Here is a 1,153,433-nt window from a genome sequence, read left to right on the forward strand (position 1 = left end):
TCAGTAACTCGGCGATGGGGCAGAGTTGACCGCTGAACCCTACTGCTGATAGTGATTTCTGTCACCTGCTACTTTGTGGGTGTCTATTTCTTTGACGGTTATGGCTACTGCTGTGACTATTGTCTCAGCTTAACTTTGAACAGTTGTTACTGCAACTGTTTGCTAATGCTGGTTTGAGAAGAAGAACCTCAGACGAGTTTCTGAAACTACTCTTCATGAGAAGTTTAGCTTGAATCCTATTCTTTTTCAATGCTCCTTTAAATCTGGCTCTTTTCCAAAAGGACTCTTTTTGGGTTCTGGTAGGTTAGAATAGCTTAGAATAGAATAGGGATTAATTCCCTTTGTGGAACACACTGTAATTTACTTGGTTGATTCTAACTATGACTTTTCTTGACATTTCGGTAAACAGATTTAACTGATTTACTAATTTGAATAAAAAACAAAATAAATACTAAACTCTTATCTATCAATAAAGGTTTTTGAACTGAGCCAAAACTCTCATAATTGACTGAGCTAAATGGCTAAATTGATGATGTCCATTGAGATGCTTTTAATTGATGTTCCATTCTAAAACAGTGGCAAAGATCCATTGCAGACAAGAAGATGTCAGTGTGGAGTTGGAGACCCCTATTGTAAGTCACGAATTGAACTGAAATTATTAAAGAAAACATTTCTGTGCCAGCAGTTCCTGGTAACAGAGATATGGTTCAGAACCTGAATGGAGCTATAAAATAATTCACAAGTCAAAATGACATTCCCAATTCCTGAATCCTATGCCCAGAATTTGAAGATCTAGCGAGGCGGTTCTAGAAGTCGAATGCGGTTTGAAGTTATGAGTATTAATAGGACGATGTGTTGCTTATTGTAGTTCTGTTTTGGTTTAGACAGTGGTGTTGAGAGAAAGAATCAGTGAGTGAAAAGAAGTATTTAGATGCTGTTGAAGAAAAGAGATTGCAGAATTCAGACTTGTTGTAGTCAAAAGATCCGGGATATACATAGATACATACATAAAATTAAATAGAAGACTTGTTTGCAGGATAAGATGTAGTGTGAGGTACCATCACCTATAGAATTTTCATAGAGACTATAAGCAATGTTGTGATTGATTAACATTGATCAGTGTTAGTGGAACCTAATTGCGCAAACAGGTGAAGTTGCATTGATTTGGCTGATTTCACGCTGGTCTAAATGTTACTTGCAGTTGTGGACAATACTCTTACATGATTTTAATTTGGATATTTTTTAGTAGAAACAAACAAGGAGTTTAAAGTTTATTGTAAAGTTATGCGAATGCAAGAGAGATTGTAGAGGAGGGTGAACTGCTGCAGGGAGTGAGATCATATGTCATATTGTTTTGCACTGAGATTGGTCGGTTGGTGTGTTTTCGTGTTTTCATGCTGGGATTAGTTGGTGAGGTCAGGGTGTCAAGCTGGGATTGGATTACAAGAAACTGAATAAGATATTTGAAATTTGACAACAGAAACTGGAAAACTAGTAGTCTTAATTGGATTGGTTTATTGAAACTAGATGCATACAGAACAAAACAATAACATTTGATTGAAATTCGCCTTGTCTTTTGTTGCATTGCAAAAATGAATTTAAGAGTTTAATAAGAGGGGATATTACTATTCTGGTAGGGAAAGGTAAAGAGGTACATCCCAAAGGTATTCCTGCATATTTTTTGACAAATGAGCATGGGTTGCATACTTGTTCTTGGCTTCACCAACTGAGTAGAATCACTGAGAAAGAAGGTGCACTGAGCATTCCTAGATACAGGCCATTTAATACCAGAATTATTAATAATTTGAAAGGAAAGTTGTACGACATTAAGCCACCACCTAGACCCACTCAATATGAAGCTATGGGTGTATGGGAAAAGGTTGCAAGGAAGAAGGAAGGGGAAAGCAGAAGCAAATTAAGGAGAAGGTTATATTGGCACGAACAAGATTGGCTCAGAAAGGTTTTCAGAATCCTTCTTTTGCAGGACATCAGAGAAATATGTAAGAAGTTACAGTTCCACAAGTTCGTTGTCAGAGAAATCAAGGAGGATTTAAAGTCTCTCAAGTAGAGGTAGAGATGTTCCTGTGGATACAGGTTGTGGAGCAGATGTTGCTGCTATGAAAAACATTACTCCCTGTCACATCTGCCATAAAATTGGCCACTGGAAAAGAGAAAGTAGATACAATCCTAATAATATTGGTGGAAATGTACAGACGCCGAAAGGAATTCAAATGCAAAATCTGTCTACACAGCAGATGCATAATGCCAGTACAAGCTCAAGTCCCAATGATGCCTGCCCCACCTGTCCAAATGAACTCCCAAATTATGGGAAACACTCAGTTAGATTTAAATCAAATGCCAAAAATTAATACACCTCTTTTCAAAATTCCAAGCCACAATTTCAAAATCCAAACCCCATTGTTTTAGGGGAGCAAGATTGTGTACTTAGCGCAGTTGTTAAAATTGTTACCCCCTGTTGTCCCATGGAACCGAATTCAGCCACAATATTGTTTCAGATCCCATGTACTGCAGAGTGTTTACAGCCATTGATTTATGTCAGGCTTTCTTCTCAGTGTCATTGCACAAAGAAAGTCAATATCTTTTTTCCTTCATGTTCCAACAGTAAGTATTAGCATGGTGTCATGTCTCAAAAGGGTATACAAAGAGTCCATCCATTTTCAACCAGATTCTGAAAAGAAATCTGGAAACCTTACAAATGCCAAGCAAACCAACCCTTGTGCAATATATTGCTGACTTGCTTGTGGCACCAGAAATGAATATGCGACGTTGCATTGCATGCGCAACAACGCATGCCATTACAACCATTACCATTACCATGCCAGCAGTTCCAAAACCCAGTTACAGCCTTGAATGCCCTTCATACCCACGCACACAGTTGTAACTTTCAATGTCAAGTCACTAACCAAAGTGGCTGCTGCACACACACCCATGCCTAGGCTGTCAAGAATATAGCTATTTTTCAGATTACACAAATAATACAGGTTCAGCTGTAGACAGAAGAGCGATTCCTCAGCTTACAGAGGCTCTTAGGCTTAGGCCTTGAACAGCAGAGATAGCCACCTCTCACAAGCTTAGGCTCTGGACAGCAGGCCAAGCCCTAATGTTAATGCATTCTTAGACTCATGCCTCACACAATAGAGCTATCCACTAGGTTAACCCTGTTACCACGTGAGCTTTGGGCAGCCTACTTAATTCTTGGATCACAGAAACCTTATAGTTTAAGGCAATAGGCTACATACATATCCCTAACGATAAACAAAAGCAGAGAGCTATCCCTCGGGTTACATTGAACCCAAAGGTTGAAGCTTCAAATATAAAAGCACTCCACTGGCCATTGATTTCACAGACATTACAGGTTTAAACTGTGCATCGCAGAGCTCTATGAAAGATTACTAGATCTGACAGGTTCAGGCTTCGGACAGCAGAGCTAACCACTAGTTAACAGAGATCTTGCAAGTTCAGGCTTTAGATATTTTAAAGTCTGCAGTCTCTTAACAGATTTGATATATACAAATATTAAAGGAATCACCCCATAACATTTGGAGATAAATGTAGATCGTAAATTCAAATATACACTGCATACAAAGTCACTAAATGGCTTGTGTCATTTATCCAATAAATTGTGCACGACTGGGCTTTCAGGATTTCAACTATAGTAGATAAAAAATGAACTACATACCCCAGAATGTAAAGTGCATTGGACTAAAATCATGCAAGTGCCTTAATGTGTAACACATGATGTGATATTCCTACTTCGATGTATAATAGGATATCATCCGTAAGCAAATGCTTCTGTGCAAAGAACAACTGTCCTTATTTCTCAGGTTCTAGCTTCCTGATAAATACTTTGTTGATAACTACCTACCCTAAATATATGCTGCATTCATGTCTTTCTGCTGGCTAATCTTAGGTTGATGACCAGATCGAGGATGATACATCTTTTCATTGTAAGACAACCTATTAAAATTGGTTATTATGAATGTGTTTAATGCTTAAATTTGATACTTTAGCATGAATTTCTTACCTTAAAATACACTATGATATAAGTTAGCTGCACTCATTTTGCATTAATTCTAAAACAAAGGATTGTGCATGTTCTAATTACGTAAGAAGTAGAGAAATTATGTTGGTCTTTTTCCTTAAATTGTGGCTGTTAAGATTTTTAATAGATTGTTGAGCTCATGTTCGGTAAACATATAGTGGCAATTAGAAAAATCAAATGCGATTTACTATCTGTTTCTAAATTGTACCATATTTACTGTGTGGATGTCTTTTCTGAAATAGGAACCAGTGCACATTTCGATCTTATGTAAATAGATTAAAACACATTCAATTAATAAACTTTAAGGAATGACAAACAGGGCTCTGAAGCTCCTGTGCACATTTCTGAGCCTGGCACTTCACCTTTCACTATTGAGACTAGGCAGTGCTTAATTTAAGCCAGTGTTTGTCAGAACCCCATATCGGCATTCATTTTAGAGGGCTGTTTTAAAGCTTGAAACAGAGAATTAGGTTACATTTACCTAGGAATTGTTCACAGAGGTAATAGGTTGAGCCAGGCCAGCACGTGACACACATCAGATTTTTTATAGACACATAGATATGGGATGAAAAAATGCCCATCCATTCAAATTTCTCCACTCCTCTCTCAAAAAACCTTGCCAGCTCACGACCACAACTATACACAAAATCTCAGATTGGACAGCCCAGGGTAGTAACCAGCTAAGCAGACTATACCATATGAAGCACCATAAAGGGACCTGCAGAACTCTTCAAAGCTAACAGCACACTGAAAACCATAAAACTTGCCGTCTGTCTCTTATACTTCATCATTCAACACACTGCTATGTGATAATTGCACCTCTGTGGTTCTCATGCATCACATGGAATCGCTTGATTGAACACCCCAAAACTTTCCCTGCACAACTAGACAGACTAGGGCACTTTTGGGAACATTTCAAGAAGAATCGTCAAACAGAGCCAAAGTTATAAGCATGTCAAAAAACACTTTAACTATGGAAACTAGGTCCTAATTATTATAAACTACTGGTGACCGCCCTGGCGGTCAGCCCTGGGTAGTTATATCGCTAGGTTGGCTATTTCATAGGAAAATTGTTTTTTGTCTTGCTAATAACTTTGGCCCCATTTGGCACATCTCCATGAAAGTTTCAAAAAGGTGTTACATTTTGACTAATTTGTACATGGAAAGTTTTGGGGTGATCTATCAAGGGAGGGCTGAGAAGAAAAAGGGGCCCCAAATGCAAAATTCCCTTGCATTTTTCATGGACTTCTTTAGGAAGGACTACAGCAAAACCTGCTCAACAGAATGACATCAAGTTTGGCAGGAAGCTAGATTTTGGTCCACAGATCGTGATTTTTTAGGAATTGGTGTAATCTGTTCAGTAATGTTTTAGAAATTAAGGTTAAAATATAGTTGTATTTCTGGATTGTTGGGTCGGTGAGTGGCTCAAGAGACTCTTGCGGGATTGTCAATTTAAAAATGGAGCATCTTTATTGGCCAAGCAAGTTTTTTTTTCCCTTGAGCCAATTCTGTCCTGAGGGAGTCAGGCTCCCACTGGAGTGAGCGCTCTGATTGGCTGCCAGCAACATCAGAAAAATGTTGATGGTAGCCATTACAGGACTCAGGGACTTAGTATCCTGTCCGGAACCTTAAAAGAAAAGTAATATAAGGGGTCAGGGTAGGGATACCCTGTCGCTCTAGGCCCCATGGTGTGCCTAAGGGGACCACCTGGGGCCAATATACAAAAAAATCAGCAATTTTTGCTGTGTTCCCATGGGATCATAAAAATAGAAGAGGATCCCCCCTCCCATAGACATTATAGGCCCCTGGGAGCCCAGCCCCGGGTCACATTATATAAAGGGAGGAGGCACATGCCCCTCCTCTCCAGGCCACTTTCGGTCCTGAGGACCCCATCCCCTTAGGCCTGAATTATTTTTTGTGGGAGTGGTCACATAGTCCCCCTCCCAAGGCCTCTTTTGGCCCCTTAGATCCCTTACCCCGGGCCAATCTCATTAATTAGGAAAGGGAGGCAGAGGGGCCCCCTCCCTGAGCCAATATAGGCCCCGGGGAGCCCACCACTGGGGCTCAAATATGCCAAAAGGTGAAAGGGGGCATGTGGCCCTCTTTCCCGAGCCTTGAAAAGGTCAGTTGGACCCCATTCCCCCAGGGCCACTAACTGTACAAAAAGGGAGGGGGCTGATGGTCCCTCTCTCTGAGCTATTAAAGGCACAGAGGCTCCCATTCCTTTGGACCGACTCACTTGCTGTTTTCTGGGTAGACCACCCCTGAGACACAGTGGTATACCTGCGGACACCGAAGTGGACAGGTAAACCTGTGTTTACTCCCGCCTGGTGGGAGCATTTTCAAAACTCCCACCAACCTGGAGCAAACATAACATCTGCTCTGGGTAGGAGCTTTGAAAATCCTCCTGCCAGCCAGGAGCAGACTTTTGATCTGTTTCCCTACCTGCGCCAATGCAAGCAGGAAAACAGATCAAGCGTTTGCTACTGCCCAGAGGGAGCAGCATAAATAGCTGCTCCCTGTGGGCGGGAGCAATGCTGGCTCCCACAGAATGCACTAAGCCAGCTGGGGCCACAGGGCCCCTAGGGCTCAACACATGGCCCCCAACATTGTGCATTTTGGGTACCCAGGGCTGCAATCAGGGCACCCACCTTTATTAAACCTATGCCCCTAGGGTTGGAGCATCATGGCCAGAATAGTCTTGAGTAGGTGGGCCACACAGCTCCCTCCTCTTTATTAAAAAAAGGCACTTGAGGATTGGGTCCCAAAGGTCTAGTGGGGCTTGGGAAGGGTGTCAGATAGCCGTCTTCCCCTTTAAATATTAAAGGTCCTGTGGTATGGGGTCCCCAGAGACTAGGTTAACAAAGGTTAAAGTAATGTTACAGTTAGGTTCCATAAATAGATCTGTTTTTGTTTAAAAAAAGACTTAGAAATTCCCTGAAAAAACTGAAGGTTACAGTAACGTTATAGTTAGTTGATTTTTTTTTAAACAAATTTTATTGGGTGTTCTGAGAAGTAAGGCACGTGTACATTAGAGCATTCCAATACATTTTAAACAACGATACAATATTGCAACAACCATTATTGCCAAGTATACAGGTATATAAGTCCACTTCTTTATAAACGGAGGTATCATGCAAGACAGAGGTTTGAGACCTAGTTAGGTGCCGCCAAATGATAAATCAATAGTAGAGGAACAGTGTCACCTGCTTAGGCATTGCGTCAAATCCCCCCCACCCCCCAAAACAACGGGTGCACCTTTCATAGCAAACAATAAATTGAGAGAGTAAAGGGGTTGTTCTATCCAGTCTGTGGTGAGTTTCAGAATCGAGCTTCACAGCATGAATGTACCTTTATGTAGAGTCTGGGGGTGGGCAGGAGAGTGCAATTATTCCTATCTCCGTTCAAACTCCAGTGTGTGAAGTCACCTGTTCTGTGGCTCTGTGTGTAGCTGGTATCTACACTAGTGCCAATTACATCTCTGTGTGGGTCACATGCCTGATTAGGGTACATCTGTAGCTAATGCCTTGAAGGACCCCAATAGGAAGTCTCAGAACATGGCGATGGGCTTTTTCCTCAGTCCGTGGTGTACCTCCCTGTGCAGAACCCTGCTTTCTGCAAGACCCCACCGTTCCATCTCCTTTCTCCAGGCAAGCAAAGTGGACGGGAGCGCTCACTAACAGCTCCTAGTTTTAAGGTAAGTATTAGCGATAAGTCGACAAATTTCACTTTCACCTTGTCTTCTTTTATGTTTGGGTACAAGCCCAGAAGTCAGTTCTCTGCGGTGTCCCATGTGTGCCTCAAACCACTTCCCGCAATGTGGCCGCTTTCTGTGTCCAGTATGTGGAAAGGGTGGGGAAGGACCATAACATGTGTAGTAGGCTGGCGTCCTGTTAAGGACATCTCGGACAACTGGAATGCAGCTTGTGTGGTGTAAGATGTGCTCTTTGAATTATCATGTATTGTACAAATTTGAGTCAAGAGTTGTGGGAGACTCCTGTGGCGTAGGCAAGCAGAGAGGTCCTTTCTTTGTCTGTCATAACCCTCCCCAGGGCAGTGTTCAATCTAACCTACAACGACACAAGAGATGATATGTGCACCCGTATGCCTCAGTACAACCATTGTGTTAGGTGTCTACCAGTGCCCATCAGGTACATCTAATGCACCAGTTCATGGGTTTGCGGTTCGGTCCCGGTGGGAGGCCAGCCCCAATTGACATATCACATCAGGCTAGCGTGTAGGAGAAATAACGTGTCCGAGAGCCCCTGTTTGCGAACAAAGTCAGCATGGGTAAGTAGGGAACCTTCTCCCAATAGCGCACATATAGTGGTCACACTAGCCTGTTCCCAACTGGAGAGTCTGCGATACGTCAGTATTCCGGTAGGGGCAGGAATTCCAAGAAGTGGAATATTTGGGGCATATGGTGTAGTTTGTGTCATGCATTTCAGGGCCAGTCTCCAATACACAAGTGCTACTTTCAGTAGTAGTGGGGTCGCGGCCGTGGCACACACCCCGGGGCACAGCAGTGTGTGGAGCATTCCCTGTGCAATCATACTAGGAGTATATGATATCTCTTGCAGCTTGCATCCCACTAGCCAGTAAGAGAGCCAACGCAGTTGGCTTGCCATACAGTAAGCCCTGAAATCAGGAGTCCCCATGCCCCTAGCTACTGACGGTAGTTGTAGGTTTGTCAGACTGGTTCGGCGTCTGCCCATGCCCCATATTAGGTCGGTCAGCAACATGTTCAATGTTTTGCAAGTATCAGCAGGTATTACCCCCGGTAGATTAGTGAAGAAGTATAGAATATGCTGGAGCATAACCATTTTAACTATAGCTAGACACCCCGCCACTGATAGTGGGAGCATTGTCCAGAAAGCAATTTAAGACCGCAAAGAGGTAATTGCCCTTTGTAAGTTCCCATCTAATAGGTCCCATTGAGATCTAAACTCACGGATTCCCAGGTATTTGAATGTGTCTGGGGCAATGGCTAGCTCTGGCTCTCCGAAGGGGATCACAAGCTGCTGGACTCCTTCCTTAAATGAGTATGCGTGTGATTTATCAAAGTTGATGGTGAGTCCTGAGAATGACTGAAATTGCGAAAAGATCAGGGCCACAGTTTGCAAACCTCTCTGGTGGTCCCTAGTGTATAGTTTAATATTATCAGCGTATAGGGACAGTGCGTGTGTTGTGGGGGAATCCCCCAGTTCTCTGTGTCTCAATGCAGCACATGGACGATGGGCTCCAGGGCCAGCATAAAGAGGATAGGGGACAGTGGGCATCCCTGCCGTGTCCCACACTGTATCTTGTAGGGACCTGAGATGTGTGCTCCTGTGCTAGCCCTTGCCAGTGGGGAGGTGTATAATAGTTTTACCCAGTGGATAAACCCCTGGGGCTCCCGTATCATTTGAGGGCAGCCAGCAGATACTCCCAGCTTAGAGTATCAAAAGCCTGGTGTACAGATAATGAGAGGCACCTTGCATTTAGGAAGTGATCAGGAGTTGCCCACATTCTTTGGTAGAGTCTGAGTATGTTTAGTGATGGAATTCGGCTGGGAACAAAGCTGCGTTGAAAAAGGGGAGAAGACAGCCTGCCAGAACTTTTCTTAATATTTTGTACTCTGTATTTAGGAGTGACAGGGGTCTACATGCTGTAATGTTTGCACAATCCCTACCTGGGTTCGGCAGTGATGTCCCTAGGGCTTGTGCTGTGGTTTGGGGTAGCGCGCCCCTATCCAGTGAGGCACGTTACAGGCGCTCCAGCCGGGGCACCAACTGCGTGGCAAAGGCAGCCTAAAACTCCATGGGTAGGCCAACCAATCCTGGGGTTTATTGCGGGAAGGTCCCTGATAGCCACATGGATCTCTGTCGCAGTAAGCGGCACCCTAAATGATCTCCCATCTGCCACTGTTACCTAAGGCAACTGGACAGCGTTTAAGAAATTTTTGATCACTGCAGGTTCTGCAGTCTGGGGAGCCATGTATAAGTGTTCATAATATTCACAGAAGGCTTTGTTCACTCCGGTCTGAGTGTCTGCATGTGCACGCAACGGGGTATTAATTTCGAGTATGGGCATTCAGGGGGTTAGGTCCATCCTTGTTCAAATGAGCCAGTAGAGAGAACATTATAGTTAGTTGAATATGTCAGTGATAATGTTAACAATTTAAATTAAAAAAGTAACACAAATTCACCAGTTGTAGTTAACTTGTGCCCCCGCCATACACTGCTTATGACCTTACATATTACATCAATCATGACATGTTCTATGACATCATTGATTACATCTCAAATGACATAGTTGATGACCTCACTGATGGCATTGCTCAAACGTCTTTTGCACACATTACTGTATAAATAGGTATGGCATTAAAGCCATTAAAGTAACTACAAAATAGCTCAGCATCTTTAATGCCATCACAGATACAACTCCCGTAAGTGTGTCAAGCATGTGTTATGTGCAACATTGACACTATACCATACACTTCACAGGTAGCATAGTTCATAATAATATTCAATAACAGATATATGGGAATCTCTCATTACACACGGTGTTCAATATGTATACAACTGTTCAGAGAAAGCCAAGTTCCTGAATACACTCAATTTCTGTCCCAGAATTGATGCCCTACTATGACACCCTTTACCTGTATCAAACCCCTCACAGTCATCAAACCTACATTGACAAATGAAGTTGATATGGGTAAATAAGTGGGTACTGTAAACAGTGTTCACTTTATGGAGAGAGTCTACTCTGTAGCACACTGTTTGCAGGCAGAGAATTACGCCATAGAGTATTCAAAATGATCTACTAAGAAAAGTGTACTGTCGATGCAACACTTGCCAAAAAAAATAAAGATCTGAAGGTAGTAAAGATCATACTATCTTTACAGGTAACCCACCTTCTAAAGCAAATGAAGCACATGTGCATATTTTAGTACCTGCTGCACACAGTATTCTGTTATGCAGAAATTGCCATGGTGAGACCATTTTGTTTAACAACTCTTAGTACAAACTATGTAGAATCTTTCCCCTTTTAGAAACTTTTTCTTCAGAAGTAAAAAAATTGTGTGGAACATTCTGGACATAAGTCAACTGTCATATGCACACAGAGTTACCTGGGTGGCCTTACGGTGTAATATTATCCCAATACTTCAAAGATGGTCCTTAGACTCACACTAATAAATCCTTAGCTTAGTCCTGGGAAAGTGGCAAAGAGAAGTTAGACTTTACTAGAGGAACATGTGTTAAGCATTTCAGGTACCAACATGGATGATAAGTAAGTGACATGACTCAGGAGAAATACGACACCAATTTATAAAAATAGAGTGTATTTTATCTTATTCTAGGCACCAAAATGTGCCGGATATCATACATACACCCAGATTTATAGATTTTTGAAGCAATATTAAATCAGTAACAGTAAAATACCTAGACAAAAGAAGATTGTGGTCAATGGCAAAATCCACTAGTGACAATCGGTCTCTTCCAGGTCAAGTTACTTGAACCCTAATACAGGTAAGTTCATACGGGCTCCAGGACCAGGCCACAACAGTCAGATCAATTTTACCTAGACTATGGAGTCCAGGTGCAGAGTTGTTCTGGCTGTCCTTGGTGCTGAACAGGAATTACGGGTGATGCTGTTTTTAGTGCTCACACAGTGCTGCAAGAAACAAAATGCAAAAACACAAAGGGTACCCAGTTGCTGATGTCGGATGATGGTTGCGCAATGTTCTCTGTAGCTCCAACTTAGAGTGGGGGGATTGGTCACTGGACTGGTGACCAACAAGCCTTTGCAGCAGTAAGCACAGCGAAAAGCTGTGGGAACCTCATTGGATCCGGAGGAGTAATGTAACGGCCTGAGAACTCAGTCCATGCAAGATTACGACTCCCACAATGCACTGGACAACCTGGATTTGGGTGACCCCTAGGAGGGACCGATGGTTTGCAGGGGACTAGTGCCACTAGCCCTGTGGAGACTGAGGGTGCTTCTGGGGTTCACAAGGGTCTGTCTCTTCTGGGGTGTTGAGTTTTAGCCAAGGACAAGGGGCGTTCATTCAAGTTCAGGTCTTTTGCCTCAGGGACAAAGGATCTCTCTTTTGCTTTGTGTTGGTGCTCAAAGCCCTATTGTTGGACATACAGGTCTCCTCTTGATCCATCCTTGAAGTACGTTTTTCCCATCTGATTTTCTTGTGTTAGGGGATCCCTTAGATCCTAGAATTAGGGGACTTAGGGGTGTGGGAGCTGTTAGGCAATGGACAGCTAGTCCTTACATCTCGTCCGCCCCTTAGGTGACCACGTCCATTGGTATAGGTCACCTTTTTGAACCAGAACCCACTATAAAAGCGCTCCTAAAAATGACAGATTTCAATTTTAGCTGTACAGACCAGTCAGCCAACCCTAGAGGTGTGGCCAGTGTACCTGAGGGTGTATAACTCCTGCATAGCTAATTTCTCACCTTGCCCTGGTAAAAGTGTGCGTGGGGCAAGGGGAGGTCTGTTTCCTCCTCAGGGAGACAGCCCTGATACATCTCAGAAGAGTGTAGCCTTTGAAGCTCACAATTCTGATGTGCAAATTAACTAGCCATCAGGGGAGGAGGGAGGTGTGACCGCTTTCCTGCCCATCCTTTGTCTTTGACTCCCGGGATTGAGCCCACTGCCTGGCAGGAGGTCAGAATCTGGTCTCAGTGGCATGCCACATCACCCTTGGCATGAGAATCATGTCAGGGGTGAGAAGGCATGTTGTATGATACAAAATGTGACTTATCTTAGTGGCACTGTCACTGAGCTGCCAATCTTGTTGGCAAACCCATGTCATACTATGGACCGCTAAACACATATAGTGGTTTCCAAAGGAGAACGTCACTATAAGCTTGCATTTACATGTCCACACCTTAAAGATAATTCAACCTGCCTCCTGTGCTGAGGAAGCCTACCTTTGGTACCTTACATACATTAAAGGTGGTGTATATGACTGTGCTACACATGGTGAGGGTACATTTGTGTTCGTTCAGTTAGCACTGTTCCTGCAGTCTGCAATGGCAGGCCTACTGTCAGTAGGTAACATGGGTCATCCCTATTGCCACAAACTTGTGCTTCAGCCCTGGCCTTCCATTTACCATCAATGTCTTGGGTACCCCTGGTACCATATAGTAGGGACTTATAAGGGGGTAAAGCTTTTGCCAATTTGGAAATTACCAAGTTGAATATAAACGTTTTAGGAGAGAGCACAGGATCTGGGCAGCAGTCTTCAATGAACTATCACCATTTAGAGTTGTTCAGAAGCGTCTGTTTGGACACTGAACTCCTCTCCGTTGCCGGGTGCTTTCAGTACTGGTGCAGAGCTAATAGCCTCCCCTGGTACCATATAGTAGGGACTTATAAGGGGGTAAAGCTTTTGCCAATTTGAAAATTACCAAGTTGAATATAAACGTTTTAGGAGAGAGCACAGGCTTTGGGCAGCAGACTTCAATGAACTATCTCCATTGAGAGTTGTTCAGAAGCGTCTGTTTTGACACTGAACTCCTCTCCATTGCCGGGTGCTTTCAGTACTGGTGCAGAGCAAATAGCCTCTTTCCGGGTGTCAAAGGCCTTTTGCCATCCTGTGGTCCATATGACCTTTTTAGGCAGTTCTTTGGAGGTAAGTTCAGTGAGGGGGACCACAATGGTCCCTACCCTTTCACAAACCTCTTATAGTACCCAGTCAAGCCAAGGAATGCCCTGACTTGAATCTGAGCTTTGAGAGCTTCACAGTCCAGAATAGTCTGAATCTTGGGCCATAGAGGTTGTATTTGGCCTCCACCTACAAGGTGGTCCAAATACACTACAGAACTCGATAGTTAGCCCTGCCTGATGCACGGCCTGCATCACTTTGTTAAGGTGGACCGTGCGATCCTCAAAGGGGGTGCTATAGACAGCTGTATCATCTAGATATGCTGCACTGTAATCGTCCAATCCTGAGAGAACTCTAGTCACCAACCTCTGGAAGGTGGCAGGTGCTTTTTTTGTAATCCAAAAGGCCTCACTTTGTACTGGTAGTGGCCTTCTGGGCATCAAAATGCTGACCTCTCTTTTGCTCCCTGGGTAAATCCAATCTGCCAGTACCCTGATTTTATATCAAAGGTACTGGGGAATTTGGCTGCACCCAAGTTGTCAATCGATTCATCTACTCTTGGTATGGGGTGAGCATCATTTTTGGTAAATGCATTGAGACCCCTGTAATCCACACAGAACCTCATCTCAGGTTTCCCACCTTTGAAATAAGGTTTGGGGACCAGTACCACTCGGCTAACCCAGAGACTATCAGAAGATTCAGTAACCCTAAGCCCTGACATCTTGCTGACCTCAGTCTTAATGCAAGCCTCAAGTTGGTCTGACAACCTGTAAATCTTATTTTTGACAGGAAGGCTGTCACCCGTGTCCACATCATGGTTATACCATGTTGTCTGATTAGGAGTTAAAGAGTCGAGCTCCACAAGTCCTAGGAATTGCTTGCAGCCAGATTGCTGTTTTGCAGTGATGGTGTCAGACAAGACAACACCTTCAAATGACCGATCCTGGAGGTTGCTTGACAGCAGGTTAGGGAGGGGTTCACTTTCTTCCTCCTGGCCTCCCTCAGAGACCAAGGGCATTGTCATGTCAGCTCTGTCCTGGTGGGGTTTTAGGCAATATTCATGGAGAATTGTGTGAGGACTTTTTGGAGTAACTAGGTCAACAAAGTAGATGACATCCCCCTTCTTCTACAAGATTGGATTGGGCACAGTCCATTTGTCCTGGAGGGCCATGGGAGCCACAGGCTCCAACACCCGCACCAGCTGATCTGCTTAGTACTCCACCAATGTTGACTTCTGGTCATACCAGTGCTTGATAAGTTTCTAGCTGGCATCTAGGTTCCTGTTTGCCCTCTTCATGTACCCTGCTATATGTAAACATAGGCCTAGCACATAGTTCACTATGTCCTGTTGGGCTCTTTGAGAGGTCTCTCCTATTCTTCCATTACCAGACTCAATTGGCCCCTTACAGTATGGAAAAACGAAAGTTCAAATGGGCTGAATCCAAACCCCGTTTGCAATCCTCACCGGCTGCAGACATGTCTCCGAAACTGCAGCTTACACTAACAAGTGCTGCTGAAATATTTGAATACATTTTAATTTTGAATTTGAAATTTTTTGTGTCTGGGTATTTTCTTTCTTGTGGTTACGGTGTTTTGGTTGAGCGTTCTTAGGGGCGGAGAGCAGGGGCCGTTTTTACCTTTTAACTGGCCATGTTCAGTGCCACCTACACCCTCTTCCTGGTTGCCATTATCTAGAACTAGAGCCACCATTTTAAAGTGCGGTCTAGTCATTCAAGCTTTGTCCAGTCCGGTACATAAAGCATAGGCCAAGGTGCGACTGTGCCAGCGGTGTGCCATGTGTGCGTCAAAGGCAAGCCCGTCTTAACCTGTCTGTGTTTGGCTGGAGTCCAGAGACCCTGTTCATTTATTTTTTAAGATGTGTGTCACCTATCTGCCTGAAGCACCGAATCAATTTAACAGGCTAAAGGTGAACAAATGTAGGCAGGTAATGCCAGTGCTGGGTATCCCTTCAACTTGCAGGAGTTGTAACTGAAAGGAAGGAAATTACGTTACACCAACTGTTAGGTGAAATTTGTGTAAAATATCATGTTACTCCCAGAAGAAGAATACGTATCTGTTAAACTACAGGTCCCTCTCTAAACACAGCACTGAGCTATTTTTCTTTTTAGCAGAGAAAAGACACATAACCATGTTTCCAACCGAAACATGGATAAAGAATTAGTCAACACCAGACATAGTCATGGCTCTCTCACTGGGTTACTCAATAGCGAATAGGAATAGGGAGAACAGAAGAAGAGGAGGGGTAGCTTTAATTTTCAAGAAGGAATACGCTGCCAATTTTTGGCCCATTGACATGTATAGCTGTGAGTGTCTTCAGTTCTCTCTGGTGTTTGCTACGACCTTCACGTTCTGAGGTATTTTAATGAATCACCCCTCCCCCCGGATCTGCCTCCTAATTTGTTGCAGTCCTACGGGATCTGGTGGGTAAATGGAGCCTCCAAAAAGGGAATTTTACCCTTTTAGGGGATCTTAACATGCATTTTGAGCAGAATGGGTGTAATACTGTGAAGCGGCTTACCCAAGATCTAAAAGCATCACAATGACGTCAAATTGTAAAAGCATCTGTACACAATTGAGGGCATCTACCAGACCCTGTATTTACGAACATCATTGAACTAGCGTTTGATAACACAACCTCTGTTTTTATAGTCTGACCATCATTTAGTTTCCTTATGGCTTGAAGTTCCCAAAACATCAGCCAAACAGTACCCCTCCCAAAAAACCTAGGGGCATATAATCAAGGACGGTGTTAAAATTATCGCCCGTTTAGTGGCAGAAAACTGCCAATAACGCGGCGATAATCGGCTTGATAATATGCCCTGGAGAATTCACATAGAAGCCCATGTTCACCCCGGAACCTGGGTTTCTATATGAATTCACAAGGGCATAGTATCAAGGCCATTATCACCGCTTTAGCAGCAGTTTTCTGCCGCTAAAGCAGCGATAAATTTTAACGCCGTCCTTGATAATATGCCCCCTAGGTGCTTATGGTCAAGTTCAGTGTAAGGAAATGGATGGATGCTCTCACTGAATCGGTTCCTTCTCTAATGGGTGACAGAGCCGAAAGATACAACACCTTAGACCCCTGAATCTCCTGTAAACCTGCTAAACCTACTTAGACAAAAGACAAGGCCCCTTGGTACACTCCAGAGCTGACTTTGTTAAAAAGAGAAGCAAAGAAGAGGGAGAGGTAATGGAGCAATAAGTATGATAACAACAGTAAACATTGCTACAGATCAGCTATAAGGAACTACAAACATGCCATAAAACAGGCCAAAATTGCCCACTTTGTGGGAGAAATAGTGACCAACTCAAATTCCTCCAAAGAATTATTTAAGGTTAGTCACCGACCTCATAAATCCTGACTCAGGCTCCATAGGTGCCCCATCTTCGAGGGACCACTGTAAAATACTTGCTAATTTCCTTCTCAGCAAAGTTAATTCAATTTTGAGCATGCTTTTGCTGCCCACTTTGCCTAATGTTACTGCGCCAGCTAGGCTGGAGTCTGGTCCCACCCTGTCTGTTTTTTCTGCACTGGACCAAAAACCTTCAGATCTACTTTAAAATCATTCAAATCAGGATCACCCCATGATTCAGCCCCTTCTAATATTTTAGGTCTATGTGGTATTGTCCTCCTGTCCATCCTTATGGACATTCTAAACCACTCCCTGTAAAGTTGCCACATTACCCAGGCATGGAAACATGCAATAGTAAAGCCACTCTTAAAAAATTGACAGCAAATGTTATTTTGGCTGATAGTTACAGACCCATTTCTTTGCTTCCGCTAGCAAGCAAGCTAATTGAGAAGCATGTCAATAAACACCTGCTCAATTTTATGTTAACTCACAGCATTCTCCACCCCACCCAGACAGGCTTCAGATTTGACTGTACCAAAGAGACTGCGCTACTGGTAGTGACCAAGGAACTCCGTTCAATTTTAGATCAAGGTGGACTAACGGCAATGATAATTTGGACCTCAGCGCAGCCTTCGACACTGTGTCACACATTACCCTCATCCAGAGGATGATAGAAGCTGGAATCTCAGTGGACGCCATAAAGTGACTGGAATCCTTCCTGGGAAACAAGAATTTCCACTTGTGAAAAGGCCCATTCTTTTCAACCGCCCATCCTTTACAATGCGGACTGCACAGGGCTCATCTCTAAGCCCTGCATTCATGAATATGTACGTAAAACCCCTAGATGAAATTTTACGGTCACATGGACTGGCCTTAGTGTCATACACCGATGACACTCAGATTATCATGGACCTCATGGATGTCAACAGAACCTCCAACCAACTCAATTTATATCTCAAGGAGGTTACAGACTATATGTCTGAAAGCAGTCTGAACCTCAATGGAGATAACAACAGAGGTTCTCATGATAGGAAACAATATAGCATGATGGAGGGAACTGGATGGCCAGAACAACTTGGAGGATTACCTAAACCTGCACAAGCGGTAAAAAGTCCAGGATTCTGGATAGACGAAAAGATCACTATGGAAATGCGGGCCAGAAAACTGACCCACACAAAGTTCTTACACATGCTATCACAATCCACAAGGAGGATAGTGGTGCAGAGTCTCATAAACTCATAACTAGATTACGGGAACTCCCTTTATTTAGTGAGTTCAAAATATGTGATACAAAGACTACAAGTGGGCCAGAACGCAGCAGCCAGAGTCCTTCACATAAAACCTAAGCATCAATCAGTCAGACCAGCATTAGCAGCCCTTGATTGGCTTTGAGTTCAAAAGAGAATTCTTTTTAAGGCTCTCTGCATCGCACATTGGGGCTTTCGGGGAAAAGGCCCAATTATCATCCGGAACTTACGTTTCAGGGAGATCTTTTGGTCAAGCAGTTAAGGGCCCATGTCGGTGACCAAGGTCAATAGAGCGAGAAGTGGGGGCTGCTATTTTGCTCATCTTGTTCCCAAGCTCTGTAACTCCCTCCCCGCTTCCCTCAGAAGTCAGCAGTCAGAATTCTGTTTCAGAAAACTGCTTAAAACGCACCTTTTCCGAAGCAGGTGCTCTCAGTATAAGAGTCAAGTAGGTTTCCCAGAGAAGTTGTTGCATAAGTGCTGGGAGGTAGCTATGCACTATATAAAAACAACTTGAATTGAACTGAATTTTGTGGCACGTCTTTGTATGCTAACAGCAGGCAAGGAAACAGGATATCCCATCTTCTTATGAGTTTGCCAGGGAGGCCCATTATCATGCCTCGCATGGTTTTGTTGAACCTTTCAACTAAAATATTTGTCTATGGGTGATGGGGGTAGTGAACTTATAGCTCACATCACATTCATGCCACATAGGTTTTAGGTATGCAGATTTGAAGTTTGTCCCTCTATCACAGATCACCTCTTTAGGAAGCCCAACCCTCGTGAACATTCCAAGTAGGGCCTTTGCTACTGCAGGAGTAATTGCAATCTTGAGAGGAATTGCCTCTGGGTTTCTAGTGGAATGGTTCACGACCATTAGGATAAGTATATTCCCAGTTGCAGATTTAGGGTCAAGGGGACCAACAATGTCAATCCTTACCCTCTCAAGGGAGTCTCAACCTCTGGTAGTGGAATTAAGGGAGGCTTTGGTTGTGAGCGTGTCTTGCCAATGGCTTGACAGGTCACATAGGAGCGGCAAAACTCCTTTACTTTTTCAAACATCTGGGGCCAATACCAATGGTCTACCAACCTGTTTCAGGAGTTGCTCTGCCCCAGATGACAAGCTAGGGTGAATCATGGGCCAAAGTAAGAATGAACTCTCTGTACATTCGTGAGACCACCACTCTCCTGGCTGACCCTGACTAGGGGTCCCTGGCCTCAGTGGACACAAGCCCATCCTCCCAGTAGACCTAGTGGGTACCACTAACAGGACCCTCTTCTTGCTTTGCAGCTTGCTGCCTAAGGTCTTCAAGAGTAGGCCACTGTGTTTGCTGTTAGCATAGACCCTCACAGGAGGGTCCCCCTGCACTTAGGAAACCAGCCAGGTGAGGTCACACTCCATCAGCTGCAGTTCCCTCCTCAGGAACCAGGGCTTCTCCCTCAGGGACACTCACTCCCTGATCCTGTGACCTCTTAGAAGCAGTCTTAGCAGACTTCTTGCCTTTTTTCCTCTTGTGGATCACTTGGTACACTGTTTCAGGATCCAAGGCCCTTTGATTTACCTGATATTCTGCTTGTGCTCTGGTAGTAATACACACCCACTCAGGGAGACACAGCATTTCTGCATGAGGCTTCCTCTCCCCTTCTGCCTATGCTGAAGTCTCAAGATAACTTCCCAACAGACACTTTTGTGGGATGGCAGGGAACACAATCACCTTGTTAGGCCAGTAACCCCTCCCTGTTCTAAGCTTACCAAGGCCATTGGAAGGAACTTAATCTCACTGTCATCATTGGTAACCTGGTGACTGACACTGGGCAACATTTGGTCTGGGGAAACTAGTCTAGCTGCCACCATAGTGACACTGGCACCTGTATCTCTCAGATACTCTACCTCAGTCCCATTGAACTGTGGCCTTTGTCTATACTTCTCTAAGCTTGGAGACAAGGCAGCCAGGGCTTCAATATCCATCCCACCTAGGGAAAATAAAGTAGCCTCTGTCTAAACTCTGGCATCCCCAGAGTACACCTCCACCCCCACTCCTATGTTAGCCAAACCACTGGACTGTCCATCATGGGGGGATTTTTGAAGCATACTGCATCTCCTTTCTTATGATCTACCGTATGACAGCCATGATATAAGCCAGAAGCCTTTGATGGATCCCAGTTTTTACCCTGGTACCCCTTGCCTTTGGACTGGGTGAAGTCTAGGCCCCAACCTCCTGAGAAGTATTTGGGGGCCTGTAAAGAACTCATTATTTTTATCTTGGTTATTTTGCACATCCTTTCCCTGCTGGGAGGTCTGTGAACCTTTTTGCTGGTCATTCCCACCGTGCATCTTTCTAGAAACCCTGATTCTGGCACATTTGTCAGCTATCTTACTTGGCTCTCTGGGAGAAGACAACTTAGAGTCCACCAAATGCTGATGCAATTTCTCTGTGGCACAATTAGTCAAAATGTGTTCCTTCATTATTAAATTATACAGCTTATTCTTAGACTCATTGTTTCCCCTGACTTTTTGCCTCTACCTTCTATATTTTTGATGCTGTGCTGGATTTCGTTTTTGCTGGCTTAGATGCTTTGGGCACGTTGCCACTGCTGATCAGTTTCAAAGTGCAAGTACTCCCTGTGTAAATTGTTACTACAATTGGTTATCCCTGATTGTCATATTTGATATACTGGTAAGTCCCTAGTAAAGTGCACTGAGGGTGCCAGGGCCTGTAAATCAAATGCTATTTATGAGCCAGCAGCACTGATTGTACCACCCACAGGAGAAATCCTGCAAAGGTATCTCAGACCTGCCACTGCAGTGTTTGTGTGCAGTTTTAAACTGTCAGGTCGACCTGCCAAGTGCTCCCACTTGACCTGCCCTAATGTTCCCTTTTGTTACAAGGAAGACACCCCTCAGGGAAGCCCAAGGTGTACTTATGGGCAGGGTGCAGTGTGTGTGAAATGCAGGACATGTGCTGGTGTGTGTGACATGTCCTGATAGTGAAATACTGCCAATTTGATTGTTCACTATTGAAAGGCTATTTATTCCATAGTATAACATGGGAGATACTTTGTAACATCTTACAAGTATTACTTCCCATTGAGACAAGATAGAGGAATAAAGTTTAGGCTCTCTGAATTCAGAATTTAACGGCACATCTTTTAATACAGATGGTTTTTAAATTATGTGTTTGAAAATGCCACTTTTAGAAAGTAGGTATTTTCTTGTTTAACCACTCTGTATGCCTCTGCCTGTGTGTGTATTGACTGTCTGGTTTTAGAGTGACAACGTGCATTCACTGTATACAGCCACTGGGGGGTTGAGGTGTGCCTGGCCCTTCCTGGATGGCTCAGAGCTGAGCTGAATAGACCTTGGCTGCATTTAGAGTAGTGGGAGGAGTTTTCCTTGCACCTGAATACGGCCTGTTTCTCTTGCACAATGCTGTCTCCACCCCCTGTGGTCATACAGCACCAGTGAGGACAGAACTGGTTTGAACTTGGCTCAAGGGACCCTTGCACAAAGAAGAACAAAGACAAAAAGGGTAAAAGTAGTAGACCTTAAAGCCCCAAACTTTAGACCACTTCTGGACTCAGGAGGAACCTTTGCCAAGGAGAAGAGCTGGAGAGCTGTGAGAAGGAGTACTGCCCCTTAGCTGTCTGCTGTGTGGGTATGGCCTGCAGCTGCTGCTTCTGCCAAGGAAAGGACAAAGACTGGATCTTTACTGAGAAAGTTTCTTGAAGAAGAATCTCCAAGGGCTTGTGTGTGCTGGCCTCCTATTCTGAAGTCTCAGGTACACAAATACATCACCCTCAGCTCCCCTGAACTCTATTGCTGAGAGTTCTGACCAGCCAGGAGATGCCTGTTCCTGTTTTGGGTCTCTGGAGGTTGTTCCTGCTGTTGGGAGCTGGAAGCAACTTGAATTAAGTAAGAAAACCTGTCTCCAACGCTGTCATTGATGCAGCTGTGATGCCACGACTATCACCGAGGCCAGGGGCACTGCTCGAGAAGTGCACGACGCACCACCCGGCCTGCATCGCAGCTCTGATGCCCTTTGACGCCTGCAGTTATTAACATTTCCCAATGCTAGTGCCAACACCGACTCCGTCATTGCCAGCACCTGCATCCTGTTATCGCCAATAACTGCCATGGGTGACTCCATGAACTCGCCGACTTCGCATCGCCTCACCGGAACTGACGCCTTACCGCTGATGCAACTGACTTCCCCTGTCCTGGATTCCACATGTCGTCTCCCCACGGACATGATGCCTCGCCTCCCCCGTGGCAGCCAGGGAGCCGGCCTTGACTTCGGCACTGACTCCTAACCTCCACAACTCCATGCATCGTCATAGACTTAATTTCAAGGTACTGTTTGTTTGGAGGTCCGTGTGACTCCTTGTGTGACGCTGTGCACCCCACAGTGGGCGCCGTAATTTGGATTTAGTGTTGTCACAACATTGTAATAATACCAGGTGAAGCTATTTGTTTTCTACAAGCTTTATTTGGAGAATAACTGGTTTGAAGTGCTATTTTACTACATGTATGTTGGATTTTTGTTGTTTTGGTTTTGTTGAGTTTAGCCTGTTCTGTGCTCGCGTCAGCCAACGGCCATCGCGAGCACTACCTCACTAGTTCTGTGCACGTCCGTTGGCCGACACTCATTAGAACTCCCGCACCACTGCGGAATTTGCGCCACGGTTAAGGAGTTAGATGAAGATAATTTATTTTTATAAACTGATTTGGTGTCCATTTATGGTGTTATCAATGTATTACTGTGTGTTTTGAGTACAAATACTTTACACATTTCCTTTGGGATAAGCCTGTCTGCTCGTGCCAAGCTACCAATGGGGTGAGCATGGTCTATCTAAAGTGTGCATCCCCCTTACCGTGATTAGAAGCAAGGATATCTATTTGCACAAAAGTACCTACCTCTGCCAACTAGAGACCTCCATTCCTAACAAAATGTATTTCTCATAACTAGCAATTATGTAGTCCTATTTCTATGGCTATGTTGTCGTAAGAAAACACTACAATGCCTTCAGGTTACATGTGTTTGGGAGACAGACCTAGTGGTGCTGTTATCAACAGTAGTCTTTTATTCATGTTCTGATATGAGTCCATTATTTATGTTGGTTATTCACTTGTTTTAGTAGGCTTTGAGAAAGGTGGATTTGCGCCGAAATGCATCAAGAATAAACTTCACTTGCATTATCCACTCAGAGAGTGCGAATCTTTCCTTTTGACTAGAAGGCTTCTTTTGTGTGTGTGTGTCTGTCTGTCTGGCTCTGTGTGCCTGTCTGTGTGTGTGTGTGCATGTGTGTGTGCGTGCGTGCGTGTGTGCATGTGTGTGTGCGTGTGTGTGTGTGTGTTTGTGCGTGTGTAATCAAATAATTAATCAAATCTATGTAGTTTACCTTATATTCTTTACATTATATTATATTTAACTATTGTCATATTTTAAAAATATTACTTAGTCTATAAATATTTAAAAAACAATATTCTTCCCATGTTTTGGAGGATACTTCTTTCCACAATATTTTTGAGATTATATTTTTGCCATTCCTATTATATGAATTTAGAAAGACCATATTAAGGTAAATGATACCTCATTACTTTTGTGCACAATATTTTATCATATAACCATGGAATGCAGTAAAACACATTTAGCATGATGTTATATTTAGATGTGAGCAATACTCATGTGGCTTCTGACAAAGATAAAACCACCCTCAAAGTGACCTTTCAGGCATTCAGACATCATTAAGTCCTCATGGCCTATAATCACTCCCCGGATTTCTCTGACCCGAAGAATTTATATTTCAGGGTACTAGTGTTAGACCAATACAGCTGATGACTCCAGCCATTGATCTAGAACAAAAAGCCTTCTGCTTGAATTAAAGCTGTTAATCCTACAAAATAAAGTGACACGTGTTCCTGCCCTTAAAATCTGTTGTGAACCTTCTAATCTAACCATAGCCAAGCCATCAACTGTAATAATTAAAGACATAGGACCGACCATAGGGTGGCCAATCTGAAGAGGAGGTGGGTAGTTGAGGATGAGTGAGGGCATGTAAGGAGGCAGTAAGGGCCATGCACGGTCCTAGCATGCTTCACGATTGTAACCCTTTGCCAATCAGTCCATGTTCCAGACCCTTTTTCCATGTCACAAACCCCCCAGTGCCTCAAAGTGTGACTACTACATTGTGCCTCACTAGCCTTCTGCTGAGAAAGGAGAAAAGGTCAGAGGCATCTCCAGATACTCTGTTTGGCCTGCCCATTTGGGTGTGGTGGGAACTGATAAAGAGTATTTTGTCTTTTCTGGATTAAGGAAAAATCTAACTTTGACCAGATTAGACCAGGAAAAGCAAACTTCTGCAATGCCTGTGAGGCAGCAGAATGGCAGGCCTGATTATGATTGCAGGCCAGGTAAGGCCGGTGGTCATGGGGATTCTCTTAACTAATTATGCTAGTGCAATATCACATTACGTTATATTATTTATTTATGTGTTTAGCAGCTCTCTATAGCTTTCCTGCACCAATGTGACGCTATCTTCTCCAGTATTCATCTCTAATGGAAGCGTTAGGGCCGTCACTGCTTTCTCCAGCATCCCTCTTTACAATAGGTGACATCACTCGTTCCCACAAAAATCATCTTTAAAATGACGACTCCAGGCAAGTGGGCCTCATTTCCCATCCTCCCTCTCTGCAAGAACTGACAACACTGTATGTCATCACAGAACAAAGGACCCCCTTATGACATATATCAAGGCTATCCATTAGGAGTGGATTATTTGGAGACACAGATTAGTGCTTGTCCCAGCTTTTAACCAGGGTCACTATCTTTTTATGTTTTCTCTTCAAAAGTTTCTTCATTCTGTAAAGATTCTTTAATTTACCTTAATACTGTTCTGAGTTTTAGCTAGAGATTTCCCTTACTTGTTGAGTACACTGCATTGCCTAGCATTCATTCCAATAGGAGATTGCATTACTGCATTTCCCAACATCCATCTCTACACGCAGTGACATAATTTATTACCACTTAAGACTTCTTGCCTATCACTTACTTGAGACAGCTCCCCATACCAGGGCAGAAACATTGACAAGAGTGTCACCCGTTCTAGCCTGGTTCAGCCAGGAGGAGTCTTCAGTCAGAATGTGTGGTCCAATGCATCCACAGCTGGCACCTACATAGTAAGATCTCATCGCTTGTCTCACTCAGCCCACACACTACACAACCCTACAATCATACTCAGCCCTAGACCACTATACAAACACTCACATTGAATCCTCATAACACACAGACACAACTTCACACAGATCCCATTAACCATTACTGTTGGACCTGGCCCTTTTTGCAGGGTTATCCCCAAACGTTTTGCTTTCTTTCTCCTATTTTTTCTGACATGTTTGTGTTGGCTCTAGACCTCTGGGCACTTAACCACTACTGATCAGTGTTAAAATGCATATGCTCTCTTTCTAAATTGTATTGATAATTGGTTATCCATGATTGGCATATTTGATTTACTGGTAAGACCCTAGTAAAGTGCACTGTGTGTGCCCTAGACAGTAGATCAAGTGCTACTAGTGGGCCTGCATCACTGATGGTGCCACCCACGAGTAGCCCTGCACACATATGTCAGGCCTACCACTTCAGTGTCCTGCAAGTGCAGTTTTAAACTGCCATGTTGACCTGGCAAGTGCACCCACTTGCCAGGCCCAAACCTTCCCGTTTATTACATGTAAGGCATCCCTAAGGTTGGCCCAAGGTAGCCCATGGGCAGAATGCAATATATGTGAAAGGTAGGACATGTACTGATGTGCTTTACATAGATTCAAACAATATCAAAGCTGCACCACATATCCAATTGTAATCAAACAAGTCAAAATGATCAGTCCGTATTGAAAAAATATAATGTTGCTTCTTTATTGATTCCTTTTAGAGACCACAGCCAACGCGTTTCGTTCTGTAAACAGAACTGCTTCAGGGCTGCAAATAAAAACACATATAAAAAACACACATATATCATGAAGTGGCATATACAGATAATAATACAGACAATATATACAACATATAACATGACATATATATACAACAATATGAATTGCATACACGCATATCACAAAGATGTTTCTAGTTATTTCTCTTATTTGGGGGAATTTCACCACCCCAATGTGTCATACAAGGAGAATCACATAATTTCCATGAGTCTGACCATATACTAAACATATCACAAACAATAAACAAAGTTCTATAAAATTATCTAAAACCAAAGAAATGTACAAATACAATTGATTTGGACAGTCATACAAATTGTGTATAACCAATTAATGAATACCTATATCAATTTGAGGACTCAAAGGAATACAATTTCAAGTGTCCAAGATCACTACATACTAAAATATGTATGCATCTAAGTCCCAGGACACCTACTCAATAATAATCCAAACAAAAATTAGAAATACTTTTTTTAACACAATCCTCGGAAGACAAAGACACTCATTACCATAAGTAATAATGTACTAGCTCCCATGAATATATCGACATATGCTTAAACCAGAGGACTGGAAAAGCCATAAGAAAGCCGAATGATGTCACAAGAGAAAAGAAAACATTCTCATACACCCTACAGAAGAGACAAAAGTGAAGGGAAAGAAAAAACAAAAAACAAAAAATATATAAAGAAAACATACAATAGAGGTAGGCTCTTTTACACCATTGGTGGCCAGATGCTATATACTTTTGATTACTCCTAAATCCTTTATGATTTAAAGTTGGGTTCTATGTATCTTTTTTATTTTCCAAATGCAGACATTTGAGTACCATCTCTAAGGAACACTTCGAATTGCGATTATACTTCTACACAACTGTCAATGCAATTGCTGACATTATAATTGGTATGTTTTCTTTATATATTTTTGTTTTCTCTTTCCCTTCACTTTTGTCTCTTCTGTAGGGTGTATGAGATTGTTTTCTTTTCTCTTGTACAACTTCAGAAGTTGGTGCCCTTGCAGGTGAATCGGTCCACTGTCCAGGTTTTCGTGTTTACAATGATGTGCTTTAAATGTCCTGATAGTGAAATACTGCTAAATTTATTTTTCACTACAGCAAGGACTATCTCTACCTTAGATTATAATTGGGGCTGCCTTGTAACATCTTGTAAGTGTAGCTTTCAATTGGGAAGAGATGGAGATTTGGAGTTTGGGCTCCCTGAACTCAGGATTTAAAAAAAACATCTTTCTATGAAGATGTTTTTTAAATTGCGTGTTTGAAAATGCCAGTTTTAGAAAGTAGGCATTTTCTTGCTTTACCATCATATGCCTCTGCCTGCTTGTGGAATCCACATCTGGTTTAGACTGACAGTTGGGCTGTTTGTGCATTCACTCTAGACAATAACACAAATGGATCTAAGGTGTGCCCTGCATATCTTGATTGCCCATCACCAGGCTGATGGCTCTTCCTGGGCTAGAGTGGTGGGAGGTGTTGTCACTGACATCTGAATAGGGCTATCCTTGTCCTTTCACAATGCTGTCTTCACACCCCTGTAATGTGTCTGGAGCCAGGACAGGGCAAGACAGGACCCGTGCACTAAAAAAACTATCCTTTGAAGTAAGCCTACTTCAAAGGCCAAAAGGGGTATAAGTATTGGATTTGTAACCCCACATTTTAGAACACTTCTGGACTGAGGACTATGCCAAGAAGAAGAGCTGCAGAGTTGCCAGGTGTTGCTTTGCTGGGTTGGCCTGCAGTTGCTGCTTCTGTCTGTGGGCAGTGAAAGAAATGGACTTTGCTTTCTTGTATTCTACTGTTCAATGTTCTCCAAGGGCTTGTGTGTGCTTGCCTCCTGTTGGAAGTCTCAGGACCATCAAAGACTTCATCTGCAGCCCTCCCTGAACTCTACTGATGGGTGTTTTGACCTGCCAAGTGGGGTCAATGCCAGTTCTGGGCCATTGGAAGTGGGTCTGGTGCTTCAAGACTTGAAAATCCATGCATCGTCTTTCGAGCGCTGCTTTTCCCACCACAAGCTTACAGTGTGGTTGTAAAGCCAATGCATTGCTGCAGTGCAGCTGAAAAATCGAAGCATCGCCTATTCGTGGCCTGAAGAACCACCGCAGCCCGAGTCCAGAGCACCATGTGGACTTGACAGACCTCCTGAGGCGGAAGACGGGAGTGTGAACTGCCGCTCATTTTTTAAAATTGTGAATTTCTGTATGTTTTAAAACCCACTTTTCCTCTCCCCCCTCCTTCACGACTTCAGGGCATTTACCTGCCTCTGGAGACGCCGCGCAGCCGATATTAACGCTGCCGCGGTCTAAACACCTAAGGTAATCTTGCCGCCATTGCCATCTCGATCGCGGAGGCCACGCCCCCCTTGAGGCCACGCCCACCCCCTTGATGCTAGTCACAGCCTTATAAAAATGTGCTTTCCTAGGAAGCGCAGCGGACGAGCGCAGCGGGCGCGAAGTTTGCGGGCCGAAGGCGCGCCTAAGGCAAGCCCGTCTGCGCCCGTCCGCGCCAAGGTAGGGCCATGGGCCCCTTATGCTGCCGGTTTCGACCCTTTATATCAGGATCAGCTTCCGTCTGGGCCTCCCTACTCCAGAGAGGAGCTCATCCAAATAGGTAAGCAATTTGCCGACAAAGGAATACTGTCTCTATCACCCTCCTCTCTCCCCCGGGCTGATGTACTTTGTGATGATGTTCTGTATTGTGGGCTATTAAACGTCAGGTCTCTGCCCAAATACTGCACAGAGATCCAACTTCTGATTGACTCTCATGAACTTGACATCCTTTTCATGACAGAAACTTGGACGCGTCCAGACTGTTTGGTCGATCCGGGATTTACCTGCCCCTCCGGGTTTAAATTTCTCCAATTCCCTAGGCCTACTGGTAGAGGCGGAGGTGTGGGAGTCATTTTCAGAGCCTCTTGCAGCATTAAAATCCTTACTCTTGACCCTATTCTGGGCACCGAGTTACTAGGACTCTCAATTCAGACCCACGCCGGAAATATAGTCACAGGGATTTTGTGCTATCGCCCACCAGGGGCATTCAGCCTTCAGCAGCAACAAGCACTAATCACTACCCTAACCAATATCGCCTTATCTCACCAGAAGCTGTTTATACTCGGTGATTTTAATCTATGGCAAAATGGTATCCTTGACTCAGCTCTCAAGAACCTACTCTCTACCTGTGACAGCTTTGGCCTCTCCCAGCTGACCTCCAAGGCCACCCACAAAGCGGGTCATCTGCTTGACCTGATCTTTGCGGCACCTGACTTGGTGGTAATGGGAGAAATTCTTCCAATGGATTGGACTGATCACTCATTGGTTAAATTCTTTCTTCACAAGACGACTGGCCCTTACAAGGCCCCGGCACCGACCAAGGAAATTAAATGCAGAGACTGGAGGGCTCTCTCACGCGCACATCCTTCGGGCGAAATGTTTCATTTGCAACAACTTTTTGATGTGAACAAAAGCACAGTCGACAATTACAATTCCCTTGTCTCCAGTATCTCTAGGGTGGTCGACACCCACGCCCCCCTCAAAAATCGGACCTGCAGGGGTAAAGACTCTGCCCCTTGGTTCAACATCGACCTAAAACTGCTAAAACTTGAATGTAAACAAGCAGAGAGAAGGTGGAGACGTGATTATAATAAAACTTGCAAAGACACGTGGAAAACCAAGGTCCACGCGTACAAAACTCTCATCAAAAAATCTAAAGCTGATCACTACTCCTCCTTGATCTGTAACACTACCAACAATTCCAGGAGCATTTTTAGCATCCTAAACAGCGTCACTAACCCGGAGTCTTGTAAAAATGCGATCGTCCCGTCCCAAGACCTCTGTGACAATCTGGCCATATTCTTCAAGGAGAAAATTGAACTTATCCTTAAAGATCTGGAGACTCCTCTTACTGCTGGAAATCCCCTTTCCTTGAACACTGTTACTCTGGAGAATCAAGCACCTAACTTAGCTGTGTCTCCAGAAGAATTCCTTTGCAGGTTTCCAACGCTAACACTCGAACTCTTCACTAAGATAGCTAGAGGGATCGTGTCTGGGTCTCCACTGGACCCAGTACCCCCTAAAATCTGGAAAGAATTCGAAGCAGAACTTTTCCCCCCGCTCCATCTAATCTGTCAGCAATCCTTGCTGACCGGCACTGTCCCTGCCCACTGGAAACGAGCACTAGTCTCCCCTTTGCTGAAGAAACCTTCCCTGGACCCTGACTGCTCAAAAAGTTACAGGCCCATCTCACTGCTGCCGTTCCCTGCCAAGATAGTGGAATGGGTGGTCAGTAACACCCTTTCCAACCACCTGGAACATCATCTACTACTGGATGGGGACCAATTCGGATTCCGTCCTGCTCATGGAACCGAAACTGCCCTTATTATCGCCATGAACGAACTTCAAAGGCGAGCAGACAGAAGTCAGGCATCATTTTTGATACTGCTCGATATGTCTGCCGCCTTTGACACGGTGAATCACAAGATCTTACTGAGACGCCTATGGGAGGCAGGAGTGAGGGATACGGCACTGCATTGGTTCCACTCTTTTTTGCAGGACAGGCAACAAGCAGTATCTCTACCTCCTTTCCAATCTGCTTTCTCCCCGGTAACGCACGGAGTCCCACAGGGCTCTGCCATTAGCCCAATACTTTTTAATATTTACCTTAGGCTACTTATTCTTCTGATCAAAAGCTTCGGCATCAAAACCATTAATTACGCTGATGACACGCAGATGATCCTCTCCTTGGAAGGAGAGGACTCTATCTCCATAGAGATCCTACACAATTGCCTGCGGGAGACATCAAGGTGGCTGAAGAATAATTCACTTCAGTTCAATGCAGGGAAAACCGAGGTGCTTTTTAACAGTGGCTCGAGGATCCCCCGTCCGTTCCCTAGCAACTTCTGGCCCCCAGAAACAGCTTCTAATGTACAGCCTGCAGCCTCTGTCCGCAACTTAGGGGTCATGCTTGACCACAAGCTCAGCATGGAGACCCATGTTCAGAAAACCTCTGCCTGCTGCTATGCCATTCTGCGCTCTTTAAGGAAAGTTCTGCCCCTCCTACCCACCCAGGCTCGCGCCCAAGTAGTTAGATGCACTATCCTGAGCAGGCTGGACTACTGCAATGCCCTCCTGCTCGGGGCCCCGGAGTATCTATTAGACAGGCTCCAAAGAGTCCAATCTGCGGCTGCAAAACTAGCCTTGGGGCTCCCGAGGAGATCCCATGGACCATCCGCCTTGGCACAATTGCATTGGCTCCCTCTTAGACAGAGAGTGCAATTTAAGGCCCTCTGTATTGTTTTTAGGGCCCTCCACGGTTCCGGCCCAGCCCCTTTACAATCCAAGTTTGTGTGGTACGCCCCTACCAGACAACTCCGCTCCTCGGATGCCAAACTGGTGGTCACCCCCAGATTCAAGAAGGTCAGATCCGGAGGTAGATCTTTTGAGGTTACCGCCGCTAGACTCTGGAACACCCTCCCCACCGAGATCAGACATACCGATGAACTCCTACCTTTGAGAAAAAAGGTTAAAACTTGGCTCTTCCCGGGCTAGCCCAAGTCCCCTCTGTTCCACCCCCCTATCCTCCTCAGACTCTGTCAGCGCCAGGATGCCTGCAATGGCGACAGTTTGCGCTTTACAAATTCTTAAAATAAAATAAAATGTCTATGACGTCAAAGACCCCCGCTCCGACTCTAATGCAGGCCCTGCTGTGCGGCTGAAAAAATCTGCGCATTATCGGTCCATGGCTGAAAGAATTGATGCAGTGCCTGTTTCACCGCTGCCGCATCAAACCAATGTGTCCGGATTTCCACACATTGCACCTGTGCGCCAAGTTTCCAATGCATCGCACTGCTGAAATGAGTCACCTCTGGAAATCGACGCATCGCTTCTCCTCGCAGTAAGGAATTGACGCAACACTTCTCCTGCATGCAGCAGAACTGACGTATCCATTCCCTTGGGACTCAAGAACAGACTCATCACTGTGTTTTCTGACTCTTTCCTCCGTTGCGAATGTTTTTCATCTTGGATTTTGATGCATACAAGGTACTTTGTGCTAAAATCAACGCATCCATATAGTTTCATTACAGAATTGCTTAAAAAAGAGATATTTTGAGTTATGTATGTTGGATTTTTGTCGTTTTGGTCTTGTTTGGTTTAGATAAACATTGTTTATTTTTCTAAACTGGTGTCCTTTTGTAGTGTTTTCACTATGTTACTGTGTGTGTTATGTAGAAATACTTTACACATTGCCTCTGAGATAAGCCTGACTGCTTGTGTCAAGCTACCAAAGGGGTATGCAGTGGTTATCTTGAGTGTATAACTCCCTTAACCTGACTAGAAGGAAGAGTCCCTACTTGGACAGGGTGCATGCCACTGCCAACTAGAGATCCCCATTTCTATCAATCAAGCTCCCTCAAACTACCAAACACACACTGTAAATCATGCTCATTAACACATACTCTGATATACACTATATTTCAGGCATCTCTGACATTATCACCTATCATAACCTTGATAAACGTTTCACCACAGAAACATGGCTCACCCATATATCAATGCATAACTTAGACATGTCTGTTACTAGAAGGTCCTTCATCCACAGAATAGAGGATGACTCACGTTCATTATTAAGTCCTCTTGGGCCTGTGCCATAGGCAAGCAAGAAACACTCAGCTCACTGGAGCTCCTCTCATTCAACTACCCACTCTTCGCAACACAGTTAATCACATTCCATAACATCACGATGCCTCCCAAAGAAAGCAAGCACTTTATGGACAAATTCTCAGACCTTTTCATGACCTCAATCATCCAACACTCCACAGCACTGTCCACAGCAATTTAAGCTTCCAGAAAAGTCAAGCACAAAAAGAACAAGGTATACCATTCTCAACCTCATTGTATCACTGACCCTGATACAACATGGCACCTAACCAACACACACCAGGCACCAAATCCTGGACCTCATCACCACAAAATCATCAACTGACTAAAGTAAACTTCCTAAACCACCTTACTTGATCAATTACATTGACATTCCCTTCACCCTGCTTAGTGTCCAACCAGTACACTGATATCTACCTACAAGAGAACAACGCACTTTTACATCCTCTCAAGTCTTCTCCCTCAGACAATTAAAGCTCAGAGTCATCTCCTGCCTTATTACCTCCATATCTGACATCAACTCCATTCTAAATGACTTCAGAGCATGCCTGAGAAAGCAAGTGACCACTCATGCTCCAATTAAATCATGCATGTGCAATCCAAACCCTTCAGCACTCTGTTCTTTCCAAAGACTCGTCAATAACTATAGTTGCATCTGCGAGCAGAACATGGGAGTTAGAATCCAGCACAAGGGTCAGCTGTCAGATGAAAGACTGCACTAGGTGAACATGCGCAGTGTGGCTTCCCCATCCTAGAGATGAGTCAGGTACCACAATGTATGGATCAGGTTTACAAAAGTTTAGAAAAATAACTTGCTACACAAGTGTATTTTTTAAAAATACATCTCATGCTCCATTTCAGATGAATATCAGAGATAAAACGGAGTCTTAAAGTGAGATCTCCACAACGTCACTGGGGATTCTTCTCTATAATGATAACTGTGTTCATGGGTATTCACACAATGATGTCCTTACCCCTTTTTGTAGGTCATGCACTAGACACTATGGAACTTTAGAAATCCACAAGGTCATTGTAGCGTCTGTTAACTCCCTACACTCACAAATTCTTTGCCTCTTTTTCAGAATTCACTATAAGGATTAGAATTAAACCAGTGTGCTACCTTATAAAATAACACATAAGTGTAAACAGAAAATACCCATGATGCATTCACTCACAATAATGATTGCTTTAAATAATCCAAGGTCCAAGTTCAATTAGATTGTCGTCCAAAGGAAGATTTTCAATGAAGTATTATCCCAACCAGGGGATCGAAATGCATCAGACTATTACCAAAGAAGCAAGTTATAATTCAAAAGTGAGCTTGTGTCATAAACACAAGACTATACATATACATAGAAAGGAGCATTATTTGGTGTGATCTTGTGACCTTGGGGAAGTATATTGAATATATTCCATATATATATGTGATTAATCACTGTTTTTGAAGGAATTGGGTGAACTCTTTTTCCTTTTTAAGTACGTTCTATCTGAATAATGGAGTTCACAAAGGTGGTGGTAATCATTAAGCATAGCTCATGGATACAATTTGGATATGGATCTGTGGCAATGACAGCCCATTTAAAGAATATGGCAGAGAAGTTTTGTGAAATTAGACAATTTATCAGAAAATACAATTTAAAATACAGAAACAAAACTAATTAAGATTCTGTGTTGCAAACTTAAAAGCATATTTGATTGATGACTAACTGTAGAGTCTTTGTAGTTGTTGATGTTTGTGAGTTGACTTTCAGCATGCCTTACTTGACCACTCCCGTACATATGTATTGTGCAATTACCATATGTATACATATATAGATATATAATCCATATTGAACTTTATGAAATGGCTCAAGGAGATTGTTGAAGAACACTTTTTTCCTGAATAATGCCAACACCTGTTTCTTGCCGTAAAAAGACTCACAATATGGTCCTTGGCAAAAGCTACAAAAATGCTTTATTTCCTTTAGAAAAAAAAGTGTTAAGTGTACATAGAGCGCAAAATCAACCTCTTCGTGATGGAGACTTTCATTTCACTGATATTATATAGCTACATAGCAACACAGAATCAGTTGTGTGTAATTTGTCTCAAAAATAACCAATTAAAATAAACAAGAACTATTCTTTTACAATTCAAAGTAACTCACTAACATTTTTACTGGATTTCACAATGAACACATGATCAAATTAAATCATTCGTTCTATGATTAATAAAGTTTAAATATTATAGCACATATATTTAATTTGCAATACAATCAGCTGATAAACTCAATCACTATTCAAATAAAGCCACCAACAGCTAAATAAGTAGTTGGTTTCAAATATTATCAGAACATATTTAATCAAATCATGTTTAAATAATACCTTGTACAATTCTAACTACAGTGTCATAATTTCTAGGATAGATGTGTTAATCCATGATGGTAATCCATTCAGTGTGCAGGGCCAATACTAGTATTTAGTCATATGTAAACTATTACAACACTTTATCATAATTCAATCTTAACTTTCTGTTGTTGGTAGGGTCATGATAATGTGGACTCAAGTTGGTGTTCCTAAAATTCTTCTTTTCTACGTATACGATAACTCTACAAATTCCTACAAACTTGCTAACTGTAGGATTATTGCAAACGCAAGTTTTTGTTTGCTTATGTTTGCTTTGTTCGCCCTAAATTGGCAGGGTATGCCCAGATGTGGGCCCCTTGCTCACTTTGTTCACTTTGCTACTAGATTCAAACTAGCCTGACTGATGAAGGGTGTTACCCAGAAACCGATCCCAGGATGCTTGTTTCCGGTTCAGGGAAGACCTGGCTTGGCAGTTCAGGCTGGACGGTTCCCATGAGGCACATGGTCAAGACTGATTTGCATATAGCTGGGTCTGAACTGAGGTGGCAAAGGGAGCTAAAGAATGATGATGGATTCAACTCAGATCTGTGACTGCGGGTGAGTGTCTGAAACGTTTCAGCGCTCTGTTCATCATATCCTTGTGTTTGAACTGTAGGATTATTGCCATGGAATTCTTTATAATGTAATGCATCAGCTCTTCTAATCTTTCCAATAGAATCCACTTTTCATAAGGCATAATTTTCTAATATAGCTATCAATGTAATATAGCCAATAAGGGAATGAAAGAACATATAAAAAGTAGGTTGATTTACTTTTTGTGAAATTCTTGACCGGAAAAGTTGTACAATTATTGTGACTCACAATTGATATTACCACTACTCATAGCCAAATTAAATACTGTATTGTCACTGTCCATTATTTTTTTTAAAAAACATTTTGATTTAGCCATGCCTTCTTTTTTACAATTCTTGGAATACGACTTTTTGTGAGTTTGTCCTTAAATTGTCAGCTCTCTTGAAAGACACATTCATTTTTGGGCAAGCAGTTTTTCAAAACCTATCTGCACCTACTATGCCAAAATGTATTCATTGTGTTTCTTAGTTTTTGGCATGATTTGAAACTTTGGCCTAAAAACTAAGAGCTGATTTATGCCTTCTGTTATTCTTATTATAATCTTATTTTTGATCACTTTGTTTTAATAGACCTTATATTTATCTTTGATCAGCTTTATGTCTAGCTTTCCAAAGAAAACTTTCAAAGTAACCTATTTGCTTAAATCTTGACATCACATCAACGTCAACTCTCATATATTCATTAGCAGAAGAGCAATCTCACTTCGATTGTACGAATTCCCCACATGGGATTGCACTGATTGTAATAAGAGGGTGACAGCTTAGACTCCACAGAATATAATTAAACGTGTTTTCTGTGATAAAAAAAAGTGTTATTGTCAACCATAGGTATGTGTAAAAAAGGAAATCATTTCTTTTTAGACATGTGTATGACAAAGATAAAGCCTCAATGGTTTCATTTAAGGATACCTATATACATATCACGTTTTTCTTTAGATGTGCAGATGAGTCATTTATAAATATAGCAGATTCCAGTCGATATCACATTACAAAAATTATCAAATACAGAAACCAAAGCCTATCGTTAAAAAATACAATTTCAGAAGAAGGTGCAAATGCTGTACCCATGGCTTTATGTGCAAAAAAAATGTAAAACTGAGACTAGAGGAAAATGGATATACAACTGAAATAGAATAAGAAGAGGAACCTCATTATGAAGGATTACTCAAAAGAGAATTAAGAAAGACACAAAGAATCAATCAGGTGGTAATATATTAAATCCATGTTTTGTATCATACATTATTCATAGACTGTGAAACAGAAATACTGTGGATGACTCATGGATCACTACAAATGAAACACCAAACAAAACCCCATGTGAAGCAATTTTAAAGAATATATTTTGGCCAAAATAAAGAATGTATACAATTACCAGAAGAAATTAGTGGGCACAAGATCAAGTACCTCATTACAAATAAGTCCAGAATATGATATTATTAAGGCAATTGTATCATGTCAACCTCTTCACTTGATTGAGAACAATCAGGGAGTCATTATCAGAATAACACAATTTCTTGCATCTTAGAGAATAAGATCACAAAGAAATATAGGTTAACAATTGCGATGACAAAAGCATCTGCAAGGCAGAGTAATTTGGAGAAAAGTGATGAGAGCTGATCATATGTTGTGCCAAGTGGAGAACTTAAAATAGTTGCTCCGTAAGGCTTGCAAAAGTAAACCCAAATGGGTGACAGCAACTGTCACTGGCCAGTTAGGAATTTGTAATGAGGATTAAACCATTTCAAAGAAGAAATATTTATTTTCTAGAATGAAGGCTGTCATCTTGATGAAATTATCAGTATGTGCTAATTATGGGTCTGAACATTCAAAATACATAAGAGATTATAAAACTTTTCTAGGTTCTATTCATAGGTAAAGAGCAAAATCACAATAAATCAATTATTTTCTATAGGTAAATTTTCCTGTTGTTTAAATACATTTTTTAAATCTTTTACAAATGAGGGAAATGCAGTTAAGTGCATACAAACTTAAAAATGTATACAAATATTAGGATACCTTTTCAGTTTGACTGAAAATACTACTGGTTATTGGTCTTACTGGGGACATTGTAAGGGACGGATGAGTTTTAGCGAAGAAAGATTGCTGAAATTATTTTAAAATTATGACATACAAAGCTCACTTCTTCCTTATTTATTTATTTATTGAGTTTTGTGTAACGCAAACTTGACCAGAAGGTATCAGAGTTTGCATAGAAGCAGTTACATGAGGTACATTTGGAGTAAATGTAAAAAACATAGAGAAGGTATGTAAACGAACTATATAGAGGCAGCGATATATGTTGACGACAAAGTGTTGAGGTAGATACAGTATAAAAGTAAATAGTGATTTGCAGAGTTAGCAAGGCAGCAAGTGCACAAATTGCATGTGGAGTAAATAAAATACATAAAAACAATGTATAAAGGAAATTTACAACAGACAGTAGTATAGATGGATGATATTTGAGGTAGATACAGTACATAAATATAGATTGGCATTTGAGGTAGATACAGTATATATATAAAAAGCGCTTTGGAGAGTTAGCACAGCGGTAGTTGCGCGATTTACATGTGGAGTTAATCAAATACACAATAACTATATATAAAGGAAATTTAAGCCAGATAGTAGCATGGATGGACGATATGCATTCTGAGATAGCAAAGATAGGTTGTTGTGAGGGCAGTGAGAGTGGTGGCACAGTTTATATCAATGATCAATATTGTCATTGTTAATCTCAATATAGATTTTATTCCTTATTTTTCCTGAAAGATTGTAGGATTTTGTGATGTTTCATATAATATTATTAGTCAGTAAGTTGCCTAATGCACTTCTAAAACATAATTGTCTTTATATAGTATCGTAATGTTGCCCCCTTGTAGGAGGGCTTAATTGTAATACGTTCGTCCTCACTAAGTGATTATATACAGGAAAAATCAATAGCTGCATACTAGTTTTATACTTGAGTTTGTCAAGAACTTTACTAAGCACCTATAGTAGGAAATATGCAAGGTTATCTCTTAATCGCATTAGCTTTGCCTATCCAAGCTAGGTAATGATGACTTTAAAAACTGTTGTGTCGAACTCTTTATGTATACTCTGCTTTTTCCTACCTTCCTCTCAAGTACCCTTTAAAAACGTGCTTAGTAATTAATTTAAATATACTGAAACCTTTGCCAGTTTTTAAGATGCATTTTTCATTTTACCCCAATACGAATCACATATGTCATAATCAGCACACCATGAAGAGTCCATACAATGCGCATATTTATTTATTTATTTTATTTTGACAGTGTGGGTATCAGAGCGCTTTACAATGCAGATATATCAACATAAAAACGTAAAAATACCATATGTAGACAACATTTGTCTAGTAGGCCTTAATCGGTGATTAATTGGATTCCAACAGCATGCATGATGTAAGAATATCAGCAGGTGCCATCGTTTCCAAAAACCCTTAAAACGTCATGCACAAAGCGCAACATTATAGCCTTATAGTCAAAAAGATGCAGCCAACCCAATAGCACTGAAAGACACCACAGTGATATACCTCTTATAACCACTACAATACCTCTAGCATGAGTACATCCTCCACTTGTTAGCACAACATCATATTTACCTAATTGGATTTTGATGCATTGAGAGAGAACACTTTATTCGGACAGGCAGTAGACACCCGACCAATGTAGAGAAACATGAGTACCAATCAGCAGAGCCATCACACAAAGCACACACAAATCAACAGCGTCTGCCAAAATCGAAAACACTTTACTTACTTACACATTAAACTGCACAAATTGCTTATCATAAGCATACTCTCGTCTAATCTCTCCCAATCCAGCGCCACCAATCATGAGATATGATTGATGGCCAACCCATTTCTGTATGAAAAGAGCGCCCAGTGAGAAAGCACAACAAGGCCATCGCAACGTCTATGACCACTACACCAAAATGTGCATTGTATATCATAAGTCATTGAAACATCCTTAATATTATCAGAAACACACAAAGACATATGGGCAATCATATGCAATCAAACATGAGTACCTATATTGGGCCCTTGAATCTATTTTGACTTAAAATATGCACAGAATGACACACTTGTATGCTATATTTAACCCAGCAGATGCAGGAAGATGAAAGGCTTGAAACCCCTACAGTCACCAGCACTGACACAAATGGCACATATAGATGGAAACAACAACGCAGACAGATTCGTTTAAATGTGTTAAAAAAAACAAATTAACATAGGGTAACGCCAGTCACATAGAGTCCCCAAGACAGAATTACAGCTGTACTGTCACCATGCTCACCCTAACTTTGGAAACATCATGCATCATACTTACACACGCACACATAATTACACAAATCGTGCAGGCTATCACTAAAACACACATGCATGCACAAACACAGAAATATTCATGCTTAATAAAGAACGCAAGACAAAAATCGCACACATCTAATGCATGAATCACACCGATCTAAGCAGCTACGCAGTGTCACTCTGTGCAAAAAGTAGTAATAAAAACAAAAGAGAAAAAAAATATGAAATGCAACAAAATATTCTAAAACCAAAAATCATAGAAAGCTGCTTTGATGCATCTAGGAACACTGGTCTCTCTTTTTAGACACATGTACACACATGTCTCCAAATTGATTTGTTTCATTTTGAGTCAAGTGCCTTCCCCAACTCCACCCATCTTTTGATCCAGGGCAGCTCCCTTTTACTCCATAGACCCCTGTAACCTTTATCACCTAAAGTAAGACCATTAGAAATGACTAACTACCATGCTAGACACTGTGAGACCTGGTCCTTTTTGCAGGTTTATCCCCAAACGTTTTGCCTCCTATTTTTCTGACCTTGCTTTTGGTGGCTATAGGATGATTCTGGGCACTTTACCACGACTCATCAGTGCTAAAGTGCATATGCTCTATGTGTAAATTGTGATAAGGATTGGTTATCCATGATTGCCATTTTGATTTCCTGGTAAGTGGCTACTAAAGTAAACTGATTGTGCCAGGGCCTGTAAATCAAATGCTACTAGTGGGATTGCAGCGCTGGTTGTGCTAACCACATGAGTAGCCCTGTAAATGTGTCTCAGACCTACCACTGTAGTGTCTGCATGTGCAGTTTTGAAGTGTCATGTTGACCTGGCAAGCCCACTTGCCAGGCCCAAAACTTCCCTTTCCTTACATGTGAGGTACCCCTAAGGTAGGCCCAAGGTACCCCCATGGGCAGGGTGCAGTGTCTGTGAAAGATAGGACATGAACTAGTGGTGTATGTGGCATGTCCTATTAGTGAAATACTGTGTATTTCGTTTTTTCACTATTGACAGGCAGCCTGTCCCATAAGCTATCATTGGGGCTGCACTGTAATATTTTACAAGTGTAACTTTCAATACGGACAAGTTAGAAAGCTTGCGTTTAGGATCTCTGAACTCAGAATTTATTAACGCACCTTTTGATAGAGGTGGTTTTAAAATTATGTGTTTGGAAAGGCCACTTTTAGAAAGTAAAAGCAAGTAGTGTCCTAGCCGACACCTTTCAAATGCTGCTACATTAATTCAACAGACTATGAAATAACAATTCAATTGATATTGGCTTGAGGCAATTATTTGCTACACATTTCTATGTACTTTACTCCACATTTGAATCATGGGTCAGAGAAGTTAGATACATTTCAGTCTAGAACAAATTACACTTATTTATGCCACAGATCAAACAAAAACATACGAACTTTGTTGTGAAGTAGTGTGATGTAAAAAACAATACATGAACAAGTGATACAAAACAACAAATTATACCAACATTATGTCACCAGTCTTAATTCACAAACAAAGCAGCTACTTGGATATTCTTTAACATCCACATTGTATAACTGGGTTAAGTAGCTGCTATCACGGGGAACAAAACAATCAAATCCAGTAGTGAGACAGTTCAAAAAACATTTCCACTGTATGGAAAAATTTAATCCAATACAACAGTCCCCGTGTTTTGTAATGCCGACGCGTTTCGATTCCCAGGGTGGCTTATGGGATTCTCTTCAGTGTGTGGACTGGTTTATCTAAAAAAAGCAAAGTGGGCATAAGTTGAACCTGTTAAGGGGCTCTACACTTTCAATTTGCTCAAACTACAAAATAATGTTTTAAATAAGTACCTGATGGATGTAAGGATCCGTGGGTTGATCCGCAGGAGCGTCAGGTCCGTGAAGATAATTCCCAGTCTTCCCCTGCGGTTCCCCGTCTCTATCGAACACTAGAGAACCGGGGGACGCGCCAGGGGAAAACAGGGGAACAAAACAAGGGAAGGAGGGTATGACGTCAAGAATAGAGGCAGAGGCGGAACCAAGGGTGAGACTCTTCTGTGCTGTAATGAAAGTTAAATTATAAACCATTCACATAAGAACACCTGCGAATATCATTTTGCTGCTAGTATAGTCCTACCTCTCAGTACGCTCTTTCCTATGGAGGATCTTGATCCCAGTCAGGAGGTAGGAACTGTGGAAAGTACAGTCTAGTATCCTATGTAACATAAAGCACTAAATGAGAGCCTGTCCCACACCCAATAACATTAACCCTGCCTTAAGGTAACTTACCCTTTGCTAACACCCAACAACCCCGATTCTTCTATGTGAATCCCGGTAACAGGTTAACCAAGTAGGTGTCGATAAAGGGCTGAAGACTAAGGTGAAACAGAACAACAATAGTTATCTCCCGCCCGCTCAAGGGTATGCCGTGAATATAAAGAAAGGTAGCGCACAGCGCTATTACCGTGTTTCTGACGCACACCGATCAAACAATACCGTGGTCCACGCAAGTGCTCCCCCTCTGTCTTTATGACGTCCTTTGGCCTCGGACGGTCCTCGCTGAATAAGACAGAAGAGGGGTTCTGGAAGGGGTGAGGCCCAACTGGTGAGCAAAACGCTGGGGAACACAAGTGTCCACTAATAACTAGAATGCAGGGAGGTATAAGGGGGTGGGACTCCGTGACATACCAGAACCGGTATATTACCGCTGTAATGAGGTAGCGGTTGTGGGGGTAGAACGACGGAGGTTTTTTGGGAATGAGACGAAAGCACAAAGCCAAAGCACACACACCACACACCACTACCAGGGAGTGACTGCAACACTGAGAACGGTTGCAGAAAGAAAAGGGGAACGGTACACTCACACTTCTCGCCAAGTTCTGAAGACTGCAGAGCTGCAAGAATGGAGCGTTAACCACCACTCGATGCACCAAACATAAACAGAAGTAAGAGGTGCTTCCTCGATCGCCAAGGACGCGGAACGAGCCGCGAAAACCAACAAACAACAAGAAAGGACTCCCGGAACAGGAAACCAACAACCGGAAGACAGGCTACACTAACTAGGACGGAACAAGATTCCAGGCTAGAAGGCTAAGCGCGTTCGTGCGATCTTAGAGTCCTTATATACTGGACCGTCTGCCGGTCCTAACCGCGGGGCATGACAGCACACTCCCCCCACAACGGTCCCCCACCCCTTTGGGCTTATCTGGATATCTGAGGTGAAACAGACGAATGAGACGTGGAGCATGCACATTATCAGCAGGCTCCCAAGTGCGATCCTCCACTCCATACCCCTTCCAGTGTAACAGGTACTGGAGAGCGTTACGCACTATGCGGGAGTCCACAATCGATTCTACTTCATATTCTTCGGCCTCCCGAAGAGGGATTGGAGCTGGTCTTCTAGGGATGTGGGTACCAGGTACGACAGGCTTTACCAAAGAGGTGTGGAATACCGGGTGTATTTTGAAAGAGGCAGGTAACTCCAATTTCAAGGCTACTGGGTTTATCACCCTCAGTACCTTATAGGGGCCAATGTACGTAGGGTTGAACTTGCGTGGACCACGAAGAGCCAGATGTTTGGTGGAAAGCCACACCCTGTCCCCCGGTTCATAGATGGGTTCCAATCTACGGTGCAGATCTGCTCCCTCCTTGTATCTGGTTTTAGCAGCCTCCAAGTGTACTAGGGTGGCCCTATGGATTTCTTGCAATAACCGTATGAAGTCATTGGCTGCTGGTGTGGGACCTCCCGGGGAAACCCCTGTAGGCAACAACTTGGGATGAAACCCACTAGAACAATAGAAAGGCGAGTGGTTGGTGGAGGAATGAGGGCTGTTGTTATAAGCAATCTCTGCTACCCACACCCACTCATCCCACTCTGTGGGTTTCTGCAAGACCTGAGTTGTAATGTATTGCTCGAAACATTGATTGACCCTCTCTGTCTGTCCGTCCGTCTGTGGATGATGACTCGAGGATAACCTGACGTCTATCCCCAGCAAGGAACATACCCCTCTCCAAAACCGGGAGACAAATTGGGCCCCCTATCTGATACCAAAACAGATGGAAAGCCATGCAGACGGACTATCTCCCGCACAAACACTGACGCCAGCTCAACTGCAGTAGGTAAGCCGCCTAAGGGGACAAAGTGGGCGACTTTAGTAAACAGATCCACCACCACTAGCAAGGTGTTGTGCTTGTGGGAGGTCACAGGTAAATCAACAATAAAATCAAGGGACACCGTATGCCATGGACCAGGTGGAGCAGGGAGAGGTAAGAGCAACCCTACTGGATTTTGACGGGAAACCTTTGTCTGTGCACAGACGTGACAGGTTTTGACATAATCTTCAATATCCTTAGTCATGCCTGGCCACCAGAACCGTTCTCTTATTACTCTAGTTGTCTTTTTTATCCCGGGATGTCCCGCCAGGGCATGGGAATGGTACCACTTCAATACCTGAGTCTGCAGTTCTTTGGTGGGCAATACCACTCCCCCCGATACACACACATACCCATCCTGGATGGTAGTTGAACAGGAACCCACTACTTCCCCCATTATGGATGACTCCTGGCTCTGTCTGACTTGGGTGAGAAACCGTTCCTCCGTGACCACCCCACCTATGAAGGCTTCCCTGGGGACAATAGTCGGGGATTCCACAGACCTCTCGGGAAGAGCAAAACCAAAACGGGACAAGGTATCGGCCTTTCCATTCCTTCTACCCGGCCTGTATTGGATATTGAAGTCGTACTCACAAAAAAATTGTGACCAGCGGATTTGGCGCATGGACAATGCCTTGGCTGACTTTAGATACTGGAGGTTACGGTGATCAGTAATGACTGTGGTCTGATGTCGGGCGCCTAATAGGTACTGCCGCCACTCCTCGAATGCCTTTTTAATAGCAAGGAGTTCCTTTTCCCCAACTGCGTAATTGTATTCCGCCGGGGAGAACCTGTGGGAATAATAGGCCACAGGATGATTTAGGCCACTGACAGGATCTATTTGACTGAGAACCCCCCCCCCCCACAGCCACTTGAGATGCATCTACCTCCACAACATAATGCAAGGAGGGATCTGGGTGGTGTAAAACAGGGGCACGAGTGAAAGCGAGACGCAACTGTTGAAACGCGTTTTCAGCTTCTCTGGACCATGAATACAGGACACCTTTCTTTAAGAGGGTCGTAAGGGGTGTTGCCAAGTGGGAAAAGTCTTTTATGAACCGCCGGTAAAAGTTGGCAAAGCCCAGGAAACTTTGCAATTCTTTGACGGTGGTGGGCGCCGGCCAAGACAGAACAGCCTTTACTTTACCGGGGTCCATTGCCAAACCCCACGGCGACACCACAAAGCCCAAAAAGGGCACCTCTTGGGTGTGAAAGGTACACTTCTCCAATTTACAGTACAATTTGTTCTCCTGGAGGCGTTCTAATACCCTCCGTACATGAAGCACGTGATCAGACAGGGAACCAGAATAAATCAGCAGGTCATCGATATAGGCTATCACATACTCTTCAAGCATGTCTCTCAGCACCTCATTAATAAAAAACTGAAATGCCGCAGGAGCATTGCAAAGCCCAAAGGGCATTACGAGATACTCGTATAATCCATATTTGGTACAGAAGGCTGTTTTCCATTCATCTCCCTCCTTGACTCGCACCAGGTGGTAGGCTCCACGTAGATCTAATTTCGTGAAGTATTGTGCGCCCCGAACCTTGTCAAGGAGGGAGGAGATGAGGGGTAATGGATACCGGTTTTTAATGGTCACTAGATTCAGCCTTCTGTAGTCTATGCAGCATCTTAATCCCCCTTCCCGCTTGGGTATAAAAAACAGGGAAGAGGAGGCAGGAGAGCGAGAGGGTCGGATAAACCCTTTTTCCAACATATCATCCAGATATTCCCTTAGGTACGTATTTTCTTTCTCTGTGAGGGAGTAAACCCGACTACAAGGTATTCTGGCTCCCGCCTCCAGATCGATACGACAGTCATAGACTCTATGTGGTGGTAAGGTATCAGTTTCTTGGGGATCGAATACTGCCTTCAAATCGTTATAGCAGGTGGGCAAATCAGGTATCTTTCCTCCGGTTTCCGAAACACTGGTCCCCTGAGAACTAGCTATCACGATCTCTTGCCTCTTAGTAGCTCGAAACTCCAGTGTGGACTTTTCCCAATCAATTATGGGGTTGTGGAGCTTTAGCCACGGAATACCTCACAACACCGGAATATGTGGTGACCTAATCAAATCGAAAGACAGGTCTTCTTGGTGCTGGGGCTCAATACTCAAGTGAAGCATTACTGTTTGATGGGTTACGGGCCCAGAGACAAGAGGACTGCCATCAATAGTAGTAACCTTATTGGAGTACGACTTCTCTTGACAGGGAATTAGATTAGCTTTAGCCCACTCCACATCCATGAAATTTCCCGATGCCCCAGAGTCTATCATAATCTGTACATGAAGACCGTAGCGTGCCAATGAGAGATAAGCAGTGACATACAAATGAGAAGCAGGCGATGATTTGTGCTCTACAGAGGAGACCGTATATTCTGTACTGCCCGGGAGCCTGGTCTCGGAAGACCCCGGACACTCTAGTTTCCCTGTTTATTCCCTGGTTTTGGCTTTACTGGGCATGCTCTCAAGTAATGGCCGATTTTACCGCAATACATGCAGAGATTCTCGGTTCGTCTCCGTTGTCGTTCTTCAGGCGTCAAAGGGCCCCGGACCACCCCTATCTGCATGGGTTCCTGTTCATCCATCGACTTAGGTGAGTCACCTTTTCTTTCTTTGGAAAACACATACCGGGGTTCTCCTTTCCCCTTTTCGTGTTTCCGCTCACGTAACCTATGGTCGATTTGTACCACCAAGTCGATGAGATCTGAACAGCTACTAGGTAAGTCTACAATTTGTGACAATGCGTCTTTCAACTCGTCCCTTAACCCCCTGTAAAAGAGGGTGCCCCGTTTTTCCTCTGGCCAGTTTGCTTCCACCACTAATCGCCGAAAGGAGGTTATATACTGGACTAACTCATGACTGCCTTGCTTCAGAGCCAATAATTCAGTGTCCGCTGCATGAGTATATGTATGTCTGTCAAAGAGTTTGCGGAATTCCCTGTTAAAGGCTGCATAATTGTATAATAAAGGGTCGTCCCTATCTACCAAGGGAATGGCCCAGTCGGCTGCGGTCCCGCTGAGATAGGATATAGTAAACGCCACCCGTGATTGGTCAGAAGGGAAACAGTGCGCTTTACATAAAAAGTGCAACTGGCATTGACTGAGAAATGCAGCACATCTAGCCGCGTCTCCCGAAAAACGCTCCGGAGGAGCCAAGGGAATAGACTGGGGTATAGTAACCTGTATAACGGTTTGTTGAACTACACTTCTCTCTCCCGAGGACGCTACACTATGTTGGCCTTGCAGGGCGTCCACTCGGGCTGCCAAGGCCTGAGTCTCAGCCTGTAAATTTCCAATCATGTTGGCTACATCCGCCAACGTGACCGGTACTACGTCCATGACGCTCGGGCAGAACACACTCTATAGGCTTAGCGTTCTGTAAGGATCCGTGGGTTGATCCGCAGGAGCGTCAGGTCCGTGAAGATAATTCCTAATCTTCCCCTGCGGTTCCCCGTCTCTATCGAACACTAGAGAACCGGGGTACGAGCCAGGGGAAAACAGGGGAACAAAACAAGGGAAGGAGGGTATGACGTCAAGATAGAGGCAGAGGCGGAACCAAGGGTGAGACTCTTCTGTGCTGTAATGAAAGTTAAATTATAAACCATTCACATAAGAACACCTGCGAATATCATTTTGCTGCTAGTATAGTCCTACCTCTCAGTACGCTCTTTCCTATGGAGGATCTTGATCCCAGTCAGGAGGTAGGAACTGTGGAAAGTACAGTCTAGTATCCTATGTAACATAAAGCACTAAATGAGAGCCTGTCCCACACCCAATAACATTAACCCTGCCTTAAGGTAACTTACCCTTTGCTAACACCCAACAACCCCGATTCTTCTATGTGAATCCCGGTAACAGGTTAACCAAGTAGGTGTCGATAAAGGGCTGAAGACTAAGGTGGAACAGAACAACAATAGTTATCTCCCGCCCGCTCAAGGGTATGCCGTGAATATAAAGAAAGGTAGCGCACAGCGCTATTACCGTGTTTCTGACGCACACCGATCAAACAATACCGTGGTCCACGCAAGTGCTCCCCCTCTGTCTTTATGACGTCCTTTGGCCTCGGACGGTCCTCGCTGAATAAGACAGAAGAGGGGTTCTGGAAGGGGTGAGGCCCAACTGGTGAGAAAAACGCTGGGGAACACAAGTGTCCACTAATAACTAGAATGCAGGGAGGTATAAGGGGATGGGACTCCGTGACATACCAGAACCGGTATATTACCGCTGTAATGAGGTAGCGGTTGTGGGGGTAGAACGACGGAGGTTTTTTGGGAATGAGACGAAAGCACAAAGCCAAAGCACACACACCACACACCACTACCAGGGAGTGACTGCAACACTGAGAACGGTTGCAGAAAGAAAAGGGGAACGGTACACTCACACTTCTCGCCAAGTTCTGAAGACTGCAGAGCTGCAAGAATGGAGCGTTAACCACCACTCGATGCACCAAACATAAACAGAAGTAAGAGGCGCTTCCTCGATCGCCAAGGACGCGGAACGAGCCGCGAAAACCAACAAACAACAAGAAAGGACTCCCGGAACAGGAAACCAACAACCGGAAGACAGGCTACACTAACTAGGACGGAACAAGATTCCAGGCTAGAACGCTAAGCGCGTTCGTGCGATCTTAGAGTCCTTATATACTGGACCGTCTGCCGGTCCTAACCGCGGGGCATGACAATGGAGTTGAGTAAGCAATTTGCGTGTTGCAGGCAAAAAGATGCAAGTTAAAATGTAAGTATCACGACCTAAAATAAGAAGGGAACTACCATCAGTCTCATGTTGGATTTTAGTGGTTTTCATTATTTTACGGCTGGAAGGAAAAAAGAAGGGGCACTTACTTGCGCCAATCGGGCGATACTTCTACCAATGCAGTAGTTATGCTTGGTTGAGCTTTCATGCGGCAATCTATGAATGGAAAGAGGCTTGCACCTTGTCCAAGTGGAGACCGCAGTCCTCATCAGGGTAAGCTAGGAACGCACTTTAAACTAACCTATGTTCACCCTCTGGTAGCTTGGCACAGAGCAGGCAGGCTTAACTTAAGAGGCAACGTGTAAATTATTTGTACAACACACATACAGTAACACAATGTAAACACCACAGAAAGACCCCACGTAGGTTTAGAACAATAAATGATATGTATCTGAATAAGACAAGACCAAAATGACAAAAGTCCAATAGGTAGAAGTCGAGATATGACTTTTTAAACAATTAACCAAAAATAGTGCTTAGAGGTTACTAGCGGTCGAAAGGTTACTTGAGGTCGCGAGGCACTGGTACAAAGCCAAAGTTTAGGCTGACCACAATGGTAGGCAGGTCGACTGCAGGACCTGGACAGGTCCAGCTGAAGAAATACTTTGGCTGGAGCAAGTGTCGACGTCAAGAGGCTCCTGCATCAGCCTCATGCCACACAAACGGGATCCTGCATCGTCATCGCGCTACATTGAAGTGAATGCAATGTGTCGTTGTTGAGCCGCGCAGAGCATCATTGTCGAGCCTCACAGGCTGTGGATTCCACTATCATTAAGCAGCCTCAGCATCGGTGCCGAAGGGCGATGAGGTAGAATTTCTCATGCAGTTGAGGTGATGCATCCTTTTTTGCAGAAATCAGCTACAGAAGCCACTTCTGAGGCCCAGTACTGATGGGGGCACATCGTGCAAGGGTCGGACACACAGATGACAAAGTCTAGCAGCACCAGTAGCTACCAGAGACTTCAGAAAACAAGATGCAAGCCCTTAGTGTCACTCTGGGTTCAAGTGAGATGAGTCCAGTCCTTGTCCTGGGCAGGGCAGAGATCAGAGAGCAGCAGGGCAGCTCAGCAAAACAGAGAAGCAGTTCCTCAGAATAGTCAGTCTAGGCAAAGTGGCAATCCTTCCAGCACACCAGTCTTTATCTCCAGTAGAGTTTTTTCCAGTTCCAGAAGTGTACTGATTTGGTAGAGTCAGAGTCCCTTTCCTCCCTGCCCAGGAAGACCCATCAGAATACAGATGAATGTAGAGGAGTGCTCAGAATGCAGATGAGCCTCACCTTCCTGTGTTTGTGGCTGTGTTAGTGGCTGTTAAGAGGGAATGCGGAAAGTGTAGCTATCACCCATCCCAGTCGTATATTGTAGACAGGTTGCAGGCACACACAGCAAAGTTTAGAGTAGAGAAATGTCCACTTTTAAAAGTTTCATTTAAAAAAGTTTCATTTAAAAAATAGTAATTTCAAATCCAACATTACCAGTAAAGAGGATGTATCATTACCATTACAGCATTATTACAAAGTAATAAAAAAAAAATTAGCTACTTATTCTAATCAGGAATAACAGTTTAAAAATGTGTTAAGGAATTCCCAATGCTAGCCTATGAGATGAGTAGGCCTCACGGTAGTGAATAATTAATATAGCTGTTTGTCACTATCAGGACATGTAAAAATTAAAATTACATGCCCTCTCTTTTAGTTACACGGCACCCTGCCCATAGGACTATCTGGGGCCGACCTTAGGGGCTACCTATGTGTAACAAAAAGGAGAGTTTAAGGCTTGGCAAGTGGTTTTAGATGCCAAGTCGCAGTGGCAGTAAACTGCACTTACAGGCCTTGCAACGTCAGGCCTCAGACCAGTTTGAAAGGCTTCTTGTGTTGGTGGCACAATCAGTGCTGCAGGCCCACTAGTAGCATTTAGATTACAGGCCCTGGATATATGAAATACCACTTTTACAAGGGACTTACAGGTAAAGTAAATATGTCAATCAGGTATACACCAATGTTACCATGGTTAGGGGAGAAGCACATGCACTTTAGAACTGGTCGGCAGTGGTAAAGTGCTCAGAGTCCTAAGGCCAACAAAAAGAAATAGCAAAAAGTGGCAGTAAGAAGGCAAAAAGTTGGGGGAAGACCACTCTATGAGTGACAGTTCTAACAGTTGGGTTGACCTTCGGGAATGTACTGGGCATCCAGTGCGAATAATGTGCAAGCAGTGTTTGGGGCATTGGATGTCTAAAGCAGGGGATATTTTCAAGTTGAGGTGGGTATCATTGGCATATATGTGAATCTTGATGCTGTTATATGTGAGTAGAGAACCAGGTGGCTCCAGGTAAAGGTTAAAGATGGCAGCAGACAGCAGGGAAACCTGAAGGACTCCATAAGTGATCCAGATCTTTTGAGACTTGGAAATGCACATCTGAACAAATTAGTGTTGGTTAGAAAAACATTTATCCAAAAAATTGTCTGACGGAAATAATATGTTCTAAGTATTATTTACAAAAATATTGTCCCAAGGGATGTACATTGTAAATTGCTTACTCCAATGGGGCTATATTTTTGTAAACAATAATTATTACACATTTCTGCCAGACATTATGTTTAGGGTATTCTGGTACCATATGGTATGAAGTAGACTCACTGAGGTGTGTATATTCTCTGCATTGGGAAAATTGGATGTGTTTCAACTCATGACTGGGGTTCATTGGCAGAGCTGTTTTTTAGGCTAATATAATAGATTTTTGCTGGGTCAATATTCAATTGTAGTGGCACTGTGCAGTGGTATTGCTCTGAATAGGGCACCATCAAACTATCATGGGCCCTGGCATTTATTTATTTTTAAGTATGAACTGAGGATAGAGGGCTTAAGTACTGTACCTGGGTCTCCAAGAGGAAAGTCAGGGGCAGAAATTGGTATTCTTGGTGACCGCTAATTGAAATCCATGGCTAGTAGGGAGAAATGTGAACACAAGCTTTGAAGAAGTAGTTGATCGCCACTTCTTCAATACCTAGATTGAGAAAATGACATGTCCACCTTCTGGAAGCAACAGCACAGAAGACCCTCAAGGCAGAAGGACATGTGCATGTTATATGCATGCACCAAGCTAGGAGTCAAAAGGAGCGCTGCGCATTGCAGGCAGTTGGGAGGCGATTTTATTTACATGAAGTGGGAAGATTACACAAATACATGTCACATTTTTAGGCGAAGGGAGATTTATTGATTTGTCCTGTGGCATAAGGCATAATGATGGGGCCCTCTGCCAAATGTGTGACAAATATTCACTTGCCTTGTGTTGAATGATGCCCCTCCCCCCCCCCCCCCCCCCACCACCAAACCCAGATTTTTATTTAGTGGTAATCAAACGCAGAATCATAGCTTGCCGAAATCCCTGCGACCGGGTCATTGATTTGCCACCTTTTACTGTATGTCTCAGAACGTTCTAGAATGGATGCATTCACTCAACCAACGTCCTCGATTGCTGCAGTGGTTAGGAGAGTGGCGTGCCCCTGTTCCGCACTGCTATTTGAGCGCACACATGGAAATGCACCTATTTCACTTAATAGATGGGACGTGCTGCGGTCGGCGGACTTCTGATCATGCAATTTACTCAGATTCTCCTCACAGAAACAGCTCTGCTTGCTGCCGGTCAAGCGTGGCAGCTCTCGCTGCAGTGCTAAGTTTCTGTTTAACTACATTTTAAGAATGCACGTTTTACTGATGGGGGCATGGTTCTGGCATTATGTCCGCCCCCTCACATCCCCCTCCCCCGCATTTTCATGCAGCATTTGCCTCTATACCAAAATATTTTAGAAGTTGATTTCGCCCCGTTTTCACCTGACTTCGTAAATCGCTCCATCCGTTTGAAGTAAGCTCGCTTCACCTGCCAGGAGAGAGTACAGTGGGGCAGATTTACAAGCGCCGTGCACCACTTTGGCGCCCCTGTTGCGACCCTTCTGTCACGCAGCGGCGGTGTAAAGCTAGCGCAACGCTGCGGGGGATTTACAACCTGACGCATCTAGGGAGATACGTCACGTTGTAAAGCCCTGCGCCACATGAAACCTGCGTCAGGTTTCATGTGGGCGTTCCGGCGCAGGGTGGGCGTTCCGGCGCAGGAACGCCTCGGAAAAGTGCCTGAGTGAAATCTACAAGATTTCACTCAGTCACTTTTCCAACCCTGCTGAGTCACAAACTTGCGCTGCGTAAGGTGTTACTCAGCATGTGGAAGATAGGCCGGGTTGGCACAGTGAGACGTTGCGTCGCGCCCGCGACACAATTCCAGCACTGCGTCAACCTTACGCCGGCAGATGCGACACGCATCTGTTTTTCCTTGCGTCATGATGCGCCGCATTGTAAATGCGGCGCATCTGTGGTGGCGCAAGGGTAAACTTGCGTCACGCATCTTTCCTGGCGCATCCCTGCTGATTTGCAGAGATGCGCCAGGAAACTACTGGGGCAGATTTACGTTTCCTGGCGCATCCCTGCAAATCAGCAAGGATGCGCCAGGAATGATGCGTCACGCAAGTTTACCCTTGCGCCACACATGATGCGCCGCATTTACAATGCGGCGCATCATGGCGCAGGAATAAACAGATGCGTGACGCATCCGATGGCGTAAGGTTGGCGCAGTGCTTCAGTTGAGTCGCAAGCGCGACGCAACTCCAGCACTGTTCCAACCTACCCTATCCCTAACATGGTGCGTCAAGCCTTACGCCTGCTTCAAGCAGGCGCAGGGTTTTGGCGCATCAGCGTTGGGAAAGTGACTCAGTCAAATCTTATAGATTTGACTGAGTCACTTTTCAGGGGCGTTCCTGCGAGGAAACGCCCCCCCCTCTGTCGACACGCCCACGTGAAACCTGACGCAGGTTTTACGTGGCGCAGGGCTTTACATCGTGACGCATCTCCATAGATGCGTCACGATGTAAATATGGCGCAACGTGGCGCAGGGTTTACACCGCCGCTGCGTCACAAAAGTGACGCAACGGCGGCGTAAAAGTGGCGCATCTCCAATATAGATCTGCCCCCTTGAGTTTAATACAAACGCGTTTTTCAGCATGTTCCTGCACTAAAGAAATCTCTTGTTGATGCGCATATCTCTTTCAATCGAAATAGCCAGTTTAGCCAGTTTGCATGATTGCCACCCGGTGCCAACATTTAATTTTTCTAGGCATACATTGTTATAAATTACCGCCGAGTAGGCGATTGTGGAGGCTTCCCGTCTGTGTCACCATTGCCCACTAGAGGGCGCGTGAGGCAGCGCGAAGCGCTCTGCACGGCCTTTCTCCTTTGTATGCAAGATGCAGCGCTCGGCTCTCCACAAACAGAAAGTGGCTGCCGCGCGCAGCTTTAGAGCCCTTTACCCTCAAAAGTTACCAGTCGGGGCTACCGAAACACCGACGGCCACTAGCCACCGCGTGCGGTCGTGTTTCTCACAATCAGGGAATGTACGATTGCTCCACTACCGGTGGCGTTAATTGACAGGATTTTTTTTTTTAAGAATGGTCCTATTTTATTTGAATGCGATTGAATTCCTATATGTAAGAATTGGAAATGAGCGCCCATGGCATTCAACGAGCTAGCGCTCAATCAAGCTTTGTTGTTGCCATGTTAACTCCCCGAACGCAATTTAAAAATTCACTTACAAGGGCATACACGTTTTTTTCTCCCTTAGTAAAAATCTAATATGCAATACTTCTGCTGCATACTTCAGATTAAATGTAATGAACGTTGCTTCTTTCAAACTGACACAAGGTCGTTTAAACGAGTGCCATTTCTTTCTATTGCCCTCACCTTTCAAGACTACCTTTGACCTCACAATGCAGAGATACCGCTTCTTCTATCATCAATTTGGAGCGCATAACGCGAAGCGCGTGTCTTTCTATTCATGGTCACAGAGATGCTTATCGCCAGCTAGTAATTGCCCTCTCAGTGTTCTCGGTAATGAATAAAACTGGCCCCTCTGCCCTACAGGAAGAAGTGTTAACACGCTTCGGTATTCGGCTTTTTAACTCAGATGTTTTTAATTCTGATAAGTAGCAATGAGTTTTTTTAGATGGTCTCCAATGTGTGAAATTTTCTGGCATCCAATAATGAGCTTATTTAGAGATGCAACTGATGAAGGGGCTAAGGACTCGAAGCAGTGTCTTGTGGGGACAAGGCAGTGGCATAGCAAGGTCGCCATGGGCTCTAATGCAAATAAGGAAATTGCACCCCCCAACATAACCACTGGTGTGGTAGTAAAAAACAGCCGCTAGTTGGGACCCTCAGACACACATTTCCCGGTGCCACTGCACCTGTTACACCTTTGATAGATAAGCCCATCTTAGACGCCTCCTCAGGGGTAGCAAGCGCTATGCAAATGCAAATGTGGCAAGGTCGTCCAAGTTCATTTACAGTTGCCCCATCGCATATTCTGATCAGACCCTAATGATTAATCTAATTTTGAAGGGTATAGATGTGGTATATGAGCTTCATTCAGAGGTGTAACACAGGTACCTGCAGTACAGGGGCAGAGGCAACAATTCAGGGGATTCCAACCATTTAAGGGGTCCGAATCAGTTGAAGGCCAATGAATGTCTGTGAAGTATGTAAGACTTGGGGCAGCCATCATCACATTCTGCTGGGGGGTGGAATCATTTTGAATTACACCACTGACTTCATTGCTGGGCATGAAATGTCACCTAGATTTCAACCTCCTCCCCACCTTGACTTTTGATAAATCAGTGTGGCATTCTATGCAAAACGTTATCCTTCTGTGTTGAACATGGCCCTTCCTAGGGGGATTTCCCTAAAACCTTTTGCTTTAATTCCTCCTGGTTTTTGCCAGCTCACTTTCATGACCTTGGGTCTCTAGCCACTTTCCCTCTGTACTGCAGCAGGAAAGTGCTCATGCCCTTCCTACACATGCCAGGAAGGGGTGCCTACTTGATTAGTTTAGGCGTCGTACCTGTGGCTGCCATGTAAAAATGTATACCACATATCCAGGGCAGGTACTGTACTGGCTAGCAGTGGGATGCAACACTGACTGTGCCACCTACTCGAATAGCCTGTCAAACATGCATCATGATCAGGTTGGCCTTTCTCACTCAGTAGCCAACCCTGAGGGGGCCTTTCACTACCACTAAAGCGTTCCTAGGGGTGAAGCTCAGGGTAAGGGGAGTGGCATGGTAGGTACATCTGCGTGTTCGCTACCCCAGGAGAGAACACCCATGTTGGTTTTCCCTACCTAGGGGGTCAGCACTCCCCATGGGACACCTCTTGGGTTTTGCTGATTCTCTTGTTGTAGCCTTAGGGCCTGGGTCACTTTCCCACAGTAGATGCAGAGTGAAGGTGTGCGCACCCTTCCTTCCCACGTTTGGAAGTGGTGCTTACCTAATGTTTGTGAAACAGGTCGCCAGCCTGCCATTGCAGGCGGTGTGCCCGCTGGCACCAATGATGTGCTTAAAATTTGTCCAGCCTGCCGTTGCAGGTTGGTCTGCGCACTTGCCCCAATGATGTGCTTGAACATGTCTCCAGCCTGCCATTGCAGGCCGGTGTGTGCACTTGCACCTATGGTGTTTTAAAACATGTCTCCATCCTTCCATTGCAGGCGAGTGAGCGCACTTTCACCTATGGTGTTTCTAGACATGAGTCCAGCCTTCCATTGCAGGTCTGTGTGTGTGTGCAATTATGCTTTTGCTCAGGCTGGCCATTTTAAATACTAGTCATCTGAGAGGACCTTTCACTACCACTAGAGCACCCAGAGGGTACATCTTAAGGGGTGAAGTCAGTGGTAGGTGAAAGGTCGGGCAGGTACTACTGTGTGTTCCCTGCCCAAAAACTGAGGAATACCCATTTGTGTGTTTCGCTACCTGTTGAGGTTTGCTCTTCCCAGAGACTGACATGGAAAAATGGCTAAAATGACTTCATGCTACAATAGTGGACTGCAGTGGAGAAGCCTCATCGTGTTTCCTATCATAGGATTCACAATGACAAACCCTTTCCTGTGGTAAAGGATGTTTTGTCATTACTAGTTAAGAAATGCCACTCCTAGAAAGTGAGCATTTTTCCATTCTAAAACTCTTTGTGTGCCTTTTAGCCTGATTCCAGTCAATATTGGAGGCTGGGGAGCACATTTGGGCATTTCCCAGTGACAGCTATGAAACGTTGTGCATGCAACTGGAACAATGGACCTCTGCCATTTGAGGGCCTTATGGGAGAGATTGGAGGAAGAGATCTTGACACTTGACCTCGGGAGCCAGATCATGGCCCCTCTAAAGATAAAGATCTGCATTCTGTGGCCTCATGGCAGACAGGACTGAAGGGAGACATCTGTGGTATAAAGGTAAACCCTCTGAACCACCCCCTACTTCAAAGGCACACTACAGTAAAACTACTGGTGCTATACTTCAGCAGGGCAGAGATTCACTTGTGCGGTCGTGGAACCAGAAAACCTAGAACTGCATGGTGCACACTGCCAGAGGAATCTGTTGTGCACAAGGAAGATTACTGCCATTGTAAGGGACCGTGCATCCTTTCTGAATAGTGACTGGCCTGGACTAACTAACTGCTGCTGTGTGGCACACTAAAGTGTGCTTTTCAAGGGCTTGCTGGAAATCCTTGTGTTCATTCTGAGGTCACAGGGACATCAAAAATCTCCTAGTATGGACACACACTGTCTACTTGTGACACTTGGAGAGCGATGGCCTCTGAATTGCCCACATTGTCTGCTGGATCCCAACTGGTAGCACGGAGTGAGCGTGGAACTAGCAACTGTGCCTGAAGACTGAATTGCCCTGTGCGGAGCCCCAGAAATCTTGCCCGCATCCAAGGGATGTGGCCCCTGCATCGTGGGGTCCTTGGCACGCATAAGTGTCTTGTTGGTGGTGAGCAGATTCATCGGTTGCGGGAATCAGCATGGCCAGCTTCATCGATCGTGATGCATCTCTCTCATGCGACACACCAACTGCATGTTCATTACGTGCGGTGTCTTCTTCACAGGTTGCGACCCTCGGAGGTGGGGGTCTTATCATAGTAGTGCCTTATTCTAGCTTGTGAGGCACTGCTGAACTTGCACCTGTGTGTGTGACCGGAATTGTCTGGTGCGACCCATGTCAACATTTACCGGACATTGTGCCTCCTTTCCATAGAGGTACGGAATTTTCAACTCTTCATTGTGTGTGACTGGAATTGTCTGGTGCAACCAATATCAATGCGCACCGGACATTGTGCCTCATTTCAAGGGGTGTATGGAATTTGTAACTCTTTGTTGTATATGACTGGAACGGTCTGGTGCAACCCTTATCAACGCGCTCAAGTCGTGCCCAGATGGACTGGGTGCAACTCTGATTGATGTGTACCTGAAGGGGTGCCTCCTTCTTTGAAGAAGCTCCCCTACTTAGCTCCCCATTCATTGATTGTTCCATTTTTAAGCCCTGAGAGCGATGGACCAACTGCCCTCTCCTCACCTGGCCCCCGATAACATCGTGTTGCCAAGTAGTATTGCCGGGTTCAGTTATGGAGAGTGACTGGCTGGGATGAAGAAACTCTTCTGAGAGTGATTGAAAACATGTCAAGAGACTGTGTGACCTCCGTGTCCTTCACAGAACTGGGTTGGTGCAGGTAGGCCCTTGTGAACCTTTTTGAATGCCCATCTTTTGCCCTCAGCCAGCTTCTGCTCCACATCCTGAGGGTGAACTTCTCGAGTGACTGCCAAGCCCCCATTTGATGACTGCCCCCTAACTAGCAAAAACCAAAGGAAATGATGGACGGAGTGTTGAACATTGCAAGCACTCACCCCCAGTCAACTGATCTGGGTTTAATCCATCACCGTTCTTTAGCCCACTCTGCCACCCCAGTTCAGACATGGCCATATGCAAATCAGTCTGACCCTGTGCCTCATGGGAACAGTCCAGCCCGAACTGCCAAGCCATGTCTTCCCTGGACCGGAAACAAGCTTCCTAGGACTGGTTTCTGGCATTTCAGCCGTCTTCAGCCAGGCTTGTTTGAATCCAGTGGCAAAGTGAGCAAGGGACTCACGTCTGAGCATACCCTGCCAACTTATGGCGAACAAAGCAAATACCAAAGGAAATGATGGATGGCTTGGCAGTTCGGGTTGGAGTGAGTGTCTGTGTGTGTGTGGGACTGACAGTCTGCGGACCACCTGTGATTCATGACACTGGCTGGTCGTGTTGCATTACACGTTCATTTCTTGCCAGAAGAACACTATGATTGACATTGGTTTTACCCATGCGGCCTCAGCCCGCAGTGCCGCTAAAGATTTTTAGAGTTCCTTGTATACACCTATTGCTGATATTGTTGTGACTCGGTGCACCCTATTACTGTGTGGGTTTGAATAATAAGAATTGCTGGGGTGGGCCTGGGGTGGGCCTGGGGTTAACAACGGGTTGCACCGCATAAGGATGCTGGGGGAAGGGGTTGGATAGGATCTGTCCCAAGTGTGTATATGATTGATGTCATTTCAACACGATTGGGCTTAATACTGCTAGCTATTTTTCCAAGTGTGATTTATGCCCCAAATTAGATGATGATGTTCATCTTGTGTTGATTATTGTGTGTGTTGAGTACAAACATTATTTATATACATCACGTGTAAAGTCTTGTTTGTGACTCTCAGTGTATTTATCGTGAGTGAGTGCTGTGCCAATGCTTTACACATTGCCTCTGTGATAAGCCTGACTGCTCAGTGCCAAGCTACCCAAGGGTGAGAGCAGATTATACAGTGTGTGCAGACACCCGCCCATGATGGGAGTGGTAGGTTCAGCCTGGCTGGGGCATCGCCTCAGCCAACCAGAAAGTGGCAGTTCTAACATTCTGTGACTCAATTCATACATATGTGGAGTGCAATGTAACACTGCATCCTAGTTTGTATAATAATGAGTAGTACCCAATGGGTATTGGAAGACACTTTAAATACACATATTTATGAACCTTTATATGGATAATCAAATGCCTTGGTAAAGGCATACTTACATGCCCTCCCGGAATATTTCGAAATAATAATTCTTTATGAATTTCTATATGACTACATCTTTCCCCTTTACTGTTTGTATTTTCTAGCAGTTATGAGATGCACCTTGCACAACAATGTATCAGGCCATCTATGGAGATTCTGGTAATTCAGTTTTCTTCACATCATTCCAAGTCACCAATCAAATAGCCACACTTATTTACTAAGTCTTCCTCAAAATGAGTTAAAGCTTTTTTCTAAAGTATGTCATTTTAGTAATAGTATTGAATCAGAATGGTCGCACCATTAGTGCAATTTAGTTAGTTTGAGGAAATCAATATACTAAAGCAAACCTTTTTCTCCCCTGTTCCTAGTATATTCCACTAGTCAAGAAAAAGTGAGACTAGGTTGGACGATCCTTGCACTAATACATTACTACTATTGCCAGTGCTTACGCTTCTATAAGGCTAGATAAAATTCATAAGATACCATTATTAGGAACGCAAAATAACAAGTTTTGGGGGCGGCGGCCTCCCCCCGCTCTTATCTTTGGCCGCGCAGGGCGGCAAACGCAGGATTTGATCGTGCCCCCGCTCTTATGGCATCCTCGGGCGTCATAGGCTGGGACCGCTACAGGCAGCAAAAGGCCTAGCTATGCCACTGGAAACACAAATGAAGATGTGACTTGAATGAGATATGGCTTGAAGTTCAGCAGAATAAGAAAAAAAAAAGTATTGCAATCTACACACGTTTCTTTCAAAAAGTAAGCAGATTTAGGAAGAAGAACTTTATTTGAGAAATATGAAAAACAGGCCCAGTTAGAAAGAAATCTTTAGTTGAACTAAGAAAGTGCCAACATTGTGAGTGGACAATTAATTGTTGGTGATTTGGCGCGCTGCATGGTGTAGAAATCACGTCGGGCGGGATCTTCTTTCTACATTGTGGAGAAGTGTGGCTCAATGTTTAGAGCAGCAGACCCTGATGCAGAGGTCTAGCCTGGGACCAGGGTTCAATTCCCTGCCTCGGCGGGTCTTGGGCTCAAAAATTCCACGGACCTGATAATTCTCGCCTTGGTGCCATTCCAATCATGGAGTCCCACTCTGCAACTCTGGGCAATAGCTTGCTTAATCTTCACAATGGCCCCCACAACGCTAAGGATGCCTGGCCTCCACCTTGGGGGTGCCCAGGAGTGGATGCCTCACAGGGAAAGCCAGGATGGGTTCCACAGTGGTATTCATACAAGCGCCTTGAGACCCTTGCGGGTGAGTAGTGCGCTATACAAGTATCAATTTACATTACATTTGACTCCTTATCCATGAGTCTTGACCTAAGCAGTTCTTGTTGCTCCTCACCACCTTTCATGGAGGCCTCGAGTCCCTAAATAAGGCCCTTGCTGCCTGCAGTGAGAACCCAGGTCACATTAGTTTTGTTAATAGATAGTTTGAACTTAGATTTGCAAAAACCAGGATGAAAACAGCTCTCCTGGAATACATATCAATATCCGAGTTCGTTCATAGGTAAAAATTGACTCACTGCTGTACAAAAGACAGTCAATCTAGGCTGATATTTCTGTAGGAGTAAATGAAGGTGAGGGGGTCGAAAAGAGGTGAATAGGGATGTGTTGGAACACTAATGGAACACGTCTCCATCATATACAAAGTCAGAAATCTGTGGACAGTCACAAAGTTTTTTAATGTGTTTTTCACAGCCTGAAATCACATGTAAGTAAGCTAAAAAAATAATAATAATAAAGAAAACAGGAATAAATGGAGATTGAGGGTTGAATTAATTAAGGAGCATGCCTGTATTTACTAGAATTGTAAGGAAAATAATTTCTCCATAGTGAGAAATATATTCTCAGATTCTCGGTAGATAAAGAGGTGTTTTAATAAAATGTGGAAAACAAAATGCAACCCCAAAACTAAGCGGGCTGATTTCTCCCCGTAGGCCTAGCATGCTGTCCACTTCTGATTGTACTCATGGGAAGCTACAGAAGTCACTCAGGCTTACAGAACACATTTCTGGGCCCACCTCCATAGGCGTAGCTCTGCCAGTTATTTTAGGGACGTGCTATAATAAAGACATTCTTCAACGACCAATGGGAATCACCGTTACATCAGGCCGAGTCTCGCACAGAGCCTCTTGCTCACTGGCCTCCCGGACATTACCTCTCCCTAGTGTAGCGCGCACAGTCCGAGCGCAATCCATCGAAGCATTCGTCTCTGTTGGTTTACAATTCTACTATGACTAATATGCCCGCGCACCTGTTGTAAAACGCCTCGCCTCTCATCTTTTATTCATGCAGGTTAGGAATGCATTATTTAAGGCGGGATAAAGGTGGCTGCTCTCTGTTGGGTTTGCACCGCTGTTCCTCATTTTTGCTCCGTGCAATGCCAGGAGCGAGCGCCGAATGGGACTCGCTTCTGATTCTAAAACAGTTTTTCTTCTAATTCAGTCTCGGTCACGACTGCACTTAAATATGCGCTATTAAAGTGCTCGAGATTTCCGCAGACCCTTTTGCGACTTTCCACAATTCTTTTTCTCGGCTCGTTCAGTTTCTGCCACTTGATTTTACCGAGCCGTTGTGATGCTGGCTTCTTGTAGGCAAGCTATAATAGTTCTGTGCCAGAGATCTGCTTTTTACTGACAATAGGGCATCATTTTGCAGCAGGCATAAAGCTTTTTATTGACAAAAGGGCACCGTTCTGATGCAGGGCACACAGGCCTGCTGCCAGGGGTCGTGACCTCGGTGCACCTGGCTGTTTTTATAGAGACATGTTATTACAAATCTCCACTACAGCGATCGATGCAAGATGGACGCTGTTTGAACTGGAATCACCTCCTTCAGGAGCAGCGTTGACTTATCTGGGCCTGATTGACATTTTAAATATAGTGAAATCCCTGCAACACCCCACGGTTCGCTTTACGCGAAATTTACATTTGCGCACTTTTGCGTAACTTTTTTAACATGGGCGTGCACCCTGCGTAAAGAGGTCACGCGGAAATGTCCCATAACGTTTTCTGCTCAAACCCGTATAATACAACACTTGTGGTTATTAGACGCGGGTTCACTTAAAAACATAATAAAAAGCAGTCAAGCGAGATAACAGCAAATCACATTTTCCTTTGAAAACACAGTTTCATGAAATGTTCACACCCTTGTGTTTGATTAAAGTAGCCAGACCATTGTCAAGACTGTTCTATAGCCAAAGGAGACGAGGTATCCGCTAACTAGAGGCACATTTCTAATATTAACTAAATTAAACTAGGTCCTGGTTACTCATTAGAAGAGATGTGGCGCCACGGCCAGGGCGACTGACTCCGGAAGCTGGGCATCACGGTTCGATCCCTGGCGCTGGCAGCAGATTAGCCCAGCACCATGTGACTCTGGGCAATAGCTTGCTTAATCTTCCCGACGGCACCTAGAGACCTTTACGGGGGATTGTTTGTGCTTTACAAATGTGGATTATTATTAGCGTGCTTTGAATCGCGCCAAAGGCCAGTGCCTACTTTCAATGGCGCTTCAATCTTCTTACACCGCTAAACATTTGCACATTTCTCATGGGCCATGTGAAATCACATGGACACTTCTGAAAAGGTATTTCACCAGTCTCCTTGTTATTTTGTGTCAAAGTGGCACAAGGGACACCTTTCGGGCAAAGGAAGGCAGAGAAAAGGCAGAGCTCTCCTGTTGGGAGCTGGGTTGCAGTTTTAATCGACTAACACAAAAAATAGCTGCCCGTGGTCAGGGCAACAGGGTCAGCACTTTTCTAGTGTCAATAGCTTTCTATAGCTATTTTACTGTCCGGTACTGAGTACCGGCACTATTCCTTTTGTGAGGGAGCGTACCGGCACTTCTCAGGCAGGGTCGGATTGGGATCATAATTCGACTCAGGCACTCACTAAAAAAGGAGAAACAGCATTTACAACGCTGTCATTACATTGCTGTACCATTCCCGAGCCGGTCGTTACAACGACTGCGTTGTTAGTGCGCGATGCATTTACATCGCAAGTCATTTCAACGACTTGCACTAGGGGGCGCTGAGGTATTGGAAATGAACTCCAACACCTTCCCTACTGCTGGGCAAACTGGAGTAGGAATAGTAATTAATACTATTCCTAAATCCAGCGTGCCCCCTAGGGCAAGTCGCTGTAATGACTGGTGATGGGAATGCACCGCGTACTAACAACGCGGTCCTTGTAATGACCGCATTGTAAAAGCACGCAATGTAATACATCATGTTGCAATGTATCATATTCCTAAAAAAGTGGCCCACATTCCTGGATTGTCCCTTTCATCGATCACCATCTAGTTAGTCTTATTATACTACTTATTTTGAGAAATGTTTGCTAAATTAAATATCTGAAAGCTTTTAAAGGCACACTGGTTCAGGAACGCCTTTCTATGGCTGCATAACATCTTTCCTGTCTGTGTCTGACAGCATAGGAGACTCTGATCATTACATCTACGAAGCTAGTCTTTTTCTTGACGGTTTTCAGGTGACGTTCAGTTCATGATATAATACTCTACTTAATTCAGCTTTACTCAGTTACCTCCAATCAGGGGCCCATCTGGTTTTGCCACATGAGTGAACTTACTTTAGGCTTCTCTAACATCTTCATGTATGGTACTGTTCATTTATTTTAAGTCTTGTTGTAAATGCTCGCTTACAGCACTGACATTGGTCCACTCAGTGCTTTCTGTACTTTTGTAGGCACACGTTTTGTGCAGCGTTTCAGGACTGACCTTAATGCCATATCCAATTATTTAAGCCGAGCACTCCCAACATGGTCTAAAAGACACTGGGGCTGTGGTGACAACACCTGGCTGCTTCTCCTGCCCCCTCCCAGCCAACCATGGACTGAGTTGAGAATGGCACTACGGCCACAAATTCACCTCCCCCCCCCCCATGGAGGCCCCCTGCATATTCAGACCATGGCCCAGCAGGGGATGACACTGCTTCTGGTTAGGCAGGCCCCACAAGGCAAGGGGCCCGAGGCGAGAATGCCCTAAAGGCCAGAGCAACACCAGGCCCCCAGTCTCATATTACAGCAGGTCAGGAGAGGGCCTGTGATGCTGACGGCGCATTACAGAGGCCTGGCGGGGACTGGGGACGAGAATAAGTCTCTCGGTCTGGATTACAGAGGTCCAAAGAAAGTCTCACAGGTGCCCCTGAAGAACCGTCCCACTGGCCAATGCCCGACTGCCCCCTTCCCAATCCAACCCTGTTCTAAAGATAAATTCAATACTTTTAATTGGAGAGTACCGGCACTTCTCAGAAACAAGCAGGTACTCTGGGTACTTGCGCCTCTATTTTTCCATTTCAAGCACTGACTGTACATAGATATATTTGCAAACACTCTCTAACCTTCCTTGGACCCACGCACGTCATTCCACAGTGCTATGCACGTTCTCCAGCTATTGGTCAGCTTGCATGGGCACGCCCACGGGTCTTCTGGCTCAGTTGCATGGACGCAGGCACAAAACATTCCATTGCTATTCGGTCTGAACTTTCCCTTCCTCTGTTTCTGGTGTGTGTTGCGTTTTTGCCTTCCCACTGCTGTTTCAGACCAGAGGGGCATCTGCACTAGAATCAATGGTAGTCAACATCAGTAGCTGCTGGCAGTGGATAATGATAGCCCAAACCAAGCAGACCGTTGACATTTCAGAAGTGAGGATTGGAGGCCTTGCTGCACTTAGGTGTAATGTCCTTAACTGTAGCCTCATCCAGGCCAGAGAACACAGGGGTCACATATTTCATGGCAATATAGAGATGCACACGCCACTGCCCACCCCAGCCGGGGTGCTCCACTGACCACAGGCTCGAAGGCATTGATTCTCCAAGGTTCTAGACTCTCATGGTACTTTGTTCTTGCTGATCTGCTCAATGCCTACAGATGTTTTGCCCAGTGCTTGAAGTGGAGAAACAGAAGTGAAGGCACTCTGTACCAGAGTACCTGCTTGTTTCTTAGAAGTGCTGGTACTCTCCAATGAAAAGTATGAAGTTTTTCTTGAGGAGAGCAGGTACTCCCACTCTCAAAATAAAAAAGTGCCGGTACTCAATACCGGACATTTCCCGCCCATTTAAAGCACTGGTTTTGCCACAAATGCTTCTATGATCTGCTATGAATTTATCTCTAGCCTATACCATACATCACCCTACACTTCATTTCCCACTTCATATTTTAAAAATGGAAAATGTGAAGGTGATGTTGTTTTTTACATACCCTACTCTTTAAAATACCGCGAATCAGCTTTGTTTCAAGAGACAGGCCTCATTTAGCCCATACAAATTTGCAAGCAGGAGATGATTGTGCACTAGCCCTAGCAGGAAAAGGGTGGCAACTCGCTCTAATGTGCTCGAGTTTTTATCAGCAACAATGGAGAAGTGAAAAAGGTTATGTGGACATGGAAAAAAAGAAAATTAGGAGCTCAGGTAAAGGAAGCGAGACAATTTAAAGGATATGAATACTGAAAAGAGAATTCTAGTGACTATTGGATTCCTCTCGGTATGCCCTTAGAATAAATGTCGTTACTACGCATTCCGTTGCAATGCATGCCTTTACCACGCATGCGTTACAACAGAATGTTTTTTCTTCGCATTGCCCTTACCTCGATCTTGCCTTTACCCCGCTTTTTCGTTTTTGGGGGGGAGACCCCCCCAAGCCCCTTTTCTTCTTTTTTTTCCTTTTTCTTAGGTCTGCGCCAACACTAACGAAGGACTGACGCATTTTTTTCGACCAGGAAAACGTTTTTCCGTGATGACGTTGCTTGCGTGCTAAAGACGTCGTTGAAGCAATACGCGTTGTGAAGACGTTTACGAGGTAAGTGTACCGTTGTAAACGTAACGCGTAGAAAATGCTTCATGGTAAAGGCTGTTTCCCATGCCCTTAGTTATTTACACGCAAGTAGAATCGTGTTCAGCCTATAATACACAACTAGCCACTTGTTTCCAAGTACTTATTATTAGTGTGTTTTTTCCAAGGCACTGTTCACGTTTAAGTAGTGTTGATAAATGTGTGAATTACAAGCAGATGTTTTTTGTGACCCAGTTCATGGGGTATCAATCTGAGAGAACATACAAGAAAATATTGTAAATAGACAAAGAGTTTTTGACACTGCACACTGAAAAGCTAGCAATAGGCAGAAGTAATAACAAATACAGTTTTTTATGTAGCGCTTAACTTCACAGTTATAGAAATTTCTAGGCACTAGAAATGACAGATGTTAGCTAATCTTCCCCTGTTAAATGGTACATATTGTCAGTCAGTTGTGGATTTATAGGGAAACGTAATATAATTAGCTAAAATATGTAGTCACAAGCTTAAGAATAAGTTCGCTCAGTGTGCAATAAAAGCTAAATATTGAGTAGACAGGTGAAACTTTTTTGACACAAAAAAGAAAATGTTCACATGTTGATTAGCTTAGATGAAGGCTTAATTTGAGTGTCAGAGTTTGACAGGTGTGGAGTAGATTAAGGGTCTTAAAGAATATTTTGGGCATGACGAATGGCACCCCTACGTCAATGTTGGAGTTTTGATAAACTCAGCTCCTTCCCTCAGCTAATGTCATATGGCAATTGACTTTTCATAGATAAAATACGTCTATCTGTTTTTCATCCTTTGAGGCACTTTTCCAAACTATTCAAAATATAAGTTTATAAGTTTATACCAGATTGAAGTGCTACACATTTCGCCTCCAACAATGGAGATCTTACATTGTAAGTCAAAAGATAATGTAAAGTGTACAGTATTAAGGTGCAGCAGGAAATATTTTTGGATCACCAATTACACCCCCACAATAGAGTCACAGTGTATATAAAATGTATAGAATATCATGCAAATACTTTTTACAGATAACCTAAATATATGTCTTTAATTCTTTGAGGAATTTATAAAACTACATTGAGATTCGATAGATTAGTAGTTTCGGAATAAAGTGTTGCACATTTTACCTTCAAAAATGGACATCATACAGGGAAATACAAATAAACTGGTTCATAGTAAATCTGTCCTACGAAGTGCTGATTCTCTGTGTTACTACTCAAGTTGTTAATCTAATTCTAAATACACACATGAGGATAACTAAACAGACTATGGACACCGACAAGGACTGCAATGGTTTCTAACTTGGACATTCCACTCACTAGCACTGCAACACTACAGATGATTTCCAGATAGCTTGTATTCACCTCGCTTATCATATGTGAGGCATTTTTAATGAGGCACACATTCACAATTTACTTTGCATTTTAACACTATCTCCTTCCTGTATGAAATGTACACATGATTTTCCTTCCACAGTTCCTGTGGAAGGAAAATTACAAGCATGAGATGTGTTAGACCTGGCACCATTGGCGTGAGTCTCCCTTCCATTTTTCGCTGTGTCTCCTCTGTTTTTGCTGGTTATGGATGCTCTGGGTGCTGTGCCGCTGCCATTCAGTGCCACAGCGCGAATGCTCCCTTTGTAAAGATGACATGTGAATTGGTACATCCATGATTGGCTTATTTGGTTTATGTTAGTCCCTAGTAGCAAGGCCCGTGTGTGCCCAGGGCTGGTAAACCGAATGCTGCTGGTGGGCCTGCAGCACTGGTTTGTGCCACCCACAGAAGCAGCTTGTAAAGTGTGTCTCAGACCTGCCACTGCAGTGTCTGCGTGCAGTCCAGAACTGCCATCTTGGCTGTGAAGTGCACCCACTTCCCAGCCCCTAAACCTTCCCTTGGCATCCTGTAAGCCCCCCTTATGATAGGGTGCATTGTATGTGTAAGGTAGGACATGCCCTGATGTGTGTAGCATGTCCTAGTAGTGAATTACACCCAATTTCGTTTTTCACTACTGTAAGGCTACCTGTTCTCCATAGGCCAGAATGGGAGGTCTGGGCTATTACATTCTATAGTCCTAACTGACCCACAGAACATGGTAGAAAAACGAATTTAGTATGCCTGAGCTCAGAATATTAAAATACATCTTTTAGTGAAGGTTATTTTTATATTCTGTGTTTGAAACTACCACTTTTAGAGTATAGGTACTTTCTTGCCTAAGCCTTCCAGTTTGTTCTGCTATTATGTGTATTGGCTGTCTGGTTTTGGAGGGACAGGGCAGGCTGAGTCAGACCTGGGTTGAATAGAGAGGTATAAATATTTGTGCCCAAACCCCTACAATTTGTATTGCTTCTGGACAACAAGAAGAACCTCTGTCCGTGTGACTACAGGAATCTTCAGGAGAAGGACTGTCCTTGTGCTTGTGTGCTGTTTCTGGGACTGGCCTGCAGTGGTTACTACTGGACTTGGAAGAAGAGGAAAAGGACTTTTAAGGAACTTTTATTTTGTGGCTACAGCAATCACCCAAGGGCTAGAAGAGAGCTAGCCTCCTGCAGGAGTCTCAGGCACATCAGACTCCATCACCAGCCTCCTGTGTCCTCCCAGCGAGGATTCCTATCTGCAGGTGAGGCTCCTGTGAGTTCCAGGGCCTCTAGTTCTACTAGAAAAGAGTGCTGAAAATCGTCGCTAACCCCCGTTAGCGGGCCGCTGCAGCTGGTGAGCGTGAGAAAAATCGTGGCTCTGCTATCGCCGAGCGCTCGCTAACCCTGAAGATTATCGCATCACCCGTCAGTGGGCCTGAAAACGCCCGCTATCCCGAAGTTCGTCGCAGCACCTGTCTGCGGGCCTGAAAACGCCCGCTATCCCGAAGATTGTCGCATTGCTAGTTAGCGGGCCCCAAAGCGCTCGCTAACCCCAAATCATCGCATCAAGCTCATCGCAGCGCGGACGCCGAGCGTTCGCCATTTTCCCCGCATGGCATCAGGATTGTCGCTCCCTCGCGGAGTGCCATTTTCTTTCATCGCAGCAAGATCGCACACGCAACAGGCTCGGTGCATCATCCTCCCTTAGCGGCAAGGATTTTATCGCATCACCTGCTTAGCGTGAAGAAGTTTGTCGCTTTGTCCTGCCCGCAACCCAGCGCATCATCCTCCCTTGCGGTAAGGATTCAACGCATCGCTGGTTAGCGTGAGGAAATTTACTGCTACAACTCCTTAGCGACATTTTTGTTGCTTTGCTACAGAATCCAGATACTTTGTGAGTAAAAGGGTCGCAGAGACCACTGCATTGAACTGAACATCATTCTGTGCATCTTGAACTATTTTTGCAGCATTTCTAAAGTAACTATATTTTTCTAGTATTGTGGATTTTTACTGTTATTGGTCTTGTGATTAAGTCTATATAAATATACTTATTTTTTATAACTACTTGAGTGGTGTCCATTTGTAGTGTTCCTCATTGTATTACTGTGTATGGTCATAAATGCTTCACACACTGCCTCTGAGATAAGCCTAGCTGCTCGTGCTACGTTACCACAGGGTTGAGCAGGGGTTATCAAAGGGTGTAGGCTGCTTACTCTGACTTAGGAAGAAGGGTCCCTACTTGGACAGTGGCCAGCCATTGCCAACTAGAGACCCCCATTTCTAACAAGATGTATATTTGAGTAGCTCCTATTTTTACTCTTCTATGTCATGCTAAGCTATGTTATGCTGCGCTATGTTAGTGGCATTCATTGTTTAGCACTTCTTGTGTCATCAGTGTTTGGCGCAAAGCATAGGCCCAACAAGGGCCAGTTGATAGAATGCACTTGCATAAATCAAATCCAAATGAAAGGTCTGTAGAACAATTTGTTTTCAGAATATTCTGAAAAATAGTCTGGCTTTCCTCTGAAGGTGAATAATTTCACAAGTGGTCACCTAGGGCTGCAATCAGCTGCGTTCCCACAGTCCCTCCAGATTTCACTTTTTGGAATTTACAGATCAGAAGAGTTTGTCTTGTATGTGATGCTTACTGCACTGAGAATAGTGAATTTACATGCATGTCTTCTTCTCTATCAATCCCTTACACGGATTGATTTGCACGGCTGCATCTTCTGTAATAGAATATTTAATCAAAAGAAGTCTTCAAAATATTTTTTAGGAAGGTCACACCAGAGTAAGCTCATCATTTGGGGGTGTTCAAGTGATTTATAAAAGTCAAAACGGGTAAAAGAAAATTACTCACAAACATTAAAAATCCAATGCCAAATATTTTATAGTGAGGGAAGCAAGATCATTTCCCATGGAAAAGTCAGACACTCAACTATTAACGTTGCTGGATAAGAAGATATGTATAGAAAAAATGAGACTCAATATTTAAAGGGGCAGTGCATTGCTGGAGAGCCCTGCACAGTTATACAAATACAGTCCATCTGTGCCATGGCAAGGAATACACGTATTGTACATCTAATGTTGACAAGGGTTTTAGATATAGTTCCTCTGAGAAAGGGAATCGTAAGAGCAACCGAGAAATTGATGGGTCGAATAACAACAAAGATAGTTGCTATTGGGAACCAAATAAAGCAGGCACAGTACAGTTAGTGGGGTAATGAATGCTAACCCAGCGGACATAGAAGATTTTGTTTTTAAGATTTACACTTTTGAAAAGAAATATCAAAGTACTAGAGTAATCTGAGATGAATTGCTAATACAATAACACACATTTTAACCTTGTAATGAACTAAATTTATATAAATACTATTGGAAACCTTTGCAAGGCAGTCATTATTACACAGCCTACGTTTGAACACTGCACCATATTGTTATCAATTAATTGTGCCTGTGTGTCTTCTAAATATTTGACCGTGGAGATATTTCAGAACAGGACACATTTCAAAAGATCACATGCACTGTGAACGTTGGATCAACAACTTATGATTTTCTCATTAAGTGCCTTCTGTAAAAACTACAGCCAATCTCTCACCCTCCAAACATGTTTTCATTTTATTTGGGCAACTCGAGGTCTATATCCTAAAACTTAAATTTATTACAAAAGTCTATTTTAATGTTATTGTTAGTTTACACTTGTATAGAGCATAACATTCCATTAGTATGGTATACATAGAAATAGTACAAAAAATCTGTAGCTTTTCAAATGTAGCTGATTATCAAAATGAATGAAGATTTGTTTAGGCACTTAATTAAAGCTGGATTCAGTGTAATGCAAATCATTTTATTCGATTTTACCAATATTGTACAGAACATTCCACTGTAAAAAAAATTACATTGCAAATGATAAATTCATTTGCAAGAACTAAAGACAACTGAAATTATATTCAACTACGTTTTCTGATTCATCCTTATCCAATTTTGTGTTCCTAAAGGGCCCTTCCTTTTTACACATTTCTTCTCACTTCAACATCAATAAATTGTGAAATGTGATCCCCGAACATGCACGTATAAGCCACTAGTTTGCTGAAGATATTGAAATCTACATATCCATTTCCATAAACCTTCTGCATGTTGTGTGGTAATAGATCAATTGCATGTGAGAATGAGGCTGAAAATCGCAGTAGGGATAATTGGCTGATCGTAAATTTTAAAATGAGCCTTTATGGTTGATGTATCAGCAGTAAACATCTGGCACGCGTGGATGAATGTCCCATAAGTATAAAGTCTACTATTAATGTGGGCTGGAATTATACGTAATGTTGGATCTGAGTTCAATTAGATAAATTATGAACAGTAATGATACAAGTTAGTGCAGCTGTCTAGAAAATAATTTTGCATCTTTCTAATAGCCTAGCTTAAAAACTATGTTTTTTTCCAGTTATGGGCGGAAACATGGTGGCATGCATGGATTTGGGTACAGTAATGCGCAAACTCTCTTTGTTTCAAGGACAGCGTGGAATATTTAAATATTTATAAGTGACATTTTAAAGATAATCCAATCTACATGAGCAAATGTGTCTCTAATTATGGGACAACACTGCACTTTGTACATAACATGTTATTTAAGAACAATTCTCTTAGGTACACCACCATCATCAAGCCTCTTGGCCAGCCTGGCTTAGTGTGAGTACCAGAGACAGGGTGGAAAATAATGACAGGAACAATGAGGAATGAACTCAGTATAGTGGAATTACCTGCAAGTACTTCAAATATTCCACCCAACTGCTTACTAGGTAAGACACTTGAAATATAATAAACCATATAATACTTTTAACGAGTACTATCATATATTACTAGACATTGACCACAGATGCCGGTGAGAAGAGACGCTCTTCTGGTTTTATTGGACACCAGTTTACAAAACATCTACTTTCATTGATCTTGACACTTGCTACTTCCTTTCACTGCAAGAAATGGATTCCTCAACATCTGCCAGTTGGTGAGGCTTTTGTATGATTCCTTAAAATGATACAGTCTGGCATTTCTAGAAAAGGACTTTTTAAATTCAATTCATGTTATTTATGTAGATAAAAACATGTTTAAAAAATGTAATAGATGAAAACAAAAAACGAATCAGGTGGTAATCTGGTGCTTGCCACAGAAATCAGAAATGTTATACCAAAAAGTGCCCAAAAATATATTTCTTGATAGATGTTTTGATCAATGGATACAATTATGGAGCCATATAAAAAGCCCTTTCAGTGTACTCTAGAACAATGTGCTTATGCTTGTTTTGATGAAAGGATTGAGCAAATGACTCTGGCCCTAGTGATAGCCCTAAATATTGTTGAGCACAGTGAAGCATCTAACTGTTGCTTACCAGATGACATTTCACTTTTTCTATAGCCTGACAGAAGCAAGTTGGCCAAAAAATTACTGATAAGTTGAGGTTTCAGAGCTCATTTCAGGAAAAGAAAGAAGTTTAACATGGGCTTTGATATATTTTTGTTTGAAGATAGCAAAAGGGATGGTCATACACTTAGTTTTTATTCTTAGGCAATCTCAAACATGATAAAAATGTGTCTGTCTATGATGAGAAAAGCACATTGTATGTATCTGTGTTAAAAACAACCAGACACCGGACCCTGGGCATAATTAATATAAATGTCACACGTTCAATGAAGACTACATTAAATGTACCTCTCAGCCATTTCTCACTGCATATGTGGTGTTATTCACTAAGGCATTTTAGACGTGCTCATGTGGTGCAAATTCATGGAAAGCATTACTCTGATTTAATGTCTAATATAAAATACCACAGGTGTACTGCACAAATATGTAGTACCAGGCAAGTGCCTGTGCAACCCATGGTATATCAAGGCCTATGAGTTTTATTTTTATCTGGTAGGTACCATCTGGGCATTGTTATTACATGTGCTGTGTATTAATGCAAAACAGTGATTGTAAAATGACTAATTTAAAAAACTGAAAGATTTTTTCATGCTGTTAATTTCAGATCTAGACATCCCTCTGAAATATTCATACCTTGCACATTCCCCTGAAATTAAGGCTGCACCCAAACTTTCCTATGACATATTGTCAATACATCATTCATCTCCTGTTTCATGCTATTCGAAATTGGTGACAGGAACACACATTTCCCTGCCTTACATTAATGCTAAGGAGAGACCTAATGAATGGAGAAGACCAAAATCATAATCCCAAAAATATGCTGTATACAGTTATTTGCATTAATGCTAATCTATATTAGAATATTGGAATTTCGACAGGTCCTTTGAAGACAGTGGAGTAGCATAGGCCCACTTTTCAATCGATCAATCAAACAGGATTTATAATGTGAAGCTAATCACCCAGCGAGGGAATACAGGTTCTTTAAATATTACAATGCCCTAATTGTACCAGCTCTGCTTCTCCCTGTCTACTGTTTTCAGGTTAAATAGAAAGTCAAAGGCTGCTGGCAAAGGCTCACAGCAGCCCTGCCCTCTCCCTCCTCCTATGCTGCACAGTGACATAGACAGCAGGAGCTGTGAAAGGCTCATAAACTTCTAGTTGTGGGGGATTTTAGACCCCTTTCCTCCTCAGGAAGCTTTTTTTTCAATTAGGACTTCCACTCTCATGCGGCAGAATGTTCTAATAATTTAATAGTCCACTACAACAGGCTAAACTGGCCATTAGTGGTTCGTATATCCTGCTATGGTGGGCTATAAGGCTATAGTAGAAAACTGGAATGTTGAGAGAACCTTTGAATACAATGACTGAGGGCCAACATGGGCCTTCTTCTCCAACATCCCAATGTTTATCTTTCTGTTTCTCATTTTTGAATTTAGAATACGCTACCCTCAGTGGGTGGAATGTTTAAATAGCATTATAGTCCATCGACCTTGGGCTACAATGGTGGCTAACTACCGCTCCCTCATTATTGGCCCTTATCTGTGACTTGGGCCTGTAACTTGGGCTCAGGACTTTTAGCAACTGGTAAAGCCCTCCAGGGCAGGCTATAGGGCTACATTAGAACAATAGAATGTTCAGAGCTGTGTTGAAGACAATGGAGTGTCTTTGAGCCAACAATGGCTGGTAGAGACCTTCTGCTCTAACATTCCAAAGTTTGCTTTGTGTCACGCTTTTGATTTCGAACACCCTCCCTCCAATTGCTGGAAGTTTCTACTAGCATGATAGTCCTTATGCATTGAGCTTTACTGCTTGATCAGGGACCTGAACTCAAGTAAAATGGGAGAGGTGCCTTCTGCCCATGCTTCTGGGCTCAATTAATATTCTTATGCTCATTTTTGTGTACAGAGCAAACAAAATCAGCTTTGCTTGCTTGGTTACAGAAAGAAAGGTTCTCCTGTATTATTTAATTTGAAAATGAATTTCAAATATCTAATTTTTTCACAAGAGATATCATCTTAATATTCACATAATAATGTAATATTTAAAGATTGAAACTGTTTTGCACACACAAATACACAGCTAGTTAAATCAAGATCTGACTTAGAGCAGGTAAAATATGGAATTTTGAAAACAACCTCTCATGCAATGCAAAATAAAAGATAATTCACTTTCATACTTTTCAAGTAAAACCACAACCCTGTTTTGAAAGCAGAGTACAATAACTTCCACGTAAGGGGTTGTGTTTGACTTGAGTGAGTGAGATGTACTAGCACCTGGTATGGCACCATCAAGCATTTGCAATTGTTGCAAAGAAGCGTTTGAATGTATTTTTCACCTTACAGCTCTACATCTTGTATGTTTAACAGAGAACTCTCTACTTGGATTGCTCCCTAAAAGGTATGGATGGGGTGAGATGAGGAGTTTTATGAAGCTGCTGGTGGTATACATAAGGGAAGAAAGTTTCTTAACTTGAAGCACAAAGAAACCCCATAGGCATTGAATTGGAGAAGGCACCAGATTGAATGTGCATGTATTGCAAATAGTAAAATCTGCGTAGGTAGGATGCAACAAAATGATTATAATAGATATCCAACAAAGGTACATTCATACCACTGAGCCAAGGATAGAATACCCAACCTGAGTGAGGAAATCGTTTTATGGCAACTTGCATAACTGAAAACTGGGATATTGCACCAGTCTGTGATATGGTGCAGCGTGGTGTAACTTGTGACAAATCTAATGGAAATTGGAACATATTGGAGCAGTACCTTGACTTGTACATTGACGTGTTCATTATTCCAGAAGCTTGCGTAGATTGACCTTGTTAGATGAATAACACATGAGTAATAAAAGAATAGCATTGAATTGTCTCTGATCCATCATCGCCGACATTCAAGTCTGTTATCCATTATTGGGTGGAATCATTTGGTACATCTGTTTTTAGTCATATTTGCACCTTTGTTCTTCAAAAATTAAAGGTCTTCTAAAGCCACAGGAAACGAAATAGACAGTGCTTAATTTGTAAAATATTAAGTGCAGGTGCTGACGTTTTTCATCGGAGGCCACACCCACTCCCCAGCTCCGCCCACTTCATCCACTGGCCCCACCCACTTCCTGTATTGGCTCCACCCACATCCACAAGCCCCAACACATCACGGTTAGTTCTTCACTTCTTGAGTTCCGCAAGAAGCTGAAGACCTGGGTTTTCATGTAAGCACCTTCCTGTCATTCCCTGCTCTGGTACTACACTTCAGAGAAACTTTGCTGCCAGTCATGGGGGCACCACACTTGCAGACTAGGCTGATTTGTGTTACTATGCCCATCGATATTGTGTGTTTGAATGCATTTGTGCTTCCACTATTCAAAAGTCCAACCTATTGGTTTTGTTAGTGCATATTCTGTTTTGCTTGATACTAACAGAAGTCTAATTTCAAAGAGCAGTGAAATGCTGTACAGAGAATACCTATTGTAGTTTTAGCTTCTCAAACACAAGGAATGAAACAAATGTATGTGGGGCGTAGAATCTGAAGGAAAGGAATCAGGCTGTAATTGGAGTAGTATTGCAATCATGGAAAATAAAGTGATTTGCTTATAATTGCAGAATGTGTTGTGAATGAGACCGGATTAGAACCAGATCGGTGGTGGTGCGCAGCAGCAGAGAGTAAATGGGAGATGGGAGTGGGTTTAATGGGGTAAGTAAAGAAACTGATTTAAATCAGCGTAATCTGAATCATTGGAATCAAGAGGGACGTTGTTGTTTGCAGGACTCTAACTGAGACAGCTACGTGCGCTCGTCTTAAGATTGGCGGCTTAGACCTAGCTTACCATGCCAAAAGCCGGCCCAGATCAGAACCCAGATCTCCATTCCAACTGTTGCTCAGGCGAGATGGGGTAAGACCAGTTAAGGTAACATGTCCCAGTGTTATCTCATTACCGTGAAAGTGCCTATGATGGAAACTACACAATACAAAATGAAAGAACGTATTCATCGCTTTGCAGCTGCACCTTCTACTTTAACACTTACTCAGTGTCTTTCCGCTGAAAGTAACCAGGGCACACCGAATAAGATCCACACACGGAGGCTGGGGCCAGAAAACCTCCATAAAACAAATGAACACGCTCAAAGGAAGCCTCCAGCGAGAAAAGTGTTAAAACTGAAATGAAAAACACATTTTCAATTCATTGGCCACCTCGAGCATGCAGGCCTCTCATAATTAGTTTGTTTGTGCTGTACACCCACACCTGCAGTACAGGTCCAAGAGGTACCCTCAATTTCCATACAGCCTTGCAGCAAGATTTACGAGCAGTGCAAAACTGCACGTTTAACTTTATTGCTTTTCAAATGCCCCTGAATTTTTATACACGTTTACCATTATTCAAACTGCAGCCCAACTCTTTTCCTTACTTTGTTACCTTGCTTGGAACTGTGTGGTGTCGGGCGGTCTCCGTCCGACAGGCTCTCGTGCATATGATTACCGGGGGCGATGAACCGGGACTGGGCCTAATGCCGGAATAAGGTGATGGACACAAGGTGGGTGTTATACTGGCTCCGCCGCCGTAGCCTCATTGCATACGTGCATGCGTGGCCTTCTTTTATTATCTGCAAAACCCCACGTGACTAGACGCGTACGCATTGAGCGTATTACGTTGGTGTCACAACATTACATTCCTCCCCAACAAACAGGAAACATAAACCAAAAGGGACCCATAACCTTTCTGACAAAAATGGCTCCCCGCCCTGTGCTCACATTTATCGCACACCTTATGACATTCAAGATAAACATATGGAACAGTCTTACGTGAGGTAGTCCTTAAGACGACAGGACGTCTCCGGATTGTTCCTCAGATGGTATTGGGATGCCCCCCGGCCCAGTGAATCTCCTGAGCATCCACCTTGCCCCTCGACAGGGGTCGCCGCCTCTTGAGACAGCTGCTCTGGACACACGACTGTGTCAGGTGGCCTCCTTGGCGGAGACGATCGGGAAGCAGCAGGTTCTCCAAAATTCTCCGTGGCCACTTCCACTCCTCCATCGCCAGTGTCGACATCTTCCGCCTTTTCTTCCACATGCCTGGTGTTACTAGTGTCGCCCCTCTGGTCAGAGCCTGCTTCTCCTCGCTGCAAGTAATATCTTTTGAAGTAGGATACATTTCGGGTTATTCTCTCCCTTCTGCGAGTGGCCGTAACACAAGTCCCCTTGACGGACTCTACAGTCCACGGTTCTTTCTCAAAGCTCAAACGAAACTTGTTTCCTTGAGTTCGGTTCTTGAGTAGTACGGTGTCCCCTCGATGAATGCTGGGCACAGCGGCTCTTCGCCGGGCACTGACACGAGCATGTGCTTTTTGCCTTCGGGTGTCGATGGTGCTGTCCTCGGGAGTGTCTGGCCGCCATTCCGGATGATGGGGAATTGTGTCGGCGACTATTCTTCCCATCAACAAATGTGCAGGGGCCACCCCAGTAGTCGAGTGAGGTGTCTGGCGATAACTCCGGAGAAACGTGAAAATAGCTAGTTCTACTGATTGCGCCTTGTCGTGTGCAATGCGTATCACTTTGTTGAGTGTCCGCATAAATCTTTCAGCCTCCCCATTCGCTTGCGGCCAGCGGGGGGTGATTTGGCGATGATGTATGCCCAATGCTTGTAGGTACGCAGCGAACTCTTGGCTCTGAAACGGAGATCCATTGTCAGTCCGTATCTCTTTTGTGAGCCCGTGAGCTGCCATGACTTTTTCGAGTTTTGGTATGACTTCGGTTGCACTGAGTGCAGACAGTATTTCCACTTCCGGATACTTCGAGTGATCATCAATGACAACTAAAGAATGGCGCCCGTCTGGGAGGCTGCCGAAATCGACACTCACTCGGGACCATGGGGCCCTCGGCCGAGGTCCCATGATGACGGGGGCTGGTCGGGGTGCCTCTCCAGTGACCTGGCACGATGGACAGATCCGAACAGTGGCCTCTACCAAATCGTCAATTAGTGGAAACCAGACCTTTGTGCGAAGCCTCAATTTAGTTTTTACCATGCCTTGGTGTCCTACATGGGCCAGGTCCACCACCCTCTGGGTTAAGGATGTTGGTATCACCAGCCGGTGTCCTCGCAGCAGGCACCCGGTGTCATCTTCGGTGAGCTCGTCCCGGATGTGGTATAGACTTTTCATTATTCGTTGTGCTATGGTCGTCAAGCTCTTCCACTCCTCCTTTGCTTTGTGCCAGCTGTTGTCCCGGATGGCCCTTTTAGCCCGCTGTAGACATTCATCCTCGCTGGTTGCTTCTTGCAACTGGCCATGGAGATGGGTATGGGACAGGACCGGGCAGTGACACACCTGACATACTCTTCAGTGTCAGCAGCCTCCTCAATTTCTTGGGTTGTGGCTTTCCGAGGGTGGCGGGACAAGTAGTCGGCCGGATTCTTGGATCCCGGTTGATATTCTATTTTACAATTGTAATTTTGGAGCTGCAGCATCCACTTTTCAATTCATGGTGGCAGCTTAGTTGAGGTCCCTGCGAACAATGCCACCAGCGGCTTGTGGTCTGTCGCCACTGTAAACGGTTTCCCGTATACGTACAAATGAAAATGGTGGCACCCCCAGTGAATTGCGATGGCCTCTTTTTATATCTGCGAATATCTTTGCTCTGTCGCGGTGAGGGATCTGCTGGCGAATGCCACGGGAGCCCACTCCTCTTGAGGGTTCCTTCTTTGTAGGAGGACGGCCCCTAGTCCGACGGGACCAGCGTCGACGACGACCAGTGTCAACTTGGTTGGGTCAAAGAACGCCAGGGTTGTAGCTTCGGAAAGCGACTCTTTGATTTTCTCAAAAGCCTGGGATTGTTCACTGCCCCACTTCCAGGTGGTGGACTCCTTGGTCAGTTCCCTCAATGGTGCCGTCAGGTTAGCCAAGTCTTGTATGAATCTTCCGCAATAATTGACCATCCCTAAGAAGCTACGGACTTCCGTGACATTGGCGGGGGCTACCGCTTCTTTAATGTCTTTTACTTTCTCGGGGTCTGGGTTTACCCCTTCTGCGGAGAAGATGTAGCCAAAAAATTGGAGCTTGGTGCACAGGAATTCGCATTTCTCTCGGTGGAGAGTAAGGCCAGCTTCTTGTATGTGGCGGAGTACCTGGAGCAGTCGTTCATGGTGTTCCTGAATGGTTTTAGCGTGAACCATGATGTCATCGCTGACATTGATTACCCCCGGGATGCCCGCGATCAACTCTTGTATCACGTTTTGGAAGACTTCTGCGGCACTGGACACTCCGAAGCTTAGCCTGGTGTACCGCCTGAGTCCCACGTGTGTGGAAAAAGTCGTAATGTTTCGGGACGCTTCGTCCAATACTAGTTGATGGTATCCCGACCTGAGGTCCAACTTTAAAAACCAACAGGCTCCCGCCATCTCTCCGATGAGATCATCTATCGTGGGAGTGATGTGGCGTTCCCGCTTTATCGCAACGTTGGGAAGTCGCATGTCAACACAAATTCTCACCGCGCCGGGCTGTTTGGGCTTCCGGGCGACCACGATGGAGGACACCCACGGAGTGGGGCCGGATACCTTTTCTATTATCCCGGCGGCTTCCAGTTTCTTGAGTTCTTCTTCCACCAATGGCCTCAGATGAAATGCTATTCGGCGGTGTCGTAGGGCAACTGGCTGGACCGTTGGGTCGATGTGGAGGTGGACCTCTTTTCCTCAGAATCTCCCAATCCCCTTAAAAACCTCATCAAATTCGTCTAGGATGTGTTGCAGGGATTCCTGGTGTACTCCGAAAGCGAATGTGACGACGCCCAGGTCTTCAGCCGCTCTACATCCCAGTAGCATCCCCTGGCCGTCTTCGGTGACGTAAATGTTGGTGGTAACCGACTGTTGGCCGTGAGATATGACTATCCTGAATCGTCCACGTATTTTCAGTGGTGCTTTCTGGCCATACGCAAACACCGTTATTGCTGAGGGATGCAGCGCCGGCTTTGGGTGCATCGTACCGTGAAGTGTAGCGGCCATGATGTTGATGGTGGCCCCAGTGTCCACAACTGCTGTGACCTCCTGTGACCCTACTCGGATGCTGCACTGTGGTAGGCGCCTTGATCTGCGGGTGGCAGTGCCAATCATGTGGATTTTGTGTACCACTCTCTCTTCCTCCTCATCCTCATCCATGTCGCTAGGTGCGGGATCCTCCTCTTTGATGGCATTCACCGCTTGTCGGGGCCTGCGGTACTTCTTTGACCGGCACACTTTTTCGAAGTGGTTGTATCGTTCGCATCCCGAGCACCTTTTGCCTTTCGCAGGACATTCTGCCGCTGGGTGCGGCGATCCCCCACAGTACCCGCACGACTTTGACTGTCCTGGGGGTGAAGTTCCCGCTCCTTTCTTGTTCCCCCATCGTGTGGGTTTGGCTGACACCGCGTTTACGGGCTCCGTTTTCACCGGCACCTGAAGAACTGCCTCCATGTGCGCCGCCCGCGCTTTCGACAGCTCCTTGGTCCGCCCCATTGTCCGGATTTCTGCCAACGGCTTCCCAGACTCCTCAAGTATGCGCTCTCGCAGTTTGGCAGATGCATATCCTTGAATGATCTGCCCTCTGATTTCTTCCGTCTCGGAATCCACACTTAGCTGCCAAATTTTTTAGGCGGGCATGATACGTGTCTAGCGATTCGTCTGGAAGTTGGTGTGCTTGCCGGAAGATGAATCTCTCATAATCGCGATTAGCCATCGGTTCAAAGTGTTCGTTTAGGGCAGCTATTAGTGTGAGGTGCGTCTTGGGAGTGGCTTCTGGTAGCGTCTTGACAATGTTGTGAATGTCTTTTCCCCCAAGGTGTATGATCATGGCTCGTTTCTGGTCCCTGTGGACCTTGGTGGCCTCAAAAAATATGCGCAGCCTATCCTCCCAGTCCTTCCACTTGGCCGCTATCGAAGACGGCGATCCTTCCACTACGAATGGCTCTATGGCCGGGATTGTAGCCATGGTTGCTATTCAGCTCGGGGCGCAGACCTCCCTGGCCTTTGCGTATGTGTGCGCGTGTGGCTTGTTCACCGCTCCCCCTCGGCCTAGTGGGCAGTGTTCTTGCCGTGTGAGAGCGTTCAGGCTGTGGGCTGCCCGCCACCAGTTAGTGAGACGCGGGACTACTGTGCACCCCTGTGGGCTTATTCCCTCGTTTTTGTCATGTGGGGCCCCCAGCACTCAGCCATGGGTACTCACCAGGCACTTCAAAGCTGTCTCTCTCTCAGCGGCACTGCCAGGGCTCACTTGCGGTGGGGCAAAGGAAAGAGCCTTCTCCCAGGCCTGGGAGCACGTGGTGTCAGAGCAGGAAGGACACAGGGCCTACTCGTTAGGCATGCCGCACCACCGCGGGGTGACGCGACCTTGGTGCGAGCCAGGCGCGCACCCAGCGCACAAGGAGCTGACGAGTGCGAGGATCGTTGCACTGCGCAGCGCCAGGGCACGAGCGTCGCGAGCCGGGAACAGCGCTCGCGGCCGCCACACCAGCTTGCTGCGCGGCGGCGAGGGCACGCCCACCTTCGTCGCCAGTTTATGTGGTGTCGGGCGGTCTCCGTCCGACAGGCTCTCGTGCATATGATTACCGAGGGCAATGAACCGGGACTGGGCCTAATGCCGGAATAAGGTGACGGACACAAGGTGGGTGTTAAACTGGCTCCGCCGCCGTAGCCTCAGTGCGTACGTGCGTGCGTGGCCTTCTTTTATTATCTGCAAAACCCCACGTGACTAGACGCGTACGCATTGAGCGTATTACGTTAGTGTCACGACATTACAGAGCTGTGAGGACGACAGCACAATGACCGGCATTAATGAATCCTATTTATTGTCCAAATCTCACACACCTGTACAAAACTTGGTATATTTGCTATCAAACTATCACTAAACAGCAAAGAAATATCATTCTTACTCCTCATTACTGTGCAGCTCAACTCACTGGCGACTGATTCATAATTTTGTCTGCACAGCACACATACAAAGCAGGTGTAAACAATTAACTTCAAGGAATACTGGTCTGAAACTGTGATGTGGCCGAGAGACACCACAGTGGACACCTACACATAGATGGAAAACAATGCAGGGGCTTTAATGCTTACCAAATGATATATGTATTAACAATGGTAAGTGGAAGACATTAATCTCCAAGATATTCTCTGTAGCCATATGACGCCTGTTAATCAGAAAATGACACCTTTTTGCTCGGTAATTTCCTACATTCACTAATGATGCAGTACATTTAGGCGCCACCTTTAAAACAAATCTCGCTGTTTGCCGAGACTCACAGTGAAAGGAGGCGACAAAAATCACACCTGCCTCAATCACACTGCTCAATCACTTGGTGCCTCGCTCTTCCCCCACTCCCACCATTCAAAACTTCCCAATGAAATGGAGCAATGGTTTCTTCTTACAGTCTCTAGTAAGCTCGTCCCGAATAAGCAGTGTCCAAGCAGTAACACTTCTCCTCTCCCCTCGGGTCAACTCCAAGCATTTACACTTCTCCTCTCCCCTCGGGTCAACTCCAAGCAGTAACACTTCTCTTCTCCCCTCGGGTCAACTGCAAGCTAACTTCCGCTTCCGAGGCAGAGTCAATATTGTGCAATGTAAGAAATAGAAAACGGACCATAAAACAATGTAATGCAGCAGCCAACAAGCATTGGCAGTCACAACTAGTGTCCCGTAGACATAGACCCGGCCCTGAGAAATAAGTGCCGGTGCTAAGCACCGGAAAGCACCGGCACAAATTAAGCACTGGAAATAGAAGACTTGGGGGCATATTATCAAGTCCACTTTATCGGCAGAAAACTGCAGCTAAAGCGGCGGTAATGGGCTTGATAATATGCCCTTGAGAATTCCAATACAAGCCCATGTTCTGGTGTCAACATGGGTTTCTATTGGAATTCTCTGCGGCATATTATCAAGCCCATTATCGCCGCTTTAGCTGCAGTTTTCTGCCGATAAAGCGGCGATAATTTTAACGCCGGACCTTGATAATATGCCCCATAGTTCTTAGTCAGAATTGTACCTTTGTTCTTCAAAAATAAAAGGTCTTTTAAAGCTCAAGGAAACCAGCTAGAACACATAGTTCTGCTAATCACGGGAACTGATACCTTTGTGTGTCAAAGAAAACTCTGCTTAACGATGACCAACCAAAACCATTGCAATTGGCTTCAAAGTACCCTTCCATTGAATCAATGGCTCATTGCTAGGGTTATTTGGGAAGACCTTGTCTAAATAATAATTTAAGAGTCTTTGTTGAAACCAGAATAAAGTTTCAAACACATTGTCGTTACAGGGGACAAATATGAAGTCTTTGCGGATGTAGTGATACCTTTAATTGGACCAAAACAAATAATAGATTGATTTTAAAGCTGGGGTCTTCAAACTGGGGGGCAGGCCCCGTTAGGGGAGTTCAAGTGACCACAGGGGGGGCACCAGCCTCTGGCCAAAAAAGCATTATACTGATAGCACTGCTTTGTTTTAAGAGGAAACAAATGAACAGCAGTAAGCTGCTCTGTAACAGGCCATCACTAACATCTTTTGTAATTTATATCCTGGCTGGGAGAAGGTATCGAAAGGGAAGGGACTCCAAATATTCTTCAGAACCCCCTGAACCCATTTCTAATAATCACACAGTGGATACCTTTACAAGTTAGTTAGACCTGCTTGACCACAATAGAATGTTTGGCACTCATGTATTTGATTGCCTTTTTAAAAGGATGAGAGAACTTAACTGCAATTTTTTAATAAGTCTAGACATAGATAAACAATGGCAATTTAATAGAATAGTGTGAAAAATTCTGAGGCTGGTCCAATGATTATTTTTTCCCACTGGGGGGGTGCAGCATTAAAATGTTTGAAGACCACTGTAATAATGCAATATGTACATGCCTTTTCAACCTCTTTGGAGGCTTCATCAAATGCTCATCATTCCACAAAGTCTCCGTTTAGGCAAGACAGTAATTCCAAATGATTTCAATGCATACACGGCCAATAGTGGAATCATATTGGAATTATAATACTCTCAAATGAAATTAATGTATATATTGAAAGAGCATCCCAAGATAACTAAAATATGAGTTGCATGCATAAATGCACTATATTTGCACTTGAAATAGGTGCTGTATATTTAAAGCTGTCTTTTCAAGTACTTAAGAAATGAAATTTAGTGATTTATAAAAAGTAAAATTCCTCATATTGTGTCATTGCTTTTTAATATCTCCAGTCCTCACTGCAGGTTTCTGCACTGGAACAGCTGCTTGATACAACATGGAGAGGCATACTGAGTATACAACTTATTGCAAAAAGAAAGGACAAGGTTTGCTGAGTGCTGTGTTGTTAGTGATCCAGTCCTGGTGGTTCCATGTAGAAGTTATGCCCTATTCATGACCAATCTGACTCATATTATTCGCAAAATGGCCTGCCATTATCCATTGTGCTGTGAATACCACAGGGTCTGGTAGATGCCAACCGAGCCATGTTTTCAGACCAGGGTATCAGTTGCAACAGATTATTACTTATTAGAACATTGGAATGTTGGGAGCTCCATTGAAAACAATGGAGTGCTCCAGGCTTATAATGGCTGGTATAAGCCCGGAGCACCAACATTCCAATGCTTCTTTGTTCACAGCTCTGGCTGTGAACAAAGACTTCAGGGAGCCTGAGTGGATTTGAATCCCCTCGCGCTCCCTGAAGGCTTTGTTTTGTTAGAACATTCTGCCCTCTAGTGGCAGAATGTTCTAATAGCCTTATAGCCCTTCGTAGCAGGGCTATACCGGCTTTTAAAGTCCCTCTGCTTAGTTAAAGTCCCTCGCCTTCGGCTCTGGCCTTTAACGATGCAGCAGGCCTTTAACAGCCGGCATAGCCCGCTAAGGCGGGCTATAAGGCTATATTATTGTGCCTCCACCTGTAAGAGCCCTTCGCATACTACATCTTGTAATTTTGTAAGAAGTCCTAGCATGGACATTGTGTAGTATCATGGCACTTGACTGTGGGCTTGCAAGTTATGCATTGCTAGATTTGAAAATGCACAGCAATTTGGTATACAGTGTTGCAAATGCGCACAGCAGCTAGTTATTTCAGAGATTTTAAATTTATTTTGCAATTGCAGAAAAGCTTTTGCATTTCCTAGTCTAAGATATTTGAGAGAGCTTAGGAAAGAATCGATTTTACAAACTAGTCTCCTAATTCTTGAACAGGAAGGAGAAACTACCTACTGTGTTCTTGCTGGCATTTCTGAGCCATGAGTAACAAAACATTGTGAACCCGTTTACAATATTTCAACGCATGGCAGAACAGCAAGCCTTCCTGCGCGCTGCCATGCGTCAAAAGAAAAGGGCAGGAAGGTGGCGTGTCTTTTAGATATGGCGCATTCCTGTCCTTTTCCCCGACACTGGAGCACAATGGGTTGCCATGCGCCAATGCTGGTGCAAAGGTGTCTTCGTTGTAGGTGTGATTGCTTCTGTGCAGGAAGGGACACCTTCCGACACAAAAACAATCACAAGAGGTATCTTCCTCTTTGTATGTGTGCTGCAGAATCCATATAAAAAGGGAAAATAGAGGAGAACTAAAGGTATTTCTCCTTGTTGCACCTCCCTTGCGCCTCTCCTGGGGAGAAGTAGGAATCTGACGCATTCCCAGGTTCTCCAAACCTTGTAAATCTGGGAATGCTTCAGGTCCTATGGATCTGGCGTGGGAACATCAACAGCAACACCCATGGAACGCCCCTTTCATACAGAGTAATGCGTGTAAGGGGGCCATGTTTAAAAGCCCATGACAAGTCACGCAGGATGGCTTTACTTGGCTTTGTAAATATGGGCTGACACACTGCGACGCCAGTGCGTCAATATAAGTGATGCACCGGCTGCGCACGGGGCTTGCAAATAATCCCCTGGGTGTAGAAATGGGCGTCCAAAACAAGTATTTTCCTCATTTAGCACTATATATGTACACACCCATTTTCTTCCTAGCACATGCTTTTTCTATATGAAATGCACTTTCAGACTACACATGCCACACAATGGTGCAAGCCTCAAGAAACACTACTTTCACACACAGTAATGTGTGTAATGGGGCCATATTTACAAGGCCATGAAAAGTCACTCAGGATTGCTTTACGTGGCCTTGTAAATATGGGCTGACACACTGCGACGCCAGTGCGTCAATATAAGTGATGCACCGGCTGCGCACGGGGCTTGCAAATAATCCCCTGGGTGTAGAAATGGGCGTCCAAAACAAGTATTTTCCTCATTTAGCACTATATATGTACACACCCATTTTCTTCCTAGCACATGCTTTTTCTATATGAAATGCACTTTCAGACTACACATGCCACACAATGGTGCAAGCCTCAAGAAACACTACTTTCACACACAGTAATGTGTTTAATGGGGCCATATTTACAAGGCCATGAAAAGTCACTCAGGATTGCTTTACGTGGCCTTGTAAATATGGGCTGGCATACTGCGACGCCAGTGCGTCAATATAAGTGATGCACCGGCTGCGCACGGGGCTTGCAAATAATCCCCTGGGTGTAGAAATGGGCGTCCAAAACAAGTATTTTCCTCATTTAGCACTATATATGTACACACCCATTTTCTTCCTAGCACATGCTTTTTCTATATGAAATGCACTTTCAGACTACACATGCCACACAATGGTGCAAGCCTCAAGAAACACTACTTTCACACACAGTAATGTGTGTAATGGGGCCATATTTACAAGGCCATGAAAAGTCACGCAGGGTGGCTTTACATGGCCTTGTAAATATGGGCTGGGATACTGCGCTGCTGGTGCGTCAATAAAAGTGATGCACTGGCTGCGCACGGGGCTTGCAAACAATCCCCTGGGTGTAGAAATGAGCGTCCAAAACAAGTATTTTCCTCATTTAGCACTATATATGTACACACCCATTTTCTTCCTAGCACATGCTTTTTCTATATGAAATGCACTTTCAGACTACACATGCCACACAATGGTGCAAGCCTGAAGAAACACTACTTTCACACACAGTAATGTGTGTAATGGGGCCATATTTACAAGGCCATGAAAAGTCACTCAGGATTGCTTTACGTGGCCTTGTAAATATGGGCTGGCATACTGCGCCGCTGGTGCGTCAATAAAAGTGATGCACCGGCTGCGCACGGGGCTTGCAAATAATCCCCTGGGTGTAGAAATGGGCGTCCAAAACAAGCATTTTCCTCATTTAGCACTATATATGTACACACCCATTTTCATCCTAGCACATGCTTTTTCTATATGAAATGCACTTCCAGACTACACATGCCACACAATGATGCAAGCCTGAAGAAACACTACTTTCACACACAGTAATGTGGCCATATTTACAAGGCTATGAAAAGTCACGCAGGGTGGCTTTACGTGGCCTTGTAAATATGGGCTGGCATACTGCGCCGCTGGTGCGTCAATAAATGTGATGCACTGGTGGCGCAATGGGCTTGCAAATAATCCCCTGGGTGTAGAAATGGGCGTCCAAAACAAGCATATTACCTCATTTAGCACTATATATGTACAGACCCATTTTCTTCCTAGCACATGCTTTTTCTATATGAAATGCACTTCCAGACTACACATGCCACACAATGATGCCAGCCTCAAGAAACAGCAATGTAAGAGTGCCTCCATAAATCTCAGTATTAGCTTATCCAGTACTTTGCAGCTCGTGACTGCGAACTGAACAACCTTGTATAATGTCCCACTTGAATTATAAGAGCCCTTGATTTAAGTCATAGACATTCGCTCAGCAATCCTGCAGGAATGACTTGACCAAGGTCAGTAATATCCAGCATATGTGAAAGGAATATGGCGGCGCCTTTCTTGGGCTCTAATAATAGCCTCTGCCACACCAAGGTGACATAATAGAATTAGGCAATGCCAATAGTGTCGTTGTCTGTTGACCTCAGATCACTTTGTGAAGAGCAGAAGTAAATATTGAATCAATTCAAAAATATATTCATCCAATCACGAAAAATGTAACTGGGAAACTATTTGTTTGATCTTAATAGCAAAGCCCAGTGTGCCAGAATGGCAAATGTATTTATTATGAGTTAAATATTAGATTAGGGTGAATATTTAATATGACAATTAAAGCACCGACATAAAACTGTTGCAATAAAGCTTTAAACTGTGGAATATATATTGCCTTGATAGAACTCTTGAGGCTGTCAGTCAAGTTCCATTTTTTCAACATGTTTGTAAATCATCGTTGCATGTGAGATGGCCCTCTCTGTCAAGTTGGAGCTCAAAGGATAAAAGAGGCATGACGGTTGGAAAACACTATTTCTCATTGAATATTTACTCATATTAACAGCAGAGAGTTCAGCTTGCAGTTTTTCATTATTTTTCCACAGCCAGACATTCTCGGTTATTTGTGTACATAAAAAGGTTTGTGTGTACCATGTGTAATATAGATATGACAATCTGAAAACGTCACACAGGGAAAATTAAAAAGCTCCATAAACTTGATAAACCAAGATGTCTATTTTGCCATAGTCACTCTAATGCTCAAATATATAGTTATAGAGTCAACATTAACCATGATCCGCTGTGTAAGAATAAAAAAAAATTTATGAGTGGGCCACAACTCCTAGTGTAATCTTGCTAATTTTGCCAAATGTACCTTTTTTTCCTACATTTATACTGCTTATGTAATGTTTACGTGAGGGAGACTTGGTTTGATCAAAACAATTCTCACAGGAACTCGTGAGTTGCGATAGCAGCACTCACTATGGGGCATATCATCAAGGGCTGAAGATATAATTATCGCCGCTTTAGTGTCCATTTTCGGGTGAAAAGCGGCGATAATTATATTGCATTATTTGCAAGGACACGCTAGCGTGTGTTTCCTTGATTCAGCTCCCGTTTTGTGCACGCCTCGCTTGAGATGCAAAAGAGGCGTGCCTGACAAAACACCATGGGAAAATATCGCTACCCCAGCTTCGTGATATCATTAACGAGGGGTAGCGATATTTTAAATCACGTTAACTATGCCTTAACGCAGGAATTTAACGTCTGTTAAATTTCTGACTAAATGCATAGCTAACATGGGACGTGGATTATGGTGATACGACCACAGGGTCGTATCACCAAGTTTATCTCCGTTTTGTGTGCAACATCGCTGATTTTCCAGCGATGTTGGCCCATTTTCCTGGAATATTATCGCCCGGGAGTAACGCGTTGTGAATAACGCGTTACCAGTGTGATAAATTCCTGCGATAGATGGCGATAAATAAACAAGCGCTAAGCGCGCTTTGCGTTTATTTATCGCCATCCTAGTAAATATGCCCCTATGTGACTTTAGAAACTGCAGATATAAAAAGTTGTTGTCTTGCACTCTTTTTGTGTGCATACTTAGGTTGTACTTTTCTTGTATTTGATCGCAACAGCAAAAGTTTGCAATACATGAAATTCTTCTATGAATTATGCATACTGTGTGAAAAAAATTGAAATTTCAGCAAATCCCAAATTATGTTTCATAAATGATTTAACCTCTCGAATTGCTTGATCTTTTCAACACCAGGATGGAGGGAGTATACTTTTTCAAATCCCCACTTCAATTACTTATTTTACAAATGGTACCCAGTCAAACGTGGTGAAGTTAGCATGAATTATGTGGTGACCAAAGGGATACACAGAAACAGGAGCTCTAATTGAACTTTTCCAAATTAATTAAAAATATGGAAAACATTTAGTTTTTTTAATATAGTTGGCAAAAGGCTAGGTATATCAATAAGATCCACAGAGCAATCAGGAGCAGACTTTTTTGTGAACAGATATTTTCTCATAGTCACATCATTATTTTTTTGGATTGGAGATTAATTTTCCTTCTTTCTGCTGAGGAAAATCGTGATAGCAAAGGTGAACCAATAAAGAGAAACTTTCACAGGAAACTTTATGAATTCAGAAAAAAATACATTGGATATGTCTAACAAAATCTCCTTAAACAAATTTCACGTGCCAATAAAATGTGTTGAAAATATAACTTACCTATACATAGCATAAATGTTTGCACACAAGTGTTGGCTCGTGAATGTATAAACGCAATATGAGAGTTGGGTCGTCTGTTTACTCCAGTTTGAACGACTTCCCCTTTAAAGATTTGCTCTGTGATATGTGGCTTAATTAGATCTTACACTAAGGTGGGGTTCACGGCGTTTTCCGTTGTATGACACATCCCTGGCAACAAAAATTATCTCGACGGAAGCTTTTATTTGGGGACTGGTCTATTAAATACCATCTCAAACTCAGAGGGGCACATTTACAAGCCCCTTGTGCCACTTTTGCGTCACTTTTCCCATGTTAAAAGTGACGCAAAAGTGGCGCAATGGGCTTGTAAATCTGCCCCAGAATATCTATTATGTCAGCAAATGTAGGGCAAATTATGGAAAACAGAAGTATATTTTTTAAAATCTGCATGGTCTAATGGATATACTATTGTGGTAAGCAAATGCCTACAAGGGATGGCCAAACACTCTTTGTTTATTCTTTAAGAGTTTCATACAGCGCAAACTAGGCACAAGGTAGCTTTACATAGCACCTGTTCCGCTACAGACGAACACATTCATTTTTGTTAAGCAAAGGGAGAACTGCCCAGAATGACAGGATGTTATTGTGCATCATTACCGAGACTCTAACCCGCATCCCCAACTGCAAGGTCGACCGCTCTAGCCGTAAGGCTACATCCTCGTCTGCATAGCTGTTATACTTCAGTACAGAGAGTGGAAGGGATAAGACCCCACTGGAATTATTGACGTGACTACTGTGTGCTAAGGCATGTCAAAGTGAACACTGAACATGTCTGTAATTCTGATGTTCTCTGTGAAGTTACTTTTAGGACTCCATGCGGCTGTCCATTCAGTTTTCATCTGGAACAATCCGGGACTATCGAATGGTATGATATCCATAGCAGTAAAATACATTGGAGGCATTCAGTATGGTTTCTGGGCTAATGGTGTTGAAAATAAGAAATCAGCAAGGAATCTACATGTTGGTGAGAGTCTCCCCCTCAGCTTGGCCACGTGACTTACTCTAACCATGCCTTCCTAACCTTTCAATCAAATTACTCCATCGTAGTCACATTGATTTTTCATGTGACTAGCTGTTCCCCACCCCAACTGAACTAGCATGCAGTTATTGGGGTCTATTCTGTCACTTGTTCAGCCTGATTCCTACTGGCCCATCATCTAACTGGCCCAGTATAGGCCATATTGACCTAGGATGCAACTGGCGTCTCCCAAGCCCTACCGTAGTATTTATTGAGTGCCTGGCTCTACTCTTTTCCAGCGACCTGTTGTGAAATCAGCTTTGGTGAGCCTAACTTGCCTTTCATACAATTTTCATTGACTACAGTATGTCTAGTATGTCTAACTGGATAATTTACAGTCCCTTAAATGGCATATGACTTGCTCTACACTACCCTTGTGGGCTACCACACGTATTGCTTAAACAAGAACAACTCTTGTGGAGCTGTCTCTCTCTTTGAGCTCAACTTGACTATGTGGAACTGGCTCCGTCCTAGTCACTGTAATGTGATTAACTTCACCCAACCTAAAATTCTGCTGTGAATAGTTAGGCCCCAATTTCAGCAGGACTGGTTATGTCACCATTCCACTGACGTCATATTCAAAATGCTCTAACCAAACCCACTGCCCTACATTGTAAATGGCCCTGCCTCAGTGACACTCTTCTGATGCAACAACAAGGTGATGGATGGAATGCTTGAATGAATCTTAGCCACTGGCAATCGCGAGGGCCTCAACCCAAACCATAATTTTTCACCCACCATGCCACCCCAGTTTGGATCCCGCCTGGCAGTTCAGGCTGGACTGGTCCGATTGGAGCAGGAACAAATCTGATTTACATATGGTTGGGTCCAAAGTGAGGTGGCATGGTGAACAAAATAATGATAGAATGGGATGCTGCCCGAGTATTTACCAGTGGTTAAGAATAATTCAAGCAATCCATCCATCACTTTTTTGTATACTTTAAGAAACTATCTCTGTCCCAGTTCTGTTGACAATTTGCCCAACTGGCGCATGCCCAGCCATATTGAACAAGCCCACAACTGGCTCTATACCAGCCCAATACTCATACGGTTTGACTGTCTTTCCCTAGCTCTACTGGCCCATAATGTTACTGCTTCAACCATAGATCCAGTGAGCAGTAATTTGACTTGCTCTTCTTCAGCACTAATGACCTGCCTTGCATGTGGCTGTATGTAACCTTCCACAACTCCCTTCTCACTCTGTCTCCGGCCTACCGAGCAATTATGCTAATGGTGTCTAGCTTGCCAGGTGACTGAGTCTCTCCAAACCTTGAATACCTCACCCCATTTCAATGGAACAAACTTCTCCTGTATATTCACACCTGACCTGACCACCCAAGTTAAAAAAAACTCCTAAAAACTTGGTTGTTTCAATTCCACTGTGCCACTGTTGAGTAGCAAGTACTGGGAGACTCCTTCTAGAGTGTCACAGTGCTATATAACATAACACCTGGCATGTGACAATCTGATACCGCTCCAGTGGCCTAACATTAAAATGACCCCAACCCAGTACACCTGCCTGATCTATGGTTTGACTTGAAAGGGCCTAGCTGCTTTGACATATGACTGTTTCTTTCCCAGCCCCAATCATCTACCATTCATCTGCCACAGCCTAACTTGACTGACATGCAGCTTGATATGAGCAATTCAATCAAAATGACAACCCAATATTCCCTTGTGAGTTTGGGTGTCTGTTAGACCTGGCACCATTGGCGTGGGTTTTCCTTCCATGTTTTGCCTCTACCTCCTGTGTCTTTCTGAGTGTTGGACTCCATTTTTGCTGGTCTAGATACGTTTGGCACTTTTGCCACTGCTGTTCAGTGCCAAGGTGCATGTGCTCCCTTTGTAAGTTATTATTATGGATTAGTGATTCCATGTTTGGCTTATTTGATTTACTTGTCAGACCCTAGTACAGTGCACTATGCTACTGGTGGGCTTGCAGCACTGATTGTGCCACCCACAGAAGCAGCTTGTAAAATGTGACTCAGGCCTGCCATTAAAGAGCCTGTGTGCAGTCTGGGACTGCCATGTCTACTTGGCAAATGCACACACTTGCCAGTCCCTAATCCTTCCCTTTTCTACGTTAGTCACCCCTAAGGAAGGCCCAAGCTACCCCTGTGGGCAGGGTACATTGTATGTGAAAGGTAGGACACGTCCTGATGTGTGTGGCATGTCCTGATAGTGAAATACTGCAAATTTAGTTTTTCATTATTGCAAGGCTGTCTGTTCCCATAGGCCAGAATGGGGAGTTTGTTAATAACATCTACCAAAACCAATAGGTTACACACAGTTTTAACTAGGACCAAAGGTTTGTCCTTAGGAGTAAGTTTGAACTCCAAAGGCAGATGCCAAGACATTTTAGCAGTAGAGCAATATAGAACCTCTGTTTTCCCCCCTTTAATTGTAGGGAGTTTCTCCTAAGCCAATTGGAGGTCTGTTGCATACATTCCTGGAATGTGTCCATAGTTACTGCTTGATTCCCTTCTAGTGAGAACACCAGTTGGGTGTCATCTGCATAGTTAACCAGATCAATTCCAAAAGCCTTGATAATAGGGATCAAAGGGCGCAAGTAGATGTTGAAAAGAATGGGGCTTATTGCAGAGCCCTGTGGCACCCCATGGCACACCGGGATCTTAGTGGATGTGAACGGTGTCATGGTCACAGCCTGTTGTCTACCTGTAAAGTATGATTACAGCCACTTCAGTGCCCATCCTTTCACACCTATATTCTCCAGTCTTTCCACCAGTAGTGTATGACTCACCGTATCGAATGCGGCTGACATGTCTGGTAACACTAGTACAGATGGATTACCATTGTCGGCTCGCATTCATAGATTCATAGATTGTCCAATACGGTCACTAGGGCTGTTTCAGTTCTGTGGCCTGGTCGGAACCCAAACTGGTCCTTGTCTAGCAGGTGATTTTCCTCTAGATATAGTGACAGAGATTTGCTAACTACCTTCTCCAGGATTTTTACTGGGTATGGCAAGAGAGATATTGGACTAAACTTCATTGGATTTGTTGGGTCCTGGGACGATATCTTAAGCAACGGGGTCACCAATGCCTGCTTTCAAACCTCTGAAACCATTCATTCTTCCAATGACTGGCAGCAGATCTGCCGCAGCCAGGGGAATAATTCTTACCTAAACTCCTTCCAAATCCCAGGTGGAAGAGGGTCCAGAGGAGAGCCCGAGGATCCACTTTGAGCAAGGCTAATAAAGGTGTCCTCAGTAAGAGGTTGGAAACACTCTAGGGATGTTTCTACCTGTGGTTCTTCGACTGGTGTCTGAGGTAGTTCATCCTGACAGCTAATGTTACTTGGGTTAAGGCCTCCAACAATTTTGGTGATCTTTTCATTAAAGTGGGCAGCAATCTCATCACAAAGTCTTTGCATTGCAGCCACCTTATTGCCCATACAGACTGGATTAGAGAGGTCCTTTATAATATTAAAAAGTGCTTTAGTGCTGTTGGGCGCTTGCAGAATGGATTTAGCATAGAAATCTGCTTTGGACCTAGAAATAGTCTCCTTATACAGAGCCTGCAGTAGTTTCAGCTCTTTCCTGTCTGACTCCATGTATGTCGGCATTTTTCTACATCAATTTCAACTCCTCACTATACCAAGGGGCTGAGGGTTTCTTCCTGTTCTTCAGTCTTTTTACGGGAACAAGCAGGTCCAGGGTACCATTTATATAATTACAGTACGTTTGATAGTTTTTTCCTACTAAATCATTAGGGGCAAAGAGATTCTGATCTGGAAATGTCGGGTGTAATCTGTTTTTTACTAACTTGGCCCATTCACTTCCCTTAAGATAGGTCTCCGACCAATTCATATTATTCACTAGTCTAGGCAGTGTTATCCTGAAATGGATTAGGAAATGGTCGGTCCAGCTTTGGGGCAGGACATCAATCACCTCTGTCTCATTCTGATTGGCAAACAGGAGGTCTAGGACATGCCCTCCTTGGTGGGTTGGCTGATGTACCAGTTGGTTTAGGCTAAGGCTTTCGCAAGTTTGCCTCAGATCTCTCAGATGGGTTCCTAGATTCCCGTTATCCCAGAGATTAAAGTCCCCTAGTATAACCATTCTTGAGTGTGTTAGGGTCAGTGCAGCGATGGTGTCGAACAATACTTGATATTGGGTATCTAGACCTGAGGGTCTATAACAGACTACTCCTGTTAGTAGCCTTCCTCTTGCCTCTTGCAATGAAAAGCCCAATAATTCAATACCTTTGACGTCGTCAACATGTAGTGAAGTAAAATCCTATTTTTCTTTGAAGATCACCCCGACCCCCCTCCTCTCCCGGAAGACCTTGGCTTTTGGAAAATGTTATACCCTCCTGGACAAGCAAAGCCCAACTCTACAGAGGAGTCGGTGCTAGTCCAGGTCTCTGTTAGGAATAGTGCATCTAGGTCCATACACTCTAACAAATTGGACACCTCCTGGTGGTGCTTCATCAAAGACCTGCTGTTACTCAGGCCACACTTTAACATATTACTGTTATTGGTCAAGGGACTTGTTTCCCCCTAACAACCCTCTCACCGATGTAGAGAAGTTGTTCCCTAGAGTAGCATATTCTGCCATGTCCTTGACTGGAACAAACAGCATGGCTGGCACTGGGCGCGACCAGAGCGCGGACGGGCGCAGACGGGCTTGCCTCTGGTGCACCTTCGGCGTGCCCGCTGCGCAAGCGCGCTGCACGCTTGCATCGCCCTTCCAAATAGGGAGGCGTATGCTAAGCGACCAACCACTAGAGCGCTGACCAAAATGGCGCTGATTGGGGATGCGAGTGTCACTAATTCCCGCTAAACAGCGAGATGCAGGGTAGTTTTTAAAGTGCGGGTAAGTGGTCTAATTGGTGTTTATTTTAAAAGGATTAAAATCTACTATCAGCAGTAAAAAAAATGTATCACCCCCACTATTCCCAAACTCACGTATCAGCAGCAAACAAAATACTAACAGTTTTTAAAAATGCTTTCCAGCAGAATCGAGCGAGCAGCAAGTAGCGTATTGTGCTAAAGTCTATGGTGTTCTAGGTTTGTGCGGGCTTGCATCGCCCTTCCTAAATAGGGAGGCGTATGCTAAGCGGCCAACCACTAGAGCGCTGACCAAAATGGCGCTGATTGGGGATGCGTGTGCCACTAATTCCCACTAAACAGCAAGATGCAGGGTAGTTTTTAAAGTGCAGGTAAGTGGTCTAATTGGTGTTTATTTTAAAAGGATTAAAAGCTACTATCAGCAGTAAAAAACAATGTTATCGTCCCCACTATTCCCAACCTCTCGTATCAGCAGCAAACAAAATACTAACAGTTCTGGGTGCCTTCCTGCCAGGGCACACCTTCTTACTTTGATAGTGGGAGTCTGGGGCCCAGACGGTCAGGAGGAGGTGGAGCCATCCTTTTGTGGCAGCAACACAGCCCTCTTCACATCCAGGGGGCTAGTCCTCACCACCTACATCAAACACAGGCCCAGCCCGTTGCTGTCTCACCTTCTCCTCCATGTGGTCAGGACACCTCCCAGATCCTGTCACATCTAAACCCAGGCAGAGAATTTACAACCAGGCAGAGGCACACAAGATGGTTTATAAGACAAGAAACCAGCCACTTTTAAAAACGTTGATTCTAAGCAAACAATTTAAAAACCATCTTCACAAAAAGATATGTTATTAAATTCTGAGTTCAGGCACACTAAACTTCATCCCTCCATCTTTTGCCTATGGGAAGATATGCCGAAAACATGGAACACATCGTTCCCCATTCTGTCCTAGGGGCAAGATGGCCTTACAATAGTGAAAAACGAATTTGGCAGCCTTTCACTGTCAGGACATGGTACACACCTCAGTACATGTCCTTCCTTTCATATACACTGCACCCTGCACGGGGGGGTATCTTGGGCCTACTATAGGAGTGTCTGATGTGCATAAAAAGGGAAGGTAAGGCCTGGCAATTGGGTGCACTTGTCAGGACAACAAGGCAGTTAACAAACTGCGCGCAGGCACTGCAGTGGCAGGCCAGAGATCTCTCTTTTGGGTTACTTGTGTGGGTGGCACAATTAGTGCTGCAGGCCCAATAGTAGCATTTGCATTAACAGCCTGGGCACACATAGTGCACTTTACTAGGGACTTTACTAGTAAGGCAAACATACCAATTATGGACAACCAATTACCATAACACTTTATACAGGGAGCACTTGCACTTTGACACTGATCAGCAGTGGCAAAGTGCCCAAAGCATCTAAGTCTGCAACATTATGTCAGAAAAAGGTCTAGGAGGAAGGCAAAAAGTTTAAGGAATTTTAGCCAAAAAGGGCCAAGTCCAACAGTGATGTTTACATTCTGTGTTTGAATATACCACTTTTAGAAAGCAGGTATTTTTTTGCCTAACTATCCAGTGTGCTTCTGCTACATTTGTGCATTGCATGTCTGGCTTTTGGATGACAAGGGCTGGAGAAGGGCAGTGGCTCCTGGGGTCTGATGAGTCAGGACTGGGCTGAATAGGCCTGGTCTGCATTTGGAGTGGTGGAAGGAGTAGCACCTGCACCTAAATAGGGCTGTGCCTGCCTTCCACAGTGACGGCTCTGCCCCCCTGTGGTGTGTCTGGAGCCAGTGCTCACACTGACCATGGAGGTTGTTGTACACTCGCAAAGTACCCCACAGAACTGTTTTTGGCTGGGTACAAGCAGTCTCTGCCTTCAGAGAACAATGGATTTAGGGTTATAAAAAGAGGGGCCCAGACCCCAGACTTTTAGATCACTTCTGGGAAATCAAGAGAAACCTTTGCCAAGGAGAAGAGCCATATAAGCTGAGGAGGAATACTGCCCCTCTGCTGGTTGCTCTCTGGGGTTGGCCTGCAGTGGCTGCTTGCTGCCAAGCAAAGGAGAAAAAGGACTTTGCTGTTTGCTTTGTCACCTGCTTGAAGAAAAGATCTCCTAGGGCTTGAAACTGAGCTTGCCTCCTGTTCTGAAGTCTCAGGGACGCAAAGACTTCACCACCAGCTCCCCTGAATTTCCTTGCTGTGAATTTCAACCTGCATAGAGGTGACTGCTGCTGTTTAGGACCTCTAGAGACTGTTTGACCCTGGGAGCTGTAAAATCGACGCTACATTGAAGAAGCATGGAGCTTCCGCACCTGTTTCCGATGCATCACCGATGAAATCATCGTAGCGCCTGCCGGGACTCGAGAAATTGCGCACGACACATCGGGTGCAACGATCCCTGAAGTTCAAGATCATTGCACTGATCCCGACGCAAGCCTGCTGTGCGGCTGCACAAAGCCACCCATCGTCCTGGATCGGTGCATCGCATCGAGGTGCTAAGACTGTCGCATCATTGGGGGACTCAGTAAGAAACAGACGCATCAACTCCCCATGCCGTAAGAAAACGATGCATCACCTCCGCTCCGGTAAGGAACCAATGCATCACCTCCCCTGTGCTGCAGTAAGGAACCGACACATCACCTCCCCCGAAGCAAGGAACCAGCACATCACCTTACCTGCATGTAAGGAACCAACGCATCACCTTCCCTGCGGCCATTTTGTTTGTTTTGCGTGAAGCATCCCAGGTACTTTTTAAGAAAAGTGTTGCATTTACAACTTGCATTGAACTGAATTATTTTTACCATTTGAAAGCCTTCTTTTTAATATTGTATTGTGGATTTGTGTCGTTTGGTCTTGTTTTGGATAAGATAAAGATTACTTATTTTTCTAAACTGGTGTGGTGTCCATTTGTAGTGTTTTCACTGTGTTACTGTATGTGTTATGTGTTCACAAATTCTTTACACACTGCCTCTGAGATAAGCCTGTCCGCTAATACCAAGCTACCAAGGGGGTGAGCAGGGGTTTATTTTAGGAGTGTATCACCCTTACCCTGACTAGAAGCAAGGGTCCCTATTTGGACAAAGGTACCTATCACTGCCAACTACAGACCCCATTTCTAACAGTATCTAACTGTAGTAATGTAAACTGCTGACAAGGGAGTCATTCAAAAGAACAGAAATTTGAAAAATGTGACATGGTTAGAATGCCCAAGCAGTGTCATCAAACCAATTTGTATCACTCAGATAGCTCTATTTAGCACAAATTCCATGAATCCTCAGTAAAAAAACACAGACACGCGTGTAAGATCACTAAATCAGAAAAAGCGTCTATTCACTAATTGAAAACAATTGGGTTCAATACAAATGTTATCCACATATACATTGACAATGCATTATCCTAATATAAATACATTGTTTAATGATTCCATCTGTCAATGTATAAGTAACCCACTCACAAGCAAAGCAATGTAAATGGCCATTTTTTTTCAAGACATAATCCCACATTTATCAAGAGAATTGCACCAGAGTGATGGGCTTGTCGTCGACGTTTCGGTCTCAATTGGTATCAATCCATTTGTCCATCCTCAGGACCAGTAAGATTTTATGTGGCAATATATGGATGACCCCATCAGAACGTATTAAAAACTTTAAAAAACAGTAATATTAAATATTACAAAGAGATATATGCCTGCCTGAGATATAAATCAAATGCTGTGGTAATAGAGGATACAAATTAGTTTTTGAGGCCACTGATTGGGCATTTTAATCATGTCATGTGTTTCAAATTTCTGCTCCTTTGAATGACTCCCTTGTTCAGTAGATTTTGGTACTATATGCATCTTATGCCACAACTTTACTGACCTGACACATGACTGGTATTTAGGGGTGGGCGGAATTTGCGAAATCCACTTTCGCAAATTATCCCGAAAATGTTTAAAATTATCGCAAACAAGCGGAAGTATCGCGAAGATGCGGAATTTTTTTTCCCGCATGTTCGCGATATTTTCTGCATGGTTGCAGGTCGCCAACTTACCCATGTGGTTGCTCGCGGGCGCTGCCATCTTGTTTTGAGTTGTCTTGCAGTGCATGATCGCGAGAAGAAAGACGTGATCGCGCGACGCATGACGTCACTGCGGGCGCGAACTGTCGCGAGACAGTGCAAATGGCTAAAAACAATCCAACATCTCATGGAGAACGCGATCGGATCAAGAGAACTTGTCAGCGAATGCAGGGATTCAGGTAAGGCGATCGCGGGTGCGCGAGAATGTATTATTTTACAGCGCGAGCAAGAAACAAATTATCGCCAAGCTGCGGAAAGCGGTGTCAAATTATCGCAATTTCCGCGAACTGAATGAAATTTTTGCCCAGGCCTACTGGTATTGTGGTGCTCTCCTGGTCTTCTGTTGGCCCTGGTGTAGACCCAATGAAATGGCATCTTACTTGGCATTTGATTTGCACTGCTCTAGCTTTAAAGGCTTATGAAGAGAACTCTGTCTTCCCCTAGGTGATTTAGCTGCCATGCAACTGATTCTTTTTTTATCACACCAACCAATCTTGCAGTTGGCTTAACCCAAGCTCCACTAACATAGCATGTGATTGACTCTGCCACAGCCCAATTAGCTAATCATGGAATTTGCTCTGCTCACGCCAACTGAACCTCTCTGATATTGGCATTGCACCAGACCAACTAGTCTGTCATGTGAGTTCCTCTGCATTCGCCTTGCTAATCTGCCACGTGAGAAGATCTGCTTATTTAATTGACTCGAAGTATCCCAACCACCTGATATGACATGTAACATGCTTTAGATCAGACCCACTGCCCTACCAGCACCTGGCCAGGATCCAGATGCACTAATCTGACGTAAGACTGACTCTTTCCCAACCTTGCTGGTGATTGCCCACAATGACATGCCATGCGGCTGGTCCCACCAGCCAACAGGCTCTGTCTCTGCACCTCTGACCTGACATTTGACTAACTCTATCCTAGCCCTATTGCCCTTTATGAGAATGACTCTGCCAAAATCCCAATGCCAGTACATGAAACTGTCTCTGACCCAGCCCAACATACTAGACATCTGAATGGCCTTTTCAGTCCTAGTGATGGGGCATTTGACTGTCTCCAACATAGACCTGGAAGTCTTGCATATGACAGATTCTGCTGCAGCCATCCTGTTATGGCACATGACAGGCTAAGCCCCAGCTCCACTGACCATCATGCAACTGACTTACCAGGTGGGAGGCTCTGCTCAGCTGCACTGACTTGGCATAGAACTGGCTTTCTGCAGCCCACTGGCATGCTCTGTGATTGGGTCTTGGCCAGCTTTTCCGGCTTACCATGGTACTAACTCTGCCTTGGCGCCACTGACGTGGCCTAGCACATGTCCTTCTCCAGTAGTATTGCCATCCTGGAGGAAACTCACCTCTCCTCTGCTGGTGTCAAATGTCAGTGATGCTACCTAAGCCTTGATGGCAGTACATGAGACTTTCTCCCACTCAGGCAAACTGGCCTGGAATGTTTCTTGCTCCTCTCGTGCTCTACCGACTTGGCATGAGATTTGCACTACCCAAATCATACCAGTCTTCCATGCATTTTACTCACAGCGCCAGCCCTATTGATCTGCCTTGCAATAAGTATCTAATGGCTTCCCATATGATTACCTCTGAGCCTGCCTCTGGTCTGCTGATCTGCGATGATTGATGGCTACCCGTCACTGGCATGCTGCTCTGTGCCTATCCCAACCCTAGTAATATAGTGATGTATCATGTGACAAGTTCTGCTCTATTTGCATGGATCTGCTTGGTGACTGTCCCTACTCCATACCCCATTACCTGGCATTTTATTGTTTATACCTGCGCCAGTGACGTGGCACGTGCTATTCTGAGGCAAGAACCAATTACCTTTTCCGTGAATGGTTCTTCCCCAGACTCCCAGGCCTGTCATGCAATACCCTCTACCCCAGGCCCACTGACCTGGTATGGGACTCGCCACAGAGAGTGAGGTGGTTGTGACAGCAGAAACATTGTGATTAGTGAGTAATAATATAGGTTGAATACATACAAAAATTGCAGTTGTTACATTTAATGAAGGAAAAATAAGCTTTGACTCTTGTTGCACTTGCACAGGACTCAAGCCAAGTGGGTAAGTCCTTAACCCCTTCGCCGCGGCACGAATTCCGCTGCGGCGCTGGGGGGGTTCGGGGTCAGCGCGGCGCCGCCATGCTCGTGACGGAACCACTCCGTCATGAGCCACGGGCGCGCTGTGCTCATGACGGAGTGGTTCCGTCACGACTCCGCCCATTTGCATTGTTCGCCCGCACAGGCGGGGAATCAGTGCCGCGTGGGCGGAGCGGCCGCCAACGGCCGCAGTATGACGGAACCACTCAGTCATGAGCACACGGCGCCCTTGGCTCATGACGGAGTGGTTCCGTCATGAGCAGGCAAGGGGTTAAAGTCGGGGTTTTATTTATGTCCATCTTCAACCACGCCTTACTGTCTGTCAACTAGTGTACCTCAGCCAGGCATGTAGTGACTGTCTCAAGACCAAGTCTGCCCAGTCTTACTGCCTTGCTGCCTGCCTAGTGACTAACTCGTCCCCGCCTGGTGGTCTGTGATATCATTAACTCGGCCCCAGTCCCACTGGCTTTAGATATTTTCTTTCCTGCCCAGCACAATGGACCTGGCTTGCAGCTTCCTCTGCTCCTGCTCCCCTGACTTGATTTGTGACTGGTACTGCCCCGTCCATGTTGTTCTAACACGCATGAGACTCACTGCAGCAACCCTATTAATCGGTGACGTAACTGTTTCTACTCCCGTTGAATTGGAATGATATCGGCTCTGCCCCGGCACCCCAGATCTGAGCTGTGAATGCATTTTCCCTGTTCCCATTAGCTTGACATACAAGTGGGTGTCGCTAGTGACCTGGTGGGACATGCTCTGACTCTGCCCTACCTGCATATCAAAGGACAAACTCCACCTCAATTCCAATCGCCTAGCATATAAACGGATTTTCCTAAATCCACCTTATATACACAGAGCACACAGCTTCCTTGGGGTCTAGTAGTACTGACCTTTTATGTTACTGAAATTATCTCAGTAGATGGCTGCAATGTGATTGGCTCTGATCCAGCTACACTAACAAGACATGTGACTAGCTCTACCCAGCCATAATGAAATGCCATGCATGTGCCTCTGTCCCAACTCTACTGCCCTACTATAAGACAGGCTCTGCCACAGACCTATTGAGCAGCCGCGGTATTGCTCTGTCCCACCCCCAGCAACTGCGCAGGTGACTGCCCTGATCGTCAGTCCGATTTGCTGACCTGTCATGTGATTAATTGTTGCCCAGCACGACCTGCTTGCCATAAGACTGACTCTAAACCAGGCTTAGTGACACACAATGGGGCTTAGTGACAAGCCCCTTGTGTCACATTCCCCCATATTAAACGTTACGCACCAGTGATGCAAGGGGTTTGTAAATAAGCCCCCATATGTGTAATCTCCAGGCCCGTCGACCGTCTAGGAGACTGGCTCTGCTGCAGCCCCACTGACCTGTCATGCATGGTCCAATTGGTAAGGTGAGCACTCGGGAAAATGGCCAAGGGGCCGGTATCGAAGTTTCAGCTGTGGGCTGCTTTTTTGGGAGCCTGGTGGGTCTATTTGGGCTGTGTCTGGTGTGTACAGATGTCGCCAGCAGCATAGTGGGGCCTTGAGTGGCCTTTCTGGAGGCAGATGGGCGTCCATTACCTCCCTTTTCTCAACGGCAGAGGTGTCACTCCCTTTTTTTTTCTGGGCCGGACAATTAATGTGTGCATACTGAGCGGGGGCAGGGGCCCTAAGCAGAAGTGGCCTCACTTGTTTTCAGGTGTTTATAAAACTTCGCCAAAGCAGTGTTTTGAGGAATAGAAATATGCAATGTGGGCCACTTTTTTTAGCGTGCCCGGGCCGATTTCTTATCCTAATCCAACCCTGCTGCCATGTGATTGATTCCATCCCAGTCTTAATGTCAGTCCAGGAGACTGGCTCCGCACCAGCCCCACTGACATATCATGAGACTGGCTATTGTCCTGCCCCACTGATTTGACATATAGGGCTCTATGCTATGGCCAAGCCCGGCTCACCAGTCCTGTGACTAACCGTACCAACCCCTCTGGCCTGCCAGGTTATGCGCTCTGACCCAATGCCACGTACCTGGTATGTGACGAGCCAAAGAGAGCTAGGACGTTGCAAAAGAGAAACACGTTTGGTTAGAAGTTATTAAGACGAAACAATTATGTTTAAAGACATATGCAATAAAATAAAAAAAGACATGGCGGACTATTGTGTTTTTTTGGGGGGAGGGGGGTAATTCAGTGGTGGAACTGCATCTAAAATGTGTGGTCACCCACTGCTTAATCCCTAGCATTATGTTGGATTTTTTTGGAACGAGAGGAATGAGCTCTCCCCGCCATGGAGATAAAACCATAATTAAGGGTTTTCATCGAGGCCATTATGACATCTCAATATCAGCTAAAGCCTTTGAAACCGTTAGGTATATTTTTATTATTTCCATGCAAGAAACATTAAATCAATTGCAATTCCCCAAAATATTAATCATTGCCATTTCCATCAAGCTCCCCTGGTTCTGTTCCAGGTTTCACCTACACCCCTGTGTGCTTACTTGATGAAAAAAAAACTGCTTATGAATTTCAAAGCTACAGACCTGCCTCTGCGATCAGCCCAATAAGAGCTGTCAGGGGAGGCTCCGAGCTCACTTTTACACATCACTTCACAGTTACAGTTAGCAGGCAGGCACGCCGGAGTCGCTCGCGCACTGAATGAGTGGATTTCTGTGGAATATCGCCCTGTGCCGGAGAGGCGCGCTTGATTCCTCGCGCGCAGGAAGGGGAGATGTTTTCCTAGCAGCACTTTGGTCTCGCGGCGGACGGAGCTGCGGCGCGCGCGGGCTCGTGGCACCTGCTCCGTCCGAGTGGGAAGGCATGCACTCAGCGCAACCTCAAGGGCTTGGCAATGTGCGCATCTGCGTGAAGTGCGCCTTTTGAAACCGTTTGGTACCCGCTGCTTCCAGAGGCGCTGCCGACCTTGCAGGGGCGATCACTGGCGGAGTAAGTACCCTTTGCAAAGGATTTGCTCTGCATATTGTCTGCGCCGATGTGGTTGATCCCTGGATTTCTTTGGACGGGGACCGGGAGGGGTGGGTGATTGATGGCTATATTGACAATTGATTATTTCAAGGAACTGCTGGCTTTGGTGCGTCGCTGGTGCAGCTGTTATGGTGGGGGAATGTGAGTTGTGCGCCTAGGTGTGGGTGCGCTGCACCGGGTAACGCATGCCCCCCGAGTTATTGTATTTAGAACAATAAGTCTGCCGGCGACATCATTGTGGTGAAGAGATGCACAGAGGCGCTCATGCACCGAAACACATTGCAGTTCTCATGCTGAGAACACAAATCCCCCACAAGCCGGCTATGTAAATGACTGGAGGGAGTAAGAGGTCCGCTGGAAGGAAGGCAGCGGTCTCCCGGCGAAAACAAAAAACCTGTATGATTTATTCCTGCTGCCTGACAGGGTACTCGGGGAAGAAAGTAAAGTGCGCGGGGGGCTCGGGCTGCGGAGGAGCCCAGAGCTGTGATTGCAGTAAAGCAGCGGATAAAAGCCCCTAAGTCCCCGGCTTGGCGCAGAGCGAGCTTTTTCCACAGAAGTTGCTTCTCTAATTGACTGAATAGGAAACGCGCCCATGTGCAACTTGCAGCGGGAGAGATGCCGTTATCTCACGGCTGTTAGCCGCCTGATTTCCACGCCGAGCCCGGGCGGCGTTGCACCCACGGAGCCGTCGTTCATGAGCATCCCGGGGGGAAGCGGAGAGGATGGCCACCTGCCGGGCTCTTGTGCTCAGACCACGGGTCTGGGGGTGAGGGGGGGGGGGGGGGGCGACTGCACATATGGGCGAGCAGGGCTGTCAGCCGGGATCCCCGCCGGACGGTGCCACGTCCACAGCCCCACAGTGTGCGCTGTATGATCGAACACGGGGGTCAGCCTGATCTCACAGGCGCGAGCGTCAGTGTGCTATGTCATTTAGGAGAGATGCTGATGCGAAACGAGAGCTCGCTCCATGGCAAATACCAGGAGAAACACGTCTCCGCCGATGAACAATCTCTCTCTGTTGTGTGACAATTGCGTGATGCTGTGTGTGTGTGTAGACTCAAACGTCCCATTTTGTGAACGGTCCATGGGGCTGAAACAGTGCCCTGTGGGCTGCGTTTTGTGATGGCATTTACATTTACAGCCTGTGGAATGTTGGCATGGCAGGAAGACGTGTTACTCGGTGGCAGGTACACAGCACACACGAACTGCTAAGACACTTTGTCATGGTGTGACATTCACCCAAGCTGCCTCTGATGCACATCTGACCCTGCACGTCCATCAAACCTCCTCTTAGCACCAGGGGCAGATGGTTTCGGTGCAATGAAAGGCACAACTTACAAGCAATGAAATGCACAGCGTACAACCGCATGCTTTCGAATGACGTCTCAAACACACAGGGAGAACAGCTGCACAATGCTATTCAAATTACCTATACCCTAATTCTAAGTCATTAAGACATATTTAAATCTCAGGACATCTTCTCGTGTGATGACTGTCGTGAACCTGTGTGGAAGGTTTACTTTGGCACAAATTGATATGTATATGTGACATTCCTCATCTTATCATAAAATAATATTTAAAAAACATCAGAAGACTCAACTTGCTGCGTTGAATAGCTACACCATCTCCGTTCTATCTACAATTTAGGTCAAATATGCATTGGGATTCTTAACTTGCAGGTCCAACTAGATTAGTGCCTATTCTTCAGGCACGTCCTACCTTGCTGGAATCCCGAGTGACAGCGACAAGGTATGTCAGGGCATCGTCATGATAAAAGAGGCAGACAAAGTCACCTTATTTGCGGCAGTGTAGCCGGATGAACTGTAAAGGCGTTGAGATGCCTGCACGCTGAGCAATTTTCCTATTGAAAAATTCACAGCAACACTTCTTTCCCACAAAGGGCAATTTCTGTTAAAAATGCAACATTTTATCAAACTATGGAGAGGGGTTTCAGACTCTGGAGCAATTGCTAATAATTGAGGCTGGCTAAATTGGTCATTATTAGGGAGTCTAAACACAAATCATGCTAGGAAAATTGAATAGTATGTTCAACGTTGTGTTCTGGTCCCGGTGAGAATTTCTGCTGACATTTGGAATCTGACAGGTTTCTTTCGAAGGAACAGGATTCAGTCTAGAATGGATTAAAATACATGTTCAAGCTGAGGACTTAAAGGGCAGTACATTTGTGCAAACAGTTCAGGGGTCAAAGTGTTTTGTTAATAGAAAGGTGGTGTCTTATTATTGTGTGAGTGTCCCATAATAGAGCCACCAGGTACATAAGGGTAAATTATGTATCACCTCAATGACAGTAGCACAAGGGGACAGGGCGGTGTTTGTGCCGTGGAAGATGAATTGACAAAAGGTTTTTTTTTTTTAGTTGGCATCACACAGCTCCATCAATCACCCACCCACCTCACTCTAAAAGTGTAATGATATTCACAAGACATGTTCTGGACCAAGCAGAAAATGCACTGCTATTTCAATATTCAATTAATCAGCTTGCATTGTAAATATAATGACCAAAAAGATCAGCAGATTAATTTAAATTTGGAAAAAATCTCTTATATCTGTAGATTGTCTTTGCAAGCAGCCTGCGGTGGCCAAATCCAGGACCTTAACGGTAGCAAATGAAGCACAACCAGAGCTATTTTACTACGAAAGGCGAATTTGCCTGTCCCAATGTTGAGTTTAAAATCTGCTGGGACACGTCATACAGTAACCACATTTAAGAGATTCTGAAACAAAAAAATTACTTTCAAAGACAGAGCATGTGGCCACAGAGCCTATTCTATTACAATGTAATTTTGTGTTATTACAATGTAATATCTTGTCACCTCTAAAATCTTTGCTAAAGTAAAACATTTTTCTAGCTAGGAAACAATTCTTATCTATTTTGCAAGCAAAGAACCTACACCTTTATAAAGCATTACTTAAATTTGGTGCTGTGTACTTTGTGCGATCGCCGTGATCTCTCTGTTGCCATCTGAGAAATATTCAGCAGGTATTGTTTAGACTCGGGAGTATATTTTAGAAATGTATGACAGGTTAGAAGGATCCGGAGAGGAGAGAGTTTGAGTTGATAGATGGTAACATGTGATTCACATACACATCATGTATCAATCAAACTTGATGAATAGCAAAATAACATTGAAGGTGCCCGCATTATGCACCTTAAGCAACAGAGAGATGTTAATTAAGCCTCTTGGTGGCCTGAAAAGTGAATCGGCAAGAAATCTATTTAGTTCGAAATACTGTCGTTTTGGTTGAGGGTAATTTCTTGTGATTGAATTGTAGGTCCTTGGTGTATTATGCAGAGTGCACTGAAAGATGTGTGTTGAATAGACGCTTCTGTGTCGGCATTTCCACCTCGCCTGATGCAGCGGTTGGCTGGTGATTAAAGAGTTAATGTGGAGATTTTCCAATCCAGATGAGCATGTGTCTTAGCACCAAGTGCACAACGTTTGCTTTGTCATGTATTGAACCCATAAGTAAAACAATTGAAATGCTGCCCCCGCCTCCCCTCTAAACATTCCTAGACACTGTATGTATTAAAGTAACTTTTATCTGATAGATCTGTTGAATGCATTCAAGCAAAAGGCAAGAACATAAGAACCTGCTGTCATATAGTGCTATGCAGGGCTCGAGTCGGGGTACCACGCGGGTGGACGGCGTCCCCCCACTTATTTTACCATTTTTTAACGGGTGGATGCCGTCCCCCCTGCCCAAAAGCTGGACTTCACTCTTTGGCCTCTCTGGAGCGAGATCAGAGCTTATTCAGAACGTCTGTCTACCTGCATTCACTGCGGGGGGATTAAACGCAGCCTCCGCGAGGTAGGGTGCAGACCACCTTTCATCTAAAGGCATATAAATACCCATGAGATTCCTGTTGTGACGTCACTTCCGGTGACAGCGTCCCCCCCACTTCTCGTCACTTCCGGTGACAGCGTCCCCCCACTTCTTTTTTTAGGACTTGTGCCCTGGTGCTATGGTCTTCAGTTTCTAAGTGCTGTAAATAGCAGCTGTCATTGGTATCCAATTTACTGGTGCTCTGTTTACTCGCTTGAAAGGACAGAATCCTGAGTTGACCGTGCCATGGGTTGAACTCGTTTCATGCAGTTCAGACAAGCGTCAGCAGTGGGTGCTCAAGTCGCTGAGCCACCTTGATGGCTGATACTGGAGAGACCGTAGCTGCCCCGTCAAAAGTCTAATGAGTAGTCATATGGGCATCACCAAGGCTGGACAGGCCTGCTCTTCCTCTGGACAATTCCCCTGTTGGGCTGGAGCCCTTTGTAGGCTGGTTTTAAAACTCCATGTCCTGGTGCCTCTGTTACTTTCCCTACCTCGCTGAGGTTAAATGCAGCAGGCGCAGTGAGGCTTCAAGAGAGAGAGAGAGACAGAGAAGGAGGGAAGCTGAAGTTAGAGAGACAGAGAGGGCAGGAAAAGAGAGGGAGATGAGAGAGAATAAAGGGAAAGAAAGAGATTGAGTGAGTAGACGAAGAGTCCGGACTGGTTTGATCATTTTTGCCCGGGTTACTTGCGGTTTCCCAGTCCAACCCTGGGCTTTATGTATTTCTAAAAGACTTGACTAGTACAGCCAACACAAACCTGCAACTTCCAGAAGCCTCCTTTCAAGATAATGACACAATCGGTGCTAGTTTTAGCTATCCCAAAGGAGAAGATACATTTCAAGGAATTGCTATTTCAAAGAGATTGAAAATCTGCCCAAAGTTCTAGGTTTCAATCCTTTCCAGTCATGTAGGGGCTGGAATCCAACTTTCAATTCGACTTTGTTCATAGTAGTCAAATTTGGAACAGGAAAGAGGGCCAGGTGATGCACCTTTAATTAATTTTTCACATACCAAAATTTTTCAATACCTACCTTCTTATCTTCAGAGTAGATTTGACTTTAGTAACCACCATTTTCTTTTTACCTCCTGCTTATAAATTCTCCTCCCTCCTTGCTCACTGGCAGGTTTTGCATATTGCGTGTAAAAGGAGTTCCCTGTGTATTAGGTACTCTGTATGCATTGGTGAAAAGCAATGAAGGAGTATATATGTTTCTTACAACCGCTCATTAGGCAGAATTTAAAGCACAGAGTTTGCTTTTTACACATAATAGGTAAATGTTCTTGAAAATTTGAGTTAGCATCAATGTCATACTTACTTCCTCGTGCTTTGAGCGTGTAAATTGGGATAGGAAGCCCTATTTAAATACATTTTTTTTAAAGTACTATTATTATTACTATTTCTAATACTGTTGCTATTAACATGTGCATGTCAGTTGAGGGGATCGTGTTTTCCAAGATCATACATCTTTTATTGAACAATTTTTGTAGAAGCACACATAAGCAGCTCTCCAATTTGTTACGCTGCTTCGCTGGCACGTAAAGTTTTTTAGTGACACGCTACCATTCTTCGACATGTTATGAAGTATGATGTGAGCAGTAAGAGAGGCTGTAGTGTGTCTACTGGTAGCAGTAAGTAATTGATAGATCACGCCCATTCTAATAATATATCCCTGCCCATCACCCACAAAGACATGCACAACACAGAGGCACAATACAGCCAAGGCAGGCTATCTCTCCCCTGTTCTTATTAACTGGATATGAATGCGGAAGCACAAGTGGAAGCCCCTAAGAGCATTTTCTTGCTCTACAAATACCCACAGCATCACACTTATCTGTTACCATTGGCGGTCATGCTTCATTACGAAGATTCCCATTGTATGTATTAGCGGAGTTTTCGATAAAGCACAATTTCTATCGAATTTGGTGAACCAGCCACGCATTTGAAGATTATCGTGAAACTTCTGACTACACCATGTTCTGTGTGCTTATTGTCTTACTTCCAAGTGATTCGTATCTCCGGCTCAAGCGTTTCCTCCAATGAGCGCTCTATAACCAGCTGCGAATAAGACCTTGAGGGTATGGCTCCCACAGAGCGCAGCATTCTGTGCAATGTTCGGAAATGTATGATTCGCAGCAAAATCTCAGTAATGAAAATTGATACATTTGGATCAGTAGAAAGTCCACGCTTGGAGTCGTGGGAACTCTGGGGTGTCAAACAGGCTCCCGGATTTTTGTAGCCGCAAACTGCTTTGCGTCTTTATGTGCCGTTGAGTTGGTCACTTGTTTCTTATTTGTGAATCGTTAGGGAACTAACCTCTTCAAAGAACTCTAACCCTCTTAGAACTATCTCTTGGTTAGTCCAACACCACAGCTAATTCATGTTTTTTCGTTGTTAAATGGAAATGAATGTGAGATCCACAGTAGAATTCAATGCTTGTATTTCATGAAAAAAAAGCTTCCATTCTGGGACTGCATCTATAGCCTATTCCTGACACAACTTCAAATATTCACGTGGACTGTTTTTAAAGCTACTTTCTACTAGAGCAAAGTATATCATATTTTCTACGTGTTTGCCCAGTTTCTGGTTGTATCTCAATGCTGCCCGTGGTTGAAATGTGAGTTAGTAACACGCGGGGCGCCCTGTTTTGAGAGCAGGCGCCTGCGAGAGTCTGTTTCATGTACCGCGTCGCCAAGATGAGAAAATGAGTTCGGCCCGAAAACTACCAAAAGGTCAAAACAGAAATGAGTTCAGAAGATGGCATTTAGTTTCCAGCGTCACACGCTGCATTTTGCTCATGAGAGCCACATCTTAAAAGAAGTCACCTCTCAAATGACTGCTGTTCTGTATGGCTAGCAGTGAAGCTCCAGGGCGAGAGCACAGCCATGTGTCATCTGAGACCCCTTATCATGTCTTGAAGTGTGAATCGCAGCCAATCCACTCTCGCACCGTGACCTTGGGCAAATCGCTTGTCCTCCACCAGGGAATATCCCTCCTTTACTGTTTTTTTTCTCCCTACTCTTCGACTGCAGCATGCCTAATGCAAAAGTAATTGCTGCTCTGTTGTAAACCAGATGTGGCTGTACATTTGCATATTCATTAGCTGGACGTACAGCAAATTCGGTGCAATGCAAATTAAAAATAAAAATTGCATCTACATGACAATGCGTTGTATTGGTTTGCGTTTGGCAGGGAACGGAAAGATCGACTTACGTGGGCCACTTCTACCCAGTGAATACAAGGTTTAAAAACGTGGGCAAGTTTCAGAGTTTATTTACTACAAATGTTATATTATTGGACGTTTTCACAAGAGATACTCGGAAAAGGAACTTTTATTGAAAGGGTGCGAATGTGAGGAGCAAATTGCAGTGACAGATCATTTCTACAATTGTTAGAATTGGTCCTGTGAATCTAATCCTACAATGAAATGCCGTTTGCAGGGCTAGGAAAACACAAATGACTCAACTGATCAGGTTTACAAAGCTTTTTTTTTTACGAGAACAGACGTATGCCATACAAAAAAGTACGTGCTGACTGATGTGCATGATCCAGAAAACAAAAACCGCAGGCTTATGCCATAAAAAAAAGTACATGAGCTGATTTATGTGCATGATCCAGAAAAAAGCACAGGCTTATGCCATAATAAAGTGCATGCGCAAACGTGTATGCACGATCCAGAAAAGAAAACACAGGGTTATGCCATAAAAAGTGTGTGTGTGCTAAATTATGTGCATGATCTAGAAAAGAAAACACAGGCGTATGCTATTAAAAAAACGGTGTGTGCTAAATTATATGTGCATGATCCAGATAATAAAACACAGGCTTATGCTATAAAAAAAGTGTGTGTGCTAAATTATGTGCATGATCCAGAAAAGAAAACAGAGACTTATGCCATAAAAAGTGCATGTGATAACTTATGTGCATGATCCAGGAAACAAACCACAGGCTTATGTCATAAAATTGCGTATGTGCTAACTTATATGCAGGATCCAGAAAAGAAAATACAGAAAATGCAAGCTCATGCCCATTAACAAGTGTGTGTGCTGACTTGTGTGCATGATTCAGTAAAAAATACAGATTTATGTAATAAAAAAGTGTGTGTGCTGACTAATGTGCATGATCCAGAAAAGAAAATACAGACTTAAGTCATAAAGAGTGCATGTGCAGACTTACGTGCATGACTCTGAAAAGAAAATATGGGCTTATGCCATTAAAAAGAGTGTGCTCTGAGTTAAGTGCTCTATACAGAAAAGAAAATAGACTTATGCCATAAAAATGTGCATGTGCTGACTATGTGCATGATCCAGAAAAGAAAATACAGGCTTATGCCATAAAAAAAAGTGCATGTGCTCGCTTATGTGCATGATCCTTAAATGAAAGTGCAGGCTTATACCATATAAAGTGCATGTGCTGACTATGTGCATGATCCAGAAAAGAAAATACAGGTGTATGCCATAAAAAGCGTATGTGCAGTCTTATGTACATGATCCACAACAGAAAATGTAGACTTATGCCGTAAAAAACGTCCATGTCTGACGTGAGTTCTTGATCTAGAAAAGAGAACACAAGTGAAATATTTGCATGCCAATGATCCTGATTACAAGTATTGTAGAGCATAAACGCATGCGTTAATCTGGTTATGCATTATTAGGGCACGCGTGCTTTTTCCTCACCCTTTTTAACCGGGTATGGGGGATCCATAAACAATTGTTCTAGTCGCTAATTCTAACCAGAAAAATTGCATGAGGCTTTGGCTGCAGCAGTAGGCAAGCCTCATTCTGTGCTTTTATATTAGCATGCAATGGTAACACCTTCTTGAAAAACTATTCCCTTCTCTGCCCAACTCCGGCCCACACCCTCCCTCATGCCCACCCAACCACAAGCGCACGCGTACGTTTACCATCTGCAAAGAGCAGATGGTGAATGCATGTGGTAAGACTGCATGACTAGGGGATTCCATGTGCTTTCATGACAAGAAATATCAGTCCTGAATGGCAATTTCCTAATCCATGGGTTCTTTCTCCTTAAGTGGATGATTTGCCTTGACAGAACCTGCAAAATCAGTGCGGTTTTACCAAGGACCCACTAAAGTGCAACTCAGGTTCAGGGCTAAGTGTTCATCTTGTACACATTACATGCATATAGTTTGCACCTGTACATTTCAAGAGGTCATGAATAAGAGGGGAAATTCAAGGACGCGTCAACAGTGTGGACATAGAAATACTTTGGGGGATATTCGCAAAGAAGTGGCGGAGAGAGGCGTTAGCCTCCTTGGCTTAACGTCTCTCACCGTCACAGAAACGCCAGTCTGCACCCTATTCACAAGAATGTGGTGCAGGCTGGCGTTACCCAATCTCACGATTTATCACCAAAAGATCCACCCTTGCACCAGAGCGCAAACGTGTCTGTGAGCAGGGAGGTTTGTTAATGAACAGGAAGGTGTCCCTTCCTGTGCATTAACAAACCGAAAATGCCAGTTTGCTTTTTAAATGCGTGCTGCTACATGCAGCACACGTGGGAAAAGCAAAAACGAGGAAAATAAAGGTTTTCTCCTCGTTTAGCCACCTTAAAACCTGATTTTTCTAGGTCTTAAGTTTGACGCTACCTCGTATTATCGCTCTTGATACTAGGCGGAAGCGTCAAACTCAATGGGTGTTTCGGTGGTACGCCCACCGCAACACCCACTGCACGCCCCCTTTCACGCTAAACTAAACCTAAACTCAAGGCAGCGTTAAGCCACTTAACGTGGCTTTAAGCCACGTTAAGTAGGTTAACGCTGCCTTGAGAATAGGGCGCCAGCCCTATCGCCACGGGAACGTCAAAAAAAGTGACTTTCCTGTGGCGATAGGGGCTTGTGAATATGCCCCATAGTGCATTTCCCATACAACAGAGTGTGACGCAGTTCCACTGATGACGTTTTGCCAAGGTAGCAATCCTCCAATCTAAAAATCTATTTTTGTCCCCCCTCCCCCCAAAAAGTGCATCTATGTAAAATGTGTGCTAATTAAAAAGCGTTGCTGGAGGTTTCTGTGTGAGAGTGTGCTCATGACAAATAGTTGTAGCTGCTTCTCATGCTGGTTTTGTTAAATCATTGAGAATTTCATGGGATTGGTGGGAATTTCACTAAGTTAGAAATGACCATTTAAATTAATTTCGTACATACCTAGATTACAACCCCGATGTAATGAATTTCGAGGCATTCACAAATGTGTAGCATTTTATTCCCTATACTCACCGACCTTACATCCCAATGTTCTTGCATAGGTTGTTCAGGAACAGGTTGTAGTGCATCAATCAACCCAATATTATCAATATGTGTGGGGGAAGAAATGAAACGCTGGAGGAAAATGCTTACTTTGACAGAACTCGAGTAAGGTTTCGAAATGTCTTTGCCTTGCATTTACATAATATAGCATCAAGTAGGTTACAAGAATAAACAGATAAGAACATTGGTACAAATCACAATTCTGCCTTTGTACCGTGCATCTACGGTTTGCATATTTTGCAAGTCAAATATTATACTACAGGAAAGAAGAAAGGTTCATCAAGTAACAAAAAAGTATTATGGGGCAGATTTGCGAGCCCCTTGCGCCTCTTTTACGCCGCTGTTGCGTCACTTTTGTGATGCAGCGGCGGCGCAAAACCAGCACCATGCTGCGGTGTATTTACAACATGATGCGTCACGTTGTTAAGCCCTGCGCCAGAAGTAGGCGTTCCTGTGTGGGGGGGGGGGCGTTCCGTCGCAGGAACGCCTCCTATAAGTGGCTGAGTGAAATCTACAAGATTTCACTCAGTCAATTTTGAGCCCATGCTGCGTCAAAACCCTGTGCCTGCTTGAAGCAGGTGTAAGGATTGACGCAGCATTGTAACAATAGGGCACCCCAGAGCCTTGCTGGAGCTGCGTCGCACTTGCGACTCAACTCCAGCAATACGCCGCCTTTACGGCACAGATGCGTCACGCAACTGTCGGTTTTTGCCCCATGGTGCACCTCATTGTAAATACGGTGCATCCATAGTGGCGGAGCCGTGACGCACAATAACTGGCGCATCCCTGCTGATATGCAGGGATGCGCCAGTTATTGTAAATCTGCCCCTATATATGCACAGTTAAAAAAAATCCTTTGCGAAAAATTAATAGTCTCATCGGTGAGAAGTGTGGGTGATCGCCAGTAAAAGCCACGTTGCCCACCCCGGGGCAATCTTAGCCCAGGTGCATACCACTGCTTTTGTGATGAGTTTACAGGAGAGGTGGTGCATTTTCTTTTTCCTTCATCTGGGATAAGCCCCATGAAGAATGACATGCCTGACACCTTTCATGTTTGAAAATAAATTTAGAAGCAGGAAAAATGCCTTTTCCTTGTGTAAGTTTTGTGATAAAGAAAAAATTCAATTCCCCACTGCTACGTTAATTTGGCGAGCTTGGGAGGTGAGGAGCCACTGCCTTAGTGGGGTGGATTCCGTGCTGTTTTATTTGCACTAGTTATTAAGATTTCAGCAAGGTTACATTTCATAATGAGCCATGCCCGCTTATGCTAATCATTCGCATCTGAAGAGCCAGAGCCGGCGGCCGCGTCTTTTCGTACCTGGCACCGACAGCCTGGCATGATCTCCCCTCGTGTGAGAGCTGCCAGAGGAGTCCTAGAATTCCGAACTAAGCTGAAATGTTGGCTCATCCCATTGGCCCCGGATATGGCAGTTTTCCCTTCTCTAAGCACCAGAATACCCCCGGGTGAGTTGCGTGCTCTACAAGTAAACATAACATAAAATATGTCAGACTTGCACTGTGGTGGTGTTGTAGGGACGGACGCGTTGTAATTGACTATTGCATTGCAGGTGATAATGCATATTTGCGAAATTTTAGGTGCAGTTTGCAAAGAAACTGTGCGTACAACAATTTCCAATTTTTTATTGTCATTTAATGCTTTATGGCTGTATGATGTTTTATGGATACATCACTTTATAGAAAATAAACATGAACCTGACATGGGATACTGTTCAGGTTGTAAGTCACTAGCGACAAGTTTGTCTAAGGCATAGATACAAACATTTTCCGAGGGGCCGTAAAGTATAGTCTGTGGCAGAGGCACAACTAGAGCCAAATTTTGGGGGAGAGGCGCTACTAAAAATCTCATGGGGGGGGGGGTGCTGATTCTACCAGCAATATGCAGAGTGAAGATGCAGGGAGTCTAAGAAGTGGTGAAAACACAGCAAAGCCTCGTGAGCAAGTAAATGGTCTTTGTGAAGTACTCGGGTGCGGCTGTGTGTGTGTGTGCCCGGGAAGCTGTCTCAGTCGGGCTGACACACAGGGGGGGAGAGGGACTGAAGCCCTTTGAGCCCAATGGGCGTTGCGCCTGGTGTGTGGTGATCCCGAGGGCCACATTGATGCTAGCAGGATGGGAGTGGAACTCTGTGTGTAGTTAAATGTTGGAGGATACTTTATTACATTCTTTTCCTTTACTTCAGTAAGCTTGTAAATAAAAGCTTATTCGTTTATTTAATATCGTTCTGAATGTTTGTGCTTTCTGAAGTAAACAGCGGCCCAGTGCTGCTGTTAACCTGGGGCCTGCATGTGAAGGTCAGGGCAGGGCTGCACTTTGAGTATCACTGGTCTAAGGTGTGCATTTTACAAGGCTACTTACTCACTCTGTGCCTTCATTCTGAACTGTTTATGGGTAAAAGATATGGAGACAATCATTTGCACATCTCAGTCCTGCATCTGCCTTGCATGTAGGGTGGTCAAGTGCATCCTAACGTTTTTAGCCACTATGCGGCCTGGTTCTCATTAGGATGCTCAGATAGTTGGTGTTCTCCGCCTGAGATATATTTCCTATTTCGAACACTGGGAGACTTTTAGACACTGGGCCTTATTCACAAAGGTAAACTTACACCTTTGTGTAAATATACAATTTTTTGGGTATTCACAAACTGTGAGTTTAATTTTATGAATAGTAATTGTACGACTGCTGAGACTCTGCACTTGTGGCGGAGATGCCACACATGAAAAGATCGACCTGCCCTATATTTTTATGTGTGGATTTCTCCGTCCCAACTACAATTACTATTAGTAAAATTAAACACACAGTTTGTGAATATCAAAAAAAGAGTAAACTTACACAACATTGGGGCATTGGGGAATTCCAATTGAAGCCCATGTTAGATGTGAAGAACATCTAACATGGGCTTCAATTGGAATTCCATAGAGCATATTTTCAAGCCCATTATCGCTGTTTTAGCGGCAGTTTTCTGCCGCTAAAACAGCGATAATTTTATCGCCTGGCTTGATAATATGCCCCATTGTAAGTTTACCTCAGTGAATCAGACCCACTGTATGGGACTTTTGTACAATATATTGAGATTAAATTTACATTATAGCTGATTAACTGGGATATTTATTTGCAAAATTGCACTCTGAGATGTAATTCAGGTCCCTTTGTGGAGTGGGAAAATATGTACAATTCAACAAACACACAAAACATATGTTTATTCATGTATGCTTCCTACCTCATAGTCAGTGTATCCCTACAACAAAGGCATTGTATTCGTTGCTGTTGTGGGTATGTTATATGAATCATGGCCTTCTAAAACACTGATAGTGTCTCTGTTCAAGGGGCACAGAATGAGAAATATCTTTTCAGCAGCAATTTCTTAAGGCTAATCGACACTAAAAGGGAAGACATTACTGATTACTGTAATGATTAATTAAAATATTTCTTGATTTTCATGAATTAAATTATGTTTTTTAAACAGGGGCGTAGCTTGGTCTGTAAGATCACTGGGACGTAAGCATCAGATTTCCCAGCAATCACCTCGGCATATCTTGGTAAAATATATTATGAGAAGCAGCATACGAGGGGGGGGGGTTTAAGAGGCAGTGGAAAGAGAGAGGGGTGCGGATTGTTAGCGGTACTTAAAACACAATCGTTTTCAAACTAACCAAGTTTTAAGGCAGAGACCAGAGAGAGTGTGTGTGTGTATGTGTGTGTTTTTGTTGTGTGTGCATCTAAAAATCCAGTGTGAAATCCGACAGACAACCCACCATACCCGACTGAAAGTACCCGAATCAAACTATTCACTATAGAATAATTTTTTAGGGGGGTAATACCCCAAACGCCGCCCTGAAGCTAGCTTCCTCTTGTAAAAACGGAGTAAATGCTTGGTACGTTAACAGAGCCAATCTAAATAGATTAGGACAAACCCAAATATGAAATCCGTTAATGAATTTAAAAAATAGACTTTTTAGGAAGGCTTGAAAGAGGCTTCCAGGCAGCGTCACTAAAAATGTCAACCATACCACGTTCCTTAGGAACATCCATATGTTGTTCCCGAGAGTGTGACAAGGCTTCAGAACAAGTTTCACATATTTAAATGTATGCAGAAAAAGTAGCTCAGAGCTGATTTCCTTCAGTACTGGTAAGATCTCAAAGAAAATCAAGCATTTGCAATGCAATAAGTCTCGCATTTGCGAGAATTTAAGCTATTGGCACTGTAAATGACAATGCTATTAATTTATCTGTTTTTCTAACTAACACATAAATAACAGACATTGTCATTTACAATGCCAATAGCTCAAACTTGTAAATGAGAGACCTTTTTAAAGAAGCGGTCGCCATTGTATCAGGCTACTCGTAAAGTAAAAGCACGCATGACGCGATGAATGTTGCAGGAGAGCATGTTGTGCCTGCAGTAGGAGAAACTCAATAATGAAAATGGTGCTTACAGTCTAAAAAAGACGTACCGTGTAACAACTGAAGTAAATGGGCCAGTCCTCATGGGAGGTTACAAATGAAGGCAAGGCGGTACTAAGGAGGGACAAACAAGCCTATTTACGAATCAGAAGCCAGCATTTATGAAGGGCTTCAGAACAAGTTTCACGAATTTAAATGTATGCAGAAAAAGTAGCTCAGAGCTGATTTCCTTCAGGTCTGGTAGGATCTCAAAGAAAATCAAGCATTTGCAATGCAATAGGTCTTGCATTTTTGAGAGTTTAAGCTAATGCCATTGTAAATGACAATGCTATTTATTTGTCTGTTTTGCTAACTAACACATAAATAAAAGGCATTGCCATTTACAATGCCAATAACTCAAACTTGTAAATGAGAGACCTTTTCAAAGAAGAAGTCACCATTGTATCAGGCTACTCGGAAAGTAAAAGCATGCATGACACTGAATGTTGCAGGAAAGCATGTTGTGCCTGCAGAAGGAGAAACTCATTAAAGACTAAAAAAGACATGCAGTGTAACAAACGAAGTAAAAGGGCCAGTCCTCATGGGAGGTTACAAATGAAGACAAGGCGGAACTAAGGAGAGACAAACAAGCCCATTTACGAATCAGAAGCTAGCTTTTATGAAGGGCAATGACACAAGCCAATAACAAATATAGGCGGAGAGTGGGACAGGCTTCTATTTCATACTGCAATACAGCATGCCGCAGAGCAGTGCATGAGCTGCCCAGGCTCGACCTAAAAAATGGCCAAATAGTACCAGGATTCTTTCATTCGAAGCACAGGCATACACAGGTTTGGTGTAAAGGGTGGAAGGAAATTACTTCCCATGTATATTATTTAAGGCCCTCATTACAGGTATGTCGATAAATTCTGATATGCTGTAATGCATGATCACATTCGTGCTGATACTAATGACTAAGTCATAATGTTCGATAGACGTGGGCAAGTCAGCAGATTAACAGGGAGAGCCAAGCTAGAGCCAAGCCAGGGACCAGACTGAGCTCTAATAGCCAAAGCATGAGCCGAGCCAGCACCAAATTTGGCAAGTAAGTTGGACAACAAGTATCATGTAAACACGGAACAAAGAAATTTCACATTTCCCAAATATTTTCATTGTGACATGGGAGGAACATTTCAGTTTAGTACATTATAGTTTATGTGCTGAACCAAGAGTCTTTTGCAAGAAGTGATAATTTCTTAAGATGAATTTAGAAACATTCATGCTACCTACTGTCCCGGCCTGTCGACGATGCCAGTAGTGAACCAAGTGGCAAGTCAGGTGCCACCTGCCACCTATATGATGCTCAGGCACAAGAGAGGATTTTGTGAAGAGCATATCCTGAACTGATGAAATTCAAGGTGCTGTCCATTGCAACGCATGCCTTTACCACGCATGCGTTACAACGCGAATGCCATTACCACGAATAACATTTACCACGAAAATGACTTTACCACGCATATCGGTAAAGGCATTTTCGTGGTAAATGTTCTTTTTTTTTTTAATACCCCTTCCCTGTACCCCTGTGCGACCCCCACCCCCATTCCTTCTAATAAATTCCCCTGCCATTAACATTAAAAATGTTTCCCTGTGTGATTCCCCCACCCACAAACCCTTAAATTTACCCCTTCGCTACACATCCCCCTCATTATTTTCTTAAACTAAATTCCCCCTTACCGCTCTACGTCCTCTCTTCTCTGTAAGATCTTCCGATCTGCTTCGCACATCGTAAAGAGGAAGCGGAAGTGTCTTTCCGTTTCCTCTAATGACGCCGATTGCCTCCACATCACAACGGAATCAGGTGTGGTTTTTTTGGGGGGGAGACACCCCCAACCCCCCTTTTTGTTTTGCATGCTTTTTTGGGGGGGAAGACCCCCTTTTTTAATATTACCTTTAGCACACATGCCTTTACTCTGTATCTCGTAGTAAGGGTATGCGTGGTAAAGGCTTTTCGTGGTAACCACGCATGTGCTGTAATGCATGCGTGGTTATAGTTATTCGTGGAAACGGCCGCGTTGTAGTGGCAATTTCCTGGTGCTGTCAAATGCGCTGATAATGCAAAAGGAGGCACAATAAAAATGAATTAATTGTCCAAGAACACACAATTTCTTCAACCGAGGAAAGGACCCCAGGATTGATCACAGGTTTCCTAGATGCACATTGCGCAGTTCCACTATTGTGCCGTGCCGTGGAAGCTTACTGCATTGACAATCACCCCGCCCCCCAGGTTTGTGCAAAAGCTGACCCTCTGCAGCAAGACAGCAGAGAAAGATGGTTGGGAAGGCAGATTTGTACAATGCAGTAAGAGAACTGGCCACAGGGCAAGCAGAAGCCATTTGAAGGTTAGGCTTGTTTTGGGCTCGAGGTTCCAAGATGAGCCGAGCCAAGCTTTTGATTTAAGCCTAGCTCGAGCCTTCCGTCACTCGCCCACCACTAATGATCACCAAAGTATTAAAGCAATTTTTTGAATCAGCCAATATATGACAGGAAAAGTGCTGGCATGGCTTGTTCAGAATTCATTTAAGTGTAGTTTTGACTTTAATGAAAAGTTGTATTTTTATAAATGTAAAGAGACCAAAACCTGTAGTCTCAAAATTCCCATCCTTGGGTCTGTGCCACAGGCTACCCACAGGGGCTGCCATTGCTTCAATGCAGAGTCCATGGCATCGACATTATCCTTTTCAGTGTGAAACGCTCAGTAAGGGAAATGGTGAAACTTCATTTGTAAGTGATTTTGATATAGATGCCTTTCTCACAAGTCCATCAAAAATTAGATAACAGAACAAAATAAAAAGCAAATATAAAATGAAAAGCTAACAGCAGTTTCCTAATGATTCAAGTTGGAGTCTTTTCATACCATTCACAGCTACAGCTGGGGCCTCTGTTCCTAGTCCTTTCTCTTATAATAGTTCAGTACCCATAAGAGTGTGTTGTTCCACTTGGCTTTCAAAGACTACCTTTACTCAAATGATTACATTAAGTGAGTCCTTGTTGCAGTTATCAGGGATGCCCTATTACTTGGACTTGTAAGAGGATATGTGGGTACAACTGTGGGAAAATGTGGAATGTATTCTAGGGGTGGGCGGAATTTGCGAAATTAACTTTCGCAAATTATCACGAAAATGTTTAAAATTATCGCAAACAAGCGGAAATATCGCGAAGATGCGGAAGTTTCTTTCCGGCATGTTCGCGAGATTTTTTGCATGGTTGCGGGTCGCCAACTTACCCATGTGGTTGCTTGCGGGCGCGGCCATCTTGTTTTGAGTTGTCTCGCAGTGCATGATCGCGAGAAGAAAGACGTGATCGCGCGACGCATGACGTCACTGCGGGCGCGAACTGTCGCGAGACAGCGCAAATGGCTAAAAACAATACAACATCTCATGGAGAACGCGACCGGATCAAGAAAACGTGTCGGCGAACGCAGGGATTCAGGTAAGGCGATCGCGCGCGCGCGAGAATGTATTATTTTACAGCGCGAGCAAGAAACAAATTATCCCCAAGCTGCAGAAACCGGAATTTTTGACATTTTCGCGCTCTCCGCGGAACGCGAAAATGTCAAATTATCGCAATTTCCGCGAACGGAACGAAATTTTCGCCCAGGCCTAATGTATTCTCATATTTTGAGCCCGTAAAAGGGGTTAACTGTTGTACAGTGTATAGCAGGTTCCCACCGTCTGCCAACATTTTGTCATTCCACACTAATTCCAATCACGCTTTTAGATTCAATGCTTTGTTATCAGTGAAGGACAGCGTTTGCTCCTCAAAGTTCTTGGACCTAATCTGTTTGATTATTCTAGCTTGTATTTGATATTTTATCATTAATTTCTTTAATGTCATAAATGTCTTTTTCTCATTCATTGATGTACACTTTGAATCAGGAGCATTATAAGAGCAGCTCTCCGTGGGAAATTAACTCAAGGGCTTTTTCTCCATAGAATGTTAGTAAGTGGCAGAAAGGTTCACCTATTCTTTTCCCTAAGTGCTCTGAAGTTGCTGTAAAGTGGCACTCAGGGGCTAGAAGCAAACATATGGTTATTAAAATGATAGTGCAACCATAATCATTCATTTATATTTAAAATGACAAGTCTGAATTAAATTTGACTTCCCTACAAGTGTCTTAAGATTAGGCATTGTAGGTATATTTATAAAAATGCGACCATATCTTAAATACAGTAGATACTGTTAGCCAAGGATCACAGTGCTTGCCCAAAATAACTAATCAGATAAGTTGACGCATTAATTAGGTCAATGAAATATTTCATTTACATGCCTTGGCGACTTTAGGCAAACTAAATTATGCAAAAGAAAGATATTACACATAAAATAACATATCTTGGTGTCCACTGGTTAATGATGTGTAGTGGTATTTTTTGAGATGTTAGTTGTGATGTTTCACATTACTCATATTGCCATAAATCACTCAGTGTAGATTTTGACTGATTTTCTTCACTTTGCTAGACATACATTAGTGTATATACACTGCAAATATAAGGTATCAATCACTTATATTAATATAACGATAAATATCTGCAATAAAAGTCTCATGAAACATATGGGCTAAGTTGGAGTCCGGTGGTAACTGTAAAATACATTCACAAGTCCAGCACAAAGCAGTGGCGGCTGGTGACATTTCAAAGTGGTAGGGCGTAAAAGTCGTGGATGAGTGCTACGTCGCAATACGTTTTTGAAAAAAAGAAGGGCAAATAGAGCATTTAAGGCAAAATTAAGAGAGCAAGAAGGTTTATAAAGCAATTGTAAATCTTTAGACTTGAAATAGTTAAACACATAACAAAATACCCCATATCCTTCTGCATTAAATATGTTCAACAGTTGGGTTACTGTGGTGTGCAAATCCGCTTTATTAGCTGTAATGAGTCCTGTGAAGTGAGGCTCAGGCAGGGCGGGTAACAGAATGAACATGCACGCCCATGCCAAGTCTGCACTAAGCTGGTTTTACATCTGTCCTTGCACTGAGTCTGTGACTTTTAAGCGCTACAGTAATGCTCCAGTCCAGTGGAAAGGTTCTGATACATTGCTCTAGACTAGAATTTAGTATCATCTAAATAGGTGAATGTGTCCATGTGTAATGTAACTTGCTCATGTAAAGTGCTCCAATACTTTCGAGTTAAATATACGCTATATAAAACTGCAAAAATAATGATATATATCTTTTCAATAGTTCGACTTCCTGTGTTTACCCCATGCATTCCTGGTTGACACGTGGTGCGTAATTGCATTGGCATCTGTAGCAGAGCGACTGCAATGGAAAGAGGAGTCCAACAGCTACTACAATCGGATCTATTCTATAAAAGCGCCAATTTCGAAATGCATTGTGAGGTAAACAGATGCACAGCCTCGGACAACTATAACATCTTTTAGACTTTCGAAATCTCACTAAATCAGCTTTTTAAACAGTAACTGAGCATTAGGGCGCTGCCAAAGGCTTTCGCATCACATCATATAAGCGCCACAGCCCACAGTACTGACTACTTTTGAATGTACCAAGTTCAAATTGTGGCCTTGGCTCATAAGTCATAATCATGTAATTTCGGGCAAATTGCTTTCCCTCTATGCTTAAAAAGGAAAAAAATGTACTGTAGCCTTCTTTGCGCCGTGACTATGCCGTGGAGGGTTTCAAAAGCCAAATTTTGATTTGATACACGCGCTGACAACCGCTATCGTAGTTTACAATGCAGGCCATTCATCCAGAGTGTTACATAACATCTAGGGGCTCACAAGCAGGGCTCTCCTGATTTCTAGGTTCATTGTACTTGCCGGTTCTCACACCACACAGACAAATTAAGCACAATGGGACTGGTGGCAACATTAGCGAAGGTGGAACAATGAGCCTGTAGTTTTAATCAAGGTTTCCCACTCAACCAATTGAGTGATCCTGTGCACTCCACTTCTCACGAAGCTGACAAAATTGGCGACGCGTTTAAACTTATTTAACAAACTTCAATGTATTAAAGTCTAAAAAGACGTAATCGCCTCACCACCGTTCATGAATCATGACATCTGTGAAATGGAACACATTCTGGCCAGATTATTCATGTCACACATAAATCAACATAGGTCAAGGCACGCCATTTCTTTGACGAAGATAGCACAGGTGCACGTAGTTGTATAATATAAAACAAAAGTGCTCTCACCCCAGCCGGGCAAAAATCCGCTGTGATTGCAGTATATACTTTGGGCCAGTGCTGGTTTCCCTCCTGAACTGCCAACGTGAACACCTGCTGCGCACTGATTATCCCGGAAATTAAATCGGAGCTGCGTAGACAAACTCTTCCACAGCCCACTCCCCGAGCTTTCAACATCCAATCAGCATGAAGGAGTGCTTCTGTTGTTGCCAACCACTTCACTTTGTCCATCTAAGCCAGCCCTGCCCCTTATCATTTAGTTCAATGGCGCTCTGCTGAAACCGCCTGGGCTTCAGCATAAGCGCCCCATTGAAAAGTAAACAATTGCCGCTTCCTCCGGCCACTCCCATCATGCTGACATCACTCTCCTCGTGTGTATCTCGAGGGCGAGCAATAGCCCTCGCCCCGACCAGCACATGCGCAATAGCCCTCGCCCCGACCAGCACATGCGCCGGAGGACTCCTCTCTGACCTCACCCCTTGCTTAAAAAAAAAATAATCGAATTTTTATTGGAATTAGCAGGAAGCAGTGAGCACTTAATTTAAAGCTGCTCAATGGTGTTCATCATTCTCTCTCTCCTCCCAGATGGTAGTAGGGCAACGCCCCTTTCGCCCATTAAAACCAGCCGCCACTGGCACAAAGGGCATCTGCACCCGAGAATTTTCACTACGTAAACACATCCAGGTGAAGAAAATAATGTGTTTGGGTAACCGAGTTAAGCAGCCCAACGCTAAGACCTCCCAGCACCATGAATGGCCACCTATGTGATTTTTTTCAAAGAATTATTAATTTAAATATTTTGAGGCACATCATAGTAATAACTTACAATTCTAGATTCACCTTTCCTTCAAATGTTTTCTTGATCTTCAAATAATAATCAAATTTATATGCCAAATGTTATCAACATTTCTGATCCATAGCACAGGCAGTCTAGGTTTTATCAAGATTGAAATGAAACGCGGATATTCTTAGTACTATGATTTCACCATAAAGAAGCCTCTTTATCTGACTTTCTCGTCCATCACTAGTTGCTATGAGTTTCTAAAATCAATATCCCATGACAAGGGATTGATATTTGTGGATGGTATCACACACACACATTACTTCATCCTTGCAGCAAATATTTATAAATACTTAGAGGTATTTGTGCATCGAAAATAGAGTAGAACGTTGAACACTATAAGGTTTTACTGGCCAATAAAGCTTGAGTCACATGTTATTCCCCATTCTTAATTGGACAACATAGAATAGTACACAAAAACACCCACGGGCATTGTTGTATCTGCATGGAGATGTTATTTTCCATTATCCTTTTTTTTCGCACTTTAGAATTAGGGGCAGAGTAAAAAAAAAATTGAATCCTCTGTAAAACGTATACTTTGTTTGCCTTTGACAGTGTTTGGGGATGAACAAGCAGCCGCTAATATCTCTAGCCCACATTTTGTATCACACTCTCTGTACAAGCTGAGTCAGTTCAAGCTATTAAGGATAGAATATTCAGGGTTGCTGTAGCTCCTCCCAAATGCTTCCTAAATATGGACCATTAAGAAGGAGATGATTTCCAACACATTATGAAGATTTCTGCAAGTTCAGATCATGAAGGCTTTGGTCATGTCTGTCTATTTTTCCACACTGCATTGAGCAGTACGTAACGTGTGTTCCTAAAATAATTACATTTGTTGGATTCCTACAAATACAGAAATCTACAGTGATACATTGGTATGCCCACTTTTTAGAAGAACAAGTAACTAGATATATTTTAGGTAGGGTTCTGTTCAGAAATGACCACTGGAAGACATGCTGTAAGGTTATGTTGCTTTTTATATAGTGCTGGCATATCTCCACGGGTTTCATGGCACTTGTAAACTACTGTATCAGGAAACACCAGAAACAATTGTCTGCAGATGTTGGAAAAGATCAATATCTGGAGTTTTTTCTTTCAAATTTGGGGGCATATTATCAAGAGAATTATCGTCACTTTAGCGGGCGTTTTCGGCCGAAAAGCGGCGATAATTCGATCGCAGTATCAACAAGGGCACGCTAACGCGTGTTTCCTTGAGTTAGCAGCCCTTTAAACTCCACTTTGCATTTCAGCTATGAATATTGCTAATGACATGCAAAGTAGGCGTTCCCTTAAATTTCCCCCTTGAAATCCGCACTGACACGGCAGCGCAATATTATCAAGCCTCAAGCAAACCCGCGATGCGATAAAATAAACCGTGCTAACCGTGGTTATTGCGGGTTTGTAACACCTGATCAGAAACGGACTTAGCCATACTTTTAATGGGAGGTGGATTGTACGGCTGAGGCAACGGGGCATATCATCAAGGAAACGTGTTAAATATCGCATTTCCCACTTAGCGCGATTCTGTTTCAAGCCGCTATCGCAGGATTTATTCACTGTGGAGATATGCCTTGATAATAAGGCGATATCTTGGCGATTAAATCCGGCAATACGCTGCGTTAAACAGAATCTCGCTAAGCAGGAAATGCGATATTTAGCGCATTTCCTTGATAATATGCCCCTTGGTCTTATCGATTACCATGTAATACTGAATCCGAATGATGTTGCAGAAAGTGAAAGTTAGAACTAAACAGGTTATTCCACTGATTTAGATCTCAGCAGACAAGATACTCAGTCACGACGCTGATGGATATCCTGTTTCCGAAATATAAATACCATAGAATATATTGGGATTTATATTTTGGCTGATGGGGTATCCATCATCATTATGCCAGAATAACCTGCCCACCGAGATATAAGTAAGGCCCTTTGTTGTGATATCGAAGGGGCAAGGAAAAGTGTTAACCAAGCAGAGGCTGGCTCAGAATAAGGAAGCTGCACTGCAAGATGTTTGGGAACTAGACCCAAATGAAACAATCTACTTTATACGTTGCATTAACCAGTCAACAGTTTGAAACTGTGTGGTGGCACAGGTAAATATATGGGCTGTATAATCAAAAAGGCAACCAGATTTTGCCAGGCCTGCAGCATTCCAAAGGACCCATTAGAATTTCCATAGTCTGATCACAATCTGACCCATGTGGCAATTGCAGATATTCCAGGACAATGTATTTTATTTAATGTATTTTTATTGGTTTTACATTTTCACTTTTACCTGAACGTTTTCACACCATCTGTATCTTTGCAATATACACCCGGCATGGAAATAGCTGTTGCATCTGTTCGAGGACAAAGTACGGCAGGGTAGGCTCTTAAAGAGCTCATACAGCCGGAAAACTAGGACATTCACACATTCAGACAACTGGAGGGTTAATGTGCAAAGAAAGGTCAGCATCAACATTGCAATGTAGCCTATGTCCAGACTGCTTTGCTAACCTTTCCAGAAAAGAATGCCACCAGACTTTTGCTCCCATGCTTTTCAGGTTCTTCCAAAGATTGGTATTTATTGCTTCCGGCTTCTCCGAATTGAACTGTAGTCAGTGGCTTTGTATCTAGTCCTGATCACTCAGCAGGAGTTGCTAAAGGAATAGAGATTGCCACCAGAAGCAAATAGTAACTGATGGTGGCATTGTCAGCGTCAGTTTCCTGATTCTTTTCTGTCTATTTCCCCAATATGGCAGTGTCTCCCATCAGGAAGACCAGGCTTTGCAGATGGAGATAGCATTTGGAGGAGCAATGATCACAAGTGAATAATATCTGTCCATTTAATCAACTAGACTATTTATATATATATATTTCTTCAATCTCTTCTCAGTCTGTTTCCTTCCCGTTGGAATCCTACATCACCCATAGTTATCATATTTACGTTCCCACCTTTCATTTGGGCTCTTAGTATCTAACCTCTACTTCTCGGATCTCATTAGGATTGCCAAACGTAAGAATGCACCAGATATCTTGGTCATACCACCGTTGTAATATATTTGCCTTTGTATACAATTTATGTACACAAAAGAGTCTATAAATTGAAGAGCTCCTTTTATCAATTTTTGCTAGTCTTCTTTGGTGACCTCTTACTTCTTACAGTGGATGAAGCCCAGCTTCACTCTCTTTGGTGGAATCTTTAGCCTTCATGATGGGCTCAGACCTCTACTTAGTCCTCAGAGTGACACACTGACATCATTTTTCTACTACTTAATCAACCCAGAAATTATTTTACCTTGCATGGCTTTCATGCGCCATGGCAAAGTTACTGCCTGGCTTCTTGTCTGCACTGACAGCCGTACCATCCACAGACGTCTTTCCCAGATACAACAATAATCTGTTCAATGTGCACTTATAAAATTGTTCTTCAAAAAATGAAAAAAAAAAAACTTTTTTATTCGGCTGCTACCTTTTTGTACTTGCTAAATTTGAACATTGTGCACAGAATGACTCCATTATTATCCCCTTCTCAAGTAAAAATTCTATAATTACTATTTATTATAAGACATTTTGTTCAATTACAGGAAAGTTAATAGTTGTCCTGCACTATGATAAGGAAGAAACAAACCTTGGTTAAATGTTTCTCAGTTCTTGCAGCAAAGCTCTGTAAGTCTTTCCAATGTTCAACGCAGTTGATCAAAGATTTCTAGGACAGAGTGAGTCATTTTCCATCTCAGAAGAGAATGGCTGCTGAGGCTAAAATGGGTTCCATCCCTTGCCCTGCTCTCTTCTGTGAAGGTGATAGTGATGTGGTGGGGAAGTTCACATGTCAGCATTGATCATGAACATCCAGTAAAACTGATTACATTTTGATGCAGAGAGAAACCAATGTCTGCAACATATGACAGGAACTCAACGAGGGAACAATCCAGTTTAATAATCTGCATATTTCAAAAGATCTTCTATAGATTTTAGAACAAGGAAATAACGAGGATAAATTATTAATGTATGCAAATGTGCATATGCCAAGATATAAGGTCTAGGTTGCTTGAAGCTTTGAAGTAAAACAACTATCATGAATTGAGTGTGACTAATTTCAGTGGGAAAGTACTAGTGTCCAAGGCCTGACCAGTGACTCAGATAACATTGCCATTTTATCTTAATGTTTAATACAATCAAGATATCCCTGAGGCAGCTGAATATGATCATGTGAATAAGAAATAACACTGGTAGGACACATGATGCCAAGTGTAAGTGGTAATCGCGGTGTTATAATGTTAATAACACAATCTGCTATGATAAAACGAGTTGCAATGGAAAATGCTTGAAGACTCCAGTTGTTTACTAAGCATAGCATTAAAAGTGAAGGCAGAACACAAGACTGAGATACTAAACCAAGGCTTTGCTTTATGTTTGATGTATGCTTTTATTAGAACATTGGAATGTTGAGTGCTCCATTGAAAACAATGGAGTGCTCCGGACTTCTAACGACCAGAAAAAGCACGGAGCATCAACAATCCAATGTTTAACGAAGGCCTGACTGAGCCCAAGGGGATATCAACCCCCTCAGAATCAAGAGGACTTTTCTTTACATATTAGAACATTTTGCCCTCTAGGGGTGGAATGTTCTAATAGCCTTATAGCCCTCCATAGTGGGCCCAACCAGCCATTAAAGGCCCTTTTGCTTTTTAAAGGCCCTCACCTTCAGGGCAGGCCTTTAACACTGGAGCTGGCCTTTACTGGCCAGTAGAGCCCACCACAGCGGGTTCTAAGGCTATATTATTTGTTCCAGGTTAGGATTTCTCCAGCCCCAGTGTATATGAAACGTAACTAGAGTCTGGCATCTATATATATATATATTAATGCATTATTAGGTGTAACATGTAAGGCTTATGTTAGTAATGGCTGAAAATGTCGACTGGGAGGACAGCTGTAGTCTAGTTAATTCCAAAGGCACGTTTCCATAAAAACAGTCGAATCTTGAAAAAGGTATGTCTGTGCACAAACCAAAGGAGAAATATTCTTTGTCAAATATAAGCCATTGTACACCCCATTAATTTACTTCTCTGCAGTACTTGATTTTATAGGCTGAAACAACCTTGGGCCGAAATGAGTTTGCAGGAGATTCAAGAAAGTTGATTCAAGAAAGTTTATAAAAAGAAACACAATACTTACATTGATGAGAGTATAGTCAGGACACAGAAACAGTATTTTACACAGTATATTCCATGATACAAAAGGCTAAAGAAACGAAGTGGCCTTGACAAGTTACATTTTAAATAGCTAATCTTCCAGGAGTAATTGTTTCCTTATTATTTTTATTTGATGGAGTTTTATATAGCGCAAACTTGACCTGAATCAGGTATCAGAGCGCTTTACATAGCACCAGTTGCGTTACATGAGGACACGTTCATTTTTTTTTTTGTCGTTAGGCACGGGGAGATTAAGTGATTTGCCCAGAATAACAGGATGTTCAGCGTCGTGGCCGCGACTCGAACCCAGTTCCCCATCTTCGAGGACGATCGCCCTAGCCGTTAGGCCAAATCCTCTCCCCATATAACTATGGAAGTCAAGCTGATGCAAATGCCTTTGGGTTTATCATGCTACACTAGTGGCACATTATTTCTAGATCAGTTGCCTGTTGGACTGTAGACAGTGGCATAGCTAGACATTTGACCGCCCGGGGCAGTCCCTGTATTTGCCGCCCCGCGGCAGCCGCATTGAAGGGAGGGAGGGGTGGTGCAGGCAATTCCTAGGATTGCTGTTCCGCAATGGCCACACTTAAGAGCGGGGAGGGGGATTCGTTGTTGATTGCCGCCCCAGACAGCATTAAAGAGCTGGGGGAAGTTCCCGCCCCCAAAACACATGCTGCCCTGGCCAAACCACCCCCGCCACCCACCCACCTTTGCTACACCACTGACTGTAGAGATCAATAACAACATGGCAAGTGAACTGTGATTTCAGCATCTTAAAATGAATATTCTAAAGAACAAAACTTGTAGTCCTCTCAAAAACTGGAAAAGAGCATCAGGTTACAGGGAACGGAGGACATGAAAACTAGATTCTGTATCACAGTGATACAAAGGCATAAATGGCTGAAGCAGGAAATCATATTATACATCAAATGAATCAAAAACGGTGGTAGCTTGAATAAATTTCATCATGCTGTTGGTGGGCACTAAGCCAATGGGGCGTTATATTCAACTCCCTTAATCACACTGACTGTTTTTGTATGGTGTTGTGTGCATGCTCTCATCTTCACAGAAATGCGCTCAATTAAATGCAAACATTTGGAAATCTCCTCTTAATATACAATAATCACGCCTCGCTTCAACGTCTGGGCTTTAAAATGAGATCCATATGGGTCACTTCTACGCAGTAATATTGATAAAGAGTGTTTGCAGCTTAGAAGCACTACATATGATGCAGATTTCTCTATTAAGTGATAGTACAAGTAACACATGAAAGAATTTGTAAATACAACTGGAATCCCAAGCTATGGAAATACTACTTTCACCGCCCATGTTGGATAAGATATGGAGTGTGAGAACTGTACACAGTTTTAAAGTCGGTGAAAGGAAAGCATATTGGGGTCTTGTAGTACTACACACTAGGGCCATATTAAACATATCTCACAGTGGTTTATTCAAGGACTGACTGCAGTCAATGGTGAAAGTTAGGCTGGAAAAGATAGCTATTGAGGCTGTAACTAGGGTATATTGGTCAACAGTGTGAGGAAAGAAAGTGCAGTGTTCTGTTTGTTTGTTGAATCCAGCACACAGACTAGTAATACATACTTGAAGTCTTTGTTTAACTATCAACATATAAGAATGAAAAAAATATGCATTAATGCTGCTGTACTCACAAAAAGGCCTTAAAACGTACATTAAACTTATTAAAAATGACTTAATTGGATCAGGTAAAGTTTATATTTGATTAAACTGCCTGTATTTATTGATTGTAATTAGCTAATGTTTGAGGGTCTGTTTATATTTTGCTATGACTGCATGCTGAAAGTCGAACATCATAGAAAGCAATTCATTTATTAGACCAGAAAGTTGCATCTTCTGCATTGCTGGCCCGGAGACGGTATTTGAACAGTAGTGCCACATTGAACTGAACCTTATTCATGAGTTGAACAGTATATTTTTTAACTCAAAACAGAGCCTGTAATTTCCGGAGTCTCGTGTGAAGAACGTTTTGAGAAAATCTGCATTCATTTCTTCAATATGCCTTCAAGTGCTTTGAGCAAATGCTGCAGATTCAATCTACAATTTTGAATTGAAGAAGCTGAATATATATTGCAAAAATAATATACTTTTGCTTTCGACATACCTATAGAAGCAAACCTCAAGCTAACGTAAAACATTGAAGTCCCTATGCGATCATATTTTAAGTATCTCAATTGATATTACTTGTTTATATGTTTCTTTAGTTGCATAAGCTTACCAAAGGGGCGGCTCCTCCATGTGGGTGGAGGAGCGTCGCCCCACTGCTTTCTCGCAGCACGAGAAGCAGAAATATAAAATGGTATTATAAATACCATTTTATGTTTCTGCTTCTCGCACTGATAGAAAGCAGAAGTGTTTAGTTGGGGGCGGGCGGTGGGGGTTACTGCTCTAGTGCAGGGGAGGAGTGGCTTGGCCACTGATGAGGACACAGACTGTTTGGTCGGCCCTCTGGGGCCGACCAAGCCAGTCATGCGCACTCTGGCTTTTCTCCATGTAGGCTGCATGCAGCCTACATGGAGAAAACGGCCTCCCCATTGACGCCAGATGGGTCAGCGTCCTGACCAATTGGCTCAGGGGAGGGGAGGGAGGCTTCCTGCTTCCAGGAGAGGAGCAGACACGACGTGGAACCGGGCCAGCAAAGGTAAGTTAAGGTTTTATTTTTTTTATTTTAATTTGAAATTAAACCTCCACCCCTCCCCGTGCGGCCCACCCCCCACCCGTGAGTCATGCCGGCCGCGACTGCCTGGAACAAATTCCCTGAATGCCGGTTTTGATTATTCTAAATCCACTGAGATAATGACACCAGGGGCCCAGTTAACTTGGATGGTCGTGGTATTAACAGGAATTATGATTTTAAATCTTAAAATCACATTGGAAAGGGGTATACTGGACAAATAGGTGATTTGGGCCAGTTTGCCTTCGTATTTTAGCACTATGCCCTGATATTTAATCTAGAGACTTTTCAGCTGTTTTTAGCAGCTAAAATTGCCGGGTGACTTACCACAGATCTGTGGTGGTCCCCTGAATCTCATAATGCCAATGAGGCTGGCTAAATCACAGGAGCCTACACAATTCAAAAGGACCTTGTATTTAGGTCACTGGCGGATGGGATATGCCGTTAAAAGTGAGCAATACTCTCCAAGGAAGAAATCTCTGTGGATTTTTAGTGACAGAATAAAATATTTACAGAAAAACATTGAAGCGTTCTTCAGCAATTCAATGCAAACAGAATTATTCCTGCTGAAATATTCCCTCGGAGAGTGAGAAAGAGGTTTGGGTGTGCGAAGAAAAACAAGGAAAGCAATGAAAATGAAGCGGGAAAAGAAAAATTAGAAAAGAGAGTCAAAACAGGGGTGGATGATTCAACCCCTGTCCACCATAAAAAAAAGAATTTATGACTTGGGAAACGACATAAAAACATAGGCGTGAAGCAGTAATCATGTTTTCATGTCAATATTTCAACCTAGCTCTGGATTTTCAGCCTCCAATTAACTCTTGCTGGTGCACCTTAGAAATGGGGTATAAAAACTAACCCATCAACCATTTCACATAAATCCCCAAATAAAGGTTTGTGGCAGTGGCGGTCCTTCATACCCCACATTGCCTTGTTTGCTCCTGAAATAGCTGTAAGCTAAGCTAGTCGCAAGGTTATTCAGTCTTTATTCCATCCCTTGATTTCCCTAATCAATAAATTACCTGCCAGATAAAAATAAGAAACACAACTATGCAGCTTCAAATAGGCGAGCATTGCATGATTCTCTTTTTAATGGTGGCTAGCAGCAGCAGCCCCTGTCAATCTTACTCGCCCTGCTGTGCAGTCATTTTGTCTTCAGGAGCCCTGTCCTAAAATGCTGGCATGTTTTAGCTCTCTAAATGGCACTGATATTTGAAATGATGTAATACAAACTCATAAAAGATGATTGCTCTGGCAGACCAGATTGGCATCACCCAAAGCTATTAAATCTGTCAGTGAGAAAGAGATCTGTTTCTGTACAAGGAAAATCACTTTAATCAGTGGACTGTAGAAAGTGGAAAATGACTCCAACCTGCATTATTCCTCTCACTGTACAAACACATAGATTATATGTGCAGCAGATTTCACCCGACAAGTGTAAATAATTTGCAATTCCTTTGTGATTATTTGTATAAAAACAGCTAGTTCATGTTCATGTAGGTTTGAATGTGCCACAACGTGCAGCGGGCCCTTTAACGGCAGATATGATTTTTTTTTATTTGGTTCATGAGATAAACTTAAATTAATGTATACACACAGGGGCATATTTATGAGAGTCTTGCATCAAGTTTGTACCACGCAAAGTGGTGCATGCGTGATGCAAGCCTCTAAGTCAGATTTATGGAGCCACGTAAAGCCACGGCTTCATATATCTGGAATAAGGCAACACAGTGCAAATCGCTGTGTTGTCTTACACCGGCAAAGGAGGTGTTCCATGGGCTTTGCAGTGGGTGTTCCCATGCAAATCCCATTGTTTTTTATGCATTCCTAGATTTACCAAACCTGGGAATGTGTCAAAAAGATAGGCCTCCCCAGGTGGTGGTGTAAAGACGAGAAATATCTTTACTTCTCCCAGTTCTTTCCTCTTTCTATGTGTGCTGCATTCTGGATTGTTTTTGTGCAGGAAGGTGTTCCTTCCTGCAAAAAAAAAAATCCTGCCTACAACACAAGCAACCTTGCAAAATTGGTGCAGGGGTGCCTGCTTTGGAGCTAGACTTCCGAAACGGCACCAGAGCAGGGGGAAAGGACAGGAATGCACCAAATTGCTTAATACAGCACATTCCTGCCCTTTCCCAGTGATGCAGGGCAACACAGTAAGGTGACTTGACTTGCTGCACTGCCCTGTGCCATTATTTTCATAAATATGCCCCGTAGTTTGCTGTTTTCCCAAACGGTATTCCATATTTCCCAAAACATATTTCATTCTCTGTCAAATTGGTAGACTCATGTGTAAAAAATATCTGGATGTCTCAGGTTCATGAACTTGGTCGGTTTTATATTTGCATGTTGTTTTGTTGGTAATAATCAAATCAACTCATGATTGTTAGTCGGACATAATACAACGGAAATAAACAGGAAATAATATGGCCCAGATTTACTAATGCTTTGCACCGAGTTTGCGATACATCTGTAGACAAACCTAAAGCAAATTGTTATGCAGGAATGTACTAACCAACTCAGATCAAGATTTCTGTTGGATATTGTCCCCAAGTAATGCTAAGTTGCACTATTAACTGCTTTGTCTTACTTTGCCTCAAGGGGGCACTCTATGGTTAGTACACAGGTGTCCCTAATCTACCACCCAGGGGTTTTGATGCAAATCCCTGTCCACCAACATTCGGAGACAGGAATTTGTGCCAAAATCTTACCCCTCCCCAAGGCAGGCATAAGGAGAAGAAATGTTTTAATTTCTCTTGGTTGTTTCTACTTTGCATGTGTGCTGTATTGTACAGCACACCTACAAAGCAGGGAAAATAAATATAAAGGACAGTTTTTGCATTGGAAGTGTCCCCTTCCAGTACGAAATGTATTCCTTACAGAAGCCACAAAACCTTACACTCTGGTGCAAGGGTGTGAGCGTTGGTCCATGGCAGCCTAAAGTGCTCCAGCGCAGGGAGAGATGAAAACTGTGCCATATCTTAGTAGGTACGCTTAGCCACGGCCCGTATAGGGCGTGCTACCGGGGCGGTGACGTGGGGCAGGGGAGGGGCAGGGTGGGGGGTTGTAAAATGCGGCATACGGCCGATTTCAGGTAAGTAACAGGAAAAAAAACCTAATTTTGTTGCGTGCGCAGCATCGCCAAATGCGATGCAGCGCGCGCTACAAAATTCGGGTTTTTTCCCCCGTTACTTACCTGAAAACGGCCCTTTGCCGCATTTTACAACCCCCCACCCTGCCCCTCCCCCGCCCCACGTCACAGCCCCGGTAGTATGCCCTATACGGGCCCTGGCTGGGTATGCTGCTTCTCTGCTCTCTCCCTTGCATGCAAAACAGCTCAGCAACTTTAGCTGTTGTGCTGCATTGCATCAAATTCCATATATCTGGGCTTCTATGACTACTTTTGTGACAGATGTTAAATCATTTTCAAAACAGACTGTGACTCTGTTTGAATCCATTTTGAAGTAGACAGGTCTCCGTGGTCCCTCATCGGGAGTTAGATGAGTTCTAGTCATTCATATTACTGATTTCCTGGTATGTCCAAAATTTTGAGTATCAGAAGATGGAAATGTGTTGGGATTGAGGGCCTATTTATTAATTAAAGGGGCCGTCTAGTGTAAAGAAAAGAATAACCGAGTTTTTTTGCCGAGCCCTGCATCTTTAGGTTATTCTAAGGTCTTTTAATGATGATGTCAGCAGAGGACTTAAAATCGGTCATGACATCATTTAGCAGGCAGCATTTTTAACTGGTGGGGGCAGCGTGGCCCTGCATAGAATCCCCAACTATCCCTGAAAGGCCAGTGGTAACAAAACCAATTCTAACCTGCATGTTTTTGTGTTCATCAAAGCACTTAGGGGCAGATTTATGTTGCACTTGCGCCACTTTTGCGCTGCCGTTGCGTCACTTTTGTGACGCAGCAGCGGCGCAAATCCTGCGCCATGGTGCGGGGTATTTACAACGTGACGCATCTGGGAGATGCGTCACGTTGTAAAGCCCTGCGCCACATGTAGGCGTTCCAGGGCAGGTGGGGGCGTTCCGGCGCAGGAACGCCTCCTAAAAGTGGCTGAGTGAAATCTACAAGATTTCACTCAGTCACTTTTAGGCCCATGCTGCGTCAAAACCCTGCGCCTGCTTGAAGCAGGCGTAAGGATTGACGCAGCATTGTAAAGATAGAGCCCCCCAGAGCATTGCTGGAGCTGCGTCGCGCTTGCAACGCAACTCCAGCAATGCGCCACTTTTACGGCACAGATGCGTCACGCATCTGTGCCGTTTTTGCCCCATGGTGCGCCGCATTATAAATGCGGCGCATCCACGGTGGCGTAGCTGTGGCGCATAATAACTGGTGCATACCTGCTGATATGCAGGGATGCGCCAGTTATTATAAATCTGCCCCTAAATCTATTTCATTGCTGTTCAAGTAGATGCAGCTACTCAAAAAAGCATCTGCTGACAATCTGGTGGGTTATTTTTTCTAGGTGAGGACAGGTCAATGAGAGTTATCATAATGTATTTTTATTATTATTTTGGGATAGTGCTAACAAACACCCATTGGGTCCCTTGGCGCTATTGCAAACTATAACATCAAAATCACAAGCTCAAAAGTTTAGCCAGAAACCACTAACTAATATGAACTACCAGGATATAAGCCCTTTTACAAATGTTAGATGATTCAATTCACATAAAAGACCAAAAGGAAAGTTGTTCCAGTTAGATGTACCTTTGTACTTCAACTCATCTGAAGTGAAACTTAAGAGAGAAACATTACCCTCATCCACGACTTTTAGGGGGCCCTCTCTGATGCCCACCTGTATCTACTCTGACCATCTTGAATGCCTGAAACTTGAATAACTGTGATGGAGGAGCCTGTAGTTCGCAGCATTACCTTAGAGATGTTTTGTTGACTCACTAGGATCTTACTAAAAAACTGCAAGGTTAATGTGAAGCGGTAGATGAAGCTGAGACTCTTGGACCATCACAAGTTTGTATTCATTCTTGGGATGGTAATAGCATGTTTTAGAACTTCCAGAACATTTGCCTGCAAGCGGTGAGCAATAAAAACTAAGGGTCCCATTTATGAAAAGTGACGCATCGCTGCGTGAAAACAGGGATGCGTCCCTTTTCATTTGCCCTCCTTGTGACATGCTGGATGCATCATATTCACAGAATGACGCATCATGTTGCAAGGAGTTACAGATACATCAGAATTTCTGACGTATCTATAGGCGCAAAAATGACGCATTGCTGGAGTGCGTCACAAAAGTGACGCAACTTCAGCAATGGGTCAATTCACATGGGCAAGTACCATTTCAAATGGGCATGCGTCAGTCTTACGCCTGCTGTGAGGCAGGCGTAAGATATTGACGCATTTGCATCCTAGAAGTGGCACAGTGAAATCTCATAGATTTCACTACGTCACTTCTACGAGGCTTACTTGCGTCGGAACGCACACCCTGCATATATTATACCTGGCGCAGGAATAATGTGGCGCAGGGGTTTACAAAGTGACACATCTACCTAGATGCGTCACTTTGTAAATATGACGCAACATGGTGCATTTTTTACAACGCTGGTCCTTCACAAAAAGTGACGCACCGGCGGCGCAAAAGTGACACAAGGGCTCTTAAATAAGCCCCTAAGTTGACATCTGGCAGCAAATGTATGTTTAGAGTTACTGCTCTCTCAATTAGTACATAGTACAGTCAGCTGAGTGTATGATTTAATATCCATGACTGTTTCCTTGGTATGGGCTTTTCTGACTTGTTTGAAGGCAGCAATGTAGGCTTGTAGACATGGAGAAGTGCCTCTTCCAGTAGGTCATTAATTGGATTTTAATTGCCTCTGTTTTAATTTCTTTGACATATCCAATCTAATGATCGTCACTATCCTTTGGCTGCTATTTGACCCTTTTATGTCCTAATACTGTTTGGATTCAATGACATATATCATGAAGGACATAGTTTTGTACATGTGGGAAAGGACATTTTTTGACCTAATATTTTCCTCCACCCTTGAAAGTGAGGTCAACATATGATTGTAAACCTTTTCAAATTCCTTGCCTTGCCAATGTTTTTGACATTTGATAGGGTGCTTATTGTACATGTGACCTGGGTCTAGATTAGCCAATAGACTGGAATAGCTTCTGGGTCAACAATGTAAATATTTACTAGAGAATTTCGAAAGCAATGTGTAGATTTGATGACATCCATGTTCACCGGAACGTTGTTGTATGCTTCCTCCCTTTGTCTTGAATCAACTGGTTATGAATGCTCTGGTCCTGCATTTGGTTATTGGATTGATAAAATGATGGATAAAGGAACTGTCATTGCCTGATTTCTCTTAAATGATGTTGAGTGGTATTGATAGACTTATTTGAGTTAAAGGTTAGATGTTCAAAGGAGGTGGCGGGTGAGCCATTGAATTTTGTTCTTAAAAGACCAAACACAGAAGATTAGCTGTTTGAAAACAGATTCATTGTGTTCTGCTTGTAAGAGATACTTGCTTTTCTATTTTATACGCTATTGTCATGCCATGCATTTTCGTAAAGAACGCACTGCCATTCTGGGGCCATATTACATAAAGTGCGCTGGGGTGCAATTGGCGTTTGTGCTCACTTTGCACACCCCCGGGGCACTTTGGTAGAACAGAAGAGGCTGCAGATGCTTGTGAAGCCCCTTTTGTAATAACCATGGCAATGGTGCACATAAAGCGCCAGCACTATCTGGAGGGGGGGCGTTTCCTCATTGGCATGGGGGCGTGCCCCATGCAAATGAGAGAATCCCTTTGCCTCTGCGCCTGCGCCGTATTACAGGCGTGGGTGCAGAGGCAAAGAAGTCCTCGGGAGGCGCACTGAGAGTTGGCCATCTAAAATGTGCTGCACTGTCAGTGCGCCACCTGATGGCAGCCCTCTGGAGGAGAGAAAGGGGGTCCCATGCACCCCCAAGACATCCCCTTGCAGGCAGGCCTACAAGGAGATATCTAATCCCCTTCAAAAGAGCAGGCGGTTTGCCTCCTGCGCTGTGAAAACACAGAGCGGCTGTAAAGCAGCCGCTCCATTTTTCAGCGGACTGCCCTGCCCCCAGGGCAGCACGAGTTTGCAGCTGCCCTGGAGGCAGCGCATTCATGGTAATAGGGTGCATTTTCACTGTTTGCACCGACGCACCTTTTTAAAGGTGCGCCCGGCGCAAACGATGAAAATGTGCATTTACCATAATACGGCCCCTGGCCTTTAAGTATTCAGGAACATAGTTCTGCTTCTGCAGTACTGCACCTTTTTATGTGGGAGGCGACTTTGCAGTCCTTCTGACTGTGCCCGACCTGTTTTTTTATGTAACAGAGAAGACAATGTTGTTCTTGCCTCTCGGCAGATATTGTGTTAGTGGGGGAAGATTGCATTGCTACTGCCCAAGTGAATGGGGTTGTTGATTGTGAGAACCTTACACTGAGGCTGTACATACTACATGGATGTTGCACGTGTTAGAGTAGCATGAGGTGGGGAGCTATGTCTTCTTCTGCCTGTCTGAGTTAATGTTGCATGACTGCTGCTCATGTTGTGCCTCATTTTGTAGGTGGAAAAAATCATGCACAGTTGCTGATTGCACACTTCCACACTATGTTTTGTGCGTATTTGTCGAGTTTGTCTTCATACTGTAATTAATTTCCTTTATCTCAGTCGGGATACTTCCCTTGAGGTATCATTAAATCCCGCAAGGAATTTTATAGATTGATACTGACAAGTTATTGTGTACTTGTGCTGATAGTGACATGTGAATGCCTGTTGATGGTTAGTTTAAAATGCTCTCTGATAGCGTAAAGTGGCATTGCTTGCTACATGGCGAATTCTTCTGTTTTTCATAACAAATTTGTTGGAGAGCCATCTGTTATCTGTCTTATCAAAAGTTGTTTTGCATTTATACCAGCTATATTTCAAAATATGATTCTGGCCGCGTGCCATTTACTGAAATGATTTGACCTCTGTCCCACTATTAACTTCCCACGAAGCAGAGTCTGTGGCTCTTTAAAGACATACACATTTATAAACAGAGGAGAAACTTGATTTTTTTTAAAAGAAAATGCAAGATGACACAATACTCTTTCTTACAAGAGTCGAAATAAATCACTAGTCTCCTGTGTGTTTGGAGCTCTTCGCTACAGAAATGAATACGATCGAAGCAGACATAACTGTATGAGACCTGGTATCTAGATAGAGATAATGGCACAAAGTTACAATTGTATATGCTCCTTGTAAAACACCACTAAAAACATTTGAAATTGGATTATCTCCCACCAGGATCTTTCACCATAGACCTAGAGGTTAAACCCTTTATTCTAACATTTACGAAGGACAAACCTTCCTACATTTTTTGATCATCCTCTCTTGGTTAGCCATCATGAGTTCCACCCAGAGAGAAAGTCTTGAAATTTCATGGGAATGAGAACGTGCATTGCATAATTAGCGACTAAAAACTCACATTCTCACAATTTGATTTGGGAATTTTGTGTCATGATAACAAGCTAAGAACAACTTTGTCAAGTAGACGTTCGAATGTACTGTCCCTTTTGCTATTTCGCAAGCTGAAAAAAAGGCAGGTAGCGGATTCCCAATGCGCCTCCCACTCCGTAAGGTATCCTCAGTACAAGCGGTATCCATCTGCTCATCGTTGTAATCACTTGGATGTCTCTCTGTATCTCTTTGCTAACATCACACCAATTTCCTTCTAGGTTCCAATTAGATTCTTTAGTAGCACTTGTGCAGCACCAGTGGTCCTCATGGGAATGTAGAAGTCATCACCTCAGCCTTCCAATGTGACCTGAGCTGCATGGAACGGCAGACTGAGGGTCGCCACAATGACATGGTGGGACTAAAGCCTCCAGCACTGTAAGATCAATGCAAAGAGTCTATGAGAAATTGCCAGTATCTCGAAGAAAACAATGATCGTACTACACAGTTGGGTCAGGTGATGTGTTGTAGGGCACCATGCTCAGCACCTGGATCTGGATCCGCACAGCCTGAACTGCGATGGCATTTATGCGGTTCCAGTCATACAAAGGGTTGTTCCATGATCATTGGGGAGCATTGAATGGGGGAGTGGGGCAATAAAGGGGCTATGCAGTTACTGGAAAGGGGCAAAGACATGATTTGTTAACTGCTGTTTCCAAGATGGCGGTGGGTTCAGTGAACACTGCCTGAGGTTATCAAATCTAAGATGAGGTTAAGTTTTTTCATGTGATTTCAGTTCGTGTTTAAATTGTGTATAAAGGAGACATCAAAGATTGTTAGATACATTAAATGCAATTGCTCCCTTAATTTGCGTCACATCCGTTGCCGCATTGGTTCTATTTTGTTCCTGGTTTTGCTTCTTAAATTTGGAGGTTCCTTTTGACTCCCTGCTAAATGTCTTCTCCTAGTTCTTTTCTCTTACCCGATTTCAGGCAGAGATTTGTGCCTTGATATTTATTTCTGCATTATTCATTATCTTAAATGAAGAATAACAAGATTGTGTAGGAGAGTTTTTAGCCGATTGTTGCTTTTCCCCTAGTAACGTGCATCCTTTTAAGGAGACACTTGACACTTTTCACATGAATTATTCTCTGCAGGGCGGAAGGAGGAGCTTCTCTTTCCTTGGACAATCAAGAAGGAGACTTAAAAGAAGTTCTCGTAGTGCAGGCCTTGACAACCACCTGGACGCATGATGTTTCTTTGAGAAATAATAAGCAGGTGTCTAGCGACACTTCAGATCATAAGCATGTACTCACTTAACAGCATATTGTATTTCATCTTGAATTTGCCCCCTTTCATGGCGTTGGTGCTCCCTCTGTGCTCAAATATTATAAGTGCTTTCAAATAGTCTTTGTGGAATACTTTGTGAACAATTCACTTATAACATAACAACAAATAATACATCAGTTGCATAGCATTTCATAACAGGATTTTCCGTGCAGGTTTGGATCCTACACTGATATATAATTACTTCCCAACCCCTGTACCAGCAAGTCCAAATTTAAGTTTGCTATTCACAAAAAAATAATTTTCACACATAAATGCACATAAAATACGATCAACGTGATGTCATTTTATATGGGTGTGCCTTGAGCATGCACGCCTAAGTGCACCATTGCGTACGCTATTTGGAGAGAACTATTCTCCACCTGCAACTTACAGGGCATCAATACTGTTCCTGTTCAGAGTGGTGCCTACTTTCTTCTCTAGCACAAGCTCTCCAAGAGCACTGTGCATTTCTTTGAGAGCTGTGTCCTTCTTCCAGGCAGCATGTGTGCATTTCATGTTCTTTATGAACAGCGTGGAATGTCTTTGATATCTTTGTACTTCAAGACACGACTTGCTCATTGTCAGCTCTTTATGAACAGTGTGGTATTTGACATCTGTGTGCTCTTTTCAAACAGTGCACTCAGTGTGTAGTGCACATTATGTGTCCTTGTCAGGAAAGATGCAGTGAGGTCCATTTCCCCTGAGTGTCTTGTGCTCCCTGCAAGTATTGTGTGGCCTGAGGAGCTTATCCCATTTTGATGAGTGGTGCATTCCATTATCTTGCAGTACACTGCACACAATTTGGGAAGATCAAGATCTCTTTGAAGAGTGTGCACCAGGGTGCTCTCCTTTCATTTGCTTTGTTTGCTGAAGGCACATGTGCAGGCTTATGCACTGACACGAGCCTTCACTGGTGTTCTCCCTTTCCAAGGTATGTGCTCTCATCAGGCAGTAGCATAAGATTTCTCAATGAACATTCTACTTGACGAGTGAAGGCTGTCTTTGAGCAGACACACTTGACTCCAAAAAGATGTTGCCCTCTCTTAAGATGTACTCTCTTTTTCATAACAGCTTACACTTCTTGAGACAAGGCCCTTTGATCAGATTATATTGCATTTGAGAAGTGTGCTGTCTTTGAATAGTGATTCCTCTTTCGGCTACTGTGGGGAACTATTGACTAAGTGAGAAAATATGAACTGATTCACTCATCCAAGCAACACATCTCAATGAAATATTGCACCTGATTCAGATTTTGTTGGAGTTTGTCTGTGCAGAGGTCAATATTCTGAGTTTGCTGGTATTTATCAGTTCAATACTCTTTATTTTGGCATTTTGTCATAAAAGAGACAATAATACAGACAAAAAATATATAATACAGATCATTACAATCAAGTTAAAATTCCTTACGGAAGCAAAAGATTAAAACCGCCAAATGAAAAACTTATGCGAGGAGAAAACGTTAAAACATTATTCTTACCCTTATATGTACATATATAAATTGACTCAGTAAGAATATTTTGCAATAGATACAATGCTTGTTAAAATATTGAACTGAGTCCAAACATACAGGGGCTGGTTAATATATAAAATGCTCAGCACCATTTCCCCCCGGAACCGAAAGAAATTTCCTCCTAGTAAACCACTCTGCTAGTAAATACCTTGAAACTGCAAAAGCAATGGGTTGACTAATATCTGACTGTCATACTGTACAAGCGGAGGTATGCTGAGTAAAACCTAGGTTCTTGCAGATGGGTATCAGCCATTTGGCCCTAAACCTACCATAAAATGGGCAGACAAAAAGCATACGAGCCACAGTTTCCTCGGTATAACCACAAGAGGGAGAGGACAACTCTTCTGGGCCAGCGGAATCTACCCATGTTGATGTAAAAGTATGAAGTAGAAGTGTTCCATGCCTGAATTGAGCTTGCAGTTTCCTTGGCAGACTTGGTACTATCTCATCTAGAAATGGCTATGCCAAATAGGAATCCTTCTCCAACATAAATGAGCTGGTTAGAGTACCTAAAGCCTGTGATGATAATAACAGATCTAACCTAAGACTCTTGAACCGACTTTTGAGCTCTATTTTGCTAGTCCGCAGACCTAACCCCCCCGGGTCACCCCAAATTTCACAAGGCCCATGTTCAAAAGGGTCTCTCTAAAATATTTAATCGAGGGGTTACCGCATGAACGGATGTATGTATGTATGAAAGAGTGAAAGGATGGATTATGGATGGGTGGGTAACAAAGAGAAGGGATGGACAAATGCATGGATGACTAGGTGGAAGGGAAACATGGATTGACGGAGGATGCAGAGTTGAAAGCAACAGTTTTACTTGCTCTAATGCTTCATTTGATTAGTGGTATTGTTGAAGAGTGGGGCATCTTTTTCATTTTCTGCCTACTCTCTTGCAATTAGGTGTAGTGCAATCTCACCATGTGTGAAGGAGAGAGCACAAGCGCTATCGCACTGGTTAGCAGTGGTAAGGTGCACAGAGTCCTAAAGCCAAAAAAATACTAATTCAGCGAACAGGAAGGGGGAATACCATGTCAAGGATGTCAGGTCTAACAGTGAAATATGCTGAAGGATGATAACATATTTTTTGGTAGGGTGCAATGTCAGGGTCATGGGCTTTTAAACCATAAAGGTGTAGAAAGAAGTAAATTATTATTTGAGAAAGCATTGTCGCCCTAGGACAGATTTAATGTGAAGTTCCCCCTTTCATTCTTTGAATAATGATTGAAGGTTGCAGGCATGTTCCCTATATCTAAATCTTACTGACTGACTTCAATATACGCCCAATACTTGTCACTGGTGTGCTTTGGATCTGCCAAAGTGGAGTGAATCGCCTTGTGTTTTTGTCAGTAGATTTGTGCGCCAGCTGACCAGCAGGGACAACATTTGGGTTTCAGGAGGGAAGATGAAATCGTGTATGTTGTAAAGTGCACTTCATCCATTAGATAACCACAAAACCATTCCACGAGAAAAATATACAGAGAAAATTAATAAACCATTAGTCCAATTTTATTTAAATTCACTAGCACCATTATTTAAATAGAGTTCTGAAAATAAATAACATTTACCAATGTATTTTATGAAATCTTTGATTGACTACAATTCTGCCATCCCTTTGAATACTGGGTGTTATTCTGGAAAAAGTGGCACCCTTCAAGCAAATACCATGTTGTATAAAAATATATATAAACTATATAAAATAGACAGTCTTTTAATATGCTGCTTTAATGCAGTCTCGATGCCCTGGTGACATTTACAGTGTATGCCTCTTAGTGTTCAGTCTTGGAGCTTATTGTGTTCTTTCACTGGCAGAAATATACCCACACATGGTTACCTCTCATGCACTTTGTATGAATGCTTGGTATGTGAAATGCTTCCAGTTTTGTAATTAGAGGAGTCTGAGGACTACGATGTTCCTTCCTGAAGCAAAAAGCAAACATAGTGGAATTTGGTCCCTCATGGGCCTGTTCGAAGCCTAAAGAAAATAATTGGTTTGTTTGTGGAAGTTGGTGATTTGTAATTGTTGTATGCTTATGTTAGTGTTTCTGCGTGCTGCTGCTGTTAATAAAACACTGCAAGATTTGCCTGTAGTTGTAATGGATGAAGGCAGTAATTCCCTGATGTGTTTAATGACCTAAGAATAGTACACAGCTTTTTTCCTTGTGATGTTTTGTAGCTCTTGCCTTGTACAGATATTAAATGAGCCTTAAATACACTGCAATAAATGAAGGTGAGCAAAGACAAACTGGAAGGTAATATCAGGCTTATTGTACTATCCAAGTTCTCAAACTAAGGGCCTTGTCTATGAAAACTGTCGCATCACTGGGATAAAACAGTGATGCAACAGGTTTCACTGTGCCCTCCTTGCGACACGATGGATGCGGCGTATTTAATGTACGGCACTCCATGTCGCAAAGAATGACAGATATGTCAGGAATCCTGATGTATCTGTCGGCGCAAAAGTCACGCATTGCTGGAAGTGTGTGGCAAGAATGACTCAACTCCAGCAATGCATGGGGGAAGCCTGTGCCTATGGCACTGCATCACCGTTACTCCTGCCATGAGGCAGATGTAAGGTTTTGACGTATTGGCATCCTAGAAGTGTCGCAGTGAAATCTCATAGATTTTTCTGCAACACTTCTACGACCCTTTTTTATGTGGGAATGCCCACCCTGCATACATTATACCTGACGCAGGTATAATCTGGCGCAGGGCTTTACAACGTGACGCATCTACCTAGATGCGTCACCTTGTAACTATGTCGCAACGTGGCGCATGTTTTACGCCGCCGCAGGATCATGAAAAGTGACGCAACGCCGGCGCAAAAGTGTTGCAGGGCCTACATAAATAAGGCCCTAAGGATGTGAAAACTTCACCGCAACTGATTTGTGAAAGTGGAAGTTATTTGTGATGCAACCTATGCACTACTCGGTCGCAACTCAAATTGCCCAATTGCAGATCATCGTAAAATGCATAAATAATATTTGACAAGCCACATTTTGTGACCACCAAGGAAATAGCTGTAAAGGACAGCAGTCCAGCATTCCAGCATTTGCTTTCCCAAATGGAAAGTAGTCTTTTTTTTAAAAGCAGGCTGTGTCTGTTAAAGAAATGCAAACTGCTTTTAAACAAGCATTTGCAATGCAATAGGTCTCGCATTTGCGACAGTTTAAGCTATTTGCATTGTAAATGACAATGCCTTTTATTTATCTGTTTTGATAATTAACACATAAATAAAAGGCCTTGTCATTTACAATGCCAATACCTCAAACTCTTTTAAATGCAGGACCTATTTCGTTTCGTCATTGTCCCGGGCTGCTTGGAAAGTGAAAGCGAGCATGGCGCTCTGAATGTTGCAGGAAAGCATATCTGCCTGCAGTAGGAGAAACTCATTAAAGAAAATAGTGCTTACAGACTAAATGATACATACCGTGTAACAACAGAATTAAAAGGGCCAGTCCTCATGGGAGGTTACAAATGAAGACAAGGCGGTTCTAAGGAGTTACAAGCCTGTTAACGAATCAGAAGCCAGCATTTACAAGGACAATGACACAAGCCAATGACAAATATGGGCGGAGAGTGTGCAGGACTTCAAGTCCATACTCAAATACAGCAGGCTTCACAGAGCAGCGCATGCGCGGCCCAGGCTAGACCTAAAAGGCCTCTCAGATGTGAACACATCGGGTGGGATGCAGTAGTCTCATGGACAACTGTCTGCCCCCTCTACGGCCATCTGACACGATGTCCAAAGGCAAAGATGTCACCTGGGACTGCTTCCCCTTTGCGAATCACTTTATTCCCCAACTTGGGAGGTTTGAACTTTTTAATGCTTTGCAACCACAATTGAGGCCACAACCCTTTGATATGCTCCTGTGTGACACACAAAGCGGAGACAAACTCTCTTTCACAACTCTTCTTAATTTTGATCAAAAAATGTAGTAAAAGCCATTCCATGGTCCATAAAGGATTTTCTAGTTTTTAAGGGGGTTTTGAAATTGTAAAAATTTATTTTGCGGTCACAAACCATGAATTTTGAGGGGCGCGGCATTGCAACTGCAAAATAACTGTGCAGATCAGGACCATTATGGATAGTTAAGGGAATGTACATTACACATATGTTTTAAGCTTGCCATTATCAATTCTGTCCGCGTTAGTGTGCAAATCCTGTATAGAGTCATTTAGTCCTTTGTGCTGAAAGTGGGTGCAAAACACCCTGGTGTAGTTATCATGTGTGATGGGTGTTATAGTGCCTAATTGAATCCTATGTGTTAAAAAAAACAAGACTGGTGAGTGAAAAAGTATTTTGTGAGAGAGTCAATTTGCTTGTTTGGCTTGAGGCATTGTCACAAGTATTTAGGAGAATTGATGGCCATTGGTGCCCATCTCCTCGTGGCCGCTGGTGGCAAAGGAGATGCAAATGACGATCAGGTCAGTTCAAAGCTGGTACTTCCATGAACCGCCCTAAGGCAGCCTTGCAGCAGAGGCACCAATGACCAACAGGGAGCACTAGTTTGTGTCCAGGGGCTGCGAACAATTGTAATTGTAATTGCATTTATATAGCGCTTACTACCCCTGACGAGGCATCAAAGCGCTTTTCGGCGAGTGGTTTAAGGGAAAGGGCAAAACAACAGCAAAATCACCTTGGACCTGACCAGTCAAAAAGCCCTGCCCATTTTATCACAAACTCAGGGGGCCAAATGACCACATTTATATCACAAGGGCCTTCACAATTTTTTTGTCTTCAATAATTTGTCAATGAAATTCTGTCCACCTGATATTTTACTCTCGATATTTTGTCCAAACACCGCTTACCTTATTTCATAGAAAAATGTAATCACTAAATATTGTCACTGAAATATTTTATTGAAACTAGCATGACCGGCATTCCTCTTGCATTTGAGACTGTTAGGCAGTCAATGCTAATTGCAATTGTCTTTGTTTTATAGGGACGTCCAATGACTGAAACCCCCAATGGGTCCTGCATTTATCATCTGAACGATACTCGGTTCCCTCATGTTCGTGGCGCTGTAAACACACGGAGGAGCTGTAAAGTGTCTTCTGCCTCATGATGAATTGGATGGCGGCAATCTGGAGGCAAGCAGAGTAATAATTCCACGTCGCCAGCGATTTGTTTAACTTGTGTAACGATGGCAGAGCGACTCGGAGAAATGTTTATGGATATGTGGACCCCATTAATAATTCTGTGGATTACCGCGCTTCCCCATGTTTACACGGCTCCCAGGAACCAGCCCCAGGTCCTGTCAACCGGCTCCAGCTTGGAACTGAGCGGCCTCGGCACAGATCAGCACGTCCTGAACCGCTCAAAACGAGGCTGGGTGTGGAATCAAATGTTTGTACTGGAAGAGTTTTATGGGCCAGAACCAATATTAGTTGGCAGGGTAAGTACGAAATCCTTTTGTTTGTGGTATGGATTAAAACCCACATTCTAGCATAAAAATGTGTTTTAACTACAAAGTTATTGAGGGCAAAACTCTAGAGAGCGGTGTTTGATGTTTATCCCTATAATGTTTTATGAATATCACGGTTTGCCGTGTGAGTGAAAACAATCGCAGTGTGTGTGTTGTGATCCCTTGGTAGACCAAAATCAGAAATATTTTCCATGCTCTCTAGACGCTGGGCTGCAGACAATCTGTTCAAACTGGTGTTCTGCTCTGCAAATGTTATGATATCCATTTTTTTGAAAACTGTTACAGGAACAGATGTATTTTTTTTTTCTAATGTCAGAGCCAGGCTTGCCATGTCTTTCTCGTCTCTAGGGAAGCGTTTCCATTTGCAAAGCTCTCCACTCCCCCCAGCTATGTGGTTATTCTTGTATTCATCATCTCGTTCTACGTGTTCTCTACCTGCTCAGAGCGAGGGCTTCCACTTATGTCTTGGTGCCTGCAAAGAAATCTAGTATTGGTGCAAATCACTCGATGCACAACCATGTCACAAAACCCACTTATTGTATCAAGGATGAGACCGAGAAAAATGGACCTTTCAAACCTGAAACTATAAAACATTTCAGCATTTGCTCCCCATCCATTATTTAATAGATGGCCACAGTGTGTGGAAAAGAGTTTTTCAGCATCATTGTTTCATACTTTTGGATGCTTGTGTACCCAGGGTGACCACAAGTGCAGCAACGCCCCCTTATGATGTTTATCAGAATTGCAGTAAATAAATAACACAATCTGGACAAAAATGGGCAATTGAAATGTAAATTTTGATTATTGCGGAAAATGGAGATCCTTCCCAAACCAGGATGGAGGGGTGTGCAGGAATATCACACTTCTCAGTTTCTTTCCCCATGCCTGACACAATTTGCATTGGCAAATGTGCCTGGAATCAGTGTGCAGCCACAGATTTCTGTGGGTATTCACGATCCCATTGGTAAAAATGTACAATAGTAAAAGTAATTTGAGATCTGTAATTAATAAAGTCGTTTTTGCAGTATACGTGTAATGAGGGTATTAGGGCATGACTAATAGTGGCCCCTGCACGATGGGATGATTTTTGCATCCAATAACATCTGACAACGAGGTGATTGGGGTTAATTGATGGAATCATTATTGCTCATTGAAACTTTTGGGGGAATAACATGCATATTTTGGTGCTTTTCACACAAAACTCTTCATGTCCCCGGATATATCGGACTCATCCCACTGTTGAATTAGGGCAGATTCGACCTGATCAAATTTAACAAAGGTGCAAGCTTTATCACATCTTGTAATGACCGGGAGCAATAAACATTGCACACATTATAACTGTGATGCCCTACAAACAGGTATTTGGTCGGGGATCACAATTTACCTGTAATCCGGCCCACAATAGTAAAACACAAGATTGACATTTGGGGGCTGGTGACTTTTGAGCTCAGGAAGAGGAGTAAAGGGTTAAATCTCTGTTTAAATAGCATCCAGTCGAGCATGAAGATTGCCAGATTTGAGAATGTGAGGTATAATAGTAACAGATGATATGGATAACTTCCAAGATTATCATGCCTCTGCAGTGATCTATACTGGTTTTTAGGTATTGTCGGCAATAAGACAATCAACAACACCTTACAGTAAACTCCACTCATTTTAACAAATTATATTGGTAGGCAGACCATGCCAGAGCAAAACTGTATGTACCTGGTGGCACCGTCCTCCTACATTTTAAAGAACTACCTCATCAGTTTCTACAGTGCTGTCTTTATGCACTTGTTTTAGCCCCTGCACGGCTTGTGACAGTATGAGTCCATCCCTGCATGTGACTCCAGCCATTTAAGAGGGTGCAAAAATAAAATGTACATTGAGGGGTTGTGTACTACATTATGGTAATGATGAAGGCTGTGGCAATGTAACTGTCAATTATTTTGCAATATAAATATGCACTATGGATTGAGTCTGTTTCGGGTTTAAATTCAATGAAAAGGACAAATCCAAAGTAAGAGAAGTGCTATATTTTTCGTGCATGCTTATTTGTGAATATATAACTCCACATAATTGTTTGTTAGCTGTGGAGCCACCACCAAACGCAATAGCAAAGCCGCAGGGCTTTAGTTAATATGATGATGACAGGTATTACCAGCTGTGGCGTAGCTAGGCCTTTTGCTGTCCGTGGTGGCCCCGGCATTTGCCGCCCGCAGAGGCTGAATGTAAGAGCAGGGGGGGCTGGCGATTCCCCCGCGATGGTCGCAGGTAAGAGCGGGGACAGTAGGCCGCCGCCCCCCCTTGCTACGCCACTGCGATGAGGTGTATTTTGATTTTTGAAAATATCTTACTACACAGGAAGATATCAAGTGTATTTTATAGTATGTCTGGTATGATGTGAGCTGAACAGAAATACGTGGTTTCACGTGATCACTTTGTTGTACCTTCTTGGGTATGATTCAGCAAATATTTTTGTGAACCAATTTATAATGAAGGTGTGGCAAAATGGCGTTTGCAATTTTATCCATCATTTATTCCGATTCACAAAACATAAGTGCTCTAAAGGGTAGCTTTGGTGTACAGACGCTAGCATTTGCAGTTCTAAATTTCATTAGAATTTTAGAAGCATAAAGTAAACTTAAAATAGTAGAAAATAGGTTAATATGGCAGATTTGTCACTGCGTAATTTGCGGATTAGACAAGGGAAAAGTGGAGCACTGGGGGTATATTTATTGGAAATGCATCAAACCCCCACAAACTTGCAAGGTTATGAACATTCACAGTCATTTTGCCTGGCCATTCGCAGCCTGAAAAATATAAAATAGGTTATGGTTGGTGGAAAGTTAAGTCAGTGCTTACTACAAACAACTTTTACCACCGTATTATGAAAATAGGACTGTGGAGGTGGCAATGTGTAACAAGAATGTTTGTGCATATTTGTTGGGTGCCATTTTTTTATAGTGGTCTTTTCTGCTGTTTTTGTGATGCTCTGCATTTATGCTGCATTATTGAACGTGATTTTGTAGTGTTTTGCTACGCTTGTGTTCTTAAGCTTCGTTCTGACTGTTCTGTAATGAAGTGCCCTATTATGTTTTATTTGTGTTGTTATATGGCTTTGTGTGTGTTATGTTTTTACTTTAGCTATGTCACCAAATACTGTTACATTTCCAATCAAAAACAGCAAATGTCTTGAAACTTCCTGTGTCAAGCAACCATTTACCACAGTCTAAGCTGGCAATCTAGCTCTATTCCAGCACCTCAACTACGCAAGACACCAATCAGCCCAAAACTGTGGCAGAGACTGGCTTAACACTTAACACAGCGCTCCCACTCCCAGTGCTCACCTTATGTGATACAACCCTTCATATTCGACCAAAACATGTGGCGCTGTATTTGATATCACTGCCTTTCATATCAGTGGCATAGCAAGGTGGTACGGTCCACCCTAGGCACATGAATTTTGGAGGCGGCGACCACCCCCCCGCTCTTACCTGCGGCCATCGCCGGGACGGCGGCCGCAGGAATCGCCAGTACCCCCCTGCTTATAGATTCAGCCGCCACAGGTGGCAAATGCGGGGGGTGTCTCTGGCTGCCTAAGTCCTAGCTACGCCACTGTTTCATATGTCCCCCCACACAACATGTGAAAGTTTGTACGTTTAGGGAGTACACTCTAGTATGTATTTCTGAATGGCAAGGCTTGTTGCCACCTTTGCTCTGCACACTTTGCAAGCATCACACACGATATATACTATTCAGAAGAGAGTATTTGTAATCCATTATTGACTAAAATGCATTGTGATTTTCACTATGTTATCTTGTTGATAGACCAAACTGACTTCTGAAACTGGCCATACTTTCTGCAAAAAAAGATGTTTCCGTAGAATGGTGTACGCTGTAGACTACAGCCGGTATACCAGCATTTGCCAATTAGTCCCCTTATTGTTGGGTTCGAGATGTGGTTTGTGTGAATATATTTAAATCAGTTGTTCACACTTCAGGTACAATAGTCGCAACTGCATGCTATCAACATTTCTTTACCAAACTGAAAAAGTTGGTCAATATTCAATATATAGATGGTAAAAGGATTTAGTTTAAATTAATTGCCGATAGTTACCCCATTTTTTCATATTGTAAAAAAACTGCCACAAGTGTATTTATGTATGTATATATCAGAGGTGCAACTAGAGCCAAATTTCGGGGGGGGCTAAGAAAACATTTCGGGGGGGGGGGCTGAATCTTTAAGCAATTGGCAGAGTGGAGCTGCAGGGGCTCTGAGAAGGGGTGAAACAACAGGAGGCCTCATTAACATGCAAATGGTCTTTTAAAGACCTGTGAAGTGCTCGGGTGCGTCCAGGAAGCTGTCTCATCCCGGGCTGCCACACACGAGGGGGGGGGGGGGGCTGAGCCCTTTGAGTCCAATGGGTGTTGCGCGCCTGGTATATATGAATGAGTTTACATGTGTTTATAAGTTTGTAAAGTTTCCAATTGGCAGTAGGGCGCTTAGTGCAATTTGATGGAGTCACGAGTTACAGTAACATTTCGGATTCTGTAAAATCTGCTTTGTCCTTAATGGGATGCAGTGCTCCGGTTAATGTGGGCTGCGAGATAATAAGAACAGACTGCAAATGTATTCAGAGCAGGAAATACAAAAGAGATTACATATTCAATGTCAAAGTCGCAGCAGGCTCAAACTGCATCGCCCGCTTGCGACCGAGAGATAATCACACAAACCATTACAATAAATGTGGCGGCGCCTATACATGTGTATGAATCATCAAAAGAAACAGAACGAGATAACACACCCCAGTATCCTTTGACAACACCATAACATAGGATGCGCCGCCAAAAATAATGTATGACCTAGGGATTCATTTGTATACACGGAAGTCGTTTTTTAAGGGTTTTAATGCAGGAAGTACCATGCTATTGCTTGGAAGACTGCTTTCACCTGCCTGTGCTATCTGGGATCTCTTTCTTCATCATCACAAATTGATATGTGAAAAGGTGAGCCTAGATTTCCGGTGTTAATGTGCCCCTTTCAGTTTCCGAGAGCGCCGTGCGGCTGAGCGGCGGTGACAACGGAGGCCCGGCCGGTGACTGACAGTCTCATTGGACTGTGCCGCCGCACGTCACGTGACGCCGACAGCCTCTCCCCACGGACTTGATTAGTTGCATGAAACTTTTCCCTGATATATGCCGCTGTACGCTCCCAGCCTCTTCTGCATGCATTTGCAACTGCCTGGCAGATGTGCGACGGAATCTGTGGCGAATCAAATGTCACAGCTCCCTCCGCGGAGACAACAGCGGAATTCGCAATGTGGCAGGCGATGAATCTCGGAGATGGCGGCCCATCGGACGCTGTGGTGAAGTGCACGAATCACTTATCATAGTTCTGCTTCTGAGCATGTTCGAGATCCCAAGGTTGACATGTAATACATATTGCCGAAAGTGTGCAAATGGAAAACAGCAGAGCTGAGAAAACAATCCTGTTCTGCTATAACCTGAAATTGTGTTTTGGCGGTTTATTGCTTCATATTGAAAATGTACATGGGCTACATGCTTGCGCTTTCCCCGCAGAGGGGAATCAGCGCCCAATGTCTTCTGCGGTTTCCTAAAAGTAGAATTTTACACAACAGTAGAGGACATATTTGATGAGCTACTGGCAGCTTTTTCTCTGAGAGTCTCAGCAGAGCAGATTTTAAAATAAACACTCTGACTGCTTGGCTAAGATTGAAGCTGAGTGGCATCCAGATCCCCAAAGGTCAGTGCCACTAAAAAAGAGCATCTGCTCGTAGCCTCTAGCCACAATTTGCGGAAACAATGCTTTGGCTGAAAAATTGGAAGCCTTGTACAGTCGTCATCTTAGTGCCTTGACCAATTTAAGAGTCTGTCAGTGTTACTTAGCTAAGACATTCTGTGGGGAAAATGGATGTGTCATTACTTATGTGGTCTGCACAAGTAATGGGCACACGTTTGTCCTTCACTGGGAACTAAACACTCCATTGAAGCGTTTGACCTTCTCAGGGCAGTGCTTGATTTGAGCCGGTGCTGAGCACTGGCACTTAATTTGTTTCCGGTGCTCAGCACCGGCACCTGATTGTCAACACCACACTTAGGGCAGTCTGCCACAAGGTGGCGCTGCTCATGTGATTTCGAGATGAGCAGTATAACAGTTGTTTAGGTAAACAATTTACATTTAAAATGTACTAATACCTGCCTCCCCAGCCATTCCTTTGGCTTTGGGGACCTGGAATAATCTGAACTGTTGCATTGACATGCGAGAGAGATGATTAGCAGTCGTTTTGGCAGCAATGACAAGAGCGATGGGTGGTGCAAGCTGCAGTGGCCTCCTGATCAGAGCCCTGGCACTTAATATTTTACAAATTAAGCACAGTCTCAGGGTAGCAAAGTCCAAGGCCTACTCAAGGGAGGTGGTGTGGGCTTGTAATCTCCATCCCCAGATGCACAATATTAACACTCAATAAATGATCCTTGAGTCTGTGTTTTTACCTTTAGAAAAATTAAAAAGTACATTTATTACACACACGCTACTCAATACTATGCAGCAATTTACAAATATATGTATGCTGATGGAAATACTTGTTGTTGACATTGCGTAATCACTCTTACCCCATTCCAAAAGGAGGGGCTAGTTCAACGAGCCACATATCAAAACACTAACATGTAGTAAAATGCAGCTTAATGTTGTCAATAAAGCATCTATACTTTGAATATGACTGGTTGTCACCATCATTACTTCATTAAAGCATTCACAAGAGAAAATGCCCACACATGTCTTGGTGATTTGTGTCCTCAAAATAACTTTTAGCATGAAAATACACAATTAAAACATTACCCCTAAAAAGCATTACATTTATAATCACAGCATGTGCAACTATAGCCTTTCGGCTCTAGTTGGTGTCGGCGTAGCATGAAAACTGATGTTGAACACTTTCAAGCCAAAGAGACTGCAGCCATAGACCTTGTCGCTAGAGAACGCAGGACTCACAGCTGAAGAGCACATGCTCCAGCCTGGGGAGTGCTTGAAATTACCAAGATAATCTTGGAAAGTTATCCATTTACAATCCCACCCAACCTTGGGTGGTGACTCTGGAAATACATTTGGGGGGGGGGGAGTCTGCACCACTCCTGCAGCTCCCCCTGCACTCGTGATGCCTTTTAATGGTAACCCCGTCCTCCTGTGGCCACCACAAGCTAAAACAAGTGATTTTTGTGTTGTAACTTGGGCAGCCCCCACTGGGTCGCTCCTCCGCAAGCGTGTACATGATTTATTAGCAACTCTCCTGCTGAGCTGGGGAGAGCCTCTTCTTTCATTTTCTTTGTCCCTTTGTTGTTTTTTCTTGTGGCCTTGCGCTGTGCTTTTCTTTTATTTCGGGGTGCCCGAGTGCAGGTTCTCTTGTTGGGGACAGATCGGAGATCCCACCCCCGCTGTCCTTGCCGGCTCCCCGTGCCAGCAGCCGCACTCCAGCATGCGGCAGCGGGAGCTGGCAGCACTCTTCTGGTCTGCCCACTCTTGCGGGCAGCCCCGTAGGCTGTGGCTGGCTTCCTGTTTCCCCCAGTCACAGGCATGGGGAGTGGGACTGGCCGGCTGCGCAGGGCAGTGCTGCAGCACTCCCCCTATATCCTTTTATCCCGGGTCCCAGGGATGGGGTCCTGGGCTACTTCTTTCTCAAAGGGGGGAGCGTGATAGTGTTCCTTCACAATGGGCACCTTCTCGGGGCCCAGGATGGGGCCTGGTCCCTTTTCCTCCTTGAACGGGGAGCGCGTTGGCGCTTCTCTGCCATTCTTTGTCTCAGGTGGCGACCCCCGGGCCCTGGCCTACCCCAAGGCATGACAATCCTCCGGCAACAGAGTTCCACGAGCTCCAGGATCTCACTGGGGGTCAAAAGTTGCTGCAAACTTGTAAAGGCCATATCTTGGGCCCCACTGTTCCTATTTTGACGCCCTTCATCTCTTTCTGCTCCAGGTGGTGATCCCTAGCCACCTGGAACACCTTCTTCAGGCCTCCTGGCCTCAAAGATGATGAACTTAGCAGAGATTTGATTTAACTGGCTCCCTGCACCAGCCTTTCTCCTTGTTTTCCCTCTGTGCCTTTCTCCTCCTTGGGCAGAAGCCCAGTCTTTCCTCCAACTAGTCCTCTAATGCTGTAAGTGGACCAGCTTTCCTGGTCCTGCAGAGAGCCCCCAGTGGTCCTGGGGTCAATTGAAGTAAGTGTCCTTAGTCCTGATGGCAGTCAGGGGGTTCTTCCTTCCAATTGTCTATGGCATCGGCGTCTAGTCCCAGCGTCCAGTAGAAAAGCACAACCATGAGAGCTCTGTCACCTGTGCAGGACCTTTAAATGGAGGGGTGGTAGGTTCCAGCAGGGATGTTCCTCTGACCTATCCTGATATATCGCATCACCTCTCTGCCCTAGTCCCAACCTTCCTGCACAGCCTGCTGGTATATTTAAAAATGGGATCACCCAGGAGTCACTTGCCACATCTGCTCTGGGGTACTCATTATCGTCCCTCGCTGACATCACTGCTAGGGCCTTCCCCAGGAAAACTTCAGAGGAGGCCCCAAACGTCTGGGCTCCTCCTTTGTTCCGTGGGCTTGGGAAGGCCCCCTTACTGGCACAGGGTGACAGCTGGCTGATTGATGCAGAGCAGTCGGCCCCACACCTTTTCTTATCAGCAGCTGACTTAGCACTGTTAATTGTACCCTTTGTGAGAGGGAGGCCTTTGTTCCTGCTGCTGTAGAGAAATGTAATCACCCCAGCCCACCAGGGTGACAAAAGGCCTAGGCTCTGATCTTGAGCTGAGCCAGAGAAATATGACACTCCTGGATTGACAATAAGCTGTACAGATAGGTCTATGGACTTCATAGAATGTATTTTTTCATACAGGTTACACTGTAAATCGGTACAACTCTGGAAACTGTAGACAAACGAAAGTGGCGGTGCACTCTAAGGCATCCTTCCCCATAAGTGTATAATGGAGTGCCACTGCAGACAAGACTGTAAACCTTACTGACTTTTCCTATCTGTGTACACTATCATTATAAGGCCTACCCCAGGTCAATACCCAATCCTGCAGAGTCCCCTCTTACCCAGGCTACCTGTGCGCAGTTAAGGGCTGCGCATGACAGGTATCTCCCACGTGCAGCCCTCCCACATGTGGTCATGTGTAATCAGCCAAGTACCCTTAACCCTTGCTGCATCACAGCAGCCTTATCTTAAAAGTCAGTCACTGGCAGAAAACGGTGCACTGTCCATTTACCATTTACAGTGGGTGAGTCACAGGTTATAAGGATCCCCCACAGTAAAAGGTAAAAAACCAGGTGTTCAAAAAGCAAAAAATCTTGGCAGATTAGATGGGCAGAACCACCTTCTCACACATTCCGCGAAGGTTTGGATAATATCTAGCAAAACGCGCAGTAAGTGCATAAAAAAAATATGAAGTGTCTTAAATCTAGGGCTTTGGATCTTCTGAGCAAAAATCATTAATTCAACTTAAAAGTAACAGAAAGGAGGCTGGTGGCAAGGCGTTTATGAGCGTTGCTTGTTAGCTGTGAAACTCTGTACTGAACTCTCTCAGGCACATCAGCCTACTTCAGCTTTTCAAGAAGATGTGAAAAGAATCCACTTGTTCTGAGCAGGCATTTTTTTGCAGCTGTGATAGCTCTTTGTCAACATCACATGTTTTTGGAACTATAAAGAATCTATTCTATTGTAACAAAGAATCTATTCTAACAAAGCTGATATCGTTTTAGAGTAGTGGTCGCCACTGCAAACCATTCTTAAATCGGAGCAAGTCACTCTAACTAGCATTGAGTAGATTTGGAAGAAGATTCCACTTCAGTCTTGAAAAAAATGGGTTGCCAACAGCTGGTTCAAATTGATTCAAACCAAGAAAAGTAATAGAAATAGATATGATTGCACTTTGATTTACATAACTACTGTAAGTAGGGTTATTTAGTGAGTGCTCACTGAAGTTCATTGCCATCCATGACAGGATAAAGGATGAAATACAATGATATTATTTTACCTATATTAGGAACTCTCAACTTTTGTACAAGTTTGCATTAATTTTTGAAAGGCTAACTTTAGTTAATATCTGCACCACAGCTAGCCAGCAATAGCTCTTTGGTATGATTACCCACTTTAGAGATATGCGTGCAACAGGTCATGATTAATACCTGTTATTGGTCCAGCAACAGACAATAAAACTCATTCACTTCATTTGGGATTGTATAAATGATCAGTACTAGTAATATTATCAGAGCGATTGTAAATCGCCAGCACTCCAGGCACTTGAAATAATCTTAACCTCAAGTCCTTTTGTAAAAACAACATTTTGAAGTTGAAAGTGCAAACACAAAATTGCATGTATACTAACTACAATGGATTGGAGTGGAAAATGAATTACAAAACCCTCAATAAATAGGGAACTTAATAAATCAACAAGTAAAACAAGACATAAAACTATAAATAAATAAAACAATGAATTAATAAATAAATAAATTGCAATGGGTGACCTTGGCTGTGATCAATGCTCACATAGCAGGCTTCTTCTTCAATGCTAAGCAAGAAAAATGAAAATAAGTGATCTTCAAAAGTGAAATGAGTGTTTCTAACTATGAGTATGGAATGGTGATATTGTGTTAGTGTTGCCATTTCAAAATCACTCTAGGCCTACAGAAAAAGTCACTGAATGACACACATCACCCCACCATTTAATTTCATTAAGCATCCCACTAATTCTCAAAGATTTCTGCTTCTGTAGAATTTTGTACATCTAAATGTGCCAACAAATATAACCAGAGTATGGATCATTAAAGTTTTCCTATTTCAGTTGTATCACAAACTTTTAGTTCATTCAAACCCTAATGTTTGTGCAGGTGTCAATTAGATTACAACCCTAATGATAACACATAAATGTTTGTAAATGTATTTGTATAAACTCATTCTTACCTCTTATGTGTAAGGCCAAGTATATATCCCGTCTTGGTTTTCAGTTCTGTCCCTCCTCACAAAGCTTTGCCATCAATTTGGAAACATATTTGAGGGTGGGAATAAACAGACACCCTGTTTAATGATTATATGAACTGTTGTATATTAAACCCACCACTCCTACAAGTGCCTGTAACAGAAAGCACACTAAGGTTATTGCATGGTGATTAGTGGCACTTTACTAAGACCCCATATAAAATTAAATACAATTAAACATCTAGGTTCTTTCAGATGAAAGGTGCTACAAAAAGGCACTCAAGTCAAGTCAAAGAAACTTTATTCGGCCATCATGGGCCATAAGAGCTAGCCAAACACACAGTTAAAAGAAGAAGAAATACAAAAACTAAACAATACAATATATTAAAGGGACACAGAGTAGTAATTCATACGGCTGCATCAGACAATAGAATGGTGTGTATCTCGGAGAACACCTAGGCTAAAAATTTAAACCAGCCTGTAAAGTGCAGAATAGTGCAGTACATATGTTTAAAACGATTAATACAAAACAAATAAAACTGCTAAAACAACTCAATGCTAAAATCCAATAACGCACTTAAGCTACAGGCAGTTTTTTCCTTTGTCTTAAAGCACTTGATAGAAAACGGACAACTCCAAAACATCAGTGGGGAGGGCAGCATTTACAAATATTTCAGGGCTGGGTTCACTTGTGTAAATTTACAATGCCTTAGCAATGGGAGAATATATTTTTTCGCAGATTGCAATACAAATCACAGAACAAAGTAAAATGTAAGAGGTCTTATTCTGAGAAATGATCACAAGAGCAAGGCATTAAAGCACCTGTCTTTGAAACGCCCCTACGAGAAAGATACATTCCAATGGATAAACCTAAACCTGGTTAAAACAGAACAATGATGTTGGCTTTTGATATACGTCCAATAAGGTTGTCCTAGGGTCCCTGGGCTCACTATTGCATATTGCCTCACTGAAGATTTAGTGAGTTCCCTATTTTCCCTTTCTACCATCCTTCTTGGTAAGAATAATGATTTTATATCTCTCAGCTCATTAGGGCGCATCCGCCTATGATTCGCGAACAGCTCGGGACACCCTAACAGCTTCAACTGCTCTGAGACGTAACCAAGCCACGGGATGTCAAGGGCCCTATCAAGCTTCATGCGGTCCTCTAGGATAAGGTAGATCAGCGTAAGAATAGAGTTTGACCACATTTTCAACCAGTGCATCACAGGGGCTATAGAAATAGTACCAGAAAAATAACCCTGCCCAAGTTCCTCATGTACCATAAAAGATAGGGTGCAAGGAGGTACTGCCAGGATTCTGCAGAGTTGTTTGTTCTCAATAACTTACAGATCACTATCTTCATAAACCCATACATCACTGCCATAAGTGGTCATGGGTATACACTTCTCATTGTATACCTTCAGTAGGGCGGTTAAAGGTTTCGCCCACAATCGCTTAGCAAAATCCCTGGTGCCTCCAGCTGCTCTTGCCAAGATATTTTTTAAGTGCCCTCTGTGCCACCCAAGAACCCCATTCATCAAACAGGACTCCTAAGTAAGGAAATGTAGAAACTTTAGTCAGATCACCTGCCTTACACAAAAGCCTGCATTTAGAGAGCTTTGTTCTTCCTGCCATCATGTGTGACTTAGAAAAATGATTAGAAAGGTCAAGTGAGACCATAAAATCTATAAAAGTATTTACAAAACTTTTCAGCCCCACAGATATTATGGCATGTCACACTGCATCGTCTGAAACAAAAAAGCTGGGACCAGTTTAGAGCTTGCTCTGGGGATGTCTTTACAGGCAACTGACAGCACCGCTCCAGGTTGATTGATGTAGAGGGTAAACAAAAATGGGGCTATGATGCATCCCTGTCTTACCCACCACTTGACCTCCCAGGATGCTGAGAGTGAGCCATTTTCATTGTATGTAACAGAGGCACTCAGATTTGAGTGTGACCCATACAAAAAAGCCACCAAATCACTATCCATATCCATCTCTGATAACGGAGGCCATAGTTCAGTCCTATTGAAGCGGTCAGATGAAGAGGTGAGGTACATAAACGCCATGTGCAGATTTCCCCTTTTGGCAGATGTATATTGGCCGATCACCAGAAGCAAGTTTTTGCATTGGTCCAGGGTTCCTCTCCCTTTTCTAAATCCATATTGCCATTCTGAGATAATAGAGGAATCTTCTAACCATAATGTTAGGCGGTCCAATATCACCCTACCCATTATTTTAGCAGCCGAGTCTAGTACGGAGAACAGCGATAACAGGCTGGATCGTCCCTCATTCCCTTCTTGAAGATTGGGACAATAACCGCAGTAGACCATGAGGGGGGCAAGCCACTCATGGCTGCTGCATTAAAAACCAGAGTCTGGATCTTGGCCCAACTCACAGAATCAGCATTATAAAGATCCAATGCGTCAGGATCCAGGGCTTTCCGCCCAGCTGTATCTATAATGGTTTTTTGAACCACTCATGAGTATATAAACAGTTTCAACTTGAGACAGGCCTCAACGGCTTTTCTAAAACAAGCGGTGAAAGGCAGAATTTTTTGTAATCTGCCTCTCACTTACTTTCCTGAATAGAGGTACATAGGACGTTGATGTAACCTATTGCAGTTTACTATTAAACAACTATTTGACTAAAAATGAGTACTACAGTTCACAAATGCTATTTGGGTTTTGCAGATTTAATGCAGTCATTTTTATTGAGCAGGAAGGATTCCTGATAAATGTTGGATGAGGTGGGGCATTACAACACGTGATTGATTCACAAAGGCTTGTATCAAGTCAAGGCAAAGTTTAACAAGAACAGCCAAACTTAAATGCCACTAAATAACTTTAACATATAAAACATGCAAAGAAAAGAGAATAAAAGAAAATGTTGCAGTGGTTTCAAAAACACAATGGGTGTATGCAAATAAGTACAATAGGGTCATGAAGTAATCCACTGCCATACTTAATAGATAGTTAGGAAATACATCAGACACATCATGCCTTGCTTAAAGTGCTTAAATCTAAAATCTTAAATATTCAAATCACGCTGAATCTCTTTAGAGTGAACAAGATAAACATTTCCTTATTGGTATTGACTGTGTGTTTGAACTGAAAAGTTTCGCCCTCCAAACAATGGTTATATTTTAAAATATTAACCGATAAAATTGCATGCAATATCTTCTAGTAGTCACAACTGACTAGAAACAGTTTCTATTTCACAATCATTAAAAAACCATCCACACACCCTCACTAATATAAACAATTCAAGGGGCAATTTATCTGTCCTGAATGCTCCATGCTGAGATCAGACAACTAGAAGTGGCAAAGGTCATCAAATATCTAATATCCAATTTACATACTCCAAAGAGCAATTAATGATGAAAAATGCCCACATTTTCTAAATTTTCCAAATACAAATTGCCTGAAACTCACACAGGAACGTAAAGTATAAAATGTGTCTCAGTCTTCTCAGAATACAACAATGATAATAATATTTAGATTGGACTAGACAATCATAAAGGCTGGGTGACTGAGGCTAAATTTAAAATGACAAGACAAAATCTATTAGAGTCTGAACCAACTGAGGTTCTGCACAATCAGCATATTGCTCTGGTAGAAATTGGCTCTCGAATTGGAAGAGGTTGGCAAACTGTCCAAGAAGGGACCACACTCCTAGTCAGGGTAAGCTAGATACACACTTTAAATTAACCTGTGCTCATCCTCTGGTAGCTTGGTACTGAGAGGGCAGGATTAACTTAAGAGGCAATCTTTAAAGTATTTGTGCAACACACACACAGTAACTTCACGAAAGCACCATAAAAAGACTCCACACAGGTTTAGAAAAATAGGAAATATGAATTTTCATCTGAGTAAAACAAGAACAAAATGACAAAATTCCAATAAGTAGAACCAGAATTATGAATTTTTAAGGAATAAACCAAATAGAGTGCTTAGAAGTCAATAGCACTAAAGGGTTACTTGAGGTCACGCTCGACCAGAGTAAATCCAAAGTTCTGGAGAACCACGATTGAGGACCGGCTGCCTACAGGACTCAGACAGGTCCCGCTGACAAAGTACCTTGGATGGAGCAAAGCATTGATGTCAAAGACTCGTGGCAAGGAGTCAAGGAGGCGCCACGTCATCATCGATCGGTGCATGGCGATGAGCATCAGCACCGATCTGTGGCGTCGATGGAAGTTACAGTGTTGACCCCCTTTGCGATGCAGGTGCTGCATCAATGTCGAACCACACCAGTTGAATGCCTGCTGCTCGGTGTTGAAAGCAATGTTTCGGTTCCGATCTGTGCAAAGTCGCCACTGTGTTGTAGAAAAAGCTACAAGAACCCACTTCTAAGGGCCAGGACAGGAGGCAACCTCAGGCAAGGGTAGGACTCACAGATGGTAGATTCCAGCAGCACCAGAAGGATTATAGGAAGTGTTTGTTGTCCCTGAGATTCGGAAAACAGGAGACAAGCCACCAAGTGACTGGAGTCACTCTGGGTTCAAGTGAGATGGGTCTAGTCCTTGCCCTCTGCAGGGCAGAGATCAGCAGCAGGCAGCAGGACAGTTCAGCAAAGCAGATAAGCAGTTCTTTAGAACAGTCAGTCAAGGCAAAGTGGCAATCCTTACATCACAGCAGTAATTACTCCGGCAGAGTTCTTGTCAGATCCAGTAGTGTAGTGATTTGGTAGGGTCAGCACCCCAGTAATTATGCCCAAAGTGCCTTTGAAGTGGGGGTGACTTCAAAACAGCTCTTTGAAGTGGGCAGGTTCCCTTTCATCCCAGCCTTGTCTGCCAGTCCCTTGTGTGGGGATAGGACACAGCCTATTTCGATGTATGAGCTCCCTTTCCCCCTTCCTGCCCAGGAAGACTATCAGAATGAAAAAAAATTCAGATGATTCCTTTTTCACGCCCTCCCTGTGTTTGTGGCTATCTAGAAGGAATGCACAATTACCAAGTCCAGACACATATTGGAGACAGGCTACAGGCACACAGTGTGAAGATAAGAGTAGAGGAATGTCCCCTTTCTAAAAGTGGCATTTCTACAATAGTAATGTCAAATCCAACTTTATCGCTAAAAAGGATTTAATATTACCATGTCAAAAATATAAAACATAATTTGACTACTCCTTTCTAATCAGGAATTATAGCCTAAAAGTGTCTTAAGGAATTCCCGATGCTAGCCTATGAGAGGATTAGGCCCCACTGTAGTGAAAAATTAATTTAGCTGTTTTTCACTACCAGGACATGTAAAACTTAAAAGTGCATGTCCAGCATTTTACTTACAGAGCTCCCTGCCCATATGGCTACCTAGGACTTACCTTAGGGGTGACCTATGTGTAATTAATGGGGATTTTAAGGCTTGGCAAGTGGTTTTGAATGCCAAGTCAAAGTGGTAGAAAACTGCACACATGGGCCCTGCAATGGCAGGCCTAAGACAGGTTTGAAAGGCTACTTGTGTGGGTGACACAACCAGTGTTGCAGGCCCACTAGAAGCATTTAGTTTACAGTCCCTAAGTATTTGGGGTACCAGTTCATAAGGGACTTACAGACAAACTAAATATGCCAATCAGGTATGGGAGAAGCACATGCACTTTAGCAATGGTTAGCAGTGATAAAGTGCTTGGAGTTCTAAGGCCAACAAAAAGATGCAGCAAAAAGTGGAGGTAAGCAAACAAAAAGTTGGGGTAAGCCCACCCTAAGGATGACAGGTCTAATGTGTCCTGAGCTGAAATTGGGGAGATCTAGGGAACCTCTAGGGAGTTCTCATCACTAAGGCAGAAAAACCTGGACAGACTGCCAACATTGGTGTGGTCTACTCCTGGTCTGTGTTCCACCCTGAAGTCCATACCCTGTGGGGAAATGGACCCCCTAAACAATTCTGGATTCTCACTCCTCATTTGCATGAGCCACATGAGGGACCAGTGGTCAGTCTGAATCAGGACATGAGTGCCAAACAGGTATGACCCTAACTTATTCAGTGCACAGACCACAGCAAAAGCTTATATAACATGCACCTCTGTTCCCTGGGAAGTCACCTCCTGGAGATGAAGGCTGCAGGTTGGTCCATTCCCTTCTTATTTAGCTGTGATAACATTGCCCCTATCCTATGATCTGGGGCATCTGTTTGAACGATTAACTCATTGGAGATGTCAGGGGCCTTGAGCACAGGGGCTGTGCACATGGCATGCTTCAGGGTGTCAAATGCAGTTGGGCATGCCTATGTCCAAATCACATTTCTGATCTGCTTCTAAGAAGTCAGCCTTGTCAAGGGGGCAACAATGGTGCTGTACCCCTTGACAAACCTCCTGTAGTATCCAGGGAGGCCCAAGAATGCTGTGACCTCTGTCTGGGATTTGGGGGGTTCCCAGGCCATGATAGCCCCTATCTTGGCCTGGAGAGGCTGCCCATTGCATAGCCTGAAGAACTTCCTGAAGGTGAAAATTCCAATTGCTACTGAAGACAGCTATGTCATCCATATAAGCAGCTAGGAAAACGTCCATACCACAAGTACCTGGTTCATCAATCTCTGGAAGGTGGCAGGGGCATTTGTTAGTCCAAAGAAAATCATCCTAAACTAGTAGGGGCCCTCTGGAGTGAAGAAGGCTGATTTTTTGGCAACCTCTGTAAGGGTGATCTGCCAGTACCCTGATGTTAGATTAAAGATACTTAAATGCTGGGCATCCCTTAACCTGTAAATGAGCTTCTCTGCCCAGGGATGGGATGAGCATCAGTTTTTGTCAAAGAATTTTGCCCTCTATAATCCACACAGAAACTCAGCTCAAGTGTGTTGCCCGCTGGGTTAGCTTTTGGTACCAGAATCACAGGACTAGACCATGGGCTACTGGATGGTTCTATCACCTCCTATTCTAACATCTTAGATTCACTCTTGATGCTAGCCCTCACCTTAACCCACAACCTGTAAGTTTTTTTTACTGGGTGGGGGTGCGGGGTCAATGATAATTATTAAGTGTGGCAGAAATGGGCACTTGCACTTTATCCTTTTTTTTAATCATTTTTGTCTCTTTTGCACAAATAGTTATCCCTGTGAATAACATGCATTCCCTTCTGTAAGAATAGTGTCTTTCTCTTATTTTCCCACCCCATTTAGCTTCCTTTTTTACAGTAGTTTTACTAGCCATTTGTAATGTAGAATCCATTAAGAACCTTTAGGAATACCCATATAGATATGACTGTGATTGGTGTTTGCAGCATTTTTAGTGGCCACCACTTCCGCTCCACTACTTTCCAAAATCCCAAACTTGCAAACGTGAAAAATTACCCAAAGATTGCAAATGTATGGCTGTTGTGGTATTTCAGCTCATAGTTGCTTATTTCCACATGCAATTTCCACTATTGTGTACAATTATCTTTGCGAATTTAGCACTGAACTGTTAGTTCAGCATTTTGATCATGTGCATGTAATATGTAATTTATATAAACTGTCAGCACAAGTATCTGTGGTGTCTCTTATTGACTTGGGCAGTGGCCACCACAGAAGCTAGGTCAGATCAACCACCCACTAGCATGAATAGTGGTTTTGGGAAGTTCACCAGTGTTGTGACAGTGCACAAGTCTCTTAGATCTGGGTCTAAATCTTTACTTCTCATCCTGCGTTACAAAATATCTCGCTTGGGTGGTAAAGCTTTCTTCTATCCAGCCCCTTACTATTTAAACCAACTACCCATCCATTTGCGCCATTGCCCAGACTATCTGAAGCTTAGAAGGCTGCTCAAAAACTCACTGTTCTGATTTGTGTGATCTCTTGGTTGGCTGTAGCAATCCATAGCGCGTAGATACCTCTTTGGGTTGATTCGGGCGCTTTATAAATTAAATTCAAATTCAAGTCTTTCCTTTAAAATAGCTGGAGGTCAATTAACTTAAAACACCCCAAAAAAACAAAAAATAACACAACTATTGAGAAATCAACTTGGAATAAAACACCTCAAAGATATTACCTGAAGTACTGAAACATCAATATATGTCCAGTTGAGCACAAATTGAAGGATTACAAATATGATAAATGATGCTTAATTAGTTTGACGATCAAAAGGAAAGATATGTGGTTAAGTACCACTGTTATAACAATGCACAATAATGGCCAGGACAGACTATTCAGTATGGGTATGCAACTATGCTTTTCTTTTGTGAACAATCATCGCAAATACTAAGGGCCATATTTATGGCAAAGTGGCACAGTGCAGTGCAACAAGTCACCTTGCTGCGCTACATCACTGGGAAAAGCTAGGAATGTGCTGTAATTAAGGCATACAGAGCATTTTTGTCTTTCCCCCTGTACAATGAGATGCCTAGCACCAACGCAGGCACCCTTGCACCATGGTACAAGACTGCCTTGAATTGCATGCAGGATTGTTTTTTTGTGCCTGAAGGGGCACCTTCCGGCACAAAAATAATCCTTAGAGGCATATGCCTGTATCTATGTGTGCTGCAGAAGGCAGTAGACATAGAACACGGAAGTAACGAGTAGAAATAAAGATATTTCTTCTTGTTACGCCTCTCCTGAGGAGACGTATCTTTTTGTTGAATTCCTATATTTACCAAGATTTACCAGGTTTGGTAAATCTCAAAACGCGTCAAAAACCATGGGAGGTGCATGGGAACACCCACACAACGCACACTGAATGCCTCTCCTGCACATAGTAATGCAACACAGCGATTTGCATAGCGTTGCATTACTCCAGATTTTTAAAACTATTCAAAGCCACGTAAAGTAGCTTTGCATAGCTTCAGAAATATGACTTAAGGTGTGTGTCGATCTTCCACTATGTTGTGTGGTGAAAGAGTGACACAAACCTAGTCATAAATATGGCCCTAAGTTTACTACTTGTTTGTCAAAGTTTTCTGCACATGGGTTTCCACCCTACAATAGACATATTTACACCCATTTTAGGTTTTTGTTTAGAAAGATTGCCAACACCCATCAGGTTTCAGAGTTGTTATCAAAATTGTGTTTTGGTTACATCACGAGAAAATGGCACATCCTTTTTCGGCACTAAATGAACTCATGAGACAATATTGCCAGCTTGATAGAAAAAACGACACACATGAATAGACGTATGTAAAGTGGGAAACTCCGCGAAATGGGGGTAGCCAATGTTCATAAATTATATGTGTCTATGCTCAGCCCAGCTCTTAGGGTCATTTTCGTCAAGTGATTATATTAATTTCTTTGCAAATGTATCTTTTACTCAAAACTGAGCTGTACTAGGATGTTATCTTTTACTCAAAATTGAGCTGTGCTAGAAGTGTATCTTTCACTCTAAACTGAGCTGTACTAGGATGTTATCCTTTACTCAAAATTGAGCTGTGCTAGAAGTGTATCTTTCACTCTAAACTGAGCTGTACTAGGATGTTATCTTTTACTCAAAACTGAGCTCTGCTAGAAGTGTATCTTTTACTCTAAACTGAGCTGTACTAGGAAGTTATCTCAAAACCGAGCGGTGATGTATCTTTTACTCTAAACTGAGCTGTACTAGAAAGTTATCTTTTACTCAAAACTGAGCGGTGCTAAATGAGATAATAATCTCCTCATTCGTGATTCAGGAAACTTGGACAAAAAAGAGACATACGAATTTTTCTCCTAAGGTGCCAAATGGTTTCTCCCATCTCAAGAAACTACCACTCTGCCCTTGCAACAAAAAGGTGAGTTATGGGAAAGGGAGGGGTTACCAATGCTAATGTGGCATAGACATATTGGAAGCATGCACAGTTGTGTTCTCGCCAACCCTTAGGTCAGGAAGAAAGGAAAATGACAAAATACAGAGTTGAGGACGATTTCGATACAAAGACCGCTGAATCAAATAGGCGTACCTTATTTAACTTACCATGCGAAGAATGTAGAGGCCTGTGGTGAGCAGAGTCCTAGCAAGTGTGTCATGGGTCCCATTGGGAGGATTAAAAATGGCTCCTATGACCCTCCGTTGGGTAGTAAAATACAGTTATAATTGGGGTTCAATAGGCACCCAATACCTACAGGTACTGGTGCCACGTCACCTGCTGCACCACTGGTAGCTACACCACTAGCCCCAAGAAGAGGCCCTACTGTACCTAGAGACCCACTTATGAAATGTATGATTTCACAACATTCAATCAGGAGATGGCTAGACACCTCTCATTTAGCCATCTCAAATCCTTTCACAAAGAGCGACATTGCGGTTCCCTCAATAGGATTAAAAAAAATGAAAAAACAATAGCATTTGAAAAGGCTGATGGGCATATGAAGCAATGCTATTGAAACTGCTGGCTACTAAAATGTTTATTGGCTGCCTAACAGATCATTATCTGCAAATGGAAATCCAAAATGAAATTAAACATTGAGCACTGGATTAAAATGTTGGCACACACGACATCTGCGAAACCCATTTACAATACGCTGAGAACAAAGGGATTTGTTTGAAATCTGGAAGACATTCACAGCCGTAAAGGACACACATATAATTATATATGTTGATATTCAGGGACTATAAAGGAATAACATTTCTCTGATATAAAGGATGCTGTCTATTTATGACTTTCATTTCTGACCCCTCTTAACGTTCAACATTACCATCGCCATGCACAATAGCGGTTGGTATTAAAAGCGCATATCAAATAGTTGTGTTTTTTAAATTGTTCGATCTATTACTTGAATACCACATTCTGATTTTAGATATAAGAAAACTTGCTCATTAATTTTCGTGTGTTGTGACACTCTTTCACTTTTGATCTATCTATCTATCTATCTATCTATCTATCTATCTATCTATCTATCTATCTATCTATCTATCTATCTATCTATCTATCTATCTATCTATCTATCTATCTATCTATCTATCTATCTATCTATCTATCTATCTATCTATCTATCTATCTATCTATCTATCTATCTATCTATCTATCTATCTATCTATCTAGCCGTCTGTCTGTCTGTCTATCTATATTTATATATACATATCGATGCTTAAATACAAAAAAAATGTAGACATTGAGTGAAATATGAAAGTATATGTGCGTGGCTGTGCGTGTATGTGCCTGTGTGTGTTTGTGAGTGGACATGTTTAACACACAATGTGGGGATAAAACCAGTGTACACATTGTTGCTCAACCCTGACAGAGTCAAACACCATTTCTTTCATGTCCATCACGTTTCAGTGACCGGACAGCAGTAGTGTTTTTAGGTACTTTCAAGCGAGAGTGTCAAAAATCTTGGAGCACAGTTATACATGTTTTGATTCTCTGTGTTACTTACCCCAGTATCAATGCTCACATGGAGTTAGACATGTAAATTTTATATACAGGACTCAATTAGGTTCAATAGCTGAGCCTAGTAGATGTAGGTATGTCAATGTGAGTGTGTGTTTGTCTGTGTGTTTTTTAAGCCTGGGCAAAGCACTACGCTACGCTCGCATAGTTTGTGAAGTTTGCGCTACTTCGCACTACGCGAATTGCACGTAGCACAGTAGCACAGTGCAAACATGCGTAGCATAGCGTTGCGTAGTGCAGCTGTCTTTTTTTGCTTGCTCGCGGTCCTCAACATCAAGTTGGCGACCGCGAGCAAGCAAAATGTCATCCCAGCGAGACTTTTTCCTTGTTCGCGATCAGCAACATCAAGTTGCCGATCGCGAGCATGGAAAATAAACATTCCGGTGAGATTCTCAACGCGGGCAGGTCAGGTTTCTCATTGCAAGTGGTCGCGTATGCTCGCGACCACTCGTGTTGAGAAACTACCAGTCCGCATTGAGAAAGCTGCCGCTCGAGTAAAAATCTATTTGAGCGGCAGAAAACTACAGCTCACACTGTGCAAGATCGCGTAGTGCGAAGTGCACTTTGCGTAGCTTCGCGTAGTGCTACTTCGCGAACTACGCCCAGGGTTAGTCGTTTTATGCATTTGCATTCATTAAAAATTACTGCGTGCAGGAGAAAATGAAACGGTAAATGTTTACATCAATTTCAGCCTGCAGACATCAGGGATGGCCAACGCAGAACCAGGAGGGCTGCATCCGTGCCAGGCTTTTAGTATAATCAATTGCTATATTAGTGAGTTGAATTTAGGTACAGTGGGCCTGATTCACAAACCATTGTTCGGAAGTAAACATACATTTATTGCCAAAAATGCCTTCATTTTTGCTTGTCTGAGATAAATATGCACCTTATGAAATGGGAATGCCCTCTCTGCATTTTCTCCATGCTTTTCTTATAAACGCCCCTGGATCTGAAATGAATAATAAGGGTGCCTGCTCTTACTAGTCTCAGTGTCAGAGCTGCATGAAGGCCTAACCTTGTCATGCAATAAAATAATTTCCTTGAAATTAAACAAAAATATGATAATTGACTGGTCATTCCTGCTGGCACTTCTCTTTGGTATCGGAAGGTGAAGTTCTTTTTTTTTTCTTTAACTCACAGACACATGTGATATGCCTGCATGGGAAAGGATGACTGTCAGCATGACATTTTTACTTTTTCTAGTGATTTTCACCATCAAATCCTCATTTTTACTACCAGATCATTAATCAAAGGATCTCACTTGAGCTTCCCTTTGTGACTGTCCACTGTCAAGTTTCTGTAAGTCAGTGCAGCACCTACCGGGAAACATCATTTACATCGCATGCGATACATCGCATACCATTACAACGCAAATCGTTACAACAACTTGCTGTAGGGGGCAGAAGGTGTTGGATTCAAAATCCAACACCTTCCCTACTGTTGCACAGACTGGAGTTAGAATAGTAAATTATACTATTCCTACATCCAGCGCCCCCTACAGCAAGTCGTTGTAACAAATTGCTTTTTAATGGTATGCAATGTAACAGTGCAGTCGTTGTAACAACCGCGTTGTGATGGCATGCAAAGTATCCTATGCGTTGTAACGTGGCCTATTCCAACTATCAGACACATCCGGTGTCAAAATCCCCAGAAGGCATTTCTGAGAGAAAGGTACATGGTCAGAGTAGACCAAGAAAAATTGACAGATCACGCAAGTTACACGGAGCCCAGTCACCAGGATTTACACAAGATTACACATGCGTGATATAAAATTATGCACAGCTTAACTTTAGCCAACATAATAGTACATCACAGTCTGACCATGATTCATTACATAGAAGTGATTTGTGTATTTCATTGTTTATTTGTGGTAAAGGAATGTGTCGAACCTATTGGCTATTCCAAAAGACATATGGCCCTCTTTCTGCGTTCCCGTTCATACTTTCCCTTCTGTTTCTATCCTGCCAATCTCGGATGATGCTTTTGTTTTTGTTCCACGGTTCACACACGTTATTAACAGCCCATATTTCGATTTACTGAAGTTATCATTCTGTCGTGGCCTGAACAGCAGTTTTCCAAATCAGCTATGGGTGTTTTCACACCTACAATCCTACTTGTCAAACCTGCCATCTGCTCCAGAGCATCCAACAGATTCCACTGCAAGCAATTTAGCAATTTCTGAACCCAGACATACTCTCAAACATATGTGAAGCTCTGGGCAGATTCCAGAAACAAGCATTGGAAAGCGATCCAAATTTATTGACTACACATGTGGGCTAGAGGTATTTCAATGCGTTTTCTGAATACCTTTAGTTTGTGCTAGCGGCAACGAGAAAAAACAGGAAGAAGACGTAGTGACCAGCTTTTAATATCAAATACCATTTAGATGATATAAGCGTCAGTGACTTGTAATCATACCATATTATTCAACAGTATTAGCCGGGTCTGGTGTCTCAGTGCACTAATGCATTCACTGCAGGGGCTTGTGTTCAACCGCATGATCACAGGTTCAAATCCTGGTGGGTCCTCTCAGCCTTTCATCCATCTGAGGTCAATAAAATGAGTACCATTTAGTTGGGTAACAATAAACATCTGTTATTCAGCGTCAAGATGCCTCCAGGTGAATGTGTGCCTTACAAATACTTACGTTATTATTGCACCGATTTAGATTTTTAGTGCCAAATGGCCGAATTTTCCAATGTGATGCCAGACTGTTGTGTTAGATTTAGATGTATTTGTAAATATTTTGTCAATCACTGATCAATACTGGGCCATGCACATTCCTACAATAATTTGCGTATCCAGATGATGACTTTGTTTATAGCAAACAATGCCGACATATTTACCATAGGTGCTTGACTAATATTTGTTTTTTAATAAACAACGTAATTCCTCACTCAGGGAAAGACGGAAAACTGATTTTGTCCCATTTGTTAATTTTTTACCCATATGGAGATAGTCTTATATCGACGGTACTCTTAAAAGATGTCTGTCGATAATTGTCTCCAGTTGCCTCCATTTCTTTCTTTTCAATTCCTACACCTCATTTCCTACCAATGCCTACTGCGTTGGAAATTGCTGTTGACCAAGTTTTCATATAGGTTTGTGCTTAGTTGACAAAGGTTAAAGAAAGAAAATCCATTTGACTGCGGTTTCCAAATTTGTTTGTCAATTTCAATTCATCTTTTTTTTACATGTAGAATCAGCTTGTTTACCTCTGCGAGAGTTATGAAGTGCAAATGTAAAATATCATATGCGGCAACTGCATGGCAAACCTTTAACGGTCAATTTCCCAGGGTCGGGTCAAAGGTTGGGGGAAGTGATCATTCTAGCTGCCGACCAGAAACGCTCAAATGCAGCTCGATTACTAAAAGTAATCCCACTTCATATAAATGGGTAGGAAAATGGCTGACATATTTTAAGTGGGATGCCGAACAACAATGCCAGCGCCTCTTTAGCCCACTCCCAACAGGCTGCATGGTCCAACTCACAGACTGGTGGGCCTCAAAGACATTGGCCTTTGTTCCTTGCCCAGACAACTGAAAAGAAAATCAAAAACAAGCTGGATTTTACATTGAAAAATATCCATTATGCGATGGATAAGGCCAATTCTGCATTCAGTGAAAAAGTGAATTGGACCGCACTTGAATGGAAACACTCCCCCACTTTGAGGATCTCCCCACCAATTAACCTGTTAGTAATCATGGTGTTGGCTCTGACCTGTAGAAAATTGCTGCCTGCAGGCTTAACATTGATTGACCACTGGTCATCCTGTAATGGTGGCACCTTCTGCCCACTTAGTCCTCTAATAAGGCTCTACATCTGTGCATTTCACTCATGCCGGTGAACTCTTATCCTGCCAATCAATATATAACAACATTTTAGGCCTGGGTACAAAGCCCAAGGATTGGTAGCAAAATCAATTTTCATGCATTCTAATATATAATATGCTCACCCAACTTCACTCCCAAAAAAGTATAATATCTTTTATCTTCTCTACTGCTTATTGTAGAACGTCGACTAACCATCCCATGTAACTAATTTGAGAATGTAGGTTGGTCATTTTAATACACCAGGGCTGATGTCTCCATACACTTCCAATGATATATCTAGTGAGTGAAGGTAAATCAGCTTTCAGTGTGTATTGCATCAGATTTTGAATAGCAATAAGGGAAAAGCAAAGCCTATTTTAATGTGATTTTAAATAGCCATGTTGTGGAATTAACCAACCCTTGTAGCCAAGCCTTAAACACATACCTTAATGTATGTAATGTTATCTGGGTATGTAATGCAATTGTTCTCCTTCACCTCTCTTTCTGTTGAATGCCTTGACTGATCCACATAAGGGTAAAGTCTCTGATATTGTTTATTATTAGGAAAGATATAGTAGATCAACATACGTTTATCTTTCCCTTGAAAATATTCTGGATATCTTACACTTCACTGTGAGCCAAAGGTATACTTTCTCATCATTGTGTTCAGAGAAAATAGGATTCTATTTAGAATGTTCATCTCTATATTTAGTACCCATACAGATCATTAAGTTAGGCAGATGTTTCCCTCTTTATGAATTAAAAGCATCAAACTATGTCTGTGGATAGTGGCTATACTCTCATACAACTAGAAATGTGCTAAATTATGTTGCAGAAATTTGGCATATTCGACAAGCTGAACTTTGATCTTTTCTGAAACTTCCTAAGGAAAAAAAAGATTGATTCTCAGAGATATATTATATATGAAAGACTGAATACAATATCAGTACAGAGTAAAAGAACACATTCTCCAGGATTTGATACACTTCGTTGGACTAACTGATAATAAAACTCAGTGATGGTACACACATTCAAGGTACTAGAGATCTCTTTGTCAGACTCTTTCATTACATCTACAAGACCACATAAGCATTCATTATTTTCAGTGCAGTGGCACTGGCTGCCCTGTTTTGAATTCCAACTATGCGCCATCTTAAAAGCTTTCAAAATTTTACAATAGTCCCTAAATATCATTTGAATAAGTAAAACATTAATAGTGAAGTGTTTTTGAAAGGACACAGGTTAAAAGTTGTTTCCTTACCACCATTAGGAGAGAAGGAAGAGCAACTGTGGTGGAAATATAAGTCAAATGTCAAGTATTAATGACAGCAGAATTCCCCTGGACAATTTCCATAAAGGATATGAGAAATTCAGAGGGGATGCTACATCCTTATTTGTATGCACAAAGCGGGTTGCTAGATGTGAGAACACAAAATGAAAACACTCTATAGTCTGGTGTCTGCTTTTAAATAAAAAATTAAGACAAGAGAGAGCTAAGCATAGGTTCAGTTCAGAAACCCCCCTCCCCCCAAGAGTAATTGAAAGTTCTAGGCTTAAATAAGTATATAGTGGGAATGAGACCTTTTTATTTCGTTTGTATTTTAATTGCATTTGGAAAGTAGGTGAAGGGGGCTTGGGGGTAGAAGTAAACATCTATAGAGAGGTGCTAGAGGTAGGAAGCGTTAGTGAGATGGTGAGCATACATGTAGGGACCTTAAAAGTATAATAGGTCGAGTAGAGGTCATTCTCAATATGACACTATTTTTTAAAGGTATGAAAGATAAGATGACATTTTGTAGAAAGATATGGGACAAGGAATGATGCAGCTGTCAGCTGCTCTCATTCAAGCCATGGTGGTGACAAATTCTATATTTTTAGTTAATAATATTTTCTTCTGGTGTGTAATGAGACACTATATAAATACATATATTGAAGTGAAAAGCAAAAGTTGAAGGCTGTACAATTTGTGACTTGCAATAAGGCACTTCTGTCTCGTAAATCTGGACCAAGCTCTCACTTATGAGGATGAAAATGCAATGGGAATTTCAATAAGCATAACCTATCTAACCCACCTTTCAAGGAACATCATCCAAGCTATATCAATCTGATTGCAATACAAGTCTTCTAAGTATGATTTAGAATTGAAAAAACAATGCAGTTTACTATTGAAATTCCTATTCATGATTTTGAGAACTTTGCTAAAATAGAGAGTGTTGGAAGATGGTTTAAAAGTAGATGTAGGTAGGTACCTACCACTAGTAATAAGTCCACAACCACAATATAAGGCCTAGCCAAGATCTCAATAAATTATTCCCTTACTCAATCCTTGGTAGGTGGCTGGGAGCAGGCAGTTTTAACTTAGGAGACAGTTGTGAAGCATTTGAAAAAAATAATACATTAAATAAGTAAGATACAATACACAATAAAAATCCAACACCAATTTATAAATATAGAAAATATTTGTATGATTAAACTGACAACAAAATGACAAAAATCCAGTGTAGGGAACCAGAGATATGAATTTTAAATGAATAACACTTTCTAGCGCCTAAGCGTCAAAAGTGTCATTTTGGGACATCTGGTCACGCTTGACCAGGACAAAATCAAAGTTGGAGCGCGGGTCGGATACAGGGAGCAGTAGGGCCCAGTCAAGTTTATACCTTCTGACTTAGTCACTTTTGTAGAGCTTTTACTCTTGACATCGAGCGAGGTTCCTTGTCAGGCCGGCTGTGGGTTCAACTATGGCGGCTTGGTCGAGCAGGAGGCCTTGGTGAACTCCTGGAAGTCTCATCAACAAGAAAAAGCTCCATAGCTTCAGCGGGATAAACCTGGATTTCAGGCCGGCTCGCTGTTCGACATCGGTCAGCTTGACTCTCAACGACGGGTCGGTCAACTTATGGAGCTTTTTGGTCAAAATGCTCCAAATGAACTCCAACTTCTGAAGATGCCTCCAGAAGGTCCTTTTGGATTCCAAAGAGTCCACAGCATGAATTAAAGGCTCCAGAACCTCTGAGTTGCTCCTTGGTACATTGGGACTAAAGTTCGCACAATTCACGTGGCCAAAGCCAGCTGGAAGTGGTCAGCTGTTCTTTCTTGCTGGAGATGATGCAGGTGGAGCTCTTTTAATCTGTTGCTTTCAGGGAGTCCACTCCTTAAGCTTTCAGAGCAAGGCAAAAACGTATTTTGCTATAGTTCCAAAGTGTACAGCAGGTGCAGTCATTCAGAGTGCAGTCCTCTTGCTGCAAGCCAGGGTTACAGCAGTGAAGTCCTGTTCCTTCTTGTTTCTTCAGACAGGGTTCTGAGTTGCGGGGCAGCTCTCCCATAAAAATCCAGGCTTCCGAGGTGACAAGCAGGAGAGCAGTCCTGACCAGTGGGGTGCAGGGTACCACCCTCAGGTATGACAACTTCCTCCAAAAAGAGGCATATTTTTGTCCCAGAAAGAACTATTCTTTAAAATCCAAAATGGAGAAAATCTCTCCTGGAGATTAAGGTCTGGCTAACCCAACTTACTGATGTGGCTAACTGTACCTAACACTCTAGCTGGGCATGCAGGAAGTGTGGGTGGGTCTGTGACCTGTCCTAAGTGTGTCTCCCTCTTTAAAGATCAGTTTGGCTACCTAGCCCCCTTCCTACCTTTTGCTCTGCAACTGCAGATCTCCTCCCACAAAAATGCTCTTTGTTTCCTTTCAGGCCACTTCACAGAGAAGCTTGACTCAGCATGTCAAAGCCTGGTTAATCAGGAGAGGCAACACTAGAGCTAGATTTAGGCATGTCAGAAAAGCAAGTTCTATAGCTTCTTTTCTGTCATAGTTATAACAAATATATCATTGGCAAGTTGTTTGATTTATTCTAACTATTATTTAGACACTTAGGAGTAACTTTTAGCCCACTTCTGTCAATAGGTAGACTTTATTAAAGTTTAATAAAGGCGTCTCGTGTCAGCCTATGGAGCTGATGTAGTACAATGGGAAAAACAAAATTGGCAATTTTTCCCTCACAAGGGCATATAAAACATATTTTATTATGTCCCTGCTTATAGTTCCACGGCACCCTACCCCTGGGGCACCTACAGGACACTTAAGGGGTGACATATGTAAAAATAAGGTAGTTCACGGCTCTGAATTTACCTTTCGTTTCAAAGTTGAATTTGCATATAGTTTTATTGTAAAAGCAGCCTGCAAATCAGGACTGCTTTAAATGACAGCAGGCAACACAGCAGTGCACACATGAGTGTATTAAATCTACTAGGCCTCTAAATCTACATGCCCTACCATATACTAGAGGCATAGTTTGTCATACCAATTGTAACTACACCGAATTATCATATACCTTTAAAACAAAACACTGGCACTGGGTCTGGTTACAGAGCACAGGGTACAAACAGTGTCAGTAGCCACCAGTATCAGTCAAAACTGGGGGAGATCAGGGCAAAAAGGACAACTTTCTCACATAGAGTACAGTCTATTAGGCAAACGTTTCATGCGATGCATAGCAACAAAAAGGCAAGTGATTGTTATTTGCAATACTCACAGATGAAGAAAACTACAAGTTAGGAGATGCTAAAGAGGTGGAATAATAACAAATAAAAAACAATCACCACCTCATCTCAGTCCTCATGGTAAAACCATTACATTCTCCAAAGAAGCTACCGAACATATGAAGTATTTATTTGGGAAAAAAACAGCTTTTCCTTACTTGGACCATTTCCTAAAGTTTGAACGCCAATCACAAACCATGAACCTTGAGGCTGGGTGATCTGATGCTTGACTGAAACAGATGAATTTAGGGTATTGGATAGGTAATGAGGATAATTTCTGAAAAAAGCATCAGTTGCCCAGGTAGAATAATTTATTGTTTCTACAGTAAGGGCAGACTAATGACTAGAATGTTGGTGTGACCAACACAGACATCAAGTAGTAAAGGCAGTCAGGAAAACAAAGAAGTATTCATCAGTCAATTAGAAAGTTAATATTCCTTCTAAGACATTATGTCTGTAGGACACTTTTTAAAATCTAATTCAGAGGTGGTCTTTCTTATTATCAGTGGGAAGTATGTCCATCAGATTAACATGGATCTTCACATAGTGGACTAGGAACCCCCAAACTGGAAACCCAGTGAACTGGTGGAGGCCCACTGGAAAGTTAGTTCTAAATGTTCATACATATTTCCATTAAAAGTTTGTTTTCTGCTGGCAGTTTTTGAAACTCTGAGTAGGAGTATGGCTGAAGAATGGAGTAATCTAAGTTACCTATATGCCTTTTGACAAGGCTAACTTGCTTACTATGGCCATCAAGCTAAGTAGCGTTGTGTGAAGTTCTGATATTGAGATATGTCTCACCAGAAATTGCAAATCATTTGTGGGACTCACAATGGTTTCTGTATCCTCCTCGGAAAACACCATATTGCCTAACAGTCGCCATCTGCAGTTTGCTCATCACATCGAGTTGCTACTCTCAATTTCTGTCTACCAGTTATGTGTCAAAAGACACTTTGGGACACTCACAACAGTGCAGTGGCAACACACTCTATGTTCAACTTCTAAATAAAGCAGCATCCTCCAACCACTTTGACAGACGATACAGAACCTTTGAGTGACTGGGCTTTTCTGCATAAAAATGAATGTATTTAATGCAGAAGCATATTCTGACACTGATGAGTATACGTGCAAGTGAACGTACTAAGGACTGGCCAGTTGTACAGTTCTTACTGTCTGCATTTAGTCATATACTTCCAAGCAAACTCCCCAGATTGTGATTTGATTTTTTTACTTTTGTGAGTGGATCACAAAAACCTTTTTCTCTTTTACCCGTGTTATTGATAACTAAAATGCAACATTCCTGAATGTCTCTGATGACTTTCTGAAGCATCTTGTGTGAGATGTATCCTTCTCTAATATCATTTAGCGAGCAGTGAAAGTGAATGCTGAGGTGCAATGCCTCGTTATTTTCAGCAGCTGGTGTGAATGAGTATGCGGGAACCCGGACTATGTGATGAACTAATAAATATACCTCAGTCTGTTTGTTGAAGGTATTCTTTATTTCACGCAGCCTAGTTCATAATAAAATATACTATGTACATTCTAATCATAGTACTTCATACAGTGTGTTATGTAACAAAGCAATGCATTATTGCCTTCCCTCTCTAATCAGAAAGAAATGTGTACATGGCTCCACTACTTTATGTCACATTTAATGAGAATGCAAGAAGCAATGCACTTTAATTTAGCATGATTGTGCAAGAGCCAGTCACTCTCCTCCACTGCCAAGAACTATGGAAAGTGATGAAGTCATATTGACGATTTATCATCTCTTGCATGTGACCCTCTTAAGAAGTCCACCTCCATCTGAAATGTGACGGAGCATTGTCATCTGGATAACAGTTTGCTCCTGTAATGGCTTCAGTATTAATATTCTCACAGAAGATCTGAGGGTTAGGAGGGTAAGATGCCTTCAGAGCGTAAGGGTAGCGATGCAGACTGTGGATATTTCCAAGTTATACGCAGAATGTCATGAGAATTGCTCAGGCCCAAATGCACAAAATATGGTAAGATACACATATACTGGTTGCAATTATCTTACTCCAGTGGAAGTGAACAAAAATGTATAAATGAGAAAAATTTGAGTGAGTTAATCCTACTTTTACGTTGTATAGGTGACAGCAATTTAATGTAAGAATTAATCAGATCAGGGAGGGTGCTAAAGGAGTATCAGTTCTTCAGCCTGTTTCTAGAGAAGAAGGTCAATCAAGATGTCCTCTTGGAAGTAAAATCAGGTACAGTCAGGGCCTGTACATGTGCACTGGTTTTTCACAATAATAAGTATGGGGGATATATTTTATGCTCCATTTTTAAAACATACACGGGAAAGATAACATCTCCGACCCTTTTGGTGCACACGTATAGCAACAAGTGGAATTGAGATACCTGGATTGAGGCCATGATTATGCATAGAATGCTTGCCATAAGGTACTCAAATATAGGGGATTTCATCTGCTCACAGATGAGCAGGTGCACACTTTGGCGACTCCCAGTTGCAAAATTTCTTCGCTGGTTGGTTTTTATGGCAAGAGCTGCGCCTGATATTTGTGAGCTGTCATAACTAATAAAATGGTGTCTCAGCATTTTGAGAACCTATACTGCATGTAGCTTTCTGAATGCAGTGGATCAACCTCACGGAGGAAAGTCAGTTAACCTTATTTGAATGACAAAATGTTGAATTGTAGTATGTTAGCTAGAGATTCACATCATCAGTTCTCATTAGAAGCCATGAATGAGCAGTTCGCAAAGATTGTGCAATACAATGTGCAGCAGAGCTATCGGCACCAATCCATGTTATATCCACTGGTAATATTCTTCTAGGTTATTGGTCAATGGACTAGTATTCCTCATGAAGAACATTGTTGTAAGTTTTGCCGTTGAGAGACTATTGAAAACATTATTCATATTTTACTGCATTGTCTCCTGTTTAGTAGGTAAGTTCATTGTTAGATCGCCATTTAACTAAAAGCAAGATGGATCATTATTAGGCCATTATTTGGCCATTATTTTTATGAATATAACTAATGCTAATAAACTTAGTTCTAATTTTTTCCAGACAATTGTAAAGCTATTTTAATGATATCACATTTTGCAAATTGATTCTATAATATAAATACCAAATTATTTAATCAATTCTAAATATTGAATGTGCACAGAATCGGTTTGGTCTCATGCACCTTGCGTTATTGTGAACTTTATGAAAAGTTCTTAGGCAAACAACAATGTGCTTGACATGGGTGAGGCCTAATGCTTGATACCAGACTGATTGTCTATAGGCCTATTCCACATTGTTCACACAGTGTTCAAACATTATTTATTATTGGTCATTCTCAGAGACTCGGCACAAATAATCAAACACTCAGCTACAATTAGAAAACAACTCAAGATGTTTGAGCCAGCTACAAAGGTCTCAGAACTCAGTGAAGTACAAACAACAGATTGTGTTGAAAGTAAAACAGTTAATGATTCACAAAATGTCTGATGGAATCTTTGCATCTCTTGATAAAATACCATTTAATATGAGAGAACTATATGAGCACTTAAATATATAGAAGCAGGTCACAGAGCACGTAGAACCTCTGGAAGAACCTTCCAATGACTTCAAGTGATGCACACCACGGCTCCCTATAGATTGCTAAGGATCGGGCTCAGAACTGTTTATAACCTGTCTGTGTGGAATGACAATGGTCTTCTGACAGCAGCAAGCCCTTGTTGTTAATCAACACCACAATGTGAGGACATTGGGAAAGGCTTGAAAGGGCCAAACCATGAAATGCATTTTTCTCAATTACTGGGTATGAAAGGAATATGCATGTCTGTAGTGATGTCCCCAAAAGGCTCAGCAATTCACATAGGATTATATTAAGACTCTTCTATAAGTTTTGCATTCTCCTAACTTAGTCCTCATTCTTGTCTCAGTGGTTGCAACTGAAGCATTAAGCTGAGCATGCCTGTGTACAAGTTGATTTTTGAAGTAGGGTGATGTATAACTACTCGCCAACCAAGTTAGTGATCCAATGCACAACCCCTTTGTGTGTGCTCAAAGCCATCAGCACACACAAAAAAAGTGCCCTGAATGTATTCCTCAAGCAGGTTTAAGGACATGTGCAAATCAAAATAAACTTTCATTAATGAGCACATGTTCTTCGCCCCACATGCACATTCCTAATGCCTTCTTATATCACTCACATTCATTCATCTGTTAGAAAATATGTACTGAAAAATAACACTTGGATGAGTGTATTACTCAGCAAATCCAGTTAAGGACAGTCAGAGTGAGCAATTTTTCTTCTTTCAACTTTGTGGAGTCTAACAACAATGGTAGGTTTTTAAAGGTGTGTGTAAACCCGCAAGATATAGCTTTTGCAGACCAATCCCAGAAAACCTGTTTTAGCATGATAATTTTCATTCTGTGGTATATATTTTGGTAAATTCACCAACTTCAAAACTTCACAAAGGAAGTACAATTTTAAGTGGGTCATTACGATGACGAACGGACTTCAGTCCATCTGCCATCGTATCGGATTTGGGACTGGCAGCCTTCGAGGCGGCCTACCCACCATCTGAATTATGTTGCGACTGCCACAGTGGCGGTCGCATTGCCTATATTTTGTACTGTGGCAGGGCTGCGGTCAGCATTGTAATGAGGCCCTAAATTTGGATAACTCAGAAGATACAAAAATAATACAGAGGACTTCTGGATTGAACATTATTCTAAATACATCTAATGATAAATACACAGATTATCTGAGACAAATCAGGCAATAATATTTCACGATATGTTGTGGTTCATTCACTTAAATAATGCAGCATTTGGACCTTTCACAGAGGCAAACCAGACAACACGGTTCGTTTGCGCAATTGTTTTCGAAACCATTGCTTGACAAATATATCTGGATACCGGAAAGCATAACAAAGTACACAAAATAGATTAATAAAAAGTTTTTTTATAAAACTAAGGAGTCGAGACCAAATATGAGCTCGATCACGCTTAAAACATTGACTTTTCAGCAATGTTAACATGCTTCTTGCAGGGGTTCCAGAAAATGTAATGTGACACAAAACAAGTCACAGCTCTACAGGGCACATTTTGTGGCAGTGTTGATTTAATTGAACTGCGAAAAAGAAAAATTATGTTGCAAGTTACATCCCACAGATTAAATTATATATTATATAACTCCTTCTATGGCATTTATATCAAGAATGACAATTCAACAAAAAAAGATGCTAAGAAAATATTAATTCGCATGTTTAAAAATAGTACAAAACACAACAAAAGAAAAATGTGTACATTTAACAGATGCTGTTTAATTATTAATCAATGTTATCTTGCAGAAAAGAGAAAAACAACTTAATTGATACAATACTTTCAGCCTCCCAGGATTCCATCATTTGAATCAAAAGTGTCATAAATGTTGACCCCCTTTTATTCTGTACATTCATCTTTCTGTGTTTTTCCTGGTTCTTAGCATGTGGTCTATACCATGTTCACATAATGGTGATTTTGCAAACACTGCTTTGTAGCAAGAAACAGTCCTGGAGAAAAACATTTATATCACATGGTTTTAAGAATCTATTCCCGAAGCTCTTTACGTTTCAAAACATTGTACTATGATAGAGATGCCAACTTTTGACACCCCTCACCATCATGACTCCTAAGTTGAAGTGACTGCTGTTTTAATAGAAAAAATTTGTAAACATGAATTAACTGCAGCTGTGAAATAAAACATGAAAAATAATATTTCATTCTTTACACTCAGTATGGGAATACGTGTATATAGTTATTCCTGGTTTCTTACCTAATGAGAAAAAAACAGAAGAGCACTTTTCCCTAAATATCAGACACATCATTAGAAGCATTAAAGGCATTTGGGATATTCTCACCTTTTTAATGTCAGGATAAATCGATCAGCCGGTGAAAGTTAATCAATTAAGGTCTGCAGAATGTGAGGAGCAAAAGTGCACACCACATTCAACATCCATCATAACTTTTTCTGGGTCGGAACTATTGTTGAAATGCATAGTATAAATCAAATTATGGGTTGTGTGGTTAACAGAGCAAATTTATTCTTGTGTGGAGGTGCAAGATTTCATTGATTCTACCAATTTTGCCTATTTGAACATTGTCTCTGAGTTTTAAGGCAGTTCCAAGATTTTTTAACTTTTCGCATTATAGGATACAATAAAAAATTTCAGTTTACACTCACACCAGAAGCAACCTCTCTTGATTGAATGTAAATCCCATTTTAGCTTCTTGAATCCTAGTCGAAACGCTGTCCTGCCACTGCTGTTCATACAAGAACACAATGTTATCTCATTTTATCCTAGTATGATGTTGTTTCATGGTTTTTATAGGGGCCTGATTATTTTCTTTTAAATAGATATGGAAGGTCTTTGCTTTGCAATATATAGAGCCCATCTAATGGAGCACAAAGGGGTTTGAAGAGCCTACATTTGATCATGTATTTACTTGTTTATTTCCCAAGAAGTTTTGTTTTGTTAAAAAGCCAACTGAATGATATCAAGCATACTTCACAGTGCTGATTCTGAAAGGCGCAATATACATGGGCAGATCTGATAGCACAGCCGCGGCCCGAGCAGGCAAGAGCGGTGGCGCCGTGTTAGGAGGGGGTTTTCGACGGACGATGCTGAGGGAAAATTAATTATTTATTTATTTTTCCCTCGTCATCGTCCGTCGAAATCCCTCCCTACCCGGCCCCACCGCCCCACCACTCTTACCTGCACGGGCCGCGGCTGCGATAGCAGGAGAGTTATCGTACAGTCAGATGGAGAGATCTGACATTCAACAATGTTCAGTGCTGCAGAGATCTGACATTTCGGCATTCTTCCATCTCTCCCCCGGATATTAGAGTATTTCCTAATACATTTGTTTCAGTATCCCTTCAGAATTTCCAAAATTATATGTAGTTTCTCCTCGGAGTCACACACAATGACTTATTTCAAGGATCTCTTCATATGAAATAAAACAAAAATAAATAATTTGCTTAATTCATTAAAATCGTTGCATTTCTAGAGCTTTATGTCAGGCTGTCTGTTAGATTTGGCATCCTTGGCATGGTTTCCCCTAACTTTTTGCCTCTACCTGCTGCATTTTTGTTGATGGTATACCGGATTTCATTTTGTTGGCTTAGATGCTTTGGGCCCTTTGCCACTGCTGACCAGTGTCTGTTGGAACTGACCCTTTTTGCAAAGTTATTCTCAAACATTTCGCCTTGCTCCTATATTTGTTCTGACCTGTTTTTGTTGGTTTTATGACTCTGGGCACTTTACCACTGCTAATCACTGCTAAAGTGCATGTGCTCTCTCTTGTAAACTTGGTAAGATTGGTCTACACATGTTAGGCATATTTAATTTACCTGTAAGTACCTTGTACAGAGGGATCTCAAATAGCCAGGGCCTGTAAATTAAAAAGTACTCAGGGGCTTGCAGCACTGCTTGCGCCACCAATCGAGGTAGCCATTCAAATCTGTCTCAGGCCTCTGCAGGGCCTGCATGCACAGTTTACTGCCTCAGTGACATGGCACTTAGGGCCAGATGTACGACCCACCAATTTGCGAATCGCAAACTGCGTCGCATTTGCGACTCAGAATTTGCGACTCAGAAATTGGGATGTGCAACAGTGTCTCAGACACTGTTTGCGATTCCTAATGGGGTCGCAAATTGCATGCCTGATTAATATTAATGAGGCAGGCGCAATTTAGACCCCATTAGGAATGGCTAGCACTCACAGGGATGGTGACCTGTTGGGTTCAGCAGACCACCATGTCTGTGACTGCTTTTAAATATAGCAGTTCATTTTTTTTAAATGCAGCCCGTTTTTCTTAAAGGAAAATGGGATGCAGTTAAAAAAAAGAAAAATTTAACTTTTCAGTTTCATTTTTTAAGGGCAGGCAGTGGTCCCTGGGACGAATGACTGCCCTTAAAAATTTTTTTGGACCCATTCACAAAGGATCCCCTGTGGACCCCTTCCCGTTTGCGAATGGTTTACCTACCACCTACATGAAGAAGGTGTTAAATTGCGAGTGTTTTGTAACCACAATTGTGGTAGCAAAACATTCATACATAAAATGCAAGTCGCTATTAGAAAGGGGCACCCTTGGCACGGCCCTTTGTCATAGCGAGTTGCAAACCTCATTTTGCGAATCGGTAAAATTGATGAATTCGCAAAACGAGGTTTGTACATGGCCATGCCCTAAATTACAGTCGCAAACGGGCCGAATGCCTGTTTGCGACTGCAATTTAGGGTTGTACATCTGGCCCCAAGTGTTTGCCCCACCTAAAACCACCCTTTTACTACATATAGGTCACCCCTAAGGAAGGCCCTAGGTAGCCCTATGGGCAGGGGTGCTGTGTAGATAAAAGGTAGGACATGTACCATAGCTGTGTGGCATGTCATGGTAGTGACAAACAGCTTATTTGTTTTCTCACTGCTGTGAGGTTGCCCTCTCATAGCTTTGCATTGGGAATTCCCTGAAGAATGTTTCAGTGGTAATTTCTGATATGAAAGGGATAGTGTGGCCATGTTTGGTATGTTTGGAATAGTGGTAATAAATTCTGCTTAATGGTGAAATCGGTTTGTTATTACTTTTTTAGAAAGGCCACTTTTAGAAACAGCCATTTCTGTGTGCTCATGACTCTTTGTGATGTGCCTGGTTGTGTTTTCACCATCTGGTTTAGACTGACAGGAGAAGGGATGTGCATTTTCTTTAGACAGACACAAGTGGGGTTGAGGGGTGTCCTGCCTCTCCTAGATGACTCAGCGCTGGGCTGAACAGACCTTGGCTGCATTTAGACTGGTGGGAGAAGTCTCCCTTGCACCTGACTACGCCTGGTCTGCAATTAGAGTGGTGAAAGGAGTTGCACCTGCACCTGAATAAGGCTGTGCCTGACTTTCACAATTCTGTCTCTGCCCTCCTGGAGTGTGTCTAGAGCCAGGGCTTGGGACGTAATGGGGGTGTTATGCACTTCTGCATGTTGTTTGAAGTGCCCACAGTAAAAAGACTTTTGAACTCTAAGTACAGGGGCTGTGACCCCATGATTTTAGACACTGCGTGGGACTTGTAACCAGACACTGCTGGCTCTACATGCTGCACCAGAAGATTGCTGTGCTGCCAGGGAACCAACAATTTGACTTTGCCTTGTTGTGCTGACCTATTGGAAGGACTGTGTGTTTGCACCAAGGACCCTGTGTGCTGGGCTGCTGCCTGCTTTCATGAAACCTATGTGCCGCCCAGTGCTCTCACAGGAGCTCAGCGTGAGGTGACCACTGTGGACTGCTCCTGACTGTGTTTTCCTATAGCTGGTGCTTCATTTCATTGCCTTTAAAAAGAAGCCTGCAAGAGCACGTTATGGATTTCTTCCTCACAAAGTGTGTATGATGCGCTTTAGTGTTCACTCCAAGCTGAGGAAGGGCTAAAACAAAAGCAAACACAGTAAGCGCGTTGTGAGCGCTTTATTGCCTGTGAGTTCTTTGTGCTTTACTAAGGAATTGCTGGGGGCTTTATTCCCTGAAATCCCAGTGTATTTGTTGTTAAATTGCTAAGACCAGTACACTGCCGTGGGCCCGAGTTCTGGGCTGAGCCCCTCCTGCTTTGTGGGAGCCCAAGAGCTCACTATATTTGAGAGCAGTTGCTCATCAGCAGAGCTAGTGCCGTAGGCGTGTCAGGCATTGCCTAGAACCCAGCCCAAGCAGCCAACCTGGGCGAAGCAGCCGAAAGAAACACCTTAGCCCACCGCAGTCCTGCCCCCAAGCAAGACACTGCACTGAGTGTCCCAGTGGCCCTTCAGCGAGAGCTGATGGCTGAAGAGGATGAGGAAGCTCTCAAGGGTGACGAGAGCTGCCACCTCACACCTGCTCTGGGTCAGTGTGCAGCCAGCGAACGGAGGAGGAAACCCTTGCTGCCCTCGCTCCGTGTAGCCTGAGAGGCCTCACCCCACAGGTCCCGACCAGGGTGCAAGTGAGTGTCCTTCCCTTATCTGGGATTAAGAAACCACTCATCACTGTACTGCCTGAGTGCTGGCAGTGGAGCGTCCACTCACTGAGGGAAAGTGTGGCAATCAGCACTCCCCCGCAATGTTCATTTTCACCTGTGCACCGGGACAGTGTGTGCGTTTCTGAATATCACTGCTGTGCTGGTCCAAAGAGGAAAGAACCTTCCTTTTGCTGTTTCACCTTCCAGCATTTCTTACCTATGTAATCTGGCGCCCTTGTCTGCTCTGCGGTAATGGGGGAACATTTCCTTGTGGCAGGAGAGGTCTGGGAAGGCTGTACAGGGGAGGTTTCCTGATGGAAACTGAGCTTTCCAGCAAGCTTGTTCTGTAAATGTTTTTACTGCAATACTTCTGACACTGGCCTAGGTGGCCAGCTAATGCGATCTACCCATAAAAAACCAAGTGATTCATGTGCTTTATATGTGATATACAGTGATAGTGGTCTAATGGGCTTTGCCTATCCTACCAAGTGATTTATGATCTGTAGATCCTTATGACAATTGCCTAGTTGGCAGAATGATTGATTAACTATGTGTCATATATGCATTTTTAGGATAAGTGCCTAGTGGCACAGTGATGCATATAACTGTGGTTCATGTGTTTTTATAATACAAAGGATATGTTTATATACCCCTGTGTGGAGTCTCTTTTTGTTGTGTGCCTAGTGTGTCACTGGTGTATGTGTTGGGCATGCAAATGCTTTACTCATTGCCTCTGGGATACGCTTGATTGCTCTGCCGAGCTACCAAGGGGGTGAGCAGGGGTCATCTTGTGTGTGTAACTCCTTTACCCTGACTATGGTGGTGGGTTCTGCCTGGCTTAGGTGCATACCCTAGTCAACCAGAAAACCCATTTATAACACTGTGTAGACAACAAAGTGAGTATTATGCCTATTGCTATTCAATCTGTCGCACATCAACACAAGAATGCATAAGCAGCTCTTCTCTCTTTTTTTCATATCAAAGAGATAGTGAATATTTTTGCACTCAAGCACCTTTTAGGTAAAAAATCTTGGTAGTACTGTATGTTTTATTTTTTCCTTAAACTCAGCACCTCTGTTGTTTCATAATTTGATGATAGATTTTGTCTGTGAAGCTAGAGATTAGAACATACATACAATTCACAGGATTCTTGTACATACTACCTGACTCATAGGTGGCTTTGAACCGGGACAATTATACAAATCAAAATTCCAGCTCACATATCGAATAAAGCACTGTGTTTTTGAGTTCTTTCGGTTTGCTAGCGACAGCTTTTGAGAAGTAACATTGCTATTTCCTAATATAGTATGATGCTATTTTTAAAAACGATGTCTTTTTGAGAAAAGATTTATAATGACACAAATTTTGAATGTTGTTTATTTTAAAACTGATTAAGTTCATAGTTTCTAGGTGTATGATATATGATTTACAAGTTGACATATAGTGCCATGGTTTTTTTAAAATGAACTACAATCGGGGCTAAATGTACAACAGGTTTTAGCAGAGAATCGGGCTGTTTGCGACCACTAAGACCCTATTGCAAAGTACTAACCCCATTTTGTGAGTTAGTAACATAAGAGGCATGTCAAAGGTGTCCCTTCCTAATATTGAGTTCCAGGGGGATGCACAAATGTTTTGTGATCGGAATATGGTCGCAAAACATTCGTAGTTTACTGCCTACTTCAGGTAGATGGTAACCTAATAGCAAATGGGAAGGGTTCCCCAGCGGACCCTGTCCCCATTGTAAATGCATGCAAAAACGTTTATAAAGAGCAAGCAGTGGTACCACGGACCACTGCTTACTCTTAAAAAATGAAACTAAGGCGTTTAATTTTTCTTTTTGAAACGCATTCTATTTTCCATTAAGGAAAACTGGCTGCATTTAAAACAAAAAAGTTTTTTTTTTTTAGAAGTATGCACAGACATGGCGGTTGCTGTCCCCAGCAGGCCACCATCCCTCTTTTTTTAGCGGCTCCCAATGGGTCGCAATCTGCGTCCTACCTCATGAATATTGATGAGGTAGGTCCATTGTGACCCCCATTAGGAACAACTAAATGTGCCTCAGACACATTAGTACCTTACATTTTGCGACTTCCTAATTGTGAGACACCAAAAATCGCAATTAGGGACTCACCAAAATGAATCGGTCTTACATCTGGCCCAATGACTCTTAAGAATTTTTTAACAATATTCGATAAATATTCTGTCCAACCTCTTTTGCAATCACATATGTCAGAAAAAATTTAGAATGTCTAAATCTAGAACCTTTTTATATCCCTCCAGCAAGGCATTTCTATATAGTGCAGTGTGCCCAGATTCTGATGCTTTAAGTGCAATTAAGAATTATTTTCACTAATTATGACTACTCACTTTGACTCTATAGTTATTATTCTAATGAATTAAACTATGAAAAAACACCAGGTATTATGATTTACTGGCTTCTACCAGATGTTTCTTCCAGTTCAATGAATGGGCGAGCAACTGACTGTTGCCTCTTCTCCATCCTCTCTATTTTCCTTTGCAGTACACTGTCTATTTTCCTTATGATTTATTGAACATGTGGTTGTTTGTTAGAGTAGACAAGTGTTTTATTTATGTTGTCTTGTTCTCTGTGATCTTTGTTAGAATACAGCAAGTGTGCTAAAATCAGAAAAGTGGAAAGATGTTATTTTTTTGTGAATGTACTTCTGATTCATATTGAGTATGCTTGTACGAGAAGTCATATTGCACTAAATAAAAACAATCTGTCAGATGCTGATGTGCATCATCAATCAGTGTTTAAACTTTGTGCAAATGTGGCTGATAAAACCTTTTGCACCTCAATGTAGTTCTAAACTCTAATCCTTTTTTCGTTGACATGTTTTGCATAAAAGAAGTTTTTTGGGGGGAATGGCTTACTAGGCCTAAAGTACACACATTTGCATAATGCAGGACAGTATTGCATTGGCCAGTGCAAAAGTACTTGCACTGAAAAATGAATGAGAAATATTTGAACAAACCAATGAACGAGTTCAAAAACTTAAATTATGAATAAATGCAAATGAGAGTTTAACACTGGTTATCACTAGAAATGGCAGTGCAGGTTTTCTAGCAATGGCACAAATGCATGGAACCAGGGCCCACATTAGAAGTAGGGCACACTTTCACGGTTTGCAACACTTTAAACTGTGAAAGCGCACCCTATTATGGTGAATGCACTGCCCCCAAGGCAACCACAAGATCACACTGCCCTGGGGGAAGCCATTCAAGTGAAATATGGAGAGGTTGCTTAAAAGATGCCCCATGCGTCTCTGTGCAGGCAGAGACTTGCCTGCACTTGGATGAGGGATTAGAGATTCTCTTTTAAGCAGACGCAGTGAATGACAGCACCCACCCACAGAGGAATGTCTGGTGGGTTCTTGGGAGTCCTTATTAACCCCCGAAGAGGGCTACCTTCCGGAGGTACACTGACATTGCACGACCTTTTTGGAGTGCACTGTGAGTGTGCCTCCTAATGACCTGTTTGCACCTGCATTTATAATTCAAAGCAAGCGCAGAGGCAACGAGATTCTCTGCAATGAGGGAATGCCCTCTCATTATAGTGCTGGTGCTACACGTGCACCAGGGCTATCACTATTATAGAAGGAGCAGCACAAGCATTTGCGGTCGCTTCTGTAATACTATTGTGCCCTGAGGCACACAAAGCAGGCAGACAGACATGCCTGTTGCGCCCCCTGGACACAATGAAAAATATGATCCCTTGAGCGCAACTAAACTAAACTGAAAGCACCCAATTTGCTCTGCTTTGACATAAAATTGTAAAGGTCCTGCCAGTCTAAAACATAAAAAGACTCAATCCTAAAATCCTTCAACTCTGATGCAGTTTCTCTTCCCTTGTATGCAACATGACTAAACTGAAACAATTGCACATTTTAAATTTCACAAAGCAAACACATTTTTGGAAGTGACTTTTGTGTCCCTAAAAAAATATACATTCAAATAGGAAATCTGTTGACGTATGCTCCTCCACACATCTCTCACCCCTTTTCGTTAAAAAAAGAAAAACAATAATATTTATTAGTACAGACGTGCTTCCCTAGAAATCTCTTGCTTAGATATAAATTTGTGCATCCCTACCTTTTGATTTGCCAGTCTGCCACCCAAATTTGTGAAAAGTACAAGTATGTTGTTAGTAAATGACCTGAGTTACCTTTCCCATCAGCGTTGACAGTTTTCATGTTTCTCACGGGGACTCCACCCGCATAAAGCAGCCAAACTCCAGATGAAACTCCATGGAAGAATGAGAAATTCCAGGTTGAATTCTCACAGTAAGCCCTCATTCCTCAGGGGAACCTTAGGGTATTACTACAGTCTCTAGTAATTCAACATCCCCATAGTTACCTGATGTTGATAACTCTAGGGAATATGAGATACTTTGGATAATTCTGGAGAACTCAGAATGAGGCTCGGACTGGAAATCACATTAGTCTAAAGTTTTGATGCCTGAGTGTGACAGAAGACCTCTTTTGACAGATTTTGCACTGGAAAAATCAAAACTTTGGTAACCTGTTTGTTAAAAGGACAAATATTGCAAAATGCTTGGTAATGTGCTATTAGTGTGCTACTAACAGGGAATCTTGTGATGCTCAGAAAATCTTGCATTGTCTGTAAACAATCTTTCCACATAGGCTTCTGCTCTACAGAACAGAATCTCCACACACGCGCACAACAGCAAAGAACTCTTCAGCTTCATCAAGGAGTTCACCCAACCCACCTGTGAGTCTACTTACATGCCTCCCTCACAAGATCTCTGCGACAAACTCAGCACCTTCTTCCACCACAAAATCAAGAACATTTATGACAACTTCGACGAAGACAACCTACACACTGAACCCTCACCAGCCACCCGACACCCTGAGGCCAAAGATTGACAACTGGACAGCCCTCACCACCGTAGACACACTGAAGACAATGAAGTCAATCCCCTCTGTGGCCCCAATGGACCCCTGCCCCCACCACATCTTCAACAGAGCCACCCCCACCATCACACCCATGTTCTGCCACACCATCAACCGCTCACTGATGAACGCCTTGTTCCCAGACGACTGGAAATACACCGAGATCAACCCCCTCCTGAAGAAGCCCTTGGCGGACCCCACCAACCTCAAGAACTACAGACCCATCTCCCTGCTCCCGTTCCCAGCAAAAGTCATTGAGAAAGCCAGCAACAGCCAACCTGCCACCTTCATCGAAGAGCACAACATCCTCGACTCCTCCCAATCCGGCTTCAGAAAAAACCACAGCACAGAAACCACCCTCCTCGCCGCAACGACGACATCCGTTCCCTACTGGACAGAGGAGAAACAGTAGCCCTCATCCTCCTCGACCTCTCAGCAGCATTCAACACAGTCTCTCAACGCACCCTAATATTCAGATTTCACGTTGCAGGGATCCGGGACAAGGCCCTCGACTGGATCCACTCCTTCCTCTCTGGCAGAACGCAGCGGGTCAGACTCCCTACTTTCCTCTCGTACCCTACACCAACCACCTGTGGAGTCCCCCAGGGGTTCTCCCTCAGCCCCACGCTCTTCAACATCTACATGGCTCCACTCGCCCCCATCGTCAGAACCTATGGACTCAACATTGTGTCATACGCAGACCACACCCAACTCATCCTCTCCCTATCTAATGCATTCAACTCCGCCAGACACAACTTTCAAGAAGGCATGGAAGCCATCGCCAAATGGATGAAAAGCAGCTGCCTACAACTCAACACCGACAAAACAGAAGTACTCATCATGGGCACTAACCCCGACACTTGGAACGACACCTGGTGGCCCCCCGCCCTCGGAAGCCCACCCACCCCCACGGACCACGCACGCAACCATGGAATCATACTGGACGCCGAGCTCAATATAAACCGCCAGATCAACTTCATTGCATCCTCCTGCTTCCACACCCTCCGCCTCCAACATAAGACCTTCAAATGGATCCCCCTCGAGCACAGAAAGACTGTCAATCACGCCCTCGTCACCAGCAGGCTCGACTACGGAAACGCACTCTACGCTGGAATAAACAAAAACCTCACCGCAAGCTAGAAAACATCCAGAACGCCGCCGCAAAACTGATCCTCAACCTGCCAAGACACTGCCACATCTCCCAGCACCTGCGCACACTCCACTGGCTCCCCATTGAGGCTAGAATCACCTAAAAGATCCTCACTCATACACACAAGGCCCTCCACGACACATGACCAGCATACCTGAACAGCTGATTCAAATTCCACGCACCCCAGAAGACCCTACGTTCATCCCAGCTCTCCTATGCTGTGGTCCCCTGGACCAGAAAGACCAGATTGGGAGGCCGCTCCTTCTCCCTCATCGCGGCCAGAGGCTGGAACGCCCTTCCGCTCCACTTCATACAGACAACATCGCTCTCCATCTTCGCGAGAAACCTCAAAACCCGGCTCTTCGACAGACCCCCCCTCCTTGATGGACTGGAACCTGCACCCCTATCACCTTGAGACCCTTACGGGTAAGTAGTCGCTCTCATCAAACACCTGATTGATTGATTGATTGATTGAATGAAGAGCAAATGATTTTGTGCTGCAAGTGCAAACATTAGCCATTGACAAACACAAAGAAATAGGGAGCAATATAGCGGACAGAAATTACATTTTAATAATCCCGAGCTAATACATTTCACACAGTTTGTGTCTGTGAATTTTCAGTTATCAAATCACAAACCATTCACACATCACAAAAAATTTGAATGAGGTATTGATGACATACAACCATCAGAAATGCTTATACCAATGCAGGGAGAGAAAATTAAAATGTGGACAGAGGAAACTCGTCATGGAAAACATAAGAAAGGGGGTCTCACATGCTATTGCCGATGATCTATAAAGACCATGGCAAGCATTTAAGAAAATCTGCTTTGTGGTTTTCATTGAGAGCACTATGAATACAATACGTTTGAAGATTCATAGGAGAGAAAATTATTTTGGTTTCACCTGCCACAACATAGATTGGAACATAAGGTGCTAGCACAATATACAACCTTCTAGATCTCCAGTACTACATTAAAGACTTGATGGCATTCCGTTAAAATAATGCATACAAATATCTTGAGACGCAAATATTGTGCCAAAATATTGTTATGTCAAGGATATTTTGCGACAGGATATAGAAGGTATGAATATCTTTTATTAATATCATTTTTACAAATAGTTGTATATAATATTTGATACCTTTTAATATTTTAGTATTATACGTTTTTAGTATTGTAATAATATGTAATGATATTTTTTTATATTTTTGTTTATTTGTTTTACTACATTTTACATTAAATGCATTTTTATATGTAGTTAAAAATTGTAAACAATAGCTAGGAAAGGGCACTTTTGACAGCATTCCACTTGGGAAACATAGATGCTGTTTATGCTACCCTACTTCAATTTGAGACCAAGTGTATTTTATTGTGTCGTTACAATGAATCTTCACCTCAAACTTTGGAGCATTTTTTATTTTTCTGCAAGTTTTATACAACCCCCAGGCGTAACTTTCAAGTCCCAATTCTTAAAAACCAGAGCTTCCCCCAGTACAAGCCAGCCTTCTATTTTCTCCACATGTTACCAGCATATGATGTATGTCATTCAGTTGGTGTTTTCTTATAAGGTGCCTTATACTGACGAAAGTAGATCAACATCTAGCCCTTTGCTCAGGCTGATCGTGCACTTTTCCACTGGGCAAATTTACTGTCTTAAAGTTTTTTTCTTTATTGCTGCCCTTTCAACAGTGTGGCTACTGCATGGCAGCGTGTTAGATATTTATAGGGGAAACAACATTGAGGGGCTATGTTTTTAATTTATATATCATTTTAACCTTTTATCTTTAAATGTTTTAATGAATTATTGCAAATCTGTATTACGATTTAATGTATCATTATGTTTGTTCTTTTATGATTATATTTTATAATCAAATAAACAAATCAAGCAATCAATTAATTGTTAATTTAGTGGGGATCAGGGAGGCAACATTTTAATGTGTAAATACTATTTTCCATCGTAAAATTATTTTCTTTTTAATTTTTTTATTTACTTGATAATTAATTATGCAAGAAAAATTGTTCGTTTGTTTATTTTTAATTGATTGTTAATTGATATATTATTACATCTATTGTTTTGACTTGTACTGATTAATTGTAATATTTTTATTATGATGTTTAATCTTTAATGTAATATTAACACTTTATAGTTTTTACATTACTTAATTTCTTATTAATTTTAATTTTTTTTGTTCAGTTTATAAATTAGTATAGCAGGGAGTGTTTTAACTGAACATATTTTTACTTTCTGTAAAAATAATTTGTATTTTATTTTGAAAATGTAATTTGTCGTTATAAAAATGTAGTTTATTTGTCGTATATTTAATGTGATTATTATTTTAAGGATATTTTATATTTTTAATGTGATTATTATTTTAAGGATATTTTATATTTTTATCTTTTTGCCTATATTTAAATATTTTGGGAAGAGTAAATCTGACCCCACCAAAGTCCAGCACTTTGCCTACTGTTACTCAGAATGGAGTTTGAATAGTAAATATGACTCCTCCAAAGTTCAACACTTTCCCTACTTTTGCCTATGTTGGAGTGGAAATCCTAAATTTGGCCCCTTTGAAGTCCAACACGTACTCTACGGTTGTTCCAATTTGAGTGGGAATAGTACATTTAACCCCTCTAAAGCTCAGCACGTTTCCTGGCTTTGCTTACTTTGGAATGGAAATAGTACATTTTATCGCTCTGAAATACATCATTTTCTCTACTACTGCTGAGATTGGAAAGGGAATAATACATTTGTCACCTCCAAAGTCCAGCAATCTCCTTACTGTTGCTATGACTGGAGTGGTAATAGAACATTTTACATCGCCAAAGACGAACATTTACCCTCTAATGCTAAGATTGGAGTGGTAATAATAAATATGACTTCTCCAAAGGCCAGCAGTTTCCCCACCTGTAAAGATTGGAGTGGAAATACTAAATCAGACCCCTCCTAAATCCAACACTAAGGTTTGAGTGGGAATAATGTACACACCACCTCTGTATTTTAAGGACCATCACAGATACAGATGCTGCGTGCAAGCCAGTCTACAAACCTTTCAGTGAAATCATATAATGTGCTCATATTACCTTATCATGAGCCACCATGACAAACATCAAAATTGTCTGTAGTCATCTTTACATACCACATCAAAAATGTACGCTATCATTACACACATATTAATATATACAGGTGGTGTCTATGCACAGAAGTACCACCCCTTGAAAATGAAGAGGCACCACCATCAAACCTGGAGTATGCAGAAAGAGATGTCTGTTTCAATGTGAAAGGTGAGGTCACAACCTTTACTCCAGCTCTAACAAAACAAAAACCTAATCATGGATATATCCTACAGGCCTTCAAAGCAAAGTTCAACTATTTGATAGTTGGTGTTCTTCAAATTTTCTTCACCAATTGCTGTTCCTTTTTGTGTATTACTTAAGTTACTGATGAGAGCAGAGCAGATAGTGTGCCCCACCAAAATCCTCCTAAATTTTGTGAGAATTGGCAATTGCAAAGAAACCTCCTTGACCTTTGCTAACTTTGCAGGTATGCCAGGTAAAAGTAGTCAGTAATGCAGCATTTGGTGATAGGGGTGAGACTCAACAATATGTTACATGTCACTTTCTATCTTCACTGTGGAGCAGAAGTACACTGAGGCTCTGCGTTGTAATGAGCACAATACTTTATATTTGCTGGTAGTCTCTAGCTGTGCACTGAATCATGTTCCATGACGATCAGGGATATAAGATGTCCCTCGTGAGTCTTTAGCTTGGAACCTCTACTCATGACTCTGCTTCAATAGCTATTACTCTTCTAAGTATTTTCTAGCTCCCCCTACTTCTGATTAGTCTGTTTGCAGTCAATATGCCAATGTATATCACATCTGCATATTTTATTGACATTTAAGTGAGTGGTGTGCATTTGTAGACTCCTTATTTAACTATGTTGCACATTGCTTGCATCTGTTGCACCTTAGTACAAAGTTTAGGGCTTTTTGCAAATAATGTGATTTTTTGGTGCAGGTCATGCACCATTTGCTAACTTAGGGGCGTATTTATGAGAGCCCTGCATCACTTGTGCACCAGGTAAAGTGGCTCATGCGTGACACAGCGCTCTCATAAACATTTATGAAGCCACGAAAAGCCACCCTGCGTGGCTTTGAGTGGTCTCGTAAATCATGAGTAGGGCGAAGCAGCGCAAATAGCTGCATCGTTTTACTGCATGGAATTTGAGGCTGCTCCAGATTTACAAAGTGATGTAAACCTGGGGAAGCAACAAATCCACATGCCTTCTGAGGTGAGGCATAACAAGGAGAAATAACTTTATTTCTCCCCAATTCTTTCCTCTTTCCATGTTTGCTGTATTCTGCAGCAAACATAGGAAGAGGAAAACACCTCTTTGGATTGTTTTGGTGCACGAATGTGCCCATTCATGCACAAGAACAATCATGCTTCAAAGGAGGCACCCTTGCACCATGGTGCAAGGGTGCTAATGTTGGCACTCGGCTGCCAAAACGGCGCTAGGTTCAGGCAGAAAGGATTGTAATGCACTCTATTCCTTAAATTCGGTGCAGTCCTACCCTGTCACTTTGGCATAGGACAGTACAGAAAGGTGTCTTGCTGCACTGCCCTACGCCAATATGCAATAAACGAGGCCCTCAGTTTGCTAAGTTTACATTTTCATTGCACATTCACTATTGTGATACTGTCGAAATATCAGTTAATGCCCTGAACAGACATTTACAAATCAAATATTTCATAGCAATGGAAATCCAGTGTTTTGCTACTGTGGCACAATGTTAGCAGTTTTTCTATGTGTGCTATTTTTAACTATTGTTTGCAGCTACATCTCTCTATGGCCTCTGCTTGCAATTTGAAAGCAGGTGAGACCATGAGCTTTAGTGCTTTTAATGTTGGATACAAAAAGAACTGTGCTAGTGAATTTGCACTTTAAACAAATGTCATCTTATCATGCGTCATATTATTCTTCAGAAAAGCAACACTTTAGTCACACAAAAGTATGGAATGCTGTAAATGTGCCCATCATACACAGTAAGTACATAATTTATGTGTGGTTCTGGGCATTCATTTGCACTTATTTTTTTATGAGAGACCTTAGGCTGTTTTGATCTATCTGTGGATAGGTTGTCATCAAAAATCTCATTAGCTAAAGAGGAAAACTTCTTGGCTGTTCAACTTTATTGGTGTTGTCTTAAACCACTATCAGTATTTTTCATCCCTTACTTGTAGTCACAGGTACAACTAAGGTGAGAGTGCTGATGTTTCTCGTTGACCAGGGCAGTGGATGGTCATTATGCGGCAGAAGGTCGGCCCCCGAGGGCGGTGTAGAGTTGACTCTATGTACATTACAACGTAGGCATTCCAGTTGCAAAAATTATGTCATTGTTCAGCCAGAGATGTGAGTTTTTGTCCATATGAAACTATTTATAAATATTTTGCATATCAACTGTGAATATTACCAGTCTAACAAAAATAGATGCAAAAGGCCATACATCTGACTCAGTGTTATGTCAGAGTGTTGAGTGACAATATATGTGCCCGCCACAATACAGATTCTTGAATACTTACTGCCTCTATATTGTCAATGTGAGTATATTTAAAAGAGACAATATTTTCTATTTTAACTCCTCATCTGTGTAGCTTTAAGATATCTATATCATCGACACATATTGAGGATGAGTGAAAGATAGTACATATATATTAATCAATACATGCTTAACTGACAATCTAGTGGTAGTCAATATTGTACGCTCAACATTGGTGCAGGTCGATATTCAAAACGTGATAGCATGGTAAAATACTCATATGCTTCAGGCCAATGAATTAATTTGTATGGAGATGACAGTAGGCGTAATCCTCATGTTAAGCTACTGCACCCCAAAACTCAGGGACTATGGAGATGGACTCCAGCGGGCTACTCATTCAAAACTACTGTGAGGGGAGCCAAATTTAGCACCTCCCACTTCTCAGTGAGTTTCAAGAGTATCCTTAATGGTCACCAGAGATGCAGTTTGAGGGGCTTTCAGAATCTGCATCTTTCAAACTGTTGTCAAAAATAAAAAAAATGCAGGGGGACTTGCAGGGACAAACAAAAAGTAGTGGGTATGTTGAAGCAGTATTTAGTGCTTTTATAATGTATGTATTTTGTGCCCACTATTTTTGGTTTCTAGCTAAGCACTCAATAGAGAACTTGCAAAGGCACAGTTTCTACATACAGGGATAGGTAGTAGACTGTTTGCAGAGAAAAGGCCTAAAATATTAATTTATATTGATTTAAAGTAGAAGGGTATTTTTCACATGGAAAATATTTTCCATATTACTAAAATGAAAACGTTATGTTTAATTGCACATTTACACTAACCCTTCTGAATATATTCTGCTCCATTAACAATCTGCCAGTTTTGTGATTTCCTAGAAAGATCATCTATGCAAATCATAGATGCATGTTTCTATGCATGTATGTGGCATTTGTATAGCGCTAACCTAGCCAAAAGTAACAAAGCACTGCACAGGATCAAAGATTTCCAAGATTTCATTCCGGCTGCGGCGCGCCTACAAAAAGCACCGCACCGATCTGTGTGGCAATGGATATATGTTAGTAACAATTGCTTCGCCATTCATTTCTCGAGTGCTTTCAGGACTGATAACATGTAAGAAGTTGGTGCTGCATTGTTTAAATTGGATGCATGATTTCCCGAGCTGCATGAATGCTGCATTTTTGTTCATGATAATCCTCTACTGATTTAGTTCATTTGGAACTCAACTACCTCCTATACCTTGACTTTTATAGCCAAGTCTTATACCTCCATGCTTGCCATCTTCAGGAGCAAGTCAGATGAAAACCCCCCAAGTTCGACACTCCCTAGGATTGTAGGACTGCTGCCACAATTCTTCAGCTGTCTCCTTCAACCCTCTTCCTGATGATGACTCTTTTCTTACTAATTTTGCTTTGTGGGCCGAAACGTCATACAATTTTCAATGTGAACTGTTTTTCAAAATGTGATTATGGATTTCGACACTCATAATACGAGTGCCGTACATAACGTCACATTATCTCTATAAGTCACATGTGCATATTATTTTTCTGTATAGCATCAGCGAAATATTTATTCACAGTATCACTTTTCACTGCAGCATCACTGATTGGTGTTGCTGAATTCTTGTCTTTATTAATTCTTGAAACAGTATTCCTGTAAAATGGACTAAACGCATAAGCAAACCTTACTGGTAAGGAAGGTTCTTCAAAACTATTGCGGTGGAAGTTGAGCGCCACAGTTCCCCATAGGGACCATTGTGTTTTTAATCAGGATCAAACACAAGCATGAGGTCAATGAGTGATAGGAATGGTAGCTGGCTTGTGGACTGATAATGCATTGCAATGTGTGTTCTTTAAATAGGTTTGACTTCATATCTTTCTGAAATTGGAGCAGCGCTGAGATGGTCCTACTGGATGAAGGGATGTAGTTCCAGATCCTGGGTGCATAGAATGAATAGGCCTATACCTACATAACATAGGTTTGCTCAGTGTTTGTTAATCAGACTCAGCACAGTAAACTAACTGCATCTTTTTTAGCCTGTAATTTAAAAATGAGTTCTTTATGTTCTCGAAATATATTTTTATTTATCAGTTGCTGTGGAAAATGTTCTCGAAGAATGAATCTGGTATATAATCATGCGCATGTGTATGTCTGCGTGTGTGTATGTGTTTGTGTGTGCACGCACGCTTTTGTCTGTCTGTGATTTGGATGGGTATTTTGGAAAAACAGCGGGTGTTTATGAAGCTTGGGAAGGTGTTTGATTTATCTGCTAGGTGTCACAATATGCCATGCCTGGAGCTCCAATTTCACAGCGAGAATTGGACTAAACACTGACCTGAATGGATCATGACTTCATGTCCCGGCAAATTAAGTGAAGATTAAAACCCACCATGTACGTGATGTGAAGATCTGAGTGAATTCGTGTCTTTGTTCTGCTTTCCATTCACACTTGACCTTGACATTTTCATTACTAGTCAAGGCCACCGCTATATACCATTCAGTCTACTCCTCCTTTTCAGGCACACAGCCATTTAACTGCTAGGTGATTACCGTATGGAAATGTTATAAAATGCATTTGGAATAGAATGTGGCCGTCATGTACATTCCTGGTTGTATTGCTGTGGGTGATGCTTTATGCAGTTTGGTTTGTGTCCAGAATTTCCTGCATTTGTTTGCTGAATCCATTGTCATGCAGTGCATGTACTTTTTGAAAAGAGCATCCCTCGTGATTCTATGAAACACATCAATGAGAGTGATAACTCAGCAAAGGGATCCATGCATCCTTTTAACAATCAGGTTCATTTTTGACAGGGAACAAGAGGAATGCTTAATGACACAGGCACATATGTATTATTTATTCAGGCATGAAAGCAATGATAATAACCACATCAGCTCTAGATTCTGTCTACATCACACTCAGAGATTCAAAGAGTAACCTGTAAACACAAAGGCTGATGTAGAGTTTAGTGGATGGGTTACTCCATCAAAAACATGACAGATATCCTGTCCGCCTCATTACAAGTGTGTTATAAACAGGCGCGGTCGGTAAAGGTAAGAGCGGGGGGAAGTTGATAGACGATGGAAAGGAAAAATAAAATAAATAAAACCACTTACCTTGCGCTCGCCGCATCGCTGACTCGGCATGCGCAAGGTAAGTGTTTTTTAAATTTTTTTATTTTATTTTCCCAATTCTGTCATTTGTCGACCAACCCCTGCCTGCCCCCCTAACTCACCTCTCTTACCTGTACCGGCCCTGGCAAAATTAGGACCAGAGTCTTCTATGCTCTAAAAGTTGGCAGAATGATAGTAGTTGTCATTAATTGACTATTTGTTCAAAGTAAAAAAAAAATCGAATGCAACGCCCACCTAATTGCTGTTTTCCAGAAACGTAAGGAAAAATGATGGGGTCCTCTGCAGAATGTGAAGAGGGTCCCTCGAGTCTCCCATATCACCCATATATTCATTGGTCTTGGGCTGAATGAGGTCCCCCCTGAAGAGTTGGGAGGGTTTGAAGGGTCGGGCCCCCCTATGCTGCAGCGACTGCGGGGGATTTTATTACTCCCTTGCTCTTTCCCACAACCATGGAATATAGTGATAATAATGAGCGATGATTAGATTATGTATTTCCATAAGCGATGCTTTTATGAACACATGTGCACTTATGGTTGCATTTTGCACATTCCCTCATTATTGGGTGTGCAATTTGCACCCGATTCTGAGTTGCATCCTCCGGAATGGCGGAATCTGTGCAAAATGAGCATAGTTTCAGCCAGTCTGCAAGTGTGAGAAATCTGCATCCACAATGGTAGCAAGTTTTTTTATTTAGGGCAGTTTTATAGAGCGCAAACATGGCACCAGGCTATTATAGCACATTACATGAGAACACAACGTCACATATTTTTTTGGGCTCTGAGAGGTGAAATTGTTTACCGAGAATGATAGGATGTTGAATTCTTCTTGGTTTGAACCCAGATGCCCAGGTCTAGCCACTAGGCTCATCTCTTTCACCCCCCTATCTCCCCCCCCCACCCCCCCCCCCCCCCACAGCTGCATGCCAACTGCAGGGTCAAACTCCAATGGTGTCAGCAGTTTGCAACTGATTTGTAATCCCGTTACGTAAAAAAAACAAAAATATTGTGCACCCGAAATTGACTTAATGATCTGGTTATAAACATAGCCTTGGTCTCTCAGTATTGTCACTCCAATGTTGTGGCAGTAGTCTTTAATTGGTAGCTATCATGTTTACCGGGGAATATTTTTTATTATTTATTTATTTAAGAATCTGACCTTGGAAACGAATGCATTGGCGCGGCGATAAGGAAGGCCCTCAATTCCATATAACATACTACTACTGCTCTTGTTTATTTTTGTTCTCTCATTGAACGATCAAGTCCCTTTGCGAGCATAAGCAATTTTCCATGTTCAAAATGATCAGAAGCCATTTAAAAGATAAGATATTCAAACTTTATGGATTCATGTTATCTAGAATAATCTGCAACATCCATCAAAGTTTGTCAGGTTGCTTCACTATTTCACATTTCTGTCAAGAAAATATGCATTCTATTTTTGAGATAGTGGTTTTCAATTGACATGAACCGAAATAAACACGTTTTCACGTTTTGAAGGAACTGTGTTGTTGATTCCATACAACCCCCTGTCCCCCTCTCCCCTCCTAAAGAACACAGCGTTTTCATCAGCATTTCCTCGTCGTTTTGGAATATACAGCGCATGACATTCAGTACATACCATACTTTCCATATGGACCTTAGACCAATCTGTTAGATATAAGAACATCCGTAGATCAAATTACTTAGCAACAGGATACATCATATACTTTGACCATATATATTTTGGAATCATGACCTTAATTTTTGCTTTTAAATATACAGACTACAATTTTGTGATGCATTATGCATTAAGGATATTGAGTTTAAATGTACATACAGAACAAAGTACTTGCTTGATTGTAAAGTCCTCTGGTGGTATGGAGCGAACTGAAGAACAGATTTCAGAAATTATGGCCAGTTTTCATAAACACACTTTGCAATTATTGGGACATATCAGCAACAACCGGCGATAATTATCGCTAAGCGCACTTAGCGCTAGGATAATTACCGCCGGCTAGCGTGGATTTTTATCGCTGAGATAGCGTGCTATTAGCAACGCTTATCTCAAAAGCGATAAAAATCCTAGTGCTAATTGCCAGACGTGAAATTATCGCTGGAAACCCAGCGAGAATCCCATGAAGTTTGGCGATAGCTTGCTGATAGGGCCTCACATACTTAGCCATGATATCCACCTTCCATAGGATATCATGGCTAAGTCAGTTTCAAAGCAGGCGTATGGAAAGTAGTGATAACAGAGGTTATCGCTACTTTTCTTGTCGCTATGCTGCTGTGCGTGAGGCTTGATAATAGGAGAAATGTCGCTTAGCGACATGTCTCCCGTTATCCTAGGGAGGAACGCCCACTTTGCATCTCATTACAGATGCAAAGATGGGCTTTTGGAATTCAGACGCTAAGGCAAGGTTTCACGCGATAGCGTGACCTTGCTGATATAGCGATAAAATTATCGCCACTTTTCGCCCGAAAACAGTCGCAAAAGCGGCGATAATTTTATATCGCCACCTTGTAGATATGCCCCATTATTTTTGTCTCTGCTTTTGACAAACATTTCTTGGAGAAGGACCAAATCAAAAAAATGAATGGGAAGTACTGGCCATAAGGTGTAATTTACATAGACCAGCGGAAGTGTTCGCACAGATTTATTTCCCAAATAACACTCAGTGTCTTTTGCCTATGACATAGTATTCCCTGTGCACCAGGATTGTCTTCAAATAATGCCCAATTGCAACTTAACACATTGGGCCTAATCCACAAAGATAAACATACAGATTTGTATAAGTTATTGCTTTTTCATTATTCACAAAACTGCATTGTAATAGTAAGTTTACAAGGGCAGTAGAGGTGGAGGACTCTGCACATAAAAAGATATGCCTGTCCTGTCTTTTGATATATATAGAGTTCTCCGCCCCGAGGGAGGAGTGTCTGCACTCGTAAACTTAATATTGAAATGCAGCTTTGTGAATACTAAAAAAGTGTAAACATACACAAATGTATATGCTTACCTTTGTGAATCAGGCTCACTCTTTCCTTGACCTATTCTGCCCCATATCTAAAGGATTCAAATACTGGCTAAAATGCCTTCTCCGTGTATCACAGTCACATTCAACATAATGAAACTTTTTAGTGGCACCGTCACTGCGCTACCAGGTGGAATGCAATATTTCATGCACTATGGTAACCCGTTTCTATTTACCCATTCTAATCATTCATACTCTAGCCTATAATTATGATGCCTAAGCACTGCAGCACTGTTGTTAACTCTTCTTGCTAGTCACACTATGTTCACAGAGATTAAAAAAGAAAAGAGGAAACCATGTCACACTCCAGAAATTACTAAAACACTGCTCAGTGTTTCAAACTTTACCCATCCCTTGCTGAGATTTCTGCCATCTAAAGCTCCTAACAGGTTACAGTAAGCCAGGCATTCCCCATTCCTTTCCTCTACATAATCTTGGGTTGGTGGCAGGTTTTGTGGCAGTTTACATTCCCCCTACGGAGTTTTAAGCCCAACTTGCTCACTGTGGCCGAGAACCTCAAAGGGCTTAGCCTTGTGCTCTACATAATGAACTTTAGTGACACTCAGATCCTGCAACTCTATGATCTATCCATTATTTATAAGTGTCATGATGTCCCTACTTAAGGCATCATGTCACGAGCCAACGAGCACAGTGTCGGGCTGATTGTTGAGCCTGTTACACTGTTTTGTTCTTTTCTTTTGTCTCCTATGCGTTCAACTCAGAGCGCCCTCTACTCTATGAGGGACAAAATGGCTAATGCCCCGAGGCGCTCCTGGCAGGACACGGTTTGTGATGAAGCGGGGACCCACAAGTAAGTTAATCTGCTTGCCTCCTCGAAATCACGCACGCTGGGCTGCTCCCAAAAATTCAATCTGGACATATGTTCAATTTAAAATAGTGTCTCATGTAAATCCTCCCTATGCTTGGCCTGACTTTAAAATGGCGGCCACGCTTGAGAATGTTGCCTTAGCCTGAACATGGACTCGGTTCATAAAACCACTTTTTCCCATCATTATTTCTGATTTATACCGATCCCCAATTAACACCATCAATATTCAGGATACGTGTCGACACTTAGTGAAAACATGAAGCTTTTCCACTAGGTGCCAGCACAAATGCCCAAACACTCACTATTGTTTACACATTTACTGAGGGCAAGCTGGAGGACGAGGTGACCAACGCTGCTTCGATAGAATTATGACGTTTCCCTCTGGGCCGACGCCAGAATTGTTCAGACTTTTTGCGGAGCTAGAGTAATGTTTGGTTGATTCCCGGTGGAGCTATCACATGTAGCTATAGAGGAGCTTGACTCTTGGTCACCCCCCCTTGGTTGGTACCTACCCTGCTGGATATCAGACATTGTTTTCTTCCTCATCTACCCGCTATGTTCCTTTTCCTCCCTCCATCGATCTTGTTTTTCTATGTTTATTGAATGCTCTAGCAACAAATTTAACTGTAATATAATTGTAACTGATGTAATGCTGAAACTCGTCTTAATCCTCATGTAAAGCGCTCTGATACCTCTGGGCCCAGTCTGGACTTCCTCGTCTCCTCGCCATGTCTCCTACCCCATCCCCCACCTATTCCCTCCATCATTATTTGCTTTTATCCCGTATTTCTTTCCTCTCTTCCCTGAATCTCTTTCCCCCACATGCTTTGTTTATCCTTGTGCCTATGCTCCACTCAATCTCCCTCCCTGTCGCCCTTTTTACATTATCCCCTTAACCACTACTCGCCATGAACCAATGGATGCAACTCGTAATTGACGTACCTTCTGTAACAATGGGTATCTTGTAACCTATGTAACCCTAACAGCCTGACTCCCTAAAACCCTCCCCTTAAGTATGCCCTTGTCCAATGCACTCCTTCTCCCCTTGTTGGGGATGGATCCAGCATTTTTGCCCTGGAGTCTCAGAGACCCTTCTGAGAGAGTCCACAGTGACAAGGGAGTCTCACATAGTAGAGGACTGTGATTGATCCCCTTACCTCTGGGAACAGTCTCCTACCAGTCGGAAGTCGGACACTGTGTTCACACTGGGTTTTCTACCCCTCCTCTTTCCTCCTTCATTCTTCTAAGTGTGCCCATGACCAAAGCACCCCTCTCCCCTTTTTGGGGAGGGATCCATCATTTATGCCCTGGAGTCTCAGCAACCCCGCTGAGAGAGTCTACCGCGACAAGGGAATCACACAAAATGGAAGTCTGGGAATTACCCCTTTACCGCAGGGAGCTGTCTCCCACCCAGCTGGACATCAGACACAGTTACCTCCTCGTCTCCTCGCCCTGTCTCCTTCCCCCCTCCCCCACCTCTTCCCTCCTCTCATTCTTGGCTTGCCTCCCCTTTTCCTTTCCTCTCTCCCCTGAATCTCTCTCCCTCTGACTGCCTTGTGTTTCCTTGTGCCTATTCTCTGCTTAATCTCCCTCCCTGTCGCTCTTTGACATTACCCTCCTACCCTTCTACACGCCATGAACCAATGGATGTAACTTGTAATTGATGTACCTTTCGGATGTAACTTGTAATTGATGTACCTTCTGTAACAATGTGTAACGTGGCACCTATATAACTCTCCTCATATAAAGCGCTCTGATACCTCCGGGTCTAGCCAGGGCTATAAAAAACTCGAGTAATAACAATAATAATAATGTCACAGTCTCAAAGATGTTCTCAGCTTGATGAATAAGAAGAAACTGGACCTCAATAGTGATTGAAAATCCTTCTCTGTGTCTCCCTTCGTCTGACACTTATAACATTGTAAGTGCATAATAATAAGTGTGAAGAAGATACCAACACACAACTGGATTGCATGTCTGAATCCACTAGGGATCTTCCTTAAAATAGTAGATGAACACAGATCATTTATCTTCATCTTAGAGATCAATATCAACCACCAAAACCATATTATCAGCTCTTCAATGAGGATTTGCAGAATAAGGCTACATCACTTCCTATGCTGTGCTTTCTGTCATGTTGGATAATTGAGAAGTCATTGGAAAACATGAGACTGATGATAGGTTGGGAGCATTTGTTGACCCAGGCTTCTGCCAAAACAAATAGGTTCAGGTCATGTAAAATCGGTATGCCTTATTTCTATCCAATGAGCTGCTTCTAATTTCCATGTATCAAATATACATTTCAGGGTGGTAGTGGTTGCAGTTGTAGTCAGTACAGTGTTAACATTCATAATGTTAACAAGGTTGCTAAATTTCAGGGAGATAAGAATTAAATGAGGGTTCAAATGTTATTATTCGTGAGATTTTCTGAGCTATCACTTTGACCACTCATGGTTGTGGCCATCTGAATCAGCAATGTTTTTAATTCATTGCAGAAATCCTTTGGGCCGGAGAGTGAGTGGTTTCCTCTTTTTTCTTACAGCTTAAAAGTGTTCTATGCTGAAGGAGGGTAATTATTTCTTGTGGCAAGGAATGGCAAAATCTTTGATTGATGTGGCTTTCTTTCTGTTTTTATGGATTAACATGCCCTTGAATTGGACTGGTTTGGTATTTTGGATGTTCTTTAACTTATAAGTGCACAATATTTTTGGGGGAATATTTATGTTTTCCTAGAAGGTTGTGGTAATTCCACTTGTACATATGTCCTAGTGTCATGATAGATGTGGTTGTTGTTTGCTTTTCTAAGGGTTCAGGTGGTGCAAGTTTATCAGATCTATGCGTTGTTTGGACAGAATACCTTCAAATGGGATTGAATAGCTTCAGTCTGCATTAGGCAGAAAAGTGGGAGATCATCTCAATCATATTTTATGGGCAGAATGAAAGGGTAGTAATGTAAATCTTCTTAAAAAAGAGAGGGACCCTTTGGAACCCAAAGGACTAGGATTCAAGCAGAAACTAAAAAAGGAACGTCCTCTAGGAGTAATTTAAACCATGGACTATTGGTTTGAACAGTGTTCCTTCTGGTTGAATGATTAATGCTTGTTGGTTAAAAGAGGACTTGTGTTTGTGGTGGAATACTGTGAAGTGAGGTTTAAATTATTCCCAGAGGACGTTCCTTTTAGAGTTAGTAATGTAAATCTACATTGTTTGGTGCAACTTTGTGCAATCTGATTTTCTGAGTGTACCATAAGGAATGGTGAGGGATTTATGTGCTCTTGCTGTTGAGAAATGTCAAAGCAGTACGGCATGAGCATACCTTCTGCACTTCATATTAAACTTGTTTAAAGAAACCTATGATGAGCCAACAATTATTACTCATCACAATTGACTGCATATGGAAGGTGTAAGGAACCTACATATTTCTGTGGTTCATACCAGATTCCTGTCTATAGATGAACATGTGTTTGCTGATATTATAATTATGTGTACTATGGCACTGCCAATCAGTGCCAAAGTGTATGGGCTCGGTCTCTAAATGCTAATGTTAAATGGGTTTCAAACAATTTGTTCATTTATTGTTTCAGTAAGGTTGTGGTAGAGGGCTCTAGAAATAGACCAGTGGCCTAAGGAAGTAAAATGCCATATATGTGCTGCAGTGTGTATTACATCACTCAAAATCAGGGTGCAAATGGAAGGCTCCAGAGAGCAATACTTTGCTCTGGCTGGGCTGCACTGTAACCGTCTTGTTCTAATACATGACGAGGCAAAGTTATTTTGCTATGTACAAAAATGTATTTTAATGGATGAGTTACCTCGCCACTTGAGTGTGCCATGTAAATGAACAGGGCTGGCTCCTTAATATAAAAATATGGCATACTAGACACTGGAAAAAGTCTGACCTCACTGTGAAGAACTACAAAAATATGTTTTCACCTTTTAGATAAAGAAGCCTATCTCAGGAATATAGACAGTTGAGGATAACATCACTTTTTCATAGCTAGATATAGGAGAATCCTAGACAGTTATTACATTGTATTTAGCACTTTTTTGAATAAATTATTTAATTCATTGATAGAAGTAGATTTTTGATAACTTTAGTGGAAAAATGCATTTCGAACAGTGCACTGTGTGCTGCGTAAGAGGAAACTGGTTTAGAACTGGTTTGCCTCATAGCCCTGCTTTAAAGACTGAATATGCACCCTTGGCTGAATTGTTGATGAACCTCCTTTTGGAATACAATGCCATGAAAATTAGGATTAGCCATGTAGGAGGGTGACTTCATCAGTTAGCAATAAAAAGGCTACTATTGCATCTCTTGATGTGGAGTGGTGATGACACATAGACTGTCAGTAACAGCAACCATTGATTCACTGAGCCACACAGATTTCCTATCTGCATCCCTACCAAGAAGGAAAAACTGTTTTAGAACTGACAACAGAAGGAAACCTCATCTCTACAGGGGAGAGACCAGATGGAGAGAGAAAGCCTCCGCAGGTGGATGAATGAGACGGCCATATTAAACAGCTTTCTATCCACAATTGTATAACAATATTATGGCTGAAGGGTTAGAAATGCAAAGAGTATAAATCATAAATAGACTTGTATTCTTCTTTGGATTAAAACATGAAATGTGCTTAGGAATTATTTTTCATGTGTGTTAATGTGTTTAATGTTTTAGATTATTATAATATTTGGAGTAAGTTATATAATTTTCATATAAAAGGAGGTTGCTGTTTTACACTCTATGCAAAGTATTTAGAAATTATGTTTAATAGATGCTTCTACATATTCTGTGTCCAATTTTACCTTGGGGAGTCTTTCTTTGTTCCCTAAATCTGTGTTCTGCCCATATCAAGACATTGAAGTCCTTCACTGTCTTACAAAGAGCCATCCTCCTCTTTCATTCATTCTATTGCTTGACTTGTTTCACTTAGAGATTTATTCTCAGCGGTGGCTCCTCTGTTATGCTGGAAGAGAGTCACCCCCCACCAGCAGATGCAAAACGTGAAAAATAAAATAATAGTGAACCAGGTTTATTATCATTTTATTTTTCTTCACAGTGCTGAGTCTTGGGAGCGGGGCCATGTGATGACAGCCAGGGAGGAGCCGTGGGCTTCACATGCTACAAGTGTGCATCTGGGTTTGACAGGATGATGTAAGATGTCCAAACCAACATGCGCACTGAGATGTCCCCTACCCAAGCGGCGTTGCTGGGTTGTAGACAGCAAGCTCCCAGTCTCTCTCAGAGCACAAATCCAAGCCAATCAGGCCAAACCCGGTGCTTCTCTCATGCTGGTTATTCTATCATCTTCCTTCTTGTATCCCCTCTTTCAGCACACTAAAACTACTTTAGATGCTTTACTTCATAAAATTTATAATAGAAATAAATATAATAACTCCCCTGTAAAAATGCCTTATTTATAAAATGTCATGCACTAGAGTACATGCATATGCTGATTCATAATACGCAAGTTTGTGATGCTTTTTTAAACTCATTAACTTTCTCAAAGCAGTTTTTTTTAGTGATGTTGATGTGCACAGCTTGGCCTTTCTTTTTGTTGCATTTTTGGAAAAAGGTCCTAAAACATTAATCCAGAATGCATAGCTTAAATGAAAAAGATATATTCAATTCACTGTAGGTGCCTAGTGGCCAAGGTTTAGATGTGAAATTTTGATCCACTTGTGAATTTGTATACAAAAGTGCTTTACATGAGTGTACTTTGAAAGTGAAACATTAGACTAGAAATACCACAATGCAGCGTCTTGATAGTTGAAATGCAAGGTCCATGTGAAGTGATGCAGATGGCAGTGGTAATCTTGGCAGCTAAATTTCAATAAAAGATGACTCTTTGGTATTTTGAAAAGTGGTGAGCTGCATCAAATGCATTTCACAAAATTGTGTAGTTTTCTGCATCTTTGCTCCTCCCATCCTCACCGATACCTTGCTTTGGTTGTGAACGGTGGACCCAGTAAAAACCAGTAAACATTTCAACCTACACATAGTATGCACTGATTAACAAATCCTTTGTAGTATTGGATATGAGGTTAGTCATTACCTGCATATGTAATTTTTCTATGGTGCTACAGCACACCTGAGTAGAGATTCACTTAAAAAGTCTGGAATTTGACAAAAAGCAGTACATTCTGCGTATTTTTCAATACTTTCTTGTTTTTTGACCCTAGCCAGACCACCTTTGCAGAACTGTGATTGCTGTCTGTTTTCGCTCACTTTAGACTAAGAATTTTTGCCAGTGGTGCTCTTGGTCCTGGTAAGCAAATAGTGTACACATTCCTAGACTTTTTAATCATTACTGTCTAAGATCTTGTAAGCCTTGGTGCCATCAAAAGCCACTTTATCCTATTTGTTTCTTACCTTTTGTTGTGGCAGTAGGTACAGCATGCTTCTTTGACTACCTCAGTCAGGATCCTTTGTCTAAAGTAAAATTTTGATAAATCTGTGCAATTAAGTTGGAACCCAGTTCCCTTTGTGCTCAAGTGCCTACTCCCTCTTTAATTTAACTCCACCCTAGGGCGCCCTGTCTCAGAACTGCAGTAAGCATGATTTCATACAAGTAATCAAATCTTTCAAGCGGTGGTTCATTGTTCTTAACCTTAGTGGGATCCAAATCTTCTAACATAGCTAAGAACACAAACGCATTTCAGAACACAACTTGAACTGCAAAAAGCCTTTAGACGAGTATAAACAGCAGTCCTTGCAACAATGTTTGTCTATGATTCCGATCACGGTCGGAGCGGCCTGATGGGCATTCAGACAGTCCCCGATGGGCTGAGCAGACAGGTCATTGGCTTGACGCAGGTCCTTGCAGCCCCTAGGACGAGGACCCCCAAACCTTCAGAGAACCCCAAACCTTCAGAGGTGCCCCACTCAGCCCAAGGTTGATGAATATCTATGAGATATGGGAGACTCGTGTACCCCTCATCACATTTTGCAGAGGTGGCCCCAACGTTTTCCGTTACACCACTGAGACAAATGAGTGAGTGGGCCATTTTGTAGTCTGTTTGTGGGCCTGTTTTATGGTGTGCAAGGCAGGCTTTTACTGTTGATTTCCCTGATATTAAAATGAACATAACCTGCAGCCAGCTCAAATCCGTACAGTCTTTCATATGCTGTAAATCACATATACACCTTGTCTTTGCAAGCTCAAAACTACCCCAAATTGCCAACATGGGCACTCTTTTAGTTATCTAATTCAAAAATTGCCACTTTTATTTTGGTGCCCAGGCCTATTTTCTTACCCAGTCTGACCCTGACTCTGACTCGTCAGTAAGTCATAAGTAATACAGTTTCAAAGCAGGGCTTTAAGTGGATAATATTACTCAGAGACTGGGGTTCATGAATAAAACAAGCATTTGCAATGCAATAGGACTCGCATTTACGCGAGGCCTATTGCATTGCAAACGGGAGTGCGGGCGGGGGCATGGGGGCGAGAAGGCACGAACAATGGGAGTGCGTGCGGGGTGGCGTGAGAAGGCATGGAGTGCAAGAGGGGGGAGAAGGCACGGGAAGAAATTAGTGCTCACAATCTAAATAACACATACCGTGCAACACTCAAAGTAAAGGGACCAGTAGACTTGGAAGGACGACATGGCCGTCATAAGGAGGGACTAACAAGCCTATAAACCAATCAGAAGGCAGTATTTAGGAACAACAAAGACACAAGCCAATGAAAGAGATGGGCAGGGGAGTGGGCATGGCTTCTCTCCCGTACTCTACTACCTCAGATCAACCCCAGAGCAGTGCTTGCGCGCTGGCTCAGGGTGCGACCTAAAAAAGGGCATTGAGAATCATGTGGTTTTTGTACTGAACAAAAATAAATATTGCAGGCTATGCAAGGGACCTTCTTGGTTTCAATTAAATGTTTAAGAAGAGAAGACCTTTTTTAAGGTATAAATGATGGGCAAATTCATGCACACCATTTATGCAACTTTTGTAATACATAATGGAGAGTAGAGATTTTTCTCAGTGCACATCAGAAATATATTTATGTATCAGGAGAAGAGTTGAGCGAACAGACTATGAAACCATATTCAAAACATGTAACTTTATGCAAAAATAAAGCAACCGTGTGTTGTTTTATGTATCAAAGCACAGCAAGGGTATTTTGTCTTATTTTGCATTTGAAAAATAGTGCAAAGGCACTTTTTCCAGTCGTTGTTTTGGTAACATTACAACTTGGGATATCAGTTTTCTTCATGTTTTGCTCTTCAGCGAATATTATTTGATCCATTCCACACGCAGTAAAAATAAATTGATTTGCACCTTTTAGCATTCTAAGATATGACTGCTAGTGTTACAGAAATGTAGTGTATTTACAGTCACAACTAGGCTCTGATTTTACATACATCTTGAAAAGGTGTCCTCTTATTCCTACTGCAAATCACTTCATGTTTAAATTACATACTTTTCTACACTACTCATGCAATGTCTGATATCGTCATGATGAAGTATCACTCTGATCTTGAAAAGAGGAGAACAGTCCACTTGAAGAATAAGGAAAATGTCCAAGATCTCTGAAGCAGGCATCTCCTAAGGATAGCTATTGATCAAGAAGTTGCTGACTGCCACCAATTGCCACCATAGAGAAATGCCGGATGGAAGTGAAACCGTACCCACCACAATCTTTCACAGAGACACGTGCATGCAAGCACACTCCACTTCAAAGCTGGTCACAAAAATGTGCTCACATAGACAGAAAAATGCATAGATTTACAAAAACGCACACACAAAAAACACACATACCCGAACCTCCCACACAACCATTTGGTAGGCAGTGATGCAGGTCTTAAGAATTCAGTTACAGTGTGTGTTCTTCTATATCGATATATGTTTCTGTCTGTGTGAGCCCATTTTTGTGTCCGGCTTTGAGGCGGTTTGTGCTGTTGAGTAAGGAGGGTTAGAAAGGTATAATGTTTTTCATAAAGTAAGGATAAAAAGATTCAGAACATGACCATCACATGTATTAATTTGATTGAGGAGAGTTTTGAATGTACCCTATTTTCTATGTAGGAATATGGAGAGCTTTACCTTTGTGGAGGACATCATGAAAGTATTTCTTCAAAACAGTATAAGAAGCACAGTGAAAGAGCAGGCTTTGGTCAGCCCAATTTGTCAGTTGGCTTTCATGTATTTGTCATGGCGTGGCATTGCTTGGATTGGCTGTCTATCAAGGCCATGGCATCTTGTGGCTGGTTACATTTAATTATTATTCCCATTCAGTTTTGGTGGTGAGTCATCGGGTTGTCAGCGCCAGACAAATTTAAGAGTGATGGTGCTCTTTACAAATGCACATAACATAACATAGCATAACATAACATTACATAACATAATATAACATGTAGTGAATTATTTGGACTAGAACCTTTTCATGTTCGTTACTGAATTTACTTTTTTGAAAAAATAACTTTTTAATTGTTGGTTTATATCTTTTGTTTTGTGTGTCTTAGAATATTAAAAAGGTACATTGCTACTTATTAATCATCTTTGTTTATTGATTTGTTTTATGCGTCGCCATGATTATGGTTCTGGCTTCAAAGTTTTAAAGCTTTCTTTGTTTATAATGCAAAGATGTGAGTGCACATATGTTTTCTTAAATATGCACTAAAAATACTTTTGTTAGAGGCATCTACTATGCAATATTGTGTATGCTTTTAAATTTCACCACTGATATTACAAACTTCAGTGTGTGACTCCTTTTTATAAAACTCTTCTTTGAAGGTACAGCTTAACTCTGCTGTTGCAATCTGTTCAGCCAAGAATCCCTGCTCTCAGTGTCCATATTGTTGTAGTCCAATGTGTCACTGTTATGAACCCCAATTCACCCCAATATAGGCCTTGGTAGCTGCACAACCATTTACCTACATTTGTCCTACCTTACTCTACATAACGGTTCTGGCACTGACCTTTTACCTAGTTAGGTGCCAAATAAATGTTGTGTGGTTTTCTCCAAAAACTATCCTCATTTATTATGCAAGATAATTCTTAGTATTGCAGCAGGATTACCATCTTCTGCATAATAACTCTGTATAAGGGTCACCGCTATCGTAGAACCCTGAGGGTACATTTTGGGTATATAAGTACCACATCTTCACAGGGCAAACCAGAGGAGAAACTTCCATGCTGACACGAGTCGGTGAAGTCCCTGCAACCAGACACTCCAGCACGTAGTGGTATGACATCCCTTGCGGGGTGTCCAACTCAAGACCAAGATGGGGTCCTTCTTTCTCTCCCATCAGGTAATGGGGTTGGCTCTTTCCCAGGTGGATTCTTGGCTATACACTTACATACATGCCAGGTACACTTAGGTGCATCTTGTTAGGGTTCGCATCATAGAGGTACTAATGATTTCTGCAATGTACCTATATGCCTACATATATTCTCTGTTTTAGCACCATGTAGAATTCTATCTTTTATTTACTCTGTTGGTGCTGGCAATTGTATATATCTGTTTCTGTCTAATGGTTGTTGCAGTACACGTCTTTTACACTAGGATGACGCTGGTTCAATAAATGCTTATTGAAAACCTCCCCACCGTTTATTCTGTGTATCTCTCTGAGACAAAGTGAGCATGAGTGACTGAGCGAAAATAACTGTACTTTTTCCACGATCCCTGAGGGGTAGGGTTGTTATGTTTGATAGTTGTCAGAAACTATTCGCTCGTTGGTAAGGTTGTGGGGCGTATAGTGGCACTGTGAGCTAGCTGGTCTACAGACTAACATATCCTTCGTGGTTGTCTGTAATCAGTCTGGACACCAATCCCCTAGTTTATGTTGTCTAAACGTGCAGATCCTATATAGATTTAGAAGAACTACACAACATTACCTCTTTATGGGATTTTCTTTCTCAGACAACATATAGTCGCCCAACTATTATTGAACACTTCTCCTAACTAAAGACTAGGTCCTTTGGCAATGCTTAGTAGAATGGGATTCACTGATCAACTTAGCTTTTTTCAGTGCGATTGCTGCCAGACACGTCTACAAAGTCAGGACATGATTTTGTGTTTTTGTTTAGGTCTTTTATTTGTTATGCGAAGTACAATGTTTACCACAATCCAGAGTCATAAATTACAATGGAAAGTAAATGCTAACACAAGTATGGGGGATGTGACTGGATGAGAAAGCCAAAAAGAAACATAGACAGAAAGGAGAAATAAAGAAGTCAACTATGGTGATAGGTAGATATGACCTGACTGAAGGCTCGACAAGAGTCCCCTCAATGCATCTTATATCTTCCTGAGCCTAGATCATCACTTGTTATTGTCGATAATCAAACTATTGAGATGGCCAGTACTGATAAATTCATGCCACTAGAGCATATGTTTGGGAGCCTGAGCCAATAACCAATGCAGGCCAAGATCAATTGAGCCAATACAATAGCGAAAAAATAAATTACTTCCAAATGACATGGAATATGAGGTGAGTGACCTAAAATAATTAGTTTAGGGTCCCACCTCAAAGTAGTCGAGCAAAATATTTAAGCTTCCCGAAAATTGTCCGCCAATAGTAAATGATAACAGGGCAACTGGCAAAAATATGAACATAATCTGCCCGATCTCCTGCACATCAAAAACACTTCTAATCCTGCCTGAAAATCATAATAAATAAATGGTTGGGGGTGTAATAAAAATCATTAATAAATTTAAACTGGTGAGTTTTAACTAGGGATACATTCAGTACTGTATGTGAAAAAACATTTGTGTGCCTTATGTCGTCAGAGGTAACTTTGACCCCAGTATTTCGGCTCCACTTGTCGGCCATGTTTTGAAGTGTATCAAGCCACTGTTGAACTTCGGCCAACAAAATCATGTTATAGGCCAGGCTGATGCCCTTCTTTTGTGGACCAGGCTGCAGGTATTTCAGAAAGGCATTAGTAGAACAATCAAGATCGTTCATTTTCAGACCCCTGACAAAAAGGCAGACGCTGAAGAAAGTGAAAAACACAAGAATGGGGAAGAGATACTCTCTAAGGTAGTATCTCAAATGATAGAAGGCTGTCTCCCTCATAGAAATAACCCAACATAAAAAGGCAGGATGCCTGCCAACAATCAATAAAATTATTGTGTACGTGCTGCGGAAAGTTAGGGCTGTACCCTAAATAAGTGTATGTATTGTGAATGATGATACTCAGAGATTGCATTTTCAGGCAGGCTCATATGGAATTGAAGGCCCACAGAGTTTGAAACCGAGTCTTAAAGTATACTGTGTCAATAATTCCACTCAGTGCATGTTCCACTTTTAAATACTAGGCATCCTAACTTTTTAACTAGTAGGCTACTTCGAGGACACTTATTTAGACATTTCTCATCAAACGTTACAGATTTAAGTTTGAAATCTAGACAATAACATTTCCTAGGAGCCCACTTCAGCCCTGCCAGTGAAAATAGCTTTTTGGGTCTACTTAGAGGGAGGGTCATGCCAACATTAATTTTGCACATATTCTACTTTTGAATGTTAGGTACCCTGCCTCGAGGGGGACAAGGTGCACTTATGAGTGGTTTATTAATATTTAAAAACATGATTTTTGCGTTTGAAAAAGGGTTATTTTGACTGGTTTGACAGCAGGTTTTCAGGCTGCTGTAGTCAGGCTAGACATGGTAGACACAATAATGCATAGGCCACAGGTGGCATTTAACTTCATGCCCTAGGTGCATTTTCTATACATTATACTAGGAACTTATAGGCAAGCTAATCAGTGTTAAGCCAATTTGAATACAGGCACCTAATGCATGTTTATCAGGGGTCAAGTGCACAGATTTCTAATCCCAGCAAAAGTAGATTCTAGAAACATGCATAAATCTGGGGTGACCATGCTGAAATTATGGATTTGCTACAACATAGTTAATTTTTCTTAACAAAAATGTTACAACAATAGTCACAAAATGCTTAAGCAAATTATACAACACAATGCTTCTGCTTATGCACTCGTGCTCGTGCTCATTTTCCCAGCAATAATGCCCTTCTAGCAGCGCAAGTCATTGTTGCAGTAGCATACCAAAATGAAAATCCTCAACATTTAAAGTAATACTGGCCTAGTCACAAGGACTTTTAGGAGTATGTAGAGTTGTACTACTGCAGTACTATTTTATGTACTCTAACACACCATTGCAAATTGTCCCCAAATTTTCTAACATTGGAATAAAATTGGAATATTCATGTACAATTAGTTAAAAATAGGAAGTACTGTGAACTGTTTGCACTTTTACTAATAGGGACTAGGATGCTGGCCCTAAAGATGTATTTTTCCTAAACCTTTAATATGATATGCAGCACTTGCACAATGTAGCTAAATGATGACTGTGGCATTTTCTAAATGAGCAAAGGAATTAGAATGAAACCGATGCTTCCTATGGGTATCCATCTTAGAATGACACCCCTGATATTCCTACCTTCACACATAGACCTATTTTACTTAGATCCAGAGCTTAAGAAAATCAGAACATTTTTTCAAGCTCATATTATCTCCTGGCAACATGAGAAGTGACACTTTGATTATATTTTGATTCCAAGTGTGCTGCAGAATCAAGCAGCAGAGTTTGGTTTTCTCTATGCTCAGTACACCAGGTGACCTCGCCCAGCTGTTCCTATCCAATACACAGCTCAAACAAAAAGGCTTGCAGGTAGCCCTGAGTAGAGGAAAGCATTGATCTGTGCTGGAAAGGAAACCAAAGCCCTCTATTCACCTGAACGCTGCTGTCAGCACGGCACAATCCACAGAGTGTCTGCATTGTCACCTCTGCCTGTGTACAGGTGTGGGCACACTGCACTAAGGCACTGTTGGGACCAATGCTGATCTGGTCAAGAATGGCTGCTGGAACCAGTATTCATCTGTTCCTACTCAATATGAGAACTGATCAGGACTGGATAACATTTTAGAAGAAATTCACAGAAGTCTCTTAGGAGGGATTCACGGACTGTATGATACAGGTCTAGCCAATACATACAGAGCTATTTGAGAAATGTAAAAGTATTACAGAGTCTTGAATAAATGTGTTCCTGTGAGGTGTGATTAATTTTAAAAACAACTCTCATTTAGGTTGTTTACATTTTGACATGTCATGTTATGCAAATTTGTAGAGCCCACATTATCATCCAAGAGGGTATCCTAGTGCTGAGTGTGAGTATCTAGGTCCTAGAGGGACTACTCAAAAAAGCCAGGCCTTCGACTTGTTGCGGAATTTACGAAGTGAGAAGGAGCCTTTTATGTGCAGTGGCATATCATTCCACACTTTAGGAGCGATGCATGAGAAGGTTCGACCACCGTATCTGGTTTTCTGTATGTGTGGGACGTGTGCAAGTAGGAGTACGGAGAAGAGGTTATGTCTGGAGGGCTTGTGAAAGCAGATGTGAGTGTTGAAGTATGCTGGAACAGTGTTATGTAGAGTCTTCAAAGTGTGGGTGAGGACTTTGAATTATGGTTGTTTGTGTCTGGGGAGCAATTGTAGCTCCATCAGGTGTGGTGTGAGGTGAGTGTGGCATGGGAGGTTAAGAGTAATTTTGGCCAATGGGTTCTGAAGGGTCTGCAGACTTGGGGTGAGTTTTTTTTTACTGAGCTTGGCATGGAGGGTGTTCCCCTAGTCCAGCTTGCTCGTGACAAGGGCATGTTTGATGATATTCCAGTTGCAGATTGGGAGCCATTTGAAAATCTTTCTAAACATCTTCAGAGTATGGAAGCATGAGGCAGTGACAGAGTTCACTTGGGTGGTCATGTTGTGTTTGCTGTTGATGATGACCCAGAGGGTCTAGTTAGAGCTGGGTGTAGATCCAAGCCCTGTTGGCCACATGTGGAGTCCCACATTGAATTGCTCTTCCTGAAGATCATGATTTTGGTCTTGTCAGTGTTCAGCTTCAGTTAGTCTTCATCCAGTGGGAGATTTCAGTCATTCAGTCATTGAACTTGATCCAGATACTGGCCATCTTATCTGTGAGAGATAGAATGACTTGTGTTTCATTGATGTAAGAGAGGACATTGATAGCAATTGATGCTGGCTATTAGGATCATGTATGCGTTAAAAAAGGGTTAGTCTTCCAATAATAAACTTTTAATGCAAAGTAAAATGTTGGTATTCTCAAAAAATATTTTAATCAAGAGTACACAGAAATGCAAACATAATGTTACCATGATTATGTATATAATTTTCCATTACAAAAAAACATGGTACCTCTGTGTCAAAGCCACAATATTCTGTGTTTAGAACCTATTAACCAAATCAAGCATAGCCAGTCATTTTGTGATTGTAAGTATGGAGTTATAGTAATCATTTAAAATGAGCTACACTCATGTGTAAATATGGACGTGAATACACTGAGCACTCATCGGCCATGATTTCCCCTATTTCAAATGCCACCTCCACTGCTAGTCCAACAAAGTGTGGTGTGCCAGTGACAAACAACTACACCCTGAGCCATATTGTTCAGCCGTTACAATTTCCAGTCAAGATTATATGAAAGGGCACTGAAAATACAACAAACACTGCAATTATGTTAATTGTTTCTAGCTCATGAACATGAAATGACCCAAACTCAGCTCTTCACCACAGCTCAATGAGTGATGGAAGGGTCCTAGGTTTTCAATCTGACTTTGGATTCCAGTAATGAGTACAGCAAGAGAATGTTGACAGCATGAACATGGCAATATGACCCCGCAACAACGCACCTGAAGCTGGAGGCAGACTAGAAAGCTAGGTGATGAATGTCTAATCCAAGCATCTCCTCTAAATGTCTGTACTGGGGGATTGTAGCAAGGGTACACAGGTATGCCCAAATTGAGTACATTATTCAGCTGTATCGCAACACTTTAACCCCTGCCTAAGCACACACTGACCACAATTTGTGCAAAACTATTGTGGTGGGCTGTGTATTGTTTGCCAAAGAAGATGTGCATGGCCGCAGAGGAGTGTAATTATAAAACTGTTGTCAAAGTTGGTCTTTACATTGTTCAGAGCCTATAGCATGAACATTTATCAAAGTCAACTGAACTACTATATTGAGGAACAAAGTAAAAAAAATAATCTTCACTTAGTCCCCTATTATGAGTTACACAGTATTGGAGAGTTTAAAACTCAAAGCAAGTATCTTCTATGTCTTTGCAGTAACACTCCACCAGTTCTGTGCAATTACAAACCAAACCCCTTGGAATGAGCAATACTGTGCATATACAGACACATTGTGAGGTATTCTACACGAAAAAAGGGGGAGAATGACAAAACTTTAACTCTTCCTCCTCCAAGACGATTTATAGATACAAAAGGAAGGAAGGTGAGTACAAATTGCAAATTTTAAGTATGTATGAAGTTATGTCTTGAGCACATTCAGTTTGTAAAAACTGTCCTCACCCACAACAAGTTGTGGCATGCTTCATCATAGGGCTGCTAATAAACAACTCAGCGCAGACCTATGCTAGAGGCAGAGAAATAGGGAGGGGTAGACAATACAAACAATTAGAAACAGGAAAAGAATCCTAAACAGGTGCAAACGATTAGTGTTAAAACTGACTAAGAGATATCCTCATACATTTTTATTTCCTTGATTCCCTAGTCAGGAGTAAAAAAGGGTGAAGAGATACCCTCGGATGGTGGTGGAGTTATGCACTCTCCACCCATATTTTGTTTATTCCTGCCATGCTAAGTGCATTGAAAGGGGACACACTAGTGGGGGAGGGTCTCCATACTGCTGAAAAACTTCATTAATTGGAACCAGAATGTTTTCTGTCACCCCTCAAACCTTTGCAGATGTGTGAAGCTGGCTTGTTTGGGAGATTCTGGTAGGTCTACCTCCTTCCTCATGGCAAACTTGTACATCCCTCCTGGGTGAAATATTGATCATTTCTTGAGTGTATTTTTTTCTTTTATTAAGGATATGGCATTTAGGGAAGAATGCCCCCTAGTGACAATAGTGGGGGACCTAAATGCCAACATTTCAAATTCTACTTCTGGGATTTATGCCAATTCTGACAAAGAGGAAATATGGCACATTCCTGAGATTCTACCACCAAATAAAATAAAAACAAACAAACGGGGGATCCTACTGCTTGATAGCATTAGAAGTTTAGATTTGGTTATTCTAAATGGGAGAGTGCCTGCTTACAAAATAGCATCTTTTACTTTTCACTCTCAACACACCCAGAGCCTTTTAGACTACGTGATTGTCTCCTATGAAATGTTTGGGGCTTGTGATAATTTTTTGGACGCAAAAAAACACCCTTAAAGTAGGTTTGATTGTGAAGAAGGCTTATGTAGAAAAACAGTGTCTTGCTCATGCCAATATTATTCACTTTTTTGAGGCCGAAATGGAGAATATATGTAATCTAAGCTCTATATCTTCCGGACCTCGTTTGCCCAAACAGGGTATGTTCCTTTTAATGCCTCTAAACCAAGCCATTACCCGTCTTGTCCTGAAACAGTATAACATTTCCTTCTAGATCGGCAGCAGGAAATCAATCCCCTTAAGCGAGTAAGAAGACGCCGTATGCTTAGTGGAAAAAGGAGGGAGTTTGACATTAAGTGGATTGGGCTGAGGGAAGCTGCAAGGGCAAAAATCTCAAGAAAGTACTGGCATCTGATCGCGGAATATTGTGATTCTAGGCAAATGGCTCCACCCATACCAATCCCAGAGAGGGACTGGGTGGACTATATTTCCCTATTTTATGAAAATAACAGCCCAGTTCCTCCCGTGATGATCGACAGGGTCAAACCAACTTTTATTGAATTTGCTGAATTTGGCCCCCCCATCAGGAGAGGAAGTGGTATGATACCCAAAGTATGCTAGAACCTCCGGCGCCCAAGGGCCGGATGGAATTCCGATTGTATTGATCAAAAAGGAGCCAGACGCATGGGGTGATTTTTTAGAGCCACTGTTTATTGTGTTTTTACTAATAAAATCCCCCTTTCTTGGAAGGAGAGCATTATAGTCCCTTTGTATAAAAAGGGACCGAAAACCCTGCCGGCCAGTTTTAGAGAGATTGCCCTGTTGGACGCCTCAGGCAAATTATTCGCAAAAAGGATATTATGTCATCTTCAACAATGGGCGTATGATCAGAATATTCTACCACCAGAACAAGCTGGTTTTAGAAAGAATTATGGCACCCTGGATAATATAGCGGTCATTCAGACTATTGTGGAGAAATATTTTTTCTCACAAGGTATGTCAGTGTATACAGCCTTTATTGATTTCTCCACAGCGTTTGACAAAGTGGACTGCCAAACGCTGTGGAGAAAGCTTCTTTTTCTTGGCATACCATATCATCTTCTGGGCCTTATGATGGAACTACACACAGATACCTGGTGCCATTTTCTGATGGTAGGTTCACAGGGGTTATCATGCAAAATTGAAACACACAATGGGCTTAAGCAGGGTTTCTTATTAGCACCTCTCTTGTTCTCCCTGTATATTGCTGACCTACCCAATGCACTGATCTCGGTGAGGGGAGATGCCCCTAGAATCGGCACAGTGTCCATTGGCTCTCTATTATATGCAGATGATGTTGCAATATTTGTTTTAATGCATATTGGCTTGCAACGTCGTCTGGATGCCCTAAGTAAATATACAGAGGCCCATTTCCTGAAAATTATTATTGCAAAGAGCAAGATTATGGTCTTTTGTAAGAAGGAGCTTAGAATAAAGAGATGTATAAAATGGATGCTTGGCCTCGAAACATTGGAATTAGTGGATTCGTACTTATATTTGGGGAAAGTTTTTTTCAAAAACAGGCCGAGACTTGGAGCACATTAAACACTGTGTTAGTAAGGCTGTCTCTCAGGCGAGTGCATTAAATAGATTTTATAAAACTTGCGGGAGACGCCATTTCGGCCATGTATTATCAGATTACAGGGTAAAAATCCCTCCCTCACTAATATATGCTTCTGAGGTATTAGATATGAATTATTGGCTCTCCTTTGATAAGGCAGAAGGACGAATCCTGCGTCAAATTGCAATTTAAATTCTTTGGCCGCTTCACATGTACTATGTCTTGAATTTGGTTTAGTTTCGTCTTTTACTTTATCCTTGGCAGGGGCTTTGTGGTGTGGAAATTCCCTCTCCTGGGTGGAGGAGGGTACACTTAGGGCTTCCCTGAGAATAGAGATTTCTGACATATTAAAAGATAAATCAACGTTTTTAGATGTTTTGTAGTTGCAAATTAAATATTTGGTTTTGGTTTGAACCCCGCTTCTCCTATGCCCAAGTCTGTTTTGAAACAGCTTTTAAAGAAGTCCATTCCCTCTATCAGTTTGGCTAGAGATGTCGCTTTAACCTCATCGCTGCTTATGACGGAGTGGTTCCATCATGCGCGTCGGTCGCGCTGTGCGCATGTCGGAACCGCTCTGTCACGGCCCCGCCCGCGCAACGAACCTTCAGCTCGGCACGGTAATCCGCGCCGCGCTGAAGGGGTTAAGTCAATCCAGGGCCAGAAAGGAGGTGGTCAGTGGGAGTGCCTTGGGGAATAAACCACAGCCTTATCTATCTTGGAATATGCCTCAGGGGATTAGAAGGCTGATACTCCTACTGAGACTTAACTTGCTGCCTCTAAGAGAAGTAACTGGTATCTGGGAAAAAATACCAGGAGAGAAAAGAATCTGCGAAATGTGCCAATTACAAGTTCAAGATCTAAATCATGTTTTATTTGTATGTACAAAATCGCAAAGTGCTAGGTGTGTGTTCTTAAAGCCATTTTTTATCAAATTTAATATCCACTCTGCCCAGGAAGCACGATCTCTGGTTCTGTCTCCCCCGAATGAAATGGTTTGTCATAAGATATATCAATTTTTTTTTTAAATTGTCTATTTATTAGGCAATGTTTTATTGTAGTTTTATTCCAATATTATAATATGTGAGTTGGTTGGATATTTGATTGTTTTATGTATTTATGGTACTATTTGCACATTATACAGTACGCTCGATATAAGAATTACCCTTGGGAGGTAGCGACGTATAAGAAAGAATTTTGTACAATATGTAAGGTTTGTCTCTTTTTTAAATTAATTGACGCGTTTTTGTGGACCTCCGTTGGAGTTCCAAACCAAAATAAACAAATTGAATTGAATTGCACTCTCCACCCCTCCGTTCTGCATAGAGGTCAGCGTGTTTCTGCAGGATTCCGTCTCTCTACCGACATTCATCAGGACAAACGGGATCCCTATGTTACTTTCCTTGTTGTCATAAATCCCCATGGTATTTCCACTATACTAAGTGTTACTCCACCTGTAAGTCTGGTGCAGTCCAGTACGCTTACTCATCAAATGACATCGAGTTTATTGAGATGAGCGCTAGAATGGACACAGGAGTAGAGGCCGACCCCCTGTAGTCACACTTTCGTCAAGGGTGGTCAGCCGCCACCTTAATCGTATACGCAGCACACAGAGAGACTGATTAAGGTGGCGGCTGACCACCCTTGACAAAAGTGTGCCCATTCTAGCGCTCATCTCAATAAACTCGATGTCATTTGATGAGTAAGTGTACAGGACTGCACCAGACTTACAGGTGTAGTAACCCTTAGTATAGTGGAAATACCATGGTGATTAAGGAAAGTAGCATAGGGATTCCGTTTGTCCTGATGAATGCCAGTAGAGAGACAGAATCCGGCAGAAACATGTTGACCTCTATGCAGAACGGAGGTTGGAGAGTGCATAACTCACTCATGCCACCACCATCCGAGAGTATCTCTTCACCCTTTTTTACTCCTGACGAGGGAATCAAGGAATACAATTGTTATGATGATATCTCTTAGTCAGTTTTAACACTAATCGTCTGCACCTGTTTTGGATCCTTTTCTTTTCTTGTTTCTAATTGTCTGTAATGTCTACCTCTCCCTATTGCTCCGCCTCTAGCGATGGTCTGCGCTGAGGCGTTTATTAGCAGCCCTATGATGAAGCATGCCACAACTTGTTGTGTGTAAGGGCAGCTTTAACAAAGTGAATTTTCTCCAAACATAACTTCATACATACTTAAATTTTGCGATTTGTACTCACCTTACTTCCTTTTGTGTGTATACATTGTGAGGTATTCCAGTTGGTAATCCCTATCTAGAGGGGTTTAACACACACATTTACCACCTGTTGTGAGCAATTGGTAAATGTGTACTGGAGCTTTTGTCTGGGGCGGTGATGCCTATTTCTAGTGGGGGGAATTGCATGCTGCCCGCTTGCCATAGAAAAAGGTCTGGCAGAGCTGGGTTACGAGGTTTGGCTGCTGTTGCATCCAAACACTCAAACAACTTTACCAGCCAGAATTTTCAGCTAATAAAATCAGGACTGGTATTCCCACACCTGGAAAACTGGGGCAGTTGTGAATGGTCAGAGTGGAACTGTACATGGGAATTCCTCTCTGCCTGATTCATAATCAATACCTTAATGGGCACAACTCTAGAAAAATAGGAATAATTATAAATACTAACTCGTTTTGAATCCAACCTTTTGGTTTGGAAACCAAAAGGTAACTAAGCATGAATTGTACTCATAGGGCAATTCATGTGTTTACTGGTTATGATCTTTAAGACCACTGTACACCAGTTCATAAAAGAACTTCAAAACTGCAAAAAGTCTTCTTCACAACACATTTCAGCATCACATTTAGAAGTTTGTATGCTCCCTCTCTCAGCAGTTTTCACCCTAGCTTACCCCTTGTCTGCTACACAAACTCCCTCACATTGAGATCCTCGCCATGTGGAATTAAATTGCTCTGCTGTCAAGCACTTTAAAGTGTCAACCTGTTAGAATGTGAGCTATGGACACATAAAATAAGTTCCAGTTAGCACCTCTGGAAAATAACTGCTTACTTTGAGAACAGTTTGAAGGACATGACGGCTAATGAATTAAAGCTTTGCACCTGTTTAATCATTATTCACATTAACATCAGCAAGTCTGGAGCTGAAGTTTATTTTAAGCATCTATAGTAGATACAATTATAAATATGTTATGTTAAAGTAATTTGTAAAGTGCACGAGTACCCATGGATGTCCTGGCGCTGAATACACAAATAAAAATAAAATTCTGAATCACTAAGAAAGCAATCTTTAATACAGTAGCAAAAGAGCATATTTCCAATAATATATCACATAGCCATGGACAGTATAAAGAAAATATTGGCTCCTGGTGTTGAGCAATTTGCATACATGCTATGATAATAATTATAACAATTGCAATAAAAACTCTACATAAGTTGCCAGAACTAAATTGTAGCCTTTAAAGTGTTGTTCGGCCCCTTTGGTTCTCTGAGATGCTGGTTCCATGAAAAATATATACATAAACGCGAGAGGTCCAACTGAGGAATGAAAAACATTTGTGATTGGCAAAATATATATTGTATCTATGATTTCCACATGTGGTCCAATTGAATTTTTTTTTCTGACAAATGATTTAAAATGCCTTTTTAAACTGTTTGCTTCTTATACCTTGCAAAACAATGTGGTGATCTGGCAAATGGACGTATGTTACATTAGTTTCAATAATTGAGTCCTAATTACTGAAAAGGTGTGTAAAGGAATAGATATATAATTTGTCTGCAGAGGAAATAGTTGGCACCATATGAACATGGTTAGTGACAAATCACAAATAAAAAATATATATATATATTTTCTTTTAGAAAAAGCTGTTACACTCTCACTAGGGGACTCTCACTCTGATGAAGGGCTACCTGTAAATATAATAATATGTCCTTTCCCTCAAAGATTGCAGTGGAGACTTGCAGAAAGAACATAACAATACTATACTGATTGTAAAAAAAAATTGTACACCATTCCCCAGTTGATAGTTTGTTTTAATAAAGTGTGTACCTTAGATGCTGAAAGTAACAGCAGGTAATGGCACAGAATCACTTGTGTACTTTAAAAGGTCTAGTTACGGAATTATGTGGTTTGTGCCTTTTAACCACAGGAGTTTAGGAGGAGAAAACTGGAATAAGAAAATGTAGAGGTAAATCTATGCCTGAAGTCTCCAATGGCTATCATCTTTCTTCTACCATTTTATGCAATTTCAGGGCATCATGTAGTTTCTACACAACTAATAAAATGTGCCCATCTCTACAATTCATTCCATTTATTCATAAACGGGTCCACACAAAGGGCCAGCTTTTGGCACAGACCCAGGGAATCAATCTTTAGAAGGGCACACAGAGCGAGTGCATTAAGGTCATGCTTACAGGACCGACCCTCTCATCTGGCTCCACTGTGTGGGCAATTCATGAAAACTGGGGAAAGTGTGGATATGTTTGCCAACAGATGGACCATTGCCAAATCCTTAAGAAAGGTTTTTGTTAACATTTACAAAGAGAAAAAGACACTTGAGGATGTACTGTCATTTGCTAATGCATTACCACCTTGTTTGAGATGGTGGTAATGTTTTACTGTTTAGCAACAAGATTTCGGTTACAAAACATTAATACCTACCATAAAGAATCAGTATTTGGAAAGGAGGCCCTAAAATCTCGCCTTCCAAATACAGATCCTTAATTGTGTTTAGTGCATTTCAAAAAGTGTTTTAGCGGCCACAAACCAAGAGGTTTACCAAACTGAGGGTTTGGCACCATCAAAACACTTAGAGGCATATTCTCAAACCCCCATCGCCACCACAACGTCACTTTCAGTGACATTGTTGTGGCGATAGGGTCTTAGCCATATTCACAAAGCAGCCTTAAGCCACATTAAGTGGCTTAACGCTGCCTTGTGAATAGGGCCCCCTTCACGCTGTTTTTAGCTTGAAAGGGCCGTGCAGTAGTTGTTGCAGGTGGGCGTTCCACTGCAACACCCATTGAGTTTGATGGTACCTCCTGTTCACAACGGCAGCGTAAATAGGAGGTAGCGCCAAACTTAAGACCAGGAAAAATCTGGTTTTAAGGTGGCAAAACGAGGAGAAATGCTTTATTTCTCTTCGCTTTTGCTTTTTACATGTGTGCTGCCTTGTGCAGCGCACATGGAAAAAGCAAATCATGGTTTGTTTATGTACAGGAAGGTGTCCCTTCCTGTACTTAAACAAACCATTTTTTAAAATGTTGTTTTGTAACTTACATGTGTGCTGCATGAAGCTGCACACATGCAAGTTACAAACTGGCATTTAAGGTTTGTTTATGTGCAGGAAGGGACACCTTCCTGTACATAAACAAACCTCCCTGCTTGCAGACACCCTTGCACTCTTGTGCCATGGTGCCTGCGTTGGCGCTAAGTTGTGAAACAGCGCCATCGCAGGTTGAAGCGCGAAGCTGCACCATATCCTTGAGAATAGGGTGAAGCCTCGTGTTTCCAAAGTGGCGGAGAGAGGCGTTAAGCCAAAAAGTCTAACGCCTAACTGCCACTTCCTTGAGAATATGGCCCTTCGTACTTGAGGCCCTAATTCTATTGCAAATGAACCATATTATACATTTACTGTCTATGAGTCCAAGAGAGGTTAGATAAATTATATTATAATAATCAAACTGGAGGGATAAGGAAGAGCTTCTGATCCACTCAGCTTCCTTGTCTCAAGTATCCAAAATTCAATAGGGGAGTGGATCACTAGTTCCAAATGAACCAGGGCGTGCAAAGGCAGTATAAGGTGCTGTTAAAAAACCCTTAATCACGTTATACAGAGATCGATGTTAGCGGTATATTTTCATTCTCCGCTTCGTTATTTGTAACGTGACAGCACCATCATCGGGTTTACTGTAATGCTTCCTCCACCTGGAGAACGTGCCACTGGTTATATTGGTAGTGATCGTAGATAAAAAAGGGAGTGAATTCTAGTGAAGTGACAAGTGGTGAAAAAGATATATTTAAAAATCCCGCAGAGCCAGTAAAAAATCTTTAATTGCACTGGATGTAGGAAGATTTTATAGGTCTACAATGTGCACTCAAAGGGTGAATTAGGACCCTGTGCATTCTAAAAAAGTGTCCATAAAAAAGGTCGACATGTTTCAGCCCTTCTTATGCCCCGGAGGTGCAAACGGGCTTTCTTCAGGACCCAAGTAGTGAAAAACACCCTAGTATTCACAGGGTCTTACGGTGAGGAGAGAAGGGTTAATTGATCGCAAGAGTAACTGTTCAATTGAACCTGTATCCCGTTATTGTAGGCTACAGCGGGTGTTGTTAGGGCGGTCGCTCACGCTCTCTTCGGCATCGAACGGTCGTTCTGTGCTGACTCTGCCCTCGATGACCCGGTACATTTACGAGTAGAATGTTTACGTCCACACTCGGAAAGGAATCTCTGTCCCGAGTGAGGTGATTCCACTCCGGGTTAGGAGCGTGCTCTCCGCACCCGTAGTGGAATCTCCAAGTGCTGACATAAAGATTCTACTCATAAATGCCTTTTATTAATACTGAAAGTCATAGTCGTAGACATTTGGGCTAAGTTTAATTTTGTGAATACCTAAAAGTTGTAAACTTATACAAAAGTGTAAGTTTACCTTTGTGAATCGGGCCAAAGGAGTTTAAGATACTGGCTATGGCTAATATGGAGTCTAAAGAACTATGGAAACTATTTGTGTGTGACTTTGTTATTGTTCAGACATGTCAGGGATGGGGCCCTACCTCGCCGCATATTACCAATGTATGGGAGAGGTCGCTCATAACCAGATTTCGGTTGGGCACCATTATGTGTAATCTCTGTTTCCTGCTTGGGCCAGTATTATCCAAACAGCAATTTGGTTTGCCCCTGTGATGATATTTCTCCCAGACTTTGATGCACTTTTCCTTGTTTTGCTAATTTTTGGAACCTTTTAAGCAAAGATTTTTATTAACTTTTTTAATTCAGCAGCTTTTTATTTTCTGCTTATGGTAGCAGATGCCACAGTGTGTGTTGCAGTGGGGGGCTTTTCTTAAATATTCAATATGTTGGCGCAGTTCTGTGATTTTTTAATGTTTATGTATTTTTGAGTGTGTTTTTATTTCTCTATTGCAATTTGATTGTATATTTTATGTAATTTTTTGTATCTGCTCTTTTATGGTTTTTCTCAAATACCCAAATAAATCTAAAGATCTCAGAAGATAATCAGTGCCTCCATGGCAAAACTGCACATTTCCTGCAAACCACACATTTTCACTGGTGTCCTGTGTTCATTGTATGGATGTCTTTGCAGTATGGGCCCTATTTCAAAACAATTCTTCCCTTGTCCTAGTTTTACCCTATCCTATCTCCATCTATTGCCAATACAGCCCAAGCCCAGATGCCAATACAGCTAATGCCCATACCAAATTGCTAATACAACCCAGAGGGCAACTCTCAGAATCAATTGCTGAACACCTTCTTGAATAGAAAGTGAAAGATCATGGCAGTTTCGTAGCATTATTTCTGAATTATCGGCTTTATCACATTCATTTTTTACTACAATCTGAGCTATCCTACAACTTTAGAGAAGTAAACCTTAGGTCCCTCATCTTGGAATGAGATAATGGACAAGTGCAATTAGGATTTGCCTTGTCCTTATGGTTGGTCTGGCAAGGACAGCATACCAGCAGAAAGCAGTTGAATAAACGGTAGAAGAAAATAACATAATTCTGGGAAGAAATGTGAGGCATTTGAATCTTTTTTACTTCCTTCTGCCATATCCCAAGTGAAGTCCTGTCCACATTTTAACTTCCAACATTTCTCCACTCCTAATTTTAATCTCTTCATTGACTTGGAAGTGTTGCCATATTGTTCTTCACCAACTTAGATACACTGTTTTGCTGTCACCTCCTGGCCATCTGCAACATGACACAAGGGTGCCTGTGTTGGCGCTAGGCAGCTACAAGTGCACCAGCACTGCGAGAGAGCAAACCTGCGCCATATCCTTGTAAATATGGCACAGCCCTGATCTCTTCCTATCTCACCACACCGCTCAGAAACTTCCCTTGGTGCTCCTAGTTAAGTCAGATGTTAGTAAATATGCCTCAAGGTTTTGCTCTCATCTTTGTTGCAGTCAACGTATAAATGAGTGAATTCTCTCCTCCATGACAAACTACAGGGTGGTATTTTCACTAAATGTTATCTTGCCCTGAGGTCCTGGCAAGTCTCTAACTTAATCTCCAGATGTTGACATCTTTTGAGCCAGCATGTTTAGAAATGGGGTGATGATTTTTTTTTATGTCTAAAACCTGAAGAAAGATTATATTACTCTGCATTTACAGTACTTGTAATCCCCTTTCAAAATGGAGGCAAAACCTTATATAACGAATTAAGCAATGAAAAGGAAAATCACGGTCATGATTTATATTGCATGCTATACCACTCATGCACCTCATTTTAACAATTGCATATGTCTAGAAAGAACTTCACCCCGCATTTGAGTAATTTAGTCTCGCTGAAGTAAAACGTCTTCATATTCTCTGAACAAGTTACTCTAAATGGTACATTCTATAAGCTGAGAATAAATATAACCAGTAATAGCACTGCACTCCAGCAGTTCTAGAACACCTGTCAAAATGTTGCTGTCAAAGAAACAATCAATTTCACATCCCGGTAAAAAAGAACAATGCGTGCAAACACGAAAACAGAGCATGGCCACCAGACTGAAAATGAATCCAGTTATGATGTTCTTTTTTATTAGTATTGAATAATTTGTATTTTGAATTTTAAAAAAATAGATCACTAGTTTGTGGTCAGTTACGTGTGGAATTAGATATGCACAGTAAATTAGTATATAAAATAAAAAATAAGGGGTATTGGTTTCATACATCATAATATCTATTTTGGTTGCCTGCAGTTGCATTCGCATCATATTGCAATCTTGATTTAACCCAGTGGCAGCTTCATGTGGTCCCAAAAAAGACACCATTGCCATCATCATCATCTTTATTCGGTTTTTTAAAGAAAACTATAAAAGTACAAATAAAATGTTTCCAATAAAATATATTCATATCAACACTGTTACCAGACATAATAAAATCTTAGGAGTAAAATAGAAAAACTTAGCAAACTTCATGTGATACAATTGTGAGCTCCTCATTAATATTACACCAAGCAGTACCCATTCACAACAATACATAGTTGTAAAATCAGTACTTGTTGTAAATCTTTAAAGTGCTTAAAATATAGTTCAGAATGGCATATATAACTTCTGGGGATCACAAATCATAAAGGTAGGCCAGAGCCTGTTCATGAGAACTTGTGCCTAATGTTAAAAGCAAAGAGTTAAGAAACTACCTTCTCTGTGTGATATAAAAAGGGCCCAAGCAAATAAAGTGCTTAGTGCATTGCTGGACAAAAATCATCACAGGGACAGGGAGAATGAGACAGAAACCAAGTACCCGGTTCTGGGAAAGCTACCAGGAAATGTAAAGTTTGAAGGCAAAGCCTTGGCAATAAAAAGCCATGCCTTTTGTTAAGGATTATGGAAAAGCTAGGAGCCGGCCGAAGAGAGAAAGGTCAGGGGAGTTCTCTAGCTCTAATACTACTATTCACCTACGCGGGCAAGAGTTGCATGGTTATAAAATATTATTTTAATTTGGCTAGATGAGACACCTTCAGGACATTCTGGGTTGGAGAAATATTCTGGAATGCCCTTCTTCGGGAAGCTTAATTTAATAAATTTCAGCCAATTAATTTTTAGACAATTTTGCAGGGTCAAACAATCCCTCAAACATTTGCCTACAGAAGTGGGCTTTGGTATTTTTTTTTAAATTTTGAGCCAAAGTAGCAGTCGCTGCGGTTTTAAATGGTCTTCTAGTTTAGTAAAGCCCAATTCTTCAGGTCAAAATGAGACAGAGGTAAATTGTGGGACAACCAAAAGCCTTCCTAAAAATGTAGTCTCAATTATTTGAAGGAATTTACAATTGGAATAGCCCCAGACACCAGCATCAAACTAAACAAAGAAAGACCTTTGCTTTTAAACACACACTGCAATTATTCTATTGGCTTGCGCCCTAATCATTTAGAAAATCTAAAAAGAGCGTCAATTGACCTTTGATGTTGCAAGGGAACAACATTGGGAGATTGTCGAACAATGACTTTCCATCTGGGCCATTCTAGCAAGGCAATATTGAACAGTTACATTAGTCTTGATTATGATAGGCGGGGCCTTTTTTGCTGAAGTTTTCCCTCGTCTGTTCTTGCCACTTGAAGTTTGTTTTCCCTGGGGCACAAGGCAGGCTGTGTAGTTTTACCAGGTACTATTTGACTGCCTCTCGTCTGCTTCTCTTAGAGGGAGGACTGTCAGGGTCGGATACTATTTCCAGTCTATCCAGACCCAGGGGCTCTCAGACGATACATGAATTTGAAGTACTCAATGCAGCATTAACATTGTTACTAGTAGTGGGTGGGTCTGGGTTTAAAACAGCTAGGGATCAGCTTGAGGGACACAATCACATTAGATTCAATTAGATCAACAGTGCTGGGATTTGCCTCTGATTGACTGTTATCTGAGGCACCAGGTCTTTTTAAAGTGGAATCCAGACTAGCTTCCACACGAACAATTTCAGTTTCTATGGCCCCCATAACTGGTGTCAGATAATTTGTAATGGTGTTTGTGCTCGTGGCCCACTGCTATCATTCAGTTACGGCAACCCTTCCATTTTCCCAAGTTTCACCAAATACCTGTTTTGCTCCGCTGCTCAACTTGGAAAATCTTCTTCTGGGTCCCACAATATCCGAAGGAGGGTTTGTTTGAAATAGCAAGGCCAATAGACAGGGCCCAGCCCAGCCTCATCTGCCCACAGACCCGGACACCCATCTGGGTGCATCCCTTGAGCTTCTCATGCTATAGGAAGTCTCTGGTGTTTTTATGGTGCTCCTGCACCTGGTGATGGCCTGGACAACTTGGAAAGCTGGCGGTCTTAGACCCACTCCAGCGAGGACAGCCAATCTCAGCAGACAAAACAAAGTTATTGACAGGTATGTGAGGCACCCACACTGCGGGACACCTCTGGTGTTTTTATGGCACTCCTGTGCCTGGGGATGACCTGGACAGCTTGTAAAGCTGGGGGACGTAGTCCCGCCCCAACGAGTACAGCTGCACTCAACGGAAAAGTTGACAGCCAGTACGCGAGGCCCATAAAAGGATACACTTTTTGCCATAACCTACAAATGAAATGAATGTAGTCCTTGATGAGGCTGTCACAGCCTAGAGAGTTATAATATGCTATCACAATGGAATATCTAAACACCTTTCGCTAATACCTGTAAAAATCGTATTCCTGTATGGAACATGTTTCCAAAGAATGTCAAATTGTATTTGGATTTCTGTCTTGGGTTAAAACCCACAAAAACACTGATATCACTCCTACCAATAACTGCACCATCTTTAAAAAAAAGAGCATGAAATAAAATTCGTAAAATCTTTCCCAGGTCTTATCAATAATCAATGTATCATGTACTATATACCGTATAAACAAATCAGCACATAACACTAAGGCATTAATTTATGGTTTGATGGGGAAAAGTGAGCAGTGTTTTCACAAAGTAAATACATTTTCCCCAGAAGTGGCTCTGACCTCCCTGTTAGGAGCTATTTATAAGGGAAAAACTACTGCCTCCTTCCACTGGGAGTTCTTTTCTGGAGCATGGGGGAGAGTTGTGGACATTTTCTGCATTGAACCATGGCTTTTATGGCAGACATGAAGGTTGTAAATTTCAGTCAATATGGTGTTGGAGGGGGTACCCTATGTAGGGTTGTCCCGCTAACAGTATCCCCACCATTGTGTAGTCCATTGGGTAAGCCTTCTGTTGCTTCACTATCAGGAAATCCAATAATTCCATTTCTCACATTCTAAATGGGGAGTGATACAAGGTTCTGCTGGATGTTAAAGCCACTTATGCTGACATCTATTACACTATCCCCCAATCTATAGTTCAGTCCAAACATTCCTTGAATTAGTGTTACTTATTTTACTTCTTTATGCATCTATTCGAATTTTGGACTTACTGAAAGCATTTTAAGAATAATTTAGTACCCGCCAACAAGAACAGCCCCCCATCCCAAACTTTGGTGTATATTCATAACAACATGTGATAACTACCGCAAGAGTAGCTTAACGCAACACTTAACATCGCAGCCTATCGCAGGAAATTTACGCCGTGCCAACCAAGTATTCACAACGCGGCAGTAGCATGCGATAGTCACCAGATAATGCGTCAAATGTCAGCGTTAAAATAAACGCCACGCCGCAAAAATGCGAAACGCAAATGCAAATAAACATGTGATGAGGCCAATCGCGGTACAAAAATTAGCGAAAAACAGCCACAGGCCGGCAAATCCCACGCGTCTGACGGAAAATGCACTATAAAAGAAAGAAAAAAAACCACCAAAACCAATTCAAACTGCTTAGCACCATGGATGCACCCGGATCGAGAGCAGAGGAAAATCCGAACTCCACAAGCCCCACGGAGGACCAGCATGGAACCCCGTGTTTGGGGAAGGGCAAGGAGAAGAGGAAGAGGAAGACAAAGACGGGGTTCAGTCCGCAGGAATACCGGATCATCGTCACGGAGGTGATAGAACACCATCAACAACTGTTCAGCACCTCCAAGGAAATATGGCAGGCCATCGTCACCAATGTCAATGCAGTCAGAGTGTCAAGGAGGCCAATGGAGGAGGTCAAGATGCGCTGGCATGATGTGAAAAGGCAGAGCAAACAGAAACTCGCCGCCAACAGGAAGGCAGCAACGGCTGGAGGTGGGAGTCCAGCGATACAGGAGGAGCTGGATGAGCTGGAGGAAATGGTGGCCACAGTCAGCAGTGTGAAGACGGTGGCAGGATTTGGGGGCCTGGACACAGCTCGATACGATCTGACCCAACAGCAACAGGGTGAGTAACGACTAGGGACTGGGGGCACAGGGGGACAGGGGGAGATGGGCACAATGGCACACATGCACAATTATGTATAGCACACTGCACACCCACAATGATCGTGGAACATGTCCCTGATAGCCTTGGCACACTTCAGCACACATAGAAACACCAAGTAGGCCCCCGTCCACAATGTGCACAAAGGGGCCCCCCTCCCTATCACCAATATCACAATCTACCCATGCACATGTTCTGAATCCAGCAAAGCAGCGGCCCTGTGAGCCACACTGACTATGCAAGTGACACTGTATGCCCGATAGCATGGCAGCAGCCCAAAAACATGACATGGCCCACAAATCAACATGGAGGTGGCCCAGTGCGGATCACATTCGTAAAAGGAGCAGGTCACACTCTGACATATCCACGTGCACCCACAATCCATAATGTACAAAACACGCAGCAGACGAACAATGCACCAGGCCACAAAATCTGTCCGAGAGCACATATGACCCAAGTCAAAAACAATTCAGCCAACGAAAAGCACACAATTCAAAGGTACCCCGCCTCAAAGAGAGAAGGGTACATGGAATCAGAGCTGCAGGGGCAACTCCCCCACAATGCAGCACACACACATAGCAATCACAGAACTTCAGCAATGACAGCAATGTGGTACAAAGTGCAACACCAACACCACAGGACAGAGCTCACAACAGGTTCCGCTGGTGCGTAGTAACTGTCCACTCACATCTGGCATTGCTTGACACTGTGTGATGAATGTACGGATACTACCACACATCCGTCATGTATTTGAAAAATACACTGACTGCCATCAAATAGCCAGCTTCACCAAAACAGTCACAATGTTCATTGGCATGCAGTCTGAATGTAAACATCTGCAAATCTTCAACATACATGTGAAACCCTGTTAACCTGCATCTCCCCTTTACATTGCAGAGGGGCAAATAACACCTCCTGCAGAGCACACCACACTTCTCATCATTGATGATGAAGAGGACAACCTGCACATATGTCAAGACACCCACCAACGAATAACGGACAGCCTCCACACCCCATTCCCAGGAGCAGGGCAGGCCAGCTGCCTCGAGGTGACCCCACCACCTGCACAGACCACACAGCAGGAAACATACACCACCACGGCTGTCTCCCAGGACCCCTGACCAATACATAGAATTCCAACAGTGTGTGTGGGGTTGCCAGGTGGAGTTGGCTGAACAGCTGCATGTGGGTTTCAAGCTCGTGGCAGCCAAATTCGATGACATACGTGTGTGTCTGAGTTCCATCAGGGACCACGTACAGTCCCTATCGGACACCCCCATACGCATCATGCTCCACCACAGACTTTGGCTGACCTCGCTGTGGCCATTAATCGGATACAAGAACTGTCTGGTTAGACAGGCACCAGTGATGACAGCACAGAGTTGGCACAGATGCGGAGGTCAATGGAGACCAGATGCAGGCTGGAAGTCTGGCTGCCACGGCTGGACACCAGCGAGTAGTAGCTGGAAACTTCAATGCCCTGCAGTTCATCATCTTGCCATTGCTGTCACTGAGCCTGTCCCAGATGACTGCAGCGGGAACATCGACACACACAGTTCCGAACCCTGATGTGTCAGTGGCACACAGTGATGCTGCCCCATCACCTTCGCAGTCTGATGTGTTAGTGGCACACAGTGATGCAGCCATTACCCCGCCACACTCACTGGACACACCGGACACAGAACCCGTATCAGGGGAGTAAGATGGGGATGGTAATTACTGTGTGAAGAAGGAGGCAGTAGCATCCATCTCCGCCATATGGCCTGTCCCTGCCTGGTTCTGACCTATGCATCATGCCCTGGGACAATACCTCCCACTGACCCCCGGAACACTCTGCGACATTCACCCGGACCCCGACACGGACTGCCATATCTTCACTCCTGGACAATCACACAGCAATCCAATGCGGACTGCACTCCCCCTCTTCCTAATCACTTTTTAATCCCCAAAGGACTCTGGTAGGCCCACCACTGGGCTTCCATGTAATGTGTGCTTGGATGGCCATGTAGAGCTCCAGCTCCGTTAATCACCTGAATGTGAATAAAACATTCTAAATTACACAGATGTGTCATGACTATGTTCACTCACGTATGGAAGTATGGCTGGATGTAGAGACAATGATTGCACATGAAGGTACACCCTGGTAACTGACATCTATGCGCATGTGTATCCCTGAGACACATGGCCAATTGGATGACTGTGAAGTTGAGTACCAGCTGTGTCCCCATTGCACATCAACAACAATTTCACAACCCCCCAATGTAGTCACACGTCCATGTATTGAATAGGGCTGTGTGTAGGAATGACCAAATCAGTAGCGGGCCAGAAGTGGTGTCCTACATCAAATGTGAAAACCGAACTTCATGTCACATACCTACCCACACACATCTGTGTGGACATGTCCTGTTACAATTCATAACATTGCTCCACATGGTCTGAGTTTGGACACCATACTCACATTGCTGAAGTCACGTAAGTGCACAGGTCGGCCAGCAACTATCCCAAAACAATGTCTGGCTCGCAGAGGTGGAGCTTGCAAAAAGGAGCCACACCCATTGTGCATGCGTCAGTCAGTTCCTCCCTGTGTAGGGACGATGCTCATTGTGGCACACGAGTGGACAATCTAATCAACACTCATCACAGTTAGACACCAGTAGAGTTGCATAGACTTTATTGGCATGTGCGTGTAATATCGCTAACCGGTTCGATTTTATGTTGCCATCTCTCAGGCCATCTCTGGCGATGCAAAGTAGCTGTTGGAAGGTACACTGACAGTGCACCACATTGAGATGGCGCACAGTCAGTGTGTTACCCAAAGGTGTCCTTCGGAATGAGGGAAAACAAGTCCTTGGGATCTCTGCTCCCCTTTCAAGTACACACCAGATGGTCTTCTTCAGTGTGAAAGGCCACTCACACTGTGTTATACATCCAGACCATCCAGGGCCGGATTTAGCACTGGTGGCGCCCCATGCAACAATGTTTGTTGGTGCCCCCCCAATGACCACCTCGCCAAGGATACCCTCACTACTACCATTTTACATTGCTCTTCAAGTCTCAATAACCACTGTCCCTTAGATTAATTTCATTTTATAGCGCGACTCATACCAGTTTAAGGTGTCAGAAGACTTTACATCACACACACATTGCACAGAGACAATCATACATGTGTAAATGGGTATACAGGTAATGTTACATAAGACAAAGGCCTACAAGGTGTAGGATTAAAATGTCATCCATTCTGGTAGGCAGTATAGTTTAAGAATACTTGGTCTGGAAAAACACAAATTCAGAATTTAAAATGTTACACCATTGTTAGGGGTTTTCTTTAATAAGAAGAATTGATTTCTAAATAAATGAACCCTTTTTGCAATATTAGGATAACAAAAGACTGGCAAAAAAACACACATAGCTCTAACACATTTCTTGCAGTATGCATGCACCTCTTTGATGACAGTTAATATATTAGGATTTTAAATTATACAAGTAACAACAGGATCTACCCTGACAAAAGGGGTAATCCATTGACCAATTTATATTGTATGCACTTTGTGATAAGAATGGTACACGTTCTTTGCAGCAGACATATTAACCCTCTGCACTACGAGTCAACATTTCTTCCACAAAGCTCTGGTCTCTCTCCAGGAAGAACATTAATCAGATGAGTAATCTTGACATTTTTATTGCTGCTTCTAAAACAATAAACATGGTGCCCCCACCCCAAGTCAGCACCCGGTGCGATGGCACCGATCGCACCGCCCTAGAGCTGGCCCTGAGTCCATCATTCAGTATCACACTGCTAACCAGTGCAGGCATGACTTCATGGCTGCATTGGGAACAGTGCATTTATAATAATAGGGTGCACCACCCCATTCTGAACACATTGAACCCATTTAAAGATGTGCATTGGCACAAGCAGTGACAACATGTCCTGATGTAATGTAGGTCCAGTTTATGTTAGATTTGGGCATACAGTTGTTGTCCTCAATATTTTCCTATGCAATATTGAAACACAATTACAGCCTTTGAGGCTCTTTGTACAGCTCATAAAAGAGAGGCATAGCTTACAATTCTTGGAGTACCTTAAAAATGGTTAGTACTCTTTTTGTCTCCATGTGATAACCAGTGCTCTCAATTCAGTCTAATCTTCATTACCTTATAAAAGTATGTAGTGGGTATGAAAGATTCTACTCAGATCACTAATTCTAAGTTGACTGGCTTAAAAATACTATTCAGTTTTTGCTGGACTGAACCTCTTTGTATGTGGGTCTTCTCCAAACTTCCACAAACAAATTGCAATTCATAAAAAATGCAAGCTGCCCTTCTCATTACTGAAGGTCCTTCATTTTCAAACATCCCCTACTTCAGTCGTTGCAGTGACTTCCTATTCAGAAACACACCATTTTTAATGCATTATGTGTCCATCAAACACACTTTTTTGTGCCCATTCCAAAAACTATATGTCTGACATTTGTTCAGCACGTAAGCCAGGAGTCAGAAGGCCTCTGTTTCTACATCTAGTGGGTTAGAGTGATCTACTGTTAAGTAAAAAATTGGTGGAAGTCATCCAACCACAATCTCTTCATTGGGTATATGAGGCAATCTCTTCAGTGTTGCTCCGTTATCTTTTTTTGACTCCTTGGTAACTGAGTGTAGTATGAATTTCCGGAACAGGTGCCTTCCTTAAATACAAATGTAGTTTAAAGTTGCTGGACATTCCTTTTTCTTCTAGTTCTCTTGCCATTTTTAGGTTTTGACAGGATAAAGAAGGGGTTATTCTGGAACAAAAAATCCCTTGGTCTGCAAAAAAGTCTCCTTTATCTTAGACATATTCTAAGATGCCTGGGGCAAAAATAATAAAATAAAAAGGAAGATCCAGTTTGATCTCCTCCTTAGAGAGCCTTAAATAAAATAATGGATTTATTTTTAGAATCAAAGTGATTTATATTCTGGTGGGCCTGAAAGAGTTGGAAGGTATTTACCATGGTTCAAAACATGGAAGTTCCTTTTAATTGTATATTCAAGCAATTAATTAATTTACAAGATGATTCTACATCTGCATGTCTATTTTAATTTTGACACGCATTGCATATTGAGCCAGATCAATGTACTGCAGGTTGTCCGAAAGCACATTCTGATATCTTCTCCTTGGGATCAGAGGTGAATGAGGAGGACAAACCTTGTCGCGTGAACTCCTCTATTGAAACATAATTAGACACTTGTTCCAAAGGAAGCCAACCTAGGCCAGCTGCATGCATTATCATGTCTCCCCCTGGGATGTCTATTGAACACTCAATCTTTATTCCAAATAGTTACAGCTTAAATTCTCTTCCCCACAGGTGAACTCTCTCTTGGAGCTTTCTCTGATAGGTGCTACAGTATGAACTGATATAACCCCTGGAACCATATAATGGCAAATCACTTAAAATAACAGTTTGATATATTTTGTGAGTCTTCAACTTAGCCATACCACTCACCATTACTTTTGGCAATACCCCGATGGTATGAAGGTAATAAGGCTAGGTGCAGGGCCATACATTTGGCCTAGACTTTCAGCCCCATGCTTAATGTGCAACGCTGTGTCATGAGCATCTGGATTTGATGATACAAAGATGGATGTAAGATGGTGCTGGATTGCAGAGCCTGGTGGTAGGCCATACTCTCTTCTAAGAGCATAAATCATCTGGTCAAAAGCCATATGACGTTTATTTATGTGCGTGTGCCGCTCGGGCTGGGCCTTACCAAAAGACAGGCTCTGTACCCAGAACCTGCTGTTTAAAGCCAAAGCTAGTTTAAGAGGGACATGGAACTGGCTGCAGTATGCAAAAAGTACAACACTATGTTAAAGATAATTGATATCATCATTGAGGTGTGAGCTCATGAGCAGTCCCTGGTGAAGAAATGACACATGATTTGTACACATTTTTAAAAGTGGGGAATTTGATTTTAAAGGTTTATATTTTTTTAAGGGAACCAAAGAATCAAAATCCTTACCAGATGAAAAAATAAACCTTTGGAAGAGTTAAAATAAAAAATATAAAATTAGATAAAAAATGGGAGGTGAACCGAAACATCTCTATACATTAATTATTAATCTTGATTTAGGTCAACAAAATATGTTTCAGAGCGCTCCAAAGTATGAACTTTTCCATTCCTTGCATTTCACCACCCTTAGATTGTGATAATATTTATTTTAAAACTCAAATGACCCTTTAACACCTGGATTAGCTATAGCTTAATGCCACTTCTAGAGTGATCTTGCATTTCTTATCGCTAATATATTTGTAATTAAAATTAGTTGCTGCTTGTATTAAACAGCACCTGCTTAATCAGAGGTGGAGAGTCAGGCTGAACACATGAGCACGCCATTTGTTTTTCATGTGCGCGGAATGGCAGGTCTGTAATTGCAAATTACCAAATGCTTGATGATGATTAAAGAGCGCTTTTCTCAAGGAAAGCAAATGCAATCAGATAATGGAAGTGGAACAGTTTTACCAGCATTGCTCGCTGATACTTTTGGATGCCCTCTATGTTTCAACACAATTAATGAGCACGAAGGAAGGTGTCCTCCAATAATACAAACATGCGCACAGATATTTCAGCATGCCCTTCGGCTGAATGCCTGACTTAACAAGCATTGGTAAAGCCAATAGATCCATATTGCTTTATTGTGTGTGGTCTGTTGTGAGCACTGCAGTAAAAGATGCTACTGTTACCCTGATTGATGCAGGGGAGAGGAGTTGGCTTAACGGCTAGGGCATTGGACCTCAAATTGGGGGAGCCGGGTTCGACACGCAACAGCCTGTGAATCCGGGCAAATCACTTAATCTCCCCAAGCCTTAAAAACATGAATGTGTCCTCATGTAACGCAACTGGTGCTCGTGTAAAAGTGATCTGGTACCCCTTACCTTCAGGTCAGGTCCATGCTATAAAGAACTGCTTTAAAAAAAGTGCATGCCTAAATGGGCTGGTCCCACATGCCTTTGGCACCCCACTATAGACCATGGATCAATATCACTGGTAAGGAGTGTTATTGGATTTACATAGTGCATTTTTATATGGGCATAGTAATGGAAATATAAGGGCCCCCTGCATTTTATGCAAAATGGGCCTAATACCAATACTCACACTCACTGTATGTATCCATGTACCAAGCAACATTAGTTATTCCACAGAGTGCATCCATGGATGAACTTTGTAAGAGGTCGCAAGTTCCCAAAATGAGGTTTGCATTGCCTAAATACAGCACAAACATGTTAATGAACAAAGCATTATGAAGATGCTTGAACATCTACTGGGCAGGGCTGTTCAAGATCTCTATTTCCCCATGACACCTGTCAGATTTCCCATAGAAGAAAATCTTGCTGAAAAGCAAGAAGAGGGGGAGCATATGTGGACTGGTACCCTACAGCTCCTAAGTTGAGTGCACAAGTGACTATAACTACACGTTTCTGCCGCTTCCTCAATCTTCAAGAATATCTCCAGCGAGGGAGAAGCCTAGCGCGCAACCAAGATGGCCGCGTAGGTGCGAGGCTCCCGAGGACCTCCGCGACCTCCTGAATTAATCCTGGCGATATCCTGTCCTTGTTGAGGGGACTGTGTCGGTAAACCCGAGCTGAGGCGCCACCCGTTTTTTGGGCTCGAATCGGACCCCGGACACCGGTGGGAGCACCGATCGAAGGTTGCGGCCTTCTCCGTGCCGGCCCCCCGGATTGGAGTAGTGGGGCGATCCGGGGACAAAGTGAACAACAGCGGCGGGCAAGGCTGGGCGACTCGCGTACCCCGCGCTTTCACTTTCGCTTTTGCGCCCTCCTTGCCCTCAAGCGAGGTAGGGCTGCGGAGCGGGGTGCGGTGGTGTGGCCTTGTCCAGGTGCCCGGCTGGCCCGCCGGCTGTGGGTCGTCCTGCGTTCCGGTGGTCGCCCTCCCCCCCCCCGGAACCCGTGAACTAGTTTATCGGCCCGCTCGAGGAGATTGGCACGACGGTGGGAGAGCAAGCATGTCCACCAAACAAGATGGCGACCGGGCGAAGGTGAAGACGACCCGCCGTGGCCCAGCGCACCAATCCAACAGTATGGACCGCTATACTCTCCAGAAGGGATCTCCGGAGACCTCGCGCACACCCCCGGCGGGCCCGACGGAGGCATCTGCTCAGCCGGTGGATCTGACCCTCCGGGACGTCATGGGCGCCATCGCAGAGATGAAGGCCTCGGTGGACCAGCGCTTCGACACCCTAGCGCACAAAATAGACTCGGTCCTTGTGGATGTGAGCCTCGTGAGGGATGACTTGTCCAAAACGAACGACCGGGTCGATTCCCTGGTCCACACTACAACGAGCCTCACGACGGATGTGGTGGCCCTCCAGAAGGAGGTGCGCCGGCTCGGCCAGGCGAGCGCCCTGATGGACCGGCGACTGGAGGATTCCGAGGGTCGGGCCCGGAGGAATAATGTTCGTATTGTGGGGATGCCGGAGGGACGAGAGGCGGAGGCGGCAGATCTTTTTGTGGAAGAACTGATCCTTACCCATCTCCAGCCCCGGGGGCTGAGTAAGTTTTTTGCGGTGGAACGTGCTCACCGGGTCCCTGGGGGCAGACCTAAGGCCGGTGCCCCGCCACGGCCTCTCATTGCCCGGATTTTTAACTTTCGGGACAGAGACGCTATCCTGCAGACCTCCAGGCAACAGGGACCGGTCAAGCTTGATAACATGGATGTGCATTTCTACCCAGACTTTACTCCGGCGGTCCAAAAGCAGAGACTGAGTTTTCTCGGTGTTAAACGTCGCTTACGGGACCTGAACCTTAAGTACTCAATGCTTTTTCCAGCTAAGCTGAGGGTGGAGGTGGATGGTCGCACACACTTCTTTGACCGGCCCGAGGCGGCTGGGGACTGGTTGGACACTCTGCCTGGAGATCGGGGCCGAGGGGGTGGGGGGGTGCGGTCAGCGGGGAGGGCCCGCCGGATCAGAATTGAGGGGTGAATAAATAGGCCTTGCTCTGGACAACATTCCTTTACCATTTATTGATCGTATATGTTCCCCTCCTATGGAGGTCGTTCGGGGTCTGTTGGGGGCTTCCCTCCTCCTCTGGGGGACTAGTTAGTTTTCATCTATGGGGCGACAGGCACACTGCACTTTGGGGGGGCTGTCTGGGCTCATGCAGGGGTGCAGGGAGGGGGGAGTTCTGTTGGGATGGGGGGGTGGGGGGGGTGTGTTGTTTGTTTGCACCGCAAGGCAAACCCGCTACTGTATTGTTGCTCTCAAGATGCTCTGTGGGGGACGACTGATTGCTTCTACGTACGATGGGGGGTAGGGATTTGACTGTGTTGTCATGGAATGTTAACGGCCTGGGGGATAGGATTAAGCGTGGTGTGGTCCTGCAGTACTTGAAACGTATTTCACCAGATGTTGTCTTCCTGCAGGAGACACACCTTATAGGTAACTCCTTTCATGCAATGAATCGGCGGGGCTATCGTTTGGTGGCCCATTCGGGCTTCACTTCGGGCTCGCGGGGGGTGGGTATCATGATCAAGAACTCGCTCCCGTTGGAGATTGATGAGGTGCACCATGATGAGAGGGGACGCTACACTGTCTTGGTGGGTAGAATGGAGGGTAGAGTGTTTATTTTTATATCAGTGTACGTCCCGCCTGGGTTACAAGCTACTACATTTGCGGACCTGGGGCGCCTCCTCCTGGACCTTCCGGGTGGCCTGCTGGTGGTTGGGGGGGACTTTAATGCGGTAGCTTCTGGGTCTATGGATCGTCATCCCCCTAGGGACCTCCCCCGGGCACAGGCGTGGCTGACCGGCCTTTTAGACACACTGGGCCTGGTGGATTGCTGGCGACTAAAGCATCCCGCACAGCTGCAATACACCTTCCACTCGGGTGCCCATGGTAGCCTCTCGCGGCTTGATTACATCCTTGTCCCGGCGGCCTATGCTGGGAGGGTGGGGGAGGTGTGCCATCTGGCGCGGGGTATTTCAGATCACTCCCCATTGCTGTTACACTTCGATGTCTTCCCGAGGGGGGAGGGCAGGGTGGCTCCAATCAATGCATGGTATTTGCGCGACCCCACCATTCGGGCCGACTTGATCAAATCCTTACAGCGATATTTTGACGAGAATGTGGGGTCTGTCCCTTCGGCCATCTCCCTGTGGGAGGCTTTTAAGGTAGTTCTCAGAGGGGAGGCCCTCTCCTTTATCTCCCATGCCCGGAGGCGCGAGCGGGAGGAAGTGACTCGGGTGGAGGCCGAGATTGCGGAACTGGAGGGTGACCTGGGGAGCGGGGTAACGGATGCCAAGCTGCATGTTCTACACCTCAAGCAGGCGGCCTATAGGGCCCTCGTCACGGAGGCGGCCAGGGGCCTCAGTAGAGAGCAGCAGGGGCGATTGTATGATGTGGGTGATAAGGCTGGCAAATTGATTGCGTGGTTGGATAAGAGGGAGAGAGCGAGTCGTGTGGTTCCGTTGATTGAGAGGATGGATGGTGCGTGTGTCACCGAGCCGGAAGCCATTGTCTCCTGCTTCGCGGATTACTTCCGCGAGGTGTACTCCCCGGTTTCCCCCTGCTCGGAGGAAGATTCCCATGCCCTGCTTCGGGACATCGCGCTGCCCTCCCTTACGGTGGAGGACAGGGATTTGCTGGACGCTCCTCCCACCTCGGACGAAATTGCCCTGGCTATTCGCTCGGTTGCATCCGGCAAGGCCATGGGCCCCAATGGTATCCCCATCGAGCTTTATAAGCTACGCCCGGATGTACTAGCGCCCCACCTGCGCGCGATGTTCCTGGCGGCCCACTCGCAGGGTTCCCTCCCGCCGGACCAGCGTCTGGCCACCATCGTGGTGATCCACAAGGAGGGGAGACCCCGTGAGCGGGTCACATCCTATAGGCCGATCTCGCTCTTGAACGCGGAGCCCAAAATCCTCGCCAAGGTGTTGGCCAACCGGTTGGTCGGCGTGGTGGGCGATTTGGTCCACCAAGACCAATCTGGCTTTATACCCCACCGCAACACGGCTCTTAATCTGCGACGCTTGCACGGGGTGCTCGCGCGTGTCCCGTTTGTGCGGGAGCCGGCCATCTTGGCGTCCTTGGACGCCACCATGGCGTTTGATACGCTTGAATGGCCATACATCTGGGCGATGCTGGCGAAATTTGGATTTGGACCGGGATTCATTAGCTGGGTCAAATTGTTGTATTCGGGCCCATTGGCGCAGGTGGTGGTGAATGGGCGAGTCTCGGCCCCATTCGCGCTGGGGCGGGGCACGCGTCAGGGTTGCCCCTTGTCGCTGCTCCTGTTTGCACTGGCCTTGGAGCCCTTGGCGGAGTGGCTACGGTGGCACCCTTCTATCCGTGGTCTCCGCTGGACCCCCGAGCATAAGGACCGCGTGTCCCTCTACGCCGATGATATCCTTTTGTATCTCGCCTCCCCGCGTAAATCGCTGATTGTCCTGGTTGATGTTTTGCGCTCCTTCGGTCGTAACTCAGGCCTCGTCATCAACTGGGCGAAATCCTGCGTATATGTGCTTTCCGGGGAGGCTCCGGCCCTACCACGGGACTGCCCGATCCAGATTGCCTCCCAGGGGTTCCGGTACCTGGGTATATATATTACTCTAGACCCGGAGGCCCGCTATGAGCGGAACTTGCTACCCCCCCTCCAGCGCCTGAAGGAGGACGTTGCGCGCTGGCGGCGTCTTCCGCTTTCGCCGCTTGGCCGAGCGGCCTTGTTTAAGATGATGTCCTTGCCGCGCTTTCTGTACGCCCTCCAGAACACTATGGACTTGGTTCCGGCGCGCTACTTCCGAGAGGTGGAGGGCCTCCAGCGGCGCCTGTTCTGGGACGGGAGGCCGCGCATTGCTCTGGCTAAATTGACGCTCCCGTGGTACGACGGGGGGGTCGCCCTCCCGGACATTAAACGGTATTACTGGGCCTCCCAACTAGCTGCAATTAATCATGGCCTTTACGGGCCCGCCTTGAACCCGGCATTTGAAATGGACAAGATGCTCCTGCCCGGTGGCGATTACAATCGAGCGCTCTACTCTGGCGCGCCCGACTCCCGTCTGACGGGACCGACGCGTGTCATGGTGCGTGTCTGGCACGCGGCTAATGCAGCTATGGGGTGGAAGGACCGTTTGACCCGGGCGTCACCGCTATATGCGTCTGAGAGGTTGGGCTCCCTGTGGACGTCGAAGGGCTTCGAGAAGTGGGACACGATCGGAATCAGCACGGTGGGAGATCTCTGGACGAGGGGGGGATTCAAAACTTTTGAGACGCTGCAGACGGAGTTTCAGCTGCAGGGCAGTGAGTACTTTCGGTACCTACAAGTCCGCCACGCGCTGGGCTCCGTCTTCCCGGATGTCGCGTCCATCCCGGAGTCTTCCCCCCTGGAGGACAGAGTGCTGGATGGCCATGTTCCAGACAGCACAATCTCCCTTATATATAAAAAACTGATCAACGACAGATCGTGCCTGCTGATTAGTCTCCGCGAGGCCTGGGTTGCCGACGGGCTGGAACTGGACGACGAGGATTGGATTTCCGCGGTGGCCTCTCCGAAGGAGGTGGCCATCCCGGCTCGCCTTCGCTTCGTCCAGCTTAAGATCCTTCACCGGGTTTACGTGACAGGGCCAAGGCTTCTACGTATGGGCTTTGCTGGTGACGGATTGTGTAAGCGTGGCTGTGGTGCTTTGGCAACTTTCATGCATATCCTGTGGGAGTGCCCAAAGGTGGAGCGATTCTGGCGTGGTGTGCATGAGGTTCTGCGTGTGGTTACGCGTGTCGCGCTGTTGCCTGAAGCGAGGAGATGCTTGCTGAATGTGTGGGAACCAAATGACTATTCGGTCCCGCAGACGCGGTGGGTGACTCTGGGATACATGATAGCTAAGCGTGACATTGCTCAATTGTGGGGATCCCAGAGGCCCCCGGCGGTGTTGGCCTGGAAAGAACATATGGATTGGTGTATGTTTCGTGAAAGGGTAGTGTATGTGGCGAGGGGTAAGCCTGGGGCGTGGGTGAAAATTTGGGGCCCCTGGAACGCCTACCGCGGGGGTATTTGTGAGCCGCCACTGCTACCGGCTGCCTCGCCAGCTCCGTCCCCCTAGCCGACCCCCCTCCCTCAGCCGTGGGCACGTGGTTCCCCAGTCCCTGATCTACTCCCATTCCCCTCTTCAGAGTTTTGCTGCTGGTTGGGATCCCCCACTTACGGAGCACGTGCCGTCACTTTGGATTGCGGGTTGCCTTGCGGGTGTGGTTTTTTGTGTTGTTCTGTTTTGATAAAAGGAAACCGTATCGTGGGCTTGGAGTTGTGCGGCCTGCGCTATTGATGTCTCCTGCTTTACCAATTTGCACCGCCAAGAGACTCTTACTGTATGTATGTCATATGCTTTTGTTACTCTAGCGGCCGGCCGGGTGGTTGTAGGCCCATACCTGTAACTTTTTCAAAATGCAATAAACGGTTTCAAAAAAAAAAAAAAAAAAAAGAATATCTCCAGCATGTACCATTGCCCACAATTACCCTCTCTGTGATCCCACACCTGAGAGACATACTAGAGTTCTACTACCTGAATGAAAGCTAGAAGCTGAATGTAAGAAACTGCATAATTGTTTGAGTCGGGCGGAAGCCCAACTCCCACAATCCTAGTCAGGGTAAACCACAAAAGTCACTAAATGAACCAGTGATTAACCCTCTGGTAGATTAGCACTAAAGCAGTCAGGCTTAACCTCAAGGCAATGTGTCAGCGGTTTATGTAATACACATGCAGCAATAACGTGAAAACAGAACAAAAGGATAATTCCAAGCCAATAAAAAGAAACAGAGAACATTTTAATAAATTAAATGTTCCCAGAAGGACGAAAATCCAATCTGTAGAATCAGAGATATTCAGTCCTAAAGTTTCTAGTGAAAATAGCACCTAAAAGCGCAAAGAGCCACTCACGGTCACCTGGTCATGCTAGACTGGGGGAAGGTGACAAGTTCAGGCTGACCTGGATGAAGTGCGGGTTGAATACAGGGACTAGGTTTGTCTCGCTGATGAATTACCTTGAAAGCCTGGCATAAAGAGCTTCATTCATGTTGGAGAAGACCACGAGGAGCCCAAACTTCAATATTTGTTTGTGTTCTTGAAGAGTACACTCTAATGCCAACCAGCATTCCAGGAACTCGGGAGGCACCTCGTGGGCATCAGGGATTCAATACAACAGAGGCCAGCAGGGCTCAAGGAGGTCCAGTTGCAGATATTTAGCTGGGCAATTGCAGGGAGACCTCTGAAGCTTGTTGTGCCCGTCTAGTTCACACAGAAAGTCAGCCAACTGACCCTTAGAGTCACTTAGGGGCATATTATCAAGACTTATATCGCCACTTTTTCGGCACATAGCACCGAAAAAGCGGCAATTGTTTTATCACTTAATTAACAAGGACACGCTAACAAGCATTAGCGCCTGTTTCTTTGCTACTTTGCATGTCAGCGATCAATATCGCTAACGACATGCAAAGTAGGCGTTCCTCACCTAATCCTCATTGAATCCGTCGCAAACACAACATCGCCCTATTATCAATGCGGGGCCGGACCCGGGAAACGATAATAAAAGCCGGGCTAACCGCGGTTATCGCCGTGTTTTAACCCCTGTTCAAAACTTGACTAAGCTATATTCACAATGAGTGGTGGATTATAATGTTAAGTCCACACTCCCCTATTATCAAGGTTTACAATAGCGCACTTTCATTTTCGTTTCTTTTCTCACACTAATGCCAATTATCCTCATCTATCGCTGGAGTTTACATCGCCATTTCGCAAAGCGTTGCTAATACGTCGCTGACATGGCGATGTACTCGAGTGATAGACGGCGATAATGTGATTCGCGCTAAGCGCAATTTGCGATAATTTTCGCATGTCCTTGGTAATATGCCCTTTAGTTAGCCTGGGATGAAGGCAAGCAGGTCCAATCTTCCTTCGCAGACAGCAAGACAGTTATTCAGGCGGCAGGAAAAATCAATAACAGACAGGCAGTTCTTCTTCTGTACCTTCCACAGGTCCAGGAGTATTCCGGAGAATGGCTTTGTGTTGGGGGATTCCCTTATGGTGAACTGGAAAAAAGCACAAGCAATAAACTTTGATCAGTAATTTGAATTAGTGCATTTCTTTTTATTCTTGCGAGATCTGCCCCTATCTTCTCAGCATTTACTTTAGTAAATATCTTTGGCAAATATGTACCTGCAGGACCTAATTGATTTTAGTTTGGTGCTACAGCTTTCTTCCATCACATATTTCAACATATCCTGAACCTTGCTGCCAGATGTCTACTAGATCCGGGACATTACATCACCTCAACCCTTCAAGCTCTTCACTGGTTCTCAACAGCCATCCAAAATTATTCAAAGCCATGAACATTGCAAGTCGAGCTGCTCATGGGGCAGCACCAATTTTTATGGGACACATATACCTAACTAAACAAGAAGGCCCCTCGGATCCTTCCAAAAATGTCAAAATAAGTCTTAAAATTTAGTATCAGAATTTGTGCACCAAATTACTATATTTTTCCATTTTTTTTTACTATTGTCTGTACAATTGTCACGAGGTTCTCTGTCCAAAATGTTCACTAACAAAACACAATTCTATGCTATCTAAAATCCCGGTTCAGGCACAAAACCTGTGGCTGGATCAGGATTACCAGGCTGCATGAAATGAGGTCCTAAGCATCACATGGAACAATGCTTACGTCAATACTCAAGGAAACACCATAAAAAGAGGAAGTCTTTGGTCCTGATTACGAGTGGGTTGTTGTTACAATTGGGTCATTTTTACGAGTTGACTGTTATATAACGTATCCGATAATTTTTCGGTGCGTTAAATACATCAACCTTCATTACATTTCGGCAGGTAAACCCTGCCAAAATATAATGTACAAAAGTATATGGTATTCACTGTATCATGCAGATTTTGGTGCCTTAAACAAAAAAATCTGTGCGCTATTCCCACCAACCCGTAATAGGCATTAGTTATCGCACCTGTTCAATAACCTACCCCCGCTATCGTTATTTATCAGGTGGGCTAAATAGCACCTCAGCTCGAAATCAGGGCCTTGGTAGGGGTCTGGACTAGTCAGCACTCCTGAACCTAAATTTACATAAGTGGCTTCAGAAGATCAAACTTTCTGTTCTTTGGAGGTGCTAGAGCAGTTTTGTTAGTGACGCATGTTCTCTGAATGAAACAATATCCCCCTAAATTAAGAAAAAAAAGTATATATGCATTAGAATTTACTTGGTAATAATACTAGAGCTAACCTTTATCCACAACATAATTAAATAATACTTGTGATAAAAGATATGTTTCATGTTGGGCTTTTATTTTGTATAAGTATCTTTTGATATTTGATATATATATGTATTAGAATTTACTTAGTAATGATAATAGAGCTAACCTTTATCCACAAAATATTTAAATAATACTTGTGATAAAAGATATGTTTCATGTTGGGCTTTTATTTGGTATAACTATCTTTTGATATTTAATATTTCATTTCTGTGCTCCTGTAGACATGGAAATAGGTGACCATGAGCGGGTTAATCTGACATTTTCCTCCCTCCTATGCAGCCAGGATTAGTGCTCAGCATTTTGATTCCAGTGCTCAATGTTTCTGTCCTTTTCATGGAACAATGGAGCTCCCTTGGTGAATCTCATTGCTCATAAAAAGAAAAGATTTCACAGTAGTGGTTTGATGCAGGCGTAATGAGGCCTATCGGTGTACACGCTTTCATATCCGGTTCTGCCAGAATGCCTGGCTTGTGAGCCATAATACCTGCACAATACAACTCTTCATTTTCTTTAGTGGTCGTTCTGCCAAATGCACTGAATGCTTCCAAAATGCGAGTAATTATGTTGGCTGCAGCATGCATAAAAAAATCTGCACTGGGAAATAGCTCACTAAACATTCTTTCAGCTCATTCTCTTATCATAGGTTTGGAAGATGATATTTGATTGGCATTTTTGGTGCTGTGCACATTAGTCTGAGAGTCTGGCTGTTTAGTTTGCTTTTCAGTCTATAAATGTCATTCAGTACTGATGAGGATAGAAATCCGTGTTCAATGTTTGTGTAATACAAGAGCACAGACTCAAGTGACGCAAGAAGTGGCAGTGCTTAATTTGGAAAAGACTGAGAGCCAGTTCCCAAAGATATGCCCAGATACCTGAAGGAGGTGCAATTAAATGTGAGCGCGCTAAATACCAAGGCTACATTGTCCTAAATATAAGCCATGCCTCTTTAATCCACTGACAGACACTCCCCACCTCTTCATCGCCTTCTTTTATACTCCTATGTTCTCCCTTCGTACACTTTTCGTGTATTTCTATTCCTCTGTCTGTCTGATTTGTGTGGTTTCCCTCTTCTACCCACAATAAAGTTCTGATGTGGATAATAAGTGCTGGTCGGGTAATTTCGAATGTGAAAAAAAAGTGCCAGCCTGCAAAAATGAGCAGCAGTGGCAACCACCGGTACAAATTGAGCCCTGGAAGTGTGACTGTTACCCTCAGGTTTGAACATATATGACACATTTACCAGGGGATTCACAACTGAAGTGTTAGTGTGCTCTCCCAAAGCTTCATAGGTACCTGATTCTAGCTATGCACAGGCAGAGCCAAATGCTCTCTAAAGTGCACATGGTACTACATGGAACCTAGCTCACAGCAAAGGGAAATGGGGTCTGCACGTTGCAACAAAGATTCAGATAAATGTTAATGCAAAACTAGCATTGATTAATGAAGCTGACATCAGAGAAGATTAATTAGTCAAAATAGGAGCAATCGTAAGATAAAGTAACCTGTGGCTGGCATGGTTCACTGGTGGCGGGGTGGGCACGACGTCTGATTACATCATCATGTTGCATCCTCGTGTTCTTAATTGGTACGCAGAATCATGCCCACCCGGCTCCACACAGAACTACAGTGTTGCGCGTCTGGCCACATCCTTATGTTGCCTCCTTGCGGTCACATTAGTTCGCGGAATCACGTCTTCCTGCTTCACACTGACCCGCAGTATCGAGGCGACTACCTCGGTAAGAACACTTAGGGGCATATCAGCAACACCCGGCGATAATTATCGCTCGGCGCTCTTAGCGTGAGGATAATTATCGCCGGGTAACGTGGATTTTTATCGCTGAGATAGCGTGCTATTAGCAACGCTTATCTCCTCAGCGATAAAAATCCTATCGCTAACTGCCTAACGTGAGATTATCGCTGGAAACCCAGCGATAATCTCACGTAGTGTGGCGTTAGCTTGCTGATAGGGACTCACAAACTTAGCCATGATATCCACCTTCCATAGGATATCATGGCTAAGTCAGTCCTGAAGCAGGCGTAAGGAAAGTAGCGATAACAGGGGTTATCGCTACTTTTCCTACCGCTATGCTTCATAGCGTGGGGCTTGATGATAGGAGAAATGTCGCTTAGCGACATTTCTCCTTTCATGTTAGGTCAGGAACGCCCACTTTGCATCTCATTAGAGATGCAAAGCTGGGCATTAGGAATCCCCACGCTAAAACAAGGCTTCACGCGTTAGCGTGGCCTTGCTAATTAGGCGATAAAATTATCGCCGCTTTTCAGCCAAAAACGGCCGCAAAAGCGGCGATAATTTTTTATCGCCAGCTTGTAAATATGCCCCTTAGTTCTGTTACCCCAACCCCTAACTAGCAGGCAATTCACTGGATTTACTTTTGTTTTCACTCCTCCATAGTGACCGTTCCTGATCCAGGAGCAATCGCTTAACCACATCGTATTCCACAGCTATACCTTGCGGTTCGTACCACATTACCTGACACATTGTTCCTTCTCTAGCATATGATTCCATAAGATCACCCCTTCTCTTCTCCCACCAGGTATTATGAATAATCCAAATTGATTTGTTCCTATGCTCACCATCTGTCCTCCGGGCTCCGGATGGCCGTCCGCTATTCCTTGGACATTGGTGTATGTGTAACGCCCTGCGTACTCCTATACCACCGCGCTCAGGAATCACTCAGGAATGTTTTTTTCCTCCAGGTCACTGTACCACTCAATGTTCTGGATTAACATTCCAGGGTTAGTCATTATCTATTATGAGCAAAACTCGTTCGAGCATGTCCTAGCCTTCTCTATCACCGAAGACCTCTTAACAACCGATCACACTATATGATAATAATTATTGAGGGTGCTCACCCTACTCACGTTGCACTTGTGCTGATTCATACAGTGTCTTCTAGGACGTGCATGCCCACTACTTGTGCATGCTCAGAGGTAATGATTTTATTTCCCAATTGGACCTAATAATAACAGAGTGTTGTTTCTCTTATTTTCCTAACCCCCACCCTTCCCTCTCGCTATCTTTTCCCTTCTCTTAGCCACTATTGCAATTAGCATTTACATCAGGCATTATCCTTGTCGTCCTCAAGATGATCTCAGTATTTTGACACGTGGGTGAAAACGTTGTGGACTCTTTGCACCTTGACACAGTCTTATTGTTTACCAAATTGTGCTATGGTGCCAGAATGTGTACTTATTGGTCTAACTACTTGATAATGCTAGAGGCCTTACTGATTAATGCCTGAGTCCTTCTCCTTTTTGTCAAATGTCCCACTTATATGTTGTTCTAAATAACCATTCATATTCAAATGATTATGTCCAGTTGGACAGTCAAAACATAGATATCATTACTTCTATGTAAATCACAGTATTAATATTTTAAGTATAAGGGACTGCTGTTCTTTTGAAATACTTGATATCCAAGGTACCTGACCATTAATTGGGTTCCCTTGTTGGTGAGCAGAGTTGCCCCGCCCACCCGCTCGCCCACAAAGGAAACATAAAATAATAATAACATAAATTTACTATCATTATATATTTCCTTTCCTTTACACTGCTCAAAAGCAGTGGGGCGATGCTCCTCCACCATAGCATAGAAGTCTCCCCTGATAAATAACCTATCCCTCCAAGAAGATTTAGGTTTTTGGACCATGGAACAAATGTATAATCAAAGAACCATTGAAAGCGCATAAATTGAAGATTGTTAAAAAACATTTTTTTTGCCAAGACCAGTATTAACGGCCTTCCAGCACTCTGAGTTGACCATCCCTGCATGAGGCAAAGGTTTTGGCCCTCCTATTCCTCTGTATTTATAGGAATTTCTGGAGCTCAGTTTACTAGTCTGGGTACTGGGTTTGGCTGGTGATTGCAGTGCCAAATATTTGAGTAGACACTAGAGCTATACATGATATTGATTACCAATTGATTAGAAGAAGACTGGATACATTTGAGCCTGCTCCAATGGAAATTTGACTGAAGGGCTTGAAAAAAAACGTCTTGAAGCAGTATTGTTTTGAACTGGCAGCAGCCACAAATTATTATCATGTTCTATTGGAGCAGATTGACATCTCATAGCTTACTTCTGGATGATGCTGTCAAATCACAAAATCCTCCACTGATCGACGTAACACCTAAAGGATTTATGCACATTTTTCCCAGAGTGCCTAGAGGAATGGATTAGGGCTTCTGAGAACTCTTGACCTTGACTTTTTTAGGTGGTCATTTCTACTTTCCTTACAGTAAAAGTGGTGGGGCCCCATAACTAACACACACCATTTTTTCTTCAATTTTAGTTTTTCTTTAGGGAGTAGAACATTTCCTCAACTTTAACAATATTACTGATGTTTTAAGCGGTTTCTGTTCATCAGACACGTAAAATTCAGTGATGCTGTTCATGCTCTTAAAACTTGTATTCAGTACTTGGGTAAAAGCAATTGCTCAAAAAATACTCATCCACAGGTAAGACAGTGTACTCAAAATTGTTTTAAAAATTGTACACAGTAGTGGGCATCTGCTGACACTTGCAGGGTGTTGTAGTAATAGTTTATATTGGTCTCACCATCAGTGTTGCAGTGATGCACTGGTGCCAAGGATGTCATGCTACCATGAATAATGTCTGTTAGGCAGCGTTTGAAGCATCTGGTCATATTATTTAGTGGCTTTGACTGATGCCAAAGGGTTTGATATAGATGTAGAAGGTGCAATTTTAAAATACATAACCATTTTTTTTATGAAACGTTTTCTAAAATTAAGATGAACACTCCAGAAAACTGTTCAACGTCTACAACAAGCAGTGCCGCCCAATATCTCTAAGGAAGGGGACTTTCCAACTGAAAAACCTAGCTATTCTATGAGCAGTGCATGTTTTGCTGGTAGTGGTACGCAGTCCGTGCAGTAGTTGCTTCCTAAGTCAACACTGGAAATGTATATAGTGATCTTGAGCCTGTTAATGGAGACGTGAGATGAGGTATGGTCATCAGGGATTGTGGCGATTACCTTGGCGTTGTGGGGTATAGGAGGAACATATAGAATACTGCCTACTTGTACATCAAGCAACAGTGCCCATCTGCACCCTTCGGTTTCTCAGTGGCGTAAGAAAACTTGAAGGGGACCCCTCTGCAGGGTACATGGTGGAGCCCCCCTCCGGACTCAATCAGGAGCTCTCAGGCTATGGTACTGTGCTGAGGGGACCCCCTGAAGCTCGGGCGCCCCTCACCATGGGGCTGCTGGGGCCTTTGATATGCAGCTGCTGTTTCTATACCATTGTATTTGACATTTTCTGTATTCTGTAACAGTGTGATGTCCCTTTGGACATGAAAGATCAGACTGCTGTGTTAGACCTGTTTGTTATATTGGAAAACAATAAAGAATGATTTAAAAATAAATCATGACTCTATGCCATGATGTCCCTTTGTCATATTTTGAGAAGTCTGTAATGATACTGGTGCTTCGTGTAGTTCTTTAACCGCAGATGATTGGCCACAAGATTTAGTGCTTGCTTACAGACTCTCACACAATAGTGAATGTCCACATCCAGTTAATTGGTTTAACTTTATAACATCTTCTGCAAAACGATGAGGTTTTCCCTCATGGCTTCGAGACTCCTGGGGCTGGGTATCATAAATGTGGAGCACTGCACTTTTTACCACATAGGGAGTCCTCTTAACCTCCAGAACTGGAAGGCTTGGCTCTCCACAATTCAATAGCTTTGTATTGCAACTCTGTTTTCAAAGCATGTTTCTTTGATATGGTTATCCTAAGTCCTCTATGTGTCTTGATACCTTTGGGTAAATGTTACTCCATATAAACAACAAAACTAAAACTTGGGGGCATATTATCAAGCACGGCATTAAAATTATCGCCGCTTTAGCGGCAGAAAGCTGCTGCTAAAGCGGTGATAATGGGCTTGATAATTTGCCACAGAGAATTCTAATAGCAGCCCATGTTGACACAGAAATGGGCTTCTATGGGTATTCTCAAGGGCATATTATCAAGACCATTATCGCCGCTTTAGCTGCAGTTTTCTGCCGCTAAAGCGGCGATAATTTTAATGCCGTTTCTCGATAATATGCCCCTAAAGAGATGTGTGGATTTTTGGAACCCAGCCTACTTGTAGCTTTCAAATCTAGGAGCCTGTCCAGTTGACGTTGCAAACCTCTCTACTAGTAGATTACTCACACAAGCCTGTTCTTTATTTGTCAATTATTACCTTTTGGAAGAGGTTACTGTGTGGCTTGGATTCAGCCCAAATAAACAGCAATAGGCCTCCCCTTTCTAGTGTGTGAGTACACTACAATTAAGCCCTCATAAAGCACCTTGAACCTTACATTCTGAAAAGAGATACTTCCCAGACTTTATAGTAGCCCCCTGCCTGCAGCCAGTTTAGAGGTGACAAAGGGCTCTTCAGCTCCACACCACAACATTTTGCATTTAAGCCAATTAGGAAATTGGCTAAGAAAAAAACAAAAGTGTATTTTTTCGTCATCAAAGAAACCTAAAGTGGAAAAGAGCTTCAGTTTGCAGTTCATGTCTATAGAGATAGCTGACCTCAAACCTGGGTGAGGGTCTTGACTTTAAGGGCTCATCATCAAATAGAGGCAGAGTACTATGAAAATGTATATTTTCTTACTTGCTTCTGCCTTAACTGTTGAGTAACCTAATACTTGCCTTGCCGATTTGTCTGAGGATTCTAGTTTGCTAGAAAGAGGACACCTTGAGTTTTCTAAAGACTATTTTGATTAGATTTTCTCTGTAACAATTGTGATGGCAAGATAACAGGGTTAGAATGTTTCAATGGTGGTCTGTCGAACATTTGAGTCAGAAATGTGTGCTGCCATAAAGGTTGTATCTTATACATCGTTCTAATAAAATATCACTCCATTAGCTGTAGATTTTTTAATATTAATTCTAATGGGGTTGTTAGAAATGGGAGTTTCTAGTTGGCAGCTTGTTACCCAGTCCAAGTAGGGATCCTTATTCCTAGTCAGAATAAGGGGAATAAACTTCTAAAATAACCCCTGCTCGCTCCCTTGGTAGCTTGGCAACAACAGTCAGGCTTATCTCAGTGTAAATGTGTAAAGCATTTGCACATAACCAACAGTAATACAGTGACAACACTACAAAAGGACACAACACCAGTTTAGAAAAATATCCAATATTTTATCTGTGCAAACAAGACGAAAAATAATAAAAATCCACCATACAGATCTTAGAATTATCAATAAGCAAGATTAGGTGTAAAATACACTTCTTTGAAGTCAATAGCTCCGTCCAGGGCTATCACGGCTTCGTGAAAAACAAATCCAAACAGTTCTGGCTGACTGAGGCATCACAGGCCAACTAAGGTGTCTGGAAGACCCGCAAAACAGTACCTTTAGAAATGCAGGGCATAGGGTACCTTGCTGTGAGCTTTAAAGAGCCGGTGTTGGCAGGTGTCGGTTCCGTAGGTCGCAGCAGGAGTCATCGGGCCCTTGAAGTCACACATGTTGCAGAATAAACTCTGTGCTGTTGAAGTCGGGAGCACCAGCTTGGGTGGGTGTTGGGGCTGTGGTGCAAAGTACAGTGGCGCGGCGCGTGATGCCCTCACGCTGCGATGCAGGCAGCGGTTCAGTGATGTCATCCAGTGGCCTTGGTGAGACCAGGGCTGCGATGCAAAGTGATGCTGTGCTCATTGCGGTGCTGGCAGGTCACGGTGCAAGCAGCGTCGTTGTTGTTGTGGAAGTGCTGTAGTCGGCTGATGAACAAGAGTCAATGGTGTCAGTAGGCCAAGGTTGTGGTGTGGGATGGAGTGGTGCATCGTGTTACTTGTGAGCGGTGCTCTCAAACCACGGTGCAAGCAGCAGTGTTGATGTCGGTGTGGAGCATAGTGGTCGGGGATACCTGGGAGGTGGCGTGAAGCTAAGTGGTGCGAAGTGCGTTGCCCGCAGGTCACGGTGCAAGAGCAGCGACTCGTGGCAGTATCGGGCGCCAGCATCGGTGAGACTAGAGTTGCGGTGCCAAGTGCGGCGGTGCCCTCTGAGATGCCTTCAGGACATGGAGCCAGCAGAAGCATCATTGACGGTGTCGGGTCGCTTTCTCATTTGTTGCAGCACAAAACACATGGTTCCCAGTGCTGGTAGCAGATGAACTTGAAGTATTTGCTGTTTCTGAGACTTCTTGAACAGGGAGCAAGCTCTACCTCAGGTCCTTGGAGAAACCCACACAAAGAAGTTTCAGAAAGTTCAGTCCAGTCCTTTCTCTGCCCAAGACAGAAGCAGCCACTGCAGGCCAACACAGCAAAGCACACAGGACAGTGGTAGTTCCTCCCCACAGCTTCTCCAGCTCTTCTTGTTGGCAGGTTCCTTGATCCAAAAGAGTTCTAAAGTTCTGGGTTCTGGACCCGATATTTATGCCACATTTTCCTTTGTTCTCTTGTGGCAAAAAGTCACTTAGCTCATTTGAAACCAGTTCTGTCCTCTCTGGTACAGCTTTCTGACAGGGGGTGGAGACAGCATTGTGCACAGGAGACAGGGCCTATTCAGGTGCAAGGAAAACTCCTCCCAATACCCTAAACGCAGCCCAGGTCTCTTCAGCTCAGCTCTGAGTCCTCCAGGAAAGGCAGGACACACCTCAATCCCCCAGTGGCTGCCTGCAGTGAAAGCACATCCCCACTCCTTGTCACCCCAAAACCTGACAGTCAATACACAACCCAGCAGAGGCACACAGGATAGCTAAGCAAGAAAATGTCAACTATCTAAAAGTGACATTTTCAAACACACAATTTTAAAACCTTCCTTACTAAAAGATGTGTTATTAAATTCTGACTTTAGAGAGCCCAAACTCCATTTCTCTAACTTGTCCCAACGGAAGTTTATATATGTAAGATGTTACAAAGCAACTCCCATAGTAGTCTATGAGACAGATAGCCTTGCAATAATGAAAAACAAAATACACAGTATTTCACTATCAGGACAAGTCACACACATCAGGACATGTCCTACCTTTCAGATACACCCCACCCTGCCCGAGGGGTACCTTGGGCCTTCCTTATGGGTGCCTTATAAGTAAGAAAAGGGAAGGTTTGGGCTTGACAAGTGAGTGCACTTGCCAATTCGACATGGCAGTGTAAAACTGCGTGCAGACACTGCAGTGACAGGTCTAAGATACCTTAACAGGGCTACTCATGTGGGTGGCACAACCAGTGCTGCAAGCCCACTAGTAGCATTTGATTTACAGGCCCTGTCACACCTTGTGCACTTTACTAGCTACCTACCAGTAAATCAAATACGCCAAAAATGGAAACACGAATCCGTAAAAACAATTTACAGGAGGAGCAATTGCCCTTTAACACTGATCAGCTATGAGAAAGTGTACAGAGTCACTAAACCAGCAAAACTAAGTCCAATGTACCATCAAAAACAGGAGGTCAGAAAGCAAAAAGACAGGGGAAATACACCAAAAGATGCCAGGTCTAACGGGTAATACTTTTGTCAATTATATTTAGGACCTCACATTTATGTCAAACATTATTCTAACTGTGATATTAAGGTATCTTACTGTTTCAGAATTGGACTTTGGTTGATCCTTTGATATTTGTAATTAACAATCAAGTTAAATTGTATCCTGAGTACAGGTATATTTACCTGTGCTAGTGGAATTTAATTACCATATTTTAATATTTATAGGTTCAAAGCTGTTTGAACCATAAATTCTGCATTTCTTGACAGTGATGCATTAAGATTATTACAAGTCCATAACCATGCACCTCTTTTAGCACATATCCTTGTGCTTAATTTTGTTGAAAAAAGGAAACACAGGGATATTTGGGAAAGCTTTAGCCCGTGCTTATTTGTCAATACCAGGATTTGTGCATTGTGTAAACTAGTATTAAATGGTGAAGTAGAATTTTAAGTTACAATATTTAAAATGTCACTCTTGGAAAGTTTATAAAAAATAAAAATGCCAATACTGACTCTACTTAATGAACACAATAATTTCTATTTGTGGTCACAAAACTTACTTACTGTGAACACCATTTATTTTCATCGTTATTTATGAAAAAAATTGGAAACCTTTATGTTTTGCATAAAACTTTCATCAAAAGAGGAACTACATACATTGGCATGAAATGGCTCAATTAACATTTATGTCCCATATCAAATGAAGGTCATTATTACATTGCCACAAAAGTACATTATACATACAGCATAAAACACAATGCAAAACATGTAACTAATAGATGTCCTAGTTCTGAATTTCGAACTACCCAAAGGGGCACTAAGTGAAAATCCCATAGAGGCCCCTGATGTTTTGGCTTGCAACCTAGAAGGGCAAGCGGATACTTTAATTTAATTTTAGTTCTGGATAAGGGATCTCACCAATAGATTATTTGAACTCAAAGATGCCCTGCATGCCTATGTTTACTTTTTATTGACACACTCCCTGATGCAATTATGCTGCTCATGTGTTTCTAACTCAGCATCAATTGAGGATTCTCCTCAGGACCCAGACCTTCAGGACAGTAGCTTTAGTTGCTTGATTTCATTCTGATCAAAAACTCTTTAGTTTATTTGCAGTTGTTAATTGAATGCACTAAATACTCTTGTAGTTTGGCTTTGTATTGCCACGCCGTGAGCTTTCACTTCCAACTCACTTTTATGGCCTTGGAAATGTTAGTAGCAATGGTTTTGTCGTTTAATTCCTCGTGACTATTTGACAATTGTTGTCGTCTGACCAGTGCTTGAGTTTGGCGAATGCTGGTCGGCAAAGTCTCATAAATCTTCCGGTCATTCACATCATGTTGCAGGCTGCTGCCTGAACAGGGATCACCGCTCCTTCAACCAACAACCCAATTTCTCACATTGGTGATTAGGGTGGGGTCCAGTACTTGTATGTATGTAGTACCATACAGTGAGTAGTGTAACACAAAAATCACATATACATAATTTGTCATCAGAGTTGACCTCTTTTTAAATTTCTCTCAGTTTTTCATTGGCTGTTTTCGTATTTTTCTAAAATGAAGTGCACTACCTCCCCTTTATGTACCATGGAAAGAGATGTAATCAACTTCGACACCCTCACTAGGACTGAGCTGCAGAGGTTCTGCAACTACAGGAGGCTGAAGGCAAACAAGAAGGCTACCAATTTGGATCTCTAGGTAGGCCTCAGAGCCTATGAAGGAGTCCAGACATGGAAGTCCATCCTAGAGGAGAATGGCCTAGAGTAGTAGACAGCAAACACGAATGATGAGGAGGACCCATATGTGGGTTCTTGGCTGCAGGGAGGAGGACAAGGCACACTCCAAGGATGCCCAAGATGCTTAGGATGGGGTAGGGAGCAGATTATCAACCCAGGGCCTCTCCTCAGAGAAGTGGAGGATAGGAAGGCAGTAGGGGAGATCAGGCTGCAGCTGGCCAAGATGAAGCTGGAAGCAAAGGAAAAGAAGGAGGTTAATGCTAAGAGAAAAAACTTCTGCTGGCACTTGAGATTGGCCTGAAAGAGCTGGAGCTCAAAGCCAGGGAATTCCCAGAGTCCAGAAGCAATGGTGGTAGCATTACGCCAGTGTCTTTGGAGGAAAAAGGGTCAACATCCCAAAAGGTTTGGTGTCTAACTTTGTTGTAGAAGATGACATAGAAAACAGGCCTATGAGTTTGCCCTTGAGATGCACAGGCTCCCTGAAGATTATTGGGGGGCCATCCTCCAAAGGCATATTACTAATGAAGGGAGGGATGCCGTGTTAGCCGTAGGGAAAAGGGACATGATGAACTACGCCCTCATGAAGCAGGCACTGACCAGGAACAATTGGGCTCACCGCTGACAGATATAGTAATAATTTAGGGACAGTCAGAAGCTACCCCAGCAGACCTGGGTGGATTGTGTGGATAATATGTGTAAGGCCCTGGATGGCTGAGTGAAGGGAAGGGAAGCAAGTGATTGCTAGGGGCTGAACAATTTGATTGCTAGAGAAATGCACCAACCTCTTGTGGTTAATAAGCTCACTGAACCCTGGGAGCTTGCTAAGGAGGTAGACCGCTGGATCAATACCAGGGTCCACAAAAATGTATCTGAGGGAGAAGCCCATGGTCCAACTTCAAAGTGAATAATGTAGAAACTTCTCCTGCTTCAAAAAAGGCATCAGAAATTAAAATAGGACCCTAAGACCCACTATTCAGTTTATGTCCTGGACCTGTGGAAGGACTCTCAGAGGAATGCCTGCTGCTGTGTCCTGCTGCCAACTCTGCAAGTCTGCTTTGCTGCGCCAGGATGGAATGTTTTTCTGCCTGGAGCCTTCCTTGTACCCTCAGAGGCCTGCCCTGCTGTTTGAGCCCCATTTCATCACTTGATTCCAGGACTACCAGAGTGGCTCTAAGGGCTAGTTGGCTGGCCTCCTGATCAGAGTCTCAGAGACAGAAAAGGCTCTCACCGTCGGGAACCCACACCTGGTCCCAGCCTGAGTGAATCCTAATCCCGCAACTGGTGCCACTACAGTCCCGGACCCTTGGTGGAGGTGCTAATGGCGCCCAGTTAGCCAAAAGCCAAAACTTTCAAAATTTTTGGGCTAAAAACTGCTCTGCAAATTGAGAGATGACTGAGACCAACCTGCTTTTCTAAACGTCCAAGTTGCATCGCCAGGCAGCATGCCCTGTGACAGCTCCTAGTACGTTCTTCTCTGCAGCAGCAAATCCTGTTCACCAGTCCTTCACCAAAGGATTATCCGGCCTCCTGAAACTTTCATTGCTTGGCGCCTAGCCTTGTCTCACTTTTTAAAAATATATTCACAAGTACACAAGACTAACCAAAATACACATAGGGTCGTAGGTAATATGTGCACAAAGAGACATATCCTTATTTTGTGAGGGATTCGATGCTCACACTCCTTTTGCAAGGATTGTACCCCTTAGGGCAGAGCAGGTGCTCATATCTAGCTCACAGCATGAGATCTGCGGGATATGCGTAATGAGAGGCTCCTTATGACACACAGGAAAACGGGCGGTGTGGATGTAGTCTAACCACTCGGCACACTGTCCTCACAGTTCTCTCTGCGGTGATCGGTTTCATTACGCCTGCTTGCCTCAAAGGACTGGATTCTTTGTCCGGGGCTAGGTAAATGACAATCTTAGTGCAGCAGGCGTGGTGTCAGGCCACATCCCACATGACTGGTAACCATGGGGTTGGAGGGGAAGGGGCTTTGTTCGAGTCGTTGAAGCTCAATGCCTGGTATCAAGGTGGACATCTTTGAATGATGAATACGGATGCACGGGATCAAGGGCTACTTTGCAAATAGTGTCTAGGTGGGTACAGAACATCAACCCTATGGTCAGCCACTAAATAAACTGTACTCGTTAAAATGTAATATAATGGAGGAGTACAAAGAATAGGATAAAGTAATCAATGTATAGCTTCATGAGTGCCAATGCACATAAGTCCACACAGTTAAAGCTCTAGTCAGAAGTTACCATATGGTGTCAAAGGAGGGTGTAAAAAGTATAGATATCTTTTCAATATACACACAAATTAGGGCCCTAAGGTGAAAAAAGCACAGAGTGAAGAAAAGGCCAAAGGTAGAACAAATTATGCAGTGTTGGAAACCATCCTGACGACAGAGACATCATGGATATTCCCAACTCTTGGATTGTGGCTCTGTAGCTCTAAAAGAGAATTTCTCCCAATTTAAAGAACAGCTATACCACCAGATACAGGGCACTTCCATGGGAAGCACCTTTGCCCCTAGTCTTGCTTGCCTTTATATGTCAGCTTTTGAAAGAGTATATATATCCTCACCAATGACAACCATTGACCTGGCCTGATCCCACCCCTTCCGGCACTGATATTGCCATTTAACCAGCCCCGGACAGAAAATTCGGTCCTTCCAGGTGAGCAGACATAGGGTAGGTGACAATCCCGACCACCACAGAGAGAATTGTGAGTACAGTGTGCCAAGTGGTTAGACTACATCCAAACCACCCATTTTTCTGTTTTTTATAATGAGCCTCATATTACCCATATCCTGCAGATTCGATGCCGCGAGCTAGATGCGAGCCCCTGCTCTGACCTAAGGAGTACCATCCTTGCAGAAAGAGGGTAAGCATTGAATCCCTCACAAAATAAGGATATGTCTCAGTGCGCAAATATTACCTACAACCCTACAAGTATGTTTGTTAGTCTTGTGTACTTGTGAACTTCTTAATATATTTTTAAACAGCACGTGAACACATGTCCCTCACTCTAAATTTTGGGATGAGTGACACTGAGCTATGTGAAAGCTCCATATTGCACCTTGAGCATGTTTTTGGTTCATCAATTCGTGAAAAAATGCTGGTTTTTTGTAGCCCCTGTAGATAATACCAGGAGCTTTTTCTTACCCTATTTTTACCCCTCTCGTACAGGTTGGATATTTTAGGTTAACTATCAAAATGGTTTCTCCTTCGCCAATTTTATCGCTCTCACTTTTACAAGTGTACAGGTTGATAATCTATTGATACCTGCACCCGACTCCCCCATTCCTTAATCTGGGTTGGGACAGATATTCATTCATTTTTACTACACCACCACTCTATCTTAATGAAACGCCATGGATCCCTCCTGGACCATTAGGGCGTGAAACATGTCGACCCACACCACCTGCACTCATAACTAAATTGTGTTTCCTCATTGTTGTAAAGTAACAGTTCAGCTATTGCTTCTAACCTTACCAGGGGGACCCAGGACTAAGGTTCACTCTTTGGGTACCTCCGTGGTATTTTTAACCTACAGTTCAACTTGTTCCACACACTTGCACTCACTCTCACACGTTTTTACTTTAAAATATTTCTGCTAAAGAGCCCTCTTAGGGGCCCGTGGGGTATTGCAGCACCGACCCCACGAGGAGTAAAATGCCAAATGAGGAAGCATGACACCTTTGCAGGTGTATAAGGGCATCAATTCCTAATAAGGAAGCCTCCTCTCCCCTAGTATCTATTTGTAATTCCATACCTGTATTTTGCCACTTCTTGAGGAACTGCTACACTCTTAAATAGAAAAATTGTAATGTTTCTCGTAGGTTCAGGAGCAGATTTACACGATTAAATCAGCAAGTGTAATTTGCTCTTTGTGAATAGGGCCCGGTGTTTTCATCCAATGGTTCTTTTTACCTATGATTTGCATATTATATGGGTTTTACTGTTAGAGAAAAGTTTCATCAAAAATGCAATATGAGATCTTGCTAGAGCCATCTAGCAGATTGGGGTGGAGTTCACTAATTCTTTGTCCATATAAAGATGCTTTCATTGACATGTCTGTATCATGGTTAGGAGTACCATAAGCCTCTATTTAGCAAACGTAAGCTCACAAAGTGCTACTAGGTGGTTTTGTACACATACTCAGGAATCCATACAGTGCAAGTAGATGACAGTAGCCCTGCAGTGAAATATATTCATATTACCTATACAGGTTATTGGTCCACCACAGTTTCCAGGATTATAGTCTCTTATTTCGAAAAGAGTGAGATCAAGCTAACCATGACAAAAGCGCCCAATGAACAGCAAAAGATATGAAAACACATTAACACTGCACATCAAGGATGTGTGATGCTTTTTAGTTTGTGTGAATGAAGTCAGAATTGATAAAAAGGGAGTGCTGACACTCACCATTTTTTTTATTACACGCATAAAATGGACTCCCAAAAACCACACACAGGTAGTAATCAGCCCAAACATTAACGGCAAAATTATTTGATGGTACCAACTACCTGCAAGTATTAGCATACGAATGGGTCTTTAATCAACAGCTCACAGTTCCATATTGCATCCACTGGGGTTGCCTGAGTTGGCATAATGAAAGTGAAACTTACAAAAACGAGGTTATACAAATGTATATATTAATATTGGTACCTAGGACAACACAAATGGACAATCAACCATTTACAGAGGCTAATCATTTTCAGACTCTCTCAGGAGACACCGTGGTTTTCAAAACCAAATATATTCCTTTAGTGGGGTTATATAAAAGCTATTGTTTTTTTCCTCTCCGAAATGCTGAAATCCAGTGGTTTGCATGCGTGGAAGACAGAGTTAAATATTAACAGCACCCCGGAGAACCCAGGAACTTCTTTTTTGATGAAAGACCACGGTGACACTAAATTTATAAGTCATAATATCCTTGATGTTCTCTCTGTATGATAATAAAAATGATAGACCATATGAAAATGCACTTTCTGAAAGGCCTGCCTCACAAATGGCTTTGTAGACACATGTAAGACAATCATTTGAAAAAGCATCAGTAGCCAATATTTTCACAATATTCGATTGGTATGTAGGACAGTGCTCTTTATGTATGGTCACTCAACCACACCCTTTTTGCTCCAATGCTGATGGTTATGACTCTGATGTTGCACTGGAGCCTGCCGCTCAGACCTCAGTGCCAGTGCTCTTTCCCTAAAACTGATATTTGTGAATTGGTAACCCCAATTGGCAAAGTCTTCAACCCCCTTATGTGTCCCTGATATATGGCACCAATGTTAAACCCAGGGCATGGGTGTTGAAGGGGTCAACAGGGCCTAAATCACTGCTCGTGCCATCCTGAGTGATACAAGTAAACAGATGACAGCAGTCCTGCCATTGCAGACCATAGGAGCAGTTTAAACTCCTCGAACTCGACTTTGCCTTCATCATGTGTGGCAAGGCGAATGCACTATTTTTTATATAGTCCAGTCATCCTGAAGTTATGCCTCCCGAGCCCAGGAGGCACTGTGCATTCTTTTAAAGGTAAGGACATATAAGTGCAAGCTTACATGTCCCTATAGTAATCTTTTGTATCAGGGTCCACTATTCAGTGACCAGTGGTTCATAGGATAACATGGGCTGGCACCAAGGTAACTTTGAAGACACCAGCTCCATTATGGTTCCACCAAGTGTGTCATTTTTGGTATTAAACAGCATGCCTCATTATGCTGATACAATTCTCATGTCAAGGACGATGTGACAAGCACCCAGGTCGCTACCTTAGAGATTGCCCCAGCCTTTCCTGTACAGTGTCTGCCAGCCCACCGCTGCTTCCATCAAGAGAAATCTGATACCTTGCCTGTGTGAACTCTCCCAGGGGTCAGAAACAATGGTCTGAACAGGAAGGAATTCGCACCTCCCTACCTGACAGGATGGCTAGTGAAGTGGCAATCAAGATGGTGAGCTTCAAATCTTTCACCACCTGTTATATGCAATGGGGCTGCCTCTCAAAGGAGGAAATAGCCCTCCCCGTTACCCCAGGCACAGCTGCATCCCTACAGGTGGAAAAATTATGTAGTCAAGAGGTGTACACCCCCAGAGGCTAGCCTCACCCCTAGGATAAGCTACCGGTGCTGTACACCCAAGTAAGTTTTCTACCATTTTAGAAGTGGTAGAATAAAGGGTTATGGGTAGAAAAGGTGAAACACACCCCTGGATGTGGTCACCTCATGGACAGATTAGCCACCCGGACTAGTAGCTCACTGGCCACTTGCACCCACACCCCTAAATCTAGGAATCAAGGGACATTCCTGACACCATAAGCTTATCTCTGATTCGAATTGCAACAGAGTACAAAGACAAGACCTGAGTCGGCGACAACAGGATCTGCAGAAACCAAAGGAGTGACACTCTGCACCTGAGGCAACCTTCCTGGAACTGCACAAATGTGACTCATCCCAGACCACAGAACGGTTCCTCAAGACAGAGGGGCCCTTTTGAGAGTCAAGGGCAACTTCAGACTCCCCTGGACTAGTGTACTAGTCCTCTGCACACTGAAGGTAAAAATATTTACCGGAACAAAAGTATCGCTGCCCATCGGACCCTCTAAGGGATATCCGAAAAATAGATGGTCCAGCGCATTCTGGTGGACCAGTGCATTGTGAAACATGTAGTCCTTACCTCCAGCATGTTTCAAGCGGCTACCGTTTTCCCCCAGACATCGAAATAACTTCTTGCTGGCCTTACCACTGCCCAGGCTTTTTGGTTCCTAGCTCAGCAACCACCACCTTTTCTCGAGACTGCAACTTGTGGGAACACCACACACCTTATTCTGATGCTAGCAGTGGCCTTATTGGTGACTTTTTACCCCCATTTCCTCACCAGCACAGTAAAACTAACACCCCCGCGGCTCCTGCTTCAGCACCAAGGACAGGCAGGACAACTCTGCACCCGGGCTTCTTGAGCCAGGTAAAATCAAACTGTTGTGGCTTGGTCCTGGGACCCGCATCACCTTTACCGTCTTTGAGTTTCATGCAACTCGACTTGCACCTGACCGATTGTCACTAGTTCTTTTTCCCATTGACCGCAATGTTAAAGCTTTGCAGTATTCATTTTGCTGCCATAATTCATAACTCCAGTTTTACTTATTTGATTGAATCAGCTTTTCATAAAAATAAATTGGTGTCGAATTTCTTTCGGGTTGTGTCAATTACTTATTGTCCATGTTGGTACTCTGAAATGCTTAACACATGCTCCTCTAGTAAAGCCTGACTGCTCTTTGCTACTCTACCAGGACTGGGTTAAGGATTTATTATTGTGAATCCAAGAACCATCTTTAGGGTATTGGGAAAGTATTGCAAGTGAAGCCTAACCAGCATCACTACGTAATACACCACCTTCCTACAGTGTGCCTGACCCACTAAAGTCACTGGGGAAGGACCACTATGGAAGTGTTGTAATATTAGGGATACCCAGTAAATCACTCTGCAGTAACTCAATTTCATACAGATTTACTCACTTCACCTCCTGCTCAATGTAGTTCAGGACCAGTATTCACATCCCACCTCTCTAAATCAACTGCTGGCATTCAATCCAGGAAAATTATACCCCAGACTCCATCTGTCCGGCATACCCAGGGATCCATGTTAAGACTGAACAGAAGCTTAATCCTAAATCGAAGAAGTAGCAGTAACATGAACTTTAGTCGCCTGAATAGTCTTAAGAATGCTGTAATGATAAGTAACCAAAATGCAAATGCTTCATACTGTGCATGACCACACCCTTCTAAAAACAGAAACGTTCTATAGCAAACTATAGGAGGCTTTCGGACTTCACAAATAATGTATGCCATCTGTAAACATGAGAATGTGGATCTTCTACACTCCATTTACTGAAACAACTTTTACCACTGCCTCCTCCCCTCAACACTCCCTCTTGTAAAAAAACAAACAAACTAATAATAGGAGGACAAAAATTAAAATATCCTTTTCTGCCACTGCATATGTGACCAAGTGATTGGGGTACTCTATAAATGCACAAGCACAAAATCTTATATTATTATATCCATGGGATGATGCTGACATTTTGGTCCCTCTGTGCCAATCCATTTACATAGCATTGTCCTCATTTCTACTCTAGAAGCATTTTGATGCCATTCCCTGGAGGCTCCAATCCCCAGGTTGAGCACACATCCCCTAATCTCACACTCTAGGCAGACCTGGAATGTTGTTCTCTCTTTGAGCAAACTGATTATAAATAAATCAGCGAGACTCCCTCAATCCTGGCATCTGACCTGAGGCCGGAAGGCCACATTGGCATCTAATGTGCACAAGAATCTTGGCAGGGCCAGTCCTCACAAATACAATGCAACATTTAACAAGCATATTTTATTCACAATTGGCTTTGTATTTATGAATATTGTTAGATATGTTATTAATGGGTGCTTGTGAATCAGCACACTCCTAAACAAGGCTATATGGGATTTTAATGTTATGGGTTGCTAATTGTGTGTGGCATCACAGAGTCTAAAGCAGGAGAGAGCAGGCCCTGCAAGGTATATGCATGCACAATATCTAATCTAAAAGTATGTCTTCTTTCTTCGAGCCCCTGAAGGTGAATAAGAATTAGGCGTGTGAATTGAACGCGCGCTGCCTTCTGGGGCATGCAAATAGATGTTTTCGCCAAGGAGAGAGAATGCGCAGTCGAAGAACAAAAGCCACCTCAACAAGATTGACTCTGCCCACCCAGGAGAGATTGAGAGACCGACTTTAATTTTAGTTATAATCGAGGCATAATTAGGTTTAGCTCGGTGTAATGAGCAATGTCTTCAAAATAATCATTTAAACGTAAATGACGAAACCTTTGGGAGCTGTTAGGAGTTTGCTAAATACCCTGGTTGTAAAGGGTTCCGGCTTGTCAATGACTGCGGGGCATTATTAGAAAATTGCGGCCCTTCTAAACCTAGGCAACCACATTTTTCTGATGTTTATCTGATCAAAATGAGGCATCTCTTTCACTGGTTGTGGGAGAGTGGATTTGTTCGTGCATTGTTAGCTGTAATGATGCACAGCATGCTCAGACCAACACTCAGACCAGCACTATTTTCTGATCCATACGTTGTTAAAAAAAAACCTTTTAGGACTACTTACACATTAATGAAAATACCTATGAAAAAAATAAGCAGCTAGATGCATCAAATAAAAAATGGAAGCATCGATGAACCTAAGCTTATTATTTTTGGAAACAGGCTTACAATTCTCCAACGCTATGTGTCAACCAGTAATGAATAAGATTTGTTAAAACACAAAAATGCAGAAAAGATCTGTGAAGCCGACATGGGCAGTATTATGAAATCGGTGCTTCCATGGACATGACAGTGGTTCAGTTTGGGCCTCTGGGTAGCTGCCATGGCTCCCTGTTCTGCTCAGAATATTGGGGCAGATTTATGTTTCCTGGTGCATCCCTGCAAATCAGCAGGGATGCGCCAGGAAAGATGCGTCACGAAAGTTTACCCTTGTGCCACAATAGTTGCGTTGCATTTACAATGCAGCGCATCGTGGCGCAAGGATAAACAGATGCGTGACGCATCTGATGGCGGAAGGTTGGCGCATTGCTGGAGTTGCATCGCAACCGCGACGCAGCTCCAGCAAGGCTCGCGGGCGCCCTATCGTCACAATGCTGCGTCAGTCCTTACGCCAGCTTCAAGCAGGCGCAGGGTTGTGACTCAGCATGGCCGGAAAAGTGACTGAGTGAAATCTTGTAGATTTCACTCAGCCACTTTTCGGAGGCGTTCCTGCACCGGAACGCCCCCCCCCCCGTGCAGGTACGCCCACATGTGGCGCAAGCTTTACAAGATGACGCATCTCCATAGATGTGTCACGTTGTAAATGGGGCGCAACATTGCGCAGGGTTTACGCCGCCGCTGCATCACAAAAGTGACGTAACGGCGGCGTAAAAGTGGCGCAAGTCCGATATAAATCTGCCCCATTGTATATTAGAATATCCTCCACAGAACATAAATATGGTGTGGCATAAATGTTGTGTCCTAGTATACGCTGCTAATGTATTGTCCAATGGTGTGTAGATTTTCTATTTGAAACTCCAAAGGGTCAATATTTCTGCAAATTATATTTAACAACACAGTTTATGTCACACATCGCTCAGGGTTATTGCTACTCTTTTTTTTTTTTTGTTTTGTTATTTTCAATGTTAAACCATTACAACAACAGAAACAGCTGTGTCTACATATAAAATATAATCATTATCATAGAATCAATCAGGTACTGCATGAATATAACGTGCAATTATACAGCAATGTATACATATTATGCCGATCAATGGTAATGCACAGTACATGGAATACACTTCAGCAGAGGGGTGACCAAAAACTATTTGTTTCAACACTGGCACAAATGAAAAAGAAGAACAGAAAGGGGGAGGACATATACCATACCTGCCACAGAGTTAGAGGGGTCTATAAGCACAAAAAAATGAACCCGTAAATTAATGGTGTCGAATCAAGGCCTCATGTGAATAGGTGGTCTTGCAAAGAATCCAATATATATTCCTCGGTCTGCTGGATGGGGGTAGTGTAGAAAAGTATATATATAATGTCTACTGGCAGTGTGCCAGATCTAAAAGCCAGTCTAAGATGATGGGGCAATGTGTACAGACCTACGCACATGCCACCCAATCCTTAGCAAGAAGCAGCACATGTGAATTATTACTACTCTGCAGCACATCTGCAACAGCACTTGTGGCTGCACTGCACAGTGGTCTGAGCCCATTGAGGGAGCATGGAGACTCTCTGCATGATCTTATACAGCTTGACATATCTCACCCAGCAGGGTGAAGGGGATACCCTGGGCGCACACATGCCGAGTGAAGTTCCTAGCTCAATCCATGGTTGTGGGGACACACAGACCTGCTCTCAAATGGCAGACACAGATTCCCTTGGCACAGGTACATTTTATGTGTCTGGAAATTCTACTTAGCTCTGAATCAGAAAACCAGTCACCTCACTTTAAGAGGGCCACCAATGGTACTGGAATGTTGTAATGCATAAGTCCTCCCTCTGTGGGAGGATTGGACAGTTTCTGTACATTATTTTCATCCGCCTAAAGTTGGAAAAATGGGGTCAGTTCAAAGAAGATCACCACTGATCTACTTTTTCCATCTCCTGTAGATGGTGGTTTGTGTTGGCCCTCATTATATAGTAGGAACACACACCAGAAACACTGTACTTTGCAAATCCAGGCAAAGCAAACAATTCCTCACTTTGATTGTGCATGCACTGAACAATGACCCAATCCATTTTGGAGAAGGTGTGTGTGATCTTGTCTACAAAACAAAGCTGTAGCTTAGCGGTACAAACAGCAAAAGTTTCTATTTGCAGATAGCAATACAACATACTCTGCACTGTGTTGCTGTGTGAACAGCAAAGTCTTGAACTTTGCTTTATGGTTGTGTTTGTTGTACTGCATTCATGTACTGTTCTCTATTTGTATTTCCATGGTTCATTTATATTTATTTTATTTATTTATTTATGTTAAGAGTTTTCTATAGTGTTGGCTAGACCCAAGGGTATCAGAGCGCTTTACAACATTGTCAAGGCATTATCAGTCAGTAACAATACAATATACTTAAACTGATAAGAGTCAAGTCAGTGTATAGCCCTTGGGCGAAAACAAGATAGAATGAGGTGGTAGTTCCAGAGTGAGTTTGATGTTATTTCCTGGATGGTTGGGGTGTTGAATGAGTAATAATTCTTTCAGTTGTCTTTTAAAGCTAATGAAGGAAGGATTAGTTCTGATCTGTACTGGGCGAGAGTTCCAGATTTTGGGGGCATTGCCTGAGAAAGAGTGAGAGAGGGATTTTTGTTTATGTTTTTTGTGGAGGATGTGGAGAAGTATGTTGGAGCTTCTAAGATTCCTTGTTTGGTCTGCCTTTGTGAGTTTGGATGTGAGGTATGCTATTTGACCGGCATGCAGAACTTTGTTGGTAAGGCAGGCAGTCTTCAAGCAACAGCATGCTTTGGTAGGTTGCTACTTTTGCTCCTGTGACAATCCTTGCCACTGCTTTAGGAGCGGCTCTCAGTGGGCTAAGTGAGATTTCAGTGAGGTTGGCGTTTCCATAGTTCAGTCTGGATAGTACTAATGTTTGCGTGGCAGTTTTAGGTCATTTGGTGGGAGATAGGGCTTAATTGTGTTAACCTCTTCTGTGCCCATGACGAGATAGTCTCGTCATGGAGCACGGTCACGCTGTGCCCATGACGAGACTATCTCGTCATGAACCCCACCCACTAATGTAACGCCCGGCACAGGAGGGGGAAAGGGCGTGGCACTGAAGGGGTTAAGGGGCATTAGGTTGCAGAAGGTCCTCTTTGCTGTAGTCCTTATGTGAGTGCTCATGTTCAGCAGATTTGAGTCCAGGGCAATCCCTAGAGATTTAGCGGAGTCCGCCAGAGTCAGTTTGCATTTCAGGGCATCTAGGTTATTTAGCCATTCTTGTTTCTGGGGGGCCTGGCTAGGAATATACAGAAGGAGGATTTCAGTATTTTCTTGGTTAAGTTTAAGGTAGTTGTGTGTCAGTCAGTTTGGGACTTGTTAGAGAGTGGCGTTCAGCCGGTGTATGTCATTCAAAGTGGATATTTCCACGTATAATTGATTGTCGTCCTTATATAGGTGTTAGGAAATGTTTGCTTGTTTAAGTATTAAGGTGATGGGTTCCCTGTAAATAGTGAAGAGTGTGGGTAAGAGTACTGAGCCATGGGGGACACCTTGGGTGATGGCATAAGTAGCAGAAGTTGAATTGTTTAATTGTATTATTTGAGATTGAGATAAGTTATGTAGAAATGACAAGAACCACTGCAGAACTGTGCCATCTGCTTTGATTCACTGTTGTAGTGAGTTGAAAAGTATTTTGTGGTCGACTGTGTGGAAGGTTGCTGATAGGTCAAGAAGGACGAGCAGGCAGCATTTATTTGCACCCAGAAAATTATGTTATCATCTGTTATATTCAGCGTACCTGTTTCCATGCTACATCCCTTCCTGAAACTCGTTTGGTGTGAAACAAGTAGTTTGTTGGTGTCAATGTGTTGGTTGGATTTGGGAGAGAACACACTTCTTGAAAACTTTATTCCAAGGCTTGCAGTTTTACAACCATTATGTTTTTTACTCCATCATTTTTCTCCACAGAAATCTGTCTCTCACATAATGCCTCCGTGTGTTTCAGGTATCACATACCCTTCATCGGTAGGAATTAATTAATTTCAAATTTTCATTGCTGGTCAGTTTTTTATTAAAAAATACAACCGTATAGGAATAACTTACTCTTGATGTATCACATTTCATAGTATTAATAATCAATACTGGTGTGAAATGTTCTGATGTAGTCATGTTTGTGCAAGCTGGTGCACAATCAGGCTTCCTTATTTAGAGATCCTGTAGCATGTCAACTTGTTGCTTTGGTAGTGCTGAGTAGATGACATTACAGCAGTTAAGGCATTCAATAACGAATGTGTTTTGCGCTACATATGGTAATTGATTTGGAGACTAGGAAGTATTTTCAAAGGTTTGAGAGAAGCATATTGGCACCTTTTACCACTGTGGGACGCACAAGACAGCACAGTTTCTAATATTGTTCCAAGATTCTTAAATTTTAGTGAGGGTGTTGGGGTTGTTCCTAGGCTAGTAGGCCAGACAATTGGCAGCGATTCAATTTCAGTTCTTCCACATTTAGGATTTATTGTATGGCTCCATATTTAAAAGAAAAAACAACTGCTACAGTGGAAGAAGTGATCCAAACATTATGCTATAGTAGCATTGGTATCAGTGGTTTCTAGGAGCACCAGAGACAACTCAGGCATTGGTCATATTATTGTCGATGTCACATGGGCTGAGCAAGGAACAACAAACATTTTGTTGTGGCCTATCAAAGTACAATTATAATACTCACCCTTGGGTAGCTTGGCACCGAGCAGTCAGGCTTATCCTCTGGGCCCAAGTGTAAAGTGTTGGCACAACACCACCCTCGCAACACACTGTGTACACCACAAACAAATTCTACACCGTATGTATAAATCACTGATCTTTGTATTACACACACATTGCAAACAACACATTGTATATACACCTTACAGTTATATGCAATTATCAAATTTTCCCATTAGCAGTAGAACGGCATGAACATACATGCCCTAATCAAAAGTACTCATCCAACATGACATTCCCCAATATCGCATACCCCAACAGTTGCAATGGTCATGCAATCACAGGTCTTTGACTACGCCTCGTGACCCAGCCCCTCAGTCACTCATCTACACCAGCCAACGATACACATTGTCTCTACTGGTGCCACATTGATTAGATTGCCAGAACCCCCTAACACGGAAAGAAGCAGTTACTAAGTTTTGTCCACCTGGATTAGACCTCCAGGCACCCAGACGCACCTGCACGAGTGCAGTATCGCTCTCCCTGTGGACAAAAGATTGTGACCCAGGGAGCTGGTGTGCTTTCAAGTCTGGAGAAGTGTTTCCCCTCAAGAGGAGGTGTGAGCTGTTGTAGCTACCAACAGCCAGCCATAGGTGCCCACAAGGCACAACAAAGCCCCTCGGGCCCCGTCATGATGTTCTCCACAACAAAGTACCTTGTGGTGCGAGTCCAGGAAGAAGAAGCCAGCGACCTTGGATGGGGCTGCGATATCAGGTACCGTCACAGGCATGTCATGTCGATCTGGAGGTCCAAGATAGTCTCAGCTTCCAGCTCAGGTCCCCAATCACCACTTGGGCAAACACACACTCCTGAGTGCAAGCTACCACAGGTCCCCTGATTGCAAGCACAGGTCCCACAGACTTTGCAAGCTTCCCCCACACTCCTCGAAATCCTCACATCCCGGAACCTCAGGTGGACTTCTGATTTTTATGAGCACAATCCTCTGCACAATGTGATGACAGTGTATGTCAAGATGGTCCTTGTCCCAACCGACAATCACTTCCACCCATTTCCGCCTCACCCTGGGTGGTTCTTATGATCTCGTGGATACAGAGAGATCCTTTGTGTCCCTGGAATCTAGTGGACAGGAGGCCAGCCAATTGGCCCTTGGAGAGTACTTAGTGACCCAGGCCATGACAGGTGGCACTTAGCTGCAGGCCAGCAACGTCCAGGCAAAATCCACCAAGTGATAGTCCCCTTCATGGAGCATGACAAGCTCCAGGCCATCACTAGTCTGCAGATAATCCAGATGCAGTCCCCCCTGCCCTAATGATTCCTCTTGTCGATGTCCCAGCATCATACCAGTGTAGTGTGGTTCTAAATCCAAAAGCATCTCTAACTTCTGAGGCCAGAGCCCCAGTTGTTATGCCCACAATGGTCTTTGAGGATGTGAACAGTTCAAAAGGCCACTTTTGAAATGCTTAGGCCCCCTCTAAATGTTGTCCTGTCGGCCATCCTACCCCAGGAGGTTTGATCACTATCTTTGGTGGGGGCAAGACCCTGCCCTTTGGAAAGCAGTTCCCGATTCCCACCTCCATAACTTTCCCAGAAAGACCCCTCAGAGTCAGAGGTCTACAGTTTCCCTTGAGCCCCTAGTTTATGGCCTTCTTTCAGGAATGCACAGATATAGCTGTCCCCCCAGCACTCAGATGTGAATTGGACACAGATCAACAGGCACACAGGCCCTCGAACATCAAAATGCCTACTTTCCCAAAGTGACATTTCCACATACGTAATGTCGGATCCACTCGCACTACATGAGTGAATTCGCCATTACAAACTCATTGATATCAAACACTATACTGCTACTACTATGGACATAGGAAATACTGCCCAATATCTTTTCCCTACCTTTCCCTATTCTAATCCAATGCGAGAAGCAGGCCCAGTCATACTGAACACATCATCAGGTGCCATTCACGACCCTTGCAGGTAACGCTCATGCCTTATCTCTTGCCAACACAGCATCCTGTCCCCAGGAAGAACTCTGATAAAGCAAGAGATATGCAGAATCTTCACACATAGCGTTCTAAATGCCACACAGGCCCGACCAGAGCAAACCTGTGGCACGATTGATAAGCTACATCCATGTGTGGCACAACCAGTACTGCAGACCCATGGAGGAGCATTTGAGATACAAGCCCTGGGTATAGTTTTACTACTAGAGAAGGAGTGCACAGCTAACTTGAATCAGCCACCATATATAAACCAATAACCAGTATGTATATGACAAGCACAGCGCTTTGACACTGAATGCCAACAACCCTTATTCTGAACTGTAATATTTGGTAATCAAATTTTAGTATATGGTTCAAGCAGGGTACAAGTGTACAATAAGACTAGGGTACATTTTATTTATCAATGACAAAGATATTTCTTTCATGAAAAGCAGAAGATCGAAGACTTGGCCTTTTTTTTATAAGGATAGGAAAATGGATGGGCCACGATTAGCGTGAAGCTGGAGCAAAGCAATAGGAAATATTAGGAGTTTAAAAAAGAGGCATGTTATCAAAAGTCTAATAATGCCTGTCATTTTATTAAAATTAAGTTTAAAGATGTTGTTCAAAAGAAGAGAACATTTCATCCTCGGGATTTTATGGAAACATATAGCGTAAACAATGTTTTCCATACATGAGATTAGTTTCATATTTACTTTACAATGGATCTGTGACTATATAGCCTTAAGTAGATCTCAATTTTAAAGAAGATTAGGTAAAGATTTGTCTTTTAGCATTTTATTATGTTACATTTTTACGTCTCATTTCATATGGTCGTTCTATATTGGTGAAAATGTTAACTGATTGCTACCCAATGACTCTAGTATAATTTAAGAGTGGAAGGTTATAACTCATGGACCGGGTGGAAGTAGACTAGATACACTGTAAACTTTGTGGAGGATTGATCCAACAATAAGTAGCTGGCAAGAAAATTATAAATCTTTGTAAAAATATCAAAGTAGGTTTGTTAAATAAAACTTTTAAAAAAGTGGCTTTAAAATGTACTTTGCAATCTTGATGGGAAAATGCAATTCCCTTTTTGTATACCACATGAATTCCTGATGCCAAAACACATTTTGGTACAATTAAAAAAATGGATGGAGAAAAAGTACATTCTTTTTATTAGGTTGTTCCATGAGAGTTTAGAGGTAAAGTGTTTCCTACACTTATCGACTAAATAATTATTCAACTTCTATCTATTGAAGGCATTCATTGCTTCATTGTTTATAGGGTAGATTTCAATTAATTGTTTCCATAGAACAAGTTGGATAGGCTTAAAATGCAGCCATATGACTGTTCTCTAATTACCAAATTATATAACTTTGCATAAAGCAGGGTTACAATTGATTTTGATTTGTTGTAAAGAGAGGTTACATTTTGACAGCATAATTGTTTATATTAATTTAGCAGTGGCATGTGCCTTGCTATTCAGATAAAAAATCTTCAAGACATCTAAAGGATGTAGATGCTGTTTGTTAGGCCACACTGCTATTTGACTGTTGACTTAACTATTGATTGGAAGATTACACAATTATGACGAATACATATTAATAAAAAGAACATCAAATGTAATAATTTCGAATAAAATTGAACATTTTATGTAGGGTTAGTGCAATTTTACAGGGTCATCTTTTTGATATTTGGCCCTCCTTTTGATATGAATGTATAGGACAGCCACATCATAATCTTCAAGCATCCATTGGAAGTACTAATTTGCAACAGGTCTCTGACATTCTGGTAAGCTGAGTGGACCCTTAAGTAGTTGAAGAACTCAAGCAGGAGTATTCTACAACCTGAAACATTTTGAAACATATTTTTGCTTTTTGAATTATAAAAGAATGTGCTACTTTCAGCCGGAAATGAAACAACATTTGCTGACTTCTCTAAGGAAAATAAAAGTACACCAAATATTGATGTAAAGCAAAATAACAGCACAAGCAAAACATAACAGGGCACAACATAAAACACAATGCAACAAATCAACCACTGTACACCACAACAACACAATACAATTTTTCTGCACAAAAGCTCAAAAAAATAACACAAAACATAAACATCACAACAAAATGCAACACAACATGCAGACAGTGGTGCTGGACTAATTTTCAGCGAGGGGGTGTTTTTTTCATTTGACATCACATGACTAAAGTTTTATTGACTGTGTAGGAAATGAAGTACTACTTAACAAGTGAGTGTACCAAACCCAGTCAGCAAGAGAACTAGAGTTCCAATCGATTTTGGAGCACATACTGCAAGTACATGGTTAACATTCGATGCATTGTCATTTACAGAGAGTGGATTGTTCATCATAATTGCATCTTTCTGTAACTAAATTGCTTGAAATAGGAGGACTGCTAACTCAGTTTCCATTGGGAAAGTGTGAGTGCTCTATTGCTGTTAAAACAGTGTGATTGTCTTTTTAAGGAAACCACTAAATAACGATAGAATCTTAGAACACAAATTGATACTGTGCTATGAGTCTTTCCCCTCCAGATGAACAGGTTCTACCCCAATCTCCAGTCCTGGCAGATTTTATCTCTCAATGGTATGCTTTGAATTTAAGATATGTTATTTAATGCACCACATTCAAAGCCCTCCTCACCAGTTTGGAACATCTAAAAAATTAGATAATTGTACCTCATGCAAGTAATTAGTGATTAGTGGAAATAATGAAGGAATTAACCTTCTCTCTCTCCCTTTTGGGAGACCATCATTCCTCATCCTTCAAATCAAAGAATGTTCGGCAAAGAGGGGTGAGGTAACTTGCTTTTGCCAGCAAAATCTTGGACAACATTTTGCATAATTCTGTTGGTTAGGTGGTATTAGCTCTCATGCGGCTCTACCTTGTGTTTCACCAGTGCACACTCAAAACTTCAAAACATTTTTTAAAATATATATACTAATAGTGACCGTAAGAAGTTATCTAGTGCCACATAATTTCCAAATGTGTCCTAGGTACATTAGTCCTCTGCAGCCCCTTGACTATATAGTCCCATTAGAATTACTTTGTGACCAGTGTGCCATTTCAGGAATTTCCTCATTCAGAAACTCTGAACTATAACAGAAGTAATGCCATGGTTAAGTATTGAGCTAGGAGTAAGTAATCACCATCAAAAATATTGGGATTGTGTAAAAGTAAAACACAAAATGGCCCATTTTGCCAGACAAGAGACCTCATCATAGGCAAATGTTCCCAGTAGAAATGATGTCCCATGAAAGCTGTTCTTCATTGGACTACTATATCTGAGTACTGTGGTAAACAACTGCCTTCTTGGAGAACCAGCCAAGACCATTATTGGAGTATTTGGCAAGACCAAACACACAAAATATTTTTTCTGAGGCTTGATTTAATCAAGCGGAATTTGAAGGCCGAAGCCATTTAATGCTTTTTACCCAGGACTGCCGGTTTGAGCCTTGTTGGCAGGACGCCATCTCTTGTCCCATGAAAGGTACACTAGAGAATTCTGAGAGTGTATATTTTGTGCCTACTTTTGTACCAATCCACATCATGGTTTATTGATTTGGCACATGTGTTTCTCATGTTCTGTTGAAGCGTGTTTGAACTTGTCTAGCACGTATGTTTTTACTCATTTAACTATTTGACAAATTGTCAGTGGTGCTGGCCAGCAATTATGCTATCAAATACCTGTTGGAATGGCACATGCTTCAGTTTGCTATGCCACTTGCTGAGTGATTAACATATCTGACTGCACATGTGCACATGGAGAAAAACAAGTGTGTTTGTGTGCTATGAGAAAGCAAATGAATTAATTTGAAAGTTGTGGAGCTGCACAAAATCAGGTCAAGTACAATTTTTGCACTTTTGTAGCTAGACCCGTGAAATGGAAGCCCAGAAAAAGGGGCCCCTTCCCAGTTTATTGAGGAGGCTGGGTCCAGAATGCAAGAAAAACGTTTAAGGAGCAATAGAAGTAAAGTAAGAAATAACATGGACAATAAATGTGTGTATGACCATGAACTATTGAAATGTACAATGATATGTTTGATGAATAAACTGCGATCTTTTCGGGCACCCAGGAAAGTTGTCAGTGGTGATTTAAGGTAAAAGCGCGCAGTTGGCGGAGATGCGCAGCGGGAGCGGGGCAGGTTGACTCGCCAACTGGAGGGGGGTTTTTGTGGAGCTGCACAAAATTAGGTCAAGTACAATTTTGGTACTTTTGTAGCTATGGTGCACCTTTCATAAATGATTGGATGCAATACACATCTGTATATGGCCTGCTTGCTGAACATATTGTGTGATACCTCAACGAAATAAGGCAAGTTTTTAAACATTTTTTGCAAATCCATGTGAGGCCAATAAATCTGTAAGCATAGTAAGGTATTGTTATTGCACATGTGGAAAATGACTACCCTTCACATATAAAAAATGGCAGTGAAAAAAAGTGCATCCTGACATAATTGCAAAAATACAAATGGTGCATTTGAACTGTGCTAATTTTGCTTCAATACTGAATGGATATTCTTTTATCAGTAAATGGTCTTGCACACAAACTGAAAGTGCACTAGCATTTATGCATGTACCACAGGCCACTGCAGCCTCTGCAGAGGGGCCCCGAATTCCACAAGGGGCCCCCAAACCTCAAGGGGGTCCCCATTCACCCCAAGGCCAATTTATACCTGTGAGGTATCCGCATCTCAGGAGTCCCTCATCACATTCGGCAGGGGACCACATCATTATGCGTTACACCACTGGCATATGCTGTATGTACCCCATAGACCTCACAGTCACAACATCTGAAGCACTATACAAATAACATGGGTCAAAAATGTAGCATAACAAACAATAATGCAGAGAATATGTGGATACAGTAATACAGAAAATATGTGGATACAGTAAGGCAGAAAATATGTGGAATGTCCCAAATAACACAAGTAAAAGAAGCACTGGTGCTCCTTTATAGCACTGTAGCGCCGAATATGGTGGAAGAACAGAAGTTTCTGCTTTATTTAGATTTATGTGGGAAAACTGGGAAATTTTCAGCCGTAAGAAGGAGGCACTCGCACCATTTTTTCCTGTGCATTTGCCAAAATTGGTTTATTCGGGTGATTTTAGTGCATGGTTTTTAGGTGTCACAGATACTGCAAAATTGCATCATGGAAACAGTTTTAGAACTGAACGTATGGAATTATATTTTGGAAATACAGATTCTCTACATGTTTACTGCATTTGCAGCCCCCTAAATAAGCACAACTATGTAGGAATGATTGAAAGCATCATATGAAAATAATAATTTTGACTTGCTCGTGATGTTGAAATGCACGGGTATTTGGTGTTTGCAAGTCTATCACGTTTAAATGAAAATAGGGCATATAGAGATAAAATGGGAAATCAGTTGTAAGCTTTTATGCATCACACCAGACTATCAACTATTTTGTTGTGGTTTGTTTGGACCTTAATAAAATATTTACTCTGTGTGCCAGTTTGTACATGTAAAGTTCTATTTGAAAGCTCGCATGTTTTAATCTGCAGGGGCATTAACACACTGTAGCTGCCTCTGTTCGCGCTCTTCTGTGCCAGAGCATTAGTGCCACTAAGCTCAGCTGCAAAACTGCAGTCGATGAAGGGAACATCAAAGAAATCTTCAGATAAAAAAAATAATAATAGTTCAGTCGTTTGAAAAACAGGAACTGTTCAAATTAAAAAATATACATCAGTCGTATTATTGTCTATTTCCTGTGGTGCTGCAGTACCTCCTGTACCCCTACTTCCATTGCCACTGTATGGAGAATCCTTCTTGTTACAGATTACCATCTCCACAAATCTGCTTTCATATTACATTGGTAAAAGGTGTTTTTCACCAGCACTGCCTTACATACAACCAAGTACGAGTACTAGTGGCAGCAAAACGTGTTTTTTCATCCAGTTCTTCTTGTGTTAAGTAAATATTCATTATTTTTCTGTGATACTGTCATGGTAAATACGGAGAGGAAAATTCACATACCTTTTACGGCATACAACTGCAAAGAGATACCTGTTTCAACATGCGCATCTCTAATCTACAGACATGGAAACTTGAAACTGATTGAGTGTCCAAAAGGCAGTGCTTTAAACCAAATAAGGTCAGAGCTAGCTGTCCAATTCTTTAAGTTAACTGGGGAGATTCCTTAATTCGAATCATTGCTCAAAAATAAGATTTTCCAAATGATTATTATAGCCAGGTTTAGTCTCTGGACTGAAATGCTTGACTATATTAATGTCAGGTAAAGAGAAAGAGCAGCGAACAGTAATAAAATATACCGTGGTGTTACTTTCATTCATTTTAAAGTTTGCTTTGTCAAATATTCAAAAGAAATATGCACCTTTGACAAGTGATTCTAATGCTAATATAGTGACTTTCAAAATCAAAGAGTCCAACAATCAATTGATTGACCACAGCTCAGAAACTGATCGTGAACTCTTGATTCAGTACCAGACATGATGTAAAACCTCTAGCTATCATATTGAGCTGAGGGCATTTAAAAGTCCCTATAAAGACTTTCAATGTCTCTATGGCAACGAGGTCGATCTTTCTTTCCCGAGACGGAAGTCAAATCATGAATGCGCATTCATTCATTTAAGGGAAGCACATTGCAATCCAGATGTCCGTGTCTCACAATAAAATGCCACGAGTTACGGGTGACATGTCATGGACTCCAACACATGCGTCTGTCCTTCGCATATTTAAGTTAAGCAAATACTCTTACTGTACTGACATGAGAGGATTTAGGTTAAAAGAGTACATACTCACTTTAACTCTGTATTTGGAAGTCTTTTTTTTTTTTACTGTTATTTTCCATGAAGTCTTGGGCATGACTTATTTTATGTTATAAAAACACAATAAAACTATGTTATAAAAAAAAAAAAAATTCCATGAAGCCGTGAAATATAATGTCATTCCTTGCCTAGGTTTCAATTCTATTTCACTCTCAGCTGAAAAGGCTACTTCCTGTTCCCATTGTGGCATTCACAGCAGCATTAAGGAAAATGAACGAGTGATAACCATGCGCGTGTGATTGGAAACTTCCCCCTGACGCGCGCGCTTGAAATGTGAACAAAAGCCATGGGGGGCGAGCCTAGCTTAAAATGAAACAGGTTTTTAACAGCATGACTTTGTGAATCCAGTAAGTGGATTTGAAAGCGTATTAACTTTGGAGACGGCGAATGCTGCATCTTTTATATCTATTATTAAATGCCTGCATTTATCTCGGAGATTGTAGGGACTGCCGCAGAGGTATTTAAGCGAAAAGAAAGCACACCTCTATTCATTATGAATCAACAATATTTACCAAGTAAGTTTTCTGGCACGTTCAAGATCCTAGGGAAGATGTTAACTATCCACGAGTTCCACTTATATTCCCTTGAAAAAATATAATTTTTGCTGACCAATTATGATTTTTGAATCCTCAACAGATCGGATTAGTAAGGGGTCTGCAAATGAATGGAATTAATGCTGCATAACCTTCACTCCGCCCCCTGCAGCAGATAAAACATGGCCTGACAAAATTGAGCTTGATAATATGAGAGAGTGCTCACATTCTTGAAGTTTCATGAAAGGAAGCCAGTTTTAAGCAATCCAACTAAAATCTATCCAATTCAAATTGAGATTTAAACACAATTACAAAGTCAAAATAAATATTACATTACTTAGTATTCAGGGTATGCATTGAACATTGGGTATATATTCCCTTTACATATTTAAGACACTTATTCTTCTAAAGAGCCTTGTTTGGCTCACACTACTGCAAAAATACTTCTGGGCATTTCCTCTTCGCACACAGGAGATCTACCTGGGTTTAGATTGTAGGATATTTTACTACTACAGAAGAAAATGTCCATAATTAATGGCTCCTGTGATGATGGCCCTGACTGGATATTTTTAGCTGGTAGCTGCACGTTTCGATGAGCTGTTGGTGTCTTATCTAGATAGTGTTTTACCAGGGCCAGCTTTAGGGCAGTGCGACTGGTGCAGCCGCACTGGGCGCTGACCTGTGAAGGGGGCGCTGTGATCTCAGAGGGGTGCTGTGTTGAGCAATATCTTATGAGAGATGAGGAGCACTTTTGCAGGTGGTAGTGAGAGAATCCGATGAAGTGGTCATGGGACATGGGTGGTGCCAAAAGTGATTCTGATGTTCCCTGTACCCTTTAAGTACATGTGTTTTGTATGAGTGTGAATTAGTAAGAGTGGTTAGTATGTTTGGGAATGGTTTGTGTCATGCTGAGTAGGCTGTAGTCGTTCTTTCATATAAACTGTATAAAAAATACCTTTCAAAAAAATACATGTGTTCTCTAAAGTGAAATGATCTGCACTGTTTTTTAGAAAGAATGGAGATTAATGTTCAATGGTCAGATAAAAAGTATAATTTATGATCAATCAACAAAATAAAAAGAAATGTTTTTATAATTAATACAAGGACTATGTATTTGTGTATCTAAGTATAAAACATACATGTATCATAAGAAGGGATTAACCCATGCTTAGATTAATTCTTAAAAAAAGAAATAGAGGTCCATGAGGAGTTTTTTGTCTTAGCCAAAAGTGATTATTGCACCGCGCCACCAGTGCTAAAGGCGGTCCTGTGTTTTACTTTCCTTCAAAGAGGATGGATCATTCTGGAGATAAATGGGTCCCTACTATGGTTAAGAGGAACAGATAAAACTTCACACATTATCTTGGTTACCAAGTTATTTGTCCAGACTTTTGCATGACTATTAAGCAGTGTGATTTCTGATTAAGTATAAAGCATCAATCTATGTTTCAAATCATTAATTTTCCTCAACTTTGTTGCCATGCAGGGAACACGGAAATGTGCCCTCCAGATCTTTTCGTTTCTAACGTTTTAGAGTAAATAATGGGGGGGCACATTTATCAAGCTTTCGTGCAGCGCAATCCAGCAAGACACCTCGCTGTGCTGCATGAAGGGGAAAGGGCAGGAATAGGGATGTGTCATATTTAACATCACACAGCACATTCCTGTTATTTTCTTGCGCTGGTGCACAATATGCTGCCTAGTGCCAATGCAGCCACCCTTGAAGGATTTTGCCTTCCATAAAATGGATTAAGTTCCATTGTAAAACCGCCAATCAGGTCGAAACTGGTTGGTGTATCTGACGCGCTCCTCCGTGGTCGACCTGAAATTGCACGTGGATCCAGGTGTAATGAGACCATTGACTACTATTGGTGCTTTCTGTTTTTTTGGCACTATTTATACTTAAATCTTTCAAAATTCATATCTCTGGCTCCCCTATTTGTTGTTTTGTTGTCATTTTGCTTAATATATTATTCTCTAATTTTATCATTAGAAGTAGGATTTATCGAGTTGTGTTCTTGACTTTTTAACTGTTTTTGTATTACTAAATGCTTTAGACATTTTCTTTAAGTTAAGCCTGCCTGCTCTGTGCCATAGCTACCAAAGGTTGAGCTCAGATTTGAATCACTGAAACCTTTAATTGAATCTAACAAATTAGTGCTGTTATCACTTGTGGGGATCTCAATCCACCCAAAACGAATAAACCACTTTTTCAATAGAATTTTCTCCGACCAATTTTAAGCATACTACGATTTATCTATGCAGCACCTCTAATAACCATTATTTAGCTATATCAATGTCCGAAAGATGATTTTATAACAGGTCGTGGGAAAAACAAAGAAAATGGTATAACAAAATGATGGTCAATCAAAGTGTAAATTTAACTAGTTGTTGAGGGTCTATATTTGCAAAGAACCTATAGCAGCTCTATGTTTTCACAGCACAGGATTTTGATGGCTGCTTTGTTTTCTTCCCCGAGGTTCTTCAAAGTGAATTAAATAATTAAATGACCTAGGTAATGGTCATATACACAGGAAGTTGAGAGAAAGGCCCCCTTCTAATCTAGAACCTTTGAGTATTGTTTCGCTGTCCGTCCCTGATTTTTACTGTAGAAAATAGAACCAAAACTACTTTGAACAGAACCCGATAGTTGTGAAATCCAGTAGAAAAGGAAGATATATCATAATTCATGTCTTAAACCATGGGGCCAATAACTTAAAGTTAAGTTCCTATCTGTCCAAGGATAAGACATTCCTTCTATTCGATTATAGGACATTACCAGTTCAAAGTGCCTCTTGGAACTTTTTCATCAGTGCAACTATTCTTCCATGGGGGCTCCCAAAGTTATAATTGAAAGGTGTAAAACCATCCATGACTTCTTTTAGACTAGATATTCTTGGTGTGATACTCCCCACAGACCTTTCACCTTCACTCCCCTATCTTTGCTGAACTCGTTTTTATTGGCTTTAGGACTCAGTGTACTCCTGCTAACCAGCAGTAAAGTGATTTTGCTTTCACCCTTAAACTTGGTGATATTGGCTTACACCTGCCTGGTACATTTAATCGCCTTATATGTCCCTAGTAAACAGCACTTTCTATATCCAGGGCCTGTAAATTAAACACTACAAGTGGGCTGCAGCACCTATTGTGCCACCCACTAAAGAAGCACTATGAAAGATGTCTCGGGCCTACCATTTCAACTAGGCAAAATATACCCTTTGCCAGGCCTAATCCTTCTTAATACTTATAAGATAAACCTAAGTTAGGCCCTAAAGAACCAGGTCCTGTGTTCTTAAGTTTTACATGTCCTGACAGTGCAAAATACTAAAGTTGTAGCAAGGACATCTCTCCCAAAGACTAAGACTGGGTTACCTTATTGTACTTAATAACTGATAACTTCAGTTTGTGAACAGATAGAGAAATACATATTTCACTCATTTGAACTGTAATGTAAAATCCCCTTTATTTGGAGTGTTGGATTGTAAGTTACTATTCTGAAAATACCTCTGTTAGAAAGTTGACAATTTCCTTTTGAAACCAAATGTGTCCAGGGTCACATGACAGTAATAGCTTTCCTTTGGTGGGATGTGTAACCCTGTCAGACATGGGGGAAAAAAGGGCCTTGGGTGTTATGTAGGGTGTTCCTTTCCTGAGCAGGATGTCCTTGTTGTTGTACTCAGCAGTTCCCGAGCTTCAAATGATAGCCTGGGGGCTGTGCCCATCCCCTTCCCGACTTATAAAGCTGCCTTTCCTGTCACTGACAACTCACAACTAGGCCTGCCTGCTCTTGTTCCCCTAGAAAGATTGGAGCCAAACCCAGGAAAGGGGGAAGGTTAGACAAAGGGAGAACCTGCCACCCACTGGCTGGCACTGGTTATAAGAAAGGCACCCTCAAAACACCTCTTTAGAACACTCCTGGACCTGTGGAATATTTAAGGAGAAGGACTGCCCTACTATCTAAAGAAGGTATACTGGACCTGCTTTCCTTGAACTAAGGATCCCCAGAAGTGACTCAAAAGGGCCAGGTGGCTGACCTCCTGTTTGAGCTACAGTGGTACAACAAGCATCTGACTCCCAGGAAGCTCCCTAGGTCCTGGACTCATGGTTGGAATCAGAGTGTGCTCCTCCTGCTTCAAAGCTGAGTTACAGATGAACACTGTGAAGTTTGGGTCTCTTCGCAACCACTGGTGGGCTCCTCACATCAGCAACGATAGCTGCATTTCCTGCCAATGCAAAGTTCTGATGGTGACGTGCTCTTTGTGCGAAACATCAACTGCCTGCTTCTTCTGCCAGAGCACAGTTCCAGACACAACCTGCTCCGCATGGTAAGAACAATCTCCTCGTGGTCCCTGCCAACTTGAAACTCCAGCTGAGGCTCCTCACTTGGACTTTGAGAAGATAAACTCTTCATTCAAATGAATCTGATCCCTTTATCCGGAACGTGCTCCATAGCAATGGACCTGAACTTATGACTTTGACCTGGTTCTTCACAACTGGATACCCAAGAGTGGCACATTGAGATTTGTGGCACTACTTTTTTTGTTGAAATATTAAATAATCAAATCTCTAGTTCTACCAATTGCATTTGTGTTGTTTTGATGTTGTAATGTTTAGTAAAATTTACTATATTTTTCTAAATTGGTTTAGGGTTTTTCATATGTTGTGTTTTCACTTTATTACTGTTTGGGTGCTGTATAAATACTTTACACATTGCCTTAAAGATAAATCTGATTGCATTTGTGCCAAGCTACCAGAGGGTTAAGAACAGGTTTATTTAGTAACTTTTCCAGATCACCTTGACAAGGACTTTGTTTATTACTTGTGTGGGACTCTCAGCCCTCTCAACTGAACACCCAGGGGTGTATTCACAAGAACCTATGATAACTACCGCAAGAGTAGCTTAACGCAACTCTCAACATCGCAGCCTATCGCGGGAAAAATACGCCGTGTCAACCAAGTATTCACAACGCGGCGGTAGCGTCAAATGGCCACGCAAAAATCAACGTCATACCGCAAAAACGCCAACGCAAAAAATCATGCGATGAGGCCAATTGCGGTACAAAAAGTAGCGAAACCCAGCCGCAGGCTTGCATATCCCACGCGTCTGGCAGGAAAATGCACCATAAAAACCACAGAAACAACACACCAGAAACAAGCCAAAGTGCGTAGCAACATGGATGCACCCCGACAAGCCCCACAGACCACCAGCAAGGAACAATGGGGTTGGGGAAGGCCAAGGAGAAGAGGGAGAGGAAGATGGAGTGCAGACCACAGGAAAACACAACCAGCGTCACGGAGGTAATAGAACAACACCAGCAACTGACCCACAAGCAGATTATCTTGAATGCAGATGAAGTGTCGAGGAGGCCAATGGAGGAGGCCAAGAGGCGCTGGCATGATGTGGAAACCTAAACCAGGCACAAACCCGCTGCCAACAGAAAGGCAGCAACGGCGACAGGAGGTGGGAGTCCTGCGCTACAGGAGGAGCTGGAGGAAATGGAGGCCAGTCATCAGTGTGGAGACGGTGCATGGAGTTGGGAGTCCGGACACAGCTCGATAGGACCTGACACAAAAACAACAGGGTGAGGATCTAAAAGGGACTTGGGGGATGGGAGGAGATGGGCACAATGGCACCCATGTGCAACGATGTGTAGCACACTGCTCAACCACAAATACCCAGGGATCTGTCCCCCATCCCCGTGGCACACTGCAGCACACACACATAGCAATCACAGCACATCCCATTACAATGTGGCAAAAGTGCAACACCGGCAGAACAGGGGACACAACTGGGTCCGCCCATGCACAGAAACAGGCCAATCACATTGGACAGAGCAGGGAACTGTGAGGTCCATATGTACGGGTACAACCTCACATCAATCATGTAGTCCAAATGTCCACTGTCCCAACTCAAATTGCCAGCACTGCCCATGATGTACATTGTCACACAGTCTGCATGTCCACAAGTACAATGCGCCAACATAAATGTCAACACAATGTCAATATGCATCTCCCCTTCACATTGCAGAGGGACAAAAAACACCTCCAGCAGGTCACACCAGACAACCCATCAGTGATGTCGGAGACGACCACCACACCTTTGACACCGATGCCCTACAACAGCCCATGGAAATCCCACGCAACCCACCACCAGGACCAGGGCAGACAAGCCACTTAGAGGAGAACCCAGCCCCTGCAATAGACCACACAGCATGAAGCACTCGCAAGCACGGCTGGCACACAACACTTCACCGACCCACACATGGCACACCAATGCCAGGTGTCAGAACGCCAAAAGGAGGTGGCCCAACAGGTGCGGGTGTGGTCTGAACCCATGGAAGGCGTAACAGAACACATACGTGGGTGTCCATTACACTTCAAGGACCACCTACACCCCACAAAGGAGACCCACACTGCCATAGAGACACATGCAGATGCACATTCCCAGTACAGAACCACGTCCAGGGGCACGCACATATCAGTCACACACCCACGTTGGCTCTGCGCACGACGGCACAGTCTACTTCCCTTGCAAATTGAGTGGGTGATGACAAAGCTACATGTCCAACCTCTAACCCACTGCTTGCGGTGACATGTCTGCATCTGCTGTACACAGCACAATGTAATGTCATAGAGCCCAGGGCCCTCATGCATACAACAAGACCATAGGGACACACGCAGATATTATGTCGTACTGGCTATGGGCACGTGCACCCGGCTCCTTTATTGGCAGGGCCACAAGTACAGTGACGCCTGTGGTGGATGTGTGTGGAGTGGGTGCAAGTTAACACAATGAATACTGAAACAGACAACACCAGCATTACAGGGACAACTGCGGAGCATCATGGAGGTAGCCTGAGCAAGTCCAGAGGGCACACAATGAGCAAACAGAATTGTATGTGAGTTGCAGTGCACTGAGTCTGGGGCACCAGACCTGAGTGCGCACATGTGAAGAGAATGTCTAGGAATCTGTCCCATCGGGACCTACATGATGCAGCTGCAGTGGGAGGGGGGTGTTGCACCTGCATCGTCTTCCTCATCGTCGTCCCAGGTCTACCATACCTTTGCATTGTTGCATGAACCTACCACAGTACATAACCAAGACAGTAATGGATGATGATTCGTGGTGCACTGAGTCAGTGACACCTGGAGTGCTGATCAGGGATCAGGCAGAAGATGGCATCCACGACATGTCTGGCGGTGGTGGAGTGTTCCTCCTGCGTTGATGCGCCGTCCAGGCCAGTCAGGTCTCGATTTGATGTGTTAGCCCTGGTGGGCTGCAGTTGAGGCCGGAGGCTGCAGACAGCGCAGGGCCACAGACACATGGCGTTGATGACCCCAAGGCCATCGCTTCAGAGGCCATCCAATATCTCAGAAGAAGGGATCCCGGACATGACCAGCACAGAGTTAGTGGCCCCGGAGGCACTGCGGCTGGCACAGGCACCCAGCCACGGGACGGTGACTTGCGGTGCAGTCAAATAACCCATGCGACCTAAGCGGGTCCTCATCAATATCCGAGGTCTATGTTGCGGAGGGTTGAGGGGGACAGTGGAAGGTGTCCTCCAGGGCATGATGCAGAGGGTGGAAGCTGTCCAGAAGCAGCAAATGGAGGGGTGGAATGCCACGGCCTCACTTTCGCCACAAAGTCAGTTTCACCGCCATGATGGCGACGACAACCCCAAGTCCATGGACTCAGTCGCGTTGAAAGTCCAACCAGAAAGTGTCCATGGGTCTGGAGTAATAGACATAGTGGCACCGGGGCTGAAAGGGGATGCAGTCTGCAATGAGGCCTGTACAATGACATCAAGTCAGCCATAAATAAATCAAGGCTGAATTTGAAATTGTGTGTGACCTATTCGACCGCAGCGTAGGCCGGGGCAGCAGTCAGCAAGGGCCCACAGCCACATGTCGTTGGGATGCTATGCACATGGTTTCTGCCACCTGACCGAAGGGAGTACAGTGAAGTAGAATCTTCCTTATTGTGCGTACACGGACAATGTATGATCAAGTCTCAGTTCCAAATGTATGACCTACTTGTCCGTAGTGTAGGCCGCAGGCGGCAGTAGAGTATGTCAATGAGAAAGGACTAAAGCGGGCCTGTGTCGTGGAGGCTGTGATGGTCTGAGGAGACTGCCAAGGTTGTGGGCCTCAGGCTTGGAGCTTGCGCTGGCATGTGGTGTGCCCTCCTTGACACACGCCAGTGTCGGAAGGTGATCAGTGTGGCCTGGCTGCGCACGGGTGGCCTTGACGGGTTCGGGGTCCAGCGGGCTGGGGTACGACAGGCGCACAGGATCGCAGGCAACTCCGCTCACGAGGACGGCGCTGCCCTGGCAGAGACGTTGGGCTTTCCGGAAGAGGACCATGCCCAGGGCTATGTGCTTTTTATTCACACCCCTACACTGGCCTGGCATATGCCGTGCCATCCCACTCCGCTCACGCTTATGGGGGGGACGTAACAGGCAACATTTCCGCGAACCCCCCCACTGGCTGGGGTGACATGGTTACGTCCACTGTCCACTACACTCCATACACCAGAGGTGTATGTCGCCATGGATATGGGTGTGTTCTGCATACTGCGGTCTGTCCAGCACATCTCCACCACTCTTGGCATTGTGTACTTTCCCAATCATGGTTCTCCTACATCCTTCACACATGCCTGGTTGCCACCTCTCCCCACATTCAGCTATTGTGTGGCCAGTGTGCCATGCCGTGGGTGGCTCATGTTCACGGCTTGCCCAGGTTACCATTGTAAGTTGTTCTGTCGTGTCTGCTGGGTGGGCATGTTGTTTTGCATGTTGGTTGTGATTTTGTGACGTGTGCATTGCCAGAGTTGTGAGTTGCATGGTTGTGGAGTTGAGGTGAGTGGGGTGTTCATTTGGAACTTGCCAAGGGGCTGTGCATTTCCCTTGGTGCCATCCTCGGAACCCTGGTTGCTGATGGACTGTCGGAGGATGGAGGAATCATGCACACTGGCTGGGTATTTAGAGACGACATAGGTGGAGGTTCCACGGTGTTCGGATGTTGCCTGCACATTGATGTGACAAATGTGCTTTCTGTTGAGGTGATTGTGTGTTGTGTCACCAGGGGGCACAGGTAGGACATGTGTGCTGTGGATTGCCCCCAACACGTGCGTGCATCCAGCTATGGCGTATAGTCCTTGCTTGGTCTCCAGCGGATCCTGCGCATTGTGTTGGATGTATAGGGACCTGGGTACCAGGCTGATGGGGATGTCCAGGACAGGTGTGAGGGACTTGGATGTGGCTGGCTGTGAGACTCCTCTGATGCTGGCGGGTGTTGGTTGGGGGTACCAGGGACCAACAGGTGCAGCACAGCCAGCAGATTTGTGTGGGGTGGGATGTTGGTTGTCCACTGTGTTGGTGCCATTGGCCTGTTGGGCGATGATGGTCAGGATGTGTATGATGGTTGTCCTTTTGAGCCTGTAGTGGGCAATGACATTGTCAGGTGTTGGGTCTGTTAGGTTGGTGCGTTTCCTGGGGGTCCGCTGTCTTTGTCTGCGCTGCCTCTGTGGGGGTCCGGGGGGGGTTCTGGGTGGGGGTTGGGGTCCTGGGGTGGTGGCGGTGGGTGTTGTGGCCCTCTTGGGTGTCCTGGCCGCATGACCAGTGGCTCCATGGCATCTGTTGCCCTTCCAATCTGGCTGTGGGCTGGGCTCCCTTTTGTGGTGCAGGCTGTTCTCCGACTTTGCACCAGGTCGGAGCAGGTGTTAGTTTCCGAGTGCTAACGCGCCTTATCGCCTGTTTTGTGTTCTTATCACCGATCTGGCTGGTCGTTGAGAATGTTGAGGTGTGGTGTTGTCACGGCTTTTCGCACGGGAACGCCTACTCTGCACCTCATTAGCGATAGTTGCGGGGGTCATCTGTGGCAATGTTTTTTGCGGATGCTATCGCGGGTATACTAGTGCCTTGGGCTGTTAACACCAGCTTGTGATTGTGGTGATAAGTTTATTGCTACTTTGGCTGAGATAAAGTGTCATTAATTCGGCGATAGATCCTTGTGAATATGCCCCCCAATTTCTTACAGCTTTTAAGTTAATTTATGACGATACATAAGGTTTCTTGTCCATTAGGGTTATTTAAAAATAACAATAAATGAATGTACCTTATCTGGTACAAAGAAAATCAATAATTGAGGAATTTGCTAGAACTGGAAAGACAATTTCAGTAGGTAATCACAGATGTTCTGGAATCAACAGAGGTTTCTCTCAGTCAAACACCTCTAAGGGTAGAAAACTTTCTCTGACTAAATCTAAGCCACCAAATACACCACTATAATTTACACCCTCCTTATACTCACGCGGTTCCATTTAATAACCTTTATACATGGCTTCATTTGTTAATGAATACGCGCCGTGGCTCAATGTTTTGCTCAGAAGACCCCAGCCAGCGCTATTGAAAATTGGTGGCTGGGTAGTTCTGATTCTTCGTCATGCCTCTTTAATGCACCACTAGACACTCCCTGCCCCTTTCTTTCATTCTTGCAGGTGCCTGCTTTCTCTCTTAGCAGGGAGCTATTTCGGTCACTCTCTTCCTCTTTCTTTTCCCCTTGTGAGTTGTTCATACCCCTATCTGGCTCTGGGTCAAATTCTGAAAGGGTAAAAAAAAGTGGCGGACCCCAAAAATGAGCGCTCATAGGTGCCATCAACAACCACTGGCTTACATTAAGCACTGCCCTTAATACTGAATCGTTGCCATGCCATTTTAATACAACTCATGTTAATGTGCAGATTATAAAAGTTTTTCACCTGCAATCACTTTCTACACCTTCAAAATCCTCACAATTTAGTTCACTGCACATATATTAAAGTTAAAGAAATGTGAAACTCTCTGTCATCAAATGCAAAACATGTATCCTAGAGATGTATAAATGTGTTCTATTTTTCATTCATCAGTAAAGATTGGTAACTGAATCACAATTACTGAGGATTGCATCTGGCTTCAAATAGTCTTGTAAAATTTAGTGCAATTTCAGCCTCTCATATTGGAGAGTAAAGTTTGTTTGTAGCGGGAAGATCAGCATCTCAGATAAAATTAGACATCTGATATATAAAACTACTCATGCTGTTAACACAGGTTACTGAGTCTAACCTGCTGTTTACCAGCAATGGATTTTTAAGATCAATACATCATTAACTGCTCATGAATCCAGCACAGGGTTGGCAGCGATTGACTCAGTATATGAAATGGTGTTGCTGGGAAATTGAGACAATATAGTGTTTAATATCACACCATTTTAAATAGACACCATGCTTTCTTTAAAACAAAGAACAAGAGTCAACACAGAGGACCCAAGTGAGATCATTATAGGACTTCTCACCTTTATCAGGCAACAGGAATTCAAAACATTTGCCCAAGCCTTATGGGCATTTATACACCAAATCAAGATTGTAAAACTAGCTTACACTCATTGGGATGAATATACCATGCTTGGTTGGCTCATTATAGAAGTATGATATGCCTATTGTATTCATATCAATCAGCCAGATGTATTTTTATTAAAAAACATCACCTTGATAAGTAATATCAAATTTCCCATTTCCCAATACTCAGTGGAGTGGACTCTGATCTACCCTGTTACCCTTAGGCCACAGAACTGTTTAGGAATTCATTGTCTACTGCTCTAATTCTTGTTTATTACTTTTTTACTATGAAAATCATAGGTGTGCATAAACTTGCTTAGGATGTTAGTGTCAACTTTGCATTACATTTCAGAATCTTTTGCATATTCTCTTGAATGCTAACAAATATCATTTTAGACAAGCATTGGAAAAGCCAATAGGTCTCAGCTCTAAAAGGCTGAAGGTATTGGCCTTGCCATTGCTTCTTCCCTTGCTGTTCATGTGGAAATGCAAGAGTTATGACATATGTGTGTGTATGGCTGACAATATTGCAATAGGTTTCTATAAGAAAAAGGGTTATTAACTGGGGAGGATGGGAATCCTTCCCAAGTAATAAGTCTAAAGTCCCGGCAGGTCCAAACACACAAGTTCAATAAATAAACCTGGGCTCAAGTCCTACAACACACAGCAGTCAGACATACCTAAGGAGAAGTGTGCAAAGTTTTTAGAAGTACCATACAATTAAAATGTCAAAACAGAACGCAACAAAAATCCCAACCAATAGAGAAAAATAGAATAAGAAAAATGACACCAAAATGACTCACATACAATAAGGGGAACAAATAACTGAAACCAAAGATATAAATTTAAAAAATACACAAAAAGTGCTAAGAAAAAGTAAAGCATGAATCAAAAGTCAGTCTGGATGACTGGGATCTAGGTGAAATTTCAGGCCAATCACTTTGGAGCAGATGTTGGATTCCCCAAGTCGGTTGTTCCATCAAAGCTTTTATCTTCAGACCTATTCTTGTTATGTAATTCAAAATCCTCAAGCTGGGTAAGATAGTAGGTCGTATCTGCAAAGTGATCTGAAAGTTGAATAACCAGAGGACAAGGTGCCCCTGGAAACTTTTGCTTTTGGTTGGAAAAGCTCAGAGCATGAAAACTGAACTTTTGTGGCTGCAAAATGTTTTCTCATCAGATGGATAATCTACGCGCCTGTGCCCAGTCAAGATTTCTATCTTCAAACTTAGGGCCTGATTTAATTATTGGGGGAAAGAGCAGTTACCATTGGCCTGGCGGAGGACTTTATGTCCACGAGGCCGAGACTACTCCGTCTGCCAAATTTATAAATGACCGCCTAGCAGGTGGTCTTTTATAAAGGTTAGGAGATTGTTTATAAAGGCATTGGCAGGCGGTACCTCTCAATGCACTTTACTGTGTGTTACAGGGATTAATCGGAAGAATTTTCTTTTTGTAAGAAAAAAAGTAAAGCACTTCTCACCATGGGATGCGCCTTCCGTGGTGGAGGTAGCATTAAAAATGTTTTTACTCTTCCTTACTGCCAGATTTTAGCTGGCGGTAAGAAACAGTAAAAACATTACTACACGTCCACCCATCCAAAATTGGGGGGGGCAGACATGTAGTCATTTCTCCAATGACCCTTGTTCAGCAGGGCTGCCAGAGAGGCCAGTCACAGCAGAGATTGAGTAGTCTCTGTCGTGATTAACCTGATGCTCTGCCCCATCTAAATGTGGTGGGTGGACCTCATTCTTGGTGGTGAGGATACTCCGCCACCTTCGCGATGGAGTATCCTTACCGGCAAGAATTAAATTGGGCCCCTAATCTCTTTTTGAAGCTCAATATCCTCCAGCGGGGCAAGCATGAAGGCCTTTTCTGACTTTCTGAAGCAACTCATCTTAGTGAATTCTAAGGCTTCCAAGACCACTGGCAAAGCACTTAGGAGCCAGGACTCACTCAAGCAGAAATCACCAACAGAATGCAGTTCAGGTCCAATTGTAACTAGTCGGCTTGTCTTTCCAGAAAAAGGCCTATTGTAGATTTATGTGTCCCTGTTACCACACAACTGGCCCACCTACTGACCTGTGCAGTCAACTTCATATTACTGGGTAAAAGTAGGAGCAGTAGGTCCAGTCTTTCAGGTTTTCTCACAGGTCATTCGCCACAGTTCCAGTGCTCTTCTGTTCTTCCACAGTTACAGATGTGTTCTGATAACTTGGGAGTGAGATCCCAGAGTTGTACGAATCACTTCCAGTGGGTGGGGGTGATTCCTGGACACTATTTAACCAGTAGGAAAAAAGTACCCAATGACAACTCCTTACACGTTTACATCACAGTCTGTTTTCCTTATTGCAAACTAGCCAACAGTGCACTGCTTTGTGGAAAATCAAACATGGGAGAACCTTTTCTGCTCTTGGAAGTAGTTGGTGTCCCAGCCTGGGGTCTAGAGACATAAACTCTTCTTTTCTCTTCGACCATCCCAAACTAGTTTTGGGACAAGCTCCCCTCCTGCTTGACGGGTCCAAAGCTGAATTCCCTCAGGTCTCATTTACCATTAATTTTGAATGGGCAGGCCTCACATTGGTCCCTTTTAACATAATGATGTTTGAAGTACTTGGAGCCTCCCCAACTGCTCATCCTGAGCTGAAATGAGTCAAATATGTGACACACAGGTTTTCCTGCCAAAAGGCTTACGCAAATGTTTCTGTCCAGGGAGTAGTTTTCAAAACTAAATAAGGGGAAGCAGTGACAGTGAGCAGTTCTTGACAGTCCGCTGCCAATTAACATTCTGGAGCTTCAAGCAGTCAAAGTCTAACTCTTTAAAAGTTACTTTTATTGTCTATGTATCAAAAATCCAACTTCACCATTGAGTTGAATTTGTAATAAGTTTTAACAACATTTGTTGAATTTACTCTGTAGCTTATTGCAAACCAAAGTTAGAATAAAGAGTATTTTGCTTGAACTTTAGTTAGTTAGGATCTGCTACAGCCCTTTAGAGTGAACAAAGCTTTTGGAGCTAGTCACAGTGGGAACATGTCAACATAAAATTCTTACTTTTTCAATTTTTTTAAACTGGGCACTCTACCTTGTGGATTACAAGACCTACTGAGAGTTAGCATATTAAATATTTGTAAGTAGGGATTCCTTCCTCCAAAGTTTGCCTGCAAGTTTACAAGCCTCATGAGCCAGGCAACACATGTAGGATTTAAGCCAAGTTTTTCCTGTCAGCCTAGTGGATGGTATAATTTGTGCTGCAGTCCGCAGGTGACATTTAACTTTCCATGCCCTTGGTATAATTTCCTACATCAACCTTATTGTAAAATATAATAAGCTAATTAGATATAGGCCAATTGTACAATGATTTATTGGTCCAATCACAACCATGAAGGACTGGAAAGCAGTGCTCTAGAGTGTGGAGTTCAAAACCATCATGACATGAAAACAAAAAAATGTGGTGGGATCATGTAAACACAGGTTTTTTTTCTATGTTTTCTAATAAAACTCATTTCAAGACGCTCCAAAGTGCGAACGAGTGTGTCACGAATCTCAAGCTTGCATGCATCATTATTCTACTGTGCTGCAATGAATGTGTACATATGAGTTACAATAGATTGCAGCCATTTTATTATTATGAGGTTTTTTTTGTAGCCTGATTTAAAAAAAAAAAAAAAATTGTGATTGCTAAAAATAGAAGCAAGCAGCTTGGCAGAACTTTACAACTGGCAGTTGCACTTGTAAAAAGATAAATAGGAGGGAAATAAAAACAGAGCAAGTGTGAGGAGCAGAGAAAAAATCAGGTAGAGCAAGCAACAAAGCACATGCACGCCCATGGCGTGCTGAATGCAAAAGATAGAGAGCCCTCGTCAAGAAGAAGCATACCACTCATCCAATCAGCACACTATGAGACTGAAAAGCTTCTGGGAGGGGCAAACACATGAATAGGGAGAAAAGCCGTTGAATCAAAAGGAGACATTAGACAGACAACAAAGCTATGCAATCATGAACATGGGCCAGACTTAAAGCTTACTCTGCATATATTCTCTATTGGAAACAACAGGTTTGTCAACAGACAAATAAAGCTGACTGAATCCAAGGGCTAAAACATTATTGTAATTGTATTTATATAGCGCTTACTACCCATGCCGAGGCGTTGAAGCACTTTTTCGGCGAGTAGCATGCGATATGTATGGTCAGTATTTATTGACCTCTCTGCAGCATTTTCAGAGAGGTTAATAAATGCTGACCAGTCACCGAACACTGTCATACAAAAAAACAATCTTTTACATTGCGCATAAGGATTCAATAACATCACTCACAGCACAATTGTAATCATTCATCTGGGAGTTACTTTTGTTAAATCGGAAAAAATAAGAAGCTAACAATTGCTCAGAGCAAGGAATGTGCATCTCTCATGCCAAGATGTTTGACCACGACCTGGTATATCTCATGCCAAATCCGCCAGCTCCCATCGTGTGGGACGGGCGTCCCCCGCACTAGAGGGCACACAGCATCTGCTATGCATGTCTCTTATGACATTTACCAATCTGTTATTTTAAACTTGCTGGCTATGTTTCAGCGCTGGCTGTCTTGCTGAATTCATCCGCAGGCGCTGGGCTCGACCCCTTCCTTTAAACATATTTTCACTTGAAAAGCTTCACTTTTCCTTTTTAAATTTGACTTCTTTTATCCGATCTACCTCCAACTCCCCCATGACGTCAACGATAAGCCAAAAAAAAGCGTTCTGTCGACACCATGTGCTAAAAATGGCTGCCATCTGCCACAATATATGACATTTACGTCACACAAGTGCTTGCCTCAATCTTCCAGGGGAAGGCTGCTCCTTCATTCGGCTTTTCGCTATAATGTTTCCTGATTTTTAAGGCTAAGGAAGACAGGCAAAGAATAATTTTGGTTTTGCAACAATGGAAGTGCAGCTTGGCACGCACAGACGAAAGTATGAACAAATTTTTCATTAAGATCCACTGAGTACACTTATTTTTTTTCTTCTGTTAGGCTCCAAACCTATTTATTTTTTATATTTGAAAAAATATCATTATTGTCATTCAGTACATAGCGGGATATCTTGTTTTCATTAACGATATATTCAAAGAAACATTAAGGAATCCAGATCTCCAACGTGTGTGTGGAAGCAGGAGGGCATGGACACTGCAAGAGAGTTTTCAGACGAAAAGGAAACTGCCCTCCCTCTATACCAAACTCCACTTGTTGACAACACTCTCTTCCAAGTGCTGATAAGGTCAGTCAGTCAGTCAGTCAAAAAGCTTTTATTTCGGTATAATACCATAAAAAGACATAAATAACTATTTCCAATAAAAATGATAGGAATCAATTGCATTAAATATAATCCATCATAAACACCTTATTTTAAAATTGAGAATCCCATTAAAACACAATTGCAAACATTGTTAGTAAGGACGAAATAGAACAATATTCAATCCTTGAGTAGTCTCATATCAAAAAAAGACTTTCGCTACATCCCAAGGAGATCATCAATAGAAACAGGTTAATACCTCACATTTTGTAATTTTGTACACCTAGAGAACCACATGGAAAGGAGGAATCTAGCCGTTGCAAAAACTGTCATAGGGGTGGTGTCGTATTTGAGGATTCTAAACACCTCCTGATAGTGCTGATAAGGAGGTTTCAAGCAATCACTTCACTTGATGAAATTGCATGTCCTGCTTTGACAGGGACAGAAGAACAGCTTACGTGATTTTCTTGAGTTACAAGGTTAAAGTGCATCTACGAGAGACAGAAATGCTTCAAACATTGAATTAGTCAATTGGTGCAAACACGTAATGAGACAATGCAGGCATTCCAAGTTGAGCATTCATTCGAGGTTCAACAATGTACTTAATTCCAAGTCCGCAGTGTCCTGGAATGATAAGCATTTGTTACCCCAAAACAGTATCCACATCAACAACCAGCATACAACGTGTATTTCAATATAAATAAAGTAAACAATTCTAGCATTTTTTTTTTTGCATCTGAATCGACACCAGGATCAGTCATTTTTTCCCATCCAAGGAGTACAGAAAAAGTACCCCGATCGCCTGATTCCACATTGAGCTGAATATCAATTTGAATTAGTTCAAATGTCTGGAGGTTCCTGTAAGAACTTTACCTGGCGTTCTGAGAAGGGAGAATATAAAATATCTCACACACAACTGTAAACCTCAGGCAATATCTGGGTATGGTGATTTAACAAATGCATGTGAAGGCTCATCAGCTACATTCTTGTCTTGCCCTTAGATAGTGAAGCCAAGTTCAAGAATTACTTTTAGGGAGGTGCTAGAGGTGCCATGATCAACATCTCATATAAGCCAGTTATTTACAACAGAGGGCCCGATTCCGAGCTCGCTAGGAAAGTCCTCCGTACAACTCGGATCTGGAGGGCTTTCCTAGCGAATTGCGCTGTGCGAGTCTGACCGAACGAGTATGATGCAGCCGTATGCTGACGGACTCGATTCGCTCGGACCCCCTTTGACTCTATGGGAGCCTGTATACTGATGCGTACACAGGCTTCCATAGCAAAAAGGGGGTGGGTGGGGAAAAGCATACACCCTGTGGCGGGCACCCCATGTTGCCTGCCACGCTATGCATGTTTGGATCAGAGGGACCCATGCGCACCCCCCTGCGACTGATTCGGAGGGCTCCGGCTGAAGGGAGGCCTGCTCTAGCCCCCCGAATTCCGAGTCCGACAGCCGTTTTGTCTCGCTGAGACCGAGTCGATACGGCTGTCCGTATCGTGCATCGTAATCGCTCGTTCGGAAGCAAGGTCAATTGCGCGGCATTATTTGACTCCAGACGAGTCATACAGACAGATTCAGGTTTGGAAATGTTTCGGTTGGTGCGGATGAAATCTTCGCATCATTCTTGGTCGTTCGGAATGGGGGGGACGATTCAGATGGAAACAATGGCTCCAAATCAGATTTGGTCATTCCGTATCCCGTCAGGAGCCCTTCCGACAAGATCGGAATTGAGCCCAAAGAGTGAAAGCTTCAAATCTAAGATTATAAAAAGAAAATTAAGTATTAGCTAACTTACATGAAAAAGGGAAAAGATTATCAAAGCAAAAATGGGGAAACACATTTCTCTTTTTCAAATTAAGTTTATGTGAGCCACAATTAAAATCAAAGGCAGTTTAAATCAATGTTATCCTATTGGATGGGATTAAATACAGGCATTACTAACTGCTGGTATTTTTCTTTTCAGTGACAACTGGACCCAAGTTAGTGTGATTAGTGATTTTACAAGCACATTTTAACTTGGACGTTTGAGTTTGTGGGAAAAAACTGTAGAGACTTGTAATTTTTGTGAAGTTAATGATTCTTAAAGTATTGGATCCCGGTTCTTCATTTCATGAGGCTCCACAAGATTGGATATAACACTGGGTTACAAATTCTGAGGAATAAAATGTTGGTTAGGTTATATTTGATGTGCTTCCAGAGCTATTGTTTCGCTAGTAGAGGCTGCATGCTTAGGCCAATCAGAGAACCACAAGGTCACAAAGTTCTCGTACGAGCTTGCAGTGATGTTCGATGTGGGAGTGGAACAACCCTGCCTCACCATGACTATTAGTTGTTCGAGGATATTGCTATATAAGGGATCCCGGTACATGAAATGATGGATGGGCTATCAGATCCCTCCCAAGTGTGCACTACCAGAATATCGGGGGCAACAGAAATATAATGGCTGAAATTTCATCTGTCAAATGACATTGGAATTTATAATATCCTCTGCAATACTATTGTAAGGTAAGTATTGAAATAAGTGTTAGGCAAGGGCTAAGGTTAGGTTTATGGTTAAGTCTGGGCTTATATCTGATATAGATTTAATGTGAATGCATAATTTTAGTATCTCCTATTTACTTTCCTATGATATTGCCTACCTTTCTACTGTATGCATTTATCAAAAATGATATCCTGACAAACAGTAAAAATGTAGACTTTAATATGGTAAGATATATAGGATAGACTAAATTCATATTTTGTTGGTATTTTTCCTACCATAAAAATGCACCACAATTTTGTTGGTAATCAGTATTCTGTCATACACCCATCCGATGGTCACTTGTAGGTGCTGAGAGGATAGCTGCCAAAGACAGAGTGGGAGGTGAGCCTTTAAAGTAGCAGACTGGTGAGGCTCAGAAGGGCTGTGAATGATGGTCAGAAATCTCTCTGGGGCTTTGGGGCATGCTGCTCAGATCTTTGGATGGGATGAGTAGCAATCATATAGGTGCCATTAAACCCATTGTCACAGCATCAAGAACTGTTTCCAGATATTTAATAGGACCACTGATCCTGGCACTATTTGTTGAAATATGAAAAGCTGAGCACTTTCCAAAAATTTTATTACATATGGAGAGATGTGAGTCATCCAACTATAAAGATTCTCACTTCAGTACTTTCAAAAAGGAAGTCATTTTCATCTTCTGACCAAAATCCCGAATGAGGTTGTCTAACGCCCAGCATAGCATGCTAGTTGGCCTCATCTCAGAATAGCTCTATCTCCACAGACACAAGAGACTGATTCCTAGCATTTAAGGAAAGCGTAACATTGACCATTCACAGATTCCCATCCTTTTCCCACACTTTTAACTGTTTAGATACTTAGGCAATTAAACAAACCAGCACCAAGATGATAGTGCGCTTTCCAAACACCCATAACATAACGTTTGAACAGTCATAAAATATTTTGACAATGCTCTGTGCTTAATTTTTCCATAAAGTTAATCATGTGGTATACATTAACAATGGTATCTCAAAATAATTCCTACTAAACAGTAATAAAGCTTCAACTTAATAGACAAAACAAGTGGATTTTCAATGGGCCATTCTTTCAATATCACTGAACCCCCAATCCTAACTCACTTCCTGATGCAGCCAATTCTGAAGGAAATAACAGTATGGCTTCATGTCTATATTTGTAGAACTCTGTTTTGGTTAAATATCTTCTTAAATATTGCAGAAGTGAGGGGGAAGTAGTTTTAATTTATCTGTGCTTGGACATTGGAGTATATAGATGTCATAGCGGCTCTCAGTGATCATAGATTCTCCGGTGGTCAGACACAAGATAAAGTAAATTTTTTTGACTGACCAAAATATCGTTGTCAAGAATATCGATTTTAAGGTAAGTAATATTGATTTTTAAAATATAGAAGTCATTAATACAGTTTGTAAAAATATAGTTGTTTAAAATATAATTATTATGTTTTTAATATATATTTTAAATATACATGACACACATTTTTGTTCAGTTATTGTTTATGTTTCTTACTATATTAGTTACATTTTAAGTAGTTATGAAATTTTATTTAATTAAATGTTGTATTTTTTAGTTCTGTAGCAGCTTGTGGGTTTATCGGGGTATAGGGTGGGAAGTAATTTAATGAAAATAATTAATGATTATTATTTTTAATTACTATTATTTATTTAAAAAATATTTAATTTTGTTAAGTGTGTTATTAATTTTATGTATGCAAATGTTTTTGAGGGTTATGGAATTTATGGGGTTAAGGGTGAAAAGTAATTTATTTTTAATTAATTGATAACTAGTTGTAAAGTAATATCAATTAATTAATTTACTGATAATTATTTTAATTGTGTAATTAATATTTTTAGGTGTGGGTTGTGGGGTTTATAGGGGTAAAGGGTGAAAAGTAATTTTCTTTTAATGCTAAATAATTAATTGTTAATATTAATTAATTTATAAAATAATTATGTTAATTTTTTAAGTAATTGTTTTTTAGGTTTGTTTGTGGGGTATATAGGGGTAAAGGGTGGGGAACTAATTATTTTAATTGTTGTTAATTACTTGTTAAATACAAATCATTAAATTAATTCTGTTATTATTTTTTTAGTTTATATTTGTTGGGGGTTTTGGGGATTACAGGGGTAAAGGGTGGGAAGTTAATTAATTTTAATGAATGTATATTTAGTTTTTCATAAATAATATTCGTTTAATTGATAAATAATTATGTGACTTGTGCAAGTTATTTCTTTGTAAATTTAGATGTGGGTTGAGGGTTTTGTAGGTGTATGGGGTGGGAAGTAAATTAATTTTACATGTTTAATATCAAATAAACTTGTATTTTCTATGCAACATATACTTTAATTTATTTACTTTTTAAAATGTTTTCATTTTGTTTAAGATATTTTGTTTGTTTTTAATATTGAACTGACTGGAGTGGGAATAGTAAATTTCACTCCTCCGCAATCCAATACTTTCCCTATTGTTGCACTGACTGGAGTGGGAATAGTAAATGTTGCCCCTTTGCAATCCACACTTATCCTACTGTTGCACTGACTGGAGTGCGAATAGAAGATTTGACCCCTCCACAATTCAACACTTTCCCTACTGTTGCACTCAATGAAGTGGGCATATTACATTATTCCCCTGCGCAATCCAACACTTTCCCTACTGTTGCACTGACTGGAGTGGGAATAGTAAATTGTACCAATGCAATCTATCACTTTCGCTACTGTTGAACTGACTGGAGTGGGAATGCTTTTTTTGTCAATTATCATATTTATTGTTGGGTTAATTGTACTGAGAATAGTAAATTGTAGTATTTTCCAATGTTATATGTTAATTAATTTTATATTTATTGTAGTTAGAGTAGTAAATCTTATTTTGGTGTGATGTAAACATTTTGTTACTGTTGTGTTAGGTGGGAGTACTAATTTTTATATTTATTTAGTATAAAAATGGTTTTTTTAATGTAGTGGGAAATGTATACGTATTTATTTTGATTTTTAGTAATTTTTGTCATGTTGTAATTTATATGATTATATGTTTGATTTATTATAATAATAATATTTAGAAATCTCATTATTTTTGTTTGTAAATTATTTGTAAATAATTGTAAAAAATGTGTGTTGTTTACTTTGTATTTTAAAATAAATTGGTTTCCTTTTTGCGTATGTATGTTCATATATATATATCTTTTTTCCCAATATTTTTGTAGTTATCTTTTTAAGTATAGGCAGTGGACATTTTTGTGTCCTATATATTTTCCTCTATAGTTTTTTTACATCAACATTTTTGATGTCGATATTTAGTCAGTGAACCGATTCTACAGATGCATTTACTGATTGATTTCTAAATACAAACTCTGTACCCACCAAGCTTGTTTCAAAGCTTCATGTAGATTGACCTTCTCTAACAATGCAGCTTTGCAACTGCCCATTCATAGCCGAGCACTGCATTCCATCCCCTCTCTTCCCAGTAATGCTTTTATGCCTGATTATTCAAGCAAGGCGCCCCTTGCTCATCTACTGGAACTCAAATTTTCAACTCCTTGCCACATAATCCAAAACATCGAGATATAAAAACAGATCTGTTGTCCAACTGTTTAATTTCTTATTTACAACCCTTAATATGAGCCTCCAACTGCAATCAGCAAAACTTCAGAAATATTGCTTTACATTTGGGATTGAAAATCACCTTGAAAATAATACATGGGGGGGGGGTTGCATTACTTGTAACTGTCACTGTATTAGTATATAATGGTTTAAAAATCTGAAACATACTTATTAGAGCACATTCATAAAACTATAGTGCAACAGCCAAAATTGCTTTGCTGTGTTGCACAAAGGGGGAAATGATGTCCAAAGCCATAATTGCTAACTATTGCTTACTGATGCTGTTTGCCCCTATGCTGGTGCACAAGGAGGCTGCTTAGTGCTGCAAAGGAGTGTTTGTGTTGCCTACAGCAGGTTATGTGCTGGAAGGATAGACTTCCAGTACGAAACTCTATATTTAGACAATGTTGACAAGATTCACATATTTGATGTGTTCTGTAAAGTGTAGTTACATACATTATATATATTGTTAGGAGGGATAAAAACATTTCTTCAACTTAGAACCTGACTCAAGGAGGCGTTATCTTTTAATATGAAGCCAGATAGGACAATCTTCGTACCAAAAATCATGAGTGGAACACTGGAACTCCTAAGAACCACCAATGGAATGTCCACTTGATGCAAAGTAGCACAACGTATCACAAAGTACTATTTAGGCTATTTTAAAAGGCAAGTTGCCAGTGCAAAAATTGTTTTGCACTGAAAAGCAAATTCTTCAATATTTTGTGCCACTTTATAGTACTTTGTGTGACATTACAAAGGTGAAAAGTCTTGATACATCTACCCCATGGTGTCCCAAATGCAATGAAAGGTAACTACATAATCTTGATGGAATATTCAGTAACCTTGTTTAATCATAAATATTCATAATCTAAGTTTCAAGTTTTTGAAGTGTTTTAAAGGACCCACTCTAAATTCAATAACTTGTCTTTGCTAGACTCTTGCCCCATTAATAAATCGTGGGACGAGGTTAATACATTGTTCCTTTGATTAATTTCATTGCCATAAGCTTGAAACATACAACTTAACACAAATAAATATTTATCTAGGCCTTATAAAGATATCTAGCCACACCGCCGGTGTTTTGACAGAGTTATTTTTGCAAGTAGTCTTTTTTCCTTTAAACAGTATTTATTAGCAATCAATGAAGAGACTATGCAAGCATACAATTAATCATGGTTAGGCAGTTCTGTCCTGTTTCTTTTAACGAAATAATATATTCTGTCATTACACATGACTGCAAGGGAACATACTGCAAACACTATATCTTTTTCAAGAAAGACTGTCACCTTCAAATTGTGTTCTCCTAAGAAAAAATATGTACTGGTTTCTTCGACCGCATGTACTACCTTTTTAAAGTCTGTGAAAATCGATTTTATATTTCTATTAATTGAGCTTATAGATTATTGGCAATATTGAAGAACTATTAACCCAATAGAGAACGTATTTCTTTTTCTTTTTTTTCATTATACCCTCGACCAAATCAAAAATAGTAAAATTTTCAAACAATTCCTGTACCACACACTATTACCCTCTACAATAAAACCACGAAAGAAATGTACATCCTCAGCACATGAATGCTTTTGAATACAAACACAAATCAGAAAATATCAGCTGTGTTAATATTGGTGTATGTTGTGTTTCAGGTAATAATTCAAGTCAGGAAAATAAATCCTTATACATATCTTTAAGTTTTTTTAACAAGCTGTAATTTCTGTCTTTTAAAAACAATCAGCATAAGTAAAGCTTGCTATGCTTTTGCTTCAGCAAAAAACAGAGATCAATGCATTTCCTTGGTAAACAAAGACGCATCTGAGTTTTATGTTTCAATCACTGTCTACAATTCACATTGCCACTCTTGAGAGGGGAACCCAACAGCTATAAATTAACAAAGGAAATGGTGATTGACAACTGAAGCAACAAACTGATCTTTAACAATACAAGCATTTCACCGAGTTCCAAGCAAAGAAATACCAATGACTTCCAAGATGTGGGTCACAGGTTTTATGTTCTGTCCACCAGACACAAGAGGAATTTCGCATTCTCTCCTGTTTTGACTGCTTGTTTTGAACTACTGTTCGAAGACAGGTTACTGCTAATGTATTGCCTAATGCAGTATTGAAACTGAAACTGTTGTGAGAAAGCACATGGGTTTTGCTCTACATCCATCATTCAGAAACTCAATAGTACTTGGGATCAGAGAACATGTGGATATCTTTCATTGATAACTTCGAAAAGCTTTATACATATTTCACGAAGTTAGAAACATTCAAGTAGAAAATGTCAACATCTCTGCAAAATGATAGTAATAGTGATGCTAAAACACCCTTCCATGGAAGTTGGGTAGAGGTGATTAGCTGAACAAACATTTTGAACTGTGTGAAGCACACATTTTGCAAACTTTGCCTAATTTCATTGGTGAGATTCAAAACTGTGTTCCCACAATAACTTGTTTTCGGGTATTTGTAATTTTAGAGAACTTAATAAAGTTTGCAAACGTTTGAAAAACATTTGCAGGAAAAATATGTTTGTGTAATAACATTTTCTTACAATCACCTTTTCAATGTGGGAAACCTCTCTGGAAGCATTGTTGGGTGAAACTGATAAACCCAGTAACATTTGCCAACTGGGCAAAGCAGCTTACCAACTCCACTCAAATTCAGTCTCAATGTTTAAATCTCCCAGCTCTAGAGAGAAACTTTGAGAGACAGTTTGCAAAATCTACATTTTTTTCTTCAAACATTGTTTATTCAGTATCCATAGTCTCTTAATACCAAAATATATTTGCACATTTTAAACAATAGACCAACATTAATAAATGCTTTTGAAAATAACAGTGTGGCAAATTATTGATTGTTGTTTGTTAAGTTGCTGACTTTTGAGTCTCTAGTCCACACACCTTCCAGTTAGCAAACCTTTGACTGCTGTTCCTGGCTACCCTAGGAGTAAAGTGCTAGAAAGTGGTACTTGGCTCGAAATTTGGGGGTCCCTAGTATGGCATACTCCTACAATACAGCAGAAACTCCTTAATCTCCCTAATTTAGAATAACAATACATCATATTTTTCTAACAATATGTTAATGTATTTCCTGAAGCTTGCAATTTCAGTTTCCAAGTCCTTGAGAATTCTTCGCATATCAAAATACTCTAATTCAATTTTGCACAAATCGGCCCTTGTTGACCTTTTTTTATGAAATATTGCTGGGTCCTCATATGGCAATCTTAATTCAGTTGTAGTGGCAATGGGAACTCTGGAACCTTTCCGATTTCTCTTTAGAAGATGTTTTTCAAGTCAGTTTGGCTATCAGCTCATCTCAAGAGAAGCTGGTTTGAAAATGGCATGCAACTTTGTTTTGCTTGTGTTATTATTTTGGGGCCTGTCTGATGTTCCCCTCAGTGAACCTGGCAATCTATAGAAACAAAAGAAGAGCCAGTGTGATTTTCATGGCATTAAACAATAAACTTTTCTTTTCTTTTGCTGATAGGAGGATACACTTCTGCCCTCAAGATGCCCTCATGAAGGGTTAAGTGAGGGTTTTTCACATCATAACAGGGAGTGTAATTGATTGATTGTCACATTGCTGGTGAAGCGACAGCCTATTTTGTCTTCCCAAGTAATATTTGCACCATTCCTTTTCACAGTAATTATACCGTTTTCCTAACATATCTCAGTTGTGCATCCTTTACATAGGTATGGTTGTTATGTGAATGTTCGGGTGCCATATATTGGGTAGCTGGTGTCCATACAAGACACTGTGGGGCATATTCTCAAGGACTCATCCTATCCGATTTAGCAGCACTTTTCCACCACGAAAGTGGCGATAGATGTATCGCCCCATTCACAAGCCTGCGCTAACAGCCCACATCACTAGTTTGCCTGCGATGGCTTCCGCCAAAAACCTCGCCAAGGCAGACAGCGACAACTAACGTTAATCATATGCAGAGTAGGCGTTCCCGTCCAAAACCTCACGAGAATACCACTTCCCCATATTCACAACGACCAGCCAGATTGGCGATGCGGGCCAAAAACAGGCGATAAGGCACGTTAGCAGCAGGAACTTAAGACCTGCTTCTTTCTGGTCTTAAGTAGAATGAAAACCTGCAGTAGAAAGGGAGCCCAGCCCAGAGCCACATCTGAAGACCAACAGATGCCATGGAGCTACTAATCATGCAGCTCGGAGACCCAAGATGGCCACAACACCCACCGCCACCACAACCAGGACTGCCCCACCCCCAGAACAAACCTCCCCTGACTACCACACAGGCAGCGCAGAACAAGACAATCTTTCACCCTCTCATATTTGTCTACATTAAGAATGATCTGAGTCACTAAATAGATTCCAAAATGTTTATTCTGACTATAGTGATTCATGAAACAGCATGCAAACCATGAGGAGCAGCAAAATGCATGAAGCTAGCATCATCAGCATTGTCACAATACCATAGAATACCAATGTACTCGTCATATCATAAAGACTGTAAAAAAGGCAAAATAACTAGGCATAATCACCCTCCCCTTGACAAATAGAAGTACTTGTACATAACAGAAGATCTCCATGCGTCATTAGCAGACCCCCAACCTGAAAGCCTAAACGCAAAGCTTTACATCATAGGAACAGCAGAGCTCAGCTCCATGGAATGGCTACCTTCTAGTGTGTTTCAAAAACATGCAACCACCTCATATCAAAGCAGTATTATTCCATATTGCAGCTGTTGCTAACATTTCATGACCAGGTAATAGGGACTGACCAATAGAGAATAACAAGAGTCATTGTTGATCGACCTTGCACATTTTGATCAGACAGAATTGTCAACATGTACTGGGCCGAGGCCAAGTGTCGCGAAAACAAACTCCAGCTGAGGCGGGCGCAAAAGCAGCAGCATAGGGCAAGCAAACTCGAGTTGACTTAGCAATGTCGACAATGTATCCAAAGTGCCTCATAACCCCAGATGGAATTCTCCCCCTGGTGAGTCTGTAGGACATAGACAGAAGAACTAAAACAGAGGTCAATAGTCAGGCAGTGTTCAAAATATCGGTAAGGATCTTCTCAAAAAAACAGAAATTTACTAAATCGGGGGAACAATTGAAAGTTCGCAGACAAATCTAAAGGCACATTGAGCTTTTGGAAAAAGAGTCAATAATGCAGACCGCGTAGTTGTGAAGAGCTAAGCAGTTAATCAATGAAGGTACGTGTGCAAAGAAATGCAATTCCCTATAAAAGTTCATCCTTGTCATTGTCAGAAAACAGCGATGACATCCAATAAAAGTAAGTCGAAGGAACAATCATGTACCTCACAATCAGGAGCATCCAAAACCAGAAATGGGAGACTTGCGTGATATTCAATTAAACTAAGTTGTGGGAAAGTCTGCGCAGCCGCACAGATATCCCATTGAGCCAAGATTCCAAGTAAAGCTGCACACGTCATTTGACCATCCACAGAACAAGCCTGATCATGCGTCTCCAAATGACCCATCAACCGGCTGAAATCAAGGATTGGACACCACGTGTTCGATAAGCAAAGTTCCATCACCCAGGAGAAATGACATCTCTTGAAATGAAGCACTGGTTGCACGCAAGTATAATATGCAAATCGAAAGGTCAAGTCATAACATACGCCAATCGTTGCTATGGGCAAGCATCCAAAAGCCTCATACAGGTGATTGCGGTACAGTTGTAGCTGGCCTGTGCATAGCCTCAAGGTGAGCAGCCATTACAAAGAACAAAGAGGAGAAGTAGGACACCAGCTTCTAGCGCCAATAATAAGTGACACCCGCCGAAGACGATGGAATGAATAGAATGAATGAAAGCTGGTATTACCCTGGATATAGTTTGAACAGAACAGCCCATGCCAGGTCCCACACATTTGAAAAAATGTGCAAGGCCTGTCATCTCAGATGCATTGCATATTTGGTGAATTGGTCCCACACAATGAAGTGGGAGGTCAGTTGTAAGAAGCAACTGTATCTCACTCGAGTTCCGAAGCACCTGCAATATGAATGTGTCTTTGGCGGAAGTGAGGGTCACCTCCTGTTGGAACAAAAGGGCTTTGTGCCTGCACAACTTGTTGCACTCTACTTCCAAGGTCGGAATGGAAGGCCAAAGTGTAGAACCTATACTCCCTTGCGTGGGCGGGAAAAGGACCTTGCTACAGCAAGTTACACCCTGGGAAACTTACCAAGTATGGGACTCCCGTCCGCAAGCCACAGCAGTCTTGATTGTGTTACATGGGTTAGCTGCCGATAGTAGACAATGTCGATTCACACTCCTCCCCTGTAGGGAAAACTGCTTCATCCTCCCTCAGACACCGATAAGCTAAGGGCAGCTCCCATGATTCAGGCATGGAAGCGCTACCAAGCGGTTCAATGTGGCAGACAGGAAGGTTTTGTTGTCAGGCTTGCGGACATGCGCAGACAGGCATGACAATGGTATGCCGTAGGAGTGCAAGTGATGCTACCGCGCAGGGCAGACAAGGAAATATGCTCGGCGAGGGAGGAGCACCTGTGAGGCTATGTTATACACATTGTTCCCACACATGTGCCAGAAGCTAAACATAGCAGGCATGAATCCCAAAGTCGCACAAATCACATGCCACAGAACTTGTAAGTCTGCCAGGGACATTGTTGATGGCACATTTGGCATGGACATCACAGGTGGAAGAATCCTGTACAGCCCAGTGATAGTGTGCAAGGAGATCATTGCATGTTGTGTATTGCACAGCATATGAGTGCGCAACAATGCCCCATGGGTCCAGGTGCCAGATGCACCGGACGATGAGGAGGAAGATGGGTGGGTGGACCATGCCCCACTGCACTGCTTATCGCTGATATTTTTGTGGCTGTTGGGCCCATCGCAGCTTTTTTCACATTTGGGTTTCCTTTTTTATCGGCGTCCCGGTATATTTAACGTGGACATTCGTCGCGTTATCGGGATACTATCGCCTGTTGCTGGCGTGTTGGGAAAACACCGTTAACACGGTGTTAGTTTCCCGCGATAGACGCGTTACGTGCAAGTGCGTTGACCTAGGTTGGCTATGATTATCACCCGTTCTTGAGAATATCCCCCTGTGATCTTTATTATGAAAGCACCACTGCAGAGGTTCTTAATGTTACATACCCAGAGCTCACAATACCATGCTCTCATTACTCCCACATCACTTAATTAAAGTTGATTCCCGGTTGAACCTTGAGATCCCCCTGAGAAATAACAAATTACTCAGGAAATCTGAAATTCAAGGTCTATTTCCCATCAGTTTTAGGTGTTTTAGGTGTTTCTATGGGACTTGTACTTACAGATGGGATAGGTAAATTTGTTATCAGCCCATCAAGGAATTCTGGGGCACTCAAAATGAGGAATTACATGGCAGTCTGAGCAAAATTCTGGTACTTTGGTAGGTTTATTTCACACTGTGAAGATATGACAAACTATATGTGCTTTGCTCATTGGTCCATGCCCAATAACTAAAGCTGTTGGCTATAATGGCAATTGTTATCATTTCCTCCTTCAAATCAGTTTTCCTCATTTTGCCAAATGATCACCCTTATCCAATTTCTGCTTCATGCTGGTTGTAGCCTTGCCACACGAAACAATTGCCTGAGGCTATCTGACAACAATAGAAATATAATCTTGACTAGTTTTCCATTTTCAAAAGATATGATTCAATAAAACTGCTCAGAAGAAGAATATACTTTAGTTGGCTTCCTTGCCCATTAGTGCCTCAAAAGTTGGATAACTATGCTCCCTAAAGCCAGATGGTCATACCTCTGTGCCCTGGCAGACTGTACACTTGCTCAAATACATGTGTATCAATGAAAGGGTCTTGTTGCTAGAACCTTCCCCTTAGGCCTGATAATAAGCCCTTGTCACAGGACTCATTTTGTGACAAGCTACCTGGAAAAAGAGTGAGTTACCTTTACCAATCTGAGGAGCTTTTCCTAAGGTGAAGATCACTGCAAGACCCAACTGACACCCCATGGAGGACAATATGAAGAATGGAGCCACCAAGTACGCTACGTGGACCCTGTATTCTAGCATGGAGAGACAACAATCAAATTCGTAAATACCAGGAGATCAAAGAGTTGCAAGAAGCCTTCCATGCCTATACTGTCTCTGACCTGTCTTGTATCTACGTCAATATGTGCATCCCATTATCTGTTACTTCTAGTTATGCTATTTTGTCTTACTTTGGGTTATTTTATAGACCACATTTTTAAAATGATTCTCATCACTTGGGTGGTCTCACGGGCCAGGTGCTCACAAACCCATTAACTTTGCATTATAGCCAACAGCAGATTACTATGATAAGAAGGTCATTTTCGGAGATTGATTATAGACCTAATTACAAACTGTTGCTCTCTTCTGGTTAGAAAGTGAGTTCCACAGTTTTGCATCAACAATCGAAATGAGTTTGCATTACTTAGCGACTTCATCTGACATTTGAAACCACTAAAAGGGTAGACTCGACTTGGCATTCAGTTGTCAGCGTAATGGCTCACGGGTGTCATAATCTTGATGTTACTCACTTGAACTAATTAAACTAATATAACTGTTAGTTATAACTTTTAGTTTAAAAGCTCAGGACTGAAAACAGTGTCCATGATGCCCTGTATAGTAGTTATCAATTTAGTTGGGATAACCTGAAATTATTGAACATGACAGTAAAGATGGGGGAGTAATCTTAGCAGTCCAGTGCACTATCCACATGGCCTTGAACTTCATATGGTCATTGACTGAGTACCAATGCAAATAAATGAAAAGCAGGGGTCATATGGTTCTGCTGCCTTACTCTATAGTACACAAAATACCTAGTTAAACTGAAATAAACATTATTAATATAATCAAATATTGATGAAAACAAGGCTGCAACTTGTTTCCTGTTCTTGGCATTAGACGTGTAAATATCATTTTAATGGTAAATATCTTGCAAAATCTGGCCTTTACAGGGCTGGATTTCTAAAGGGTCACTTATAAACAGGTATCCTGAATGACGTCTTCTGTTTTTTGCTTGGGTACCACAGATTACCTAATTCCAAAGATCATACTTGATGTCGGCTAGATGAATACCACACATCCTATTAACAGTACCTTAGTCTTGGTGGGGTTCATTTTAAGCCAGTTTTGATAAATGTAATCATCAGTAGCCAATAAATATCTGTGTAATGTGTTTACCTTGAGTGCTAATAGGTGCAATTTTAAATAAATGCCGACTGTCATCAAAGTAATAGAAGACAATTGAATGGATAACCTGAGTAAAGGATGCAAAGTAGTTGTTGAAAGGTATGGGGGACAGTATTGACCGATGATTTATTCAATGCGTCATTGTTTCTGGTCAAGATGTAAAAGGAGAAATACAAATTAATGAAGTTCTTTCTTTCAAGAAGGCTTAACACAGGTGAGGGCTGTTTCCTAGATGCCCTGGTGCCTTTTCAGTAAAACGAATGACTGGCAATGTGGAATGCTGCAAGTGATCCAGTAGTATCAATTTGTTAACAAAGCGCCATAGACTCAGAAGTATATGTTATCAGGAATTTAATTGAAAACAACTTCTGGTTCTATGAGCTTGGTGGAAATCTGCCAGCAGATGATATAAACTTTTATTGCTCTCGATAGAAGTTTACACTAAGGGGCCGATTCCGATCCGGGTCGGAAAGCACTCCGACCGAGCCGGATCCGGAGTGTTTTCCGACTAAGCCGGAGTCCTGCAGTCTGACCGAGCGAGTACGATGCGGCCGTATGCTGCCGGACTCGGGTCAATGGGAGCCGGTCGTATGATGCGTACATGGGCTCCCATTGACTGAATGGGTACTTCGCGGACAAGTGTGCCCCCTACAGTGTGTACGCATTGGTGCCATCCGCACCGTACATGCCTGTGTTGGGGAGACCCATGGGTCTCCATTGTGTCCGAGTCATAGGGCTGCGGGTGACAGGGGGTCTGACACGGACCCCCAAAGGCAACCACCTGGACGGTTTGCGAGCCGGACACTCTGCCTCGCACAGGCTGTCCGACGCATGCATCCTACTGGCTCGGTCGTGAATCACATCCATTGCACGCCACGGTTAGCTTACGACCGAGACGTACGGAGCGGTTCGGACCCGGAAACGACTCGGTCGGTGAATTTCATGTACCTCGCATCGTACTTGCTCGCTCGTACAGCTGTACGAGTCGGCCAGAAAACACGTGTACGGCTCGTAGTTTTTCCGGCCGGATCGCGTTCGGTGCCCTTCCGACCCGGATCGGAATCGGCCCCTTAATAGAAAACTTCTCTTCAGAGTTATCTCAACACATGGAATATGTTTACAGTAAGATTACATTAATAATTTAGATAAAGGATTTTCATTGATGTTCATGCAATTGGGGATGGAAGAGGAAGAAGTGTATGCTTATATGAAATTGCCAGTAGAGGTCATTTACTAAGCAGGGTGTTTGGTAGCTATTTTTTAATGATGCCACAAATTAAGTCTTTAAAAATGTGAAATTTATTGAAGCCCCAAATCATGTTTTGTACAGGAACTACAATATCTTCTGAAATGGAACATGTTGTCTTATTACATTTTGCATTGTATGCACTCGTGATTTTTTGAATATGCGATGTTACATCGCATGCGGTACAATGCATGCGATTACAATGCAGTCGTTACAACAACTGCGTTGTTACAACACATACCATTACATGGCAAGTTGTTTCTATGACTTGCTGTAGGGGGCGCGCTGGACTTGAGAATAGTATAATTTACTATTCGAACTCCAGCCTGCGCAACAGTAGGGAAGGTGCTGGAATAGTAAATTATACTATTCCTTAGTTTAGAGCGCTCCCTACAGCAAGTCGTAGAAATGACTTACGTTGTAATGGTTAGGGTTGTAAGAACACGGTGGTTGTCATGACAGAGTTGTAATCGCATGCGATGTACCGCATGCAATGTAAACGCTGCTTCCTGATTTTTTTAAATTCAATTTTGAAAGATAGCATTTCAGTGGAGGGTGTAAGGTTGGTTTGAGGCAGTTTGTATAATGTGGTACCTTTGGTTGTGAATGGTCAGAATAAAGAGCTTTCTATACCAACTACAGTATCAGATGGACCAGGTGGGTGCTTAATTTAGTTTTTTTGTTGTCTCCATAAATATAGAACCACCATGTGCATTTCCCTAGTCCTTACATTCTGGACTTATAACATACTAAATATTTGCCTAGTCCATATTCCTAAATCCTAAATTCTCCATTGACTGATGGTGAAATAGTGGTGCAAGTTGATGCTACCCAAAAGGAATATCTTTACCCAAATCAGAGATTAACAAAGTCATTGACACTGAAGGTGAGGTTGATTTTGCATAGAGTATAATTCATCTATTACTGAGACACCACTGCACAACCATTGTATCAGATATGATACACTATGCTGCTGACTGGACTTAAATTTTCAAGATCTTTGACCAATTTACCATAAACCCTGACTACCAGATCCATCGTAGTCCCATTTGTTTGGAAACTGCAACCAAAGATGTGCCTGCCTACGGCACCCTCCACAACTTCAATGGGGCCAAGTTCAAGTTTGTGTGTTTTGTTTTTTTATTCCTGCTGTTTTGGAATCTCTGCCACATGGCATAAAATATTGAGCTGACCACCTTGCAGAATGGCCTGCTTTATGACACTAAGGGGCCGATTAGGATGGCGGTCAGAAAATCTCCCCAATCGCCATGGTAGCGACAAAAGACTGCCCGCAAGGTCAGTGGCATAACCGTTGGTCCAATTAGAATGCTCGGCAGTCGAAATCCGACCGGATTCTGGCGATTTACATTGTGGCGGTTGCTGCTGCCAGCAGCACCTCCACGGTGTGAAAAGGAGCATGTCATGCATGTCACTGCACTGCATGGCAGGCACTGCACAGTGCCTGCCACTTGGTACAGGTACATGTAGTGCCCCCCAGTGTGTCCACACACCCCCCAACACATTGGGGGCCCGCAATGGGCCCCCGGAGACATTTTCCACATGCCTTTCCATGGCGGTTCCACCGCCGCGGAAAGGCTGGCTACCGCTGGCATCATAATCATGCCGGCGGAGCCTGGCCTGCACCGGCATCATTGTGGGGGTCAAGTTCCACCCACTAGGCATGCGTGCGGACTGGTACCGGCAGAAAAGCGTCGGGCGGAGATTCTCACTGCCGCGGTCGTCACTGCCATGCTAATGGGACTGGCGGTTTTCTGGGTTGCAATCGCGGGAGGATGTCCGCCGCCGGGCCGGCGTTTACCACCGCTGGGCCAGCGGCGGCCATCCACCCGCCGTCCTAATATACCCCTTAGTTGTTAGCTAGAGATGAACTTCCACAACGTTTAGTAATCTAGTGCCTAGAAAGTAAAGCTGGGCTAACTGTTTGTAACTGTTGTAGAAGTGCCAGGTTTGTCTAAGAGGAACATTTGTATGGAGTATTTTAAGAACACCAAAGCAACATTATTGATTACAAAGACACTAAAGTGGCATAAAGCATTTAAGGGAGCAGAAGCTAAGAGTTTGTTTAAAGATAAAATATATCCAGTTTAAACAGTAGGGAATTGTAAAGCATTGATTGTCTATGGACATAGGTAACAGAGTCCTAGGAACTTTTCAGGCTAAACATGAGGGAGCAAAGTTTGGGTAAAGCCTAGCAGCTGACCTCAATGAAACGTTTTTCCTGCTGAATATGTTGGGTGAGGTAAATAAATATAGGTGAGGTGAGCACAATGAGGCCCCTTCATCAAATTCTGGACCCTTTGAAGGGTTGAATCATACTACTAAAAGGTCAGTGCAAGTAAATTTTGGAATCTGTTGCCATCAAGGTCACATTACTGCCGGGGTCACTTTGGAGGTCAGCTTACCTGACCAGTTTCATTACATTCAGTTAAAGAGAATGCAGAGAACTTGTCCCCAGCCAGTGTTAGGGCTACAGTCTTCTGTTTTACTAATAATGGGAGACCATTTTACAGGGGCAGTTTTCATTGAAACATACTTTCCTATTCCAATATTTCACATTATTGACTTACTGCTACAACTGCACAAAGAACAGGAGTGGGACAATATTAGCTAAGCAAATTTAGAAAAATCAAATCCCCTTTTTATATGGCTCCATTTTCTGCATTCCAAGCTAAATATTCCTATTTAGGTTGGAAGTTTTCATTCAATGTAGGAATACTATTAACCACCTTCCATCATCAATAATGCAAATAAGAACTGGATCCCAAGAATCATGCATTACAATTCAAATGTCCCAAAACTGATATTCTTACTCATATTCATTCTATGTAAGGTCCAAGCAGTGCCTCTAAGTGACAATCGGACAGGAAGCACGGGAGTGGTAGATCAATGAATTGAGCAAAAGGGTAATTCAGTCATACAGGTATAAGAAAATGTGCTTGGTGGACAAGGTATGTCATCTGACATTCACCTCTTATCCTAGTAAGACACTTTGCAAAACTACCAATGCAATGGCGATTAACAAATATATAGTACAATTTATTTGGCTTGAAGATTAGAAATAATATCACAACCCTTGATCAGTCACAGTTGTCAAGCAGCTGCGTAACCAGAATATCGTCTCATGCATATATTAATTCGGAAATATGACCCACAAAAACATTCCCCAATGCGGTTAAAAGTCATTTATATTGGTTGAAGGGGTAGAGGCCCCACTCAGTCATCAACTACAATGATGGTTAGGATGAACGACAAGAGTCACTGCATTAACATGTGCTTAACCCTCTGATAGCTTGGCACAAAAGGAGTCAGGCTTAACTTGGAGGCGATGTGTAAAGTATATAATGCAGCACAAAAACACAATTCAATAAAGGTTCCAATCTAATTAAGAACAATTTAGTTAATTTTATTAAATAAAATGATACCAGAACGGCAAAAATCCAATCTGTAGAACCAGATATATGCAATTTTATAGTTCTTTCGTGAAAATAGCCCCTAATAGCACAAAGCGCCACTCATAGTCATCTGATCATGGATAACAGACTGAACTTTGTGGGCAGTTGTTGTTGTACCCAAAAGAGCCGGTTTGGCATTGTGGATGTTTCTCGCCATAGCGCAGCAAGACGGTCAAGATTGAGGACGATTGTTGCTGTAGCTTTGCATTGGTGTTCATCGCTGGCTGCTGTGGCTCTAACATGAAGAGCAGTTCTCACATAGCAGGTCGCCACAGGCAGACATTGTTGGCGCAAATAGCAGGGTTCACTGGAGCTTCACGTTGGCAGTTATCACGGATGGAAGAGTTTTGATGGGAACGGGTGCACTTGCAATCACAAGGAGACCAAAATTCCGGATTTTCACCTTTTATTTCAGGAGATGTACACTCTGATGCCAGCCAAGGGTCCAAGACCTGGGGGGCACCTTTGATGATCAGGAACTCCCTCCACCAGTGGGCAGAAGCAGAGCTCAGGCAGGTCCAGTTACGGGTCCAATTAGGTCCAGTTGCAGCAGTTCAGCATAGAAGTTTCTGGGAGGCCCCTGAAGCTTATTGTATCCCTGTAACTCACACGAGAGGTCAGCCAACTGACCCTTGAAGTCACTTGGGGTGGCTGGTATGAAGGCAAGTAGGTTCAATCTTCCTTTTCAGACAGCGAGGTGGTCCTACAAGTAGCAGGGCAGTCCCCTGGCAGCAGAATAGTCCTTCTTCTGTAATTCCCACAGGTCCAGGAGTGTTCTGATGAATGAGTTCAGGGGTCTATAGTCATACCTGGTGCCAGCTTTTGAGTGGGAGGACTCCATGCCCTTCCCCCACATCTAGTTCTGTAATGTTCTTCTCCTGTCAAGGCTCCAAACTGTCTGGGGGTGACAAATGGCAGGACAGGCCTGTGTCAGGTTTCTTTGTGTGGGCAGGCAGGAGGTAAAGGTCTTTGAAGTGTAAGTAGGGCTGGGTACAGCGTCTCCCAAGTCATCCTGTCGGGATGTCCCATCCTGTCCACATTTTAGCACCCTTTGTGTCACTCTCTTGAAGGAAGAAAGCAAACCCTACAGCAGGGCCAGTTGCTGTCATGTGACCCAGGTCACTGTCATAAGGCACCGATGATTGGATCAAGGAAATGCTAACTTTCTAAAAGTTGTTTCTGACAGAATACCCAGGCTGATAATCATTCAATCAACACAACCTTATTTTTGATTTAAAGTGTTTTTTATATTCATAAAAAATTAAACGAACACACTTAATATTGCCATCCAACAACATTTAAATGAAATTCACATTATTGTCCACTCTTTTGGAAACAATACACAAACTTTTTTCAAATCACACGAAGGGATAACTTGATCCATACTAAATACATCATACATGTGGCAAAAAATAAATTAATGATGAACCAGTCTTTTGATTACAAAGTGCTGGAGTTTCTATTATTTTTCTCTTTTTTTCTGTAAAAAAGGCTGAAACTTCTTCAAGCACCCAGTAGGGGTTATTTCAACACACTCTTTATGAAAGCCTCTTGTGTCCCTTGAAGGATTCCCTAAGCTTGGTATTCCTTTTTAACACAAAAATTCCCCATAGCAGGTCAACTTTCTAAAAGGGCCATTTTCAGAATTGTGAACTAAAATCTGATACCATTCATTTGAGTGTAAACAGCATATCTATATCTGCTCCCAATCAAAAGCTAGCACTTATTAAATTTAAAATTAAAAAGGTTACCGAGTGTTAGTAAATGGGAGGGATAGGCCTTGCAATAGTGAAAAATGACTTTAGGAGTTTCTCACCACCGGGACATGTAAAGCCTCAGTACTCATGTCCTACTTTTTAAATACACAGCATCCTTCCGTGTGAGCCTTTAGGGCCTACTTTAGGGTTGATATAAGTATTAAAAAGGAAGATTTAGGCCTGGCAAAAAGGTTTATTTTGCCAGGTCAAAAGGGCAGTTTGGAACTGCACTACAGGCTGCAGTGGCAGGCCTGAGACATGTTTTAAATGGCTACTTTAGTGGGTGGTACAATGAGTGCTGCAGGCCCACTAGTTGCATTTAATTTACATGTCCTGGGCACATGTAGTACCATCTACTAGGGACTTACAAGTTAATTAAATGTGTCACTTAGGTTTTATCCAATTTTACCATGGTTGAAATAGAAAACACAAGCACTTTTGCACTGGTCAACAGTGGTAAAATGCACAGAATTCTAAAGTCATCAAAATCAAAAATAGAAAAACAGGAGGGGTGAAGTCCAAAGGTTTAGAAGGCATATCACAAGGCAAAATGCTTAGGGGAATATGACTCCATGGTTTTATGGTCCAACTAAAGTCTACAGCAAAAGCAACAATATTTTTGCGTATTATATTTTTGGCATGATATATGTTGGATGATATTGCTGACACCTAACTTGTAGAGTAGCTTTTAACAAAAGATAAGCACATTGTGCCTGATGCTATTAATATACATTATTTGATCAGGGAACACCCACCTTGGTACTGCAAAGTTTCTACATTTGTGTAAGATGTAAATGATCATCGATTTTTTTTTCACTCAGACTGGCCGATGATGTGAGCTGAACGATACTCAAATCCTTGCATTTTTCATTCATTAATTTATGCATAATCTAATTCCAATTTTCTCACATTTCTTTACCCAGTGGTTATGCTTACATATTCTGTCACGAATGCATGATTGAGATGGAACATATTTGATATATTTATCCAAAATATAAATGATGCTTGGGATTGAGTGGGCCGTGATGAAGAATTTAATAAAACTGATCTAACACACTGAAGAATCTAATAGTGCATCAGTAATTTAATATCAGTTTGGTGTTCATGTGAAACTACATTAATTCAGTGAATCGTATTAAACTTGCTGCAGTGCAGCTTTTCTCATCTAACAATGTAACAGAAGAACTGGAAATGACAGCAAGTGTCTTAATCACTTAGAAGGGATCACTAAATTGGAATCAAAATACATGTTTTAGCATTATTTGAATTTTTCTGTCTACTTCTTATCTGGGACCAGGGAGCTAGCCCTGACCATTATACCTGAGACAAAAAAACATAGGAACACCATCACAATAGCATCAATTTAGTTTTCTGAGAATACATTGTATTTTGTCTGTCCCTCTTAGTATCGTGAGTCTATTCTCTGTGGAACCGCTTTGAACATCCATCCATGTATCATTTTGTATCGATTTCACTTTAATTCACTCTCTGATCTATCAATCTATTTTTACTTATTTTATTTATTAAAAAAATTATAGCCCGAACATGACTCTTGCGGGTATCAGATCACTTTACAGTGTTTAATGAGATAAGGAGTATTAAGAAAAACATAATTAACAAGGACGGACTACGTTATGATAGAAGACTCAAGAGAGACCCTCAAAGAGTCCAAGATATTCAAAAATCCAGAATCAGGAGATAATCATGAGTGCAGGACGAAGGGGACACATAGGGTACAGGAGTGGAGATGGTGGAGACAGTGCGTGCACCCAGAGACTGCAGGGCATGTCCAAAGGTTGAGCCCAGACACCCCAGTGTACAGGAAAGTTGAGCTGTTTCAGTATTCAGTAATGTCAATGGTGATGTGATATGCCATGTCACCCGTGCCGTCATCAATAAAATCATATTTAAGGTGATGTCTTAAGGAATGCAGGAGTGGACATAAATGTCATGCACTGAGTCACTCACATATTTTTAGATCTCCATAATGAAGGTTTAGCCATGCAAATTATGTGTTTTTTGTGTGTGACTAGACAATTCATTATTAGCCTCCTCAATAACAATTTCTGAGACTGAAAGATATTGACGAGAATCAACCTATGGAATTCAGGCATTACTTACAGGAACACAGTTGTTTTTCCCAGTAGGTGTTTCTCTCCGTTACGCCAGCTATCAATGCACTGGATAGTCTCCCCTCAGGATCCAGATGATCATGCTGTACTGACACTAATCACCTGGAAGAGTCTTCTGCAATTAGCAAATACTTCCTCAGAAAGGTGTGAATGAAGGATGAGTACCTTTGGTGTATAGTTTTCGCTCAATATGAAACATGATCAATTATTTGTTCTGCGTGCGATTCTGGCCCACCGCAAGTCTACTACGATAATTCAGGCCTAATTATGGATTTATATTCTGACTTTTTTTGTTTGCTTGGAAAACTACACAAGAACTGGGTGTGATTTTCAATCCATTCTGCGGTGGTCTAAATTTTATGCAGCTCAGAGAATACTCACTAGCTGTTTGTAGCCAACTAAACTGGGCTTCCAAGCAAACTATTCTTGGATACTTTGGGTTCTCTTAATATTAATTCTGTGTTTTTGATTTCCTATCTCACACAGGGGCTGAGGATTGTGTTGATGAGATTTATGACTGTGGCTGATCTATTCACTTTTTGGACCTGGTTTAGAGTTTGGCAGATAGGTTATTACATTGCAAATGTGACAGATATCCTGTCCTTCTTATTACAAGTGCCATAGGATTGTAATAAGGCGGATGGGATATCCTTCATGTTTGTGACATAGTAATCCATCTGCCAAGTGCTAAATCAGGCCCTTACTTTTTTAAACATTTGAGTTATGAGTAGAGAGTTCTACTAAGATGATACATCCACCCTTGTTCCTAAGTGGGTTATTGTGGCAATAGAAGTTGTGATGTTTTATAGAGCACCCCAATATAGGCCTGAGTAGTCCCTAACCCTTCACCTACATTTACCATACTATGACACTACATAACAGGTTTTGGTATTGACCTCTTACTTAGTTAAGCGCTCCATTAATGTTGTGAGGTTTAACATGAAAATCAGCCACATTAATTATGCATGAGGATTCTCAGAATCACAGCAGGATTACCATCTTCTGCATAATAACTATGTATAAGGGTCCTCCCTTCCGTCATCCTCGGCCAACATGACACAGCAAGGTAGAATCCCGTAAGGGTACCTTTTGGGCATATATACACCATATCTTTGCCAGGACAGGCAGAGGAGAAAGACTTCCATGCTGACATACTGACGCGATACACTGAGGTTCCTGCACGCAGACACTCCACCTCACAGTGGTCTGTCATCCCTCACTGGGTATCCATCTCGAGACCAGGACGGGGTCCCACAGTCCCTCACTTCAGGTAATGGGGTTGGCTTCAGACTAGAGAGATTCTTGGCTCTACACCTACTTACATGCTAGATACACATAGACACATCTAGTTAGGGTTGCAACATAGGAATACACATTATTACTGTGATGTATTAATATGCTTGCATATATTCATTGTTTTAGCACTATGGTAGAAATCTACCATCCATTTACTCTGTTGGTGCTTATAATCGTTTTTAGCTGTTTCTGTCTTATGGTTGTTTCAGCACACCCATTTTACACTAGAATGACGCTGGTTCAATAAATGCTTATTGAAAACGTCCCCACAATTTATTCTGTGTATCTATGAGACAAAGTGAGCACAAGTGACGGAGCGAAAAGTACTATACAGTTTACACTTTCCCCGATGGGACAGAGTTGTCATGTTCGATAGTTGCCAAGAACTATTCTCTCCTTGGTATGAGGAGTTTACAGTGGCACTGTGAGCTAGCTGGTATACAGGCTAACATACCCCGTGAGGGTGTCTGGAATCAGTCTGACACCAATCACACAGTCTATGTTGTCTAAACACGCAGATCATATATAGGTTTATAGGATCGACACGACAAAGGAAGGGAAAGCATGCCGCAGTTCTTTATATCTGCAATATCTGCCTTTAGACTCAGCTTTGGGAAATTCCATTAAGTTTCCGCAGAGAGGTCCTTCAATTCTTGATTAACCTAATAAAGGTTTTTTTTAACACCTATATTGTGAGAATTGTGGCCAGTTTAGAGAGATGTTTCTGGCCTGAGGATCTTAAAGGAAACTTGGTGCAGCGATATCCTCTTTCTTTGAGTTGTAAAGGGCATCAATCAGGAATACACTTGCCCTTAATCCACCCAGTCCCTTGTATCAGGGAACTATGTGGAAACGATGGAGCTAATTCTCCACAGAGACGCGATTTGGTTTCTCTCAAATCCCATTCCTGAATTGGGGACAAGGACACAGTGATGGGAGTGGATGAAGGTCTTCTGCCAAAGTGTCTCAGCTGTTCTCTAACTAGATTCTTCAAACTATCCCTCCTTCTCTTTGTCTGAGACTAAGAGCCATATTTACAATGGGTTATCACCACCAGAATGTCACTTTTGTGGCGTTCTGGTGGCATTAACCCCTTCACCTTATTTACAAAGGGACATAAAGCCACTTAACGTGGCTTAATGCCACCTTGTAAATATTGCCCCTATTCACGCAGCACTTAGCATGAAAGAGGCATGCAATGTGTGTTGCATTGGGCGTTCCACCACAACACCCCTTGCTTTTTGATGCTGCTCCATATTTCAAAGGTATGGGTCAGCGCAAGAAATAAGACCAGGAAATACCTGGTCTTAAACAGGTGATACGAGGAGAAATTATTCATTTCTCCTCGTATTTTGCTTTTTCCATGGGTGCTGAATTCTGCAGCAGATAGAGAAACAGCCAATCGCCTTTAAAGATTGTTTATGTACAGGAAGGTGTCCCTTCCTGCATATAAATTGTTCATGTACATGAAGGTGTCCCTTCCTGTATATAAACAACCCTCCCTGCAGCACGGGCCCCCTTGCAAAATGGTGCAAGGGTGCCTGCGCTGGGGCTAGGCTGCTTCTTTAGCACCAGCACTAGGGGAAACGCAGGAATGTGCCACATTTTTGTAAATACAACACATCCTTGTGTTTTGAAACTGACGGATGCCAGGGCCAATTTTGGCATTACACCGCACTCGGCCAGTTTCTGCTACATATGCCCCTGAGAGGCATAGACAAAGAAGGCAGGGAAGAGGAACAAGAGGGAGACTCAGATTACAGGAGGCAACAATGTATTCCGGTGGATGCGCACGCACGCATACAAAAAACATCACATGCATAGATGAACATACATTATGGCTACTTCCTCAAGTACAGTGATGCTCAAGAAACTACAAAGGAATACTATACTCTGAGCCAACATATATTTCTACTCAAAGAAATACCCGGGAATCAAATCATACAGAAAATATATTGGGGCAGATTTGCAAGGCCCTTGCGCCACTTTTGCGTCCTTTTTAACATGGGAAAAGGGACGCAAAAGTGGCACAAGGGGCTTGTAAATAAGCCCCATTGTGTGTTACTGAAGCAGTCGTGTTACTGAGGCAGACGTTCTTCTCACAGTGGTTGTAACTACTAATTATGAAGAGCAGTATTGTAGTTTGCGATGCGAATTGTACATTTGCTACTCTGCTTCGTGTTAGATTGAGCATGGTTTTCACCTGAAAATCGCAATCCTTATTATTTTTCATCAAAAGATCATCCTATCATTATTTGCAGTTCAGCTATATTGCAAAACATGAAACGAAAGGCACACAAAGCTAAAATATACACTTATATCTTGTTGTGCAATAACTAAAATAATTTTCAGTAGTAGATCACAGGTTGACGAAAGGAAATTGGTACTGCCAGCTAGTGAATCCGGTTAAACACACAGTTGACTATTAATGTGAAAATGTGGCACATTTGGTCTTTGTTGGTTCATATTATTGTAAAACTGAGCCACCTAAAGCCACCTTCCAGTGGTAATCAGCAACCTTTGTCCTTTTTGACCTATTGTGTTTTTCCCACAATGAAAAACAGAGCAGGCTGTCAGGTTTGACAGATTTTACAGGCAGTCGTCCATTACTGAATGAGGACGAGTGATTAATAGAGGCATTTTCTAAGTCCAGACATCAATACTCAGGGACATATTATGGGATAGGTTATCAATAGCTGACAGTGTGCTCGAGTCTCTCTGGATTGCAGCATGCATTTACTGAAATCGAGCTTTATGTCCCATAAACAAACATCATTGAATGGCTGCTAGAGCATAGAGCTAACACAATAGCATCTTGTCCTTCAATGCACGAGGAAAATTGCCTTAAGTACCCGAACAAACAACACAAATCGCATCAGAGAGTAAAGGCATCAATACAAATAATATAAGTTGCAACACAATCTATCGCAATTGCATTTGCCATAGCTCATTGAAACATGTTGTGATGTCGCGTTAAGGGTGCTTAGGAAATGCAACTACTTTAGATATAGGCATGTGTATTTGTACAAACTAGCAACGCTTTCAATTGATTAATCTATTTTTGTGAGAAAAAGGAATTGATAAATAAATAAAAATTTTAATCTTGATTTACCTTCTTGCAGGTACAACTAATATATCGGAAGTGCATGAAAACAGATGCTAGTAAAACATATTAATGTTGGCGTTCTTAAATGACTAAGGGGCATATTATGAAGCCAGGCGATACAATTATCGCTGCTTTAGTGGCAGAAAACTGCCACTAAAACGGCGATAATGGGCTTGATAATATGCTCTATGGAATTCCAATTGAAGCCCATGTTAGATGTGAAGGACGTGCCCCTAACATTCCAAAATTCATTAGCTTTTAAGAATTCCTCCATAGTTGATAAACTTTACCATCATCATCCATTCTCATCCTTTTGTAAGGCTATTGCAGTGCACATGATATTTATATTAAATTGTTTTTATTACATTTTTCATGGTACTTTTCCTTATTACCTCTGAGGTGCCAGTCTGTTACCCCATTTCTAGGCGCATCAACTGGAAAATATCCGACATCATTAAGCTTGATTATATACATCTCCACGCAATATATTGTGTTACTCGCCTGCTCCATTTAGTTGTGAGTCTGAGCTGCAGTCAGTTGTGGGTAATTGACTTCTGGTACTTCGCAGCATCTAAGGGCATTAACTATTACCATTCAACCTCTTTCTCTTGGTTTCACCTTGCCACCGAAAAATGATCAAGCTTCTCACCAGGGCACTAGAAGCGGTAACTTTCCACCAGCAAACGTTCCCAAAGACCCCACAGCATCAATATGGAGCATCACCATTCTTGCCTGTCATAACCCTACACTAAACAATAACACCAGACATACCAAGAGTAACCATTGGAAAAAGCTGAACATGCACACAGAGGTAGTGTGCTGCAGCTCTCCACCCATCAATACCACAATACCGAGCTCACAGATTGCTGATGGCCTTCCAGAATTTATTGCATAACGATAATAGGGAGCCCCAGACAACCAGTTGCCAGCACAATAACAATGATCCATTTGGCATAACTAGTAGAGCCTCATAGCCGTTCTGTAATACTAAGGAACATTAATAATAGTAAAGTCAACCCAAGCAGGTAAATGTTCCTGTGCTGCAGCCAGTTCCTAGATTTGTTTTACTGCTACATGAAGCCCTTTTTCTTGATAAGGTTGTAATTTTGCAGCAGATTTTTTATCCTTTTTAGAACAACCGTGATTTGCAAATTACACCTATAAATATATATTACCTACTGGTGGTTGCCAATAGGTGCTTATAGTTAGGGCCTAGTTTCCATAGGAAAAGAGTTGATCGACTTACCTATATTTTTAGCGCCGGTTGACTCATTTTCATGAAATGTTCCCAAAATACGGTGCCTCTGGGTCTTATTGTGCATGGAAAGTTTCAGGGTGATCCATCAAGATCACTACTACCTGGATCGAATTACAACAAATTTGGCAGAAAGGTAGCTCTTCCTCAAGAAAGAGCACTTTTTGGGATTTGGTGTAAATCCGTTCAGTATTTTTTGAGATATTTAAAGAAATAAAAATGTGCATATCTATGGACTATCAACTGGAATGCTGTGATTTGCAGGCCACAAGCAGAGCAGAAACTTGCGGCAGCCATTATATGTAACAGGACACGGTCCCCGGGAGTTAAACATAAATACTCAATGTAATAGAAGTGGTCAGGTCAGAGGTACCCTGGCCCATGACTGGAATATGGGGGTGTTTGAGGGACCCCTTATGAGTAAAACACAGTGAAAAATATAGTTTTTTTCCACATGCAACATTCAAGAATGCGTTGTGACACTTGGTGTGGCCCTCAGTGTAACGTCACAATGAATTTGTGAATATCATCAAACAAAATTTAAAAATACATTCATAGACTCATTCAGACATTAATACATTCACTCACAGATGCACTCACACTCTCTTACACCCACTCACAGATCCATTCAGGCACTCATGCAGCCACGTATACCCACTCAGAGACTAATGCACCCACTCACAGAACCACTCAGAGACTCACACACCCATTCACAGACCCCCTCAGAGAGTCATGCAGCCACTCACATTTCCACACAGACACTCATGCACTCACTCACAGACCCACTCAGAAACTCACTCACCCACTCACAGACCATCTCAGACACTTATGCACCCACTAGCACACCCACTCACAGACTCACTCAGACACTTATACATCCACTAGCAGACCCACTCACAGACTCACTCAGACACTTATGCATCCACTAGCAGATCCACTCAGAGAATCACGGACCGATTCACAGACCCACTTAGACACTCATGCATCTACTCACAGACCCTCATAGGGAGTCACACACTCACACATAGCCATGCTCAGACACTCACATGCTCACTCACTCACACACTCATTCACAGACCCACTCTTAGATGCACACTCCCACTCATAGACCCACTCAGACACTCACACCCCACTGAGTCCCACTCAGAGACTCCTCCCTCCAGCTCATATGCAAATTCACATAGCTAGGAGTGGAGCAGGTGCCGTCACCATCTCCCTAAGCTGTGTGTATGTCTCATTGTCAAACAAAACATAGTTATTCTCCAAACACCATTTACTCATCTTAATCAACATTGGAGAAGGTCTTAGCAGAGCTAGAGGTCTTGTACTCAGAAAGAAATGTATAGCTCTCAATTCATCACTATGGTTGATACTCATTTGAAATTGTTTTGTATAGAACACTTATAAGTATACATGGCTAATATACAATGTGGAGTTTGTCGATGGAGCATGAGTATCATATGAAAATGTATGAATCAAGATTTCGACAAAGTGAAAAACAAATAGGTTTAATTGAAGAGAGTGATTTAAAATACTAAGGAAAAATAATAACTGAAGTAATATCAAGTCTCTAATAACAAATAAAAGACAATATCTGATTCCATTGCAAACAAGAGTTTGCGCATGGATTGAAATTCCAAACTTTGTGGTTTTTAGTGCATGAAGTATTTGCCCCAGAGAGGACTATTTATCTATAGTCCTCAGCACTGCACGTCAAGCATATTTGCCATGTGAGATGTGCCTCAGACAAACCAGGCAAAATCTATTTTGAAACAAGCTGAAAAAAAGATAAAACATGCAAAATTCCATTTGGCTAATGCTAATTCTACATCATATGCGTCAATGAAACTCAAAATGCAATATATTTACAACATTTGGTAAACACCAAACTCTGGAATAATGGTAACTATCAGCTCTCTGATCACAAGTGAGGAGATGGCCTTGAGGAAATTACAGGACCTGGAAAATACTGACAACTTAGGCTGTGCTATTTACCAGGAATCGTAAATACCTTCTATTCCAAGTTCAAACTTTGAAATATGGCATAACATGTGGGATTCAGTGCATACCAATTTAAATGAATCATGTGCTGGTAATTACAGGGCGTTGCCCCCCCCCCCCCCCAGTAAATTTCCGCACACTTAACCTGCCGACATGGAAAAAGTAGAGGTGGATGCAGTTTATCTCATCCTACAATTACCATTTTTCATAAACTAAATGTTACTTGGAATTCCAATCCCTGTGTTAACAGGAGTTTGCAAAGGGAGCAGAATTTTATAGTCCACTTGTGATTGGGATCCAGGTTCAGTATGAGCCACACCCTCTTCTGAATGAGACTGCAAATATTAGTAATTAAAAATAGGGGTAGATGGTACCACATCAGCTATATACCAGTAGAACAGAGTGACATGTATACTGGATGTGGTAACTTCTCCTGTATCGCAATGAAGCACAAAATGTGGAATCAATGTTTAATAAATCAAATTTGGACTTATTTTGTGCTATTTTTTCAAAAGTTTTACTGATAAAATTTGTCGGGAGATATTTGTGGGCTGGTTGGTATTAACCACATGCAGTATATTCCACACTATGTGTAAAATAACTGTGTAAATACCCACACTTGTCCTATAGAGGTTCCATCATGTTGGAGGGAAAACTCCTGGATATTGTAAATTAGTTGAATTATTTAGGTGTAACATTGTCCAAAGACATGTCTTGGTCATGCCAGGTGGTCAGTAGCTCTTTGAAATTAGCACAACAAGCTGCAGTGGCTATAAGGATATTCAGATCCTCTAAATGTAGGCGCATCTCTTTTCCCTAAAATTTATCCAGCGAAGGCTGAGTGTGGCGCACTATATGGGGCGGAGCTCTGGGGACACACATGTCTAACTAAGCTTAGCTCAGCGGAAAACAATTTCCTTCGAACACAGGTGGATCCCCTTAAGAGTACACCTTCGCACCCCTTACAACATGATTTGCAAATGTTACCAATAGCTACCAAAGCTCAGCCAAGGCCCCTGTTGTAGAGGCTCAGAATAAATGAATAACAAAATGCGTCTTCGTCATGAAAAATGCACAATGATTCAAATGTAGAGTGCCACTGTACTGTCTTTTAATGTAATGCAATTGAACACACTCTACGCTGGCATGCATTTCCATTTATCCTGATTAAACTTAATCATCATTCCCCTAGACCCTTCATTATTATTAATTAAATGGTCTTTAGTCGGTGTGTGATTACCATTTGTAGAAGCCAGAAGAACATTTCTTTGTTTCGTTCTCCAAATGCTTAAACACAGGGATGATTGTTCTGTGCTTTTTGTCTTGGAACACTGGTTTTATTTTTAACTGGACCCCAGTGAGTTGAGCATGGCAGTTTAATATCACAGCACAATACCATCATGGCTGGTGAGCCATTGGCTCCACATAAAATATGTTTGTATTTAGATAATACCTCTTTGAGTTTTTGAAATACCTTATTATTTTTTGTAGAATGGGAGTTACCATGAATAATAGGTATTCGAGTCTCTTTATGTTCCACATTAATTAATCTTCTGCAATTAACAGGAGGCTCCGGTCTTCCTCTTAGTGAGGTTCCAATATACTTTTTATAATATTTATTGAAATATCAAATAGGAGATTGTGCTGATTCTCCTATTCTCTTCACTGTTGTCTGTGAGTCAGTGCAATACATTTTTATGCATAAATTAAATTTGAAGTCATCGTGGTTTCCATTTTTAAAAAATCTGTGAAAATCAAATCCTAATTAGTCTATAAAGTCTGTCTTTTGGACTGCTGTCTACACAAGTCATAAGTGGGAAAAAAGGTAACATCAACATTGGCACCTCAAAAGATGGTGGCATGCGCAGTGGGCCTTTGCATGGCAACACCAAGGGCCATATTATACATTGTGCCCCAAGGGCACAAGGAGTGTATAAGCACTTTGTGCTTCCTCGGGACACAATGGAAGGGGCTGCAGAAGCTTGTGGGTCCCCTCCTGCAATACAGATTGCACTGGTGCCCATGTTGCGCCATCACTATCATAAGAGGTAGTTCTCTCATTTGTATAGGGGCCTGGACCCATGCAAATGAGGTAATCAGCTTGCCTCTGCACTTGCGTAGTATAACCGACGTGGGTGCAGAGGCAAATTTGCCTCTAGAAAGCACACTGAAAGTGCACCACAAAAAGATGGCACACTGAAAGAGCACCTCCTACAGGCAGCTCTCTGAAGGTGAGAAAAGAGGTCCCACAGACACTCCCAGGCATCCCCCTGCAGGCAGACCTCTCACCTCTCTTGAAAGTGCAAGCAGGTTGTCCCCTGCACAGTGAAACATTGAGCAGCCTTTAAACACTTGCTCCATATTTCACTTGAATGTTCTGCCCAAGGCCAGCGAGTTTGCAGCTGTCCTGGAGGCAGCTCATTCTTTCTGATAAGGCACGTCTGCCCCTGTTTGCACCCGGTGTGCCTTTTGAAAGGTGCACCATGCCGCAGACAGGGAAAGTGGGCCGTATTCATAACACAGCCTCAAGAAGTCCGGTGACAAATGCAAGGTCTATAGAAGACATGCAAATAAGCGCCTACTGACACACACATGCCTAAACGACATAAAGAGTTATAAAATAGAGAGATAGATAGTTCAGATGGTTAGATACTTTGGTAAACATACTTCAAAGCACTGAACCATTAGTTATTTCTCACACTTATGATCCATAAATGCTTAAAATGAACCTCCTCAACATTTTAGTTCTTCCAAGGCGCCCATCGTACCAGTGGCTGGAGAGTCACCAGTGGCAGATGACGTATACCCCTGGAGCTATGGAGCCGTTTCACTGTGCCCCCAACCATATATCTCTTGCAGTGAGGGGCAGTTCCTGCTCTGGCAACACCACCTTGCTGACAGGCTGGTAGAAGGAAGGGAGTTGGGTGGTGAGATACAGAGTCCACAGGGACACAACAGATCACAAGGGCAGAGAGGTAGTAGCCATGTCCTGACTGGAATAATATAGAAGGATTCCAAGAATTACTAAGAAATGACCCTAGGTATTAACCTAGTTTGTTGTCTCAGAATATTTGTTTTCCAACAGGTCAAACTTTCAAGGACATTCTATGTTCCTAAAATAAGTACTCCAATTTAAGGGTCTCATTGTGTTCATCAAAGCTATAAATCAATGTTCCCTTCCTGTTCATTTAGTGTTTAGTGCAAGCGTGTTGGAGTAGATTCCAAGTAGTGTACATGGTATGCTGGTAATAGGGTGTCTTCACAAACTGAACACATGTGATAACATACCAATGTATGTAAACATCTGTACCTATAAGCTTTAACTAACAGTTCTTGCATTTAATCTTTGTCCCTAACTTTGTTGGAAAGCTGGACCTTCTTGAGCATTGTTTTGTTAATTGGCCAATATTAGAATTATACCTACAAAGCATCTTTATTTAGGGCTATACATATTATTATTTTTTTTTAAATTAGGGAGTTTTATATAGCGCCAACTAGACCCGAGAGATCGGGTATCAGAGCACTTTACATAAGCACCAGTTTTGTTACATGAGGACACATTCATTTTTGTTAGGCACAGGGAGATTAAGTGATCTTCCCAGAATCACAGGATGTTAAGCGTTGCTGCCGAGACTCGAACCCGGTTCCCCAGCCTCGAGGTCAGCCGCTCTAGCCATAAGGCTACATACATCCTCTCCCCAAGTTTTTCATCTTTTTTGCCTGCATGATGCCAGGCGGTGTCTAGTACGTACTTTGTAAGAAACATGTCAGTTCCTGGCTTTGCAGAGAACTCCTTTCTGGAATTGATGCTAAATAGCAGAATTGGTCTACCTTATTCTGTTAGAGGGATACTGCCTTACTAGAGAAATTCATCAAAGTTCAGTATGCAGTCTTTACCTACCATGCTGGACATTACGTCACAAGAAAGTACCATGCAAGCCATTTTTTAATAGACAGTACTGCATTAAATAAAGGATTTAAGGGTTAAAGGATGGGTAAGGGTTCAGATTGGTAAGGGAAGGGGTCGGCGGAGGTGAACGTATATAAGGGGTTTTAAGGTTCAGGTGTGGGTAGAGATAAATGGAAAGGGCTGCAGAAGCTTGTGGGTCCCCTCCTGCAATACAGATAGCACTGGTGCCCATGTTGCGCCATCACAATCATAAGAGGGAGTTCTCTCGTTTGTATAGGGGTCTGGAATATAAGCCTTGGAGCTGACAGAGCATTTTAACCTCTTCGCTGTGATTTGCAAGTCATACGTTCATATCCGGGCAAGTGTTTAATTCTACTAAAGCCAGTTACTTATGAAATGAGTAAAAGTAATACCTGCTCTGCTGTACTTGGAAACAGTGTAATTGTGATATCAAGCACTATCTTAGAAGCAAGCCACTATAATTGTTAATCCTACACACTGTGACAGTTGTTGTTCCAGAGATTGTGAATCATTTATGGGTCTCAAAGGGCATTAGAGGTACATGGAAAGTAAACTAACATCATCACTAGGATTAAAGTGATGCTTTTGTTCAGACCTCTTGTAAGAAATTAAAATTATTGTCAGGGGGAACGACAAAAATCATGAAATTAACCTGTGCTTAATACTCTGGCGGCTTGGCATGAAACTGTCAGCCTTAACCTAAAGGCAAAGTATGAAGCATTTATACAGCACACAAATGGCAATAAAGTGAAAACACAAGACAAGAAAAATCCCAAACCAATTTGTCAAAAAGAGTACATTTTGATGAATAAAAGGATATAAAAATGGTGAAAATCTAATCACTGCAACAAGAGATATGCAATATTTAAGATCTGGGTAGATATAGCTCCTGAAAGCAGGAAGCACCAACTTAGAGTATCTGGTTGCACTGGACCGCAACAAAGTCAAAAGTTCAGATATACCACGATGAAGTGCAAGTCAGGTGCCGGAACTATTTTGGCCAATTGAGAGTTGTACCTTATATCCTTCGTGCAAGGTCTGAGTGGCATTGCTTTGCGAGAGATCATATCACTTGGCATCAGTTTTGATTAAGCTTTCAGCTATGCGACACGACTTTGCTGTGCTTTGCCTCACTCAGTGTCAGATCAGATGAGGCTTGCTGCTTTGTGACGAGGCTTTGTCTCGCTTGGCCTCGGTTCCCATGAAGCTTTCAGCTGTGCATCGAAGTTTTGCATCACTCTGCATCAGTTCCAACAAAGCTTTTGGCTTTACAGCGAGGCTTAGCGGGTCTTTGTACCTCTCAGCGTAGGTTCTGATTAAGTTTTCAAATGTGTAGAGAGGCTTGGTGGAACTTTGTCTCACTCAGCATTGGTTCCAATGAAGCTTTCAGCTGTGTGGAGAGGCTTTGCAGGGCTTTGAAACTCTTTGCACCAGATTTTATGGAAGCTTCAGATAGGCAAGGAGGAGTTCTCTCTGATGCCAGCCAATGGTCCAGGACCTATGGAACCACCTTGTGAGGATTAGGGACTCACTCCAGCAGAGGCCAGCAGGGCTTAGACAGGTTCAGTTGCAGGTCAAGGCAGGTCCAGTGCAGTGGCAGAAAGAGCTCTGGAGCTTATTGTGTCCCTGTAGCTTAGACAGGAGGTCTTCCAATTGATGCTTGGAGTCACTAAGTTAGTCTGGGATGAAGGGAGCAGGCACAGGCTTCTTCTAATAGAGCAGGGCAGACCTCAGGCAGCAGAGCAGACCTTTGGGGGACAAAGCTTCAAGTAGCAGGACTGGCATCTTGGGAACAAGGCAGTCCTTCTTCTGTGATGTCCTCAGGTTCAGGAGTGAACTGAAGACCACCCCTAGAGGTCCACTATTTATATGTGGTGTCAGCCTTTGTGTAGGGGGATTCCTACTCCTACCCTACTTCTGGTTATGGAAAGTTTACCCCTTCCACTGTTGAGGCTCCAATTTATCTGGGGTGACAAAAGACTAGTGCCAGGTTCCTTTTTGGGCACCAGAGGCAAAGGTCCTTTAAAATGTTAGTGAGGCTGAGTACAGCTCCGCCCCAACCATCCTGGTGGGATGGCACATCCTGTCCACACCTTACCTCCTTTTGAATCACTGTCTCAAAGCAATACCCAAACTCCAACAGCAGAACCATTCATTTTTTTTTCTATTTTTTTTTTTTAGTCCTCATTTGACCACAATATGCTCCAAAATCAAGAAGAGGTTGCTCTGACCTTTTTTTTTTTTTTGTAAAATATTTGAAGGCAGATTTTTACCGGTCTGGTCACGCCCCAGAGGGAGAGAGGGATACCCTGTATCTCCAGATCCACACCTTCAAATACTTGTAAGGGCCTCAACATTTATCTTGAGAGTTTGATAGACCACAATATTCCCTCTTTAAAGAGGGAAAGAGTCAATCCCATCCTGAGATTCTATCTGGGGCATATTCTTAATCATTGGACCAGGAAATCATAATAGAAGACAGAAATATTGGGGGAAAAAAGTAGTGAAAAAATTAGTATCTTACATTTTTCATAATTTAGACAGGAAGGGAGGAGAGAGAGTGGGGAAGGCCCGGTTTCATAGAGCTTTTTATATGACTAACTCCTACCTCCACCCATTTATCCCATATTGTCCAATATTTTGTTTTTTTAGTACTTTTACCAGCTTGATCTAAGGAAGATACCCTCTAAATAGAGTGAATCCATTCTTCTTCTGTGGGGGGGGGGGCAAGGTAAAATCCATTTAATACAAAGCTCCTTTCGGGCTAATAATATCAAAGTAAAAAACAAGGCTTGATAACTTTTAGTTACTACCCCTCCAACAACCTCCCTTGGGGGTATCCCAAAAATTACCGACATGGTTGTTGATTTTATATCCAATCCAATAATATCTGATATGGTCTTACCCACATTGTTCCAATAAGCGTGTATTACCAGGCAACTCCAAAACATGTGAACCTCGTTTGCTCTATCTTCTCCACACTTAGGGCACTTCTTGTTTTCTCGGTTTCCCATTTTCGATATTCTCTGGGGAGTCAAATAGGCCTTATGAACTGTAAAGAGGTGATTCTTTTTTAAAGGGGCAGCATTTATACAAGACCATAGAGAAGACATAGATACTTGCCCGATAATTTCGAGCTCTTCATCCGGCAGGTCCTTCCTCCATGTCTCCATGAATGAGGCCTGCTCCTCCTCCCTGTTTTGGACAAGTAGCCAGTAACTGTTTTGGACAAGTAGCCAGTACCACTCTGCCACTTCTTTTACTTTTGTTTGCCGAGAAGATATCTTTAGAGCCAAGTTTGAGTTCCCTTCTAATTCTTTTCTGGAAGATTTTGTCCAGCTTAGCAGCTGATAGTATTTGAACTTTGAGACCTGATCTTCACAGATCGCAGATATGTGGGGCCAAGAGATAAGTTCCGCCTCAAATAAGAGTTGTCCCCAAGTGTTAATCCTGCATCTCCTCAAAGGTGTTGCAAGGGTATCTTCTAGACACAAAGGCATCCCTGGAGAGTACCAAACTTGTGTAATATCGTTATAATAGGGGATTTTTAAGAGACGGCTCACCTGGGACCAAAGTTTTACTGCGGATAACAGGATCTTCAATTTTACTTTTTTGAAAACTTTTGGGTGGCCAAATTTTAGAAGGTAGCACCCAGCTTGTTGGGAGAAATCAAACGTTAACGCTTTGTAGAGAGGAAAGAACATCGAACTTTCCATCATCAATTGCCGGAAATGTTTTAACTGGAAAGCACACAGGTACAGATATAAATCAAAAGTTGCAATTCCTCCATATTCTTTTTTTTTTCTGAGTTTTTTCAAAGCTATTCTCGGACTTTTATTTCCCCATATGAAGCTTGAGAAGAGCCCTTACACCGTCCTAAACCAAACTTTCGGAAACTCTAAGGGAATAGTATTAAACAGAAATGTATATTTAGGAAGAATTGACATTTTTAATAGGTTAGATTTACCCAAAAAGGAAAGAGGCAATGCTCCCCAGGATTGTAATTGAGAGCTTACTTTCCTTGTCACTTTTTCAAAGTTTATCTGTGCAATTTTGTCAATGTTTTGAACTATCTGGATCCCCAAATACTTTATTTCTTTTTTAATGTAAATATTTTCAAAATGTGTGTTCCATTTAACTGTCTTTTGTTGGTTAAGTAGATATCCTGAGACCCTTCCAAAATTCTCAATTTCAGATCAAATTCCTGTATATGATGTCTCTAAGTCACCAGTAAAAGTAATGAGATCGTCCGCATATAACTCAATTTTTTTCTCCCATCCGTTACATTTAAAGAGAGTAATATTCTGGCAAGTTCTTAATTTGCACGCCAGCGGTTCCATATACATATTAAAAAGTAACAGGGAAAGAGGGCAGCCTTGTCTAGTCCCTCTTCCAATCTGTATGGGTCTAGTTAATTTCCCATTCACCAGAATTTTTGCTGAGGGATTTTTATAGATGGCTTTAATTGCTGTCAGACATGTTTCACCCAGATCAAAACGTTGCATCACTTTAAACAGAAACGCCCAATTGACCCGATCAAAGGCTTTGGCAGCATCAAAGGTCATTACTGCCAAAGAGGTCTTATATGTCTGGGCCATGTCTATAGCTCCGATGAGATCTTGTACTAATTCACTGAGCTGCCTCCCTTTCATGAACCCCTTTTGATCTGGGTGTATGATCAAGCCCATCACTTTATCTAAACGTTTGGTGATAATCTGTGTATAGATCTTTTTATCACAGTTTAGAAGAGAAATAGGCCTATAGGACTCAAAAATTTGTGGATTTTTATTTGGTTTTAACAAAATTGTGATAGTTGCCTCTTCCCATGAGGCAGAGGGGGTATTACCTTCTAAAAAGGAAGAGTTAAACAGTTGAAGAAGAATAGGTGCCAGTTCTTCTTTTAATAGGCTATAAATCTCATTAGGAATGAAATCCGGACCTGCTGCTTTACCCTTTTTTAATAACCTAATAGCTTGAGTTATTTCTTCCACAGCTATATGGCAATTTATTTGTTCTTTTTCATTTTGTTGAAGTGAGGGAAGAGTCAGCTCCGATAAGAATTCATCAATGCTCTTTTCCTCAATTATCTTCTCCTCCATATATAGGTTTAAAAAAAATTGGACAAAGGCCTCCTCGATCTTGGCATCGTCTGTTATTATATTGCCGGTGTCTGAATTTTGGAGGTCCTTTATCCAGTTTCTTGTTTGGTCGGTTTTTATCTTCCAAGCAAGAAGTTTGCTACACCCCTCCCCATATTCATGGTGAGCTAGTTTACTAGCATCCCACTTTTTTAAAATTATGGTCTCTAGGTAATCAGCAAGCTTATGTTTTGCATTCGTTTTTAAGATATTTGAGTTTCCCTGTTCCCTTTCAAGGCTTTCATGAAGTCTGTGTATCTCATTCTCTAATTTCTTAGTATCTTCTTGTATTTTCTTAGCCTGTGAGCAAGATATAGCTATTAGTGGACCCCTCAAAAAAGCCTTATACGTATCCCAAACTATTTGTATTGGGGCAGAGTTAAGATTGATATCAAAGAACTCTTTAGTCTCCGCTTTTAGTTTTTCAATTATAGTGCTTTCTAATAGTAGTGTTCTATTAATGGTCCACCTCCGCATTGATTGAACATTCTGTATAGCTATTTTTAAGATAACTGCCGAATGATCTGACATGTGCTCGGGAACATGGCTGATTTGAATAGTGTTCCTACTCACTGCTGCACCCACTAAGAAAAAGTCGATTCTTGACTGATGTCTGCATTTTTTATTATGGAATGTAAGTTTTCCTCTGTTTATTTTAGACTTATTAGCCATCTCCCTCCAAATATCTACTAATCCTATATCTGCCATTAATTGTCTTGTAGCCATTCTCATTTTTGTGTGTTAAGGGCTACTCTGCGTGAGGTGGAATCTTGACTTGGATCTAGGATTAAGGTAAAATCGCCCCCTAATACTATAAAATCACTAACTTCATTTAAATGTAGAAGCAAAGTATATAGGCAAGCCGGGTCATCCACATTTGGTCCATAGTAACTTACAAAAGTCATCCATACCTCATTAATTTTTAATTTAGCTATAGCCCACCTCCCCTGCGGATCAACTATACACTCGCCCAGCATCGCTGATGCCGTTTTTTAATTAGGATGGCTACTCTCTTCATTGTGCAGGATTGAGTCGTGCAGATACAGTGTTCAATCCATTTCTGTTGTTTTAACACCATAGTCCAATCCTCTTTGAGTAAGTGAGATTCTTGGACAAGAAAAATCTTACATTCTGATAGCCTTAAATATTCTAATATCCTTTTCCTTCTGGAAGGAACCCTCAACCCATTTACGTTCCATGACATGATCCCCAGGTCTTTTACTCCATCTTTTTTAGGCATAAGATTTTATATATTTGCCTTTATTAAAAGATTGTAAAGAAAAATGGTTAGAGATTTTTTTAATTGACCTTGTCAAATGAGGACTTTTTTTTTTGGTTTTCTCCCACATGCTCCCCCACCCAGTGTTCCAATAAAAACATTATTTTATTACATTTTAAGTGCACAGTGTTGTAAGCTTACAGGCTTTTTTTCACCAACTATTAGGCCTAAGTTGGGTGTTGGTAAATGGTTTCAATCTTTTTGGGGAGAGTGTAAGGCCTGTACCTTAAAATAGGATCTCAGGGATGGAGTAACTCGGGTACTTCCTGGTTTGTTTTTAAATATTTTCTTTCGTTCTTTTCTAGTAGGAGTTTTAGTTGGAAGATCTGGAGGTTTTTTTGAATTTAAAGAGTAGTATTGATTGACTTTGCTTCTTTAGGTTTAGATTCTACCCGGCAGTGCCAAGTCTTTATTGATTGTTATATCCTGCGATTTGTTTAAACCCCAGATGTCTCTGCTTCTCAATGTGTATCTATTTACTCTACTGGTTTCCGTGGATAGACCCTCATTTTTTCTCTCTTGTCTCTCCGCTCCACGTTCAAGATTTAATCTAGGCCCCCAGTCTTTCCCCCTTCTCCTTACCGTGCTCATCGAGGTTAACCATGCGTTTGATTCCACCTCCTTAGAGTTCTCCAGATTGTCTCTTTCTACTACTTCCAGTCTCCAGCTTCCTGTTCTGGTAGCTGGAATAGATTCATGTGAAGCACAGACCTGTTTCACAAACAAGCAGGGGAACGATAGCGCCGGTGCTGAACTCCTCTTTAGACTGGCTCCCGCCGCATAAACTCTCCTCTGTACTAAATTCACCGCGGCCTCAGACCATCGTCCCCCGTGGGTCGCCGCCCCCCCTCTAGCCGCCACCTCTGTGTTGGGACCTGAACGCACTGGGGAGAGGCACAGCGAACACCGCCGGAGCAGGCGGTAAATAAAACAAACGGATCTAAAAGGAGACCGCGGGGTATCACCTGTTAGCTATAAACTGCTCGTGTTATATTTAAACTGAACAGCCAAATCTGAAGAACACAGACCCGAGCGCGGGGGAGGCACTGGGGGGCACACAGCGAACACTGCACGCAAACAAAACAAAACCGAGAGAAAGAGCACAATGCAGCCAAAGTCAGTCAAAGACTTCAAACAGTTTGCCCCGCATTATCTCATCCGTGCATAGAAACCTCCAGCGCACCCCGCATTTCACCCATCATTGTCCGTCAAGCCCCCGTACCCAGATCACTGCGGCTTCAGACCATCATCCCACGCGGGTCGCCACCTTTCCTTAAGCCGCCGCCTCTGCGCCGGGACCCGAGAACGCTGGGGAGATACACCACGGCGCACAAAATTCGAACAAACTGAACCAAAAAGAGAACTGCGGAGGAAGAGAAGTCCTTAACTATGCATTATAGTGAGTTTTACTGCATTATTTCCATCCGTTCATGGTATTTTCAGTACTCGCCTGGGAGCGAGATTCCGAGCCTGCGACTGCTACTAGCTAGCAGCCGCCATTTTCCCCCTACTAGCACTTCAGAACCATTCATAATAATGAGACCCAGGATATTGGCAGAAGGCATCAATGGTTAGGAGAAGAAAAAAGTGAGAATCAATTGAAATTAGCATGCTGCCACTCATATATAGTGTCAAGAATGCCTTTCACTCCTGGCTCAAGAGAAAAAAAAGAAAGCAATAGTTTTTTTTAAAAAGAACCCTCACCACTTACTTGGTTAGTGGCGTGCTTCATCATTGGGTTTCCACCCAAGACCCCTAGATCATTTTGGGTGTGCTGCGATGCCTGAGTTACAGCGGAGCAGGGTTTTTTGTAAATTCATTAGTTGTGAGTGAGTTAAAACTGCCTCAAGGTGATCCGTCATGTAAGAAGTTTTAAATTGTTGATACCTTGAGTAGGGTTGGTGATGGCGGATGTGATGTGAGATTATGATGGTCTCCCACATCCTAGGTCAACATGGTTCAACCAAATATATGTGCTTACAGGGTCACAAAAGCTTTCTTCAGGATCAAGTTGCTAGGAAAATACCTACCCAGCAGTTGCCTGCATGCTAAGGTATGCAATATTGGTGCTCATGGTTTAGAACTTACGATGTTCACCAAACTTTTCAATGCTGTAGGGTGAATACAATCAAATAAAAACTCTGCATCATGACCAATATGTCCTCAATAACATTCACAGACAATCAAGTCTGGGTCTTGATTAAGCGTCCGGGTTTCTTACCCATAGCACACCTTCATAAATTTGACCTCCACTGTAAACTAGCAACCTTCTTAATAAAACTGAAATTGAAAGCTTTTTAAAAAAAATAGAGTCACTTGGGGAAACTGAACCTCCAGGAGATACACTACTTAAGATAAAATTGACCTTTGTTCACAAGATACTACTATTCCCATCGAGGGGCACACATTTAAGCAGTATTCAAAGAGATGGAACAAATATAGGAGGGAGATAGCAATATCTACCATAGCATGATTAAGGGAGAGACCAAAACATTGTGTGATTTGAGAGTTGCTCAAACAATCATTATAAAACTGGCAGGTAAGGGGGGCATTGTAATACAGAACAAGATGGATTACAATACTGAGTGCAACCACCTCCTCAAATACAGAAAAAACTACAAAATCCTCCTGCCAGATCTATCCTCACAACTGATAACCAAGATCAAACATCGTGTAGAGGAAGCTCAAGCCAACAGGGCCATTTCCAAAAAAGAAGCAGAATGTCTCTGCACGGCCAACCCTAAGATACCCTAATTATATGCATTTCCAAAGATCAACAAAAATAGCTCACCACCATCTTGCTGCCTGATCGTATCAGGGATAGGTTCTCTCTCAGAGCTGTTGTCCCACTTTTGCTACTTCTTCCTCAAGCTCCTAGTTGAGGGCACCTCCACACTAAAGGGCACAAAAGATTTACTGCATATGCTCAAAGATATTGAGTATGATCCAGGAAAAAAACCTACTGGTGTGCCATGACATTTAAAGCTTGTATGCAAGCCTCCTGCAGGAAGAAACACTGACAGTCAACAGATATGCTATAGAGCAGGGGGAATGGGAATATGAGATCACAAGGACATTTATACTAGACTGTGCCCGCCTAACACTGATGGAAATCTTCTTTGAGTTTGAAGGGACTTTGTACTTTCAAACATTTAGAGCTTCAATGGGCAGTTCATTTGTCTCCAGCATAGCTGGACTGTGCATGTTTAATTTAGAAACAAAACACATTCTGCATGACAACAATCCTTACAAGAACAACATAATATTGTGGAAGCAGTATATAGATGACATCCTGATAATTTGGGATGGGGACAGAACATCAGCAACACCCTTCCTAGACTGGATTAATGGCTCTGACACCAATTGAAAGTTCCAGCACACTGTGGGCAACACATCCATCACATTTCTGGATGTGACGATATTTGCGGAAGATGGTAGACTACAGACTAAGGGGCAGATTTATGAGCCCCTAGCGCCACTTTTGCGTCACTTTTCCCATGTTAAAAGTGAAGCAAAAGTGGCGCAAGGGGCTCATAAATCTGCCCCTAAGAGTATATCAAAAACCTACAGACAAGAACACAGTGGTAAAATTTGACAGCTTTCACCTGAGTGCCCTAAGGCTAAATTTACCCTACAGACAATTTTTATGGTTGAGAAGAAACTACAGTAAAACCATGGACTTCACCTACGTGAGCATGATTATCCCGGGAGGATTATATAAACAACTCAGAACCAAGCACATAATCAGAGCAGGGAAGGCCTGTCAGAAAACCATGCTTGCATGAACACCACGATCCTTCTCATGTTTCACTACCTTTATCACTATATTAAATCAAGTAAAAAAAGTGATGAATAAACACTGGCACATTCTACAAACAAGAAAGCTCAAATAGGAGAAACCACTATTCTCTTTCAGATGAGAAAGAAGTCTAAAAGATATTCTGACATCCACCCGCCATCAGAAATACACATAACTATGGAATACTATGCTGAACAACTGGGGCCTTTCTGCTGTAGTGAGCCACTATGCTTGTGGGAACTGCATCATGTGCCATCTTACTTCAATGACAAAAACGCTCAACCTAAAACCAGGGAAAATGTGGGTAATAAAAAACACATTAACTGTACTAACGTAGTCTACATGATAACTTGCCGCTGAAAGCTACACTACGTGTGGATGACAAGTAGGAAAATCAAGACACGGATCTGCAGGCACCCGAGCAACATCCGATGCAAATGCAACACAACTAAGATGACACATCACTTTCCCAGAGAAGGCCACACAACCAAAAACAGGAGGTGGGTTGTCATTGAACAATTGGAAGGACATTTGAATAGTCCACATAGCCTCCTGTTCAAGAAGGAGCAACAGTGGATTTACAACTTGTCCACAAGCAAAACAGGACTAAACAATGATATACCATGGAACACCATTCACTTGTAACAAGGCTCCCCATTAGTAAAGGGTCAAAAATCGGCAACATTTTTGACCCTGGCATCACACGTGCACTCTTGTATTTTTTTGCTTCCTCATACTATAACATAAAACAACTTTTGTTAAGGTCAAATACATGTTGCAATGGTTACCTGTATCTTGAACAAATAAACAAGTTGTTTGTATGGGGATTTTGCTCAAATGTTGCTTCCCTTCATTGCATATCTTTGGTATTGGGTTCTCTTAACAGAGAATCTCAGATATGGTAACTTATTTTCTGGTTTAACAAACGTTCATAAGTCCCAGGTGGTAGAAAATAGTCATGCAAACTGAGTTCTGCATTACATTATTTTGCTTTGGCAGTTAGCCATCTGCTGCCAAATGTGTTTGCAGAAAGTTTTTTTCTTTTCTTTAATCTTTGCATGTTCATATAGAGGAGGGACCTAACATGTGACATGAGAGAACAAGGAGGCATGCTGATTTCACTTCAGAGCTGGCATCAAATAAGGTTACACCACATAACAGATGTCACATATATTTCGATGGCGTGCATCCAGTTAAATGAAAGATTTTCTGTACTGGATAACAGCTAGAGTCTGTCCAGCCAAACTGTTCCTTGCACTATGCCAGTCGAACAGGTGGGAAGCAATGTTAGGCACCAAGGAGACCGCTTACGTGCTTCATTTGTGGGTGTATAAGGCAATATTCCCAGCTGAGAAGATACACATTTTAAAAACACCTAATTTAATTTCAAGTGTTAAAGGAGTATGCCCTTGCAAATTATTTTGTTCTAAAAGGGACAGGTTTATCTGTCTTTAAAGACATAACTGTATTGGCTTCTAGCTTCCCCAACGTTTACATTGTATTTTATTTATTTATTTGCCTATCTTTATTTTATTTTTTTTAATCTTGGAGTGAAAAAAGAAAAACATTAATTTGTCTCACTTAAATACAATGGGCAGGATCATAATTGTTTTTTGACTGGTGGTATTAAGGCAGTGCTAGCTTCAAACGCCATTTATTACTATATTATGAGAACAGGACCTGCAGGTGGCAATGTGTGAGAAAAAGGTTTGTGCGTATGTCCTATGTTCCGTTTTTTTTTGTTGGTTCTGTTGTTTTTGTCCTTCTGTCGTCTATGGTTGCATTATTCCAATATAATATATTTTTGCTGTAGTGTAGATTGTGTGCTACAATTTTGTTAGCATGTGCTATGTTATGTTTAAATTGTGGTGTTATGATGCTTTGTGTATGTTATTGTTTTATTTTTAGTTGTTTGCTTTAACCCCTTCTGTGCCCATGACGAGATAGTCTCGTCATGGAGCGCGGTTGCGCTGTGCCCATGACGAGACTATCTCGTCATGGACCCCGCCCGCTAATACAATGCCCGGCACAGGAGGGGGAAAGGGCGGGGCACTCAAGGGGTTAAACATGTCAACAAACACTGCAATATTTGTGGGCACAATCACCACATGCCTTGACATTTCCTGTACCAAGAAAACCTTTACCACTATCTAAGGGGGTAAAATAGTAATACATCCAGCTCTTCAACCACTTAAGATAAAAGTCAGACCAAGACTGGGGTCACCGACACTATTCACTTAATGTGATATGGTGCTGTGTGTTCACCGAATGTGCGGCATCAGTTGGAGATGATCATGTTTTCTTGCACCTACCAGCTGAGACGCTTTGTTCTGTAAGCAACATTTCTAAGAAAGTGAAGTAATAGTACAAAAAGGCCATAAGAATACAATGACCATAAACATTTGCAGTGTAATCCCATTTACAAAAGAGGAATATAGCCCAAGGAGAGCAGGACAGTGTTTGTTGTTAAGGATCAAACATGTAAAATCAGGATTAACTAGGATGGATTGTAACCTATTCCACCATTTGGGCAGTGATTAACTACAATGGGGCAGATTTACAAGCCCCATGCGCCACTTTTGCACCGCCGTTGCGTCACTTTTGTGACGCAGCGGCAGCGTAAAAGTTGCGGCCCATTTGCAACGTGACGCATCTAGGGAGATGCGTCACGTTGTGAAGCCCTGCGCCACATTAAACCTGCGTCAGGTTTAATGTATGCAGGGTGGGCGTTCCGTCGCAGGAAGCCCCGTAAAAGTGACGCAGTGAAATCTACAAGATTTCACTGAGTCACTTTTACGTCCATGCTGCGTCAAAACCCTGCGCCTGCTTGAAGCAGGCGTAAGGAGTGACGCAGCATGTTAGGCATAGGGCACCCCTGAGCATTGCGGGAGTTGTGTCGTGCTTGCAACACGACTCCAGCAATGCGTGACTTTTCCGACAACAGAGGCGTCAGAATTTCTGACGCATCTGTCAATCCTTACGCCATGGTGCGCCATATTGTAAATATGGCGCATCCATGGTGACGCAAGGATTTGGCATGTTGGCGCAGGAAAAATGACGCATCTCTATAGATGCGTCACTTTCTTGTAAATCTCACCAATGTTCCCAGTTTAAGATGTAGCTGAGTATCACATTGCACTGTGAATGTAAAGTAGAGTGCCTGCGATCAGATCCTGGTGACTCAACAAAGAAATTGAAAATTACGCGTGACATGCTTCATCTGGCATGCTCCCCCAGATGTGGATCAAGGTAGTGATGTGGAGACAACCAACTGCGCAAATTGTTATGTACCCCACAGAAAAGTGCAAAGCACTTCAAATCATGTTCCCTAGGAGCACTATTATTGAAGATGCTGAGCTTTGATAGGCTTATAGCCTCTAGAGGAAAGAGGTATTTGCTTGTTCTAGGTGGGTGTTGCAGTAATCTAAATCTGGAACTCAATCAGTTCATACCATTACACTTTCATGCAACAAAAGAGGCTACATTTCAAGAAGACAGATTGAGAAGCAATGCCTGTCAGCGTGTTACTAGCAGTCTGATTTTTTTCAAGGATAGCTTAGACAGCTCTGACTTACGCGCCAGACCTCTGCTGATGTTCTCTCTGGAGTTGTGCCCCATAAAATACCTGCCATGGCTTCTATACTGGAGTCTGTTGAACAAGGTCAACTCATGTTCACAAATACTTAAACACATAAAGTGTCTGGCTGACATCTTTGATTTGATAGTACCTTCCAACCACAGTGACATGTAGGCTCTTGTCCTAATATGTAGTTCTTGTTTGTAGATATTGACACATATGGAGATTACTCATGCATTTAACATATGCCAGTTTTACATGCACATGAGATAAAACTTAGGTTTGCTATTAGTAAGAATGTAGTGACATTGTGGCACCATTCCCTTTTAGCACACATCTTGCCAAGGGGCATGATTGAGCAAGTATTATAGGAATAATGTTCATATACCATGTTCTATTGCATGTCCCACCGCTCAGGAGAAGACTGTCTTCTGTGAACAGATTCTAAACTCGTTTAATAGTTCATTCATGAAGCTGTGGAGACAAGTACTCCTAATGTATACTTTGCTCAAGATACGTGCAAATGCCATCTTTGCTTTTCCAAGACATACAATTGACAGTAGCCCCGTGTAGAGTCTGACAGTGACGCTCTTTTGGAAGCTAAGATGTGGGTTTAAATGTACTGTTGACTTCAGTTACTAAAGTTCTGTCATCAACTGTCAGCAGGTACGTGACCTGCTCTTGAGTGCAAACATTGTATTGTATTGTAATGGAATTTATATAGTGCTTAGTACCCCTGGCGATGCGTCGAAGTGCTTTTTTGACAAGTAGCACACTACTCCAGATCCCATCAAGGATTAGTGGTCAATTAGTCTAGTGAAATTATTAAAGTAATTTGACTAGTACATAACTCCATCTTGTCTCACCTGTATTTGGTGTCATCTTGTTTGTCATCTTTCTTATTCCAGCCTCTATGTCTGCAACCCACCTGCGTTCTCATAGCAGCTTTCACCTCTCTGTGTGTTCATGTTATTTTCTTCCGTGCTATCACGTCCAAATCTGTCATGTTCTTCATCATGATGCTGTCCTGGTGGTGTTCCCTTTGGAACTCATGTCTATCTGTACTCGTATGAGTTTTAACTTGACTAATATTTGTGTTTTGCGGTGTTTGTGGTAAATAAAATCTTCTTTACCGGACTGAATTTCATACGGAATCTTAAAATAAAGTAAAATAGCTCAAAATAACAAGAGGCAGAATCCGTGGTATAAGAGGTTTTCTAAATGGGCTTTATTCCATCAAAAATGGCCGACTCGAGTCGCGGCCTTCAGGTTCCGTCACCACGAGGGTTCAGGAAGTGAAGTACAATACTTTATTGACAGACATGCATTTTTATAATAAGTACATTACAATGAAACGAATGTAGAAGGCGTAACATTTGATAAGAAAAGTGACAAAACAGGTACGTAATCGAAACTAGGCGTAATAAGGAATAAAAGAAACATGATTGGTTAGGATTATCAGACATAGGTGGATCTATAAGATAATACTTGGTATAGATGCGCGCGCAGCAGTATGACGTGTGAGTGACGTGCAACTAGGGGGTGAAGGGGACTTGACATTTAGCTCTACATGTGGAGACGAGAAGTCTGGGGGGTCAAGTCAACCAAATCCCAAATCATATCTAACATCCTATGTTTAGAGAACTATGTTATCCACAAGGAAGGACTCTCGGACAGAATCTATTCTATACTAACTGTGTGTGCGTGTACAAGCGTCTAAGTGTCTATATGAGATGCGAGAGGCAGAAAACTTTCCATGGCAGCAGGGCTATGAATCACTTGCAGGAGGACGGAAAGGCTGAGTCCTTTGCTTGTGAGCTAAAGGAAATGTTTACCTAAATCACTAGACAGGAATGCATCGGCTGGAGAGCAAAATAGATAATTCGAAGGTGAAATACAGCTTCTTGGCAGGCAGGCGAAAACTGGCCGAGGCAGGCACCGTTAGCTGCACAGGGAGTAGGACAAAGTTCATGGATACAGATGCGAGCTCAAGCTGAAGTTGTCAGAGACAGAGAGCAGGGAAAGGCTTTGAGGACAGAATCGGGCCTACTTGCCTGAACTGTAAAAATGTAGTAACTTAGCCATATAAAGTCGGTGGCCTTTCATACTTAGGAATCGAATATCCAGCCCATCGATGGCGGATCTGACAGAGAACATGTCGACGGTAGACACACATATGTTTGCGTCTTAGAAACTGGAACTGGAGGGAACATACATGTACTTGTAACATGCATATAGAACCGTTGGGGTCCAAGATAGGGGACATAACTGATCAGGAAAATCCACATTTCCACATTCCCTCCTTGTCCCCTACTTGCCCTTCAAGAGATATCAATCTTCATCATTCCATCGATTTGCTCATGGAGCATCATTTCTTCTTCCTTCTTCTTCCGGTATTTTGAACGAGAACTGTGATATGGAATGCATGATGTGGCACACAGACCACAAATCGCTGGTCCACATTGCAGGCATAAACAACAACTGAAGAGCATAAGAAGGCCAATACCTAGGAAGGATAGAACTCTCCATCCCCAGGCTGATATCACACTCCAAAACCACCCGGACCACGTCCAAGTGCCTGGATTTTCGTGTATCTGGCTTACAATCTTATGAAGGCGTGTTATAGCTTTATATACAGATGGCGAATTTTCTGGTATGAATATGCAGCAGCTGGATCCGATGACCCTGCAAGCTCCGCCCCTATCGGCCAGGATGACGTCAAGGACAAGACGATTCTGGAGAACAACAATTCTCATCACTGATTGTTCCTCTGTCAGATTGCCTAGGGCAGCTATAGTCTCGTTTATTACAGCTTCAAGAGTCTTGGTGAGTCTGCGTATCAGTTTACTATTTGATATGGTACCTATATAGGGAAAGATACCTTTATTGAAATCTACATACTTGTCCCATGCCGTCTCAGTATAATCGACAACTGGGAGATCTCTACGCTCTCTATTGTGTACTAAATGAACATTTCGATAATAATCAGGGGGAGCTAGGAAAACAGGTGGCAGAAGGAATGCTATGTAACAGGTACCATCCCAATCTAGAGGCAGACGCATATATGCAGTCTGACCACATATAAAGTAAGAATGGCGAGAAGCTCTAAATGAAGATTTACCTTGATCACTATATTCTACTGTAGTAACGCATTGGCTATGGCCCATATGTATGGAACCAACTTTTCTTACACATAATTCACCCTTAACTGGAAATACAGACATAGTGGGCAGAATTAGTTCAACTTCGGATTTGACATTCAAAATCATAAGATTAGGCGTAAAATTACCTAATTTATACACTTCATTTTCTAAATCAGTTCCTGTTCTACTGGGGTGACCCTCCTTATTGGGGTGACAGACTTTGAATAAAACTAGATTCAGATTTCCCCATATCCAATGTTGTTGATAAACTGCTGTGTCTGGGTCTATGGAATTTAATAAACTAAACCATGCTCCACAGGAGCCATTGTGTGTGAACGGATGTGGAAAGAAAGGCAGAACTCCTTTGTTATTCTGATAGGGAGGGAGTCGGCCACACACCCAACAATTGGTGGCATTACTAGTCTGATGGGAATGATGTAACATACTAATGAATGTGTTATTGCGCAGCGCAAGTCTATAGGACAACTCATGTGGGGGTAATTCACTAAAAGAATGTTCATCAGTTATATTGAAAGCACGTTTAGAAACAGGATAATACATATGCAACAATATACTTGCAGTAACTATTAAAAAACTCAAAGAAAACAAAATTAATAAAGTCACAATACAGTGGCTACGCAGTAATTTACAATAAGCATGTCGTTTCATTATGATTCTGGACTCTACATTCAGACCTAAGGGATACATGTCGGGACAGATTCAACCGCTTCACCTTGGAGAGGACTTAAACAATCAAATCGTCCGACAGTTTGGATCTGGACCTGAGTTTCTGCTTATAGAGTTCGGTGCTACTGGCCTCAGCCAAGGGTAGCTTTGAGTCAATGGGGGAAGACACACGGGGAGTACTGTTTGTGTCAGGAGGAAGTCCATGAAATTTCTTTATATGGCTGGAATGCACCCAGCCTTTTCTCCCTTCGATCTTCACAGCTGTTCTGGTCGTCAGCAGGACCAACTTAGGAAGCCTCCACCTTGGCTCCAGTTGGGTTTTCCGATCAAAATTCCTGACGAGAACATAATCGCCGGGAATTACATCATGAGGTTTCACCTCGGTGTTGTCGGGAAAAGCTGCGACTACCTGTGAACGACAAGATTGTAGTGCAGACATCAAGGAAGCCAGGTAATCTGTCAGCATATTACAGTCAACATCAGTTATTTTACGGGGTATAGGCGTCCCCCACATATTCGGTGGTCTACCAAAGATCACCTCATAAGGGGATAGCCCTGTTCGAGAGTGTGCTACCATTCTCATGTAAAATAGCGCAACTGGCAGAGCTACTATCCAGTCCACACCTTTTTCCTGACATATTTTAGACAGTCTGATTTTTAAAAGTTGATTATGTCGTTCCACGAGACCTGCTGCCTCGGGGTGTCGGACACAGTGGAATTTCCACTGATATCCCAACAAAAGCGAGACATGTTTCATTAATTCGGATGAGAAAGGCTGGCCGTTATCTGAATATACAACACGTGGTAAACCGTACCGTGGGAAGAATTCTCGAACTAGCTGCTTGGCAGTAGTCGGGGCAGTGTAATCTGATACGGGATACGCCTCTGTCCAACGGGAGAGAGCGCAGACAACTACGAGAACAGATTTAAATCCTCGACAACGTTCCATCTGAATATAATCCATCTGGAGGACTTCAAAAGGATGGTCAGGAGGCTGAAATCCACCCTGCTCTACGGGAACACCCTTTCCTGGATTAAACTGACAACATATCATACAGGTACGAACCTTTTGTTTAGCTGCTGCTCGTAAATGTTTGTTGAACCAAATGTGCTGAATGCTGTCTAGCATAGCCTTCTCTCCTAAATGTGCTGGACTGTGAACTGTAGCCATAATGGCTTGAACCATGGAATCAGGGAGAAACCATACAGATTTCTCCTTCGTCATCCATCCTTGATCTGTCTGGATCCCTCCTAGTTCAGTCCACTTCTTTATTTCTTCTGCTGTGGCATGTGTCTGTATGTCAATTACGTCAAATGCGGGATCCTTAATTGTCATACACTGTGTTGGTGTCTGAACTATTGGCTTTGTCATGTCTAATATGCGATTCTGAGCAGTCTGTTTAGCTGTTCTGTCAGCTAAATCATTGCCTTGAGAAATGATATCAGTAACCTTCGTGTGTGCTTTACATTTCATAATCGATATAGCAGTGGGTAGATGTATTGCGTCTAACAAAGCATGAATGAGGGGTCCGTGCTGAATGTGGGCACCATGGGAAGTTAAATAACCTCTCTCTCGCCACAGCACGCCGAAGTCGTGTACAACTCCGAATGCATAACGTGAGTCAGTGTATACATTAACTTTCTTATTTGTGGCTTGAATACAGGCTTTCGTTAGAGCAATAAGTTCTGCTGCTTGGGCTGACAAAGTATCTATACAATTTGTCTCAATAACTTTAGTGTCTGTTGTGACTGCATACGCGGCCGCTAAATCTCCTGTACTTGTTCTCATGCACGATCCGTCTACATACAACGTCAGGTCTGGATCTAACAATGGAACGTCTGTCAAGTCTTGTCTAGGTTTCGTCTTTATTTCAATGATTTCAACACAATCATGAGCTAGTGGGTCTGTTCCAATTATAGGTAATAGTGTAGCAGGATTCAATGTATTACACCGTCGGATCTCTATGTGTGGTTGAAACAATGTCAGTTCATAACCGGTAAGTCTTGCTATGGTCAAGTGTTGTGTTTGTGTTCGGTTCACAAGAACCTCTACTGCATGTGGTACTTGTACTGTCAATGGATGTCCTAACACTATGGCATCGCTTTGTCTGATTGCTAAAGCTGTTGCTGCCACTGATTTCAGGCATGCAGGCAAAGCCTGAGCTACGGGATCTAATGTACTGGAAAAATAAGCACATGGCTTGCGTGATCCTGCTTGATCCTGAGTGAGTACTGACAAGGCAGTACCTTCGCGTTCTGTAACAAAGAGTGTAAAATGTTTGCTATAACATGGTGTTGCTAAAACCGGTGCTTGACATAAAGCTTTCTTTAAGCTTTCAAAAGCTTGTGTATGTTCCTGAGTCCAAGGGAGAACAGTCGATGTGGCTGCCTCCTGTGTGGTTAACTGAATGAGTGGTTTTGCTAGAAATGCGTACTGAGGGATCCACTGCCTACAATATGAAGTGAGGCCTATGAAAGCCCGCACCTCCTTTTGTGTCTGGGGTATTGACATGTTAGCAATTAACTGGATGCGATCTGGTGTAAGCTGCCTTCCCTCCTTGGACAGCGAGTGACCAAGGTAAATAACTCGCTGGACACAGAATTGCAGCTTAGAAGGAGACACCTTGTGCCCCTTGTCGGCTAGAAAATGTAAAACTGTCAGAGAAGCTTTTTCACATTCTGGCTCGCTTCTCGCTGTGATCAGCAGATCATCGACATATTGAAGCAGTGCAGTATTGACTGGCATGTGGATACTGTCAAGTTCTCGTTTCAGTGCTTGGCTGTAAATGCTGGGGCTTTCTGTGAATCCTTGGGGAGCGCGTGAGAATTTAAAACTGCGCCCATTTAAACTGAATCCGAACAAATATTGGCTTTCCGGATCTATTGGGACGCTGAAAAAGGCATTCTTGAGATCGATTACAGTAAAGAATGTTGCTTCGGAATCAATTGCTGTCAACAATGATGATATATCAGGGACCACAGGGAATTGTTGTACAATGCACTTGTTTAGTTCACGCAAATCAATAACCAATCGGTACACTGGTGGGGCAGTAGGATCAGTTCGTTTAAGAATCGGAATTATCGGTGAATTACATACATTGGAGTCTGTTTCTACAACTACTCCCTGGGCAATCAGCTCATCAATGATTTTCAGCAAAGCCACTACAGCATCATGCGGTAACTTGTATTGTCGCATTCGTGGTAGTACCACTCCTGCTTTCAGTGTGACTCGATAGGGTGTAATGTTCATGCAGCCAACATCCGTAGGGCCTTGTGCCCATAGATGTACTGGTAAAGTCTGTAGTCGGGGATCCATGTCTCTAGACACATAGTGACCTTTAAAATCACGCAAAAACAACCTTACTCCTTCCGGAGAACAACATATTATGGCTCCTAGTGCTTTCAGAGTTTTAATTCCTAACAGATTTTCTGGGCATGATTTAGTAAGCAATAAATCTGTAGTTCGTGTCAAAGGTCCTATCGTAAGTGGTAGAGGCTGTGATACTTCATTAACAATAGGTTTTCCTGAAAAACCAAGGGAAACATTTTGAGAGCCTGAGAGGGGTGCCCCTGGAACTTCACTACGTTTTATGGTTGTTCGACTTGCCCCTGTATCGAGTAAGAATTTTCTATCTTGACCTAATAATTCACTATGTACATAAGGTCCTTCTTGATCTACAGGAATCTCGATAAGCGGTAAGTCAACTTCCCTCTCTAGGCTGGTTCATGCGTAACGCTGATACTCAGGGTATTCATACTGTGCAGTCTGATACATTTGTCGTGTTGTGGTTTGTGTGGCAGTAGCAGGCAACGGTGGTGCAGCTGGCACAAACTGTATGGGTTGCTGTGAGGCTGGCATGGACTGTTGCTGAACTGGCATGGACTGTCCATGCTGCATAGCTCCTTGTTCATTCTGATCTTGTCTAACTAATCGTGGTCTCTCCTTTGCAATACCTGTAGCTATATTACGTTTCAGGACTGGACAATCGTGTACATAATGGCCTAGTTGTTTACAGTAATTGCAGGTTCCTTTTACAGGAACTGCAGAATCACCAGAATGTGTCACACCCTTTTTGTGACCATCTGCTGGTACTGTCTGAGAAACTAGCATTTTCATTTTTGTATCCTTCATGCGTCTATGCTCGTGTTCTTGTTCATCCCTAATTCTATTGTGATGATACTGTAACATTTGTAGCATTTGCGACGGAGTGTTACTTTGCCAGGTACTCTCGAATTTCAATATTCTATTCTTTACTGGAGGCAATGCATTTTCCACTAATTTTGTCACAAATAAATGTGGATATGAGTCACTACTTGCTTTTATACCACTATTTATACCAAAACATTTTTCAAATCGAGCATAATAATCGCTTGTGTCTTCATCTTGCTTTTGTTTGCAGGCTGTGATTGCACCCCAATCCTCCTTTTTTGTAGTTAATAAACGTGGCAGTACCTGTACTAGTAAACCTGGTAACAGTTTAACTTTATCCCCGAGCCCTGAACCTGCAGTTCGGCCCCTTTCTTCCTCTGCTAATGCTGTCCAGTCTATCTTTTGGTCACCCACTTCCCACTCTTTTTCTTTCAGTTTTTCATAAATGCCAGCAGGCAAAAGCACCTTTAATATCGTCATAATATCAGGAAAGGTGTACTCTCCCATTAGTAACATGTCTTTAATTTCTCGGTGGAAACCCGCTGGGTCTTTGTCATGACTAGGTACTACTTTTTTCATTTCTAATAATTCCATTTTTGATATGGGTGTGTAAACAAATACACGGTGAAACTCATTGTCTTCGCCTTTTATTGGGTGCACTTCTCGTAGGGGATTCTGTCTATCCATATAGTACGGCGCTCTTTCTCTGCGGGGCAGCGAGAGAGAATCCGGACTTACAAAAAGGACATACTGCTTACGTGACACTAATATCTCTTTAATTAGCTTGTTACTAGAACCTCTCCATCTGTTCGTGAGTAGTTCCGTTAATATATCAGGTAAAGGACCAGGGTCAGCATGTTGGCTCTTATATAATATGAGGAGTTGCTGAATCATATAGATTCCAGCTAAACGTTGTTCATCTGTACTGAGATTAAAAAACGTGTGTGCTACGGTCTCATCACCGTATTTTTCAGGACTGTCAATCCAGTGAACGGCTGATCTGGCTAATTCTTGCTCATCCATGGAATCGAGGAGGTGGTAACCCCTTCGTTCTCGTAGTAGTTTATCTGCGGCTTGAAACGAATGTTCAGGAGACTTCAGATTTATTACAGGCGTCGGATACGTTCTGCTATTATTTGGACATACAGAGTGTATGGGATCAGAAAAACATCTAGTATTTTCACAGGATCTTCCTCTGCCTACATAGGCTATGGTCTCTGACTGTCTTGCGGAATTCCCTGATTCGGACACTTCATCTTGCTCAAACTCGTCTGTTCCCAATCTCTCTTCATGAATACGCTCTATTTCTTTACGGATTTTTCGGCACATGGCTATTATACAATTTTGCTTATCGTGTCTCCCTTCTGATATATTCTGACTCCATTTTGTAAGAATAAGCATTGCATTCGGGTCTACCCCCGGACGGTCTTGATTTCTGATCACACAGTTTATGAGGAAACGTAACAGTTCCCCCTGTATCTCTACTTTCTGGAATTCCATAGCTCTGTTAATACATCCTGGATCTCGTCCTGTTTGAACAAAATGATATATGTTATCTAGATGCGTAATCATCCCTGGTAGCCTCGCTAAATACTCTGCGGCTCGCCTGATACGTAATGATGCCAGGACCATTTCATCCTCTTTACCAACCACCGGGTCATATCTACAATTTACAAGGAGTTCTTTAAGCGTACGTTCACTTACGAATTTAGGTGTACGTGAATGTGCTGACTCTTGAAAGACAAGTTTATTTATTCTGGGTGGTGTAAAGGTACTGCTAGCACCTCCCGTGGCCCCATCTGGGGCGTCGGGTGTGAATGGGTTCGTTGAACGTGACACAGCAACTATGGGCGTCGACACCCCTGTAGAATCGACTGCGGAGACAGATGCGGAAACAGATGTGCTTGCCGACGCTTGCGTCGGGACTTGCTGTTGCACGGGAACAGATACCTGATCCTGACGTTGAACCCCTACACCAGACGGTCTATGTGGTGCGGCGTTAGCATACTCGGGAGCTGCGTCGTCTAGATATGAGGAAAGAAAAACATCTTCTGCGGTTCTGGGATGCCCTTTTGGATGTACCCTAATTGGAAATAATGGGGGTGGCAAGTCTTTTGGCATCTCTGGAGCAGCCTTAGGTAGTCCTTCGGCTAGAAGGGGATACATACCATTCATAAGAGCATTTCTTTGTCTATTTACTTGTTCTGATTTCACTCGGATACCTTCCTCAATTAATAGATTTTCTTGAACTTTATTTGAACTTTCTTTACTCCTCTCTTCTTGTCTACGTGCTTTTTCTGTACGTCTATGAGATTCTTTACGCCATAACTCAACAGCGTCTTTCTGTGACTGTCTGACCTTTCTTTTCCATAACTCTTCCTCTACTTTCATGATGCACTCTGCATCCCAGGTTCCCGCTACGGGCCACCTTTGACTTTCCGGCAATCCCTTGGTATAATCTACCCATAGATCAAGAAACAATATGGCATCTAAGCCATGCTTATGGTACATGAAATGCCCTGGAGTGTCCCTAGGAGGAATAGGAACCGCTTCTTCAAGCACCCCTTTTCTGGTAGTAATCTGTCTTAACTTCGAGAAAAGCGGCATATTGACAACTGATCTGATACTTACTCTTGAATTTACTTAATACGAAAAACACAATAATGAACAGTGAACAATGAACAATCATTCATACCACAATATGCAAGACATTTAAACACTTTAAATATTGAACATTAAATATTTTAACAATGACCGACAATGATGACAGTCTGCCTAACTAATCACCACGCTGAGTTCTTGACAATAACTGAATACTTCGGAATACTTGATATACTGCTAAACAGTACATATACACTGCTAAACAGTGCAGACCGGATTTGTGTACCCAAATCCGTCTTGACCGGCACAACCTATGTGCGCGTCAACACGCCTCCCCGGCGATGGTACTCACCGAGTAGCTCCTTGAAACGGAAGGCCTCAGAGAATGGACAGGACTCGATGACTGCGGACAGCGGACCCTCTGGACATCGGGATTTCGAGAAACCTGGTGGGCCTCTGTATACCTCGGATCTTGCTCTCTCAGCTAGGCTCTGGTCGGGATACTTCGCACTTCTCACCGCCTCGTCTGGGTTGATCGCAGCCTCAGTCGCCCCCGCTTGACCGGAGGGAGTTTACAGGAAATCCTGCTGGTACGCGTTTATGGTCCGTCCAGCTGTGGCAGGAGACCGGGCCTGCAACGCACCGCCGGCGCGTGAGATGAGAAAGTGTCCCTGTTCGGGCGCCATTATGTGGTAAATAAAATCTTCTTTACCGGACTGAATTTCATACGGAATCTTAAAATAAAGTAAAATAGCTCAAAATAACAAGAGGCAGAATCCGTGGTATAAGAGGTTTTCTAAATGGGCTTTATTCCATCAAAAATGGCCGACTCGAGTCGCGGCCTTCAGGTTCCGTCACCACGAGGGTTCAGGAAGTGAAGTACAATACTTTATTGACAGACATGCATTTTTATAATAAGTACATTACAATGAAACGAATGTAGAAGGCGTAACATTTGATAAGAAAAGTGACAAAACAGGTACGTAATCGAAACTAGGCGTAATAAGGAATAAAAGAAACATGATTGGTTAGGATTATCAGACATAGGTGGATCTATAAGATAATACTTGGTATAGATGCGCGCGCAGCAGTATGACGTGTGAGTGACGTGCAACTAGGGGGTGAAGGGGACTTGACATTTAGCTCTACATGTGGAGACGAGAAGTCTGGGGGGTCAAGTCAACCAAATCCCAAATCATATCTAACATCCTATGTTTAGAGAACTATGTTATCCACAAGGAAGGACTCTCGGACAGAATCTATTCTATACTAACTGTGTGTGCGTGTACAAGCGTCTAAGTGTCTATATGAGATGCGAGAGGCAGAAAACTTTCCATGGCAGCAGGGCTATGAATCACTTGCAGGAGGACGGAAAGGCTGAGTCCTTTGCTTGTGAGCTAAAGGAAATGTTTACCTAAATCACTAGACAGGAATGCATCGGCTGGAGAGCAAAATAGATAATTCGAAGGTGAAATACAGCTTCTTGGCAGGCAGGCGAAAACTGGCCGAGGCAGGCACCGTTAGCTGCACAGGGAGTAGGACAAAGTTCATGGATACAGATGCGAGCTCAAGCTGAAGTTGTCAGAGACAGAGAGCAGGGAAAGGCTTTGAGGACAGAATCGGGCCTACTTGCCTGAACTGTAAAAATGTAGTAACTTAGCCATATAAAGTCGGTGGCCTTTCATACTTAGGAATCGAATATCCAGCCCATCGATGGCGGATCTGACAGAGAACATGTCGACGGTAGACACACATATGTTTGCGTCTTAGAAACTGGAACTGGAGGGAACATACATGTACTTGTAACATGCATATAGAACCGTTGGGGTCCAAGATAGGGGACATAACTGATCAGGAAAATCCACATTTCCACATGTTTAATCTACATCTGAGATCATTTATTTAACTGCATCACTGTTTTGTGCTGTGCCATACAGATCAGCTGGTAGATGCAATCCCATAGAGTTATTTGGAGATATTTCTGTGCATCCCCTGGAAGGTTGTGGACCACCATGGCATATGCTGGTATGTCAATGGATGGTTTCATCATCTCTTTTCTTTTAAGAAGATGCATGCTCTTTCGTGGGTTTGCAATGTATTACTGCACTTACATTATGGCTGCTGCTCTTAATCCTGTTTTTTCAAAGTTCTTTAAGTTTGTTTTCTTAGTATTTCCATAACTGTTCATTTTTTTAATCTCCTGGCACAATAGGCATCTCCATAGTATAGCCTTCTTTTACTGCTCTTCCTGCAGGTGTCACATACGGTCTGATTCTGTTCTCTGTGCTGTATTACATGTGTGTGCCTTCAGGCATGTTGAGGTAATTCATGGACAATCCATGACGTGCCATGGTACACTTGACCCATCAGAATTGTGCTTGTTAGGGAGTGAGCTGCTTTGTATTTTTCTGAAACATGTCAGTTTTTTCATATGGATTGCGGGGGCCATTGCTGAGGGAATCAGGTATTTTATAGCTCCAAATGGTAACTTTCTATTATGTGTGACAGTGTGAGGTCCACCCAGTCCAAAGGATGTGGTACCGCGAGTGGCATGTTTGAATCCCTGTATTTGAATACAACTGTGACAGCTTGTTTTGTGGATAATTTGGCCATCTTCATCAAATACACTTGGAAGTGTCGTATACATGGTGTGCCATTGTGCTGTTACTTGGTGCCCTCTGCTTGTACATACACATTGTTGCTGGTGTGCATATGGAGTTCAAAGTGAAGGTATCTTCTCCGGTATTTCCAAGTTGCACTCTGGTTTGAGGTATTGGAATCAGAGTGTGGAATGTATTTTTGGGTGACATGTTAGCTTGACATGCCCTTTGGGTCATTGTCGCAGATGGTAGATCTTTTGATTCCTGAATAGTTGTTGTAATATGGCACACACATTTTGTGATTAAATTAAATTGATTTTTTGATTGAATTAAAAATGTGAATTTTTTGATTAAATTAAAAATGTGAATTTTTTGATTGAATTAAAAATAAAAATGTAAACAAATTTTGACTGAATTAAAAATGTGAATTTTTTTATTGAATTAAAAATGTGAATTTTTAATTGAATTACAATTAAAAATGTAATTTTTTTTTGATTGAATTAAAAATGTGGTCTTACCCTGTGATCATTTTCAATATCAGTATAAAGTGTGTTGTGCTGCTCAGTTTCCCAAGAGTGCATGTATGCACCAGTATTTATCCACGATTTCCGTCTCTTCAATTTCTGATGTGCACGTTTATTTGACTGTTCTACATTACGTTTGTTCCCACAACACTCTCGACTGGGAATTCACATGAGATGCTTTGCACCAGCTTCGTGTCTGCTGCTGTGCTTTCACTGGCATGTGTGCATGCCAATGAAGTGTGACCTTGTTGAGACAGGGATGTTCTGTTTGCGGCACAGTGTAGCACTTGGGGCAGCTCACTGCCTCATTTGCTGTTTTATGAAGCAATATTCATCGTTATCACTTTGCTGCGATATGCTGTGTTTGCCAACGCTTAGTTTGGACCAATGAGCTTTAATCTTGTGCTGTCTTACAAAATGCAGGAAAATGGAACTGTCTAGGTTTTGGCAAATTTTATTTTGGATCAAATTCTTGCTCGGGTCACAATTATACAGCTTGGTGATCCGAAGTCAGTGTAGGTTACGTCCTTATAACGAGCATTTTATTTAAGCAGACTTACATTTAATAGGTAGGTAAAATTTATTTTAAAAAAATGAATAAATGCATGAAGCCTTATTCAAGATGAGGCTGTTGTTCTGAAATGGGATCAAATAATAGACGGACTGATTATGAGTCTAAAGCAGCAAAATTACCATATGGAATTCTGCTCTGACTGATCATGAGTGGGTCAGTTTTTCAAGGCGATGGAAACCTGGACATGATTTTACCAGGCGGTAATTTCGCCAAGCTAAAGAATGCATAAGGCTTTGCTGCCGTAGCAGCCAGGCCTAGAGCCTCAGTTTTGTTTCTGGTGGAGTGAGCACTGTTCCTGCCTGCCGGACCTTAACTGCCCCCTCCTTCCCCTCCTCCCCACACCCCTGACAGAGTCCCCCCCTCAAACATTTACCACCTGCTGACAGCAGGCAGCAAATGTATGCATTAAACCCATCAGATTTGGGAGTTCAGGGCCTCATAAACCTACCGGCACTATTGTGCCACCGGAACATCACTTTTTTTTACGTTCCAGTGGCGCAATTTATAAGGTTATGTAAAGCCATGTTATGTGGCTTTTCATGGCCTTATAAATATGTGTCCCTTTCACGCAGAAAACTGTGTGAAAGGGGAGTTCCATAGGTGTTGCTGGGGGCGTTCCCAGTAACATCCATGGCTTTTTGACACTGCCCCAGATTTACGAGAAATCGTAAGTCTGAGGCAGCGCCAAAAACGTACACCTCCCCAGGGGAGGCGTAAGGGAGGCACAACAGGCAGAAATATCTTTATTTCTCCTAGTGTTTCCTCTTTCTATGTGTGCTGCATTCTGCAGCAGACATAAAACGAGGATAAAGCCTTTTATGATTGTTTTTGTGCCGGAAGATTTCCCTTCCTGCACAAAAATAGTCATCCTGCAACGCAGGCACCCTTACACCATGGTGCAAAGGTGCCTGCGTTTGCGCACGGCAGCCCACTGTGCGCCGGCGCAGGAGAAAAGGACAGGAATGCTTACGGCGCGTTCCTGCCCTTTTCTTTTGCCACAGGACAGCGCAGCAGCAAGGCCTGCTGCGCTGCCCTATGGCAAAAAACTCTTAAATTAGGCCCTCAGTATTTCCTTACAACCAGTAGGGTGATGCAAAACCGAAATGAGATTTACCAAGCCACGCAAGGCTATCTTTCGTGCCCCTGTGTTCAGTAGCGGTCCGTGGAGGGAGTTCGGTGGGGCAGTGGAGCGGGGAAATGTAAACACCGGAATATGGATCAACCGAGGTAAGAACACATTTAAATAAATAAAACGAATTCCTTTGCAGCGCGCAACGAAATTCGTTTTATTTATTTAAATATGTACTTACCTCCGTTCATCTATATTCCGGTGTTTACATTTCCCCACCCTGCCCCTCCCTCGCCCCGCCTCACTGCCCCACCAAACTCCCTCCACGGACAGCTACTGCCTGTGTTGCTTCATAAATCTGGAGCAATATAAGGCAGCACCAGGCACTGCCTTACATCACTCTGTCCCAGGGAGACGTTCCATGGATGGAGTGTGGGTGTTCCCACACATCCACCCATGGATTTAAACAAATTCCCAGATTTACCATGAGTGGTTGACCTAGGAATGTGCCAAAATGCTACTCCTTCCTAGTGGAAGGGTAACAAGGAGAAATATGTTTCTCCTCGCTTTTTCCCTCTCCTACATGTGCAGCATTCTGTAGCACACGTAAAAAGAGGAAAGAAAAAGGCTGAAAGCATTGTTTTTGTGTCCCTTCATGCACAAAAACAATCCTGCCTGCAAGGCAGGCACCCTTGCACCATGTTGCTGGCGTTAGGCTGCCAAAGTGCACCAGTGCAAAGAGAGAACAGGAATGCTCCATACCTTGATAGATATGGTATCTTCCTACCCTTGCCCTTTCACACAGAACAGCGCAGCAAGGTGCCCACTGCATGAAACAATGAAAAATATGTCCCTTAATGTTCTGTGCAAGTTCAGAAAAGCAACTACACTGGTCTAGGGCCATTTTACAGTTCCAAACCCCATCAAAATGAGTGTATCACACTACATCTGAGATTTCATGTAAATCACCATCTATATTGTTTCTCTGGTATTCAGGAACCTGTAGTATTTTTAGCAAATCGTTCTGGCCCCCATTTAGATAGAGGGAAAGGGCTTCAAACGTTCTTTACACGATAGAGCAAGCCTTGGAGAACATAGGGCCATATGTAGGAAGCCAAATTGCGATCGCAAATGCTGAAATTCACAGAATTTCAGCGTTTGCGATCGCAATTTGGGCAGTTTGCTATGTAGCAAACAACAACCCACACGCAAAATAAGGAATTGCAAAATTTGCGATTCCTTATTTTGCAAATGCATTTAAGGAATCTCAAATTGCGATTCCTTAAATGCAATGTAGGAAGCACCAAAGTTGTGCGATTTTGGCTTAAGGAATCGCAAATTACCACCAACTTCAGGTTGGTGGTAATTTGCGATTTCTTTGAAAAATGCACTTTTTTGCATTTTTCAAAGTGCCATGTGGCGCACATACATGCCCTTAGCGCATGTATGTGCGCCACATGTGCTCACATGTTTATATCAGGGGTGCAAAAGGGTGTCCTATTGACACCCTTGCAACCTTAAAATTGCATTCTCAATTTGCGATTCTCTAATTGAGAATCGCCAATTGAGAATGGCAAGGTATTTCTTATTTGCTAATCTCAATTTGCAATTTGCAAATAAGGAATATGTGGGATTCGCAAAATATTTTGCTAATCCTACCTACATTGCGTTTTGCGATTCTCTAATTGCGATTCCCTAAAAATCGCAATTTGAGAATAACAAAACACGTTTTACCTACATATGGCCCTTAGTCACAATTCTGATGCCCAGGTATTTAAAAAACACAACACTTTTCAAGTAGAACAGAGGTGCCTTTCCACACTGCCTAATTTTTTCTGCAGTGCCTTGCAGCGTGAACTTGGCCCAAGGACATTAGAGCAATTTACAACAGAACCAGACAAAGTTACACGTTTTTCTAAAAGGAACAGAACTGTGAAGCGATTTGCCAAGAATGAGGCCGGGATTCGACCCCTATGGCCCACCTTCCATCTTTGTAACTGTAGGCAGTAAGCCCCATCCCCTCCCGACAAAACACCACTCTGATATTAGGATGAAAAAGAGGCCTTCTTTAACGGCAAATGGTCGCAGACATTCCAAAATCTCTTCAATGCCGGAACAGCAGAAGAGAAAGAGAAATAAAGAGCCAAGAAAGCCCGAGCCGGTAAAACTAAGTCATATACGAAATTAAATTGGGTGACAGCAGCCAACAGGTAAAACAAAATAGGGAAAACTGAATTTCCAAAAGTAAGTAGCATCTTAACGAAATTAAAAATGTGTTAGGAAGAGTGGATTATTCAAGCTAAATTTCGTAGAGATTTTTTGAACCTCTATTGTTTACAATATCAAGGCATTTTATTGTGAATTGCGAAATAGAATGAAAATAATATTGTTACTAGCAAATATGAGGAAATATAAACTTTTTAAACCTGTGCATTAGACTATTACAATTCAGAGATAAACGTTATCCCTTTGGCTTATATTACTACAATAACACAAGGCTAGTGTACATTTTTAGGCTAGCTCTCACACACACACACACACATAAAACACACACATATCACACACACACGCATTTCAAACACACATGCATATCAAAAACACACACACATCAAACACACACATCAAACGCACACATCAAAGACACACACATCAAACACACACACATCAAACACACACATCAAACGCACACTCATGAAACACACATATCAAACACACACGTATCAAACACACACACCAAACACACACACACATTAAACACACACATACATCAAACACACATATACATCAAACACACACACACACACACACATCAAACACACACACTCTGAACATTACACACGCTTTTCTGCAACAGCACGGAATTTCCCCAAAAAGTGCTGTTATTAATTGTGACTTATTACAAACTAGTACATTTACACACATTCGCACATGCAACATCATGTTTAAAAGGACTGCCATTCCACCTCCGCCACATTATTTTCAAGATCTTACACCTGCAGTGAGAATGTGTAAACTATTTTGATGAAAAAAGTGGATTGAAGTGTCTCATTTGGTTACTGCTGACGCTTAAAGAAGCCGCGCCATTCAAGTGAGTGCTGCTCGCCTGGCAGATTTACTGAATGGCTGCCTCAAATGAGGGGGTTGATTGGCTGAATTCTCTCGATGGCTGTGATTTGATTTTAAAGCTCTCCTCGGGCCTGCGGTTCTGAAGCTTATTAGTGACTAAGCCACTCTTAGTGGTGTATAGCAGGAGGGAGCCAGAGGGGAGGGATGCATAACACTGCAGTAAAGCCTTTATCAATCACTGTGGTGTGCTATACCCAAGGCCGGCCTGGGGAACCAACTGCAACCCTGGCAAAAGTACTCATGCCAGCTCCCTCCCTTCGGGGCATATTATCAAGCCAGGCGAAAAAATTATCGCCGCTAAAACGGCGATAATGGGCTTGATAATATGCTCTATGGAATTCCAATTGAAGCCCATGTTAGACGTCCTTCCCATCTAACATGGGCTTCAATTGGAATTCCATAGAGCATATTATCAAACCCATTATCGCCGTTTTAGCGGCAGTTTTCTGCCGCTAAAGTGGCGATAATTTTATCGCCTGGCTTGATAATATGCCCCTTCGTCCCCTCACGCACTCTCTTTCCGTTTACTTAGACTCTCTCTCTCTCTCGCTCTATTCCTCTCTCTCTCTCTCTTTTTTGAAGCCATTCCAGTGGTGAAACAAAAGCCCCCGCAGCCCCCCTCCCCCGAGCTCCAGGGGCCCTCTCTGGCACTCTGGTCCGGAGCGTGGGGGCTCCTGTATGTACTGTGCAGAGGGGCCCCCTCAAGTTTTGTTCTGCCACCCGTTCTGCCACCCACTAAAATAAAGGGCATGCTCGGCCGTGGCTGCTCACTACACAACTTAGGAAATTCAGCAAAAAGTAACCATTGATGAGAAAATGACTTTTATGAACTGTAGAGACGTGCTGCCAATAAATGGGTAACACAGGCAGGAGTGTTGGGTGAGTAGTTGGTTAGGGCAGTCTCTCTGGGAGCTATCCTCCTTGAAACTAAGGGCCTCGTTTATGAGTTTTGGGTGCAGGGCAGTACAGCAAGTCACTTTGCTGCGGTGCCCTGCATCAAAAGGAAAGGGCAGGAGTGCACTGTATTAATGATATACGGGGCATTCCTTTCCTTTACCACTGCGCTGGCGCTGTTTTGGCTTCCTTGCGTCAATGCAGGCAACCTTACACCATGATGCAAGGGTGTCTGCGTTGTTGGCATGATCATTTTTGTGCAGAAAGGGGTGCGTTCACAATCAATCACGAGGCGCTTTGCTCGTTCTATGGGTGCTGCAGAAAAAACGAGGAGAAACAAAAACATTTCTCCTCATTATGCCTGCTCTGGGGAGGTGTAAGGTTTTTGCACTGCCCCAGGTTTACATTATTTTGTAAACCTTGTGCAGCGTCAAAATCCATGGGTGTTGCGTAGGAACACCCACCGCAATGCCCATAGAATGCCTCCTGGACGCATAGAAAGGCAAGGAAGTGCATGCATTAACTCAGAGACATTTTGAGTTAATGTATGCACTCAAGGTGCCAAAAAGAAGTGTGCAGATCTGCTCTGGTGCCGTGCAGAAAATGGTATCATCCTATGACCCCAGGTGCAAATTAAAAATTCAGCTATGCTGCATGGTTTGAACTGCAGGAATTGAAGGAAAACAAGTGACTTTCCCTAGTTCCTTTGCTCACTGCAAATCTCTTCTTCTTTGGATTAGGTGATCTACACAGAGAGATTCGAACCACACTGCTTAAATATTTGACAGCCCTGATGATGGTTAATGGCACAAAACATCACCAACACTTGCAAGTAGATCAGGGATAGATTTTTCCATTTAGTACATATGACTATCTATATTTGGCTGTTGCTTGCAATGTTTTGACTCCTCATTGTGAGGGCTAAGTGTATATGTCCTCATGATTTTGAAATCCTGTTAAAATGGTGCCTACCAGAACCATTGTTCCTCATGCAGCAAGTCTTCTGGCAGATGTATGTCTGCAAGCCAGAGACAGTTCTGAAAGATAACCATTCTCATCAGTCAGTACCAGAGTCCATGTGTTTAGTGATAGCTTGCAAATTAAAAAAACATATGGTTACCTCTTACCTTGTACTTAGATCGGATGGTTCGGAAGAATCTATCAAGTGTTGCTTCGGAAAATTTTGAACCATCTTGAGGAGATTGCCTTCTCTTCTCCCATATTAGAGTACAGGATTTATTTATTTGATTGTAACAGTTGATTCTTTTACGTGATACTTTGATTAATGTTTTGTTTACAGCGCTTTTTCTTTTTACAGCATAGTTATATATTTTTATATTATATTGTTGTCATTTTTTCCTTTTCTCTCCTTTTTATTTCTTTATTTACCTCTTTTCCCTCCCTCTTTTTCCTGTTTTCCTTACAAAATGTATAAATTGCTTTGTTTATTTCTATATGATATTAGCTGGTTACTGTTTATTTCCTTCCATTTGTATATTCTTATGTTTTTGCTGATATCTCTGTATTAACATATACTTGAATAAAGCTTTTCAAACTTTAAAAAAAAAAAACATATAACCAACGGTATGTGATCAAAGGTATGTGGTGCTCGACCAGAGGGAATCCAATTGCTCTTGTCACTGCATTTGTCATTCATTAAGACAGTGCTTTCTTCACCTCCTAGTTCCACACAAACTTCTAGCTGATGGTGAGATACAATGCTCTGGTTTGGTCTCATGACTGGCATTCTTGAAATAACTGCACATCTATAGAAGCTGTCAACTTGCCTCAGGTCACGAGACCTACCACTTGGAATTTCAAAACAACATGTGTGTCCTAGTATTAGTCTCACTGCCCAATCTGAAGCATTCATCAGCTATTTAGGGGCAAATTTGTCACTCTTTCACACAAAGCAATGCAGAATGCAACCTTTCTGTGCTGCTTGAACGGGAGAGGGCAGGAATGCGCCATATTTATCATTATGTGGCTCATTCCTGTCCTCTCCTTGTGCTGGTGCACTTTTGGCTTCCTAGTGCCAAAGCAGGCACTATTGAGTTATGGTGCAGGGGTGCCTGCATTACAGGCAGGATTAGACAGCCTCCTGCACAAAAACAATCCTCTGAGGCTTTTTCCTCTTTCTATCTGTTACAAGTAGAAAGAGGAAAACATGAGGAGAAATATCTTTCACCTCCCCTTGAATGGCCTAGCTTTTTGATCCATTCCCAGGTCTATCCCGCGTTGGTAAATCTGGGAATGCACAAAAATCCATTGGTGAATTCATGGGAACAACCATGCTCCACCCATGGAACGCCTCCCTGGGGCAGAGTAATGCAAGGTAGCAACTTAGGCTGCCTTGTGTTAGTCACCGCAGGGCCACGCAAGCTGGCCACTTGCCAGGCCTGGTAAATCTGACTTTAGTGTTGCGTTGCTCTTGCGTTACCTTGGGCGGTGCAACACTTTGATAAATCTGGCCCTAAGTGAAGATAGTGATTTAAATTTCTTAGTATGCCAGGACTTCTTTGTTAACTGAGGTAACTTAATGTCACACTGTAAGACAAAATAGGCCAGATGTAACAACTAACATTTCATCCATGAACATATTTGTCTTACTTCTAAGGGCCTGATTACAAGTTGGTTGGTTTACACTCACCCGTGCGTGAGAAGACCCCTCAGTGGTCGAGTTGGAAGATATTTAATGTATTTGATCATTATCGGATACGCTAAATACCTCAAGCTTTGGTAAATTTCAGCAGGTCAAACTTCCCGAGATTTAACAGGGGAAAGCATATGGTATTTACTATTATAACACAGATTTTTTATTTCTCACAAACTTGTAATTGATGCTTTTTATCGCAACCGATAAATAACATACCCCTAGGTGTCTTTTTTATTCAGGTGCAATAAATAGCACCTATATTCGTAATCAGGGCCTAAGTGGTGTTTTCGATGGTATTGCATTTCAGACCATAAAAATTATAACTTGTTTTTTGTATGGCACCTCATAAGACTGTCATTACTTTTCTAAGTCCTGCATATAACGTGTTCATATTATCGAATTGAAACACTATGACACGCAGTAGTAAAATAGAAGCATTGCATCTAAAAAAGGCGAAAAAGTGTGTGTATGTGTTTGTGATTTACAAACACATGCATAAAAACCTTACTGCTACTCATGCAAAGAAAAAAACGTTGACCATGTATGCTTGAACATGAACAGGCATCATCATTGTGAAAGGGCAACTGGTCCAAGACAGGCCTTTCCATCTAGTGAAGTCCAAGGTCTTGGCACAGAAATGATGTCAGTGGTCCACACTTGTTTCTGTCTTCATCTCTTGCCCCAGCCATGTGTCAATGCACCTCATCATAATGTGATGACTGTCATCTTAAGGACAAGGATTTTAATGTTGGGGTGATTATGCCACATATGCATGAAATAGAGCAGTGACGTCACATACTTTGCTCCATCTGTGAAAGTCGTCTTGACAAATGAATTGCATTGGGTATATGGACAAACCTAAACATATGTAGTTTTTACATAGTGTATACGCTCATTATTTTCACATAACATTTGGTGAAATCTGCGAATTTCACGAAATTCTTGCCCACAGGACAAGAGTTGGAGCGGAACATGTCTTGCATATGCTGCAAAAAAATGGCTTGTAAGAGATTTTTTCTTAAAACCAGTCTCCCAGAAAAGCACATGCGGTTAGTAAGACACCGGTAAATTAGACTTTGTAAAATATATTTAATTTGACTTGATTCATGTACTCCACACGTTTTTCAAGTACAAACACAGTTTTGGCCACCCATAGTTTACTATTATTTTCCTCGTTTTTGGCCGCACATGTGTCTAGAGAGGCCACTTCATCATACACAATTTAGCTCATGCAGACTTGTGAAACAGTAAAGATGGCTGCAGAGAAAAACAGCATGGTAACTGCCCGAGACTGCTAACAACCTTATGATACACCTTTCGCAATACGTTCTAATGTGTGTGTGTGTGTGTATACACACATACACACACATATATATATGTACATACATATATACACACATATAGAATTAAACATGGCTAACCGTCTCTGACCCTTGAAAGAAAGGAAAAACTAAAATTACAAATTGCCAAATTGCAAAGTGAACAAATACTGAAATATTGTGCATTTGGGTGTTTAAATAACATAATTTGCTGACCTATGAAGGCAATGAGGGGATGTGTTGCCAACGAAGGCTTGCGCTGTTCATAGCAGGAAGTCCCAAACTGAAGCATCAGCTATAAATGTACAGATTTCTCTCTTCATCTGTCCTTTAGCCAGTGTTCGCAATAAGGGTCCTGCATTGCAGCAAACCACCCCCTCCCTCATCAGAAGGCACCAGCATGACCTGGCTCCTTCAGCATAAGTGGCTATATTTCATAATATGTAAAAGTGATGTGCATTTAATATAAAGCATAAAGCATTTTACATTGTTTATGCTTGTATGTGCACCGATTTTTCTGATTATTGTGTTTTTTTTGCCCTAAGTGTATTTCCCTTTGGTATAAATATATTCGGCCCCTCTTGTTATCTTTAAATATTAGGCAAGTGCACCCTGCTTTATTATTCTTACCGGCTTTATCCAGTCCTCGTGTATGTTTCTTTTTATCATGGTTTTTATCTGGAGTTTTAAGAATGAAATGTTGAGCTGTACTTTTATTATTTGTTTTGCTGTCGATTTTTCTGTGATGTAATTATGTTTTTAAAAAAAAAAACTTTTATGACTTACATTGATCAATTCGAATAAAGCTTCTTTGAATGATTGATTGATTATTGCAGCTAACATTATGGTTTCCTTCTTTTACATGGTGGACTTTAAACCCATTTTTGTTCCGCATCTACTAGGACTGAAGGGTCAAGAAAGCCCTTGCACACATTAGACATATTGCACATTAAACATATTACAAATAAGAGAACCATTGAATGGATTTGTTTTTAATGCTAAAAATTTTACATTTCCTTTTTAATACAATTGCAAATAGAATTGTTAAATGTGCACGTCTGTGACAACGATCTTTATGTGGATTACAGTTGCTTTAATTCAATATAATTCTTACATTTATTGAGATGAATTGTTTAGGAAATTGGGTTAAGGGGTGGTGAAACCCTACTCAAGTAGCAAACATAAACATTATCAGGGGGAAACATAAACAAACCCCAAATTAACCTGTGCTTAATCCTCTGGTGCCTTGGCACAAAAGCAGTCAGGGCTAAATTTGAGGCAATACGTGAAGGATTTATGTAACACTTCAAACAGTAATAAAGTATGCTTGAAATTGGGTTACTGGTTGGCTCGGTTGTGATCCATGGTCAAGCGGCAACCACAATCCTAGTAAGGGTAAGGCACAAGCATCCCCAAGTTAACCTGTGCTCAAGCCCTTGGTAACTTGGCACAGATAGGTCAGGCTTAACTTACAAGTAATATGTAAATTATTTGGGCGCCACTTCAAACAGTAAAACAGTTAAAACACCACACAAAAAGATCCCACACCATGTTAGAAAAATAGAGCTTAATTTAATAAATGAAACAAGACCAAAATGAGAAAAACCTGAACAGTAGATCCGTAAATATTAATTTTTAAAGAATAAACTGTAAAATTGCCCCTAAAAGCAGAAAGTGCCAACTGCAGCTATAGTGTAGCGCTGGACTGGGTCAAAGTCAAAAGTTCAGGCAGACCGTGGTCGAGCATGGGTCGGGTACATTCAGAGATTAGTCCCGCTGAAGGTTTAACTCTTCAAGTTTTATGCCAAGAGTCCTTTTCAATTTGGAGAGGGTCGGTGGGAGTAAGGAGAGGGTCACGGGCAGATGGGCTGAAGATTCGCGCTGGCAGTCCCCAGCAAGCGGTTGATTCTGCTTTTCAAAGGGACCGACTGGAGGCAGTTTGTGCTGAATTTTGGAGTAATATGTGTCGTTCAGGTCTGAACAGGCTTGTTTGCAAAGAGCTCAAAAGCTTGATTTCAAGAGCTTGTGAACCACACCAAGAAACTAGGACCTTGGAGGCACCACTTGGAGGTCCAAATCTCACTGAAGACGGGTCCAGGAGCCTTTTATGTCCCTGTTACTCAGATCAGGAGGACAGCAGACTAGCCCTTTGAGACACTCTGGTGTCCTGCGTTCAGGATGAAGTTGCAGGTCCAATTTCTCTTCCCCAGGCAAGAAGGCAGCAGGGAGTAGGTCAGCACACAAGGGGAGCAGTTCCTTGTAGAGCATCAGTCCAGCACAGTGGCAGTCCTTGTAGTAGCACAGCACTCTTTTGTCCTGGCAAAGTATCCATAGGTCCAGAAGTGTTCTGAAGTGGTGGTGTCTGAGGGCCTTCCTGTATACACAGTTGTGCCTTTGACTAAAACCTGAAAAAATATGAAAGTGATTTGACTATAAGACCATGAGTGTCTTTGGCTGTAAGAGTTGGACTTGTAACCCGATCTTCCTGAATTGTTTCGCAATATGGTTCAGATCCTACTGCTTTTGTGAAGATTCAAAACAAAGATCTAGGAAAATTAAAAATTAAAAAACCCCGTGGCACCTAATTGCTCATTTCTTGATTACCGGACACTAAATTTGTTCTTTAATTCTAAAATCAAGAACATTTTTAAATGTAGTGCCTGGCTTCACCCCAGGCTTTGGAGAATGGTAATGAAATTGAATACTGTGAGCTTTTGCGATGGTTAGATCTTTGGAAGCATCTGATCAAACAGGCATTTTGTTCAGCTGTGTTAGGAATTTACTCATGGATTGGCAACTTCGTCACTTTCTGGAATAGCATCTATCCAATGATTCATTCTTTAAGAGCAAATTTCCAAATCATCATGCTTTATTTTTAATGCTGTTAAATCACTGAAAATAGTAGAATATTGCATTTGGAGTTGTGTTCCAAATCTTAATTTTCAGTCTCCCTTGATTCTAAGCCCTCCCTTTTCATGAAGAGATGTAAACATGTTATTGATATCATTGAATTTAGTTTGAATCATCACAAATGCAACTTTTTGAGCTGATTAATTTGTTGAAATTACTGCAATACCATTTGAAGTCCATACTGTAGCTATTAATCTGTTGAGTTTCCATTTGTCTATGTTTGAAAAGAGCCAAAAATTCAAAGTTGTTTGAAGAGCAACAGAGTGGTTAATTTCACGTGTTTCTGACAAATTCAATCTCTGATCCTGGTAATGCAAATATGATTGCAGCATATCAACTGCTTCCCCTATAGATTACAGAATTAAAGACAGCTAGTGTGCAACGCATGTTATTGCAGCTTAACCCAGTTGACAAACAAACTGGGGATCCATAGTGGCACTGTCATTAGTAAGTTTAGATGAAGTGGAATTCTGGAAAACTGGATGGTGATTAGCCTTTTTAGCAAATTTTCAGTTCGAGCAATCATATTTGAGTCTTGAACTGAGATTATAGAGGTTGGCTCTGTATTTGTGAGAGAGACTTTAATTTCTAACCACAATACCTCTTTTTCGCTAATCAAATTTCAAGAAATTGAATTCAATTTCACGAAGTTAACTTGATATGTCAATTGACTGATGATATTGTGTTTATTTGCAGGGTCAGCAGGTATTCCAGAAAAGGGAGAAATTCCTTCTTGAGGCATAGTGACCTAGGTTGAAGAATGATTTGAGGCATGAGTCACTGGAGCTTCTACCCTATTAGTTTGCTCTGATAGACCCAGTGTCCTTAAGCAAAAGGTTTCTTTTGAATCTTGTTCCAATTTACAGTCAGTGGGTCTAAATTAAACCACATGAGTAGATTGTAGGTGCCCCAACCTTTTCAAAATCAGCTTTAATAATTGAACTGAATTTTACACTCCTTTACCCATATAGGCAAAATAGCAGCAAGAGTATCAGTAATACTAATATTGAGTGGCCATATCCCTTCAAACAGATCTGTTGTTAGTAATGTATTTGATTATAAGCTGGCCAAGGTGCTGTTGTTCTTGTTGTGAGACCACCTCCAACCTCTGCAAGCCTCCAACATCATTCGTTGTCTCTCTACCCTTCACCTCCTTAACTGCAGACTTCAGCTACCCGGTGATTTCTTGGATTGCAGCCAATTGAGGACAGGTGAGCAGTTGGTTGCTTCCTTCTGACTTCCACAACTTTCAAACTCAATGAGGCATGTGAACACCAGTTTCTGTGCTTGCTTTAAATTAAAAAAAGAATTCAATGGCTACATAGTGCCATATTTACTTTACAGCAGTGAAGGAAACATGCCCCTCGGTCTCAAGTCCTCAAGAATCACTGACATTTCAGGGCTGCTATTGGCCTTTGATCAATTCCAAGACTTTTATAATTTTTTAAGAGAAATCGCCATCAGAACAGGCAGAGTTTCTGAGACCTGGACAGCAGCAACACTCCATGGCTCCCTGGCTTCCTGTGACTTCCCACTAACTCCGCAGCTCTAGAAGTTTAATTAGGGAAGAATCGGTAAATCCAGTGGTCACAGCCGAACACAGGAGCTCAGTAATGAAACATTGATTATACCCAACACATCAATCTGACAGCAGGCAAGAAAGGACAGAGGTACTGATTAGTCAGTCATCTCTGTGGTTTGACATTCAATAACAGACACTCACAGCTTCCCCGGCTGGAATGCTGCTGGGCGAGATTGTGCTGGTCCTAGGAGCACAATATAGTGGGAACACTAAGCATTTTCCAATCAAGAGGGGGCAATGTGTCAGCCTCTCTCAGTGACTGCATGCTGAAAATGCTCGTGCTGTCCTTCCTATTTCAGATCAGTCCACAAGACTATTCGATATTGAAACAATCTTCTGTGAGGTATGGAAGTTTGCTACTTCACCAATGAGATCAGACTGCATTATGAATGCTTCCATGGCAATCTATGGACACTGAACAGGATTTATTCTGTAATGGCCTATGAACCTAATCCTCATTTCCAGCAGCAACAAGAAAAATGGCCATTGTAAATCTGTCCCTTGTGCTAATAGCTCATTCTGGAAGTTTCTGGGCTTTTGTAGGAAGTGATAGGGAGGTGTGGCCTTAATTCTAGGTGGCACAGAGACAAGGAGGGGGGGCAAGGCCTGATCTAACTCTACTTCAGGTGGTGTCCTTCTGATTTGGACTGAGTTGTTGTTTTCCCGAGGTGGACTCAATACAACAAATACTTCTACCATGCGAGATGCCATTGAGCGCCACCATGCCCATACCAACATCAGAATATGTTTCTGACAGGGAATCTCCCCTCCATACCTTGTGAACGGGTATCTCGGTAAAGCTCGGGTTTTTTCTGCTCCCTCTCCTCCACTGTACTCTGCGGACATAGCAGGGGATTGCTGAGGATTGAATGGTTTCTGTTGAAAAGTTTGGATGGGACATTTCAAGACTGATAATGCTCACCCTTGCCCACTCTCCCATCATATTTGGACCGGGTCCGGGTCCCTCTAGTTCAGGCAGCGAGCATGTGAAACATTTTTAACTACAGCAACAGCAGCTGTTGTCCAGATTCTCTGTTTAGCTCCCTATGAGCCAGTTGTTTAGACCTCCCTGTTATGTATTTGTAATATGAACATGACTGTGTTTTGGAACAAGAGGGCTCCTGTTCTGAGAGATACTGCTTCTCATCAGAATGTGCTACAATGATATGTATATCACAGAGGAGTATGAACATAGAACAAATTCAATTGCAGACTGAGAGACTGCATCCGACTCATGCTACATCTCACAATACAGTGTGTCTGTACTGGTGAAGTACCAGTGCCGGACTGGGAACACAAACCAAACCTGGCAATAAAGCTGGACCGGCCCTGGGAGGGGGGTGCTAGTGAGAAACACTGCTGCTTCTGGCTGCTATAGCACCTCTGCCGCTTTTGTTACAGGGACCTGACATTTCTGCATTGCTGCAAAGTAGCCCCCAGTAACAAAACTGGCCCCCACACCTCAAAAACCAGCCACCACCCTTCCCGCCCACCTTCCAGCCCACCGGGAAACACCCAGTGCCCACTATGGCCAGTACAGCCCTGTGAAGTACCCACGCTAGTTTTTGTCCATGGTAAGGACCTCACTAATCATAGCAATGTTTCTGCCTGTGGCAGGATTTCCAGCAGGTACTGCAGGGTGTGTAGATCCCCAGTACTATTGACAGAAAGAGCCACATCATTTACTGCATCACCCTCTGTACTGTTCCTCTACAGTCCGCCATCCTACCCTTTTCCCCTATGCTATGTTCATCCACACACATGCCAATTTCCCCCTTCATTAGTCACCCTTTAACCTAGCGATCCATTCATGCTTTGCTCATCCATTCATCGTTCCATCCATCCATGAAGCCAATCATCCAAACAAGTGGTCAATTCCTCACTGCAGGAAATGTGGAGAGTGAGAGACCTTAGTCTTGATATTTACTGTGGCAGCACTGCCAGACAGATGGAATAATCTTTCATCTATAAAAATATTAAAAAAGATTTCCATGAGAAAGTCTGCCGTTACCATTGGTCGCTTGGAAAGAATGCCTGACTCAGAGAAACGCGTAATAAATAGAGAACGGCACAAGAAACAATATTGCACACCTGATGATATTCCAAAACATTACAAACAACAAAATGTAAAGACTAAAATGACAAGGAGCAAATGAGATCTTATTTTGGGAGCAGAGTATATTGAAGATATGAACTGGGATGTTTTTTTAATCCAAGGCAGGTTTTATACATGAAAATGAGAGCAGGAATGGATAGGCTATAGTTTTCTGAACTAAATGTACGTGCCACTTGAAGGCAGCTGGGAACTAATTTTCGGTACTGAACAAAGCAATGCCATCCGACTCATCAAAGGCAAACGCTTTTTGGGAACACGATGTTCTTTATTAACATAAGGGCAGAATTTCTAAGAAATCATGCAAAGTAGCAACAGAGCTCTGCGTTGCCATATCTATTGAGATATGACACATTGCTGCTCTCTGTCTGCGCTGACACACTGTTTGCTGCTTAGCGCGGATGTGGGTGCCCTCGTGTCATTGTACACGGGTGCCTGTGCTATAGGCAAGGTGGTTTTTGAGCAGGAGGGACACCTTTCTGCACAAAAAAATAATTGGAGGCATTTTCCTCTTTCTGCGTGTGCTTAAGAATGCAACACATATACAAAGAGGAAATAATGAGGACAAATAAACATATTTCTCCTTGTTATGCTTCTGTTGGGAAGTAAACCATTTTGACGCCATCCCCGGTTTACTAACCTTAGTAAAGCAGGGATTGCATCAAAACCCATGGGTGGATACATGGAAACACCCATGCTCCAAACATGGAACACCTCATCAATGCAGAGTAATGCAAGGCAGCAATTTGCACTAAAGAGCATATGTTGCCTTGCATCACATTGCGTGACTCAAAGGCAACACATGCCTTTTGTGAATCTGGTCCAGAGTTTTACTCACTGGCAGCAAATGTATTGGATTGGAAAGTAGTTGATGAATAATGGTCCATAACTTGAGACTGGCTCTCCCAACACCTGTCTTAAGCTTTCTATCGATACCACTCAACTTCCTTTTGGCTGCTTAAAAGTCCAAAAGTCCTCAAACTTCCAGGAACTGCTCCTTGGAGAGCAGGCCATGTGCTCAAGTGGGGAAATGTTTTTTTCCCACTTCCAAACAAGACTACAGCCAGAAGTCCCATTGCTACTTGTCTTTTTGATTTTCCTTTAGGGAGGTGCAACTCATTCTGTTTCCTGCAGATTTCTGTTTTTCTAGTCATGTCCTGAACATTTCAGCCTTTTTGGTCATAGTCCCTTGTCCGTTAGAGTAGCTTTCAAGCCGACAGGTGTATGAAGAAGCAAAAGTCACACTCCTCAGTCTTTTTCGTGGTTGGTAGGTATCCATGCATGCAGATCACCTTCTTCCTTCTATGCCCTAAACAAAATCCTGCACTGAGAGTAGTGTTAGCAGTTTTTATACAGGTAACTCAACAGTCAATTGGCACATTCTTCAGATTACCTTATACTGCCTGTGCATTCCCTTCCTTTACTCGTTTATGCCATGTTGCAGTTCTTGGTTGCCTGGTCTTCCCTATTACAAATGTCCACTCACAATTCTTTGTTCTCTAGCTTTGCGAAGTAGCAGAACTGAACGTTGTTTATATTTCTCGCTCTCTCCTTTGTTTAGTGCCTACCAAAGATAGCCTTCTCAATCACCTGCAATAACAAAACAAAATAAGCCCTTTCTAAGTTCTGTCTACTCCTTCTTAGGGCAAGGGCTCAGGGGTCTCCAACCAGTAGCTCATGAGCTACTGTAGCTCTCTAGCTACCTCAGAGTAGCTCACCTTTGTGCAGTCCAGCTTATTATATTAGCAAGCTTTTGCTTGGTTCAATTATTATTTTACATTTTTTTTTTAAATTAAATTATACAACACTAATAATATAAGTAGCTCTCAATGCGTTTCATTGAACATAAGTAACTCTCAGTACAGAAAAGGTTGGAGACCGCACTCTAGCCTTTGAGACCCTGTCCTTCATTGGAGCCCAGTTTGTGTCATTCTCTTCCCCTATGTAGGGAATCAGAAAGGCAAGGCAGAAAACAGACAACTTTACTGAAGTCACTATTGCAACTTAATAATAATAAAATGCATGTTGATCAATGAGCGTGTTTCATTAATTGTGCTACTTTTTTCAAAACAAAGAGTTACATAATTAGTCGTTGAATTTCCACCAGTTTAAATTTAAATATGTGTCGGTTGGGGAGAGGCACAATTGTATCACGGCTCATTGGTTCATGTTGCCCTATCAACGTACGTTAGTGTGCTAGAACGTTCCTTTTGTTTGTAAGGATAATGCAGTTGGGCCTAACTTTTACAGCGCACAGCAGTGGGTGAGTTACATTGTGTTAAATTCAACATTTCAATTACAGAAACGGGTTTAGTATTATGTTTACTCTTTCGGACTAGTCTGGAATGTGGTATGGATGTTTCCCATCTTATGTTTTAGCGGTTTGTACCCAAATTAATGGCCAAAGCGATACTTCAGGGTTTCACTGAGTTTTGGGTATTACACAGTCTGTGCTCTTTGGGCACAATATGAGGATGATTTAAAATAATAACAAATATTTCTATTAACCTGCTGAAATGGTCACACTGTTTTAGGGACTGGTACATGCTGTATGGCCTGTTTGTCTTGCTAAATTGTCCAGAGATCAAAAGCAATAGCTATCCAGGTACACAAACATGAAAAGCAAGGAAGACATGAAGAAAAGGTGATTTTCCTACACTCACTCATTTACATTCCCTACCCCTTACACAGTTCTTTCTTCCACAATGCTCCCTCAACGTGCCCTTATCCCCACTCACTGCCTTTGCTCAATTCATCCAACATGCACTCATTCATTAATCATGCTAACCAGCCTTGCACTACCTCATGCTTGCAACTGTTTATTCATGCACTCACTCTTCCGTGCATATTCTCTGTCACCCACCAATTCACTGCAACAACCATATATGGCGCCCCTTCTCCCAGGCTCCTCATTCTCTGCTCCAGTCTTATCACCATACACTTACCTTACATAGTCTTTTCAAATGAGCGCTATCCTTCCCACTTCATTGATTTATGCACTCACAATTTATCTAGCCTTTCATTCATCATACTCCCATTCATTCAACCAGACCACTCCAGACTGATATCTAATTTGGAAACAACTTCATGAACTTATTCGCTCCTCTGGGGTTGTATGATGGTACAACGTATGCCTGAAAAACTCATGCCTGTACCATGCGGTCTCTACCACGACTGTGTCTTTACCACACATGCATTACCACACAATTTCATGGTAAGGACATGATGGGTAAAGGGACATGTGTGCTAAAGATAATAACCTGCCCTGTAAACTGTCCCTCTACCTCTGCCCTGAGCCCTAATAATTAAACCCATTCCCCAAAAACGAACCGACCCAAGGCCCCCCCTCCCTGAGCTCTAAAATCTGTCCCCTACATCCCTAAACTGCCCAGGCCCTGACCCCTCACACGGAGGCCTAAAACTGCCCCCTGCCCTGTACATCATCGCTTTTCCCCCTGCCCTGAGCTCTATAAATTAACTTCATGCCCCTTAACCCTGCATATGAGTTGTTAATTCATATGCGTGGTTAAGGCAAGCCTGGTTACGCTTGCGTTGGTTGATCACACGTGGCTGAGCCTGCGTTATTCTGATGGTTTCCCCTCCTCTGATGCTCAACTCCATCTTCTTCATCCTCCTTGGTGACCTCAACTTCCACCTGGAAGACCTCACCAATCTGAACATTAATACCCTCCTGGAATCCTTAAACACACTCAATTTCACCCAAAGGGTGAAGCCCTCCATGATCACCACCAGACTCTCTGACACTGTGCTGTACAATCCCACACCCCTAATTTGTATCAACCACTCCCTCATCCATTTCAACCTGCAGCTACCCCACCAACATGGAACTGCACCCACCAAAACTGCACGATGCAACAGGAACAATATGCTTGAGGAGATCTGGACCACAGTTGCCTTAATACAATGTATATGTGTAATTTCCAACTGGGAACAGGTAACCAGCACTTAATATGTGTCTCTGGAATTGTAACGCAAAAATCCTAGTTGCTGAAGTTGGATTTTAAGTTACAAATTTGAAAATGCCACTTTTAGAAAGTTGGCATTTTCTTGCCTCAGCCATTTGGTGCCTGCAGCCTGTCTCTGGGTCATGTGTCTGGGTGTAGTGGACAGTTGAGCTGTGTGTATTACTTCTATAGAGCCACACACAATGGAGAGCTTAGGTGTGACTGGATAAGTTATCACTGGCAAATGGGAGGACAGAGCTAGAATTAGCACCACTTACCCTTGGTTAGCCTGTGTCCTGTCTACACACAAAGCATACCCCTGTAATTATTCTGGAACCAGGGAAGGAAGGCAGGGCATATGTGCATGACAAAGGCATGCCACTAGAAACTTCTACCCACTTCAAAGGCACAACTGGGTATAAATACTGGACCTCAGACACCACCACTTCAGTACACTTCTGGAGCTGTGGATACTGTTCCAGGAAGAAGGACTGCTGTGCTGCTGAAAGGACTGTCACTCTGCTGGACTGCTGCTGTGAAGGACTGCTGTGCTGTTGTGTGGACCTGCTGCCCTCTTGCCTTGGTGAGCAATACTGGACCAGCATGTCTTGAACCCAGTGTGACTCCAAGGGCTGCTTGGCTGTCCTACTGATCTGAAGCCTCAAGGACACAACAGGCTTCAATAAACCTTGCACCTGCACTCTCCCATCTGTGAGTATCCCCTGCAAAGTGGTGCCACCCCAGTCCTACACCCTTTGAAATGAGCTTCAGGTGCTCTGCCAGCCTCTGTGGATCCAGCGGAATGGATGCCTCTCCTATGCTGTACAGAAAAACCCAAGCAGAACCAATGCATAATCGCTGCATGTATTGGACCTGTCACAAAGACCTGCATCATATCGCTGCCCATTGGAAGAGCCACTGCGTGGCACATCCTCTGCGCAAGCCCTAACATCCCTCATCGACAGCAGCCTCGACGATGATGCCGGACTCATAATCGCAGCTCCTCAGAATGGAGACATCGCCCTGACTGCGTACTGAATCCTTGACACCGGACTTCGCACTGCAATCCCCGTCGACAGGATTCTCGATGATGATGCAAGTCCTAGCATTGCAGCCCTGCAGCATCTTGGAACCAATGCATCACTTTGGCAGCTCAACGCTCTCCGATGCAGATCCTTTGTTCAGCAGGCTTAACTGTGTCCCTGTATCCAGTCCATGTTGCATCACGGTCGGCCCGAACTTGTTACTTTGTCTCGATCTGATACGACTAATTATCCACAGTTGGTTCTTTATTCTTTTGTGCGCTATTTTCACTAACATCTCTAAAATTGCATATCTCTGGTCCTTCTGATTGGAGTGTTGTCATTTTGGTCTTGTTTAGTTTATTAAAGAATGGATTTTTTTCTAACTTGGTGTGTTGCACAAATGCTTTGCACATAGCCTCTAAGTTTTGCCTGACTGCTCTGTGCAAAGCTAACTGAGAGTTGAGCACAGGTTAATTTAGGGTTGGCTAGTGCTTCACCCTGACAAAGATTGTGGCTGCTGCTTGACCCGGGCTCATGCCCTAGTCAACCAACAACCCAATCTTTCACACTTACTTCCTTTGAACATATTTGATTTCTTGTAAGAAAACAATCACAATATGTGATAATAACTGCCATTAATTGAAAGTTACTCCAAAGATTGCGCCAGTGAACCACATAGCTCTAATGTCTACCAGATTATGAATGTTTTGAAAATGTTCACAGACTTTATCATTTTTTATACTAAATAAAGTAAGTACCAAAAGCTACAGTTAAGGGGGGATTAGGGTAAGCTTGTAAACCCAAATACCACTGAAATTCACAAATAAGTATTTGTATAACAAATCACTCTCCCATGCTCATCTCATGACTTCACAAATACTATCAAAAAAGACATAAAAGATAACATAAATGAGGCTCCCAAACTATGGGCCTAAAAGTCTGGGAATTATACCAGAACATAATTGCCTAATTGTTAGTTCTCCAAGCTGAGAGTGGAATGGGTGTTAGGCATCCAGCTTTAATGCAAGTTTCTGTTCTGTGAAAGGAACTAGAACTTTACTCTAATACTTTTTTTCCAGTTAATTTTGTGAGTGGGGGATAATTAATGACATCATTTGTTTTTTTCTAGAGAACGATTTTACTGCAACCAACCTCTGTGGAACCAGAAATTGTTGTGCATGGTCATTGTGTGCAGTGGACACTGGCAAGTTGATATGGCGTCCTGCCATGCCCTGCACACCCACTTTATACCCCAAGATCCATTGCAATTGTACTGTGGATATGTGGCGATGAGCAGTAGGTAGTAATAATGGTTCCCAACTTTGCCGTGCGACCATCCCGATCAACCCAGTACCCACGCTTAATGGTTTTCAGAACTGTGCAGTGGACCTGGTCATAGAGCATGGCCTCCAGCCATAACCTGCTCCCAGCTTAAGCCCTCAAAATTCACTGCAAACAGTTATGGTACCTGTAGCCAGTGGTACACAAAATGCAATTAAATACAAAAATAATTTGGTTAGTTTGTTGTGTTTCTCCAAGTTTTTGGGTTCTAGAACAGTACTCATACTACTCTGTGGACAGCTCTTCCTTTCCTAAACCTAGTATGAAGGAGGAGAAGTGCAGGAGGAACAAATCACACAAATGTCCTCCAAGCAGTCATAGCATTTGAATATCAACCCATGATTATAGGACATCTTATAAATGACCATTGTTGAAATTATAGATTTTTAAATAATGCAAGGTCTGCTGCCCACATCAATTACTGAAGATGTCACTGAAAGGAAAGGAGTGTGATCAAATGACACTGTTGGTGCTGAAAAGGCTGTTAGTTGTGTGAGCGTTTCCTCTCACACTTAAAGCAGTGCTGTGGAACAGTGATCGAAAATGTTAATAGAAATTTGATTTTTTCCAAGTACATGGAATGCTTTTCAAGGCCATCAGTTTATATCCAGGGATGGCACTGAGATGCCTGTAGTGTGGCAAACTCATGGTGGTACCTGGACAAGCCTTCTGGAGTTTAATCAGCACCAACTGAGAGGCAGCCTTTCAGTAATTCATATTTTTATCCTGGAGTTTGGCCTGAACTTTTATCTTTACTGAATTGTGGGCAGTAGGCAAGTTTAGTGACCTACCCAAACAACATATCACCAGTTCTGGTCTCTATGTTTTCCATTTCATGTATTTGATGAGCACTTTTAAGCAGCACAACTGATGTCTATTGCTAAAGCCATACCCTTGACCTGAATTTAAATCCGCATTGCTCAGTTTCGGCATTTCATTTTTATTGCACTATATTATTAATATGGCACACATGTACTTTGTTAATGAACATGATTTTAACGTACTCAGCTGTCTGCATGTGTTTGCAACACATCTGTTAGTATACGAGTTAGTGCAGGAGCTGTGGACAGTCCAGTGCAGAAACATGACGTTTTGGTTGCTTTTGTTAAGGGACATCTTAAGGAATTTTGGGATCCTGGGCCAAATATATTTTGGGCCCCCTGCTGAGAACAACCCTGAATTTATTGTCGACTTTCAGCTTATTTACACCCTCGACGACGTTGGTTGTATCATTGACAAGCCTTTTTCTTGGCCAGCCTACATCTAGGCCTAACATCAGAGAAAACAGCTTCTCTCTGGCTTGCTAGCACAAGAGAAATAGAAAGATTAGCACTCAGAACCAGCCTGTTGCATGTATTGCAATCAGTGCTTAATTTGAGCCGGAGCTTTCCGGTGCTGAGCACCGGCACTTAATTTGTTTCCGGTGCTCAGCACCGGCACCTGCTTGTCAACACCACACTTAGGGTATTCTGACACAAAGTGGCGCTGATCATGTGATTTAGAGATGAGCAGTATAAGAGTTGTTTAGGAAAACAATATACATTAAAAATGTACTAATACCTGCCTCCCCAGCCCTTCCTTTATCTTTGGGGACCTGGAATAATCTGAACTGTTGCATTTACATGAGAGAGAGAGATGGTTAGTAGTTATTTTGGCAGGGATGATAGGGGCAATGGGTGGCGCAAGCTGCAGTGGCCTCCTGGTCAGAGCCCTGACACTTAATATTTTACAAATTAAGCACTGATTGCAGTGTACTGTTGTCTCACCTTTTGGCTTGTGCATACAGAGGGTATTTTTTTGTTTACTTTACTGCACTCCAGTTCCTGATATGTGAGCAAAAGGGACTCTGTGTCAGGAAGCACTAGGCTCAGCTTCTTGACACAGTCGGCCCAGTAGCGGCTCCATGTGGATGGTGCAATCATGGTGGGAGTGTATACTGCCGCACTGCACATTGACACATGGCCTACCTGCCACAGAAGCTTGTGACCTAACAACCCTTCTACAGTCACTGCAGCTAGTCTGTCCGAGCTATTTGTGTACACAGTGCTGATGAATGATTTTGTTTACCATCACCATATCATCTTTATTTTGGCATATTGCCATGCAAGAACAATTTAAAAAAAATTGTACAGACATAAATGCATTTAAAACATATTTGGATGTGCTCCTGAGTTTTAAAAATATATAATGATAAATAAAATACAAGTTAAAATACAAAGTTATAAATAGGACTCTAATTAAGCAGATGCAATCAATATTTTAAGCTCATCATTCACTGGGAAACTACATCCACAATAGGGGTAATCATTACTCATCAATCCAATAAAGTGAGATAATCATAACAAGAGGGGAAATCAGACTAATATGTAGAACATATATCTAGTCTCCCCTGTGGAATAAAGTGCAATGTTCTTTAGATGAGGGTCATCCACAGGGTTATACTAACTCCAGGGCACCTGACACCAGAGATTGTGAGCTCAGCTTTTGCCTAATATGCCACATCAGTAACAAGCACCGCGAGAGGGCGAAAACTAGATATTGGCTTGCGTCAGTTAGTAGAATTTGTAAGGCCTCCTTATACTGCCCGGTACCTATTTCCGACATGCATTATTTAGCCCTTTTTCCCTGCTAAACCTGAAAGCTGGGCACGAAAGGGCATGTTTCACTATTTCCTTGGTGTATCCACAGGACTGGCATACCGACTTCAGATGCTCAAGTGGTACCGGCCCATTTGGCACTGTATGAGCAATTTTGTTTATTGCACTGCATGTGCTGTGAGTGACTGATATTCAGAGTCAGGAGGCAGCAAGCTGTGAATGCACCACCTGGCAGCAGCCCCAAAGGACGATGCAATCACAGAGGAAGCAAACCATGCCAATCTGAATAAAGACAAAGACCAGAGCAACAAGGCTGCATCTATGCAGTGTGAAAGGTTAGCATGTTTGCTGAATCAAATTACAATAAAATCGGTATTTTCTGTAAGACTTTCTGTCTTTCAGGCATGGCCCGGACTGGCTGGACAGCCTGGGCTGGTATACAAAAATAAAGGGGCATATTAACAAGGGCCGATAATTATCGCTGGCCCCACATAGCGGTAGAAATATTATCGCCGGGTATCGCTGAAAAGTATCGCCATAGCGCTATATTAACAAAACGTCGCGCTATGGCGATAATATTTCAGCGATAGCGGTGTTTACCATGGAACATCGCTGGTTTTCCAGCGATGTTCCAAGGAAAACAGCGATAACATTGCTGATACGACCCAGTGGTCGTATCAGCATAATCCACCTACCATTGTTAGTATGCCTTAATCTGGAATTTAGCAGACATTAAATTGCAGTGTTAAGGCCGAGGTAGCGCAATTTTTTTTATCGCTGCACCTCCTTGTTAATATCGCGAAGCTGCCTTCGAGATATTTTCATGTGTTGTTTTCACAGCCACGCCTTCATTGCATCTCATTAGCGATGCGAGGCTGTGAAAAAACGGGCTCTACATCAAAGAAATACGCGCTAGCGTGTCCTTGATGATATTGCGATATAATTATCGCCGCTTATAGTCCGAAAACGGACGCTAAAGCGGCGATAATTATATCGCCTGCCCTTGTTAATGTGCCCCCAAGTACGTTAAAAAAACTAGTTATTTTCTAACTCTAGACAGTGTGGGAGCTGTCCTGAAAGGTTAATAAGGGGGTCACTTTAAAGGTGGACGCCCTGGTCCGGAGCCCACTTTGCCCATGCCTTAAAACATCTCTGCTTTTCTGGGTTTGTGAGCTGTACTGTCTGCAGCTTATGTGCCAATTCATAATCTGTGCACTGTTGCCAGAGTTATTATAATTAAAAGCAGACTCAGAGCTCGGTTTTACGCCTGTTCATATGTTCATGAAACAGGCACTGAAGTATTTTTGTACCTAACACACAATTATCGCAAGATTCCTCACAGCATGCTCACAATAAAATATATTAGCAAATTCAGCAGCGAATGTTACAATGCTAAAGAGTGGCTTCTAGGTCACAAAGGAGTGGAAGCAATGACTTTACTTATAGATCCAATCTATGGCCGTTCCACATTTAGGGCCTCATGTAGGTAGCGAAATACCGGTCGGTAACGGCCGATTTTCGGTAAATATGCCGTTACCGACCGGTATACAGACAAGTGAGATGTAGGAGTCCAAAAACCACTTTTCGGTAAATATGAGGCGGTAAATACCGATTCATAGTTACCGAATTCTAAAATACCGATTCATACTTACCGAATACAGAATTAACGAATCGGTAAACATGAAGTGGTAAATATGAAGTGGTAAAAATTTAAAATGACATGTAGGAGCAGTCGGTAATTAAGAAATCCATTAAAATCGGTAATTAAGAGTCGGTAATTAACACGGACTAAAAGCAGGTGGTAACCATCAACAATGGATAAAAGCAAACCCAAAATTCAACAGCGTGGACAACATGGCCGCTATGTACGTCATTGCAAGGCGCCTACGTCTACAGGCAGCAGGACTGAGGGTGTGGCGACGGGAGGAACAAATCTACAGACAGCGCATCACACTATTCCAGCTGACTGATGCAGAGATACATGAGAGGTACAGGCTACACCCCGAAACCATCATGGACTTAATCAGGGACCTACACCCACTCCTGGACCAGCCAGTTAGAAGGGCGCACGCCATACCCCCACATGTGCAGGTGCTCTGCAGCCTACATCTGTTGGCATCCGGCAGTTATCAGGTGGTGATAGCTGCGGTGGGTGGGGTATCCCAAAGTTGCCTGTCCCGTTTCTTCAGGAAGTTCCTGGATGCCATGATGCAGAGAATGCACCACTACATAAGCTTCCCGAACTCACAGGCTGCACTGCAGAAAACAAAAACTGACTTTTATCACATGGCACAGTTCCCCCATGTCCTCGGCTGTATTGATGGTACCCACATCCCAATCTGTCCACCAGCAGATACAGAGCACATCTACAGGAACAGGAAGTCCACCCACTCCATCAACGTGCAGGTGATCTGTGATGCAGGGAACATCATCACAGATATTGTTGCAAAGTTTCCTGGGAGCACCCACGACTCTTACATCTTCCAGAATAGTGGGATTTACACACGACTGAGTGCCGGAGAATTCGGAGAGGGATACCTGCTAGGTAAGTAACAGTGACGCCCCTTGAAACATGCAAACATAGTGTATAGAGGCATGTTACTGATGGTTCCCTTTCACCCATCCAGGCGACAGTGCATATGCATGCCGGTCATTCATCCTCACTCCCTACCTACACCCAGCTACCCAGAGTGAGAGACGATACAACGTGGCACACAAAACAACACGCAATGTGGTGGAGCGCACGTTTGGACTACTGAAGAGCAGGTTCCGCTGCCTGCACAAGAGCGGAGGCGCACGCCAGTACAAACCCATCACCTGCTGCAAGATCATTGCCACTTGTGCAATGCTGCACAACCTTGCCACGAAAAAAGGTACAGATGTGGAACTAACATATTTTGAGGACAACGAGGATGAGTCAGGCCAGCCAGAGGGCAACGCAGCTAGAGTGCCAACTGCAATCGATGGGAGAGAGAGACGGGCAGAGATCACATCCAACTATTTCTGAGTAAGTAAGGGGACACAGCGAGTTGTGAGCAGTCATGACGTAGTTTAATGTGGCACCACGCCATGAACACATGATCAGGCCAATCTGGCAATATATCATCTATACAAGGAGTATGTCCAGGGTTACGTCACCCATTGTGAAGTGGCTAGGCAGGGCGACATCAATGTTTGCGCATACGCGCTGCAGTGGTGGATTGCACGGCCTGTGCATCCTCACTAGAGCCAACCCCAAGCCGCCTGCTGCTCCTGCGTGTTTCTGGGACGGGGGGTGTGATGCTGCTGGTGGTGCCGATGCTCTCCGCAGGATCCCCTGCAGCAGTTGTCGACGCCTGACTCGTCAATAGCACCCCTAGTGCACTTGTCACCTGCACCATCCCCCGAGACAGGTCGCTGCAGCACTGTGTTAGGCCCTCCTGCATCGTCACAGAGCGCCGGCACAGTAGGGAAGTGGCAGTTGCCAGACGGTTGAGTGCCCTGCTGGTAGTGTCCCTTCTCTGGCGTTCCCGGCGCCGTGCTTCGATGTCAGCATCTAATTTGCTGCACAACTGCTGGATAGACTGGGACATGTCCCGAATGCCCGCAGCCATGCCGCCAATGTTTGTGTCCATGTTGACTATGCTTGTCTTCATCACCCGCATGTGCCTCTGGACTGACATGACTGCCTTTGATTGCAGGCGCTGTTGCTTTAACATTTGGCCCTCGAGCCCCAAGAAGACACCATGGCCGTCAGTGGGTGCTGGTGGACTCTGGACACGCGACCTGCGGCGCCCTCTTGTATCCGTCTGTGCTGCCTGTGAGGTGTGGGGCACAGTGGCATGGCTCCCTTCCTGGGGCCCGGTGCGGTCTTCAGGGCCCATGCTGTCGTCTGACGAGGTGTCCAAGGCTCGTAGCCTGGCTGCTGGACGCCTCCTCTGTCTCACGCATGCAAGCGGAGATGTGGCCGGTGAATCGAACATGAGTGGCGAGGCTGGCTCTGGTGGTGGTGATGCTGGCTCACGGTGAGGTGATGCTGGCTCTGTGTGCGGCGATGCTGGCTGTGTTGGTGGTGCGGCTGCCAGTGGGCCTGCTCCCCGGTCTGTACTTGTGCTGGCTGGAGGTGTTTCATGTTGCCGTGGTGCCGTCTCTCCTGCAGCATGCCCTGTCCTGCATGATGTCACATCTGTGGACAGAAATACAACATTGGCTCAGTGTCCCCGAAGGGCTGCATTGCAAGCGGCACAATAAATAATTTCACATTCCAACATGTCCCCTGTCTCCTTGTGCCTCGAGTGCGTGACATGCCTTGTTGCCCTGTAACATTTACGTCATGGTTAGTGTTGCCCTGACTACATCTCCCGAAATGCATTGCCTGTCTGCACTGACACGTGTGGACTGCAGTGTGATTCTCGTTTCACATTTGGGGGATGTGGGATGGGGTAGGGGGGGATACATTGCTGTGCTTTCGTCTTACCTTGGTGTGTTGCGGCTCTGGCAGAGCTGTCGGCGTCCCCAAGACCCACGACGCTCTCTTGCTCGATTGTGGCCGCCACCAGCTCCTCCAGTTCGGTGAGGGCAGGTGCCCTGTTGGTTCCACCTCCGGTCTGGCTGGCCTCCTTCTGGATGTCGCCCATCTTCCTCTTGGTTACAATCCTCAGGTCATACCAGCGCTTTTTGAGGACCTCAATGTCCCTGTGGGTCACTCCCACAGCATTGACCTGCGCCTGGATGGCCAGCCATATGTTGCGCTTTTCCACCTCAGGCACTTGCAGGGATTGCCTGCCGAACAGCTTCTGGTGCTGCTTCACGACCTCCTCCACCAGCACCTGGAGTTCCTTGGGGCTAAATTTCAGCTTCCTCCTCCTTTCCCCTCCGTCTTTCTGTGTTCTCTGGCTGGACATGCTGTTCGTTTACCCGCTCGCACATGCAACTGCTCCCTGCCTCTCCTCTGCACTCCAAGCCTCTCCAGGGTCGGCTAATTATGTCCACCTGCCTGGGTGTGGCCACTTCGGCTAATTGAGTACACCTGCCTGGGTGTGGGCAGTTCCAGGTTGGGTGGGCTGTCGTTGCACTGGATTCGCTGTTTCGTCAAGTCATGTGATTTTCTTTACCGACTCCGTACATACCGAATCGGTATTTTCCGAATAGGTAACTACCACCTCGGTATTTTGCGATTCGGTAACTTCCACCTCGGTATTTTCCGATTCGGTAAATACCACCTCGGTATTTACCGATTCGGTGAATTCCGATTCGTGATTACCGAATGTTACCGAATCGGTAACTGTTACCGAATTTTTACCTACATATAACTTACCGATTCTAATTTACCGATTCGGTACGGCTCGGTATTTACGAACCGGTAAAATTTATTTACCTACATGAGGCCCAAAATGAGCACTGGCAGCGGCCACAGTTGTGGGTTGGCTGGCGTCTTAATTAGTTGCTATTGTACCACCTTAGAAAGAAGCAGATGGTTGCTTATCACGGAAAGTTTGAAGCCGCTACCTGCTTTTGATCGGCAATATGGCAGCGTTTGTTGACATCTAAACTATATAACATACACAACGAAACATAACATCACAATAAAAATATAGCACAACACATTACTTTACGAAAGTAGTCAAAACAGGATGCGCTAGAAAAACTGCGGGCCACAAAACTAAAACACATTGCAACAACAAAGTACCAAAATACAGCAGCATAAAACCCAGAGAACACATCAAATGTTCACAAACTGAATTGGAACAAATTGCCGCCTCCAGAATCCTGTATTTATAATATGGTGGTAAAATGTGCTTAGAGCAACTACTACCTTAATACGACCACACACAAATATGTTGTGAACTAACTCCACGGCCACTGCCACTGTTTTGGAGTGGCCTGGGTCTTAAATGGTTGATGAGCTGGAGCACTTTAGACAGTGGTCAATGATTGCTTGACATGGAAACTGCATAGATGTGTAATGCTACTGGCTGGTAATGATGCAGTATTGGCTGACATATCTGAAGTAAAGAGCAGAACGTAACACAGTGGCCTAAATAAAGCAACTTAATGCAACACATAACAGGGCACAGTAATACAGTCCAAACAATAAATGTAACACATCATCCACAGTATGAAATAAAATCACATTACAAGAATGCATTACATAAACACAGTAGCACACACAAAAACTACAGAACATATCACCACCATAGCAAAATGCCACAACATATATGTGCACAAACATTTGTGTCACACATTACCTCCTCCAAAAACCTCCTTCCCTTAAATCGTAGGAGAAGGTGATTGCACGAAACACTACTACAGGGTGTCCGACAGTTAAGGGTTCCCAAGCTGACTCCTCTGTTTGGGCCTGGAAGGACCTTGGACAATGTCTGCCATCTCCTTGCCATTGTCATCTTTTATTGGCAAAAGAAATAATGTTTATCACAAGCTGTGAAATTGGCTATACGCTAGCTGCCCTTTTGATCTGACAACTGTTCCTTTTCCTGTCACTCCCTAGCTTCATTTAACTTCACTTAACCTAACACACTTCCTCCACAAACACTACTAGATGTCATCTCAGCCAACTACTGCTTCTACCTAATAATTCATTGGATCTTTGCCTAAACTACAAACCATCTACCTTGCTGTCTCTCTCTCACTTGACTAGATATAGACAGTATCGTCTGGAAGCTTATTGCTGCCAAGGATAATAATCATTACTCTTGTGTTAAGTGCATGTAGTGTTTCTTGGTGGCCTGTGAGTGCCACCTGGTACTACTATTCTGTCTCTCTTGGGTACACTGTATATTATACTTCCCGATGACTTATCACTGTCGCCAGGTGGTGGAATTCCACGACTCCTGGGTTGACTTCACATGTAGTTCTTGGTGGATTAGCATTACAATTAGAGTTTGGGATTCTGTCTCCGCTGAGATGAAGACTTTTAGTATTGCATTGGTACCACTATTGCCAGAATATACTAATAGGCTTGTGTGACTGCATGTATGATCAATACATGACCGCATGCGCAATGAACTGAATGTCGGCCTACCTGGCCGATTACATATTCTTTTAAGGACATTTGGTATGACAAATTGCCTGACACCATTATATGACAGATTGCATGATAAATCACATGGCAAACCACTTAAAAAGTCTGTGACAGCTGTTTGATAAACAGGACAAATTCCAGCTCAGTTTGTACAACAAATGTCTCTGATGTAAGTATCTAATAGAGTAGTGTGCTACTATCTGCAAAGCAGTTTATCACTGGAGAACTTTGTAAGGGGTAGAAAAAATAACATTAAAATGCAATAGAATCTCAAACAAGCTAATGGTGTGGAGCATTCAATAAAACTCAATGAACCACAACATTACCCTCTGTAAACATCAGAAATTGCACAATACATTTCTATGACAGCAGCATCACAAACTGGTATACTTATGCTTGACTAAATCATCACTAATGCTGGGCTCTCACCAATTAGCATAGTATCTGTCACCAAAGTACTGCACGGCTTCATATTAATAAGCGCTATATAAGTATCCATACCCCAATTATACCCAAAATGTAGTTCAAGAACAACATTTTGCTTACTGCAATCTAAAATGTTGCTTACCAGCTGAGCCAAGTCCTATGATTTTCTTTTTTTTTAGCAATATTGCAGTACACACACACATGAATGTTCTTTTGTAGGGAGGATGAGGAGGCTGTCTTGATGTGTTGCCACCTCCGTGTCTGGCTACTTCCCTGGCACTTGTACCCTTAAGCAATTGTCTGAAAAAAGCACAAAGACTCTGGGACCCTTGAATTTGAGGCAGTGAAGATTTTCCTCTTTAATGGTGGGTTGGCATTTCTGAAAGGGTGCTGCAAGCTTCCTGCCATCACAGAGTCAAGAGCAGGTGGCATCCAGTAGCTGTTAGTAAAGCACCTTGGAGAGGATGAGTGAGAAAGATAGGCAAACACATCCCCTGCTTCTAATTTCTTGCTTTTTGACCTAAAACACTGCCACTGTTGTGCCCCTTCTGTTGTTTTCTCCTTTTGAGGCAAAGCAGGCAGTGTAATGCATACACTGAATGTAAACCAATGAACACCAGAAAGAATCTTACCTCTGTCCATTTTCTTCCAATAATTTGCTTAATTAATTAATTATGCCCAGACTGTGGAATAAAGAGATACCAAAGGGGATGATGGACGGAGCATTAGAGCAAATCAAACACTCACCCCCAGTCAACTGATCTGGGTTTAATCCATCATCATTTTTAGCTCACTCCACCACCCCAGTTCAGACATGGCCATATGCAAATCAGTCTGACCCTGTGCCTCATGGGAACAGTCCAGCCCGAACTGCCAAGCCATGTCTTCCCTGGACCGGAAACAAGCATCCTGGGACCGGTTTGGGGTTCATAACCCTCGTCAGCCAGGCTATCTTGAATCCAGTGGCAAAGTGAGCAAGGGACCCACGTCCACTCTGGACATACCCTGCCAACTTAGGGCAAACAAAGCGATACCAAAGGGGATGATGGACGGAGCGTTAGAGCAAATCAAACACTCACCCCCAGTCAACTGATCTGGAGACTGTGGAATAAGTCATACATTTTGCCAACAAGAATTTGATACATTTGCTAAGTGTGCCATCTAGGAAGTTATGGAAACTTAGAAAGAGTGTGTGCTAGGTATTTATGCTACATGAACAGGGAAAAGTTGGCATTATGAAATTAGCCAAGAATGTTCACTGTTTGCATTGTGGAGGCTTGCAAAGCAAACAAACTAGAGAATTATGGAAAAGTCCAAAGTGATGCATGAGGCTCTTTGTAGAATAGCAATGATTGTTGGACGGACACTACAGACAACTCTAATGTGTGCTTGCTGTATTGGTATAGAAATGTACACAACCCTATAATATTCATCTAGGATGGCTATGAAATAGTGAAGCTGGACGTCTATCCGACAGTTCAAAGTAAATACCATGCAGCATAGAAGGCTGCACTGATTCTTAGCAAAACGGATGCAGGAACCATGTCTAATAAAGAGAAATACAAATTAACTGTAAATTAGCATCTGGGAAATATTGGAGCTTGTCAATAAGTGTCTCTAAAAGACTACATTGGAATTTGCAAAGAATTCAGAGTTGTGGCACTGTGCAAGATTGCAGAGCAGAATCGCCTAAAGATGAATTACGTAGAAGCCCAAAGTGTTACACCAACGGAATGATGGCAAGCTGTAAAAACACTCTCTTGTCAAGTGGTCTTGACTGTCACAAAAAAATCCTTGAGGGAGAATCATGACTGCTAATTCAAAGGTGACCATTAAAAGCCTACCATTTTTTATTTGTGTTACAAGACTGATGTAGTTAATTTTCATCATTTTAACTACATTTCCTTGAAGATCTTTGGTGAGAACACTCAATATCTCCACTTAAAGTGATTGTTGAACCTTTACAGGTTTTTACCCATGTTAGTGTCTTAATGTTCTCCAAAATACATAATATCTCCTGCAGTTTTTCACATATCTATGAGGAGGAGCTGTCCATTTCCTTGTAGATAGCTTTGAAATACATCTTCAACACCTCCATCTCCTTCTCCACAGCAAACTTTCTGGAAAGATGGAAACATGCAGGCGTCAGACCCCTCCACCGCCTCTGACGACTCCAGCAAACTCAGCAATTACTGCCCGATCTCCCTGCTCCCCTACCCAGCCAAAGTACTCTAGAAAACAATCAAACAGCAGCTCATCAAATTCCTGGAACAAAACCACCTACTGAATGCCTCACAATCTGGATTCCAGGCCAATCACAGCACTTAGACCCCGTTGATTGCTGCCATAGACAGCATCAGAACACTCCTCCTCCATAAAGATGCTGTCGCACTGTTCCTCCTCAATCTCTCTGTGGCATTTGATATCGTCTCCTGCAACACCCTCATCAAGAGACTCTACAATATGGGAATACAGCAAGATGCACTCAAGTGGATTGCCTCCTTCCTTACAGGATGCACACAGAGCATCCAATGGCCTCCCTTCACTTCCGCCCCCAAAAACATCATATGCGGCATTCCATAAGGATCATCTCTCAGCCCCACCCGGTTCTACATGAGCCACCTCGCAGACCAGTGGTGTAACATGGGCCCCTGTAGCCAGGGGGGCCTAACTGCAGGGTGCCCCCTCAGAACAGTACTCTGGCCCGAGAGCTCCTGATTAAATTTGGAAAGGGGGGACCTCCCTGTACCTTGCAGAGGGCCCCCTAACATTTCGTTACACCACTGTCACAGACATCAGAAGATCCCAAGGACTCAACCTAATCCTCTATGCAGATGACACTCAACCGATTCTCTCACTCACGAGGACCCCTCCTATGCCAAAACAAACTTCTGCAATGCCATGACCAATGTAGCCAAATGGATGACTGACAACTATCTTCATCTGAACTCAGACAAAACTTAAGTACTGATCTTCAGAAAGAACACCTCTGCATGGGACCACAGCCAACTGACCAGGAAACGACATGTCATCTCAGGAACCTCCTCCGGCTTCCACACACTTTGCATGCTCCACAGAATCTTCAGATGTATCCCAATCAACACCAGAAAGGCTGTCACTAAGGCCCTTGTTACCAGCCACCTCGAGTACAGTAATGCCCTCTACACTGGCAGCCAGACTCATCCTGAACCTGCCCAAATGAACCCACATCACCCCCTCCTGAGAGACATCTACTGGCTCCCAATACAGAAGACATGCCAGTTCAAAATCCTCACACACACCTACAAAGGTTTCTTTTTAAATGCACATTTTTCAGCAAAACATTTATTATTAGGCAGCCATCCATTGTTCAATAGCCTTTACAAAATCCCATTTGGACCTTAGGTAGAATGTTAGCCTCACTTACCAATGTTTCCAACAACCCCAGGCGATGTTCTGCATAGACCTTGCTGGGGATATTCCTTTTATACAGTGGGACTTGAGCCCACAAGCCTGGGTTGAGTTTAAATGTGTCACAGGAAAAGCGATCAGGACCCTGGGCCCTAGACATTTTTAGGCTTTTTATGATGGATTCAATACACCCTACTGAGTCAACTAGCTCTTTGCTGCCCAGTGTCTGAGGGCCCAACCTGCATACTCCCCATTCCTCCATCAACTACCTCTTTAAGTTGTAGAGCTCTGATATATAACTCACTCATGTTTTCTCGAAGACTGGCAGTGTTACAATATTTTTGGTCGCCCACAGCACTCTATTCACTTTTTTACACAAGCCCTTAGTACTTCCCGATCTCAGGGAAGCAATTGCTTTAATCCAAATACTCTCCCTTCCTTCCCAAGCTATTCTTCCAAGCTCTTTCCTATAGCTTGTTCTATGATATTTAATTAGGTATTCCTGATTAATCCCGCTTGTTTTATAGACCTCCTATATGCTCTTTTTAGTGCAGCCATGGCCTGTGTTTAAGCCAAGTCAGATGAGAACTTCCTGCCCCAACCACACTTTAAGCCTGCTGACTCCATTTTCCTTATGGAGGCAAATAGATTCTAATACTCCTGCACAATGAGCAGAGGCAGAAAAGTAGACTCATATTTCAGTACCTCCTTCATTCTATTTAGAGTATAAAGTTTAAATTTACCGGTCAATACCAATCTATGCTCCTTCAAGTAGTGAATTGGTGCACTGTTTTGCCACAGATCTCTTTAAATGTGCATCCCTATGCAATGTAAGGATTAGAGGCTTGTGATCACTGCATACTAGATCACCTACTACTAGATCCTTAACTATACCAAAACATTCTGTGGAGATCATCACATAATCTATCAAAGGTATGTTGTGCAGGATGGTCCCCTAAGCATCTACCAAACCCAGTTGTCTCCCTCTAACATCTCGCCGATGGTGCTCCAGAAGCTGGCACGGGATACCCGGAGCATTTTCTTTCTCCCTTTTGAACTTGTCCCTCGTTGGGTTATGGGGAACCTTAGCATTAAAATTGATTGATGATTAATAAGCCGTATTACTGCTGGATTAAATAAGTTTAGGATTTATTGATAGCTCTAGTCAACATTCAACTCAAAATCAGTTAAATATTTACAGGTGGCTGACACATGATTTTAGAATTCAGGAAGCATTTTATTTTTTTCATATATATGAAGTAGTGGAGCATCGAATATTTACCTACAAAGTGCTTACTTAATTTTTTAATTTTCGCAAATGAAAATCACTTAAAGAAACACCTCACCAAGGACTGGTACCCTTGAAGCAGCTCTTGGCAAGGACTTAAACACCAAGGTTAAACAATTAATACTTCATTTCCTCACCTTTCCATCTGCTGTCTAGGAAGTTAGTGATGTGAGACTGTTTATTCTTTTCACCTTGATGTGCAATTTCGTTTGTAAATTCTAATCACATCACTATCATATATTTAACTATTTAAGCTCTAAATATGGAGTATTTCTCTTTTTTGTATTTATGGCTTATTATTTTGTTTATGACATGATGGCTCACCATTAAACAGGTTTGCTTTAGCCCTTCAAGGCACAAGTAAAAATCCTTTTGCTGTAGATAACCTGAATACTGTTAAATTTAGAAATACAAATAACGGTTATTTCAAACACGTAGAAACAGAAAATTGTATCATACAAATTACTTTATTAAAGTAAACTCGTGTTTGTATTATGATATCTCAGAGTCAGTAAGTATTGGATAAAATGGTATTGCTTTTTTTCCAATTTCAGACACTTTTTGACATATGAAAACAAAATCACAATTGGGTTGTAATCAATTCCTACAAGCACTTGTGATGTAATTATTGGACATGCCACTCATAGTCCTGCCTTTGTTTTGGGGTTTCTCATTTTCTGATCCATCCACTTACACCTCACAGCTCTTCAGCAAAATCGAAGGCTACTGGTATGCCATCATTAGAACTGAGTGTGGGATGTTTTTAGGTGCAAATAGTGGATCCAGGTCAGTTGTTTGCTTTGCATTCTTGGACTTGTACTACTCCTTCGTTTCTTAGAAACATGCTACAAATTCAAGTTAATTCAAAGAAATAAATAGAACTGATTTTGCTACTGAACCTTTGCCCATGCAGCTAGTGACTTTCTGGGTTGAGATAGAAAGGGAAAGCCTTTTACTATAAAGACTAATATACTCATAACTGTACATTAAAATGAATATTACAAGTCAGCTCAAACTTTCGTGACCTCATAAACGGTATTTGGTTGCAATCTCCTCCCTGAATTACAATATCCTTATAATATAAAGGATAGAGTTTGTTTTTAAAAATATTATATTGAGGTGCATAGATCTCACTAAGATGCATCTGACGCTCTTTTACAAGGAGAGTTCAATGCCTAATTGAGTTGAGTGTAGAGAACAAATACAAAGCACAGAAATAATGGTTAAGTATTTGCATTATGGTAATTGTTTTAATGTCCATTTGACAAAGTGGATTATTAGATTAGGAGGATTGAGGTCCACCACAAGTAAGAAAGGCACTATCTAGTTAGGTCCAGTTGAAGGTTTCAGTAATTTAACTGTGAGCTCAAACCCTGGTAGCTATGGCACAGAGCAGACAGGCTTAACTTAGAGAAAATGTGTAAAGCATTTAGAAGTACCAAAACACTTAGAAAGTAAACACACCACAATAAAAAGCAACACAATGTAAATTTCATTTCAATTTAAAGAAATAGAGAAGACATTTGACAATAAAAACACCAAAAATCCATGAAAGGATCCAGAGATATAGATTTTTAAATTCTTAAGTAAAAATAGCATTAAAAAAGCACAAAACACCAACGGTAGTCAATGGTCTTGGTAGACAGAGACCAAGACATGACATGAGATATGATTTGAGGCTGACCGTGATGAAGTTGGGTTCGGATAAACCAAGCAGGTTTTACCCAATCTGAGGGTTTGCCTTGGGAACTAGTCTTTTTTCTGTAAGTCAAAATCCTTCATCTGGGCAAGGCAGCAGGCTGTATTTGAGGAAGTCCTCATGAAGTTGGATAGGCACTGAAAAAGGTACCACTTAAGCCAATGGTGTAGGTGGAAAAAGCTCAGAGCAACAGGGACGTTTTCTTGCCAGCCATATACTTTTGATACATTCGCCTGGTTAAGATTTCTACCTTCAGACTTAGGGGCTGATTTAAAGTTTTGTGGATGGATTGCTCCATCACAAACGTGGTGGATGTCTCGTCCCCTAATTACAGATGCATTAGGATATAATGCACTTGTAATTAGGCAGATGAGATATCTGTCACATTTGTGCACCAAACTCTAAATCTGGCCCTTAGCCTCTTTTTTGGAGCTTGAAATCCTCCAATGGGCAAGGCTGCAGGCTGTCTCCACAGTGGGCACCACGACACTAGATACCCTCCCAGCGGGGTCCTGGTGAAATGGATTTGCTGGAGTGGAAAAGCTCAGAGGAGGAACCCATGTTCTTTAGCCTAGCGAGGTTGCGCCTTGGTCGAATTGGCATGTCAGGTTTGTCCAAGTCCTGCGGAAGTCTTGAAGTACAAAAATCTTCTAAGCACCATGGCTTCAGAGATAACGGGAGAAGTCCAGTTAGACACAGCCAATGGTCCCATTACCTTCAGGATCACACTTGTGAAGTCAAGGTTCAATCAAGCTGGGTCCGCGTCAGGTCTAGTAGGTACTAGTCAACTGGGAGTTGTATGAAAAGGCCTCTTGAATTTCTTGTTCCCCTTTCGCCAAACAGGAGGCCCGCCAACTGTGTCCACCCCAGAGGTGTGATCAGGTTAATGAACAGCTCATCCTGTGTTGTCATTCCAAACCAGTTCTGGGGGCAGATTTTCCCCCACTGGAACCTAGGCCAGGTCTTTCTTTTGAACCTCTTAAACTATTCACTAATATGAAAACAAATGTATGATTTAGAAAAGCCAATTTCTGTTTGCATTTATATAATTTACTAGTAAAATGGAGGGGACTTATTTAGCACTTCGTCCATTACATTATGTCAGGTTAAGTTGCAATGTTGCATAACTGCGTACAGATAAAGTAAATCACTTTTGGAGGCAAACATAATTTTCAATGGTTGATGTGTATTGTGTTGATGTAAAGAGAGGCTGGGAAGGCAAATGAGATGTTAAAGAGATTAGATGGGTGTGTATGGAGCCGTTTTTGTTTTAAAGACACAAGCAGTGAAGGAAAGGAAAAATAGAAGAATGGTGATCTCTCCAGTTCCAAAGAACTAGAGAGCGCTTAGGGGCAACTGGACATGCAATTCTGCAACAGTGGGTTGCTTCTCCTCTGAGAAACGCCCAACTAGTTCATGAAAGTGCTTGAGGGAGCAATGGGGGGGGAGCATCTTCATTTTAAGGAATTCATACATTAAATGATCTATCAAATAAGTATTTCCTGAATATTTAGGCCAAATATTTATTTTTAAAAGCATGCTACTTACACAGCATTTAAAACAAGCATTTGCAATGCAATAGGTCTTGCATTTGGATGAGTTTAAGCTATTGGGATTGTAATTGATGATTCCTTTTATTTATCTGTTGTGATAATTAACACATAAATAAAAGGCATTGTCATTTACAATGCCAAAAGCTCAAACTCTTGTAAAAGCGAGACCTCGGCCGCCATTGTCCCGTGCTGCTTGGAAAGTGAAAGTGCGCATGGTGCGCTAAAAGCTGCAGGAAAGTATGTCATGCCTGCAGTAGGAGAAACGCATTAAAGAAAAAGTGCTTACAGAATAAATAGGACATACCGTATAACATCTGAAGTACAAGGGATGAAGACAAGGCGGCAATATGGAGGGACTAACAAGCCTATTAACGAATCAGAAGCCAGAATTTACAAAGGACAATGACACAAGCCAATAAAAAATATGTGTGGAAAGTGGGCGGAGCTTCAAGTCCATGCTCAAATATAGCATGCCTTGCAGTGCATGCGCTGCCCAGGCTCGACTCAAAAACCTCTTCCCCAGTCCCAGTAGCGGCTGTTTACCCACATTGAATAATTATCTGAGCCTGCAACGGTTCTCAGTGGCACACAAGTTCTTAGAGACACTTTACAGAGATCTAATAAATCCGGGTCAGATGTACACAGTTCAAAAAACGTATTTGTGATCAGCAGCTGTTGTTTTGTGAAGGTTTTTAAAGAGTGTGTGATGCACCAACTTGTGGTACAAATCCTCGCTATGCGACAACCACACAACGTGGCTTGAAGATTGCAAGATGTTTTCTGATATCCTACAGGTTTTTGAGGCCTGTGGACTTCACATAACCATGGGAGTAAAAAGGAAGATTTTAAGAATCTGCTGGGTAAAGCAGTTAGTCTTCCTGGAGCTTGAGTCAACATATGTTCAAATAGTGCTGGTATTGTGTTGAGCTATCTGCCTGTGAGTGGTGGTTATTGTTGTTCATTGAGCTGCGGGTGTATGATTGGTACTTAAGAGCTGAGTCTAGAGGGGTTTGACAATTGCTTAAACATCTGCTAAGCCAGAAGGCATGGTCACTGCCAGGCGGGTGAAATAATTTGATTAAGCAATGTCACACCTTTTTTTATTCACCATGCAGTAGTGGAAAATAAAGAGAGGAAAAACTGCATGATACCACACACAGAAAATGCAAGGTTCAAATAGAGGGGTTGATTTTCAAAAATAACAATATTTTGTCCGTTTAATACAGTGGGTATCCTGCATCACAGGAGTCATACACAGTATAACATTTATCATTAACTGGTGGCATTAGTAACCTTTTTTTTTTTTTGCTTACTGTGCATCTTTGAACTAAACTCTGGAAATGTATTTAACTATTCAGTGGCACACTGCCACATCAAGAGAAGTCCAACTGGGAAGATGGCCTTAAGAATGGGATGGGGCAGGGGAAACATTAGGGGTGGTGAGGTCAGTTGTGACTGCCCACAACACTTCTACTGTCTTAGAAATTTGTACCAAATGTTACAGCTGTGACTGTACATACATAATTGCACAATAAACATACAATAAAGGAATTTACTTGTACATTGCCCAAAAAAATAATCTAAAACTAGGTTTGACAAACCTCATTATTCAAAGGCTCTCTATACATAGATATGTTTTAATCCGTTTATATCAATCAACAAAGGTCAATCTAGAAAGTGAGAATTTAATTACTAACCCCTCAAAAAATCATCTAAATAGCGGAATCATGGGCCTAAATAAAGAAATGCTGTTTCGGTTCAGAAATCGCATAATGCCAACAGACACATAATTCCACTTCCAACAACTGTACTGTCATTAAAATGTATCACTACCTGGGATACACACTAATTACAGTCATGTCAGTGCAGAGGCAGGAAGTAAACATCGCACCCCCACCTTCTGGAAGAGCAGTGGCTGGCTCTTGACGTTAAAAAGAAGAGATTTTTGGGAATCAGATGCAGCTACTGAAGGGACGGGCTGCTCTCAACAGTAAATAATCAGTAGTAAGCCAGTCGTTCTGTCATATGGGTTTAGAAACGTTGCCTGCCTTGTAACAATATTTTATGTAGAACCCACAGGCTAGCCAGGCATCCACCACCTCAATAACCTCACATATCACGGAAAGATAAAGTAAGGGTGACCCGCTCGATGCTTATTGGAGACAGGTAAACATTATATAATCACACATTTGAACACAGGGTTTGGTATTGTGGTTATTATTGCCAGATGTTTGCAATCACACCAAAATCCGTGTTCTCAAATGGTGCTGTGGCTGTAACAGCGAATATCAACAAGCATTTGCAATGCAATAGGACTCGTATTTACACGAGACCTATTGCATTGCAAATGGGAGTCATCACGGACAACGGAGTACGGGGGGCAGGAGGGAGAAGGTACGGACAACTGGAGTGCAGGCGGGGAGGGGGGAAAAGGGGGTGAGACGGCACAGACAACTGGAGTGCGAGCAGGGGAGGGGGAGAAGGGGGCGAGAAGGCACAGACAACAGGAGTGCGGGTGGGGGAGTGGTAAGAAGGGGTCCAGAAGGCAAGGACAACGGTAGTGTGGGTCAGGGGACGGGGAGAAGGGGGTGAGAAAGCACGGACAAAGGGAGTGCGGGTGGGGGGAGGGGGTGAGAAGGCATGGACAGTGGGGGAGGGGGGAGTGGAGAAGGCAGTAGGAGAACCTCATTAAAGAAAATAGTGCTCACAGTCTAAATAACACGTACCATGTAACACTCGAAGTAAAGGGTCTAGTAGCCATGGGAGGATACAAATGACGACATGGCCATGATAAGGAGGAACTAACAAGTCTATAAACGAATCCGAAGGTAGAATTTATGAAGGACAAAAACACAAGCCAATGAAAAATATGGTCGAGGGAGTGGGCGGGGCTTCTCTCGCGTACTGAACTACAGCAGATCTTCACCAGAGCAGCACTTGCGTGCTGACTCTAGGCTCGACCTAAAAACAGCAGAAGATCAGTGATTGGCATTCATTCACCTTACAATTTGCAAAACGTGTAATTTTCCTAAAAGAGGATTTATATTGAACAAAATTCCCTATAGGACAATGTGTCAGAGAGGCACTACTTTCTCAGTGGAATGAACGGTTTCCTGCTTTGTATTCAGGCTTTTACCGACATAATGAACTGGGATCCCCTTAAAAGCTGCATTAAAATCATGTGCTTTAAAATAATATTGGTTTGACTGCATTGGTTGGATTTCATCCTTTTGCAGAGTTCAGTTTGCATCCAAGCTGTGCACAGTCCAAGAATAGGACAGGGCTAGGCACAGCGCCTGCAACAACCAGTAAAACGTATTGTGATGTTAAAACTTTGAAAATACTCTATTATATCTATCTGTCATAAAAATGCAAAAATGAGCACCAGAAGATTCCTCCTCAAAAACAAAGACTGCATGTTCAGCAGTCCCAGTGCGAAGCAACAACTTTTTAATTAGTAAATGAAAAAAGTTGCCAAAGGGGGAAATAAAGAATCATTGAATGTAAAATGCATCTAAAGTTTGTTCATGCATCTTGGAACTGATTAGAATCATGAATAGATTCTCGTTTAAATGTGAGATTAGGGCAATTAAAATGTTTCCTTTTCTGGCCAATTAATGAGCTCAGAACACATCGTACTTCGAGCAATGCAATGTACTTTTATATGCGCCATGTGATTGGGTATAATTTTCAAAGACGACACTGCCAGTGGGAATATGGTGTCAAAGTCGAAGTCATTTAAATCTTTATTCGGCCAATATAGGCCATAAAAGCTTAATAAAAATGCCCTATGAACAGGTAAAATCACAGCTGTGCATATATATGGCTCGGGATAGAAATACAAACGTGTGGTTTAAAAGGCACAGTGGACAATAAAGCAAGCACAATTACATATCTATATAAGAAATGAGCAGCACACCATGATGATATGTGCAAGTACAATAGATACAGGAGAGACAGTAGAAGTGGGTATGAATTGATTGCATAGGGCTCAACTATAAAGTACCTTACAACAAAAACCACCTACTAAGGGTGCCCTATATTTACGGGAAATAGTCGAGACCACCCTTAGCCAATCCTCTGAATGTTCAATGTGGGACTGTTCTGGACATAACTACCTCAGCGGGTTGTGTAAAGTGCAAGTGTTTCAGTACAGTACAGTACCAAGATACATGAAAGTACAAAAACAGGTTGACCCCTAGTGGCGACATGTATTAAGGTTTTTTGTGTGTTTTTTTGGGCGTTTTATATAGTGCGAACTGGACCTGAAGATATCAGAGTGCTTTACATGAGCACCAGTTGCCTGACTGCTCTGTGCCAAGCTACCAGAGGGTGGACACAGGTTATCTTTTGGTGTGTATCTAGCTTACCCTGACTAGAGTGGTGGTTCCTGCTTGGACAGGGTGCATACCTCTGACAATCAAAAAACCCAGTTCTAACAGAATGCTATAATCTTAAATGCAAACCAAAAATATAAACATGTTAACTTAGAACCTATGACGTCTGAACATTTGGGGGCTCATTACAATGTTGCCAGAATCTTTGCCACCGTGTCAGAGCCCTTATGACCGTCTCGGTCGGTTTACGTTCCAACCGCCCGATTATGATGTTCTCGGTCGGTATGTACACTCGCCAGTCATTCCAACTTAGTTCCGACTGGCTCTTGTAGTATTCCTGTCAGTCGGAACCGCACCGTGACCCCCTATATACGGCGTTTCGCTGTCGGGATTGGGATTTCGGATTCCGACAGCCTTTCCATGCTGGCCTTTCTGACATGGAAAGGCTGTCGGAAAGCAACTTTGGGGGCCCCTAGCAACGACACCCTGCCCCCACGGTCTATGGTTGGTTACTCTCTGCACTGTATGGCAAACACCATCGGTGCCTGCGACAGGGTGCAGGGTTTTACACACACATACACCCATTTCCCCATAGGAGCTTGCGTTACAGTTTACACCTGTAGCACAAGCTCCCATAGGGTACAATGGGAATCCGACTGAACAGTGTTAGGTCGCATCGTAATCCGGCGGTCGGAACCGCCAACCGCCTATCAGTCAGTCCCGAGTCTGAGACTGTATTGATGTTGGTTGGAAGCTTTCCGACCGACATCGTAATGAGCCCCTAAATGTTAAGATGAGTCAGTGTCCTTGACTTGTCTCATTACTTTGAGGCAATGAGTATAATAAATTCAGTGGGGTTTTCTACACCCTCATGCAATTGCTGACATATAACGCTGTTTTGTTAAAGGTGAACCACAGGGAAACAGGGAAAGAGTTAACTTATGAATAGGTTTATTTAGCTTGTTATCATCTGATTGTCAAATAATAGCTTCAGGTTATTTGTACAAATGTTGAGTAAACCTTTTTGTGAGCTTGTGATGCAACATTTGACAGCACTATCAATTCCGCCAACGTGAACATTATATGCATTATATGCACAACCAGCAGTGCATGGCTTTACCCTTGAATTAATGTTTGTGCATGCAGGAGAGAATAAAACTCTCAAACCACTCATAAGAAATTGTTGTCTGCGCTATTTGAATGCATTAAATAAGGTAAATATGCAGGCATTGAATGTATATTGACTTAGCGATACGTGCTATAAGTTACACAAATGAAACATGTAAATGTACACCTAAATGAGAGTTGTCTAACTTTGCTCTAGGAGGTCTAAATGAGATCTATGGGCCTATTCATTAGGCGATTTAAATGAAGGCGGAAAGGGAACTCCATTACAACTATGACGGAGTTCCCTCCCTGCCAATGTTATGGTCGGCTCACCCTATTTTGATTAGGCAGACCATAGATTGAAGACGGTGGAGAATACTCTGTCTCCATGGTGGTCAAACATCTCCGATGGCCCATTGGAGGTTTGGCTTTATGTCAGCCCACGAAATTTCGATGGGCGGACATATATACATTTTTCAATGCCTGTCAGTGCCAGGCAAAACATGATGGTAAAGGCCACTGAAAAGTTCTCAATGCCTTTGGGATTTTCCTTTTGAAAATAAACATGAATTGTAACTTTTCAGGAGAGCTCTCCCATGCTTAACAGAACCATCTGGCAAATTCACAATGCATTGACAGAAATTGGCCTTGGCAGTGGTTCCTATCAATGTTTAAAATGTCCTCCTAGGACGATGGATGTTTAAAAATTTGGTAGGCAACACCTGTATCAATGGATTAATTGACACCATTGCTCTGGCGAAGGAAGAGCCAACTGCCAAGATCAAAATTGGGTCCCCAGCCTCAAAACATAAATAATGGGACAACAATGATAATTATTATATCCAGTTAGTACAAATAGATAGGACGGTCACCTCTTTGAACTTTTACTAAAAGGAGTTGGATGTTTCGAGGCCCAGTCGCAGCTGCTTGTAAGCATACAAAAAAAGTACTTCTGAGGTACTATTTCCCATGCTCAAAAATGATTTTGTGAATCTACCTCCGTATTTTCAGGATAACCACTTCTCATGCAAATGACTAATTACACTCAATTCCCAAAGACCTTGCTTTGACTTCCTTTAATGTACTCCTAGCTTGATCCTCACTTCCTGGATAAAGCCTGGAACTCAGAAGTAAGCCAGGAATACTTCATGAGTAAGTCAGACCTACTCACAGCAACATCTGTGTAAAGTTTTGTGGATATCTTGAAATTCTATCAGGTGCACGTACCCCGTGAACTAACTTTGGGCAACGCTGATTTAACTAACAATTGTTGTTTTTGTGGACGTATAATGGCATATATATTTGGAATAACATGTATAGTAAAATAAAATACTTCAATGCAAGTAGATGCATTTAGATCACTAAGTGTGTCCTGGTTTTTCACTTCTAGCTACATACAGACCTGGATCCTGGAAGCAGCAAAATCAAATATATTCTGTCAGGAGAGGGAGCGGGAACAATTTTTGTTATCAACGACAAGACAGGAGATATTCATGCTATGAAAAGGCTTGACCGGGAGGAAAAAGCTGAATACACACTAACAGCTCAAGCAATCGATGCGGACACAAGCAAGCCTCTGGAGCCTCCTTCAGAATTCATTATTAAAGTGCAAGACATCAACGACAATGCACCAGAGTTTCTTAATGGACCATATCATGCGACCGTTCCAGAGATGTCTGTTGTGGGTATGTATGCCTAGCAATTTGAAAAAACCTTTAAAATTCACCCATTCAGATTGCCTTTTAGATCAAGGATACTGCGCTGCTGAGCAAAGGACAATTATTCCAATCAATTCTCTTTAATTGGCAATTTCAAAGCTTGATTGACCAAGCTATGGTAAGACACAGTGCAGGTAGCACTCCAGTGATGAAATGTAAAAGCTAACTGTCAGTATTAATATGCTTTTCTTGCAATCCTTCAGTTGTTTGCATGGGTATGATATCTCCAGTGCCTTCATTATAGCATTATTAGTGGCGTCCAATTATGCTCTCTTTCAACTTGACATTCACGTAGTTGATATTCGCAAAGTTTGCCAGTCAAGTTTTTCTGTATTGTTTCTATTATTCAGGAGCATCATAATGTAGTGTGCCAGTACTTGACATGGTACTATTTTCCTTCCTTTTTTAATACACCGGAAAAGGCTGAATATGTCAGTAATGAAAAGCCACTTTTATTAATTCATTCGTAACGTGCTTTTTAGTGTTTTTTATTCAGACCATGAATGATGATTCAACAGGATGTCTGTGATTGCAGAATTGACATCATGCACTCTTTGACCCCAGCAGACAACACCAGGCAGATTTTGTATCCCACCCTTAGAGACTCAATAACATACTAGTTTCTACTGAATGGGAAAAGTACAAACCCCATTAAGGGTTTTTAGATCCCTGTTTATTTGTTGTTCCTACCAGCTCATTTCCTGATCACTGAGACCAGCATTGATAACTGCAGTCCCAAGGGTACCAATAGAGAAGCCTGAGGAATCAGTTGCCACACCTATTTAGCCCTCGCTTGGCAGGCATGATTCAAACTATCCGATAATTCTGGGTCAGGAGGAAAATTGCTCCTTTTTTGTAATTACATTTTCCCTTTTGATGGCCATTAAATCTGCGTCCGCTCGTGATGAATAGTTCTTTAGGATCATGGCTCATGTGCAGACCCGCTAGAGCCTTCCGGCTTGAAACTATTCATGATTTAAGAAGCTGCTTTTCATGAATTGTAGCATTCTTTGTCCTGTATTTAAGTAATATTTATCTATTTCTGTCAGAATTTTAGTATTGCACTAATTGCACAATATGATAGTTCAACTGCTACTACAGAGAATTCTGTTGGAAGAAATTTTGATTGCTATTGCTTTTTTTTATGAAGTTCTAACCATGTCTTTTCATCTACTCAATATAAAAAAATATATATATTTTTTTAAATAATAATTTTTCCGGACATAAGAATTATGTCCTAAATATTGTTTACAAAAATATTACTCGATTAAGTGTGATTTTTTATTCATAATTCCAATTGGGCTATATGTTTGCAAAAAATATTTCCGTCAAATTATTTACATTAGGCAGTATTTGGGTCCTAATATTCTGGCACCATTCCACAGTTTCACACACTGTTCCCAAAGGCATTTTCTCCTTGAGCCAATCTCCACTGTGAACCTATGCAAAATACGCAACTCCCAATGACCAGGGTTTACACAAGATTTTTGCATATGTTAAAAAATCTCACCCGGGCCTAGATTATATACTTGTTTTACATTCCTCTAAACGGAAGTCTATCGAACATGACTCATCAATTTACAACAAAAGTGTCATAGGACATTCCTCAGTGAAAAAAACAGTGCCATAAACACACCTTTAGGGACAGATCTTTATTACGGAATTTCTTTCAATTAGATGTGAACTGATTAAATGAGGATAGGTATGAGGTACTTAGTTGAGTTTTACAATCTGAAAACTGTTTTTCTATCTTTTCCTGGAGTTGTAGGTTTTGGTTTGTAAATATTGTGCTTTGCTCTTGTTGATGTTGGTTTATTTTTTATTGTCTTTCAAGTGTTAAGGTCAAAAGTGATTGTGAGCTTTGATAGACCACCTTTTCTTTCTAATTTTGATATTTTCTTTCTTTTGGTTGACTGCACACCTGAAAAGATGAGATTACATACTTAGGTTACGATGTTCATAGTTCATAGTGTATGACTTGTTAGAAGCATTCACAATAGCTTTTCCTAATTGAGAAACATAGAGTTAGCAATTGGGTTGTTGGTTGATTGTGGTGTAAATCTTAGTCAAACAGCAACCACAATCCTAGCCAAGGTAAGCGCCAGGCCAACCCCTAAATTAACCTTTGCATACCTTCTGGTAGCTTGCCACAGAGCAGTCAAGCTTAACCTAGAGGCAGCGTGTAAAGTATTTTTGCAACACTTCAAAGACTAATACAGAGAAAACACCACACAAAAATATACCACTCCATGTTAGACAAATGGTTATGACTTCAATAATTAATATAAGAGCAAAATGTCAAAATCTAATATATGCAATTTGAGATATTGATTTGTAAAGGATTTAAATAAAAATAGAACTAAGAAGCAAAAAACTACAAAGGGGAATATCTGGTTGTGCCAGAAGGGCCAACATCAGAAGATCAAGCCTACCACAATGGAGCACAGGCCAAATACAGGGACTCAGTGATGCCTGCTGAAAAAAGGTACTTAATCCCAGGTTGCGGAGTGTTGCATGTGTTCAGGTCGAAGATATGTGCGTCCAGCAGTGGTGATGGGCCACTTTCAAGATGTGGCAAGGCTGCAATGCAAGATCCTGATGCACTGAGTTTTAGAATCCTGTCAACAGGGTATGCAATGTGAAGACCGGTGACGAGGATGCATTGTGTAGGTGAGGTGATGCATCAGTTCTGATGAGCAAGGGAAGCTGTGATGCGGAGTTTCAGCATTGCTGTTGAGGCTGACATCAAAAGGGATGCAAGGACCTTGAACTGGGAAGAGCGTCGCACAGTGGTTGTTCCAAAGGCGATGTGACGAGTCCAATCCACGCAGTAGCTGCAATGTGTCTGTGCAGATCTGTGCCGTAGAGGTGATGCTCTAGTTCCAATCCGTGCAACAGTGCAATGCGTCGGTTTGGCAGAGGATGTGTTGGTTCCACTGGAGCAAACACCTTAGGACCACTTCCGAGGATTCAAGACTGGGGTGGCACCACTTGGCACAGCAGACTCACAGGTGCCAGAGTGCTGTGTAGTTCCTACATATCTATATGGGATCTGCATGTTTAGACAACATAAACTAAGAAATTGGTGTCCAGACTGATTCCAGGCACCCCCAAAGGATATGTTAGTCTGTAGACCAGCTAGCTCACAGTGCCACTTTGAGCCCCTCTTACCCAGGAGCGAATAGTTTCTGGCAACTATCGAACATGACAACACTGACCCCTTAGGGATCGTGGAAACAGTACAGTACTTTTTGCTCCGTCACTCATGCTTACTTTGTCTCAGAAAGATACACGGAATAAATGGTGGGGATGTTTTCAATAAGTATTTATTGAACCAGCATCATTCTAACATAGAATACGTGTGCTGCAACAACCATGAAACAGAAACAGATATATACGATTATGAGCACCAGTAGAGTAAAGAAAAGGTAGAATTCTACCATAGTGCTAAAACAATGTATATATGCTGGCATATAGATACAAAACAATAATGATGCATAGTCCTATGAGTCAAACCCTAACTAGAAGTACCTAACTGTTCCTAGCATGTATGTAGGTGTATAGCCAAGAATCCCTTTATGATAGAGCCAACCTCATTGCCTGATGTGGGAGGGTGAAGGACCCCGTCTTAATCTCGATGGACACCCCGCAAGGTATGGCAGACCAATGCGTGCTGGAGTGTCTGCGAGCAGGGACCTTAGCATTTCGCATCAGCATTTCAGCATTGAAGTCTTTCTCCTCCAGTTTGCCCAGTGAAGATATAGGGCTTATATACCCAAAAGGTACCCTCAGGGGTTCTACCTAAAAGTGTACTGTGGGCATGTCAGACAAGGATGACGACAGAGGTGACCCTTATACAGAGTTATTATGCAGAAGATGCTAATCCTGCTGTGATGCTGAGAATCCTCATGCATAATACATGAGACTAGTTTTCGGAGAAAACCACAGGACAGTCATATAGCACCTAACATGTAAAAGGTCAGAGCCAAAACCCGTTATGTAGAAAAATGGTTGGACAGATGTAGGTAAAAGGTCGTGTAACTACTTAGGCCGATATTGGGGTACATTGTGGTTCATAGCAAGAGTCAAGGTGAAGAGGCAGGGTGCTTGGAAGTCTTTTATGTCCCTGAGACTTCAGATCAGGAGGGCAGCCAGCTAGCCCTTTGAGTGCCTCAGGTTCAAGTGATGCAGGTCCAGTCTTTCTCATCCAGGCAGTGGTAGTGTCAGAGGTCCAGTACTTATACCCAGTTGGGACTTTGAAGTGGGAGAGACCTGCCTTTCCTGCCTTGGCTCCAGATTCACTACAGGGGTGCTTGCAGTCCTTTGTGTTTGGGACAGGACACAGCCTATTCATATGTAAGTGAGGCTGTGCCCAGCTCCTCCCTCCCATCCCACCTCCCTGGATGCCCATCAAGTCACCCCCATTGGGTGAGGTTGTCTACGGGGAATACACAAATCCCAGCTGTCACCCGTCACCCATCCCAGACAAGTGACCAGAGACAGGCAGCAGCACCAAATAGCTAAAAGTGGGATTTTCAGACTACACCATCAATTGTGATTTTAAATTGTGATTCCAGAGAAACCAAACTTTATCTCTTCCAGCTTGTAAATGATACTTATAAAATATAATAAGGTAATCCGAAGGTTATCCTATAGGAGAGATAGAGCTTGCTGTAGTGAAACGCCTTTGGGAGTTTTTTACTACCAAGATTGGTGAAGTTTAAAAGTAAATTTCTTGCCTTTTAAATACACTGCACCCATCCCTCTGGGTTATCCAGGGCCTAACTTAGGAGTGACTTACATGTCTAAAAAGGCAAGGTATGCACCTGGCAAAATGTTTATCTTGCCAGGTCAACTTGGCAGTTTAAACTGTACACACATGCTCTGCAATGGCACGCCTGGGCCATGGTTTGAGGGCTACTTAAGTGGGTGGCACAATAAGTACTGAAGGCACACTAGTAGCATTTAATTTGCAGGCCCTGGGCACATGTAATGCACTATGCTAGGGACGTATAAGTAAATTAAATATGTCAATTGGGGATGAGCCAATATGACCATGATTAGGGCAGAGAGCACAAGAACTTTAGCACAGCAAAGCAGTGGTAAAGGGCACAGTGTCCCAAAGCCAGCATAAACAAGTTCACAAAAAATGGAGGAGGTATGCAAAATGTTAGATGGAAGACCCTAAGGCTGTTGGGTCTAACACATAGTATTAACTTATTATATGTGTATTGAAAGTAGCTATAGTTATTTCTTTTCTTGCTTGTTAGACATGCTTGAATGAGCTTTTTGTTGTTGCCCCTGAATTATAGAGTTTTTTTTTTGGAAGCTTGGCAATAATGAAGTGAAAAGATCAGTTAACATTTAGACAGCCTCAGTCCGTGCAGGTAACAGTGGTGGGGCGGTCGGGCAGCGTGTGGGGGGATTTCGAGGGACGATGCTGAGGGAAAATTAAATAAATAATTAATTTCCCCTCTGCATCGCCCCACCGCTGTTAACGGCACTGACTGCGGCTGCCTTTAGAGTTAAATGGCATTTCACTTAGAAATAATCAGAAAGGACAAAGGCAAGAATGTGAGAAGAGAGTTGTTTCAGGTAATGTATGCATGCATGTTTGTATGTTGTATATGTACATTGGAGCCTGTAAGGATAACTGCCCTTGTGTAGGGCATTCCAGCAGCTGAACAAACTTAACTTTCAACATTTTTTCAGTGTCTCTAATACAATTAGAGTGGGCTGTGGGCAGACTCAGTTCAACCATTGGCTTGTTTGGCAGGCTTCGTTATGCCAGAGATTTCTTCTTTGTCAATCACATCTTGGCTCAGCCCAGAGGAGTATTTCTCTCTCACTGATGCTATTGGCTGTTAGAGTTTATCTTTCCATCTGCAATTGAATGAATGAATGAATGAATTTGGGATTTGTATAGCGCATGGCTGCCCGGAAGCGTCCCAGCGCTGTGATTGTAGACCAACAACTGAGGGTAGAGGCTAAGGGGGAAGAGAAAAGGTTATTGTGGGAAAAGGTGAGTTTTGAGAAGCTTTCGGAATTTCATATGATTAGGTTCAGACCGGAGTTGGATTGGGAGAGAGTTCCAGAGGGTTGCGGCGACCACCGAGAAACGGCGTCCACCAGTACGAGCTCTTTTAGTTCGGTGGACCTTGGCCAGGTTGCCTTGCGCTGACCGTAAGGGTCTGTTCGGGGTGTATGGGTAGAGCATAGATTTCAGCATTGGGGGTCCTTGGTTTTGCATAGCTTTATGGGTGGTACAAAGGGACTTGAATTTGACCCTTTCGCGTATCGGCAACCAGTGCAGTGTCTTAAGGGCAGGTTTGGCTGAAACTCTACGGGGGGTGCCAGTGAGTATCCTTGCAGCGGCATTTTGTGTTCGCTGCAGGACATTGAGTGTGGCTTCAGGGGCACCCAAAAAAAGGGCATTGCAATAGTCCATTCTTGATAATATTAGACCTTGCATAAGCATTTTCTGGGAGGTTGCGGGAAGTAGTGGAAGAATCTTCCTGGTAGTGGCTGTGTTAGACTGCATGATTGACTAATTCACAATAATATACCTTTCCTCAATAGTCAGTTCCACCAATTTCACTGTCGCCATTTGTGTCTGTTCTTACTGGTTTCTTCCCATCCCTCCTTCTTTCCTGTTTGTCTCGCTCTTTGTTTATCATGACTGCCACCCACATGCATGCATGTATTCTGGCCCTACCCACATCTACCTAGCGGTCCTGGCTCCTGCCCCACTCTCTTTTATTTGTGTATCGCTCTTGGTCCTACCCACTACACCCTTACATTCCTCCCTCTGGACAAGGTCTTTATACTTGTGTGCTCCATGTTCCCAGTAACTGCACATCCCTCTTGTTCTTCTCATCTACTCTAACTCTTACCCATGTTATTGCTCTATCCGTTCCCACAAGCCAGCCCCTAATTTCTCCCACTAGCCTTTCCCTCTTTTTTCTTCGGCTCCTCCTAATGAACCCCAAATAGCCTTCCCTCACAGTGATTTCTAGAGCCACCAGGACAAGGTATTTTTTTTTCACTTGCTTAGAAATAATAGGCGGTCATTATTGAAAACTCGTTTGTTTTCAATACTGTCCTCTTCTTGTTTCTATGTCAAATGAAGGTCAAGTGACAAGCGAGCCTTTCTTATAATCCTTCTTTACTTTTTATACTATAGAAACAAAAGACAGACTATAATGTTAACCCCCATGTCATTTGACCTGTAATTGACCTTGAATTAACACTAGGGGTGTATTAAAGGCAAGAGTGTTTTCAATCAAGATCAGTTTTCATTTTTTTAAAGTGTTTGGCTAAAAAATGCTTATGCTGCAACATCCGCATATTAAAACCAGACCTATTGCTTTGCTAATGTTTGTTAGATAAGAATGGAAAACAAGGGCAGAGGACTTCTACACGATTTCACCATGAGATAGGGCCTGATTACGAGTAGGATAAAAATCTTATGTTCTACATTTATCAGATGCAATAATTATAGCATATTTCGGGTATTTGGGGAATGACATTGGACTTGCTTACCAAAATACACGACCCGCTAAATACTGGGCCTTGATCTCTTTTTAAATTCCGGCAATCTAATGGACCACTTGAAATCAGAAACATGGAGAATTGAGGCCTAATGCAACAGCAAGCCTCCAAACCTTCAATGTTGCAGCAAGACGGAGCCAATAAAAGTGTACAGCTGGCTCCTGCCCCATAACACGCTTCATTAACTTCTTTTAAAGCTGTGACAGCCGTGGAGTGTGTAACTAGGCAGACTGTCCTCCCACAATGCACAACGTCCCTAACTCCGCATACGTACATTTTCAATGAACTGACTCAATAAACCCCAAAGTTGCACCGCTTTCTGAAAAGTGGGGATTTGCACCTCAGACACAGTTTAAATGTGACAACAATCCAAGAACACGTGTACACAGCATCAAAATTAAATTATATTTTTTCCATGGTTGCTTTTCGCTCGCCACCGCCTTGAAATGGCCGCTCCCGCCTGCCGTAGCGTTGCTGATGAGAAGCCTGCGGTCGTTCCTCGGCGATAGCAATCATTTAGCCTGTGCTGATCTGTGGTGATGCATAACCTCCCCTCCGCCGTCTGCCTCTAAACAGCAGCACAGGCAGCACCGGCTCTGCAACACTGCCAATCAGCTCAGGAATAGGGCCCATATATTTTTATTGCCAGTCAAGCCTAATGTTACAGTCTGAGGCCTAGTGATATTAAAAGGAAATTAATGTTATTTTCAGGAGCCCATAAAACGTTTGCCTGTCAGGATTCTGTATGCAGAAATGTTTACTTGAAAAACCTCACCAGCGTTTCAGAAATAATACCTTGTCAAAGAGTCGTGAAGTCATCACTCTTACGGATTCTAATGTAAAATTCTGAAATATAAGAGGCCCGAACTGTCATTTGAGTGCAGTGCTTTGCAAAGTGCTACAGTCATTTTTTTTTCATCTCGTTATAGAGACATAGCCATTTCACTAGCGTTGTACATTTTATCTTCATAAACCTGCTTTTGAAGGTCAATTGCCATATTCTTTGTACTCTAAATTATATGCTGTGTACTTTGGCAGGAATGAAAACTGATAAGCACTGTCTAATGCAGATATTTTACTTATAAAGCCACAAAACAATGCAGGAAGACGAAGGAAACAGCTTGGAAATTAAAAATATTAAATTATATATGCTGTAATTTTTTTTCCTTAGGAGATCAGGCAGTTGATTCCGTTAGCGCTCGATATCTTCATGTTATGTATTATGCTTTCGTTATTTAGTTAAACATTCTTCTCTCCATTTACATTTCACACAATGTTCTTAAAATTCAAGCTGATTTGAAGACCAACTACATTTTAAAACAAGCACTGGCAACGCCAATCTGTCTGGCCCTGGAAACTGGTGCGATTTTTTTTATTTTTATGTTTTATTTTTATTGCAAGCATACAAAACTTAAAAAGAAGAAGAAAAAAAAACATGACGTTTTCCTAACGTGGCCGTCACATGTTTGTAATAAGAAAAGTTAAATAAAAAAAGACCTGCAGATTATAATTTTAATATGACAGGGCTGGGTGCTTCCTAGCAGGCAGTGTATACTTACAAAATTAATTAAACTTTTTTTACTTTTAAAGTAGATCACAGGAAATATGACTATTGATTGCTTGATTACTGCTGGAGCAAAGAAAAATACTATTGGTGTTTAATTACTGTAACCAGAAAGGATAAAGGAAGAAAAAAGACATTGGCAAACGAAAGTATTGGCCCAAAAACCCAGGCACGGATATACTCCTCTTTTTAGTCAGATGTGTACACCCGCAACAGCAAAACGCTGGCACTTAGAGTGCAAGAGAACTAGTGGCTATAGTCAGTGGCGTAACGATAATTGAGGGGGCCCCCCTGCAAGGTACGTGGAGGGTCCCCCTCCGGACTCTATCAGGAGATTTCCCGCAGAAGTGCAGTCCTGAGGGGAGCCCCCTGGAGCTTGGGGCCCCCCGCACTGCAGGGGATGCGGGGGCCTGTGTTACGCCCCTGGCTATAGTGGGCCGACGCATTGCACGATGGTGTATGCTGTGGTGGGCAAATTTAACATGTGAATGGCAGTTGAGCGAACCAATGATTGAAGAGAGCTAAGCTAAAGACCCGCTATGTATCTGTATATCTATGCATTTTTATTTATGAACTATTTGGTGACCTGAGTCTGGCATGACAGCAAAAGCTGTCTCGATGCCTGACCTAAAAAGGCATTACATGCAAACCTTTCAGATAAAGATAGCGAACGCATTGAAACACATCAATTCTGCCTTGTAAATCATCATTAATAAAACAACATAGGAGTACCAAGCTGCTTAAATTGTTGAGTAAAAAAGAACATGAATTAAGAATGATAATCTGTAAATAATGAAAAAATATATATTTGTGATACCCCAGACAAGATAAAGATCATCTACAAAGAGTATATGTGACAGAAATGCAATTCAAGTAAAACAAATAAAATAGAAAACAAGATGGCATATACTGATTTAGACACTCTGACAGGTGCTGACATTTTGCAGAACTATGAAGGCAAAAATCACAAAAATTTAAAGTAGTAACGACTGCATGAATACAAGATACTCAAGTGATGGAAATGACTACAAAATGTGTTCACTAAATGATATCAAAGCATGCAACCATTTATTCGCCAAAAGAAAAGATTGTGCACACTCTCTATAAGGAGAGGATGTGCTGTTATGGCCAGAGCTTTTTACTTCAGAACTGGGGAATCAGGTTCAAGTCTCGGCTTCAGGTCAATATCCTGTGATTCTTAGTAAGTCACTGAGGGCCGGATGTATCAAGCATTTTTCCGGTCACAAATGGCCCAATTTGTAGAATTGGGCCATTTATGACTGGAAAATATTATTTTGGTATGCATCATTCCCAAATTGCAATTCGGTAACATGTAAGCAAATCTCCGTTTATTATTGCGAACACATACCGATTTGGTATTAGGAAGGGGCGTGTTTAGGGCGTCCTTTCCTAATACCCAATCACAGTGAGATGTAAGAACGTTTAATGTTCAAAATGCTGTCGCTAAACATTCATATTTTTCCACCTACTTTAAGTTGGTGGTAACCCAATCGTAAATTGAAAGGGGCCCCCAACGTACCGCTTCCCTTTGTGAATGTTCGTAAAAACATTTTTCAAGAGCCGGCAGTGGTCCCATGGACCGCTGTATGCTCTTAAAAAATAAAACGTTTAATTTTTCTTTTTTAAACACAACTTGTTTTCATTTAAGGAAAAAGGGCTGCATAAAAAAAAATGATTGCTTTATTTAAAAACAGTCACAGACGTGGTGGTCTGGTGCCTACAACAAGCCACCATCCCTGTGATTCTAGTGATTCCTAAAGGGTTGCAAATTGCGACCTACCTACCTACGTTGCGTGCGTTCGTCGGCCAACAGCCGTCACGAGCACTACCTCCGTTGGCCGACGCGGCCCCGCCCACTCCGCTAAATGGCCGCACCGCGGTGGAAATTACAAGTTAATATTCATGAGCTTGGTCGATTTGTGCTCCACTAGGAATAGCTAAATGACACTTTAATAGCGATTCACAGAAAATCACAATTAGGTAATTGCTATTCCTAATATTGATACATCTGGCCCTTAATTGCCATGCGCCTAAAAACATGATTATTGTGACCTGGTGTAATGTAATCAGTGCTCATGTAAAGCACTCCAATACTTTTGGGTTGAATATGTCACAAAACATGTGTGAATATCAGTAACCAATAAGAATGGGCATTTTTTAATAGAAAACTCATTCCAAAATTGCCAGCCATGTATGTGAATGCATCTTGATGAATGCACATGCATTCAATTGGAAAAGTTAGCATTGGCAAAGCCAAAAGCTCTGCATTTTATAGCCAAGACCAAATGGTGCTGCCATGCTTGTATTATTAGGGATTGTACCCGGCAAGTTCACTCTTTCTGGAGATAAGGTATGTAGATACTTACCTCGGGTTCCCACTTATTATTGCTGAGGGTGAGAAGGCTTAGGGTTCTGTGCAATGTAGGAAGGTGGCGTATTATGTGGTGATGCTGGTTAGGCTTCACAATGCAATACTGTCCCAGACCCCAAAGATGACCCTTGAATTCCTGATAATACATCCTTAGCTCAGTCCTGGTAGTGTGGCAACGATTACTCAGCCTTTCCTAAAGGAATATGTGTTATGCAATTCGGAGTACCCATATGGATGATAAGCAATTAACATGACTAGATAGAAATTTTACACCAATTTTATAAAAATAAAGTGCTTTTTAAAATCTTAATTTAGACACCAAAAAAAAGGATTAGTATAAATAGAACTGGAGTTATGAATTTAAGAAGCAGAATAAAATGAGTGCAAAAGAATACAGTGAGACGTTATCATTGTGGAAGTTGGGAACAGCCACTAGTGAAAATCGGTCACTTGCAGGTCGAGTTGCATTGAACCCTTTAAGAATAAAGGTGATGCAGGTTCCAGGACCAGGACCCAACACTCATTTCAATTTTACCTGGCCTGTGGAGCCCGGGTGCAAAGTTCTCTTGGCTGTCCCTGCTGCAGAACGGGAGCTGCGGGATAGCTGCATGTTGTGTTATACCAAACATGACATATTTAGGTGGTAAAATAATGGAGCTCCCAACCTCAGGTTTCTGTGGTTGCCAGACAATGTTATCCTATGGACTGTCTATCACTTATAGTGTCCTATAAGGGTGAAGGCTACTATATGGACATATAAGCTTGCACTTACATGCCCACACCTGTAATATAAAGCACCCGGCCTTCTGGGCTTTAGAGGGTCTTCCTTAGAGTTGACTGACATATATAAAAAGCAGTGCATTGACTTTGCCACACACAGTGACAGCAAAGTTGAATTGGAACGGTTTACACCGTTCCTGCAGTCTAAAGTGGCAGGACTGCTGTCAGTAGTTTACGTGAGTCCCTCAGAGTGGCACAAACAGTGCTGCAAGCCCTGGGGACCCCTTTACCACCAAAGCCCTGGGTACCAGTGATACCATATAACTAGGTTCTTATAAGGGGGGTAACGTCATTGTCAATTGGCGATGCTAATTTACACATAACAGTTTTACGGTGAGAGCACTGGCAATGTGTGACCTGGGCAGAAGGCTCCGGTGCATTTTCAGAGTCATAACCATTATCTTTGGAGAAAAAAAGTGTGGGGGGTTACCATACAAAAAGGGCACTTACCTACAGACGATTAGTAGGGTGTATTAAGGGAGAAGGTTGAAGCATCAGGATAAAGCCCAGGACTCTATTGTGTGCTGTTCATCCTGGAGGATGGAGTATTCTCAAATGTAAAGAAGGAACTTTACACCTCTTCTCCCATGGTTTTGATTGGTGAGTAGTTGGTATGGTCTCCTCCCTAATCCTTCTTGCAGTTCTCTACTGGCCATTTGCAGATTATGTTTCCAGCCGTCAAGATTGGCTTGCCCTCCCACTTAACTTACCATCCAACATGGAGGCCATTTGTTCCAGAGAATCTTGAGAGTTCCCTATGACCATGTTCACCAGCATTGAGAATACTTTCCCTAGCATTGCCTGGCAATCGACAACACTCCAGAAATCTTGGACTCCTCACCCATAGCTGGCTGGAAGGGCTGGGGTTATTAGGTTTATGTGGCAAGGAGAAGAGATGATTTCCATGTGAAACATAGAAGGTTACCTCCCTCCCAACCGAGTGGTTCACCCTTCCAACCAGAGAGGCCATCATACATGCTAGATCCTGAACAGTATCACTCTGTGTGGGTTACTTGGAAGAACACAGAGCTTGGGTTTCTGGTTGGCAGAGTATGCACCCTGCCACAGCAGCAACCTCAATTTGAATCAGGGTAAGTCAGATACACACTTTAAATTAACCTGTGCTCACCCTCTGGTAACTTGGCACAGATTAGTCAGGCTTAACTTAAGAGGCAATGTGTTAAGTATTTGTGCAATACCACAACAGTGTGACAGTTAAGACACCACATAAAGGGTCCACACAGGTTTAGAAAAATAGATTATGATTTTATAAATAAAACATGACCAAAATACAATAATCCAATAAATTGAAATTTGAGTTCAGGTCACCCACAGTGGAACATAGGCTGTCTACAGGCCCCACGCAGGGTCCACAGATCAAATGTACCATAATCCTTGATCACCAACATGTAATGCAGGATATGTCGATCGATGTGCCGATTTCAGTCCTGCAGTTGAAGTGAAGCACTTATTTTCTCCACATGTTGATGGTGAAGCGCCAGTTTCCAAAGACAAGCGCCCGTTCTGTGATGCATTGATTCTGTAGCCAATGCTCAGGGTTTCTCCACGCTTGTTGAAGGGATGCACAGATCATCCTTCAGTGGTGGCAGCTATACAGTGGTCTCTTTGGTGCGTTTGTTGCCGATGTGCCGGGTTTCTCCATCCATGCCGAAAGGATAGGTTCATAATCCTTCCATGGTCACGGCAAAGCGGCAGTCGATGCGTCAGTTCCAATGATGCTGCTTGGACCCCAAGCGCAATACGCTGATTCTGCTCCCGTTTCAGCAGCGATGTGTCAATTCTGCTCGTCCGAGCAGAGGATGCATCGTTTTTACTGGCGCAAACTTTGAAGTGGGTGTAACTTCAAAGCAGGGTCTTTGAAGTGCACACAGGTCCCTTCATCCTGCCCTGACTCCAGACTCACTACAGGGGTTTATGCAGATCTGTGTGTATGGTCAGGAAAGCACAGCCTGTTCAGGTGTAAGTATGAGGCTGTGCTCAGCCCCTCACCTCCTTCCTCCAAGGAAGCTGCATGACGTCACACCCAGACCTTTGTGTTGGACTATTGAGGGGAATACACAAAGTGAACTGTCACCCAGCTCAGCCTGTGATCAGAGACAGGCAGCAGACACCAAAAAGCTAAGCGTAGGAAACTGTCCAACTTTCTAAAAGTGGAATTTTCAGAAGGGTAACTACAAATCAACTTTTACCATTAAAGAGGATTTGTCATTACTATTCCAGAAGTACTAAACATGACATCCTTTTCGTCTATGTGTAAAAAGGAGTTCCCAATGTTAACCTGTGAGAGTGGTAGGCCTGTCGGTAGTGAAAAATGAGTCAGGGAGTTTTCAATACTAGCACATGCAAAACTTAAAAGTACATGTTCTTCCTTTTAGTTACATAGCACCCTGCCCTATGGACTACCTAGGGTCTTCCTTAGGGGGGCCTTATATGTAATAAAAGGGGAGTTTAAGGTTTGGCAAGGGGTTTTAAATGCCAAGTCAAAGTGACAGTGCACACTTAACACACAGGTTCTGCAGTGGCAGGCCTGAGACATGTTTAAAGTTCTACTTTTGTGGGTGGCACAATCAGTGCAGCAGGCCCACTAGTAGCATTTAATTTACAGACCCTAGGCACGTGTAGAACACTGTACCAGGGACTAAATAAATGTGTCAATTGTGGACACATCAATAACTCCAAGTTTTAGTGGAGAGGCACATAAGTCCTAAGGCCAACAAAAAGAATCAACAAAAAGAGGAGGTAAGTTGCAAATAGTCTGTTTTAAGACCACCCTAAGGATGCCAGGTCTAACAGCATGCAACACAGAAATATGTAGCAGAAGGCTCAAGTCTAATGCATCAGATTTGGAATTAGTCAGGTGAGCCTTATCCTTGTCATCAAAGTGTTCATTTTCTTTTGATGTAATCCTGCTAAACATCATTTAGGCAGTGTACAAAATCATGGCGTCTCCAAGGTGTTAATGACATCTTCCTCCGCTCATCTAGTGCTACAGAGCTTCAAGTGAAGTTAAGCTGGACAATATAATGGCTATAAATTGAAGAAGGAGAGGAAGGGAAAGAAGAACTAGGGCACTCGCTCTCAATCTGATGTATGTAAAAACCCTGTTCATTGAGTGAACAATTCTAATATGTGTACAGGTCCTAAACTGGTTAGTGAAGGGAAGTTTTTCGAAGAAAGTGGGGTAATTCCTACCTGTGTCACTACCTAGATCCTAGTTTAGTGTATATACTGACCTAGCTAGTGTTATGTCTAGAAGAGATCCTCAGGGGAACTGCTAATAGGTACACCATTTAATCTTTTATTGTGTTCCGGGGTTCTCATCATTGGTGCATGACCTCTTTTTATGATGATTCCTACCTAAACTGATGGTCAGAAATCATAGACTGGTGTTTCAACTATATATATCCTTTAGGTGTGTTGTATCTAAAACGGGCCTCAACTAGAAATGGCATTAAGGAAACACTCCTATCTTTAATGCTCTTTAATATCCATGTTGATTAGCACATGTTGAAAACAACATACCTGTTGGGACCTATGTTCAAAATGCAGTCAACACTTCCAATATTATGGACAGGATCACAAGGACCAATAAACTGGAAAACATGTATAGGGTTTCTCCTTAAGTACAATGAATTGGTTAGCAAAAGTTAAAAAAAAACATATCTGTTGGGAACTAGGTTAAACATAGGGTTAAAATGCTTCACCCCCAATATAAAAGGCAGAGTCATCAGGACCAATGAACCCTAAAACATATACAGGGTTCTCCTTAAGTATCTCCCCAGCTTTCTCTACTTTCTGTAGGGAAAGAAACAGAAGTAAAAATCTCTAAGATTTCAACATCTGCCTGTACAACATCCATTTCAAATGATTACTCTGATTATGACATTTTCAAGGCATCTACTATGCAAGCGGGATGTCTCTACTGAGCAGGTGTAGCACTTGCCCAGCTGGAGCCAGGCTATGGTAACTAAGTGCTTAAAGGGCCTAGAATTGGCTCCTCTGAAAATACAAAAAAATACCAATCATCAGGTTCTATGGGTGGATGCCACAGTAGTGCTGACTGCTCAGGTGCATCGTCACTAATCAAGGGCAGATTTTTTGTAATGGGCTCAGCTTGTGAATATAGCTGAAAGAATCTCTGTAAAACCCAAGCATGTGTTAAAGGAGTCGACATGAACCACGCCTTACATCTTCTACTTGAGAGTGCCTGGCCACAGTGCTTCTGCGATGCATGGAAGCATTTTTGAGTCAAATATTTAAGGATCAGGGTCAAGCAAAGTTACAGCAGACTCCAATGTGGCTCATGCAGCCGTGATTATATATATAGAAAAAGACACAATCTGTGGAGATTAACTAGTTAAATAGAGTTAAGTCTACGTGAATTTTATAATAATGATCAAAATGAATAAGGAAACTGTACGACAAAAAATGTAAACTTGAAATGACTGAAGACTTTATCAAAAATATATTCAGTAAAAAATATTTTTGTTGCAAGTTCTGCAATGTTAAAAGTAATTGTTGAATAGAGACCCAAGTTCATTTTAAACCTAGTAGGACAGATTGTGATATTGTACTACTCAGTCAGTCAGTCAAGATTACTTTATTCGGTTCATAGCAAAAACCATAAAAGTACATTGAGCATAAAAAAAAAAAAAAAACAGTACAGCCATTTAAAAAAAACAATTGACATAAAATTACAATAAATAATTACTCAGACTACTCATTTAAAGCAACAGTGTCCCAACAAGGAAGCTGGTTCCTTAAATTTACATGGGGGTGCAAACATTCATGGGTCGAAGGCTATTGGATGTTAATCTCAAACATCCTCATAAAAAACTGTGTTTCAAAAGCGCAGAGGAAATATTCCCTATGGAAGGACTGTGCACCTGGGAAGCACCTATCCATCCATCTTAGCCTCAAATAGATAATCAATACAAATCTATAACTTTATTCAAACTTTTTTGTCTGTTGCTACAGAGAAAATCCATTGTACCTCTTTACTCAATAGCTATTTTTCTGCACCTTGGGTTGAGTTCAGTAGGTGTTTTAAGACTGTCCATGTGAAGTCTTACGTCTGGTATTTTTTTCTGGAAAATGAGTGACCAATTTGGTGCTTAGCCTTTTTTGTTTCGTGGTGATGATGCAGTGCTGGATGTTATGTTCACCCTTCCAGGTTTTCATGCCATGTTGTGACATGTGCATTCAATTCTGTAAATCATATGCTTTGTTTTACAGTTGTTAACACTTTGTTGGTTCCTCTGGTTCCTATGCATAACAGTACCGCTTTGGTTTTACTTGCAAGATGCTGTTCCAGCCTTATATCCTTTAGTGCATCTTCTCAAATGAATACAGAAAACCCGTTGGAAAATATAGTCCCACACAGATATTAAATAGTTTAGAGTGCTAAACGAACTGTACCAGACAATGGAAAGGTCCTGGAAATAAAAGGAAGAGAACCTACCTTGTCTTGAGTCTTGATAATGAAGATGTTATCTCTCATAAAAATAGAGAACACAATATGACATGTGAATTGTTTACACAAAAAACACAACCCATGAACTATGTAAAAATATGAAGCGTAACTAATTTAGCTGTCCTCATTCCTTACTGATGTAACAGTCAGTCATTGTGAAGCACAATTAATGACAGGAAGTTGTCTGGCCTTTGGAGGGTTAACCTAAGCTTCATAATTTTGAGTTGCTAAATGGAAGCAGTGGATGAGTTCTGTTAAATGAATAGCTTACCTTTAAACTGATAATACCTTGTGGACCATCGATTTCATATTGGCGATAAGCTGAGAAGATGACCCTCAGACCTCAACTTCCGGTGTAAGCCGCATTGTAAGATTCTGGGTCAAATTATGAGTGCTGCATGGTGACTTGGATAGCTTCCCTAAATCAAGGATTGGGCGATAGTGGAGAGCTGGAACATCCTTGGAGTGAAGAATCTCTCTGGAGGCAAATTATAGTTTTTAAAAATTTAATTCAATAAAATGATTGGCTGTGATGTGATATGGATCGTGACAAGCCATCAGATGGCATTAGTGGAGTAACATGCTATCAAGATGATGTGCTGGTGTGTGGGAATACATGAGAAGAATATAACAAGAAGTGGAGGCAAGTTTTTTCCTGTTTCAGGGAGAAAGGGTTGAGATTGAGAGCTGCAAATTTTTTAATTTAGTGTAAGTAAAATGTGGTATCTGGGTCATATATTGTCAGCAGAGGGAGATTGTCCAAGGAAAGAAATGGTGGAGACAATTAACGAGATGCCCTCATCGGTAAATAGAGAAGAGTTGTTGTCCTATTTTTGAATGCAAGAGTTTTATAATAGTTTTATTCCTGGATAATAGTAATAATAATAATAATTCCAATTTGTAAAGCTCTAACATATCTCCCATTACGGGTTTCAAGGTGCTGGGGGCCGTCGGGGAGATTAAGTGAGCTATTGCTGAGCTGACGCTGGGGATTGAACCACGAGCCCTGCGTGCCGGAATCAGCCACTCTGGCTGCTGCACCACACCTCTCCCTCACTGCGCCACTCCTCTCTCTCGATGCGCCACACCTCACCTCGGCAAAGACACATGAGATGATGAAGTTACTTAAGAAAGGAGTTTTGTTTGAATGGTCGGATGAAAGTAAGGTAGAATTTTTGCAGACCAAGAAGTGTTTGCAAGAAGCAACAGATTTGCAAGAAGACAAAAGGTGAGGAGGTAACGGTTGAATTTACAAGACTTTCGTTAAAGGATTCTGAAGAGAATTATTCAGTCATAGAGAGAAAGGCACTTGCTGTGCATTGGGCCTTAAAGAAATGTAGGAATTTTGTATTAGGTTAATGTTTTGTAGTAAAGACTGATCAGAAGCCATTATGAGATATTTTTATGAAAGAAGGGCTTGATAAGGTATCTTTGTGAATTCCCCAATGGGTAATTGACCTTGAAGTGTTTTCATTTGAAGTGCAATATATTCACGGTGTATGCAATTAATTGTTTGTAGAGACTAGTTAGTAATATAGAGGAAGATGAGAGTGTTGCAGATGGTATCATGTATGTGAATGTGTGTGTTGTTACTGAAGGAGTGAATTCAGAATGTAAATGGAAGGAAGAGATAGATAAGGATAGTGAAATGACAAGTGAAATGGTGAAACTGAAAAATTAGTGGAGGAAAGTTTAAAAGGAGGTGCGGAAAGGTTTAACCATACTGGAATGTCTAGGAGGAACTATGTGAGAGGAATGGTTTATTGTTCAGGGGTTCACAAATTATTCCTGCTGAAAATCTTAGACACCAACTTGTTGAGTTAACCGACATGGGACATTTGAGAACTGTGAAAGCAAAAGAATGGATCATGCAGGATGTTTGGTGGCGTTCCGTTGACCCAAAATGGTCTTAGGTTCAATGTGTGATGGATATGTCTTCGCAGAGTATAATAAGTTTATTGGAGGAATTATTTTTTAAAGGCAGGGCATCACAAATCATTACTATTAGGCAATGGGGTACAATTTATTTTAAAGGGAATGCAGGAATTCTTGACTAAATTTGGTATTGTCTATAAGAAATGTGCATTATATCACACAAAGACAAATGGTGTAGTTGAGAGCTTTAACAAAACTTCAAAGAAACGTATACAATTGCATGCATGAATAATATGGCATGGAAGAAAAGATGAAAAGGAGACACTTTGCGTACTGTATGTGTTTTCGTGCTTCAACCTGGTGTTTTCCATATGAGCTGTTTACGGGGAGGAAACCAAATACATTTGTTTTACCAGTATGGTTGGTATGGGGTAAAGGATAGACAGAAACACTGAATGAGGGGTTTCAGTAGGAAAAATGAAAAATGTCAAGTCAGAAGGAAAGAGAGGTATGACATGTTAAAGGTGTCTGATGTGCAGAGAGTAGAGCAAGGAGATTGGGTAAAAGTGAAGACATCAGTAGGCCATACGTCATGATCCAAATTCTCTAAACCAATGCAAGTGGTGACGTTGTTTAAGAATATGGTAAAGACAAATGACAACAGAATATGAAAATTTAATAGGATTTGTAAGTGACGAGAACTATGTGCGAGTCCTCTGAATGGTGGTACAGTGTCACCTGTTTGTTGATTGGTAATGAGTCAAGCCATAGTCTCTGTTTTGATGGTTCTCATAAAAGAAGAAGCAAGAGAAAAACAAGAAATTCTGCTTATCTGAACAATGTTATACATGGTTAGTTATTTTAGAATCAGAGTCTTAAATGGTTCATATAGATTTAAATAAATGCTATTTGTTTTTTGCTATGTTAACATTAGATTAAGTTAATTTGCTTATGTGTAAGTGTATGTGATTGGATGAATCAACATGTTATAGGTTTTATTGTAAAACTGTAACAGAGATATGTGTACATTTAGTTGGGGTTTATTGTTTTTAAATATTAAAGAAAGAGAAAAGTGTGATGTAAGCACGCTGTGGAAGGTTGAGGATAACTGGATCCTTGGGGGAAGGTCATTTCAAGGAAAGAGAGTTGCTGATGAGGTCTGTTAAATAAATGTCTTACATTTAAACCAATCATACCATGTGGATGATAGAATTCACAAGTGCATAGTTCAAATTGTAGATTATTGGGTTATAATCATGAAAAACAAAGAAGACAACCAACAATGTCAGAGCACATTTAATGCAGAGTAACATATAAGTAGTGATTGGAAGTGTTGCAGTAGCTTTGTGACAGATCATTAGGTAGAGGTGAGCAGGTACCGCATAGTGTTTTGTGAGATGCCGATTTTACATTAATGAGAGACTGTGAAGTGGCAGGTAGATGTTTTTTTCATTGGCCAGGTGTGAGGGCTAGGGATGTGCTCTGATTATGGTGCAGCATGCAGTATTAAAAAGAATTAACTTAAGTGAAAGTGATCATATTGTATTAAGTTAAAAAATGGGACATTGTTTGCAGTTTCCATGTTCTTCATGGCATTAATTGAAAATGAAAGGTATGAATTTGGGAATAGCAATGTCTTGATGATCAGCAGAAGTCAGGATGACTATTTATATTCAGGCAAATTTCTAGCTTGTAAGGAGAAAGTTCAAACCCATGATTTGCTATTTACTAAACCTTTGGAATTTCTGGATGGAGCTGGCTCTTTAAATGTAAGTTAAACCTGAGGCAGAAATTCTAGTGAAGAGTTTATGAAATAAGGGTCCATTGTCACATGGAATGCTATGTCATAGAAAAAATACTTGAGCATATGGAAACACAAGAAAAAGAACAACTATAGCATTAATGTTATGTGAATATTCTATGACTATAATGCTTTGGAAAATATTGCATTCAACATTAGAAGAATTCTTATTGATAAGGTGACCTCTATGACTATAAATATACAAGCGGCTTTTTTTGATGTAAAGCTATTTTAAAGACATTTTTATTGAAGCAAATATATTGCATAACTGTCTGAATGGGATTTGCCCGTGTGGCAGTTTTCTCAGCATGAACTTCACATCACTGATTCCTGGATGATGCCTAGGACCTCGCCTGATTGACACTGAAACAGCTGGGTGTGTTCATGTCCTCGCGATGTGTTGATGCATGCATGCTCCTAGCTCCTGGGTCTTCTGCTCGTGAGCGTCCCAGACCAGGTAGCCTTGCTCTGCCACTGCATAGATGGTCTCTCTCCCCAGCCCTCTCTTGCAACAGTTGTATGCTGTGTAAAAACAAGAAAGGGTTAGCATGAAGGGACTAGCTAAGCATCCAAGACAGCAATATGAAACAACTGATTTCAGTTTGCTTCAACCAGCCAGCTGCACTGCAGGGGGATCAGCAGACCCTAGCACCACTTGCAGCCTCGGGCTGTGTCTCTGCTTTCTGCATCCTTCAAAGCCATGTGAATTCATCAGGGCCTAGAATTTCGGATTTTGAGCCTGACTAGACATCTGTAGTATCGTATGAAGCAACCAGTACCAAGAGCGCTGACAATGTCAAGTTCACAAAGAGTGCAGGAGGGCTTCCATGCTAGCTTGTAAACTGGGAATCTGAATTTATGGACAGACTGTCTAGCACCTACACTACTCAAGCTAAGGTTCCATAAACTACACACCCATAAGTCCATCATAGAGCCACCCTTTGACTTACTAGCATAAGTTTCTCACACAGGGAGGGAACAGCTTGAACATCCTGCACCTCAGAACGTTAATAATAAAATACATAATAGCAACGCACATGGTATCTGACTTAGACTTGATTGGCTCTAAATCACAGTGATCTATGCGCACAGTTCATTATGCCTTTAAATGCTGAGTAGGGTTGGCCACAAGTTAACCATTGTTAGAAATGGAGGTCTTAATTGGCAGAGGTCGGTACCTTTGTCCAAGTAGTGGCCCTTGCTTCTAGTCAGGGAAGGGAGTTACACATTTTAGTTAACCCCTGCTTACCCTATTGGTAGCTTGGCATGAGCAGACAGGCTTATCCCAAAAGCAATGTGTAAAATATTTGTATTCAAAACACACAGTAATACAGTGAAAACACCACAAATGGAGATCACATTAGTTTAGAAATACTCTGTATCTTAATCTAAATGTAGCAGGACCAAAAAAACAAAAATCCAACATACAGGTATTAAGTTATCACTTTAAAACTGTTACTTGCAAAAATAGCACTTGTAGAAACAATTAGCTCTACCTGGGGCCAATTACGGCGTTGTGACAGGCAAAAATCCAAAATATGGCACCGACCGCAAGGTGCATGGAGTCTGGCATGGCGTCACATGGACCCCCAAACAACAGTACCTTGGAAACAAAGTCTATGGAGGATACACAACATCGTGGAGGTGAGGCGTCGCTGCTGAGGTCGGTTCCATGGTTGCATTGGGGAAAGCAAGGCATTGTGTCCATGAGTAGGTGATGCGTAGAGTACAGGACAGGGAAAGTTAGGGGGCGGCAGCGAGACGTTGGTTCTGGTGAGGGGATGCAAAGTCAAAGAGTTTGTGAAGTCACTCTCATCGGTTAACGGCTCCGCGATAGCGGGATACTGGCGGTGATGGCGTCGGTGTGAATGCTAGCGTCGGGAAGGCCAATAACTGCAGGCATCGAAGGGCATCAGAGCTGCGGTGCAGGCAGGGTTGTGCGTCGTGCACTTCACGAGCATTGCACCCGGCCTCGATGCAGTTTGTGGTATAGCTGGTGGTGTCGCTGAAAGCATTGGAGTTGTTTTTCTTGCTTTTCAGCACCAACCACACAATTCCCAGGGCCCAGGAACTGACTGGAATTGGCACCCTTTTGAACACAGGAGTCCACAGAGGAGTAGAGGTGCTTGCCAGTGGGTTGCAGGTGAAGTCTTTGAGTCCCTGAGACTTCAGAACAGGAGACCAGCCCACACAGGCCCTTGGAGATTCTTGTTCAAGCAGGTTCACAGCAAAGTTACAGTCTATTTCCTCTCTTTGGCAGAAGCAGCAACTGCAAGCCAACCCAACCATGTGCACACAGCAAAGGGGCAGTACTCCTCTTTACATCTCTCCAGCTCTTCTCCTTGGCATAGGTTCCTCTTTAGTCCGGAAGTGATCTCCCTTACATACTTATACCCCATTTTATCTTTGTTCTCTTTGTGGCAAGGGTATCTGAGCCCAGTCTGAACCAGTAATGTCCCCTCTGGTGCAGTATCACTACCAGAGGTGGAGACATCATTGTGCAGAGAAGACACAGCCTATTCAGTCAGGTGCTAGTGAAACTCCTCCCACCACTCTAAAAGCAGCAAGGATATGTTCAGCCCAACCATGAGTCACCCAGGAACAGCAGGACACACCTCAACCCCCCCCCCTTGTGGCAGTCTACAGTGAATTCACATCCTCAGCTACTGTCACTCCAAAACCAGACAGTCAATATTCAAAACAGCAGAGATACAAAGAATGGTTGAATAAGAAAATGCCTACTTTCTAAAACTGGCATTTTCAAACACACAATTTAAAAACCATCTTCCTAAAAAGATGAGTTCAGAGAGCCTAAGCTCCATTTCTCTATCTTGTCCCAAAGGAAAGTTATACTTGTAAGATGTTACAAAGCAACTTCCATGTTAGCCTACGGGAAAGATAGTCTTTCATTAGCGAAAAACAAAATTGGCAGTATTTCACTATCAGGACTTGTAAAACACACCAGTACATGTCCTACCTTTTGCAGACACTGCACCCTGCCCATGCGGGTACCTTGGGGATACCGTAGGTGTGCATCACATGTATGAAAAGGAAAGGATATGGCCTGGCAAGTGGGGGCACTTGTCAGGTTAACATGACATTAAAAGTGTGCGAGCAGACACTGCAGTTGCGGGTCAGAGATAAATTTACAGAGCTACTCATGTGGGTGATGCAATCAGAGATGCAGGCCTACTAGCAGCATTTGAATTACAGGCCCTGGGCACACACAGTGCACTGTACTAGGGACTTACCAGTAAATCAAAATAATGGTTTACAAAGGGATCACTTGCACTTTGACACTGATCAGCTATGGCAAAATGCCCAAAGCATCTAAGCCAGCAAAAACAAAATCTAGCATACCATCAAAAATACAGGTGGTAGAGGCAAAAATTCAGGGTAAACCAACCCAAGCATGCTAAGTCTGACAACCATGCGAGTTTATCAACAGTTCTCTGTCATGACATTGATATAAATAATTTTTTTGAATAAAATGTATCTAATGTTGTGGAGCTACCAAGATGAAGAAATATGTGGTGAGGTGGTATGGTATGCTGTGGTAATTTGCATTTATTTTATTTGTTTGTTAGTTCATATATCATAGGCATGTCCCTGTGGTGTTAGGGTGCTTTACAGGTCAAAAAATATAATTGCATGGATGAAACTAAGGTATATATTATTGTTAACTAAAACTATAGCCTAATATGAATAGGAAATAACAATAACATGTAGGACTCAAATAGGAAAATGTACTTCAATTGAGAGTAACCGATATCAAGAAATACAAACTACATGACTCTCCTAGTATCAGGGCATGCAAACCCCAAATGCATTCAGTTATAAGATTGAGTAAAGCTATCAATGTATATATTACTTAAACAGATTAATCACTACAGAAGTTATATAAGCAAGTATGATCAACATTGGTGTGCTTCAGAAGAGTGAAGAGGACATTAGAAATTAAAGAAAAAGCTGGAAGATAATTGCTCCATGTCTCTAGAGTAGGCCTGGGCGAAAATTTCGTTCCGTTCGCGGAAATTGCGAAAATTTGACATTTTCGCGTTCCGCGGAAAGCGCGAAAATGTCAAAATTTCCACATTCCGCAGCTTAGCGATAATTTGGTTCTTGCTCGCGCTGTAAAATAATACATTCTCGCGCGCGCGCGATCGCCTTACCTGAATCCCTGCGTTCGCCGACAAGTTTTCTTGATCCGGTCGCGTTCTCCATGAGATGTTGTATTGTTTTTAGCCATTTGCGCTGTCTCGCGACAGTTCGCGCCCGCAGTGACGTCATGCGTCGCGCGATCACGTCTTTCTTCTCGCGATCATGCACCGCGAGACCACTGAAAACAAGATGGCCGTGCCCGCGAACAACCACATGGGTAAGTTGGCGAGCCGCAACCATGCAGAAAATCTCGCGAACATGCGGGAAAAAAACTTCCGCATCTTCGCGATATTTCCGCGTGTTTGAGATAATTTTTAACATTTTCGCGATAATTTGCGAAAGTGGATTTCGCAAATTCCGCCCACCCCTACTCTAGAGTAATCTTTTCTAGTCCTGGGTTTTCACATAATATTGGATAGGGAATGGGGTGGTATCAAAAGGTTTTTCTCAGTGATGCTCTATGGAGAGCAGAAAGGGAAGAAACCTAATAGAAGAAACTGCAGGTTTTTATGGTTTATGAACCAAAGTAACTGTGGGCTCATAAGTCATTGCCCTATTATAGTGCATGAACATGTTTAGCTAATGATATAGGAAGAAATGTAAGGAGACATGTCTGGAATAAGAACAGATTATTGAGATGAATAATGGGGCATTCAGAGTATACAGATGGAGAGAGAGATACCCATATTACTTAATATTCACTGATAGGAATGTAGTAAAATGTCTTGGTGTCTTTTGGATGTATGTATGTATCTATGTATGTATGGATCGATGGATGGATCGATGGATAGGATTGGAGATCAGTGAGGAGTGGCTGGTGGGTTTTGCCACTGCTACAGTAGTAATTTTGGAAGCTGGCAATTTTGCACAGCCAACAGCAGGAAGAATTCTTACCTGCCATCTTTTTCACGATATTGTTGCTTTCATTCTTTTTGAATGTGTGAATCCATGTAGGATTTTAGGTCCAGTGGTGAGAATATTTAAGGGTTAATGTCAACTAATGTAAGGGTAAAGGGACTCAGATTATATATTTAAGGCTCACTCTAGTATTAACAAACTGTTATAAAGAATGTCAGGGATATATTTTGAAAGGTGAAATGTGTAGTACATGTTTCAGGTTAGAAAGAATTTAGGATGTGTTGCTTACAACCAGTCTTAATAGGGATGCCCCATAGTAAATGTTGTACTTGGCCTTCTAAGCAGGGTTACTCCCAAACTTTTTGGTTTCCCCCTCTACTTTCCTCAACCTGTTTTTGTTGGCTTTACGACTGGGCATACTTTACCACTGCTAACCTGTGCTAATGTGCTTGTGCTCTCTCCTTTTAAACATGGTCGAATTGGCTAGCACCCACTTGACATAGTTAATTTACTTATAAGTCTCAAGTAAAGTGGTATGCCATATCCCTAGCACCTGTAAATAAAATGCAACCAGTGTGCTGCGAGCATTTATTGTGCCACTCACTTAAGTAGCTCTTTAAAATATGATGAAGCCTGCCATTTCAGCCCGCCAGCAGTTTTAAACTGTCAGTTCAACTTGGTACTATAATCCATTGGCAAGTCTCAAACAACCTTTTTACTATATATAAGTCACCTCTACGTTAGGCCTGATATGTACCTTAGGACAGAGTCCATTAAAATAAAAAGGTTGGGCATGCACTTTAACGTTTTTTATGTCCTAGTAGTGAAAAACTCACAAATTATTTTTTCACTACTGTGAAGCCTACCTCTCACGCAGGATAACATTGAGTTACCTTATTACATTTAATAAGTGATACCTTTTGTTTAGGAGAAGGTAGAAAATTCATGTTTGCTGTCTGAGTAATTGTAACTTTAAATCCTCTTTATTGGTAAAGTCAAATTTTAATTCGCAATTCTGAAGGCCACTTTTAGAAAGCCTGCATTTTCTTGACCTCCATATTTGGTGTCTGCAGCCTGTTCCGGGGTCACATGTCTAGTTGCAGTTGGCAGTTGGCCTTTGTGTATTCCTCCTAACAGTATCACAAAATGGAGGGTCTGGATTTTGGTAGAATGTGCACCACTCACTTGATGGGGGCAGTGCTGTCACCTACCACACTTGCACTTCAAAGGCACTGGCTCAGCTTACACGCAAAGGACTTCACACTACCCTATTGTTCTCTGGAAAAGACTGGCACCAGGGCTGGAAGGCAGGACATTCGAGACACCTCTGTAGGTAAAAATTCCAGAATCTTCTCCCACTTCAAAGTGAGCACCATGTATAAAAAGGGTACTTCCTCATATGGTTCGGTGGCTTCACAAGCACTGACCCAGCATGATGCAACTTGTTATCGACCGCTAGTCCAGCTCAATGCATCTCACTGCCGACCATGCATAGCAGGCTCTGTTAGGCGGCATCGCAAGCACAGACCCAGCACGACATATCTCGGCGCTGGCAACTGGCCTACCTCAACTCATCTCAGGGCAAGACTTTGCAGCCCCAGTGGTCTCGTCGACCTCAAAGCAGGGGGACACATCTTGACATCTCAACACCTGCATTGTAGCCCCTGTGAGGCAGCTTCACCAGCTCTGGCTGACCGTGATGCATCTCAATGCCCAATCTTGCACAGCTGCTTCTCAATGTCAGCACAGCACAGACTGATACAAGATTTTGCATCCTGATACCTAGGACACAATATACTTTTACCATTAGACTGATCTCAGTCTTGTACCCAGCCCACGCTACATCGTGGTAGGCCTGAACTTCTGACTTGGACCTGGTTCACCATGACCAGATAACCACAATTTGCGCTTTTTTCTTCTAAGCTCTACTTTTCGTCAAAACCTTGAAGATTGTATATCTCCAGTCAATCAATCAATCCTGGGTTTGTTAAGTGCGGCTACTCACCCGAGTGGGTCTCAAGGCACTGGGAGGGAGCGCAGGTCGGGAAAGTTCAACGAGATCCATCAAAAAGCCAGGTCTTGAGGTCCTTCGTGAACTTGGAGAGTGTTGGTGTTTGTCTGAGTTGTAGCGGGAGGGTGTTCCATGCCTTGGCCACGAGGGGGGAGAAGGAACGACCTCCTGTTCTGGATTTCTTTATGCAAGGCACCGTAGCAAGAGAGAGCTGGGCTGAGTGGAGGGATCTTTGGGGTACGTGGAATGTGAGCTTCTAGTTCAAGTATGCAGGTCCGTTGTTGTGGAGGGCTTTGTGGGTGTGGGTGAGAAGCTTGAAGGTGATTCTCTTCTCGATGGGGAGCCAATGTAGTGTACGCAGTTGTTGACTGATGTGGCTGTGATGTGGTAGGTTGAGGACTAGTCTTGTGGCGGCGTTCTGGACATTCTGGAGTTTACAGGTGACGCTCTTGTTGATTCTGGCATAGAGAGAGTTGCCATAGTCCAGTCTGATGCTGATGAGGGCATGGGTGACGGTCTTTCTGTATTCGAGGGGGATCCATTTGAAGGTCTTTTGTAGGAGTCGGAGGGTGTGGAAACATGAGGATGAGACAGCGTTGATTTGGTGGTCCATTTTGAGTTCAGAGTCCAGGATGATCCAGAGGTTGCGTGCTTGGTCTGTAGGGGTGGGTGGTTTCCTGAGAGTTAGGGGCCACCAGGTGTCGTTCCAGGCATCGGGATGTTGGCCCATGATGAGTACTACAGTTTTGTCCATGTTCAGTTGTAGGCTGCTGCTCTTCATCCATTTGGCAACTGTTTCCGTTCCTTCTTGAAAGTTATGTTTGGATGTGTTGGGTCCATTGGAAAGGGAGAGGATGAGTTGGGTGTCATCTGCATAGGATACAATGTTGAGTCCGTGGGATCTGACGAATTCTACTGATTTGATTTGTCTTTTTGGTGTCAAATAATTTATTATATTTTACTCTATTTTTCTAAATTGGTATGGGGTTTTTTTGTGTTGTGGTTTCCCATTTAGCTGTTTTTGTGCTGCATAAATACTTTATACACTGACTTTAAGTTAAGCCTGGCTGCTTTTTTGCCAAGCTGCCTGAGGGAAAACCTCTGATTAATTCTGTGTCTTTTTGTGGATTAGCCAGACAGGCATTGCTGTGATTACTTGAGAAGGGCTCAAACCCTTCTCAACCAACATCCCAATTTCTCAAATTAAACATGGATAGTGTGTAAACAAAGAGATAGGTTTTTGTCTGGTTCATGCAAGAAAGACAAAGGAAAGTTTCTGCTTTGCACTTCATATCTCTGGTTCCCTCGTCTGCCTCACACCATTCCTCTATTTTGACTTTCTACTAGGCAGGCTTTTAAGCCTTCTTTGACAAAGTCCATCAAAAAACCTTGTTCTACCTTGCGTGCATCAAACTGGCAGGTTATTTATGTGGTGAATAGTTCTGCAATCTTGTATGTTACACATATAAGAAAATATAAAAGAAGCAGCCTTTGTAAATAAACTCTCTACCCCCTGGAAGCAGTAGAATATTGTCAAGTAACAATGCCTATTTGTAGTAACTCTGCTACCGCAACCGAAGAAGCGACTTTTGAAAACTCTGAAATACATAAACATTGAAATTTGAAATACTGAGATAGATAGGTAGATACAAATCAACCTGCATTTGCACTGTGGAGGAAGAAAAGAAGCAGTCACACAATAGTACATTCTGAGTCATATGTCCTAAGAGTGGATGAGATCATATTCGATACAGTCAATATTATACGAACCTTTGGAAAATAATAATGAATCAGATAGTTCTCAATTCAAAAAATGTGAACTGCAAATTTACCACAATTCTGATTCAATAACAACCCAGCGCTCGGTGTAACAGCTTCAGACTTTGTAAATGAGATGTTTGTCCTCGTGGTCTATTTCAGATCCATATTAGCTGACATGCCTACTGAAGAGAACAGAAAGGCCCTCTCACAAATACATCTGAGTTAACGTAAGGCTTCTAAACGAATCTCGTTTAATTAATGTGATATAAGGTTGCAAACCGTATATACAGTTAAGCCAACATATCCCTATGTAAGCAAAGGGACCTAATTGTATATGGACAAAACAATCCCTCAGTATTTGCAAAATTAAATTCTCCTCGGCTCTGTGAACTGCAGGCTTGACCTGACATGTATTCCCCACAATTAATCCTTTTAATCCTTTCTCATTCATACAAAGTATATTTTATGTCTAATGTTTTACAAGGCTTATTCTCTTAATATAATTATGGTGTTTACATATTGATGGGGGATAAACACGAAGATGTATTGTAGCACTTGGAACCCACATAGTCTAGAGTTAAAGACAAAGGGGCATATTTACAATAACTGGCGCATCCCTGCATATCAGCAGGGATGCGCCAGTTATTATGCGCCACAGCTCCGCCGCCATGGATGCGCCGCATTTACAATGTGGCGCACCATGGGGCAAAAACGGCACAGATGCGTCACGCATCTGTGCCGTAAAAGTGGCGCATTGCTGGAGTTGCGTCGCAAGCGCGACGCAGCTCCAGCAATGCCCTGGGGGGTCCTATCTTGTTAATGCTGCGTCAATCCTTACGCCTGCTTCAGGTAGGCGCAGGGTTTTGACGCAGCATGGGCCTAAAAGTGACTGAGTGAAATCTTGTAGATTTCACTCAGCCACTTTTAGGAGGCGTTCCTGCGCCGGAACGCCCCCCCCCCCACGCAGGAATGCCTACATGTGGAGCAGGGCTTTACAACGTGACGCATCTCCCAGATGCGTCACGTTGTAGGTACCCCGCACCATGGCGCAGTATTTGCACCGCCGCTGCGTCACAAAAGTGACGCAACGACGGCGTAAATGAGGCGCAAGGGGCTTGTAAATCTGCCCCAAAATGCTCCCACCCTTAAAGGGGATATTCTCTGACTTTGCACAGCATCATTATGCATCCCTCAGAGAATGACAGGTATATATCTAGCAATATCATGTAATTTGTTAAGGACGCTGTACTTCATTGTGTATTTTTTTTTTTCATTTATATTGTTGGCTAGCTCATGTTGTTCAGAAATAGTGTACAATGCAACAGTACCTAGGACAAGGTTACGTAATTGACGTAAATCCAAGCTAAAAACAGTAGCAATGAGGATTAGAGAAACCGTTATGTGGAAGCGAATTTGGGTGGACTCCTAAATGTAGCATGATATGCAGGCATCAATTCAAGTAAATACAATCATTTAAGAATGTATAACGCTCCCTCGTGGCCTTTAGGTAGCGGAGGGAGGGGGAGCTGTTTTGGCAATAACAGTGCTATTGAGAATACTGAATCGGAACTTGTGTGAGATGTTTTGTTTAGTGGAAAAACACGTTTCGATGAGCTCCTTAGTAATTAAGATGTCTGGAGAATGACTTGCTGCACCTGAAAATAGAAAGCTGCAAATAGAATCTGCAGGGATCAAAGTAGCAAAATTATGATTCTCGAGTCACGATTCATGAAAAGATTATTTTACATAAAGGAAACGTGTATCCGTAGGAAGTGATTTGTGGGGCTTTACTTGACATTAAGTATATAGAGACTTCTTTATGAAATGTGAATGGAAAGAATTAAAAAGACGGTTTCCTTAGAAAGGTAAATAAAATGTGGCTATTCTTGGTAAAGTAAAACCTAGAATTCTATTGTGAACTTTACTGAGAAAAAAGCGGTGTATGTTACATTATTCCTTTGGTGGTCAATGTGTTACTCTTTGGTCACTCCACATAATACTCTCTAGTGGTTTAACAATGGGCTGCTATTTAATTGCTTCTCCCAGGCTCTTGGGTAAACTACATATAATATTCTCTGATGGTTTAACAATACTTACAATCGTTTACTTCTCTGTTGCACACCTGTTGCTCCTAGGTATACTCCAAATAATACTCTCTATTTATTTAACTGTACCCCAAGTGGTGTAATCAGTGCTTAATTTGTTATTGTGGTTTCCGGTGCTCAGCACCGGTATATATTTTATAGAGCCGGTACTTTCGCATTTCATCTCTTCTCACTTCACTTCACATTAAATAACTTTATATACTTTATTTTTCTGCCAACGACCATCAAAGTAGCAAGTCAGCACTGTATACAACAAATGCACAAACTGTAAAATCAGTTAATAAAAGATTATAAAGTCAACAATAAAATCAGCAGATAGAACATGTACTAAGTATTAAATAAGAGCTATTGTACAAAAAAGAGGACCAACATATTATCATGAATATACCATAATTTTCGCTCGTCCTATAAATACACATCTTCATCAAGTCGACAAGCAAGGTATACATATTTAGTATACATACAGAGTGGGTTCCACATCACAGAGACAGATATGTATGACTATCGACAAAGAGGCTCCTCAAATACAATCCAACCAGCCCATTTCTGGAATGGCTATTTCATGGTCCCATTCTCCATCATAAAGGTGGTGCGGGGTAAGGAATGTACACCTTATAGGCCAGATACTCTCAGTAACTTTGCAATTGAAAAAACAAGAAATTGTGTAGTGTCAACCTTACAATTTCTCAGAGCTATTCTAAGCTGACAGATTCCCAAAGAACGATATAGGGGAACTACTGAGCAGAAAACAGTAGATGATAGGCTGTTTCATCCTCTTCTCCACAAACTGGGCAAAGATTGCAACACCCAAAATTGTCCTTCCATTAGGCTGTAACTGAGGCAAAGGGGAGGGCACTCAACCTAAACCTAATATAGAGAGTTTTGTTGAAAGGTGAATCTATCTCATCCATGTATAGCTCAAAAGCAGGAAAAGATTTAACCCCAAGAAAACATTTGGTTATGCATCCCAAATCTTGCTGGTTAATCCACTTCATCTCCTCCTGCTCCCAATAGAGGGAATTCAACTTTGTGGCAGAGGATGATGGAATAGAAGTTGGGTTCAGCCAATACTTGGCCAGACCCACTAAGTACAAAGACTGCTTCTCATATTTCAGCCAGGATAAAGTCTCCTCACCCTTTTGTCTGTTCAACATATCTCTCAATCCTGCCTTGTAGTGTACCAGCTCAGGGAGAGACCATACGCCTAGCCAGCAGAGTAGTAGTTGAGATACATCAAAGGAATCTATGTTCACCCTCAGGAATTTATTTTCCACCACCCTCAGTGATTCTGTATTACTGTGGCCCTACAGTGGCATCCACTGCTTAGGATCTCCAGTCTTCTAAGAGTGAGGAGGCAGGATGAAAAGAGGTCTTGCTGGCAAAGCTTAAAATAACTACCACCCCGTAATTCAGCAAGAGTGTGCTTTTTGTAATTTGGCTAACCCATGTATTGTAACTAGATAGACTAAATAACCGAAGTCAATAACTTTCTCCAACTCTACCCCCCTCTAAGGGGGTACAAAATAAATGAAACCTAAGTAAAAGAGTCTCTAGGATTTCTGTGTTTTTTGATATCAAATTAGTGTTGTCTGTGAACAATAAAGCTGGAATTTTAGCACCCTCTTGAACCAGGAGAATCATTGTCACAGTCCACAGTAATCAACACAACTATCAATAAAAAGGAGTAACAGAGCTGGAGTAAGCATACAGCCCTGCCTCACTCCCTTTATCCCAAAAGGTCTGTGTTTTTCCTATTGGGACCCCAATGGATTTGTGCAACATTATTGCTATGGAGTCAGATTGCGATATCAGGGAGGGGTCTTGAAGCCCAAGGTCTCTGAGGATACCCCAAAGTTTTCCTCTAGGGATCAAATGCCTCTCTTAGGTCAACAAAAATAACTTAAGAGGTGGACCGGAGAATGTTCTATAGCCTTGTCTAAGTGGCAGAATGAATTCCCAAGTCCCATGAAAGGATAGGATAGGATGAAGATTTATAAATCGCACTAATAGCCGTAGGTGTCAAGGCGCTGGGCGGTCAAAGAGAAGAAGAAAGGCACAGAACTGCCAACTATGTTGAGAAAAGCCATGTCTTCACTAGCTTTCTAAACACCTGGAAAGATTCTGCAGGAGGGATAGAGGGGTGAGATAGAGGGGTGCAGGGTATTCCATAGTTTAGCAGCCGCCACAGAGAAGGAGTGTCTGCCAAATCTGACCTTGTGGAATTCCGGAGAGATCAGTTTTCTCTGGGAAGAGGATCTCAGGGTCCTCCCAGGGGTGTACCATTGAAACATGGCTTTCAGCTGCGGTGAGCCTTTTCTGTGCAAGGCCTTGTGGACGGTACAGAGGACCTTGAAGGAGATGCACTTCCTGATTGGGAGCCAATGCAGAGTGCGTATCCCCTCCCTCTCAGAATGATGCTCAGGGATATTAAGGTTCAGCCTTGCTGCCGCCTTCTGGATGACCTGAAGCCTGTTCAGGGAGGCCATATTGATGTAGAGGTACAAGGCATTGCAGCGGTCAAGCCGGGAAGTGACCAGTGCAATGACGGTGGGCCGGTGCAGTTCAGGTGGAATGTACCGAAGCATCTTTCTGAGGGTTTTTCAGATATAGAAGCAGGTGCTAACCATGCGCTGACCAGAGCAGCGAAGGCCAGACCCTCGTCAAAAGGTTTTTACCTGTCCTAGCCGGGACGGGGAAAAGACCACAGTCTGCCGGCCACTGGGCATTCAACCAGATTAAGTTCTGCAGACCAAAAGTTAGGAACTCAGTTTAATCTGTATTAATCTTGAAGGAGTTGTTCTTCATCCAGGAGATGGTGCTTGCCATGCAGCGGTTGAATTTTTCTGCGACCAGTTGTAAATCATTAGAGATGGAGACAATGATCTGCGTGTCGTCTGCATAAGAAATAACCTGGAACCCAAATGATCCCACCAGCTCAGCCAGAGGGGTCACGTACACATTAAAGAGTGTGGGGCTCAGTGATGAGTCCTGGGGAACCCTGCAGGATAGGCTAAAAGCCTTAGCTCTGAAATCACCGCAGCGGGTGATGTTCGTTCTCCCTGTCAAAAAGGAGTAGAGGAGTTGCAAGGCCTTTCCCGAAACTCCCACCTCCAGCAAACGTTGAACCATCCATTTAGGAGAAATGGTATAGAAAGCAGCCGACAGATCAAGCATAATCAGCACCGCCGAGCTACCCTGATCTACCTGCATGCGGATGTGATCAGTGGCAGCAATGAGGGCAGACTCGGCGCTGTGATTGGCACGGAAACCATTTTGAGATTGGTCTAAGATCTCATGGGATTCAATGTAATTCATCAACTCAGTGTTAATGAATTTCTGTAAGATTTTTGCAGGGGCCAGGAGAAGTGAGATGGGGCGAAAGTTCTTCAGTTTGGAGGGGTCAGCGTTGAGTTTGTGAGGAGTGGTGAAACAATAGCATCGTTCCAGGTGTTCGGGTAGCACCGGATAGAAGAATGTTGATAAACACCCTACATGGGAAGTCTGCAACAGGTTCGGGGACCAACTTGAGTGTGAGGGGCATACAAGGGTCTGAGCGAGAGTTGGATTTAAGGCCCATAAGGAGGTCCTGGGTTTGCTGAACAGTGATCTATGGGAAGACTTTAAGGGCGGAAGGAGCGTCCTTTATTGCTCTTATCAAGAAAGTTCCCCCAGTACTCCTGTATAAGCTTTCTACCAAGCCCAGCAATATTCCAAGAAAGCAGGGTAAGATTATTAGTAAGACTGGGCAGAGGAGGGGGCTTGGATGCCCTGGGGTACTATGGGATGCTCACTGGGAGGGTGCAGAAGCTTTTAAACCATATCACAAGACATCCCCAATCTAGTTGGATGAGATTGAGCACAACTAATCAATTGGGGGAGGATACTGGTAGAACTAAAGGCACTGGAATACTGTAGTAATGGGCTGGAATTAGGGCCCAGTCTAACACACTTATGGTAATTTGTTCTGGGCTCCAGTCCATCAACATGGTATAGCAGGGAGGACAAATACGGGAGCTCCTCCCTCTGCTGAGGGAATACTTTCATTTTGAACTGGATCTCAGAATTGGAAGGGGTAAGGGTCCAGGCTTGAAGGGATAGCAGGCCGTTAACAATGGCTGGGTAGGCTAAATTGCAATGTGACGCAATCCAGATTGCTGTCTATCTAAAGATGGCAACTATATGGCTCTTATAATTTTGGAATGAATGGCATTTTAACACTTCCTGATATCCCTAATCCAGTTGATCACTTTATTGGTGAAAGAGGCCTCCTCTTCCCTATTGTGTGGCTGGAGTTTGGGAACACCTATCATGTATAAGGTCCTGGTATGGGAAAAGTTATCATGAGTGATGTTAGCCGATGAGAATCTAGATGAGTTTTGGCCTCTTAAGTAATCAAAATTATGAGCTGGAACTACAGAAGGGTGGCGCTGATTTGGTAGTAAACTGTTTTGGACAACAGGCCTCTTGAATTTCCCTCTTGGTTATATCTGATGACGGTGGATTGGCAAACTGTACAGTTCTGAGTAGTTTTGAAAACCTGGGGACAGGTGGAGAGTATGGCAGTTTTTGATTCAGGGCCCTAGATTGGTGTGGGGCCTCACTAGATAGTCTATAATGGGGCCCAGATAGTGTTGGAGCAAAATCCAGGGAGGGACCCATTGAACATGGAAGCACTCGGGCCCTTGTATGGGACCTCTGGAAGGAAGCCCAGATGGTTGGAAATTAGTTAACAATTTGACCTTCTCCTTAAAATTCACTATTTCTGCCCTCAGTTGGTGTATAACTCCCCATAATTCTTTAACCTGTACACTAGTTCCTTCAATGACTACTGCCTGGGGAGTAGTGATTGAGGGTGCATCAGGGCTATTTGATGCCTGAGTGCTCAGGGTCAATAAAGAAAAGCGGTTTGTACATACAGTTGTGGGTTCTAACATAACCGGAGGGTTAGATAATGGGCTTGGTTAAAAAGATGCTATGGCGCTACCCGCCCATCCCTTTTCCTCTTCTTGCAACATGACCTTTGATTTACCATCCATATTGGTGAAAAGGGGATCTATTTGTGGTTTATTTGTTTTAGCACTGGGCTTACTTGGGGCATCGGAATGTAGAATCTGCTCTACTTCCTCTATGAGTTGATCTATTTCTTGCAGAATAGCATTCCTGGAGGAGGGAGCTGGGGCTTGTTTGGCAGTGGGTTTCCCTGGGGCTTTTTTTTACAGTAAGTTCACCAGGGAGTTTTTCAGTGCACTTCCTTTTCCCCATGACAATTACTACAAAGAAAAGTAATGACCCAGCTCCTTTAACAATGGGTCACAAAGTGGGTACACAAAGTGCACATTCACAACAAAATGCACACTTTGATAGAACAACTAGCCAAAGAAAAGAACACTTACAGTATTAAAAACACACTATCTATATTTAATACATATTACAAAAGAAGAATCACTTCAGATGGCCTGTATATAGGGGCCCAGTGCAGGGTACAGTTACCAGAAAGTATCAGTAATCATGGGTGACACCAAGCAGCAGGTCAAGGAAGAAAGACTGCTAATGCAATTATGGCACAGGTGACAATAAGAAAAGAAGAGAGAAAGCCCCCTTTGACAGTGAATATTTGGCACAGATGTAACTGGCCTAAATGCAGGCAAATGGGACCAACGGTGCCCAGTGCCTGCTATGGGAACAATATGCAAGATTAACTTAAAAAACTTAGTGGACATGCAAAGGAGGATATGGAGTCAATTGACACCAGTGAGCAAGGAGATTAATTCTTACCTCAAGCAGGGATTGTTTGCACTCAAAATTAAGGGCGATGGCCCCACCCTGTCTTTTCCTGGCCCTGCAGGCGCAGAAAATACCTGGCCTGGGCTTAGCCTGGGGACGTTTCACATAGTGGCAAAAACAGGAGCACTTTATAGTTCTAGACTGGTGACAGGTTTGCAAATTGCCTGCAGGTGCGAGTGGAAGAGGCTTCGGTCCTTGCGCGAAGCTGTCTGGGGTTTGAAGATCCTCTTTCTCCTGTATACATGTCCTGTGCTGTGGCATAAATAAGAGCTCTTTATAGCGCTAGGCTGATTAAAGGTTTGGAAATTCCTGGCAGGTGCAGGTGGAATGGGACTTCTTCTTCACCCAAAGCTGTCTAGGGCTTGAAGTCCTCAATCCCCTTTATAAGCATCCCATTTCTTCTCACGCAGACAGCAGTAGTCCCTATCCCAAAATGTTTTCAAATTAATTCATATGGCTGAGTCGCTTTATCATGTGTTCCAGCCAGTGCTTAATTTGAGCCAGTGGTTGCAGGTAGAACCCACCGACACTCATTTTGTGGCTCAGTATTTATTTCAAACCAACCAACTTTGATACGGAGCAAGAGAGAGAGAAAAACACAAAGGAAGGAAGTATGTTGCAGAAAAAATTGAATAATCTGTGACAATAGAAAAAAACAGATGAAACAGCTTGCCACAGTGAGATAAAGAGAGGGTGAGTGCTTGGTTGTGGATTCTTAAGTTGGACGCATAAGTTGCAACCGAGAATAGACAGCCTTGGCATTTGGCTTCCCAACCTTCTGTTGCACCGGATGCTGGCTTCTGAGAAAAGCTTTGGGCACTGCCACTTAGGGCCTAACTCACAAACTGCACTATTGAGTAAGTTGACAAGATTGAATAAGCTTGCTACTTTTAGTATCCACAAACTGCACTTTTGTTGAACTTACACTTTTATAGTAGCTTAAACATTTGTAGTAAGACCTGCAAAACACATGGTCAAACCACTAGTATTGCAAACTCATCCCATGGAAAACAAGAGAGGGACTTAAAATACACCCTATAGGAAATAATGTTAAAATAAGCGATATTATTTAACATAGTGAAAAATATAAATTAATGATAAAGAAATTCTAAAAACGTTTATTGTTTAGTTATAAAATATTTTACTAGCCTATTTTTAATTGAAAAATTATTTAACAATATATTTAATTAAAAATAATTCACTTAATTTGAATTAATTCTATGCATCACTTTTAATAATTGTTAATGCACATCAAAATATTGTTTTTCTCTAGGCGGGAATGTATTTCTTAATTTGAACTTCAGATATATTTTTCATTTCATTTACTGTAATTCCATTAATTAAAGTTATAATTCAAGATTAATTTAATAGTGATGTAGTGTTTTGTTTCTATATTTAAAGTATATATAAAGTGAACTTATTTGAATATTTATCATAGAATATTTTTAATATTTAATTTTGCAATAAAACATCTTTAAAATGTTCTCTATACTTTACCATAGGGACACTCCGCAGTTGAGGCACAGATCGCTGCATCGTAAGTTTAAAAAATGGCATTTAAGATCACAGACACACTTCAGTGGTGGTTTTCGACTTATACTACTGCCTATCCCAAAACATATTAAGTAGTTGCATGTGCTTGTTCAGCTCCATCTATTCTCATGCTCTCTGCAACACCAGTGTTTGACACATAACATTAAGATGTTCCATAAAGGCTAAACCACAAACATCACTTTTTCAATAATGCACTTCTAAGGGCACCTAGGAACATGATGAAAACTGGAACATTTGATAACTCCACCATGAGTATAATTGGTTGTTCTAATAACGCAAGTGGACACCCCAGGAAATATTGTTATAAGTAGCAATACAGTACAATATAATACATTATAAACCAGTGCTAAATAAGTTGAACCTGCCATGGCATTTTATGGGTTTCATGGCCCACAGAAACAAGAGGCATGCGTACAAGCAATAATTTTGTGATTATTATTGATTGGGTTCCCAGGTGTGTAGTGTAAGACTTTCCTGGAGGTGGTGGAATCCCTGATTCCACCACTCCACCTTACCTTTCTTACAAATTTTTCATGACCATTTTATTTGCCATGTGGAGGGGCGATCAAAGCACAAGTACCTGATTCACATCTCTGTGGCTGCCTTTCACAATCACACACATTGTAAAAAATCATGTGGCTTGATGCACACAATTAGACTACATGAATGGATAAGCAATATATTAAGCGTATCTGATCGCTTCTGAAGTCAATAGAACAAGGAAATGTGCCTATATAAAATTGTGAAATTGATTTTAAATTAAGGAGAGAGAGAAAGAGAAACAGAGAGAGATAGTAAGAAAGAGAGAGGCAGATATAGGGATGTTAGGAAAAGAAAGATATTATCTATGGCAAATTTCATTATACTAGTTTGTATGACATCATAAAACGTTTTCTTTCAAGGACCACTTTGTGGTGTCTCTGAAGGGTCCACTCTCTTACCAAAAGTGTTTAAGGTTCATATGTGCTCCATATCATGGCTCTAACATCAGTATTAGATGTGCTTCCCCATCAATGTTGATGACACACAAAAGTGTATCTGGCTGGAAAATAATTCAGAGAGCCATTTCACAAATTTCACACAGCACATTTATCACTTTTTGAGGAAAACCTTCTTCTCTAGATGGACCAAAAACCGAAATTTTAGCCCAGGTAGCACAAACACGTTGTCTCACCAATTTATGTTGCCTTCCAGTCTGGGACTCTATCTCTCGTCCATTCTGAAATCACGGGGATCCTCTGTGGCTCAAATGTATTATCCATCCCACCAACCAATGTTGTGGTTTAGGGTGTTAATATGCAATTATCTATACTACAATAAATCCTTCAACTCCATGCCCACAAGCTTCCCATCAAAATAAACAAAGACAATATATTTATCATAGTTCTTCTAGACTCAGACTTATATAGGAATCATAAAGAAATTATTTCAAGATGTCTAACTCAGCCTGCATCCACGACCTAGAACATCTATATGGTCCAAGGTGATAAAGAAACTCTAACTTCAATGCAGGACCACATTTAGGACACTCTGCTATATCAGCTAGGCCTATTGAAGGAAGAAAAACATACATGCAAGAGCTGTTGACAGACTACATCCCTCCTTGTTGCCATGAATCAGCATCTTTGCACTTGATTCATAAATGCCTTTTCAAACAATGGAAACACAGTGGCCATTCATTGGGATTGCTAGGTTCTATACCATGGAATTCCTGGAAACCTAATTCAGAGTTGAAGCAAACTACCTTCGATTCAGGAAATTATTTGACCAAATATTTCAAGAATTAATTTGCCTAAAATCTTCTCTTGAGGTTTATGATCGAAAAATATTGGCAATTGTTTTTTCCTTATCCTCCTGCACACTAATTATTACAGTTACTGTTGACTATGTGCTCTGCACTCTTCTGTTTTCTTTGTCTATACTTCATTGCTTCAGTGTTGTCAGGTGACAACCAGATGACAACTCGTGCTCCTCTGTATTGCCCTTTTATACACTTTGGTACCCAGTCTCATAGTGATTAATACTAGAAGTAAGAAGCATTACCTTCCTAATAATACCTTGAGGTTTAAGAAGCTCTTCATATCCCAATTTTGCCCTTTAAAAGATCTGTACCTAACAGGTGTTAATATGCAATTTACTAACATTTAATTATCTCATGTCTGAAGGATGATTTGCTGTGCCAAGATTCAAACTCATGATCACACGAAATGCCAAAAGCAAGTGTTTTTGCTGTCAGATCTTTTATTTGAGGTGGCACCATCACATGTTTTAGAGGCTGCTCAAGGATGAAATAATCAGGGTGACCTATCCACAAAGTCATTTTGGGGTACTTTAAGTAGTACTCCTATAAGTCTCTTTTACACACTGTTACACGCCTTAGCAAATTGCCTGAAAACATCTAGAATGTTAAAAAATGGTAACAAGCATTTTTTGTTTGTACAAATAGAAAAGTCCTTGTCTTTTTTGCACTGTTACTAAGAGGGAGGTGGACATATCTGGGCCAATTCACAAATGCGTGAGTAGGTAAAAGAGCACTCGTGTTTTACTGCTTTTCTTGAAATTAATTCAGGTAAAACAAAGCTCATTTTGGTTAATGTTTTAGTCAATCAGCCCCACAAAGCCGATGACTTCCAGAAGAGTTTTGCGAAATCAGTTTCTTGTGGCATTGTAACTGAGCATTCTCCTCTTTCAACTGCCCTAGCTGTAGTGCATAAAAACGACATAATAATAAAAACGATTACCGGTTGCTGAGTTCGAAGCGCTTGCTTTTATTTTAAAGATACTGAAAGGAAAATCCTTTTCCTAATAGTCGAGGGCTACATTGTGTCGATTGACAGGGTTTACTCGGCTTACCAAACAGTCCTTCATACATGCATTCCTGAGTGCCTCGAAGCATACACCTCTTGACACATTATCTGAAAGCTGATTATCCGGCAAGGCTATTTTTGTTTTCATTCTCTTATTTCATTGCAGAAGTGTTCAGAGATTTGCTGCAAACGTGTTACTTTTCTATCAGTTCAGAAAGAAAATATATGTCTGGACGTAATGCAATTAAGATCTAAGCTCTATCGCTATGTTTTGCATGGCTTAAAATCATTTTTCACCTTGTGCAGAACAGTGCATTCATGTTAAAGACTTTATGAAAACATTTAAAAACACAGAAGCAATGCTAGGCAGGCATCGCTTCCGCCTGTGATTGGAACAGTGTTGTGATGTAAGGTTTATGGTATTTTACGAGTTGTGAACCATCAACATTCTCATAATATCGTTCTTGGCAGAAAAAGTTACCATTTATTAAGAAAACATCGCAGGTCTTTGTACGCATGTAGCAGTGCAGACGATCTTAGAGAAACACACACACACTCTCACACACACACACACGCGCACACACACACACACACACACTCACACACACACATATTATAGCTTAGAAATGTTTCTTAAGTATGCACCGCGTTGTACTCGTTTCGGGCCACAAAACCCATCATCCAAACAAAACATACTGTGGTAAAATAAACTTCTCACTCAGGTAAGTCCAGACCTGTTTCTCAGGGTTAAAGGGTGAGAAGAGCCAGTTATAGGGAGAGAGAAAAGAACAGAACAGAAAGACCGAAGTCAATGTATGTGTGCTTAAACCATGCAATGTACCCCTCAACTTCCACCCCGCTAGATATCCTCACCTCTGGATATCCTCACCCTGGAGTGTGGCTCAATGGTTAGAGCGGCAGACCCTGAAGCAGAATTCTGGCCAGGGACCAGGGTTCGATTCCTGCCTCGGCGGGGCTCGGGCTCAATTTCCTCGGACCTGTCTATTCTTGCCTTGGTGCCTATTCTAATCACGGGCCCCACGCTGTAACTCTGGGCAATAGCTTGCTTAGCCTCCACACCGGCCCCAACAGTGCTAAGGATGCATGGCTTCACCCTGGGGGTGCCCAGGAGTGGACACTTCACAGGGAAAGCCAGGTGGGGTTCCACAGCGGTATGAGTATCAGTGCCAGGAAACCGCATAGGCGACACCGCAAGGTGGCCGTCTGGTGACAGTGCGCTCTATAAGTACCTTGACATTTACATTTACCCCCCTTCCCCCCACCGTGGCAGCTCAAACATAGTGGAGACATAAAACAGCACTAGCGTTTTCACTCAGAGTCTAGAACCAACTCTATCAGGAATGCCCTGGGAGATTTAACTTCAAAACATCAACATTCTTCCACTTCCTCCATTATCACCATTAGCTCCTTCTTCCTCAATACAATATTAGGGGTGGGCGGAATTTGCGAAATCCACTTTCGCAAATTATCGTGAAAATGTTTAAAATTATCGCAAACAAGCGGAAATATCGCGAAGATGCGGACGTTTTTTTCCCGCATGTTCGCGAGATTTTCTGCATGGTTGCGGGTCGCCAACTTACCCATGTGGTTGCTCGCGGGCGCGGCCATCTTGTTTTGAGTTGTCTCGCGGTGCATGATCGCGAGAAGAAAGACGTGATCGCGCGACGCATGACGTCACTGCGGGCGCGAACTGTCGCGAGACAGCGCAAATGGCTAAAAACAATACAACATCTCATGGAGAACGCGACCGGATCAAGAAAACTTGTCGGCGAACGCAGGGATTCTGGTAAGGCGATCGCGCGCGCGAGAATGTATTATTTTACAGCGTGAGCAAGAAACAAATTATCGTCAAGCTGCAGAAAGCGGAAATTTTGACATTTTCGCGCTCTCCGCGGAACGCGAAAATGTCAAATTATCGCAATTTCCGCGAACGGAACGAAATTTTCGCCCAGGGCCTTTACAATATACAGCTGTAGGTAAGTAAAGGATGAAAAGCCTGTGTTATGTACTTGAACACTATTCTGCAGTATTGTAAATCCTAAGATTTACTCACCACAGTTGGGAACTCAAGACCATCATCACTGTCATACCTGAGAGGCTCATCGATCCATTGTTGGCTTTCTGCGCCATCATAGAGTGTCTGTACGTCTGATTATCCACCTTTAGGGATTGCCTTCAGGCTCAGCCTTGGACCTTGCCGCACTTGACTTCCATTTCCAAGAGGAAGGGCCTGATTTAGAGTTGGGTGCATTAGATATTTCAGTTGCCTTATTATAAAAGCGCTATGTCCTATGGCACTTGTCTTAAGGTGTTTTAAGGTCGCATTTGTGAAAGAGACCTCGTATTCCATCTTTAAATCAGGCACTACATTTGAAGAGGAAATCTTTGACAGGGCAACCAGCTTGGTGTATCCCACCTAAGCCCCATCATAGTCTGCATGCAATGACACCTAGATCCCTATCAACTGTGAACTGCTGTTTTCCAATGGTGATTTTCGTATTCTGGGTGCTTTTTACAATAAAACATATTATCTCTGGTTTCCCTTATTCATTTTTAATCAGATTGGTGTTTTTTGGTTATTGCATATTTCTTTATTTGTCTAAATTGATTTAGTCATTTTATGATGCTGTGTTATTTTAAACGTGTTGGTACTGCTTGAACTTAACACCTAATTCTAGTGATTGCCTAATGCTTATGCCATAGCTTCCAGGGCTTGAGCAGAAATTCTGTAAAAACTGTGTTTGGTCTTAGCAGGGTGTGTTTACTAAGTTGATGGGGTTTCACTTTCCCAAATTATTACCTCACTTTCTGACAATGACCTACTGACAAAGTACACTCTGCTTACAAATTATAGGAAAGGAGATTGTGTGCAATGGATATGAGTAAGCATGTTGTGCACAAAAAATATCACTGAGTACCAAGGAGCATAAAACACCTGTAAATATGAGTTTTAAATATAAACATGCAAGTACTGAGCTAATGGCCAATGGATAAGCATACATTGGATTCTTACATTAATTCCCCATTCTGTCCTCATATCACATTGTAGTGATTTCTTGGTGTACACTTGTATTATTTTATCCATCGCCAAGAACCAAATTGTTCTGCCCATCTAATCTGCCCATATCTTTCACTTTTTTATCACCTGGTTTTCGACCTTTTAACATGGGAGAGCCTCATAACCTGTGACTCACCCATGGTAAACTCATGGTAGATGGACTGTGCATGTGTACCGCCAGTGTCTGACTTTTAAGATAAGGCCACTGTGAAACAGCAGGGGCCAGGAGCACTTGCCCGGTTACACCTGAACACGTGTGCACACACTTGTACACATGTGTAAGTCCTCAATCAATCAAGTTGTGTTTATAACGTGTGGGTGTCACCCCAGAGGGTATCTAGGTGCTTGCTGAAGGTCTCAGTCAAAAAGCCATGTCTTGAGCCCCTTTCTGAAGTCGATCAGTGAGGAAGAGGTACAGAGGGGAAGGGGTACAAGGAGCATCTTCCAGCGCAGCAGCGTTGAATGCATGGGATCGGTGCGAGGGTGAGGTATGTGTAGCAGAGGTTCCTGGGGGTCGGTGGATGTGCAGATGGTGGTTCATGTAGGCAGGTCTTTGGTCATGGAATGCTTTTTATGTTTGTGTCAGGAGCTTGAACTGGCATCTCTTCTCGACCGGGAGCCCGTGGAGGTCCTTCCTGTGCTGGGTGATGTGGGTTCTCTTGGGCAGGTTGAGGATAAGTCTGGCAGCTGTCTTCTGGATCGTCTGTAGTATTTGTATGAGTTTGGTGGTGGTTCCTGCCTAGAGTGCATTGCCGTAGTCCAGTCTGCTGGTGATGAGGGCCTGCGTTACTGTCTTCCTGGTGTTGGCTGGGAGCCAGTTGAAGATTTTGAGGAGCATGCTGAGTGTTTTGAAGCAGGCTGAGGAGACAGAGTTGATCTGACCTTTCATGAAGAGTTCGCTTTCAAGCATGATGCTGAGGTTGCAGGCATGGTCTTTAGGCTTAGGAGATTCTTGTTGTGGCAGGTTCTTGTGCACAGCCTAGTAACTGTGCACAGGTAGCTTGGTGCAGAGGGGACTCTGCAGGATTGGACATTGACCTGGGATAGGCCTCATAATGTTAGTATACACTCATAGGGAAAGTCACTGTGGTTTACTGTCTTGTCTGCTGTAGCACTCCATTATACACAAATGGGGAAGACTGACTTAGAATGCAGATTCACTTCCCTCTGTCTACAGAGACCAGTGACATATCAAATTGGGGTGTAACCTGTAGGGCAAAATCAATTCTGCCAGTTCCAAAAATATATCTGTACAGCTTATGGGTAATCCAGGATTGTCATACTTCTCTGGCTCAGCTCAGAATGAGAGCACAACCCTATTGTCACCCTGCTGTGCCAAGTTAATTACATTTCTCTCCAGCGGCAAAAACAAAAGCCTCCCCACAAAAAGGGAGCAATTAATAGTGCTTCCCCATCTCCTGAGAAGGAAAGAAGTTGGGTGAAATGGGCTGCATCAATCAATCAGCTGTCACACTGTACAAGAGATGGGGTTGCTCAAGCCCACAGAACAGAGAAAGAAGCCCAGACCTCTGGAGCCAACACAGAAGTGGGCACCCTTTGAAGATTTGGTGGGAAAGGCCCTGGCAGTGATGTCAGTGAGGGGCGGTGCTGAGGCTCCCAGAGCAGAAGTGACTAGTGATTCCTGGGTGCTGCAATTTTGAAATGTCCCAGCATGCTGTGAAGGAAGGTTGGGACAGGGGTGGAGAGGTGATGTAGCAACCCAGGATAGGCCAGAGTTTACTCACTTCTTGAACATTCTGTCCTCACTTAAAAGGTCTCGCGCAAGGGGGAGAGCTCTCTCTTGATCCTTGATCGTGTTTTTCTGCTGGACACTGGGACTAGAGGCAGCAAACATGGACAGTTGGAAGGAAGAACCCCCTGATGTCATCTGGACTAGGGACACTAACTTCAGTTGACCTCAGGACCAGCGGGAATCTCCCCAGGTACAGGAGAGCTTTTCTCCTTATACCCCCAAAGCACCACTTGGGGGAAAGACTGGGCTTCTGCACCAAGGAGCAGAGAGGCCCAGAGGAAACCAAGGACAAAGGCTGGAACAGGGAGACAGAGGAACCAGCTCCCTGCAAAGTTCATCACCTTAGCGACCAGGAGGTCTAAGGAAAGTGCACCAAATGGCTAGACCTCTCCACCCAGAGCAACATGAGCCCCAAATGTTGTAAAAAGGCCCAACGGGGCCCGAGGTATGCACAGACAAAGAACTTGATCCCCCAGCAAGGCCTGAAACACATGTATTTTAAACCCAGTGAGGTGGGCCAGGACCCGGGAGTTGCTGCAAGAAATCATTTTAATAGTTGGCCCTGGGCAGCAATGCAAAGCAATACTTAGCCCTGGGAGGGGGCTTGCGTGGAGGTCTCTCCACAGTGATCTAAAGACCTAGGGATCTCAACCCCCATGCCATGCAATAGAATGGGGTCTGGGACCCCATCCCCGGACCTCCGCCATCAGGGGGATTCGGGGAGCACTGTCGTGCCCTCTTGACCGATGGAGGAGGGGCCCAGGACCCCACACCAGGGTCTTGACACCAAGTAGGTGCAGGGGAGCACTGCTTCACTTCCTCCAGTAGTGGCAGGCACGCCCTGTTTCCTGTGTCCTTTGAGAACGGGAGGTAGCCATGACAAGCCACACTCTGCCCACAGGAGCAGAGGAGACCTGCTGGCTCCCGCAGCAGCATAGAGGAGTGCTGCTCATGATGGGAGCAAGCAGGGCAGTGAGGGGTGAGCTCCTTCAACTGCCCTCGTCCTGTTCTGCATGTGAGGATGCCCAAGTGGGCCAGGGCACCCCCAAAAAAAGAAAAGAAAAAGGTGCAAAGGACATGCAGCGCAAGGCCGCAAGGTGCAGTCAAGAAAAGCGACCGGACCTGATGATAAGTTATGCATGCTCCCAGGAGGGAGCGCCACAAAATGGCCCACAGAGAACATTTTTTCCCTCCTCGTTGTGGCCCCTGAATGGCAGGCCACCACTAACCATACTCAAAGAGGACCAGGGAGCTGCAGAAGTGGTGCAGCCTCCCCCAAATGATTGAAAGGAAGTACTGATGCTAAGACTGCAGGGTGCTAAAGGAAGGACCAAGCCAGGATTTTCTTCCATTTTCAAGCACTCCCCAGGAGCTCTATAGCTGGGAGTGCAGTGTTCTCTAGGGGCTAGGGTTATGTTCACAGTGAGGGTGGTCTGAAGGTGTATAAAATAATGTACATGCTGTACAGGTGTATAGTTACATGCTTCATGAACCTCACGTGAAGCCCTCTAGGGTGTGTTTTTATAATTGCATTTTCACTAGCTGAAAGTAGAAGCACAATGACACACGTGATGTTCAATTTCTTTTATTCTTTATTGAAATAATCAGGTTAACAGTGACTGTAAATCAAAGTGTATTTGTGGTAATAATAGTAATAAGTGCATTATGAATCAAATTGCATATGTGGTAATAACAGTAATACGTGCATTCACACATGGTTATTTTTTATTATTTCATTTCATTAAGATGATGATTTTTAATCTGTGGTCTCCTTAACTCAACTGACCCCTTTAGGTCGTTAGATGTGATTACACAATGTCATCAAAAGGTATTTTCACCAGACTTATGAATATTTGTAAATAACTGCATAGTAGTGTTTGTGTAATAAATGCACTTTCTCTTTTTGAAAAGAAAAAGCACAGACTGGACAATCATTTATTGAGTGTTCTTATTGTGGACCAGCACATGGTGATATCCTGCCCACACCACCTGCTACTCAGGTCAAGTGATCCATTCCCCATTTGAAATTTCGATGTCCTGCCCACACCACCTCCCTTAAGTAGGCCTCGGACTGCTCTGCTCCTCTACCTGAGAGAGTCAATCCCTACAATGGGGTATTTGGTTGCCAGTGGAGGGCACATGTGGACCCATTACTTGTGAAGGCCGCACAACTAATGGGCAGTTTTCTTCCACAAGTAAAATACTTATGCTAATTATAAACTTCAGTTTTTATGTAACTTACTAGGAAGGTAATTAGTGTGCATATTATCAGATTGGAAATGCCAATCATAAGAAATCTTGGCAATAATAGATAAACTAAACAATTTAGAAAGCCTACTCTGCATAATGTATTTAGGAAAACATAAAAGCCTTAAGCAATTTTGACATTCATTGTATGCCTAGGTAATAAAAGAAAATGCAATTTTTGCATGAGTGTGGACAGTGTGCCTAAGTAACATGGCTAAGCATATTCCACATAGGTCATTGAAACAGAAACATTTAACATTTGGGCAGAAATAGTGTAGATAAGCAGTCTTGTTAAGCAAATATCAGTTATATCATCTGTACTCATGCATAGTGTTCACAAATAAATATGAGCAAGCAAACTGTGCATTTGAAATTTGAGAAAACATTTTTTATGCATAACAACACCAGACAAATAAGTGTGCTTTTCTATTTTGTGATGTAAAACATTACAATGCAGAGTGGTCATGTACAATCACATATTATGGACTTACCTACGAACTTGGGGTTAAATGAAATTCCCCGTGCTAACATGAGTTTGCACAGGGATGGGAATTTTGAGTTGTGCAATAATTATTGCAGGCCACCAGGTCCATTTTTTCAGGCCAAGCCTAGCAACATTTATCAGGTACAAGGATTGGAAACAGGCAATCAAGTGTAATTCAATTAGTTAAGTACTAATTTCAAAGTGTTATGCCTCAGTTCAAAGAAAAAACATTTAAAATAGGAACTGTTTGTTAGTTTCCTAGTAAATATATTACCCCATGGTAAATGTGTTTACCCGGTGCAGTAAATATTTAAACTTTACTTTAATTACCTTCTCAAAATTAGGGTTTAAGTGTGTGTGCCACTAACCAGTACAACGTCCACATTTCATTTGTTCAATCATACTGTTGGTAGAAGATTTAGGCATTCCTTGTTTGCATAGAAAACCTGAGTAGGAATAAGGGGTTTAGGTGCCCTGCTGCAAAAGAAATCTGAGCTAGGGTACTCAGTACCTCATATTGTATACAAGACTAGAGACGATGGGAGGATTGACTCCAATTTGCGGAATCAGAAATATCCTGCTGTACATGTTATTGACAGTTAAGAACTCGACAATGCCTGCAATCCCACTACGTTCTTAGTTTTCTGAAGACTATCAACAGCACCAAAAAAATTCCTTAGGAACTTACATCCAAAAAGTAGTGTATCCATAGACAAATTGGCGATATAGAGTTTACTTCTTCAAACAGCTTGTATAGATGCTTCCAAATAAGACTACCAGTTAATTTACATTTATATAATAGTCACATATGTAGGGGTTCTATAAATTCCCTTAGCTATTATCTCATAACAAACATATTTATTTTGTAATGGTCTTCAACTAATAGATCAATATATAGTAAATAACAATGCAGCTTTAGTCTAATGTATCGTCCACCAAAAAAGTGTACTTTAGTCACTCATAATTTGCCACTGTCTTTTGTAAGGGGCACATTTTTAAGAAGAATCAGTAAAAAAACTGAATATTTCTATCACAAGACAAAAAAAGGATACAGTGTAAGTGAGATCATCTGATCCTGCTTCCACTTGCCTGGGTGGTGTCCTCTAAAATATGCATGTTAGTCTTTGCATTGGCATACGGGTGTAACACAGAGTTGAGAGACGTTTGGTAGAACCTATATTGTTTCCCTAACCTTTTGTGGTGTCTTCCTACACAGAAAATTGTCACCCACAGATCTGACTTTGATTGTGATGATGGCATACCACAGTCTGTACCTACAGTCTTCCTGGCTGGGTACTTAGCACAGCATTTGGTAATAGAAGTCCAAACCCTATCCACATTTCTTTCTCATTTTAGAGTTTTTTCTTATAGTGCTTTGTTAGACCTGGTAGCCTTAGGGTGCTCTCCCTCCAAACTTTTCCCCTCCTGTTTTGCTGAATTTGTTGCCCTTAGGGCTCTGTGCACTTTACTGTCGCTGACCAGTGCTAAAGTGCATATGCTCACCCTCCAAAACATGGTAATCTTGGCTTACACCTGATTGGCATATTCAATTTACTTATAAGTCCCTAATAAAGTAATATACCATATACCCAGGGCCAACAGATGAAATGTAACTAGTGGGTCTGCAGCACTATTGTGTCACCATCTTAAATAGCCCTTTACAAGGTGTCTCAGGCCTGCCATTGCAGTCTGTGCGCAGTTTTGAACTGCCAATTCAACTTGACAATTTACCTTTTTTTACCAAGCCTAAAACTTCCTTTTTAATACATACAAGTCACCCCTAATGTAGGCCTTAAAGAGCCTCTAGGCCCAGGTGCATTGTTCTTAAAAACATTGGACATTTACTTTTAGGTTTTACATTTCCTGGTAGTGAATACTCCCACATTTATTTTTCACTAGTGTGAGGACTAACTCTCGCACAGGATGACATACGGTTACCTTATTATATATAGTAAGTGATAAATTGGGAAACAGGTACAAATGTCATGTTTGGTGCCTATGGAATTGTAATTTGATACCCTCTTTAGTGATAAAGTCAGATTTTAAGTCACAGTTCTGAAAACGCCACTTTTAGAAAGCTGCCATTTTCTTGTCTTGCAGCCTGTTTCATGGGTCACATGACTTGGTTTAGTTGGCGTTTCTGTAATTTTCCCAGACAGTCACAAAAAAGGTGAACTGGGTGTTGCCAGGATGGGCCATCTTGACAGGACGGAAGGGGCACAGCTTAGCACAGCCATGCTTCAACATCAAATAGGCAGCCTTAGCTCACACATAAAGAACGTCACACTAGCCTTTTGTGTCCTCAGACATGCTGGGACCAAGGCAGGAGGGAAGGAAATTCCAAAACCATTTGTGGGGGATGGAAACTCTGGAAGTGTTTTCCACTTCGAAAATGGCACCAATAATAATATTCAGACCCTTAGACCCACTCTTTAGGAGACTCCTGGACCTGTGGATAGTGTAGAAGCAAGGCTGCTAGGGATCTGCCCACCTGCCAAATGCGTGCCCTGCTGTTTGAGAAGGAAGACTGGGCCTGCTTCCTTCATCTCAGGCCACTGAAATGACTCAAAGTGTCAGTTTACTGACCTCCTGTTCAGTGTTAAGGTATATAGCAAGATCTAGAGGACTCCCTGCAACTGCCCAGCTGACCTGCCTCAACTGGACCTGCCTGGGCCTGCCACCGGACCTGCCTGAGCCCGGCTGGGCTTTGCAAGAATGAGTCCCTGATCCCCATGTCACCATCCCAGGTCTCGGGCTCTTGGTTGACATCAGAGTGCATGCACTCTTCTGAAGAAGGAAAAATCCTGAAGTTTTGGGCTGCTCACAACCTAAATCTTGCCACCCTTGAGGATCGCTAGCCGACAGCTTCTGTGGGCCCATTCTTCATGCTACAGCATTGACAGCCCACGATGACTGCTAATGTGATGCTCCAGCAGCGACGGTTTGCGACTCCCAAAAGGACTTTCATTGTACAACAACAACTCACTGTGATGTCCTGCCTGCTCTTTGCGCTACAGTGACAGCCATCCACAGTGCTCTCACTGCTCCTGACGGCCTCCTCCACCGTGAACTGGGCTCTCCATGCCAGACTTTGAGAAGGTAACTTTTTCAGCAAGACTAACCTGGTCCCTGTGTCCTACATGTATGATGTATACCATCATATCCACATTCGCCTCTGCTGTCTGAATTCCTGTGCGTGACTGTGCCCGCATGTCTGCGCATACGTCCTTTTCTACATCTGTACGTATACATTATTTGGTTCATGCAGCTGTGATGTGTGATGTTTTGACTTGCTTCCTGGCACACATGTTTTTCTTTATACGTTATAATAAATAAAGCATTCCACAACACACCTTTTGCTCATTATTTGCAAATCTGCCAACCTACTTATACATTTTGTGCACAGTCCTGAGACTTGTACTAAATTTGAGAAATGGTGATTCAGTCACTTATCACTTTGGCCCAAATTTACCAAAGTTTCGCATGGATGCTCACATGATGCAAAGCAACATTACATTAAGAGATGCTATGCGAGGTAACCGGTAGAGTCAATGGGGCATATTATCAAGGACGGCGTTAACATTATCGCCGGTTTAGCGGCAGAAAACTGCCGCGAAACTGGCGATAATGGGCTTTTTAATATGCCCTGGAGAATTCCCATAGAAGCCCATGTTCACATCAGAACATGGGCTTCTATGGGAATTCCCTAGAGCATATTATCAAGCTCATTATTGCCGGTTAACTTCAGTTTTCTGCCGCTAAACCGGCGATCATTTTTAACGCCGTCCTTGATAATATGCCCCCATGAACTTTGCTATTTTTGCCAAAGGGTGCAGCACTAAACAACAATCGCTAAAAATTATTTTAAAGAAGGCATAATAGTGTTTGGAAAATGCAAGCAATCATAATAAAGTTCCACACACAGCCAGATCATGCAAAGAGATGCAATGCTGCACAACCTGATTTTGAGTGGAGTACCAGTGCCAAATGAAAACAATGGCTAAAAAGTAAATTACATTATATTTCCAAACATACCAGGTATAGTTTTCAAAACAATTATGCGATTCTCTATAGTCATTTGCAGAAAAACAATCGCTCTTGACCTTGTGTCTCAAATTCATTCGACATATAGGCCCACTATGCAACGGCAACTATGCAGTGTCATGCATGACACTGCATAGTTGCCGTTGCATAGTGGGCCTATATGTCGTGAGAAATTCCATCTTTTTTTTCTCTTGAAATATGATAAACTTGTACATGAAATTGCACTTTTATAGTTAAATCTGATTTACCGGTGTCTCACATCATATTTTTTTTACTCACATAAAAACATCACAAGATACTAGCAGGAGGCTTATTGAGGCAGAAAATGTATCTAGCCTAGACATTTCCGAGTGGATCAGTCTCCCAATCGAATTTTGCAAGGCTTTTAAATGCGAGGTAAAACAAATGCGCCAAATTTTAGGAAATTTCATGAATTTTCCGCAACACAAATTGGAGGAATTTCACAGGGATCAATAAGAATTTGGCCCAGGCCTAGTTGATGTGCTCCAGCAAAGGAAAACAGGTGGTAGAGGTTTTATTCTAAGCAAAGAATGTATTTGTTCATTCCTCCTGCACACTGCACAGAGACATTTATCCTAGATTTACAGTTAAATCTCCCACATTTCACGTTCAACAACAGAGGATTGGATAAAGAATAACTTCTGCAGCAGATGTCAATATGTTTCAAATGAATTTGTCAGCAGAGAGGTGCACTTTAATGCCAAGCAAACACCTCCGCCAGATGTTTGACGTCTAGTCCTTGAGGGGGTTGAGAAACCTAAGTGTATGAGTCTGCCGCTAAGCCTTGACATAAGGTGTATCAGTAAAGTGGCTGTTGAAGCGACACAGCAATTACTAGTTAAGAACACACACGGAGAATAGACTATCAGGGCTATGCTTTTCTTTCTGGTTTCCATTTTATAAAATGCAAACATGGAAGGAGTTTGCTAAAGGGATGATGCATCTGCAGTAGACACTTTGCATAAGTGCCACCATTACAAACTCACAGTGGAGGCCAGCTCAGGTAAGCGCGGTGAGGCGGGGCAGGGCGTGCGGGGGGGGGGGGGGGGGTGAAGCCGACGGAGAACGGAATAGGTATAATGAATTAAATTTAAAAAATCCATTCCGTCGTCCGACGGCTTCCCCCCCAGCCACTCTCTGCCCCTCCTCAATGCCTCACCTCACTTACCTGAGCCAGCCGCCGCTGCAAACTCAATCTCAGATGAGTGGATCTTGGTTAGTAGCACAGTGTATGCAGTAATAACTTAGCATGAAGTGTGTATTTCTGAAAATGATAACCAATTGTAATTAACTGTAATCTTGGAGAACGGAATAGTGGGTGATTAAGCAGCAGAAGGCATTCAAGGGGCAATTGTTGTTTGAGATTCTGTTCCGGAAAATTTTCTAAGTAGAAAAGGCATTATCGTTGAACAAATTTAAAAACATGCATATTTTATTATACATGTGCTACAATAGTGAGATTATATGTTGCTCTACAGACAACGGGGTTACTATTATCCCTAGAAAATGGGCTGTAGTGAGGAATATCATGTACTGAATATCGTGTTACACAAATATCATGACCAAAATATTGAAGACTACTGTGCCACTGGTTTCAAGCTAGCCTGGCTGATGAGGGGTGATGCCCCGAAAACAGTCCCAGGATGCTTCTTTCCCGTCCAGGGAGGACCCGGCCTGGCAGTTCGGGCTGGACCGTTCCCATGAGGAACAGCGTCAAGAATAATTTGCATATGGCTGGGTCCAAACTGGGGCGGCGTGGTGAGCAAAAAAACAATGGATTAATTTTTGCTAAAGTTCATCATTCCGATCATCATCTTTTAGTGTTGCAACAACAAGAAAAAGACACGGTATGAAGGGGACATCCTTATCACAGGAGCACATTGGCAACATACCAAGTAAACTATCATCAGGGGGAATCCAAAAATAAGAGGCAATCACAAATTAATTAAAGGCTTCCAACAGTAGAATGGTCCTATAAGTATATCTCAGAGAGGTTTTCTGACTGGCAGGGCCTTTTGAGTTTTACATAAAGTACATGCATGGGGGACAGGAACAAGAACCCAGATGTGATGAAGAATATGAAATGGCAAGTTTAAATGTCATTGAGGCCAGACTCTCTGGTGATATGTGATTCTCCCACACTATTATGCTCCAGTGGAGCTCAGCATCCCAGATACAAATGGCTGATTCACCTGTCTGAGGTGTTTGGGTTTGTGGGGATCACCCTATTTGTCTAATGGCCCGGTGCGGGGAGGGACCCTATGCCAAACGGATGCAGGGATGCTGAGATGTTCATAAGAAGGACTGTTCCTCATTGGTACTTAGTGAAGAGTAATAATCGCTGTAGGAAAACTAATATGGATTCACACTGCAAAATGTCAGAACTTGTGGAAGAAATACATTTTAACCCAGTTTTCTGTATTCGTAAATCTGTTTTATATAAATATGCTGTCCTCACCAACAAGCAATTACTATGACTTGTGCCCTAAGCCAATGACTCAGAGGAATACAGATTTTGCTGCATTTTCTATGAATAAATCTTGTTGGAGGAGTTTGGACATGTCATGAATGATATGACGGCTCGCATGTTAATTTGTTTGGATGCCTTCCACGCAAGCTCGCTAATTTGAAAAGCCGCCCTTTCTGCTGTGTAATATGAAGTGCGCTCAACAAGGTTTGCAAACACACTGACCCATTAAATACGAAGCAGATTAATTAGTGAATTGCTGGCTTGCAAAATAGCCTGAACCAATTCGCATGATCATTGCTCCGTGTGAAAAAACCCCGTATTTGTAAAGCCGGCACAACACGAGCGCTATTCACTCATTTACAAGAAGCGTTATGTTTGATAAACACAGGGGCATGTGTTATGCATGGCCCGCTCCACGCCGCATTCTAATCCCGACACGTGGGAGCCCCCAGGGTGCTGTAATAAACTACCTGCAGGCTTTCACTGTGAACCATTTTAGACGTGATATTCAGAAAAATGGATAACCTAAAAAAAAACAAGCGGAAAATGTCTTATTTCATTATTCACATAAAGGGAATCTATGGGTGAAATATTACCAGGACTGTAATTAACAATGATTTTGACTAACATCTTACCTTTAGTTAGACCATCGTATTGTAATGCAAGCATCCTCTTCCAAATGCAGTTTCGTCTGCTACTAAACACGTGAATGGTGTGTTTTATTAACTATCACAGCCGCGCTCCCAAGCTCTCTCATTATGCAGTTGTATAATGCTGCAGGCCAGCTCTCTCTGTTGTCTATGTGCAGTGCTTCAGGACGTGTTCTCAAATGCACAGCATCTTTGTGTTTTGCAGTTCCACATTTTAACATATTTTTGTTGTTTTAATCTGCATTTCTCACGTTGTATAAACGCTGAATTTACCTTTGGGTCTAATGGAAATTGCATTGTTTCTCAGCTTTTAAGGAAAACATATTACTCCTTTTATACAAATTGTCTAATTCAGTTTGATTCTGATCTGCATGGAATCTCTCGGAGAGCCTCTTATTTTATCAAAAATTAAATAAATTATCTCTGGCTGCATTTATTTGGCTCTAATCTCATGATATTCCTCATTCAGGTGTGTTTGTGACAACACAAGGGGTTGTCTTGTGGCCGGATTGGGAAACAGCCTTTACAACGCAGTCATTACATCGCACACATTTACAACGCAGTCATTACATTGCAACATCCTTTACAACGCATGTCGCTACAACGCAGCCATTACATTACATGTCACTACGACGCATGACACTACAACGCATGTCAGTACAACGCAGGCATTACATCGCATGTCATTACAACGCATACCATTACAACGCATAGTACCCCTATACTATCCAACACTTCTACTGTTGCACCCCCTGGAGTTAGAATAGTCATTTTTACCCCTACACTATCCAACACTTACCCTATTGTTGCACCCCCTGGAGATAGAATAGTAATTTTTACCCCTACACTATCCAACACTTACCTTAAATGCAATGTCATGGTATGCGTTGTGATGGTATGCGTTGTAAATGTATAATGTGATGTAATGGAATGCGTTGTAAATGTAGTTTAAAAAAATTAGTTGTAGTGGTATGCGATGTAAATGTATGCGTTTTAAAGGATGTTGCGCTGTAAAAACTGCGTTTTAAAGGCATACATTGTAAATGTATGCGTTGTAACGTCATACATTAGGCTGGATCGTGTTGTGTACCGAAAAGTCCGTTGTGCACTGTTGTCTGCATTACATTCCCCGTCTATTGACGCAGTCATGGTGTCGAGGAACAGTCCTAGGGCCCTGGGTGCTGGTGTGGGCAAAATACTTTATTTTACTGCTGCAGATTCTAGTTTTCTTCTCAGGAGAGAAGGCAATTAATAAAGAGCATGCAAAGGCTGCATAGAGGGTAGCCTATGTGTCTGCTTCTTGCGTTGTGGAGGCAATAGAAATGAATGCATGGCACATCTTCGAATGTGGAAAGATACAGTTACAGCAGAGGTACAGTCAGTAATCAAACTTTTAAAGGTTTTAATATTGAACAGCACTGATGACATAATCAAATCAATGTGAACATTTGCTAAAGGCTTCTCATACTTGAATGTATCAGAAAGCTACACCTAGACTCAATTTTCTACTACCTCTGCAGTGTTGATAGGTGTGGACTCGTTAGATGTCATCAGTTAATGTCATCGATGATGTCCGTTAGACCCAGCGGTATTGGGCTAGCTATTACGCACCAAAGCCAGTCAGAACCTACCATTCAAAATAGAATGAGTACGATACACTTGTCCGATAACCTATGCTCACCCTCTGGTAGCTTTTCACTGAGCAGTCAGGCTTATCCTCAGTGCTCGAGAGTAAAGCTTTGGCACAACACCCTCCCTCTCAACTCACTCTGGGATATATTCACATAGAAATGTCACAGCGCTGCTGCAAATTTTGCTGCGCCGCGCTACGTCATTTATAAAACACAGGGATGCGCCGTATTCACAAACCAATGCCCACCCCAGTGTTTTCTCTTTTGCTGGTGCCAAAAATAGCTGCCTAGCACCAACACAGACACACTTGCGCCATAGTGCATGGGGGCCTGTGTTGCAGGGATGATTTCCTGCAACAGGCATCCTTGCACCATAGTGCAAGGGTGCCTGCGTTGTAGGGAATCATCCCTCCAATGCAGGCACCCTTGCACTATGTCTGTTGCAGGGTATGATTGTTTATAGGAAGGAAGGAACACCTTCCTGCAAATAAACAATCTTTAATGTCGATTTTCTTTCTGTGTGAGCTGCACAATGCAGCACACATAGAAAGAGCAAAAAGGAGGAGAAATAAAATTATTTCTTCTCGTTGCGCCAATGTTTTGCATGGCGTTAGTTTTTGGTGCTGTCTCAGATTTACACATCTTTGTAAATCTGGGTCAGCATCATAAAGCAATGGGTCTTGCAGTGGAAGGACCACAGCAACACCCATTGCATGCCTCTTTCACACAGAATACTGCATGAAAGGCTACCATATTTACAAAGCAGAGTTAAGCCACGCAAAGTAAATATTGTGCAGAGTTTTGAGCCACCGGAACATCCCAATACCATTGTATATATGCCCTTGTGTCACCCAAAAAAGACTCCACACCGTATGTTTAGAAACACTTGTCTTTGTATTACACCCACACACATTGAAATCAAATGAGGTACACATTGTTTATACACTCTACAGTTGTATACAACATCAAAACTTCTCTAATGAATTAAAACGAAGCACACATTGTATGTACACTTTACAGTTACATGCAATTGTCGGACTTTCCCATTGCAGAAATGTCAAACAGTCACTAGTCTCTAACTATGCTTTGTGACCCAGCTCCTCAGTCATTCAACTCTATCCGCAAAGGCTACACGTTGATTCTGCTGGTGCCCTGTTGACTAGACAGTTTGAACCACCTAACATGGAAAGAAACTCTTACTTAGTTTTGTCCATCCGCATTAGACCTGCAGAGGCCTGATGGCACCTGCACGGATGTGGGATCGCTATACCCCTATAGACAAAAGGTTGTTACCCAGATAGATGGCATCTGGAGAAATGTTTTTCCCTCAAGTGAAGGTGTGATCTGCCGTAGACCCCCAGCAGTTAGCTGCAGATGCCCATGACGCACACAAAACGCCTCAGGTCACTAAAAAAAAAGCACCCTGTGGTGTGGGCCCAGGGAGAGGGAGACAGTGACATTGGATAGAGGCACTATCTTCCTCACAATCTGGAGGCTGAAGACAGTCTCTGCTCCTGGCTTAGGTTCCCCCAAAATCCCTCGGACACAACACACTCTGGAGCATAAGTGAGCACAGGTGCCCTTTATTGCAAGCATGGGTCCCTCAGACTGCAAGCATCCCCCGCACTTCTAGAACTCCTCATGTACTGGCACCTAAGAAGGCTGTTGATCTATGTGCACACACTCCTCTTGTACAGTAAGATGATGGTGTATGTCAGGACGGTCTATGTCCTAACCACGATCACTTCCACCTGTCTCTGCCGCACCCAGTGTTGTCCTTACACTCTTCTGGAGACAGTGAGATTCCTTATGTCTCTGGGATATCATGGACAGGAGGCCAGCTCACCGGCACTCAGAGAGAACTTTGAGACCCAGGTCATGACAGTTGGCACTAGGTACAGACCAGCAACTTCCAGGGAAAACCAACCAAGTGATAGTCTCCTTCTTGGAGCACGATAAGTACCAAGCCACCACAATTCTGTGGATAATCCAGTTGCAGTCCTTCCTGCCCTTATGATTCCTCATGTCAATATCCTGGTATCGAACCATCAAAGTATGGTTCTAAATCCAAAAGCGTTTTTACTTTAGGAAGCCCCAGTAGTTATACCCACCATGGCCTTTGAAGATACGTTCAGTTCAAAAGGCCATCTTTGAAATTCACAGACCCTCTCTAAAATTTGTTTTGTCTGCCATCCTACTCCAGGATGTTTTATCGCAATCTTTAGTGGGGTCAAGACCCTGCCTGTTGGAATGCAGGTGCCAATCCCACTCCCACATAGCCATCCCAGAAAGACCCTTCAGAGTCAGTAGAATGCAGTTTCCCATGAACCCCTAGTTTATTGGGCACTATCAGGAATGCAAAGATGTAGCTATCTCCTAGTAACCATTTGTGAAGTAGGAGACAGGCCACACAGAGCCAGAAACATAGAAATGGCCACTTTCTCAAAGTGGTATTTCCATCGCCGTAATGTGGAACCCACTCTCACTACTGGAGAAGATTCACCATTACGAACTCATCAATATCAAACATAATACTGTTACTATTCCGCCCGTAGGAAATAATGCTAAGCAGCCTTTCCCTACATCCCCTCATGCTAATCCAATGCCAGAAGCACACTCCATCATACTGAACACAACATCCGGTGCTATTAATGACTCTTTCAGCTAACACATACACACACCTGCCCAACGTCTTCCCAACACCGCACCCTGTCACCTATTTGTGTTTGTCAAAGGGTCACCACAGTAATAAATCAGCCGTGCCATCATTTAATATTAAAACCTATGGAATCAATAGCCATAGTCAAATACTTTCATTATTAACATACACATTGCACTGTTCATTAGTAGCAGTTGTCAATAAAATATTTTAAATAAAGCACTTTGAAACATAAAAACGTATTTGAGTCTTTGTTTAACACTCTTCCAGTCACATAATGCATGCACAGGATCAATCACAAGGAGTCTCTGCATCCCAGCTGAAGAACATCCAACTCCAACTCCAAGTCTTTCAAAAATCATGAAAAGCTCTCATGGGGTCATGCATTCGATGACCCAGAAGACTTGCTGCAAGTTTTCATAAAATGTTCCTGGGGCAACTTCTGCACTCCCTAAAGCCCCCCACAACATTCAAATAAATGTTTGTGGTTCCTCTGCCCTTCCTTGCGGCACCACTAAGAATGAAAAATGCATAAACAAAGTCCTTACAGGACATTATAGGGTGCCCCTCTCAGGCGCAGTGAATATTGTTATGAACGGCTGCACTCTCTTTTTCTGCATCTGCCACTTTCTTTCCTTTTATTTTAACTTATTTTCTGGATGCTCCACATGCTCCAGTTGAGGGTTGTTGGGGAGAGGTTGAATGCTTTACTGTCCCCACCAACTCCCCAGCGAGCACTCATCTTCGGGTGCTGCCACTGGAGCAACCACAATTTCATGTGCTCCTTCCTGGCTGAGCAACTTTTTTTCTGCACCCCCAACAGTGGGAGCAATCCAGCATTCCGTGCCCTCTAGAGTGGGAAGGTGGTCGGCCTCCTTAGTGTCAGCAGTGATGGGGTCCTCTGAACACTTAACATGTGTAGAGCCCCAGGAAATGGGGTCCCAATGGCCAATGCTTGGTTCGGAGAGGGGGCCACACTCATGTCTCCTCCGCAATCTATTTCTTACTAAACCATACAACCAACAGACCCAGGGTATGAGATCCTTGTTGCTAAAAGTTATCTTGGAGAGGGGGGCTGAGGCACACCTTCCTCACCAATTTAATAAAAAAAAAAACAAAAAGTGTCAACCCCTCCAGTCCCTGGCCCACCATGGGGGATTTTATTGAAAAAGGGTGGCTTTACAAAAAATAATTTTTGGGCAGTCCTGATGTACTCCAGTGGGACCGCAACAAAAAACTTTTATTTTTACCCCCAGGTCGTGTCCCTTTGGTACCCCTACACAAAGGGTAGGGGGTCACCACCAAAAGAGACCCAGTATCTTCCCATTTCTTTTTTTTCTTTCAGCATGATTAATCTCAGGTGAGTAAATCCGCAAGCATTCTGGGACTGGAAGTCCATCATAGAACCCATGTGGGCTGCTGGTGTCTCGCATGCACAGTTCTTTCAAAGCACGGCCCCACATAAGCAGCTTTCCCATTCCTCCTGCTCCATTAGCCTCTATTACCTCCAACAGCGGCGGATCCGCATCACGCAGTGGTGCCTCTCCCGACCTGGGTGTGGCCGTATTAATGATAAGAAAAGGTTACCCTACGATTGAGAGGCACTCGCAGGGGGTCCATTACCAACCGGGGAAGAGCTCAAGGTTGTCGCGCTACCTGACGCGTTTCAGGCTACGCCCTTTATCAAAGGTATGCTGCGCACAAGTCACCACCAAAAGAGACCCAGTATCTTCCCATTTCTTTTGTTTCTTTCAGCATGATTAATCTCAGATGAGTAAATCCGCAAGCATTCTGGGACTGGAAGTCCATCATAGAACCCATGTGGGCTGCTGGTGTCTCGCATGCACAGTTCTTTCAAAGCACGGTTCCTACATAAGCAGCTTTCCCATTCCTCCTGCTCCATTAGCCGCTATTACCTCCAACAGCGGTGGATCCGCATCACGCAGTGGTGCCTCTCCCGACCTGGGTGTGGCCATATTAATGAGAAGAAAAGGTTACCCTCTGATTGAGAGGCACTCGCAGGGGGTCCATTACCAACCGGGGAAGAGCTCAAGCTTGTCGCGCTACCTGACGCGTTTCGGGCTACGCCCTTTATCAAAGGTATGCTGCGCACAAGTCACCACCAAAAGAGACCCAGTATCTTCCCATTTCTTTTATTTCTTTCAGCATGATTAATCTCAGGTGAGTAAATCCGCAAGCATTCTGGGACTGGAAGTCCATCATAGAACCCATGTGGGCTGCTGGTGTCTCGCATGCACAGTTCTTTCAAAGCACGGTTCCCACATAAGCAGCTTTCCCATTCCTCCTGCAACCTTGAGCTCTTCCCCGGTTGGTAATGGACCCCCTGCAAGTGCCTCTCAATCGTAGGGTAACCTTTTCTTCTCATATATATATATATATATATATATACACATATATATTATGTACTGGCAGTCACCAGTAGATAATTATAGTTAGGACCTAGTTTCCATAGGAAAAGCGTTTTTTGTTTTCCCAATAACTTTGGCGCCGGATGACGAAGCTTCGTGAAATGTATGGCCCGCTCCGGTCAGCTCCAATCTTAAAAGTTTCCGGGTGATTTGCCAAGCGGGGGCCGAGAAAAAAGGGGGGTCCCAAAACATGTTTTCCCCTTTTTATTTTCCTTAGGAAACTTTAGACATGGCTACAGCCCGAACTGCAGAACGGAATTACACCAAATTTGGTCCAGAAAGAGCCCGTTTTGTTAAATGGTGTAAATCCATTCAGTAGTTCCTGAGATATTCAAAAAATAAAAAGTTTTGATATCTGGGCGGAGCCTAGCCCTCCGAGCACGAGCTTGGCTCTAATTGGCTGCCAACACTTCAAACCAGGAAGTGTTGGCAGCTATCTTGTACCTCAGACGGAGGGACAAATAAGAGTGGTGTGCTGTGAATACAAGCATTGGCATCTCGCCAGGAAAATGTGAAAACTTTTGTGAAATTCTTGCGCAGGTACTTGACTTTGGGTGTCTATTGCCTCGGCTTTCCAGCGGCGCTGGGAGTGCGCCCCCACCCTTTAACTTCAAGCCTCTCGGCAGCGTGTGGCTGACGGTGATAGAGTGCCGCAGTCAGCTCGCTCTCTCAGGCTGCCCCGGCAGCTTTTTCATAATATTATTGTAAGCGGCCATGAGAAGGGCCCAGACGCGCGCTAATTGGTAGGACACATAACTCCGGGGCGGGCGGGAGGCGGTGGTGGGAGCCGGCGATGGGGTTGCCGCGGAGACGCTGTCAGTCACCGGAACCCAATCCTGGAGTGGGCGGGACTCCTCCTCCCAGGGTTGACAGCTCCCTGGACTCGCAGCAAAGCCTGGAAACCTGAGCAGTGACCGGCGGCCAGCCGGAGCGGAGAGCAGGGAGCGCTGAGCCTCCTGAGGCTGAAGGGGGCACTGTGGTAATGGGTAAGGGTAGGTATCTAATTTTTGCAGCACTGGATTACCCATAGGCTTCGACCCCAACCCTGCAGAGTCTTCGGAGTGATACCCGTAGCACCTCGAACCAGAGCACAAGTGCACAGAGAGCTCGTGAGAAGACCACCAAGGGCTGAGGAGCAGCGGTCGCACCACAGTCGGCGCCGGGAGATGAGAACCAGATAGGCGCTAGGGGCTCTGTCCAGGAAACTTGCACCGTTAATTTCTTCAACTTTACTTCAGGTGCGAAAAGCCTTGCCATGTGGCTTATTTCTGAGCTCAAAGGTGTATGCATGTTTTTTTCAATGTATTTACTTGCGTGCCAAGATCAGTAGATAAGTACGACACGAAAATAGCACCATTACACCTTTAGTAGAAGCGAAGGTGCCGTGTTCAGCACGCACCGACCACCCATCTACAAGCACCTTTTAAACACGTTCATAGCATCTATAGTGTTGTCAACGAGGCGGATTGCCACTTGTATAGTTGGAACTATGGGGTGTTATAAAAACAATTTCCCTTAACTAGCCATAGCCCACAAGGCATCCTCTTTGTCATCCACACAACCTCACATATATGTCACGGTTTCATGAGCAGTGAATGTGCACGTGAGCTGCAGGCTTTACCGTACCAGAGGAGATGGAGTGTTGCACCTTACAGCTCGCTGGCTTCTGACTGCTACTGCCACAAGTGTGCTCCATGTCTGTTTCCGTGACACATGGGTCTCAGGGCGCTGATCCCTAGTGCTCGAGATAAACGCTTATTTTCCAAAATAATGCATGCTTAAACACCGTAGAAGAGGCTGTGTGTGAGTACACGTGTGTCCCTGTTGTGGTCATTTCATTAGAATGCATTTGTCTTATCGCATTTTTTAACAGAGTTTTTGCACTGTTTGAATCTTATATTCTGGGCTGTTGGTGCTGTTGGTACGAGTTTCTGTCTTGCATTATAAGACAAACTTTGTATTTCTGTGTCATTATGATAATTCAACACAAAAAGATGATAGACGGAATGTTGAACATTCACCCCCCAGTCACAGATCTGGGTTTAATCCATTGTTATTTTTCTCACTACGCCATTCCAGTTTGGACCCGGGCTCACTGTGCCACTGGATTCAAGCTATCCTGGCTGAAGAGGGGTGAAACTCCAAAACCGGTCCTAGGACGCTTGTTTCCGGTCCAGGGAAGACATGGCTTGGCAGTTTGGGCTGGACTGTTCCCATGAGGCACAGGGTCAAGACTGATTTGCATATGGCCAGGTCTAAACTGGGGTGGCATGGTGAGCAAAAGAATGATGGATTTAACCCAGATCTCTTGACTGGGGGAGAATGTTTTGATTTGCTCTGCATTCCGTCCATCAATTGTGTGTCTTTCATTATGATAATTCCCATTGTGATTGTGCATTAAAGCGAACTTACATTTTGGACGAATTAGTAGCCATTGTTACTGGAAGGTGCTTATATTCAGTCTTTTAGAAGGCATATGTTTCCCTGTGTTTTTTTGTATTTTTGCACCATATGAGTATTTTATAACTGAAAGGTTGTTGCCTTTTCTGTACCTTTGAATGTGTTAGTTTCCTATGGTTTTGGAAGGAGTCTGTGCCCTATGTTATTCGAGGACGTTTAGGTGGTGTCTCTTGCTTCTTTCTGTACCTCACTTGCTTCTTTCTTTCTGCACCCTTCTTCCCTTTTTTGCATCTATCTTTCCTCTTTCTGCTGTTCCCTTGCCATTTTCTGTACCTCTCTTGCCTAACATAACCTTTGATACACCCACTCTAAATTACAGACTGCCATTCTCAAAACCATAGACACTCCAACACCAATAACTACATACCCACTCACTGATTCTTAGGTTTATACACAAATCTACTCACTCATCCATACAGTCACACATACTTATGGTGACTAGTACAGGACTATCATATGCACTCATACACCTATATAGACACTCACACATCGCCACACATCTATAGAGGTACTCACACACCTAGTCAGTCATGCAAATAATTAATCATACTGCCATTTACTCACCTAAACAGTTATACACACAAAAGCTCACTTACTTATACAAATCCTAGCACACTCTTATGCTCTTATACAATCACTGATACAAGCACACACTCATCCATACAGCCATTCTCACCATTACACTCTCTCACTTATAGCCATTTATATACTCCAACACACATATATGCTGCCTTTCACATATGTAATTACTCACACATGTACCACTGAGATATATATTCACTCACTAACACACCCACACACACACTCACCTACCCATATAGTCCATCACATATGCACTATTGAAACCATGCACCCGGTGAATCACCCACTCACACATCTATGCACAGAGTCACACACACCCCACGCACACAAACACTCAGGCACCCATACAGATACTCAGAATAACCCATATAGACACTCATGTAGCTATTCACAAACCCATGCAGCCGCTTACACACCAACAGACAGACGGATACAGACTTTCACACGGTTTAGTCACTAACCCATGTATTCAGTAAGATACATTTAATCGCTCACTTATAGAGTCAGTCACGCACCTACTAAATCATCCATTCAGACACTTATACACCCATTCATTCTTCAATACGCCTTTCCCTATATATTTTAAACATATTTAAACTTTATAGAAACACACAGTCACTGGATGATGTCATCAGTGATGTCATCAGTGATGTCATTTGAAATGTTATCATTGATGTCATCAGTGATGTCACTGACCATATCAAGAGTGATGTAATATGTGACGTCATCAGCAGTGCATTGCAGGGGCGCGATTTATAGCTAGCTGAACTAACTATAGCGGGGGAATTTCTCTGGTTTTGTACGAGTCAAATGTCCAACTAACTATAACATTCACTAAAACCTATGGTTTTTTCAGTGAATTTCTAAGGTTTTTTAAATGCTAACTATAACGTGCCTGAAACCTATGGTTTTTTCAGTGAATATATATATATATATATATATATATCAATAACGTTTTGCTTAGCAAATGAGAGCGCACTCACACAGCAGCTGACCACAAAGAGTCTTTATTCTCCACAAACGGATATTCAGCACTCTGAATTTCAATTGGCCTGACGCGTTTCGGAGTTCTTAATCTCCTTCCTCATAGGCTGAAATAGTTCAGGGTTCCCGCCATCACACAATCAATAATTAACTGCCTTCCAATAGGCTGCTCAGATGAGCTTTATCCCTCGCTGCATCATGGGATTTGTAGTGTGTGATCGGCGCTATCTTCCCGATAATGTTGCCCCAATGGGTTATATATATATATACACACCTTTTAAGACTTAATGCTTCCAAAAACACTGAACGGATTTTCATGAAATCACGAAAAACTATTCCTGAGTAAAGATCTAGCTTTGGTGTAAGTCCCTTCAGCCATAGATAAGCCTCAAACTTTAGGGATGGTCAAAATCAAGAATCCAAAACTCAAAAGGATTCGGGTAATATGGTAATTTTTAATGGATTAATGAATAAAAAGAACAGTTACCTATTCAAACCATCTGGATTTTTAAGCAATTATTGAATTAAAATGGACACCTTATACTGAGGCCTTACGTTTGTTGAGACATACAGAGCTTTAAACAAAGATTGTCAAGGATAAGCTACTACCCCACAGAAACAATATGTAATTTCCATCTCCGATAATATCCATTGTCATAGCTCATTCTGAGAAAATCAGTCTCACCCAATTAATTTTTGAACTGAAGGAAGGCTGGCCAAGTTCTGATTATGAATATTGAGTTGGCAACTCCTTGGTTTATTTAATAAGACTTCATTTTTCATCTTAAACTATATTGCCATGTGCCATTTAACTTAACAAAGTGCCATGGTTACATTTTTGAAATCTCATCATGCTTGTTGAAAGAGGTTAGAAGCATTTCAAAGCTTGCACTGTACAATATTCTCTGTCAGTCAAATAGAATGGAGTCCATTCACAACATACATTTTTCAAATTAGCCTCACATACAGGCACAACATACCTTTGTGCTAGTGGAAAGAATTGATGCATTGGTGCTAAACCACCATGAATTCCAGTAACACCCAACACCCATGTTTTCTATTCAGCATGACCTTTTAAATCCTTTATCAACCTGTTGGTGATGGGTCAATTGCTAGTGAAATAGCTTGCGAGTAGAGCTACTGCAATAATGATTCTCCTTGTACGGCAAAGCCATCAATTCTGCAATGTGTGCTTGCAAGAATGTTTCTAGGTACATATCCACCCTTCTCCATTAACACCATTCTGCAATACCCCTGTCTACCAGAACCCTCTGCAACTTTTAATACTAGTTTTTATGACTCATTGCCAGACCTATTCAATATACTCTCTTATATCCCCCAGAAAACAATCTTCTTGGCATTACCAAACCACATTTGTTCATTCCAGATCTTGGTACTTCAACTAGTGCGGCCCCATTAATTGTAGTACACTTCCCACCTCCAAAGGCATCCTTAAAGGATGTGATGAAAAGTGTTACATTAGTTACTTTAATCAGTTGGAATATCCAAAACGTTATATCTAATTGATCATATATTTGTTGTTCTAAGTAATGTTGAGTATGTTTAGAATTAGTCTAGAAAGGTCTTGATTACTAGTTCTGTATTCATTTCTGACACCCATGCTAACTCGCATGCAAGGGAGTTGAAATGATGAGTTACCTTTTATAACCTGACTGCCAAATTTCACCCCAATACATTTCAGGAGGTCAAGCATGCTGACACTGACTGGGTGAAAAAGGAGTAGTAATGTGAACAATCCATATTTTTATAACATAAGCACCAAAATGTGCATGCAGTTACCTGTTTTCATGGGGGAAACTTGCATTTGGTGTTATTTATAACAACAAATAAATAAATAATACTTCCCAGGTTATAAATATTTATTGGGTGCAATAAATAAATAAACCACCAAAAATGAAGCACTCTGATGTAGTAACAACAGGTATAAGCGCAGAAGTTCACAAGTTGCATAGATTTCTGTTTGAGCACATTCGACTTTTCGTGACTTCTAATGAATTAGTAAACTTATGAAAGTGTTTCTTAAACATGGCTCTGATTTACGTGATAAGAGGGCATTTTAAATTTTTTGATGCTAAAGTTTCAAGCTAGTTGCGGTGACAGGCAAATTACGGTGCAGAGGGGCATTACTGGGTGTAGAATGGGGCATCTTCATGACATGGACTATGAATTCTACTGCACCTTGCATGTGGTCTCTTGGACCTGTCTCTTTTTGCAGGGGTGTTCCCAAACTTTTTGCCTTCTTCCTGTACTGACCTGTTTTTGTTGGCTTTAGGACTCTGGGCACTTTTCCACTATGCATGTGCTCTCTCTCCTTTAAATTAGGTATGATTGGCTTACACCTGTTTGGCATATTTAATTTACCTTTAAGTCCCTAGTGCAGGGGTTTCCCATATTCCCAGGGCCTGTAAACTAAATGCTTCTAGTGGGCCTGCTTGCGCCATCCATATAAGTAGCTTTTCAAGCCTGTCTCGTACCTGCCACTGCGGCACCTTCGTGCGCAGTTTACTGCCACAGTGATTTGGCATTTAAAATTACTTGCCTAGTTTGGAACTCCCCTTTTACTACATATTGGTCACCCCTAACGTAGGCCCTAGATAGCCCTATGGGCAGGATGCTGTGTAGTAAAAGGTAGGACATGTGCTTTGATTGTGTGGCATGTCCTGGTAGTGACCCGTGTGCGAGGTCGCCAACACTGCCATACCTAAATGCAGATCGACCTGCAAAAATGGATCCCGACTTAACTCTCCACAGCGTGGGGTCTGGGAGGGAGCAGGCTGTGGTGACGAACGTAAGACATTAACGTAACATGTCTAATAGGACTGTAGGTGCTCCTACACTCCATTGTTGTCATTCTCTGAGCTTGCCAGCTACAGGTTATCAAGTGGTTGCTGCAGGACGCGTCTGGGGAGAGATAGGGCTGGCCACTTTTTTGGACTAAACAGAACTGTGCTCGGCCTCAACAGTTTGCCCACCTGTTCACGGGCAGCTGCCTTGATTCAATAATCATGGGGGAGGACCTGGTGAGGTTTCCCTGCATTTGCCCTGTACATTGTGTTCCCCCCTTTGCCCGTTGGGAAGTGCCTCGAGATGGGCACCGAGGGATTTTGGGGGCACCAAATCTTATGCTTTCGGATGGGGTGAAGTCTCGATGGAGGCCCCCAGTTCGCTGAGGTATTAACTCCCTTAAATTACCATATAACGCCTGATAGGAGCGCTAGTGCATTGGCACCCTATAATTGAGATGATGATTTATGTACAATGATCTTTGGTGATTCATGTGTTTGCATTTCTGAATATGCTGTATTTAATGCCTTGATGTGTTTATGTATGTCGTTTTTCATTCCTGCACTGTAAGAATAATTGTTAGCATTTCAGGATTGGCTTTGTATGCGCAGTGATGGTGTTTTTATGACGTGTGCAACATATACATTTTTATCTTGTTACACTAACTGTGATGTTATGACAATTGCCTAGTTGGTAAAGTGATTATTGGTTTATGTGGTTTTGGTCTTTGCTTAGATGCAATACAGATATGCACTTTTCTATACTACTGTGTGGTGTCTCTTTTGTAATGTATTTATTGTGTCGCTGGTGTGTGTGTTGCACAAATGCTTTACACATTGCCTCTGGGATAAGCCTGACTGCCCATGCCAAGCTACCAAGGGGGTGAGCAGGGGTTATCTTTGAAGTGTAACTCCCTTACCCTGGCTAGAGTGGTGGGTTCTGCCTGGCTTAGGTGTATACCCTAGCCAACCGGAAACCTAATTTCTAACATTGTCATTGCTGTGGGTGCATCTGGGGTGACAGGGGGCACAATGGGGACAGTAAAGGGATGGGTCACACTTTGGGTAGCATTAAGGAAAAGACAATTTTCCCACGTTGGTCTTGCCACCACACGATTGTAACAGTACCTCATGCTGCCACAAATTTGAAGGGACAGGATATTAGTCCTAAAACCTCAGTGAGCTTTGAAAATTATGAAATAGAAAACTCAATCGAATTTTCGGTTTTTTGATTACGTATTAACATCATCCACCTAGTCACAATCATCCTGTTTGACTTTCAACATGTTAAATGAGGCGGTGAAGATTAGTATGCTGACAAAGAGTTATGTGCCGAGACATTTGGGTCTGAGATTTGGGATGCTACTAGAAAGACATACATATTTTAGCAATATGTATACTAAATCAGTGACTTTTTAATAGTACATAGAGAAAGGAGTGTGTGGCAAGTTTTTTTTTTACAAATAACTGTGTAGGATTTGATAACAGTCAAGAGTTACACTACAACTTAAAATATAAATGTGAACTGTTTTCTTTTGTTACTCTCAAAGCATTATTTAATTTGCACCATTCTGTTCACAAATGCTTTGGTAATGCACATTTGTGAATATAGCTCTGCAACCAATATTATCGATTTCAATAATTCAATATATTTGAGAATGTGTTCAGGAATAATGCAATATTGGAGCTGTAGGAACCCACCATGTTCATTTCAATTATCGTTTGCATTGTCCCATGTTTTTCTTACTGTCAAGTCGCTGAATTGAATGATATTTTTTTATAAGGATGACATGGAGTGCTATTTACCATTTCATTAAAATGTGATGTAATTATGCAAGTGTGGCACATATTATATTTAGATAGGCCGCGTTACCACTTTGTCAAATGGTAGGCAGATCAGTATACCGCATTGGTAAAATGCTACTGTGCTGTGGTGGTGATGAAATTGTGTTTGACACCTTTCCGACAGGCCCCATAGGTTTGCAGGAGGTTTAAAAATGGGAGTCATACTTTTAGGATTCAGTGTCACTAAAAGTAACTCATGTAGATATTATTGGGTCCCTACAGAGGTACAGTTTGTGTAACATTTTAGACCAATAAATGCCATTCATATCTAGTCTTTGTTTCGGAAATAATTTTTTCCATTTGCCCATCCCATTTCTTTCTAATAAAATGCTTAATTCAGAGTCTGAATATTGTGCTCCATCAGAATGACCCATTTTCTTTCATACTGACAGTTCCATAGTAATGAAGGATATGCTTGAGTAGCCCTCGACCACCTGGTCTTGAAGACTGCTCCCAGCTGCAGTCCATGTAGCACAGAGGCACTGTTCCAGGCCCTTCAGCTTCCCGTACCACAGCTCAAGCCTCAGTCCGCCCCTTGGTTTGCCTCTCAAAATCCTATATTTATCTTATTTTATTCTGTTCATGCATTGACTGCATTGCTTTTACCTCACTATTGTGTCTGATGTGTACTCTTCTGTTTGCCCCGTTTTTGCGTACAAGTTTTGTACTCGATCCTGTCTGCTTCTTTTCCAGTTCACTCCAGTTTCATCCTGCACCACCTCTACTGCCGCACTAGCCCCCTGCTCTCCTGCCTCCACGACAGCCCCTTACACCTCTCAGGGCTACTTAATGGAGACCACAGCACGGCTCCAGCGAGTGTCCCTCGACCACCTGGTCTTGCACGCTGATCCCAGCTGCAGTCTGTGTAGCACAGAGCCATCGTTCCTGGCCCTCCAGCTACTGGTACCACTGTTCAAGCCCTGGTCCCTCCATGGTTTGCCTCTAAATACGCTATATTTATCTTATTTTATTGTATAGATTGCACTGCTTTTTCCTCTCTGATGTGTTTGATTTCACTATTTTGTGCTCAACGACTACCACTGACTGCTTGAAGTCTCAAAAAAGGAGGCTGTGACACACCGGATCGAAACCAGTGTCAACCAAACCAAGGAACTCTTCACAATTGTCAGAGAATTCACCTGCCCTTCAGCCACACAAAACACGATTGTTCCCACACAAGAACTCTGTGACTCCCTAGCCAACCACTTCCACAACAAGATAGCATCCATCTACACAAACTTCAATCCGCAAACCTTCGACATCCTCTGCAAACTCTGAACCACAACCACCAACCACCCACTCACCACTTGTGAGCAACTTAGCACACCAAAAACTACAACCCTGATGAACTCCATCCACTCAGGAGCACCCATTGACCTGTGCTCCATTGACTCTTCAACCTAGGAACCAATGAGATCAGCTGCCAGCTCACCACCATCCTCCTTGACTACAGCCACCTTTCCCAATGAGTAGAAACACTCTGAGGTCAGACTCCTCCTCAAGAAACCTGCAGCAGATTGCAGAGAGCTCCACAACTACTTTCCGATCTCCCTCCTCCTGTTCCCCACCAAAGTCCTGGAGAAGGCCATGAACCGCCAACTCCCCAATCATATGGAAAGAAACAAACTGCTGGACCCATTCCAATTGGGTTTTAGAGCCAACCACAACACCGAGACAGCCCTGAGCGCAGCAACAGGTGACATCCAAGCCCTACTTGACAAAGGAGAAACTGCAGACCTCATCCTCCAGGACCTCTCTGCAGCTTTCAACACCGTCTCCCACCACACACTCCTCTATCGACTTAACCACATTGGAATCACAGACTATGTGCTCAGATGGATGGCATCCTTTCTGCCGGAACACACCCAGAGAATCCACCCCTCTCCCTTTACCTCGCAACTCAAGCACACTATCTGCGGTGTACCCCAAGCCTTGTACATCAGCCCCACCCTCTTCAATAACCACATGACACAACTCGCAGACATCATCAGATCACTCAACATCAACATCATCTCCTACCCTGATGACACTCACCTCATCCTCTCACTCTCAGCAAATCCCACTCTGTCAAAGACCAACCTCCACAACTGCATGAAGAATGTTGCATCATGGATGAGAGTCAACTACTTAAACATAGACAAAATGGAAGTCCTGATCTTCAGCAGACACACTGTCCTTTGGGATGACTCCTGGTGGCCAGCGGAGCTCAGATCTACACCCACACCGAAAGACCACACCTGCAACCTCTGCATCACACTGGACAGCGAACTCTCCATGAATGGTCAGATCAACATTGTCTCCTCAGCCTGCTTCTAGACAATACGCATGCTCTGCAAAATCTTCAAATTACCCCTCATCAGCACCAGGAACACTTTGACGAAAGTCCTCATCACCTGCCAGCTTGGGCACAATAACTCACTCTATACTGGCACCACCTCCAAACTCTTGCAAAGACTCCAGACAATCCAGAATGCAGCAGCCAGACTGATCCTCAATATGCCAATGAAAGAGGACGCACATCACCCAGCACCAGAAAACCTCCACTGACTCCCCATCCAGAAGTGATGCAAGGTCAAGTTCCTGTTCCACACCGACAATGCCCTCCACAACCAATGACCACACTTCATTAACCACTGCCTGGGCTACAACCAACCAACCAGAAGCCTCCGCTCCACACACCTCACCCTTGCTCAGACACCACATATCTGCCACAGCTGTGCCGGAGTGCATTTGTTCTCTTTTCTCACCGCCAAAGCCTGGAACACTCTCCCCCTCCACCTCTGCAATTTGCCCTCTCTGAACCTCTACAGGAAGGGACTCAAAACCTGGCTGTTACACTGATACCTGCAGCAGAACACTTGCATGCCCCCCGGGGTGATAAGCCTCGCTATACAAATGCTACTTGATTGATTAATTCATTGAACTATTGGAATTGTTTACATTATAGCAGGAACAAGCTATAAAGTATGTTTTATTTATAGCGTACAATGGAAAAATGCAACCCTTGTCGTTGCAGGGCTTTTCTGCTGAGATACATTTATTGTAAAAGGCTACCAGGTTTAGTTGTAAGCAAGGAGATCCATAAAACCTTTATTTAGAACTATAGAACAATGTTTCATTCTATCTTTTACCTTGAATAATTATGTGCTATAGCTGATGGAAGACTTCACATGGTAAAATTAAGCAATGGAACAAGGCTAAGTAAATGCTTCTATTTAAATATAATTGATTCCTGAAGTGAGCGACAAAAATGGTGAGCACCTCACTTTTTCACGTTTACATTACCTATCGGAATAAAGATCACTAGAAGTCTGCATTATGACATTATAATGATATGAAAAATTACATTTCACCTTTTCTATCTTATTGATAAGCTCACTCAATTTTCATGGACACATACCTATCTCTTCACTCTTTTGTAACTGCACTCAATATGATCAAATGCTGGGAAAGACAATATTGTGTTATCCAGTTCTATATGGAGATTATATCATGGTTTTACTTTAGAAAATTCTATATCCATCCAATTGTTAAAAAATCCTTTAAGCAAAAATCCTGGATTTTGAATCTGTTATAAATTCTTACAATTTACACCTTCGGTGGACATCATCTGGCTCCTGTTCTCTGCACATTTAAGAGACTAATGGTCTCATTTAGGATTTGGTGGGCAGGTTGCTCCGTCAAAAGCATGGCGGTTATTCTTTCTGCCTTATTACAAGTGCCATAGGACCTAACGCATCTCTAACAAGGTGGACAGGAAATCTGTCACTTTTGTGATGGACTAATCCATTCACCAAGCTAAAAATCACACCCTAAGTGAAGAATGTAAGAGAATAATGATTCCTCTTAATCAGTTGGCTGTTGCTTAGTTCCATCATTTCGTAAATAATTAATTGCCAGCAAAGGCTCTAACCTGCACCAGCTGTAAAATATGCAGCTTTCATTTTAGGCTTTAAAAGTAGTTAAAATGTGCATAACATTTTCAACAATTGTGATAACATTTTCTTCCAGCTCACTAGCATATCCAACTCTCACCTAGACTATCTAAATATTTTAGTGCATGCAGTTGAATAAATCAAAAAAGATCTGAAATATTATGGTTACATCATCTAAGGATTTTGGGGTTCTAGGCAAGAAGTATTTTGGGGTGCCCGATCGGTACTACTTTGAATTTTATTCATGGCTGTGTGATATCATACAATATTAAATTGTACTTAATCTTTCACACAAAGGAGGCTGAAATACGTTTTGGCTGGGTCCCAAAAATCCCTAAAATTGCCCTGACAGAGTCAGTGGTAACCAGAGAAAGGGGCAGAGTTTATGATAGCGAAATCGACAAAGGTGTGATAAAGTGTGAGAAACAACACTTTATCCGGGAGGGCTTGTAAGGTTGGAGCCCTGGGCAAATGTCCATTTTGCCTTTGCCTTAATACGTCTCTGTTGCAGTGTCTGTTAAAAGGAAGAGAATAGCTACAGTCAAATATACCAGACCAAAATGATCACCTTATCAGGTGTCAAATACAAAACACCAGACCTCGCATTGCAAGGCTGGAAATCTGAAGCTGTAAAACGGAAAAATCCAGAATACATTATCATTATAGGATCCGAAGATCTAATATAAAATCCCACCAAAATAAAGTTTTCCTTTCACTTCCATTCGCTTCATAACGGAGCTGACAATAATCATTTTTGAAAAAAGTGTGTCAACAATCCGACATTTCAAAATGAGCTACTAAACCCTAATACAAAATTCAATCTAAAGAATGTCTTTTTCTCACTCCCAGAGAATTGACATAAAATGGAATTTGAATGGTTAAGAGTTTTTATGTAATAAAGACAAAATTGGAGTTTAAGGGTTATATTCCATTACTAAATCAGTTTGTAACACATACTCTCCACTCTCTTCAGATTTTCTTGTGCCCCTCCTTTGGTTTGTACAAGTAGATTTACAAAGGGTAAGAAAGAACATGTGGGGCCGTATTTCACAAGGTGTCCCAGGGGTGCAATGGGTGTTTGGTCCACTTTGCGTGCCCCTGGGGCACTTTGGAATTACAGACAGGGCCGGAGACGCTTGTGCATCCCCTTCGTTAATACGGAAAGCGCTAGTGTACAAACAGCGACAGAGCTTCCTCAAGAGGGTGTTCCCTCATTTGCATGGGGTGTGGCGCCATTCAAATGAGGGAATCGCTATCCTCGGCACCTGCACCGTATTGCAAATGCAGGTTCAGAGGCGAAGCAGCTCTGGGGATGCGCACTAACAATTTGCCACCTAAATGGTGGCACACTGTCAGTGTGCCCCCTAATTGCAGCTCTCTGGCAGGGGAAAAGCGGATTCCATGGACCTCCCCAGACATCCCCTTGCAGGCATGGTGCAGTCACTTACTGCACCTGACTGCAAGGGGATCTCTAATCCTGGTGCCGCCTGCACTGTGAATTCTGAGGACAGTGCATTCATCATAATGCAGCACATTTTCCTGGTTTTCGCTGGGCGCTCCTTTTGAAAGGTGCATCCAAAGCTGACCAAGAAAATGCGCTGCATCTCTAATATGGCCCTAGATTTGTTGCTTAATGACAAATGATACTACTACTTTTGCTACTACCACTGATAATAATAATAATAATATTAATAATTCTTCCCTGGACTAAGAAATACATTATACATATTTGAGACTAATGTTCATCCTACAAGGACATCGTGATGATATCCACCTCATTAACTTTTAAATGGAAACATAGAATGGATGAAATTGTCACAGCTGGTCACCTTCACAGCTGATGAATGTGCATTCCCTTCTATATATGGAGGCATTGCTGCATATGTGATGCATACATTTTTATATATCCCATTGGAAACTTAAATGAAGAAAGTACTTGTTTAACCCATTTTATCAATAAAAGTGGTCACTGTTAACTGAATTATGTTATCTTCAGTATGTGAAAATTAACATGTAGTCAACATTTATCATGTAATGTTTGCACAATGTTTAAATACCGCTGATACACAGAACTTAAACTTTTTCATTTAGTGGAAATACTTGATGTGCCCTAAATTCTAAAATTTATCAAATTGTGTATTGTTAAATATTAGCTTATATTGGAAAAGTGTGTATTTTAGATGTTCTGAGGAGTGTGGAATGTTTGATGGCAAAGAAGATAATGAAACCATATTTTTTTTATTTAGGTACTTTTGTCACTAAGGTAACAGCGACAGACGCCGATGATCCTGTATACGGAAACAGCGCAAAGCTAGTGTACAGCATTTTAGAAGGGCAGCCCTATTTTTCCATTGAGCCTCATACAGGTTGGTTAACTTCATTATAATATTTGTTATGTTGAAGAAACGTTTCAAATTATCAGGAAATGTGTGACATGTTTAAATTTGGAAAGTGTTAAAATGGTGTTAAGTGTCCTTGTTAATGTATTAACGCTGACAACATTTATTTATAGGGAAAACTTGAAATTAGTTTACTGAGTAGTTTGTTGAAGTTGCTTATTTTCAGTAGCGGTCAGCATGGCTCACTCACGAGTGGGGGGCGGGTGAAGGATCACAGGGGGATGGGGGAGTCGCATGGGGTCAATAATAAAAATGTCCAAAATTAAAATCTACCTTTCTGCCAACCCAGGTCCCGCTTCTTCACTGCTCCTGATCTCCTGTCTCCAACAGGAACCGGAAAAAAGCAGCCTCCCTCCCCTCCCCTCCCCTCCCCTAAGCCAATCACATCACTCCAGTGGAGCATTGTGATTGGTTGAGACGCCACCCAGCCAGGGGCTGTAGGGGATGGCTTGTTCTCCATGTAGGCTGCAGTGCAGCCTACATGGAGAAGTGCAAAGTGTGCATGACTGGTTTGGGTGGCCCGAGAGGGCAGACCAAACAGTCTTTGCACACTGAGGAGTGGGCAAACCACTCCTGCTCTGCCCGGGCAGCCCCGCCCACCCGTTCGCCCGCAGTGCGCAAAGAAACATAAAATGGTAAAAGTTTATTACCCTTTTATGTTTTGGCTTTCTCACTCTGCGTGAAAGCAGTGGGGCGACGCTTCTCCGCCCTATTGGAGGAGCCGCTCCTGCCAATTTCTATTGAGACTCAAGTATTTTAGGTTCTAATTCATACTTCTCACACATTCAATATGCAGTCTATGTGTCATCCCGTTAAACAATATATCAACTAAAACATAATGTTATCATGTGTGAAAACTATGGCCAGGTAGAAACTTTTGGAAGTTGTATTACTGAGCATGCTGACAGAATACTAGGGGGCATATTTATGAGTCCCTATATAGCGCTGTTATAATACACAACGTGGTGCAAGAGCTACGCAAATGAAAAATTAGATTTATGAAGCCATGCACGGCCACCTTGCATGGCCCTCCTTGGCTTTATAAATCTTTAGTAAAGTAACACAGAGCAAATCGCTGTGTTTCATTACTCTGTGCCAGGGAGGCGTTTTCATGGTTTCCATTGATTTTTGATGCATTCCCAGATTAACCTGGGACTGCACCAAAAATGTGCACCTCCCCAGGAGTGGCTGAAGGAGGAGAAATATCTGTATTCTCTTGTTTTTTTCCTCTATCATATGGGTGCAGCACACTTAGAAAGAGGAGAAAGCCTCTCAGTATTGTTTTTGTGCAGGAAGGTTCCCCTTCCTGCACTAAAACAATCCTCCATGCACTGCAGGCGCCCTTTCTCCATGGTGCAAGGGTGCCTACGTTGGCTCTAGGCAGCCCATTGCTCACCAGTGTAGGGAAAAGGATAAGAATGTGCCATATTGCCTTAATTACAGCAAATTCTTGCCCTTTCCCAGTGATGCATTACAGCACAGGAAGGCGACTTGCTGCTCTGCACCACCATTTCATAAATAAGGCCCCAAATGTATTGCAGTTGTTGTTAGTTGAGGGACCTGTTATTTTAAGTCTTTGACGGTTAATTGGTTCTGATTGTGCTAGCCTTCTCAACTGACCAGTTCCTGTGCTTAATTCATAAAAAATATGCATGGGACCGAAATATCTTTATGAGAATACTGCCTGCGCTACAAATGCCAGGGTTGCCTAATTTCTAGGTTGCCTGGTCCTGATTTAATCTATTGCCTATTTCCGCAGGAATCTAACAATTGCTGTTTTTATCTCATTTTTGCAGTTTCTTCTCATGCTTTTTTTTATCACTGTTTTCCTACTTTTCTCTACCTTACTCCTTTTCTCTTTAATGTCTTATTCTCTCATGCTCTGTGACAAAATGTAATGATAACAAATTATTCCTGGCCCCCAAAAATGAGTGCTGGTGTGATCACTTGCAACCACGAGCACACATTTCCATTGAATGATAGTCCAAGAAATCCTTTACTTGTGTATTTAATTGTTTTAGTTATGTAAGAGACAATACTATAAATGTGAAAAACTGTATTTCTTTACATTCACTATTGTACTCTATAGGAAATTGGCAATTAGATACAGTGTTCATTACAGGCAGCACATTATTAAAATATATTTAAAGCCATGTGAGGGAGGATAAGCTCATACCGCCATGTTTGTGCTGAAATTCTTGCAGTGCATTGTAGTTTCTCGAAGACGAGAGGAGCTTTTATGTTTAAAGAGCTTAGTAGGATGTGGTAGTCCTAGACACTGCAGTGGAGGACTTTCTATAGAAACTTCATGCTGGAGAGGTCAAATCCCTATGGACATGTCAGAACGTTTTAAAGCTCCGACTACTCCAATGATTGAAATAAAGATAAAAGAAAGTCTACATTGTACTGTGCCTGTTCCAGGGCTGTCCAATAATAGTGCAGGATTTTCTGTATATTCACGTGGGATCACTGTTCATACAAAGTTTACAAATGAAAATGTTTTGTATAGTGTTTGGTTACCCTGACACAGAATCTGTCTGTGTGGATCAAAACCCCTGATGTACGCCATGTATATGACAGGTTTAGGTGATATTCGTTTATTAATGTTTAAATAGACATAATACTACTGTCTATCATCTATATTCAACATTCTACAAGATAGTCCTTCTACAGTGTTAAAGGTGAGAGCACTCAGAAGTGACCAGCATTCAAAATGACTTGTATCCTCATCATCTGAAGTTTATTGCCCTAAAGTCTGTAAAGCTACATTTCCAAACTAGCTTTCTCACCGGTTGCCCCACACTTTTGAATTTTGTTTGGCAATTGTTTTTCAGTGGTTCCCTGATTTCTGTTAATGAGCAGATCTTAATATATAGTTGCTTAGAGTTGGATTTCCTTATTTGTCCTATTATCCTCTACCTTTTCACATCCTTTTTGATCTTCTTATTCATCTCTTTAATATTTTTGGTCAGTTTCAGTTTCCTCCTACCTTTGCAGGATCTACTATTAGTGCTAAGGGGTGTTTGGTTTCTTATAGCTTTAGCTTTATATTTTATTAATAACATATGTACAGCCTGGCCAAGGCTTTATTTTTCTAAGCGCATTGTTTGTAGGGTTCTGGTACATTTATTTAAATACATATTTAATAGCAATGTCACAAATTAAATAGCATTGCCTGAAGTTTTCTTTCATGAAGTATAAAATAAATGAGGTAACACTCAAGCCTCTTTTATGAGAATTAGTGAACAGCACACTTCCATGATTTAATCATTAAGTTGGTAAAGTAGCATGATACAGGAAAACTCCATGGCATGCTATCCAACTGCCTCTAGATACTGGTACTGTTTTCGTTTACCACATTCACTTTTCATTCTGTCCTCAATCATATTTGAATTCAAGTTATTCTCATCATTTAAAAAGTAAATTCATGCGGTATCGCTTTGCTGCCCTGCCAACACTGGACAATTTACCACCATGGATTAGCTCGTCAGATTGCTCCAAGTGAATATTATATGGTATAACAGAAGAAACATGAATCCACATAAAATACCTCTGTCTGATCTTCAAACTGAACACAGATGTCATCTAAAGAACCCACTTAATCAACTGGGGGTCAGTGTGGCGTAACAAAACTTGAGGAGGCTCCCCTACAACGTACATGGAGGGCCCCCCCCCTCGGACTCACTCAGGAGCTCTCAGGCCAGTGTGCAATGTTGAGGGGCCCCAAGGAGCTCGGGCTCCCCTGGACTGCGGGTGCTGTGAGGGCCTTTGTTTCACCACTGCTGGGGGTTCATACCTGTAGAAACTCAGCCACCAAATGTATGAACCATTCAAATATCACCCTCAATGTTGGTTTAGTCTCGTTCTTCACGATGTTTGAAAAATAACTTGATAGTTCATGTCTAGCCACAGAGTATTGGATCTGCATCAACTTATCCATCTAGAAGGCACGTTCCAGCACAGAAACAATCCTAAGAGGTGTATTCCTCTTGCTATGTGGGCGGCTTGCAGCACACATACAAAGAGGAAAAAATGAAGAGAAATAAAGATATTTCTCCTCGTTACTCCTCATCATGGTTTGGGTACTTTCCCAAGTTTACACACTTTCATAAATCTGGGGAAGCTTCAAAATGCATGGGTGTTGCATGGAAAAACTCACCGTAATGCCCATGGAACACCTCCTGAGCACAGAGTAAGGCAATGTAATGATTTGCGCTGCCTTGCTTTATTCCCATATCTTTGAGGCCATTCAAAGCAACGCATATAGCCTTTGTGTGGCCTCATAGATATGATTTTGTAACACTCCGAGGGTGCAAGGGGCACATAAATATGCCCCCATGAATCCAAAATCACCCTGATGCAGCCTCAAAATAAGAATCTGCTACATCTATCATCATTATAATTGCACGTTGTTCAATCCACGCTCTGTTAAATTAATCTGTTAAGGATTGTGCAAAGCGGAACCCTCAACATCTCTGAGTTACGCACAGTCAAACAGCAAATGTCCTTTGACTTTTGGAGTGTAATATGTTATTTGTTACAGACTAGCATGCTTTTCACACCTATTAATGCACTCTGAACATGTTTGATCTAAGGTCCTTGGGCCACTTGTGTGTCTTCGTTGAGCCTCACAACAAGGGACTACTTTGTGCGAAGCTAAACCATTCCTGTAGAGTCAAGCAACAGTCAACCCACAAATGTCCTAGCACCTAAACGTGCATTTTTATGATGTTCATGAAGTGTATTTTGTTATTTGTAATTTGTTGTGCACTAAGACCAGGAAGGTATTTATTGGAGCTTATCCCCGTTCTATAAACTCTACATATACTTTAAACAAGTTTAATGTAAAATGACCTTTCCGACCTGAAGGATATTTGTATTGTTAACCTTTGCAATAAGGGGGGGGTGCTTTTTTTACATCTAATGTTTTTAATTATTTATGTGAAATAAATAAAACCTATAAACCTTGGATTATGTAGTATATATGGAAACTGTAAACTATGGTGTGTTTGTACTGTTTTGCCAATATTCTTGGTCCTGTTTTCAATCACGATGTAGTATCTGACTGTCGTTGTTTTGAATGTAAAAATTGAACGTAATGTATTGCAGAGGCCTTGTGTATTTAAACTGATCCCTGAAAGTCCACTGCCCCCCCCAGCCACTAACAAATGATCTGGTATATTAGGGGCCATTGTGTGGCTGTCTGAAGATTTCTCAGGATCGCATCCTTACTGGCCACAATTGGATATTTAGGCAGCCCCAGGTTGTCCTTCCTATGCAGGGCGACACTTTCCGTCCAGGCTCACGTGATAAAGGATTGTGTCCAGGGCACAAAAGCTGTTGGTTTGTGCAATTTCCATCTCCGGGTAATGAGGCATTTAGTTATCAGAAATCCTAGGTCAAGGAAATTGGAGGTGGCCCTGTGCCTCTTGTCGCTAAGATAGAGGCCCAGGAGACAAAATTCACATGTGTGTAGTGCAGGGTGCATTGTAGAGTTGGATAGGTGCGATATGACACCTTGCCAATATCGATAGAGGTACGGGCAGGCCCACAATGTGTGTATTAATTTCACGTCAGTCAAATGGCATTGTGGGCATGCAGAGTCAAAGCAACTGAAATAATGGTTAATTTTGGAAGGAGTAAGGTAGGTTCTGTGGATAATGTAGTATTGGATAAGTCTGAAAAAAGAATCACGAGGAATTTGTGTTGGACTTTCCAGTAAGGCGGACAACTCTTTGTCCACGCACGGGTGAGTCAGTTCCTCCTCCCAGTGCCAACGTAGGGATGTGAGCGGTGGCACAGTGTGAGCATGTACTGAGCAGAGAACCAGTCGATCAAGCATCTGCCTGACCCCATCATATGTAGATCCTGCATGGTGAAATATATTTGGTGTTTTTGTGTCATGTCACCACACTTGTTCCACAGTGCATTGATCAAGGAATTATGAGAAGGAAGTGTCCAGGGGGCAGACCACCCTCTGATGAGATAACACTGTGTCCCCTGGGCGTACCAAATAAGGTCATCGCTGGAGCATAGAGAGTTAGGGATCTTGTAATGCAAAGGCAGTGACAGAAGCAGCAGCTCATCACTTCCAGGAGGGTCGGTTTGGGTGTGGTCGACCTGGAGTAAGGGTGGAACCGGTGGAGGATGTTGGGAAGAGTACAGGCAGGCAGTGTTGTGGCAGAATTGGCTATCTGTAAGCCTGCCAACCATTTGGCGACCCATTGGAGTTGAGATGCAAAGTAATATTGCTCAAAGGTTTGGTACAGCGAGACCACCTCGATCAGTAGGTAGGTAGAGTTTCGAGAGGGCCACTCTTCATTGGCATTTATTCCAAATGAATTCTCTCATTGCTTTCTCAAAGGAGTGAAAGAAAGGTGGTGAGACATAAAGCGGAAGGTTTGCAAAATTATTTAAAAGGCAAGGAAGGTCTACCATCTTTAGGAGGGCTGTGTGTCCCGTCACTGATACAGGCAGCATCTGTCAGAAGGCTATTTGAGTCTTAAGAGATGTGGTGGTACTTGTGAGCTTTCAATCAAACAGGTCCAGGTGCGATCTGGAGGGGATAAAAGGGAGTATACCCTAGTTTTGATGTTACGCTGGTGCCAGACGTCAACCATTTGCCAGTGTTGAAGCCAATCATGTAATGTCTGGACATTAGAGTTGGCAACTGTGTGAGGCAGTGGAGGGAAAGGACGGTAGAGATCCGTGTCTAAGACACAGTTAAAATCACCACCTGTAAGCCATGGGAGTCCATTCCAATGGAAAAGTGTCCAAGATAGACTATGAAGGAATGAGGCTTGGTCTTTGTTGGGGGTATATACATTTCTTATAAGCATATAACGGCTGTCTAGGAGGCCCTTTAGGACCACATAGTGACCTTCTGGGACTTTGACTATATTCTCCTCCGTGAAAGGGACCCCTGATTTAACCCAAACTAGCATGCCTCGGGCATAGGAAGAGAAATTGGTGGTGAATAACTAGCCTCGCCATCCCCTCTGTAGCTTTGTTGCTTCTAAAAGTGTTAAATGTGTTTCCTGTAGTCATGCAATATGGGAGGAGTGGCATTTAAGGTAAGAGCAGGCAGCATAGCAGCATGAGGTAAAGTGCATTCCCCGCACATTCCAAGTTATAACATCAGTGTGGATCATGATGTTGATGAAGGAGAATGTAAAGACCAGCTGCTGCCATGCATAGCAGCTGACCAGTGTGTGTACAATGCTAGGACTGTGTAAGGGCCAGGGCCGGGTATCCCAAAATATAAAAATTTAACCAAAACTAAACTCAAGTAAGAAAGGTAAATGCAATTGGAGCAGAGGGACAACATGTGTCTGCCCAAACTAGCAAACAGTGTGCTTAAGCCAGCAATGTAAACCAAAGAGATGGGTGGGATGGAGAGGTGCAACTACTCAGTGTAAAGTAAACACATGTAGCCAGGATATGTGGGCACCAGTCAGTGCTAGGCGACCAATGCAACCTTTTGGGGGATTGCATTACCAAGGCCATGAGTCAGTACATTATATCAGCAAGGCTTGGTGGCAACATGATAGAACAGATCAGAAAATTGGTTGCTGCAAAGGAAAATGAGTTGTAAGCAGTCCAGGTTAAACAACAGTAAGTAATAAACAGTGCAGACTTGTTAAATGGTCTAGCACCAATTGCGGACAGTAGCTCAGATAATGTCATCAGCTGTTTGCAGCTTGACATCAGGTGGGATCACTGAATCTATCTCAGGGGACCAAGTAACAGAAGAGGCATCTTTACTTCAGGAATTTTCGTAATTGTCATCCAGGTCCGAAATTTGAGTGGTCTCGCAGATCGTGGTGCTATTTGCAGAGCAGGGCGTTGTTTTAATATAACCTGCTCTAAGCTGAAGGCATGGGTGAGTCTTTTGGCTAGCGCTGGTGTCCCCTGTGGCAGTCCCCAGTGGCACCACGCGACTCCGTTGTCCCAGAATGAGATTGGTGAGTGGATGTTAGTCCAGATTATTCCAGTAAGTCCCAGCTATATGCTGGGGTTTCAAAGAAATGGGTTGTCCAATTGGCACTCACTCGAAGGTGACAGAAAACAAGAGTGAGTAACAGAGTTTCAGTTCACAAAGGCAAAGTTTGACAGCTGAGAAGGAATTCCTTTGACACTGAACTGTTACTTTGTAGTCTGGGAGAAACATGATATGGGTATTATTAAAGACAATGTCTTTGAGTTTCTGAGTTTCCCACAATATAGAGTCTCATTCACGGTAAGGAAGTAAGCGGAATAGCAATGGTCTGGAATTAGAGCCGGAGGGAGGTTTGCGTGCTGGGACACAGTGGGCCCTTTCTATGGAGAAGAACTGTGAAAGAGCAGTTTCAGGGAGTAAATCTCGCAGCCAGAAATCAACATATGCAACCATGTCCTGCCACCGGTGCCCTCACGGAGGTCGATTACGCTGACATTGTTTCCTCTAGAGTGGCCTTCGATGTCTTCCACCCTGCACTCCAAGGCATGATCCCAGTTCGTAAGTGTTTACAGGGTCGATTCCATGTCCTGGGATCGTGGCTGAAGTTGCAATGATCTGCATGGAACAATGAGACCAAGTAACAGAAGAGGCATCTTTACTTCAGGAATTTTCGTAATTGTCATCCAGGTCCGAAATTTGAGTGGTCTCGCAGATTGTGGTGCTATTTGCAGAGCAGGGCGTTGTTTTAATATAACCTGCTCTAAGCTGGGGGCATGGGTGAGTCTTTTGGCTAGCGCTGGCGTCCCCTGCGGCAGTCCCCAGTGGCAACACGGGACTCCGTTGTCCCAGAATGAGATTGGTGAGTGGATGTTAGTCCAGATTATTCCAGTCAGTCCCAGCTATATGCTGGGGATTCAAACAAATGGGTTGTCCAATTGGCACTCACTCGAAGGTGACAGAAAACAAGAGTGAGTAACAGAGTTTCAGTTCACCATGGCAAAGTTTGACAGCTGAGAAGGAATTCCTTTGACGCTGAACTGTTACTTTGTAGTCTGGGAGAAACATGATATGGGTATTATTAAAGACAATGTCTTTGAGTTTCTGAGTTTCCCACAATATAGAGTCTCATTCACGGTAAGGAAGTAAGCGGAATAGCAATGGTCTTGAATTAGAGCCGGGGGGAGGTTTGCGTGCTGGGACGCAGTGGGCCCTTTCTATGGAGAAGAACTGTGAAAGAGCAGTTTCAGGGAGTAAATCTTGCAGCCAGAAATCAACATATGCAACCATGTCCTGCCCCCGGTGCCCTCAGTGAGGTCAATTACGCTGACATTGTTTCTTCTAGAGTGGCCTTCCATGTCTTCCACCCTGCACTCCAAGGCATGATCTCAGTTCGTAAGTGTTTACAGGGTCGATTCCATGTCCTGGGATCGTGGCTTAAGTTCAGCAATGATTTGTTCTGCAATGTGGACCATGCTGGCCAGTTTGCAATGATCTGCATGGAACAATGTGAGATCTGTTGCTACATTGTCAATTTTGTTTTCTTGGGAAGCGCTGGTGTTTTTGAGGGAAGTGCGCGTTTTCTCTATTGCTTCCAGGACTGTCTAGTTTGTCCCAGATAGTTGGGGGATGGCCACAGAGATCCATAAAGTTGGAGCCACCAGCTGCCCTGCTGATGGCAGTCGATGAGCGCATGGGTGTGCTCTGGGTGCCCAAGCACAATAGCCCCATGGTGGTACAGGAGTAATGGGAGGTTCAGGAAAAATTCCAGTTCACGGCACCAGAGGGCTTTCTTTCTTTGTAGGCATTGCAGCACAAGCAGCCCAATATGTCTATATATCGCTTGAGGGTGATGTACCACAGCAGGGGTATTGGTTCAGGCAGTGGCTGGGGGATGTAGGGGCTGGGGATGTAGGGGGTGCCACCCGCCTGAGAGTCCAGCATGTCCCTCTCCATCAGGGACAACTGTGTGGGTCTCAATTGCCCAGGAGAAAAGAGGTGCCAGCACAGGTATGCCATAGGGTAAATGTAAAGTTATTCAGCAATTGCTGCCTCTCTAGCAATGAGCAGGGGGGGAGTTGTAGGCCTCTACACACTACCAGCCTACAGTGGTATAAATCCTGCAGGTAATTTCAGTTCAGTGCACTTTAAAGTTTATTATGTTGGCCACTGAGTAGCTTTTTCCTAAAGGCATCACAGGTGCTGCTTTGAGGTTTAATTTAGCCTTGCTCAGTGTCTAATTTGCACAGTACTGTGTTCCAAAACAAGTCTTAAGCTAGTGCTGGAGGACTGTGCAGCTTGGGGGCACGGGTGTTGGGGAGCCTTCGCTGTCTCTGATGGTCACAGCAACGTACAAGGTGTGAGGCCAAGGGTAAGGACCCAGCGCTTATCAGGTACTGCATAATGGAAGCCCCCACAGTGAGCCGCTTACTACATTGGCTCCATAACAGCAGGCCAGCCGACACAAGTGGCAGAGTAGGCAGTGCAGGGTTACCTCTGACAGCCAGCAGCAGCACAGCAGGCTGCCCCACCTCAGCAAGCGTTTCTTACCGCAACTCAGCAATGCTTCCAGGCGTTGCTGCCTTATGCGACCAGGGCCTCAACTAAGTTCCACAGAGTAACCACCTGCCACCAGGCAACCGCGGCTAGCAGTAGAAGACCAGTGCACCTCTCGTTGGTAAGTGCAGCACCACAACCGGCATGGTCCACAAGACCTCCAAGTCCAATGGCAGTAGAGGCGGGCCGCATAGTTCCAATGCACCGACAATGGCTGCAGGCAGAGCAGTTCCTCCTGTGCCGGCATCATGGGGGAGATGATTATTGGTGATTCAGTAGCCAATGGCTGGCGATGAGCAGGTATTTCGGCAGATAATTGGGGTAGTAGAGTGCCGTATTTTCTCATTGAATACACCATGTTGGATGTGCAGGCCACGCCCCCTCCTCCACCATTTTGCCCATTCATACATGTAACTAACTGCATCCTGGCTGTGCTTGAAAAGACTATTCTGAGTGTGTTTTAAGAAAACATAGTTGAGGGGTATAAACATGTTGGTTATTGCTAAAATTGTCACTTTTACCATATGGCTGAAGAAATTGGACCCTCCTAGTAATGATGAAAACATCAATGCTAAACAAACTTTCAAGTTGCTCAAAATTATATAAACAGTTATGTTAAATGTGCTGGACACATAGATATTGGACTTCTCACTTGATGTGTTTCAACGTTATGTCTATGTATGTGTCCTCCAGGGAGTGCTTACTTTGTGCCAGAGGTTGCAGATGGTAGCACCAGCATTGTTTTTTCAGCATCTGATTCTTACCCAGAGCAAAAGGGAGAAAGTGAAGAAAAGAGAATGAAGAAGAAACAAAGATTAAGAAAAACAGTGTCTAAGGGAGAAAGAAGGGATGAAAAAGAGCACATAAAAAATGAGAAAAATAAACAGGAAGTTTAGGATGAAGGAGGAAAGAAGCATGAGATAGAATCAAGACTAGAAAGCCAGGCTATTTGGTAAAGCCACCATTTGGCAGTGCTGGAACCATTGTCCTATCAAAACCTTTAGGCTCCTGCATTTAACAAATCATATCGTATGCAGCAGAAAATGTACAAACTAAACATGGACTGATCTGGACCTTCAGTATTGATTGATGTTGTGCAATTGACTTGGATTTTCTAGGACAGTTTAATCATTGTGGATTGTGATGTGGTGGCTAAGCCTAATGTCTGCATATCTACCCCCAGTTCCAATACATGTCGTTCCCGGTCCTGCTTCACAACAATTTAGATTAGCAGGTTTATCAGGGTACAGCTTAATGACGTACCATTAAATTCGATTTACATCAACTATTCCCAAGAAATCATCACACATACAGATACATTATTAAGGAAGATACCACTCCAACGGGGAAATATTATGTTACAATGCGGGTAACTGACTATTAAGAAAAATCAATAAACACATATTTGCACTCTTATGGAACTACAAAACACAGTGAATATTCTTTTCTTGACATAGTCTTGAAAAAGTCTCCAGGTGGACGAAACATGTGTCGGCTGAGGTGATTATGAATATTGATATACCTGGATGTGTTTCTGAATTAACCCAGAACCATGTACCATTTGTGTTTGGACTAAATATTGACTACAGAGAAATCTGGAACCCAACAAGGAAAAGTATCAACAAATGCAATTTGGACTTTGTGTGCTTACGTGCCATTTTTGTTTTTTGCAATCATTGTGGATTGTTGACATGATTCAAAAAGCTTTTTATGAGCTTAATAACTACCTTTAGCTGTACAAAAGCCATTTTAACAAGCACAAACCTACTTTTGTAGTTCACAAAACTTGTCTTCACACTTTGAAAAGGATTTACTCTTAAAGAGCTTTCCTTGTCAGTAAATCTCCTGTGGAAGGGGAATGGGTGTTCTACTGCAAGAACGTTCAGGAAGTACATACAACCTGATCAAGTTAAATAGTTGTGGAAGTATCAATCTTTTTTCTCACCTGGGAAATGTCAAGGTCGGGATTGAACTTCTTTAAGGCAATCCCCCCCCTCAAAAAAACAACAACTATAATATCTTCAGCTAACAAGGGGATAGAGTACCTCAAATATGTTCTAAATGGTCAAAGTGGAAATACTCAACTTGACGATAAGCAAGAAACTTCTAGTCACTGATAAACTGTATTTCCAAGTCCAATAAGGAGAAATCAGTACCTCCGCCTCAAAATACAATGTTATCAGTTTCTGCACCAGATTCTTTAAACACAGAACTGTCCTTCAAGTCTTTTGCCCCTTTGCCTGCTAAGTCAATCAATCAATCAATCGGTCAATCAATCAATTGGTGAATCAACATAAACTTTATACAATTTTAAAACTTTAAAAACCATAAAAGTGCAGTTACTTCAACATTTCATGTCATTAAAGAAATAATATTTACTGCATATTTAAAAGTGCATGACATCATAGAGCCAGCTTACACATTTAAAATCAGATAACACCCCAGTTTCTGTCTAATATGAATAGCTTGTCTAATATCCTACACTACATGAGCATAGACTTCCTTTGTTTGTAGCTGTTACAAAAACACCAGTGCCTCCCTGCAGTGTCTTAACCGGTTTAATAAATTTACGATAAAGCACATCAGAGTATTGGCTGAAAAACATAAAATAGAGCATCCCTTGCTTGGAGGTTTTATCGCAGAAGTCATTTTGATTGGGGAGAGTCACCATGTTTAATCTAAATGGTACTAGCAAATATCTCTGATAGCTGTCATTGATGTGAGTCAGGTAGGATTGCATTCCCTCATCAACCGAGAGGGTAGTGATGAAAAGTAGCTTGTCTTTTGTCTAATAGCTGTACATCTCCCCACACAATCAAACAACTGATCTTCAAGCCTTATGCCCCTTTGCCTGTTAAGTCGACATGGCTAGCGGTCTGCCTTTTAAGAAAGTAGTTTACTGACCTTCATCTCTTTTTCTTCTAACCTATCAATGGTACCGCACACTGAGCTGCAGGATGCGGAGAACAAGCCTGAATACTACTGGCTTGATTTAGATCATTAATGAGTTTGATGGTTGGATCTGATACCAAATCAAGGTTGCAATAATTCAGCCTTTCAGAATGTTCTCCTATCTGAAATAATGCAATATTGACGTCTGATGAACATTAATAAGCAGGCCTGTCTCTGCAATACTTTTTCCAGGCAGTCTCAACGCATATCATATGAAATAGGTTAGGAAAGCATGGCTTGATCTACTGAATGTTTTCTAGAAATAAATAAATTGTAAACGCTTGATGCTGGTGGAGCTATTTGATCTTCCCTTTATATAAAGTAAGCTGCTATGTCTGAGCAGACCTAAAGAGGTGTGTCGAGCCTTGACATTTTGTGAAGGATGATGTGGGAGGAGAAACTGATTGATTCATAATTGGCAGCATTATATTTCTCTTCCAGTTGGCAAGTAAAAAGGGTGTGCCAATTCTACAGTTCTTGGGAACTCTTTCAGGCCTTATGTTCTCACAGAGGTGCTGTCAGAGGTTTTGCGGAGCAGAAGTTGATGGTATCGCCGATTGTACTCATAGATATTCCTACCAGCCCTAGATATAAGCTGAAATGGAGTTTGTGGAACCTGTGCTGCTTTTTGTTGAATTGTGGGAAATGATGTGGAAAGAAAAGTTGATGGCGCTGCTATTTGCAGTTTTTCCACCTCACTGGCATATAAAATCAGGCCTGCTTTTTTGGTAGCAATGGAATCTATGTAGACCGTCGTGATTCTGTGAGAAGTGCAATAGGAGAGGAAGGTGGTGGAGTGGTTGTTTACAACTTTACAATGTCCTATCTGCTTGCACATGAGTCAGTGGTGCTGAAACAGCATGCCGATGACCTACATGAAGGAAGCAAGTCACTGAATTGCCAAATTTCCAAGGGACCATGATCCACTGCCTGCTGCCTTCAGAGTTGCTGGTGCCAATAGAAAGAAAATCCAAATATGTGGTTGATTAATTTATGCAGAGTGGAGTCACATCCCAGCATGACATCAGTAGAGACATCATAGATAGTGACAATGAATTAGGCTTGAAGCAAAGAAAGTGACTAATATATTTCAGAATTTTTCAGAAGGAGAATCAACTTCAGGGATGATCTGCTTGTTGAATAGGTAACATTAACACATTTAAACACAACCCTGATCACTATGACATCATAAAAGACCAACATTTTGGTGACAATTAGGAATATGGATACAACTGCTCATTTGTACCCGACTTGACTACATAGAGAAATTGAGGCTGACATTTCTGTGTCTGATAAATCTAGTAAGAGCATGGAGGTTGCATGTGTGGGAATTTCATGTCCATTCAAGATAGGTAATGCATATAATCATGTAAAGGGAGGTAGGTGAGCTGTTAGGGGAAAGACCCCCTTACAATTCAAAAGAAGTCACTGCCCTGGATCAAAAATAATATGGTGACCATCATAAGGGATGATAAAATGTAAATCCAACTAAATTATGAACTTTACTTAAACCTCCCTGCAGAGCAACCCCCTTTGCCTAATCACTATTACAACAGGTGGTTACCTGACTACCTTGAAGGTCCAAACAAGGAGATGGATCACCAAGATATATACATGTGAGCTGGAAATCAGAAGTGGGTTCACAAATTTTGGGGTTAGACAGTGACCACATTTCAACCTTAAAGACTGTGGAAGCTATGCATGTTGCCTTGTTGTCTGGCTTTATGAAACATAATATAAAAATACATCAATGAATATATTATCTTGAGGCTCATCCTTGAAGTTTGTAATAACCGGTAAACTCACTTATCTCTGAGATGACATTACTGAGAACATTGTCACATGGCTAGTTTAGGCCCAGGTAGAAACACTGCTGTTTTGCATGTACAAGTTTCTTAAACTGCTTTCTTTTCTGTACAAAGACTTTTGACACACATTTGCTTGCGTGACAGTGCAGGATTAGTTTCTCTAAAAACACGTTGCTTACAATTCCACTTCGTAAGTACACTATCACAACAACTTGAACATTTAGTACAAGGCCTAGACACTCATTGGGCTAATGTTCTTTGTATTCATCTATAAATGACATGGCTATCAAAAAGACAATGAACAATGTCAGCCCGGCTGAAGCCTCGACATCGATGCATGGATGATGGGATTATAAATACACATGCATTTCCATGCTCAAATTAGAGGAGCATTTTGCTGTCATTGCGAGGTCATCACTGTGTCTAAATCTCAGCCCAGCTGATTCCTGTTTCCCCTCTGTGGGGAAGGATGTCCAACTTGTGACCAGGACGGGTACCTACATACCTTGCCTTCATGTAATGGGGATTTAGCTCACCCAGTAGGATTTTCTTAGCAGAACACCCACTCTAGGCAACTAAGTTGGGGAGTGCATAATACGAGAACAATATACCCAGTACTTGTATGCCAGTGTATATACACTGTTTTAGTACGATGTGGAATCTTTCATCCTTTTCACTGTCCCTATATTGCAAATCACCGTTATCTGCTTCTGTCTGTTAATCATTGCGGCACATATATTTTATAAAAGAATCACAACCCTCCAATAAATATTACAAACAACCCTTTGTGTATTTCTTGTGTATCTTTCTAATTAAGCAAGAGTGACTGAGCGAAAAGGTTCTAGATCTGTTACTATGATTCCTTGGGGAGTCCGGTTTTTCATGTTCTGAGTTTGCCCAAACCATTTGTTACCTTACTAGGTTTAGGGGTACTTATGGTGGCACTGTGAGCTAACAGGTCTATAGGCCAACATGTCAACATATCCCAAGGGGGTGCATGGAATCAGTTTGGCACCATCCCAACATTTATGTTGTCCAACAAACGAGTAGTTCCTACTGAGATAGTGGAAATCGTACGACAACATGACACATGAAATTACTAAAGTCAACACCATTAACTCAGTGATGGTTTCCATTGGGATGTGCTCTGGGTTTGGGTAGTCTGGGCACAGTGCATGTCTGAAAGCCATGTCTTTTGCCCTAGACACAACAAAGGCTCTCTACAATGGTTTTGGTTATTGATGACCACTCACAGAGCATGGCTGTAAACTATAGCATGTTCTTAGTGCCTAATATGTACGGTTTAGGGCAGTGCTTATCAGGGAAGAGAAATTTGGCACACTACATGTCATTTTTCCACATATTGCACCCAAGGTCAATTACAAGCAGCCTTTGCTGTGGACAGTGGGTTAAAAGCATGGAGGCCTCACCCATTCAGTTATAGGGCGAGACATGTGAAGTGTAAGCCATGGGCTTAAAGTTTGCAAACAAAGCCTCCTTGACAGGTGGAGACTTTGTACCTACTATTGTTTGGTGTGCAGGTGCCTTACTCATCTCCAGGGTTATCATAAATGATGTCAAGTGTGAAATGATATGCCATATTAACCATGATATAATTGAGGAAGTGATTGATAATGGCATATGTGATGTTACCAGTGGCATCATATTTGTGATGTCATGTGAGACCATAAGCAGTGCATTAAGCAGTATATAGTACACATTAAACTATGCCATGCTGAAAACTTAACTTATGGTCAATGCTGAACGCTTGGTGGGGTCATGATCCAGGAGAGGTAGAATGACAAGAGGTTCATGATGATGACCCTCTGTGTCCACCACAATGGTAATCAATAACAAATTTAAAATAGCATTACGGAATTTTGGCTTTTTCATATGCTATAAACAATGGTGTGTAAGGAGAACTCATGTGACATATGTTAGAGTGAGTTACAAACTCATTAAATTGGCTTAACTGACCACTTGTTTTCTTCTTCACTTTAATGTGGATATGTATGCTTATATAGTAATAATGTTCAGTTAGAACTTTACCCTATTTGAATAAATGCTTTAATATGCGCTTATTAGCACATTAGTTGCCAGCAACATGTTTTATTAGGACCCATTTATCTTACTTGCAATAATACCTGCTGAAGAAAGACTGTAGCTCACATTCTTAGTGGGAAGCCCAAGGTAGGCTGGGCAGGTGCATATTCCTATATATTCTTTTAATGTCTTTCTCTATCGCATGGGCAAAGACACCAAAGTAGAGTAAAAAAATCACTGGTACAATCAACTATTCGAATTTATCTGTAGGATAGCCACTGAGTGAGAGCCAGACTAACCAAAATAGTCGGATGAGACACAATAAGGGGACTGTACTCATCCTAATGGGCAGCTGCAAGGCTCACTCAGAGGGATGTGTGCAGAATGTGCCTTCAAATACAGGCACTCTGTGACTCATGCATCACTGTCAACATCTTTACAGACATTCTCCCATCCGCAGGCAAAGGTCAACCCCAGAGATGGGTGCCAAGCCTAAGTGTAATAAACTTATTAATACACATGGATCCTCCATGAGTCACACGATTTTGGCCCAATGAGGAGCATGATAATAACAGGGTGGCAGGAAAAACCAGCTGTAAACCACTTCACAAAGTGACTTTCCAGCTTGTCTTTGAAGACAATAAGCAGGTGATTTCCATTAAGGTGTGTGAGAACACCCCAAGACATTGGTGACAGCCTCAGTGACTCTTTGTTTATTTTTGGGGAAAAGAGGGATGGGCAGAGTGTCTTTTAGATAGGTCTCAGCAGAAGAGCCCACCCCATCCAGGACCCCGCTCTCTCTTTACACCGTGAAATGTATTTACAAGTTAGCAGATTTTTGGATATGTTTCAAGGGGTTCCTGTGTACTCTGTGACCACAAACCAGTAACAGTTTGGGGCTGCCAACCAGGTGACCACTTCCTGGGTGGAATATTGTTAGCATTGCCATTGGCGCACTGCTAGCTTATGCCCCTGCACCTGGAACAGGCACAGAGAAAGCCATTCCCTCAACAGCATGGGGTCATTCATGTCTCCGTGCAAATGAGGCAACATCACCTTTCAATGTGCCGATAACGGCTTTGTGTCACACATTCCTTTTACAATAAAGAGTTCACACAAAAATCTGTGTCCTCTTCTGTAATATGACAGGGATTAGGAGTGCACAAAGTGAGTACAAATGCTGACTACACTACAGGACCGCATTCAAATGATGGCCTCTGATGCAGAAACCTCACAAGACATTCTAATTGGCTATGATAGTTTACCAACTTTATAGGGGGTATTAACCAATGACTCACTTTCTTAGGGCCTGATTCACAAAGGTAAACTCAGACATTTGGTCTAAACTTAGAGCAAACATCTAAGTTTCCGACTTTGGAAATTCACAAAGGGCAATTACGATTATTATCTTTATGTCGCACTCGGTACGGATATCCACCCTGAGTGCGGATATAAAGACAGTACTCGTAATGCCAATTGTGTCTAAGTTTAGACCACACGTCTAGGTTTACCTTTGTGAATCGGGCCCATTGTTTCCTACTCTTCTTATACATTGGCAGCTAAAGTTTTAAATACACAAAGTACTGTTTTAACGTGCTACTAGCTGAAACCTTTCTCGCAAACTATGTGATAATGTTTTAAACAATATTCTTTTCTTCAGATTCTAAATTTAATACACAGCATCAATCAATAACGTGTTTACGTTGCTTTTGCTTTGCAATTTCTCAAGCCCTGACAGCATCAAAGTGCATTCTTAATAGAGTGCTGCAGTTCAATAATCAATAACACAGACCTTTGGTAACATGTTGGGAATCACATTTCAATACAATGTCATAGAAAATCTGCTAAAACTAGTCATTCTTTCTTTGGATTGTCCCCCTCCCTGCCTTCCAATCTTTCTTCAGTTAATGATATTTCTAACTGGTTTGGTTGGAACTTCGCGCAGCAGTTTAGCAGGCAGACTTTTATTTGATCTCTGGACTCCGTGTGAGCTGATTGGATTTTAAAGGTCGCAGAGTGGGGAACAAAATTCTCCATTAAAATCTGCAATGCTTTCTCTAAAAGCTGAGTAGTATTTTTTTCCCCGGGGGAAAAAAATTAAAGTCTTTGCAAAGAAATGCATGACTTATGTCTGCCTGATATTTGTTTGAATATTGGTGATCTTGTGCTTTTTTGATAGCCATCATTAAACTGATTAGAGTCTGACTTATGGTTGGGTGGCAGTGTAAAATTGTTCCAACTGTGGTAGCAATGTTAAATTCTCCTTTGGAGTTTTCTACTCTGGGAGATACAACTTACAAGAAATTACTCTCCCTAGAGTGTCCCAGAGGCTGAGGTAATTCCCACGCGGGATTCCCTCTCTAGACCCACAACAACACACTTAGAAGACAATAACCCTCAGGAAAAAGCCAACACTGCGAGGTCCGGGTGATGTGGGGGATCAGGATTAGTCCAGCCTAAAAGTGAAAGATTTTACTTTGGGGGTGAATGCCACTGAGAGGTCTTCTTTTTCAACGCGTCCTGGAGGGTAGAGTCACATTTGTGTCTGTACATGGGAATGATGAGAAGAAATTGGATGCACATTGTGTGATGAAACCATCGGCTAGGGATGTCTGGTTTCCTTATAACCTTTGCTAGCAGTCCTTTTTCGGTTTGGTGGGCTGAAAAAGCTTTATATCTCTATATTTATAAGTTCCAGAGGAAAGGGATAAGCCAAGACAATCTATCCAATAAAAGCATGACCGCGTCAGAGACCCCTGAGACATGACCGACTATGAGTCAGGATTTTTTTTTTAACCAAGGTCTGCCGTGAAGTTAGTTTCATCTCACTGACTCCAGAACGAATAGTGCCTGTTAGCGCATCCCACTGAATGTCTCACCAGAAAGAAATCTGATTTCCAGCTCATCCTTGTACACTTGTAGGTCATCTTTGTTTTGATATCTTGTTCCACTTGAAGCTGTTTAAAAACGGGTGACTTTGTATGACCTTAACATGCACCCAACCAACCAGGAACATCAATGTTGGTCCCATTGAAAAAAGTTTGAGAACTATAATTTTATCTAAGTATGAAGTTTGAATCATTCACAAGGGCATGACCTCAGCTTATAGTCAACTGTTTGTCCTCTCCATTCAGCAACAAGGGCTGTCTAGCTGCTGGTCTACTCGCCAAAAGAATTTAATGCATTTTTTCATACATTTCCATTAGGAGAATTTTTGTTCTTGTGACATTTTTTAACACGTTATTCATTTTTCTTCCTTTCTGTAATATTTATCTATTCAAATCTTTGCTTCTTCCTAATTTTGATGTCAATCTGGTATCTGGTTTCCTCTAGCACTTTTGTTTGCTTGAAACTTTCACAATACACATACACCATTTGCCGAGGGTCACTTCATTACTCAGGTGAAGAAACAAAAGGTTGAATGATGGCACACTTGTTAAAACCTGGCTGCCTCTCAGGCAACTTCTGGTTGGGCCAATTAACAACTCATCTACAGCTCTTTCACAACTCTGGTCTGTCTCTCTTCTATTACCTAAAAGCCAGATTTCCTAGAACCCCTCTCGTTATATGCGTTTCCTTTGCACATTTCCTGGCTTCAATATTTTCGGGACAATATGCTTGGATAGCTAACTTTCATAGACCTTACCCCTGCTCACATTTGGGGTATTTTAAAGTTCACCAAAACAACTTTGATTTCTCCTTTTTTCATAGCAATTCCTTCCATGATGTACAATTTAGAAAGAGATCTATAGATCTAGCTTATCAGGTGAACTTTGACCCCCAAAAATTAGCTGTCACACAAAAAATATAACTAGATCAAGCCACCAGTTATCCTTAGCACAAGCAAGAGTGCTATGTAAACAGGGGTTAAACCTGCCTTTTCACTTTAGTGCTGCTAAAATATGTAGGTGGGATCATTCTTAATAGGGTACAGCATCACAGACGTCTTATTAACCCATCAAATGGGGGAAACAATTTGGTTGCTCCCTCTTCAGGTCTGCACTCGAAATGTTGTGATCTGCTTTCCATGCCGCGAGAGCCAATGCTTAGCAAAGCATGACTTTAACGCTGGCACCAATGGCCATCCCGCTTTCTAAGTTAGAGACTTGCGTATTGTGCACCAACAGTGCAAGATTCCACCTGTGCTGGTCTGGCCTTGTGGGGCAGGTGGGGAAGCCCCTGTAGGCTGAAGTCAAGGGGGCTGCTTGGGTGGATGGATGGATGCTTGCATGGATGGATGGATGAGTGGGTGGGTGGGTGGATGGGTGGGTGAGTGGTTGGATGGAAGGATGGGTTGGTGGATTGGTGGAATGATGGATGGGTGGACGGATGGATGGGTGGGTGGGTGGGTGTATGGATGGAAGGTGGGTATGGAGGGATGGTTGGTTGGTTGGTTAGTTGGTTGGTTGGTTGGTTGGTTGGATGGATCGATGGATGGAGGGAGGGAGGGAGGGATCAACAGCAATCAAGACTAGCATATAGCCTGCAGAGATATTTTGGTAGACGTGTTTATCATTTGGCCCTCTCAAATCCCCCTGGAGAAAGCCGGACATGCTCGCTCCACTCAATTGATGCACTAGGGGACTAATATGAACACATTTTCGAGGGATGCGTTTAGGTCCCAGTGCAATATTGGATTCTGGAGCACAAACCGCACCACTCAAATATATCCACACAGCCACACAGTGGTAGAGAATCTGCATTCTCCTGACAAACAAATGTTATAGAGCGTTAGCGTCCAACAAACAAACTCATTGAAAACATACATTTCACTCATCGCTCATTTACTGAAGCACACGCGCACTCAGTTACACAATTCACTTAGACACAATTATTCACTTATGTTGTTCAGAAGAAGAAACAGGGCAGGAGGGTCTACCTACAACTGAGCATCATTCATGCAAAAAACAGCACTGAGGCATGCTGCAAAAACACAGACCATTATACACTTAACAAAGCGAATACTGTGTGTAGAGGACGTCTAAGAATAGGATACCGAGCCAAAGGTCTGCTGTTATTGTGAATTCCTCTGTATGCTCTACGTGCGCCTCGAGCAACAACAGGAGAGCACATTTTAATTCATGTTTTCATATGAACAGCACAAACTATCTACTAACATCAGTTAGAGCAGACAAGGCCTACAGATATTTGCTTTGTGACAAAACAGTCAGGGCCATATGTAGGTAGAATGTGTTTTGCGATTCTCTAATTGCAATTTTTAGGGAATCGCAATTAGAGAATTGCAAAACGGAATGTAGGTAGGATTAGCAAATAATTTTGCGAATCCTACATATTCCTTAATTGCGAATTGCAAATTGCAGTTAGCAATTAAGGAATACCTCCCCATTCATTCCTATGGGCCTAGAGGCCCATAGGAATGAATGGGAAGACATTCTCAATTTGCGATTCTCAATTAGAGAATCGCAAATTGAGAATGCAATTTCAAGTGTGCCAGGGTGTCAAAAGAACACCCTGTTGCACCCCTGAAATGAGCATGGGTGCACATGTGGCACACATACATGCCCTAAGGACATGTGTGTGCACCACATGCCACTTTGAAAAATGCAAAAATATGCATTTTTGAAAGAAATCGCAAATTGCCACCAACCTGTAGTTGGTGGTAATTTGTGATTCATTAAGGCCAAATTGCACTTTTTTTGGTGCTTTTTACATTGCATTTAAGGAATCGCAAAATTTGCGATTCCTTAAATGCAATTGCAAAATAAGGAATCGCAAATTTAGCGAATCCTTATTTTGCACGCAGATTTGCCTTCCTACATATTACTTAGCAAAATTGCGATCGCAAACGCCGAAATTCGGCGAATTTCGGCATTTGCGATCGCAATTTTGCTTTCTACATATGGCCCTCAGTCTTTTTATTACAAGGAATCCTGATGTGGCATGCATAGATTGTTATATTGTAAAAAATTAGATTTTTCAAATACATCCCAGGAAATCGAAGCATCAGAAAGTTAGATCGATAGTAAATCAACCAAGAACTGACAGCCTAAGTAATATTTAAAATATATACTGTTGTTTTCAAACAGCAGAAGATGCAGTTAGTCATCAGTAATCCCACCGTGAAATGATTTTACAGGGTAAAGTAGAGCAGTGTGCTACATTAGGCAACAGGCTTCATAGACGTGCAGGCGGCTTCCTTCACAGAACACATTGTTTCCACGGGAGATGGCACGGCAGAGCACGCGCTCACGCACTGGGCTGTAATGCGTGGAAGCATTCTGCACTGGGAGGAAATCCCTTTAATGAATGTGTTCTGGAAAATGTAGGTCTCGCCGAAATTGGCTCCCGATTCGACGGCCTGCATCGGAGGATTGTCTCACAATGTTACTCTTTTCTGAGATTGTTACACAGAACGACCAAGGCGTTACTGGAAAATGCACGCCTCGACTTTATACTTCGAATACTTTTCATAACTTCAAATTATACAAAGAAATGACAATACAGCTGAGTCTGGGTCTTTCATGTCAGGTAACATGTGATGCTGCCATGTTGTTATGTTGTTACCCGTTTATAAAACACAGCATTTTCCAAGTACTTGCCTCTTGGCAATTCTGAAGAGACAGTCAAAGTTGTGAAACACAATCGGTGATCTTAAGTGGAAACGTGTCGGTGGTCCAGTGGTGGCGGCTTGTTTGGATCTTGCGATCTTTCCTCACACTCATGCATGCATACATTTGAGCAATGTTTAGGTTCTACTGGTAAATCCCAGGCCTAATTTTAGCAGCATATGCTATAGGGAGTGCTGGGCCATGCAACGTTCCTCCAGCCCACATCTGCTGCCTATGGGCCATGCGATTCCGTAAAACTCACCTAACATCTCATATGTCTGCTTGGAAGATTTATGTGATGTGTAGAGGTGGGCGTAACTTTAATAATCCTGTGTGGTAAAAGGACACGGAATTACCCAAACATTATGTGAGATAATGCAGAATTACGCGAAAAGAGACATTTCACATTCAGCACTATTTTCTTAGCGCAAAAATGCCCACTCACGACCAAAACGGATATGGGCACAGTACAAGGCGCACTATGTCTGCTCACCAGCAAATACATTTTCCACCTCCAATAAAGTTGTGTTTCTCATCCATGGCTATTTTCAGAGCATATTGGATTGACCATCTGAAAGCCTATGAGGGTTCATCCTGGGTCTGGTTTTAAAGCTGTCCAAATGTTGTTGTTTAAAAAAAACAATGTTTTTATATAGTTTCAAACAAGATAAGAGCAAATTGTACAAAAATAGCGGTTCAGAATGAGTATAGCGTTACTCATTCGCTAGTTCAAAGAACATATATTGTTCCCTTTAGTTCCATGCATCAACAGAGAGGAAAGGAAAGAGAAGCAAGGAGGGGGGAGGGAAAACACTCAGCAAGTAAAAGATAATATGGCGACAATGACAGCACCGCAATGCAATCTTGGTCTCGATCCATCATCCAGCCCCTCGCCGAGCGTGGGCGTAGCAATTACCCTCAGTGGGCATACTACCCTGCTGGAGCTGGCCCTGCCCAATCTAGCATGCCATCTCCAGTCGCGGCGTCCTTTGAGTCAGCTTGGGCACATAAGTACACCTCCAAGGGGGACCACACATCCTTGGGGAGAGTTGTACAAATGTTTCAAGTACTTCTCTTAAAGAGTCTGCACCATAATCTTACTAGTATTGATATAATAAATGTTCCCTTGTTTGGAAAGAAATACACTTTTTTGAATAGGGGTGTAAACACTCATTTGTTTACACTTATTTTGCAGTTTTATGTAGCGCAAATTTGACCAAAGGGCACCAGAGCACTTTACATGAGAAGCAGACATTTTACATGAAAGTCAGACGTTACAATTTTTTTTTCTAAGCATGGAGAGGTTTAGTGATTTGTCCATAATCGCAGTATGTTGAGCCGAGTCTTGGATTCAAACCTGGATTCCCAGTTTCAAAATAGGTATCTTTAGCCTTTGAGCCACATCTGCTTCCTGGATGCTCGACAGTGCATTTAACCAGCCATCCTCAAATAACTTCGTAATAGTTGAGTAGCTGGCGTCGTCAATGGCCATCGCTTGTGACTGCAGCAGTATCCTCTTTTTAGTAGCTTGATGATACCGGAATAGAACGGGATGTGACTGCACAATTCTGATCTAGCTTTCTGCCCTGATGAGAAGATTACACAGATAAATGTGTGCACTCAATTACTTCTTTAGAATGGGGCCCTGGATAAAGAAAATAACCCGCTGAGCATGTTCAGCCCTCAATTTGCTCACAAGGGCCTCCTTGTAATTATTTACTAGAAGATGTGTGCATCCTGTTTCCTTGCTGTACTCTATTTCAGCTAGTCTATTGACAAGTATCACAGCCTGAAATGTCTGGATCAACTTGTAGTCTTGCTTTCAATGTGATTGTTCCAGTTAGGGAACAACACTATGCCTTTGCTCTGCTTCCAGTTGCAATATCTACACTAGTCAGAATGACCTCATGGTCATGGACTTTTGTTACGTAAGGACATTTCACGCACCTCTTGGTAGTAGTTAAACAAGGAGTCACTTTAATCTTCCTAATTGGGGAAGGTCAGCAGTTGAGGGACTACACAGTTTTTTCTCCTTGTAGATTTGTTCCTGGCAATTCACATTGCACGTTTGCTATCAAAACTGCTATTACAGTAATCAACCTCAGAATGATGAACTGCTGGGTGGGCTTTGATGAGATTCAAACTTGTGATCCGATGACCACACATGCAGATCACAATAGCCTGTAATCAATTACCTTAGCTATATTTCCAGCATTCTGAATCGTAAGGTGTCCAACTACAACAACTGGCAAGGAGTGACCTGTACCTTCCCTGGCCATAAAACCCTCTACTGCACTTCAACAGGAACATTTTTCTATTTTACCCTGAACCCTTTAGCCTAACAGTTTCATAATGTGGGACTTATATGCAGATCTTTTCTCTTTTGTCTTTAATAATACGGTGGTCCTTTCTCACTGTCAATTACTGCCTGTGCATGTAACCAGAAAAATCGTTTGTCAAGCCACACTGTGATCAAGCCGAAAGGCGAAACGCGTTGGTAGAGGCATTTGTCTGCGTATAAATTAATTAAGCATCACGGCAAGTCCTGGTATTTTCATTGAGGAGGAAAATCGTTGTTGAATATAGTGGAGTACCTGAGTCCATCCAGGACCGCCGTGAGTTACAAGCTCCTGACTTCCGGACTGTGCGTGGCGAAGATATATATATATATATATATATAATATTTTTTTTTCTTTCGTCTTTAATAATTCTATTTTAAACTTTACTTCATTTCTATGCACAGGCTAGTGTGGCTGAAAGCAAAGTATACCAGTTGAAATGTCTGAAGACACACTTTCTTGAAAATCGATGGGCAAGACATATGGCATTATTAGCATGGGTACAGCCAGCACAAACAATAATCCGCAGAGCACAATCATACATGAGGGTAAACTCAGGGGCATAACGCAGGCCTCGGCAGGCCCTGCTGCTCAGGGAGGCTACCAACTCTCCAGGAAGCCCCCAACCCTTTGAGGGGGCCTCATTTAGCCAAAGACCCATGAATATATGTGAGATGTGGGAGACTCGTGGGTGCCTCACCCCATTCTGCAGGGGCGTCCCTCTTTTTGTGATACGCCACAGTTTGAAATGACCACCAAGCTTTACGTTCTCCTCAACACACCTTCAGTAAGCGCTGTCCTTGTCTCTTATATTGACCTGGACACAGGTGAATAGATGGCAGATGAGAAATTGAGGTAACTTATTTATGTTTGAATCTTTTATCCTCTCAATAAACGTGACAGTATAAAGTGGACACATTTTATATTAGAATATTAAAGAAAATTGATATGAACCAGCAAGCTGAATTTTTGCATCGTTCTCACCAAAATTCTATTTGTATTTTTATGCAATTCATTCTCGAAGTGGTGAAAAAACGAGTATTTTGTGTCAGGGTTCATGTGAGAAGAGAGCGTGCCATAGACTAGCAATCACCAATCAAAATAGATTATCAGTTGGGTGTTCGATTATGTGTGCAGTGCCCAAGAACAGGTCCCGGATTGAAAAGCGAAGTTTCAAATGCCATCTTATTTAAAACTCCACACAAGCTCTCTCCCTAATGTTCTCTTACCCTGTTTGCAAGCGCTGTAAACTGCATCCTTCACAGCAGCAGACTGATAAGCCACAGAAAGGCAATTTGAGAAGGAGTATGAACCAGAGAACTAATGGAGGGAGGGCAGGAAGTCAACATGGAATAGGCAAATAATTGCAATGTTTCACAAAAGATGGGGAAGTAGAGGTAAGGCTGACTGGCAGCTGACTGGCTATTTGAAAGATGCTTTAACCACTTGCTTTTAATGTTAGTAATTTACTGGCAAATTCGTTTGTTGTGATAACATTGTGCAATTATCTGCCCTTCTTTACTTCTTATTCATCACGTTCCATAAAGATTGGCTCTGACTTGAAGATATTTTTAGCAATCTTTGAGTATGGTTGCAAAAACAAACGATCCACATAAATTAAGGATAAAATGTTTAAATACAACTACGTCAGCAACAACTAGCACTTTGCTGTCGGAAACATTTTTACGATACTTTCAATCACCGCATTTTAACACAATGAATTAACCTATGTTTTAAAGATATTAACATGACAGACAGAAAACGACAAAGGCTGCAGCTTTTGAAAACAATAGTTTGTAATAGAATGACAAACATTTCTTACACTCTTGCAAGATGGCCACCATGCAACGATAGAAACATGGCTCTCATGCCATGTAAGTCATGTTGCTGCTGTTAGCTCAAAATGGAGACAACGTTTTGGTTAACTCCTTGAGTACTACAATTCAAATCAAGCTACACTTTCCTGGGTGGAAGTACTGCTGAATAGCAAGTGGGTACACACAAAAACAGACAGAAAGAGATCTGTGAAAGGAATTACAAAAATATGTTTATCATAATGATGTAAATGGTAAAGAAGACTTAAACACCTGAGATGGAGAAAAACTTACTTATTGTGGTAACATAAATGTAACATAAAAACGGATGTATAGAATAAAAGCAAATCATTTTGTTAGGCATTTTCTTTCAAGTACAGTGATTATAAAGCAGTGAACCAATGAACGTTTATAAGGGTCACTTAGACCCTCGTGATCAGCCTGCCAGTTAGGCAGAGACCATATCTCTGCTCCATGAGAGAGGACCACTGGCCAAATCTAAAGATCACGCCTGAGAGGCAGAGTTCTGTAGATCTTCGGTGGAACCACCAACGTGACATATCGACTTAAGACTATGAACATCGCCATCAAGTACCATGTTGGGTGAGCCAGCTCGGCTAATTTTTTGGGTTTGAAGAGTAAATTCCTAAAATCGGAGTTTGTTTCCTGACGATGAAAAAAGAAATAGCCTTGATGCACAGGGAGTTTTCTTTCAGCCCAATGAAGCCGCCAATGTTGGATTGCCCACCCCTATATATTAACTAAGAAAGACCAGCCAGCTCTTCAATTAATGCAAAATAAACGTATGCCGTGGGCACCAGCAGGCATGCAGGAACCATCATGAGCAGAGCATACTTTTCTTCATTCAATATAGCTAAAGTGTATACACAGTATTATGTATCTTAAAATGTTCCATCTTACCATTTGACCAAAAAAGAGGATGCCATACTGCTCCCTGGCTACACTCTTTCCTCTGGAGCCAATAACGTGTGCCCCTGCTCCACCATAGTTGGACTGGTGAACACTGTTAGGGCGTTTAACATGGTTCTTCAATTTATATAATCATTTTGACTTTATAGCTGATATCTCTGTAACCTCATAAAGGCATTAGGGGTCAGATATAATAATATTACGTTGAAATCCATCTAATCAATCTGAATGTCCTGCAGGATTATATAAGTGGGTATGGATCCCCAAATTTGCATTAAATGAATAGCACAAGTCACATAGGAATTACGTGACCATACAGCAACATGGGGCTGCAGTGCCGTCACCATTTCTTGGTCCTAGTTCTCCAAGATAACTTTAAATTTTCTTGGTAACGTACACATATAGGCCAATTATGATCTCGTCCGAAAAGCATTTCTATGGAATCGGTCCAGGAATGCTTTCCGAACGACTCAAATCGGGGAGTCCGACTGAGCGATTTGGATGCATCCGGATGCTTTCGGATACGATTCGGTCGGACTCCTATTGACTTCAATGAGAGCCTGTGTTCCGAATGAATACACAGGCTCCCATTGAAGAAAAGGATGGTTGGGGAAAATTGTGCGCCCTGTGACGGGCACCCCTTGGTGCCTGCCACATTGTGCATGGTTGGAAAGAGGTGTCCCTTGGGTACCCCCACAGAACTGATTAGGAAGGTCCCGGGTGAAGGTGGGCCTGCTACGGGCCCCCAAAGGCAGATTCCAGCAGCCGTCTTATCTCGGGCAAACCGATTCGGAACGGCTGTCTGAATTGGTCATTGTAATCATGCGTCCGGAAACTGTGTCCATAGAGCTGTACGAATAGGCTCTGAAAGACTCGGGCTGTCTGGATGCCTTTCGAAACCAATTCGGTCTGCTCGAATGGTTTCTGGGCATCGTAATCAGTTGTTGGGAAAACAGTATGATTCGGTAGGAAACAAGGGTTCCAAATCGGATTCGACAATACCGAATCTCATCCGTAGCCCTTCCTAACGACATCGTATTAGGCCCCATAGTGTTTATCATTCCATAAAATCCATGGATGATTCTATCATAGACAGAGCTCTCAACTTGACCCTGGCCAGGCTTGAGTTGCTCATTATTATTTTTTGTATTTTGCAATTTGCAGATTTTTCTTTTCTGGTTAGAAATGCAGAATTAAAAGCTTCGGAATTGAATAAGAAAACCAGAACTGGATTGACAATTCATGCCTAGGGTGGGATAACTCTAGAGCTTTGTGGTGATCGGAAAGACCATGTGTAAAAATAATGCACCTGTGTTATTAAGTTACCAAGAAGCTGAAGAAAGCATGATAAAAATAGTACCCCATCTCCTTTTTGATAAAAGCAAACATACAGCATCAAGTCTGGAAGTAGAGCTTTTTTACAAAAGGGGGACCTATTGTCCAATGTCTATGTTGCAGAATGTATGATCTGGAGTACTGTTTTTAGTTTGGCTTTGACGCATGATCCAAAAATATTTGATTAAGGTAAACAGTATTATGAATGTATGGATGTGTGTAGTTTAAACTGAGTTATGAAGCAATGAAGCTCTGGACACAATGGAGAGTTTACAATCTATAGTGCAGACGTTGGAGATGGATAAGCAAGAGTGAATATTTCACATCAGGGTTGATGGTTTAGAATGCACAATGAAGGTATGTGGAGTAGGCTTGCCATGATGATCAGGACACAGCTGGATTACGATGGTGCTCAAGATCCGAGCAGCGTATTAGCATAATGCATTGCGTCTCCTATTCTTTTTTGAAGAATGTGCGAATTCGGCTGACTCCCAACTTTGCAACTTTTTAAAATTCTGAGTGCCAGATTTATCAAGGGATTGCATTGCCTTGTGTCATGCAATGTATTGCAAGTCAGATTTACCAAGCAATGCAAGGCCACATTGTGAGGATCTGTGTTGCTTGGTAAATGTGGAGTAACTCAAGGCAGCACAAGTTGCTGCCTTGCATTACTCTGCCCTTTGGAAGTGTTCCATGGGTGGAGCATGGGTGTTCCCATGCATCCACTAATGAATTTTATGACATTTTCTCAAATTTACCAGCTCTCGTAAACTTGGGAATGCTTCAAACTAGGCAGGCGCAAAAGAGAGAAATATTGTTTTTGCCCCGTTGTTTCTGCAGCACACTTACAAAGAAGAAGAAGCCTCAGAGGATTGTATTTGTGCAGGAAGGTGTCCCTGGACTGCACCCACAATCCATGGTCTGATAGACCACCACAGCTACACCGTCAATTACCTCAACCCTCACTGCCATAACCACTGCTTCCACGCTGCACTTCACACTATGGTAGGACCTTGCAAATGCTCACAGTCACTTCACCTGCGACAACACCCCCCTCACCACCTACTCGCAAGGCACCATCACATGCATGTTCCTCAACACATGCTCACTCTGTAAACACAACACCGAGATTTGGGACTTCATCAAAGTATACACTGCAGACATCCTCTTCCTCACTGAAACTTGGCTCAACCCAAAGTCGTTACCAGTTATCACCACAGCCATCTCGACGGGCTTCAAGGAAGCGCGACAATATACACCCCACAAATCAGGAGGAGGCCTCACCATATTCCACAAGGACATGATTCACTGCACCTCATCCACACACAAGAGCACACAGTTCATCTAACACATGCATTTGAAACAAATGGAAAAAGGAACCCTCGCATACAGACCCCCCTGGACCACACACCAATTTCTGCAACCTCATCACAGATTTTGTGCCCCTCTCGGCACCAGCTTTAAGGACTTCATCCTTTTTGGTGACCTCAACTTCCACCTCAACAACCCCATGGACCCCAACTTGGCAGCCCTGCTTTAAAACCTCAACGACATTGGAGTCTCCCAGCTTATTCAGGGTTCAACGCACAACACAGGGCACACCCTGGACCCCAAATTCACCTCAAGCGTCAAGGTAAAATTCAACCACACCATCCCACTCACTTGAACGTACGACTCCATTGTTTATCAGCAACCCACCACCAGCCACCACTCCGACTATACTCTGCACCACCATACGCAGCTGGAATAAGATTACTGAAGCAGACTGGACCAACATCCACGGGACCGACCTGCCAATCCCCACTAATGGCCCAAACCACAATATAACAATCTTCAAAAAATGGATACCTAATATGCCAACACTGTTGCAGCCCTCACACACCCCAAACAGAAGAGGACCTACAATCAAGCCAGCTGGTACACCATTGACCTCAGGGAATCCAAATGCTTCTGCAAAAAACTAGAAAGGAAATGGAGAACCAGCCAGGACACCTCAGAAACAATGGAAAAAGCCCTACCACTAAAGATAGAAACCAGCTTCAACAACAGCAAAGAACTCTTCACCATGATTAAGGAATTCTCCAACCCGGCAGCTTCTGTCACCTCCATCACACCAATGCAAGTGCTCTGCAGCAACCTCTCCAACTTCTTCCACAACAAAATCAGAAACATCTAAAGCAACTTCAACCCCCAGTCCAACCCAGAAGGTATCTTTGACTAACTGCCCACCACCACGTGCGAGGACAAGCAACTAACAGATTGGAAACCACTCATCATTGAGGACACGGCTGCAATTACGAAGTCCATCCACTCGGGACCCATGCCCCCACTATATCTACAGTTTAGGAGGATCCACTATCAGTTCCATGCTCATATCAATGAATAACACATCCATCAAATGTGCAACCTTCCCAGTCAACTGGAAGCCCGCTGAAGTCTACGCTATCCTGAAAAACAAAAACGGTCGATCCTAGGAAATGCAGCAAATACAAACCCATCTCGCTGCTACCTTTCACCACCAAGGTATAGAAGGCAATTAACAAACAAATTTCCAGTCACCTAGAACATCACCATCAACTGAAGAGCACTTAATCAGACTTCTGCATCAACCACAGCATGGAAACGGCCTTCATTGTGGTACATGACGACATCCAGACCATCTTCGACGATAAAAGATATAGCATCCCTCATCCTGCTTGATCTCTCTTCGACACCAACTCTCACCACACCAAAATAAAAGGACCAGCCTCCTTCCTGACAGGTAGACCTTTGAGAGTCAGGCTCTCATCATACACTTTGGAACTCAAGAAATTCATCTGAGAAGTCCTACAAGGATTATCTCATAACCCAACACTCTTCTACATCTACATGTCACCTCTCGCGGGCGTCATCAAAGCCCATACAATCAACATAATTTCCTATGACAATGACTCACAGCTCATTCTAACCCTGACATACACCACCAACACCACCAGAAACAACTTCACAAACTGCATGACCAGCTTGACTGACTGGATGAAAAAGAACTGCCTAAAGATCAACAAGGACAAAACAGAAGTTTTAATCTTTGGAAACAAGAGCTTTCCATGGGACTCCTCCAGGTGGCCAGCGGAACAAGGACCTATTTCAATTTCATGAGAACAAGCCAGAAATCTAAGAATCATCCTTGATAATAAACTCACCATGGCGTACCAGGTAATTGCCGTCACCACTTTGTGCTTCCATATGCTTTGATTGCTACACAAGATCTTCAAGTGGCTACCCCAAATCACCAGATGCACCATGACTTAAGCCCTTATCATTAGCAGACTAGATTACGGCAATGCACTCTATGCTGGAATCACAACCCAACTCACACAGAGTCTCCAGACCATTCAGAAGGCCGCAAGACTCATCCTTCACCTCCATCGCCACACCAAAATTTTACCTCACCTCAGAGAGCTCCACTGGCTCCTCATACACAAGCACTGCAAATTCAAACTCCTCACCCACGCACTCAAGGCCCTCCGCAAAATTGGACCTGCCTACCTCAACCACTGCCCACACTTCTATCAACCCACCAAACAACTGAGATCAAAGTCTCTTTCTCTTGCAGGTATCCTGCAAAGTTGCAGATGCAGAGCCAGAGGTTACTCTTTCTCCTACTTCACTGCCAAGAACTGGAATGACCCCGACACATCAAGAGCTCATCCTCACTAATTTACTTCCTCAAGAAGCTGGTTCTTCAACTAACCCTGCAGATCTGTTTCAGACAGCTCACAACTACTCCTGCTCGACCAACACACCTGCTCAAGTGCTTGTATACACGCACAGGTGACAAGTAAACTCAACAAAACAACTTAACATAACATAACATACTTCCTTCATGTTCTGCGGATGCCACTTATATTTCTAGTCCAGCATGTAGGTGGAGAGCACCCCTTTGTCACACACAAAACTGGTTTTGGTCAATGCTCCCCTCCTGCCTAGGTTTGGCTGTGGCCTAGCTAGTGACACAAATGGCTGGTGTCAGGTCTCTCTGTGGGCTGGGGAAAGTCTCTTGTATAATCAGGGTAGGGCACAGCTACTCTCCAGCCGTTCTGTGAGGGAGACCGATGCCCCTCTACACCCAGGCCCTTTTGTGCACTGTCTGGCTTCAATGCATATTTCCCAGTGGGAGAGCCTTTACCAGCCCAGGCAGCTGAAATTACCAGAAACTTTAAGCATTAAAATGCCAACTTTCTAAAAGTGGCATTTCTAAAATAATAATTGAAATTCTGTCCATGTCATTCAAGAGGACATTAAATCACAGTTCGAATGAGTAGAAGACGTTTTTATTTATCTGTTAAAAATTCAAATTTGGAATGTAATAAGTGTAACAATATAACCAAATGGGTCCCTATTGCAGCAGCCAGCATTGCTACAGTGAAAACCATTTTGAGAAATTGCACTGTAGGGGCATGTTAAACATTAATTTCTACATGCCCTACTTTAAGACTGCATGCCAGCATGCTATAAGTCTAAATGTTGTATGTTTGCAGTGTATGGTGATCAGCAAAAAATTCTTTCTTGGTGGAGTTTAGTTAGGCATAGGCCTTGAATGCCAAGGATCATATTTAGCAATATTTTACACAATGCAACACAGAAAGCCACCTTGCTAAGCTGCATGAAAGGGAGCGGGCAGGAATGCGCCGTATTTAACATTATATGGCACATTCCTGCTCTCTGCCTGAGCTGGTGCACAAACTTCTACCTAGTGTCAATGCAGGTACCCTTGCACTATGGTGCAAGGGTGCATGTGTTGTAGGCAAGACAGTTTTTGGTCATGAAGTGCACCTTCCTGCACACACAAACAATCCTCAGATGCATTTTCCTCTTTCTAAGTGAATCCAGCACACTTAGAAAGAGGAAACAAGAAGAAATAAAGATATTTCTCCTTGTTCCACCTTTGGTGGGGAGGCATACAATTCGAACGCTTTCCCAGGTCTACCAGTGTTGGTAAATCTAGGACTATGTCAGAATGCATGTGCAAATGCGTGGGAAGACCTACACTGCACCAATGGCACGCCTCCCTGCCGCAGAGTAACACAAGGCAGCGATTTGTGCTATCTTGTATTGTTCTAGATTTATCCCGCCATGCAGGGCCAAGCAAGGTGGCCTTGCGCGGCTTGATATATCTAATGTAGGCATTGTGCTGCTCGTATAGTGCAAGAGCGACACAATCCACTGATGAATATGGACCCAAGTCTCAGTTTGCAGCAAAGCAGTCCACCAAACACTGCAGCAACATGAGACTTTCATAGAAAGTTTTGCATCTTCCAATTACTGATAAATCTGTTTTTTCAAGCTTTGTTCTACGGTATTTCTGATTTCGTTAGTCATAGTTGAATCTAATTACACCATTCTGAGACTGCTGGAGAAAAATACTGGTATGATGATGCAACTCAATGCAAATCATATCATTTAAATAGAAAATAATTTGAGGTTTGTGATTATGTGCATTTTCAATTATTTAATATGGTCTGCACATCGCCAAGCTGTAATTAAACTGTTACAGCAGTTCTGTTTCATGGCAATGTAATTAAGGAGGCATCTGTGCAGAAATACTATGCTGATGCGCATTTTCCATGCGTTCCATAAGAATGGCAATACCTGATTATATCACGGGTCATTTACCGATGCACAAGCCTGTACTTTTCTTTCACATTAATGTTCAAGTGTAATGGATTGGATATTGCAATCATTCTTTCTGTAGTGACTACAATGAAGCATACTGGAGCCTGTCTGTAACATTTTTGCAACACAGTTCCCATTCTGGTTAGCGAGCGTCATTTAAAATGCTTCTCATAGATTAATTACATGAGTAAGTCACTTGTTTCAACAAGATGTCAACAAAAATAACCCAAGAAAATGAGGGTATCAATTAGAGAACAACAGTACCAATTACAGCATTATCGTCTATTATTGCCAATGCTATGGCTTTGTCTCTATATTAGAATGTGCTACATGAAAACATAATCCTACATGTGATAACATTACACAAACAGAGCAGTTAATGTACATGTGACGCAGATGACGATTCAGGTTTCATTACATGTACTGCATCTGGCAGTATCAGGAGAGGTAATATAAATATATGTATGTATATGGTTTTCTATAGCACAAATCTAGCAAACAGGAAGCGGAGTGCTGTACATGGTCAAACACAAACATAAAATCAATGAATGAGAGGAGAGGAAGGTCGAGGGGTGATTAATGCATTGTCATGTAGTATAGCCTTCGAGCCTGCCGTACCGTGCTCTACCGGCCATTAAAAGCCTGCTCCAGAGTTAAAGGCCCGAGCTGAAGGTGAGGGCCTTTAACGGCAGATAGAGCCTGCTAAGGAGGGCTCTAAAGCTATTAGAACATTCCGCCCTAGAGGGCACAATTTTCTAATTTGCAAAACAAAGGCCTCACGGAGCCTGAGTGGGTTGGAAAATCGCTCAGGCTCTCTGAGGCCTTTGATCACAGCAACAGCTGTGAAACAAACATTGAAATGTTGATGCTTCGGGCTTCTACCAGGCATTAGAAGCCTGGAGCACTCCATTGTTTTCAATGGAGCTCTCAACATTTCAATGTTCTTTAAAGATGAGAGTTTTCAACTCTGTCCTGTAGAGATATGCTATCACACATCAAAGCAAGAGTGGTAGATTGGCAGGAAAGAAAATATGTGCAGGCCTTCTGAACATTTACCAATGCACAAGTGCTATCACCTATGCACTTCTGCAACATTTGTAGATGTCTCCTGTGCCACCCTAGGAAACCAATTAGGCTTGAAATCAAATAAAAACTGCGTATGTCCAATTATTACTTGATATTTCCTTTACAGTTGATGTTGGTTGGGAAACTTGTACAGAGTGGGTGCGGCTCAATTTGTCCACCTTTGCTAGCTTATTGGTGGTTTTCCTTTCTTTGGTCAAAAGTGGAAAGGGGCCCCTTTTACTCTTTTTGTTTTACTTTGTGTTCCATGTGTAAGCATAAAGTCAGTAGAATTTTGCTATTTTACCCCCTCTCATATTTCAATCAAACGAAAGGATATAAAGATGAATAGTTTAAAAAAAAAAATATTAAATCATCCTAATGTTTATCACAGCAGTGCACTGTCTAAGTGCATTTTGTTTCCCAGTCTAAAGAGAGGAGTACTTTTGTCACTGGCACTGTAGCTTCACCAAATTCTAATTATTTTTCCTCCTTCATAAGAAATATTGCTTCCTGCTATTATAACACAACGCCCAAGCAAGATAAACACTCAAGACATATGTAATGATTTGGCAATATGTTTATGTTATAAGAAAATCGCACATGCAAATATTGGTATAAAGTTGGCTTTTATTCCCTAATAAATATGCATGCATATCTTTGCAAATTAATGCAAAAATGACTTTTCAAATTGAATTGGTATTCAGCAATTTGTATAGAGCAGAGCAGATGGTGGAATCAGATTTTTTTCTCCCGAGAGACTGAAACAGAACAGGTGTGGAATAAGCATTGATACTAAAGGCAATTGAATTATCACCTGGAAAATACTGATGGAATGATTACATCCTTTTTTTTCTCTCAGAGCTTCTGAAATTCTCTATTGAACAAAGACAGAATCCACGCAATCCCATTATTTCATAAATGCACACACATATATATATTACATATATATAATGTGTGTGTATGTGTATATGTATCATTCAAGCCCAGTCGTTGCCAGTGGTGCTCGCTATATTGCGCGACCACCTCCGGTGTTTCAAATTACCAATTAATCTTAGTGATGTCATTTGAAATGTCCTCAGTGATATCACTGACCATGTCATGATTGATGTACTATGTGAGGTTATATGCAGTGCATTGCAGGGGTGTAAATTATAGTTAGCTCAAGAAACTATAACTGCTGAATTTCTATGGTTTTGTACAAGTGAAATCTGAGCCTAAATATAACATCCCTGAAACCTTTGTTTTATTCAGTGAATTTCTAAGTTTTTTAAAATTCTGTTTCTTAACTATAACGTCCCTGTAACCTTTGGTGTTTTCTGTGAATTTCTAAAGCTTTATAAATTGCAACTCCTTCTAATGTTACCTTTTTTAGTTAATATGTTGGGCTTATTTTTAATACTAAGGTGCCGATTACGATCCTGGAAAAACCGGGTACGAACCGTCGGTCGGAGCGTTTTCTCCGTCCGACTCGTACCCGGTTGTAAAACTTTACAAACATGGAAGTACGATTCGCACGGAAACACCATTTCCGTACGAATCGTAAAAAACACCGACCGACGAAAATATACATACGAATGTGATCCGGGAATGCTGCGACGTGACGTCGGGACGCTTACAGGCAGCGTTTCACGACCCAGGAAGTACGATTCGAACCGACAGCAGTCCGGACGGCAATATTTTCACCCAAAAAGTGCCGGAAAAGCGAAGTACGGCGCAAAACGACCAGATTAGGGGGCCCGGTACGTGCCGTACCCCCCCCCAGCCCCCGTATGTACGCGCCGACCCCCCCCCAGCCCCCGTATGTACGCGCCGACCCCCCCCCAGCCCCCGTATGTACGCGCCGACCCCCCCAGCCCCCGTATGTACGCGCCGACCCCCCCAGCCCCCGTATGTACGCGGCGAACCCCCCGGTGTATGTTTCTGGGCACATATAAGAAAAAAAGAACCTTTGATCATTTCTTTTGAAGTGTAATTGATATTGGGACCTAATTTAACACTTCCTGAAGAAGGTGTTGGCTGAGAATTAGTGCCCACCGAAACGCGTCGATGCTTTTAAAGGAGGAAACCACACAAAATCTATGATTACTGTTCTTTGTGACATATACAATTGAAAGTATTATTAACTGGGGTCGCAATTGATAAATCTTTGATTTGGTGATTTCCTTTTGCCAATAGGACTATTTTGTCCTTTTTTACTTTGTTCCCAATTCTATGCTTTGTGGTGTTTATTTAATTGTAATTGTAAATGTTTTTTTTTTTTAAATATTGACAGCTTCCAAACAACATTTTATGATTATTTCTGTATTGATATGTTGACATTGTTATTGCTTCATAAATAGCTACATTACAATGTGTGTTGTTTAACATGTGTATACTCTAAGGAAATTTTGAATAAATATTTATGATTCATTTTTTCTCTTAATTGTTTTGACTACATTTGTGTTGTCCATCCTCATCCCTCTAGTGTGAAAAGTGCGTTGATTGAAGTGTATTGCTGGCAAGGAGGCTTTATTTGTTTGACTAAGGTCTTATTTGGTGCCCCTCTCCTTTGTCCTAGGGGTCCCTCTCTCTTCTTTTGAAAAGATGCATCAGTGTGTGCCAGAGTGTTATTGGATGTATTACTGTTTGTCTGGGCATGTCAGTGGCTGCATTGTACATGTTAACTTGATAAAAAAAAGTACATGCAATTGAGCCGCGCTTCGTTTTTGGTTTTTCACATCCAGATCCGCGGATTTTCCTGGTTTTTAACAAAAAAACATATTTTGTTTTGCCCTGGGGATCCTTGTGGGACCCCCTAAGCAGGCCTAGGGGGTCAGAGTGTTTCTACCCTTCCCCCTTTTAGCGTTTTGCGCATTTCTTTTACTAATTTCTTGTGCCTCGGTTCTACCGAGGCACAAGGTGGCTGCCAACACTTCCTGGTTTGGAGTGTTGACAGCCAATTAGCATACAGGTCGTGATCGGGAGGGTGCGCGGATCCTGCGCGGCCATAGATATCGAAACCTTTTTACTTTTGATTTTCTCTGCAACTACTGAACGGATTTACACTATTTAACAAAAAGGGATCTTTCTAATTCCGTTCAGCAGTTTGGGCTGGAGCCCTGTCTAAAGTTTCCTATGGGAAATTGCATGGGGAAAACACGTTTAGGGACCCCCCTTTTTTCTCGGCCCCTGCTTGCCGAATCACCCTGAAACTTTCAGGATAGGAGCAGACCCGAGCGGGCCATAGGTTTTGAAAATTTTGCGCAGAGTCGTCAATCGGCGCCAAAGGTTTTGCGAATAGAATGTTGCGAATTTCCTATGGAAAATAGGACCTAAATATAACTATCTACTGGCAACCACCAGTAGATAATATATATATATATATATATATATATATATTTCACAAAGATTAGATGTAAGTTATAGTTAGGGACACTTTCTTTAGGTTTGGTATACAAACATAAATCAATCTCCTCAAATATTCGAATTCTACAGTTATAGTTATCTCTTAATTTTATTATTTATGCACCGCTTACGTACTTATTTGTAATGTATTTCTGACAAACACACCTTGCACTGCACATCTATAACAAATTCATAACTTAGAGTTATCTGTTGAAATTGTCATTTATGCACCGCTTTTAAATCACTGTAAGTGATATGTATCGCTCACATTTATACTTACGTACCTCCTTTCAATTAATATCACTTGTGCACTTCCTTACAGTCTTGTCACCTCACTTGCCACACCACATTAACTATAACTTGCCCCTTCTCCATGCACTACTTATACCCTTGGATATTACCTTAGTTCTAGGCTGTGAATTTATTGCACTAAATAAATCACTTATGACATGAGAAATAATATTATTAGCCAGCACAAAGTGCATGGTAGAGTGGCGATTTATAGTTAATTTAGTGTTTCAAGTAAGGTGATAAGACTGTGTACGGAAGTATGCATGCACTACAGTTTAGGGGCGTCCAGTAAAGTGGCACACACAAAACTGTAATAGAATACAGTGGTGAACAGTATAGTAGTGTAGAGTATAGTGGTGTATATTGCAATGGTGGGCAGCCCAGCTCAGTCAAGTACAGTGGAGTAAAGTACAGTGGAATGCATAGAAGGTAGTGGCGTATACTGTATTGTTGTAAAGTGAATTAGCATACACTAAATTCCTTACAGTGCAGTGATATAAAGTAAACAGTTAGACAGTGAAGTGGCATAAAGTGGAGTATGTAAATTACAAGAAATGTAGCATTAAAGTGCAAAGATGGACATATTCTTTCACCAAATTCGATACTATAATATGTAAATGTTGTGGGGCTTCCAAAAGATGGTTAAATTCAATGTATGTGGCTTAATGTATTTCAATTAGTGTATTGTGAAATCCTTCATCCTGATATGGTGAAAACTTATCTGGATTAGATATTATGGTGTGCATATGCTTAATTTGTGTTGTGCATGTAAGTAGTGTAACTATTTTATAACTTATAATTTGGTCAAAAGCATTGAGGGTTGCCAACATCCAGACATCATGAGCATGCACTGTAGTGGCAATGACCTAGGTAGAATTATTGGGGTAGGACGGGAAATCCTAATGAAGAATACTGTTGATAAATTAATGTCACTTTTTTCACATTCTGCTTTGGTGTTCTCCAAAATTTTCCAAAGACAGAAATGGAAGTAGTCAACCCAATTTTACCCGCGGATAGAGATTACTAGGAAACATGTCAATAAAGCTATTTCTGCAATATTCATTGTCAACATTATTATCTCAATAAAGCATTCAGAATTGGCAAAGAATGTGTCTGTGTATTTTTTATAAACTTTCCAACCATGAAAATGCAATCATAAAAGCAACCCCTATAAGACCTTACATTTCCACCAAACAGTCCTGCAACCATAGGCTTAGCCCCTACATGGCACATCAATAAATGTATTTTTTTTCTATACTTTCGGATTCCAATAATTGTAATCATGCTTTCAGCCCCTGGAGGAGACAATACTCCCAGCTGTAGAGCAAAAACTCCAGCCTTGGGAGTGCTTGAAAACATTGGGAAAATTCTGGAGAGATCCTTGATTCTATGATCCTGCAAACATAGGGTCATTACTTTCATAACAATTCCTTGGGTAGAGAAGCTGTTGTGCTCCTGCTGACCCCATGCCTTGTTTCAAACATTGGTGATGTCCCCTGCCCGTTTTGGGTCTCACCACAAGGAGAGAAACACCAGTACTGAAGAGTCCTGTAGAGCATTATGGGACACTACTCCAGGAGCAGAGAATATTTTATGAGCGGCTCTCCTGCTGTGTTGGTGAGAGCTGCTCCTTTGTTTTTGCCATGCAACCTTGTTCGGTCCCACTTGGATGCCCCCATGCCTCCATTCACTGGGGGTAGTTGAGGTGGCCCACCCTTCCTTGCCCCACCAGCTCCCACATAGCCCGCACCTCTGAGTGTGGCCATGGGAACCTGCAGAGTTTCTCCCCCTGCCTTCTCAAGTGGGCAGGGTGCAGCCTGCCCTGCTCCCAGCAGACATGGCCATGGGGAGTGGGGGCAGGGCCGCTGACATTGGGGGGCACAACCGGGCTCACCCTTCATGTTTAGCATTCATCATGGAGGGGTCCCAGCCCCCTCCATGATAAATATGGCCAAGGTGTTGGGTCCACCAGTGTTACAGAGTTCGGGGAGGGGGCATGCTACCTCCTTAATAAAATTAATCAATATAATCCTGCACAGACCCCCTTGCCCTGGTGCACCCGGGGTAAATTGAGAAATGGTGGGGGGGTCCCCTGCTCCTCGTCACTGGTAAAACGTCGCCAATCTTTAAAATGTCATAACTTGGTTCCCATTAGGCCTAATTTTGATGAACTTTGGCTCATTTTGTTCTGGGTGGCATACCTCCACACCTGCAAAGCAATGCATTCTTCAGAGAGCATGTTCTCCTGGCTCTCTTCGCCAGCCTTCCTCCTGGTCTTAGTTTCTAAGTGCAGAAGTCCAGGGCCACCAACTGGTCCTGAGGGGATGTAAGGGGGCCAGCCTTACTGGCCCTTGGGGAGGCCCGCTGGTCCTGGGGTCAACTCGGCAGACTCCTTGGTCTTTTCTGGGCATTATGGGGTTCTTCCTTACAGTCCTTTGCTGCCCCAAGGTCCAGCAGAGAGGTGAAGAAAAATCACCAGGCAAGAGAGAATCTTCCCCAACTGCAAGAGTTTTTAAAGAGGAGAAAAAAGTTCTAAAAGCCAGGCACGCCTGGCTAATCCTAGGGTGCCATGTCACTGCCACCCCTTTCTCAACCCTCCTGCACATCATGCTGGGGCAGTTCAAAATGGTGTCATCCATGAGTCACTGGTCACATTTCCTCTGGGGTCCTGAGATCCACCCCTCACTGACATCACTGTCAGGGCTTCCTCACTAGATTTTCAAAGGGGAGCCACCTTCTGTGTTGGTTACAGAGGTCTGGCTCCCTCCTTTGTTCAGTGGGTTCAGCAGGCCCAGCCCTGGTACAGTGTGACAGCTGATTGATTAATGCAGAACGTGCCGCCCCACCCTTTTCCTTCTCAGAAGCTGGGTCAAGCACTGTTCATCGCTCCCTGCATGTGGGGAGGAATTTGTACCAGCTACTGGAGAGAAATGTAATTAACCTGGTATAGCAGGGTGAGAAAAAGGCATAGACTTGGATCCTGAGATGAGCCAACGAAAATTACAATTGTGGATGACCCATAAGTTGCTCAAATATCTTTTTGGAACTTGCAGATTTAATTTTCTCACCCAAGTTACTGGTCTCTGCAGCCCAAAGTGAAGCTAAACTGCACTCTAAGGCAGTTTTCTCCCTAGGAGTATAATAAAGTGTGACTACTGGCAAAACAGTAAATCACACTGACTTTCCCTATTAGTGTACACTAACATAAGGTTTATCCCAGTTCAATAGCTAATCCTGCAGAGCCTCCCCTGCTCCAGGCTACCTGTCCACAGTTCCTGGGCTGTACATGAGACTAGTCTCCCATGCGCAGTCTGCACATGTGTGCACACACGTGTGCACTTATGTTCACGTGTAACTAGCCAAGTCCCCTTTACCATTTCTGGGTCGCATCTACCTTATCTTAAAAGAAGGATACTGATGGTAAACATGTGCAGTCTGTTTGCCATGTGGTTTTCATGGGTGAGACACCTACAGTGAGGTTTCCCCATAGTAAAAAGACCAAAACTGGGTAATCCACACAGCAATAAATCCAGGTGTACTGAGTGGGTGGAACCCAGTTCAAACAGTTATTATAGGCTGTTTTATGAGGAACACCAGAACATGCTTAAATCCTACACAGTAACTTAATTAGGGATTTGTGTACACTGCTTTGGTATGGTTTAAGTGACCTGACTGTGGATGTGAGAAACTGGGTGGTGTGGAGGCTTCTAATTCAGTCACAACTTGCGTGATTTATGTAGTTCCTATTCTTCTATGTTTCACCAAACCTATACCCCTGCCAACATCGACAGATCCAGTCACACCCCACCATCCTCTCCTAGACCTAGTTAGATAATTGTGTTGCCAGCCCTTTGTGCTGATATCTATCAAGTCCTGAATGTATTTAAAGTGGAGGTTGTCCAGGTTATTATTTGGCAGGCTAAGGATTTGTGTCAGAACATTTCTGGAAACAATTTGAGAGGTATTCTTAGGTTTTGCACATACAGATTATCCCTCATATTTTCTTTATGTTCTTTTATATAGCTCATCTACATTCCATATTCATCACCAGGACAGTGCTTTGTATTCCACTTGGCTGCTCTCTTCCTCATTTTTTACCTTCCCTCTTGGCTTCTCTGCAATGGCTTGTTCACTTTGTACAGTGTCTCACATCATACATGCTTTCCTCTATGTTATTTCTGCCATCCATCTTCTGTCGCTCAGATACACTGGCATGACAAATTGTTCTGCATCACATTCAACTGTGTAACTTTGTTTATTACACTCATGTAGTGAGTGAGCATGGCGTATGAAAGGCTGCATATGTCAGTGGTTTTGAATTTATGAAAGTCACACCTGACATATTTGTTAGCATTCAAATATGACACACCCATAGAACTCCTTACTATAATTACCTCATGTATATAGACCAGCAAGCCTCTACATTTACATGCTGAAGAGACAAGTATCTAAAATATTTAACTACAAACATTTCTCCAGCAGTGGCTGTTGCGAGAAGGGATGGGTGCTGTAGTTGTTTTCTATGATAGGAATTAGATTGCACCTGCCTTGTGAATTGCTTGTCATTAATTGCTGATCATATTTATAAAAGTGGTGTTCTGGGCTCTACTTTTTTTTGAGTAGTTATTTTCCATATGTAACTTTTTGTGAAGTCATTTGGCCTTTTTTCTATGGGTGGAGATAAGACAGGTGGGTCCAACCCAGTGGTGGCTCCTCTGCAATGGTGGAGGAGCGTTGCCCCACTACCTGGCTCAGGGCCAGCAAATGTAAAATAAAATGTTTTTCTTGCATCGTTTTATTTTACATTTGCCAGCTCTTAGCCAGCGGTGTTGGGAGAGGCGGGCTGAAGTATGGGAGGGGGAGGAGGAGTGCTAGTACACTCCACTCCTTAAGTGCTCATGTATGTTTGGCCGGCTGTCTATATAAAACTTCCTTACTAGTGCAGGCTCATTAATATTTGTTATTTTAGCTATTGTTGCGATTTGTAGAATGTCATAGTGTTCCAAGCAATGTCATGATGTCAAGGTGCTCCTCCAGCATGTGCATGCTCAGCTGCAGATGGGTCCCGAGTTTTGCCTCTGTCAAGGAGTGGTACACAATCTTTCAGTGTGTCATCCAAAGAGCCTGCACTTCCCTGGGAGGGATATCTCCTACACATGGAGAGTCCCTTCACATTTGTTTTCTGTTTATAGTAACACTACCTAAAGGCTGCACCCCTACAAAAATGACTATGCATTTGACCTAGCACACATTTTTTGGCACTAGAGCTTGCAATATTCAGCTTGAAGATGGGTTTCTTGTATTTCTATTCCTGCCAAAAGTTCGGAGTTGCTATCATACTTAATTGGTCTCGTTCAAATAGATCACCTTGTTGTTAGCATATGTGGTTATACAACAGAAAAATAGTTTTGGAGAAGCCAGCCTATAGAAGTAATATTCTGAAATCTTCTGCATGAAGGGCTGATTAAGGGAAGCTAGACAACATTTTGGCAAGGTAGTCAGTGAAGCATCCGCATACTATAAAAGTGAAATGTCTAAGACCTTGACAGTCAGCTTCAATTCTTGCCTTAAAAGGAAGGGCTTTAGTCTGCTGACGCATTGTAAATGGAAACTTGCATTTTGTCCATCTTCTTTCAAATGCAGATTAAAGGGGTGAGGAGTTGGCCTAACGGCTAGGGCGGTCGACCTCGAATCTGGGGAACCAGGTTCGAGTCTCAGCAATGATGCTGAACATCCTGTGATTCTGGGCAAATCACTTAATGTCCCAGTGCCTAACAAAAAGGATGAATGTGTCCTCATGTAACGCAATTGGTGCTATGTAAAGCACTCTGATACCCAATACCGGGTCAAGTTCGCACTATATAAAACTCTAAAAAAATAAATAAAAAAAGTTGAGTAGCTAGTAAGGTTTGAAATCAAGGGAGCTTGTTCATGTTTTTGTTTTGGATGAAATGCTTTTGTCATAAGTTTATTAAGCCACTCAGAGGGAAGATCCTGGTCTTTGTTCAGGAAAGTAAGAGGATTCCTGGGGATTTAGTTTTAGCTTCATATCCTTTCAGTTTTAGGTTTACTTGAAGAAAGAGATTACGCTCTTGACTCTAGATGTACATCTTGGCACCTCAGCAAATTGAACAAAGGAAATACCATATTCTGTTAGTACATTAGGAGTGGCACCACATAAAGAATGAAAAGTAAAGCTATGATGTAGAAGCCTTTATGAACTCTGAAGTGGAGCAGTAAAAAGGAGGAGGTTTCTTTGATACTTTGTGATGTGCCTGGAAGAACGTCCTCAGCCAGTTTAGCTCTGTCACATATACACTTATTCTTTTGTTTTGGATTTTGGGAGAATTTTCTTATAAACATCATCAAAGGCTGCTGATAGTTCAAATAGGAGGAAGGAATGTCCTTCATTGATGAGCCAGAAAGAATAATCAGTAGTTTTTAGGTCACAGGTTTCAGAGCTTTAACAGAAAACAACCTGACATGTAGGGCATAGTTACTACTGATACTTATTTTGCACCTTTCCAAATGCTGCCCACTTTTTAGAAATCCAAGTCACTCTGGTCAAATTAACTTACCAATTTCAGACAGTAAATCTGGAGGACTATAACCCACGGACCACTGATGCATTACATGAGAATGGTGTGTTATGGGCACTCATCAGTCCTATGAGGCAAGAGGATTATTAGTCATGTTAGTGAGTTCTGAAACTCCTTTCACGATGGATAGACACACACACACACTTTAAAGATTTTATTAAAACTAATGTCATAATCTGGTGCAGAGAATATGTATAGATGTATCCATAAAATGAACACAATAGTGGCAATGAAAAGGTTATAAGTACAATATTAAAAAGAATTATAAAATTGTTATGGTACTTCAGTAATTCATTCAGCGTTGGAGTCTGTCATTGTTAACCTCGCTTCTAGCCCCTAGTTAAGCTATTTTAAGCACCAACAGTGCCCTTCTAAGTTTCTTTTGGTGGCCTCTTGCCAGCACACCTTAGTAGAATCACAGGTTTGTTATTTAGGCATCTTCTGTGCTTGAAGACAGTCACTCTACCTCTCAGTTAGGGTGTTCCCAAACTGATAAGGGCCTCCTTGCTCAAAGGTGTCAACAGTCTTTAATAGGGATGTTTGCAGCTCAGCTCACATGAGCCAATCTCCCAGAAAGTTGAAGATTCCTCTCGGCCTAATACTTTCCATACCATGCCTAAATATACATTTCAGATTAATCAGTAAAGGCAGGCATTGTTATTAATGAGGCAAGAAGAAATAATTTCCATATCAATTCTGTAACACCTTCACTAAATTATATCACACCTTGTTGAAAATAGCCCTCTCCGTAGGGTCACCCACAAACTTTTTGCCACCCTTCTCCCCTTTTTGCTAAATTAGTTTTTGTTGGCTTTAAGACTCTGACTAGTGCTAGATCATGTTCTCCCTCCCCTAAACATGGTAATATTGGCTTATTCCCAATTGGCATATTTCATTTACTTATAAATCCATAGTAACATGCACTACCAATGCCCAGGGTCTGTAAATTGAATGCTACTAGTGGGCATGCAGCACTGATGGTGCTACTCACTGAAGTAGCCCTGTAACCATGTCTCAGGCCTGCCATTGCAGAGCCTGTGGGTGCTGTTTTACACTGATAGGTTGACCTGGCAAGTTCAACCTCTTACTAGGCCCAAACCTACAACTTCCTTTTTAACACATATCGGTCACCCCTAGGGTAGGCCCTAGACAGCCCATAGGAAAGGGTGCAATGTATTTAAAGAGCAGGACATGTACTTTTAAGTTGTGCATGTCCTGGTAGTGAAAAACCCCTACATTCGTCTTTCACTATTCTCCTATAGGATAACATCTGAATTATCTAAAAAAAAAATTTAAGTGTAATGTCCAAATGGGATGATAGAATTGGTTCATGTCTGGTGTCGCTGGAATCCTAATTTAAAAATCCTAATTTATGTTGCAGTCAAATTTTAAATTACAATTTTGAAAATGCCACTTTTAGAAAGTGGGGATTTTCTTGCCTTAGCCATTTTGTGTCTGCAGACTTTCTTTGGTCACACAACTGGGTGTAGTTGGTAGATCGGCTTTGTGTATTCCACCTAGACAACCACACATAATGGGAGCTTAGGTGTGACTGAGTGGGCATCCTGACTGGATGGGAGGGAGGAGCTGGACCCAGCTTCACTTACATCTGAATAGGCTATGTCCTCTCCCCACACAAAGGACTGTAATTAGTCTGGAGCCAGGGCTAGCAGGGCATCTGTGCCCTTCAAAGGCTTGTCTTTGGAGTCTCCCCCACTTTGAAGGCATCACTGGGTGACTTTAGACACCACCACGTCTGTATACTTCTGGACCTGGTGATACTCTGCCAAATAGAATGACTGTGCTGTTGCAGCTTCTATGTGCATGAAGGACTACCACAATGCTGGACTGCAGCTCTGGAAGTACTGCTGCCCTGCTGTGCTGACCTGCTGCCTGGTTTCTTGCCTGGGTGAGAAGGACTGGACTTGCACCACTTGAACCCAGAACCCAAAGTGACTCCAATGGCTAGTTGGCTGGCCTACTGATCTGAAGCTTCAGGGACAAAACAGGTTTCCAACAACCTTTCATCTGCACCTGGACTCTGCCATCTGTGAGTCTACCCTGCCAAGTGGTGCCACCCCAGTCCTAGTCCCTTAGAAGTGGGCCTAATGTGCTTATTAGCAGAACAGATAAATATACTCTGCAGATCGCCGTACCTACCAGCCGAACCGATGCATCACTGCTGGATTGGGCCGGAGGCAGAAGGTCTGCATCGCCGTCGCAGTCTTCAGAAATGACACATCACCAGTGGTGCATTTCTGATCCAGATCCTTGCACCTCTCGTCGAAGGCAGCTTAACAACAATGCCGGTCTCTGAATCGCAGCCTCGCAGGTCATTGGAACCCCAACGCATCACCTCGAGTGCGCGCTGAATGCTCCAAGTTCTGGACTTCACATCTCAAGTACCGCTGATGATCCCATGGGATCACCCAAATCAAGATGGTCTAGTGCATTGCGGTAAATTTAGTCCTGCCTTTCACATAGTTGCAGGCAGCTATCACATTCTCCAGGACCACAGAAAGTCGAAGTTACTTTCTGCTCTACTTACCGTTGCCAAGGCTTGTTGGTCCCCAGTCCAGCAACTGACCTCTTTACTCGATGCTGCATCAAGAGAGAACTTCATCCTACCTGCGACGGACATCAACAAGCACTCCGTTGTTGTTTTTTTTGCATCTTTCCCCCCTGCAGCACTGTGTCAGAGGTAAAGGGAGCTCTTCCACGGCTCCAGATCAGCACTAGGGACAGCCAGAAAAACTCTGCATCTGGGCTTTATGGGCCAGGTAAAATTCAACTGACTGCCCTGGCTTGGTCCTGGATCCTCCATCACCTTTACCTTACAAGAGAACAACACAACTGGACCTGCAAGTGACCGATTGTCACTAGTGTTTTTTCACGTTGACCGCAATGATAACGTCTAATTGTATTAATCTGCACTGATTTTATAGAGCTTCAAAAATCTATAACTCCAAGCATATGTGTGCTATTCCATTCATTGTGGTGTCTAAATTAAGATAAATATACACTCTATTTATATAAATTATTGTCAGATTTTTCTCGAGACGTGTCAATTACGTATCATCCATGTTGGCACTCTGAAATGCTTAACACATGTTTCTCTAGTAAAGGCTGTCTGCTCCTTGCCACAATACCAGGACTGAGCTAAGGATTTATTAGTGTGAATTCAAGACCATCTTGGGGTGTTATGATAGTATTACATGGTAAGGTCTGACCCCCACACCACATAATACTCCACTATGCCTCAGAGACAACCCCTCACCCTGCTGTAGATCACACAATGAATATCTTTCAGCACCTGACATTCTAATACATTTATTTTAGTACTGGTGTTCGCCAAGACCTTTTGATTCTACTATAATTATATGTATAATAATACTTATGTGGGCTTTCAGCCAGCCCACTTCATCTACTTGTCTGTTAATGTGGCATTCACATATTTCTTCCACCCACTACACAATACATTTTGGGATATTGGATCAGCTATCTTCAGCCATTGCCCAACTTCATTGCAACTGAGGGCATTCAGCCCTTTCACAGGGAGTGTGCCCACACACACATTAGTTTCCTTAATTTACAGACACTGTTATGGCATTTCGATTGATTAGGGTCCTACATCTTCCTCACTAGCAGTTTTGAAAAAAACATTACAAAACAGGCACTGGCAAAGTAAAAAGGCTTGCACCCAATGCTACAAATATTGGCTTTGCCAATGCTTGTTTCTGTATTTGTTTGGCTAAACAAATACCAGTACACAAGACATGACATTAATTAAGACACATGGTCTAGTAAAGGATAAAAGTAATTTACATAATTACCTGATCGCTGCTACAATATATCTCGCTAATGCAAAATGCCCTGAGGTAATACATTTTTATTATTACATAAAAACGTATGTAATATTGTGACTAGATGAAGAGATAAGTGCACCTCCTTAAACAGATACGGAGAAGAAAACTGTAAGGGAAAGGAAACTTAGTGATCACTATCCAAACTCCTTTAATCAATAATCCACGTAAATTTACATTTTCAAGTAATTTCAAATATTCCTTAATCCTACGGTTTCGAATATCCCTTCCAAATGCTTTAATAGTTGTTAATGTAGATCGCTTGACAAACACAAGACCTCTTTTTCCAGACATAAATTGAAAAACTAAAGCATTAAACCTGAAACCACTGGTTTTGATTTCGATTTGCATTGGAAACTTGACAGAATATTCAGAAGTCAAATGATATTTAATAAGCTGCTTTGAAGTGCCTTCTTCATTAGTATTCAGAATGAAGTTTGCCACGGTATGGCTGTTAGTCTAAATAAAACAAAGACTACTTTCTTAATAGTGTACATCTGCCAAATAATCTATAATTATTCTCTAGCTTGCTATTGCTTATATTATGATGATTTATTTGTTTCTCACAATAGGAATGCAGATAGTATGTAATCCACGGAAATGATTAGATTATGAATAATAATGACCCAATTATAAAATCGTGCATCAATGAAAGCAGCAGTCATGGATGGTTGATATAATTTCAGGAATAAAAATTGTGGGGCAGATTTACAATAACTGGCGCATCCCTGCATATCAGCAGGGATGCGCCAGTTTTTTAGCGTGATAGTTAAAGCCCCTTGCGCCACCATGGATGCGCTGCATTTACAATGCAGCGCACTGTGACGCAAGGATAGAGAGATGCATGACGCATCTGACGGCATAACGGTGATGCAGTGCTGGAGTTGTGTCGCAAGCGCGATACAACTCCAACACTGCTCAGGGGCGCCCTATACTTGCTGTGCTGCGTCACTCCTTATGCCTGCTGCAAGCAGGCGTAAGGTTTTGACGCAGCGGGGACGTAAAAGTGACTCAGTGAAATCTTGTAGATATCACTGCGTCACTTTTACAGGGCTTCCTTGCGACGGAACGCCCACCCTGCATACATCATACCTGACGCAGGTATAATGTAGCGCAGGGCTTTACAACGTGACGCATCTCACTAAATGTGTCACGTTGTAAATATGTCGCATAGAGTCAAATTGTTTACGCTGCCGCTGTGTCACAAAAGTGATGCAACGGTGGCGTAAAAGTGTCGCAAGGGGCTTGTAAATCTGCCCCTGTATCTTTATAGTCTCAAAGGCCAAAATAATAGTGCCTCCAACACCACAAAATTTTATTTGTCTTGGTTGTCGAAGCCTTACATCTTGCCCATGACTCTAATGAGTTTGGGAAACAAACAATGGTCTTGCAAACATATCACCCCACCCCCCTGGCCCCCGTGGGCACAGTTCGCAGGGATGGACCTGTATGGGGACTACTTCAGACCTACCAGAGACAATGGAGAATATATTTAGATATATGCAGGGGCGTAATGCAGGCCCCTTGATTCCCTGTGGCACAGGGGTTCCCCAACCCTCCAAGGGCCCCAACCCTTCAAGGGGGGGGGGGCTGTTTAGCTAAGGGCCAATGAATATCTCTAAGATATAGTAGTCTCAGGGTCTTCACATCACATTGTGCAGGGGACCACCGCCATTTTGTGTTATGCCACTGGATATGCAGAGTACTCTACTATTTTCTAAGAAGTCAAAAGCACAGCCACGGCCCGTGGAGGTAAGAGCGGTGGTGTGGTGGGGCCGGGAAGGGGTGGGGGGATTTCGACAGATGACGATGAGAGAAAATTATGTATTTATTTAATTGTACCTCTGCGTCGTCTGTCGAAATCCCCCCCACCTGGCCCAACCGCTCTTACCTGCACGGGCCACGGCTGCAAAAGCAACCACAACTCTACATTGCCAGCCTTTGGATGACTCTTGTCAAGACTATAACAGATGTGCTGAAGCTATTCTAGTAAACATAATTAAAATAATAGCATGATTGATGCGAACTGATTGTAATTATCGAACATTTCATTGAAACTAGCATTTCATTTTCTGTTGAACTTCTGGAAAAGTAAACTCTCTCATCCCCTCATACCTATCATTTGCTCAACGATGGCAAGCACATATTTCTGAGTCGATGATCAGATTTCTTAAGCAGACCACTCAGCTGACCAGTATGTGTCCTGGAATCCAAAACATTGTCCATTTTAAAACTGTCACCGGACATCAGGTCACATCATCAGAAGTATTACTTTAGTTAAATAATAAGAAAAATAGTGTAAGTACTGTGCATATGACATAGATGAGTTGAGATAATATTTCTAAATATGAGCAATGCTTAACAAAAAGGTGCATTGTATTCATATATTGCACATGCAAGTGAGTGTGAATCATTATGAAGCAACAGAAAATATTTATCATATACATTTATTAGTACATAAGCATTTCATTTCACTCTGCCCAAGAACATGCATGTAGATAATTGACAATATTTAATCCAACATCAACACTTTTGTATAAATTGAAAAAATAGATTAGTAACCATTGGCAAAAGGAGATGCTAACACTTATGGGAAGACTGCGGAGTGACAAAATAATTTTAATACATTTGGTATTGTAATTCAATTATGCATGTTTATCACAGCATGGTCTATCTCACATACATATAGCTCTACTCCTTCTGTTCTTGATGGCTGCTCTTTTATTGAAGTCATATAGTTTCAGCCTTTAGCTCTAAGTGCATACTTGTTCTCATCTGCACTGTAGTAGCAGCCCTTCTGTTTTAAACTGTATTTTTTCCACTTACTTTACCTTCTTCCTTTCATTTGCAGTTCTTTCGTTACACCCTTGTTTCATTTTTCATCCTTTCTTCCTCCGAAGTTATGTCTAGGTCTCCCTGTGAATATTTTGCTTTATTCCCAAGTATTATTTTTTGTTTAAGAAGATGGTTTTTGTTGGTTCTGTTCAATCCTGGTGATTATGATCTTTTAATCTATCACCCACCTTCATCTCCATATTATTTATCTCTCTTTTGCACATTTCCAAGTTTACTTTGGGAATTCTTTTGTGGGTGTTCCACTTATCTCTTTAACTTGCTATCTTTCCTTTCCCTCTCAAAAAGATCTTCCTTACCATATCCTGAAACTTATTATCATACAAATTATTATCTTTCATGGCCTGCCAAAATGTTGAAAAACTAATTCAAACCTCATTCCTCCATTTATCATATTCTATATTCTCTCTTTTTCACTTAGTCTGCATTGTGAACAATTCACTGAATGGAAGTTGTTCTCTTTATATAGTTAGCATTTTCATTTTTGAACCGTTAATGGGGGTGATCTTTTTATATAGAAAATGGGCTTCTTATTTCTTCTTTCACTTATTTTTTCACTTTGAGCAGTCTCTGAGCTATTATTTGTTTTTCACAATTTCTGTTACATTTTTTTATTCCATATCCTCAATCTCTTCTTGCAAGTTTATTACCCGTGCTAGATCTTACCAAGCATCAACATTATTTTGCCACAACTGTCAAGAACTCTAACATTACCCATTCTCATATATGAAGAACTCACAAATTATAGCATCTAGCCCTATTTGCTTTTGGTTTACAGGTAAGCAGAAGTATATCAAATAAAAGGGATCCATCCTATCAAGTTCATGCTTATGTCAATGGCGGGACAAACTCTGTATTAGTAGCAGTGTTCGACTATTTTTACTGACAAGTGTTAATGGAAAATAATAGTAGAGTAATGTTAGCTTTGTCATTGGCATTGGTTAAATTGGATACTATTCACAACATGTTGATCAATGATGTTAGTCCACTAAGGATTAAAGGTGCCCTACTGCAGTAGCTTAGCCTATATGTGTCTGGGCCTTTAAAACAGTGTCCATGACCCTATTTGCCTCTCATACCAGCACTTTGATACTCAATTTCCCCTTAGCTCATCACTTGAAGATCTTCTTTCTGACACTCATGATCTTGAAATACCAGCATTTGTAAAGCGCACAGCTACCTGCGGAGAGGTGTCCCAGCGCTGGGGGCCGTCAGGAAGATTAAGCAAGCTATTGCTCAGAGTCACAAGTTGCTGGGCTAACCTGCCGCCGGCACCGGGGATCAAACTGTGAGCCCCGTGTTCTGGAGTCAGCTGCCCTGGCCGCTGCACCACTCCTCTTCCCAGATGAAAAAGCTACAAGAAATGTTGCTTGTCTGCCTCCTACTGGTTTAAATTATATAGTTACACCACTCACTATAAAAACAATTTGTACGAGGAATGACTACTGCTCATCCATCTAAGGACAGCCCCCGCCCACTTTAAAACAATTTGTTTAAAAGATATAAGAAAGAGTAGTGCTCTTTCATTAAATAAACTGGAAAACACCTTACACTTATTCTAAAAATGAAGTATAAATACTTAGGTAGCCTTCCCCAAATCTCCCTATAGAGAATTAAGCAACTAGAAAATCACCATGAAAGAAGACCTATACACTTGTACTTCATACTTTCTGAGGCATACCCAGTAAAATCTACACACTCTTCTTGAGTTATATAAAATATGAGCATAACCCACAGTATTTTACTTATGATGACTACTGTAACATACCAAAGATACAAGTCCAATGTAAGATCGGAGTGAAGAAAGATTTCCCAAGTAATTTCCACTATGAAGCTGCTGAATGCCTAATATCCTAATGTCATGTTAATCAACTCTAATCTTCTTTTTACAATCCTGCAATTCCACAACAGACATGTTTTTGAGCAAGTGAGTTCTGACCATGGTCCAGGCTCTTCATAATGGTCCATTACAACAAGAACTCTCTTTTCAATCATTAAAGTAAAGCTGAACTTAACCCACACAAAATCTCCTTCTCATTCTTGAGGAATGCCCAAATAATTTCAAACAATATGTTATGAAACAATTCACTGAAACGCTCACTGTAGATCAATACATCTCTGGTCAAATTGGGCACCTCAAGACTGACCGTCACTTGTTTACATGCATCAACAATGGTTGAAAACCTTTAATATTTTACTAAACATCTCAGAGTTGGAACACGTTCTTCATGGAGAATATCTAGCCATCAATCAATGAACGAGATTCCTTTGAAACCTGATCATCTCCATCTATAATAATGACTAAATAAAGATTCATTACTCAGATAAGACTCTGGCCCAATTTGACCTTCATTTCAAGACCCTCCTGGAATCACAGAAAACCATCTCTATATCAACAGACTCCACCACTTTACCCTTTACCCCAACCCCCAACAAAGATTCCATTCCTTCTCACTCTCTTCTCTTCCTCAAGTAACCATGCAAAGACCACTACATCCTCACACTCTCACAAAAGGATTAATGACCTCAATAGATTGTATCACCTCACTTATCCCATAGGCAGATTCAGCCCTACACACTCCCACGTGGTATTCCCATACTGTCTCATATTATGTCACTGTCACACCAGCTACTATTCCTTTAACCCTCTCCACAAGCCAAACCAAATCAGCCCATACTGGAGGTCCTCATGATTTTTATCAGTTTATGGCTTTCTGACTCATTCCTCTGGCACATCAGCTAATATGCCCTCAAACAGCATCCTTGCTTGCATCCAATGCTAGTGTCGCCAACCACGAAGCATCCGCGAACCCCCTGCCCACGCACCTCAGAAGGAACACTCAATGACCAGTAGAAAAGATTGACTTGCTTCACTCGGAACTGAATCCCTTAAGGCACACTTTCTTAGATGGCCAGAAAAATGTCTACCCTCGAACACATAATTATATCACACCTTCCAAGAGTCCCACACATACTCTGCCCAGGCCACTGCCACAGCTACATCCCTTACCACCAAAGTTTTCTAACAATAATAATTAACCATGCCATGCAAGAGTGCCTCAACCTCTCACAAATATATCTGTTAAAGAACTGGTACTTTATTACAACACTTATATAAACACCCCTAATCATAGACATGATCACAACCATCTTGAAAAACTAATGCCTCATTTCCTGAAATAATGAAAACAACACTGTGAAACCTCATCCCAATCCTTATTTTAATGACAACTGTCTCCTAGACAGAGACCTTCTGTTTCAGGTGAGTACTCCACAACTGCAGATCAGCGCCCAAGCACAATCACAAAATGTCATATGTGATAGAAACCCACAATCTGGGGTTACTCTTTTTTGATAAAATAAAGCTTACCCTCTTATCTTAACCAGTTGTAGACCTCCTCGTCCCTCAAGGCTATCAGACCACTGGTGCTGATCGAAAAGAAAAACCTAGGGGGGTAGTGGCAGCCATTCACAAATCCTCATTACATTGTAAAACTCTGAAAACACTTCAGTTATCAACTTTGCAGTGCTTTTCTTTGGAAAGAAAAACTGAACTGAAACAAGCAGTTCTACATCACATACCATAACATCTATAACTCTAGAGCAAAAAATACAGTATTTTTGGAACAAATTATATCTTAAATCTCAGAAAATGTCAGTTTCACTGTACACTATTTTGTCCTTGGGGACTTCAAACTCTACTGGGGAGATACATTTGACTCAGCAGTCTTATAACTCGAAAGTTGCATACTCAAAAGTGGTCTTGAATAATCATGCCTTAACCCTATACAAATAAAAGACAACTTACTTCACATGATAATTTCGAAGATAGGAATAGTCAGAATTGGCTCACCTTTTCCTTTGTATAGGTCAGACAACCTCTTAATACCCTTCGATCTTCTATGATCTAATACAATGTCATGGGGACAACCTAAACATCCAATGGCCTCAGTCAGAAGCTACGACGATGTCAGCCTATTTATCTAAGCAAACACGTTTTCTGTGAAACTGATGGCAATCTCAGATGATCCGAACCCTAAATTGTTGATGTTCAACCTTAAAATAGCCATGTTAGTAGTGGCAAATGAAATGACTCTACTAAAACAAAAATTAAAATTCAAGATGGGTAAACTACAAGATGTTTTACAGAAATTACAGTTTAAAGAACCTTAAACTCTTTCAGCAAGCTGAGCATTTATAGAGCAAAATTCCCTCAAAATTGAATATATTATCTCCGTGTAACAAACTGCTGAATTAGTTTGAATAATACCTTACCAATGTTTCACAACAACTAAAATTGTCAACAAACATCTCAATCCCCGTGTCCTTTAACCAAGGTGTCCCTCAGTTCTAAATCCTCTCTCCTGTACTTATTGACTTACTCATGAAACCCATGACTGCCCTCCTTATTAGGTCTAACTTCTCATTCTACTTATATAGAGACAACACACAAATATTAATACCAGAAAATATAATTACCTGATGGCATAACTGCACCCAAACTAACGTTGAGGGACCTACAATCCTGGATGACCCTACACAACTTCAAACATAACCCCCCACAACAAATTCCTTTTGATCTCTCCTCAACTTAGCAACATTTCTATTCAAGCACGGCTAGATGCAGAAAACATTCTTGACTGTAAACCTACCTTTGTTGAAAAAGTGAAACCCCTGTGCTTTTCACTGTGTAAGAGTCTGAACCGGGGACACACACACATCAATACCTTAAAAAGGAGTGGCTAACACTAAATCAGATTACTACAGAAATTCAAATCAATATTTGTATCTCTAGAAATTCTTTGATATAGCAATTAGAGAAAACATGAATCTGAAGCAAAATGACACACATCCATTTTGGCCTCCAGTTTTGAAACGCCTTTCAGATTTTGTTCATAAAGTTGATCTGTACCCAAAAACAAAGAGGTTACATTACTAGTATCAAACCCTTCCGTGAGATAATTGAGCCTTAACAATTCTTCAAAATCCAAAGGCTACAAATCCCTTAACATAAATATCCACAAGCAGGCTGTCCAAGGCCTCTTGTGACCAGAGTTGCCAATAGAGACACACCGGAAAACCATGCATTTTTTCACTTTCATGAAATGTAAATATTATTTGTCAAATATGTTGCCCCGCTAAACTTTTCACTCTATGCTACCCTTGGTTGTAGCGAGGTCCTTCCCTCCAATACCATTAAAACATTAATAAACACACTAAGATGTTGTTCTGAACACATTTTTGTTTCATTGATTGTAGGAGCCCTACACCACAAACAAACATATATTTCCGGATTTAAAGCACAACTGAATTTGTTGATTCTACTGAATTTCGTATTGCTTCAATTTTTTCATACCTTTGTCTATACCTTATTTTATTATCTAGGGACGTTCCAAAATAACTCAGCACCCTTTTAGTGGTAAACATTTAAGCTTAGCAAAGCTACCCAACAAAGGACCCAAATAGTCCTGTAGAGAACCTTTTGGTGTACCGCTCTATGATAAACTCAATTGTGGTGTTCTACAAGCCTGCATAGTAAGTATAACATTTCTAGTTTATCATCTCTCATTATCCTGACAACAAAGTTATTCAATTATACTGAACATCAAATGACAAATTTGCACAATGTCATGATTTTGTTATCAGTGATTGTGCATAATTTGTCTGCAATTTAGTTGACATCTTGTATGCATCACTGCATCAATGATACTTTTTTCTTTCACATAATGCAAGGGAGAGCAGGTAATTGATTAGTACCATGCCTTTGAGATCAAAATTGGGCGTTCAAACAGGGATATAGAGAACAGCAGCTAGAGAAAACCACTGAATCAAACATGAATGGGAGAACTAGGAAAGTATTATCTTCAGTATTATTTTCAAAAGGAATGTAATATGTTATGTGTTGAAGTTCAGAGCAGTGCTCTCCCTGTCTCTCCCTCTCTTTCTCTGACGCTATGTCTCTTTCTCTCCCTGACTTACCCTGTCTCTTTTTTCTCTGTCTCTCACCCTTTTTTCTGATTTGCCATCTCCCTGCTCTCTTTGTCTTTCTCTGTGCCTAATTGCCACAGTCGGCTCCAGCATCTGAAGGGATTTAAGGTCACGGTGGCGACAAATTGCCCCACACAGTGTGGAGACAGAAATACATTTTCGCCACAATCTGTTCTTACAACTGTGGGGACAGAAGTGGATTGTAGTCACAATCTGGACCAGTATCTGCAAGGACAGTGGCCTTGGCCTTTGGATTAATGGCAGTGTCTAACAAATCATTCATGTCATTTAACCATGCATTTTTCTCTGCTGTAGTCATTAATATATTGAGAACATGTTATAATTAAAAACTCTCTTCTGTTACAATTATATGCCAATTACCTTAAGAGATGTCATGAGATTTGACTATTTCTTCAAGCACCATTTGACACTAATTTTTAACAAGTTGCTACAGTCTTTTAAAAACCCATAGTAATGTGTTTCAACTCATCCTGTTAAATCTTCTTCTACTGCTACTAATATATGTGCACTTGATTGGAAAATACAAGAATATATTGTATTGTACTGGGACAGAGAGATGCTTTCGACACAATTAGTTCGGACAACTGCCTTAAACTTACAGGTTGCAAATGAACGATTTGTAAATGATTTATAGGGCCTTTAAGCTGTATCACTGAGTAGAGTGTAATCAATTTGGGAATGATTTGGTGGCCCATTTAAATTTGGTGGTATGACTGGTGGGTTTGTGATGTCTACAGTGCATCAGCCATGAACTTCAACCATCAGCCATGTTTTTAAATTCAAAACAATTAAACAATATCAAGGGCTGCATAACAGAACAACACATGCCTAGACTACACTGTCTCAACCACGACCGAGTCTTTACTGCGCATGCCTTCACCACGCATACCTTTACAACGGATTTCATGTACAGGTATAATTAGTAAAGGCATATGTGTGGTAAAGATCACACCCCAGCCCCCCCCCACATTGAGCCCTAAAACCCAGCCCCCAGCCCTGCAATCCACCCTGCTCCAGCCTAAAAAACTACCCCGACCTGAGATGTCCCGCCTACAATTGGTTCCCAGCCCTGAAAACTGTTTTTCCCCGCACACTGAGCCCTAACACCCGGCCCCAGCCCGACTTACCAAGTTGCGTCCCGGTCCTCTCCATACCGATCCTTCCTGTTCCTCTCCCCGTCCATCCTCTCTGCAACTAGAGCGCTGACTGCTTTAACCATGCATATGCCTGGTTAAGGCATATGCGTGGTTAAGGCAAGCGTTGTTTCGCTTGTGTTGTAACAGCATGTATGCCAAGGGCGTCCCCCTTGCTCTAGTAAGTTGCAGGAGCTTGTATGAATGTTTTGAAACCGAAATGCGGTTGCAAAACATTTATATTTTAGCAAAAGCTTGAAGGAGGTGGTAACCTATTTGCAAGCGGAAAGGGGTCCTGTTTGTGAATGTGGGCAGCAACATGTTTTAAGAGCAGGCAATGTTCCCGCAGACCACTGCCTACTCTTAAACAATGAATAGGTAGCTTTTATTTTAAGTTTTGAAATTCATCCCATTTTAAGGAAAATGGGCTGCATTACAAAAAAAAACCACTTTATTTAAAAAGCAATCACAGACATGGTGGTCTGCTGACCCCACAGGCCACCATCCCTGCAGGCCATTCCCAAAGGGTCAATAATTGCGACCTGTCTCATGAATATTCTTGAGGCAGGTACCTTGCGACCTATTTGGGAATTGCAAACAGTGTTAAACACACTGCAATACATTGCCTTTTGTGATTTCCTAATAGCAAATCACAAAAATCTGCTATTAGGAAATTACAAACCGGCGATTTGATACATCTGGCCCAAGATGTTGTTCCCTTGGCATATGAGCACTGTGGGATATCTATCTCACCAGGCTCCTTTTGATAAAGTAAAAAAATACATTCATTGAGTTTATCACTCGCCAAAATGTTTGTGGTGGATGTGCCACAGTGCTTCACCAAACTGCCAACTGTTGGATTTTGCCCTTTCTGCAGGGTCACCACCAAACGTTTTGCTGTCACCCTTCTGTTTTCTAAATGTGTTTTTATTTCCTTTTAGGGCTCTGCACACTTTACCACTGCTAACCAGTGCTAAAGTGCTTGTGTTCCCTCCTTTAAACATGGGAAAATAGGCTTACAAATGATTCCCCTATTTAATGTACTTGCAAGTCCATAGTATAGTGGGACTTCCTGTGCCCAGGGCCTGTAAATTAAATGTCACTGGTGGGCCTGCAGCACTGATTGTGCTACCCACTTAAGTAACTCTTTAAACATGCCTCAGTTCTGCCTTTGTAGTCTGTGTGCATTTTTAAACTGACATTTTGACCTGGCAAAATTAAACCTCTTGCCAGGTCCAAGCATTCCTTTTTTTATACATGTGAGAAAGTCATACTTTTTGCCCTGATCACCCCCATTTTATTTTACTGATAATGGTGGTTACTGACTCTGATTGTGCCCTGGGCTCTGCTACTTGGCCCAGTGCTCTGTTTAACAGGTATATGGAATTTAGGTGTAATTGCAGTTGGTACTGACAACCTACTTGTAAGCCCCTAGTATATGGTAAGGCATGTAAGATTAGAGGCCCAGTAGATTTAATGCACTTAAGTGTGCACTGCTGTGGTGCCTGCTATCATATTAAAGGCAGTCCTGCTTTGCAGGCTGCTTATAAAATAAAACTATGTTCAAATTTGACTTTGGAATTAAAGGTACTTCCAAAGTCGTAAACAACCTTATTTTTATATATGTCACCTCTCAGGTTTGCCCTATGTGCCATGTTGAGATAAGCAGGGACATTATAAAAGATATGTTATATGCCCTGGTGATAGTAAAACTGCCAATTTCCTTTTTCCACCATTGTAGTACATTAGCTCAATAGGCTAACATGGGAAGGCTTTATTCAACATTAATAAAGTCTATCTTTTGACAGGAGTGAGCTAAAATAATAATTCAAAGTGTCAAGTTAATAGCTGCCATGAATCCAACAGCTTGCCAAGGTTGGATTTATTGTGACTAAGGAAAGGAAAAAAGTTATAGAACTGCTTTCCTAAAGATACCCAATTCAGCCCTGTAGCAGCCTCTTCTGTTTGGTCAGCCCTTGACAGGCTGAGCCAAGTTGACTTAATGAGTGAAGTAGCCTGGGGTCAGACAAAGGAGACATCTGGTAGGAGGAGATCTGCAGCAGCAGATGCCAGGACAAAAAGTGGGCCGGGTAGCCAAACTGCTCCTCAAAGGGAGAAAGACAGTGAGGGCAGGAACAAGGCCCACCCCCAGTTCCTGCACCCTCAGCCCGGTGAGAGCATCTGTGATTGAATTAGGAGAGGGGCTGGAAGGAGAGTGTAGGGAAAAGTTAGTCACACCTGTGGGTTGGGTTAGCCAGACCTGAACCCGCAGCATAGAGTTTCTCCATTCTTGACAGGGCTTTCTGTGACAAGAAAATGCCACACTACAGGGGAAGTGGTCATCACACAGGGTGGCACCCTGCACCCCATTGGTCAAGAGGAACCCTATTTTTTTGCCAGCCCACAAACCTGGTTAAATATGGGAGAGCTGACCAACAACTCCCTGCCTGGAAAGAACAAGAAAAAGGACTGCCCTGCTGAACCCCTGGTCTGTACCAAAAAGAACTGCACTCATAAGGCCTCTACATGCTGCACACTCTGGGCTTCATAAAAGAGCACTTTGCCTTGCCTACAATTTTAAGAAGTGGACTCCCTGAAAGCAACAGGTACAAAACACCTTCAAGAAGTCACCTGCATCAACCCCAAGAAGTGCCCAGCTTCCAGTGGACTTTTAGGGTTCTGACCAGGCGCATTGTGGGAATTGTAGTCCCAAAAATTCCAAGGAGCAACTCAGAGATTCTCGAACCCTGACTGGTGTTGTGGACACTTCAAAACCCCAAACAGACCTTATGGAAGAAGATCCAGAAGTTTGGAATAATTTGGAGAATTTTAGGTGAGAAGCTCCATAAGCTGACCGACCAGTCGTCGAGGGTCAAGCCGGCAACGTCGAACCACGACTCGGCCTTATCTACAGATCTGCCCCGCTGAAAGCTCCAGAGCTCTTCGCTGTCCATGGTTGGAGCTTTGTGCTCTTAACCACTAGAAAGTACATTTTTACATTGAACCTTAAACAATTTATATCTCTGGTTCCCTACATTGGTTTTTTGTTGTTTTGGTGTCATTTTAAAGATAAACGTAATTCCTATTTTTGAAAAATTGGTGTTGAATTTTTATTGTGTGTTGTGTTTTACTTATTTACCATATTTGGTGGTTTTAAATGCTTTACATACCTACCTGCACCTACTAACAAACCACCTTCCATCAACAATATATATATAAGGAGAGGATGAGAAAGGCAGAGGGGGATGATTGAAAGTCTGCTAGACACTGAGAGATAAAGTGAGAGACAAAGAATGTAGGGAGAGCTGGGGAAATAGGAACTGAGAAAGAAAGACAGGATGAGAGGCAGCAAGTGAGAGAGAGAAAGACAGAACAAGAAAGAGAGAGAAAGAAAGAAAGAAAGAAAAAAAGAAAGAAAAGAAAGAAAGAAAGAAAGAAAAGAAAGAAAAGAAAGAAAAGAAAGAAAAGAAAGAAAGAAAGAAAAGCAAATAAATAAACAATAGATTGGGAAACTTAGGGAAAGAGAAATTGAAAGAGAGCAATAAACAGCAAAAGTCATTGAAAGACAAATAGATGCAGAGAAACACCGGAACAATGAAGAGATGGCCCTGAAAGAGTAAGGCCTAGTGCTGGAAAGATGTGGTGGACAGAGAATAGAGAAGCAAGACCAGGGGACCAGGACGACTAGATTTCAGATGCCCAGGACAAAGAGAATCAGTACAAAGGAGAAGAACAAGGAGGAGCATAAGGGAGGAAACCACAACTAGCAAGACCAGGAGAGGGAGACTAGGACTGTGAGAACCAGAATGACTTGAAGAACAAAATCATAGAAGCGCTAGGAAGAGCAGTCCAATAAGGACCAGGAGACAGAGAAGGAAGAGAAACAGAAGGATGAAGATGCCTCAACTGGCCCCGGGGCTCCATTGGCTGGAAAATGTCCAGGTCTTAGTCTTTACCAACCAATAAAAGTCCTTGCAGTTCTGGGTGTACTTTAAGAAAATTGTGATGTTGGAGGGGCCATCCTTCAGGGGTCTCACATTGAGCCCAAGGCTTTTGAATATCCATGACCTATGGGAACCTCAGGGTCATGCAGTGCATTTTGCAGAGGGGTCTCATAATTTTGTATGCCTCCGCCTGCAGCAATCCCCTCCACACATATCCTTCTATACCCAATCTCCAATTTCCCGGCTGAAGAATTGGAACAACCTGTCAGTAGGATGATGATAATGAGCAAGAAAGAGAAAAGAGGATAGAGGACAAAGACTGCCATGAGGAAGAAAAGGACCAAAGGGTGTAAAAGGGTTAACATCAATAGGGAGATAACAATCAGGACCAGAAGGAAGACCTGGACCATGACCAGAGGACATGGTGGGCTAGGACCTGGGGGATTAGCACCTTTGGGACCCTGAGGATGAGGAGGATCAAAATCAGGAGGACCTTGAGAACTAGAAGGATTTGAAGGACTGGCAGGAGGAGGCTGGGAGGTATATGGAGGAGGAGGGCCACCAGGAGTGAAGGGGGCAAGGAGGATTACCTAAAGGATCAGGACCAGGACCTCGGTCTACTCTCCTTTCCAATTTGTTAATTGTCTGAGCTGTCCACTCTGCCCAATCTGCCATTTCTACCCTTAACTTTCCCACTGTCTCCAAATCTATTTATTATCTCCTAGTACATTAATTTCCTCTCTACGCCTGCTCACTCTCCCTCTCATTCTGCTACCCCCCTCCCCTTATCCTGCTCGCTCTCTACAGGTGTTCGGCTCTCCTTCCCTGATTATCTACTTTACCCCACTCTACCTCCTTTCACCAACTCTGTCTGTTTTTTAACATTAAGTTTGTTCGGTCCTCAGCTTGCTCTTTCCCAAATCTGTCTACTTTCTCTGAGTATATTCACTCTTCCCGCGACCTGTCTACTCGCCCCATGCCTGCCCACTCTCTCTCTCCTAGACAGCAAGCTTTTATCAGGCTGACTGCTTTTCCCCCACGTCTACCCTCTCCCAATGTCACACTTAGGGCCCAATTATGATATTGGATGGACCTGAGTCCATCTGACATCATTTGGGAACTGGGACCGACCGACCTCCTGTCGTCGGTCCCAACCCAGCAAGTCGGATTCGACCGAACACTGTTCGGTCGCACTCCTACTCTTTGGCAATGGGAGCATGCATTCCAAACAGAATGCATGCTTTCTGTATAAAGAGATGAGGTGCAGCTCATCCCTGCACCCTGTGGCTGGTACCTCAAGGTGTCTGCCACCGGGTGCAGGGATTAACAGGAGGGCACCACAGGTGCCCCCTAGGTGCCATTTGGAGGCCTTGCACCCATGGGGACCATGCTGGGGCATGCCAAGTCAGATTCCCACAGCCTTTCTGTGTCGGAAAGGCCGGCACAGAAAGGCTGTGGGAATCTGCCATTGTAATCCCTCAGGCAGAAAGAGTCGCCCTTGGGATTACAGGCCCCTTTCCGAACCTATCGTAAGCCATTAGGAAATCCGGCTTGGGTTAATATCCACCCTACTCCATCCAAATGGTAGGTCGGAAATTAATCCAAACAGGAGATTACAATGCTGTAGGAATGGCTCCGGCCGAGGGTCGGAGCCATTTCCTACGGCATCGTATTCAGCCCCTTAGTCTTTCTACTTTCCTCTCAGTTTGCCCGGGATTGGACCTCAGTGGGAAACCAGGAAGGCCACTTGACATGCTTGTCACATGGTCCTGTGTGATTTCTAGAGATGTTAAAACTGATCACTACTTTAACAGAAATTAGAAGCTGTTGCCGCATGACATCATGATCATGCTGCTACTGGTGACTGTTATCCAGACCACATGTACTGAAGGGAGACAAGTGTTTCTTTGAAGCATTCCTTCACTGCCTCTGGGAACTCAGCTGACGTTGAAATATGGCTTTCTCGATCAACATAAAGGCCCATATTATCTCAGGCTTTTTAATTGGTCAGCTAATTCCACCCCCCAAAGATACCATTACTAACTAGAACAATACCTCTGAGGGTTCGTTAAACTGATGTTCACCCTTAGGTTTCACTTGGGAAGGATGAATCACCATGGGAATCAGATTAAACACATCTAATTTTGTGGGATATTCATAATTCCTTGACAGATTTTCATTCTGGGTTTCTGCCCCTTTAAAAAGGGTGAGTTCTCAGAGAAATAGCACGGGCTCACTGTATTTCAGGGGTACTCATAATGCTTATGAACTTGTTCGCCTCCATTAGAGAAACGTTATAATCAGTACAAAAAGAGATGATAGTTCACACCCACAGTTAGAAATGTGTTGCTTCATCCCCCCCCCCTTTTTTCTTCCTAAGGCAATGAATAAGCGATGCTCACCGTAGGCTACTTGCCAATTATACTCCCTCCCCCCTTTCTTCTTTCCTCCAGAGACACAACCCTGACTCCTGTCCGAACACCCCCAGACCCTCCAACCATACACTGTGTTATCCCTAGACATACTGTACATCCTCCTCCCTTTCCCTTTCTCCTTATCCCACTCAGCTCTTTCTCCATGTCACTTCCCCAACCACCACCAATGAGCGTCATACCTAATGCATGGCAGACACAAAATCAGTGCAGATCAGCGTCTCCTTTGACTTTTCTACCGGATGTTTTCTTGCTCCCTTACCAGAATGCCCTACTGTAACGCCTGCTGCTATTGTAAAATTGATTTACAACACACCATTGCAATGGTACATTCCAGAGATCTTTTTCTTTATATTGATATATTGTCACTGTGAAAGACACGTTGGTTGTATTATGTATACACTATACACCCTCCCCCCTGCCCTCCCCCACTTGACCCTTCTATTTCTCCACTCCTTCCTTTTCTTTTCTCTATCTCCCCTATTCCTCCATAATTTGATCTCCTCCCCCTTTCACCCCACCCTTCCCCACCACTGAAAAGCTGTAGATTTACTGCCTGACTTTGACCTTCTCCTAATAACTGTATAGTGTTCAGCTTCATCTGCACAGTTATGTTACCACCCTGTTATTCAATAAAAGAATTACGACACAAGAAAATAAATGTGTTGCTTCAATTTCACTTTTGAAAAGAGTGTACTTTTTCTTTCAACATTCATTACTTTTTTGATCAGAGTACAAATATCTTTAAAATGTATACATGTCATTGGTGATGGTGATTTCTGCCCGAAAAATGGACATGCAGGTAAAGGGTGCAAGAAACCTTGGAATAATTTGTGCACTAACTTGGGGGCATATTACCAAGGGCCGGCGATAAATATCGCAAAGCGCGCTTAGTGCTTGCATATTTATCGCCGGCTATCTCTGGAATTTATCGCCTGGTTTGCGCGTTATTAACAATGTGCATCGCCGAGGCGATAAAAATTCCAGAGATAGTTGGGATATCGCCGTTTTCCATGGTGGAAAACGGCGATATCCTAGATGATAGGGCCTGTGGTCTTAGCCACAAAATCCACCCCCCATGTTAAGTATGCCTTAGTCAGGAATTTAAGACGTTAAATTCCTGCGTTAAGGCATACTTAACGCGTTTTTAAAAATCGCTACCCTCCCTTGTTAATATCGCGAAGCTGCCTTCGCGATATTTTCCCAAGGGAGTCTTGTCAGGCACGCCTCCTTTGCATCTCATTAGCGGTGCGATCGGAGGCGTGCTGCAAACGGGCACTAAGTCAGCAAGACATGCGATAGCGTGTCTTTGCTGATAAGGCGATGAAATTATCGCCGCTTTTCGCCCGAAAACTGACCCAAAAGCAGCGATAATTTCATATCGCCGCCTTGTTAATATGCCCCATAGTTCTCTTTGTTACGTTACTTACTTCTTATGGGTAATCAGGTACCAAGACTTCCTCCTTCATCAGCTTCTTAAAACAATGGGGCATATCAACAACAACCGGCGAAAATTATCGCTGAGCGCACTTAGCGCTCGGATAATTATCGCCGGCTAGCGCTGATTTTTATCGCTGAGATAGCGTGCTATTAGCAACGCTTATCTCATCAGCGATAAAAATCCTAGCGCTAACTGGCTAACGTGAGATTATCGCTGGAAACCCAGCGATAAAACTCACGTTAGCTAGTTGATAGGGACTCACAAACTTAGCCATGATATCCACCTTCCATAGGATATCATGGCTAAGTCAGTCCTGAAGCAGGCGTAAGGAAAGTAGCGATAACAGGGGTTATCGCTACTTTTCCTGACGCTATGCTTCATAGCGTTAGGCTTGCTGATATGAGAAATGTCGCTTAGCGACATTTCTCCTGTCATGTCAGGTCAGGAACGCCCACTTTGCATCTCATTAGAGATGCAAAGCTGGGCGTTAGGAATCCTGACGCTAAAGCAAGGTTTCACGCGTTAGCGTGACCTTGCTGATTAGGCGATAAAATTATCGCCGCTTTTCGGCCGAAAACGGCTGCAAAAGCGGCGATAACTTTTTATCCCCTGCTTGTTGATATGCCCCAATGTGTGTCGGAGGAGTTAAATGGGGATATGTCCAGAGAACTAATCATTAAAAAGCAAAAGGTAGCTGGACTATAGATCTGGTGGAATGATTCCATTAATACATTATAAAGGGAAAAAGGAAGTGAGATGTGAAATGGAGTCAGGATGTAACAGCAATCCTTTCTTCATTTCTGGCTCCTTGACTGCGCTGCCTACAGGGTCAGGCTGGAAACTAACAGTAGCCCTGGTAAAAAGGCTCAAACCTGCCCTTTTCCATTCCTTAACTTCTCTCGTTCTCTCCTCTCCCCCCCCCCCCCCAACAAAGAGCCCCTACCATGCATTTAGCCTGCTGCCTTTAACCCTAGGTGTTGGAGAAGATGACAAGTGAGCCGTCCTAAGTACTCGGCCTTCAAAATATGGCTTCCAGTCACTCAAGCCTTCCGGGAAAATGCCCGATTGAATACATGGTCAGTCCGGCCCTGGCTGTCTGACTCCATGTCATCTGCCAAAATCTGATTTTCTTCCCTGAATTAACAGAAATTGACTGGGGATGGTCGACAGACAGAATTTTTTTTTATACACTCAGTGGAGGGCGCTTGCAAAAGTGCTGACAAGCATTGGAAAGGAATGCATCTTCCTGCATAGAACAGAATATTTGCTCTTTAGATTACATAATGCAGGATTTGTGTAGTATCATATTGCATGTCTGTAACCTAGGGGGCATATTTACAAGCCAGGCGATAAAATGCCGCTAAAACGGCGATAATGGGCTTGATAATATGCTCTATGGAATTCCAATTGAAGCCCATGTTAGACGTCCTTCACATCTAACATGGGCTTCAATTGGAATTCCATAGAGCATATTATCAAGCCCACTATCGCCGTTTTAGCGGCAGTATTTTATCGCCTGGCTTGTAAATATGCCCCCTAGTTTGGCATGACACAGTCTCAGCAAATCAGTCCCGAAAATTTTACATTGGTCATTTGGGTGGGGTGGGGGGGGGGGGGGGTTGCGAGGGAGGTGCAAAGACACTCAACACTGCACACCACAACAATTAGCCTTGGATACCTGCAACAAGGCCGCGTTTCACATCTCCCATGCTACTGGTCTCCAACCTCCTATTGTACATGTGCTTCCGCAATGAAGCAGCAGTCAGTCACTCACCTGGGGGTGCTGCACCCAAACTCTGAGGCCAGAACCGAACCACCAGCGCTTCGTAAAACGTCTCAGAGGAGAGTTATTTAAGAATGCATGTCTCAACGCAAATTCCTTCCGGGGCAGAGTTGAAGAATACCAGACGGAGATGTACATGACTTCCGCCTGGTCTCTTAGAGCTATCATTTTTGAGAGTTATTTAATTCATTTGGCTGTGGTATCTTTACACCTTGAGGACGCCACCAGGTTACGGCATCCGATAGTTTTCCTCCTTAAAAAATTGCGTTTTTTAGAATTAAATCAAATACAATTTTATAATGTTAACTATATAAAAAATGGTGTTGTCATCTGCAGTTTCAAATCAATTACTACATTTGAGTTACTGTAAATGAGGTAAGCAGTGTTCGAACTCCTTCAGTGGCCTATCTGTGATTTTCCGGAGCTGGAAGGAGGCGTTGTTTCCTTTGCTTGAGAAAGAAGCCTGGAGGACTGTTGTTAAAAAAAAACAAAAGACTGTTCTGGTGGATTAGATTTCCCTGGGCAGTTCTTGCGCTTGACTTACTTAAAGGATGATTGAGTATTTTACCATATTTGCTCTCTATTTTCAGACATAGACATTTATTATCACTTTCTCCCGGTAAGAGAAATAAAATAAATAAGAAGAGAACATTGATAGATTCGGTATAACATGCCCCATTTCCTGTTTAATACAGTTTGGCATCATGACTGCACAGTCAAATCCATGGCTCAGTGATGCAGAGTGAGAAAATGCCACCATATTTCTATCATTTGCTTAATTTCATTCTGTAACTGATTTCATAATCCGTTTTTCGCGTTCTTGATTTTTTTTATAGGAAACTACTCCAAAGTGTGTATTTTCAGTGATAATTACCCTGTTCCCGAAATGAACCTTAAGACTGATCGTGATATTGTCAGTAGTTTGGCAGTGTAATGTTCGATAGAAGGATAATGAGTTTCACGTATAAAGATCACGTAAATGTCCCATAAACAGGTGAATGGAATCTTTTGCAGGCTGGTGCTGCTTCTAGGTCACAGTGTCCTTCTCTGCACAATCACGCAGAGCAAACAAGAAACATCTGTTTAAAACAGGTCCCTTCCAGTTGTTCTAGAAGTTGTAACCTATTCAAATATGACACCGTGCACTTTTTTTCCAGTTATAAAAAAAGCTATTTTAACGCGATTTGCTGACTCAACCAAAAGGGGTGGTGTGTTTTTTAAAGAAACATTCCTGCAATCTATACATTTTGTTGGCAATTTTAATAAGAAGATGGTGCTGTAGCAAAGTACCTAAACGGATTGGTGCTTCCTCATAACAATGAGGGGAACACTAAATAAGTGATTTTCAATCAAAAAGATGGAAACTGCAAGCCCAAGATGCTGACCAGCTTCCTTGAGGAGAACAGCATCCTGGACCCGTCCTAGTCCGGGTTCCGCATCAACCACAGCACCGAAAAGGCCCTCATCGCCGCCGCCGATGACATCAGGACCCTGTCAGACAACGGAGAAACCGCGGCCCTCATCCTCCTGGACCTGTCAGCCGCCTTCGACACAGTCTGCCACCGTACACTACGAACACGCCTCCCCGACGCCGGGATCCAAGAGAAGGCCCTGGACTGGACCACCTCCTTCCTCTCCGGCAGAACACAGAGCGTCCGCCTCCCCCTTCCTCTCCGAAGCCACTGAGATCATTTGCGGCGTACCCCAGGGCTTATCCCTCAGCCCAACGCTGTTCAACATCTACATGGCACCGCTCGCCCATGTCGCCCGACTGCACGGCCTCAACATCATCTCTTACACCGATGACACCCAGCTGATCCTCTCCCTCACCAAGGACCCCCACACTGCAAAATCCAACCTCCACAAAGGAATGAAGGCCTTCGCCGACTGGATGAGAAAGAGCCGACTGAAGCTCAACTCGGACAAGACGGAGGTTCTCATCCTCAGTCCCACCCTCTCGGCCTGGGATGTCTCCTGGTGGCCGACTGCACTAGGAACAGCTCCAACACCAACCGACCACGCACGCAACCTAGGGGTCATCTTCGACTCCACCCTCTCCATGACGAAGCAGGTCAACACATTTTCTTCCTCCTGCTTCAATACCCTCCGCATGCTCCGCAGGATCTACAAGTGGATCCCCACCGAAACGAGAAGAACGGTCACCCAGGCCCTCGTCAGCAGCAGACTGGACTACGGAAACGCCCTCTATGCAGGAGCCTCGGCCAAACTCCTGAAACGGCTCCAACGCATCCAGAACGCCTCCGCACGCCTGATCCTTGACATCCCCCGCTGCAGCCACATCACACCCCACCTGAGAGACCTGAACTGGCTCCCTGACAAGAAGATAACCTTCAAGCTCCTCACCCATGCACACAAAGCTCTCCACAACACCGGACCAGCGTATCTCAACAGCCGACTCAGCTTCTACACCCCCACCCGCCAGCTCTGCTCCGCCGACCACGCCCTCGCCACTGTCCCTCGCATCCGAAGAGCGACCTCTGGCAGCAGATCCTTCTCCCACCTCTCCGCCATGACCTGGAACACCCTCCCCATCCACCTATGGCAGACCCAAGACCTGCTGACCTTTAGAAGACTCCTCAAGACCTGGCTCTTCAAACAGTAGCGGCACTTCCCCTCCCCCCCAGCGCCTTGAGACCCTCACGGGTATGTAGTGCGCTTTAAAAATGCTATGATTGATTAATTGATTGCATGTTTTTTTTGTTTGCATTATTGAATTGTGAGTTAGAGAATGATGAAAAGGAATGGCATTATCTCAGAAGCAAAGAGCTAGCATCTTTTAATGTTTTAAATGCAGGCTTTATTGATTTTCCATCATCGTTAACCAACGAGCAATAGAAATAAGAAAATTAACACCACCACCATACACAAGTCCAGCAATACATTGTAATTTGTAATAACTTGAAAAACCCACCCCATATTGTTCACACACCTCCTCTAGTAATGCACGTAGATTACTACTTTGAATGCTTGTGTCCCATTTGGAATAATCCAATTTCAATCAACAACAGGCATCTGGCAACGTTATTTCGTGGGTTGGTGTCTGCCTATTGGAGTACAGGCATCAGCAGTCAGTGGCTCATGCATTCCAGCAGTGCTAAGAGGCAGTCACCCCTAATGGAATTACTGGTGATGTTCCCTGCAACAGGGGATCCGGAACCCCTCATTCAATCTACCAATGCTTCCAAGGCCCTGGCCCTATCAAATAGCCCACAGCCATGTAAAGCCTCTTGGAGCAGCACTGCACTTTTATGCCCCGCCCACCTCTCAAGCTCTCTACGCCATGGTGCCGCACGGGGTCCCCCAGGAGGCTTCCAATTCCTAGTGATTTCCTGCATCACAAGAATAAAATACTAATCTTGAAACCCACTTGTGGCCTTGGCCTTAACAATTTGTGGAAACCAACTTAATAAACAGTGCCCTTGGGTACAGGGGACCTCTCTCTCAATGATATCTGCAGCCATCTGTGTGGCTTCTACCCAGTAAGCAGTGAGCAACGGGCTACTCTAGAACATGTGTAGCAACTCCGCTCCCACCTCCCCCATCGCAGACCTGCTGCTCCTACTGTGTGAAAATACCTAGTTGTCTTTCTGTGGGTGAGGTACGCCCTGTGGAAAACATATATATTAAATAACTTAAATTGGCAATTTCTTGATACTTTGGGAACCCGTTCTAATAGAGTCACCCAGTTGCCCTCGGGTATGGGTTTCCACAGGTCATCCTCCCATCAGATTCGGAGCGTCATTAGAGGCAACATCATGTCCTTTCTGACCATCCTATATAAGCAGGTGACAGCCTTGAAGGTGCCAGAGGACGTGACTAGATATTGACAACCCTTGTGGTGTGGTGGTTCTCATAGGCCTGCACCCCAGTGCCTGTGGACCCTGGCCGTCATTGCTTTGTGGAGTAGAAAGTGGTCTGGGGTAGATCATTTTCCAAGCGGAACTCTTTGAATGGGAGGAGTTCCTCAGACCTGAACAAATCACCTTTCATTGATGCTCCTGCAGTTATCCTATCTGTGAGAACCTCCCAGCTCCTCGTGGGGAAGAACCTTCAGTGTGCTCATGGGTATGTCAGGCGAGTACAGGACCCTCACTTGTGTCTTTCGCAAACATCAGGCCCAACAGCACTGCAGCACTTGGAATTCAGTGGTATACTCTCTAAGAGGGCATTCTAGCTTTATCAGTACCCATAGCAGCTGGTGGAGATTGGGTACACAATGACCCATCTCCCGCTCTGGAGTCAGTCTGCCTGTCATCCAATGTGTTAGCAATTGGAGCTGTGCTTCAAGGTAGTAAGACTCCAATTCAGGGACTGTCAGTCCTTCCTCTTCCACAGGTCTTTGCAACGTGGTCAGAGCCACCTGTCTGAGGCCTGCTCCCCATATGAAACTAGTGATGAGCAAGTCGAGTTCTCAGAATAGCGCCCGTGGAATCCATATTGACAGCACCAAAAAGAAACACAGTATTTGGGGGAGTGCAATCATTTTGAGTAGTACAACTCGGACCACAACAGAGAAGGGGGGGCATCCTTCAAAATTCAGTACTCGTTCTAAGAGCCAAATCGTCTTACCAACATTCCCTTCTAACAAATCTGTTTGATCATGGGATATTTTCACACCCAAGTTCTGCAAGCATCAGGGTTCCCACTGCAATATCTCAAATCTCTCTAGGAGTGCCTTGATTCACAAGCATCAGGAATAATCACAACTTCATCAACCCAAACTCCTCTAGTAGTCACCTAACTTCTACCAGAGCAGTTGTCGTATTTCAAAGGAAAATTAGGAGTTCTTCCGCATACAAGACAATGTGATGGGTCAGCCCTCCTACCTCTGTGCCTGGATAGCTGTCCTCAGCTCTGGCGTTGCCTGCCAGTGACTCCATTGCCAGCGCAAATAGCAGAGGTGACAAAGTGCACCTCTGCCTGGTCCCACGGCACACACAATAGCTCTCTGAGATAATCCGCCCCATCAGGCCTCTGGCTGTTGGGTCTGTGTATAGCAATCTGGTACATGCTATAAACCTGTGCCGCAGTAGGAAGTGCTCCAATATGTCGTAGAGAAAGTCCCACTCCAGGCTGTCTAAAGCCTTCTCTATCTCTACTGCAAAGACCACTGCTTCTGCACAGCCTGAGAAGGCACCATTGAGCATCCAGGAATGTGGACTGCAGTTTTTGTTCACTACTAGTGAAGTCAGGCAATATCATGATTTTGCTATTTTCAACTTTGCGGTCTCCCCTTTGTCTGGCTTGGCCCTGGATGTGTTCCTAGTCTTTATAGTGCAGCAGTCTGGCCACCACTGGCTGAAGTGGTGCCCCAAGCGGGGGCGTCATACTGAAACCCTAAGTGCCCCCTCCAGGGTGTAAATTGGGGAGAGACCCTCTGGTGCCACCTCCTCACGCAGCCATCATTATAGGTAGTCAAGAATGCTGCTCCCACTAAACATTCCAGCAGTCTAATCACATGGATGTTATTTTGTTGTGACCTGTTTTTAGCATATTCCGCCCTGAGCTCCAGTGTCCGAATCTTCCCCTCCATGTTGGTGAGTCACTCTTTCATTGTCACTAGGTCTGAGGGGATCTCTGCCAGTTCTCTCTCCACTGTTGTGACCCTTTCTTCCAGGCTTTAGTAGTCACCTTGCAGGATGCCCAGATCTGTTATCAACATGCTCATCTTCAACTCCAGCACCACTCTGGAGGTGGTGATGGCCTGCAGAATACCTTAAAGAGAAGGTCGTCTACATGGTCCCACTTGTAGGGCAGGCGGTCCATCATCCTGTATGCCTTCAGCGGTGTCACCCAAGGTCGGACCCCGAGTATCTGGGTCCTGTTCCAGGGACACCTTGCCCATGATGATAGCCAAGTCATGGGAGGTAAAGCAAGAGAGGTAGTGTGCTCCTATCGCTGCGGCTTGGTGCTAGGAGTGTGTTGGCTTGGTAAGAGGGAGGCCAATTGCCTGTGTCAAGGTTGGGAATCCTGAGATGTTTCACAGGGAGACACCAGCAGCTGCCTCTAGGTATCTCTTGTGGTAGTCAACGTGTGTAACCAGCAACACCTGTTACAGTCAAAGAACTCCCACTGCTAGAGTGGTGTTCAGTAGATCGTCATGCAGGTTGTGACACAACCCCAGGGCTTGTGAGTATGGTTCAGTAGACAAGGCAACTCAGGCTAATAACTAAATACAATGGAAAGTACTTGATCCGATCAACAAGTCTCGGTAGGGGGAGCCTCCCCCAGGAAGGTTCAGTGGGAGTGTAAGAAGACAAACACTAGCGGCCGAGACCCTCCGGCCACAGAAGTAATAATGTTGAAGAGCATGTTGTTCGCCTCAAGGAACAGTTCTCAATGTCAGAAGTTACCAGCCCCAGGTCTCGGAGCCCACAGGGCAGCCAGGTGCACCAGTCCAATCCGGAGTGCAGCCTACTCCCAGCACTCAGGGCAATGGGTCATCTAACAGGAAAGAATTAGGAGAAGTCACTGCACTCAGCTATTAGTGGATGCCAAGTGACCAAGGAGTCTAGTGTACTGTACACGGAAGGTGGCTCTCTGTGACTCTCAGTTAGCACCCTCATGGGCCACCTGTCAGGTTTGCGGGACTGATAGGTTCATGGCATTCTGTATCACTCACCACCTATCCGCAGCTCAAGAGTGTCTCTGGAGTATTACTGTCCGAAGGCGACCAGGGCCCAACTCTGATAGTGGCCCTCCAGCAAGCCAGCAGGTTCAGTCAGTAGTCCCCTACGCAAGTTGTCTCGCCACCCAGGCACAGTCACAAACCCCTCACCTCTCGTTCCTTCCTCTGGTGTTACACCAGTGAACAGTTCACTCCTCTCTTATCACCCCGCAGCAGCCGCTATAGCAGGATCACTCACCACTGGGTGTGCTAGATGACATTCTGTACCAGGGGGGAAATGGTAGGTCTTGTGGCACAGGGCAGAGCAGAGGATTTATTACTGCTTACTGCCCGTCCGTTGTTCCAGCAGGTCTCAGAGCCCTAGCATCTCACATTGTCCAGAGCACAGTCCCCAGCACAGATTCCTAGCAATGCGATAGGGGAAAGCTCTTTAGGTCTTCCGGCCTAGCAGTGCTCCCTGTGCCACTCATTGTCACCCCGAGTAGGCCGCCGTCCAATACCACCCTCCCCTCCTGGGTCTTTGGTAGCAGACATGGCTTCAGGAGCCCCCACAGATGCAGACCCATGGCAGCCATTTGATTGAAGGCTCTGGTGCTCTACTGCAGAGGAATAGTCAGCAGATCAAGCTGGGGTCGCGCCTCTGCTGCTCTCTGTAAGTTTGGTTGGCCCTTGTCCACCATCTTAGAGGCACCCACTTGCTGCTCTCTCAGGGGGCTGCTAGAACTTCTGTGGTGCCTCCCTGTAGTATCGACGGGCAATTGAAGCATGCAATGGGGACAGAGGGGAGTCACAATTTGATTAGATGCTCCTCGGTTCAAGAAATTAAGCAGGATGGTGCCAGATGGAGGATCGCTGGGCAGGCGTTCTGATTTGTGCGATGAGCGCCATAGGCACTTGACCATGCGCATCAAGAGCAAGCGTCCTTCAGACGCTTGCCCAAATATTTAACCCCTGAAGTCCACCGGGCACTTTATTTCTAATGTTAAATGTGTTCCAAAATAGGGATATGGAGCCAATCCAAAACAGCAAGTTTATTGTATTTATGTCTGGAAAGCTCACAGTTCTCCTGACCTACTAGCATAATTCCCATAGAAGGTCTATCAGTTTGTATAAAAAGACTCATAAAAAAGGGAAAGTCAAAAGAAAGAGATATGACCTACAGTCTACATACTTGAATCGGCTGTCTTTGTCTCCTGCACATGACTTCAAATAAAAGGAAAACATATTTTAAAAAACACCAAAGATGAGTTCTTATTTCCTCAGTATGTATGACGCAGAGAACTACATTTGGGGATTCTATTACCCCTGAATTCTATATTCGGAAGAGCATAAAACCAATCATACAACACATTACTTGGATCCAGGTGGTATCTGGGTGAACCCACCCTTTTGGTTTTTGCCGCAACCCATAATCAGGTCTGACCTATTGTGTGTGAACCCTGGTAACACCCACCAACTAAACCATTTGCCTACATACTTGAATTGTTAGTTCAAAAAAATCATCTGATTGATACTACTTCTGAAAGGACAGAGATTTTTCATACAGCTTGAATCCATTTTCTTTTTGTGCCATTTCATCAACAGCATCAGAATTACAAGTTCTTACATGAGCCCAGAGCTACCGCAATCAGTGGAAAATACTAAAATTCACAGGGCCCAGATTCAATTGGGTATGAAGCTGTGACTTTTCAGCTGAGTATGCTGTTGTGCCCCTACAACTACCTCTATATTTGCGACCACATTGCGATATAGGTACCAAGATGGACAATGCAGATAGACCATGCATGTAGATGTTTTTTCTATAGCCCACAACTAGCAAAAAAACTTTGGAGCACGGTATATGATTTAAGAAAAAGATAAGTCAACAATTGATTTTATAGTTAGATGGTTCTAAGAGTGGCAGCGGACTGATACATTGTTGTGATTTAGTAGTCATTTAGGGAGTGCTTCTTTGGCTCCTTCCTAAATTGGAGCAGGAGTGGGATGATCTTGATGGATAAGAGAAAATTGATTGAAAGCGTGTGTGCATTGATGAAAAATTATCTTGACTTTATGCAAAATCTTAACTTATCTGAGCTCAAACTGACCTAATTCACAAATGTATTTGCAATTTGAGGAACTGTGTGAAAAGGACATTTAGGGACTAAAAACACATCTGCTCTTCAAGGTATGTTCTTAATTGCTCTTTCCATGCCATTAACTCAGCTTTTTTTTACACACATATACCCACTTTTTGATCCTTCATCAAACTCAGTTTTCCAAGGATCCAACCTCCTGATGTATCCACTCCAAGACTCGAGACACGGAAGAAGGATGACACTATTTCTACATTTACTGGACTTAAAGATAATTGTATGAACTTGACATTTCAATTTGCCTCTTTCTTACATTATGGTCCCATCCAGTACTAACCTTCATGACTCTTCACTAAACTACAACAGTCCTTTTAAATATAGTCACAACCAAATGCAGGACAATTCTATTCCATCTTCTTTCCCACTACGTTTTTGTACACATGGAAAACAATCTCAGCTTGTAAGGAGTACTTCTTGAAACATTTGTGCATTCCTAAAACATCAGAAATCTACTAAAATCTAAGCACTACATTTATGACTTATTTCTACGAATCATGCATTCTATGGGCATGATTTAGAGTTTTGCAGACAGGTACCCCATCACAAATGTGACAGAAATCGCATCTGTCTTGTTAGAAGTTAATTATGTCCTATTGCACTTGTAACAAGGCAGACAGGATATCTGTTACATTTGTGAAGTACCCATCAGGTAACCTCTAAATCAGGCCCTATGTCTTCTCCAAGCATAAATTACAGGCAGACTCACAACTTGGTTGATGCTTATTTTAGAATATGAATGCTTAGACATTTTTCTTTCAAGTGCCCTCACAGGTTTTGCCTGCATATTGTCCACATATTGTAAGAAAAAGTGCACATATTTGTAAGCAGCTACCATATCCACAAAAACAGACACACAAAGTCAATATGTGGATTCAAGGGTAGATCATGATTTTTATAACTTACCTGGCTTGTCCATGCATTCTCTAACCCTATATTTGTTGATTTATCAAACCTGAAAAATTCTAACAATTTTGAAATTGTGATATTTTAAATACAGTTTTTCCTTTCACTTCATGTGGAAAACATTTTACCACACAAAGACTTCCCTCACACCCTTTTGGTAAATGGGGGTGTTCTCTAACTATTCAACACTTTCTGCTCAATTTTCATCAGTTTCATTTTAAATATTTTTCAGTAGCTTCAAGGATATGACTGTGTGGTTGATCACATCAAAAGTCCCAGGTTTATTTGAGTGCTCCTTACACTTCTTAGAGGCCACTTAGAAATACAGAAACAACTGCATACTTCAAAGAATTTGTGCTTTTCAAATGGCATATGCAGAATTAGACAGACTAGACAGTATGAATAAGGCACATGTTTTTTATTCACTGTGTGTACTTCCTTCAAGTTGCAAGTAAGCCCTACCCACAACTTTGAAAATCAGGCCCTTAATATACAAATTCTCTCAATTTGTGGTGATCTGTCCTTCCAACCCATGTTAGGCCTGGCATCCTTGGTGTAGTTTTCACCTGACATTTTGCCTCCTTTTTTGCTGACTCCGATATTTCCGGCATTAGGACTCTGCATACTTTAACGTTGCTAACCAGTACTAAAGTGCATGTCCTCTTTTCCTAAAACATGTTAGAATTGGCTTATACCCAATTGACATATTTAATTTACTTATATGTCCATAGTAAAGTGCACTACATATGCCCAGGATCTGTAAACCAAAAGCTACTAGTCGGTCTGCAGCACTGATTGTGCCACCCACTTAAAGGCCACTTAAGTAGCCCTTTAAACACGTCTCAGACCTGCCATTGCAGTGCCTGTATGAGCAGTAGTAAACTGCCCTTTCGACCTGGCAAAATAAACCTTTTGCCAGGCCTAAACCTTCCTTTTTAATACACATAAGTCACCCCCAAGGCAGGCCCTGCACAGCCAGAGGGTAGAGTGCAATACATGTTTTACATGTCCTGGTACAGAAAAACTCTTAAAATCATTTTTCACCACTGCAAGGCCTATCTCTACCGTAGGGTAACAATGGTGTTGCCTTATTACATTTTATAGGTGTAATTTCCAAACAGGAAGGTATAGCTGGTCCATGTTTGGTGCAACTAGAATCCTAATTTAAAAATTCTAATTTATGGTGAAGTTGGATTTTAAATTACAAATCTGAAAATGCCACTTTAAGAATGTTGGCCTTTTCTTGCCTTAGCCATTTGGTGCCTGCAGCCTGTCTCTGATCACATGAATGGGCGCAGTTGGCAGTTCGGCTTTGTATATTCCTCCTAGACAGCCATACACAATGGGAGCTTAGGTGTGACTGTATGAGTCATCACAGGCAGGGTGGGAGGGAGTTGCTGGGCCCAGCCTCACTTACACCTGAATAGGATATGTCCTGTCACCACACACATGGCTGCAAACCCCCTGTAGTGAGTTTGGAGGCAGGGCCAGTAAGGCAAGACATCTGTGCACTCTAAATGCATACCTCCACAAGCCTCCGCCAACTTCAAAGGCACAACTGTGTATAAAAGAAGGCTATCTGCCCCCACCACTTCAATACACTTTTGGACCTGTGGATACTCTGTCAGAAAGAAGGACTGCTGTGCTGCTGAAAGGACTGTCACTCTGCTAGACTGCTAATCTGAAGGTGCTGCTGCCTTACTGGTCTGACCTTCTGTCCTCTTTCCTGAGGAGGGAGATATGGGCCTGGAACCCATCTTGAACCTAGGACCCCAGAGTGGGTCAAAAGGCTAGACTGATGGCCTCCTGCTCTGAGCCTCAGGCACATAAAAGACTCCCCAACAGCTCCTGGACCCAACTTCAGTGAGTTCCTGACCCCAAGAGAAGCTTCTCAGGTCCTGGATCATTGGGGTGCAACACAATTCTGCGTAATCCACTGCAAGCCTGTCTCTTTGCATAACAAGCATCATTCGCCCATTTGACTGCCAATGCCAAGATCCAGTCCGCCTGTCCGCGACACCCAGCCAGCTATTCGCATCCCGCTAATCACGACCAGTACACTGTCCTTGCTCCCGGCGACCTTCATCCAAGTGAACGGGACTCTTGGCACAGAACTTGAGAAGGAAAACCTTAAGCGGGAATAATCTGCAACTGTATCTGACCTGCGCTCCATCATGGTCGGCTTGAACTTTCAACTTTGAACTGGTCCATTGCAACTAGATAGCTGTGGTTGGCGCGGTATGCTTTAGGCACAATATTGCAGTTTATTCTTTAAAATGTCATAACTCCAGTTCTACTGAATGGACTTTTGTCATTTTGGTCTTGATGTATTTATTAAATTAAGATCTATTTTTCTCACCTGGTGTGGGATCCTTTTGTGTGGTCTTGTCACTGTTTTACTGTTTCACGTGTTACACAAATACTTTAAACATTGCCTCCAAGTTAAGCCCGACTGCTCTGTTGCAATCTACCAGGGAGTTGAGCATAGGTTAGTTTGGGCTTTGCTTGTGCCTTACCCTGATTAGGATTGCGATTGCTGCTTGACCAGGGCTCACACCCTCTTCAACCACTAACCCAATTTCTAACACCCCAAAACTCTGAAGTGGTTTGCTGCTTAACAGAGTTTGTTAAGCAGCAGTGTGTGAGGCATGAAGTAGATATCTGTAGGGTTGTTGCTAGGGCCATGGATGAATGACTTTCAACTGGTGGACAACTAACTGAAGTTACTTACCCGTATAGAATTTCAAGTTATCAAGTTACATCCCAGGTTCCCTGGCTGCTTAAAGCAACCAAAATCTCTGTGTGAAGCTCAAGGTGGAGTGTAGAGACATCAGTTGGTTCAGGCATTCCTGATTGCACCAATAATTTCTCATTTGTGGGTGGAACATCAGGGCTTCACTGGCAATCCCAGTTACCTCACTATACCTAGAGTTACCACTACTCCTGGTCGCTACGAGTATGGAAACATCTGGTAAATAACCAAACACTCATGATGAGGTCTGTAGTGTATCAACCTATTAAAATTAGGAATAATGTGACACTTCAGCAGCAATTTGGTGATGAAGAAAACTATGAGCTAGGTTTACAAACAGGTGAGTAATGTTTTTGTTAGTTCCACTGAAGCAATATAATGGTGGCTTTGATTAAGATTTGTATTGATGAGCAAAGGGTTTTTTATAACCTTGTCTATAGTTGGCAGGACATTTTTAAAGTCATTTTTATGTCATGTAAGTGAACCTAAGGGTTGTAGTAGTTTATTACATATCAAGTTAAATTGTGTTCAAATTTGTATTGACTCTTATTCCAGCAATCATTAAGACAGCCCTTTCGAACATGGACCGAGAAGCCAGAGAGGAATATCTTGTTGTTATACAAGCAAAGGATATGGGTGGTCACATGGGTGGACTTTCTGGGACAACAACAGTGACGGTAACATTAACTGATGTTAACGACAACCCTCCAAAGTTTGCAATGAGTAAGTACCTATACAAGTGTACATATGTATATTTCAAATTATTTAACATGTTATCGCATTATTTGAAAATTATTCACAAATTCACAAATGCTCTCTGATTAACACAATGGTGACCATTTGTTTTCCCGTGATGATGCATTATGAAAACAATCAAGGTTTCAGTATTATCCTCATTAAAGACTGCTGGGCGTTTTGTTTTAGGACCGAAGAGGAATATTACATTGTAGTACATTTGCTAACCACTACTGGTTTTTCCCAATGCAGCTACCACCCTTTGGTCCTTCTGTCAATAAATATGTGGGTTTGCTAAACACTCACTGGTTCAGAGTGGTTTTCAGGGGAGGAAGGAAGGGACAGTAGTCTAGTGTATGCAAATAGATTCCTCTCATTAAGTCATCTGGACAATAATGAATGCCTGGAGTCTCCTCCCCCCAACAGCAGATTCATAGTATTGACATATAAAGGGGTGCCGGGACTAGTGAGGGTAACAACTTAAACTGTAAGATTCTTAGCTGGATTGTAGCACCGTTAAGAAGTAAAAGAGATGATCCTAGGTGGCTTGATCTTTTAAGAGAGTGTGACATAGTGGGCTTACACGAGACACGGGACAGGGAAAATACATTTTTGGCTGGATGGGTATATGTCCTATGGTGAGCCTGCCCTCTCAGGCAGGTAGAGCAAAAGGGGGGGTGGGGTCTCTTAACATTAATCTCACTCAAACTGTTGGGAACTCATTGTATTGTGGACTCTGGATCTTGTAATTGCCTAGCGATAGAAATTACCCCTACTAACACCTCAAAATTGTTGATTGTCAATTTTTATAATTCTTTTGATAGTAATTTTATAAATGAACACTTATGTAATTTGAAATGTTTTTAGAGGATTACAGAGTGAAGCAAACCACTTTTTATTCAATCATAATCTTGAACTATTTATGTATTATTAACTGTCATGTTGCAGATTTCTTAGGGCTGGTTAATTCTTTTAATTCACACGTTGAGCATACACAGCAAGGGGAATGTCTGAAGGATCTTCTGGCTGAAGTAGACCTTATTCAACCCAGTATACATGCTAATGAGGCGAGGATCCCAACTTTTAAGGCAAGAGGGCGGGACTCTGTAATAGATTATATATTTATTTCCCCTGTACTGTCAACCCAGGTGGTCTCTTATAATGCGCAGCGGTCTCATTATAGTGACCATAATCCCGTCCACCTTGTGCTAGGCCGGGGAACTGGCTTAAATTGTAAACAAGGAATGTCATCTATTGACACCTGCTTAAAACCATCTGACCAGGGATGTAGGTTAAAATGGACTAAGGTAATTCCAGACCTTTTTCTCCAGGACCTTTGGCAGAGCGCCAAGGAGAACTTCGGCCTCTGTCTTTATCCAACAAAACTGGGGGCTGAGGTACTCCCTGCCTTTGAAGGAATCTGTGTCTAGGTGGCGATAGGCCTCACCCCGCCCAGCAAAAGTCGTAAAGAAACAGTCTGGAGATGGTTTGATAGTAATTGTTCTGAAGCACATCAAAAGCTTTTTACTGCCCTGAAACAGGTTCCACAAGATAAAACTTCCATAGCCACTCTGAGAAAGTCACGTAAGTGTGCTTTGAAAACCCACAAAAATTAAATTAAAGGTGAAGCATGGATTGACCTGCTTCCAAATGTGGAGGTCCTTAAGGATAGTGCCAGATTCTGGACAACAGTAAATAAACCCTTCTTTTCTGGAACTGACAATGCTCCCCTAGAATGCAATATCACGGAGGATCAATGGGACTCTCATCTTAAACTCATATATGAGGTCCCGGTGGAGCTGGGATCCCCCGCTTCCCTAGATCAAAAAATGGGCATCTCTGTTTTGGTTTTCAATGAAGGAGAAGTAGAGCTAGCAATTAAGCAAATGACTAGCAATCAGGCCCCTGGCCTGGATGGTGTCCCGGCCAATTTGTACAAACAGAATCCATCCCTCTGGTCAAAAATTCTAACTAAAGTTTTTAATGTGGCTAGTCAGCAGGGATTTCTGAGGTCCTGGTCCCACTCCACCATTATTCCGGTTTTCAAAAAAGGCCAGAGAGGTGAGCCAAGCTGCTATAGGCGCTTATTCCTGATTGACTCTGCTGTAAAAGTGCTAGGGAGAATGATTCTCAGCAAAACCGTAGATTGGCTGTATGATAGTGGTATATTAACCTCCAATATGGTTTTAGAAAAGGTAGGAGCACACTGGACCAGTGTCTAAATTTGCACTTCTTAGTTGGGAAATACACAGTGGCCAAGGCTGGGATATTACAGTTGGCCTTTATGAATCTATCCTTGGCGTTCAATCTAGTTAATAGATCGAAGCCATGGGCTCTATTGATTGATATGGGAGTGGATCACTGCTTAGTCAACATCCTGGCCGACTTACACAGGGATCTTTTTGGGAGTGTGAAAGTTAGCCAAGATGGCACTTGCAGACAGCACTTTAGCATTGGTAGATGTGTCAGACAGGGCTGCATTTTAGCTCCCCTGCTCTTTACCTTATATATAAACAATTTGGACTCCTCCACATGTTCTGCCAGCCAGGATATTCCCTGCGTAGTGGACAGGTCTATCCCTGCCCTCCTATACACAGATGACGCTGTATTGTTGCCTCGCACAGCTGTAGGGCTCCAGAGGCTTTTGGATTATTTTGGGGCCTTTATGCAATCTGTGGATTTAAGTGTTAATACAGCCAAATCGCACATGATGATTATGGGTCAGAGACCAACAAAGTTTAAAACCTTTTATTGTGAAGGTATAGAGCTGTCTGGGTGACCTATTTTACCTATCTGGTGGTATTGTTTGATGAGAGGGGTTTGTAGGTTCCTCAGCCGAAACCTAAAAAACATGCCATGGCAAGATCTACAGCAGCCGTCCATGGTTTTGCGCAGCGACTTGGGGACAAGCCAATTGAAGCTATGATTAATATTTACAGATCCAAATGTATTGCCATTGCGAAGTATGGGTCTGCAATCTGAGGATATAAATCGGTGGAGGGGTTACAGATAGTTAAAAATAAGTTTTTAAGGAACCTGCTGTCGGTCCCTCAATCCACTGCTACCTATGTCATACATCAAGAATTAGGCATTGGCAATGTATCTGACCTGATAGGGCTGGCCCCAGTTGTATGTTGGCTAACGATCTGGACTAATCCAGATTTGGTGTTGAACCAAGAGATTGCCAGTGATTGTGTTTCCTTGGAGAGAGCAAGCCGCATTGCGTGGCTACAATATGTCATATCTATTTTAAACAAACTAGGGCTTCCCCAACTGTTCGACTCTCCAGAAAAAACAAGGAAAGAGGACCTGGCGTGGGTTAAAAAACATCTTTTAAACCTGTTGTTTTTAGAGAGAGAGAGAGGCAAGTGAGATAATGAAACCTACTGTGTCACCAAGCCTTGTCGTCACTTTCTTTTAATTAGATTTCATTTTAACCTCATTCATTGCCTACTAGCAGATTTGCAGGATTGGACTAGGGTGAATGACCTAGGTCCATGTACATGTGATAATTTCTCTACCCAGGACATTATGCACTTTACAATGTTTTGTGATTATTTTAGCGATCTGCTTAGAACGTTTTTAATTCCTATTTTAAAGGGAAAAGGCTTTATGCAGGTCAGACCTACACTATTATATTTGCAGATGCTGAATGACCCTTGGGAGACTTTTAATATTGCGAGCTTTTTAGTGACTGCTGTGAGGCATAGGAAAAAACGACACTTTATGTTATGTAACGCGGTTGTTCCTGTATGAGCAAATGAATTCTGTTTTAACGTTTGCCCTTCCATCTGAGAAGTTTTGCTATATATGATGTATTCTGGATCGCTTGTCTTACCCTGAGATTTCACAGAGTGTAATTTTTTTAACAAACTCTTCTTTTTAAACATGAATTATCGGTAGTTTGTTTTATTTGTTTATCTATGAACTCTGGTGATGGATGATATGTTTTATGGCGCCCAAGATTAATTTATAAATTCCTTTTTAATAGTATTGTTTAATAAATGTTGTATGCTGTGTACTTTTCTGGTTTTTATTAACCGAATAAAGTGGTTTTGACTGAGTGGCTTTCACTTCTCTAATTGACAGCATGAACTTTAAGTTTAAAGTGCTATGACGTTAAAGACTTACTTTTATTATGTAGATAACTCAATGAGAAAATGCAACTGTCCAAAGATCATAAGGTCACTGGTACAACATTTCTAAAAAATATGATTTTGTTACAATTAATGCTATTGCATTTAAGTTAGGATTGTATTGGGTTGCAACTGCACCTGCCCATATTATCTTTTTTCAAAGGCGACTGGGAGACTTAATTTGTGAGATGATCACTTCAATATGTACTGCACCTATTTTTCAATTCAAGCTTTATTTCAGCCGAAGGCCATAAAATCACAGATAAAAACAATAGAAACAACTACCTGGGTTGTTATACACTTGAAAACATAAAATCATAACTCCAAGTGACAATGAAATACTTTATGGCCAAGCAGTAAGTGGAACAGTATACTCATTGAATTGGAGAAAGCGCCAATGATCTTTTCAGAACACCTTCAAAGGAAAACACTATTAGACTGATAAATTCAGTGATGCAATACTACAAATGTACAATCAAAGCAACAAAGATAGACAAATGTGCTTCTAGCTCGCAAGTAAAAATAAAAGAGACGGAGGACAAAAACATCTGCAGGGTCCGTTTTGTGCTCCTACACTTCGAATAATTTCGCTCAGTGCTTGATTTAGCTCTTTTACACAGCTAAAATTCTCAAATAAAAACATTGGAATTGTTTTTGTAAAAAGAGACAGCATAGGGTCAAAAACCAGCTTGAATTCAGAGGTTTGTTATTCTACTGGTGCACCCAAAAGATTTCATAAGTAGATGGCTTAGGACGTTAGGGGAATTAAGAAACCATGAGCCAGCTATAAACAATACATTAATAATTCAATTAGCAGTTTAGCTAGCAGCTTCGAGCTTGAGGTTGCAAACACATTAGGCCCAAAACATTGTGTTCAGACCAGCATCCATCTACGCTGTCACATATAACTTATTAGATCTTATTTTCCATGCTCACATTAGGAATCTGGAAGCAACAAACACTATACACTCCTCTGTGTCATGTAGTCTTATTCCCAGCCTCACCCAACTTGACGCCTCCACCAACCTGAACCAGGTAGTAGAGAACTTCAGTGCCTGGATCACCTGCTACGCTGACTGAGCCGCCCCCATCAAACCAGGCAAGAAGCACAGACCCACCAGACGAGCCAACTCGTACTCTCCAGATCTCAGCGTGGTGACATATAGATGCAAACAACTGGAAAGAATATGGTGCTTCAGCAGAAACAACCAGGGATTGAGCCATTTTTAAGTCTGCCTCAACTACCACCACCTACTGAAAGCCACGAATAGGAGGGCGCTGACACAGCACATCAAGGCCGTGCCAACCAGACCAAGGAATCTTCACTATTGTCAGAGAGTTCACCTGCCCATCTGCCACTAAGATCTCGATTTCCTCATCCCAGGAAGTCTGCAACGCTTTTGCATACCAGTTCCACAATTAGATACCCACCATATACTGAAACTTCGATCCTTAAGCCACTAACCTCCTCAGCATCTCCACTCCGCAGAGACTGCCGACACCCAGGCCCTAATGAACTCTATCCACTTGAGAGCACCCACCAACCCATTCCCCCATCAACTCTTCAACCTTGGAAGCGATGAGATCAGCCATCAGCTAACCACCATCTTTAATACCTGCATCATCACAGCCACCTTTCCCGACACCTGGAAACACGCAGAGGTCTGACCCCTCCTTAAGAAACCCTCTGCAAACCTTTACGGCCTCTAGAATTAACATCCCATCTCGCTGCTCCCGTTTCCCCCCCAAATCCTGGATATGGCCATAAACCTCCAACTCACCGAACACCTGGAGATAAAGAACCCTCTAGACCGCTTTCAATCAGGATTAAGGGACAACCACAGCACCGAGACAGCTCTGATCACTGCGACTGCTCACCCTATTCAACAGAGGTGAATCAGCCACACTGATCCTTCTTGACCTCGCCTCCACTTTCGACACCGTCTCCCACCACACACTCATCAATAAACTGCACCCGATCGGAATCGAAGATGATGCTCTTGAATGGATGGCATCCTTCCTCACAGGGTGCACACAGAGGAACAGTCTCCCTTCCTTCACATCACAGCCCAAGCACACCATCTGCAGCATCCTGAAAGGCTCATCCATCAGTCCAACCCACTTCAACTTATATATGACGTCACTAGCAGACATTGTCAGACCTCACAACATCAACAACATCTCCTACACCAACGACAACCAGCTCATCCTCCCACACTCAGGAAGAACGTCTCAGCCTGGATGAAAGACAACTGCCTGAAGCTCAACATGGAAAAAACTAAAGTGCTGATTTTTGGCAGTCAAACCTTCCTCTAGGACGACTCCTGGTGGCCATCGGAGCTCAGACCGACCCCCACTCTGAAAGACCACATGGGCAACCTCAGTATCATCCTAGACTGCAAACTCTTCATGAAACAACAGGTCAACGCTGTCCCCTTGGCTTGCTTCCACATGCTCTGCATGCTTCGCCGAATTTTCAAATGGCAGAACAGTGAGCAGGCCTTCATCACCAGCTGCCTAGACTACGGCACCACACTATATGCAGGCGCCACCAGCAAATTCTGGGGAAGACTCCAGAGGATCCAGAATGCAGCAGCTAGACTGATCCTCAACATGCCCAAAAGGACCCACATAACCTAGCACCTAAGAGACCTCTGCTGTCTCCCCATCCAGAAGAGATGCCACTTCAAGCTTCTGACCCACACCTTCAAAGTCCTCCACAACCAAGCATCAGCATACATGAACCACCGCCTGAACTTCCAGCAACCACAGAGAAACCTCCACTCTGCCCACCTCACCCTCGCACAGACACCACACATCTGCCGCTGCCACATCGGTGGTCGATTTTTCTCCCACCTCACCACCAACTTCGGGAACGCCCTTTGCCTCCACCTTCGAACGGCTCCCTCATTGGCAGACTTCAGGAAGGGACTACAGACCTTGCTCTTTGACTGAGACCCGCAGCACATCAACTGGGTATCCTCAAGGGTGATAAGCCACGCTATATAAGTACGGCTTGATTGATTGATCCAAGATACTTCCCAATAGTGGAGGATACTCACTGACTTGCAGATGGAGGTGATCCAGTTTTTTCGGGGAAGGGTGTAGGTAGGACAGAATAACAGAAAGTGATCCACACTTTCTTCAAACTGTGGGCAAAAGGGACAAAAGAGACTTAAGGGGTGATTTTTACTGCACCTATTTATTTGTTGGGTCAGATTGTTGTTTTTTACTATGTGTTGTATTTTTCCTTTTTGACTAATAATATAAAAAGTGTAAAAACAGCTGTGCTTGTTGCAATATTATTTATGACGTAAGAAAAGAATGTTTTTTCTAAAAATATTGATTACAATCTTAAGCAACAGTTTTAGCTGAATTGATCATTCTTAACCTGGAGGCTTAAAATTGATTTTGCTCCTGCCCTATTGCACGGTTTTTGATTTTCATATTTCTTGCAATCTGCATGGCTGTGCCTCTGCAACAGTTATGAGATTGTAAGGAACGCAGTTCCAGGCAATGAAACTTCTGCCTAAAAAGTCAGACACATTGGGGTAACATCCTTGCTACAAGGAAGAGAGTGGTGAAGCAAAGCACAGTATAATTCACAAAATGACCCAGTTATTTCCCTAAGATGTTGGAAGGACAGGGGAAGCAGCTTAGAAACACAGCACATGTTTTGAAGAATAGAACAAGGTTGGCTCATGAGATAATCTGAGTTTGCAATGGGTATAACCCCGAGGGAAAATGAAGAAGGATAAAATATATCAAAACCCTCAATGTTATAAACAACTCTCCACATAACTGGTGGAGGGAAAGTGTTGTGGAAAAGGCGCAACCTGGTATCAGGCAGGGAACAGTGCTCAGTGTCTTCTGAATTTCTTTGAGGTTGGCTAATGCAGCAATCACGTTATGCATGAGCCTATATCGAAGATACCAGGAAAGACACTTAGTTAAAAAAAATTAACCTGACCTTATGTAATAAAATCTGGTGCCCTAATGCTCTTGGGTCAGGTGTGAGCATTAAAAAACTGCAAAAAAATTTAGAGATGCGGGGTAGGATATCACATAGTGAAAGTTCAGAATATGAGGGGTACAACAAGGAGCCTAAAAGAGAAAAACAGAGGTTGTATTGTTTGCGTATTGCATATTAGAGTGTCAAACAGAATATATTTTATGAAAGCAGCAGGGAAAAATCTCTCAGAATGGAAATGAGCAAACCAGCACTATATTAGGTGGATAGAACATTTAAGACAAGACTGACACCGCAATTACTGAATATCCATTTGGTTTTCTAGAGCAGAGGGATTCTGCCAGAATCTGTCAGGGAGGCGGTGCTATGAGTATTGCCCGAACAGGGATGAGATCTTACTGATGTACCGTCATACAGACCACTCTCCTTTCTGATCACTGATGGTAAAATCTTGAGCGATCTGAGTAGTTGGCTGAAATCACACAGAGCCTATGTGGTAAATGTTTCCTGAACATTTCTTTTGGTTTCTGTCATTTGGTAGTAATCATGTCACCATATGTGATGAAAAACATTAAAGTAATTCTTTTCAGATGTCCTTTTTTACTGGATTTAAGAACATGTCAATGGCGTGGGCCATCGTATTCTTTGCTAATAGCTGATATCTTGGTTTCCTGAAAGTGTGCCAATTTATATTGAACTCTTCCTTATGTTCTACCTGCATCCCTTACTGATTTAGAACACTTTCAGATCCATATAGAAATCTCCAGATGATGAAGAGGATAATAATAATAATATTATTAATAATAATGATTTTTAGAGCATGTCAACTACCCAGATGTACCATAATGTTAAATACATTATTTTTAAATTGCTCTGTCATTTTTTTTGCTAAACACCTAATTAAACTAGTGCATTTGGGGACGCTGAATCCAGGACAGGTGGCGAGAGCCAGCAGCAGCGGGTCCAAGGTACTCCAACGACCAGGCTCCCTTGCTTCTCCCATGTCACTCTTTGCGCCCGGAGGCACATTTAAACGGCGGTGAGCACCAGCAGCACGGGACGCTGATTCCAGGACAGGGGGGCGAGAGCCAGCAGCAGCGGGTCCAAGGAACTCCAACAACCAGGCTCCCTTGCTCCTCCCACGTCACTCTTCGCGCCTGGAGGTGCATTTAACTGGCGGTGATCACCCACGGTGTGGGATGCTGAATCCAGGACAGGGGGCGAAAGGCAGAAGCAGCGGGTCCAAGGGACTCCAACAACCAGGCTCCCTCACTCCTCTCATGTCACTCTTCGTGCCCGGAGGCGCATTTAAGTTTAAGCAGCAGTGAGCACCCACAGCACGGGACGTGTGCAGGACTTGTGCGGGACACGCCCGTCCACGGTTGAACGAGGATGGGACAACCTTTTTGGTTGGCCACTTGCTTCAGAGGTGATTCCCGGAAAGTAGCTGTTCAGCCCTCATACAAAGGATTTGGGGCCCCCAAGAGTCAAGCAAGAGGAAGTCTAGGACGTTAGTAGGCAGCTCGGAGAGCATATGGTGACTGTATTTCTTTCTCTTTGAACTTGTGGTTGCTCAAGAGCTTTAACGGTATGTTGGGGGATAAGGTAAGCCTCATTTTACGAATATGGGCAAGAGGAAAGCAACTACCGCTGACCCTATTTTCACTAACAAAAGGGCAACCATTGACTCTTACTTAGCCAAAGCGGTGGGGGCAATCACACAGGAGATTGATAAAGCAGAGAGGAGATTGTAAATGGGCCCTACGGGCTCAGTAGTGCCCACATTATCCCCGGGGGACTCGGTAGGAGTAACTGACACCGGCCCCAGGTCAACGGGATGGACAGCACACTGTCCGCAGAGGCCGTGGCACAAAAGAGTGGTGAAACCGGCATAAGTCTCGCATCTACAGCTATGGTGGGTGAGGGTCAAGGGTCTACCCAAATTGTGGATAATAAGGGATCTAAGGAAGAGGTGTCACCAGCCCCCAAGAGATCACTGAAAGCAAAGAAGAAATATGAGCCAGCAAGGAAAATGGAGACTCCAAAAACCCTGCTTTACCGGACTGATCTGGAGGAATTTTGGAGCTCACTGTGGGGCACAGTCACAAACTTGATGACCGATCTATTCTCGAAACTCTGGGACAAGAAGGAAAAAGAGCTATCAGACTCCAGAGAGACACTGGGAAAAGTGCAGAACACGCTGGAAACTATGTCTAATGCACCGACCCAGAGTTGGGCTCATTCACAGTGTGTCCTAGTTCACGAGGGAAGTGTGAGTTAGGAATCTACCCACCAAACCCAAACCCAAATAAGTCTCAGGGGGTGGCCTGCAAAATGGTCAGGGGGATCAGGTGATTGAGATGAGTAATAGGCCTAATCCCAGCATACAGGAGGAGGAGGAGGGAGGTGGCAGGGTTCTGAGAGACAGACATTTCCCATCATATTTGCAGGCAAAAGGAGGGGCAAGCACTAAGAATATTTATAGCACAGGGTTGCCCGTGATAGATCTCTCCCCGGCCTGTTGTCCGATACCATAGTGCTGGTGGGGGTGCACAGTTTGGGAGTGGGGTCGGAAGAGTCCACAGTCAACCTTATTAATAAAGTGGCCCACTGGCTAGGAAAATATATAGCAGGTTTAATATAGGGGACCATCCTCACATCCTGATGGCAAGAAGGGTCGCCTGGATTGGAAAATCAATAAAGACCTTCAAAGGTGATGTGGTGATCATCACCTTCAGATTCCCAGAACTAGCCCGTAATATTTTGAGACAAACGGCTGAGTTCTCCTTTTATGCTTAAGACATCCAACCTCTACCATTATGTTTCTTTTATAGAACCACTCCCAACACCAGAGGAGTCAGTAATGGGAGAAATAGGAGTCAGATAGAGGGAGGAGTGTTCACTGAAGAGAGGAGGAGTGGGTGCTTAAAATTTCATGCTCCGCTGTCGGATCTTAATGATCCAGACTGACAGAGGGTGAGCATTATATACAGCCTAGCTCAGTCAATAGTAATAGACTCCCAAGCTCAGCTAGCTATGCCCTCAGGGGAACAACAAAGAGAGAGTGAAGACCTTCCCTTAAATCACCACTATTAGAATGAGCAAAGAGGACTCCAAGGCGATAAGATAATATCGGTTAGGCTACCCATTTCCCAGGGAGGGAGCGAGATTGATCTGATATCCTGGAATGTGGCAGGGCTGGGTGCAAAATTTGAGGAAAAAGATGGATTCAAACCATATCCGGTAATAAGATAATTTGTTTATAAGAGACCTGGGAGGTGGAAAATATATATTTTTGGGAGGGATATAAGTTGTTCTTCCTCCCAGCGGAAGGTTCGAGACATGTGCGTGCAAAGCGTGGCCTAATTATCTTTATTGCCCATGAGCTGTGTGGGTCAGTGATTCAATTAAACTGGAACTCGACAGTGGCGCTAGGAATAAAACTGGTAGTAGGTAGAATGAAAAGATTTACAATAATTAATTTTTATAATGCTAAAAATAAGAATCCGAGTGCTTCAAGCATGAAGGAGCTAGCTGGGCTCCTAGACCAACTGCAGGGGGACGACCTCTCACTGGGTTATTTGATTGTGCTAGGGGATTTTAACTGTCATTTATGTCCAAATATAAGGCAAAACACTGGGGTCATTTCATCATGTAGGAAAGCAGATGAATGGCATATGGAACACTCAGGAGAGGGTCAGGAATTAAATGCTCTTTTAAATAACTACGATCTAATGTTTACACTTCCAATGGCCGTAATACCACCTTCTAGTCTTTATCCACCTACCTATAAAGGGAGGGGTTGTGCATCCATCATTGATTTCATTTTTGGGTCTTCAGAGCTGACACATAGTATTACATCTAGTAGGAATATAGAAAGCCCTTTTAGTGATCATAACCCTCTGGTTATGGGGATGGGAATTCAGTGGCCGAAAGTAGACAATAGCCGAATGTGGGAGGAACAATAAAGTCAATTGACCAGGGGAGGCGCCTGCGATGGTCATAGGTTGACTGTAATGTTTTCTATTTATCCCTGTTTAGGGAGAGGCAACAGGAGATTTTGAAGTGCCTCGACATTGCTCCATCAGAGGAGGATGTATTAAGATATTTTGACACCATAGCAAAGTCAGTGAGGATTCTTCTAACTGTCACTGCAGTCATGTCCCACTCAGATAATCCAAGGTGGTTCAACAGGGAATGCTCACATGCTCTGAGGTCCCTTAAAGCGGCGCTGAAAGAGACACCCCGTAGTAGTTCTAAGGTCGCTAATTGTCGCAGGACTTATAAAAAAAGTTTTGAAGGAACGGAAGTCAGTCCTACAAAAAAAGGCCTGGGACGAACTGGTTGAGGCCAGTGAGTTGAAAGATAGGTCTTTATTTTGGAGTGTTATTAACAGACCTTGCTTCTCTGAACTGGACAAACCATTCATGTGTCATCATATTACACAAGATCAGTGGCCACTTCCAATCAGTTTATAATTTTGGGGAGGATTCTCACTGTAATAATGCATGGGAGCCCCTCTCATCTGATATGTGTATCGAATTTCAGTTAAACAAGGTAATAATAGGCATAAAGGGACTGTCTAATAACAAGGCGCCGGGTCCAGATGGGATCCCCCCTGACCTGTTCAGAAGTAATATGGAGGTGTGGGCCCCTATTTTAACTAGGGTTTTGAATGCGGCAGTGTCATCGACCATGCTCCAATCTTGATCAACAGCCATCATGGTCCCTATCTACATGAAGGGGGACAAAGACAACCCTAATTGTTATAGACCTATTTCGTTAATTGACTCGACCGTCAAGGTCATGGGGGGGTCATACTCGATAGGCTAGTGGAATGGGCAGACAAAATATAAAGTAATCTCGGAGGCCCAATATGGTTTCCGAGCAGGCAGATCCATAGTGGATTAGTGCCTGAACCTCTAACAGGTGATAGCCAAATACACAATTGCTAAAGCCGGATCCATTTACTTAGGTTTTATGGATCTCACTGCAGCAATTGACAGGGTAAACCGAAGGAAACTATGGGTCCTGTTAGATGGTTTGGGAGCAGAACACTCAATTATAAATGCCCTGATGTCCTTATATGCCCACACTACACCTGCGGTACATTTTACCCAAGAGGGCGACCTCACGAATAGTTTTAAATGCTCAAGAGGAGTGCAGCAAGGCTGCATTCTTACCCCTTTTTTATTCACGTTGTATATTAACGGGTTGGAATCTGCCATGATATCCCTGCATGCTGATACGCCAAGAATAGGCACAAGATCAGTACCAGTCCTGCTTTACGCAGATGATGCCATGATCATAGCACAAACCCCAAGAGCATTGCAAATCTTAATTGATGGATTTGTTTCCTTCATGAGGGAACTGAATTTATCTCCTAATTATGCGAAGTTGTTTGTGATGTAAGTGGGCTGTCGAGGTAAGAGTGATACTTTTTACAAGGCAGGCTCCCATAGCATAGCTAAAGTCCCAGATTTTACATACCTCAGGGTTTTATTTGACGCCAAATTAAATTGGAACATCCTGAAAGAAGAGAAAGTGGGGGATACAAAGAAGTCAATGGGGGCTATTGCGAGCTTTGCATATAGACTAGGAACATGGTCACCCGGGGTGATTTTAAAATTATATCGATCAATTTGTGTTTCTAAAGCGCTGTATCGGAGTGAAATCTGGGGCTATAAGAATATGGGGGAGCTTCAGACGACACAGAATAAATATCTGAGACGGTTATTAAAGGTTCCTCAAGGTACCCCCGCCTATTCAGTCCACCAAGAACTTGGGGAAGGCATGTGGCGGATCAAGTAGCCGTTAAACCCCTTCACTGCTGGTTGAACATTTGGACAAAGGAGGAGGCCTCACTTAATCATGAGATAATCCGGAACTGCCTCTCATTGGAGCATGCGCTTAGAATACCGTGGCTAAGATATATCAAAGACACTTTGTGCAGCCTAGGAAGACCAAACATGTTTATATATTGTAGTTCAGTGAAGATAGGTGATAAAAAAACTAATCAATGATCTCTATTTTAACAAGGTCAGCATGGAACGTGGTGACAAGGAATTGTTAAAATCATCAGTTAGAGCACATGCTTTAGTGAAATCAGTGCAAGCAATTGAACATTACTTAACTACATTAACTAGTGCTTATGACCGTTTTGTAATCACAGGTTTTAGATTCAATATGTTCCATCATTCAGTGGCTGTCCCTATCGGATTTGTAGCGCAAATGAAGATAGAGGACCCTGTGGCTGCGACAATAGGTCTCCACAGGACATTTTACACTTTGTCTTTTTATGTAAATATTTTACACATCCCCGGCAATTGAATCTTAAACCATATTGAAAAGCTATGTGTTTTAGACAGGCTTGAATTGCGCTTTTGCACATGCAACTTCTTCAGAATGAACACACTTTATTTGTTGCTACACACTTTTTAAGAGCAAAGATGAGATCAAGGAAATTTCAGAACGATTAAGACAGAGGGGGGCGTTCTGTAAATTGTTAAATGTTTGAATTAGGCACCGAGTAATAACAGCATTGAGACTAATGCATAATCTAGAGACCCCGCAAGAGGAGTGTATGATGTGCTGTTACCCTCACAGTGATGACAAAATGAATTAGCCCTTTTATTATGACTCTGTTATTCGTTTTTAATGTATCTTATCTTTTATGGCTGTATGCTTTGCTGAATAAAGATTGTATTATTATTATTTTATTTAGTGCATTTGGCAGACATTGGCATTGATTGGATTGGCAGGAATTAACAAAATCTTGCACCCTCTAACTTTAAATCCACTTACTGATATATGCATTTCATATTTTTGAAGCTTTTTACTTACAAGTAGATTAATTAAACCAGTAAATTTCCTCTCAACTATTTTAATAATATAGTTCAGAATCAAACCAAGTTGCTGAAGTGCTGTATTTTCAGGTTGCCCGTTACTGTATGTGACAATTATCTCATGCAATAAATTGTGACACCAAGGCGTTTGGAATTTTTGGGATATGGAAGTCAATGTCTATTAAACGTTTTTTGGGAATACCATCGCAGATTTTAATGCTTAGTCCACCAATATCTGCATGTTCTGAGGATTACAGACATGTTCCCCAGGTAAATTCCAGTGGTGTAAATTTCAAAATTCCAGTGTGTGTGGTAAGAAGAGCTACTAAACATATAGGAATTTCACTGGCCACTTGTAACGATGGCCCTAGTGTGGCTGTTCCAACTCCATTCAAATATTTGTAATTGATTGATTGCATGTAAATTAGTCAATACATGTATTCCACTTTTTAAAACAAAGAATACAACACTTTCCCCTTCAAAGTGCTCCAAAATATGTATATACAAACGGCTGCTCTCTTATGATCCTAACATCTGAAATAGAGCGATGTGTTGCATGTGGCCAGTGAGGCTATAAAGACAATAGTTTACTAAAGAAGATAAAAACAACAAATATGTTCACAGTTCTTCCCATGTGGTGAGCACCATTGTTCTCATTTTTGCACTAGAATGCTGGAGGAGTTTTTCAGAGGGGTGATAGAAATGTACTTAAAGAAATGACACACAATCAAAATGAATGGCATAGGGCATCTCTCAAAAAGATAAAGCCAAGTAACTATAGGGTTGAAACTGCATCTCTAGAAAAGGTAAAAACATTCACTGATTCACAAATCACCTTTGTCAATATTAAATTGGAACAAACACTTTTTGAAACTAGTGTTGAAAGTTTTATTAAAGTAAAAGCCCAGATTTAACCAAACATTTGACACTAAGCCGTTTCCATGGTTACTATCTATAACTGGCTAATGAGACTTTCCTTTTCCTAACCAGGGAGAGCCTGGGAAGCCCTTGGCTGCCAGAGTTTCATTGGAATACCACAATCAACAATATGGGGAAGGCTGCAGTAGCTATTTCAAATAATCTGTTTTTTTTCAAAAGTGACTGCGCATGTAAGAAGGACAAATATAAGGCCAGGAACACTCCTTTATTTGGTGTGGATTCTAAATATTGAGGGCCTTATTCACAAAGATAAACTTACACTTTTGTGTAAGTTTGCTCTTTTTTCTCAGCATTCACAAGCAAATGCTTTAATAGTAGGTTTATGACTGTGGGGACTTAGCAGACAGGGTGGAGAACTCTGCACGTAAAATGACTAGGGCAGGTCTATCTTTTTATGTGCAGGGTTCTCCACTCTAACTTTTAAATCACCGCAATCGTAAAGGTACTATTACATTTTTTCTAATTGAATACTGATAAAGTGCAAACTTACACACAAATGCATGTTTACCTTTTTGGATCCTGCGCTTGGTATTTAGAATCCACAAGTTAATATTGTACCAAACATATTTTGGATAATAGCTACATGTAAGTATGTAAATATTTTTTATATCCAACTCCACATATCTGTAGGTTGATGATTTATGCTTATCTTCAAAATACGTAGATGTGTTGTAAACCTATACATCTCAATATGCACTTAAGCATCTTGATATTTTGGCCCTCGATACCTTTACAATGATATTGCAGCAATATTCCATACTAAATGTTGCAGACTAGAATCATAAATTATGCTTCAAAAGGGCTGCCCTTAGTTTTTCATACCATCTAATCAATTGATGTTGGTAAGAGATAATTACATTTTTTACAGGTTCAAACTTTATATTAAAGTGCAGCCATAGAATCTTCGGCATACCCTCTTTCGAAACTAAACTAATGTTTCATGTCTGTGCCAAGACTAAATAGCTGATTCAGCTGAAAAACCCCAACCAATCTTATGGACTTACAATTTCTCTTATCATATTTAATAAGGATCTGACAATAAGAAAGATGCAATTTATAATGATAAACATGTCTGCGCTCACAAGGTCTCCATGGGTATTTTGTAAGTAGATGCTGGCTCTGACATAGGCTTATCATGTTGTTTGGAGCTCCGAGTATCAACAGTTGACTAACTATCAAAACCTGTGACAAAACTCAAAATAAAAAAGTCTATTCGGGATATATATTTTTAAACCACATCATACCTCACTCTATCTTTCTCTCTTCATCCTTCGTCCCTTGCTTTTCTCTGAAGGTGTTTGGGTTTCATTATTCCTTAGCTTAGTTCCCAGTAGAAAGGATGTTGGGAAGTCATTGTTTTGACTTTGTACACACTGACTCTGCTGAAATTGTCTATATTCTTAATGGCAAATGTAACTAACCTATAGGTCCCTAGTATATGGCGAAATGTAATTGCATATGTTACAGTGATGTTATCAATGTTGTCATAGAACATCTTATGAGTGATGTAATATGTGATGTAATTACCACTGCATGGCGATGGCGCAGGTTAGTTATTTTAGGGTAGGTGTTATAGTATTTAAGATAACTATAATTAGTAAATGTCTGTCATTTTGTTTATTTTAAATGGTTGTTTTAACTGACATTTTCACCTAACTATAACAACCCTTTAATCTTTGGATTTTACCGTGAAGTTCTAAGGGTTTTTTTTGTAATTTAAAGTAAATATTATTAAAATTCCTAACTATAAAGCCACTTTAGCCTATGGGAATTGTGAGTGAATTTCTATGGCTTGTTAATGCAAAGTAAGATGTCCATCATGATGTGAGGTGTTAGGTGTAGAGCCTGGTATGTGGGCATGGCCTGCACTCAACTCTGCTGGGTCCAACCCCTCACAACTCACAGCTGTTGTGCGCAGCATGAGGTTGGGCAAAAGGCTTGATCTGTGCACCAGGCCCTGCACCCAACCCCATGCTGGTGCCCATCGCCCACAGACGATATCCTTTGGCCATGTGTGGAGTGGGGTTGGATGCCCAACCCCCCTCTGTGTACGGCTGTGGCAGGTCTTGCGGCTACACCACCATGGGTGCGCACGCCTGACTATGTGATGTTACAATATAAAGGGTGATGTTCAAAGTTAGGCAGACCTACTGGCTTTGAGAAAGAGTCAGAACTCCAAAATATAAAAAGTGGGCCTACTGGTTTTATGAAGGGTCAGCATATAAATATATATAAAACATACCTATTGTCTTTGTCAAAAAGTAACCAATAAATATAAACAAATGTATATTATATAAATTCACACATTGTAATGTTTAAAAAAAGTGATTGTCATATATTTTTTTAATAAAGCCTTATTGGAAAAAATCCACATGTCATTCTTTTAACATTTTTCAGGCCACAAAGTGCAGAGTTAAGGCGGTCCAGTACTCCAGCCAAAAAGCATACAGCACCAGCTTAGAATGCATTCAAAATGTGAAGGAATCTCCCCTGGGTTCATGGATTTATTGACCAAGGAGAATTAATGCGTTTTTATAAAGTTGCTGGGGGGGGGGGGGGGTGCAGCACTCCCTGTAGCCCCCTCAAGATTAAAAACAATGCTAGAAGGGCAGGAGTTTAACCAGGATCCTAAAATATAAAAAAAAAGCCCTCACGGGTCAATATTGGATGATCCTTGTCTGGCGCTCATTTATTTTTCTTTTTTTAATGTTTTGTATGGTACCCATTCCTTTTTTAATGTTGGGGGTTGTGTGGGGAGCCCCAGGACCCCTGTGGCACCAGCTAGCTCAACAGCCATCACTTTGATGGGAGGTGGCCTTTTATTGTATATTTTGTAGGGGTGGGAGATAAACTCTGTTCCGCCGGCAGAGTTTACAGAGTTTCACCTACTCAGCGTTATGCATGTAATGTGGAGTTCCATCAAAACTCCTCCAACCACTGCACGGTGGGGTTTTTCTCATGCGCAGCTCACCAACGGTGTGTTGGCAAGCAAGAATTGGCATCCCATAGTGGGATTTTTGGGAGATAGGACGGCACCCGGCGAGATGTTCTTTACACAGATGAGAAGATACTGGTGCGGCAACAAAGAAGCACCTCACTCTGGCAAGCCACATGATGCAGTTTGTGTTGATTTTCCAATGTGGAACAGGCTCCCGGTGCTAAAAATCGGCGCGAGCGATGAAACGTGCTGACAGTGCCGCCTTGCGGAACTCTGACGAATCTTTCAGTTTTCATAGAACTTTGTGGAATTCTGCAGAGTGAAATTCCGCGAGTTCCACCCACCCCTAATATTTTGTAAAAGATGTTGCCCCGGTGCCCACCCGGAACACCCACATGTACTCAAAATTTTGTGGGCTACGGGGGCAGCCCTTAGACCCCATAAATCCTGCCGGGCCCCCAGCCGGGACCCATCATAGGTGCTGACTGGAGACAGCTGTTACTTCACTGTGGGTGTTGTTGGAGACAGCAGAAGGAACTCCAAGGCCCCTTCAGCCCCAGGCGGCTCCCAAATCAGCAAACATTGTGGTGCTGGCTAAAACCGTTTCCACTACTTTGCTTACACACAGGCACAAGTAGAATTTTTCTGAGTCAGGCCGCATGCCCCCTTACCTAAAACATTAACTGCACTGACCACCTGGGCCATGGTCTGCCCAAAAATGAATGTGTCTTTGGTAGGCGGGGGAGATTAAGGGCCAAATGTTTCAAAAACGAATTTTGCTTTTCTCAAAATGCAATTTTCAGCGAATCGCATTCTGAGAATCACAAAACCCGATGTAGATAAAAGATCGCAAAAATTTAGCGATTCTCAGAAATTCGCAGAATAATAATGTGAATACCTAATTTGCGATTCCTTAATTGCAAATTCGCAAATAAGGATCCACAAATTAGAGAACCGGCAATTCAGGTGGAGCATGATGACATCACAACCAGGAATTATGACTTCCCATGCTGCACCTGATTGCCAGAAGCTGAGTTAGAGGCTGGGAGGAGAGGGACAGACTTGTGCACTGCAACTGAGAGAACGAGAAATGGATCCCAAGGAGGCAGAGAAGCAGCAGGAGGAGAATGTAAGAAAGAGAAAACAGAAATTCAGTGAGAGGGAGCAGGAGGTCCTCATCCAGGAAATGGTAATCAGCCATATTTTTGGAAGAAATCCCTATGTGTGCCAGAGGCACGCAGAAGGAAAATTTGGAATGAAATCCAGGAAAATGTTAATGCCATCGGTGTGACCCACCGCACTGTTGAAGACCTCCGGAAAAGGTGGTACGACATGCATCAAAGATCAAAGGAAAAGGTGGCAACAAGGTTGGCTGATGACTGGTGGTGGGACATCCACTGCAACTGAGTCTACACCCCTGGAGGAGTTGGTGGAGGGCACCCTTCAGCCCCAGACTGTGAGTGGCATGGCTGACATGGACAGCTCCGAACCCCCAAACACCAGACAAGGTAAGATGCATGCCATAACTCCCCTTATACATCCCCACCCCACTCACACACTCAGGAAACACCCAGACACCAAACATGAATGCAAATCCAGTACATGTTAACAAGCACACCTAGCAATGCATTATGGGAGATGTAGTCACATGCTCCTAAAAGTGAAGCAGTGAGACACAGCAAGGTGGAATCAGGATGAGTAATCCAGGAAAAGCAAAAAACAGACAGATAGTACTCATGTAACTCAAAATATGAGAACTGTATTGCATTACCAATGCGAGGCAGGACTCCAAATTACTGTGTGCATTTACATTCACCGCACCACTTGAAACACAGGAATCAATTGCAGAAGGGGAGGATGCAACCGAAAATGAGGACCAGGCAGGGCAGGAGAAGCAGGATGAAATCAGACCAGCAATCCCTGTGCCAAGCGGACGGTGCCTCATAGTGCCACCACTATCACTGCTGCAGGCAGGGCCAACGGACACAGGTGGAGAAGCCCAGCCATCCAGAGCCAGCGTGCAGGACAGCACACAGCACAGTCCCCTGTCCATCCAGCGCCTGTGAGCAAAGGCATTAAAGTCAATCCAGCGCCAGTTTTCCCCACACAATCACAACATGACTGAGATGAGGGATGGTGTCATGGGCATGACAGTTGCACTGGAAAGACTGTGCACAGAGATAAGGAGAGACCTGGCAGCCAGGCGCAGGGAGAGGCAGCGTCTCCACAGCTGGCTGGACTTGTACACCAGAGCTGTGAACCGCCTGTCGACTGCCACATCCCTGCTGGCACGTCGGTGTGTGAGTATGCAGCATGAAATGGCCCACTGCTGCCAGGAAGAGGCCAGGGGTCTGGTGCAGGTCACACATGCCATGGACCAGATGCGGGCAGCTGCCACAGGTGGCATAGGACCTTTGAGCACTTTGGAGACTGATGATCAGTCCAGCAGGAGCAGCATCACTCCACCAATTCCCCAGGACAGACAGCGGAGTGCGCGGCAGGGGAGACTAGCCGATGACTCCAGGGAGGGCAGTGGGCACCCTGAGCGAGGGGCAACAGGCCGTGCCCGCAGGAGGTGAAGTGACTTCAGGGGCACATGGCGATGTGTGAGGCAACACATTGCTTCTTGACTCATGGATGACGGACATCCTTGCACTGTGGCATTAACATGTGCAAGCAATTGTGATTGAGTCAGGCTGTGTGACAGATGTATTCCTGCACCCAAGGAAATAAATAACACAGTTTTGCACCAATCTGTAGCATTGTCACCTCTTTACTCACCTAGAAATAGTTCTGTGGGATCTCATCTCGTCTCTGGCGCCCGGCAGCCACACCGACACCACCTGCTGGTCTGCGCAGTGGAGCTGGTCCCTCCTCTTCTGATGGCTCGGAATCTGTGAGGTCCACTGGGGTGCCTTTCTTGGTTGCGATGTGTGTAGCATGACACAGGTGGCCACTATTTTGCACCATGTCTCAGGGATGTACTGTAGCTCTCCTCCGCTCTTATGGAGGCAGCGGAAACGGCTCTTAAGGATTCCAAATGTTCTCTCAATGGTACAGCGTGTGGCTCTGTGTGCGCTTATACCTCTGCTCCCCTGCAGGGGCTGGACTCAGGTACAGAGTCAGGATGTAGTCACGTACAGCATACGCACTGTCACCTGCAGGGTGACAAGAATTAGTTTACACACTGTCCAGCCACTTCAGGCCTTTACTGATTGTGTGTTTGAAAGCCATGCATTTACATAGCAGATAGCCCTCACCAAACTCGCCATCTGTGAGTCGGCGGTTTATTCCACTGTGGAGAAACATGAATGAGTCGTGTGTGCTGCCTGGGTATTTTGTATCTATATCAGTGATGACATGTTTGGCATTGCACACTACCTGTATGTTCAGGGAATGATAGGACTTGCGGTTCCTGAACAAATACTCATTCTGTGAGGGGGGAATAGTGCGACACAAGTCCCATCTATGCAGCCAATTACATGGGGGAATTGGGCTACCTGGTACAATTCCTGCTTGGTCTGATCTAGTGCCTGTTGTGTGCTGGGGAATTGGATGTGATGAGGCAGCCTCTGTACCATTGCATCAAGCAAAGCGTGGAAGAAGCGCGACAGTGCACTCTGAGAGACCCCTCCTGCTGTGGCTATCACCCCCTGAAAACTCCCTGATGCCAGTAAGTGCAGTGAGCACAGGACCTGTATATGGGTGGGAATGGTGTGTGCCCTGCTTGTGGGGTGTTCTAGTATGGGTTTGAGCTCCTCTATTGAGTCCAGGATGCTGTCTGCGTCCAGCCTGTAGTTCAAATGGATCTCCTCCTCGGTCTGCTGGAACAGGGTGATGCGCGCTTTGAAGATCCTTTTCTGGCGTTGCCTTCTCTGTGCAGCAGCTCTGATTCACAGCCTCCTGGCTATCACATACAGCCCAGCCATTGTGGAACCTCCTGTAGCATTGTGGGCCTGTTTATATTGGTTGCACCTGGTTACCACCTGCTCAGAGTTGGTGGTAATTGCGATTTTTACATACATTTCATTTTGCGAGTTCGCATTTTTATTCGCAGATTCCCTGCCTCGCAAAATTGGTAATCGCTAAATTTGCGATTCCCGTTTTTGCGCACCGGATCCCGTTCTTACAAACAGGGACACTCTCTTTTGCGATCGCAAACATAATTTTTTTGCGATTCGCAGTGTTTGCGATCGTAAAACAGCTTCATACATACGGCCCTAAATGATTTTCCCAGAATCGCAGAACGTTGAGCCAACGCTGAAACTCAAACCTCTTTCCCCAGTTCCAAATTTGCCAACTCCTCTCCCCAGCTTTGCCAGTGCTTGACTTATCTTATTTGTTATACAGCAGCAGGGTACTTGATATTTTTTTGTCTTTCTAATCTGCTTATGTGGGGTATTGTATACATTTTGGTCTTCAATGTAAAGTCTAAAAGTCTGGATGAGAAACGAAATAGGGAAACTTTGTTTATTCGCAAATGTCTATTTAGTATCAAAACAAGTTTTTTCTAACTTAATCTCCAGTCTGGATGTGAAACGAAAAAGGGAAACTTTTTTTATTCGCAAATTTCTATTAAGTATCAAAGCAAGTTTTCTCTAAAATATTATAACTTAAACTCCAGTGCAAAGCAGTAGGAATGTTTGACCTAGAAATAATATTTCTAAAATATAGAAAATACGGTAACAGTGGTAAATGTTACATAGATTTCTTTAATGTGTCAATCTCTTTTGTTTAGGTGCAAGCATGCTTAATAGGCATCCGTATTTTGCAATGCGAATGTTTTTTTTTTTACTTCATAAAATGGTAAGGCGCTGTTTTGTACAAAACGATTCTCTATTTTTCCTAATTTACGTTAGCATATGTCATGCCTGGCTGTGAGAAACGGAGAGGCACATTTTGTACCGCGGTGCTGCACAGTTTTCTGAAACATGCCGCACTAAATGTACCCTCTGTTCGTGTAGCTTCAATGTGCTGCTGCCTGCGAGGTGGTGAAAAAGCATTCCCATTTTAGGATTATGGCATTTTGCAAAAGTAGGTCATGAAATTGTTGTTGTATTTTGTGGAGCGTTTAAATAACCATGTTCTTTCATGGGAAAATGCTCCCAAATTAGCTATTATTGCAGAGAACGTGTCATTGTACAGTTGTGTGTGTTAGATGGCATCGTTAAGTTTCATCTTGCAATTTGAGACAATTACATGTATTTTTGTAATGAATGTTTGCAATTAATTTCTCAGCAAAAGCTTTCAAAGTGACAGTACCCATTGACAGTGATGTAGAACACAATGTTGTTCTTTGTCTACATTTCTTCTAAAAACAATACTCTAGCTGACGTTTAGAATATGCCCTCGTTGGTGACATGCCATTCCCTTAAGTACTTACCTTATTCTATTGGTCTCCCTAGAGCTAGGGGCATGTGGTACAAATAGCATCACTGTCATGCTTGGCACCTGCCCACTACACTTTCTGACTGACAGCACCTAGGTGAAATGTGTCCTTGTTGGTAAGTCTTCTGACCTTAGTATAGTATAGTATAGTATGAGGTCATGGCAGGTGTGGGGTATTTGCCTTTTGCTTAATAACCTCAGTTTTTTTTGTTTTGAAGACATTGTCTAAATTAGTATATTTTGACTCATGGGGAACAGACTAGAAATTCTGGGTGCATGTGCTGTAACCAGTCGCGGTCGGTAGTAGGAGTAACTGCAGGGCGGTGACGTGGGGAGGGGGAGGGGCAGGGTGAGGGGTAGTAAACTATGGATTACGGAGGTTTACAGGTAAGTTAACATATAAATTAATAAAACGAATTTCGTTGCGTGCACTGCATCGCATTTGGGGATGCAGTGCACGCAACGAAATTCGTTTTATTAATTTATATGTTAACTTACCTGTAAACCTCCGTAATCCATAGTTTACTACCCCCCACCCTGCCCCTCCCCCTCCCCATGTCACCGCCCTGCAGTTACTCCTACTACCGACCGCGGCTGGCTGTAACCCTAAACATGGTAGCAGAATGGATACCCCAATGGGCTTGCATGATTTCAAGTAAGGCCACAGTATACCAGTGTAGAAACAACACTATTGACTTAAAAGTTACCTGTCACGTGCAAACTGCAGTGTTTATTTTCAACATCCAAGGCAGTGACTAAAAGGATGTTTTCAGGATAGAAATTGCAAGCCTGTACTGCTGTAAGCAAAGCAGCTGCAGAAAAATATCAAAGAAACCCATTTGCTGACAGAAGCCTACTTTTTACATTTCCTATGTCACTAATGTGGCCTTCATTATGACTAATACAAAAAGAACAATTGATGGACAGAATGTTGAACAATGTCAAACATTCAGGATGCTTGTGTTCGGTCCAGGGATGACCTGGCTTGGCAATTCAGGCTGGACTGTCCCCATAAGGAACAGGGTCAAGACTGATTTACATATGGCTGGGTCCAAACTGGGGTGGCATGGTGAGCAAAAAAACAATGGATTAAGCCCAGATCTTTAAGCCCAATGCAACCAGATGTCTGGTTGCATTGTTCAGCATTCCGTCCATCTGTTCCTTTTTGCTTTTGTCACCGTAAGTGGGAAGGGTATGCCCAGACGTGGGTCCCGTGCTCGCTGCACCACTGGATTCAAGCTAGCCCGGCTGATGAGGGGGTGATGCCCTGAAAATGGTCCTAGGATGCTTGTTTCCGGTCCAGGGAGGACCTGGCTTGTCAGTTCGGGCTGGATTGTTCCCGTAAGGAACAGGGTCAAGACTGATTTGTATATGGCTGGGTTCAAACTGGGGTGGTAAGGTTAGCAAAAGAATGACAGATTAAGCCCAGATCTTTGCGACTGGGGTGAATGTTTGCATTGTTCAGCATTCCGTCCATCATCTGTTCATTTTGCTTTTCTTCATTATGACTGGCCACTTAATTCTGATGGAACTAGCAATATCAGTTACCAGCCCAAGTGAAATTAGTCGTGTGGGAACACCACAGATCTGACTACTTTCCCTCTGATATTTTGGCTGCAAAAGCATTGAAAATCTCGGTGAGAGTCTGGGTTAAAATGATGAATTACTTGGGCAACTGGACCCAGAACTACCGACTCTCCTCCTAATTCCTCATTTATTTGGTCAGCCCTCTGAGCATAACTCATAAAGGGCCTAATTTCCCTCGTGCAGAAATTACCATATTCTTCACTATTTGTAATTCTGGAAGTGGGGGGGTTCTGCCTATTTCTCGAGCCACCCATACGTATAGATTAAGCAGTAATGTGAAGACTGCAAGGTCTGGGTGTATAATGTTCAAAAGGGGGACATTTATATTGCTGTATTCTTCAGGGTAAAGGCTACCAAAAGCTCACTTACCACTCCATCGTCCATTATTCCTATGTTAAAAACCGGCTAGTGGAAAAAAAACATTACTCCATGTGTGTTCTCTAATGAGGTCGTTTGTTCATCAATATAATATTTAATATTTATCTTATACCCATTTAAGTGGCGAACCTCGATTTTTAATACATACACAAAGTAAACCATTTTTGTTTTTCTTGCCAGAAAACCATGCAGTTTCTTTTTTTCAATAATGCTGGGGTGTCTACTTTCTGCAGGCCTTAATGAACTCTTTGCTGAAATGTGAAAAAGACTTCCTATTAGATGAAAATAGCCCTTGTCACGATGACCACAAGGGTGAGATGAGAAGTTACTCGCTAGGTTTCTTGGAATTTGGGTGAGGGTGCGGAAGAAACAGTATATGTCCTTGACAAAGAAGTTGTTGGGACCTTCCAAAATAGTATGTTTATTGAAAACAGTGCTTTCGTCTCAGGGGTGCCATTGAAGCTAATCTACTCCCATACAACCTATCATTGCTACTACCAGGAGCGGACCTTTTCCTTAGAACCATCCAATATACGAAAACCGGTTTGAGGTTACTGTGTTCCCAATAGAAAGGACCTGGCCTAGCAATTTAGACTGGATTGTTGGTCCTAGTGCAGAAAGATTATGTCTGATTTAAACATGGCTGGTAGTTACTTAGAGTGGGATGCTGTAAAGAAAATTATGGACTAGAATGTAGCCCAGTGGCTGAGGTCAATTCAAACATTCTATCCATCACTTTTTTAAATATGTCTACACACAAGCAGTGCATTTGTTTGCTGGAAATAGGGTCTGGATCTTGCATGTAAATAGCATGGCTGTACTTTCATAACTCAGAAGGATTAGACTCTTGCAATAGCTTCATGACAATGGCAAAACAATAAAATACACCAAGTCTAAATGTAAACTAATTACATAGTGAGTATCATAAAACACTGCTAAGGGTCCAAACATCCTGGATCAGTTAATGAAGTTGTAGAGAATTTAGGTTGGGAATTAGCTTCATCAAATGTTTTTATTTCAGAAATGTAAGGTTCTGCCGGGTCTTCATTAGGGTATAACAGCATGGTGGCTAAAGCTTAGTAAAATGGTAGTTATAGTGTGTAGAATAGATAGCAAAATTGCATTACTGTCTCTGCAAATCAGATCTAACCACTTTCTATAGCGTATGTGTGCTGCTGTATGTTGGTCATATTTTCACCTCAAGTCTTTGGTAATGTAATATAATGTGAACATGCCTGCTATCTGTGGATTTTTATTTTTCTGGTGTAAACTAGACAAAATTTGTGGATTATTATGTGTGAATCTGTGAAGGAAATGTCTGTAGAAAATCTTAAATATTCAATGTTAGACATTGTGCGGTTATAAATTACAGGCATTCTGAGAGCTTCATGCCCCATGATTTGAAACCAAGTACATTTGTCTATTGAATATATATGAAAATGTACAACATACATTAATGGGAGCCCCCAGGTGAGTAAATGCATTCTTGTTAAAAACTATGAAGAAAAGCAATTTCTCATTCTTACCCAGATCCTATAAGTGACTGTGTTTTCCCAGTCAAACGCTTTACATTGGTTTTTAGAGTATTTGCATTTTTAATAAACTGAGCAAATTCAACCTGTTTTCAGATGGTGTCTCAAAATCTCATTGAAGCTTAATTTACATCCTGTGGTCATAGTTCAAAGCAGTGTAGTGGTTTGGATCCGTTTCATATGTTTTGGTACATAATTTAAAAGAATTAGAACAGTTTCTTCAAACTCAATTGAGATATAATTTTTGTATATCTTTTCCTGATTTAATACAAGTAGTTCAGTTTCTTTGCTCAGCATACAGCTCTCTGAAAAAGGTTCGTTGAGCAGGCAGCCTTTGCTGGAAATGTCCAAATAACCCAGTGAGCCAGGCAAAGAAATTGATTCAGACAGTTTTGTAAACAGGTCTTTGGATGACACTTCATATCTGTGTTAGAAACAAATGTTCTAATGTTTTTGTAGCACACAGAAGTCTTCTTCTACATATGTCATTACAGTCTGGTTTTGTACTGCAAGGAGGCCAAGCAACACAACTGTTATTAACTAGCATAGCACAGGAGAGTTACCATAATCAAACCATAAAACATTCCCTTTCATCACATTTACATTTTGTCTTCAATCTGGTATAGTTGTTTGTACTTAGTGATATCAAAATCTTTTTATAGTTCTTTCTGACATAAATTAAAAGATGGTGGAAGAGAGCTTGAGAACTAAAGGCTTAATTTAGAGTTTGGTGGACAGGTTTCTCCATCACAAATGTGAAAGATATCCCATCTGTCTTCTCTAAACAAGGCCCTAAGTAGGTATCGCTCATGTCCCAAATGCTTCCACCTCAAATATTTTTTTTCTAGTCTACTTCAACTGTGTTCCAGCACATTATTCAAGCACTACCTAATGTTGGAAGTCCAGCCAGTCACAACTATCCATGCAGTGCAAACAGGTACTATGTACTGCCCTTTCCTGGACATTGTGTATGTCCCATTGAGAATACACCTGTCTGATAAATTTTTCATGGCTTTTAAAAGGTCTAACTAAGTCTATGCTCTACACAAAAGGGTGAATAGGTGTGAACAAGTACTGATTTCCTTTCACCATTGCAGTTCCATCAAACACACTCAATGCCGTGTGTCAATAGTTACAAACTGACACCAGTCGCGGCTGACATTGCTTGCGGGTGGGCGCAGGGGGTGTGAAGGGAGTCTGTGAGAGAGTTAATTTAATAATTACAAAAATGAACTTACCTTTCCGCGGCCGGGTCCTGCGTCTTCTCGGCTCTTGCTCTCCTGCCTCAGACAGGAACAGAAAGCAGGCAGGCAGGCTCCATCCCCTAAGCCAATCATGATTGGTCGGGACGGCAACCAGCCAGGCGCCTATGGGGAAGGCATGTTCTCCATGTAGGCTGCATTGCAGCCTGCATGGAGAAGGGCAGAGTACACATGACTGGTTTGGGTGGCCCCAGAGGGCTGACTGAAGTGACTCAAAAGGAAACTCGTGGTGGATTCCAGATATAATTTATTTCATCAGAGAGAACAGCTTGTACATCCACACAAGTCAATCCCCCAACCGCCAATGATCCACCGCCCACCATGGAACCTAGCACTCTCGTAGAGCAATAACACTCTAAACTAGAGCGTGAGCATGGATAATCTGAACACTACACACCTTCCCCCTTTGAAAAAAACAACAAAAAAATAAAAAAAATAAGTAAATGCAAAATACTAACATTTAAAATCTAACAAAATCATTCATTTTAACAGGTGGTTTTCTAATGCGAGAACTTTTCCTCTGAGCAGATATTTCTTCACCTGAGATAGACACCTCTTCAGCATGTTGGTTCTCAACAGGGCCATCACTAGGTGTCACAACAGTACCCTGAGTTAAAAGAGGTCCATTAACCTTACCACTCGCATCACTAATGTCAGTGCTCAAAGATGGCATCACCACCTCTGATTCAAAGTTAGAACCACCCAAAACATCCAAAAAAAAATGGAAATCATCACTCTCATTTGTAACTAAAGATTCTTCCCGTGAAGGTACAAGTGATTCGCAACAAATACCCTTGGATCTAAAAATGGATATTCGTCTGAAATTCCAAATTTTACCCCCTTGTACCCTGACAGTTTTGCTGAATACTTCAATTACCTTAATTGGGTCAGACCATCTAGACCATTTTTTGTCTACACCACCCAATTTTACACGAACTAGATCACCCACTTTGATTTTGCAGTTCACAGAGCAGTTGTTACTCTTACTCTTCTGCATTTTATCTTGATATTTTTGAATTCGCTCTCTGATTACTTTAAAATCCAAAGTAGGATCATGAATATTATTCTTCTGCAACCACCATGGCTTGAGGTTAGAACAAGGTCTCCTCCCTCTTAACATCTCAAATGGAGAACAACCAGTAACTGAATTAGGAGACATCCGATAAGTATGCAAAGTGACCCGTAAAGCTTTCCTCCAATCAATATTACTCTTGATAGCTAACTGTATGGATTCTTTCACGACCTTATTAAAACGCTCAACTTGACCATTGGCCATGGGATTGTAATTGGAGACCTTTTTGTGAGTGATGCCACATTTGTTTAGAAACATTTCAAATTCATTACTGATGAATTGTGGTCCATTGTCTGAAACCAGCTCAGAAGGAATACCCTCTCGACTAAAGATGTTATCCTAAAATTCTATAATGTGGTTGGAAGTTACTTTATCTACCACTTTAACCTCTGGCCATCTTGAGAAATAGTCAACTAACACCACTGCAAACACATATTTAGCACTGGGTAGATTCAAAGGCCCAATAATGTTAATGCCTAATTTCCTCCAGGGACCTTGTGAGTATTCAATGGGAGAAACCCCTGTAGATAGAGGTTTAACAGATTTGTCACTTTTTGCACATTGTACACACTCTCTAACCCATCTGTCCACCATACTATCCATACTAGGCCACCAATAAAATTCTCTCAAACGCCGTTTAGTAGAAGACATACCCAAATGTCCTTCATGTGACAGATTAACTAACTGTTCTCTAATTCTCTGAGGTGGAACAATTTTATCACCCCTGATTACGAACCCATGTAAAAACATAAGTTCGTCTTTGATTTTCCAAAATGAGCTCAATTCTCCACTCAGCTTCCTCTCCTCAGGCCATCTGCTTTGTAAATGCCTTACAACATCTTGTAAAATGTCATCCTCAGACATTGCCTTTGCCCATATCTCCTCAGAGATAGCATCCAAACTTATACTGCTTTGAACATCCTCCATAGTATAAGCTATATCACACTCCTCAGGACTATTAATGACATTAGGACCCTCATCTAATGACAAGCGGGACATGCAATCAGCATGGACATTCATACGGCCAGGGATATACACGACTGAACATTGGTATTCTTGCAATTTAGCAGCTAACCTGGCTAAACGAGCTGTAAGAGATCTTCCCCCCAGCTGTCAACATGTTAATAAGTGGTTTGTGATCAGTCCTTAATTGAAACTTTGTACCCCATAAAAATTGCCTAAAATGCTGAGCAGCCCAAGTGCATGCAAGTAACTCTCTTTCAATAGTGGAATAATTAAATTCTGCCCCTCTTAAAGTTCTTGAAGCATACGATACCACATACTCTTCCCCAAATTTTTTCTGCAAGAGCACAGCCCCTAGGCCCGTATTACTTGCATCTACTGCTACTATACACTCTCCTCCAACCGTGAAGGGTCTCAAAAACGGAGCAACACTAATTTCTTTTTTCAGTACTTCAAAAGCTAATTTTTGCTCTTCACCCCAGACAAATTTAGTGTTCTTCTTTAATAGATTACGTAAAGGGAATACTTTTGAAGCATAATTTTTTACAAACTTACTATAAAATTCGGTCAAACCTAAGAATGATAATAATTGTTCTTTTGTTGTAGGGGCAGGAGCCTTTGCAATACTAGCTACATGGTCTAGCTTTGGTTTAATGCCCTCATGCGATATTTCGTGACCTAAATATTCCACACTATCTTTTCTGAACTTACATTTCGAGAATTTAAGTGTTAAACCTTTAGTTTGTATATTACCCAAAACCCTTTTTAGATTGCAGTCATGGTCCTCAAAGTCTTTTCCAAAAATTAAAATGTCATCCTGGAATGCTATGGCACCCGGACAACCTTCTAATACGTCCTTCATGAGTCTCTGAAAGACAGAGGCAGCACTAGCTAGTCCAAATGGCATACGCTTAAATTGATACATGTCCTCCGGTGTAATAAAAGCAGTTAAACTTTTTGATTGTTCATGTAGCATAATTTGATGGTATGCACTTGCTAAGTCTACAGTGGAAAATACACTAGCGCCAGACAAAGTTGAAATCAATTCGTGTATGTTAGGTAATGGATGCCTGTCAATCCAAATCTCTTTGTTTAAGCTACGGAGATCAACACACAATCTAAGATCCCCATTGCTTTTAAGGTAAATAACCACCGGAGAAACCCATGGGGAGGATTCTATTGGTTCAATAATGTTCTTAGAAACTAAACCTTTCAGCATATCTTTCAATTTGTTACGATATGCTAGAGGAACATTGCGAACTTTATGTCTTACGGGAACAGCAGAATCTTTGAGTATTATTTTATGTTTGAAGTTTGCATATTCCCCAAGCTTGTCACTAAAAACACCAGGAAACATCTCTTTTATGTTTGCCACAAAATCCTCACTTTGTATGAAAACACCGTAAACAGGTGGTGAAGCATTGGGATCCAACTTTATGCCCAATTCTTGTTGATGGGGCCACCCAAGTATAGACACACCTTTGGTGGCTACGTACAGTTTACCTCTAATTTTCTTTCCTTTGAAAGCCAAATCTGTCCAGAAATAACCTTCCAAATCAATGTTATGCCCCGAGTAACTACCAGGTTTGATATCGGGAGGTAGTAATTTCCTATTCCCCCATAATTCCATAAATAGGTCTTTACCAATAATGGAATACCAGGCACACAAATCTATCATCATATTGACTTCTTTCCCATCCACCAGTAAAGAACCTGTTGGAAAACCTTTACAATTGTTTTCAGACACACAAGAAATGCAGTTAAATTCATTAAACTCTGTTGAAATTTCATCTTCTTCACAGGTAACACAATTAACTTTTTGTAAAGATCTGCACATCTTCCCAAAGTGGCCTGGCTTTTTACATTTGATACAAATTTTATTCCATGCTGGGCATCCTTTGTAATTTCCAACATGTTCAAAACTACCACACCTATAGCAGATCACAGGATTTCTACGGTTACCAATTTTATTGTCTTTGAAACTTGGATCTATTTTAATAAACAAAGAAGTTCTCTTTGGTGTAAACTGAGGTTTTACAAGCGAAACTTCTACTTGTGGATCTTGTACTTTAACGTTGACAGCTTGAGGTTGACCTCTAATCTCACTTACAAACTTTTCAGACTGTTCGATGCCTTTAGCAATATTGACTACAGCATTCAATGAAGATTCGGTGCCTAACCATAGCCTTTCTTGTATCTTTTTGCTTTTGGTTCTCATCATTATTTGATCTCTGAGCACCTGTTCGTAATTAATAGTTTCGAACGCACAGGAACCAGCTAGGGAACGTAATGCAGACACATAGTTTTCAATAGACTCGTCCTCTTTTTGAGCACGAGAATAAAATTTAAATCTTTCCATCACTATATTTATTTTCTTTCCAAATCTGGTACTCATTTTTTTAATAGCTACTTCAAACACATTTATGCCTTCTGTACTTTCGAGAGGAGGTAGGTTGTCCAATTCTTTAATCCCTTGACCTCCCAAGCAATGCCTCAGCAGGTCTAATTTCCTTTTAGGAGAGCAACCCTCCTCCTCTAACACCTCCACGTAGGCTAAAAACATGGGATACCATAGATCCCATTCCATTTTAGGTTCACCTGCTGTCGGCAAAAAATGTGGTGGTGCTAAAATATTTGACATCTTGGCACTAGTAAACCAAACAATCAAAGTAAAGAAGAAAGATGTGAAGACTTTCTTTTCTCCCCTGGATGTAGTACAGATGAAAATGTCATCAAAGATACTCTGCTTGTTTGTTACTACTTCACTGCTTCACTTACTTAATGTGAAATTCACTTGAATTAATAAAAAAAAATCGGTAGTAACACAATCCCAAACAAAGATGTCTCTGTTAAATGCAGCTATTTGAAAAAAAAAAAAGGAGTCTTTGAAGCGTTTCCATGTAGTTACACTTAACTAAAATGGCCTCTCAACGCGTGACATCATCACGCTCCCAGCATGCTTTGCACTTCCAATTGTTTTCCCCGAAGGTGAAGCGCGTAGCACTTCCGATTATTCTCCTCGAGGTGAAACACGTGGAGCAGGAGCTCTAAGCGAATGTTGGTGAGTGTGTATTTTCGAATAAACTATTTCTCTCGTTATAGCCACGCTTCAAAAGTTGCCGGTGCCTCCATACATCCAAAATATCAATCCAGCACAACCTTTGTATATGCTGCCAAAATCTGCCGCCGGCGCGATCAAAGCGCATAAGTAGTCTTACACAGGTCACACAGCCGCTGGCACAATCAGAGCGCAACCCTCGATTAGGACATTCTTCAATACTCTTAAAGTATCACAAATCTTTTTAAGCCACTTGGATCAAATCATGCGGTAATCAAATAATTATTACAGCCGCTGGTGCAATCATAAGCACATCATTCTCAAACAGCCGCAGGTGCATACACGCACAGATACAAGATACCTTATCGGGATTTTCTTTACAAGTGAGCGCTGTCCTCTTCTGACTCCCAGTCGTCGCCAGTGTGAAGTAACTCAAAAGGAAACTCGTGGTGGATTCCAGATATAATTTATTTCATCAGAGAGAACAGCTTGTACATCCACACAAGTCAATCCCCAACCGCCAATGATCCACCGCCCACCATGGAACCTAGAACTCTCGTAGAGCAATAACACTCTAAACTAGAGCGTGAGCGTGGATAATCTGAACACTACACTGACCAAACAGTCTTTGTGCACTCAGGGCAGGAGTGGGCACACCACTCCTCCCCTGCTCGCAGAGCAGCCCCGCCCACCCACCCGCCCTCAACCAAACATAAAATGATAATAATTTAAAGTTATTAGCATTTTATGTTTCTGGTTCTCACACTGCGAGAAAGCAGTGGAGCGACGCTCCTCTGCCCTAGTGGAGGAGCTGCCCCTGACTGAAACTGATAACTTGATTGTATTCATCAAACTTAGATCAAATATAATACAGGAGAGGCAATTTGTTTGAAGTCGAAATCCTATTAGATTCATAGTGTGTCTTTTGAGCCGACAGAGAGACTCATTAATACCTCTTTCTTACAAGAGATAATTATTGATATGCTGTTATTCCTCAGTGATAAACTAATGCCTAAAAGAGTCAGTACAAGACCACGAAAGGTAACAAATGGATTGCATTTTTAAAGAGCAAGGGAAGTTGTTGCTACTTCCTATATTACTTCATCTCAGCACAATATAAACTCCCTTCCTCCCAGAACACATTTTTTCCTAAGCCTGTCTTCTGGCATCCTATCTTGGGAAGGTGGAATCTTGGGCAATGCGATTTTCTAAGCATTGTTATTTGAAACTATATCTCCACATGAGTTCATAAGCTCTTTTGTATGTGAAACTTGCCACAATTACATTTTAATTATACTACTTCACTCCTGGAAGCACAGGTTATCCTCCCCATCCCTTATGAGAGCATATCATAGCTGCAGGTTGTTGAGGTATATTTATAAAAGGTGTCACCGTGAGGAATGAACAATCAGCTCAATCATCCTCATGTCAGTATGCAAATGCCTTTTACGTAATTGTGGCTTTAGTTTATCAAGAGCTTGCAAAGTCTTAAAATGGTATTTTCCAATGCAAGACTTATTTTGCACTGGAAACATACCTGTGTATGCCACTTTACATCAAGGGGACACATATAGCTTATACCTGGGTGTTCCAGTGCAAGCACCCATGTTTTTTAATGTAAAACCCTATCTACTAAAATTGTCAAAGCAGGCTGTGAATTAATAAAGTATGTGTGTTATTTCTCCAAACAGTGCACATGTTGCATGTGTGATGCACTGTACAGCACACATCCAATGTATGCAATCTGTTAAAAATTGTCGAAGCGTATGTTTTTGTAGAGATAAGAAATACGTCCAGTACCAACCCTTTGCTAGACATCACACACACACCTTTGCATCATGGTTCAAAGACGTGCATGTGGCACTTGGCAACCAGTTTGAGCACCAGCACTGGGGAAGAGAGTAATCCTATACTTTCCTTACTTAATATGGCTTTGTGCCACTCTCTCTCCTTGTGCAATATAGTGTGCAACTATGGTTGCTGCTTTGCGTTAAAATATATTTAATAAATCTGACTCTAAATTTCACACTCACGCATATAATATTTTAACCCTGGTGTTGGGCTGTAAAACCTTTAGCAGCTAACTAAGAAGAAATAGACCATTAGTGTGTTGTGCTGCGACCCAAAATGAAAAGATGCCTTGTGCTCTTGAACTTCTAAATCATGTAAGAGGTGTAATTCTCTACCCAATGACTGTACTCTGGTTGTGAGACCTTTCATGAAGAAAAAAGAAGTAGCAGACTAGTTAAAATGTCATAGATGCAGATATGTTAGTCAATAAGGTTTTACCTTCGATGAGCTTCAGTCTTCATCATTATAAATCATAAAGGCCCATCTCAATCCTTCTGTTTGAGGGTATTTTTGTGCATGTATAACAAAGTCATTTGTTGAGGTAGTGTTCATGCTGTTCCGAAACATATTCACTCACATTTTTAGTCATAGACATGCTATATGTAAGAACTTCGATTATTTGTTGAAGGGGTGAGAACCCACTTCAAAGAATAATCACAATCAAGTGAAATTACAACGCAAGAAAAATAGAATTTAGAAAAATATTGCAAATAGCATACTACCAAAATTATGAAAACCCAATAAGTAGAACCAGAGTAATGGATTTCTAAAGTTTGAATTAAATATTCTGTCAAAAAGTGCAAATGCCAACCGCAGTTATCTTGTCATACTAGACCTAGTCAAAGGCAAAAGTTAATGTTAGCCATAATGGGAAGTGAGTCAGATACAGGAACCAGGCTTGACCCGGAGGAAAGTTTACCTTCTGACTTAAAGCCTTATCTGGAAAAAAATGGTTGTCGACTTTTCATCAGTGGGGAAAGCTACAAGATTGAACCAAAGCAGGGCTCAACAATGGCGGTTGCTGGAGAGTGGGGGCCCAGTGGCATCGTGGTTAAAGATGCAGAAAGCTTTTAGGGGGCAAAGTTTGAAGTCTATTCATAAGAAGGTGTCAGTGTCGATCGACCTTCGCTCGGCATACATTTCGGTGAATCCATCTATGTTCAGATTTCAAAACTTACTGGAGGCTAGATCTTCTTTATTGGGGCACAGCAACAAGCTGCAGCAGACTGTCAAATCTTGTTGATGGCTGCAGCTTTGACTGCAGTACTGGTCTCACAACAGAAAGTTGTCAAACAATTTCATAGTTCCAGTTTAAACAGTGGACAGGAGGGATCACACTCTAACACCAGCCAAGGGTCCAGGACTTGTGAGGCAGACGGGGTAAGGGCTCACGCCAGCAGAAGCCAGCAACAGGGTCTTGGGCAGGTCCACTTGGAACTAGTCAGCTGGGCAATTGCAGGGAAAATGGCCTGTGGAAGCATGCTGCCCCTGTAGCTCACAGAGAAGGCCAGCCAACTGACCTGTGGAGTCACTTCAGTGTTCTTGGGTTCCAGGGAAGCAGGTCCTCCTTTAGGTTCTTCAGATAGCACAAAAGTTCTTATCCTGATATACACAGGTGTAAGAGTTTTCAGAGGAGAGGTCTGTGTGGTCCACTATTATGCCCAGTGACAGCCTGTGGGCGTCAGTAAGCCTTTTTCCACTGCCTAGACCGATTCTCATCAGTTTCTTTACCCCCACTCGGTTAAATGCCTGCCTGGCCAGATGAACAAAGGACAAGCAGGCCCAGGTGTGAGCTGCACCTGCCAGTGACAGGGTAGGCATCCTTTGAAGTTGGGAAGGGATTTGGTACAGCCCCCAAGCCATCTTTTGAAGCTCAGAAAGTGGCTGGGCACAGCCCCCAAGCCAGCCTGTTCAGGAGAAGAGTCCCCTCCCCACTCCCAGGGCCATGTTTCCACTGGCTGGGTGCAGTACACATTTCACTCCAGGGGTACCATTAACGATCAGGTGACATTGGCTACTGTCAGTAAGAGTCATTTGGCTTGGACAGGAAAATGACAACCTTCTAAAAGTGTACTTTTCCATATAGTAATCTGACTTCATCATAACGTTGTATTTTACATTACAAGTAAAACAATGGGTTCCTGAACCAAATGACTACCATCTCTCTACTGAAATTAAGTTGTTATAGTGTAAACCTGTATATTTCTATGAGAGGGCCTGCTTTGCCGCTGTGAAAAGCGACTGTAGGGTTTTCACTGCTAGGAAAAGTAAAACTTTAAATATATGTGCCCTATTTTTTAAACATCATGTACTCTGCCCTATGAGCATTTCAGTCCTAACTTAGGGGTGACTTTATAAGTACTGAATTGGAATGTTTACGTCTGGGCAAACGTTTATTTTGCTAGGCCGAAATGGCAATTTAAAACTGCCCGCAGGCTGCAATGGCAGGCCTGAAGACATGTTTTACAGGGCTACTTTAGTGGGTGGCACAGTGCGGGCTGCAGGCCACTGGTAGCATTTACAGGACCTAAATGCACACAAAGTGCTATATACTAGGGGATCATAAGTTAATTAAATGTGCCAATTAGGTGTGTGCCAATGGTACCAAGTTTTAGAGAGCACTTGAGCACTGGTTAGCAGGAGTAATGTGCAACATCTTCTGGCCAACCAAAAAAAAGGGGTTCGACAACAGAAGGCAAAAATCTGAGGTGACCTTGCAAAAAGGGCACCTTTTCAACAATGTTCCTAAAGCAGTGCTGATTAATGTCAACTGCCGATCAATGTGTTAGCTGATATGTGGTATGAAATATTCTGTGATTATACATGACAGGGAAATAATACCAGGGCACTTCTGCAAAGTGACTCATAATACAAACAACATATGGGGAAACAGTTCTCAGTCATACATCCTAAAGCAGGATGTCTGAAATATGTTTCTTGTTAACACTTACAAAGTTAATAATGCAGAACTGGGAGAGCGATGCTTAGATAGGTAAAAATAGCAATCTGTTTCTATTAAACGAAATATCTCTTGTTTGACAGTCGTGCTTTTCATAGCTGCAATTTGTCTCTTGCTGGGTGCGGTAACTAAAGTTGAACTTCCAGCTGAGATTTTCTTTCACGTTTTATACTCTGTTTCAAAAGAATGAAGAACATATTGAGAATTGTTTTTTTCGGAGAAGCAGTTTTGTTTGACACAGTATTTCACTACTCATTGGCTGCACATGGGTAGTTCTGGCAAACAATAATACATTATTTCTTGTTAGCAAATCTCTTAATTGAAACTTTCATGTGCCAGTCGTCTCTGAAGGTTTTAATCTGCTCTTTTTGTTTTTTAAAGAAACATAATTGTGGGAATCGTTCTTACCTTGAAATCAAAAAGTAAATGCCTAGCTGCAACATGAAAGCCCAATTAGCATGAATGCATCCACTTCTGACACAATTATTTCAGTCAAAATGATATTTTATGGGTTTTACTTTCACAAAAGGACTAAAATCATTCTATTTTCCAAAAGGCTAACAGACATCTAAAGTGTTGAGCTCATTGCAAATGCGATCACCTGTGGTAAATGCTGTTACTAGGGTTGTCATTCTGAGAACCGATTAATTCCTGGTCAGGAGAAAGTGCAGCTTCCAGCTGGATTTGAAAACTCAAGTGATGCAGTCATACCGCATTTCTGGGTACTTGGACCTGCATACCTTTTGCCAGCAGAAAGCTAGTGGAACCCCTTCATGGTAAATGGCTGGAAAATTGGAAGTTAGCATGACATTCAATGTTAGAATTCCAATAAGCACAACAATTCACTATTTCTTATGTAAGTTCAGGGAACAACTCAGAATACAGCTGCACTCCCTCGTCCTGGACTCACTGAATGAGCCCTGTGGCATCAGTGCAATGGCTGTGGGAAAAATGATGCAATTTGCCCGCCCACCTTCGATGTGGGCTTATATGGACTATGGACAGACATGTTTTTTTGAAGGTTTTGTTTCTATCATGAATGTACGTCCCCGCCCCCTTATCCTCTAAGCCATCTATTTTGCTGTTTCCACTGCAAATATAATAATTATGGAATTAATAGGCAAAAAAGTAGAACAAAATAAAATGTTAGCCTACTATTTTCATGGTGGATTCAAGACGAATTCCACTGTGTACAGCAATGTGGTTGATCTGACAAACTAGCTACACAAAAGGGATATCCGCACCTGCTATCTTCTGTTATGCCTAATGGACTAGTGACCGTCTGCTCTAGAAACCCAAGAATTTCTTTATAAGGACCCTCACCCACTCAATAGTGGCATGCTTCATCATCGAGCCTCATCCCGGTCCTATATGTGTATGTGTAATTTATTTACTTTCAGCTCTTGCTCTGGACATTGTAAAATAAGAACTGATTTATTTGTATTTTGTATTTTGTATCAATGTTTTTTGTGCTCTCGAATGTAATTATTTGCCTTAATTATTTTTTGTTTGTATCCACTGTTGTGTACTAACTGTGTACTAACTGATGTTGGTGGGAGGGAACAACATTTATAATTTAATTTTATATTTGGTCTTCTGGGTGTGGCAAAAAAAACATTTGTTTAAAGTTTCAAAAAAGAATAAACGGTGATTGCTTTTATTGAACAATTGAATTAATCAAAAGTGATTTACAATCCAACATCACTGTAAGTAAGGATTGTAAATTCCAGTCCTAGAGACACCAAACATGAACTGGTTACTTATTCCCTTTTGGAAATGACACTTACAAATAGCAATAAGGTAACTCTAGTGTTGTCAATAGGAGAGGTAGGCCTTGCAGTATTTAGAAATGAATTTAGGAGTTTTTCACTACCAGGATATGTAAATCTTAAAAGTGCATGTCCTACGTTTTAATTACAGTGCACCTTGCCCTCTGGGCTACCAAGGGCCTACCCTAGGGGTGACATATATATTAATAAGGAAGGTTTGAGTTTGTCAAAAAAGTTTTCTTTGCCAGGTCAAAATGGCAGTTAAACCTCAACATACAGGCTGGAATGGCAGCCCTGAGACATGTTTAAAGTATTACTTAAGAGGGTGGTACAATCAGTGCTGCAGGTCCACTAGTAGCATTTAATTTACAGACCCTGGGTACATGTAGTACCACTTTACTAGGGATGTATAAGTAAATAACTCATGCCAATTGGGTATAAGCCAATGTTACCATGTTTAGAAGGGACAGGACTGGCACTTTGGCACTGGTTAGCAGGGGAATAGTGTGCAGAGTCCTAAAGTCAGCAAAAATTAGATCAGCAAAAATGGAGGAGGAAACCAAAGATTAGGGAAATGCTTACCAAAAGGCTGACATGTCCGACATCCATCATAAGCCTACTAGAGCGGCATAGCTAAGTAGATGACCATACACATCCTAATGTAACGGTTTCTAAACGTACTAGTACTTATTGGACAGTACACTTTAAATACATTATGTATGGGTAAACTAAGAAGAGCGGGCACGTTTTTTTACTTGTCACTCAATAACTAATGACAGTGGTTAGATTGCTTACAAATGACAGTGCCTGAAACATAAAAGATTAGAGTCTTACTGAGCATGTAAAAATGCATATCTAGAACAAATTAGTAAATGCAAGTAGTCAAAGGAGCAGTTTTTCTAAGGTTTATGCTCAACATTGTGTTAAAGAGCAAACCTATATGCAAAGCAACACTGCAGTACAACTTTATTTTCTGTGATTATTCAGAACATTTATACCTCATAACACTAGTGGTACATTCTTTCCAGCTCTAGTCATGATTAAACTATCTTTTAGCTTTATCATACTAAACAAAAAGCTATGATCTGTTGCAGACACTCCCTACGAGAGCAGCTACTCCAATATAAATAGCCAAAAAGTTGTGTAAAATATCATTAATCAAAACACAAAGAAGGGGCCAAGGGAGATTTTAAAGACCAACAGGTACATACTCCCAAAAAGTAACCTTAAACACAAACTAATATAACCTGGTTTACATTTGTTTTGTAATCAACAGGTTCAGCTGAAAGTCAATGTTTCTGACAAGTGTTAAAAAACATATTTTTAGGATGAAATCCCTCACCCACCATTAGATGCCATGCTTCATTATAGGGACCCCCCTCACAGCACAATTAAAGCTGGGGTGTAGGCTACAACTCCTAAAATTGGGATATTTAAAATGGTACCCTATGAGAGTAAAATGCATAGGTGAGTTTAGCATAGTGCAACAGTATATGCAATGTGAAATTAAAATATTGCCACATTAGACTATGATCTTTATTGTTGACTGTTAGGGACAGGATTAAAAACAAAGCGAGTGATGTAGGGAAAAATGTAGGGAATTATTTATTTATACCTGACCTTTTGGAGGTCAACATTTTTCTGCCCTAAGATTACCCTTCTATAAGGTGCAGGGGTATTCATCAGGGCCTTTATCTAGATCAACACTGTGTATTGCAAATGTGCTATTTAGTAAGAAAGAGTAAACTTGCGATACAACCGGGGGCCACCAGGGATTAAGTGAATCCACATCTCATGGACATGTAGCAAAATAAGAAATATTCAGAACATCAAATAATCAGCCTGAAATTTTGGCAAGCCAACAACATGTGCCTAGTGAAATGTGGCTGAAACAGAGCAACCCACAAACCACATGAGGAACCAGCCATGCTCATCATGTGTGGTGACCAAACAGGGTTGACTGTGAAAACATTCAAGGTGTCTGGCATTACCCTTAGTAGTTCGGTCTAAATGCCTCTGAGAGAGAAGGTGAGTTCCAGAGGAGGGGAGGGAGGCCATTCCCATACTTGGCAGCAAGGTAGGAGAAGGAGTGTCCTCCACTGTTGCTTCAGCGGATACAGGGGATTCGAGGGGAAGGGAGGTGGAGCAAAGGTGTCTGGAGGGTTGGTGGAAGCTAAAACATCGGTTCATGTACACTGGTCCTTGATCGTGGAGGGCTTTGTAGGTGTGGATCTGCATCTTGATTTAACATCTCTTCTGGATGGGGAGCCAGTGAAGCTTCTTAAGTTATAGCATAATCTACCCTAGTATTCTACAGCAACAAATTCCCCACATTCCCCAACACTATCAAAAAGGCCAAAAATGGCAGCCTGGCTTTCTCCACAGCACACGCTCAATAATGGAGTTCTCTCTCTAAAGGGCTTCAGCAGCAACTAAAATATCATATTCACAGATGGTAGGCAAGCACCATCCCAATTCTCCCCACACACTTCACAGCGGATCCGGGGCTACTCAGAACATTGAGAATAATGCATGCTTCCCTATCCTGACGTAGGCCAGTTAATATAGGAAATGCAAACCTCTGCAGGATTGTCATGTCGATAGTGCAAAACTGCTCAGTATCTTTGAAACACAAGTTGTATAGCACTCTAAACAAAAACAGTGCAAGGGGTTCAAGCTAAACCATAACCTTTTTATTTTTTTTATTTTAGTTTAACATTTTGACAGAGGGTACAATATGTTCAAGAGTCATATACAAAAAGAGAGATACGAGAGGTAAAAAGAGAAATAATCATAACAAGCACTATAGCATCACAAGCTACATTTTTAATAAAATTAAAATTAGGTCCTGCAACACAAATAATGATTCAAAAATTGTCTATAGTTACACATAAATCATAATAACCGCCATTTTTACTCGAAGAATTGCCATATCCTACCACATTTTTGCAATGCACATATAGATCTTGTTTTGGCTAGTGCTCGTTCTCTTTCATAAATATCTTTCATAAATATCAGCCAATCAAAGAAAGTAGGAAGATTCGGCGAGATCCACTCTCTCGCAATGCTCAAACGAGCAGCTACTAACACAATTGATAAAAAAACCCTGATAGCAAGATTCTCACACACCTTTAACCCCAACATTATCTCTTTCGTAGTAAAGGATAAGCTGAATCCTACACATTGACCAGCATATTGTATGACCTTTTCCCAAAAGTCCTGTAACATAGAGCAGATATAAAACATATGAAGAATATCAGAACCCCTTTGACCACACTTAGGACAGCATGTCTTATCAACCCCACCTCAAAGAGATCCCTGTGCTGGTAGTTGCCATTTACAGATCTTCTCAGGAGTATAATATAGCAGACAGATAGTGCGAAATTGCTGCAACTTTATATTGACAGAATGTATGGAGATATATAAAGTCTCAAAATCCAGCACAATCTCAGAGACATCTGTAGCTATACCAAGTACCCTAAACCATTTATTTGCTATATAATCAGTATCTGTACTTCTTAGATGACAAAGATGTAAATACGTATTGCTTATTCTAGCTTTGTATGCGGGATTTAGCAGGTACGTTATAAATTCATGAGAGTGTGGTAGTTGCGACAGTTGCTATTTCAAAAAGTAGTCTCTAATTTGCAGATATTTAAAAAAGGCCTGATGCGGAAGACCAAAATAGGATCGTAAAAATGCAAAAGAAGAGAAACCTGTATGATCATCCAGCTGGCCTAATCTCTCAATTCCAAATCCTCCCCAATTACCAGCAGCCGAATCATGAAATATAATCGGAAGAAATGGATTGTTCCATAATTTAAGTTGATCGTGTTTTATCAAATTTTCATGAGTAAGGCAAAAATAATCGAGGATTTCACGCCATATACAAACCATGTCCCTAATGGTCTTAAACCGCACTCTCTTGTAATAGTTGGGGTCATTAATCCTATACAACAATGTATTGCTATCAGTGCCAAGTGCAAGGATGAGGCTAAAATAAGGCTGTTTATCCGTTAAAAGACTTTTTAAGCACCCTCGTAAATGCTGCCCAAAAGTAAAGTTTGAAGTCCGGAAGTTGCAGGCCTCCAAATTTAAAAGGAAGTTTAAGAAAGCGTATCGCCCGGTGTGTCTGTTTGTAGCCCCAGATAAAGCTGCTAATTACACCTTCAAGTTTTTTAAAGAAGTAGTTTGGGACACATATAGGAATAGCCCAAAATAAGTATAAGAATTTTGGCAAGATTATCATTTTAATTATGTTACTTCTACCCATAATAGTAACTGGGAAATTAAAGCTAAACCATAATCACACACATACATTAAATAAAACCAACTACTTGAAAAATCTAGTATGAAATATTTTATTAAGACAGGTTGTTTACACCCAAGATCACATCAGTAGTAGCCGTGATTAAAAATACAGCTAATGTAAATATTCTATGGAGCAATATTTGTGGGCTTTTTGTATCGTCTAAGCAAAAATAGTTACTCTCAAGTAATTTGCTTTAGACCTGATGGAATATTCAATGTTATGCTCTTTCTATATTTTCATTTCAATAATTATTCAGAATTCACTATTTAGCCATTTTAACTATGTACACAAGAGCATCACTCAGAGGGCCAATAAAGCTGACAATGTGCTCCAATCAGTCTTTTGTGGACTGCAGCAAAACACAAATACATATTTTGTTGTGACTTTTTCAGTGAATTTACTCACAGTTAGGATCGTCATTTATTATTTTTTTTTCAGTTTGCGGTAGGACATTAGAGTACATCCAACATCCTTCCATGGGGAATGCCAATCAAGGCTCATGCAATAACTCTTCCTTACAGTAATAAAAGTCCTCAACAACTGCGCCCCAATGCTAGATCTGAAAAGCAAACTCCAGGAGCAGAAAATCTGAGCTCTCGCTGCAACAGTGGCCTTCAAAGACTCTCTCTACGGCACCAAAACACACAACCTATCACACATTCAGTGAGCCACAGAAAATCTGAGTCAATCATCACATACCTGAGCCTTTAACTCACAAAAATGTCAAAGCAACTCAAACAACAATATCAGGTGAATTTCTTCCTGTAGCAGTTTGTCTGTACCCTTAGCTGCAGGCAACATTGGTTGCACCGAGTCTGAAATGTCCAACTATTCCACAAAAAATATAATTTTCTAGTCTGATGGATACTTCTGACTAGGAATCTGAAATGTGCTGGAGTAGCAATGGTGTCTGAGAACTTCAGCTGTAGTTAGAGGAGGTTTCTGCCATAGTTAACAAAGTGCAGATGTTAATTGTGAAGCTAGTGAACTACTGGTTTGCTACTTATTCTCAAGTGTATTGGTCGGAATGTTAAGTCTCGAACATTATGATGCTTTCGTTGAGTTGAGTGTTGGTATAAGCTATTCATTAATCCAGCTAGTTGATGCTTGTGTTAAGAATTGCCGTCTTTAAGCTCTGGCTAAATAAGACGCAAATTCTTAAGGGACGTCTGCTGTGGCACAGTTATATGATATTTAGGTATGTTACTAAGAAAGGGCATTAGTAAATCCAACATGCCGATTGACAGAATCATGGTATTTGAAATATATGATCATAAATTGCATTGTTGAAAGTTTGGGTGTAGGCACTGAACATGGAATTGGTGCAGCAGGATCATGGCCATGCCAGCTGCAGTCAATACTGTTAAATTCTAAGTGTGTGGACATTATTAAACATGTTGCCAGTAATATACACTATCTTGACAAGTTTGCACATTTACTTCTGTAGAGGCAGCAATAAATTAATTCCAAAATGGGATGTGAAAGCAGTTGCCATGATATTTCCTGTGGGTTTGTGGAACCTATCCTTGTGGTGATAAAGGTTATATGTCTAAATTGACAATTTATATGTAAATGAACAATTGCTCCGTTACCCTGTAAGATTTTCAGTTGAAAACTCACACAAGTTGAAATAAAAACTTGTCTTATGTTTAGAAATCTATGATTGGCACAGACTTCCAAGAATACTTGGGGGATTATTTTTAAATGTCGTAAAAGCTGAAATCTACTCCATGGGAGTAGTTTTACGTCTTTTGACATGATTGCTCTTTTTTACAATGCCCTTTCTAGTCATCCAGATCTGAAACCAATTTGAAGCAAAAGTAACTATGTTCCCTTCAGACGTATGGCTCATCTTCTCTAAATCATCTGTGTCTAACCACTAAGGGCAAAGAGGCAACTGATTTTGCAGAGCTGTTCTTATATGTCTGTAGTTCATTCTTTCATTTGAAAATTTCAGCCATACACAAAGTTTGACATCTAAAAAGCATCCTTGCCGCCGTCCAAGTCTATTAGCTTAAGGCTTCTCTCAAACTAAATGCCACTAAAAGCAGCAATATTGCTGAATTTCAAGTGAAAACATGAAAGTAGGAGACAATCTTAAAATTCTCCTATGTTACACTAGAGCATCTGGACAAAGCTCTCATACAATAGCTGGAATGCATGTGACCTTGTTTTAAAAAAAAATGAAAATATTTCTTTTCACATTACATCTCACCTCATCCTAACACTTCCCCACTGATCACTCATGTACAATTAAAAACTCTCTTCAACTTCCTTCTCCTGTGTGTGCTATTTGCTTGTTATGGCTGACAGTAGTTTAACCTTCACAAGACTTATGTATTAATTCATTTATTCCTGTAACTTTGGTTTTAGATACCTAGAGGGTTGTTTTGAGTTTTGCACAGAGGGGACCCCTACACTATATTTTTCAGGCTGGGAAATCTCTGGCTATACAGCAGTATAGGCACTGCTGGCTTTGTCATTGTAAACATTTGAACTCATAGGCCATCTGCCAAAGGACTGTCAGGTCAAAGTAATGGTCACTCAGTCCTCAGGCTGACAGCTGTCACAATATATTTTACCCTTGACTACCACTTGGGTCGTGTCTCTGGAAAACACATAAGGGTCCCCATTGTCAGGTAGAAACCTCTGTGTCTCAAGGAAATTGTTTTTTTCGCAAGAAACAAGCTCCTGGAGTGAGTTCCTAGCTCAAAAACAGCATAAGCATCAAAAGCGACACACACTCAGCAAAGATCAGTGCCTTCACTGAAACTTCTGCAGCAATGACTTCACTGTAGGCTCAGATATCCCCCACTGCTTGTTGGGGACAGCTAAATTGGACATGCAATGCTACATTACAGGAGTAGAAGCCATGACCTCCTTTGCCCTGGTGGGCTTCCTTGTCGTCCACAAGTGCCTAAATGAACCCATTATCCAGTAAGATATTTCAGTTGGTTTTAATTTGAACACTGTAGAGATCCTTTTTATTAAAGTTATTACTGATCGACATTAAGGGGCCGATTCCGATCTCGGTCGGAAGGGCACCGAATCGGGTTCGGCTGGAAAAACTACGAGCCGTACGTGTGTTTTCCGGCTGACTCGTACAGCTGTACGAGCGAGCAAGTACGATGCGAGCTACATGACATTCACCAACCGAGTCGTTTCCGGGTCCGAACCGCTCCGTACGTCCCGGTCGGAAGCTAACCGTGGCGTACAATGGATGCGATTTACAACCGAGCCAGTATGATGCACGCGTCGGACAGCCTGTGCGAGCCGCAGTGTCCGGCTCGCAAAAGCTTCAGGAGTCGGACTTTGGGGGTCCGCGTCGGACCCCCTGACACCCGCAGCCTTACGACTCAGACACACAGGCATGTACGTTGCGGATGGCACCAACGTGTACCCACTGTAGGGGGTGCACTTGTTCGAGATGTACCCATTCAGTCAATGGGAGCCCATGTACGCGTCGTACGACCGGCTCCTATTGACTTCTATGGGAGTCCAACCGAACCGAGTCCGACAGCATACATGCGCATCGTACTCGCTCGGTCGGACTGTAGGGGTCCGGCTCAGTTGGAAAACACTCCGGATCCGACTCGGTCGGAGCGCTTTCCGACCCGGATCGGAATCGGCCCCTAATTATTTATTTTTGCATTTAGACCCTACCACTTAGATTTCTGCATATATGAATACGCGGAAATAGAAATATTTTCTTTAATATATGATTATTGGAGCAAAATAATATAACTATACATGTTGGAGCACTCTGGGCCCGCCGATGTAAAACAGATACTGTTAGTTTATTGTAACTGCATAAAAGGAAAACATGTCTTTCCACCTACAGCTGTCTGTGCTGAGTTGCTTAACTGTACATAACCTTGAATCTACAATAAAGTGCTCCCTAATTCTGCTTACATTTCCAATGTTAAATCCAACAGAAATATAAAAGACAAAGCAAAGTATTGTCATTAAATATATTAAAAAAGATATTTCTTTTTCCTCATATTCATGTATGCAGAAATCAAATTGGCAGGGACTGAACGCAAAAATAAGTACTTAATGTCTATCTATATAAATCTAAATATCTATCTTGCTATAATTGTGGCCCAGGGTGAGTCAGGTCTCGGGCATGCAGAGTTTAAGTAAAAAATTGGAGGGGGTACATAGGGTCCAAAGGCTTAATAATGCCCCGGGAACTGCCACCTTCCCGGGGCAATAAACAAAAATGTATATGGGGTCTGCGTGGACCCCCTGGGTCATGGGGACCGCCACTTCCCCGGGGCTACAACAAACATTAAAGGGGGGGGGGTCCGTGGGACCAATTAGTTTTTTTTTTGAAGAAGTAGGGGGCTGCTCAGCCCCTCTCCTGGGCCATGTATGGCTCCTGGGGCCACCACGTCCCAGGTGCATTGAAAGAGATGAAAGTATTGCTCTTGCCCGCAGGGAGCTGCATTTCCAGCAGCTCCCTGTATGCAAGAGCAATGCCAGCTCCCGCAGGAGGCGGGGAGCTAGCTGGGACTGCGGGGCCTTGAGGCTCCTCATGTGGTCCCCAACATGCACACTGGGTGCCGTGGGTGGGGCAGGGTACCCATGGAGATATAACCAGGCCCCAGGGGATGGGCCCCACGGGGCTGGATTTTGCCTGGTAGGGGGGCTGCAGCTCCTGTCCCCTTTTGAATTGTGGCAGGCCCTGGGGGATGGGAAACAAGGTGCCAAAAGAATCCCTGAGAGGGGGGCCATGCGGCCCCCCTCCTTCATTGGATTGTGGCCGGGCCTCCAGGTGATGGGTTCCCTGGGCCGAAGGGGCTGTGCAGCCCCCTCCCCATTTTCTTTAGTAGTATGCAAGATCTGCCTGCCTTTTACCATGTTGCTGGACAATTTAACCAAAGGCTCCTGAACATGTTTTCAGCTGATTTTGGTGACATTCTATTGATTAAGAGGAATACAAGGTCATCTTCACCAAATAAAAAAAGCGCTTACTTCATTCAGTCAAGGAAAAGTACCCCTGTTTGGTGAGGATTCCCCTCTTTGACGTCTTGCTGTCTTCTCTTGACGAGGATTCACTTTATCACAGATTTATCGATAAAGACACTTGAGGAACAATCACATTATCAAAATTATTTGCAGACAAGGTAATTGGAGACATTACCTCATGGTCCTTTACACAGCTATAGTGCAGACAATACACAAGACATTTACCCAACGAGGTAGCACCTGCTAGTTAACCACATGAAAGTTCGGTAGACATTTTCAGCAAAACTGGGGACTCTTCTGGGATTTAACAGAAATTAAACCTCAATGGGTAGCCCTTACAAATATAGACATAGCAGAAGCCCCAACTGAAGCTTCCCCTTCAATAAACACAAGCGTTCAAAAATTCTTGGACTTGGCAAAGGCAAATCAAATATGTTTCCTCTCATACTCCACGTTGAAAACAATCTGAAATCCTCAATGGACGGGAATGCATTGTCGATCTAATGGAGCACAATCTGATCTGTCGTGATTGTGAGGAGCGGTTTCTTTCTTATCGTTTCTTAGTGAGAGCAGAGTCCATGATTCTCACTTTTAAATACCCTATGTCTGAAAATGCCCAAAATCCATAGCGCCACTCACACACCCACTCACAGACACACACAGACACTCACACACCCACTCACAAACACACACAGCTACTCACAGACCCATGGTACCACTCACAAACACAGTAACAGAACCACATAGGCACTCACACACCCACTCAAAGACCAACACAGGCACCTACACACCTACTCACAGACTCACACAGGCACTCACACACACTAACAGACCCATAGCACCACTCACAAACCCACTCAAAGACACACACAGGCACTCACACACCCAGTCACACACCCAATCACAGACCCATATTGCCACTCACAGACCCAGTCACAGACCCACAACATCACTCACACACACTCTCACAGACCCAAACAGGCACTCACAGACCCACTCGCAGACCCATATAGCCACTCACACTTCCACTCACAGACCCATACAGCCACTCATACACCCAGGCATCAACCTATACAGCCACTCACACATCTACTCTCAAAGTTTACCGTGCAAGTAACTGTTAAGAAATAAAAAAGAAATGTAGTAATTTTCTGAAAAAACTAAAAGTTACAGGGATGTTAGAGTTAGGAAATAAAAAGTAAAAAAACTTTAGAAATTCACTGATAAAAAACTAAGGGTATAGGGACTTTATAGTTAGGCTCAGATCGCACATGCACAAAACCATGGAAATTCAGTAGTTTTAATTACCTGAGGTAACTATATCGCATGCGCCTACATTGTACTGCTTGTGTATATTACTTTACTCATGACATGTTTAGTGACATCACTTATGACATCACTGATGACATCTCAAATGACATCACTAATGACATCATCCAGCGACTGTGAGCGCTTTCTAAAAGTTTGTGAGTGTTAAACAAATAAACTAAGCTACGACATTAATTAAATCAGTATACTTTGTGAACTATCACTGATGCTATTTCTAACATGTATTTTGTGAGTGTCTGTGTGTCTGTCTGCATCTGGATGTGAGTGGGTGTCTGAGTGGCTGTGTGAGTGGGTGTTTGGCTGTATGGGTTAATAAGTGGATGTGTGAGTAGATATACGGTTTGGTGAGTGGCTGTATGAGTGGTTTTATGGATGAGAGAGTGGCTGTGTGAATGGCTATATGGGTAAGTAGGTAGTTATGTGAGTGGCTGTATGGGTGAGTGAGCAGTTATGTGATTGGTTGTATAGGTGAGTGAGTGGCTCTGTGAGTGGCTGTATGTATGTGTGAGTGGGTGTGTGAGTGGCTATATGGTTTAATAAGTGGACATATGAGTAGTTGTATAGGTGATTGAGTGGCTGTATTGGTGAGAGAGTGGGTGTGTGATTGCCTGTATAATGTATGAGTGAATGGCTGTGTAAGTGGATGTATCGGTGGGTGTGGGAGTTGCTGTATGGGTGACTGAGTGACTATATCAGTGAATGACTCGGTGCGTAAGTGACTAGGTGTGCCAGTGTATGGGTGTGTAATTGACTGTATGGGTAAGTGAATTACTGTTTGTGTGGGTGTTTGGTAAGTGAGTGGGTGTGTCACTGGTTGTATGGATGTATGAATGGGTATGTAAGTGGTATGGGTGAGTGAGTACCTCTATTAGTAGATGTATGGGTAAATGACTGGCTGAGTAAATGGCTATCTAGGTGAGTGAGTGCGTGTGTGATGGATTTTATGGGTCTGTAAATAGATATGTAAGCGATTGTGTAGGTGTGTGTGGATGTATGTGAGGTTGTATGGGGAATGAGTGGATGTGTGAGTGGCTCTATGGATGACTGATCAGTGGTGAGAGTACTGTAATCGGTCTTTTAGTGAGTATGTGAAACGTTGTGGGAGTATGTGTATCAAAGGTTCTATGGGGTGTGAGTTGATGTGTGGGGGGTTTTGTGGATGATGTCATCAGTGATGTCATTTGAGATGTCATCAGTGATGTCACTGACCATCTCATGAGCGATGTATTATGTGAGGTCATAAGCAGTACATTGCAGTGGTGTAGGTTATAGTTAGCTGAGGTAGCTATAACTGCTGAATTTTACTGGTTTTGTAAAATGTGAGCCTAATTATAATGTCCCTGTAAGCTTTGTTTTTTTCAGTAAATATATATATACATATATTTGCTGAAAAAAAATATACACACACACACATATACACACACACTCTAACATTTGCAAAACCAATATGTTTTATTTTGTCCCAATGCATGCCTTGAGAGACAAATAAAATATATGAACACTTTAAAACATAGATCATATATGCATGCACACACAAAGGTAAAGCAAAACACCATGGACATCTATGCACACAGACACCTACCCACCTACAGGGGGCAAGCTTTCACAATCTAACACAAATGCATTTATCCATGCAGACAGAACAAGAAACGAGGATGCACACTAACGATCAGACAAGCATTCATGCACGGAGCCTGACCAACAAACATACAAGCTCCCATTTGTTGGACTACCAGCTATTAAGGGACCCCTGAAGGCAGACCTGCAAGGAATAGCACAGTGCTCCTTGTATGTCTTTTCTTTCCCTTTCAAATATGGAGAGTCATACCTGTGTACCATTGCAGATCAGCATCTGTAGCTCTCTCGTACTTACAAATGACACTCTTAAGGTTGTCAACTGCAAACGTGTATCCAGTAATGTCACATACCTTATTAAATCAATGTGCATTCGTGTATTTGTTTAATTGAGGCAGTGAAGTCTATATTTCCTAGTACATGTTGTTTCAAAACTAAAATCACAGAACCAAATAGCGTGGAGAGATCTGATTATCTCAATAACAATACGCTAGGCTGGTTTTTTTCTATACAAATCATACATGTAATACTTTTGATGTCACTTTAATTTGTATTATTTTCCTGTATTAAAATTAGTTAATACATTTTCCCATGGCAACAAAGTAAATAAACAAACCAAACTACGTAGACAGATTCATTTAAGTAGTTCAACTCTGCTGTGTTATTTAAGGTTGTCCTTCAGCCTGTGCTCATTTCCCGGCAGACATTGTGACTCCTGCAATATATCTTTGCAAACATATATGAGGGATTTAAGAGGCTTTTTCACTTTGGAAATCATAGCATGTTACCGTCAGGTGCTAGAGTGAGTTCTATCCCACAGTCTGTTATGGAAATGCCTGAATTTAAAATGATTTTGAAAACATAAAAATTAGTAAATAAAGCCTATGAAAACAGCAAATGTGACATCATTGGAATGCAACAAACTTCCTTTCCGACATTTCCGATGATCGAGGCTTGCATACATTTCTTTCTGAAACACATGTAAAAAGCAAACTACTACTCATTCCCATTCATCAAAGACTCCTCATGAACAGGGCGGGACTGGCCATAGCAGGCACCGGGTGTTTCCCCGGTAGGCCGCTAGGGTGGGGGCTGGTTTTGTGCCCCTGGGGGCCATTTTTGTTACTGGGGGTTAGCAATATCGGCCCCCTGTAACAAAATCGGCCAAAACTGGCTCTCGCACACTGCTCGGCTGCACTCCCCCTCACCCCAGGGGGGGCAGGCTGAGCAGTTTGCCAGGGCCGGTTTCTGTTCCCGGTCCTGGTCATGAAAACTAATAAAGGAATTCCCAGAAGAGATGATATCACTTATGTGAACATGAGTTATGGTAGAAACCGATACTAGAACAAAACATAGTACCATACCACCCAAATATGGGATGAAATTGGAAGATTTGCGAGGTAATAATAATACAGATCATCAGCGGAACACCTGCCACATTTGAAATTTGAATCGATAGTAAAAGTATAGCCAAATCCTCCAGTAAAAAGTAGGCTTATTAAAAAAAAAAATTGCAATTTAAAATGATGTAAAAATTCTGATTTCCTGCTATAACACTCCAACTTGTTAATAACAGATCAAGTTATAGATAGACAACATTGAATAATGGGTTTTTTCACTGAGGGGTTCTGAGTGACAACAATGGAGCAAAGCTTGAGCTGTCTTTAATGCCACTCAAAAACATGATGTGAAAAACATTGCTGTTATTCAGTTTTTATCTGTCTATACCTGTTATATTGCTACTGCTCAGCCTGGGTGACTGTGTGTGAGAATGTTGGTGAGTGGAATGTTCATGAGTGTGACTGTCAGTTGGTGATGGGCTGAGCCACAGTGAGGCTGCTCCTGGTAGGGGTTTTCCTTGTAACATCTACTTGAATATATATCAACTTGAAGATACTACATGGAATAGACTTTACTTTTATTACAACATATTTTGCGACGATTTTAAAGAAAGAATCTGCATATACAACTTCAGTGGACTGCTACTATGAACATTAAAGTAACTACAAAATAAAGCAATTTCTTTTGGAATAGAAACTGCGTATTTCAAGCTTACTGGCACCCCTGAACCCCACCAGTGACCACCCCATTGGTCGCCCCAACCCCTGAGTGATAGCTCCCCTTGGACTTTCTTTCTCTACCCTGCTGCATTGGAACAGGAATGTCCCTGTCCTGTTGCCCTGGGAGAGTGTTACCAGAGACAAGAGTTTACCAGAGGTGCAATAAATCCTGCTGTGTTCTTTGCCATTACTTGGGACATCCTGCTATGTCCCTATCACTACTTGGATTGTGCCTCCACCATTCTGTTTAGATTTGCGTCACTGTGCACTGTCTGCTGTGCTTCCTGCCCACAACCTGTGCTGGGTGTGTGTCCAGATCTTATGTTTTGTGGTGCTGTTTGGAAGGGGAGGTTGTTTGTTCGTGCTTGGGAGAGAGCGCTGAGTGCGAGACTCACAGTCCGGCTTATGAAGAAGCGCTTTGTATTGAGTTTTCTCACACTTTAATGCAAGTTTCAAAACGGTCCATTTCTCGGCAGTTTGTTTTTAAAAAATGGCGTGTGTCACTCACCATTGTCACGGAGTCACGCGTGGCTCCCGAGTGCTCCTCAGTGACGTCTTTGCTGCATGCAACTGTCTTTTCCTTCAGATGCTTTGCAGCACGCTATTGCCGTGAGCCATCCGGCGCGGCATCACCAGTGCGTGCCTCCATTTTGTCTTTGGAGTATTTTACCAGGCTATTTGATGTTCCTAGCATTCTACACGTTCTGCCAACCATGTCCTATGTTCTTGAATAAAGTTAATTGCGGACAGTTTTTTTCTTCTTGTCAATGACAACGTCGATACATCTTAATCTGCGCCTCAGCTCTCCCTCTCCCCTTCGTATGTAAACAGTTTTTGCAATGTGGAACAGTCGATATTATGCCATTTCATTGAGTGTCTTGTATATACCCGAATGCTGGTGACACGCATGACATTGGCACATTCTGAAAGGTGGAATCTCGTTTTCCTATTGCAGTTTATTTTCTCTGTGGAGCAACAGTGAACACTGGACAAGAGGATGTTGTCAACGTGTTTTTGGTTCACATTCCATTAGTCTCTAGGTAGCATTTTGTTCTATTCATTCTGGTCCACCATAGAGACTGCAATATTTTACCAGTATCAGCAAGAGAGTCTTCGCTCGTCGGGTTTGCTTCAGAGATGATGCCTTCTGTATAATGTTTTTCTTTCTATTTTGTTGTCTTCCCTGATGCTGAGATTTCCCTTGCATGTTTTTTTTGTTTGCTGTGCTTATCTGCTATTATCCTTCCTTTTTATTCTCTCTGGTCACATGCAATGCTTGCTACCTATCAATATGTTACTGTGTGCCATGTATGCTGCGTACATGCTCTCATGATGTTTTGTGCTTTGTTCATTCTCAGTTCCTATATGCTGCCTTGGGTTTTACACGTCATTCTACATTTTGCTAAGTGTGCTACCAAGTATGCCATTGGTTTACAGGGTTTATCGTGATTCCTGGCATGCGCTTTTGTATGCTTTTGCGTGCTTTTGCTCCTCGTATTGCAGTCTCCCACTCCCTTGTGGTTTTGTGTTGGTGCAGATATACTACCCAATTCATTACTGTTGTCCCTTACTACTTGTTGGTGTAGTGTTGTACACCCTTACGTGTTCTGTGTGGAGCATCTTTTCTACACATCACAACCCAACTTTTGGTTTGGGTGGAGGGCTTAAGTCAAGCCAGATTTTTCAGGGTGCATGTTTTTCCTGTTTGCTGTTTTCCATGCTTTTCTGCTTGATGTTGTGTGGGTTCCCTCAAACATCAAGGTTTGCGTTGGGAGTGCTTATGTTCTGTGTGGGAGTTTCCACACATTCCACCTCTACTTGTGTTGTTGGGGGAAGTACTAAAGTATTTCCTGGGTGGAATGTTCTGCACAATGTTTTTGGTGTTCCGTGTGGAGGTCCTTCCACACATTCCACCCTAACTAGTGTTGTTGGGGAAGTGTTAAAGTTGTTCTTGGTGTTCCGTGTGGAGTCCCTTCCACACATTCCAACCCAACTAGGGTTGTTGGGGGAAGTGTTAAGTTATTCTTGTTGTCCCGTGTGGTGTCCCTTCCACACATTCCACCCCAACTTGTGTTGTTGAGGGAAGTGCTTCTTTCGCTATTCGTTGGTTTTCGTTCACACTTTTGTTGTTGGCTCCTTTGTGATTCTCGTGTTTGCCTCGTCAGCTTGCACGATTCAGGTACTTGGGTTCGTCTATAGTCTGTGGTGTGGGAGTATGTGGGTTGTTTTTGTGCTAGAAAGGAGGATGGTGTGCATGAGTCTTTGTACTTGTGTTCCTGTTTCTCCCTTCCTACTTAATTTCCTCTGCATGAATGTTCCATCTTTATTATATATGCTATGCTTCAGAAATTTTGCATCTTATGTATTTCTTGCAACTTTTCTGATGTCTTTTGAGAGTTCCTTCATTTCCATTATAAGGAAAGGGGATGTGTTATACTGCTGCTGCTCAGACTGGGTGATTGTGTGGGCGAATGTTGGTGAGTGGAATGTTCGTGAGTGCGACTGTCAGTTGACGGATCGGCTGAGCAGCAGTGAGGCTACTCCTGGTAGGGTTCTCCCTTGTAACATCTACTTAAATAAATCAACTTGAAGATACTACATGTAATGGAATATACTTTTATTACAACAATACCTTTATGTAATGTATGCCTACTGATTCTTTCACTGTCTATAAAGAGACATAGTAGAAACATGGCTTCTCACTGTCTCCTAAAGATAAGAAAAACCTGTTCCCCGTGACCCTTTGCATTTACCGACCCTAGGAAATACCTGACTTCCATCCACTCATCATATACACAAAAGGTGAGGAGAAGAATGCTCGCAGTAGGCCTAACGACTGTCAAAGCCTTAATGTATCATTACAATCCATCATTCTTTTGCCCATCATGCCACCTCAGTATGGACCCAACGATATGCAAATCAGTCTTGACCCTGGTACAATAGTAACAGTCCACCCTGAACTGCAACACAAGCAACTCTCGCTATACCCGAATGACGAGGCTCGATATGAGCAAAACTAGTCTTGGGTTGCTTGCGTTCTGGTTCTGGGATACAGCCTTGAGTTATTACCAGTGACTAAGATTAGTTCAGGCATTCCATCATCACTTTTTACATACTGCTGCCATCCATACCCACAACCCTTTACATAGGCTCCCCCTTGTACAAATAAACAAAAGATTTAAATGGTGTCATGCCACGCAACGGACCACTCTCTATAATTAGTGTAATTCTACCACTGATGGATAAAAAAACACTTCATCTGCCACACACCCTCAGCACCTTCCTCCTCAAACATAGTCAAAGCAGCACACTCCAACCTCACATGAGAAAGGAACCAGCACCATGCTGACAGTTGCCAAGGGAAAGCAGCTGGTCTACAGGCCTGCTTTGGTCCGTCTGCACAGGTCTGCAGATAAGAAAATGTGGCGGTTGGTGCAGGCACCGCTGACACCATGTTCAGACGCTCTCTCTCTAGAGACCTGGGAGACGTGGAAAAATGCAGGTATGGCCACCAGCCAACTTTCTGTCACATCACTCAGGTCTCCGCAAACATGGTTGAGGTGGAAGAACACAGGAAATAAAGCACCTCCCCAAATTAAATCACAGCATTCGTAAACAAATGGTGTCTCCCAGTGCTGTTACATCATAGCATCAACTGAAGCCATAGGTAGCAATGAATAAATAATCTGCCAGGCAGGTGTTGACCTCAATGATTTAAACCTGTGCAACAAGACACTTCTCAATCATATAGTAACAAAAGCAAGGAGGTGAGGACAAAAAAGTGTGCACTATAGTCACTGTTCAGTACTTTTCTTCACAGTTTCCATAGAAGACGCTCAACTCTCCGTAGCCCACTGCTCCTGGCCACAATCCTCAAAATGAAATCACAAAAATGGAAAGGAACGTCTTATAGTAATGTCCATATTAACAAGGTATTATTGCATTTCTTCATCAAATGGTCAGCAGGCCAAGTTCCAATAAAATATCCCAATTTTCATTCCAAAATTGTTGCATTCAATTAAGTCTAAATGATGAACAATTCTAATTATATATATTCATCTTTCCAGATTCCTTGGTATTCAAGTCCAAAGACCCTTAATATATACACATAAATATTCGGTCTTCGTAAGTAGTATCCCACAGTATCCACTGCTCCACGGTGTCTATTCGTTCGTAGTTTTGCATTATCAGCTAAAGCCACGATAAGCCTCCTCCATGAACAGCCGGTCCGATAATTCCAGCTGTCAAAAAGTATAAGCTAATACAGCTATTCATAAGAATTGAATATTATTTTGGCTAGAATTGTCTGGAAAGCCAGAAGAGGTTGACTGAATAATTAAAGATGAATATATATAATTAGAATTGTTCATCATTTATACTTAATGGAATGGAGTACAAGAAGAAACCAACTGAATGATTATTAAGACTGAAATCTATCAATACTGGTTGTAATATTCGAATAAAGAGCCCTGATGACTTCTGGTATAGGACGAAACGCATAGGCTGAAAAGATTTCATGAATATGTAACATATTGATTCCTCTGCAACAATTTTGGAATAAAAATTTGAATATTTTATTGGAACTTGGCCTGCTGACTGTTTGCTGAAGAAATACAATAATAAATTGTTGATATGGAGATTACTATAAGACGTTCCTTTTTGTGATTTCACTTCTTAATCATAGTTTGGACAGTTTCTTGGGATGAAGCAGTGGTATAGTTTTGCATTAAAATGGGAAACAACCATTACAACGCAGTCATTACAACGCACTACCTTTACAAAGCAGTCATTACAACACAACATCCTTTACATTGCATGCCGTTACAACGCAGTCATTACAATGCATGTCACTACAACACATGCCATTACAATGCATGCCAGTACAACGCATAACATTACAACGCTTTATAAGGTAAGTGATGGGAAATAGGTATTTTTACACCTACACTATCCAACACTTACCCTACTGATGCACTCACTGGAGTAGGAATAGTAATTTTTACCCCTACCCTATCCAACCCTTACCCTACTGTTGCACTCACTGGAGTGGGAATAGTAATTTTTACCCCTACACCATCCAACACTTACATTACTGTTGCCCTAAAAGTATTATGCGTTGTAATGGTATGTGTTGTAATGGTATGCATTGTAATGGAATGCGTTGTAGGTGTAGTTTCTAAAAATGCGTTGTGATGACATGCGTTGTAAAATCATGCATTGTAATGGATGTTGCGATGTAAAAACTGTGTTGTAAAGGCATGCGTTGTAAAAGTTTGTGTTGTAACATGTCCTATTCCATTTAAACAGATGTAGGTGTTTTCCATGACACCTCTCTCTAATACATGCATACCTCAATGTCATTCTCCTTTCGTACATTCATTAGTGATAAGTGAGGCACTGTGATTGAATGCAAAACGTTTACATCTTTTAATCCTTCAACAGCAGGGAGACTCTTTTGGGACCCAAACAAGTGATGAATGAATTTATTTAGAGACTGGTGACAGCTTTTGTTGCAGAAGCCACCTCAACTGGATTTGAAATTAAAACTTTTGCAGGTGTAAGGATGGTTAGAGTGTTTATTTGTGTCCTAAATGAGTTCGAACAAAAACTTTCCTGGAAGGATACAAAAAGTGCAATGCAAGTTGTCCGTGCAGTTTTCTTGTCTATCCCTTTGTTATAATAGGCGTATCCAAAAATATAGGCTCCGATCAACAATGCAAAACTATTACACCTACATTAGTAAAAAAAAAACTATAGTATAAGCACAATTCATACCCTCAGTCAAATTCAATTTGAAAAAAGTATAGGGAAGAAAAAATGAAACAGGGACCAACTGTTCGGCAGAAAGCAATATAAACCAATACCACTTTACAGGGATAGTTGGGTCCAAGCCAGATTTTTATTAAACAAGTTTATTCTTGCATAAATCCTGATTAATCTCTCTCAGGCATTTCGATAATTTTTCTTTTCTTCTACAAACGCCTTTCACACAATTTTTGTCAACAGGGGACTCGTTAAGCAGAAAATGTCTCTTGAGAACTGCGAAACTGGATGTGTGCTGAAGCTGCATGTATTGTGCAAGCAAATTTTCCTGCGCTTTTTAAAACAAATGTAAGGCAAATGCATTGAGCAGGTATCTTTATTGTCTTTATATGCACTTAACTTTTCCTTGAGGGTATTTGTCCAGCTGTATTTAATGTAATTTTCACAAATATTACCTAGTTTCCATAAACAAAATCACATATTCCTGGAAATACTTGATATCCTAGAAAATAATTAAAGTATGAAAAGGAAATCGACTTGTGAGTTCACACAGCTTGAAGTGGGTGAAAACAGTTGTCTTCATAAACAAATATTTTGAGAGACCAACACTTCCAGCTGTGATTGTCTCAATGCTGTGTATGACAAGGTCACCACAAGGTCAGTTGAGCATGGTTCCAGGCATTGTTGAAGGTGTTTGTAGAGCAGACAAATATTCCTCTTAGAGGAAGTTGTCATTCAATGGAGAATGTTAGATGTGAGGTTGTTGGGTGCATTGGATGGCTTTCTCAGTCATCAGGGCTGAGCTGAGAATTAAAATCAGCCCTGCCAAAAATGTTAAAATCAGCCCCACTTCCTTATTCTCTATATTCTCTCGCTCTTTCTCTCATATTCTTTCTCTACTGTTTCTGCGTCCATGAATGCTGAGGAGCTGCAGACAGAGGCATTGGCTTTTAACATTCAACATCTGCCTCTAAATTCTCCAATCCCCCAGAAAGATGCCTGATGGGAAAAATGGTCAATCCTGCCCGATGGTCATTGATTTTTTTGTTAACGTCTTGCAACACACACAACTCTACCAGCCAATGCAATTTTATAGAAGCCAAAATTTGCCCTTTGGGGACAATATTTTATTGATTTATTTATTTGAAAAGTTTTATATAGCGCAAACTTGACTCATGCAGGTATCAGAGCGCTTTACCAGATGAAGAGACAATGACATACAACAAGATTATATGGTGGTGGTGAAGGATCTTTTAAGAGATGTCGAGATGACATGAAATGCTTTCAGAGGTTGTCTTCACATCTTTCCCAGATAGATTGATGCTGCACAATGGTTTCAAGAGCTTCATGAATTCTTTTTTGTAAATGTTTTTATTTTCATTTTCTTTAAATTTTACAAACAACCAAAACATCAGCAGGTACATCTTGTATATGACAGGTTCAACATCGTATTCAATAGTTATGGCCGCCAAATCAATCAAAGGTACATTCATATAATAACTCTTCCTACTCCTCTTCCACTCCTTCCCAATCAGTCTTGGGGGTGGTTCAAGCACTTCATAGATTCTGAAGGCCTGCACTATGTTGCCCAGCTATTGTGAGTCTTGCGTGATAGTTTGTGTCACCTGTGTCTCCTCCACCATATCTATGCTGTAATGTCTTCGCCATGGCTGCCAAACCTTTCAAAACTTCTGAGCTTCCTGAATTCTTAAATTGTTTGCGGGGAGGCTAATCTTCATTATGAGTGGTACCAAGTAGACCTTAAATACTATTCCCTGGAATATCAATAATTTGAGAAATTGGGTTACTGGTTGAGGGGGTGAAACGCTTCTCAAGCAGCAACCACAGTTCTTCTTAGGGTGAAGTCACAAGCAAACCCTAAATTAGTGTTCAATCCTTGGGTAGCTTGGCACAGACCAGGCAGGCTTAACTCAAAGGCAATGTGTAAAGTATTTTTGCACCACTTCAAGCCATAACAAAGTGAGAGCACACCACCAAAGAGGCCCAACACAGATTTAGAAAACGAGAGTATTTTTTAATAAACAAGCTCAAAATTACTAAAATCCAATTAGTAGAACAGGAGATATTCCATTTTAAGGTTTTTAGTGAAAGCATTTCCATAAGGCTTAATGTGGCAACTGTGGCTGTCTGGTCAAGCCTGGACCAGGACAAAGTCACAAGTTCAGGCTGACTACGATGGAGCACGGGCGGCCTGCAGGGACGCAGTTAGGCATGCTGAACAAAGTACCTTCAATCAGGGTTTGTGGAGCATTGTGAGGAACCATGTCAGAGATGTGTTGCGCAGCCAAAGCAAGCATCGGGACCAAGATGGGTCAAGGCTTGGGTGCGAGGTCCTGTAATGTCGTTATTGAAGATCCCATCGACAAAGGCTTGCCTTACGAAGTCCAGAATCAGGGATGTATTGCAAAGGTGGGGTGATGCACCAGTTCCGAGGAGCTATGAAGCTGCGAAGCAGAATCCAGTGTAGCTGTTGAGGCTTCTGTCGATGAGGGATGCGAGGGCCTGCGCCAAGTATGCATCACACAGTGGTGGTTCCAATGGAGTGACAGGTTGCAGTGCAGGTCTTGCGGCGGTTTTGATTCATGCAGCAGCATCAATGCACTGGTTCTGCTCAGGGTTGCGCCACGCAGCCGGAGATGTATCAGTTTTGCTAGGTCCACAGAGATGGCAGAGCACCTTAGGTCCACTTCCAAGGGTCCAGGACTGGGGTGACACCACTTGGTAGTGTAGGTTCACATTTGGCTGAGTCCAGGTGCAAGGTTTTTGGAGCCTTCTGTCCCTGAGGCTCAAGCCAGCAGGCCAGGGAACTAGCCCTTGGAGTCAATCTGGGATTCTGGGTTCAAGAGATGAAGGTCCAGTGCTACTATCCTCAGCAGGAGTGCAGCACACGGAAGGTCAGCACAGCAAAGTTGCAGCACAGCAAGACAGTAGTCTAGCAGAGTGCAGTCCAGTAGAGAGGCAGTCTTCCAGCAGCACAGCAGTCCTTCTTTCTCGTCCACAGGTCCAGAAGCATACTGAAGTGGTGGTGTCTAAGGTCCAGTATATATACCCAGTTGTGCCTTTGAAGTGGGGGAGGAGCTTCTAGAAGTTTCCCTTTGAAATCCTACCTTCCCTGCCCTGGTCCAGACTACCCACAGAGGGCATGCAGTCCTTTGTGGAGGCAGGATACAGTCTATTCAGTTGTAAGTATGGTCGTGCTCAGCTTCTGCCTCTCATCATGCCAGTGATGGCCCATTTAGGCACACCTAGGTTTCCTATTGCACGTGACTGTCGAGGATGAATCACAAAACCCAACTGTCAGCGTAGTCACTAAATGGCTAAGGCAGGAAAAAACACATTTCTAAAAGTAACATTTTCAAAACTGTATTTTAAAATCCGACTTCACCATAAATTAGAATTGTAAATTAGGTTTCCAGAGACACCAAACATGAACTGGTTGCCTAATCCCCTTTTGTAAATTACACTTATAAAATGTAATAAGGAAACTCCAATATTATCCTATGGGAGAGGTAGGACTTGCAGTAGAGGTTTTCACTACCAAGACAGGTAAAACTTAAAAATGCATGCACTAACTTTTAAATACACTGCACCCTGCACTTCGTGCTGTTTCTAGGGGGTGGATTACATATATAAAAAGGGAAGGTTTGGGTCTGGCAAATGGTCCATTTTGCCGGGACAACATTGCAGCTAAAAATTGCCCACATAGTGTTCAATGAAAAGCCAGATTGGAGAGGATGGAGATGGAGAGGATGTAGCCTTATGGCTGGAGCTTTCCATCTCGAAGCTGGAGAACCGGGTTTGAGTTTTGACAAGGACGTTCAACATCCTGTGATTTTGGGCAAATCACCTAATCTCCCTGCGCCTAACAAAAATTAATGTTGCCTTGTGTATCAAAACTGGTGCTCATGTAAAGCTCTCTGATACCTGATATCTTCGTGTCGAGTTTGCGCTATATAAAACTCTAAAACAATGTTTTTTAAAGCCTGGGACAAGTTTTAAAGGGATATTTAATTTGTGTTGCAATCAATATTGAAAGCCCACTAATAGCACCTAATTTAAAGGTGCTGGCCACATGTAGTTCTGTTATGTTATGTTAATTAGAATTTGTAGAGCGCTCGTTCACCAACAGATTTCTTGGCGCTGGAAATTGTACTTTCTATTCGAGAATACTAGTTAGGAAGGTCCAGGTCTAGCTGTAAGCTTGGGTGAAGAGCCAGGTCTTCAGCATCTTCCTAAAGCAAAGGAGGTCTGATTCAAGTCTCAGTGGGGGTGGAAGAGCATTCCAGAATTTAGGTGCTAGTATTGAGAAGCGTGACCCTCCTGTTCTTTTATGTCTAAAGTTTGGTACCTCTAATAAGTTCATGTGCGTGGGTCTTAAAGTACGGTGGGGGTTGTACTTATGGATTTTTGAGGCAATGTACTTTGGGCCAGTCCTGTGTAAGGCTTTAAACAGGATGCAGCCGGCTTTAAACATGGAGCGCTGCTCCACTGGGAGCCAGTGCAGCTCTTTTAGCAGTGGCTTGATGTGACATTGTCTGCCTTGTTGGTATATAATTCTGCCTGCCTGATTTTGTATTAGCTGCAGACGATGTATCTGGTTGCGCTAAAGGCTTAGGAACGTTGAGTTGGAATAATCGATTCTTGATAGGTTCAGGGAGATGATGATTTGGATATACGCCTCTCTGTTGAAAAATCTTCAGATTTTCCTCAGTTCCCGCAGTTGAAAAAAATAGGTTGGGGTGACCGCTCCAATCTGAGTGTTCTTGTTTAGATCTGAGTCAATGTGTATGCCTAGGCTTTTTAGTGCAGGGGGGCCTAGTTCTGTGGGCCAGTGGGCGGGGGACCAATATGATGTTTATTGTTGGGGATGATGATTTCCATTTTTTCTGCGTTGAGTTTTAATTGCTTTTTGTTCATTCATGTAGTGCTACTTTACTAGGGGTTTACAAGTAAAATAAATTTGCTAATGGGAGAGAAGCCAATATTACCATATTTTAGGGAGAGAGCACATGCACCTTAGCACGGGTTATTAGTTGTAAAGTACATACAGTCCTAAGACCAGCGAAAATGAGGCCAGCAAAATGGAAGAGGGAGGAAAAATGTTTGGGGGAAGATCATCCTAAGGCTGACAGGTCTAACTGATAAACATTCCCTAGCCCCAGTAGAACACTTGCTGATTTTGTGCCAATATCTAACAATTATGCCACAAGCTAAACACTGGCTTAGAAAAGGCATGATGCCAGTGCAAATGATATACCTCTGCAGTAGTGTTTATTCCCTCCGTTTCTCTGAACTCCCACAGTTGTAAGAAATTAGGTTGTTAGTTGAAAGAGGTGAGAGTCCCATTCAAGTAATCCTCACAGTCCTTGTCAGGGCGATCCATAAAAGTCACTAAATAAATCTGTGCTTAACCCTCTGGGAGGTTACCAGCGAAGTAGTCAGCTTAGAGGCAATTTATAAAGGATTTACACAAGAAAAATCCAAATCTAATTTAGAAAAACAGAGTAAATTTTAATAAATAAAATGACACCACAATGAAAAAAATCACATGAGTATAACTGAAGTTATGAACTAAAAAAATGTAGGTTAAAATACAACCAAATAGCAAAAAGCGCACTTGTCGGTATTTGGTTCAGCAGGTCCGGATCAAAGTCATAAGTTGAGGCAGACTGATATGCAGGTCGGATACAGGGGCCAGATCTGTCCCTGTGAAGAGTTTACATTCTCACACAGTCCAAGTCCATATGAGGAGCCTCAGCCAGAACTTTGCATTGGTGGGGACTGCAACAAGATTGTTGTTGGCACAAAGTGCAGATAACTATCAGAGCTTCGAGATGGTGGGAGAGAAAGGGCAGTCGTTTCTGATGCGAAAAGACCAAAACTGCTGGATTTTCCCTTGAAGTCCAGTAATTGCAGTTTGGTGGAATATACTCTGGCACCAGCCAGTGGTCCAGGATCTGGGGAATCACCTCTTGGGGATCAACACTCACTCCAGAAGAGGCCAGCAGCAGTGTTAAGGCAGGTCCAGTTGGTGCTGGTGAGCTGGGTAGTAGTAGGGAAGGCCACTAGAAGCTTGCTGTGTCCCTGTAGTTCAAACAGGGTGTCAGCCAAATGACCCTAGGAGTCACTTCTGTGATCCTGGGTTTAGGGCAAGAAAGTCAAGTGTTCCTTCTCTACACAGCAAGGAAGTCCTTCTGAATCTTCTCATGTTCAGGAGTGTTCTAGTGAGGGTTCAGAGGCTGCCACTTTTATTCATAGTGCACGCCTTTGGGTTGGAGGGTCCCTCTGTGTATCTACCACTAAAATGGTTTGTATCAGTTCTCCCCCTTCCCCTAGGTCTGGTCCCAAACTGTCTAGGGTAACGAAGGGCACACAGGCCCAGGTTTGGGCAGCATTTGCAAGTGATGGGGCAGGCAGCTTCAAAAGTCAGGAAGGGGGTGGGTACAGTCCTCAGTTTATACTTTGAAGCTCCGGAACGGTTGAATACAACCTCCATGTTATCCTGCTCAGGAGAGGAACACCCTCCTCACACACTCTGGCCTTTGGGCCCCTCTCTGGAAGGAATATACATCACACTACAGGAGATCAGTTACAGGTATGAGACCCTGGACATTTGTGGAAAGGCACATTTGGCTTAGGCAGTAAAATGCAACGCTCTAAAAGGGCTATTTTCAGAGTAGTAACTTAAAATCCGACTATACCATTAGGAGGATTTTAAATTACAATTCAAATTAGAGGAGTAATTGATCCTCTATCTCCTCCTAAACTGAAGTTATCACTTATTAAGTGTAATAAGATAACCCAGTGTGAGTCTATCGGAGAGTTATCCTTGCTACAGTGAAAACAAACAGTGGAAGTTTTTCACTATCAAGATATATAAAACTTAAGTACACATGTCCTAATTTTTTAATACTATGCATCCTGCCCTATGAACCTTACTAGTTTACCTTAGGGGTGACTAATACGTATTAAAAAGGAAGGTTTAGGACTGGCCAGAGCATTATTTTGCTAGGTCAAAATTTTACTTTTTTAAAGCTGCTCACACAGACTGCAAGGGCAGGCCTGTAGACGTTCTTTACAGGGATATTGTAGTGGGTAGCACAATGAGTCCTGCAGCCCACTGGTAGCATTTCATTTACATGTCCTGGATACATGCAGTATAATATGCTAGGGACTTATATGCAAATTAAATATACCAATCAAACATATATGAATTTTATCATGTTTGGAAAGCACAGCACAAGCGGTTTGCCACTAGTTGGCAGGAGTAGAGTGCCTAAAGTAAAAAAAAAACAAAAAAAACTGGTTTAGTAAAGGCAGGAAAAAATCCGGGGGACCCTGCACAAAAGGCGAGGTCCAACACCTGTCCTTGAAGCTTATTTGTATGTGGGACTCCAGCAACAGGAAAACAAAGCACCAGCAGCAGAAAGGGGATGCTACTGTGCTTATAGATAAAGCAGGAATCTGACTTACCCAGCTCTAGTGCGCCTTAGCACCACCAATCCCAGCCTTTATTCACGATAGCCGAAATGGGTTTTTGCTTTTACTGACTCACAGGATTATGGCTGCTTAAAAAACCTACTACACTTTCTTAGCAATCTGAAATCGCTCTGCTTTACTCCATAGTTAAGGTTTTCTGTCTTACTTTGTTCCATCAAAGGCAGCTCAAAAAATCTTTACAAAGTCAAGTAGGAGGAAATCAATCCAATGAAAACGATTTGTTTAATCTCTAATAACAGAAGCTGAACAGGTAAATAACTGGAGCAGACCTATTATAGTTTAGCTGGAAATTAAACAAAAAGTCAGTTTCTTGATAAACGAAGACAGAAAAGAGCATTTGCAGGAGCGTGAGACAAGACTTTTTTAAGGACAGGAGGGCAACAAAGATAGAGACTTTCTAAATGTTGATTGAGTGCGGGGCTCTGATCCAATTCAGTAATAAAATCACGTTAGTCACAACCCCCCCACTGCCAATCATGATAAGAAAAAAATGCACAAAAAAAAGAATCTGCAGAATGAAAATTTAATAAATAGTTTCTCAATTAATGCAAACATGTTATAATTTAACCCGGCTTTTATGCAGATGCTCAGGTGATGAGTGCATTCATTGTCTTCACTAAAACGAAATGTTAGATTTTTTATTTTTTTATTTTAATATTCTTAAAATACTTAAATAAGATGAAAAGATCTTTGCAGTGTATTAAACATTACATCTCGTGGTGCTGGAAAGGGCTTAATATTTTACGTTCAGCAACATTGAACATCCCGGAGGAAGTGGTGAGGGTAATTTAACAAGCGAGTGGAGGCACAATCACATATTGTACTCTCGAAACTGCCTTGTATTTTCATATGAGGTACAGGAACATTAAGCAGCTTTAAGTACACATTCGTTTTAAATTTGTTTTCAAAATGCATACGGTGTATCTCTCAAGGGTGCTCTTTGTGAAGCACAATTCTGTTAAAAGCTTATGCCCTCTCTACCTGTCTCAGAAATAATCCGCTTGCATGCATTTGCCTATTTAAATCGAGTGTCACTTTTTATTGTGATATATTATTGTTCTCGCCTAGACAAAGAAATTCATGAAATGTAGATGTAAAACTGCAGGGTAGTGCCCTCATGCTCACCATGTTGATGTTTGATCTTTCCTCATCTCTGTAAGGTCAGTATCAGTTCACAGTACCAGAGGATGTTGTTCTTGGAGGGTCAGTTGGAAGGGTGAAGGCAAATGACCGAGATATTGGAGACAATGCAAAGTCATCATTTGATATTATAGATGGAGATGGAATGGATATATTTGAAGTCACCACAGAATCCCAGACACAGGACGGCATTATACGACTGCGAAAGGTATGGCACCATCCAGTTCAGACTGGACTCACAATGTAAAAATGAATCAACTGCCTTATATTTGTACTGCATGCCATACATTGTGTACATTTTGACTGTAATGGGGGAAGACTAGTAAGAGCCGCAGCATTAGTCGAATCCAGTAGCGGCCCGTGGAGCAAAATGCGATGCAGCGCGCGCAATGGAATTCGTTTTATTTATTTAAATGTGTACTTACCTCCGTTCATCCATATTCTGGTGTTTACATTTCCCCACCCTGCCCCTCCCCCGCCCTGCCTCACCGCCCCACGGAACTCCCTCCACGGACCGCTACTGGTCGAATCAGTTCTGTCTTAACGCATAGGCATGCTGGGTAGTTGTCCAGAGGCCCCACAAGCATAGGCACCTCCTGTCGACCAGAATCTAAGACTAATTTTCCGTTTAACATTTTTATTCCTGTGAGTGGTGGTGTAGCCAGGGCTTTGTTCACTGCTTTGCCCGGGGGCCTATAATATTGTTAAAACAGCCATGAGTCAAATAGCGGTTAAACTCGAGTTCCGACATATCAAAAGACCAAATAACTGAAGGAACTCTAGAGGTAATTCTATGCGTTTGCCCCTTTTCCCCACTTTACAAGGTATGTGGCCGCATGCGTGTCTTTCGAGTATGAAGGACAGATGGGGACTGGACCCTTTGGGGTTCACAAGATAGACCCGTTAAGGCGCTGTGTATGGCATACATGGCACTTGATCAATTAAATGCCACTTCTGACTGCCCCCTTACTACCTCTTCTCTGTTCTACTTCACATCTCACATTAGCCTCCACAAGGATGTATTCCTCTGTGCAATACTGTATGTTTCTGGACTGAATTGCTCATTGTAAAGTGTTTGTTGGCCAAGAATGTGGCTCTTTGCTGTAAATGTTGGAAAATGTTGAAATGTTCCAATTAACACTGTGCAAATTGTGCCCTTCTATGTGTTTACATTTTTTATCACAATGTATACTGTTAATATGGTTTATTATATTTGATTAGCAATTACAACAAGTTTTGAAAAGGAACCGATCACACAGACGCTCACATTGACTGAAATAAAAATGAAGAATGTGTTGATTTGTGAACAACCAATACAATTGTAATGCTTGAAAAAACAGAATTGTATTTTTTCCATATATACTAAAAGAAAAAAGCATGAGTTACAGAACATAACATCGCTTCTCCAATGTTCTAGGATGAAAAGCAAGTAGAACGTATTATCTGTAACATTTCAATTGGCAGAAACAAAAGGGCTTAAACTTGGAAATGTGAAGGGCAGAGCAGGATAGAGCAAGGAATCCTCTTGAAAGCTTTAATGACAGCAAAACATAATGCCAGGAGTTTACACCAGTGCAAAATGTACTGATTAAAAGAAAGGAGCCCATTGAGCATTGATCAGCATTTGTTGCTAAAATGAAGATTAAAAAGAAAGACATAGAAAATCCAGGGACTCCATCTTCCACAATGCAATGGGGCCTTACTGAAGGCACTCATCCAGGCAATGTTTTGAGTTCCTTTGTTTGAGTGCTACTTCATTCTCTTCATAAGTGTAGGACGGGGATTAACCTGTACTATGTTTATAAAACTTGTGAGGCTATTAAACAGTGCCACCTAGGAATAGTTTATACCTTTGAACTTATAAGTAGCATCCATCGTTATTTTTGGGATCCAGTACAATCAAGTATCCAATGCCTTGCAGCTAATGTCATAGGAATGCATTCTTAAAACCATCAAGACGAGATTGGCTATATGAATCCACTAGGAAGAAATCAGAGGAGCCTGGTAAATGTGAACTTTTTTTGGGTAATGTATATCTTTATTGGACTTGCTTCGTACCAAATGCCTTATTGTGAGTGCTATGGTAAGTGGCAAATTGTGCACAAATAGTGATTGTGAATGGTTATTTTATCTTACGGTTGATGTAAATTATATTTAGGCACAAACCAAGCTGTACAAGACGTAATATATATATATGATTTAGAAAAATAGAAAATACTTTTATTATAATGCCAAATTAACACAGTGTGGCAACACATCAATGTTCTTCCATATATGTGTACATGGAATAATTTCTATTACAAAATACAACAGCCATTATTGATAGAAATTGTGGTCTCTAGTTGGCAGTGGCTTGCACCCTGTCCACACACCCAAGATAACCTCTGCTCACCTCCTTGGCAGCTTGGCACAAGCAGCCAGGATTATCTCGGACCAATGTGTAAATTATTTGTACATAACACACACAGCAACACCGTGAACACAATACTAATGGACACCACACCAGATTAGAAAAATAAACAATCTTTATCTAAACCAAACAAGACCAAAACGACAAAAATCCAACATATATAACTCAAAATATCACTTTTTAAAAGGTTTAAGCAATCCTGTTTATATAACTCTGTGGATGCAATGGTTTTAGCACAAAGTACATTTGATGTATCAAAATCCACAAGGAAAAACTGTAGCGGAGGAAGGAAGCGTCGGAAGTCACAGTCATGTTTTGGTTCTTGACTCCCTGGGGAAGTGTTGCATCAGTTTTTCTGCGTGCAGAAGAAGTATTGCGTTGGTTCCGGACTTTAAGGAGAATCGATGCGTTGAACTCCGAAGGCGTTTCTGGTCTGCAGGTGATGCAGTGGAAAACTTGGCGCATAGGTGCGAAGTGTGGAAATCCCGATGTGCTGGAGGTCGATGCGTCAGCGACCAACAGACGCTGCGTATATTCTTTCAGCTGTGGACCAGTGATGCATTGATTCTTTCAGCCACACTGCAGGGCATGCGTCGGAGTCAGTGCGTTGGTCTTAGACATCTAAGACATGGTGCACTGAGCTCAGGCTGCGGAGGTTCCTCAGGCCGCAAACAGGCATCTTTTGATTTATTTGGCACGCCTGGCGGCAGTGCGTAGAAACTTCTCCAGTACGGCGGTTGCTACATTAGAAAAATAAGTGCTGGAAGGGCAATATGTCCCTTTTGCAGTGCTTTGTAGCTGCAACAACCTCCAAGGGCCCAGAATTGGAATTGGCACCACTTGTAAGATCAGAACACCCAGTAGTGAAGTTCAGGGGTGCTGCCATGAAGTCTTTGATGGCCTTGAGACTTCCAACAAGAAGCAAGCCCACACAAGCCCTTGGAGAACCTTGGAAGCAGGATGTAGAAAACAAAGTCCAGTCTTTTCACTCCAAGGACAGAAGCAGTAAACATAAGGCCAGCACAACAAAGCAACAGGCAGAGTGGCAGTCCCTCATACAGCATCCAGCTTGTCTTCCTGGCAGAACGTCCTCAGTCCAAAGGTGTTCTGATTTGGGGTGGCAGAGGTCCAATACTCATACCCCTTTTGGCTTTTGAAGTAGACATACTTCAAAGGAAAGCCATTGTTGTCCCCAAAATCCTGTCTTGACTCCAGACACACTACAGGGGGGTGGAGACAGCATTGTGAGAAGCCAGGCAGAGACCTATTTAGGTGTCAGTGACAACTCCTCCCACCACACTAGCTCAAGAAGACCCACCAGCCTGGTGATGGTCCATGATGATATGCAGAGCAGACCACAGCTCCCTTTGTGTGACTGTCTAGAGTAAATGCACAAACAGCCGGGCTGTCAGTCTAAACCATACGTTGATTCCACAGTCAGGCAGAGGCACAGGATGGTTAAACAAGAAAATTCCCACATTCTAAAAGTGGCATTTTCAAACACAAAATTCAAAAACATCTTTCCTAAAAGATGTGTTTTAAAATCCTGAACTCAGAGCCCAAACTCTCGATCTCTATTTCTTCTAAATTGAAAGTTACACTTGTAAAATGTTACAAGGCAGCTCCAATGATAACCCACAGGAGAGCTAGTCCTTGAAATAGTGAAAAATTAAATTGGCAGTATTTCACTATCAGGACATGTGAAACACATCAGTACATAGCCTACCTTTCATATACACTGCACCTTGCCCATTGTGGTACCTTTGGCCTGCCTTCGGGGTGCTTTACATGTAGTAAAAGGTAGTGGTTGGGCCTGGCAAGTGGGTGTACTTGCCAGGTCGACATGGCAGTTTAAAACTGCACTCACAGACACTGCGATGGCAGGTCAGAGACAAGTTTACCCGGCTACTCATGTGGGTGACACAACTGGTGCTGCAGGCACACACAGTGCACTACTAGGGACTTACCAATAAATCAAATATGCCAATCATGGAAAACCAATCATAATTACCATTTACACCAGAGCATGTGCACTTTAGCACTAATTAGCAGTGGTAAAGTGCCCAGAGTCCTAGAGCCAACAAAAACAGGTCAGAAAAAATAGGAGAAAGAAGGAAAATTGTTTGGGGAGAACCCTGCAAATAGGGCCAGGTCCAACTGTTACAATAGGATTGAACTGTGTTGTTCTTTACAATGAGCAACACGGATATTATGTTTTAAATTTTGTTTTCCAATGATACAAGGATTATATATCAAATATAGGGCTTGATTGTGTTGTATGATCACAGTGATCACCGCTGATACAGCCAACATGTGTTTCCTCATGAAGACTTCTTCTGGGCTATCAAGACAAGTTTGAAGCATCGACTTAGAAAAAGGTGCTTCAATGTCATAGAACGTTGATCTTTAACATATACAAATATTCATGAAAATCACAACAGTAACCAAAATCGTCTTAGGGTCCCAGTCTGCTGTTGCGTGTTACCTCTTTGGCAGAGATTGCAACGGCTTGGGTCACATATGCCAGGTGTTTGGATCCAGGTCCCATAGTCCAGGTATTTGGATCCTGGGACAGATTCCTATGCGACCCATGCCATTACAGACACTTGTGTTTGTTTACTACATCTGCATAATACTTTTCAAACCGCTTGGTTTGTACTCCAGACATTCGGATCTTTATATTTGTTGTCTACTTTCAGCTGTTGTCCTAGGTACACCTCATGGTAGCAGGTATGTAGTTTGCTATAGTACCAAATGAAACTTTAACTTGGCTCCATAACACAGTGACCACTTTAATGTTTGGGGATTGTGTGGGTACTCTTCCACTGCTACCTTTGTGATGGTTTCTTCCCGATATGCATTCATCCATGAAGCTATTCACAGAACAGCATCCAAAATATTTCATATGGCGAGAAACATGTTAAAACTTGCTCATGTGCACCAATGGTGAATATTTCATAGGTAAACACCAACATAAATATACACATACATAATAAACTACTTATTTAACAATGTAGAATATGGCTTCTTTTTGTTTATTTATCAAGTCATTTGCCTGCACAAGTTGAAAGAACTGCTGGCAGGGTGAACGTACTAATAACAATGTAGTGCACTTTAAGTTATTTAAAGTCTGCTGCAAAATCAATAGGGATTGTAGTGGAAAGACAAGCTAAATGTTCCTCCCAAGCTTTGATCAATCAGGCAGTGACCATATTACAGGGATGGATCTCAGTGGCATCGTCATTTCTGCTTTGTAAGTGCATCCCCATTGTGGTGCACTTACTCATACAATCAGAATAGCAGTGATCTGTTAAACACAAACTCCGGAGTAATTAATTAAATTCACTTAAATTCCATCTTTTAACTTTCAGAAACTGTATATTTTTAGTAGCTAAAAGGCACACTGAATTAAATGTTACACCAATGTCAAAAGAGAGAAATCTTATAGGCTATGTGGTACAAGTGCAGAGCATTCAAGATTGAAGATTATCATTAAATGTGAAAGAGGTCTAAGTGTTAAAAATGTATTTTTTCAGTAGCTAAACGTGGTTGTGGAAAAGACCAGTCTGTACAACAAATGACAAATTAAGAATTCTGTGCATGAATGTGATAAATGGCATTGAAGATATAATCGCAGTTTTGAGAAATAGAGAAAACCAAACAGAAATGTATGAAAACACACTTTTTAAATGTGTTGATATTGTTTTCTAATTTATTGCAACATATATATATAATATATATGTCACTTACTACCCCCATGCGGGGCGCCGATATGCTGCTTAGAAAACTTTAGATGATGCATTTACACCAAAAACACACAAGTGAAACTGTCCTAAGGCTAACAAGATCATACTAACTTCCTGACAGTGCTCACTGAAATAAGAATAGCTTTTTTGAAAATCCAGCAAAAAGAGAAGATGCTCGTAGAAGGCAATCAATCCACCAGATAAATATCATTGTTTAATGGATAATGATGGCTCTGAATTTTCCATCTGATTGTTAATAACTCTTCGATAATGAGGGTAACCATTGCTCATGTCATTGCTTAACCTGAGCAATAAGGAAAACTCAGAAAATGGCCCATGTTAAGTGGCTTAACGCTGCCTTGCAAATAAAGCAAAGGGGTTATCGCTACCAGTATATAAAAAAAGTGATGTTCTGGTGCCGATAACCCCTTGTAAATATGCACCTCAGTGTCGAGAAAGTTGCATACAAAGCAAAAATATTTAAAAGCCACACGAGAAAGGCAATTTGTAGTAGGAATCCCAAAATGTCTCCGTAAGCCAAGATCGAGTGGTCCCTTTTAAATTTCAATGCAGCCGAGAATGACAGCTACCAGCCGTTTCTGAATACAAAATCTGCAGGAACCCCACAAACCTGGTAAGTTTCGCCCAAAAACTCCAGAGACTGAAACTACTGAAAATCTCTGAGACAGAACCTGGAATAAATCCAGGGTTATCGCACGAAGAATTACTGAATTACTCACCTGTTACCACCAATAACACTACTCCCAGGAATTATTGTTACTTCTAGCAATATTAACTCAGAGGGGGTGGAGTTAGGAGTACCAAGCAATGTTTCCTTATTAAAATGTGATATACGATATGTCTTCAATTCTACATGTATTTTTAATGATACACTTTCCATTATTACATCTGTTTGCTATGTGCAGAACTTCGGCCATGAGTGTTTGCTACTTTGGAAATAATAATAACCCAGTATTTGTAAAGCGCAAACTTATTCCCTTAGGGGTCTGAAGGTGCTTTGGGCCATCGGGGAGATTAAGCGAGCTATTGCCTAGAGTCCCATGGTGCTGGGCTGAGCTGCTGCCGGTGCCAGGGAATGAACTGTGAACCATGTGCTCGGGAGTCAGCAGCTCTGGCCGTTGCGCCACTCCTCTCCCACATCATGTGGAAATGTTTCCACATGATGTATATTGTCAATAGTGGTTTCTCTTGACATATCTTGGGATGGAAATAGCAGGCTTCTGGGTTTAAAAAAATACATCAGTATAAAAAAAATACATCAGTACAATGTGCCCATTTGGAAAAGGATAAAAGGACTGCTTCATGTATCCCAGATAACAGTGATAAAGGGTCAGTGTGAAATAGTGTGAACAATGAATACTGGATGTTCTCTGTAACGCTCTCCTTCTGGCCTTAATGCTCCCTATGCCTGAAGAATGATTGCTAGACTTCCACATTTCCCAGTGTCCCCTGTAAATAATAAAATATTTACAACACACAATGGTTCTAGACGGTATCACCTTATCTTGGACAAGCAGGATGCTTATTAAGCAATGTGCACGCAAATCCATCGCCAGCACAATTGCTATAGGTATCTAAAGTGGAATCTTGATGGTGAATGTGTTGACATGAAATATTTAGAAACGTCCAAACTGAAAGAAAGAGGAGAAATAAAAAAAACACAAAGAAAACCCTTTCTTATATAAAAAAAAAATACAATTCGCACACAATTTACAGGCAGGATTCAAATGAAAATAATTATCAGAAACTATGATTGTGTAGATGTTCTCCCGGTGTGTTTAAATGTTCATACTTTTCTCCCACCAGCATGCATTCAGTAGTTCTTGCCTTTGCGGTCATTAGTGAAAGACATTTTTCTTTGTCATTCCTAACAGCCTCTTGACTTTGAGAGTAAAAAATTCTATATTCTGAAGGTAGAAGCGGCCAACGTTAATATTGATCCACGCTTCATCGGCGGGGTGCCGTTCAAAGACACAGCAACGGTTAAAATTACAGTGGAGGACTCTGATGAGCCGCCGGTTTTTTCATCGCCCACTTATCTCCTGGAAGTGCATGAAAACACTGCTATTAACACCGTGATTGGTCAGGTGACGGCGCGGGACCCGGATGCGACTTCCAGCCCCATAAGGTACCGCCATCATGTTAGCGCGCGCAAGGCTGCTGACAGAATGCTTAGTGGATTAATTGTACTATAGACTGTGCAAGGGAGTGTGACAGGCAGTTTAAAGCTGTCGCTTTTGCAGGGTTTTAGGAAACTGAAAGCACTCTCGGTGACAGAATCCTGTTAGTCACAGCGTGACTTTTGGTATGTGTCAGGTTTCCATTGTAACTAAAAACAACAGAATTATAAATACCATACGTTTATTTATTCTGACAACACGCCTGAATGGTAGCCCTCGCACACACCGTATCTGGATTAGCATTTATTTTAATTGTTTTCTGTTCCATTTCTTTTTCCTCTGACAAATGCATGAGCAACTGTCAAGAATAGAATGAATTGTTTTTGATGCGTGCGTGCCATTCAAAGCACATCTTTTTTGTCTCAGCTGCAGGCGTGTTCTTTATGTTCTTGTTGTTTTGATGGTGGCAATAATGTCTACATTTTAATTAGAAACTTTGCAATGTATGTCCTCCTGGAGGTATTTTTTCGAAACAAGCCACCTGTTTCTTATTCCTAAACGAGCTTAAACCAGACTCATTAAGGCCTTTTTTCCAATGGGCCCCCATTCAGATATCCCCAACCCGTAATAAATCAAAAATGATATAAACTATGTAAAATTAAAAAGATTATCCTTTTCCCAGACTAGTCGTTCCCCGGGGCATTTCGTGCTGGGGTGAACAGAACATGGGCAGGGCCGGACTGGGAAGCACCGGGGGATTGCCCGGTGCCCGCTACGGCCAGTGTGGACATGGGTAGGGATAGGTGGGTAGGGGGGAAGGGGCGAGTCATGCAGGAGGAATATAAAGGGCATGAGAGGCGTGACCTGCCTCTTCCGGACCCTATGCATCACTGGGAAGGGTTTTTTTTTTTTTTTCTAGGGTAAAGAAAAGTTTTGGCGGCCCACCCACCCTACATGTTGAAGGGGTTCCGGATAATAGAATTTATGTTGCAATTACAATGTTTATTCTGCCAAAGTTAGGACAGGTTGCGGAGATGACGGACAAAAGTTTTGTGGGGTTGGTAGTCACGTGCGTGCTCTTCCGCACCCTTGGGTGGGAAGAAGAGGGGAGTGCAGGAGAAATGCCAGGGGCGGTACCTTGTCGGAGAAGGATGGAAAGAGGTATGACGTTTGGGAATGAAAGTTTGGGGGAAGAGGTGAATGAACGCGTGAGGTTGGAGGTTTTGGGCCTTAGCGACAAAGTTGATGTTATTTGTTAATAAAGTTGAAGCTATGCATTCATGTCCTAATAAATTGGCCTTTTACGCTATTCATGGTAGAGTGTTTTTCTTGTAGCACGAAAGTTCCTACCTCTTGTGCTATCCACCACAAAACCTTTTCTGGCAGGGATGCATATTCATGCAGACGTACCATGAATTTGAGGGGCCTGTGAACTATATCAGGCCTTCAGTTAATGTGTGTTTTTGATGCTCATAAACTCATTGCTCCATTCTGCAAACATTTAGACAACAGCTGATCGATAAACTTAGCATTGTGGCATCTGAACGCACACTAAGTATTCCTGTCACAAATTCTAAACGCCTTGGAAAGAACATCCATATTTCTCATTGTATGTTTGTTCCTGATCTCAAAAAGGGGGGTTGTGCATTTGGGGCAAGATGCCTACATAGTGCCCGATTGACATTTTCTCGATCTGCGCACATGCATAGTGGAAAAGCACTATTTGCGCATGTGCAAATTCGCACCAAATGCATGTAATTGTAATTGCATTTATAAGGCGCTTACTACACCTGATGAGGTGCCAAAGCCCTTTTTTGGCGAGTAACACGCTACTCCGGAACCCAAACAGGTATAGTGGGGAAGTAGTATAGGGAAATATGAATTAATTTCAGCGGTGGACATGCTAGTCTGTTAGTTGAATTGAAAAGGATAGTGGAGAGAAAGAAGAGGGAAGGGTCTAGAAAGTGTTACTGTTTTGAGTTTTTTAGTGCTCATAGCAGTAGGAGGAGGTTTGGGATGAGTAAAAGGGGAGGTGAAGAGGTAGGAGTCAGAGGGAAAGGTTTAGAAAGGCCTGTTTGGAAGATCTGAATAGTAAAAGAGGGATGAGACGATGCAAGGAGCAGGAGAGGAGGCAAGAGTCTAGAAAGGGTTATCTTGTGGATCGTAGCAGTAAAATGGGGTTTGGGATTATTCAGAGAGTGGAGGAAGAGGGTATTTTGAAAGAGGTATAGGGTGAGATACAGTGAAGGGCATGGGAGATGCTGAATTAGAAGCAAAGTAATAAATATAAAGATACATACGTTTTCGGAAGGTATATATGTATAAGGAAGGTAATATATGTAGATTTAAGTTGTATTTAATAAACTCAGACTTTTAAGTGTTCCTGTACTTTAACCCCTTGTGTGCTCATGACGGAACCACGCCGTCATGAGCCACGGGCGGCGTGTGCTCATGACGGTGTGGTTCCGTCATGCTGCGGCCGTTGGCGGCCGCTCCTCCCACGCGGCACTAATTCCCCGCCTGTGCGGGCGAAATAGAGAGTGGGCGGAGTCGTGACGGAACCACGCCGTCATGAGCACAGCTCGCCCGTGACTCATGACGGCGTGGTTCCGTCATGAGCATGGCGGTGCCGCGCTAATCCCTAACTCCCCCAGCGCTGCGGCGGAATTCGCGCCGCAGCGAAGGGGTTAAGTTAATTCATTTGTTCTTATATATTTTTTGTAGCAGTAGGAGGAGGTTTAGGATGAGTAAAAGGGGAGATGGAGGGAGAAGAGTCAGAGGGAAAGATTCAGAAAGACTTATTTGAAAGATATGTATAGTAAAAGAGGTATGAGATGATGCAAGGAGGGGTAGAGGAGGGAAGAGTCTAGAGCAGGTTATTTTGTGGATCATAGTTGTAGAATAGGGTTTGGGATAAGAAGGAGAGTGGAGATATAGAATATATTGAGAGAGTTATAGGGTGACAAATAGGGGAGTGCTTTGGAGATGCAGAATTAAAATTAAAGTAATACATATAAAGATACATAAGTACATGGGAGGTAACATATGTGGATTTAAGTTGTATTTAATAAACTCAGACTTTCAAGTGTTGCTTTACTTTAAGTTCATTTATTTGTTTTATGTGTTTTTGTAATTCAGTAGTGACACAATTTTAGATAGTTATGATAAAAGAATTACTGATTTATGCAGTCACCTATATACATTTAAACAGAATAATAAAACCATAAGTAATATGAACAATTGTTAAGCAGAATTAACTAACATCTACATATTTATAAACATCATTTTTATACACATTTATATAAAGCAATAAACATATACATGTACACATCTACAGTCCAAATAAATGCTTATATACTGAGAGATATGCTGTATATATCTGTTCAAGTATGGTAGTTATCTGGGAAAGAGCCCACTCTTGAGTAGTATTCTGAAGATAAGGTAGTTATCCGTGGATTTTATGTTTGAGGGTTAAGAGTTCCATGGTTAGGCTGCCTGAACAGAGAAGGATGTGTCACCTACGTTTTTTTTCCTCGATGGTAGGATATTTAGGCAAGGTGCTAATCTAGAACGGAGGTTTCTTTGTTGAATGTATTTGGTGATTTTATTCCTGATGAAGAGCAGTCCTGTTCCATGTATCGCTTTGTGGGTGATACAAAGCAGCTTGAATGTGGATCTTCAGGCAACCGGTAATCAAAGTAGGTCCTTCAAGGTGGGGAGATGTGTGCTTGTGGCTTTATATGTAAGAGTAGCCTGGATGAAGAGTTCTGAATCCATTGTAGTCTTTTCATAGTTGTTAAAGATCATCCATAGTAGAGGCTATTGGCATCATTGAGTTTAGACAGAAAAAGAGAGATAGTAGTCTGGATCTTGTTTGGAAATCCCAGGTTGGGGAAGATGCATTGCAGAGTTTTTAAATTCACGAAACTTGATCTTGCTAGTTTGTCCACTTGGTCATTTATTGATAGCTTGGAGTCCATGGTAATTCTGAGGTTTCTTACTTCCTGACCTATTTTAGGCAGCGTTCCCAGATCATCAGGCCAGGCGGCGAGTGGGTTATAATTTTCCAATCATAACACATGAGTATTTCCATTTTCTGAGTATTCAATTTGATATGGCTCCATGTCATCCTCTGATCCATGGCTCTGAAACAACTGAAAATGTGTGTATTTCCAATGTCTTCAGGGCTTTCTAGTTTAGTAGTATTTGTGTGTCATCTGCATAGTCACAGCATGTGAGGTTAAATTGATTGATCAGTGCTGGTAATGACTGCATGTAAATGTTGAAAAGCATGGTTGAGATGATAGAGCGTTGAGGCACCCCTGCTTTTGTGAAGCCCGGTTTGGATGATGAAGGGGGGATTATGGATGACATTAGTTCAATTTTGGAGGTAGGAGGTGACCCAGTCCAGAGCAGTCCCCTCTATGCCGGCATTGTAGTGTTTTTGTATTAGAGTGTCATGGTCAGCAGTGCCAAAGGCAGCTGAGAGGTCCAAGAGAAGTAGTGCAGCAACCCCGTTCTGATCAACTGTATACTTAAGGTCATCTCAGATTGCAACGAGGACAGATTCTGTGCTTCTTCCTGGATGGAATCCTATCTGGAAGTCTGAAAGTATGGAATTATCTTCAATGAATTGTAACATCTGGGCGAATACAGCTCTTTCTATCAGTTTGCCAGGATAGGTCCATTTGTAATCGGTCTGTAATTGTCGGGGTAAGTGGATCCAGGTTTATTTTCTTTAGTAAAGGGGGTATGTATGACTTTTTGAGATCTCTGGAAATGTTCTCGTAGTTAAGGAATTGGTGATGATTCTTCTTACTGGTATGGCAGCAGCGGTATTTAGAAGAATTTTCTTGAAGGGTTGTGGTGCACACGGGTCAGAAGGGCTGCCAGATGGCCTGCTTGCTTTGACCAGGTCCATAAGGTCATCACGTGATATTTGTTGGAAGGAATGCAAAGGCTGGGTTTGCATACTTTCGCGTGTTTTGTTTGGAAAAAGATTGGCACTGGTGTTTTTTCTTTGTTTTAAATAGGAGTCTAACGTGTCTGCTTTGGTCGTGTAATCAATTGCCAGTTTGTCTTTGAAACCTTGAGTTATGGGATGACATCCTTCTAGGCAATTTGGTTTAGGAAATTCAGTGAGAATTTTATAGAATTCTTTATTTGCATATTTAGCATTTTGAATTCTGTCTGAATAATTATATTTCTTAACTTTTTTGATCTCTGACTTGTATGATCTGTTAAGTTTCTGTAGGTAAAGTTTCTCTTGATTGGAGTTTGTTTTGAGCCAGGTATGTTGCAGTTGCCTAATTTGCTGTTTTATCTCTTTTATCTCTGTTTTTTTCCAAGGCTCCTGTTTTCTTTTTTTCTGTTGGGTTGTTCTTAGTAGTATTAGGATATCAAAAGCTTCCTGTAGCCACTCACATAGTTTTTGAACAGAATTTTATTGTGTGTTGATTAATACTAGATGTTAGTTGTGTTTATAAGTGTTTGAAATTGAGTTTGTTCAAGGTCGATAGGCGGATGCATTGTGTTGTTTTATGTTGGAAAGCAAACAAATGGTGGTCTGACCATGTGACTGGAGTCATTGTTTGAAAGGTAACTAGTTCTGTGTTTGCAAAAAATGACATCTAGAATGTGTCTAGCGATGTGTGTAGGTTTGTGGATGCTCTGATGTAGGTTCAGTGCGTCTAGGTCAGTGGTGATTGTTTTCGGATGTGGCATATTGGGTTTGTCAAACCAAATGTTAAGGGCACCCAGACTGCATAGGTTGGAATGTAGTGTTATCCGGTTTGAAACTGTGTCTAGAAGTGTATCTGAGAATGTGGCATTTCTAGGTGGAGGTCTGTAAAGGAGTAGGAAGTTGCAGGAGGAAGATGGTGTAGGGTTGCATCTGGTGAAGAGGGCCTCACAACCTTTTATGGAGACGTCGTCAGCTTTAGTGATATTTAATGTTTGCTTGAATACAACATCTAGGCCACCTCCTCTTTCCCTATATGATTTTGTGTGCTAGTTTGATAGCCTAGAGGAATGGCTTTGTGCAGCACTGGAGCCATGTCATCTCCCAACCATGATTCAGTTATGAAGAGATAGTCAGGTTGTGTGTCAGTGAGAAGGTCGTAGATGCGATGCTTGTTTTTTTAGAATGATCAAGCATTTATTAGTAGGCAGTTTAAAGAATGTGCTTTGGTGATTGTGTGTTTTTGGTTTGTAGAATAGTGATCAGTATTCTGTTGGCTAGTAGCAGGTGTGTACTTAGTGGTAGTATTAGCTGTACGAGGATAGCAATAGTGAAGCGGTTCTGTATTGTGTTCCTCGTCCAGCAGGCTAAGATGGTATTTTGATGGGTTTGTGTCTGAGTTGGTGAGCTGTGTTGTTTTTGTAGAGTAGTCTTGTTATGCAGTAGATATGGAGATGAGAAGTTGTGAAGAGTGGCATGTTGCTCATTTTGTTTGCGCCTGTTTAGGGTTGAAGGTGTCTGAGTTAGGGATGGTGGTGCAGCATGTGGTTCATGTTATAAAGTTCTAAATTGTCCAATGGATGAGAGGTGGTTAAAAGAGTGATGCTGTATGGTTGCTGTATTGAGACATTAAAAAGTGTGTAGGTTTTGTTAGTAGTAAATTAGTAGAGTACATTGCGCAAAATGAGGGGTGTTTATACATATCAACTCACAAACATGAAATTTGCGCACAAACAGGGCTGGCCTTGGGCATGGGCGAGCTCAGCCCAGCCTTGGGGATTACCATTCAATGGGACATAGCAGGCAGATGTCTATACTTAGTACAATGCAAACAGAAGCTCGTCCATCCCACTTGGTCTCAATCAGGACCCGTTAAAGACTTTGGGGCTTACTTCCAAGCCCCTTGTGCTTCGGTATGCCACCTTTTCCCATATTAAAAGTGATGCATGGGCAGTGCAAGCCCTTATTGTACCTCAGTATAATTGTTAGCACCCCATCAAACCCCTGCCCTCCTCCCATCTTCCTCACAGATCGCCATCACACTGCAACGACCTACCCCCCACAACAAACACCAAATTTTATTTCTGCCCAGGGAGCTGTCACTTCACAAATGTTGCTCTCAAGTTGGTTGCAGGTGCTGAGTCTAGCACAACCCTCATTCACAGATGAACTAGAATATGATCAGGGCAGTAGCAAGGGAGGCACATGAAGGCAGGGGACTGACCTGTCCCTTCTGCTTGTATTGCAGACCCATACCCCACCTCTCATGACATGTATGAACTGTGGAGTGGATTTACACTTACATCCTTGGTGTAGTGGTGAAAAATATATATATGTAAACTGACAAGCAAGGAATCCAATAATATTTCGATGGGGAATATAGCTTTCTGGGTGGGAGTCTCCTGACATCATTGATGCCATGCCAGTAACAGACAGAGGGCATTATTTGCCCAATAATGCAGATCAGGGGTGCATTGTTGCTTCTGCAGCCATTGTTATAAAATGTATTTCTCTAATATTGTAGCAACACTGTATTATTCAATTTGTTTAGTTTCAGACCAACCATATTTGTTAGTCAATGTAGCAATCTAAATATTCAGTTCTATAATTTTGTGAGAATTGTGTTTTATTACCAGTGGAGAAAAGGTATTGCAATTGTGCAATAGATGTAGACACAAAACAGGAAATTTTAAAATGATTTTATTTTCTGCTTTTGTAAAATAGACTGTCCTTTTTATAATGCTCAGTACATTCTGACACAGTGCCCTTGAGTGTGGGAAGGAGGCCCTGATGTTTTTCTTCTCCACCTTTGATGTCGCTGCTATGAGTGGCTGATGTCAGGGGACAGATTCTAATGGGGGAAATTTACTGATGTAACACCATGGTTGTTTGATATACAGAACCCACATAGATTTTCTATGAATTGAGAGATGTTGGAATTTACATAGTATACCTAGTGCATATTTATGAAACAGCCTGTATGTATGTGCTCTATGTGAGAGTCACACTCAGTTAGAGCTTCCATATTCCAATCTTGTGTCCTTTCATCTTCCTTTCTCATGCCTCCTCTAAACCCAGGATCTCGTAGAGCCTACACCAGAGGTCTTCAAACTTTTGTCGGTCGAGCTCTCCATCTAAACCTTTTTACACGTCAAGCCCCCCCCCCCACCGCCACCACCACCTGACAAAAAAGTTCTGGAAGCTGGTATTCTGCATCATTGATGGCCATTCTCTCCTGCAGAGCCCAGGTGGTATAGGGCAAATAATATTAAATAAAGTAAGAGTGTTTAGTAAACTGAAGTTTTTGTAGTGCATGTGCTTATTCTAAAGTTCAAATGAAAAGTCTCCAAGAAAAATAATTGCACAAAAAATTACATTGGTGCTTAATTTTTTACATAAAACACAAAATTTAGGATAGATTAGCAAAAACACTCCCAAAACACAGGTGTGGGAGTGCATGTTTTTCTCCACAGAGACAATGTGTGGATGGATTCTTGCTTCTGGCATCCTTAGGTTGTGCTCCACTTCCAGTCTTGAGCAGTGCCTGGAAACGGCAGTGCTCACAAAATTGTGAAATATATTTTTGCAGTTTTATATAGCACGAACATGACCCAAAGGTATTGGAGCGCTTTACAGGAGCATCTTTTACATTACACAAGCCTTACACAAGCACACATTCATTTTTTGTAAGCACAGGGAGATTAAGTGATTTACCCAGAATCACAGGATGTTGAGCAGACATCAAGAATGTAATCTGGTTTCCCAGCTCTACAGTCATCAGCTCTGGCTGTTGTGCCACATCCTTGCCCCTAAACAAGATATCAGAAAAATAAGTATCTTTGATTCTGGAATAAAATCTGTTGGCATCTCATTCTGGGCAGTGTGCAACACCCGCTTTGACGTGGTGCCAGTGTGGGTGTGACTGTGGTTTGCTACAGTGATGCTGCGACTGGTGCCAGGCACCACCGCCTCAGCACGTTGCAGCAGAAGGCCACGATTCCGGTTTTAGACGTCACATGGATCGAGGAGAGCTCCAGTGGGCAGTCTCCCCTGTGAGCTGTCCCATTTCAATCTCTGCCGTCCCTGCAAGTTTCAACAGCAGTTAGGGCCGTGGGGTCATACAGGACCTTCTGTCTGACCAGTTTTGACATGCAAAGGGTCGCAGTTCGAACACACCCTGTGGGTGCAGGAGAGTCCCCAAAGTGTGGATCAGAGATAAGAGAAATCCGGAACAGAGGCATACTCTTTTGACAAGTTGCAGTTGCGAAGACCAGAAGGATGAGGTAGCTGCTGGGCCCAGTGGTGTATTTTGACTTGATATGGCTGCCGCCCAAAAAAGGGGCTTCTGACTAAGAACTGGGGGATACAAATGCCTTCACATCAGGCAGGTGCGCAATGCCCATAGGGCTCAAAGGGCTTCAGCGCCCCCACCCCCCCTGTTGTGTGTGTCAGCCCGGGGTGGGTCAGCTTCCTGGGCACACACACAGACAGTTTTGGAGCTGCCAGCCGCACCCGAGTACTTCACAGGTCTCTAAAAGACCAGTTACGCGTTAACGAAGCTTCGTTGTTTTTTCACCCCTTCTTAGAGCCCCTGTATCTCCACGCTTCCTATTGCTGGAAGAATTAGTCCCCGCCCATGAAATTGTGGCGCCTCTGGCCTTTAAAGACCTGTGACTCCAGACACTCTCAGCCAAGCCCCCAGCAGCTGGAGCTGCAGCAGCCCGGGCTGAGATACACGACTCGTGCCTGGAAGCAACAATAGAAGGTGAAGTGGTGGGGTGAAGTGCGTGCCCCCCCAGGAGGGCGCGCCCCACAGTTTGAAGACCTATGGCCTACACAGTCGTATGCTGGAAGACCAATAGTGAGGGCTGAGGTGCTGCGCATTAAAGATAACATAATGTGAAGTCAGCTATATTTAATGGGTGTCACCTTCAATTGAAAGCCCTCATTGCACACCTTCAAATCTGTTATTTGGCAGGCTTGCTGGCAGAGTCATTTTGATTAAGGTGGCTTTCAGCAACTTGTTGAGGCATCCAAAAGCCTACACAGTAAAGTTCCCTCGTCCTCTCGCTCTTTCTCACAATATTTCACCTATACTTTCTCTCTCTCACTGCACTTCCCATTCTTCCTTTGACCCCACCTTTTAATATATTTTGTGGATTCTCACCCCTCCCGTCATGCTTTTCTCTATTTCCCCACACCCCCTCAGCACCCAATAGCCTTTCACTCTCTTCTTTTCTCTCATGTCTGTTCTTTTTCCATTTCCCTGTCATTCTTACTTTCCACTGGTTCTTTCTACTCTATTCATCTCTTTGTATATTTCTCTTGGCCTTCTCTCCTCTGCATCTCTTCATCTTCACTCACATCTTCTTCCTTCTTTCCTACCTCTCTCGCTCCCTTTTTCCAATCTAATCTTTTTCACCTCCTCTCTCACTGTGAATGAATTTCTCTCCCCATCAGGTTCTGTGTACTAACACCTCTACTGTTCACTTTTCTTCTTTCAATCTACATTTCTCCATTTCACTTGACCTTACTTCCTCTTCCTGCCTCATCTGTCTGCTCCCCTCCACATCTTCCATCCACTCAGTCTCACCCTCCTTTCTTCCCCTCCCCCTTCTCCTTCTCTCTATTAAACACACATCTGTCATTATCACTTTGTATTGATTTGTTCTTTTTACTTTTCACATTTTTTGTCTCTGTCTTCATGACACTACAATCACTGTATCGGATATCAGTTTTCAGATGTCTCGCTGTTTCTGTCTTAGTTCACTCTTAATATTTTTCTTTCTTTTTCTCCATCATTTTTTCACGCTTTCCCTGTTTCACCCTGATTTCTATCTCTGTATTCTTCTCTTTCCTGACAGCTGTCATATACCCAATCTGACATTTATTACTATTTTTCCTGAATATTTCCAAAGTGGGTGCAGAACATTTCTGGAACAATTATCAATAAATCAATGATTTGTAGAGAACTGCTTATCACCCATGAGGCTATCCTATCAGTCGAACATCCAGATTTTTAGACCATGTCAGAACTTCTGTAGGTTGGGTGCAGTCTGGAGGTGGATTGGAAGACCATTCTGGGTCTTGGAAGCCAAGTGGGAGAAGTTGCGGCCGCCGCTTCTGCTTTTGTGGAAGTGGGGCATGTGGGCGAGGGAGAAGGAGGTGGATCGTAGTTGTCTGCTAGGTTGGTTAAAGTTCAGTTTGTGGTTGAGGTTGGCTGGGGCTTTTTTGTGCAGGGCCTTGTAGTCTTTCAGTCAGTAGTTTGAACTGGCACCTTTTTTGAATGGGGAGCCAGTGGAGGACTCTGAGATGGGGGATGATGTGGGCTCCTCTTGTGAGGTTGAAGAAGAGCCTGGCTGCAGTGTTTTGGATGCCTTGAAGTCTGCTCAGGAGTTGTGAGGTGATACCCATGTAGAGGGAGTTTCCGTAGTCAAGGCGGGTGGTGATGGGGGCTTGGGTGACAGTGCATTTGGTGTTGATGGGGAGCTATTTGAATATTTTTCAGAGCATGTGGAGGGTGAGGAAGCAGGCTGAGGAGACAGAGTTTATCTGCTTCTTCATGGTTAAGTTGTTACTGAGTATGATGCCGAGGTTTCTGGCATGGTCTGTGGGTGGGGGCGAGGGGCCCAGTTCCGCAGGCCACCAGGAGTCAGCCCATGGGTAGGTGTTGCTCCAGAAGATGAGTAAATTTGTTTTTGTCTGTGTTGAGTTTGAGGCATTTGTTTTGCATCCAGCTGGCTACACTGTTCATGCACCTGTGGAAATTAATGTTGGTGTTAGTGGGGTTTGAGGGTAGGCAGAGGATGAGCTGAGTGTTGTCAGCGTATGATATGAAGTTCATACCACGTCGCCGGGGGGCCATGCATGTGTTGAACAGGGTATGACTCAGTGAGGACCTTTGGGGAACACTGCAGATGATGTTCTTTGGACCTTAGGTTTAAGGCGGGAGGCGGACGCTCTGCATGTCGGAATCATGAGGTTGAAGCATAACTTATATAACCTGACAGGATCCTTTTTCCCTAGAATGGTTATTAAACTAATTACCACCTTACATACCCAATGTTGTGACTATTGCTTACACTGGCTGAAAGGGCATTACTACTTGCATTACACTATGATGCATCATTTATCACATTTGCTGCCTCATTGGGGAATTATGTTTTCTGCCCAGTAAGGCTGTTATCATTTATACTACCTGTCATATATTGTTTCCTGGATCATATTAACCAGACAGATGGCTCAGTGAGTTAAATGCCTGCTTCTGAAATCTAAGGTGACCTGCGGGTCCACAGTTCATTCCTAGGAAGACTTGTTCAGCATTCCATTCATCAAAGATTGGTACATTGAAAGCCTTAAAACTAGTTCATAGTAACATCTGTCTTATAGATCCCCAGGAGAAGGGTAAATGGTGGTATGAAGAGATATATGAAACACACATTGTTTTGCAATGCCTCCAGGTAATATAATTACCTATTAGCATCCCAACTAAATGGGTAGTTAGCATCTATACTGTCAAATTGGGCCATAGTGTAATTATTTTTCTTAATAGGGCAGTTTTAATCCTTATTACCAGATGGGAGAATTGTTCAAAACAATGCCTGATAGCACGTACAATATCTTTAATACCTGTTGACTAAATGATTTCCCAAACTGCCTGTTGTGGACATTACTACCTATACTACTCAACTGAGGCATCAACACCATCAAAATTCCCCAAAGCTACACATATGATCTATTTTGTCTAGTAAGGATGTGAGGCACTTCTCTCTATTCTCACACATGAATACATTCTTAGTTATTCTGCCTCCCTGGGTCATTTATGACCCACACTGTCAATACAATTGTTATTACCTACACTGCCGTAAGAGGCCATTGTTATCTGCTCAGATTCCTTGGTCTATAAGTACCTCTCATTGCCTATGCTTTCTGAAGAGCCATTCTTGCTTTACTTTGCTTTACAATGCATGTCACTAGGATTTTTAGATTTGTATTAGGGAAAACCATTAAATTTCGTTATCTAATCATTACTCCATACGTTATTGAATAGTATTCATGCCAAATACGTGTAAATTTCCATTTACCAAAGTAATGCCTTAATTTAACAATTATCACAGGTACAGATTCCCCTATTTATGCTTTCGCTAATTGGTATTTTATAAAAAGATTTAATGTGTTAGGTGTCCCTAGAGGAGTGTGGTTTGTAAAGGCCACATTTACTATTCTATCTTTTTAAAAATCCTGATTTTTGTTACCTAAGCCACTTGTAAAATGATATGGTGATCCTGTTAATTGCTGACAAATTACCATTTTTGTCTGTTTTCTGAGCTTGGAGACATGTGATGGATATGAAATGAAGGGCAGGCACGGAGGTCACAAATACAGTTTCAGTACATTTGCAGCATAAATTGGAAGGCAGGATAAACAAAGCAATGTTTTTTTTTTCACTTATGCTTTCCCTGTAGTACGTTTGCTTCTTGCTTTTATGCAGTATTATGCCTTCATCCCCAAAGCCAAGATTACAGGTGTGGTGCAAAGGGTGAAGGGGGTGCTGTTGTGGTAACCACATCTCGACTGAACCTCAAAGAAAGTCAGATACCTACTGTGGGAGCAAATGCGCAGAGTTCGGGCTACAAGGCATGCAATGTGAGGTCCAGATAGACATAGTGAGGGGGGCCAAGCATTGATGGATCAACCATTTAATCATCACCTCTCTATGCCCAGGCTGTGCATTGCTTACCCCACCCCAGCTGAGGTCATGTGCTTGAAAAGGATACAATGGGATGTAGAGGACAGGTCAGGCCAGTGCTACAGTAGATGAGGAGCAAAGGATCTTCTCTTTCCTTCTCTGGGGGCAGGTCAACTCCACATTAGGCAACAGGTACCCCAGGATCATGGTAGGATCCCATGTGGGTAACACCATAAGATGATCATGTAATAACGATCAGGTCATCTGTCAGCTGGGGCTCTCTACAGCAACGGGTCTGATACATGTGCAATGCACTGTGTAACCTTGCCAACAAGTAATTAGGAGACTTTAGCGGACTCCACAATTCTCCCATGTGATTGCTTGGATATATATTTTTTGACCCATTCTACTGAATGGCTTCGAAGAAAAGTGACAGTCAGTCAGTCAGTCAAAACTTTATTTCGATTTATAAAATCACAAAAGTTAATACATTGAACAAAGAGGTGAGAATATATAAAAATATAGCCATGTAAACATACAGGTGTGTTACATGGGTTTCAAACACTCCTTCCTTTAAAAAATACATAATTGAGGAATAAATAGTTAAAAAGAACTAAAACAAACCAATTTAGATGGTCAACCCTGAAATGCTATCTCCTAGGGTGACCATTTTTCCTTAATTCGTATACAATCAGATTAAGTTCATTAGAAAACATATTAAAAAAATGCGTGGTACATAGAAAATCATCAGAGGTGAAACTATAGAGCATAAAACATTTACTAGCAGCTCCTCTTCTTTGAACAAATCACCCAAACCCAGCCCAAGAACTTAGCGACAGCAATCACAATATGGTCTTCAGTGGACGTTTTTAAAATCCTGAATGCTTCGCTACTTGACCTAGTCCCTAGGTTTAAACATACGGGTTTCAACCATCTAGACCTTGGTTTTCTATAGGCTGGACAAGCAAAAAGAATGTGAGCCAATGATTCGTAAGGGTTAAGACAAAATAGACAATTGCTACTATTCGAGCTACACCAGCTGCTGGTAAATACATTAGTAGGGAGCGAACCCACCCTAAACTGGTGATACAGTTTCCTGTCTTTATTGGTGGTTATCAGATCCCAATACCCCTCATATTTCACTTTGTGCTTAAGATCGAGAAAGTCTCTAGACAGGGAGGGGCCCATTAGGGCAGCAAATCGACTCATAACTAGCATATTCCAATATGCTGCCTTAAATTCATTTTTTGACGGAAAAACATTGTTAGCTGGGGAAGCCCATAGACGAATCATCCCCATATCACAAAGAGTGGCCTTTACTTGTTTTAGCCACATGATTTTGCTCATACCATCAGCCTCCCTAACTTCCATTAGGGCTTGGGCATAATGCGAAAGCTCTGGTGTAACCCATAGCCTTCTCCAATAAGCCACAGGCCTATAGTGTGCCACATCCTCAATCGAATAGCAGCCCAGATCTAAAAACAAGGGTAACAGTGGGGTGGATTGTGGGAGGCCAATCAATGACCTTAAGAATTTATTTTGCGCTGTTACCAAAGAGTCTAAGTTGGCGTAACCCCACAATTCAGCCCCATACAGTATCGAAGCGTAAATTTTTGAGGAATACATTTGTAATGCCGGAGCAATGGGTTTAGTATAGGATAGTTGCTGTTCCTTTAACAAAGCTCCTGAAAGTTGGGCATGCTTGACAGAGAGCAAGTCTATTTGGGGCTTCCAACTTTATTTATTACCAATGGTTACCCCTAAATAAGTAAAAACCTGGGTTTGTTCCAGAGTACCTTCCCTCATCTCGACTCTACCCTTAATAGTCCTGTGTTTATGTAGGACCATATATTTTGTTTTGTCAACATTGACTACAAGGTCATGGTCCTGGCAGAACTCCTCAAATCTTGAGAGGGCACGCTGAAGGCCCTTTCGTGTCTTGGAAATTATAAGAGTATCGCCCGCAAACATAAGCAACGGGATTTTCATCCCGGCTAGAGATGGTGCATCCGTGGGATAATTGTTGAAATATTGCACTACCCCGTTGATATATAGTGAAAAGAGGGTTGGTGCTAGAACGCACCCCTGTCTAACACCCTTCTCTACAGGGAACTTTTTGGTAGTACTCCCCTGCGCATCCCATCTCACCTGCGCATAATTGGCAACATGTAGCTTAACCAAAAATGCCAGAAGATCTCGTGGCATTCCCAGTGACAAAAAGATTTGCCACATCCTGGTACGGGGAACAAGGTCAAAAGCCGACTTAAGGTCGACAAATGCTGCATAAATTGTACCTCCCCCTAGTAATACAACACACCAGTATATCAGGATGAACCTGAACACCTGATCAATAGTGCTAATACAAGCACGAAAACCCGCCTACAGAGGAGACAGATTATTACATTCCTCAATCCAAGCCTGGATTCTGTTCAGTACCAACCTAGCCGCCACCTTCTGTATACAATCTATAAGGCTTATCGGCCTATAGTTACCAGGTTGTGAGCGGTCCCCTTTCTTATAAATGGGGAGCAATTCCCCTCCTGCCCAAGTAGTGGGCATTGATGCTCCACTTGCAATAGCGTTCACAAGAAACTGAATATACTGTGCCCAATTTGAAATATCATAAAGGAACAGGTCGGCGAGAATACAATCGGGCCCAGGCGACCTCCCTCTGGGCACTAAAAGTAAAGCGTTTTCCACATCTTTCTTGGTGAAGTGCAATGTAGAAGTGGGAGATAGCATATCAAAGCAATCCTGCTCGTCCCCATTACATGCAAACTGAGCCTTGAAATGCGATACCCACTGATCTGTATCTACAAAGTTTGTAGGTACCTTACTAGGTACCCCACTTCCCCATTTCACCAAGTGCCAGAAGGTAGTCATATTTCTACCTAAACAGGCTTAAGCAATTCTGACCAGTGTTGTTCATCCCAATCCCTTTTGGCACGATATTGGGCTGCCTTGTAATCAACCCTGGCCCTACGAATGTCAACCCTTTTTTTTGACCTGATTGCACTAGCTAGGTTTTTATAGGTCATACGACATGAAGTGTTATACCATGCTGCAGCCTTAAACCCCGAATCAGGGTTTTTTTAGCTTTGGAAGTAAAAAAAACATTTAAGATTATTAAATTATTCCTTGTGGACCTGTACAACTATGGCGTTAAGCTCCTCCTGTGAAGCACATGACTGAAGAATACCCAGGGCATTAACCATCATACCACTCATGTGCTTCAGGTGCTCCTCTTTTTTAATCACATTTGCCCATTTGACTCGTCTGGTATTATTTGTCAGTAGGGCCTCCACATAATCTTTCCCTGGATCCTTACCAAATTCATTTAGGGAACATGCGGGTTTTTTTTTGTGGTTTTTTTTTTGAATTTTTTTTATTGAGAATACATGAGTCAGTACATTCGAGATAGTCAATATAGAACATAATGTACATACAAACCGTACGTATATGGTCCTTTTAAAAAACAAATAGCAAATACAATGGCAGAATAATATACAATTGAAGAAAATGTCACCACTTCATACACCAAAAAAAAAAAAAAACATTGTGGTTATAAACACTAAATTGAATTTATATTCAGAGATCTGAAGACAAATATTGCTCAACTGAGCCCCAAATTTGACATCCCAGTTTCCTCTTACGCTGGCCTTTAATAGCATATAAACTATACTCCATATTATAAACCTGATAGAACTGAGCCCGCCATGCCTCGAATGTGGGCGGTTCTTTCTGGAGCCAGTACGAAGCTATACTTAACCTAAGAACTGCAGTAGCAAGAAATATTAAATATATCTGCTTCTTTGGTATCCCTTCTACCTCCGTTCCCATTTCCACCCCCAACAAAATCTGCACAGCTGTTAATTGCGGGTTGAAGGGAGAGCACTATCGGATTGTGGTCACTCTCTATGCGTTCACAGACCACCATATCAATTAAATTGGACCAAAATTCCTTATTAAGCAGGAAAAAATCAATGTGACTACTACGTAAACCAGAGCTATAGGTATGCGAGCCCTGCTTATCTGAGGGCGATCTCCCATTAACAGCTCGGACTCCCTGTTCCAAACAGAGCACTTTTAACTGTAAAGTCGCTCTTGCCCATTTTTTAATTGGAGAAAGATCCAACGATGGAATAGACCACTGGACATCCTCCTCTGCTCTGAGGTTCACATCATAAAGGTCCAGAGGTTCAAACATGCAATTAAAGACACCAACTATTATCAAATTATTGTCACCTCTATGTTCTGTTAAAAACCTATCTAAAATATCGATGATGGGAGTGGCTTTACCGCCTTGCAGACCCCTTGAGTAGACATTAATGAGAAGCAGGTCAGGTACATTTACCTGCTGTATCCTAATTATAAGGATGTCCCTGGAATTGATATAAATCTCCTCCACCTTATAGTTGTTTGATTGTCTGACCCAGGTTGTAAGGCCCCCCCTCGGTCTACCACGCTGCCCACCTTCCGCAACCTTTGCAAAATTTAAGTAACCCTGTCGAAATACATGCTCCAACACACACGTCTCTTGGAAAAACAGTATATCGTGGCCCTCAATGAAGGCGGACCACTTCACTGAAACAGTTTTTTGTTGGAGACCCGCTACATTCCATGAGACTAATGTGCGTCCTACATTAGCATATTGATTACAGTTATAACTCTTCAAATTAGACAAACCACTCGCCTCCTCTGGGCCACTTACACCTACATTCAAATAATTACCAGCAGGTTGGATGCTGCACTCCCCTGCCTTACCTACCATGGATACAACTTGGGTACTGACACATGTTTGACCTTACTGTATGGGTGAGGATGGGCCTCCTATGTTGTTAAAACCTAAATCCCAATCTCCCTCACCCAACTCAACCATAGGGGGCAAAGGCTTATTAATGCCCATACATGAACCTAGTCAGTCAATATCCTTCAAGTTGGAGAAAAGCTCAAATCTATTTCCTAAAGTAATCTCTTCATTTTACATTGAGTGGAATATTCCGATAGAAGAAGCCTAACGGCAATATATTAATATTATCGCTGCTTGTGTGTCCCGCCCCAGCCCTGTCTAAAATGGTTCTGACTAGGCGCGGGGACCCAAAGCTCAGGACCACACAATCACCTCTAAAGATTTTTGGGGTTTTCCCTACCCATGGAATTCTACGTATCATTTTGAATTCTGTAAATAAATGGTTACCCAACCCAGTTCTGTCATTCAACAAATGGAGGGCCTTATTCTTAAGTGATGACCAGTGCTCATCACTACTTGAAGAAAGTACTGGCACATTCGATAAAATAATGGTATATGGTGTAGCTTCAAGGGGAAGATGGAGAGTTTTGGTAGGACACACTACACCTGCTGGTAGCGGCCTTGAGACTTGGTACTCTACTCGTCCACTACGGGAGGTGACATTGAATACTCTGTGAATTTACCGTAGGAGCCTTCATTTTAGTGAGGGTAGGGCGACCAACCACATCAGTGGAAATGCTAACTTCAGGGACACTTGCTAATCTGTGTCCAGCCGATCTGTCAGACACAGCCTCTCTCACCATGGGGGTTGTGGAAAAAACATATTGCACAATCTTTGCTAATCTTAAATCAATGCTCAACAGTTTTATAAACAACAGGTCGAGCATAGCCGCAATTTTCTCTTCCAGTTTAGCAAAGATGACATTCTCAGGATCATTAGGTACCTGGGTTTCAGTAGCCCCAGTTCTTACGGAGATCGAAACACCCTCGCTTCCCAAGATAGTTGCCTTAGTTTTTGATATCTTGCATACCTGGTGTGTGGTTTTGGGCAGGCCACGTGCCTTCCTTTTTTTATTTATACCCTCCTCACCTGTGTGTTGCAATGACTTTTGATGGTGAGTAAGTATCTTAGCAGGAGTGTGGGTAAAAGAGAAGGGATACTAACTGTCATAGACAGCTCGCTGGATTGGAGCGCATAGGATGGGGAATTTACCATAGGCATGCAATCGGGTACTATGCCTGGCTCCGGGATGAGTAATGGTGGAGGTGGAAAAGCCTCAATAGATGCTCAACGTGGATCTAGTGAGAGTCTCCTTTCTGTCAACTCTATTTCATGTGTTGAAACAGACTCTGCCCGTGTCAAAAAAGCATCCAACGTATCCGCCACCCCTGGCCCTCCCACCCCTTACGTTTAACCTTACTCATAATACTGATGACAGATACTCAAGAACACTTCAATAAATAGTTTACAACGATAATGCTAACTAGTATAGCGGGAGTTCAGTGAAAGGGGGGTGGCCCAGCCCAGTCTCCTCCAGGCTCAGACGGGCACAGACAGGCCCACCCTTGGTCCAGGCTTCGTCCCGCGCGTATCATGCGCCGTGGTGGGAGAGGCAGCGCTTGAAGCACGATAGACCACGCCTCCCCCCTCACTCGTGGCAGCTGTGTTCGGTCTGGTGCACCCTGGGGACTGGAGTCCTCGCCCCGTGTACAGCGCTGGTCTGTGAGGAGTAAATGCGGCAAAGGGTCCCTGAAAGTTACTGAAGCAGGGCATCCTCTATTCCTGACTTTGGCCTCTCAGCAAGGCTAGAAACGGCAGGAAAAGTGACACAACTTGAGCCCTGCAGATAATCCATATAGACAGATCCTATTCCGCAGATTATTATAAATGGTATAGATAGTGGAAATAGGACCAAAACAAATGCACACAGGATCCTTAAGAAAACAGGGACCCAGGGAGTAGAGATATACTGCAAGAGGAAATTAGCAGCATCATGCTAAGGGTAGTAACATACATACATGGTCTGCGACAGGAGATGCAAGGGCTGGACTTATACAGGCACCACACAGCTGAAGGACATTCTACCAAACGGCTCAGTGTGGCATCAAACATCATAAAGATGCTGTTTAAGAATGTGCCCCTAGCGGCCTCATGCTCAGTCTAGTTATCAGAAGTATATTGGCGTCAGGACTTTGAATGGTCTTGCTGGAATTAAGGGGTTCTACCAAGCTGAAATATGAAATTAACCTAGTAAGCAACAACCTATCTGCCACTATGTTTCTCAGCCCCCGCCACACACATTAATTCTGAGATATGCGTACAGTGACTCATTTTAGTGCTAGTCTTTAAGCAACCTACTGCTGACACTCTCATCCAGGTGTGATAAAATGGTCCCGCTAAAACTCTCTTCCAGCTTGTCAACAGTTGCCTACCTGCTGTCTAACGGTCTGAGGAGACCGCAATGCCTGGGGCTGGTGTGACCGCCGTTCCTGCTTGCCTGACTTCTTCTCCCAGCATTCTTTCTGTGGCGCACGGCCACCCATGTCACTAGGAAGCGCCAGGAGGTGCTTCAAAGGCGGCCGTGGGCTCCCGCAGCACGGGACGCGCGTGGGCCAAAGGCGGGCCCGTCTGTGCCCGTTCGTGACAGGACAAGGCAGGGCTGGGCTATATCCCTTACACCTGGTAAAAAGAACAAAAAGAAACGGTAAGAGACCTTAACGATGTATAATACCAGTTTGCCCTATATTATAGACTCGAGATGGGTAAAAGGAAGCTATTACAAGAGGAGGTGAAGAAGTGCGTGAATCCCACAAAGAACGCTCCCATCACGAAATATCTAAAGAGTGCAGTGGGTCTTATCAATAATGACATTATTCATGTAGAGGAACAATTGGCTGCAACCAAAACTGCTCTTGATGCTGCCATAAAGGAGACAATCTTAGAAGGAGGCACGGAATCCTTAGTCCATGAGAATACTGTAGAAGATAGTGGAAAAGTTATCACTGTAGTAAATGACCCAAATGTTTTGAATAATCGTAAATTCCCAAATTCATGTGTTCTAACCTCCTCTTTGGAAATTTCAGAACTATCAGATGATGCTTCACTGATATCTCCACCAGCAAAAAAGCTGAAACAACCAGGACAATCTGCAAATAGTGTAATGGAGAAACATATACCAAAGACAATGTCAAAAGCGAAGCCAATACTTAAGAGGAATAACAAAGAAGGGACTATGGGGATAACAAGAATGGTTGATGACACCGTAAAACAGAAACCCACAGATTTTGAACTTTATGCAAGAAATTACATGGCAAAATGGATTGTATGGAAAGGCGATTAATGCAGGAAATTAAACAGATACAGAAGGATATGATACATTTGATGGACATGGTCACTGAAATTTCACCCTCCCAAACACAAAGTAAAATATCTAAGATTTCTAACTCTTCTAAGAAAGGACAATATCAAAATGGAACTACAAAAGAGAAGTCAAGTTTGGTTAATAGATCAAGTGTTGTAGTAAAAAGACAGATAAGCAATACAATAGTTCCAAATGATACTCCTTGTCTGCCTAAAGATGTAAGCTTAGCTAATTTAGACAAGGATAATCATGTTATAAAATTACCCACGATCTTACCATTAGATAAGAAGATTTGTCCTAGATATCGTGAAAATAATTCTGGGGGGGTTTAAACCTTCCACCTGAATCAACGCCATATGTTATTGTTTTAAAGAATGTGCCTAAATTGCAGGAAACCCAAAAGGAAACATATGACACCATTAAGAGTCAAGTGGTTCATTGGTTCTCAGTAAATACTAATATCAGTGTGCACATTTTATATCAGGAAATAATAATGCTAAGGAGAACTGAGTGGTTGGGCAAATCAAAGAAAGTATGCCAGGGAGATTGCATTGTAGTAAACTTTCGAAGCAGACAACTGGTGGGTGATTTGTTGGAAATTTTAATGGATCATGGTAAAGGAGATAACCTGTATAATACAAATTGTATAATGGCTGTGCCTTTGGGCTTTTTCTATAGACCTAGTTATAATAACACTAGTTTAAATATGAGATTGAACTCCCCAATGTATATACCTCTATATAACAGATATGCTCCATTAGGAGATGTAGTTAAATAGATTGACATATGACTGTCAATTTTTCTGTTGGAAACATAGGCGACGTAACTAACTGTAGTTGGATGGATGTTGACAAAATAGATAATACTGTGAAAATGGGTCTACAAGAGACATCTCAAGGAACTTCAGGTAATGACTACCATTGTACTGCAACCATTACCATGGAAAATGGTAATCCTAAAACAAATGTAGGGAAGGCTAATTTAACAGAGCTGTCCTATATAGAGATAGGGGACATACTTCAGCATGATTATAGCAACAACCCCGATAACTTGCTGATAGCTGATTCTGGAATATCCCCGAGCAAAACTTTAAAAATTATGACATGGAACATAGCTGGGATTTAAAATAAGATCCATGATGTTAACTGGCAACAAATGTTGGAGGGTTCTGGGGTTGTACTATTACCAGAAACATGGTGCCCTGAACCTTTTTGTGTAAATGGGTACCAAAGTATTTGCACTAATGCAATACCATCAAGAAAGGGAAGGGCGAAGGGTGGGCTTGCTACATTAATCCCAGTTACTTCCACTTTGACCGTTAGGAAAACTTTCATCGAATCACAATATTATCAGTTTTTATATCTCCATTCTAATGAAAATCAGACTATTGTTATAATAAATTTCTATAACAATATCTTTGACAGTACAAGGAGCACTGTAATTAACTTAATAGGAGAGGATTTGGACCATTTCGTGAAGGGAGTTGTAGGGACATATGTTTTAATCTGGGCGGGGGATTTTAATTGTGCTAAATGTGATATTGAAGCTGGTGAGCCATGTGGGTATTATGACCACTTTGGTGACAAGATCCCACATTTCTCACATGATAGATATGGAGAAGCCATCAATAATGCAATGCATAAATATGATCTAATAATTTTGGAACCAATAATACCAGATGGTGAAGAAAATATGTGTACCTTTGTGGGAACGAGGTCATCTTCAAATATAGACCACATTATAATATTGACAAATGGCAATGATTTGGTCAAAAATCTTTCAATAAATATTAGTATGTTTAGTGACCATCATTCCCTAAGTTTGAAATTAAAGGTACATTTGTTAACAAAACAAACGGGGCAAGAATGCGGATGTTGATATTGACACCCAAGGAAATAATGGTATTTCAATAAAATGGACAGGTGTTAATCCATTCTCATTCATGGAAACCCTCAAAGGGAAAACAAAAAAAGAAATAGATATCTGTCTGGATGGTTCCTCTACCCAAACAGCTGTTATAGCTGCCTTCGCTAATATCACAAAAGAAATTGCAGGTGACTTAAAATCCAAAAGAAGGAAAAAATTGTGTGGTTTAACTCCAAGATGGTTTGATCATGAATGTACAAATGGGGAGCTGAAACTTGTGCTTAAACAAAAACCTAGAGATCCCCATAAAATCAATGCTGTAAGGAAATATTATAAGAAAAACAATGGAATTAAGAAAAAAGGAGATCTGTGAGGAGGCTTGGGAGAAATTAAACCAGGCAGTAGAGCTGAAAGATTCAGCCCTCTTTTGGAAGATAGTTAATGATCCTTATTTTAAAGATAATATTGTAGTGAGGATCGACACTGTAGTACCATCGGAAGACTGGGTGTTACATTTTAAGAGTATTTTTAACCCAGAATGTATAGATATAATTGATTGCAAAAAAGAAAAATTTATAATCCAGTTAAAATATCACCAATCACACCAGAGGAAATAAAATTAGCGCTACAAAAAAGTGCAAATGGGAAAGCAGCGGGTTCAGACGGGGTGCCGATAGATCTTTTTAAGTATGATATGGATTTTTGGATACCTATACTAATGAAAGTTTTTAATGCTGCTTTGGGAGGAGTATTACCAGCCACTTGGGTGGAAAGTATCATCGTACCCATTTTTAAAAAAGGGGACAGGGAAAAGGCACATTGCTACCGCCCAATATCGCTTCTTGATTCCTCTTCTAAGATCATGGGCCGAATCATGCTGGAAAGGCTCGAAGATTGGGCCAGTGAAAAAAATATATTAACAGAGGCACAGTATGGTTTCAGAAGGGGTATTGGGACGGTAAAGCAATGTTTAAATCTAGAGTTGTTAATTGGGAAGTATACAATAGCCAAGAAGCGGATACTCCATTTATGCTTTGTAGACCTCACCAGCGCCTTTGACTTAGTTAATCATCAAAAACTATGGCAAATTCTAAAAGGGCTTGGTGCTCCCTCAGAAATAATTCTATTTTTATCACAAATTTATGCATATTTAACCTCAAGGGTACGGTATGAAAAATTAGGGGAATGCACGCCTGATTTTGTGGTAAAGCGTGGTATCAGACAGGGATGCATATTAGCTCCCATTTTATTTTCATTGTACATAAATATTATGGACTTGTTTTTACAAAAATTGGTTGTAGACGCCCCGAAAGTTGGAACACGCCTCACCCCCGTCTTATTATACGTAGACAATGCTGTCCTAATGTCTAGAACTGCAAATGGCTTGCAATGGCTAATAGAAAATGTTGCCCAATACATGATTGATATAGACTTGCAGTTGAATTTAAAGAAAACATTTGTAATGTCATGCTGGGGCAAGAGACTAAAGTGTAGACAGCATCATGTGGGAGGGGTTTTTATAAATACAGTTCCAACGTTTTCATACTTGGGGATGCTATTTTGTAATAACGGCACATGGAAATTCCATCTTGAATTATGTAAAATGAAATTTTAAAAAACGACTGAGGGAATTTTTAGACTCGCAGCAAGTTTAGGGAATAAACCAAAATGAGAAATGTTAACCCTGTATAGGAGCAAGTGTGTCTCAGCAGTTAGTTATGGAGCCGCAATATGGGGGAGAGCAAATACGACAATCCTACAAACTAATGAAAATACGTTTTTAAAAAGATTATTGGCAGTCCCTAGTGCAACTGCAAACATCATTGTTCATAAAGAACTGTCTGTTCCATATATAGGCGATACCATAAATATGGCTGGTCTTACCCTTTGGCATGGCTTATGGACTAAGGAAGAAACACAATTTTCGAAGGATTTAATAACAGACTGCCTAGCTCTAGACCATAGTTTGAAAATACCATGGCTGGGGTACATTTCTAACCTTTTGATGAAATGTAAAGTAAACACTGATGACCCCCTATGTATACAGGAATATAGTAAAAGCGACCTGAAATTAAGATATATAACCACCGTGGAATATGAAAGGGATAGGGTGGCTATTAAAAAACAGAGCGTGGCTGCTTATTGTGAACGTCCATACATGAGGGGTACCCAGTTATACCTAATTTTGGTTCGGAATATTCAGCATAGATTTTACCTGACTAGGTTAAGATTGGGCACTTTACATTACCTAATTGCATTCCCAAGCACAGAGAAATGGCATCGTATATTGCCACCCTGCCCATGTGATGGTAAAACCTTACAGTCTACTTCGCATTTTATCAATATTTTGTTCTTTTTATATGGGTATCACGAAAACCATTTTAAAACCACTCTTTTAAAAAATATATGCTTTTTAATTACAAGGACGCGTTTAATTTTATATGTAGTCTGGACACTATGTAAATTATCGGTTCAGTTATTCGTTTCATACAACAATCGATTCGAAAAAGAAAAGACTACACCCTTTTGGACGCTTTGCTGTATGAAAAAATAGACACCTAACATTATTTATTTAAATTTTATCTTTTTGCACTTACTGCACTCTCATCTTATTGCACAAATTGTGGTAGTCTGTATTTTATATACCTTGGTAATAATGCATGTAGTACTTCATTATGATATCCTCCCTATGAAGCCCAAATTTGTAAATATTATTTTTAGTCTTAATTGTTGTCCATGATAAATTGTAAGAATGTAATTTTTAGATATATGTGTATTAGTATGCTTTTATGGTGTTTGTCTTGTTGTCACCGAATAAAGCTGTTTTGAATTGAATTGAATTGATCTTTAAAAACATCTCAAGTTTCTTGGTTGTAGATCAAAAATGCACCATGGTGTGGTAATAGGATTGGGCAAATACATTTTTAATTCATCTAGATGCAGCTGCGATGTAATAATGGTAGCAAAAAGTGGTTTCAAATTGTGTGTCATCTTTTAGCGACCACTAGTTATTTTATGAACCGGCCAATACATTACTACTTTGATACACAGTGACCTGCCTAATTCACATTCAAATTGTGACCTCCATTTATGAATTGCAATCACTAGACTTCGTAGCTTTCAAGGAAACGAAGACCACCATCCCTGCAATTTTATTTCAGCACTTTTTTAAAGAAGTATTCGGTCTTTAAAGGAACTGGAGCCGCTTTAAAAACAAACAAAAAAAACAGAAAAAAATTTCTGTTATGCAAAAATTTCAATACGAGCAGACAGTGGTTCCCTGGACCACTTCCTACCCCACCTCAGTCTGGCACCCTGATTCTGAAGGAGGAAGTAGTCCAAATGGGAGTCCTTCCTCTTTCGAAACCAATTACCAGCCCACCTTGGTAGTCATTAAATGACAAAAAGTTAGCTACCGGAAGTGTGGTTGCAGCCATTCAAACATACCTCCCTGACTCACAATTTGAAAGGAACGCCCAGATCACTCCCCTTCCAAACTGTGACTTAGAATGGATTTCAAATCCCATTTCATGATTCGCATAATGGGTTTGGAACAAAAAAAGGGGATTATTTACAAGCCCCTTGCGCCACCGGTACGTCACTTTTAACATGGGAAAAAGTGGCATACCGGCAGCGCAAGGGGCTTGTAAATAAGCCCCAAAGTGATTTCACGTTTAGAAAACTCCATTGTTTAGTTCTTTGCAGACTTTGCAACTGCCAAAGCACTACGTGCTTCAAATAGTTTAGGTAAAGTGTTAAACAATCAATTACTTAGATCCATTCCACAAGAAAAAAAAATGTGTGCGTCCCTGTGAACAATGCTTCAAGGTGAACATTTTCATAGTTGCAGTCATGCTGTTTTAGCAGTTGTTTCTATCTGTCTACCTGCCACCGGTTATGTTTATCACATATCTCTGTCTTTGCCGCTTTATGCTAATATTGTTATTCATTTCTTTCAACATTTACAACAGCTTAATAATAGTAGTATAGCAATTTACATAAAACGCCTTTGGTTTCATTGCATCTCATTTAGTATGTTTTTTTTTTATTACATTCTTGGTACTATTGGTGTGTAATTCTACAAAAAATTGAGTTCAAAGCTTTAAAAAAATGTAAAATAAATGAACAACATAATTTGACATAAAACGCACGTGCATTCTCTCATTTCGGTGAAGGTTAGAATGTCCTGATTGATACACGTTGCACTTTTTATTTTACAAAGGCTCTATGTATGGGAAACCATGCACAGCATAACCTTGAACAATTTCTGTTTCCACTTGCAATAATATTCAAGTTCTGTGTTGTCCCCTCCTGTGTTCAAAACATTTATGCTGTCTCTTTTTCATTTTAATAGGCCCTGCTTGCATTTGTTGGTCGCCCTGTGTTTCTTTCTTCAATTTTGTGACTTTTTATTGCTGTTTTATGTATTACTCTGGCAAAAGCATAGGTCAAAAAACATAATAAGAGGTTCGCGGGTGAATTTGTCAAATGTGTTTCACCCTTCACATCAAATCAAGGTCATTATTGCCCTCTGAATTTTCTCGGTGGTATGCCATTAACTGCCTGTTGTAACACAGTCCTATCCGAAGTGATCTACTGCTTTGGGTTTGCAATTTATTTTGAATAATCGTCAGCATGCGATTTAATATTACCAGGCACTGGTGTCTGCCTTTGCAGACTCCTGCTGTTGTTTTTTTTTTAATCTCAATCTAAGGGAATATTGCCCACTTTTCCAAGATATCTCTGACATGGTTGCTTTGAAAGGCCACATTAATTGAATTTCAGAGATTATCAGAAAAGAACAGAGTGAGAAGGAAGGATGTTTACAAAAGGATCATAACTGACAGGATGATGCTGAATGGGTCAACAGCATGCCAGATTCAGTTCCAGCCTGAGTCATTGTACACATGATATGCATTAGTATGCACATGGTGACTGACAATTTGTTTCGTATTATTCACAAATCACCTTCATTCTACAGTTTATAGACAATAGGGCGACTTTTTACATCGAGTAGGGCGGTTCTTTGCCAATATCCTTGTTATTATTGATTGAGAGGTCTACGCGGCTGTGCATTCCTTCGATATGGTGTTATCATGTTTTACAATATTTGCAACGTGCTTTGGAATACTGAATAACAACGCTATTTTATTGTAATGTTAATCCTTTCCACAATTGTTACACGTTAGCACATTGATACTCAGTGTTCGGCCCAGGGGCCACATGCGACCCACCTGTGATCCGCATGCGTCCCGCTTGACATTTACATGCGGGCCCCTGGTGTAGAGCAGCACTGTCTGTTGTTTACTAGAGAGATGCTAACAATAAAAGGATGTTAAATAAACAGGCAAGCATTTATTTAAGGATAATTGGTGTTAAAGAATGGAAGTCACTATTGAGTCCTGCACCACTTAACTTTGGAGCACTTTCATTTTTTAAGCCATCTTGCAGCAAATGTGTACAAATATGATGAAGTCTTTTCAAAATTCAAAAAGTGTATTTATTTAACATGCAGAACCTTTTGACTTTAGCACATCAGATTATATCAGTGCATTGAGAAGTATTATTTCAGAAGTCATAGTTTACAAACATGAAATTAGAAACATTAATTCCCCCCCCCCCACCCTGATAAACAATGCCAATAGTGAAGGCAAGTTAGTTGTTATGGCAACAAGAACAGATGAATCCATACCTGATTTCTGCTCCCTCTCTTCCTTTTCCCCATGACTAGACCAGCAAATAGGGTTAACAACAGAAACATCCTGTCTTCACACGTCTTAAATGACCCTTAATTAGTCAACCAGCAAGCAGTGTTTTTCCCTTCACATGGCCCTTTATGACATTTTTTGTAATGCTGTAACCCCAGGAGTATCAGTAATTTTGTGTTGTAGTGCTTCTGAGGGATTAACAATTACTGGAGGATTACTGTCTATATCACCAGATCACACAGGAGTTCCTAACTTGTTTATTTAAAGAGACAGGATTACAAAGAATATATTGATACATCAGGGTTCCCATTCATTGGTTGTAGTGGATATCTAAAATCATTTGCTTGTCTTTTATGGGTATGGAACAAAAGAAAAAGTGATATAGCCCTTTTGGTTAATCTTTTGCAGGTTTTGCAACTGCCAAATCACTACGTACATTTGCCCCTAGTTTCAAATGGTGTAGTTAAAGTGTTAAACAATAAATTACATAGATCCATTCACAAGAAAAATAATTTCGTGCATCCCTGTGAAAAGAGCCTCAAGGTGAACATTTTCACTCCTTGCAGACATGCTGTTCTAGCAGTTGTTTCTGTCCACCTGCCACCGATTATGATTATCACATATCTCTTTCTTTGCCGCTTTATGCAAATATTGTTATTAATTTCTTTCAACGTTTGCAACAGCTTAATAATAGTAGTGTAGTAATTTACATAAAATGCCTTTGGTTTCATTGCATCTCATTTAGTATGTTTGTTTTTTCTTTTTCCATTCTCGGTACTATTGGTGTGTAATTCTCCAAAAATTAGTCAAAACCCTTAAAGGGGTGTAAAATAAATGAACAAAATAATTTTACATAAAACACATGTGCATTCTCTCAGTTTGGTGAAGGTAAGAATGTCCTGATTGGTACACGTTGGACTTTTTATTTTACAAAGGCTCTATCTATGAGAATTTCTGTTTTCACTTGCAATAATTTTCAAGTTTTGTGTTGTGAAAATGAATGCAGGAACAAAGAAGAAAAGGCATTTAAAAAAAGGAAAATATAAAAGAAAAGGAAAGCAGAGAAGGGAAAGAATAAATGGACAGAGAGTAGAAGAGATAGAGCACAGCAGAGGGGAGATGGAGAAAAGGAAACATTAGAAGGAAATGAAGAAGAGAGACTTTCTGGGTTAGAGAGCTCGGCCATTAGATGCAAGGATTGAACAAACATTTCTGGATGTGACAGTGCAAAATGTTTATATAACATTTGCTTTTTTGTTTTGCAAGTCATCAGGATGACTTAAAAAAATCTTAGTGTTAAACGAAGTCAACCACATTGTACAAGAATTACTGATGTTTTGCTGAAGTGCAATTTGTTGCTGGGAACATGCAAAGCAAGATTAGGTTTTTACAATTTAATTTGCTAAATTGCAAAAAATTTTTGTTAAAGGCAACATTAAACAGGAGTTATTGTCAAATAGTCACTTTATCCAAACCAGAAAAGATGTGTGCTGGATGTAATGGTAATGTGATCAAACACCATGAAACCTCCACACTCTAACCAGGCTGTCATTCATTAGGATAAAGAAGTAATTTGTGCATGAATGTGCCCACATATGGGATTAAATGCGTTTGCTTGTATATTTATTCACTTATTTGGCAGCTTTTCATTTTGTGGAAAGCATGCTGGTAGACACTTCAAGGTGACTGTCACGATAAACCAAGGTCTTGCCAAGTCCATCAGTGGTGGGAAGAAATTCTCAGTGGTCCCTGATGATTGGGACTGCCCCCTCCTCTAACTGGCTGACCTTGTTATGGGTCAGAACCTCCTCTCACTGGCTGACCTTGTTAGGGGTCAGTCAATGAGAGGAGGTGGCAATCCGTAGCTCGTCAATAAGGGGGATGGTGTTAGTGAGACTGCTGACCCCACTCCGCTTTGTGATGAGCATCGCTGAGAGACTCTCAGCTGTGCGCACTCCAGGGCTTAAAACTTTACTGCCTAGGTCTGAGACGCCCCCTCATGGTGAGGGGTAGGACCACCAAGGGCTTTGCCTGGCTGAGGAGGTCACGCCCACTGAACATGAAGAATGTCTATCAGGCAGACCTTTGCTCAGTCTGACAGACACTCTTCATGTGACGAAAAAGGTGGGGGGATGGGCCCCTCCACCCTTAAGGATGGGCCCCCGCTGTTGTCCATGTTTGGAATCAATTCACAAAAAACATTTATGAGTAAGGGAACTAGTACTTCAGGAATACTGATTTACTCACACTTTCAGGACTCTCTTAACATTTTCCAATTTGGAATTAGGAAAATAGACTTTACTTCACAGACAGGCCTCTATAAAAAAATGTCACCACTTCTCTCATTGAATGACAAAGATCTTCAGGTAACTGACTACTGTAGAGACATTCTTTTATTTAATATTTAGTTAGCATGGATCACTTGTCTACTTTAAGGACACAACCGTGTGGGCTTACAGAGCATACTCTGAATCACATTTTTTCTCTGACATGTTATTGCAGTGTATTGTCTTCCCTTATACTCCAGTAAGCCAAGACAAAACAGTGTCCTTCTTGCCATACATTTGTAGTCATATGTGTGGGTGATGTATATGTACACTGAACTCCATACATAACATTTAACTTTCTTGTTACTATGGCATTTCCTGGGCCAACTTCCCTTGGCCTTTCTGGGACCTTAAATAAGCCAATTTGGGTATAACCAATGTTGCCTCTTGTTTATAGGGAAATTACACACTCCGTATGACACTGGATGGCTTTCTCATAGCTCACAGCGTCAAAGAACCAGCAAAATTCAGTCAATAAAATGGTGAATAACACAGAGATAGCACACAGACAAGATGATATAACTACAATTTGTAAAATTCAATGACAAAATGACAGCACAGATGCAGATTTGATTAGCAAAGAAAGTTCTACAACCAGGAGTAACACTGAATCGATCACTTTGCATCACCATCACTACATTACTTGAATCATTGATGCTGATGTATGTGTTTCAGACCATTCTGTCTTTCTGTGGTGGCTTCTGTCAAAGAGTGATTGCTAATGCCTCTCCCGTGAAATGGTAAAGTGGATTAGCTCTTTCTTTTTATGACAGCTCTTCCATCATTGTTGCTCGAGAATACATTTGCATGTCTTGTGTGTTTCTCACAATCTCCCATCCAGCATCACCAATAGATTCTTAGTTGTTCTGAATGTCACACAGGCTTTCCAGAATCCTAAAGGAGGACTATACTGACACCAAAAATGATGGAAACAGTATGTCCAATTTCATTACATAGGTAATGGTAATGGACTAAATCACAACTTTTAAAAGTAGAAATTTAAAATGCAATCAACCTGAAACTGTACGATAGAAATATCTAAGTTAAATAAGGTAATTTTGATAATGACACGATTATCTGAAATCTTCTGGCTGACAAACCCCACAGAAATTCCAATGTCCTAATGGAAATTATTGATAATGAAACATAGACTCCTAAAACACAGTTGTTTTATCAACACACTAAAGTAGTCAGTTGGATCTCTCAGTGTACCTACTGAATAAAATACTCACAATGTCATCAACATCTTTCAACTATTGAAATAAGACAGTCAAGTTGGGATATTGCCATGTGCATAGGAAGATGGCCGCTTAGTTCGACAGATCCAGACACCAGGGATTAATTCACATTAATTTATAGTATTCCCAGCATCATCTTTGGGTCACCAATGCCTCTATGCACAAGAAGCAATCCTCACATCTGAACCAGAAGAATTTGGAGACAAAATGTTGGTGAGAGTCACTCTCTGTTAAGTGGGCTGTCTCTACAAGTGGCTGTTAGAAGTGGGGTATCTAGGTGGCAGTGGTTTGCACCCTGTCCAAGTAGGGACCCTCACTCTAGTCAGGGCAAGGGAGTAGCACAGCTAAGATAACCCCTGCTCACTCGGTTGGTAGCTTGGCAGGAGCAGTCAGGCTTATCTCAGAAGCAGTGTGTAAAGTATTTATACACACACACGCACACACACAGTAAACCAAGACCAAAACAACATAAACTCTAACATACATAAGTCAAAATATCACTTTTAAAAGGATTAAGCAAATGTAGTCCATAGAAATAAATAGATGCATTTGTTCTTGCACAAAGCACCTTAGATGCATCAAAAATCAAAGATGGTGCAATGCGCAGGGGTGGTGATGCGCCGGAAAAGCAAAGCGATGCTTCTGTTGCTTACTGCTAGGCAGGGGTGGTGATGCGTCGGTGCCTTACTGGCAGGGGAGGTGATGTGTGTATTTCCTTAATACTAGACAGGAGAGGTGATGCGTCGGTTTCTTACTGGCATGGGAGGTGATATGTTGGTTACTTCTTGTCAAGGGAGGTGATATGTCGGTTTTTGGACACGCTGCCTCGGTTCCTTATTGCTGTGTGGTGTCGATGAAGAATCATCCTTGAGGGATGATGCATCAAAAAAACAGACATGCTGCTTTGATTCAACAGTGGTAATGCAGGTGCTGCATCGATTTCACAGCTGTAAAGCGGGTGTCATGAACATCGGCAACGCAGTCAAGTGTTCGACGAGACTCATACTGCAGTGATTTTTCTGCCATGCTGCGACAGTGAGCTGGAGCCTGTTGTGACAGCAGTGGTTAATGCTTCAAGTGGGAACCATGCTTCGGGTCAGGCAGAGGGGATGCACTGATCTTTTGCTGCGATGCATTGATAAAACAGGCACTGGGAGTCAATGCTGGAACTTTCTCCTTTAGATAATCACGTTATGCTTCCAAGGGCCCAGGAATGGATTTGGCACCACTTGGTAAGTCAGGACTCTCAACAGAAGGGCCCAGGGACTGGTAGGTGAAGTGTTTGATGGCCCTGAGTCTTCTTAACAAGAGGCAAGCACCCACAAGCCCTTTGAGAACCTTGGAAGCAGGATGTAGAAAGCAAAGTCCAGTCCTTTCACTCCCAGGAAAAAAGCAGCAGCCAGCAGGCCTGCACAACAAGTCAAAAGGGAAAGTGGCAGTCCCTCCTACAGCAGCCAGCTCTTCTTCCTCTGCAGAATGCACTCAGTCCAGAAGTTACCTGATTTTGGGGTGGCAAAGGTCCAATACTTATACTTCTTTCTGCCTTTGAAGTAGGTAAAGTTCAAAGGAAAGTATTTGCAGTGCACAAGACCCTGTCTTTCCCTGACCTGGGTCCAGGCACACTATATGGGGTGGAGACAGCGTTGTGTGAGGACATGCACAGCCCTTTTCAGATGGCAGTGACAACTCTTCCCACCACTCTAGCTCAGAATGCCCATCAGGATATGCATACCTCTGCTCCTTTTGCATGACTGTCTAGAGTGAATGTAGAAAAGCCCAACTGTCAGTCAACCCAGACGTGTATTCTACAGACAGGTAGAGGCACAGAATGGCTAAGCAAAAAAGTGCCCACTTTCTAAAAGTTGCATTTTCAAACACACAATTTAAAAAGCAACTTCACCAAAAGATGTATTTTTAAATTTTGAGTTTAGAGACCCCAAACTCCAAATCCCTGTCTGCTCCCAATGGGAAATTACACTTAAATGATTTTTTAAGGCAATCCCCATGTTTCCCAATGGGAGAGATGGCTCCTGCAACAGTGATAAATTAAATTAGCAGTATTTCTCTATTAGAACATGTAACACACACCAGGACATGTCCTACCTTTTAAATACACAGCACCCTGCCCATGGGTCTATAATGAGCCTACCTTAGGGGCGACTTGCACGTAATAAATGGGAAGGTTTGGGCCTGGCAAGTGGATACACTTGCAAGGTCAGAATGGCAGTTTACAACTGCCCAGAGTACTAAAACCACCAAAAATATAGTGAGGCAAATACATGAGGAAGGCAATAAAGTTTGGGGATAATCCTGCAAAAAGGGCCAGGTCCAACAGTGGCCATACTCAGAAAATGGGGCTGCTAACCTCTGAGAGATAGCCCATGCTGAGGTAAAGGTCTGTAGAGAAATTCAAACTACAGCAAGGTTGGCAGTGTGTTGGAATGCCTCTCATCCCACATGTTAGAACCAGTGCAGTGCATTACACGATGGATGTTTGGGGCCTGAACTCTGGTTTGTACAACATTCACAAAATGGTGGTTAGGGCGTTGAAGTATCTAAGGGGATTTTATTTAGCCATTAAAAGAGGGTGCTTCTACTTTCAATCAAGTTGAAGGTAGTGGTGGCATAAAGTTTAAGCTGATTAGCAAAGTGCTCCATGCGCGTTTACCTTTCTTGGGGCCTGAAACTCTGATCGCTCTACCAACCAACAAGATAGCAGTTCTCTGGAGAGTGGGAGGAAATTAGAGTGTGCCGCTTGATGAGAACAGTTTTGACATGTGCCAAGAATAAGTAGTCTGTGGTGGCATAAGGCACAAGAACCCCACAGGACAGGACAATACCTACCCCTTGTAATCAATCAGATGAGAGTGCCCTCATCTGGGTGAAATACATGTGAAAGGGCTGTCCAAGTGATCTCCATGCTAGAAAGGTACTTAGGGATAGGCACCATTTTCATGATGAGCTTCCCCACCAAGCACACATCAGCCACCAGCCTACAGTCTCAATCTGCTTTGTATGAGGCAAACTAAGCGCTATGAAGAAAGTCATGGTTTATGGGTCAGAGTGTAAACAAGTATTTCCTGAATACCAGACGACAAGAAACAGGTCTAGAACATGATTTATGAACACATTTATGAGATCTTTGCCTTTTAGCCTTCTAGAAACTTTTGCTATACAGTCTTAGGATGTGCTGTTTCAAGTCCCACAATGGCAATCCATCCATCAGTGATGAGCACACAAAACATACAGTCATGCAGTTACAAGATCTTATCTTTACTCTAGCATGCAAAACACAATACTTAGCAATTGGAAAGACTTAAGAAAAGTCTCTAGATGCATATGGTGGACATAGTTAAGGTCTATTACAGGTGTTGAAGGAACTACACTAAGGGGCATATTTACAAAGAAATTATGAAGCACGGCGCTGCAAGCAATGTAGCAGCACTGTACTGCATCATTTAAAAAACAGAGGGATGCACCATATTCACAATAATATGGTGCACCCCTTTGTTTTCCCTTGCACCGGGGCTAAAAACACTAACTAGCACCAACGCAGACACCCTTCCTCCATGGTTCAAGTGTGCCTGGGGTGCTGGGAGTATTGTTTATGTGCTTGAAGGGACACCTTCCTGCACATAAACAATCATTAAAGGTGATTTGCTCCTTCTATGTGTGCTGCTGAATGCAGCACACACAGAAAGAGCAAAAAGCAAGGAGAAATAAAAGTAAATCATTTCACTGGCATTCATTTTTGGCGCTGCCTCAGATTTACAGATCCTTGTAAATCTGGGGCAGCACCAAAAATCAATGGGTGTTGCGGTGGAACGCCCAAAGCAACACCCTATTGCATGCCTCTTTCACACAGCAAACTGCATGAAAGGGTAAGATATTTACAGTGCAGCATTAAACTTCTCCAAGTAGCTTAGCCCCGCATTGTAAATAGAGAGCAGGACATTTCACCACCGGAGCATCATAAAAAGTGACGCTCCGGTGGCGCAATGCCTTTGTAAATATGTCCCTTAGTTGTTTCATTAGATAATGGTAGGACGTCTGATTTGGGACAAATTGGGCACATACCTGGCCAACATTAACCTACCATGATGAAATATGGACTAGGAAAACCAGGTTACTTCACTCCATGTCATAGAGATTCCCTTTCTAAGTCTATGCACTCAGCTGGCTAAACATACTTTGACATCTGTCTTCGAAAAAATGGTCAGCTCTATCTCTCTTTCCTCCTCACCGCCATATCTTTATATATTTTCTATACCCCTTTTTTATGTTAGAGTTATTACTTATGACAGATGAGGAGGATCTCCGACATCGTAAGCGGTGTAAGGTATAGATCTTCAACATATGGAATGATTGTGTATTATATTCCTCATATTAATGTTCTAGCTGTGCCTCAGTTTTGTTCTCTTAACCTTGTGCAACGATATTTTGAACTGAATGGAGATTGTGGTGTAACCTAATCCCTTAAATGTTTCTATTTTTGTTATATATAAAATCAACAACATTTATTGAAATGAAAAAAAGAAATAGGACATAAAGTCCGTGACCAAGGGGATAATGCATATACTATATTGATTCTCAAAAGCAAAGCTCTGGATAATGTATGCAAGTAGGCGTTAAGCAAGTTGCAGGCAGTGGTGTAACAAGGTGGGGTGGGGAAGCTGTCCACCCTGGGCGGCACAAGTTTTGGGGGCAGCGGCCTCCCCCCTTACCTGTGCCCATCGCGGGAATCGCCAGACCCCTCGTCCCCGCCCGCTCTTACCTGCAGTGATTGCCGAAATCACCAGTACTCCCCCCGCTCTTACATGCCGTCACGGGTGGCAAAAGCAGGGACCGCCATGGCCGGCACATGGGCTAGCTACTCCACTGGCTGCAGAATACCTTCCGACACTTCATTCCATTCATCCCTTGTCATAAATCATAAAAATGGCTCCAGCGACCAGATCAACAGGGTGGCACAGAAACAGACTCAAAACATATAAAGAACAAGTCACCCTATTACCCACCCAGTTTCTGAGTAGAATCATATGTAGACATGCCATTATTCATGACTGTGATAAATCAGACTGGTGTTGTTTACAGTTCACAAATCGAATTAACCAGAAATTAATGTTTTTTATAGAATAACAATGAATGCTAATTCACAATTTTGTGAAAGGGACTGGGTGATCTGTGTGTGGTCAGGAAGCAGTGAGTTGCTTTATCAATAACAGATGTGATGGTCCTGGGAGAGGTTAGTTTTCAGCTTTATTGAACTTCAGAAGGTATGCTGTGCGCCTGATATCCCTTATGGAGATGACAACAGGGATGTGATTCCAGATTATTGGTGCATGAATGTTTACACATGCACATTATTTGTGCGATTATTTTTGTTTAATTTATAGTGTTGAGCCTGGAGTCCTGATTCTTTCGTTTGTAAAGAAAATGTGACTTTTATTTAATCACACCATTCCTCAGGAACAGAGCGGTGTAGAACCCGAGGTCGCAGTCATTTCAATCATGCACAACAAAGAATTTGAGAATGTGGTGAGTTATTCTCATATCACAATTTAGCTAAGTAACTTTGGTTTTAGATGCTTAGGTCATTGGTCATGTTCCATTTTGCACACCTAACTTCACCTCAAATGCTCAAAACCTGCACGTCCAAATAGAAGTCTAAGATTTCAATGGCAAAAAATTTATATCCACAAATTCATAATTTTGAGTTTATTCACAAATCTCCCCAACTCTTTTGTGCGAACTGGGCATCAAACATGCGGTAGCATGTCAATACTTTGAGAAGGAGTGTTCCACTCCCACCAAATTGTGCTTGTTGGTTTGAGAAAAAAATGATGTGCAGTTGCAGTTTAAACCCGAACCGTAAAATAACAAAATCCATGTACAAATAAACATCTCGGTTCACCGATATGCACATGCAGGGAAATGTATAATTTTTGCAGATTTGGGACTATTCATTTAACATTTTGCGAATCCCTACGATAAAGCAACTTTATCAAAATGTTTGCAAAAAACCCCATCCGGTAACCACTGTGCTGTATGTACACAGTGTAATATACACCATACTCTAAAGTCAAGCCTGCTACGTGAAGGGTATGTTTCTCTCTAGAATGCACATTTTGTAAAAACAAGTCCATTTAAAACACAGGGATTAGAATTTCAGCATCAGAAATGTGCTACTCATTCAAAAGCACTGTACAGGATTATGGTTTTAAAACAGAGCTTCTCTCAAATCGTGCTGCTACAGAATCATTAAATGGCCAGGTTTTCCCAAAGACTCACCCTCCTCTTTTCCTGCCTCCTCTTCCTCATGTCTAGACACATCCTTTGGTAGCACAGGAAGCATCACTTGCTGCTGGACATATGCTGAATCAATTATAGCATATGAAGATGACTTGAGATGACAATGCGGCTGTGAAGTACACTCCATCGCCTTCTGTACACTGTCTGTTCTGTAGTAACTGTGACATTTACAGAAAGTCTATTCACTGGCATAAAAAAAACTGTGAATAGGTTTTAGCAGGAATTATCTGAGCGGACAGAAATAGAAACATTCCCATCTAGCAGGGTGTGTGGTATTCACAATCACTTTAAATTAAAAAGACTATTTAGAAGAATAGTTGTTGCTTAGCCAGATACAGCGGTGCATCTGCAATACATTGTGTGCACCACATTGAAGGACACTTTACCGCAGGTGCTAAATCAGGAATTACTGTTTTGGGATGAGGTATTGATAAGGATTAATGCAGGGTGTCACCAAATCTCAGGTCTCATCACATAGCATTACATAGCAGGTCATATCATACATATTAATCTCTGAATTTAACAATGTTATTAATAAGCGTATAAATATGTGTATTCACCAAAAAAAACTAAGATTAAAATAATGTTAAAGTTAGGTGAGAATATCAGTGACAACAATAATGTTCAAACATACAAAAAAACCTGAAATTCACCAGTTATAGTTATCTTTGGTAACTATAACTCATGCCCTAAGGTAACTATAATTCGCTCCCCTGATATGTACAGTTTTCTTATCAATAATTTCATTGCAAATGTTTAAGTGATATTAATAATGATGTCTTGGAAGTTGTCATGAACATCATAATATACGGTGTAATTAGCAGTGCATGGCAAGGGTGCGATTTATAATTACCTTAGGGCACGAGTTATAGATACCAGAAACAACTATAACTGGTTAATTTCAGTGATTTTGTACATTTAAAACATTGTGTTGTTACTGATATTCTCAACTAACTATAAAGTTACTGTAACCTTTGTTTATTTCATTGAATTTCTAGGATTTTTCTTTTAGGTAAAGGAATATTTTGTTACCACATGTAAAGCCAACCCACCCATGGCCAATCCCCTTGCAGACAGTCAACCCAATGTTGGGCATGCCATTTGTGTGTGAATGGCGAAGGGTTGGCTACCCAGCCTTCATACAACACTCCGCTGGCAGCCAACCCCAAGCAACACAGGGCCTCCAGCCGTGCTTGGATTGGGGTTGGCCACAGAGCCTGCCATGCGACCAGGCCCTGTATCCTACCCATTAGCACAGCCACCTCACCAAGTCGCTTCAGGCCCAGCGCCACGAGGCCTCCTCCCCGAGCCACTTCGGGCCTCAGGGTCCAAACATGTTTGCAAAGGGGAGAGGGTACATGCCCCCCCCCTCCACAAGCCACAAAGGGTCCTAGAGACCGCAACAGTTGGGGCCTTTAAGGGGAGACGCTGTGAGACATTTGGTTGTTGGTTGACTGGGGAGTGAGCCCTGGTCAAGCAGCAACCACAATCCTTGCCAGGGTAAGGTATAAACAAACCCCAAATTAACCAGTCCTCACCCCCTGGTAGCTTGGTACAGAGCAGTCAGGCTTAACTTATAGGCAATGTCTAAAGTATTTGTGCAACACCTCAAATAGTAAAACAATGAAAACACCACACAAAAAGTACCCCAAACCAGGCTAGAAACATAGAAAAGTATGTAATAAATAGAACAAGATCAAAATGGCAAAAATCCAATCAGTAAACCTAGAGTTATGATTTTTCTGAGAATAAATTGAAAAAAAGCACTTAAAAGCATAAAGTGCCAACCGCAGCTAACTGGTCGCACTGGACTAGATCAAAGTCAAACATTGAGGCCAACCGCAATGCAATGTGGATTGGATACAAGACCACGTTAGTCCCACTATATTCTCAATTGTTTTACCAAGTGTCCCGTCCACGCGTGAAGAGCAGGCTGGGCTTACTGGTGCTTTCTCTTGGCGGTTATCCACGAGTGGTTAATGCTGCAGTGCAAAAAGATGGATTGGCAGCAACTTGCGCTCATTTTTGGTGCAAGCGGCACAGTATCAGTGTGAACAGGCCTGTTCCAGGTAGCAAAGAGCCCAAAGCTTGATGTAAGAGCCTGTGAGCCTCCCCAAGGGTCCAGGGCTAGAGAGGGAACACTCAAGGTCAGAAACTCACTGCAGCTTGGTCCTAGAGCTGTTAGGAGAGACTTTTATGCCCCGATGCTCAGATCAGGAGGCCAGCAGACTAGCCTTTTGAAGTCACTCAGGGGTCCTGAATTGATGAATTTGCAGGTCCAGTGCTTATTTCCCAGGCAAGAGGGCAGCATGCAGTAGGTCAGCAGAGTAGGGTAGCAGTTCCTTTACAGCAGCAGTCCAGTAGATTGGCAGTCCTTGTAGCAGCACAGCAGCCATTATTCCTAGCAGAGTATCCACAGGTCCAGAAGTGTACTGAAGAGTAAGGGGCTTATTTTGATGTTGGGCGGACACAGGATCAACCGACCTCCGGTCATTGATCCGACCGCCTAATCACAATGCAACCTCACATGGTGTGGTCACATACTCCCATTCCTCTATGGGAGCTCGTGTTATGGCTGTAAACCAGCCGTAACACAAACTCTGATAAAGGAATGGAACTCTGTGTTTATCCATGCACCGTGTGGCAGGCACCTCAAGGTGCCTGCCACACGGTGCAGGGATCAACAAGGGGGGCACCTATGGCACCCCCGGCCTCCAACCTGAGGCCAAAAACAGAAAGGAGCTCTGCAAGGGCCCCCCAAACACGCTTTCTGACAGCGTTTCCATGTTGGACAGGCTGGCATGAAAACCCTGTTGGAAACCATGCATCATAATCCAGAAGGCAGAAACGCCTTCCATTTGGATTACGTGCCATCTCTGACTGGCAGACGGGCTCCTAGAGCCCGTTGGAAGCCAGCCGGAATGACCGGCTGATTTTAATTCCGACCAGCTGTATTGTAATCAGCCAGTCAGAACTGAAAACGATGATCTCAGTCGTAAAGCCTCTGACCTTAGGTTGGAGACCTTACGACCAAGATTGTAATCGGGCGATTAGTGTCTGAAGTCCAGAATTTATACACAGTTGTGCCTTTAAGTGGAGAGAAGCTTTTAGAGGCAAGCCTTTGAAGTACACAGATGCCCTGCTTTCCTGGCAATGGCTGCAGACTACCTACAGGGGATATGCAACCCTTTTTCTGGTGACAGAATACAGCCTATCAAGTGTAAGTGGGGCGGGCCCAGCTCCTCCCTCCCATCCTGCCAGTGATGGCCCATCCAGCCATACCTCAGCTCCCCATTGTTTTAAATTGTCTTGGCGAAATGCACAAAGCTCAACTGTCAGAAACACCCAGTCCTGTGACCAGAGACAGGCTGTAGGCACCAAATGGTTAGAACAAGAAAATACATGCTGAGAGCTACGATGCAATACATTATTGCAACAAGGGGAGAGAGGTAGCAGTATTAACTGCTTGAGGGACACAAATGGTTCAGCAGTGACATCAGCAACAGGCAGCTGCAGCGGAGTGCGGCTCAGAAGCCAACATTGTTGGGACACCACTGTGTGTATTGAATTGCCTACTTACTGAAGGGGTTTTTCAAAATGGACTGCATGTACCAGCATGCACCTGTCCTTATAAGCGCAAGGTGTGAGTACAACTTTAACCCAGGACTTAGGGGTTCTGACATTACTGCACGGGGAGTGGTCAGTGTAATCTTAAACTGACCCCCAGGTGCAGGACCCCGAATTAGAAACCAGCACTGAGGAAAGCCGCTAAACGGCTGAAACGCATCTGCCATAGCGTTTTCTAGGAGCACCATGCGCTATGATTATAAAGCTGAATAAATCTCAGCGCCAAATACGCACAAGAAGACGCACTCGCAGGGGGGGAGTTCACAAGTTTTTTCTTGAACTCTGCAGCAAACAAGACGCATTGTGGCAGTCGCCTTCATCAGTCGAAGGCGACTGCTGAAACGCGTCATGTTTGCTGCAGCGTCACCAGCCAATACCAGAACATATGGAGAAGTGGCCGGCGGTAGACTTAAAACATCTGGGTTTGACCTCCAGTGGTTTCTACTTAAAGTATCTGTTACGCTGTTGCTTGACTTGGCTGGCATTATTCCAACATATGTGTGATCTGATCTATTGGTGCTGCCTGGGATCGGGTCAGAGGGCAAAGTTGTAACTGGGTCCGCCGTAGATGGTAAACCGCGCTTTAAGTTGGGATTCAATGCTACGTTGTCTTGAGATGGAAGACATTCCCTAACTTGTCTACTTGTAGAGCATGCACTGTCGCCAGAGGGACTGATATGTTGGGGGATGACATGGGCGGGGGCGGTGGCAGTGGTGGTGGGAAATTGACTGTCACTAGTGGTGGATCCAATCCCCGAGGTGGCCATGAGTTGCGCTATCACTGGCAATAGGCTAAGCTTTCCCACGGCTATGTCTAGATGGTCTAAGCGTTCCAGAAGAGAAGTGAGTTTAAGGTCTAACAGCTCATTGATTTGCTTATGCATAGTGTCAGTAACAATGTTAACAAGGGTATCCTCAGCCCCCCCATTGTCTGGTAACACCTAATATATATCCAGCTGACAGAAAATAAACAATCACTTACTACACGTGACAGCAAAAGTAACCCTCTTTATTGATGTTATAATAAAAGTAGATCTCATTTGATTTACCAGTCTAGCTACAGTGAACTCTTCTTGTTACATCCGAAACCACAATAATTAAAATTATGTCATCTTTAAAAAGTAGTCTTTTGGCATCTTTCTGTTGAAGGATAAACAATTCAATTTATTTGTTGGTTTATCTTTTTCATTATCAATTATGAAATATTTTGTGAGTTAAAATTTAGGAGACAGCACAGCAACAAAAGTGCACCATTTACTGGAATAGCCATTCACAACAAATCAATATTTTTAAGAGGGCAATCATTGATCCTTCTCTTTTGGGTAAACGGAACTCTTTTTGTTGGCAATAATTGTGTTTAATAATGTCTGCATCTATCAGTTTGTTTTATGCCAAAGTTAAGCTATTGACTCCATTAGACAGTGTTATGATGTTTCTCAAAGGATTACTTAAAGTGTACTGCATTATGTAAGGTTCCCCTAACCTTATATTGAGTAGATTACAGTGAACTCCTTTTTGTAGGTTTTCCATTGATCGGCATACCGACCTCGAAAGGCAGTTCAACGTCAATGCAGAAGATGGAAAAATCACTTTGGCAACACCGCTGGACAGAGAATCTAATGTTTGGCACAACATAACAATCATGGCTACAGAAATTAGTAAGTTTGCATGATTTCTTCTTATTAATCTGGGGCTGGCAGATAGGGCGGGGGGCTGTGCTTTCATTATGTACAAAGCGTGTGTTAAAATGTACTGCCAAAAATACTTTGGCACATTATAAACAGATTTAGAAATCAAAATGGAGGCAGTTTTTACAAAGCTTTTCTCCCTACTACATTTCTCTCCTGTTTTCATTTGTCTTGTGCTGGATGTTGGCCAGACCTCTTTGAACATTTAGATGCAAATGCAGGTCTTAGTTTGAAAATGTCATCCAATACAGAAATGTATTATTTTGCATTTATTTTCTAGCTCTAGTCAAGTGCATGCCAAAAAAACAGCACAGAGACAGATTTATCGACATTACGCTGACATAAAAGTTTGGGGCATTACAAATTATTTCCTCCGATAGAATGAAAGAACAATGCTCTGAAAGTTTTGTCTTGGTTTTGTGCTCAGAGATGTCTTAACAACCGATGAGTGCTCTAGTGAATAATTTTCTCTAACATATATTTTTTCAATAAATGAGAATATCTCAATTGCTGCATTGAAAAATTGGATACAGTTGCAAATCTGAACTAATTGTTCCAAATTGGAATTGGAATTAGATGCCCCAGATAAGACAACTGACTATGCAACCTATTTAGGGAGGGTCTAGAGTTGTTTTCAGTAAACCATACAAGGCAATACATGTCAAATAAGACAAGTAGATTATGTGATACTTATATATGGGTACCCAGAATTAGTGGACTGGTAATGGCATTTTCTTCTTCTTCACTATTCTTCTTAGAGATTAATGCTATGATCAAGTCAAGGTTGGTCGATCTGTGCACACAACATTTATAATAAACAAAGTCATAACCTCCATAATATTTGAAAAGAAATCAATGGAAACAACATTGGAATCATGTCAATATTTAGATAACATACCAACAAAATACTTACATTCACTGACAAAATCCTTGAACAGAAAGTATTCAAATGCAGTTAGTGGTGTCCAAGTGTATTCTAGGATGATTCCCTATCTGACATTTTTCTGACTCTTCTCTAGGTTAGCAGATCATTTGAATGGTGGTCTTTTAAACAATATTGTTTAGAAAAATGTCTTGAAGAGTAGGTAGTTTGATTTTGTTCTGCCGTTTTTTATCCAGGACATTGTAGAGCTTGATCAATGCACTTGTAGAGAGTGGTTCCATGGTTTATTTTATTTTATTTATTTATTTAAGCTTGTACCGCGCACAGCTACCCACAATGGGTTTCCCGGCGCCAGGGATAGACTGTAGAAGAAAAGAGAATGTCACCTTGACTTAAGGCCTCTGCCGACTATTGGTCACGCTTAGTAAAGAGCAGGGTCTTCAAAGCCTTACGGAAGCGGAGTAAGTTGGTCTCAGATTTTAATGCCAATGGGAGGGAGTTCCAGTATTTAGGACCAAGAGTGGAAAAGGAGCGGCCTCCCATTTTTGCCAGCTTCCATCTTGGTACTGTGAAATTGCCAATGTCCGATGACCTTAATGAGCGCAGGGGTCTATAGGGTTTTACCAGCCCCTGAACATATACTGGGGCGCTACCCTGCTTAGCCTTGAACATATAGCAGAGTGCCTTGAATTTAACGCGTTCTGGGATGCTCAACCAATGGAGGTCACGCAAAGCGGCAGTGGCTGAGGTGCGTCTGGGGACATTCTTTAGCAGGCGCGCGGCCGCATTTTGCACCACCTGCAGCACATGTATAGTAGCTTTATCTGCGCCCAAATAGAGAATGTTGCCATAGTCCAGGCGTGATGTTACAAGTGCCTGGACTACAGTTCTGCGAGAGGAGAGGGGGAGCATCCACAAAATCTTGTGAAGCCATCGCAAGGTTGAAAAGCAGATGGCTGAGACCTTAGTAGCCTGTTGTCTCATAGTTAGCCTGTCGTCAGTAATGACGCCCAGGTTGCGAACTGCCGTAGATGGTGTAGGCGCATTTCCCAGTTCGATGGGCCAATGGCGAGGACCCCAAAGATGTTTGTTCTGTCCCAGAATGACCACCTCGGTCTTCTCCCCATTCAGCTTGAGACAATTTCTCCGCATCCAGTCGGCCACAAGAGTGAGGCCCGACTTGAGTGCGGAGATGTTGTTTACGTCTCTCCCTGACAAGGAGAAGACAATCTGGGTGTCATCTGCGTAGGAAAACAGGGTTAGCCCAGCTTGTTCGACTATGGTTGCCAAGGGTTTAACATAAATATTAAATAATAAAGGGCTAAGAATTGAGCCCTGGGGGACGCCACGGGTGGAAGGACAAATGGCGGAGGCAGCTTTAGAAGAAAACACTTGGAAGCTTCGGTCACTAAGGAAAGACGCCAGCCAGGCCAAGGCCTGGCCTGCCACACCTAGAGATTTCAGAGAGTCAATGAGGATGGAATGTGACACGGTGTCGAAAGCTGCGCTCAAATCCAGCAGGATGAGCGCCATGGTGTTTCCCTGATCGACACCGTGCCTAAGACTCTCTGTCACCCCCAGGAGGGCTGTCTCGGTTGAGTGCCTAGGCCGAAAGCCCGACTGAGAAGGATGGAGAAATCCAGTGTTTTCAACCAGTTTGGATAGCTGAGAATTTATATGTCTCTCCAATATCTTTGAGAAAATTGGCAACAAAGATATAGGGCGAAAGTTAGCAGGATTTGAAGGATCTGCACCCTGTTTTTTTAATAACGGTACAACCATGGCGTGTTTCCAAGGTTGTGGGACATGGGCCTCGCTCAGAGAAGCGTTGAGTAATTTAATGATGGGGGGATGAGTGAGGGGGTCTAATTGTTTTAATATTTTGGCCGGGAGAGCGTCCTGTGGGGAGCCCGATCTCACACTATTTAAACAGGAGAGGAAAGAAATGGCGTCTAAGGGCTGCCAAGTAGTGACTACTGCATCAGTGTCATTGTTTTCCAATTTTTGGACTATGTCAAGGGCAGTGTACATAGTACCTGGAGGTGTAGTGAAATTTTCATAGATAAGATCAACTTTATCTATGAAGTAATCCGCTAAGGACTGACACTGAATGCCATCAAGTGCCGGGGGAGGAGGGATCGAGTTAGCACCAGTCAATTTTTTGACAACAGAGAATAGCACCTTTGGGCAGTTTTGTGCATCAGTCACAGTTTTCCTTGTGTAGTCTGCTTTAGCAGTTTTACAACTGTAGTGGAATTTTTTTAAGGCTTCTTTATATGTGGCTTTACGTGAAGGAGAATAGCCTTGTCTCCATTTACGCTCCAAGGTCTTACAATGTGAGCGGAGGCTTTTAAGTTGTTCCGAATACCATGGAGCAGGAGGGTGGTGTGAAAATGCGGGCTTTGATGTCATTGGAAGCGCTGTATTGACTGCAGTGGTTAGCCAGAGTTCAGTGGCGCAATTGAGAGCGGCAGTTGGTAGTTCAACACATGGAAGTGTTTTGATCAGTAGTTTATTGAGTTCTGGCAAGTTAATCTTCCCCCAATTCCGAACTGGCCGCGTAGTTTCCACCTCAGGTCTTATTACTGTATCAGCCATGTCATAAGAGAAGGGGACAGCTAAGTGGTCGGACCAGGTGATTTGTAGGGCTTCACGAGAACAATCTAGGGACAGGTTAGATAGGATCGGGTCCAGTAAGTGACCGGCACAATGAGTGGGACCTGTGTTTAGAAGTTGAAGGTTTAGTCAATTTAAATATGTTATCTGCGTCAAAATCGAAGTGTCAGATTGTGGTTGAAGTGTGTAGAACCTGTTTCCGAGAAGCATTGTGCACAATACTTTGAGTATTAAATGTGACCCATAAGGCCACATGAATAGTATGAAGGTCCTTTAAGGCATATTTAATTTATTGTGTTCATCTGTATGCAGGTTTATTTACATCTGAACCCCCGAAGCATTGAACTCCCTTAATTCTATGTACAAGATTCATGGCTAGGCTAATGTACAACACATTGTAGTAAGAAAGGCATGTCTTCACTAGATCTCTAGCCAACTCTATCCTGTGTGCATCCAGCAAATTAAATGTCTTACAAAAATGTTTAGTTCACTTGACTATTATAAGAGAACAATGTCATATGCAATCAGATATATGTGTTCCTAATGACTGATGAACTTTTAACCAGTTACAGTGACATTCCTCATCATAGGGTCCCTCATCTATCACTGGGAAGTAGCCGGGATTGGCCCTATTGGTCTGGTAATGATATAGTGAATTGTTTATGGATGTAGCATGATCAGTTAAACTTTGTGTAAGGGTGGGCTACTATTCTACTAATAGAGTTCTTCATGCTTCCCCAACCACACAATTAAAAATGACAAGAGTTGAAGATTTGTTGGCCTTGCTTATCAAGGGGGTTAAAATGATTTAGCGTCTTCCCTGGTTTGACACTTTCAATATGCCTTGCTATTTATGTTACATTCAAACAATACAGTCACCAACATGGTCTCTTGTTGAGGTGTGTAACAACTGCTCCTGCAGAAAACAAAATGGTTTTTTCACAGTGGACACAGTGTGCAGTGATGATTTTTGTTTCATTAATAGTGGCTCCCCAAATAATTGGCTAGTGCCCAGGAAAAAAAATGCTTCCTCCTTGTTTCTGTATTTATCCACAGTTATAGAAGTCTCTTTCATCCTTTTATTTTTAATGATACCAGAATTTGTTTGGGGGATCAATCTTGAAGAGAACCCTTTATTCAGAATAAATGATCTATTTATGCGATGATCATCCTGTCTTGGATTACTGTTCTCTTGCCTATGACATGGTTGTGACTAGACATATTGCACAGTTGACGTCAATACATAGCATGGAATTCTAGAAAATAATTGTGTTATCTGTTATCAGATGGATAACATCTACATAATCAGTAATACTAAATTCAGAATTCCCCTTATTAAACCAAGATGATGCTTTCTTAGTTTTTCAACATTTCCCGAGGCAATCATATATGAGTGACAAATTACACACTTGATATGCAGAATTAGAGCAGTGTAATCTTTTGGTCAGAATGGGTCTCTTGTTTGATAAACCGTTGAATTTTAGCTGGTCAAACACAGAGGGCCGTTGAAGATGATCAGAGGTTTTCTCTGCATTAAAGGAGACCAGGTGCCATAGGGATTGCTGCTTTTCTGCCATACTGCCAACAAATCAATCTAGTAAGTGTTGCTACTGATCTACCCTTGATAAATATATTCTGATTAATCACACTTAATAAATAATGGGAATAAGCTACCAGTCTCATAGACATAATCTCTATATAGATTTTCCATTCTGTATTGATAAGACTTAAGGGATGATATCTAGAATTTGATATGGGATCTCCTATTTGTTTGGGAACTATAATGGGTTCCACAAAGGTGACTTGACCAATACCAAAATATTTTGATGGAGGTCATAACACTCTGGTGTTAGTGACACCCAGAAATAGCTACAAAGTTCCATTTGGAGTAAATCTGAGCTAGGAGTTTTTTTCCATTTTGAAGTTAAGAATTTCTTTGTTAATTTCATCGGCATTTAGAGAGATTTTTAAGGTAGACATATTTATTTTATTATCATGATATATCTTAATTAAAATGTCTTAAATCTGGCTTTAATATAAAGAATTGCACAAGAAAGACAGACACACCAATTAAAACACCTTTATCACAGTAGCTCAATATGCCTTATTCATCTTTAACTAATTTGATTTTGTCCCATTAATTTATTAATTGGCAATTGGTTTACCTCGTTAATTAACACAGTCGTAACACTTTGATTTGCTTTTCCAGGTGACCAAAGTTTTGTAAAGTGCAGCTTCTGTACAACATTTACAACTAAGCATGTGCATTACTTCTTTGGAAAACGTAGCATCAATATTTGTCTTGAAGATAATCATTGCTGAGAAAAAGCATAAAAATCAGTGATATGCTACAGTAAAGAATTTCAACAAGAGTTGAGTGTCTCTCTTTATTGTTTGCATCAAGATAATACAAAAGATACATTTAAATGGTACTACTGCTAGCATAGGAACACAAGCAATACAAATAGCAGATACTACCTTGAGGTAAAAGTATAAAAGTCAATTTATCTCTCACTTGATTTTTTACTCTTGGTTCTATGCTTCTTTCAGTCAGGTGTATCAGCCCACTTTGAGAGTAGTGGCATTTAATTACACTATTCGAGTCTCACAAAAAATAATATTAAAAACAATAGTCAGCTTCATCCGTTATTTGGATGAGGTGGATATTACATACTGCTAGGGGGTTATATTTAACATTTACCAGAATCGTCTAGAATTAAGAAAGTGTTATGATAGTCAAAATGGAAAAAAGAATTTGGAGTTTAAAATTAGAACATATTGTTTTTCCTCAGGTGTGTATTTTGTTCTCAGTGTACCGAACAGCATATTTTTAGCTTAATTCACACTTAAGATTGTTTTGCTTGGTGCCAGTATGTCTGTTAAATTGTCTCCAACTAAAACTTGAAATGAAAGCCCAAGCTCACATTTTATTACCAAAATTATCTGTTTAGAAAACAAATTAGAAACTTCTCTTTAAATGTATTGATGAGGCATGTATGAGCTGTACTTTGTGCAATGTATTTGTATGAAATGTGTGACTCGATGTGAAAGATGTTCTGCTTTTGAAATACTAACAATACAATACTAAGCAAAACAGCTGAAGGGGGCTTGCCTACATTCACTCAAAAAGGAATACACTGTCATGTGGTAAAAGGCTTAAGTGGGTGATGATATTGTCATATTGTCTCTTACTTGCTCCTAGTTGAGCAATGAAAAACACATAATTATCCTATCACAGAAAAACACAGTTGAGCAAAAAACTATTTTAAGGATAATTCTCAGATATATCCAAAGTATTCATTACACAAAGCACTCTATCAAGCAAAGGAAAAGTACACACAGCTAATCTACAGTACATAGAATAGGTAGGATCAGGAGGGATGGCCCTGCAGACTGGCAGGAAACTGCCGCTAAAGCGGCGATAATGAGCTTGATAATATGCCCTTGTGAATTCCAATAGAAGCCCATGTTCTGGTGTGAACATGGGCTTCTATTGGAATTCACAAGGGTATATATTATCAAGCCTATTATCGCCGCTTTAGCGGCAGTTTCCTGCCGCTAAACCGGCAATAATTTTAATGCCGTTCTTGATAATATGCCCCTTAGTATCTTCTGGGAATTGGAGTTTAGAGACTTATGATCATTCACTGATCTACCGGAGACTTTCAACCCTTGAAGTAGTTCATTCTAACAAGGAGTACTAGACAGTATAGTACATGAAGCAATCATTCTGGAACAGTGGTGCTCTAGCCTCTTCTGATTCTTTGTGCACACCATTTTAGAGGGGAGCAGTGTTGATGAGATGTCTTTGGCGAGCCTGCCTGTGGCATGCAAGCTAACTATAAGCAAAGTCAGAGTGGGAGCTAGGCAGGCTCCTATGATTACATTTCGGTAGATAATATTGACTATCGCCACAGCTTCAACCTGTGTTCAGAAATTTAAATACAAGTATGCGATCTTCAATTTTCTTGAGTAGATGGAAGTAAAATTGACAGATTACACAAATGTGTTGGGCTAAACCTCATCGTGTAATGCCATAGCCATTGGAAAACACAGCAAAGGAGAACAATCTAAAAAAAATAATAAAAAATTAAAAAAGTTCTAAAAGGTGGATGATAGATATGATTTCAATAACTGATCAGAAGCTATATAATGAACTGATTTGAATATTTAATATATTCTGTGTTTAACAAATTAACTTTTTGAATTTTCCTTTTCTTTTCTGTCTTGTATTGGTTAACTGCTGTTTGTATGCAGTATGTATGTATTTAACCTCAAATGTATCGATTGGAGTTATATAAATAAAAAAAATTGAAAAAAATGGAAAACCCAGCAAAGGGCAGTTTTGCTCTGTGTTGTCAAAGTGAATTATGAGCTGTTATTAGGCATTTGATTGAGTTGATTTTCATGACAATTTACACCATCCAACTTTCACTTTTAAAGAAGAATTTCGTAAGGTGCTAATTATCTTGCAGCTTTTAAGTACCGTCTTTGTGATGAGGAATGTAAACAACTACAATTATTCAGCAATTCCAATGAATTCATGTAAAGTTTGAAGATCAAAGGAGAGAAATCCTAACCCTGAGATGGCTCCACATGACATCTTGCAGCATTCATTGCCTGCTGCTGCAGGTCTTGCACTGTTGGATAATTCAATCTGCCCTTATGTGAAGCCCAAATCATTTTCTTATTTTCTGCACTAGAGCTATGACATACACTGAAGCCTTGATTCTTGCCTCAGCTCTCGAGTACTTCTGTAAATGGGCACAGGTCAAACTGGTAATATGACTTTGACCTGAAGGTGGTAAAACATTTCCTGATTCACAATTTTATGACTGGCACAGACAAAACTGCCACGGTGCCTGAACTTTTAACAGTGTTGTACAGTGGGTAGTTGTTAATAATTTGGAATTATGCAGTTTTGATCTGATTCTCTTAAAAAAACTTCAGGCTCTGCCAACAGTAGTGGGAGATGAATTGAGAGAACAAAGATAACTCATTTTATGTGCACATATGTGGCTGAAGGCTGTTGAGCAGTCCTCAGATCGCACAGTAAAGATAAAGAAAGAATGTAGCAAAATGGTACAGAGTGAAATGTATTATTCAGTTGGAATTCCTTCGACTCTGAATATTGTTGTGAAGTCACAAAAAGTACACGGCCACCCTATGTGGCTGCCTATATTGTATATTTTGCATACAGCAAATACTCCATTAGAATCTAGTCTAATTGACAAATTTCATTAAGTACCTAGGATCCTAAAACGTATTCTTAGGTCTTTTTGAACTGGTCCAATTGTATCCCCCTGACAGTAAAATTATGGCATGAAACGTTATATCCTTCTTAAAAATGCTGGATTAAAAAAATAATAATAATCAATGGGAAAGGGTGTCTTATGTATGACATTGAATATATTTTTTAATGCAGTTTTTGAGCACATTTCTTGGGTGCTGTGCATTTGATGGTAGAAATTGAAGTTCTTGGTCCTGCTGATCTACCAAAGCACACTACTCAAGGATGTCCCTTGTATTTATTTATTATTTAACCATTCAGTTCACTTTGTTGAATTTGTATTTTGACCCGTGTTCGGATTATAGCCTACTATATTCAATATGGATAGAGAGGCTAATGGAAAATAGTTATAAAGTCATCAGGTACTTTCTCCAATTCTAAAGTGTAATCAAAATAAAGCCTGAACTTAAACTGTGGAAATCCTCAACTCAGGCTGTGCTCCCTTATAGACAGACCAGTAGTTCAATACTTGGAGCAAGTCCAAAATGTCTCTGTTTAGTGAACCAAGCTAAGTGGTATTTATTTAGACTGAAAACTCAAGACTATGCCTAAAATCTCACGAGAATATTGGAAATTATTTAAACGTGATGTTTTTGCCTCAGCATTTGTAGGGCAAGCATGACTCTTCCACCTGTATTCAAGAGCAGGTGGTAAACAGGTTTCCAAAGGTATTCCAGTTGTCCCATTTGACTCTTTAGTGGAACTAGGGTGATATTTCACTCTACTTCTGCAACAAGTGATATCATCAGCTGCACTATGCCTGATCCCAAACAATCACTCTTATATGTGAAGCCATTTGTTTGAAGAGAGTTGTTTGCAGTTTTGTGTCAGCAGTGGACATGCATGGCTTTCTGCGTCTGCCTCTGGTTCCTTGTAATTATATATAGAGATGGTGGCCTGGTTCACAAAAGTAAACTTACACTTTTGTGTAAGTTAACTATTTTTTTGGTATTCACAAACTACAAGTTTCATTTTATTGATAGTAATTTTACAACTGTGGAACACCCATGGCCGAGACCCCACACATATAAAGATAGGCCTGTCCAATCTATTTGTGTGCGGAGTTCTCAACTCCTGACTGGTCTAAGGGTTCAACATTTATACCCGGTGCCAGCTTTGCAGTAGGACAAGGTTCTGGAGGTTTCCACCCCCAGAGGTATTTAGAATGATCTGCCTCCAAGCCCTGGCCCTAGCATGCCTGAAGTCACAAAAGACTAGTGTCAAACCCTTTGTGTGTGTGCCTAGGAAGAGCCTTTGTGATGTGCAAGTGTGGTAGGTGACAGCTCTTCCCTCTTATAAAAAAAATCCTGCCAACACCTATCGCCCCTTTGTCTAAACAAAGACCTACTGCTAGCTGCACCTAGTCATATGACTCAACATACAGACTGCAGACCCCAAATGGTTAGGACCAGAAAATGCCAACTTTCTAAACATGACATTTTTAGAATTGTGACTTAAAATTCGACTTTACCATCAAAGAGGGCTTTAATGTGCAATTCTTTAGATACCAGACTGACATTTCTACTTGCTCCCAATTAAAAAGTTATCACTTATTAAATGTAATAAGGTAACCTAATGTTATCCTATAGGAGAATCAGGCCTTGCAGAAGTGAAAACCTAAAAGAGTTTTTCGCTACCAGGGCATGTGAAAGTTAGAAGTAAGTATCTAACTTTTTAAATGCACTGCACACTGCCCTATGGGATGTTTATGGCCTATGCTAGGAGTGACATATGTATTTAAAAGGAATGTTTGGGCCCGGCATAAGGTTTATTTTGCCAGGTCGAAATGACAGATAAAAACTGCATACACATGCTACATTTGCTGACCTGAGACATGTTTAAAAGGGATACATAAGATGGTGGCACAATTAGTGCTGCAGGCCTCTTTAGTAGCATTTAATTTACAAGCCTTGGGTAAATATAGTACTACGTTATTAGGGATGTACAAGAAAATTAAAGGTGCCCTTTGGGTGTAAGCCAATTTGACCATGTTGTAAGGGGTGAGCACATGGACTTTCACACACTTTGACACTTGTTAGCAGTGGTAAAGAGTCCTACGCCAATAAAAATGAGATCAGCAAAAATGGAGGACTAAGGCAAAAAGTTTAGGGGAAGACTACCCTAAGCCTGACAAGAATAACAGGGCCTTTGTAAATATGGTGCAGTTCAGCTATCTCCCTTTCACACAATGCAGCACAGCAACTTCCGTTGCTATATTGTGTTGTGTGAAATGTTAGTAAAGTTGCTTCTATGCCTGTAGAGTCACTCTCAGCGTCAATGAAAGTGGAGTCATCTTTATATGTTTGGGTTTGTGAACAAATTTGAATATGTTGGAATGGTTGACCTCATTTTAAATTAGCCTACTTTTGTTAATGTATGATAAATTGGTAAAATACAAGTCAAAAAATAATGAAATCTGATGCAAGATAGACATCTTAAAATCATGTGTATATCACAAACAATGTCACATTCATAAGATTCAGTGTACACAACATTCTTTTTGCACACTTTTAGAGCTGTGTGGTGAGATAAAAATGTGGCGTAACTGTAACACTGTATCTCTCTCGTAGCATATAATTACATTAAATGTGGTTCTTTGCATTTAAAGTGGATGTTGTTTTCTCGGCCATTCTATAAGCATTTCTTAGACCGTGAGATTTTGTTTCATTCCTTTTGTAAGTTACTGAAGCAAAAAAAAGCTTGCATTTGAGCCAGAAGTTGCCTATATACCAGTGTTTAAAAAAAAAGGTAAAAGGTTATTTTGAAGAGTGTTTTGCAAAAACGTCAGCGATATCCCATGCATTTAAAATGCACCTGAAGACAATGCCATGTGTTCATTAGCTGTAGGATTCTGCATATTTCACAAACGTGCCCAAAAAGGCAAAGGATGTAATTTTAATCTGTTACGACTCAGCACTACAGATGTAGAAAATAAACGCATATACGGATTGGGCATGGAAACAGTCAATAAAGGTGCAATGGAGAGACATCTTTTCAGTGCAAGGTTCTGTATGGGATTGTAAATTAGAAAGTGCTTGTCGAGTGGTTGCAGGCTAGAGCTGCAGTACCTCGGACACCGGGTTTAAATCTCGTTCTGGCCATTTACTGTCAAGCCCCAATCACATTGCTGAACCTTCCATGTGTTTATCTCCCCATTCCGCAGCTTTATTGCACGCGCCAAGTGGTTTCCGCAGCAGATAATGCATCGCTCAGCATTTTGGGAAGTGCCCCTAGGAGTAACTACTGCATACACAGAACATTCCAGTTTCTCCATTCGCTGCCTTGTTTTGCCATTGTGGTAAATTATTTTCTGCAAATATCAATATAATAAAAGATTAGTATAAACTTGACAGTACAAATTTCCCTTATATGTTCCACATATAATACAGAGAAGGAGAGCAAAAAAATTGAAGATCTATGGAAAACCTTTCATATATTTCTAGAAAATAAATTATATATTGAGTTGGGAATAGCACATTATTTAAATGCTAATGAAAAGTTCATTGGCTCCACATGATCTAAGAAAGCTGGTTTTTATATTTGCTTTGACAGGGTTATGCTCCCCATGAAAGAAAAAGAAAAACTTATTAATGCATTTGCTTTTTGCCAAATTTTGCACATGTGCAGATGAGTGCACAAAAGGCAAGTACATGGGAGATCCCATATTCTATAGAAATCCTGATCAATCAAGGTGGCTGTCAAGGCCTGAAGTACAGCGTGCTCATGTGAGATAATGACAGCGCAGCCGACGTAGCGCAGCACCAAGCAGTGGACAGAGAATCCATCTTAGTGGTTCCTGAGAATCTCTGAAGCCTTGCAAAATTCCTCAAGGCGATCTTTAGGGACATCTTAAATGTCTATCATATTTTTGGGGATTACATATACTGCTGTCATTCAGGGACGGCCCTCGATATGCACACAGTTTATTTGTGCATATAAAGCTCAAGAAAAAATTGTGTCATATATCATGAGACGAGAAAGAAACAATCAGCAATTCACAAGCATGCCAGCGATTTGCACATGCTTAGATGTAAACTTGTATGGTAGAATTCTAGATGAAGTGTGCAATGTTAGTCCTCAAGGGTTAGACCCGTGCCAGATTTCAAGTATAACCACCGACCACATAAATGATTCATATTTATCCCATGTGGACACCCTGTAAATCTGTAACAGATGCAAATCTTGTAGAGCTCCTAAAATATAAGGTATCTCAGAAATTACTGTAAGATAATATACCATTATTTCACTTTAATAGCAGCTTTCCTGTGTTATGACCTTTCTTAATTTATTTTCTAAATCACTAAGTTAGCCATGACATATGATATACCTGAACAAGTGAAAACAGTTCCAATTTTCTGCTGACCATCATTGGAGCCTTTTTCGACACCTTTTTTGAGGTCAAAATAGTTGCTACTTGTTCATGCTTTACTAGTGAAATTCAATTTAGTTTAAAGTCTTCTTAGCTTTCCAATTTTTACAACATCTTAGTTAGGCCTGAGAAAAATATCTATTGCGCGATTGCAACCTTGTGCAAATCATTATTATTGATTTTCGTGCATTTTTTTAATGTAATTTTTGTTTTCTCTTGCTTATGCAATTTTCACCCGCATGAAAGAGCTCACGAGTATTGTGAAATAGAACGTGAGCAACAGCACATGTCCAGTTTACAATTTAGCACACAGAACACCAGGATCCTTCATGTAATGCACGTTATTTTTAACGAAAATTAGATGTATTACGCATTGAAAATAATTTACAATTTCTCTCTTCAATTGACTGTAGTTAGAGTTAATGTCCTGCTCATGGCCCTCAGTCCTATAATCATTTTACCCTAAGGCCTATAAACGTTATGTAAATAACTCTAGCAAATAATTCAAACCTTATTAATAAGAATCTTAGACAACAGCAGTAACTAGAAAGTGTTTGACAATAATCAGATCGTTGTCAATAGAAGTATTTTCATTTCATTTTTAAAAATGTTTGCTTTTAAAGTTTTAATGAAATACGAATATTAAATTACCTTCCCTCGAAGGAGACCCTTTGAATACGAATGCATTCATAAACCAGAGCATGCAAGGGTGCCTTCTCATGCAAGAAAATTACCAATTATGCCTTACTATATCATTGGATGTCATTCTGACGGCTACTGTATCTAATTAAAACATTTAATTGTAGCCGTGTAAAATCCCCATGGCTTTCTGACTTTAATAGATGGGAATTTGTCGCTTTTGAATGGGCCATAATAAGGCTGATATTTCAAATTGCTGAGGCAATGGATAATGTAGTGCTTCTCTCCTGATGGCTTCATGTTTCTTTAAGAGTTAGCACTCAGTGGATTTCCCACAACAAGCTGTCAATCATTGTGAAAGGCAAGGTTGAGAGCACTGGATGTTTGGTACTTGGTTGATTACCTCAGATGCTTTTATCCCATTTGGAGGCAAACAACTGACTTGTGGTTACCAGGAAGTGAGAACAGGAGGAGAGATAGAGGGGAACACACAGTGCGTGGGATGCATTTTGTAGGCATCTGAGAAAGACCACAGCATTAATTTTTTAAAGCAATGACATGAAGAGATTGATACTGTGCGGCTTGCTACCCACTATACATAATGTAGGCTGGCTACGTGGTGGGAAATGCAGTCGCTATCTTTTCATACATTTGTGCCTAATATGTGAATTGTGTTATTTTCATTTCTCTTTATCTGTGGATGATGGCTCGACTTTAAAGCATGTGAGAGATACCTGGAGGCAATAACTTTTGGAAAGCATGGATCTACAGTACATTGAATTGCATATGGGATAGGTTGTGTGAGCATCGTACATTCCTGTAATGTGAAGTAATATTCAGTAACACAACACGTGAACAAGATGTGACTTAGGGCCATATGTATCAACACATTTCCCCATAGACACAGAATGGGCAAAACCCTTTGATGCATCTGGCCCTTAATGTGTTCAGTATTAGGACACCAAATCACATAACTTTCATAATTACACACTTTTGTTGACCTCCTTTTAGGATATTGTCCTCAAGATAAGCTAGAGTAGAACACAACTATCAAGTATGTCATATAGGCCTTTTTTTTTAGCATGATAACTTAAATAGTGCATTCAGTGTCCGGCTTCCGGTACAATCTGTTTGTCAAGTGTTGAGCATATTTGAGCATTCACGTTGCTTCAGTGTGAGGTATTCCTGATGTGTGTTTGCACGAGCAAGAGCCTTTGCATACATGAAGAAGGTACATTCTCTAGAAAGGTTTCCCTCATGTTGCAGAGAGTAGGTCATATGCTACGTGCTGTTTCTTCATAAACTGCACATTCTTCTCACCTTAGAAAGATCGCCTGACTCAGGAGTGCTACATTAACCATTTCCAAATGAATGTAGCACTCCTTACCCAAGTATATGGGTACTTACCCAAGGAAATTTAATATTTAATCATGTGTTTAATATCTAGACCAACCTTAAACATGTTGCATGATCACAGGGAGGAACAGAAATGCTTGTGGATCATCAGAAAGTTGTCTACATAGTACATTATTCGAATGGATGAGTGCCAGTTCTATAATAGAAACACACCTTTCTTCAGATACCAATACGTGGACTACCTGTGGGTGGGCTACACAATGCAATCCACCAATGGATGAGTGTCTGTTTTTGTCATGGAAATACACCTAACACTAAGTGTATTTTGTGGACCACCAGAGGGTAGTTTACATAGCGTATTCCACAAATGGATAATTGATGTTCTATGATGGAAAGTGTTAGAAATTGGGTTTCTGGTTGGCAGATGTATGCACACTGACCAAGTAGGAACCACACTCCTAGTTAGGGTAAGTCAATAGCCCACCCTAAATTAGCTTGTGCTCAAGCTCTGGTAGATTGGCAGAGAGCCGTCCGGCTTAACTTAAGAGGCAATGTGTAAAGTATTTGTGAAACACTTCAGATAGTAATACAGTGAAAGTACATACTCACACACTAGTCCTGGCCAGGTCTTCCATCTTCCCTGGGTTGGGCTCCAACCTGGCTATAGGGACAGAGACAAAGGCAGGCCTGGGGGTCAGTTTTCTTTGTGTGTACAGCACACAGAGTCCTTTGAAGTGTAATCAAGACAGAACACAACACATTTCCAGCCATTCTGTCAGAAAGATCCACTCCCACTGTACTCTGTCCCCATTTGTTCCCATGTCTGAAAAGGAATATACAACACACAGCAGGAGAGTCATTCACAGTCATGTGACCCTGGACACAGGCAGAAAGGCACATTTGGATTGGGCAGAAAAAGGCCAACTTTATAAAAGTGGCATTTTCAGAGTAGTAACTTAAAATCTGACTTTATCATTGAACAGTACTTTAAATTACGATTCAAATGATTTAAAGAAGTTTTTCACTATCTGTTAGCACTATGAAGTTATCATTTATTAAGTGTAATAAGGTAACCCTGTGTATGTCGTTGGGATAGATAGCCTTGCTACAGTGAAAACTGATTTTAGTCGTTATTTTACTGTGATGACATGTAAAACCTAAGTACACATGTCCTACTTTTTAGGTACCATGCACCCTCCCCGTAGGGGGACTCGTAAATACTAAAAAGCAAGGTTTAGGCCTGGAAAAAGATTCATTTTGGCAGGTGGAAATGGGCTTTTAAAACTGCACTACTGGCTTCAGTGACAGGCCTGAGACATCTTTTATAGGACTATTTTAGTGGGTGTCGCATGAGTGCTGCAGTCCACTTGTAGCATTTCATTTACAGGTGCTTGCTATATATAGTACTTTGTACTAGGGACATACAAGTAAATTAAATGGACCAATAAGATATATATCAATATTATCATGTTTTCAAGGAGAGCACTTTACTGCTCATTAGCAGAGGTAGAGTACAAAGAGTTCTACAAGATAACAAAAATGGGTTTAGAAAGAGAAGGCAAAAATCTAGGGTAACCCTACAGAAAGAGCTAGTCCAACAATTACACACAAATCTAAACATTACACAAAACTTAACAACTTTTTGCAGACTGCTATGTGGAAATAGCTATGGGGACACCCATCTGTTTTCACTAGTTTCCAAATGTACATAATAAAAGCAACAAATACCCACCAAATGTACATATTTTGCAATTACTCATAAAATAGGCAATAGATGGACTCTTCGCAAACATAGCATTAAGTACAAGTCCTGCATTCAAACATTCAAGTCTCAAGTAAGCAACCTTCATAGTTACATTCAAATGCCATATATTCAGGTTCCCAGTTGTTCAATTTGCTATAGAAGGTCGTTTTCTAAATAAAATATTCATTTTACCAAACTCAAATTCACAAAATAACACTTCTGTTTTCAGTAAAGGTGTGCTATTCCAGGACTTTTGCCCCAGTCGTGACAGGTTGAGGTTGGGTTAACTGGATTAGCAGCAAAAGGGAAATGCTTCCTGGGCAATAAAACTCTTGCTCTCAATCCTCAATTCACTAGCACCGTATGTAAAAAAAACCAACCAAAATGGCCACATGGATTTAGTTTTCCAAGACTAACCACATCTCAAGAGAGTTAGAAATCCACCAAAAAAGGTATCACTCAGCTAAAGCACCCATTGTAAGAGGCTTGTTTTAGGGAAGTGTTAACCAACATATGACATAGAGATGATCGCCTACTAAATTCCTTCTCTAATCAATGGGCCTAATTTACAGTTTGACAGTTTGACAGATAAGAGACTGCATCGCAAATAGGATGGACATCAAGTCTGCTGTATTACGAATATGGTATACATATGCATAGGATGTAATGCAGTTGCTATATAGCAGATTGTTATATGATTACATAGGCCTCAAGCGAGAAACACAACTATTTTGCATGTTTACGTTTAAAGTTGATATCTTTCTTAAACGTTGACTCTTAACACATATTTGCATTCACGCACATATAGGATAATATTCTCTAAAATGGATTTGCTTACATTTACACTCCTCCATAGGCATATTCTCAAGGCCTTGAACATTCTGTACCAGGCTTAAGTTCACTGCACAAAATGTTGATGGTTGTTGTCCACTGGGAAACAGCCCTGCAAGGGTAGAGTCAATAATGACGGCCTGACTTGGGCTCTGGTATAGTAATACGAGTGAAATTTGTTATATAAACAACACCATTCCTTTGTTTAGGCAGGGGAGCATTTCACATTTGCTGTTGAGGTCACCCCATGCTGGAATTCCAGCCCAGCTGAATCCTGTTTACTTTCCTAAGAAGGGCGATGGCCTGCTATACATAAGAGGGAGCACCCAGATGAATCATACTGTTAGAAAGGGTGTTTCTGGCTGGCTAGGATATGCACCTAAGCCACGTAGAACCCACCACTCTAGTCAGGGTAAGGGAGTTACACACCCAAGATAACCCCTGCTCACCCCCTTGGTAGCTTGGTAGAGCAGTCAGGCTCATTCCAGAGGCAATGTGAAAAGCACAACATAGACACACACCAGTGACACACTAGGCATATCCCAAAAAGAGACTGCACACAAGGTTATATAAAAATATCCTTTGTATTATACATAAAACACATTGGACCATAATCACATAAATCACTGTGCCACTAGGCACTTGTTATGACATCACATAGATCATAAAATCACTTTTCCAACCAGGCAATTGTCATAACAGCATAGGTATTGCAATAAGGTAAATACTCATACTTAGCACACGTTTGAAAACAGTTGACATAAAATCATAGTTCGTGCACTAAAGGCAAGACTGATACGGTGTGGATGTTATAAACCCCACCATCTCTATGCATACCATGTACACTCTGAAATGGTACTCGTTATCCTGTCATTTGTAAGGTATCAACCGACATACATCATAACAAAATGCAATTAGGTTAGAGCCAGCCAATATAAATAACCAGGTAACGTCACACATATGCAGCATGCAGGAAATAAAGTGCCTCATCATCAAATATGATCCTAAACAACTGAAGCCTGTGGTGAGTAAAACACCTAATTACCGAAGCACCTAGGATGCAGCACATTTGCCTCCTATCAGGAGTTATACAGTACTCAGTGCACCATGTAGGGTGCAGAAACCTCTGGGCACCTCCTACATGGATTACAGTAGTCTGGTCAACTTTCTAAATGCGACCAATGACCACCGGGACTTGGGGGCCTCCGTCGAGGTTCCAGCCCGCAATATCCATACACCCTACACGTGCCCCCAGATACATGTAAAGCAGCGGGGGCACACAACACTGAAAAATCAAGCACAAAGACCTTGTTTGGTCTCTCCACAATGGGGTCAGCAGGTCATCTACTGGCCACACATCCTCCCTGCCTCGGCAATCAGGCCCACCTAAGCCCTGAGCCCTGCACCTGGAACGGAGCACAGGTGTGAGTAGGGGGGCTGGGCAATGAGAGCAGTCCAGACCTCGCAGGAATCCAGCTGGGGATGCCCCAAATGAGGGTGGCTGTTCCAGCTTTTGGGGTCGTGCCTCCTTTGTGGTAGGCAACTTCCCTGCAGCCGGGGCCCCCGATTGGGGGAGGTTCACAACATACAGTGCAGCCTGTCAATCCCTGGTAGTTATCGGGTGCTAAGGAACGGCACCTCTCCTAACGTGGAAGTTCTCTGTGGGCACAGTGCTGCTCCCAAAGGGGTCACACATCGTGGTTTCCCTGGTTGGGGGTGCACTAAATGAGACACGTGCTGCCTTCTATAGCAGATATCCCCTGGTACGCGTCTCCAGGGCTTCCCATAGTTCACGTCTGGCATGAGCTGTGGAACCTCTGCTGCTCTCTATGCGTTACGAGGTGCTCCAGACATGCTCCTTGTCACCAGGAGCGAAGCGCTTAACATGCACCTTCGTAGCAGGACATTGAGCCAGTTAGTTTGCACTGCACAAGTGGACAATAAAGTTCTCCCCTGGTCACAGAGCACTGTACTGAAACATGAATCAATTCAAGGCTATTGCCCCATGGAATCCTTAGGGACCTCAGCTAAACAGTGAGGGGGCAGCCCATCCATCCCAAGAGAGCACCAGGGAGCACTAGAGCAGAGGATCATCAGCTGGCCAGCACATCAGGGTACTTGCAGTAAAACTGGCAGTCCTTCTTGTAGCCCTGTAGGCCTCCGGTCAGCACAACAAGCAAAGGAGTCCTATGGCAGTTCCTCCTGGCAGCATAAGAGTTCCTTCTGGCCAGGTCCAGTCTGTAGAGCCAGCAGCGGCTGGTTACAAGTCCACGCAGTGCCTAACATCATGGAGTCACAGCCCCTGTACTTATACTCCTAATGACTTTTTTCTGGGGGCACTTCAGACAACTTTAGAAGTGCACAACACCCCTATTCAATTCCCAGCCCCGGCTCCAGACACACTACAGGGGGGCAGAGAGAGCATTGTTAAAGGTAGGCACAGCCCTATTCAGGTGCGGATGACAACTCCTCCCACCACTCTAAATGCAGACCAGGCCTATTCAGCTTAACTATGAGTCACCCAGGAAAGGCAGTACACATCTCAAACCCCCTGTGACTGTCTAAAGGGAATGCACATCCACAGCTCCTGTCAGTCTAACCAGACATTGAACACACAACCAGGCAAGGCACAAAGAGTCAATAGCACACAGCAATGTCTACTTCTAAAAGTGCCATTTCTAAAATAGTAATAACAAATCTGCTTTCACCAATAAGCAGGATTTATCACTACTATTCCTATCATACCAAACATGGCCACGTTACCCCTTTCATATAGGAAAATACCACTGAAACACATATCAGGGAATTCCCAATGGAAATCTATGAGAAGAGCAGCCTCACGTCAGTGAGAAACCAAATAGACTGTCTGTCACTACCAGGATGTGCCATTCAACGAAGGCACATGTCCTACCTTTTACCTATACAGCACCCGCCCATAGGGCTACCTAGGGCCTACCTTAGAGGTGACATATATGTTGTAAAAGGGGAGTTTCAGACTTAGCAAACATGTTAAATGCCACGTCACTTGTGGCAGATAACTGCATGCAGGCCCTACAGCAGTAGAGGCCTAGATAGGTTTTAAAGGCTTCTTCTGTGGGTGGCACAAGCAGTGCTGCAGGCCCATTTGTAGCAATTAATTTACAGGCCCTGTGTATTTCTGCACCTGGTGTTTTCCTTCGATTTTAAAATCTGACAGTAGCCCATCTTTCAGTAGTAAAGAATTTAAAGAAAAACTCATCTCTCTGCATCAGGTGAATGATGTTGTTGAGCGATTGATAAGCACCCTCAAAGAGACAGTGCAGGGCTCTGCACTGGAAAGACTTGAACTCAAATCAGTACTTCACTCTCCTCTTCATGCGTATAGGTCAACTCCCCATTCTACTACACGTGAAAGCCCTTCCACCTTGATGTTTGGGAGAGCCGTGGGACCCAAACTGCCACAATGGACCACTGAAAGATCTATTGACATTGATATACTTTGAACTACGGATTTGTCTCACAAATGCAAAATGAAAACCTATCAGGATAGACGCCGCTGTGTCTGGATTACTGTGTTCAAAAGAAGAGACCAAGTCATTGTGAGGCAGAAACAGAAATGCAAAATGATGCTCCTTTAAATGCTAACCCACTGAGGGTTGTGAGTAGGAAAGGACATATAGTGACTGCTCATCTACCTGTAAAGTCCATGACAAGAGATTATTCTTATTTCAAACACCTGTTTCAAGGTTCTTTGACTCTAGTAGTTTAACATGAGACCCTCCCATCTGTAAGTCAGGAAAGCCCAAAGACTGCACCCGTGCCAGTGTCACTTGTACCTGTTTCACCTGTGCCGGCCACAGATGCCTCTTTTGTTTCCTGTGTCTCCTCAACCTCGCACAATAAGATCTGGAAGATTGATTTGAGCACCTCGAAGACTCATTGAGGAGTTATGATGTATATATGAATTTTTTAAGGTGAACTTTTTATTCAACAAAGGGGGAGATGTAATGTGGTGTGTGTTAGAGATCGCGGGACCCCTCTGTTGCCTGAGGGACTCCATAGAAGTTTGAGGTAAGTGATTGGATATGGTTAAGAAAATTCATGACGTAGTACAGGCAGTTAATGGATTACACTCTGAAGAATAAAGAGGTGTAATACCGAGCTTCATGTGTGGCGGGATCATTTACATGTACCCAAGCTGGGGAGGATGCTACAATACCCATAACGCCATCCATCATTTTACCATACAATGCTAAATGAGTCACAAACTCTGAACAGATCCAGACATAGACTTTTATTGAGCAGAGAGCTTTTGTACCCAATTTAGCTCACTACTGTAAATATATTGCTGTGTGTTTTTATAATATACCAGAGCTGACACTAAATATTCTTGTACATCTAGTGTACACGTATTTTGAATATAGTCTTTATCTAAAAGCCCAATTTAGTGCTTTGAGCAATCATCAATTCTTCAGGACTCTTAGCCATAAATTGCAGTTGCTTTATATTCTGGACAAGAGAGTTTTTATTCATTTCTACCCAGGCACAATTCCTTCATGCTCCGTAGGGGTGCAATGCAGGCCATGGATTTGATTGTGTGATTTGAAAAGACTGCTAAAATATTAAGATAATGTGTGTAGGACTGATGTCTTGGCAGCATTGCTTTCTGCTGAAATAATCCGTGAATGACTTCAGCAGATTGTGGTTTAATATGTGAATTAATGTTTACGATACTGACAGCTGCTCTGAAACTACAAACTGGAAGGCACATAAATGACTTTGAAATCTGTCCTTTTAGACAAGACATGATCTCACATGTATATCATAACGGTCCACTTGAATGGTCTAGTTTATCAGACACATAGGTATCATACTACAATTACCAACTGCATCACAGTGTGTCAACTCAGGAATGGCCGCTGTCTTTGAATCAAGGTCTTGTGCCATTTTTCCCATTCACTTTGAAGGGAAGAGGACATAATTTGTGCTAGTATCTTCATTTCTGTCTTAAAAGTAATGTAAACAATGTGTGGCTTTTGATACTAAAGGGTGGGCCTCTTTAAACTGTATTGTTTTAAAATGCTGCACACAGTGGAGCTTGAGAACACTGATCTCCCTGCTTGCCTACTGAATGGTGAGTCCCAGAGATGCTCTGCAAACAAATACTGTCAGTATTCTGCAATTAGATACTGTGGCTCACAATGTATCCTCTCTGTCCTGATCATTATTCCAGCTCAGCTTTCAAAGGTTGCTTGGCATTTGCAGGATTTATTGCCGTATTAATCTGCCAGCAGCAGGAACACAAGCTTGAATTCAGAAGCCGAGAGCCCTTATGTAAGCCTGGAAAGCTTTTCTTCTCAGATGAGAAAGTTGTTTTTCAGTGACATATCATAGGAAATGGCCTACAGATCCCTTAACACTTACTCTGCAATAGACTTGGTGAAGAAGTTGTTTGTACTTGTTAGACCTGGCATCCTTAGTGTGACTTCCCTAGTCTTTTTGCCTCTACCTCCCATCATTTTTATGTTATCTTGGACTTCGTTTTTGCTGGTTTAGGTACTCTGGGCACTTTACCACTGTTCAGTGCTAAAGTGCAAGTGGACCCTGTGTAAATTGTAATTCTGATTGGCTCTCCATGATTAGCATATTTGATTTACTGGTAAGTCCCTAGTAAAGTGCACTGTGTGTGCCCAGAGCATGTAAATCAAATTCTTCCAGTGGGCCTGGTTCACTAGCGGTGCCACCCACACGAGTAGCCCTGTAAACTTGCCTCACACCTGCCATTGCAGTGTCTGTGAGTGCAGTTTTAAACTGCCATGTCGACCTGGCAAGTGCACCCACTTGCCAGGCCCTAACCTTTCCTGTTACTACATGTAATGCACCCCCCAAGGTAGGCCCAAGGTACCCCCATGGGCAGGGTGCAGTATATGTGAAAAGTAGGGCATGTACTGATGTGTTCTATATGTCCTTATATTGAAATGCTGCCATTTTCGTTCTTTACTATTGCAAGGACTAGTTCATTCATAGACTATCATTGGAGCCTTGTAACATTCTACAAGTGTAACTTTCAAATGGGAACAGCTAGAGATTTGGAGTTTGGGCTCTCAGAGCTCTTGATTTAATAACACACCTTGTAGAGACTGTGGTTTTTAAATTGTCTGTTTGAAAATGACTCTTTTAGAAAGGGGGCATTTTCTTCTTTAACCATCCTGTGCCTATGCCTGTCTGTGGAATCAATGTCTGGTTTAGACTTGCATGGGCCTGTGTGTGCATTCACTCTAGACAGTCACGCAAAGGGATTTGAGGTGTGCTCTGTATATTCTAATGGTCCATCAGCCGGCTGAATAGGGCTGTTCCTGACCTCTCACAATGCTGTCTCCACCCCCCTGGAGTGTGTTTTGAGCCAAGACCAGGCAGGACAAGGACTTGTGCACTACAAAGTCAATCCTTTGAAGAATGCCTACTTCAAAGGCCAAAAGGGGTATAAGCATTGGGCCTAAACCCCAGACTTTTAGAACACTTCTGGATAAAGAGGAACGTCCACCAAAGAGAAGAGCTGAAGAGCCCCTTTGCTGTGTTTTGCTTTGCTGGGTTGGCCTGCAGTTGTTGCTTCCGCTTTGGAGATGAAAGGAACAGCTCTTTGCTTTCTATCCTGCTTGTGAAGTTTCTAGATGGGCTTGTTTGTGCTTGTCTGCTGTTGGAAGCCTCAGAGCCATCAAATACATCATCTGCAGCATCCCTGAAATCCACTGCTGTGAGTTCTGACCTGCATGTGGTGTCAAATCCAGTTCTGGGCCCTTGGAGGTTGTTCCTGCTGCAAAGACCTGCTTGAATCCATACATATCAGCACATTGCTCTTTCAGCACCTGTTTTTCCAATGCAGCACCAATGTGCGAGAGAAATTTCCACACACCGCCACCACGCGGCCAAAGAAAAGGACACAGCGTCTGCCAATGGATGAAGAAAACACTGCAGCCAGAGTTCAGTGCACCATGTCCTTGAAGTCCGAGACCCCCACACTGACTGCGATGCAGGTCCTGCTGTGCGGCCGAAAGAATTAGCACATCATGGGTCCTCATCTGAAGAAATCAATGCAGCAACTGTTTGCCACTGCCACATTGACCACCCGCGTGTCCAGATTTCCATGCTTCACACCTGTGCACCAAGTTTTTTTGACACATCACCCGCAGGCCAGAACTATCTCGAAATCAACACATCGCTTTCCGCAGCAGTCCAGATTTGATGCAACACTTCTTCTGCGTGCACTAGGACTTAGGAATCAAAGCATTGCTGTGTTTTCCAATGCTTCTTTCCTCTGCAACTGTTTTGCTTTGTGGATTTTCATGCATTTGAGGTACTTTGTGTAAAATCACGGTATCCATAGAGTTCTATGTACAGAATTGCTTGAAAACTTTTTAAAGTCATATTTTGAGCTGTGTATGTTGGCTTTTTGTTGTTTTGGTCTTGTTTGGTTTAAATAAGAATATTTTATTTTTCTTTGGTACTCTGTGTTATGTACAAAAACTTTACATATTGCTTCTGAGATAAGCCTAACTGCTCGTGCCAAGCACCTAAGGGGTTCGGCAGGGACTATCTGGGTGTGTAACTCCCTTAACCTGACTAGAAGGAAGGGTCCGTACTTGGACAGGGTGCAAGTCACTGTCAATTAGAGATCTCGATTTCGAACAGTACTGTTATGTGTATAGCTTGTGAACAGTTGTGTGGAACTGTGATGTTGACAGCTAAATTTGCCTTGTGACGTTATCAGGCAGTAAAAATATTTTAAGGTGGAAACGGGGCATAGTGTCTAAGGGCCTGACTTAGAGCTTGGTGACTTGGTTGCCCCATCACAAACGTGACAGATATTCCCCCCACCATATTACAAGTACATTATATCCTATGATGCTTGTAATAAGGTAGACAGGATAGCCTTCATGGTTGTGATGGAGTAGCCCACCCACAAACTATAAGTAAGGCCCTGTGGGTCATAACCCTTGAACTGCACCCATGCTGAGCAGATTTGTACCACACTAGAATCGATATTCGCAATGACTGAAAATGTATTTTTTGTAGTGGGTGTAAATGCCACATTTGTACCAGTAATCAGAGTACATTTTAGTGCAAAATTTCTTATGACTGAAGCTAGATTGCTCACAACCAGGCAGTGACGGCTCCTCCGCTAAGGCAGAGGAGCATTGCTCCCTTTTCAGCAACAAAAAACGGAATAATAACATGATAATAACAGTTAAAGGATTTTAATAAATACATCACCTGCAAGAAGTGTTAACTGGGACCCTAGGACACCTCAAGTATGAAGCTCATGTTTAGAATTCACTTGCAGACAGTTTTAAGCATTGGGAGAGCAAGCAATTTGCAGCGAATCATATGATGCTAAGTAAAGCACCAGTGATTGAATTTTATCTCGAGGCCCCAGGTTCCAAAGTAGATGTTGTAGACACTAGGCTATATCTTCCTCATGATGGGATGAATTATATCCTTCTACTGAGTGTGTCTAGGTAACTACTACTTATTTTTGTTTGCCCTCTCCTTCTATTCCCTGTGTGCTGTTTTTCCATTTGCACCCCCAACTCTGCTCTTTCCATGTTTCTTTCCCTTACCCAGATTGTTTTCTGCTTCTCCCACCACTCCCACTCTGCTCTGCTTTTTCAACAATCTGCTCCTTTACTCCTTCCTGATTAGGAGCGTTATAATCATGTTTAACTTTTTCAGAAGGTCCGAAGTTGCAATTTAATAGTGGGCTGTTCCTTACTACAAGTGCCCTTTTGCATACCATTTTTTAGTGTGCTACTCCACGATGGGTGTCAGCATCTTGGAAACGTAACTTTAAAAAAATCCTTAAAGGCTTCTGTTTCATGATGTATGCATGTGTGTGTGGGATGAAACATGCAAGTGTATATCTCATAAGGGTGTGGGCGCCTTAAACTCATAGCTTATATTCATGATACAGGCACACATATGTACATATATATCATGACATGGGTGCTTTATTTGTAGTGCACAACATCTGAAATAACCATTTTCTCTATTTTCCATTGGTGAACAGCATGAATAAAAAGCATTGGCAAAGTCAAAAGGCAAGACCTAAGCCTGTCATTTACATTTATGGTGGCTTTGGTGCCCCGAATTACGAGCGCTACTACGCCGCAGCACAACTGCAATGGCCAATGCGATGGTTTGCTAAAAGCATCCTCACCAAGTTGATCACGGCGGCCATATTCTGGGACCAACTGGTACTACTGGAATAGTTGTCAGGCACTACCACATTGACCCAGAGCCATTGCAGCAAAGTCCTAATGGTGCTACCCAAGGGTCGGACCACTCCATATGCCCCTGGCCTGCCACCAGAGGTACTCCCGGATACGTTCGCTTGTCACGGACGCATGGAACTTTGGCCTTTGAGGGAGAGGGGTTTAGACACATGGGGGACATGTATTCAGACTCACAACTGCTAACATTTGAGGAGTTATTGGACACTTATGAGGTGCCGCAGGGCTCATTCCTGCTGCACGCACTGCTCATACGCCATTTCCTGCAAACATGGGATAACGACCATGCCGAACCCCCCACATAGCACCTCTTGCTAACGCTGCTAATGCATGGACAGGGTAGACTGCCATTAATACCTCTTTCAGAACGGACGATCAAACCCGCACTGACAGCATTACATGCATACTGGGATGCCGAGCTGGCCACAACCATTACTGACAAACAATGGATGCAATTGACCGGCCACCCAAAAATTATTTCGACCAATGTCAGGTTGAAGTACAACCAATTTATTACTTACATCATACTTACGTCACACCTCACAGGCTAGCACGTATGTACCCAACAACAATGGACAGATGCCCCAGGTGCCGAGACTCGGGACCACATTTACACATATGGTATGGACCTGCGCAGATATTCAAACATACTGGGCTGAGGTAGCCACTATCCTTACAGAGGCAGCTGCCACCCAGGCAGAGGCGCAGCCCACCCATTTCCTATTGGGCATCACGAGGCGCACTGCTTCTCGTAAGGGCCTGAACAGTTTCCTAGATCTAGCCCAGGGCCTCGCCAAACGTACAATACCCATGAGATGGAAGGTGCATCTGGGCCCCAATATACACTCATGGCTGCTTGACCTTTGCAGGGCACTGGTGTTGGAACATACAAATCAGCTGGTGACAGCTGCACGAGCATCAGTGCACCCGTGACCGAACCCCATTCACTGGCAGTACTATCTGGCACTAATCGAGGCCAGGTTAGCCGCGGCGCGCCCTCCTCCTTAACCCCAGACATTAGCATGGGGCTTCGGCTTTCTCAACTCTGCGGGACCCGCATCCCTATACATAAATATATGCCTTCCTGGCTGCTGGATGCGCGGGGCCTCCGTCCCCTTCCTGCCTCTCCTCCCCTTCTTCTCTGGCTCCCTTCTCCCACCTCCCCCTCCCCTCCCGCCACCCTCTCTCCCAGCTCATCCCCACCAGGTGGGCAGCTGCAACCATTTAGCTACACACGTGATACCCACTGTTATGCTCCACGAGTATGAATGCTTTGCCCTGTGCCTTCGCATAGAGATCGACCTTTAGTTCTTCTTTTTATGTTATTTCCCTTTGTTGCCTACATATGACTCAATGATGGAATCGTTCTGTGTAATTATGACGGGTTTTCCTTTTGCCATTTTGACTAATGTAACTGTTGGTAAATGTACCATGTCACGGAAATGTGAGGCGACACGGATGACAAAGTGAACTCTATTTATCACTCGACTGGATTCTCCTGGCATACCAACTGAGCCACTCAACTTATTGCCATTATAATGTCAATGCTGGAATATGTTATCATCCAGATGTTCATGATATCATTATGTCAAATTCAAAAACAACATTTACAAAAAATGGCTGTCATTTATATAGATTTACTTATTTTGGAAATACGAAAAACAAAAGTATACTTGGCAATGTAACAACATTATAGAGTTCTAGGCATACTCCTATTTTATGTTAGTTTTCTTACTGCAGGTTAAGGATTAAGCATGTAGTACTCAGATTTAGGATGAAGAGAAATGTGAATTTGTACATGCTTATTTTCCACAATGGAAAACCTTCTGTTTGGAAAGATCCCTTCCTCAACACCATCTGATATTTTGATGGTGTTTGAAAAAAAATTCCATCCTAAATTAAGACTTAGTCAAAGTTTTTTGGAGTTGTTTCACACAGCATTTAGTGTGGTGACCGAATTGAAAATGTTGATTGCCACACATGGGATGTTTCACCAAGATTTATTTGCTTTATTAATAGTTAAATTTTTGTGAAATTCAGAAGTCCAAGCTAAGCCAGAAGCAAGAAAAAAGGTCTCTCCGAAAAACAAAATTATGAACCACTGTAAAAAAATGATTATTGATTTGAATGGGTGTGTGTCTACCTCAAGGAATAATAACAACTCTTGTCAGGGTAAACCCTCAAAGTCACTAAATTAACCTGAGTACAACCCCCTGGTAGCCATGGCACGGGCTTAATGTAGGGCTATGTGCAAAGTATTTATATCAAAAATCCCAAAAGAGGAAGCAGAGATGTGTTGTTTAAAGTTTTAATTTAAAAAAAGCACCAAGAAATGCAGAGTGCCAATGGTAGTCAATGGTCACGGTAGACTTGGACATAGGTGCAATTTGAGGCCAACCACAATAGAGCCCAGGTTCGATTAGCAACCAGGTATGGTTCGGTCAGAGATATTGCTCTGATATTCTTTCAGGTAGACAAAATCATTTGGCTGGGGCAAGGCTGTGTCTAAGGAAGAGTTACCAGAGTGGGATAGTGTTGGACAAATTATCACTGGAGCTGTAGGTGTTTTTGCAGGAAAACCTCTGAGTGGGAGAAATTCACATTCTGCACCTGGGAAAATGTATTAGTTGGTTTGATAATTTTGTCGCCTTTCTCTAGTTAAACTTTTTACCTTCGGATTTAGTCTCTGTTTTAGAGTTCAGAATTCTTCAGTGGGGCAAGGCTGTAGCTGTATCTGACGCTGAGTTCCACAAGGCCAGATAACTTTTCACCAGGGGTCCGATAAATGGGATTTGCAGATGTGTAGCCACTCCAAATGTGAGAAACCTGATTTCTTAGCTTAGCGAGGTTGGCCTTTCATTGAATAGACTAAAGTGGTTTGCCATGGTCCTCCATAGGTCTTTAAGTCAAACAATTCCCAGTTTTTCAGTGGTAGTAGGAGAGGTTCAGTTAGGCACAGTCAAAGGTCCCAGGACATTTCGACCACGCTTTTAGTAGCAATGTAGCCACACACGAGATCAGCCAACAGACCCTTGGAGTCCACTCCTTCACGGCTTCTCTCACATTACAGACCGCAGATCCACTCCTCTTCTGTTCTTCCTCAGGTTGAGAAAGTGTTTTGAGGAGAGTGCCTGGGAATGCCACATTTAGACCTGGTGCTAGATACTGTATGGGGATGTCCCCTTGCCAACCAATGAGGTAAAAGTCCCCATTGAATGGGGGGTTTGCCCCAACCAATGGAGCAAAAGTCCTACCCACTTTTGCAACAGTTCCTGTTTGCCATACTATAAATAATTCCACAGTGCCCCTCACTCAAGATGAGGAAACCCTCATCTATTTGTGCAGGGTCTGCCTGCCTTCCTAGAGGTGTGGCCAGGGCAATAAGCAGTCTCCTACTCTGTGGTCACTTCACACTAGATCTAGGGGAATCGCCCCCAACTGGGTTTGGTGCCTGTCTGACTGGGAGGATAAAATCTGAGGAATTTCAACGTGGCACCTAACATTTGCTTGAGACTATGAAGGACCCTTTGAAGGATATTAGGTTCCTGTGTACACCCCAACTGATCTTCCTGCAAAGGGAAGAGAAAACAGCTCCCTACACCTAAGCCATTTTCCTTTGCTCTGAGAGCAGTTTTCATATCTTATCAGGGGTATAATAAAATACTAGGTTACTGCTGGCGAGCTACTGAAGATAAGCCTCCAGGAGCCTCAGGCAGGCATAAAGTACCATCCTAAAAACTACCTTTCCTAACTATTTATTAAATAATCTGACTTCACCATTAAGGTGGGCTTTTATTAAATATTAAAAGAGTGGTTTAGTGATGTTACTAGCTTGCCCCAATCCAGAAAAAGCTGAACTAATATGTAATTCTGCTTCCCACTATTTCCAAGAATCATGCACAGCAATCTTAAAATGAGAATAACTTTTGGATGCTTGTCACTGTAAGGACATTTTATCTTTACGTTTTTACATGTCCTACTATTAAATAGCATGCACCCTGCCTTGTGAGCTGTAAGGACTACATTAGGGTAACTAATTAATATATAAAAGGAAAGTTTCTCTTGTCAAAAAGACAGGTCGCATTGCAAAGTTTACACTGCAGTAATCAGGCTATACAGGGTAGGGCCTGCATTTGTTGGCACACTAGGTGCTGCAGTCCACATGTGGTATTTGGCTTCCAGTTCCTGAAAGCCCCTTCTATATAATATACTAAGGATGTATAAGCAAGTTAAATTTACCAAATAGGAATAAGCCAATTCAACTGTGACGAAAGGAGCAGAGGCACTTTACTCTGTGTTAGCAGAGGGAAAATTCAAAGAGATAAAAATAGGGCCCAGCATAAACTGAAAAGTCTAAGGTGACCTTGCAGAAAAGGCAAAATCCTTTCACCCACTCTTACTGTATATTCTCAACACTTACATTAGCCGTCTCCAGCCCAATCACGGAGATCAGACACTTTCACAGCCCAATTTTTTACTTAAAACAATAGAAAATCCAAAAAATGAGGTAATTTTCTGTGTTAATTTATTCCATCAGCAGTTGACTAAAGCAATGCATACAGATTCTGTACTTTAAGAGTTTTCCTTTTTTGTTTTGTTGGTGGCAGATCGCACATTTTGAGCACCAGAGCAAAGCCTAAGGGCTGTATTTTCAAAAAAGCCTTGTGGGCCAAATAGTGTATGAGCCTGGGTTGCAGAGATTTGGTTTGGAAACAGACCTGTGCCTTGGGTGAACAGAATGTCTGAATGCAGGGACTGATTCTCCCTACCATGTCATTACCTGCAGGCCCAAATTCGACTAGCTCACTGCGTCTCATCTACAATCCTCACCTTACCAGAGTAACAGGTGAGAATCGCCTTTCGTTCTCACTCATGCATGTCCATAGTAAACAAAAGAGAGACACACAGAAAGTTTACAATATATTTATTGAACTATCGTAGCCTATGATCAAGCAGGTTTGCTGCGATTAGTAAACAGATACAACTAAGAAAAGTAATCAGCATTACTAATAGGCTGTAAACAATGAACGATCCAACCATGGTAACTAATTTATCTATCTAAGCCTATCCTCACGATTTGAGCACAGGGATACATTAGTAATCTCTGAGACTAGTGCCAAACCCCATGTGTAGTTAGACGGTCCACATCCTAGGAGCAAACTCGGTTTACACATGGCTGCTGCCTCCATTCCAAGACCGGTCACTCTGTTGGAATTCTCCTCTCTAATCTTCAAAGGGTCGAGACAGTTTATATTATCAGAACTGTTGTGTTAAATATCTGTAGCTGTGCTACTGTGTTGTGTGATGTTGCTGACCGTACACAGAAAAATAGTCAATCATATTGTTTGACCTTGTACGAAATGTTCAGACTAAATCCCAAGTCACTGAATACCAAATAATATGGTATAACAACAAGAGAGGAAGGGAGGAAAAAGACACTCTTGATCCCCTCGGTAATCTAGACAAAAAACAACAAAAGAGTGCACGACGAGTTTAAAAGGAAAAAAGGAAAGGAGTCACTCTTGTGAATAAAAAGAACCCTCACTCACCAACCTGGTTGGTGACATGCTTCATCATTGGGTTCCCACCAGAGAGGCCGAGTGCCTCCCTGGTGTGCTACTATGCCTGGTTACAGCGGAGCTGGATGTTTTCAGGTGAGTTAACGTGAGTAGTGATTTAAAAAGGGCTTGGTTTAAACCAAAAATGACTTTATTCGTGGTTAACTGAGCGCTAATAAAAATTAATTGGACTAAAGGGCTAGAATTAGTAATTTAGTCCAAGGTGCAAATGAAATAAAATCATGGTCAACATGTTTCTGCCTTTAGGTTTGCCCATTTAGCAAGGCTTTCATCAGGACCAACTGGTGAAAAATAACAAAACCACCTCGGCGGTATGCACACTCTAAGGTGCACCCTAACCTGGGGTGTGAGTGAACGAGCACAGATTGACTTACAAATTGTAGTCTGGCTTGCTGCTTTTCAGTGTTTCTGAATCGAGCCTAATGTCAGTGTTGTAACGCAAAATAATGGGGCTGCAGAATGTGATGAGAGACCCCTGAGGCTCACGTATCTCACAGATATTTATTATCCTTGGGTGGAATGGGTCCCCTAAAATGTTTGGGCCCTCCTGACGGTTTGTCCCCTCCACCCACTGCAGGGGCTTGCGTTCCACCCTGGTCGAAAGTTAAGGAAATAAGTATAATGAAAATCGGACTTTCATCCCTATTGATGATGGCAGTTTCATTCTTAATGATGATGTGTACCTGTTCAGATTGTCTATGAAATGGTCATTGCTTGGGAATGGGCAACCATCAACTCTTTCTCTCAAGTGAGAGTCTCTTTCTCTCCTCTGGGGAGAGGAGTTGGCCTAATGGCTAGGGCGGTCGACCTCGAATCTGGGTTCGAGTCTCGGCAATGACACTGAACATCCTGTGATTCTGGGCAAATCACTTAATCTCCCCGTGCCTAACAAAAAAATGAATGTGTCCTCATGTAACGCAACTGGTGCTATGTAAATCACTCTGATACCCGATACCGGGTCAAGTTTGCACTATATAAAGCTCTGTAAAAATTTTAACAACTATTTTTTTTTAAAAGTGTTAACTAAATTGATTCATTTTTTAGAAGTTATTTCCGAATTGGCCATATAATTCACATAGAATGGGTGACTGTATTGCAGATGAGCTAGTCTGACATGCATGAATCCAAGGTGAATGTTGTTCCTCTTAGGACGCAATTTAGGATTTTTTATTGAGTGGATGTATTTGTAAAGTAGAATGAAAACATTTTACATCAGTGTGTAACTGAGGGTAAGTGAACTAGCATAAACGTTGGCTGGCAGAGTCTTCATTTCAAGTTTGGGAAAGTGCAAACCTTTAGACTTTCTGCAACATAAAAGGGTTGTTGTTCACTTTTGTATCTTTTTTAAGTGTTTCATATACCCCGGGCCTTGTTCTAAAGTGCTTTGGTGTGAATACAACCATCTAAACCATGAGGTGCTGTACATTGAATCGAGGCTTGTGTGTGTAGACCAGGAAGAATTGTATGCAAGAGTAATCTTTAGTAAATTTCTGTTATTGGATTTCATTCTAATGCTTCACCTTTCATTAAATTGTTGCTCGTATGAAACTGGTGTGAGTCGAAAATATTGTGGAAATGACTCGCCAATCATTGATCAGGTATTTTGCATGATATTTCTAACTAAAGGCATACCTATAATACAGTCGCGGAAGAAAGAGAATTTAAGCATAGGAGAACAGCCAGATATAGTTAAGGATTTGATGAGCAGCTGTGTCACTCTGATTCTAGGAATTGTCCACTACAAGGGAAACACTAACCTCTTGACTGAGTCAATGTGTGTTAGCCAATACAATGCGGTCGACTGAAGATGCTTAAGAAATCTGACTTCCTGGATCCCTGCTTAGGTGACATACTCCATGTACCATATCCCAGCAAGCCCATTCTGGGGCACGCGTCTCCCAGTCATCAATTCAAGTAATTCCTACTCATGTCACTAAATCCTCTTCTAGAAGTGTACACCAGACCTCTTGTAATAAAATCAAATAAAGATCACTGTGATCCATGGGTCTTCAGTCAGCTCGTTTTTTCACCTGGATTTTTGCAGCATCAAATTTTGCTGTATGCTATCTCAACTGAACTTTAGAGGGTAAGAATCTATCCATGTTGGAAGGATATTCCTGTGTGTCGAGAATGTTGTATAACAATTAGTTTATTCCCCTTTATGAATCATATCCTCAGTATTCCATTTAAAGTTTGGAAGAAAAGATATATTTTCCTTCTATGGCTCATGTTTTTCATCTAGCTATATTTTTATTATAGACTTGCTTCCACATGAGGAGGCCGGGCTAGGTGGCTAGGTATTTAAGTGGACACAAAATTATTGAGGTAGTTACAAGTTCAACAGGGTGTGAAGTGTTGGCACCTAGCTGATAATTCCCAAGTGCTGGTACTATTGTTGCCTATCATTAGTAGAACATCATTCAGAAGAGTCTGGTATACAGGAATATACTTAAATGTAGGCGCTTGATCACTATTCAGTCTAAATCTCAGCGGGTATCAACACTTAGGGGCCGATTCCGATCTTGTTGGGAAAGCCCTCCGTCCTAGGTTTTCTGACCAAGCAGTGTCCCTGGAGTCCGACCGAGCGATTATGATGCAGCTGTGTGCTGACGGACTCGGGTCGCACGGACTCCCATTGAAGTCAATGGGAGACGGTCATACGACGTGTACATGGGCTGCCATTAACTGAATGGGTACGTTGCGAACAAGGGCGCCCCCTGTAGTGTGTATGCGTTGGTGCCATCCGCACTGTACATGCATGTGTAGGGGGGACCCTTGGGTCTCCCCCTGTGTCCGATTCGTAAGGCTGCGGGTGCATGGGGGGACCTGTACAGCTCCTCAAAGGCAGCTTCCCGGACGTGTAGCGAGTCGGCAGCATGGGCTCGATCTGGTTGTCCGACTCGTGCATCGTACTCGCTCGGTCGTAAACGTCTCCATTGCGTGGTACGATTCGTGTCCATACGGGTCGTACGGAGCAGTTCGGAACCGAATACGGGCCGGTCGGCGCTTACGCGTTCATTTGCATCGTACTTGGACGTCCGGACCTGTGTATGACTCGGTCGGAAAATAAGTCTCCGAATTGGATCCGCTACTGCCGAACCCGATCAGAATTGGCCCCTTAGCATCCTGTCTTCCCAGGAGTCTACCTGCGTTTTCTGCCCTCGTGAGGTATGTTGCTTGGTTGAGTGCCTGTTCAATGAGCACAGGCTGCTGGTTGTGGTGCAGAGAAGGTCATATTCCAAAATAGCCAAGTCCCTTGTTACTCCAGACAGTTTTGGAAGTATAAATATCTTGAATCGGTTCCTTGACTCTACTGTGATCCAACGGAGTGCTTTGAAGTCCAGTTTTCATGAACATCTTTATAAATGCTAGGCACAGTTTAGAAGCCTGAATGTGTATCCCTTGTCATCTCTTATGTGAGCTTTTTTGAGCATGGTGTACACTAAGACCAGTAGGAGAGTCACCCCATCACACACTACTTCAGAAACACCATTCAGTCATTGGTTTGTTTCAGCTGGAGTAGGCAGCTCTTCAAAATAACGTGCTTTCATTTTAATTTGGCCTCAAACCCATGCCATTTTAAAATTGTGCCATCGCACTAATGGCAAGAGTTTTGAGGATTTGTGTCTGGAAGAAATTCTGATAATATTTAAATTAAAGGCTGTTTTTAATTGAGGCAAAATGGAAAGGTGTGAACAATTAATATATAAAATTATATTATGAATCATTTTAAATCCATCCCAGCGCCTCTGGTGGTGATTCGAGCTCATAACAAATTAAAATAACATAACAACATAACATAACAAAGTATAAGGTATGTTAGAGGTAAAAGTAGCAGATGTCACGTCTATCAACCACACAGTTACCCATCTCAATTAGAGGACGTGGAACAACAGGATTTCTACTGGTGGAGCCTCAGCCATCTCTGACAATAAGCAATCTTGACCTACTGGTCATCTGCCAACTAACCACTTGGTCATAGTGATGGTTGACCTTCCCTGTTGAATGTGGTGTCATCATTGGAATTCCCTGCCAAGGATTGTCTTGCAATGCATGGCAAATGAAAAAACACAATGGCCCTGACACACAGGGAGGAAAAAAAATATCCTGAATTTGTATGCAGCAAGATAAGTGTATCTGTTTTTCAAATGCAATGTGTGAAACCACTAAAACAGGAAAATTAACTAGACACTGCGAATTTACGGCTATGTATGTTGGAGATGGTGAACCTCTGGGGCTGTATTATGTTACTTTTGTCTGTGCTGCACCACTGTTGGAGAAATCTGTGAACTTTTTCTTGAGGCATACAAGAACTCAGAACTTCTCCAGATTAAAGCATGTTTTGCTCATAGCGGAGCTCGGAAACACAGGACAGTTATTGCCTCTTTGTGTATAGGAGAGCTGCTGTCCGAAAAGCATGCATTAAGGCAGAGATATTTCGACTTAATTTGCGCTCAAGATGCCGAAAAGAAGAGCAAAGACCTCTTCTGTGCTGGCACAGCACAGAAAACAGCATCATTATACAGCTCCCGTTTTAAAGTTTAAAGTGGTGTATTGGCTTGAGATGTTTTCAGAGAGCCTTCTGTTCTTGACTACCAAGTGTGCATTGGGAATACGCCAGTGAAATGAAAGCAGACTGAATCCTTGAAACACGGCTTTATTTAAAGATAATTTCAGCACTTTTTACAATTTGATAACTTTTTTTCATTGTTTCCCTTTTAGGTTATATGCATGCTTGTCAGTTTGCTCAAACTGATAATTGAAAAGCTTATCAATTTAATGACTCTTTCTTGCAATTTATTTTATATCTGACCTGAAGTAATTCCATTAATTTTGAGGAAAGTATAATTGCGTTAATTTGGAGGAAGGAGGTATACTGGCAGTTACATGTGACTGTTTGTGCTGCTATAACTGATAAAAAAAACTCAACCAAAATGTGTTCCGTTTTAGAACTATTCTATTTTTAATTAAATCAACAACATGAATGTTCGCAGAATGCACAATGGGCATATTATCAAGACAGGCGATAAAATTATCCATTTCCAAATCTTGCCCATGAAAGATGTGAAGGACATCTAACCTGAGCTTCAATTGGAATGCCATAGAGCATATTATCAAGCCCATTATCGCCGTTTTAGCAGCAGTTTTCTGCCGCTATAGCGGCGATAATTTTATCGCCTTTCTTGATAATATGCCCCAGTGTTCCTGCAGAGAATGCTAACGCGGCCAGTGTGATTTTGTGCTTGTTTGTTTGTTAATTCCGAGCTCCTGCAATCTGGGTTAGTTACAATTATCAACTAGGGTAAGATCTCAGTGACATCCAGGCTGTCCTGCATTAGCCACTTTATTGGCTGTGAAGTATTTCAGCAAACTAGATAATACATGACTAACTAGCCTTACCCTTTATTTGTGAATTGATATTGACTATTGACAAGAACGTGAATAGGAACACTTATTGGTGGTGACAAATTAACACACAGAGTTACTCATTTATTACAACTACACAATTGTTGTTCAGAGAGCAGCCCAAGAAAGAGGAAGTTATGATGGACAAGAAGAAGCATGGAGATTCAAGTTACCATATTAATGGTCAGATATTTTAAAACACATTTTTGGTTTCTTTAGATCATTTTGGACTTATACATTTCGAAAATGGTTCTTTAAAGTTGGTCATAGGGGGCTGGATCCATGCCAGATTTTTAAGATAACTACATTTATCTCAGTTAGGATATAGTAAAAATCTGGCATGGATCCGGCCCTTCAGGACCTACTTTGGAGAACCCTGATTTAGTTCAAAAGTACAATGGGACAAATGTATATTTAGACTGCTAACTTGCTCACCACCTTTTCAGCAATTGGTAATGGTCCTACGTGAGTTATCACTGAGAAAATGAAACCAAAGGTTTGTAAAACAGCTTACTGTGGTGAATGAAAGATTTTACACTTATATGAAGTTCCACTACAATTAATTGTCGAGCTTCTAGATAGCTGCTTTTGTTAGAGTCTCTGGGGCATATTCTGAAGGACTCATCACCGATTTAGCGGCACTTTTCCTCCACGAAAGTGGTGATAGATTTATCGCCCTATTCACAAGCCTGCGCTAACAGCCAACATCGTCAGTTTACCTGCGACAGCTACCGCTAAAAACATCGCCAAGGCTGACAGCGACAACTAACGCTAATCATATGCAGAGTAGGCTTTCCCGTTCAAAAACTCATGATAACACCACTTCGCGATATTCTCAACGACAAACCAGATCGAAGATGCGGGCCAAAAACAAGCAATAAGGCATGTTAGCAGCAGGAACTTAAGACCTGCTTTTTTCTCGTCTTATGTAGGACGAAAACCTGCAGTAGAAAGGGAGCCCAGCCAGAACCACATCTGAAGACCAACAGATGCCATGGAGCTACTAATCATACAGCTCGGAGACCTGTCGAAATATGGATTTTTATGATCAGTTATGTTCCCTATCTTGGACCCCAACGGTTTCATGTATAAGTCACAAGTACATGTATGTTCCCTCCAGTTCCAGTTATGAAGACGCAAACACACGTGCGTCCACCGTCAACATGTCCTCTTTCAGATCCGCCATGAATGGGTCGGATATCCTATTCCTAAGTATGAAAGGCCACCGGCTTTATATGGTTCATTTATCCCATTTTACAGTCCAGGCGAGTAGGCCCTGATTCTGCCATTAAGCCTTTTCCTGCCTTCTGCCTCTGAAAGCTCCAGTCTGAGCTCGCATCTGTATCCATGAACTTTGTCCTACTCCCTGCGCGGCTAACGGTGCCTGACTCGGCCTGTCTGTCTGCCAAAAACTGTATTTCACCTTCAAGATTATCTGCTCTGCTCCGCTCCTCATCCGATGCATTCCTGTCTAGCAGTTTAGGTAAACATTCTTCCAGCTACCGAGCAAAGGGCCCGGCTTCTCTGTCCTCATGCAAGTAATTCATAAACCCTGTTACCATGGAATATTCCTACCCCCTCGCATCTAGTGTAGACACTTAGACGCTTGTACACGCACTAACAGTCAGTATAGTCAGTATAGAATAAGATTCTATCCTAAGAGACCTCTCTTTTTGGATAACACAGTTCTTTAAACATAGGATGTTAGATATGATTTGGGATTAGGTTGACATAACCCCAGACTTCTGTCTCCACATGTAGAGCTAAATGTCAAGTCCCCTTCACCCTCTAGTTGCACGTCAAATCACACGTCATGCTGCTGCGCACGCATCTCTGCCAAGTATTTTTGCTGACATTGCGAAATTCTTTCATGGAACCACCCATTTGTGACATCATACCTAATGACGTTCTTTAGTTACGCCTAGTTACACCCATTTTAGTTACGCATGTATGTTTTTATCTCTGTTATCAACTGTTACGCCTCCTGCATCTGTTTCACTGTAATGCCTATTCTATAAAAATGATTACCTGTCAATAAAGTATTGTCCTTCACTTCCTGAACCTTCGTGGTGATGGAATATGAAGCCCACAAATTCGAATTGTGTTATTGGAATAAAGCCCGTTCCGAACCTCTAATACCACGGATTCTGCCTCTTATTTTACTGAGCTATTCTTATTAATTTTCCGCATCAAATTAAGTTCCGGTAATTAAATTATTTACCACATATATGGCGCCCGAACAGGGACACTTTCTCATCTCACGCGCCGGAGGTGCGTTGCAGGCCCGGTCTCCTGCCACAGCTGGACGGACAACAACGCGTACCCACAGGATTTCCTGTATCTCCCTCCTGCCGAGCGGGGGTAACTGAGGCTGCGATCAACACCCAGACGAGGCGGTGAGAAGTGCGAAGTATCCCGACCAGAGCCTAGCTGAGAGAGCAAGATCCGAGGTATACAGAGGCCCACCAGGTTCCGAAGTTCCGAAGTTTCGAGTCGAGTCCAGTCCGGTCCAAGTCCAGTTCAGTTCAGTTCCGAGGCCTTCCGTTCCGAGCTACCCGGTGAGTACCATTGCCGGGGAGGCGTTCTGACGTGCACATAGGTTGTGCCGGTCAAGACGGGTTTGGGTACACAAATCCGGTCTGCACTGTTTCAGCAGTGTATCTGTACTGTTTAGCAGTATATCAAGTATGTCTAGTATATAATTCAGAATTACCTAGTTAGTGCCGAGTATTATGCTTAGTGACAAACTCCTTAAATGGCCATTATTGTTGTCCATTAAATGTTAAATGTTAAATGTTTTAAATACGTTCTGCATATCGTGGTGTGAATGACTGTTCATTATTGTGTTTTGTTGTATTAAACGTGTTCAAAATTAGGTCTCAGATCAGTTCTCAATATGCCGCTCTTTTCGAAATTAAGACAGATCAAAACTAGAAAAGGGGTACTCGAAGAAGCTGTTCCCATTCCTCCTAGGGACACTCCAGGGTACTTCATGTATCATAAACATGGCCTAGACGCCATATTATTTCTTGATTTATGGGTAGACTACACCAAGGAATTACCAGAAAGTCAGAGGTGGCCCGCAGCTGGGACCTGGGATGCAGATTGCATCATGAAAGTAGAGGAAGAATTATGGAAAAAGAAAGCTAGACAATCACAGAAAGATGCCATTGAATTATGGCGTAAAGAATCATATAGACGTACAGAAAAAGCACTCAGACAGGAAGAGAAAAGTAAGGAGAATTCAAATAAAGTCCGAGAAAATCTATTAATTGAAGAAGGTACCCGAGCAAAATCAGAACAAGTAGACAGACAAAGAAATGCCCTTATGAATGGTATGTATCCTCTTCTGGCCGAAGAGTTACCTAAGGCTACTCCGGAGATACCAAAAGACTTGCCACCTCCATTGTTTCCGATAAAAGCACATCCCAGAGGGCATCCCAGAACCGCAGAAGATGTTTTCCTTTCCTCTTATTTAGACGACGCAGCTCCAGAGTATGCTAATACTGCACCACATAGACCGCCTGCCGAGGGGGTTCAACGCCAAGACCCTCCGTCTGTACCTCCGCAACAACAAACTCCGATACAAGTTCCGGCAAGCACATCTGTTTCTACAGCTGTACCCACACCTATGGTTGCTATATCACGTTCAACGAATCCTTTCACATCCAGCACCCCAGGCGGTGCTACAGGAGGTACAACAAACATTTTTTCCACGCCACCCAGAGTAAATAAACTTTCCTTTCAAGAATTAGCCCACCAACGTACGCCCAAACTAGTAACTCCCGACATGCTTAAGGAACTTCTAGTAGATTGTAGATATGATCCTGTGCCCGGCAAAGAGGACGAAATGCTGCTGGCATCATTACGTATCCGACGAGCTGCAATATATTTAGGGAGGCTACCAGGAATGACTACACATTTAGAAAATATATATCACTTTGTTCAGTCAGGGCGAGATTCTGAAAGTATTAATAGAGCCATGGAGTACCAGAAAGTGGAGATACAGGGGGAACTGTTACGTTTCCTCATAAATTGTGTGATCAGAAATCAAGACCGACCAGGGGTAAATCCGGAAGAAATGCGAATTCTTACCACATGGAGTCGGAATATATCAGAGGGGAGACATAATAAACTATTAAGTATAGTAGCTATGTGCCGAAAGATCCGCAAAGAAGTAGAACGAATACACGAAGAAAGATTAGCGGTAGACCAGCCTGAACAAAACGAGGAGGAGGAAGAATTAGAACTGCCCACAGGACAGATAGAAACCATGGCCTATGTAGGTAGAGGAAGATCTTGTAATAATACTAGATGCTTTACTGATCCGATACGTCTGATACGTCCAGATAATAACAGAAATTTCCAAACCCCTATAATAAATATAAGGTCCCCCGAACATTCGTTCCAAGCCGCTGACAAATTACTCCGAGAACGAAGGGGTTATCATATACTCGATTCTATGGACGAACAAGAATTAGCCAGGTCAGCCGTTCACTGGGTTGACAGTCCCGGAAAATATAGTGATGATACACTAGCGCACACGTTTTTGAACCTCACCCCAGATGAACAGCGTTTAGCTGGAATCTACATGATTCAACAACTCCTTATATTATATAAAAGCCAACACTCCGATCCTGGTCCCTTACCTGATATATTGACAGAATTACTCACGAATAAATGGAGAGGTTCAGGTACTGAGTTAATTAGAGAAATACTAGAATCCAGAAAGCAGTACATTCTTTTTGTATGCCCCGAACATGTCTCACTGCCCATCAAGGAAAGAACGACGTATTATATGGATAGACAGAATCCCTTACGCGAAGTGCACCCGATAAAAGGTGATGACAATCAGTTTAAACGTGTGTTTGTATACACACCCATATCTAAAATGGAACTATTAGAAATGAAGAAAGTGGTACCCAGTCATGACAAAGACCCAGCGGGTTTCCACCGTGAAATTAAAGACATGTTGCTCATGGGAGAGTATACCTATCCCGACATTATGAAAATATTAAAGGTATTAATGCCTGCGGGCATTTACGAAAAACTCAAGGAAAAGGATTGGGAGGTGGGAGACCAAAAGATAGATTGGACAGCATTAGAAAACGAAGAAACAGCTCGAGGCCCAGGTTTAGGGCTTGGGGAAAAGACCAAAACACTACCAGGTTTACTAGTACAGGTACTGCCACGTTTATTAACTACGAAAAAGGAAGACTGGGGTGCAATCTCAGCCTGTAAACAAAAGCAAGATGAAGACACTAGTGATTTCTATGCCCGATTCGAAAAATGTTTTGGTATAAATAGTGGAATAAAAGCAAGTAGCGAATCGTATCCACATCTGTTTGTGACAAAATTAGTTGAAAATGCCTTGCCCCAAGTTAAGAATAGAGTATTGAAATTCGAGAGTACCTGGCAAGGTAACACTCCGTCACAAATGTTACAAATGCTACAGTACCATCACAATAGAATTAGAGAGGAACAAGAACATGAACAAAGACGCATGAAAGACACGAAAATGAAAATGCTAGTTTCCCAGACAGTTCCAGCTGACGGTCATAAAAAGGGTATGACACAGTCCAGTGTTTCAGCAGGTTCTGTAAAAGGGACATGCAACTATTGTAAACAGCCAGGTCATTATGTACACGATTGTCCAGTTTTAAAACATAATATCGCCATAGGTAATACAAAAGAAAGACCACGGCCACTTAGACAGGATCAGAACCAACAAGGAGCCCCGCAGCATGCACAGTCCATGCCAGCTCCGCAACAGTCTATGCCAGCTCCACCACCGCAGCCTATTGCTGCCACACAAACAACCACACGACAGATGTATCAGACCGCACAGTATGACTATCCTGATTATCAACGATACTCATGAAACAGCCTAGAGAGGGAAGTTGGCTTACCCCTTATCGAGGTCCCTGTGGATCAAGAAGGACCTTATGTACACAGTGAACTATTAGGCCAAGATAGAACATTTTTACTTGATACAGGGGCAAGCCGAACAACCATAAAACGTAGTGAAGTTCCAGGGGCACCCCTCTCAGGCTCACAGAATATTTCCCTTGGTTTTTCAGGAAAACCTATCATTAACGAAGTATCACAGCCTCTTCCACTTACGATTGGTCCCTTGACACGAACTACAGATTTATTACTTACTAAATCATGTCCAGAAAACCTGTTAGGTATAAAAACATTGAAAGCTCTAGGAGCTATAATATGTTGTTCTCCGGAAGGAGTAAGAATGTTTTTACGTGATTTCAAAGGGCACTATGTGTCCCGAGACATGGATCACCGACTGCAGACTTTACCCACACATTTATGGGCACAAGGCCCTACAGATGTTGGTTGCATGAACATTACACCATATCGAGTCACACTAAAGACAGGAGTGGTACTACCACGAATGCGACAATACAAGTTACCCCCAGATGCTGTAGTGGCTTTACTGCAAATCATTGACGAGCTTATTACCCAAGGAGTGGTTGTGGAAACCGACTCCAATGTATGTAATTCACCGATAATTCCGATTCTTAAACGAACTGATCCAAAAGCCCCGCCAGTATATCGATTGGTTATTGATCTGCGCGAATTAAATAAATGTATTGTACCACAATACCCCGTAGTCCCAGACATTTCTTCATTACTGACAGCTATTGATTCCGAAGCAACATTCTTTACTGTAATTGATCTCAAGAATGCCTTTTTCAGCGTTCCAATAGATCCGGAAAGCCAATACTTGTTCGGATTTAGTTTAAATGGACGAAGCTTTAAATTCACACGCGCACCTCAAGGATTCACAGAAAGCCCCAGCATCTATAGCCAAGCACTGAAACGAGAACTTGACAGTATCCACATGCCAGTCAACACTGCCCTGCTTCAATATGTCGATGATCTGCTGATCACCGCTAGAAGCGAACCTGAATGTGAAAAAGCCTCACTGACGGTTTTACAATTTTTGGCCGAAAAGGGGCACAAGGTGTCCCCTTCTAAGCTGCAATTCTGTGTCCAGCGAGTTGTTTACCTTGGGCACTCGCTGTCCAAGGAGGGAAGGCAGCTTACGTCAGATCGCATCCAGTTAATTGCTAACATGCCAATACCCAAGACACAAAAGGAGGTACGGGCTTTTATAGGCCTCACTTCATATTGTAGGCAATGGATCCCTCAGTATGCATTTCTAGCAAAACCACTCATTCAGTTGACAACACAGGAGGCGGCCACATCGACTGTCCTCCCTTGGACTCAGGAACATACACAAGCTTTTGAAAGCCTAAAGAAAGCTTTATGTCAAGCACCTGTTTTAGCAACACCATGTTACAGTAAACAGTTTACGCTCTTTGTTACAGAACGCGAAGGTACTGCCTTGTCAGTACTCACACAGGAACAAGCAGGATCACACAAACCATGTGCTTATTTTTCTAGTACATTAGATCCCGTAGCTCAGGCTCTGCCTGCGTGCCTGAAATCAGTGGCAGCGACAGCTTTAGCAATCAGACAAAGCGATGCCATAGTGTTAGGACATCCATTGACAGTACAAGTACCACACGCAGTAGAGGTTCTCTTGAACCGAACGCAAACACAACACTTGACTATAGCGAGACTCACTGGTTACGAATTAACATTGTTTCAGCCACACATAGAAATCAGACGTTGTAGTACGTTAAATCCTGCCACACTGTTACCAGTAGACGGAACAGACCCACTAGCACATGATTGTATTGAAGTTATTACTATCACGACGAAACCCAGACAAGACTTGACAGACGTCCCATTGTCAGATCCAGACCTGACGTTGTATGTAGATGGTTCATGTATGAGAACAAGTACAGGAGAGCTAGTGGCCGCGTATGCAGTCACAACAGACACTGAAGTCATTGAAACATATTGCATAAATACCTTGTCAGCTCAAGCAGCAGAGCTCATCGCTCTGACACAAGCCTGTATTCAAGCCACAAATAAGAAAGTCAACATATACACTGATTCACGTTATGCATTCGGAGTTGTACACGACTTCGGCGTGCTGTGGCGAGAGAGAGGTTATTTAACTTCTCATGGTGCCCACATTCAGCACGGACCCCTCATTCATGCCTTATTAGATGCAATACATCTACCCACTGCAATATCAATTATGAAATGTAAAGCTCACACGAAAGTTACTGATATCATTTCCCAAGGCAATGATCTAGCTGATAGAACAGCTAAACAGACTGCTCAAACTCACACATCTGACATGACAAAGACAATAGTTCTGACACCAACACATTGCATGACGGTTAAAGATCCCGCTCTTGACGTAATTGACATACAGACACATGCTACACCAGACGAAATAAAGAAATGGACTGAATTAGGAGGGATCCAAACGAATCAAGGATGGATGACGAAGGAAAAATCTGTATGGTTTCTTCCCGACTCAATGGTCCAAGTCATCATTAATACAATACATAGTCCAGCGCACCTAGGAGAAAAGGCTATGCTAGACAGCATTCAACACATTTGGTTCAACAAACATTTACGAGCAGCAGCTAAACAAAAAGTTCGTACCTGTATGATCTGTTGTCAGTTTAACCCAGGTAAAAGCATTCCTGTAGAACAGGGTGGATTTCAGCCTCCTGATCACCCTTTTGAAGTCCTCCAGATGGATTATATCCAGATGGAACGATGTCGAGGATTCAAATATGTTCTCGTAGTTGTCTGTGCTCTGTCCCGTTGGACAGAAGCATACCCGGTTTCAGATTACACTGCCCCGACTACTGCCAAACAGTTGGTTCGAGAATTCTTCCCACGGTACGGTTTACCACGTGTTGTCTACTCAGATAACGGCCAGCCGTTCTCATCCGAACTAATGAAACACGTTTCACTTTTGTTAGGTTATCAATGGAGATTTCACTGTGTCCGACACCCCGAGGCAGCAGGTCTCGTGGAACGACATAATCAAACTCTGAAAATTAGATTGTCCAAAATATGTAGGGAGAAAGGTGTCGATTGGGTAGTAGCCTTACCAGTCGCACTCTTTTACATGAGAATGGTAGCGCACTCTCGAACAGGGCTATCCCCTTATGAGGTGATCTTTGGCAGACCACCAAATATGTGGGGGACGCCTATACCACGCAAAATAACTGATGTTGACTGTAATATGCTGACAGATTACCTAGCTTCCTTGATGTCTGCACTACAATCTTGTCGTTCACAGGTAGCTGCAGCCTTTCCCGACAACACCGAGGTGAAACCCCATGACGTAGTTCCCGGGGACCTGGTGTTAGTGCGAAATTTTGACCGGAAGACTCAGCTGGATCCTAGGTGGAAATCGCCTCAACTTGTACTGCTCACCACGAGGACAGCCGTGAAGATCGAAGGTCGCAAAGGTTGGATACATTCAAGTCATATCAAGAAATTTCATGGACTACCGTCTGATATAAATGATACACCTCGCGTGTCTTCACCGATTGACTCAAAGCTTCCTTTGGTTGAACTAAGCGATAAGGAACTATACAAACTAAAACTACGGTCTAATAAGTCAGACAATTTGATTGTTTAAGTCCTCTCCAAGGTGAATCGGTCGAATTTGTCTCTGACATGTATCCCCTAGACCTGAATAGAGAAAGAAACGGAAAGATGCAGTTGAAAAGACATGCGTACTGTAAATCACTGCGTAGTCATTGCACAGTGACGTTATTAATTTTGTTTTTCTTAAATCTTTTAATAATCGCTGCAAGTATATTGTTGCACATATATTATCCTATTTCTAAACATGTTTACAATGTTACTGCTGAACATTCTTTTAGTGAATTACCCCCGCATGAGTTGTCCTATAGATTTGCGCTGCGCAATAACACTTTTATTAGTATGTTACATCATTCCCATCAAACCAGCAATGCCACAAATTGTTGGATATGTGGCCGACTCCCTCCCTATCAGAACTATAAGGGAGTTTTGCCCCTCTTTCCCTATCCGTTCACACACAATGGCTCCTGTGGAGCATGGTTTAGTTTGATCAATTCCCTAGATTCGAATTCCGCAGTTTATCAAGACAACTGGGTATGGGGAAACCTGAACTTAGTTTTGCTTAAAGTCTGCTACCCTAACAAGGAGAGACTTCCCAAAAGAACAGGAACTGATCTAGAAAATGAAGTATATGGATTAGGTAATTTTACGCTTAATCTCATGATCCTGAATGTTGAATCCGAAGCTGCACCAATTTTGCCCGCTATGTCAGTATTTCCAGTTAAAGGTGAATTGTGTGTAAGAAAGAATGGTTCCATACATATGGGCCATAGTAGATGCACCACTGTAATAGAATTCAGTGATCAAGGCAAGTCTACATTTAGAGCTTCTCGACATTCCTACTTTATATGTGGCCAGACCGCATATATACGCCTACCTCTAGATTGGGATGGTACCTGTTACATAGGATTCCTTTTGCCACCTGTTTTCCTAGCTCCTCCTGATTATCACAGAAATACTCATTTAGTACACAATAGACAGCAGAGAGATCTCCCAATTGTCGATTACACTGAAACAGCATGGGAAAAATACACAGATTTCAATAAAGGTTTCTTCCCCTATATAGGTACAGTCACTAATAGTAAGTTGATACGTAGATTAACCAGAACCCTTGAAGCAGTAGTGAACGAAACTATTTCCGCCTTAGGCAATTTAACAGAAGAGCAGTCTGCTATGCGGATTGTTGTGCTTCAAAATCGTCTTGTCCTTGACGTCATCCTGGCCGATAGGGGCGGAGCTTGTAGGGTCATCGGATCAAGTTGTTGCATTTTCATACCAGAAAATTCGCCGTCAGTATATAAAGCCATAACCCGCCTTCATAAGATTGTAAGCCAGATACACCAGAGTCCAGGCACCTGGACTTGGTCCGGTTGGTTCTGGGGCGTGTTGTCAGCCTGGGGATGGAGAATGCTATCCTTCCTAGGTATTGGCTTTCTCATACTATTCAGTTGCTGCTTATGTCTACAATGTGGGCCAGCGATTTGTGGTCTGTGTGCCACCTCGTGTATCCCACATCCAAGTTTTCATTCGAGATCCCGGAAGAAGAAAGAAGAACAAATGATGTTATATGAACAGATCGATGGATTGATGAAGATTGATATCTCCTAAGGGCCAGTAGGGGACAAGGAGGGAATGTGGAAATATGGATTTTTATGATCAGTTATGTCCCCTATCTTGGACCCCAACGGTTTCATGTATAAGTCACAAGTACATGTATGTTCCCTCCAGTTCCAGTTATGAAGACGCAAACACATGTGCGTCCACCGTCAACATGTCCTCTTTCAGATCCGCCATGAATGGGTCGGATATCCTATTCCTAAGTATGAAAGGCCACCGGCTTTATATGGTTCATTTATCCCATTTTACAGTCCAGGCGAGTAGGCCCTGATTCTGCCATTAAGCCTTTTCCTGCCTTCTGCCTCTGAAAGCTCCAGTCTGAGCTCGCATCTGTATCCATGAACTTTGTCCTACTCCCTGCGCGGCTAACGGTGCCTGACTCGGCCTGTCTGTCTGCCAAAAACTGTATTTCACCTTCAAGATTATCTGCTCTGCTCCGCTCCTCATCCGATGCATTCCTGTCTAGCAGTTTAGGTAAACATTCTTCCAGCTACCGAGCAAAGGGCCCGGCTTCTCTGTCCTCATGCAAGTAATTCATAAACCCTGTTACCATGGAATATTCCTACCCCCTCGCATCTAGTGTAGACACTTAGACGCTTGTACACGCACTAACAGTCAGTATAGTCAGTATAGAATAAGATTCTATCCTAAGAGACCTCTCTTTTTGGATAACACAGTTCTTTAAACATAGGATGTTAGATATGATTTGGGATTAGGTTGACATAACCCCAGACTTCTGTCTCCACATGTAGAGCTAAATGTCAAGTCCCCTTCACCCTCTAGTTGCACGTCAAATCACACGTCATGCTGCTGCGCACGCATCTCTGCCAAGTATTTTTGCTGACATTGCGAAATTCTTTCATGGAACCACCCATTTGTGACATCATACCTAATGACGTTCTTTAGTTACGCCTAGTTACACCCATTTTAGTTACGCATGTATGTTTTTATCTCTGTTATCAACTGTTACGCCTCCTGCATCTGTTTCACTGTAATGCCTATTCTATAAAAATGATTACCTGTCAATAAAGTATTGTCCTTCACTTCCTGAACCTTCGTGGTGATGGAATATGAAGCCCACAAATTCGAATTGTGTTATTGGAATAAAGCCCGTTCCGAACCTCTAATACCACGGATTCTGCCTCTTATTTTACTGAGCTATTCTTATTAATTTTCCGCATCAAATTAAGTTCCGGTAATTAAATTATTTACCACAGACCCAAGAGGGCCACCACACCCACCGCCACCACCCCCAGGACCACCCCCACCCCAGGACCACCACCCCTCGGACTACCACCGAGGCAGCGCAGAACAAGACAGTGGCTCTTCTGAGAACACACAAGCCTCAGAGACTTAACGCCAGATGATGTCATTGCCCACTACAGGCTCAAAAGGACAATCATCCTCCACATCCTGACCCACATTGCCCACAGGCTGATGGTACCAACACAGCGGACAACCAACATCCCTCCGCAGACAAAGCTGCTGGCTGTGCTGCACTTGTTGGCCTCAGGTACCTTCCAACCAACAACTTCCTGAGTCGGAGGTGTCTCCCAGCCAGCCCTATCAAAGTTCCTCACACCTGTCTTGGATGCCATTATCAGCTTGAAACCCCAGCACCTTCACTTCCCCCACACTGCGCAGGAACAGATGGAGACCAAGCAAGGCTTCTACGCCATAGCTGGCTTCCCACACATGTTGGGGGCAATTGTCTGCACACATGTCCTACTTGTGCCCCCTGCCGACTCTGCACACAATTACCGCACCAGAAAGGACACGCATTCCATCAATGTGGACCACCAGGGACTGTTCACCAATGTCGTTGCCAACTTCCCAGGTAGTGTGCATGATTCCTACATCTTCAGATGGCACCTATGGAAATGGACTGCCCGTTGGTAAGTACCAACGGAACACACCATTCACCTCAACTCCACAATCATACAACTCACAACTATGGGAATGCACACATAACAAAATCACATACAAAATGCCAGCCAACATGCCCACCTACCAGACATGACAACACAAGTAACTGTGGTAACAGGGGCCAGACATGTAGACAAATCATCCAGAAAGGCACAGCCCCTCTGCCACACAATTGCAGAATGTGGGGAGAGGTGGGAACCAAGACTGTGCGAAGGAGGCAAGTGAACCATGAATAAGAATGTGCACAATGCCTTGTTATGTTATGTTATTTTGATTTATAGCGATACTCACAAGTGTTCTGGCGTGAAGCAAAAAAGGGTGAGGGTGTCTGTTTAAGTGAAAAGATGTGTTTTCAAATTTGTGCTGGACAGTCTTGAGTATGCAGAGCACAGACATGTCCATGTGGACATATACCGCTGGTGTTTGTAGTGTTGTGGAAAGTGGACGCAAGCATGTTACCTCAGGCAATGAGGAAGACCTTGGACATGTAGCTCTGTCGCCCCCTGTAAGCGTGAGCATAGTGGGCTGGGCCGGCGTATGCCAGTCCAGCATAGGAGTTCTGGGCGTGGTTCACTTCCGGGACGGTCACCAAAGTAATTACTGCGTGTGTCTCTGTGTCCACCATATCCTGACCATAGGCCTACACACACGTGGCTGACCACCTTCAACGGAAAAATCTACACTGGCAACGAGGTGCTATGTCACACGCCAGCCAGCACACATCTTGTCATTGCCTGCAGGGGTGTGTTTGCCAGGGCGGCGCCCCTCACCCTGCCACAATGGCACTGCCATGACCGGTGGTGCCTGCGTGATCCTGTGCACCTGCTTCACCCCAGCCCGCTGGTCCCCACACCCGTCCGGTGTCCAGCTGTGATTGCTCGCCCCTGTGCACCCAGGCCTCACTGCTCACCTGACGCCACTGGCATGCCTCCAAGAGCGCCCAACATGTGCAGGTGCAATCTTCAAGTCCAAGGCCTGCAAGCTTGGCAGACTCCTCAGCCGATCGCTGTCTTCCACGCACCAGGCCCCCAGCACACCCACTCAGCTCTTCAGATGGGCCTAACTCAGTGCACCGCAAGTCATCGCCATGTGGCGGTAGGCCCGTGCCGGACACAGTGCCTCAGGTGCCACTACCACTGTCTACTGCAAGTCGCCGTCCAGCCTCCAGGCCACGGCATCATCGCAGGCTGCACACCCACTCAGCTCTTCAGGTGGGCCTAACTCAATGCACCGCAAGTCATCGTCCAGCCTCCAGGCCACTGCATCATAACAGGCTGCACACCCGCTCAGCTTTTCCAGTGAGACTAACTCAGTGCACCACAAGTCATCACTACGTGAGGGTAGGCCCATGCCGGACGCAGTGCCTCAGGCGCCACTACCTCAGTGCTTCACCAGTCATCTTCCAGCCTCCAGGCCACTGCATCATTGCAGGCTGCACACCTGCTCAGCTCTTCTGATGGGACTAACTCAGTGCACCGCAAGTCATCGTGTGGGGCTACCCCACAAGTCCACCTCCCGCAGCCAACAGTATGTCCTCGGTAGCGCCACTGGAGCCCTTCACAGTCTCAGGGTTACCCCTGTCCCAGGCAGGCCGCTGGAAAGCCTGGGGGGAATGTCTGGAGACATCTTCCAAAGCGCACGACATCCCAGCACCACGGCGGCGAACCACACGTATGTGTGTGAGTAGTGTGAAGAAATGGCCCGGGGCTCTGGGCATGGTTCAGTTCTGGGCTCAGGGCGTGATTCAGTTCTGGGCTGGCCACAAAAGTGACTATGGTGGGTGTCTCTGTTGTAGTGTCGGCGCCACAATGTTGTAATGTAGCATGCACCCGGAGGGTGGGCTTGCCCAAATGGATAAATAAAAGAGCGCAAGACAGCTCGGGGTCTTGGCTCATACATGCCAACCGTTGTGTGTGTATCTTCATTGCCGCAGCATAAGCCAAAGGCCTAGCCTCAATCGCAGCACGAGTTCAGCCAGGCCTGAACTCTACATCTATGTCCACCCTATCCTTACCATAGGCCTACACACACGTGGTCGCCCACCTTCAATGGCCCACATTACAGTGTTGTTGTCAGGCTTGCAGAAATGCTAAGACAGGCATGACAATGGTGCGCCGTAGGAGTGCAAGTGATGCAACCTTGCAGCGCACACAAGTAAATAATCTTCGGGGAGGAAGGAGCAGCTGTGAGGCTCTGTAATACACATTGATCCCGCACATTTGCCAGAAGTAATACATGGCAAACATGAATCCCAAATTCTCACAATCACACACCACACAACTTGTGAGTCTGCCACCACAGCATGCACAACCACCAATGTACACTAATTTCACTTACCTCTCACAGGTGATCAAGGATATGCACTCTGCCTGTGGATGATGACACCCATCCGAGCCCCGAACACCCCGGCCCAGAGCCAGTACAATGTGGTCCACAAACGCACCAGGGGCATTGTTGAGCACACATTTGGCGTGTTAAAGTCACGTTTCAGGTGCCTGGACATCACAGGTGGAAGACTCCTGTATAACCCAGAAATAGTGTGCAGGATGATCATTGCATGTTTTGTATTGCACAACATATGTGTACGCACCAATGCCCCATGGATCCAAGTGCCAGATGCACCAGACGATGATGAGGAAGCAGAGGCAGGTGAACCACAACCCTCTGCAGCTAACAATGTCTTCACATGAGCACTTCACATTGTGACTGTCCTTAGCATTCATGGAACAGTGCAAAATGACCACATGAACAGCATGTGCTAGTAAATTCATTGCAACACACATTCTCTGTGTGCATGCCAATCCTCTGCATTAGCACATCACTCTGACAAGTGTTAGTGCAACATTAAGTGCTAACAATCTCACAAATAGCAAATAGATGGTGGGGATGTGCAGATAGGCTGTTTAGGGTGTCAGGTATTCTAAATGCCATTTTAGGGTGTCAAATGTAATACGTAATCCCACTCATCAGCGTATATCATGTGTACAAAAACATGACATGAAGGCTGTCATTGGTGTTCAAAAAAAGACAACAGGGTGTCATTTGGGGTCAGATGTGAAATTTTGGGTGTCACTTGGGGTAAAATATGAACCACCCTGATGCAGAGATGCACCCTGTGACTCAAGTCCCACAACATGAGCAACATGGACGTAAGTGGGATGACGTCAGGGATTGTTTGTGCAAGTAGATGTGTCAGAATGTGATCTGCTCCTTTATGGTTGTGGTCCACACTCAGCCACCTCAGTGTCGTGGCGTGCACCATGTCATGATAATTGCACTGCAGCCATGCTAATCGTCATGCAGTGTCACCTGCATTGTCAGTGTGGCCCATGGACCTGCAGCTTTGCTGGGTTCAGCACATGTGCATGGATTTGTTGTGAGATTAGTGGTGTGCGGGGAGGGGCCCCTCTGGGTACATTGTCAATGGGGGCCTACTTGCTGTTTCTATGTGTGCTGCAATATGCAAGCAGGTAAGGAACTTGATCCAGAGTCATTGTGGGTGTGCACTGGGCCCATCTCCCCCTGTCCTCCCAGTCCCTGGTTGTTACTCACCCTGTTGCTGTTGGGTCAGGTCATGTTGAGCAGTGGCCAGTCCCCAAAACCCTGCCACCGTCTCCCCACTGATGACTGTGGACACCATTTCCTCCATCTCATCCAGCTCCTGCTGTGGCGCTGGACTCCCACCTCCAGTCTGCATTGCTGTTTTCCAGTTGTTAGCGAGTTTCAGCTTGGTTTTGCGCTTCAAATCATTCCAGCGCTTCTTGGCACTTCATACCGACTGCATTCACCTTGGACAAGATGGACTGCCATATTGCATTTTTATTTGCCAACGACACAGTGAAGGAGATGAAAAGTTGTTGGTGGTGTTCTATCACCTCCATAATCAGGTTCTTGTTTTCCTGTGGACTGAATCACGGGTTCCTCTTCTTCTTCTCCTTGCCCTTCTCCTTCCCCGATGTCCCTGGTTGGTCCTCCGGGGGTTTGTGGGGTCCTGGTTGCCCTCTGTAGTTGCTCCAGCTTCCACCATGGTGCTTCTCAGTTGTTTGGGTTTTGTTTTTATTTCTTTTTTTTGTGCAACTTTTATGCTGAATTTTCCTGCCTGACGTGGGAATAGCAAGCCTGGCGCTGCTTATCACTGATATTTTTATCGCTGTTGGGCCCATAACAACTTTTTCACATTCGGGTTTCCTTTTTTATTGGCGTCCCGGTAATTTTAACGTGGACATTTGACACGTTATCGGGGAACTATCGCCTGTAGCCGGCGCGTTGAGAATACGCCGTTAACACGGCGTTAGTTTCACGTGAAAGACGGCATTATGTAAAGTTGCGTTAACCTAGGTTGGCGATAATTATCGCCCGTTCTTGAGAATATCCCCCTCTGACTTCTGCATTTTTCATGCCTACAAAATCTCAATGCTCTCAACAGCTTCATGTGTGTTGTACCAAGTCTCTAGTCAAGCCCAAGCTGAGCTTTAAACAACTCCCAGTGTCTGTTAATAAGTTCATCACTATGTCTTGGAAACATGCATATCTCTGTTCACTCAAATGGTAGTGGCTCACAGGTGAAGTCCCTATAACCCTGGAGCATAGTGTGCAACTTTGTGCATAGAATGTGGTGTACAGCCGTGTACAGTGCCCAGCAACCATGTGTCAGAACCCACAGGTAATTGGCTTGTGCCATGCAATATTGCACTCCAGCCAGGTGAAGTGGGCATGGGTGTGGCAAATGGCCACATCGTAGATCCAAATCCCACAGGCTCAAGGCTAGGGACAGTGGACACAGAGTAAATATATATGCCAATCCCGAAAATCATACCCACCATTAGATGGTTATAGAACATTATCATTAGGTACAGGGGTCAGGGGCCAATCATGCGCAATTTGCTGTGATTTTGTTTAACTGATAACAATGTCATGGACAAATATAAATGTCTATGTGTCTCTGATCCTTGAGCCTGGAGCAAACACAAGTTGACCAGTACTACAGACAAATACATCTTTTAGCTGTTGGTACATATAAAATACAGGTGTTCTCATTTTAATTCCGATCTGCAATTAACAAAAAAAGGAGTTCCATAAATACCATCTCATCCCTATTCTGCTTTGTGACTCAAACACACAGAGATAAATACCTCATGAATATCAATAATGCCAAGCACCAAAATCATACCAATGGCCTCACCATATGATTCAACAAATATTTGTGCTTGGATTGTACATGTAGAAACATAACTGAAAGCTAAGAAGATTTCACTCAATGTTACACTATCTGAAATGCATCAAGTAAACATTCAAGTGACCCACAAAGAAACGTTTAGGTATCCAACACTACATCAATTGTAATCTCCAGCTATGCAAATAAACCTGGGAATCATCTTCAGCAACTATTTGCCATCCTTAAGCTGTTTGAACCAAACAGGAGGTTCAACTTCCAATCAACCAAAGAAAACCCCTTCAACATGTCCATATGAGATTATTACATTTCTCTTCATATTAGTCACCCCACCAAAATATCAACAAATGACAGATCCTTAAGGGTCTTTCAACTGAAATCATTGACAGGTGACCTTTTCTATGTTGAGCATCTGCTCCCCTGGAAGGGGAGAGGATGTGATCTCACGGGTAGACTGCCCACCATGGAGCTCGGAAACCAAGGTTCGAGCCTCGGGGTTGACTGTGAAGTTGAGCACAGCTACTGCACAGCTTTTGAAATAATGCCCACTAATCCTTTCAGGATAGAGTTCACCACCATATTATTTTGAGGTCAGTATCCTTAACTGCTTTATCACTTGCTGTATTTCCAAAAATGAAGAGACCAGAGGCCTTGCCTTAGGTACAAGACAGCATTAAGCCACTTAACGTGGCTTAACACTGCCTTGTACATAAGGCCCCCTTTCACGCTATGGTTAGTGTGAAAGGGGCGTACAGTGGGTGTTGTGGTGGGTGTTCCACCGCAACACCCACTGTATTTAATGCTGCCCCCTATGTGCAAGGGTGGCGTACATAGGAGGCAGAGACAAAATTAAGACCAGGAAAATGCTGGTCCTAAGTTGGTGAAACGAGGAGAAATGCATTATTTCTCCTCGTTTTTGCTTTTTCCAAGTGTGCTGTCTTGTGCAGCACACATGGAAAAAGCAAAATGCCAAGGTTGGTTTATGTACATGAAGCAGCACACATGAAAGTTACAAAATGGCATTTTAGGATTGGTTATGTGCAGGAAGGGACACCTTCCTATATATTAACAATCCTCCCCTGCACGCAGACACCCTTGCAATCTGGTGCAAGGGTGCCTGCGTTGGCGCTAAGTTGTTAAACATAGCGCCATCCCAAGGGGAAACGCAAGGCTGCACCACATTCTTCTAAATATGGTGCAGCCTTGCGTTTCAGAAGTGGCGGAGCGTGTTGTTAAGCCAAGGAGGCTAACGACACGCTCCGCCACTTCCTTGTACATAACCCCCCCAGATTTGGTGGCTGTCACTGAGCTCTCATGGAATGAGCACTGACTTTACTTATTACAAATTTAAAGGGACCTGAGCCTTTCTCTAGATCTCAATAAAAACTTTCAGTTATTACAATTTTTTTAAAAAGCAGCACGTTAACGTAGATAACAATCTTTTGCATCAACTTCTACCAGATCATTAACCGTGGGGTACAGCACATAAAAATCTATGAACGACCTATGAAGGCATACATTTTAATATTGCAAATGTGGACATCCATTTCAAAACTTATAAAGGTTACAAGCAAGAGACAAAGAAATATACACTTTCAGTGGCTGCGTTTTCTTATCCATGTTTGCTCTAATTATCTTCCCATTCAATATCTGTACATTTACAAATCCTAAAAGCTATAGTTTGGCAAAATGAGCGTTTAAATATGAGTTCACAGTTTTCTATCTGAATTCCAATCCAATCCAATCCAATCCAAACAGCTTTATTCGACAAAAGTCATAAAAGCGAGACAAAACAAGTACAGGTACAAAATACACAAATAATTTAACAAGAATCAGTGTAAAAGCGAAGCTACTTAAAATATTTACAAGTTTTAAAAAAGCATATAATAAAAAGATCATTGGGTAAAACATACCAGATGTCTGACTTTACTATCTGATACTCTTAGCTCTTATAATCCATGCCCACCCCAGAAATTTGGCAACCCCCACAACAATTACCGGGTCAGTGCATGTGCGAAGGAGCCTTCCTGCTTCAACACTCTGTCTAGTGCCCAATAATAGGCAAACGGGTTTCAACCACACACGCCTCGGGGCCGAGTAAGCTGGGCATATAAAAAACATATGCACTAATGTTTCCACCTGGGATTTGCAAAAGGGGCATAAATTACTTTTCTGGGGTTCCCACTGGGCTACAAATGAATTTAAGGGCAACGCTCCCACCCGCATCTGGAAAAACAATTTCCTATCAAGAACTTTGGTTACAAGATCCCAGAAGTGTTCTAGCCTAGGGACGAGTTTGATGTTCATAAATTCGTCCGAAAGCGAAAAGGGTTTAGTGGCAGAGAGTACCTTTGTGTTTACCAGCTCCCAATATTTCTCCTTCAAGAGAGCTTTAGATGGAAAAATAGCTGCTGTAGGGTTATCCCAAAGTTCGCTCAACCCCAGAGCCTCAAGGGATTTTCTAGTTTCGTTAAGCCAAGCAATCTTCCGGGAGCCCACCATCGCCAATATGTCAAGAAAACCCTCTGCATACTCTGCCAGCGCCGGAGTGGTCCATAGGCGACGCCAATAAAGGATAGGTCGAAGCCTGGCTACATCAGCTATAGAGTTCTTCCCAAGGTCATACCTTAGGGGGACTAAAGGTGTGCTCTGCGGGAGGGAGGTGATACTGCGCAAGAACTTGTTTTCCGAGATGGTTAAGGAAGACAGGTTCTCGTACCCCCACAGTTCCGCACCATAAAGAGCCGAGCTCACCGCTTTGGCACTATAGACCTGTAACACGGGTCTAATGGGCTTCGAAGGAGACTTTTTGAATTCAGCAGCTAGTACACCAGCTAACTGCCTGTGTTTTAGAGTAGTCAGATCTCTCTGTAACTTCCATGCAAAGTTATTTTGGATATTAACTCCAAGATAATTAAAAGCCTGCACTTGTTCTAGTGGATTGTTAAACAAAACAAATTGATTTCTAAAAGATTTGTGTGGCCTGAATGTCATAAGCTTAGTTTTTTTTATATTGACCTCCAGGCCACGATCAACACAGAAGGACTCAAAAATATTTAATGAACGCTGAAGGCCGCCAGGTGTCTTAGCAATTAAAAGTGTGTCGTCAGCGAACATTAAAATTGGGACCTTAGTGTTGCCAAGAACGGGAGCGTCAACGTGTGCTTCCAAAAGCCGATCCGCTATGTCGTTAATATATAGGGAAAATAAAGTGGGGGCCATTGCACAGCCTTGCCTGACACCTCTCTGGACCGGAAAATCCTCGGTCAACATGCCCTGGCCACCCCATCTGATTCTAGCCAAATTATCTTCATGAAGCCTCTGGATTAGGGACAACAATCCGCCATGAAGCCCCAAATCTTTTAGAGTCTGCCACAGTTTTGAACGAGGGACTAAATCAAAGGCAGCCCTTAGATCCACGAACACTGCATACAAATTTCCCTTACCCAAGACCACAGTCTTCCAATAGAGAAGAGTAAAACGGAAGACTTGGTCAACAGTGCTAATGTGCTGGCGGAATCCGGCTTGAAATGGGGATAAAATATTATTTGACGCAATCCAGAGATGAACACGATTTAAAATCAGTCTACCAGTGATCTTTTGAATCGCATCAATCAAACTGATAGGCCGATAATTCTCAGGAAGCGAACGGTCACCCTTTTTGTACACCGGAATTATTTCCGCGGCTTTCCAAGAGCTTGGAATTGGAGCTCCATGTGCCAACGCGTTAGCAATCAGCTGTATATACCTCCCCCATTTTAGCTTGTCATACAGAAAGACATCCGCAGGAACACCATCAGGTCCGGGAGCCTTACCAGATGCCACTCCCACCAGTGCCAGATCAACCTCAGAAATAGAAAAGTTATCTTCTGGATTAAACAACTGGGGGGACCCATAGCTATCAGAAGGATCGGTAGGGGAAGCATACTGCGGTTTGAAGTAGTCCACCCACTTCTCATGGGAAACATTATTTTGGGGACACTCAGACTGTGCACCAGAACCCCACTTAACAATACTCCAGAATAATTTACTATCATTCCGGAGACTAGCTTCAAGGAGGTCCTCCCACTTTTTGCCATCCCATTGGCGTTTAGCTTTAGCGACACAGCTCTTGTAGACGATTCTCCTATGCCGTACCAGGCTAACATCGCCACCCTTCAGGGCAGACCCAAGCGATAGCCTTGCCTCCCTGCATTCTCTATTATACCAAGAGGCTTGTTGGTTAGCGCCTCTTGGTCCTGGTCTCACTTTTGTGAAGAAATAGGATTTCAGTTTTGCAAATAAACTATCGTGCGCTGATGTTACATCCCTCAGGTTCCCCTCAGCCGCTAAAACTGACTCTATAGCAGTGATGGAGCCATTCACCTCCTCTATAATCTTTGATAAGGTGGTAGGGTTCCCCATAAGTCCGGACCATCTCAGACGACGCATATCGTTGGATGGGACCACAGCGGAAGGGGGCGATACCCTGGCCTCAGCAGGACCACCGTACACCTTCCACCATTTATGTGATAAACAGAGGGGGTTATGATCACTCTCTGGAAGGGACACTATTTCCATGTCAACGAGGGAGTGCCATAATTTCATATCAGCCAGGATGTAATCAATTCGACTCCTGCTCAGCCCATTATTAAATGTACAGGCGCCCTCGCGGTCGCCTGGCATCCTACCATTCAGAGCCCTCAGGCCCCTTTCCATGCAAAGGGAATTAATCTGAATGGCGACTTCTGAGCATCTTGATATAGGGGACAACTCCAGGGGGGGAATACCCCAGCAAAACTCTTCACTGTCCTGTAGGTCCCACTTATTATCAACAAGAGGTTCGAATGATGTATTAAAGTCACCTGCAACGATGACGAAGGTGTCAGCTGAATAAAGGTCAAACAGGCGAAGTAAGTCATCAATGACCGAAGATTTTGCACCTCTAGAACCCCTAACGTACACATTATATATGTCGATTGTACCCAATAATCCAAGGTCTAACCTCAACAGTTGGATATCACTACTTCCCGTATGGGGAAGCTTAGTGGTCAAACACAATTCGCTTCTTAACCAGATAGTTAAACCCCCTGATGGACGCCCGTGGGATCCCTTGGTTGCCGGAATGTGAAAATTTAAGTAGCCCATACAAAAGCGTGGTTCAAGAAGCCAAGTCTCCTGGAATATACAAATGTCCATTGAGTTAATAAAAGCTACCCAATCAGGAATAGCTAGCTTGGAATTCAAACCAGCAATGTTCCAAGAGCAAAGAGAGCCACCAGCCAAAGGAGGACCGGCAATATCAGGAATAGTGAGTTGCGAATCTACTATAGAGTTACTAGTGGATGGATCAAACCCCTGACAAGATTCCGGAACAGAGACAAAATGACTGCTACTCAAAGTTGTAACCACTTGGTTGGCAGATATAGGACAGGGGTCAATGCAAGGGTTAGCCATAATGGACTCCTGGTGCTCAGTGACCCTCACCCTCACGCCCCTGTCCCAAAAGCCAACACCCCCCTCACTGTGTAGTCAGTCATTGGTATCCAGGGATGAACCATCTATGTCCCTATCGCTACAGAGGCCTCGCTTCAACCCCCCTAGATCATGCGAGAGATAGCTTCGCAGTTGGATGGAAGAACCCTCTGGGGGGCAAGTTCTAAACTCAAGTGCTAGAAGATTTTCAGCAAGGTAATTGCTTTTAAGAGTTAATTCGATGCAATCAACAGAAGCCCTGGGTGAAGAAAATCTCGTAGCTCTGGAGATATCCTCCCTAATAACTGAACGACAGCCCCTCACATGTCTCAACCAGTGGATTGCCTTGTTGGTCAGCGACTCAGGGGACTCAGTGCCGCCATTGGGTAGCAATTTGGGGACATTGGTCATGTAGATTATGTTGGAGGAATCTACGACGTAGCCCTTGGGAGGGACATTACGATCGCTCCGACCGACCCGGGACCCCTGGTCAAAGGTGTCATGGTCACTTCTCGCACCCGGCCTCTTTGGATGACTTGTTCTGTCCTGCAAAGAACATTTGGTGTTATCAGGTAAGCTAACCAAAATGTGGTTCGTATTGGCCTTGGCTACATTACTATAAGTGGCATAACCCTTAGGGCGAGGGTTAAAAAGGCCTGTCCTATCAGCCTGAGTTCCTAAGGGATTATCTGGAGCAAGAGAGGGGTTAGGTAAAGTAGGGGCAGGGGCATGGTGTGGGACAACAGAACACAACCCTGCTTTGTTAGTCAGAGATTCTATCACTAATTTCAAAGCGCTGACTTCATCTCTCAACAGGTTAACCGTTTTTATAAGGTCTAATAAGGGGTTAACAGATGAGTCGATAGAATTGCCTAAGGGGATAGCAGGGGAATGCGACAAAGATTCACATGGGACCCCACTGCCGACAACCTGTTCGTTCATCAAGGGAGAAAACCTATTAAAGCAAGGAACAGCAGGAACACTGCTCTGAGTATCAACTGAATCACACAATAGAGTATTGTCCCCAACATTCGAATCCTCGAGCACATCCGCTTTGCTAACCCCCTTAGCAACTCTTACAGTAGGCTTACAACGGAACATTTCCGGCACAATAGGTGTTGGCATAGAGTTAACATGTCCAGAGTCAGCAGAAGATTGGACAGTGACCAGGCCATCATCCGCCGATGACTGGTCGGAACCAAGGATGGCTTCGCACTCCCCCACTAGGACACCAATACGTGACAAAGTCCCCTCCGGGTCGGGCTGTTTGGCAGCACGTCGAGGCTTCCTGATTTTCCGGACTTTAGGCAAGGAACCATTACCCCCTGTTCCCCCAGAGCTCTCAGCTAGCTTTCTCTTGCCCATTCAGGAAGCAGTAACAGCAGCGTTAGAAATGGCAAGGGAGCACACCAGCAAGCGAACACCACACAGAGTATTAAATCACCTTATGTTGGAGAGCCGCTCCTCATGGGGGTTGCAGAATACAGCCAAGGGGGGTGGCCCAGCCCGGCCTACTTCGGCCCCTGACGGCCCGCCCTTTGCCCGGGCTTAGCCCGGCGCACGCCCGCGCGCGTCCTGCGAAGCGGGAGGCGCGAGGAAGATGAAATAGATCCCCGGTCACAGGGGGCGGTGCCGAGGCAGTAAGGCAGGGCTCACTGGCTTGTGGGGCATGCAGTCCGTGATAGGCTGGCTCCGCTGTTTCCCCGGTGCAACGCTGCGTCTCCCCTTTCCGCCGCCCCCCTTCCCAGGGTCCAATTCCTGCTGGTTCACACGTTCCTGCGGGGTGGTCTGGGTATAACACCTGGTTGCTCCTTAGCTGCCGCACTGTACCGATAACTTTCACGAAGCTTACCGTAGCGCCAGCGTCCTCTCAGTATCGGCGTCCTCTCATGTTTCACTTCACCCGCTTTCCGGTCCCAAATATGAGCGCTGATTCCCGGGCTTAACGCCCTGCTGCCGCGCTGCACCGATGGCTTGCCGCAACACCGGGGTCAATGTCCTTTCACTGTCGGCGTCCTCTCAGGTCTCCCGCATCACTCGCTAAGTCGAGCCGAGCTGAGCCGGGCAAGAAAGCAGCTATGAAAGCAGCCGTGGACAGTTGTGCACCGCAGCAGGGAGAGCCTGCGGGACTCATACGGGCAAAAGGCTCAAGGGCTCATGGAGCTTCACGGAGACGGTCATCACAGAGCAACTCCTCTCATGGGCGGGGCACCGGCGAACCAGGAAGTATCTGAATTCATACCTTACCCGTTTGTTAAAAATGAGTGTGCCTCGCACTGTTCACACCTACCACAACACCTACAACTACTACACTCCATTCTACGTTTGTAAGATCACTGTGGATGGGAATAAAATTGCATATATTTGTGAATATCAACAAAGTTATTATTTAGGAAATTCTCTGCATTCCTACTTCCAGCACCCATGGGTAAACATTTCCACATCTCTTGGACCCACTTTTAATTGCTGATAAACTGGCACCTTTTCCAGAAAAAAATCATTACATCTTTTTTGTGCATTAGTAGAGTGATTTCCAAGGAGAGACTGCACTCTGACACATGTAGTTGTACAAGCACAACCATTTGTGTGAATTAGAGCCTATGTCAATGAATAACTTAAATATATTGATTTACTCTGTTAAGCCCCCATCCCCCCTCGAGGTCCTTTATCTTCAGTGATTCTATACTGAGCATTATCAGGAGATCTTCAGAGGAGAAAGAAAGAAAAGAGAAAGAGAAAGAAAGAAAGAAAGAAAGAAAGAAAGAAAGAAAGAAAGAAAGAAAGAAAGAAAGAAAGAAAGAAAGAACAATATATGCCAATAGGCACATGCATGAACAAATTAATAGACAAATATATGTTGCCTAGCTAATCAATATTCATGTTCATTTGAAAAGTAGAGATTTAGAGCCAATTCCAAAAAAACAGACAATGTCAACAGCATTTTCGACTAGGGGCTGTTGTACTTCAGCTTTTGAAATACATAGTATGATTAGCCCTACTTTTTGATGAACGGATCTGTGAGCTAGCACACCTCCTGTAATTCCCAAGGACTCCTCTCACTAATTGTAATTAGGAATTTCCTAACCATTTCACAAACCCACTCTCTGGGCATTTCTACTTGACTGAACCAGGACATTTTAATTTAACTACTTTTCATTATCCGGCGACTTTTCATGATTTTTTTTAACGAGTCGCTTTTCCGTTAGCAATTGGAGCAGCTGTTAATTGATTGATTGGTGTATTTCATACTATTAATAAATGTGAGATGGGTACAATGGTTTCACACAAACTGGCATTTTACTTTCAGATTCGTTTTTTAATTATTATAAAATGTTAGTGCACTTTCTACTTTAAAAAGCTGCCTTTCTGCATCGCTATTTGAGTTTGCAGTTGGTTATAATATAAAAGCACGTTTTGAATAAATAGCAGGTAAAGTTATGAGAGATTTCTGAGCAGCAGTTCTGATATTAGACGATTTCATACTTTTCAACAGCACACTCTGCATGTCCATCCGATGCTCAATCCATTGTTATTTTTCCTGCGTTTGTTCTATGGTTTGGTATGTTGTATTGTGCAGAGTCTGGATCTGCTCATCCATTGACGATTGCATCCAAGGCAAGAACTTGTTTACTACCTCAGAGATAGAGGTTTGAGCCTGTGGGTGCTCTTAGACTTTCATTCTTCAGAGGTAGATATAGTTAACACCATTTATTTGGGAAGCAATAAACATGAGTTATTAAGCGACAAGCTACCTCAACAGATGAAAAATACACTTTAAAATACACATTAAGCTATGCTCTGTTGTATTGTCTCCTGTTATGTTACTTTTAAAGACATCACTTGCAATTGGTTTTACAACTTATAAAATGAGGGATGTGATTCAAAGCACAGACTTTGGGGGTAATTCATGGCACGTTCTGTAAGTGACTTGAGGCCTGATTTAGGTTTGTGTGGCAATGAAGCATCTTCTGATTTGTGTAAGATATACTGCATCTGGAATGGAGTACATCTGTGAAATTTACTCCACCACAAATGAGTCCCCAATTGGTGTATAATGGAAAGTCATCAAAGGTTGCGGGTGTTACAGTGGTCTTCCCCAAACTTGTTTCGTCCTCCTCCATTTACACTGACCTTATTTTCGCTGACCTTAGACTCTGTGCACTTTACCACTACTAGCCATTGCTAAACTACTTGTGTTCTCTCCTGTAAACATTGTAACATTGGCATATTTAATGAACTTATAAGTCCCTAGTAAAGTGGCAGTACAGGTGCCCAGGGCCTATAAAATAAATATAACTAGTGGGTCTGCAGCGCTGATTATGCCACCCACTTAAGTAGCCCTTTAAATATTTCTCAGGCCTTCCATGGCAGCCTGTGTGTCTGCAGATTTAACTGCCATTCCGACCTGGTAAAATAAAATGTTTGCCAGGCCCAAACCTTTCTTTTTAATACCTATAAGTCATTCGGGGATAGGCCTTGGACAGCTCAGAAGGCAGAGTGCAATGTATTTAAAAAGTAGGACATGTACTTCTAAGTTTTACATGTCCTGGTAGGGAAAAACTCTTGAATTCGTTTTTCACTACTGCAAGGCCTATGTTTCCCATTGGATTACATTGGAGCTGGCCTACTACATGTTATAAGTGTTCCAATGGGAATGAGATAACCCTTTCATGTGTGGTGTCACTGAAATCACAATTTAAAATCCCACCTTATGGCAAAGTCGGATTTTGAATAGTAATTCTAAAAATGGCACTATTAGAAAGCTAGCATTTTCCATTTAGTGCCTGTAGCCTGTCTCTCGTCACATGACTAGGTGTAGATGACAGTTGGGCTTTGTGTATTCCTCCTAGACAGCCATTTACAATAGGGAGCTTAGGTGTACCTGGATGGGCCATCACTAGCTGGATGAGAGGAAATAGCTATGCACAGCCCCAATTACACCTGATTAGGCTATGTCCTGCTGCCGCACAAAGGGCTACATACCCCCTAGAGTTAGTCTCGAGCCAGGACAAGAAAGGCCTGGGGACTTTGAAAGGAAACCTCTAGAAGCTTCTCCCCTACTTCAAAATCACAACTGGGTATAAATACTGGACCCCAGACACCAACTCTTCTATACACTTCTGAACTTGTGGAAATTCTACCAGTAAGAAAGAATGCTGTGCTGCTACAAGAACTGTCACTCTACTGGACAGCTGCTCTAAAGGAACTGTTGCCCTGCAGCTCTAAAGGAACTGGACCTGGAATTTCATCTTGAACCCAGGACCCCAGGGGGCTAGTCTGCTGGCCTCCTGAACTGACCCTCAGGGACATAACAGGCTCCCCAATCATCTCCTGGGCCCAGCTGCAGCAGGTTCCTGACCCCCAAGTGGAGCTTCTCATGTTCTGGGCCCTTGGTATGGCTCATGGGCTTGTAAATTAGGCTTTTGGGCTTTTCACAACCACAAGTGGGCTCATTCGCACCAACACCATGGTGCTCGCACAAAAAATCTGCTTGAGCCACTGCCAGCCTGTTTCTTTGCACTGCAGCAATGACCACTCATGGGGGATCTCTAACGTGATGCACCTGCCCGCATGTCCATGATGCCCGACCTGCTCTCTGCACTATGCTGACAACCACATCCGATGATCTCCTTGCTCTCTGTGACCTTCTCGAAAGGAAACGGGGCTCTTGGCACTGAACTTGAGAAGGTAAACCTTCAGCAGAACTTATCTGGGACTGTATCAGATCTGTGCTGCATCGCAGTAGGCCTGAACTTTGATTTGGGACCTCTTAGCCTTGTGAGAGCAGGTGAGAGCAAGCTACCGGAAACCCCCTCAGGATGTGGTCAGCTATATGCTGTCCCTCTGCAATCAGATGCAGGGGGAGGCCACATATTTAATGGCTCTCCGGACCCTTTTGGAACCCCTTTAGCGTGCTCCATGTAAACTGCCTCAAACCACATTTTGAGAGGTCTGAAGTGAGCATGCTCCTGATTATAGATGAAGGAGTGGATGAGGAGGGTGTGCCTCTCCCCAGAGCAGCAGAGTAACTGTTGCCAGTTACTGGGGCAGTTTGCTTGTCTGTTCTCTCTCACCCCTGGACTCATACACCTGCGCATCCATGATACTGACACTGGAGACAGTCCGCCTGTTAAAGGTAAGATTTACAGGTTGTCAGACAAGGTGAGGGTTAACATCAAGGATGAGGTCTCCAAGATGTTGCCGTTAGGGGTAACTGAGCCCTCCAATAGTCCCTGGTTGGGACCTGTGGTGGTGGTACCCAAGGTTGCCCCATCAGGCCACCACTCCCGAATTTAGGTTCTGCATGGAATACAGGAGTCTCAATTCCACCATGAAGCGTAATCCCCCGAGCTAATGAGCTCATTAAAAGGCTGGGCACCATGCTCTCTAGAATCAAATTTGTTGCAAACACTTTGCAGTGTCTTAGCCAATCACTTTGAATAGAAAAGCGAAGTGATCAATCAAAACTTCCCTAGCACTCTTGATCAGGCCGGCGAGAAGTAGGCAGTCTACACTCCACTCTCTGAGGGTATTACCAGTCTACGCAGATTTGAAGAAGCTTTGCTAGAGAACATTCAGAACCTTTTGGTCTCAGCAAAATGTGGCTCCCCCTTAGATGTCTGCCCTTCTAGAACTATGGCAGACCTCTCAAATGAGCTGGCCCATTCAATCTGCTCTCTATTTAATGTATCTATCAACAAGGGAAAAATCCCATTAGACTGGAAGAAGGCCCAGATCAGACCCATTAAAAAAAAGGCAAATCTGCCATTGATGGATCTTACTAACTACAGTCCTATCTTGCTCCTCTCTCTACTGGGGAAGTTGCTGAAAAAGCACATTAATAAACAACGCTCAAGATATTTGGAGTCAAATAGCTTATTAGACCCTTCGAAGTCTTGTTTTAGACCACTACACAGCATAGAGTCAGCTCCGTTAGCGATCACCGACCTCATCAAATGCTCTCCCGATGCAAATGTACCTTCAATGCTGGTACTGCTGGATTTGTCAGCAGCATTTGATACAGTATCCCATCTTAGGCTTCTTGTTAGGCTACAAGAGATTGGGACCCATGGAATGGCTTTACAATGGCTGGCTGACTTCCTTTCAAATAGGACCCAAAGGGTCATCCTGGGCCCTTATAAGTCTTGAACCATCACTCTGGATAGCGGAGTTCGACAGGGCTCCTGTATCAGCCCCATGCTTTTCAACATTTAGGTGGCTCCCCTTGCCAAATCTGTTAGAGCCTTTGGCTTTGAGATCATATCATATGCGGACGATATCCAACTACTATTTTTCTTTGAGAAAATCTGACTAAATCTAAAGAATCTTTTTTTGGTGGGATGAATGGCATTGTTACCTGGATGTCTGAAATTAGACTCCAGTTAAACACCTCAAAAACGGAGATTATGGTATTTAGGAGGGCCCAACTACTTTGGTCACTGGATTGGTGGCCCTCAGAACTAGGTATGGTCCCTTCACACAAATCAGTGGTAAAAAAATCTAAGAGACAGGCAGGACCAATCCCTCACTATGAAAGAACAAATCTTATCCACTACAGGTTCATGCTTTTACATGTTCAGTCTGCTGAGAAGAGGTTTTTCTATACCCAGTCTCCACAAGGAAAACTTTAGTCTAGTTACAGGTTATCAGCTGTTTAGACTATGGCAATGTGCTTTTGGCCTCCGCCAATGAGAAGTGGCTATCTAAGCTTTAGGTAGTACAGAACACCACAGCACGTCTTATCTGTAACCTCCCCCCAGAACAGCATCTGCCCCTCTCCCTCAGACCTTACATTGGCTACCTGTGAGAAGCAGAACTATTTTTAGGATCCGCTGTCTAACTCACGAGGCTCTACATAGGAATGGGCGTACCGATATATCATCAAAGCACACCTGCTATACCCCTTCCGGACTCTTAAGATCATGCTACAAGGTCTTGTTTAAAGTCCTCAGGTTCAGAAAGGCCAGGTCAGGATGCAGGTCATTTGCCTTCCTCACTCCTCACCTTTGGAATAACCAGCCACTGCAATTACGTATCTGTGAGGACCACCTCCATTTCAGGAAATTACTCAAGTCTCACCTGTAGGAAAGTAGGATCTGCTTCTAATGCTTGATGTTACACTGTTTTGACTAGCCTGACTGGGATCCTGCTAATCAGGACTCCAGTCTATCTGCTTTCTTCTTAGAATGGTATGCCATGTACTTTGGTACACTCCAGATTGGATACTGGGGTACCCTTATAAGTCCCTAGTATGTGGTACACATGTACCCATGGCATAGGTACCCCAGAGGCCTCCCATGGGCTGAAGACTGTATTATGCCACTCATGAGAGAACATGCAAAATGGAACTACAGGTCTGCCATTGCAGCCTGTGCAAGCTGGTGCTTGCACCGCTTACTTTAGATATACGTTCACTATATCTAAAGGTCACTACACTTACAACTTATAAGTCACCCCTATAGCAGGCCTTAACAATCCTGAAGGCAGGGTGCTGGGTTTTACATGAGAGGGTGCCCCTGCATGATCAGAGCCCCTCTGAAGCCTTCAGAGACCATTCTCCCAGGTTGTCTGTGACTCAGCCAGACATATAGGTAGAGGCCCATTATAACCTCACGGTAAATGCTATCTCGAAAACGGCTGAAAAAAAACATGTCGTATTTGGTATCAAACACCTTGGAATCATACCTCCACACTGGTAACTGGTGTGGGAGGTATGATTCCACCCTTATGAAGCAAGCTTTGTGGGGTCACTGGTCTTCCCGGTGCCAGCCTTGCCGACCCGGACAGCACAAAATGGATGCTGCCGACCAGAGTCACATTTCTGCCCTCCTGCTGCTGAGCCAAGCTCGAGTAGAGGAAGGCAGCACAATAAGCATCCTGTCACAGGAAGGTGTGACCACCTCCCAAACAGGATTTAGTGTATTGAGGCTGGGTGGGTGCACTTCCAAAGTGCCTGAAAATCTGCACCTGCAGCACATTTGGTGTCCCTGTGCATAGCCCAGCTCAAACCAGTTCTGGGAGCCATTGGCTCCTGCTCTGGCACGTAACTGGACAAAGAACATGGGAGTAATCTCCCGTCTGTCCCGACCCTCCCCTAGGAGGGTCCCCTGAATCTGTCCATCCCTCTCCTGTGGGTAAATAAGGGCTTACCTGGCTGTAAGACTTTAGATTTGATGTGGACAAGATTCTGCAATAAGAAACACCTGACCTTCGACTGTCTTGACACTCTGGACTTCGCTGGACTTTGATTGGGCCTGACTTCATCCCCCTCTCCGTCCAAAGCATTGTTTGTTCCCTTGCACCACACAGGCTTCCTGCAGGACATGTGGAGCATTAAGAACAACGGAAGAATCTCCCTTGGGGTTAAGGAGTCTCTCCCCTGCACTTGCAGGCACCACAATGCAACTGACCAGTCTGCTGATCCTGAGTTCCTGCGGACTCCGAAGACTCCAGCAACACAGGAGGTGGGTTCAGAAGTTCCTTGAGGATAAGCTGCCCTCTCACCAAGATTGAGGCCAGTATCCCTCGAGGGGACTCCATAACCTGAACCCCTGTGCACTGTGTACTTTTGCAAGTGCATATGCTTGTTGGAAATTCCAGAGCTTGAGCGTTGGAATCCTTGTAGCCTTGACCCTGAGCAGTATTTCCACCAAAGAACTCTAGCCTCCTCACACCGAGTGCTCCGGGGGCTGGTACTTTGTGATCCTGCTTGAGGTCCCCTTATGACTCCTGGTCATTCGACCTGTGGGTCCTCCTGGGGGTCATCTTGATTTCTATTGGGCTTTCCTAGTTACTTCAATTGTGCCCTGACTCCACAGTGCTTGGTGAGTCCCCTGGAATTTTCTGGTCCACACCGTAACCTGCTTGACCTTCCTGCGTGGGTTGCAGTTGCCAGGCTTTGTTGGTGCTCCCCTCAGCACTTGGCATCCTTCGTGGGACAGCTTGCATCCAGCTCCTGGTTGTCCTTGACATTACCTGGACCTCGTGGATGCAGTGTCAAGCATTCCTTCTTCGCACCTGAAGCACCCAGTATCGGTGGGCATTGTCTACCAAGCCCCTGGTCACCCTGAAGTGACCAGTCCTCTCTGCTTTCAGGTTCCTTCCATCATGAATCCACCCATGGATCCCTATGGACACTTTCTTCCTTCTCGGCAGCAGATCTTCTTTGAAGTCCTCCATTGAAAACGACGGTGGTTTCCGACACCACTCCAGACCTATGCACCTGGCGCCTCTGGGATAAGTAACTCGGGTACTCAGGTATCCACGGGTGGGTTGGCTCTCCAACCTCCTAAGTTCCAAAGGGTTTCCTCAAAGTCCACCAAGAAGGGTCCTTAAACTTTAAAATTGTAACCGCGACTTCTCCATAGAATTCTACAGAGCCTGCGGTTGTGTTAGCGCACTGCACCCGTCCTCTGTGGGGTCCCTTTCTACTCACCTTGGGTGGTTCCTTGGGGACTCAGCGATTATACGTGTTCTTGACACTGTCTCCACTCAAGTCGTGGTTCTTATACCACTATTTTAGTATATGGTTTTGTCTCCCCCTGGAGCCCACTGTGAATTGTGCTACTTACAACTGTTTCTTTGCTAAAGTATTGTGTGCTTTGAGTTGTACCCTCGGGTAGAGGATACTATAGAGTGTTATATTAATAAATACCTATTTTTATAACTACTGTGTGGTTCTCCTTTCATTTGATTAATACTAAAGGTGATATTCTGGTAAAACAAGCTGCTTTACATTCCTTCAAGCTTAAGCCCGAAGGCTGCTCTCCATAGCTACCACTAGGATAGCTTTCTAAAGGTTATCTTTGACCTCATACATCATAAGGGTTGTGTGGACTGGTGCAAGGTGCCCACTTTAATTAGTGGACAGCATATACCAGGCCAACTTCTCACATCACCTGTTTTAAAGGTAACCCTCTTTATCTGTTGTTCTGGTCTCACACCAAGATACCCCTCAAAGGGTAATTTGAGCATGTAATAAAGTAAATAACATAACAAATTAAATAACATAACAAACTTTCCTGCAGATTCAGTCGAAGAATAGCTTATGGCCTTCCCTTGAGTAAATGCTGAACCAACACTATGAAAATTTCACAACAACCATCAAGCAACTCAACCTAATGAATATCTAAAAGCAATGACAAAATGATCAAATTAGTCATTCTACTCCAAACTGGCTGGTGATGACTTCAAATAAACATGTCGAAAAAAACTTTTTTGAGTTAACAAAATCAAATTTAAATTTCACACAAGAGGCTATCACAAAGCAGTAAGGACTGATCAAAAATAATTTTACACAGTGTAAACTGTGTTCCCCCAACACATCAAGAGAATGTTTCAAGCTGTTGGGAGAAATTGTCATATCCAATTTCTCAAATGAACCTTAATTTCAGTCTTGTAATGACCTCCTCTCATTCTTTAAATCAAAGATAGCAAATATTCATGAGAATGCAATCAGTAATCAGTTCACCAACTAAGCTGCTGCATGCATTGTAATCACTCTACAACCACTAAAAAACTCTACAGATTATGAATTATGAACCTAAATCAAGTTCAATAAGCATCAACTAAAACAAAAGCCTGGAATATCACAGCCTATTTTTCCACATCTAGTTGAATTATTGAATTCTTACTTTCCATGGCTCCATTCGTCTGTGACCTGATCAGTGCTTCCCTCTTCTGAGCTGAACTGAGCAGTAATCACCCTCCTGCCAAAGAAACCATGAACAGATCCCTTTATCTTAGTTAACAACAGTGCAGTGTCATTACCTCTTCAATTCAAAGCCCCTTAGGTTTCTCAATAAAACGTTGTTTAACATGTTTGTGTGTCCTTTTGCTGAAATCAACTATACCTACCATTTCGAGTTTGAGAAGTATCCAGATAATTCATCAAATACACAAACGGTGATTGTAGGAATGTCTGCAATATTCTTGCAATTCCACAGGTAGCACTCCACCCATCGTTCTTTTGCCCACCATGCCACCTCAGTTTGGACCCATCCATATGCAAATCAGTGATATGAGGACAGTCCTCGCTAAACTGTAACACAAGCCACTCAAGACTGGTTGCAGCCGGATTAGGCTCATCAGTCAGGTGTGGCTTGGTTCAAATAGCAGAGTGAGCATGGGACCCACGTCTGGGCATACCCATTCCACTAAAGGTGGTACATCAAACAAATAAAAGTTGATGTGAGTAATGCTTGCAATAAGTCTAATAAATGGCCATCACTTGGTGCAGCACTCCAACCCATTGCCCACTGCCAAGGGTGCATCGCCGGTGGGACTGACTATGCCGTAAGTCCACTACAATGTCAAACAATATCCAACGATATCAGACCCTTATTGCCTACAATCTGAAAACTTGCCATGCTGAGGAAATCCAACTTCTAGAAAATAGTCTAAAGATAAGACTCTTCAATGGGCCTGAGACCACGCAGTATCCGATAGATGGCTTCCTAGGTGTGAATTATGGACTTTTTTTCTGTGAGCTTTTTCTGCCTTCGTCATGGGTTTCACTTGATTCTTCCTCCTTCAAAAATCTGTCATCAACAAGCCAGTCCTCCAATCCATCCTGCAGCCATGTCCCTTTGAGGACTCTACCTTCTGTGAAATTTCCTAGATCCGAAGGTAATTCCTTGACTGGGACCAACCTGGCCCATGCTCCGTTGCGTTTGGTCTTTAAACTTACCTTTCTTCTGGTCTAGGGCGATCAGTTGCCTGCAGTTGGTGTTTCATGCTTCTTGGTGGTATTTTCATTTAAAATTTTAAAAATGCATATTACCATTTCTCCTTAAAGGAGTTTTTTTCATTTTGGTGTCATTTAGTTCAACCTTCAATTATTTATTCTCATTTTTATAATTTTGAGTTTATATGGTGCTTATTGTCTTGCAACTACTTCAGATTATTTTGTGTCTAGCAGATTGTCAGTTCCAATGATCAGGAACATCACTATATAACTGGATGGCAACTGGATGGTAGGCAAGACCTTGTTAAATTATAATTCATCAGTCACTACTCTTGCTGGGGCAGGACCTATATAAAATGCAGTGCACTTCCTGCATACCTATTATCTATGATCACTGTGAAAATATACAGTTATTTTTTTTGATGTTTTCAAAAGTGTGAGAATCCAAAGCCTTCCATCTTCCAACTCTGCAAATATTTTTTCTAATTTTATGAGTTTTGCAGAATGTGAGGCTCAAATAGTTAAAATCAATTGAACAAGGGACAACTTGAGCAATTGAGTTGCCTACAGGGATTTGTCCTCCTGACATGAGGGGTTACCCATGTCATGTTCAATAGGTGAATGGGCAGAGGTTGCCAGGCCGGCCACTCCTACTCTGAGTCTCCTTTATTTCAAAGTCCTAGCACCACTGAGGGTTCCAAACACCCCACTGGTGAAAACATAAAAGCCCATGCTTCTCTCATACACTATTCTGCATCATTCCAGCCTCCGTCCAAACTACCTGTTAACTGAACCCTTCTTGATGTAAGGCTTCATGTGCTATAACGTATTGCCCTGGAATATCGACAAAATACAGAGAACAGGAAATCATAACTGAAAACAAGTCAATAATGGATGGATGTTGTTTTATACATCAAAAAATGAGGTTTCTTTGCCAACTATGAGGTTGTAGTAATAACTTTAAAACTTTAACACATACTATATGATTTCTTTGTGATATTTACTTATTTATTTCTTTAAGTAGGTTTCTATCACTCTTATGTGTCACCTGGTGTCTACTTCACACCACTCAAGTGAGGTAGGTACTGAAACAGGTATGGCATATGACCGCAGTTTCAAGTAGGATATGAATGATTTACCATCATGGGCCTGATTCACAAAGAGGCCCACAGTTGTGGCAGGGGGCCCAAAATTGTGGCGGGACCTCCACAATGATAAACTGCAGTTTGGAAGTCCTGCCACAAGTGTAGGACCGCTGCCATGACTGCGGGGCACTGCCACAAGTGAGGAGGCCCTTTGGGGATTGGGCCATACATAGCAAGCTGCATTTATTTGTCATCACCCTTAATGAATTAACTCAGTATTAAAATAAGTTTAGACCTAAGACTATGGATTATATTGAAGGTCTCTTTTAAAAGAAAGGTCATAAGGTCTCTCCTGAATCAGAAAGGGGGCAGGGCAGCAGGCTGTGGCTCAGAAGGGCTCCCCAAGGCCAAATAGCCACTGGACAAGGTGCTGGTGAAGATGTTGACTTTTAATAGGAACCCTCTGAGCAGGAGAAATTGAGAATCCACCCACAGGGAAGGTTTCCCACTGGCTGTATGCTTTTGGCACCTTTGCCCAATGAAGATTTCCACATTCAGACTCAGTCACTTTTTTTGTAGCTTCTATTCCTAAAGTGGGAAAGGCTATAAGCTATAGCCAACAAGGCTCTACCAGGATGGATATCCTCTCCACAATGCCCCACAGAAATTGATTTGCTGCTGCTGAAAAACACTGAGCTGGAGCACCCAGAACCTTTGGCCCTAAGGCAACACTAGTTTTTTAGAATCACTTCACAGGTTGTCCTGGTCCTCTGGAGATGTTTGAAGCCAAAAAAGAGTTTCTAGGTCCCAGGTTTCTCAAGATGTTAGGAGGAGTACACTTTGAGTCAGACAGGACCGCAGGATCAGCACTTGTGGTTCAAGAATCACTACAGCAGAAATCACCAGCAGGGCAGGGCCAGTTACAACTGGTCAGCTAGGCTTTACAGGAAAAGGGGATTCTTTCACACTTTTGTTAGCCCTGTAGCTTAATAGGAAGCCTGTCATCGATACCTTGGAGTCCACTTCTTTTTTCAAGTTACAAGTTAGAGCAGGTCCAGCCCTACTGCAGGTGCAATCGTCCATGGGTGGATCGTCCATGGGTGAATCGTCCATGGGTGGGAGTGACTACCATTCCCTCCTTACCCAGGGAAAAGGTGCCATGGGGTAGCTGTACCCACTTTTGGAGGGGTTACTGTGTGCCCTACTGCAATCAATCCTACATCGACCCTCTCTGTCTCCAAGAGGAAAAAGCCCTTCTCCCCAGTGCAGGACCAGTATGCCCATCCCAGAGGCGAACTATGGGTAATGAGCAACCCCTCCTCTGTGGTCACGTCAAACCACTTCTGGCGGCAGGTGCTATCCCACTGGGATTGGTGTCTGCCTGACTAGGGAAAAATAGTGCAGAATCTGCGCTGGTAGTGGTTACCAAGGAGATTAATGATATTGTAGACAATGGAGGGAAGGCTGTGGTGGTCCTTTTTGACCTATCCACAGCCATCAATACAGTGACTCACTCGGTTCTGAAAAAACGCCTAGTTGAGATGAGTATCAGCAGCTTAGCCCTTAACCTCTTATGCTCTTCCCCTAATGCTAGAGAGCAAACGGTCTCCTTAGGAGACTGCGCATCTAAAACTTTTTCCTTACCCTGCAGTGTCCCCCAAGGATCATCATTGAGTCCCACGCTATTCAAAATATACATGGCTCCACTTGCCAAATGAATTAGGTTGTTTGGATTTTCGATGATCTCCTATGCTGACGATACCCGAATTGTAGTGTCTTTCACCAGCAGCATGGAGGAGGTGGCTCACCACTTTAATAAATTATGAGAGCTGTAGTTAGTTGGATGTGCAGCCATTGCTTAAAGCTAAACTCTGAAAACACTGAGGTGCTCCTTTCTGGTAGGGTCACCGAAGTCATGGGACAACTCTTGGTGGCCATGGACCCTCAGCCCTCTTCCTTCTCAGGTACCGAAAGTGAGAAACTCGGGAATCATTTTTTACTCCATACTCACCTTTAATGGCAGGACCAATCAGCTTATATCTTCTTGTTTCTTTCTTCCGCGGTCCTATTGAGGCTGGATTAGTGCATGCAGCAAGGCGTTTAAAAAAAAGCCTTCAGAGGCTACTTCTCCTCTTTAAGACCATTAGGCAGTTTGAAACAGTCTTGATAGCTTTGGAGGAGTTACATTGGCTTCCTGTTAAAAAAGAGAGTGGTATTTAAAGTGTTAAAGTGTTATATACAGCACATAAATCTCTCAACTATATAGGCTCAGGACATCTTATGAAAAAATTCTCTTGGTATTCCCCAAGAAGGTGTCTATGTTCAGCAGTCTCCCAAAGCGTTCTGGTGCCAAAAATTCACAAAGCTTCCTTGGGCGGTGGAAGCTTTTTTTACTCCATGTCCCAGCTCTGCAGCTAAATGCCTTGGCACCTTAGATGCCAACCAAAGCTTCAGATTTTAAGAAAGCATCCTAAAACCTGGCTATTTGCTTTTCCCTTTAGCCCCTTGATCATGAGCCTTCAGCAGATTAATTTATTGAAGACGCTAGCCCCAAGACACCATTGGTCATTCATCATGGTTTATAAATAAAAATTAAATCAAACATATAAGGGCCTTGCCCAGGTAACAGCTAACATTTGCATGTGACAGGATATGTCACTTTGAAGAGAATCAAGTTCCTGGGCACAGCACACATGATCATCCTGCCAGAGGAACAGAAACACCACCTCGTATTCAAGCATTTGTCCAGCTCTGGGTGTTGTTTTCACATCCCAACAAGCTAGTAATTCCATTGACATGTGACATTTGGAGCTCATACAAATGGGCCTCAAGATGCCTTGGTCATGGAAAAGGTAACCTCCTTAAGTAACTGTTTATAAAATATTTATTCCAAATCCAATTTCTCCACTGGCTTGGGCTTGTAATAAATATTTTAATAATGTCTAAGAACAAAATGTGTTTTTCATAGCCGAAGATAACTTTATTAAATGTATTATTGTATTCTAATACATTCTAGGGAGCAGCCAACCATGTCACAGTGAAAATAGCTTTTGGTGCCTTTTCACTGTAAGGACATGTTTAAATTTAAACTTTTACATGTCCTATTTTTAAATACCATGCACCATGCTGTTTGGGCAGCAAGGTCTCTTAGGGGTGACTCATTGATATCAAAAAGAAAGGTTTATGCCTGACAAAAGGAGTTATTTTGACAGATTGAATTTGTAGCTTTAGAACTGTAGAGCCAGGCTACAATGTTAGACCTGCAGTCATGTTTGTACTGTCACTGTTGTGGATAGCTCTATAGTTCACTAGTGACTTTTAACTTACAGGCCCTGTGTACACTTTGTAACATATAATAGGGACTTATATGAAAGTTAAATCTGCCAATTAAGAGTTTAGCCAATTTCTACATATTTTATGTGTTAGAGCACATGCTCTGGCACCTGGTTAGCAGCCCACAAAAATGGAGGTGAACATGTGAAAATAGGCATTTTCCTACATGCATATACTCAGAAAATGTGACCAGCATCACAATGTAAAATCTGCATAGCTTGTCAGTATAGAGATTGGGACATGGTGTATTTTGTTGAAGTTTTGTGGCACCATTGAAATATTACATCATTGGTTAATCCTGTCAGAATAGGCACACCATTTAAACCACAGCTGGAGTCAGATAAGGAAGTATTCTGTCACGTCTGACTTTTTGCTGCGGTCCGTGCAGGTTAGAGCAGTGGGGCCATGTAGAGGGGGTTTCGATGGACAATGACGAGGGAAAATTGATTATTTATTTAATTTCCCCCCGTCATCGTCCGTCGAAATCCCAACCACACGGCCCCACCGCCCCACCGAAATTACTTGCACAGGCAGCGACTGGTGATTACCTCTCGAAAGTTATTTGCCATCTAATTCCAATTAGACTCATTTGATAAACTTGTTGGGATGGAAGACAGAATCAGATTTGCCCGAATAACAATTTATTACCTTCTGATAGCTGCATTTGTCTGCAACAAATAATCAGCTTGCTGAGCTATCCTCCTGGTAACACCAATACTTCATAATCTCTGTTAAAATTTAGTAAATGATGGCAGTTATTTCAGCTTTTATTAAGACAAGCAATTCTGAAATAAAATGTTCAATGACTTCAAGACCTGCCTTTACTAAAAAACCAAAGTTTCATATTCAAAGAAATTTTAAGGTAAATTAAATAGTAAATGCAAATGATAATACTAATTTAAATTCAAACTCAAAGTTTTGCAATTAAAGTTTATTAACAAAACTATTAGAAAAATCACTATATAGTGTTTCGTACTTAGGTGGTGTTTTTTAATCTTCAAATCTCAGAGACAGCCATCACAGAATACAATTGCAACCTTAACCATAGCCATAACAACTAAAGCTTCTCTGAGATACTTCAACTCCCTTTATGGAGGTCAATTTCCTACATGAGTTCTTCAGGATTATGAAACCAAGGTTATTGCAGCAATAAAGTTTTGTTCCTCTCTTCAAGGCTAGGCCAATGTTTTGTCATTTGATTCTCTGGAGGTTTCCCTCAAGGTTGTTGCAGGGAGTTTCGTCTTCAAACCTTGCATGCTGTTCTAAGATTTGAAATTGGAGACATGTGTTTCTTCATGTAAATGTAAAATTACATGCATACTGTAATGCTTGTATATTTTACAAAACTTTAAAATTGTTCATCAAGTATATTTATTTTTCATGGACTGATTAAGGCATTCTATTTAGTTGAAGAAGTACTTTTTTTGAAGCAATAATCACCCCTGTTTAATTTTTAGTATCTATTACTATTCAACTAGCTTAAAGTGTGTTAATATCAGAGGCTCAATACTGTTTTACCATGATGGGATTAAAATAGCCTCTAGTTATGTACATTCATTGACACTGTGGTCTACTATATTAATGGTACTGATTTACCTATACTTACAAAAAGTGGCTCAAAGTGCCAAGGAGTGTCCCATGGTGATATGTGGATTTTCTCATACCACCAACCATGATTTGTGACACAAACCCCTATCTATTAAAATTGGTAAACAGGGTTCTTCACCAGAAAAATAAGCCTTCTAGAAGCAGGCAGTAGGAGAAATGTTTGAGTTTATTTCTCTGAACTTTTCAAACATTGTGTTTCTATGTTTGGGGTTTAATAAAGCGCATGGCTGCCCCAGGGCATCCCAGCACTAGGTGAGGGAGTTGCTGTTGGTGATATAATTTGGACAATTATCGTGGGAACCATGCCTTGAGCTTTTTCCTGAAGCTAGCTTCTTCTTCCAGCAATCTCAGCTCCTTGGGCTTGAAGCTCCACAACTTCGGGACCAAATATAAAAATGATCTGCCTCCCCATCTTGATCTCTTGATTCTTAATGTCCCTATGAGGTAGTTTTGTGATGACCTGAGACATCTCCATGGTACGTATGGGGAGAAGAGTTCTCTGGTTTTAATCAGGCCCCTGCCATTCATTGCACTGTGGTGTATATTTGGTAAATGTTTGTGCATCAGGGGTGAGGAAGAGAGCTGCACCAGCATATCTTTGTAGATATGGGCCCCATGCTTTTCCTTACCCCTGGATCAATGCAGCAGACCAACTTTGCTTGCTATTCTGTGTGCTATTTTTTAAATAAATCTACTCCACAGTTTGTTTACACATTTGACCCAATTACACTTGAGATGTTGCATCAATTCCTTACAATTTTCCCATTCTTATAGTCGAAGCACAATCTGTGTTTCCTGTGACAGTGTGCTGTAGGAAATGTAGGAAAAGTACAAGGCTTGGTACAATGTTCACTATGTGTGAAAAATGAGAGTATTAAGCATTTTATATAGAAAAATAGAACAAAATCTTAATTGCCTAGTAGCAAAGTACAAAACATTCAGACAAATATTTTAAACATTGATATTTTGTGTATGCATGAAGTAGAACTCTTGTTTTCACTGTCAGACCCGGAGATATGCAATTTAGTTTGTTTTCAATAATCACAGGGCAAATCCACATTCTTTTTCAATCAGCATCAAGTTATAGTGCACAGACACAAATGCTCATAGAAGGGCCTAATGACAGAATCCTATTCTGGCTGGTTAGAGGCAGCCAGACAAGGTTGTTGAACATCCTGCTTTTCAGCAATTTGTTTTGCTTTCCCTAAACCAACCAGAAGGGTTGTCTGTTGTCCTTAGGCCCTTAGAAATGGCTTCAGGAACCATCTTAAGAACAGACAGCCTCTGCCTCTATGGGCAAGGTTGTGATCCATGGAGGCATGAGCCACCTGAACATGAGTTGCCATCTGCATATGGGCAAGAAAGCTGCCCCTTAATTAGTCTTCCCAAAAAGTGAGTTTTAGTTTTTTAACTCTCCTCTTTCCTCTATGGAGGAAGGCAAGAAAATATGGATCCCACAATGGTTTCATTTTGGAAAACAATTTTTCTCAGCACTATTAAATGAGGGACTCTTGAACATCTGCTGTTTCTTTGCATGCTGCTACAATTACCAGAATTCAAAGAAAAATCAATGACTAGATGGAAAGACACTAGCGCTGTGCAACCCGAGATCGCTGCTTTCTACCATTTGTATAAGAGATTGGGGATATCTAAAGATTACTATTTAGTTGGGATTTCCTCTGTTGATTAGAGCAGACAGTTATGTTATGAAAGAAGGTAACTTAAATTAATAGTGGCCCTTTCCTATCCGATTGTGTCTGCACGATAAATGAGACCATATTTCAAATTCTGAGGATAAACTCTAAATATTCTGATTAACTAATTATAAAATTTGAGGAAATGGGTTTCTCCTGGGATGCAACTGGATTCATTTTAAAAATACACACATATGCACAAATACGCCCACAAAAAGCACACACTTTGGAGTTAATGTCTATAGTAGGTTCACCATTATATTCCAGATGGGATTCTGTGTTACTTCCGGCACTGGTGGGCTTGAGTCTCAGAGAATTCCCTCCTCTTCTTTAAATGTGCTTATCATGATCATTCCACCCTCTGTGATGTATAGTTCTTTCAGTGGGCTAAAGCATACCAGTATCTCAGTGATAACTTACTTATTTTAAAAAATGGAAATTATGCATGCTTTCCATTCAATTAAAATGGTATTGTTGATACTGTGGATTTGTGGACATTTCAATGCGGGACAAACACTGACTCACTCTCAACGCTGGTGTTTGCGTCACAGTGATTGGCTTTTTTTAACATACTCCCGCTGTCCTCCCCACCCTGCCAATGGGCATTTCACCACCTACAAGTGCAGCGCCGTTTAATTAAGCATAATGAAGTTGTGCCTAAAACCTACCCAAGTCTCTATCTTCTTTTGATACTTCATTGGGTCCAATATCAATTTGTCATGAAATCATGTAACTGTACTTGAAACCAGTATGCACAATTCACAAATGACAAATGTCATCCAATATCAATTTAGACATATTGTCCCCATGTCTATATTTCAAGGTCGAACATGGCACCACATTATGTGTGCTCCGAACCTTCTATCTGCCAGTTACAAGCATGTAGCAAATATTCAAATAGTGTGATAATGGAAATGCATATTTTACTTTTTTCATCTTCAGATAATGTAGTAAAATGTTAAAGGCTGAAGGTGTCATTTAGAGTTTGCTGGAGTGGGAAGTCTCCATAAATGGTTGGTGCTCTTATCCACCAAATACGTGGTCCTCAGCTCTATATAGATTCATGGACGCACTAGGTTTACACTAGCAAAGTCTCAGCTGGCTCCGCTGGCATACACCTCTGGCCCGATGGCCCATCTGCGACAAGTGATGATCACATTCACTCTTTATATGGCAACTGACTGTTGGTTGCTTTCCCTACCGCTGCACCACAGTCTTGAGAAAACACATAATGGCTCTAAATGCAGGGAGAAACCATCCTGAACATCAGGGTCATTGTTTTTTTTCTGAGGACTAACACCTGCTTTGGGACTTTTTAGAAAATAAAAAACAGTAGCCAAGTAGTGGAAAAAAAGTCAAGTTTGTCCCCCTAAAAAATTAATGCTTTGAGTAGAGCTGCAGCACCTATTCTGAATGCACGTGGCACGCATCTCCCAGTTTGGTTGGTGGTCCTTGATCAAAGAAGCAGTGGTCAGCCAGAGGCCATGACCTATACAAACCAAGAAGGACAACCACCACCATCCTAATGACCCCTTCAGTGTATCCAGGACATCATTCGCAATACGCACACTACTTAAAATCAGCTGAGGATACTTTTGCAGGCAGCCAGAAAATGTCTACTTAGGCAGCTGACCTATGAAACGTCAGTGGTCATTTAATGCAATTTCAACTAATCTTCACCTACATATCACTGTAGAAACAGGGCACAATGTGCACACCACCAGGAAATTCTTCCTTTCTTATTAGGAATTTTACTGTATGGTGTCAGCCAACATATAAACAATGTGAAGATCATAATAAGTGACCCAACTGGGGCAAAAATGTATAATTCTGCCTTTCACTTATCTTACATAAGTGGCATTGTGTCATTTGTAGACCGAAATTGTTCTAAAATCAATAAAGAAAAAAAACATTTTGCATCCATCTTTTGGCCCAGTCCCATAAATGTTATGCCTTTGCCATACTGAAAGGCCATGGCCCTGATTACGAGTGGCTAGCGGCGGTTGTGATAATTATTGAGGAGATTGAAATCAGAAGTTAAAAGGTGGGATGAGTATCACTTATTACGATTTGTGTTCTTTAAAATGGGGCATAACATGAGGAATTTGCTGCTATGGACATCAAAATCTGCAGTCACCAGTATTTACCTGGAATTTTCCCCAGATAAAAATTCTGCAAGCTTCACTTGTCGAAACGTATCAATGGAAAATTGTAGGGGATGTGGCACTTACCACAAAACTGTAATATCAATCTCTGTGCATTAGAAAATTGCTAAAAAAAGTTTTTTCCAAGTATAAATCGGATGTATAAGTAGGCAAAATCACGTTTCATGTGATCAGGAATCATGCAAGTTTGTTTTATGCTGTTTTCGCAACATACTTGAAGAACCATGCACATTTTCAAATACAATATGCCAAGCATAATTTACAAGTGTAGGATCTAAGTGTGTGTAAATACCCAAAACACATAGATCATGACGTAAATAGGGTGTGAAATACATACATCGCAGTGTGTATATTTTCCCATTTTTTTGTGCATCGAGTCTCAAGATACTGAGGCGCATATCTCAGAACACATGGGATTAGCCGAAAATGAGAAGGTAAATCACACTAAAAAGACAAAAAGCGGATAAATAAAGCATATAAGCAGATCAGTCAATAATCTTAAGCAAAGCCAATGAAAAGGGTAGGGTTCACTAGAGAACTTTTTCTTAAAATATTTCGTCCCATAACAGTATTATTCCTTGTGTTTTATAATCTCTTAATGCATAATTTATTATTGTGCAAAGGTGCAATTCTTTCGGTGATAATGTGTAAAGGGTAAATCTATTTCTAGTGGCATTTTAGACAACCTGATGTGCTTGAATTAAATTTGATGTGGCCGCTATGGGGATTACAACTTCGTGTAATCAAGTCTAAATTAGGTCCACTGTGCCTTACTGTCTCTGGCAATTAATTTGCCTAATTATTTTTTCCCTTCCCTCCTATTCACTCTAGATTTCAGTGTCCGTAGAGGGGCGCACATCCATCCCATCTCCTATCTTGTACTGTAACAATGCTTCTCAAGGGTACAGAAAGCGAGAGGATCATTACAGGAAAAAGTCCCTCTGAGATCGATGATTGCTTTCTGCTCTGCGGAGGAGGATGTATTACACAACAACATGACATAAGTCTGAGGTTACCTAGAAAGTGATATTCAACTAAAAAAATAGACCAGCACCGAGAGAACAAAGTACGATTTCTAAAACTGTATATGCTTCAAGTACAGAAGTACAGCATAACATATTGGTCAGACAGGGTTGCAATTAGAAAGCAATTTGATAAAATGTAACAGTCAGAAAGGAAATGAAACATAAGATGCATAATACACCACAGATAGCATTACAAAATGCAAGTATGTCCACCGAAACGCTCAAGAGTCATGATATGTGACTTGCTCTGTAGTTTTAGCTACCTGTGCCTTGGCCTTTTTTCACTCCTGCCATCCATCTTAAAACGAGCCCTAATCCATCCTTACTTCCTCCTCTCCCTCCCGCCCTTGCTTCCTTTTATTCTTGTCTTCTCCCACACGTACTAACCCAACACATGCTTCATCAACCCATCCATTCATGCATCCCACCTTCTCATTCCTTACATCCCACCCTCCCTCCATCTTTATGTAAACAGTATACACGTGTTGCATTTCTATTTTTTTTCACAAACGAAAATGAACCTGTACATCAACGGAATAATAATGTCTCATCATGTGTTCCCCTGTGACATGATATGGACTGCGAGCATATGATTCAAAATATAAGCATTTGTAGTACATGATTTCCATGGTATTCGGTGTGAAATTAGTCAGCTTTGTTTTTATAGCAAAATAAACGCATTTATTAGAAAACAAAAATAATTATGCTGAACCATGTCTCACCTGGGCTCTAAATCAGGGGTTCTCTGCATCTGTCCTTGTGCATTTGATGTGTTGTCATTTGCCCTAACTCAATTAATCTGTCAATCGATCAATCAATCAAAATTCCTTTATTCGCATAAACTGCATATTAACCATACACGACACAGTTAAATACACAAATAAAAACTTGTGATTAAAAATACCCTCCTACAGTCAGTCGCCCAAGTGCCCCGCACTCTAAGAACAGCATTTAAAAAGTTATCAACATCATAAGTAACAAATTTATCAGACAACAATTGTCAAATCAAGAACGCAGGACAAACTTGAGTAAAATTCCATCCCTTCAACAATGGAACAATATACAGTTTCCATGGTTTATCATAAAATCAGAAAAACATTGTGAAGTCTATGGTATCTTGTGGAGACAGCTGGTCACAGCCGCATAGGCCCATCGTTCCTACCTCTTGGCCACTTGTAACAAATGGGACTGGTTAAGCCTAAATCTAGTAAGCAAACCATGATGTGTGCTGTTAGTCGCAAATGTGAGATAGAGTTCCATTGACTAGACTGTTTTCAACAGGATGAACCCTCAGACTGTAGATTTTTGTAATTCCCGACTTTCCCTGTCCCTCATCCTATGCACTAGGAAGTTACTTTGACCCATTTCCACTCAACCTTGACCACACCCCGCGGGCTGTTGAATAAATCTGCCCTTGCCAAGTTCTGGAAAGACTCCTTGATGTACTTAAGCCACGGTATTTGGTGGACATTATCAAGGGAAATACAGTCCCACAAAATGTCCTCATTTAATTTAGTTACAGCACTCGCCTATATGTTTACACAACACAGGAGGGGGCGAGGGGCCACTATGTCTGAAATATAGCTTGCACCAAGTTCCTCATGAACAATAAATGATTGAATACTCAGGAATATTTGGCAAGAGCCTAAGGAATGTATTATCAATAATCTACAGATGATTAGTTTTCATGTATCCCCATATAGCACTACCATATAAAACTTTAGGAAGACATTATGCCTGATATAACTGCAATAAAGCCTTCATTGGTCTCCTACCTAATCAGGATGCAGAACCAAAAACAGCTGCTTTGGCCTTTATGAACTCATCATGCTTAGCTCGTATCACATGCTTCTAGCTCAATTTAGAGTCAAACATTAATCCCAAATAGGAGAATGCACTGGCCTTTGATAAGGTATATACCCCACCTAGAAGGCCTGAGATTTAGTTGAACATTGTCCCGCCTCCATTACAAAAGATTTATAAAAATTAATTTCTAAGTTCAACTCCTCCATAAAAATCACAAATGCTTCCAGAATGATTTGTAGGTCCCTTGAGGTTCTAGCCGTCTGTATGGCATTGTCTGCGTAAAGCAGTACTGGCAAAGAATGTGTACCTATTAGGGGACAATCTGCTCTTTGTTGCCACTGGCACCTGTTCTAGTCCATTTATATACAAAGGGAATAAAAAAAGGAGCTAGAATGCACCCTTGCCTGGCGCCTCTGCCAATTTTAAAGGATTTAGTACAGAGATAATCATTTGTAGTATTGGCATGAAGATCCCACAAGAAGTAAACAATGTCAGGATCAAAGCCCATTGACACAAGAATTTTCCATATTTTAACACTGTTCCCTCTATCGAAGGCAGATGTGAAGTTCATGAAGGCCATGTATATAGAACCAGATCGTGTCACTACAAACTTGTTATTGACCATGTACAAATTCAGACACTGGTCAATAGTGGACCTACAAGGCCCAAAATCGGAAGTGCAGAATAGACTAAATATTGTTTTCATCTGCCAAGTATTCAATCTGTTTAAAAGGACCCACCCCAAGACCTTCACAACTGAGTCAATTAAAGAAATTGGTTTGTAGCACTGGGGATTGTCCTTATCAACTTTTTTAAGAACTGGCACCATATCACTTAAATACAGATCAGAGGGAATCCCACCTGGGCATAGGGCCTTGTTCTTGGTCAAGCCTGATATACCCTTTTTAACGTCTTCTAGAATAAATGAAAACATTTTGAAGATCCCGACACAACCAACATAAATTCAATGTCAGTTTCAGAGCCCTCACAATTATAAATCCCTACAAAATCGGAAATCCACCAGTTTGGTGTAACATGTTGTCATACCGATACATTATAATTTGAAGCAAAGTAGTGCAAGTTCAGAATATTCGAAAATATGGTACTATTCCTCAGGCAACGCGCTTGCAGTAAATTATCCCAAGCTTAATTTCTGATCAAATTTGTTCGCCTTCTGAGTTCTGGCTTGTAATTATTTTGGAAAGCCGCTATTCATATGGTGTCTCTTGTCTTAGAATTCAGGGCTCTTTGTAATCTATCAAACCATTTAGATGCTGACTTAAGCTTATTTGATGGTGGCCGACTAAGAAGGTTGGAGATTTTCTAAGAAATACTACAAAAAGTCCAGAAAACATCACTGTACAAGGACTCAGTATTTAAACAAACAATAAACTTAGATGTACAGCCTGAAAAAGCTCCCTCTTAGAAATCTCAAGGATCACCTGTATCCATCTAAGTCTTCTACCCTGATTAGTCACTGCCCACTCACTGTTGTCTCCTTGTGTTTCCATTTTAATTGAGTGCACCCACAGAAAGAAAGGCATACCTGTTAATGATCATTAAATGGGCTCTGATGGATCTTTATATCACATATCTTAAAATAAAAGGGAATAGCAAAAATAAAATCAATTAGAAAAGCACAGCTGCTCCCAATAAAAGTGGCAGGTACCAGTGCTGACTTGGAAGAAACCAATTTGTCAAGGGAGTAAGCTAGGTTGAATTCACTTCTGAGATGGTTAAGCATACCCCCTTTCCTGGTATGGTGCATGTGTAAACCTTCCAGAGGTGTACAGCCTAAATCCTTTGTAGATTATGTATGGAGGCCCCTAAACCGATGAAAATTAAAGATCCCAGGCACAATTATATTAGGAACTGGTTTTTTACACTGCTCAAGCTCTCTTATAAATGAGCCCAAAACACCAAGACTGTCCACGGCATGCGAGGATGTAGTATTAGCATTATCAAAATTCATCAGCATAAATTTAGAACACTTGGGAGGGAAATCCTTGGGCGAGAAGGGTAGGTACACTGGTAAACATCTCCTCAATCTTCCCTTTAAGGCAAAAGAGACAAAAGTGACCACATCCTCTAGCCCTACCCTCACTCGACATGATTGGAGAGACACAAAAAGACATTCCCAGACAGGAAGAAACAATTTGGTGTATGCCATGTCTCCTGTAAACAAATCACACCAAAATATGTCATAAATTAAAGCCAGTGTGTGTGTCCTTTATCTTGCCCACTTGCTGCAGATCGGCGCATATAAATTCTCCCTGCTTCCACGGACAGAGTAAATCTACAGTCACACACGCAGTCACACATCATACGCTAGGGCCCATGTCACTAGATTCACGCTATTACTCTATCCACACTGAATATAGGAGAGAAAACCTAAACCAATCTGCATCAACAATGAGGTCAATGCAACCTTATGACATTGCCTTGAGTCATGATTGTGAACATAAGAAATACATTTGAAATTCAATAAAGACGATGAAGAATAATCACCCGACACTGTAATTCAAACAAATGTTTGTTTATCTAAAATTAATGCAAAAGGAAAGTCAATCATTAGCAAAATCATTATTCTCATAGTTACCTATTCTAGCTAAATGGGACAGGACAGGTCTCTCGGTAAAGTCTCTCGAGCTGCCGTCCTCAGCATGAAGTCCAAACGCGATGACCGCAAGGAACGCGATGAATGTAAAGAGCGCAATGAACATGGACCCTCTCTGGTCTAACATTTTTATAGGAAAAATAGCAAATAAAAGTAACAAATGAATACCGAATATCCGTTGAGCCGCTGAGCAGAGCGAGCAGGAAAGGAAGTCTTTAGATACATTGAGAAAATCTCTGCTCAGGAAAAATCACAAAAATAAAAAGACGGAAGAAGGAAACTCGAGTTTACAAATGTTTCTTTCGACAAAAACTCTTCCTTGATAACTTAGCAGAGCCACCGCAGCATTGTCATTGTTCATTGTGACTTTATCATTGTCCAAGGGCAGTTGGAAGCACGCCCAGAGCTGCTGTCCTCACAGAAACTTTTAATTCAGGCAGAGGCTGTGGTCAGGTGACTCTCGACCATGTTCAGTAAGGCCTCCCAACAAAATTCGATCACTCAAGCGCAGGCTGTAAAAGGCAGCCATCTTTAACTAGGCCAAAACGGACCATCTTAATTAAAAGAGACAAAAACAACATTACCACATCATAATGATTGTACAGTGTTAAACCCCTCTAATACCCTTATGTGTATGTACTTATCTAGCTCTCTGCAACGCATTTAAGCATTAGTACACGTTATTTTAAACGCACAAAACACAAAACAAATAGCTTTTGTGAATAAACCGCACACTATTATTAAGCAACATAAATGCATCCCACGTGTAGTTTCTCTCATTAGTAAATGTTGATTAATCAAACAAAACAAACTATTAATTAGTAATTTTAAATTAGTATTATTATTCAAAACATATAGACGAAACTGGAGCTTAAAACTCGATAAATTTTCAACAGAAAACTCTGCTCCAGCAATCCCCCCTTTGGTGATATCTTATCACCACAAAAAACCACCCAAAAAGAAAATTTAATCCCAATTTTAGGAGAAATTGAAAATGTCTTTATATCACAACATTAAACACCAGACTCTCTCACATCATCCCTCCTTGACTCCAAGTACACACTCTCCCTCAATTCCTCTAATTCTATTTCTTGTGGATCTCTCCTCGACCTCTTTTGTCTCTTTTCAGCATTGCTCCTAATCATTCTCTTTTTCCCTCCCCTGTTTTTACAACACAAACACCCCAATCTCAGTATCAATAAAGCAACAATTATACATGTCAATGGAAATAATATTTTACCAATAATGGTACTACCTATCTTAGCAATAAAACTCTTAACAGCAACTATCTTATTAGCTATTTTAGTCCAGACACTTTCAGCTTCAAGTGGTACTAATTCTTCATGCAAATCAGTAATATTTTTAATATAGACCTTTAGGTCTCTGCTTTCGTCAGGAATGTAAGTGCAACAATGTTGAACCTTCAGCATTCCACAAACTCCACCCTCCTTGGCTAATAGAATATCAAGGGCAAGTCGATTTTGCATAGACATGGCACGTACGGCAATCATTTCCGTATTTACCAAAAGAAACCCTCCAGCGGTACTTGTCGATAAACGATCCACCACTGTTGACAGTTTCCGAATCCCATAAGCATTCAAAGAAATTCCCACTGCTGGAATTAAAGCACCAAAAATATTACCCACTATCTCTGACCAAGTTTCTCTCTTAAAACGTGTTAGTAGATTAATGTGTTCTACATCTTCTATTCTATCTATATGAAAAATCTTTGGAAAGACCAGGCCCACATAACACGTGCCATACCAATGGTCAGGCAACTTGTAATAAGCCTTGTTCCCACAAACATAATACACTCCTGGGAAAACTGGATCTTCTCCACCTTTAAAACCCCATCCTGTTGCAATGAAGTATGTATCATGACACTCACTCGTCCCAACAAAATATGTATCATATTGGGATTTCTTTCTGGTAATGCATAGTTTACCCTTCTGTGGTGCATCTAAAGCCAAAGTCGGACTGGCTCCATTCTTCAACTCCTTTCCCATTTCAATGTCCCAAATTGTTTCACTCACTTTATATTTCCCTGCCTTCTCATGTATGCTCATTCTCCTTTCCTCTACCATGTTCAGGAAAGCTTTCTCCTCTTCTTTCAGACTGCAAGTTAAATTATTTCTGAAAATGTAATCTAAGGTTAATTCTTCTTTCTCAATAAAAATCTCACCAAAAATGTTAGCTTCTTTAGCCGGATTCAGCTTTTTGTCCATAGGCAATTGCCCAAAAATGTTATCTTTGTTAGACATCTCATAATCTACTTTCCCTAACAAATAAAAAACACTACTTAGCACACTACATGAAATTCCATACGTAGCTGGTAAATGGTGATAAGTAACACCCTCTGAAACGGATGCAGGTAATTGCATACAAACGTATCAATCCCTAACTTCCATTGTCTTTACGTATTCGTACAACAGCTTTGAAAAAACATTGCTAGAAAAATCATTAATTGACCTATCTTTATGCACATAAGCATTACTAATTCCAGTTGGAATTACTTTTTGTGAATCTTTCCCTACATTAGTCACATTCTCAGTATGTATTCCTAAAGTGTCTAATGTAACCCTAAAGGTAACTAATAAAGCTAAAACACCCCATAATAGCATTAATAATCCAGTACAGCAGCAGCACATTTTACACCATCTTTTCAAAACGGCACATCTACTTTGATTATTCTCTGTGTTAGCCATTTTACTACTTTGGCAGTGTCTTTTGACTTAGCCTTTTTTACTCCACTACTGAGTTTTAAAACTTTAGATTAATTCAAACAGCCAATTTTAGATTTTCCACTTTTCACTTTTTTCCAAGTGACTCTTTCAATTCACTCAGTTTGGATTTTTATCACTTTTCACTTCTTCTTCAGCAACATCAAATTGTATCAGATCATCAACAACATCCTGTGCATCCGACTCTTCTCCAATGTCAGTCAGGATAACTTTTAGAATTCCAACAGTTTTCTCCTCAACCACTTCTCGTACGGTCCCCTCTGGATTTCCTTGACTATCTGCCTCTTCACCTTCAGACAGTGCCACATACGTCCATTCCGGTGACCTATACTTCTGGTTAGGTTTCCTGATTCTTTTGATCTCCTCTGGTTCTTTTGTAACCTTTTGTTTTTCACCTTTCGTTTGATTCTGACTTGACACCTCGTTCACCTGTTCAGCTTTTGATGAATTTGCTCGTGTCAGTCTGTATCGTAACCTCTTTACTCTGTTGGGCCAAAGATCTCCTCTTACAACCCTCTTTGGTCTCACCTCCTTGTTGTTTCTTTCTCCGATCCAAGTTCTCTTTCTCAGAACTCGACCCTCTGATTTTTCATTATCACTCTCATCCGATTCTGTCTCATTTGCCTCTTGTTCTTCAATAATTTTCTTCTGCTCCACAGTTTTTCCCACCACCGATTGAGATTTCCCTAATTCTGTCCCTCCTCGGGTCTCCGACACGCAATCCTCTTGCTGTCTACTTGTCCCTTCACCTAGCTTATCAGGAATGTTCCCTACACCTCCTCGGGGGTCTTCCGCAATCTGTCCCTCTCTAACTTCTACTGACCCTACTTCTTCAGGTGTAATCTCAAGTGGATTTCCAACCTCTTCATCTGACTCAGGTGTAGTCTCTGTGGAATTGCTCCTTTCTCTTCTACTACTTGTTGGAACTTCAGGCACTCTTGCAGAATTTGATCTCTCCTCTGAGACTCTCAATGTTTCTCTTGAAGCCTCCCTTGGAGAAGGAAAAGAATCACTCAATTCTCTTTCACCTTCACCTCTTTCCTGATTTCTTCCCCTTCTCACTGGTTCAACTTCTGCATCATCACTGGAATCTGACTCTTCAAAATACTCCTTACCAGTCCCATCCTTTGGATTTGGAACTCTCAGAGTATGACTCGCATGCACCCAGTTTTTCACACCAGCACACTTCACTGCAGTTGTCGTAGTCAGAATGACTTGTCTTGGCCTTCCCCACCTTGGAACCAAACAATATCTTCTCCTGTGCACCTTAATCCTCACCCAGTCCCCTGGACTCAGATCATGGGCTTGCTTCTTCTCAAGTGTGGTAGCGTCTCCTCCAACCTGGTGAAACACAGAATGAACTGCGTCAGCCAGGCCTTTACAGTAATCCAAAATCATGTCATCAGTTATTGTCATCAACTTGTTGACAGGCACAAATGCATGTCTCATCGCACGTCCCATTAAGATTTCGTGCGGACTCAAACCTGTGGTTCTATCTGGAGTAGACCTAATAGTCATCAGCACTAGAGGCAAGACATCAGGCCATTTCATTCCAGTGGCTAAACACATCTTACCAATTCGGTTTTTTATTGTGCCGTTCATCTGTTCAACGACGCCAGAAGCCTCTGGTCTGTATGCACAATGTAGCTTCTGCTGTATGCTTAATGCTTCACAAATTAAACCCGTGAGCTCATTATAGAAGTGTCCACCTCTATCAGACTCAATGGTCACTGGAAACCCGTACCTAGGAATCAACTCTCTCAACAGTAACTTTGCAACTGTTATTCCATCATTTCTCCTAGTCTGATAGGCCTCCACCCATCTTGAGTATAAACAGACTACCACTAGAACATACCTCAATTTGTTCACTTGGGGCATTTCAATGAAATCTATTTGCATTCTTGTGAAAGGACCTCCTTCTCTGCCTATTGTTCCTAGACTCACCACCGTCTTTTTCCCAGTATTAAACTGCTGACAAATCAAACATCTCTGACAGATGCTCTCTGCAATTAACCTGAACTTTGCATTGTACCAGGTTTGCTTAAAGGACCTGATCATCGCATCCCTTCCCAAATATCCCTGACCATGATACATTCTTGCCATTGTCGACAACATTGAGTTAGGCATGACTGGTCTACCATCTCTGTAGATCCAAACATGATCTGTTTCTCTTGGGGCACAACCTGCCTTGATCCAATCTCTCATTTCCTCATCTCCTGCCTCATCCTGCTACTGTTTCACTTCATCCCACGTTTCCAGGACATTAGTAAACATCACAGAACAAAAAGACATTTCCCTCTCTCGTGCCCTGTTAATCGAATGATTGTTTTTAGCACAATATTGTGCTATGTCATTGGCAAATCTATTACCAAGAGTAACAAAATCATCTCCTTGTCCATGAGCAGCACACTTCACAACTGCTAGCTCTTTAGGCAGCTGTATCGCCTCAAGCAATTTTCCAATCACTTCAGCATTCTTTATTGGAGTCCCACTCGACGTCAAGAAACCTCTCTGTAGCCAAAGCTGGCCAAAGTCATGCACAACTCCAAATCCATACTGACTATCAGTCATCACAGTCACTCTCAGATTTTTCCCAATTTTGCAAGCCTTTGTCAATGCCACCAATTCAGCCACTTGAGCAGATCTCACTCCTTTCAAAGACGAAGCTTCCATGACTTCTGAAACCTTACATACCGCATATGCTGCACTCAGCACACCATCATCAGTTCTCAGACACGATCCATCCACGAACAACACATGATCACTCTCAGGCAACGGCAAATCTCTTATGTCTGGTCTTGGTTTTGTGCAGTAGTCAAGCACATCCAAACAATCATGATCAACATCATCTCCCACATTCACATTGTCAGCATCTGGTAACAACGTTGCTGGATTCACATTCACACATCTCTCAAGAGTCACATTTGATGCTCCCAGAATGATTTTCTCATATTTAGTCAACCGACTATGTGACATGTACTGAGTCCTGCTTCTTGTCAAAAGAATTGCCACATCATGAGGTACGAATACCCTTACAGCATATCCCATTATTATGCCCTCACTCTGTTCCAAGCTTCTGCATGTAGCAGCTACTGCTTTCAGGCAACCTGGCAAACCCACAGCTACAGGGTCAAGTGTCGATGAGAAGTACGCAATCGGCCTTCTCAATTGTCCGTGCTTCTGAATTAACACTGAAAGTGCACACCCATTTCTTTCACTGCAGTACAATTCAAACTCTTTTTCATAGTCTGGCATTCCCAAAGCAGGGGCTTCACACATTCTGCTCTTTAACTCCTCAAATGCTGCCATTTGTTCTCCATCCAATTCCAATGGGTCTCTCACCTCACTTTTTGTCAGCTTAATCAGTGGCTTTGCTATCAGGGAGAAATTACTTATCCACTGACGACAATAACCCACCATCCCCAGAAACATCCTCACTTCTCTCTGGGTCATCGGGGCTCTCATTCCTCTGATAATTTTGATCCTGTCATCGGTCACCTTTCTCAGACCCTTTTCAATATTGTGTCCAAGATAATGCACCTCTTTCTTGCAAAATTGCAATTTGGCTGGAGATACCTTTAACCCTCCATCTGCCAGATGATTCAGCAAAGCTATGGTATCTACTTCACAAGCTTCACGAGTCTTCGATGCCACAAGTAAGTCATCAATATACTGCACTAGCACTGAGCTTTCAGGCATGATCAAACTCTCCAATGACTTTTTCAACAACTGATTGAATATCGAAGGACTCTCAGTATACCCCTGTGGGATACGACACCATGCTAAAATACGCTGGCCAAACCGGAATGCAAAAATCGGCTGGCTGTCATGATGCAATGGAATTGAAAAGAAAGCATGACACAAATCGATCACTGTATACCACTCAGCATCATGTGGAATCTGATACAAAATCACTGAAGGATTTGGCACAATGGGACAACATGCCAACACAATTTTGTTAATCTTTCTCAAATCCTGTACAATCCTGAATTTTCCATTAGGTTTCTTCAACCCCATTATCGGTGAATTACACGGGCTACTCAGTAACTCTCTCAAAACACCTTGTTGAATCATTTTGTCAATTATAGGAGTAATTCCCTCAATTATTTCTGGTGTCAGTCTGTACTGTGGAATATTAGGGTAAGTGATTCCCTCTTTCACTGAAATCTTCACTGGATCTACATTATTCATCAATCCCACATCTTCTCCAGTAAAATCCCAAACTGCTGTTTTCACTGTGTGTCTCAACTCCTGAGGCAAATCATCTGGATTAAACACAGCATATGTACCAACAATCTCACTCTCTCTATTATCTAGAGTCATCCGGTACAAAACATCCTCATCTGGTGTCTCAAAAGCTATTCCATCCGGAGTACAAAAAATTGTACAATTCATTTTGCACAATAGGTCCCTACCTAACAAGTTCACTGGACTAGTGTCACAGACAACAAATCTGTGCATGTCTGAAAATTTCCCTATTCTTACCCTTACTGGTTCGGTAAGACGAGTCTTAATCTGTGTATTGGCTACACCAACCAATTGGATTGCTTCGTCCGAGAGAGGAAGATTTCTAATATCTGCTGACCTGACAGTTGATCTCGTCGCACCTGTGTCTACCAAAAAAGTAACACTCTCCCCATTTATTTTCCCATCCACAAATGGTCCTGCCTGGTCTATTTCTAGAGTTGCACCAAGTATGCACTCTTCCTCCTCTCTTCGGCACCGTCAATAGTCCCCTTCAGACTCACTCCCCTCATTCTTTAACCAGTACTGCTGTACCAGTTTAGAACGCCTCGGTTTGTTTACCTGCTCATCATTGTAGAATCCTGAGTCCTGGTTATACTTTTGGGACCCTCTATTCTGCGGCAAGGGCGGTTTTGGCTCTTGACTCTGCTGTCTGACAACCTTCTGCTGTTGCTGCTGTTGATTACACCCCTCGTTCTGCACCTGTTGATTTAAGGGTTTACTTTCATTACTCACTAATGGTGGATTGATACACTCGGATCTCCAATGCCCCAATTGTCCACAGTTGTGACAAGGGAATTTCTTCTTAGCCTCCTCTAAATTCCCCTTTCCCTTTCCTGCATATCTGGGTCTAATTCCTGGATTATTTGCCTGTTCCATCAACTGTGCTTCCTGCCTTTCAGCAACCTTCACCTGTGCCCACATTGCTTTCTCTTTCAGCTTCCTCTGTTTTGCCTCAATCTCATCACTGAAGTACTTTGCATGTCTCAGGATTTCATCAATCTTTTTACTCTGCCAATCAACTGTATGCTCACGTATTCTTTCACTGATTTCAGGTCTCAGGCCATATACAAATCTGTATACAAAATGACTCAAATCCTTGTCACCCAGGTGTTCGTCTCCACTGAACTGTTTAAAAGCCAGTATCAGCCTTTCATAGAAAGCCTGAACTGATTATTTTGCTTCCTGATGTGTTCGATCTATCTTAACCCAGTCTGTTTCTTTTGGGGGTACTTTATTTTTCAGGAATACAATTAACCGGTCATACTTCTTCATTACCTCTGGATCTGGTGCTCCTGTTTTCTGATCTCTTGGATACTCCTTAGCAGGCCAATCTACAACTATTTTACACTCAGCCCACAAGCCTGCTGGAACAATTATATCAAACAGACTATTCAGGTCAATCCACAGCACTTTTGACAATTTCACAAACCTGCCTACCTGCCTATACCACTCGACGGGCTTTTCTCTCAGTCGAGGGAAATCATTCGTAAATGATAAAATATCCTGTCTGGTCCATGGAACATGTACATATCCTCCTCCAGGAATCTCTCTCATAGGATAAGCATCCACTGTTTTCTCTTTTTCTCTCATAGGAAAAGCTGAGTAAGTCCTGTCCACTGAATCTTCCCTTTTCTTGTACCACCTATCCTTCCACTTTTCTACATCACCCCATTTTCGCAATAAACCAATCATTTCCTTAATCTGTCCTGTTCTGCCAGCACCATTTAGATTTTCAATATCTCTGTCTGTAAAATCCACTCTGTAAGGTTTCTGCAAAACTTTCACCTTATCCATGTCAACTCCCTGTTCACTTGCTACTGCTCTTAACCTTTCATGTGTATTCTTAGCTCTCCAGGTGATGCTCTTACACATAAATAACAATTCTCCATCATGATGGTTTTTGAGTATATCTGTAGGAATTGTCCCTGCAATAAGCTCCTCCAATTCCATGCGTAACCTGGCTACATCAATTGCCTGTGAATCTTTATCCTTCTTTTGAAGAACTTTCAACCAATCATTCAAATCTTCAGCTGTTATTTCAGTAGACTTTTTTACTGCACCCACTTGTTCTGTCATCCTCTGTGGTTCCAAAATTGTTCCTCCCAAACAACCAGCATTCAATCCTGAATTAGGCTGCACATCTAATCCTCCACTACATGTGTCATGTCTCGACTGCCTTAAATAATTTCCTCCTGTTCTCACTCTCGATTCCTCCAAAGTACAAGTACCAACCAAACCATTTCCAACATAAGGAACTGTCAAATTATTTTCACCCATTCTTTGTTTATCAAAAATAGGCACAACCGGACCAATAGTTACAGGCACTGTAACTGCTTCAAGATTTTTCGTCAGCTCGCGAATTCTCTCAGTCAGCTCAGATGTAGTTCTGGCTAATTCTCTTGTTTTCTCTTCACTTACTCGATTCTCTCTCTGTCGCTCTCTCTCCCTTTCCATGAAAGAGCTACTATTTTTCAGATCAGGGGTCACAACCTCAGTTTTAATAATCCGCAAAGTATCTCTTACAGGAGTAGCAACTGGCGTACTCTCTTCTGGTTCTGGTCTATACGGAGGTGGTCTCTTGTAAATCATGTCATCCAAGACCTCATCCTCATAATCAGTAACTCCGTACCTTCTCACTTCGGCATCAGGCACCTTCTCTGCACCTTTCCTCCCTTCTGCTTCATCAACAGTCCTCATAGGATATAATCCCTCTGACATACTAGCATCTCGCCATCTCCGCATTCGATCATGATGAGTCTCACGATCATATTTCCTCCCAAAAAAGGACCTATAATTGCCTCCACTCCTCTGTTTTTCTCGCTCATGCACCTCATCTTCCCATTCCGCCAACGCCTCAAATTGTGTCGGCCTTGGTCTAGGCTCTAGACACATCATCTTTTCCTGTAAATTTCTCAACACGGCCAGATTCAATGAACCATGTTCCGGAAACGCTAAGACACCATCTTCCTTAGTATACTTAGCCCAGTTATCCAACCATATACAGGTATGATACCCATATTTCGCAACCATAAAGGATGCAGGAGTTCTCGTCGGAGGTAGCAATTCACCTTCCCTAGTTATCACATTTTTATCTTTGTCGAACCACCTTTTTATTTTACCGAACAAAGATTCTTTCTTCTTTTCCTCTGGTTGGTAATACATTTTAACGTTTACCAATATTCTCTAGTCCCTTCCGTACAGTTGCGGATCTTTTGTCCAATAACAGCGCGACTCACACCAACACACCAATCCTGGGGCGTCCACGTCACTCTGTACTCCTTCCAATCCCTGCGCGGCTCACACCAACGCACCAATCCTAGCGCGAGCACTGTTCTGATCCACTACCCAATCACAGCGCGGTCTGTATGACGTCAGCAGTCGCTGCAGTCGCTTCTGCTCTGTCTCCTGTCACTCGTCTACCCCTCCTTTACAAAAGCCTTCTCAGTAGACTTTGTTTCAGATTCTACAAAATCTTTTAGTTACAACATATAAACATCTCCATTGTCTGCTTCGCTAACCACAGAATAGTAAAGAAAATCTTTTTTACAAGAATCCCGCTTCTCTCTAGAACAGCGCTTACCTCTGCTCCAACACGGAATAATCACTTTCGTTGACACAGTAGCACATCCCTCTACTATGCCCTTCTAACATGCATCCATTAACTTTTTCCTCTAGGACTGCTCCAAAGAGGCTCACAATCAACTAAATGCTCATACATTCACGCACTTTCACACCAGAAAATGTAGCACATGCACACAGAATCCTGCTTTTCCCGAGAACAGCAATCAGTCTGTCCCACTACAGAATTATAACACGCGTTAACCAAGCAGCGCTTACCTCTGCCCAGTCCTTCAGACAAGCTCAGAGAATACCTATTACTCCTCCCGCGATAAGCTTTAACGGCGAACCTTACGGATCCCTGGGACTTAAGACCAGAGTTTCATAGATAACCTTCGCTACCATACACACTTCTTTTATACTGAAAATATATCCCTAATAGTAACATACGACGATGTCACTCATTCCGAACCCAGACAATGTGACGCGCAACTTCAATTGTCACACGTTTTTTCCCGCATACGTACAGGGCCAACAATCCCGTTTTTCCCGAGAGCAGCACTTACTTCCCTCTGCCCTACTACGGAACTATCACCAGCTCCCAAGTTCCAGAAGCCGTACACACTACATAGAACTCAATACGACGACCTCAACATATAGTATTAGTACATATACCAACATCAATCAATAATCAATAAATCAAAAGCCTTTTACAAGCAATCTAATCAGATCAAGACAATGATCAAACCATCATACTGCTACCAGATTTTTCATATAGATAGAATAGAAGATGTAGATTCATAATGATTGTACAGTGTTAAACCCCTCTAATACCCTTATGTGTATGTACTTATCTAGCTCTCTGCAACGCATTTAAGCATTAGTACACGTTATTTTAAACGCACAAAACACAAAACAAATAGCTTTTGTGAATAAACCGCACACTATTATTAAGCAATATAAATGCATCCCACGTGTAGTTTCTCTCATTAGTAAATGTTGATTAATCAAACAAAACAAACTATTAATTAGTAATTTTAAATTAGTATTATTATTCATAACATATAGACGAAACTGGAGCTTAAAACTCGATAAATTTTCAACAGAAAACTCTGCTCCAGCAGACCTGCAATGCTCTAGCTTATGAGGTCTCGTCCATTTGAGCTCACTGGGTGGTAATTACGTCGAGCTAGCAGTGGTGTGGGCCTGGCTCAATTCCAAGATTTGGGGAGGTTTAAGTCAGAGGCTCAAATCTATTGGATGTCGTTATTTAAAAAGGCTTCTGGATTTTATTTTCCATTAATTATTCAATAAAGAATTACAACACAAAAAAAGGCTCAATAGGAACCACCGTTGAATGGGATCCAAGGTAACTTGTTGACTGCAAGTTTAAAGGGCACACTACATCGGGCCGTAAAAAAATCCCACTAGGTGGGCCACAATAATTGAGGATTTGCTGGTGTTAGACAAACTGGTAGCACCCAACACATGAGCTGCCCACCTGAGCTTGTTAAAATTTATCACAATACAGTCTCCAGCTAATTCTTTAGTAAGCGCCCAATCCAGCCCACCCTTCTAATCATGTTGATCCAAATAAGAGTGTTATACCCCATGGTGGAATGATACCCTATCCAATTAATAACCTTATTTTCAAGTTGCATATAACTCTCCGAAGTATTAGGCTTCAACTGAGGGACATTAAAGAAACAAATGGGCCCCTATTTTATTAGTCCAATTTATTGGGGCTTTCTACACCTTACAACATTAGGATTCTTAAGTGAACATGGATGCCGATGATGAAGCCTGACACCTGGGAGGTGTGTGATGCCACCATGTCAATTCTTTTGCACAACTGTGCTGGTCCATAGTATTGGAACGTTTGAGTAGTTAGAGTCATCCCTTAGTGAAGGAGCACCTATGTAGTAAGGTGCAGAAAGAACCAATAAATTAGGCTAATAACATAGGAGCCTGTTTGTTTCTTTAGTAGAAAGTATATTGGTAGGGAGAGCACAAACAATGGTCCCTCGCCCTTTGAGCATACCCTCTCCCACTCCCACTGACCCAGTAGTGGTTGCGTCACATGGGGTAAATCTCTTATTCTGTCCTATTTGATGCAGGCTGTTCAGAGCTGAGGTTCTGGTGTCAGGGGGTCCTTTAAATCCTATATTTAGGGGAGTTATGGGTTTGGAAGCTGCAGAAATCAAATTTTAGAGTACAGGCTAGGCTGCCTACCCTGGAGGTGTGGCTAGCCTTCTGATGGCGCACACCTCCTTGAATAACTAGTTTCCTGCCTGCCTGGGTGCATACGTGCCTGGGGCATGGGGAGGAATGGTTCCTCCACTGGGAGTTAGCCTTGATGCATATTAAAAGCGGTGCAGCCTTAGAAGCTCACCACCTTGATGTGCCCCTTCACTAACCTGCTTGGGAGGAGGGAGGTGTGACCTTCTTTCTACCCAAGCCTTTATTCCTGACTCCTAGGAGTGATCACAATGCCTGTCAGGAGGTCATAATCCTGTCTTGGTGGCAGAAAACATGGGATCTTGCCAGCCAGAGCTCAGAGAAGCTGGAGCAAACAGGCTGGCAACATCTTAAGTTGCCACTTGGGTGCATGCCACATCACCCAATACACAAGATTCTTATCATAGGTGAGTAGGCATGTTGCTTGATACCAAACACAACATATTTATGTGGTACCATAATGGGGCTGTCAACCTCTGGTTTGTCCGGGTGACAGCCCTGTTATCCTATGGACCGTCAGTCACTTCTAGTGTCCTTTAATGGTATAGGGCACCATAGGGTCATATAAGCTTACAATTACATGTCCACACCTTTGATATAATGCACTCTGCCTCCTGGGGTTTAGGAAGCCTTCCTTAGAGGTGAGTGGCATATATCAGAAATAGTACATTGTCTTTGCCACAGATGGTGAGAGCAAAGTCAAGTTCTTTGCTCCTGCAGTCTTCAATGGCAACCTTTCTTTTAGTAGTTTGTTTGGGTCACTTAGGGTGGCACAAACAGGGCTGCAACCCCTGGACCCCTGTACCACTCATGCCCCGAGTTCCACTGGTACCATATGCTAGGGACTTATAAGGGTGGTAAAGTCCTTGTCAATTGGGATTGCCACTAAACAAAGAGAAAGAAGGCAGCCTGGGGATATGGCGCCGCACAGCATGAGGTAGTCACTACAAAATACAACACAACAAGGAGAACAATCGTTGCCCTCCTCAATGCTTAGCTGCACATTGACCATACATTGAACACATATATATACAAAAACAAGAGGTAACAGGAACAGTTGAAGATAACCACATTTAGTAAAAATGGGAAATCGTAAGTCTTGAATGATGTTGCAGAATATTTCTTTATTAAATACTTTCATGATTTAAAAATTTACAAGCCAGTAGCTAAAGTGCTACTGCTTTGTTAAAAGCATATTAGTAATAAATAACTTTACAGATGTAGTGTCCTATTTACACAAACCAAGAAGACATGAGTAGTGAGCAATTATCACTTTAACCTTATCATGGGAAGAGTCAGAATGTTTAGAAAAGTCTTAGTATGCCATCCTAATAACATTGTTTCTTTTAAATGAGACAGACTACTCAAACCTGTGTGACTTTAAGCTCAAGTGTTTAGCTTAGAAACACCAGAAAGAATAAGACAGTGAGTATAGAAGAAACAAAGTGACATAAAAGAATGGTTCAAAATGTAACCACATATGCACCCAACTCCAATTCAATGATTTTGAAGTTGGAAGTCCTTCTTAAGGTAATGTTATCAGTGAAATTAAGCTGGATATTTCCCCGTGCTATTATTCATGCAGCATATTCATGCAGCATGGTCAAGGAAGAAGAGAAAGATCGGATGTATAGTATGGTTTCTTCCACAGATATTTGAACCACTGGCAACACGAGAATCCTCCAGGTAACAAAAGACTGTGACAATGTTCTAAGAGTCCCTATTTATTATTAAGGTATTTTACCACACTCAGTTCCATGTTAAATTGGCATGCAGTGAGGAACGTCGTCATGTTCCAAGCGTACATGCTATTTAGTATTGATATCTGCTGAAAGGTATTTTGTGTCTCATTCTGTAATCGCCGCGTGAGACTCCCGATAAAAGCATGTGTGGCGTACATGCAAGTTCTCTAATCATGACACCGCCTGGTAGTTCTTAAGAGCACAACTACTTTTGCATGAAAAAGAGAGGCAGGCCATAAACCAATTTATTAATAAAATAATGATCAAAAGGATACATGTAAAAGAATAATAGTACCCAGAAATCTTTTTGCGTCAAGTACCTTTGAGTAGGGCAATTTTAAAGCATGATACACTACATGCACCTTAGAACAAGCTTTGTTCATAATTAGACCTACTACAAAAGTGACCAGCGATCTAATACCTATTTGTTAAACCTTTAAAATGTCAAAGGTATACTCATAAAGCATCTGAATTTGAGACAAAGATAGGGCTATAGCCAACTATACGAGCCGAAAATTGTTATCCCATCGGAGCCCATCTTAATTGGAACGGAAAACTCTATTACCTAGTAGGTTCCTTTGTGGCAGTATTCACATGAGGAACAGCTGGAGGCACTTCAGAGCCATTGCAGTTCTGTATAGCTGTACTCATGCAAAAAGTAAATGAAAGGTTGGGGGTTCATAGGGTCTCAACGTCCCAGTCCAAATGGAGATAGAAATATGTGTATCGTATTTATATCATATAGAAAGATTTAGACCAGGTGTAGTCATACCGTACGCTATTCTTAATGTTCAGAAAAGATCAAAAACAAGGGTCCCAATAATAGCCAGTACATCAATTGGGATTGCCAATCACATTTAACAGTTTTAGGGGGAGATTATTGGCACTGGAGCATAGTTAGCAGGCTTCGGTGACCAGTCAGAGCCGAATGCCAGCATCTAGTATTCCAAATAGGGGCAAAAGTTCGGGGGACATCTGCAAAAAACCCTGTTTCCTGTATTCTTCTCAAGTTCTGCAGTTAACCATCCATATAATTCACGCTATGTAAAGTGCTTTTTGTTTGTTTAGCTTTATGGACTGCCCACTCTCTTTTTTTCCTCTCCAGGGCCAAAGGTAGGGAATTTGAAACAGTATCTTCAGAGGGTCCAGACTGCCTTTGAGCAAGCCCAATGGACTTTCATGTGGACCCTCAAAGGGTTGCCTCCACAAAAAGGCCCAACCTCACAAGGATGCTCAGACCCCATTGCTGCTACCGAGTCATTCTTGGAGACCAACTTGGGACTATTTGGACTTTGGGGAATAGGCTTAAATATGTTATGCCCAACAAAAGCATGATGAGCCAGGTCCCCCTCCACATTGGTAATCTTTTCTTTAAGACCCCCCCTACTGCAGATGACAAATATAATAAAATACAGTCCGTAACCCAAATGGGCTCAGCCATCTCAGAAACTCTCTGTATCAATGGTCCAGTAGACCATTAATAACAATGGGGTGACCTTGTATCTCTCAGACCCTGGGTATGCAACAGTATATATGAACAATGAGTTCTGTTGGGAAAAATGCTATATATTCAATTCTTTAATGGATTTAGAGGAAAACAATTTCTCTCTTCATTTCTCTAGAACAATAAATGATTACAAGCTCACATTGGTCTTGTTTCATTCTTATATTAACCTTTCGTTTATCAAAGTTACATGAAACAAATACAAAAGGGCTGCTTCAGAAAGTGACGTGAGTGAAGTGTTCGTGCAGTGCAATCTGTTTGTTCAAAGCTAGTTATGACAAAAATCAATTTAATCAGTAGAGACCCCGTCCTTCTCAGAATATCTCCAAATTTCCAGCTGTTTGTGTGTTAGTTTTTGATGCTTTTCTCCAAGCTTCAGATCTAGTACAGGGATGATATATAGATAATTGACATTTCGACCCTTGTGTTTCTTAAAAGCATATTTATGGGTCTTCATCAGGACTAAGAAGAATCGTTGAGCATGCAGAGAGTGAGGAGATGATTTGATTGCCCTTTTGAAAGAAGAGGAAGGCTTTCCAATGTTGAAATCAACAAGGACAAGCAGATTCACTGTCCATGTGGGGGCCTAGTGGGCCAACAGATTTCCCCACCATCATTTGACCCCATCCCGTTTATGGGGAGTCACCCATTTTAAAGAACTTCCACACATTGATTGTTCATTCAGGTCTAGGATGTTACCCGACCTATCAAATACATTTCTTGTTGACTCCAGGCTACACATTTTTAGTCCTGATGAATACCTATCCAGTTGCGTTTAGGGAACACACATAACAAGGGTTGAAACGTCGATGATCTATATATTAGAAAACAGCCTTTACAACAAGGTTTTTATCTCATTGCGCCTTTATCACACATTTTTTAGCACGCATATTTTTACCGCGAATGTGCATTTAGAAACGCATGCCAATACCACGCATTTAAGATAAGTTGGGGGGGTGGGGGTCTCCCCTCGCAAATACATTGTTTTTACATCTAAAAACAATGCGTGGTATTGGCATGCATTGTAAATGCATATTCGCGGTAAAAACAATAAAGCTAAAAAATGTGTGGTAAAGGCATGCAATGTATTTACCTGCATTGTACCGTCAGACAAACCTACCTATTGCATTTGTCACACCAAGTGTGACGGGTAAGCCCAGGCGTGGGTACCATGCCCACTATGCCACTAGATTCAAGCTATTCTGGCAGATGAGGGGTGATACCCCAAAGCCCTTTCTAGGATACTTGTGGTGAGTGTTTGACATTGTCCAGCTTTCTGTCCATCAATTGTTCCTTTTGCTCCTGGCGTATAGCTGCCTGGGACTTGGGAGTCCAGTCTCTCTAACTTATCTACACACAAAGTCATATGCTTGTATGGAAGTGCTGTTGGCATTTTGACTGTGGTGCCCTTGGCCATAACACTCTCTTCCCTCAGCGTTTGAACTGGTGATGCGCCCACAGCGTCCCAGAGCTTGCTGACTGCCTGGTGCGTCCTGAGCGAGGCTGGAAGAACTCCAAGGAGGGTCCGATGGCAGCCGCGAGCTGAGGCTGCGGCTTCTGGAGTCGGCGGAGTCCTGTAGTTGTGCATCGGACGGATCCAGGGCTGCGACTGGCTCGGGGCCCGGCTGCATACCGGAGGACAGCCGGAGCAAAGATCCCGACAGCAGGTTAGCTCGGTACGTTCCCCGTATTGCGCAAGACCTGCTGCATCAGCGTGAAATGGCAGCCGCAGACTGCTGAGAGGTGCCCTGCCGACAGCGCAGGCAAGGTGAGAGCCGGGACTGGACAGACAGTGAGACCTGTGCAGCGAGGAGGCCAACGTAAGGCACAGAGAGGCAATCCCTTACACTGTGACTTTCGTACGGGTCTGAGCGACGCGAGGCGGGACGACTGCTCTGGTGGGGCTATAGGTTGCGCTCCACTGCCAGAGGCTTGCGCGCCTGATACCGGTAGCAGGGGGGAGGCCTCAAAATTGAAGCGCGACATCAGGAGGACCTGGAGCATGCAGGGGCCCTGTGACATAGAATAGAATCTCCCTCCTGAACAGAAGGCTACACCCTAGGGACCTCCAAGGGCGCGCGAGAAGGCCAGGCAGGCCTACATTGGAGTCCTATCAGGGGAGCCGCTCATCCTTGCAGTTGGGGCCACCGCTGATCGCCGCAGGGGGGCTCCAACCCCCAGGTTGCTCTACTTTGCGCCCGGAGGTGCTGACAATGGTTTCTGCGCCCGGCGGCGCTTAAATTGAAATCACAGCGCGGGAGCCGCTCATCCTTGCAGTTGGGGCCGCTGCAGGGGGACACCAACCCCCAGGTTGCTCTACTTCGCGCCCGGTTGGAATTGATTCTGGAGGCAGGAGGCTGAAGGACACTTTCTTCACTGGATTGTTCACCAAAGGTTAGTGTCATCAACCTGTACAGTTTACTATCACCAAATACGTAACCCAAGGGGAATTTTGCAGGTGTGCTCGATCTCTGTATAACTGTTTTCTTGACAGAAATACCTGTAAATTTGTTATTTGTTCGAATAGCAGTGGGAAGCTGCCTACTCTAGTCTCCTGGAAATTGTAACTGAGCCAACAAACAATTACCCTCCAGAACTATTCCTATTCGTGACCATGGGCAAACCAAAACCAGTTACCGCTCCTCAACCTGCATTGCCATCACAACCTACCTCAATAGATAAAATGCTGCAAAGAGCAATAGGAGCTGTAGCCACAGAGATAGAGCGGACAGAAAGGCGCCTTTCGTTAACCCCAATTATAGCTCCCTGTCCTTCCACCTAGGAACATTGCAATCTATCCCCCTCACACCATTAACTCTGGATCCAACACCTGAACCCCCAAGGACACGCGCAATGGTCTGTGCAATATCTAACATTGAACCACCAATGGCAAGCATCTCCAAAAGAAATGGGACTAGTTCTGGATAAAAGCGGAAACAACCAACAGCGAACAGAGCAAAGAACAGCAATACAGGGTAAGAATGAAGAGGGGATATATTGCAGACTAATCATGAATAACCACCCTGGGTGGGACACTTGATGATGGACCTACAATCCCAGTTCAGGTCCATCATAAAGGAGGAACTTAAATCACTAACGGTCCGGGTGTCTCTATTAGTTGACAATTGAGTGGGTAAAGTAGAGTTAGCCTACAAGGATGTGGAGACAACTAAATCGCTAGTCCAGCAAATAGCATCTGTTGCCACAAATCTATCCACCTCAGCCCTAAACCAAGAGATAGATTCTAACAGGCCCCAGTCAACAAATCCGTACCTAGCAGATTCCACAGGGAAAAGTCCATCTCACCAGAATTTAGCCATAAGAAATCATCTGCAGGCAGCCCCTCACGTGAATACCAAGGAGAGCTCCCCCAGGCTACCTCCGGCCGGGGCAGCAGGTTCAGTTCTCTGGCAGCAAGGCTCTACTCCCGGGAATAGGAAATGGCCAAAAATCTCCGAAAGAATTTCAACAGAAGAGATTGCTTCTCCATGTATTAATCTCCCCCCGGCCTCAACTCCATATGTAGTTGTATTAGTAGGAGTACCAGAAGCGAGAAAGGGATGTAGGGAGTCCTACCATGAATTAAAAAACAAATGTATTTTCTGGCTGGCCAAACATAGGCAATTTTTATATAAAGATGCAAACAAAATACTTTAAGCTCGCAGTGTAAGTTGAGTGGGCTGGAGACCAAAAGACGTCCCCGGGGACTGTATAGTGATAAACTTCAGGGACCTGCGGACTGTGCTGGCTCTCTTAGGGTACGGATACCAGAAGGAAACTGGGGGTATAGCCTCCGTCCCCCTGGGTTATTTTTACCCCCGAGGATTAAACCCCCAGATTATGAGAAGGACTGTTAGTGCCAGGGGTCCGAGGACGGAGGATAGGCCTACGCTTAGTCACAATTGGGACCCCAGTCATCCACCCCTGTACAGCATTCCTGTTGCAAACAGATGTAGTCCTCTAGACTCTATAGATTGACTAACTCTCAATGGGCCTCCTCACCAAAATTTCAGCTCCCAAGCAGAGAATAAGGCCATAATATTGCACCTGGATGTTCTCTTACATCAAGGAGGCCCAGGGAATCATAGGGGAGGACCAGAGAATGGTAGTGGGGGGAAGGCGAGCGATCTATTGAGTGTAATTCTGGAACCAACACACGTGGGATATTCAACCCCAGAGCGACCCCAACATAATCCAAAGCCAAACAACCTCCCCACACTCCCCTCCGCAAAGTTCCCCTTGCTAGCAACAAGTATTAGCGACTTGGGTCATGACCAAGGGGCAGTGGGCAAGATGGGGATTATTAATCGACAGTGGGTGCACCCAAATCCCAGTTCCCTGGTCCCTACCCCTCCAGCAATCGAGATGGATACACCTGGTCTGCAAATATTATCCTGGAACATAGCAGGACTCACCGCGAAACTGGATATACCATATTGGGGGGTATTTATTGATCAATATGGGCTATGCATGTTCCAGGAAACCGGGGCTAGAGAGACAACACATAGAGTGGGATACGCGTCCTATAGCATCCCAGCTGATAGGGGGGAGAGGGGTAGGCCCTTTGGGGGTTTAACTATCTGGGTTGGCACACACCTTGGTTGTGAGGTCAAACAGATAGAAACTTTATCTTGTGACATCCTTTGTCTTTTTTTAACTTTCCCACTCAAAATTAAAATCGCTCTGGTCAATGTCTACTCACACCCAGTCCGCTATGGTCAAACCTCTAACACTCTCGAAACACTGTCTTCCTTTCTTCTAACAATACCGGATAACTACTGCATAATTATAGGAGGGGATTTCAATTGCCAATTCGAACCCCTGAATGGCCTTCCCAATAGCATCTCAAGTGAGGAAGACTCAGTTTGGGCAATTCCAGACTCAAACATACTGCCCATACGGGCTTGGACTCCGTTAGCCTTACAGATGCACGCACTTATGTTAAGTCACTCACTAAGGGCATGCAATGGCCGTCTAACATCGGACAGCCGGGGAAACACACATATAACAGACCAGGGCATGCTTCAATCATAGACTACATCCTAGTGGACACCAAATCGTGTCATAAGGTGTTAGACTTTAAGGTCATTCCCCGCCACAAGACTGATCATAACACCCTTGAACTAGATGTATTTGCTCCATATGATAGAAGCTCGCCAGGAGGGTTTTCACAACCTACCCCTGGACTTATCCAGGCCAACAGAGGTAGGAGAATTCACTGGGGGGAATTCTTGAAATCCCAGAACAAGCTCCCCACTTTATACCAAAAAATCATTCCCCTACTCACTGTAGCACACTCCCACTCAGATCTCAGCCTCTCAGATCATAGTTTGCAATAACCACAAAGCCATGCTCTCTACCCTGGATCCTTTTTTTGCTACTAGTAGAAAGGCCAGGCCAAATAGAAACCCACACAGCTCATGGTATAATGACCATTGTAGAATTGCTAAGTCAGACCTCGTAGTTGCTATTAAGGCAAATAATAGATCACAAATCAAGGTAACTAGGTCAAGTTATAAACTAGCCATTGTAAAAGCTAGAAGCAACTGGGAGTGTGAAAAATGGGTCAATCTAAGAATTGCCCTGGAAAATCAGCGATTTCAGTAAACATAGGGGAGGAAGTTTGGAGAGCCCATTACAAATCTCTATATGAATCCACCAAGAAGGAAGTTGGGCCGTAGGTAGTGGCCCCATCTTGCCCAGAACCTCCCAAACAAGATACACTCCTGTTCACTCTAAAGGAGATCATGGAAGCTCTGGGGAAGATCCTTCCCGGAAAGGCACCATGGCTGGATAAGATCCCGGGAGACCACTTTCGCTCAGAAACCTCTGTCTGGGCTCCCTATTTGTGGACTCGGTTCAACGTCATCCTCCAAGCTATGGCAATTCCATTAACCTGGGTTGGGGAAGAAATCATTCCAAACTATAAAAAGGGCTCCCCGCTGAGCCCAACAAACTATTGCCCCATCACCCTGATTGATGTAAGCCAGAAAATCTACGCATGTGCACTTCTGGGCCGATTACTGGCTTGGATAGAAGAACACAATGTACTCACACCCCCCCAAGCTGGGTTTAGGGCCAAGATCTCGACCATCGATCAAATTTTCAGACTACAGCTTCTGTTCTGGAAGACTGTGAGTATCGAGGGTGGCAGCCTCTATCTCATTTTTGTGGACCTCAAATCTGCTTTTGATCTAGTTCCGAGGATAAATTGTGGGAGAATGGATTTGGGGGCACCAGATTATCTCTGCCACGAGATGAAACGCCTGCATCAAGGAAACTATGCCCAAATTAGGTATGGCAAAAACTGAGAGCTCTCAGCCCCCTTCCCGGGTGAAAAAGGCATACGACAAGGCTGCGTCCTGGCCCCAAATCTCTTTTCCCTTTTTATTAACGGTTTAATAGAATTCTTGCTGGCAGGAAAAGATATTGATGCACCCCGGCTAGCGAACCACAAGATATCCGCCCTGATGTTCGCAGACAACACCCTTTTACTCTCAAAATCCCCCATGGGCATGCAAAGGGTCCTTGATGCATTTAGCGCCTTCTGTAAAAAGAGGGGTTTGGAAATCAATTTACAGAAAACCAAATATATGGTTTTCAACGCCAAAAATCATTCTCGCCCAAACCTCTCTCTAGATGGAATGGTGCTAGAAAGGGTGACGATTTTTGAATATCTCGGGATTACCCTAACCGAGAAAATGGACTGGGGGGCACAAACAGAAAAACGTTAACCTAAAATTGGCCCAGGCATCAGGGGGCATTCTAAAGGTATACAACAAATGCTCTCACAAGATAATAGGTCCAGCAGTTGAAGTCTATAAGGTCCAGGCAAGGGGAGCAACATTGTACGGGGCAGAATTATGGGGACACTGCCCCAGTACTCCTCTATCGTCAACAGAGAACTCCTTCATTGACAGATTTTACGACTTCCTGTTAGCTCCCCTCTAATCCCCCTTAAGATGGATCTTGGACTTAGACCCATAGCAGATGAAATAGCTCTAAGACCACTTCTCTTCTGGCGACGTCTGTGGAGCACCCAAGAGCTTGCACCATATAGGGATGAACTAAGGGAAGTTATGAGTATGCTCGGTGTGGGAAAATTGCCTTGGCTAGCGCACATAAGGAACACATGCCACGCCCTGGGGAGGGAAAATTTGTGGAGCTTAGCCGAAGATTCTAGTATTGTGACTCCAAGAAAGGCATTAATTGAAAACTACAGAGAGCTAAAAATGACCCAGTTATGGAGCACTTCCCCATGGAGCCTATCACAAAGGTGTATGGATACAAAACTTGTATATCGGCTAGAACCAGCATTGGATGACATCCAACCACTCCTTGCAAAGAAACTGTACATCCAGTTCAGACACGGGACACTTCCACTCAGATCGATCGCCACTAAGTGGTCGGGGGGCCGCAGTCAGGATTGTCCCGTGTGTCTGAACGTGGAGGAGACCAAAGTGCATGTACTTTTCTTTGGCCCTGCTTACAGGAGGCCTAGGTCCCGCTGGCTGGTCCAGCTGTGTAAGAATATGGGCCTCAGACATTGTTCTGAGACCCTAAGACTGCTAAAGTATGACACCCAAATGCCCATAGCCTTTTCTATTTCACACTTTCTGTATTTTATGTGGCATATTCGCAGCGCTTATGTGAAAAGGGAGTCAACAAGGCTATAGGCCAACAAACGTTCATTACCAGTCACAAATGATTTCTAGAAGACAGGCGCGTTTTCCAACTAACGCTGCCGTGATGCCTTTTTCTCGTCTTTTGCACTTTGTTTATAACTAGGTACCACATGTTTTATCTGATACTGTTGTTAACTTTTTGTATTTGGTCTCCCGCTTGTCAACTAGTGCAACATGAGATCGTCCACACAGGACTGCAGCTAGCTACTTTTCCTGTTAACTAGAAATTCAGAAAGAATGGGAAAATTATGTTGTTCCCGGACACCCTTCTTTCCTAATCATGTGTAGCACTCAGGTGTTCTTTCTCTTAAGATACTCTAAGATATTGTCTCTATTTTAATTGAAGTACTATTATGGTTAATACTGCTATTTTGATCTAACACTGTATTTTATCAGGACATAAACAAAGGAATAGTAGTATCAGTGTTCGGAACTCACATACAAACCAGGACTCTGTCTGGGGATCCCTTGAAGAGATATTTTTGCACTTGGTGATTTTGTGCTTGATCAGCAAATCAAATTGTGTTTTTTTTTTTTTTTTAGTTATTTTAAAGTATCTTGATAGAAATTGTACATAATGTTTTATTCTTTTTATGTGCTTTTATGGTCCTAGTGGCCGAAATAAAGATCTTTGACTGACTGACTGGCTTGTATGGGCCAGTTTGTTTTTGCTCTTTAACGGGTAGAGATTAAATAGCATCAATGAGAATATTATGTGGCTCATTAGAAATTATATGAAATTATCACTCAAAACCATAACATATATTTTTTTTAAGATAAGCGCATGGGTCCAAAGTTCTTCTAAGGAGGCTGCTACCCTCGTGGGTGATAGTGCACTTTACAAATACACATTACATAACCTACTTCAACAACAGGCACAACCCACTTTCATGACTGTAAAGATCCCATTCCACCACTGGTACCAACCACTGTTAGGTGAGGCCCTTTCTGAATCCCTCGGAGCTCCCTCCATCGATCCAACTGTTTTTCATTTGAAAGAAGCTGGCACAAGGGTTTGTGTGAAGGTATTCTTTAATCTTTAGCTTAGAGTCTTGAATACCAGGCTGGTAGGTCACATAACAGAATAACCCCTTACATTTCAGAAACAATAACAATAATGGGATAAAAAAAATCTTTGGGTTAGTAAACTGGTACAAATACAGCATATTGGATTAGTGGTGGCAGGTGATCTTTGAAAGTGGTGAAGTGTAATTCCTGACCTTAAATTCAGCAGTGAAGTGAGTTCACCTTCCCCAAGTGAGCTTTTGGAAGATCTCTCATGAAACAGTTTTAAATAAATGGGATCAAAGAATGCTTTTCTGTAGCTGAATATTAGCCTACATTTTCTAAAATGCCATAGGCTCTGAAATAACACTCATTGAGTGTTCCAGTACATTCCTGATTTGGTTGGGGGGGGACCTCTAGGTTCCCAAACAACTAAACAAACAATAAAGAATAGTGCTAAATTGTTTAGAATTAGTAAAGCAAATTCTGATGTGGCTATGTAGGTTTTGCCAGTTCTTTCATCTCATGTCGCGTGAGCTAGCATCTTTGCATTGTGTTGCCTTGCAAAGATCATTTTATAAGTTATGAAACATTACTCATAATAATAAAATTCACCCAAGCAATCAATTACATGTTTAAACCAAAAATGGCGGAAGTAGAACACCCCAAATCCCTAAACCAAACCCAGGAATTGGAATTGCATTATTCAGACTAAGGCAGACTTTAGGTGACTTTGACATTTTATCATATTGGGCAGTAGTTCTTAACATGTGACCCAAGGACCCCTGGGGGTCAGAAAACCATACTCAGGAGGTCCGCAACTTTGTGCAACATAAAATAATTTTAAAGTTAATGAACTAAAATGAATAAAGCATATACAAATAAAGAAGCAAAATTTAAACATATTTTTCTATATTTGTGAAATAAACAAACTATTTAACCATTTATGTATTTTTGTATATTGTCTTTTGATGTTCAAATCATAGAAATAGCTTAGGCCAGGGTTCCCCAGCTACTTTTAATGATTCATTGGGCAACCTCACATTCCAGTAATGAGTTAGTGAGGGTCCACAGAAGTCGAAAGGTTAAGAACCTCTGATCTAGAGTTTTTTATTACAGCTTAGGAAGATAATGGAGAATGTTCTCTAATTAGGAATTGCTGAAGACCTCTCAGGTGTATTAGGGTTTTGACTGCAGTTACATCTGATGGCAGCATCCGTCGCGCACACATGTTACTTTGATCTTGATATAATGTGTCTTCAGTCTCTTGACTCTGATGCATAGTGTATCAATTTTTCAGGTAGTAAACAGATGCTAACCCAGATACCAAACTTTCACTAGAATGTCATACAACTGACAACAAAAGAGAAACTTTCTTGAATTGAATGGTCAAAGTCTATTTATTGAATAATTAGTATGTTTTATGTTGTTTCACAGGCATCACACACTGCCGTAATCTGCAATTAATGTAATGGACAGTAATAATTGAAAACAATTATTTTTTCTATTACACATTGGAATGATCATAATCTAATGCATGATTTAATTATTTTGGACACATGTTTGTTATATTGTGCACATAGAGGGTGCACGGCGCAATTTGTCCAGTTCTTTATCCGTTTCATTTTCATACATTTTTGTGGTTGTTGTCAACCACAATCAAACAGTAGGTAAAAATGAATTAGGAAATTAAAATTGGTGTTTTCTGACACAGTTACGGTATAAAACACTGTGTTCACAGGCCTATACAATCATTGGTTACAATTGTGGTGTTTCTTCGCTGTGGAATTGGCTTAACTATTCACTTCAGGGAAAGTTAAGTTGGCATATGAAATACAATTTCAGGTACTACAGTAGATTAATTTTGCTTACCCACAGTGGATGTGGACTGAAGAAACCATCAGGGGTACATTCCAAATATTATTGACACTGTTCATGTTTAACCCCAGTATAAGCTGTTGAAGACTGAGACCTGTACTGTGACCACTCATTTGATATCTCCCTAACTTACCAATGGTGTCACCAATCCAGACCTGGATACACAAGCACTACTACTCAAGCGCCCCCATGTCCCAATAGGCACTCATTCATATTACTGCACCCTATACACTCTGTCCTTCGAGTGTCACTTGCCCATTACTCCTTTTCTCCCTCCTTGTGCTGCAACACCCAGAGGGACCTGGGCTATGTGCACTCAAGTGTGGCCTGAGGTTCAGAATAAGTGGTCTGAGAGTCGACAGTAAATGCTCCAGCAGTGAGGCACCACTTGTCTCCATTTTCAGTCTTTGATAGGCACTCAGAGCTCCAACTCGTTCCAGCACCACCAGCATGTGGTGAGCCTCAAGTAACATGTCTGAAAGCCTAGACAAGCTGTGAATCAGCAGCACCCTGCACAGTAGCTCTTACTTCCTCTCTGGGGAGGGACTGCCTTTTTTTGTCCTTCTTACAGCAACACAAATCCCATCATTGGGCTTGATTCTCCCATCCCTCGTTCTGTGGCAGTAGATTCTGATGCATCCTGGCGCACCCTATTAATCATGAGAACCATAAGCAGAAAAGGATCAGCCTTGTTAGGAAAAATGAAGTGGTGAACAAACTTAAAGAGGTGAAGGGCATTAACATATGATAGGATTTTAATCATTCCCAATCTATGATACACCAGTGATTTCTTCCTCTCAGTCCAACATCTTAGTCCAGTCTCTCATACTTTTGACATCCTTTTGCTGTCCTCTGCTCTTCTCCCTCCTTTTCACCCTTTTGCATTGTTCCATTTTTTATTTGATTTCCTATTCCCCATTTTCCTCCATCCTTCATACACCCTTATCTACTGTTACTCTACAACCACATAGACATCTGTCAGTAACTCCCAATCTCTCACACAGGGCAGTAGAGCCAGGAGTGAGATGCTCTGGAACCAGCTAACCCACCATGAAATATTTTACAACCCTAGTAAAAATATGGGGGCGCTAGGTGGGGCCAAACCAAGATGGCCGCGCATTAGCAAGGCTCTCGCCCGACCGGGCACTCTTCCGATCCTTACAGACATCCTGACCACTCTATCCTGCATGCAGACGCCTTGGCTGGACGTCGGAATACCTGCGGATTGCAGCGGTGCTCGTGGAACGCGGATGCCCTGCCGAACGGCGGAGATATCGACGGCGATTCTTCCCGGGCGGAGCTACTGGCTGTTTCGAGACCGGTGAGGGGGAGGAGTCGCCTGCCAGGAAACTCCGCGGCTTCTGGGGCCCTTGTGCTGCTGCGGGGACGCCCCCCCGGGGGAGAGCGGTACGCCGGTGGACTCGAGGGACCGTTGTGGGGACGCCGGAGCCTGCTGCGCCCCTGTCATGGGGAGACTTCCTGGTGAGGGAGCGGAGGAGACGACGTGACTGATGGCGGCGCGGGCGGCCCCTTCTCAACGATTCTGGTAGGACATTGCGGGGGCCTGGCGACGATCCCACCTGTCCGTTGGCGCTGTGGTTCCCTGTGCGGGTGGCTTGGCGGAGTGCGGCCCCCAGAGGGCGAAGAACTGGCCTAGTCTGTCCCCGGCGGAGTACATAGCTGCGGGCTGCGGGCCGTGTGGGGGAGGGGAGGAGCTCCCCACGCGGTGCGGCCTGTCCGAGTTCGGCGCGGGACGCGCAGTCTGCCCATACCTACCACGAACGCCTCAGTGGATCGGTGGCACTGGCGGGCGGCGTCCCATGGATAAGCAGTATATCGGGGTCACGACCTCTTCCTTGGCTTGCAGACTGGCCTTCCCCCCCCCCCCCCTGCCTCTGGTCCTCTCCCTGTCGGCGGGGTGTAGTGGACGCCGGCGATGGACGCGGGGCGGTGCGGGGGCTGTGGAGCGGCTGGGACGGAGTGAGAGCCGGCCGGAGGAGGTGAGGAGCCCACTTGCTGAGGGCCTCGACCCGTGACTCGTGACTGCAGCGCTCGCCCTGGTGTTGGCCCGCTGTGTGCTGCCTGATTCTGCCTGCTTGCAATCATTCAGCTGGAGGGAGTTGCGCTGGGACGCCCCTTGCGCCGCCGTTTGGGGACCGTGCCCGCGGGCTGATCGGCTGCTGCCCCGGCTGGGAGGGCTCCTCCGATCGACCGGTCTGCCGGAGGGAGCCGGACTCTGGAGGGGACGGCCCTGGACATGGGTCGCAAGGATGCCAAACAGTCCACGCTGCCGTTCGAGGCTGCGAAGCAATCCGCGACGGCGCCAGCGTCGGGGAGCGAGCCGCCCGCCGCGTGGGCACCCGACGAAGACTGGAAATCCCTACTAGTGAGTATGAGGCACAGTCTGACATCCATAGACTCCAAAGTGGATAGCATCAATACCAGGTTGGACAGTGTTGTCACTAAGCTGGAGCACCATGATACTCGCATCAAGGAAACGGAGGAAAGGATCTCTACCCTGGAGGACGGGGCCTCTTCTGCTGCCAGGCAAACGACTCAGATGGATCGGCTCCTCAAAATCATTGCGGACAAGAATGAGGATTTAGAGGCGAGGTCCCGTCGCAACAACATCCGCGTTCTGGGACTGGCCGAGTCCACCAATACGGGGAAAATGGAAATTTTCATGGAGAACCTTGTAGTTGAACTGTTTGGGAAAGACTCCTTCTCCTCATCTCTCATTGTGGAACGAGCCCATAGATCCTTAGCTGCCAAGCCTCCACCGGGAGCCCCGCAGCGGCCCGTTGTGGCGCGCTTCCTTAACTACAGAGACAGGGACGCGGTGCTGAGGCGAGCGCGTGAGATTGGCACGGTGGTGTATGGTAACGCCACGTTATCCTTTTTTCCTGACTTCACTGCCTCGGTACAGGAAGCCAGACGCAAATTCACTGGGGTGAAAAAGAAACTACAGTCCCTGGAGCTGCCCTACGCCATGCTTTACCCAGCGAAGCTAAAAATTTCTTACCAAGGCCGACAGCATTTATTTCAAACTCCACAACAGGCTGAAGACTTCCTCAAATCCTATAAAAAAGACATGGCCACAGAGGCAACGGGAGGGAGGCGCTCGAGGGCGCCGTCGCCGATGGCGCAGCAGGACTGATCGTGCTGGGGCGCCACGCCGGCCGCGAGAGGCCACTGCTGCTGAATATTCTCGGACTATCAGACGTACATTCTGGTGAGGCATTTCCGATGAACAGGTCAGGTGTCAGCTGAACTGAACTATTTCATTACTTGTGCCCGGTCACCCGCCTCTGTCCCGCATTGTGATACCAGGAACATACCTGGTTCCCAGCGGGTGAAAGTAGAGAGAGGGAGGGCAGGTTTGGAGCGCCTAGGCTTCGTCCCCTAATGGGCGAACCCCTATACTCCCCCTTCCGTAGTGTGGGGAGGGCGTCAGTTGTTTCCCTCATGTTCTTGGGGATGGTTTTGTTCGTGGAGGGAGGGACGGGGAGGGAGCTAGGTACCCGGCTAGTGGGGTTTGCCGGTGTGGGAGGGAACCGACTCCGGCTAGTTGTTGAGATCTTAGATGTCGCACTGCCAGTTACCTGGAGTCGGGGGAGGGGGCAGTTGTTATGGGAGTTTATCATGTTGGGGAATTTGAGTGCTGCACGACTTCATATGCTATGACTCTCAACCATGGATGTTTGGGTCTGGGTGAATGGGTGACGTAGCTGATTCGCGGCCCTCTATACAATTGCAGCTTATATCCTGGAATGTACGAGGGTTGAACAACCCGAGGAAGAAGAGACAGGTCCTGGGGTATTTGGACAGGCAGGGGGTTTCCATTGCCATGCTTCAGGAGACGCATCTCTTACAGGGTGGGTCCCCCTTATTTGCATCCCGTTGGGCTACCTGTAGGGTGTTTTCATCCTACTCTAACTACGCTAGAGGGGTTACGATTCTGGTGCGACGGGGAGTGGGGTTTATACCTGAGGGGACTGAGGCGGACTCGGGTGGTAGGTACTGTCTGGTCTGGGGGACACTGCACTCACACACAATACTCTTTGCCTGTTACTATGGCCCCAACACGGACGACCCGGCCCCGTTTCTCACACTGTGGGGGAAGATACAAACACTGGGAGTGGCACATGTCGTAATAGGAGGCGATTTTAACACTGCGCTTCGGCCCACAGCGGACAGATCACACCCTCAAGCGTCGCACTACACGCAGACCCAGCGCACATTATTAAACATTGTCGACGAACACCACTTGATAGACGCGTGGCGGTACTCACACCCCTCGCTCGGGCAGGGTACACATTACTCGGCAGTGCACTCCACGTGGGCACGCATATATTATATATTTCTTTCGGCGGGTCTCTCTTCATGGGTAGGCCGTACACTGCATCTCGCCCGCACACTTTCTGATCACTCCCCGGTCCTCCTTTCGCTGCGCATACCCGTTGCAGTTTCCCCCTTTCTTAGTTGGCGCCTCAACCCGGCGCATCTCCTGGACTCGGTCTTTAGGGCGGAACTGGAGCAAGACATACCGGAGTTTTTTGACCGCAATGTGGATTCCGTGTCCAGTATTGCCACGGTCTGGGAGGCCTTCAAAGTTACTGTGAGAGGCTGGTGCATAGCTAAGGGAGGTGGGGTCCTTAGGTCCTTGCGCGGGGATCTGCACAGACTCGAGTCCGAGATGCGTCGCTTAGAGGGCGAGCTGACGCGGCTCCCGCGGGGGGCTGCGGTGGTCGCACAACTCAGAGAAAAGATGAATGAATACACGGAGGCGGCGGATAGGGAAAGTAGGTTTCTGGGGAAACCGTTCGTGGCGCGGATATACGGAGAGGGAGACAGGCCCGGTAGGGCGTTGGCCTCGGCTGTCCGCCCCCCTAGGTACCGCAATTTCGTGGCCTCCCTGCTCGACGAGCGGGAGATCCCGCAGCGCAATCTCCCGGATCAGCTTCGGGTCCTCACCGACCATTATACCAGACTCTACACCACACACAGGTCGACGCCGATTAATCTACACGATTATCTCGACGACACGGCCATAGCCTGGCTGGGCCCTACACAGCAGGAATTTCTTCATCACGAAATCGAATTAGATGAAATAAAAGATGCCATAATGTCCATGTCATCGGGCAAGGCGCCGGGCTCGGACGGCATACCGATCGAGTTCTACAAAACTTTCATTCACGCACTGGCCCCGGTGCTGAAACATGTATACTATACTGCGCTGGAGGAGGGTTCTCTGCCGGCTACGATGCGCGAAGCCCTTATCACGTCCTTGTTGAAGCCTGGGAAGCCGCCGGACCAATGTGATTCGTACAGGCCTCTATCGCTACTGAACGTGGACATTAAAATATTGGCGAAGGTACTGGCTACCCGCCTTAATCTACTGATGGAACGCCTGGTCCTTCCGGATCAGGCCGGATTTGTCCCTAACCGCGCGACTGCCCATAATCTGCGCACGTTGCAGGCTGTGCTGCAGGATATTAACCCACAGTGCGAGGCTGCTGCAATTTTCCTTGACGCCACTAAGGCGTTTGATTCCCTGGAGTGGGACTACCTTTTAGCGCTGCTGGAGCGAATGGGCATTCCCTTCAGCTTTCTGAATTGGATCAAGTTGTTGTACACCCGGCCCCAAGCCGCGGTCCTGCTCAATGGTGCCCGATCTGCCCCCTTTGCCATCCGCAGAGGTACCAGACAGGGGTGCCCCCTCTCTCCAGTGCTGTTCGCAATCGCGATCGAACCCCTTGCGGCTAAACTCAGGCAGCACCATAATCACCGCTCTCTTATCTATCCAGAGCGTCAACTGCTGGTCGCATTATATGCGGATGACATCACCCTCTACGTGCATAAGCCACAGGAAAACCTGAATCCTTTGTTACGTGAAATCACTAAATTCGGAGCTATATCTGGGATTCAGATCAACTGGGCGAAATCAGCCCTATTCCCCTTGACGGACAGTACTCTACCGTTCCCCCTGGACTACCCATTGCTGTGGGAGTCGGAGGAGGTTAAATACCTGGGCATCAGGGTGACCAGAGACCGGGAGGCCCTAATCCGGGCTAATTACGGGACGGCGCTAGACAAAATTACCGAGAATGTCACTAAATGGATCCATCTTCCGCTGTCTATGGCAGGGCGTATTTCCCTGATTAAGATGGTGGTTCTTCCCAAATTGTTATACCTTTTCACTAACATCCCCTATAGCCCGGGTCCCCACTTCTTCCGAGCTCTTAACTCCCAGATGTCTCGTCTGGTTTGGGGCGGGAAGCAGGCCAGAATAGGGCTGCGCACCCTCATGTTGCCTTACCACCAAGGAGGGTTTGAGGTGCCTAATTTTCAGCGCTACTATGACTGTGCCCAAGGGCACTTTGCTGCCTACTGGCTCCACCCCCCCACCCTTTATGGCGCACCTGGCGGTGGAGGATGGGTACATGAGACCTGAGCGACCTTCCGGTTATCTATATTCGGAGGTCCGCTTGGGAGATCGCGACCCCACTACGGTTGACTGCACAGTACGGGCCTGGAAGCGCATAGCGGCACGAATGGGGGCCACATTCCTATACTCTCCCCGTATGGTCCTAGCACACGATCCTAGACTGAGTGTTGCACGTGAGGAACTCGGTCGCAAAATGCTTACAAAGCTCGCGATCTGCACGTGGGGTGACCTATATCATGAGGGGAGTTTCCGCTCGGCGGCGCACTTCTTTGGCGAGATGTCCCCGTCGGTGATGGATACGTTCCTTTATGTCCGACTGCGACAAAACATAAAGGCGGTTACGCCTAATTTCCCGGACGAACCTGAGGTCTTGGCGCCTCTTCATGCTATGTTGCAAACGGACACCCCGAAACATGTGGTCTCCATGTTGTATACCCACGTACAGTCGGCTTCGTCCCCCCCCTCCCTCAGGGCGCGGGCGGACTGGGATAGTGACCTGGGGAACCCGATGTCGGACGAACAATGGGAGGAGAGTTGCTCTCATACCACCGCGGTCACGGGTAATGCGCGACTTAGATTAGTCCACTTTAAATATTTGCACCGCCTCTACTATACCCCTGCCAAACTGTGCCGAATCGGGCTGCGAGGGGATGACCGCTGTGTGAGATGCAGGAGGTTGGGCGCTGGCTTTCTCCATCTGGCCTGGACGTGCCCAGCTGTTGCCGCTTATTGGGAGGAGGTCTTCTCGGCCCTGTCCGAGATGGTCGGGGTGCCCACCGCGCCTTGCCCTGAGCTCGCCCTGTTGGGCCGGTCGCACCCGGTGCTCAAGACGCATCGGAAATTCTTTGCTCTGGGACTCCTGCTGGCCAAGCGCCACGTGGCGTGTAGATGGGGACGAGGACGGGCGCCTAAATTCAAGGACTGGCTGAGTACTATGTCTACATGGCAGGAAAGGCTTCAGCAGTATGCTGATCTCTTGCCCCCCAAGTCGCGGCCTAAGGACCTCTGGGGACCCCTCGTCGCTTACCTCCTGCAGGCCGATGAGGGGGGAGATTCCGAGGAGGGCGGGACTGGGAACGTTGGGAGAGCCGACTCCTCGGCCGCGCCTTGTGCAGTCTCTACCCCATTGACCGCTACGACGGATTGATTGCCTTGACCCCTTTTTTGTCTTCCTGTTCCCCCCCCCCCCCCCCAGGATGGGTGTACGGAACGCTCCCCGTTTGCTCGGACCGAGTACATGCTTGCTGGTATGATAGCATTTTTCTGCGCCTGCTGCATGGGTGGGAGGGGGCGGGATGCCATTTCCCCGGATTTGAGATGCCATCAAGCTTTCCCCGCCGCAGCGCAGGTTGAGTGGTTGTGTCGCGTGTAGCACCGGTTCATGTTCACTACATTGCATCAAGGATATCTCCCCCCAGGTCACTGGCTAGGCCAGTTACGGGCAGAGCAACATAACCCTACAGTTGATTTGTACCCAGCCATGGGTACACCTCATACCACGGCTCTGCACTGAACAGTTCCTTACGCCACATACTAAGTATGGTGGACACGCACTGGGGGTGTACAGTTCTCATGGAAGTTAAAAGTTGGTTCTGACAAAATGAAAAACGAAACCTCACAGGGTAATTGGTTGTGTGCTTCTTGCTGTTATCATTGCCACTATATACCTGCATCAGCAGCCTTAATGTAATACCCAGCGGCCGGTCCACATGGGTTGTAGGCGACATGCTGTGAGCCTGACTTACTCCTGTCTAGCAAGTGTACTATGCCTATTGCACTGCATGTTGTTGCTGCCGGCCAGGTGACATGGTTGTAGGCAAGAAGCTGTGTATGCTCTGTTCTTGATCAATAAAGGTTTAAAAATAAAAAAAAATAAAACCCTAGTAAAAATCTCTCAACAACATCCTGTCTGCTGCCTTGCCCCTTCTCCTGCATGGCCCGGGCTGGAGCATCCTTTGGGCTGTGAGTGTCGCAAGCCAGTGAGTACACCACAAAACTAGGAAAAATTGTCATACATCTGTCCTCATCCTCTGAACCCCAATCAGTGGTCAGTTGTCTCCATCCAATCTCACTCTGTGCCGAAATCAATGCTGTTTGTGCATTTATTGGAAACCCTACTGTAAGAAAATGGACTAATAGGTAGGGGTATTCGCCGACAGCTAATAATAATACCATCATCTTCAAAAACGTTAGTTTGATCACTGGGATCATAAACGTACAGCACAAATATCACATGTACACTAAAGATATATAAAAGTTTAGATAGTATACTTTAAAATTCAATAAAACAGCAGCTATTATATAATGTAAGGCCCCTAAAAAGACATACATTTTAAGAGAGAAGAGCTAAAAACAAATATATCATAATATCAGCATGGGGGAAGGGGATTCTAAGAGGATCAGCAGCACTGCATAAGGTTCTATCCGCCATTACAGTAACAGTAGCCATCCATGCCATTTTAGAATATAAAATGTATGCTAGTGTCAGTAAAAGGAAACCATGTAAGCATCAAAAGTACAATCAGAGTAAGAGCTGTGTTATAGACATTTTGAACGTCTGATCCACAGGGCCATTACGAATTTGGCCAAACCAATGACCACTACTCTACTTGTATCAGTTTGCAATTGTCTAAATGACTCCCAGTACTTTCTAGTGCACACGTTTCTATAAAGGGACACAATACACCTCTGTTGGAGGTAATGGAATGAGGGGCAAAAGAACAAATACATTAGTAAATGAGTCAGGACTCCCTCTGCATGTAGGGAAAAGATTGTCAGCAAAGCCCTTTTCCTGCCATTTACTAATAAAAGCTTCAACAGGAAAAGCCCTATACCTGAATTGTAAATGAAGCTTTCTTGCCAGTGCGGAAACATTTAAATTTGAGGACCAAGTAAACAAAATAACATCGCCTCTTTTTGCTCTCTAAGATCAATTAAAATATTTAAATATTTTTACCCTCTGAACTCTTGAAAACAGTAATAATGAAACTAATTCTCACAAGGATTTATTATTGCAACAGCTTGTACCTTACTCTTGCAAAGGGTCTTCTTAAGAGGCTCCAGACATTGCAGAGTACTGCAGCCTGTTTCCTTTTAAAAATTTCGACATATGAGTCAGCCAGAGATGCTATTAGGAAATTACACTAGCTGCCAGTTAAGCAACGCTGCTGCTTTAAGACACCCTGTCTGGCGTATAAATCTCTGCATGGACTTGGGCCAGGCCATTTTAAGAAACAACTTAAATGGTATGTTCTAGCAAGGACCCTTCACTCAAGCTCAGCTAGGAACCTGCCGGTCTCCCCATTTAGGAAAACCACCTGGGGTAGAACAAGCTTTTTCAGGGCCACTTCCATACTCTGAAACAACCCCCTACTGACACTTAGAGCTGCCCCCTCCCTACTCTCTTTCAGAAAAGCCCTAAAAACTTGGCTTTTCACATAGGAGTAGAAGACATTGACCACTCGATTGACCCGAGTAAGATATCCTTGCGGCCTAAATCAGACTTCGATAGTGCCAAGACGTCTCAGGGTATGAGTTTGTGCTCTATAAGTTAAATTACATTACATCAATTGTGTGTCATATTGCTTACAGGGTTTAAAAATCAGTGAAGGCCATTGATAGCATACCCTTATGGTGCACCACAATGTCAACAGCGACACACTCCCAGAAATCCACTTTTAACTTTGCCCCAGGAATCGTACAAAGCTTCTCCGGAGAAGACCAATATAGATCTAGGCTCAATTTATGGAGTAACATCTTACCAGCACAAAGCCATGGAATCTTTTAGTTCTGTGCAGGCTCATAAGATCTCTAAGGCCCAGCTGGTAAGATTTTAGGGCTGGAGTGGACCAAAGTTGATGCCAAAAAGTTAGGAGTCTACACTCGATTTTGTTGCAATCCTTCTTTGATCAAAATCATGGTAAAGTAGGATTAGTGGAATATTAGTAATAATACCACAATCAATAATATGTTCAGTCTCAGTAAATTAGTCCTTGCTCAACCCTTGTTAGCTTGACAAACGAGCAGTCAGGCTGAACCTAGGAGACAGGTGTGTGTTAAGCATTTAATAAAAACAAAACAGTAAATAAGTAAAAGACACAACACAATCAAATCCAACACCAATTTGTAATAGTAGAGAATAGTAGTATATTCAAACCAACACACAAATGACAAGATTCCAACGTAGGGAACCAGAGATATGAATTTTGAAAGATTTAGGTAAACATAGCACCAAAAGGTGCAAAACGCCAACTGAGGATCCCTGGGCACACTGGACCGGGACAAAGTCACAAGTTCAGGCCAACCATGATGGAGTTAAGGCCAGGCACAGAAACAAGTACTGCTGAGTATTGTACCGCATGTCTTTGGTGTGCGGCGTGAGTGACGTTGCTTTGTGAGGGTTCGCGTCATTTGGCATCAGTTCCGAGAAGCTGTGAGGGCTGCAGTGCAAAGTCCTGTGTCATGTTGCATCAAGCTACATCGGTTTCAATGAAGCTGTACGGCAAGGCTTTATGCGTCTTCATGCGACTTCTGTTGAAGCGGTGCAGCAAGGCTTTGCAAAGCTTCTTATGATCTTGCTTTAGTTCTGGTGGAGCTGAGGGGCGAAGCTTTGCAATGCATCACTTCATCTCACATTGGTTTGTGTTGTTTCCGATGAGGCAGCCAGCAGGTTCTTGGCTCCTTTGGGAAGACAAGTGTCCTCTAGCACTGACCAATGGTTCAAAGGCTCTGGATTTTCACTCGGAGACTAGGAATCAAACTCCCACAATACACTTGCACAGTCCAGGACAAGTCCAGTTGCAATTGGTAAAGTTACCTCCCTCTGCCATGACCACATCCTGTGAAGTGTGGCATATATTTGACCCAGGATATACTGTTCTCAAAAAAATTAAAATGGAGAAAATCTCTCCTTGGTGTGTGTGTCAGTGTAACCCAACAAGGCAGGGCTGGCTTTAAAATGACACCAGACACCACTGCAGTGCACTCTTAAATGCATTAAATCCATTGGGGCCTCTAAATCCACATGCCCTACCATGTACTAGGAACTTACAGGTAGGTTGTCTTTGCCAATTAGAATTATACCAATCAGCATATTCCTTTAGAGGACAGAGCACTGGTCCTAAGCATGGGCAGCAGAGCCCAGCCCAATTTCAGAGCTGATAACCCCCAGCATCAGTCAACAAATGGGTCGATCAAGGCAAAAAGGATGACTTTCCTAAATCTACAGCAGGCATTCTTGAATATATCACCCAAATTAAATAAAAAATAAGAAGCTTAAGCCAGGACCGCAACATCTTCTGGTGGTCCTTCCTGTGTACTGAAACTTTGATGGAATACAATGACTAAAAATGCAGAATTCATTTTTAGGAACCATATAATAGTGATGTAGAGCATTATGATGAGCTCAACAAATGTGCCACTTTCAACCTCATTGCAGGTCCCTATCAGATTCTGTGGGACACATAATTGTGGATGGATCAGCAAACTTCTGGTGATATCAGAAGAAGCCTCATGCGAAAAGGTACCAGAACCAGGACACCTTTCACATTCACTCTCTGAAATGTAAAACCATGTGCATTATCCAACTCCAGGCACAGTATTGAGTGGGTATCCAGGAGTTCTCAGCCACATGGTCAAGTGGATCAATCATTGTACACCATAATACCTACTCTGTATCTCTCTAAGTCTGTCAAACCCAAATCAAGTGCCCCCAAATCCCTTGTCTCTCTTTGTCTTTGTCTCTTCATGCACACAAGCATTTCAATATTTCCACCCATCTTCTGGGTCTGGTGCAATTATTTTTCTGAACATGTGAAATCAATATTTGGTCAAATGAGGTTTAATGATAATTAGATGGAGTAGCATGCATTGGGCATTACGAAATGAGCCGCCAGAAACACAATGAGTGAAGGTGAGTAGAATATATCAAAGGGCACACTAATGAGAGCTATGACCAAGAGGAAATGGAAAAAGAATGATGAGGGGTGGCCAGAACCAAATTCATCTCACTGCTTCTAAAAGTATGCCATGATTAATTTTGGGCCATGAAGAAAGGATATAGTAGGTTTGTACACAGAAAGTGACTCTTTAACGGTAAGCATTTTAATTGCTGGTTAAACGTACCCTCCTGCAGAGGAATTAGGGGAACTTGTTTAGGAATATTGACTCTGATACACTGATTCCTCTCTTGCACAGACTAGTTTTTAGCTTTCACAAAATAAACAATTGCATTTTACTGTATAAAAAAAGCTGAGAAGTGTACTGTGTTGAAGAAAGATGTGCTTGTGTACTTGAATTGTATAGCTGTTTCTTATAAATTCACGAATTGTATAGCTGTTTCTTATAAATTCACTCACTCTACCATGATCTGTCTGTATTGCACAGCACTCTCTCATCGTAAACGTGAAACATCCTACTTTCCCCACCAAACAAAAATTATTAGACACTCTGAACATAGGTTTCTGTTTTTCTGTTACCTTTTATGCTCTTAATATACTTTGCTGTGCAACAGTACAAGATTCCACTCAGCCACACTCCAATGAACCATCAAACATAGGTTTGAAGGGTCTATGATTGTTTTAGATCAGGGGTCTCCAACCTTCCTGCAGCAAGAGCTACTTATTTTACAATGAAAATCCTCCCAAGCTACTAATACGTCTCATGTAAAAGTGAACACCCCATCCGAGAGTGTCAGCAGTGATCACATTGGTGCATCAGGCAGGGTTTCGAGCAGTAATGTAAAAAAGGCTTTGACAATTTTAACTGAAATATTACATGGTACATACAAACCATTGCTGCAATCTCCCTGACATCAAGGTATAAATATGAGTAATATATCTCTCCAACTCAAATAATAGCTTTGAGCACATTTTGAAAATTCAACTTTTTTTTTTACAAACATCAGCTTATGAGTTGTGAAAATACACACATTTTGCCTTGAATACATGCTTTTTAATTTTGGTGTACATATAACAATTCAAACAAGCAAAAGCTTTGGTAGTCGTAGACTGGACTGCACACAGGAAAGCTACTCTCAATAGCTGGCGAGCTACTGGTAGCTCACGAGCTACTAGTTGGAGACACCTGTTTTAGAAGGATTACTTGGTAGAGCAAAGAGTCTGGTCCTTAAGAGTTGTGGAATTGTTTCTGCGTCCCCAAATGAAACTACCAATGGAAACTAAAGATGTACTCTGCATTTTAAATGCCTGACCTTTCTGCCTCCTCTCAAATTTGATTGACGCACAGCACTACGCAATAACAGTGCATTCTAATATAATATGAAAAATTTAATGCAATATATTACTATCCAAATTTCATATGTGCAATAATTTTCCACATCTAGTGAAAGCTGGAAGAATACATTTGTGCCTAATGAATAAATCGCTTTTTTATTTAATTTAGGAAATCACAGTCAAATCGCTGGCGCAGTTGTTGCAATCAAAGTGTTGGATGTAAATGACAACGCCCCTGAGTTTGCATCAGAATATGAAGCTTTTTTATGTGAAAATGGACGTCCTGGACAAGTAAATATATATTTTGAACAATTTCTCTTGATATAATTGAACAACTATGTTGAAATGTGCTTACTATGGCTACTGAAAGGTTGTAATTTGCTTTTGACAACATTTTTAAAGTACTGAAATAAGATTTTAGTTGCGCCCAACCCACATGTCATGTCCCAGCTATTTCAAATGCATTTGTTGCACAGTGACCTAAATAGAGTGATAGTACTCACCTATTATCATTGTCATCTGATGGGAGATTTAGAAAAACAAGACATTTTAGTAACATGGTGCTTTTTAATGGAAGCTTACATTTGCTAATACATGATTCTGAAGCCAAAAAGACAAGCCTGCACTCGTACTCCTGGAACATATGTAATTTTTTTTCTTGGGGCAATTGTTAAAGATATGTCACCTTTTAGATTCTGAAAGCATTTTCGACTGAAAGAAAGATTATATTCCCTTTTAACCCGTACAATTAGATGTTAATCGTGCAGCTAACTCTGCGATATACCACGACACATACAAAAGAATATTTCTGTGAATTTCCAGAGGCGGTCACTTTCTTAACCCCTTGGGGCACATTCTAGTGCACGAATCCGCTTTGTATAAAGAGCCTACATCAAAATGAGGTTGGATTCAAATTCACCAGGTTCAGATTTAAGTCACAGTCTCCGTTGCTCAATTCGCTAATTTGAACAGATCTCTTTTTACAGTCTCTCGCTGTGCATGTTCAAAAGATATCTTAGGCACAGTACAGTTGCTGAAGCAAAGCTAATCCACCCATGTCGTTGCAAAAAGGTCAATGTTTGAGCTTGAATCCTTCCTTTCACTTGTGCTGCACTGTTCAGTCAACTCTTCATCATTTTAAACTATTCAATGTTGAAGGAAGGGAGCTTGACCTATAAAGTTAACATTATATCTAAATTTAAAACTTTCCGTTATCCATGGGAACATAATCTTTCTAGACGTTTGAAGCATGTATCCTGTTTTGCATTCCTCATATTCAAAAAGAGGTGATTAAACTGCAAGTGGATAATTCAGTTATAATAGAATGTCTTTTTTCTGAAGCTGAGTTACTCATTCTCAGTGCTGCCTGTGTTGTAATATGCTGTAACTGTTAAAAACTGTACATTTGCAACACCTATAGGAATGAGATTGACTAATATTTATTTCTATTCAAATAGAACAATTTAAAGACTAGCAAATGCACACTTCTTGAATACATGCGTGCATAATACATACTATGCCCTTTCATATTACAGTACGCAGCGAAAACTGAAAAAATGAAAAAAACTTGATCATTTTTTTGACAATCTTAGCTGGTATGTTTGAAAATTTAAATGTATATATTTTTGATAGTTTCAATCAAATCTCTTTTAAATGAGTAATGTAAATGTCTGCTCCATTTGTGTGCTTTTTTAATTCACAAAGTTGTGTAAACTTGTCTGTGTTCACCAATGACTTTTAAATTCCTTTTATGCTGATTCTTTGTCACACCCAGAAGCGCCCCGTGCAGGTAAGAGCGGTGGGTGTGTTGGGGGGGGGGGGACTCGACAAGCGATGACGAGGGAAAATTGATAAAATTTCCCTTATCATCATCTGTCGAGTACACCCCCACTCCGCCCCACTGCTCTAAGTTGCACAGGCACTCCTGGTCACACCTTTGTCAACTAAAGACATTTACAAGTGTGGGTGAAACCGGATGCACATCAGGAATGAATGCAAATGATTGGTCTCTTTTTATAAAACATATATCCCAAATTAATTTAACAAATTGCGTTTTTATATTGTAGATAATCCAGACAGTAAGTGCTATTGACAAAGATGATCCCAAGAACGGCCATTATTTTTTCTACAGTCTTCTTCCTGAAATGGCCAACAATCCAAATTTCACAATAAAAAACAATGAAGGTAAATATGCATATTATAAATGACATGTTCAATCAAAGTGAGCACGGCATTTAGGAAATCTGAGCTAGTTTATTGACTTCATAATAATTAATATTGCCTAACTGTATTTTGGTCATACTGGTGATATGAGTTGGCATATGTTGTGTACAGTAAAAGTGAAAAATAATAAACTTGGCTTTTAGTAGAAACAAGTAAAGACATGTCGGTCTTATGCCTTAACTGATTAATGTAATATGATCATACAGTGGCAAACATGATTAAGGCACATACAGTTCTCAAGAGTATGTGAAGAGATTATGTGGATAATAAGAAACAAAGGTACCTGCATATTCTTGTATTTTCCTTGTTGATTAATTCTGTTATATTTAAATGAAAATAATCACATGGCCTTTTTTCAAATTATGCCAATTCCAGTGCCTCAAATCATATGACTTGGATTGTAGCCTTGCACATGACTTGGGGCCAGATGTACAAACATTGGGAATACCGATTTCCTAAATTCGGTTCTCTCTGAATCACAATTAGGAAATTAGTATTCCTAATGTAAGAAACTCATTGACTTTCATTTAAGGATTCCTTGTGGGTCACAAATCAACCTACTTCATGAGTAATAATGAGGTAGGTCACAGGTTGCGACCCGTCAGGAATCACAGCCATCTTTTCTTTTTTTAAATCAGGTCTTTTTCCTTGAAGAAAAATGGGTTGTGTTTAAAAAGAAAAAAATTAAACCTTGAAATGTTATTCTTTAGGGGTAGGCAATGGTAGCTGCTCTTAATAAAATATCTGTATTTAAATTCCCAAGAGGGAAGGGGTCCCTTGGGGACCCGTTCCTCTTTGTGAATGGGTTACCATCAGTTTTAAACTGTTTTAAGCTGGTGATAAACTATAACTTTGTTTGCGACCACCAGTAATACACACATTCTCATTTTGGGATTTGGAAGGGACGCCCTAAACACGCTCCTACCAAATACCAAATGGCAAATACAAAATGCGATTCGGTAACATGTTACTGAAAGGCATTTTGCATTTTGTACATTTGAAAAAACAATTTTTCGAGTTTCAAATTGCCTGATTCTGCAAATCGGGCAGTATGCAGCCAGAAAACTGCTTTGTACATCTGGTCCATATATCATTGCAGCTCACAAGACAGAAAATCTAAGCTTTGGTCATAAAGACAGGCTCCAAGTACCAGTGTTCCAGTATGAAAATAATGCCGTTAACTGAAAAACTAAAAAAATAAGACGCGGCTGATATGTAGCAAAGTAGAATTAACTGTATTAATCCTGAACAAGCACGAGTAGTGAAGAGCTGAATTTTGATACCCAAGACATTAAAGCTTCCAGAAATTATAAAAATCCTTGACCTAGTAAAAGAAAAGACAAACTTTCTCATCATTAATGTTTTCGCAATAATATTTACAATAGTAACCAGGCAAATGGTCGACAGTGTTATCAAAGAAAGGAGAACACTGAAAATTGTGCACACATTACCTAAACCACTCAAGTGAGTGTCTGTAACTGGGTTTAGTTCCAAAAAAGATTGCGCCATTGAAGGATGCAGCAAAGTTTTTCATCTCGTGGGCATGAGGCCCATAAAAAGCTTATGAGTGGCACTTCGGAATTTAATAACTTTGTACATTTCAAAGTTAACCGCAAGTCTTATAGCAGTCATTCAGCTAACCTATTGAAAATATAATATCTTTAGAACATCATTATAATAGGACACCCAATTACATATGATGCTGTGTAACCAGAGGTTGCTTATACACACTAAACTAAAGTGCGTATGGAAGTATGCCCTAGTGTATCTTGTCAGCTTACCCAAGATGCAAACTTTTGAAAGATAATAACACATATTCACGAACAAACCATGTTGCCCCTAACATTTTTGCTATGTCTAGACAAACCCCACAGAAAAATGGCTGCAATAAATTATGTTCTTGAATTAAGCTGTGCTTTTTGCTGAAAAATCAAAAAATGTGTTTAAACATAAACCCCTTTTCTCCCTACTATAATTAATGGCATTGCATGAATAATAAAATTAGAGAAATAATGTATCTCATAACAATTTAGGTTGTTCCTTGTCTTTAGCGATGTTTGAAGCAGTATGCCATAATCTACTTTGTAAAGTGTTTACCTTGTTATATGAAAACTTTGTATGTCAATGTAATTGATAATTATATATTTGCATAGCGGACTACTTCCATTAAAGGACCTTCATTGTACCGCTGCTTTGTTTGACTCATGAGGCAGAACTAATTCTGTGGCTAGGCATATTGGTGTCACAGAATCACAATAAAAGTTACAGATCTCGACAGTGGTACTTACAACAATTACATAAACACTGTTGAAAGAATGATGTTGTGATTCCATAGGGAGGGTGATATGCAGTATGCAATGGGCTTGACTGAGATTCACTGGTAGGCTGGTGGCCTGTGATTTCTTGCAGTACAGGATTTACTTGGTCCCATTGATACACATCAAAAAAGATCTTACAACAAAGTTCTAAATTCTAGGTAATCAAGTATGCATTGAATTTCCTTAGTTACAAAATGAGAACAAACACAATAGAAAGAGTCTTGGAAAATGGAGTAGTCACTCAAGGCGTCTAAAGAGGTGAAACACGGTAAACAGCGTTTAGTTTGCAAGTGGAACAACGCATGCCATAACAACCCGGTCATTACAACGACTGCGTTGTTATTTTGCATACCGTTACAACGCAAGTCAGAGAAACTACTTGCGTTAAGGGGGAAGAAGGAGTTGGATTTAAAATCCAACACCTTCTCTAGTGTCCGCACAGACTGGAGTTGGAATAGTAAATTATACTATTCCAACATCCAGCGCCCCCCTACAGCAAGTCGTTGTTCCGACGGTATGCAAAAAAACAACGCGGTCGTTGTAACAACCGGGTTGTTATGGCATGTGTTGTAAATGCATGCAAAAAAAGGGTATATATTCGTGAAACACTGCCATGACTACTGAGTTGAACTGTGGTTCATCGTTCTCTATGGGTGGGTCCACCAAGGAACATACACACACACACCCATTCCAAACAGTGTATTTAAAAATGCTCAAATACCTCTTCAGTGGCAGTGTCTCTACATTCAGAAGTTATATTAGTGTTTGTAAAACCTCTGTATTCCTAAATAGTTGATATTGGAATAAACTTTAACCTAATTTGTTTACTTGTTGGAGTTGAATTTAAGGAAACAAAAGGTTTATGGGGCCTAGTTTTGGAGACAGTAGGTAAGTGTGCAAAGGCATTGGATGGATAGCAAAGAGAGAAAAACTAGGAAATCTTGGTACAGTTTTATACTTACCCAATGATTTAAACAGAAAGTCTGAGTTTTCTACATTTAGCCAGGTGATTATTTTATATTTTTCATCAATTACCTGTTTTAGATACATATGTAGCATATTTGTTGTCAATTTGTTTCTATAGCAATATGACTATTTTCTCAAAAACAAATATTTTATTTGAGTTTTGAAAAATGTGATTATTTTAAACCTTAATTAAATCTTAACAGAGCAATGTTTTAACAAATCCAATATGTTAGCTAGTGACTGAAAAAATACCCATGCCGCTTTTGGGAAAAACAATTTATTAAGTTATCCCTTTAAATATTAGTAGAAAAGGCACACATAGCAAAGAACAAATTACTATGAATAGTGTTATGGTGCCTTTTTTCAAATACAAAAGAATATAAATTGAGATGACTGCTATGTTCATGTTGATGTTATTCTGAATAATATTTTCATCTTCTTTTGATTGAACAATTTTGAGAATACCATTTTTAAGTCTATCTGAAAAAAAATATTTTAAGCCTTTGCCCCATATCCTGCCCTGACTTGAGCATATACTGCATTTTGGAAAATTGTGTTATGACATAAATATCCAGCTGTCAAACTTTCTTCCACGTTTTGAGGTACCCTAGGTAGGCAGATAACTTATTGCTACTATTTGTCACTGTTTCCTTAGACCTTTCTGTCTTCATTTTGAAGGTATTACCATGGCCAAGGAAACCTCTTAATCACTGTTGATTTCCTCTCCTCAGTGTGACGTTAAATGTTTACCAATAGAATTAATATAAAATCCATGTCTAATTTTGTATTATATTCTGTAGTAAACAAGCTTGTTAACTTTCATCATTTAACAACTATTTCTTTGAAACCAAATTTGTAGAATGAGTCTATGAGTCATCATAAAGCTTAAACAAGATGAAATCAGACGTGTTCAGATCAGGTGAAATTGAGAAAAAGAAATATCAATGCATTTTGATTATCGAAATATCTGAAATTAAGAACATGCATTTTTGTAGATGTTTGATGGAAGGATCAAAACATGTGTCATTCTGACCAGTAAGATGTATTAGAAAATATATATCTAAAAGAGAATGCTCTGTTCCACCACCCTTGGATTATTGTTATGATATATGTAGTAGCTTAGGTCACTTCAATTCAGATATAAAACACTTTGTAAAAATATTCATGTCTCGGGGTGCAAGATGTGGGTGCCCGATACAGCTCCTGTTTATTGCCTAGTTTATAGAGTCATTGCTATCAAACTAAAAAATAATGAATTGTTGCAATTGTATCCTCCAAGTGGGGCATAAATTAAACTGTACACTCATAAAGTGGTTTTATTCAACATCACCTCAAAAGAGAAAGGAGAAAGGGTAAAACATGGCAAAAGAACATGATAGCCTACCTCAATGCAGACTTTGGTGATTGATTTAGCTGAAAAAGCATCTAATGATTAGGATAATAAAAGACATTGCAGTACATTAGATTCCTTTACAAAAAAAAAATCAAAAGCTGTTTCACAATTGGAATTCACTTCAGTTTAGTACAATGGGAAACATTTTTTTACAATGGTGCTGCTCTGCCAGTGTCTTTTCCTGTACCCTGTTTTTCCTTGTCACCTCAGCAAAAATGTTTTCTGCAGTCTGAATTCTGTTCTTCATTGCTTTATTTGGCCGTAAAAAGAGCAAGGTGTGCAAAAAACATTCCACGTACTAACTGTTTGAAATGGGCCTTGCCTGAACTAGAAATGTTGTTTGTAATTATCATAAAAGGTAGTTTAAAAATGTTATAATCCAGGAAAGCACCATGGGTACACAGGTTTATATTACTTAATCTGTGACATATTGATAGAATCATATACAATACTTGATCATATTTGGACATCCAGAATATGTAGAGGAAGCTAGGTTTTGTATGATATTGATATTGATTCAGAATTTCCGATTGGTGAGTAAATTAACAGTGAAAATACTGTGGTGACATAAATTTACAAGAAACTGGTTGAATCTATAGCACCAATCATAAATCTAAGAGGGTGGGAAAATCTGAGTCTTCATGGTAATTAACACTTTGGGTTAGATGGCCAAGTGATGGAAAAAAGCGAATTTTTCAAATGCATAACTTCAGGTTTGGGTGAATATTCATCAAATTATATTTGGAAGGCAGGGCTATATAAGGAGGTGAGAAAGGTGAAACTGTCCATAGTTTATGGGAGCTCGTAGACTACTCAGAATGTTGTTTGAGGAACAGCTATGGGGATTAGAGAGAAGAACGGAAACCATAGAAGGATTACCTGATATATGGTTAAAAGGCATAATGTAATGTTTGGAAATACTTGCAAATGAGATGTGTAGTGCTTAAGAAAATAAAAACAGAGGAGAGAATGTGATGTAATGGACAGAGGTGCAGACATTGGGGTTCGGAAGCTAGATTTGAGTCTCAGTGTCATCTCAACATCCTGTGAACTGGGCAAATCATTTAATTACCCAATGCCTTCACAAATAAATGTGTCCCTGTATAATGTAACTGATGCTCATGTAAAGCACTTCCATACCTTTGGGTCAAGTTTGCGCTATATAAAAATGCAAAAATAATCTCAGAAGCACTGAGTGCATTATTGTGATATCCACCGTGTAACATCATGTACTCTGCATTTATCTCACTTTTGCACCACATGTACCATCATGTGAATCTTTTGTCGAAATGGAGTGCACTGATATTCTTTATGTGCTGCACTAAACATATATTTATGTTTAGTACACCATGGCAGCACCGACCCACAGTGATCTGGTCGTTCCTGCTATCCTGCCATTTGCTAGGTTGAGCAATCTAGGCAACACTTGCTATTTAAATAGTGTACTAAAAATAAGTCTTATTTATTTGACACATTTTATTTTGTGGTGACTGATTTTGTATAACACTAAATTTCCAAATATTATGTAATAATTCAATACTTCAATGCCCAGCGCAGGTGCTACAGACAGCTTTAAGCTCACCAGACTGAGGTTTCTGTTGTGATTTGGTGTAAGGGTGACTTGATACAGAAAATAAATGCCACCAAAGGTTTTACCCACTGTGTTACTAGCGTTTAGGTCTGAGACACATGTGATATGCATAAAGTCACTCCTACGTTTTGGAACTGTCCAGATAATTTCGATGTGGGTCAGTTCGCCGTATTATACAAAGATGCATACTTAAGTTGCATCGAAATAAGCAGGAAATGCCCCCAACTCACCTGCACCATGAATGTCATTTGGGAGTAGTCAGGGGCACAGTTGTGGCCTCTAGCTTGCTTCCTGCTACTCCTGGCACTTCCTTTTTGAGCCTTGACCTCAGAAAGGGCAAAGCTTTTGCCTCCTTTGAGGCCAGGGGTCACAAAGGAAGTACCAGGAGTAACAGGGAGCAAGCTAGAGGTTACAGCTGTGACACCTGACAGCCCCCAAAATGACATCCATGACCTGCACAAACACTGGACACTGGTTGCATTCTTGCCAACATCATTTTTATAGTCATAAAAATGTGGTTAAAATGCCTTAAAGCAACAATGTCAGGTCACAAGCACAATTTGCAGGCAAAATGAATGCATGGATTCAAAATGTATAAATCTGTGAGGAAACTGGAGTGGTTCTAAAGAAAGTGGTGGAGAAGAGAAATTTTAAGTTTGCAAAGGTGTCCAAAGGATTGGCTGTAAATTCTGGCTCATCTGCTACATACAATTTGAATAGTATGCTTAAAATTCCTACTGACAACAGTTTTGTTTTTCTTTTTTATTGGTCAACAGAAACTGTGTTTGGGTAGAACAAATGCTTCACAGACCAACCTCCTCCATCTCACCTCAACAACACACCACTACTACTCTAGTCCTCTATTTTTCTTAACTAATTCACTGTGTCTTCCCTCATCTTGATCTCCTATGACTTTCTTCTATCAAGGGGAAGAAAGGGAGTGGAAGCCGTGACTTACTAGTTTGTGTTTTTTTGATACACATGATGTTAATGAATGCTACAAAGGAAATGCTAGTTCACTAGGAGCTGTGCAGTCTTCTTGCTATATGGGGTTTTGAAAGCCTCTTAAAACTTGTTCATGCTCCAGTTTCGATGTTCTTACACCTGAAAACAATTTCAAGGTTAGATTTTAGATTTGTCTGAATAAAAAGTGGTTTTTAAGAGGACCGAATTTAAATATTTTCATTTTAGGTAATTGTAGAAAATCCACTTTTTCTGTGTGGCGACCCCAAATTTGTTCACCTTTTGTTGCATGCTATAGTTGATTTGGTTCTAGAACTCTGTGCAGTCTAGCACCTGCGCACAAGTATTGAAATGCCTGTAATCTCTCTTTTAGCAAGGTTGAATTGGCATAGTCATAATTGGTGTATTCAGTTTGCCCATGAGTCCCTAATATATGGTGCAAAATGTACCTAGGACCTGGAAGTTAAATAGCACTAAGGGACTGCGACCCCCAATGTGCCATCCATTACAGCAGCAGTGAAAACATGGCTTCCTGCCTGCCATTCTAACCTGAATATACAAGTGTAAAACCTGCAGTGCGACCTGTCAAATCATTTTCACAGGTCAAAGCCTCCCTCTAACACAAGTGACTCCAAGGCGGGGTTATAGTATTTATAAGTAGGACATGTCGAATTTTAATATTAAGATATTGTTACTGTGACTATCACCCAAAAGGTATTTTTTACTGTGGCTGGGCTAACTGTCCTACATAGAAAACCTAAGTGCAGAATAAAAAGAACTAATACTATAGCTCAGACATGGGTCTACCTCCCAACTCTATCGCTCCATCGCACCCCATCTGCGCAACGTCATCAATCTCTCCCTTGAGACCGTGACCTTCCCAGAGAGCTGGAAACACGCCGAGATCAATGCCCTACTCAAAAAACCCAAGGCGGACCCAAGAGACCTCAAGAACTTCCGGCCCATCTCTCTGCTTCCGTTCCCGGCCAAGGTCATCGAGAAGATCGTCAACAGACAGCTAACCCGATACCTTGAAGAAAACAGAATCCTGGACCCTTACCAGTCAGGGTTCCGCAGCAACCACAGCACCGAGACTGCCCTCATCGCCGCCACCGACGACATCAGGACCCTGCTGGACAACAGTGAGACCGCGGCCCTCATCCTCCTGGACCTCTCCGCCGCCTTCGACACCGTCTGCCACCGCACACTACGCGCACACCTCCAAGCCGTAGGGATCCGAGACAAGGCTCTGGAATGGATCACCTCCTTCCTCTCTGTCAGAACCCAGAGCATCCGCCTCCCCCTATTCCGATCCGAAGCCTCCGAGATCATCTGCGGCGTACCCCAGGGCTCTTCCCTCAGCCTGACACTGTTCAAGATCTACATGGCCCCGCTCGCACAGGTCACCCAACAGCATGACCTCAACATAATCTCCTACACGACGACACTCAGCTGATCCTCTCCCTCACCAAGGACCCCATCACCGCCAAATCCAACCTTCACGAAGGAATGAAGGCCGTCGCCGACTGGATGAAGATCAGCCGACTGAAGCTGAACACGGACAAGATGGAGGTCCTCATCCTTCAGCCTGGGACGACTCCTGGTGGCTGACGGCACTGGGGGCAACCCCGACACCCACCGACCATGCACGCAACCTGGGAATCATCATTGACGCAACGCTCTCCATGACCAAGCAAATCAACGCCGTCTCCTCCTCCTGCTTCAACACCCTCTGCATGCTCCGCAAGATCTACAGGTGGATCCCGACAGACACAAGAAGAATAGTCACCCAGGCCCTCGTCAGCAACAGACTCGACTACGGAAACGCCCTCTACGCGGGAGCCCGACCAAGTTGATCAAACGACTGCAACGCATCCAAAACACCTCTGCACAACTGATCCTCAACGTACCACGCCACAGCCACATCACTCCCCACCTGAGAAACCTGCACTGGCTCCCCGTCAACAAGACGATATCCTTCAAGCTCCTTATCCACGCACACAAGGCACTCCACAAGACCGGCCCAGCCAACAGACGACTTTCCTTCTACATCCCCAACCGCCCAGCCAACAGACGACTTTCCTCCTACATCCCCAACCGCCAGCCGACCTCGCACTCTCCACCGTCCCTCGCAATCACCAGCGGAAAATCCTTCTCCCACCTCGCCGCCAAGACCTGGAACACCCTCCCACTGAGCCTACCACAGACCCAAGACCTGCTGACCTTCAGGAGGCTACTCAAGACCTGGCTGTTTGACCAGTTGCGCTCCCCCTCCCAGCACCTTGAGACCCTCGCGGGTATGTAGTGCGCTCTACAAATGATTGATTGATTGATTGATTGATTGATTGATTGAATGATTAGCATTTGAATGGGTGTGAAAAGTTGTGAAATGCCTCCCGAAGCAAACAAAAGGCTGACCTGAATTGACAGACATATTCCCTCGAATCTCCCAGAATATGCAGAGTGAGGCTGTGGGCCTCCTCATGATAGCACAGTGTAAAATCCTGCTTGTTATGTCTGCTGAGCCACATATTACACTGGGGTACACTTGAAAGGAAGGGAACAGGATGCCAAGTTTTTTTGTATCCACTGTCTGTTTTTTTTTTTTTTAAATCCTGCCTTTGTCCTGCCAGACTCTTGTCTCTAGCTTTATTGTGGGAACTGTGGCTGCTCCAAACTGCATTTTAGTTTTAGATGTAGGAGGACACTTGGATTGCCATAGCACACTCCTCCCAATCACCTTCAATCCTCAGAGCTCAAGCTTAGTATGGCTGAAGCTTTCCGGCATCATGAAAATGCCCAAATTTGGTAGGGTAAGATTGACCGCTGCAACTTTTACCCCATTGGTTAGTGAAGCCATTTCAGCGACTGGCTCGTGCCAGACATAAATGTGGCACCTCCAGGCACCCACTTTAGAACAGTTCCAGGACCTAAGCAAAAAAACAGACCGGTATTGTACCTGCTGTCTGTGAGCTGAGAGGAGGCCTGAAGAACTGGGATGTTCCTTCTTGTTCCTAGGGTAAGGAAGTGGACTCCAAGGGCCATAAGACTGACCTCCTTCGGAGATACAACAAGCTAGAAAGGGTTTTTTTCTGCAACTGCCCAGCTGACCAGTGGAAATTGCACCCGGAATGGACCCTGCTCTTGGCCTATGCCTGACACCCTGTGAGCTGTGAGTCTCTAAGTGCCTTGCTTATGGTCATGTGTGGCTTTAGGAATGCACTCCTGTGGTGGATTGGAACTTAAAAGTCTATGTCATAAGGTAAAATCTTTGACCACGATGAACCTGATTGATGTACCCAGCCTGTGTTCTGCCATGGTCCACTTCAAACTGTGCCTAGGGCCTGGTCTACCACGACCTTAGCCTGTCACTGGTGCTTTGTCCTTTTTGGGCATACTTCTACTTAAAACTTTAAAAAATCATATCACTGGTTCCCCTTATTAAATTGTCATCTAGTTATCTAATTGGGTTGGGATTTTTATTGTCTTGCCTTTTGACTTTATTACTGTTTTGGTACTGCAAAAATACTTTACACATAGCCCTTAGTTAAGCCTGTCTGCTCTGTGCCATAGCTACCGGGGGGGGGTTGAGCTCCGGTTAGGTGAATTACTTTGATGGCTCACCGTACAAAGGGTTGTGATTGTTTTTCCAGGTGGATAGTGACACAACCCGAAAAATAATTCACTTTTTTACACTGATCATCTGAAAGTCAAAGCTGTCAGGTCATCATGAGTAATAGTTTTGTAGTTAAAAGATGGTGATCAGTGTTATTAGATTTTGATAGAGCCCGATTTGCCTTCAAGTTAGCACCAGTGATGTGATTAAAAAAAACTTTTGAGAAAATGTGAGTTTCATTTTTTAATAATTCGTCTGAGCTGTAAGTGAAGACTGTGCTACACTGGGACAATACTTGCCTTGGCCCTTAACATTCTCAGTTTATACACTTTTAGTCAAGGTGCCAGACCAAGCACCTTCACACTTTTTAGGATGATCCAAATCTGGTTGCAACAGCATATTGTGGGCTTACACAGATTAGATAGGGGCTTGTATCCTGCCCATTGCTTACCATTGGTTGGATTTTCTGTCACTCATTTTCTAATGCATATCAATGGTTTTTGCAACCCAGATTGTCAGTCTTGTGTCAGAGCCTTTTACCCTGGATCATAACCTCTTTACCGTCTCTCTGACCAGTTTCTGTGCTGCCACTGCTTGCCTTAAAGGATCTGCTTATTTTCTTATTGATTAAACATCTAAGAGTTCATGTGTTTTCGGGGCACTCATTTGCCTGATTCTTATTCAATGGCTTTTTGTGACTCAGCTTGTCAGTCTTTTGTTTGTACCTACCATGGAGCATAGCCTCCTTACCATATCTCTGATTGGCTAGCTTCTGTTCTGCCACTGCTTGCCTTAGGGAATCTTCTTTTTTCTTCTTGTGTAAACATCTATGAGAATGCATCTGCTTTTGATCTGTCTTCCTCCAGTGTATTTCTCCCCCTTTGTTGCTATCTGTCTTCAGGTGGTTCTTTCGCCTCACCCGCACTCATGTTTCTCTCTCTCACCCGTTTGCTTTTTCCTTTCCCATTTGCCACATTGTTCTCTTTCACTGGTGTTCTCTTCCTTGTGTTGCTTCACCCTGACCCTCTTTTAGTTTTCAAAATAAAGTAAAGGTTTTAAAGGAGCACTATGCGTCCCGAATCCAGACACTGAGCTACACCATAAGCAGTTTTGTTATAAAAATAAAATACTCCTTTCAGCCTTTGTCTGTTCCCTCCTTTCTCTGACTCATCCCAAGTCTTTCTGATTACTATGAGCTCCAAACCATTCTTCTCAAACTTCCTCTTCTTTTTAACCAATTCACCCAACTAAAAGGAACACACAACTGCTACTCACAAAAATAACTTACTGTTTCCCCATTTCTAATCCATTCCTATCATTCTATCCCTACGCTGAACTCTACTAGATACAGAAAAAATCAAGAGCACAAAACTAACACAACTAATGTACAAGAAAAAAAAGAAAACTAATATTATCAATTTAGTAACTATTGAACTTTAATCTTTGATTCTGGAGTAGCCTGCTTCTCACCGCAAAATGCTTTAACGCGTCATCAGGGATAGTAAGCACCACATACATAATTACAATATCCTATTATGATTGTAGTGTGACATATATGGTTTTTATCTTCTGCCTAGATCTGAGTCACTTCTAATGTTTATCTATGTGCAGATATTATTCTGTTCTCTTTGCTGTATGTATAAGCCTGTTTAGGGTACCATGTCATTGCGGACACCATATTCCTGCAATTCAATCTTTCTGAAATGTATTGAAGTGGACAAGGATCACAACTTATAGAACATATTTTATTGTTACATAACAGGATTTGCTTACAATGACATGGAGAGATGTATTACCCTGTGGACCAGAGAGAACACTGCTATTCTTTTGTGTGCTGCGCTGACAGCGAAAACTACTTTGATGGTGGAGATTAATTTTAATTCAAGCATTTATAACTCTCATTTACAACTTTTCTGCCACAAATAACTATTCAGACAATGCCCAATGAAGGATACAGATCCATAGCCTCACTGTAATTATGCCTGTGTTGAAATTACTAGATGGGAGTAATGATAGGGATGTCATTGAGCTCATTCACACATCTTTACTTATCAAGGGCAACTACATGCCAAACCGCCTTCCCTAGTAATCCTCAATCTCTATAAGACTCACTGATTTTAGCACTCTGCACTCTGCTGTCCTGAATGCCCAATTCTGCTCAACCATGTTCTGCTGGTCTTCCCATAATGCTGTTAGGCCATTTGCCTGATACTGTAACCTAGCAATACTATCTGTTCTACCACATGCATGCTTATCATTGAGACAAAGCTTCTTGTATTAAATGCCTGCTACTGTTTCAGCACAATGCATTTCTACAAGCTTCAGAATACTCTGCAGGTCTACCTCATCCCTTATGTACAATGCAGCATTTTTGGCTGTCTTGCTCTTACAGACCTGGTACTCTGACAGTGTTGTGATTTCGTACACACGTTTTATCTATGATTCTTGCTTGTTTACTAAACTATATCCATTTCAGCCCCTAGCTGCTGTGCCAGGCCTTAAATTCTGTACCAACATCCCTCTTTAAAGAGCTTTTCCTTCTCTTTATCAAGAAAAATGTTAATCAATGTCCAAAGCTAATGCAACTTACAACACACATTTATTGCAAACTGTTCAGTAGGCAATCATACTTAAAAGTGCTAGGCGGAATACGCTAAGACACTGTCATAATAAAGTTAACGGATCTAAATAATTGTAAATTCAGCATTCAAACTTGATCTTGACCTTTTTTTAACACATTTGTATTTTCCAAAGGATGGTTGTTTTGCAGAAGTGTTTTCTGTTCACTTGAATAGATGTTTCAACTTCCAAAAAGACCATTGTTAGCTAATGAATAAACTTGCTATTTAAAAGGCTAGGTATGTATTGTTATACATGGAAAAGTAGACATGACTATGAGAATGAATTATGAGAAACTTAGGAATGATAATACATGGTTGCAGTCTTAGAAGTTGCTGTCTGAAGAATACTGTGTTCCTGTGAGAAAACGGGGAGGGAATGCATTCCTATGGGTACATCGGAAGCTGATTGTTTGACAGAAGAGAGAAGAAGTAACATGAAGATTGAACGTTTTTTTGTTTGTGTAAAATAGTGCATGATCCTAGAGTAGGACACACTCTCTTACACCATGTTCTACCTTATCCCCATTCCATGTTGTTTTGAAACTCTACTGAGTTTCTTGAACGTATCTTTATGGAAAGTTCTACTTTGATCAGCTATTGCTTATTTAAGTGATCTTAATGCAGTAGCTTTATGTTTTATGATTTCTCTCGATATTAGAGCGCTTTAAGGGTCTCTGTGACAGACATATTTTCCTTCTCATTCTTAAAGTAGGGATTTTCTTTCCTTTATGGAACACACTTAATCTATTTCAGTTGATTACTTATTAATTAATGAACATCTAATGAGTTTCTAATGACTACGATTGATGAATTTAACTTGTGAGTTTAATAAGGATGACTTACTAAAAATTTTGAATAATAAAACCCTTTAAATCATAGCATAACTCTCATTATTTTCTGGATATTGATAGAGATTGTGATAATTTATACAATATAAAGTTCTGATTCTTAATAAAAAATGGCAAAGATTCCATCAACCTGAGTAGAAAAATAAGACAGCTGGGACCCCCGTTTGAAACCATCCCAGCTCTAACATGCCCATTTGCCCAATCATCTCATGCTGCTCTAACATGTCTTTCCTACTTAACAATTCTCTTGCTTTCTCACCCCTTACTTTGTTACCAGTTTGCTACTACCACACCACTCCCCTGTAGATTACAGGACACTGTTTCACAATGAGTCCTACTTCATAGACCCACAGCTCCCCTAGCTTGTCATCTATACACTGATTGGAGTAATAAATGACAGCAAGTCAGGTGGGGGTGATGCAGATGACTGATGAGGCATGCAGAAGGACAGAGCACATTGGTTAGCAAATCTATTTTTACTTTTAATGTCAAAACTCTTTATACCAAGCACAGCTGTAGGCATATTTCATATCTTGGGATATAGCTTAGGTAGAGAGTAATTTGGAAAACATATTTGAAGGTATTCCTTGTAGTTTCCTTTTTCTTACTGCTTGTACAACCAAACACTCTTACTTTGCTCCTTTACAAAGCAATGGTAAAATGTGTTTTGCTTGGTATTGTGAGGAAGTTAATTTGTTCTTCTAAATCACTAGACCCCCTGTCTTTGACTGTTTCTGCTAAAGACCTGTTAGATGCTTTTTAAAGTATGCTGTGTTTTTTAATCTTGGATAAAAGGCATTCGTTATAACTGTCACCCTTGGTTTCCATTTGCCTTTAGTCTACTTCACTCTGAGCCACTTTTGCCTTAGTATTACAAACCATTCCCTTTGTCGATTTCACAAGTTTTGAATTATAATGTGTTGTACATTTGGCTGGCATTCCTACCTACATTGACCACTTTGTATGCCTGCCATGAAAGGGGGTAGATTCATACATCTGCCAAGGGTGAGGCGAATGAGATGCAGCTCAGCTTCAAAATAACCATACACTTCCCTTGCTCTCTGTGAAAAGTTACTATGGCTTATTTGTTCTAATTTTTTAATTAGGGGTGTGTGAAATGTGCATAATTCACTTCCGCATAATTACTCAAGCTTTCGTGAAAATTAGCACAAAAGTACGCATAATTACAACGAAATGCAAATCTGACATTTAACGTTATAATTTGTTATTAAATGAACACTCATGTCCATTTTTAAAATCTTGGACTCATTTCTCACTCAAAAAATAGCGCCAAAGACCAAGCAATGCGAATGGTCACCATTTGCATTCTGGTCATTTATATTAATCCCACATACAGGCAGTATAATTTTGCCACAAATGCACCATAATTTCTCGTCATGACATAATGGTGTAATTTTGGGAATCTTATGTAACAAGCTTCACAAAATTCACAAAACTACAGGAATTATGATGGTTTCATTGAAATTTTACACAGAGTTTCTAAGTAAAGCACTTAATTATCTATGGAATACCTTTACAAGAACTTTAATGGTATCCAGTACTTAATGTTTCTTCAATTATAATTGAAAGAAGTTGAACGAGGGAGACTGAAGTAAAAGGATTGGTTACATTACTGAACAAGCCTTACTTTTAAAGTCAACAAGTACATTTTGTCTATTTAGGGCATACTGATTTGAATATTTGTCTAATGGAGACTGTGTTTTTTTCAGCAGTGATCATGGGGCAGATTTATCCACAAGTTGTGTCGCCCTTGCACAACACAAGGGCGAAACAACTATTAAGTCAGATTTATCAATCCAAGCAAGGCCACCTTGTGGGGCCCTGCAAGGCTCGATAAATCTTAAGTAACGCAACACAGCGCACATAGCAGTGTTACTTTTCTCTGCACCAGGGAGGCGTTCCATGGGTTAAGCATGGGTGTTTTCACGTATCCACCCATGGATTTTGCTGCATTCCCAATTTTACCATTACTGGTAGACCTGGAAAGGTGTAAAAATGCTGTGCTTTCCCAGGTGAGGTTCAACGAGGAGAAATCTCTTTATTTCTCCGCTTTTTTAACGGTTTGTATGGGGATTGCATTCTGCAGCACTCATAGAAAGAGGGGAATGCCTGAGAAGATTGCTTTTGTGTAGGAAGGTGCCCCTTCATGAACAAAAAACAATCTTGTCTGCAATGCAGGCACACTTGAACCACAGCACAAGAGTGCCTGTTTTGGCGCTAAGCAGCACATTGTGCGCCAGAGCAAGGAAAGACATAAAATGCACCTTATCATGTTAAATGCAGCCCAGTCCTGCCCTTTCACATTCACGCAGCGCAGCAAGCTGGCTCCCTGCGCTGCGCGAAATATGGATAAATCTGCTGCTTCATGTTGAGTGGGCTGGGTATTCCTCCTTGTTCTTTTGGTTTCAAGGAAGGGATTTCCTTATTTCTGTATGGCTGCAATAAATGGTTGCTCATATGGTCAATGATTGCTGATGTTGACCTGCTTCCAAAGGAGTACATGGTAGATCAAAAATTGGTGAGTCCTTTTTCATTTTGAGTAAACTTTAAAACACCCTTAGTAATTTCCCATTATTGGAGCTAATCCCCATTAAATAAATGAGGCGCAATAGTCTAGATTAAATAGGTTTTGTTTTGGCACAGTTACAGTAGACTTCTATTTAGACATTTGCAGTTCCCACACTTCTACAAATACCCTTTAGCTACATTAACTTCAATGAGACCTATATTTTTTCTAGATTCTAGGACATTTGTTGTAATGTTTTTAAGGACCCTAGTCTCTCTTACCTTTTTTTAATCTTTCAGTTCACATATACAACATGAACCACTTTGCTTACATTGCATGACAATGATTCCTATTTTTAAGAGGTTAGGTTCGTGTTTACTATATTTTTGCTTTGTGAACTCAGCAACAAGCTTTTATTTTACCTATTAACAATATTAGGCATTATTTTCTTTCTTTTAGAACATTGACTTTTAAAAATCTGGTTTTAAATGTGCACTGGGTCACTATATAAACAGCATAACAATCACAATTTCCTAATATTTTGATATTCTCCTTTACTGGGGGCGGGGCTTCTATCTAGGTATAAATAATTTTATGGAACACTAAGGTTTTATCTCCATAATGCTTTTTAATTAAGCTACTTGATCTCACTAGAGCAACCGGTGAAGCGTGACAGAAAAGTATAACAGAAATTGCCTTTAAATTAAATTGAGTTGGATTCAATTTAAAAATGCACTATCATTTATTCTGTGTGTTTGCTGTAACACATATTGTAATTATATTTTTTTCTGTACAAGTGTCTTCTGATTCCTTGCCAAGAAAAGAAACACTGATTGTTTTCCGAACCCTTCCTCTGTCTGTTGATTTAACTTAATTGAAAGTAGAGATAAACTAGACTATTTGTAAATTCTTTCATGTTTTTATTGAGGGTTGTATCAGCCACCAGTTTTGGGGACATAATAAGAGTTGTGATTCATTCAGATGTTGCTCAAATAGGGTGAAATCATGTTATTCTATTTTCTTTTATGGGATCTACTGATGCGAGTAATCAGTATCCTTTTATTGATTACATATTATGAACTATATACACAATTGTAGGTGTTGTATTTCTCACTATTCAACAAAACATGATTGCATAAAACTTCATTTCATATTTGCATACTTCGAAAACTTTTGGTTTGCAAATGGTTTCCGCCCATTTAGTAAGCCAGGAATTGTTGCTTTTGGATCCTCTGGTTCATGGACCTTTAGTGTGGGTGTGTCTCACTGATATTTGCATAGTAACTGGAATGTGCATGTTTACCATCAGTGCCCGTCTTTTAAGATATAGCTTCTGCAATACAGCTAGAGAATGGGGCACAGGGATTGTTGCAGGTTAAGACGTGTGCACCCACATGTGCGCACGTGTGTGCGTTGCATGTGTGAGGCTACAGACGTGCACAGCTCATTCGCTGCACACAGGTAACCTGCCTGTGGCAGTTTCAAACTGTATTTGACCTGTCAACACCTTGGACAGCTTGAAGGACATGCCCCCTGATGCTCGATAGACTAAGGACTAGATGGGTCTCTCGAGAGCCAGTGACTCTGGTCCCCTTATATCCCCTGAGGACCAGTGGGGGGAAACCTGGACTTCTATGCCCCAGCAGGAGAAGACAAGCATCAGCAGACAGGCAAAGGAGAAAGCAGGCACAGGGAGACATATTAACCAGCTTGCTGGTTAGTGCACTCTTTTTGTGGACAGGTTTCAGTGAGAATGCTACAGGTGGATAGGCCTCGTCAGGAGGAGCAATTTGGGCCCAAAAAATGCACCTATTTTCAGATGGATCATGTAAACGTGCCTCCAGTTGAACAATGGTGTGCTTGGGGATCACAAACTGCCCAAAGCGCTGCAAGGTGTTGCCACTGCAGCAACCCATTTCTCCTCCCTAAGACAGTTGGGACTTCTTGTTACCTCTATTGTGGTATGGCTGCTATTTTCTGTATTGCTCTGCAGTTCTTCTTCAAGTCTTCGTTCTACCACTGCCCCCCTCCTCAACCACCATAGATGCTTTGAACTTTCTGTTATTTTCACATCTTAAAGTTGTCAGCCATGATGTGGCATCTTCCTCTCCAGTCAATGGGGTAAAACTTCTTGTGGGTGACTCTACCCAATTTCACAGCACTCTCTATATGTTTACTGTAAACTATCATACAGGGCACCCGCTACCAACATGTCAGAAACTTACTTCCTCTTTTCAGCGTTCCCTGTGCCCATCCAAAACTCCCCTGTGTTCACTTCTAACCAGTTCTGGGTCAGCTCATCTCTCCACCTGGGTTTGGAGCTCAGCTGACTAGTAAGACAAAAGGGAGGGATGACTAGGTGTGAGCTACATGTGCCAGTGACGATGTAGGCCTCCTTTTAAGATATTCAAGGGAGGGGGCAAAGCCACTAGGCCATCTTGCTTAGGAAGTAAAAACATCTCCCACACCCAAGCACTTATCCACTGGCTGGAAGCAATACACATCAAACCAGAGGGAAGCCATCAACAGTCAGGTGACACTGAACAATGGCAGAAAGTCACTTTTGGTTTAGGTAGGAAAATGCAAAATTACTAAAAGTGCAAATTTCTAAATGGTAATGTAAAATCGGACTTGACAATTTGGTTGGATTTTAAATTACTATTCCAACGAGTTCTTGAGTTATATTTCTAGCTATTTCCAAACTGAAGTTAAGCATTATTATGTATCAGAACGTAACTCAGTATTTTCCTGTGGGTGCACCACCCTTGCCACAGTGAATAATGAATTTGGAGATTTTCTATTGCTGGGACATGTAAAACATATGTTCACATGGGCTATGTTTTAAATATCATTTAACCTGCCCTATGGGAATTTAGGGCCTAATTTAGGGGTAACTTCTAAACATTAAAAAAGGGTGTTTTAAAACTTTCAAAAGGTTTATTTTGGCAGGTCAAAATGAAAGTTTAAAACGTACCCTCTGCGCAGTGGCAAGCTTGGAGAAATGTCCTATAGTGCTACGTTAGGGGGTGGGACAATGAGTACTAGAGCACCCTATTAGTATTTAATTTATAGGCCCTTGGTACAAGTAGTACCATATAATATGGACTTATAAGTGAATGAAATGCACCACTTACGAATGTGTCCCTTCTACCATGTTTAAAGGCAGAGCTCAAGCAATTTATTGCTGGTTAGCAAGAGTAATATGCAGAGTCCTGTGGCCACCCAAAAATGGGTTCAGTTACAGAAGGCAAAGCATGATAAGTTATTATCCCATGATAATAACAGGGATGCATTCCAAGCCATCATTTTTTAGCCCACAACAGTATTTGAGACAGTAACCAGTCAAATGCAAATCAGCTGTATTCCTACTCCAATAGGAACAGTCCAGACCAAACTACTAGGCCAAGTCCCTTCTGAACGAGAACACATATAAACCCAGACAGTAGTGGCCAGTCCCCTGCCAACATGGTGTGGCAGACCGGATGAGGGAGCTAGGGAGGGGTCGGGGGACAAAATAATAATAATAAAAAAACATACCTGATCATCGCTGCCTTCTGCTGCATAACGCTCCTCTAGGCTTCTTCTTGGTGCAGTCTCCCAGAATGCACTGCAGCCAATCCTAATGCTACATAAAAGCAGCATCAGGATTAGCCTGAGTGCTGGGACTTTGCTCTTCCAGGCAGATTAAGAGCCTGTGCCTTCCAACCCATGCATGTCCGTGTCCTGGGGAAGAGAGCAGGGGGATTACAATAAAATGATAATAAAATGGGTTCAAAACACGTTTTATTACTGTTTTATTTGAGGGTGGTGGCAGGGCGGCGGCCCCCCTCCTCTTTAATGAAGGGGCCATTGCTGAACCCAGCTTGTTTCATCCTAGTTGGGCCTCTCCAGTAGAAATCAACTTGAGGTTGAGGACTATGTTGTAATGAGCACAGGGCCTATGTCTGATTAGACTCATCACACTTTCAGTGTCACAATGTGGAGAGCAAAAAAGTGATAGATGGATTACTTGAATTAATCTCAACCAACGGTAGTTACTCTGGGCTACATTCCAGGCCATTCTTTTGTGGTAAATAATTTAATTACCGGGACTTAATTTGATGCGGAAAATCTATAATAATAGCTCAGTAAAATAAGAGGCAGAATCCGTGGTATTAGAGGTTCGGAACGGGCTTTATTCCAAAATCAATTCGAATTGATGGGCTCCATATTCCATCACCACGAAAGTTCAGGAAGTGAAGGACCAACTTTATTGACAAGTAATCATTTTTATACAATAGGCATTACAGTGAAACAGATGCAGGAGGCGTAACAGTTGATAATAAAGATAAGAACATACATGCGTAACTAAAATAGGTGTAACTGGGCGTAACTTAAAGAACGTCATTGGATATGATGTCATAAATGGGTGGTTCCACGGAAGAATTTCGCAATGTCAGCAGAAATACTTGGCAGAGATGCGCGCGCAGCAGCATGACGTGTGATTTACGTGCAACTAGGGGGTGAAGGGGACTTGACATTTAGCTCTACATGTGGAGACAGAAGTCTGGGGTTATGTCAACCTAATCCCAAATCATATCTAACATCCTATGTTTAAAGAACTGTGTTATCCAGAGAGAGAGGTCTCTTAGGATAGAATCTTATTCTATACTGACTATACTGACTGTTAGTGCGTGTACAAGCGTCTAAGTGTCTACACTAGATGCGAGGGCAGAAATCTTCCATAGTAACAGGGCTATGAATTACTTGCATAAAGACAGAGAAGCCGGGCCTTTTGCTCGGTAGCTGAAAGAATGTTTACTTAAACTACTAGACAGGAATGCATTGGGTGAGGAGCGGAGCAGAGCAGATAATCTTGAAGGTGAAATACAGTTTTTGGCAAGCAGACAGGTCGAGTCAGGCACCGTTAGCCGCGCAGGGAGTAGGACAAAGTTCATGGATACAGATGCGAGCTCAGACTGGAGCTTTCAGAGGCAGAAGGCAGAAAAGGCTTGATGGCAGAATCAGGGCCTACTCGCCTGGACTGTAAGAAATGTGGGAAGTGAACCATATAAAGCCGGTGGCCTTTCATACTTAGGAATAGAATATCCGGCCCATTCATGGCGGATCTGAAAGAGGACATGTTGACGGTGGACGCACATGTGTTTGCGTCTTCATAACTGGAACTGGAGGAAACATACAGGTACTTATGATTTATACATGAAACCGTTGGGGTCCAAGATAGGGGACATAACTGATCATAAAAATCCATATTTCCACACTTTTTTGCCTAACTTCCCAACAAGGACAGGAATCAGACTCAGCCCTTCAGGAACAGTCCTATCTTTGGCCTTGCAGTTTGGCCTGGACTGTTCCTATAGGAGCAGGAGCTACACTGATTTGTATACAACCTGTCTCTGTGTAGAGTGGTACAGTGGGTAAAAAAAGGTAGACTGGAAAGTAGTCTGAGCCACTGCTAGTGGCTAAGATTAATTCAAGCATTCCATCCAACACTTTCTGCTTGTTGTTGTATGAAACAGAATGCAGCAAAGAGTCTCCCAAATACAACTGCAACTAATTTGTGGATGGATTTCTGCATATATTTCCAATTACCTTATTGTAGTTGTATGTTTATTTTATGTTTCTGTCCATTTCAAGTAAGAACTCCCTTTTTTTGGTATGTAACTTGTGCAAAAGTGTTTTAATACTGTTATACTAAACGTATGTCTTCTCCAATTCTCAAGGTCCGAGTGGCCTTTCCATTAGATTCTCCTATCAATTAACTCATTTCCAAAGGTCATGCATACTTATTTACTACAACATTACTTCTAGGCAAGGTTAAAAGTACACACAAATGGCAGGTGTGGCTGTGATAACTGTTTAAATTCAGAGGTTTAAACATCACACTTCTCAATCACAGGACAAATAGGCTCAAAACTACCCAGAAAAGAACATCACATTGTGTTATAGAAAAAAAAGTTATGACATTTGTTATTGCAGCCTAGTAAGATACTAGCAATGCAATGTAGTAGAGAGGATTTAGTCTTAGCTGGACTAAAGGTCAAAAGAAAGTTTAAGAATATTTAAGAGACAATTATCTAAAGTTCACTCTTTTTGAAAGGAACGAAATTCAGCATTATATATACAATTATCTAAAGTTCACTCTTTTCCAGAGGAATGGAACTCAACATCATGTGGACAATTATCTAAAGTTCAGCTTTTTCAAGGACATATTGCAAGCAAATGCAGCCCCAATTGTCTCCTCAATGTCAGGATTCACTACCTATTATCTGAATATGTGCATCTTAAAATACTTGACTACTGCAAAATACCTAATAGTTAAAAAAAATACAGCATATAAATAAGTAACTATATCGTATTGTATAATTTAAAGGTTAGAGAATGTGTAAAGTTGTACAGAAGGTTATTAACAGAGTACATATATGTATGCGCCGAATATACATTGTAAGTTAAAGTAACAATGTTACCACCCATCACAAAGATATGTGGCTGGAAAATGTCCCTCACGTCTATATTGTTTACTTTAATCAAAATGGTGCTTTTAGCAAAATGCTTGTTGGTAGAGACCTTGCTTGACTTATTGTGAAGAAGCACTTGACAGCAATTGGCATGCCATTTTGATTCTCAAATATTTTGAGTTGTCCACCTCAAACATAGAAATGATTGCTATATAGTTTGAGCTGTTATAAACAACTCCCATATTTTGCTGTGACATGTAGCCCATCAATAAAATACGAAAAATATAGAAAATGAAAACTACTGTGAAAAATGTAACAAAGCATATTTTATAAAGCACAGTGAATCGCTTCTAGGCACTTATGAAACGTTTAATGTGTCTGTTCTGTGGATAAGAGAGACACTGATTTAAATGTGTGTTAATGAAGACCTGCCTTTAAAACATTTACACCGTCAAACTGACGAGGGTAGGGCCTTGCAGTAGGAGGGGTCTGGAGATGGCACGGAGCTTTGACTCTATCTCTCCCTCATATGCCTTGGAGGGGATTTGAAGTGGGTCCTCACCTAAAAACACTTAGCAGGTCATGTGTTTGGAGCGGAGGGACCCTGCCCCTACCAATTTGGAGCCTTCTTTGCAGCCGCGGCCCATGTAGGTAAGAGTGATGGAGCGGTGGGGCCTGGTGGGGGGGAATTTCAACAGATGAGGATGAGGGAACATTTTTTATTTATTTAATTTTCCCTTGTGGTCGTCTGTCAAATCTCCCCCTAACCCAGCTCCACTGTCCCATCACTCTTACCTGCACGGGCCATGGCCGCTCCTTTGCAGATAAAACATTTTCATCATAAAGTTATGTCTTACGATTGTATTTTCTCTTTGGAGGCTGCATGACCCATCGTCCCAGCAAGGAACAGGAAGTCAGGCAAATTCAAGAAGCCTGCTGTTCATGTCACATTGCTGATGCAGAGCTTACCTTTCAACGGCATTTTAGAACCATGGTCGTGCATGTTGATGTGCGGTGGAAATGTAGTGCTGAATAGAATGTGGCCTTTGGGCGGCTCAGACTGCATCCCTGCATGAGGTCATGCCTCAGTCACGTCAACTGTCCAACACATTCCATTTCATCACAGGGCAAGATTGGTTAGCAAAATGTGCTGAACCCAGCCATCCCTGCTCTGTTAAAAATGGGAAAGTGTGGAATAGAGTAGCAAAGTCAGGAGCTGAATGAACGTGAATGACATGGAATTGCTGGCAGAGACAAACTTCTATTTAATGTCCTTGCTGTTTTGCTCGCTGTAGTTAAATCACGCTCATCTGTACTGCATCCAGACTAACCATCGGTTACTCAGACAGAAGCTAAAAGAACAGATGATGGATGGAATGCTGAACAATGCAAATATTCACCCCCAGTCACCTATCTGGGTTTAATCCATTGTTTGTTTACTCACCACACCACCTCAGTTTGGACCCAGTCATATGCAGGTCAGTCTTGGCCCTGCTCCTCATGGGAACAGTTCAGCTTGAACTGCAAAGCCTGTTCATCCCCGGACCGGAAACAAGCATCCTGGGACTGGTTTCAGAGTATCATCCCTCTTCCGCCAGGCTAGCTTAAATCCAGTGGCACAGTGAGCATGCGACCCACGTCTGGGCATACCCTTCTCACTTGGGGCAAGAAAAGCAAAAAGAACAGATGATGGACGGAATGCTGGACCATGTTAACATTCACCCCTAGTCACAGATCTGGGTTAAATCCATCATTGTTTTGCTCACCATGCCACTCCAGTTTGGACTCAGCCATATGCTAATCAGTCTTGACACTGCTCCTCATGGGAACAGTCCAGCCCAAACTGCCAGGCCAGGTCCTCCCTGGGCTGGAAACAAGCCTCCTGGGGCCGGTTTCAGCGTATCACTTTTCTTCAGCTAGGCTAGCTTGAATCCAGTGGCACTGTGAGCACAAGACCCACATCTGGGCATACCCTTCCCACCTAGGGCAACAAAAGCAAAAAGAACAGTTGATGGACAGAATGCTTAACAATGCAAACATTCACCCCAAGTCACAGATCTTGGTATAATCCATCATCATACAGAGACAGTGACATTGAGATCATAGATAATGCCAGTGTATCAGCAATCCACAACACAAGTAAGCAGTGCACGCAGCTCAGTTTGCTGACCCCTGACTTCTTCTTCTCACTCTTCTCTCTTGCTTTCCTTCACTCTGCTTGTCATCAATTTTTTTGCATTCCATTCTCTCCCATTCCCTTATGTCTATCATCATCTGACCTAATTTTACCACGGATCTCTCCATTCCCTCTATCTGTCTCGTCTTTCTCTGAAGTCTTCATTTTCATAAGAGGTTTTGTTCTGAACTGAAAAGTCTTAAGTATATGCTGGCATTTCCACTACATTCATTTATAACATCAAGCTGTGAAGTATTTCTACACCAAATAACATTCCAGTAAACTTAAAAAGGTATTTTATGCTCAGTGCTACTTGCACTCCCACTGAATTGACTCACAGCTGTAGTTAACAAATTCTTTTTTCACTTAAATTGTTTAATAAATGCATCATTTGATTCCACTTGTCAAGCATAGATTTCTTGGACTGATCACCACTGAGCCTTCCTGCCTGGTTCCTGCTCCTCTAGGGAAGTTTCCTGGCCAAATTACTAGTTCTTTTAGATGTTCTATAAGGATCTCTCCCCAAATTCCTGTGAAAATCATGGCTTTTTGGCCAAAATTTAGAGATGATGTCATAGAAAATGCCTATTATTTTACAAAGAAAGCGTCTCTCACCCATCCTAGGGAACCACTATTTGGGAGCAATCGTGTGTCAGTCTCACTTGCTAAGCTTACTGGTAGGCTGCGAATGGTATTTGAATTTATGCCCTACCACTTTCAGTGTTCACTGGCCGCCACTGCAAACAAAGGCATCTAAAGCTGCGCCCCTTGTAACAGGGAAGATGCAGAACTCCTAATGGGTGTCAGTAGTGCAAAGTCTGGAATCCCACCCTATGCAGGAGTGTCCTTCTCACCTTCATTTTCACTGTGTGATATCGGCGTTTTCACTGAGACATAGCGCGAAGAGCGTCAACATCATGTGGCAAACAACAGCGCCGTGTCCTTAGGCAGGTTTGTAATGACAGCAGTGCTTTAAAGTGGCCGGTTTTGTCCGGTACGGAGAACCGGCACCTTTTTATTTTGAGAGAGAGAGTACTGGCACTTCTCAAGAGTGAGGTAATACTTTTAATTGGAGAATTCCGGCACTTCTCAGAAACAAGCAGATATCCTGGTAGGGAGTCCCTGCACTTCTATTTTTCCATTTCAAGCACTGGATGACAGTTCCTTGTGTTCACTGCCATTGTGTTTGGGAGGAAGGGGGGCATTAACCCATGTTAGCACTTCAAAGGGGAGAATGCTACAGAACCAAGATTTCATTAGTTAGGGAAGAGCTGATTTTCCCTCAGATGCAGTCCTTGACATATGGCCCGTAAACATTATTTGTTTGAATTCCTCACTTACAATGAAAATCCCAGGCAGGCAGTGCAGGTGATTCCCGCAGATGTTGCATTGAGACTTAAGTGAATTAAAACTGTGCACATCAGACAGTATATAACCCTTGACCCAATCTGATTCCTGGCTTACATTTCTTTCCGAGCCAACTTTCAAATATGTGTACTAAAGAAAATAAATAATTTAACAAACATAATATATGTGACGGATTTGAAAGCTGAATGACAAAAATGCATTTTTGTATTGCTTAACTGTGGATTATGCCTCAGACTGAATACATACATAGGGGCAGATTTACAAGCCCCTTGTGCCTCATTTACGCCGCCGTTGCGTCACTTTTGTGACGCAGCGGCGGCGCAAATCCTGCGCCATGGTGCGGGGTACTTACAACGTGACGCATCTGGGAGATGCGTCACGTTGTAAAGCTCTGCGCCAGAAATAAGCGTTCCTGCGCAGGGGGGCGTTCTGTCGCAGGAACGCCTCCTAAAAGTGGCTGAGTGAAATCTACAAGATTTCGCTCAGTCACTTTTAGGCCCATGCTGCGTCAAAACCCTGCGCCTGCTTGAAGCAGGCGTAAGGAATGACGCAGCATTCACAAGATAGGGCCCCCCAGAGCATTGCTGGAGCTGCGTCGCGCTTGCGACGCAACTCCAGCAATGCGCCACTTTTACGGCACAGATGCGTCACGCATCTGTGCCGTTTTTGCCCCATGGTGCGCCGCATTGTAAATGCGGCGCATCCATGGTGGTGGAGCTGTGGCGCACAATAACTGGCGCATCCCTGCTGATATGCAGGGATGCGCCAGTTGTTGTAAATATGCCCCATAATGTTGTAGCTCTTTAGCGTTATTTTCTTTTGTCTGGCCAATCTTCGGGGAAATGTGTGCTCATTCATTGAATCTCAATATGCATTCACTGTTACATTGTGGTATTACAAGCACAGACGTGTTACTTATGGAACTCAAACATTGTCTTTCCTACATATTGTTGCTCTTCACCCCATTGTGAACGGGTGAGACAGAAGCACAGGGGAATACATTTTTACATAAGGCATCACAAGACTTATAAACATCCATCAGTTACTATGAAGCATTTGTTAAACAAAAATAAATGACACTGCACATCATCATAAAATAACACTCCACATGTTTCCGAGAGTCTTCAGTGTTTATGAGAACTTGCAGTAATGTACTTTTGGGGTCAGAGCTCTATGATTTGTCAGCCAGTAATAAAAGTGCAACTTCAATAACAAGGCTGGCTGCTTGAGTGTGAGTAAAAAAAAAAAAATATAACAAACCCAGCTGCATATTACATACAATACATGACATCTAGTCGATTTTTAGCACCTGCAGAACAAGCACATTATTTTCACCCACGTCAATTTCATTTCTCATAAAGTGATCACGTTTCGTTCAATCATGCAGCTTGCTTTTAAGGCCCTTGAGTCCAGAGAGGGCATGAGCTTAACATCGCACAGGTTCTGTTGGGGTGACCTTCAGCAGCCTGGCACAGGACTTTCTTTAACACCCAGAACAACCAGTCAGTACTAGGATTCCTTTCAAGCGGCCACAGCACAGGTTCACCCTACAATTTATACTTGGATGCTTTTCTTGGGTTCAGGTTGGGTACTGGTTGTTACTCCATGAGTATGAAGAGAAAACACATTTTTGCTTCTTTGCTATTGTTCCAGCGTAAAGAGATATAACAGGCCAGTTCTACACCAAAAGGAACAACACTTGGCAGGAAGCATTTTCAAGTAATTTTAAAATTGCGTAGGCTCTCGCTACAGATCCTGGCACAGTGTCATTCAATATATAACAGTAACAATCAACAGCTTTTACAATTTTGGACACCTGCCTATTTCTCTTGACTGGTGACTGTGTAAAACTCAGTAATAGATCAGGAAACCTTATTTTTAGGTTTGGAATGTTACATATGGCACAAAAGGTTTTTGAACTGATTTTGTCCCCCAGATATCAAGTTTATGTTCTGCAGAAATCTATATACTTCTGGCCAATTTTTGTTACCTCGCAAAATTGTGTGAAACCGCTCTACTGACAGCACAGTCATTGTGCGAAGACTTTTACTACAAAAACGTCTATCTTCAGTAAAATACCTAAATCATACAAGACACCAGAGCACAGTTCTAATGCTGTGGTACACAGCTGCTCATTTTGCACCTGCAAAAAAAGCAGCACGTTATATTGCTCATCCTAAATCCAGAATGCGGTAGGTTATGCTGATACCATCTGTAATGAGTAGTTACTAGGTACCCTTTGTAAGAAAGTGGCTCTGTATATACTGCAACAAAGTAAGGTTCAGTGTGTACAGAGTCCAACAGTACCCAGAGGTTTGGCAGAGGTTAAAGTTAGATATAACCTTACTCTCTAAAGTGGTAGCTTGGTCGAGCAGTAAGGCAGTATCAGAGGACAGTGTAAAGCATTTGATGTACACACTCAGTCAGCAAATGGTCTCACACAATCAAGAACTGAACTCTAGGCCAATTGTTTTGTATATATAAATATATAATTGTTTCATTTTAGAACCACAGTTTGGTATAAAAATACTTCCTTAGAATGAGATGCTACAGTTGAATTCTTTCAATAAGCAATAGACTTTTCAATGCAATAGGTACAGTTGTTGCAATATGCAACACAATCCTAACACAATAATAACATTGAGCTCAATGGGAATTTTAAGCAAACAGTAATAACATTTACTTTACGTAGGTTTTCTTACTCAGGGCTGGATCCTGGATTCAGCCCTGGTGCATCTCCTGAAAACAGTTGAAGGAAATTGTTTTTGTTATACATGCGACTTTTAAGGAATATTTGTAAGTTGTAAAAATCGACACTTTGAAGAATTTCTGGCAAAAACCAGGCAATGTTATCCTATGGAGGAAAGTTTGGTTATCGGAAAATCACAGTTGTGATTACTTTTTAGGGTCATGGCTGGGCACCAAGATCCAGCACTGGGATCCCTCCTGGTAACAGATTAGTAATTTAGTTTTCGTTGATCGGGTGATTTTTAGTGAACATTTTAAAGTTTCAAAACTCAATAGAAGAATTTCCAAGTGAAAACCAGTCAATGTTACCCTATGGAGAAAATGTAGGTTATCGGCTTTCTGGTAAGTACTAGAATGGCAGAGTTAAGGTTCTGGGGGTAGACTCAGGGATCTCCCAGGTTCAGGTAGATACAGTAGTTACACCCTCAGTGGCACAGGGGCAGCCAGGTGCAGAGAGAGTAGGCCCAATGTTAGCCTACGGGCAGGTGGCCTTTGGTTGGTGGCTGCTAGCAAGCAGGCCAAGCGGCAGTGGGAGCTGAGCTCCTGGTCACTTACACAGGGCAGGTGGGGAAGTAGAATACAACAGATGCTGCACTTCCTGGGGCACTCGGGCGGCTGGGTGCAGGGTGCTTTTGAGCCATCGGTCGCTCAATGGATTTCAATGGGAAAGCTGTGTGACGAACAAAGGCTGCAAGCTCGGGGACGGTGATTCTTCAGGTGCGACCACCACTTCGAGAGGTAAGTTGGGAAACTGTAGGTTAGGTAGGCACCCAGGAGTTGGGCACAGGGGGCCGCAGGGTGCCGGGTGCAGGGGTGTCTTTTGGCACCGGGAAATGTTACCCTCTGCTGGTCGCGGTTGGGGGGGGTCCCTTGAGCTGAGGCTGCAGGCGTCATCAGGAGCGTCGAGGAGGGTCCTTGGGTGCTGGAATCTTGGTCACAGTCGCCAGGGGGATGTCCTCGTGGTCTTTGTTCACTCAGGCCCAGGCTGGGCTCGGCGGGTGCCGAGTGTGCTGGATTCGCAGTTCCTGGCTGGCACCAGGGGTTGTTGCTTGTTTGAGCTGAACCACTGCTCGTGGGAGTCCCAGTATTTAGATGAGCAAGGCAGTCAGGTCCTCCGGGTTTTTTGAGGTTGCTGGCCACTGGAGACGCTGGGGTTTAGCAGGAGCAGGTTCAAGGGTCGACAGGCTAGTAGGGCTGGGGCCAAGGCAGTTGGTGTCATCCTCTTGTTAGCAGCTGCACGGCAGGTCTTCTTTCTTCTTGTTCTTCTTGGTAGTTTCAGAATCGGGATCTGAGGAAGGAAGGTTCAGGGTGCCTCTAAATACTAAATTTAGGGGCGTTACAGGTAGGGAAATGTCAGGGACAAATGGGTCCCTTCCGTGGGGTGGGTACACCCCCTATCCTGCCACTCTCCAGTGGGAGGGGGCAGGAGCCTTGTCCTGATTGTGTGGGGCTCCCCATCCTCAAGATGGCGAGAGCCCGGAGTTGTGCTTCACCTTGCCTCCCCCACCTGAGGGGTGGGGTTGGCAGAGGCTGGCACACCCCCTTTCCTCACTTGGGTTTTCCCGCCAGTCTTCCCGCCAGAGTGGGGGTCAGAACCGGTGGGGACCAGTTGCTGAGTACAGCAAGTTGTCTGGGGAGGCTCACAAAGGTGGCATGCCTTTGAAGGTTCCCCTGCCCATCCTGGGGGAGGAGGCCTAGTACCTCGCCCCAGATTGTGCATTGTTGCAGGCCCACAAGAGTGGATGGCTCTCTACCCAGGGGGGCAGCAACATGTCTGCTGGGTGGCAGCCTAGGCAGCCTCTCAGTCAGGATGTGGGTTAGTTTCAGGGGGCAACTCTAAGTTGCCCTCTGTCGTGCATGTTACATTAAATCCCACATTGGGATCAGTGTAGGTTTAATGTGCTGAAAAGTTTGATACCAAACTTCTCAGTCTTCAGTGTAGCCATCATGGTACTGTGGAGTTTGTGATGATGATTTCCCAGCACCATATACACTTAATGGCAGCACTGCACTTACAGTGCCCAGGAATGGACCAGGGTACTGTAGGGGTCCAGGGCTCATGCACCTGTACCCACACCACTGGCATAGGGCACCCAGCTAGAGGGGTGACTGAGGTATGCCAGGGCAGTGTGTTGTGGGCATGGCACACAGGGATGTGTGCCATGCCGACTCTGTGTTTTGTTCCGTACCAAGACACTCAGCCTGCAAAAGCAGTGTGTGTGTGTCAGGGTACAGGGCCTCTAAGAGTGGCACAATAAGTGCTGCAGCCCTTAGGGGCCTTCTCTGGTCACAGTGCCCTGGGTACCTAGGGTACAATTTACCAGGGGCTGACATGTGGCCAGAGATGCCAATTGGGTTTAGGTTTCAATACAGTTTTTAGGGAAGGAACACAGGCCCTGGGCACCTGATTGGCAGGAGCCCAGGGCACACTCAGTCAAAGTACATCAGCAATTCAGAAAAAAGTGGGGGCATACCATGCAAGAAAGATGGCACTTTCTCACACCCTTTATTCCAAACAAACATTATCGAAAAAGGTGGCATATACTTAAAGATTACAACCTGCCATAATGTGTACAGTTCACGTCTAAATCCTTCTTCCACAAAACATGTGCATAGAATAAATAGAAAGTACATTTCATTAAAGCTTTTCAGGTCTCACTTTTATTGTAATTATTTTCAGTTAATTGTTTTACTTGAAATAACAGTGAACAAAACTCTTGACATTTACTAAACGGATGGTGTTATTATGCACAGCAAAGCAATGGGGTGTGGTGTGCCATGTGGAGCAATTGTCTGCACTAGTAACATATGCACTTCACAATTCAGTATATTTTATCAGAGTTCTTGTTCTGCTCTTAGTTTGGCCCACTGTGTTTCTGAATAGTTTTTTTTATCAAAACAGAGAGCAACGCTTGTTTCTTTTTCAGAAACAATCATGACATCTTGTGAAAGTCAAAACTATAGGCAACCTGACTAACAGATATTGGGGCAGATTTACAAGAAACTGACGCATCTCTGCGTTAGAGCAGAGATGCGTCTTGTTCCTTGTGTCGAGCCAAGAAACCCTTGCGACACAATGGATTTGCCATATTTACAAAACAGTGCACCATGGCGCAAGGATTTACAGATGCGCCAGGAATCCTGACACATCTGTTAGCGCAAAAATCACGCATTGCTGGAGTCATGTCGCAAGCACAATGCAACTCCAGCAATGCTTGGGGAGGACTATACCTAATACACTGTGTCACTCCTTACGCCTGCTCCAAGTAGGCGTAGGCTTTTGATGCAGTGGCATCCTAGAAATGGTGTTGTGAAATCTTGTAGATTTCACTGCATCACTTCTAGGAGGCTTTCCTGAGTGGGAACGCCCACCCTGCATGCATTATACTTCAAGCAGGAATAATGTGACGCAGGGCTTTGCAACATGACGCATCTCCCTAGATGCGTCACATTTTGAATGGTCCACAACATGGCGAATTGCTTACGCCCCCGCTGCGTCACAAAAAGTGACACAACGACGGCACAGAAGTGTTGCAAGGGGCTTGTAAATCTGTCCCATTGGTTTTTTTTGGTTCTGATTAGTGATAACCATTTACATTTACTGGTATGTGAGCTAATTCCTTAGACAACCATAATGTCTTGAAATGTGTATTCTTGCAGTTATTAGTTGTGTACTCTTCTTAAATGTATGTGACTGGACAATGACAGGGGATTGAAAGAAATGTCGTTGATACTAGAAAACTAGAATGTAGTAACAATTTCCTCAGAAACACCAAGGAAGGTAGTGGTTAATTGGGGGCTTCAAAAATACTTGTCTACATGAGTATTTATTGCAAATCAGATGAACACCTGAGGTTGACCTCACAAAACATGCTCTTCGTCCACCTGGCAAGGTCAAATATTTAGCAGTAAATCTCTGCATATGCAAAGCTTCTCCCTCTGGCACTCTCTCGTGTAACTCCTCTGCCTCAAAAAGGTTTTGTGACGATTTAGGGAAGACATTCTTATTTTGTACTTGCTTATACCTGACATCTGTGAAATTTGAACTACTTGTGAATGCTGTGATTCTGAAAATAATTAATGCACCCACTTGATCTCCTGTAGCCTACGCTACTATCCCTCAAAGTGTTCGGATGTGGTCAACATGATCATTAGAGTTATAGATGACAATAAATATTTAAATAAAAATCAATCAGCATTAAGAGGGTATTCTGGCCTCATTTGAAGACTGCGTGTAAGGAAAGGCCTCTTTTTGCATGTTCACCCCACAATTTTGGACTGATCGACACTGAGAATGCACTAAGGCCTGCTAACCAGTCCTCAGTGCCAGTGTTCTAAACAATTACAAAGTATACGTTGAATTGGCTACCCCCTATTGCTTACTTACTTATAAGTCCCTAGTATATGATACCCAGGGCATGTAAGGCAGAGTGTCAACCCAGGGCTGCAGCACTGTGTGTGGCACCCTGTGTGTGACAATGTGCAAAATGGCTCCCAGTCTGGCACTGCAGACTGGAAGGGCAGTGGTAAGGCTGCTAATTGACTTTTACATTTAAACTAATAGTAAAGACCCACCTTCCCTTAAAAATATATGAAAGTCTCTCCTGAGGAAGGTATATAGAGCCCTAAGGCAGGGAACTGTATATTATTAAGTAGGACATTTATTTTTTATATATGTCTTAACAGCAACACTTCAAATTGTCATTTTGCTGTGGAAAGACTAGTAGCCTCCTTGGCTAACACAGGATTATCAGCTGATTCGTCAGGCTGGCTAACTTACGAATGGGACTATATAGCTGAGTACTGTAAGGTATCAAATGAATCATGGCATTAAACCCAACCCGAGGCCAGGGCAAATATATTAACAGTATTAATGAAATGCAGCTTTTAGGAAGATTTTTAACTCACAAAATGGCAACTTCATAAAAGAATAATAAATACAAAAGTTCTAGGGGAGAAGGCCCAAAGAGAGAGCTTACTACTCCCTGTCCATTTTTTTCACTCACAAAATGTACGTTCTCTAGAGAATTATGACACTGTGTATGTCATAAAGGAAAACTCCTAAACTGCAAGTGAGGTAATTAAATACCTTTGACCAGATGAGAGGGTGTATTTATCACCCATCACATATACGGGCTACAAACTCTTGATAGCCAGTATAAACATCTGTTTTGCACTTATTTTTGTAACACGATTTGTATGACTTACATGCAGAGTGACTAGTTTTCATTTTGGTCCTGAAGAATGCCCATGAACCCCCATCTGGGGTCGGTGAAGGGCAGAAACATGTTGACCTCTAGCAGGTATATATTTGTTGGTAACCCCTAGTCCCTTCATTTTTAACCCTGTGCCAGGGCACCACACAATAAAGATATTAGGTCCCCTGGAGACAGTTTTAATATATTCACATTAGAACATTTCTTCATTTGAACTCTGCCCCTCACTCACTGAATTTTTCGGCCCCCTCTATTTAAAACACATCAGCTCCTCTTCCATTTTTCTGAAAAGTTGTAACCCACAGCTGGGATCTTGCAGCCCTGGTGTGAGGAGGGAGCCCCATGATGAAACATGTCACCCTCGGGTGAGTGAGGGTTCTCGTCCTTAAAAAGGGCTCTCCTTATCCCCAACAAGACATAGAACTTTTGATCCACGTATTTTGATTGCAGTTTAGGAGTTTTCCTTTATGACATACACAATGTCATAATTCTCTAGAGAACGTACATTTTGTGAGTGAAAAATATGGACAGGGAGTAGTACGTTCTCTCTTTGGACCTTCTCCCCTAGATCTTTTGTGTGGGTTATTATGCTTTTAGGAAGTTGACACTCTGTGATCCAGTTGTCCAGTAGCCTCACACCTCTATTGCCCAATAGCAGCATTCTGCCTGCCTGGGGAGTAGTGTGACCAACTCCCAGGCTTAGGAACAATAACAACATGCCATAAGGCGAGGTGTTACCTCCTCTTCGCAGAAAGCAACTCAGGGTGTTAGTTCAAAAGATGAGCTTCAAAGGCATAGCCGCCTTTGGTGGGCAGATGGTTTTCACACTCCTGAGGAGCTGCCATTTGTTCAGGTAGACAGGCTGGAGACAGGGACACAGAGAGAAACCCAGTGCCCAAACCAGTTTTCCAGTGGGCGTGTAAGCCCTCAGGTAGCCACACCTTTAGGGTGGGCAACTTAGTTCCTCACATCCGAGGAAGGGTGCCGATATCTTGAGAGGGGACAGAATAGTGCACTCTGGTATTGTTAAGTGCCACACATTGCTGGAAGGTCATTACCAATAGGGAGGGTACCTGGTATTCCATTGACCAGTGACCGTATTGTCCGCTCAGGGCACTTTCCCTGGATAAAATGGCACCCCTGGTACGTTGAACTTCAGATGAAATTGGACATGGAACAAGGACCGAAGAAGGACTGCCCTGCTACCCACTAGACTGTACATAGAGGCTGCACCATCTGCTGGACTGCACCTGCTGCACCTTGGGCGAGCGAAGAGAGGACTGTGCTTGTGGCTCTTGGCTCAGGGAAAAGTTGTGCCCCAGACCAAAGAAGTGTCTCAAAGTAACCATCGACTTACCCCCTAGAAACTGTACCAGGGTCAGTACAGCTTAAGTAGCCCACACCGGCAAGTTGCTAGCCACAGCACAAGATTTGCTGCTAGCTGCCATTGGGTGCTCCAAGAGACCAATCATCAATGGCCAAAAGTCAGGTGGACATGAGAGTGTCATTAGAGTCCAAAATTGTTCATCCAAGAGGGACACCACTACCCACTAAAGGATTTTGCAAGGACCGCTGTGTATGGAGGCCGGTGGCCCAGCCATAGCTGGCCATTTACAGTCTCAAAGAGGACTTTGAGGGACCACAACCTCTGTGGCCAAAGACCTGTGGACCAAGAAATCATCACAAAGGCACACCCGTTGACCATACAGCAAGCAGAGCATTTTGGAGCATCTTTCATTCTGTACTCTCAGCATCAGGACCACTCTATTAAAGTCTATGGCAGTCATTCTGAAATGTTTGGAACTGGACTGGAAAATGCTCTGGTCACCATGTAACTGTCCAAATCTACCCCACTGGCCCCTCAGATCTCCTTGCGGATTTGGTTGCCCAAGCCAGTCCACAGTAGCCAAACTAACATTTACAAATGTTTGTAAAGTTTACAAACTTTTGATTGACCGATGCTTGTTTTTGGTTCAATTAAAAATGTATTAAACCCTTAAAAATCTGTATCTACTGAAACTTATAGTGGAACATCAAGGACTATAAAAATTCATAAAAATATAGTGTATTTTTTTATGCATTGATGTTGTGTTTCTTTTGTGCTGCATGGCTTTCTTATTCTATTGTATCTTAATGTGAAATGCTTTACACTAAGCTATTTTGCTCAAGCTCATTTCAGGAAACCAAATAAAAGATGGCTTTTCTATCGGAGCCAGCAAAACCACGGGGAGTACAATAGAAATACAATAAAAAAGATGATATCAACCAATCACTGAATTCCAGAGATTCGAGTTTGGATTTTTGCAGTAGTTTTGTTGCTATTAAAAACTGTGAAACAGTGTGTGGTGAACAAAGAATGCCAACAAGCCTGCAATTTGTTGCACTTCCATGCGATTCTAGATTAAATACCTAATGTATTACTTAACAATAAAGTAGTATTTATGTGGAACTTTAACTGTATCCAAACGCTACCAGATCCTTCATCTCACCAGAAAAGTAGCTCATCTATTAACTATAGCGATTGGCTGCATAAACAACTTACCATAGTGGATGCAGGGCATGGGAACTGGCATTAAGCATGCAGATAGAACAAAACCTGTACCAGGCTGCGTTGGGGCGGGAGCCTTTTAGGGACTTGTTGTCCAAAGGACTCAGTGACTTCTTAGTAGAATGGCAGTGGTGTGGGGGAGGGGAGGTGAAGGCTGCCACACAAGCTCCACCACCAAAAGAAAGGTGAAGCAAAGCCTGGATGGAAAATACAGCCAGGGGTCCAGTCTGCACAGGGTGAGAGGCTGGCCTTCACATGACACAATGAAGGTCTCCTACAAAGGTACCTTGACTATGGGACTCAATCAAAGCTTTATTGTTTAAGTTAATAAAAACCATAGCAATGTCATAAAAGGAAAGAAGGTCAGTTAATTTACAGGCATTTAAAATGTTTAAAAGGCATTTAATGTTTTTTCAAAAGACAGTTTTCATATAATGTAAAACAACTAAAAATGGAGCACATTACTGTGTCATAAAATTATCAACGATATTGGTATCACATCAGTGTTAATATAAAGTGCATTTGTACAGCGGCTTAGGGTTTAAATACAGTCAATGAAACATTGAACTGGTCTGGACTGGTGGTATGTATATCCATGGGCCATGTTATCTTTTCATACAGTGTCAGAGATGTCATCATCTTACAAGTCAGTTGAGGATCTGTTCTGCCCAGACCTTTAATAATGGCTGATCTGCAAGTTTGAATGCCCCTGTTGCTCAAAGCTTTTTTTAGTAGCAAAACCCGGATAGACTTAGAAGAGGCAAACACAGATGAGATGAATAAAAGCTTGCTTTACTGCACCACATAAGCTATATGTTCTGAGGCCATTGTACTTCCATGTTGATTGATCGGCCAAACTTTGTAATGCCCCAAATCTGATGGCCATTAGCTTTCGTTTCAGGTATGATAGATATGTTGTGTTTAGGTTTTCTGTCGGGCATATTGAGTATAAGATTGGAGAACCATCCAGGCATGGGACTGCTTAGCTAGTATGTTTTTGTCTTCTAATAATGAGTGGAATTTGTCCGCTTTATTTATCGCTCTGCAAAAGACTTGGGAGGGGAGGTTCTAAGCCCAAAGTTTTCAAGAATTTGCCATAAGTTTAACCTAAATCTTCTTCCTGGGCTCGCCACAAGGCATCATGTAAGACATTGGTTCAATTCAGCCAAAGTTTGTAACAAGTTTTATTTGCAGCGTATTTTCTCCTAATCTCCTGCTGGATGAGACCAAATTCCAATTGTACCTGAGCCGGAGATGCATTCCGAGGAAGACTAAAAACTTTTTTACGCATCTTTGTTTGGAAAGAGTCTAGAAGTTTTGCATCTTTGCCATTTAAAGCTATGCTTGCGTAAGTTACTGTTGGAAATAGCTTAGCGGCCATCACTGCTAATGGTGGCTTAAAAGATGGGCCCTTTTGTTTTTTTGAAAGGGCACAGAATGAGTAAATAAGGACATTTCCTTTTTTTCGAGATATTGTTTATGAAATTGAAAATTCAATCAATTGTCTATATAAACCCCCAGATATTTATATGGACTGACTACTCCTAAGATTGTTTCTCCCAGCTTGATTGGATGTTGATGTCCTGGACGATTCGTAATTGATATCGTTTTTGTGACATTAATTTCCAAAGTATTAGCCTTTGCGACCATTGATAATTTGTTGAGTACTCTTTGGAAGCCAACTCTAGTTAAACTGAGCAAAACTATATTGTCTGCATATGAAAGATGCGTTATGGGCAGTGGACCCAGGCGCGGGGATGTGAATTAACCTGATCCAATTTGGGTGAGAGATCCTCCATGAATAGATTGAATAGATTGGGGGCTAAAACACAGCCTTGCTTTAATCCTATCTCTGTATGTATTTTTCTTGACAGTCTTGTGCCATTTGCTATTTTTACACATACCCACGTGCGCATGCACCGTTGTATTTTGGCTCGTAGTATTTTTTCAGGGAGGCCCAGTTTCTTTAATTTACTCCACAACAAGCCACTGTTTACACGATCGAACGCTGCTTTGAAATCAATGAAACATGGTTGTAATTTTCTTTGCAAGACCTTGCACTCATCCGCTATTATGGCCAGGGCTAAAATGTTTGTTGTCGTGCCAAACCCTTTGCAGAATCCTGTTTGGTTGAATGGGATCAGCCTGTTTGTGTGGGACCATTCTACCAGGTCCTCCAGGATTAATGATGCATAATATTTGGCTTCGACCTCAGTAAGTGCAATTAGCCTGTCATTTATCGGATCCAACCTATCGCCCCCCTTGAAGGTTGGATTGATTATTGACCCTTTCCAACTCATAGGAAGGGTATTCATTGTACCTATCTCCTTATACAGCCCCAACAGCGGAATTGCCCAGTAATCAGGGTCTGCAGGATGCCATTTGGCCCAAGTGCCCCGTCCCTGCGTCCCATTTTTCTTATTCTGGATACCTTTTGTGCCGTATGGCATTGGCTGTCTGGGGCTATTGGCATGACAGGAGTGGTACTGATGTACTGAGATCCAATTGCTCTCTTTCCTAATTGTATATGGCTCCAAGCTTTATGGCTATTGTCAATCTCTCTATTAACGAATGGTACAGGATCTTCAAATGTTTTATTTAGGTGAGCTACCCATCCTGGTTCAGCTACACATGCATTATTTATTATTTGTGATGATCTCGTTGTACCATTTAATAATTCCCAAAATAACCTATTGTTGGATTGTTTGGCACAGAAAAGTAGCGTTGTCCATAATATCTCCTGTTTCGGTGTCTGATCATTCCAGATTTGCTTTTATATAGCTTCCTGGTGTTCTTTATATAATCCCATGATTTGGGAATCTTGTTTTTTCTGACTGCCTTTCTCAGTTCTTTTCTAAGCATATAGGCTTTTCTTGAGAGACTTGCAGTGCGCTTGTCCCTTGTTTTCCGAGCATAATCAATTTTGGGTGCCTGGTTTTAAAGGTTTTTAGTGGAAATGGTCCAATTCACTACTCGAGTGCTTCCTGGAATGGTGTTTGCTTCAAATAACTTTTTAGCTAGCAATGTTAGCTGGGAGAGTTTCTGCTGGCCATCGAATGTATTTCAAATTTGTTGTAGTCAGGTGGCTCATCTCAATGATAGCTGGCCGGTGTTTTGGGAAGCTTATTTTTAGTTCAAGAAGCTGGTATGAATGGTCACTTCGGGTTGAATACTTGATGGTATATTTTCCCACATGGGCCAGTAGAGGAAGCATTGACTATGGATTATTTGAATATGGGACAGGCATGGTGCAAATCAGGTACTGACACTTGACATAACAAGTGTTTGTCAAACTGCAGTCTGTCCTTGCATAGGGCATCACCCACAACCATAGGCATTTCTGCAATGCAATTATGGCTAACTCAACGGGTGGCATGTCCAACTGTTGTTTTAGTGGTTGGAAAATGGACACATTGTACATTACCACACTGGACATACATCTTACATTTCCAGAATGGTGAAATACCTAGTATGACATCAGCATCCTTGCTTGTGTATTGTGTGCCTTATCTCTCTGATGCTGGTCCCTCTCCCTATCTCCTGTGAATGTTTGCTGACTTACCAGACTTCAAACTGTTCCTTCTGACCCTTATTATGAAAACTCACCCAGTACCACCATGGACCTCTGTAGTGTGTAAGTCCTGGATCTATCTATGTTTATGTTCATTTTCAGCCAATTTATTTTAATAACCTTCTGTCCTGTCATTTCCATTTTTTAGTCTAGGAATCTCCTCTTATACATTATCTCTCTAAAATCATAGTTTTACTTTTTGTATGTTTAATCTTCATTATCAGCGGTGTTTCGCATCCACTACTGCCAATCTATTAAGTGACTGCATGCAATTACTTATCAACTTATATTTTCAGTAGCTAATAATTGTATTCTGTTCTCCACTCATCCTGATCCTACTGAAATTATAAATTTGAATGTATCTGAACTTTTATATTTAATTACGTTCTCCCTTTTAATTATGACAAGCTATATTTCTATAAATCAGCTGCAAAAAGAACTCGCCGTTTTCCTCCAGTGAACAGACAATTTAAACAATTATCATTATCTGTCTTTTTCCTCATGTTGTTAATGATGGGTTTTGTATCTGCTCCATAGACTAAATGATTGCTTCCCAACCACATTTGCTTTTTGCAGTTGAACTTATTTTTTACTTTAAATCGGTATAATTTGTCAGTTTAGACTCTGGTTAAGGAAAACCCAGATATTTGTCGGAAAAATAGTTGCATTTGTTTAAATGATTCCTGAAGATGCAGTGATTTTCTTAAAATTGCGCAGAGTCCCCACTTTTTTGACGTGAAAGTTTTGTGAATTTGACACAAAAAGGATGGTTAAAATCTGAGATTCCAAACACATTTCAAATTTGCTCTGGAGCACATCTTTGTAAATGGATCCCAAGGTACAATTCTCATAAAAGACGATGGGACTCCGCAAATTGTTCTCTCTTCTATCTTGGGATTTTATGTCAGATTTCTCAATTGTATCGTTATGACTGTTAGCAATTGGGTTTCTGGTTGGCAGACAATGTACCCTGTCCAAGCAGGAACCACAATCCTAGTCAGGGTAAGTGTCATACACACTAAATGTTTACCTGTGCTCACCCTCTGGTAGCTTGGCACAGAGCAGTCAGGCTGAACAAAAGAGGCAATGTGGAAAGTATTTGCGCACACACAGTGAAAACACCATAAAGGTACTCCACACCATTTTAGAAAAATAGCCAATTTTATTTGAGTAAAACAAGACCAAAACAACAAAAATTCAATATACGCTTTCAAGATATGAAATTTGCAAGATTAAATCAAAATGCAGTGCTTAGAAGTCAGTAGCCCCGACTGGGGCTATCTGGTTGCGCTTGACTGGTGAAAATCTAAAAGTTCCATCTGACTTTGATGGAGTGTTGGGCCTGGTACAGGAGTCATGCAGACACACTGACAGTACCTTGAATGCGTTGATGCTCGGGAACAATGCGTTGAAATATGGAGGTGATGCCTCACTGTTGAAGGGGATGCATGGGTTCTGAAGTCGGGCAAAGTTGTTGTGTTGAAGTCAAAAACGTTGTGTGTGGGTTACGAGGCGCAATGTTGAACCGCTGGGCTGAATGCGATGATTCGGGTAGAAGCAACGCCGGATCAGGAATGCATTGGGATGGTGTGTCACAGACGTCAGCAATGCATATTCCGAGACTCACGCAGTAGCAGTGATTCAGAGGCACTGTGTCAGCAAAGTCAAGGCTGCGCTGTAAGTTGAGGTCACTGCATTGCGCGGTTGGCGAGTGGTGTCCACGTCTTCGGTGTAGGTAGGCAGTGCGTAAGGTACACAGGGAATGTGCAGGTTCTGAATGATGCGTTGGAGTTGATACGTTTGTTGCTTGGGTTGCAGCACCACACACTCACTTTCCAAGGGCCCAGGACTGGATATGGCACCACTTGGCAGAGCAGGACTCACAGCAGAGGAGCCCAGGCCCTGGTAGGAAGTCTTTGATGTCCCTGAGACTTCAGAAACAGGAGACAAGTCCTTGTAGAACCTTTAGAGATGCGGGATTTAGAGAGTAAAGTCCAGTCCTCACACTCCCAGAGTAAGAAGCATCAGGCTGCATACCAACACAGCAAAGCAAGCAGCAATGGAGCAGTCTTTCATGGTACCACAGCAGCTCTTCTTCCTGGCAGAATGTTCTCGGTCTAGAAGTGTTCTGATTATATGTTGTCAGAGGTCTAGTCTTCATGTCCATATTAGCCTTTGAAGTAGGGAGACTTCAAAGAAAGGACTTAATAGCCCACAAGACCCTGTCCTTCCTGGCCCTTGCTCCAGACACACTACAGGGGGATATGTAGCTCTTTGTGTGGGGACAGTCCTATTTGGGTGCAAATGTCAGCTCCTCCCTCCCACTCTAGCGCAGGAAGACCCATCAGCCTGGTTATAGGCTATCGGGATATGCAGGACATAGCTCAGCTTCCTTTGTGTGTGACTGTCGAGAGAGAATACACAAAGACCAGCTGCCATCTAACCCTTATGTGTATTCCAGGGACAGGCAGAGGAACAGAATTGTTAAAGTAAGAAAATGCCAACTTTAAAAAAAAGTAGCATTTTCAGACCTGCACCTTAAAAACAACTTCACTAAAAGATGTGTTTTTTAATTGGGAGTGTAGAGACACCAAGCCTGCACTTTCAATCGGAATTTACACTTGTAAAGTGTTACAAGGCAGCTCCAATGCTTACCTATGGAAGAGATAGTCATTTCTGTAGTGAAAAACAAACGCAGCATTTTTCCACTACCAGACCGTGTAAAACTCAACAGCACATGTCCTACCTTTTAAATACGCTGCACCCTGCCCTACCTAGGACCTGCCTTAGGGGTCCCTTACCTGTAATAAAAGGGAAGGTTTCACCCTGGCAAGTAGGTGAACTTGCCAGGTAGGCATGACAGTTTAAAAAACAGCACACACAGGCTCTGCACTGGGAGGCCTGAGACAGGTTTGAAGGGCTAGTCATTTGGGTGGCACAATCAGTGCTGCCGGCCCACTTGTAGCATTTGATTTACAGGTCCTAGGCACATGTAATGCACTGTACTAGGGACTTATTAGTAAATCAAAAATGCCAATCAAGGAGAAATCAAATGCCATTTTAGACATAAGGACAAGGCACTTTAGCGCAGGTCAGCAGTGACAAAGTGCGCAGAGTCCTAAAACCAGCAAAACAAGGTTCAGCACACAGTCAAAGCAGGAGGTCAGAAGGCAAAAAGACTTAGAAATCACGCTAAAAGATGCCCAGTCTAATAATTACATTCAGGCAAATTGTCATGGACGTAATTTGAGGCTAGTTTGGGGTTACTCCTCAGATTACCATTTTGCATACCAATGTTCAAAGTTTCTCTATCATTTTGACAATTTCACCAACTTAACTAGAGAGAATACTAAAAGCAATATGATTGCCAAAGTATAGCTTATAAAGCAGCTTTCAAACAACAGAGTCTTATCAGGACAAACCTTGACCCTGTAATTCATGCAAATTTAATTAACTTCAGTGTGACTTCAATGAATCACCTTTTAACAGTGCTACACAATTAAATAACAGATGCTGATACAATTTGCATGGACGTCATTTCAGGCTAAGGGCCAGGGCTCGCAAAGGAAGTGTCAGGAGTAGCAGGGAGCAAGTAAGAGGTCGCAGCTGCAACCCCTAACTAGCCTCAAATGACGGCAATGCAAATTGTGTCACCATCTGTTCTTTATTATAATATATTTTAATACATTACAAAAATCTAAATCCGATTTTATAGCACCAATGTCTCTTTACATTAAAAGTAAGTAACTTAGGGCCTTCTTTAGAGTTTGGCAAACAGGATTCTCAGTCACAAACATGGAGGATATCCTGTCCACTGTAAAGTGCATTGTAAACTATGGCACTTGTAATACAGAGGCCAGGATTTCAGCCACGTTTGTGACAGAGGATCTGATTCACCAAAAGCTAAATAAGGCCCTTGGCTTATGAAAACGTTTCAGTCACTAATAGCCTTAATGTTTCTGAAACTGATGTAAGAATGCATTTTGCACTAATATATTAGCACTAAATACAGCAAAGGACAAACAGCAGCGCAATCAGCCGCTTGCGCTCACTAAATGTACTCTTGCTATAGGATTCTTTCTCTTTCGTCCAACTTACTCTTAATTATCAAACATGCCTAATCGTGTAATTAACAGTACAATTACAGCCCCAACAGAAGGGTGGGACGCTAACCCAGAATTTACATCTATTCAGCACTGGTCTCCTTCAAGCCAGACTGCTTCTCTATACTAAAGAGAGTATCCCTCTGGAATTTATAGGTGGAGTTGGAATATCTATGTTGAGGAAGGAAATTGTCAGGTAACCAAGGAGCAGGCAATAGAGTTGGCAACGACTCTGCCTTGTTATGTGGGTTGTGTGATGGACCCACTCATGCGGTTACAATGCATGCCGGTTCCAAGCTGTCTTAACCACGCATATGCCTTTACAGCAAAATATGTGTTGTTAAGGTATGTATGGCAAAGCCATATGCGTAGTTAAGACTTGTCAGGTAAGTGTTACCCCTCACCCCTGCCCCCCACCCTGAGACCACCCAGCATAATGCAGCACACATAGAATGAGGAAAAAACAGGGAGAAATAAAAATGTATTTCTCCTCGTTACGCGTACAGTTTTGATGCATTCCCAGGTTTACAGATCCTTGTAAATCTGGGAATGTGTCAAAACCCATGGGTGTCGCGTGGGAAAACCCTCTACGACACCCATGGAATGCCCCCCTGATGCAGTGTAAGGCAACGCAGAGACTGGTGCTGCATCATCTTACACAAAATCTACGAGGCCATGAAAAGCCATTTAAAGTTGCTTTGTGTGGCCTCGTAAATCTGGATCTGCACTCTGCGCCAACAAAGCATCATAAAAAGTGTGCACCGGCTGTGCAAGAGGCCTGTAAATAAGCTCCTCAGACTGCAGCAGAAAGATTGTCTAGAAAGCAAGGTTTAACAGTCATGAACTAGCTCACAGGTGGCAGTGTGCAAGTTGTGCCACGCACAGTAGAGCATGGCAATCAGGGGTACTATAAAATGGCCAATAGGCCCAGAGGTGTTATATTATTTAAAAGAACAAAGCTTTACTAACTCCTCAAAACATTTTTAACCATGAATAGTAACAAAATAATGACAATCACACAGCTAAAGTAACAAAATAGCACAAAGACATTTAATTGAAAGACCTAATACCAAAGGCACACTGTAATTATTACCTAATCGGAAACACTGTGCTCTCCTTAACACAAAGAAAACACACAGTATTATGATCCTCCTTCCAAAATAGGATGACTGTGCAGCAGTCATCATCACAATTATTCTTTTTGGCAATGACAGCTTCCCTGTCTTTTTTTCTTGCTAATAGTTTGTGGGGCTGCTGATCCTGAAGGACCCCTGGAACTGGCAACTGGTGCTCCTTATGGATTCTAGTTTTACCCGAGGGAAGACTCTCAATTCCTCTCCCTGTAATCTCACTAGAAAATCCATTGTTGACTCCCTCTGCACATTTTCTGTCTTGTGGCATCATTTTCAAGGTTTTGTGTTTCTGTAACTGCACCAGTGATCTCCCTGCTGGCTTCCATGTATAAATGAAGTCTAGAGGCTTGGAGAGAAGGGGGTCCATTCTTGATTATGTATATTTTTGGAGTACTTGAGATATTTTCTAACATTATGAGCTTTGACCCTTGCAATATTGAACATTGAATCATGTGCAGAAGCACATGTCTGTAAACAACATTGGTGCCCCTGTCATTATGAGGATAGAATATCACCATAGATGAAAATCCTATTCCCCACGTTTTTCTCTTCTGTACTTTGATTCCATAACTGGTTGAAAGTAATATTCAAGGTTTCCTAACATCAGACACATGGAACATGTATATGGTTAGCAACATCTTTGTAGGCAGTAAAAATGCAATGCACTGCGGAAAGCAGACCTTCCTAATGACCTCGCTGAAGAATAAAACTCTACTCCAGTCTGATTGGCTGGCCCTTTTTGAATTCGGAGGGTCTACTTACTCTGAATGGCAGTGGCTGATCAAACCAACTGATTGACCCGCACCATATAAAATACATCTTTCCACCATCTTGTTAAACAAGTATTGGAGCTGGACCTAAATGGACTGTCTTTCTGTTGGCTGGCGCTCCAGTGATAAGTAAATAACTCCTGTCTATTTCCTTATTGCTCAGATAAACATAATACCCCCTGCTGATACTTTGTTGGTACACCCTGCTGCTTCTGTCCATACCTATATGGAAGCTGTGACCTAACTCACAGAATGCAGAAACCAGACACAGTGCTGGGACACCCTTTTTCCTGTAACAAAAGCCCAGCGGAGGACTACCCAAGATAATTCCTGTTACAAAACAGTAGAACCAAATTGTGAAACTGACTGGTGAGCACATTCCCGCACTGAAACAACTTTTTTTTACTACTTTATTTGAAACTGCCATTTTGCAGTGGCCTGCCACACAGATGGCTCACCAGCTAGCTAAATTGAGGGAACATATGTGGTTTTTAGTAGGTTTTTTGTCCGTGGTTTGCACCTGTTCTTTGGGTGAAGCTGTGCTCTTAACCATTTCATCATTGAGGATGGTCATTCTATGATTGTGGAACAACTGACCCAGAGCCTCTTTGACACCACACAGAAAAACAAACCCATTTTGCCAAAAATCTCCATTCAACAGGTAGGGATACCTACTTGGGCTCAGTACATGCAGGTTTTTCCTTTGAGACACTCTTGCCTATCTTTCTTGGTTACAAGGTACGCTCTGCTATATTTTTCATTGTGTTTGATTGTTTCTGCTCTGGTGTATTCATTTAAGGACACTGGATTTGTGATAAGTAAGCATTTCTGACGCATTAAAAAGTAACTAATTTTTACAAGACTGTAATCTTTTATCTTACAGTGGTGCAGCACAAAGTTGCCCCATCTTTACACGTCACAAATTACGACAGAAAATGCTATCAGATACATGACATGAACGTGTACTTAGCACATGTTTTTTACTTGATTTAATGATTAATGAAAATATTTTACTCAACATTACTATTAAAGGATGCCTTTATTGTAGAATTTGAGAATCTACTTACAAGTGTGTTTAACCTTGGTAATTAGGATGTTTGAATGACGTCTTGATAAATATAAAACCATTCTCGTTTAATAAATAATGTTCTCACTCTGAAGATGAAACTCTGCTTTCCAAAATCTATGCTATAACGTATGATTAACATTTAGTGACTTGAAACTGTGATTAAAATCATCCTTATATATGTAGAATGCAATCTTACTAGACTTAAAACAAAAAGGTTTATGTAATGTGTGCATTGATGTTACACGTATATGCATTCAAATTAAGTTCTTAGTCATACCCACCATTGATTTATTTTAAAGGGCTACTGCATGCCACACATAGTCAGAATTAAATAACATGTACTAGAACCTTATAGTTAATTATGTTTAAATGTGCACACACATAATACATTTGCACCATTGGATTGATGTTTTAACTTGTCCTAAGGGTTTCGGTCTGTATTTCACCATGATGCATTTTATAGAATACTGTTTTCCTTTTCCTGCGAACATGACATTCATTGCAGGTATTCATGCATTGTTAATTTAACCCAAATACATTGCTGTACTAGAGATAGGGTTAAGAGCCTGAGAAGAAGACCTTGATGAAGGCACATGGAGAGCCAGAGCGCCTACTAAATGGACTTTTTTAACAAATATAACGATCTACGTTTGTCTGAGGGAGAGATGTTGCCATGTCCAGTGTGGGGTAAACCATCAATGTTGCAGTCTGCAACATTGAAATTTGAGGAGGACAATGGACCCATGATGGTGTGATCAAGGGGGTGTTACCTAGTGGAATTTGCACGTTATTATATACTTTTCCCACTGGATTTTTCCAGAGATACTTTGCAGATCCCGTCCTACTGTCGGCCCCTGCAGATCTCTCTGGCGGATTCTGTGCAGACACCTTCCCTGATTCCCCACTATTCTGAATGGACGTTGGGGTTTGACTTTCATTGCTTCTGCCTTTAAATCTTGCCCAAGTGTAGCTTAGACTAACACTTTCCCTGATCCATAGAAGACTCTTGACTGAGCTCCTGAGATGCTAATGCTTCCCTGCTTGATTTCTTTTTGTCCTGTCCTGACTTCCTTCATGGAAATCCCCTGATTTGTGAGTAGTTTGTACCTTAACTATCACCAGGGCTTGGACATTCTAAATTACTTATTTCTAGAAAACAGAGTCTTAGACTATTTTCTGAGCATCACATATTAATGATATTATTCTGAACTGCAGTCGCAAAATCTCTTTTTTGCTATAACTTGTTCGCCTAAATTTCTTCAGGCGTCTGGAACTTCCAGTTGTTACTTTGTATCTTTACATCATGGTCTTAAGAGTAGTGTATTTTAACATGATTATCAATTTGTAATAAACTTTTTAACTTGGCTACCGATTCCTGGTCCTGATTGTGTAACCAATTAGGTCGTACTGTTAATTGAAAGTTGATTGAATGCAAATGTTAATTTCCATCGCTTCTCAGTCGGATCTAAAAGGTCTATCGGAGGACCAATGGTAAGCAAGTGGGCAGAGAAAACGCTGTATCAACAGTGTGATTATTGTGGTCTGTCCATGATCATCATTTTTACATGTTTGCAAACATTATTTAACATTTCCATGTCTTCTAAACTGCAATTCTGTGGTATTTTTTCTTCTTCTCTTTCACGATTGTGTCAATGTTCACAAACGCTTTAGTAATCACTAACAAAATGTAGTATATGTATGTATGTGGAGTTTACTTTTATTGCACAAACCTAGATGGGAAGACCATAGGTTACAGTGAGGAGCAGTGGATTGGTACTTACCAGTGAAGGTGTTACTGAGGCATATATACAATTTCTTCCTGGATTGTTGTAGCATAAGAGCAGTTCTGATATTCAGAGGTGTGTTGGTCCAGAACCTGGGTGCATACATGTAGAAGGCGGCCTTCTGGTATTTTTCACAGCATTTCCTCCTCTCCTGTCTGGCATTGTATGACCCCTTGTGTGGCACCATCTAGTAGAGTAGCCAGTTACATTCTTTCAGTGTTGGGGTGAATTTCTCCAGGACTTACTTTTATGATGCCTTTCAGAGGTGCTATTGTGGAGTCAGTGTGGATGTTAAGTACAGTGATGGATCTGTCCAACCGAGAGAGAACCAAGACTGCTAATTATAGAAACGTTGGCGAAGTCTTCTATTTTCATGAAGGAGAGTTGGTACCATGCTAAAATGGTGTTTTACTGTTCATAACAATGTCTCTAGCTTTCGAAGAATATTGTGATGCATTACCATTTCATTCTGTATTGTATTATGTGTGCTTTCTATTGTTTGTATTCTAATTTCTCTACTATAAATACGTTTATATTTTAGAGATATTGTTAACATGATATGTCTACAAAACTCTGATTGGATATTTGCATTTTTACTGCATCTGTAATAATTATGATGTTCTGCACCTTTAGCCACACTATACTACCTAAATTGAGCTAGGTCTTGACTGCTCACCCATACTTAGAGAATTGAACAGACATTTCATCTGCGACCAAGTATGTAGAGTCCTAGTTAGTGGCTAACACCTGCACTTCACTTTTGCTTGTACTTTTTCATAGTCAGAAGTTAAATAATGGGGAACATTTTCTTATCTGCCTTTTATGGGCTGATTCAAAGTCAAGTGAATAGTCCACATCTTGATATCTAGGTGTTTCCCTGTCAACAATTAAGGGACACATCTTACTACTAACATAGAGGCACATCTTGCTTATAACATAGAGAAGATGGATATCTAATCTCATTGGATCAGTTGGTGTGTCAACACACAGACAAAAGGGCACACACTAGGACCTATTTGAGCTGTTCGGGTCAATGAACACATATGGGTGGCTTAGGGGCACTTCTTTTCAATACTCAAGCCTTGTAGCTTGGTGGAATGCAAGTATTCACACCACACGGGCTATATGGTACGTGGAAAGGGCAAATGCGGGGTACCATATTGGATGAAGCAAGAGGAGGCTGAGTGCTTGCGGGCATAGTCACCATTCAACTGAATGGCTCTTCGTAACATATGACGTTTTAGCCGTCATGATAAAATGATGCTATAAAATGCACTACTTGGATTTTTTTTTTCTACCATTAAAACCACGAGCCATTCTAGAGGGCACAGGTCTTGCTCTATTATTTTGCTTTCTGCAAACTGGGGAAGTTATTTAATACCACTATTTTCAAAGATCACAGCCTGCCATTTGTTTTGTGTGAGGTGATCTCAACCACTATATTAAGGAGAAAACACCATATGCTGTAAGAACAAACATATTGAAAACCGTCAATCAGTTCTACGTGTCCCAAAGTTAATAGATGAAATATTCATAGGGCACAGCCTCGAGCATACATATGACATATTATCAATACTTTAGAGTAAAATGTTTTGTTTGTAATGTTTGACACCATCTTTAAATAAGACTGTTACCATCAAAACATATCTATGGTAAAAACAAGGACCGTTTTATACATAGATTACAAAAGTGATGGTGCAATTTCCGTCAGACTGTGACTGACCAGTGACAAAGCTATTCGTTTGATTATGAGTTTGGCGGGTGGATAACCAGTCACAAACGAGTCTGAGATATCCTAAAGCGGCGATAATGGGCTTGATAATATGCCCATGAGAATTCCAATAGAAGCCCATGTTGACACCAGAACAGTTTTCTGCCGCTAAAGTGGCGATAATTTTAACGCCGTTTCTTGATAATATGCCCCCAGGAGCTTTAGGATATAAGGCACTTGCATTAGGGCAGACAGAATATACGTCATGTTTGTTACCAAGAACTCGTCGGCTAGTGTCTAAATCTGACCCTATATTTTGCAACATTGTCTGCAAATGCCAATGAAATATGCACAGATAGCATCAGTGCGATCTTTGTAATTAAACGCCAAAGCAGTGACCTCCAAGTAACTTTCAAACAGCGAGAACGGACTATAAAGTACCCGCTGAAGTTATGTGTCAAAATGTTTTATAATAGTGGGTATTGAAATGAACATTTTGAGACATAAAATGGCAGCGCCTGAAAGAAACGACACGAGGCAGGATATGATTCAGTTCATTTGCATTCAGAGGTTTGTTGGTGATGCAGCTTCCAATGCTTTTCTGATTTATGTAGCCAGAGACGTTTTAGAATAAAAGTAACATTGCATTCCAGCCTTTTACCCAGTTGTGTCCTTGAAAGTTTGCTTTCAAGATATTTCTCATTTCCCTTTGTAAATGGCGCCTTTCTGCACTATTGATGTGACCCCACACGGTGCTCATACAATGAAAATTCTCTTTAATCTGCTCGCCAGTGCCCCTGCGAACTAAACAGAACTAATATCTTACCATTCAAAACACAGCAGTGCCAACGCACATTAATAACATCTCCTGATGTGTTACGGTTTCCAGCTGTAAAGTTTCCAATTAAAACCCACTTGCATTTTCCGCACATGCTAACAATTCCGACATGAAAAGAGCGGCTCCCTCAAAGTCTTTAGGAATATTAATGGTTCAATTTTTTCTGAGTGCATGATGAAATAAGAAATTGGACACGCAGGAACATTAATACAAGGCAGATAGGGTGTTTAACAGCGTGGGCACCTAAAGATTTCAGCCGGCAATTTAAATTTCCAGAAAAGACGTGCCTTTTTTTGATTTACCAGTTTACATGAAATAGTTACAGCCAAGGCCAAGGACATATTGTGACTTTTAAAGCTAAACATTGCTTTCTTTTTGAAGTGCATAAAGATAAGGACATTTTAGGACCATCTGCTATATCACCTTCTAGCCATGGTCCTTGCATTGAAAAAGCTTCTTTGGCTAGGATTGATTCCGTGTCATCTGTGGTACTTCCGCTGAAAAGTGTCCCCCACCTCACCAAAAGACTCTGTGGATAGGTGACGCAGGTCAGGTGTGGTATGCTTCTGCAGAAGCACCTCACACTTAAGGCCGGGCAGTCAAGGTGCTCCAGTTATCACTGTGTCTACAAATCAAGGGGCATATTTACAAGCCCCAATTGCCACCGGAGGATCACGTTTGTTGATGCTCCCGTGGCGTAGCGCTATTTTCCATATTTACAGGTGGCTCTAAGGCACTTAACGTGGCTTAACGGAACCTTGTAAATGTGCCCCTTTTCGCCGCGGTCCACTGCATCAAAGTGGTGTGCAATGGGTGTTGCTGTGGGCGTTCAATCGCATCACCCATTTCTTTTTGACGCTGTCCCAGGTTTATAAGGCATAGGCAGTGGCAAAAACAGCGCCATGCCACAGCCATGGATTACCAGGTGCTTTAATGGTGATACGAGGAGAAATCATTCATAACTGATTGTTTATGTGCAGGAAGGTGTCCCTTCCTGCACAGAAACAATCACCTCTGCAGTGCAGGCACCCTTCCAACATGGACACAGGGTGCCTGTGCTGGTACTAGACAGCTTTTTTTGCTCCAGTGCTAAGGAAAACACAGGAGTGTGCTGTAGTCCTGTGGATACGGCTCATCCCTGCATTTTAAAATTGTTGGAGCACGGCGCTGATGATTTTGGCTCCGCACTCCCCAATTTTTTTGTAAATAAGCCGCCAATATTCTTTGTCTTTTCTTGCTTAGTCAGTCTTATAGTCCGTCACAGGCAGCACCAGCAAGTCCAAACACCATCTTCAGCTGGGGGGGTGGCTCGAGGATGGATCTAGAGACTGGTGCCGGAGCCACCAGCATATTTGGAGCTGACTTTGATTTGTTAGTGTGCATTTTATGGTTAATGAATGATAGCTGTACAGCCGTACCACCCTATCCCTTTCATCCCTTCCTCTATCTCTTGCCTCATTAACATCTGCTTCAGTGTTTCTCTTTTTCTTTGTCTCACCCTTTTCTTTTCACACACTACTGCCCCCATTTCTCTCTTTCCTCCCCACAATCACTTAATTTAAGTCCGCTCTCTCTGCCCTCTTAAAAGTGATTGTGATGGAGTTGTGCACATTTACTTACACTGACTCACTGACTGCACCCACCTGAAATGGTCCTCACAGTGACTGATGAGGTCCCAGCTCCCAGAAGGTCCCTTTAAGTGCTGTGGAAATGCAGAGCTCAAGCATTAGGCCACCATCTGTTGAGCATACCTGTGGTGATATTACACATGACTGCGCCGATGTTAGTTGTCGATGTGCGCCAGAGTATGGGCCCAATCGCATTACAGAGGATAGGTTTGTAATGCACCGTGATGTTGGCGCAGACTTTGAGCTCTGTGTTTATGTGCATTTGCATCTGTGCGCATATTGTATTAGGGTGCAGACGCAAACGCACATAAACACAAACATACTCTGGTGCACATCGACAACTAGCGCCGGCGCAGTCATGCATAATACAGCCCCTGCTGTACACCACAACCATGTCACTCATGTTTGACGGAGACAAACTAACTGAACCTGAGGTAGTGGCACTGTATGAGGAAAAGACTGACGAGAAGACAGTGGCCTGTCCACAACGAACACTAATATGATGTCTTTGCTGTTGTTGGCTGTTGCAGGTACATCAGGAATGGAGTCAGATAAGACTCTGTGCTGTTGCTGTGAGGGGTTGGTGGTGGAGGTGGCACACAAGGATGCAGAACGGACTCCTGTGAACACAGTAGTTATGCTTTTCACAATTTGCTGGGCATGGGTAGAGTCACTAAGTGGAGGTTCTGAATAAAGTAGAGCTGGCACTTTTCACTTTATAAATAAAAAATAAAAAATACGAAGAAAAAAATAGTAAAATATAATTCACAATTACAATAATAAGTTCATTAGTCACATCAGAGATTTAGTACGTCAGAATCATTCCTTGCTGATCTGGTCATTTATTTTCAAAAGAGTTCAAACAATAAAGAAAAATAATACATTACAAATCTCAATTTTTCTAAACAGAACTTGCTGTGCCTCAAGTGAGGAAGAGCAAAGTACTGAGAGGGATTAGTCCTCGAAATTATTCATACGAGCACAAAGGTTTTGCATAATGAGTAACTACTGCATACAGCAAGGCTTCAAAACAGATCTACTGCATAAAGCCCGTACACAGAGAGACTCCTCCCTAACATGAAAGTCCTGCATTGAGAGACACTCCTCCATAGAAAGTCATGCTGCTAGACAGATATGCATAAGGTTAGGCTCTAGCATGATTACAATAGAAGTATGCTATATTAAATGACAGAGTTCTGCACAGAGACTCCTGTATTTACTGACTGTCCTGTATTGACAGACTCCTGCACATAAAGACACGCTCCAAGTAAGGTTATGCTTATGTATAGTTGTTGTATTCGGGAGGCTCGAGCGGACGCGTAGGACACAGGCATATTCTGCTACGTGTTACAGTAAGAGTAAGTAACCTAACGGTGGATTTCCACAGTCCCTCTTCCCCCCCTTGGGACAAGTTGTCCGACCGATTAGGGCTTCACCTTGGGAAGCACCATAGGCAGTGAAGTGTGGCCTATGCTACACTCACGCAGTGGTAGTATCTTACTGACACCTGGTAAGAACGGAGCCCTCACCTATACCTTGGTCCTGATGAATGCCACGGACCCGATAGGGCCATTATGGCAGAAACATGTTGACCACACATAGGACGGTTAAGGGACATTAAAACCCTATACACCGTCACACATAATTTTTAATATCATATAGTTGTCAATCACATTAAAATCACCTTTGACCACTATAATGATTTTTAACCTCACTCACAATCTCACGGGCCCCCACTTAACCATTTAGAAAGTGCATCCTTGTCGTCAAGTGTATGCCCGCCCTCTATCAAACGAAGGTTTTAGAGGGCGAGGACTGGTCAATGATGAAGCATGACACCAGGTGGTGTGTGAGACCAGTCCGCAACTTTTTGTGAGATGCCCACACTTACGACGTTCCTGTAACTCGTTTTGGGTTATCACACTAGGAGCGGCTTCTTGTGGTAAACAGTTATAGTGGAGGCTGCCAGCTCCTAGAACCCCTGTGCCTCTAGTTCCCTCCTCCACAAATCCAGTGGAGACTTCTTGTGTGCTAATAGTTGTTGTATACCACATCAAGAGATAGAGTTCTACATAGAGAAACCCATGCTCAAAGACTCCTGCATAGATGTTTGCCTCTTACAAGGTGAGCTCACGGGAGAGTATTAGCATTAAAACACATAAATGAATTCTAGTCAGACTTCTGCAGAAAATGGAAACCTCTGGAAGCACCCAACATCCTGCACAAAGTAAACAACTTGCACAGACGCACACTCTTGCATAAACTCATTTATAGACAGTGATTAATCATAAAATGAGATCCTGCCACAAATGAACCCTTCTGCGTGGAGGTAAACTTCCACAAAACTACATCAAGTAAGACACCTGCAATGAGAGAAATCCATGCATAAAGCCAGACATTTCAAGAGTTGAACTTGTGAATAAAGTGACGCTTTTGATTAAAAAACACGCTGTATAAAATCAGGCAGCTCCCTAAAAGGGAGACCTCTTTACATAGTGAAAACTGTGCACAACTGACAATAGTGGACAGAAAGACACCGCTATACCTTTGGAAGGTGATATATTTCCATAAAGTGGGAGTATTGCAAAAAGAAAAGATTGCATAGAGATCCACCTGCATGAATAAGGTCCATTATAAAAAGAAAAGAGAAACTCCTATATGAAGACTACATTAAAAGGTGAACCACTGGCAGAAAGTCAGGCTCCTGAATATCAAGCTAGACTCTGTTATCAAGTGATAATCTCTCAAAAAGTTATGAAACTTCAAGACTCATTGAAATGCGTAATTCCCAGTTGTTATTGAGATTGAGCACTGCCTCACAAGAAGAGAGTACGCGTGTGTCTGAGGACAACTTTGGCAAAGAGTAGCATGTGCACGAAAAGATGATGTGCAATTTAATTTGCCTCTTACACCAGCATACCTAGCCGACACCCTAGATTGTCTTTGTCCCATGATCCAATAGCTCTTGAGCAAATTCAAGTGAAAGAGCTGCTCATCTAAGCGCTGGCTATAGTAGGTTCATGAGGAGTGTACATCTAGCACAATTGCTGCTGGATTGTTGAGCAGAATTCTCAAACAGAACAAGCATGTGTAGATCACTGTCTATGTCTCTACGTCTGACTTCCATAATTTGTATTATAATTTGTAGATGTTAAGTAATTTTCAGTAATTAATAATAATACCTTTAACATGCAGAACTGTTTAGCACGTCAGCTCACTTACAAACACAACCGCACTAATATCAGTCCACCCTTTGAAAGATGAATGTAGAGCCATGTATTGTTGCCATCAACAGAAGACAATTAAGATACGTTAACTGGATATGCATAGACAAAATATGGCCTCGGTTAATGAACAGAACAATGAAAAAGTGAGACATATCTTTACAAATGAATATATAGAAAACTATGCAGTTATGGGTTCCAAAGAGTTCACTCAGGAATCTGGAAGTGCCCAGCTAGACAAGTTGTGAGGGTTGGAGAGGGAGGAAATTGACCATTGTACTCCATGCAATATTTGAGAAACTTTTAAGTTCAGAAATGTTTTTATTGAAAGAATAAGGGTGTCAATAAGCAGTATATAAAATTAATCACAAGTCATTACATTACAAATTTACTCCAAGAGAGATTTATGAATTGGATTAATGAATGGAAAAATTGAAAACTAAGTGGTAAAAAGGAAATACAGTTAATATTGAAATAGAAAACTGAGGAACATTTGGGGAATTCATGGTGGTTTAAGTACTTCTTGTTAAGAGGGTTGCAATGAGGATTTTTTTTTAGCGCTTGCATCAATGTACAATGTAACTGGTGACCATAGTTTTAAAAGTTTCGTAGACATATGTATAGGGTAAACAAAGGAGGTATCTAACATATGATTGTGGCATATATCATACCACCAAGCCTTATAAGAGATTTTAGTGAAATCTTTCTAATTCTTAGTAATTTGCTGGAAAGCAACCGCTACTATCAAATCAATAATTTTGACATTGGATGTAAAGTTGTTCCAAATAGGTGAAAGACTTCCCAAGAATACATGAGTGAAGGAAAAGGAAAAGTTAGTACCAAAGACTGAATTAATTTGAGACCATACACGTTTCCAAAAACTGTGCACAAATGAACAAGAAAATAACATATGAAACAAATCAGCGTTTGGGGATGAGCATGTCCAACAAGTATCTGGTACAGTGGAAAACCTTTTACTTAAGGAAGTCGGGGATAGTAAAAGTCTATTATATAAAAAAAAATGTTTGCATTATATTAGCTGCTCGTGAAGACTTTCGTATTTTAGTCCAGATGTTGCTCCAGAGAGACAATGGTCAAGATGTTTTAAAATCCTGTTCCCATGCAGTCTCTATTTTAGATAGTGTCAGTACATCGTAAATAATTATAAATAGTGGATGCTTTGGGTGAGGTGCCCAGCAAGGTGTAGAGGCGTTCAGATGGATCAGGAGTATGAATATTAACAGGTGTAGTGGTAAATTGAGTGCATGTATCTAAACCAGCATTCTTGAGGAGGTTATATTTAGAGTTAAAAGAAGCAGGCAGGCCAAATAATTGACTAGGGGCCATATGTAGGTAATTTCTATTTACCGACTCCTAAATACCGAATTTTACCAATTCGGTATTCAAGAATCGGTAAATAGAATGTAGGTAAGAAATCTGTAAAGTTTACCGATTCGGTAATATTCGGTATTACTGAATCGGTATTTACCGAATCGGTAATAAGGAATACCTTCCTATTCATTCCTTTGGGCTTGGAGGCCCATAGGAATGAATGGGAAGCCATTGACTATTACCGATTCGGTAAATACCGATTCGGTAATAGGGGGAGCATATTCATGGGTGGCAGGGTGTCACATTGACACCCTGTTGCACCCCTGAATCGTGCATGTGTGCACATGTGGCGCACATACATGCCCTAAGGGCATGTATGTCTGCCACATGGCATATCTTGAAAAGCACAAAATTGCTTTTTAAAAGGTATTCAGTATTTACCACCAACCTGTAGTTGGTGGTAAATAACGATTCCTTAAAACAAAAATGCACTCACTTGAGTGCTCCCTACATAGGATTTAAGGATTCGGTAATTTACCGATTTGGTATTTTACCGATTCCTTAAAATACCGATTCGGTAAATTACCGAATCCTTAAAACCTGCCTCCTACATTACAAAGGGCTAAATACCGGTCGGTAACGGGAAAATTACCGATTTTCGGCCGTTACCGACCGGTATTTAGCTACCTACATATGGCCCTAAGTGTGGGGAAGGGTATACATTCTGATTGTGAGAATAACTGATGTCCCATGGATTAAAGGTGAAGTTGACCCAAGGAGTTTAGAAGTAAGTTTGATTATAGGAGTGGTGAGGGATTGTGGTTTACGCGAGAAAGAAAGATACTCTTGAAAGGAGAAAGGGGATAGAAATAAGCGTTCAACTGAGGTCCATAAAGGACAATCTTCTGTGTAGTCAAGCAACCAATATGAAGCTTGACGTAAAAGAAATGCTTTTTGATAAGCTGAAAAATTGGGAAAATTAACTCCTCCCTCTGTTTTAGCACAGGTTAGTTTTGATATAGATATACAAGATCTCTTATTACCCCACAAGAAGGAGGAGAGGATGGAATTAACTTTTTTAAATAGTTTAGCAGAAATAGGGACTGGGATGTTGGAGATGGTGTATAATACAATGGGGGAAAGCATCATCTTTATAGTGTCTAGGTGACCCCACCAAGACAAGTAAAGAGGATGCCATTTAGTTGTGAGCTCTGAAATCTTTTGAATACATTTATTCATGCGTAAAGCTACTGTGTCAGGAATTAAAGGAGTGAATTATAACCTAAATATTTAATGTGGTTGGGGTTCCACGTGAAGATAGAAGGGGTAAAATCTACTTTGAAAGTGTACTTAGTCAGGGGCAAAATCTCGCATTTATCACTATTTAATTTGTAACCAGAGATTGAGGAAAAGGATTACACCTCTGCTAAAAAAGCAGAAATCGAATCATTTGGTCGTGAGATAAAAAGCAAATATCATCAGCATAGGCTGCAAGTTTAATGTGAGATGTTGGTGTTTCAAAGCCATGTATGTGTGGATCCCGACTTATTTTAGAAAGTAAAGGCTCTAGAGCCAAGTTGAAAAGAAAAGGGGATAGGGGGCAACCTTGGCGTACTCCTCTGCCTAAATCAAAAAATAGAGAAATTAGGCCATTAGCGCAAACAGCAGCATGAGGATTAGAGTAGAGGAGAGAGATTAGGGAGATAAATTTAGGGCCAAAACCAAAACATCTAAGGGTAAAAAATAGGTAAGACTATTCGACTCTATCATACGCTTTTTCAGCGTCTAATGCTATTTCTGCAAGGGGGTACTTTAGATGGGAAGATTTGGATAAAATATCGAAAAAGAGTCCTGTTTTATCAGTTATAACTCGTCCCTTGACAATGCCGGTTTGCTCTTTTCTCAATAAATTTGGTAAATATGAATCTAAATGAAGAGCTAGTGCTTTGGAAAACAATTTGTAATTGATGTTAACAAGGGAAATGGGTCTGTAATTTTTACAGTACTTTGAATCCTTAACCTCTTTAGGAATAAGGCAAATGTGCGCCTCTGAAAGAGAGCCAACGGAACTGTTCATGGAACAAAAAGAGTTTACCAGGGAATGTAGTTTGGGCAGTAAAAACTTGGAAAAATTAAGAAAGAATTAGACGGTGAAACCGTCTGGCCCTGGAGCTTTGTCTTTTTTGAGAAGTTGGAGAGCAACCAGGAGTTCCTGTTGTGTTAGATCTGATTCCAGGGAGGATAAATCAGGAGGAGTGTGTTGAGGTTTTTATATGGTGGAAAAAAATTGTGACAACAAATGATCTGTGGATTTCATTTCCGAGGTATATAATGACTTGTAAAACAGAGAAAATTCCTTCAGTATTTCTGCATCCTTAAATTTTAAAACAGAATGTTCATCGTAAATAGACTCAATGTTTAGTTTGTTGTGCCTAAGTTTCAAATAATTAGCCAAACTTTTCCCTGCTTTGTTCTTGCCTCCATAGAATTTCGCACTAGATTTTAATAGGTATAATGAGGCATTATCTGTCGATTCCTTGTTAAACTGAAGTTTGGCTTTTATGAGAGTTGCTAGACAATCTTTTGAATTAGAGGAATAGTAGGAGTGTTCCAATCTCTTTATGTCTTGAAAGAGAGTATTGATATGCTAACGCGCAATTTTATGTTTCTTGGCAACATAAATTATAATGAAGTCTCTTGCAGAGGCCTTAAAGGCATCCCAGATGGTCGAGAAGGATAGAGAGTCATTTCGGTTTAACAAGAAGTATTCATTAAAAGGTGGTGAAGGAAGAGGTAAATGCTGGATCCAAAAGAAGAGTATTATTAAAACACCATCTTCTGGGAGCATTGACCCTAGGCTATATATTGAGGCCAATTGAGATAGGGGGATGATCCGATAACAGTATAGAACCAATTTCTGCATTCATAAGGGCTTGTGATAGATTATGGGATACAAAAAAATAATCAATTTGTGATTGGGTGTGGTGAACAGAAGAGTAAAAAGTGTATTCCCTGGTAGTGGGATTGCATAATCTCCACGCATCCAGGAGTTTATGTTGGGTGATAGTATGAACAAAAGATTTGTGTGATTTATTAGGGATAAAAGAAACTTTGGAATTTCGATCTATAAATGGGTCAAAAATCTGATTACAGTCACCAGCAAGTATAAAATTATCTTCAATACAAAGAGTAATTTGCTTAGCTAATGAGGACCAAAAAGATGCGTCACCACCAGTGGGAGCATAAACGTTAAGAAAAGAGACCGGAGCACTCCTCAATAACAGATTAACATTTAGCCATCGGCCAATTGTATCAGACTCCTGTGACATGAATTTAACAGGGAGCGATTTACGACAAAGTCTCATAACTCCGTTGCGTTTACCATCACCTTGGGAAAATAAAACTTCCCCCACCCAAACCTTTTTTAGTTTGAATGATTCAACATCTGTGAGATGAGTTTCTTGAAGAAACACTATATCAGCATCTAATTTAGCCAGGTGAGTTAAGACTCTCTGTCTTTTGATAGGAGAGTTTAATCCCCTAACATTCCAGGAAACTAATTTTAATGGCATAACATGTCAAAAGTAGGAAAGAATAAAAAGATTGAACAATAATCCAAATCAATGAAAAGACAATAGAAAATATAAAAAAAGAGGAGTATCAAATAAATGATCATGTTAACTATAGGGTAAAGAAAGAGAAATATAAATATCAATAGAAGTAAACAGTGAAGTTGATAAGAAAAGATATTTGGATAAGTTAACACATTAGACAAATTGTGAGTGAGAAGAAAAATAGGAGAAACTAGAAGAGTAATGACAAAGGTATTTATGAAGATGAATAGAAAGGAAAAGACGTCAACAATGAAGACACCTGAAAGAAGAGAAGGAAGAGATTGTCGAAAGAAACAAAGAAGAAAAGGGACAAATAACATAGGAACAAGAATACGGAACACCTGAAAAAAGAGCAGGGAGAGAACATAGAAAGGGACAAAAAGAAAAAGAAAAAAATATTTAAAAAAGACTGTAGACAAATAACATACCTATAAAAAAGGAACAAGGATGTGGGGGGAGGGTGAAACCACATGGAAGAGACGGCACATCCAGGGTCGGCCAGACGGAGAACCAGGGGAGGAACACGCCACAATGTTGGAGTAACTGTAAAGGCGAAGAATAACAATTTTATAAAAAGTTAATAAAGCCAGCAATAAAAAGGAAAACTTTAGAGTCAAAGGAGACAACCAAATATATATAAAAACAACAGTAAACTTTAAGCTTATTAAGTTCTAAGTCTAACACATGTTTAAGGTAAATGTTCTAGAACCTAAAAAGGGGAAAAAAAAGGAAGAAACTTATAAAAGGATTCAAACATTCAGATAATATGCGAGGGCGGATGCCCAGAAGAGTCCATATGGTCTGTCTTAAATGAGTTTATGAAGCTTTGTAGTTGTAGTGGATCTTCGTATGTTGGTGTCCTATTGTTATACGTGACTTTAAACAGGCAAGGGTAGAATAAACCATAGCAGGCTCCCATCGAGCAAAGATCAGGTCTCATACTAAGAAAAACCTTGCGTCTGGCTGCAGTGGTCTTGGCATAATCCTGTGCGAAAAACAGTGTTGAACCGGACTAGGTAATCCGTTGAATAGATTTGGCCGCTGATAGTACTTTTAAGAGATCTGTGTACTCTAAGAAGTACATGATGACTCCTCTTGGTCGCTGTGAGGGTAAAGCATTGGAGGGAGGATGGCCCAGCCTATGTGCACGTTGAATATTGAGCACAGTGTCCTCTGGCATATGGAACAATTTAGGAAGGAAAGACTTAAAGAAGGTGAGGGGATCCGTACCTTCTGCCCCTTCGATCAGCCCTTAAATACGGAAATTATTTCTCCTGTTGCGATTTTCGAGATCTTCAACCTGCCTTTGGAGCACTAAGACTTGAGACTGAAGATGAGTAACGCTGGTGTTAGTGTCCCCGAATGTGGCTACATTTTGCTCCACTGCAGTGAGCCTTGTATCAAGTTGAGATCAGCTATCAGTGAGAAGTTGTAGTTTGGTATTAGTTACCTCTACAAAGGGTCGAAGGGCCCTTATTTCCTGTAACAACAGCACCATAGAGACAGGGGAAGTTGGTTTAGGCGGAAAGGGAGAGTCTTTTTTTTAGACGCTTGATGGTGGATTTTCAAGATGGTGCAGGAGGGGGATCCATTGTGGTGTTGTATCCCTCGGGAGAGGATATCAGAGTATCTTCTAGCTTAGAAAGTTCAGTAAAAAGTTTTGAGTTTTTAATAAAGATGCGCTTTGGCTTGGAAGAAGTAGAAAGAGTCCCTCTCAATCTACCCATGAATCTTGAAGCTGGGTGTAGACGAACATCCTGAGGAGAAAATCGTGACTCCTGAGGGAGATATGTAGTGAGTTGAGGAGCAAACTGAGGAGTGAACTTATCCAGGAAGAAGTATGATTTGTAGAGGAAAGATACTGACGGAGCTATGCACAATAAGTAGGTACGACATCAGTGATCACCTAAAAAGCATCAGTTATGTTTGACTGGAAATCTCCTGATCATAGAGATCAATGCAGTTAAAGGGGAATTAATGAGATTAAAATGGCTGTTGAGAATTCCTCATATCATGTTGAGAGCACAAAAATAACATTGGGGGAGAAAATGAGGAGGGAAAGATAAAGATAGAGTCTTGGTTGAAGACTTTCGCGCTGGTGTTCTATACAAGATTCAGGCAAACTGTGTGAAGGCAAATGAAGGATTACCAAGCGACGGTGAGAAATGCTCCACAAAATGGCAGCCGCAACTGCATTGACTCAGTTATAGCAGTATGCTGAGGAGAAGCTGTGTTGTTGAGCCGCCTTTAATGCTTGCCAGGGAGTAGTAGCACAGTCATGGCATAGAAGAGAGGCTGAGGCCCGCCCCAAAATGAGCCATTATTACCGCAGATGTAGAAAGCTGTGCGGCTCGTTCTGCAAATCGGAAATCAAAATGGCAGTCGTAATGCCGCAGCATCGCGAAGGAGAGTTACCTTGGTGCTAGAGCTGCCCTGAAGCGACAAAAGAGGATGCGAAGAGTCACATCCTGAGCAGGAGACCTTCAGAGACTCCTGTCTCTAAGCAGCTTCGTGTATTGTGAAATGCAAGCGCAAAACCACTACGCCAGTCCGTGGAGCTCCACCCAGATGCCGCCACGTTCCTCGGGCACCAAGCCATGCCCCTCTTTTTGAGAAACTTAATCTCAACTTGATGTTGATTGGTGTTAAAGTCTCTTGCAGGATTTAACTATACCTGGAATCAAGTTATCTGTAACCTTAAAGTTGTTACCTGGAATTTGGCTGATCACCATATCAGTGTTTCATTGTAGTTTGAAACAGAAGCAGAAGTGATATTCAAATTGGTTATGATTGATTTGCTGCCACAGTTTGATGGTGACTCTCTTAACTTCCAGAAGCGTGGTAGTTGTGTTATGGGTCTATTAATGGTGAGATGCTCAGACGTTAGACTTGCTTTCTTAAATATTCAGACTATATATCCTGTGTACTATCTATTGGGGAAGATTCCTTGCATGAGTAATGTTTTCACTAGGTGATGTTACGTTGTGACGATGTCAGTTAAGTCCGTGCTTGAAACTTATTTAAAGGAGTCCTTTTGGTTATGTGGCATGGAGGGTAGGAAAAACAGTGGTGACTTGTTTGTTGTTGAACTCTGGTGCTTCATTACGCTTTCAGATTTGGTTGAGATTAGGTTCTCTGCATACAGTCACGTGGACTATTCATTAGGGTGGCAATTTTAACAGCTAAGTGATCTTTTAATTACATATAGAAGTACTTTAGGGTTTGTACTAAAAGAGAGTTTGATAGCCTAGCTGGATCCCATGGTTAAAGCAGTGATTGGCAGATGTTTTTCAAAGACATTGTTCTTGTTTTTAGAAATACTTAGAACTATTAGTTTAACTGATTGGTTTATTACGCCTGCTTTTTCATGATCTTTGTGTTATTGAAATAGCACCCATTTGACTTGGTGTGAAGGTGAATTTTCTGGGGTGGAGGTAAGAGAAGTTTGACTAAGCTTCTATATAGCCAGCATAAGCATGGATTTTACAGTGCTTGGCGTCAGAGAGTGGCTTCGCATTTTGCCTTTACTAACCAGAAGTTTTGGTTTAGTCTATCAGAATCTGTATGATGGGTTACACACTGCTTTAAAAGTTGGTGTGGGTAAATGATGTAATATTTAAGCATCAGGCAAATTTGCATCAAGGCACATTAAACAGGTTTACATGCATCTAAAAGATGGGGAGGAAAGTGATTTTTTGTGCAATATACTATGACACATCATTGACTGGCGTTTTGGAATTGTTTTTAATGACATAGTCGTTTCAACAAAAAGAAAGGACTTAAGGAACCCTTAAACCTGTTGGGACACCTCACTACATGTTTTATTAACATTATGACTCTTTAAAAAAAGTTGAGGAATCACATGCTGAAAATATATGCATTCCTTTATGTCTTGCAATGGCATTATGTATCGTTTGCAGAAAAATAACTGATAGCGGTGGTATTGAAATTCAAATATCCTGTGATTTAAAAGCAAAACGATTGGAGAGAATCTCACTATAGTGAATTTTGCATTTTATGTAATGAATACTTCAATATAATTTGGCTGAGTAAAGTTTGGGATGTATTTAGAGTTTCCTTTCCAGAATTCAAGTAAAAATAAACACAAAAGAATTGCAAAAACTGTTTATTTTTGTTTTAAGGTGTATACAATTAAGATTCACATTTGTGATTCCTAAATTGAAAGCATATAATCCCTGATGCAATCAACAATCAATATATAGCAGTGGTGTTATGTTAATGAGTACACTCTTTTAGAGTATGAAGACTACCATAAGTAGCATACATTTTATTGTTGTACTTCATTTTCTAGGCCATTCTATGCACTTGAGTTTGAGTGATCACATACCAGAGCCTACACTATTAGGGTCCGGTATATTGTCATAGCCGGCCGACAGAGATTCATGCTGCTGCAAGTGAATGTTACTTGTGCTTCAGGAGGCAGAGTGCATGCTGCTTGAGGAGTCTCTTTTTTATAAATAATGTTTTTTATTTTTGGGGAGTTTTATATAGCACAAACTCGACCTCAAGGTATCGGAGCGCTTTACATGAGCATCAATTGGGTACGGAGGGACAAATTCATTGTTTTTGTTAAGTGATTTGCCCAGAATCACAGGATGTAGAGAGGCCCTGCCGAGACTCAAACCCGGTTACTCAGCTTCGAGGTCGATCCTCTAGCCCTTAGGCCACATCCTCTCCAGCAGGAAGGGCTACTCTGCATTGCGGGTGACTCATCAGGTTCTAAATAGGAGCACAGCGGGGAATGGACAATAATAGAACACCAGTGTTATGCTCAACTTGTCTTTAACCCTTTCGCTGCGGCGGGAATTCCGCCGCAGCGCTGGGGGGGGGTTTGGGGGCAGCGCGGTGGCGCGGTGCTCATGACGGAACCACTCCGTCATGAGCCACGGTTGAGCTGTGCTCATGACGGAGTGGTTCCGTCATGACTCCGCCCACTGCGCTAATCGCCCGCACAGGCGGGGAATTAGCGCCGCGTGGGCGGCGCGGCCGCCAACGGCCACAGCATGACGGAACCACTCCGTCATGAGCACACGGCGACCTTGGCTCATGACGGAGTGGTTCCGTCATGAGCAGGGGAGGGGTTAATGCATCAGAGACTGTGGGCGGTTCATGATGTGTGTAGGGCATCCCTTTTCATGATCAAAATAGGTAGAAGAGTGCACCATAAGGGCAAAAAGGCAAAGAAGTGGATGCTTTCCAGACCTTTGGCAGTAAACCTATGTGGAATGAAGGGATTTTAGTGGAAATGACACCATCTATCTGCCCAACTAAAGCCTTCCTTCAAGCTCGTGTTATCTATTTTCAGGGATCATCCAAATTTGCACATTCCCATATTACTCCAATGGCATTTGAGTTGGTATGACCTTATTACGAAAACCCAGGAAGCCTTGCAAGAAACATAACCCTTTTTTCTGTATTAAAATGATTGCCCATTCGTCTCTCTCCTTAGGGAAGGTTGCATGCACGTTTCTTATGAATCATGCAAAGTACCTTGACATCAGAAAATGAAGGAAGCTAAAAGGTCATAAATGTCAAAAATAGATATATGCATCCTCCGTTTTTGCACTTTAAAAAAAACTGTGCCGGACATTATCTGCCATAAACATGTTTTCATTAACGCATCCGTAGCACATTATGAAGGAACACTTTCATTTTCTACACTTAGTTGGATTCTCCTACAAAATCCTGCATGTGGTAAAGAGAAATTAAGTACATAATTAGCAGTAAAAGCCACTACACCAATGATAAATTCCAGATTTATACATTTGTACGTCCCAGTTTGTATTATGCAGTGCTGTTTTTAAAATATATGAATGCAACAAAATGACCTTTATTAAAACATTTGTCATATTCATTGATTGCATAATAAACTTGATACTATTTAGAATTTTCATTATTCCACGTCTGGCTGCAAATAATGATTTATTTCAACGGTTTATTAAATGCATATAACTGCATTAGGACTACAGGGCGAACAGTTTCTATCCTGCACTGTCCTTTCAGGCAATGTCACAGACACAAGGTTGTAGCTGCACAATTTGCGGCACATTCAGACTTTATATCGATTGTTAGGAATGAAAGTATCTACAAAAACGAAAGAGCCAAAGACTTTAAGACAGGTCTGGGATAGAGCGTATGATGTATGTGCCTCACGTGCGCAAAATGAATATGTTTTAGGTTGACATTCATCCGTTTCGAAATTGATTGACCCTTGTGGAGAGAAGCCAAGTAGGGGCTATTCACATGTGCCATCAAATGGTTTTGTGAAATGTCAGATGCATGAAAAAACAGAGTAATGTCTACCTTATGCATTTAGTACTGCAAGAACATACATTTTCTGCAAGGAAAATCCAGGACTAGAATACGGTGCAAATACTTTCATGGTACATATATACGTTAGAGCACATACATTGCACTTTCTCTATATGATATATTACGGTCACACTGAGAGGTTTGCTGCATTTTCACACTGCCGTGACCACTAAGTCAGGCATTTTCATAATTTCACCTACCACAATGTGCTGTTCTCTGCATGAGAAACGTGGCTTGAAAGCTGCCGTGTCGAAGTTAACGAGTAGGGTTCATTTAGTCATCGGCGGCTAGCGACGCCTCACTGCTTAATGACCTGTCCAGCGGAAAAATAAGATGAAAATAACAGGCCATTATAATCATTTTATTTTTCTGTTCCTGCATAAGTGCAGGGTGGAGCAGGGCAGGGCTGGCCAGAGCAGGTGGAGGAGTGATGAGCACACTCTAAAGTGCGCATGACAGTTTGGCCAGCCGTCTTGGATCGGCCAAACAGTCATGTGCACTTTGCAGGTTCTCCACAGGCTGTAATGCACAGCCTGGGTGGAGAACATGCAAGGCTCCCAGTTCTTCTCTGAGCACTGAACCACTGCGCTCAGACCAATCACAACACTACTGTAAGGCAGATCGTGATTGGCTAGAGGAGTCTGGGAGCCTGTGTGCTTCCTGCATCAGAGGAGAGGTGGCAACTGGCAACCGGCAACTGGCAACCTGCGACAACAGCAGATACATTTTCTTTCTTTCTTTGTTGCTCTAACCACCTACACCCTCCCCGCCCCTTCACACATTCCCTTCCAGCCACCATTGAATTTAGTGTCAAACTGTGCCATCCAATCCAGCCCCAAATTACATTAAAGTATGGGATATACATAAGGGAACAACATAGGCCATGCATTTTATTTGGTTGGCTGTGGAAGCTTCTGGCCAATGCTCTAAAATTGTTGTTCCTCAGCTATGTACAAATGACCAGCAATTATGTACTCGTTTTTAAAGAAAGGCAATTTTAGAGCATAGAGTACTGTAGGAAAGTACCACCTGCTGTAAACTCTCCCATCCTATTTGCAAAGCGGGAGGGGAGAGTAAGAGACTGAAGAAGGACCAACAGCTGAAAATGTATGCTGGGGCTGAAATAAAAGTATCAATATATGTTGTTTTAAACACTGCCTCCGAGTGCAGATGGCAAGATGTGCAAACCCCAATGGTTTAACTGTAATTTGCACACTGGTTGACAAGGATGAATAGCATTTTATGGGTCTTATTTAGAGTTTGGCAGATGAGATACTACATCAAAACATGACAGCTATTGCATCCTCTGCATTTGGGACTGGGAACCCAAATCAGCCCTGGCAAATTTCTCAGACCAGCTCCTAGAGAAACACTTCCTGGCACCAGGAGGCTGAAAACGCATGCTTGTTGCTTTTGTTACAGATGGCCGATACTGCAGCACTTCAGCGAAACTGACCCCCAGTGATAAAACTGGCCCCCACCCCTGCAAAACTGGCCCCCACCCTTCCATCTTCCCAGGGAAACACCAGATACCCAGTATGGCCAGTCGGGCCCTGTCTGCTTTACAAGTGCCATATACTAAAATGGACTTGTAATACAGAAGACGGGACAATCTCCATGTTTGTCGCAGATTATTCCATCCACCAAACTCTAAATAAGGGCTTAAGCTTAATATGTTAAGTTATTTTAAAAGGAAATGAATATAGTGCAAGTGACTCATTCCCAAAGGAGTATCTCAGCCCTTTATGTGGTTCTAGGCAAGAGAGACATTCAAAATAGCTGGGCCTTTAAACGTTTTTTGAAACTGTTAAAGTCTAAGCAGTAACACATATGAAAAGAAAGTTTTATTCCAGTGAAGAAGAGCCAGATAGGAGAATGACCTTCTGCTGTATCTCGCAGTAGGGATGCAGCGAAGGCATAGCAACAATTGATCCTTAGATATAATATTCCTACTAGGTAAGTAAGATAGAAGTTTCTCTGGACCCTTGCCAGCCAGAGATTTATGAGCAAGACAAAGAAGCTTGAACAGGGACCGTTTTCTCACTAGGAGCCAGTGAAGAAATTTCATTGTGGGCTCCGAAGGCGAACTAGAAGGAGCTTAAAGACCAAGCGTATGGCAGCATTTTGAACAACTTGAAATTTAGAAAGAAGCGACTCGTAAGCATCTACATTCACATAATCAAGGCAGCTCACAATAAGTGCTTGAATAAGAGTTCTCCTAGAACTTTGCTGGATCCACTGAAACCCTTTCTTGAGCATGCGCATAATACCAAAACAAGTGCCTCAAGTAGATATAATCTGTTCTCTAATAGAGAGATTCTCGTCGGCCAGGATGCAGAGATTTTCACTTGCTTTCCTTGGATGAGGGGCAGAGCCTAACTCAGTCTTTGCTATGACAGTCATCATTGTGGGGGCTGATAGGGAACTTCATATTGATTGGACATTGCTTTGGGACTGTTAACCAGAATTTCTGTGGCAAGTCAAATGTAAATGAAGTCTGGTCCATTTTTGCTAAGGTACGCCCCAAAAAGGAGGATGTACAGGATATCTTTCACCTCCTCTTCGAGTACAGTCCATGTAGCACCTTGCGTTTGTTACAAATGTATTTTTACACAACTAGGGGATATAGGTGGAAGTTTCTAGTGGGTTAGGATTTAAGGTTTATTCAGACTGCCATCCAGGAGCATGAGATCTCTCATGGAAACATTGATTGCTACCATGCTGTGTGTCCAACAGACTTGGTTTATTTTGTTTTCTTCTGATCAGGCAGTCAGACTCTGCTCCTGGATGTGTCTATTTTCAATAAAGAGTTTGCTTGTCTCTTGGCGCACACCAATGCATCTACAAACAACAAGGTCAATTTATCTTGGTGTTTGCAGCATAGCATCCACCCCCATGTAAAACTGGGGGCATAAGGGCTCTCTGCAGCGAGTGGGTGTGGGACTAGACACCGTTCACCCTTTTAGAAGTGTTTCTTCACTTGGGCAGGTCAGGAAGGTTTCTCACCACTTATTGTGGGAGCTGTAGAGTAAGTTGTGATTCCCTGAGTCTGCAGCCAGATCAATGTGGTCAAGGGAAACAAATGATGATTATCATTATACTTATTATTATTATTATTATTATTATTATTATTATTATGTTTTCATTTTGCAGTTCTATATTGTACGAACTCGACCCAAATAAATTGGAGCTCTTTACATAAGCTCCTTTTGGATTACACAGGGTCACATTCTTTTTTTTTGTTTTTTTTGCCACGGGTAATTAAATAAATGAGTTGCCCAGAATTATCGGATTTTGAGCTGATGCCGAGGTTCAAACCTGGCTCCCCAGGTCCAACGTCGCCAGAGCCACATCCTCTCAAAAATGTATGTTTGATGTTTTATAATTATGTCCACACATTTTTAGAAACTCTTATTAACGTTTTAAAAAACAACGCAATTGCCTCGAGGATGTTCAACAAGAGGGCAAAATATGATGATGTCTGAGAATGCCTTATCTTATATGGCATATGTAGTATTTATATTAATAGTCTACATGCACAGTAAACAGTATACAACGTAATTGAACGTGGTGTTCCATTTCCATTTGCTTTACTTTTAAGGCGGAAGGGACATTGTAAAACAGCAGTTTTCTCCTCAGAATCCTGTTTTGGTCTGTTCATTTCAAGACCATTATTCTTTGTGAACTACTGTCCCTGCTTTAATTTTGTCCCCTTGTGATGAATCTTTGTATTCATTTTGACATGTTGAGATTACTCATTGCTGGACATCAGGTTTTGACAAATGTTGCTGACGGTCCCATTCTTAGGACGCGCCAGCTAGGGTACGTTTTCATTTTCTGTCTCTTTTCGCCAGCTTCTTTTTTTGTCACGATGTCCAGTGGGTCGTCAGCATTGATTTATGTGGTAATCTGTTGACTGTCAACCTGCGGTAGTTAGCCGAAGATGACTTATCTGAATTTGAGCTTGCTTTTTGGAATCTGCCTTCCTGCTGCATCATTTTGGATGGATTCACCTTGTGCTTCTCAGACAAGTCCACATAAAACAGTGGCATTTAAATTTGACCTCAAGCACCAATGACTCGAAAAGACCACTGTTTCAAAACTAAACCCTCTGTTAGAAAATGAACTAATGAGCATTTAAACAAGGGTGGATGCTATTTTAAACGATCTAAAGCGAGGCGGTCTTTATCAGAAATAGAAACACCCAAAAAGACATGTCATGAGAAAATAGTACAAGAGAAAGAGAAGGAAAAACATAAAAGTGGGTTTAACAGATAAAGCCTGTCCTTTTCATGAAAACATTGATGCTTCAGATCATTTTTAAGGGAATTCAACTAAAACCTCTCCCACAATTAATTTGGAAAGACTCAGTGCTAGTTGCTCGTCGCCTTTATATCTATGATTTTATAAGTGGAGGTAGCATGGATGGGTAAGTGTAAGGAAGATTCAAATGTAAGTTCTGACTTTTCAGTTAATAGATGTTGCTGGTTGGTGTGAATTGATGCAGGAATCTGCATGGTAGCCCTTTCCTAAATGTATTTTAAGGAAGGTCTGTGATGCCCGCTGTTAGAAATAGGATTTCTGGTTGACTGAGGTGTGCACCCAGGCCAGGAAGGAATCACTGCTCTAGTCAGGCTAAGCTAGAGACACAATAAGATAAGCTGTGCTCACCCTCTGGTAGTTTGGCACAGAACAGACAGGCTTATCTACAAAAACAATGTGTAAAGTATTTGTGCAACACACACACACACACACACACACACACACATACACACACAACACAATATATAAACAAATTACATAAATCCAATCAGTAGAAGTCAATATATGAATATTTCAAGATTACATCAAAAATAGTGCTTAAAAGTCACTAGCGGTCAAAAGGATACTTGAGGTCACGACAGACCAGAGCAAATCCAAAGTTCATGCTGACTGTGATCGATGGTAGTCTGGCTACAGGGCCCAGACAGTCCCTGCTGAAGAAATACCTTGGTTGGAGCAAGATTCAACTTCGAGAGCCTACTGCGTCCTCGTTGAGTCACACAAAGGGGGTCCCACGTCGTCGTAGAGCTCCATTGAATTGAATTCAGTACATCGTCATCAAGATGTGGAGAGCATCATCGAGCCACGCAGTCTGGGCATCCACAGTTGTTGAGCAGTCTCTGTGTCGGTATTGAAGGACGATGCAGCAGAATTTCTCACGCAGTTGATGCAATGTGTTGGTTTTTAATTAAACCAGCTGCAGAACCCACTTCTGAGGCCCTGAGCTTGGAGGGTGCTCTGCAGGCAAGGGAAGGACTAACAAAAGTCAGAGTCCAGCAGCACCAGCAGGGTTGCAGGAAGTGTTTTGTGTACCTGAGACTTCAGAAAACAGGAGACAAGCCAGCAAGCCCTTGGAGATCACTTGGATGGAAGACAGAGTCCTTCCAGCAAAGTCAGGGAACAGTAGTCAGCAGGGCAACAAGCAGAAAAGCAGTCCTTCCAGAAAAGCAGTCCAGTTGAGTCCTTTCAGCAGCACAGAAGTCCTTCTGACCGAGGTTCAGTTCAAGATCCAGAAGTGTCTAATTTTAGGGGGTTAGAGACCCAGTACTTATACCCAAAAGTGATGTTTATGTAGGGTGTGACTTCAAAATAACCGTCTGAAGTGCACAAGGATCCCTTTCAACCCACTACTCTTGGCCAGGCAATCTGTGGTGGGGTAAACCAGTGCTTTGTGTGTGGACAGGACACTACTGATTGAAGTGTAAATGTCAGCCCTTCCCATTCCTCTTTGCAGATGAGTGCTCAGAATGTAAGATGGGCTTCACCTTCCTGTGTTTGTCGCTGTATAGAGAAAATGCGCAAAGTGTAACTGTCCCCCAACTCAGATGTGTATTGGAGGCAGGCTGTCAGGCAAAAAGAGCAGAAAGTACAGAGAAATGTCCACTTTCTAAAAGTGGCTTTTCTAAAACAGTAATGTTAAACCCAACTTCACCAGTAAGGAAGATTTATCATTACCATTCCAAAGATATGAAACATGAAAAAGCTACTCCTCTCTGATCAAGAAGTACAGCTTAAAAGTGTATTAAGGAATTCACAATGCTAGCTTATGCGAGGGGTAGGCCTCACAGTAGTGAAAAATGAATTTGGGTGTTTGTCACGACCAGGACATGTAGAGATTAAACACACATGTACTACCTTCTACTTACATGTCTCCCTGCCCTTAAGGTTACTTAGGCCGTACCTTAGGGGTGACTTATATGTAACAAAAGGGGGACTTGACGCTTGGCAAATAGTTTTAAATGCCAAGTCGAAGTGGCAGTAAACAGCACACACAGGCCCTACAGTGGCAGACCTGAGACAGGTTTGAAAAGCTACTTATGTGGGTGGTACAATCAGTGCTGCAGTTCCAGTAGTAGAATTTGACTTATAGGTCCTGGGTATATGTAATACTGATTTACAAGGGACTTACTAGTACATCAAATATTCCAATCATGTACACACCAATGTCACCATGTTTAGGGGAGAAACACATGCACTTGGTCAGTGTCCTAAGGCCAACAAAAACAAAGTCAGAAAAAGAGGAGGTGGAAGCCAAAAAGTTTGGGGTGTCCCCAGAGAGGGCCATTTTTCAACACCCACAGTCGAAGATGCACACTCTTCAGCAATCTCAGTTTTTAAATAGTACATGTGTTCCTTTACCGTTCTACAAAGTGGAAAAGTGAATGTTTCAAGAAGCAGACTCGGGTCATTTATTTGTAATGCACAGTTTTCATAGAGAGACGATAGGATTCCAAATCTATTTATTCATTCCTATGAGATAATAGCAGTGGAAAACAAAAGTTGTTTTTCCTCTGTTGTTATACCACAGTGAAGGGTGGACTTCTGCAGGCTTTCAGCACTACTGTTGTTTCTCCAGAGACCCATGTGTGGAGGCTAAATGGCACAAGATAGTCACAAACCTTCTCCTTCCTCTCTATGGGCGGCAGTGATATTCTGTCAACCGCCCTCTCTCCTGTCTGATCAAACCAGTGCTGACACTGAACTGTTGTCTCACAGAGCCGCTTCTCAGCATAGCACTGGGTTGCTTATCGAGAGCACAACAGTGAGTAGGGAGAGGGAAATTAGCATAAGCTGTGGTACGTGTGGATGGCAGGGAATCAGGTCAATATTATTATTTGGGCAGGGGAGGGGATTGGAATTCATTGAGCGGAGTGGGTGGTTATTAGGCCACAAGACAATTTTAAATATTTAGGCAATGGAGGAGAAGAGAACGTTTATGATGTTGGTGTGGGTGGTATAACACAATATGTACCTGTCAATTAAAAATGAAGCTTTTTACCTCCTGTATGACACCATAGACAACTTTAGCTTCACACATGTGGTGTCACTGATGTCTTTTAGAAATCCTCTGAGGAAAACATCACCTGATTTGCTCCTACAAGTTGATTTATTTGTATATCTGGAACAGTTTAGTGAGGGAATGAGCAATCATATTTTGAGGTGATTTTAACTCACCTACTCTTAGCTCCCTTTCAGTGACAGTATCACCACAAATATGTTACCTTGAAAATGTAGGAAAATTCCAGTAAAACACATACCCACACGTATGCCTATGCACATATATAAATAAGTACATGAAATATGATAAGTACAGATAAAACCTGACTGCATTTGCTCTCAGCTCAAGTAAAGAGTTGAGTCAATGCAGGTAATGTATTTTCCATTATGGCAATCTTCACACACCTTTGGTATCTTGGTTTCAGCAGCCATTAGTTGAAGTTTATGCATGTGTTGCACTTAAGACATCTTGAGGAAGCCCTCAAATTTCCCCAAAAAGTGAAGTGAAAATGTAAGAAGGTTGGGAGAAAAAAAGGCACAAATGAAGAAAAATAGAGATGGTCTTCTAGAGGTACAAGAAAAGGATATGTTTCACAGACCAAAAAACAAAATGGTGAAAAGTGTTGCCTCAAAACTAAGTTGCAATCCAACCATAAATTAAAATATCACTAAAAGAAATCAGTGGTAAAAAGTGTTATATCACTGTCGAATTAAACATTGAAAATAATGTATATATTTCTGAATGATCTACATAGTACTGACTGTGGAATTGGCATCACATGGCTAATTTACAGTGCACATATATAATGACAAATTCCATAGAAAATGTCTACCTTTCCACTAAGGGGTAGATTTATCAAGAATTTGTACTGGAAAGTGATGCAAACCTGTGGTATACAGTTTACGCGCTAGAATGTAGCCCTTAAAGTAATGCAAACAGTGCTTTGTGCTGTTTTGCGTTACTTTGCATCAAAGGGCACTCCATGGGTGGGACATTGTATTTCCCATGCAATGATCCATGGTTTTTGACTCGAAGCTATACCAACTTAAATTGGTACCTCGGCCTTGCACAACAATTAACCCGTCCTTGTGGAAAGCACTAATACAGAGGAATTGGTTTATTTTGCCTAACTTTTCTTGCATTCAATGTGTGCTACCTTATAAAAAAGACATCAAATGTATGAAAGTTTTATATTCACTCTAAGCATAGTTTTTGGTACTGGAAAGGTACCCTTCCAGTACAAAACCTAGGCTATCATTTCATAAACAACTTATCACTATGGTGCAAGGTGTGTGTTTGTGCGCCACCACTGGGGCAGAGAGTAGCAGTACCATATCTTAGTAGATATGGCTCTGCAATGCTCTCTCTCACTAGCACAATGCAGCACATCAACTTTGGGTGCTGCACTCAGTAGAATTACTTTTAATAAATCTGGCCCTAAGAATCTATATGTGCATTAAAAAAGCAATACATACTAAGGGCCTGATTACAAGCAAAAGTGCTATTTATTGCACCTTGTAAATACTGATCCCTGGGGTTTGTTATTTATTGGGTGCAATAAATAGCACCTATTACGAGCTATTGGGGAATATAATGCAGGTTTTTGGGTTTTACAATCCAAAATCAGCATGTTACGGTAAATACAGTACACATTTCCCCTGTTAAATTTCGTCAGGTTTGACCTGACAAAATGTAATGCATGTTGGTTTATTTAATGCATTTGATAACTATCAGATGTGTTAAATAAAACCAAACTCATAATTCCATTCCATATGTAAACCAGAAAATATGCACTGGACTGGATTAAAGCCCAACTTGTAATTCTGGTCTAAGAAATGGATTGTGTCAGTTAAACAACTGTGCCTTCTCTATGCTAATGTATTTACATGTTCTTTCTTCCAGATAACTCGCTCAGCATAATGGCACGGCATAGTGGATTCAACCGACTGAAGCAAGAAGTATATTTGCTGCCAATCATAATAAGTGACAGCGGGAATCCTCAAATGAGCAGCACCAGCACCCTCACCATACGCGTTTGTGGCTGTAGCAGTGATGGGGTTGTGCAGTCTTGTAACGTTGAGGCTTATGTACTTCCTATTGGACTCAGTATGGGGGCCTTAATAGCTATATTAGCTTGCATCATATTGCTGTTAGGTAAGTCATTTATTTATAAATTTGCCTTCAATAGGTGTCATTGTCTGGGGAGGGGGAGATTGTCAGACAGTTCACCAGAGAAGTCTATGGTAAAGAAAAACAATATTTGGGGTAATTCACAGATCAATTCACAGCCTTAAAGCTATGTTTATGACCAAAAGTGGCATCATTTATGCTTGACAGCTAACCACGAAATGACACCTACGTTGGGGTGTAGATGTTTGTAGTAGTGCATAAATGTACCCCACATCTGCATGCAGTTATATAGAAGTAAATCCCATGCAAGTTTTGGAGAATGGGTGGCTCAAGGTGCAATTAGCCTTTAAATGTTGTGAGATTGTGGACATTCACAAATTCCTCTCTGATCTGACCACCCTGGATACAGTCTGAGATTTGCTACAGCAAAGTGCTAAGGTAACGGCATTCCAATGGGGGAGGGGGAGGTGGAATGGAACACGTTTAGACGCTGTGCGGGTGTTTTCCCTATGGCAAAAATTGCCATTATCACATTAAGCTGCCTTCTCATGGTGCATACATTGGGGGGAAAATTATTGTCTAAATACATGACTTACTCAATAGTGTTGTACCGCTTTACAGGCATAGTACTGTTACATTTTTTAAACTGAGGGAAATCGCAAATCTGCACTGGTGAGAAATAGTACTTCCACAAGTGCAGTTTTAGGGTTCAATTTGTGAAAAAGACCCTTTATGTTTATATCCGAATAGGTAAGGTGCAAGATATATACAGTTTAGAGTAAAAAATATCACATTTTATTTTATTTATTTTGAAGGTTTTATATAGCGCTGGCTAGACCCAGAGGTATCAGAGCGCTTTACAAGATAAGGATAGTATAAGGCACATAGGGTATAAAAGCATATGAAAGGTAGTGCAACAAAAATTTACAAAGTACATTTGATCATTTTAAGAGTTCTGACCAACACCAAAGGTAGGTCGTTTTATCAATGTGTGTGGTACCACATTCGAGACACTGTCAATGGTCATGTGCAAACTATGAGCATAAACTTCGACATCACAAACTATACATGTTGTTTTGCACTTCAACATAACAACTGAAAACTAAAGTGGGCATTGTTTTGAGTAGAAGTAGAAAAAGGAAAAATGTCATTCCATTTCATTTATTGCTAAAATACCTTCTTGTGTTGATATAGAAGAGGCAACTGTCTTGCATTAACACATTTACAGACGAGAAAGAGAGTGGAAGAGCAATACAACTTGACAAGAATATCAAAGGAAAAGGGGACCTCTGATGTTTAGTGCTTCCTAAGTGAACAGCAGGAGCCTGAAGTCAATCTAGTCGTTTACCAAGAAACAGTGGGAGGGAGAACATCCTGTTGAGAGAAACAAAAATGAGTCAGGCCTTGACAGCTGTGTTCTGAGTTAATTGGACACAATGACTTGGAGAAATAAAGCTAAAATGTTCTGGGTAGTGCAGTCACCATCATACCCTGTCTCAAGAACCCCAATATAATTACAGAAACAAAATAGCTAAACAGAAAAATAAATCTAAATCCCCTTTTTCTGGTATATATAGAATTGCGCCCACATATGGGGCCTTGGTTAGATTCAGACCTGTCTGTGTTTTTGCGATGCAAACTAAGTGCATTGCAAAATCTCCAGTAACAGGGAGTCACAAACTGACTTTAGGCTGGTTTGAGATCCCCCTGTGATTGGCTACAAACACAGGGTTGGTGGCCTGCAAGGTGAACCAGGCTACCATTTCTGCTTTTGCATTCCCAAATAAGAAACCTATTTGTATTTATTTTAAAGCAACCTGTGTTTTTTTAAGTAACACATCTGAGGGCAGCTTCTCCTTAGCAAATGGGTTAGCACTTAGTTTGATTAGTTGATAACGATTTAATAGTGTACAAGTGTAGTTACAGTCACAAACCATTCATGCATCTCATAACGATTCGAACCTTTCATGCTCCCTCCTAATTGTGATGCGGAATCACTCAATCAGTAAGAAGGAGTTTCTAAATCACAATATGGGTTCTAACGCATGGTAAAACAATATTTTGCAGTCGCAAAAAAAAGGCATTTTGTGAATGGCAGGGTTTGCAACCACAAAAAGATTTTGTGCATCTTTTCCATAATTTTAACTTCTTGTTGTCCTATAATTTTAGCTAAACAAATAAGGAGTACCTTTTCACTGGAAAACAAATTCTTCAATGATTTTCTTAAACATAAGCTTCATTTTAAAATTGTTGGAGGTATTTATATAGTACAGACATAGCCTTAAAGCACATACTAGTTCTAAAGATAATGTAAGCTATACATGCCTAGATATGGGTTGCATTGCAGAATTTGTATAGTGCTTCTTATCCTGACAAGGCTAGGAATTGCTCTGAGAGTGTTTTTCTGCTAGATAGTAGTTTGGTGGTGTGGGCAATTCTGTATATTATAATGTATAGCTTGATTTGAAGCAATCCATACAAATGCTGACATATTTTGTTAGCTTATTAGTAACTGAGCAATTATTTTTTTCTTCCAGTTATTGTGGTGCTATTTGTAACACTAAGAAGACATAAAAATGAGCCACTGATCATCAAGGATGACGAGGATGTGCGGGAAAACATAATTCGCTATGATGACGAGGGAGGAGGAGAAGAAGACACGGAAGCTTTTGATATTGCAACGTTACAAAATCCAGATGGTATTAATGGCTTTCTGCCAAGAAAGGACATCAAACCAGATCTCCAGTTTATGCCCAGACAGGGCCACTCTGCTCCCAATGGTGTTGATGTTGATGAATTTATTAATGTCCGGCTACATGAGGCGGACAATGATCCCACTGCTCCTCCGTACGACTCTATACAGATTTATGGCTACGAAGGAAGAGGTTCAGTGGCTGGTTCACTTAGCTCCTTGGAGTCTTCCACATCAGACTCAGATCAAAATTACGACTACCTCAGTGAATGGGGTCCTCGCTTCAAAAGACTCGGTGAGCTTTACTCAGTTGGTGAGAGTGATAAAGAAACTTGACAGTGGATTACAAACTTTTTACATTTTGACTTACCTACGTAACATTCTGGGTCACTATTGTTAGTTTCGGCTCATGTGGCCATTTGTTTTAGAGGCAAATTTAGCACTCGTCATCAAGAAATCAACTACATTGTAAAGTTGAACCAAAAAAGTATATGTTAGGAGGTAAGTCTTGTGGAGTGTGAAGTAAAGTTTGTGGAGTGTCTAGAAGTCTTTGGGTATTCAGTATTCACTATGACCAAGAAGAAGATGCCATTTTGGAAGCTGCGCAAAGAGAATTGGGAAAACCGATATTCTAGAAAAGGGTCCTCTGTGGATTTCCTCCTGAACTGTTTCTTGTCATGACGTTTGGTTTAATGTATTGCCAGCCAAGAACCCACCACCACATGATTTTAAAGCAATAGTGGTCTTCTTTACAAGGATTGACTTAAATTATAATGTACAGCCCTGCTGGTGTCTACTGTTCAGTGACCATACATTGTAAATACCGAAATTTGCGGCCACCTTACCACAAACTGAAATTTCATCCTTCAATGTTGTTGAGCCTTAAAATGTTCACATGCGCTATCTCCATTTCAGTAGCAAAATTGTGATTCCTACTAACGTGCGCCATCTTCTGCGACAACGACAAGTCTCAGACAGTAAAAGGCCTATTTTCTAGTAGAAAAAAACGTTATCGTTCCTCAGTTCATCTTCCGAAACAGCACTTTGAATGGAATACGGAGAAGAAACGGTGGATTTATTTCTGTATGTTTATTTATTTTTCCATCTTTAAAAAAATAGTCTATTGGTTTAATTTATTGACGTTGATAATCATAATTTGAGAGATTTTATGAAAGTTAAAAAACCATTCAGTAATAAACCTTTTAGATTTATTTTTTCTACATATATGATAAATATTTAATACATATACATGTTTGAAGGAAAACGATTACCATTGCAGATGATGTAATAATTCATGTTTTTCTTATTTTATTCAATTTATTCATCGATTGTCAAACACTTGATTTTAAAACGAAAGCTAATTTGATGGGAACCTTTTCCAGAAAGACATGTCCTTTTTATATAAATATTTAAGTCATTATCGACAAGAAAATATCTGATGTTTTAATACAAGCACAAGTAGCTGGAAGCTAACAGGTTCATGTGAATATTTAAACTTTAGACTTTTAGAGAAGCAAACATTACACGGAAAAGTAAAAATTACATGCATAGTCTTTGTCTATTTTAATGCAGCAACCAGGATGTACATAATTCCACTGCCTATGTTACTAGCATTTCCATGATATAATGTTCATGTTTACACATAGGGATTCTTGCACTCCAGAACAGCTCGAGAAGCTTCAATCACATCCAATTTGTAATAATTCCCTGACATTTAGAAATAGGTATTGTATAATAAAACCAAGCATTACATGCAGATCATATTAATTTTCTACTTTGCTCTGATGCTATATTATTGTTTGTTTAATAATTACATGTATTGTATTCAGAGAAACTCCTGTATTGTTTACTACTTTGTGAAATATATTTTTATAAATATGCTCGTGTACAGCCTCTTTTATGTGTCACGCATGGTGTTCGCAAAATGGTGAAATGAGTTGCAGGATCAGTGATTGCTTGAGTTGCCATGGAGTTTATAGAACTTATATTTTACATTAGAGACAGACTATAAACTTGAACTCCCAACAAGATGATTTTATGAATGATAGTGAATAAGTAGCGGGTCTGATGGGGTAAAGTTCACCACTCCCATTGTGCTTGACTAGCAAGAACCTGATCTCACCATTCAGTCAAGGCAATCCAAAAAAGAGGTTATTAAAGATTGTGTCAAAATGTGTACACTGCTAAGTGGCTGCACGATGAGGCGCAGTGGTCTAATGCAAAATGATAGGGCCCCCATATAAATTATGATGAGCTGGACCCTGAGTCTCCCATATCTTATAGATATTCATTGGCTATTGGATATTCATTCATAGATACACAAAGGCTTGATAAATATGCCCCACAGGGTCATTACCTTCTCTCTGGTAGTTTTAACATAAGGGGAGGGCAATAAATATATCCTGAGAAACTGTTTCGCTTTAACATCGCAGTTACATCACAAAAAATAGAACACTCTTCAGTGTATGTAGGATGTCAACCAGGTGTAATATAGAATTATGGTGCCTACGTCAGAATGTGATGAGGGGACCCTGGATGCCCCATATCTCAGCGTTATTCATTGGCCTTCGGATAAATGGGGCCCCCCTGAAGGTATGGGGGGCTCCTGAAAGGTTGTGGGGCCCTCTACGCCACAGGTGCTGCAGGGAACTGTGTTGGTTGCCTGATGTCAACCTCAATGCATCCTAATAAGAGAAGGCAGAAATAGACAAACATCTTCCTGAACAGGAGTCCGCTATTGAGGTCAACTAGTGGTGGTTGGAGAACTTTGAAACTGATGGGGAATAAAATATCTTTTTAAACTAAACTTCCACGAAGGAGATTTTGGATGAGTTTTAGTAAGGCTACTATATGCTGCATGATAGTGTGCAATCTTCATATACATTTGCTAAAAATGTAGTCGTTTTGAATTGACACTGATGAAACATTTCAATTCCTTCTCTGCAAGGTGTGCCCTCCCCAGATGTAAACACCCCAGTTTTTTATTTTTAAAACTGTGACAAAGAAGTGAATTGTTCGGTGGCATTTTTCTAAAAGGTTGCCAAAGAACCAAGAAATTTTTCATGCAGATAAAAAATAAAGTTTTGCAATGACACATGGGTCATGGCGTTTCGAAATGTGACCAGCAAATCCTTCACTCCCCACCAAGTAGATTCTCAGTTAAATATCATGACTGCAAATGAACTTGGAAGAGGCGTGGTGGAAATATAAACCTTATGCTAGGCTGCAGAGCTTGGCAAATCTTACAATCTTTGACAATGTTACTGCTGTTGCTTAATTACAAAGAACTTGATCAGATTGCAGACCACTTACATCAGTATTACATGCTCAGGCTTCTGGCAATACTGGTGATAACAGCATAAACAGATGTATCAGTGTAAACCATGCAATGATCACTAGATTCGTTTTCTCATCCTGCTTTAATAATAGTTGGGGGCATATTATCAAGACAGGCGATAAAATTATCGCCGCTTTAGCGGCAGAAAACTGCCGCTAAAACGGCGATAATGAGCTTGATAATATCCTCTATGGAATTCCAATTGAAGCCCATGTTAGATCTGAAGGACATCTAACATGGGCTTCAATTGGAATTCCATAGAGCATATTATCAAGCCCATTTTTGCCGTTTTAGCGGCAGTTTTCTGCCGCTAAAGCGGCGATAATTTTATCGCCTGTCTTGATAATATGCCCCTAAATTTGTAAGTTAAGAAGATTTCTGTCCTTGAAGACAAAGCCACGTTAACCAAGAGGTTGCATGCTTGGACGATTATCAGTAGATAAAGGATGTTAAAACCACAATATTATTTTGGGGAAACTTACGCTCTTTATGTAGAGTTAAGGTACATGAGATACAGATTCTCATTGTCTCATTATTAAGATGAAAGTTGCCACCGTGGGAGCAGACAAAGGTTTTGGCTCAGTGGAACGCCGTCTATAGGGCATATGTATAAGAAAGTGGCAGAGCGCGGGTTAGCTCCAAAACTGCTAGCATTGGTCCGTCACTTTAGAAACACATGGATAAGCCATATTTACAATAATACGGTGCACCTCAGCGTTTCTCCCTGCGCTGGTGCTAAATTTAACGGCCTAGTGCCAAAGCAGGCACTCTTGCACTATTGTTGGGCAATGATTGTTTATGCGTCCCTTCTTGCACATAAACCATCCAGAATGGCGATTTGTAACTTCTACGTGTGCTGCATTGTGCACTACACATAGAAGTTGCAAATTGTCATTTTTTCAAATGATTGTTTATGTGTAGGAAGGGGCACCTGCTGTTTCTGTTTGCTGTTTCTGTTTGCTGTTTCTATGTGTGCTGCACAATGCATTCGCCATGTTAAGACCAGGTTTTCCCTGGTCTTAATTTTCGCGCTGCCTTCTTTTCACAGCTACCCTTGTAAATAGGGGACAGCGTCAAAAAATCAATGGATGTTGTGGTGGAATTCCCACCTCAACACCCATTGCCCATCGTTTCAGGCTAAGTGTAGTGTGAAAGGAGGCCTTAATTACAAGGTGGCGTTAAGCCACGTTAAGGGCTTCCATTGCCACCTTGTAAATAGGGCGAAGGGTTTATCTACACAGGAACGTCACTGTGGCGATAGGGGCTTGTAAATATGCCCCTCCATTTCTGCAGGCAAGCTGTGATCGCTTGCTTCAAGTCAGAAGATACCATGCTTAGTTGCAGACTTGTGAAGTTTTTAACATCTGCTGACTCTAAAATAAAAATCAGGGACCAGCAGGACAAAGCGATTGACGCAAGCAATGCTCCAACCATCGCCCATATGTCCATTACATTTTAATCCTGCTAATTTATACATTTTAGGAGATTGGCATTTGCACTTTAATATCTATATATGATGTAATTTTAGACGTTTTTCACGTAACAAGCCTTTTGAGCGTTTTCATTAGCAACTACATATAGGGGCATATTATCAAGCCAGGCGATAAAATTATCGCCGCTTTAGCGGCAGAAAACTGCCGCTAAAACTGCGATAATGGGCTTGATAATATGCTCTATGGAATTCCAATTGAAGCCCATGTTAGACGTCCTTCACATCTAACATGGGTTTCAATTGGAATTCCATAGAGCATATTATCAAGCCCATTATCGCCGTTTTAGCGGCAGTTTTCTGCCGCTAAAGCGGCGATAATTTTATCGCCTGGTTTGATAATATGCCCCTATGTTCCTTTATATATTATGAAAACATGGAACTGGATGTATGCTGTCTTTACATTGTTGGTTTTATTATGCATTGTGAAGCTGTTTGGTCTGGTTTTAATTAACCTAACAATAAATTCCAGGACTCCAGAAACGGAGGTGTTAGCATATACAATTGTTTCAACATAAACTGTGGGATGCCTCCTCCTTTCACAATATCCTGCCTCATATTTTTGATATATTTGAAAACTGTAACCCAAGCAGTAATATCCTCCATGGTGGACTATGCAATGTAGTTCATGCAGCACTCTCTAAATAACTTATTGCCTATTAGCAATTGATACAAATTGTTGGGACACAACATATATTGAAATTCATCTGCACTGTTATATCTTACACAATATTACTAAATTGCACTGGCTTCTTTGGTCTCTCTCTGCCATCACACCAGGAAATCTCTTTTGTGATCTCGCTTCCCGAAAAGGCTTTCAAATCATACCCTCCTAAATGCATCTCTTCATGTACTTCAACTCCTTACTAAAAGGAAAGCCCGACCAGGGGTTTAAATCTCTCTCCTTTGTAGTACTAAGCTCAGGAATACACTGCCCTTCTCTCCCAGCCATTCCAACTTCTGCACAAAATGATACCTTTGTAGTTGACTCAACATGCCAATTGGGATCTGTTTTTAACTTTAAGTGTCACCTGGTGCCTGGAAATCCTTCATAAAATACTTTTCGCATCATCGTCATCCATGAGTGTCTTGAAATAATTGCCCTAGTTGTATGCCTTCTCAGATACCCTGATAAAAATCAAATATAGGCCAACTGACATCAATACCTCATTTATGTTGCGCTTTACATACATTTCATAAATTCAATATTTGTTGTAAATCATCAACTTGACACTTACTGAAAATAAAGACATTTTGCTACATATACAACATTTTGGATAAAACATGTCAAGAATGATCACATTAAGTGACGGAGGACATAATTTTGCAGGCGCATCACTATTCAGCATATAAGTGCGTCAATGATACCTTGAATATATTATGCAAAAACCAAAGGAAATGATGGACGGAGTGTTGAACATTGCAAGCACTCACCCCCCGTCAACTGATCTGGGTTTAATCCATCACCGTTTTTTAACCCACTCTGCCACCCCAGTTCAGACGTGGCCATATGCAAATCAGTCTGACCCTGTGCCTCATGGGAACAGTCCAGCCCAAACTGCCAAGCCATGTCTTCTCTGGACCGGAAACAAGCTTCCTAGGACCGGTTTCTGGCATTTCAGCCGTCTTCACCCAGGCTTGCTTGAATCCAGTGGCAAAGTGAGCAAGGGACTCACGTCTGAGCATACCCTGCTAACTTATGGCGAACAAAGCAAAAACCAAAGGAAATGATGGACGGAGTGTTGAACATTGCAAGCACTCACCCCCAGTCAACTGATCTGGGTTTAATCCATCACCGTTCTTTAGCCCACTCTTCCACCCCAGTTCAGACGTGGTCATATGCAAATCAGTCTGACCCTGTGCCTCATGGGAACAGTCCAGCCCGAACTGCCAAGCCATGTCTTCTCTGGACCGGAAACAAGCTTCCTAGGACCGGTTTCTGGCATTTCAGCCGTCTTCAGCCAGGCTTGCTTGAATCCAGTGGCAAAGTGAGCAAGGGACTCACGTCTGAGCATACCCTGCCAACTTATGGCGAACAAAGCAAAAAACAAAGGAAATGATGGACGGAGTGTTGAACATTGCAAGCACTCACCCCCAGTCAACTGATCTGGGTTTAATCCATCACCGTTCTTTAGCCCACTCTGCCACCCCAGTTCAGACGTGGCCATATGCAAATCAGTCTGACCCTGTGCCTCATGGGAACAGTCCAGCCCGAACTGCCAAGCCATGTCTTCTCTGGACCGGAAACAAGCTTCCTAGGACCGGTTTCTGGCATTTCAGCCGTCTTCAGCCAGTCTTGCTTGAATCCACTGGCAAAGTGAGCAAGGGACTCACCTCTGAGCATACCCTGCCAACTTATGGCGAACAAAGCAAAAACCAAAGGAAATGATGGACGGAGTGTTGAACATTGCAAGCACTCACCCCCAGTCAACTGATCTGGGTTTAATCCATCACCGTTCTTTAGCCCACTCTGCCACCCCAGTTCAGACGGGGCCATATGCAAATAAGTCTGACCCTGTGCCTCATGGGAATGGCATGGTGAGCAAAAAAACGATGGATTTAGGCCCAGATCTCTGTACTAGGGTGAATGTATGACATTGTTCTGCATTCTGTCCATCAATTGTTGTTTTTGCATTTGAATATATTAAGGCATGGACACAGTCACACCTGGACCAACATTATGCCAAAAATAGCCAGGACTTTGACAAGAACATACACAGTTTATCCAAGAGTGGAACCATTATGTCTTGGAAAAGCAGAATGTTGCCCTAAATGCTCAGAGTATGTCAGAGATGAGCACCACTATGCCAGTGATAGTCAGAAGGTTGTTGGGAATGTGCAAACAATATCAAGAATTGACCACTATTATTCCAGATATGGCCTACATTTTTAGTAATATTAACAAAATATTAAAGATTGTCCAAGGTCCAGGACTCTTAGAGAGCTTGCTCCAATCACATCATTATGGTTGGGCATCTGCATTTCTGCGATGGTGAGAGATGAGTATGTTGAAATGGACGGGTGCATGGTCAGACCAGGTGATGGGTGTGAGCTTGTCCACTGTGGTTTAGCTAAAGCTGGTGAAGATTGGATCCAGTAGGTGTACATCAGCATGAGTGTGACTTTCCACTTACTGTATGAGTCAGAGGTTTGTCAGGGCCCTTTAGAATATTGGCTGTGTTGGGGTCGGTGGAGTCCTCCAGTTGGTAGTTGAGGTCACTGAGGCGTATGAAGTGGCTGGAGTCGAGTATCAGAGAGGTGATCAAGTCTGCACTTGTTCATCTTTCTTTTTTAAACCAGATTTTATTGGGGTTTATGCACGTGTTGCATCGTCATGATACATTTAATGCATATTGTTAAATCATTGTTATTGTCGTTACCTTTCCCTGCTTTTTTCAACATTTCAAAAATGTCCAACTCTCGCCCCACCCTCACCCACTGAGTCGGCATCTCACTTCAAAGTTGTCAGCGTGTGCCATGTGTGTGTGTGCTCTAGAGGTCGTAGTGTGTTGGTATGTGTAGGTTATAAATATGGGAGTCAGGGGGTATGGTCAGAGAAGAGCCGCCTGTTGTGCAACTGGGCCCAGTCCACTTCATCCCTGCTCTGGAGATGGAGGTCAAGAGTGGGAGGCCGTGAGGGCAAGGCAGCAGCATGATCTGAGTCCCTTGCTATCAGTTCATCCTCAAGCACTCCCCAGGCCCTAGCTGTGTCCAGTGTGCCTATACTATGTCTGGCCTCCTTTAGGAGTCTCTCCCTTCACAGCACACACATTTATACAATTCCCCCATCCTTGTAAATAATCTAGGCCCTCCCATTGACTTCTTGTTCACGGTGATTTCCCGTTTAGCCAGGACATATGTGAGATGTTGCACTTTCCCTATGACTTTGGTTTTGGCTGTGTGTGGATACCTTACCAGTAGGCAGTGACCCGGAGTGCAAGGAATCTCCTTGTAAGTGACGGCTTCGACTACATTCACGACCTCCCCCCGAAAGGCGTTCAGAATGGGACACTCCCAAGACATGTGTTTCCATTTCCCCACAATGAGGGCAAGCTGCCTCCTCTGTTTGGAAATACCATCTAACTCTCACCGGGGTAAGGTACGCTCTGTTCAGGATATAGTAATTAATTAATTTAAAGCGCACATTTCGCAAGACCTTTGACATTTTTTCTTCTATGGTATCCCAATCTGTCTCAGGGATTGGAATCCCCAGATCATCCTCCCATTGTATTCACAAGCACTCCATTGTTGTTGGAGATCACTGCGAATCGCGTTATAAAGACATGAGTCTGTTTTGACTGTGCCTGCCGATAAGGCCACATATTGACAGCAGTTCAGTGCCCGTGGCTCAGTTGACCCAGTACCCAAGTGCTTTCTGAATGCCAAGGACCGGGCCCTGTGCAGAAGAGAATTACCTTGGGGCAGATCAAATTCTGTACGAAACGTGTCAAACAGGAGTAATTCGGACTCTCGAAACAGATCTAACACTGTAGTTACCCCCGCTGCAGCCCAGGCATCGAGACCTGCTGAGCATCTGCCATGTGGCAAATGTCATAACATAGTGGGGGGTAGATTGGCAGGGTCCTACTGCGAGGTTTTTGCAGAAATCTAGCCCAGCATTGAGTTATGACTCTGAGCTCTCCAGGGTCCCCAGCAGGACACCCTTTTATTTGCAATAGCACCTTTGTGAGGTCAAATGATGCTGACGTGAATGGATTCAGGGCTCTGTCCAGGTTCATCTGGACATCAGCCAATGGGTCAGCCAGTTTAGCTGCACAGTCATATAGTACTCTTCAAAGTCCCGGACTGCCATTCCCGCAGTCGCTGTGGAGTGCGGGATCGTGGCCACTGCCACTCATCTGCGGCCCGTCTCCCAAATAAAGAATATGACCAGCGAATGCAGGTCTCTCTCAATATAGCATTCGACGGATCCACTCAGAAGTGTGCCAAAGTAGTATAGCAACAACAGTAGCGCCACCATTGTCAGGAGGGCCACCCTGCCCACCACTGATAGTGGGAGAGGTTTCCTAAACTCCATGGAGGAACGGAGGAACCGGACCGCTCTATACACGTTGCCTTCCAAGAGGTCAGCGGCATTGTGATATATCTTTACCCCTAGGTATGCCAGGCATCTGGGTTCCCATTGGAGGTGGTCTAAATCGTCTGGGGGGAGCCTGTTGGATGTCACAGGGAAGAGTTGGAACTTTTGCCAATTCACTCTCAAGCCCGGTAGCAGACCGAAGCATTCTAGCATACTCCTTGCTTCCCTCAAATCCTCTCTTGTATGAGGAGATTATCCACTTATAAGGCAATAAGATGGTGCACGCCCTATACAGCCAGTCCCCGGTAATTACGTCCCATTCACACACCGCTCCAAACCCAGCACAAAGAGCAGGGGAGACATGGTGCATCCCTGTCACATTCTCCGCTCCAACCTCTGACCCAAGGAGATAGTCTTCCCCGTGTGCACTCTGGCTGTTGGGTTTGCATACAATAATTTCTTCCATGTCAGAAAGCCTCCACCTAGGCTCACTTTTCGCAGCACCTCATAGAGGAAGTGCCATTCAAGACTATTGAATGCCTTCTCTAGATTCACTGCCAACACAGCTGCTGTGGTCCTTTTATTATTGTCGGTGGCTAGTATGACTAGGATTCGCCTAATGTTTGTGGTTGTGTTCCGGAATGGGATGAAACCCACCTGGTTGGGGTGGATTTGTTTAGGCATGATGGGTAATGTCTGATCACCAGAATCTTACTCAATATTTTATAGTCAATATTTATCGATGACAGCAGTTTGTAGACCGTACGGTCATGGGCTGGTTTCAGATCCGGGATTATGAGTGCTTCCCAGGTAATGTCGGAGACTGGCCCCGCAGTCTGGGCCGCAGTGTACAATGACACTAGCAGTGGCACTAGTTCCTCTGAGTACGTGGCATAGAACTCCGCCAGAAAGCCATAGGTTCCCAGAGTTTAGTTTTGTGCCATATGGCTTAATGGCCGCTCTCCCTACCTGGGGGTAATGTCCTCTCCCAGTGCCTCTGCCTCATCCAATCTTATGTGTGGCAGTTGGAATGCCTTTAGATAATCCCAAATTGCTACAGTGTCCTGTGTTTGAGTACTATGGTACAGGTTGGAGTAGTGCTGAGCAAAAATGTTGTTGATCCCCTCTTGAGTGTACTTTTTGCCCCCCTCATCAACCTCTAGTGCTACGACAGGTGAGCCCCTACTGGCTGGGTTCGCCAGCCATGCCAGAAGGGTCCCAGATCTGTCCCGTTTGGCATTCCTCCGGTCCATATGTTGATTATAATCAAAGCATCTAAGTCTTTCAGTCTGTTTCGTTACTTACTCCTTAGCATCCTGTAGTCTTGTCTGGAGTTCTGGGGGCCCGGTCACCTCTGCTCGAGCTCTCTAAGGTCCTGTTTTGCAGTCAGTACCTCATTCAGAAGCGTATACCTATTCCCTTTGGCTTCTGCAATACACTGGCCCATTAGGACTGCTTAAAGGAATCCCACTCCACTTAGGGAGAGGAGACAGTTTCATCATTGTCATTAAAGTACTGGACTATCTTCTCTGATCACCTCCCAAAAGACTTGATCTTCCAAGAAGTGTAGCCGTAGCCTCCAGGTAAGGATTGAGGACCTAGGGTGGGTCCACTTTAAGCAGAGGAGGACCAGGTTGTGATATGATATCGTTGGGATCAAGTATTCTACAGTTTCGACCAGGCTTTGTATATCTGTGGTGCATTGAAATGCATCTAAGGGGGCATGGACATCATGCAAGGTGGATAAGTAGGAATAGTCTCGGTCGTGGGGGTGTAGGATTCTCCAGGAGTCAACCAGTCACCAGTAATGTCACCAGGCCCCAAAGGACGGGCCTTGCTCACTTTCTGGGAGCCGTGCAGCGGCGGGTGGGATCTGTCTAGTTGCATGTTTGTCACACAGATGAAGTCTCCTCCCATAAGTGTAGGGGACATCAGGTACGGGGCCAGGTGTTAAGTCTGCAAAAAAGGTGCTCTGATCAGTGTTGGGGCATGTATGTTCATGATAGGTAGGGTCAGACCCTCTAACTGGCCTCGCACCACAATGTAGCAGCCTTCACGGTCCGTCAAGGTGACTATGTGCTGAAATGGCACCCCCGCTCTGATCCAGATCCTCACCCCTCTAGCGTATGCAGAGTATGTGGTGTAGAATGCCTGGCTGCGTCAACTTCTCTGTAGTGCCCTTCCTTCATTCCCTGTGAGGTGTGTCTCCTGTAGTAGAGCTATATGCACTCCTCTCCTTTTGAGGTAGGAGAACACTTAATACCTCTTTGACATAGTGCGCATACCACAAATGTTCTAGGATATGCATTTGTATGTTTGTAGGCCTGCCATCTGTGACTGTAGTGTAGGTTGTGGGCGTGTCCCCATCCCCAGTTTCCCCATCAACATGCAGAATGCCTCTGAGTATCACAAACATAGCATGCAACGCTGTACAGCTCAAAACTCCCAGTAAAGAAACCAAATGCAAATTCCCCAATGCCCACTCCCCAGGACAAGTAGGGGGTCACCCCCAACCAAACCAGCATCCTGAATTAGACAATCGAGGGAGTTCCCGCCATTGAGGAGTAGGGGGGATGGGTGATTGTTCCCCTCAGGCATTTCCCCTCCTTCAGCAAAGTCTACAGGATGTCTTGATGTGGACCTAAATAAGAGAAAGGTTTCTTAGGTGTTGTTGACCCAGCATAGCAATGAAAGGTCTCTTGTTATCCCCTTTTGTATCCAAGTACCATTGTGTAGTTAATCATATGAGGTTGACTGATGATCTCGGGTTCACCTGGGGGGCACAGGGCTTGGCACTGCTGAACTAATCGAGCCAAGATCCGAGTACGAGTCCCTTATTGGGTTCTCTCTCTCCAGCATCGGTGGGCCTGTGTCTCCTCCACTGATTTGCGCCACCTCCTCCACCAAGCTCTGCCATCCAATTTGCACTTCGTCCTGTGGTGGTGCCGCTAAACTACGTGATGTCTTTATGCATTGAGAGCGGTGTGAGCACTGTTTCTGCTGTCTGTGTGCTGGGCCCTGCTGCGGATTATGTTCTAGCCAGTCTCAGAGTTCCTGTGGCGTCTAAAAGAATTTGGTGCCATCTTGTGCAATAACCTGCAGTCTGGCCAGTAAGAGCATGGTATATGGGAGGCCAAGCTGGCGCATTTGCCTCTTAGCTTCCTGGAATGAGGCTCTTTTCCATTGCACCTCCTGAGAGAAGTCTGGGAAGATTCATACTTTGGTGTTGTCGACAGAGAGTTCTCCGTTGTGGCAGGCCTGGGCCAAGACGTGGTCCCAATCTTTGTAGTGTTGGAGTTGCACCACTACCGTCGCGGCAGTGCTACCGGCATGGGCGGGCATGCTAAGACCGATGCACCCGTTCAAGTGCGAAAAACATAGTGAGGCCCTCCTGGGCTACCTCAGTCCGTATCCACTGATCGAGGTACACAATCATGTCTGTTCCTTCCACCTTCTCTTTATATTTATACAAAACAAGGGGACCCAGTATGGTATGCAAGGAACTTGGGTATCGATATTTTATAGGAACAGTGGTCCTTGACAGAGAATTAGTCCAACTTCTCTGGCAGCCCCACCACTCATATATTGTTGCAGTTTCAGCGGTTTTCCGCATCTTCTGCTCCGAGTTCTATAGTGCTGATTTTGGATTCCATAGCAGCCAGGCATTTTGCTATCAAGACAAGTGTAGGCGATATGTCTGCATGGCGCGTTCCATAGTGGTGACCAGCTCCACCAATCGCTTGTGGTCATCTCACAAGAGGCCTAGGTCAGAGCTCAGGCTGTCGATCTAAGTCTTGTGCGCCGTTCTGAATGCAGTGATAGCTTGTAGAATATCTGACAATGAGGGGTCCTTCTCTGGTGACCTTACGGAGGGCCCCCTTCACTCTTCAGTTCAGCCCCTGTCATGTCCTCAGGGTCCAGGTCCCATCTGCTGGAAGTTTTGCCAATTCCACTGCTGTTGACAAGTCCTTCGTCCGGACAAGATGTCCCTTGCAGTTCACAAAGAACACATTGTGATGCTATATCCTGGTGGTCGTCTAGCAGCAATAGGCTGAGTCTCAGAAGTCTGTTCCCTCTACAAGGCTATCTCTTTGGTACTGTCCCTAGTCTATACTCCACCTGCTCCGTATCATAGCTTAGTCCTTCATTTCTGCCACTTCACAACGATGGGTCTGCACGCATATTCTCACAGCCAGTTTGCAGTTGCCAAGGCCTTTCCTCCCCCAATCACTAACAGACATGGGGGTCATGTGTCATGAACCGCATCTCTCACAGTAGCTGGACGACTGTGACTCATTTCACCTCCCTCACAGTCTTCTGGAGGACACTCTGGGCCAGTCTCCGTCCAGTTGCCCTACTGGTACTGACCCCTTTATATGGGTGGCAGGAGCTCTGTGTCTCGTGGGCATGACTGATTAAGCCCTCCTGTGGTCTCCCAACACAGGCCACCTTGGCTGCTCACACCCAGCCTCTTTACTGTGGGCGGGGCGCCCGCATCCCGACACCGAGCCCGCTATCCCCAGGCTGCGACCAGTCCCAGGCTGCTCAGTTGCGCCCAGTCCCGGGCCACACAGCTTCATCGCCACTCAGGTCTTGTGAACCTACAGTCAGATGCCGCTCCTTCAGCTTGCTTGCGACAGTCATCAGACTTCAGGCCACTCGCCGTCCCTCGAGTTAGGGCAAGTTCTGCCCTCAGCCCCGTGAGGGATCACCCAATGCCTTGCTCCCGGCCTCAATGCCTAGGCCTAGTATCGTTGCCTTCTGGAGTCATCCAGCAGTTCCACACTAGGGTTTCAGGTCAGTGGCCACCGGTGGGAGACCCGTTTGCGCTCCACTCCCCTCCCTCTACACGCAGATCTGCCGAGTTCAGCAGCAGCAGGTCCAGGGTTCAGGGCAGGTCATTGCTGTTACGAGTTGTCACCATTTTGTCACTGGCTTGCTCATGCACTGCAGTTTTTCCAGTGCCTGGAGTTGCAGGGGCTGCGGTCAGCAGCTCTTGTGGGCTTGCTAGTGGGGGCTCATATTCGGGGATACACTGGGGGCCCCAGGTCCGCTATAGGTGGACAGGATGGCACCAGATGGGGGATTCGCCGAGCGGAGCTCCGAGTAACACTGCTCACTCCATCTGTAGCTAGCCACGCCACCCTTGTCTGCCATTGTGCTTCTTAGCAAAAGACCATCAACAAAGAAGAACAAGCATTGACATAGCCAATAGGTCTCGCCTTTGGAACCTTATAAGTATTTAGTTATGCAGCACAATATCCTTGGTGCAACAACATCAACTGTTGCATGGCTATACACTTATAAGGTTTCAAAGGCGAGACCTATTGGCTATGCCAATACTTGTTTCTTCTTGTATCCTTTTTGTTCGGACTCGGGCTCTTGCATGCGGGATGCAGACGCTGAACTGAATAACCCCTTCACCTTTTGTTATTTAATGAACCCTCAACAGCGCTGTGTGTGCCATCGATAAGTGGTGAGAAAGGTTTCTTAAATTAGATCATGGGTGAAAACACAGAGACCAAAGTGGATGGACCCATTTTGTTGAAACATGTAGGGACAATAAAGCTGTCTACGAGTCTAATTCAGCCCTTGGATGAGATACATCTGTGAGCGTGAAGGGAGGGGGGAGTGCATGGGCAGGAATCAAATGCTGTGTGTGTTAGCTGTGAAGTGAAAACCCTGCCTGCAACTACAGATCGGAGAAAGTAAATTAACAAAATAGTGCAATGTCAACCATTTACTATGAAAGCGAGTTCCACTGAGACTCATTGGATAGCGAGCGCATAATTCAAAATGGATTCTAAATACTTTGTGGAACGTTTCATTCATGTCTAACTCCGTGCAGTCTCCATTGGCCATTATGAACACAGTGCAAAAAGACAACTTTAAAAGGTAGCTCAAGCACTGTCCTAACTTAACTTATAACAAGCTACATATGCAGGAGTGGGGCAGAGTAAGCAAGGACGCGGAATGGCATTAGAGATTGGGAGTTGTAAGCAAGAGCGTGTGGGGTTCAGTGCAAGCAATGTGGGAGGAAGGCGCATGTTAAGTTGCAGGTTCCATCGCCTGAAGGGGGTGGAAGGGGCAAACAACATCGGGGCAGTTAATGACGACGCAAGCAATGCCAAAGCTACAACGATGAGGCAAACAACAACAATAGAGAAACAACAGGGAAAAAAGCAACGAGCCCCATGGGTGAAAACACAGAGACCAAAGGGGAAGGACCCATTTTGTTGAAACATGTAGGGACAATAAAGGTGTCTCCGAGTCTAATTCAGCCCGTGGATGAGATACATCTGCGAACGTGAAGGGAGGGGGAGTGCATGGGCAGGAAACAAATGCTTTGTGTGTTAGCTGTGAAGTGAAAACCCTGCCAAGTGAGAGGGTGAGAGCCAATGGTGGCGAGGGACACGTGGAGGGAATGAGGGGAAAGCGTTAGTAGGCTGATGGCAGAGAAGAGGTGAGCGAAAACACGAAGGGAAAGGTAGCGAAATAGAAGACGAAAGGCCTTGCAGAGAAAGCAAGGAAGAAGTACAGAAAATACAAAGATACTGGTAGAGTGGGCAGCGAGAGGCGGCAAAGTATTAAAAGATAATAAGCAAAACAACAGGAGGTAGGGGTACAATCACCTTTGAGTAAAGTAAATGAGAGAATAAGCAAACCATCTAGCTGCGAGAGAGCACGAGAAACCGGTGGGTGGAAGATCCCCTTTAAAGAGCATGGAAAATAAGAAAGTAAATGAGACATCGGGATGCGTAAGAGAAACAGCAGGGGATAAGATCACCTTTGATAAGGAAAATGAAAGAATAAGCCAAATATCTGGTAGGGAGGAGAAACGGCAGTGTGAGTAAGAGAAGCAGAAGAGGTTGAGATTCACAGGCTCGGGAGGGGGCATAAATGGGAGAACCTGGGTAGACACTGGAGACTGGCAATGGGGAGGATGAATAAACAGGTCAAAAGGGAGCGATTTAATTTAAAGAAGGGTAGAAAGCGATACAGAACGGTGTACAGAGAGGGACGCCCAAAAGAAGGGAGGCAAAGGAATGGTACGGAGTCATAAAAATAATGGGAGAGATGCAAGGAGCAGAGAGAAGAGAGGCAATCGAGCGTAGAGGCAGACAGAAAGAGATAGACAGGAGAGAGACAGGAAAAAAATGCAGGAGGGTAGAATGATGCATAGTGAAGCGATGCAACGAAGTAGATTGGTATTGTGAATGGAGTAAAGTGAGAACCAATGAAGGGTGGGATGAAAAAATGTAAGAGATAGAAGAGGTGGACACAAGTTAAGAAACTAATAGGGAGGACACAAAGTACGAATGAGCAGAGAGAGGTAAGCAGAATGGAAGAGAATAAAGTAAGAGCGGCGAAGGGGAGAGGGTTGGAGGAGCAAACGAGAAAGGCAGAAAAAGATTAGAAAGAAGTAGGGGCCTCAAAGGAGAGAAGACAACAGAGAGAGATGTGTCTACTGTAGAATCTGCTGGGTGGGCTTTAGCAGAGTATGGGTGACCGTACAGAAGGGTAAGTGGACAATAGAGAGGAGTATGTGGACAGCATAGAGAGATAGGTAGACTGAAGAGAGGTTTGGGGAAGTAAAATGGTATGGGTAGCTGCCATAGAAGAATAGGTGTACAGCATAGAGAGATGGGTAGACCTGAAGAGAAGTGTGTGTCAGTAGAGTGGTATGGGTGGATGCCAGAGAGGAACTGGTGGATGTTTCAGAAGATATGGGTAGAAAGTAGAGTGGTCTGAGGACAGAAGAGAGGAATGGATGGACAGTAGTGAGAGGTGGGTGGACTATAGGTTAGGATAGGTGGACAGTAGAAATGCATGAGCTGACAGTACAGTGGGTAAATGGACAACAGAGAAGAATTGGTGGTCAGCATATAGAGATGGGTAGATAGAAGTGAAAACTGGGGAAAGCAAAGAGGGATGAGTGGACAGTGGGGAGAGGTAGATGGACTTTAGCAATGGGTGGGCTAGCTGTACAGAGGAGCGGGGTGAAAATAGGTAGTAATAAGGAGTGAGGAAGCCCACTTAAAGGAGGGGTGGGGAGTCATGACGCAAGAAAGATAAAGAGCATCCGGGCGAACATAACAACAGCATGGGAAAGAGAAACAGCAAGGGGGGGAGTGAGAATCAACTATAGGAAATCAAAGACAAAAACAGACAGAGAATTCTGGGGGAGGGAAGAGACTGAAACCCTAATAGGAGCGATAAATAATAACAGCAGGGAGAGTCATTAGGGCAGAGAGATATAAACAGAAGGGAGAGAGAAAGAGAAAAAGTGTGGGGGCAGCAGATGGAGGAAGAGTGAAAGATATATTGAACATTAAAGGGTAACACCAGAGGAGAGACAGAGCAGGTGACGGGCACAAAAGGAAGAGCAACAGCAGGACAGGGCAAATCAACAGAGAGGATGGGTTGAAAAGCAGCAAAGGGAGGGTGTGAGAAACAGCAGAGCTAGACGGCGCAGAGGGATGGGACAGCAGGGAAACTACAGTAACAGGAAAGACAGGAACAGCAGTGGAGACGAGGTCTCGGAATCTATTTATATAGGATAGGGAAACAGCAGACTGTAGGGCGGTGAAAGAAGAGCTAAGGCGAGCGAAGGTGTGGCGTAACGACAGAACAGCTGGTTTTGGAACTGGGCATACAGATTTGAGTCTCGGCGTCGGCTCATCAGCCTGTGATTCTGGGCAAATCACTTAATCTACCCCTTCCTACCAAAAATGACTTTGTCCTTGCGTAATTAAACCGGTGCTTAGGAAAAGCGCTCCAATACCTTCAAGTTGAGGTCGCGCCACATAAAAACTGCAACAGAAAAAAACGGGGGTGGAGTAGAGGGAAAGACAGAGGAACAGAAGTGGCGGAGCAAAAGGAGAGACAACAGGGAAAGACAAACAGAAGGGGGGCAGAAAAAGCAAGCGGGAGAGCAACGGAAATGAGAGAGAAAAGCGAAAGCATTGGCCGCGCGGCAGTAAAAGTAACGCCGCGCGGCCGTAAAAGCGAGTCATCGCAATCGCTCTGAAAGCGAAAGTGATCGCGATGACGCACTAAAGCACGAGTTTTCAAAGTGCTGCTGAAGGCTAGCGGTTCGCGCGTACACGCTCACCTCCAAAATGTCTCTCCGAGCCAGCGCATGCGCTGGGCTCAGCGAGAACTAAAAAGTGGTAAGAGAGCATTTGAGGGTGAGAAGTTGAAGAAAGGTCAAAGGGGCTGAGACTAAAATGGGCTAAAAGAAGGCAAGGATTGAGAGAAAAAGCCAGAGAGAAAATATAAATAATTAAAGAAAAAACAATGAATAGCAGCAGAGAATGAATGAAAACGAGTGATAGATCCCAAAAAATGGCAGAAATTAGCATTAAGGAATGAGAAAACTACTGGAAAGTGTCAAAGAAAGTATGAGCAATGAAGAAAAAAGTATCAAAGAATGAAGACGATAGAATAAGAAATGCACAGAGAAGTGGCAAAGAAAGATTGAGAAATCCACAAAAAAGCAGCAAGGAATAAATGAAGGAGAGATGCACAGAAAAAGGCAGGGAAAGGGTGAGAAAGTGAAAATAAAAGAGAAAGGAAAGAGAAAAGCCCAAAACGTGGCTATGGATGGCAACGGAAGAATAGGCAGGGAAAATGGTAAAACTGGAACGAGAGCAGGAGAATTAGAGGGAGGAGTGGACTGTAGAAAGAGAGAAAGAAGAGCTCAAGGTAGATGGATCCAAAAGTGCAGGGCTTGGCCAAAGGACCAGGCACAGTTATGGGCACAGTCCTACCTTTGTGAGTTTTGTAACATTTTGAGGACTGGGAAGATGGCGGTTGCAACATGGCATCCATATTTTCGACATATATGTTTCCACCAAAATTTGGCAGATCATTCAGGCATCAAATTAAAAAAAAACTAGAGAAGGTGCACAACAATATATTAAGGATGAGAAATCCCTGCAGACCACAGAGCGAAGATCATATCTTCACAAAGTAAAACTGTACGAGGTCAACCAGTATGTTTTTACATTGGTCATTTTTTCTTGAGTTTGGGTTGCTTGTTTGTGGATAGAATTGTGACGAAGAGGGCATTGGACCAGGTGTATGGCTCTCTGGTTACCTTAATACAATGAAATGATGCTATTTCACTTTATTAAGCATGATTAAAACGTGTAGTACGTGATGCAATTAACAGGGTTGACACCTCATTGCTTAACATTATTTTTTACTGCTCAATATTAAATAATAACTTTGCAGCACATTTGACATTTTCCCAACTGTACACTCATTTAAATATCAGGACTAACTACATTGTACACCTTCATAAAACATGCTCGATTTCTACTTTCCCAACATTTTAGTTTAAGTCAAAAGCAGATATAGCTACTTGATATGTCATGTCCTGATGTACGATAACATTTCTTATAACACACGCGAAACTGACTCCGGGCTAAAAACAAGGGGGCTTATTTACAAGCCCCTTGCGCCCCAGGTACGTCACTTTTAAAATGGTAAAAAGAGACGTACCCGTGGCGCAAGAGCCTTGTAAATAAGCCCCAAGGTTTACCAAAGAGAGCCAGACTGTTCACAGAGATATTTAGGGGCTTATTTACAAGCCCCTTGCGCCACTTTTGCGTCATTTTTAACATGGGAAAGGGGATTCCAGTATTCCAGTGCTAACAAAGAGCAACTTCTCAGTTTCTCACAATGGTACAATAAAAAGGAGGCCACCATATTTTGTTTTGAGAAGGTTTGAGTACTTCTAATGTACATATCTAAAAATACTGAAACGAACCCTACTTTGCTACATTTACCAAGACATTACGTTTTGACAAAGGCACTGGCATCCCGTGGAAACCACTGCAAAGACTGAATATGTGGGCTGTGTATTTAATCTAGGAAAAAGATTTTGAATTGCTGAAGTTGCTGAAAATGAGCTGAAAAATATAATACCTGTAAAATGACACCCTCCTCCGATTTGTAGTAGGAAACCACAGGATGGACCTGGATGGTCCTACATGAACGTAAAACATGTGGTGTTGACAGCCTTAATCTGGACTTGCATATCTAGATCTGTCAACATTTGAGACATAGAATTTTAACAGTGTGGCTGCGAGTGTTCATGAATTCATCTTGCATACCAGTATTTCGAGTTCCATAAATGCTGATTGCTTCCCAATAATATCACCTCATTTGTATTCAAATGTAGCCACAGCCATTATGAACTCCTTTCATCACTGCCTATATGAACTCTTCAAACAGTCCTGCCTATCCACAGAAAAGATAACTTGGGCATCATTGGTATAAATGACCAATAAAAGGCCATATAGACTGATGAGCCTGGCTGACAGTTCACCATAGATACTGAAAAAGCATGGTGAGAGTGAAGAGATTTCAGGAACCATACAGATCAAAAAAGAAAATAAATAATCAAAACAAAATGTAAAATGGGAGCAACATAACAAGTTACGTAAACACATGCAGGATAAAGCCAGGTAGCATTAAAGGAACCAAAAATAAAAGTTTAGTGGCAAGTGTAGTTTAAGTTTACATCTAAAATGATTATACTAGGTGTTTATATTTTTCATTTTTTTATAACATTGGCAGAAAAAGAAATGGTGCAACAGTACTCACATATTATACACAGACCTTATATGGTGAGGAGCTATCACTGAGGATATTTCTGTGCCACAGGTACAGTAGTGTGACGTGTGTACAGAGTATTTATTAACAGATTACACAATATTGCACAATAACTCAACAGTCTGTAAACATCTAGGGCCTGATCATAAAACATTTTTGACTGGTACTAATTCATATCTTTGCTGCTAAGGTAAGGCCGCATAAACATGGAGAGCTGAACTCGGTGTCTAGTGGATTTTTCTGCCGGGGGCAAATGCTTCATCGATTTCTTTGTCTGGATGGCGGTGATGCATTGAAATTTATCCCACATAGTGGTGCTGCATTGGAAAAAAGGAACTGGAAGGTCAAAGCATCAACTTTGATGTCTTCAAGCAGTTCCTTGCAGCAGGAACAACCCCCAAGGGACCAGAACTGGGTTCGGCACCCAAAGTCAGGTCAGATTTCCCAGCAGTGGAGTCCAGGGATGCTGCAGGTCAAGTCTTTGTGCCCTTGAGCCTTCTTAACAGGAGGCAATCTCTACTTCAAACCCTTTCTCATCGAATTCCTGGAACAGAACCACCTACTGGGCGCCCCACAATCAGGACAAACCACAGCACTGAGACCACACTGATGACATCAGAACACTCCTCGACTGTGGAGAAACTGTGGCCTTGACCCTTCTTGACCTCTTCGCTGCCTTCGACACCGTCTCCCACAGCACCCTCATAAATAAACACTATAACATAGGAGTACAACAAGATGCCCTCAAGTGAATCACCTCCTTACTTACAGAATGCACACAGAGCATTTTACTGCCTCCCTTCACCTAAGCACCCAAAAACATATTATGCGGTGTACCACAAGGATCAATCCTCAGCCCCACCCTGTTTAACATCTACATGACCTCGAACGTAGATGTCGTCAGATCCCATGGACTCAGCATAATCTCCTACACAGATGACACTCAATTGATCCTCTGGCTCACCGAGGACCTATCCAACACCAAAATCAACTTCTGCAATGTCATTATCAATGTAAGTGAATGGATGACAGACAACTGCCTCCAACTCAACTCCAACAAAACTGAGGTACTTATCTTTGGGAAGAACAGCCCCCATGGGACCACTACTGGTAGCCTGCAGAACTTGGACCCGCACCACTCGACCATGTACACAACCTCAGCATGATCCTCGACAGCCAATTAACCATGAAATGACAAGTCAATGCAGTCGCCTCCTCCTGCTTTTGCATACTCCACAGAATCTTCAGATGGATCCCTACCAACACCAGAAAGACCATTGCTCAGGCCCTCGTCAACAGCCGCCTCAACTACGGAAACTCCTTCTACTCCTGCATTTCCATCCAGCTCCTCAGAATACTACAACTCATACAGAACCCTGCAGCCAGACTCATCCTGGACCTCTCCAAATGAACCCACATCACCCCTTACCTGAGAGACCTCCACTGGCTCCCCATCCAGAAGAGATACCAGTTCAGGATCCTCACTCACACCTACAAAGCCCTCCATTACCTCGGAACTCCCTACCTCAACCAGCGACTGAGATCCCACCATTGCTCTAGACACCTCCTATCCTCCTCACTTGCCCTCAATCACCCCCGCATCCGTTGCAGTTGAAGCAGTGGGTGCTCCTTCTCCTACATCGCTGCCAAGACCTGGAATGTTCCCCCCCTCCAGCTCTGTACAGCCTCCTTGCTGGTGGACTTCAGCAAGAGACTCAAGATCTGGCTCTTTGACGCAGACACAGCACCCAGATACCCCTAGGGGTGATAGTGTTGCGCTTTACAAATTCCGTTGATTGATTGATTGACTGATTGGAGAATCTGCTCAAGCAGAATACAACAAAGTAAAAGTCCAGTCCATTCTACTGCCCATTGCAGCTTCATTCTACTGCCCATAGGCGGAAGTCGCAACTGCAGGCCAACACAGCAAAGCAACAAATAGCAAAGGGGCAGTACTCCTCCTGACCGCTATTCAGCTCTTCCTCTTGGCAGAGTCCTCTTGATCCAGAAGTGTTCTAAAAGTCTGGGATATTAGGTCCAATACTTATATTCCTTTTGATCTTTGAAGTCTTATTAGTTTACCAGTTCCTGCCTTGCCTGGCCTTGGCTCCAGGCACACTCCAGGGGGGTGGAGACAGCATTGTGATTGGTCAGGTACAGCCCTATTCAGGTGCAGATGACAGCTCCTCCCACCACTCTTGCTCAGGTAGGCCCATCAGCCCGGTGATGGGCAATCAGCTTACGCAGGGCACTCCTCAACTCCCCTTTGTATGGCTGTCTAGAGTGAATGCACAATCAGGCTCAGTCAGTCTAAACCAGACATTGATTCCACAGGCAGGCAGAGTCACAAGGATGGTTACACAAGAAAATGCCCACTTTCTAAAAGTTCACACAACTTAAAAACCACCTTTACTAAAAGATGTGTTTTTTAAATTCTGAGCTCAGAAAGCCCAAACTCCAAATCTCTGGCTGTTCCCAATTGAAAGATACACTTGTAAGTTGTTACAAGGCAGTTCCAATGAGAGAGCTAGTCCTTGCAATAGTGAAAAACAAATCAAATTTGGCAGTATTTCACAATCAGGACATGTAAATCCTGCCAGTACATGTCTTACCCTTCACATACAGTGCACCCTGCCCATGGAGGTAACTTGGGCCTACGTTAGAGTTGACTAACATGTAGAGAAAGGGAAGTTTAGGGCCTGACAAGTGGGTCCACTTGCCAGATCGACATGGCAGTTTAAAACTGCACTCACAGACACTGCAATGGCAACCTGCGACAAGTTTACAGGGCTACTCATGTGGGTGACACAACCAGTGCTGCAGACCCACTAGTAGGATTTGATTTACAGACCCTGGGCACACACAGTGTACATTTTCTTTTTTAAATTGTCTTTATTGGATTTTCAATTAGCAACAAAAATTCAGAAATTGCATGTTGTCAAACATTACATTACCACGTCACACTGATGAAGAATCCGTACAGAGTTTGTTTGTAATCACACGTACATTGCGAAAACAGTACAGCATGGAAGTCAGCAAACATAACCAGAAGGGGGATCCAGAAAGTGATATCTGCAAATGGATATGCCGATAAGGGGAATCAGTCAGCAGTGTCGTGCTCGACTGTGTGGAGATATGTACGGAACGGCATCCAGATGAGATTGGAGAAGGGCATAGTCTTCTTCAATATTCTCACACCAACTCATGTTCCCCAGTCAGTCCATGTATGTAGGCGATCTGGTGCTACCCCAGTGCAGAGCTATTTCCGCTTGCCCAGCAGTAGTGCCAGGGAAGTGAGGAAGGACGAGGCACATTTTGGATGTAGCCCAAAAGAGCAACTAATGGGTCAGGAGGCAGCTCTGTTTCAATCATAGCAGATATGTGTGCAAATGTTATGTTATGTTAGGGGGTATTTTTTAAAGCGCACATACACCAACAGGTCTCTTGGCGCTGTGTTGGGAAGCCTCCAGCATGTGTCTTTACCCAGTAGGTGGCTACCACTGGACAGGTCCAGGTCAGTTGTGCAAAGTCCGATCCGGCGAGCTTGGTATTTCAGACATCGGCCAGGTCTGGTGTGATCAAATTTGACTATATCCAGCGGGGAGAGATAGCAGCGGTGAAGGAACTTAAAATGTAATAGCTTGTGTCTAAGAATAATAGAAATACATTGAATTTGCATATAACAATACGTCCTAATTTTATTGGTGAGTAGTACCCCCAACTCGGTCCCTCGAACCCCGCACTCGTGCTGTGGTGTCAGGATTCAAGGCAGGACATGAACGATATAGCCTGGACGTCATGTGTCCTCCGTCTGTGTCTGTGATCGCTATAGTCAGAGGTGGAAAGTCCTCAGGGGGCAGCGGATAGGAGGGTATAAGTAATCACAAAGTGTGCTGGAGCTGTCAGAGAATGAAGAGGTCCATGTATGAGGTGTCCCATGTTGGTGGATCTACAGCCAGATGAAGAACGTGGTCATCAGGGAAAAGGTCACTCCTGGTGGATAGGTTGTGCCAGCATAGCGTGCATTGGACCAATTATTCCCCTGTAAGTTGAAGCCATGGGTTGTCATGAACGGGGAGCATGCCAGAGTAAAGTGGACCTCCATCCAGCATTTGTTGCATACTGCGCCAGGACCAGCACGTTGTGGCTACAGTATGAATGTCTTTAACATACAGTGGCATAACCCTGGGCAGTATTTGTGAGTGTAGAGCCCATCCAACTGAGTCTGTTCGGGACAGAGATATGGTATGCGGGCATCCGGATGGTACCAGTGGTGCAGTAGTGGCACTCGGCAGCTAAATAGTATAGACAAAAATCAGGTACTCCAAGGCCACCGCGTTCATAGGGAAGGGTGAGGGTGTCCCAGCGGTCACGAGGACAAGCCCCAGCCCAGACCAGTTGTAAAAGGATTCTGCTTAGGGTATAAAAGAAGGATTGTGGCAAGGGAATAGGGATATTAGTATAGAGATACAGAAAGGGGGGAAGTATGACCATTTTAATAATGTTCACATGTCCAGCCATCGAGAGAGGCATACAGATCCAACTGTCCACCTGTGCAGTGGGAACTGTGACCGCCCGACTGTAATTACACTGCAGAATTTGGTCTCTATCTTTATGAAGATATTTGCCCATGTATTAGGTGCTGTCCGCTGCCCACATTAGTGGGTATTCCGCCAGTGCCGGCTGGGCAGTGTCCATCAGAGGGAAGAACTCTGATTTCCCCCAGCTTATAGGAAGCCCAGAGAGGTCCCCATACCTTGCAATTTCCCACGTGAGTGCAGGGAGGTTGTCCTGCTGATGCTGGATGAATAGCAGGACGTCATCCACATAAAGAGAGAGCAACAGGGTCTATGAGTTAGCTGCATCCCACGGTGCAAATGGTGGTCTTGAAGAACATGGACCAGTGGGTTCATCGCAATTGTAAAGAGGAGAGGCGACAGCGGGGAACCCCGCCGGGTGACACGCACTACAGGAAATGAGTCTGTATGCGGGCCGTTGACCCGTAGGCATCCCGTGGGGTTAGTATATAGGAGCATAATCAGAGAGATGAACGAGGGCTGCCTAGTTTACTGAGGACAATCTTGAGAAAAGGCCATTTGAGTGAATCAAATGTCTTTTTGGCATCCAAAAGAGCCGCGACCATTGGGGTAAAGGGGGATACTTACTTGAGGATGGCAAAAATCATTAAAAGGTTAAGCAGCATTGAACGGTGGGGGATGAAGCTGGACTGGGCTTGGGAGATGATTTCTTCCATCAATAAGGCTAGTCTGGTGGTGTGTTTTTTAGCCAGGATTTTATTATCTAGATTGAGCAATGAGAGAGGATGATAGGAAGTGCAGCGACTTGGGTCCTTGCTGGGCTTTGATAACAGTGTCAGAAGTGCTTCGCAAAGTGTGGGCGGAAGAATGCCAAGCTTTAATGATTCAATATACAGTGCGAGCAGTTGTGGAGCGTGTTGTTGCTTAAAAGCTTTATAGAAAGCACTGGTTAGCCCATCCAGTCCAGATCCCTTAGAGCCATCCAGCACGTTGATACCTGCATTACCTCCTCCAGGGTCAATGGCTCACTAAGGAACTGCCGCTGACCATCCATGAGTCATACCATTGCAATCTCATTGAGCTAGGAAGATATCTCAGAGGATATATTGGGGACATGGGAAGCATGGAGTTGCTGGTAATAATGGCAGAATTCAGCGAGGATACACTCCCCACCTGTGATAGCTGCTCCTGTGTCCATTCGGAGTTTAGCTATGTAGCTATGCAGCCTATTCAGATGTAGCCGATGTTCAAGGTTCTGACCGGGATGCTCCCCCCCCATAGCGGTGGGCCCTGGAGTGCTTGCCCATATATGCAATTTCTCTATTGCGAGGTCCCGTAATTCCACCAGTAAAACTGAACACTGGTGCAGTTGGGCATCTACGTCCGCTGCGTCTGTGTGCTCCAGGTCCTGCAGAGCACCCTCAACCCGGTGCAGTTGAGTGCGTATGTCACGGAGGATGCCCGAGTGCTTCGAGATGCTCACTCCACGGATAAACGCTTTAAAGGCTTCCCACAGAGTGTCCTGAGTGGATACCATCCCTGTGTTTAGTGTGAAATATTTGACAATAGATTTGAGGAGATCGCTGCAAAATGCTTGATCATGGAGGGCCTCATTGTGAAATCGCCAATTGCGTTCCAGGCCGCAGCTGTACAGAATCCGTAGTTTAAGCGAGACAGGACTGTGGTCCAAAAGTGTCCGGGAGAGTACCGTTACATCAAAAGGCCCACAAGTGGATACTGTTTGAGAGGAACCAGTAGTCTAGTCGTGTCCAGACTGCATGGGGTACAGAGAAAAATGTGAATCCTGGGGCTGTCGTGTGGTGAGTGCACCATGCATCTAGCAATAAATATTCTTCTGTGATATGCTCAAATATTTCCCATGCCCGAGGTTTGTCACTGGGCTCTGTGCTAGTAGAGTCAATGTGCAAGCAGTGAGGCATATAAAGGTTGTCGCCCAGTATCAAGTGGTCAATCTCCAGGCCGTCCAGTTGAAAGTATAGGTCCTGAAAGATGTTAGGGTCACCAGTATTTGGGGCATATATGTTGATTAACAGAACATTTCTGTCTGCAAGGGTCCCCTGTAGAAGTAAGTAATGACCTCCCATGTCAGAATGGCATGTGCGACATTGGAATGGGGCAATTTTGTGAACGAAGATACATGTGCTGCATGTGTATGAGCTATAGCATGACAAATAACGATGTTGGCCCCAGATTTTAGCAAAAGCATGGTCAGTGTGGGGGGAGATGTGTATCCTGCAGAAAGGCAATTTTAACATCATGTCTAGTCAGGTACGATAGCACCTACATCTGTTTCCGCGGGTTGTTAATACAGAGTATGTTCCACGACACAATGGAGATGTCAACCATTATAGTCATAGTTGAGAACAAGGGCATGTTTAGCAAATATGTACTTGGAGGAAAATGAGCACGTGGTGTCATGTGCGTGGTGAGGTGTGGTGTAGTGTACAGCAGCAAAAGACAATTTAATATTAACATAACTCAACCCCACATGCCTCCCTCCCCCCACCCACACCAGATTGGAAAGCATCCAGCGAATCCCAAATAGTAAAGTAAGCAAAAAAGAAAACCCCAATACAAAGGAACTGGTGATCACCATGGGAGCGTAACGACAACTCGGCTACCAACTGCCCATCAATAAAGCAGGTAGATAATATATACATTAATCAACTGCTAGTAGATAACAGTGATAGGAACTAAATGTGGTGCTGTGAGCTTTCATGCCCAGTAGTATTGGACCTGGCCGCACCAGCACTGATATTCCAGAACGTTGAAGCTCAAAACCCTCAGGTGAATTCATCACAGGGGTGTGGGCGAATTCCTAGATGGCCCGATCCAGAATGAGCAGGCAATGTCCGCCGGGACGCAGGTGACTCTGTGCATATATTTTTACAGAAATCAACCACATCCACAGGGGTGTCCAGGACTGTGGTGTGCCCACTATGCTCCACCCGCAGGTGAGTGGGATAAAGCATAGCACACCTAATGCTCAACTTACAAAGAGTGTTTTTGACTTTGTTAAATTTACTTTGTGCCTCCTGCACAGTTGGGGTGAAGTCCGGGGACAGTGAGACACTAGCCCCTTGATGTCAGAGTGTGCCTTTCTCATGTGCCAGTCATAAAGTGGTGTCTCTGTCCCTGAAGTTGAGAAGGCAAGTGATCAGGTGCTGTGGCAGTGCACCCTCTGGAGGCTGGGGGCCCAGGGAGTGGTGTGCCTGCTCTACTGCCAACATGGCAGAGAAGCTGGAACAGTTGAATATGTCTACGAACACTTCGGGGCACCCCATGTTGGTGGTCTTCGCTATTCAGGATATGTTGATGTTGTTCCTATGGGACCTGGCTTCCAGGTCTTATTTTTGATGGCCACCTGCTTTATTATGCGCTCCATCTTGTCCAGTCGCGTCTGCACTGTGGTGTTGGTGTCCTCCAGACCGGAGATCCTTTCCTCCACACACTCTATTCTGACCCCCTGGCAGTCCAGCAACTCCCCCAGCCTGTCCATGCAGCCCATAAGGGTGTCAAAACATGCATCCATTGCACGTAAGCCTGCTTTGAGTTCAGCCATGATTGTGGACGCATCCTGGTCACGGTCTGTGGGATCATCCGTATCTGCATGGGAGCCTTGGCCCCAGGATGTTTTAGTACGATCAAACGTGAGTCACTGCTGCTTTGGGTCAGTATGGCCCATGGTGCATTAGTGGTGGACAGTAGTGGCAGCAATAGGGGACACAGTACCCAGACTTGCAGCGATTACAGCATATAATGGGGCCACTGACACCTGCAGACCGGCAGCACAGCCTCAGCGCTACACCTACAGAGGAACCCCTGGCATCCCTGGGAGTGCAGAGAGTCCTGCGGTCCCACACAGCAAATAACCAGCCAGGCGGAGCTTGTGGGAATGGACCGAGGGCAGGCCAGCTCCCTAGAGTGTCAGCCAAGGAAATGGCGGCTTAGCAAACCGCCAGCAGAGATGTAGGCGGCTCCAGGCAATCGAATGGCTCTATTGGGTACCCATCTAGTGGGCGCAAATCCAGCCTCCCGGTGTGGGGCACGGCAAATGTCTGCGATTTATGTGAGTGTGCCACCAGGTAGGCCGAGGATTCAGCACAGTGGCAATGATGGGGGCCCATATGGAGTCTAACACTCACCATATATCCCCAGTGCCAGCTCTCCATTCTAAGATGGCTCCCAGATTCAGGTCCTCAGCAGTCATCAGGCATGTCCCGGGCTGGCACGGGCCTCAGCATCCTAGGAGGGGTTTGCGACCTGGCCGCAACGCAACCAGGCAGGAATCAGCACCTGGCGGGTTCAAAGCAGGCCCCAGCCACTCCTGCCATCCCGGTTTCACAGCCCGCCGTAGGCCCGATGTCATCCATGCTGGGGAGCCTCCCAGGTGCCTAGTCACTGCAGGGCCGAGCCCGGCTACCACCGTGGAAACATGCTCAGCAGGGAGGTGGGGGGATGGACCTCTCACACACCGCTGGCAGGATCGGGTGATTCCGGCCTCAGGCTTACCCATGGCCTCTGTCATCAGAGGTGGTGTTGGCCGTGTGAATCCACCACCCCAGGAACAAAGTGGTGCAGGCTCCCACACTGCAGCAAAATGGCTCCTCCATTATGTCAGCACCCACCAGATCTTAGTGGGGCAAACATCTCATTCTGGGAGCCATAATGGCAGTGATTGCAGGCAAAGCAAGGCAGCTGGAGCCTCACAACAGTGCTGCCATCTTGATGACGGTCTTGGCCATGCCCCCACTCATAGTGCACCTTACTAGGGACTTTCCAGTAAATCCAATATACCAATCATGGAAAACCAATCAGAATTTGTTATTTACACAGGGAGCACTTGCAATTTAGTACATTATCAGCAGTGGTAAAGTGCTCAGAGTATCTAAAGCAGCAAAAATGAATTCCACCACACCGTCAAAAATACAGGGGGTAGGGGCAAAAAGACTGGGAAAAACCACACCAAGGATGCCAGGTCTAACACAATCTTTTTCTGTGTTTTTTATTGTGGTTGTGACGCGCTCTTTTGAGATTTTGTTTGTTCTGCTGTGTTTTTGTACTGGAATAATGCAATGTGATTTTTTTTGTTGTACTGTGATTGCTTTGTTTCCTTCTTTTCACTGTTTTATTTTGCTGTATCTAGGTATATTTTAATTGTATTGTCATATTTTATTAAGTACTAATATTTGCTTTACTTATGTCAACATTGCACCTGGATTTCAAGGCAAATGGTATACACTCCTTTCACATTTCCATGTCAAGCAAGAATGTGCTACTGTCTAAGGTGTAAAAATAATTCTTCTGAAACAGTGCAACTATTTAAGACATTCAGCAGACAACTTTAGTGTAGCTTGTTTCTTAGTTTGCCAGTGCTTACTTTACTTGATACGGCCCAACAATTTTAAATACTGAAGAACATTTTTGAGTTCCTGCAGTTTAACAAACTCTTACACAACTTCTATCACAAGGGGCAAATTTGATACTTTCTCAGAGATTTTTTAAATCAACCTGGGGCGGTAGAAGCTTTGTGGTGGGAGCTACGAAGCTCTGGAGCACCCTCCCTCTTGCCATCAGAAATCTTCCCTCCTTGACATTATTCAGGAAAGCCATTAAGACCAGGTTGTTCGTTGAATAGTGCTCCAGCTCGCCTCTTGATTGCTAGCGCCAAGACACCGTTTGGTATTCGTGCGCTGGATAAATTTATAACATGACATATCAAAACGTTTCCTGGAAAACCCCTCCAGGAAACCTGTTTGTGGTAACTTCAAGGTCCTAGGCTATAAAGGAACAATTGCCTGCAGTGGATGCCTGATGTGAGTGAAACTGCTTCCTCACTCATACAAATGAATTCCTGATGTTATTCAGGAACTGGAGAGAGATCTAGGTAGATGCACATAGACCTTCAATGCCTTTTGCTGTCACCTGTTGTGGCTATTTCCTAACATCTAGCCTCTTCCTTTATATTTGCAGTAGACAAAGATAGACATGAATTATAGGTGGAATAATGTCACACTACAACATACTTTTCTTCATGCTCCTATCTTTCTTCTCCATTGAATAAATATGTCACAAATATTTGTAAATATACTTTTTTACCTTTTCCACCTTTTAAATACATTTCTTGACCGATTATTTCACTGGCTTCACACTATTTACGGATACCACTGAACATTTTGTATTACCACTTGCAAATTTTATAAACTATTTTAGGTGGCACATTGCTACTATTTGCTTTAGTCTCATAGGCTTCAATAGTTCTGGTGATATTCCTTGCCTAAAATATTCTGATTCCATTTCTTCATCGTTTTTCATCAGCTTGTATACATTCATTACAACATTTAGTGAAATTAGCTGTCACTTGATTTACTTTGATGTGACTTTCTACTAAGTTGCTTATCTCTTTTTGTTCTTTGATTTTACATTTTCTTAATCTTCATTACAATTCGATTTTCTCCAGAGACAGATACTGCTGCTTAAGGAGTACATTTTGTGTTCTGGAGTTTTTTTTAAGTAATGGTACAATTTACTTGTTTAAAACTCTTTCCAATGTTTTCACTTTAACATTTTCGTGATTGGACGCTCTTCTCAACAATCCCTACCTGGGGCTGCATTCCGAAAAGGAGTTACTTTCTCCCGGCATTACCGCTCTACCGCCATGAGGGCAGCGGCCAGCAGTTCAGATATCCGGTTCCATCAGCCGTGAGGGGAACGGCTTACCAAGAACCACAACTCCCGACATACCCTGCAGGTCGCCTGCCACTGACGCTGTGCAGAGCGCCAGGAGGCGCCATATCTTCACCCACAGCCTCCCGCAGCGCGGGACGCTCTTCTCAACAATCCCTACCTGGGGCTGCATTCCGGCAAAGGGGTTACTTTCTCCTGGCATTACCGCTCTACCGCCGTGAGGGCAACGGCCAGCAGTGCAGATATCCGGTTCCATCAGCCGTGAGGGGAACGGCTTACCAAGAACCACAACTTCTGACATACCCTGCACATCGCCTGCCACTGACGCTGTGCAGTGTACCAGGAGGCGCCATATCTTTACCCACAACCTCCTGCAGCGCGGGACACGCGCGGACGAAGCCCGGGCCAAGGGGGGGTCGGTCCTAGCCCGTCATCACCAGGAAGAGGCAGGGCAGGGCCTGACTCCTTTCATCTCCTCTTTGGGACATATCCTTTGTTTCTACAAATGACTCTTTGAAGGTACTGTTCTGAGTTAAGGGGGATTGACGTTTTAAATCATTTTAAATCGTATCTTTAATCTCTTTTTTCATATTTCATCTCCCCTCTGCCGGTCTATTTACTCAATTCGTGCTTTCACTGCTAGTTTAAAGTATTTATTCCTGGAGTAATCATGGGCAAAAGGAAAACTATGGAGGGTACAAGGGGGGCAACAGGCCCTACTACCGGGGCAGGCAAGGGGAAAAGGGCAAGAAAATCAGTAAAGAGTGCAACTGTCACCAATAATTGTGTGATGAATAGAATTGATAACCTTATTACGGAATGTGAAGGGCTTTTAGGAGCTGAATTACCATCCCCTGTAGATCTTGTTAAATCCCTTCATGGAAAGGATCCTACCCCATTGCACCCAATTATTGTCCCCCAAATGCTTCAAAAACCTTCCTGTAAGGCTGTGGCAAGCGGTAAGGAGTCTATACATTCGTGCACTGAGCCACACCTGCTGATCGACGTTACCCCCAAGTGTCCAGCGCTTCAGTTCACGATGCCATAGGTCATTTTGAGCCCTTAAATATTTGTACAAACCGATTTGCCATATTGGCCGAGGTGCCTGACCCCTCTGAGGAAGTGCAACCTCCACAGCCCACCTTGGCCCTCAAGAAAGGCCTAACTGAATCAACTCCCACTCATCTTACCTTACCCCAGACTCTCCTCCAGACTGTCATCTTACTTAAAGAGGAGGTCGCGTCAATAAAGGTGATGATTGAGGAGCTTGTAGGCACTGTGAAAATCCTGGTTTTAACAACTCTCTGCTTACACCAGCAGTTTCCCCACCATCTTATGCAGAGAAGGCACAAAAAATAGGAGATCATATAAGTAGTGGTCCGTCGCATGCCCCCGTAGTCCCATCTCGACGAGCCACTATGGCTCGGACCACGAAGCAGATAGGCCCCCCTGAAGCTCTTCCCTGTAGAACTCAACAAAAGCAGTTCTACTCTCAAGTTACCGCAAACTGCAGAAGGCCCAGTAATGTTCTAACCGCTCCATCTTTGGATACCAAATCTCATGCCTATCAGCACATGCAACCTATTTGTCCCTCCACCCAAGCGCAGACAGTCTTTATGGTCAATGTTCCAAAAATTGCTTCTGGTTGCAGTTATGAGAATGGCGAATCCCTGAAAAATAAATTCATACACTGGCTATGTCTTGTTAGGGGTTTCTGCTCACTGATCAGGGAAGATGTAATTAGAGCGCGGAAATGCACGTCTAATAATAAATCTACGGACTGCATCAAACTAACCCTGGCCAGCTCTGATCTGGCGGAAAACCTTCTAGCATTAGAGTACAGGACCTGTCCACCGGATTCTTCATCTATCCAGAGTAGGCGTTTTCCAACAATTGCCGCGGCTAGGGCTCATGACATTGAGATACCATTGCCCATAGTAAGCGGGTCTTCACTTGAGGCTGTTGACTGACTATGTCCTGATCTTCAGCCACGGCAGACATTAGATTCTAGTCCAATCATTAACAGCCAAAGCATCCCTGGTATTACCCAATTGTCTACTGTTTCCGATCAATCCATGACCTCGTTATTATCTAATACTCATAGTGAGCATCATGGTCGTAGCCCAAGGGGTCAGGGGGCTGCAGCATTTACTAACATCTCTGTACCACCTACTGTTTTACTCCCCCTGGTCCAACTCCGCGCAATGTTACTCCAACATCTCAGCTTAAAATCCTTTCCTGGAATGTGGCAGGCCTTCAAAGCAAAATGTTGTTACCTGATTGGAATGAGTTGATTGAGGAGCATCACATCTGTATCTTTCAAGAAACTTGGAGCCTAGTTCCACTATATAAGTCTGGTTATACTTGTTTTTTCTCTCCTGCCATGACCAAGGGGAGGGGGCGGCCTCTGGAGGTCTTATTGTTTGGGCCAAGATCGATATGGGTTGTAAAATTACTGATAACCAATGTGCGAGCCCAGATATTATGTGGCTCTCGATCAAGCGAAATAGACTAGGCGAAACCCTTGAGCTGTTTAATGTTTATATAAGGGGGACACCAGGGGGCAAAGTATCAAATATTGTCTCGCTACTGGAGCAGGAGTTATCAAACTGCCCATCAGATTCTTATGTTATGATTGCTGGGGATTTTAATTGTACTTTCGAGCCATTAAGCTCTGAAGATTTGCTGGGGGTAGAGGAAGATGATATCAAGTGGGATGTCCCGCCGTTAAATATACCTCCCATTAAGAAATGGTCCCAGGTAGCAGTTCAGATTAGTGCACTTACCTTAGAAACCGGACTAAGGACTGTAAACGGTAGAACCCACTCAGATGCTGCAGGGGCTAACACATAGAATAGGGTGACCTGTCCCTCCCGAATCAACTACATTTTAGTTGATGTTAGTCTCTGGAAAACCATACTAGATATGGTATTGGTTCCATCTATTGACAGTGATCACAATACATTAAACTTGATTATGGAAAGCCCCTGGGCTTCTTTTTCTTCTCTTCCAAATCAGGGTGCAGGTTCTCTTATGATGACTAAAGAATGGATCCCCTCTAACTGTAAAAGGTATCTTAAATGGCCTAGAGTTGCCGCCCAAGAATCCCAAATGGCCGACTTCAGGCATACCCTTAGGGAAAACACCCTTAAACTTCGGGAGGCCCTTAGTGAAATGGATGGTTTGCTAAAGATACCCGAACTATGCAAAAGAATGATAGCTGAGATGGGTTCTTTTTTTATCAAAGTGAACCATGTTGGCAAACCAGGTGTATGTCGTAAAATCTTCCAAACTTGGTACAATGAGGATTGCAGACAGAAAAAAAGGCCTTGATTTTAGCAATAAAAAGTAGAAACTGTCCCTTAATAAGAGAAACTAGGAAGGATTACAAAACTGCTGCTAAGCACACAAAGTATGAGTGGGACGAGACTCAGTGGCAGAACTTTAAGGAAGCAAGTGCAGCAAGGGATCCAAGCCTCTTTTAGGACATGGTTAGGCGGTCAGGCACTAAAGACCCTGATCTAATTCCTGCTCATGTTACAGGCCAGACTGGTTTAACCATTTTGGGAATCTTTATTCTGGGACTAATTTAATTTGCCAAGATGGACCAGATAACCATTTAGCAGCACGTCCCACTGTGAATCCCCATCCCCTTGATCTCTTTACCCCAGAAGAAGTAGAGGTGGCTATAAAGAAAATAATACCAGCAAAAGCCTCGGGAACAGATGGCCTCCTGGGAGACCTTTTCCTTGCAGATCCCCCTAAATGAGCAGTCTATATTATGGTTTTAATTAACTTCATATTAAAGGGCAGTGTGGTACCTGACTCATGGAAAGGCGCAGAAGTGGTACCCATTTTAAAAAAAGGCAAAAGGGATGACCCTGCCAACTACCGCCAAATCAGTTTGATTGATGCTATGCAGAAAGTAGTTGGCAGGGTGTTGCTGCAAAGAATTCACCATTGGATAGAAGACGAGAGCATTCTCTCCCAGTACCAAGTGGGTTTTAGGGCTTGCACAGGGACAGTGGATCAAGCATTTAGGTTACTCTTAATTTACTGGAAGGTTGTTGTAATTGGCAAGGTCAGGCTTTATTTATCTTTTATTGACCTGAAGACTGCCTTTGACCTGGTCCCACGTGACCAGTTGTGGCAGCTATTAGATGATATGGGGGTCCCATCAATGTTCCTGAATCTGTTGATTCGTCTCCATGAGGGCAATAACGCCCAAGTGAGGTAGGGGTCCCAAGGCCAGAAAACAGATAGGATCCCTGTAAACAGAGGAGTACGCCAGGGTTGTGTCATGGCGCCCACTCTGTTCTCCTTATATATGAACTAGGTGGATAGCTCTCTCCAAGAAATTCCATTGAAGCCCCTGCCCTGGCAGGAGAAAGGGTCCCCACTCTGCTTTTTGCAGATGATACACTCCTTATATCTAAGACACCGACAGGACTCCAAAAGCTTTTAGACAGATTCCACCTTTTTTGTGAATCTAGGGGGTTGATTGTTAACACCTCCAAAGCCAAACATATGGTGTTCAACCCCTATAGGCCATATAGAGGTAATTTCACACTAGATGGAACCTGTTTAGAGCATGTTACAATGTTTGATTATCTTGGGATTCGGCTCGCTGAGAAAATGCACTGGAGACAAGACATCGATAAAATGCTTTTGAGCCACAAACGTGTGGCAGGAGCATTAGCTAGGGAACATATCTCCTCGCAAAGTCGACCTGTGGTTCCTGCTCTTGTGATCTATGCAGCTAAAGCAATTAGCTCAGCCCTTTATGGTGCTGAACTATGGGGTTTTGACAATGTAGATAGAATTAGTAGATCGGAACATAAGTTTTTAAGAGATCTAGTGACTCTCCCCTGTTATGTACCACTAAAACCCCTGATGAGCGATATGGGTAGGCGTTCCTTCAGAGACATAGCAAAGCTGCAACCCTTATTATTTTGGGCCCGCCTGCGGCAGACTCCTGAGCTTACCAGCTGTGCCTCCGCACTCACAGAATTGATGGTCCTAGATGGCAACCAAAGAATTAGCTGGTTGCTTAATCTCAAGAAAACGCTTTTGGTGCTTGGCTTTAAGGAGTCGTGGGATACTCAAATTCCACCTCGTAGGGCTGAGCTCAAAAAGCGATACAGAGCATGGGTTGACGCCCAAGAGCTTAGCAACTCAAGATCAGGAAGACTTACAGAAGAATTTTACCTCCATAAGTAGCGTATATTTTTAGAACCATACTTAAATTTCATCCAGGCGCCACGTGATTGGGCACTTTACATACAGTTTAGAGTAGGTTCACTCCCAGTACGAGAACTAACTGCAAAGTGGAGTGCCCCAAATCAGACATCAGCGGATTGCCCCTGCTGTAAGGCACCGACTGAGAGTGTGGCCCATCTTATGTTCGGTCGCCCGGCCTATAAGAGGGCCAGAACAAGATGGCTCAAACCCATTTGTAGCCAATTGGGCACTCACTAACACAGTGCTGCTTTACGCATTTTGAAGTCGGATGCAAGCACCCTCTTTGCCTGTGGTGTGGCCAACTATCTTGGCCATGTTTGGATAGTAAGGTTCAAATGTTTAAATGGATCATCCCAATGAATTATCATGGATTTTATCATTTTTATCTTGAGCTTAATTGGTCGGCTTATTTATACTGCACTGCCACTTTACATAATACTTTGCACACAAGTTGCAATCGAATTAATTTTACATGTGTATCAAGTTTTATTCTGTGCTTATGAATTTGCACATTTTTTACTGCTGTTTTTTGATAATTTGCTGTTTATCTATGCTTGTATGAATGTTAATGCTTTTAAGATACTTGTTATCGAATAAAGCTAATTTTGACTTTGACTTGACTTCATTGGAATTTTATCAAATGATGTTAATTTATGAGAAGTTGATAGCAGCAAACTGAGTTTGCATCTAAGCTGGTCCTATATATATTTCCCATCCTTGCCAATAATTTCAAAGGATAAGAAAATAGTAGTGGACAAGGGAAGATGGTAATCATTTTTAATGTAAGCTATACTAACGTAACAAATACGAGGGATACAAATGCTGCTACTCTTGCCCCAGCCTATTCAAGCTTCCCTCATTTGCATAAATATGAACGCAACGGGCACCTTTCTCAACACTAGACTCCAGGAAAAATGTAATGCATACAAAATTCCTCATTGTCTAACAAATTATACATTATTATATGTATATGTGTAAATGTTTTTTCTGTAGAATCAAACATGAGTATGAAAATACTAAAGAGACAGAAGTGACAGATCATAAGCGATGAATGATAAGAGTGGGGTAAGGAGTGAGAAATACAAGTTATAAAAATGCAAAGTTTGAGATGAGGATAATTATCGAAGTCATGAAAAAAAGATGTTGAATTATAAATAATGCAGAATGAACAATTGATGGACAGAATGCGGAACAATGTCATACATTCACCCCAGTACATAGATCTGGGCCTAAATCCATAGTTTTTTTGCTCACAATGCCATTTTAGTTCGAACCCAGCCATATGCAAATCAGACTTGACCCTGCTTATAAATAATTGCTGAGGATTGAGGAACAAAACATAAGGAACAAAATATAAGGAGTAAGGAATATTTGTTAGGGATGTATGTATGACACAGTCAATGGGTATATGTAGCAATTGAGTAGCAAATTATCTGGTAGGATTGACCAAATTATGCAGTCAGCTAAGTCATGCAGCCAGCTAAGTCATGAAGTTTTCATGGCCATAGCTACTTTAAATTTTAACACAAATTGATGCTTAATGGATTCCCATATTATAGAAAATGAAAAGATTTTTCTTAAGAAGTAAAATGACAATCATTCTTGTAGGCCACGCTCATCATGTCAAATAGAGAAATGTGTTTATTAATAACTTGTCAGATTACAATGCAGTTCACTAAGACATCTCATTCTAGATAACTATAATGCATGTAGTGGCATTATCCCTAGAAAAACAATGCCATAGGTTCAAGCAATACCAAACAATATTACAGTGAAGAAGCAATTTGGAAAAAAGAAAAACATAATAAGCAAAATGGCATAACATTGTTAGAATAGAATTTAAAAAAATGGAGTTATGATTTTTGCAGTTTTTAAGTAGAAGAAAATGCCCAAAAAACAAAGGTGATATAAAGTGAATGTTAGTCTATGTGTATTACCAAAAGTGGCCACAGGATGCGACTCATGCATCAAAGACAAAGACACAAAAAAGTGACCAGCAAACATCTGCCTCATAGAGGTCCAATGAATGAATCAATCAATCACTGCATTTGTAACGCGCGCTACATACCCGAGAGGGTCTCAAGGCGCTGGGGAGGGGGGGCCGCTACTGATCGAAGAGCAAGGTCTTGAGGAGTCTTCTGAAGGCCAGCAGGCCCTTGGTCTGTCGTTGGATGGTGGGGAGAGTGTTCCAGGTCTTGGCGGCGAGGTAGGAGAAGGATCTGCCGCCGGCTGTGTTTTTCCGGATGCTGGAGACTGTGGCGAGGGCGAGGTTGGCTGAGCGGAGGCTTCAGGTGGGGGTGTGGAAGCTGAGTCGGTTGTTGAGGTAAGTGGGTCCAGTGTTGTGTAGTGCTTTGTGTGCGTGGATGAGGAGTTTGAAGGTGATCCTTTTGTTGACGGGGAGCCAGTGCAGGCCTCTCAGGTGGGGTGTGATGAGGCTGCGGCGGGGGATGTCGAGGTTGAGTCGGGCCGAGGCTTTCTGGATACGTTGGAGTCGTCTCAGGAGCTTGTTTGTTGTTCCTGAGTAGAGGGCGTTCCCGTAGTCGAGTCTGTTGGTGATGAGGGCCTGGGTGACGGTTTTTCTTGTGCCGAGGGAGATCCATTTGAAGATCCTGTGGACCATACAGAGGGTGTTGAAGCAGGACGTGGAGACGGCGTTGACTTGCCTGGTCATGGAGAGAGTGGAGTCGAGGATGACCCCTAGGTTGCATGCGTGGTCCGTGGGTTCCGGGGCTGTGCCTAGCGATGTGGGCCACCAAGAGTCGTCCCCGGCTGATGGGGTGGGTCCGAGAATGAGGACCTCCGTCTTGTCTGAGTTCAGCTTCAGTCTGCTGTCCTTCATCCAGTCGGCTACGGCCTTCATTCCTCTGTGGAGGTTGGCTTTAGCGGTGTGGGGGTCTTCGGTGAGGGATATGATCAGCTGGGTGTCGTCGGCGTAGGAGATGATGTTGAGGTTATGTTGTCGTGCGACGTGGGCGAGAGGTGCCATGTAGATATTGAACAGCGTCGGGCTGAGGGAGGATCCCTGTGGGACGCCGCAGATGATCTCGGTGGTTTTGGAGCAGAAGGGTGGGAGGCGGACGCTCTGGGTTCTGCCGGAGAGGAAGGATGTGGTCCAGGCAAGGGCCTTCTCTTGGATACTGGCGTCATGGAGGCGTGCTGATAGGGTGCGGTGGAAGACCGTGTCAAAGGCTGCTGATAGGTCCAGGAGGATGAGGGCGGCTGTTTCTCCTTTGTCCATCAGGGTCCTGATGTCGTCAGTGGCGGCGATGAGGGCGGTCTCGGTGCTGTGGTTGCTGCGAAAACCGGATTGGGAAGGGTCCAGGATGTTGTTGTCTTCGAGGTAGCGGGTCAGCTGTTTGTTGACAATCTTCTCAGCCACTTTTGCCGGGAATGGGAGCAGGGAGATGGGCCGGAAGTTCTTGAGGTCCTTGGGGTCCGCCTTGGGCTTCTTCAGAAGGGCGTTGATCTCGGCGTGCTTCCAGCTTTCTGGGAAGGTTGCCGTCTCGAAGGAACAGTTGATTGTTTGCCGGAGGTGGGGCGCGATGGTTGTGCTGGCTTTGTTGAAGACGTGGTGAGGGCAGGGGTCAGATGGGGATCCGGAGTGGTTGGAGTTCATGGTTTTGATGGTGTCTTCATTGATGACGCTGGACCAGACGGTCAGGCGACTGGTGCGGGTGGTAGTCGCAGGGATGGTGGACTCGGTGGTGGGTGCGGGGGGGTCAGAGTTGAAGCTGTCGTGGATGTCAGTGATCTTGCGGTGGAAGAAGGTGGCCAGGGAGTCGCACAGGTCTTGAGATGGCGGGATGTCGTTGGTTTTGGAGCTGGGGTTGGAGAGTTCTTTCACGATGCTGAAGAGCTCTTTGGTGTTGTGTGCGTTGTCGTCTAGGCGGTCCTTGAAGGCGGTCTTCTTGGCGGTCCTGATGAGTTGGTGGTGTCTGCGGGTGGCGCTCTTGAGGGCTGTGTGGTTGTCTGGTGTTCGGTCGCGGAGCCATTTCTTCTCCAGCTTCCAACAGGTGTGCTTGGAGATCCGGAGGTCCTCGGTGAACCAGGTGGCTTTCTTGTTGGTGTGGTTGGTTGTGAAGGTCTTGAGAGGGGCGAGGGTGTTGGAGCAGTCATTGATCCACTGTGTGAGGTTGGTCGCGGCAGTGTCTAGGTCGGTGAGGTCGGTGGGTGGTTTCAGGGCGAGGGCGGTAGTCAGTTGGTCCTCAGTGACCTTGCCCCAGCAGCGGCGTGGTAGCTGTTGGGTGCGGTGGTGTGTGGTGGGTTTCCTGAAGGTGAAGTGGACGCATCTGTGGTAAGTCCAGTGGGGTTCGGTGGTGTGGTTGAAGGAGACGTGGGGGCTTGCGGAGAAGATGGGGTCGAGGGTGAGTAGGTGTCGTTATGAGATGTTTGAGTCCGAGGTTGGCGAGGTTGGCGATCAGGGCGGTGGAGTTGGCGTCGTTGTTCTTCTCGAGGTGGAAGTTCAGGTCCCCGAGGAGGATGTAGTCTGTGGAAGCGAGGGCGTGTGTGCTGATGAGGTCGGCGATGGTGTCGCTGAACTGTGAGCGGGGTCCGGGGGGTCTGTAGATGAGTGTTCCTCTGAGGGTGGTGTTGGGGTCGGTGTGGATCTGGAAGTGCATGTGCTCGGCGGTGGTGAGGGAGTCATCAGTGTTCGTTGAGATTTTGATGGAGTCTTTGTGGATGATGGCGATTCCTCCTCCCACTCCGTTGGTGCGGTCTCTGCGGGAGATCTTGTAGCCCTGTGGGATGGCTCTTGGCGATGTCTGGTGCTGAGGTGGCGTTCAGCCAGGTCTCCGTCAGGAAGGCGACGTCGTGGGCAGTGGAGTCTAGGAGGTCCCAGAGTTCGATGGCGTGCTTGCGAGCGGAGCGGGTGTTGAGGAGAATGCAGCGGAGGTGGTTGGGTACTCTGGCTGGTGGTGTGGAGGGTTGGGTGCTGGTGAATCTGCAGTTCCGGCAGGTGAAGGACCCCTGGGTGCGCTTCGGGGTGGCCCGGTAGCAGGGGTGGTCTCGTTCGGTGTTGAGTGCGTGGAGGGTGCATGAAGGGTATAGTGTCAGTTACTTTGCAGGCTAGTTCACTCAAATGCCTTCCATCTTCTTGGCCGTATTCTGGGAGGTTCAAGCTGTACCTTTAAGTGTAAGATTGACCTTTTTGCTACCACCCCTGCTACAACTAAGAGTTCCCTTATTTTGAAAATTTTGGCAAAAGTTACTCATGTTCTTTCTCACAACTATTAATGTTCCACGGATGGAACCTAAGGTCCATGTCTCTTCCCAGCCAAAGCTCCCATGGATTCAAGCACAGTCCAATTCCAACACGACAGCTGGGTCTCCTACAAAGGATGGAGCCCCATTTCAGCCTTTTTGTCCCAGAGGCAACACATGATGCCAGCCAATTAACACTTTTAGAGTTATTCTATTCTATGGGTACAAGTAGAGAGCGGTACACTCTTCAACCCTATTTATCATTAGGTCCAGGGAGAATCTTCGTCCTTCTGAGTTTTCACCAGTTCCAGATGTGTTCTTATGTGCTGTTGGTTGGTTGCCCTTTTTATCCTTTGTGACTAGTGACCTTTTTTGACCCAAACCCTTCAGAATTCCAAACATTAACCATCTCACTTTTACAGCAGTTTCTATCTTGCCGGCCTGTAAACTATTCTAGATGCTCACTGTGAGAAGTTGGCCTGGCATATGCTGGTCACTAGTTATAGTGGCCACCTTGCACCAGTCCAATTCGACTCTTATGGTAGATAAGTTTAAGATAACATTTTAAAGAAAGCTATCCTAGTGGTAGCTGTGGAGAGCAGCCTTCAGGCTAAGTCTCAGAGGAATGTAAAGCAGCTTGTTTTACCTTATAATCTCTTGAATTACCAAATGAAAGGACACCGCACAGGTATATATATCAAATATATATGTATTTATTACTAGACACACTCTACTAATCTCTTTATGAGATTAGAAGACAGGAACACATTCAAATATCAACGTTTCACAATAAGTTAAGCACAAATATGGCTGGGGCCCAAGGGGCGTACCAGACCATATACTAAAAAAATGGGTTAAGAATGTCGACTTGCAAAATGACAAGGCCTAGGGCCTGTAGAATCGCTGGGGCTTCACTGCTGCAGTGAAAGCAGGTAAGTAACAGACCCACGGGAGACGCATGCAGTGTGTGAACACAGCCGCGGGATCCCTATTGATTATAATAGAGCAAGTCGCGGTTTGATTTTTAAAGTTTTAGGGCACTTCGAGGAAGTCTACAAGCAAGCCACTTACAAGGTAAGTAATTCAAGGGCCAACACACACTAGGGCACCGGAGTGCACAAGTTACCTCACCCAGGGAAGTTGGGTTCATAGGTGTCTTTTGGTGTCGGGTCGCGTCGCTGTTTTCTATGGAGACCAAAGAAGACTTGCTGCTTGTGTCGACTGAAGAAGTGTCCGGTGGAATCCAAGGGTGGATTCAAGATGGAGATGACCTGAAAATTGAAGGGACAGTGTTCAAAGTCACTTGCCAGTGACCGGTAGCCAGGAAGATGGCTGACCATAGATGTCGTGTGATTTCAGGTCGTCGATGGTGTTTTGACTCTTCGCTCATGAGGTCCAGGAGAGATTGACATTGACCAGCAGCTGGATTCGGAGTGCTCCACAACGTCTGCAGCTGACTGCGGTGTTGGCAACCGGATTGGAGCCAACAAGCCTTGGCAACTGCAAGTCTCATGGAAATCGCAAGGTCTAAAGGATTCAAACAGCAAGGGTGAGTAAGGACACACCTAGAGAAACCAGGGGAGCCCTTTGAGTTGATAAGAAAGTCTTTGGGGGACCCACAAGCCAATGGGCAAGGGATCGCAAAGAGACCTCTTGAGGAAATGCTTCACAGGAGCCCACGGTCACTCGGGAAGGGGTAGGCCTCTGATGTTCGCTGCAAAACTTGCTGGAGGCTTGGGCCACAAATGATCCAATGCACAAGTTCGTAGAATGTCGTGAAGGGGTTGCACTTGACAATAGTGCACGGTACATGGGTATTGCTGTTCCTCATCACTCGTGGGGTCCACTCGCCTCAGCTCTGTTGAGGACTCACAATGGCTGTTAAGAAGTCAGGAAATCTACTTCTGGGGCTGCAGGGACTTCGAACTCCAGCGGGAGCGGGAAAGTTTGTGACTATTGATTAAGGTTTATTGTGCCTGCCAAGCAGGGGAGTCACTCCTTGACTCCAAGGGAGATTCTTCTGTCTTCCAAAGGTAGTGGAATGTCGAAGGGCCAGGATTCTTCTTTGTAGAGCGTCGTCCAGGGTTATCTGCTTTGCAATGGCAAAGTTTGCTATCTTATACTGAAGATAGGGGAGGGACTAGCTCTATGACCACTCCTCTGGGAGGGTCAGGGTAGGGGGTGCTTACACCGACTTCCCTTTGTCCAGTTTCGTGCCAGAGCAGGGACAGGTAGCCCCTGAACCGGTTTGAGCTGGCATATGCACAGAGGAGCCTACTGCTCCCCCAGTGCAGGACTTCAAAGCACTCTAGAAGTGCACCCACCCAGCTCCAATACACTAAATCCTGTCTGGAAGGTGGTGACACCTCCCTGTGACAGGATGCCTATTGTTGGGCTTCCTCCACTGCGAGTTTCAGTCAGCAGCAGGAGGGCAGCCCAGTGTCTGTGCTGGTGGCATCCATTTTGTGATGCCAGGGCTCTTTCAGATTTGTCGTTTTACTACAGTGGGTACATGTCGTCCCCTCTAGCAGGGTGGGATCATGCTCCCACATCATGGACTGATGTGGAGGTATGATTCCAAGATGTTTGACACCAAACACGATATGTTTTGATGCAGTCATTCCATTTAGCATTATAATGCACTTAAGAGTATATGGTTTAACCGCATCCACAAACAGCCATAGAGAATAGACTCTGGTAGCTGCAGAGGGGCCCTGTTCATGCAGAGGCACCCCCTCACATTGTAAACCAAGCACCCTGCCCTCAGGATTGATAGGGCCTGCATAGGGGTGGTTGATAGGTTTATAGGTGTGTGTATAGTGAGATATAGAAACCTATATCTTAGTCAGGAGTGCTAACACCACCTCACCCAGGCTGCAGTAGCAGGCCTGTGGTGTCAGATTGAGAATGCTTCCCAGGGGTGGCATAATACATGCTGCAGCCCCTGGTAGGCCTGTGAAGTGCCTATGCCCTAGGTACCTAAGGTACCATATACTAGGGGCTCATAAGGTACCACAGTATCCAATCACTAGTGCATCTAATATGCACACCAAGTCATTTATAGAGAACAGAGAGACTGGGGCCGTGATTAGCAGGGACCCAGCCAGACTACGGCCAGAAACCAGTGTATACATCAGAAAAAAAGGTGGAAGCAACATAAGTGCAGATCCTACTCTCCTACACTCACTATTCTCCCATGCCCTGGCCTATGGATATTGTACTCCACTTCCTAAGACTGTATGAACATCCCCACTTACTGGATTACATAGATTAATACCAAAGATTGGAAAGTTGTTTCACATAAGCCCCTTTCTGACATTTTTTAAATCTGTTTATTAAACTTTTAAGCAAATTTGTCCTTCATACAGAATAATATATGCATCTCATTCTTCATGGTTACAGTGTCATCCAAGCAGGGAATGAGAGGTCAGTGGTTGCCAAGGTCACTTTGCATCATTCCACCCATTGGCACTTGATGATACACTGGTACAACATATTAGAGCAACTTATGTGTAAAATTACAACTGAATAACAAACAAAGAAAACTGGAACCGCCCATGTTCTTGCCTAATATTATAGCATTTGCTCTGGTGGTGTCTGGTCTGTGTGTATGATATTGTGTCAGTTGTTCTAACTATGGGAGTGGCAGTCTCTGATTTGTTGGTGTGTGTGTTGCAATAGGCTAGTTGACGGGCCTGCTCTGGGTTGGTTAATACTGTGAGGATTTTACTCCAGCGGTCCGCAATGAAATGGCACCTAAGTCCCAGCCTGTCTTCTGTAACAGTGTGCGGTGTTCACTAGTGACCACTTTCATATGTCATGCCTCCGCTTCTCTATGGCCGGGGCTGCTGTTGCTTTCCAGTGGATCACAATGCCTCTTTTAGCAAATATGAGGACCAAATCTAAAACCCCCTTCTGACATAACCACATAAAAAAAACATGAGCTTTGGCCCTTTGATTTAACAATTCATTCATATCCACTCTCTCCATCCATATTCTACGGTGTCAATATCTACCTAAACCATCATTTCAGCTCCCAAAGGAAGTCATATTGTTCTACTTGCAGGGATGCTTTTTATTCTTCAACAAGGTTTAATCACTGACAAGATGGAAGACCAAGAGAACTGAATTAATTACTGATGGGGCTTTGAGGCTGCACAAACTGTGATTGTATAATGTTATCTATCATATATAGTTATGAGAAATCTACCTTCACCATTGAGCTAGATTTTGAATTTATGTGGTATTTAGCATTTTCCTGACCACAATTTTAAAAATGTATATCAAATGACAACTAGGCCTCTCAGTATGAAAATGCCTATTCTTAATATTTTGCAGTTCCCGCTAATATACATTAAGTACCCATCTCTGTTGCCTACAGAGCAGACGTAGGGATGACTTATCTAATGTATAATGGTTGTACATGTTTTTCAGCTGTAGCTAGTCAGGCCATAATGGTAAAAATATAGCTATATATTGCCAGTTGCACATTTGGGTGTGTAAACGAACACTGCAACCTGAATGTTATATATAATGTTCATGCTACTGGTGCATTTCATGCCTCAGCCTCGTGTAGATTTACTGAAAAGCTAAATAAGCCAATTTGTTGTAGCCAATTTTGCTATATGGTTTATGGACAGCGAACGAACACTGTGATTCTCAATGGCAGAGTCAAAGTGGCCTGTGTTAGAATACTGGTATGAGTGGGGACAACACTCAATAAGTTGCATATTACCCTAGCAATTCATAAAAAAAGTAATACCCCAGTCCTGCATGGAAGTATAAGAATGCCGCTTTATCAACACTGTCCACCCTAACTCCTTGGGTAAATTAGCTTGTGTAAAATATAAGAGCTTTAACCCAGTGAACAATGAACATAGTTTTTGTAATAGAAGGTATACACCTATTTTATTGTGTGTGTCTCAATTATGTTTTGAACCTAAACTGGTATTCAGTTTCAGGATTGTTCTGTGTCCACATTTTTGGTTCTCTAGTGAAACCGTTTTATATTAAGAAACAGCCATGCACACATATTGAAATGTTGTAGATGAATTTGTTAAAAAACAGAAACAGCCACACAGAAGAGGGTAGCCACCTCCCTTCATGTCTTATGGACACTGTCTCTAGTTCTGAACTTTTTAGCACAAGCTACTGATTTTAGGTTTTTTAGTCTGATTATTTCAATTGGAGACAAAACTAAGACTACCACATCAAGAAGCATAAAGCTATCGCCCAAAAGTCCAAGAAATAATTTCTGTAATGACCTGGAAAGAGGTGGTCACACTACTGAAGAAACAACATTGTACACTACTGATGATCAATGTAAGTGTCTCACTAGGAAGCTACTGTGATATTCAAGTAATCAGAAGTTAAAAAGAGAACTAAAATGTTTGGGGTTTTCAGCACTTCGAGTGCTCTCTTGAAATAACTGTTGCCTAGAGAACTCTGTGGAAGAAAGTGGATTATTATTTGGAGGGGTGGTTGCCCATCCCAAGACAAAATCACACTCACTTGTCAGAGAAACCTCAAAGTCACTAAATCACTAAATTAATCTGAGCTCAACCCCCTTTTAGCTATGGCACAAAGTGGACAGGATGTAATTAGGCAATGAGTAAAGTATTTATGCCATAACAAAATATCCATAAAGTCAATACGTGCAAACGAGAGAAATTGGAAACTAAATTACATAAAAAGAGTAAATCTTAATCTATAAAATAAAACTAAAACAACAAATTTCCCAAAATAGGAACTAGTGATATGAATTTTTAGTTTTAAGTAAGAATAGCACTGAAATTGCAATAAGCGACAATGATAGTCTATCGAAGTGGTTAAGCAGTCAAGGAAGAGGTGTGAATGTTTTGAAGTTACGCTGACTAGTTTTGGTTCGTTGGCAGTATTGAGGGTCATACCACAATGCTCACAATTATTAAATATATTTAAGTAAGTTAGAGTAAGCAATTCCTATAATGACAAAAAACATGTGATTTGATATTCCTTTAGTAAAATAGTGGTCAGAAATTACGTACTAATCTTCACATACGTTTATTTTAATGCAGTTGAAAACAATGAAAGCCTCTATTTATTTGTGTGGCAGCAGAGAATTTAGACCAGCCAATGAGGTATTGGTGGAAATAGTAAATCTGACCACTTCAAAATCTAATGCTTTCACCAGAGTTGCTTAGGTTGGAGTGGAAATAATAAATCTGATGCCTTCAAAGTCCAACATGTTCCCTATAGTTTCCTAGGTTAAAAGGAATGACCCTTCAAAAGTTCATCGCGTTCCCTACTGTTGCTTTGATCTGAGTGGGAATAGTATGTATGTATCTATTGGCATTAGTATAGTGTTAATCTAGCCAAAAGGCAGTCGAGTTCTGTACATATTCAAAGACGTGCAAAAGGTCAATGAGCAATGGGAAAGGAAGCTGAGTTGTGGGCATAGTTATATAGTGTTTTTAAAGAGTTTAGACTTTAACTCATTCCTAAATTGGAGCAGTGTTGGGGCAGTCCTGATGGGTTTGGGTATGTTGTTCCAGGTATTTGCAAAATGCTTGCTGTCTTTTATTTTTTTACACTTCTTAGTCTGCAATTTGATGACGTACCAGACACGGGTGTGCTGAGGACCACCAGAGGTGGTGGGCTCTCATGCTGATTTTGAAGATGTGGAGGTTTGCAAAGGAAGCCAATGGAGTTTTATCAGGATGGGGATAATGTGAACCTATTTCTTCAGGTCCTGGATGAGACATGCTGTAGTGTGTAGGATACCCCTAATGGTGCCTGTGTGGAGAATGGGATGCCATGGAGTAGAGCATTATTGCCAGCCTGATAGGAGAGAATAATCACTTTAACAGCAGTTCTGAAGTCACTTTCTGTAACAAACAGTTTGAGTTTCTTTAGAAGAGAGAGCTGGCACTAGGCGTTTTTGGGGGGCAATGTGTTTCTTGAGGGTGATGTTGGTGTCCAGACTAAATTCAAGTGATTAGGCATTCAGTGAACATTGGGGTTTGAAGCCGTCAAGGTTCATGTCATTGACCTATGTTAATACTGTATCTTGTTATTGCTCTTTGCAAATAAGAGAAACTGAATTAAATGAAACCGCGTTTATAGAGCACTTGGCTCCGAGGAGCGTCACAACGCTAATACAGTTTGGATGGAGGTTGATTACTGAGGATAATTCTGAGAAAAAAGCCACATTTTTATCTTCTTTCTAAACTGTTGTTCAGTATCAATTTGATGAAGATCCAGGGGGAGTTTGTTCCATGCCAAAGGGCCCAGATAGGAAAAAGAGTGACAGCCTGTTTTCGAGCAGCAGATCTTAAGTACTTGAGACAATGCCTTGATACCTTCATGCATAATTAGCCATGCTTAATATATATATGGCTTTGGGGGCGTGGCTTCGGCGCCGACAGCGATGGCCGCCTGAAGCGGGACCTCCGCTGCACCGGGACGAGTTTCGGTCCGCGGGCGCTGGCTTTCGCGTCTTCCCGACGGCCCTTCGCTGCCTCCTTCTGGGGGAACATGACGCGCACCCGGTGAGCGTTCTTTTTCACCGAAATTAGCCCAATTCGGCTGTGTTTACCTCACGGACTGTTTCCCCTCATAACAGCCGCCATTTTGAGCGCTTCCTTGCGCTAATGCCTTTCAAGAGATAAGCATGCTAAAGTGCTTTCCTGCGATCTATCCAAGCGCCGGAGGCTTTCTACCTGCATAAATGTAAATCTGATGCCTCTGACAACCTCCTGCTGCCTTCATTATGGCTTTTTTACTGCGGCTACCTATTGTTGTGGATTTTTATTTTCATTTCTTCTTACTTTTTCCTTCTACTTAATCCAGCTCTATTTTTGAAGATACACGTGGGGTCATTGTCTTTTTGCATCTGCTCTGCTCCATGCTTGAGGTACCCTTTCCTGAATTCCTCCGCAAACAGGTGCCGCCAGGATTGTAATGCTTCCTCTATTTGTTGACAACAGCTCTGCTTCTTGAGGGATTATCTCTTCAGCCGCTTCAATATATCTCAGCCATTTTCATTTGACTTTACTCCGTTTGACTGTATTGGAAGCTTTTTTACCTTTCAAGTGCCTGTTTTTCTTTGCCTTTTGTGAGGTTTACTGAACGTACCTGCCTCTTATCCTACGTGCTGCTTTGACTGTGTTTATTCAGTATCATTCATATAGGGGAAAGTTGCGTAAACCACAATTTGTGTTTGTACCTAAACTTCACACTACTTCGCCAGCACCAATTTCCCCTTCAGCAAGTGTCTCACCGAATAGCGTAGGCGAGATGGCAGGTGTTTCTTCCAACCGCTCCACTTCAACTCAATCGACTGTTACTAAACCTTCTCCGCCACTATCATCTTCCAAGCGCCTAAAGCAGGATCCTCCATCTCCTAACAAATCGTCGCCTCCTCCTATATCTTTGGAGATTTTACTGGAAGAAATTAGAGCTCTTCGTCCATTTGTAGAGGAAACTAACAGTAAAATGCAACTTTTGGAGGAGAAGTGGTCTACGATGGAATCCAGAGTGTCCTCGGTAGAGCAGCAGCTCCATTTGGTGCACGATATGCCTCAGAGACTCTCTTCCTTGGAACAAGAGGTCCGTGATCTTCGGTCCCAAGCAGAGGATTTGGAAAATAGGAACAGAAGGAACAACCTACGTATTTATGGTCTTCCTGAATCCCTTGAGGGTGAGGACCCTGTTACCTTCTTCTCCTCCTTCTTGCCGAAGCTCCTGGATATGCCTCCTTCCACCTCTCTCAATATTCAGAGAGCACATCGTCTGGGCCCTCGTCTTTCCAGCTCTGCAGCTCCCACGAAACCAAGAGGAATCATCATTCTCTTTTTGAAGTTCACTGACCTGCTTTCTGTTCTCTCGGCAGCCAGAGCCGAACGTCAGCTTTCTTGGCTTGGACAGAGGTTGTTTATCTCACAAGATGTATCCAATGTAACGGCATCTAGAAGAAAAGAATTCCTTAATCTCCGAGCTCCTCTGCGATCCCTTGGTGCTCATTATGGCCTCTTCCATCCCTGCATCTTTAAGGTGACACATCAGAATCAGACTCGAACTTTCCATGATCCAGCGGATCTTAAGAAATTCATCCATTCTCATACTACCTCTGCTATGGATACAGCTGGTCCTTCCAATGGTTGACTTTTTGTCATTCTTTTTTTTTTTTTTTAGCTTATTAGCTATTCTACACTCATGGCCTTGTTTTGTTTTTCTTTTTCTTCTTTTTCTTATTAATGCTCTTTGGTTTGTTTATTAAGCGGCCTGTTGCCTTTCTTTGAATTGTAGTTACGCTGCATGATATTTGATGTCCAAATATTTAGTTGCATGTTTAATTACATATGTGTTTATTTCTCTTCTTCTCCATGCCTTTTATCGCTAATTATTTCTTCTCTATTTCATATAGGTTTATCTGTCTCCAGTGCCTGTAAAGTCCTTATTTTGTCCCTCCGTCCTGTGCGGTTCGGATGTCCTTGGTTAAGGTGATTCTTCCTGTCATGTGTCGTCCCTGCCCTGACATCTCTTCCCTTGACCCCTTTAGGTATGTCGTATCGGTCATCCTTTTTGGATATGTACTGTCTTTTCTTTCTTTTCTTTTGTCTTTTCCTTCCCCTCCTTCCTCCTTTCCCTTTCCTTCTTTCTCTATCACATTCATTCTTCTTCTTTCCTATCTGCTGTCTCATCTAACAGCCTCCACTTTACCCTTTCTTTCCTTTCCTTTTCTTACTGGTAATTGCCCCTTTCTCTTTTCCCTTCTACTGATCCTATTTCTCATTTTCTTCCTTTCATTGAGCTTTCTTCCTTTTCTATTTATTATTATATACTTGTTTTTTTATAAGTATTTTCAAATTTCAATGTTTCTCCGTTCAGAGTTATTTCCTGGAATGTAAAAGGTTTTATTAATCCTATTAAACGACAGAGACTCCTTTCCCACCTAGCTTTGTATAACCCTGACATAGTTCTTTTGCAGGAAACACACCTTACAGACACTGAATCTCTTAAGTTAAAAAGAAGCTGGGTGGGTATGGTCCTATTCTCTCCGTCTACCAATAAAAAAAATTGTGTTATCATTCTAGTTCATAAAAAATTGAAGTGTAAAGTTTTATCACACGAGAATGATAAGGATGGACGATGGGTTCTAGCAAAGTTATTAATCAATTCTGTTTCTTTAACTGTTTTTAATATTTACGGTCCTACTCAACCTGATTGTATTTTTTGGCCTTCGATTACGCAAAAATGTATTCAATTTCGAGATGATTTCTTCATTCTAGGTGGTGACTGCAACCAAATTGTTGATCCATTTCTTGACCGCAAATCCACAGTTCGCTTCATTCCACATAAGACTCACAAACGGTTTCTTGACACCATCTCCCAGACACATGTCATGGACTCTTGGAGACTTTCTCACCCTGACTATTCTTTCTTTTCTCCTCCTCACGCTTCTCTTTCTCGCCTAGACTATATTTTTCTCTCTCAATCTTTGTGTCAAAACTTACTGTCTTCTTCTATTGAACCCATAGTTATCTCTGATCACGCCCCAATTGTTACGGACCTTGATTTACTCCCTCCCCGTCCAAAATCCTCTTGTTGGCGTTTTAATAACTCCCTACTTACTGACCCTCTTTTCTCCTCCACATTTCGCTCTTTTGCTAAGGAATTCTTCGAGTTTAACTGTGACTCTGATTCTTCTCCCCATATTATATGGGATTCCTTTAAAGCTATGGCTAGAGGTTTCATCATAGATTTTGTCTCTAAGGAAAAGAAACATTTTCTTTAGAAACAGAAGTCTGCCTTAGCACATATTAAGCACTTGGAACACAAGTTTTATACCTCTTACACCAGTTCTATTTCACCTGAGCTGATACGTGCCAAGATTGAGTTTAATAAATATTCTACTGACAATGCGTCATCAATACTCCTTCGTAGTAGTGCCCGGTACTATGGTGGTCGTAACAAGGCAGGAAAACTCTTAGCAAACTATCTCAAATCCCGTAAGGAACGTAAAATTATTGAATCTATTTATTCCTCTACTAACTTCCTTCTTTACAAAGATCAGGATATTCTTGATGAATTTAAATTGTTTTATCAAAATTTATATACCCCGGAATCTCCCCCTTCCTCTGCTATCATCCAAGCTTATCTTGATAAGCTTCCCATTCCTTCTACTTCTCATCTTAATTTTCTTGATCTTGAAAAAGATCTTTCACTTCAGGAACTCTCTAATGCTTTAAGTACTCTTACTAAAGGCAAATCGCCTAGCTCAGACGGTTTTTCTGTAGAATTTTATTTACATTTTTCTGATCTGCTGCTACCCAAACTATTGATGCTATTTCATTCCTTTTACTCCTCTGGTAAGACAGAAGGTACCTTTCAGGAAGCCATCATTTGCCTCATTTGCCTTATTCCTAAAGATGGTCGCGACTCTCAATTCTGTAAAAACTATCGCCCAATCTCCCTTGTTAATGTGGATTATAAATTATTTGCTAAGCTCCTTGCATTACGTTTAGACCCCCTTATGCCCCATCTTATTGGTAAAGAGCAATGCGGTTTTGTTAAAGGTAGGCTGACTTCTGACAATTCTCGTCCTTTTCTCAATGTCTTAAATAAAGCCCCCTCCTTCTCCTCTTCACTGGCCGCTATCTCAGTTGACGCAGAGAAAGCTTTCGATAGAGTTGATTGGTCCTTTCTGTTTGCATCACTGCATTGGCATGGTTTCGGTCCTAATTTCATATCACTCATTTCCTTACTCTATTCAGCTCCGAAGGCCTCGGTTCTAGTTAATGGCCGTGTCTCTTCCTACTTTCCTCTTCGCCGAGGTGTTTGTCAGGGCTGTCCTCTATCCCCTCTACTTTTTGTCCTAGCACTCGAACCCTTTTTGACCTCTATTCGTAACAATGATTCCATCTCTGGCTTTCCTTACGGTGACCATCAACTGAAACTTTCTGTGTATGAGGACGATATTCTTTTATTCATCTCTTCTCCCGAATCCTCTATTTCTCCTTTAATGTCTGAGTTTGTCTCTTTTCCACAGGTTTCCGGTTATAAAATCAATTCTGATAAGACCGAAATCCTTCCTCTTACGAAATACTGCTTTTCACATTCGTTCTCCTCCACTGGATTTGCATGGAACTGCTCCAAAATTAAATACCTTGGCATATGGTCTTCCAATTCCATAACGTCTTCCATTAAGCTAAACATGTCCGCTGCATTATCACGTATTGAGAAACTAACATCTTCTTGGAACCCTCTTTTTCTATCCTGGTGGGGACCTTTAGACTCGATTAAAATGATGATTGCCCCGATTCTAATTTACATCCTATACATGCTTCCTGTCCACATTCCTGCTCTTTATTTCAAACGTATTGATTCATGCCCTTCGAGATTTCTTTGGAAGAATAAAAAACCCAGAATTGCTTTATCCTCTCTTCGTAAACCAAAATCTAATGGCGGCGTCAATTTCCCGAATTTTCTTCTTTATCATAAATCCTTCTCTTTACGCCAAGCTTCAAAATGGCTTATTTCGGACCTTTTACTCCTCTTTGGCTTCTTATTGAACAAATCGCGTTACTGCCCCATTCTTTTAATGAAGTTCTCCGTTTCTCCACCAATACTTCCCTTATCTCTCTTCCCCTATTTAAACACACCTGTTCTTTATTGAAACATTTGTTTCGCCCTACGGTCATTTCTCGTGAATCCTTCTTAGAATCCCCTATCTGGTATAATTCGCTTATCCTCTTAAATAACAGGCCCATTTTCTGGAAAACTTGGAGATTAAAAGGCATTATATGGGTCAAGCACCTTTTTGACGGTATCTCCCCTTGCTCCTTTCCCCATTTTCAGTCCCTCTTCCATTGCTCTCGCTCCTTTTTCCCACAGTTCACTACGCTAATGGCGATAATAACTGACACTTATTATTCTCTTCCCTCCTCTCCCTCTTTGGATTCTCACAACTCTCTCCTTCCGATACTTTGTACTTCACCCAAAGCCTGTCTTATATATAAATTATTTTCAGCCCCCAATCCAAATCGTATGAAATCTAAGCTAGAACTCTCCTGGGAGTCGGATCTAGGATGCGAGTGGTCTATAGTCCTTTGGGATAAACTTTGGACCAGATCCTTAATTAAAGATTTCCCGCTCTGTCTCTCTAACTCAGTCTATGTTTTTCCTTTACCACAGACTTTATCTTTCTCCTCTTTCTTTATCTCGCTTTTCTTCTTCAACTGACTCTAAATGTTGGACTTGTGGTTCTCCAGATGCTGACCTTCTTCATCTTCTTTTTCTTTGTCCTTCAGTTTCTGCCTTCTGGGAGAAAATATGGTCATACATTTTCCGTCTGTTCTCTATTTCCATTCCCTACTCTCTCCCAATCCTTTTTGCTGGCAGTCTTTCTTAGTCTTTAGTGCTTCCCCCACATTTGCATGGTTTTTTTGACCTCATGCTTGCCCTGGCTTTTCAACACATCTCTTTTAACTGGAAATCCCTCACAAATGTATCCATACACCATTGGTGGAATACTCTCTGTCAATACCATAGACTAGATGTTGCTTTCGCCTCCTCATGTGTACCAGCATATAATAAGGATCTGTTCTGGTTGCCTCTTACTTGGACCGAATTGTCCTACAGAAATTCTCACACTTGTCATCTGATAATTTTAAACCTCCTTGAATGATTATCTCTGTTTCCTTATACTTACATTTATATTTATACTTATATATATATGCTTTCTTTTTATTATATATGTGTATTATTTTTACCCTATTGCATTGTTATACATTTCGACTCATTTCACAAGTTGCTTTGTGGCTGTCTATGACACATAAATAGTGTACTCTTCTTTACTTTCCTACTTTCACCCTCCCCTCTTCTATTCTTTCCCTTCCCCCTTCTTTTCTTTCCCTTCCCTCCTCTGTAAAATCCTGAAAATTCTTCTATGCTTCTTTTATGATATCCAGCTTATACACTTATTGCATTTCTTGTTGTTTCCTATATATATTGCTGGTTGTTTCTATTTTATTAAATGCCAATAAAGCTTTTCAAACAGTGAATATATATATGGCTTGTTTGATTGAATGAATATTCTCTTGGAGACCTATTAGGACAATATGAGTGTATCCTAGCTGCTACAAGATATCTTGGGCCAGGTAGATGCAGAGCTTTATAGGTCCATACAAGAGTTTTGAACAGAATTTGTTTGTTCACAGAGAGCCAGTGTAAGGCACAAAGTTATGGAGAAATCTGGACACTCATTGGAAGCTTAAGCATTAGGCAGGCAGAAGTGTTTTGTGTTACCTGTAGCTTACTTACTAGGTCCTGCTGGAGACCAGAATAAAGTGCATTTGCAAAACCTAGCCATAATGAGGGCTAAAATTGACGTTTGCCTGGCCGGAAGGTAGAGGAAATGAAAAACCTGTTTTGCAGCACGGAGACCCCCAAAACATGTTCATACTACCATATTTATTTGATTTTGAAATGACAACTGATTGTCAAACTTCACTCCCAGATTTTTGATTACATCAGATAGCGGGCCTGGTGGGGGAGCTCCATCTAGCTAGAAAATTCACCAGTCTAAAGAAACGTTTTGGCCAAAGCAGAGAACTTCGGTTTTGTCCGCATTGCACTTTAGTTGATGCAAGTGCATCATTGAAAAACTGCAGCAAGACATGTTTTTTTTGAGTCTGGAGTAATAACTTCAGCTATACCAAAGGAGAACAAGAACTGAGTATCATCTGCATAGGAAACTATTTTGGCACCAAAGGACTCTATAACCAATGCCAATTGGGTCATATAGATACTAAACAGATTAGGGCTAAGGTCAGGGCCCTGAGGAATCCCAACCATAAGTTTTTTGATGCCTGAAGAAAATGGAGGCATCCATACTGCCTGACCCCTATCTTCCAGGAAGGACTTCAGCCACGTCTGTGCACATCCACAATTTCTATGTTCTGGAGGCGAGAGAGGAGCCTCAAATGGGGCACTTTGTCAAAGGCTGCTGATAGATCTAGTACAATCAGAACAGCCTGTAACCAGAGTATTCCTGATAATCTCAGTAACTTCCAAAAAGGTGGGTTCCATGCTAAAGTTAGTCCTAAAGCCTGACTGACTGGGGTTTAACAGCTCATTAGTTTCTAAATAGCCAGAGCGTTGCTGATTCCCAAATTTTTCCAGCAATTCAGACAATGCCGGCCAGCAAAGAAATAGGCCTAGAGCTCTCTGACACATTAGGGTCTGCAGTCAATTTATTTTAATAGAGGTCGGATTTTTCCCTGCTTTTAGACTGAGGGAACCACCCCCCTGGGACAAACAAACAATCAAAAGTGTATTAACCATCAGGTTAATAACTTCCACCCCATGTCTAAAAGAAAAGGGGGACAAGGATCTGAAGGTGATCCCAATTTAAGAATTAGAATGTCTGACATGGTAATTTCCACCAAAATAGGGTCAAAGGAAAGAATGAGCTAGTTACATTTTCCAACGTTCTAGTTACAATATCTAAGCTAGGATCTGGAAGTCCTATCATATTTAGACTCGTCTGAGTTTCTGAATTTATGGTGAAAAAAAGCAGGCAGTTATTTTCACGATTCAATCGAAAGGTTCCTTACTTTTTGCACAGGTTATTAGCTCTGTGAAATTGTCAGTCTTGGAAATCCAGATCTGGATGATGAGCAAAAAGTGTTTGAGGTATTGGAAGAGTACCTGTTAGACCTGGAATCCTTGGTGTGCCTTCCCCTGACTCTTTTTGCCTGTAGACCTCCAGTTTTTCGCTAACTTCATTTTTGCTGGTCTTAGTGTTCTGGGTACTTTACCACATCTGGCCAGGGCTAAAGTGCATTTACATTTTGCCTAAACTTGGTAACATTGGCATATTCACAACTGGTGTATTTAATTTCATTATAAGTCCCTAGTAAAGTGCACTACATGTGCCCAGGCGCGTAAATTTAATGCTTCTAGTGGGCCTGCAACACTGATTATTCCACCCACTCAAGTAGTCCTTTAAACATGTATTTGAGGTCTCCCTCACTTCAAAGACACAACTGAGTATAAGTACTGTACCTCTGACACCACCAAGTCAGAAAACCTCTGGACCTGAGGACCCTCTGTCAAGAAGAAGGACTGCTGCGCTGCTGAAAGGACTGTCACTTTGCTGAACTCTGCTGGACAACTGCTCTGCTGTGCCTGCCCTGCTGCCTGCTGCCCTCCTTGCTTGGTAGTTAGAAGGACTGTACCTACATTTCTACATCCCCAGAAACAAAGTGGCCCCATTGGCTTGCTGGCTTGCCTCCTGTTCTGAAGTCTCAGGGACATCAATTGAACCCTGGACTCTGCCAACCATGAGTGCTGCCCTGGCAAGTAGTTCCAATCAAGTCCTGGGCCCTTGGAAGTGGGTTTCCTGGCTGTCTTCTACCAAAATCCAAAAAGAGACAACTTTACGCTGGTCGTAATCAACACATTTTCTTCAACACTAACTTATTGCCGCTACAAGGACACCACAGCACTAAAAGCGCAGCTCGATGCCGCCGCATTACCTTCACCACCAGGGGTTCGACGACAATGCATTTCCCATCTGCACAACTTGGTAATGACACATCACTTACAAGCATCACGATTGACAAAGATGCATCACATCTGACCACAACTCACAGCTTGTTCCTTGACATCAGCGCTTCTTCCGTAAGGTACTGTTTGCAGCATGCCATATGTGGCTCCTGTATCTGATCCGCACTCCATCGCGGTCAGCTTGACTTTTCAGATTTAACCCAGTCCAGCATGACCAGAAAGCACCAGTTAATGCTTTATGTTTCTAATCATGTAGCCCAAGAAAATCTTTAAAAAGTCATAATTTTGGTTCTAATTATTGGATGTTTGCCATTTTGGTCTTGTTTTGTTCATTACATTAAGCACTAATTTTCTCACTAAGTGTTAGACTTGCCATCCTTGGCGTGGTTTCCCCTTACTTTTTGCCTCTACCGCCTATATTTTTGATGATATGCTGGATTTCGTTTTTGTTGTCTTAGATGCTTTGGGCACTTTACCACTGCTGATCAGTGTCTAAGGGCAATTGCTCCCTGTGTAAATTGTTATTATGTTTGGTTATCTATGATTGGCATATTTGATTTACTGCACGGGTCCTAGTCCAGTGCATTTTGTGTGCCCAGGGCATGGAAATCAAATGCTACTATTTGGCCTGTAGCACTGGTTGTGCCACCCACAGAAATAGCCCTGTAAATGTATCTCAGACCTGCCACTGCAATGACTGTGTGCACAGTTGTAGACTGTCATGTCTACCTGGCAAGTGCACCCACTTGCTAGGCCCTAACCTTCCCTTTTCTTACATGTAAAGCACCCCTCAGCTAGGCCCAAGATACCCCCATGGACAAGGTGTAGTGTATGTGAAAGGTAGGACATGTATCGTTGTATGACGCATGTCCTGATAGTGAAAAACTGCCAATTTCGTTTTTCACTATTGAAAGGGGATCTGGCCCATAGGCTAACATGGGGGTTGCTTTGTAACATCTTACAAGTATAACTTTCCATTGGGACAAGATGGAGAAATTACGTTTAGGATCCTTGAGCTAAAAATGTAATAACAAATCTTTTTAGGGAGATGGGCCCCGATTCACAGAACTAACTTAAGACCGAATCCTAAACTTACTACCATCTTGGTATTCACAGAATGCACTTACTACTTTTGGCATTCACAGAATGAACTTACTACTTTTGCTATTCACAGAATGGACTTACGACTACTAACTTTACATCCGCACTCGGGACGGAATTTCTGCCCCCGAAGCGGAAATTCCGCATCCGGAGTGGGAAGTCCGCACCCCGGGCCGGAAGCTCTGATTTGGGGCCAGAATACATGAACTGTGGCCATTGATCATTTGAGCCAAGGGTAAACACCTGTCCAAGTCCCTACCACCCCCCACCATGCATCAGCTGACACAATCCAGCCAATCCTAGCTCTGCAACATGTATAACTGCAGAGCAGACACACACAAACCCTTTCAACATGTCACTGAATGTGTTTGTTGCACTGCCCCTTGCCATGCGGCAAAACTACTTGAGGAGGAGGAGGAGAGCAGAGAGGACCTTCAGACAGAGGATCAACCTATTTGGAATTTCCAGCCAAGATGTAAGGGCCAGGTACCGTTTCCCTCCAGAAGTCATCTTGGATATGGTATGTGAGTGGGAGCAGGAACTTGAATATGTGACCTGCTGCTCACATGCAATACCAGCATATCTCAAGATCCTTTCTGCGCTCCATTTCTTTGCCACTGGGTCTTTCCAAAGGGTCTCCAGTGACCATGTGGGCATATACCAGGCAAGCCAGTCACGGTGCCTGCATCAGGTACTGAGATGCATCACTGCTAGAGCCCACAACCACATACAAATGCCACATACACTGGCCCTGAGACAAAGGGCAGCACGAGATTTCTATCTCATTGCACAATTCCCACGTGTGCTGGGTGCAATTGATTGTACCCATGTGGCCCTTCAGTCACCCCGCTGCATTGCACACATCTTCTGCAACAGACACCGATGGCATTCCATCAACGTGCAAGCTGTCTGTGATGCCAGTGGGAGGTTCATTAATGTGCATGCAGTGTTCCCAGGCAGTACCCATGACAGCTTCATATTCCGCATGTCACCTCTTGCCCGGTGGATGGCTGCGGGCAAATTTGGCAACATGTGGCTACTGGGTAAGTACCAAGCGTTAAAAATGAGGCAAATGTGTTGTTGAAATGTCTGAATGACCCCCAGCATTAACCATTGTACAATAGAATCATAAAGTTACATACATGGGCCAACAGATACTGCTTGTAATACAGTATAGATCATGTCCTGTGCAAATCAAAGAGGGAAATGTAACCAACTGCCCTTTCTCCACTCCTCAGGTGATGCTGGGTATGCACTCTCCCCACATCTCCTCACCCCTTACAGGCGTGCAAACAATGTACCACAACGTAGGTACAATAGGGCACACATACAGACTCGAGCCATTGTAGAGCGCACTTTCGGTCTGTTGAAGTCGCGATTCAGATGTCTCGACCGTACAGGAGGTGTGCTGCTGTACTCCCCAGAAGTCGTGTGCAAGATCATATCAGCCTGTTGCGTTTTGCACAACATTGCCTTAACACATGGCTTACACATACCGCTGGAACCTCGGCTAGCTCTGAATCTGGGAAACCGGGCCATTGCACATAACCAAGCTCAGGGCATGCAAGTCCGTGATCAGCTCGTTGCCACGTTTTTCACATGAGCAACCTGTAGTGTCATGGACCAAATGTGGTTTGCTGTCTGTTGCCAATGATGAAACTTGGATATACACGACTGTCAATAAATTCCTTCCTGAGACGACTTTGCAAGCCACACTAAGTGCATGTAAATCACAGCTGTTGACAGTAGTCAAAAGGTTGAGCGTGCTTCAGCTCATGTGCCCATGTCAGCGATCAGTGTAGTGGATGTCCCTAAAGAATCTATTGATGCAGATGGAAAACGATACATGTTCTGAGAGACCTAGCTGGACCTCATGAGGATGGGTCACTTAATCACAAAAGGCCATAACCATTGCATGGTCGGGCCTGTGCCCTCAACAGATTTGACTCCCCCACAAATGATGCACCCACAACGTGAGTGATGATGTCATGGGTGAATCAGACACATTGTGTCTGAGATATAGCCACACTGCCCCACCCCAATGTTACGTAACACATCACACAACTCTGGTAATGAGCACCCAATATGGACTACATGTACCATAATGCAAAGTAGGAGAAACTGAAACTGGGGTTTGATGTTGTGTCAGCCCCGCGCCCCGTCCGTGCAGAAATGTCATTAAATGGTCTCTTCCCCCTTTTGTTACATATTCATAATTCTCACCTGCACTGTCATTTCATTTTTATCCACAACAGAACAGCAGGATGGCAGTGGATTTGATTTCTGATTGTGGATGGATCAGGATGAATACAAAATGGATGCCAACTATTTCCTGTGATGTATTTCCTGCCTCCCACTCCCTGTAAAACATTTCCTGTATGAAATAATGTGTTCCGGGTCATTTTCGGAGTTTACGGCACGAAATCGGAAGTGCCGATTCCGGAGCGTAATGCACGTGAGCAGACCCTCCGCTCCGGAACTGGAAACTGCGTTTACGGGCCGTAAACTCCGAAAATGACCCGGAACACATTATTTCATACAGGAAATGTTTTACAGGAAGTGGGAGGCAGGAAATACATCACAGGAAATAGTTGGCCGCCATTTTGTGTTCATTCTGAGTCATCCTCTATCACAGATCATGTCCTCTGACATCTTGCTGCTCTCATCATTCTTATTTGCCCCAAAATGGCTGAGGGTTACAAAGAGAAAGCACCCCCTTTCACTGAAAGGGAATTAGACATCTTGGCTGAGGGGGTGCTGGCCAAATATCCTCAGCTATATGGGGACCCAGAACACCAGCTGAGCAATGCAGCCCGGGCCCGGCTATGGGCCAACATCGGGGAGCGCTGCAGTGCAGTGGGAGTCCACACCAGGAGTGCTAGGGCATGCCGCAAGCGCTGGGAGGACCTAAAACGCTGGTCCCGGCACAAGGCTGAGGAGCTGGTGGGCATGTCTTCCCAGCACCATGTGCATCATCCTCGCCTCTCCCCACTGTACAGGAGGGTCCTGCGAGCAGCTTGGCCGACCCTCCATGCTCAGCTGGAGGAGCATGAGCAGCAGGGACCTGATAAGTGCATCATATGCAATATGTGTCTGGGAGTATATGAGTGAAACAGTGCTGTACCATTGTGTGTCCCATGCCTCCATTCACCGATTCCGTGTCCATGCAGCAGTCACCAAGATTAAAAAGGCACACTGTGGCATATGGACTGTACAGGGCAGAGTGCATTTTGGGAGTTGTAGTTTCTTCATGACAACTGGCTAAATGAGCCACAATTGTGCATTCATACTGAAATCTGCTCTTTCAGCACCACTACAATTGGAACAAGGAAATCATAACTGATGTGTGCATTGGATGAACAATGGTACAGACACTGTCCAGTGTGCGTATGGCAGGCCAAAGGGTATTGGATGCTGTGACTTGCATTGCATTTGTAGTGTTTGGGTTCCAATTGAGACAGATCATCATGTGCCTTGGAGTCAAGACAGACTTTGACATCCTTGCATCACTCTTAAGTGCTTCTAAATTTGCTAGGTGTGTCCACTGACAGACGTCTCACCCTCAGTGGCCTGTATGACATTTCACATGTACAGGTAGCTGTCACAACAATCCCCCACTGTTCAGCGGTGTACTGCACTACCTTATCAGTCACCAAAGCCAATATGTGCCACTGGATTGTCAGATTATGTGTGGGGACAGCAAAAGGCTAGACTCACAATGTAGCTAAAGAAATAGCCCAGACCCTCTGTGGATGTGTGACCCACATTCGGCACTTGTCTTGTCCCATACAATGCTACAAAGCAGATGACACTTGTCCAGACGTTAAATAGCTGCGACTCCATATCAATAGCCACATTCAAAGAAATCCGGACTCTTCATGTTCTCCTTTGGTGGACTGCTTTTGGAACCTGCACATGTAGCAGTGACAGGACACACAGATCACAAGAATGCCAAGGTTGAGGGTTGGCCAATACAGTTGTGTAAGCCACAAACATTCACGCGAGATGTTGATGTCAGACTCAATTCATTAAATGACAGTGAACATACACGTAATGGGAGTTCATAGACACTGACAACTCTAGAGTGTGATCAGAGGAAAATAAAGTCTGACCTTGGATCATCTATGTATGTATCAATAAATATTCAAAAGAGGGTCTTAGGGAAAATGTTTATAGATCAATAGTGTTCTGTTCCCCTGCCGAAATAATCACACAAAAATAAGAAAACTATGGTCTCTAGAGTTTGCCAGAAAATACTAAGTAGAATGAAAGAAAATGTTTTTAGGGAAACAATGGTGTCCCATCACCCACCGAAGTGGCCTGCTTCATCATTTGGGATATCCACTCTAATGCATGCCCTCTAGGGATCAAGGGTTGCAAAACTTCTCAAAAGTAGAAGGGAGTTGAAACAGATGTTTCCATAAGTGGCAACAAGGAGGAAATGTCCACTATGATATCAAAAAGAGAGGAGGAGATGGTTTGAAAATTAGGAGGGTGATGGTTGCAGTGCTAGTGATGTATTAAGGTGAAAGACAAGTGAGGTTAAAATTAGCTAACAGGACACTAACCAATTTTAATAAATGCTACCCTGGTGCCAAAACTAAAAACAGTGCAAATACAGTTTAACACAGGAAAATTGGACTCGTTCCTAAAATACAAAAAAGGAAAAAACTATTTTCTGCTTTATGTTTCTCTATAGAATGTGAGAAACATAAAGTAGAAAATAGTATTTTAGGTATGAGTCCAATTTTCCTGAGTTTCACTACATCTAGGACTCACAGGTTCTGACAGGTTGTGTGGTTCCAACTGCATTATATTGAGACTTGTGTACACTTTTGTTGGTTCACTGTTTTGCAGTAGCATTTCTACCTCTATTGGTCCTGACGAAAGCCCGGTTTAAAAAAATCTAGGGGCAGAAACATGTAGATCTAGTCCTCACGAACTTATTACAGTTATTCTTTTAAACTGTATTTGCACTGTTTTTAGTTTTGGCACCAGGGTAGCATTTATTAAAATTGGTTAGTATCCTGATAGCTAATTTTAACCTCACTTGTCTTTCACCTTAATACATCACTAGCACTGCAACCATCACCCTCCTAATTTTCAAACCATCTCCTCATCTCTTTTTGATATCATAGTGGACATTTCCTCCTTGTTGCCACTTATGGAAACATCTGTTTCAACTCCCTTCTACTTTTGAGAAGTTTTGCAACCCTTGATCCCTAGAGGGCATGCATTGGAGTGGATATCCCAAATGATGAAGCAGGCCACTTCGGTGGGTGATGGGACTCCGTTGTTTCCCTAAAAACATTTTCTTTCATTCTATTTAGTATTTTCTGGCTGACTCTAGAGACCATAGTTTTCTTCTTTGTGTGTGATCATCTATGTATGTGTCTCATCCTGCATGAAACAACCACCACATTAGGATTTTGCTTACACTTCAGCAGGCACAGCTGCTGAAATGGAAGGGCAGTTGGACCAGGTCCGGAGCACGAGGCCATCAGTGCGGCGGCAGCTACACCCTCTTTCCACCAGAGAGGAAGAAGAGGATGAGAAGGGACCCTCAACATCAAGAGACAAGGGGATTGCACCCACCCAGAGTGACAAGGGACACCCTGATGCTAGTGCTACCTTCCGGGTGGAGGCTGCGGACATTGAAGCGGGGGGAAGAACCCAACACCTCTGCCCATGATGTGGTGGAGAGCTATTCTCCCCAAGACTCTTCACCTGTGGGTCCTGAAGAGGTGTCCCTGGGGCAGGCCAATACACAATCTGGGCCTGCCATCAGCCCTTCCCTACCTCTAGAGTCCCCCATTCCATCGGGGGCTCCAGCATCCCCTGCAACCAGTCCCCCTCATCGTAGCTGCCAGCTCGACGACAACATTGGCTCCGGACCTGAGGTACCACATCCCTCCTGTCCCCCCCAGGCTGCTCCCGGTGTTGTTCCTCCTATGGCTGTGCCAGGGGACTTGAGGTGGATGTGTGAGGGTCAGTCAGACATGTCTGCTCGCATCATGCTACAAGTGTGTATGGAGGTAAGCATGATGCGAGAGGACATTGTCCATTCTCTGGCCACCCTCACCACCAGCATCTATTCAATGGCCACAGTCTTGTCGTCTCTTGTCTCCCAAATCCCTTCCCATACCATCGCCAATGTCTCCCCCTGTCCATTGCCCCACACTGTTTCCCCCCGTACTCCTCGTGTGTCACGAACACATGTGGTACCTGTTCCTGCACCCGCCAGCCGTGTGCCTGCATCGGACTCAGAGGATCTGGATATTGTGGTACTAGAGGATGACCAAAAGGACACTTGACTTTTGACGGAGACGTTGACCTTAACTATTATTTAATTTTCCCCTTGTGAATAGACTGTTTTCCCTGACACTCCTTGACGTGTTATATTTTTGTTGCCCCACCCCAATCCAAGTTCCCTTCTCCCTCTGCATTAAGATCATCATTTGTTTTCCTTTATCCCTTCCAAACGGATGGTTTTTCTTCTGTTCCTTCATAAATATCAATGAGGAATTCTAATTACTTTAACTTGTTTGACTTCATTTTGAATGTCTGGTTCAGACTATGGACACATATTTGGAGAGTCATCTGCTATGCACATAATGGCTTGTTGCAATGATGGGTTACACTTGTAACTGTGTCACACACACACATACCTCCTCACATCTCTAGGCCACCTACATCGTTACACAGGACATGATACACAACAGAATCTTAGTTTTGTAGGTCTTTATTTGTTCAACACACATATTTACGTGGTTAATTTGTCTTGGGGTTCCTGTCACTGGGGATCGTGCTTGCGACATCGCAATTTTGGTGGTGATGACCGTCGGAGGGGTCAGGTCTGGCTCGTCGCCTACGTGGAGGTGGGTATTGTCCTTGGGACTGTCCAGGGTGATCTACATGTGCTGGGGCAAATGGTGTATGCACATTTGATGTTTGTGCCTGGACAAGAGCTGATTGTGCACGTGGTGGGAGTGCCAGTACAGGGGTTTGTTGGTGGTTGTGCAGGTGGTGGCAGTGCCTGTACAGGGGGTGGTGGTGGTTGTGCAGGTAGTGGCACTGCCTGTACAGGGGTTGGTGGTGGTTGTGCAGGTGGTGGCAGTGCCTGTACAGGGGTTGGTGGTGGTTGTGCAGGTGGTGGCAATGCCTCTACAGGAATTGGTGGTGGTTGTGCAGGTGGCATGAGTGCCTGTACAGGGGTTGGTGGTGGTTGTGCAGGTGGTGGCAGTGCCTGTACAGGGGTTGATGGTGGGAGTGCCTGTTCAGCCCGCCGGTGCGGATGTGTACCTTTGCTGTGGTGCTGTGCAGTTGGTGGTACAGGTGTGGGGATGTGCTGTCCTGTGGGCAGATATGATGGCTCCCCTCCCTGCGTTGACCGCAAAGGAAGACTTTGGATCACTTTCAGCATGCCCTCCATCATCTTCATGGCCAAGGCATAGTGTCTTGCACTCTCTTCCCTTTGGATGGATATCATGTCTCGCATATTTCTGGACATGTCCTGCCAAGTTCTATCCATCCTATCCAAAACTTGGCTCAGCCTGTCCACCACCTGAGGGAATTGGACCATGTCCTGCAGGGACTCCGACATGTCGGACAGGGTAGCCCCAATGGCACGAATGTTCTGCCTCACATCTGTCTGCTGTTGGAAGAAGTCCTGCTCCCTCTGGCCATCATAGCCAGGTGCAGGCCCTCTTTGCAGGTGTCTGCCGTGGATGGGACGAGCAGGTCCAACAGCAGGGGAGGGGGTGGCAGGTGGGAGCCTGTGGGCAGTAGAATGATGCCCAGGGGATACCTGCATCACAACAGGGCTGGTACTTTCCCCAGATGGTGGAGAGGATGGCAGGGATACACTGTCTAGGGAAGAGCGGGTAGGGGAACCACCATGTCGGTCCTGGACGTGAGGGCTGTGAGGGAGTGATGTCTGTGTTGGGATGCGTGGGAGCTGTGGCTGGTTTGCTCGATGCTGGGGACAGGCCATACTTTGCTTGGGACGAGGCTGACAAACGTTGCTTGGCGGCGGATGTGATGCCCTGACAGATTTTGCCAATCTGGCACGATAGCTCTCATTGGCATCAGTATTGTCATCGGACATGTTGTCCTCATCATCCACCAAGTCAACGTCCTCAGGAAATTCATCCTCCTCCTCTTGAGCAGTACTTGCTGCCGACATCACTGCTTGGAGGTTCAGGGGATTCTCCCCTCTGATTCCTCGTCGGTCCGCACTGGTCATAGGTCTGTCAACCTCATCCTCAGCATCCCCTGGAACACAGAGGTTGCAACCGTTTTAGTGATTGACCTGGGACTACAGGTGGTACAACACAAAGGTTGTATTAACTGTACTTTGCATCAACAGATGAGGATCATGTGACCTGTTTAGGGTACCACCACAAATGACAGCTCACACCATAGCACTGAGGTGTTACACAGAGATGTACATGATACAAGCAAACTCACCAGCTCCAGCCACAACTTTCTGTCCCTTCGTGTTCCCCCCTAGTGTCACCTGCTGGACCTGTCTCCTCATAGCTGTTGTAGACATAGCTGTCCCTGATCCAGCAGCTGTAGAGGGAAGTGACAACATTCTCAATGATCTGCATCCCTAATTGACAGACAGGCACATGACACTCCTGATTTGTATTCCACTTTGTCAACAACAACTGCTGATTCCATGCAGAAGGGGATCTTGATCTCTGTCATGACTTAGTAATCTAAGCTAGTGACACATCTCATGCCAGAATTACCCGAAGGACAGGTGCAAAATGGTTTCACTGCTGCAGTCAGGCTGTCATGCAGTCCCCGGGATGGTGTCCGCTGCTGTGGTGTCATCCTGTCAGCAGCTGTGATGAGACATACAGGTCTATATTTTTGGACAACAGATGGTAGCTCTGAGCCAACATGTCATTCTCAATACTCATTTGCGGGTAATCCAGGACAATGTGCAGCATGTTTACCTCATGGACTTTACATGTGGGCACCGTCTCACATGCAGCATTTGCCAGCCGTTACCTCCACACAGCACTGACATCAATAAGATGACACATCAACAGACACACCTCATGCCAGAAATACCTGAAGGACAGGTGCGCGATGGTTTCACTGCTGCAGCCAGGATGTCATGCAGTCCCCGGGATGGTGTCCGCTGCTGTGGTGTCATCCTGTCAGCACCTGTGATGAGACATACAGGTCTATATTTTTGGACAACAGATGGTAGCTCTGAGCCAACATGTCATTCTCAATAACCATTTGCGGGTAATCCAGGACAATATGCAGCATGTTTACCTCATGGACTTTACATGTGGGCACCTGCTCACATGCAGCATTTGCCAGCCATTACCTCCACGCAGCACTGACATCAATAAGATGACACATCAACAGACAAACTTATATGAGAAGGTTACTGATATTTCGAGGAAGGGGATAAATGACCCGGACTCCTCCGCATTACACTGAGTTCACCTTTGCCATTAAGACTTACATTTTTCCGGAGTGTAATGTTGTCTGTTGACAAGTCAGAAAGGGGTTCATGTGTGAGATGTGCAATAGTCAGGGACATGATGTTGCTCATTTGTGCTTCCCTACTGAGGAAATATGAATTTTGTGATCAGTTATGTCCCCTATCGTAGACCCCAACGGCTCCATGTGCATGCTATAAGTACATGTATGTTCCTTCCAGTTCCAGTTTTGAAGACGCAAATACATGTGCGTCCACCGTCAACATGTCCTCTTTCAGATCCACCATGAATGGGTCAGACATTCCATTCCTAAGTATGAAAGGCCACCGACTTTATGTGGTTCACTTTCCACATTTTACAGATTCAGGCGAGTAGGCCCTGAATTCTGCCATCAAGCCTTTCCTGCTTTCTGCCTCTGGAAGCTCCAGCCCGAGCCTGCATCTGTATCCATGAACTTTGTCCTACTCCCTGCGCGGCTAACAGTGCCTGATCCAGCCTGTTGCCTGCCAAAAACTGTATTTCACCTTCAAGATTATCTGCTCCGCTCCTCATCTGACGCATTCCTGTCTAATAGTTTAGGTAAACATTCCTCCAGCTACAGTGCAAAGGGCCAGGCCTTGCTGTCCTCATGCAAGTAATTCATAGCCCCTGTTACCATGGAAGATTCCTGCCCCCTCGCATCTCATGTAGACACTTAGACGCTCGTACACGCACTAACAGTCAGTATAGAATAGATTCCGTCCGAGAGACCTTTCCTTTTGGATAATACAGTTCTTTAAACATAAGATATTAGATATGATTTGGGATTAGGTTGACATGACCCCTCAGACTTCTGTCTCCACATGTAGAGCTAAATGTCAAGTCCCCTTCACCCTCTAGTTGCACGTCAATCACACGTCATGCGGCTGCGCACGCATCTCTGCCAAATTTTTCTGCTGATATTGCAGGATTCTCTTATGGATCCACCCACTTGTGACATCATGTATAATGACGTTTTCTAAGTTACGCCTATATGTCCGCCTTTTTGGTTACGTATGCATATTTTATCTCTCTTATCAACTGTTACGCCTCCTGCATCTGTTTCACTATAATGCATTTCTTATAAAAGTGATTACCTGTCAATAATGTATTGCCTTCCTTCCTGAACTTTCGTGGTGATGGAATTTGAAGCCTGCAATTCGAATTGTATTTCCTTTGTAAAGGAATAAAGCCTTTTAGAACCTCTAATACCACGGATTCTGCCTCTTATATTTACTGAGTTATTCTTACTAGATTTTACCGCATAAAAAATAGTACCGGTAATGAAATATTTACCACATAAATTGGCGCCCGAACAGGGACACTTTCTCATCTCACGCGCCGGAGGTGTGTTGCAGGCCCGGTCTCCTGCCACAGCTGAACGGACAAAAACGCGTACCTGCAGGATTTCCTGTATCTCCCTCCGGCCAAGCGGGGGTGACTGAGGCTGCGATCAACACCCAGACGAGGCGGTGAGAAGTGCGAAGTATCCCGACCAGAGCCTAGCTGAGAGAGCAAGATCCGAGGTATACAGAGGCCCACCAGGTTCCGAAGTTCCGAGTCCAGTCGAGTCGAGTCCAGTCCGGTCCAGTTTCAGTTCAGTTCCGAGGCCTTCCGTTCCGCGCTACCCGGTGAGTACCATTGCCGGGGAGGCATTTAAACGTGCACATAATCTGTGCCGGTCAAGACGGGTTTGGGTACACAAATCCGGTCTGCACTGTTTCAGCAGTGTATCTGTACTGTTTAGCAGTATATCTAGTATGTCTTGCATATAATTAAGTATTATTTAGTGTTAGTATTATGTCAGTAACTAGTTTCTTATTAGTTATCATCGTTCATTAAACTGTCAAATGTTAAATGTTTAATACGTTCTACATACTGTGGTGTGAATGATTGTTCATTATTGTTTTTATTGTATTAAGTGTGTTCAAATAATAAGATCTAAAAATGCCGCTCTTTTCAAAACTAAGACAGATCAAAACTAGAAAAGGGGTACTCGAAGAAGCTGTTCCCATTCCACCGAGGGACACTCCAGGATACTTTATGTATCATAAACATGGCTTAGATGCCGTGTTATTTCTTGATTTATGGGTGGACTACACCAAGGATTTACCAGAGAGTCAAAGATGGCCCGCAGTGGGGACCTGGGATGCAGATTGCATCATGAGAGTAGAAGAAGAATTATGGAAAAAGAAAGCCAGACAGTCACAGAAAGATGCCATTGAATTATGGCGTAAAGAATCATATAGACGTACAGAAAAAGCGCTCAGACAGGAAGAGAAAGGTAGGGAGAATTCAAATAAAACCCGAGAAAATCTATTAATTGAGGAAGGTACCCGAGTAAAATCAGAACAAGTAGATAGACAAAGAAACACTCTTATGAATGGTATGTATCCTCTTCTGGCCGAAGGGTTACCTAAGGCTACCCCGGAAATACCAAAAGACTTGACTCCTCCATTGCTCCCGATAAAAGCACATCCCAAAACACATCCCAAAACAGCAAAGGACGTTTTCCTTTCCTCCTATTTAGATGACGTAGCTCCCGAGTATGCTAATACCATACCACACACACCGCTTGCCGATGGTGTTCAACACCAAGAGCATCCGTCTGTATCCCCGCAACAACAAACTCCTACACAAGTTCCCACAGGTCCATCCGTTTCTACTGTTTTTCCGGCATCTACAATTTCTATCTTACGTCCAACGAATCCTTTCTTGCCCAGCACCTCAGATGGTGCTACAGGAGGTACGACAGACATGTTTGCCACCCCGCCGCGAAATAAACAGACCCTTAGAGATTTAGCACTCCAACGTACACCCCAACTAGTGACATCCGACATGTTTAAAGAACATCTTGTGGATTGTAGATACGATCCAGTGCCAGGTAAACAGGACAGATTGCTAATATCATCACTACGTATACGACGAGCTACATTATATTTAATGACGATACCAGGAATGGTTGAACACCTAGACAATATATACCACTTTGTCCAAACAGGGCGAGGTCCAGAAAGTATTAACGAAGCTATGGAATACCAGAAAGTGGATGTCCAAAGACAACTACTACGTTTTTTCATAAACTGCGTGATCAGGAACCAAGACAGGCCTGGGGCAGATCATGATACCATGCAAAAACTTGCCAAATGGGGTCAGAACATATCAGAAGAAAAACATGATAAACAGGCGTGTATAATCGCCATGTATCGAAAGATCCGCAAGGAAGTAGAACGAATACATAAAGAAAGACGAGAAGCAGACAGAATTGAATCAGAGGAAGAGGAGGAGCAAGAATCAGAACAAATAGAAACGATAGCTTACGTAGGTAGAGGAAGACCCCATAATAATACTAGAGGCTTCAATGATCCGATATGTCCGATACGTCCAGAATGTAATAGACATTTTCAAACCCCTATGTTAAATACAAGGTCCCCTGAACACCTATTCCAAGCCGCTGATAAATTACTCCGAGATCGAAGGGGGTACCATATGCTCGATTCCATGGATGAACAAGAATTAGCCAGGTCAGCAGTACAATGGGCTGACAGTCCCAGCAAATACAGTGATGATGCGCTAGCACACACGTTTCTGAATCTTACCCCATACGAACAGCGTTTAGCTAGTATATACATGATTCAATACCTCCTTATATTATATAAAAGCCAACACTCCGATCCAGGACCCTTACCTGACATATTGATAGAACTACTCACGAATAAATGGAGAGGGTCAGGTACTGATTTGATTAAAGAAATTCTAGAATTTCGAAACCAGTATATAACTTTCGTGTGCCCAGAACACGTTCCAGTTCCCACTATGGGAAGAAAAATGTATCACATAGATAGACTGAACCCGTTACGCGAAGTACACCCAATCAGAGGTGAAGGTAATAACTTTACACGCGTGTTTGTGTACACGCCTATAACTAAAATTGAATTATTAGAAATGAAGAAAGTAGTACCCAGCCATGACAAGGATCCAGCAGGTTTCCACCGTGAGATAAAAGACATGCTACTCATGGGAGAGTATACCTACCCCGACATTATGAAAATACTGAAAGTGTTAATGCCTGCCGGTGTTTACGAGAAACTCAAAGAAAAGGAATGGGAGGTGGGAGACCAAAAGATAGATTGGACAGCATTAGAAAACGAAGAAAAGGCCCGAGCTGCAGGAGCAGGGCTTGGGGAAAAGACTACAGCATTACCAGGATTACTAGTGCAGGTACTGCCACGTTTATTAACTACGAAAAAGGAGGACTGGGGTGCAATCTCAGCCTGTAAACAAAAGCAAGATGAAGACACTAGTGATTTCTATTCCCGATTTGAAAAATGTTTTGTTATCAATAGTGGCATAAAAGCAAGTAGCGAGTCATATCCACATTTGTTTGTGACAAAATTAGTTGAAAATTCCCTACCGCAAGTTAAGAATAGAGTATTGAAATTTGAGAGTACCTGGCAGGGTAATACCCCGTCACAGATGTTACAGATGTTACAATATCACCACAATAGAATTAGAGAAGAACAAGAACATGAACAAAGACGTATGAAAGATACAAAAATGAAAATGCTTGTTGCTCAGTCAGTTCCAGCTGATGGTCATCAAAAGAGTGATTCCGCAGGTCCAACGAAAGGGACATGCAACTATTGTAAACAACAAGGTCATTATATACACGATTGTCCAGTCCTGAAACATAATATTGCCACAGGTAGAACTCAGGAAAGACCACGTCCACCTAGACAGGATCAGAATCAACAACAAATTCCTCAGCATGCACAACATAGGTCAGCTCCGCAACAACTAGCTTCGCAACAGGCAGCTCCACAACAGACCGTAGCATCACCACCAGCGCAGCCTATTGCTGCCACACAAGCGACAACGCAACAGATGTACCAGTATGCACAAGCAGATTATCCCGATTATCAGCGATACACATGAAATAGCCTAGAGAGGGAAGTTGGCTTACCCCTTATTGAGGTTCCTGTAGATCAAGAGGGACCTTATGTACATAGTGAACTATTAGGGGAAGACAGAAAGTTTTTACTTGATACAGGGGCAAGCAGAACAACTATACGACGCAGTGAAGTTCCAGGGGCACCCCTCTCAGGCTCACAGAATATTTCCCTTGGATTCTCAGGAAAGCCTATCATTAATGAAGTTACGCAACCTCTTCCACTTACGGTTGGTCCATTGACACGAACTACAGATTTATTGCTTACTAAATCATGCCCAGAAAACTTGTTAGGTATAAAAACATTGAAAGCTCTAGGAGCTATAATATGTTGTTCTCCGGAAGGAGTACGACTATTTTTACGTGACTTTAAAGGTCACTACGTGTCCAGAGACATGGATCACCGGCTGCAGAGTTTACCTACGCATTTATGGGCACAAGGCCCCACTGATGTTGGTTGCATGAACATTACACCATATCGAGTCACACTAAAAACAGGAGTAGTACTACCACGAATGCGACAATATAGGTTACCACCAGATGCTGTTGCGGCCTTACTGCAAATCATTGACGAACTCATTGCACAAGGAGTGGTTGTAGAAACCGACTCCAATGTATGCAATTCCCCGATAATTCCGATTCTTAAAAGAACGGACCCAAAAGCACCACCAGTATATCGATTAGTTATTTATCTGCGCGAATTAAATAAATGTATTGTACCACAATACCCTGTGGTCCCAGATATCTCTTCATTACTAACTGCTATTGATTCAGAAGCAACGTTCTTCACTGTAATTGATCTCAAGAATGCTTTCTTTAGCGTCCCAATAGATCCGGAAAGTCAATATCTGTTCGGATTCAGTTTAAATGGACGAAGTTTTAAATTCACACGCGCACCTCAAGGATTTACAGAAAGCCCCAGCATCTATAGCCAAGCACTGAAACGAGAACTTGACAGTATCCACATGCCAATTAACACTGCCTTGCTTCAATATGTCGATGATCTGCTGATCACCGCCCGAAGCGAACCTGAATGTGAAACAGCGTCACTGACGGTTTTAAAATTTCTGGCCGACAAGGGGCACAAGGTGTCCCCTTCTAAGCTGCAATTCTGTGTCCCGCGAGTTGTCTACCTTGGGCACTCGCTGTCCAAGGAGGGAAGACAGCTTACACCCGACCGCATCCAGTTAATTGTTAACATGTCACCACCCAAGACACAAAAGGAGGTACGGGCTTTTATAGCTCTCACTTCATACTGTAGGCAGTGGATCCCTCAATATGCATTTCTAGCTAAACCCCTCATCCAGTTGACAACACAGGAGGCAGCCACATCGACTGTCCTCCCTTGGACTCAAGAACACACATATGCCTTTGAAAGCTTAAAGAAAGCTTTATGCCAAGCACCTGTTTTAGCAACACCATGTTACAATAAACAGTTTACACTATTTGTTACAGAACGCGAAGGTACTGCCTTGTCAGTACTCACTCAGGAACAAGCAGGATCACACAAACCATGTGCTTATTTCTCTAGTACATTAGATCCAGTAGCTCAGGCTCTTCCTGCGTGCCTGAAATCAGTGGCAGCAACAGCTTTAGCAATCAGACAAAGCGATGCCATAGTGTTAGGACATCAATTGACAGTACAAGTACCACACGCAGTAGAGGTTCTTTTGAACCGCACACAAACACAACACTTGACTATAGCGAGACTCACCGGTTACGAATTGACATTGTTTCAGCCACACATAGAAATCAGACGTTGTAATACATTAAATCCTGCCACACTGTTGCCAGTAAACGGAACAGATCCATTAGCACATGATTGTATTGAAGTCATTACTATCACGACGAAACCCAGACAAGACTTGACAGATATCCCTTTATCAGATCCAGACTTGACATTGTATGTAGATGGTTCATGTATGAGAACAAGTACAGGAGAGTTAGTGGCCGCTTACGCAGTCACAACAGACACTGAAGTCATTGAAACAAATTGTATTAACACTTTGTCAGCTCAAGCAGCAGAGCTCATCGCTCTGACACAAGCCTGTATTCAAGCTAAAAATAAAAAAGTCAACATATACACAGATTCACGTTATGCATTCGGAGTCGTCCATGACTTCGGCGTGCTGTGGCGAGAGAGAGGTTATCTAACTTCTCATGGTGCCCACATCCAACACGGACCCCTCATTCAAGCCCTATTAGATGCGATTCATTTACCTACTGCCATATCAATTATGAAATGCAAAGCCCATACAAAAGTTACCGATATCATTTCTCAGGGTAATGACCTAGCTGACAGAACAGCTAAACAGACTGCTCAAAATCAGACTCACACAACTGACACGACAAAGACAATAGTTCCGACACCAACACATTGCATGACAGTTAAGGATCCCGCCCTTGATATAATTGACATACAGACACATGCTACACCAGAAGAAATAAAGAAATGGACTGAATTAGGAGGGATCCAAACGGATCAAGGATGGGTGACGAAGGAAAAATCTATATGGTTTCTTCCCGACTCCATGGTTCAAGTCATCATTAACACAATACATAGTCCAGCACACCTAGGAGAAAAAGCTATGCTAGACAGTATTCAACACATTTGGTTCAACAAACATTTACGAGCCGCAGCTAAACAAAAAGTTCGTACCTGTATGATATGTTGTCAGTTTAATCCAGGTAAAAGCATCCCCGTAGAACAGGGTGGATTTCAACCTCCCGATCATGCTTTTGAAGTCCTCCAGATGGATTATATCCAGATGGAACGATGTCGAGGATTCAAATATGTTCTCGTAGTTGTCTGTGCTCTTTCCCGTTGGACAGAAGCCTACCCGGTTTCAGATTACACTGCCCCGAACACTGCCAAACAGTTAGTTCGAGAATTCTTCCCACGGTACGGTTTACCACGTGTTGTCTACTCAGATAACGGCCAGCCATTCTCATCCGAACTAATGAAACATGTTTCCCTTTTGTTAGGCTACCAATGGAAATTCCACTGTGTCCGACATCCCGAGGCAGCAGGTCTCGTGGAACGCCATAATCAAACTCTGAAAATTAGATTGTCCAAAATATGTAGAGAAAAAGGTGTCGATTGGATAGTAGCCTTACCAGTTGCACTCTTTTACATGAGAATGGTAGCACATTCTCGAACAGGGCTATCCCCGTACGAGGTGATCTTCGGTAGACCACCAAATATGTGGGGGACGCCCATACCTCGCAAAATCACTGATGTTGACTGTAATATGCTGACAGATTACCTGGCTTCCTTGATGTCTGCACTACAATCTTGTCGTTCACAGGTAGCTGCAGCTTTTCCCGATAACACTGAGGTGAAATCCCATGACGTGGTTCCAGGCGACCTGGTTCTGGTACGGAATTTCGACCGGAAGACCCAACTGGAGCCTAGGTGGAAATCGCCAAAACTTGTTCTACTAACCACAAGGACAGCCGTGAAGATCGAGGGACGTAAAGGGTGGTTGCACTCGAGTCATATCAAGAAATTTTATGGACTACCGTCCAGTGTGAACACTCAGCCCTGCATTTCCTCACAGACAGACTCAAAGCTCCCCTTGGTTGAACCCACGAAAACGGAACTTTATAAACTGAAATTAAGGTCTAGCAAGTCAGACAATTTGATTGTTTAAGTCCTCTCCAAGGTGAATCGGTTGAATTTGTCTCTGACATGTATCCTCTAGACCGGAATAGAGAAAGAAATCAACAGATGCAGCTTAAAAAGCATGCGTATTGTAAATCACTTCGTAGTCATTGCACAGTAACACTATTAATTTTGTTTTTTCTAAGTTTTCTGATCACTATAACTAGTATATTACTTCGTATGTATTACCCTATTTCTAAACGTGCTTATAATGTTACTGCTGAACATTCTTTTAGTGAATTACCTCTGCATGAGTTGTCCTATAGATTTGCGCTGCGCAACAACACATTCATTAGTATGTTACATCATTCCCATCAGACCAGCAATGCTACAAATTGTTGGATATGTGGCCGACTCCCTCCCTATCAGAACTATAAGGGAGTTTTGCCCCTCTTTCCATATCCGTTCACACACAATGGCTCCTGTGGAGCATGGTTTAGTTTGATTAATTCCCTAGATTCAAATTCCGCAGTTTATCAAGACAACTGGGTATGGGGAAACCTGAACCTAGTTTTGCTTAAAGTCTGCTACCCTAACAAGGAGGGACTTCCCCAAAGAACAGGAACTGATCTAGAAAATGAAGTATATGGATTAGGTAATTTTACACTTAACCTCATGATCCTGAATGTTGAATCCGAAGCCACACCAATCTTGCCCGCTATGTCAGTATTCCCAGTTAAAGGGGAATTATGTGTAAGAAAGAATGGTTCCATACACATGGGCCATAGTAAATGCACCACTGTAATAAAATTCAGTGATCAAGGCAAATCTACATTTAGAGCTTCCCGTCATTCCTACTTCATATGTGGCCAGACCGCATATATATGTCTACCTCTAGATTGGGATGGTACCTGTTACATAGCATTCCTTCTGCCACCTGTTTTCCTAGCTCCTCCTGATTATCACAGAAATACCCATTTAGTACACAATAGACAGCAGAGAGATCTCCCGATTGTCGATTACACTGAAACGGCATGGGAGCAATACACAGATTTCAATAAAGGTTTCTTTCCTTATATAGGAACAGTCACTAATAGTAAACTGATACGTAGATTAACTAGAACCCTTGAAGCAGTAGTAAACGAGACTACTTCCGCCTTAGGCAATTTAACAGAAGAGCAGTCTGCTATGCGGATTGTTGTGCTTCAAAATCGTCTTGTCCTTGACGTCATCCTGGCCGATAGGGGCGGAGCTTGTAGGGTCATCGGATCAAGTTGCTGCATTTTCATACCAGAAAATTCACCGTCAGTATACAAAGCCATAACCCGCCTTCATAAGATTATAAGCCAGATACACCAGAGTCCAGGCACCTGGACTTGGTCCGGTTGGTTCTGGAGCGTGTTGTCCGCCTGGGGATGGAGGATCCTATCCTTCCTAGGTATTGGCTTTTTCATACTATTCAGTTGCTGCTTATGTCTACAATGTGGGCCAGCGATTTGTGGCCTGTGTGCCACATCGTGTATCCCACCTCCAAGTTTTCGTTCAAAATCCCGGAAGAAGAAAGAAGAAAAAATGATGCTATATGAACAGATCGATGGATTGATGAAGATCGATATCTCCTGAGGGTCCGTAGGGGACAAGGAGGGAATGAGGAAATATGAATTTTGTGATCAGTTATGTCCCCTATCGTAGACCCCAACGGCTCCATGTGCATGCTATAAGTACATGTATGTTCCTTCCAGTTCCAGTTTTGAAGACGCAAATACATGTGCGTCCACCGTCAACATGTCCTCTTTCAGATCCACCATGAATGGGTCAGACATTCCATTCCTAAGTATGAAAGGCCACCGACTTTATGTGGTTCACTTTCCACATTTTACAGATTCAGGCGAGTAGGCCCTGAATTCTGCCATCAAGCCTTTCCTGCTTTCTGCCTCTGGAAGCTCCAGCCCGAGCCTGCATCTGTATCCATGAACTTTGTCCTACTCCCTGCGCGGCTAACGGTGCCTGATCCAGCCTGTTGCCTGCCAAAAACTGTATTTCACCTTCAAGATTATCTGCTCCGCTCCTCATCTGACGCATTCCTGTCTAATAGTTTAGGTAAACATTCCTCCAGCTACAGTGCAAAGGGCCAGGCCTTGCTGTCCTCATGCAAGTAATTCATAGCCCCTGTTACCATGGAAGATTCCTGCCCCCTCGCATCTCATGTAGACACTTAGACGCTCGTACACGCACTAACAGTCAGTATAGAATAGATTCCGTCGGAGAGACCTTTCCATTTGGATAATACAGTTCTTTAAACATAAGATATTAGATATGATTTGGGATTAGGTTGACATGACCCCTCAGACTTCTGTCTCCACATGTAGAGCTAAATGTCAAGTCCCCTTCACCCTCTAGTTGCACGTCAATCACACGTCATGCGGCTGCGCACGCATCTCTGCCAAATATTTCTGCTGATATTGCAGGATTCTCTTATGGATCCACCCACTTGTGACATCATGTATAATGACGTTTTCTAAGTTACGCCTATATGTCCGCCTTTTTGGTTACGTATGCATATTTTATCTCTCTTATCAACTGTTACGCCTCCTGCATCTGTTTCACTATAATGCATTTCTTATAAAAGTGATTACCTGTCAATAATGTATTGCCTTCCTTCCTGAACTTTCGTGGTGATGGAATTTGAAGCCTGCAATTCGAATTGTATTTCCTTTGTAAAGGAATAAAGCCTTTTAGAACCTCTAATACCACGGATTCTGCCTCTTATATTTACTGAGTTATTCTTACTAGATTTTACCGCATAAAAAATAGTACCGGTAATGAAATATTTACCACACTACGCATGAAGTCCCATAGCTCATTTTTGAATGAGAGAACACAGAATTCTTATGTCCATCCTTTGAGTGTCCTCTCTTTGCATACTCTATTTCCAACATCATGGTACTACTTAGCTGACAACGATTGGTGTCTTGTACAGCAGACATCCAAACCTCATATGTCAAACACTCACCTATACATGTGAATACGGTAGGAGAGGAGGAAAGCAGAATGCAACATTTGGTTATGCTCACACATTGCGGATAGGCTGAGAAGTTTTGATGCCTTCCGCCTACACTGGATTAGCATGTTGCTCTTCAGCCAAGTTATTTTGCAGGTGTAACTGCATGAAGACTCACCTTAGCAGCCCCTACACCCATCTCAAAGGTACACAACTGGCATTAGTGTTGGCCACAGCCATGCTATTTTCATTATGATTTAACCATGTATATTTTGCTAGTGATTTTTTCCTATCATTGAATTGCAAGCCTGTTGTGTTCTGGTGACTTCATATGACACATTGTACTATTGTATGTCCATTCTGCACTCACTTGGCATACATTTTGTGTCATCCTTTCATTAGCCACAAGGGTCTGAACTTGCATGGGTTCAAATGCCATATGTGAGCATATTGTGATGCAGGATAACAGTGTTGTACAACACATACAACATATGGTGGAGGTGAAAGGCACATTTAATGAGCATTCAGCCTGATTTATTCTTGGGTTTACTTCCCTTGGCCCAGCACCGGAACAGTGTGTGGGCCCTGAACAGATGTCACAGCCAACCTTGTAGCAGAAGTCAGTGTGTGTCTTTGATTCTGGGAGGACCTCGTTGTACCTACAATGATAAGTGTGTTTTATAACTTTACATTTCTGCAGCCACATGTGATGCACTAAATTTCTGGCAAAAAGGATGAGCACAAGCAGTTGTGGGCACCAGCGTTGCTGAAGTGTGTTATACTTAATATCATGAGTGATCCCACATATAACTTAGAATGCCCACTACCTAGATGCAACCTATATCACAATGAAATGTCTACGAATCATGATGTGAGGTCCACTATCGTGTTTTGTTGATGGCCAACAAAAAAGCCAGCCAATGTAAGAGGTCCATGACCAGCTGTGTGGACTGGGCATTTGATCCATATTGGAAATATTCGAAGTTGGACAGTGTATGCATTGTCAATACTACTGACCCTGGTATCCCACTTCTTGTTCATCATTGCCATATTTGTGCAAATTGGATTTCCTGATTAGGTCTACAGACACTATTACAACATAGTGAGGACACCCTTTTGACTAGTTGTGGCACTCGATTATAGGATTGGATTCCCAGGTCTGGGACTGTTGCTGAAAAACATGCAATGTTCCACAATTACAACGGTATGATGAGCCAAGACATTTTATATTTTGTCTTTCGCTGTTCACAAATATCATTTGCTAAAGGTGGATGTCCATTGACAACTCCAATAGTAATGCCGCTATTTTTTCATCTCTGGTTGACTTTCATATGTAGGCACTATATGTCCCTCTGTCACTCCTGACAATGTATGCATTTTGACCATCTCCTGTCCAGTTTGACTTACCAGTTGGTGAGGGTGGTATGCCTTTCGCTGTACGATGTCGATTCCTCCCAGTAGATGCAGGGACCTCTGCTACTGCAGTTGTCTGTGCTCTGGTTGAATGTGTCAATGGGTGAGAAGAGAGAAAGTAACCAAATGGGAAATGTGCTTGTGGAACTTTTCAGGGATTTCCCCATTTCTTCTGCATGCTAACAGGGTTGTGCAGTACTGCCGCAGACTGGGTAGGTAGGAGCAGTGGTGCGTTGGGGATGTAATGGTGTGGCAGGGTGGGAAATGTTCAACAGAATAGGTGTATGACTATTTTGATCTGATGATTCTCTCACCTTCTGCTTCGTGATTTAAGCTGGCACAGGGTGATTTACTTCTTGGATAATTTGTGGCCGGTTTACAAGCCCCTTGGAAAACATTTACACCGCTGTTGCGAGACTTCTGTGACACAGCGGTGGTGTAATACAGGTGACACATTTCGACTTATTCACAACGTGATGCATCTATGAGGATGTGTCACGTTGTGCAGCCCTGCGCAACATTAAACATGCGTCAGCTGTGATGTAGGCAGGGTGTGCGTTTCTTTGGGATATGCCTCGTAAAATTGATGCAGTGTAATCGACGAGATTTTGCGGAGTCACTTTTCATAGGGTGCTGCTACGCACCCTTACGCCTGCTCGAAGCACACGTAATGAGTGGCACAGAACGTTAGGTGTAGGCGGTCCATGGACATTGTTGGAGTTGGGTCACACTTGCGACACTACTCCAGCAAAGCACCCCCCTAATGCCATCAGATGTAACACACATCTGTCTATCCCTGCACCACAGTGCACCGCATTGTAAATTTGACGCATCCGCGGTTGCACAAGAGTTGAATTGCGTGTTGCATTGTTACTGGCGCATCCCTGCTGATATTTGTCAATTGCTACTTAGCAGGGTTGTGTATTACGGCAACAGTACAGTGCCCATATTTTCTAAAGTGGGGGAGGGATTTGCCATTTCCATGGCAAAGGATTATGGGACTTGTGGTGCTACATACAGAGGGTGACACATGAGTCTCTGACTGACTATAATTTTTTTATACACTTTGGACAACTTCCTTATTCGCAATGACAGTGCAACACAGACAATCTTTTCATGCACTTTTTCTTTTCATTCCACTTACCTGGTACCACATAGCGGACATCACTAACAGGCAGCCCATGGACCACGTGAAGGTGTATTGTGGTCAGGATATCCTCCTCCACTGGGGTGAGACGGATGCGGGGTCCAGAGTATGCAGCAGGGAGGCTCCGGTTTAATTCAATTCAGGAGTATTTCTCTTTCACGCGCTGCCTTTCATCCTGCCACTTTTTCTTGATGTCCTGGACTGTTTGCCTCTCCTCCCCCAATGCTGTGACAGCAGTGGCTAATTACTGCCATAGGGCTGCCTTTTGTGTGCCACTGGTGCAGTAGGGTGGGAGTCCATAGAGGCGTTTGTGGTGCCTCACTATAAACTCCACAAGCATGGTGGTCTCCTCTACAGTGAAATTATTCTTCCTCCTCAATAGCTCCATTATTCTCTGGCAGTGTCAGTGTTGTGAACACAAACTCTCTGTGGCCAAACCTGTTCCTTCAATGTGTGCTGCTTTTAAATGTTTTTTGGTGCTGGTCAATTAGTGTTAATTGGCTTCAGCTCGAGCATGGTGGGGGATGGTAGGCACTTGCAGCATCATGGCAAACTGGAGCTGTTGGCTTGGATTGGCTGGAGTGTGTCAGCTGATGCATGGTGGGGGATGGTAGGGACTTGGACAGGTGTTTACCCTTGGCTCAAATTATCAATGCTATATACTAAAAAATCCTAGGGTCTAGTCACATATCACTAGTAAATGTGAAACAAAAATACTCCTTAATTAAGGATGTATCTGTAAACAACAATAGAGGTGTGCTCATGGGGTCATCTAAGGGCAGATCCCTTTACAGGACGTAATCCCTCACTCACCATAGGTGACATGCTTCATCATAGGGACTCTCCTCCCAAAGGAAACACCTAGTTCCTTTGAGGGCTACAAATTATCAGTGGCCACAGTTCATGTATTGTGGCCCCAGTTCGGAGCTTCCGGCCCGAGCGCCGAGCTTCCGGCCCGGGAGCGGAGCTTCCGGCCCGGAATCGGAGCTTCCAGCCCAGGAGCGGACTTCTCGCTCCAGATGCGGAATTTCCGCTTCGGGCGGAAATTCCGGCCCGAGTGCGGATGTAAAGTTAGTAGTCGTAAGTCCATTCTGTGAATAGCAAAAGTAGTAAGTTCATTCTGTGAATGCCAAAAGTAGTAAGTGCATTCTGTGAATACCAGAAGTAGTAAGTGCATTCTGTGAATACCACAATGGTAGTAAGTTTAGGATTTGGTCTTAAGTTAGTTCTGTGAATCGGGGCCATGGTTTTTAAATTGTGAGTTTGAAAATGGCACTTTTACGAAGTAGGCATTTTCTTATTCTCTGTGTCTCTGCTATTTTGTGTATTGTCTATCTGGTTTTGGAGTGACAGGGCCTGGGGATGTGCATTCCCTGTAGACAGCTACAAGGGGGCTTAAGGTGAGTCCTACCTTCCCTGGGCGACTCACAGTTGGTCTAAATAGACCCTGGATGCATTTCGAGTCGTGGGAGGAATTTCACTAGCACTTAAAAAGGCAGTGTCTCCTCTGCACAATGCTGTCTCCACCTCCTGTAGTGATGTTGCACCAGAGAAGACAGAACTAGTTTGGACTGGATTCAAAGACCCTTGTCACAAAGAAAACGATCAGAAAATGGGATATAAAAATTGGACCTTAAACTCCAGAGAATTAGATCACTTCTGGACTCAAGAGGAACCTCTGCCAAAGAGAAGAGCTGGAGAGCTGTAAGGAAGAGGACTGCCCCTTTGCTATGTGGGCTTTGTTGGGTTGGTCTGCAGTCACTGCTTCTACCAAGGAGAGGACAAAGACTTAAAGTTTGCTGGGAACCTGGTCGAAGAAGAATCTCCGAGGGCCTGTGTGTGCTGGCCTCCTGTTCCGAAGTCTCAGGGCCACAAAGACTTCACCTGTGTCCTGCTGACCAGCACCTAGACTCCTCTGTGGACTCCGGTATTCAAAAGGGTGCCAATTCCAGTTCCTGGGCCCTGTGAATTGTGTGGTTGTTGCTGCAAAGCAAGAAAGACATATCAGACACCGTCAGTGACTCCACCAGTGACACCACTACCTGCACCGAGGCCAGGGGCACTGATCGTGAAGTGCACAACACACTGTCCCGCCTGCACCACAGCTCTGACGCTCTTTGACACCCTTAAACGCATGCAGGTATTGGCCTTCCTAATGGCATCGCTCGCAATAACGTCATCAACGTCAGTGCCAGCATCACGTTATCGCGGAGGCAATAAGCGACGTGGGTGACTTCACAAACTCTCCGACGTCGCATCGCTTAATGGGAACTGGTACCTCACCGCCGACCATGCCTAACTTCCCTCTCCTGGACTCAATGCCTGGGCTCCTCATGGACTCAACGCCTCACCTCTCCTGTGGCAGAAAGGAACCAGCTTTGCCTCGGCACAACGACTCAACTCCACAAAGCAGTGCATCGTCTACTGACTTCGTTTCCAAGTTACTGTTGTTTAAGGGGGTCTGTGTGAATCTGTGCCCAATGCCACACACCTTATGGTCGGCACCGTACTTTGGAGTTTTTTCCTGTCATAATGTTGTAATAGCTCCAGGCAGCGCTATTTGTTTCTGAAAAAGCCCTATTTTAGATGTAACTGTTCTAAAAGTCATATTTCGATAAATGTATGTTGGAGTTTTGTTGTCTTGGTCGTGTTTGGTTTACATAAAGATACTTTATTTCTCTAAACTGGTGTGGTGTCCATTTGTAGTGTTTTCACTGTGTTACTGTGCGTTTGGTTACAAATAATTTACACACTACCTTTGGGATAAACCTGTCTGCTCGTGCCAAACTACTAAGGGGTGAGCAGGGGTTATCTAACGTGTGTAACTCTGTTACCCTGACTGGAAGCAAGGGTCCTTACCAGGACAAAGGTGAAAAACTCTGCAAATTAAAGACTCCTATTTCTAACGCTGGGTGTGTATTATTTTTGCGTGTTGTTTTCACTGTTTTACTGTAGTAAGTGTTGCAAAAATACTTTACTCTTTGCCTCTTAAGTTAAGCCTGAATGCTCTGTGCTAAGTTACCAGAGGGTAACCACAGGTTAATTTAGAGTGTGTATCTGACATACCCAGACTAGGATTGAGGTCTCTACTTGGAAAGAGTGCATACCTCTGCATTGTGAGGAAGAGCTGGATAATTAGATCATCCTGTTGTAGTAATCCCAAAATGGGTTCAAAAGTTCAAAGTAACCAGAGGCCATTTGTTTTGCTAAACTTATTTTTCTTGAGGTCCAGAAAAATTCTACAAAAGCAGAAAAGAAATAAGACAGCCAACATCTGTTTCACCCCCTTTTGGAGTACAGTCCGGGGGCTTTCTCAAGGCTGAGCATATAAATTGTATTTTTGACATTAGATATATAAAAAAATAGATGATTATGTCAAAGAGCAAAGGTAAAAGGAGCAAAGAAAACAATATAAGGAAAAAATAGAGAGAAAAGGGAAAAGCACAAACCAGTTATATAATTGAGTCAAACAAAAGGAGAAAAAATGCAGTAGCACAAGTTATCATAGACAAGAGATACATCAAAAAATGTTTCACATAAAGTCCCAGAATTAGTTGGTAAAACAGAAGATCATAGTCCATAATTCGGTTTTGATGTAATCAACCATTAGTATGATTCACCAACACTAGGAAATCATATACAACAAAAGGGTGGTATGGTCATTACCACAATAATGTGTCACAAACCCCAAAACACTTAGGGGCATCTTCTCAAGGATCTATTGCCGAGTTATGTTATGTTATGTTAATTGTAGCTTATATAGTGCGTAATCACCTGCAGTTCTCTTAGTGCTTGTAGAGAAAGATCAGGTAGCTACTGATGTCCTAGAAACGCACCAAGCCAATGTATCAGACTATAGCCAGGGCTTCCCTAAACAAATAAGTCTTGAGACTCTTCCTAAAGAAGAGGAGGGCGGGTTCCTTATGAAGGTTCTCCGGTAATTCATTCCAGATTTGGGGAATTAAAACAGAGAATTCTCTGCCACCTTTCGATTACATTTTGGCTCGTGAGGGGGCCAAAAGGCTCGTCCCAGAGCGTATTTCATCAGGCGCTTCTTAATATAGCCCGGCACCTGGCCAAAGATGGCTTTATGGGCAATGCAAAGGCCCTTCAACTTGGCTCTCAGTTTGACCGGGAGACAATGCAGCTTAAGCAGCAAAGGGGTGGCATGAGCCCGTCTGGGAGCCTAAAAATCAGCCTAGCTGCATCGTTGATGATCACCTGCATCTTGCTGATTGGTTTCTCAGGGAGGCTGACATAAAGAGCATTGCCATAATCCAATCTGGACACGATTGTGGCAGATACGATCATCTGTAGAGTGGTAGGTGAGAGCAAGGGGGTCAGCTTCCGCAGCTGTCACATTAGGCCCGGGCAGGTGCGAACCACCGAGGACACTTGATTGGTCAAGGAGTGGTTGGCATCGATCTTAATGTCAAGGCTTTTAGCGACAGACACTGGCCTAGGGGCAGTGCCGAGCTCTTGAGTCCAAAATAGATAATTCCAGGGGTTCCCTTTAGGAGAAATTACAAGGATCTCAGTCTTGTCCGGCTTGACTTTTAATGAATTGGCTTTCATCCAATTCACAGTGTATCTAAGGATGTTTTGTACGCAAGATGGAGCTTGCGGAGAGTTATTAATCTGCAGAATAAGTTGGGTATCATCTGCATAATTAAAAACTTGACAATCCATAGTGGCTAATGCTGCCACTAATGCTGAGCCCTGGGGGACCCCACAAGTGAGGTCACCCCTGTTTGATATTTGATCGCCCAATTGAATCCTTTGGCACCTCCCTGACAAAAAGGACTCAATCCACTTATCTAAACCAAAGTCGCGATAAATTAGTCGCCCCATTCACAAGCTGGAGCTAACAGCCGATATCACCAGTTAACCTGCGATAGCAGCCGCTAAAAACATCACCACGGATGACCCCGGCAACTATCGCTAATGAGATGCAGAGTAGGCATTCCCGAGCAAAATGGCGTGACAACACATCACCTCAACATTCTCAATGACCAGCCAGATCTGCGATATGAACACAAAACATGCGATAAGGCGCGTTAGCAGCAGGAAATTAACACCTGCTCTGACCTGGTGCAAATTCGGACGACAACCTGCACCAGAAAAGGGAGCCCAGACCAAAGCCACTCTTGAAGAACAACAGATGCCATGGAGCCAATGATCATGCAGCTCGGAGCCCCAACAGGGCCACAACACCCATTTTACCCACCCCGGACCACCCCACCCCCCCGGTGCCCCACCCCGGGTACCCCCACCTCCCCCGGACCAAGAGACTTCACATCAACGTCACGAAAGCATGAACAAAATCATCTGCCTGATGCCGCAGAATCACAACAACTAATAATCATGTGAGCACAGAAAAAGCAGAATGAATCATTCACCATCGAAAGTCCAAACAAAATATCACAATCACATTTCTCTCCAAACAACTATTTGGAAGAGTCATGGTGGGTTGTCCCCGGACAATCTGTAAGTGACAGCCTGTAAGGCAGTATCCAAGATAAGAAGGTGTGTCAGGCACTCATCAAAGGACAGAGAGAGAGAGAGAGAGAGACTGAACAAGGAGCGCAAGGACAATCGTGCCCTTGGCTCATACATGCTAACTGTTGCGCTTGTTTCTCAATTGGTTCACCGTAAATCTATGGCCGGGCAATGATTTCAGCACGAAGGCCACATCACATTTCAGAAATGCAAGCAGTAGTCAGACTAAAATTAGGCATGAAAGCTCGTTTGTCTCAATACACAAGGCGGAAGGACATCCGAACCTCCGACCTTGGTCTCCATTGCCCCCGGCAGCCCCTGAGTGTGATACCATACCAGACTCCTACGACTCCCACACCATGAACTGCGCTAATGAAAGAGCAATGTGGCCACACCCCACACACACTTGTCCCTGCTCGAGGTACACCTGCAAGGCATGCCCCCAACACATTGCCAAAAAACAACCCATACGTCACACACCTGTGCAAGGTGCTGCAGCCCCATGGGCGGAGCTGCACAGCGTCGTTTGGCAAAGTTCCTAAATCTGACATACTGCTGGAGGGAGACTACACACATGTCAATGTAGCACAACATGTGACCTTGTTGGACCCTGTCACATGCTCACTGTTAGCATAGCACACAGTTGTCGCAGTCCAGTGGTTCAGCTCCATGAACATCCCATGGGCTGTGAGTCGTGTCCCCTGACACATGGCTGTGAGCAGATGCCAAACATCACATGACTCGAACAGCAAGGCAAGTGGGCTGAGACCGTTGCCAACAGTAAGGACATGCGTTCATTTTTGTCTCCCCATTTCTTGCACCTCAACACATTCCCATTCTGCCTGTGTCTTAAGCATTTGTCTGCCTCTTGTGGCCCATTACTTGCCCGTACTGACACGCACATGTAATAAAGTCTACGCACTTCAACAGTGTACAACTGTGATGAGTGTTGATTAGTATGACAAATTGTGCGCCTCAATGTGCATTGTCCATACACAGGGAGGGACAGACTGCCCCTGGTACATTGGTGGTGAATCCCTATTGGCAGCTCCACCTCTGTGAGCAAGACATTGTGTTTAGGGTAGTTGCTGGTAGACCTGTGCTATTACGTGTCTTCAGCAATGTGAGTATGGTGTCCAACTTCTTGCCATGTGGATCAATATGATTCATTAAAACAGACTGTGTCCACACAGATGTGTGTGAGTACGTCAGGTGAAGAGGTGTTCTGTAGCCACATGCGATGGGGACACTACTTCAGGCGGGCTACCGATTCTGACATTTACACACACAGCCCACTATAATACATGGACGTGGGGCTACGTTGGGGGATGCGAGATTGTTGTTCATGTGCAATGAGGCCACAGCTAGTTCACACCTTGACATTCATCTAATTGGCCATGTGAGTCAGGGTTAAAAATGTGCATTGATGACATTTACCAGGGTGTACCTTTTTTTTGTAAATAATGTCCCTACTTTCATCCATTCTTCTACATGTGAGTGAACATAGACATGACACATCTGTTTGATTTGGAATGTTTTATTCACATTCTGGGGAGTGTCGGAGCTGGAGGGGTACATGGCCAGTTCAAGCCCACATTACGTGGTTGCCCAGTGGTGGGACAACCAGAGTCCTTGAAGGAATGCAAAGTTAATTTGGAGAGGAAGAGTTCAGTCCTCAGCCGGATTTCTGTGTCATTGGTACAAGAGCAGATTTGGCAGTCCATGTCGGGGTCCAGGTGAATGTCGCAGAGTGTTCCGGGGACAGTGGGAGGTGTTGTTCCAGGGCATGATGCATAGGGCTGATCCAGGCAGGGACAGGCCATGTGGCGGCTACGGATGCTAGTGCCTTCTTACTGACACAGTTATTACCCTCCACATCTTACTCATCTGAGACGTCTTCTGTGTTCGGTGTGTTAGGTGTGTGTGGTGGTATTATGGCTGCATCACTGTGAGGCACCGACACATCAGGCTGCAAAGGTGATAGGGCTGCATCACTGTGTGCAAATGACACATCAGAGGGCATAGATGTGTGTGTCGAAGTTCCAGCAGCAGTGATCTGGGACAGGCTCTGTGGCAGCAATGGCAACATGAGGATCTGCAAGGCCTGGATGATCCCAGCTACATCTCGCTGGTGTTCAGCCATGGCAGCCCTACTTCCAGCCTGCATCCGCTCCATGGTCTCCATTGTCCTCTGCATCTGTGCCAACTCCATGCTGTCATCGCTGGAGCCTGTCTGACTAGACAGTCCTTGTATACGAGTAATGGCCCCAGCGAAGCCAGTCAAGGATTGTCGGCGAGCATGGTGCGGACAGTGGGTGTCCGTTAGGGACTGTAAGTGGTCCCTGATGGGACTCAGACACCCACGTATGGCATCGAGTTTGGCTGCCATGAGGTCTAAACTCATCCACAGCTGATCAGCCATCTCCTCCTGGCACGCTAACACACGGCATGGGAATTCCATGTGTTGGTCATGGGGGTCCTGTGATCCAGCCGTGGTGGTGTTTGCTTCCTGCTGTGTGGTCTGTGCAGGGGGTGGGGTCACCGCAATGCAGCTGGGCAGCCCTGCTCCGGGGCCTGGGGTGTGGAGGCTGTCTACGAGCCGTTGGAGGGTGTCTGGGCAAATGTACAGGGTGTCCTCTTCATCATCACTGTAGAGATGTGTGGTCTGCTCTGCAGGAGGTGTTGATTCAATGAAACGGGAAGATGCAGGTTAACAGTGTGTTCCATGTATGTTCACGCATTGTACATGTTTACATACAGACTGCATGACAATGTACATTGTGAATGTTTTGCAGGAGCTGGCTATTTGATCGGAGACAGTGGACATTTCGACTACATGACGGATGTGAGGTTGTACTCGTACATAATCATCTCACATTGTCATGCAATGCCAGATGTGATCGGCCAGTTTCTACACACGAGCGGCACCAGTTGTGTCCTCTGTCCTCTGGTGTAGGTGCTGCACTTTGTGCCACATTGTCGTCAATGTCGATGTGCTGTGATTACTATGTGTGTGTGCTGCATTGTTGGCGAGTCGGCCCTGCAGCTCTGATTTGGCGGCCCCTTATCCCTTTGAGTCGGTGTGCCTTTGACTTGTGTGCATTTCGGGTGCTGTGATGTTTGTGACTTGGGTCATTGGTGCTCTTGGACATATTTTGTACTCTTGTGCATTGTTTGTCTGCAGATGTGTTTTTGACCTCACGGGTTGTAGGTGCACGTGGATGTGTCAGAGTGTGACCTGCTCCTTTACGGATGTGGTCCACACTCAGCCACCTCAAAGTTGTCTCGTGCACCATGTCATTTATTGTGACAGCAGCCATGCTATCTGTCATGCAGTGTCACATGCATAGTCCGTGTGGCTCCCAGAGCCGCTGCTTTTCTGGATCCAACATGTGCATGGGTAGGTTGTGGCATTGGTGATATGGAGGGGTGCCTATTTGTGCACATTGTGGACGGGGGCCTACTTGGTGTTTCTATGTGTGCTGCAGTGTGCCAATTGTATCAGGGACATGTTCCACACTCATTGTGGGTGTGCAGTGTGCTGCACATGATTGTGCATGTGTGCCATTGTGCCCATCTCCCTCTGTACCCCCAGGCCCTGGTCGTTACTCACCCTGTTGCTGTTGGGTCAGGTCATATCGAGCTGTGTCCAGACCACCAATTCCTGCCACCGTCTCTACACTGATGACTGTGGCCACCATTTCCTCCAGCTCATCCAGCTCCTCCTGTGGCGCAGGAGTCCAACTTCCAGTCGCCTTTGCTGCCTTCCTGTTGGCAGCAAGTTTCTCCTTGGTTTGGATGTGCACTTCATGCCAACGCCTCTTGACCTCCTCCATTGACCTCCCCGATACTCCGACTGCATTCACGTTGGTCACGATGGACTGCCATATTTTCATTTGTGTTGCCAATGATGCAGTGGAGGTGACGAACAGTTGTTGGTAGTGTTCTATCACCTCTGTGACGATGATCCGGTCTTCCTGCGGACTGAACCCTGTCTTCCTCTTCCTCTTCTCCTTGCCCTTCCCAGAGCACGGGGTTCCTGGCTGGTCCTCCGTGGGGCTTGTGGGGTTCAGGATGTCATCTGCACTCGGTCCGGGTGCATCCATGGTGCTATGCAGTTTGATTTGGTTTTGATGTGTTTTTTTTGTTGCTTCTATAGTGCATTTTCCCGTATGACGCGTGGGAATTGCAGGCCTGTGGCTGGTTTTCGCTGATTTTTGTATCGTGCTTGGCCTCATCGCAGCATTTTTGCATTCGTGTTTCGCATTCATGCGGCGTCGTGTTGACTTTATCGCGGACATTTGATGTGTTATCGTGAGCCTATCGCATGGTACCGCCGGCTTGGGAATACCACGTTACCACAGTCTTATTTTCCCGCGATAGACTGTGATATGAAGAGTTGCGTTAAGCTGAACTTGCGATGGTTATCACACGTTCTTGAGAATATCCCCCTTAGTATGGTTCACCAACATTACAAAATCATATACATCAGAAAGCAGGTATGGCTGTTACCCCAATATTCTCTCATGTTCTGTTTTTGACCAACATTTGACTGAGAATGAACTGATCCTGTTAATTGTATGAAACTGATAACCAGGTAACCAAAAGGACAACCTGGAATATGCAGAATCCTAATGAGAATGGGTGTTAAGGGGAATACATTCCTGGTAATAGTGTGTGGCAACAATGTAGAACAATATGCTGTATGAATGCACATGGATATTGAGGGTAATAACTCCACTATATAATGTGTTGGAAAGAAGTACAATGGGGTGCTGTACAAATATATATGGTGGTATAGAGAAGGTTGGAATACCCCCCTTTGAGAATGGATATGAAAGAAGAAATATCTTATGAGTATGATGTAAAGTATGAAGTCAAAGTCCTTTGCACTGAAATTTGACGTTTGGGAAATAACAGTGGAGTAATTGTTATTTTATACATCTCTCCACATTGGTTTTTTACATTATTGTTTTTATGAAGTCATGCAGAAGACTGTATTCTATGTTTTTGTCCTGAAAAAGGTGGCAACATCCCTAAAAATCCACCAAAATGTGTTAAAGTACAATTATTAAATGCAGGATCCACTTGACATTTTGATATGATAGGGAAATACCTTTGTAATAATACCACGTACTATACATCCCTTGATCAGGAATGGACCTGCATTATTTGAAAATCTTTACATGTTGTGTATTGTGTTGTCTCCCTTGTATACTTTTTTAATTGATAATGTGATTTGGTTTATTTTTAACTGTCATTAAATTGTAGCGCCGTATTGTGATGAGGGGGTTAAGAATTGTACAGTGAGAACTTAATTCTCTGTGGCCATTCCCGCTTGTAATTTTGTTGCAGGGATCCTGCTCTAGAAAAGAACTATGCTTGAAAATGTAGAACATCAGTATGTAGGGACTGAGTCACCATACCACCTCATTATATATGAGTCTGACTAGCTATAGTGCCTCAGTTGCCCTCCTCACCTCATCAGAGAAACAAGTGAGTTGGCACTACACAACACAACACTCTCGACCCTCTCAGGGATTGCGGTAACACACCCTTTCACTCTCTCACTCATACTTGTCCGCAATAAAATAACCTGGAGACATTAAGGAAGTTTAGAATATTTCTTTAAACTATTCTGCTCTGAAATGCAGTATACGTGCCACAATTAGAAAACAAATGCATATTAAAAATACATTTAGCATGATTAATAATCTGTTTACCATGAACAGCCCTGTCATTTTTATAAGACAGACTAAACCCCCCTCCTTGATACTACAGCTAAATGATTATATATCAAAGATCTCTCGGATTACTGGCAGACCTCGTACCTTAACATTCACAGATGGAAGTTCTACATCTCAGAGGATGCAGTGCTCTTGTCTCAGAAATCTCATTCCATGTGTGTGTTCTTGGCTCAAGTGCTTCTCTATATAATAGAACAAAACAACAAATTGCCAATACTGATATTCAATCAAATATTTAATTCAATGGTGCACATAAATGAAATCTATGACACCCTTTTCAATAATTGAATTATTTCAACTTTATTTATACTTTCTTTTGTTTTTTTGAAATTCACAGAAATAATTTCTAATGTACTTCAACACTTCATATAGAAAAAATAGTAATAAAAATCATTTTCAACCAATCCAATCAGACCACACATGTTACCAAGCTAACCACACTGTCTTACACATTCCTTGATACTAACATACCTGATTCACAGCATTTACACCCACACTACATATCAGCCATACACAATAACCTCAGCCTAGCAAACAATAACTATACAATCAATTAAGAAAGCCAGGGGTAACAACCAAACAACAACAGGATTTAGACAATAGTCATTCAAGTGCACTAATACACTGCATAGATAGCTTTTTAAATCAACAACCAATTCACAGTGCACAAAAACAATCACTTTTTTAAACAAGTTTGTTTGGTATAAAATACGCAAGTTCGACGCGTTTCGAACCCACTCCTTAAGAGGGTTTTCCTCAGGACCACAATAGCTGCAATAATAAAGAGAAAACACCAAATCTTAGTAACTATGTACATCAAAACGTAATCACCTCAAAACATCTAGAAAGCACTACCAGTATCTGTCTATTTACCTCTCATCTTGTATATCATTTCTGTGCACCATTGAATTAAATATTTGATTGAATATCAGTAGTGGCAATTTGTTGTTTTGTTGTATTTGAGGCTCAGCCTTACTGATTGGAGCCAAGACCCATTCGTGTTCCTCTCTATGATAGGACATGGGTGCACATAATTAACAGTTGCATTCTGGTCTTATGTCTAGGTGCCACTGCCTGGCCAGAAAGAATAACAAAGGAAATTGTTATTTGACCTTCTCTATAGAGTTCAGACCAAATCTGAGGAAAAAAACAGAATGAGAAAACATATGCAGGTTCTGTGTGAAAGTACAATGTGGGACAAAGATAAGCATGTTTATATAGTAACGCGTGAAATGGAAAATGAGGCCTACAACGTGCACAGTTAGGCTAACAGGAAAACTAGAATGGACCATGCGGAAAACACACAACAAGTTTATTCCTGTTAGAACACTATGATGAGATGCAGACTTTTTACTGTAAATTGATGTTTATGAATATTTTGTGAACTCCTCTGTTGGATTTTATGAGAAATTAAAACTCTTTTCAAACTTGACATTGACATGGTATAGATTTATGGATGTAGATCATTGTAGTATGAGTGAAGTCTGTGGAGTGATTGTCTGAAGATAAACGGGTGGTTGACGTATTTGCTACCTCAAAGGGAGAATTGATTTTACTTTTAACATGGTGCTCTGTCCACTCGGTTTGTGAGGTCCCTTTCTCTTGTCTTACAGTTGCCAGTAGGTAGTTATAGTTAGGAACATGTTTTCATACTTTTGACTTGACCACATATTTGGCGCCGCTTGAAGAATCTTCATGAAATGTTGCCAAAACATGGTCATAGTGAGTCTTGCTGTGCATGGAATGTTTTGGGGTTCTCCGTGCAGTGGGGGCTGAGAAAAATGGGGGGAAGAACTTTTACAATGTTAATTACCATAGGAATTTTGAACACAACTATAGCACAAACTGCTGGACAGCTTTACACCACACTTTGCAGAAAGCTAGCTCTTGGACCAGAAAGAGTGCTTTTGGTTATTGGGGGTAAATCTGTTAAGTAGTTTTGGAAGAAATTTAAAAAAAATTGTAAATCTTGGGATCCTGAAGGATCAAGCAGTCCCTATGCTAAAATGTGATTGGCTGCCAACACTTCAAGCAGGAAATTTTGTCAGCCATCTTCAGACTCAACTTCATCCATGTTCCACAAAAAAGAGAAGGGGGCACTGTAGGAATAACCTTACCCCCTAGGCCTCATGGGGAGGCTCCCGCAGGTGTGGCTATGGGACTGGCTGTACGGGTGAATGGCTGGTTGTATTAGTGGCAGTATGGGTGAGTGAATGGTTGTGTGAGTGGCTGTACGAGTGAGTGAGTAGGTGCATGAGAAGCTCTATGGAGGAGTGAGTGGGTGTTTGAGTGCTGGTATGGGTCTGTGAATGGGTATATGAGTGGTAGTGTGGGTATGTGAGTGGGCGTACAAGAGGTTGTATGGGATGTTAGTGGGCGTTTGAGTGGCTCTGTGGAGGATGTTATCAGTGATGTCATTTGAGATGTCTTGAGTGATATATTATGTGTCATAAGCAGTGCATTGTGGCAGCTCCCCATCTCATGTGGGAGCCGGCATTGCTATTGCCCATAGGAAGCTGCTGGAAATGCAGCTCCCTGTGTGTTAGAGCAGTAGTAGCATCTCTTTCCCTGCCCCATTATCTATGTGCAGGGAAGGAGATTAAATCTTTGCTACTTTGACTTCTCCCACCCATTGGAACTGAAGTGTTTTCTTTTGCTTGGCGGAAACAGTCAGCTCCGGTGTAGCAAAAACAAACAGCTTTGTAACAGGAATGCGCATTCCTGGACAGAGCAAGAACCAGCCCTGGGAATCGGTGATCCCCAAGGTCATATATGGCTCCAGGAGGGGGCTCTTCCAGCCCCCCTTCTTTGTTTTTCACCAGCCAGCTTCGGGGAGGTGGTGGTCTTGTGGATTATAAATGGCCCGGGAGGGGGGCCGGTCCTTCCACTTCCACTTTAATATGTTATTTTGGTTGCAGGGAGGTAGAGGTCCCCCAAGCGTGGGAAGTCCGTACGCCCCCCCCAATATTTTTAAATTAGTTCCAAGGAGGTGGTGGTCCCCGGGCTTGAAACAGCCCTGGGGGGGTCAGTGCAGTTCCCCTACATTAATTAAATATACCTCTGGGGAGGTGGTTGTCCCCATGCCTCCTTTGAGCCCATGAAATGATTAATACGCCCCTGAGAGGTGGTGGTCCCTGGTGGCTCAAAAAACCTCAGTAATGGGCCCCATGGGCCTCTCCTTTGTTTATAAAATGCCCCAGAGTTCCAAGATGGCTGCCAACACTTCCTGGTTGATGTGTTGGTAGCCAATCATCGCTCTGCAGTTCTCTGCATGATGTTGTCATTATTTGCAAAGTCATCCCGGCCACAGATATCCAAATTTGGATTTTGCTTAATTCCTCAACAACTACTGAACGGATTTGCATCAAATAAAAAAAAGCTAAATTTGCTGACCAAAAGCTAGCTTTCTGCCATATCTAGTGTAATTCCGATAAGCAGCTTGAGCTGCAGGTGTGTCTAAAGATTCTCTGGGAATTTTTCATGAAAACACACTATTTTGATCCACCCTCCATTTTTCTCGGTCCCCGCTTGTTGGATCACCTCGAAACTGTGCATCAACAAGATTCACTGGGGCACTTTGTTGGAAAACTTCATAAAGATTCATCAAATGGTCCCAACAAATTGATGATTTTCCTCTAATGTACCTATTTTTACAAAGACCTTTTCTGAAATTACATTGATAATCTGTCTGTTTGAAACTCCTACAACTTGGATCTTCTTTCCTGAGAGAGGTAGGTGTAGAACTTACACAGTTCTAACAGTGAATCTGGTAGAAAAAATTTGTGTTTGCTTTTACCATCTGATTTACATTAAATCTCAGGTTTCCCATGTTCTGTGGCATCATTTGAGTCTGTGAAACCTGTATTTTCGGGACTTGTTTTTGCATTGGCATCTGCTCTACTGGCAGATTTTGCATCTGAACTTCTCGATGCATTGGCACATTTCCGTTTGCATTGTCAAGATTAAATCTAAACTCCCTCTTCCAAACGTAACAAGGAATCGTCTTCTTTAAAGCTGAAACATCGATTCCTGAACCTAGACCAATAGGTACTCCTCTATCTCTACCCTGTGTAATACCAAAACTTTCAAAATTTCCCTGGAAACTAGTCTGTGGAACAACAACACCTAGCATACTTCCTGAATTTCCTGCAAAAAGGAGAATTCTGGAAACCTTTATGAGACAATTTCATCTGTGCCAATATACACATTTGAAAATCATTTTCTGCTACATTTCTAATTTTTCGCTGCAATTCTTTGCATATCTCAGGATCTCCTCATGTGACTTATTCTGCCAACCGATTACACTTTGAGTTATGTGGGAACTTACCTTTGGTCTTAATCCTAACACAAGCTGCGATACAAAAATCCATACCCATGTCCTTCTCTTCAGAGTATTCTCTCCCACTGTGCTGCTGAAACATCTGAAACAACTGTTCATAATACTCATGAACTGATTATTTTGCTTGCTGTGTGGTTTGATTAATTTCCAACCAATCTAAGGGGCATACTTACTAGAAACTGGCAGAGAGCGGTGCTACTCCAAAATTGGTAATGCCGTGCTCCAACAGTTTCAAAATGCAGGTATGCACCGTATTCCCAAGATGTGGCACAGCCCTGCAGTAACCCTAGCGTCGCCGCTAAGAAAGCTGCCTAGTACCCGCAGGTACCCTAGCGCATTTCGCTAGGGTGCCTGTGCTGCAGGGGCAATTGTTTATGTACAGGAATGGGCACCTTCCTGCACATAAACAATCTTTACAGAGATTTTGCTCTATTGATTGTCGTGCAGAATGTAGCAGACGTGGAAAAATCAAAATACGAGGAGAAATACAAATTTCTCCTTGTATCTCCTGCTTTAAGACCAGATATTCCCTGGTGTTGTTTTTGGCACTGCCCCATGCCTTGCAAATATGGGGCAGCATCAAAAAGCATTGGGTGTTGTGGTGGAACACCCACTGCAACACCCATTGCAACCTCCTTTCATGCTAAGTGCTTTGTGAATAGGGGCATTATTTACAAGGTGGCATTAATCCATGTTAAGTGTTTTGACGCTGCCTTGTAAATAAAGTGAAGGCATTAACACCACTAGAAAGCCAGAAAAAATGACATGCTGGTGGCGTTAACTCCTAGTAAATATGCCACTAAGTCTTTAGGAGGCGCTCTTCCTTTCAAGAAAGTAGTCCTTGCTTCATATTTCTGCATAACTTTAGGAGATGGTGCATTTGTGCATTTATCTCTTGGTGGCTCATTAGGTGTTCATCGTGCAGTAGTCTTACTTTAAACCCACAGATCACTTATCACCATAATCTCAAATAAAGTATCAAAATCAGTCTACAACAACTTCACATTTTTCACAAATCGTTCAACTTGTATGCACCACTGCCCAGGTTTGTCTCTTAATTTTGGGAAGTCATTTGTAACTGCTGAAAGATCACCTCTGCTCCAAGGCGCATGTACATACACTCCACCCGCTACTTCCCTAAGTGGATAAGCAGAAGCTCCTTCTTTCTCTAACTCTTTTTTTTCCTTCCTTATATCTGGCTGCTTCTTTTTCTATTCATGTTTCTTTGGCCATTTGTTTTTAATTTTTCGAAACCACTCCATTTATTAATGCATTTTATTAGTTCAGTAATGTGCGACCTCAGTCCTGTAGGCTGCATGTTTTCAATTGCAGCATCTTGCAACTGTACCCTATAAGGCGAGCTTTTTGGAATCTCCGCATCATATTTCTGAGCCAAATCTGCTAATTTCACATGTGTAATTGCTGCTCATCTTGTAATTTCTTTAAATCAGGTAAATCAATTACTTTTTGATGCGTACTCAAAAATTCTAAATCCAAGCATCCCCTAATAATTTCCTCTAGTTCCATTTTTCATCTTGGTATGATTAATGCCCTGCCCTTCTCAGGTTCTGAGCTTATTATTTCCATTATTTCCTTCTGTGTTTTTAATGCATAAAACTTCCTCAAACCATGGTGGAAAAATTCCATCTTCGAACAAGTTAGTTTCCTTTTGGGTCATTGGTGTTGTAAAGACAATTCTTCCCCATTCTCTTACTGCTTGAGCTGGCTGAAGTGTCTCCACACAACAATCTGTGAATTTCGTGAAGTCAGGAAAAATCCGATTGGAAATAAACATTTTACAGCTTCTGGTGTCTCCGGAGTGAAATTAATATTTACTGGAGCATTTGCAACTGTATGTACATTTGCTACTTGTGGCGCTTGCACTACTACAAGTGTAACAAGTGGGTTACACAGGTGGAGGAACAATTTGTCTCTGAGCAACTTGTGGTGAGGCAATCTGCAACACTTGAAGTGGTCTCTCAACATGTAAAACTTTAGTTTCTACGGGAGCAGTCGCTATTATACTGTTTGCTGTGGCGCTACTTCCAAGACTGTGGTTTCATAAGCTGAGGCTCCAGCAGCTAACATCTGTTCTAATATATCATCTCCTGTATCACGATCAGTCTAATTTTTGTTCTCTTTACCCTCTTTATCTTTTTCTTTAGTTTTTTCTTTTTCCATTCTCCAGCATTTTAGTAGAAATTGCTGGATATAGTCTAGTGCCTTCAACTATGACTTTCCACCATCTACACTGTTCCTCATCCCATCGAGCATCTGCATAGTTATGCATTGCTCTCTGTGTCTTTTTCTGGTATCTTTCTCTCTCTTTGTCTCTTGCTGCTTTTTCACACATGCTAAAAGGTTCAAATTGCAGAGGTCTATTGCTGGCTTCATCTCACATACTTTTTCCCATAATTTGTCAGTTATTCTTATTTCAAAACTCCTATATTTTGGGGCCCTCAATGGACCCACTTTCTCAGTAATCATAAAATTCATCTAATAAACAATTCACAGATCAATGTTTCAATTATGTTCTGCAAATATCCGATTTTCCTTCCAATCCTGTCTCATTTGTTATTTATCAAATCCTGTTAACAAATCCCAATGCGGCATTCACAAAATCACTGACCTATCACAGTGCAGCATCTTGATGTCACCAATCAAATCCCAGCACTAAAGCACACCGACAAACCAATCCTAGCGTTAAATCACCCTAACAAATGCAGCTTCCCCTGTTTGCGCAATTACGTTCTGCTAACATCAATCAATATTAGACAACCACAACAGATTATTAGTATTTCTATCTCAATTGTGTAGGTGATGGTACCTCACACTCTACACTACAAAATCTCTGCAAACAAGAAATACCATTCGACGATGGCTTATTCAAGTGTCTTCTACACTTGTCTCCATCTTTATTATCCTAGGAACTAAGGGCCTGATTATGACTTTGGTTCAGCAGCGCTGGCGCAACACCAGCTCCGCTGCACCAAACCCGCTCATGGACCTCCGGCCGTATTACGAGTTGAACTCATGTTACACAAGTTTTACTCATAATACAGTCGGCAGTCTATTGCCCTTCCCATTGCGGTGCCTAGAAAAAAGGCACCGCAATGGTTACGGCAAAAATGTACCAGCACTGCATGGACAGTGATGTCTATGCTGTGCTGGAACTTTGTGGGGATACAGACAGCGGCCTCCTGAATGTATCACCATCCCGGGAATATATGAGGGCCCTGTCCCTGCTCAGCATAATGTGTTGTGGCTCTTCTGCACCACCAACAGTCATTCCCTGGCTCATCTGGCGGTCCACCACTGATGCAACTTTCAAAGTCATAATCAGCAAAATGGTGGACTGCTACTCCTGCGGCACTGTGAGTCTGGTGGTCGCAAGACCACCAGACTCATAATCAGGCCCAAAGACTACGCTGAGTCTGATTTGTTCAATCTCTTCACATTAAATCAATAATCACCTGCATTCATCAAATTATTTATTCTCAACCCAATAACACAAGTATAACACAGTTACAATTAAAATAGACGTTGCATCACCCTATCATTACTCACACCTCCAAAACAGCAACCACCTTCAAAAACTGCACCTTGTCAGCTCCTCAAGCTCTGGGCGTTAGATTACAGGATTTGGGTATTTTATTCTGACTTGGGAATTATTTATAACTCCTTGCTCCTCGCATTAACCACTACTCTGCTACCAGAAAACTGAGGAGTCAAGGATCAAAACAGACATTTCAAACCAAATTTCATTAACAGGCAATAATGAGAGTTGTGTGAAATTTGTTAAAGCTTAATTTATTATTACCAGATTAGTAAAGTTCTTTTCTTTATTTTTGTCTTTATGTCAGTTATTTCATAAATCAAATACGTTTACAGAAATCTCATCAAAGAAAAAAGGTTAGCATCAACTTATAAATTGTATTACGTGCGTTCCATAAAAGAATACGTTCCATATTCTATAGATGAGGATCAGAGCTGTTGGAGAGGGAAATTCATTCAAATTTATTAATGACATGAGAAACTCGATAACGACTCTTTCTGAGAGAAAATTAATAAACGTGTACCAATTACACATTTAAGAAAACATGAGAAAACGAGAAGAATTTTAGCTACTGCATCATAAGTTTACACAATATCATTATATAGATTGATGTACTTAAAGAAAAGAACTGTACTCCATCAACCTGTGCTAGAAAATGTATAAATGGTGAACTCTCACTGTATGAAGTTTATCTCTAATCATACGTTATTGTCATTTACGCGTGTGTATAACAAATGAAAACTAGTTAATCATTAAGATTTAACCTGAAAATGATGTTGAATTCAAAATTAATGTGTCTTTTATGTGCAGACGTGGGCACCGAAATTACAAAAGAAAAGTAGTTACCACGCATTGTTAATTAATGATGCTTTCACAAAACTTTCATAGATTGTACTTCATACATTTACTAATAAAGTGACTTTATAACAAAATCTCAAAAATCTATTTTAAATATATTTACACATTATTACATTCGAAAAAGTAGAATGTATTATTTGTAACCATACTGTATGATTTCAAGTGCATCAGAATATACTAGTATTAAAATGTCTTATATTGCTCATGAATATATTTTTATTAATTTTATATGTTTTACGTTATATTAGCCCAATTTAATGTAGACCTGATGGCATATGCGAAGTATTTTGCCTTGCTTAATCTATCGCTCGTGAGAGAATTCCTCTGTATACAAAATATTGTGAAACAGTGTTCTCTTTCCTGAATTTTCATGTGCTGTACAAGATAACTTGCTACCTATTATTGAAACAATCCTGAACAGCTGCCTGGGAAGCTGTCCTGTTGAACTCACTTATGTGCTCTTGATGAAAGAGCATTGTTCTAATGATTCACACGCTAGATTTCTTAAGGACTGCATAATTGTCCTACCTTTTTTCCTCTAGAATTTGTGTCTTCTTTATGTCGCCTGACACCCATACTATACGAACTGACCAATGGACTAAGTGATCTGACCAACTAAGGTGACTCCAGGAGGTGTCACCCCCGGAACTTCAAAAATATAATAGTGCTTGAATTGACTGTCAAAGGAATCTGACATCTTGCCTGGCTGGAGTGGGTGACGGACGAGCTGCTGTCTATTTTCCTTAGCTGAACTTTCTTTGGCAAATCTTGATTTGCCCGATGCAAACTCACCTGGCTTCCTTTAGGAACTGACTCATACTCTTGATAAACTCACTGGTGTCTTCCTTTCTGGGAGACCGCTTGAACTTGCATGTTTCATGTCCCTTCCTGAATTTTTGAGCTTTGGTATCTTATTTCAAATGCCTAATTTGAATTTAACTAAACTATCTTTAACCTGATTTATTGATGCATTTGTTTACCTTAAATTGTGATAAACTAAAATAAATCATTATAATGACTCAGCTATCATGATTGTGCATTCATGATTTGGGACTAATGACCAGAGGAGATCATATTAGAGGGGTCTCAAAACATCAAATGCTAATGCTGTTGTTCTGTATAGCTTTAACAGGGCTTCTAGTGTGTATGATTTTGGCTCACCTACGTATCTTCAGGAGATTTGGGCTTGCTGTGATAAACTTCTATCTTTATAGTAGTGTTTTGAGAGTGTTCTATATGAGTTGGACTTCTTGTTTGTAGTTCGGTCTTTCAATTCCTGGTCCTCATTGGATGATTGTTGAAGCCCTTTATATCCATTCCCTCTCTGAACTAAACTAGATCCATTGGAGGACCAAGAGAGACAGTCATGAGACTCTGAAAGGGAAATAAAAGTATCTACATACTTATAAAGACTTTTATGGGCCTAGTAATTCTACAGCAGAACATTATATTTAAAGAACCCCTAAAGAGTTTAAATTCAAGGAATAGAGTGAAATCAAAGAAGCATAAAGCTTCAAAGCCAAATTGACGTAGTAGAACTCGCCATGAAGAGTGATTCATAAGACTCACCTGAGTCTCAATAAACCCAATTAGTTCAGCCAGCGTACAGTTGTAGTAGCAAAATTAAGCCAACTGGGGATAACCGTAGCAGCAGTAGCCACAATCGTTAAGGGTTTGGGACTGGGGCAATACTCCAAAGACTATGAATGAAAAGTGGTGAAATTTCCTCGGAACATGCACCAATTTAAAAGTCCAGAAAAGATGTTGAAAACATTGTAACAGGCTTCTTTCTTAATGGACCAATAGGGAGGCAGGGTTCTTCGGTAAGCAGGTTCAGCTTCTCTGTTCCACTGAAAAAACATGCGGCTTATACTTTTTTTCACACGGTTAGTGTTTTAATTGGTCCTCTCATTTATTAGTTGTATACTGTGTTGTGTTATTTGTTTTTATTACCCCACACCTGGTTCAACCCACTACCCCCATTTTTTCCTAGCACTGATTTAGGCCAACGTTCCACTCAGAGCAGGTTGACAGTTGGATCGGAGGAAGAGCTGCTGTGAAACTGGAGGCTGTTCCACCTTCTTAGTAAAAAATGTTTAATCTAACTATTGTGGTGTCTTATTACAACAGTTAGCTACAATCAGTCTTGCGTAGTGAAATTCTGAAAGCATCAGACTTGATTCTCATAGGCCTTAAACACCAATTGACCTTCTATATCTCTCGTGTTTCACTGCGAGAACAATGAACTATTAACTAAAAGGCAAAATCACTGTTAGGTAATGCATTATTTCTAAGGAGATTCAACATATATTGTTTAAAATGCACAATTTATTCTATTCAATATTACATGAAATAAATAAGAAAATAGGAAGTTCATGACATTCAAGAATAAAACATTGCTTACGAGAATAATACATTTGTTAGACTGGAATATTCTGCAGTTATAACACCTCTACTCATGTCACTTTAAGGTCTGGCTCCTAAAGCATGTTGTGAATATTTCAGCAATATTAGGCTCACTTCTAGTTAAATAAAGCTTGCTCCATAGCCTTTGTATGGCTTACATGGATAACAAGGAATGCCTATTGAGAATCAGCATTTTTCCAAAGTGCTTCCGTTTAACTTTAAGTTTTACACTCTTCATTGTGCATTTAGCTTACTAACTTAATTAATTTGTTGTTCAGATTAATAGACTTTATTACCTGTACCCCAGGCCCTGTGGCAACCCCATGCTATGCATAGCTGTAGAACATGGAGACCATGTGCAATTGTGGTTGGCTACTCCATGTTGGTGTGGCACAGGTCCCGGCTGAAGACCTGGCACAAAGTCCAAAGCTCCACTACTCAAAGCCCAGGGCAGGACTGGCCATAGCGGGCACCAGGCAATCCCCCGGTGGGCCGCAAGGGTGGGAGATGGTTTTGGGCCCCTGGGGGCCACTTTTGTTACAGGGCCGTTTTTGCAGCGTAGCTGCAAAATTGGCCAAAACCGGCCCTGGCAAAGAGCTCAGCTGCACGGGGGGAGGGTGGCAGAGCACTTTGCCAGGGCTGATTTTGGTTCCCAGTCCAGCCCTGTCAAAGCCAAAGGCTGTGCAGTGTCAGTACCTGCTGCTCATCGCCTTCGTGTTTTCCTCAATGTGGTGTTCTAAGGGCAAAAGGTGTACCCAGACATGGGTTTTATGTACTCTCTGCCTGCATAGAAGGAGTCTGGTGTGACAGTTCCGGCTGGACTATTCCATCATCCTCATTTAAGCTTTATTTCAACTGTTCAAGTCATAAAAGCTATAAAAGACATACATGATAAAACACAGTTAAAAATGTAAGAAAAAAAAAGAGTTCGGACAGCACATCTCACAATGGGAATGCAGAGACTTTGTATCACAAAATTGTTGTTTTGGCGGCAAATTGCCTGCATGGCTAAAACATGTTAGACCAGTGTGTAGAAATTACACAGGGTCCTCGATTCAACTACCCACAACAATTAATGTTGAAAACGAGCCCATAAGTGAGCCGGCAGATGGATACCATACCCATTCAGCAACAGCCAATTAGGAGTTATGCATCATATAAAATAATTTGTACATTTAAAAATGGGATTGGTTAGTTGAAAACTAGTGTGAAATGTAAACAACTGATAAAAGATAATAAAAGCATCTGACAGAGGATATCACAGATTAAAAAAGAAAGCTTGGAGCTGTGCTAATGAACAGGGTGAACTAGCACTATCTTACAGTGGTTTGTGTGTATAAAATAAAGCTTCTTACACAGCAAACTGGACTATTTCAATGGAAGCATGACAATGACTCATTGAATATGACTAGTTCCTTTCTGAGATCACACAGGAGGAAAAAAATGATGAAATGGACAGCGGCTAGATTAATTACCAGAGGCTGAGATTGATTCATGTAATCGGTCACTTTTTTACTTTCTCCTGTCAAATTTATACTATCGAAAGGGCCTTCTGTCACAATTGCAAAATAGCTTTTCTAATCCAATCTCAGTTAGTTTAACATAAGTGCTTCATTGAGAAATACTACTCATACTACACTACAAATATCCAGTAAGGTGAAAAATAGACAAGCATTGGCATAGCCAATAGGTCTCGCCTTTGGGACCTTATAAGTGTTTAGCCATGCAACAGTTGCATAACTAAATACTTATAAGGTCCCAAAAGCGAGACCTATTGGCTATGCCAAGCGGCCGTGCGGCCGCGAAAGTGAAAGTGATCGCGGTCAAACATCAAAGCGGCCGCAAAAGTGAAAATAAATCGCGGCATGTGCACGGCGCGCGCACCCGCGCACATGCACTGTAGCTCTAGGCTGACCTGGTAGCACTTTTTGGAGCCCTCTCAATAAGTCTCGCCAGACCAGCGCATGCGCTGGGTCAGGCGAGACCTAAAAAAGGAAGACTTGGGGACCTGCTTTATATTAGGGATTTACCACAGACAAGCTTTGTCATTACTTTCTCAGACAAAAAAGAGAGTCAATCTATTCCTATGGTACAAAATCGAATAGGCGACTGACCTCTTGCTGATCCTGTAGGCCCGGGTGAGGGTAAGCATTCTCACAGGCTCCGCTCTTCCATTCTGTGAATTGCAGTAGCACAGCTCGACACTATCAGTGCCTAATTTGAGCCGGTGGCTGCATGGCGGACTTATTTTTCTCCATCAGGCTTTGACTGAGAGCAAGACAGAGAAAGACAGAAAATGCAGATAGAGGGGAAGACAAATACATTGAAACAGTGCCAAACGGAATAAACAAGGGATGAAAATGAGCTTGCTAGAGAGAGGTAAAGGAGCATAGACTGGGGAGGTGGATAGAAGAGGCATGAGGTGGAATCAAGACTAGCCACCACTGGTGTTCGGTAACCCTGACATTCGACGGCCCTGATGTGGGCTACTGAGAAGAACTTTGGTTGCCAATATTTATCCTGTTACCATTTAAGCACTGATAGGGGCGTAATACAGGCCCCCTCAGCCCCCGCGGTGCGGGCGGGCTCCGAGCTGCAGGGGGCCCCCACAGCACAATACTCTGGCTCAAGAGCTCGGATTAGATTCGGAGTGGGGGCTCCTCCGTGTACGTGGCAGGGGGGCCCCCTCAACTTTCGTTACGCCACTGAGCACTGCCTACTATTTAGACCAAATATATCCTGTTTGATTCCTTAAAAAAAATCAATTGCTGTAGACGCACCACGTCATCAGACTACATGTAAAAGTGCATTATTAAAACCATGGAACAAGCAATTATTTTGCATTGTGCTGTATTACGTCTGTGTGTAGAATGATTGAACCAGTCTGTGGTCTTAGCTACCATTTGTAATGTATTAGGAACTTGCTCATTTCTAACTTTTGATTATATCTTTAAAGTTATCCCAAGCACACTGGAAACTGAAAACTCATACTTTCCAAAAGGCAAACGCCGGAAGCATTGACAGTATTTTAGAAGTCCCAAGGCACGTCAATAACCTAAGAGGGACCCATTTTTGCCTTGAAAATTGTTGTGAGTGCTTCCTGACATAACTGCAAGTTCCTTTTTATGCATTTTGAGTTTGTTTCCACACAGCCATTAACATTTAATTGACCACAGTTTAAATGTAATACCAGCACCACATTAAGAATTTAGAAGAGACTTAAGCAAAGTTAAACAGAAATTCAATTTACTTAAATTAAGCAGCATTTAAATTCACCAGCTTAACCCATGAGTGATTTTGCCCAGATCAGGGAACAATAGTCCAACATTGTTTAATGAAGACATTCACGAATGGAAACTAACAGTACATGCTCTTAATTAGCGCATTTAGAAAGTAGACAATAAATAGAGGCACGTGTTAATGCAACTTGGAGAACCGGTATGCATCTCGCACACATTAAACAGCGTGCACTATTAAACAAAACCTTGAGCACGAATAAACACCGAGATGGTTTCAACAGAGCAGTTCAACATATGTCTACCATTCTGTGAACATTCTACAGCCTGACTCGCTCCATTAAGCTGTCACATAATTGCTTTAATTGGGACTTTTGAAAACATGCTCTTACCTTCATCCAGATGATTACAGTAATGCGTATCACAGTGAAGAGGTATATTTAAAAAAAATGAACAGATGCCACCCCACCTAGACGGAAAATGGTAATTAACCGTATTTATCTAGAACATGCAAATAGAAAAGCTTTCACATTTAGCAAACACAGAGCACACGATTGAGATATTTTTGGCTTGAAATCCCTTCATCACAACCCTGGCTGATGCCAACAGAGGGCCATATATAGTTGTACTATTCACTGCTGGAATCACTCACATCATATAGCAGTGGGAGCTCTGAGATCGCAAGCACAGTCCGAGAGTTAACTTTGTGTAAAGATTGGTGGCATATAATCAAGGATTTGGGATAATTATCGCAAAGGGCGCTTTTTTTTATCGCCGGCTGTCGCTGGATTTCCTCGCCGTGATAGCGCAGTATTATCAACGCGTATCGCAAAGGCGATAGGAAATCCAGAGATAGCGTGTAGAACCAGCAATAGCGTGAGAATTCCAGTGATAAATCAACTGCCCTAATGTCAACCTTGCTAATAGGCAAGTGTGTACTTAACCGAACAATCCACCTCCCATTGACAAGATGGTTAAGTCAAGTTTTTTTTAGGTGTTAGATTCCAGCGATAAGCATGGTTAGCGCGATTTTTCTTTGATAATAGAGGGAAGCTGTGTTTGCGACTGTTTCAATGGAGTTTAAGTCAGGAACGCCTACTTTGCATGTCATTAGCGATATATATCGCTGACATGCAAAGTGGTGAACAGACGGCTGCTAACTCAAGGAAACATGCGTTAGCATGTCCTTGATAGTCGAGCAATATTTAATTTCACGCTTTTCGGCCGAAAACCGCTGCTAAAGCGGCAAAATTGGGCTTGATAATATGCCCCTTGTTCTTTACAGGCAGACGGTATGGTGCACATAAAGTCCATAGATATATATGTATAGGTCACAGTCGTTTGCCATATTTAATTTTAATTGCTGCTCTTTTTACTTTCTCGTAATAACACCTTATCATATACGCAGAGAAGATCGCTCAGTGAGTTGATCACTCATTGTTAAGATTCATGATAAACAAGCATACAACTATTTTGATATCTGAGTTAGGCTGACTTTATTTATGATTTATGAATTTATTTGTATTAATATTTGTTATAATTGGGTCTCTAGGTGGCAGAGGTTTGCACCCTGTCCAAGTAGGGACCACAGTTCTAGTCAGGAAAAGTCAGATACACAACCTAAATTAACCTGTGCTCACCCTCTAGTAGCTTGGCATAGAGCATCCAGGCGTAGCTTGAATGGTAATGGGTAAAGAATTTGTGCAACAGTTAAATTGCAGTAACACAGAGAAAATACCAAAAAAGGAATCCACACCAGTTTAGAAAAATACAGAATATTTATCTGAGTAAAACACGATCAAAACAACAAAAATCCAATTAGTAGACCTTGACATAGGATTTTTAAAGAATAAACTGCAATATAGTGCTTAAAGGTCAATAACGCTTAGGGGTTACCTGAGGTCAGGCTTAACTGGGGTAAATCCAAAGTTTTGGGCTGATCACGGTGGAGGGTATGTCGGCTACAGGACCCACGCAGAGCCCGCTGAAAAATTACCTTGGATGGAGCAAACTTCGGTGTTGAAGTCTCGATGTGTAGGTTCCAATTCACACAGTCAGGCATTTATGTTGCAGGTGCTATGTCATCATCGAGTCTCACAGTGGTGCCTTCAGATCAGCGCTGTGTTGTCGACAAGTCTTTATGTCGGGACCCACATCATATCAGCAAGAGTCAGCATCGAAGGGCACTGCATCAGTTCGATGAGTGCAAAGTCATGCCTGCATCGCTTTTTGCAGAAAAGAAGCTCCAGAAACCACTTTCAAGGCCAGGACTGGATGGGCACATCTTTGCAGGGGAGGGCTCACAGTTTGCAGAGTGCAGCAGATGGGGCACAGTTGAACCAAGTCTTTGACGGCCCTGAGACTTCAAGAACAGGGAGTAAGCCAGATAATCCTTCAAGAAACTTATGTTCAAGGATGTAAAGAGCAGGTCCATACCTTCTCACTCCCAGGCAAAAAGTAGCAGGCAGCAGGCCAACATAGCAAAGCAGGTAGCAAACTGGTGGTCCCTCCTGCAGCACAGCAATCAGCAAGCAGAAGGCCAACACGGCAAAGCAGTTAGCACAGTGGCAGTTCCTCCAACAGCACAGCAGCTCTTTGTATAAGCACAATGTCATTGGTTCCAGCAAAGTTCTGATTTGGTGGTGTCAGGTATACAGTACTTATACCCAGTTGTGCCTTTGAAGTGGGGAGACTTCAATAGGCCTTTGAAGATCAAAAAGTCCCTGCCTTTCCTGCCCTGGCTCCAGACTTACTACAGGGAGATATGCAGCTCTTTGTGTGGGGACAGGCAATGCCCTATTTATGTGCAAGTGTAAGCTCATCCCTCCCATCTACCTCAGGAAGGCTCATCAGCCTGGATATATGCCATCAGGATGCAAATGTCACACCCCAGCTCCCTTTGTGTGACTGTCTAGAAGGAATGAACAAAGCCCAGCTGTTACCCAACCCAGATGTGTATTCAGAGACAGGCAGAGGCACAGAATGGTTAAAGTAAGAAAACGCCAACTTTCGAAAAGTGAGATTTTCAGACTTACAATTTAAAATCCAACTTCACCATAAGTCGTGATTTTAAATTGTGAGTCCAGAGACACCAAACACCAAATCTCTATCTCTTCCCATTTGGGAATTCAATTTAAAAGATGTTTAAGGCAATGCCAATGTTACCCTATGGGAGAGATAAGCCTAGCAGTAGTGACAAAATTAATTTTACAGTTTTTCACTGCCAGGACATGCAAAACTCAAAATCACATGCCCCACCTTTTAAGTACACTGCACCCTGTCAATAGGGCTGCCTAGGGCTTATCCTAGGGGTGACTTATATGTAATAAAAGGGAAGATTTGGGAATTGCAATTAGGTTAATTTGCTAGGTCGAAATGGCAGTTTAAAACTGCACACACACAGGCTCTGCAGGGGCAGGCCAGAGGCATGTTTAAAGTGCTACGTAAGTGAGTGGCACAATCACTGCTGCAGGCCCACTAGTAAAATTTAACTTACAGGCCCTTGGCACAGATATTACACTTTTCTAGGGGCTAACAAGTACATTTGATATGCAAAACAGGTGTAAACCAATTATACCATGGTTTAGGGACAGAGAACATGAACTTCAGCACTAGTTAGCATTGGTAAAGTGTTACATAAACACAAGAAGCCACCAATGACAGACAAAGGTTAAGCACTTAAATTCCCAAATTCTTATTATCAAAATTCGGTGCATCCACTTCCAGCATCCGTTGTTGATTGATGCTACAAAGTTCAAGGATTTGACGAATAAGGAAGGTGCACTCAACAAGAGTCATTCAAAACCACAGGTAGTGTCCATTTATCTTGCTTTTATTCCAAAAAGTTGTAAAGAAAGCGGCAAACAGCCAACGCGTTTCATCCCTTTTGCCAAGGAACTTCTTCAGGGCTATGAATCAATTGACACGAATAATATTGGAAAGGTGATTCACACACTATCCACAAGAATCAAGATTGATTTACTGGAAAATATTCAGCACAGATGTATATAGATGGAACATCAAAGTTCGAATCGAATAATTATATAAAGGTCACTTCCATATTAAGATAGACCATAAGAACATGAAGAATGGTGCCAAAGACAGAAACAATTCTTTGTAGTTATAATGCTGATTTGTAAAAGACAAACATGCCGAACAGCATAAAAACTGGCAGCAAAAGGTTTTAATCTTAGTCTTAATAAAGTAACCTTGATATAATTATTTGATTCGTACTTTGATGTTCCATCTATATACATCTGTGCTGAATATTTTCCAGTAATCCAATCTTGATTCTTGTGGATATTGTGTGAATCGCCTTTCCAATATTATTCTTGTCAATTGATTCATAGCCCTGAAGAAGTTCCTTGACAAAAGGGACCAAACGCATTGGCTGTTGCCGCTTTCTGTACAACTTATTGGAATAAAATCAAGATAAATGGACACTGCCTGTGGTTTTGAATGCTCTTGTTGAGTGCACCTTCCTTATTTGTCAAAAGCAGTGGTAAAGTGCCCTGAGTCCTAGAGCCAAAACATGAGGTCAGAAAAAAGGAGAAAATTAAGGCAAAATGTTTGGGGGTGACCCTGCAGAAAGGGCCAGGTCCAACAACATGGCTGCAAATATTTACCAAATCTTTGTCAGCAAATGTTCCATGACTGATCAAGCTTTAGCTGTACATCACGCAGCAGTGGGCTCACTAAGTCACTCTGAGTGCTTCACTACTTTTGCCAGTGGCAGCTGTCAGCCAGTTAGCTGATGGTTGTGCTGGAGTGGGGTTTTCTTTTAAAATTGTATACCCTCTCCACTTTGCATGTTTAGATTAATAAGATTAATTAATTATTTGTAATTATACTAATGGTTTACTGTGTGAATTATTCAACATTACTAATATAGGAAATATATGTGGGAATTGCAGTGGCATGGCCTAACTAATGACGTGAACTAAATTTGTATGCATATTAATTATATATATTCAGAAAATGCATGATTATATGTTGCTTTCGTGATGTATCTGTGATTTGTGCTTTATAAATGTGAATATAACCCGCATTAAATGTTGCTTCTGCTAGATAAATACATACACATATGGGTATTAGTAAGGGGATAACAGATTATTAGTCATTTCTATGTATTAATTACATTTTTGTGTTTCTTTGCTTAAGTTGACCATTTGGTGGCCACAAAATGGCCGACGTCCCTGTTAGACGAGATCAACTCCATTATGAGCATCTCTGGGTGAAGTGCGCATGCATGGCCATCAGCTGCCGCAGCCTTTACATGACCCCGACTCAACTGTGACAACCAAGGCTTTTTCCCGGGCTTACGGCCAAGCTGCTCTGAAAGAAACAATGAAAAGATACTATTGCGTGGATTGGAACTATATCTAAAGACACATTATATGCATGGGAAAGAAGTCGAACTTTCCCCATCGGACCAATGAGATTCGTTCAAAATACGATTTGTTACACTTCGGAATGTAAATTTACTATAAAAATGGTAGATTAGAGAGGGGCCTTAGCTTTTGCCATTCAATTGTTCGAGACCCTTCAGAAGATTTGCGATTTACTGACGGAGAGGACGGTGACACTGCAGGACAGCTGTTTTCCAAAGACTCTGACAGTATGAACTGATGACCGGGATTTTGACTTAGAGGGCGACTTTAGCCAGAATAGGTAACTATGATGATCTAATTTGCTTGATTAAAACCCAGAGAATCGAATTCAATTATTTAGATAAAATTTGATATTCATTACAAGAACTGTGTTGGGTCGTTTTTATTTGAGAAAATGTATTGATATAAATGAAGTTTTAGATTTGTTATCACTTCAACCTGCAGCTAGTAGATCCATGGCCTATACATGGGAGGAGTACTAAAGGTGAAGCTTAGACCTTTATGAATAGGGTTATGTGAGTACTCTTTTCCATTACAGCGAGTGGAACAATCACCTCTTTGAAGCAGGTTAATCGATGGGTGTATGTTGGTGTTATGGGCCCCACCAGCGTATGAAGTATTGTGTGTGATCTATGACCTGTGACGTAGAAAGGGATTTTGCATTCCACGCTGCATCAGTTTTTCTTGGTAGCAGAGATATGGTTTACTACTGTTTTGGTTTAGTGATCATTGCTTGTAAATAGCTTATTGATCATTGATTGGTATTGATTTATGTACTAACACTATATGTTGAGTCGCGTCGAGTTATATGTTGTTAGCACGGCTTCTGGGATGTAGGAAGTCAGAAGTTTGTAACAGTTCCGTAGCAGAGCAGAGGTAAGCGCTGCTCTTAAGAAAGACGGAATTGTTGTAGCCCTGTAGGTACACAGGGGAAACGTGTGACAAGTGAAGTTGCACGGCGCATTGTCTGGGTTCGATTCGGCGGCATCGCCGTGTGTTGCCATTAGAAATATTCTCAGTGTGAGTGAAGTGTGTGAAAGTGAAGGTTACCTGTGAAATTTTGGTCTTTAAGTACCAGGAAACCAATTGGCATGCCGATAACGCTTATCACTGAAAAGATAGCAGGTCTTCTCTGAGCTTGTAGAAGGACAAAGTAGAGGGAAGTGCTGCTTTGTTAACGTGTGTCATAATTCTGTAGTAGGACATACTGTTCGCTGTTCTCGGAAAAGACTGGATTCTGTGCGTATGTACTACATTTTCTTGTATGAACGAGTGTGAATGTAAGGCATTCGGGTTGATTGCGAAACTCTAGGTTTATTTCTAAAATACCAGAGAAACAATTAGCTAATGCTTGCTAGAAGGGTGAAGTAGAGGGATGTGCTACTTTATCAATGGAAGTAACGATTCCGTAGTAGGGCAGAGGTAAGCGCTGCTCTCGGGAAAGACGGAATTCTCGTGAGAAAGGTCTATTGCTATTCTTTGGTTAGTGGAGCAGACAATGGAGATGTTTTAGTGTTGTTACTAACAGAATCGTAAAAAGTTGCAGTAAGAGTTCACGGAGCGGTCTTGTAAAGGAGGGGTAGACAGGAGCAGAACTGCCGCAGCGGCTGCTGACGTCAAACGACCGCGCTGGGATTGGACAGTGGGTCAGAAGTGTAGAACGCCCCGGATTGGTGCGTTAGTGTAAAACCGCGCTGGGATTGGAGAAGTACAGGGTGACGTAAACGCTCTTCATTGGTGCGTTAGTGTGAGTCCCGCTGGGATTAGAGGACTGAGACAGTGACGTAGACGCTCTTGATTGGTGCGTTAGCGTGAAGTCGCGCTGTGAGTGGACAGAATAGCGGTACAGTCGTAAGAGACTAGCGATACACAAAAACCAAGAAAATGTATTACCAGCCACCAGATAGGGAAAATAAATCCTGGTTTGGTAAAGTTAAAAGGTGGTTCAAGAAGGATAAGCAGGTCAAAACTAGGGAAGGGCAGTTAATTCCTCCACCGAAAACCCCCGCAGCTCTAATGATTGCGAAGTATGGATATCATACTTGTATTTGGGTAGATACTTGGGTAAAATATGCCAAGGACGATGGAGTCCTGGCATTTCCAGAACATGGTTCCTTTAATTTGGCTGTTTTAAGCAACTTGCGCCAAAAAATGATGTACTTAGAACCAAGACCTAGACCGACGCAGTTTGAGGCATTGACAGAGTGGGAAGACGAAGCACATGAGCGAGAAAAACAGAGAAATGGTAGAGGTTACAGATATATGTTTGGCAGGTCATATGGACATGAAACGCATGATGATCGGATGAAAAAATGGAGGAATGCAATCATGACTGAGGGTTTGTTTCCTGTAAGAGCGGTAGGAGAGAATGAAGGTAGAAAATGTGTGGAAAAGAGGAATAATGTGGAATCAAGAGGTTACGGAGCAAATGATTCGGATGATGATGTGTTGGATGATGTGTTTTATAAAAATCCACCACCGTACCGACCAGAACCAGAAATGTTGACACCAAATGCCCCAATGAGAGAAACATTACGAATTATCAAGACAGAGACTATGTCACCAGATTTAGAACAAAGAAGCTCCATCAGACAGGTAGAAAAGAGATTGGAGAATAAGGTAGATAACGAAAATTCTACAGAATTGGCAAAAACTACTCTAGAATTAACAGAGAAAATAGGAGACTTAACTAAGAATCTGGAAGCTGTAACAGTCCCAGTGACTATAGGTCCAGTAATGCCTGTTTTTGAGAAGCAAAAGGATAGCGAACATTGTTTAACGGTACCATACCGGAGCAATAATGTGGTTGAGAGTCCAGAACGGAGTCAAATTGAGAATCCATGGGGACCGACAGTGAATATGTTTGAACCACACGTTTCAAATAATCGCTTTATAAATCAGAATTATGCTGAAAGGAGTAGAATGACAGTAGAAACTTTGTTAGAACCCCAAAGAAATCCAGAACAGAGTAGTGTAGAGAACCCAGTAGGACCATCTGTGGAAGAACTGAGTGAATGGTTAAAGGGGTTGCAGAGACCAGATAAAGATTCTCAGTCGATAGATGTGGCAAAATTACGGATGGTATTGGAAGAACTGATTGTAGGGACTATTCCGGTAGAAAAATTAAAGTTTTATCAGGATGAGGAGCTGTTATTCCTGTGTAAAAGTGTGACATGGAGAGCAAGGAATCTGCATGAAAGACTAGGATAAGTTGCGAATGAAATGGGAATAGATATTGATGAGGTAAAAGCCTTTACAGAAACCCTATCGAGTTGATTTTTCTGAAAAAGACATTGAAAATCTGCACACCACAGGACAGATAGGTCAGATTAAGGACATAATCATTGTATTGAGAAAATGGGGAGATGTGGATAAATGGAGAAGTAAATGGTATAGAAAACGTAATGATGCTTCAGACAGGACAGTTTCGGCATTCCCTGTTAGAGAAAAAGAAAAGGTAGCGACTGAATACCCCATGAGAGAGATCCCAAGAGGAGGATATGTACATGTCCCATGGACAAGACAGGACATTTTGTCATTTACGAATGATTTCCCTCGACTACGCGAAAAGCCCGTCGAGTGGTACAGACAGGTAGACAGATTTGTAAAATTATCAAAAGTACTGTGGATAGACTTAAATAGTCTATTTGACATAATAGTACCAGCAGATTTGTGGTCTGAGTGCAAGTTGATGATCAACTGGCCAACTCAGGAGTACCCTAGGGATCCTAAGACAGGAGCCCCAGACCCTGAAGTAATGAAAAAGTATGAACAGGTTATGGTATTTTTGAAAAACAAAGTGCCCCCTAAAGAGACAGATTGGGTAAAGATTGATCGAACACATCAGGAAGCAAAAGAATCAGTACATGCATACTATGAGAGACTAATTCAAGCCTTTAAGCAATTCAGTGGAGATGAGAACTTAAGTGATAAGGATTTGAGTCATTTCGTATACAGATTTGTATATGGATTACGCCCAGAAATTGGTGACATGATAAAGCAGCATACAGTTGATTGGCAGAATAAGAAAATAGATGAAGAACTGAGACATGCTAAATATTTCAGTGATGAAATTGAGACTAAACAGCGAAAATTAAAAGAAAAGGCAATGTGGGCACAAGTAAAGGTAGCTGAAAGGCAGGAAGCTCAATTGGTCGAACAAGCAAATAACCCAGGAACTAAATCGAGATTTGGCCCAGGAAAAGGGAAAGGTAATATAGAAGAAGCTAAAAAGAAGTTCCCATGCCATAATTGCGGTAGGTTAGGGCATTGGAAATCCGAGTGTAAATACCCTCCAAATACTAATAATGAAAATGCATCATTGAATCCGCAGGTGCAGAATGAGGTGAGTTGTCAACTGCAGCAACAGCAGCAGGTGGTTACTTCACAGAATCAGGTGCCAAAACCACCTATCCCGCAGAGCAGAAACACTCAGAAGTATAGTAATGAATTCTACAATAAAGAACAGGTAAATGAACCACCGCGCGCTCGCGCCTTTTCACAGTATTGGCTGCAACGCGATGAGAGTGACTCAGAGGAAAGCTATTGACGGTGCCGAAAAGAGGAAGAAGAGTGCGTACTTGGCGCAACTCTAGAAGTAGACCAGACAGGACCATTTGTAGATGGGAAGGTTAATGATGAAAATATTACTTTCTTAGTGGATACTGGTGCTACTCGATCAACTGTTAGATCAGCTGATGTTAAGAATCTTCCTCTTTCGGATGAAACAATCCAAGTGGTTTGTGTGTCCAACAGACAGTTAAAAACCTTTTTGACAGAACCAGTGAAAGTCAGTATAGGGAAATTTACAGAAATGCACCGCTTTGTGGTGTGTGACACCAGTCCAGTGAATTTATTAGGTAGGGACCTGTTGTGCAAGATGAATTGCACTATATTCTGTACTCCAGATGGAATAGCTTTTGAAACCCCAGATGAGGATGTGCTATATAAAATGACTATAGCTAATAGAGAAAATGGGGTAACTGAGACCTATGCAATATTCAACCCTGATGAATTACCTAAAGAATTAAAACAGTCAGTGAAGGCAGAAGTGTGGGATTTTACTGGAGAAGATGTAGGATTAATGAGAAATGTAGATCCAGTCAGGATAACTGTAAAGGAAGGGATAAGTTATCCAAATGTCCCTCAGTACAGATTGACACCGGAGATAATTGAAGGGGTTACTCCAATAATTGAGAAAATGATCAAGCAAGGAATTTTGAGAGAGATTATGAGTAGTCCATGTAATTCACCGATAATGGGACTGAAAAAGCCTAATGGGAAATTCAGGATAGTGCAAGATTTGAGAAAGGTAAACAAAATTGTGGTATCATGCTGTCCTATTGTGCTGAACCCATCAGTAATTCTGTACCAGATTCCCCATGATGCGGAATGGTATACAGTACTTGATCTATGTCATGCATTCTTCTCTATCCCATTGCACCACGACAGTCAGCCGATTTTTGCATTTCGTTTTGGAGAGCGGATTTTGGCATGGTGCCGAATCCCACAGGGGTATACAGAGAGCCCCTCAATATTCAATCAATTGTTGAAGAAATCGTTGGAAAGTCTGCAAATTCCTGAGAGTTCAGTACTAGTGGCGTCGAAAACACGTGAAGCTTGCGGGGTAAACACAATAGCACTATTGAATCATTTGGCAGACGGAGGGTTGAAAGTGTCAGCAACAAAATTACAGTATTGCCAGAAAGAAGTGCAATATTTGGGACATAAAATTGAGAAAGGACTGAGAAAAATAACAATAGACAGAATCAGAATTATAAAAGGAATGAGAGCCCCCATGCCCCAAGGGAAATGAGAATGTTTCTGGGAATGGTGGGGTATTGTCGTCAGTGGATTAGTAACTTTTCCCTGATTGCAAAGCCCTTAGTGCGATTAACAAGGAGTGATGTAAAAGATCCCCTTGAATTGAACAAGGAAGAATTGGCAGCATTCAAAAAATTAAAAGAGGGATTTTGTGAAGCACCAGCATTGGGCATGCCTGACTATGAGAAAGAGTTTGAGTTGTATTGCAGTGAGAGAAATGGATGTGCACTCTCTGTGTTGATCCAGAAGCATGGAAGATTGAGGAGACCAATCGCATATTTTTCCTCAATGCTTGACCCAGTAACTGCAGCTTTACCTGGGTGTCTGAAAGCAGTGGCTGCAACATGTCGAAGTTTGGAGCAGAGTGAAGGTATTGTGATGGGGTATCCATTGAAAGTGTTTGTTCCTCATGATGTGGCGATTCTTTTAACAAGGAGTCATACTCAGTATATGACGCATAGTCGGCTGACTAAGTATGAGAAGGTCATATTAGGTGCAACGAATGTGAGCCTTGCGAGATGTGTGAACGTGAATCCTGCAACGTTGTTACCTGATGCTGAGAATGTGGAAGTGAGAGATGAAGCAGATCATAACTGTTTGGATGTGCTTGAGTATTACACAAAGCCACGACCAGATATAAAGGATGTACCACTGCCTGAGAGTGATTTTGTGTTGTTTGTTTATGGGTCATGTTTGGAACAGATGAAGGAGTGCTAAGCGCAGCATATGCAGTATGCACGGTTGCAGCAGTGATGGAAGCATCTTATCTGAAAGGAATGAGGTCAGCTCAAGTAGCTGAACTTGTTGCTTTGACCAAAGAATGTAAAATTGGGAAAAGTGTGAGAGTGACTGTGATAACGAACAGCCAGTATGGCTTCGGGGTCGTCCATGATTTTGGCCAGCTTTGGCTGCAAAGAGGTTTCCTGACCTCAAGTTGAACCCCTATAAAGAATGCTGAAGTGGTTGGGAAATTGATTGAGGCGATACAGCTGCCTAAACAATTGGCTGTGGTAAAATGTGCTGCCCATAGTCAGGGAAGCGATTACATCACTACTGGGAATAGATATGCTAATGATATAGCACAGTATTGTGCACGGAACCAGAATTCAGTCAATCGGGCTAAGGAGAGAGAAATGTCTTCTTGCTCAGTAATGTTTACTAATGCAGTAGGAACCTGGGAGGAAGTGAGACAATTGCACGAAGAGTTCGGAGATGAGGAAATGAAACAATGGATAAAAGCAGGGTGTGCACCAAGAGAGAAGGACCGTGTGTGGGTCTATCGAGATGGAAGACCAGTAATGCCTGATAGCATGATGTCTACAATGGCATGTATGTATCATGGCCAGGGACACATAGGGAGAGACGCCATGATAAGGTCTTTTAAGCAGACCTGGTACAATCCAAAATTCAGACTTGTAGCAGAAAGCCTGTGTCAGAGATGCCTGATATGTCAGCAATACAATCCTGGGAGAAAGACAGTGGTGAGTCTAGGGACCATAGGCCGGGAAGGTGGACCTTTTACCAGAATGCAGGTTGACTTCATTGAAATGCCTCCCTGTAACAGACTGAGGTATGTTCTGGTTGTAGTTTGCCTGTTCTCCAGGTGGGTGGAAGCATACCCAACAAGAAGAAATGATGGGTTGACAGTGGCAAAGCTACTTTTGAGAGAATTCATCCCTAGGTTTGGGTTCCCAGTGACTCTTGAATCAGACAGAGAAGGACATTTTCATAACGAGATTGTAAAATTGATTAGCGAAGCATTGAATGTACAACAGAAACTGCATTGTGCCTACCGGCCAGAGGCTTCTGGTGTGATTGAACAGATGAATGGTACAATCAAAAACAGAATTGGAAAGATGTGTTTAGCCACTGGTATGAAATGGCCTGATGTCTTGCGTCTTGTTTTAATGACCATTAGAGCAACACCAGACAGAACCACAGGGTTAAGTCCTCATGAAATAATCATTGGACGAGCGATGAGGCATGTTTATATTCCAGTCAACAAGCTGATGACAATAACTGATGACATGGTGTTGGAATACTGTAAAGGCCTGGCTGACGCAGTTCATTCTGTGTTTCATCAGGTTGGAGCGGATACCACCACCCTTGAAAGGAAGCCAGCCCATGATCAGAGCCCAGGAGACTGGGTAAGGATAAAAGTCCACAGAAGAAGAAACTGTTTGGTTCCAAGGTGGGGAAAACCAAGACAAGTCATTCTGACCACAACAACAGCTGTGAAGTGTGCTGGAGTGAAAAACTGGATCCATACAAGCCATACTTTGAGGATACCAAATCCAGTTGACAGCAAAGGAAAAGAGCACTATGACGAATCAGAGTCAAGTACTGAATCAGATAACGAAGACCCAAGAACACAAGAAAATCCTGGAAGGGGGGGAAAAGGAACCTGATCAGATATTAGTCCCCAGAAGTATCTCTCTGAGAAGACGGTTGCAGATTTCTGATATCAGTTCAGATTCTGAAGACGAACAGGGAAGCCAAGGTCCCAGAAAAGAACACAGAAGGGAGAAAGGAAAAGACAACCAAGAAGCAGTGAAAGAAATTCGAGAGAAGGAAGTTTCAGATGAAAGACCGAGAGAAATTCCAGCCGAAATAATAGATCAAAGTGAAACAGGGACAGGTACAGAGAGAGAGGGACAGATTGCGGAAGACCCCCGAGGAGGTGTAGGGAACTGCAACATCCAGCTAGGTGAAGGGACAAGTAGCCAGCAGGAAGATTGCGTGTCGGAGACCCGAGGAGGGACAGAAGTAGGGACTAGTGAGTGCCATGATACATACCGAATCATAGATGGATGGGGATTTAAAGGTGGAAGAGATCCAGTTTTCCCTGGACTTTATTTTATCTGTGGGAACAGGGCATATTATCGTTTGCCAGACCATTGGTATGGCACATGTTACGTAGGCCTGGTCTTTCCAAAAATCTTTCACATGGACAGAGATAAAGATGGTGTACATAGGTTAGGTAATCAATTAACACGTAGTAAAAGAGAATCTTGGGCAGAAATTGTAGGTGACATTTTTGGAGCATTGATACCAGCAGTGGGAATATCTCTGAATGCGAACAATATTAGAAGATTATCAACAGTAGTGGATCGCTTGTCAACAAGCACCGCTGGAGGATTCCTATTGGTTAATACTGAAATGGTTGCCATGCGTGCTATGGTAATGCAAAATCGACTTGCCCTTGATATCTTATTGGCAAAAGAGGGTGGAGTCTGTGGAATGCTGAAAGTTCAACATTGTTGCACTTAAATTCCAGACGAAAGCAAAGATCTAAAGGTTTACATTAAAAATATTACTGAATTGCATGACGAAATTGTACCACTGGAGGTTGAAAGTGTTTGGGAAAAGATTGGGAAGAAAACTGCTGCTATTAAAAATTTCTTAATAAAAATAGGTAGTACAGTTTTGGTAAAATCTTATTTCCATTAACTTGTGTGATTTTCGTCTTACTAATATTAAGATTAGGATGTATGTGTTGTAAAAACAAGAAAACAAAGAATAAAATAAAAAGAGAAAAACTAAAAAGAAAGAAGGATGTAGATGGAGATTTAACAGAGATAACTTTAGAAGAGTGGAAAGAAAGTTTGTATAAAAAAGCAAAAAGAGATGAAGAAGAAACTGAACTATAATTAAGAGCAAGAATACATTTCAATTTTCCGTAAAAGGGTGAATCAATTTAGTATTGTGGTGGTGATAAAATCACCAAAGGGGGGATTGCTGGAGTGGTGTTTTCTTTTAAAATTGTATACCCTCTCCATTTTGCATGTTTAGATTAATAAGATTAATTAATTAATTGTAATTATACTAATGGTTTGCTGTGTGAATTAATCAACATTACTAATATAAGAAATATACGTTGGAATTGCAGTGGCATGGCCTAACTAATGACGTGAACTAAATTTGGATGCATATTAATAATATATATTCAGAAATTGCATGATTATATGTTGCTTTCATGATGTATCTGTGATTTGTGCTTTATAAATGTGAATATAACCCGCATTAAATGTTGCTTCTGCTAGATCAATACATACACATATGGGTATTAGTAAGGGGATAACAGATTATTAGTCATTTCTATGTATTAATTACATTTTTGTGTTTCTTTGCTTAAGTTGACCATTTGGTGGCCACAAAATGGCCGACGTCCCTGTTAGACGAGAACAACTCCATTATGGGCATCTCTGGGTGAAGTGCGCATGCGTCGCCATCAGCTGCCTCAGCCTTTACATGACCCCGACTCAACTGTGACAACCAAGGCTATTTCCCGGGCTTACGGCCAAGCTGCTCTGAAAGAAGCAATGAAAAGATACTATTGCGTGGATTGGAACTATATCTAAAGACACATTATATGTATGGGAAAGAAGTCGAACTTTCCCCATCGGACCAATGAGATTCGTTCAAAATACGATTTGTTACACTTCGGAATGTAAATTTACTATAAAAATGGTAGATTAGAGAGGGGCCTTAGCTTTTGCCATTCAATTGTTCGAGACCCTTCAGAAGATTTGCGATTTACTGACGGAGAGGACGGTGACACTGCAGGACAGCTGTTTTCCAAAGACTCTGACAGTATGAACTGATGACCGGGATTTTGACTTAGAGGGCGACTTTAGCCAGAATAGGTAACTATGATGATCTAATTTGCTTGATTAAAACCCAGAGAATCGAATTCAATTATTTAGATAAAATTTGATATTCATTACAAGAACTGTGTTGGGTCGTTTTTATTTGAGAAAATGTATTGATATAAATGATGTTTTAGATTTGTTATCACTTCAACCTGCAGCTAGTAGATCCATGGCCTATACATGGGAGGAGTACTAAAGGTGAAGCTTAGACCTTTATGAATAGGGTTATGTGAGTACTCTTTTCCATTACAGCGAGTGGAACAATCACCTCTTTGAAGCAGGTTAATCGATGGGTGTATGTTGGTGTTATGGGTTCCACCAGCGTATGAAGTGTTGTGTGTGATCTATGACCTGTGACGTAGAAAGGGATTTTGCATTCCACGCTGCATCAGTTGCAGCTGTGTTCACACAATAAACATTGCTGCATCTGAAAGTGGGAAAAGCAGATTTACCATTACAGGTGGTGCTGAATATTCCACTCACAAACTCTTAAAGGCTTTTTAAGTACCCTACCTTTTTTTACTTCATGGCTTAACCTACCTGTGAGGATCACAGAGGGAGGTAAATGAACTGGGACCTGGAAGCATTCCCTCAGCAGTTGTAGAGACCATTTATCACATCTGGGCTTTGCTATGGTTCTTGCAAACCCCTTCACTAGTGTGATTCCTGGAACTGCCCCTGGGTGACCATATGATATCTCATGAGATTGACAAGTGTTTTGAGGGTGAGTTGGACTAATGACACATCGCTTGCAATATGGTGATGCCTGGTCACAAAATTATTTTAATGTGCCCTTGAGTGGTGGCTGAACATAATCTAACACATCTTAGACTATGGAGAAAGCATTGACAGGTATGGCATGCCATCAACAGACTTATGGAGGTCACGCCGGCTCATCTTGATACTGACCAGCTAATCAATGTTCTTCCTGGACACATCATGGTATCAACTCATTTGTGAATGTTACAGAAAGGCAAAACATACATTAACTGTCCTAATATATGATTTAGACATATACCACAGTATTAAATGGTGTATGTGGGTACTACTGGGAGAACTCACGATGGTGAATGGCTCATGGGGCACCCAGGAGACATCATGGTATTGAACAGCCTATTAAGGGTTGTCTGTGGCATATCACAAACTGAATAACCCAACTATCAGTTAACAAATTCTCTTTCCAGTAAAGAATTTCTCTTGGGTGATTAAGGGGCTGTGCAGGCAGTCATGAGTTGTTGGGCCTCAAGCATATTAGTGAGGAGGATTTATGTCTGGTGACCTGGGGCTATCGTACTACAGGTCCTCAAACTGGAAACCAAGTACTCTGTTTTGCTATTGACTCTTGGATTAGTGAGCTCAAGGAGGATCAGTGCGCTCGAAACTCCAAACTCCCTATCACATACTAATACTATTCAATAAATCAATGTTCAGTCAGTGCTTGCACTTTGAAATACAGCAAAAATGTATTTTAATAGACACAGAACTAATTAACAAGGATATTAAGATGACGGTGTATCACTTTTATTGATGCAGCGTAGTGTGGCTGCCCATATTTACAAGGCCAAATAAAGTGACCTGTGTGACTTTGCTTGGCCTTGTAAATATGGGCCCGTTCACGCATTACACTGCGTGAAAGGGGCGTTCCATGGGTGTTCCCACGCCACATCCATGGACCTGCACATTCCCAGATTTACAAAGTTTTGTAAAGCTGGGAATGCATCAGAATCCAATGTCTCCCCAGGAGAGGCGTACAAGTGGCGCAATGAAGATAAATACTTCTATTTCTCCTAGTTTTTTCCTCTTTCTATGAGTGCTGCACTCTGCAGCAATCGTATAATGCCATCAATGATTATTTTTGTGCTGGAAGGTGTCTCTTCCTGCAGAAAAACAATCATCCCTGCAATGCAGGCACCCTTGCAGCATGACACAAGGAGGCCTGTGCTGGCGCATGGCAGCGAACTGTGTGCCAGTGCAGGGGAAAATACACAAATGCATTGTATTGTTGTTAATACAAGGCATCCCATTGCATTTTAAATAACGCAGCTGGGGCAGCAAAATGGCTTGCGGCACCGCGCTGCGTCATTATTTGTAAATGAGGCCTAACGTGCAATTACAAATATGCACACAAATCTAGCCTCACATATTTGACATGGGTGTATTATAATGCAAGAAACAGGCCTCTCAGGTTTCTATAACAATTTTTTTTAGGTTATTTTACATTATGCGGGGCGCAAGCCCTACAATGACCTGTATAAATGAGAGGATAATGTTTGCATCGGTAACCATTTTTATGATAATAAACAATGCCTGCCAAACATGCAGGTAAAACAATACAAACAGCATGCAGACAGTTTTCGATCTCCATAGTAAGACACATGATGCACCGGATCCAAAGTACATAGCACAGCAGAGCAGCAATATTATACAATGATACAACACAGGGTGATACACATCAGGGATCAAAGGGTGCCACTCATAGATCCACCTCAGGCAGGGGGGGCAGGTCAATTCCTCAATATGTTGCCCACCATGTCCAGATCTTACGATGTTTCATGGGGCAACCCCGGGCCTCAAAGACAGCAATCTTGGCCCCCATACATTTGTCTAATTCATTCTTCCATTTGCCTATGGCCGAGGGAGATGTCGACTTCCACCCCTGTACAATATCCCTTTTGGCGATAGTAAGGGCTAGGAACTGCAGATGCTGTTTGTATCAGTTTCCCCCAATATCGTCGGTGGCTGACACACTTTCAACACTAAAGAGGCCAAGTCAACTGCCTTTGAATGTGATTTTTCGCAACAACACATAACGTCTACCTTTGACATTATTTTTGCACAGTAACCAAGTCTGCAATCTTTGACATATATAAATTAATTAGGCTTACAGTGTTTGTTTATAATGTATATTAGGAAACATGCAACGCTCTAGTTAAAATCGATTCATACAATAATAGCCCAAATGCAAGGACCAAAATGTGCACTATCCAGACCTAAAGTGTATCACAAAGTCCCACTCCATATCACTAATTCCCATTTGCCAAGAGCCAATCACTAACACCAAACCTGTTGGACTTGGCCCTTTTTGTTGGGTTATCCCCAAACGTTTTGCTTCTTCCTCCTATGTTTTCCTGACCTGTTGTTGTTGGCCATAGGACTCTGGGCACTTTACCACTGCTAATCAGTGCTAAAGTGCATATGCTCTCTGTGTAAATTGTGAATATGATTGGTTATCCATGATTGGCATATTTGATTTACTGGTAAGGGCCTAATACAGGTCACTGAAGTTTGCCAGGGCCTGTGAATCAAATGCTACTAGTGGGCCTGCGGCACTTGTTGTGCCACCCACATGGATAGACTTGAAACGGTATCTCAGACCTGCCACTGCAGTGTCTGTGCACAGTTTGTTAAATGCCATTTTGACTTGGCAAGGCCCTAATCTTCCCTTTTTCACATGTAATGCACCCCTATGGTAGGCCGAAGGTACGCCCCTGGGCAGGGCGCATTGTATGTGAAAGGTAGGACATGCAGTGGTGTCTGTGACATGTCCTGATAGTGAAATACTGCTAATTTCGTTTTTCACTACTGAAATGCTATTTTGCCTCAAAGGATAGAATGGAAGTTTATTTATAACATCTTATAACATTGTAACAAGATAAAGAAATTAAGTTTAGGTTCTCTGAACTCAGAATTTAATAACACATCTTTTAGTAACAATGGTTTTTAAATTGTGTGTTTGAAAATCCCACTTTTAGAATGTTTTTTTTAGACAAATAAACTCCTATCGGTCACTTTAGAAGAGCTGCTTTTAGTTAAACAGACTCAGACCCTTCTCTGATTCATTTGGTCTGAAGTATTTTATTTACTTCTCTTTAAATATTTTTTGCATATTCCTATCATTAATCAAACATGTCATTCTGAAAGACAGATCACCTACTACATGTATCTAAACATATATGCACACTGTGCTGAACATAGAATTAAACATACATTTATATACAAGGTGTGACATGAATGAGGTTGCAATCAAGCTGAATGCAGTCAATACTCAACACAACAGCCATTTAGGTGGTTATTTTTAAACAATCAGTCACTGATACTGTGGGTGTTAACTGCTACTGCAAAAACATGCATATTAAACAATACTTTTCTGTAGAGAGCAATCTGTTTGAAAAATTGTACTCTGACGGACCTTAAACGTGTACCCAGTAGGCAACAGCCTCCACAGTATCAGTGAAATAACCATCTAAATGGCTGTTGTGTCAGCTAGGAGTTTGCTTGTCTATAAAGTTGTATATGCCCTTCCTAGCCGCCTTCGGCCCAACCCCCTTTTTTTCTGAAATACTTTTCGAAAACATTTTCTTGTTTAACTATTCTGTGTGCCAGTGCCTGTTTGTGTATTGACTGTCTGGGTTTGGAGTGACAGTGGCTGGGGATGTGCATTCACTGTAGACAGCCACTGGGAGGGTTGAGGTGTGCCTGGCCCTACCTGGATGACTCAGAGCTGGGCTGAATAGACCCTGGCTGAACTTAGAGTAGGCGGAGGATATATTTCCTTGCACCTTAATAGAGCCTGTCTCCACACCTTGTGGTCATTCTGCACCAGTGAGGACAGAACTGGTTTGGACTGGGCTCAGAGACCCTTGCACAAAGAGAACAAATACATTTTGGGGAATAAGTATTAGACATAAAACCCCTGAACTTTAGACGACTTCTGGGATCAAGAGGAACCTTTACCAAGGAGAAGAGCTTGAGAAACTGAGTAAAAGTACTTACCCTTTGCTGTATGTCTGGGATTGACCTGCAGTAGTTTTTTCTGCCAAGGAAAGGAGAAGGACTTTGCTGTGTGCTGTGTCCCCTGCTTGAAGAAGATCTCCAAGGGCTTGAGTAGAGTTTGCCTCCTGTTTTGAAGACTCAGGAACACAAAGACTTCACCCCCAGCTGCCCTGAACCTCCTTGCTGGGAGTTCTGACCTGCGAGGATGTGCCAGTGACTGTCTTTGGCCTCTGGCGGTTGTTTCTTCTGTTGGGAGCTAGAAAAGCAATGCAACTACAAGTAAATCGACGCATCTCTCTTCTTGCGGCAGTTTTTCCGACGCAGCACCGCTGTGCGAGAAGAATCTCCATGCATCACTGCACCGCAGCCAACACCGCTGCAGCGCCTGCCGCAGCTGCAAGAACCGAAGCATCGAGGATCATGGCTGAAGAAACTGACTCAGTGCCGCTTGACGCAGCTGCATCGATATACGACACATCCCGGATTTCCACGCATCGTACCTGTGCAACAAGTTGACGCATCACCTGTGGACCAGAACCGTCTTGGAAACAACGCACCACTTCCCCCTACAGACCAGAACTGTCGCATCACCTCCTCAGGGTTTCAGGAACTGACACATCTCTTTGTTTTTCAACGCTTCCCCTCTTTGCAGCTGTTTGGCCTTGTTCATTTTGTCGCAACTGCAGGGACTTTGAGAGAAATCACGCATCCATGGATTTCGATGGGCCAAGTTGTTTGAAACCTTTTTAATGTCATATTCTTATTACACGTATGTTTGATTTTTGTCGTTTTGGGTCTTGTTGAGTTTAGATGAAGATACTTTATTTTTCTAAACCGGTGTGTTGTCCACTTGTGGTGTTATCACTGTATTACTGTGTGTTTTGAGTACAAATACTTTACACATTGCCTCTGGGATAATTCTGCATGCTCGTGTCAAGCCAATGAGGGGGAGAGCAGGGGTTATCTAAAGTGTGTATCCTCTTTACCCTGACTAGAAGCAAGGGTCCCTATTTGGACAAAGGTACCTACCTCTGCCATCTAGAGACCTCCATTCGTTACAAAACCCCGTAGAGGATGGACAAAATTATATCTCACTAAACTTAATTTTTCACATTACTAAGTCTCTTATTATGCAACCTTCTGGCCAGGCCTAAGTTAAATACATAAATTCACTCAATCAAGAGATAAGTAAAACTGAGCCAGGAATCTTCTAATTCGTAATCCCACTTGTTGAAAGCAACTCAGGGTTGCCTGGAAACCCACAATTGTCTTGCTCAGAGAAACTCAACAGAGTGATGACATGTGTGGCACCTGTTCAGAGTGATGCATGGGTGTCCAACACAGAATGGATTTTGTGAGGCTGTTTCCCCTAGTAGTGTCTGTCCAGTGGCAAGTCTTCCTTCTCCATTCCTTCATGAATCAAATCTTAGAATAAGACAATGCAGATTTTCCAAATTATTCATTCAAACCAAGGTACACCACATTTCCTGCAGCGTGTAAAATCTCAAGTGAGCCAGGATAGGGAATTACAAAAAATACAGCAGCTTTTTATTCTGTTTTCATTACGTCATGCTTTTTGATGATCATAGAGACAGAAAGTCTCAGTTAGAATTTGAGTTGAACTGAAAAATCGGCAGTTTATAGAGGCAACTTCAAATACAGAGTAGTGTACCCTTGCTGCATTTGCTCCACAGTATTACTTCTAAAGTGCTAGAAAATCGGCCATTTGACTCTGCTATGCATTTAGAATTTTCTCCAGATATTGGATGATTTTAAGTTCCCCCCAAAATGTAAACTATGCTCAAACTTCCATGTGGCCCTTGAAAGGAGTGTCATTGATAGATTCCACCAGATGGGCCACTGATCTTGAAGCATTTTTGTGTCACAAATAGAATTTTGTTGGGCATTGTTTTCCAATCCAATCACATGTGAGAGTATACTTTCATAGAAAACACAACACGATAATGGACAGAGTGTTTCAACCACTCATCCCCAGTCAAGAGATCTAGGTTTAATCCATCTTTCTTTTGCTCACTATGCTACCCTAGCTTGGACCCAGCCATATGCATATCAGTCTTGACCCTGCTCCTCATTGGAAGAGTCCAGTGCAAACTGCAAGGCCAGATCTTCCATGAACCAGAAACAAGCATCCTGGGACTGGTTTCAGAGTATCACCCCTCATCCGCCAGGCTAGCTTGAATCAAGTGGCACAGCGAGCAAGGGACCCTAGTCTGGGCATATCCTACGCAACGTAGGGCGAACATAGCAAACACAACTAGATGATGGACAGAGTGCTGACAATTTTCAACCACTCACCCCCAGAGTATAGTTTCTCCAAAACGTATTACAATGAGTTTATCTTTTCATATTATTTTGCTATCCATGTTATGGTGTGATTGACAGAATACTCTGTAGGCACAAATCCCAGGAATAGTATTGTTGTGAACACTGTATCTCATGTCACACATTTGTAATGGCAGGCTCCCATGGCTACAGAATTCAGAGATATTTCTCTTGAGAAATATTTCTCATGTTTATTAAAATACTGGTACATTATATGTAGTGCTTTTTTTCTGGCACTATATCATTTAACTCGGGGGCCTACCATCTGTTTGACCATTTGCCGGATTGAATATCAGCCAACACAAATATTGAATGACAAGATTAATTCATACGTCATAAGAAATCGACAATACTCTTCCGTCATCCAATACAACAGAGCGAGGAAAGGAGCACCAGTGAGTGTCCCGATAAGTGAACCATTTTTGTAAAAGTCTTTGAAGATTAGCTTTTTTATCAAAAGTGTCATTGCTATATGCAGTTTCCTTTGTCCTGAAGATGGTCTGAGAGATTTACATCACAGAAGACCGAAACGTCGACTGTACTGTTCAATTCCCCAATAATTCATGTATTCTAAGTGACTGTCTTATCTATCAGGATTCTTGTCACTTTTGTAATTGAATACGGAATGGATGTTTTTACCCATGAAGTATAGGTCGAATTGTGTTGTACCTTTCTCATGTGTATGCATTGAATTAATTTTACTTTTGATTGTACCCTGCTAAATTTGATTCACAAATGAAAAAATATTCATAAATTGATTACAAGATATTCCTGTGTTTATTCTGTTGCTTTAATTCTCTGCGCATTCATTGCACAAATTACTCAATTTATTTGATTGTTGGTTCATGATTTTACTAACAGTGAACTATCAAAGAATTATCTGAAAGATAATTGATGAGAAATTTGTTTTTTTTAATAAAATCCCTTGTTGGCACATCTTACCTAATATTTTATCTCGCACAACATCCTGAATGTAAATAGACCTTTGCCTACAATAGTCTTTGTGCTATTACATAGCCTAGCACATTTTTCTGATGTATCTTATTTACGCTTCCATGCTGTTAATATGGCAAAATTATTTTCACTATTGAATATTTGAGAATTTCGCTATTTTCTACTAGATTGCACTCTAAAATATATCAAATGCTCTGCTTATATATTCAGTAAAGGTATATCCTACTACTGCATTCTGCATGATGTAGTTTCTCTTGTGAGCCTTTTTATGGGGTGTCATTTTCCAAGGTGAAGTTTGTCAAAAGACATTGGGGCATATTATCAATGGCCAGCGATAATTATCGCTGGCCGTACATAGCGATAGAAATATCGCCGGCTATCGCTGAATATTATCGCCATCATACTGCTATATTTACAACGCATAGTGCTATGGCGATAATATTTTAGCGATAGTGGTGTTTTCAATGGAACATCCTGGTTTCCATCGATGTTCCATTGAAAACAGCGATAACATTGCTGATACGACCCTGTGGTCCTATCAGCATAATCCATCTCCCATTAAAAGTATGCCTTAGTCAGGAATTTAACAGACGTTAAATTCCTGAGTTAAGGCTGAGGTAGCGCGATTTTTTTTATCGCTGCACCTCCTTGTTAATATCGCAAAGCTGCCTTCATGATATTAACATGTGTTGTTTTCACAGCCACGTCTTCTTTGCATCTCATTAGCGATGCGAGGCGAGGCTGTGAAAAGACGGGCTCTACATCAAGGAAACACGCGCTAGCGTGTCCTTGATGATATTGAGATATTATTATCGACGCTTTTCGCCCAAAAACGGATGCTAAAACGGCAATAATTATATCGCCAGCCCTTGCTAATATGCCCCATTGTTCCTCCTGGCAGATATTTTGGGGTTTTAACTTTTCCCATGTATCCGTATTTCACGGGACAGCATTTCTCTTAGCTGCTTCTTAAGGGTGGAACTGTAAATTGCAGCCCTTGCACAAACATATGCTTCTACAAGTGCCACAACTATATGGTTGTCCAAGTTTACCACTCCCATGTCAAACCTGGGATATGCATAATTTGGTGCGAAAAGCACCACAACCCAAATGTTTTCCCCATTTGAGTGGAAAAAGCTCATAATGAGAATTATTTATTAACCTTGATATATCCCCGGAGTATTCCTAGAGTATTCATACTTATATATCCACAGAAATTATGTATCCCCCAATGGAGCTTAGTTATAGATATTGTTTGTGTGGTGCAGTATGTTTGAAATACATTTTAAAATCAAATTTCAACCTGCATAGCATACTAAAATTTTACTTTAGAATGCAGTTAAAACTCTGCTAAAAATGATTTGCATAAATAAAACACCTATAGGGAAAATGTGCTTGCATTAAATGTGTAGGGAAAATGACATGAAGAAAAAATGTAGTAGGCTGTCATTTACAATGTGCTTTTGTAACTAGGCCCAAGCCATTTTTATTTCGTCTCACAGCTAAATAGATGTTGATTTACAACATTTTGCCTAGCACCAACATCCTACTAAAGAATGTGCTGACTTTAAGATTGCTTCATCATACTATATTAGCTCACCCTGCTTGAATAACAAACTTTGCTGTGGATTCATAATGAATAGACTGTTAGAATAAATAATAGTTTGGATATACTTTATGTATGCTTAACCAGGACATTGTTGACAGATTTGTTGCACTGCATTTGACTAGCCCTTTGTTTTCACAGCGGGACATTGAAAACAGCTAACAGCTTAGGTATGAAGGTTCTCATGAGAACTTTTCTCCATGTAACAAACTTTATAACATTAGATTAACTATGTACGGGCATCAATGTTTACCATGGAAATCAGGATAAGAAGCAATGGATTTTGACAACACAATCGGACGAGTGGTTTACATTGGCTGAGAGTGATGAACACCTATTCATTTTTGTTACATTATTGTGCATTTTATATTATGATTGAGTGTTGTGAGTTAAAGAGCGTGGCTCTTTTCTATTAGAATTATGGAGAGGAGTTCTATGTGTTGCAGTGGAGACTACTTGAGGGAATCGCTTACTTGCTCCTCGTTGCTGAAAGCTACTGATGATAGTGACTTTATATGGGAAGTTCAAGACTTTATCTAAGCTCAAAAAATCTTGCTTTTTTTCCAAAAGGAACTCTTCATGGGTTCTCTACAGGGTAGGTTAGGATCTCTAGTGACAAAATTCCATTGTGGAACACTATCTGATTTACGCTGTCATTATTCAACTTTTTCTTGAATAATTCTATGATCTGGACTAATTTCATTAAAGAATGACAAAACCATACTAACTCCTTAAAGATAAGTAAAGGTTTTGGAAACTTCTTCAGCTTCAAATCATTCCCTGACTATTAAGAGCCTGACCGTTGATGAATACATGACCTGTATTCCTGTTTTAGAGCCATTCGAAACACGGTGGCAAAGGTCCATCCAACCTGGCAGGTGTCCCAGGATTTCGAGTGTCCACGCTGAACTCTGGGATGATTGATTTAAGACCCGATTTTTCCAGATTTTGGGCGCTAACAATTGCCATGGATATTGTATGTTGTTGGTCACAGATTAGGCAGATCTTTGAATCACAAATGTCGTCGGTTACTACAAATTTAACCAAGCTGAGGCACAGATTAGCAACTTGGTTAGATGTTTATTTGGCTACATTGAGGACAGAGCAAAGGGTCCATCTCTGCCAACAGCTCCAGCAAGAATGCCGCTCATTCCTAGGCAACCATACATTCTAGAGTACATTGACATCAGAGTACATCATCACAGTGCTAAAGAATAGTTACATTACAACAATGGGGTTATTAATTGTTTTCTTCTTGTGACACTGTGGAAGTGATTCACAAAGGTAAACTTACACCTTTGTGGAAGATTACTCTTTTTGCTAATCATAAACTACTATTTAATAGGAACTTTACAACTGTGGGGATTCTGCAGTCATGGCGGTGAAGTCCACACGTAAAAAGATAGGACAATCCCCTCTGTTACGTGTGGAGTTCTCTGCCCAACTGCATTTGTGAAGTTACTATTACATCTCAGTTTGTGAGTCCTGAAAAAGAGTAAACTTACACAAAAGTGCACATTTACTTTTGTGACTCTGGCCCAGTATGTCTCATTGGCATTCGTTAACTTTTTTGCATTTGATTAGTGTTTATAATGTTTGATTTTCTGGTGCAGATTAATGTTTTTGACAGTATGGTTTCTTCTGTGTTGGCCAAATGCAAATTCCAAGTTTTAGCTAACCTTTTGCAGATGGACCACTTTTCAGAGTAGCAAATGCCTGCCTCTATAGAAAATATTAATATGGGACTACTACAAAAGCGTGATACTTGTAGAAGGACAAGAACTACTATGTATTCTCTTCAAAATATCTCTATAAAACGTACAGATTAGAAATGTTTGTTTTGAGAAAATTGCTGTAAACACAATTGTTTATATTTTAATCTTTCTTTGCAAAGTAATTGTGGGATACAATCAAAGAAAACAAGTGGTAAGTATACTTCATGCAGATAGTGCTAAAGCCACGCCATTAAAGCTAAGGGGCATATTATCAAGCACGGCGTTACAATTATCGCCGCTTTAGCGGCAGAAAACGGCCGCTAAAGCGGCGATAATGGGCTTGATAATATGTCGCAGAGAATTCCCATAGAAGCCCATGTTGACACCAGAACATGGGCTTCTATGGGAATTCTCAAGGGCATATTATCAAGCCCATTATCGCCGCTTAATTTTAATGCAGTTTCTTTGTAATATGCCCCTAATTGACTTAAAAAGATATTTGCATTCATGCAGCTTATGTTTTTCACACTTTTATATTTCTTTAATGTTCCTTCACTGCTTGGGGCAAAGGAGAGTGCCTTGAGACATAAAAACTTAACCAGGAAGTACAGCAACAAAAGTATTAGTTCAGATGTTCCAGTCCCTCTTCTAAAACACATAATGTAATATATCAGTAGGCGAGGTCCTCAACATCCAGATATGTCATCCAGAGCTCACTCCACCATATGATCCTTCTTGAAAATGCAGGATTTTTATGCCACACCTCTGAGGATTTCCACAATTATTCTTTTTAGAGAGTTTTATTAAGCGCAAACTTGACCCAGTTGCATTAGTTTAGGACACATTCATTTTTTTGCTAGGCACGGGGAGATTAAGTGATTTGTCCAGAATCACAGGATGTTCAGCGTTATTGCCGAGACTCGAACCCAGTTCCCCAGATGCGAGGTCGACCGCCCTAGCTGTTAGGCTAATTCCTCTCCCAGTTCCCAGTTGTGAGACCTGTAATCTGTGGACCAGATTTCCATGCAAATGGTGCAATACGGGGCAGCAACCAAAGTCGCTGCATTGTGTTCCATCAAAGAGAGATTTCAGAAGAGCACCACATATGTTGTTTCCCTCTCCCACTGCACTGGTGAACTCTAGGTAGCCTTGCATCATGCACACAACTTTGCACCATGTTGCAAGAGTGTGTGTATTAAGTCTAGCATAAGTGTAAAACTGGAAGGGTACCCCTCATGTCCAATACACTGCACTTAGACTAGTTTTACTTTTTTGCCAAGCTTGTATGTGTTCTGTACAGGACAGCACACATACAAACATGGAAAAGATTGAGGCAAAAAACTATTTCCAGCCATAATGTTCCCCTCGAGGAGGTGTACATTTTTGGTGCAAAGCTCTCTCCCTTTTTAGTAGATAGGGTTCACTTTAATATCCTAGCAGTTCTGCATGGAAATGTCCATGTACCACCCATGGCATGCCTCCTTGAGGAGAAGTAGTGCACAATAATGTATATTGCTACCTTGTGCTATTTTCCAGTGAAAAACAATATGTATGCTATAATGTAAATCCCAATTCTAGACATTGGTTTGATTTGCACCGTCCTTTCTGATCAAAACCAGTTCAAAGTGTTAATAAATTTGCCTCTTAATCAGTAGTGGCGGTGTGTCGATAGAGAGGCTGGGCGGAGATGAAGAGGGGAGATGGACGGACAACGTGACAAAATAAAAAAAACACCTGCCATATCGCACTCCTCTCCACTGCAAGCGCCTACTCCCAGAGTCCTCTGCACCCAATCCTGACACTGCTTTCATGCTGCTGAAAGCACTGTCAGGATCGGCCTGAGCACTGATTATTTGAGCTCCCAGGTAGACCGGGAGCCTGTGCCTGCTCTCTCCAACCCGGCAACGCACCTCAGCTTGGAGAGAGCTTGAGACAGCCAGCCAGACCTTCATGCGCACTGAATAGCAGTGCAACCACTCCTCCACCAGCCTGTGATCCCCCTGGCTACGCCCCCAAGCCTCGACTTCGAGAGCAAAAATAAAACGATAAGGAACAAGGGTTTATTATCATTTTATTTTTAATTTTTGGGGCTTCTTCCAGGTTGGGCGATGCTCATCGGCCATAGCGGAGGGGCCGCCACTGCTCTTAATTTGTAATACAGCCCTGCAAGGTGAAATATGCATTGAAGGATTGAATACAGCCGTAAATGTTACATTGAGTGTAGTTATGATTTAGAATTGTGGACCAGGCCACAAAGTAGAAGTGGGAGAAATTACCCTTGCGGAATAGTGTAATTCTCACGAGAATTACTTGTTTTTGCAAGTATAACTCACCGGCAGTCACCTGGGTGAAAATGACGTCATCAGACTGAGCATAAGGAAAAGAGAAATTACATATAGCACGCAAAGCGCATTAACCTAGAATTACACATATCTTATAACATTTACTCACAGGCCTAATTATCAGCGTTCTTTTGCAGCAGCTGCATGAGTCAATGTCAGTAGCAGAGAAGTTACAGTGTTTTATCATATTGTGCGTCTTTATCCACCAGGCTAGAGGGCTCCACATTTTAAGGCAGTCCTAAATCTCTGTTCATTACCAAGTCACTTCCTGTATTATAATTTAGGTATGGCCATTCCATTATCACTTGCACAGAGATGTCTTGATTTAATATACTGAAGAAACATCTAGGTTCAGGCTGCAGTGTTGAACTTCACTTTGGAGAATGGTGCATGGCTTTTTTTGTAGGGAGACTCGCAGATGTATACGCTTTTGATTGCCTTTTTGATTGAAAGTTCCATCTGAGACCACGACAGTGCAACCAGTAATAAGATTTCAAGAAATCCCATCACTGGCTCTGTAGGAGAGGTAAAGCATGACAGAAATCTCATCATTGTCAGTCACAAAGATAAGGTAACAACCGCGAGTGGGTGTCACTTTAAATTGTGCATTTAAACAGCTTTTAAACATGAATATCAAGGAGCTGGAGTGGAAAGAAAAACAAAGAAAAGCTATTGGGTTCCTGATAATATGAATGAGCGGCTGACGTGGCCAGTGGCTCGGAGGCAAAAACACACCTGGCACAAGAATTTATTTCATTTACAAGAAGATTGGCCAGCGATAAGATTATCTGAATCTCAAGTATGCACACTTCATTCCTTTGAAGCCCTCGTGCTAAATTGTCCTTAGTTTTGTTTCACAGTCTTCCGCCATATGCTTCCAGCAAGATTTGGCTTAGTTGTGAATAAATAATACGCGGTTTAATCTTTAAATGTAGGGCCTTATTTATAAAGGCCTTGCGCTGCTTGTGCGTCACTTTTAAAATGGAAAAAGTGACGTACCAGTGGCGCAAGGAATTCATAATTAAGGACCGTAGGGGCAGATTTACAATAACTGGCGCATCCCTGCATATCAGCAGCGATGCGCCAGTTATTGTGCGTCATGGCTCCGCCACCATGGATGCGCCGCATTTACAATGCGGCACAACATGGGGCAAAAAACAGACAGCGCAAGTGCGACGCAGCTCCAGCAAGGCTCTGGGGTGTCCTATCTTCACAATGCTGCGTCAATTCTTACGCCTGCTTCAAGCAGGCGCAGGGTTTTGATGCAGCATGGGCTCAAAAGTGACTGAATGAAATCTTGTAGATTTCACTCAGCCACTTTTAAGAGGCATTCTTGCAAAGGAACGCCCCCCCCCGTGCAGGAACGCCTACTTCTGGCGCAGGGCTTTACAACGTGACGCATCTCCCAGATGCGTCACGTTGTAAATACCCCGCAGCAGGGCACTGGTTTTGTGCCGCTGCTGCATCACAAAAGTGACGCAACTGCGGCGTAAAAGAGGCGCAAGGGGCTTGTAAATCTGCCCCGTAGTTTGTAATGAAAGGCACTTTGCATAATTGAAATCAAAAAAGGACTAAAGGCTGGTTTAAATAAACTGCAATGCGATCAAACACAAAGGAAAATGTCCAACTGGATTTGCGGGGCATTTAACTGCGGGGGAAAAAAGGACACACTCCCGATGACCTCCCTTACCCCACCGTTTCCGCAGCCATTCAGTCACCTACAACTGCAGCGCTGTTTAATTAAGCGCTGAAGTGCAGGCGGCACAATGGGCGTCGGCATAATGAAAGTCCACATATTGCCCAACTGGTTTCCACTGGTGCCAATATTGCCAAATGGTTCACGTGTGCTGGGCTGGAAAGCATCAGAGCATGGTTACAATAGTGGAGGAAGATGCCAAACAAATCATAAAACCATATTGCTTTTTTTAACTGGACCATGGCTATAGCACTGCTACCTGATTAATGTTAGCTAACTGGACTTTGAATAGCCCTGCTCGACTGTTCCACACTGATCGCTCTGAGAGCCCAGGAACAACCCATGATGGTACCATGATGTTAGCTAGTGTGGTAATCGGCGACATGATGGCAGCTAGTATAGACTTCTGGGTAGAAGCACATGCGATCCTTTGCGACTGTTTTAACTTTACAGCACTAGAGGTACGATTAACAAACTGCATTTTGTAGTAGGTAAAGTAGTACTATAGTAGCACTGGTCACATCCTACAACATGCAATTCACAAACCTACGGATGGAGACTTCTACCGCCCCATCTTTTCTGTACTGAGGTCTCTGCCATGGTGGCAGAGATCTCCATACACTTAAGTATACAACTCTGCAGTAAATGTGGGATTGACCAGGAAGGTTGTGTTGGAATGGGGCCTACTTACATAAAATGGGTGGAGTTAAGGGAAATGTAGGGCAGGGTTTAGGAGGGACATGCAAGACAAACACCCACAAAAGAGTAAGACCACTGCATTTCACAAAATACACTTCTAAATTTACTAAAGTCCTGAAGTTGTTAATCATCACATATGGCCAACTAAAGGTACAGAGACAGACTCCCATTACAAACAATGAAGGAAGGGAATTAAAATGATACCCACAGTGTTGTCATCAACAACGTCATCTCAGACGTTGCTGTGATGTTATCAATTATGTCATGGAACATGTCATTAGTGATGTAATATGTGAGATAATTAGCAGTCCATGGCGAGGGTGTGAATTAAGGGTACTTACGGCACCAGTTATAGTTACTTGAGGTAACTTTATATGGTGAATTTCAGTGGTTTTGTTTGTTTAAATGGTATGTTTTAAATGCCGCTTTTATCTAACTTCCCTTTAACCTTTGCTTTTTTGCAGTGAATTTCATATTTGTTTTGATAATATAAAGTGCGATAACATTACAACTCCTTGCTATAACACCACAATAGTGTCAGTTATAAACAAAAGGATCCACCTTGAAAAGGAGGTACTAGAGAGACTAAATAACAGGGGTGGTGGTGAGTGAGTGTCCCAAAACGTGGTTGGGCACACTCAGTGTTGTTTAAATACCCCTCACACACCAAGAATGGCCCATGGTGTCATGCTTCATCATAGGGGTCTTCCCGTCCCGCTGCGGGACGGGGCGTGCTGCGACCTACGACTACGTGGGAGCACTTTTGATGAAGGACTATGTGTGGTGTAAAGGGAGGGTCTATTGTAGTTGTGAAAATGTGTGTATTAAAAAGCAACTGGCCCAGGGGGAGGAAAAAATTTTTTTAATTTGTCCCAGGAGGGCTGGTGCTGTTAACCCACGAAGAGTTGTTTATCCACTTCCGTAATTCAATTCACGGATACTGTAGTCTAGTTTCCATGTAAACCCCGACCCGGAAGCACTTCTGTACTACCCGGCGCCACCAGCTGAATCCATTTTCTGATCCAATCAGGAGCTTTAAAAGTAGTCCACCCGCCCTGGTTCCATTACACAGCGGAACCGCGGGAGGGACAGACTCGTAGCTGATACTTTCAGTCAGGGCACGTAAGTACGGAGCCACGGCTCCGTTTTGCAGACTTCGCCCGGCATTTCTGGCAATGGAGGTAACAATCTGACCCCTTGTTTTATCTTCTCTTTTTCTCACCACTAGAATTGAGGCTCCATTGCGATCCCACCCGTTCTAGGTTCATGAGGCATTATCCTCATTACATATAAGTATGCACTTTTCGTTTTTAATCACGTTTCTCACTTGAAATGCTGATAACCCTTTTCACTATTAGTTATAGAGTGTGTGTTTTCTGTTTTGTAGTGTCTTGTACTGTCCTTTTTTTACAGGTCACTGCACCCCTTCCAGATAACGCTAATGTTACAGCTGAAGCACGCAATCTATGTCACATTGCGGCGTTTGTTTGCGTTTTGCATTTACAGGTACTACGTTCTCCTGCTAGGGAAATTTATCTAGTCTTCTATTTTCCTTGGTTTGCAGATTCACATACATACGATTAGGTATTGTATATACGTGCACTATTTACTGCATTTGTTTCACTTTTGGTATATTATTGAGCACATGCTCCAAGTTGGGAGGGATCTTTTTCCCCGTCCTGATGAAGATGCTCCGCATCGAAACATGTTGACCCACATGGAGTAACCACACATTACGTAGGCAAACTCCGCACTTTTGTTTTTAACAGCACCAGCCCTCCTGGGACAAATTAAAGTTTTTTTCTCCCCCTGGGCCAGTTGCTTTTTAATACACACATTTTCACAACTACAATAGACCCTCCCTTTACACCACACATAGTCCTTCATCAAAAGTGCTCCCACGTAGTCGTAGGTCGCAGCACGCCCCGTCCCGCAGCGGGACGGGAAGACCCCTATGATGAAGCATGACACCACGGGCCATTCTTGGTGTGTGAGGGGTATTTAAACAACACTGAGTGTGCCCAACCACGTTTTGGGACACTCACTCACCACCACCCCTGTTATTTAGTCTCTCTAGTACCTCCTTTTCAAGGTGGATCCTTTTGTTTATAACTGACACTGAAGTGGAGGACGTATCCACCCTAGCGCCTACGCAGGCCCTACCTCTACACTCCCTAATCTTGTTATATTTAGATAACACCACAATAACCTTTTGTTTTGTTTAGTGAATTCCGATGTTTCATTTTTTAACGTGAAGTAAGATGTCCATCAACATATGCAGCGTTGGTTTGGACGCCCTACCCTCATGCATCGCTTAGCCATCATCATTGCACAGAATGTGGGTAGGTGCACTAACAGCCTGTGCCCAAACCTGATTGGTACCCTACCCCCACTGGGAACGGCCTTCGGCCGGTGTGCAGGATGGAGTTGGCTGCAAAACCTCACCTTTGGCTAGGCCCTGCATGCAACACCTTTGGGCTCCCTATGCCCAGAGGCACACAGCCTTTGGTGGTGCACACTATGGGGATGGGAAAAGGGCCTAATCAATGACCAAGCTCTCTCCCCAAACTCTGCTGGGGCGCACAGGTGACTAGTGATACAACAATATCAAGCTTGTGACATTGAGTAAGGTAGACCTATTGATTTTGTCAAAGGGTCAGCACATCAACATATATAAAGCAGACCTTTTGTCTATCTCAAAAAGTCACCAATAACTATAAGCATTGAAGGGCTTTTAAAGACTTATTATTTTTTGTTTGTTCCTGGAGGGTTGTTTCACTCCATGTAGGCAGCTACAACATTTGAAAAATGTTTTCTGGTATCTCTGCCCTACCTCCAGAAAGAAGAAAATATAATTTATAAAAGCTGTAGGGCAGTAGCCCCCAAACGTTTTTGTACCATTGTCCACTTTTTTGAACCACAAACTATTGCACCCCACAACCTTTAATAGACATAAGGTGGGGCAATTTTTTTATGTAACTAAAGTATCGTGTGGTAGCTCATTTTCATTTACAGACAGTACATTGTTGCTTGAAATGGCCAGTAAATTTGCACAGACATACAGTTTTATAGAAAAAAACATTTAGCACACAAATGATAATGTGTGGAAATCAGGTTTCTATGAATATTTATAATTTAGCCATCAATAAGTGTATTCATTTGTTTGGATCCTAATAAAATCTATGTTTACAGCACACTTCATAATGGCACAAACATGTGCCTCATGGTTTCTTTCCTAACTGCTGGATGGTTTCAGTTGATTTACAAGTATTTACATTTTGTTAAGTAAAACAACATCTTACATTGTCACATAAGTCACTTTGAAAACTCCTCTCACTTTGAAGACAGGATAAGAAGAGTAAACACCAATCCCCTGCTAAAAGAATAAAGCAGCCTGACATTGACCTCTGTCTTTGAATCACCAGCAGATGTGATAGTTAAACAAGAAATTTAAAGACATGTATTACGCCGCTAAACATAGCTTTTAAGCAGCGTCACTAAAGGAAAAGTAAAATGATAATAACTCTATTATTTTATTTTGTCCTTGTTGCGGTAGCTTTGTGGGCGGGATGGGGCTGGGGGCTGCTCTGCTGACAGACCATGGAAGTGGAGGAGTGGTTTGCACTCCCTAAAGTGCGCATGAATGTTTGGCCTGCCCTCTGGGGCCGGCCAAACATTCATGCACACTTTGCATGTTCTCCACCCAGGCTGCATTACAGCCTGGGTGGAGAACATGCCCATGCCCCAATTCCCTATCTGAGCGTTTAACTATGGCACTCAGAACAATCACAACAACGTATTGCAGCGCTGTGATTGGCTCAGGGGAGCCTGGGTACTTACCAATCACAAAGGTGCATTGCAGCATTGTGATTGACTCAGGGGTGCCTGGGTGCTTCCTGGGTTCTCTGTTCCTCAGACAACGATGGAGAGAGCAGCGAGACACTGCAAGGAGGCACGTTTTAAAACATTCTTTACACCCTTTCCCGGCTCCCCCACTCTCCGCCCTCCCACCCCTGATCTGCGATAGCCGTCACTGTTTTTATTATTTGCCCTGACTTTTGCGACCTACCAAAAACCAGCTTGTGATCCACCAGTGTGTCATAACCTGCAGTTTGGGTAACGCTACCATAGGGCATTTTGTTGTATGGAGCAGCAAATAATAGATGAGCACCCCCTGCTCTCATTTATTATCCTTGTTAATGTTTAGTTTTCTGGGTTCAAACTGGAATGGCATGGTGAGCAAAAAAACGATGTAGTTAGGCCCAGATCTCTGTACTGAGGTTAATGTATGACATTGTTCTACATTCTGTCTATCAATTGTTGTTTTTTGCATTTATTTATTTGAAAAGTTTTATAAAGCACGAACAAGACCCATACGGGTAAAAGAGCGCTGTACAGACAAGGCAAAAACGAGGGTAACAAACTCAATGGGAACAGTAAGTGAGGTTACAAACAATGAGGGAAAACAAAGCCTGTAAAGTAGGTGGTATCCTAGGTATCTTAGAGCACAAAAATCAGATTAACATACCAGCATACAATAAAGAGCAATCATGTATAACAGTAAGAATCAAAATATTAACAGACAAGAGCATGAGAGTCAGTCGATGATGTTAAAGATCGTTCAAGAGTAGCCGTTTGACAAGTTTATTGAAAGATATTGTGAAGGGATTGGATCTGATCTCAGGAGGCAGGGAGTTCCAAATTCTTGAAGCCAGTCCGGAGAAAGTACGATTGTAGGATTTTTTCTTTTTGAATCTTGGTGATTTCAAGAGTAGGGTGGACGTACTTCTGAGGTTCCGGGAAGAGCCTGAGAGTTCAAGCTTTTTTGCCAGGTAGATCGGAGTGTTATAATGTATGGCTTTATGGGTCAGGCAAGCTATCCTGAATCGGATTCTTGCTTCAATAGATAGCCAATTTAGTTGCGTAAGGACCGGGGAGATATGGTCATGTTTTCTGGAGCCCGCGATGAGTCTAGCCGATGTGTTCAGGGTACCACCCCGTGTGGGACGGGTATGCCCAGATGTGGCTCTTGTGCTCTCCATGCCACTGGAGTCAAGCTATTCTGGCTGATGAGGGGTGAAACCCCAAAACCGGTCTTAGGATGTTTGTTTCCAGTCCAGGGAGGACCTGGCTTGGCAGTTCGGGCTAGACTGTTCCCATTGGGCACAGGGTCAAGACTGATTTGCATATGGCTGGGTTCAAACTGGAATGGCATGGTGAGCAAAAAATCGATCGATTTAGGCCCAGATCTCTGTACTGGGGTGAATGTATGACATTGTTCGGCATTTTTTCCACCAATTTATGTTTTTGCACATGTCCACCTTGGGCACCCACATCTTCAAAATATGTTGGGGGCTCCCGGCCCAGCATCAAGCCTGGTTGCTGGATGGAGCAGGACAGTTTTTGTTTTGTAGGTATCCACCAGAAGCACACACAGTTTGTGGCCCTGGTTGGAGCCCAAGGGCTTGTTCCCCTACCAGCTTCCATCCTGAGTGCAAGAAGTATGCTCCTACCCTGCGGGAGCAGATTCTTACTCTGTTCACTCAGCGGGAGAAAACATGTTTGCCCTACCAGCACTATCAAGCAGAGAGAAAAGCGAATAAATGCTCCTCCCCAGTGAGAGGAGTCATAAATACAGTCCAAGGGGATGGTGGTCCACAGGGCCATAGTACAGCTCGGGGGGGCACAAGGTCCCTCCCCTCAAAAAGCAATCAGGCCCCAGGGGTGGAGTCCTCGGGTCCTAAAAAGGTTGTGGGAGGAGGACTGCAAGCATGCATTCCCATTAAAAGTAAAGTGGCCCCTGAGGATGGGGTCACCAGGGCCTAAGAAAGGCTCAGAGAGCATTGCTGCATGCCCTGCTGCCCAATAAAAATATCTGTGTTTTTCCCTCATGCACCAGCATGTCCTGGGAGGCATTATAAAGAACACTGTTGGTAGCCCGGCATTTGATTTTTATCTTGTACAGCCGATCCCTGGCTCCACTAAAAAACGAAAAAATAAACTTTTGGGCCTCAGTGAAATCCCCTTCAGTTCTGAGGTAGCAGTGAATCCCTACCATCACCCCTACATGTTTATTTCCCTTTTTTCCAGAGTCCTAAAATGGCTGTTGCCACATATTTGTTGATGTTATGGCAGCCAGTCAGATCTTATCTTTAGATCTGTCAGTTCCACGGATCCTCCAAGGTGTAACATTTCACTACATTTTAACCTTCATTTCTCTACTGATAGAATTTACACCAAATCACAAAAAGCATGCTTTCTGAACTAAGAACTGCCTTTCTGTCAAATTTGGTACAATTTGATTCAGCCATTTTTGCTGTAGTTGTGTCTATGTAAAACTGCATGGGAAAAGTGCATTTTAGGACCCCTCCCTTTCCTCAGCCTCCACTTAACAGATCACCCTGAATCTTTTCAGGAAGGAGCTGAAGTGGATGATTTTTTTATTTCAAAATGTTTTTGTTCTTTAACAATACTGAGTAATATTAACTGTATAGTTATATTAAGGACAGGCTTGTGGTGAAAACGTTTTTTTGGTTTTGTTAATAACTTTGGCGTCATTTGACAAATCTTCACAAAACTTTCCGAAAAAGAAAAGTGAATCCACCTCAGCTCCTTCCTGGAAAATGTCAGGGTGATCTGTCAAGGGGCAGGAGACAAAGGGACATCACCAGTGGCGTCACTGGGGGGTGCGGTGGGTGCTGACCGCACCGGGTGACACCATCACATGGGGTGACACAGTGACACCAAAATGCAAGATTGATTGTCAACAGAAGAGCTTCAGCCGACAAAAAGCAGCCGCGGATCAGTTGGCATAGCTGTTAACATGAACTGTAAGGCATTAGATTCCATTGTTACAATAACAACTTGTCCCCTGAGGTGTTTGCATTTTTTTTCTCTTAGCTGGTGAAAAACTCCAAAATCAATTTAGTCCGCTGTTGTCCATTATCTCTCCCATTTTGCCATATTTGAAAAGGCGCTCAAAGTGCGTTTTTCTCAGACAGTGGCGTCACTAGGGGGGTGCGGACCGCACGTCACCATGAGTTACCGCACTGGGTGACACCGACCCTACTGATGCCGCTGGGCATCACAGAAAAAAACAGTGAGCAGAATTACAGCTAGGCAGAAACCTAGATATTTACCCATAAAGCGTGATTTTTGATTCTTGGTGTAACTCTTTTTTAGAGAAATCCACATTCTACAAGCCGAGCAAAGATCACAGCCTCCAGGCTCCACCGCGAACGGTCGCGTCATTCTTCCTGCGTCAGGAAGCGCTTATTTGCGCCACAGGAGCCCCACTGCATTGGACTCCACTTTCTACAAGCTGGGCAAGGACCTCAGCCCCCAGACTCCACCGCGAATGGCCGCGTCCTGTTTGCATCATTCTTCGTGCGCCAGGAAGCGCTTATCTGCAGCACAGGAACCCTGTTGCGTGGGACTCTACTTTCTACAAGCCGGGCAAGGGCAACAGCCCCCAGGCTCAACCATGAATGGCTGCGTTCAGGCTGTGTCATTCTTCCTGCGCCAGGAGGCGCTTATCTGCAGCACAGGAGCCCCGTTGCGTGGGACTCTACTTTCTACAAGCCGGGCAAGGACCACAGCCCCCAGTCTCTGCCGCAAACATCTGCGTTCAGACCGCATCATTTTTCCTGCGCCAGGAGGCGCTTAGCTGCAGGATAGGAGCCCGTTGCTTGGGACTCCACTTTCAATGAGCCGGGCAAGGACCACAACCCCCAGGACCGACTGCGAATGGCCGCGTCCATGCCGCATAATTCTTTGTGTGCCAGGAAGCGCCTATCTGCAGCACAGGAGCCCCGTTGCGTGGGACTCCACTTTCTGCAAGCCGGGCAAGGACCACAGCCCCCAGGCTCTACTGCAAACAGCCACTTCCAGGCCGCTTCATTCTTCCTGTGCCAGGAGGCGCTTATCTGCAGGACGGGACCCCCGTTACATGGGACTCCACTCTCTATGAGCCGGGCAGGCAGCATCATTATTCCTGCGCCAGGAGGCGCTTATCTGCAGCACAGGAGCCCCATACTCGAGCAAAGCCCAGGCCAAGGACGGGCCCATCTGCGCCCGGAAGAGACTGGGCTGGGCCACCCCTCTGATATCTTGCCCCGGAGCACCAGGCCCGGAAGATGGAATCAATCTTGGCAAGATTAGAAGGTCCCATGCTGTAGCCAGGTGCCTCTGTGGAAAACTATCATCGATGCCGCTCCTGGAGGCCCCCTGGTACTCTTGCATTCCCTCTCTTGATAATTTTGATTCACAATGGGGAAGCGGAAAGTTTGCGAGGGAAGTTCGGGTGAAGGAAATAAGAAAAAGGCTAAGAAGGTGAAAAAGAAAACCTTGACTCCAAGTCTGGCTGCTGGGGTTGGCGTATTGGACAGAATAGATAACTTATTATCTGAATGTGGGGGACTTCTTGACACAACAATCAGTGATACTCTACCTAAGAATAGCACCTCACAGGCTCTGAGCAGTCCCATATGAACTGGGCATATACCAGCAATGTTCAAAAAGACAGTTAGCAGGTCTCTATCGTTCGAAGCCTCAAACGTATTCTCTGTGATTCCTGAAAGGGGGGGCATCCCAATGCAAGCCACCTGGCTGCTTTTCCCTGTGGTAATAGATTTTCAACACTCGCAAGCCACCCAGAGTCCTCGGATTCTCCCCTAAGTACAGGGAGACAGTTGAATAGGGTAGCCAGTAGTAGCAAGTCCTGTAACACACCCTAATAACTTAGATAGCAGGAGTAGTGACCGGCAGCTAAGTATGTCCATCGAGGACTCCTCCCACAGACCATTTACCCTGCCGATAACTAATCTGGTGAGAGAAATTAGAGCCCTTAAAGAATCCGTCAGCAGCCTCTCTGATTCCCTAAGTAAAGATCACTCTAATGTGCAGCAAGTAAAAAAGTTTCTGGGAATGCACACAAAACACACTGTTAACTCCCAAGGGGACAAGGTCTATGTAAGTCAGCCCTCAGATAGCAACAGGGATCAAGCAAAACTGAGTATAAATAGATCAGACAGGGATAATTTACCAATATACGCTAACACAGACCCTATACAACCTGGCAGGGTGTATACAAGCAAGGCAACCTATTGGCAAACTGAACAACCCAATGTGGTACCTGGCCCTCCAGTAGTTCCCATCCTCCCACGGGCTGGTATGACTCGAGCGCCAAGAAAGTGTTGCTAGGACCCTAGACATGGGTAACATTGTATATATGATTACCGTACCAAAGCTGTCCAGGAGATCACGTAAGGAAGACAAGGGATTTCTGTTAAATAAGTGTACCCAATGAATTTGCCATGTAAGGGGCTGCCGGTCTCTTATAAGGGATGATATCAGCAGGGCCAAAAGACACTCTTCCACAAGAGTCACTTTAGACTTTATTGCACTGATGCTCCCGCACTGTCATTTGGCTGAGAAACGTGTGAATTTTGACATCCGTACTCAACACCTCACCAGATCTAATGTTTGTTTCAAATATAACCCCAGAATCGGCCTTACAGTCTAATCCAGCCCATTTCATGCTATCCCATAATGGCATGTCATCACTACGAGAGAGAGAGATTGATGGTTACCCTCACTTGCAGGTGCTTATGGGCAGGTTATGTCACAAACACCCGTCAGCGAGTCTGTTGCACCCCTTCCAATGGACGAATCTCCTCTAGAGTTGACATACCACATTAAAACAAAGGTTTTAGTGGGTGGTACCTCAGGGACAACAGATCCATGGAGTAGGGAGACGTTAGAAACCCACCCAACTTCACATATAATAGCGTTTATGTCATGGAACATTGCTGGGTTGAGGTCTAAGGGTGCTTCCCCTGACTGGAATAGCTTTGTGGAACAGTATGACATCTGCACATTCCAGGAACCCCTATATCACTCAGGGTATTTAAACTATTATATCCCGGCTACTCATGGTGGTAAGGTTCGCCCATCAGGGGGGGCTAACAATCTGGGTTCGCCAGGATATTAGCCTTAAGATACAGGATCTACCGACTAAGTAAGAGTAATGACAGTGGTGAATGGTCCTTACGGTGACACTGATATCTATAATGTAGATGTGAGGGGACACAGTGGAGGGAGCGGAAGTCGGAAACCTTAATGGCCCTAGATGACCTTTTAAATAATTTTTCTTGGGCTTCCCTAGTGTTAATAGCGGCGGATTTTAACTCGACTTTTGAGCCTCTTGATAGTGAGGAATACGACCTGGCGGGGGAGGAAGATGAACAGTGGGGTATTCCATGCCTCGAAATATTACCAATCAAAAGATGAACAGAAGTGGCGATTAAAATTAAAGCTATCTGCCTAGGAAAAGTTCTTAAGGGCGGCAAATGGTAGAACCATCTCGAATAGGCAAGGGGCAAACACATTTAATAACGGCCACAATATGGATGTGCTGGATTGCGTGGAGAGCGATCACAACACATTATGTTCGGTATTTAAATTTAGGAACCTCCACGAACCAACACAACCCCATAACCTATTTATTACCAGAAATCTGCAATCTGCCAATGACATGTGGTGTTTTGGGTAATGATTTTTAGAGAAACCAGACATTTTGTCTAGCATTGACAGAGATGCTGAGTATACGTTAATAGAAATGGAGGCTTCTCTCCTTAACACTCAGCTAGCTGGGGTAATAACCACGCTTTACAACACGTTATTTGCCAAAATGCGCTTATATTTTTTAAGGCCTCATAGGGCTAAGAAGAATTCTTCTATGCCCCTGCATTATTGGTTTAATAAGGAATGCAAAATAGCACGCAGACTCCTAGGGGAGGCCATCAGATCAGGAGAATCATCTAGAGTACAGAACGCTAGGAACATACATAGGAAGGTGCTCGAAAATGGCAAAACATTATGGGACGAAAATAGATGGCAGGACCTCAAAATAGCATGTGCCGGGAACAATCCCCAATGCTTCTGGAATCCGTTAAAATGGAGTAGGGGTGGAGTACCATTGCCGCCACAAAACTATGTAGCACAAGGTTCATGGGTTAATCATTTTGCATCACAATATGCTAGTGATTAGTTTGAGGTTAATGATCCTTTCCCCTCCCACTCGTAGTTTACTGACAAGGTCTTTGACCTAACTGATGTCAGTGCTGCAATTTCAGGGGGTAGAGTGCCAGGTATTGATGGTATCCCTGCTGACATCTTCCTACATGATAAGGATAAATGGAGCAGGTATATTGTGCTACTGGCAAATGTGATTGCCCTTCGTGCCCCCCGCCCTGATTCCTGGAGAGGAAGGAGATAATCCCAGTATATAAAAAAGGTGACAAGTCCCTGCCAGGAAGCTATAGGCCTATTAGCCTTATTGATTCCATTCAAAAGGTGGCAGCTCGCCTTGTCTTGGCTAAGGTCCAAGAGTGTATAGATGTTAACGACATCCTAACTCCACTACAGGTGGGTTTTCGGGAACATATCAGCACCATAGACCAGGTCTTTCAGTTTATTTTAATATACTGGCTGGCCGTAGTCCTTGGCAAATGCAGCATGTATGCTGCCTTTGTTGACCTCAAGTCAGCCTTTGACCTGGTCTCCCGCAACAAACTCTGGGTGGTTATACAGGAGCTGGAGATGCCCACAGAGCTGCTCTCCCTTATCGCCCGCCTCCATGAGAAAAAGTTTGCACAAATACATTGGGGCTCGCAGGGGACTGTAACAAATCCTTTTACCGTAGAGAAGGGAGTGCGCCAAGAATGTGTTATGGTGCCTACACTATTTTCTCTTTTTATTAATGGAATTGCCAAATTTTTAACCACCGTCCCCACTGATGAACCGGTTTTAGCAGGCAAAAAGATTCCTATTCTAATGTTTGCCGATGACATGCTCATTATCTCAAAAACCCCAAGTGGTTTACAGCATGTGTCGCTACTTTTTGAAGACTTTTGCTCCATACGGGGCTTGAATAAAATTAATGCAGCAAAGGCCAAGTTCATGACTTTCAAACAGCACATTTAGATGTGGTATACTCTTGGATGGGACACCGCTAGAACAGGTAGACGCATTACTTACCTGGGAATTATCCTGCAGAAGGAATTGAGATGGAGTCGTCACATTGACACTATGACATTGAAACACTGTCAACCAGCTGGTGCTCTATTCAATATGTTTAAAACCTCTTTGACAAAGCCAGTCAATCTGGTGCTACAGATTTATAACACAAAAGTTGTGAGTTTGGTTTTAAATGGGGCAGAACTTTGTGGTTTTGTGAAACTTCCCCAGTTAGCCACCACAGAAAATGGGTTTCTCAGAATGATTACCAGCCTACCATTAAACACTCCAGTGCTACCGTTGTTGAACGACATTGGTAGACCTAGCTAGGTTACGTTCCATCTTGTATTGGCGCAGAATCTGGTGCATACCAGAACTGGCAACTTACGCAGATGGTCTTAGGGTTTATAATTAAGGCAGACCATCTTTGCAAAATTAGTTGATTACGTGATGTCAGAGATTCTGTGATCAGAATGGGTTTGCCGAATTTGTAGGAAAACCCATCTAGCACCCAGTTTCCATCAAAAGATAGAATAAAGGAAAGATACTGGGATCTGGTTTCTCAAAATACACTCAGGAGAAGTGATAGCACAACGCTGACAGGGGCTTTTTTAACATTTAAACCATGGCCAAGCTTAGAGCACTATTGGGATGTAATATCAAAAACTGCATTTTCAATTTAGAGTATGTTCCTTGCCATTAAAGTCTTTCACCGCAAAATGTCCCACTTGCATTGAGCAAGAAGAAACCTACTCTCACATATTGTTTGTCTGCCCTGCCTATGCTGGACCCTGCAATGCATGGCTCGTGCAGACCTGCAGGAATATAGGTTCCAGACAAAGTACCGTCGCCTTGAGAACATTGTGTATTGATCATTCACCCTTCTATGCAATTTCGTTAGCAAAGTTCTTGAGGTGGATGTGGACCATTAGATCACATATACTGTCTGTGAACTGATGAACTTGAACTTATGTTTATTTGTGGATGTGACGCTGGCACACTATTCCTGAGCTTTCGCCATTTTATACATATTTGATGCCTTTTGTAATCACCTATAATCTCCTGTGTTGCTGTTTTTTACCTTATGAACTTGTCCTCTTAAAGTAATTAGGATGAATTAACTTTCTCTTATGATTGCTTGCACATGTTTTTTAAATAATTTTTTAAAAATCACAGTGTTTTATAGCTACAATTTTTATTTTTTGTAACAATGCTTTTATGACATGTACTGTCAAATAAAGCTTATTTGATGATGAAATTAAGTTAAAAAAAACCCTGATATCTAGTGCTCTGGGTGTCTTTCAGGAAAAACAACAACAAAATAAATCATTGCCTGGGACCACAGGACCAAGATCACTGACTGGCTGGTCGAACATGAACAATCTTGTGGCTGCTATTACAGAACTCAGGGGCTCGGTCCCCACGTTATTTAAAAGAAATAAAGAAACATAGAAGGGGCTAGGGTTGAAGTACCCTCACCCTCAACCCTCTGTGAGGGTGCCTGGAGGGAAATTCATGAAACATTCATGTAACAAATATATATCTGTTTGGGTTGTCACAGTACTGCTGGACTATAGCAAGAGCCAGAGTGGCTCCCATGTGGTCCCCCCTGGTGTGGTCCAGTGGGACTCTCGCTTGACTCCCACTTGGCTGCCATGATTTTCCCTAAGGGGCCAAAACAACATTTTAAAAATGTGGGTTTGGGGTCTGTGGCTGGTTAGCACCACTGGCTGAAAGCCACCAGTGGGGGATGGCTGCCGGCCTGGACACAGGCCAGGCCCTGCAGACAAACCCACTGAGCACTGTTAAATGACGTGAGCAGTAGCAGGGTTGCTGCCTGCAAGTTGTTGGGCACAGGGCCTGGCCAATGGCCCGGGCCTATGGTCAACCTCCACCTTGTGCAGCCAAAGGTCGTACGAGGTTGGCCACAGAAGTATCATACTAGAATGTCACTTTAAGACTTTAACTATCATTAAAAACATTTGAAAATCTTTTTTTTTTAAAGTGGAGTTATAGTATGTCTTCTACATATTAAAAAAATGATTTAAAACCAAAAAAAACTGAAATTCACCAGTTATACTTAAATGGCCCTCATATAACTTGCACCACTATGATGCCCTGCTTAGGACATCATATATTACATCACTGATGACATATGAAATTTATGGCACTGTAAAATATACTTATATCATTTACATATATCCGATAGCCCCTTAGATGCTGGGACTTCCCCCTCCCTCAGTGCTGAGCATTTTTTCGCTATTTGGGGTAGTTCGCACTTAAGTCTCCATAACTTTTTTTACCCAGAAAAAATATCCATACCAAAATTGCATCCATTTTTGCAAATATCCTGGGCATTCCAAAGAGACCAGGGGTTTGTGGATTCCCCTGTAGGGGGCGGAGAAAATATGCAAATTATAGCAAAATTGTGAGTTTATTTAAACAAGAAGAGAAAAAATGTTCCAGATAAAAGTGTTTATTTTTTCATAAAAATGGCATAGACGAACGGCTTACTGTACTAAAGTCACCATCTTTCCAGCTTTCATGAACATGCAGAGCTAACACACAGAAGACCTAATTTTGTACCATATTTTCCCTATTCTGTGTGCTCTCAACCTATTTCTAGTTTGCGGCTAGAACTAGCGTGAAGCCCATGTGTGATCCAGGAAAGCTACATATTTCTAAAAAGTAGAAAAAATTCCAAATTCAGCAAAGGGTCATATGTGTAGATCTCTTAAGGTTTTCCAAAGTAAAATAATTGTTAAAATAAAGAAATATTTGAATTGAGTAGGAACAAATGGTCATTTGTGACAACATTTTCATATGTAACGTTTTGTCACAATATAACAATATATCATTATGTCCTCTAGACCCTTTTAGTTATGGGGACATATAGGGTGTATAAGTTCTCCAAGAACCCAAGGTACCAAGAGCACACAACTGAGCTGCACTGTACAATAGATTTTCATTGAGTACCGGAGTGTGAATAAATTCTTATCGGAAATTAGCCAGAGAGAAAAATGAGCATCAAGGAAATGTATGTATTTTTTTTAAATGGACACAAGATATAGAGTTTAGGAGCAGTGGGTATTTCTACACTTCTTAATGTGAGGGTACCTCTACTAGCATATACACTTGCTTACAATTGAAAGACACAAATGCAGCTAATTCCAATTGGTAATAACAAATATTCCACTATTCTATGCTCCCATATCTCTCCCAATAAAAATGGTACCTCACTTTTGTGGATTGGCCTAGTGCCGGCGACAGTAAATGGCCCAAAACGCAACATGAATGCATCACATTTTATAAACCAAAGACTGACCTTCTGTTTTGAGAATGTGGGTAGCTTTAGGTTTTGGACCCTAGCTCAGCAGGCACCTAGAGAAACCTAGCCAACCTGTACATTTATAAAAAACTAGATAACTAGGGGAATCCAGGATGCGCTAACTTGCATGTCTTTCATCACGTTTTGTTACCCAGAATCCCTTGCAAACCTCAAACTTTCACTGAAAAACACATTTTCCTCACATTTCTGTGATGGAAAGTTCTGGAATCTGCGGGGAGCCATAACCTTCCCCCACCCGGCATTCTCCAAAGTCTCCTGATAAAATTGTTCCTGACTTGTGTGGGTAGGCCTAGTGCCCGTGATAGGAAACAGCCCAAAATACAATATGGACAAAGCATATTTTCCCACCGAAAATGGACTGTAGGTAGCTCTACATTTTGAACCCTAGCTCAGCTGGCACCTAGGGAAAAGTAGCCAATCTGTACATTTAAAAAATATAGACACCTAGGGGTATCTAGGGTGGGCTGGGTTGCATTGCTCGCACCACGTTTCGTTACCCAGAATCCCTTGCAAACTTCAACTTTCACTAAAAAACTGATTTTCCTCAAATTTCTATGATGGAATGTTCTGGAATCTGCAGGGAGTCACAAACCTCCATCCACCTGATGTAAATAATGGACCTCACTTGTGTGGGAGAGTCAAGGGCCCAAAATGTATTGTAGAGACATCAATTTTATCTGTCGCAAAACAACCTTGTTTTGCAAGGGGGTACCTGAGTTTTTCATCTCGGACTTGGCCACTATCTAAGGAAACCTAACAAACCCAGACAATTCTGAAAACTAGACACCTGGGGGAGTCCATGGAGGTGTGTGGCTTGCATGGATCCCCTAATGTTTCCTTAAGCAAAACCCTCCGCAAACCTTAAATTTGGCTTGAAAAATCACATTTTCCTCACTTTTCTGTGTGGGAAAGTTCTGATATCACTGGGCCGGTGCACATTGCCTACCACCTGGCATTCCCACAGGTCTCCCAATAAAAATGCTACTTCAATTGTGTGGGTGGGATAAGTGCCCACGGCTGGGAAGGGCCCAAAATGTATTGCAGAGATATCGCAATATTCTATCTATAAACGACCTGGTTCTGCAAGGTGGTCACTTGAGTTTTTGGTCCCTGACTCGGCGACCATATAGGGAAACCTACCAAACCCAGACATTTATGAAAACTAGACACCTGGGGGAGTTCAGGGAAGTGTGCATGGATCCCACAATGTTGCTGGCACAAATTTCCTACCACCCAGCATTCCCCTTGGTCTCCCAATAAAAATGATGCCTCACTTGTTTATGTGGTTCACTTAGCCAACAGGGAAGAAACACATGTAGAGATTGAGGGGCACCAAAGCGTGTCCATAAGGGCAGTTTTTTTAATACATTTTTAGGCTGCTTTTGGTACCCACATAAGTGAGGTATAATATTTTATCAGGAGACCAATGGGCACACTTGGTGGTAGGAAGTTTTTACTGTCACGGTAATCTCACACACCAAAAATAGCCCTTGCAAAACCAGGTAGTTTTTTGATACATAAATGTAATGTCTCCACCATACGTTTTGGGCCCTTCGCTGTTGCGGGCGCTTGGCCTACCCACACAAGTGAGGTAGCATTTATATCGGGAGACCTGGTAGAATGCTGGGAGGTAGAAAGGGTATGATTGCCCGGTGATCCCACAACTTTCTCACACAGAAATGTGAGGAAAATTAGATTTTTTTTAGGCAAAGAGTGAGCTTTTGCAGGGGATTTATTGTAAAAAAGAAACGGGTGAGAGCCAGTCAAGTCATGCACCCCTGTACACCCCTGGTTGTCTACTTTTAAAAAAATAGCAGTTTTGCGTAGGTGACAGCTTATCTAGGACACAAAATTCACAGCTACCCATAATGACAAAAAAAAAGACTTCTTACTAAGGGCCATTCTACCACCACAGATAAAAATATGGTACTAATTTGTTAAAGTTAATCCACCACTTACACCAGTTGGCGTTAACACCTACAGAAATGCTGGCTTCAATGCACAAATACTTATCAAAGTATCTACAAATTTATAACAAAACTTCTGAAGGTGAGCCAGAAAGCCACTTGAAGGCGCCAACCGCTTTATGTTCCATTCACAGACCAAACCACACACAAAAATGTCATACCTTTGGCCATGGACCCAATCCATCAACATACTACCGCCATGTAAGGGCCCATCACATTCATACCCCACAGGAACAAATCAGTTTTACTACATATTACCACCTGTCAAGTAACCGCCTCCTTCTTTGTGAACATTAACAAATGCATGCCTAGTGTATCATCACTAATGGCTCTCATGACATCTACATGAGGCTCAGGAAGACAAGTCTTTCATGCACCTTTAGCACACCACTGTGCTAAATCCAACTCCTTAAACATTTTTTGGTTGCAAGCTGGGGGTGTTTGAGTATGCCCTAAGCCTTATTCCTCAAATTGAGCTTCATATCTACCTTTGAAACTCAGGCAAATATGCTGGGGAATTTTCTCAAGTTTCCTAAAGAGAACATCATAAACTATGAAGAATGATAGTTTTTGAAACATGGGTTAGTCAGTGACAACGTAGCATATGTCCCATCCACTGTTATGTGCAGTGCTGTGGCTGTAAAGCACTTTTCATGCAGAAAACAAAATAATTTACCAGTTCTGACAGAGGATGAACATGGCAAGCAGGTCAAGCATTGACCCATACATGTCACAGAAATTTAGCATTGAGGCGAGTGCTGCACCAATGGGTTTGAATTCATAGGGAAAGATTAAGTCATGGCATTTGTTTTTGTACTACCCTTACTATCTGCCTTCTATCTATGCAATATCTCTGGGAAAGCACACCAACCATAAGCTTTTCTTACCTGTTCATGTCTCTTTCCTCATCAAAGTCCTACCTAATTCTGTGTGATTGCCAAGTGAACCTATACTAATGCTTTCCGTCCCTAGCTATGTGAAGCTCAAGCAAACACATCTTTCCTATTCCATCAGTGCACTTACTGTACTAAATCCAACTTCTTCCAGTTTGTGGATACAAGTTGGGATGTCGCAGTATGCCTGCCACCAAGGGCTCATTCCTCAGACTGAGCAAGCATATCTACTGTTGAAACTTCTGCAAACATGCTGGGGATTACTGCCTAAGTCTCCTAAAGTAATAAGCCACACAAATGTCTTATGGGACTCATTCACTGACACTTCTACTTTTGCTGTTAAAGTGTAAAAACTCAATACTAACTTGTCTCATTCGCAATACTAAAGATAAGAAAACAATCATCACACACAATATTCTGTCCTGCGCCCTTTTTCACTTAACATTGGTTATGAGACAAGTTACTAATTGGGTTTACACACTTTCAAAGCAAGTAGAAGTATTGCTAAATTAGTCCCACTGGACATTTCTTTGACTTATTACACTTACTGCGGTTCTCTTGGGCAATCTGGGTAGTCCTTGTGCTGAATACATTAGTTTCCTAAAAAGCACTTCACAATCTAGTCAAGCCTTTATAATTTTGCCACACAGGGTACTCTGTGACAACGTGGCTTATGTTTCATCCACCATTATGTGAAGTGTGGGGACTATCATGCACACGTCAATAAGCAAACAGTACACCAACTGCATTCCGATGGCAGATAAACGTATCGAGAAGGTCATAAACAAGTCCATGATTTCCTCAAGTAAAGGCATAAAAATTCTACAACTGCTTGCCTAGTGAAGTAGTGGCCTAAGGAAGGTAGGTATGCATGCACTGCATTTAAAAAATGTTTACGTAACAGCTCCACCTCAGTCAATTTCCCAATACTTCACTTTTGTATGGTACAATATAAAGCAATCAGGAAAACACAGGGCTGAGAGAGATGGGGACTGGGGCAATAAAAATTATTCTTCTGCCTCTTTCACTGCTTAGAGCAGACTTTACAACGACAACATGTTGAGTATTTTTTAGGTGTTGTCGGCATGCGATTTGCAAAGTGTCGCTCCTGCAGCCTTGCCAGAGCATATGAACTGGAGGCTTCTGCTTCTGTAGCTGTAAGACGTTCCATAACGGACAAACGACATCTCGCTGTTTTTGTGGAAGGCTCGGAATGCCTAGATCCCTCCCAGCATGGATTTAGGAGAGAACTCAGCACCGAATCAGCCCTCACCATCGTGCTCGATAAAATCCTCACGACAGTAGATGAGGGCCAGACCTCTCTCCTGGTCCTGCTGGATCTAACTGCGGCTTTCGATACCCTCTCCCCCTCAGTCCTTACATCTCGACTGAGGGAGGTGGGGGTGAAGAACGCAGCTCTGGATCTTTTGACCTCCTTCCTCACAGGGAGGGAACAAAGGGTCAAGCTGGGGGAGTTCCTATCTCCATCCCGATCTGTGCTATGTGGGGTCCCTCAAGGGTCAGCACTTAGCCCAACCCTTTTTAATATCTATGTGACCCCACTGGCCAAACTAATAAGATCTTTCGGGATGGAGGTAGTCTCTTATGCAGACGACACCCAAATCCTCGTCTCTCTTCCCCATTCAGATGAACTAATCGCCTCCAGGTTTAGATCTTGTATGGAGGCGGTTGGTCATTGGATGATTCAGAACTCTCTAAAACTGAATGGGGAGAAGACGGAGGTGATGGTGTTTGGGGGGAAAGAAAACATCTGGTCAGCCAATTGGTGGCCTGACTCACTAGGGACATGCCCTTCCCCTACAACATCTGCCAAGAACCTCGGTGTGCTGATAGATCCTGCCCTCGATCTAGGCACTCAGGTGAGCAGAACTGTTTCCACCTGCTGGGGTCTGATTCATACCATACGAAGGATCAGGAGCTATCTCTCCCTGCAGGCAAGAAAACAAATTGCAGTCGCGCTCATCGGATCGCGCTTGGACTACTGTAATGCACTGTATGCTGGGCTTAACAAAGGCCAGCTGCAGCGCCTACAGGTAGTCCAAAATGCCATAGCTAGATTTGTACTGGACACCCCCAGACGCTCCTCGGCCACTGCAGCCAGGAAAACGCTGCATTGGCTGCCGGTAGAACACCGAATCCGGTTCAAAGTTTTATGCATGACCTACAGAGCCATTGTTAAAAATAGTGACACAGGAATTGGGTCCATCATTTCCCACTATACTCCTGGTAGGAACTTGCGCTCCTCTGGGAAATTGCGTCTGACTGCTCCCCGTGTGCGAATAGCTAAATGGGGTGGCAGAGCCTTTTCCACTCTTGCCCCCAAGTGGTGGAATGACCTCCCTCTGGACCTTAGATCTCTCCCGTCCTTACAGCACTTTCGCTCTGCTCTAAAAACTCTTCTCTTTCGGCAAGCCTACATGTAGGGTTTCCTGTCTCCTTTTTTCGATCATTTTTTGATATTTTGTTAGGCGCCTTGATACCTGAGGGTTATTGTTTTTGCGCATTATAAATTGCCTTTCATTCTTTCATTCATTCAAGGAAAGACATGAGTCTTCCTAGGGATGTCTGACGATAAACCACAAATGCATTGTATGTTGCCATCTTTATCAGGTGGGTAAACAGTTTCATGTACCAAGTGTGAGTTTTACAATTCACATTGTATGGCTGAAGAACCTGGTCATTCTTATCCACTCCGCCCATGTACTCTTTGCAATCAAGTATACAAGTAGGCTTGTGAATTTCGGCCATCTGACCCCAAACCTTAACAGGGGAAGTGTTCTCATCATGAATTGTAGTGAGCACGTACACATCACGCTTATCCAAAAACCTGACAGCAAGTAGTTCATTGGAATGCAAAGCAGTGCTGTGAAATGTCTGGTGCTTCTTACAAACAAGCTCCAGTGGGAATTATTTGATGAAACAACAAACTGCACTGCAGGCCACAGTGCCAGCTTTGTACAGCTCACTAAACAGATCTAGACCTATATAGAAATTGTCCACAAAAATTGTGCTGCAATAGAAAACATGATCTCTGCGAAGATGGGGGTTACACAAAACGCACGAGTCGACCAGAGGACAGCAAGGTTTGTTTATGCACAACCACCATTTTGAGTGTAAGGTCCAAAAATGTCTTCAACTACCCTACTAAAGTGGGAGTCCACTTGTGTGCCCTAGAAAGAGGCCCAAGAGTGCCTCTATGCTCCCTTAGAAATAGTTTGGCATTCTCAATTTGTTTGCTGCATAATTTGTTCAATTTAGTCAACATCCAAAAGAGATGGGTGTAGTCAATTAGCACAAAACTTACCATATCGACTTTACATTCAGTGTCGCCAGTGAAAGGCCTCAAATCTATTAAACAAATCACATTGTCCTCATATTTCTGTGAGGGAATACTGCACCAGCACAAATTTCCTACCACCCAGCATTCTTCTTGGTCTCCCAATAAAAATGATGCCTCACTTGTTTGGGTGGTACACTTAGCCAACAGGGAAGAAAAACAAGTAGAGATTGAAGGGGCACCAAAGGGAGTCCATAAGGGGAGTTGTTTAGGCTGCTTTTGGTACCCACACAAGTGAGGTATAATTTATATCAGGAGACCAAAGGGCACACTTGGTGGTAGGAAGTTTTTTCTGGCACGGTGATCTCGCACAGAAATGTGAGGAAAATGTGATTTAGGACCAAAAACACCCCTTGCAAAACCAGGTAGTTTTTTGATACATAAATTTGATGTCTGAAGGCGGAATTTGGGGCTGAACTAAATTGGAGGGCTGCCAAGAGAGCACCCCATCTGTGCTTGCCACTGCATGTGCCTGTTCTCTGGGTTGGTCTAACCTGCCACTGTTATCCCACTGCACAGACTGTGCTTGTGAAAGGACAGCATGACTGTCATCATTGTGCCCCTCAGAATAACTGGAAGATGAATCGTCGGATGGAACTCTGCTGACTGAAAAATCACTTCCAGATTCTGATCTATTGTCCTCTCACTCAGATGCTGTTTCAGTATCTGCTGTCTCTGTCTCTGATCCTGCCTCGGAGCTGTCCTCCATAACCCAAGGTGACCTCTGTCCCTCTGGGCCGGTCACCCCACGCACCTCGCTCACTCCTCCATGTGTGAGTCCAGGCTGCCCCTTTCCCGCCGAGTGCCGCCGCTGCCCGCAGCTGTGCTCCTGGTCCTGCGCTGCTGCTGGATTTGCCCTGTTGCACTGTGTGTGTATTCTTTCCCGTTTTGTGCTCTGCCTTAGCTGTACTGTGTGTGTAATTTCCCGGTCTTGCTCTGCCTTCATTGTTTTTCTCCCTCTGTGCCCCTTGTTGTGCCAGCCCCTGCCGCGTTCCCGCCACCTCCCCGCTCCCCGCCGCTGCCCCCCTGTAGCCCCGCCCCCTTCCCCCGGTCACCCTTCCCCATTCGCCGCCCCGCTCCCGCCTCCCAGCTGCTCCTCCCTCCCACTGGACCATATAGGGCGGAGGAGGCGCGGTGGTGAGCAGTGACCTCTGTCCCTCTGGGCCGGTCACTCCACGCACCTCGCTCACTCCTCCGTGTGTGAGTCCAGGCTGCCCCTTTCCCGCCGAGTGCCGCCGCTGCCCGCAGCTGTGCTCCTGGTCCTGCGCTGCTGCTGGATTTGCCCTGTCGCACTGTGTGTGTATTCTTTCCCGTTTTGTGCTCTGCCTTAGCTGTACTGTGTGTGTAATTTCCCGGTCTTGCTCTGCCTTAATTGTTTTTCTCCCTCTGTGCCCCTTGTTGTGCCAGCCCCTGCCGCGTTCCCGCCACCTCCCGCTCCCCGCCGCTGCCCCCCTGCGGCCCTTGTGACATCGCCATCGCCATCCCGGACGGATACAAGATCACCCGGAGGGACCGCGGCAATCAGACCGGAGGAGGCATCGCCATCATCCACAGGAACACCATCCACATCACGACCAACACCGACGACACCCTCACAACCGCCGTACACCTGCACTTCCAGATCCACACCGACCCCAAGACCACCCTCAGAGGCACCCTCATCTACAGACCCCCGGGACCACACACACAATTCAGCGAAGACATCGCCGACTTCATCAGCCCGCACGCCCTCCCCTCCGCTGACTACATCCTCCTCGGGGACCTCAACTTCCACCTGGAGAACAACAACGACCGCAACACCGCCACCCTGCTGGACAACCTCGACAACCTCGGTCTCAAGCAGCTGGTGACCACCCCCACCCACTACGCCGGACACACACTCGACCCCATCTTCTCATCCAGCAAGGACATCGCCTTCAGCCACGCCACCGGACTCCACTGGACGGACCACAGCTGCGCCCACTTCAGCTTCAGAAAGAACACGGTCCACCACCACCAGCAACATGTTGCACGCAGAAGCTGGAACAAGATCACAGCGGACCAGCTCACCGCATCCCTGAGCTAGGACCCCCCCGCCAGCTCAGCGAACCCCAGCCAGGCCGCAAACAACCTCACGAAGTGGATCAGCAACTGCGCAGACGACCTCGCCCCTCTGAGGACCCCGCCTAGCAGACCCGGCAGTAAGAAAGCACCATGGTTCACCGACGAACTCAAGAGCTCCAAGAAGAACTGCCGAGCCCTCGAGAGAGCCTGGCGCAGAGACCCAACACCAGACAACATGACCAACCTCAAGCTCGCCACTCGAAAACACCACCAACTGATCCACACCACCAAGAAAACCGCATTCAAGGAACGACTGGACAACAACGCACACAACAGCAAGGAACTCTTCAACATCGTCAAAGAGCTCTCCAACCCCAACGCCGGAAACAATGACATCACCCCATCACAAGACCTCTGCAACTCCCTCACCTCCTACTTCCACAACAAGATCGCAGACATACACAACAGCTTCATCACACAGCCAATGCACCCCACGACAGCACCGGCACCCCCCACCACCACCCTTCGCGCCAGGACCCCCGATCAACACCGAAGAAACCCGACGCACGATGAACTCCATCCACTCCGGATCTCCAACCGACCCCTGCCCTCACCATGTCTTCAACAAGGCCAACGCTGTCATCGCACCCCACCTGCGGGACATCATCAACACCTCCTTCGACACCGCTACCTTCCCGGAGAGCTGGAAGCACGCCGAACTCAGCGCTCTACTGAAGAAACCATCAGCGGACCCCACCGAACTCAAAAACTACCGCCCCATCTCGCTCCTCCCGTTTCCGGCCAAAGTCATCGAGAAAACCGTCAACAAGCAGCTGGCCGCCTTCCTCGAGACGAACGGATCCCTCGGCCTCTCGCAGTCTGGTTTCCGGGCCAACCACAGCACCGAGACCGCCCTCATCGCAGCCACCGATGACATCCGAGCCCTGCTCGACAACGGAGAAACTGCGGCCCTCATCCTCCTGGACCTCTCCGCGGCATTCGACACTGTCTGCCACCGCAGCCTAGTGCAGCGCCTAAGCAACGTCGGAATCCAAGAGAAGGCACTAGAATGGATCATCTCCTTCCTCGCCGGAAGGACACAGAGAGTCCGCCTCCCCCCGTTCAGATCAGAAGCCACCGAAGTCATCTGCGGCATTCCTCAAGGCTCCTCGCTCAGCCCCACCCTCTTCAATGTCTACATGAGCCCCCTTGCGGCCATCGCACGCCAACACAACCTCAACATCATCTCTTACGCCGACGACACCCAGATGATCCTCTCCCTCACCAACGACCCCGCCACCGCCAGAGCCAACCTACACGATGGGATGACAGACGTAGCCGAATGGATGAAACTACTCTGTTGGGGGTCACTGAGAACCTTCGTATGCATCTCGATCTCGGCCAGACCACAGCGCTTATTCTTTTAGATTTAAGCGCCGCTTTCGATACGGTCTCACATACCATCCTTCTGAGAGTACTGAGATCTGCAGGGGTGTCTGGCCCTGCCCTTGACTGGCTGTCCTCATTTTTAGACCATCGCACCTTCCAGGTTGTCTCGTCCGGTTCCTCCTCCTCGGTTCGTCCATCGGCGTATGGGGTTCCGCAGGGGTCCTCACTCAGCCCACTGCTTTTCAACATGTATGTGAAGTCCCTTGCCTCCATCGTTGAAGACTCTGGTCTTTCTCTATACTCATACGCCGATGACACCCAGATCATTTTCTCTCTTTCCTCTGCTACTGCCAATTCTCCCTCCACTCTTAAACTCGGACTTGGGCGAGTTGCAGAGTGGATGCAGGCGAATCTCCTGAAACTAAACGGAGATAAAACTGAGGTGCTCATTCTGGGTAAGCAAAAACACCTCTGGGGTCCTTCACACTGGCCGGCTGGAATGGGTCCCCTGCCTGTTCCAGCGACTCAGGCCCGCAATCTCGGTTTCATAATGGATGACTCGCTTTCCATGCGTCATCAGGTGGTGAAGGTAGCGGCCACATGTTTTTCTATCCTAGGATGGCTGCGTAAAATCTTATGGATGCTTCCAGAAGGATCCAGATGCCAGGTAGTCCAGGCCTTAGTCACCTCTCGCCTGGACTATGGCAATGTACTTTACCTTGGCATCACCCAGGAGCTCAAGCGAAAACTTCAGCTGGAACAGAATTCCGCGGCTCGCCTCCTCTGCAAGGTCCCGTGGAAATCCTCAATCTCCCCTTTTCTTAGTGACCTTCACTGGCTCCGCATCACAAACCGGATTAAATTTAAGGCCCTTTGCTTTTTGCATAAAATCAAGCAAGGGCGCGCCGCTGGCTATCTTTTGGCCCTGGCCCAACCTTACTCTCCCCCACGCACCCTCAGATCGTCCTCACAGGGCAACTTTGTGATCCCTCATTTCAAACTGTCTAGAATGGGTGGTTGTTCCTTTTCTTACATCGCCCCCAGATTGTGGAACTCTCTCCCGACCACACTGAAACTGGAACCATCTCTCATCAAATTCCGCAAAGACCTGAAAACTTGGTTTTTCTCTGCACAACATCTCTGACGTGTTTTTTCTGGAATCTATTGGCGCAGGGAGACCCCTTGTGGGTAGCTGTGCGCCCTACAAATTCAAATACAAAATACAAATACAAATGATGAATAGCCGCCTGAAACTGAACTCAGACAAGACGGAAGTCCTCATTCTGGGCTCTTCACCCTCCGCCTGGGACGACTCCTGGTGGCCCCCCGCCCTGGGCAGCGCACCCAAACCAACAGACCACGCACGCAACCTGGGATTCATCCTGGACTCCTCCCTCTCCATGACCAGACAAGTCAACGCCGTCTCCTCGTCGTGCTTCAACATCCTGCGCATGCTTCGTAAGATCTTCTGGTGGATCCCCAGCGAGACCAGGAAGATGGTCACCCAGGCCCTCGTCACCAGCCGACTAGACTACGGCAGCTCCCTCTATGCCGGAACCACTGCCAAACTCCAGAAGAGACTCCAGCGGATCCAGAACGCCTCTGCGAGACTCATCCTCAACATCCCCCGACACTGCCACATCTCCGGACACCTGAGAGACCTGCACTGGCTCCCGGTCAACAAGAGAATCACCTTCTGTCTCCTCACCCACGCACACAAAGCCCTACACAACCAAGGCCCGAGATACCTCAACAGCCGCCTCAACTTCTACACTCCCACACGCCATCTCCAATCGACCAGCCACGCCCTCCCCGCCGTCCCCCGAATCCGAAGAGCCACCACAGGAGGAAGGTCCTTCTCCTACCTGCCCGCCAAGACTTGGAACTCCCTCCCAACACACCTCCGCCTGACCCAAGACCACCTCGCCTTCAGGAGGCAGCTCAAGACCTGGCTGTTCGAGCAGTAGCGGACCCCCCCTCCCCAAGCGCCTTGAGACCCTCCAGGTGAGTAGTGCGCTATATAAGTGGATTGATTGATTGATTGATTGAAGGTAGAGCTTTAGCAGCAGTTATCCACCAAGACACCATCTCAGCTCCTGTCTTTAACTGTCCTTCTAAAACACCATCTTACGTAGAAAGCAGATAGGTTGATTAGAAAATGTTGGGTGTGGGTGTGAGGGATGTGTGCAACAGTTAATATTGCCATTCACCTTACCTTGTCCTATTCCCTAAATCAGCAGATTCTCAAAGAAACTAAAAAACACATTATTACTTCACCTTGCAACATACCCATCATCACAGCTTTTAGCACTGGTGGCACCCAGTGTGACAATATTTTTGGCGCCCCAATCCCATGACCTCTTTCTTCGATTCCCTCACTGCTACCCAGCAAAAGTCTCTCTATAGTCTATCTCTCACATGCATTTCATTTGTTTTAAAGTGCTGACAACACCTGGCACAACAAAGCCACTCAGCTATCCACATTAAATACAGATCTGTTATTTGCAGCAGGCACATTAAGCCTCTGCGCAATTTTATGGCAAAATATATCTATATATATTCACTGAAAAAACAAAGGTTGCAGAGACGTTATAGTTAAGCTGAGATTTCACATGTACAAACCATAGAAATTCAGCAGTTCTTGTCATGTGAGCTAATTAAACCTTACGCCCCCTCAATGCACTGCTTATGACCTCACATATTACATCACTCATGACATGGTCAGTAACATCACTGATGAAATCTCAAATGACATCACTGATGACATTATCCACAGAACCACTGACACCCCCATACAGGAGGTGTGTTTGCAGAGGGGTGGAGAAAGGTTGCGTGGTCTTAGATGATCTCTCAGCAATCCATCTCAGTGGCACTTATTGGGGGTACCAGGAGGGGTTGTTGGCATACAGGGACCCTCAGTAGCCAAGGAGATGGCATCCCCCAACCAGTAGTGCGCCTGAAGGCACATTTGCAGATGGTGGAGAAAGGGGGCGGGTGTTCTCATGAGCTCTCAGCAATCCCGCTGTGTGGGACTTACTGGAGGTAACAGGAGGGGTTGTTGGCCCCTAGGAACTCTCAGCATCTAAGGGAACTTTCATTCCCCAACCAATAATGCACCAGGAAGCGAATTGGCAGAGTGGTGAAGAAAGGGGGCAAGGCCTTGGATGACATTCCAGCAATCCCACTGTGTGGGACTGACTGGAAGTAACAAGAGGGGTTGTTCGCCTCCATGTACCCTCACCAGCCAAGGGGACTTCATCCTACAACACGTTGTGCACCAGGAGGCCCCTTTGCAGAATGGTTGCAAAAGGGGGCGGGGCCTCAGGTGACTTACCCCGGGACCGGCCTTTTTTCTTTAATTTATTTTTTCATCATGAGAGTGGGGAAACGCAGCCCCTATCTCCAGGCCAGTTTTGGCGCCAGGGACCCCATCCTCCAGAGCCCAGCCTTTAAAAAAATAAATGATTAAAGGAGGGGGCCACACTGTCTCCCTCCCTGAGCCAAGTTGTGCCATGAGCCCAAGCCTTTTAAAAAATGTTTTAATTGGGTGGGGGCCATGCAGCCCCTCTCCCTAGGCCAATTTTGGCCCCGGGAGCCCATCACACAGGGCCTGGGCATTCTGCAATGGGGAGGGGGCCTTGTGGACCCCCACCCTGGGACGATTTCAGCCAATGGGGCCCCCATTCCCGAGCACCCGGCCTCTTTATTCTGGGTGCACCTGGGGCACCCCGTTGACGTGTGTTGGGGACCATGGGGTGATCTTCAGTGACCCGGCGGTCCCTGCCAACTGCAGAAGCATATAAAATTCCCCCCATGGCGGGTTGTCGGCCGATTACCAGGAGGTCCCACCCCCCCTGTGCCTTATCCCTGGTAACCCAATGGGCCCTAGTGAGAATCCTGATCATGCATTGTGGCGGGAAATAATCACCCGCAAGGGTCTCAAGGTGCTGGGGGCTTTCAGAGAGATTAGGTGAGGTATTGCCCAGAGTCACATGATGCTGAGCTAATCTGCCTCTGTGCTGGGGATCGAACTGTGAGCCCCATTCTCCGGGGTTAGCCGCTCTGGCCGCTGCAGCACACCTCTCTAGTGAAGGGTGCATGGTGAAAAGGAACCCTTTTAGTTCCTTTTAAATTGACAGAAAATGCCGACCTCCTTCTTGAAGAGAGGACATACACACCTGGTCTTTCATCAGAAGTGATGTTTACTCGTCTCCTTCAGGTATACTCTGCAAAATTATGATGATTTTCCTTTCCGACTGTATTTTCTTTGTCTTGCATTTCTGCTGTGCTTGGGATATTCTGTGCAGAGGTTCTACTTTCACAGCCTTTTTTTGTTCAGATCCAGCAACTATTATGGTTTTATTATTCTTTTTTCGTATGGTGATATTAGCAATGCTGGCTAATAACCTATGGATCTGACATTCATTTGGAGTGTCACTGTGACAGCCAGGGTCTTTTCTACTAGTTGTGCTTTACCAAATATGGTGGGAGGGTATCGCTCCCAGGTGTTCGTTCTTAACACTCATTTTTGCTGTGTGATGTGTGTGAAAGGTCCAGACATGCAGGTTGCTCATCCCTTTACCTAAGGCCCATGCAGTCTCTATGTTCAAACCAATGTTTTGTGTTTTTATCCTAACATATTGAAATCTAAGAAATGTATGATACCTTTCCTCACCTCCCCATCTCAGTTTTTGAGACCATCTAGTTTTAAGATGTTAGTGATAGAAGTTGCATTAGTGGACATCTTCACAGTTTGTCTGAGGAGGAAACACAAATGTGCTGAAAGAATGCCTTGCCTCCAGAGGAGTTGGATGAGACTACAGTCATTTGTACCTACCCTCCTGAATGTTGGTGACATTTTGGAGGATGAAAATTCTTCCACAATCCTAGTATTTCTCAGGAGTAATCCTCCTCGGTGTGGTGGAATACCCTGACATGCGCTTCCTTTATAAGGCAATATTAGGAAATTCAATTAAACAGGGTTACAATAAGCCACATGAATATGCCTTGAAACACATGGATGCTCAATGTTCTTGATGAGTGACTTAGGCTCTGGTGGTCACAGATATTCCTGTGTCTGGGGTTCCAGCTAAATCTTTAGTATATATTTCTGAATAAAAGGTGCAGTCTGTCTTCTATGAGCTAGGAGGGCTGCTTAAGGCATTTTCAGCTCCACACTCACAACAGAGTTTCGGTGTGCAGTTTACATTTTAGTGGCATACCCTCCACCTCACCGTAGAGGTAATATGACAGATACATCTTTGAATCATCTAAAAAGATGTGTTTACCTTTGTATTGTTTACTTTTTCACTTTGATAACCTGTCTTTCTGGGACTGGTTTGTTATTCAGGTGATCATCTGTCAGTCACCAGCTCGGGTCCCTGGTAGGTGCTCTCTGACATTTACATTCGCATGGTTTGATGCCATGAGTTCAATTAACATGGCTTGACATTAATTACACTATTATTTATAGTACTTTCATTAGTAAGGAACAGAATGTCAGAACTTTATAAATATCATCCTCAAGTAAGTATTCTCCTGTTCTTGCTCTATCACATCTTACTAACGTATGATGGCATTAGTTTTTTGATGTGAGAAATGTAATGCAATTCCCTTCACACATTTGGGGACATTATTATACAGTGGCCTATCGCCCTGGACAGGGTATTTCTAGACTATGAAAAAGATTGTTATTGTGGATGTCAGAGGACAGTTTTTCATACAAGAGATATTTGATATTATAATGAGAACGCCTCTGGAAAAAATCTGAATTCATATTCCATTCTCTATCACTGTTTTCTGGCTTTCATTTACCTTGATGTAGTGATTCTTGTCTCCATAGGTCGTTGCTTTCCAGGCTTTTTTGGTTTAAAAAAGAGGACTGTTTTACCTGTTCTCAGCGGTGCAATATTCTTGCAGCACTTCAAGTGAAACACTCAGCCATGTGGCTCATATGATGTGTCTGGACCATAACCGTTTGGGCAGGTGCTAATACATACCACTTTGCGCTAGGTAGGAAAGTATTTGGATGAAACACCGTCTACTATCGTATCATATGAAAGCAACTTTGTGGAGGTGATACTGTGTGTCAAGATTATCTGTGAAAACGTGATGTGCTCTGTTGTATTTTATGCTGCTGTGTTTTTGTACTACAACATTAAATTATTTTACTTTTCTTTTGTACTGTGTTTCTTATGTCCTCTTCTGCCTGTCATGTTTTTGTTTTCTATTTTGCTTTGTGTTAAATTAATTTTTTGTGTGCTGTTGTGCTCCATAATTACTACAAAGCTGAGATTCTTAAACTTTTGACTTCTGTGGGTCCCCACTTAATTATTACTAGAACCCAGCAGGGACCCCCCAATTAAACGTTTATTGGAATCCAGGGACCTTCGTCTTGGTCATTACTTGAAGCCTGTGACCCCAGCCTAAACATTTTGATTATCTGAATCACAAGACAGTACACAAAATATGCCGAAACAAACATTCATCAAAAAATACACAAATGGTCACATAATTTAGTTTATTTATTTCACACACAAATAAAAAAAAAATATTTTAATTTTAATAAAAGGGGTGAAGCTTTTCCAAATTCAAGTAAGACCACTCATCTTTCATCCTATATTCTGTACTGCACTGCTCCCACGAATCAATCTGAGTATACTAACTGAATTTTTAGCCTCCAATTTCAGATTCCTTAACATTTACGGAACGTTTTAAAATGTTCATTTGTATATTTTGTCAATTCACTTATATGCACTTTATTTCTCTGTAATATTATAATTTCAATTTTAAGCAATAACGGACCCTCTGTGTAGGTTTCGCAGACCCCATCAGTCCCCGGACCGCAGGTGTAGAACCACTGCTCTGGAGATGTCAGCAAATGATGCTACATTTAGACTCAATTCTCAAAAAACAAGAGCGACCCATATGTCCCTGTGAACTGGGTATTAGCTAATCAGCATCAGTGCACAAGGAACTCATTTAAAAAGAATGTTTTACTTTAGCAAATATCCAACATGTGATCAAACATAAAGCGACTGTTGTTTTTTTTTTTTTTTAAAGAGTTGTGATTGGAAATTAAGGGATGGTCTTTAGGGATTCTGAATAAAACATTAGGTCCTAAAGTATGTTTTAGTGTTCATCGGACTATCCTTTACTGGACCCTTTTTTTTTTAAAACAGTCACTTTTTATCTGTGGTCTGTGATCAAATCGTTGCAAAAAGTGAGATATTTGCTAAAGTTAAAAAATCCTTGTTTAAATGAGTTCCTTGTGAACGATTGAACTGAAGCTGATCATTTAGACTCAAAGCAGCACATTCCTGAGGGTCAAATGACAAACAGCCATTAATTTACAACTGTCTAATGTGGCAAAATTCTGTTCCAGCTTTTTACCTGCCTAGGACCATAGTCATCCTAAACCCGCAGAAGAGATCATGGGCCAGAATTACCAGTTTCTCATGCAGCACAGTGCAGCAGCAGCAAATGCTGCTCTGTGCTGTGTGAGAAGGAGAGAGCTGGAGAGTGCCATATTTCCAAAAATGGCACTCTCCTCCCTTCTCCCTAACACTGGTGCAGAAATGTGCGGCCATGTGCCGCGCATACACTTTGCACCATAGTTCAAGGATATGTCCGTGAGTCTAGCATAGGTTTTGTACTGGGAGGGTTCCCTTCCAGAACAAAATACTATGACTAGACTGACTTTAAACCTTTTCCAACTTTGTATATGTGTTGTACAGTGCAGCACACATGCAAAGTCGGAAAAAAATAGGAGAAATTAAAGCATTTCTTCTTCATGGCACCTATCTGAAATGAGCGCTAATTTCTGACGCTATACCTTGTCTACTTTTTTAAGTGAAGAGAGACTAGCATCAGATACCTTGGGTGGTTGCATGGAAATACCAATGCACCGCCCATAGTAAGCCCCCTTGGTGCTAAGTAATGCAAAGCAGCTCTATGGGCTGCTTTGCTTTACTTCGAAGTCATTTTGCACCGCAAAACAGGGTTTATGCTAGAAAGTAAACAGGTGAAAAAATATTTAGTGCAGTTTTACGTCACTTTTGTGGCACAAGCACACCATTAAATCTTAGTAAATAGACCCCTCTACCTTTAATTAGCACTTTCTTTGCTTACTTTATTTGCCCGAGCCCTTTGAATTTTGTTCATTGTATGTTATCGGGCTCCTGTTGTAGCTGTTTTTTACCATGAGAGGTAGAAAAAGTCCCTCATCTGCAATCAAAAGCCTTGGCCATCTTATAAGGAAGGCTTGACGGGGCATCGCTTTTGATGGGGTGTGTCAGTTTTGGGAAACTATAAACAAGATACTTTAACTCATGGTTTTTATGTTGAAAGAGGTGGCACTTTTTTTCTGCCATAGGAAAGATGGTTTAAGGTTTCTTCCTGCGTGTTAAAGTCTTGACTTTGAAAGGCAGGTTGAGTGAAGTCCTGACTTTGATAGGCAGGCTGAGTGTTTGTTCCAAATTATTTTTAGTCAAATGTTTTAAATAAAGCAGGTGAAGCTTAAATCACTAGACTGAATAGCAATTTAAATAATAGGCGAATGGAGCAGTTACGTCCTCCAGATACCTGTCATTTTCATGCAGCTGTATGTTCCTGCCTGTCCAAACACACAAAAATACAGATGGTTTGTACCACTGGTGTTGCTACTTGTAGCTCTCCCTGAATACCATCCAGTAATTTTCTCTGAAAGATATAATTATATGTTTTACATCCAAGATAGTGTCAGTTCTCTTTAATAATTTTTTTTTAAATTAATCTGAATATTACATACTACGAAGTCCGGGAAATGTATTGACAGACACTCCGAGAAACAGTAACTTGTGAAAAAGAGACAATGCTATCCTCTGTAATATACGATATTTCTGATAATTCAGGTGAGAAACATTGGAGTAGTCTGTTCATGTATTCCCTTGTGTGGATATTATACAGAATGTTATTAACACTCAACCAGAAACTGTTGGTCTGGGCAAGATGGCCGCCGTAGCTCTGTAGAGGAAAGTCGCTTTTTCTCCTCTCTCCTATCCTAGGATGTTAATGGGCTTGTGAATACGGGGATGTGGGTCCTTGGTGGATTTTTATCTAGTATCTCGACAGGAGCATTCAGGCCAGGCTTACTGAGGAGAATTTCAACTAATGCGAGGAAAACTTTGTATGACTGCTGGAGAAGTATAATTAACAGAGCTAAAGCACCTTCCAAAATGTCGCAAAGATGTAAGCTGAACAAGGACAAGGATAAAGACAAAGATAAAGACCAAGCAGTGGCAACTGAGTCGATCAAAGGCTCAGCAACAAGAGAAGAAAATCGCTCTGTAGCGATCCCAAAAGTACCAGTCACTACCGCCAAAAAACAAACGGAGCATCTCAACCGCTCCACAAAGAGTGCCCTGCTGAGAAAAACTGAAAGGCAAGAAAAGAAAATTGAGGCAAAACCAGAGACCCGCTTAGCAGCTAGCAAGGCTGCAAGGGAGCAGACATTGGAGTCAGAAGGGAAAATACAGCGCTCGCAAACGGCGACCTCAAAGGAACAGATGCGGCAATCAACATTACCTGAATCTTTCGTATCTAAAGCAACTCCGCTGGTTCAGAAGCAAGCGGACGACCCTCGGCAATCTGGAGTTAGGAGCGGACATGCAACGGCATCACAGATCGGAGCACGAGCCCCGCGGCTTTCAGCCGCGCTGAACGCGGGCGCCGAAGAAACAGCAGACCGCGAGGACGTAAGCACTGTAGACCCGGTTGCTGGGCAACCATTGAACGCTGAAGGAAATAGCACGCAGCAAGCGGTGCAGAGTGCCGGAGCCAAGAAGGTGAGCGAGGGGGAATTGCAGAAAGCTGATGCAGATTGTAACGCGCTAGAGCAGCTGGAGAGGCATAATAACGTGCAAATGCTAGACGCACTGCTAAACGTGGAGGCAGGGTTGAACAAAAGAACTTTGCAACATTCTGAGCCGAGCTGGGGGAGCACCCAGAGCCTCGAAGGGCACCAAGACCTCGAGTATGATCGGGACAGTGTTAAGGGTGGCAGAGAAGACAGAGGCATGAGGGGTGGTTCCCCTGAATTTTTTTCAGTCAATGAGGGCTCTGATACAACGGACATCAGTGATCCCGAAAATGAGGAGGAGCGGAGCTGCACAGATCATACTTCTGGCTCAGACACAAGTAAGGACTCCAGGGATCTAGTGACCTAGAAAAAAAAAAGAGTTGGAATTAGAAGAGATGGTCGAGGGTCTAGAAGTAGTATGAACAAAAAGCTGTCGTGGGACTATTCTGCTACGTCAGAGACTTACCAGGAAAATGATCAGGGAGAAGGAGATAATGTTGGGAGGTCAAAACCTCAAAATGTAACTCTTGAAATGTTGTTTGGAACATTGAAGCAGATGCAGTCAGAGGCCAGAGCAGAAAGTCGAAGAGCAAAAAGAGATACAAAAAAACTACAAGCTTCACTGAGAAGAGTAAATAGAAAGTACGAAGAGGTTGAGGAGAGAGTAACCCAAGTTGAAGAAAGGACTAGCAGAGTGGAAGATGAGGTAACAGAATGGCAGACTTTTAAAATGGAACAAGGAAAAGTAGTGGAAGACCTACAATGGAAGCTAGAAGATTTCGAAAACCGCCAAAGGCGGAACAACGTAAGACTTTTGGGACTTGAGGAAGGGCGGGAGGGACAGGACCCGAGAGGATACGTGGTTAAGGTACTAAAAGAAGCCTTTCCAGAATCAAAATGGCACTGGGATCTAGAAGTGCAAAGAGCCCACAGATATCCTCTGTTTGTAAGAAAAAACCGTGGGGGTCAAGAGAACGCACTACCAAGAGCAATGTTGGTCTTTCTAGGGAACATTTTAGCGAGGCAAGAAATAATTGATAAAGCTAGACCAGATTCCATAAAGACAGCTGATGGAAATACATTCTTCACCAGGCCAGATTTCTGCCACGTTACTGTGGAAAGAAGGTGGAAGTTAAGGCAGATGATAGTACCCTTTCAAAAGCAAGGCGCAGAAGCTTATTTGCTGTTCCCGCCAAGACTGAAAGTCATCAGGAAGGGGTATACCAAGATGTTCACGTCTGAGATAAAAGCGGGAGAATACCTGGCAGAGATCATGGAGTTAGACAAAGGAAATGACAGTAGAGGAAGAACTCCATCGAAAATGCCACCAAATAGCCCACCAAAAACCCCGTAAGGGAAAACACCAAAGTACACATAGATATAACTAACAGATGAAAGAACAGGATAGGAGAGAGTAGCGACACTGCAGACTACAGGGGCTACACATAGGTCAGGATTGACCTATTTGCCTGTAGCAAGGGGGGATGGGATCCAAAAGGGAGGGGGGCAGAGGGTGGAAAGGGGGTGGAGGCGGGGGGGGGGAAAGACATGCACTTAGGAGGTGGTCGCAAGCACAGTACATGTAAGGAAGATTTGCGAGGTAGGTTACACAGTAGCTTAGTAAATAAAACTGTAGGTAAGGAAATAATGAAGTTTATTGAAATACTGTTGGCACAGGTACATACAGAGGGTAGGAAAAAGTATGAATCATAACGACTTGTAGGATAGCCTCAATAAACATCTGTGGGCTAAATGAGCTAAATAAAAGGCTTAAAACGGCTGCCCTGCTAAAATCGTTAAATCTCGACTTAGTGTGCCTTCAGGAAACACACATTGAAGGCACTAAGGCTTATTTACTGGACCAGCTTGGCTTTAATGTACTAGCAAAAACTAACCAAAGCACAAAGAAGAGAGGTGTGGCGATTCTAGGTAGGAGACAGGATACGCCGGTTAAGAGAAAGAAGGAGGATCAGTGGGGTAGATGGGTTATAGTAGAGCTAAGGTTTAGGGGGGAAACTATCACGGTTGTCTCGGTTTATGGCTTCACAGGAGATGATCTGGATATTTTCCAATTTTTAGACACAGAATTGGCGCAATGGCCGGAGCCCATTATATTTTGCGGTGATCTGAATTTACATGATGTAGACAGTAGTTTTTTAGACCCTGGTAGAAAATACTCAGGGAGGAAAAAGAGGACTCATAGAGCCTTGGCGGATATGGTAACACACAACTTGTTGGAAGATCCTTAGTTAAAATGTCACCCAAACCTAGATGGGAGCACCTTTTTTTCAGCTCCTCACCAGATAATGGTTAGGCTGGATTACTTTTTAATAACAAGAGGACTGTTGGATAGAGCAAGAATAGATAGGGAACCAAGGATCATCTCAGACCATAGCCCGTTAGTCTTAACTGTAATAATTGGGCAAAGGAGGAATAAAGAGCTAAGACAATGGACATTTGATAGAACGCTGCTCCAGGATCAGCGGTATAGGGAAAGAATGAGTAATTGGATTAAGGAATACTGGGAGATAAACAGGGGTACATCATCACCAGGGATAGTGTGGGATGCTTTTAAAGCTGGAATAAGAGGGGAAACCCTGAGTTATGTAATTAAGGATCAAAGAATGTTGAAGGTAAAAGCTGAACAAGTTAATAAATTAATCTTCGAAGCAGAGGAAGCACTTATTACAGCCATACATACACACTCTCCAATTGACCAGATCTTACTGAAAATAGTTGCTCTTAAAGCCGAAGCTATGGACGGGATGGCGAAAAAAACTGTAGAAAGGTACATAGTAAATAAAGAAAAGGTATATGAACTCAGTGAAAGAGTTGGCCATATACTGGCTGTGTGAGCCAGGCAAAGGGACGGGATGGCTGATATAAAGGAGATTAAAAATTATCAGGGGATTAGGGTGAAGGAAGCTGAACAGATCAGAGAGGTTTTCAAACAATTTTATACGGAGCTCTACACAAAGGATGGTCTGGAGAGAGAGGAGGATATAAGGACTTACCTAAGTGAGATAGAGCCCTCAGTGCTAGCAGAGGAGGACAGGAAGGGGTTGGAAGAGATATTGCAGTTGGATGAACTGGTTGAGGCTCTGAGGGATTTACCATCCGGGAAGGCAGCTGGTCCGGATCAGATTCCGGTAGAATTTTACAAAACCTTTCAACCTTCTCTTGTAAAAGAAATGTTTAACATTATGCTGCTAGCACAAAAGGGTAAGTCTGCTCCAGAATCGTGGGGCGGCGCAGATATCATTGTAATACCAAAGAAGGGTAAACCTACAGACATCCCGGGGTCCTATCGCCCCATTACTCTAATGAACGCAGATGTCAAGGTGTTCTCCAAAATTCTGGCGAAAAGGCTATCTAGGGTAGTCGAATCATTGGTAATTCCTTCGCAGCATGGGTTTATTCCGGGTAAAGGAACAACATCAGACAAGTAATCACGGCATTTGATGCAGCAAGCACTCTAGAAGACCCTATGGCAGCTTTGTTCCTGGACGCTGAGAAAGCGTTTGACAGGGTCTCCTGGAGGTACTTGTGGGAAGTTTTGAGGTGGAATGGTATAGGGGCAGGATTTATTAAGGCCCTGCAGACCTTATATATAAATCCGACGGCCAAGATAAGGGTCAATAGAGGACAAGCATCCGCAGTTAATATCCAGAGAGGAACAAGGTAGGGATGTCCCTCGTCTCCCCTCCTCTTTGCTTTATACCTTGATCCCTACATACGTAAGTTGGAAAGCAATGATCAGATTCCACCGCTAGTTCTAAATAGTTGTAGATTTAAAACGTTAGCATATGCTGACGATGTGGCCATCCTGACTGCAAAACCTTCAGACGCTATCAGGGCAATTGAAGAAGAAGCGGCGCGATTTGGACAGTTCTCAGGATATACCCTGAATAATGATAAAACTCAGATAGTCAAAAACCAGTGGGTAATATGTAACGATGACAGAGTGGTGGGAGCGGCAACCTATCTAGGGGTGCAAATTACAGCAGAGGTTGACAAGATTGTCAAAAACAATATGGCACCTTTAATAGTTCAAGTCAAAAAGGATTTGGAAAAAATGAATAACCTACACCTGTCACTGGTAGGCTGTACAAACATCATCAAGATGATGGTTTTACCTAAATTTTTATACTTTTTTAGGGCTATACCCCTGTTGTTTGAAGCCAGCTGGTTCAATGGCCTAGAGACCATATGTAATAGGTTCATCTGGGCACACGGTAAGACCCGGAGGGCCTATAGGTTTATGACACTTTCTAGGGAAAGAGGGGGATGGGGGGCACCAGATTTCCGGTTATATTATATGGCAACTGTTTTGCAATATATACAAGGATTAATTGGGGGGAATATTGATGATGCAAGAATGCATAATATGTCTACTGAGGTTTATGCTGTTGTGCTAGGGGCAAATGCCTATAACTGTTTCTTAAAATGTACAGATTTTAGTTACTTCAAGAGAACCAGGTTTAAAACTGTTAAGGCGGCAGTTACGGTATGGAACGCTTTTTTAAAGAAAGTTAAGATGGGGAGGTATAATAGATATGTGTCCTTAACTAATAACAGATCACTCCCAGCGGAAATATTTGCTGATCAGACAATGGCAGAGTGGGCAGCAAGGGGGATTACGCAAATAGGAGATTTGTTCTCTCAGGATGGTTTTAAGCAATTCTCAGATCTGCGAGCTACATATGGTATAGACAACAGGGTTTTTTCCAAGTATTTGCAGATTAGAAGTTTCTTTAAAAACAAAGTGGGAGGCCCCGCAGGCTTTAATAAAATAGAAATAATGGAGAAAATTAAGCTGATGGGGACTGCTCAATAAGGTCGTTTTATGCAACTCTGTTGAAAGAAAACCAGGATGACCTAGAGAAATTTAGCATGAAATGGGCAGATAAAATAGGAGTTGAAAGCAATCTGTTTTTCGAATCTCTAAATTTAGGACGCACAATATTAAGCGCAGCCCCTTTGCAGTCCTAGCATTATAAAACATTATATTTTCTTTACTTTACGCCTGCAAGGATAGCAAAATGGGGTGGGAGTTCAGGAATTAACTGCCCCCGCTGCGATGAGTTAGAGGCAGATAGCATACACATTTTTGCAACATGTCCCCAGATACAATTATTGATTAAAGAGATAGAGGGGTTGTTAGCAAAGTCCTTGGGTATAGTGATCTCTCTTGTACCATCTTGGATCATGTTAGGAGTGGCTGAAGGGGAGCAGGAGCAGTACGCAGAATTTTTTGTTTGTTATAATGGCTGTTTATAGATTGACAATAGCTAGGGCTTGGCTAGATAAAAATCCCCCAAAATTTCAAACTTGGTTGGCAAATACGTTGTACGCATACAATATGGAGGAAAATATCTATGCTCGGAAAGGGAGGAGAGGAAGATGCTTGGGGAGAAGGATATGGGAGCCATTAAGTAAATGGAAGGAGAAGCAAAGTAAGGACGAATAGGGGGAGCGATGGGAAGAATGTGGCGGCTCTATCCTTCCGTTATTTTTTTGTTTTTTCTCATTGTTTATTTTTAGATTCCCTTAATGTTTAAACAAAGTGTTAAAACAACTTGGTTGAATTTATTATTGGGATACTTCAGAGATGAAATTTAAATAACAGAAATTAAGGAAAATATTGCAACTGTTAAACTGTATTCAATGTAAGGTAAACTGTGCTTATTTTTGGTGAGAAAAATAAAAAAGAATAATAAAAAAAAATAAAAAAAAACACTCAACCAGAAACTGCCCCTAAATAACCAATTTTATACTTGATTTGCCCCCTATGTTGGCAAGTAATCTACCACAACCCCTGCTCTTTTGAATCAGTTCTCCTAAACTACAAATAAAATGTGAAAATAAAAAAGACTAACTGTAATTTCAACAAAAACTGTAATTGAGGAGGAATTTAGTTAGTTAATTTTTCTGATGTCAATCCCATGCAATACTTTATTCAAGTCAAGTGAAGTATTTCTTTAGTCAATTTGATCAATGCAAATCATAAAAGTGCATGAAATACATATTACCTACTGACGGTCGCCAGTAGGTAGTTATAGTTAGGACCTATTTTCCGTAGGAAATTCGCAACATTCTATTCCTAATAACTTTGGCGCTGATGGATGAACGGAATTATGCCAAATTTGGCAAGGAGGTAGTCCTCAGTTCAGACTCGTGTCTTTTGCTTAAATGGTATAAATCCGTTCAGTAGTTCCTGAGAAAATGACATTTAAAAGTACATATATATCTATGGCCTCGGAGGATCCGCGTACCGTATGCGCACCCAGCGCGCACCCTGCCGTGCACATGCTGCTTTCTAATTGGCTGTCAACACTCCAAATCAGGAAGTGTTGGCAGCCATCTTGTGCGTCGGTAGAACCACCCTGACCCCCAAGGCCTGCTCAGGGGGTCCCACGGGAACAAATAATTAAGCGCTCTTGTTTGGTATTTAGCCCCCGGGGGGGCCAAATCCCGGGGGCAATGGAGTTCATGTAAAGGGGGGCCCAGAGGGACCCCCCAGCCCTGGGGACCGCCACCCCCAGGGCTTTTTTAAATTATGTACGGGGGCTCTCAGGCCCCCCCAGCGCCGGGGACCACAACCCCCCGTGGCTACATAAAATTGGGTGTGGGGGGCTCTGAGGCCCCCCCAGCTCCTGGGACCGCCACCCCCTGGTGTTTCATACAAATGTGGGAGGGGCCACGCGGCCCCCCTCCTGAAGCCTTGTACAGGCCCTGGGGACTGCCACGCCCCAGGGCCAGCTCCTGCAGGTGGGCACCCCGGGACACTGCCATTTGCAATGTCAGGGCGGGAGCCACGCGGCTCCCACCCTGTCATTGCAAACTGCTTTGCTATTGGGAAGAGAGAGCAGGAAACCTGCTCTCTCTTCCAAATAGCAAAGCAGATTGCTTTTCCACATGGGGAGCAGCATACTAGCTGCTCCCCATGTGGAAAAGCAATGCCGGGTCCTGCAGGATGCGGGGACCCGGCTGGGACCGTGGGGGGATTGGGGACCCCCCCACGGTCCCCAATGGAGTTGGCCAGCCCCGGGGGATGGGGCCACGCAGCCCCCCTCCCCAAAATGAAATGTTTTTGTTTCGTTTTTTAAATAAAAAAGGGCCGACCCCGGGGGATGGGGTCCCCGGGGCCATAAGTGGCCACGGGAGGGGGGCAAGACAGCCCCCTCCAAATAATTTTTTTTTTAAAAAAGGCCCATGCCCCGAGGGATTGGGTCCCCGGGGCAGATTATGGCCTCAGGAGGGGGGCCACGCGGCCCCCTTCCCAATGTTTTTATTATTAAAAAAAATTGGGGGCAGGCCCTGAGGGATGGGGTCCCCAGGGCCCAAAAATTTGAAGGGGGGCTACACAGCCCCCCTTCTTGAAAAAAAACTTTTACGAAAACGGGATCGCAGAAGGAGGCCACGCCCCCTCATTGCACCACTCAGCAAACGCGCCCCTTGGCGTGTTTACAGAGGGGGAACAAATTCCCTTTGAATACTGAGGGGGCCCTGGGGGCCAATTAGCCCACCAGGTATGTGCCAGGGAGCTGCATAGCAGAGAGGTGTTCTGAGGCCACACCCCTTTTTACACCTCTCTGCATCGCAGCTCTGTGGCGCTCACTGGAGGTAGCTGGTGGGCTACTTGCACCCCAGGAATCCTCAGTATTCAAGGGGAGTTAATCCCCAAATGTAAAACGCGCCACGGGGCGCGTTTGCACAGTGGTGAAGGGAGGGGGCGGGGCTAAGGTGATATGTGTGCAAACACGCCCTGTGGCACGTTTTAAGTTGGGGAATTAATTCTTCTTCAATCCAGAGGTCCCCTGGGGGCCAGCTAGCCCACCAGGTACCTCCACTAAGTGCCACAGAACTGTATTGCAGAGTGTTGTAAAAAGGGGCGTGGCCTCTGAACACCTCTCTGCAAAACAGCTCCCTGGCGCATACTGGAGTTACCTGGTGGACTAGTTGGCCACCAGGGGACCTCAGTTTTGAAGAGGAATTATTTCCCCAATTTAAAACGCGCCACAGGGCGTGTTTGCACACATGTCACCTCAGGCCCCGCCCCCTTCCTTCACTATTGTGCAATATTCCTCTAAAATCAGCCGAACTATGAATTCCGATTTACTCACCTTTTATCAGGAGAGACCTCAGTGCTGCATCTTTGAGCCCAGTACTGATCCTGAAAAGTAATTCTAACCGTACTTACCAGTAAATTGAATTTCCTTCCATAGGATATCATTGCCTGCTTTTTGCTGAAAAAGTTTCGAAGTGCCGATTTTTGAAACGTACAAATATTCCTCTAAAATCATCAGAATTCCGATTTACTCACCTGTTATCAGGAGTGACCTCACTGATGACATCACTGATGACATCATCCTTGTGAGAGAGTCGCAGATCTCCTCTCACCATAATAGAACCTTTGATACACACACTCAAAAATAGAAACTATCATTTTCAAATGAATTGACATAGCAATACCACTTACAACACACCAATTCAGTAATTCCAAGATCTACACACATATCCACTCATTCATCAACAGTCCTATACAGTCACTCATACATGTACTCACTCATCATATGTACTTATACACCTATACATCCTGTTACACAGTGACACTCATCCATAGAGTTACTCAGACACATAGACACACATGCAAACAAAGTATCAAACATCCATTAAATTGCATACATACAGTTATACACACACCACCACACTTACTGCTACAGAAACTTACACATACTTACTATCTTAATCAATCACTTATAGAAACACAGACTAATTTATACAGGAACTCTTCCAATCTCTCACTCTCACATATACTCACTTATATACACCAATACTCACAGATACTAGTTTAAAACATATGTAGTTACACATAAAGACACTATTGAGACAGTCATTCACTCACTAACACACCCATACACACACTCATCCACCCATACAGTGCTGCACACATGCTGTCTTCAACACATACAAACAGTGAGTCACTCATTCATGCATCTATGCACTATGTAATACCCCCCACCGAACCATACAGACACTCATACTGATACTCAAAAAACCAACTAATAACCTAGATAGACACTCATGTAGCTACTCACCAACCCATGCAGCCACTTATACACAAAGTGAGAGACTGATACAGATATTTACATATTTAAAGATTACTTATTAACCCATGTATTCACTAAGATACACTTAATCAGTCAGTTATAGAATCAATTTTCCCCAAAAAAATTCATCCATTTAGACACTTATATACCCATTTATCCTTCCATCGACCTTGAAATATACATATATAAAACATATTTGATTTTCTGAAAAACCATATTCACTGGATGATGTCATCAGTGATGTCATCAGTGATGTCATTTGAGATGTCATGAGTGATGTCATGAGTGATATCACTGACCATGTCATGATTGATGTAATATGTGACGTCATCAGCAGTGCATTGTGGGCGCGCGAGTTATAGTTAGGTGAACTAACTATAACGGGAGAATTTCAATGGTTTTGTACGAGTGAAATGTCCAACTAACTATAACGCACCTGAAACCTATGGTTTTTTAGTGAATTTCTAAGGTTTTTCAAATGCTAATTCCTAACTATAACGTGCCTGAAACCTATGGTTATTTCAGTGAATATTATAAAACAGCAATACATAAATCACAGATAAAAAGAACGTCCTTGCATTGCTCAATTAAAAAAGGCTTAAGCTGGATGATATAAAGAATAAAAAGAAAAATCGCTAAAATACAGCCCTGTGGGACTCCTCTTCTCACCTTAAAGTGCGTAGTGCGCTCCCCAATAGGGCCATACCTCACAGATGCTGAAAGACCCTCGTGCAAATTATGCAATAAAGTGACAATTCAATCCCCATGGACTCCAGTGCAGCCAGAACTTGTCTCTATTGACGGTGTCATAGGCCTTGCAGAGGTCAATGAAGGGCAGGTGAATATCTCCCTTTTTTGTTTTAGTATACTTGCTGAAAAGCAACTATGAATTTAAATTCTGCTTGATGGTACCCTGCCCTGATCGAAACCCATATTGAATATCCAATAGGATATTGAGGGGCATATTTACAAAGCACTTATCACCACCACACTGTCACTTTTCAGGATGTTGTAGTGGCGATATGGGCTTCGCCTTATTTACAAGGCAGCGTTACGCCACTTAATGTGGCTTAACGCTAGCTTATAAATAAGGCACCCTTTCACGCTATACTTAGCATGAAAGCGTAGGGCAATATGTGCTGTGATGGGCGTAAATGTACCTTAGGTAAGTTTATATAGCTGTGTATAGATATACTATCCTTAATTCTAAATCTATGCACTTAGAGAAACACACACATGAATCCCATGGTGACATTTGCTCTCGCTCACTACACTTGCTTATAGAGTCTAATTCTGGATTTAGTGTTATGCCTCACCACTTTCACAATTCACCAGTGCCACTGGAGCATACCTCTCCCGCTCGTTATGTTTTAAGGGAGGGAGATTAGTCATTATGAGAACGTATGGTGTCTAAGCAGGGGGCAACTAAATGGCCTCTTTAGAACTTTTGGTGTGAGACAAAGATTCCCTAGTGTCTGTCAAAAAGGGTGGAAGATAGGTGGCACAACTCTGAGAGCCACCCATTGCACACTGTAGGGGGTTAGTAAACAAAACATTCGGAGGTGAATGACTCAATGGGTTTTCAGCTGAGAATCTAGTCACTCTTTAGATCATGGGGGCAGCCACCATTAGAGGCTCCCTAAGAGTGTCCAACTTTGTTACAAATGACAGGAGGGTCTGCTGGTGTTGGCTGGGTTCATTTCGGCACCTAAATGGCAGGTTTTGCAAGCATCCTGAGGGACATTGGTCCGCAGGTCTGTATTGAGCAGGCAACTCTCAATTTTGTCAAACACTCCTTACACCGGCTAACCTAAGGTCCAGCACATCAATCCCTATTCACAAACATTAAGAGTCCTGTGCATCAGCTTCCGGCACTTGCTGCCGTTGAGCGCCACTGGTATCCAGAATAGGCAAAATCTTTAGAGATGGAAGGTGCACCAGGAAGGAAGTCAGAAACATACGTTTGAGTCCATTAGTTTCCTTTATTGGTAATAGAAGTAAAAAAGTGTCCATCAGTCAACGCGTTTCGTTCCTTTGACCAAAGGAACTTCATCAGGGCTGAAACAATCCCAAAAGACACAGTATAAGTCATAACACACAAAACACAACAAACATAACATTTATACATGTAATAATATAAACCTCTACAGTACTTACACATTAAGGAATAAACACAAACATTAAAGGTGACGCACATTACCCAATTATAATAACAAACAATTATATTGTTAGACAGCCCACATATAAAATATACACACAATTATATGACATATTTACATATAAAGTTCAATTAGAAAAACAAATATGGAAGAACCTAATGTGTAGACATATATTCCAAGAATGTAAACATAGCTTGCAATAAGCACATATTTCATAAAACAATGTTAAATTGATCAATGAATGAGAAAGCATCCGAACATATTTTATGTATGTATACCCAAAGATTGCCTATGTATGACATGGTTAGCCCAATGTTTCACATTCAAATATGGAAATATAGATTAGGGGCTAATGGGGAGAGTGAAAAAACCCAGAAAGATGGTAATAAAGATCCAGATAGCCTCTCACCTTCAAGTATCAAGTAGAGTATTCAACAGTTTCTTGAAAGGACTGAAATAAATGTATAGCAGCTCGGGAAGATACCCCACAATAAGGGTCAACCAAATCAGATCCAGACTCGTAATTTACAAGAATGACGCATTCAATAACCAATATGACATGAAATATGCTGCCATAACATCACAAAATTCAATATCAATTCATTACAATGCTTCTATCAGGAAAATACAAAGATATCAAAAATGTATAATCCATGTCATCGATAGACAGCCCGATAAAAAAGCATTCCAAAGAGATCAGTAATGTAGCCAAGGGCGGTCACAGCCAGGTCTCAAATAAACAATCTCCCCCACAACCAATTACTGCCATCTGCTCCCTATGTACAATCAAGATTCATAATTACAAAAAAAGCGGGGGGAACCGTGGGCGACTGTCCATGACATTTTTGTTAAATAAACAAACTCAGGACATACCGAAAAAAAGAGTTGACAACACTAGTAATGGGCACAATTTAAGTCAAGGTAATGATTGTGCTCCCATGGCCCCCTAGGAAATAACTGTGTAGCACTTGAATGATTTTTAAAGGTCAAAAAGGAGATAAACTGAAATTTAAGGTAACTCCGTATTCAAGGCGATTCTAAACACGCACATGACGAAAACACTCACCCGGATCTTCTATATCCCGACATACAACGGATGTATGATATTACAACGCGGGTTTTTACCACGCGTGCAGTTACATCACATGCGTTACAACGCATGCGATGTTACAACGCTATGCCATTAGAACGCAAGTCTTTACATCGACTTGCGCTAGATGGCGTGCTGACATTAAAAAAGTGTAATTTACTATTCCAACTCCAGTCCACTTAACAGTAGGGAAGGTGTTGGGATATTAAACTACACTATTTGTAATGTTAGCACGCCATCTAGCTCAAGTCGATGTACAGACTTGCGTTCTAATGGCATAGCGTTGTAACATCGCATGCGTTGTAACGCATGAGATGTAACTGCACAGCGTGGTAATAACCGCGTTGTAATGGCTGTTCCCCATACAACAAATATGCCAGATTCAATGTTCAAACCGCACCCCATAACGGAGACCATGTAAAACACCACGGCGTTGTACCAATCGGTGTCATGACGTCAATCCCCTGGTAGCGGTCACATGACCGCGTCGGACCACCATATTGTCAATGGCCCCCATATTGTAATATTGAAAGAATACTGAGGGGCATATTCACAAGGATTTAACTCCCAATCATCCCATCAACAGCAAAAGTGGTGATAAAAACTTAACACCCCATTCACAAGCTGGTGCAAACTGCAGACAACACCAGTATTCCCGTGATCACTGCCCCCAAATTTATCTCCACGGTGGACACCACCAAATAACTCTAATGAGATGCAGAGTAGGCATTCCTGTGCAAAAACACACAAAGAAACCACATCACAACTTTCACAACGAACTGCCAGATCTGTGAAGTGAAACAAAAACAGGTGATAAGCCGCGCTAGCACAAGGGATTTTACACCTGTCTTTTGCTGGTGTTAAGCAGGACAACTACCTGCTGCATGAAAGGGAACACAGCAAAGAGCCACACCGGAAGACCCACAGGAGCCTGGTTTGTGCCCCCGTTCTTCCCCGGCTGCTGGTGGAGACACAAGACCAATGTCTGGGTGGGGTGCCATGTGCAGTGGGGGCTGAGGGCTTGGCTGCAGTAGGCGAGCGGAGTGTGCCCTGCATGGTATGGCGGCCCCTGAAGAGGCTGCCTGAGGCTGGGTCCCAGGGGAGATGTATCCTGCAGTGCTGGCTAAGATCGACGGCAGAGCAGGGCAAGTAAACAGGGGCACAGAGACACCTGGAGACCCGATTCTAGGAGATGCATGAGCTTCAGCATCAGAGTTGTGGTTGACACCGGCAGCCAGGCGGAGCAGGCCTTGCCCTAAGCTGCAGAATCTGGGAGTGGTGGTGAAGGGGCCTGGCCCTAGGGGACATGTGAGCTGGGGATGCTGGCATCACTCCTGGCATTAGAGCAGTGGAGGGAGGGGGACTGCCCCCATTTTACTGCCCAAACAACCACCCTCCATGACTTGGAGAGTCGTGCTTTGTTTGGCCTCAGCGGTCCACTCCTCTTCCTTCTCTCCCCCCCCGGTGTGAGCATCTGCGCAGGACCCCGGAGGGTGCCTTGCCGGGGGACAGTTGCATGGAGGCAGGGGTTCTAGCCTACTTCACATCCCCATGCACATGGCTGAAGTGCACGTCATGTAGATGAACCTAGGGGTGCAATTGACTGCAGTGCAGAGACTTGGCCAATAATCTATTTTCCCAGCCCTTCCAGCCCCCCCACGTGGGGGCCATGTGGATTTACGGTGGACAAGGGAGTACTGCTAATTATCACTCTGAAGTCACACAATACGGAGGGTTCTTATCCTCCACTCTCCTTCACCCGCCTTCATTTACCATTGCTGCAAGAAATGCTCACCACAAACACCCCAGCCCCCCACGTTGTGTACGTCAGCCTGGGTTGAGACAGCTTCCCGGGCACACACACAGCCGCACCCGAGTACTTCACAGGTCTTCAGATGTCCATTTACTTACATGAATGAGCTCATCGCACGTTTTTCTGTGTTGTTTTAACTCCGTCGAGATTGTTGTCTCTTGGAAATTGGCCGTGTTATAGGCCCACTATCGCATGGTACCGACATGTTGTGAATTCCATGTTGACACACTGTGATATTCCCGCAATAGGCTGTGATGTGAAAAGTTGCCTTAGCGAACTCTGTTGATGTTTAACACACGTTCTTGTGAATATCCCCCTGAGAGTCATAAAGAAAGTCAATAAGACAGAATTAAAAACCTTAAAGAAAAACAAATAATTTTAATCTGTACACACTATTCATATAAATTACAGGGAGCATCCTCCCAATAAGCCTATATCAATATTCACATAAGAGATCAGCAGGTTATATTAGCCATATCCAAATTCCTTTCAAACTTGAAATGGCAGGATCGTAAAATGAACATATACTAATAAACAGAATAAATATGCACCAGAAGGGAGAAAAAAGAAAGAAAAAAGCTGAATAAAATGTGCACTGATAATCAGCACAGGACAAAAATGCACTTGTAGTGAGGGCAGTGCACCAGAAAATGCCCCTCCGTGCATCCCCTAAAGAAAGGACATATCAAAGTGAAATTGTAATGCTATACAGAAAGAGGATGAACCAATGGTCATGAACCAAGTGCAAGTGTCCCAAAGGGACAGTGTCAGGGTTCATCAAGAAATCACACAGGAACGAAGATAGAAATAAAAATAAGACAGTATACTCAATTGAGGGCAGAGCGCCAAAAATCGCCTCCTTCAAGTATCCCTAGAAAAAAACATCAAAGCGGATCTACAACACTGTAATTACCAGTAGAAACCATACTAAATCAGGTATTTATATTTAATTAGCAAATTACCAGAAGCACCCCTTATCCATAGAACATCATCACACCATCATACAAGTCACCCTGGATGCCCGATTCTACTTATCACCCAAAGTTGGTCAAAATGGGTATTGACAAACGCTATAAGCCTTATTCAAGGAGTTTCATATACCCATCAGACGCCCAACCCCACAGGCACTCGAAATAAATGGAAACCGAGGGTGGAATAATAATCTTGGCATAGATTCTGATGTAACGCATAATGGCATATATAGCATCACTAACAGATGTGAAAAGATCAGTAAAAAAGGAAAGATAAGAAAGGATAGAACCAGATAAAATGTTCCACCAATTCTTTTTCCCAAAATCACAGGCGACAATGAGCCATACTTAATATATGTATACAAGACTGGCCCACTGTAATAATAAAACACAAAGTGCGGGTATACTGTAAGAAATAATGCATCTCCCCATCAGTATTGTGTCCCTCAAGTGTTGCCTTCAGATGACAGATCCTGAGGCAAAATCCACCATATCTAAAGACTCCCCCTTCCTCTTTTCTATCTTTAAAGGTGGCACCAGAAAAGGGGATAATCAACTTCCTGGTTTAGGCCAGACAGGAACTCAAGTGGGGGATGGAAACAAGTAACTGTCGTGTAAAAGTGAAAACTTCCTGCCAATTCACTCACCTGGATACCGAGGAGTAACTGTTCAAGGGGTGGCCCAGTCCAGTCTCTTCCAGGCTCTAACTGGCACAGATGGGCCTGCAAGTGTTCTGCGGAGCGGGATAGGCAGCGCCACTTTTGTGAAGTTATGAGGGCAGTCCTGTCTTTTCCAGCGACAAACATTTGTGCCTTCACAGAGCAATGATTTATGGGACTAAAGGTCCCCTCCAATGTGTGTGAGCAATCTACAGGGTAAACAGCCATTAGTACGCGACATGTAGTTCGCATACCATTACAACGCAAGCGTAACAACGCATGCGTTGTAACAAAGCGTAGCCTTTACTACGCATGTTATTACTTTGCATGTGCTGTTACAAAGCATTTGCGTTGTAATGCGTCTATGGCTGCGCCCAGATTTGGAGTGACGACCCCTCCGGTACTAATTAAAACCTAGATGGCAGAGCACCCGAGGAGGCAGCGATGACGGCTGTGGGGCGGAGGCGGCCTCTCTGTGGGGTCTTGAGCGGCGAGGCTGGATCAAGTAGGGGAGAGGCGCTGGTGCCCGTGGTGGATCTGCAGGCTCCTGTGCGCTGGCTGTGGGCTGTTTGGGCACTTCTGCTGTCCTCACGCCTTTGATTGACAACGCTTGCAGCCGAGGACAAGGGGCGTGTTGTTTTAAAGGGTTTCTGTTTGAGGAGTAGTGTTTTTGGGTTTAAAGTAGTGTTGTGGGTCGTGCAGGGTAGTGTTTGTGTGTAGGGACAGGAGTGGGGGATGGGGGTAGTGGTTTAGGGTAGTCTTGTGGTGTTTGTGTAGTGTAGGGTAGTGTTTTAGGGTTTAGGGTAGTGTCGGGGGGGTCGTGCAGGGTAGTGTTTCAGAGTAGGGAGCGGACTGGGGGTAGGGGCAGGGTCATGCTTGGGGTAGTGTATTAGAGTTTAGGGTAGGGTTGTAGTGTTTGTGTAGTGTAGGGTAGTGTTTTAGGGTTTAGGGTAGTGTCGGGGGATTGTGTAGGGTAGTGTTTCAGTGTAGGGACTGGAATGGGGAAAGGGGGAGGGTTGTGGAGGGGGTAGTCATTTAGGGTTTAGGGTAGTGTGTAGTGTAGGGTGGTGTTTGAGGGGTCAGGGTAGTGTTGTGGAGTATGTGTTATGTAGGGTAGTGTAAATGGATGTAGAAATTAGCGTCGCTTTGTGGGGTTATTTTTAAAAAAATGCGTTGTAGAAGTATGCGGGGAATTAGGATCCGTTGTAAAGACATTTTATATGCATTTTAAAGCAAATGCGAAGTAATGGTATGCGTTATAGAAAAATGCTTTGTAATGGTACTTGCGAACTAAAAACAACGTTGTAAAAGTATGTTGTTTTAGTTTGCGAAGTATCAACAAATATTCAATCTACAGGGCTCAGCACCTCCTCAGCATACAGCAAAGAAGGTCGCACAAGGAGTCCGGTGGAGTGGATGTGCAGCAGCGTTTTATGCGCTGGTATTAGGGCAGACGGCCCCTTCCAGCAACAAACTTTGGTACCTTCACATCACATTAGCTTAAGGGACTGCATGAGGCAAACTGTGTGGCTCAGCACCCACTCAGCATGCAGCAAAAAGATCCTGCAAGGCTATATTTGACTCATTTTGTACTAAGATGTTTTTCATAAGTTTACGTTAAATAGATAAATGCAAAATATGAAAAAATGGTGATTGCAGCATTATACACTTTAGAATGCATTAGTACTGTTTGTATATTTCTCAAGGTTGTAGTTTTAAAATATCTGGCCTCTGTCATGGGTCTGTGCTTCTATTACGTGCTTTAACACAATTCTGTCACTCCAAGACTTGATGGAAATGATGCCATATACCACTGAACATCCCCTCTACATCATTTAGTCTGTATATTTATCTTTACAAGGTGGCTAGCGTGGCAAAGTTCCAAATACATTGTTATAAGTGATGCCATTATGTCTTCTCCAAAAATGAAAGAATAATTTGATTGGAGTTTCAAATATTGTTCCTTGTAATCTTCACTGCATTGTCAACCCCATCTGCTATATGTCAGATCCCCTACACCTAAAGGGAAAAAGAGTTTGTTGTTGTCACGTGCTAAAAAAGAAAAAACATGAAAAACGTCAAGACATTTTAAAAACTGTTACACAACCCAGCAAAGCACTAGAGTTTTCTGCTCCGAATGGCATGACAGCGAAAGAGCAGGAAAGGGTCATATCTACTAAGAAATGGCATTATCCTACACTCTCCCTAGTACTGGTGCACAATCAGGCTGCCAAGCGTCACACCCACCCCTTACAGCCATAGTGCAGAGGTGTCTGTAGGAGTCTACCTTAGGTTTTGCACTTCCAGTATACCATACCCTGTTTAGACTAATTTTAAAACTTCCCCGTTGTTGGAAGTATGCTACACAGTGCTGCACACATGCAAAGTGGAAAATGTTAGAAGCATTTCTCCTTTTTAACGCCTGCTCTCAAGTGGCATTAAATGTTGGTATTAAACCCTTTCTACTTTTGTATACCTTATTATGGTGTGGGATGTTTGATGGTCCCTTATCTGGCCTGCTGTTCTGTGTGTGTGACTCCATTACTTTTTCTATTTGGATACCTTCGGAGTCCAGTTATTATTAGTAACATTGACGACAATTTGTCCTTTTACCAAATAAATTGAATACAGACTTTGACACACCTGGTCACACCCGTTGTGTTCCGGACATCACATTGTGTTTTATCAGGAGTGTTTTTGATACTTGCCCTGAAGAAGTCCATCTCTTTAGACGAATCGCGTTGGCTGTTCTGCTCATCTATTGAATTTTTTTAATTTGAATGAAAATAAAAGAAGCTTTTGAAGAATACCTTTGGACACAGACTCTATAATTCTAGTCTATATACCTTTCTAGTGGTGCACCATCTGTTTGTGTATTTTGTTAAATATTTGTTAAGTCAGTTGTGGACTGCACCGTGACAGTGGGTGCGTACAAAGTGTGCACACAATTTCTGGGTACTTCTCATCATTTGTATTAAATAAGGGATAGCAGGTTAGGTGCTAGTGTGTTGCAGGGTTTCACTGTCAGTTATTTCCTTTCTACTATTGTTAGAAAAAATTGTTTTTCTTCAAAAACTATTGGTGGTTACATGAGAACACCCATGTATCACCCTTGGAATGCCCCCTTGATGCGTTGCACTGCCTTGCATTACTTTCTGACAACTTTTCAGTGCAAAACAGGTTTTGCACTGGGAAGTTAAGCTGACTGTAACTGATCGCCTGTATAGTCTTATAAGACAACAATCTGCTATATTGTGCCTAATTTTAAAAACTTTGAAAGTCTGATTAAAACCCAGACAGAACAATATGTTAGTAAGTCTACCCCAATGTTTCATTCATCCTGCATTTCCTTTTCCCATTTTAAGGTATAGTTGGTTTGAGGAGCTTGAGTAGGCTTTACCAGTGTTAATGCAGTTGCCCCTTAAATCTTCATTACATAGTAAGGGGCTCATTTATGAGCCCCTGCGTCACTTTTGCGCCGCCGGTGCGCCACTTTTTGTGACGCACCAGTGGCGTAAAACATGTGCCATGTTGCGCCATATTTACAAAGTGACGCATCTAGGTAGATGCGTCACTTTGTAAACCCCTGCGCCACATTATACCTGCGCCAGGTATAATGTATGCAAGGGGGGCGTTTTGACGCAACAAAGGGTCGTAGAAGTGACGCAGTGAAATCTACGAGATTTCACTGCCCCACTTCTAGGGTGAAAATGCGTCAATTTCTTGCGCCTGCCTCAAGGCAGGCGTAAGACTGACGCAGGCCCTTTCACGTGGGGCTTGCCCCATGTGAAAGGACACATTGCTGGAGTTGCGTCACTTTTGTGACACACTCCAGCGATGCGTCACTTTTGCGCCTACAGATACGTCAGAAATAATGACGTATCTGTGACTCCTTGCGACATGATGCCTCATACTGTAAATATGACGCATCACTGGAGTCGCAGGGAGGGCGCAGTGAAAAGTGGCGCATCACTGTTTTCACGCAGTGATGCGTCACCTTTCATAAATGGGGCCCCAAGGATTTACATGACATCTGTGTAGGAAGATTCCTTGGTTAGGTGGGCGAGCTTGTTCTGTACAGGAAGTGCACAACAACAATGTTGCTTCTGTGTATTAGTTAGTTACTCACACTTACCTACTATCATGGTTGTTGGAACAGCGCTGTTTCTATTCTGGTTTGTGCTCCTCTTCATAGGTACAAAAGAGTTGTCAACAGTTGTCTATTGGGTAGAACTGTTGGCACTGAGTATTAAAATCATTGGGAGAAGCATGGTTGGCTGAGAATTGTTTTTCTCTTCTTTTTAATCTCTTTGAGAGAATATTTTAGTTCCCTGTTTATGGATAAGGGCATGAAGATTTCTATGGCCCTTCCTGGGGCATAATGGCATTAGGATTGTTACCATGCCTTAGTAGCAACACAGCTCCAAAGCTCTTCTCTGTGTGACATGGGGCATATATGCTGAAATATGATATATATCTGCCAGTGATGACAGTGTCTAATTTTCACCTCGCAAGCACATTTTTGTGTCTGCACTTTTATGTATTATAGTGTAGTATAATGGAACCATGCATGCCATTACCAGGAATGCAGTTACTCTGCAGTCATTACAATGACGGTGACACTACCAAGCATCCTACTATCATCATTGTAAGGGCATGTATGGTAAAGGTATATGCGTGGTAAAAAAATAGCAGGTAAGCATTACCCCACTGAGAGTGTATGTGTGTGTGTATGTGTATGTATATATATATATATATATATATATACATATAACACATCAGTCGAGGCACACATGTACAAAAGTTAAGCCGAGTGAAGATGATTTCCGCTTTGCATTACTATATATTTGAAGTCCACAAAATGCTTCACAGTTTTCTTTTGATTTTATTCTTTATTATTCCTTCTTGTCATGCCCACATGTATGTACAAATACAGCCGACACGTGTTTCGTCCATAGGGACTTTTTCAAGGCTGCTGCGTATTCAGACGAAAGTTTAAGAAAATCCTTAGTCGATTGTCCAGTTATAGACAACTAAGTCCTTTGGAAGTATGTATCGATCCTTTCTTTATGGAAAAAGTAATCACATTTCCCAGTGTAATTCTTATCCATATTTAGAGTAGCCGTCAAGTCATGATACACCTGTACAAGAAAACCGATGTTGGCGTCCCGACTCCTGAGCCAGGAAATGACGTATCTGGTAAAAAATTAGCAGGTAAGTATTACCCCACTGAGAGTGTATGTGTGTGTGTATGTGTATGTATATATATATAGTAATATATATACATACGCACATGCATACACCCTTGCCACGCAAAACCTATACACATCCTAAACCCTAAAAATACCTTTGACACCCCAAACCCCCTACTCACCCTAAACCCTAAAACTACTGTTGCCACTTCAAAGCCCATACTCAACCTAAGTCCCAAAAATACCCTTGCCACCCAAAAACCCATACCCATGTTAAATCCTAAAAATATCCTTGCCACCCAAAAACCCATACCCAACCTGAACCCTAAAAATACCCTTGCCACCCAAAAACCCATACTCACCATAAATCCAAAACATTCTCTTACCACCTAAATTACCAAACCCTAAAAATTCCCTTACCATCCAAAAACCCAAACCCACCCTAAACCCTAAAAATACCTGTGCCACCCAAAACCCCAAACCCACCCTAAACCCTATAAAATCTCTAGCTACCCAAAAACCTATACAGCTTGTTATTTGCGACAGTACGTGCGCAAAAGAAAAACAACATTCCACAAGTTACCCATGCCAGACAAGGAACAAATCCAGATAATCTATCTCTACATCTATAGGGACCAATGCCTATTAATTTAGATTGCACTACGTGGATTGTTTTTTCTATAGTGCTTTGGAAATATAGTTGGACATCAATAAGCACAGTACATAGCAACAGGGCTCACACAAGAACTATGTCAGAGTAAGACACAGAGAGTTAAGTGCAGCACCCACATCTGCAGTGGGTGGAGCCTGCAGTGGACTGCATTGAAAATGACCTTAGCAAGCTTACAGGCTCTGCCACTTGTATATTATTTTACTGTTATAAGCACCAGCTATGATCAAAGGTCAAATCCATTTAGCTCTTGGATCCTCACACTTGGAAATGGTGCCAGGAATATGTGGAAACTGTTTTGATTGTCTTATAGGGGAACATTTGTTTGGTTATTGGACCTTTTTTATAGGTATGGCAAAGATTATCTCACAGGTTGTCTTGGGGGTTCAGGTAGACAAAAATAGGTGCAGGCACTAGCTTTTAATCTTACCTGCCTCTACCTTGCTATGTGTTGGAAAGGCATATTTCTGAAATCCACCATTTACAATTGCCATTGACTAGACATCTCTTGCAATAGGGTGGAAGGGCCATCCTACATGCTTGCGACAGAGAAATCTTTCCACCAAACTGAATAAGGCCCTTAGGCCTCTTGCATAAGACACATTTGTCCCAATGGGCAAGTGCAATTTGCTGCCAAATAGAATGGCTACAGTTTTTGCTTCCTTTAAATAGATATAAGGGATTGGTCATCCTTGTGCTTATAACCCTCAGTATTAGAAAAGATTCGATCTACTTAGTCGATACAGGGGATTCTCAATGGTTGAGGGCAAACTCCATGACTTTCTGCTCTGTCTTATATGTAGTATTCTTTGTGTTTTTCAAACACAAGTGGGTCTAATTTCAATGTTTCATTCAGTAGGCTCAATGAACAGCCTGGATTTAAATTCAATGATAAATGATACAATTGGGGAGGGATGTGGTCTCACAGTTAGAGTGCCTTCTTTGTAGCTGGGAAATCAAGGTTCAAGCCTCAGGGTGAACCCACATCCTGTGATTCTGGGCAAATCACTTAATCTCCTCGTGCCTACCAAAAAAAAAATAATGAATGTGTCCTTGTGTAATGTAACTGGTGCTCATGTAAAGCGCTCTAATACTTTTGGGTAGAGTTCGCGCTATATAAATCTGCAAAAAAAAAGTGCTAGACGTGAAATTAGTATTTGGCAGAACAATCACAGGCTAGTATATGGTTTCATTTAGAGGCAAACTAAAAAATGTCTCCACGTTTCTTTATAAATATTTCTATTACTCAATACTAACAATAGTGAAGAGGAAGGTGGGAAATGATCATTTATGCATTTCGGGTCAAGGTATGGGTTCCCTCTTTCACATTTTAGGGCTGAGTTTGGTGGCTTAGTGGACTAATAGGTCCACTGGAGGGACATGTGATTCCTCTCCTGATCACAAGTTCAAATCCCAGCTGGTTCACTCAGCATTTCATCTTTCTGAGGTTGATAAAATGAATACCATTGAGTTGACAATTAATATCACTTATTCAGTGCCAAGGTACCCTTCTGGATGAATGTGCGCTTTACAAATACAGCTGTTAGTTAGTTGTACACTGTATTAATACTAAAATCTTTATTTTCTATGATGCAACCTTAGACTAACCTAATGTCTTAAAGAAACACCAGGGGGCATATGCATCAAACGATTTTCTATTCGCAAATGCTGCGAATCGCAAAAAAACAGCGTTTGCGAATACAAAATCGCAAAAGGAGATGTATGAGGCATTTCAGCCTCGCAATCTTAAGGAATCGCTAAATTTGCGATTTCTTAAGTTTGCGTAAGCATTTAAGAAATCTCAAATCGTGATTTCTTAAATGCAATGTAACACGCACCCAAGTTGTGCGATTTCTCCTTAAGAAATCGCAAATTACCACCAACTTCAAGTTGGTGGTAAATTGCGATTTCTTTGAAATAAGCACTTTTTTGCATATTTCAAAGTGCCATGTGGTGCACATACATGCCCTTAAGGCATGTATGTGTGCCATATGTGCACACATGCTGATTTCAGGGGTGCATCAGGGTGTCATCATGACACCCTTGAAAATATTCTCAATTTGCGATTAGCAAATAGCGATTCGCAAATTGAGAAGGACTTCCCATTCATTGCTATGGGCCTCCTGGCCCATAGGAATGAATGGGAAGGTATTCCTTAATTGCGATTTCGCAATTTGCTAATCGCAATTAAGGTATTTTAAGAAATCACAAAATTTGTGCTATTTTTTAAATACATCCCGTTTTGCAATTCTCAAATAGCGATTCTCAAAAAATCGCTATTCGAGAATCGCAAATGGAGATGTTGATACATATGCCCCCAGGTCACAAAAAATGTATTACTTTTTCTTTGAATCAATAATCCTAGGGACATTTTGCAATATAACCTTTTCTGCTTAGCACGGAGTTTAGAGACGTAACAGGTAAATGCATAGAATATGGATGAAACACTTTTGTTTGTATGAAACGAGCCCTGAATGTTTACATAAGTCAATACCAAAACAACTTACTGACCACAAGTGGAGATGAAGAGAGCAGGTTGATGCCACACACACGAAGACGTACTTGCTTTTCTGAGGTGTGTCTCTTTGTATCCCTGTAGACCTTCTTGATTACTTCAGCCATGAAAGCTTAATTTGAGCAACAACAACACACTATTTCTTTTCAAAATTCGTCTTATTTGCATTTTTTTCGTGGATTAAACTGTTGTTTTGTCAAATTTGTAAATGCTGGGAGTTTTTTTGTCAATTTTTGTCAGAAGGAACTGCCAGCAGCTTCCATAAGTGGTACTGTTGCAAAATCAGTTTTGAGGACAAATCATGGTTTTAGGAAATAAAGATTATGGAGTGCATGACTACACGTATAGTCAGTGATTAGGATCCAATGAGTACATGAGACCAGCGAAAGGGGGAAGGGAAAATACCAGTCACTGCCGGGAAACAACCATTACAACGCAGTCATTACCACACACTACCTTTACAACGCAGTCATGACAACGCAACATCCTTTACATTGCATGCCATTACAACGCAGCCATTACAACACATGTCACTACAACACATTCCATTACAATGCATGCCACTACAACGCATGCCATTACAATGCATTATAAGGTAAGTAATGGGAAACAGTCATTTTTACCCATACACTATCCAACACTTATCCTACTGTTGCACTCACTGGAGTGGGAATAGTCATTTTTACACCTACACTATCCAACATTTACAGTACTGTTGCTCTAAAAGTATTATGCATTGTAATGGTATGCGTGGTAATGGAATGCGTTGTAAGTGTAGTTTCTAAAAATGCGTTGTGATGGCATGTGTTGTAAAATCATGTGTTGTAATGTATGTTGAGATGTAAAAACCGCGTTGTAAAGGTATGCATTGTAAAAGTTTGCGTTGTAACGTGTCCTATTCATCACTGCTGGATTTACTCACAAAAAAGTCCATTAATCACAGTGAAGATAAAATATAAAATTCATATGTGCAAAAGATTACAAGTAAAATAAAGATGATCAATTGATACAAATACACCCAACTCTTTCACGTTATAAGGCTGACATGCTAAATTGTTTCAAGCTGAATTTCAGCTAGAATGGTTAAAAGGACAACTAAATTCAAAGGTGGAAAATTAAATATCAATCTGCAGTAATAAACTTCTTTCATTCCTGGATATTTTTGTACTACTTAGGGGATCTTTCATATGGGTCAAAGGGTAGAAGTTTACCCCCGACAGGTTCTCCTTATCCTAATACATGCACGTTCACTGATTGTCTAGAAACATTATGCTAACCGCCAAATTAAAAAAACATTTTCAAGTAAAAAACACCAACAGACCAAAAAACATATCATATGAGGTGACATCTAATCAGCAATTAGTCTTTCATTTTCTTAATTACCACCCTAGTAATTCACGACAGTGTGGCAATGTACTGGCAGCTGGAATAGCTAATAGCAAGAAGGCCAGCTTTATTGTATGAATCCTTCATTTTTTTCAATTGGGGAAATAAAGTTATCATATATTTAATAAATGATGCAAAAAATGGCAAAATGTGTTTTTTTAAATGCTTTCTTGCAACTATATGTTTCATATTACTTTTAGATAACCAGCCCAGAAGAATTGCTAATTCCAAACCGGGTTAGCAATTATTACCTATTAATATTATTCCTCATTTCTTAGTGGACCCTCATGGTCCAACTCGTCATGGGGTAGTTGCTCCACACCACAGGAGTTTCTGGTACCCATGTTAACTTCAGGAGTGGGCAAACTCCAGCCCATCTCTGGGCCATTCATAACTAGGGCACTGCTGTTTACTTTCAGCTATGCTACTAGCACAATAAAGTCCCAATCAATGTCTTTATTGCACTTGTCACTTCCGTTCAAATAACCATTCAGCTTATGATCCCATGACAACAGTGAGTGGTCTAATTTACAAACAAACAGCACTAAACACAACCACTACCCTGTGTAAAAGACATCCTTAGGCAATTATCTGTTTTGAAAAGTGTATCTAAATGGTGTTGCCAACACATGCATAATGTATATTGTCAAATGTGTTTTTACAGTGTGCAGTAAAACCCAAATTGTTTTTATCTGCTGGACTTTTCTTCAAGGACGTAACTGGGTTATGGATCGAGTTATGTTTTAATTTTTTAGTTATTCTTTTTGAAACTAAGCCCAGAATTCTCAAACTATTTCTGTTCTCCTAGGTGGCACTTTAATTGTTATTGATTGAGTTAATGATCAGAAGCTTAAATCCCTATTTCCACGCCTATGAAAAAATCTTAATGACTCAAGTCGATGATAGGCCTCATAAATAAATTAGCAGAATGATATATGCACTGCAGAACCGAGCTCTGACTTGTGCTTTCATGTCAAATACACAGCACTGCACTGTCAGTAACCTTTCTGTGGGGAAGGAAAAGCCATCACAGGGTGCTCGCGTTCCGTTACATTATTAAACTAACGATTTACCATAAATGCATATTCCACTCGTGTAATCCAATGGTACCATAGGCAGTGGCATATGAAATAAATTGCAGGCGCGAGCGCATTCTCATTCTGTTTCTCAATAGGTATTATGTGCAAATGAGAAGACCCATATTGTGACAATAACATGCCAAGCTTATGCTGTATATGAGATACTATGCATATGACTTCCAAGGATACAAGTAAGGGCATATTTCTACTGAGCATAATTTACTTTGATGCAACATATATCTGGAGAGTAAATAAAAGATAATATTGCACAAATGGATTGGCTGTTTGCTGTTCTTGGGTGTCTGCTACATTTTATTAAACAGTTTTAACTTTAAATGTTGGCTTTCATTTGGGATATCTAGTGTATTCTCCTTCATGGTATAATGCACCCACTTCTGACAGACCTTGAACATGCTAATCTTTGATCTGTTAATGCACTGAGCGGATTCTTAAAAATAGGTGGGAATTCAGCTCCCAAAGGTTTTCGACCTTATATGGGTACAGATTTCTGGTTGTTTGGAAGTGGCAAATCATTTCTAGGTTGAGCCTTCTAACCTGAATCATTCACAGCGTTCCAGGAATACTCTTAAAAAAAGGTACAACAAAAATCTGTATTCAGTGGTGTATCTGGGGGGAGACCTCCCGGGCGGCACTCTTTTTGGGGGCAGCAGTGGTGAGCAAGTCGTGTCTGTCGACTATCATCATGGAACAAGTCATCAGTCTGCTAGCACCCCCGCTCTTACCTCCACCGGGTGGCACACTTAGAGGCCACCCCAGGTGGCTATAGGTCTAGCAACACCATATGCAAAATGATCCACATGCATAGCTTTGCTTGTGAAAAAAAGATGCAAGAAGTCCAGTTACAAAGCAAAATCTAAAATTTTACACAGGTACAGAAGTATTTCTTTGACCGTGCAAGAGGGGGAATGTAGGGTCATATTTATCAAGGATTTGTGTCGTCCTTGCACAATGCAAGGTAAGGTAAGTGCAATCCAAAACCTTGATGAGATTTACCAAGACATGCAAGGCCACCTTGCGTGGACCTCTGTAGTTTGGTACATCTGGAGTAACTTAAGAAAAGCACAAGTTGCTGCCTTGCATTAATCTGTTTCAGGGATGCATTCTATGGGCTGAGTCTGGGTGTTTCTACACATCTACCCACGGATTTTGGTGCATTCCCAGAGATATCATTAGTGATAGACTTGGCAATGCATCAAAATGCTATGCCTCCCCAAGGAAGGTGAAATGAGGACAAATATGCTTATTTCTCCTCGTTATTTCCTCTTTCCACATATGTGGCATTGTGTGGTACACAGAGAAAGAGCAACAAGCCTTAGAGGATTGTTTTTGTGCAAGAAGGTGTCCTTTCCTGCATAAAAACAATCCTGCCTGCAATGTTCAAGGGTGCCTGTGTTGGCGCTAAGCAGAAGTTTGTGCGCCGGAGCAGGCAAAGAGCAGAAATGCGCAGTATAATGCTAAATACAGTGCATACCTGTCCTCCCCTTTCATGCAGCACATGCTGGCTTGCTGTGTTGCATTGAGTGAATATTTGATAAATATGATCCATAATATTTTGTGAGCAAAGGTGAATTTGCATCCACCCATCTTTGCTAGTGTCTCTCACCCCTCAATTGGTGTGAAACTGGATGCATGAAGAAAATAATTTGTCTGTGAATTCTGTGTGTGGAAATTCTGCTATTATAAGCAGCGCTATTTACATAGACATAATATTGAGTTGTGGAATACTGTAATTTGACTGTGAATTCTGTGTGTGGAAATTCTGCTATTATAAGCAGCGCTATTTACATAGACATAATATTGAGTTGTGGAATACTATGCTGCACATCATTCTGAATCAGAGCAGTTGAAGTAGGTTTGTCAGGCCGAGGAACTACGACACATACTAATACACTATCATGGCCTTTGATTATGCCAAACAATTAGGAAGAAACTTATGTATGAAACTTTAAGACATAGAAAAGGCCTTTGACCGTGTGGCTTGGAGTTGTATATGGCCTACTCTTGCTTCATTTGGATTTACGGGTCGAATTCTTATATGGATACCAGCGCCATATCATATGCCGCAGGCCAAATTGCGCTATATGGGCACTCACTCAACACATTTCTTTATACATAGAGGCACACGTCAGGGGTGCCCCTTATCCCCGCTTTTGTTTGCACTATATATTGAGCCCTTCATACGGGTACTGATGGCTAATGAAAATATCACACTGCTACTGTCAGGAATAAATGTGCTGAAAGTCACTGCCTCTGCTGATGATATTTTTGTTTTTACAACAGACCCAGCGGCTTTGTTAAAAATAATCAGGAATGCAGCAGGAACTTATGGTTCATTCTCCGGGTACAAACTAAACCCCAGGAAGACACAGGTGACCTATCAGGGAGTTTGTATTACATCTCAAGCAGAAAAAATACTAAGTCTGAATTATTATACTCTGCTACAGGATGTTAATAAAAACTTAAAAATATGGCATAAACTGCCTATAAGCATAATCGGCAGTAGCAACATGATAACGATGACGATATTTATTCCACGCAATCCCCTTAATAAGCAGTTGTATTTGGTGGTATAAGCGAGCTCGCCGAGCCATTAAGTTTATAAAATACCCATATAAGCAAGGGTGTCTTCAACTTCCTGATTTTAAATTATACTTTTGGGCCTCTTTTATGGGTTGTTTACATAGCCTCCTCTCAAGTAAGGGTCAAGATTTTAGCCACTAGCTTCTACTGGGCCAAGACTGTAGTAGGTTTCTCTACCGCACTCAAGACCCAAATTATTACAAACGTGTCTGGTTTAAGACTGTCAGAGATGCAGTTACTATATGGCGGGAAATTCTTACTAGCTATTCGCTCCCAATATTTCATGACAGGTTCCCCATATGGGATAACCCAGTTTTACCTGGGAGTTTTATTGACAGTGTGACGAAGGGGTGGGCCATTCTTGGGGCTGAAAGACTCAGACACCTTTATGATATTAATGGCTTTAGAACATTTAAAAGTCTTCAAAATACGTTTCACCCCACAACCACATTATTGGAAGTTCTTACAAATTAGAGACTTTTTTGTTACATCCATAGCTATAAATGAGATTTTGACACATTTGTGAGAGACACCCCGGAAACATATAATTTGCACAACATATCAACACTTCTGCCAGGATAGAATTGATCTGTGAGTCCAGCTCGCACTGAAGTGGAGCCAAATGTTGGAAACAGATATCACTTCTATAGCAATAATTAACGTATTCATAATGCCAAAAGATGTGGTAGTCTCGGTTAACCTAAAGCTTCAACAGTTTGGGAGAACATACTTGTTATATTACACCCTGGATAGGATAGCAGGCTGGTGGGAGAAAGGTGGTGGTCGATCCCCTGGTGATAAAACAAAATGTCCTGAATGTGGAGCATATGCGGCTAATATTGTGAAAATGTGTGCTACGTGCCCCTCAGTCTGGATATTTTGGGAGGGCGTTAGACACGCCTGCAAAGTAAGATTTGGCTTAGACTTAACTATCACTGTACAGGGGATTATGATGGAATACAAGGCTGACCCCACACACTGAGCATTCTTCGCTATCTTAATAATGACTGCTAGGCTGACCATTGCAAGGGCCTGGATTTCCCCAAAAACATGTAGTACTGTGAAATGGTGGGCTATGTTTATTGAGAGAGAGAAATTTATGGCCAAAACCAGAGGTATACAATCATTGTTGAAATTTAAGACCGTTTGGCACAGAGTAACACAATGCGATTTTCCTGTAATATCTTATATTCTATATCTTTTATCTTACATTTTGGATTGCACTATGTAAATTATTTGTTTGTGAAGCTACTCTGTCTTACCTATGGTGAATTTTTGTATGAATTATGATGATCTTCTTTGAGCTAATAAAAATCATTACAAAAAAAAGAAGTAGGTTTGTCTGCACACGTCATCTATACAGCAGACAAACTTGTCACATGGCAGAAAGTCACCAATATGGTAAATGCCATGGTTTGCAGTTACACGCCTTGGCAGAGACTAAAAGAAGTTACAAGACAAGAAGAAAAAAAAAAGTAATGTGCATGAAGGGTACCAAAATCTTCTTATTGGTGGCTACCCAAGTCCCTACCAACCTCAAAAGAAGTTTTCTAGCCACTCGCTTTTAGTCCAATATGAATACCAGGACTAGGCCAGTGAATGGCTTGTACAAAATTCTCCATTATGTAGAAGGAACCCCTGAGACCACAAGGGCCAACATCAGACTTAAAAGAGAAGTGTAAGGTTTATTATTAAGATTGTACTACCACTTTGTGAGCAACAGCAGAAATTTAACGCATAAGGACTACTCAGGATAAATATCAGGATCTTTATTGCTCTTTTTTATTCAGAGATGTACAATGGTCCTACTGCCAAATAAAATAAGTTCCACTCTTGTTATTCAAAACATTTTCTTCTTTTTCAGGTCCATTAGAGTTCCTCTCCACCAGCACCCTCGATAGAAACAAAGAATCCTCTTCACCAGCACCCTCGATAGCAACAAAGAAGCAGGTAATTGTCTGCCCTTGTTTTACAACAATGAAGGTTGGTGATAGTGAGCTGGACTGCTACTTGAGGAGGGTGCACATTAGCAATGTAAAGTAGCAGAGAAAAAAAAATTAGGTGGGCCCAGAACAGCTTTTTTTTTTTTTACACTTATGTCCTTTTCTTTCTACGAAAAGGTTTTATTAAAAATCCTCTCCCTTCTCTTATTTTGTATTAATTTCTTAACTCTGCTCTTTCTCTCTTTATTTGTCTTTCCATTCTCTTTGTATTTCGCCTTTTGTTTAGTTTCCTTTTTTTTCCTACTCCCCCCTTCTTTCCTCCCTTCCGTGCTCTCTTCTTATGCTATCATTAGTTTGGGCTCTTAACAAAGAAATGGGCACGCACCTGATGGAGCCACACCTCTCCTGGGATGCGGCGGGAGTCTGTTGTAAACCTTTGGGGAGGAGACTCCTTCTCGGTGTGTGGTTCCCGCTCCTCCTTGGAAGGATCGGGCTCCCATTGTGCAGTTCCTTCGCACCCTCCTTCCCTGGTGACATTCCCGCTTTTTCCATCTGTTCGGTGTTCTCCTGCCCCTCGTCACTGGCCTCCTTCTTCCTCTTCCTCTTTCCTTCTCGTCTGGTGCGACCCCTCGTCTTCCTTTCCTTCCGGGTCGGACGTGTCGACATGACTTCTCCCTTTTGCCTGACTTCCTGGCCAGGCAAGGAAGAACGGGCTAGCCGATTTGCTGGAGTCACCAGGTTGGTAACAAATTTAACTTCATATTGTACTCTGTCAAACATCTGGACATGTAGGGGCATATTTACAATCCCCTATCGCTACAGGAACGTCACTTTTAACGATGGTCTTATGGCAATAGGGGCTTTGCCTTATTTACAAGGCAGCATTAAGCCACTTACAGTGTGTTAGCGCCGCCTTATAAATAACGCCCCCTTTCATGCTACACTTAGTGTGAAAGAGGTGAGCAATGGGTGTTGTGGTGGATGTCCCGCCACAACACCCATTGATTTTGATGCTGCTCCCTATTTACAAGGGGGATATAAATAGGAAGCAGCACCAAAATTTAGACCATGGGAAACCCTGGTCTTATCATGGCGAAACTAAGAGAAATGCTTTCTTTCTTCTCGTTTTTACAGTTTCTATGTGTGCTGCATCGTGCAGCACACATAGAAACTTCAAAACACCATGAATGATTGTTTATGTACAGGAAGGTGTCCATTCCTGCACATAAGCAATCATTTAAAAATATGACGATTTGCAGCTTCTATGTGTGCTGCACAATGCAGCACACATAGGAGTTACAAATCACCATTCTGGATTGTTTATGGGCAGGAAGGGCCACCTTCCTGCACATACAAAATAATTCCCTCAATGCAGGCACCCTTGCACTATGGTGCAAGGGTGCCTGTGTTCATGCTAGACCGCTGAATTTTGCACCAATGCAGGGAGAAAACGCAGGGGTAGACCGTATTGTTGTAAATACGGCTCAACCCTGCATTTCTAAAGTGATGGAGCGTTGCGTTAGCAATTTTGGAGCCCACCACGTTCCCCCACCTCATTGTAAATATGCCCCATAATATTATTAAGGGAGATGGTTTTGATCATTCTTTCACCATCCTCGCTACAGTGCAAGTATTAGACATGGCCAAATATGTCAGAAGAAGAACGCTGATCAGTTATTATAGGATTCCCATTGGCAAGATTATCCTGAATTACACAAGATATATCTATAAATAATTGAGGGCAGATTTATATACATTTGCTACACCACAGCGCAGCAACCTTGTGCCAAATGGAGGGAAAAGAAATGCGCCATACACATTAAGATATGGTTCCTTTTCTCTCTCCGCCTGCGCTTGTGCCCTTCAGAGATCCTTGCACCATAAAAATACTCCTGCAGCATAGTACAAGACTGTGAGTGGTATCTAGCATAGGTTTTGTACACAAGTGATACACTACCAGTATAAAATATTTGCATAGACATAGATTCAAACATTTGCAAGTTTGTATGTGCACTGCATGTAAAGTTTGGAAAGTTTGGAGAAAAGAAAACCTTTCTCAAATTTACACATCTATAGTGGATTTCAGTGTGGACCTAGAAGGCAGCTCGGTGCTACAAGCAACTACAGGATGCACTTATTATTAGTGAAGCAGATGAAATGTTGCCTGCACCAAGTGGCGTGATGGGTCCAATCCACCACAAATAAGGCTGTTGTATAGTACCAGATGGGGCAGAGGTCCATGCCCCTATTTATATTAGGGCCCATGCCTGTGTAGTTGTGGGTTCTGTTCCATAGTTGGTTGTGCTTTCTTCCATGTTTTGAAGACATCCAGAGCCTTTGTAAATGTAACTGTGAAGTGAAGGTTAAGAATCATCCCTCTGTTTTACACAGCAGACAATGTCAGGGATTGCTACACTTTTCTTAAAGCAATAGTGATGGTAAATGCCAATTGAAATAAGCAAAAAGCCTTAATTTATAGAGTAACCCTCAGTACTGTGCAGGCAACAACTGGATGCTGCAGTGGCACTGTGCTGTGGAGCTTTATTAGCCTTTCATTATGATCACTTCTGCATGATCATAGACAGAGTGTCTTCTCAATGCATTCTAAAACCTAATGAGTAAGGTAACAAGCACACAACCCCATTGGTACATTCACTAAACATATCACAATACAGATACAGTGTTGCAAGCCATCCTGCATAGCTAAGGCAAAGGGAATTCCCAAAATACTTACTTTTAGGTACCGTGATGGAGACATCTAGTGATTAAGGCTTAACCAGGTGTGGTCCCTAGCTAATCCAAAGCTGACACCACATAAACTGCACCTCTGAAAATACCATTTGAAACCTTTATTCGACAATTAAGTCATGAAAGTATCGTACATCAAACATTTACATTAGCCAAAAAAATAAAACAATAAACTAATCACATGATTTTTACACTTGAACACCCTAAATTGCAATATATTCCATGATTACCGATCGTTGCTAGTTATTAGGCATCCTATTCAGTAAAACAATTCATTGCTAACCAACAATATTAGCTCCTCCTTAACAAAAATTAGTCAAAACCACAAAAGGACCTAGACTAAAGTTAATGCATATGAGATTTGAAGAATAGATATATAAGAAATAAATAAATGCGTGACTACCTTAGGGTGCCTAGTCATTAGTCGCTTTCGCATTTAGATATCTATACCGTATAATCCAAGCCCACTTTATATATTTTGCCATTGCTATTGCAATTGTCGGGCTTGAATCTGAGCGCAAGATTCTCAGTGCCACCTCGTACCTTCGAATGCCTATAAGGCGACAGACAGGTAGTACCCATTTTTTACGAGGGTGCTCATATAATGGACAAAAAAAGATGAAATGACTCAAAGATTCGATCATATCTCTACATTTAGGGCATTTGTCCTGGGACCCATTGGTCCATTTGCACGTAAACGTACAGACAGGAAGGGTACCTATCCTGAACTGGAAATACAATTTGCGATCAATTGGTTCTTCAATCAAGTCCCAAAATTGTTCCTGCCCAGGGAGGACCTTGATCTCAAGGTATCTAGCTGTTATCTGAGATATACTCCCCTTAGAGACAGATTCCATAGCTATGAATTCCCAGTACTTAGCTTTGACGATTTCTTTTGAGGGGAAAACCGCGTTTTGGGGATCATCCCATAAATTGCTCCACCCCAATCTGTGAAGTAATGTTTTAATAGACTTCAGCCATTCAATTTTATGGAAAAGGTCTTTCTCCATTATTTCTTTCAGACCCAAAGCATAATGCCTGAGCTCCTCAGTTGACCAAACCCTACGCCAATACAGCAATGGTCGCAAATTAGCAGTGTCTTGTAAGGTTTTCAGACCGAGGTCCCAGAAAAGGGGTAACAAGGGAGTACTTTTGGGTACACCAACAACTTTCCGTATAAACTCACTCTCCATTACATTCAAGCGTTTGGGATTGTTGCCATAGCCCCATAGCTCTGAACCATATAATGATGAGCTACGAATCTTCATTGAATAAATTTCGAGGAGTGGGCCTATTGGCTGCGACTGTGAGGTTTTAAATCTTTTTATAAGGAAGCCTGTCTGCTGTTTGTACTTCAAAATTGACAGGTCTAGTTGGCTTTTCCAACACATATTCTTCTGTAACGTGACTCCCAGGTAGGTAAATGCATCAACCTGTTCCAGGGGTGAACCACCCAATGCAATTACACCACCAAACGGTTTATAGAATCTACATGGTTTGGGGCCGTTAAGAACCATAAACTTGGTCTTGGAAACATTTATTTCGAAACCACGCAGCAAGCAGAACTCTTCAAAGCGTCGAAGGGTAAGCTGCAGGCCACTCGGGGTTTTGGAAATCAGCAATGTGTCGTCCGCGAACATGAGAACTGGGATACGAGTTCCATTCATAGCCGGTGCATCCGAGGGGACCCGGGAGAGGAACTCAGCCACCCCGTTCACGAAGAGTGAGAACAAGGTCGGTGCCAAAACACAACCCTGCCGAACTCCTCGCTCCACGGGGAAAGACTCCGTTACCTCTCCCTGTCGTCCCCACCGGACCCGTGCAAAATTGTTCTCATGTAAGCAGACGACCAATGCCAACAACTCCGGTGCCATCCCCAACTCCTCCAATACCTGCCACAGCTTGTCTCGTGGGACCAGGTCGAAGGCTGCCCGTAGGTCCACAAACACAGCATACAGAACCCCTTTCTCTAAGACAACTGTCCGCCAATAGAGGACAATAAACCTGAAAACCTGATCTATTGTACTTGTTTTTGGTCGAAACCCAGCCTGTAGAGGACTTAAAATGCTATCAGCTTCCATCCAGGCTTGGATTTTGCCCAAGACAAGCCTGCCCAGAATTTTTTGCATGGCATCTATTAAGCTAATGGGTCTGTAGTTGCAAGCCAGTGATTTATCCCCTTTTTTATATATCGGGACGATTTCTGCACCTTTCCAGGAGTGAGGGATGGTCATTCCCTGGGCTATGGCGTTAGCTAAATGGGTAATGTATAAACACCATCTTTTTCTATTGTGCAGAAATACGTCGGCCGGGATACAATCCATGCCAGGAGCGCGTCCCTGTGTAACCATGTCAAGCGCTATGTCAACCTCCTCTGCGCTAAACACAGGGCTATTATAAAACGGCCTCTCCTGGTGAAACATTCTAGCATCCACGGTGCCTTTAGAGTATTGTGACTTAAAGAAATCTATCCAAGAGTTCTGGGGTACATAATTATGAGGACTATCAGTGATTTCATCCCTCTTCCATTTGAAAATATCCCAGAATTTTTTCTGGTTTTTATCAGCACATGCTGCTTTTAAATCTTGCCACTCACTCTCATCCCAATCTTTTTTTGCTTTCCACAAGGTCTTTTTGTGCATGTTGCGAGCTGTTTTGATCTTGCTCATATCTTTTGTTTTGAGAGCAAGACCCAAATTGCTGCGGGCATGTTTACAGGAGGCATTATACCAACCCTCCTGTTTGCGTCTGGGGGCCTGTTTTGCTTTCAAAGGTCTACAAAAACATGATTTTAAACTAACAACTAATTTTTCGTGTATGGTCTCTAGGGCAACTAAAGGTTGACAATTATCGCCTATTGCCGTGATTGATGTCAACGCTTCTTCCACATTGGACTCGATGCTACCTAAAAGATCAGGGTGCTCAACTACACTACGCCATTTAAGGTGGCGTTCATCATTGGATAGAACGACAGCTGGGCCTCTCTGTCACCCAATCCTAGTTTAAAAGTTGCAACTAGCGGGTTATGATCGCTTTCTATCCGTGTCTCAACCGCCATATCCACAAGGGTGTGCCACATCGTTAAGTGGACCAGGAGATAATCTATGTTGCTTGCCCTGATACCATTATCGTACGTTTTATTACATGTCCTATCTGAAATAGTTCTTCCATTAGCTCCTCCTCTGAAAATAATTTCAGCAGCAGAAACTTGCTTGTCATCATGTAGCTCAATGGTGCACATGCTCAACATCAGTACATAACACAAAAACAAAATGACAATAAAATACATCATCAATACAATACAAAACCACACACAGGCAGCCCATATTATTGTGATGCTCTGTGGAGTGGTATTTCATTTTGCTGTGTGTAGGTGTGTCTTTCTGTTGTTGCAGTGGAATTCATTTTTGAGTTGCTGTGCTATAATATTGTGCTTTGTTCTTGGGTTTATGTTTTGTTTTGTTGGTGTGCAGTAGGACTGGAATGTGGTGGTGTCTTATGTTGCAATTTGTTTTCTGTTATTATCATTCCTTGTTGAGGTTTTGAGTTTTGTTGTTATGTTTGTCATGTTATTGTATTGTATTATTTCTATTGAATTTTGGTGATATCTTTAAATTTGTTATTTAGTGTTTGCTATATTGTTGAGTTTGTGTGCTGTGCAATGGGTGATGTATTTAATATTATGTTGGTGTGTGATATATTTCGATGTTGCAATTATTTACTGTGTTATGTAGGTGTGTTATCTTGGCATTTCACATGCTTGTATGCATGCATATATGTATGTAGCTGCTATTTATTTGACTTGAACCTTTCCGAAAGGCAGTGCAAAACTGTACAGGGTCAAAGGCAATAACACAGTCATTTTGTGATGGGGTAGTCAGATTGTGGACTGGCACTGTATTCTGGTATCTTGTTCATTATTCAAAGAAGAGAATACTCTGTTCTTTCCAAAATTGGAGCAGGGTTGGGGCAATCTTAAAGGATATAGCAATATTATTCCAGATCCTAGGTGCATGGATGAGAAGGCCATCTTCTGTGTGGCTTGTCCCTTAGTGTCTTTGCCACAGGAGCAGATGAATTTGTCATCCAGGTAGACAGGTGTGCTGGTCACGATGTCTTTTTAGATGATGCAGCTGGTTGTGAAGATGGGCTTGGCTGAAAAGGCGAGCTAATGGAATTCCATCAGAGAAGGTTTGTTGCAATATGTGGGATAGCATTTGGGGACCAGTGTGGAGTCTGTGAAGCCATGATGCATGGTATTGACACCATTCAGATATGAGAGTATGAGTGTTTGAACAGAAGTTCTGAGGAATGGTGACACAGAGCTGCCATTTGGATGTCTTGGTTTTATTGGTAATGTATTCCATGTGGGTGAGACAACTGACAAATCATTGTGTGAAATTTGGTATTTCACTAGAGATTATTGGTTGTTTTTTGCAAACAGCAGGTCTTTTCTTGCGATATCTAGTTTATGTTTTGTGTTAAGATGTTGTTATTCTGGTGTGGTGTTTTGTTACTTTGTACTTCTGTGCCATGTAGTTTATGTATAACATAGATCTAGTGGGTGTTTTGTGTTGTGCATTATGCTGTGTGTGAGAAACTGGGTCACTGGTTGATGGGGGTGAAACCCTCCTCAAGCAGTACCCACAATCGTTGTCAAGGTGAAGTCTCAAGCAAACCCCAAATTGACCTGTGCTCAATCCCCTGGATGCTTGGCAGAGAGAAGTCATGCTTAGATTAAAGACAACGTGTAGGTAAGAGAAGACAGGAACTGCCGATTATTTCATCAAGGGACCGAGACTCTGCTCTATATCATATGTACCTGCCCAGTGTTGGTCAACCAACAAAGAAGCCTATTAAGGCGAGAGTTCCTTGAACGAGGAATCAGGTCTTGTAGGTATGCATTGGTGGAGTCAATTGACCCAAGTAATACATTGTTGAACATTAGACTGGTCCAGTTCCTGGCTATTTTTAAAGAATTGATTAGCACATAGGTTGTGGTTGAGTGACCCGGGGGGAGGAGGCCTAAAGGGGACGGGTAAGATTCTAATAGGCCACAGAATTTGTTGGCATGGTTGGCCAGTTATCTCGATATAAGCCTGTGCCAACCCCGTTATTTTAGATAAACTAACATGAGCAGATACATCGGATCCACAGGGACGGACTGCTAGGGATAACAATAGTAGCTATCCCGTCATGCTGAGGCAAAATTTGCTTAAACTAGCATTTTTTGTCCTGCACATTGACACTTTAATAATTCATAGTTTTGTATACTGGCACTTTATTAGTTGAAATACCATTGTCCATTTAGTAAAGCACATATATCTTATCAGCTCCCTGGACTTGCACACAAGCACTTTAACCACCCATAGTCCTGAATAAAGGTATATATTAGTAGAATTATAACTGGCTGTATTGTAAACACATGCTTTAACCAATTAGGGAAAAAGGTTGATGCTTGATCAGTCATCTTGAACCATGTATCATCTGTATTTGGAATTTTTATCCATACAATTAGGAGGGAAAGCAAATAATGTGAAGGTTCATCAATAATATGTGCAATGGCTGCAGTAGATACATATTAATTGTTAGATTTTTTTAAATTGTTCTGTATTGTATGATTTGAGTCGTGTTTATGGTTTTCATTGACTAATAAACTATTAATTAATTAAAAAAAAGTATTTAGCAGGATTGCAAACAGCATTAAAGAGAAAACACAACACAAGAAAACTCCCACACCAATTTAGAACATTTAGATAAATAGAGTACATTTTAATTAAAAAAACCAAGATCAAAATGACAAAAATCCAATCTCCAGACCGGAGATATGCAATTGTTTTAGATTACTGTGAAAATAGCACCAAAAAGCAAAAAACATCCAAGTGTGGATATCTGGTTGTGCGAGACCGGGACAAAGCCTCAAGTTCACACTGACAACATAGCCAGTTACATGGACCCTCTCTGGCGTCCTGGGTTCAACAGATGCAGGTTTAATCCTTCTCACCCAGGCAAGAGGGCATCAAGCAGCAGGTCAGGACAGCAGGGCAGCAGTCCTTCAGAGCAGCAGTCCAGCAGAGTGGAAGTGCTTTCAGCAGTACAGCAGTCCTTCTTCCTGGCTGAGTCCACAGGTCCAGAAGTGTACTGAAGAGTTGGGTCTAAGGATCCAACATGTATACCTGGTGCCCACTTTCAAGTGGAAGAACCTTCCAGAGGTTTCTACCTCCCTAATGTGTCAGGCATCCTCTTCCTTCCTGTACTGCCCCCAGCTTGTCTGGAGACACAATAGACTAGTGACAAATCCTTTATTAGAGTGTTCATGCAGACCTTTTGTTATGTGGAAGTATAGTAGGTGAAAGCTCCTCCCCCCATTATTTCAGAATGGACGATCCTACTAACACCTATCCCTTTGTCTCACTGACTGGGAGCAATGCATAAAGACCAACTGCCAGTTACACCTGGTCATGTGACCAAGGATCAGGCTGCAGGCACCAAATGGTTAGGACAAGAAAAAGACAACTTTCTAAAAGTAGCATTTCTGACTTTTGATTAACAATCCGACTTTACCAATAAAGAGTGCTTTTAATTACTAGATTTTAGGCACCAAACTCGATCTGTCTGTCTGCTCCCAATTGGAAGTTAGAGCATATTAAATGCAATAAGGTAACTCCAGTGTTATCCCATGGTAGAGGTAGACTTTGCTGCACTAAATACGACTTTGGGAGTTTTTAACTACCAGGACATGTAAAAACATAAATGCACATGTCCTTCTTTCTAAATACACTGCACCCTGCACTCTGGGCTGTTCAGTACCTACCCTATGGGTGACTTATATTTATTCAAAAGAAGGTTTAGACCTGGGAAAAGGTTTATTTTGCCACGCTAAAATGGCAGTTCGGAGCAAGTGCGTGACACAAACAGTGCTGAAGACCCACTAGAAGCTTTTAATTTACAGCCCGTGGGCACATGTAGTACCACTTGTTGGGACTTACACATACATTAAATAGGCTGACAGGGTGTAAGACAATTACCATGTTTTAAGGAGAGGGTACAAGTACTTTATCACTGGTCAGTACTGGTAAAGTGCGCAGAGTTCTAAAGCCAGAGAACCGAAGTCTGCAAAACTGGATGGTTGAAGGCAAAAGGTTTTGTGAGAACCCCACCAATGATGCCAGTACTAACACTGTGTTTTTTTCATTTTAGTGCGTTTTATTGAGACATGTCTTTTGTTTTGTCTATTTTATATCCCACAGTTATTCTGAGTTTGTTGTTGGGTTGTGTCATTTTGTTTTTTTATGTCATATTGTATTTTTAATGTGTTATGTTGAGGTCTTTGGAACATGCAGCAATTAATATGGTTTCCGGAGCATAGGCTCAATGCTCTTGTCCTCCTCTGGAACTCATATAATAAATGTTTCAATCCTCTTCACCCTTTGATGCTTTAAGTGCATTGATCATGCTTATTGTTCAGAATAAGAACAGCTAAGCCACAAGCCAATGGATCTTGTGTGAAGGGTTAACATACAGATGTTTAAAATTTTAGTTGGAACCATTCAACAGTGCTTGTCTCCCAATCATCTTTTCCCTCTGAAGGGAAAACATTCATGATCAGCTTTTCTGAGGACAAAAGCATTCAGCCCATGCCCCTGAAACCGTAATACCAGCTGCATCTTCCAAAGACTATCAGACTGGTTTGGCACCTTCTTCATTTGTCAAATGAGTGTCATCACCTTGTCAACATTGATCCACGAAATGACAGAATAAGTCTGGAAGGGACCCATTGTTCTAGTTCCATGCTTTTGAAAGTTTGCTGATTCCTTTTTCTCTGGTGAAATAAAACTCAAACATTGAATAACCGTGTCATAACAGATGGGTAATTTATTAAATATGAAGGGAATCCACCTCCTTAAAAATACCCCCAGTGCCTAGATTTTGATAGTCTGTCAGGACCTAAACGATACAATTTATTTCATTTCAAAATAGAAGACCAACAAATGTTTCTGAAAATTCTGTGTGGAGGACAAATATAGTATTTTCACTGATGCTTGTTATGCCCATTTTCTGCCCATGGCACTTCAAGAAGCTCCTTAGTGCAGTAGGAGGTCATCACTATTAGGTAAACGTAATGTGGCCAGATCCCTATCAATGTAGAAAGAATCTCTAAATCTGTTGGTTTTTTGTGAAGCGTTTTGTTTCTTCAAGAAAATTCCTTTACTGGAGATAACATGTCTGTTAATAATATTAAAGGCTTTAATTACATTGCAGATATATACTTAGTATTGACTCTTGTTAGAAATTGGGTTTCTGGTTGTCAGAGTACCCTGTACAAGCAGGAACCAAAATCCTAGTCAGAGTAAGCTAGATACTTGACGCAGAGAAGTCAGGCTTATCTAAAGAGGCAATGTGTGAAGTATTTGTGCAACACACATATACAGTGACACAATGAAAACACCGCAAAAAGACTCCACACTGGTTTAGAAAAATAGATTATTGTATTTGAATAAAACAAGACCAAAACAACAAAAACCCTTGAAGCACAAGTCGAGATATGAATTTTAAAAGTATATGTGTAAAAATATGCTTAGAAGCCATTTCGCTTTAGGGGTCAGTTGAGGTTGCGCTGGACTGGGGCAAAGTCAACACTTAAGGCACAGGCTGGGGACAAGACCCACGCAGGCCCGGGGAACGGAGTACTTTGATCCTGGTTGCAACAACGAGATGTGGGATGTAGACGAGTGATGTGTCCATGTCGGGCCAGCAGTCAAGGTGATGCGTCGATTTTCTTCATGTAGTGGTGGCGATGTGTCGGGTGTGTTGAGTGAAGCACGAGTTTCAAGTGCGATGGTTCCGAAGGTTCCAATGGTTCTGGGTCCATTTCCAGTGAACCAGGCACAGGAGCAGAGGAGCAGGGGTCAAGACTTTGATATCCATGAGTCTCATGCAACAGGAGGCAAGCCAACAAGCCCTTGGTTATAATTGCAGTTCCAAGACAGAGTCCAGCTCTCCCTCAGCAGGGTCAGAGAGCAGAAGGCAGGAGGGCAGCACAGAGATAAAGGAAGCTTTTCAGGTCAGTAGTCCAGCAGGGTGTCAGTCCTTGATGCAGCGCAGCAATTCATCTGACAAAGTCCAGTTGTAGGTACAGAAGTGTCTGATTTTGTGGGGCTCAGACACCCAATACATACACCCAAAAGTGTCTTTGAAGTGGGGATGACTTCAAAGAAGGGACTTTGAAGTGCACACAGGTACTTTTTTCCAAGTACTGGGTCCAGACTATCAGTAGGGGGTAATAATCCCTTTGAGTGGGAAACAGGACACTGCCTATTCAGGTGTAAGTCTCAGCTCCCCCTCCCTTCCTGCTCAGGAAGAGCTATCAGACTGCAGATGAATCTGCAGACAAACCTAACCTTCCTGCGTGTATGGCTGTCTAGAGGGAATGCACAAAGTGTAGCTGTCACCCACCACAGACGTGTATTGGAGATAGGTTGCAGGTACTCAGAGCAGAAAGAGCAGAGAAATGTCCAAGATCTAAAAGTGGCATTTCTAAAGTAGTAATGTTAATTCCAACTTCACAAGTAAAGAGAATTTATCAGTACCATTACAAACATATAAAACGTGATGCAGCTACTCCTTTCAATCAGGAGTTATAGCTTAAAAGTGTTTTAACGCCTTAACCGCCGCGGTGCGTTCCATTGAGTGGGCAGGGCCGCTTTGGCCATCGGACGTGCGCAGCTCTACCGAGGTAGTGCTCGCGACGGCCGCTGGCCGACGGGCGTGCTTAAAGGGTTAAGGAGTTTCCAATGTTACCCTCCGAGAGGAGTAGGCCTCACAGTAGTGAAAAACAAATGTGGGTGTTTGTCATTACAAGGACGTGCATAATGTAAAAGTACATGTGCTACCTTTTACGTACCTGTCCTATGGGATACCTAGGGCCTTCCTTTTGGATGAATTATAGGTAATAATTTGAAAGTTATAGGCTTGGCAAGTAGTCTTAAATGCCACATCAAAGTTGCAACAAACTGCGCACACAGGTCCTGCAATTACAGGCATAAGACAGGTTTGAAAGGCTACTCATTGTGGGTGGTACAATCAGTGCTCTAAGGCCCACTAGTGACAATTAAGTTACAGGAACTGGGTATATGGTATACCAGTTTACAAGGGACTCACGCGTAAACTAAAATATCAATGATGTATACACCAATGTAACCATGTTTAGGCAAGAAGCACATGCAGTGTATCACTGGTCAGCTGTGATAAAGTGCTCAGAGTCCTAAAGCCAACAAGAAGAATAAGCAGAAATAGAAGGTAAACAAGCAACATGTTTGGGGGAAGACCACCCTAAGGAGGAAAGTTCTAACAACCCTTGATATAGGAAGTATGTACATGAAAATATCCAAAACAAGTGCCATTATTGGTGATAGAATTCATATTGGAAACCTGAATATATCTGAACATGGTGCCAACATTTTCATTCTTGAATGTAGTAGGGATGCCTCAGTCAAAACTATGTTTTCTTTGATGGCATATATTTTAAACATATCAAGGGAAATTCGTTTGACATTGCATGGGTGCATAATTGAGCCAAACCTTTTCAGCTACAATTTGAAAAAAAGATGTTAAAAAATCGAGATAATTATTTTTGTCAACTGATAATGATAATGGAGTCATGCTATGTATAGATTCTGGAGAATCGTTATATGATTCCCCCTGTGCCTCAGTTTAAAAGTACAGAATTACATTTCACATCAGGCTTCGATGGAAAATTAATAGTTTTCAGGATTTACAGTTTATTGATCATAGAGTTCATAAGTATACCAGTTTATATTTGACTAGAACTCTCTTATAGGATTTACTGATGTTGTATGATTTTGACAAGATGTGAATGCATGATTTTGTTATTGCTACTCTAATATAAACTGTGATGTGCTTGTTGTTACAATCAGGATTGCAGGTGAGCAATAATTATTCTTCTACTTCCATGTGTGTGAAAACTAAGATGTAGGGCCAGATTACAATCTTGGCGGATGGGATACTCCGTCACAAACGTGATAGATAACCCGTCCGCAGTATTACAAGTTTCCATGGGACATAATGAAACAATGCACAAAAATCAATCTACAGTGGCTTCTTCTTCTGTCTATGTGTGCAGCACATGTAGAAAGAGGAAATAACTAGGAGAAATGTCCACCCTTGCACCTCCATCAAACGTGGAGGTGTTCCCTCAACTGTCCCACTCTATAAAAGCACTTACTACTGCCTTTGATAGTAGTAGTTTAGTGTGTATTTCCATGCTACAAAACTACCTAAATCCCCACTCAATTATTAGTTGGCATTTACTTAATTTTTCATGGCCATCACTGGTAGAATGACTAAATCTCTCTTCTCTACCCTCAAGCTGTGAATGCTGCAGATTCCATATTACAGCATATTAATCCTTTATTCCAGTGATCCTTCCATGCGCTCCTAAGTAGCAGGGAGGTGCTCAAAAGAATGTGACTCAAGCACAGTATTCCCATCACAGTCCTTAGGTTATCTTTGTGCTCTGCCTGTAGGTGTGTAGTGTATTTTTATAACACTGAACTACTTGGGTTTGAGAGAGAAACAAAGAAAAAGAGCAAACAAAGCACGGCATGGTCTTAAAAACAAAACCAAGAAAAGAGCCAAGTGGCAGAAATAGAGCTGTGCGTATTTACCGCTGGGAGTCTACAAAAGTCCCAAAAACATGTTTTTCGAGTTGGCTTCTTCAGATCCAGTGTTTTCTTCTGCTCAGGTTTGTAGTCAGACATCAGGTGAAAGTGCCCCTCGCAAAATGACAGGGCATTCAACCCTATTCATATGCTATCATCTCCAGCTGCCCCTCAAGGCAAAACATTCTCAGCCCCTGACAGGACAGCGCCTGGATACCCTCACGGGTGATTAGCAGCACTCTGTAAACCCGTTTGATGGATTGATTTGTAGAAACCATTAATAGACAAAAGTGCAGGGGTATAAAAATAATCTGTCACACATGCAAATGGAGAGTGAGGGGCATTACCACCAAGAACACTGCCTGCAACCGGTAGTTAAATATCTGGCAAAATAGATTCAAAGATCTACTACAGCTCCTCCAAGGTGGAGGTGCTTTTTGCAAGTTTAGAAGTTTGCACTTAACCTCTTCAGTGCCCATGACGAGATAGTCTCGTCATGGAGCACGGTTGCGCTGTGCCCATGACGAGACTATCTCGTCATGAACCCCACCCACTAGTGCAACGCCCGGCACAGGAGGGGGAAAGGGCGTGGCACTGAAGGGGTTAAACTGTTAGATATACCTCCACACAGCTCACAGCTTGTGAGGCAGCTTTTCTCCTGTCTTATCGTATCTAACACTAACTGACACAGTCACACACACGTTGTCCACATCTGGCTAGTCCTTCATGGTGGTAGCTGGAGACGAATGGAATCGGCTCCCCTGCATCCTCCGTGCGATCTCTCATGGACCAGCCTACCTTAAAGCTTTAAAAACTTACATATTCTCACTAAAGTAACTTGGTCACCTCTACTTCCTTAACGTTATGAGCCATGAGCACCGGGACAGTCCTTGGAATGGCTGTGAGCTTTATAAATTCCCCTAATTCCTTCATTCGTTCATTCCTTCATTCATTCAATCAATCAATCTTTACAAATGTGCTGTTTGTCTACAGCTCAAGACCAAGCCTAATTTCAACACCAATAAAAGCCTAATTACATGCAGGATGCAGCAGAAGGTGTAAATTGAACATCTGGGGCCAGATGTACGAAGCATTTTACGGGTCGTAAATGAACCATCAGGCTGTTTGGGAACGGTAAAATGCATTTTGCCATGTACAAAAGGCGTCCCTTCATAATACTGAATAGTACTGGTATATACGAGTGTTTTGCGTCCAGAATGCGGTCGCAAAACATTCATAATTTTATGACTCCGTAGAGGAGGCAGTAACCCATTCACAAACGGGAAGGGGTCCAAAGGGACCCCTTCTCCTTGTGAATGTGGGTGATTTTTTAAAGGGCAGGCAGTGATCCCACGAATGTACATTTTTTTTGTAATACCAGCCCGTTTTCCTTTAAAGAAAATGGGCTGCATTCCCCCCAAAAATATTGCTCTATTTGAAAAGCAATAACTGACATGGTGGTCTACTGATCCCAGCAGGCCACCATCCCTGTGAATGTAGTCATTCCCAATGGGTCGCAAATTGTGACCTGTCTCATGAATATTAATGAGACAGGTCCATTTGCGACCCATTTGGGAATCGCTAAATGTGTCCCAGACACAAGAGTACATTTGATTGTGCGAGTCTTAATCGTAATTAGAGACTCGCAAAATCAAATGGTCGCACATCTGGCCCCTGGTAAATATAGTTTGCATGGAGATAATTAGAAGGTGGGCATTTTCTATTCCTTGGTGCACTAAACATCATTTTGCACAATTGACCCTTTTCTGATTTACATCAGGTTTTACCTGGTGTAAATTGTGATGGCAAACACCCACATCAATCGCAATCTGTGTCTAACTTGAAATCCTGTTTCTGGCATAGATTCACAAGTATTTAAAACAAGCTGTAAAGCAACAATCCCAGGTAAAGCAAAATCATTCCTATAAACAGCTGAATCTTTTTGATATGTGACCATTTTTGTGCTTAATTCATTTCCTTCAAACTGTTGCTTGGTGAGTGTTGCTGCCTTTTATTTTTTTCCGAAGCTGTTCTTTGCTGTGTATGTTTCAGGAAGTCAGAGCAATCCATATTGGGAAGCCTTAGGTCTTGTAATAAATTTTGCATATGAAGAAAATATTAACATATATTTTACTATGCTTTAATGATCAGATGCTACAAATTGAGGGGCATATCAACAAGGGCTTAATCTCTGCTTTTTTGGCTTTAAAAGCCAAAAAAGGAGAGATAAAACTAGCACCCTATCAACAACAGGGTGCTAACATGCAAATTTGCATGTTAGCACCCTTTTACTCTACGCTTCCCCTTGCATCTCTAATGAGATGCAAAGGGGGCGTTCCAGAGTAAAATAATAGGAGAAATGTCGCTAAGCGACATTTCCCCTATTATCAAGAATGTCGCTAACCCTGTTAGAGACAAAAAAAGCAGCGCTAACCGCGGTTAACGCTGCTTTTTTACGTCTGGTATTTTTCTGACTTAGCCATGATATCCTATGGAAGGAGGATATCATGGCTAAGTTTGTCTGTCCCTATCAACAAGCTAACGTGAGATTATCGCTGGGTTTCCAGCGATAATCTCACGTTAGCCTGTTAGCGTGAGGATTTTTATCGCTATTGAGATAAGCGTTGCTAATAGCAAGCTATCTCAGCGATAAAAATCAACGCTAGCCGGCGATAATTATCCTAGCGCTAAGTGCGCTGAGCGATAATCATCGCCGGTTGTTGTTGATATGCCCCATAATTCTTTTAATAGAAAACAATGAATTCCCATAGATGCGACATAGATGAAGAGTTACTTTATGTAGACAAACATGTCCAAACTCGATTAACAATTTTGCATTTCCTATGTTATCAAACCATGCTAGCAAGAGTGCTATAATGAAAACCAAAACAGAACCAGTGACGGCGGTTTGCATTTAAATTACATTCTTCCTACTTGATGAGACATTCCTACTACTCAGTAACGTTATGACAATTAATAATGGATTGAAAAAAGAGATTCCTCCAGTGATTACGTGTCCTGTTTCCAGAGGGTCTAAATCAATGCTGGCCTCCATTAACTCCTCTTAGCCTTTTCTGGTTTATGCACGAATATTTGCATATTGTTAGCTCGAGGCAAAACTTTGCAAGATTTTCTCAAATACTTTATTTTTATTTCCTTGACTAACAAAATATACTACTCCCTTAAGATCATAGCAATTTAGGGATTAATAATAGCTCAATTGAAATATATTTAAAATGCGAATACATATCTAAATGGATGACCTATTTCAAAAGAATTTAGAAATTCTTCAGAAATTGTTTGTGTAAAGAAGCAATGAGCGTGGGATGCTTCTCTCTTACATCCAATCTTTCAAGAATGTTGGTCTCTCTAGATCAAAGCTCTTGACTTTTTTTGAATCCACATTGTCATGAAGTCGGATGCAAGAAAGATTGGCCATAAGAGAAGGAGAATGAAAGGAGGGAATTTGCTAGTGGGAAGTAGAAAATGGTTTGAGAATTAATTACTATGCGGCATATTATCAACGGCCAGCGATAATTATCGCTGGCCGATCTTAGCGTTAAAATGTTTAACGCCGGCTATCGCAGATAATTATCGCCATGCTAGCGCTGTATTAACAACGCTCAGCGTAATGGCGATAATTATCCTAGCAATAACGATGTTTTCCATAGAACATCGCTGGTTTTCCAGGGATGTTCCATGGAAAACGGCGATACCCTTGATAATAGGGGCCTGTGGTCTTAGCCACACTATCCACCCCCCATGTTAAGTATGCCTTAGTCAGGAATTTAACAGACGTTAAATTCCTGTGTTAAGGCATACTTAGCGCGATTTAAATAATCGCTTCCCCGCATTGTAAATATCACGAAGCTGCCTTCGTGATATTTACCCATGTTGTTTCCACAGACACGCCTACTGTGCATCTCATTAGCGATGCAAAGTTAGGCGTGCTGGAAACGGGAGCAAAATCAGCAAAACACGCGATAGCGTGTCTTTGCTGATAAGGCGATAAAATTATCGCCGCTTTTCGGCCGAAAACGGCCGCAAAAGCGGCGATAATTTGTTTTCGCCGCATTGTTAATATGCCCCTAAATATTTTGCACATCTAAATATGAAGTACACTTAAAAATATTGATGATCAGGATTTATGGATATTCATAAAGGCAAATCATCTTCCTAATACTACAACCATGAACATGAGTTGCGAAAGGTGAAGGGAAACAAAAGCAACACCGGAAATGCATTTTTTCTGTATTACATAATTAAGCAGATTATCTATTTGGTAGACAGTCACTAAAAATACGTAGGAAATACAGTATTCATGGAAGTCTATGAATTTTGTATCTTACATAAGTACTCAGTGGTATTTATTAGTAAATATTATTAGGTTTTCCATTTGCAGGAGTAAACATGCAAACAGTAAGATTCCAACTTTTGAAAAAAATGTCTGGCAATCAGGTCCTTGATCGGTGTCTTATTTGTAGGAGATCAAAATCCCCTTACGACACCAGAATTTAGGTTCCTTTTGCTATAACCTGCCTATATTGTTTGACAAAATGTCACAATCTATGTGTAATAAATGAGAAGATGATCATGGTGTCTACACCTTATTGCTAGGTCCAAACTAGGGGTGGGTGACGAATTCCGCTCTGCCGGAAGAGTTTGTGGAGTTGTTCCCACTCTGCGCTGATCACGGAGTTTCGATAAACTCTTCAAAGCAGTGCGGAGAGGTTTTTTCCCTCTCACACAGCTTGCCGCTGGTAAGTTGGAGAATGCGAACATGAACAATTATACACTAGACCACCACCAGGTGAGATTTCTCAGTGCAGGCTGTCATGGCAGGTCACTACCGCTCACGTTGAGAAACCTGCCGCTCTCATTAAGGAAGTTGCTGCTCGAGTAGAACATCTACTCAAATGGCAGAAAGAAGCAGCCCCCTCTTGCACTGCATATGGTGGTATTCACGCTGTAAAACTTCCTACAGCGCAGGACAAACTCCCGGTACTAAAATGAACCCCAACAGCGTGACTTGAAACAATCTGCCACTCATGGAACTCCACAGAGTGCGAGGGAGTTTTTTCGGCACTTCATGGAGTTCCGGGTAGCAGAACTCCATGAATTCTGCCCAGGCCTCATCCAAGCCTGAAGCGACAAATCATAGAATTCTCATAGTTTTCTATTAGGAAGTTCCTCTAACGGTCAGCACACCAGAAAAAGACAATCTCTAAATATATAATAGCCACCCCCACATGCCTAACACAACATGAGGAGCACATCAATAAAAAGTCGCAACTGGTGGCTTTTGTCAGGTTGGCACTATAAAAGTAAAATTAAAAACAATACTTTAATGTAATTCAATATTAAAATCCATATTTAATTGTTATAAAACCAGGTCCCAAATGTACTTTCATTTTAAATTTATCCATAGAGTATTTAACACTTTAACCTTAGATTCTTGTTTCCATATTTATTTCAGGTTGCTAATCAGTGACAAAACAACAACAAAGGTCAATAAACCTCAAACTCTTTAGACTAAAGCTATAGGAGTTCTGATAAACAAGGACATCTTTTCCATAGTATTTTTTTCTGGATCCAAAGAGACTTGTATATGTAAGCCAAAACTAAAGTCAATGCTCCTCTGGAGGTGTGGTGCTGTCCTGGCAGGCACAGAAGCCAAACGTCTCTGATGGTAGTGTCACTGGCCCTCCTGGGCTACTATTTAGTAAATTTGCAAATTCCGTGGATGCCCAATGCCTATGACATGCACCTTTTGCACACTGCCATTCTCTTTAAATTGACTGCAGGGAGGAAATCTTTTATTCACTTTGTTCTTCTTTTAATGTTTTTTTGAAAGTGCACATTCACTGCTATAATCAATGACTGCCTGCCCCCATTTTGGGGCACCTAGGCACATCAGTCTGCATGGTGGCTCCTTGCCAAGTTGTCCAATGTCGATAGGGTAATCTGATGTCCCCTATGACTAAGTAAATGAAGAGATATTGATTTCGCCATGCCATTTTTTCTGAAGAATATGAAGTTGTCCAACGTGGGCCTTTTTGCCAGCAGCACCATATGTCTCTGTGTTCAATTTTGGAAGGTGCAGACTGCATGGATCTGTCTCGTTGTGAGTGGGGCAAAATGTGGTATGCTTCCCCAAGTTGTGTCCATCCCCCATGGGCAATGTGAGACAAGTCCAATAGCTCCCAGGCAAGTAGAGTATTGTGTGCCTTGTAGCCTCAGCTTTAATTGGAGAAATGAAACCAGCAACCATTTAGGGTGTATTGACCTCTGCTTGTAAGTGCTAATTTGTGTTGTCTTTTTGGAATTTAGAACATCCTACCTTCATTGATGGAGGCTTTCAAGAACCTGACCTCCTGACCCAGAGCTCCGAATCATTTCTTGGTTTAAGGAAATTCAGCAGCAGCACCCAGCATCTCTTGTGGTAGTCTATGCTGCTGGCCTTCTTTCCCCAGGTCTTGCGGCCTCAACGTCTACTGTTGGGGACCCAAGTAACTGTCCGGAGTCCTAAGTACTCCTTTCCAATGCACCTCCTTCCAGAACTGTTCCACGGAAATCCCACGGAACCCTCTCTCTCAGTGTCTCCAGCAAGTCCACCCTCTACTGTCCCTCCTCAAGAGAGTGGCTTTGTCTCTGGCCCTGGAGAGATGGTCTAACAGAGTTTCAGAAAGTACAATCCTAGTTGCAGATTCACAAAGGGCCTCCGCACTTATGGTGGAGGCCTCGCAGTCATGGGGGGAGACCCGCACTTGTGGTATGGGCCTCACACTCATTGCGGGACCTCCAGAGTGGGTAACAGCCTTGCAGAGGTCCTGCCATGAGTGAGTGACTCCAGCCATGACTGTGGGGCCTCCGCCATGAGTGTGGAGGCCCACTGTGAATCGGACCCCTAGTGTCCTCTCTAAGGAGGTATTCATTAACTCACTGTCTACCCTATAACGCACTTTGTCCTATCTTTTCCATACTACTCTCTCCCCTCCTTACTCTGCCCATATGTAGTGTTATAAGTGCGCAGGTGGAGATTTCTATGGCTTGGGCACCCTGTGAAATCCAGAGTAGCCATGTCCCCTATCCACCTCAGACAGACATCCTCTGGGAAGAGAACATAGGTTGGTTCATGGCTCTTCACAGCATCCTGGGTTTTCGCAAGACAGTAAAAGCAAGCAGCAGGTGCGGTCTCTGGGATTTAGCTTCAACTCTAACCTACACTATTAACTGGTTTATCACCTGCAATACTTCATAGGTAGCTTCTTGACTGACTGCTATCAGAGGCTTGTCTGGTCCTTCTTTGTCCCTGTTAAAAAGGCATACCAGGGCTTGTAATTGCAGTATCAGCACAAAACGCTATGCCGGATTTTCCATCCCCCCTCTTCCTCTACCAGGAGGAGGGCAATTGCCATAAATGAGCCTATTGTCAGGCTGAGGCTTTGAACTCCCAGCTGATCACCACCTTGGCCAAGCAGAGTAGTTCAAAGATAGATTTTAATTAAGAGCTGGCTCACGGAAACATAGTGAATACCAAATTACTTGCAGGAGTAAATATATGCGAAAATAAATATTACATTTGCATTCAGGACATTTTCAAATAAAGAGAAAATATTATGATGCAGTAAATACAATAAAGTCCCAGAGACTTACAGTTACGCTCTTCAAGATCGCACTCTACTGAAAAAGAAGAGTGATCATGTCATTACGGATGCCTCATTAAATTGTACGGTTTGCACAGGCCAGAATCATTTTATTAAAGGTCCCATCTATGACGGGTTATCTGTGCAAAGATACCAGGCGCTATCCAACTGTACTCCTCCTTGCTTAGCCTACACACATGTGCATACATAAGCACACATTTGCACCTATACAATGCAGTGTCTCTGTGGAGTAATGGGACACATTTTTCAATAAGAGGTCTCGGGTGATTATCACTCAAATCCACTTCACCATATGCTTATATTGGGTTGCTATGTCTAGCTTCAGGTACGCACCCCCACTCACATTCACCTCTGACCCTTGGCATTATTGGCCACTCCCTCCATCCCTTGCTCAGGGAATAGCCACACAGGATGTTCTCTGTGCTGGTGTGAAAGAGGTCCTTCCATTCAGGATTGGGACTGCCAAATGTGTGCTGCCAAGCCATAAGACCTCCATCATCAGCAGAGGCAATCCTATCCACATGTGTGCACTCTAAAAGCTGTGATTAAATGCCCTATCTCAGTGGCTGCCTACAATGAGATTTGCGGATCTATTGCAGGATTTGAGCATCTACTGTGGAATTTAAGACTTCTGCAGTCTGTGAAAATCCACACCGAAGGTGTGACCACACGCTTAACTTTACTCCCTGCTGGTGAGAGGATGCCTCTGCTTGTGCTCTGCTCTTCAACTGAGTTCCTTGCTCTTCAAATGAGACAATATTTAAGCTGGACGCTGAGTTCATCTTCTCAGAGTTTCAGACGTTTTATGCATGTGGTACATCTTGAAACTTCTTCTGCAGTGTCACCTGAAAAAGTGTTCTTTTATTTTTGGACCCCTTCAAAGAATTTCCTTCTATCCTAGGCATTCTTCGACCTCTTCCAGCACTGTCTTCAGAGGCTGCACGTTAGTGATTTGCTAGGGAAAGTTAGATTTATTTGTTTGAATTGTGATATTAATGTTGGATTATTGAACTGTCTGTCGCCTACATACTGGAACTCTACCTTGCCTTCCTTTGTGCTGTAACAGTTGTCTCTTGGCCAGCTGCAGAGTTTTTTACAAGTCCTGAGTGAACATTATTTCCTGTTCATGCCTCAGGTTGCCTCAAGATGTGGAGCTTTAACAATTATTTATGGACATCAGAACAGTACAAAACTCACAAAAAGTCCTAAGGCTCTAGCAAGAAAAAGGTACTGTGCCATTTGATACGTCTAGTGTTTACTATGATACACATGTTGCTAGAGAGATTCTTGTGTAGTTTTTTTATTTTTGGGAGTATGTTGTCTTGGGTTTTGTTTAGTATAAAAGAGACAACAGAACACCTGAAAGAACCTCTATTTGAAGAGATAAGCTACATGACTACATCCCAATAATGCCTTTTGTGCGCCTCCTCCCATATACCTGCTCCGCTCTCCTCTCTCCACTCTCCGTGTCAAGCATCTTCTTGGACAAATTCAGCGCTGTTGATGGGGAAAGAAAATGGTGGGTTTCGTGTTATTCTTTTAGAGTCAGAATTTAGAATATCACAGTATTCAAGGCCTTTGATCAAAAATATGATACCTTAAACTTTAAAAATATATATTAAACACTCTCCCATACAAAATGAGGGTAAAGAATGATGTGCGTGTCTCTGGCTATCAAGCCCAGTCCACAGAAGTGTGACTGGCATTTTCACATCTGCAGACGCCTAGAGTGATGTTCCAATGCTTCCATAGATCACCAACCTTGAAGGGTGGCACTCAGGGCATGAGTGCACAGAGGGGACATCAAACTTGGGGTCATGTTTACTTTCCTGCAAGACACCATATCTCTGAAGATGAAGACGGGGCTAGCCTTATACACAACTATATCTCTGAAGATGATGGGCGGTTAGCCTTATATACATCCTTTCTTAGTCTGTGGCTTTTACAGTTCTTGCTATCTGAAGTTCCTAATAGAAGATGGAAGTAATCTACTTCCTGTGATATCATTTTCGAGTTAAACAATTTATAAAGAGGCACTAATAAGAGATGGATGTGTTGCAACACATTTTGTTCCCTTATTTTTTGCCATGATCATGGACCAATGGTTACCTTTTTTGTCCCTGATTTTTAATATATTTGTAAATTGATTCCTGCTTTCTCAACCCATGATCAGGTTTATTTTGGTGCCTTGCTTCCAAACAACTGCATTAATTAATTACCTTCAATCTAGAACTACCAAGACTTGGCACTACTAATAAGTATACTAACTGCAGCATGGCTCTGTGACTGCTGGGAGGATCTGCCATTTCCTCAGACAGTCATGGAGTAAATTTGATAGACCTTCACTGCATCCAGTATTAAGGGTGTAATTTTGCTAAAACTCCTGACGTGTTATATGTGATCCAAGAACATAATTCATAAAATTTGGATCAGTCAAGTTATTCAGTATTTAATTTAATGGTAAGCATAAGGTGAGTTCACCGAAAAGCGTCCTCAAATAGGCTCTGAGATTCTTGTGTGAAAATTATTAACTTTATGAACAAGTGAGGATTGGTAACGCCAGTGGGAATTACACTGGCAAGCAGGTGCAATAGCTTCATTTTATATATTTTTTTATATTTCAAGCATATTTCCCATAAATCAAAAGAAGCAAAATCATGGTGTCACCCTAACTTTGTGGTCATATGTGTAAACAAAAAAATAGCCATTACATATAATTTTAATAGGCCAGTGAGGTTTACTTACAAGTATTCAGGTGTCCTTAAAATGGGTAATGAAAGCCTTTCTAGTTTTAATAAAGATCACAGACAAATACGATTTTCACTAATGCTAACGAAAATGTACTATTGACCGTAATTTACTGTAAGTTGAAGACATAGATTAAACACAAAAGGATGACTATAAAAATGTATTTAGAATGGAAGGAATGAAATCACTGACAAAGTAATTTGCTAGCCAACTAGCCTTTCCACTGAAGTGCATTTCTTTTTAAGAGGATGCACATTTTTGATCAGAAAAGAACTCCTTCACACACAGTGAACAAGGGCAAATGACTGAAGTTTGCTGTCCCATTGTTTCATGCCAGTTGCTGTGGAGGGTGGAAGTAAAATGTGATTGACAGTTAGATTAAAAGATGATGAGGGCACAATGAAAACCAGTCTAAGGCGCCAATTATGATGTTGGTCTGAAAGGCTTCAAACGGCATTCGGAAACCTTGTTTCCGGCTGTCTAGGTAACCTTTCTGACTGACCGATTACAAAACAATATAGTCGGTCAGTCATCCCGAATCGGTTACAACAGCATGAACATATAGGCAGGCTACACTGGGGCAAAGATGCTGCCCATTGAATTCCCGAGACATTGTAGTCATTGCATTGCAAGTGAAAACCTTAGCACATGTGTATGAGGAGCCCTTCTACATGAAACTACAATCTCCAGTAATAGTAATCGCTTGCGCCATATGGGCGCGTGTCACGCAATATCTTCGCCCCAATTTGCATTTAACACCAGCCTGGGTGAAGAAACACCATCCCACATTATGGTAATGGATGGGGCCCGATAGGTGGCACTTGCA

The 1,153,433-nt window shown here is 42.7% G+C and overlaps 1 protein-coding gene across 1 annotated transcript; it reads left to right on the forward strand.

Moving 5' to 3' along the window:
* The first annotated feature begins 106,278 nt into the window (after window positions 1-106,278).
* On the forward strand, window positions 106,279-921,483 carry CDH8 (cadherin 8). The gene is made up of 12 exons (XM_085636856.1): window positions 106,279-106,604; window positions 152,308-152,760; window positions 421,512-421,806; window positions 500,661-500,780; window positions 584,542-584,709; window positions 654,060-654,247; window positions 662,091-662,344; window positions 706,697-706,833; window positions 836,986-837,107; window positions 838,883-839,000; window positions 916,730-916,981; window positions 919,495-921,483. The coding sequence occupies exons 2-12, from the start codon at window positions 152,509-152,511 to the stop codon at window positions 919,983-919,985; spliced, it is 2,397 nt and encodes a 798-aa protein (XP_085492982.1). The 5' UTR covers window positions 106,279-106,604; window positions 152,308-152,508; the 3' UTR covers window positions 919,986-921,483.
* Window positions 921,484-1,153,433: the final 231,950 nt, after the last annotated feature.

Source organism: Triturus cristatus, chromosome 12 (assembly GCF_964204655.1).
Source record: "Triturus cristatus chromosome 12, aTriCri1.1, whole genome shotgun sequence".
NCBI classification, from domain to species: Eukaryota; Metazoa; Chordata; class Amphibia; order Caudata; family Salamandridae; genus Triturus; species Triturus cristatus.

Coding starts and splice junctions, on each gene's coding strand:
- CDH8 (XM_085636856.1), top strand. CDS start 152,509: ATGGCAGAGCGACTCGGAGAAATGTTTATGGATATGTGGACCCCATTA. Junction 706,834..836,985: donor AATCATGGCTACAGAAATTA/GTAAGTTTGCAT, acceptor TATTTAATTTAG/GAAATCACAGTCAAATCGCT. Junction 837,108..838,882: donor AAAATGGACGTCCTGGACAA/GTAAATATATAT, acceptor TTTATATTGTAG/ATAATCCAGACAGTAAGTGC.